Source organism: Cupressus sempervirens, chromosome 11 (genome assembly GCF_028749045.1).
Source record: "Cupressus sempervirens isolate cs-2001-9-10 chromosome 11, ASM2874904v1, whole genome shotgun sequence".
Lineage (NCBI taxonomy): Eukaryota > Viridiplantae > Streptophyta > Pinopsida > Cupressales > Cupressaceae > Cupressus > Cupressus sempervirens.
In genome coordinates, this window is record NC_143128.1 from 485,522,310 (window position 1) to 486,675,742 (window position 1,153,433).

The window sequence follows — 1,153,433 nt, forward strand, 5'->3', positions numbered from 1 at the left end:
AGAGAAGGAAAACACATAAACACAAAGATATGCTTGTGGGGAAAATCCTTTCAATAAAACAACTCCATCCCTCAAAAAATTGCACAATGTATTATCTTCAACACAAAAGGTTACAACGCACTTGCAATATAAGTTCTTTTAGAAGAACAATGACGTAGAAGACTAATCTAGTAGTAACATACCATACCAACAATAAACTATTTCTCTCTCTCTCTCTCTCACACACACACACACACACACATCTGCAACCCTAAAAAAACTTATATCATGTTCTTTCCCTTTTAGGGAAACTTCCAAAGAACAACCATATTAGGGTTTTACCATTCTCTAAAAAAGTAGGAACCCAAAATGTTTTTTGGGGTGCTGCCCCAAACCCTATGCATGAGTTCGAGACTGGAGTGTATAGTACTCAATAATTAATTGTCACATGTCTTCATGTCTTCACCCATCACCAAATCTTCTAGAGATAGCTCTTGCACATCATAGGAATCTATTATAACCATTTCAACCATTATCTCCTCACACACAATTCAAGATGCTGACACATATAAGTGGAGTGACACATCAACATGCCAACTAGACATGTCTACTCACACTTTATTACATTATTTGCAAAAAATACATTTACAAAACAAATAATAAGAAAAGTAATTATCCAAGGTTGAGACACCTTATTCCTAATAATCCAAGGCTTGAGCATTTGAATGTAGTAAAATGGATTCTTGGATATTTGAGAGGAACATCTAGTGAGTTTTTACATTTTGGGGCTCTACTACTAATTTACAAGGCTATGTTGACTCAAAGTTAGTAGGAGATATTGATACTAGGTGGAGTACTATAGGTTATATATTTACTATTGGTGGGGCAACTATGAGTTGGGTTTCAAGGTTATAGAAGGTTAATACTTTATCTACTACATAGGTAGAGTATGTTGCTACTACAGAGGTAGCCAAGGAGATGATATGGCTTTAGTTCTTCTTGGAAGAATTGGGACACCCTTAGAAGGCTAATTATTTGTTTATAAATAGTCAGTGTCATTCATCTTGCAAAGAATTCTGCTCTACATTCAAAGACAAAACACATTTAGTTGCGATACCATTTCATTCGATCAATTTTGGATGATAGACTGTTAAATTTGGACAAGATACATATAGATAGCAATCCAATGGATATGTTTTAAAAGATAGCGATAAGGGAGAAGTTGAACTCCTCTTCAACTTTAGTTGGTCTTCTATACTAAATAAGAATGAAAGAACATCAAAGTCCAAGGTGGTTTGAGCTAGTGGAAGCCCCATGTGGTAGCAGTATTGCTACAAGATTAGTCTCCAAGTGGGAGATTGTTATCTAGTGTGGAGTCTGATTAGTCCCCAAGTTGGATGTTATTAATTTTTGGTGACTGATCAGGGAAGTACTATACATACTTCATAAAATTCAAAATTCTTGGCTGATATTCTCCAATTGGCTATTATTTATTTTCCAATTAATGGATGAAATGTTGTAACTAATTTTAACCCTAAAGGGCTTAGGATTAGGGATTTTTATAAGGTGTGATGAAAAATTGCTTCTTGCAATAGTATTAAGCCATAAGAGATTACAAATTGTAATTACGTTGTAATCATTGGATCCTAATAATATTGGACTTGCTATTTGGTAGACATAGCCCAAGGTTTGGGTGAACCACATTAAATCTTGGTGTCTTATGTCCTCTTCTATGTGATTTATTATTTTTAGATATTGTTTATATTTGCATGTAATTGTTATTTTTTTCCATGGTTTAATTCTAACATTAGTCCCTTAGAATAAAATGGTTTAGATCAAGACTTTTGTCCCTCCTATAACTACTCCTATGCCTATTGTATGTGTCAAAATTCTGAATCCTATTTAGCCTTGACCACTCAAGAATCTATGTTAGGATAGTTATTTAATGTAAGTCAACCCAAGGATGTATCAAATTTGCAATGATAGGGTGATTTCTCCTTCATGAATCACCAAGTGGAAGAGCATTGTAATGCAAGCTAGGATTTCATTGCTCACAATACTAGGAGCAAAAGAAGAGTTGTTGAAGATGCTGCCCTCCCTTCTCCTAATTAGGATTCAACATCAAATGCAATACCTCATGCACAAGTAGTGAATTATTAAACCAATTCTCCTAAAAAACAAAGACAAAATAGTAATAGAAGAGATGTGAATGGCCCTCAAGTTATTCCATTTCAACTTTCTATACATGCAACTCCCAAAGTCTCTACCAAAGCTCCTAATGCCTCATTCGGTGTGGTATAAAAAATGAAGAAAAAAATGTGAAAATTTCTATGTGGGATGTTTTTGCCACTATACCTATGCAAAAGAGGTTGTTGCAACAAGAGTTGGAGAGCATTGAACCAAAGGATCAACCATCTAGCATGGAAAGTGCCACAAGCCTAGTGCATCCACCAAAGGAGGTAGAAAAAAGTAAAAGGGTTAGAACTAATCCATTTTATGTTTCTCTAATTATAGGAGATAAGCTAGTCCACAATTGCATGATAGATTTGGGGGCTAGTAGTTCAATGATGCCTAAGTGTGTAATTGATGTTTTAGAAATGAAATATGAGCCCATTTTTGTGGATGTATTGTAGTTGGATGGCAATACTATCAAGACTATAGGAATCCTTAGGAATGTCGAAATAGCCCTACATGCATGCCTTGGTTGTACTATAATTCGAGATATATCAATTGCTAAGGTCAAGTCACACTTTACTATTTATCTCTCAAGAGATTTCACCACCCAAATAGGTGGTTACATATCCTCTGATTGGTTATATATGTTTTTTAGAACAAGATATGGGACTAAAGCTTCAATTAGAACAGAGCCCTTATCCCTCCTTCATATTGAGCCTTACAATCATAATCTCATCAATATGAATTTCATTACCCTAGAGATAAATGAAAATGATATTGTGCAAGAACCTACCACTTCTTTGATAGGGATACTTGACTCTCTCTTGGATGAGTAGGCTAATGCATACCTATTTGATCCTATATCAGAAACCCTAGAGACAAGCCTTGGTACTTATTGCTTATTAGAAAATGATACTGTTGTCCCTAACCTCATGAAGATCAAAGAAGATACAAGTGGAATATGGAGTATGCAATTTGATGGGTAAAGGAATAAAAATGAATCAGGGGCTAGTGTGATGTTGGTTTCTCCTACACTAGAAAGATACTACTTCTCATTTAGGCTTCAATTTAGTTGTATTAGTAACATAATAGAGTATGAGGCATTGATTCAAGGTCTCCTACTTTCTCAAAAAAGAGGAATTCAATCCTTGAAGGTCTATGGAGATAGTAAGCTAGTTGTTGATTAGGTGAGAAATCAAAATATCACCAAGAATGGTTTTCTCAAGTCTTATAAACATAGGGTATGGGATTTTCTTGGAAGTTTTAATACATTTAGTATTCAAAGAATCCCTAGGAAAGAGAATAAACATGATGATAGAATTGAAACACTTGGTGCCTCTTATGATGTGCCAAAGAGCCTTGAGGATGAGAAGAAGTATAAAATTAGAGGTGGTTAGGCTTGTAATCCTAGACAATAATGTCAATTGGCAAGTCTTTGAATCTGATGCACAAATTGTAAGTTTCTTGCAGAATGAAGTATAAATCTCAGAGAGAAATTAGTCAAGGTTGTATGACTAGTGTGGGGATCACATCATTAATCACAATTGTAACAAATTTCCTAAGGGTCTCATTACCTTAGAGAGTATCTTCAATCTTGATGACCAAGCAAGAGATAGAGGCATGAACCTTGCCACAAACAAGGATGATCATATACCAGTTGCAATTGTTGATGAAAGGAATCTAAAAATGTGAAATGTATGTACTAAAATTGAACAAGAATATTTAATTCATCTATGTTGAAAATTTTTGCATGGACACATGATGATCTAAAGGGTTTTGACTCAAGCCTATTTCAACATGCCATAGACCTGAGGGAAGATGCCAAATTAGTAAGAAAAAAGTAAAGGCTAGTGAATCCTAAAGTTGAACCCTTGATGAGAAAGGAGTTATCCAAGCTAATAGAGGCCAACATAATTTTTTGTAATAAACATTCCTCTTGGGTAGAAAACCTTGTCCCTGTTAGGAAGAAGAGTGGAGAAATCAGATTATGTGTAGACTTTATGGACCTTAACCAAGCTTCCCTTAAAGATCATCACCCCCTTCCTTCCATGGAGAAAATATTGTGCAAGGTTAGTGGTTTAGAGAGGTTTCATTCCTAGATGTATTTTCAAGCTACAATCAAGTGTTGGTTAAAGAAGCTAATAGATATAAGACTACATTTACCACAAAGTGGAGTAGTGATTCTTATAGTAAGATACCTTTTAGGCTAACAAATGTAGGTGCCACTTTTCAAAAGGAAATGGAGATGGCCTTCAAGAATATGAAAGAAAAATTTGTATTGGTCTACCTTGACAATATCATAGTATATTCAAAGAATGTAGCAGATCATTTTGGCCATCTCAGACAAGTATTCAAAAGATGTAGAGAGTATAGAGTATCCCTAAACCCAAGCAAGTGTATCTTTTCCACTAACCAAGGGATGTTGTTAGGAAACATTATATGTAAGGATGGTTTGACTATTGATCTAGAAAGAACTAAATCAATAATTGCTCTCTCTCTCCCTAACAACAAGAAAGGGCTACAAAGTTTCCTTGGTAGGATTAATTTTGTGAGGAGATTCATTTGTAATTTAGCTACTAAAGTGAAACATCTTACATCTATGCTTAAGAAGAATATGGTCTTTTCATAGATCAAGGAAGGGAAAGAAAGTTTCGAAGAGATTAAAGTAGCCATAGCCTCAACCACTACTCTCATCAATCAAAATTTTGAGAAAGACTTCATTCTTTACACCTTAGGTAGTGAGTCAAGAATCTTTTCTATTTTGAATCAATCAAATGACAAGAATGAAGAAGAACCCATATCCTTTTCAATGAATTACTTAAAGGATATGAGGATAACTATAGTTATGTGGAGAAGCAAGCCCTTATAGTCATAAGATCTTTGAAGAAATTCAGGCATCTTCTATCCCAAAATAAGATCCATTAGCTAGTGCCCTATGCAAGTGTCAAGGAGTTCCTTTTGAGTAAAAAATCAATGAGAAAAGAGAAGGTTGGAATACTAGAGTGATGGAATATGATCTGGACATTCAAATCACTAAGTTGGTAAGAGGGAAGAGATTGTGCAAGAAAATATTCTTATCTCAAAGATCAGATGAAGAAGTTTCCTTGGTATTGATAGATCAACAAGAAGTAGGAAATGAGGATACAAGGAGTTGGATAGATGACATGATGACCTTCTTGTAAGGAAATGGATATCCTCAAGGATTAGATAGAACTAAAAGAAGAAAATTTGGATTGCAATCAATTCCTTATGCTAGATTTGATGGTATTCTTTTTAGGAGGGACTTCAATGGAACATTGCTAAGATGTATTGGCAGATCAAACTCAAAGGATGATTAAGAAGCTTCATGGTGGTCTTGATGGTGGCCACTTTTTGGCAAGAAAAAATGCTATAAAGATAATGAGGGTAGGATATTATTGGCCATCCTTGTTCAATGATTACCATAAGTATGTCAAAAAATGTGAAAAATGTGCTTTCTTTTTAGGTGAGCAAAGGCTTGCAACCCTTCCACTTCATCCTATTCAGGTTGATCAACCCTTTGCTTAATGGGGATTATATTTCATAGGTCCCATTAATCCTCCTTCTAGCTTTGGTCATAAATGGATTTTAGCTACTACAAATTACTTTACCAGGTGGACAAAGGCAATTGCATTAAAATATGCTACAAAGAATTCAATTATTGAATTCTTAAATGGAATTGTTATAAGGTTTGGTGTCCCTTCCACCATAATTTTAGATAATGAAAAACCATTTGTAGGAGCTCAAATTTGTGCATGGGAAATTGATCATGGCATATACTTGAGTAGTTCTTCCAATTATTACCCCTAAGGCAAAGACTTGGCTAAGTCCTCCACTAAGAATTTGATCAGAATCATTAAGAGGACTATGGAAGATAATCAAAGGTGTTGGCACTAGAAATTGAGAATCACCTTTTGGGCCGATAGAATAACACCTAAAAGGGCTATTAGAGACTCACTTTTCATGTTGGTGTATGGTAAGGAAGAAAGGCTACCTATCTCATTGGATTTTGCATCCCTAGAATTAGCCCATCAATTAGAATTAATTGGAAATGATGCTATGTTTGTAAGATTTGCAAAACTGATGTAGTTGGAAGAGAAGAAAAATTTGGCCATGTAGACCTTGGAGGCACAGCAACAAAAAAATAAGAAGAGTTTTGATAAGAAGGCTAAGTTCAAAATTTTCAAAGAGGGTGATCTTGTATTAAAATGGGATGTAGATAGGGAAAAACTAGAGAGGCACTCAAAATTTGATGCATTATGGAGTGGTTAATATGTGATTATCAGTTGCAAGTAGGCTAATGCTTTCCAGCTAAGTAGGCCCAATGGTGAAATCTTACATATTTTAGTCAATGAAATATATCTTAAGCCTTATTTCTAATGGAGCTTAGGGTTTCTATGTATATAGTTAGTTTAGTTTACTTTCGATTATTTCCTATTTTCTAAGAAGTGTACGAGCACATTATTTGTTGCAGTAGGTTTTGGTTCCTATTTTATAGTTGCAAAAGAGTAGTTTTGAGGTTTTAATGGGCATGTTTTTCTATCATCTTAGGATTTTTGTAGGAATATCTTCATGATTCCCATGACTCTATTTCCCAATAGATGCATAGGCTACTAGTCCATGCATAGCAGGCTTACATCCCCCTTGAGTCACCAAAATTGTCGGCTATTTTTGTCCTCTTGCCAAAATGGAGATATTTGAATTTAAATAGTATAATATTCATGCATATTTGAATATTCAAATTAGGGCATGCAAAATAAATCTTTTAAGCCTTGGGTTATTCCTTATTTTCTAAGCAATGCACAATGTAATATCTTTTTTGGCCCATGTTTTATCCACTACTGGATGCAAAGGATCGAGGGTTGTCACTTCATTATTGTCAAAATTTGAAAAAAACTTTTGTTATAGTGACAAAGTGATGAATTTCCATGTATTTTCTTGGGCCCCTTTCCTTGGTTAGTACAGGCATTAATTGGTTCATTATCTCCATGATTTGATCTTTCATGATATATGATAATCACATTGTCACTTTCCAAAAATGCATGGGCTTTAACTCATGCGATAAAGTGACAACATGACACCTATCCATGGTGGGCCTTTCTTCTTGGCACGAGTGAGGTGGATTAAGTGTTAGATGAGTTGGGTTGGGGCCATATTTCTATTGGTTGATGCAATGACATGTTTGTTGTATTTTTGGAGCTATCAGATGTGATAAGATCTAGGGTCATCACTTTGTCACTTTTCAAAGATACAAGGTAGTTATTTCATGTGAAAAAAAGAGAGGAAAACATGTTTATAGATGAGCCACAGTTCACGAGGAGTTAAGAAAGGAACTATCATTAAGTTGTGATCAAGTGATTTGCTTTATTTTGCTTGGTCACAAGTTTAAGAGGTGGACCTTAGGCTAAGGTAGAGATGGTTTGATGGCAGTTAAGGCCTTAGTTTTCACAAAGTCATGGTACTTAGTAGGAAATGTCAAGGGTAGGCTGTGAAGTGGTGACAACAGCTTGTTTGCATAATCATGGGCATTTGATGTTAGTTAAAAGGAAAGGTGGCAAAGTCACAACTATATAAGATGGTCAAAGAAGGAAGAGTTCACAGGATGGTGAAAGAAGATGAAACTATTGATCCATGTGGCTCATTTTGGTTGAAAAAATTAGTTGACTACTAATTTATAATGATTTAGCAAGCTTGGAGTAATAAAGAATGATTTTATTACACAATCTGATCTCCATGATTAATCCCAACCACTCTTGAGTTATGATCATGATAGAATGACATGAAAGAAATGCCACCCACCTCCTAGTTATCCATCTATAGGGTCTTTTGCATTAATGGCACTATTTCATGTTAGGATTAGGGTTTCCATGACTAGGGTTTGATGATTTTCATTCCTCCAGGAGTATTCTAGATCAGATCTATCATCTAGATCATATATAATTGCCTCTAATAGTCATAAATGAATGAAAAAAGTTGTGAAGCAATCTATGAGTTATGCTTGCACTATAAAAGCACATTTTGTAGTATTTTTTAGGGTCAAATTTTGTCTATTTTCTTTGATATTGCTCTATAATTTCATTATAAATTCCTTTTGCCTTTGGACCTAATGACATTCTTCCTTATCTCTTTTAGCCATTGATGCACTATACAAAATTTGTTTTCTTGTCTTCAATATTTTTGTGAATATTTGCAACCTACATGATTACATCTCTTTCGACCTATGAATGATATATAAAGGAACTCTCCTCTTCCTTATGTTATTCATTTTGGTTGTCTAATTTGCATATGATTTTTGGATTTAAACAAGTATGGACCTATATATCTTTGATGTCATAATAGTTCAAGTGTGCATGTATCGGTTGAGATTGGTTTGAACACTCTATTTTGATGCATCACCTCCATAGGATAGATTAGGTTAGTGTCTTATGCGTGCCTTCTACCCTTTTCCCCTCCAAGAGTATTTAAGTGCATACTAATAATAAAGAAAGCCAACCTTATCTAGAGACTCAACATCACAGTTTAGATCGCACAACTTGGAGGTTATTTCCATAGTTCACAAGGTTGTCCTTAGGTAAAAATTTTGGACAAGGTTGCAAGCTTTTGTAACATCACATACTTCATTGTATGTTTTGTAAATCCTTTAACAAGGTGGACCTAGAAGTCCTTATTGCTCCTAATAGGGAAGATTATTAGAAGTGATCAATTGTAAGCCTTAATAGGGAAACTTTATACTGTAGTACTAAAGCTTGTGGGTGTCATCCCCACCCCAGTTTTACTTTCTATTTGGAAGGTTTTTGGCTCACCATATCTTGTGCCAAATTTTTTTAGATTATAGTAAAAGTAGGTTTTGAAGGGGCCCTGAAACCCTAATACATCAACAAAAAAGATAGAGCGATAAAGTCCACTAGGTTTTACAAGGACCTGAAACCTACTAAAGAAATAGATATCAAAATCAGGTTTTATAGGAACTTGAAACCACTAAATAAGTCCAAATACCAAGTTTTTATAAGGACCTAGAACCTAGTAAAACATAAAAACTAAAAAATAGTACCAAAAACAAAAACCAGTTACCACAACCAGTGACTAAGACCTAAATCGAGACAAAACCAAAAAATAGAACCTGTTAAAGACTGCCATTGCAGCTCTTTAATAATTTTGGTGACCTCCTATCCAATCTCTGCAGTGTCCTATATGGAATCAGTAGCCAAAGTGACAATAGTATCTAGAGCCTTCTTCCTTGTACTTTGCCTAGTCCTCTTGCTTGGGCCTCCTAGAGATATAATTTCCTCATTTGCCCATTTGCCAAGACTAGCAGCCACTGCAAAAATACTTCAAGTCACTTGTTCCATTTTAGTCCCACTTTCCTTAATGAGCATCCATAAGTTTTTTTCAAACTCTTTTAGATTTTTTTGGATATCACCCACTTGCACCTCCATTTGGCTAATTGTGACACGATTAGCTTCCTGGTTATGTTGCATAATATCTATTTTCTTTTTAAGACCCATAATTTCATTATATATCCATGAATCAACCTGAAGCATGGAATCAAATTTTAGCTTGGTTGAATGCAAAAAGGATAGCTTAGTTTCTCTCTGCAGAGAATCACTAATATCCTATTCTGCAACCTCATAAGGAGGTGAAACCACCTTATCTATTTGATTTGAAACCCAAGTGGTGGACGGGTCCTCATTCTTGTCCTATTCCCCAATCTCTTTGGCTGGTGAAGGAGTGTTTACAATCTATTCCTTCATAACGGGGTCTTCAATAGCCTTTTCCATCTCTTCTTTATCAACACCAAATTTAATCTTATTACCCTCATCACCGAATTTTCCTTGATCAGAATTATCTTCACTATTTTCTTTTAAGTCCTCTATCCCACTTTTTTCTTTACTTTATGTATAACTATCTAAATTGGAACTAAAGTCCCTAACATTTGTACCTTCCTCTTCCTCAGGGGTTTCATTTTCTTTACTATCAGTATTTATAGACTTAGAGTCCTCTTCCACCATTTGTTTTTGAGAATGAAAAGTATTATGTCTTATCATCCTCTATTTGTCTTCAAACTTCTCATCCTTCTTAATTTTTTTGGAATGGGAGCCAGAGACAGAACCCTTCTTTTTTTCCAAAGAAGGAGTAGAGGCAATGGACTTGTTTTTACAATAACCCTCAATGAGGAGAATCAGGCATTCATGCAATATAGGATGAGACTCCTTCTTTCTATGGGCATGTAGACTTTGAAGCAGAGAGGAACGAAAATAGAAGGGAAAAGAAAGTCTATCCTTATGCCTAAAATGATTTAGGAAGACAAAATGAAACTTATGAACTCTTTTATTTCTACCATAAAGGATGAAATACTCATGGGTATAGGAGAGCACATCCTACCAAATTTCCTTTGTCTAGCCGAAGTTGTAGAAGTCTCCATTCTTTTCCAGATTTTTCTCCTTAGCATCTGCCTTTGGAAATTTTTTGAATGCCGCATGTGAGATGCTTGTCTGCTTAGTGAATTTGATGCCTTCTGTGGGTAAACCCATGATTTCAGCTATGAAATCCTCCATTAATTTCATAGTGACACCATGTAAGGATACCCTGTCATCAGTCCAATTTTTGAAAAAGGCCATGGTGACATGCGGTTTAAACCAATGCAGTCATTCTAAGTAGTTGGCCACCTTTCCTTTTTGTAAAATCTTCCATACATCCTTTCGAGCCTTCCAAACATTGCATTTAGTGGGTTCTTTTTTCCTTGGTTCACCTCCCATTTTTAGAGTATTATAGAGAAACCCAAAAACTAGACAAAGCCAAAAGCAAAGAGCGAACAGGTAAAGCTAAAACCAGATTTTCACATCAAATAAAACCCTCTTCAAAAATGATACATGTAAAGCCCACATTGTAATAACATAGTGTACTTCCTCGGGGAAGGAACTTTGATAGCCATAGCCCCCTATCAAAACTCATTAAATTTCTAATCTTGGCATATCTTTCCCACCTTCGAATGAATGTCATCATAATTAATAAGTGCTTTTAGATCAATGTGCTTATTTAGTTCACCAACCCACATCATCTTATATCCCATTTGGATTGAATGGTTGGCCACCTAGTCAACAACCCCATTGGCCTCTCAATACATATGGGAAATAATAAATTTTTCAAATTTATTAATAAGATATTTAATCTCCATGACCATTGCCTCAATTGACCATGTAATTGAATTTTTGTTATTAAGAATATTTATAATATTCAATGAGTCACCTTCCAACCATAGCTTTGGGTAGCCCATATTAGTTGCTAACTTCATGGTATATAGAGCACTAGTAGCCTCAACAATATGGCTATTTGAATGACCTATAAGAATAGTAATGGCATCTATTACATTTCCCACATGGTCTCTAAAAACTCCTCCACATCTAGCTCTTCCCGGATTGCCCTTAGCAGCCTCATCAAAGTTTCCTTTTATCCATCCATTAGGAGGAGTATTCCATCTTATGCTCAATCTTGGGTTATCAAATTTCAAATGAGGACCTTTTGATCACAATGGATTATCAATTTGAAAAGTTTTATCAGTTTTCCTCTGAGATTTAAAGTTCTCTTTGATTGCTCTAACAATATTTTGTCCCAGCACCCATCCTAGAAAATCCTTATTTCTAAAGATTCTATTATTTATTTCTTTCTAGATACCCCACCAGAGATGAGGAAGAGTTATTTTCCAAAGAGATTGAACCCCAAGATCCTTAGAAGGACATTTCCAACTTTTGAAACAAAGTTCAATATTATTTTGATGACCCCAAGTCATACTCCAATAATTTAGAATCTCATTCCAAACTTGATGACTATAAGAGCAATTCAAGAACATTCTATCTTCAAATCCATTTTTGCATTAGGTGCATCTATTAACCACATTAATTACTCTTTTTTGTAGATTGTCCTAGGTCAGGATTTTGTTTTGGAGCATAATCCAGTAGAAGATGTTTATTTTTGGTATGAGGCCCTTAATCCAAGCTTGGGACCAAAAGGGTTGATTGCCCTTCTCCCTTGAAACAAAGAGAGTAGAAACTTTAAATTGGCCACTTGGATCAGTATTCCATATCATCTTATCCTCATAAGTGGGATAAAGAGAGAAGGCATTAAAACTCAACTATATGTTATTGAATCCTTGATCAATATCTATCAATTTCACCTAGGAATTATTATGCCAATACTGACAGACAAAAGTTCCATACTGCTGCTTGCATATATCTACTTGATCATTATATGGAAAATCAAGAATCAAGGGGTGATCTAATAACCAGATGTCTTCCCAAAATATTGTGCCAAAATATTATGAATGTTTTAGTGCTTTCATTATTTCATGCATGTAATTAAATTAGAATATTATATGAAGGATTAATTGGTTAAATAAGATTAAGTTTTATTGGTTCCTAATTCACCCCTCCCCTCTCAGTAACTTTGGCTATCTAACATTTCCAACAATTGGTATAATAGTATTATGGTTCTCAAAGAAGAAGTTTAACAACTTGAGTAAAGATTAGAGGCAATAGAGGTATATAGGCTAGATAGGGCTATTGACAATGAAAAGATAGATCTTGAATTGGTTGTTGGGCAACTGAAGAAAGAATAGAAGTAACTCTCTCAATAATTGAAAAGAAGGAAAGATCTTGTGTACAAATGAATGATAATATCTACAAAAAAGAAAGAATTGAAGACATTTGTCTAGTAAGAAATTCAAATGAAGTTGATGAAGTAATCAAAGACCGATTAGAAAAGAATTCCAATCTTTAAGAAGAAGTTAAAAAACTAAAAAGGGAACAAGAAATCCAATTAGTAAGATTATGTGAAGTCATGGAAGAAAAAGAAAAGCTAAAGAAGATATAGAAGAAAAGAATAATGAAATTCAACATCTATTCCTTCAACAAATAGACTTCATTGATCAGCTCACTAATGCAAATGAAGAACTCATGAATCTAAGGCTAGAGAATGAAAGATTGTAGAATGATCTAAACACTAAAAGGAAAACCAATGAAGGAATGTTCAAATCTCAAGAAAGCATGAACCAGTTGAATGAGAAAAGGTAGTATAGAGACAAAGGAAAAGTATGAATAAGATACATAAAAGAAGGTGAATCATCAAAGTAAGGATCTCAAAAGAATCAAAGGCCTACTTGCAACCATTGTGGTAAGTTAGGTCATACATTAAAAAAATATTAGAGTATTGGTAAAGAAAAATTCAATGAAAAGTGTTACAACTACAATAAGCATGGTCATAGAGAAAGTGAATGTAAGGAGAAACATAAATTTGAAGGTAAATGTCACAATTGCAAGAAATAAGGACACAAATCTTCTGAATGCAAAACCAAGATATTGAATTCAACAAAACAAATTGTAAAAGCTATATTTGGATGGGACTACAACACATGGTGTAGATGCCACTACTGTTGAGAATTTTGGCACATTGGAGGAAATTGTGTGAAACATCACATGAAGAAAGGATACACCACTAGAAGATGTTTCATTTGTACAGAACTTGGACACCTTGCCAAGAACTATATGAACACTAGAAGGATTGAAGATGAAAAGAAAGCCAAAGATGACAATATAAAAAAGTAGATGAAATAAGAATGGATACCAAAATCTCCCAAGAATGCAAGTTGGAGTCATGAAGCACATGTCACTTAAAAGTTGGGTGACTCAAGCATCTCAACTTGAACTCCCACAAGGATAACTGAGATTGTGAAACAAACATCTCTCATCAGTTCTAGCTAGCTAGAAGAATAGATCCATATTGACATTCAAGATGCACAAGGATCACCAAGTGGTTGTGAAAAATCATAGACCTTACCAAGCTAGGTCGGGTCACAAGACCCTACTAAGAAAGGTTGAATTACACTGAAATATTATGTGTGAACTCTGAGTTGTTGAAGAATCTATCGAGTAATGTTGAGACTACCAAGCTATGAGTGTCTGCCAAGTATTGAAAGATAGAATCAAGTGGAAGATAGTCTATCACCAAGCAAATGGTCATACCAAAGAATTCATGGCAATTGAAAAGTGAATTTTTTTTAAAAGGAAGAAAATTGAATTCATTTTTCATTGTGAATTTTAAAGAGCTATTTGTGAAGAGAGATTTCTATGCTTCTAAGAGATTTGTGTGTTTTTTGTTGGAATAATTCTCAAAGTTTTTTAAAACCTTACAAGACCCTACCAAGCATGACATCTTCTAGAAAAAAAAGAAAAGAAAGGATCAGAAATGGTGATTTCAAGAGTAGAATGCAAGTTTGTAGCATTCAAAATTAGTCCAACAATTACCAAATCATTCAACCCATTAGGTGCACAATCTCAAATTCCTTCCTAGGTATTACTCATACATGACATATGCTCATATTAAAAAGTTTCTATTCAAGAGCTAGGCACACATGAAATGCATGAGGCATTGAATGAATTAAGTGTGAATGGCATTCTAAAACTCGAGCATTGATATTTGGAAGAAAATGGCTTGACACATATTTTGCATATGCCAAGGGATTTTTAGGCAAAATGGATAAGATTCATACTAAGTTGAGTTCACAATGGGAAGTTATGGTTGGATCATCCCATTTTGATCACAAGGAAGATGATTCATTGAGTCACTGGCCTTCAAATGTTAAACAAAGCCAAGATGACCAAAACCCTAGGTTGGGCTGTACTGGCAAAGAAAACTCTTACCAAGTGAGATGGAAAAGAATGAAGATAAGTGGAATCATAGAAATGGAATTAAAATTTGAAATTCATGTAATTTCCCACAAAATCTACATCTGCATTTGTCTCAATAGTGTGTCATGTGAGGTAGTAGATTTGGCCCTCAAGGTGGTGAAGAACAATATGCCATTTGACCCTGCTGAGTTGTTATTGAATTAGTTCAATAAGAACATGGAAAGCATTAGAGATTCCAAGAAAAATTCATGTAAGTTTAGTTCACTCATAACTTGTTTATTTTTATTTGTAGAAAAATTATTTCCTTCTAAAGGCACATTTGTATGGAGGAAAGATGTATCTATTCTATTTTAGATAAATGAATACATAGCAAAGATGGGAGAAAATTTTGGTAGTATAATGGATAACTACTTTGATTCCTTGAAAGACAAGATGAATAATAGATATAGGATACCAAAAAAAATGTAGAGGAGTACAAAGATTATATCTATTTCATGGTAGACTGTGATAGAGTGTACATTCAAGCAGTCAGATTGAGGATGGCAAGTGTTAAGCCTCTTGAATATGAGGTTAACATTGATGATATGAAAGATATCATTAAGGCTCTACTGAATGAGCCTGTGGATCCTAAGGCACCATATTTTGGAACTTATGAAGAAGCTAGGGTGAGGATAGAACTTCAAATTAAGCTTCCTTAAGTAGTTAACAAAGGAAGAAAGAGGCTAGCAAAAATGAAACAAGTAGGTTCTACTCTCTAGCTGACAGAGGGAAAAGGAGATGCTATAGAAAGAGATGAAGCAGTGGATGAATCAAAAGAAACCAAATATGAGGAAGAAGAGCCTATAAGGAAGAAAGGTAAGGTTATCATAACTAGAGCTAGTAAGACATCCATTGTCGTATTCACAAGAAGGGCACCGAAATCTAGGAAGACATTGAAGTTAGGTGAGGAGGATGCTGAGTAAATTATTTTCAAAAATCCTCCACCTACACTTCAAGAAAAGTTAAAGGAATTTGAAAGATGAGTTGGAATGGAAAATTTTAACTCTCTCAAATATGAAACCAAGACAACAAATGAGGAAAAGTAGATTGAGGACATGATGATTTCAAAATTGGGAAAATGGAAGTATTCTCCTGATCAACTTGTACAACAAATTCATAACGAGCTTATGCAATCAATCAAGCATAGATGGGAACATGCTAAGAAGACTACAAAAGATATATTTGAATAGACTTTGAGGAAACTCATGCCAATTCTTAGTGAAAAAGAGGTGAAAGAATCTTTGAAGAAAAATGAAAAAAAACTCACTCTTAAATTCAATACATGTATGATATTGATGAAAGGCATTGAATATGTTGTGAAGAAAAGTACAACCTCATGGAAGAATATTTACAGGCTTCATCAACTGAGTTATTTTTTTGTTTATGTTAGTTACAAAGATGATGAAGATGACAAGGAAGATGATGACAATGATGATGAAGAAGATATGAAAATAGAAGATGTGAATGTGGATGATGAGAATGAAGAACATGAAGCTATAGAGGAAAGTCTCCTGAAGGTTTAGAGTATTGAGGAAAATAACCTAGAAAATATTGTAGTAGTAGTGATGGCCTCATTTCTTCACTCTTTGCAAAAATATTTAATTCCATAAAGCTCTAAGAAATCTTCTCCCAAGTTGGTTGTAGCAACTACTACAACACCAAGCACCCAACCAATCTCTGCACCTATTGAACTGAGTACTATATTGGCTAAAGTGATCAACACTTCATCTTTCGAGCATCTAGTGCCTCCATAATCGAATTTGACAATGCAACAACAAGGTATTTCAACTATCAATACCATATCTACTTTTTTTCTAGCCCTCAATTTATACAATTTTTAAAATTCTGAATGTGCATATAGCAAGTACAATGATAGTTGAGAACCACTCTAAAACAAGTATTGAAGTATTAGAAAAGGGTAAGATGATTGTTTCTACTACTCTAAAAGCAAAGGATGAAGAAGAGGAAATAGATTTAAATGAGGATATTGTTATCCCAAACTGGGATATCACTGCCCTCACTACTAATAAGATGAACATCATAGGGAAATTACTATAGAAAAGAGCTAAGTAACAAATTCTTAGAGAACAAAAGACAAAGGAAATCTAAGTGATAGAAGATATAAAGGACATATTTGTGAATGCACTAAGTATAGAGGTTGATAGTATACAACCTATTTTCAATAAATTAGTAGAAGATGTCTAGAAATTCAATGAAGATCTGAATGGACAAGACAAGTTACTACAAAGAGTAGGAAAAAAAACTTGAAAACAAAGTATTGGAACAAGTGGCACAAAAAATTACAATAGACCAAGTAGAATTGTCTACTATTATTAGTTCATTGGAGACATCTGCAAATAATATAACTTCATTATTTAGTAAGTTATGTTATACATCTAACTTCACCCAAGGAATTAAAGAAAAATTATCTAAGATAGATGAAGACTTGAAGGCAAGTGCACACAAGTTGTCACTTGACCCAAGCTATAGTTCTAATCACTATTCAAAGATCAAACATCTAACACATTTACAAGTAGGATTATTAAGGAAAGAAGCTAGGATCAGTGCTACACTTAGAGACATCAAAGGCATGATTTTTCCAAACATGGATGCATGCCAAGACACTCATCCATGACAATAAATTCTCCATAGCTGATCACATGATGGAGTTACCAGTAGAAGTGTAGATTGCATCACATGCAAGCAAGATATTACTAGAAAATTGGGCCAAGACAATGACATTGATTTTGAAGGTACATTTTGACTTCTTGTCACATTTTGGCATTAACATGTAGTGTACACCTTTGGCATTTATGTCAAAAAATGGGAGAAGTATAATATAAGATGAATGTATATATGTAGAGTATTGGAGAGAAGTACAATATGAGATATATGTGTATAGAGGAGACATATGTATGGGGGAGCAACACAATATTATACAAATACTTGTACAGATAATCATAAAACATATTTTACAAAATAAATTTGAAAAATCTCAAAAATAAACTATGTTACCAAGTTGTAGACATAGAAAGGAGATAAACAAATGTTTTGGACTTGAAATTCTAAGCATTTAGTTTTGGATTGATAAGTGTTTTTGTCACTAATACCAAATGGGGAGATTTTTGATACTAAGGTCAAATTTTTTTTATTAGTGACCCACACTTAGTCAATTGGTTAAGCTACTATTGAGCTTATCTTTTAGTTTGCAGTGTTAATTGAGTGCTCTAGTTGCTACTCAGTAATATAGTTACTACCAATTTCTACAGTTACTACTAAGTTCTAGAATCTTTATACATTTCATGATGAGAAGTAGATCTACTAAGCTATTCAATGATAGAACTAACTGAGCTTGTAGTATTAGTGATAATAATCTAGTGTTGATTGAGCCAAGGAGTGTCAACCAAGTGATTTAGTTTATCCCGAGCTTGTAGTGTTAGCGTTGACCGAGCCATGGAGCATCAACCAAGTGATTCAATTTATATATCAAGTTTCATAATGGTTATCAAGTCACAAAAGTGCCAACCAAGTTTTAGGTACTTGGAAGATATTAGCATAAAATGAGCTTTTATGTCTACTGAGTGCATGACAATGCTGAGTGTTCACAATGGTCCCTGAGTATCAAAATATCACTGAGTTTTTCTTCAAAGTTTGAGTGTCAATAGTTGGGCTAACTTTGTGATCGTGATGGAAATCTATATTGTAGCTGACTTTAACAAATTGTAATTTGGATTAGTATATATGGAATGAATTGTATCATACCCAAATAAGTATGTATGAAGAAAATATAAAGAGTAGAAGTGTGAATTAAGAATGATATAAATAGTATAAGGGACAACAATGATTTATCTATCACAACAAGGTGATCTTTACAATTCAAAGGAATCTCAACTCAAAGATTAGAGTTATAGGTTAGAGATTAGCCACTTGTCCATCCTAATAGGTTTATCAGTTAAATCCTTTATTAGGGTAGACTTAATAGTCTTTGAAAAATATATTTACCAAGTGCATACTTCATTGTATGTTTTGTAAATCCTTTAACAAGGTGGATCTAGCCATCCTTATTTCTCCTAATAGGGTAGATCATTAGAAGTGATCAATTGGAAGCCTTAACATGCCAACTGTATACTACAGTACTAAAGCATGTGGGTATCATCCCCACCCCAATGTTACTTTCTATTTGGAAGGTTTCTGGGTCACCATATCTTGTGTCAAAATGTTATGAATGTTTTACTACTTTCATTCTTTCATGCATACAATTAAATCAGATTGTTATATGAAGGATTAATTGGTTAAATAAGATTAAGTTTTATTTATTCTTGATTCACCCCTCCCCTCTCAGTAACCTTGCCTATTTAATATTTCCAACAACAACAAAATAAGAAGAAAGAAAATGATTATGTAGTGCTAGATGATACTCAAAAGGATGATGTTCTAATAGCTCCTCATGCTCCACAAAAACCACACACCCCAATGAATGTTAGATGATCAACAAGGCTAAGTAGACCTCCAAAAATATTTTCTCCCTCTTTGTATTCTCTCTTATTAAAAGATGCTGGTGAACTTGAATGTTGTGATGAAGTTGTGCAAGTGGATACACATAATCAATGTGAGTTTTCACATGATAGGAGAAATGGACTCCTTGCTAAAAAACCAATTTGGGATTTATGTACATTACCTGTAGGTAAAAGGGATTTATAGAATAAATAGGTTTACTAGTTAAAAGAAAAGGATGGAGGTCAAAAAAATTTAAAGCCAGGTTAGTTGTAAATGTATTTGCATAGAAAAAGGACATTGATTTTGATGAGATATTTTTTTCCTATTGTTAGAATGACTTCTATTCACACCTTTTTAAGTATTGTGGCTATTTAAGATTTTCATTTGGAGAACCTTGATGTTCAAACACATTTTTTTCATAGTGATTTGGATGAAGAAATATATTTTGAACAACCACAAATATTTTTTTTCAAAGGTAAGGACAATTTATTATACAGATTGAAGAAAAGTTTATATGGCTTGGAGCAAGCACCTCAACAATGGTATCTTAAATTTGAAAATTTTATGCATGAGCATGGATACACTAGGTGTCATTCATATCATTTTTTTTATTTTGAGAGATTGAATGATGACAAATACATCATTTTATGTTTATATGTTGATGACATGCTTGTAGCTGGATCTAATTTGGATCACATTAAGGGGTTAAAATAATAGTTAGCATATTCATTTGCTATGAAGGATTTGGGGGCAGCAAAAAATAATCCTTGGTATTAAAAATTTTAGAGACAATAAGGAAAAAAAATATATTATCTTAAGGTGATTATATTGAGAAGGTGTTGCAATGTTTCTCTTTGAAGACCAAAGTTGCTAGCACACCTTTGCTTGGTAATTTAAAATTGACTAAGGAGATGTGTCCAAATAGACAAGAAGAGGAGAGTAAGATGTACAAAGTACCTTATTCTTCAGCTATAAGGAGCTTAATGTATGCTATGTTATGTGCTAGACCATATATTGTACATGTAGTGGGAGTTGTTAGTAGGTATATGAGTCATCTTGGGATGGAGCATTGTGTTGTAGTCAAATCGATTCTAGATATTTGAGAGGAACATCTAGTAAGTATTTTCATTTTGGGGGCTCTACTATTAATTTACAAGGCCACATTGACTTAGATTTGGAAAGGGATCTTGATACTAGATAAAGTACTATAAGTTATGTATTTACTATTAGTGGGATAATTGTGAGTTGGATTTCTCAGTTATAGAAGGTGAATTCTTTGTGTACTATAGAGGCATAGTATGTTGATACTACAAAGGCAACCAAGGTGATTATATAGATTCAATTCTTCATAGAAGAGTTGGGAAACCCTTAGATGGACAATTAAATTTGTTTACATATAGCCAAAGTGCAATTCATTTTGTAAAGAATTTTACTCTACATTTAAAGACAAAACACATATAATTACAGTACCATTTCATTCAAAAAGTCTTAGATGATGGATAATTCAAGCTAGAAAATATACATATAGATGATAATCCAACATATATGTTTACAAAGGTAGTGACAAGGGAGAAGTTGGATTCCTCTTCAACTTTGGTTGGTTTTCTAGATTGAACATAATAAAAGAACATTAGAGTCTGGGTGGTTTTATATTCTAGTGGGAGCTACAAGTTTAGTGGTGCTATGATCAGTCTCCAAGTGGGAGATTGTTGTTATGTCAAGCCTAATCAAACTCAAAGGTTAATTTTTTCTCCAATTTATTTGATATAGCTTCCCCCTAGATTATTTCTATGGTGATTTATGGGAAACACCCCCAAGACATCGTCAAGGGGTAGCTTCAGTTGCTATTTTTCTATTGGATGACTTATTCTAGCCCTAATTTTGTAAGTGACAAAAAGATTATATAAAATGGCTTAGGGTTAGGGATTTCATAATGTATGATGATATTATAGCTTCTTGTATTAGTATTGAGTTATATGGATTACATATTGTAATCACTAGAATAATAATAATATAAGACTTGCTATTTGGTGGACATAGCCCAAGGATCGGGTGAACCACATTAAAGATTTGTGTCTTGGGTTCTCTTTTTTATAAAGTAAAGTTCACCTAGATAACTGAGAGGTGGGGAGGGTGAATTGGTTATATAGTCAAAATAGCTTTTGTTATGCTTATTGAATTTGAAACATGTAATCAACAAGTGCAACAACCATAAGAAGATAACCATACATAATAACACTAGATTTTTTAACTAGGGAAACCCTTGATCAGAGGGAAAAACCTAGTGGGGATGGTACCCACAAAATGATGTACCAACATATAAATTCCTTGCAAGAGGTTAGACCCTTTTAGGAGTCAATGAAATACATTCAATACATGTTAGTCCTTGTTAGGATTCTTTGAATCTCTATGAGGAGATTCCAACCTTGTTAGGAGTTGTGGAAGGCAAAAGGAGCCACTATCCAAATAAATTCAAGGGAAAGACCACTAAAATCACTATCTAACATGCCTTGGTATTATTTCTACTAGAAAAATATCAAATGATCAATTATCCACTAGAACTCTTTGCCAAATATAATCACTTCACTCATTCACTGTGCCTCTACTATACCAAAAACTTCTATCTCAATACCAGATCTGTAAACTAGCATCACACAAATCCCTTATATCACTTACTTGCATGCAATTCACACTTACAATTCACTCACATTTACTTACTTAATTACAAGGAAACTAAATTTCCTTTATACCAAGTCCTCAAATTAATTTATTGAGTTGACCTTAAGGATTTCTCAATTTATAATTACAATAAGACCTCATGAAGATACATTAAATTACAACTTTTCATAATTATGCAATACTATCAATTCATGATCTTCATAAATATTTACACACACAACCTCAGACTTTGTAGGATCACTCATGCCATCATTGTGATGTCTTCGACCTCTATCTAACTATGCATTACTAGATTATATCTCTATTAGGAGATATTATCCAATTACTAGAAACTACTTTTCAAGAACTCTATTTGCATATTGTCTTCTATAAATCTTTAATAACTATCACTAGTCTTTGACTTACTACATACACTCTTAACAATAGTATCCAAACACTCTGTAGAACATGTCATCAATTGTGCTTGACCTTGTCTTTAGTCCTTTAATCTTATGATCTCAAACTCTATTTACAACTCTATCAATCTTTATAGACTAACCAACATGTTGACATCAATGAAAAACACTGCCATGAATGCAACAAATACTAGGGTACTCTTCCATAGGAATATCATTAAAATTCATGCTAAGAATCTCTCCCTTTGGAATTGAGAGCAAAATAGATGAAAAATATATAAATTCCAAGAATACCAAACACACCACTCTATTGTTGCACTCTTTCTTTTCAAATCCTCTTCATTAATCAAATCTGAATCTCAAGAATTCTCCATCACTGTGCTACTCCCCCATAGATATACTTCCCCATTGACACCGATACTCTATTCATATTCTCCCTTATTTCAATGTACCACAAGATGTTTTTCATGTGCATCTTCTCCCCCATTGACATCAATGGAAAAGTAATCATTATGTCAATTCTATTGCAAAAATATCTTCAACAAGCTCAAATGTCCAAGGACATTGTTAAGTACAATCTACCAAGAGTCCTTCATGACTTAGCTCAAACATAGATACTCCCCCATAGAGGAAGCATCCAACATTCAGTCTAGAAAAATAATAGTACTATGTATCACTAGACTAATGCAATATTTATATCATCTACTTAGAAGTATGCAAGGGCATAACCCCAAAAATACCTCTCAAATATTGAAATGTATCCTTCAATAAAGGCTTTGTAAATATGTCTATTATCTATTCCTTCATGTTTTGATTAGATAAAAATAGGTTTTTAAAGGACCTCAAAAATTTTACATAGAGAAAAACATAGTTTCACTTAAAGTCCAAGAGGAATTGTGCAACAACACCAAATAAAGTTAAACAAGCCAATGCATAAAGCCCTAAAACAATAGGTAGAAAATAATGACAACAAAATGATAGTAAAAATATAGCAACATGATAGATATATAGTCTTCAGTAGGTCAGCAACCTGATCAGCCCAAATGTTCAACGTTCACAATAGAGGCCCTTAGCTCATCTATCTCTTTATCATCCATAACCTTGGTCTTCTTCAAATTAGCCCTTGTGCATTTTTTGGGGCCATGATCATACTTCATCTCCTTTGAACCTTGGTTCTTTCTCCCCTGTTCTAGCTTATCTAGTAAAATCTTAATATTATCAACAATAGATTTCAAAATGGAAGAGCTCTAATCAACAACATTTTTCAAAAAATTCTCTGTGCCCTAAACTCTTCTATCCAAAATATATTTCTTCTTCTGCATATCCTTCATCATTTGATCAATAGCTCTAGTTTTAAATTCCAAAGGTGGGACTCTCTTCATCATATTAGTGACTTCTTCATCATTGCTAATCACATCTAAAAGCCTATCCAGATGTTGACCTAAGGTCTTCTCACCCTTATTAGTTTTTCTTAGGTGCTCAAACTCCCTTCTGATATCCTACATTTTCTCCTTTATATTGTCCATGTCCCTCCTCATCACATGTGAGTTGCTAAAGACACCCTTCATATATCCATGATCTTTTGGGATAGAGGTCCAATTCAGATTATCCTTATCCATATACATATTGTCTTTCTCAACATCAACATCATAATTATCTTTTTCCTAAACCTCCCCTTGAGGCATATTATTCTTACCTCTCAAATGCTTCTTATTGAGAGGATCATCATTTGAGGGGATGTTCATACATCTCTCAATTTTCTTCATTTTATTTCTATTTTTCATTTTGCTACAAATTGTTCCCATGATAATATTTTTCCCTTATTCCTCTTCCCTTTTTTCTCCACAGTTTCCTCCTTAGTGCCAATCTCCATCTCATAGTCAACCTCATTGATTTTACTTCTCTTAGATGATGATCTCCCAGGGTTTAGATTCTTTCTCTTTTTCATCACCGACTTAGATTCTTCGTCCTCATTTTCCTCTTCATAGGCCTTTTCTGAATCACTCCCCTCAATATCACATTCTAATTTCTTTTTAATTATACGAGGTCTATCCACTTTCTTTAATTTTAACAAGCTCATGATTAAAACCATTAGTCCTTCATGATGGGCATGATCCTCATCTGTGTCATTCTAAAGGGCTAAAATAGTACTATCCAAATATTTTTGAAGATAGAAGGGGATATTTATCCTAACCCCATGCTTAAAGTGATTAACCAACATGAAATGGTGGCCGTAAATCTTTGTAAAATGACCATCTAGAGTAATATACTAAATCAAAACAAACATAATGAACCTCCAAGGTCTAGAAATAGATTTAGGGTAGAAGTAAGAGTTAATAACTTTGACCAACCTATATCTCTCCTTGACCATCTCCACAAATTCATCCACAACTCTATCAGATATCTTCCTATCCTTTTAAGAAGTTAATCCCTTCCATGTCTAGGCTAGTGGATTTGACAATGATATCCTTTGTGACCTCCATTCCTTGATTTCCAACTAGGATGCTTCCATTCTTCCAAGTTTTAAGAAACTACCTAGCAATAAACGGGTTACTTCCTTTAAGTTTCTCTAAATATCCCATAAACTAACCTTGATCCAACATATCCCATATCTTTAGTTTTTGCTTCCATTCCTGATAATTCTTGGGCTCACATCTCTTTCTCCTTCCTCACATGTTCCTGATTTTGTCAAAGTTTCTAATTTTTCCAAAGGGCTTGAGCAAGTTCAAGTTCTTGCTTCAAATTCATAGTTACCCTTTCTTTATTGTGAAAGTACCCACAATCCATGTGGAAATAAGTGAGTGATCACATCATGCATAATCATAATTTTCCAATCCCCTATCTAATAAATCTCATAGTTACTCCTCATTGTCATTACCTTCATCATTAAAATAAGTTTGTTTTCTTCTAATCTTATCGTACTCCATTAAAGATAGCCTATCAATTGGGATGTTATTATCATTTTATTCCAAATCATGCTCATGTGACTTTTATAAGACACGCTTGTTGCCCAGTCATCGACTTTATTTAGTTCTCTATAATTATGTGTAACAACACATTCAACAAAGGTATTGATCAAATCTACTCCTTCATGTTGATACACTCTAGTATGATTTCTTTTTTTACAACTTTTTCTCTCAAAACATGACACTTAATAGATATGTGCTTTGTCTTAGAATGGAACATATGATTCTTATACATACTCATTGTACTTGTGTTATCACAATGTATGATAATAGGTTCTATAAACTCAAATCTAATATCCTTGTACATCTACTTCATCCACATGATCTAATTGCAATTATTCATTGCTGCTACATACTCTACTTATATTATGCTTTGTGAAATGAAATATTATTTCTTTCCTAGCCAAGAAAAAAATCTACCTCCTATTAAAAATGCTTCATCACTTGTAATTTTTCCATCATCCATACTTCCTTCTCAGTCTAAAATAATATATGCACATAAGGTAAAGTTATTTGATATGTCATACCACAACCCAAAATCAAGTATATCCTTCAAATATCTAAGAATCCTCTTTATTGCTACATAATGTGATTGTTCAGGGTCAGTCTAAAATTTCATAAGAATACTACATTAGCTATATCTGGTCATTTATGTGTCAAATATTGCAAACCTCCAATCGTGATCTATACTTCTTTTTCACAATAGTAGATGTCTTATCTTTGCTAGATAGCTTATGACTAGTTACCATAGGTGTACCAAAAGGCTTACAACATTCTAAACCAAATATTTTCAACATGTCTTTTGGATACTTAGTATATGATAAGAAAACACCTTCACTATTCTACACAATCTATATACCCAAGAAATACTTCATCTCAATGATCATGCTCATCTCAAACTCCTTCATTTCATAAAAAATGCTTCACTTTCTTCATCATCTCCTCCAAAGATTATATCATCCACAAACACTTCAATAATCAATAAACCATTCTCAATTTCTTTTAAATATAGGTTACTATCTACAATAGCTTTAGAAAATCCCAATTTTAACAAATAAAATTGTCCAACCTCACATACCAGGCTCTAGGTGCTTGTTTCAATCCATATAATGCTTTCTTCAAATTTCATACCATATCTCCTTATTTTTTCAAAGGAAGTCCTTCAGGTCACTCAATGTAAATTTCTTCTTCAAGTTCTGCATTCAAAAATGTCGACTTCACATCCATTTGATACACTTTTAATTTCTTGTCAGTCATATAAGCTAAAAACATTCTAATTGGTTCTATTCTAAGAATAGGTGCAAATGTTTCCTCATAATAAATACCTTCTTTCTATGAACAACCTTTACAGATAGTCTTGATTTATTTCTCACAACCTTACCTTGTTTATTCATCTTATTTCTAAAAACCCATTTAGTTCCTAAAATATTCTTGTCCTTAGGTCTAGGAACCAATTCCAATAAATCATTCTTCTCAATCTAATCTAATTCTTCTCTCATAGCTTAAATCCAAGAGTAATCTTTGTTAGAATATATAATTCACCAATAAATATAAGAGGGGGAGTGTAAATCAATTATCCAATTAATATCATAATTATCAACCTTATTAAACTTTAACCATTTAATTACAAAACACAACAAGATACTCATGAACAAAAACACCAGATATGTTAACTAGGGAAACCCTTGATCATAGGGAAAACCTTGGTGGGGATGGTACCCAAGAGATGATGTACTAATACAAATATTCCTTGTTAAAGGGTGTACCCTATTAGGAGTCAATAACAATATTTGGTACATATCAATCCCTATTAGGAGACTTCAAATCCATATTAGGAGATTCCAACCCTTTTAGGAGTTATGGAAGACAACTGGACCCATTGCCCAAACATCTTCAAGGGAAAGATCAATTAACCCACTATCCAAATGATCTCTATATTATTCCTTATAGCATAATAGAAATGAATTTCACTTCCTTCCTCTATCCTATCAATTAGACCTCTACTCCTTTTGATCTTTTAACCATATCACAAAACTCACATGAAATAATCCCTTATATCACTTACTCACATTTAGTAAACACTCTGATCCTTTTTGCACTTCATACTCAATAAAATACTTGATACACTTTTACAAATAAGGAAAATATCCTTTCCTTTATACCATATCTTCAAAGTAATTGCTTGAGTCAGCCTTAAACCTTTCCCAATTAGTTATAATAAGATAATTAATTAATTGCAATTACAATAACACTATCAGCTCACAATATATACAAAACTTCACATGTGTGACTTTAGGACCTATGTACTTGCTGACATCATCATCAAAATATCCTTTGTCGCTAGCTAACTACACATCACCAAATTATATCACTGTTAAAGGATATAATGAAAACATCAAAAATGGCTTTTCAGGGACTCTATCTCTATAGTGCTCTCTATAAATTAGGTACAACTTCTGTACATCTTTGACTTACATGCTACACATTGAACCTTCACATTAGGACACTATACTAAACATGTCCATGAAGGCACACCACCAAAAAATCAAAACCTTGTTCGTACAACAAACATATCTATCTACTATTCTACTAGTCTTCACAAACTTACTACTATGTTGAAATCAACGACAAATGCTATCATGAATGCAACATGTCAATACTATCCAATTCTTAGGATACTCCCCCAAAGGAATATTATCATTGATGGAAACATAGATGAAAAACATCTAAGTTCCAAGAATATCAAATAGTACTCTTCTGATGTTTCTTCTGTTCTCATCTTCTCAAATCCTCTTCATCAATCAAATCTAAAATTCTATGGAACACTACTATGTTCTTCTTTTTCTTTAGGATCGACAATAGTTATTCATAGTAAACAACTCAATGCACATCATAATTTCTTACGCTACATATCTCCCCTATAGAGATATTCCTCCTTCTTCTTTACATGAATATTTCTAAATCTCCCTCATAAAGTAGAGACTTACATACACTCTACTTGTACATCCATAGGAGATATTTTTCATGCATATTCTCTCTCATTGACATCAATGACAAAATCCTCATTATGTCAGTTAACCTATAGTGCCTCTCATGTTTACAGTTTGTACCTTGTCTATTTTGATTTGAGAGATATTTGATACTTTCATTTTATGTACATTGAGATGACCTAAGGGTCAAATGTTATATTTTGATTTAGTACCATAGATGCTTTACTACTATGTTGTTCAATTTATCATATTTGTATGTTGATGCCATTTTGAGATGCTAGTAGATCTATGATGATATTTGATTATTTGGTATTTGGACATACTTTCTAATTATGTTATGTGATGGATTTTATGCTATGGTTATTTACTTCATTATTGTATCATTACACTTTCTACAAATGTGAGTGATGCAAATGGATTGATTAGGTATTTAATGCATTTTTCTTCGGCTATGATATTATATGCAATTTCACTTGATCATGTGTTTTAGTGTGCAAAAATTATATCCCTGGCAGTGGCACATGGAGTTATTTAGCTATTCATATTTTACCAATGTCATTCCTGTATGGTTGATGTATCCTTATTTTAATTATTTAAAATAAAAAACTTTCAGTGATTATTAAATCCAAGCTCATATGTGATTAGACTAGTAAGCATGTCTATGCATTTTGAGGTTCATATTATTGTGGAAGTTGTTAAGTGATTTTTTGTGATTTTGGGTTTTTTGGGCTTTAAATCTTTTTGAATTTAATTTCTGGTAGCTTTTCCTTAGGCAAATTCTCATAATGAGCAATAACCTATTTTCATTTGGGTTGATTCAAAGTCTAGCTAGTCTAACTAGCTATTTTCCCTAATCAACTATTCACCCTAATCAACTATTCACTCAAAAAGTGAATATTTTGAAAATAAAAATTTGGAGAGGTTTTGAAGAACCCTCTTATGAAGGATTTGATTTTTATTCATTCTGGGAGCTATGAGCATGGGATCTTCACAAGGTTGATCTCGTTGGATTCAGCTTGAGTAGACCTTTCTTTGCCATGATTTTTGGCAGATTCAACAAGCATTTTATTTTATTGTGTGGATTTCAGTTTCTACCCCTTTTTCTATCAGGTAGGGCTTTCCTATTTTAGCATTTCTACTATGTTTCAACTTCTATTTTTGGGAGCCATTTGTTAGAAGGCTAAGAACTAGAGTTCCCCTCTATTTCTATTTATTGGTTCTATCTAATTGGTCGGGTATAAGCATTTTTCCTAGATTTTGTGATGGGGGTTTGGGGTTTTGCACTATTATGCTGGCTGTTTTTACATATGGTGTCTGAACTCAATTATTTTTGGATTTTTGTACCCAAAGGTCAAATGGGTTTTAATTTTAAAGTTTTCATAACTTTGGGGTTTTTACCTTGTTTTATGTGCCACACTATTTTCCTAGATTTTCTTGATACATTATTGGTTGTGGACTTGGATCATCCATTGGATGTCATTCAAACCATTATTTTACTTTTATGTTGTATTGGGATGTGTGTCACCTCTATCCTTCTGATTCTATTTTTGGTTGAGTGACTTTCTTCTTTGTATTCTCATCTACTCCTTGCGTTATGATCTTCATGATGGTGGTGCACCACACACAAGTATGTGTGCATATATTTGTTGGTTGACTTGCAAGTTTTGATCTTTTGTAGTACTTCTGGAAGTTATGATTATTGGGGTTGGGTTGGGAATTTGCATGCCTATGAGCACTCATCATTGGATGAGTATGAGTAGGGTAGTGTAGCATATGAAGGGGGCTTCTTTCTCACAACCTGGTGATCATGATGCCATAGGTTGGAAAAGGGATTTTAATTAAGTGATAACTTAAGAAAATACTGGGTGGTAATAAAATTTAAATAATAAAATGTGTGAGCACTCGATTAAGTTTGAGGACATAATGCGTGAGCACCCGTTTAAGTTTGAGGACACACAATCCAAGCTTGGGCTTTTTGATGCAAAGTGACTCTCCATGATGTTAGCCCCTACTTAGTAGCCCATTGAGTGTCTAACTAGGACCTGTACTTTATGTATTGCCCATCTCATGGTTTTGGTCATCATACTGTGTGCATGTGTGGCATGGATGTTTTCTTTGCATGTGTTTGTGGTTGGATCATTATCTCCATCAGCATGGTGGGTGTGGACCTATGGGTACCATGTGGTTGGGAGGTATAACTACCTATACCATTTCTATGGATTGGTATACAAAGACAATCTTTGTCCTAGTGTGACCATTGCTAGATGTTTTCATTTGGTGCTTCGAGTTCCAAAGTATCATTTCTTATGATTTATGCTTTCATTGAGATGCCTATATATCATGTTTAGATGATGTTATTTATTGATGCATTTCCTTACTATGATGAGTAGCATATGATAGATGATGTTATTTGGTTTATAGGATTATCTTCTACTTTACTTCTAACATGTTAGATTTCCTTATGCTTATGATTGTAGCATGTTTTAGTAGTGACGTCCTTTTATGATAGTACCGATGATTTGGTTGGTAGCTTGGGATGTTATGTGTGGGGGATGGCTAGGAACCATGATGGCCTTATGATGCCATTATGGTTGGGAGGAACCACATACTTAGTTTAGTTGTACTATTCATTGCAATGTTATTTTTGTTCACTACCATGTTTCCTTTTGTACTTTCCCTTTATACTAGGTAGATGGCTAGATTGTGTTTACATCTTGCTATAGTGTGTTTGAGTGTTCACACCTCAAATTGTGGATCTAGTACTCCCCAGTGTGGAGGTTTTGAACCTTGTTTAACTCTTTTAGTTTGTCCTTAGTCATTTTCTTGCTTTCTTGGGTGACCATGTGTCAGCATGATCTGATACAATAAAGTGTCACATGCCCATTAGGGTTCTATCATGTGATATTGGAAACTATCACACTGCTTAGGAAGAAATGTCATGTGATACTAGAAAGTATCACACCCTCTTTGGTGAAGTGTTGTATGATACAGGTAAAGTATCACATGCCCTTAAGAGTAGTGTCACTCTATCCTTGAAAGAATCTCCTTGCTTCTTTAGAAATGTTGCACGATACTGGAAAGTATCATCCAATGTTGATTTAAAGTATTGCCTAGAAATTGCAAAAACCTACACAGGCAAACAAAAGGCACTTTTTGGTAAGACCCAAACTTTTTGGGAAGTGTTTAGGGTACCCTTTTAAGTATTCTTCAATCCTTTGGTGTTGCATTCTAGATTTGATATGCTTGGATTCAAATTTAGTGGTTCATTGTTAGTTGTCTATCATTTTGGTTAGTAGTGGCATTTGGAGATCTATTGGTGTTAGGATGTTTGGATAGTCTTCCATTTCGATCTTTGTAATCCTCGAATGTTGTTGCTAAGAGAATTAATACTTGCATTTAAATTTTTTTTATCTTGGCTTATTTATCCTTGTTTCCAAGGATCTCTGGGCAGGGCATCACATAACTGCTCCAAGTCTTCAATTAGCTCAAGTGTCCAAAGACACTATTCAAGACTAATTACCAAGAGTCCTCAATGACAGCTCATCACAGATACTCCCCCATATAGGAAGTATTAACATTCACTCGAGACTAACAATAGTGCTTGATACCATTGGACTGATGCAATCTCTACATCATCTACTCAAAAGTAGGTATAGGCATAACCCTAAGCATACTTCTTAAGCACTCAAATGTATCTTTAGGTTAGGGCTTCATAAAGATATTTGTAAAATGATCTTTAATACTCACATATTCCAATCTAATCTCTTTTTCTACTAGCTTCTCTCTCAAGACATGATACTTAATAGATATATGCTTAATCTTAGAATGCAATACAAGATTCTTAGATATACTTATTATACTTGTGTTATCATAGTATATGATAATAGGTTCTGCAAAATCAATCCTAATATCCTTCAATATCTATTTCATCCACATCACTTGATTATAATTGTTTGTTGCTGCAACATACCCTACCTCAACCATACTTTGTGAAATACAATCTTGTTTCTTGCTCAGCCAAGAAACCAATCTTCCTCCAGGATAAAATACTCCACCACTAGTGCTCTTTCTGTCATCCACAATACCTACTTAGTCTGCGTTAGTATATGCACATAGAGTGAAATTACTCAATCTATCATACCAAATTCTATAGTTAGATTTTCCTTTCAAATATTTGAGTATCCTCTTTACTACTGCATAATGATACTCCTTAGGATTAGCTTGAAATCTAGCTATAATACCAACTACATTTTCTATATTTGGTCTAGTATGAGTGAGATACTATAAACCTCCAATCATGGATTTGTATTTCTTCTACTCAAACATAACTTTCTTATCTTTTCTAGATAATTTGTGACTAGTTATCCTATGTGTACCGACAAGTTTAGAACTTTCCAATGAAAATATCTTCATCAAATCTTTCAAGTACTTAGATTGTGAAATACAAATACCATCATTATTCTACATAATTTACAATCCTATGAAAAAAATCAGTTCTTTTATCGTGTTCATCTTAAATTCATTCTTCATCTCTTTAGCAAACTTATCACTTGCTTCATGATTACCTCCAAATATGATGTCATCAAATAATATTACTATTATTAGCAAATCATTCTCAATTTATTTCAAATACAAGTTACTATTAGTATATGTACATAGAGTGAAATCACTTGATCTATTATATGAAATTCCATAGTTAGACATTCCTTTTAAATATCTAAATATCCTCTTCACTAATTACCCAATCCACATCAGTATATGCAAATAGAGTGAAATCACTTGATCTATCATACTAAATTCCATAGTTAGACATTCCTTTCAAATATCTAAATATCCTCTTCACTTTTGCATAATGATACTCCTTGGATCAACTTGAAATCTAGCTATAATCTCAACTACATTTGCTATATCTGGTATGGTGAGATAGATACTGCAAACCTCCAATCATAGATCTATATTTCTTCTTCTCAACTATAGGTGTCTCATCTTTGTTAGATAACTTGTGACTGGTTATCATAGATTTACCAATAGGTTTACAAATTTCCAATCCAAATCTCTTTAATAAGTCTTTCAAGTACTTAGCTTGTGAAATAAAAATACCATCACTATTCAACACAATTTGCAATCCTAGGAAAAAACATATTTCTCCTATCAATCTCATCTCAAATTCATTCTTCATCTTTTCAACAAACTTATCACTTGCTTCATCATTACCTCCAAATATGATGTCATAAAAAAACATTACTATTATCAACAAACCATTCTTAATTTCTTTTAAATATAAGTTATTATTTACCATATCTTTAGCAAATCCAAGTTTTGGCAAACAGATATCCAACTTTGTATACCAGGTTCTAGGTGCTTGCTGCAGACCTTATAGAGATTTCTTCAGTATGCATACCATATCTTTGTCTTCTATTAGTGGAGAACCTTTAGGCTGCTCAATATATACCTCTTCTTCAAATTCTCCATTTAGGAAAGTTGATTTAACATCCATCTGATATACTTTAAACTTCTTTTTCACTGCATAGGCCAAGAACATTCTCACTACTTCAATTCTGGCTACATGGGCATATGTCTTTTCATAGTCTATGCCTTCTTACTATGAGTAGCCTTTGCATACAAGTTTGGCATTGGTTCTTATAGCTTCATCTTGTTCATTCATCTTGTTTTTGAATTTACTTCTTCTATGAGTTGTCAACTTAACTCTTCCTTCTACGCTAGGCTCATATCTCTAATCTTCAATTTGATTCCCATTCTACAAATCATTGTTAATCTCAATGAAAACTTACACATTTTTATGGTTAGCCTTTGGATCAGCAATAGTTAACAAATATATCTCTTTTACTACTTCCTCTTTCATAACTAATTCAAGCTCATTATCTTTATCATCATAGTCATTCAAGAATGTTTTCATACTTGCATTAAATTCTTCATCTTCATCAGAAAGTGAACTCTTTCTAGATTTTATTACTTCTTAAGACATCTAGACAAAAAATTACCAAAATCTTTACATGTCCAACAAATTTTTTTCCATACCTTTCTGGCTCTCTTTTCATAAGCAGATCAATACCTTCCTTGAGCATCTTGTCTTCTTTTGATCTAAATTTGTCTTTACTTGTGTTTGTAGTTTTTTGTATGCAACAAAAGGATTCTAGATCTAGAAACTCACTACTCACTTCTTTACACATTTTTGATGTCTCACCAAGAAGCTCCATCTTCTGGGTTTCAAAATTTCCTCCATCAAACTTAGAACTATCATTTTTTTAAATGACTTGCCACTAATCTCCCAAATAACACTATATATATTAATTAGGAAAACCCTTGATTAGAGGGAAAACCCTCGTGGGGATGGTACCCACAAGATGATGTACTAATATAAATATTCCTTGTTAGAGGATGGACCCCTTTAGGAGTCAATAATAACATTCAATACATATCAGTTTGTGTTAGGAGACTTTGAATCACTATTAGGAGGTTTCAACCCTATTAGGAGTTGTGACAACCCTATTAAGAGTTGTGCCAACCCTGTTAGGGGTTGTGGAAGATTATTGGACCCACTACCCAAACAACTTCAAGGGTAAGATCAATGAACCCACTATCCAAATGATTTCTATATTATTCATTACAAAATAATAGAAATGAATTGCACTTCCTTCCTCTATCCTATCAAATAGATCTCTACTCCTTTTGATGTTGTAGCTAGATCACAAAACTTGCTCCAATAATCCCTTGGATTGCTTACTCACATTTAGTAAACACTCTACTTCTTTTTTCACTTTATACTCAATACAATACTTGATATACTTTTATAAACAAGGAAATTTTTTTCCTTTATATCATATCTTCAAAGTAGTTCCTTGAGTTAGCCGTAAGGATTTTCTAATTAATTATAATAAGATAATTAATTGATTACAATTACAATACTATTTTTGGATCATAGTATATACAAAAATTCACACATGTAACTTTAGGACCTACATGTAATTTGGCTCATAGTATATACAAAAATTCACACGTGCAACTTTAGGACCCATGCATTTGCTGATGTCACCATCAGATTATCCTCTATCACTAGCTGACCATGCATCACTAGATTCTATCACCGTCAAAGGATATAATGTAAAAAAAAAAAACTTCTTAGGTACTTTGTCTTTGTACTGCTCTTTGTAAATTAGGCATAACTTCCATACATCTTTGACTTACATGCTGTACATTGAACCTTCACATTAGGACACTGTACTAAACATGACCATGAACATACATCACCAAACAATCAAAACCTTGTTTGTATAACTAAGATCTCTATCTACTACTTTCCTACTCTTTATTTTCTTACAATTATGTCAACAAAAATAAAAAACACAATCATGAATGCAACATGTCAATACTCCATAGTGCTTAGGATACTCTGCCAAAGGAATATCATCAACATTCATGTTAACAATCTTTACTAGCCACATCTACAGTTTTAGGATCTACTTGAGAAATAAAACATAGTTCTTCTCTTTGTACCTTGTTCCTTATCATCATACCTCTGTCCTTGCTACCAATAATCTCATTAGCAAGATGATTCTTTATTAGGTTCTTATTCGGTGTCACCATCTCAAATCTTACTTCAGCTCTAGATTCATGCCTTGGTTTTTCTCTCTATTCCATAGTTGTATATCATTCCACAAATCTATGTTAGTCTCATTTAACAACTCAAAATTCTCTTTGTTATCTTTCAGATTAGTCTCTTCATCATAATGATATTCAAGTATTCTTACTTGAATTTCAAACTTCTCATAAACTCTAACATTCGCATTCTCAAAAATAGTCTCAATTCTTTAATTAAAACATCTATTTGCTTTACTCTTAAATGAATAACCAAGAAACATACCTCCATCACTTCTTGCATAAAACTTACCAATGTCATATTCTCTCTTAATATAACACTTCTAATTTTTTTGAAATACTTAACTGATGGTGCATGTCCAAACCAAAACTCATATTGGGTCTTATCAATATCTTGTTTGATCTATACTCTTTTCATTGTATATACTATTGTGTTAAATGCTTCTCTAAAAATGTATTTGAGACATTGTTCTAAAATATCATAGCTCTTGCTACTTCTATTACTGATCTATTTCTCCTCTTTACTACACCATTTTTCTTAGGTGTCTTAGGGGTTTAAAGATGTCTTTTAATACCATTTACTTCACAAAAGTTGTTAAACTCATTTTAAGTAAATTCTCAACCTCTATTTAATCTTAAACACCTAATCTTTAATCTAGATTCATTTCCAACTCTATTCTTAAACACCTTAAACTTCTCAAATTATTCAAATTTTTCTCTAAGAAATGCTACCCATATCATTCTAGTAAAATCATAAACAAGAATCACAAAGTATCTTTCACCATAGAATGCTCTTATTTTTGTAGGACCACTCAAGTGTGGCTATACTATCTCCAACTTCACTAATGTAGTGAACTTATTTCTTGGAAAAGACATTTTCTTCTGCTTTTCCATAACACATGACTTGTATACCATGTTAGTAGGCTTCATTATTTTAGGAAAATCTCTAACAACCAGTGCACTACTCACTTTCACAATGTTTTCAAAATTTATATGACAAAACCTTTGTGCCATAATCAACTATTATTAGTTTTAGCAACCAAGTATATCATCTATGTAGGATTCAAGTGAAAAACATTACCTTTGGATATTGTTCCAATACCAATCATGTTACCAATTTTATCCTTGATAATACATGTCTTCTCTATGAACTATAATTGATATCCCTTGTCAACCAATTGTCCAACACTCATAAGATTATGTTTCAGACTATCAATAAAAATAAACATTATTACTATTAGTTTTTCCATCATGAGTAATACATTCTATTCCTTTTATGTGTCAAGTTACATTATTTCCAACTCTGAAAATTCCTCCATCAAAACTATTGAACTCAACAAATTTATTCATATCACTAGTCAATATTGGAAATCTTTTACAATAACTAAGAGGGGAGCTAAATTTTTTATTCAAGGTCTAGATGTACAAATAAAACTTTTGTTAACTTAGATAACCCATAAAAAATTCATATTTATACATGCATCCAAATGAATATGCAAATACTTGAAACTTGTAGGTTATTGTCTAATCAAATTTCAGAAATATAAAGCATGAAACACAATACATTCATCAACACATTTGACACAATGATTTAACATGGAAACCCAATTTGGGAAAAACCACCAGTAACATGCTGCTTTTCACTCTTTTGAAGTGATGCCTTATAAAAGGCCAACCCTATTAAAGGTTACAATGCACAATGTTAAATATGACCTAGTTAAGGGATTTCAATCACCCTGTTAAAATTGAGCCTTATTAGAGGACTTTAGGCCATTCAATTGGAATGCAACCCTATTAAAGCATTTTCTAATGACTGTTAGGTCAAACTTAATCCAAATGATTTACCCTAGGCTAATACAATTGTTAGAGAGTAACAATAGAGCTTTGCTTTGATATAACTTACAAATTTACTTGCATATTACATATCTCTGTCCAGCCCTCAATTCTTCTTGGCTTTCATATTTTGTAGCTCTGATAGCTTGTTCACTCTTCAAGCATTCATCTCCTTAAGCTTTCATGCTTGGTATGCCATTGTAGACACTTCTCTTAGGTCACTTGATGAAGCAAAACTCTTAATTCCTTCTCCTCCTTAGGTTTTCACACATGACATCAACCTCTCCAACTCTTTTGCTTCATGGCTAGACATTCCTATATAAAGGAAATTATAATATTTTCCTACTCATTATCCGTCATCTAAATTAGGGTTTTTGATGGATTAGGTACGATACAATGTATCTACCCCATATCTTTTCTTCTCTAGAATCTTATCTTAGAATCCATTTGAATTCACCTTAAAATGATTTACATCAAATTTTGTGCCACCATTTCATCAATCTTATCTTCCTCTTAGTTCACAAGTTCCAAGAAATAAATTTGTTGGCTTTTATTTGGCAAATCTTTGATCTTGTCGTAATGCAGTAGCTTGACATTATCAATCTTCTAATGCTTGGCACATATTGTGTCACATAGCATCATTTGGATTTTATTAGTGCTTGACATCAATTGAAAGTCACTCAACATCTACTGTCTTGCTCGGCATCCACTAGAATTTTCTTTTACTTGGCTCTAATTGACTTTCTGCTTGGCTTGCACTAACTTTTCTCAGCACCTACTATCCACTAGGTCAAGCTTGGCAAAAAAACTTTATTCAACTTATTCTTTTAAACTTTCTAAGTTTAGCTAGCCATTTTGTAACCTTAAATAGATCATCAATACATCATATCATCACTATCTTAATTGATCTTTGTACTTCATTTCATAATCATAACTCAACCTTTCCTCTAGGTGTTTTTATTACATCTTGTTGATCAAATCCTCCTCATTAATCGGCTAAGTGATAGTACTTGAATCATATAAGCAATTGTCTTATTAGTAAATAAAAAGTTTGAAATCAATGACAAAACAATGATTGAAACACATAGTCTTCTTCAAAAATCTCCTTCTTAACATTACTCTTTTCAAATGATCTTTTCAATTAGATATCAATAGTCATATGATGTAAACAATTACTGTCTATGATCCAATTATATTTTTTCTTTTCAACTTGTGACACTAATGCCTTTCTTCTCTAGCTTTTTCCTTTTTAGGACTTTCTTCTTTAGTTGCAACAAATCCTAGTTCATCACTTTCATTATCACCACTCAAGAATCTCTCCATACTAGCTTCAAGATCGTCATCATTTGCATCAAGATGTTGTCTAGGACTCGTAGTCTTAAAATTCCTCTTAGACTTCTTTACTCTCTTAGGACACTTATAAGCATAATGACCAAATTCATTACAAGTCCAACATTTAAATATCTTCTTGCATTCATTTTCTCATCTCACAAGTAGGGAAATTCCTTCTTCAATATTTTTTTCATCTCCAATTCTTCCTCTACTAGTGCTAGCATAATCTCCACTAGTACTTGAGCTCCTTGTCAATGTAAGTCATACACTTAGTACGCTGAATGTTGTCTCAATTATATGAAAATCTCCCCTCTCTCTTAAGCTTATTTCTACTAGTTCCAATCTTCCAAGAAGAGTCTCTCTTGTAAAATTTTATGAGCATAGTATAATTTGGTCAATCATCTGCACTATCTACATATATGTAGGTGTTAAGGTTTTCAATATCTTCCATAAAATTTCATCTTCATCCTTTTTCTATCACAAGCTTTAATTCCTGTAATAATTTTTGATATTCTACCAAAATAGCTTCTTACAAATTCATCTTCCATTATTTTATCTTCTTAAAAAAAACATATCCAATTATGTAATGTAACCTTCTTAGAATTCTTATCACCTTCATAAGTAGATTCCAAAGCTTTCCAAATTTCATATGATAATCTTAAAATTTTTACCTGACTATATTCATTTTTGGGAAGGGCTGTTAAAATTTCTTCTCTGGCAAGAATGTTACACATGATCAACTCTTTGTATCTTTCAGTACAATCTTCAAGATTTTCTTCTTCAATGACTTCTTTTTCATTCTTAGTAATCAACCAATATTTGGGATCCATGCATAGAAAATATTTCTTCATCTTCTCTTTCCAATTGTCATAGTTGGTTCTATCAAACTTAAGACCATCCTTTCTTAAATGACCTACCATAGATCTCCTTAATTTGTTAAGATTTTCCTTCAAGGACCTGCTGCTATGATACCAATTATTAGAAAGTAAAGTCCACCAACATAACAGAGAGAGGGGGTGGGGGATGAATTTTTTATGCAATGAATTTTTTTTTTGTTATCTATATTAAATATAAAAATGTAATTAACAAGTACAACAACCACAAGAAGATAACCATACACAATAACACTAAATTTGTTAACTAGGGAAACCCTTGATTAGAGGAAAAACCCTAGTGACGATGGTACCCACAAAATGATATAAAAACATATAAAGTCCTTGCAAGAGGGTGGACCCTATTAGGATTCAATAAAATACATTAGTACATGTCAATCCCTATTAGGAGACTTTTAATCCCCCTAAAGAGATTCCAACCTTGTTAGGAGTTTTGGAAGGTAGAAGGACTTACTATCCAAAAATCTTCATGGGAAAGACCATTGATCTCACTATCCAATTAGCCTTATCATTATTCCTTCTAGAATAATACTAAATGATCAAATATACTTTAGCACTCTCTTCCAAATACAATCACTTCACTATGTTTTTTGTACCTCTATTGCACCACACACTTCATAGATCTCAATACTAGATCCACAATCTCACATCACACAAATCCCTTAGATCACTTACTCACATGTAATTCACACTTATAAGTTTCTCAAATTTACTTAATTTAATTGAATACTTAATCATAAGGAGAACAACTCTCCTTTATACCATGTCCTCAAATTAATTTATTGAGTTGACCTTGAGGTTTTCTCAATTTAGAACTAAAATTGGACCTCAATAAGATACATTACATTACATCTTTTTATAATCACATAATAACATAAGTTCATAGCCTTTAAAAATATTCATACAGGTAACCTAGGACTTTGTACACTAACTCACATCATGATGATGATGTCTTTGACCTCTGTCTAACTATATGTAACTAGATTCTATCCTTGTTAGGAGATATAATCTAATTACCAGAAACTACTTTTCAGGAATTGTGTCTATATATTGTTTTCTATAAATCTTGAATAATTGTCACTAGTCATGGACTTATTACATTTTCTATTAACCATGATATCTAAACACTTTGTAGAACATGTCCTCAATTGCGCTTGACCTCATCTTCAATCCTTTAATCACACAATCTCAATCTATATCTACTACTTTGTCAATTTTTATAGAGTAATCTAGTATGTTGACATAAATAATAAAAATTTTCATGAATGTAATTTATGATCATATTTACAATCTCTCAAATGCTTTAGCAATTCTAGGATACTCCCCCATAGGAATATCATCAGCAATCATGCTAACACTCTTCTATGTGATTTATTATTTTTTGATATTGGTTATTTTTGCATGTAATTGTTATTTCTATCTCATTAATCCTAATAGATACATCCCAAGATGATTGATTGGAACTTCATTGATGAATCCATTGAAATCCCTATATTCCCAAATTATTATTTTATTACCTATTACCTTAACACTATCAAAATTATATTTTTTTACCACTAATGAACCAAGAATGGACATGATAGAGACAAATATCAAATATTGTAGTCTCAAAATAAAGAAGAAAAAAGTAAAACTGTTATGATGGAAAAAAAACACATTGTGGCAGTATTAGAACCAAAAAAATAAAAATAAAAGGTGTTTACTTAATTAGGATTGCACCTATATCATGATGAAATTTCAAGCTATCCTATTAGAACATGGAAACACTCTCAAGTTGTGGGTGGAACTAAGATCAAAGATGATATTTATGTGAAGGAGCATTTCCCATGGATGAATCACCCAAAACTATATATTAATGGTTGGAAAAGGATAGAATGACACACTTGTAAACTAAAACTTAAACTATGGTAATGCATTAATGAATCTGACAAACTTGTAACCACAACTTCTCAACACTATTCATAAAAGAGCATTGCAAATTCACAAATCAATAGAACAACCCTACAAAAGTAACTCTATGAAAACATTCAATATCCTGATATCATAAGAGGAAAACACTTACACTTTCATAGATTTAGAATCAAAACATAAAATGCAATCACAAATCTATGCTATGAGATGTCAAATTCAAATGCAAAATTCATAAGGAAATTGATAGAATAAAGTTTTAAAACACAATAATTAATCAAAATTTTACAAATAAATATTAAATATAGAAGATAAATGGAGAAGGAATTAATATATAAATATATATAATCAAAAATTTGCTACCATTTTTATTCCCAAATAGCCAAGTGTGGTCTACGAGCTGCAAAATCATGACCAAAATTGAAAACCCTCAATAATGAGGTGGAAATATAATAAATAGGCCTAAAAAACCCTAAATTAGATAAATTAAAAAATACATGAAAATAAGGCACCACATTGCATGAAACTAGAAATCAATTCGATTAAAAGTCTCTGTCAAGTTGTGTGTAATTGAAAGTCCACTCAAATTTCATAAAAGTTCTCAAAATAGCCTCAAAACCATGAAAAAGTCAAGAACCCATATGTAGTAAGAAACCCTACTAAAGCAAGTACTCAACTGCCACTAACTCACAACTGCCTCTAATAGTAATTAAAGTGATATGGAACCCAAAGATAGACCTCACCTAGCCTAAAACTACATAAAAACTAAAAATATTCCCTCTAAATAGCTACTAGAAGTGAAAGAAAATAAAGATCCCCCCAAAGCACATGTGCATGCATGAAAAAATGCCTTCCGATTCTGTAAAATCCACTCTAAGTGAAATCAGAGAGAAAAAATCACCTCCAAAGCCTGTATAAACAAATAAGACAACATATGTTGGATTAACATCAGACAGAAACAACAACTACATGCAAATATAACCAATACCAAAAAATTAATAGATTGCATAGAAGAGGACACAAGACACCAAGATTTAACATGGTTCACCCAATCCCTGGGCTACATCTACCAACAACAAGTCCAATATTATTATTATCTAGTGATTACAATCCCCAGTCCCGTACAACTCAATACTACCACAAGAAGCTACACTATCAACATTACATTATGAAATCCCTAAACCTAAGCCTTTTTATACAAGCTTTTGCCCCTTACAAAATTAGGGTTAGAATAAGTCATCAAATAGGAATAATAGCAGTCGATGCCTTTTACAATATAAGGGCATTCTTCGCTTTGGGGGTGTTACCCCCCAAAACATCTGTAGGAATCAAATAGAAATAACACTTACATGCAAATATAACCAATATCAAAAAATAATAGATCACACAAAAGAGAACACAAGACTCCAAGATTTAACATGGTTCACCCAATCCCTGGGCTACATCTACCAGCAACAAGTCCAATATTATTATCATCAAATGATTACAAGCCATAATCCCTTATAGCTCAATACCACCACAAGAAGCTACAATATTACCATTACATTATGAATTCCCTAACCCTAAGCCATTTTATGCAAGCTTTTGTTGCTTACAAGATTAGGCTAGAATAAGTCTTCCAATAGGAAAAATAGTAGCTAATGCCTTTTACAATATAAGGGGATTTTTGGCTTCAGGTCCCCATCCTATACTATGATAGGGAGCACACTTAGGGCATTGGCCTAGGACCCTGTAGGGGCATTGCCCTTGACCTTGTCTTGGTGGCACTACCCCCAAACCCGCGCATAAATAAAATGGGGAGAAATATGTACCAAATAAACTTCTAAGTCTAATTAGGCTCCACATCACAACAATCTCCCACTTGGAGATTGATCAGACTTCATAACAATAACCTCCCACTTGGAGACTGATCATAGCACTATTAAACTATAGCTCTCACTAGAATATCAAACCACCATAGACTCTATTGTTCTTTTATTTTGTTCAGTCTGGAAGACCAATTGAAACTGAAGAAGAGTTCAACTTCTCCCTTGTTACTACCTTGATAAACATATTTGCTAGATTATCATCCATATGTATCTTCTCCAACTTTAATTGTCCATCATCCAAAACTAACTGAATGAAATGGTATTGTAATTATATGTGTTTTGTCTTTGAATGCAGAGATGAATTCTTTGCAAGATGAATGACACTCTAACTATCTGTAAACAAATAATTATCCTTCTGAGGGTGTCTCAATTCTTCCAAGAAGAACTAAAGCCATATCATCTCCTTACCTACCTCTATAGCAAAAAAATACTCTAGCTCTATAGTGGATAAAGCATTAACCTTTTGTGATTGAGAAACCCAACTTACTACTGCCCCACCAATAGTAAATACATAACCTATAGTACTCCACCTATTATGAATATCCCCTACAAAATTTGAGTCAACATAGCCCTATAAATTAGTATTAGAGCCCCCAAAATATAGATATTTACTAGATGTTCCTCTCAAATATCTAAGAATCCATTTAACTACATTCCAATGCTCAATTACTGGATGACTCATATACCTGCTAACAACTCCCACTGCATGTGTAATATCTAGCCTTGTACATACCATAGCATACATCAAGTTTCCTATGGCTAAAGCATTGAGTACCTTGGACATCTTATCCTTGTCTTCTCGTGTCTTGGAACACATCTCCTTAGTCTACTTCAAATGACCAAGTAAAGGTGTGTTAACAACTTTAGCATTCTCCATAGTGAAATGTTGCAACACCTTTGCAATATAGTTAGCCTAAGATAATATCAATTTTCTATTCTTCCTATCTCTACAAATCTTCATACCGAGGATTTGTTTTTTTTCCACCAAATCCTTCATATAAAATGAACGTGTTAACTATTCTTTTAAACCCTTAATGTGATCCATATTAGACCTAGCTACAAGCATGTCATCAACATATAAACATAAAATAATGTAGCTGTCATCATCCAACCTCTTAAAATAAACAAAATGATCTAAATGACATCTATTGTATCCATGCTTATGCAAAAAATTGCCAAATTTCAGATACCATTACTGAGATGCTTGCTTCAAACCATATAAACTTTTCTTCAATCTGCACACTAAGCTCTCCTTACCTTTGACCTCAACTTCCTATGGTTATGTCATATATATATATATATATATATATATATCTTCATCCAACTCGCCGTGAAGAAAGGTTGTTTTAACACCAAGCTGCTCCAAATGCAAATATTCAATAGCCACAATACTTAAAATAGCGCAAATAGAAGTCACTTTAACAACAAGAGAAAATATCTCATCAAAATCAATGCCCTTTTTCTATGAAAATCCTTTGACTACTAACCTAGCTTTAAATATTTTCTTAACTCCATCCTCTTCTTTCAACCTATAAACCCATTTATTCTGTAAAGCCCCTTTTCTTGTAGACAACTTGCATAAATCCTATGCTTTATTTTTCAAAAAAGAGTCCATTTCTTCTTTCATTGTAGACTCCCACTAAATCTTTATATCTACCTGCATAGCTTCATCATAACATTCAGGTTCACCAACATTAGTAATTAAAATAGAATACAAAGAGGGATAAAATAATTCTGGAGGTGTACTTAGCCTTGTTGACCATCTAACATTCATTGGTGTGTGTGGTATTTATTATTATGGTCATTGTAGATCATGAGGAATTTTTGGAACGTCATCTTTTGGAGTATCACACTACATAATCATCTTCTTTCTTCTCATGTTGCTACAATAGTTCTTCGTACAACACTTTCTCACTAAATATGACATCTCCACTTCTTAAAATTTTATGATTTTCAAAATCCCAAAGCCTTTAACCAAATTTATCAATGTCATATCCAAAAAATACACATTTCCTTGACCTAGCTTCCATCTTGGTTCTATTTTTAGAATTTATACGAGAAATTACTTCTGATGCAACAGTGAACAATAGAAGCATTAAATAGTAAGAAATGATGAAAGTTTCCAAATCCCTCAACACCCAAGGTGAAGCATCCTAGTGCCAAATACCTATCATAGGTATGGAAAAGGTCTTAAAGGAAGGTTATCACAACCCCACAAGACAATGTAACCTAATCACTAGGTTTACCAAATTTCTAAGCACCAAAAATACCAAAAGCACTAATGAATTCCCTTGACAAAAAGAGGGATCAAACCCCAAAAAGTGGGTACAAAGACTAGGGGTGGCCCACAATCACTATTCTAGCCTATTTAGGTCTTACTCACAATGAATCAATGATTCTTTCCATCAAAGACAACTTATGACATCAAGTTGCTTTGCAAAGCAAGGATTTGGCTTATAGCCCTTCCTAGAATGAAAATGGAATATAAGTTTGAATGTTTTCAAACAAGGTGGTAACTTGGCTAGAGATTCTGATACCCTTTTTGGTTTTATGAAACATGCTAGAGTACCCAAGGATGGAAATGAATAGAGGTTTTTGCTATTGCAGCATCAAACCAGATTTATAAGCTTAATTAGGGCTTCATTTACACTACAAGTACTCTTTCCAAAAAGGAAAAACTCAATCCAAGTATGGAGACATGTGTGAGAATGAAAAATAACCAAGAATCCAAGGTTTCAATCTCTAGTGAATCCCTGATCAAAAACTAGGAATGACTGTCCTTAATGCTGTATGGTGTACACATTGAGATGTACACCTAGGGTATGGTTGCAAATCTAGCCCTTTGCATTTGGCAGAAAAAATAAATTCAAAATCTTAAAGTACATAGGTATACCTTTTATTCCACCAAAAGGCATCAATTTTCCATGGTGGAATGTGCCAATCAAACAAGCCTTAGGCAAATACTGATTTTTAGGTTGAATTCTAGTTAGCAAGAGTAAAAATTCAATAACTTTCTATTGGAAATATTTTGAAAAGCTAACTTACTGAGAGGGGAGGGGTGAATTAGTAACTTCTAAAACTTTTATCCCAATTAGAAATGAATCTTTTAAATGAATTTTGTTTTAATTTCATGTATGAGAAACTTAGAAAACATGAAAGCATACATAACACTTTGACACACAGATTTGGTGACCCAGAAACCTTCCAAATAGAAATTAAAATTGGGGTGGGGATGATACCAAATAGCTTTAGTACTACAGTATAAAGTTGGCTAGTTAAGGCTTATATTGATCACTTTTGATGATGTACCCTATTAGGAGCAATAAGGACTGCTAGGCCCACCTTATGAAAGGGTTTACAAACATAAAATAAAGTATGCACTTGGTAAGGAGATTTACATAAGACTGTTAGGTCTACCTTGTTAAAGGATTTGACTGATCCACTTTTTAGGGTGAAGTAGTAGCTAATCTCTGATTTGCAACCTAGTTTGCTGAATAAGATTCCTTTGAGTGTACACATCACCTTGTTGTGATAAATGAATCTTTGCTACTCCTTAATACTGATGTAGCCTTTGTAATTCATACTTCTACTCTTTTATACTGATTACATTACTTCCTCTTCAATTCCATACATACATAGGATTTGATACAATACATTACATATATATCAATCCATTTACATAATTACAAAGTCGACCACAATTCAAGTTTACAAAAAATATTACAAAGTTGGACAAAGTGTAGAAACTTGGACTTTGAAGACCGACTCAGTGAGCTTCTAATGCTCGATATCCATAATCACTACTCAACATCATCATGCACTTAATAGACGTAGAAGCTCAATCCACACTAATCACTTCAAATTAGTCTTGAACTCGGTCAGCACTGGTGACTCGACGAATACTATGAAACTCATCATATAAATTGAATCACTTGTTTACCACTACATGTATATGAGCAATGTTAGTATGCTAATAGGACCAAATTTAAATAAAGCTTTTACAAACTAAACAAAATTCATAAACTTCAAGATAGACTAAGATGAGCTCTCAATTGAGAATATGAGCCATTAATGGGCTCTCTCAATGAGAAGCTCTCTTGTTGAGTGGCTTTGTCTAAATAGATATGATGTATGCTCAATCTTATGCTTCAAAAAGGGCTTCAAATGGAGTTGGAATTTGGGTGTGAGTGTATGGTTTTGATGTAAAATGGATTCTTAAAATGGCATTATGGCTTTACTTTATGGATTGTGTTCTTTTGCAAAGGGGAAGGATCCAATTTATAGGCAAGAGGCTTGAGGGATTGAGGGCTAAAATGCAAGGATGGGGAAAAGCTCATGGAGGGCTCAGATTGCATGAGAGGAGAGCACATGGATTGTGCTTCCTTACAACCAATCAAGGAGTGACACATGTCACAGGGTGAGAGGATGGAGGAAAGGGGAAGGATGAGTCGACAAAGGAGGCTCACAAGATAAAATCTTCATAAAGACCCTCATAATGGCTTGTAAGAGCAATGAAAGGGCTTAGAAGAGTCATTTATGGCCTAGTGGGCTTCATAAAGTTTTATGGTTGGGATATTTTGAGGGAGATGAGACTAATTTCGGCTTGAGCTTGATTGGGAAGGTTTTAAGCTTGCTTAGGATTGTGCAAATGATTAGAGGATGGATTAGGATGGTTTAGGATTAGCTTAGAGATAGGCAAGTGGATGGCATTTAATGAGGGTGGGTGAAGGAGGAGATATTTGTTAACTTTGGCTTGGGTTAGTAAGTCTTAACCCATGTTTAGGGAATGTGACAAGGTTAGGAGGGGATTAGGATTAGGTTTAAAGACATCTTCTAGAAGAGTCTAGACTTCGGATGAGGATAAAGACTTTCTAGAATAGTCTAGAACTTCCTAGGATGAGGATGAAGACTTTCTAGAAGAGTTTAGAACTTCTTAGGATGAGGATAAATTAGATTTTAAGAAATAAATAAAGTTTTATTTATTTCAAGGGTTTGGGTTGAGGAGATATTTATTAGAACTTTTAAAATAAACATGAGGATTAATATTTAATCTTAATTAAATATTTTGAGTTGGGATTAGGGGTAGGAAATGATGGGATTAGCCTTTAATCAAATTAAAGAAGGATTAGAAGATTTTGGAAGAGGTTTGTGGTCTTAAGGAAATTGGCCAAGTTTTGGGTAAAAAATAATTTTTTTAATTTATTTTGAGTTTTTTGGTCAATTTATTAATTAAATAATTAATAAATAAGAAAATAATGTTTAAGTAAGATTTAAACATTTTTGGGAGGGATTCCTTAATTAAATATTTTAAATTAAGATAAAGGGATTTAATGGCATAAAAATAAATAAATAAAATAAATAATTAATTAATTAATAAATGATGATGTCATCAGGAATTTTTTCAGAAAATAAAAATACTTTATTTTCTAAAGGATTTAGGTGTCTACATTTTGCCCCTCTTTGATGTGATGCCGCAAGTGGCATGGCATCAAAGATAAGAAAATAAGATGCCCAAGGCTAGAGTAGAAGAGGAGAGAATGGACTACGAGATGCCCCCTCAAGAAGGCGACGAGGAGAGAAAGCGAGGCTTGATGGCTTCTTGAAAAGTACAAGAATCTGAGATGAGCAAGGAGACATAGATGGGCTTAAGAGAAGAGGTTTAGTTAGCTCAAACTCTCACTATGGGAGAATGATAAAGGGAGAATCAGAGGCACAAGAGGAAGCAAGCTTAAGATCTCAGGGAAGGTGGAGGATGAAGGAGTAGAGTACTATAAAAAGGAATCCAAGATAGGGAGATGGATGAGGGGATTATAAAGCTGATGCAACAGGATTTCAAAGAGTCATATTGGTAGAAGATGGGTTTTGGAGATCCCTAGGACTAGGATTGTGGATCTCGAAAGATGAGGCTTGGTGGATTGATTGGATTGGTGGATCCCTAAGACTAGGATTGTGGATCCCTAAAGCTAAAAGTGAAGATTGATTCAAAGAGATATTGATGCATAAGCTAGGGCAGGAGAGATAGATGCTGGATATGGATGGGGGATAATGGAGATGAAGGGATTTTATTGAAGCTTTTTTGAGTAGGGGGATACTTCAAAGAGAAGTACCACCATGTAGTTGAGCACTAGATTTGCTATAGGATTGTTGGTTAATTTCCAAGGTTACCAAGAACATCAAGGCCTTTTCACCAACTGTCTAGAGGACTGACGAACTGACTCAAAACAAACACGCAAGGATTGCCCCAGCATCACACATGAATCTCGAAAGAATCAGAGTGGAATCGACACTGGGTAACCCACAAGCAAAAAAGAAAAATAAACAAAAGACCTGATCAAGACCTTACACTCATATTGCCCCATTCGTAGTATACCATGATATGGAAGATCATGGCAACCTTGAGGAGGGAACAAAAGATTATTTGGAAAAGATACTTCAAGACCCAAAAGGGAAGATTCCAAATTAAAAGAAAGCAAAAATCTAAAAGAGAACCATTTGCCAACGAGATGGGTGGGACAAGGTACTAATAGACCAAGATCAGCCATGAGGAAAGCTATATCCTACAAGGATCTATCAAAGAGCACCTAAGCTAATGGATCCAGATGAATGAGGCATCTGGCAAGCTGAACTAAGAAGGATAACACTTTGGTGATAGGAGATCTAGCTAAAGGATGCATTGGAATAGCTAACCAAGGGTTGTGTGATGTGTGCAAGATGCTAATTAAGGAGGAATTGAAACCAAAGCTGGATAGATACAATGGTACTAAGCTAAAGAGGATGCACAAGCTGACAGACCAAGATATGTTACAAATGTACAAGGTTGTTCATGTTTTGGTTTTTGTGAGATGGAAATGTTTGTGAAGGGTGGGATGTCTGTAATAGTTGATAGGAAAATAGGTAGATGGTTTGCGAAAAGCTTAAAGAAAATGGTATTCTTTGTGTGCATGTGATAGGATACAAGCTAGGATACAAGATTTGGTATATAATACAAGCTGGAATATGGTACAAGCTTTGGACAAGATTTGGATATACAAGTTATGATACAAGAGATGATACAAGATTTACAAGCTGGGGTACATAATTTACAAGCCAAGGTACAAGATTTACAAGCTGAGATACAAGATTTACAAGCTGTACAGGAGGTATTTACAAGCTTCATCAGATTTTGATATTTGGTTGGAACACCAAAGGAACAAGCAGGTGTGGTATGGGATGGTGGGTGAATGGATGAGGGATAGGATATTGATAGATAATGGATTAGTCTTAGTACACAGGGATCCTGAATTACCAGGTTTTTGCCAAGGTACCTATCCAAGGTGCTTGAATTGCCATGTTTTCACCATTGGATGCTTATTTTTCTTTACTATTTTTTTTTTGTATTTTTCAAAAGCTGGGTATACCAAGGATCTTTAAGCATAAAACTTCTTGAGATGAATGATGTTAGTAGGATCATTCAAGATTTCTCCTTTTGATGTAGATAGCTAATAGGCTCTGGAGCCAAAGGAGGCAGTGACAACATAAGGACCTAGCCAAGTAGGTTCAAACTTGCTTTTCTTTTTTCGATTAGCTTGGACTTTCATATTTTCTTTGAGGACCATGTCACCCAGCTGAAAGTGTCATGGAAGCACCTTCTTGTTGAAATTCCTTTTGAGATGAGTTTGATAGAATATGAGATGATCATAGGCTTGTTGTCGCTTCTCGTCTAAGAGATCTAGCTGGGTGAGTCGAGCTACTCTGTATTCTTCATCTAATATTTGCCCTTGCAAAGATATGCACAAGGAGGGAAGTTCAACCTCTATGGGTAGTACTGCTTTGACACCATAGACTAGGGAGTATGGAGTTGTTCCTGTGGATGTAAAAAAGGAGGTTCGATAGGCCCATAAGGCCAGATTTATTTGTAGGTGCCAATCACGGCCGAAATCATTAACAACTTTCTTTAGGATTTTGAGAAGGGTTTTGTTAGTTGCCTCTGCCTAGCCATTACCTTGTGGGAAATATGGGCTAGAAAAGCGGTGATGGATGCAGAGGGAAGTGCATAATTCTTCCATATTGAGATTTTCAAAGTTACCTCTGTGGTCGGTGAAGATGGTGGATGGGATACCAAAGTAGCAAACAATGTAGTACAAGATGAACTTGGAGACCTGAACTCCTATAGCTGAGACTAGGGGGATTGCTTCCACCCACTTAGTGAAATAGTCTGTAGCTATTATTATCCATTTATGTCCATCAGATGAGAGGGGTGTGATAGTTCCAACTAGATCAAGGCCCCAACAAGCGAAAGGCTAAGGTGGTGCAATAGGCTTTAGATCCTGTGTTGGAGTGTGCACAAGATTTGCATGCTACTGACATGGGAGACACTTTCTGACAAAGTCAAGGAGTCTTCTTCAATGGTAGGCCAATAGTAGCCTGCTCTAAGGATTTGTCATGCTAGGACAATACCACTCGTGTGGGCACCACAAAGTCCAGAGTGTACTTCATTTAATGCCATCACAACCTCATTTTCATCTAAACATCGAGAGAGAGTATCGTGATAACCCTGACGATATAGGGTATTGGCTATGATAACATAGCGGGATGATTTTCGAATGAGGTTCTGGCATTGGGTACGTGTAAGGTGAGGGGAGATGATACCATCATTAAGGTAAGCATGAATCTCATGGTACCAAGGGGATTGGGGACCAACCAAGATACAAAAATGGTTTGAATCATCATTCGCATAGGCAGGTGTGAGGAGCTGCTCAACTAAAAACTCATACTGCATAGCCACTTGGGGAATTTCCAAGAGCAAGCTAATAGTAGCCATAGCATCTGCTGCTTTGTTCTGCATTCAAGGCACTTGTGTAAACTAAAGCTTTATAAAATGCTGGGTTAGCTGATCAACTAGCTCTTTGTTGGGTAATAGCTTTTCATCTTTGGTTTGATATTCATTTAGGGCTTGCTTGATGATGAGCTGAGAATCACCAAAGATTTGTAACTTAGTGATGTTCCATTCTACAACTATCTTTAATCCTACTACGAGAGCCTCATATTCAGCTATATTGTTGGTGCTAGGGAATTATAGCTTGAAGGCTTTTGGAATGTAATCTCCTTGAGGTGTGACCAACAATATTCCTGCCCCTGATCCATGAGATGTGTATGAGCCATCAAAATAAAGTCTCCATGGGGGCTGTTCTTCAATTAGAAAAATATGCTCATCTGGAAATTTTGTGATCAAAGGATATGCATCTATTAGAGGTGCATCAGCTAGGTGATTTTCCATAGCTTTCCCTTTGATTGCCTTTCTATCCACATACTAGATGTCAAATTCGCTAAGGAGCATAACCCATTTGGCCAAATGGCCTGTAAGTGCTGTTTTGGAGAGCATATACTCTAGAGGGTCAATCTTGGAGACTAGTTGGATGGTATGACTTAGCATCTAGTGGCAAAGCTTTTGAGTTGAGAAAACAACTACCAAACAAGCTTTTTCCATAGGAGTATAATTGAGTTCATAACCAACTAGGGTTCTACTGATGTAGTAGATGGCTCTTTCTCTGTCGTAGTCATCGAGCTATGCTAGAAATGCCCCTAGAGCAGTAGGCATTGCTGATATGTACAAGATCAAGGGATGACCAGGAACTGGTGGAACCAAGATAGGAGGATTGATGAGAAACTACTTGAGATGATCGAAGTTATAGTGACATAAAGGATCCCACTTGAAGTTTTCATCCTTCTTCAATAAGTGTGCAAATGGCATACACTTATCTGCAAGCTGGGAGATGAAGCACCAAATGGATTGAAGCTTCCATGAAGAGTGCAAAGCTGTCATAGTGTCTGGGGAGGAGGCATGTCTAAGATAGCCTTAACCTTCTTGGGGTTGATCTCTATACCTCATTTAGAAACTATAAGCTTGCCGGATGTGACCCGAAAGACACACTTCTTGGGATTTAGCATGAGATGATATTTGGCTAACCTATCAAAGACCTTCTCCAGGTCAGCAAGATGATCCATGAAAGTGTGAGATTTAACCAAGATATCATCCACATAATCCTCCAAAATGCTATGGATAAGATCATGGAAAATGGCTATCATAGCTCTTTGATAGGTAGCCCCAACATTCTTCAAGCCAAAAGGCATCATGTTGTAGCAAAAGGTTCCCCAAGGGGTAGTGAATGCTATCTTATGCTGATCCTCTTCTGCAATCTTGATTTGGTTATACCAAAAAAATCCATCCATGAGGGACAAAATTTCATGTCTAGCTATAAGATCTACAATCATATCTATGTTGGGCAAGGGAAAATCATCTTTTGGACAAGCTTTGTTAAGATCTCTGAAATTAGTGTAGATTCTGATGTCACTGGAAGGCTTAGTGATAGGGACCATGTTGGAGATCCACTCTGAGTAGTCGATAGGTTGGATAACCTTAGCAGCTAACATTCTTTCTAATTCAACTTTGACCAATAATGCCACCTTGGGGTGCATTTTTCTAAGCTTTTGTCTGATGGGCTTGATCTTTGGATCGACTACAAGATAATGAACTAAAAGCTTTGGATCAAGTCCTAGCATGTCCTGATATGACCATGCAAATTGGCCAATGTTCTCTCTTAAGACCTCAAAGAGGAGGTCAGCTTGGTCTTGTGATAGGGATGTAGCAATGTGGACAAGTCTAGGGATCTCCGAAGAACCAATGTTGACTTCTCTAGTATCCTCAATTAGAATAAAAGACACCTCTAGTCGATTATCCTGAGGAGGCAATGCTAAATCCTCATGTTCTACTTATGGCTCTCGATTTTCTTGGTGAGGGGTTCTCTTCGCTGCCTTAGCTAGTCCTGGTTCACCTTAGTTCCAGTTTTGGGTGTATCAGAACTAGGTTGGGGATTTTCTCCAAAATACCCCTTGGGATCTAGCTTATAGATATAGGCAGAATCTTGCTTTGTTTTCCCATGAATCTCATAAGCACCTCCTCTGATGTGAACTCATCAATGTGTATGAAGCTTGGTTGGTCCCAATCTATGAGTTGTGGATGGGCGAGTGGTAGGTCAATGAAATGGATGGATAGTTCTTGGAGAATAGAGTCTCCAAGGAAGATTTGGTCTGGGATATCATCGTAGGCTCTCTTTTCAACTTCCTTAGGAATGTCTTCAATTTCAACAAGGTTGTAGTGAATGTTTGAAAAAGCCTGACCATTCTCATTAGTGCCCCCAATTATGGGTATGCAAAAGCCAAGACCTGACTTTCTTTTCCACTTGTGTGCTTCGATGGGGCATTGCATGCCTCTTTCTTCTAGTCCTAGACCACCACCTTGATAGTTCCATTTTTCAGTGATGAGCTTATGTTCTTGGGGATACTTTTGGCCGAAGTGATCAAGGCATGCTTGATTTCTTGGAGGTGCATCCTTATGTAACCAATTGTTGATATCTGGAGTGAGCTCCTCATGAAGAGTGATTTTAGAGGATACAAAAGTTGTTGGGCCAAATTGTTTGTATTGAGGAGGTGGAATCTCCTTAGCTTTGTGATATGTTGGTCATCCATGGGCATGTGGATCAAGTGGGAGTGCCTTGATAGCAAATGCATCCGACAGACTATACTCTCCATAGCCTTTATTATTGATCTCATGGTAGATAGGGTGGAGGCAAGGATGGTTTCTGGGTCATTACAAGTGTGGGATGAGCTAGCAATGGTTGTGCCGATATCAATTCCAGGGCAATGGTTTATATATGAAGCTTCAACTGCATTGCAGTAAGCAAAGGGTTCTGGATCAACATGGATGGTTACCTCAGTGCCCTGATGCAAAAATTTGACGTACTGATGGTAAGTGGATGGAACGAATTTCATGGCATGAATCCATGGGAGACCAAGGAGGATGTTAAATGATAGGTTTAGATCAATAACATGGAAGAGTGTTTCTTGGATGACTGTCCCAACCTTGATTGGCAGCAAAATAGTTCCTTCTTTGGTTCTTTCCAAGTTGTCATAAGCTTTGATGGTGATAACCTCACTGATGATATCTAACTTAGTATACCCATCTTGTTTTATGAATTTTAGGGTGCAAATATTCAAGGCTGATCCATTATCTATCATTACTCTTTTTACAATAAAATTGGATACCATAATGGCTATGCATAGTGGAAGGGTGTGATCTGGCTCAACCACAGGTGTGTCAGTGGGTTTGAAAGATAGGGCACACGAGGATGAAAGGTGTCCAATAAGATTACAAAAATTAGTAGTGTTGATATCTAAAGAGACACAAGATTCTATGAGAGCATTGTCAAGGATGCTTTTGTACATAGGACTAGTGCGGAGAAGGTCTAAAATGGAGATTTGGGCTGGCATGTTCCCAAGGTGTTCCAAGATATTGTACTAGCTTTTTGATGGAGCTGATGGTGTTGGTGAAACTGGTGGCCCTGTGATGTTAAATTGTACTCTTCAAGTAGTGATTGCACACTCATTTTTTGGGCCTTGGATATTGATAACATTGATGGAAGGCTCTTTCTTAGATATACAACCTATGAGGCTACCATAGTCTATATAGGATGAAGTGTGGTCATTGTTCTTTCCATGCTGTTGGTTTGGCTGGCGGTTGTTGGTGTTGTTGTTGTTGGTTTGGATAGGTGCTTTTCCAAGATTTTGGTTGTTGTGAGGAGGAAAAGAATTTTGATAGATCTGTAAGCCTGCATTAGGAGAGGTTTGGGCACCAACGTTGATTTCTTTCTGATCAATGAGGTCCTGCACATAATCTTTCAGTTTCATGCATCTAAGGGTGGTGTGACCTTTTACCCTATGAAATTTGCAGTACTCATTGTCTTTGTACCATGTAGCTTTGGATTGGCTTGGGTCAATTTGCTGGGTAGGAGGAAATTTGATGAGGTTTTCCTTAGTCAATTTCTCAAAAATGACATCCAATGGCTCACCAAGGGGTGTATAATTTCTAGGTGTTGGTTGGAATCTGGGCTTTTGCCCTACAACTACATTGATGGCATTAGCTTGATTGCTAGATCCTTGGAAGTTGGGTCTTGGATTGTGGTTTTGATAGCTTTGGTTATTTTGCTGTTGGTAGTTGATAGCTTGTTGATTGTTTGGTTGATATGGTGGGTTGGACTGGTTTTGGGAAGGACCAACAATATTCACATGTCTGGTGTTAGTGACACCATCTATTGCAACGTGCTTGTTTTTGTTCCAATATCTAGACTTGTCATTGGAATGTGATTGATTTTGGTTGGCTTCCTTGTAAATCTTGACCACACCATCTTTAATGAGTCCTTGCTCAAGGATCATTCCTTTCTCTTTGATATCTTTGTAGGTTTGCAAATAGTTCATGGTCATGTGGTGAGCCAAGCTAGGATGGGCATTATCAATAAACATTTTCACCAAATGGCGCTCTGGCAAGGTGCAAGATATGTGGGTGGTAAGGGTTTGCCATCTTTGTAGATATTCGAGAAGGCTTTCTCCACCTTTTTGCTTGGTGTGGACAAAATCAACTACTGATAGCTCTGTTTCAACAAGATGGGCATATTGGGCTACAAATGCCTCAGATAGTTCAGCAAAATTTTTAATTGTTCCATAGGGGATTCTATAAAACCATTCAAGAGCTGGTCCGACCAAGCTTTTGGGAAAGAGACGCAAGAGGAAGACATCATCGTATACCACTTCTTGGCAGTGCATGTAAAATTCTTTGATATGTGTGATAGGGTCTCCTTTTCCTTTGAATTTGTCAAACTTGGGTGTCTCAAAATGTTTGGAAAATGGTGTCATGGTAATGGCTCTGTCAAATGGGTAAGGACACACATTCTCAAACTTGAAGGTTTTTGGATCATTTCCCTCTTGGATATTTTTCAAAGCTGTCTTCATGGCTTCCCATTTTGAATTAATGGGTGATGGCTGGGGTGCCCCCAATGTAGGAGTGCCCTGAGGTAGGTATGTGCTAGATGGGGCAATGGAATATGGATGGCTTTGAGGTATGGGCTAGTAGGGATTGTACATGGCTTGGGCAACTAAATGGTGGATGATGGGTTGCTGAGGTGGAGGTGGCACATGTTGCTGCATGTGTTGCAAGGCTTGCTGTTGATATTGGATTTGAGGTTGGGATTGAGGAACATAAGCTAGCTATGGGATAAATGGATTGCTTTGTGGAGGTAAGGTATAAGATGGTTGTGAAGCTTGGGGAAAGGATCAGGGAGCTTGTGGAACTTGACCTTGGATTTGAGGAGTTTGACCAATATATGTGGGTTGTGCCCCCATCTGGGAAGGTTTCTACATGCAAAAGAGGCCAAGTAATTGGTGGTTGGTGGTGGTGGATTTCCTCTCAGAAGTGGCATAGAAAAATAGTTGATAATAGGAGATAATGGATTAGTTGGTGGTGGAGGTGGTGGGAATTGAAAGCTTGGGAATGGAACTAATGGGGTTTGATAGCTTGGTGGTTGGATTTGAAAGCTTGGTAGAGGGGTGGTAGGAGCTTGGGTCACTTGAGAGCTTGGCAAAACATTGGTAGTAGCTTGTGGGGTTTGATAGCTTTGTGGAGTGAGGGTAGTAGCTTGTGGATTTGTGGTTGATGGCACTGAGCTCCAAGGACCTAGTGGAAATGATGGAATTGTGTTTTGAGCTGAGGTAAACAAGCTGAGGGTGATGAAAGGTTGATTACTTGACCCCATTGGTGGCATCTCGATTGTATATTACTGAGGTTGGCCAAAGATATTAGCATTGATTTGGGAGATGGGTGGATTTGGAAGGCTGGGTTGGAAAGTAGCAGTAGCAATAGTAAAGGGAGTGAATGATGAGGTTTTTTGGGTGAAGGGGGTTTGGGATGGAGTGGTATGGACCAATGGTGGAGTGGTGGTGGCTAGATTGGCTTGTGGAAGGGAGATTTCAACTTGAGTGGAGGTTGGTATGTTTGGGCCTGTTGGATCATATGGGGTGGGTTGAGGCTCTTCTTTTGGCACATATTGAGGATAATTTGAATCATAAGAGCCTATCAGGAGTGGTAGCTTCCCAAATAATGGGTGAGATGGTTCTGATAAGGGAGGAGGTCTTCCAAAGTTGAAGACTTCGATGTTGTCCCTTCAAAAGTTAGCCATGATTGTTTCTTTGTTCTTGTCTATAATGGCATTCACTAATACTGCATTTCTTGGTTGGTTCATGAAAGCTTCAATGTTAGTAGGTGATGATATAGTGTTCTTTGGGCTGAAGGATGGTTGACTGCTCAAGGGGAGTGAAGCTATTTGATCCAAATGATAGGGCTCCATTGTTTCCTTCTTCTTCTTGCCTAAGCGAGTGATGGGTGGCATGAAAATGCAGAATGTTTCCTAGGGATGAGATGCAACAATGCTGATGGATGCAAAAGGGGAAGGCTTTTCTATGAAAATGATTTCCTAGGTTGAGGCAAAGCTATATGACAAAACCTAAGGAGTATTGGGTTGGGGATTGTAACTTCAAAGATATGTTGCCAAAGAATGAAAGGTCTGCTTTCCTATGTGCAAGCTTGGTGGTGATTGTGTCAACTTAAGGATAGACTGATGATCCTTTAGGAAGAACATGAGATTGACCACTTGTGGATCCCAACCTTTAGCTCAAGGTGATGAGGGATAACAAGTGAAAAAGCTAGATTACCCTAGACAAAGCTCTGTCAAAGGGATAACCTTGGTGAGATTGGTGGATTTGGAAGATGGTAGGAATAGCAGAACTTTTGGCAAGGTGACAACAATTTTGAAGGCTTGGATGTGAAGTTTTTGGATTGCTGGCTAGATGGTTTGGTTCTAAATGAGATGGACGAGCTAAAATGCTTAAGGGGAGGACTAAAGATGGCTGGCTTTCCTACAAGGATGACTCTAAAGTGAAGCTTATGCAAGAAGATGTGGAGAAACAAGGGGGTCTAATCATAGAAATCATGCCTAGTTGGTAATGCATAAGAAGGGTTAACTCCTAGATGTTGGTTAAGTTGGATGGTGCAATCTAACCAGGTGTCTTGAAGGGCTTTGTCAGTAGCTTTTTCCTCTGCTTTGTGGAGTTTGGCAATTCGAGGGCTTGGTGTTATTTCCTTTCTCTTGGCTGAAAGTTCTTGGTATGCCTGAGATGGCTTGAATTTGGCTTTGTGAAACTTTTGTTTGGGTTTGGGTTGTTCTGACATTAATTCATGAATCTACTTGGCTTTGAGAGATCTCAATTGTTTTGCTTCAACTTTGTTCAACTTTTTAAAACAGGCAGTAACTACGCTAAGTATGCCCTAAGCTAGGATTGACCAAGTTTGGCAAACATTCATTCAACAAGTAAAAAATCAAGCAATAGATAGGAACAACCAGATAGAAGTTTTTGATTCTCAGAATGTGATACTTGTGCCGAGGAGTGTGTATGTTTTACAAATGTTTTGATCAATCACTTCAAACACATTAACACCCTAGATGGTTGTTTGCAAGGCTGACAGTTGGTTTAGCTAGGGAGTCCTTGATATACCCAAGGTACGTGAGGCCCAAATCCGTAGATGAAACCAAAAAGATGTCACACAGTCGAGAGGAGCGGTAACCCACTTCTCCTCTTTCACTTCTCAAGGGTATAAGGGTATAAAGTTCCTTGAGGCTTAGCCTGAGTGAAAAAATCTTGATTTCAAGAGAGGTGTCTTTGGATTCACCTCCCGATTTTTATACTCTGCCAAAACACTGGAGTTGAGGTCATCCAACGGGTGATGAAATCCCCAAGTAGGCCTCCTAAAACTTAAACAAGATTTTGGATCCTAATCTTATGCACCCAAGATGGCCTCAAAAGACAACAAGGAGAGAGAAGACTTGGATGATCTTGGGCTAAAAAACACGTTTGTTCTTTTATCAACTGACTCTTATGTGTGCTAATCTAGACTTTGCAAGCACTCATGTTTAAGATGCAAATGTTCAATTCCAACTTTGAAATGCACCAACAAAGCAAAATTGATTGAAGAATGCAAACAAGAAGAAGAGTTAGGGTCAATAAAAAGTAAACTCGTGCACCCGGAGGCCCTCCACATCAAGTATTGATTAATTTCTTTTACGGCATTCAAGATTCAGTGTTTTTTTTGTTTTAAACCCAAAACAAAGATGTGTGAAACTCAATTGTCAAGCGCGTGCTCGGAGGTCCTCCACGTTAAGATTTGTTCAATTTTTATGCCCAAATGAAGTGTTAGTGAGACTAATGTGCATTCAAAAAATTTTCTATCTTAGAAAAACCAATAAAAACTCAAGTGAGTGGAATTTGATTTTTATAGAGCACTTAACACCTTCTTAGGTAGACCCATCCCCATATATGGCACAGATATTGCAACCAATGGTTAGAATGATGGGTGATTAAAGAGGGTGAGTCCAACAACAAATTCACTCAAAGTGTATTTGTTTGTTTTTATAACTTGGAAAGTTTCTAAAATGTAGATTCTTTTTATGCTCCAAAAGATGAAGTGTGAGATATTGTAATGATTAATTGACCTTTTGCATTCAAGATTGGATTTGTTGTTTTAATCATGCATTCATAAAAAAAAAAAAAATGATTTTAATCCATGGCACTCAAGAGTGATTTTAGCAACATGCATTCAAAGACTTGTGGTTAAACATTCAAGTTTTTTCCTTTGAGCATTCAAGATTGAGATTTTGTGTATTGTTTTAAGAACTTTGAAGTGCTTTGTTTTAACCTTAGATCATTCAAGATTGTTTTGGACTCAAAAATGAAAATGACTCTTTGGACTTTGGTTTTCATTCAAGATTTTGTGTTTTAGTTTGCATGTTTTAAGCCCAAAAATGATATTCCTAGATTGTTTTGATGCATGAAAAACCTAAGAAACATTCAAGATTTTGCAACAAGACATTTGTTTGGAACAAATAAAAAAGCTTTTAGGATAATTTTGGCAACCATTTAGGACTCTTAGTTTTCATGAGATTTTAAAAAGAACTTTAAAATATTTGCAAATGAGGTTCATTTTATCCTTGATTGATGCTTTGATTTTGATTTAGATTTTAGTGTGCACTTAGTGTTGATTTTGAACCTTTTGAAATGGAAACTTGAAGTTCTTTTTAAATTTCCAAAAATGAAGTGTTCCTAACTTTGCATGAATGCATCTAAAACCTTGATGTTGCAAGGATGCAAATCATTGGATTGGTTTAGTTTCACTTAAAAGATTTTTTTTTTTTTTTTTTTTTTTTTGCAAATTTTTAGTTTTTAATGGATTTAAGTATGATTTGGGGGTTCATTTTAAGCACTAAAAAGAAGTGTGTATGATTTTTCTTCCTTAAAAAAAAAAGGCCAAGATCTCCCACAAGAAGAAGAAGAAGAAGTAGATGGAATAAGAAGAATATAGACAATAAGATGAAGAAGAATTCCAAGTGCTTTGTCCACCTAAAAGCTTGAAAAATCTGCAAACACTATGAGATAGACTATGAGTTCTTTTGTCTTCTTCATGCTCATGTGGACCTACAGAACCAATTTATACAATCCTACCAATCACAAAAACAAACAAAATTAGCCAAAATTAGCAAATGACATACAAAACTTGACTAAAAAAGCTAATGAAGATGACCCATGCGGGGTCCCACCGAGCATGCCAAAATGTATACGAGAAATGTTAGTATGCTAATAGAAACCAAATTTAAATAAAGCTTCTACAAACTAAACAAAATTCATAAACTTCAAGATAGACTAAGATGAGCTCTCAATTTTGAATATGAGCCATTAATGGGCTCTCTCAATGAGAAGCTCTCTTGTTGAGTGGCTTTGTCTAAATAGATAGGATGTATGCTCAAGCTTATGCTTCAAAAAGGGCTTCAAATGGAGTTGGAATTTGGGTGTGATTGTATGGTTTTGATGTGAAATGGCTTCTTAAAATGGAATTATGACTTTACTTGATGGACTGTGTTCTTTTGCAAAGGGGAAGGATCCAATTTATAGGCAAGAGGCTTGAGGGATTGAGGGCTAAGATGCAAGGATGGGGAAAAGCTCATGGAGGGCTCAAATTGCATGAGAGGAGAGCACATGGATTGTGCTTCCTTACAGCCAATCAGGGAGTGACACATGTCACAGGGTGAGAGGATGGAAGAAAGGGGAAGGATGAGTCAACAAAGGAGGCTCAAGGGATAAAATCTTCATAAAGACCCTCATAATGGCTTGTAAGAGCAATGAAAGGGCTTGGAAGAGTCATTTATAGCCTAGTGGGCTTCATAAAGTTTTATGGTTGGGATATTTTGAGGGAGATGAGAGGAATTTTGACTTGGGCTTGATTAGGAAGGTTTTAAGCTTGCTTAGGATTGTGCAAATGATTAGAGGATGCATTAAGATGGTTTAGGATTAGCTTAGGAATAGGCAAGTGGATGGCATTTAATGAGGGTGGGTGAAGGAGGAGATATTTGTTAACTTTGGCTTGGGTTAGTAAGTCTTAACCCGTGTTTAGGAAATGTGACAAGGTTAGGAGGGGATTAGAATTAGGTTTAAAGACATCTTCTAAAAGAGTCTAGACTTTGGATGAGGATAAAGACTTTCTAGAATAGTCTAGAACTTCCTAGGATGAGGATGAAGACTTTCTAGAAGAGTCTAGAACTTCTTAGGATGAGGATAAATTAGATTTTAGGAAATAAATAAAGTTTTATTTATTTCAAGGGTTTGGGTTGAGGAGATATTTATTAATTTTTTTTTAATAAACACGAGGATTAATATTTAATCTTAATTAAATATTTTGAGTTGGGATTAGGGGTAGGAAATGATGGGATTAGCCTTTAATCAAAATTAAAGAAGGATTAGAAGATTTTGGAAGAGGTTAGTGGTCTTAATGAAATTGGCCAAGTTTTGGGCAAAAAATAATTTTTTTATTTGTTTTGGATTTTTTGGTCAATTTATTAATTAAATAATTAATAAATAAGGAAATAATGTTTAAATAAGATTTAAGCATTTTTGGGAGGGATTCCTTAATTAAATATTTTTAATTAAGATAAAGGGATTTAATGGCATAAAAATAAATAAATAAATAAAATAATTAATTAATTAATAAATGATGATGTCATCAAGAATTTTTTTCAAAAAATAAAAATACTTTATTTTCTAAAGGATTTAGGTGTCTACACTACATAGCTTGATAAAAACTATCACCTTGAGCTCAATATAAACTGAGTCACTTGGTTAACAATGAGTAGCTTGGGCAACACTAGACTTGCATCACATCAACTATGAACTTGGTAGCCACTGCACAACTTGGTTTGCACTGGTAAACTTGGAATAAAATGAGATGCTCAGTTTACACTACTGATCTTTACAATAGTTGTAACTGCTCAACATACACTAGAATTTGTCCAAAGGACTCAGTAGCAACTATAAAATTTGGTAACAACTGAAATGCTTGGTTAACATTGTTAACTATGTAATAAACTTGGTATGAACTCATAATATGAATAAGTGTATGTCACTAATAACAAACATGACTGGAATGTCAACACTCTCAAAATATGAAAGATCAATACATGAGACTTGTTTTAAAATGAAGTAGATTCAATGCTTCAACTCTTGGGATCACTAACACATGCCCTCATGTCCATACAAGTTTATACAATGGCCTATAACATGATTTTTATAGAGAAAACACTATTTCTTTATTGATTAAATTTCCAAATTACAATATTCTTCCTACCATCAACCTATGAGGATTTTTAGGGCATTCCCAATGGTTACATGGCTAGTTCAAACTGTCTAGCCATTGGGATAACAGATTAGAAGTATTTAACAACTTTTTAGGAAAGTTGCTCAAAAGTTGCTTACAACTTTTTGAGCAACTTTTGCAAAATTTGCAAAAATACAAAACTAGTGACCAAACTTGGTCCAAATCTTATGCAAGTGATTGAGCATGGATCTAAATATTAAAACATAGAAAAACCTAAAATCCTATGAATTTTAGGCTTTATTGACCATTTTTGACCTTAGTTACCTATGGGCTCATAATTATGCCTAATCTTGGAACTAGGCTTTACAATTGGATCAATGTGCGAAACTATCCTAAGTAGACTATTTAAGAATCTTAGGTGCCTTATTTGATGAGTCTAGAGTAGGTGCTCTTGCACCATACTCCCCCTGAGTTTAAAAATAAAAATAAAAAAAATAGCATGAACACATTTGACACTAAGATTTAACGTGGAAACCCAATTTGGAAAAACCACCAATTGCAACTAGTTACTATTTTTCACTCTTCTAAAGTGAGCCCTGTTAGGAGCCAACCCTATTAAAGGTTACAAAAAACACTATTAGGTGTGACCCTATTAAAGGATTTAATCACCCTATTAAGAGTGGCCCTATTAGAGGTCTTGAGAACAATTCAATGGAATTGCCACCTTGTTAGAGGATTTACAAATAGCTGTTAAGCAAACTATGTTAGGAGATTTAGATCACTACTACAATGGTTAGAGAGTAAAAATGAGATGACCTAATTTTAATGCAACTAAATTTTTGATTACAGATCTTTGTTCTGGCTTATACTTGATCCTTCCTGATCAATAATGGCTTTGCTGCTCCACAAGGATATTCCTGGTAATCCTTCAAATTCACTTCCTCTTCTCATCATCAAATCTTCAATAACATCTTCATAACTTGGACACTTTGAAATCACAACTTGACCTTATACTTATACCTTCCACTTTGTCAAGTTTACTCAAATACAACTTAGAATAATCAATATTCATCACCTTAGTTGGCTAGAATCAATAGATAAATAAATTAAGCTTAATATGCCACAATAAGAAAATCCTTCATTTGCTGACCTAGCTCAGTAGAAACTAACTTAGAAATAATTTTCTTTGTTAAATAATAGAAGATCAGTTAACACTAAAAACTTAGAAAAATACTTTGGCAACTGAATGAGCTCGGTTAGCACTAGTTCCATCCAACTTTCCCTTGTTACCCAAGTGAATTCGATTAACACTCACTTTCTGCAAATTTTCATTTGATGGCTGAGTAAACTTGGTAGACACTACCTTCTAAACTAGGCAAATATAGGAATACTTGGTAGACACTAAGAACTATCTTCATTACCCAAGTTAGCTCAGATTATATAGACTGATAACGATATGACATTTGTGTAACATCAAAGACAACACACAATTAACCAATTATATCAAAAAATCTCCCTCTTTGGCATTGATGGTAACACAACATCTCATAGCACAATGAAATTTTGGATTTTAGACTTGAGAACTTCCTTTGTTAATATGAGCTCTTCCTTTCATAGGATTCTATCTACAACAGCTGCTACCAAGTACATTCAAAACTTTCTCCCTCTTTCAAAAAAAATATTTTTTAGAAGACTTCTCCCTCTCTAGTTCCTTACTTTATTTTGGTTCCAAAAATTTCTTAGAGATATGATATTAAAATTCTCCCTCTTTGACAACACATGCCAAAGATAATAATTCTATATATACCGATGCACTTAAGTACTAATTCATTTGCATTATGCCTTTGCCAATTTTGTACCAACTTATTGATCTTCAACAAGTTCTAGTTGACGCATTCACTAAGCTTCATTTAGTGAATTTCAGATAGGGGAATGACCCCTAGCTTACCTCTTAGATTCATAAATGCATCCTTAGGTAATCACTTGGTGAATATGTCTGCAACCTATTCCTTTGTATTCACATATTCTAATTTGACTTCTTTATCTTTCACTAACTATCTTAAGAAGTGATATTTTATAGCAATATAATTTGTTTTGGAGTGCATTACTGGATTTTTTGATATATTGATTGCACTGGTGTTATCACAATATATGACAACTGGATCTTTGATCTCTACCTTTATTCCTTCTAATAGTTATTTGAACCAAACAATGTTAGAACAATTGACTGCTGCTACTACATATTCTGCCTCTGCTATGGATTAAGATGCACAATTTTTCTTCTTGCTTGTTCAAGATACTAGTCTTTTACCAAGAAATAATTCTCCACATCTAGTGGTTTTTCTATCATCAAGACTTCCTACCCAATCAGCACCAATAAATAATTTCTGTTCCAAATTGCCTCCATGTTTGTACAATAAACCATAGTCTTTAGTACGTTTCAGATATCTCATGATTCTTTTGATTTCCATCATGTGATTTTCTTTAGGATTAACTAAGAATCTTGCCACTATTCCAACTACTAGAGCAATATTAAGCCTTGTGTGTACTACATATTGCAATTTTCCAATTATTGATATGTAAGTGTTCTTATCTACTTCTTTGGAATCATCATTTTTGGAAAGCTTATATGTAGTAGACATAGGTGTTCCAACTAGTTTTGAATCTTCCATTCCAAATTTCATCAATATCGATATACTTAGATTGATTGATGTAGATACCATTCTTGTTCTGCTGTATTTACAATACAACAAAGAATTTTATTTCACCAAACATAGACATCTCAAATTCTTTACTCATTTCTTTTCAAAATGCTTTGCATAAGTCATCATTTCCTATAAATAGAGTATCATCAACAAATATTTTTTCCAACACAATCTTCTTATCAGGTCCTTCCTTGATATATACAATACTATTGTCATTAGTCCTTTGAAAACCAATCTATACCAAGTAATTATGTAGTCTTTCATATCAAGCTCTGGGGGCTTGTTTGAGACCATATAATACTTTGTGTAGTTTTCAAACCATGTCTCTTTTGCTAGGATCTAAAAAACCTTTTGGTTGTTTAATTTGGACTTCCTCATCAAGAATTCCATTCAAGAATGTAGATTTGACATCCATTTGATATACTTTAAATCCTCTATGTGTTGCATATGCTAGTAAGGTTTTAACACCTTCTAGTCTTGCTACAGGAGAAAAAGTCTCACCATAGTCAACACCTTCTTCTTGAGAATAATCTTTGCAAACTAATCTTGCTTTGTTTCTTAATACTTTTCCATCTTCATTCAACTTATTTCTAAATACCCACTTTGTAACAATTACATTTTTATCCTTTGGTCTAGGAACAAGAGTCCAAGTTTTATTCTTTTCTATATATTCTATCTCTTCATTCATTGCTTCAATCCAACTTTCATTTTCTAGAGCATCTTTAACACTTCTAGGTTCAAATTTAGCAAGTGAACAAGTACCTTTTAATTTTCTTTTTCTCATTTATCTACAATGATCTAATTAGGTGGATAATGCCTTTTGACATATCTTGATAACATAGGCTCTTTGGTCTTTGAATGAGTTCCACCATCTTCTTCTTGAATTTTAATTTCAAGCTCAAGTCCTTCTAGTTGTGACTCAAGTCCATCAGGCTCAGTTTGAACTAGCTCAGTAGCCTCTGATTGTGACTCAAGTCCTTGCAGCTTGGGTTGCGCTGCTTGCAACTTAGTAACTATTGGAGTTTCTGGGGACTCAAGAGATGAAGCTTCTTTTCTCTGAGATAGATTTGGTAGGGTATTAGGTTCATAGTAAATGAATCTTCTATAGTGTTTAGGTTCCTTTTTTCTTTCTTCTTCACCCTTTTTTGCAAATTCATCAATTTTGACATGTGCACTTTCTACAATTTTGTCAGTAGACAAATTCAAACATCTGTATGTTTTACTTCTATAGGAGTATCCTAGAAATATGCCTTCATCACCTTTTACATCAAATTTTTCTTTTCTAGATTCTTTCAATATATAACATTTGCTGCCAAATACTTTCAAGTAACTTACATTAGGTTTATAGCCATACCATAGCTAATAAGGTGTTTTGTTTGATTCATTTTTCAATTGAACTCTATTCAAGGTATGAATTATAGTGCTAATAGATTCCTTCCAATAGTTTAGAGAAACATTCTTTTCAATCATTAGTGTTCTTGCACAGTCCATGATAGATCTATTTCTTCTTTCTACTATACCATTCTGCTATGGTGTACTAGGGTTTGATACTTATCTTTTGATTCCTCTTTCAATGCAAAAATTATTGAATTCATGGGAGATGAATCACCACCTCTGTCTAATCTTAATCATTTCATCATCTTTCCAATTTCTTTTTCTACTCTTGTCAGATACCACTTGAATTTTTGAAAGGCTTTTGATTTTTCTTTTAGGTACATTATTGTCAGCATTCTAGAATAGTCATCAACAAAAAGAATGAAAAAGTTTTCTCCACTATAACTCTCTATTTCAATAGGTCCACATAAGTTTGTATGATCAATTTCCAAGACTTCTTCTGAATGATAGTCTTTTCTATTGAAGCTTGTCTTTCCTATCTTACCAATTTGGCAATTCTTGCATAGACCCATATCAGGTTTCTTCAAACGAGGAATACCTTACTCTTTTGTGTTTGCTTATTTTGAAAAGATTATCAAAATTCACATGACATATCCTTTTGTGCCATAACCAAATTTCCTTTACTTGAGAAATAAAACATGAACATAATGCAAATAGATAATTGAATACTGCTAAAACTCGATAAATACACAGAATGTTGTAACTCAGTAATAATTGGATTAGCTTGGTAAATGATTAACAAATAAAATTTTTAGATTTTATCTATGATTACTACTCCTTTATCTTAGTTGCAAACACATAAAAAAATAGCATGAACACATTTGACACCAAGATTTAATGTGGAAACCCAATTTGGGAAAAACCACCAATTGCAAATAGTTACTATTTTTCACTCTTTTGAAGTAAGCCTTGTTAGCAGTCAACCTTGTTAAAGGTTATGAAACACACTATTAGGTGTGACCTTATTAAAGGATTTAATCACCCTATTATGAGTGGCCTCATTAGAGGTCTTGAGAACAATTTAATGGAATTGCCACCTTGTTAGAGGATTTGTAAATAGCTGTTAAGCCAACTTTATTAGGAGATTTATATCATTGATACAATGGTTAGAGAGAAACAATGAGATGACCTGATTTGAATGTAATTGAATTTTTGATTATAAATCTCTATTCTAGATTATACTTGATTATTTTTTTATTAAATATGGCTTTGATACTCCAAAAGGATATTTTTCTTATCCTTCAAATTTGCCTCCTTGCACACTTTGAAATCACAACTTGACCTTATACATATACCTTCCACTTTGTCAAGTTGACTCAAATACAACTTAGAATAATCAATATTCATCACCTTAGTTGGCTGGAATCTATAGATAAATCAATTAAGCTTAATATGCCATAATAAGAAAATCCTTCATTAGCTGACCCAACTCGATAGAAACTAACTCAAAAATGATTTCCTTTGTTAACTGACAGAAGCTTGGTTGACACTGTAAACTTAAAAAAATCCTTTGGCAATCAAGTTAGCTTAGTTAGCACTAGTTCCACCCAAATTTTCTTCATTACTTGAATGAGCTCAGTTAACACTTGCTTTCTGCAAGTTTTCCTTTAATGCTCAAGTGAACTCGATAGATACTACCTTCTGAACTAGGCAAACATAGGTATCCTCGATAGACACTGAGAACTATCTTCACTACCTGAGTGAGCTCGGCATATACTAATTGATAATGATATGAAATTTGTGTAACATCAAAGACAACACAAATTTAACCAATTATATCCAACACTTCTTAGTTTTGGTTTTCATTAGTATCTTTGTATCCAAGATTTCTTCTAACTCCACTAGTTTTCTTAGTGGAAGATTTGTAACATAGTCTTCTTCCTTGTTGTCTTCATCTTACTAATTTGATGATCCTTCTACAACCTTTTATGGTGTGAGATCTACCACATTAAATATGGGGGAAATTCGCAAAGTTGGAGGAAGGGAGATTTCATAGGCATTATCACCTATCTTGTTAAGTATGTAGCAAGGGCCTACTTTCTTCATCTACAATTTGGAATACTTCCCTTAGGTATTCTTTCCTTCCTTAGAAAAGACCAAACTCTATCTCCCACTTTGAAGTGGACCTCTCTCCTTCTCTTGTCATCATTTTCTTTATACTTTATATAAGGCTTTTGCAAAGTCTCCTTTACTTGTTGTTGTACCTTTGTGATAAGTTCTACTAGTTCTTATCCTTGAGCACTAATTTTAAAATTAGAGGGAAGTTCCATTAGATCCAATGATCCCTTGGGGTGTAGACCATATATTGCTTAAAATGGAGATTTACTTGCTGAGCTATTGATAAAGCCATTGAAGGAAAACTCTGCTTGGGGTAGAATTGTATCCCAACTTTATGATTATTGCTTGGTTAGACATCTTAGGAGATTTCCTAAGGACTTGTTCACTACCTTAGTCATCCCATCTATCTATGGGTGATAGGCAGAACTATAGGTGAGATTTGTACCCATCTTCTTGAAGAGTGTCCTCCAAAAGTACCCTTGAAATTTTACAACTCTTTCTAATACAATTGTCTGAGGCAAGCCAGGAATTCTAACTACTTTGAAGAAGATATTGGCTATGTGAGATGCATCATTTTTTCTCTTGCATGGCACAAATTGGGCCATCTTGTTGAATCTATCCATTATGAAAAATACACTATCACATCCTTATTTGGTTTTGGGTAGTCCCATGAAAAAATCCATTGATATGGATTCCCAAGGTCTTGAAGGGATTGTTAAGGGTTGGTAGAGCCCTTGATTTTTTTTCATCCCTTTAGCTTGTTGGAAAATGGTACAACATTCAATGAATTTATTAGTTTCAACATTCATCTTGGTCCAAAAAACTTCTCTTCACCATGTCTACTATTTTATCAATGCCAAAGTGACCTCCTAGGCCACTGCAATGTTTTTCTCTTATTATATTTGCTCTCATTGAGCACTTTGGTATGCATAGTTGTGCTCCCTTGAATAGACACCCATTCTAAATCAAATATTTAGAATAATCAGTGTGATATCTACCCTCCATCTTTGTGCAAATCTAATATATCTCTACAAAACAAAGGTCATATGGGTACAAGTGCTTGAGAGACTCAATTCGAACACTTTGTAGTTGACCTTATTCAACAAGACCAATCCTCCTACTTAGAGCATCAACAAACTTGTTTGCTACACCCTTTTTATGCTTAATATTGAAGGTATAGGCCTACCATTGTTCTAGCCATTTAACATGCTTGACTAAAAGTTTTTCTTGTGAATTTAGAAAGCTTAATGCATGATTGTCCATGTAGACAACAAATTCTTTCAAAATTAGATAGGGCCTCCATTTCTTGAGGGCTTGGACCATGGAATAGAGCTCTAGGGCATATGTATATGCACCCTAAAATGGTTTCCTAGACTATGGGCCCCCATTATTCAATTGATAAATTTACCAAATTCCTAAATCAATGGTTTGCAATATTTTATTAAATCAATTTAAATAAATTTCCGTGATCAAATTCAATTATTTCATTTCTAAGGTTGATCATTTTATCCTAAGTCTTGTTTAATCAAAAGAAAATATCCCTTTTAATTAAATAAAATAAGTCCCTATTTAATTAAAAGAAAACCTCTCTTTTAATTAAATAATTCATTCACATTTAATTAATTAAGATAAAAACCCATCTTTTAATTTAATTAAATATTTCCTATTTAATTAAAAGAACTTGCTCCCTTTTAATTAAATAAATTCTTTTTTTCCTTCCCTCATTTAATTTTCCTCCTCTTTTCTCATTGGTGGAATTTTGTCTCACATGATCAAACTCTATTATCCCATATTGGTTGTGAGAAGCTTCCCATCACCACATTTTTCTTTATAAGGGAGAGTCCTCTCCTCATTTTTGACATCCATTATTATGCTATTGTTATGCTGCAGATTTGGAGAGTGATTTTTGAAGGAGTTTGAATACTAAAACTTTTTGTTGAAAATTTCTATCTTCTTGTCTTCTTCTCTCATGCATCTGTGGCTTCCATCATGAGGTTTCATCCTTGTATTTTCATATTAGCTTAGATCCATATTTGTTTTCATAGATTAATATTACATTGTTATTTCCTTTTATAGATTAGGTTTCTTTTTTTACATTGCTTTTCATTGTTATCATATAAATTAGTTTTCATCTCCATTTGCATGCATTTTGGATCCTTGAATATCTTGTTTCATGATGTACTTGCATGGGCACAAACTAGGTCAAACTGAGGGCCTCCATTACAAACCCTTGCACTCCATGAATAGAGAGCTATGAGCCACCATTTGAGACCTAATTTTTGAGAAATCTTAGATATAATGACTCATAGAAGTGTGCTCACATTTTAGACATACATCTTTGGCATCCACCATGGGGCAACCCACCTTTACTTGTTGGTTTTGGACTTTTTAGATATAACTTGCTTGTATGGATTTGTTTGGAGATTAAAAAACCCTAGATCTAAAAGATTTGATCATATCTCCCAAAAATCTAGGTATTTTAATTTGAATTTTTTTTGAAGTGGAAACATATCAAAAAAGCTTTAGTCCAATTTTTAGATTTTTTTGACGTATTTTCAATTTTTTATAATTTTTTTCTTTATTTTTAATGAATAATCATTATATGGAGAAAATTAAATTTTTTTTGAAAAAATATACATTTTTGGAAAGCTCTCTTAATTCTAAACAAAGTTGGTTCTTTGTGTTTTGATTTTAGAGATCATATTAGGGCTCAATAATTCAATTTGCAAAAACTAGTCTGTTTTGACAAAATGGCTCCCTAGGGCACAAATGAAAAGATATTTACAAAATTCTAACATTTTTAGAGAGCTCTCTAATTTTTGATAGGGGTCAATTTTTTGTATTTAGGGTTTTAGATCTGAATTCATATCATATAGGTCTAATCTTGATGACTAGGTCAAAAATTAATTAAAAAAAGGGCATTTAATGAATAGCTTGCATTTAAATTTTACAATGGATCAATGCATGATGTGAGTTTTTATTTGGGTTATTTGCTGATTATTATCACTCTTAAAAATTAAATTTTTAGATCTAACCTTAGTTTTGCATAAATTGGATATACATTGCATATCTTGTGTTTGCTTGTTGTTTTATTCATTGCGAGCGAGCGTTCAAGCGTAAACAAAAGGTACAATAGAGAAAAGAGGCATTGCAAGGATTACCAAGTATTTTGTTGGATCTCTATGATATTTGGATTTGGAAGTAAAATAAACCCTCTCATGTGTTTGGTTTGAGTGCTTTTACATGCTTTTATAGATTCACACTTTATTTGGTGATCTAAAATTGGATCTAGATTTGCTTACATATGTGTTTCACATAGTAATTAGGTCCTATGAACACTATTTGGGAGATCTTGAGAGACTGAACTTCATTCTCTTGCTTTACATGCGAAGCTCCTCTTGACGATGGATCTCCTTGTAAGTAAGGAAGGATATTTGTTATTATCTCACTATTCCGCTTAGATTTGTGCTCAACATCCATTAATACTTTCTCTTTTGAGATTGGTGGTGTTTGTTGTTGGATTTTCCAAAAAGTTGGTGAGGTGATTTCAAATTAGCATGTCAAAGAATCTTGTTTGCTATGTTTGGGTAAGGTGAAGATGCTAGAGAAGTATGCTCTATTCCCTTTTGGGCACATTAAAACTTGGAGCTCTTGAATCCAAACTAAGTCCCCATGTGGTACAACTTTGTGAGTCTTCCTTGATTAGAGAGGGTTAAACCATAGTGGACATTGCCTTTATTGGGTCAACCAAATGGATGATACCTCAAGCGGTAATAACCATTTTTGACATGGTAGTAGTAACTGCTATATAAATGTCCTTGTGGGGGAAATCCTCATGGGTGTAGTCTTTTTTTGGGCTATCAGATCTCCTTAGTATCTCTGATCGATTCAATTCTTGGAATATGTCAAAACCTTGGTGCACTGGGATTGGATTTTGCCCACTCTAGATTGCAAAAGCTGTAGAGTTGAACATTACTAAGAACCATAGTGCTACCAAATTTTCTGTTCTAGGAATATGTGTGTGATTAGAAAACATTTTGAGAACATACAGAGTAGTGGTTCTAGGGAATAGATTGCTACTACAACACTATTCTTGTTCATGTGCAAGGTTTCTTTGTCCCTTTCTCATTGTTTGAAGATATTTGCTTGAAATCTCTGATTTCTGTCTTGTGTGCCTAGTTCATGATTAAAAATCTATTGATACACTTAGTTGGACATTTAAAACAAATAAAATTAGAGTTCCTTAGTCAAGAATTTACCATCAAACTATTTTTTCGTCATATTATTTCCAATCTACCTAGGTTGATCTAGTTTAGATTAGGCTACTTACCCCATTGTTAGAAACTTTTTTGCACCTTGAGTTATTGTACTTTGACCTCTTGAATTAGTAATCATTTATTTCACAAGAGATAGTGTTTGGAGTTGGTGAATGAGAGATCATCTTTGTTGAGAAAGATATACCTTGGATTCTTTGATATTATGCTTGGAGAGTCTTAGTAATATTTTGTCCATCTACTTTCATCAAAATTCAATTTTAATTAATAAAAATTTGGGTAAATCATCCTCCTAGTCCATATGTGCTAGGGTATTCACCTAAAGTTGTGGGGACTTTTGTGGCAATGTTGGTTTATGCCTATTGCAATATTTTATCTTATCATTTCTCTTTTGGACAAGTGAGTACTTTTACTATCTTAGTTTGGTACCGACGTTTCTTAGGGTTGTCCTATCAACTAGTATCTTTTCTTTCATGTTGGTTACAAGTGCTATTACATGTTTCTCAACATTCAAATGAACTCAAATGGTATCAAATTTCACAAAATGACTCTTGGTCTTCTTTCTTCTTCATCTTCGATGTCTTTCTAGTCTCCCATTTTCATTCTTCCTCTTCTTCATTTTTTCTTGATTCTTTTCCTCCTATTATCCTATAGTCTACCTTCTTCTATTCACTCTTTCTTTTCTTCCATGCTTGATTCTTCTTCTTCTAGAACCATGGATCTTGAATATCTTGTTAGGGATCCTCATTTGAGCTTAGATGAACTCGACCTCCTTCTTGAATTTGAAAAGTGTTGCTACTACAATAGATATATGGATGCTAACTTTGCGACAAAAATGATGGAAAAAGGGAATAAATTAGACATTCTTGCTAGGATCATATGCTATATCATATCACAATATCCCTCTTCCAAATATTCCTTAGCTTCCAAGTCTCACCATGATTCTTCTAGATATCATTCACATTTCTCATCTTCTAACACTAGTAAATTTAGCCCTAAATTTTGACAAGAAAAGGTCAAAATTTTGACCAAAGTTGGTTGAATAGACAACTAAACCTATCATTGATCTTTTTTAGTTGTTTTTTTGTCACAGTCATTATGTGTCAAAATTTTGACTTTAAAAAGGTCAACTTACCGATGGGAGGTTTGTTGATTTCCTTAGTCTAGCCTGAACTATTATTTCCTCATTTGTGTCCATCGCTAGTCAAAATTTTGACAAACACCCCTTGACATTTTTGATGGTGAAGAAAAACCTTCGATGGCAAAAATGACCAACCATCATCGAAATTACAACCAAGATCCCTTTAATCTTCTATGGTGGTGCCATACCATGGATGACAGAATGTACCAACCAGCGTCAAAATTGTGACCAAGACCCCTTAATTTTCTACGATGGTACCATACATTTGACAGAAAAGGGAAGAAATGGTCATCAAAATTGAGACCAATGCTTGGTAGAAATTTAGATGGGCTGTGCCAATTATTGCAAAAGCTTTGCTCTCATAGGAGCCTTCTAAACTGCACAAAATTTGATTCTAAAGTATAATTGCTCAGTGCATGACGCTCAGGGTATCATGCACATTTCTACCTCCACACCATTTTTTTGTTCATCACATGATTTATTTCATACAAAACAATGGGAAGGAGGAAGAAATGTGCATGATATCCTAAGTCTCCACTGAGCAATTATGCTTTAGAATCAAATTTTGTGTAGTTTAGAATGCTCCTATGAGAGAAAAGCCTTTGCAATAATTGGTACAACCTATCTAAATTTTGGTTCTTGAGACACCATTGCTTATGAAGATTGTAGGGAAAAATAAAATTAGGCAAGAATTATTTATCAAGAATGAAAGCCAATAACACTAACTAATCTCTATTTTTCAAATAGATAAATGTGACAAAAAAAACTTACAGTCCCAATCACATCATCATAAGAGTGCATAAATAACTATAACCCCTTATTTGGCTACTTGTTGATCAATTCCTTGGCAAGAGCATCCAAGAAATAATATTAAAATGTAATCAATAATTGATCCTATTAGCTCTTTCCTACCACCAAGTTTGGAACGTAGTAACTTTGTGGATAGAATCAAAGAAAAAAATGCCATACATATGGATAACAGAGATTGCTAAGGAGCTAGAAGCTTAAGTGGCATTTTTAAAGGATTAGCTCAAGGTAGATTCATGGAAGATCTTGGCTAGCCTAGTCTCAATTTTTTCAACCTTGGCCTCATTCATGAATAAAAATGTTTCAGGGCATTAGAGACTTCTATACAAGAAGTCTTATGCATAGTCCATAATATCATAGTCCAAACTCAAATGTGATAAGATGTTTTTCTTGGAATCATAATTTCTTGTGTCTTGTCTCCAACAAACTTACCAAAAACTAATAGTGTTTTGATTTGTCACTTTCATAACAAAAAAAAACAAAATAGTATGATAGTTCTTCAAATTGTAGAGGGAAGCTACTTAGAATCTAACTATGTCTAAAACCAACATAATTTACAAATATCCACAATCCAAATATTATCCCTTGATGTTTTCTTTAATGCAAAGTTATCGCCCTAGATGTAATACCAAACTATCATTAGGCTAAAGACCACAACAAGATTTACAAATACAAGGAGAACTACCCAACCAAAGTAGAAAATGACATGAAAAGTTAATAATCTATCAATTGACACCTCTAGATGAAATATTTCTAGCAATTGAACTATACTATAGAAACAAAAATTGCCTTAAAATTGAAACCTCACTAGTTGTAGTTCATTTGCATCCATAATGGCTTCACAAAAGTTAATGTTGGATTTGATCAAATGGTACCATTATTTTGAGGAGGTCCCACACCCCACTTTCCTTTTGATTCTGAAGGCTCAATGACATAAACTCCTCCGTCAGTCATTCCAAGAGCGAAGTGATTTGAGTTAGATGGATGTGATGCAATTACTAGAGGATGGACACTACATGAATAATCAAAGGATACATTTTGAGTTAAATCATAAAATACTTGGGGATCCATTTATTCATACATAACATAATTTTTGCCTCCCTTGGCCAACTTACCTATTCATGCCTAAAGCTAAATATGCAAAAGGTGCAATATGATAGCGTGGCCTCAAGCTCTCTGCATCAAATACTCCAATGACACCATCATAATAGCATGTAGCTACAAGAAGGCTGTCACATGAATATACCACACTTGAAATGGGAGCAGATAGAGAATCATGAGGTGTCCACTATAGTACAAAAAAATGTGATATCAGTTTACACTCATATAGAGAAGGTAGCTTATATCATTATCACTTACTAAATTTGAATTCTCAATTGCTGAGAAATACTTACATAATGCAAATGGTCAAACTTAATAAGCATCATAAATAGCAAGCTAGCTCTCGTGAACAACCAATAAGTGAAATTGATCATTATGGAACTGTACTCTTGTATCCCCTACTGGTGGTGATGATCTTCTTGTCTGTAGTTGTAAAAATTTTGACTTTTGCTTCTCCCATCTATCAATGCTCCAGAAATAGAGCTGCCAGAACATTGGCCAAACATTTACTAATTTGAATCTATAAACATGTGAATGTACAAAATGAGATGGCAATGGATATAAAAAAAGAAGACAAACCTAGGCATTGGCCCTAGAAGATACCAATACATTCAAAGTGTGTGAAAATGCCAAGCCTATAATTTTCTTTTGGTGGCATTTAAGCTTCATTTTTAGCTAGTTAGTTTAAACAAGTTTTGAAAAGACACAAGTTAGAAGTCATCATTTTTAATGATGCATTAAAAGAGTGAGCAAGAAAGAGACTAATTGATCGCACCTCATCTACTCAAAAATTGTATATTCAGATTGTTGAATCTTCCATCCCAATTGCAATGATGTTATTATCCTAAGGGTGAAAAACTAGAAAAGTAGCTGTAGGAGGAGTTGCCATGAAGGTAGTCATAACCTGCTATAAACACTCATTAGCAAGCATGCCACAAAATATTTTCTCAAAACTTTGGTTGAAAAAAGGAAACCAAAAACTTGATAAGGAACCAAAGTAAGAATATAACTTCTAAATTGACCAGCTCAATAGTCATGTTGAAGAGGAACACATTTTCAAAAGATGCACCTTGAATGTCATCATATTGAACAAGGAGACCTTTCCACTAGAGGCAGACATTACATAGGAATCATTCTCAAACAAAGCTATGCAAGCATCAAATTCTTCTAGATTCATAGCACTGATATCATTAGTCATCACAATCCCACTAGCTAGCTACCATTTGTAGTTGAAGATTGGTAGCAGATTGTAGAGAAGATCACTGTCTTAGTCACTTAAAAGACAATTTTCTAAGAAGCACAAATAAATTCTTTCCAAATTAAGAGCATCACCTTTCTGGATGGATTCCCATCATTTTGTGGCCATTTCCACAGTTTGTGGAGTGCATTCGATGCTAATGCTAAAAGAGCAAAACTAGAATTGGTATATATCAATCTTGTAACCTGTACAAAACAATAGGTGCTTCCTAATGGGAATCTATTGTTGGATTGTTGAAGATATAGTATAATGGCATATAACCTAATGTATAAGACCATACTTTGGTTGTAAGACATTTTTGGATCTGTATATACATTGACAAATGAGGAATATAGTTTTGATTTCTATTGCATTCATTTTGGGTGCATTCCCTAAGGGGGAATCGACAGGGATAAGGGAAGTTGATGTAAATATTGAAGTCATGAATTGCAAAGAAGGATATGTGGGTCTAAAGAAGGATATGTGGGTCTAGTTATAGATATGAATTTTCATATTAAAGGGAGTAATGTATGGTAACACAAAGTCCATACAGTGTTTTAGAGGACACCCTTTGTCCTTGATGTCAAGGGGGAGAAATATATGACGTTTTGAAGAGTCCACAAGTGTTTTCATAAATGAAAAAGGGGGGTATTGATGCAAATATGTATGCTGGGTTTCCATTAATTTCAAACTTGTCATTGATGTCAACTATGGTCCAAAAAGTGTGTCAATAGTATTTCTACCTATTTCAGAGTGGTACAATGATAGCACTACCTGCACCAAGGAGTTTTGGTTCTTATGATATCATAGCCAAATATCTACTTCAGATTGGCATCAATTTAGAGTATAGCTCATCTAAATCCTTCTTCAAATTTTGCATGTCTACTCACACAAGGTCCACATAGAGGAAGTAAGTTCTAGAAGTTCATGAAACTTGATCTTAGTTATCTCCATACTCTCAATAGAAGATGGCAGACAAATTGATAGCAAAGATGTAGCAACAAAGGGATGATTTGGATAAACATTATGAATGGATATAGGCTATAAGCATGAATCTAGATTAGAATGTCACATAATATCATATAAACAACAAAAACACCATAAACTTGTAATCATAGCATCATGATCATACCATCGTATCATCATATGCTTCAAGTTCAACATCAAAATAATAAATTTTCAAATGATAAATCATAACATCAAGTTCAAGTAAAGGAAATAGAGCCTGTATAACCATATTTTTTTTTCATACCCTTTTTGCAAGGAACTCAAAAATTATTCAAATTAAACAAGTATGAATTGTAAGAGACTAAGAAAGAAGGAAAAGGTGTTACCTCACCAGGATGATAGTAATAATGAGACAAAGAACCATGAAGGCTAAATCCAAGGAGACCAGATCTGAACATCTAGGTTTATTCAAATTCAAAAATTGGTTTGCCTTCATAACACTGTTAAGTCAATAACATGAGCATTATTTTGTGTCTAGAGTGTCATCAATGTTTTTAAATGTAGAATGAAATGGTTGTAAGTATGCATTTCTACCACATGCAAATGATTTTGAGATACAAACCTATGCAATCCAATCTCCCAAGGAATAGACAACACCACTTACTACCATCTTTGCCTAAACAAGATTTTTCATAAAGTGATGTTAGAATAGTTACTAAAGTGGTCATTAATTATGTTCTTATAGTAAAATAATACTTTGACTTAAGAAAAAAACTACACAATATTAAAACATGAAATTGTGCTTTAAAAACTAAAAAGGTACCTATAATGAAGAACTTCATTTGGACTTGCTAATTGGTTGTCACTATTAAGTATAAGCTTATCTTTAAATTTTGAGCTTCACTTGGTTTTGAGAATAGTTTAATATTCTCTACTAAACAATGCCAACCACATGAAGGTGGAAGCTCATTTGTCCCCCCCCCACTCTAAATTCCCCATTAATATTTAATAACATTCATTCATTCATCCATTTTTGAAATATAACATTCAATCATTATAATCACATGATAACATTCATTAACACATAAAATTCATTAAAACACAACATTCATGAATAATTTATTAACACAAAATTCATTAACATGCAACATTCATGAGTAAGTCATTCATGAATAATTCATTAACACAAAATTCATTAACACATAAAATTCATTAACACACAACAATCATTTCTTTTTGGCTTTCTTGTTGTTTTTTATTTTCATGAAATTTCTAAGAGGAATATCAATTTCCTCGTCATCCCCCTCCTCTACTAGTTCTAATTGCAATGCATGTCTCCTCCTCATCTCTTTAGGAACATGAGGCTGCTGCACCAAAGGGGGGTCTACTACAATAACAAGTACTTGATGAGTTAAATTCACACCATTTTATATTGGTGAATTACAAGTTTTTATTTAATTAAAAGAACTATAAATAAAAAAATTAATTTAAAAGAACAATAAATAGATTTTCTTTACCTAAATGTGTGACATGATCTACCTGCTGATCAATTTGAACATCCTCTAGCACTCGTTCAGCATGACATGATTCTATATCCTCTAAAATATACACAAAAAGGTTACACCAAGTTCAATTAAAGATGTTAAATTGTACTGATAATTAAATAATTAGTTTTAAATAGAAAATGAGCACCTCCATAGACAATATGATGTACATTAGGGGCTTCATGATGCGACGTATGATTTGTGTCACGATTAATAGGCTGCATTGCAATGCCATGCACATTATTATGAAATAGATTGTTGCTCAAGTATTCAATTTCTAATATATTTTTTGGCATATTTACCTATCACATGATGTGAGAGACTATTTGGTTGGGGCAATGGAAGCTTGCCATATACATTCAGCCAAAGTTGCATGGCCTTGCTTGAAGGCAATTCTTTTGTGTTCTTCTGTGGCCTCCAAATTAAAATCAGTGCCCTACATTTTTTAATTAATTAACAAAATTATTTTCATTTTATAAATAATTTTTCTCTTCAATTCATTTATTGCTACTTACAACTCGTGCTTTGATTTTAGAATATCCCCCAGAGCCAAGTCTGTGCTGCCCAATCTTTTCCATCCTAGCCTTTGTTGCCTTTGATGTGTCCTACAACCTATGAAAATTTTGAAATATGTTAGATGATATATATATAAAGATCAATACTAATTAGTGCATTATGACATTAATTTACTAGTAGTTAATACTATTGCATACCTTCTTGCATTTGCTAGTGTAATTTCTCGTCGACCATCCCCTTTCTCCTTTGCATCCAAAATGAACTCATTCCATTCCCTCACTATAATAAAGGGAGGATGCTCGTACTTTGGGTTTAGGATGAGACTCTTTCTATATGATCCCCTCACAACCTTAAGATGTTTGCAAGATTTTTGTAGAATTTTCTTATGATCAAAAATATTAATACCAAACTCATGCTCTAAATCTTTGATGACCTGATCTTTTAATTTTTTATCTTGAAAGTTTCACCTTTTAAGGAAAAACACAAAATTGTTAGATATAGCTAGTATGAGAAAATACTCGAATGAAAGGAAAAATGTTGCACCAATTAATGATATGAAAAAAAAATAGTGGTATAAAATTATTTCACTTATGATGTTCCACCTTGTACATATGGTGGGTCCAAATTTTTGTAGTGTGAGGTCATAAAGCTTCTTATAAAATGTATCGTTTCTTGTAAAAAATGTCATGGGATAATCAATCCAAAGCTTCTTATGAATAGGTAAATGCATATTACAATATAAAAATTAATTATTTAAAGTACCTAAAATCTTAGGACATTTTAAAGGCATCAAATTCATCATTATCAATCAACAATGACATTTGCATATCTCCCATGCTAGAAATACAAGTAGCTCTAGGAAATGATGGTGAATTATCACCAATACATGCACTATGATCTATATCTAGCATAGTAGATGGTGCATCTCCTCCCACAAAAAAAAAATCCACTATGTGATGCATCCAAGATTAAAGTATAAAAATAACTCATAATTAACACAAAACCAAATATAGAAAAACAAGGATTTATCATCTGGACATCCCCTTGTTGCTAACATTGTAGTCGGCAATCTTGTATGGACATTTGTCAACCTCCTAGGAGTCTCTTGCACTTGATGACCTAAACAATACATTGTTAGCAAATACATTCTGAAATAATAAAAGTAAGAGTTAACTTAAGAAATTTTTGAATGTTGGAAATAAAAAATTCCTTGTAACTTGTCAACTAAAAGATTATTTTACCAGTGGCAGTCAGAGCTCTGCTAGTACCAGCCTCACCACGTTGTCCTTGACCAGGTTCTAGATCAATTGCCAAACAATATTGTAACAAGAACAAATACTACATATTTTACTTCACAACATAAAATATTATAAAATATAAATCTTTATTGAACTTTTGTTATAATTAAAGATTCATTATTTCTTACTTCATAATGATGAGCTTGCACTCTCAAATCAGATAGCCTCTTCATCATCTCCTCAGATGGAATATTTGCTTCTTCCAAAATTCTCATTATTTCTAAATTAATTTTAAAATTTTTTCCTTCAACATAATTGTTACATTAGGTGTTTCTACAATATCATCATCATAAGAGGTAGCTATTGGCTCTGTACTTACTGCAGGTGCTTTTCCCCTATCCTGAACATCAAATTGTGAGAAGAATATCAGTAAAACTATCATAAAAACTCAAAAACTATAAATAAAATAATATAATAATATAAAAATTTTCAACTATCTAATTTGTACAATTTCAATAAGGTTTAGCCTTGCTAAAGAATGGGTGGGAGTAGCATCCTCATGGCCTCTATCATGTGTGGGATCCATATCATCCTATCATAAAGATTAAACATAAAAACTTTAGCTAATTGAAAGCAATAGACAGCCAAAAAAAACTTATTAACAAAATGGTATATAGTACTTACAACCCTCATGATAATAAATTTGTTTGTATCTATGCAATTTAAATGGTAATCTATTAGCAGTTCTTCCTCTGCACTTATTGATTTTATTGCACAAACAAAAACTTCATTCCCCTCATGCGCCTCAAATATGCAATTGGGTTGCTTACGAGTTAAGGAAGGTTCTGTACTATTTATAAAACTTGCAATATTACCTATTTCTTTTGGTCTCCCATCAATGTACATATCAAATCTTTTACTTTGATCATTTTCTTTCCATTGTATATAATTAGCTGATAGTGCATACCTATGCATACTTTTTATATATTGAACAATCCATATCCAATCATTGTAATTGTAACATGGACCGACATACTTGAATAATTTGAAAACTTTTTTGTAACATACCTTTATCCCATCCATGTAAAATAGGCCCAAATCATGTAATGAGGATGGAGCAATGCGATATATCCTCTCATTAACACAAAAATCAGTGTTTATTAGAGGTAGCTCATTGGGTACCCATTCTTTCTCAATGTGTGTGTACCAAAAGGGCATCTTGATGTAAAGTTTGGTCTCATCATCATAATGACATGATCCCCCATTAGCAAGGAAAAATTGTATGCAGTTATCAAATTTTTTTCTAATCTTTTGACCTCTAGTTGATCTCCCTATTTTAGCCGTACTACATGTAGAGTTTTCATCTACCATTTCCTCATTTCCCTCATTCAAAGTAGATAGATCTGAAAAGTACCTTTTTGGTGGGTCCTACAATCTATCAAATGGAAATTTGATAATATTTAAATAGTATATATAGAATAATCAAGTCATGACTCATTTGTGTAGGTCTTCTTTGTCTATATGTGAGAGATATAAAATGTAGTAAGTTGAAAGTGATTATACAATTATATTTCTGTATAGACCTTCTTTGTCTATATATACATTATATGATTATATAATATGTCTATTTATAACATACATTCTCAATGCTGAACAAGAAGAATATAAGAAAATTATGTCTATTTATTGACTTATACTCACTGATCCATGTCACTATACATGATCCACGCCTAAGGGTTCAAATTTACTGCATATGTTAATCTTTTATCTTAAGTTGACTAAAAATTACATGATATGTATATGCTACAAATAACTTAGAAGACAACATGAACAATATGCAACATTGTAAACATGAACAAATTTACCTTATATATGGAATGCAAGATCATCAACAGAAGGGGTGACGATGTCTATAGTTAATTTCTTGTTTGCAAAAAGGGTGATAATAAGACACAATATAAACATTGGTAATTATAAATAACATATGTTGAAATCATGAGAATTGAACACAATAAATATGTAATCAAATTTCTTGCATATGTTAATCATTTATGTTAAGTTAGCTAAAAATTACATGATACATGTATGCTACAAATAACTTAGAAGACAACATGGACAATGTGCAACATCGTAAACATGAACAAATTTACTTTATATATGGAATGCAATATTTTCAAATAGGGGAGTACAAAGAAAAGATATAGTGAGATGATGGTTGGAGAGAAGGAGTTTTTGAAGACCCTTAAGGTGAAAAACACCCCATGCATTGCCATAGTAGTAAAGCCAAAACTTGGAGAAAAAGGAAAAGAAGACAAATCCAATGAAAGGATTGTGGGACCCAAAGAAGTAAGATAACTATTGGAGAAGTACAAAGAAGTAATTTTAGATTGTACCAAGGGGAAATACACCAAACTCATGATGAGGAAGATGGGATCCTTCAAAATTTTGCAAAAATATGGCACAAATACATATAAACTTGAACTCCCTGCTAACATTGGTTTATCTAACATTTTTAATGTTTGTGATTTGTATGCCTATAAGGGAACTGCTGACTATGATAAAGGTCAAATGGATGGAGTGGAGGTGACTGTGATAAGGCATTTCAATTAACCATTTGTTTACTATTGAACATTAAAATTACATAAGCTTGTGATTCCACTGAAACATGATTTTATTCTACAGATAATTATCCACAACAAAATGACTAACCTCCTCCTAAGAAGAATCCTCACTGCCAAAATCTTTTTCTGGTAGCTTCTTTGCAATGGCAAGATTTTTGCTTATAGGATGCTTCACCTTTATCTATAGAGCATTAACACAAAAATGAGTACCATAAAGTCAAAACATATGTTATATTATCAATATGATCCCAAAAAGAAAGAAAATAACTAGCATTCTTTAGATCTAGTATTTTTTTCAACATAAATGTTCTAGTTTTCTCAAAGACAAAGATAAAGACCCTAGGAGAGTGGGTTCCACTTGGGAAGGTAGATAGTCACATGTGGTAGGGCTTGGTAATACCTATGTACTAATGCATAATCTATGTTGTGCTGTCAACCATCTCAATAAAGAAAAATAGAGAAAATTTGTACTTGAAATTAGATGGAGAAAGATGTAGTACATGACTTTTGAAACCAAGGCTCAGGATCTATAGTATAAAAAGTTGGATTTTCAAGTGTAAAGAACTAAGTTTAAATGCATTTTTTTTTCAATCTATAATGTATGTCAAATGCCATGCTATGCAATCAAGGGTTAAAATTGAAAAGAACTCAAAATACATAAATAAGCATTCTTGCATTATCACACACAAAATGAAAAAACAAGTTTGATTCTAGAGAAACCCTTAAATAGGAAGAAAAATCTTGTAGAGTAATTATTATTCTTAATTCCACTATATTATGGTCTAAAAAGAGTAGAGGTGGAGTCTCTTATACCATAGAGACATGGCATTATTGCCTAAGAAGTTGCTGGTGCAAAAGTGGAGTCTCTTATACCACATAGGCCTAGCATAAATGCCTAAGAAGCTTTTGGTACAATTGATGTCATCATGGTAGCCATAAAATATATTTATACTTCTTGGTAAGCTCATGACAATGAAAAGGATTATCACCATGAAGACCAATCTAGGGCTAGAAAAGTCGAACATGTATTTTTCACAATCAATGATGTCTATTGTTAAAATTTTGAACATTGTAAAATTTTATTCATCATAAATGTTTCAGATCATATATCATGATCTAAAATTTAAGTTCTTTGATATTGATAACAATCATGATCTAAAATTTAAGTGTGATGAGAAATTGACTAAAAAAGATCAATGAGAAGTTGTCAAGGTTGGCAAGTTATTGCAATAGTTTCTTAGGTTTGTCACAATAGGTCAAATTTTGTGTTTGACTAAAAAATGAGGAGGGGTCTCAAAATATTTAGATATGTTATTGAAACCAAAATCAACCCTTTAGGAGTGATCATGACTTTTCAAGTCATCAAAGTGAAAAAAATTACAAAAATTGTCAATGACAACTTTGATAGCAATATTAGAAAGTCACCAAGAAATGGTTGGGGATTGATGAAGAAAGTTGGTAATTGGAAAATAGAGTTATATAAGCTTATTTGAAATCATTTTGAGGGGTTGGAGTTCCCAGTGTATGAAATATTGACAAATAAATAAAATTGTTACATTAAAAAACTATCACAATGATCTTGCAAATCAGAACTCTATATTCTAATGGATTTAAATGAGTGGTTTGATTATATGGTTTGATGAATCATTCCAAGTAATTTCTTAGTGCATTAATTAAGTTCCCATTTTATGTTTTGGTAGTTGTAAATAATTTTTTTCTTCTTGGCTAGTTCACTAGCCTAGGTAGAGTAGTTGGTGCAGGAGCCCCACACACAACCAAGCCAATGGTGCAGCTTATGAAGACTACAAAGATAGCTAGAGGAAATTAGGAAATTAATTAGAAAGTTATAAGAATTATACTAATATGATAATTCAAATATTTGTAATGTCCTTAATAGGACTAAATGAAATTCTAATGGACTATCATTGTCCAAGCACAAATTACATTGGAGTGTTTAGAGTCTAGGAATGTTAGTGATCATAAAAGATCAAAATTTGGTTAATGGTATTTTTGTTTAAAGGGATTCCATAGAATATATGTTGACATTAGTTTGAGTTTGTTCTATTTTAAAAGCAAACCATTCAACTAATCATTGATAGTTGTATTGGTTTTGAGTTAGTTTTAGGCATTTCTATATATATATTTTGAGTCTCTATTATAAGAGAGACAACCAAGTGTACAAATAGAGGAGAAAGACAACAATAAGAAAACTCTATTCTTTACAATTGATTTCGATTACTTTGGATCTCAAATTGATTGGTTTGTATTTGAAAGACTTTGAAAAGGTTTTATGCATGAACTACTATGTTTTATTGATATGTTTCATGACATTGTAGGCTTGCTATTGTACTAGTCTTGACTTAAAACAATTACTCTTGATTTCAATTTACTATTGCAGTAAAAACTTAGGTAGAATGAGGATCATCCCATGAATGTAGAGGCCTAACCTTCATGGGATGAAATCATTAACATGTATTATAATTTGCTAACAATGCATATGCAATTTTGTGGGGTGCAAAAGTGATCATAGGTTGAAGATCTATTGGAATTGAAAGATGTATACATCAGGGAATATTTTTCCCGAATGTGGAGTGAATCCTATGTTGGAAAAACATATAACATATTGAATTTGTGTGTGGAGGTAAGAGTTTGAGGGAACTCTAGTCAAATCAAGTTTGAGTCAAGATTTAGGGACTGTGATGTTGTAGGGCCTAAGAGGTCAATCATTTATGAAATTTTATCATTTGTAGTCATCTCATGACTCTAGTGTGAGTTTGGAGAGATAAGGATAGCAAGTGTAATGTCCCTTATTAAATTGATGAATTATCATGCTTAGATGTGGGGTACAATTATGTATAATCCTATTGGTCTATGGTAACCATATACAATCCTTTATTATGTTATAATACTTTTAGGAAGTGTCTTTATATTGTCAAACATTTTGAGGAAAACCAAAGTTGTCCCCATTCCAAGCATGCAATAGGACTGGCAGGTAGGGTATTGTGCATTTGAGCCAAATTTATAGAAGTATGGTATTGTCTTAGAGTCTTAAAGATCCCTGTGCCTGTTAATTGGGTGTTTAAGAAACCAAGTCAGCATCTAGGACTATTGTAATATACTTAAACAAGTTAATTCCTTGAAGAATTTGAAGTTGTTGATAGGCACACGTATCTAAGTCTCTTAAGTTTTCAACTTTTATTATGTATTTAATACCAACCACCCTTCCTCTGCATCAGTAGTTATCATAGACATTGCTCTAATTTGATTTCTAATTTTTGGAACACAAAAACCTTTAGGAATCTATTAGGGAACTATAAATAACTTGGGGTCAATATGAAATGGTCTTCTATTTTTGGAATCAATCCCTAGGTGCATTTAGGCATACCTGACAAGGTGACTTGATGGTTATAGGGTTCAGATAGAGGAGTAGTTTGATTGGCTTGTGCTAATCAAGGATTGGAGTATGTATAGAAATATCTAAAGGTATATTTTCCAAGAACTAAGAAGGATTTGAATATTTTTGTGTTCCTTTTGAATCTTTGTAAGGCCCGTCAACAAGTAAAGTCTTAAAACCCTTGTAAGTAGGATATTTTATAGGAATGAGTTGTATGGAGGGATTGAAGAACTAAAACCTTGAAATATTCAAGCTCTCTAAAACCATAACTTAATTAGTATCTTCTTGAGTTTTTTTTTAAATATTTTCAAAATGGAAAATTTGGAGGCCTAATTAGTGGTGTAGGGGCACCAAGATCATCCTATGAAGACACCAAAACATACCTTGCAGACCAAAGGAGTGAGTAGGACAAGGAGATATCCAAGCAATACAAATGGACTTGAATTAAAAGCTATAATGGTTTTCATAACCAAACAATGTAATCAGATAAGTTTATTTTGTAATGTCCTAAAAGGACTAAAAGTCATACTTGTAATGTCCTTAAAGGACCAAGAATTTTTTTATATTGGACTAATGGTGTCCAAACCTAAGTTATGTTTACAAGAAGTTTATAATGGGCAGGGGATAGGTCCAGGTATTAGAATAAGAGTTGAATATAAATTTAAAACCATTTTTGTTATTTAAAATTCAAATATTTTAAAAAAAATGGCTATAAAGGTATTTGGAGGGAATTAGAATTTGGGGTGTCTTTAGGATTAACCTAAGCCTCCAACCGGTAAGAGTTAGTTGTGATACTTTGGGAGGGTTATTAAAGCATAAATGCATCTATTGTATGACAAAGATTTGGCTGTATAGACTGATAAAAATAGTGAGCAATAAATTCCTCATTTTTTTGTTTCATTGATTTGTTGAACTCTTCATTGTTTGGATTGACATATCTATGAATTAGCAAGGTTTAATGGTTCCATTTTAATCATTGTTGAATGAACTTCACTTCATTTTGAGAAGTCTGTATGCCTAGTGCAAGTAAACAAGTGTTGATTCTGTTATTTATATTGTAACTAGTCCTAAGACCTATTAATTTATGGCCATCCCATGAATTATAAGGGCCCAAAATTCATGAGATGTGCATTTATAACATGTATAATTGTCTTCTAACCTTTTAATTGTAGAGGAGAATGTAGCGTTGGTTGATTGTTATGAAATAGTGCAAGTTTCCTAAAAGGAATTCGTGGGTATAGAGCAGCAGTAGAGTTTTGGTCTGAAGGAGGAACCTATTTTATGGTTTGAAACATGTTATTATGATCATATAAAGGAGAAAAAACTATCAATTGTTCTTGGAATTGAGTGGATATAGTGGATTTGAGAAACCCTTGGATTAAGGGTTTAGAAGTCATAAATTGGGGTTTTGGGGGTCTCCAGTGAATTAAGTCTTAACCCTTTGGGATTTAGTCATATTTAGACATTATAATAATTTTTTGACAGTTTGGAGTGATAAGGATGAGAGAAGAGTGAGGATGCTCTGTTAATTGATGGGATTTTATGCTACTTAAGGGTCACATTGTGCAGACAGTTAGACTTGGTTGAAAGAAGTCTATAGTAAGGTTTGGGTATGTTAAGATAATTGGAAAAGGGTATTTGAAAATTCTTCTACTTTACCAAGTGTTTTGGGAAAAGGTAAAGTTATTTGAGTTTCAAACTTCCTGTAGACCTACTAGATTGTTAATTCCCCCAATCAAAGATGAAAAGAATAATGTAAACAGTCAAATTATTTTTCAAATATTGTTGCTTAGAAAACTACCCATTCCCATCCTTGCAAAATAGAAAAAGTTTTTCTATTTTTCAACTCACCTATTCACCTATTCACTGGTTGTGACGTGAAGCTAGGTGAGTTCGTGTATGTTGGAATTATGGCCAACAATTCAAGTTTAGGGCTGTAGTATTGGCCAAAATAGAAAACTTTGCACAAATAATTTGAAGAAATTTATTTTATTTTTCTCCAAGGATGTGGGTCATAAGTTGATAAGAAAACTGAAAATATGAATAAAGAATATCAAGATTGAAGTACTTCGTAGAATGTATCTTCATTCAAAACAAAATCCTTTCTTTTCTATTTTGAATGCTTACCTAATTTGCTTGATTTTTGTGGCAGGATTCCTAGAAATGGTGCCTAAAGGAATTCTAGGGTTACATTGCTCACAAGGTTTCCAAATGCTCCAATGTTAAATTCTCGAAGGATGCAGAATGCTGAAAATCCTCAAATTATCTGCGAATGATGCTCAAAATTCTTATCTCAAGCGAAATGATCAACTAATTTGCCACATTTTTTTAATATCTTTATGTTTCGGTATTGGTTCCAATTGAGACCAATACAAAATATAAAGCATTATTTGTAATTGTGACCAACATGGGCATGCATTAAAAAAAAAACAAGAGTTTCCTTTATAATGCAACCAACCAAGAAATTTATATTTGATGGTCAAAATTTAAGATATAAATTTGGGGTTAAATGTACTAGTGTAAGTCTTATCATGATTGTTCTATATATCATTCACATTCTTTGTCTTCTAAGTCTTATCATGATTCTTCTAAATATCATTCACATTCTTCATCTTCCAATTCTTATCATGATTCTTCTAAATATGATTCACATTCTTCATCTTCTATGTCTTATCATGATTCTTCTAAATATCATTCACATTCTTCATATTCCAAGTCTTACCATGATTTTTTAAATATCATTCATCTAGGTCTTCACCTACCTCTTCTTCATGATATCATTCTTCTTCTACTTTTGCCAAGAGTTTTATTCCTCTTATTGAGACATACCATAATGAACAACATGAAAAGTATTGTGATATGCCTATTTATAATGCCTATAGTGACAATGATTATGATGATGATGACTATTATATTCCTACGAGTCCTAAAAGTCCTCCTATTCCTATGCTTGTGCTTAAAGGGGATGAGTCACAAATAGATATTGATGGTAATCCACATGAATCAAATCTTGAAAACAACATTGATAAATTTTGTGAACAATACCTAAATGATAAATCTTCATTTTTTGATGAACATAAAGCATTTTTTTTGCTGAAATAAAACATCAATGGCATAAGAGTTCCTCTTCTAAGAACCCTCATACTGAAAATAAAGAGTACACTCTTCATCAAGATCATGTTAATATTGAACCTTTGTCTTCTGATGCTCACCTTCCATCTCCTACTTTTTCCACTATCCATATATCCCATAAAGACTATGAGTCTCTCAAATCTTTTGCCAATCCTTCATCCAAAAAATATCTTAATGCGTCTCATGTAGTTCCCTATAGTTTCCCTCAAAGGCTACCTCTTAAAGAAACTCAAGCTAACCTTCACTTGGCTAAAAATACTTTTGATAATGCTAAACCTAAAGAGCCTAAACCTTCATGCACTATAATGCCTACTTCAACTAGTCCTTCATCATCTATTCCAAAGTCTTTCATACAATTCCAACATGCTTCCTTCTCATTATGAGTGGCTTCATGTCAAGAGGACTCTAAAAATGATAAAGAAAATAATATAAAGAAAGATCAAGATCAAGAACCCTCAATGTCATCCAATTATTTTCACAATGTCTCTGATCCATTTCATGGTTCTTTTGATCCTCTTTGCCCTTCCTCATTCATTCCACCATGTCTTAAGTCTTCTCCTAAGCAAGATCAAGCTACTACTTACACCACTGAGCTTATTGACAACCAAAATAACCTTAATACACTTGTGCCTTCCAAAGATGATACTTCCGTTAAGGTTATTAAAAATAGTGTTGTTACTTCCAATGTTGACCCTATTAAAAATCAAGAGAAAAACTCTACACTTATACTATCCAAAGATCCTTGTCAAGATCAAAGTCTTCCATCTTCTTATTCTACCACTCCATGTTCCCTTCCACTTTCTACTCTTCCTAAGTCTTCTCAAGCTTCAAGTACTCCTATCAAAGAAGTTGCTCCTATTCAAGATGTTCATGACCCTATTGAAAATCCTAATGCTCACTCTAAAGATGCTGATGTCCTCAATTGTCATATAGATGTTGATGAAATTATTGATTACCCTTTTGCATCTTCCACATCCATCCTTGGACCTCCCTCACCAATACTAACTATTTCATGTCTCCTTCCATCTTGGGTCCTTATGTCCCTTCACTTTCCCCTCCCAACTCTCCTAATTGATTATCCATCTTAGGTCCTTACATCCCTCCCCCTCCTATCTTTCATCAAGATCAATGTAGATGTATATCCTTGAATTCTTTTCATCCACCCACTTACCTAAACCAGTCATAACATCCTTCTTCTTCCACAAGTCCCAAGTCTTTTGGAAGTATCCTGAATTTTCAATACAAGAAAAAGAAGCAATTCAAGAATCCATATAAAAAAGAAGACCACCATGTCTCCTCTAATTGACATGGGGCATAAAATCAAAAGAGATATGTAAAAAAAAATTTCTAAGACAAGTATGGGTTCCAAAATCCCTCATTGAAGATATTGTCTTTAAATCATTAAAAAAAATGAAAAGAGGTCTACAGCTATATGGATTCCAAAGTCTCTCTTGAGAGAGTTTAATGTTGAACAATAATTGAAGTTGACATTCAAGCTCTCACATAATTCCACTTCATCTTCTTCCAAAAGCATTCTTCCATTCCATGTGCCTAAACTGCAACCTCTTCTATCAACTCACCATATTCCTTCACCTATTCCTTCATTCTCATTTTCTCCATCCTCTTGCCACCCTTAAAGGTTTGTGTTGACATTGATCTTGCCTTCATTTCCATCTTCCAATCTTACTCACTTTGCATAAAGTCATATCCTCCATTTTTGTCTTCCATCTTCCTTTCCCTGTCAACATCTTTGAGCATTTAATTTCAACTCCTTTGCATGTCATGGTTTAAAATTTCAAGGAGAATTACCTAAAAAGCTTGACTTCTTCCAAAAAATGAAAAAAAAAAGAAAAAAATTCAAAAAAAAAGAAAGAAAAAAATTAAAAATTTGAAAATGTGGCTTAGTGAAAACTTGGTAATCAGGCACCTAGGTTGCAAAAGTAAAAAGAAATAAATTTTTCCTATGGTGAAAACCACTCCCTTGTGGCACCTTGGATAAGTACCATGATGAAAACCTGACAACAGGCATCATGCATAGTTCTTCTACATCTCTCATCCATTCTCTTTTGATCTTGACAATGTTGACCTATAGACAAATATTTGGCTATTTTGTGAGCTATCTTATGATGATCTTGTTTTCATTCCTTTCATGTTTAGCCTTCATACCTATTTTTCTCCATTCATTCTAGTCTTTTTCTATCCTTTTCCCATTTACCCCTTTAGTCTTGATCTAAGAAAAAAGAGTAAAATATAATGCTATGAAGCCTCTTGACATGTATACTCCTTTGGATTGCATCTTTCCTAGTTTTACATTATGCTTTCATGAATTATCCTATGCTGGCCTTTCATTTCTTGTCCAAATGTGCTTTACATGAAAATTTTTCCCTAGCTTGGGTACTATTGAGGAGTTTTTCCTTGAGGATTTCTTCTCTTTATTCTCCTTCATTCTCTTGTCTTTCATTTCTTCCACTAGCTTGCTAATTACTCTTTTCCTCCACCTTGCTAGACATTGGGACTGTACGATGTTCTCTTGCTTGAGAGTTTGGTCCTTATTTTTGTTTGGGGGCGTTGTATATTATTTGTACATATTTATTGATCTTAAAAAAATATATTTCAAAAATGAAAAAAAATAATATATTGTGAAAATTCTAAAAATTGGAAAATGTCCTTAAAAAATGATCATCTTAGTAATAAGTGCTTTGATGTATCTCCAAAAAAATTATATATTCCAAAAATACAAAAAAATCAAAAAATCAAAAAAATAGAAAAAGTGCCTTGGTGAAAACCTAGAAATAGGTGCCTTGGAAGCAAAAATACAAATCTTTTTTATAAAAAGTCCTAAAAAAAAAAAAATAAATAAAAAAATCTAAGTGGTGAAAACCTAGAAATGGGTGCTACTCGATGCCTTTTCATCCCTATTTCTTAGCATTTGTCCTTGACACTTGGCCTTTCTCCATCATGCCTTGTCCGTGTTGCCTTGGTTTGGAATTGGCCTCTATCTGGGGGGCCTAACTATGTTAGCTTTAGTATCTTGGATGCGTTAGTCTTTAGGAAACCTCACAAATGGTGTTTTTGAACACCACCCCAATTGCATTTTTCAATACAAACCCGAACATTGAGTGTTTTTCAACACTTATCGATTTGGTTTTATCTAGTTTCATCATGTGATCTTACTTGTTTTCAAGCATTTGATCCTTATCCTTAGAACTTAGTATCAGTTAACACACTTAATATTTTTTAACACAAACACTTAATGCTTGACTTATGTCATGACATTTTCTTTGTGTGCTGATTGTTATTGATTTTTGTTGAGTGTCCTTGTCTAATAAGTCTCTTTGGGATGCATAGCTAGAGGACTTGGGACATGGGGCATGTTTTTATTTGTTTTTTGCTTATAGGTGTGGTCTTGAAACTCTAGAGTGTCTCCTGTTGTCCCCTTGAAACACTTAGGAGATTTGAGGCATCATCCCTGACTACTTTTGCACAATTGTTCTTATGGTCATCTTGGCATCTATGCCTTGATGTGAGCATGGTTTTGCTACATTAAATTAGGTAAGCTAACATCGAAGTCATCTTGAATTTTATGACTTTGATGCTTATGTTAGAATCTTTCCACATTCCAATCTGATATAAATCACATTCATATCTTCATAGTTGCGCTTATGACTAGTGATGATTGTGTGATTTTTTTATGTTTGTTAATAATGGACCAATGATGAGAATAAGTTTCTTTACATTCTCTAATGAATGATGAACACAAAATACTATGTTACAGTTTCTCTTTTGCAAGTACACCATTGTATTTTCATGTAGCTTGCATTATTAGACTTCATGTTAGTTTGCATTTTTAGGCTACATTATGAGTTTGGGAGATTTTTCCCTTTATCTTTCTTGGGGACTTTTAATCAACTATGGTCATGTTTTGATCTTCATTTCCTTATCTTCTTTCATGATCTCAATCAAAATTTCTATCTTAAATAGTTGATTGATTTTGGAGCATTCTATTTCTTATGAAAAATTTCTTTTCTTCTTTTTGTTTCTTTTTTATCTCTTCCAAACTTCTATCTTCCATTTTCTTTTACCCCACTTCTTTTCTTCTAATTCAACTTTGGGGCATCATATTTCATGCTTGATGATCTACCTTAGTTCCGTGGTTCTTATATCTTTCATCTTACATCAAGAACTTTATCTTTTGTTTAATTTGATCAAATTTATCAATTTTTTGTTTTTCCTCTATCTCATTTTGATTTCAATCATGAGGAGGCATTACCTATCAACCTCAATCCTTGATTCAATTTTATCAATTTTATCCTCAATTATTTTAAGTCAAAATTTATTTGTATTGTTTGTCCTGATGTGTTCCCAAATTGACCACACATCTGGGTTGTTTTGTGATCCCAAATCAATCTCACACTTCAATTTCTTTCTTTGACTACATGTATTCCCAAATCAATCACACATTAGTCCAAGAGAGGCAAATGTATGCACCCTAAAATGGCCACCTAGACTATGGGCCCCCATTATTCAATTTATCAATTTATTAATTTTTTGAATCAATAGTTTGCAATATTTTATTAAAGTAATTCAAATCAATTTCCTTGATCAAATTTGATTATTTATTTTTCCAAGGTTGATCATTTTATCCTAAGTCTTGTTTAATTAAAAGAAAATCTCCCTTTTAATTAAATAAAATAAGTCCCCATTTAATTAAAAGAAAACCTCTATTTCAATTAAATAGTTCATCCACATTTAATTAATTAAGAGAAATTTTAATTTAATTAAATAATTCATATTTAATTAAAAGAACTTTCTCCCTTTTAATTAAATAAAATCCAATGTGAAAAAGGAAATGAAATAAATAAAAATTAAATAAATTCTTTTTTCCTTCCTTCATTTAATTCTTCTCCTCTTTTCTCAATGGTGGAATTTTGTCTCACATGGATCAAACTCTATTATCCCATATTGGTTGTGAGAAGCTTCCCACTTCCACACTTTTATTTATAAGGGAGAGCCCTCTCCTCATTTTTGACATACATTATTATGCTATTGTTATGTTGTAGGTTTGGAGAGCGATTTTTGAAGAAGGAGTTTGAATACTAATGCCTTTTATGGAGAACTTCTATCTTCTTGTCTTCTTCTCTCACACATCCATGGCTTCCATCATGAGGTTTAATCCTTGCATTTTCATATTAGCTTAGATCCATATTTGTTTTTATAGATTAATATTGCATTGTTATTTCCTTTCATATATTAGTTTTCTTTTCTTGCATTGCTTTGCATTGTCATTATTTAGATTAGTTTGAATTTTCATTTTCATGCATATTTTGATCCTTGAATCTCTTGTTTCATGGTGTACTTGCATAGGCAAAAACTGGGTCAAACTGAGGGCCTTTATTACAAACCTTTGCACTCCATGAATAGAGAGCTATGAACCGCCATTCAAGACCTCATTTTTGAGCAATATTCAATATAATGACTCATAGAAGTGTGCCCACATTTTAGGCATACATTTTAATCTTAGAAATTTGAGGCATCATCCTTGACTATTTTTGCACAACTGTTCTTTGGGTCATCCTAGCATTTATGCCTTGATACGAGCATGGTTTTGCTACATTAATTGGGTAAGCTAACATCACAGTCATCTTGATCTTTATGTCTTTGATACTTATGTTAAAATCTTTCCATATTCTAATATGATATAAATCACATTCATATTTTCATAGTTGTACTTGTGATGAGTGATGATTGTGTGATTTTCTGGTGTCCGTTAATAATGGCCCAATGATGAAAATAAGTTCTTTTATATTTTCTAATGAGTGATGAACACAAAATCCTATGTTACAGTTGCTCTATTGCAAGTACACCATTTCATTTTTATGTAGCTTGCATTATTAGACTTCATGTTAGTTTTCAATTTTAGGTTGCATTATGAGTTTGAGAGGGTTCTTCCTTCATCTTTATTGTGGACTTTTACTCAACTATGGTCTTGTTTTGATCTTCATTTCCTTATCTTCTTTCATGATCTCAATCAAAATTTCTATCTTAAATAGTTGATTGATTTTGAAGCATTCTCTTTCTTAGACAAATTTTCTTTTCTTCTTTCTATTTCTTTCCATATCTTCCAAACTTCTATCTTCCATTTTCTTTTACCCCACTTCTTTTGTCCTAAATCACCTTTGGTGCATAATATTTTATGCTTGATGATCTACCTTGGTTCTTTGATTCTTATATCTTTCATCTTACATTAAGAACCTTATCTTTTGTTTGATTTGATCAAATTTATCAATTTGTTGTTTCTCCTCTATCTCATTTCGATTTCGATCATGAGGGGGAAGTACCTATCAACTTCAATCCTTGATTCAATTTTATCCTTGACTTTTTTAAGTCAAAATTTATTTGTATTCTTTGCCTTGATGTGTTCCTAAATTGACCACACATTTGGGTTGTTTTGTGATCCCAAATCGACCTCACACTTCAATTTCTTTCTTTGAGTACATGTGTTTCCAAATCAATCACACATTAGTTAAAGATGGGAAAATACATGCACCCTAAAATGGTCACCTAGACTATGGGCCCCCATTATTCAATTGATCAATTTATCAAATTCCTGAATCAATGGTTTGCAATATTTTATTAAATCAATTTAAATCAATTTCCTTGATCAAATTTGATTATTTCATTTCTAAGGTTGATCATTTTATCCTAAGTCTTCTTTAAATAAAAGAAAATGTCCCTTTTGATTAATTAAAATAAGTCCCTATTTAATTAAAAGAATCCTCTCTTTTAATTAAATAATTTATCCACATTTAATTAATTAAGAGAAAACCCCTCTTTTAATTTAATTAAATATTTCCTATTTAATTAAAAGAACTTGCTCCCTTTTAGTTAAATAAATTCTTTTTTTCCTTCTCTCATTTAATTTTCCTCCTATTTTCTCATTGGTGGAATTTTGTCTCACATGGTCAAACTCTATTATCTCATATTTGTTGTGAGAAGCTTCCCACCACCATATTTTTCTTTATAAGGGAGAGCCCTCTCCTCATTTTTGACATCGATTATTATGCTATTGTTATGCTACAGGTTTGGAGAGCAATTTTTGAAGGAGTTTGAATACTAAAGCTTTTTGTGAGAAAATTCTATCTTCTTGTCTTCTTCTCTCATGAATCCATAGCTTCCATCATGAGGTTTAATCCTTGCATTTTCATATTAGCTTAGATCCATATTTTGTTTTAGAGATTAATATTGCATTGTTATTTCTTTTCATAGATTAGGTTTCCTTTCTTGCATTACTTTATATTATTATCATATAGATTAGTTTTCATCTCCATTTGCATGCATTTTGGATCCTTGAATCTCTTGTTTCATGGTGTACTTGCATGGGCACAAACTAGGTCAAACTGAGGGCTTCCATTACAAACCCTTGCACTCCATGAATAGAGAGCTATGAGCCGCCATTCAAGATCTCATTTTTGAGAAATCTTGGATATAATGACTCATAGAAGTGTGCCCACATTTTAGGCATGCAATATGTAGAGTAATTTCTCTTAGCCTCATTTAATGTCTTTGAAAAGAAGGCAACTGGTTTGCCTTCTTGGCTTAGGACAATACCTATAGCCAAATTGCTTGCATTTGTCTCCATAGTGAAGAATTATTAAAATTAGGGAGGGCCAAGATAGGATATTGAGAGACTCTATTCTTCAAGTATTGGAATGCATAATTTGCTTATTTTGTCCATGCAAACTTGGTTTTCTTCCCATCTTTTATTGTTTCCAACATTGTTGCACACACATGAATGAATTTTTTGATAAACTTCCTATAGAAAGTTGAAAGCCCATGAAAGATTCTTACATCACCTTGATTCTTTGGTGGAGGCCAATTAATGAATGCATCTACCTTCTTAGGATCCATCTTGAGGGTACCTTATGAAATTACAAAACCTAGGAATACAAGTTCCTTGTTCATAAACATGCATTTTTCCAAGTTGATTACCAACTTGTGTTGATGGAGTCTTCTTAGTACCTAGTCCACATGATCAAGATGGTCTTCCTTGCTATAACTAAATATTTTTATGTCATCAAGGTAAATTACAACAAATTTTCCCATAAAATCTATGAATATCTCATTCATAAGTCTCATAAAAGGGCTAGGGGAATTTCTTAAACCAAAAGGCTTTAATAATCATTCAAAAAAACCTTTAGTTGTCTTGAATGTTGTTTTCCATTCATCTCCTAGGTTGATTCTAATTTGATGGTAACTAGACTTTAAGTCTATCTTGGTGAAGTAGCAAGCACCTCCTAGTTGATTCAATAGGTCCTCAATCCTTGGCATGGGGAACTTGCACCTTATTGTGATTTTGTTTAAATCCCTACTATTAGTACATAACCTCCATTTTCTATCCTTTTAGGTGCCAAAACTAAACGTACACCACAAGGATTGAGACTCTTTGGATGAGCCCTCTTTCCAACAATTCAGTGACCTCTTTTGTAATCTCTATATGTTGCAGTGGTGTCATTTTATATGGTGCCTTAAGAGGCAAGGATGAGCCTAGTATAAGGTCTATTTTATGGCTAATGCCCCTAATGGGAGGGAGGCTAGTGGGTAGGTCAATAGCAGTGACATCCTTATATTTTTGCAGCAGTTTAACAACTTCATTTTGTATGGGCTCTTTTTGACCAAATCTTATATTATCTTTGGACTTTGATTTTATGATAAATGACTCCATATCAGATTCTTTCAAGGTTTTTAACATCTCTTTTTCTCCTATGATAATCACAGTAGGTTCCTTTTTAGATTTGTTATCAGGTAGGGCTTCATAGTGAAGGTATTTCCATCTTTGGTAATGGAGTAGGTGTTCTTCCTACAATGGTGTATGACATCAACATAAAATTGCCAAGGCCTACCTAGAAGGATGTGCGAGACATCCATTTCAATCACATCACAAAGGACTTTTTCCTTAACATCAGAGATATAAGACTCTAGCCAAGCTTATTCTATGACTAGAGTTTTTTGGCCTTTGGTTAACTATGAAATATTATAGGGGTAAGAGTGTGGCTTCTTAGGAAGATTTAACTTCTGAACCATTTCACAAGACACAAGATTTTTAGTTGAACCAGAATCTATAAGAACATTGCATACCTTTCCATGGCATTTTATCTTTGTCCTAAAGGGATTCTTCCTTTGTGGAGGTTCCTAGGTTTGTGGTACTTGAAGGAAGAGCTACCTAATCATCAAGCATGCTCCTTCCTCTAGTTCCAACTCTCTAGCATCAACATTGTCTTCTTGCTTATCTTCTTGGGTAAATGTTACTCTCCTCTCACCTTGATTATTGTTGTTCCTCTTCTCAGGGCATCTTCCCACATGGTGTCCTTATTGGTTGCAATAGAAGCATTTCAATGGCCCATTACCTCTTTTTGCATATGTCCTTCCTCTATAGTTTCCTCTTGAATTAGAGTTGCTATTTTCTTTGTCTCCTTGATCAGAGGTCTTGTTATTTCTACCACTAATTTATCCTTTATTGCAAGAGTTGCCCTTGCCTCTAAAATTCTTCCCACTATCATTATTCTTCCCTTTACCAAATTTTTTCTTTCTCTTCCATTTTTCTTCTACCTTGAGTGCCATTTGATAGCACTTATTGACCGTGGTAAGGCAATCTAGGGTTAGTTCCTCTTGAATGGGCACCTTCAAGCCATTCATGTATCTTGCCAATTTCCATTCCTCATCTTCTACCATATTGGTCTACATACATAGCATTAGGAACTCCTTAGTGTATGAGCCTACATCCTTCCGCTTTTGTTTCAGACTTTGTTTCCTCCTATGGAGTTGTACTCCATAATCCTTAGGTACATATGTTTCTTTGGTCAAAGCTATCATCCTATTCGATGAATTGATCATGCTCTCTCCATTCTTCACTCTCTCTATCTGGATGAAGTTACACAAAGTTAGTGCTACCCCCTTCAACTTGGATCTTTCCATTTTTGCCCTATGTTTTTTAGGGATGTCCTTACATTCAAAGAATATGGTTAAAGCCTCTATCTAATCCAAGGCTAAATCTGCATTCATTTTTCCATTGAAAATTGGCAAATCTATCTTCTCCTCCATGGTTCTCCTTCCTATGGATTTCAAGGCATCTATGAGAGGCCTTTGGTCTATAGGGATGCATTCTTCAGATCCATCCTCCTCTTCATCACTCCCTTCTTCATCTTCAAATCCATTTTGCTTGTCTTTTTAATCAAGCTTCTTCTAAAGTTCTTGAAGCCTTTGAGTTAAGGCCTTATTTGTAGCCTTTTGTTCTCTCACCATCTTTGCTAATTCACTATTTGTAACCCTTGCAGGGATATCCTCACTTTAGGGATCAAATTATTGGAAACATAGGAGTAACTGAGAGGGGGGTGAATTAGTTACCACTAAAATAAATTCCAGATCCCTTAGATGTCAACAATAAAATTTAGATTGAGAAAACTGAATGCTACTAATGCTCAGTAAAGAAACAAAATTATCGTAACTTGGTAAATAAAAAGTGAATTATAGTTCTTAAAAAATTATTAGTAATTAACTTGCAAGCATAAGAGAAATCACATTAACACATGAGACACTAGGAATTAATGTGGAAGCCTAATTTGGGAAAAACCACCAATGTAACTAGTTACTTTTTTTCACTCTTCTAAAGTGAGCCTTGTTAGGAACCAAACCTATTAAAGGTTACAAAATAAACTATTAGGTGTGACTTTGTTAGAGGATTTAATCACCTTGCTAGGAGTGGCCTTGTAAGAGGTCTTAAAACAATTCAACAGAATTACCACCTTGTTATAGAATTTACAACTGGTTGTTAAACCAACTCTGTTAGGAGATTTTAGATCACTGCTACAATGGTTAGAGAGTAACAATGAAATGACCTAATTGTGATGCAACCAAATTGCTGAATCTAGATCTCTTTTCTACTAAAACTTGATCCTTCCTAATCAAATATTAATTTCTTGCTCCACAAGGATACCTGCTTATCCTTCAAGTTTACTTCCTCTCTTTTCTTTTCAATTCAATCAACACACTTGCACACACACTAGAAATCTCAATTGACCTTTTATTTATACCTTTCAAATTGTCAAGTTAGCCCAAATTCAAATTAAAATAACTAATATTCATCATCATAGTTAGCTAGAATCAATAGATAAAGTAATTAAGCTTCATATGCCAAAATAAGAAAAATCCTTCGTAAGTTGACGCTGCTTGGTAGAAACTAACTTTAGAACAATTTTCTGTGTTAATCAATAGAAGCTCAGTTAACACTATAAACTTGAATAAATCCTTTAGCAACCGAGTGAACTCAAAAAATACTAACTCTGTCCAACTTTCCCTTTGTTAACTGAGTGAGCTTGGTTAACACTATCTTCTGCCTAAATTCCTTCAATGCCCGAGTGAGCTCAGTAGACACTGCCATCTATTCAGAGTAAACCAGTGAACACTTGACAAAAAAGGAAAACTATCTTTATTGACCAAGTGAGCTTAGTAAGCACTATCTTACCATTGATGGTAATGCAACATGTCATAGCATAATGAAATTTTAGAATGAATCCTTTTGTCAAAAAGTTTCTCCCTCTTTAATTTTACACAAGAACTTCTTCTTTATGTTGAATTCTCCCTTTGTGAAGGAACTGCATAACTTATTTTCAAAATTCTTCTACAAAGTGTTAGAAAGATAAAGACATGACAGTAAACTTATCCCTCTTTGACAACACATGCCAAATTTGTATCAATGTACCTTGAGTACTAATTCATATGCAATATTATCTTGATTATGCTGCATCAACTGATTGATTTTTAACTTGGTTCTTGTTGATGCATCTCTAAACTTTATTTAGTGAGCTTCAGATAGGGGAATGACAGCTAGCTTACTTCTTAGATACAAGAATGCATCCTTAGGTAATGGCTTGCTAAATATGCCTACAATTTGTTCTTTTGTATGGACATATTCCAATCTGATTTCTTTGTCCTACACCAGTTCTCTGACGAAGTGATATTTTATAGCAATGTGATTTGTTTTGGAATACATCATTGGGTTCTTTGATATGTTAATTGTACTAGTGTTATCACAATACATGACTACTAGCTCTTTGATTTCAACCTTCATTCCTTCCAACAATTGTTTGAACCAAACAATGTTAGAAAAATCTACAGCTATTGCCACATACTCTATTTCTACTATGGACTGTGATGTGCAATTTTGCTTCTTGCTTGTGCAAGATACCAGCCTTTTACCAAGAAAGAAAGCTCCACCACATTTCCTACCCAATCAGAATTAATAAATACCTTTAGGTCTAGGTTTCCTCCAAGTTTGTACCATAAACCATAGTCTTTAGTACATTTTAGATATCTCAAGATTATTTTTATTTCCATCATGTGATTTTCTCTGGGTTTAGTTTAGAATCTTGCCACTATCCCAACTGCTAAGACAATATTAGGCCTTGTGTGAACTACATACTTTAATTTTTCAATCATTGATCTATACAAAGTCTGATCTACTTCTTTGGAGTCATCACCTTTGGTAAGCTTAAGTCCAATACACATGGGGGTGCCAACCAGTTTTGAATCTTCCATTCCAAACTTCTTGAGTATCTCTTTTATATATTTGGATTGATTGATATAGATACCATTTTTGTTCTGTTGTATCTACAATCCACCAAAGAATTTTATTTCACCAAACATGCACATCTCAAACTCATTGTTCATTTTTTCTAAAAATGCTTTGCATAGGTCATCATTTCCTATAAATAGAGTATCATCCACAAATATCTTTGCCAGTTGATGTATAGACTATTTTTATCATTTGTTCTCTGAAAACCAATTTGTACCAAGTAGTGATGTAGTCTTTCATACCAAGCTCTAGGAGCTTATTTAAGACCATATAGTGCTTTGTGTAATTTATAGACCATGTCCCTTTTGTTAGGATCAACAAAACCTTTTGGCTATTCAATGTAGACTTTTTCATCAAGAATTCCATTCAGGAATGCAAATTGAACATCCATTTGATATACTTTGAATCCTTTGTGAGCTGCATATGCAAGTAGGGTCCTAACATCTTCTAATCTTTCAATAGGGGAAAAATTCTCAACATAATCAATTCCTTCTTGAGAATAGCCTTTACACACTAATCTAGCTTTGTTTCTTGACACCTGTCCATCTTTATTTAGCTTTTTTTTGAATACCCATTTTGTTCCAATCATATTTTTGTCTTTAGGCCTAGGAACAAGAGTTCAAGTTTTGTTCTTTTCTATCTGTTCCATTTTTTTGTTCATTGCCTCAATCTAACTTTCATTTTCTAGATAATTCTTAATACTTCTACATTTAAAATTAGTAAGTAAACATGTACCTTTTAATTTGCTTCTAATCATAGTACCTTCTGATTTATCTCCAATAATCTGATTAGGTGCATGATGCCTTCTGACATACTTGACCAATATAGGTTCTTTGCCTTTTGAATGAATTGTACAATCTTTATTTTGGATTTCAACTTTAGGCTTGGTTCATTCAGACTTGGTAGGCATTGACTTAGTAGCTTCAAAATTTGACTCAAGTCCCTGTGACTCAGTTTGTACTTCTTGCTACTCGATAACTATGGAGGACTCGAGAGATGAAGTCTCATTATTGATAGATATGCTTGGAAATGTATCAGGTTTGAAGTAAACAAATCTTTTGTAATCTTCTAGTTCCTTTTTGCTTTCTTCTTTAGTCTTTTTTGCAAACTCATCAATTCTCACATGTGCACTTTCTATGATTTTATGATTAGACAAATTCAAACATTTATATGCCTTACTTTTGCATGAATATCCTAAGAATATACCTTTATCATTTTTCACTTCAAATTTTCCTTTTCTAGATTGTTTCAAGATATAAAATTTACTACCAAATACTTTTAGGTAACTTACATTGGGTTTGTAGCCATACCATAATTCATAGGGAGTTTTATCTGAGTTCTTTTTCAACTGTACTCAGTTCAAAGTATGAACTACAGCGCTAATGGCTTCCTTCTAGTATTTGATAGCAACATTATTTTCAATCATTAGAGTCCTTGTACAATCCATGATGGATTTTTTCCTTCTTTCAACTATTCCATTCTACTCAGGGGTGCTAGGAGCTAATACTTGGCTTTTGATTCCTTTTTCAATGCAAAAATTATTGAATTCATTAGAAATGAATTCACCACCTCTGTCTAATCTTAAGCATTTCAATATTTTTTTTTTTTTTTTTCTACTCTTGCTAGATACTATTTGAATTTCTCAAATAATTCCAACTTTTCTCTAAGATACATATCAGTCATCATTCTAGAGTAGTCATCAACAAAAAGAATAAATAATTTTTCTCCACTATAACTTTCTACTCCAATAGGTCCACATAAGTTAGTATACACAATTTCCAAGACATTTTTAGATTGATAGGTTTTGCTCATTAAATTAGTCTTTCCCATTTTTCCAATCCAACAATTTTTGCATAAACCTACATCTAGTCTCTTTAAACTAGGGATACCTCTTAATTTTCTGAATTTTCTAATCTTGACCATATTATCAAAGTTTACATGACATAGTCTTCTATGCCATAACCAACTTTCTTCCATTTGAGCAATAAAACATGACCAATCACCAAGATCAAGATAAAATAGGTTGCCTCTTCTTTGTTTGCCTATTCCAATTAGATTCCCTTTGTCATCTAACAATCTTTCTTTGCCATGCATGAATTCTACCTCGAATCCAATGTTGATTAGCTATGACACACTTAGTAGGTTATGTTTCAGTCCTTCAACCCAATAGGTATTGTCACATACAAGTTCATTGGTTAATGAGATGCGACCTTTCCCTTCTATGCAACAACGTTCATTATTTCAAAAACTTACACTACCTCCATCATAGTGTTCAAAGTGTTTAAATTTTGTTTTGTCTCTAGTCATATGATGTGAAGATCCACTATCTATGATCCATGTATCATTTTTACTAACATGAGAGATAAGTGCCATCTTATCTTCTTCTTCATTAGATTCATCTTTTATAGCAATGTACACTATTTCATCTTCATTAGATTCATCTTTTATAGAAATGTACACTATTTCATCTTCATTGTTATCAAAATCTTTAGCTATAAAACAAGTCTTCTTACCTTTGTCTTTGAAGGATTTGTGACTTTTGGATTCTTTCTTGCCTTTGTACTTGTGGCTCTTCTTCTCATCCTTTCTTTCTCTATTTGGACACCTGGCAGTAATATGATCAATTTCTTCACATGAAAAATAGATTAAAGGAAATTTACCTTTGTACTTTCCTCTACCTCTAGAATATTTCTTTGCAAGCAAAGCTTCAACAACTTCAAGATCACTATTAGAACTTTCCTCTATTTCCTCTTCACTTTTTGATTGATTGTCTTTTGTTTTCTTGCCTTTTTCTTTGAGTGAAAGTTCAAATGTAGAGTCAATATTTTTGGAAGCTGGAACATAATTGTCAAAGTTGTCTAGCTCAAAAGCTATCAATCTTCCTACTAGGCCATCCAAACTTAACTTGTGATTTGGATTACACCTCTTTTCTTGAATAGTAGATACTATAATTGCATAGATAGGAAGCAAAGTTCTAAGAACTTTACCTACAATAGTTTCTTCCATGATTTCTCCTCTAGAAGCTCTAATTGTACTGACACTAGCTTTGATTCTTTCCACATATTTGGCAACATTTTCATCTTCTCTCATTCTCATCTAATCAAACTATCCTCAAAGGCTTTTTGCTTTGGTTCTCCTTACATTGTCATCGCCACTATAGATATTCTTTAGCTTGTTCCACTATCTTTAATCTAATCAAATTCATCATAGCTGAGAGTAGAAGCAATATCAATCATCATGATGTTATGGTTCTTTTTCTTAGCAAGATCTCTAATAGATAATGTACCAGTAGGAGTTTTGTATTCTTCATCAAGTTATTTGTAGCTTGAATCACTAATGGTGGTTAGATGAAGTCTCATGAGTCCTTGCCATGCTAAAAAGTTGTCTCTACTTAGCTTTGGAATCTCTCTTGTAAGACATTTTGATACAAGCACCAAAGGCTATGATACAAATTGTTGGAAATATAGAACTAACTAATAGGGTGGGTGAATCAATTACCACTAAAATAAATCCTAGATCCCTTAGATGTCAATAATAAAATTTAGACTGAGAAAATTGATTGTTGCCAATGCTTGGTAAACAAATAGAAATTGTTGTAACCCCATAAATGTAGAGTTAATTATGGGTATTATTAGTAATTGAATTGCAAGCATAAGAGAAATAACATGAACACATGAGACACTAGGATTTAATGTGGAAACTCAATTTGGAAAAAAACCACCAATGTAACTAGTTACTATTTTCACTCTTTTGAAGTGAGCCCTATTAGGAGCCAACTTTGCTAAAGGTTACAAAACACACTGTTAGGTGTGACCCTATTAGAGGATTTAATCACCCTACTAGGAGTGGCCTTTCAAGAGGTCTTTAAAAAATTCAATGGAATTGCCACCTTGTTAGAGGATTTACAACTGGCTATTAAACTAACTCTTTTAAGAGATTTTAAATCATTGCTACAATGGTTAGAGAGTAACAATGAAATGACCTGATTGTGATGCAACTAAATTACTAAATCCGGATCTCTTTTTTGCTTAAACTTGATCCTTCCTAATCAAATATTACTTTCTTGCTCCACAAGGATACCTACTTATCCTTCAAGTTTGCTCCCTCTCTTTTCTTTTCAATTGAATCAACACACTTGCACACACACTAGAAATCTCAACATGACCTTTTATTTATACCTTTCAGATTGTTAAGTCGACCCAAATTCAAATTACAATAACCAATATATTCATCATCATAGTTGGCTAGAATCAATATATAAAGTAATTAAGCTTCATATGAAAAAATAAGAAAAATCCTTCATAAGCCAACCATACTTGGTAGAAACTAACTTTGGAACAATTTCCTGTATTAACCAACAGAAGCTCGGTTAACACTGTGAACTTGTAGAAATCCTTTGGCAATTGAGTGAACTCGGTAAATAGTAACTCTATCCAAATTTCCCTTTATTAATTAAGTGAACTTGGTTAACACTATCTTCTACCTAAATTCCTTCAATTCTCGAGTGAGCTTGGTAGACACTACCATCTATTTAGAGTAAACTAATGAACACTTGGTAGATAAGGAAAACTATCTTTACTGATCAAGTGAGCTCGGTAAGCACTATTTATCAATTCATATGAAATTTTTGTAACAACAAAGACAACACACAATTAATCAATTATATCCAACACAAACATGGCTCTGATACCACTTGATGTAGTAGTGGACAACATAAGCCTTAAACAATAAGAAATGATGAAAGTTTCCAAATCCCTCAACACCCAAGGTGAAGGGTCCTAGTGCCAAATACCTATCATAGGTATGAAAAAAGGGTTTAAAGGAAGGTTATTGAAACCCCAAAAGACAAGGTGACCTAATCACTAGGTTTACCTAAGTTCTAGGCACAAAAAATACCAAAAGCACTATTGGATTCCCTTGAAAAAAAGAGGGATCAAACCCCAACAAGTGGATACAAAGACTAGGGGTGGCCCACAATCATTTTTCTATCCTATTTAGGTCTTACTTACAATCTATCAATGATTCTTTTCATCAAAGAAAACTTATGACATCAAGTTGCTTTGCAAAGCAAGGATTTGGCTTGTAGCCCTTCCTAGAATGAAAATGGAAAATAAGTTTGAATGTTTTCAAATAAGGTGGTAATTTTACCAGTGATTTTGATACCCTTTTGGGTTTTATGAAACATGCTAGACCATCCAATGATGAAAATGAACAAAGGTTGTTGTTGTTGCAACATTAGACCAGATTTATAAGCCTAATTAAGGGCTTCATTTACACTACAAGTACTCTTTCTACAAAGTAAAAACTAAATCAAAGTATGGATACATGTGTGGGCATTCAAAATAACCAAGAATCCAAGGTTTCAACCTCTAGTGAATCCCCAATCAAAAACTAGGAAGGATTGTCCTTAATATTGTATAGTGCACACATTGAGATGCACACCTAGGGTATGGTGGAAAATCCAACCCTCTACATTTGGTAGCAAAAAAATTGAAAAAATTTGAATTACATTGATATTCCTTGTATTCCACCAAGGGGCATCAATTTTCCATGGTGGAATGTGCCAAAACAACCAAGCCCTAGGAAAATGCTGATTTCTAGGCTGAATTTTAGGTAGCGAGAGTAAAAAATCAATAGCTCTCAAATTGTGAAAGATAAATACATGAGACTTTTTTAAAAATGATGTTTAATGCTTCAAATCCTGGGATCATTACCACATGCCCTTACATTTTTACAAGTCTATACAATGGCCTAGAACACAATTTTTATAGAGAAAACACTATTTCTTTATTGATTGAATTGCCAAATTACAATATTCTTCCTACCATTGGCTTATGAGTCTTTGTAGGGTATTCCCAATATTTAAATGTATAGTTCAAACTATCTAACTATTGGGAGAATAGTTTAGAAGTATTTGATAACTTTTTAGGAAAGTTGCTCAAAAGTTGCTGACAAATTTTTGAGCAACTTTTGCAAAATTTGAAAAAATGCAAAACTAGAGACCAAACTTGGTCCAAACCTTGTACAAGTGATCCAAAATGGATCTAAATATTATAAAATTAGAAAAACCTAGAATCCTATGATTTTTAGGCTTTATTGAGCATTTTTGACCTTAGTTACCCAAGGGCTCATAATTATGCCTAATCCTAGAACTAGGCCTCACAACTAGATCAATGTGCCAAACTATCCTAAGTAGACTATTTATAACTCTTAGGTGCCTTATTTGATGAGTCTAGAGTAGGTGCTCCTGTACTAGCTTCATAACCAAATGTTTTGAGAAAAAGAATAACTCACGTTCTTGCTAGTTTATGCTTCTTCTAGAATACCACAACCCAAAGGAGTAGAGGGACCTCTATTAATCAAATATAAAATAGTATTGAAAACCTCCACCCACATTTTTAAGGGCAACCCAAACATAACCTCATTGTTCTTGCACACTCCATTATAGTCCTATTCATGCGTTCAACCACTCCATTTTCTTGTGGAGTCCTTGGAATAGTTTTCTATCTATGAATACCATTAGTGGAGCAATAATCATCAAATTCATAACTATAATACTTACCAACATTATTAGATCTGAGACATTTTAATTTATTACCAATCTCATTTTCAACCAAGCATTTCTATTTCTTAAAAGTTTGAAATATATTAGATTTCTCTCTAAGAAAATAAACCCATACTTTTCTAGTTGCATCATCAATAAATGTAATGTAATAATGTGAGCCACCAAGGGAAGATACTTGAGCTAGTCCCCATACATTTGCATGCACAAGCTCTAATCTCTCACTTTTCTTTTCCTTCTTAGTCTTCACAAAACTCACTCTCTTTTGTTTTCCACACACACAACTTTCATAGAAGTCCATTTTAACACATTTCAAACTTGACAAAACTTGTTTTTAATGAATTAATTTCATACCTTTCTCACTCATGTGCCCAATTATTTTGTGCCATAGCACTGTATCAAAATCTACAACAACTATTTGTTCTCCTTTCTCAATTATAGAAAATATTCCTAAACATTCATTTTTCTCTAAAAAAATCAAAGTAGAAGGAACAATATGACCTATACAAAGATATGAGTTGTCTACTTTCACATGTTTTGATACTACAAGGGAACCTTTTGAAACCTTCCAACTTTTATCATTAAAATTAACTACACAACCCTCATCACCGAGTTGTCTTGCTAAAATTAAACTCCTACTTACCCTTTGAACATGTCTTACCTTATGTAGTAGCCAATGATTCCCATTTTGCAACATAATCCTAAATTTTTCCTTTTCAACAATCTAATAAGGTTTATTATCCCCCAAATAAACAAGCCCAAAATCCCCTTAGACATAATCAATAAAATAACCTCTATGAGGTGTAGCATGAAATGAAGCACTAGAATCTAAAACCCACGAATCATCAACACTTTCTAAATATAGAAGCAAATCATCCTTTTTAGATTTGATACTTACCATATTTGCCTCCTTGTTCCCTTCTAGTTTATCTCCTTCATTATTCTTTCAAGTCCAACAATCTTTCTTCGTATGCCGTAGTTTACTATAGTACTAGCAATCTCTTAGTCCTCTAGATTGTGACCTCTTCTCCTTTTACTTTCCTCTTGATTTCATACAATTTCAATAATTATTTCCTCTCTTAGTTGTTCTACTTCTACTTTGTGCATTCATAGCACTTCCTAATGTAGATCCACCTAAGGTTTTCTAATGAGTTTCCTCACTTAGAATAACACCAATCACATCATAATATTTTAGGGTATTAGATCTAGAAACATAATTACTCACAACCATTACCAAGCCATTCTAGCTTTTAGGAAAAGAACACAAAATCAAGAGATCCCTAATCTCTCCATCAAAATTAATACCCATAGAAGATAACTAACTAGTAACAATATTAGACTCATTCAAATGACTTGCAATAGATCCATCTTCTGTCAATTTCATATTAAATAAATGTTTCATGAGATATAGCTTGATTAAAGTGGAGGGCTTTTCATACAGTTTTTCTAGGGTTTACATGAACTCTTCCATTGAATTTTCTTTTGTATTGCTAAATGTCACTAATGATTCCAAGCATAGTTGAATTCTTCCAAGTGCCTTCCTATCTAAACTCTCCTAGTCCTGATCAGCCATAGTTCGTTGTTTCTTGGATTTTCCTTCCAATGGCTTTCATAAAGATAGTCCTCCATTTGCATCTTTCATAATTGAAAGATCTATCCATTGAAATTCTCCACCTTTAGCTTACCTTCCTCTGCCATCATTCACACTTAACCATGAGACTCCCACTCAACCATGAGACCTTCCTACAGATGATCGCAAAAAGAAAATGGCAACGATTTGGCTCAAAAAAATAAAAATGATGACCATGTGGCTCTAATATTACTTGTTAAGATTAACCTTAGATAGAAATAATAGTTACATGCAAATATAACCAATATCAAAAAATAATAGATCACATAGAAGAGAACACCAGATACCAAGATTTAATGTGGTTCACCCAATCTTGGACTATGTCCACCAATAGCAAGTCCAATAGTATTATTATCTAGTGATTACAATCTATAATCCCTTATAGCTCAATACCACCACAAGAAGCTGTAATATCACCATTATGTTATGAAATCCCTAACCCTAAGCCTTTTTGTACAAGCTTCTACTACTTACAAAATTAGGGATAGAATAAGTCATCCAATAGGAAAAATATGTTAGAAATAGATAATATTGATTCACACATCCCCTCTTAGTATTATCTATTTCTAACAATTGGTATCAGAGCCTACTTATTCAAAAAAGGCTTAACAGATTGAATCAGATCCCTATGGATATGGAATATTAAAAGAAGAATCTTAAAGAAGCTCTTGAAAAAATTAATCTCCTTACTGATGAAAGAGATGGCCTAAAAGATAGATATAAAGATGCAAAAGCTTACATTGGTGAACTAAAGGACATGACAGATGACTTGAAGCAAAAAGGACCTAGTGAGAAAACTAGTGATGATGAAATTGAAGATCTAAAGAAAGAAAATGAGATCTTAAAACATGAGTTAAAAATAGTTGAACTTAAGGTAAGTCTTAAGAAAAATGAAGGAAAGAATGACTTTGAAATAAAAGCTGAAAATGCAGATCTAAGATCCCAATTAAGCAAAGTAACGTCTGAATTGGCATCTATCAAGTTGGAACATGCAAAGTTAGAGAAATATAACACTATTGTGAAAGATGAATTGGTACAAACCAAATAGTAACTTGAGAAATTATATACTAGTAGTGAAAAGATTGAAGAATAAATATTTGTACAAAGACCTAGTTATGAAAAAACTAGACATGGATTCTTCCTTGGACAATTGACCAAGAAATCTATTGAGAGAAAAGAACCTAATACTATTGAAGTCAAAAAGGATCTAAGCATAAGAAAAACAAATGATACATCTAAAGACAAGGAGAATGTTACTCATGTTGAGTGAATTTGATTAAGATGAGGATAATAGAAGAAAGGAATCTCATGCCAGGTGTAATGAACTTGAACATAATGGAGACAATTGTAAATGTAAGTCTTTTAAACCTATTCCAAATTTTTATTATCATTATTGTCATGGATATGGAAATTATACAATAGATTGTAGGAAACCTAAATTTGATAATGATAATGAAAATAGTAGAATGTTTAGGAACACTAATTGTGTAGGCAACAAAAGAAGATATCATAGCAATGAAAGTGGAGAAAGAAGACAAATTGTTTATTATAGATGCAACAATATTGGACACATAGCAAGGAATTGCAGAGCACCTGACAATTAGAATAATGACCAAAGAAGGAATGTAACTATAGAGAAATTATGTGATAAATTTGGACACACAACAAAGTTTTGTAGAATGGACAGAAGAAACCTTAATAGGAATCAAAACTACAAAAGGAACAATAGAAGAAATGATGATAGTCTAAAGGAAGAAATGAAGGAACTAACATAAAAATTTAAGGAAATATTTGTAAAGGAAAAGGAAACTCAAAGTTCTCATCGAGTTTAGGAAGAAGCACATCCTAATGTACTTAATAAGACAGTAAAGTCATTTATTTTCTATGACCCATCTTACTTGCATTAAGAATTCTTTGTAAAACAATGTGTCAATTAATAATAATTGATGTTAGAGAGAATATTAGAAGTTGTGTAGTTAATAGTATATACTAGACATTGAGAGGAGTCTACAGTAAAGTGTGCATTGCTCAATATGATCAATATAAGGATATGTAAGAAGAATAACCTCTGTGTTATAAAAAGACAATATATTAAACTAGTGGCAGATACACATTTAATGTGAAGTACAGATTGTGAAAGATTTAAAGGATGAAAATTTATTTATGAACATCATTTTCTTGTGAAAAATCTTAAGTGCAAGATTGAAGAAAAATTTGAAGTGTTAGTTTGGAGATACATGAGATCGTTGAAAACCCTAAAACATGAAATTAAGGTATTTTAAAAATTTGTTGAGCATATTTTCAGAAATGACAAGACAAGAAGTGTTAAATGTTAGTAATAGACCTAGATATAACTTCAAGAAAGACCCATTTGTTTCTCTACTTGATGAACCCATTGGAGCATTTTTGCAAGTACTTAAAAATGTTCTTAATGTTGAGGAAATAAGAGGTTATACTCACTATAAAATAAAAAGCATAGGAGATATTGAGATTTATGAGGAATTGGAGAAAATATGCAGCAATGATTTGTCATTGAAACCAAAATATGCATACCTAGAACAACTTAACCTAGTTAAGCATATGTTCTACATGGACTTTGATTACCATGAATGGACAAGAATAATTTTGAGTAGAGTTCATGATGACCTTCTATGGTTGGGAGATTCTATTATATGGATTGATAATGACCTAATTCACAGGGTCACATGTTTGAGTAATGAAGGATGCAATTGTGTCAACATAAAGAATGTGCACAGATGAGTTGAAACAAATCTCAACACAAGTTTTGATGGTAGAAACATGAAGATCAAGATGAAGATCAACACCATTCAAGATGATTGAGTGAGACTTATCAGTAAAATTTTGGGATATAAGTTCAACCATGGATCTAGGATAGATTCAGTCCCCGTCGAATTTCTTCATGCAGCTTATGTGATGGCAATAAAGGGTGAAAAGGTTAATCTATGTGATATCATCCAAACTTAGTTATTGGATAACATATCAAAAATCAAGAAATCTAGGAGCACAATCTTTATGTTTGAATCCCTATTGACTCATATATTCTTCTATGTAACAAAGAAGTTTCCTGGTATTTTAAATTGGGATGGAAGTGAGCGCACAATGTAGATTAGCACTTGTGTATACATAACTAAAATAGAAATAGTCAGAGATAATGATATTGATAGAATGATGAAATCATTCTAAGCTTAAATGAAGCAAAGGTATAGGATACCTTCTACACTAGTAGAAAAATATAAGGATGAATTATGTTTTATGGTAGAAACATAGTTCACATGCATGGAGGTAGTAGCTCCTTGAGTAAAGTTCATTGAACCTATGAGTTATGAAATGAGTGATGAACTGATTGAAGGATATGCGTAGATAATTCTATGCTTTGAAGTTGATTCTAAATGCCCTAGATGAGGGACATATACCAAGAAGATGAGAGAAGTCAAAACAAATCAAATAGTCATGGACTACAAGAAGAAGATATAAAAAATAATTGATTCTATCTTAAAGGAATCTGAGATGTCAAGAAAGGAATTTGAAGAGGTGAAAGGGATAGCCTTGGAAATGAAGGCCAACGGTCAATTTAAACCCCTACACCTATTGCAATGGCCAGACCTACTGAAGAGGTCATAGTTGCACAGATAAGTGCACAAGAAACTGTAGTTCCATATGCAACATTTGTGCAGTAGCAACCTCTGAGGAATCCAAAGAAAATAGAGGAAGCATCAGCACCAAGGATGTCCACAAGGCTTGAGAAAACCAAACTCCCTCCTTAGAAGAGAGTCAAGGAAACTACAAGCGGACCAAGTAAGAGGAGAAGAACCTTGCAAATCAATTCCTCTGAATCTAAAGAAGAAACTAGTGATAGATTAGTAGAACCAACAAATTAGGAAGCAAAGAATTTAGTAGGAAGAAAAGCATGGAAACCAAAGGTAGAAAATCTTAATATGCAAATTATTAATGACAATAATTTTGTGAAATTGAATAAGTATTATGACTTGTATAATAATATGGATAGAAGACAACTAGAGAATGTTGTAGTTAGAAATATGATCCTAAAAGATAAAAGGTTTGATAGCATAAGAGGTCAAATACCTAAAGATTTGTACAATAGACTAAGAAACATAAAAAGTAGAGTAGTTGAGGAAGTAAAACAATAAGGATAAATATGGTGAAAAAGTTATGTATAGTAAATAATGAGGAAGAGATAACATAAATTCTAAAAGGAATAGCACCATTGTTGAGGAATACGAAGAGATCCATTCTTCTTATGGGAGGAAATTACAAAGAAGTGAATATGGAAACTCAAAAGGCTATAGTTACATACATGTCTACTATGCCTAAGGAGACTGAGAAGAGTGTAGATGGAGGAGACAAGCCCTATTGTGGTAATAGTCAATCCACCTCACAGTTTTGAGCAACCAACTAAAACTTCAATTCCAAGTGATTCATCACACATTACCATTGGCAGTGAATCCATGCAAGTAGATAACACCAATGTGATAGTGGATAGAACTAAAGACCCATTTAAAGATTTTGGCTCCAGCATTGTTGGCAATATTGTTGATTACAACAACACATCTGATGAAGAAAAATAACTAGAGAAAAAGGAAGAAGATGCACCTTCTACAAAGAAATTTGAATCTAGCACTGAAGCAACTATAGCCATAGAAGTAGTAAAACCATCTACAGCACCTACTCAAGTAGTAGTGGTCACTACAACAATAGTATAATCAGATGTCAAAGATGAGGCACAAAATCTTATATCTTCTTTAAGTAAACTGCTTGAAAAGAAGAAATCAAACAATTCTATTAAGAAGACTTTAACCTTAGTTTTGGATAGATTGGAGAAGATAGTAAGTTATATTGATACACCTGCATACATTCAACAGAGAGTAGTAATTTTGTTCAAAACCTCTAATAATGAGTTTACGACACTTACCAATGTGGCTACAATTCAAACATAGACTGAGCATGATGGTAAACTTCTTTACAATATGTGTACAAATATAAGAAATGATATAGAAACATTAAATGTATGCATTAAGGCATTAAGGTAGAGTATGGAGGAAGGGAAGTAGATATATGCTAAGTGCAACTTGACATACCTTCACCTTCATAGTTTTGATGAACAAATCAAAGAAAAGATAACTAAGCTTCATATACTCACTAATAACTTTCTGAAACAAAATTAGAGGTTAGAAACATTTGAGCATACAATGCAAGCAATTCATGATAGCATCTGGGATATACAAGTAGAAAAGGAGAAAGATCTAAAAAGATTTACTCTTTTGAGGGACCATTTATCCCGACATATTACATTGTTACAAAATTAGTTGGAGGAATGCTTGGTAGCCAAGACCTCAAATGACATGTTTGTGGCTACAGATTTGAATGCAACAAAGTTAACCACATATGTTATATGTACACTAATCAATATTTCTAATGCACTAAAAGATAGTTGGAAGAAACACCTTGCACAGTTGAAGACTAACTTCAGTGATTATTTCTCCAAGTTTTGATGTAGCTTTTAGATTTTGATAGGATTTTCTTTTTGTTGACACCTTTTTCATTGATGTCAAAGGGGGAGAAATAAGGAAAATTTTAATTGTAATTTTAAGTTATATAGTTGTATTTTAAAGTATAGTAGTAAGCTTTTTTCTAAGAAAACCTTGTAATCAGAGCTATAATGGATATAACTTTTTTTCAAAATATGAATACAATGTTTTTACTATGTTATGGTCATTTACTTTGATTGGTATGACAACATTTTTTGGGACTTAGCCAATTTTCCAAAAATATTTCCATCAATGCCAAAGGGGGAGATTGTTGGCAATATGATCAATCAATCAAATAAGGTGAGATATGTGGTTGTCATTGATGGCAACATATGTTTTGCAGTTTAGTTATGATTATTTGTGAACGAAAATTATCTAATTATTTGACAATGTTACAACAACATGACAAGATTTATTGATAGTAGAATATTCACTTGGAATATTCTCTTGTACAATTAACCATGAATGCATGACATCATTCTAATGGTGCATACTAGTGTGTGTGTTTGTAAAAGCAACCTAGTTTAAGTTGTGGAGGAAATACTTATGTAGTTACTTTAAAATGCAAAACAAAGCATGCCAACAAATTGACTTGTACAAATTATAAAATTATTTTGCTTACTAAATCTTGATGAGCTGACTATAAGGAAGATATGTGAGCCAACTAAGGAAAAATTTATTGATATGATTGATATAAATAAAGAACTTCAATTGTGAAGTGAGATGTGTTTGCGATATTATGATATGTGATGTGAAGCAATGCTATGCAAGATATGATTCAAATTGATATATGCATAGTCACTCTTTGTATGAAGAACTGATAATTAGAAGAATTGCAAAGTACAAAAAGTGATCCAATATTGTATTTATATCTATTCTCTTGAAGAACTTATTGTATAGTTGCATGTTAGGGCAGTGGGCTCTTCTTGCACATATTTGTATGTGATCTACAAACTCTTAACAGGGTTTAAGCAACTCCTAATAGGGTTGAGGCTTCTAACAAGGCCTTGTCTCCTAACAAGGACTCAAAACACTATACATTCTTCATAGACTCCTAACAGGGTCAATATCCTTAAACATATTCTTATCTATAGTGAATCATCTTGTGGGTTTCATTCCCACCGGGGTTTTCCCTCGGCCAGGGTTTTTTAAGTTAACAAAATATGGTGTTATGAGCTCACTTTGTGTATGGTTGTTTATACTATTTAGCATTATTGGTTTACTTCCTTATGAATGTATTAAAGTAGTTAATAATATCTAGTTGTGGGCAAAAAGATTGAAAATACTGATTCACCTCCCCCTCAGTATTATCTATTTCTAACAAAATAATAACCGATGCCTTTTTCAATATAAGGGCATTTTTGGCTTTGGGGATGCTGCCTCCAAAAACCCCCATGGGGGTATTTCCCCTTGAACCCACATTGTATTATGATAGGGAGTGCACCTAAGGCACTACCCCAAGACATCGGAGGGGCATTGCCCCTTGACCTTGTCTTGGGGGAACTCCCCCCAAAGTTCATAGAAATAAAATGGGGAAAAATCCACACCAAATAAACCTTCAAATTTTATTAGGCTCCACATCACAACAACATGAAGAACGAACTATATGAAAGTAAGTGCATTTGATTGTAATCATTGGCCCAAGAAAAGGGTGTTGCATTTGGTGAACTAAAGTTCAATACTCACCACAAGTTTGAACTAAAGTTCAACACTCACCACAAGATTATCTCTTACGCCTCAACATGCAAATATTGTTGATTATTTTTACATTATAAATTTATTATATTATAATACCAGTATTTAATTTAAAATATTCATTTTTGTAAATAATTAAATCTACCAAATAATGAATATACATTGAATAAAAATTGATATCAATTATTTAGGAGGAAAGGGGGACACTTTAATAGGGTTGTAGGTCTCTTCTTATCAAGGAAACTAAGCCATTCAAATATGTGTATGAGGGAAAGAGGGGAATTTTACAATATGATTCCACTTATAAACCAAATTAGATTAGCTCAAACCCAAAGGAAGAAGGGTGCTAATACCAAATTCAAATCATAAATGGGAATACAATAGAAGGAAATGTACTCTTTGGCCCTTATAGGATAATGTGTACATAAAATTGAATCAATTTCTTAAATAATATAAATCTAGATGCTATGCATATATAATTAGCCAATTAAGATATAGATATAGGGTAAAACATGAAAGGAAATAAAATATAAAAGAATCACCTTGAAATACATAGAGAAAAATGTATTTTAGCTCTAAAAGTTGCATATCTAAACCTTTTTTTAAATATCCAATTGTAGATCTTGGAATGAAACATTGAAAGGAACAAAACCTAGAAATTGTTTGACAAAAAAGAAAAAAATGACTATGTCAACTCGTAGGAAGGACATCTTATGAAATAGCTGACATAGTTTGACAAAATTGTAACAAAATTCTCCAAAAAGCTCCTACAAAAAGATTTTTAGATTTGCATGCAAAATTCTGCTATCCTACTTCTACACAAAAACAAAAAGGGTTTTTGTGGTTGGGTTGGATGAGGGATTTCCTTGGTCAAGCCCTAGGTTAAAGAATTAACTATAAATGAGAAATGTAAATCTAAATGATTAAAAAAAAAAAATGTTAGGATTCACTTTTCTTAAAACCAATTTCAATAAGGATTTTGTATGTAATGTGTTATAGATCTTGAATTAGGTACAGGAATGAAGGGAATCTCCATAATTTGCAACAAATCTACAATAATCCCATCTTGGTGCCATGGATGAAAGTGTGCATCAATGTAGAAGATAATGAATGCTTCAATGTAGATCTTCTCCCTTGATGGAAAAAATTAATCTACATCTTGAATAGGAAATTCCCACAAAGGATCCTTCAATGCTAGATAGAAATCTTCTTGCTTGAATTCTTGAAAATGCTTCATTGTCTTGAAATGCTTAAACTTCTTGAATGCAAAAGGAAGAAATCTTGACTTGAGAGAAAGAGCTTGATATTTGATCACTTGGTAATGTTATGAAAATGAAGCCTACAAGTATCCTTATATAGGAGCTTTTGGGCATGAAAATAATACAAGTCAACCAAAGAGTGTAATGAAACTAATTAAATCCCCAAGGCCTTTTGACCCCCAAGCCCCAAAATCATTGGGGACTAGATTAACCAGGATAACCTAGTCCTAGACTAGGCCAAGTTGAGGGTTACCTAGTCTAGAACAAGTTGACCTAAGTTGACCTAGTCCTAGAGATTAGGCCTAGGGTACCACAAAAAGAAGAGGCAAATACCAAAATAAATAGGGTGGAAAGTGGAAGAAGATAGGAGAAAATGGCATTAAGCATGGGTACATCCATTATCCTATAGAAGGAATTATGGAAAGGGTGATAACATGTATTAAAAGACAAGTGTATCCATTTTAAGATGGTACATTTATCGCCCACTTTAGTGGGAGTATGAGTTTCCTCAAACTCATGATAAAGTAGATCAAGAGAAAAGAGATAATCTTATCACTATCTAGGAGGCAAAGAAATTATTAGTCCCCCAAGAGACTTGAGTCTTTGTCACATCCAAAATTATGATAAAAGAGATAAGAACTAAAAAGAGGTGTAGTTACTTTCTTGATAAAGTTTGTGTGCCTTATTATGAACCACACAAGAAAAAGGAAGAGACAAAAATGTCTGTGAAAAAAGGGGATGGCCTTGAATGATCTAGAAAGTGTGTGTGGCATGCTACTTGACTCATCAAAGATGAACCAAATAGTATAGTAGGTGTGTGTGGAATACTAGTCAATCCATCAAAGGATTTAAATTCAAGGGAAATCCATGTCCTAAAAAAGAAGAATCAAAAGTGACCTAGGAATAAAGATATTGTGTCCTTAAGGGATCAAAACAAGAGCAAGCTTTCCAGACTATTAGAATTCAAAAGAAGGGTCCAAAACAAGGATTGAACCTCCCAAGTTATCAATAGTTTAGAGAGAAATCTAAAAGAGACCAAGCCCCCAAGAACTATTAATAGTTCTAGGAAACAAGAAGGAAAGAGAGAGAAGCAAACATGAAATAATAATGCATAGATTTGGGAATAACTTAGAAACCATACCAAGAATTAAAGGTTGAAGTACTCCAAGCTATTCAAACAATCTATATTTTTACTTCATGGTTAAAGGATGAGAAAAGTGTATGATCCTACATTAAAGTGATTGCAAAGACCTTAATAAGAGCAATGGATTTAATAGAAGCATACATGCATCCACTAAAGAATGTTTGCACTATGAGATGCCCCAAATAAGAGAAAAATATCAAGGAAAATGAGTACATAACAAAAAGAGAGAACACAAAGGGATCTACTAACTTTAGGGTCAATAAGATCATATGATAATATGCAATATTATATAAATTATGAAATATCATCATTCCCTAAAGGAAGTAGAACTACAAAAAAATGGATGAAAAGACACACAAGACTTATAAAGGAGAGTCTTTTAGGGCCAATAACATGAACACAAAAAAAATTTGTGCTACCATATCATAAGAAACCAAGAAGAGTATACAAGATAACTAGTATGAATAGTAACACAAGTATAACATAATATATAAGAACATATAGAAGAGAGAGATATAAATAGAAGAATGTGTATGTCAGGGTGACCACTTTATCCTCTTGTGCTCAACAAAGAAACAAGATGGATCACCTAAAGAAATCAAATAAAAACATATAACAATAAAAAATACAAGAGAAATACAACACTAGAACATAAAGATGACCATGATAAATGAAGTCCTCATAAAGTTTTCTTCATGCCCCCCTCCATCTTAGTCTAAAATTCTAGGGGAAGGTTGATGACTTGCAAGAGGAATTAGATCCATTACAATAGAAACCACAACAAGTTCTAAGAAAGGACTTTGTGAGTCACTATGCCCATCACTAGAAGTGATTGTAAACTATGTCAAAAGAATATTAGGAAAATCATTATTAATATCAATTAATTATTCATCACTAATAACATATTCATCATCTAATTTATCTTCTATATCAATATTAATAGAATCTAAAATATGAATTTTTTTATCATGTTTATCTATATAAATTGTTTCCTTGTTAAGAGTCCTCTAAAGACTCAACATGGTTTGATCAAAGGAAGGTAAAGGTTGAGATAAAGATATATGTTGAGAAGCAAAAGAATGAGATTTATCCTTAGATTTATCTTGATGGTTCTTGTGACAGTGACAAACATGTCAATTACAAATAGTCTTACAAGATAAAGTAGGAAGATTAGGATCAACTACCATAGTTTTTGAAGAAGGAACACCAATGGGTTCAATAGCTAAAGGAATAGATGTAGAAGGTAAAACAAGTTTAGAAGTAGAAGGAGTAGATAGAGTAGACAAGAAAAGCACAGGTGAATAATCCTTAGGAAGACTATGTTCCATGATCTTGGCTACTTTATGTTTTTGATAGTTTCTATAGAGATGATTAGGATAAGTAGGTGTTTTTTCAAGATGAAATTGCTGGTAGAAATAAATCTCAACACAATCTCTAGGATGTGATGGCTTATAGAGGGAATGATTGATAGTGATAATGTCTCCATCATGGGGAAACTTAAGGCACTTATGAATATGAGAAGCTACAACTTGCATGGAAGAGAGTAATGAGATACCAAGCTTAACATGAAATTGATTGTACGTGGGAATAGAAATAAAGGTAGTATGAACAACTTTCCCTAAAAGAGAAATAAGCAAAGTGATAGAACATTGAGGGTGATAAAGAAAACCATTACAAGTTTGAATTGATATAAAAGTTGTATCACATGTATCTCTATGCAACCCTTTGTTAAAAGGGTGTTCTTTAATGATAAAATTCATAGTGGAAGAAGGATAAACCAAAGTATCTCATGAATGAATATGAAAAACTCTAGTGGTGATGTAAAGACAACCATTAAGTGCTTTAAACATATCAGATTGACTAAAGATAATAAGAGGTGTCTATTTAGGTTCATGTGGAGAAGGAGGCTAAGGTTCCAATCAACATGATTAACCACATGATTCACTTCTTGTATATTCTCATCATAATTAGTACGATGGTCAAAAGAAGAAGGTTTATTAATAACATTCACTAAGTGTGAAGGTAAAGGATTAGCATAAATTGACAAATTCTAATTAGGTGGCACAACATATTTATTCATAATATTAACTTTAAGATCAATAGATATATCCTTAGAGTCAATAAGGTCCTGAATAAAATTATTCAAAGCATAACACCTTTGAGTATCATGACCTTGTTGATGATGGTATTGACAAAATAACATTTGAATCAAAAGAATTAGGAAATGAGTTACTAATATCAATATGATGAATATGAGGAAGATTAAGAATTCCAACATGAATCAATTTAGTCGTCACCTTAGACAAAGGTTCTGATAATTAAGTGTACTTAGAATTAGGATGATATATAAAGGAAAAAGTAGTTGTAACTTTAGATGTAGTAGCCACTTGATCAAAAATTGTATTTGTTGACTTAATTTTGATGAAATTATTAGGCTTAAAGAGCTTTTTTTTAATTTTTTGGCCACATCACTATTATCAGTAGAAAAAGGAGCCACTAGAGTAGAGATCTCAAGTTGACTCACTTGTAACTAGTAATGGTGAAGCACTACACATAAATGTGAAAAGAAGGTATATTCAGTAAGGATAATCTTATCTCTAATGTATTTCTAGAAATTATAAATAAAGATGCATTGAATATCACGATCAGGCCCAGGATAATAAATTTGAGCATACAAATGTTTAAATCTACCAATAAAATTAGTAACTTTGTGTTTAACATTTTTCTTACAATACATTAAATTAATTAAAGAAATTTTTGGACCAATATTATTTTGAAATTTTTGAATGAGAGCATTAACAAGAGTTTTAAAGGAATAAATAGAATAAGGAGATAGAGAGAAATACCATTGCAAACCTCCATCCCTAAAAGTATGCAAAAATAAGTTATCCATAAGCCTATAGTCATGAGAAAAATCACTATATATAATTTGGAAAGTTTTAGCATGTATTACAGGAGATCCCTTATCATTATAAGTCTCAAGATGAGGTACCTCAACATGTTTTGGGATAATAACATGAATAATATCTAAGGAAAGGGGATTAGTAATGTCACATGTAGGAATGTTGTACTTAGGTTGAGTTAAATAAGCTAGTTGTTATTGTAATGCAGTGATGGTTTGAACCAAGGTTCTAATGGTAGGATTGGAAGATGTGTTAGTCAACATATATATGGTAGATGGATTAGAAAAGTTATAAGAAGTAGAGGGAATATGTAAGTATGTCAATAGAGGATTATAAGGAACAAGTAATGTGTTTAAATAAATAAAAGGAACCATATTATATGAAGGTAGTGAAGAAGGAATGGAAGTGGAAGGGACACTCATGGGAAGTGAAAGGATAGGAAGACACATACTTAAATGAGTGGAAAATTGTGTAGAGGTAGTCATAAGAGGTGGATCATATGTATGTATGCTAGAAAGAGTGGTGGAAATCAAAATAGAAGGCTTAATGGTTGTGGAAGGAGGAGGATATCCTAACTCTTAAGAACACTCCATAAAAGAATTAGCATGAGTATTAATAAGGTTATATATACAACACAAGATATAAATGTTATTATCATCATTGTTAAAAAGATTCTTAAGAGCTTCAATAGAAACAACACCATCAAGATTCTAATTTTCTTGCACAAGCCAAGTTTCTAATTTATCAAATTCATGAGAAATCTTATCAACTTACAAAGGAGGAACTCTTAAAGCTTCATCTTCATCATGGGATGAGTGAGAAGAGTTATTCTTTGTTATAGGATTAAGGTCATAAGAAACTATGTGAGTATCTTCATGAGTCCTAGGAAGGAAAGAGGAATCATGATCAAAGGAGTCCATGAGTCTATGACTTTTCCTAAAGAGAATGCTATAGGTTGGAATTTGTGTAACTAATATCATAAAATAGGAGATAACAAAAGGAAAATCTAATGAGATCTAAAAATTTAAATGAAATAAAGAGCATAAAAGAGAGATCTAACTAAACACAAGTTAACCTAACACTATGATCAAAGAGAGAAAGGGGTTCACCAGAAATACCTAAAACTAACTCCAAGAAAGATGATAAGAAGGTTGGATTTACCCAAAATGAGATGTAAACACCTAAAACAAAAAATCTAACTACAAAAATAAAGATGCACAAGTAGGGTTCACCAAAATGTTTAGGGGGAAAGGGGGTCAATTTAATAGGGTTTTAGGTCTTTTCTTATATGAGCCACTAAGCCATTCAAATATGTGTGTAGGGGAAAGAAGAGAATTTCAAAATGTGATTCCACTTATAATCTAGATTAGATTATCTAGAACCTAAGGGGTAAACGGAGCCAATACCAAATTCAAATTATTAAGAGGAATGCACTAGAAGGAAATACACTATTTTTCCCTTATAGGATAATGTGTATGCCAAATTGAACCATTTTCTTAAATAATGTAAATCTAGATGCTATGTGTATAAAATAAACCCAATTAAGATTTCAATCTAGGGTAAGGATATAAAAGGAAATAAAAGACTCAATTTAAAATGCATAAAGGAAGATGTATTTTAGCTTTTAAAGTCACATATCTAAACCTTTTTCTGAATATTTGACTACAAACATTGAAATTAAATGAAAAAGGAACAAAACCTAGAAGTAATTCGATAAAAAGGAAAAAAGGACTAGGTTGACCTATAGGAAGGACATATTACCAAACAATTGATGTAGTCTAACAATTTTATAACAAACTTCTCTAGAAAGCTCCCATAAAATTATTTTTGGATCTACGTGCAAAATCCTAATATCCTACTTCTACACAAATAAAAGAAGGGTTTTTGTGGTTGTATAATGCCCCCAAGAGGGAACCTATTGAAATTAAGGTAAACATCCTATGTGCTAGTATTTACTTTTTACAATAGTTTCCCTTTTATAGCAACTTAATCTCAAAGAAACTTAAACTTAAAAGAAGTATATTTAACACAATATTGATAAATTTTAAGAGCAAAAGATATGATAGAAATAAGAGAAGATTAAACAAAAAATAACATTAATTTTACATCTATGAGAATTGTAGTGATACATATACTACAATTATTTTTATAGAGATAGGTAACAACTTGATCCTTTTGAGGAAATCTCAATGTACAAAGTGTCATCTCTATTTACTCAACCCCTACACATAATTCTTTTCCTTCTTTACATTATACACTAGTTTACATCAATTTTACGTCTAGAACAAGTATCAAATACACCAATAATTTTCTTCAGCATTTTCCAAACATCCCTTCTTGTAAGAGTTCCAATGCTAAGCCATAATTGAGCCTCATATTTTTCCAACCAACCATGTGATCCCTAAGGGACTACCCCCTGAGCTAGGAGACAAATCCATGATCTACTAGGTCTAGGCATCTAGGTTTTAGTATTCCCAAAACAAAGACTCAAGTAAAAATAAGAGATCACAAGAAAGAATACCCATGGAAATACTTGAGTATAGGGGTTGTAACCACATCTAGGTGAGTGTTATCATACCTCACCAAGTGTTGGGATCAATTTACCAAGCTTAAGGTCATCCTTCCACACATAATGCCTTTTCCTTGAGTACTCAAATGGGGATAACACAACCTAGTAATGGTAGGATCAACCTCCTAGGTTAGAGACTTAAGGTTTGCACAACATCACTTCCTTGAGTTCTCTAGGAATACCACTTTACTTATCTTGATTAATGTGTGTGAAATACCAACCCATCCCATAAATTTTATTAGGTTATCACTTGCTAACCACTCACACTAGAGCCATCCTGTGCATGGCATGGCTTCAGAACATAGGATTCCTTGGCTACCACTTTTGGGACCCAAAACCTATGGTAAGCCACTCACCTAGGGTTTACTACCCTACTCAAAGACATAAAATTATACATCCAAATAAAGGCATGAAATAAAATAGAGAAGAAAATGAAGCCCTAAAACTCAACCACAAACAAAAATAAAACATCAGGTGATAATACAGACTTTTATTAAACAATTGAGAAACCAAACCAAAACATTTGTTACCTATATCTGTGCATTTATCTCATTCTACCAAGCTTACCTTACATCTGGACATATATTCACCAAAGACATGCATCTATGTAAAATAACTATGCAACCATTTAACTTTCACCAATTCTACACATTTATGCAACAATATGACACTTATGTAACACATAACTACACTTTTAGTTTATTTGTGCATACATTCATTAGTTTTGTGCATGCATTAAGTAGGATTATGTATTTGATTAAGAAAATTGATAGAGAGGTTGACACGTAATAGGATGCAATGTTTCACATATGAATAATATAGTTGCATATACATGCAATATAGCTACAGATCCATCGAAGAAGATTCAAAAAAATATAATGAAGACTATGAATTAAATTCTAAGACTAGTTAAGATGGAGGAGGGTTTTCTAGTACCATCTAGGATGAGATTCTAGGCTTAAAATCCCACAACCATCCCTAATCATGAGATTCAACTCCTAGCATTCTTGTCTAGACATGACTTGCACATCCAAGACTCCATCATAGACAACCATGGGATACAATCATACAAAATTCAACCACAACATACAAAGATATATATTTGCATTATCTACAATAGTATATTGATTTGATCTTTCTCATCCTAAGTTATAGCATAATGAAAATAAAATAGGGTAACAATACCTACTTGTTTTCCTATGCCGGTATAGAATTGGGCTTGAGTTTGTGAAATATAAAAGCTTCCAGCCTCTAACTAGATCCTAGTTTTTGTATCCTTCCCAACCTTAGAATGAGTATTTTCTAATTTTTTATAGGTGATGATCTTCAAAATATAAATTTGACTATAGTTTTTTCCTATGTTTTCTTCTATTGAGAAGTCCCTTATTTATTATTTATTTTTGAGAAATTTATTAAATGGACTTCCTAAATTTTCCATTTTTCAAGGTATCTTAGAAAGCTAATTCACAAAAGTGTGTGTGGTGAGTTGCTTTAAGAGGAGTATCTTTTCTCCCTAGGCCAAGGGTTCCAATCTCAAGGCTTCTTTTATTGCATAATTTTTTTGTTCTAAGGATCTAGTTGTAATTTATAATTTACAAGAGTTAACAATCCTCATTAATAACACATGCATCAATGGAAATTAATACCATTACTCGAGCATATATGTGTGCACCCATTTATACTTAAGAAATTGTGCATATTGGTTTACTTATAATTAGATGAAAACCAAAGTAAAGGATGAAACATTAACATCTCAAATATATAATTTCTCCAAAATCCCAAATAAAGTTATCAAATCTTGTTAGGAACTTTAGGATTTGAGTGCCTATGGACCATGGTTTTTATCAATAGATTCCATGTAGTCATCCTCAATCTCAATATTCCATCGTAATCAAATCAAAAAATAATGACTTTTACTCATCTCATTTTTTAATTCTTCCATCATTTGTTCTATCCTTATAGACTTCATCCTTCCAATGCTTCAGTGCAATTGCCTAAACTTCAATTATCTAATTACTAGGTGCCAATTACCTCTCACATGAAAATCTATCAAATACACTTGAAATATACCTCTTACTTGGAAATATATTCACATCTAGAATGTCCTAGCTCAAAATAGTTCAGCAACTAGTCAATAATCCTTCTCCAATCTGATTGTACAAGCCCTTTGCAATCATGAGTCAAATCTACAATCTATCACCTCACAACACATACATCTAGAGCTTAATAAGCTCAAGAACTTTGATCCACTAAAACACAATCATGAATATTGCTATGATAACACTTGAAGTAGTCATGGCAGGAGTTTATGCAAAGGAGATGGTCCAAACAAAGATGCATACATCAACACAATAAAAATAACAATCTCTAGCACAAAAAAATATAACGGACATGCTAAATTGATCTTCTCATTATCTCAAAATCAAGGATTTACATCGAACTAACCTACAACATGTAGTTTACATTATCCTAATGCACATGTTTAGTTACATCAAAAAATATAAATCCAAAATCTTAACTACTTCAAGCTCTAAACTCTCTCCTTGCTCTCCTACCTATAAAGAAACAACTACCACAAGTATATACGTGACCACAAGCCACAAGTCAACCATATACATATATATAACATTGTAATATCATATACAAGAATGAAACACTAGGTGAGCTAGCAAGGTTAGAGATCATAATAATCATATCCATGAAAGTATATAAAACATGTCATAAGAAAATCATCTTAATCATCTTATGAAAGATAAAATCATATCTACTATCTCAAGCATGGAATGTAAATCCAATACATAATAAATCATGTTGCTAGGGTGGTCATGCAGTGTAAGGTAGGAGAATCCCCAAAGGAGGTGCCCAAACCACTAGCAAATAACCACACAAAAAAAACACAACAACAAGCAACAATAATGAAAGATCTGATACCAAATCACAACTCTTTATTTCATAAAATAAAAGATTACATGCAATATACCTAGCTCTAAGGCCTTCTGGGTTAGGGAAAAATACAAACAACAATTATAATATTAGTTCTACAAGATCCCACAAGATCCAAGTTACAATCCCAATCCAAACTAGTCCAAAACCATAACTGGATAAGAACACCTAGAAGAATCTACACTTGTACCCTTAAGTCCACAAAGAAATTCTCTAGTTCTCAAGCCACAACTACTAGCTTTTCAAAGTTCACATCCACCCTTCATCCTCTTCTCCAAGCTAGATGATCTCAATGCCTAAAAACTCCACAAAACCCCCTACTTATCCCTAACCAAGCCACAATTTAGCCTAGTTCGAAACAAATTAAATTAAATTGCTCATATTAAATATATGTTCAGCTACAAGTTGGCTACAATAAAAACTTAAATATCAAAAGTCAGCTGATCAAAACATAGTTTAGGAAGATGTAGAGGATGTTGGCACAAGAAAAATGGAAAAATATTGAAATCTATTTTTTTGATATTTTCTATGTTCTAGTATTTTACATTTTTGGAGGCCTCTAGGGCATTTCTAGGATTTGACAGGGCCAAAAGTTTGTAGTGCTATACTTAAGACTTTGGACAATAAATGTAGAACTCTAGAAGATCTTTTCAAAAATTTTGATGGTTCATGATTGCTATGAGTAGAAAGTTATAACTTCTACAAGTAGACATAAATTTTAATATAGAGTTTTATAGTTTTTATAATTGTTAAAGTTGATTTTGTAGTTAATTAGATTGTGTAATTTTCATTTTCATATCCAAGGGATAATGGTGACCCTTGGGATCCATAAAATTGTATAAACTCTTTTTTTCAAAATGAATAGATCATGTTTTTGGCTTGTAGAACATCTACTGTTGCATTTAATTATTTTCAATTTAGTCACAATGTCATAGGTTCCACACCAGGTATTGTAACCTAAATTCATAATTTAGACCCTTGGCTCATAGAAAACTCAGCTCTAATAGGAGCCAAGACCAAGTCAAGCATTAGAAAGACTAAGCCAAGCATCAACACATTCCCAAGAATTACCGAGCTCCTAGAGCATGTCGAGCACCATAGTGTATGTCAAGCTCCCAGTGCATGCCAAGCACCATAGTGTACTCTGAGCTCCTAGTATTTTTTGAGTACTCCAAGATTTTTTGAATGTCTTCATTAATTGAGTCACTTAGTTAATGCAATAACTAAACCAATTCAATATCAACTGAGTCACACTTCTTTCTTCGATTGAGTTCCCAAACTCTAAAGCCAAACCACACCACTCTACAAGATTTCAAGCCTACCAGGGATGCTCGTACATCAGACACCCTATTTTTAAAAATATGTTCTTAATAGTTGGAAGAACATCATCTGGGATTCAACACATAAATCCTACATTGGTTTTCACATACATATCCTCTAAGTCTTTAATTTCTACACTCTTTCCTTTGTCCTTCTTCCACTTCTTCATATCCATCCTTAGTGTGCTACATGTCTAATTTCCATACTAATCTCCAACATTTTCCAAATTTTACAACTCAACATGATTGCTAATAATCATGTTCCTTATACCAAGCTCTTCATTCTACAAAGGAATCAATGAATACTTCTTGCCACCTTTCTCAATAGTTAACACATTCTTGACACAATCATAAACAATTGCTCATGTCAAGGTCTATTGAGAAACACATGACAACTATTCATGTCCATAATATCACACAACACTTGATTCTTATACTACCCAATCTAGAAATCAATAAGGCATTGCTCCCTCACTTCCAAATCATGCTCACCTTACAACCAACCAATCCTATATGGGTAAGAATGTCTCACTCTTTCCAAACCAAGTTTTTGAAACATCTCTTTAGTGACAAGGTTATCAATACTACCAACATCCATAATGACCTTGTAGGCTTTACCACTAGATTCACAACAAGTCCTAAAAAAACTAGTCCTTTGACAAGAATCTAGTTTTCTCTCACCAGCTAGTCCCCGTTGAGCTAGAAAATTCTCTCCTTTCTCAAGTTGACTATCTTAGACTATAACCTCATTCACAACAACAAATTTCATACAATGAGGACCTTTAAAAGATCCATTCCCCTCTTCACCACATCTAAAACAATTACCATTGAATCCACGTCCACCTATCCTTCTCTTATGATAAATAGGTTTTGGTTCACCTTCAACACTTAGTTTAGCCTTTGCTGAGTTATCCTGATTCTCCTTCCCTCTAGCATTACCTCAAATTTTCCCTTTCAACTTATCTTCTACCTTCAAATATTCAACATACCAACTGCATCCTAAATATTGAATCTTAAACCATAAATGCACTAAGCTACCTTCTCCTTTGATAATTCTTTGTGCCCAAACCAAATAGTCAACTTGTAGAACTCCTTGATATAATATTTTATAGTCATATCTTTCTGCTTAATATTCTAAAACCTCTTAAAAAACTCAAGTTCATAAAAAATAGGAATGAACTTAGCCATTAATTTAGTCACCATCAATCTCCACCTAGTGATCTTCATTTCACCTTCTTCTTCTCTGTCTCTTTGCAATTATTTCCACCAAAGAGTAGCATGTCCTTTCAACTTAGTTTATGTCAATCTCATTGTAAGAATATCCTCAATATCCTCAACCTCAAAGTAGTTTTCCAACTCACAAATCCAATCAATCAGGTCTTTAGGAGTCAAAGTACTTGAGAAATTAGAAACCTCCATCTTATGCTTTAGCTTCGACTAAGATCTAGGTCTAGAAAACTACTAGCCCTAGTTCTAATAGGTCTCTCCACATGATTAGTTCTATCCTTAGCACTAGATATAGTATCTTCAAAGTCTTTAGCTACTTCCTCATAGCCATCTTTAGTACCCATATGCCTAGGTATAACACCTAAAGCACTTACAATTTCAACAATCATGTCATTCTTTATCAATGCAATCTCAGACCTAAATTCTAATCTAATCTTCTCTGAGATCCCTTCTTCTACAAAATCACTTAGATCATCAATTTCCCTAGGGTCCAATCTTCTTGCAGGCATCTTCCAAAATTTTTGCAAACCCAAAGTAATAGATTCACAAATCTAGAAGGTTAATCAACTCCCTTAGATCAACCTTCTTTGCATATCTTGATACAAACTACCTTAGCTTCGGCGATCTATCTATGCACTCAAGAAAACCTCTTTGATACCACCTAATGTAGTGTAAGGTAGGAGAGTCCCCAAAGGAGATGTCCAAATCTCCAATAATTAACCATAGAACAAAAACACAACAATAAGCAACAATAATGCAAGATCTGATACCAAATCAAAACTCTTTATTTCATAAAATAACTAATTACATGCAATATGCCAGTTGTAAGGCCTTCCAAGGTAGGGCCAAAAAAAATAAAAATTACAATATTACTTCTACAAGATCCCACAAGAGCCAACTTACAATCCCAATCCCAACTAGTCTAGAACCACAATTGGTTAAGAAGACCAAGAAGAATCCACACTTGTACCCTCAGGTCCACCGTTCTCAAACCACAAATACTAGCTCATCAAAATTCACATCTATTGTTCATCATCTTCTCTAAGATGGATGATTATAATGCCTAAAGAATCCACAAAACCCCCTACTTATACTTGCAATACCCTAAAATTGGCTCATTGCTATGATACCAATTCTGGTCTATCTAAATCAATTCTAAAGTCCTATTTCACTAGGAAAATCCTCATTTTGACATTCGCTACTTGAGTTAATTGTCAAATGTCAAAAATCCTAATTTGCATTACTCACACTCTTTATTTAATTCCTAAGTATTGACTCAAATTAGCTACATTAAACCTATTGATTAAGTTAAATTAATTATAAGTGTTTATACTTTAATTAAATTAAATTACTTCTTTAGCTAATGTACAAAGGAATTAAATATATTTGATTTAATTAAATATTCTCATTCTAATTGTTGAATTTAATTATTCAATTTAGAATACTTAATTATGAGGTCATATTTAATTTCCTTAAATCAAATATCTTCTTCAATATTCTCTCTTCAGTTCAAAAATGGAAACTCTCAGTTGACTAAAATCATAAAAGGAATTAAAATAGTTAACTTCTTATTCCACTCAAAAGAAATCAGTTAACTTCCTTTTCATAAGGAAACTTTCCATTCTAACTGAATCTCATTTCTAATCTCGACCATCCATCGAAATTGATCTTGACCATTGATCAATTCTTGGATTCTATTTAAGAAGCTCTCAATTCCTCATTTCAGAAAGAAGAGAGGTTGAATTTTATTGCTATCAAATTGCGGCTATATTTTGTACTCACATAACTCATGCCATTTTTCATACATTTCTTAGCTTAATTTCATATAGTTTTAGAAATGCATACATTTAGCGTAATTTGCTTTACATGTTCTTAGATTAAAATGCATATCTCATTCTAGAATACTATGCACATTCATTTAGATTAATTGCATTCAAAATCCTTCATTCTTAGATGGTTTGGTTGCTTACACCTTGAATCTTAGGATATCTAATAAGCAAAATCCCCTTAGATAGAAGGCAACAAGTCGACTTGCCAAACTATTCTTGGGTGAACAATCTCATGTTCATTCAGGGATGGATCCACATATAAAGACCATGTTGAAGTGTGTGTGTTAATAGAGGCCACATATTCATGCATACATTTTTGGCACCCACCATGGGGCCAAAAAATCAATTTTCTAGCCTCATTCTTTTTATTTTGCATTTTTTGTTTATATCTTGTTTTGCAGGTTTGACTTGTTGTAGGTTTGGAGACACTTCGAGAAGACATCCAACAATCATGAGTATTTGAAAAACATCTTCCTCTTCTCCATATTAATCTTCTTCTATTTCTCTTCTTCTTCTTCTTCCTTCTCATGTTCTAAAGTTTTTTTTTAATCCTTTTTTATGATTTTTCATAAAAATTATCAAAAGTATATCAAATTGAAAAATTTTGGTTTGAATTTTTTTACTAAAGGTTCTAGACAATAGAGTGAAATCACATGAATTTTTTTAGATTTTTATGATAAAAGCTCTATTTTATATATATTTTAAATTATTTTATCATATGAAAATTATTTGAGCATGTAAAACAATGAATTTTGATCTAATTTTTTTAATAAAGATTTTGAAAAATAGTTGGTGTGCACAGTAAAAATTACTGAATTTTCGGAAATAAATTGAATTTTTAGTAATTCATTAATTGTTTTTTATTAAAAACTCAATTTACCCTCCAAATAATAAAATTAAAATATAATTTTTTTACTGAAAGTTTAAGACTATGTCAGGATATCCCAGTAAAAATTTCAGATTTTCCAAATCTAAAATATATTTTTAATAATTTTTTATTTGTTTCCATAAAAAAATTAATTTATAAGATAAATCTCAACATTTTGATCTAAAAATTTTATTACATATTTGGGACACTTTCAAGAGGTTACAGTAAAAATTTGAGATTTTTTTGATTATAAATTCATTTTAAATGTTTTTTTTAAAGCTTTTTCATCAAAACATTAATTCATGATGCAAATCCTTGAGTCTTAATCAAACTTTTTTTATTGTAGATATGTGGAAAGCGATAATGAAGGACATGGGAGGATTTTTAATTAGAAAGGAATGAACTTGAATGATTAATCATTTTTCTTTGAATGAATGTTGCAATTAAATTTAAAATCCAAACAAACTCTTGAATGCCTTTAAATCTAAAACAATCAAATTCAATCTTGAATGTCTTAATAAATTGACACATCTTTCATTTGAATGAATGTGCTAAAAACTCAATGTTAAATGTCATGGATTAAAATCTACATATTTTTCATTGGAATGAATGCTATAACACACTCTTGAGTGCCTTAAAGAGAACACATTTTTGTTGGAATGTATGTTAATCAACACAATCTTGAGTGCGTAAGGATCAAAGAACCATTGCGATGAAATATTTGGATTTTGGTGCTTAAAATGAATACATTCAATCTTGAATGCATAAAGGACTTGAATTTTTTCTCTATCTATTTCTTATTTTGACGATGCTCAATTTACTTTTGTTGACAAACTCTCAATTTATTATGTTGATGATGTTGTAAGTTGGAAAGAACCTTGCATGCTAAACATGAGTGTCTTCAAGAGTAGAATACAAAAACTAAAGATTCATTGGGAAAGAATGAGTGTCTTTTAAACCCCAAGTCCACTTACATATTCACTCCTCTTGTGCCTTTGGGTGATCTTGAGTGCATAAGAAATAAGTGGACTTGTTTTATTTTTTTAGGAGGCCTGCTTGGGGATTTCATCACCCCTTGGGATGACCTCAACTCTTGTGTTCTGGTGGAGTATAAATATTGAGAGGTGAATCAAAGACACCTCTCTTGGAAGTATAATCTTTTCACTCTTGGCTAAGCTCCAAAGAACTTTATACCTTTGGGAAGTGAAGGTGGAGATTTGGGTTACCATCTCCTCTCAGCTGTGTGGCATTATTTTCTTTCATCTACAGATTTGGGCCTCCTGTACCTTGTGTATATCAAGGACACCTTATAGTTGATCTTTTTATATCCTAGTTGAAAGCCTTGATAGGATTTTTGATGTTTTTGGTGTGCTTGAGTACTCAAAGTCCAAAATCTACACAAAGATGACATTTTAGGTATGGTCTTAGTCTAAACCTATCAAACCTTTTATGTGTGGTTGTTCACTTAAACCTAGGACATCACAATGGCTAACAACAAATGCTTTAAATCCAATATGGCTAGTGAAGAAGAAGAGATACTTATTGCAAACATGAAGCAACAAAACCAATCGATGAGCACTCAACTTCAAAGAATGAAGAAGGAAGATGACACATCATTGAACAAATTCTCCTTATGAGATTATTTACCTTCCTATAATGTTGAGTCCAAGCCATCTCAAAACAATCTGCAAACAGCCATGAAATCTAGAAATATTTTTGAAGAAAAACCTTGGGAACCTAAACCAAAGTGTGATTTCACCCCTTTGGTAAGATCTTATGAATCAACATTGGAAGAACTTCTTCAAAATAAGCTCATTGTATTACCTAAGGTCACTTTGGCAGGAGTTTCCTTTATGAGTAACTATTGTGCCTATCATAGACATAATTTACATAAAACTTCACATTTTAAGGAGCTAAAAAATAAGATCCAAGATCTCTTTGATAATGGTAGAATTCAAAAATATAAGCTCTCATCTACTATAGATTCTACTCTCAAGAAGGATCAACATCATGAAACCATGTCTAGCAATGGTTCAAATGCAACTTCTACTTTTGCCAACATACCATCACCTTCTAAAGCATCTAAGCTTTCCAACATACCTCCACCAAATAAGGAACCTAATTCTTTTGCTATTGACTATGTGTACCCTCAAGGGTGTCCTCTAAAAGAAACCCAAGCTAATCTTGACTTAGCTACAAACCTCTTCCCTAAAACTAAAGATCCAAAACCTTCATGTGCTACTACTCCTATTATTCCCACTCCAACTATCCCTTCACTATCTCTTCAAGAGCCTACCATGAAAACTCCACATTCTACCTTGTCCTTAGAAGTGGATCCATTTAAAGAGGATTTAAAAAAATCTAAAGATCAAGATCAAGAACCCTCACATATCCCTCAAGATGTCATCCCTCCATCTCAAGATCCACATAGTCCTCCATATCCCATATCATGCCTCTCTACTATGCAAGATCATGATATTCCTTCCACCATCTCTAAGGAGACTATTAAAGACCAAGAGAAGGATACTTTTCCTCTACTACCTAATATTCCTTTTGAAGAAAGTGTTCCCTCACTCTCTTGTTCTACCTCACTACATTCACTTAAAAACTATTCTCAAGCTTTAAATACTCATGTCAAAGGTATTGCTCCTATAATAGTTACTCATAAATCTATTGATGGCTTTGGTCATATTGCTCACTCTAAAGATGTTGATATCCATACTCATGGTCCGTTCACATCTTCTAAATCTATCCTTGGTCCCTACCCATCTAAGATAAAACATTCAAGTCTTCCATCCATATTGGGACCTTATGTTCCTCTATCTCCTACTTCCACTCTTATCTCATTACACGTTCCTCCTACCCTACCCCAAGATCAATAAAGATGCACATACTTGAACTCTTCACATCCACCTTTCCATATAAACTAGTCATATTGGTCTCATTCATCCATAAATCCCAAGTCCTTTGGAAGAAATTTGGATGATCAACTCAAACACAAGTGCATGAATCCATCCTCAAAAGTTCACTATGTCTCCTCTAATCGATATGTGAATGTCAAGAAGGAAAATACACAAAAGAGACCGCAAAGGTCCACTATTCAAAGAGCTCAACCGAGGAAAGTGTGGGTTCTTAAATCTATTATTGAAGAAATGTGTTCCAAAGAATTTAATGAAAAATCAAAAGCTATATGGATTCCAAAGTCTCTTTTGAAGGACTTGAATATTGAAAACAAATCAAAGTTGACATTCAAGCTTCCAAAGGTTTCCATTCCATCTCCTTCCCAACATCTTCCTAAAAAGGTTTCAAAACCTTCTACTCCACCCCTCTCCAAAATGGCTTTGCTACTTCATATATCTAAGCCTCAATCTATTTCATCCATATTTCCTCCATCATTCCACTACCCTTCAAGGTGTGTGTCAATTTTGATCTTGCATAATATCTCATCCACCCTCATGAGATCCTCTAAATCTTATGCCTGCTTGCCATCCTTGCTTGTTTTAGTCTTCCAAAACCAACAACCTTATCCTCCATCTACCTCTCATTTTCCTATCATTTCCCTTCCATTACCTTATCAACATCTTTGAGTGTACCTTGCTATGGCCTTGGCTTATCATAACTTATCTTTCTTATAGGCATGCTATATAACTTGAGAAAGGCTTGAATTCTTTCCAAAAACTCTAAAAATCCAAAAAAAAAGAAAAAAGGAAAAAAGAAAAAAGAAAAAAGAAAAAATGTGCCTTGGTGAAAACTTAGAAATAGGCACCTTGGTAGCAAAAGTAAAGATAAATAAATCCATCCTATGGTGAAAACCACTTCTTGTGGCACCGATAAGTACCATGATGAAAACCTGGTAAATAGGTGTCATGTGTAATTCTTCCATCCATGACATCCTATCATGATCTTACTTATTATTTAGATGTCCTCATTCCTGAAGTCATTCACTCATAACCTCCATAACAAAATTTTCTATCCTATTCAGTTAACCCTTTGGTCTTGATCAATGAAAGAAAAAGGAAAACTCAATTCTTAGCAATCTCTTGACATGGTCATTTTCATGGATTACTTACACGATACCCTTCATTACACCATGAGCTTATATTGTTATATCATTTTCCCTAGCTTGGGTAATCGTGTGAAGGCTTTCCTTGAGGGTAACATTCACTACTTCATACTCCTTCCCTATCCATCTCCACTTATCCACTAGCTTGCTACTACATATTGTCCTACAACTTGCTAGACACTAGAACAAAATCAAGGTAATCCTTCTTGAGAGCTAGTAATCTCTGACAAAGTTCTAAAAATCTAAAAAACCTAAAAATTGACAAAGTCCTGAAAAAAATTGTTACCCTAGTGAAACCTAGCAATAGGCATCTTGGTAACACCAAAAAAATTGAAAAAATAAAAAATACAAAAAAATTCAAAAAAATTGAAATAACAAAAAAAATTGCCATTGGTGAAAACCTAGAAATAGGTATCATAGTAGCAAAAAAATTAAAATCCTACCAAGAAGGTGAAAACCTGGTAAACAAGCACCTCTTGTTCTCAATGCTCCATCTAGTATCACATCTTCTGGCTCTTTATACAATTACTTCACTACTTTTCCTACTTTCCACTCATGTATCCATGGATTGAGTCTTGTCACAGCTTAGGGGCATTCCCCTTTAGTGTCACTCTTTTCAAGATTCTCCTCATAGAATATCTTTCGCAATAGTCACTAGTCATTTTGGCTATGTCTGCCTACTGTCGCTAGTGTCACTCTTTTCAAGATTCTCCTCATAGAATCTCTTTTGCAATAGTGACTAGTTGTTTCAACTATGTCTACCTACTATTTCTTGGGTAATGTTTCTAGATTCCTTTATGGAAGATCTCTCTTGCGCCTGTCACCAGTCGTCCTGGCTGTGTCTGTCTACTGTTGCTCAGTCCTCCTAGGTTCTTCACCTTGAAGTTTCCTCTTTGAACTTAGTCACTAGTCATTTTGACTATGTCTGCCTACTATTATCACCCTATTGAAGAGATTTCTTTTAAACATACTCTGGACACTAATACTTGACATCAATCTTGTAACATAGAAATGAACTCAAAATGACATACTTGTTAGGATATGCTGAGCTCTTTTCTTTGTTTGCTTTATTTTTTCTTTATCATGTCTCCTTGAGCAACTCAATGATGTCATTTTTTACTAGAGAAGTAATGACTGGGGGCATGATCTTTTCTTTGTTTTCTATTTGCAGTTTAGTTCCAAAACATTTGAAACATTCATGAAAGAGGGGTGTCCACTATAAGAGCCTCCATCTCGTGTTGGATGCCCATGTGTACCTAGACTCCTCTTAATTAGACAATCAATAAGATTGGTACTTTTCCTTATCTATTGAAGTGAATTCTTCATGCTTTAGTAATATCTAATACTCATCTTGCTAAGTGAACGTACTGGTCACTGTGAGTACAAATTACAAATGTTGTCCTAGGATACGGATGCAAAGGCCATTGAAGACATACTATTTATCAATTTCTTAGCATAAGAAGGATCTTTCATGTGTTTGGCATGTCTGCATACAGTCAACATTTTGGTCATCCTAGTGTTTATGCTCTGATGCTTATGTTAACTTGTTATATTAAAAGAGACAAATGTTTATGTCATTCTGGCTACTTGTGCCTCAAATGCTTACATTTAACTCCGACAAACCTATGACATATGTCCTATTAATATTTCCATGATTGCAAAGTTAGCGGTAATTGTGGGACATATAAGCTTTCTTTAAGTCCAGTGATGATAAATTGTCAAGGCTCAGTAACCAGACCTAGGGTTGCATTTAACATAGTCTTGCATTGCATACTTCACTTGCATAAGCATACAATTAAATTGAAAATCTACTTTCACCTTCTATGATGAGGGATTGTTGATATCTTCAAAGTATCATGTTTCTTAATGTCTACACAAATAATCGATCAATCACCCTCTTGGCTATTTTGGCTACTTTGAATCCATTTTTGGGATTGAATTTAGAATCTGACACACCTAAGTGCCTCAAAAATGTGTTTTAAATTTTTTGGGCCCGATGCAATTGAACGCTTGTGCAGTCTAAATTTTTTTGATACTTTGGGATTCTTGGAATTCTTTCAACTCAAACTTCATCATATTTTCAAAATCCATTTTTGAAATATACAACTCAGGTCAATCATGGCCAATTCTAGTTTTGGTCAAACTTGGTTTTCTAGACCTCAAAACCATGTCGAATTAACTCTGAATCTTCTTTAGATTTCTTCTACATTCTGTTGAATCTCAAATTTCTTCTATTACTTTATGTCACATTTCTGGTGTGTCATCTTTCGATTTCACTCCCGAGGGGGCAGGATGATTACATCATTGAATACTTATTGCTTGTGGCGTCTCATTCCCATCTTATGTCCTCATCATTTAGGAAATATCACCACTAGGGGCATCTTGTTTCCCTCTTTCTGGCATCTTTTTTGTCTTTTTATCATTTGATTATAGGTATTAGGACAATCTAAACCTCAACTCCTGAGGATCAAGCCTCATTCTGGGGATGATTCTATGACTCATAATTTGATCTTGCTATCTTTTATCAATTTCAGGTATCTAGGTGTTCTATCTAGATCCTTAAAGATTAAGCTCCATTTTGGAGATAATCTTTTAAATGCTTATCAATTTTAGGTATCTAGGTGTTCTATCTAGATCCTTAAAGATTAAGTTCCATTCTAGGATAATCTTTAAAATGCTTATCAAATTCTTATCAATTTTAGGAATCTAGGTGTTCTATCTAGATCCTTAAAGATTAAGCTCCATTCTAGAGATAATCTTTTAAATGCTTATCAATTTTAGGTATCTAGGTGTTCTATCTAGATCCTTAAAGATTAAGCTCCATTCTGGAGACAATATTTTAAATGCTATATATCTCAGGTATCTAGACATTCTATTTGGATCCTTAAAGATTAAGCTCCATTTTGGAGACAATCTTTTAAATGCTATTGATCTTAGGTATCTAGACGTTCTGTTTGGATCCTTAAAGGTTAAGCTCCATTCAGGAGATAATCTTTTAAATGCTTATCACTCTCAAGTATCTAGGTGTTCTATTTGGATCCTTAAAGGTTAAGCTCCATTTTGGAGATGATCTTTTATATGCTATCAATCTCGGGTATCTAGATGTTCTATTTGGATCCTTAAAGGTTAAACTTTTTTCTGAATGAAACCTTTAAAATGCTTATCAATTTTGGGTATCTAGGTATTCTACTTGGATTCCTTGGGATTAAGCTCTATTCTAGAGATGGTCCTTAAAATATTATCAATCGATCTCTATATCATCAACTTCAAAACCAATCTCATTTCTTGATCCTCGCATCATGCTTTCTGATTTTATTTGAATTGAATGTGCGGCTCACACATTCATTCAAAGAGGGGCAAAATATAATACGCCAAAATTGGTTCATTGCCATGATACCAATTTTGGTCTATCTAAATCAATTCTAAAGTCCTATTTCACTAGGAAATTCCTTGTTCTGACATTCGCTACTTCACTTAATTGTCAAATGCAGAAAATCCTAATCTGCATTACTCACACTCTTTATTTAATTCCTAAGTATTGACTCAAATTAGCTACATTAAACCTATTGATTAAATTAAATTTAATTATAAGTGTTTATACTTTAATTAAATTAAATTACTTCTTTAGCTAATGTAAAAAGGAATTAAATATATTTGATTTAATTAAATATTCTCATTCTAATTCTTGGATTCTATTTAAGAAGCTCTCAATTCCTCATTTTAGAAAGAAGAGAGGTTGAATTTTATTGCTATCAAATTGCTACTGTATTTTGCACTCACATATCTCATGCCATTTTTCATACATTTCTTAGCTTAATTCCATATAGTTTTAGAAATGCATACATTTTGCGTAATTTTCTTTACATGTTCTTAGATTAAAATGCATATCTCATTCTAGAATACTTTGCACATTCACTTAGATTAATTGTATTCAAAATCCTTTGTTCTTAGAGGGTCTAGCTGCTCACACCTCAAATCTGAGGATATTAAATGAGAAAAATCCCCTTAGATAGAAGGCAATAGGTCAACTTGCCAAACTATTCTTGGGTGAACAATGTCATGTTCATTCCAGGATGGATCCACAAATAAAGACCATGTTGAACTGCGTGTGTTAACAAAGGCCACATATTGACGCATACAATACCCAACTAAGCCACAAATTAGCCTAGTTTATTAAAAATTAAATTAAATCCCTCACATTGAATATATATTAAGCCATAAGTTGGCTACAACACAAATTAAATACCAAAAGTTGGCTCATAGACAACTTGGCACCAATAGGAACCAAGACCAAGTTGAGCATCAAAAAGATCAAGCCAAGAATCAGTACATTCCCAAGCATTGCCAAGCTCCCAGAGCACATTGAGAACTAGTGAATGCCAAGCTCCCAATGCATGTGAAGTACCATATTGTATGTCAAACCCCTAGTATCTATTGAATGCTCCAAGATTTTCCAAACATCTTCAGTAATTGAGTCACTCAGTTAACACAACAACCAAACCAACTTAATATCAATCAAGTCACACTTCCTTCTTTAATAGAGTTCCCAAACTCCAAAGCCAAACCACACTATCTTATAGAATTGCAAGTCAACCAAGGGTGCTCCTATATCAGGTGAGAACTACATCCTCCTCCCCTAGGACAAGATTTCTCATGAAAGATAGCAAATAAATATGGATAGGATATCCTATATCTATTAGCATTCTCCCAAGTGGTAGATGCCTCATCATTGGGGCCCCATTGGACCATGACCTACTGCATAGTATGACCTTTAAGGGTCAAGGTTCTCTATTGAATTATGTACACTAGTTCCAAAGCCAACTTCCCATCTGCAACTTGTAATGAATACCAATCCAAAACATGAGCAATATCAAGAATGTACTCTCTAAGCATAGATATATACAAAAAATCATATATGTGAGCAACACTAGGTGTATAGGCAAGCCAATAGGAAACATGTCCAATCCTCTCTAAGATCTCAAATGGTCAAACAAATCATAGTGCTAATTTAGATCCCTTTCCTTATATGATTAGACTTTTCTAAGACCTTACCCTAAAAAAGACCTTGCTCCCCACTAAGAAATGCATATTAATTTTGTGAACATTGATGTACTTTTTCTATCAGCCTTGTGCTATAACTAGATGTTCCCTAATCCTTTTTACTCATCTTTCCATATCCTAAACCATTTCTGGCCCCAAATTCACTCTGTACTTCAGATGATCCCAACTCAAGGGAGTACAACAAGGTTGACCATATGATGCCTAGAAGGAGCCATACCTATAGAGTTGTGATACCCATTATTGTAAGAAAATTATACAAGATATACATCATCCTTCCAATGGATGTGTTGATCCGTAACATAAATCCATAAAATATCTTAAAAAACTTGGTTTACCCTTTCCTTTTGCCTGTCTATCTCTAGGTGATAGAATGAACTAAAATTTAGTTTTGTTCCTAAATCTTTATGGAGGGATGTCCTTAATTTTGAGGTGAAGACAAGATCCCTATCTAAAATAATCATTTTAGTACCCCCATGAAGCTTGACCACCTCCTTTAAGAATATATTTGGCTATATAAGAAGACTAGATGTGAATAAAGTGTACTATCTTTGTAAGTCTATACATAATTACAATGATATAATCATGTCTTTCGGTTGTCAAAGGAAATCCAACTATGAAGTCCATAGAAATTATATCCCATTTCTATCTAGGGATAAAGTGTGGTTGTAAGAGTCCTGCTAGATGCTGGTGTTTTGCCTTCACCCTTTGGCATTCTAAGTGTTGGGACTAAAAATTACCTTCCCAATTTGAGTACCATTCCAAGATTTTGAGTCCCTTTAAGTGCATTTAATGCATGTGTGTACCTGACTATCCTTTTGAGGACTAAGATCTATATAATGTTTCTAACAACTTGCATTCAGTATATCCACTTATCCCATAAAGATAAATTGTCATTCCAAGTCATTCTCTAAAGTTCTATTTTGAGCAATGTTCAAATTTTCACTTTTTGCCTAAGTGTTAAGCAATGACAGTAGGCCTTCTATAAAGTTCTATTTTGAGCAATGTTTAAATCTACACTTTTTGCCTAAGTGTTAAGCAATAACAGTAGGCCTTGTTTGCAATTAAATATCTTGTACCTAGTTATGTTTCTGATTTTTTACTTTGGGAATGTTTAATATGCATATCAAAGAGCCTATGTTTTAGATTTAAAGTCATTTCAACATGTTTTGACTAGGTTTTGATTCCCTCAAAGTTGGTTGTTTATTGTTGTTGTGCTGATATAAATTGTTCATATTTTTGGGAGTCCCTTTTGACTTGTTATAAGTTTGACCTAGTTGACCAAAATGAGAAAATTAATTTTGAATTGCATTCTAGAGGTCAAAGACTTGTTATGTTTTTATTTTGAGCTTATGACAAACTTGTTTGATCAGTTTTCAAACAAGATTCCATTTGCAAATTGTGAAATTTTACTAGTGTTATGAAGTGCAAATTAATTGGTACCCTTGTTTAGGATGTCATAACTTTGAATCTATGATAGGTGAGATTAAATGGATTGTAACATTGTATTCTACTCTAAAGATTCTTTAAGTGTGTTAGTTTGCAAATCTTGACAAATCCATTTGCACACTTTCCTAGGCCCATTGCATTTGTGAAAATCACTTTTCTACCATTGTTCCTAGTTCTGCAATTCCAAGTAGCCCACTTTGACCACTTTCCAAATGCATCCAATTATTTTTCATGAGTCATAATCAAAAATTAATACTCTCCTCATGACAATGAACTAATACCCTCAAGTGTCAGTTTGACCTATTTTCGAAGCAAAAACCAAATGTATTTTATGATTTTTTGACATGTTTTCTTGTAGGCAGTTCTAAGAAGGAAAATTTAAAAGTCAATATCTTTTGACCCCAAAGTATTCATGAGAAGAGATTCAATAGGGTAATAATATGTTGAACAAAGAATCAGAGTGTCTAATTTCAAAGCTCAGTTAGTTGTTTTTGTCAAATATTAAGGTGAGTTAGAGAAACCCCTTGGCACAAAATTGGTAGTTTGTAGATAAATGGTAAAATGAGTCTAGTTGATATTTTAGTGATGTAGTAAGGGTTAAATTTGATTATAATTAATGTCAAATGCTCATTGAATCATTTTGAGGGTTTAGTTGTTTGAAAATAATTTTTTTTAGCTAGACCCACTTTGGGGCCTGACTGATGTTATCAGATCGATAAGGTATTGTGAGAAGTGAAGATGTTAAAAGAAGGGTGTAATGGCTTTCATAATTATATAATTCTATGAATGTACATATGTCATTTTAGGGTTAAATAGGAGAATGGAAATAGTGTAGATACACAAGGAATAGTTAAAAAGAGGAAATCAACTTTATCACACACTCTCATTCATGAAACCATTTCCAAGACAAGATAGAGGACCTTAATGAATCCTTGACCTTGTTTTATCACAAAGTTATGAATCTAGATGGAATATGAATGAACTTTTTGGTTAGGTCAAAGATTTGCCACAGAAGTCCAAAGTCAACAATTATTAAAGTACAACCCAACAATGATTTTAAAATGACTGTACAAAGGCTTTTCTCATAAGACATGTTTAGTTAATGTTTCAACAAATGGAATGAGGCCTAAATCCATGGAAAATATGCAAAATAAAAGAAAAATTTCAAGGTCAATTCCTATGATCCATCTCTAAGATTTTTCAATGTGAAGCTTTTCTTTGGATTTTATACCCATGAATTTGTATGTGGAGTTATGCCTGGGTAAGGAGGTAGAGAAATAGTGGGGAAGTGAAATTATGAATGATCTATGGGACTCCATGGTGGATGAAGGATGGATGTTATAATAGTGTAGAGAGCATATATAACATTGATGAATTTTCAATATCAAATGTTGAAGCAAAATATGTCAAAGAACTCCTTACGTTGACCTTTTTTCATTTAGAGGCACTCCATCAATGGTTGTTGTCAAGCACTTCCCACGTCACATGTATGTAGAAATTTTTTAAATAGATGTTGTTTTGGGTAGATTTCCAAAGGATGTGGAAAAGAATGAAAGAAATTGGATTGTTGGGAATATAATAGGTGATATTATGTCAACAAATTTATTTGAGCTACCATCATTTGTTTCAAGAATCTGGATTAGAATGACAAATTTTTTGAACAAAGAGGATCATGGAATGTAAAATACATGATGATAAATCTCATCAAATGTGTATTGTGTCACATGTGAGTAGAATCAACAATCATAATAGTGCAAAAAGATGTCTCTCTTCTGACTCCTCTAGCTCTATGTCAACTTTCACTCACTTATGAATAGAACTGGAATAAAGAACCATAATAGATACATACAAAGAAATGGGTGAATTTGATACAATTCCAATCACATGGAGGTGTCTTAGGCATAATCACTCCTTCAATCTTGTTAAAGAAGCACAAGAAAGAAGAGGCCTTCCCTATGGTGTATGTGTTGGAGAGGATGCACCATCAATAGGATTGGTTAAACTATTTTATCCCAAATGCAAAAGGCCATGAAATTTTAAATATTTTAAATATACCAATCCTCTATTGCATAATGTCTTAAGAGACACAACTTTTAAAGCCTCAAGTAGCCCAGTGGAGGGCCTAGCCTGGTGACCATGAGTTAATTTTGAACAAACTTGCTGATATGGTAGTTGATGTAGATTTCCCAATGAACCAGAAGGCAACAAGTGGTAGCTTGATGTTGAACTAGAGAAGGACACATCACAAAGGCTTCTAAGCTTGGAATGATTCTTTAGGTGCTAATGTGGTGGATAGTGACACATGGCACAAGGTTGCTATGTCTCTAATGATATGGCAGTGTTGAGATGGCATAGTGACATAGCAAAAGGCCACCACATGGTAGGGCCAATAATGTGGTAGTGGTGATGAGGTAGATGATTGGGAGATGACATGGAAAGAGGTGTCACATATAAAAACATTTCTATGTCATGATAATGTGCCAACCATGCTGACTAGAATAGCAACATGGCTGACACTGGGAGGTTGGGAGTAACTAAGGCCAATTGGCACACTCAGCTACCCAAACCACCATGTGAAAGTTAACACAATAGAACAAAACACAAAATAGAACAACACCATAGAGAGAGAACAATATTATTTATTTATTCATGAAAATATCATCATACATTCCTAGCTATAAGCCCTTTTGGGTTACGGCCATATACAAAATACATTCAAATCCAAGATCCAACTTCAAGTTTAGATTTTCATCCTCCTTCTATCATCCTCTATCAAAATTATCTAAAATTCTCCTTAAGACTCTACCTAAGACCGTTATACTAATTTAAGCCACAAGTAAGCCCAAAATACTAAAAACTAAAATTAAATACTTGAAAAGCCACAAGTCGATCTCCAATAGAAATTAAATATCCAAAAATTGATGCCCAAGAAAAATCATTATATCTCCTAGCCTCCATTGAATTAGAACATATGCTTCAAACTAAAAGTAATACTTTAGGTCCTCTACAACCCATTAAAGGAAAAAAGGCTGATTCACCAAGGATAAGTGTCCATCTATCCTAAAAGTCACACACATAAAATTGTCATGCAATACTATCAGAAATTAATACTCCAAGAGAATTTACATATCTACTAACTTATAAGGAATTAGGAATTTTTCCTTTGATAAAAGAGAGTACTCTAGGTCCTCTTCAATTCCTAAATTTTTTATCCTCTAAGTCATTGCTCACAATTAGTTACATGGCCTACATTGGGTATCTAGAAATCAGAAAATACAGTTCCAACAGCAAGGTAAAAATGACTCAAACTTTAACATGATAACTCCAATATATTTGGACTCATAGGAAAAGCTTCCCCAATGTGTCTCCAATTCTCAAAAACTACTAAGATATCACAATGCAAGACATTACAACTCAACAAATCTAGGAAAGAACTAAAAACATGTAGGATAGCAGTGCAACCCAGGATGCTTCTACATCAGACAACTAGGGTTGGAAGAAATGATTCTCCTAAATCATTGAGATGTCAAAACTTGAGCTAAATCCAATTTAGATTGAGAAATCCATAAAGCATCTTCCATAGGTCTATTTTTCCACTTCACCAAATATTCATAATAATCTTTTCCGCTTGTGCTCTTACCAATTCTCTGATCCAATATCTATTCAAATTTTTCAATCTACTTCTTAGGATAGTTCTTTAATACAATAACTTCATCATATGACTCATGATACTTGTATAAGTCAGAAAAATTGAATATAGGAGATATATCCATGTCATGAAGTAACTCAATTTCATAGGCATTTCCACTATCAAACTTCATCAAGATCTTACAAGGTCCAAACTTCTTCATCTTCAACTTACTATATTTTCCAACAGGAAATCTTCCTTTCTTTAGATGAACTATCACCTCGTCACAAACTTGAAAATTATGATGTCTCCTAGACTGATCAACATTCTCCTTATACTTTTGATTAATTTTTTCTATCCTCAACTTCACTTCCTTATGTAACGACTTCATAAAATCAACAAATTCTTCTCCTACATCATTTCTCTTTTCTTCATCAATGATATATCTTAAATTTGATAAACCTCTAGGCTGCTTTCCAATAACAATCTCAAAAGGTTTCTTCCCTATACTCCTATTCATAGAATTATTATATGCAAATTTAGCTTGTGCCAATACCATCTCCCAATTACTTGGATTATTTCCAACTAAACATCTCACCAAATTACCCAAGCTTCTATTCACAAGCTCTGTCTATCCATCTATCTATGGATGGAATGTAGAACTAAACTTCAACTCAGTACCCATCTTCCACAAAGTCTTCCAAAAATAACCAACAAACTTACTATCTATGTCAGAAATAATACTTCCTAGTAATCCATGCAATCTCATAATCTCTTTAAAGAAAACTTGAGCAACATGCTCAACATATGATGTCTTCTTACATGGTATGAAATGAGTCATCTTAGAAAATCTATCCACTATAACAAATATGGAATCATACCCCTTCACTGTTTTAGGTAATCCAAGAACAAAATTCATATTAATGTCACTCCAAGGTTTCTCAGGAATAGTAATAGGTGTATACAAACACGCATTTTGACTTACTTCTTTTGCAACTTGATAGACTCCACAACTCTTTAGAAATTTTTGAACATCCTTATAGATTTTTGGCCAATAATACTTCTCTTTCAGCAAACTCAATGTCTTATCCATTCCAAAATGTCTATCCAATCCACCACTATGCTTTTCCTTAATCAAATTTAACCTCGTAGAACTTATAGGAATACACAATTGAATATCTTTAAAAAACATACCTTCTTGAATGAAATACTCATCATACTTATGTGATCTATTAGATTTAATGCTTTTAACTCTTTCCATGCCTTAGAAAAATTAGGATTAGTATTATACAACTATTTCATTTCATCAAAACCAAGAACTTCAACCTTCATTTAAGTCAACAAAGAATGTTTTCTACTCAATGCATCAACAACTCTATTAGTAACTCCACTCTTATACTTAAAAATGTGAAACTTTGTAAGTAATCAACCCACTTCATAAGTCTTTGATTCAATTTATGTTGACTTCCCAAGTACTATATAGCTTTATGATCAATATATAATATAAACTCCTTAGGAATCAAATAATGTCTCCACTTCTTCAAAAATTGAACAATAGCATAAAACTCTTGATTATACATAGAATAATTCCTTTTAGTATCATTCAACTTCTCACTAAAGAAAGTAATAGGTTTACCTTCATGACTTAATAGAAATCCTATTGTACTACCACTTGCATCACATTCAACTTGAAATACTTTGTTGAAATTAGGCAAAGCCAATACAAGTAATTCAACAACCTTTTGTTTCAAAGTCTCAAAAACTATTATCAGCTCCATGTGTCCACTTGAATTCCTTTTTATCTCCCCTCATTGTCTAATCCATAATATTACATAAAACTTTGAAATTCTTTATAGACTTTCTGTAAAAACTAGCCAAACCATGAAATGAAGTTACCTCACCCACATTTTTAGGTTTAGGCCACTCCAAAATTTCTTTAACCTTCTCAGGATCCATCTTCAATCTATTAGCTAAAATCACAAATCCCAAATACACAATCTCCTCTTGCACAAAACAACACTTTTTTACATTAATCAACAACTTTTCCTCTTTCAACCTGTATAATACTTGTCTAATATGATTAAGATGTTCTTCCTTAGTCTTACTAAATATCAAAATTTCATCCAAATAAATAATCACAAACTTACCCAAGAATATTTTTAGAACCTCATTCATCAACCACATGAAGGTACTAGGTACATTAGTCAAACCAAAAGGCATACCTAACCATTCATACAAACCATCTTTTGTCTTAAAAGTTGTCTTCCATTCATCACCTTCTTTGATTCCGATATGATGATAGCCACTCTTCAAATCAATCTTGGAAAAATATTGTTCTTCACTCAAGCAATCCATTATGTCATCCATCTTTGGCATAGGAAACCTATATTTCACTATGATTTTGTTTTTTGATTAGTTAAACAGGTTTTACAGGGAACCTGAAACCCAAAAGTTAGTACAAAAGAAGGCTAATAATAAGTGTGACAGCCCAACCAAAAAAGTATAAGTTCAAAGGTTGATAAAAAGCATTAAGGCTAGCCAAAGGAAAGAGTTCTTAGAAAAGACCAGGAAAAGGAAACAAGCAAAGCCACGGCCTAAAGCCAAAAGACAGTGATAAACAAAAGAACATGTGAGAGTTATTCCTCATTCTTTCACTCCAGATCATGCATCACCTAAGCAGCCTCAAAGGCCAGTTGAATCTCCTCTATTTCCATATATTGTGCCCTTTGATTCCCCTGGTCTTGAGTAGGAATGGAGTTGTCCTTTGCAGGGTCATCCTCCATTCTGGTCTCATCCCTATCTTTTCCATCCTCATCTTCATGCATTTCTTTGTCTTTGATCCAACCCATGAGAGAGATGATGTTGTTTTTGATGGTGCTTAACAAGGAAAACATCTAATTCACAAGTTTGTAATCGTATTTTTCCAGGTTGTGTATACTCTGTTTCGCCAGATTGAGCCTGTCAGCCGAATCTATCCTCCTGTTGGTATCCATTCCTTTCCTTGTTGCCTCAATATGTTTCACCTAATATTTAACCTCCTTAAGCTCATGGAAAAGCCATTTGATTGATCTAAAATTATCAATCATGCTTTTGCGAGCATTATTTAAAAGGTTCATCCCTATCTCCCTGGCTTTGTCTGAAATAGCCACAATCGCTGGATCAATTAATTCTTCTAGCCACTGCTCTTCTTGATTATCCATGAGGATTTGGGGATTCATGGCCTCCCTAAAGATTCCCATCTTGGCAGTCTTGACATTGAAGTTGATCCATGCTTTCCTCTTGTAATTGGTCTGCACTTCCCCTTCCGCATACTTAGCTTTCTCCTCTTTCTGCTCCTTAGGGTGGAGATGGACAGGAGAAAGGGGTAGCACAGACGCCTCCTCAAATTGAGAGCGGACATCCTCCAAAATCTCCCTCTTGTGCTTCTTCCTTCCACTTTCCTCCTTTGTTTCCTCCTGCATCTCCTTAACAACCTCCTCAGATTCTGATTCCTCCTCTTCATCGCTACCTCCCTCCTCAGCCTTCTCAGCCTGCTTTTTCCTGAGATCCCTAGGGATTTTTCTACTTGGGGTTATGGGGGAGGGGGATTTTTTAGCATGGTAAGTTGCAACTTTCCCTGCAAAAGAGATCTTGCCTTTCTTAGAACTGAGGCTCTGAATTTCGTCTGAGTCAGAGGAGTAACTATAACTTCTAGACTCCACATTCTTAGTCTGAGGGGGGGCATTGCTTATAGTTTGAGCTTTGAAGTGCTCATGGATAAGTAGTAGTATCCCCTCATGTAGAGCTAGGTTAGTAATGGGCTTCTTTTTGAAGCTATCCATCGCCTTACTCAAAGAGGTTAATAGATAAAAAGGGAAAGAAATTCTGGCTTTCTTTCAAAAATGATTCAAAATAACAAAGTGGTGGGTTCGGGCTCTATCAAACCTTGGGTCCAAAGTAATGTACTCAATAACATCTTTTAGAACATACCTCCATCGCTTCTTCATGGACTTAGGGATATAGTAGGTGTCAATATTTTTCAAAACCTTCAGTTCCTTCTCACTCTCGACAAAGTCCCTAACTGCATTGGTAGAGAGCTTCTTATCCCTAAAGAATTTGAAACCCTCGATAGGGATCTTGGTGACAGTTGCAATCACCTCCTCCGTTATCTGGAAGTTGATGCCATTCACCTTAACCCTGCCATCCTTCCAGGACCCCACCATATTGTTGATCACCTCTTGATCAAAACCATGTAGCTTCATGATATACTTGGTAACCCTACCCTCTTCAAGCTTTTCCCACACTTTCGACCTACTTCTCCATTTCTCAAAGTCCCCCACCAACTCCTTTCTACATCTCTCACCCACCATCTCCACACACTGCACACCCACTTTACTCATGTGCTCTTCACTCTATAACTGGAATGGACCACCGAGAGTAAGCAAAGAGTAGAGAAAAATGACTCTGTTGTGCCCCTGAATCGATTGCAATAAACAACCCATAAAGCATGGCAATTAATCAATAAAGTATATCTGCATTTATGAATTTCCAAGCTTCTATTATGAAAAGTACCCTTATATCTTAACCCTTTCATATTCATAATTAAAACTTGATTTCCTTCGTACTTCCTTGGATTTTATCCAAGTCAATCAGACACTTGACGTCTGTCGGTAAACAATTTTTGAGAAGCCAAGTGATTTTTTGGTCTGTGCCGACCCCTATATTTGCCAACCTGTCGGCAACTAGGTTTGCTTCTCAAAAAGTATGGGTGACGTGGAATTTATTGAATTTGGCAAGTGTCTCTCTAGTCTCATTAATGAGATTTGCAATCATCCAAGATGGATATGAATTGCCATTGATGCACTTAATAATGTTATTTGAGTCCCCTGAAAGCCATAAATTGGTGACCCCAATTTCAAAAGCTAGTTTAACAACATTGCACACTACGTTGGCTTCTGCAAAATGATTTGTTTTTAAACCCAATGGGAGAGCGAGAGCCGCTATACTATCTCCATTTTCATTTCTAACCACACCTCCACTACCAGAGGATCCAGGGTTGCCCTTAGAGGCTCCGTCGAAGTTGGCTTTGTGCTAGCCTTCAGGGGGAAGGAGCCACTTGGCTTCCTGTCTTTTCCTCACTTTGTCTTTTACCTTCTCCTTTCTCCTACCTCCTGTCTCAAAAGCTCCCCCCTTCCTCATGAAATTTTTTTCCTTTATGTTACTGAAGATCTTCCTTCCAACAACCAAAGCTGGCTCCTCCCTATCTCTGAAAATCTGATTATTTCTCTCCTTCCATATGTTCCAACAAAAATGGGGCAGGAGCCAGGAGCTGATTTCCTGCAAGGCAGACCCATTGAACATGCCTTGCCATTGGCAAAAAATGTCCAAAAGGTTGGAAGGAATGCACTAGCTGTGGCCAAGGTCTTGGGTGAGGAAGCTCCAGACTATCCTAGAGTAAGAGCAAAGAACGAACAAATGATTACTTGTCTTTGACTCTTCTTTGCATAAAACACATCTGCTTGGCATGATATGACCTCTTTTAATGAGATTTTCTTGGGTGAGATTTTTGTCCTGAAGTACCAAACAAAAAAACATGTTGAATTTTGGCATTAGGCCTGGGAGCCAAGCCCTTGACCAAGGGGGGGACAGTTTAGTGCTCCATAAAGCAGAGTACCCAGAGGTGACCGAATAGAGCCCATTGGCATTATCCCTCCAAACTAGTTCATCCTTGTTGTTGCTGAGGGATAAGGAATTAAGCATGATAATAATTGGTTTGAGGTCCTCTAAGATAATGGAAAGGTCCTTCCATCCTTGTTCAATCCTGTAATTGTTGACTTTGTGTCCAAAAAGGTTGATGCAATCATTAGCCCAAACTCCATAGCTGGGGTTATTAATGAGGGGGCCCTGAGAAAGCCAACAGTTAGACCAAAATAGAATGTTCTTCCCATTTCCCAGCTTTTAGGAGACTTTAGAATTAGCCAAATCCTTGGCTTTTAAGAAATCATTCCAAACAATTGAGCCTCTAGGGATATCCTTGCTGAATAGAGTGAACTAAAAAGAGGGCCTTTTTATATACTTGTTTACCACAGTGTCTCTCCATTCCCCTGTGCTACTAAAGCTACACCAAATTTTCTTTTCCAAGAGGGCTTCACTATGATTTTGTTAATAGCTCTAGAATCTATACATATCTCCATTCCCCATTCTTCTTAGGTGCTAATATATCTGGACACAAACTTTTTCTGATCAAACATTTCTGCAATAACTCATGCACTTATTTATTAAGTTCTTCATTCTCTATAGGTGTCAATCTATATGGTGCTTTGTTTGGAAAACTAGCTCTAGGAATCAGATCCATACAATGGCTTATATTTCTTACTAGTAGTAAACCATCAAGAATATCCTTAGAAACAATATCTTTATACTCATTCAACAATTCAACAATTTCTTCTAGTACTTGGCTACCACTACCAAATTTTTCTTCTCGGTCATTACTACCAACACTTGGTCCTTTAGGAACTATAGCAAAACAAACTTGATTCTTCTTTACTTCCTTTTCAAATTACTTTCTATAAACCATGCAAACTTTTATTGCAATACAATTGACCTTATCTGGACTTTCAATCAAAGGTAGAAATATTTGTTTCCTCCCATTTAACCAAAGAGTATATTGATTCAATCTTCCATCATACACAACATATCTATCATATTTCCAAGGCCTACCCAAAAAAATATGACAACAATCCATAGGAATAATATCACACAAAACTTCATCAAAGTAATGTCCAATTTTGAACTTCACAATACATTGCTCACTTACCAATATTTTATGCTCATCTTTGATCCATGAAACATGATAAGGTTTGGGATGTTTCAACCTCTGCAACTACAACTTTGTAACCAACTCTTCTAATGTCAAATTCATTGAACTTCCACTATCAATGATCACCTTGCACCATTTTCTAGCCATCTTACATCTAGTCTTGAAAAGACTTCTTCTAAGGATAGGTTCCTCATCACTTCCCTTATTACATAAGGTTCTCCTCACCATCAGATTTTCTCTAGCCTCAAGTCCACTTGGTGAACATTCAATGTCTCCTTGAATCAGAACATTTCAATTATTCTACCCACTTTTAGAAGATCTCAATTCAAAAAATCTATGCCCTTCTTTTCCACATCTGAAACAATTACCATGAAAGCTACCTCTAGAATAAGAATTACCTCTACCTTGGTAAGATCCAAGACCTCCTAAGTATGAACTACCACCTTTCCAATTGGTCTTTTCTTTGTCATCATTCTTCCAATCATATTTTCCTTTATCATGCATAGAACTATCAGATCTGCCACCTTCCTCACAAGATCTACCTTTGACTCTCTAGAATCTATCACCTTTACCTCTTTGTCTTTGTTCATGCTTCTTTGTCAAGATGTCCTCAATTATCAACTTCACAAAATTTACTTAATCTTGAGTTACAGATCTCAATCCATTTATGTACCTTGCAATTTTCTCAACATCATCATCCACATGTCTAGGCTTGATGTCCAATCTATATAATTCCTTAGTATACTCTTTCATAGTCATGTCCTTTTGTCTCAAATTTTGCATCTTTCTCAACAAGCTAACTTGGTAATCAATAGGAAAGAATTTTTTCTTTACCTTTTTCACCATCTTTGGCCAAGTTCTAATCTTCTCCTTTCTTCTTCTTTGTCTATTAGTTTGCAAATTCTCCCACCATAGTGAAGCATGACCTTTCAACCTAGTAACTATGATATTCACCTTTCTATTATCAAGAGTTTTTTCATACTCAAAGAACTTCTCCATATCTGAGATCTAACCTAACATAGCATTGGTATCCAATTTTCCATTATAAGGAACAACTTCTACAATAGGCTTTGAATGTTCCTTAGATAATACTTTAAAAAATCTTTCCTCATCTTGATCTTCTTCAAGTTTTGGATTATGGATTGGTGCTACTATTTCATCATCACTTACATCATCAAGATGTGCTCCTCTCCTCTAGGCTATCTCCACATCATATAATCTAGCTACAATTTTTCTCAATTGATGTAATATAACATTATCAACATTTCCTCTACCATGAACCATCTTTACAAATTGGGTTCTTGCAAGATCATAACCCTCTGTAAGTTATAGGTAAAATCCATAGATCTACAACCCTACAACCAAATCTGAAATAGGGTTCTAAATGATCTAGTCACCACAAGGATGAACTTCAAACTCTAATACCACCTAACACATGGAGGTTGGGAGTAACTAAGGCCAATTGGAACACTCAACTACCCAAACCACCATGTGCAAGTTAATGCAATGGAAGAAAACACAAAAGAGAACAACACCATAGAGAGAGAGAACACTATTATTTATTGATTCATGAAAATATCATCATACATGCCTAGTTGTAAGGCCTTCTAGGTTATGACTAGATACAAAATACATTCAAATCCAAGATCTAGCTTCAAGTTTAGATTTCCAACCTCCTTCTATCATCCTCTATCAAAATTATCTACAATTCTCCTTAAGACTCTACCTAAGACCCTTACTTAAACTAATCTAAGCTTCAAGTCATCCTAGAATGCGAAAAACTAAAATTAAATACTTGAAGAGAAATAAGTAGGCCTCCAATAGAAATTAAATATCCAAACATTAATGTCTAAGAAAAATCACAGTATCTCCTAGCCCTGAATGAATTAGAACCTGTGCTTCAAAGTACAAGTAGTACTTTAGGTCCTCTACAACCCCTTAAAGGAACAAAGGTTGATTCACCAATGATAAGTGCACATCCATCCTAAAAGTCATGCACATAAACTTATCATGCAATATTATCATAAATTGATACTCTAGGAGAATCTCCATATCTCCAAACATATGAGGAATTAGGACTTGTACCTACAATAGGCACCCATAAACTAGAGAACAAAGTTCCAGTAGCAAGGTAAATATGACTCAAACCTTAACATGATAACTCCAATCTCTTTGCACACATAGGAAAAGGTTCCCAAGTGTCTCTTCAATTCTCAACAACTATTGAAAGCTTTCAATGCAAGAAATTGCAACTTGGCAAAAATAGGAAAGAACTAAAAACATGCATGCTAGCAGTGCATCCCAAGATGCTCTTGCATCAATGGCAACCCAATCAGAGCCTGCCATGTGGCTTGGTGGAGGAGGTATATGACATGACAAGAATCCAATGAATTAAAGCATGACACATGTCAACCTTGGTCAAACCTACTTTTACCTTGAGGAAATTCTGGAGGGAAAAATTAAATTCATAAAATAATATTTTTTATTATTTTCTTGTTTCTAAACATGCATATCTTTAAATAAATTTTGATTTAATCTAAAGTTTTGACTTTAGGATTAATCAAATTTTGCATAAGATTTAAAATGAGATGTAGACCTAAGACCCTTGCTAAGAGCTTATTTTTCATTTTGAGATTCTGGGCATTTCTAGTAAGAAAATATAGAACTATTATATATTGCCAGAACTGAGAGAGAATGAACTCTCCATTTTTGGATTTTTTTCATAGGAAGCCACTAGTTCAAGTTATTCAAGGTTTTTTCATAGGGATCCATTTTTAGTTTCATTCTATTAGGGTAGTTTATATTTGATTTTTGAAGAAATGGTGAACTAGATGAATATCAGAGGTAGTATGAATGCAGTTAAGGGTAGATTGTGTCATCTCCAAGTCATTTCAATGGATCAATTATCAGAATTTTAGATATTTTGGAAAAATAAGGGATTTCATATTTTAGAAGAAATATTTCCAAGTTTTTTATAGAACAATGATGAAAATCATATCAAATTTTAGTTATAGAAAGAGGAGAGATGCTTTAAAATAGTAGGGAATGAAGATTCAAGTGGACACATGTCACTTCTAGATTAGATCTAGGATTTCATTATTTTCCTATATCTCTCTTCCTGATTCATTGTAGGGGTTCCAATCTTGAGATTTTTCTCACCATTGCGAGACTAGGGTTCTAGTTCTGGTGAAAGTTTCTCATGGTTGTGATACCACATTCTTCAATAGATTTTCTCTTGTATAAACAAAAATAGTTAAGCTAATGTAGATAGTTTTGATCTATTTAGTGGTTTCATGAGTTGTATACATGTATTTTGAATGTATAGTTTCAAAGAAATGAATACAAATGAGCAAGAATCTTCTTACTTTCATTCTAATTCTAATCTCCTATCTCTATAATTTGCAATGTTTTGAGGTTTAGGAACAAATAACTTAGACCCTTTTGCATCCCCTTAAGGTTGTATGTTTGTTATGTTTTGTTGTTGGAATAAAGAGCCAAGTAAATGCTTGATGTATTAGATAGGGTTGTTGGTTATTTGAGAAGGATACTTCATGAGGATGAGGTCTTATTAACATCGATGTCTGCCACCACATTTTCTCTTCCATAAATATAGTTTACATCAAAGTCATATTTTCATAGGAATCACATCCATCTACATTTCCTTGCCTTAAGATTTGGTTGAGTGAATATATTGAAGGATTTTGTGATTTTTATACAACTTGAATTTATGAGCAAGAAGAAAATGTCTCCATCTGACTAGAGCATGTACTATTGCTACCAATTCTAAGTTATGGGTGAGGTAGTTGACTTCGTGATCCTTTAATTTTGTAGATTCATAAGAAAAAAAATTTTCTTCCTACATAGGAACTACTCCTAATGCATTAGTACACACTACGATACTCCCAATTCGGTTAGGTATTGCAAGAATTAGGGCACTAGTCAATTTTTGTTTAAGGCATTAAAATATTGATTTACATTTTTTTGATCAAATAAACTACTTCCCTTTTATTGCAAGGGATGTGATTGGGTGAGAAATTTTAGAAAACCCCACTACACACCTTTGATAATACTTGACTAATCCCATAAAACTTCTTACCTCTAGGACATTAGTAGGTGTTAGCTAATATACTATTGCTTATATTTTTGAGGGATCTACAAAGATTCCTTTCCCTGAAATCACATGCCCAAAATATACAACTTCTATTTGAAAAAAAATCCTTCTCTAGATTGACATACAATCGGTTTGGTTTGAGACATTGAAGAACTTATCTCAAATGCTGCTCATGTTCTTCAAAATTTTTGGAATTTACAACTATAGCATCAAGAATTAGTATAACAAATTTGTCTAGGTATTCTCTGAAGACTCCATTCATTAAGATCATGAATACTAAGGGTGAATTGGTTAATCTAATGCGTACAACCATGAATTCATAATAACTATATTGGGTGTAAAAAGTTATTTGGTGGATATCTGCTTCATAAATTTTGAGTTGATGATACTTGAATTTCAAGTATATATTCAACAATATTTTCCCCCCTTTCATCTGATCAAACAAATCATGAATCCTAAATAGAGGATATTGATTCTTAATGGTGGCCTTATTAAGTTTCCTATAATCAATGAATAACCTTAAGGATCCATGCTTCTTCTTGACATTTATTACAAGTGCTCCCTAGGGTGATACACTAGGTCTAATAAAACCCTTGTCCAAAAGTTTCTCTAACTAAAGTCTTAGTTCACTCAATTCTTGAGCGGTCATTCTGTAGGGTTCTTTTGAGATTGGTTTTGCTCCTAGTATTGAATTGATATGGAAATAAATGTCCCATTTTGGAGGCATCCTTGGGATTTCTATTAGAATGAAATTTGCAATTCTTCCAGTAAGAGATGGTTGAGTTTTGTTTTCCTTATCTCCTCTTCAAGTTCATTAACTATTACTATAAAAACTTGACATCCTTTCCTTATGCTTCATTTTAACTACATGGTTGATATCATATGTAAAGGTATGGATATTTGTATTCCAATGATTTTTTTTTTCCTTTCATGAATCATCTTTAAAAAAGATTTCCTTCTTTTGACAATCTATGTTGTATTCATGAGCTTCTAATAAATCCATTACCAAAAAAATTGCCTATCTAGGGATAACCCAAAGGTCTAACATTGTTGCAAATGATCCTAGATTTATTTCACAATTTTCTATCACCAAATTTGTGGATATTCTAGCACCTAAAGCCAACTATACTTATTTCTTGTCACCTTTTCCCTTAGCCTCTAACTCACATAAGTATACTAAAGTAGGGAAAGTGAAAGAATCAATAGCTCCTTAGTCAAACAAGATGGAAATTGATTTTTTTTTTTAACACATTTGAAGTTTCTACTATTTTTTTGTGAAAACCTACCTAAAATTTGTCCATAGTTTCAAATATATAGTGGGAGTGACCTACATTTCCCATTATGGTTGCTACAACTTCCTATTTATATGAGTAGGTTTGGTTTGGATTATGTGGAAAACTTGCTACATAGTGACCTTGTTGAACATGTTGTAATGTGGAGCCTAATTAGACTCATAGGTTTATTCGGCATGGTTTCCCCATAGATTATTTCTATGGGGGTTTGACAACACTTCCCTCAAGATGAGGTCAAGTGTCATGCCCAAAATTTAACAAGGCAAAACAAAAAAATATTTTTTTGTTTTAAAAGGTGAACTAAGGTAATATGAAATAGATCTTTACTTGTTATTAAAGTTCTATAAAACTGAGAGGTGTTTAGATAAAAAATTCATGTTTCCTCAAGGATGTTGGAAAGTTTATTAATTCAATCATTGAGTTTAGAGATTATAAAGTTGGTGTAAAGGAATTTATTTTATTCAAAAATTTGGTCTTCAAGTTTTTCCATGAGAAGCCACCTAGTTGTCTAACATTGATTGCAATTCCAAGTTATAACAACAAAGTTAAATGATGTTATAATTATTTTGAATTTCCACCTTCCATACCCTAATTAAGACATTTCATATATGCAAGTGAAGTACAAATTTTGTATCAATGTAGTTGCAATGGTTCAATGGGTTGTGAATGTGGAGATGTTTTATAGTTACCCTAAATGTTCTGAAATACAAGTCACCCTGACCATTTGTCTTCCATTCCCATTTATTAGTACCTATATATACATTCCCTTTAATGAACTTCTTACATTTTATCCCTTGCAACTTTGATCATTTTAGTAAAATTACTAATTAGGTACTACTAATAAGGTCATTAGATTAATTATTAATTATTAATTTGTTTTGTTTTGTTTTATTTATTTATTCATTTATTAACATTATTATTGTTATTCTTTATTTTCTCTAAGATCTTGTTATTGGTTGTCACAAACTAGTGTCGGTTTACACCCACATCAAATGTTACGAAGTTTGGTACATTAGGCTTGTATCTTGACTATAGTCCATACCATTGTCAATTAATGGGTTAAATGACTAAGGAAAGTATAAGTGCTCCAATTAAACAATTGATACAAGATTTATCTCTATTTTACTCCTTAAATACAACCTTACCACTTACATATTAATTAAGTGTTGGTTAAATAAAGATGAATAAAGAACCTAAAAAATAATTTAAATCCTATACTTAATTAAATCCCTATTTAACACTTACCACTAACTTCCTAACCCTTTTATACATGATTAATTATAATGTATTGTTCTATCCTAAAATACATCTAAAATCTTGACTCCCTACACACCACAAAAAAAAACCCAAGCATTCACCAAATAATTCTATTAAATAACCTACATTCCTTTTTCTATAAATATAAACAATAAAGAATAACAAAATAATTTAACACCATCATCATGCTAACTTACCACATCTACTTCCCTTATACCACCTAAGACTTTACGTTCTTTTTTTCTAAAAGCATTAATAGTGTCCCCATAACATGTCATGAACTCCCCTTATCCTAACCACTAAAACATGAATCAATAACAATCTAACCCTAAACATTTTAATGAAAGAAAACCCATTTAATGAAATCACATTCTTTTCCCTACACATAACATGAAATAAAAAAATAAAATAAAATAAACTTACCTAACATAACAACTACTTACCCATTACTACTTTCCTCTTTATCCCCCTAGAACTCTATGTAACATTACCATGTCTAAACTTCACATTCCCATGCAAATTTCCTAGCAACTTAGGGTCATGTGCCCCTTTTAACTCCTTGCAAGGTTTAGTCAACATGGATCCCAAGGTAACCTAACTTGAACATTTCCCACATTAATATTTTTCCTTCCACTTCCCCAAATGTTAAACTACTCCCCATAGGCATGGAAGGTGGGGAGATCTCCAAAAAATTGCATCTTTTTATATACTCTCCAATAGATGCCTAGAAAAAGAGGTCTAACTCAAGTTAGACAAGAAAAAGGTTACATCATGTCTATTCCATGAGCCCAACATATAACAAGAGGGAGGGCCACCTTGTGGTGACCACAACCTAATTTATTCCATGTTAAACCTTTTTAAAGTGACATCTAGGTAAGAGTGATTCACCAATAATGAAGTTTGGTACGTATATATTATTATCTTTTTATTTTATTTTTCTTTGGTTCAAGCTTAAGATTATTTAATTGTTATTATTCATTTTTTTTTCTTTGTAAAGTGTTATGAGTGGATTTTGTGCATCCCTCTTATGAACATGTGGATCTTCTTGGGGAAGGGTTTAGGAGTCACACTATGATAACCCCTCAACTTAGGTTCCTACTAGGAGTACCAAGTATATTCCTTATTATTTTATTGTCTTGTAATCTTGGGGAAGGAATTATTTTATTCCCCAATACATTTTTGAGAGGGCATAATATGCACCTATAGAACTATTTCCTTATGCATTTGGACCATGTATTCTTTTCAAGCCAAATTCTCTTTTAACCCTACCATGGAATTTTAGTGAATATATTTGATGATGTGATGGTGTTATCTAACTTAGGAGTTTATTAGGACTTGGAATCCAAATGAACTATTTTTTTTCACTCATGAAATGAACTATAAAATATGATAATTTTCTTCCATTATATTGAATGCATAACATATAGACTTACAATGCAATCATCAATATTTTGATTTAAATCAACTATATCAAAAGAAACATAACCATTATAAAATATTTCCACCAATTGATTTATAAGAAGAAGTGCCTCATTTACATGATTCTTCATATTACATCAAATCACATAATGTAAAAACTTACAGTAAATATCTCCTGACAAGTAACTATATACAAAATCTCAATCCATCCTTACACCAATTCAACAATATAAAATAATATGAATATTTTTATTTTACATCACACTAAATGGAGACTTAACATCACAACACATCTTATGATAACATGGGAAGATTGGTCTCTCTACAAAATTGATGTTTTCAACATTATGAAGGGTGAAATCCTAATATTTTCAAGGAATCCATCTTCACAAAACCTATAACACAACACAAAACTTGGAACCATGAAGGCTCAACTCCCATCCTAGGCTTCTATGAAGCCACCCATTGAGCAGGGGAAACAAGGTCCAAACTAGATACACACATCTCACTTGCCAATGCATGAAACACATCACATAAGACAAAAAAAATCCCTCCCATGGCATGCACATTGATTCACCATTGGAATCATAAAACATTTGGTGAAGGTGAGCTCTTCAAAGAGGAGATTTGCCATCCCAATACTTATTGGATTTCACCAAGCCTCTACAAGGCTTGCATCATACATGCTTCTCTTCACAATTTCTACCTATCAACCCAAAATTCATATTTTCACTCATCACCCCCAAATTAGAGTATCAAGGCAATGGCTTCAATGAAGCCCATACTCCATGAAATTCCCCCTCCCTACTTCTCTCCAAGAGAAGTGTCTCTCTAGTTTCAGCCAAGGATTCTCTTCCCTCCCAAGGGTGAGTGAAGCCTTCACACCCATGATCACATTTAACATTAAAAAAAAATAATAATAAATAAAGAAAGAAAGCGAAGAAATTTACATGAACATAATACACATTCACATTGTCACAAAACAATACCAAAATCTACAATACAATGCATGATTCCATGACACATACTCCATGATTGTAGATTAATTATGCAAAACTAAGAGAAAGAAAATGAACATGGTTTGAAACACCAACCTTGGTCAAATCTAAAGGAAATGATAGTTTTTGTAGATCTCCCTTAATCACCCTCCAAACCCTAACTATCTCTAAAGTTAGAGAGTGGGTGAACAACCTGCTAATTTGACCAAGACTCTCTAATAAGGCCTTCCCACTAACTATTTTAGCAAAGACACCAAGCCGCTTCCTCTTTCAAACTTGTCCCCCTCTAAATTTTCTATATTTGACTTAGTGGAGACATGGGGGAAAACACATGTGACAACTCCAATTTCGAATTGATGGAAGAATGCATGGGTAAAGGGCCCCCTAGGTTATCTAGGCACTCACATGGTCAAAATTAGGTCCCTAACATGATATACTATCATATGGGTAGCTTATCTTTATATAAAAGACACTTTGGGACTACCTAATGACCCCTCAAAACCCTAACAAAGTCCAAATTCGAATTTCCCTTGATTGTGACCTGTCCTACCCCTTATGAAGTGGGTTTACTTACTTGTTAACAAGGTAATTAGTTTTAGGGTAAAATGCCACCATGAACCAAAACCCTAGATGACATGCCATTGTACACAAAATCCACAAGTGTCAAGTGACACATCAAAGCACATTCCACATCACTATAATGTCTCCTTAATGCATCTTTATGATTAAACATTTCTATATACAAGAAAACTTACATTTACTAAATAAAATACATCACAATGAGGCTTTTTGAATCCTCCAATGATTTTCCTTGGTTAAATTGTGTTCACATAGGTTTGGAATTTGTTTCCCCCAAGAATTTGTATGGTTCCACTTCCTACACATTAAACTCAAACATCAGTAGTCCAAGGAGGTCATATAAAATATATATCATAAATTAATATACTTTCAAATTTTATGAAAATCCCTATTAACATAATTCAAATTAAGTTTCCTTTCTTAATTATTTCATTTAAATCATTCAGATGTTAAAATATCAAATCTACATTTCATAAACCATCATAATTAATTTAACATCCATCTGCATATCATAAATCATCATTATCAATTTAACATTTATCCGCATATTATAAATCATCATAATCAAATTAACATTTCATATCACATTAAAATCTAATACTATCATGTCAAAAAGCTGCATGCATATGTGTTCGATCATTTCATACACAATATAAGGTTCTTAGTGCATAACATAGATACAAAACACTACTTTAATGTCAAAATTATTAGATAAAACATGCCACTATCCATCTAAGTCTTGAATAACTATCAAAATACCAAAGTCCTAAATATCAAAATACTAGTAAAATGTCTATGCTATGACAGGTCAGGTTGAGGCCTCACATCCTCCCCCTAGGCATGAACCTCCTCCTGGAATTCATCAAAAAGGGGTGTAGGTATTGATATTTCATTTTTGTGGCATCCTACCATAAAGCCATGACCTCAACTTAGTAATCCCTCTAGATTCTAGCCTAATTTAACTCTTTGCCTAGAAGTTTGAGGGTCTATCAAAAGAAAATGTGATTGAGTTCCCATGTTAGCTATCTCCCTGTCTCCAACTATAGTCCCAATATCTATAGCTCAATGCTCTATCTAATGACCATCACTCACTACAAAGACCTTGTGGGCCTTGCCTAGGTCTCCTACTATGTGTTCTAAAGTGGCCCCATATTGGCTACCTCTTGTTGGAACTTGTGGCCATTCTCTCACTAGGTGACCCATATTACCACAAGTGTAATATGTACCTTGAGTATGAATCTAAACTTCCTATGATCCTACCTACTGCTAACCCCTCATCCTAATGGGTCCATTGTAACTAATTTTGGATGGTAATTGAGTCCAAGCTAGTTTTTCATAAGGAATTGGTGTCCACTCTTTTGATGTAGGGCTAGTGTCTCATTGGAACCCCTATTGTGTCTGCAGGACCTTAGAGGACCCTACTGTGTGGTTGTGGTTTCTCTTCTAAGGGGGCCTTTGATGTCCTATCTATTGAGGAGGATCTTAATTACGAGATAGACCCCAAAAATCTTGTTTATTATGGACATCTTCAACAACCAAAGCTACCTCAACTGCCTCTCTAAAGGTGTTAGGAAAGGCCAAGTGTACTGAGTTCTGAAGGGACAAGTTAAGACCCTTGGTGAATTAATAGATCTATAATTTCTTATACTTCATGTACTTGACATAAGGAAGGAGCTCTAGAAATTTTCTCTCATACTGAGCTATAGTAAGGTCCCTCTATTGGAGGTCATGGAACTCCTCAATCTAACTCTGCCTGAAATGCTTTGAAAGATACCTATCTCAAAACCTAGCCATAAATGCCTCCCAGGTAAGTGTATCTATTCTTACTATGCTTATGGTCTTCTCCTATTTCCACCAATTAGAAGCATGGTCTCATAATAAGTGGATAGAAAGTCATGCCTTCAGATTGCTCCCATATGGTCATAAACTAAAGCACCTCTCTAAGCTCTATAACCATGCCTCTACCTATGTACCATCTTTGGTTCTAATAAAAAGAGGTGGTTTGAGTCAAATAAAATCTATAATCTCATTCCCTATGTCTGTAGGTGCTCTCACTACTGGTGGTGATGTTTCAATCTGATCTTAGCCTCTTCATGGTTACTCTATCCTTCTACATCTCTAGGTGGGGGACTCCTACTTCTTTACCTGTTATCAACTCTATGCTCCCCCATTACTTGTTGTTTAGGCTATGGAACTATGAGTGGCATCCTTTCCTACACTATCCTAATAAGGTTTTGAATGGTTGTGAACAATTGATTGAAGTTTTTAGGTTGTTTAGGTGGGGGTCCACCAAGTCCCTTTTCTACCCCTCTAGATGCCACTTGGACACCCCTAAGAACTCTAGCCCTCTAAAAACCATTATAGGTAATAGGAGGCATCCTACACATAAATTGCAGCCTTAGTGAGTTAAATGTAATAGATTAGGCTCTAGTTTTGAAACCAAATGCTCTGATACCAGAATGTCATACCCATAATTCAACAAGGAAAAACACAACCAATTTTGTTTTTTTGAAAGTGAACTATGGTAATATGAAATAGATCTTTACTTATTATGAAAATTTTGTCAAACTAAGAGGTGTCCAAATAAACAATTCATGTTTCCTCAAGGATGTTGGAAAGTTTACTAATTCAATCATTGAGTTTAGAGATGTTAAAGTTAGTTGGTGTAAAGGAATTTATTTCATTTGAAAATGTAGTCTTCAAGTCTTTCCATAAGAGGCCACCTCTTTGTCTAACATTGATTGTAATTCCAAGTTATGATGGCAGAGTTGAATGATGTTATAATTATTTTGAATTTCCATCTTCCATACCCTAATTAAGACATTTCATATATGCAAGTGAAGTACAAATTTTGTATCAAAGTAGTTGTAATGATTCAATCATTTGTGAATGAGGAGATGTTTTATAGTTTTCCTAAATGTTCTAAAATACAAGTCACCCTGCCCATTTATCTTCCATTCCAATTTATTGGTACCTATATATACACCCCTTTTAATGAACTTACATTTTATCCCTTGCAACTTCAATCATTTTAGTAAAATTACTAATTAGGTACTACGAACAGGGTCATTAGATTAATTATTATTTATTTATTTGATTTAATTTGATTTGATTTATTTATTTATTATTATTATTATTCTTAATTTTCTCTAAGATCCTATTATTGGTTATAATGGACTAGTGTTAGTTTACACCCACATCAAATGTTACGAAGTTTGGTACATTAGGCTTATATCCTGGCTATAGTTCATACCATTATCAATTAATGGGCTAAATGACTAAGGAAAGTATAAGATCTCCAATTAAACTATTGATTACAAGATTGATCTCTATCATACTCCTTACATATGACCTTACCACTTATATATTAATTAAGTGTTGGTTAAACAAAGATGAGTAAAGAAGCTACAAAATAATTTAAATCATATATTTAATTAAATCCCTATTTACCACTTACTACTGACCTCCTAACCCTTTTATACATGATTAATTATCTTAATATATTGTTCTATCCCAAAATAAAATTAAAATCCTAACTCCCTACACACCACAAAAAAAACCCAATCATTCACCAAATAATTCTATTAAATAACATACATTCATTTTTCTATAAATATAAACTAGAAAGATAAAAAAATAATTTAACACCATCATCATGCTAACTTACCACCTCTACTTCCCTTATACCACCTAAGACTTTTCTTTTCTTTTTCAAAACATTAATAGTGTCCCCATAACATGTCATAAACTCCCCTTATCATAACCATTAACACATGACTCAATAACAATCTAACCCTAAACATTTTAATAGAAGAAAACACATTTAATGAAATCACATTCTTTTCCCTACACATAACATGAAATAAAAATAAAACAAATAAAATAAACTAAACTTAACATAAAAACTACCTACCCATTACTACTTTCGCCTTTATCCCCCTAGAACTCTACGTAACATTCCCATGAAAATTTCCTAGCAACTTAAGGTCATGTACCCCCTTTAACTCCTTGCAAGGTCTAGTTGACATGGATCCCAAGGTAACCTAACTTGAACATTTCCCACATTAATCTTTTCCTCCCACTTCTGCAAATGTTAGACTACTCCTCCCTAGGCATGGAAGGTGGGGGGATGTCCAAACAAATAAACCTTTTTACATACTCTCCAATAGATGCCTAGAAAAAGGGGTTTGACTCATGTTAGACTAAAAAAAGGTCATATCATGCCTATTCCATGGGCCCAACATATAACAAGAGGGAGAGCCACCTTGTGGGGACCATAGCCCACTTTCTTAGATGTTAACCCTTTCTAAAGTGATGCCTAGGTAAGAGGGATTCACCAATAATGAAGTTTGGTATGTATATATTATAATGTTTTTATTTTATTTTTCTTTGGTTCAAGATTAAGATTATTGAATTGTTATTATTCTTTTTTTCTCCTTTGTAAAGTGTTATGAGTGGATTTTGTGGATTTAGGAGTCACACTATGATAATCCCTCAACTTAGGTTCCTATTAGAAGTATCAAGTATATTCCTTATTATTTTATTGGTCTTTAATCTTTGGGGAGGAATTATTTTCTTCCCCCATACATTTTCTAGATGGCATAATATGCACCTGTAGAATTGTTTCCTTATGCATTTGGACTATGTATTAATTTCAAGCCAAATTCTCTTTTAACCCTACCATGGAATTTTAGTGAATATATATGATGATGTGATGGTGTTATCTAACTTAGGAGTTTATTAGTGTCTATGATACTTTAGAATGTTAGAAACACTAAATTAAAACAATCAAAAAGCATTTGCATACTAATTTAACATAACTTCATGAGAGACAAAGTGAAGGCCTCAAATGAGAATATGAGCCATGGATAGGCTCTCTCAATGAGGATGATCACTTGATGTAGAGGTGTGTCTAATAGCTAAGACGGCTTGATTATGTATGTATGCACAAATTCTGAAATGGGCTTCAATGGAGGATTTTTGATAGATTTTGGTGAATTGATTTGATGTAAAAAATGGCTTCTCAAAATAGCATTATGGCTTTACTTTCTAGATTGTGTTCTTTTTGCAAAGGGGAAGGATCCAATTTATAGGGAAGAGACTTAAGGGATGGAGGGCTAAGATGGAAGGAAAAGAGAAATCTTATGGAGGGCTCAGATTGAATGAGAGGAGAGCACATGGATTGTGCTTCCATAGAGCCAATCAGGGAGTGACACATGTCACAAGGTGAGAGGATGGAGGAAAGGGCAAGGATGAGTCAACAAAGGAGGCTCAAGGGATAATATCTTCATAAAGACCCTTCATAAGTTCTTTGTAAGAGCATTGAAAGAGAGTGTAAGAGATATTTGAGGGTCATTTATGTTGGAGGGTGAGGAATTTTGACTTGGGTTGGATTAGGAAGGTTTTAAGCTTGCTTAGGATTGTGAAAATGATTAGAGGATGGATTAGGATGGTTTAAGATTAGCTTAGGGATAGGCAAGTGGATGGAAATAAATGAGGGTGGGTCAAGGAGGAGATATTTGTTAACTTTGGCTTGTGTTAGCAAGTCTTAACCCATGTTTAGGGAATGTGACAAGGTTAGGAGGGGATTACGATTAGGATTAAAGATAAGGATTGACATCTTCTAGAAGAGTCTAAGATTTGGATGAGGATGAAGACTTTCTAGAAGAGTCTAGAACTTCCTAGGATGAGGATAATAAAGGTTTTTTAGAAAATAAATAAACTTTTATTTATTTCAAGGGTTTGGGTTGAGGAGATATTTATTAAAACATTTTTAATAAACATGAGGATTAATATTTAATCTTAATTAAATATTTTGAGTTGGGATTAGGGATAGGAAATGATGAGATTAGCCTTTAATCAAAATTAAAGAAGGATTAGAAGATTTTGGAAGAGGTTAGTGGTCTTAAGGAAATTGGTCAAGTTTTGGTCAAAAAATAAATTATTTATTTATTTTGGGATTTTTGGTCAATTTATTAATTAAATAATTAATAAATAAGGATATAATGTTTAAATAAGATTTAAACATTTTTGGGAGGGATTTCTTAATTAAATATTTTTAATTAAGATAAAGGGATTTAATGGCATAATTAATTAATTAATTAATGATGATGTCATCAGGGACTTTTTTCAGAAAATAAAAATATTTTATTTTCTAAAGAATTTTTAGGTGTCTACATTTTGCCCCTCTTTGATGTGATGCCGCAAGTGGCATGGCATCAAAGATAACAAAATAAGATTCCCAAGGATAGAGTAGAAGAGGAGAGAATGGACCGTGAGATGCCCTATCAAGAAGGCGACAGGGAGAGAAAGCAAGGCTCGACAGATTCTTGAAAAGTACAAGAATCTTGGCAGGTGGGAGGACGAAGAGTGGCTTAAGAGAAGAGGTTTAGTTAGCTCAAACTCTCACTATGGGAGAATGATAAAGGAGAAAATCAGCGGCACAAGAGTAAATAAGCTTAAAGCTTTTAGGATTGGGGGGAGGATGAAGGAACAGAGTGCTATAAAAAGGAATCCATGATAGGGAGATGGATGATGGGATGATAAAGCTGATGCAACAAGATTTCAAAGAGCTAGATTGGCGAGAGATGGGTTTCAGAGATCCCTAGGACTAGGATTGTGGATCTCGTAAGATGAGGCTTGGTGGATTGATTTGATTGGTGGATCCTAAGACTAGGATTGTGGATGCCTAAAGCTAAGAGTGATGATTGATTCAAAGAGATACTAATGCATAAGCTGGGGTAGGAGAGACAGATGCTGGATATGGATGGGGAATAATGGAGATGAATGGATTCCATTGAAGCTTTTTGAGCAGGGGGATACTTCAAAGAGAAGTATCACCATGTAGTTGAGCACTAGATTTGCTATAGGACTGTTGGTTAATTTCCAAGGTTACCAAGAACATCAAGGCCTTTTCACCAACTATCCAGAGGACTGACAGACTTGACTCAAAATAAACATGCAAGGATTGCCCTAGTAGCACACATGAATCCTAGAGGAAGAAATGTGGAACTAACACTGGGTAACCCACAAGCAAAAAAGTATAACAAACAAAAGACCTGATCAAAAATTTATGCTCAAATTGCCCCATTCGCAGTATACCATGATATGGAAGATCATGGCAACCTTGAGGAGGGAACAAAAAGATTGCTTGGAAAAGATACTTCAAGACCCAAAGGGAAGATTTTGAATCAAAAGAAAGCAAAAATCCAAAAGAGAATTGTTTGCCAATGAGATGGGTAGGATGAGGTACTAACAGACCAAGACCAGACATGAGAAAAGCTATATCCTATAAGGATCTATCGGAGAGCACCTAAGTTGATGGATTTGGATGAGTGATGCATCTAGTAAGCTGAACTAAGAAGGATAACACTTTGGTGATAGGAGATCTAGCTAAAGGATGCATTTGAATAGCTAACCAAGGGTTGTGCGATGTGTGGAAGATGTTGATCAAGGATGAACTAACACAAAAGCTAGATAGATACAATGGTACTAAGCTAAAGAGGATGTACAAGCTGACCAACCAAGATATGTTACAAATGTACAAGGTTGTTCATGTTTGGGTTTTGTGAGATGGAAATTTTTTAGAGTGTGTTGGATGAACAGTTGGATAATTTGATGGTTTTTTGAAAAGCTTAAGGAAAATGGGATTCTTTTTGTGCATGTGATAGGATAAAAACTAGGATACAAGATTATTTACAAGCTAGAATATGGTACAAGTTTTGGACAAGATTTGGATATACAAGCTATGATACGAGGGATGATACAAGATTTACAAGGTATGATACAAGCTTTGGTACAAGATTTACAAGCTGTACAAGAGGTATTTACAAGCTTCATTAGATGTTGGATATTTGGTTGGAACACCAAGGGAACAAGTAGGTGTTTTATGGGATGGTGAGTGGATGAATGAGGGATAGGATAGTGATAGATAATGGATTAGTCTTAGAACACAAGGCACCTAAATTACCAAGTTTTAACCAAGGTACCTATCCAAGGTGCTTGAATTGCCAAGTTTTCACCATTGGATGCTTATTTCTCTTTACTATTGTTTTTTGTATTTTTCAAAAGCTGGGTATACCAAGGATCTTCTAGCATAGAAGTTCTTGAGATGAATGATGTTAGTAGGATCATTCAAGAGTTCTCCTTCTGGTGTAGATAGCTGATAGGCTCTGGAGCCAAAGGAGGTAGTGACAACATAAGGACCAAGCCATGTAGGTTCAAACTTGCCTTTCTTTTCTCAATCGGCTTGGACTTTCATATTTTCTTTGAGGACCATGTCACCTGGCTAAAAGTGTTGAGGAAGCACCTTCTTATTGAAGTTCCTTTTGAGACAAGATTGATAGACTACGAGGTGATCATAGGCATGTGGTTGCTTCTCGTCTAAGAGATCTAGCTGGGTGAGCTGAGATACTCTGTATTCTTCATCTAATATTTTCCCTCACAAAGATATGTGTAAGGAGGGAAGTTCAACCTCTATGGGTAGTACCACTTTGGCACCATAGACTAGGGATTGTGGAGTTGTTCCTATGGATGTATGGAAGGAGGTTTGATAGGCCCATAGGGCTGGATTTATTTGTAGGTGCCAATTGCGGCCGAAATTATTGACAACTTTCTTTAGGATTTTGAGGAGGGTTTTCTTAGTTGCCTCTACACATCTGTTACCTTGTGGGAAATATGGGCTAGAAAAGTGGTGATGGATATGGAGGGAAGTGCATAATTCTTCCATGTTGAGATATTTAAAGTTACCTCTGTGGTCGGTGAAGATGGTGGATGGGATGCCAAAGCAAAAAACAATGTGGTACAAGATGAACTTGGAGACCTGAACTCCTATAGCTAAGACTAGGGGGACTGCGTCCACCCATTTAGTGAAATAGTCTATAGCTATTATTATCCGTTTATGTCCATTAGATGAGAGAGATATGATAGTTCCAACTAGATCAAGGCCCCAACATGCAAAGGGCCAAGGTGGTGCAATATGCTATAGATCTTGTGTTGGAGCGTGCACAAGATTGGCATGCTACTGACATGGGAGACATTTTCTAACAAAGTCATAGGAGTCTTCTTCGATGGTAGGCCAATAGTAGCCTGCTCTAAGGATTTTTCATGCTAGGAAAATACCACTCATGTGGGCACTGCAAAGTTTGAAGTGTACTTCTTTTAACGTCATCGCGGCCTTATTTTGGTCTAAACACCTAGAGAGAGTATCGTGATAACCTGACGATATAGGGTATTGGCTATGATGACATAGCGGGATGATTTTTAGATGAGATTTTGGCATTGGGTTTGTGTGAGGTGAGGGGATATGATACCATCTTTAAGGTAAGTGTGGATTTCATGGTACCAAGGGGATTGAGGACCAACCAAGATGCAAACATGATTTGAATCCTCATTCGCATAGGTGGATGTGAGGAGCTTCTTGACTAAAAACTCATGCTGCGTAGCCGCTTGGGGAATTTCCAAGATTGAGCTGATAGTAGCCATAGCATCCACTACTTTGTTCTACATTTGAGGCACTTGTATAAATTGAAGCTTTTTAAAATGCTAGGTTAGCTGATCAACTAGCTCTTTGTAGGGTAATAGCTTTTCATCTTTGGTTTGATATACATTTAGGACTTGCTTGATGATGAGCTGAGAATCACCAAAGATTTGTAACTTAGTGATGTTCCATTCTATAGCTATCTTTAATCCTACTATGAGAGCCTCATATTCCACTATATTCTTGGTGCTGGGGAATTGTAGCTTAGAATCTTTTGGGATGTAATCTCCTTGAGGTGTGACCAACAATATTCTTGCCCCTGATCCATGAGATGTGTATGAGCCATCAAAATAAAGTTTCCATGGGGGCTATTCTTCAATTAGATAGATATGTTCATCTAGAAATTTTGTGATGAAAGGATATGTATCTAATAGAGGTGCATTAGCTAGGTGATCTGGTATTGCTTGCCCTTTGATTGCCTTTTTGTCCACATATTGGATGTCAAATTTGCTAAGGAGCATAATCCATTTGGCCAAACATCCTATAAGTGCTGTTCTAGAGAGCATATACTTGAGAGGATCAATTTTGGATACTAGCTAGATGGTATGACTTAGCATGTAGTGGTGAAGCTTTTGAGTTGAGAAAACAACTGCCAAACAAGATTTTTCCATAGGAGTGTAATTGAGTTCATAACCAACTAGGGTTCTACTGATATAGTAGATGGCTCTTTCTCTATCATAGTCATCGTGCTATCCTAGAAGTGCCCCTAGAGCAATAGGCATTGTTGATATGTACAAGATGAAGGGATGACCAGGAACTGGTGGAACAAAGATAGGGGGATTGGCAAGATATTGCTTGAGCTGATCGAAGTTGCATTGACATAAAGAATCCCACTTGAAGTTCTCATCTTTCTTTAGTAGATGTGAAAATGGCATACACTTATTTACAAGCTGGGAGATGAAGTGCCAGATGGATTGAAGCTTTCCTTGAAGAGTACGAAGCTGTCATAGTGTCTGGGGAGTAGGCATGTCTAAGATAGCCTTGACCTTCTTGGGGTCAATCTCTATACCTCATTTGGAAACTATAAAGCCTAGAAGCTTTCCAGATGTGACCCCAAAGACACATTTCTTGGGATTTAGCATGAGATGATATATGGCTAACCTATTAAAGACTTTCTCCAGGTCAGCAAGATGATCTATGAAGGTGTGAGATTTAACCAAGATATCATCCACATAATCCTCCAAAATGCTATGGATAAGATCATGGAAAATGGTTTTCATAGCTCTTTGAAAGGTAGCCCCAACATTCTTGAGGCCAAAAGGCATCATGTTGTAGTAAAAGGTTCCCCAAGGGGTAGTGAATGCTATCTTATGCTAATCCTCTTCTACAATCTTGATTTGATTATACCCACAAAATCCATCCATGAGGGACATAATTTCATGTCCAGCTGTAAAGTCTACAATCATATCAATGTTGGGTAAGAGAAAATCATCTTTTGAACAAGCTTTGTTAAGATCTCTGAAATTAGTGCAGATTCTAATGTCACCAGAAGGCTTAGTGATAGGGACCATTTTGGAGATCCACTCTGAGTAGTCAATAGGTCGGATAACCTTAGCAACTAAAATTCTTTCTAATTTAGCTTTGACTAGTAATGCCACCTTGGGGTGCATTTTTCTAAGCTTTTGTCTGAAGGGCCTGATCTTTGGATCGACTGCAAGATGATGAACTACAAGCTTTGGATCAAGTCCTGGCATGTCCTGATATGAGCATGCAAATTGGCCAATGTTCTCTCTTAAGACCTCAAAGAGGAGATCAACTTGGTCTTCCGATAGGGATGTAGTAATGTGAACAAGTCTGGGGATCTCTAAAGAACCAATGTTGACTTCTCTAGTATCCTCAATTAGAATAGAAGACACCTCTGGTCAATTATCTTGAGAAGGCAATGCTAAATCCTCATGTTCTTCTTGTGACTCTAGATTTTCTTGCTGAAGGGCTCTCTTCGCTACCCAAGCTAGTCTTGGATTCGCCTTAGTTCCAATTTTGGGTGTATCGGAACTAGGTTGGGGATTTTCTCCAAAATACCCCTTGAGATCTAGCTTATAGATATAGGTAGAATTTGGCTTTGTTTTCTTGTGAGGAGTTTCAGCTCCCATGAATATTAGAAGTGCTTCCTCTGATGTGAACTCATCAATGTGTATGACGCTTGGTTGGTCCCAATCTACGAGTTTAGGGAGAGCGAGTGGTAGGTCGGTGAAATGGATGGATAGTTCTTGGAGAACAATCTCCCAAGGAGATTTGGTCTAGGATATCATCATATGCTCTCTTTTCAACTTCCTCTGGAATGTCTTCGATTTCTACAAGGTCACGGTGGATGTTCAAAAAAGCATGACCATCCATATTGGTTCCCCCAGTTGTGGGTATGCCAAAGCCTAGACCTAACTTCTTTTCTTGTTTGTGTGCTTCGATGGGACACTGCATGCCTCTTTCCTCTAGTCCTAGAACACCACCTTGATAGTTCCATTTTTTAGTGATGAGCTTATGTGCTTGGGGATACTTCTAGCTGAGGTGATCAAGGCATGCTTGATTTCCTGGAGGTGCATCCTTATGTAACCAATTGTTGATATCCAAAGTGAGCTCCTCATGAAGAGGGATTCTTGAGGATACAAAGGTTGTTGGGCCAAGCTATGTGTATCGAGGAGGTGGAGTCTCTTTGGCTCTATGATATGTGGGCCATCCATGGGTGTGTGGATCAAGTGGCAATGCACCAACTGCAAATGCATCAGAAAGGCTATACTCTCCACAACCTTTGTTGTTGATCTTTAGGGTAGATAGGATGGAGGCAAGGATGGTTTCTGGGTCATTACAGGTGTTAGATGAACTAGTGATGGATTGGCCAATTTTGATGCCAAGGAAATGGTTTTTATATGAGGCTTCAACTACATTGCAATAAGCAAAGGGTTTTGGATCGGCATGGATGGTCACTTTAGTGCCCTGATGCAAAAATTTGAGGCACTGATGATATGTGGATGGAATAGCCTTCATGGCATGGATCCATGGGCATCCAAGGAGGATGTTAAATGGTAGGTTTAGATCAACAACATGGAAAATTATTTCCTAGATGACCAGCCCAACCTTGATGGGTAGAAAAACTATTCCCTCAATGGTTCTCTCTAGATTATCATAAGCTTTAATGGTGATAACCTCATTGATGATATCTGCCTCAGTATACCCAGCTTGTTTTATGAATTTTAGGGTGCAAATATTCAAAGCTGATCCACTATCTATCATTACTCTTTTTATAGAAAAATTGGATACTATAATGGCTATGTGAAGTGGAAGGGTGTGATCTGGCTTGACCAAGGGTATGTCAGTGGGCTTGAATGATAAGGCACATGAGGATGAAATGTGTCCAACAAGATTACAAAAATCAATCACATTGATATCCGAAGGGACACAGGATTCTATGAGAGCACTATCAAGGATGTCTTTGTACATAGGACTAGTGCGGAGAAGGTCTAAAATGGAGATTTGGGCTGGCATGTTCCCAAGGTGTTCCAAGATATTGTACTGGATTTTTGATGGAGTTGATCATGTTGTTGGGGTTGATAGTGCTGATGGGATTGATGGGGTTGTGATGTTCAATCGCGCTCTTCGAGTGGTGACTGCACACTCATTGTTTGGGCCTTGGATATTGATAACATTGATAGAAGGCTCTTTTTCAAATATACAACCTATGAGGCTACCATAGTCTATGTAGGATGAAGTATGGTCATTGTTCTTCCCATGTTGTTGGTTTGGCTAGCAGTTGTTGGTGTTATTGTTGTTGGTTTGGATGGGTACTTTTCTAGGATTTTGGTTGTTGTGAGGAGGAAAAGAATTTTGATAGATCTACAAGCCTGCATTGGGAGAGGCTTGTGCTCCAACTGTGATTTCTTTTCAATCAATGAGGTCTTGCACATAATCTTTCAACTTCATGCATCTGAGGGTGGTGTGCTCTTTCACCCTATGAAACTTGCAATACTCATTGTCTTTATACCATGCAGCTTTGGATTGGCCTAGTTCAATTTGCAAGGTAGAAGGAAATTTGATGAGGTTTTCCTTGACTAATTTCTTAGAAATGACATCCAATGGCTCACCAAGGGGTGTATAGTTTTGCAGTGTAGGTTGGAACTTGGGCTTTAGTCCTGCAGCTACATTGATGGCATTAGCTTGATTGTTAGAACCTTGAAAGTTGGGCTTTGGATTGTTGCTTTCAAAGCTTTGCTGATTCTATTGTTGGTTGTTGATAGCTTGTTGATATTTTGGTTGATAAGGTGGGTTGGACTGATTTTGGGAAGGATCAACAATATTCACATGTCTGGTGTCAGTGACCCCATCTATTGCAACATGCTTGTTTTTGTTCCAATACCTAGACTTGTCATTTGAATGTGTTTGATTTTGGTTGGCTTCCTTGTAAATCTTGACCACACCATTTTTAATGAGTCCTTTCTCACAGATCATGCATTTTTCTTTGATATCTTTGTAGGTCTGCAAACAGTTCATGGTCATGTGGTGAGCTAAGCTGGGATGGACATTATCAATAAACATTTTCACCAAATGGCACTCTGGTAGGGTGCAAGATATGTGGGTGGTAAGGGTTTGCCATCTTTGCAGATATTCACCAAGACTTTCTCCACCTTTTTGCTTGGTGTGGACAAGATCAACCACTGATAATTCTGTCTCAACAAGATGGGCATATTGGGCTACAAATGCCTCAGACAATTCAGCAAATTTTTTGATTGTGCCATATGGGATTATATAAAACCATTCAAGAGCTAGTCTGACCAAACTTTTGGGGAAGAGGTGCAAAAGGAAGACATCACTATATGCCACTTCTTAGCAGTGCATGTAAAATTCTTTGATATGTGTGACAGGGTCCCCTTTTCCTCTAAATTTATCAAACTTGGGTATCTCAAAGTGTTTGGGAAATGGTATCATGGCAATGGCTCTATTAAATGGGTAAGGACACACATTATCAAACTTGAAGGTTTTTGGGTCATTTCCCTTCTGGATGTTCTTCAAAGCTTTCTTTATGGCTTCCCATTCTAAATTAATGGGTGATAGCTATGGTGCCTCCACTATAGGAGCACTCTGAGGGAGATATGCACTGAATGGTGCAATTGAATATGGATGGCTTTGAGGTATGGGCTGGTAGGGATTGTACATGGCTTGGGCAACTAAATGGTGGATAATGGGTTGCTGAGGTGGAGGTGGCACATATTGTTGCATGTGTTGCAAGGCTTGTTGTTGATATTGGATTTGAGGTTGGGATTGAGGAACATAAGCTGGCTATGGGATAAATGGATTTCTTTGTGGAGGTAAGGTATAAGATGGTTGTGAAGCTTGGGGAAAGGATCAGGGAGCTTGTGGAACTTGACTTTGGATTTGAGGAATTTGACTAATATATGTGGGTTATGCCCCCACTTGGGAGGGTATCTGCATGGCAAAAGAGGCCAAGTAATTGGTGGTTGGTGGTGGTGGATTTCCTCCTAGAAGTGGCATAGAAAAATAGTTAGTAATAGGAAGTAATGGATTAGTTGGTGGTGGAGGTGGTGGGAATTGAAAGCTTGGAAATAGAACTGATGGAGTTGGATAGCTTGGTGGTTGGATTTGAAAGCTTGGTAGAGTGGTGGCAGGAGCTTGGGTCACTTGAGAGCTTGGTAGAACATTGGTAGTAGCTTTTTGGGTTTGATAGCTTTCTGGAGTGAGGGCAGTAGCTTGTGGATTTGTGGCTAATGGCACTGAGCTCCAAGGACCTAGTGGAAATGATGGAATTGTGCTCTGAGCTGAGGTAAATAAGCTAGGGGTGATGATAGGTTGATTACTTGGCCCCATGGGTGCCATCCTGGTTGTATATTGCTAAGGTTGCCCAAAGATGCTAGCACTGATTTGGGAGATGGGTGGATTTGGAAGGCTAGCTTGGAGAGCAGTAGCAAAAATAGTGAAGGGAGTGAATGATGAGGTGTTTTGGGTGAAGGGGGTTTGGGATGGAGTGGTATGGATCAATGGTGGAGTGGTGGTAGCTAGATTGGCTTGTAGAATGGAGATTTTAACTTGAGTGGAGGCTGGTATGTTTGGGTCTATTGAATCATATGAGGTGGGGTGAGGCTCTTCTTTTGGTATATACAAAGGATGATTTGGATCATAAGAGCCTATGGGTGGTGGTAGCTACCCAAACAAAGGGTGAGAAGGATCTAATAAGGGAGGAGGTCTTCCAAAATCGAAGGCTCCTACATTGTCCCTCTGAAAGTTTGCCATGATTGTTTCTTTGTTTTTGTCTATAATGGTGTTCACCAATACTGCACTTCCTGGTTGGTTCATGAAAGCTTCAATGTCAGTAGGTGATGGTATAGCATTCTCTGGGCTGAAGGATGGTTGAGTGCTCAAGGGGAGAGATGTTGTCTGATCCAAATGATAGGGCTCCATTGTTTCCTTCTTCTTCTTGGCTAAGCGAGTGACAGGTGGCATGAAAATTTTCCTAGGGATGAGGTGCAACAATGTTGATGGATGCAAAGGGGGGAGGCTTTTCTATGCAAATGATTTCCTAGGCTGAGGCAAAGCTATATGAAAAACCTAAGGAAGACTGGGTTGGGGATTCTAACTTCAAAGATATGTTGCCAAAGCACGAAAGGTCTACTTTCCTATGTGTAAGCTTGGTGGCGATTGTGTCAACTTAAGGATAGACTGATGATCCCTTAGGAAAAACATGAGATTGACCACTTGTGGATCCCAACCTTTAGCTCAAGGTGATGAGGGATGACAAGTGACAAGGCTAGATTACCCTAGACAGATCTCTGTCAGAGAGATAACCTTGGTGAGACAACAATTTTGAAGGCTCGAATGTGAACTTTTTGATTGTTGGCTAGATGGTTTGGTTCTAAGGCAAGGAACTAGATGAGATGGATGAGCTAAAATGCTTAAAGGGATAGCCTAGAATGGCTAGCTTTCCTACAAAGATGACTCTAAAGTGAAACTTATGCAAGAAGATGTGGATAAAAAAGGGGGCCTAATCATAGAAATCATGCCTAGTTGGTAAGACATAAGTAGGGTTAACTCTCAGATGTTTGCTAAATCTGATAGTGCAATCTAACCAGGCATCTTGAAGGGCTTTATCAGTAGCTTTGTCTTATACTTTGTGGAGTTTGGTAATTTGAGGGCTTGGTGTTACTTCCTTTCTCTTGGCTGAAATTTCTTGGTATACCTGAGATGGCTTGAGTTTGGATTTGTGAAACTTCTATTTGGGTTTGGGTTGTTCTGACATAAATTCCTAAATCTATTTGGCTTTGAGAGATCATGGTTATTTTGCTTCAACTTTGTTCAACTTCTGAAATAGGCAGTGACTATGCTAAGTGTGCCCTAAGCTAGGATTGATCGAGTTTGGAAAACATTCATTCAACAAGTAAAAGATCAAGCAATAGATAGGAACAACCAGATAGAAGTTTTGATTCTCAGAAGATAGTAACTATGTCGTGGAGTGTGTATATTCTACAAATGTTTTGATCAGTCACTTCAAACACATTAACATCCTAGATGGTTTTCTACAAGGCTGACAATTGGTTTAGCTAGGGAGTCCTCAATATAGACAAGGTACATGAGGCCCAAATCCATAGATGAAACCAAAACAGTGTCACACAGCTGAGAGGAGCGGTAACCCACTTCTCCTCTTTCACTTCTCAAGGGTATAAAGTTCCTTGAGGCTTAGCCTGAGTGATAGAATTTTGATCCCAAGAGAGAGGTCTTTGGATTCACCTCCTGATCTTTATCCTTTGCTAGAATGTTGGAGTTGAGGTCATCCCAAGGGGTGATGAAATCCCCAAGTAGGCCTCCTAAAAGCTAGGACAAGATTTTGGATCCTAATCTTATGCACCCAAGATGGCCTCGAAAGATGACAAGGGGAGAGAAGACTTGGATGATCTTGGGCTAAAAGACAGAGTTCTTTTCCAACTGACGCTTTAAGTTTTCTGATCTAGACCTTTTGAAAACACACGTGATTTAAGATGGAAAGGTTCAATTCCAATTTGAAATGCACCAAAAAGAGAGAAGTGATCGAAGAATGAATACACCAAGAAGATTTAGGGTCAACAAAAAGTAAACTCACACACGCGGAGGCCCTCCACATCAAGTATCAATTGATTTTCTTTAAGGCATTCAAGATTGAGTGTGAGTTTGTTTTAAGCCCAAAACAAAGATGTGTGTAAAGCTTGATTTCAAGCACGCACCCAAAGGCCCTCCACATCAAGATTTGTTCAATTTTTATGCCCAAATGAAGTGTTAGCGAGACTAATGTGCATTCAAGAAATTTTTTATCTTAGAAAAACCAATAAAAACTCAAGTGAGTGGAATTTGATTTTTGTGGAGCACTTAACACCTTCTTAGGTAGACCCATCCCCATATATGGTGTTAATATTGCAACCAATGGTTAGAATGATGGGCAATTAAAGAGGGTGAGTCCAAAAAAAAATTCACTCAAAGTGTCTTTATTTGTTTTTATAACTTAGAAAGTTTCTAAAATGTAGATTCTTTTTATGCCCCAAAAGATGATTATTTGATCTATGGCATTCAAGATTGGATTTGTTGTTTTAATCATTCATTCATAAAAATAAAATAAAAAACTTGATTTTAATCCATGGCACTCAAGAGTGATTTTAGCAACATGCATTCAAAGACAAGTGATTAAACATTCAAGTTTTTTCCTTTGAGCATTCAAGATTGAGATTTTGCGTGTTGTTTTAAGAACTTTGAAGTGCTTTGTTTTAACCTTAGATCATTCAAGATTGTTTTGGACTCAAAAGTGAAAATGACTCTTTGGACTTTGGTTTTCATTCAAGATTTTGTGTTCTAGTTTGCATGTTTTAAGCCTAAAAAATGATATTCCTAGATTTTTTTGATGCATGAAAAACCAAGGAAACATTCAAGATTTTGCAACAAGACATTTGTTTGGAAAAAATAACAAAGATTTTAGGACAATTTTGGAAACCATTTAGGACTCTTAGTTTTCATGAGATTTTTAAAAGAACTTTAAAATATTTGCAAATGAGGTTCATTTTATCCTTGATTGATGCTTTGAGTTTCATTTAGATTTTAGTGTGCACTTAGTGTTGATTTTGAACCTTTTGAAATGGAAACTTGAAGTTCTTTTTAAATTTTCAAAAATGAAGTGTTCCTAACTTTTCATGAATTCATCTAAAACCTTGATCTTGCAAGGATGTAAATGATTGGATTGGTTTAGTTTCACTTCTTAAAAGATTTATTTTTTTTTTTGCAAATTTTTAGTTTTTAATGGATTTAAGTATGACTTGGGGGTTCATTTTAAGCACTTAAAAAAAAGTGTGTATGATTTTGCTTCCTTAAAAAAGAAAAGGCCAAGATCCCTCAAGAAGAAGAAGAAGAAGTAGATGGAATAGAAGAAGAATATAGACAAGAAGAGGAAGAAGAATTCCAAGTGCTTCGTCCACCTATAAGCTTGAAAAATCTGCAAATACTATGAGATAGCCGATGAGTTCCTTTGTCTTCTTCATGCTCATGTGGACCTACAAAACCAATTTATACAATCCTACCAATCACAAAAATAAGCAAAATTAGCCAAAATTAGCAAATGACATACAAAACATGACTAAAAAAACTAATGAAGATGACCCATGCAAGGTCCCACTGGGCATGCCAAAATGTATATGCTACTTTAGTATGTTAGAAACACTAAATTAAAACAATAAAAAAGAATTTGCATATTAATTTAACATAACTTCATGAGAGACAAAGTGAAGTCCTCAAATGAGAATATGAGCCATAGATAGGCTCTCTCAATGAGGATGATCACTTGATGTAGAGGTGTGTCTAATAACTAAGATGGCTTGATTATGTATGTATGCTCAAATGCTGAAATGGGCTTCAATGGAGGATTTTTGATAGATTTTGGTGAATGGATTTGATGTAAAAAATGGCTTCTCAAAATGGCATTATGGCTTTACTTTCTAGATTGTGTTCTTTTTGCAAAGGGGAAGGATCCAATTTATAGGCAAGAGGCTTGAGGGATGGAGGGCTAAGATGGAAGGAAAGGAGAAAGCTTATAGAGGGCTCAGATTGAATGAGTGGAGAGCACATGAATTGTGCTTCTTTACAACCAATTAGGGAGTGACGCATGTCACAGGGTGAGAGGATGGAGAAAAGGGCAAGGATGAGTCAACAAAGCAGGCTCAAGAGATAATATCTTCATAAAGAACCTTCATAAGTGCTTTGTAAGAGCATTGAAGGAGAGTGTAAGAGATATTTGAGGGTCATTTATGTTGGAGGGTGAGGAATTTCAACTTGGGTTGGATTAGGAAGGTTTTAAGCTTGCTTAGGATTGTGCAAATGATTAGAGGATGGATTAGGATGGTTTACAATTAGCTTAGGGATAGGCAAGTGGATAGCAATAAATGAGGGTGGGTGAAGGAGGAGATATTTGTTAACTTTGGCTTGGGTTAGCAAGTCTTAACCCATGTTTAGGGAATGTGACAAGGTTAGGAGGGGATTACGATTAGGATTAAAGATAAGGATTGACATCTTCTAGAAGAGTCTAGGCTTTGGATGAGGATGAAGACTTTCTAGAAGAGTCTAGAACTTCCTAAGATGAGGATAAAAAAGGTTTTTTAGAAAATAAATAAAGTTTTATTTATTTCAAGGGTTTGGGTTGAGGAGATATTTATTAAAACATTTTTAATAAACATGAGGATTAATATTTAATATTTAATATTAATTAAATATTTTGAGTTGGGATTAGGGATAGGAAATGATGGGATTAGCCTTTAATCAAAATTAAAGACAAATTAGAAGATTTTGGAAGAGGTTAGTGGTCTTAAGGAAATTGGCCAAGTTTTGGGCAAAAAATAAATTATTTATTTATTTTGGGATTTTTGGTCAATTTATTAATTAAATAATTAATAAATAAGGAAATAATGTTTAAATAAGATTTAAACATTTTTGAGAGGGATTCTTTAATTAAATATTTTTAATTAAGATAAAGGGATTTAATGGCATACAAAATTAATTAATTAATTAATAAATGATGATGTCATCAGGAACTTTTTTCAGAAAATAAAAATATTTTATTTTCTAAAGGATTTTTAGGTGTCTACAATTAGGACTTGGAATCCAAATGAACTAATTTTTTTTACTCATGAAATGAACTATCAAATATGATAATTTTCTTCCATTATATTGAATGCATAACATATAGACTTACAATGCAATCATCAATATTTTGATTTAGTTCAACTATATCAAAAGAAACATAACCATTATAAAATATTTCCACCAATTGATTTATATGAAGAAGTGTCTCATTTACATGATTCTTCATATTACATCAAATCACATAATGTAAAAACTTACAATGAATATCTCCTAACAAGTAACTATATAACAATTCTCAATCCATCCTTACACCAATTCAACAATATACAATAATATGAATTTTTTTATTTTACATCACATTGAAAATAGAATGGAGACTTAACATCACAACATATTCTCTAATAACATGGGAAGATTGGTCTCTCTACACACTTGATTTTTTCATCATTGTCAAGGGTGAAACCCTATTATCTTCAAGGAATCCATCTTCACAAAACTTGCAACACAACACAAAACCTAAAACCACAAAGGCTCACCTGCCATCCTAGGCTTCTATGATGCCACCCACCAAGCAAGCGAAACAAGGTCCAAAAAAGATATACACATAAATCACTTTTCAATGCATGAAACACATCACATAATACAGAACAAATCCATCTCATGGCTTGCACATTGATTCACCATTGGAATCATAAAACATTGGGTGAAGGTGCACTCTTCGAAGAGAAGATTTACCATGCCAATGCACATTGGATTTCACCATGCCTCTACAAGGCTTGCATCATACATGCTTCTCTTCACAATTTGTACTTATCACCCCAAAAATTCATATTTCCACTTATCACCCCCAAATTAGAGTATCAAGGCAGTGGCTTCAATGGAACCCATACTCCATGAAATTATCACCGCCACCCCCCCCTCTCTGCAAGAGGAGTGGCTCTCTACTACATTTTTGAGCCCAACTAACCCCTTCACCCAAGGCTTCTCTTACCTCTAAAAGGTGAGTGAAGCCTTCACACCCATGATCAAATTCAACATTCAAAACAAAACAAGAAAATCAAGAAAGAAAGGCAAGAAAGTTACATGAACAAAATACACATTCACATTGTCACAACACAATACCAAAATCTACAATACAAAGATTCACATTACAATGCATGATTCCATCACACACAATCCATGATTGCATATTTATTATGGAAAACTAAGAGAAATAAAATGAACATGGTTTGAAACACCAACCTTGGCCGAAGCTAAAGGCAATGATAGTTGTTGTAGAGCTCCCTTAATCTCCCTCCAAACCCTAACTATCTCTAAAGTTAGAGAGTCGGTGAACAACCCACTAATTTGACCAAGACTCTCTAATAAGGCCTTCCCACTAACTATTTTAGCAAAGACACCAAGTCACTTCCTCTTACAAACTTGTCCCCCTTTAAATTTTCTATATTTGACTTAGTAGAGACATGGGGTAAAACACATGTGACAACTCCAATTTCGAATTGATGGAAGAGTGCATGGCTAAATGGGCCCCCTAGGCTATCTAGGCACTTACATGGTCAAAATTATGTCCCTAACATGATATACTATCATATGGGTAACTTATTTTTATAAAAAAGACACTTTGGGACCACCTAATGAGTCCTCAAAACCCTAGCCAAGTCTAGATTCGAATTTCCCTTGATTGTGACCCATCCTACCCATTGTCAACTTGGTTTACTTACTCATTAACAAGGTAATTAGTTTTAGGGTAAAATACCACCATGACCCAAAACCCTAGATGACATGTCATTGCACACAAAATCCACAAGTGTTAAGTGACACATCAAAGCACATTCCACATCACCATGACATGTCCTTAATGCATCTTTATGATTAAAAATTTCCACATACAAGAACACTTATGTTTGCTAAATAAAATATATCACAATGAGGCTTTTTGAATCTTCCAAAGATTTTCCTTGGTTAAATTGTGTTCACATAGGTTTGGAACTTGTTTCCCCCAAGAATTTCCATGGTTTCACTTCCTGCACATTAAATTCAAGCATCAACAATCCAAGGAGGTCGTATAGAATAGATATCATAAATGCATATACTTTCAAATTTTTTAAAATCCTTATTAACATGATTTAAATTAAGTTTTCTTTCCTAATCATTTTAATTAAATTATTCAAGATGTTAAAATATCAAATTTGCATTTCATAAACCATCATAATCAATTCAACATCCATTTGCATATCATAAATCATCATAATCAATTAATTAATTTTTTTTTTACATATTATAAATCATCATAATCAAATTAACATTTCATATCACATTATAATCTAATACTATGATATCATTAGACTACATCCATATGTGTTCAATCATTTTGTACATAATATCAGGTTTTTAGTGCATAACATAGATACAAAACACTACTGTAATGTCAAAATTGTTAGATAAAACATGCTACTATCCATCTAAGCTTGAATAACTGATGGAGACACAACCAAAGACCAAAATGAACACACAGGAAAAGGGAAATATTATTATCAATGAAAAATACCCTATGGGCTTACAATAGTATGATTATGTAGAAAGAAATCTTCCACACAGTACCTTCTCTCTAACTCCACTAAGAACCGCCTTTACACTGCCATAAATATTCTTAAATAGACCCCAATTCATTTAGATTTAGGAATACATTCTAGAATACACTATTTTTCATCCACTGCCAAAATAGAAGGTTCTAGAAGTCATGTTAGAAGTTGGTGTAAAATTAGAAGAATCCAGAAATGGTAGGCCAACTTTCGGGAGGCATAACTTTTGAACCGGGACTCCGATTGACGAACTGTTTACATTTATGAAAAGCTCTCAAAGTAAACTACAACCCTATGGACTATCTTCATTCATTCCCCATTTTTTTGCCCTATACAAGGCCATTTAGTGCCCCAAATCTGACTTTGAAGTGTTCTTAGGAGGTCTCTAGGGAACTTAAAATTGCAATAACTTTCTAACCATAAAGTCTTTTGACTTGATTCTTTTTCTAGAGCACTTTAAATTAAAATAATAATCATCCCTCCAATTAAACCCTCTAACTCATCATCATTTTGGCTCTATTACGAAAAACCCATTTTTTGCATTTACACGTATCCCAAGGTGCTTAAAAACTCTAAACCCAAAAAACTAATAGTGGAACTATGAGAGTTGGAACCTTTATTTGACCCAAATGGGTATCCAAAAATAGAAACATAAAAAATAGAAACTATCTCTTAGTATATTTTTGGGTGATATAGGATTTCCCTTACACTACTGGATGATCCTGCATCAGACACCCAGGGTAAATTAAAAAGTGACCCTATCACTTTATGGTAGAGGAAAACCCAAATGGGAAACCTTTGCTGCTGATATCATGGTTGGGTCCTCTATTGGTCATCCTTTCCACTTCACTAGGTACTCTTCATATTGCCTATTTCTAGTACTCCTACCCACACGACTATTCAGAATCTCTTCCATCTCCTTCTCCTTAGAAGTAGGAATTGAACATGGCTCCAACATCAACCCCTCATTTGCACCATCATCATGATATTCTCTTAAGTCTATAATGTTGAAGATAGGAGAAATGTGAATCCCATCTGGCAACTTTACCTCATATGCATTTCTTGAGTCATGCTTCTTCAAAATTTTATAGGGGCCAAATTTCTTCATCTTCAGCTTGTTGTAAGTACCTACTGGAAACCATTCCTTTCGTAAGTGTACCATAACTAGATCCCCTACTTGAAACTCCTTATGTCTCCTCCTTTGATCTGCCTTGGCTTTATATTGTTGATTCATCTTGGTGATGTGTGCATGGACCTCCTCATGTAGGCTCTTGATATGTTCAGAAAATTCTTCTACCTCAACACTTGTCATCTCTCCTTGCTCCATTTTCCTTAATTTTGGTGTAGTCCTTGGGCTACTTCCATACACAATTTTGAATGGTGATCTACTAGTACTCCTATTTATAGAATTATTGTAAGAAAATTTTTCTTGTGGTAATCAAATCCCACCCCTTGGGGTTATCTCCCAATAAACACCTTAGCAAATTGCCCAGACTTCTATTTACCACTTCAGCCTATCCATCAGACTACAGATGATGTGTAGAACTAAATCTTGATTTTGTGCTCAACTTCTTCCATAAAGCCCTCCAGAAATACCCCACCAATTTAGTATCTCTATTGGAAATGATACTCTTTGGGAGACCATGTAGTCTCACCACCTCTCTAAAAAATAAATCTGAAATATGTACATCATGATGAGTCTTGTGGCATGGGATGAAACATGCCATCTTGGAGAACCTATCAACCACCACAAATACTAAGTCATTACCCCTTTGTGTACTTGGCAATCCAAGAACAAAATCCATACTTATGTCCTCCCAAGGCTTTGATGGAATAGGCAATGGCTGATAAAGTCCAGTATTGTGACTAAATCCTTTGGCTGCTTGACATACTTGACAACTCTACACAAATTTCTTCACATCTTGTGACATTTGAGGCAAAAAATAATGTTCTCTAAGAATGGCAATGGTCTTATCTTGGCCAAAGTGTCCTATCATTCCCCCACTATGTTTCTCTTTGATCAAGTTTTCCCTCATGGAACTCCTTGGAATGCATAATTGACTACCCTTGCACAAAATACCATCTTGAATGAAATAATCTAGCCACCTGGTTCTATCTATAGTAACAGGTTCTTTACAAGCCTTCCATGCTTCAACAAAATCAAGATCCTTTGGGTACAGATTCTTGAGTTCATCAAACCCAACCACTTCAATGTGCATTATTATAAGTAACAATTGTCTCCTACTCAATGCATTTGCAACCCTATTAGACCTTCCACTTCTATGTTTCAACACAAATGTATAGCTTTGCATGAACTCTACCCACTTCATATGTCTTTGGTTCAATTTACCTTGGCTATTTAGGTATTGCAATGCTTAGTGATTAGTATACAAGAAAAATTCTTTTGGAAATAAATAATGCCTCCATTTCTTTAAGGCCTAAATGATTGCATAGGACTCCTAATCATAAACAAAATACTTCTTCTTTGCATCATTCAATTTTTCACTAAAATATGTAATAGGCTTACCTTCTTCACTCAATATAGCCCCAATAGCACTACCACTAGCATCAAAATCTACCTGGAACACTTTACTAAAATTAGGAAGTGCCAACATAGGTTGTTTTATCACCTTCTTCTTCAACAATTCAAAACTCCTTGCAACTGTTGTAGTTCACTTGAACTCTTTCCTATCCCCCCTTATTGTTTCAACTAGGGGTGCACATATTCCACTAAAATTCTTAATGAACTTCCTGTAAAAAGTAACCAGACCATGAAATGATCTCACCTCAGTAGCAGACCTTGGAGCAGGTCATTCCAAGATGGCCTTTACCTTCTTTGGATCCATTTTGAGACCTTCAAATGATACAACAAACCACAAGTAGGCTAACTCTTTTTTTACAAAGCTACATTTCTTCAAATTAGTCAACATTTTCTCTTCCCTCAACCTTTCAAGCACACTAAAAATTTGCAATAAATGTTGATCAAAAGTCTTACTAAAAATTAAAATATCATCCAAATAGACAATAACAAATTTTCTCAAGAATTTCTTTAGTACCTCATTCATAAGCCGCATGAAGGTGCTTGGCATGTTGGTCAATCCGAAGGGCATGACTAACCACTCATATAGACCCTCCTTGGTCTTGAATGTAGTCTTTCACTCATCTCCCTCTCATATCCATATTTAGTGATAGCCACTCTTGAGATCTATCTTTGTGAAGTACTAAGCTCCACTCAAATAGTCCATCAGATCATCCATTCTTTGCAAAGAAAACTGATACTTGATGGTTATTCTATTTATAGCTTGAGATTCTATGCACATTCTTCACTCTCCATCCTTCTTTGGTGCTAGTACTACAGGTACTACACATGAACTCAGGCTCTCTCAAATCAAACCCTTCCTCAATAGCTCTTGAACTTATCTATTTAGCTCTTCAGTTTCTGTAGGAGTCATCCTATGAGTAGCCTTGTTAGGAAAACTAGCTCTAGGGATTAAATCTATCTGATGACTGATCTACCTTATTGGTGGCAACCCTTCTAGAATATTATCAGAGATGACATCTCCATACTCACTTAATAGGCCTAAAACTTTAGGTGGAATTTCACTACTACCTTCCTTATCTTTTCTAGGAATTAAAGCATAACACATATGTTGATGCTTCACCATCCAAAAATCTTCTTCCATCAACAAGACATATCCTAACACTACTGCATACCTTTCCACCTTCCTTTATCAAGGGATTTAGTGTGTTGTGAACTCCATCCTTTGTTAGAGAATATGTATTTGCATGACCATCATGTACAACATGTGTATCAAATTGCCATGGTCTTCCCAACAATAAATGGTAGACATCCATTGAAATAATGTCATAGAGAACTTCATCATGGCAACTCCCAATCTTGAACTTCACCAAACACTATTCACTAACCAAGACCTTATGATCATCCTTCACTCAAGCAATCTAATAGGGTTTGGGGTGTTTCTCCCTCTTAAGCTTTAGTTTAGAGACCATCTCCTCAAACACCAAGTTGTTAGTGCTAGCACCATCACCAATCACATCACAACACTTATCCTTGCACTTGCGCCTAGTACAAAACAAACTCCTTCTTTATCTAGGTTTGGTCTCACTACTTAGTAAGACCCTTTCATTTACAAGAATCTCTCCTCTTTCTACATCCTCAGAATGTGATGACTACGCACCCTCATCCACATGAGCAACCTTTTCTTGACAATCAACTCTCCTATCTATCCTTCCTTGTCATTAAGGGCATTCAAATACATGATGATCTTCTTCATTGCAATGAAAATAGGTACCATGGAAGCCTCTTCTTCCTAAACCTTGTCCATGTCCTCTACCTCTTTCTCTCTAATCTCCAAATTTTTGATCATGCGAGTGGTTGAAACCCTCATTCCTCTGGTTCCTACTAGTACCCACATCTTCATTTTTCTTTTGGGTCTCATTTTGACCTCCAAATGGCCTACCACCACCCCTTCCTCCTTGACTATGCCCTCTTTTCCTTTTGTCAAACCTTTTTTTTATCTTCTCTTCAACTCATAGGGAAAATTGGTGTGCCTCTTCAATGCTATTCATTCTAACCAGAATTAACTCCTCCTGAATGCTAGGTCGTAACCCACTGAGGTAATAGGCAACCTTCTCCTTATTAGCTTCTGCATGCCCTGCTCTAATAAGAAGTTAATAAAATTCCTACATATTCTTGGACAAACTTTCCTACTTGCCTTAACCCTTCATTTTTTTGAACAAATCAAGCTAATAATAAAAAAGAATGAACTACTTCTTTAGTTTGTCCACCATGCGATCCCACCTTGTGATTTTCTCCTTTCCCCTTCTATTCCTTTCTAGGTAAATCTCTTGCCACCAGATTTTGGCATGACCTTTCATTTTTTCCTTCACAAACTTAACCCTTTCTAGGTCCCTGATATTCTCATACTCAAAATACTCCTCTAGTTCATTGATTCAATCAATCAACTCATCTAAGTTTAGAGTTCCCAAAAACATACCCACATCAATTTTAGGTCTTTTTCCAAGCTTAGAAATGACCCTAAAAAGCCTGTCCTCTACTTGATTTAGGACTTCCTCTTCACCTTCCCCTTCTTGTCCAATATTTTTTTCTACTTCATTTTATTCCTCACTTTCATTGCTTATGGAAACATTCAGTCCTCTATAGATATCCTCATGTAATGCTTGAACTTGTCTTTGGAGGTCTCTAACCCCAGGAGTAACAACTCTAGCCCTTCGACCATGTTCCCTTCTTGGAGGCAACTTCTTGTCTCAAACCCACAACCACACAGTCTTGGTGCAAATTGCCTCATAGTCGGTGCTTTGTCCACACACTCAGGAAAACCTGCTCTGATACCACTTGATGGAGACACAATCAAAGACTAGAATGAACACATAGGAAAAGGGAAATATTATTATAAATGAAAAATTCCCTATGGGTTTACAATAGTATGATTTTGGAGAAAGAAATCTTCCACATAGTACCTTCTCTCTAACTCCACTAAGAACCACCTTTACAATGCCATAAATGTTCTTAAATAGATCCCAATTCATTTAGTGTTAGGAATGCATTCTAGGATATGCCAGTTGACATCCACCACCAAAACAAAAGGTTCCAGAAGTCATGTTAGAAGTTGGTGTAAAATTTGAAGAATCCAAAAATGGTAGTCTAACTTTCGGGAGGCATAACTTTTGAACTGGGACTTTGATTGACAAACTATTTACATTTTGGAAAGCTCTCAAAGTACTCTATATCCCTATCAATAGGCGTTTCTTGTCTCCCATTTTTTGGCCTCGTACAAGGCCATTTAGTGCCCCAAATCTGACTTTGAAGTGCTCTTAGGAGGTCTCCAGGAAACTTAAAACTATAATAACTTTTTAATTATAAAGTCTTTTGACCTGATTCTTTTTCTGAAACACTTTAAATTACAAGTATAATCATACCTCTAAATTACACCCTCTAACTCATCATAATTTTGGCTCTATTACAAAATAAACTATTTTCTACATTTATACGTATCCCAAGGTGCTTAAAAACTCTAACCCAAAAAACTAATAGTGGAACTATGAGAGTTGGAACCTTTATTTGACCCAAATGAGTATCCAAAAATAAAATAAAATTAAATAGAAACCATCTCTAAGCATATTTTTGGGTGATATAGGATTGCCCTTACAGTACTAGATGCTCCTACATCAATAACTATCAAAATACCAAAGTCTCAAATATCAAAATTCTAGTAAAATATCTATGCTATGACGAGTTAGGGTGAGGCCTCACATTAAGGCAACATCCTTATAGGATCCTTGGGCAACACCGTAGTGTGCTCCCCATCACAGTATAGGGTGGGGTCAATGGGGCAATGCCCCTACCAGGATTTTCAGGGGTAGTACCCTTGAAGCCAAAAAATAACCTTATTGTAAGAGTTATCAGCTATAATTTTTCTATTGGAAAACTCATACTAGCCCTAATTTTTTAAGTGATAACATATTGTATAAAATGGCCTAGGGTTAGGGATTTCATCATGTATGGTTATATTGTAGCTTCTTGTAGCAGTGTTAACCTATAAGGGATTGCAGATTGTAATAACTAGATATTAATACTACTAGACTTGTTATTGGTGGATGTAACCCAGGGATTGGGTGAACCACATTAAATCTTAGTACCTTGTGTTCTCTTTTGTGTGATCTACTATTTATTTTGATATTGGTTATATTTTTATGTAACTATTGTTTTTGTCTATGGTTAATCCTAACAAGTGGTATCAAAGCCAAATGGCTGTCATTTGTTTTAGCCAGACGGTCATCATTTTTTTAGCTATCCTCTATAGAAATGTCTCATGATTGAGTCAGAGTGATAAAAGACAAGGGTAAGTTGAAGGTTGAGAATTTTAATGGGTAGAACTTTTAGTTATGGAAGATGCAAATGGAGGACTATCTTTATCAAAAGGAGTTATGGAAGCCATTGGAAGGAAAAAAAAGTTACATAGAACTATAATAGATGAGGACTAGGAGATTTTAGACAAAAAGGTACTTGGAAGTATATGATTATGCTTGGCACCATCAGTGACATTTAACATTACAAAAGCAAAGATGATGAGAGAGTTGATGCAAACCCTAGCAAAACTTAATGAAAAGATGTCCACTTCAAATAAGGCATTTCTCATGAAGTGTTTATTTAATATGAAGATGAAAGAAGGTGGATCTATTCTAGACCATTTAAATAACTTTAGCACTATTACTAGTCACTTATCTTCTATGAATGTCAATTTTGATGAAGAAATTAGGGCTCCCTTGATTTTATTCTTTGTCAAAAAGATAGAATAGCTTTGTAATGGTTATGAGTAATTCTACTTCTGGATCTAATACCTTAAAATTTGATGATGTGATTGGTGTTATTTTGAGTGAGAAAATTTATTCAAAAACCTCAGGTGGATCTACATAAGAAAATTCTTTGAATGCACAAAGTAGAGGTAGAATGACTAAGAGAGGAAGTAATTCTAGAAATTATGAGAAATCAAGAGGAAAGTCAAAGGGAAAGACATCTTAATCCAAAGGACATATTGATTTTTGGTATTGTGGAAAGCTAGGGCATAAGAAGCAAGATTACTAGACTCAAAAGAACAATGAAGGAGATAAAATAGAAGGGAACAAGGAGCTAAATATGGTAAGTAATAAATCTAAAGATGATACTTTACTTCTTTCTTTAGAAAGTGTTGGTGATTCATGGGCTTTATATTCTAGGGCTTAGTTTCATGCACCTCATAGAGGTTATTTTATTGATTATGTCCAAGGGGATTTTGGGCTTGTTTATTTGGGTGATAATGAACCCCTTTAGATTGTTAGAAAGGGAAAAGTTAAGATTGAGTTGCATAATGGGAATCATTGGCCTCTACATGAGGTAAGACATGTTCCAAGGCTAAGTAGGAATTTATTTTCACCAAGAAAACTTGGTGATGAGGGTTGTGTAGTTACTTTTAATGATAAAAATTGGAAGGTTTCAAAAGGACCCCTTGTATTAGAAAAAGGTGTGAAAGCAAGCACCTTATATCTTTGTACATATCATATATTCCTTCTACTTTCATTGTTTTACAGAGAAATGAATGTTTAGGAACAATTTTTGTAGTTGAGTAGGGAGAACAAACAACTTCTATAGATTCTGATATAGTGCTATGATAGTACAAACTTGGGCACATGAGTGAGAAAGATATAAAATTACTTCATTCAAAGAAAGTTTTACTAGGTCTAAAATGTGTCAATATAGATTTCTATGAAAGTCGTGTATGGAAAAGAAAAGTGAGTGAGCTTTGTGACTAGTGGGAAGGAAAATAAAAATGAGGAATTAGAGCTTGTGCACATAAATGTATGGGGACCAACTCAAGCATCTTCCCTTAGTGGCTTTCATAATTAGGTTACATTTATTAATGATGCAACTAGAAAAGTATGGGTTTATTTCCTTAGACATAAATCTAATGTATTTCAAACTTTTAAAAAATGGAAATACTTGGTTCAAAATGAGATTGGTAAGAAGTTAAAATGTCTCAGATCTAACAATGGTGGTGAGTATTGTAGTCATGAGTTTGAAGATTATTTCTCCGCTAATGGTATTCACAAATAGAAAAATGTTCAAAGGATTCCACAAGAAATTGGAGTGCTTGAACACATGAACAAGATAATAATGGAGTGTGCAAGCAACATGAGGTTGCATGCTGGGGTGCACTTAAACATGTGGGTAGAGGTTATCAATACTACTATATATTTGATCAATAGAGGTCCCTCTACTCCTTTGGGTTGTGGTATTTCAAAGGAAGCATGAACTGGTAAGAAGGTGAATTATTCTTTTCTCAAAACCTTTAGTTGTGAAGCATCTGCACATATAGATTCTGAAAATAGAACCAAGCTAGAAGCTAAGTCAAAGAAATCTATATTTCTTGGATATGGTATTGATGAATTTGATTATAGGCTTTGGGATTTTGAAAATCATAAAATTATAAGAAGTGGGGATGTCATAATCCATTGAGAAAGTGTTGTACAAAGATCTATTGCAAAAAAATGAGAAGAAAGAAAATGATTATGTAGTGCTAGATGATACTCCAAAATATGATGTTCCAATAGTTCCTCATAAATTGCAACAACTACAAAAAAAAATACCACACACCCCAGTAAATGTTAGATGGTCAACAAGGCTAAGTAGACCTCCAGAAAGACTCTCTCCTTCTTTCTATTCTATATTACTTATTGTATTTTATAAACTTAAATGTTATGATGAAACTGTGTAGGTGGATACAAAGATTTAGTGGGAGTCTACAATAAAAGAAGAAATGGGCTCTTTGTTAAAAATTCAAACATGGGATTTATACAAGTTGCCTACAACTAAAAGGGCTTTAGAAAATAAATTGGTTTATAGGTTGAAAGAAAAGGATGGAGGTAAGAAAAGACTTAAAGCTAGATTAGTTGTAAAAGGATTTGCATAGAAAATGGCCATTTATTTTGATGAGATATTCTCTCTTGTTGTTAAAATGACTTCTATTTGTACTATTTTAAGTATTGTGGTTACTAAAAATTTGCATTTGGAGTAGCTTGATGTTAAAATAGCCTTTCTTCATTGTGATTTGGATGAAGAGATATATATGGCACAACCACAAGGATTTGAGATCAAAGGTAAGGAGAACTTAGCATGCAGATTGTAGAAAATTTTATATGGCTTGAACCAGCACCTCGACAATTGTGTCTTAAATTTGATAGTTTCATGCATGAGCATGGATAAATTAGGTGTTATTCATATCATGGTTTTAATTTTAAGAGGTTAGATGATGACAGCTACATTATTTTGTGTTTATATGTTGATGGTATGCTTGCAGCTAGGTCTAACATGGATCACATTAAGGGGTTAAAAGAACAGTTAGTATATTCATTTTCTATGAAGGATTTGGAGGCAACAAAACAAACCCTTGGTATGAAAATTTGTAGAGATAGGAAGAACACAAAATTGAATTTATCTCAGGCTAATTATATTGAGAAGGTGTTGCAATTTTTTTCTATGAAGATTGCTAAAGCTGTCAGCATACCTTTACCTAGTCATTTGATGTTGACTAAGGAGATGTGTCCAAAGAAACAAGAAGAGGAGGATAAGATGTCCATGGTACCTTATGCTTCAATTTTAGGAAACTTGATGTATGCTATGGTATGTACAAGGATAGATATTTCACATTTAGTGGGAGTTGTTAGCAAGCATATGATGTTAGCATGAATGCTAATGGTACTACATTAGGGGAGTATCTTATACATTGGAAAGTATTGATATGTTGCATTCATGACTCTATTTGTCATTGATGTCAATATAACAATAATTCTGTAAAGACTAGAAGAATATTAGTAATTAATCTTATGATGCATGGAAGTTGAGGAAGTTTTAGATGATGCATAGTGGAGGACATGTTCCTGAGGTTTTCATGATGATGTGGTTAAGAGGAATAAGTTTGAGTCAATAGTGTATGGAAGTTACACTTGATTTATTGGAAGCAATGCAAAATTGAAGAATTAGAAAATAGAGTTTTGATTATCTATCACAATCTTCTATCTAAGATGTAATGAAGAGGTGCACATTTACATAGAGATCAAGGATATTCATATGATGACACCAACGTGTGTGCAAGACATGGTTTCACACGTGTGAAGTTTGGTATAGACTGTGAGCTAACAATACTATTGAAATTAACTAATTATCTTATTTTAATTAATTGGGAATGCCTCAAAGCTGACTCAAGGAATTATTGTGAAGATAGGGTATAAAGGAAAGTTATTTTACTTATTTTTAAAGTATCTTGAAGAAGAAGATCAATTTGGATGCAAAGTATTAGTGCACAATACGAGAAGAAGTAGAATGCTTATTGAATGTGTGTAAGTGATCCAAGCAATTATTGGATGCTTTGTATAGGGATTTGGTTACAAGATCTAAAGCAGCATAAGTTTGATTAACATGATATAGATAGAGGAAGGAAGTACATTTAAATCTATAATTCTATAAGGAATAATACAAAGATTATTTGGACAATGGGTTCATTGTTCTTATCATTAAAGCTATTTGGGTAGTAGGTCCAATTGTCTTCCACAAACTCCTAATAGGGTTGGAATCTCATAATAAGGATTAGTCTCCTAATAGGGATTCATATGTACTAAATATTGTAAAAGACTACTAATAGGTTATATCTTCTATTACATCATCTTGTGGGTACCATTCCCACTAGGTTTTTCCTCTGATCAAGGATTTCCCTAGTTAACATATCTGGTGTTAATTGTGTATGAGTATCTTGTTGTGGTTTAAGTTTATATTGCTCACATGGTTAAGTTTTTTTAAGGTTAATGATTATGAAGAAAGTTGGATAAATGATTCACCCCACCATCTTAGTTATATCGATGGACTATATATTCTAACAATTAGTATTAGAGCATCAGGTCCTTGAAGATAAGGCTTAACAACTTTGGGAGATTGATGGAAAATATATTCAAGAATGATTGTCCAAGATTAGATGGGTCCAACTATGATAGTTGAAGGAAAAGATAAAAGACTCATCTGCTATGTATGGGTCTAGGATATTGGATTTTGATAAAAGCTAAGAAGGAAATTGTTAAAGAATCAAAGTTAGAGGAATGGAGTGAGGGAGAAAGAGATTTGTTCATGTGTAACATGAGAGCCAAAGAAACCCCACTATCAGACCTTCTAGAGAATGAATACAATTCGGTAAAGACATTTTGAACATCTTATGAAATTTGAAAACCATTAGAAGTTACTTTTGAACGTGATGATCATGCAAAAATAATGAGATTACAAAATTTGATTTGTACATTTTAAGATGCTAAGATGATGGAAGATGAATCCATAAGAAGTTATGTTGGTAGAATACTAGAAATTGTTGTAGGTATTTAGTCTCTTGGTAGAACTAAACAAGATGATGAGGTTATATGAAAAATATTGAAAATTTTAACATTGCCATTCAAGAAGACAACTCAAATGATTTAGCAAGAAATGCCCTACACCCAAGATTTCATAAAGGAAACATTTCTTGGAAGGTTAGAGTCTACAGAAGTACAATTGAGATAATATGGAGAATTGGCCAAAGTTGAGACAACTTTTAGTGCTCTAAACATTTGACCTAATCTATCAATAAGTGCAAGCGCAAAATGAGACTTCACCACTAGTAGTATATTTGAAGAAGATAAAAAGATTAAAGAAGGAATTAACCTTCTGGTAAGAAGAGAGAAAGATGGTAAGAAAATATTTAAATGTTGGACTTGTGATGAATATGGTCATTATGAATCTAAATTTCCTAAGAGAGTGAAAAAGATCAAAGGAAAATTTAATCCTAGAAGAGATAAGGATATAAATTATTTATATGCTAATGAGAACAAAGATTCTAATGAAAGATATCAGAGTGAAAGTGATGATGAATTATGATTTGTGGCTATCAAGGAAGATGATCTTGATAGAGAAATTAGAGAGGAGAGAGCTCTAGTTACCCAAGTTGAGAAGAACTCAGATTGGATAATTGATAGTGGATGTTCGAATCACATGACTGGTAATATGAACAAATTTGTCAAGTTCAGAAATCATGATGGCGGTATTCTTAGAGTTGGTAATAATGCAACCTATCATATTATAGGGATTGGATCTAATACTCTTGATGGTAAAACTAACACTAATGATGTTTACTTTTTTTATGGTTTGAAACATAATTTGTTAAGTGTTGGACATGATGTGACTCAAAATTTCCCTCTTGATTTGAGTACCATTCCAAGCTTTTGAGCCCTTAAAGTGATTTTAATGCATGTGTACCCAATTATCCATTTGAGGCCTAAGAGGTATATAATATTTCTAATGACTTGAATTCAGTATATTTACATTTCTTTTGAAGTCAAATTACCATTCCAAGTCATTCCATGAAGTTTCATTTTGAGCAATGTTCAAATCTACATTTTGCCTAAGTGTCAAACAATGATAGGAAGCCTAATTTGCATGTGAATATGATGCACCCATTAGTGTTTCATGAATCACTACTTTTGGAGTTTTTAGTATCCATATCAAAGAACCTATGTTTAGATTTAAAGTCATTTCAACATATTTCAACTAGGTTTTGAATCCCTCAAAGTTGGTTGTTTATTGTTGTCGTGTTGATGTAAACTATTTAGAATTTTGGAAGGCCTTGTTTGATTGGCTATAACTTTGAGCCAATTGATTGAAATGTGAAAATTCCTTTTGCATTTCATTATAGAGGTTAGAGACTTGAAATATTTTTTATTTGAGCTTATGATGAATCTATTTGATTAGTTTTTGAATGGGATTCCAAATACAATTTATAAGGTTTTACTAGTGTTAAGAAATGCAGATTGATTAGTACCTCTATTAGGGATGTCATAATTCTAAGTGCATGATAGGGGAGATCAAATGGATTGTACCATTGTGTTCTACTTTAAAAATTCTTTAAGTATGCCAATTTACAAGTCTTGACAAATCTATCTGCACACTTTCCCAGGTTCATTCCATTTGTGACAATCACTTTTTAGCCATTGTTTCTAGTCTTGCAAATTCAAGTAGCCCACTTTGACCACTCACCAAAGGTGCTCTATTATTTTTCATGAGCTTGAATCATAGATATATATTCTCCTTATGACAATAAACCAATTCCCTAGTTTTCATTCCCTCAAGTGTTTATTTTCCTTGTTTTCAAAGCAAAATTGAATGTGATTTATTGTTTTCTAACATGTTTTCTTGTAGGTAGTTCTAAGAAGGTAGCTTCAATGATCAATATCTTTTGACCCCAAAATTGTCATCGCACAAGACTTGGTAGGGTAAGAGTATGCGGAACAAAGAATCAATAGGTGTGATTTTAGAGCCTAATATTGTGTTTTGGTCAATTTTTAAGGCTAGTCAATGAACCCTTTCGCACGAAGTTGAAAATTTATAGAAAGAGGTGAAAATGAGTTTTGAAAGTTGAATCAATGATGCAAATTGATTTAAGTTAGTGTTAGGTAAATTAATGGATCATTTTGAGATATCAGTTGTTTGAAAATGAATTTTTTTTAGCCTGATCCACTTTGGGGCCCAACTGATTCCATCGAGCTAGTAAAACATTGAGTTTCAAGATGTTTTAAATGGAAATTATGATGGTTGCAACCATTATAAATTTTCAGTGAGCACATGTAGTTTTTCTAAGTCAATTGGGTATTTTGATACACACACACACACACTTAAAGTATGGAGCTAATGCTAGCCAACTAAATTTCATTTATAATTTGGAGGCCTTTTGAACATAAGGAGCCTATTTTGAGGGAAAACATCTAATTTTTTTCAAATATGGATAAACTTAAATGCATTTTTCAAAGCTAGATAAGATGTTGTGATTATTGCCTTATGGAGCTAAAAAGAGGGCACTGATCGCAACTGAATCCCTATTAACCTTTGAATAACATTTTTGTAGTGGCAAGTACAAATGTTCTAATTAGATAAAAATAGGTTTTGAAAGGCCTTGAAACCTTGTACATCAAATCTAAAGATATAACAATATAAGGCCCAAATACAATAGTGTGAGTCACCAAACAAAGATAGGGAGCAACCAAAAAAAGCTCACCACAGTGGACATCCACAACAAGGGAGCTTAAGATTCAGGTTTAGATTTAGGGCCTCCCTTATATGACTACAAATTATTATCTAGAGGAGGGATGGGGAACTTAGATTTCTTTCCTTTTACCACTATCCATCCATCCTCTAGCTTAGCTGCATTATTCTAACAATTCCTAGAAGAAACGAAGGAAACCACATGGTAGATTGGAGAAGAAGTATCATCCAACAAAATACTCTCCCTAGGAAAGGCCAAAATGGGTGAACCCAGATCCAAAAAATTTTGCACTATAGGTCTAGAGATAACATAAGTTCCAAGGATAGTAGATAGAAAAGGGTCAGCAATCAAGACATTAGGCCCAACAGTCTAGGAAGCAAGAGCCTCCACAAAAATAGGTTGATCCAAAGCATCAAGAATAGTGTCTCGTAAACCATCAGAAGCAAGAGACCCTGCATCAGCTTGCTCCTGACTAGAAGAAGATATTTTAACCATTTAATGCTTATTAGAAGCACCCACCCACTAGGGAGGCATTCATTTTGATCTTGCCTTGTTAGAAGAATAATGAGCTACCACATTGCTAGTCATGTAAAATTTCTTGCATCGAAAGGGAAGACCATCATAATCCAAAATCTAAGTCTAGGTACCCCACAGAGAACCCATACAAATCTACTCAAGGAGACCCTAAGAGAAATCCACCTCAATAAGGATACATGCAAACATCAAATGAAGAACATTAGAGGTCACCGTATCCATAATCTTAAAGTCCCCAAGAGCCACCCCAATAGATTCCAAAATAGAGTCCAACTAGAGATGCATGGGGAGATTTAGAAGCCTAACCCAAATAGGGATCTTAATGAAAGATTTTGTAAGTGGGTCAAAATCCTTATGCCAAGGTTTGGCCATCAGGGGAAAATGATCCTCCCAAGAGAAGTTGTAATCACACAATATAGCCCTCCTATGTTTTGCATTATGAAACTTGACAATAAAAAATCCTTTAGCAATAGGGAAAATTTGAATATCAGTAGATAAGATCAACCTTTAGAACTCGACAATCCAATCATGAAGGGTAGGAAGAGAGGGCCAAAAACCCCTAAATCTAAAAATAGTAGCATGAGAGGAGAAAACCTCAGCATTTTTGAAAATCTCCTTAACCATATCAAAATGTAACAAAACCCGCAAGGGTTTAACCACATTCTCAAGAGTAGCCTCATGATGCTTTGAGGAACCTAAAAAGTGACCAACAGAAGGAATAGACTGATGAAGATAAACCTCAAAAAAAAAACATCCACATAAGAGGTAGGACCAGCATACCCCAACCCCTTGGCCCTAGACACAATAGAATCCCCTAAGGAAAACCCAACACTAGCCTTCACAATAGGAGAAGCAAGAACAAACCCATCAAAAATAGCTAAAGTAGAACCCCCAACCACAACCTCCACAACTGGCATAGTAGCCAGAAGAGAGGAGACCATAGCCAAAATGAACCCAATTTGAAAATGCCCATGGGTAGGAGCAGAAATTTGGGTGGGAGTAGGAACATAGGTGGGAGCCATCCAAACTATTCTCTTTTCATAACTTATGGTGAGTACAAATGTTTGAGACATGTATCTCTACACAATATCCCAAAACATGAGTAAATTGGAAGCAAAATACCTATCAGAGCATTTGTGCCACTTGTTTTCTTCATTGGTACCATAGGTAAGCTATGGTTGCATTTGGATCCTCTACATAAGTGATTATATGCCCCATGAATCTTAGGAGACATAGTATTGAGAATGTAAATGGTGTGATTATGGATTCTTTTTCTACATGCCCTATAGATACACTTTCCTCCATTAGGCTCTACAAATTCCATATACACCTCTTTCTTGTATCTATTTTAAAATTAGCAAAAGCTACGATGGTTAGAAGTAATATTACTTTGCAATCTTGATTTATAGACTTTCCTCTAGGCTAGACATATGCGCTGATTATAGTTAGGTAGATGGTGAAGCATAGTCTTAGATGTGGCAGATTAAATAAATGACAAGCTTTATATTTACTACTATCTCATTGTTTGGAGGACCAAATGTCCACTTACAAATTCCATCACTACTAATTTACTCGACTAGCATCTTCTATCGAGGTGTGATGATCACATCTTCCAAGTTGTGAAATAGTTCTCATGAAATTTGAAGCTTCACATTGAGAGAGAATTCATGTTGGAGAATACTGAGAGAGGGGCATTCAATACAAGAGGAAGAATGAGGCCATGTAATAGGGGAGGCTAATGTTGATGCAGACTCTAGTGTTAGAGGAGGATGCATACATGATGAAGGATGACTCCTGTTATAAATAAAAGGCTATAGAAGTTGTAGGTTAAGAAGACTAGATTGTGGGCTAGAGTGCAACTAAGATGGTGAGAAGAAGGATGCCCATCACTAAACTTTTCATGTCAGTGCTTCCACCAAAAATCAATGTGGATAGGGTTGATTTAGAGACTTGTGGAAAATCTTGACCCATGGTTAGTAGCCCTTCCTTATGCTTATCAATATTCATATGATCTTTGTGGTCATTATGAAATCCTCAGTGATCATGCTCTAGTTTATGCTATTTAGGATCAAGACCCATAGCTTATAGTTGATTCAGTAGTTCTAGCTCTAGTGGTCCTTTGCATATAAATTAATAGAGGCAATGATTTCTTGCTCAATGCACTTCAAAGGCTTGATTGGGTGTTGAATCTTCTAAAGTCTTGAATGAAAGACAACATGTTGGAAGACACTTCTTTGTTCCCAAGGATGTATAGAGGATATTAGCTTTTTAAGAAAGGATTCTTTTATAGATATAGTGCCTTCAAAGACTTTCACCCAAGTGATTAAGATAATGGGATCATATATGAATCCCTGTTTCAAAAGTAATAAAACAAAAAACATTGAAAAGAGGGGAGCTCTAAGTGAGAGGTTTGATGAAAAGATTGAATGGTTGAAGTTCTCAAAGTGATATAATCCCATGTTTTTTGGGAAGAGGAATATCTAAGTCTTTATATACCCAACCACACACTTTAGTAAGTGTCTACAAGAAAAATCACTTTTGAAGTGCAAGGCTGCGTGAGGGGTCCACCCATACTTGGACAATAGTTGGAGGTAAAACCATTAAATTTTGAAGGAAATTGCTCAGTTGAACGAGGTCTGAGGATGACATCATCAAGAAGACACATGGCATGTAGGTGTGCCTTCGCATAGATAACTATGTGGTTAACAAAAAGGCCTTAACTATGAAAAAATCATCACTTTGTAGGTGTTAATCGTGGTTAAGGCTTGGAGGTTCTAATAGTGTGCAATTGCTTGTTTTTCCTAGTCACCAAGGTTAAGGCAAAATATTGTCATGCCCAAATTACGAGGGCAAAAACACACCAATTTTTTTAAATTAATAATTATAAGGTTCACTAGGGGTTAAGAGTTGATTCGCAAGAAAAGTAAAGGTTCACAACAATTCATCCTAGGTTTATAACCATGAGTAGGAAAAAAATCAATAAATTTATACTCTCGTTATAAAATTGATATTGGGATTTGTTTTGTTTTGTTATTACATTATTTTTTTACAATATATATTTAAAATTATTGGAATAATAATTTAAATGAATTCGGGTTTAATTAATTTGAAATATCCAATCAAGAACTAATTAAAAGAAATGTCACATTTAATCATGCACACAAATATTCTTTATTTAGCTTTGATCAATTATTAACCTCTAGACGAACATCAATTGACAATCTAACCAATTTATTGAAAAGTCCCATTAAAAATAGAAAATTAAGACATTTACACTACTAACTTAATATTAAAAAAATCTAATACTAATGAATTAAACTAAATCTAAATGTCATTAATTACTACTCCTAATTAAAACTTAAACTAATATAATAAAACAAATTGCAATTAATAAAATTACCAAATAATACTATTTAATGATACTAAGATTACTTAACTCTAAAACTAACTTAAATCAAAACTAAAAGAAAATAAACTAAACTAAATTTCATTAGTACAACTTTACTAACTTAAACTAAAACTACTAAATATATTTTAAAATTTAAAACCCTTAAAACAAATAACAACTAAACTAACATTAAATTAAACTAAACTATCCTAAATCTACCCACGTGATTCCCATCCCATATCCCTAACACCCCCTACCCTCATACTCTCCATGTGGCACCCAACTAACACATTAAATACCCTATCCAACCCCCATGCACTTATCCCTTAAGTCCATGCGCTTCCCAAGCGCTTTCCAAGGATGAGGCGCTCTGCCCCAAACATACTATGCGTTGACCCAGACCTGCAGTAATGTGGCAACCAAGATTAATAAGGGTGGGAGGAGGCTTAATTAAAATAACCTCCTTTCACAATACATTCGCAATATATGTCAAATCCTAGGATTTGATAAAGTTGTGAGTACCTATAGAGGGGTACTAGAGTGATGTCACCCAATGAAGGTGACTTGATTTTATTTTAAAACTTTTTTTTTTTTATACCCTTCCCAAGAGCTAGCACCAAGGGAACAAGGAGTTAATGCTTAAAGTTATTTTGGTAGGAAAATATATTAGATAGTTTAATATGTTAAATATTTTGTTTTGATTTATTTTATATTTATTCATCCATTTGATAATTTATTTATATTATTCAACAAGAATATATAGGGGAATCTTTAAACATTCTATGTTACCAAAGGGGGAATTAATTTGTTTCCCATTAAAAAAACCAGAGATTATTTTTACTCTAAGAATATATTTTTTTTAAAGTGTTAGAATTGCTAATTGACTAAATTGCCAAGGGGATTATGATTTTTTTTTTAAAGTTAGATTAATCAAAGAGTGTAATTGTTTGCTATCACAATAAAGCAAGAGAAAATTTTTCTCCTAATAAGCACGAAGCCAAATCAAGTTCCCAATATAACAAAAAATTTGTCTTAACATTTTTGAAAAGTGAATTTTTGCATAATTGAAAATCATCATTTATCTCATTTTGATATTCATTCCTATAACTGAAAAGAAAAATATGAAGATCTCATGAGAAGAAATATTACTGAATCATTATTTTATTGACAACCTGATTCAAAGGCTCCACCAGGAAAGAACCAAGAAGAAAACCTAGCGTCGTTGCCATTACAACAAAGTTTTTTAATACAATTTACACAGGATTTCAATCCTAAAATTACAACAATCCAATTAAATTTCCTTCATGACCCTTATTAAGGGATCCATATCATTTTCTGTAATACATTGCTAAGATCGTGGAGGGAACAAAATCTGACTAGGTGACAAAAAATCATAACAAGGAGACAAAATCAAACCATTCATATCCATACTAGGTTTTCACAACAGGATTCCACATTGAATCAAAACTAGGGAAAGGTGGATTTTTCCAATAGGAGATGTTAGACACAACACCAAAATAGGTGCCTAATCCAGGCTATAACTCAAGAACTTCTGTTCTTCCATTCTTACATACCAAAACTCATATGTGATTTGTGTTGACAAGTAGGGGCCCATAACACCCTACCCTCTCTCCCTCTTCTCATCCCGAGAAGAGACTCTACACTGTTGGAGTCCAACTGAATACCTTTCCCCAAATTGGCCACTTCTACCCTATCCAAGGATGATTAATGCCAAAACACCTATACAAGAAAACTTCAAAATTCAATCAAAACATGAAAGAAAATCATTCAAGAAAACATGGTTTCAATCCTTCCCAAGCATACCCAACATACATACAAGCATACCAATAAACAACACAATAACATAAGCATGAACCAAGCATGAAACAATATGAACAACATGAACTAATGAGATGAAGAACTCCTACCTTCACAAAGAGGTTATGGTAAAATGAATAATTTGAGAAGAGCTTTTCCTTCCTTGCCTTCAATCTTCCAAGACTTATCTCTAAAAGTAGAGATTGGGTAACAACCAAAACCACTCTGAAAAGGGCCTCTAAATAACATCCAAACTCAACCACCAAAAAGGGAAATAACTTCCCCTACTCATCTAAAAATCTAGAAGTTTCTAACTCAACCAAACCTAAGGTTAACCTCAAAGTGGAGTTGAGGTTATTCAACTCATGGTAACAACTTTCAATTTTCGCACTAAGGCAAAAATAGACTTTTTGAGTGACCTCAAAAATCAACAAAAGGGGCTAGGGGGGTGGAAAATGCCCCCAACTCATACTCATACCCATTGGGTATAAAGATTTCATGTTTTAAGGCCTTAGGAATTGATTTAGGGACCAAACAAATGCTAGGAATATTTAGGACCATCTAACAACTCCAAAATGTAAATTAAGCACTAATTCGAATTGGGGGTGACTAAAACTCGATTAAGAAATAAATAAGCAAAAAGGTCACTAATTTAGTCTGACTTAGGTCCAAAGGTTACTCAGTTAACCCTAACTAGCATGTTGGAATGCATATGCAAATTTACGAGTGTCAAGTGACACTATAAGAACATAGTTATGAAACATTAACATTTACTGATCACAAAAAGATACATTCATACATCTCACAATACAATTAAGTTACAAACAACAAGGTTTCCACAAATGGCACATAGGGGTCAGTTTCGTTCCTTCATTAGGTTTCTCAGCTAAAATACCTTGCAAACTCATTGCACACATCAGTAGCCCCATAAAATCACATGCACATATGTATATACGTATTAGGAAAATACATAAATTAAAACATACATCTTTCAAATCAATCAGGGTTTCTCTCGTCCTACTCATATTCTTAATCATTACAATTTCATAATCAAAGTGTTAATCCTACATTTACTTATTTCATCAATATACATGTTCATAAATCATTAAATGACGAACTCAAATATCTGAAAGTAAACATCACACAACATGAAATAATATAATATGTTCAAGTATTCGATAATGTCTTGACATCTTGAGTCATGAGTGTCAAAATAATAATAATGTATCACTATGCTATGATGGGTTGGGGTGAGGCCTCACAAACATAAGGTTAAGCCCATGATGGAGCAAGAAGATGACATGTGGTAAGGTGATAGGAGCTAGCAAATGAGGAGTTGCCATGTGATGGTCAACTAGGAGGGTTGCCCTAAATGGAAAAAGGGAAAAAAAATGGAAAATTAATATTTTATCAGTTTTATTTCCAAAATTTGAATGGGAAAGCTATAAATTGAAAAATCTAAGTGTTTTAAATATTTTTTATAGTTTAAACTATTTAAATTTTTGAAATTTTCATTTAAATGCTTTAAATTTGCAATGGGGGCCTGATTTTCAAATGCATGCTAGAGGGGTGATTTTTGTCAAAAATATGCAATGCAGTATACTATTGGAACTAGGAGAAGATGAGCTATCTAGATTTATAGTCAAAAATTTCATAGGTATTCAATAGTGTGGTATATAAGAAGATTTGTTTTTTTTGGGGCATTCTTAGTAGAATGGGCAAAATTCATCATTAAGTTGCAAAATTAGTTGGAAAGAAGATATGAAAGTTTGTTGAAGCCAAATTTGGAGAAAAATGATTCTAAAAAGTTTTATTTTGCCTCTAGAAGTCATTTAATAGGTGTTTTCACCCTTGCTTGGTCTTATATCTGGCATTAAAATTAGTCACACTTTTTAGTCATTTTGAAGATATTGTCAAGGTTTTCAATAGTAGGAAAGAAAAGATCTAATTTTTAGCTGTAGAGAGAGAGTAGAGAGATGTTTTGCATCTATAGATGGAGGTTTTCCAAGTGGACAAATGCTAGCATATGATATGATCTAGGATTTCTTCCTTTCTTTTTAGTTTTTTCTTTTTTCTTTCTCAAGGGTTGATGGGTTGGTTCTAGTTTGTCTATAAGACCACATTGTTGGATCCAGAGCTGTGATTCCACCACATTCTTCATCATTTTTCTTGTAGTGAACAAAAAGTAATAGAAATACAAATAGTTATGATCTACTAGGTAGTTATATGATTCAATATCATACATCTTATTGTATTTATTTCAAAGAAATAAATAAAGTGCAGTAACAAGTTAATCTTCTATCTGAATTTCATCTCTTGTTCATGCTATTTGTGATCTTCTATAATATATGTACAATATGCATATTGTTTAGTTGCAATCTATTTTATATTGTATATGTTGATATGTTTTTCTTATGATTCAAGGAGTCATGTAAATGTTTGGTTTATCATAATAGGGTTGCAAATCTCATGAATGGATAGGTCGAGTATGAGATTCAAAAAGATACAAATCTCAAATTCACAAGGTGAATGGATAGATCAGAAAGTCCTAATGTATGGGATATGTTAATGAATTCTAGGGATGTGTATTAGGGGTTTGTGGGATTTCCCAATAGATAAGGCACTTATCAGCTAGAGGATTAGAGTGTTATGTTGTTCATATCATGATTATGCTGAAATCAACATCATTAATCAAATATCTTTTCCCTTTAATGTTGAAAAAGCTGAAAGGATACTTTTAATTAGCTTATCAATTTCTTAGGTCATGTTATTATCTATTTTGTGTCTTGGATCTTTACATAAGTGTTAGAAGATTAAGAGTTTTATTTGATTTGTTAGATTCAAGTATATGTTTTAGAATTGGTATCATATAATGAATCTGAGGTACACCCACCTAGGTCTTGTAGATCCTAAAGTAGAAGAAGGGTATAGCCTTATAGTTAGCCTAGTGTCTGAAAGGGTATGTTATAGATGGGAAGTAGCTACCTCTAGATGTATCTTGTTCTTATTGGGATAGTTTGAAACTATAATGTTTCAAAACACCAATAGGACAGTTGGTAGACAAGGGATATCTATTATAGTTCATAGAGAAGACTTGTATTATCAAAGAAAAAGATGAAAAACTAATTGGTACTAGAACTAGATCCAAAAGTAATGTATTTTAGTTGAATCCTACTGAAATAACATGTTTAGTTGTAAAGGTTCACAACAATTAGTTATGGAATAGAAGGTTCTATCATATAAACTTTGATAATACTATGAAAGTTAGTAGTACATTTACAGTGAGTGGTTGGCCTAAGATTATTTATCCCACTAATGTTATTTGCAAGGAATGTGTTTTGGCTAAGTAGAGGAGAGTGTCTTTTCCTAGCAAGAAGTTATCTACCTTAGAGAAAAAAGAGATTGTTCACACAGATTTGAGTGGTCCTACAAGAACTAGACGATTCTATGGTGAAAGGTACTTTATGATTTTGGTTGGCAATTTCACCAGGATGATGTGGGTAGAATTTCTTAAAGAGAAGTTTGAAGCTTTTGAGAAATTTAATACATTCAAGAATAGAGTTGAAAATGAATATGGTGTCAAGATTAATTGTTTCAGATTAGATAGAGGAGGAGAGTTCACCTCTAGAGAGCTCAACATGTTTCGTGAAGAGAATGGAATCAAAAGATAGTTATCTTCAACTAAAACACTTGAACAAAATGAGATTGCTAAAAGAAGGAACAAGTCAGTAGTAGAAGCAACATGAGAAATGTTATTTGAGAATGATGTCTCAAATATATTTCAAAGAGAAGTAGTTAACACTACCATATATACATTGAATAAAGTACAAACTAGAAAAAGTATGAACAAGATACCCTATGATTTATGGTTTGGTCATTGACCACCAGTCAAGTATTTTAGAATATTTGGAAATAAGTGTTACATAAAGAGAGATGATGATATTGGTAAGTTTGATCCTAGAAGTAATAAAGGTATGTTTCTTGGTTACACATTGAAAATTAAAGCATATAGATGTTTCAACTATAGAACTAAGACAATAGTTGATCGTGAAAGTGTAAGGATTGGTGAAAATTTTGGTACTAAAGAGAAGATGGTAGATTATAATTATGATGAAGAAGAGGATAATTCTATAATTGTTGGACAAAATGTTAAAGTTATTTTTGAGACTAAAAATGACTTGCAAAATGATGTATCTATTGAGTACAAAGAAGAATATAGATTTGAATGTAGAGAAGAGATAAGACTTGAGATGTCACCTCCTGCGTCTAGTAGAAACATGACAAAGAATCATCCTCCAAAGTAGATAATTGGAGCAAGGATAAGGGTATAATGACAAGGAACAAAGTGTATGAGGAATTATGTCTAATTTATTAAGTAGAACCTAAAAGCATAGATGAGACATGTAAAGATGATCACTAGATGCAAGCAATGAAGGAAGAATTAGATAAGATAATAAAGAATGATACATGGGAATTGGTTCCTAAACCAAAATATAGTAATGTGATAAGAACTAAATGGGTTTTCAAGAATAAGATGAACAAGCAAGGAAAAGTTGTGAGAAACAAGGCTAGACTTGTTTGTAAATGTTATTCACAATAAGAAGGCATATATTATGAAGAGACATATGCACCTATGGAAAGAATGGAAGTAGTAAGGATGTTCTTGGCTTATGTAGTAAGCAAGAATTTCAAGGTTTATTAGATGGATGTCAAGTAAGCTTTTCTAAATGGAGAACTTGAAGAGGAAGTCTACATTGAGAAACCTCATGGATTCCCTCTGATAGAAGAAAAAGAATTTGTATGTAGACTAAAGAGAGCAATGTATGGTCTAAATCAAGCACCTAGAACCTAGTATGCAAGGTTGGACATATATTTATCTAAGCTTGTATTTATCAAAGGTACAATAGATAGTAATTTGTATTTGAGAAAAAATGATGATGGTTTATTTTATCATTGTAATATTTGTGGTTGACATAATATTTGGAGGAAATGGTAAAGAAAGTGATAAGTTTCCTAAAGAGATGAAAAATGAATTTGTAATGAGCATGATAGGAGAAATGAAGTTTTTCCTAGGATTGCAGATTTCACAAAGCAAAGATGGGATATTTATGTCACAAACTAAGTATCTAAAAGACTTGTTGAAAATATTTGGTTTAGAAAGTTGAAAACCTATCGGTACACCCATGATAATTGGTCACAAGCTATCTAGTAAATATGAAACACCTACAGTTGACTAGAAGAAGTATAGATCTATGATTAGAGGATTGCAATATTTGACTCACACTAGACTAGATATAGCAAATGTAGTTGGGATTGTAGCAAGATTTCAAGCTGATCCTAAAGAGTATAATTATGCAATATTAAAGAGCATATTCAAATATTTGAAGGGTACATCTGATTATAGAATTTGGTATGATATATTAAGTGACTTCTCTTTGTGTGCATATATTGATGTAGATTTGGTATGTAGTATATGTACACTATTAATGTGCCACACTCTTAACCATTCTATCCAAGTGATTCCATGAGTTCAGAATGCTTGGATACAAACTTAGATCTCCCTATCCATGGAGTGCAAGAGAGTATGATTCAAATATGAAGGCTCTTAGCTAAGCCTTAGAGATACTCTTCTTGCTAGTAAACCATGCAATGGGAGGTTCCAAAGACAAGATGCAAGAATGAAAATATCCATAAGGATTTCCTCAAGGATGTAATACAAATGTGAAGTAAGCTAAGAAGAAATGCTAAGTATAGCTAAGTTAAACAAGATGAGAGTGTTACAAGATCCAAGCCAATTACTTAGTGATTTAGGCTATTGCAAAGAAACTAGACTAACATGCAACATGATTCTAAGCTAGTATGAGATAGATGAGAGAATGAGATGAGAAATAGAAGTTCTCCACAAAGCTTCTTCAAAGATTCAAACAAGAAACCTACAACATAAAAATTCTCAAGAGTGTGGATAGATGCTTTGACAAAGGGAGATATCTTTCTTTTAAAGTCATATGAATGGTAGAGATCAAGGCCAAAATGATGGATGACCAAGGGTGGATTTTGAAAATATGAGTGATCTATGTGCACACACAAGTCAACTAATAAAATAGAAGTTGACTTCCCATATAGGACAGAAGTCACAAAGCCTTTTCTTTTAATTTATAAAATAGGAAAAATGACTTTATATGTGCACTTTAAGTGGGTTATAAGAATGAGATCTTTTATTTAATCAAAATGGGGCATGTTCTTTTAATCAAATAATGAACTTAGGATAGTATAGTCAAATTATAGGTTATAATCAAGTTAATTGATTATTAGCAATTTGGTCTAGGTAAATGATTAATTAAATTAGTCAAAATTCTAAGAAGGGGCTAATAGTCTAGATGACCATTTGTAGGAGCTTAGACCTTAGGAGGTCAACTGACTACATAAAAGAAGATAGAATTTTAAAGATTCAATTTTGACTATCAAGATGAACTTAGATTTTGATTTTGATCTAGAAGAAGGTCTAATCTCCAAATCATATGCTTCGGTAATATTATGTTGTATAGAATTTGAGGAAGGCTTAGATGATTCATAGTGGAGGACATGTTCTTGAGGTTTTTATGATGATGTGGTTAAGAGAAATAAGTTTGAGTCAATAGTGTATGAAAGTTACACTTGATTTACTGGAAGTAGAGTAGGAACATAGTATTTGAAAACATAATTCTGATGATCTATCCATGTCTTTCATCTGAGATGCAATGAAGAGATGTGTAGTTACATAGTGATCAAGGAAAATCATGTGATGATGCCAACATATGTGTAAGACATGGTTTCACATGTGTGAAGTTTGGTATAGGTAGTGAGATGACAGTGCTATTGCAATTAACTAATTATCTTATTTTAATTAATTGGGAAAACCTCAAGGCTAACTCCAAGAATTATTACGAAGATAGGGTATAAAAGAAAGTTGTTTTCCTTATTTGTAAAGTATCTTGAAGAATAAGATCAAGTGGAAAGTGAAGTATTAGTGCATAGTGTAGGAAGAAGTAGAATGCTTGCTAAATGTGTGTAAGCAATCCTAGGGATTATTGGATGCGCAGTATGAGATTTACAAAATATGAAGGAGTAGAAGTTTGGTTAATAAGATAGAGATACAAAAAGGAAGTACAGTTTATCTCTATCATTATACAAGGAACAATACATATATCATTTGGATAGTGGGTTCATTGGTCTTGGCCTTGAATCTATTTGGGTAGTGGGTCCAACTATCTTTCACAACTCCTAATAGGGTTGGCACAACTCCTAACAAGGTTAGAATCTCCTAATAGGGATTCAAAGTCTCCTAATAGGGACTCATATGTATTGAATGTTGTAATAGACTCCTTATAGGGTCTATCCTCTAACAAGAAATATTTATATTAGTACATCATCTTCTAGGTACCATTCCCACTAGGGTTTTCCCTCTAATCAAGGTTTTCTCTAGTTAACATATCTAGTGTTAATCGTATATGTATATCTTGTTGTGGTTTTAGTTTATATTACTCACATGGTTAAAAATGTTTAAGGTTAATGATTGTGAAAATAATTGGATAACTGATTCACCCCCCTTTTAGTTATATCAGTGGACTATATATTCTAACATATGAGTCATCGAAGAATTGAGCATTGGAATACATTAAAATGGATTCTCATATATTTGAGAGGAACATCCAGTAAATGTTTACACTTTTGGGGCTTTACTACTAACTCATAGGGCTATGTTGACTCAAATTTAGTAGGGAATATTAATTCTAGATAGAGTATCACAACTTATGTATTTACTATTAGTGGGGTAGTAGTGAGCTAGGTTTATCACGTGTAGAAGGTTAATTCTTTATCCACTATAGAGGAAGAGTATTTTTTTGTTATAAAAGAAGCCAAGGAGATGACATGGCTTTAGTTCTTCATGGAAGAATTGGAACACCCACAGAGGGATATTTATCCTTTTATAAATAACCAAAGTCCCATTCATCTTGTGAAGAATTATGCTCTACATCCAAAGACAAAACACATATAGTTGTGGTAGCATTTCATTTAGTTAGTTTTGGATGAAGGACAATTAAAGCTAGAGAAAATACATAAGATGATAATCAAGTAGATATGTTTACCAAGATTGTAACAAGGGAGAAACTTAAATCCTCTTCAACTTCAGTTTGTTTTCTAGACCAAACATAATAAAATAGTAGTAGACACTAGGGTGGATTGATATTCCAGTGGGAGCTATAGGTTTAGCAGTGATATGATCATTCTCCAAGTGGGAGGTTATTATTGTGGAGTCTAATCAATCTCTAAATGGGATATTGTTGTGATGTGGAGCCTAATCAGACTCAAAGGTTTATTTGGCATAGTTTCCCTGTAGACTATTTCTATGGGGGTTTAGTGCCAACACCCCAAGTGTGTTCCCTATTGTAGTACAGGGTGGGGTCGAGGGGAAATGCCCCCGTGGGGGTTTTCAGGGGCAAAACCCTCAAATCCAAAAATTACCTTATATTGTAAAAGATAATGACTACAATTTTTCTATTGGACAACTTATTCTAGTCCTAATTTTGTAAGTGGAAAAAGATTGTATAAAATAAATTAGGTTTAGGGATTTCATAATGTGTGGTGATATTGTAGCTTCTTACAGAAATATTGAGCTATAAGGGATTATGAATTATAATCATTGGATAGTAATAATATTGGACTTGTTGTTAGTGGATGTAGTCTACGGATTGGGTGAACCACATTAAATCTTGGTTTCTAGTATTCTCTTCTATGGGATCTTTTTTTTTTGATGTTGGTTATATTTGCATGTAACTGTTATTTCTATCTGTGGTTAATCCTAATAGAAAACATAAAAAATACCTAATATCCCTACCATAATTTTGGGAAAGAAGACAGTTGGTTTGTTGAATACTTCTCTTATTATTATCCTAATAGTTCTATCATGAATTCTATTTTCTTATTTTTCCTTTCATTCAAATGTTTTCCTTTATGATTTTGGATGTTCTTCTTCTTTGAGAATGCTTTCCCCCTTTAAAGGATGAGTTTTCTTGAGATCCCATGGCTGCTTGACTATTTTTGTCATAGTTTTAAGTTTTTTGACTCCCCACATACCTACCCCCCACCATACTTGTTATTAGATTCCTTTCAACTAAGGAGGCTTTAGCCACTACTACCCTTAAAGATTTTGTTTCAAAAATATTACCCCTCCAAATATCTAGTCACTGTGGCCTTTGATGATGTTCTATACCAACATAGGCCCATCTTCCCTATAGCGAGAGAAGGGTGTGAGTTCATAAAATTTCCTTTCATGTTCTTTTATAGGAAAATTCTTCTATTTAAGTTGATCAAACTTTCCTTCTCTACCCCAACTCTATTGGGCAGAGAGATATCTACCTCTAAAAGTTTCTAAAAATAGTTCCCAAGATATGTTGTCTAAATTCACTTGTAATCTTTCTCAAATGCATGGTGAGACACCTAGCCTTTATGTTAGTATTGAATGGGTGCATAGTAAAACATATTTCTCGGTCAAAAAGCTAAATTTCTACTATTGACCCTCCTTTATTTCCATAAAACTTAGGTATTTGTAACTTGAGAAGATCTTTCTTTGGAGTAGTGATAGGTGTTTGATGATATTCTAGGTTTCTTCTCCTAAGACTTCTTTGTCATTCCCTATGGCCACCTATATAGGAATGATTAGCTTCTTCCCTATTAATCCTATTTTCTATTTGGTCTAATCTTTTTATCATTTTACACATCAATCTCCTAAGTTGTACTGCCTCATTTTCCTCCCCCATGGCTCCCACTTCCTATGTTCCTATCTGATTGCCCTTGCTCTCCTTGATAGTTCATATGTTTGGATCTTGGGGGTGAGTTTTTTACTATACCCCTTCCATCCCTTTGTGTTTTGGGAGGCATCCTTAAGTTGAAAAGTTCATAAGTTAGGTGATATATGTTTTAGCTAAGGTAAGTTCATCTTACATAGTAAGCCCTAGAGTTCCCAGTATTGTAACTAGGTTCTAATATCAAATCTAATGCCTGTAAGAGGGAACCTAATGAAATTAAGGTAAACTTCCAATGTGTTAGTATTTTTTTTTATAATAGGTTTCCTTCTATTGCAAATTAATATGAAAGAAAAATTAAACTTAAAAGAAGTATATTTAACATAGTAGTGATAAATTTTAAGAGAAAAAGATCATAAAAATAATAGAACATTAAAAAAACCTAACATTAATTTCTTATCCACAAGAATTTCAAGGATACGTATACCACAATTGTTTTTACAAAGATAGGTTATTTTATATTATGTCAAGCATGTAAAGACATGAAGGTCGATATTGTAGAGTTTTATGATTATGCAAGGTATAAGTAAAGATCTTATATTGTGCAAATAACGGGGAAGTTGCATGATTAGATGTGACATGCGAACTATTGTGAGAACTATTTGCAAGCCTTATGTGATGCAAATACTAATGTAAGATAAGAGCAAGTGTGCATTACAACAACAAAGAAAGTATTATATGTTTACCTATCTTGTGGAGGAATTAAATTTTATAATTGCATGTTAGGGTAGTGGGTTCTTCGTCCATACATTCTAATTGTTCTACCAACTCCTAACAAGGTTGTAGCAACTCCTAATAGGGTTGAGGCTTCTAACAAGGCCTGGTTCTCTAACAAGGACTTGAGACACTATATGTACTTCATAAGCTCCTAACAAGGTCAATATCCTCAACAGGTTCCTATTGTTTAGTGAATCATCTAGTGGGTATCATCCCCAATATGGTTTTCCCTTGTCTAGGGTTTACCTAGTTAAAAAATAATGATGTTATGAGTTCTCTATGTGCATGGTTATATTTACTATTCAACATTGTTGGTTTACTTTCATATGCAAGTTATAAAGTAATTAACAATATTTAGCTGTGGAAAAAAGTTTTTAATATTCTAATTCACCCCACCCCCCCCCTGTATTGTTTATTTCTAACAATTGGTATCCGAGTATAGTTACTTTGAAGAGGGGTAACAACTTATGTAAGATCCAAGTGAATATGGAACAATTGAAGAATAATATTGAAGAAGCCCTTGAAAAAATTGATCTTCTTATTGAAGAGAGAGATAACTTGAAAGATAGATGATGAGAGCAAATAATGTCCCATTTTCTATCACATTTCATCATATTCTTGCATTCCAATTCCATTCTATTTTCATATCATTTCACCATTTTATGTTACAAATGATTTAATATATAAGTTATATTTAATTTGGTTTTGAGATTAGATTATGGAAAGTAATTTTTTATTATCTTTTCTAATAAGCCTTATTCTTTTTGCATTGAAATATATATTTGCAACATGCATTCTATCACCTTCTATGCAGGACTCTTATTGGTACTTATTTGGAGTATTTTCTATTCCAACAATATTGACTAAGGAATATGTTGAAGAAAATATAATGATATTATTATATTTATTAGAATTTTGCAAGAAATCACAATTTAAACATTTTCTATAGTAAATGTTGTGTGGCAGTTTCTGACAAAATGAAGAAGAATCTAAAAAATCTGAGATATGGGTATAGTCTAGAATAGAGCCAATTTGATTCTTTCACAAAAAAAATTCAAAAAGTGAATGATAAAAGAGTTATGAGTGGTTTTCTAAAGGCCAAAATTTCAGATTTACCATTTCGCCCAGATTTTCATATTGTTTATTTGTTACATTATTAGAAAATTAGTTTGCAAATAATTAGTATATTGTTAAGAAATTAGTTTATTGTGTTATAGAAAGAGTGGTCATATATTTCACACTTTTTATTAAAAATAAAACAATAGGTTTCAACCATAAAGACTGAACTTCCATGATAAAAATGGAATTGTTTGTTTTATATGTAAAAGGCTATATAAGCCATCACATATTCAAGAGAGGAGGAGAAGAATGTATGAATCATAATATCATAAATATATTATTGTGCTGAGCTAATTTAAGAGTTCTTTGAGCATTTTCTTCCATTGGTTTGTTGGGAGGAAGGGTGCCCACTCTCGACTGTTGAATGTATATAAATATATTTTAGATATTTTTGTAAGTTGTATGTCTTAATTGTTTATATTTTATATAATTTCATAGCAGTATTTTAGTGTCTTAATTATTTATGTTGTCTCATTTAAAATTAGTATTTCATATAGTATTTGTATCTATAATTAATCCCTATGTTTCATGCTTAATCATTGAGAATTATATTAGTTGTATTAAGGTTTTCACTATATACTTTATTGTTTGAGAATTTATGAATCTTTAATTTATTTTAAATTAGATTCCATGTTTTAGATTTGGCTTTATGATTTGTGTTAAAGTTGTTATTTCAGAGTTTGCTGCAATTTCTTTATAGTTTCTGTCGCTTGAACATAAAAGAGAAGATCTTGTCGCCAAGAAGTGATAGTTCCTGTCGCCAATTTGATTTTTCTTTGTTGTAAGTTTTCTTCCATGTGTTCTAGCTGCATTCATAATCACTTAGCTCACAACTTGCATCCCTTGATATCATATTGCTCAGATGCCTTTCGCAAGCTTACACTCTTAGATTGACATGCATAGACTAGTTGAACATCATCATAAATCATTAATTCTTTTATTATTATTTGCCCCAGTGTTGGGCTATCAATAGATACAAAGATGAAAAATTTTACATTGGCAAACTGAAAGATGAAATTGATGATCTCAAATTTGGCAAAGAACATTTTATGCAAATTAGTATTAATAATGATATAAAAAATCTCAAGAAATAGAATGAGATCTTGAAACATGAGTTGAAAATTATTGAACTAAAGTTGAGTCTTAAAATTAATGGTAGTAAGAGTGAACCTAATTTAAAATCTAAGAATGTAGACCTTAGATCCCAGTTGAGTCAAATAACATTTGAAAATAGATTGTATTAAGATAGCGCATGTAGACTTCGAAAAATACAACATCATTGTGAAAGGAGAGTTAGCACAAGAAAAACAATAGTTAGAGAAACTTTACACAAGCTCTAAGAAAATTGATGAACATATATTTCATCAAAAATCTTATTATTAAAAAACAAGCCTTGGATATCTTCTTGGAGAGAAGTTAGCAATGAAAGATGAGATTAGGATAGAACCAACTTCTTTAATAGAAATTCCTAAAGAAAAATTCAAGTGGTTTGATGAAGTTGATAGAATTAAATTGACAGAGAAGTTTGATGAACCTAGAACAATAGAGCAAGTTGAAGAACCTAACCAAGAGGATTTATCTAAAGAGGTAAGACATGAATTCAAAGGTAAATGCTACATATGTAATGAAGTTGGACATATGAAGAAATATTACACAAGTAAATCTTTCAAACCTACTACTAATTTCTATTGTTATAATTATGATGGTTATGGATATAAGGTAGTAGAATGTAAGAACCCTAAGTTTATTGATGATAATAAGAATAGTAGAATGTTTAGGAATACTAACCCTACAGGTAATGGAAGAAGTAGATCTTAGAGGAGATCTAGTGATGGAGAGAAACCTAATGGTGAGAAAAAGTAATTTATTTGTTACAAATGTAACAATCCTGGATACATTGCAAGAAATTATAGAGCACCTAAAAATTAGAATGGAAATAATCAGAGGAGAAATGCACCTGCATATCAATTATGCAATAACTTTGAATGTGCATAGTAAGATTCTATAGAATGGATAGAGGGAACTTTAACAAGAACCCTAATCACAAAAGGAACACCAATATGAATGATAGAAGGAATGAAAATGGAAGTAACAATAGTTAAAAAGAAGTAGCTAAATAACATATTGAGTTCAAAGTAGCATTTGTGAAGGCTTTTAATCCAGAAGTTCACATACAATATTGGAAGATCAATTCTTTGGTGCATCTAATGGAAAGTTGAAGTCACAGATTGTTTGAGGCTCAACTTATCAAATTAAGTTATTAATAGATAAGTAGAGCATTAATGGTTAGAACTAATGTTAGAGAGTGAGTTAGAGATTTTTTAGTTAACAGAGGATAGAAGACATAGGGAGAAAGCTATAGTTTAGTGTGCAAGTCTTGATATGATCACAATAAGAAGGAATTATAATAACAAGGTCACTAGTAGATAGAGATAGTATTTTGAGTTTATAGTAGATACATATTTAATGCACACTATAATTTGAAATGATTTAAGGGCCACAAGAGAGGTTTAGTGTACCATTTGTTTATGCAGAGAATCTTGAGTGAATTGAAAAGTGATTTGACAACAATTGAAGTGTGTAGTAAAGTCTATGAAGCCAAAAGTTGTAGAAGCCCTAAAATTGTGAATTTGAGGTATTTTACAAAGTATTGAATCTACTTTATTGTAGTATTTATAGTTATTTAGCAATGACTAGTCAAAGAGTACATGATGTTTGTGATAGACCAATGTATGAGTTCAAGAAACACCCATTTTTTTCTTTATTAGATAATCATGTAGATGCATTTTTGCAAGTTCTAAAAAATGTGCTACACATAGAGGATATAAGGAGTTATATACATTGCAAAATTGAGAGCATAGGAGATGAGGAGATTCACAAAGATTTAGGAAAGATGTGCAACAATGACTTATCCTTGAAGTTTGAGTATGTGCACATTGAAGATTTGAAATTGGTGAAGTATATGTTCTACACAAAATTCAACAATCATTAGTAGACCCAAATTATTTTGAGAAGAATACATGATGATATGTTCTAGTTGTGTGATACACAAATTTTCATTGACAATGACCTAACCCACAAAGTAATAAGATTAAGAAATGAAGGTTGTAATCTTGTCAATGAGAGAAATGTTAGGAAAATAGTGGAGACTAACCTAAAAACAAATGTTGGCGAAAGGAATCTGAAGGTTGATCCTATTAAAGATAAAGGAGTCAAATTGTTGACTAAGATCTTAGGGTAAAAGTTAAACCATGGATCAAGGGTTAACTTTGTACTAGCTGGATTTCTTCATGCAACATATGTGATTGTTGTTGAAAGGAGGAAAGTGAATTTGTGTGACATTATTCGATTGCAACTATCTATAATATTGCAAAGATAAAGAAAACAAAGGGCATAGTGTTTAGATTTGAGTCCCTATTGACTCATTTATTCTTTAATGTTATGAAGAAGTTTCCTAGAATAATCAATTGGGATAGTGGTGAGTTCACAATGAAGATTATAACTCAATGCTATAGATCCAACCCTAAGAATGTCAAAGAAATTGATATTGATAGAATGATGAAGAACTTTTAGTCTGAGATGAAACTAAGGTATAGGATACCTCCCTCTATGGTGAGAAATATAAGGATGATTTGTGCTTCAAAATGGAGACTAACAACACCTACATGTAAGTAGTGATACCTAGAGTAAAGTTCATTGAGCCTACGGGCTATGAGATGATCACAAAATTGATAGAAGGATATACATAGATCATAATCAAATCTGAGTAGGACATAGAGTTTCATAGATGGGGAACATATGATGAAAGGTTAAGGATAGTAGAATTTGAGCTCCATAGAAAAGAGAGAAAGGAGAAAGTAGAGAAAGATATAGATTCCATCCTTAAGGAATCTGGCATGTCAAGGTAGGAATTCAATGAGCTAAAGGGAATTACACTAGAAATAAAGATCAGTGGGTAGTCTGAATTGTTAACAACAAAACCTATTGTAGTGGTAGGACCCTTAGAAGAAGTAATTGTGGCACAACCATGTGTGTAAGCTCCTATTTCACCATATCCAATAGTTGCACAAATGCAACCAATTAGAGCCAGCTATGAATAATCAATGAGATAGCTAGAGGTAGAAGGACCTACTGTACAGATGAAGTCAAAAAGATTGTTAAAGGTTAAATAAGAGCCTTTAAAGAAAAGGGTCAAACATACCACCAATAGACTAGGAAAGAGAAGAAAAACCATGCAAGTGAGCAGTTCTAAAAGCTCAAAAGACGATACTGAAGATAGACCTATTGAACAAGATCAACAAGAAGCTAAGGCAACTATAGGAAAAAAGTCATGGAAACCAAAGGTAGAGAATATGAACATGAAAATTATAAATGATGAAAATTTTGTATATTTAAATAAATTTTATGGCATGCATAGTAGTATGGATAAGAAGCAATTAGAGAATTCCATAATAAGAAACATGATTCTAAGGAATAAGAGATTTGATAGCATTCAAAATAAAATTCCTAAAGACTTATACAATAGGTTAATTAATAGGAAGAGAAGAATAGTAGAAGAAGATTTGAACATGAGGATCAAATCCATAAACAAGTTATGTGATGCTAGATCAAAGAAGAATTTGAAAAAAATTTGAAGGGTATTGAGCCTTTGCTAAGGAACAAAAGAAGAGAAATTCTTCTAATGGGAGCTAATTATGAAGAACTTAGGTAGGAAACAAAAGAGGCAATAGTAAAGTACATGTCCTTAGTGCCTAAGGAGAGTGTGCAAACTAAAGATGATAGTCCAAAGTGTGTGGAAGTCCATACACATTCTAGGGAAGAGGACAAAGTGGAGGAAACACAACAAGCTTTATCAACACCTCATATTGTTATGGGTACTGAATCCATGGAAGTGGATGGTATGCACAAAATTTTGGACACTAAGGAAAACACATTTGCAGGGTATGGACCAAATATTGTTCATAATATCAGCAATATCATTTCTTATTCCAATTTTGATGATGAGAAAGAAGAGAAAAAGAAGAAGGAAGAACAAGAAAAGAAGGAACATGAAGCATAAGAAAAGAAAAGAAAAGAAGAAGAGAGAAGATGAGGTAAAGAAGAGAAAAGAAGAGGAGGAAAAGAGGAAGAAAGTAGAAGAAGAAATTAAGAAGAAAGAAGAAGATGCTGAAGAAAGACGCTAAGGAAAAGAAGAGAGAAGAGGAATAGAAGGTAAAGGCTACTATACTTTTGATAGTGTCTATAGCTGGAACATCAACAACAACATCTATTCCATTTGATAATGAAGATCAAAAAGAATTAATGGGCACCCTAAGAAAGTTATCTAAGAAGAACATAACTATTAAGTCTTTGGAGAAGACTATTTCTAAAGTCTTGGAGCACATGCAGAAGATAGTTTCCTCAATTGTATAAAATCTAGACTTGCAAGCCAAGGAAAAAGAGTTGGTGAAGATCTTTGATGGGGAACTCACAACTTTTACTGAAGTAGAAACAACACAAGCATAGACAAATCATAAAGTAGCGTTATTTATCATAGTGTGCACCAGTGACACAATAATTCAAAGATACTTGATGGAAACATTGAGGAATTGAGAAAATGTATTGTTTTGTTGAAGGTAAGAAGTTGTATGGATAGTGTGCAATGTCTTACAATTAGCTATCATATTTTGATGCAAATATCAAAGGCCATATGAGTGAGATTTAGAAACACTACAAGATTGTAGCAACCTGAGATTAGAATTGAAGATTCTGAGAATGACATTAAGAAGATCCAAAATTCTATTAGAAGCATTGAATATGAAAAGGAGAAGGTAATAATAATATTCTCTTCTCTTAGAGAATATCTGGCACCTAAAGTTGTAATTTTATAGAGGCAAATGGAGGAATGTCTTTCAGCAAAGAATTCTTATGACAAATTTTCCTATACTGACCTGAGCATAGTTGAAGTGGCATATTATGCACTTTGTGCACTTATTAGTATATTATATATAGTCAAAGGAAACTAGAAGAAAGACTTTGAAAGATTGAAGATTGGTTTTGTAGATTGCATATCCAGAATGACGAGCTAATCAATAGTAGGCAATGAGTTTCATGAAACAATTTTGACACCTTTTCCATTGATGTCAAAGGGGGAATATAATTTAGAGGAAAATATGTATAGATGATGTATATTTAAGGGGGAGCCTATGTATTTATCAATGTAAAAGAGTGATAAGGAATGTAATGATCCATCAAAACATGAATAAAATTGTTATGTTTTGAAGGCAATTTTTGTATAGTTGCTTTTTTTTTTGTTATGTATGGCATCATTTTGAGATTCAGCCAATTTTTCCAAATGTTACCATCAATGCCAAAGGGGGAGATTGTTGGCAATATGGTCAGTTATATGTCTTGATGATTTTCATTTATGGAAACATACATTCAACATTTCATTTATGCATTTAGAGATAGAAAATTGTCTAAGTATTAGATAGTTTGAAGCAATGTAGAGTATAGATCTTAAGAGTGCAAAGGATGCACAAAGAGTTAAATTATCCACAATTGAGAAAAGGTTCATGACATTTTCATGATGATGTGTAGTAGTTTGCATGTGTATATGGATAGTATGACAGAAGTTATACTAAGATTAACTATGTGAGCATTTAATAGTGTAGAATATAACATGGTAGTAAACAGAGTTGTACAAATTTAGGATATTATTTTATGAGTTATTTTATATTATGTCAAGCATGTGAAGACATGAAGGCTGATTGTGTAAAGTATAAGATCTTATCTTGCACAGATAATGCGAAAGTTGTGTGATTACATGTGACATGCAAACTATTGTGAGAACTATCTGCGAGCCTTATCTAATGTGAAAATTGATGTAATATTAGAGAAAGTGTGAGTTATAGTAGCAAAGAAAGTATTTTATGCATACCTATCTTGTAAAGGAATTGAATTTTATAATTGCATGTTAAAATAGTGGGCTCTTCTTGTATGCATTGTAATTTCTCTACCAACTCCTAATAGGGTTGTAGCAAATCCTAATAGGTTTGATGCTTCTAACAAGGCCTCATCCATTAACAAGGACTTGAGACACTATATATATTTGATAGACTCCTAATAGGTTAATATATTTAATAGGATCCTATTGTTTAGTTAATCATCTAGTAGGTATCATCCCCACCAAGGTTTTTTCTTGGCTACGGTTTCCCTAGTTAACAAATAATGGTTTTATGAATTCTCAATATGCATGGTTATATTTACTTTTCAAAATTGTTGGTTTACTTTCATATACAAGCTATAAAGTAACTAAAAATAGCTAGTTGTGGGAAAAAATTTGTAATATACTGATTCACCCCCCTCTCAATATTATATATTTCTAATATCTAGGTCAAGCCCCAATATTTGACTAGGGAAGTCTAGAGAATTAGAATCTAGAGAAAAGTGAGTTTTTGTTGTTAAAAGCACTTTAAGTGCACACTAGCGCACTTGTGCACATGCATAAGTGTGCATATTGCATCTCGTTTAGAAGGTGCACACATGCACAACTCTGGAGGGTACACACCTACAAAGGTGCACATCTATAGAGATGTACACTAGGCCTAGGGTCTATATAAGACCTTAGACCCCCTTCTCCCTCTCACTTTCTCTTCACTTTGCATGTTGATCGCACCTCCACACCCTTTGACTATGCACTCCTTCACTCTTGATTTCCAACAAGACCCCCTATTCACATCAAACACAAAGGTTAGTAACCTAGATAAAGGTGCACATGTGCACACCTCTATGAAGGTGTACATGTGCACACCTTCCAACCTCCACAAAACCTATCCTAAGCACTATGAAGGTGTGCACATTTGTAGCTCTAGAAGGTGTGTACATGTTGAGCTCTAGAAGGTGCACACATGTGTAGCTCTAGAAGGTGTGCATGTACACACCTTCCAATAGTTATAAAGACTTAACAAAAGGAACAAATGCAAAACCACTCAGGCATTAGAGGTGTGCACATGAAAACCTCCACAAGGTATGCATGTGCACACCTTTATACCCATAAAAAAGAAAAACCTAAGCCCTCCCCCCATTGCACCATACATGGGCACACCTTGCCTAGGTGTGCATGTGCACAACTACGCATAAATGACTATTCAATGACTAAAATAGCACACCTATGCACCTATAAGGGTGCACTAGGTGCACTAAACTACATTTCAGGGGTTTTGGGGGATTTTTCTAGTTTTGATCTTGTTTTGCCTAATTTTGACCTATTGTGGAGTCTATTAGGGTTTGATTTAGGTCAAATTTTAGCTTTCTAAGTAATGTTTAGCTTTTGTGTGTAGATACAATGGCATGATCATCCTCTTTAATGGAAAAAATGATATCTGTAAAACTAGTAGAATTAAAGTACCAAGGGGCACCAAGGAAATCCAAGTTTCAAAATGGACATGCTAAGATTAGAGACACATAACTTGGGAATATAGGCTAGAATAGGTTCCTCATGATTTGTAACAAACTAAAAGAAATATCTACAATGGTGCCAGCCCTCATCTAGTTAGGCCTTGTCAACATGGCATCAAATCCAACATTAGTCTGATCCCTAGAACTCATTATGACACTTGTGAAACATTATGTGATTGAAGAGAAGGTCGTTAAGAGCATTATAGGAGAGATAGTCCTAGACCTCTAACCAAGGAACATTGAGAAGGTATTCCACCTTCCAAGAGTGGATCAATATTTGAAGATAACATATGATAGAGAAAAGAGGTGGTATTAGGAAAATGCAAAAGAAGCCAAAGAAATAGTTCAATACTCTTTCTTGATTAAGTAAAAACCAATGGGTTGTATAGTCAGTAAAGTTGATATGACAAGGGGGTTTATGAAGTACAAAATTGGATATAAAACTATGCTTTTGAGAAGAGTTATGGGACTTCTTGTAGCAGGACAACTTCAAATATGCATGGTCCATTTCCTTAAAACCATCAAAACAAAAAAAATACCAATTGATTGGGCTACCATCTTGAGTGACAACTTGGATGAGAAACTTGTAGCCATCAAAGTTGATCCATGATTCTGTATGACATCATATCAAGTGTACTTATTGGTAGCTAGAACCACAGACTACCCATGCCTTTAAAAGAAGGGGAGCATGTAGGATACTAATGCTTGGACCTGTGTGGTATATCAACAATTGGTTAAGAAAAAGCTCCCATTGAAAAGTGTAGAATACAAGGTGGTGAATGATCATCTTTGCAATCATCAAGTTTATAGAGGGTGATTATGCCAAAATAATGTTAGGGTAGCTAGTACTCTATTGTGCCCAAAGAATCTCCCAAGATGCCCATCTGATAGGCTAATCTTGCTGGAGGTTTTACTTTAACTCACTTTTACATATGATAGAGTGAGAAGAGATCATAAGAAGACATGGGTCTAGCCCATCACAATTGGTGATTCTAATGTGAAACAAAATAAAGATATTATCACTTCAATTTTTAGTGGGATCAATATCCCTTGGAAGAGTACAATTCTCCTCACCCCTACTTTGACAACATTGGGATGGTACAACACCTAGTAGGAAAAGAGTTCATACATGAGGATGCATTAGAAGATCATTGGATGAAGGTAATAGATGCCTATGATGTCTATATAAGGGACTATTGTAGGATGACTCTATATTTAGCAGAACATGTACTGAAGATTAAGATCCCTCTAAGGCTATGGTAAATGATACAAAAGATATCATGGATCCTTTATACAATAGGGACAAGATCTGTGACTAGTCAATAATGAAAGCATAAATAGGAAGATAAGAATGCATATATAAATCATCAAGCTAGGCATATAGTCTAATTTACAAAGGAATGGATCAAGAAACCTTTTAGAATAGATCCAAATACTTAGGCTATTCTCTTACAAGCCATAAAAAGGGCAATAAAAGGAAAAGGAACATTAGTCATAGTGCCAACCTTCCCTGCTCAATCCCTAGTAAGCTTAGAAATGGTACACCAACATGAGAGGGAGGTTGAGTATTTTAGGTTTGATTAGGGAACCAACAAGAGGAAAAGAGTTGAATCAAATTTGGAAGGAACATAAAGGAGGAGGTAAAGAAGAAAAACACTCCATCTCCACAAGTGCCCAAGACAATCCTAGAAGTAGAGGTGGAAGAAGAAGTGGAGAAAATTGAATTTGTCCCCTTAAGCCAAAGGACATACTTGGCTAGGGCCATAGAGAAAGAGAGGAGAAGAAGCTCCATAGTGACATCTCCATCTACTCTGAGGAAGCCTATCTAGGTATTGACATCAAAAGATGAAAAATAATAATGGATAGATGATATGGAAGGACAAGAAACTAATGTCTTTGACCTCTCTAACTTTGATTTCATGCCAATGGGCATTGAGATGGTGGGAGAGAAAATAAGAGATACTCCTACGAGTGAACCCCTAGGAGAGGACTAGAACCATTTTTCACAATTGCCATCATCTTAGGATTTGGAATGTTTGGATAAAGGTTTAGTGACTCCACCTCTCAAGCCTACACAAGAAGAAGAACAAGTGACTAAGGAAGGGGAGGCCCAACAGCTGCAAGTCAATGAAGTATCTAAGGAAGGGAAAATACTTGAAGAGCCTCAAAAAATTCCATAGGATATAGTGGCTAGGACCTTAGCCTAACTAGATACAAAGACTCAAACTAAAGATCTTTTTCAATGGGAGAAGCCTCTAGAGAGGATTGATAAGGGAAAGGAGCCTATAGTAGAACCAACCTCTTTAGAAAAGTACATGTCTTCCATGGGCACCACACAAATATGGCTGAAGAGGGAGGTTATGTTTTTCCAAAAGAGGTAGCTACACCTAATAGACAAGGAGGGAATGATCACATTATTAAAAGAAATCAAGAAGCCTAAGCTACCTATGGGTAATGCTTAAACACTAGCCCTCATAATGAAGAACCAAGATCAAGACTTTCTCGAACATATAGCCATTCCTCCTCTGCACACTAACACCAAAAAAGTAACTCCTAAAGACTACCAAATAAAGAATGTCAGATTGGGAAGAACTAAAGTAAACACGTATATGAGAGAGGTGTTCAAGAATACGGACCAAGATGAGTCTAAGTTGATAACACTGTGGAAGAAAATTAAGATATTAAGAGGCCATTTGCATGAAGCTATGGGACTAATTGACTTTGAAAACCTAGAAATCACTCTTGCAACAATATTAGAGAGAAGAGAAATAGGGGCAGCACAATTAGATCTATTTTTGGAAGTATGTCAACAATGGAATGATGATTTTGAAGAGAAAGGTGTACATATAATAAAGGGAAATTTGAATCTATTGCACTACATCTAGTTAGGAGCCAACAAGCTGATTCCATAGTGAACCAATATTTTGGGCTAATGGATGAAGTTCATACCTGGTCAAATGACCTATAGGCTCTTAAATCAATCAAAAGTCAAAGGTATTGAATGCTAATGGAAATATATACTACTAAGGAGTTAGACAAGCTCAATGAATGGATTGAGAAGATATTAGCTAGCAATAAAATAATGAAATGATTACAAACAGAGATCTAGAGGCTTAAGGATCAGACTCAAGAGCAATTTTTGGAAGTGGAAAGGTACTAAAATAGTGCTTGCCTTGATATTTTTGAAGATGATGTTAAGACCAAGCTTATTGTGACACAATCAGTGGTCCAACAACTTTGAGGAACATTCAAGGATTCTTTGCCAGATGAAGACATAAGGCAAGCATTCAAGACTGAAGATGTATTGTTGGAGATGGATACCAAGCTTGAGGATTTTGCAGCAACACAAATAGAAGTCAATAACTATCAATAGCTAGTAAAGGATAAATATTGGGATTTGGATTTTCCAAAGGCTACCCAAGTGGTAGAAATAATAGAGAAGTTTAAGATAAAACATCTAGACATAATTTTGGTATAAAGGTGAAGAAAACCTAGATGTTGGAAATTAAGTTTTGGCACTTAGAAGAATTTTGGAACTTTTGGAACCTATCACCAAGGTGCATAGTTACACTTTCACAAAGGTGCATTAGCAGTTTTGAGTAAGGAGTAGTGCACCAATGGTTAACTACTAGTTCCTAATTTAGACCATTACACACATGAGAAACATATTTTGATGATAGTTCAACTCCCAGAAATGCCTAGATAAGGCCAAGGTTCCATTTTTAGATCTTCTATAAATCCTAGATCATCTTGTAGTTGCATTCTTCTTATCTTCTCATTCTTTTTTCTTTCATGTCATGTAAAGGCTCATGTACCCATTAATGAATATAAACAAGGGTAGAGACCTACTAAGAACCATTTAGAGAGTCAAATTGTATATAATTAGATTTGTTTTATTAATTTTTAACATGCGTTTGAATTTTAAGAAGTATCACTCCTAAGAAAAAGTGAGGAGATGATTTCTTATAAATACACATATGTAATATGTACTCCAAGCTATTATTTTGATGCAATAATATATGCTATTGGTGCTTTCATTCTAAGTGTAGTTATTCTTGTTGGAGTGTTTTATTTTTGTAAATGCATGTTCATGGATAATAATGGAGCCAATGGTTTTATTATGTTGTTATGATTGTGCAATCTTTTAGCTTTTATGTTTGCCTCATGTCAAAAAAATCCACACACATAACAAATTGGAGAAATGATCACCTATTTTTCTTGCATAGCATCTTGTCTTTCATGAGCACACTTTTTGTAGCCTTGCGATTTGATGAAACATGAAACATATTTTGGTTTATATTGAGTTCCCATCAATGATTGAATCGATGGAGTTTAGAACGTGCCTCTCCTAATTTCATTGGTTTCCTACCCAATCTTTTTAACAATTTAATTTGTAGATGTTTTGTTACTATGGTTTATATTTGTTAGGAATTTACCTTTGAAGTTATTTGCTTTAATCTCTCATTAACTTATCATTGTTATTTTCTTTTCTAATAGATTAAAATAGAAATTCATTTAGTTGCATCAATAAATTGGATTCATCGTAAAACATAAAATACCAAAAATATATCTCTTTTGTGGTTACTTTTTTCAAATAGAAATAGATCAGAAAACTTATTGGAAATTGTTTAGAGCTAGAAAAGGCCTCCTCATGAACATTTAACTTTAATTGGGTAGATTTTAGTGGGTTGCAAGATTGCCCAAAACCTTGGAGTTGATCCTCAATTAGCTTTTCAAGAAAGGAGTTTGAAAGGATTCCTTCCATTCAACATCATGCAAAATGATAGCTCAACAAGCCCCAACACTTATGTTGTGCCACTCACCTAGGGTTTTCTACCCTAATCAAAACCATACAATTATACATCCAAATAAAACATGGAAGAAAATAAAGAATAACATTAGGCCCTGGACCTATTTTTCTTAATAAGAAACATTAGGCCCTAAACCTAAACCACAAACATAAAATTATTGAAAAAATTGGTTAATTGTGTATTGTCTTTTATGTTACACAAAATTTCATATCTTTACCAGTCAGTGTATGCCAAGCTCACTAAGGCATCAAAGATAGTTTCCTATGTTAGCTAAACATTCCAGAGGTTACCAAGTTCAGAAGTCAGTAAGTACTGAGTTCACTTGGGTGTCAAAGGGATGTTCAAAGATGATGAGTGTTAACTGAGCTCACTTGGTCAATGAGGGAAAAGTTGGATGGAACCAGCATTAATTGAGCTCATTTGGTTACCAAAGAAAGCTTTTGAAGATGCAGTGTTAACCACATTTCTATTTTAAAATGTCATGTTTCAAATATCCCAATGAGAACATAATGCATTTAGGGGCAACTACTTACCATGTGCAACATATCCTTTCAAACACTATGCCAACTATAAGGCTAGACCCTTCTTCTACTTTAGGATTTGCAAAACTTAGGTAAGTATACCTATATATTCTTCATATGGTACCTGTTGTTCAAAAGAATACACTTGAATCTAAACAAAGTAGATAAAACCCTCATTTATACTATACTCATGAAATAAAAAAGATATGTAGTAGAAAATTGCAAATTCTATGAAATCCACGAGTTGAGTGAGGGAATTTTTTCAGCTCTTAAATGGAAAGGGAAATGGATGATTATAAATTTGATTTCAGCAAATCCCTAAATACACAATAGTAAGAAAAAATTGGTCATGTAGTTGATTAGTGCCTTATCTATTGGGAAGTTCCATAAATCACATACACACATCTATAATACCAATGGCATATTCCATACATCAAGATATTAGATATATCCTATCACTTTGTGAATTAGACATTAGTATTCATAAAGACCTTATTCTCATGCAATATCCTTCTCAAATAACCAACAACCTCATCAAATATATCAAGAATTTACTTGGCTCTTTGTTCCAACAAAAAATTACATAAGACATACAACCTTAAGGGGATGCAAACGAGTCTAAGTTCTTTTTCCCTAAACCATGAAATATTGCAAATTACAAAAATAGGAGATGAGAATTAGAATGGAACTAAGAAGTTTGTTGTTCATTGTATTCATTTATTTGAAACGATACATTCAAGATACATGTAAATGACTCCTAAAACCACTAAATAGATCATAACTATCTATATTAATTTCATTATTGCTATTCATACAAGAGAGAAAGCTAAAGAATGGGGATTATAGTCATGAAAAAAAATTCAACATAATTGGAACCATCCTTATGGTATCATAGTAGTGAAAAACATCCAAGAAACTAGATCCCTTACAATGAGAGAGAAAGAGAAAGATATAGGAAAAGAATGAAATTCAAATCTAATCTAGAAATGACATTTTTCCACTTGAATCATCATTTCCTACTAATACAAATCATCTCTCATCTTTTTGCAACTGGAAACTGAAAAGAATCTCATCATTGAGTGTAACAAACTTGAAATATCTCTTCCTTAATGATGAAAAACCCGTGTTCTAATAAAATATTAGGTATGCATTTGTAATGCTGATGAATCATTTACTAAAAAAATTTGGAGGTGATAAAATCCATCTTTAACTAAAATCTTATTGCTTTTGGTATTCATCTAGTTCACCATTTTGCCACAAACTAGATCTAAACTACCTAAACTGAAAGAGGTTGAAAAATAGGCACCTAGTACAAAACCATGAATAACTCAAACCAATGGCTCCCTATGCGAAAAAAAAACTTCAAATATGGAAATTTTGTTCTCTCTTGGTTCCAATAGTATATGATAGTGCTATGTCAGCATATCGAAGATGCCTAGAATGTCCAGTTGAAGTTTAGGCTCATGGACTAGCTTTCAGGCTGTCCATTCCTAGCTGAAATCTTATTGCCTCTGGTGTTCACCCAGTTCACCATTTTTCCACAAATCAAATTTGAACTGCCTTAACTAAAAGAGGTTGAAAAACAAGCATCTAGTACAAAACCCTGAATAACTCAAACCAATGGCTTCTTGTGCAAAAAAAAACTTCAAATATAGAAAGTTTGTCCTCTCTTCATTCCAATGGTATATGATAGTGCTATGTCAACATATTGAATATGCCTAGAATGTCCAATTGAAGTTCAAGCTCCTAGACTAACTTTCAGGTTTTGGAAGATAAAAATTAAAAAATAATTTTTAGGCCTTTTTATTTTCCCTCCATATTTCCATCTGGGTCAAATTGGGTTTGATTAAACTGTGACATGTGTCACACTCTGATTGGCCTAATTATACACCATCATTTGCCACCTAGGTGCCATGTGGCACCCTCTAATTAGACCCTCAAATTTCTACCTATCACCTAACACATTGCCATGTGTCACCATGTCATTGGGTCTCCTTCTGTATTGTCAATGTCACATCATCATCTACTGGGAATCTCACCATGTCACTAACACATGGCACCACCTGATTGGTCAAACCTGTCACACCTATGAAGTGGGCTCACCACCATGTGTCAGTACATTGCAATGTCACCATGCTTAACCTCCTTGCAACTTCCCATGGTGACATAGTGATAACCATCGATTTCATGCCATATGGAAAAATCATGTGCATCTGATTAAAACTGCCACCTTTCTACCCCTACCACGTGGTGGCTTGTCACTATGGCACTATGAAATCTCAATACCACCATGTCTCTAGCAACATAGTGACATCATGACACTTGTCCAACCTTTCCATGTCACTACCTTGGTTTCTATCTAGGCCTAGAGGAATCCACCATATGTCAATATGTAATTCGTCCATCTAGGGACACTTGCCATCATTTTTTTGGTCAAGTTGCCAGACCATCATACAACATCTACAAGTTAGCCCAAAAATATGCTATGTGTATTCTAGCCAGCTAGGTGGGCCCCTCACATGAGTTTTCTTGTGGCTTCCAAAGCTAGATGTCTTAAGGACATTTAGATATTGTATGCTTCTTCATTTAAACATGAAAAGAACTCACCCCACAACTAATGTGGGACAAAATATTTTCATGGATTTCAAATTAGACATAGCTTTCTCCTGCATCTCCAGCTCACACCTAACTATGAAATCTACATTTTGACTTCATGCCTCTTCTGTCAACAAAAGGTACTCCATGACATTCTTTATGGCCTTAATACTCCTTGTGAATCTACCTTGATACAATGGGCCAATGTAAATATATAGTAAATATGTCATTTTTTTATTATGCTTGCACATCATTTATTCAAAGCAATCCAGGGAATTATTTCCTTTCATCATTTGGCATAATTAGTATTGCTTAGTTTAGTAAGTTTGTTGGAGAATGAGGAAAAGTGACAATGAAAGGATGAAGTTGTGGATGTAGGATTGCCTAATCTGGCTCTCACCTCCTATTTAGTGCTCAACCTTTTCATCCATTCTATAATGAGAAGCTTTTGCACTATTGCACTCATCGTCCTTCAACACCTCTTCAAACTCACCCTCCACATCATTGAATTGCATACCTTTTTATTCTCACCTAAAAAATGTTGACTTCTTGATCATGCCTTGTCATGATTTTCTTTGCATTTTCCCTCTCATGGAACTCTCCTTCATATCGCTCTACCTATAATGTTAAGACTTCATCACTACTTATCAATGGAATACCACTTGATCTTTACTTTGAGGTACAAGCCATTGCTTAACCAAATGGCTGGGAAGAAGACAAAATTCCTTCCATCTCTACCTATGTACTGATATTTTGCATAATGTGTTCAAAAATTTTGTCCATTCTTCACCACCATGTCTACCCATTTTTTATTATAGGTTTCTTTAAAATTTCATGGCTTCACATTACAAGCATCTTTGGCAGTGGGTGTAAGAACATAGAAATGCACTCAGTCTAAAACATAGAAAAACTTGTCTTGCTCTATTGTGGATTTCTCTATTGTAAATCACTTTTGAAGGAAAGGCAATGGGACTCATATCAATCATGGCTTTAAAAAAGACTATTCTTTGTTTAAAAAAATCTCCCCATACTCCCTCACGTGGAAAATTCAATATTTTTTTTCACTATAAAAATAACAATATCGAAAAGGTTCTTGACAAGTGTGAGCACTGAGACCCTTATGACCAGCTTGCTTCCATCTTTTATTTGCATATGTGTCTAAGAATCACAAGTTGTTCACATCTAAAGACCAAGGTATACATATTAGGATATATAATCAATCATGATCATGTTGACTTCTTAAAACACATTTAATCCCTTCTACAATTTATCAATCTAATGAGATTAGTGAAGCCCCAAAGTGGGTTCAGTTAATTTTTTTCATTTTGAAATTAATGGCATATCAAATCAATCTATTGAGCTCACCTCACATATTGAAATCATTTTGACAAATCACTTTAAGATTCCATGAAAACTCACTCTCAAAACTCACTTTAAAATTACATGCAAATTAGCAAATTTAGGCTAAGAGGTCCTCTGACTAGCCTTTAAAAACTGAAAAAAAACACCAGGTTGAGCCTTGATATCTAACATATAAATTCTTTGCTCCATATTCTATTACCCTATTCGATTTCATCTCATGATGACATTCGGGTCAAAAGATACTATTTGTTGAAGTTGCTCAATTAAAACTTCATGCAAGTAAACATGTTAGAAAACCATAAAACACATCCAGTTTTAGCTTTGAAAAAAAATCAAACTGACATTTGGGGGAACAAAAATTGGGGCATTGGTTCACTATCATGAGTAGAGTCTAAATTTGTGATTTTGGCTTATGATTAATAATTAGGTGCATTTGGTGAATGGCCAAAGTGGGCTACTTGGATTTGCAGGTTGCGGGACTAGGAATAGTGGTAGAATAATGATTTTTTCAAATGGAATGGACTTGGGAAAGTGTAAAGATTGATTCATCAAGACTTGCAAATTGGCACACTTAAAGAATTTTTAGAGTAAAACACAATGGTAAAATCCATTTAATCTCACCTATCATGGATCTAGAGTTATGACATCCCAAATATGGGTACCGATCAATCTACATTTCTTGACACCAATAAAATAGAGCAAATAGATTCCTCATAGGCTCAAAATTGAAACATAACAAGCTTTTGACCCCTAGAATGCAACACAAAAATAATCTTCACATTTTTTTCAACTTAGTAAAAGTTATAACTAGTCAAATAGGGCCTCCTAGAATTTTGAACAATTAGTATCAACATGACAATAGTGAACAACAAACTTTGAGGGAATCAAAACCTAGTCAAAACATGTAAAAATGACTTGAAATTTGAAATGTAGGTTCTTTGATATGGATACTAAAGACTCCTAAAGCAATGAGTCATGAAACATTACTGGGTGTGAGTTATTCAAATGACAATTAGGCTACCTGTCATTGTTTGCCACTTAGGCAAAAATGTAGATTTTAACATTGCTCAAAAAGAGACTTCATGGAATGACTTATAATGGAAATTCATGGATATAGTGAATTAAAAGTTTTAGAACCATTAAAGACATCATAGGCCTTAAAAGCATAGCCAGATACATATGAATTAAAATATGCTTAAAACATCTCAAAAGCTTAGAATGATACTCAAAATTAGGGCTTCAATTTTGAGTCCCAACAAGCTGAGTTCACTTGGTTAAAACAGGAAAATAATTTCAGAGTTAGTGTCTACTGAGTAGGGTTAGCTAATGAAGGATCTCCTTATTTTGACATATTGAGTTCAATAGATTTGTTTTTTGGTTCTAGCCGATTGTGGTAATGAATATTAATTATTCTAAGATGTATAAGGTCAAGTTGAGGATTGAATGTGTGAAAAAGTGTATGGAAGAATAGAAGATGCTTAGAGGAAGCTAATTAGAAGGATAAATAAAAATCCTTGTGGAGTTGCAAAGATACATTCGACAAGAAGGATCAAGTATAAATGCCAGAATTGAGATCTGTAATCAACAATTTAGATGCATCAAAAATCCAGTCATCTCATTGTTACTCTCTAACCATTGTAGCAGTGATCTAAATCTCTTAGCTGAGTTCACTTGGTTAAAACAGGAAAATAATTTCAGAGTTAGTGTCTACTGAGTAGGGTTAGCTAATGAAGGATCTCCTTATTTTGACATATTGAGTTCAATAGATTTGTTTTTTGGTTCTAGCCGATTGTGGTAATGAATATTAATTATTCTAAGATGTATAAGGTCAAGTTGAGGATTGAATGTGTGAAAAAGTGTATGGAAGAATAGAAGATGCTTAGAGGAAGCTAATTAGAAGGATAAATAAAAATCCTTGTGGAGTTGCAAAGATACATTCGACAAGAAGGATCAAGTATAAATGCCAGAATTGAGATCTGTAATCAACAATTTAGATGCATCAAAAATCCAGTCATCTCATTGTTACTCTCTAACCATTGTAGCAGTGATCTAAATCTCTTAACAGAGTTGGCTTAACAACTATTTGTAAATCCTCTAACAAGGTGACATTTCTAGGTTGAAGTGTCTAAAGACCTCTAACAAGGCCACTCCTAGTAGGGTGATTAAATCCTCTAATAGGTTCATACCTAGCAATGTGTTTTGTAACCTTTAACAGGGTTGGCTCCTAATAGGGCTTACTTTAGAAGAGTGAAAAATAGTAACTAGTTGTATTTGGTGTTTTTCTGAAATTGAGTTTCCATGTTAAATATTGGTGTCACATGTGTTCATATCATTTCTTTTATGTGTGTACAACTAAGTTAAGTAAGGTTAATCATGGATTATATCTTAAGGTTTGCATGTTAAGCATTTGCTGAGTTACAATAGATTTTTAGTATTAATTGATTGTCTATGTGTTTATTAAGCATCAATATTTCTAGTGAAGTTTATGTTGTGTACTAACATCTAAGGGATATGGGATTTATTTTAGTGGTAAATGATTCACCCCTCCCATCTTAATTACTCCTCTTATATTCCTACAATTGGTATCAAAGCATCTTGGTTCTTGTAGAGAAAGTTTCAAGGACCTTGTTGGTGTTTGAAAATGCTGGAGGGTTTTCAATTACCCTGATGAGAAAAAAACACATCTGGGGGCAGCTAACTCCCATTATCAACATGCCCATTTAGACACCAGGCCAACTATAAGGCTAGACCCTTCTTCTTCTTCTTTAGGCTTTGCAAAATCTAGGAAAGTAAACCTATAGATTCTTTATATGGTACCAGTTGTCAAAGCTACACTGAATCTAATATGAAGCAGATAAAACCCTTATTTCTCCTGATAACTCATGAAATAACATCACTCTATAGTAGCCAAATGTAGATCTAGGAATCTCATAAGCTAAGTGAGGGCATTCTATTATAGCTCTTCAACATGAAAAGGAAAAGCGTTTGATTAATAATGTTGATATTAGCAAGACCCAAATACAAGCAACAAAACCTAGTGATCCTATCTCTCATCAGTGCCTTATCTATTGGGCAATTAAATGAACTATAACCATACATCTTCTGGAAATCTCAGACATATTACTACATCTAGATCCCTGATCTATCCTTCACCTTGTGAATAGACATCTGCTTCAGATTTGAATCTCATACTCAAATTATCCCATCATGAAATCTGCAAACCCTATGATAAACACCAAGCAATTGCATGGCTCTTTCTTCCATCTGCAAGACATTTTAACCACATACATTCCAAAATAAAATGAAACCTAATTCATGCTCTTGGTTCACAAATTAGAAGAAATTACACATCCATGAATAGGAGACAAGATTCAGACTGAATTTGAAACCCTTTGCTACACTTTATTTATTTTCTTTGAAATCAAATACATGAAAGACAAATAGAAAATAACTCATAGATCACCAAACAGAATAGAACTATCTGCATAAAACATACATGTTTCTCAATACAACAGAGAAAATGCTGAAGAATGATGGTCACAGTCATGGGAATGCATCAAGAACTGGATCCAAAACATTGGTATCATAGTAATGTGCCAATTTTCTCCAAAGAACTGGAACCCCTAGAAAGAATGAAAAATAGAAAGATATAGCAAAGGAAAGAATCTCGGATTTGATCTTCAAGTGACAAGTGTCCATTTGAAATGCAATCCTCTATAACTGAATAACTTCTTCCTTCCATCTCATCTGATCTGATTTTTTGTTTCATCATTATCTGCAACTGATTGGAAAATATCTCTGTCTAAATGATGAAAGCCTTTTGATTCACTAAAATATTTGATTTTCCTCATGACATGCCAGTAAAATTTGAGATTTTACTAAGTGAGTACTATCAAAATTTGACCCAAACTACATTTCAATTGCCCTTTAACCATATTCAGGTCATCACCATGTTTAAAAATTAGTTCTAAAGCTCCTGGTCTAAATACAATTGCAATTCAGGTGCTTGAAAAAAAAACCTCCTGAATCAAGAACCAATGGCGTTCTATGCAAAATTTGGCTATAGAATCGAAAAGTTCTCTCTCTCTCTCTCTCTCTCTCTCTCTCTCTCTCTCTCTCTCTCTCTCTCTCTCTCTCTCTCTCTCTCTCTCTCTCTCTCTCGATTCCGACAATATATAACATCGCCTATTTTTCCTCTCAGAGACCCCCAAAATATTAGTTTAAAAACGTCTCCCTCTACTATAAAACCCAGGTTTGCATCCTTGACATTTAAATTTTTTGAAAAATTTAAATGAGTCTAAAGTTTAAAACTTTAAAATATGACCCTTTTGAATTTCAATGACGTACAAATCATTTTTTTGAAATAATAATTTAAAATTATTATTTATGTATTTTAGAATTTTCCTCTATGCTTCTCTGGGCCCACTGGGTGCCACCCAGGCTGCCACGTGGTGGCCCCTGATTGGCTGGCTAATTCACCACCTCATTACCTCTAGCCCTGCCATGTCACCTACTTGCTTACTCCATCACCACGTGTCAACTGCCCACATTTTTGCATTATTTAACCATCGAGCATCTACATTTTATGGAAATGCAAAATGCGTCAGATCTGCCACGTGGCAGCATCTTGTGCCTCTTTCTGCAATTGGTTATCTGTGCCATGTCACTACATGTGTGGGACCTAATTTCCACATGTCATTAGCTTGCTTTCCCATATTTTTAAAACTGGGCGCAACTTCATATTCTGGGGAAGTGGGCACTGCCTGATCTGGACACATGGCTACTCCTGGTGCGATCTTCACTTTGTGTTCCATGTCATCTTTATTGCATTTTAATTTAAAATTTTACCTTTTCACACGCTAACGTCACCCTGGCCCAACCTTGCACATAACCCCTTGCCTCTTAAAAGGCTCTCACTTGAATTCACATTGAGCTATGTGTTGCATAGTATTTAAAAACTATATTTTTCCCTTCCACAGTAAATGTGGGATTAAAGTTTATCATTGTTTTTCTCTTTGTTCTCTGCATGGAGTTCTTTGACTTTAGCTGCATCAGGTATGAGGAGTTTGGGAAACTTTCTATCTTCATACCGTGGGTTGTTCAACATGGATTAGTCTTCAACCTAATTTAATGGTGGTCATTGACACCAAGAAAGCCTCTTCACTGTTGCTGCCACTGTTCCTCTAAAAAAAATGTTGGGATTCTTCATATTTGGCACTGCTCCATTCAATAATGTTAACTGATTGATAGACATGAAGCTCATGATCTGTGGGTTTTATGCAATGTGTTGAATAGGCTGCTTGGGCATGAGTTCCTTTAGACATGGTGTGAACTTCCTTGTATACCAGATTGCTAGCAGTTGTTATTATTCTGATTCCCTTTTCTTTTTCTAAAACATTTGCCTTGTTAACTGTGTGTTCTCTTCTTATTTAGCTTGGTGCTGACCTTTCTTTTCCAGGCATGGATTTATCCTCTCATGGCAACTACATCTCAAAATGTCAGCCTTCTTTTTGAATGCGTAGACTTCTTTACTTCTTGGGTGTGGTTTTGGTCTCCAACATGGGCTCTCAAGTTTAATTGGTGGCTTCTTTGTTCCATGCGTACATGGGTTTCCTTGTGTGGGTTTGTTCCTTCAGTCTGTACGTGAGGTCTTAGAAATTCCTGAGCCTTCATGAGATGTGGATTGATCATATCCCTTGAAACTTCATAACTGCTGATTACCTTGGCTTTAAAGACCTCTACATGTGGTGCAACTATAACAATAGCTTGTTGCCATTGCTCCTTCACAATTGGACTCCATTTGTGTACATAATTTTGTTTCATCTCAAGATGTGGCTTCATCGAGTCATGAGCAACAATAGCCTTTTCTGGTACCTTATCTAGCACAATCTCCATTCCAAGCTTCACATGGCTTGCCCAATATGATGTAAGGAATGCCTAAAATTTACAAAAATGAACTACAAGCACTTCTACCATATCCTTTACATTGTGATTAGAAACTTAGGCCATCTATTGGTTAACACAAGCATATGACTAGATTGCATTTACGCACTACACTCTATTGTCCATTTTTTTGCTAACCTTCTTCTATTTGGGTTATCCTTCTATTGGTGGAATGAACAACATCTAAAGTGAACAAAAAAAAATCTATTAATGGCTTGATTTATGCCCCTTCCAACATTAAATCCAAAGTAATTTTCCTCATATTTGAATAGTGAAATGTAGAAGTCAATATATGTACCTGAAGACAAGGTAGTATACATGATTTTTTTCAAAGCTAACCCTTACCACCAAAATATATGTGAATATCTTCTCACTATGTTGTCATGGTGGCTTGAATGTCACACAAGTGTGAGATATCAAGTGATTGAAAAGACTTGTGAACTTTGTTTTTTGAATTCCCAAAGTGGAGGAAAAACAAGGATAAATTCAAGAGACTCAAGATTTAACTAATTCTCTCAGAAAAATAAGAAATAACAACTACAAAACAAAGTGCATACTTGGCTTATGAGAAAACTAATATGCAATACTTTAATGTGCTAGTTTTTCTCCAAGCACTATTATTGTAATGTATTTATTTTCTACTAAATATGGTCTACTCAAGAATCTCTTTCTAAGAAAATGGTTTAAGTATTTATGTTTCTTCATTTCCATCAATAAACACAAATGCTAATGCAATAAATGACATTCTTCTCCAAGGAAGATATAATATATTGTGAAGAGTTTGTGGGATTGGAAACATTTTATTCTATTTTCATATTCATCTTTGTTTCTTGTAACCAGTAGTTTTCAACAATTTGGTGTGATATCATTATTGTTCAATTGCATGAAATCCATCTCAAAACTAGCTTCTCTTTTCCTATTCTTGAATATGGTGTCATGCCCAAAATAAATGGGCAAAAACACACAACAATTTTTTTTTTAAAGTTAACAATTAAACTACTCTAAGTTTGATAAGTTTGTGTTCATAGTTAAGGTATAGGTTCTCTACATGACATCTTAAGTTTAAAATCTTGAGGAGGAATAAATCGTTAAATTTATACTATCGTTATAAAATTGATATTGACATTGTTTTGTAATTACATAATTTTTACAATATATATATACATTTGAAATTATAAGATAATAATTTTAATGAGTATGAGTCTAATTAAATAGAATCTTTCTTAATCGAGAACCAACTTTAAGGAATATCACAACTAGACATACACCTAATTATACTTAATTCAAATTCATTTAATTAAAATCTAAATTTAACAATTACTAACAAGCTTCTCCAATAAAGCTAACTAACAAGAACAAGGACATAGCTAGCACTAAGTACACTAAAACTCTTAAATATATTAATTAAATTTTATTTATTTTTTAATTTAGTTTAGAACTAATGTCCAACTTTACCTTGCAATCTAAACACCTATAATGAAAACTATTGGTTAATTTAAGTATCTTAAATTTAAAAAAAAACTTTACACAACTAAAACATACTAACACTAATATATTAACCAAAATCTAAATTAACTACGCACCTAATACGAATAAATCATAACTAAACTAAAACTAACTATACTTACTAAAACTAAATACTTTTAAAATTTAAGATTTATTTTAAAACAACAATAACATCAATAATATATCTAAGATTGAATAAATTGAATCAAAACTAAATTTCATTAGTAATACTTTCCTAACTTAAACTAACACTACTAATTATATTTTAAAATTTGAAAACCTTTAAAACAATTATCAATTAACTAACATTAAATTTCTACTAACTCAAAATTAAACAAAGCTAATACTAATTTAAATTATAACTAAATCTAAACTATCTTAAAATTTAAAATTCAATAATACTAAGCTAAACTAACAATCTTTAACCAATACTAAACTCACTAACTTAAAACATAATATACTAACATTATTAATAACTAACTTTTAAACAAAACTTTAAAAATAACAAAACATACTAACCTAAAAATGTAACTAACATTCTAACTTAAATCTAAAACTAACTAAATTTAATATAACCTAACTACATAAAATATAAACTAACTATACAAACCTAGACTACACAACATAACATACTAACCTAAGCCCCTCCTTCAACTCAACCTAGACCCAAGCTAGTCCCAGACATGGGCCATACCCCCAAGGATAGTGCACTACCCAAAGTTTGTGCGTTGCAGACTTGTTCCCCCCTTCAAACTTGCATGACATACACTCCAAGGCAGCGCTTGGGGAGGGAAAGGGATTAAAAAGAGTCCCATTTTTTTTTGCTTTAAAATTTTTAATAGTTATTTAAACTTCTTTGCTTCCCCCCCTACCTATGGAAATGAAAGCAGTACTTCATCTGCCCATGCCTAGCCCTCAATGGGAAAGTGGAGAAAATGGTAAGAGATGGGGGAGGTATAAATTTAGTGGGTAAGTTTGAATATGTTTGATTAATAAAATAAATAGGTATGATGACCTAGGCAAGTACCTTGCCTTCTCAAAAAGAATGGATTTAATGCTAAAGTTTTCTTGTTAAGTGATGTCAATAGGATATTCATTTAAATGTTTTTAATTTCAAATGTATTTAACTTATATTCTTTTTAAAATATTTAATAACGATTTTGTTTGAAATTCAAAGGAATAACTCAGAGAATATTCTCTATAAACTTGGGGGAATTAAAATTTTCCCCATACATTTTCCAGAGAGGTTTTTACTCTTGGGAATGCACATTTTTTTCTTTGAAGCCAATTTTGTCTAAGTGATGATATATCTTGTTTTTTGCCATATATTTATTTTTTCTTAAGAGTGAATTCTAACCCAATGACGTCATATATTTTCCTATGAACAATATACTAATACAAGGATTTGAATAGGGTTATTTCTTTCTTTTCTCCTACCATTCATGTTTTATCAATCATCCTACAACAAGGTGTACATTCCTTTTATTCAGAGTTCGAAGTGATGCATAATTCCTAATCAAATTTGATTGTGTCAATTATGAAATTTAACAAGGAGAGAGTTAACTTTGTGACTACAATGTCGGATTTTTATTTCCTCTTGATACATAAACCTTGAATTGGAAACTTCATCATAGCAATTTACTTTTCATTACATAATTGAAAACTTGAGGATTCATAATTTGAAGACATAATCTATTAACCTCCTTTCTCACATACATATGCAAAACTTGAAATCACATAAAAGCAATGTAAGGAGATTTTCATAATCTTTTTCTTTCTCTATTATTCATCCTGGTTCAAAGCTCCATCGGGAAAGAACTAGTAAGAAAACTCGATGTCTTTGCCAATACATCAAAATTCAAATACATTTTACATAATATTACAATTCAAATAAAATCTCTTCTAAATCCTTCACAAGTGCTTTCTTCCAATATCTTCAATTTTTCAAAGAAAAATAAGGAGAAGACAAGAGCTGACTTGGGGTAAAACATCACAACATCAAGAGCAATTCAAGCATACACCCCAACTCGATTTTTTCACAATAGGTCCAAACATAGAACTTGACTAGGGGGGAGGTGGATTTTCCCAATGGGAGATGTCAATCACCATACCATAACATAGCCCTTTCAAGGCTAAAACTTCAAGAACTTATGTTCTTCTACAAGGCCCTTTCGAGGCTATTACCACAAGGATTTTCATTCCTTTCCATATCAAGAATTTTCAATACCAAATAAGGTATGTGATGACAAGTAGGGGCCCATACACCCTACCCTATTTCCCTCCTCTCACCATGAGAGGAGATTCTACACCATTGAGGTCCAACTAAGGCCCTTCCCCCATACATGGCCACTTCTTCCCTATCCAAGGGTGAGTAATGCCAAAACAATCCCCATGAAATCCCCTCAAAACAAAACATTAAGACAAGCATAAGAACAACATCAAGAACAAATTAAAATCCCTCCAAATCAAACCCAACATACAAGCAAGCACAAAAAAGAACAACACAATTCCTTATGCATTATTCAAGCATGAACAACATGAAAGAAAACAAATTCAAAGAGTGGAGAACTCCTACCTTCACAAAAATTTATGGTAAGATGGTAAGTTGAGAAGAGCTTTTCCTTTTTCTTCCTTCAATCTTCAAACTTTCTCCAAAACTAGAGATTGGGTAACAACCCCAAAACTACTCCAAAATACCTCTAAGTATGATCCCTAACTCAACTAGACTTCAAGTAACTCAAGATGGAGTTTGAGTCACCAACTCATGTAGGATACAATCAATTTTCGCAATCAACCAAAAGTAGGGTTTTTGAGTGACCCTAAAAGTCAAACAAAGAGGCTAAGGGGGTGGAAAGTACTCTCCACCCATACCCTTACCCCTAGGGCACTTAAATCTAATGTTTTTAAGCCTTAAAGACTTGATATGAACCGAACAAAAGCTAGGAAAATTTTAAGACCAATTAAGAACCTTCAAAGAAGACAATGTAAAGATAGCACAAATTAACAAGGGGTTTTAGTTTTGTCTTTCCATTAGGTTTTCCAGCTACATATCCTGCACACACATTGCACACATCAGTAGGTTCAAGAAATCACATGCATTATGTAATTCACGTATCAAAAAAATCATATAAATTAAAATATCCATTTTTCTAATAATCAATTATTTATCTAATTCTACTCATATTTTCAACTGTTAAAATTGCATAATCAAAATGTTAGTTTTGCATTCATTTACTTCATCATCGCACATGTTCATAAAATATTAAATGACAAAATCAAATATCTGAAAGTAAAGAATCACACATCATAAATAGCATAATAATGTTCAGTGCATCAAATAATGTTCTGGCATATCGAGTCATGAGTATCAAAATAATAATGTATCATCGATGCTAGGATGGGTTGGGGTGAGGCCTCACATATGGATCCAACAACAAGAACATATATGTCAAACACTAATTATCATATGTAGTCACTTCTAGAAGCATTTAATACAATATATCCTTGTTGCACATCCTCTCCTTATCAAATATGGTTTTTCATGTTCTATTCATATTTTTCTTCAAGAAAATGAGATCTTATATTGGATCTGAACTTTTATTAAGAATATAATATAAAAGTAAATATATGATTAAATTATTGTGAAAATTATTAATTTCCCCTCATGTTAATCACAATGTTATCTTTCTCAAAATTTCATATGAGTATGAAATGCATACTGTTGCAACACTTTAAACCATGGTCTATTGATCCATCTATTTCATTGTCCTTCATGAATAAATTTGGTCCACATATATACTCCTTGATGACTAGTTTAATATTATTACATGATCAAAATTACATGTACTTTATGTTCATGGTAGCAGTTGAATTATTCTTATTGATTCCATTCTTTGAAATTGCTTGACCTTTATCACAAGTACCTATTAGTATAGATGTCTCACATATATTCTGTATAATGTATGAAATAAAACAAATTCTTCTTTAAAAAATATTTTACCATTGTATATTATGTTTGTTTAAGAAAAATACCTTAAACTTTTTTTTTTGTTTTTGGAATGCTAATTGATATTTTAGAAGAATGGCCTCTCTTGATCAACAAAAAGATCATAAAGGGTTTTATATTGTGTTATAATAGTGGCCTATCTTACTATGCTTTGTTCATTCATGTTGTTTTTTTTTATTTTACCCTATTGGAGTATGAATATTGATTTAATGATGGTTCTGAATAATTTTCTAAACTCTTTTCTTTCATTTCCTTTCTTTACTTTTGCACACACTTTTTTACATGTATGGCAGCTAATGATGGCAGTTGTTGTAGGTTCTTCATTTCTCAGTCATCATTGATTGACCTTATTCTCCTTTATGTTTTTATTATTTGTGGTTACATTTGAGGATGCAAGACCTGAGGTTCTACCAATTGCTTAAAGATGTTGTAGTTCTTAAGTATCAGGCAATGTAGGATCTAACCCTTACTCTTCTTATTTGTTTTTCTATACATTAAAAAATGTATCTCTTTCATATTATGTCACCTTTCATTAGTGTAGAAAAAAGATAATGTAGAAAGTAACACATTTTATGGATATTCTATAAAGGGTGCTAGCTCAATGGAAGAGCATCTGCTTTAAAAGCAAGAGGATGGTGGTTTGATTCCATCATGTCCTATAATAACCAAATAGACTACTAAATATATGACTAAATATGCTAATAAAATTTACTACTAAACAAGTGACTAATTATACTACTAAATATGCTATTAAATATACTACTAAATATGTGACTGTAGTACTAAATATGTGAATAAATATAATACTAAAGATGTGACTAAATCAACTATCAAATATACGACCAAATATGTGTTTAAATATACTACTCAATATATGACCAAATTAATAATTGGATATTAACTACTATTAGTCACATAACTAAGTTTATTCACTTATATCCAAATTTTAGTGATTTTTTAAGTCACGTATTATTTCTTTTTACTAGTAGTGTGACCTCCTACATCGATGTGTAACATATTTTGATCATAAAATTTGATGCAATGTTGTATCTTTTCTCATCTTTCTTTAGATAGGGGAATGACCCCTAACTTACCTCTTAGATACTCAAATGCATCCTTGTGTAATTCCTTTGTGAATCTATTAGCTATCTACTCCTTTGTATTCACATATTCTAATCTCATTTCTTTGTCTTGAACTAACTCTCTCAAGTAATAATACTTGATTGCAATGTACTTGGTCTTTGTATGAATCACATGATTCTAAGATATTTTTATAGTACTTGTGTTATCACAATATATCACAATAGGTTCAGTAAATATCCTCCTTCATACCTTTCAATAATTGCATGATCCACATAATATGTGAACAATTAAGTGTTGCAGCAACATACTCAACCTCAACTGTGGAGTGAGAAATTAAAAAATTATTCTTTCTTGTCCATGAAACCTATATCTTTCCTAGAAAGAAAGCTCCTTCACTTGTACTCTTTCCATAATCAAATTTTCTAGCATAATCAACATCTATGTAAACTTTCAACTCAAACTTGTCATTCTTCATGTACCATAATCCATAGTCTTCTACTCCTTTCAAATATCTCAATATTCTTTTCATAGATATCAGGTGATTTTCCTTAGGATTAGTACAAAGTCTTACAACAGTACCAACTGCTAATACAATGTCAGGTCTTCCATGAACAACATATTACAATTTTCCAATCCTTGGCCTATACAATGTCTCATTTACTTTATCAAAATCCTCATTCTTTGAAAGTTCATGACTAGTTACCATAGGTGTTCCAATTGGTCTTGAATCTTCCATTCCAAAATTCTTCAACATCTCCTTGATATACTTTGATTATGTAATGTAAATACATCTCTTCATCTGATAAACCTGCAAACCAACAAAAAATTTAATCTCTCCACACATTGACATCTCAAATTATTTCTTCATCTCATTAGCAAATCATGTCCTCCAAATATGATATCAAAAAAAATTTCAACTCACAATATCTTGTTCTCAAATTCACTTTTTAGTTACAGATTGCTATTTTCATTAGTTCTTGCAAAACCAATTTTTATCAAATAAGTGTGTAACCATTCATATCATGCTTTAGGGGATCATTTTAAACTATATAATGCTTTGTTTAGTTTTCATACCATTTTCCTCTCATCAGGGTCAACAAATCCTTCAACTTAATCAATGTAGACTTCTTCTTCCAAGATTCAATTCAAAAATGCATATTTTACATCCATTTGACTTGCTTGGAATCCTTTGTAAGAAACATATTCAAGAAAAGTTCTTACTCCTTCCAACATTGCAACCAGGTAAAATTTATCTCTATGGTCAACTCATTTCTCTTGTGTACATCCCTTACAAACCATTCTTTCTTTGCTCCGTATGATTTCACCTTTCTCATTCAACTTGTTTCTAAGTATGCACTTTGTTCCAACCATATTCTTGTCCTTTCTCCTTCGTACCAATGTCCATGTTTTTTTCTTCTCTATTTGATCAATCTCTTGATTCATTTCTTTAATCTAGTCTTCATTTTCAAAAGCATCTTTAATTGATCTAGGTTGAATCTCACATAGTAAACATGTATCTTTCTTCAACTTGTTTCTTGTCATGACTCTTGAATCTTTATTTCCAATGAATTGGTTTGGTGTATGGTGTGTTCTTACATATTTTTCTAAGGAAGGTTCACATCCACTCTATTCTTGTGGTAACTACCTTAGTTCTTCTTGCTCATCTTCTTTAGGCATCTCTAGATGCAACTTGACATTCTATGTCTGGTGTTTAGTTTCCTCTCACTGTCATTTGGCTTCTTCTATGTGTAACTCAAATCTTATAACCTGATGCTTGGGAACATGTTGATTCTTGAAAATCTCTTTCTATGGTTCAAGTAATGTATTAGGAACTCCTTCATATATGTAGACAAAATTTCTATAATATTTAGGTTCTTATTTGCATTCCTCTTCATTATTTTCTGCAGATTCATCAATTCTAACATTTGCAGTTTCCACAATTTTTTTAGTGTTAGAATTAAAACATTTGTATGCCTTAATTTTAGTTGAATATCCTACTAATATCCCTTCCCCACCTTTTACATCAAGTTTTTATTTCCTTGCATCTTTCAGTATGTAACACTTTCTTCCAAAAAAATGAAATTGTTAAAATTATGTGTATAGCCATAAGAAAGTTCAAAAAAAGTTTTATTTGTACCTTTGTTAACTTGACCTTGGTTCAGAGTATAGACTATAGTACTTACATCTTCTCTCCATTACTTTTATGACATATTCTTCTCCATCATTAGTGTCTGTTCATAGTTCATGATTGATCTATTTCTCTTTTAGCTATCCCATTATGTGGTGGAGTCCCTAGTACACTCATTTGTCTCTTGATTCTTTTTTCATTGCAAAATATATTTAACTCATCTAATATGAATTCACCTTCTTTATCTAATCTCAAAAACTTTAGACTCGTATCTATTTCCTTTTCAACTCTAGCCAAATACCACTTAAACGTTTGAAATGCATTAGATTTTTCTTTAGGAAACATTATATTCATCATTTTAGAAAAATCATCAACAAATAGAATAAAGTGTTTTTCACCATAATAAATTTTCTCTCCAGTAGGACCACATAAATCAGTATGAACCAACTCCAAAATATCATAAATAGAATAGGTCTCTCTTTTGAAACTATACTTTGTCATTTTTCCCATTTGATATTGTTTTCACATCACTTTATCTTGTTAAAGACTAACTAATCAAGTGTCGAATTATCAAATTTCACATGACATAGCCTCTTATGCCATAACCAAACATCTTCAAATTGTGTAAATAGACAAGGATCTTTAGATAGGTATAGATAGAACAAGTTACATCTTTTTTTCTCTCCACTTCCAATAAGATCACCAATAGCATCGTAAATCTTTGCCTTCCTATTTTGAAATTGAACTTGGTAGCCTAAACTATTCAGATGTGTCACTCTCATGAAGTTATATTTCAAACTATTAACCCAATATGTATTTTCACATCTAATCTTTTCATTAAAAATTATTGATCCTTTACCTTTAACATAACATGGTGCATCATTTCCAAACTTAACACTACTCCCATTATAATGTTTTATCTTTTCAAACTTAGTTGTATCACCAATCATATGATGTAAACAACTACTATAGATTATCCATCTATCATTCTTATTCACATGTGAAATTAAAGTAGTTTTTTTTATCTACATTAGATTCATTTTTCATTGCAACATAAAAAAAATTCCTCATCATTTTCACCAGTATAACTATTAGAATCATCTTCTTCAGTAATGTAACAAGATTTCTTACATTTTCCTTTGTAGTCTTTGTTACCTTGGTTTTTTGTGTTATCTTTCCTTCCTCAGTATTTTTTTGTTTTTCTTCCTTCTCATCTTTGATAAGACATCTTCCAAAAATATGACTAACTTTGTTACATGTAGAAATGATAATAGGAAGTTTACTTTTGTATTTACTTTTTCCTCTTGGTAGCCTTCTTAGCAATAATACTTCAAGATCATCAAGATCATCATCCGATTCACTATCACTATCCACATGCTTACTCTTTTTATTTCTTTTATATCCATTAGAGATTAGTTGAGACTTGAAATAAGTTTCAATAGTAAGTCTACCAATTAAACTATCTAAGGTCAAATCATTACCAAGTGTACATCTTGGTTCTTGAATTACATTCACTCTAATTGCATAGATAGCAAGTAAAGTCCTCAATACCTTTCTTATCACACTCTCATTATAAATTTATCCTCTAATAGAATTCACAACCTCCTTGATTAGGCAATAATACTATGTAATTATTTCTCGTTCTTTTATTCTCATGTCACCAAACTTTCCCCTTAAACTTTCTGCTTTAGCCATTAGAACATTTTGTTTTCTCCTCCATGGAATTTGGCCAACTTGTCCCACATTTTCTAGTAGTGCACTCCCTTACATAATAAAATTCAACATAACTCAAGGAAGATTCCAAATCTATCATCATTTGATTGTGCTCCTACTTCTCCTTCATTTTTTCAATAACCATGGGTCTAGGTACTTCAATATATTCATTTTCTAGGTAATAGAATGCAAAATCTCCAACTCTAGATAGATGAAATATCTTTAGTCATTTCATGTTGGGAAGTTCTCTTTGTTCATCTTTGGTACCTCTCTCTTCTACATCTTTATCTTTATCTTTAAGTCCCTTCAAACTTTTCTCACAAGCACCAAAGATCTGATACCAATTGTTAGAATATTCAAAATAACTAAGAGGTGGGTGGAGGGAATGAGTCAATTATGCTCAAATCAAGATATACCAATTCAACTTTTAACAACTTTACACAACTTAATTAACCTGATACAATCACTTGGCCAATATAGTTACTTATCAACAACTTAAACTTATGTATTCATCACTAGCTCTTTGTTTAATATATCTCAACTAACAATGAATAAAAAAATAAATAACATGTATTACACATATAAAATTCATACATATATGACAATAATATTTAACTTGGAAAATAAATTTGGGGGAAAACACCGAGTAACATGGTACCACTTTTCACTCTTTTGAAAGTGAGATCGGTTAAGAGCCAACCCTATTAAAGGTTACAAAATACATTGTTAGGTATGACTTGGTTGGATTATTTAATCACCCTAGTAGGACTAGCTTGGTTAGAGGACTTTGGACCATTCCATTAGAATTTCACCTTGATTAAAGGATTTACAAAATGACTATTAGGTCAACCTTGATTAAAGAATTTTACAGCCATAGTAGTTAGAAAGTAAAAACTAGGTATGATCTGTCAAAATACAACTCACATTGCAAATTGATATCTCCATTCAGCTCATTTTCTAGTTCATTGACTGAACTTCATTAAAATTCTCATCTATAATTTTCTTGTCAACCCTTCAAGAAATCAAACTTTGCCAATCTTCTTAGTTCTTATCTACTACTATGTTCTTCATAGGTTCTCCATAGAAATTTCCAATCAACAACAAACCAACTTTAACTAACATACCTTATACCTCCTTAAATAGGTTTTTATGATATTTTTCCACTTAAACATCACTACAAATCCTAGGTTTTGACTAGATTCATTGAATTTGATCATCATTTTGTCCATCTCCTTTCTTGAAACTTTTAGAAACTTCTCTTTAAATTCTTTCCTTTGATCACTTAACATAATCAATTCATGCATTAAATATGCTAGCTCATCAATCCTTATCATCCATGTGTTTGGACTAATCCAAAAATTCAACTATGTCAACCTTAAAGCTCAATTCTTCACAAATTGTAAAAATGTTGACACTCAGTCATCACTATGTTCTTCTACTCAGCTTACACTGGCTCACTTGGTCTTCACTACACTTGGTCTCTACTAAATTTTTCTTCTTCACCTTGCTTGACCATAACCAAAACTCGACTAATAATGTTTTCTTGGCTAACTCTTAAGTTCCTTAATATTCTTCTTCATTGGCCTAGTCAAACTGTCACTCAACTAAGATTAGTATTTTACTCAACTGCTTGTTTTCTCTTCTACACATTAACTCAATTATCTTCTTCACTTCATATAATGATTAAAAATATATATTATATTATCAAATAATAACTGATTAAGTGCCCATTATAATTCCAACATAATTTCTCCTCTTTACTCAACTAATTCACTACTTCATCTTGTTATCCCTCTTTTCAGATATTTTCATCAATAAACTCTACACTATTAGTAAGTATCTCACTAGCAAGATTCGACATCAATGACAACATAGTAATTGTTCCAATTGTAGTTTCAAAAAAAAAGTTATGAAGATTGTGAGATGACATATTACTTTTAATTGTGAAAAGATGTAATATTGTAATGTAATATCTTAAGTTGGACCTATATTATTATTATAAATTGGGAAAGCCTCAAGTCTAATTCAATAAAAAAAATTAGCACTTGGTATAAAGGAAAGGTTATTTCCTTGAGGTAGGTAGCATAGATTAGTGAGATCATATTGTGATATGCTATCATATCTATGTGATGTATTATGAAAGCTTGAATGCAAATATATTTTAAATCATAGCAAAATTTGGTGCAGTTGATCAGGAATGATGAGATTATAAAGAAATGTATTTGGAAAGATAAGTTGTTGATGTACACTTTTATTATTCAACAAGGATAGTACTGAAGCTATTTGGATAGTGGGTCCACTTGTCTTCCTTTCAACTCCTAACAGTGTTGGAATATCCTAACAAGGATTCAAAGTCTCCTAATAGGAGCTCATATGTATTGATTGTATTTAATTACCTCCTACTAGGGTCCATCCTTTCACAAGGAACATTTATATTAGTACATCATCTTGTACACATAATTCCCACCATGGTTTTCCCTCATATCAAGGGTTTCTCTAGTTAATGATTCTAGCATTATTGTTTATGGTTATCTTTCTATGGTTGTTGCATTTAGTGTTTACATGTTTCAAAATTAAAGAAGATATTAAGAGTCATTTTTATTTCATAAATGATTCACCCAACTCCCCTCTTAGTTATCATGGTGGAATTTAATTTCTAAAAATACATTGGGGAGAAAATTGAATGCCAAGAATAAAAATCTACATCCATCAAAGAATCAACATGTCTAATCTAATAAACATATTTATCAAAAGAAAGAAGAAACCAAAAGGCCACATAGGCCCAACAAACAAGAATAAATATCAAAGACAATGTGATCTTCTAAATCCATTGTTGAAGCAATGTGTTCTAAAGAATCACAAAGAAAAGAAAAATCAAGAACTATGTGGATTCCCAAGCCTCCTGTAAAAGAATTTCATACTAAAGAGAAATCAATATTGGTATTCAATCTTCCTAAGGCTTAAATATACCATCCACATATAAATCCATTTTGGGTACTTATCTCCCAAATTCAAAATCCATATTTATTTTACCATCAAATCCAAAGTGCATAGCCATTGCTCCATCAAATCCAAAATCTCCTTCTATATTACTCTCCCATGCCTTAAGATATGTGTCAACTTTGACCTTGTCACTCTTTCTATCTAATCCTATGCATGTCTTTGAATACCCCATCTATTATTCAACTCCTATGTTCAAGCCTTCTATCTATCATATCTAATCTTTTTCATAAACCCTTATCTTGGTTCATCTATTCATCTATTTCATTTCCATTTTTCTTATCCAACCAACATCTTTGAGCATACTACCCAAACCTATGGTTTATCATTACATATATCTCAAGAGCACTATCCAAAGAAAAAAATGCTTGAGTCCTTCCTCTATGTCCTAATATGATTCCATCCTCTTGCAAAAAAGAAGTTAAAAATAAAATAAAATAAAATAAAAGATAAAGAGAAAAAATGTTGTGCCCAAAATACAAGGGCAAAAACACACGTAATTTTTTTTTAAATTAAACTTATAAGTTCGTTAAGGGGTTTTGATGAAGTTTGCTTTGTTTGATTTACAAGCTAGAGTATAGGTACAGTGGGTGATAGATACAAGATCTCCTATCGATACTTTAAGATTACAACTTAGCTTAAAAGCACCATGTAAGAATAGGTTGTTAAACTTAAATGTTCATTGTTAAATCAATTAATTAAATTAAATTAACTAAATTCAATTAATTAAAAGACTTAACACTTTATTATTTTAATTACCCTTAAAATATTACATCCTTAGAACAATAGTACTAAGCTTACTAGTTAACTCATTTTACAATTAATTTAAATGCTATTAACATTAATCAATAAAATATCCATTAAGCAAAATATCAATTACCAATATAAAGTAATTGATTTGAATGACCATTTAAATAATATAAATCTAATTATTTGAAAAGTTAAATAAAAGAACTTACTAACTAAAATAATGTCTAACATACAATTAAATAAACTTTATTCTATAAAAAAATTTGTTTAAAACTATAATCTATTTTAAATAAAACATTCCTAATAATGACATTATAACTAAAATTAAATACAGCTAAATAATAAAATAAATAAAACATAACAACTTTATCAACTAATCTAATCATACACTACAACTAACGATTTCTAGCTTTCAAACCTTTATTAATCTAAACATACTTAAAATAAAATAATACTAACTACAATTTTAAGACAAAACAAATATAACTGTTAAAATTTTAAAAAATATATACTAATTAGCTAACATTAAATAAAACATATACATTAAACATAAAACTTAACTAACTACATTTTAACATTATCAGATTTCCACAATCCATTTGTAAATAATTTGTCTTCTAGATTTGATTGTGTGTACTTTTTTACCATCAACATTTTGGATCATACTACATGATCCATCATCAGGATGAGAAAGTGCAGGAATAGAGATGTATTCCTGCACTTTCTCATCCTAACGATGGATCATGTAGTATGATCCAAAACGTTGATGGTAAAAAAGCCCACACAATCAAATCCAAAAGACAAATTATTAACTACACTTTATTAAAACTAAATTCTAAATAAACCATTACTAATATTAAAAAAAATTAAACTTTATAATTTATTGCTAACACTAAACTACAATAATAAAATAAAACACAAAACAAATAACAAAGATAAAAATCTAAATTTAAAACTATCACAACTATCTTACCTTTTTACTAACTAAAACCCCAAACTTTATTAACAATGAAAAATACTTCCAACTCACTAAACCTCCCTCATGCCTAAAAATACTCCATGCTGACCTATGTCATAAAAAGAAATGCAGCCCAAGGGGTAAAGAAAAAGGTAAGTACAAGAAAGAGTTTGAATTTTTTTTTTTTAAACAAAAAAATCAGACCTACACCCCATTACTCTCCCACTCATATCCAATTTGTAATGTTATGTGGGTCCATTGTATGGGGTAAAAGGGAATGAAAGTTCTATTCAATCAAATGTTTTTTTTTTTTTAACCAAACTTTTCCCCCCTTTCTTACATAATAGCAATAAAAGCTTGCCAAGTCTAAATTCACTTAGGAATATGTAGGTGCAATAAATGTCTAAACTTTAGTTGGTGATTTTATTTTTATTTTTATTTGATAGTATAGGAATGTATCTTTAGAAATAGATATTTACATTTGTAGTTATATTTTTATTTATTATTCTACTTTTAATGAATTATATAATATAACAAAAAAATCACAAGAGAATATTTAGAGGAATCTTTAGATTCTCTGTTGCAAAAAAAGTAATTATTCTTTCTCCCATACAAAATCTAGTGAGCATTTTTGCTCTTGGAAGTGTATTTATTTTTTCAAGTCTAAGTATGGATTTTTCAAGCAATTTAATTTTATAACAAGGGGTTTATATTTTTTTTTCCTTTCTAATTGAATTTGCTAAATACCTAGTTAAACCAAGGGATTGAATAATTCATTTTAACAACAATGTAAGATTAGTTTGTCCCCCAATTACGAAAATGAATTGAAGTTTCCAAAATCACATAATTTTTTTCATAACATATTTGAACTTGAAAATTGCATAATTGAACATCACCATTTTATCTACTTTTCAATACACATGTGCATATAAATGAAAATACAAGAATCTCATAAGCAATGGTATTACTTAATCAAATTTATTTTATGGATCACCTGATTCAAAGGCTCTGCTAGGAAAGAACCAGTAAGAAAACCCGATATCATTGCCACTTCAACAATAAGTTTAAATACATTTTACATAAAATTTCAATCCTAAGGAGAAATCTCCCAACATAACTGAAATCTATTAACCATTTTAAATTTCCTTCTTGGACCTTAACAAGGGATCCATTACAAATTTTGTAATACATCATGATGATCATGGAGAGAACAAAAACTAATTGAGAGACAACCAATCATAACATGAAGACAAAATCAAACATTCACTCCCATCCCAAGTTTATACAACAGGTTCGACATAGAACCAGACTAGGGAGAAGGTGGATTTTTCCAACAAGAGACATCAAACACAATACCAAAACAAGTACCCTTTCAGGGCTATAAACTCAAGAACTTTCATTCTTCCATTCTTACATTCTAAAACTCATACGTGGTTTGTGCTAACGAGTAGGGGCCCATAACACCCTAACCTCTCTCCCTCTTCTCATCTTGAGAAGAGACTCTACACTTTTAGAGTCCAACTAAAGACCTTCCCTCATACATGGCCACTTCTACCCTATCCAAGGGTGAGTAATGCCAATACACCCATAAAATCCCTTCAAAATTTCAAGCAAAAAACAAAGGAAATACATTTAAGAAAACTAGTTTCAATCCCTCACAACATACTCAACACACACACAAACATACATAAGCAATAAAACTGAAACATGAAGCACAACATGAACAAAATGGGGTGAAGTATTCTTACCTTCAAAATCAGGTTATGAAAATTGAAAAATTTTGAGATGAGCATTCCCTTCCTTCTCCTTCTCCTTCAATTTTGATCTCCACTCTAAAACTAGAGGTTGGGTGAACACCCAAATCCTCTCAAATTTGCCTATAAATAAGATCCTAAACTCAACCACCTCTAAAATGGAATAACTCCCCCACTTGCCCAAAAGTTCTAGAGTCTTCTCGCTCAACTAGACATAAGGCTAACCTCAAGGTGGAGTTAAAGTTATCCAACTCATGATGAAACACTCAATTTTCGCAATAAAGCAAAAATGGGATTTTTGAGTGACCATAAAAGTCAACAAAAGGGGCTAGGGGGGTGGAAAATTCCCCTAACCCATACCCATACCCCTTGGGTACTTAGATTTCATGATTTTAGGCCTTTAGGATTAATTAGGGTCCTATCAAAAGCCAAGAATTTTAAAGACTTTCTAACAACCTTAAAAATGCAGATTAAACACTAATCTAGATTAGGGTAATTAATCTTGATTATAAACTGATTAGAAAAAGGGTCACTAACTTAGTTTGACTTAGATCTTTAGGTTACTTGGTTAACCCTAACTATTATACTAGAATGTATATACAATTCATGAGTGTTAAGTGACACTATAAAAACACTGTTACAAAACATTAACATTTATTGATTACAAAATGATACATTCATTCAAACCACAATACAAATAAAATACGAACAACGAGGTTTGCATCTTTCATTAGATTCAACTCTGGTTTTCACAAATGGTACATCGGGTTTAGTTCTGATTCTCTATTAGATTCTCTGGCTAATAAATCCTGCACACTCATTTCACACATTAGTAGCTCGAGAAAAATTACATACATATATTCAAAACTTATTTGTATAGTCACATCAATCAAAACACAAATCCTTCATATAATTAACTATTTAGTTCATTTCTACTTGCATTTAATCATCGAAAATTACAAAATCAATATAACATAACTTATATGCTAATTTAGATTAAAATACTAAAATAATCATCATTAGGCATGCATATACCTAACATCATAAACATCAACAATTAAGGGATATTGAACTGTCTGAATGCGTATAATCTAATCATCGAGGTACCAAAATCAACACTCTTATCATCATGTGAAAATGCCTCGTATCAATGTTAGTGAAATTTTATTGTTTAAATAGTCAAGATAATATAGTAGTTCTCAAATCATTGAGTATTAAAACATGGATGTATCAACTACTCTCACTTCCATTAGGAAATTCACAACATAGCATTACTTCATATCCATTCTAATCTTGTACAAAAAATTTAAAAAAGAAATTCATATTTAATAAGTACATGCAAGGAGGGACCTTACATAAAAATTCCTCCAATAGTGAAAGCCTGGAAAACATGCACTTTGGATAAGTACTGTGATAAAAATTTAGCGAATAGGTGGCATGCGTAAGTTATGAAATGTTTGCATTCCATACTCGGGGACACATTTCATCCATATTTTCCTATCATATCATATCCCTATCATTTTATCCATAATCCTTTGTCCCTCATATCCCTTATCTTATCAACATCTGTACCCCCCTTTTTTCCAACTTTTATCTTGACAAGGCTATTGATATCCTTAGAAGTATCACATGTCATATTTTTTAGAATATATAGTCTATTGGGACTCAAAATTGCCTTTCTAATTTGAGTACCATTCCAAGTTTTTGAGCCTTTAAAAGCACATTTAAAGATGTGTGCTTGGCTATTCTTTTGAGACCTAAGAGGTGTTTAATGTTTCTAACACCTTGCATCTATCATATCCACTTATCCCATAAAGATAAATTATCATTCCAAGTAATTCTGTGAAGTTCCATTTGAGCAATGTCCAAATCTACATTTTTACTCAAGTGTCAAACAACAACAAGAGGCCTAGTTTGCATTTGAATATCTAGCACCCAGTAATTTTTGTGACTTGCCACTTTGGGAATGTTTAGTATGCCCATAAAAGAAACTATTTTTCAGATTTCAAGTTATTTTGACATGTTTTGACTAATTTTTGAATCCCTCAAAGTCGGTTGTTTATTGTTGTCATGCTGATGTAAATTGTTCAAAATTCTAGGAGGCCCTAGTTGACTTGTTATAATTTTAACCTAGTTGACTAAAATGAGAGATTTCCTTTTGTATTGCATTGTAGAGGTCAGAGACTTGTTATGTTTCATATTTGATCTTATGACAAATCTGTTTGATCAGTTTTTTAATGTGATTCCATATGCAATTTATAACTATTTACTGGTCTCATAAAGTGTAGATTGATTAGTACCCATGTTCGAGATGTCATAACTCTGAATCTATAATAGGTGAGATCAAATGGATTATATCATTGCATTCTAGTCTAAAAATATTTTAATTGTTCCAGTTTACAAGTCTTGACGAATTCATTTGGACACTTTCCCAGGTTCATTCTATTTGCAAAAATCACTTTTTTGACATTGTTCCTAGTTTTGCAAATTCAAGTAGCCCACTTTGATCACTTACCAAATTCACCTAGTTATTCATCATGAGCCCTAATCAAAAAAAATTACTCTCCTCATGACAATGAACTAGTGCCCCAGTTTTTGTACCCCCAAGTGTTTGTTTGCCCTATTTTTTAAGCCAAAACCAAATGTGATTTATGGTTTTCTAAAATGATTGCTTGCAGGTAGTTTCACAAAGAAAAATTTGATGGTTGATACCTTTTGAGCTCAAAATGATCATGTCATGAGATTTGGTAGAGTAGGAGTATGTGGAATAGAGAATCAATGTGTCTATTTTTAGAGATTAGTTGGGTGTTTTGGTCAATTTTTAAGGCCAATCAGAGGACCCTTTGGCACAAAATTGGTAGTCTTGAATGAAGTGTTAAAGTGAGTTTTAAATGGTAAAGCAATGATTAATTTGGGATCCAATCGATATGACAAGCTTAGTAACTCAATCTGACAGTTTAGATGTTTCAAAAGAAAAAAAACAAACTAGTTGGACCCATTTTTGGGGCCTGACTAATCTCAATAGATTGAGAAGATGTCTAGATAATAAAAGATGCTTTGAAAAGACTATAGTGATTAAGATCAAAAGGGTTCATGGAGTTATGTATACAAAATAGATAATAAACATGGGAGTTGAGCTTATTAATGAGATTTGGTGTTTTGAAATCATCTTTTAGGATCAATTCACAAGTAGCCCTCTTTGATATTGTGGTTAGAAAGTTGTTCCTCATAAAATAATATGGCACAAGCTTGATCATACTATAAATTTGTATGAAAGGACTAAATCATAAATAGGATTTAATGACATCCTAATGGGGTTGGTTAGCAACATGAGTGAAGTAGTGACATTAGATTGTTTATAGAGGATTGGTACACTTTTGAAAGGAAGATAATAAATGATTGAATAGTTATTAGTCTAATGAGATATTAACCATTATCAATTTCCTTAGAACCCACCGTTTGTGTTTGATGGTAGTGTGCCCAATACTTTTGAATGCTTGTTCCTAGCATAAAGTTGAAGGTTCTAAGTGAAATGGTGTGGTCAAGCATCAATTTTTCCATGATTTTCATCAAAGTCTGTACATACACCAAAGTTAATAAAAGAGGTGGAGCCGATACAATTGCATTTCACAATGCTGCCAGATAAAGATAAATGATTACATTTTAGTCAACTTGTCATGTCAATCTATTCAATGAGTTGCTTCCATGCTTTGGAAGGGGGGTAGTCTTTCTTTTCTAGATTGATAAAGTCCTTAAAAGGCCTAGCTCATGATAAAGACCCAAAAACCATTGAAGGAAAGAAGAAGAAGTTTTTAGGGTGTAGACAGCCCCAACTATTATTGGTTCGATTTTCTATCCTCCTCACTAAAAAGTGACATCTAAATGGCAACATACTTGGTAACTATAACTGCCCATTAGCTTATGGATATCATTAAAGGAGGTGTCGCCATGTGTGGAAGGGGGATATGGTCAAATGGGTTTCCACTGAAAAAGAAACTCATGCGGCTAATTGTTAGAGTACCTATTTGGAAATACTATTCTTCATTTCATGCTTCCAAACATGCAAGGTGAGCAAAAAGGTAGTGAGTATACTAGTAGTTTAGTGCCTAAGACCACCTCTTTTGTGTTGTTTGGGATGCCTATTCATATGGTACATTCACCAAAATATGAAAAGTAGGAGCAAGATATAATTAAATCTCTAGATGAGCTAGGCTTTCTAAGCTTCAAAGACAATGGTTCACCTGGGCTTACAAGAAACAACTCTAGTGATGGGAATCAAGAACTAGGTGACTAGTCAATGAAAGGATAGATGACTAGAAAATATTTAACAAATTATACTATAAGACCTCAATGTAGTGAAAGCTTCAATGGTGTTGGTGCTAGCCTTATTACAACTTTATAGAGTTTTAAAGATCAAATCACCATGAGGAGGAAAGGAACCACTGATTTTGAATGTGGAGTGTGATCAAGAAATGGAGGAGTGTGATCAAGGAGAGAGGACAAGTGGATAATTCATGAATCTTTTAATTATGCCTCTACTAGAGAAAGAGAATAACTATTACATATCATGTTTTGAGTGTGAGGAGAAGCTAGCCATGTTTTTGATGAGAGGCATCAAATTAGTTTAAATAAGATTCACATTAAAACTCATTTGATGAAGATACTAGGCGAAATTCGGATAGGCATCAAAAAATACAATTCACATTATTTCCAAGGCTTACATTGCAATGTGATCAATTTAAGAAAAACGCTCACTTTTTGTTGTGTTTCACATAGAAATAGATAGGAAAATGTCTTGCGATGAATGTCCTTTGTCATTTTGTGAAAGACTTAAGAGCTAAGACATGATGTTGTGGGACTTTGAACTTACATTGACCAGCTAAGAAGGGTTTTGGAGGGCTTTCTAGTCACTATGGGAAAGGATTTTTCATTTTATATTTGAGGATATTTATCCTGCATTCTTGTTGTGGTGGGGATTTTAGTTTTTTAAATACAAGAGCACTTAATTCATAAGTGTCTTAAGGACATGAGGCTTTTGGAAGCTAAAGATTGTGTGTGGGGCCCATCGCCAGTTAGATCACACCATAACCAAATCTTGAATGGACACACCAAATGAAATGATGACATCAATGATGATGTGGCAATAACATGGACTTAGTAACCAACCAAAATGTGACATGTGTCAAAGGGCTCCTGATGTGACATGAAAATCAAGGTGCCTACATGGCATAGTATACGACATGTTGCAAGGGCACATTCCCACATGCAACATGGTAGTTGTTGATTGTGCATGCAAGAAAGTGCCTAGCTGACATGTGGTAGTGGGCCTCAAGTCAGTAGTGACATGGCATGTGCAGTGATCTAGCCAATGACAAAGTGCCATGTGGCAGTGATGTGGAAAGTGCTAGATAGATGATGACATGGTGATGACTAGGTAGCTGGAGAGTTAATGAGATATTGACATGTGGAAGTGTGTCAAGGACAAGTTAAAGGGTGCTATGTAGCACCTAGGTGGCAGATGACATGGTAGATGTTGACCAATGGCATGTTGACACATGGTACAGATAATCAAACCTATTTGACCCAAAATTGCATAGATGGAGGAAAAATTCAAAAGTGGTAAAAAAATATTTGTTTAATATTTTCTTCAAATTCATGTGCAGGATGTTTTTAAAATCAAAAAGAGTTTTATACTAAAGTTTTAACTTTAGAATATGTTCAAATTTTGCATAAAATTTTAAAAGCAAGTGCAGACTAGAAAGCCATCCCAGGGACTTGTACTTCAAAATGGGATTATAGGCATCTTCGATATGTAGATATAGGACTATTATATATTGCAGAATCAAGAGAGAAAATTTTCCATTTTGGGATTTTTTTTTTACACAATAAGCCACTAGTTCAAGTTATTCAAGGTTTTGTCTCAGCTATCCATTTTCTAGTTTCATTTAGTTAGGACAGTTCAGATTTAATTTCCAGTGAAATGATGAACTAGGTGAATGTTAGAGGCAATATGAATGCAATTAGGGGAGGATTTTTTCATCTCTAGGTCAGCTAAATGAAGATTTTATTAGAATTTCAAATGCATTTCAGATATTTTGGCAAAACAAGGGTTTTCATCATTGACGAAGAGATATTCCAAGTTTTTTACATAACAATGATGAGAATTATATCTAATTTTAGGAGTAGAAAGATGAGAGATGCTTTACAATGGTAAGGAATGAAGATTCAAGTGGACACATGTCACTTCTAGATCAGATCCAAGATTTCATTTCTTTCCTATATCTTTCTCTTTTTGATTCATTGTATGAGTTCCACTTCTAGAGAAAATCTCTCATTGCTATGATACCATGTGGGTTCCAATCTGGAGTTTTCTCAGTATTGTGAGACCAGGGTCTTGGCTTGTGATATGTTTTCATGACTATGATACCATTATTTATCATATTTCTCTTTTATGAACAATAGTAGTTAAGCTAATATACAAAGTTCTAATCTATTTAGTGGTTTTATGAATTGTTTACATGCATCTTGAATGTATAGTTTCAAAGAAATGAATACAAATGAGAAAGAATCTTCTTAGCTCCATTCTGACATGGGGATATATTTTTTTGTTGGAACAAAGGGCCAAGTAAATTCTTGATGTATTTGACAAGGTTTTTGGTTATTTATTAAGGATATTTCATGAGAATGAGATCTTTATGAAAACTGATGTCTAATTCACAAAGTGATAAGATAGATCTAATATCTTGATGTATGGAATATGTCAAGGGTATCATAGATGTATGTGTGTGATTCTTGGAATTTCTCAATAGATAAGGCACTGATCAGCTTTAAGATCAACTTGTTCTTACTGCTAAATATTTGGGGATTTGTTGAAATCCAATTTAATCAATCATCCAGTTCCCTTTCTATTTAAGAGCTAAAATGTGATGCCCTCACTTAGCTTATCAATTTCTTAGGTCATGTCATTAGCTATTTCATGTCTGGGATCTTTGCATAAGTGTTAGAAGATTAAGGGTTTTATCTACTTTGTTAGATTCAAGTGTATGTTTTAGCACTAGTACCGAATAAGTGAATCTGAGGTCCATCCACCACTAGTACATTTGAGATCATTTTTCGACCAAAATTTTTGACCATCTATTAAATTTTTTAGATTGGTTAGAATATGGAAGGAAAAATATCTCTTTTTTTAAATCCATGCCCGTGTTGGTTGAAATTTTGACCAACATGGGGTTGAACATGTTAAAATGAAAAAGGGTTTCGACCACCCGTTTCTTTGTTTTGTTAAATTAAGAGGCGGTAGATTAGCGCTTGTTGGTGCATGTAGAGGGTGGGAGATATATGGCTCATAAGGCATGTGCATCTTAATTTGGATCTAAATATGCTTGGGCAATGAGGTCAACAGAATCTATATCTAGTCTTGAAACTGTATCCACCTTCACTGCCTCTACTACTGCCTTTGCCTTTGTTCACTAAGCCTTTGCTCCTATCTTTCTTGTCTCCCTTGGTTTCAAAGATTCTACAGAGTGCGTGCAGGGGAGCTACACAAGCAATGTAGGAGAAGAGGAGGAAATCAAGGAAGAGGCAAGGAATCAAGGTATTTATCACATTTTTCTACCATTTTTTGCTCAATCTTCGCCATGGCACCCATTAGGTCATTTTGAACAAAGTTTTTCTCTGCAATCTCTTTAGCAATTTTTGCCACATGTATATCATGCTTCATTACCAATTGATGCTTTCCTATGTATGAGCACCCAATTCACTTAATCAACCTACTGCATAAACTTTGCTAACTCTTCCAGACTCTATAACATCACCTATCACACTAAACCACCCCCACACAGTATTTACAAAAGGCCATCATGCGTAACTCAACTCTAGGGTTTCAACACAAACAAAAAATCATATTTTCTAGAGTAGACACTACAATTTCATAAGCATTAAAATAGTATCAAGATACTACATTAGTCTTTCAAAAGGTTTATTGTACTCCAAACTGCTAATATGTTGAGGCTCATGTATGGTTGAGAAGAACAAAAATATCTCCTATATCATTTTGGACATTTATGGAGTCTTGGAGTCGTGTGATCAATGAGTTGATATTGTTGTACATCAAGGGTCTAATACACCAAGATGATGGAAATGAACTTAAACTTATTCATATGTCAATTGGAATTGCTCCATTTTTCTGATCTATGTGTTGTAAATCCTATGCATTCAAGGTATGATACATTGAGATGTTAGAAGGGAACTCAAGCTTGATGGACTGTGAAGTCTGATTTGCAGTCATTGTGAACTAGTATCATCCAAAAAAATACCCCCTTTCATTCATCTATCCATGAGCTATTTCTCATGATTGTGATTGTGATTGAGCTTGTAACTCAATGACCTACTTTGGTTGCTAGTGTAGTTTTAGTCTTTTGCTTACTTAGATTCACTCTTCTATCACAATGTAATGTGCCCAAATCTTATTTGATTTACCAATAGATTTAGATCTAACAGAGTAAATATTATTCTACATAGAATAGGAAAAGGTGGATTATAATTAATGAGGACTCTCATCAAAATTTATTTTCCAAATATAATTTTCAAGCCTCTTGGAGCATGCAGGGGAAGAAGCTGACATAGCTTATGAAATTATGCTATACTCTTATTATACGAAACCAATTTTTCTTGAGGTTGGACACCAAACATATTACCTCACAACCATGTTCATGGTTGATAAGGCACTGTTAGAAAAGATTTCTTAACATATTCATTTTGTTAGAAAAGAGTCAATGCACACAAAAATTCATCAATGCACATAAAAATTCAAAAATCATTCCTAATGGATATAGAAAATTAATTAAATAAGGGGCATATGTTCATATTGTGTGACTTATGAAGATAGATATTGGAACCCTTAATATGAACTAATATACTACTATAACCTTGTTAACATGTTTTTTTTTTATAGCAGATGATCTTTGATGTAGCCACATTGTTCTTCAGTGTTGAGATCTTGGTCATGTTTGGAGGCTTCATAGAACAAAATTTACAATTATTTTTTACTAATCTTTGAAGGATTCATAGATTAATTTACAATATTTTTACTAATCTTCAAGGGCTTCAAAAAAAAATTCACTTTGTGTGATCTTTGAAGGCATCAAAGATAAAGTCACGATATTTTTAGTTATCTTTGAAGACTTCATAGATAGATATGTCAAATTTTCCTAAGTTCAAAGATTTCAAAATTTATGTATTTCATAGAGGATAAATCCCACAGCATAATTATATTGTTAGTATCTATTTTCTCATAAACTAACTAGAGAGGAGTATATCATTGAATATATAGATTTTAGTGGCTTAAAATGAAATTCCATGTGGATGCATGGCCAAGATTGATATAATGCCTGGATATCCAAAACATCTCGAGGACAGGGGTATTGCAAAATGTAATGACACACAAGATGATTACCTAGAGATTCAATATCAATAAAGGAGTGAAAGTCTCAATTAACAAGAGTAACAAACCATGTCTAACAAGGATAAGATTGAAAACTAAGAAAAGATGACAACTAAAAGAATAAAATAATTTTCCAATCAACTAGAATGTTAAAAACTTTCAGCAAATCCAATCTAATTGGATAAAATGACTCACCTCTAGATTTTTGAAGCAATGTTGGAATAGAGAAATGCTGCCACCACCCATGACACCCATTCAAAATGCAATTTGAACCTGCCAAAACTGTAAACCTTACGAAAAATCCAATGCAAATGGATATTGGGTCCACCCTTGAACCTCATCTAAAGCTCAATTTTACGAGGAAAAAAAGAAATTATACATACCCAATTCTCTCCCATTATACCTACATAATCAAAATACAAATTAAAACAAAAAATTAAGATCAAGATTCAAGGATATGGAAGTCAAATCACAAAAAAAAACATTTATAATAAAACCTGACACTATAATCTTCTCCAATTCGGATATGTATCTACCAAAGGATTTAGTCCACAACATAGCTTTTTTGTTTTATAAACTATTATCCAAACCAAAACTACTCTCATAAGGAAGATAGGGCTCAACCTTTTAGACCAATAATTTCATAGAAACTTATGTGAAATGTCTGATCCTATAGCCCACTTCAATTTCCTGATCATTTTTTTTGTTCTCTCTCATAAGACTTGGCAGACATTTGTTGGTTTTGTGTCTAGATGAACTAATTTTAGAAGTTTACATTGCAATATTTGTGAAATTATTCTTCCAAATTTGAGAAGGAATTCCATTTATATGATATATTCTTGGGTGAATCTATCCACTTCTTTACAGTAGCTATCTTTATCTAAAGGAATCTGGCAATAAAGAAAACTTGACAAAATATCACCCTTGTACAAATGGCTTTATGTCTTTAATAAGTTGATTTGATTGTACAAAAAGCTAAGTTATCAGTTTGGCACTCATAGTCCCTGGATCTGGGTCTGATATAAAGGTTATTTGAGATCCAATTCGGTGTAGTAATGCCTATGGGTTAAACCCAACAAACTCAAAATGAATTGAGTTGGCCCCTCTCTAGAAGAATGCCTTTATATATCATCTTAAAATGAAAGGATGTTGTTTTGTTTGCCTAGAAAATCTTCTTTAACTCTCTGCTCATGCTTTTGTATAGACTGTTTATAAGGCATTCTTCCTTGGCTAGGCAGGAGCTAATAAAGCCCTACTATATTCAGTTGTCTACTGTCAGAGAGTCTTCCCCAAATCAGCCCTTTTTCTGCTGTGTGTCATCCAATTATTTTCATTGTCATTGTTTTTGTTTTTATATTTTGATATGTGCAAATGGAATATATATAGACATGATGCAACATACAATACTACAAGCAAGATCTTGGTGGGCATTAGTATAGTAGAGTGTCAAATAGTGCCTGACAGGTTGTGATGTGTGCTAGAGAGTTAGAAAGTGCTTAAAACACTTTATGCCCTCTTGAACTTCTGAATCAAACCAAGAGTAGATTTTTCAAAATTGGACCATTGAAAATAGGTAAATATAAAGGAAGTTTGTATGAATCAATTTTAATTATATTTAGGATTATGAAATAGACAACAAATGGTTGTGGGCATCATTTCTTAACCTTGTTATTAGAGTAGCAATAGTAGATTTTTGTATCTTCCACTCATCATCAGGCTTTTAACTATCCAAGGGAAAAAAGGCAAGAGAAGCCATTGATAAGGCATTGAAAGAGATAATTCAAAAGCCTTGTAGCATGGAATGAGTAGATTGTGAAGACTTCTAGCAATTCTATTAGCTTACCAAATGACATACGTTGTTACTATCAAACATACTTTTCTTTAGTGGATGAGAAGTAGAAATCCTTAGGAAATATCCTAAAGTTGGATCTCATCCGCTAGATCCAATATGGATGAGACAAAAGAGTCGGCTTCCCTTAGTAATGGCAATCCTCTCATCACTTTCCCATATGCCCCTTGAGTTTTGTTTTCAAAGTGTTGCTTCTTAATAATTAGTAGGTAATTTTTCATGTTTTGATGGGAATTGTGCCATTTAACTAACAGTTCCCACATGGAGTGCCTACCAAACTACATGCAAGCTTTTTATTTTCATCTTTTGAAGTTTTACCTATATGGGTGGATGTGTAGTTTTTAATATGCATGAGAGTCCCTCATACAAGACCTCAACAGGATCATTTTTAAGTTTTTTGAGTTAGTAACTCTGAAATTTTGATCCTCTTTCTTCTCCTTATTATGTGACCATCTTATTCCATCAGCTTGTGTGTTGGTCTAGGTCACAAAAGCCTCGAGCTTATCATCAAAGTAGTATTCTAAATCTCAGATGAGGATTTTTTGTAATGATCTCTATTTTCCAATAAAGTCTTAATTATAGAAAAAGATTGCGCACCTCTTAAAGATTGTGTTATTGACACTATATTCAAATAATAGGAAATGTTCTCATAATAGTCTTTGATGCCAATATTGTAATGTCATAAACTTGGAACATAAATTGATAACCAATTTGATAAGTTGTAATCCAAAGCCTACTTTCTTGGCTTCATCCAGCCCAATCCAAAGCTGCATTCTTTGAATCATCAAATATGATAATTAATGTGTGAAGCTTACAATATGGAAACAATCACAACATTGGCTTTAAAAGGCCTATAATGTTACATTTTGTGCTTCTGATTTGCAATCGATGAATGATGATGATTTGCTTGATGATATTTAATCTTAATTGATGATGGCTGATTATTAATGTTGACATTATTGTTTTTGAACCAAAACATTGATATGGTGGTGTATTTTGCTATGTTGCTTTAATATTAGAATAGTGTTTTATGAACTTATTTGTTGCTATATATATATATATATATATATTCTTGTATGTACGAACCCAAAATGAATTCGAACCAAATCCCCAAAAAATTGAACGAATTTGGAACCTGAACCAAAACCAAAATCCAAACTGGGAACTAGGATTAACTTTTGGAAGAGGTGGTATGATTAACTGTGAAGGGAGGTGTGTCACTTCCAATGTGTCCTATCATCTTCAACATAAGATATAGGATGCCAAACTCATCTTTCATTTCATCATAACCAAGTACATATTACTTCTTTTTCTTATCATCTTAGATATGCTCTTTTTAGAGCCAATAGCCTAATCAACTTACTGGTGCAATTGTGAATCGCATATATTAAAGATGACATCTAAGGGATAACACAGTCAGGTTGTATATAGAGAAAGAATCCCTTGAATTGCAAACATTCATCGATACCAGACAACACTAATTGCTTCTAAGTTCTAATCAATTACTTTCCACTACATAATGTTATAGATATATCAGATATTGTAGAGCTCTATAAGCAATAAATATTGATTTTTTATTTCCATTACAAATCATGGATAGCATAATTGATATATCAGTGTAGGTGATAGAACTCATCTTTCATTGTATACTTTGATTGCATATTAGATGTTACAATTTCCATATAAAAAATATTGTATGCATCATAATTAGATGTCAGACATTATTACTACCATATTTATATTCCTTCAATGATATCTAACACATAAAGTACAAAATGTATTAGCTTTAACAAAATGAGTTGTTTGATAGTTCATGTTAAATTAGTTCCTCTACTTGTTATTGGCACGTGTTGTAGCACTTAGGCACATGATTTATTCCCAAGCAACCTATTCATTGATTTTCTCTGTAAATGTTCATACACATTAATTCTCTCCTCAAATGGTGCATATTATAATTTCTTAAAATCTCCATATAGATTATCTTCAATAGTAAATGACATAGCTCAAATAGACTTCTTTGAGAAGAACCTGATTCAGCAAGTGAAAGGAATGCATAGTAGCAGTTTACTTGTACAGTGACATTTCTAACAAAATGAACTCCCAATATGTTGTAAGTTCCATTTAGGCAAAGAATCATGTCCACTAATATAAAATATTAACATAAATGACTAGAATTTGAAATTGTCAATGTAGAAATATGTTGCAGGTCTGATAAATGTGAGTGCCTACAATGGTGCCACCTAAGAGACAACAATGCATTTCCATAGTAAAATAAAATTGCAAATGACTTTCATTTTTTTATTTGTAAAACACTGGTACATTTTAGTGTACCCATTGCACCTCACGGTGTGATCTATCTTGTATCTTAAATTATTCTCATTTCCCTCAAATATGTGTCACAATGGATATAGTGTTTACGTGTATCATAATGTTCAAATGATTCTCTGAGGTAGGGCAAAGTTGTTTACTATGCACAAATAGCTCACTTCTAATGGGATGGAACTTAAAAACATTGGGATACTGAAATTAGTGATCCTTTTATTCTCATCACATGAAATTTTTGGTTTTTGCAATGTATGTTACTGTTGTTTAGTGTGGAGCCTGATCAGTCCCCAAGTAGGAGATTGTTAGATTATGGTGACTGATCAAGAAAGTACACTACATACTTCATAAATAGTGGGGTTCAGGGCATCGCCCCGAAAAAAAATTTTGGGTCATGGCTGACATGGTAGCTGACATATTATGGCTGACATGTTGTAACCCTAAAATGAATAAAATCCTTGTATAAAAGGGTTTAGGGTTAGGTATTTTTTATTATGTTGTGATGTGAAATTGGTTCTTGCGATGGTATTGAGCTGTAAGGGATTGCGGATTGTAATCAGGTTGTAATCGTTGGATTTTAATAAGATCGAACTTGTTATTTTGTGGATGTAGCCCAGGGATTGGGTGAATCGCGTTAAATCATGGTGCCTTGTGTTCATTTCTATGTGATCTATTATTTTTTTTTATTGATTATATTTGCATATAGTTTTATTTATGTCTGTGGTTTATCCTAACAAGTGGTATCAAAGCGAGGTTGTCTTTCAATTATCCTCTATAGGAAAGTCTCACGATTAAGTGGGAGTCTTACGGTTGAGTGGGAGCAATGGAAGATGAGGGTAAGCTGAGGGTTGACAGGTTTAATGGGCAGAACTTCTAGTTATGGAAGATGCAAATGGAAGACTATCTATATCAGAAGGATTTATGGAAGCCGTTGGAAGGCAAAGCCAAGAAGCAGCGAACTATGTTAGAGGCTAAATGGGATCTTTTGGACAGAAAGGCACTCAAAAGCATTCAGTTATGCTTGGCACCATCAATGGCATTTAATAATACAAAAGCAAAGACAACAGAAGATTTGATGAAAACCCTAGTGACACTGTATGAAAAGCCCTCCACTTCAAACAAGGTATTTCTCATGAAGTGTTTATTTAATATGAAAATGGCAGAAGGTGGATCTGTTTCAGATCATTTAAATGAGTTTAATACTATTACTAGTCAATTATCTTATATGGGTATCAATTTTGATGAAGAAATTAGGGCTCTCTTGATTTTGTGTTCTTTGCCTGAAAGCTGGAATGGCTTGGTAATGGCTGTGAGTAATTTTGTTCCTAGATCTAGTACCCTAAAATATGATGATGTGATTGGTGTTATTTTAAGTGAGGAAACTCATAGAAAATATTCAAGTGGATCTACATCAAGAAGTGCTTTGAATGCATAAAGTAGGGGCAGAACAACTGAGAGAGGAAATAACTCTGAAAATCGTGGGAAATCAAGAGGAAAGTCAAAGGGGAAGATGTCTCAATCGAGAGGACCAAACGACTGTTGGTACTATGGCAAACTAGGTCATAAAAAGAAAGATTGTTGGAATTGCAAGAAAAATGAAGGAGATAAATTAGATGGAGACAAGGAGGCAAATGTGGTAAGTAACAAAACCGATGAGGATGCTTTGCTTCTATCTTTAGAAAGTGTTGATGATTCATGGGTTTTAGATTCTGGTGCTTCATTTCATGCTACACCTCATAGAGGTTATTTCACTGATTATGTCCAAGGGGATTTTGGGCTTGTTTATTTGGGGGATAATGAACCCTATCAAATTGTTGGAAAGGGAAAAATTAAGATTAAGTTGCAGAATGGGAATCATTGGCTACTACATGAGGTAAGACATGTTCCAAAACTAAGTAGGAATTTAATTTCAGCAGGGCAACTCGGTGATGAGGGTTGTGTAGTTACTTTTAATGATAAAAATTGCAAGGTTTCAAAAGGTTCCCTTGTAGTAGCAAAAGGTGTGAAAGTAGGCACCGTATATCTTTGTATAGGTCATATTGTTCCTTCTACTTTGATTGTTTTAGAGAAAAATGAATGTTCAAGAACAATTGCTGCAGTTGAGTAGGGAGAACAAATAGTTGTTGTAGATTCTGATACAGCATTGTGGCACAATAGACTTGGGCACATGAGTGAGAAAGGTATGAAAGTACTTCATTCAAAGAAAGTTTTACCAAGTCTGAAATGTGTGAATATGGATTTTTGTGAAAGTTGTGTGTATGGAAAACAAAAGAGAGTGAGTTTTGTAAAGACTGGGAAGGAAAACAAAAAGGAGAAATTAGAGCTTGTGCATACAGATGTATGGGGACCAACTCAGGTATCTTCCCTTGGTGTCTCTCATTATTATGTTACATTTATTGATGATGCAACTAGAAAAGTATGGGTGTATTTTCTTAGACAAAAATCTGATGTATTTCAAACTTTTAAGAAATGGAAATGCTTGGTTGAAAATGAGACCTGTAAGAAATTAAAATGTCTCAGATCTGATAATGGTGGTGAGTATTGCAGTCATGAATTTGAAGATTATTGCTCCAATAATGGAATTCATAGACAAAAAATATTCCAAGGACGCCACAGGAAAGTGGAGTGGCTGAACGCATGAACAGGACTATAATGGAGCGCACAAGGAGCATGAGGTTGCATGATGGGTTGCCCTTACACATGTGGGTGGAGGTTGTCAATACTGCAATATATTTGATTAATAGAGGTCCCTCTTCTACTTTGAGCTATGGTATTCCAGACGAGGCATGGACTGGGAAGAAGGTGAGTTATTCTTTTCTCAAGACCTTCAGTTGTGAAGCTTTTGCTCATATAGACTCTGAAAATAGAACCAAGCTAGAAGCTAAATCAAAGAAATATGTCTTTGTTGGATATGGCATTAATGAATTTGGTTATAGGCTTTGGGATTTCAAAAATCATAAAATTATAAGAAGCCAAGATGTCATATTCAATGAAAAGTGTTGTACAAAGATTTTTTGCAGCAACATGAGAAGAAAGAAGATGATTATGTAGTGCTAGATGATACTCCAAAAGTTGATGTTCCAGCCATTCCTCATGATGTGCAACAACCGCAACAACAAATATCACACACACCAATGAATGTTAGACGGTCAACGAGGCAAATTAGATCTCCATAAAGGTTTTCTCCCTCTTTGTATTCTATTTTACTTATTGATGCTGGTGAACCTGAAAGTTATGATGAAGCTATGCAGGTGGATACTAAGATTCAGTGGGAGTCTGCAATGAAAGATGAAATGGACTTTTTGCTGAAAAATAAGACATGGGATTTGTGCAAGTTGCCTGCAGGTAAAAAGGCTTTACAGAATAAGTGGGTTTATAGGTTGAAAGAAGAGGAAGGAGGTAATAACAGATTTAAGGCTAGGTTATTGTAAAAGGATTTGCACAAAAAAAGGGAATTGATTTTGATGAGATATTTTCTCATGTTGTTAAAATGACTTCTATTCGTACTGTTTTAAGTCTTATGGCTACTGAAGATTTGCATTTAGAGCAGCTAGATGTTAAAACAGCCTTACTTCATGGTGATTTGGATGAAGAAAAATATATGGCTTAGCCACAGGATTTTGAGGTCAAAGGTAAGGAGAACTTAGTGTGCAAATTGAAGAAAAGTTTATATGGCTTGAAGCAAGCACCTCGGCAATGGTATCTGAAATTTGGCAATTTTATGCATGAGCATGGATATAACAGGTGTCATTCAGATTACTGTGTTTATTTTAAGAGGTTGGATGATGATAGCTACATTATTTTGTGTTTATATGTTGATGATATGCTTGTAGTTGGGTCTAACATGGATCATATTAAGGGGCTAAAATGCTAGTTAGCACATGCATTTTCTATGAAGGATTTGGGGGCAGAAAAACAAATCCTTGGTATGAAGATTTACAGAGATAGTAAGAACAAAATCTTGATGCTATCTCAAGCTGATTATGTTGAGAAGGTGTTGCAACATTTCTCTATGGAGAATGCTAAAGTTGTCAGCACACCTTTACTTGGTCATTTGAAATTGACTAAGGAGATGTGTCCCAAGACACAGGAAGAGGAGGATAAGATGTCCAAGGTACCCTATGCTTCAGTTGTAGGAGGTTTGATGTATGTTATGGTATGCACTAGGCCAGATATTGCACATGCAGTGGGAGTCGTTAGCAGGTATATGAGTCATCCAAGATTTGAGCATTGGAATGTTGTCAAATGGATTCTCAGATATTTGAGAGGGACATCCAATAAGTGTTTGCACTTTGGGGGCTCTACTACTAATTTACAAGGCTATGTTGACTCAGATTTGGCATGAGATATTGATATCAGGCGGAGTACTACATGTTATGTCTTTACTGTTGGTGGAGCAGCCATAAGCTGGGTTTCTAGGTTATAGAAGATTAATGCTTTATCCACTATAGAGGCAAAGTATGTTGCTGCTACCGAGGAAGCCAAGGAGATGATATGGCTTTAGTTATTCTTGGAAGAATTGGGACATCCTCAGAAGGATAATTATTTTTTCACAGATAGTCAGAGTGCCATTCATCTTGAAAAGAATTCAGCTCTGTATTCTAAGACCAAACACATACAGTTGCAGTACCATTTCATTTGATCAGTTTTGGAGGATGGACAGTTAAAGCTAGAGAAGATACATAAAAATGATAATCTAGAAAATATGTTGACAAAGGTTGTAACAAGGGAGAAGTTGAACTCCTCTTCAGCTTTGGTTGGTCTTTTAGACTGACCATGAATAAAAGAATAATAGTCACGAGTGGTTTGATCCAATGGGAGCCCTATGTGGTAGTGGTATTGGTACAAGATCAGTCTCGAAGTGGGAGATTGTTGTTTAGTGTGGAGCCTGATTAGTCCCCAAGTGGGAGATTGTTAGATTATGGTGACTGATCAAGAAAGTATTGTACATACTTCATAAATAGTGGGGTTTTGTACATACATGGTAGCTGACATATTATGGCCAACATATGGCCGACATGTTGTAACCCTAAAATGAATAAAATCCTTGTATAAAAGGGTTTAGGGTTAGGTATTTTTTATTATGTTGTGATACAAAATTGGTTCTTGTAGCGGTATTGAGTTGTAAGGGATTACGGATTGTAATTAGGTTGTAATCACTGGATTGTAATAGGATCAGACTTGCTGTTTGGTGGACGTAGCCGAGGGATTGGGTGAACCACGTTAAATCTTGGTGCCTTGTGTTCATTTCTGTGTGATCTATTATTTTTTTTTATTGATTATATTTGCATATAGTTTTATTTCTGTCCGTGGTTTATCCTAACAGTTACTAGTTTTGGATTTCTATTTGCTAAACATGATTACATCTTTATCTAACAAGACATAAAGAATTACCAAAATGCTTGTCACCCATCCTTGTACAATGCTAATGATTCTTAGTTGGAGTAGTTCCAAGATAAGTCACCTCTTGGGAAGTCTTGATGCTTACCCCTTAGAGCATTGCTTGAATTGAAAAGTGACAAGTGGACCATTCATGCCCACGAGATGGTTTTCCATGACCTGCATTTGATGAATTATGGGTCAACAACTTTGATTCAAAAAACTATGCAACTAAATCTTGCTATGGCATAATATAAAAATTACCTTATTTGTCAACCTAATTTGTGTATACAATTGATAATACATTAATTAATAGAAAATTAAGAGCTAAAATTCAAGCCATAGTATGCTGATTTCACACACAAAAACTTGGCCTTATCTGTCCCAGCCGAAACCTTTTTAAAAAATCCCACATTGGCATGTTGTGATGGTTAAATAGTGGTGTTGTTCTTTTCATTAAGATTCAAATCCTTCAGAGATGAATGGGTTTATACCTATGTGAATTTGTAAAAAGTGGTATTTTCTTTTTTTAGTAGATTCTCCTTTATCCGTAAGAAAATGATATACCTGGATAAGTAGACATATTGATGTAGCTAGGAATTGGCATTATGTCATGGGACTCAGCCAACAATATATTTGTACCAAGTATAGTGCACTGTAATGGTATTGTTCATACAATATTGATATTTACTCAAGAGGACTATTTTTATTTAGTTTTGTTTGCCAAGTTTCCTTTTTAGTTTGATTTTGTGCTAGTGATGCTTCAGACTCAAATGCCTACAAATGCTTCATGCAATGTCCAGTCTCAAGCCTTAATCACTAGCCAAGATCCTAGCTCTTATTACAATTTTCTTACTGCAATGTCATATCTAGTTTGCATGTGATTCTACTGACCTAAAGGATCCTTAACCACAAACAACAGTAGTCTCCTCTGTCCAAGATAATACAACTTTGTTTGGATTTAAAAAAGAAAATTGCAACAACATTATTAGTGAGGATTTGTGTTTGCTCAGAAACTTCTTATCTAAGAAAGCCTTCATGAGGGTTCTAAGCTTGTCTATTTCTCCTTTACATCAAAGGTTCAATGCAAGCATGTTGCTAAGAGCCTGCCCAAGGTTACAAATGCAAAGTGAACTAGTTTTTTATTACCTATTTTATTAGAGTAGATTTACTTGTGGGGTGTAGAGAACATGGAGAGCTTGCCTTAGACAACATTTCATGGAGATAGTCAATAAAACAGTTCAAATGCCTTACCTATGATTCCACATTTTGCATGCATGTCTACCAGGGTAGTTGCAACTTTAACAAATATATTCTCTCAATATATCTATTTTGTGCATAGCCAACAACCATGGCTTTTGATGACCACATTACGTTTAGGCATCATGTCAAACAGTTCACATGACTTATCTATGCTTCCATTTTGCAAGCATGTCTCCTAAGGAAAATGCTACTACTTCATCTACATCATCTGAGAAAATCCTTTATGCTTTGATGGATGCCTATATCTTATCCCAAAGCTCTCATTCAACAGTTATGAGATGATCAATCAAAAGGAAATAGTTGACTAGAGCTTAGAGTGACACAAATTTTAGATGATCATATGAAATGAAATGGGTGTGTGAGTAGAAAGAAACTACAAAGACATTGTGTATAGATGAAGGCATGAAATGGATCATTTTTGAGCACTCAGCACAGACACTTAACATTCAGTACATATCATCATTTGAGATCAAATGGGTGTGTGGGATTATACACATAGTGAATAATAAAGGAAGGATTGAAACCTCCCTGAGGCTCACACTTGTTGAGGTCCACTTCAGCAATGGCCCTTCATGTGAAATTTTTGTGTAAAACCTTCTAATGAGATAATGTGTTATGAGCTCTTCATCAGTAGGATGGAATGTGAATCCAGGAGGCAGTTGTGCATCACCCATATCATGACTGTAACTAAAATTAAGAAAATTCAATAATAGAGGCTCTTAACTTTAGTTACAGTCATGACATGGGTGATGCACAAATGCCTCCTAGATTCACGTTCCATCCCACTGATGAAGAGCTCATAACACATTATCTCATTAGAAATGTTTTACAAAAAAATTTCACAGGAAGGGCCATTGCTGAAGTGGACCTCAACAAGTGTGAGCCTCAAAAAAATTTTGACCAATGCCTCACAGTTTTCTACCAAGCATTGCTCAAAATTTCAACCAATGCATGGTAGTTTTTGCCCAATCATTTGTCAAAATTTTTACCAATGCTTGGCAGTTTTCAACCAAGCATTGGTCAAAATTTTGACCAATGCTTGGCAAAACTTTTGCCAACATTTTTGAAAGGTTTCAACCAACATATTGGTCAAAATTTTGACCAACCAGTAGGTTGGTAAAAATTTTGAACAAAAAATTTTTGACTAATGGGTTGGTCAAACTTGGTCAAGATTTGGTCAAAAATTAGGTTGAAATTTCAACCAATAATGGTCGAAAAATGACCTCAAATGTACTAGTGCACCTAGGTTTTGCAGAGCCTGAAGTAAAAGAAGGATCCAACCTTATAGTTGCCTTTGTGTCTAAAAGGATATATTGAGGATGGGAAGTAGCTACCCCTAGATGTTTTTTTTTCTCATCGAGGTAATTTGAAACTATGACATTTCAAAACACCGACATAGTCCACCAATATAACTAAGAGAGGGGAGTGGGGGGTAGTGAATCAATTATCCAACTAATATCACAATTATCAACCTTATAAAAATTTAACCATATGAGAAATATAATAAAAAACCACAACAATATACTTATGCACAATAATACCAAATATGTTAACTAGGGAAACCCTTGATCAAAGGGAAAACCCTAGTGGGGATGATACCCACAAGATGATGTACTAATATAAATATTCCATGTTAGAGGATGGACCCTATTAGGAGTCTATAACAACATTTAGTACATATCAGTCCCTGTTAGGAGACTTTGAATCTCTGTTAGGAGTTGTAGAAGATAGATGGACTTTAGGGGCAAGATCAATGAACCAACTGTCCAAATGATCTATGTATTATTCCTTGTAGAATAATAGAAATGAATAATTTTTCTCCTTCCTCTCACTATGTCTCATCAAATAGACTTCTTCTCCTTTTGATCTTGTAACTAGATCACAAATCTTGCATCCAATAATCCCTTGGATTGCTTACTCACATTCACCAAATACTCTGCTCATTTTTGTGCTTTACCTTCAATATAATGATCACACACATACAAACAAGGAAAATATCTTTCTTTTACATCATATCTTCAAAATAATTCCTTGAGTCAGCCTTCAAGCTTTTACAATTAATTATTATAAGATAATTAATTAATTCATAGTAATGTTGCCTCACAGTTTTTGCAAATTGTCACACATGTGAAACTAGGGCTTACATATTCACCAACATCATCATTAGACTGTCTTATGTCACTAGCTAAACATGCATTTCCATATTATATCTCTATTAGAAGATATAATACACACATCATAAACTACTTCTTAGGTACTCTATCTCTACATTGTTCTATGTAAATTAGGAATATGTTTTGTACATCTTTGACTTAGATACTATGTATTGAAGCTTAACATCAAGACACCATATAGAATATTTCAATGACTTGCATCACCAAAAAATCAAAATATTGTCCATATAGCTATGGTCTTCATTTTTTGCTTTGTCAGTCTTCACAAACTTACTACTATGTTGACAACAATGATAAACACAGTGATGAATGCAACATGTCAATCATTCTAACAATCTCCCCAAGTCTTCTAGCAATGCTTAGGATACTCCCCCAAAGGAATGCTATCAAATTCATTTTAATAATCTCCCCCTTTGGCATTATTAGCAACATAGATGAAAATCATCTAAGTTCCAAGAATACCAAATACTACTCTATTGTTTTTGTTTTTGTTCCCATCTTTTCAAATCCTCTTCACCAATAAAATCTTAAAACCTCTATAACATTGCTCTATTATACATCTTCATGAATCTTTCTAAATCTCCCTAATAGAGATATTAAATTGTCTCTCCCCCATTCAACTAGAGGATTCTTTTTATGTACTCTCTCCCCCATTGACATCAATGAAAAAAGCTTCATTATGTTAATTTATTGCTTCAATTTATAACTAGCTTGAGCATCCAATGACACTACTCAATACCAAATACCAAGAGTCATTAATGTCTCAGCCCATCATAGATACTCCCCCATATGAGAAGCATCAACATTTAGTCTAGTCTAACAATAGTGCTCTATGCCACTGGACTGGTGTAGTCTTTGCATCATCTGCTAAGAAGTAGGCAGGGGCATAACCCCAAGCATACCTCTTAAGTAATCAAATCTATCTTTGGGTAAGGGCTTCATAAAGATATCTACAATCTGATTATTAGTACTCACATATTCCAATCTGATCTCTATTTCTTCTATCTTTTATCTTGAGACATGATACTTAATAGATATATGCCTAGTCTTAGAATCCATCATAATCTTCTTAGAAATACTTATTGTACTTGTGTTATCATAGTATATGATAGCAATTTATGTAAGCTCAATCCAAATATCCTTTAGCATCTATTTCATTCACATGACTTGATTACAATTATTTGTTTCTACTACATACTCTTCCTTAGCTATACTTTGTGAAATACAATATTGTTTCTTTCTCATCAAAGAAACCAATTTTCCTCCAAGAAAAAATACTCCACCACTGCTGCTCTTTTTTTCATCCATATTACCTTCCCAATCTACATTAGTATATGCACATAGAGTGAAATCACTCAATTTTTCATACCATATTCCATAATGATACATTCCTTTCAAATATTTGAATATCCTCTTTATTGTTGTGTAGTGATACTCACAATTAACTTGAAATCTAGCTACAATCCCAATTGTTTTTACTATATCTTGTTTGGTGTGAGTTAGATACTACAAAGCTCCAATCATGGATTTGTACTTCTTCTAGTCAATTGTAGGTGTCTCATCCTTGCTAGATAACTTTTGGCTAGTTCGCATAGGTGTACTAATAGGCTTACAACTTTTCAATCCAAATCTCTTTAGCAAATCTTTCAAATACTTAGCTTTTCAAATGAAAATACCATCTCTGTTTTGCAAAATTTGCAACCCTAGGAAAAACTTCATTTCTCCTATCATGTTCATCTCAAACTCATTCTTCATTTATGCAGTAAACTTATCACTTTCTTTATCATTGCCTCCAAATATTATGTCATCAACAAATATTATTATTATTAACAAACCATTCTCAATTTCTCTCAAATACAAGTTACTATTTTTTGTGCCTTTAAAAAATCCAATTTTCATTAAATACTTATCTAACCTTGTGTACTAGGTTCTAGGTGCTTGCCTCAGTCCATATAGAGTTTTATTTAGTCTTCATATCATATCTTTATCTTTTTTCAAAAGGAAACCATCAGGCTTCTTAATGTATACCACTTCTTCAAATTCTTCATTCAAGAAAGTTGATTTATCATCCATATGATATACTTTGAACTTCTTATTTCTTGCATAATCCAAGAGAAATCTTACTACTTCCATTCTGGCTATAGGGGTATATGTCTCCTCTTGTTGTGAATATCCTTTGCAAACAAGTCTAGCCTTGTTTCTTACAACTTCACCTTACTCATTCATCTTGTTACAGAATACCCATTTGGTTCCTATAACATTCTTATCTTTAGGTCTGGGAACTATTTCCCATGTTTCATTATTCACAATCTAATCTAGTTCTTCCTTCAATGCTTGAATCCAATGATCATCTTTACATGCTTTATCTGCACTCTTAGGTTCTACTTGAGAAATTAGACATAATTCCTCATTAACTCTATTTCTTGCCATCATGCATTTGTCTTTGCTTCCAATTATTTTCTCTATAGAAAAATTATTTGTCATGTTTCTACTAGAGGTAGGAGTTGCTAACTCAACTCTTATCTCTTCTCTTGGTTTGGATCTTTGTTCTCCTCTTTGCTCAATAGTTTGTACATCATTATGAATATCATTGCTAATCTCAGAAAAAAAATCTACATTTTTTCTATTAGTCTCTAGACTATAATCACCAAGAATAGTTACTAGAGATAACTCTTCTTTTACTTCCTCTTCCTTAACTAATTTAGGCTTATTAACTTCATTAGAAATGAACTCTTTCTATATTTTCTTGCTTGCATACAACATCTTGATGGAAAGTGACCAAGCTCTTTACATGTCCAACAGATGAAAATTTTCATACCTTTTGGCTCTCTTTTTATAAGTAGATCAATTCCTTCCTTGACCTTCATGTCTTCTTTGGAGGGTTTTCTTTGATCTTCATGAATTCTTCTGTGTGTAACAAAAATATTATGGATCAAGAAACTCAATGTTCACATCATTACACATATCTAATAGCTCACCAAGAATATCCAACTTTTGTGTGTCAAAATTTTCTCTCTCTGACTTTGGACTATCTCTTCTTGCTATGATCTCCCAAAGCTATTAAGCTTTTCCTTCAAGGACCTGAGCCTTTGATACCAATTGTTAGAATATATAGTCCACCAATATAATTGAGAGGTGGGTTGGGGGGGTGGTTGAATCAATTATCCAACTAATATCATAATTATCAATTTTATTAAACTTTAACCATATGAGCAATATAACTAGAAACTACAACAAGATGATCATGCACAATAACACCAGATATGTTAACTAGGGAAACCCTTGATCAGAGGGAAAACCCTAGTGGAGATGATACCCACAAGATGATGTACTAATACAAATATTATTTGTTAGAGGATGGACATTTTTAGGAGTCTATAACAAAATTCAATACATATTAGTCCTTGTTAGGAGACTTTGAATCCCTATTAAGAGATTCCAACCCTATTAGGAGTTGTAGAAGATAGATGTTCTCATTGTCCAAAAAAAATCAAGGGCAACATCAATGAACCCACTGTCTAAATAATCTATGTATTATTCCTTGCATAATAATAGAAATGAATAGTACTGCTTCTTCCTCTCTCATTGTCCTATCAACTAGACTTCTACTCCTTCTAATCTTGTAACCAGTTCACAAATCCCACATCCAATAATCCCTAGGATTGCTTACTCGCATTCACCAAATACTTTGCTCCTTTTTGCACTTCACATTCAATACTAATGCAAGAGCATCTTGGGTGTAAGGGAAATCTTACATCACCCAAAAAAAATTCAATCTTTTCTATTTTAATAAGGACTAGTAGGTAGGGTGCTTACTATTTATGGGAGCTTTCTATCTTTAAAAAAATTTTCAAGCTCAATGTTGGATACCTTTGAGTGCCTAGATGAGGTCTAAAAGCTCAATAGAAAGGCACTTGTGTGGTTCTAAGCCTATAGATTAGAAGCTATCATTTTTTTAAAGTGGTTATAATAGCCAATTGAAGCAACATTTCAAGAGTTATGGCCTTCCAAAGTTGGGCTATCCAAAATTTATAAAATAATTGTCAAAGATGTATTTGGTTGACTCTATATGTATTGTTAGTGTTTTTCAACCCTAGGTATTCAGTTTTAATGTCTAGAACCTTCTTGGGTGGCATAAAATTTCCTATTTAAGAAAGGCCCAAACATTGTCTCGAATAGCTCTATGTGATAGTTCATAGCTTGTCTTAGAGATTATTGTAATAAAGGAACCCATGTGGGTGAGCATATTGTACTTGTGAATTCTGTAATTCTATGTTTTTGGTGCAAAAAAGAAGTCCATATTTTGTTCTTGTATTTTTTGTTGTTTCTTTATTTTTTGTTATGGTTTGGGGTATTAAGAGGAGCAACTTTCATCAAGTGGTATCAAAGCTAGAGTTCTTGAGTGTGTAGATAGATCACCAACTATAAGGTAGTTTGCACTAGGACTTTGGTTTGGGCTAAGCATGTAGACAAATCGCTAATTATGAGGTAGTTTGTAGGGTTTTAGTAAAAGTTTGAAAATACCTCCACAAAGAGAGCATGGTGGAAGAGTCAAAGGTGTTACAGCTAAGAATTTTAGAACCCTCCAGAGGCAAATGCAAGTGATGAGAGAATAGATTCACAGAGGAATGAATCTTCCCATAGGAGATGATGAAAGTGAGAATGAAAGAGAAGAAGAAGGAAATATAGACCTAGATGCAGTAGAGGAAGTTCTTAACCCAGAGGAGGCAAAGATTTTTAGGGTCATTTCTAGTATTAGAAAAAGACCTAAGTTTGATGTCCTTGCATTTTTGATGGGGACACAACCCAACAACCAGAATAGACACAATAGAAAAAGGAAATTATATTAACTAAGAAAATAAGCTGGTACAAACAGTGCAGAGAAAATAAACTCAAAACATGCCCTGCGGGCTTACAATAGCATAAATCTAGAGAATATTTCTCCTTTTAGCACCTCCTCTCAAGCTCCAATCCGAACTGCCTTTTACAATGCCAGAAATCTCCTTAAATAGACCCCGGAGGGTTAAGGACTAGGAGTATATTCTAGAAAGTTCTAGTAGGCATCCACCGACAAAATAGAAGGTTCCGGAAGCTGCGTTAGAAGTTGGTGCAATTCTAGAAGAATCCAGAAATGGTAGCTGAACTTTCGGGAGGCATAACTTTTGAACCGTAACTCCGATTGACGAACCGTTTACATTTTCGGAAAGCTCTCGAAGCACTCTATAGCCCTATGGACAAGCTTTGCTCGTCCCCCATTTTTTGACCCTTTTCGAGGTCATTTAATGCCCCAAACCTGACTCTGAAGCATTCTTAGGGGCTCTCCAAAACCCGAAAAACTGCAATAACTTTCAAACCGTGGGGCCTTTTGACCTGATTCCTTTTCTGGAATGCTCTAAATCTCGATTACATTCATCTGGCCAAGTCACACCTTCTAGGTCACGAAAATGATGGTCAAATTGCATGCTCCTATTTTTTCGGGATTTTTAAATGAACTGATAGTTGAACTATGAGAGTTGGAACCTTTATTTGAGCCAAATGGGTATCCAAAAATGTAAAGATATAAAATAGAAACTAAGTCTAAGTACATTTTTTTTGGGTGACACAGGATTGCCCTTATACCTCTGGATGCTCCTGCATCAGACACCCAGGGTAGATTGAAAAGTGACCCTGTCACTTTATGGATGGTAGAGGAAATCCCAAATGGGAAACCTCAGCTGCTGAAATCCAAGTCGAGTCCTCAATTGGCCATCCTTTCCATTTGACCAAATACTCTTCATACTGCCTGTTTCTGGTACTCCTACCCACACGATGATCTAGAATGTCTTCTATCTCCTCCTTCTTAGAAGCAGGAATTGGACACGGCTCTAAAACCAGCTCCTCATCTGCACCATCATCATGATACTCTGTCAAATCTGCAATGTTGAAAATGGGAGAAATGTGAATACCATCTGGCAGCTCCACCTCATATGCATTTCCTGAGTTATGTTTCTTCAAAATTTTGCAGGGGCCAAATTTCTTCATTTTCAGCTTGTTGTAGGTACCAACTGGAAATCTTTCTTTTCATAAGTGCACCATGACAAGATCCCCTACTTGGAATTCCTTATGTCTTCTCCTTGCATCAGCCCTAGATTTATACTCTTGATTCATCTTGATAATGTGTGCCTGAACCTCCTCATGTAGACGCTTGATGTGTTCAGCAAATTCCTCAGCTTCAGCACTTGTTCTCTCCCCTTGTTCTATCCTCCTCAATTCTGGTGCAGTCCTTGGGCTATTCCCATATACAATTTGAAATGGTGATTTTCCAGTACTCCTATTTACAGAGTTATTATAAGCAAACTCTGCCTGTGGTAGAATCAAATCCCATCCCTTGGGCTTATCTCCAACTAAACATCTCAGCAAATTGCCCAGACTTATATTTACCACTTCTGTTTGGCCATCAGTCTGTGGGTGATGCGTGGAACTGAATTTCAAGTCTGTTCTCAACTTCTTCCACAATGTCCTCCAGAAATACCCCACAAATTTAGTATCTCGGTCAGAAACTATACTCCTTGGAAGACCATGTAGTCTTACCACCTCTTTGAAAAACAAGTCTGCAATATGGACAGCATCATGAGTTTTATGGCATGGAATGAAATGTGCCATTTTGGAGAACCTATCAACCACCACGAATACTGAGTCATTACCCCTTTGTGTCCTTGGCAATCCAAGAACAAAATCCATACTTATGTCCTCCCATGGCCTTGATGGAACAGGCAATGGCTGATATAGGCCAGTATTTTGACTAAACCCCTTGGCAACTTGACAAACCTGGCAACTCTGTACAAACTTCTTCACATCCTGTGTAATTTGAGGCCAAAAATAATGTTCTCTAAGAATGGCAATGGTCTTATCCCGACCAAAATGTCCTGCCATCCCTCCACTGTGTTTCTCCTTAATCAGATTTTCCCTCATGGAACTCCTTGGAATGCACAATTGACTACCTTTGAACAACATGCCATCCTGAATCAAATAGTCTAACCACTTGGTTCTATCTACAGCAACAGGTTCTTTACAAGCTTTCCATGCTTCAGCAAAATCAGGATCCTCAGGGTACAAATTCTTGAGTTCATCAAACCCAACTACTTCAACCTGCATTGTTGTAAGCAACAACTGTCTCCTACTTAATGCATCTGCAACCCTGTTAGATTTTCCACTTCTATGCTTTAACACAAATGAATAACTCTGCAAGAATTCTACCCACTTCATATGCCTCTGATTCAATTTACCTTGGCTATTTAGGTACTGTAATGCCTGATGATCAGTATACAAAACAAATTCTTTTGGCAACAAATAATGCCTCCATTTCTTTAAGGCCTGAACTATCGCATAGAACTCTTGATCATAAACAGAATACTTCTTCTTTGCATCATTCAATTTTTCGCTAAAATATGCAATAGGCTTACCTTCTTGGCTTAATACAGCCCCAATAGCGCTACCACTAGCATCACAGTCCACCTGGAATACTTTTCTGAAATCTGGAAGTGCCAACACAGGATGTTCAGTCACCTTCTTCTTCAGAAATTCAAAACTTCTCGCAGCTGCTGCAGTCCATTTGAACTCTTTTCTATCCCCTCTTATTGTATCAGTTAGGGGTGCACATATGCCACTGAAATTCTTAATAAACTTCCTGTAAAAACTAACCAGACCATGAAATGATCTTACCTCAGTAGCAGACCTTGGAGTAGGCCATTCCAAGATGGCTTTTACCTTCTCTGGATCCATTTTGAGACCTTCAGGTGATATAACAAATCCCAAATAGACTAACTCCCTTTTTGCAAAGACACACTTCTTTAGATTAATTAACAGTTTCTCTTCCCTTAGCCTTTCAAAGACACTACGAATATGCAGTAAATGTTCTTCCAAAGTCTTGCTGAAAATTAAAATATCATCCAAATAGACAATAACAAATTTTCCCAAGAACTTCTTAAGTACCTCATTCATGAGCCGCATGAAGGTGCTTGGGGCGTTTGTCAATCCAAAGGGCATGACTAACCACTCATAAAGACCCTCCTTGGTCTTGAAGGCTGTTTTCCACTCATCTCCTTCACGAATCCGTATTTGATGATAGCCACTCTTCAGATCTATCTTTGTGAAGTACTGAGCTCCACTCAAGCAGTCCATAAGATCATCCATCCTTGGTAAAGGAAACCGGTACTTGATGGTTATCCTATTTATAGCTCGAGAATCTGTACACATCCGCCACTCTCCATCCTTCTTTGGTGCAAGTACTGCAGGTACTGCACATGGACTCAGGCTCTCTCGAATCAAGCCCTTCCTCAACAGCTCCTGAACCTGTCTATTTAGCTCCTCTGTTTCAGTAGGAGTCATCCTGTGAGCAGCCTTGTTAGGCAAACTAGCTCCTGGAATCAGATCTATCTGATGACTGATTTGCCTTACTGGTGGCAATCCATCTGGAACATTATCAGAGATAATATCTCCAAATTCCCCTAGTAAATCTGAAACTTCAAATGGTATTTCACTACTACCTTCTTTATCTTTCCTAGGAATCAAAGCATAGCACATGCGCTGATGTTTCATGCCATCTAAAAACTTCCTTCCATCAACAAGACAAATCCTAGCACTGCTACATACCTTTTCACCTTCCTTTTTCATGGGCTTCAATTTGTGTCGAACTCCATCCTTTGTCAGAGAGTATGTGTTTGCATGTCCATCATGTATTGCATGTCTATCAAACTGCCATGGTCTACCCAACAATAGATGGCAAACATCCATCGAAATAACATCACAGAGAACTTCATCATGGTAACTTCCAATTTTGAATTTTACTAAACATTGTTCACTTACCAGGACCTTATGATCATCTTTTACCCAAGAAATCCGATAGGGCTGGGGATGTTTCTCCCTCTTGAGCTTCAGCTTAGAGACCATCTCTTCTGATACCAGGTTATCAGTGCTACCACCATCAATGATCACATCACAACATTTATCTTCACACTTGCATCTGGTACGAAACAAGCTCCTCCGTTGTCCTGGTTCATTTTCACCACTTAGTAGGACTCTTTCATTTACCAAGGTCTCTCCTCTTTCTGCATCCTCTGAATGTGATGATTGTGCATCCTCATCCACATGAGCAACCCTAGCTTGGCCCTCAGCTCTCCTATCTATCCTTCCTTGTTGTTGAGGGCATTCAAAGGCACGATGACCTTCTTCATTGCAATGGAAACAGGTACCACGGAAGCCTCCTCTTCCTTGCCCACGTCCTCTACCTCTTCCTCTTTGATTTCCAAAATCTTGATCACGGGAGCGGTTGAAACCCTCATTCCTCTGGTTCCTGCTAGTACCCTCATCTTCATTTTTCTTTTGAGTTTCATTGCGGCCTCCAGATGATCTACCGCTTCCCCTTCCTCCTTGACTGCGCCCTCTTTGTCTTCCTTCGAACCTTTTACTCAGCTTCTCTTCAACTCGTAGGGAAAACTGGTATGCTTCTTCAACGCTGGTCATTCTTACCAGACTTAGTTCTTCCTGGATGCTAGGTCGTAACCCACTGATATAACGAGCAACCTTCTCCTTATTTTCTTCTGCATGCCCTGCTCTAATCAGGAGTCGGTAAAACTCCTCTGTATATTCTTGGACTGATCTTCCCGCTTGCTTTAACCCATGCATCTTCTTAAATAGATCAAGCTCGTAGTCCACAGGAATGAACTGCTTCTTCAATTTGTCCACCATGCGATCCCATCTTGTGATCTTCTCCTTTCCTCTTCTAAGTCTTTCCAGTTGAACCTCTTGCCACCAGATTTTGGCATGGCCTTTTAGTTTGGCCTTTGCAAACTTAACCCTATCTGGGTCCCTTACATCCTCATATTCAAAGTATTCGTCCAGTTCATTGATCCAATCGATCAACTCATCTGGTTTCAAATTTCCCGAAAATATACCCACTTCAATTGTAGGTCTTTTCCCAAACCTAGAAATGGCCCTAAAAAGCCTTTCCTCTACAGGATTCAGAACTTCCCCGTCAACTTCCATTACTTCCTCTTCATTGTCATCCTCACTATTATCATCTGCGGCAATATTTGCTCCTCTACGAAGCTCCTCTTGCAATGCTTGTACCTGTCTCTGGAGGGCTCTAACCTCCTCAGGATCAATAGCTCTGGCCCTTCCACCATGCTCTCTTCGTGGAGGCATCTTCTAACTCGAACCCACAACCACACAGTCCTGGTGCAAACTGCCTCATAGTCGGCGCTCTGTCTACACACTCAGGAAAACCCGCTCTGATACCACTTGATGGGGACACAACCCAACAACCAGAATAGACACAATAGAAAAAGGAAATTATATTAACTAAGAAAATAAGCTGGTACAAATAGTGCAGAGAAAATAAACTCAAAACATGCCCTGCGGGCTTACAATAGCATAAATCTGGAGAATATTTCTCCTTTTAGCACCTCCTCTCAAGCTCCAATCCGAACTGCCTTTTACAATGCCAGAAATCTCCTTAAATAGACCCCGGAGGGTTAAGGACTAGGAGTACATTCTAGAAAGTTCTAGTAGGCATCCACCAACAAAATAGAAGGTTCCGGAAGCTGCGTTAGAAGTCGGTGCAATTCTAGAAGAATCCAGAAACGGTAGCCGAACTTTCGGGAGGCATAACTTTTGAACCGTAACTCCGATTGACGAACCGTTTACATTTTCGGAAAGCTCTCGAAGCGCTCTATAGCCCTATGGACAAGCTTCACTCGTCCCCCATTTTTCGACCCTTTTCAAGGTCATTTAATGCCCCAAACCTGACTCTGAAGCATTCTTAGGGGCTCTCCAAAACCCGAAAAACTGCAATAACTTTCAAACCGTGGGGCCTTTTGACCTGATTCTTTTTCTGGAATGCTCTAAATCTCGATTACATTCATCTGGCCAAGTCACACCTTCTAGGTCACGAAAATGATGGTCAAATTGCATGCTCCTATTTTTTCAGGATTTTTAAATGAACTGATAGTTGAACTATGAGAGTTGGAACCTTTATTTGAGCCAAATGGGTATCCAAAAATGTAAAGACATAAAATAGAAACTAAGTCTAAGTACATTTTTTTTGGGTGACACAGGATTGCCCTTATACCTCTGGATGCTCCTGCATCAATTTTTGAGAAATATCATCCTAGGGGAATTGATCAACTAGATCAATGAATTAGAAGAGTACTTTGAATATGAAGATATTGAAGATCTAGATATGATCAAGTTTGCAAAGGCGGGTCATGCAAAGATCTAGTGGTAGGAGATTAAGTTGGATCAAAATAAAAGAAGAAGCTGAAATGAAGCAATGGTTCATTCTTGTAGATTATGAGCTTGATCTATTGAAGAAAATGGAAGGGTTGAAGCAAGCAGAAAAATTTGTTCAAGAGTATACTAAAGAGTTCAACTAAGTTCTCATTAAAACTGGCCATGCAAAAGTTGACAAGGAGAAAGGTGCTCATTATCTTAATGGGTTATGGCCAAGAATTCAAGACAAGATGAGTCTTGTTCAAGTGACCAGGATTGAGGAGGCATACTAGTTTTCCCTAAGAGTTGAGAAGAAACTAAGAAAAAAATTTGATAAAAGAATAGTGGAAGAGGTCACAATGGAAGGTCTTCCAAATGATCTTATGGGGGTTTTAATGTTGATCAAAAGAACAAGGATGAGGCTAGAATTAGTAGTCAAAACTAGAGGGGAAACAATTTCAACTATTTCCATGATTAGAACAATAGAGATCAGAGAGGAAGAGGTAGAGCACATGGATCTGGAAGATGAGGCTTCCATGGGAAATGTGTTAACTATAGAGAAGAAGGGCATAGAGAATTTGAATGTACCCAACACCAAGGAAGGATGGATCGAAGAATAGAAGGTTAGAGTAGAGTTGCACATATTGATGAAGGTGTCAAATCATTACATTATGAAGATTTTGAAAGAGGAGAGGCCCTAGTTAATAGAAGAGTAATGTTGAGTGGTGAGAATGAACTTGATCAGAGAAGGAGCTTATTTCACACAAGGTGCAAATGTGAAGATAAGTGTTGTGATGTGATCATTGATGGTGGAAGCACTAACAATATAGTGTTAGAAATGATGCTCACAAAGTCCAAGTTGAAAAGACAAAAACATCTGCATCCATAACATATTGCTTGGGTGCAAGATGACCACAAAGTCATGGTCAATGAGTAGTGCTCAGTGAAGTTCAAGATTGGAAGCTACTAGGATAAGACACTATGTGATATCATACCTATGGACATATGTCATATGTTAATGGGTAGGTCATGGCAATTTGACACGCATGTTGTACACAATGGGAAAGCAAATACCTACACTCTAACCAAGGATAGAGTGAAGTATAAATGAAGCTATTGAAGGATAACGAAGAATAGATATGTAGTGCTACCAAAATATGTTTTGCTAATGGAAAAAAGTTTCTCAAAGGTATGAAGCATGATCATATGTGTTTTGCTATAATTCCAAAAGATAGTAAAGTAGAGGAGGTATCTGTAGAAGTTGTAGATATGTTGGGACAGTTTTTTGATATTGTATCAAACAATGTACTTGATGGATTGCCTCTAATGAGGAAGATTAGTCACTAGATGGATTTGGTTCTTGAAGCCAGTTTTCCAAACAAGATAGTGCATAGAATGACACCAATAGAAAGTGAAGAGTTGAACAGACAAGTTTATGAGTTATTGCAGAAGGGGTTGATTCGAGAGAGTCTAAGTCCATGTGCAGTACTAGTTGTATTAGCACCAAAGAAGAATGCAAAATGGAGGATGTGCATAGATTCTCACACTATCAACAAGATCACAATCAAGTACAAATTTTGATTGCCAAGGATGGATGATATTATGGACTATTTGAGTAGAGTTGGGTATTTCACAAAGATAGATTTGAAGAGTGGGTACCATTAGATTTGTATCAAAGAAAGTGATGAGTGGAAGACTGCTTTCAAGACAAGGAAAGGACTGTATGAGTGGTTAGTCATGCCTTTTGTGCTAACCAATGCACTAAGCACTTTCATGCAACTCATGAATGAGGTACTGAAGGAGTTTCTAGGTAGATTTTTCATTGTTTACCTAGATGATATCTTAACCTTTAGTGAGACATTGGATGAGCATTTGATCCATATTTGCAAGGTGTTTGATAAGTTGAGGGAAGAAAATTTTTTGATAAACCTAAAGAAGTGCAGTTTTGTAAAGAAGGAGTTGGTGTACCTGGGATTTGTAGTCTTAGTGGAAGGTCTAAAAATGGACCCAAAGAAAGTGAAGGCTATTGTTGAATGGCCTACTCCAAGTAGTGTGATAGAGGTAAGATCTTTTCATGGAATGGCTAATTTTTATAGATAGTTCATAAGAGGTTTTAGTAGTATTTGCGGACCCTTGACTGAAACAATGAGAGGGGATAGGAAAGAATTTAAGTGGACTGTAGGAGCATATAAGAGTTTTAATCTATTGAAATAGAAATTTATTGAGTAGCCTATTTTAGCAATTCCTAATTTTATCAAGGTGTTTTTAAACTATGATGCTATTCGTACTACAATACGAGCTATTACAAGCCAAGAAGGTAGACCTGTTGCTTATTTTAGTGAGAAGTTGAATGATGAAAAAAACAAAAATTGTTTATCATGAGAAATTTTATGCTATAGTTCAAGCATTGAAGAAGTGGAGACACTCTTCTTCCTAAGGAGTTTGTTTTGTATACTAATCATCAAGCTTTGCAATATTTGAATAGTCAAGGAAAATTAAACCAAAGACATTTGAAGTGGGTTGAGTTTTTGTAGAGTTATACATTTGTTTTGAAACACAAGAGTAGGAAGTCTAACAAAGTTGTAGATGCTCTTAGTATAAGACAACTTTTACTGATAGAAATGTAGATAGAGGTGGTTGGATTCAAGGAACTTTATACGTTGTATTCAAATGATCCTAATTTTGGTGAGTTTTTGAAGGCTTGTATAGAACTTGTTACCCTTGATAGGACAAAGTGGTTCGATTTCATAATCTAGGTGTATGCTAGAAAATGTGACCTGTTGGAAGCATGAATCAACAAACAAACATTAGTTAAAAACCTCCAATATGCATCAAAGATTCAACAAAATGAAAGACCATTAACTAACTAATGCTTGCTTGAGTTTTGCAACTCTAAGCAGCCAACAAACCAAATCCTCTAGCCACCTCTACAGCTCAAGAAAGGAACCCATAAGAGGCCTTGTTGGTGTGTTAAGATGGGGGGTATGTTTGGTGTGCTCTCCCAAACACAAAAATGGAGTGAATCTCTTAGTGGATGTGCAAATATGAGTAATAATGAAATATGAACCTAAGCTGCAATAAAATGAAGAACATCTAAAGAAATGGCTATGGAGAAAGCCATACTTGAAGGCATTCAATGGTGAAAATATGAAATGCAACAAAGAAAGTAACTAGATATGCAAGCTAAATTAACAAGTAAATGCAAATGTAAACTAGCTAAGCCATGCAAATGCAAAGGTAAACTAGCTACCAAATGGTTAGTATGTACCTACAAAATCACCATGAAAACTCTACTAATGCAAGCTCAAACTACCATGAAAGCTCAAACTATGGATGCAAACTCAAATCTCAAACCAACATGGTAACAATGCAATAATGAGAGATGCCAAATGCTTGAGACAAGGCCTCTATTTATAGGCTCAAGAGAGGGCTTGGTGAGGTGGCATCCATGTAGATGCCACATAAGGTGACATGCAAGCCATGCAAATGGTCAAAATTTCAAAGTCACACATGTGTGAGCAAACTTGAGAAGAAGAGTGGGAGACAAGAGTGCAAAGGGGAGTGTGTAGGCATGCCATCTCACACATGTGTGAGCACACTCTTAGACTAATGAGGGGATTAGGAAGAAGATTAGAAATGATTAACTAAGATTAGAGAAGAAGTAGGCTTAAGAGGATGAAAATGATGGTTATAGGCTAGGCTCTAGGTTAGTCTTAAGATTAAATTAAATGAGATTTAATTCAATCATGGGTTTAGAGGAATTCATGAGATGTGAGGGTTTAAATAAATAAAATTCATTTAAAAATGGGGAAACATGGAGGATCATTTGTTAAATTAATTTAACATATTAAGGCTAGAAGTATTTAAATTAGATTTAAATACTTAAGAGAATGAACTCATTTAATTAATTAATTAAATTAAATAAGTAGAAGAATGTGAGAAATATAATTAATTAATTAATAATTAATTGTGATGTCATGGGAAATATTAAAATTCATTAATATAGTATTTAGGGATGATTTTAAGCATCTACACTAGGATAGTATGTGTTAGAGTAAATTATTTATTACTCTAGGTGCTTTAGCTCTCTTAGGTGCATATAATTAATATCTTATATTAATTATATTGTGCAAACCTAGCTTTCTTTCCTTTAGGGTTTTGTTCACCTTAAAAGGTTGAACTTTTGTATTTTGTTTAAAAATAACTTAGAATACATTTTTTTTGCTCTCACTTTTCTGAGAATTTCTAAGCTCTGCTTTTTCTATTTCTGGCTTCTCTTCATTGCAGGATATTTGTATGTAGGTGTTTTTGTGGATCTGTGAAGTTGGATTTGTCAACTTCTACATGGTATCAAAGCAGGCCTGTTGCTTCCTCTTTTGAAGATTTTTGAAGCCACGATTCGCAGTCAGAAACCCCAGCTTTTTCAGATTTGTCTTCTTTAGAAGGGTGAAGGAAAAAATTTTGGGGCACTTTGGGCTCAAACGAATGCCACCATTAGATCTGTGAAGTTGGATTTCTCAACTTCTATAGTATGTTGTTTAAAGGAAGCTAGTTGTACATTCCTGAAAGTTTAATGAGAGAGAATCTCATCAAGAAGAAGCATAGTGGAGGATTGGCTAGACATTTCAGCAAATATTAGACCATATCTTTGGTTGTTGAGAATTATTACTGGCTATAGTTGCAACAAGATGTGAAGAAGTTTGAAGTTTGTACAAAGTTGTAGAGTATGTCAGATGGTGAAAGGAGTGAAGTAGACTATGAGGTTGTATTAGCCATTACTTGTACCAAAGAAATTATGGAAGGATGTTAGCATGAATTTTGTTCTTGGATTACTGAGGACACAGTAAGGGGATGATTCTATTTTGTGGTGGTTGACAGGTTTTCAAAGATGGCACATTTTATTCCTTGCAAGAAGACTAGTGATATTGTTCATGTGGTAGAATTACTTTTTAGGGAAGTGGTGAGACTACATGGTCTGCCCAAGAGTATAGTTTCATATCAAGATACAGAATTTGTTGGGCTTTTCTAGCATACATTATGGAAGAAATTGAAGATAGAGTTAAAGTTTAGTTCATCACATCATCCATAGACTAATGGATAGATAGAAATTATGAATCATAATTTGGAAAACTTGTTGAGATGTTTGGTTAGAGATAAGCCAAAAGAATGGGATTTGATTTTACTAGGAGCTATCAATAAGAACTGGTAAATCACCATTCCATATTGTATATGGGAGTAGTCCCATAAATTCTTTTGAATTATGACAGTTGGATAAATGAGAGATAACTAGTGCTAAAGCAGAAGAATTTGCTGAACATTTGAAGAACATCCATGAGGAGGTGAGGAAGCACATCATAAAGATGAATACACTGTACAAGGCTAAGGAAAATGTGAAAAGGAAGTATAAAGAATTTTAAATTAGATATGAAGTCATGGTTCATTTGAGAAAGGAGCATTTTCCAATGGGTACATATAATAAGATGAAGATGAAGAATTTTGGACCATGCAAGATAGTGAAAAGGCATGATTTTGGAAATGCTTATGAAGTAGAGTTGCTTGTTGAATTGAATATTTCATCATTTTTTAATATTTTAGATTTGGTAAAGTATTATGAAGGAGGTGATGGAGATGAAGTTGTAGAAGCACATTGGAGTATTCCAATAGCTAGTTCAGCTACAAAGGAGATTAAGGAGATACTGGATAGTCATATTGGAAAAAGTACAAGGAACAGAACTTATGAGGAATACCTAGTCAAATGGAAAGGGAGGCCAGTAGAGGATTCATCATGGCTAGCAAGGGAGGAGGTTAATCATCTTAATTTTCCTCTAAACACCTTAGACATAATAGATTCACTTCTCAAATTACCCTGGGTGTCTAGTGCAGGAGCATCCTAGGTGTAAGGGCAATCTTGCATCACCCAAAAGAAAAAAATATTTTCAATCTTTTCTATTTTAATAAGGACTAGTAGACAAGGTGCTTACTATTTATAGAAGCTTGCTATTTTAGAAAAATCTTCAAGATCATTGTTGGAGGCCTTAGAGTGTTTGGATGAGGTCCGAAAACTTGATGCAAGGGTGTTGGCATGATTTCAAGCTTTTAGACCATGAGCTGACATTTCTGAAAAGTAGTTATAATAGCTAATCAGAGTAATGGTTCAAGAGTTATGGCCTTCCAAAGTTGAGCTACCTAAAATTTCTAAAATAATTTTCAAAGATGTATTTGGCCAACTCTATATGTATTGTTAGGGTTTTTTAGCCCTAGGTATTAAGTTTCAATGTCTAGAACTTTCTTAGGCGGCATAAAATTGCCTATTTAAAAAAGGCACAAACATTGTCTAGAACAACTTTGGGTGATAGTTCGTAGCTTGTCTTGCAAATTATTGTAATGAAGGTTCCCATGTGGGTTAGCATACTGTACTTCTAGATTTTGCAATAATGCATTTGTGATGCAAATAAGAAGTCCATATTTTGTTCTCACATTTTCTGTTTTTTTTTTTTCTGTTATGGTTTATGGTATTAAGTGGAGCTCCCTTCATCAAGTGAAATGATCACACACTTATAATAAGGAAAAAATCTTTCCTTTATACCATATCTTCAAAATATTTCCTTGAGTTGGCCTTGAGGCTTTTCCAATTAATTATAGTAAGATAATTAATTAATTCAACATTACAATAGCACTGTCAGCTCACAATTTATGCAACTTCTCACACGTGTGATGTTAGGGCTTGCACATTTGTTGATGTCATCATCAGACTATCTTATGTCACTGGTTGATTGCACATCTCCAAATTATATCTCTATTACAAGATATAATACACATATCAAAAATTGCTTCTTAGGTACTATGTCTCTATACTGCTCTCTGTAAATCAAGCATATATTTTGTACATCTTCGACTTAGATACTATGCATTGAACCCTAAAATCAGGACATTGTATAGAATATATATATGAACATGCATCACCAGACAATCAAATTATTGTCCATACAACTAAGATCTTTTTTTGTTGCTCTATCAGTCTTCATAGACTTACTACGATGTTGACATTAATGAAAAACATAGTCATGAATGCAACATGTCAATCATGCTAAAAATCAACCCAAGTGTTCTAGAAATGCTTAAAATACTCCCCCAAAGGAATACCATATCAGAAATCATGCTAACAATATTTTCTTCATGTTGTCCACATCCCTTTGTTCCATATCCCCTATCCTATCCACATCCCTTTGTTCCATGTTGCTTATCCTATCCATAGCTAGTTGGTCTATATTACAAATCTTATCAAAAATTTCTATCCAAATCCCTTACCATTGATCTTACTTTTTGTATTCATGTTCTATCACTATCCCATCTAGATCCCTTTGTAATACCCCTCCTTTACTATCATTGTAGACTCCATTTTTAAAGTTTCTATAAATTTGTTCAGTGCTCCTCTTAGGATTTGTGAAAAGAGCTTAACCATCTCCTGTGTACTTATACTCATGATTTATTTATTATACTTACCCCATATTTGCATGTGTATGATTTGTGTACCTATTTTATATTTATGTCTGATGTGACTGATGTAGTTGAGGGAGGGAGTTGTAGTCACCTATGAGTAGGGATCTACAAGATGTAACACTCCCACCATTGCTTGCTTTGCTTAGATATATAGGCACATGTACATGTTCATCTTTTATGCAGGTTGCAGGTACTGACATAGACTTCCCTAAATTTTTAGGATGTGCATACCCTATCACAATAACTTAGTGGTAAGAATGGGGAGTCCATAGCCAAAGCCTAAGTACTTTTACTAAGGAGGACATGTATCTGATTGCCTACCCCTTTTGAAACCCACGAGTTTTACCTTGCATATGTCATTTGATTTTGATTTTGGTTGATTTTGCTTATGCTGCTTTTATGTGACTTTGACTATATGATTTACTTGATAAATTATTTAATTATGATGCTTGGATTAATCTTGTAATGTTCAAATTATTAAATCATTTGATTTAGAAGGATGTTTTTTCAAAATATGATGATATTTAATAAATTAGAAATTAAGTAAATGTGTGTTTTAACTTAAAAGATTTAATTCTAAATTCTAAATTGGAAAGTTGAGTAAAAAGAGAATTCAAATATTAAAGAATAAATATTGATTTAATATAACTATTTAAGTAATAATAATTAAAATTAGAGTTTCATTTTAAATAAAGGGCTTTAATTATTATAATTATTTAAAAAAATAAATTATGCTTTTAAAAGTGTTTTGTGTCAATAATTAAATGGAAAAAAGAAAATAAAAAGAATAGTTAATTTAAAAGGGCTTTAAGTGTGCATGAAATAATCAAATAATTAAAATATTTATATTTTAATAAAGAAAATGACTTTTACAAAATTATGGAATAGAAGCCCTAATTAGAGCTATGACTCTTTGTTAGAGGGTTTGTAGTTCATTTTTTGATGCAGATTTTGGAAGAGAAATTTGAGAATCGAAGTTAAATAATTGTTGAAAGCTTAAGAGTATTTGGATTGTATGTTTTCACCAAATCGTCCAAAACCTCAGCTATCAAATTGAGGTATGGTTTGAGAACTTGTTAATGGAAATTATTTTAGAATATATGTCTACCTCATGTTTGCCACGTTGTTGAAGTTTATTTATTAGAATTTATGGAATTAATGTGTAGAAAAAAAAAATGATTTTCAATTAGTAAGTAGAATTGTTTTATCTGTTTTTTGAAAATCATTGTCAAATGTAAACTATAAATTATGCTACTAAAAAAAATGATTTAGAAAATCCGGATCTAAGCAACTAGTGAAAATTTAATATTAAATTTTAGGAACCTGATTATTATCAGTTTGGGTTTGAAAGAAATTTATTTGAAACTTCAACATAAAACCTCGTAAAGATTAATCAAACAAAACATATATTTGCCTCAAATTTAAAGAGAATTATTGTTTGAAACTCTTTCTCAAAAATATATACGTTCAAGATAGAAAAGTATATTATGCTTGCATGTTTCAAAAGATCATAGACATGTGAAAATAATAATTGTATGCTTATTATTATTTTAAGACTATATAAATTAATTTCTGAATTTATTAAAATATAAAACAAAGTAATTGTCTTGTTATTTATTAATTTCAAAATTATATAAACATTTCTCATTTATTTGTAAAGTGGTTGTTAGTATTAATGATTTCTTAAGTCTAGTTAAACTATTAGCTGCATATAAGTGATTATATATTTTTTAGTGCAAGTGGCAAGTTTATATATATATATTTGAGATTATGTTTTATTCTAAGAGAAGTTATGGTTAAATTAACTATGCAATCTTCTAGTTATGAATATTTAGTATTATGAGAAAATTATAAATAATTTAATTAAAATTAAAATTTTAAGTTCAGTTATTTGTAGTTGCATTATGAAGGAAAAGTAAATGTTAATATTGGACTTAAATAGAAGTCAAACTTATATTTAAAAAATAAAATTGACCTTAATCTTTAATCTAACAATATAAGTCATTTATGATTTAAAATTATTTAAATTAATAACATGGTATTATTGCATGGTATTTTATATTCACAAAGAGATTTGGTATTGATATACTTATAGAATAAAATAAGTATATTAGTTTAACAATTTGTATATTCTTACTTTATTGCTAAATGTATCCTTATGGCTCAATTTAAATATATGAAATTATGGAATTAAATCATAAGGCTGAAAACTTTGTATTTTTTATGTTTTGATTTAAGTCTCATGATATTTATTTTATGATGGTTTTATGTGACTTTTATAGTTTGCCAAACTAGGATGTGCACTAGAGGCTTTTGAGATTTATTTTTTATGATTATTTGACTAAAGGTCATGATGTATTTTACGATTCAAATGGAGATTTATGTTTATGTGATTTATTTGATGAGCATATATGATGACTTCAATTTTGAGAATCAATGCATTTGGACTTGCCTATGATGGAACCAAATTTTATTATAAGTTCTTTTATGGTATAGAACACAAATGTGGTTTGTGAGTTTTGGGAAGGTAGTCTAGGTGCACCCTATGGGAGTGGCTTGTAAAAGGGTCAAGGCCCAAAGTGGATGTCAGGGTAACTCATTGTAAGTAATGTAATAAGTTATAACATAGTAATTTAAAATAAATAAACACACATTAAAAAGATAAATTAGAGATTTTGACTCATCTATGCCTTGAGTGCTTGTATAGGCTAAGAATGTTGGAATTTACAAGTGGGAAGATTTATTTCTAAGAGGGGTGGGTGAATCAGAAGTAACTCACTTTAACCTTTTCAAAACCTTTTAACTAAAAACATTTCCATGCATCTAATCCATCTAGTAAACATGAAAGTAAAGACATGCATAAAAATAGATAACACAAGATTTGGTAACCCAGAAACCCTCCAAAATGAGAAGGTAAAATTGGGGTGGGGATGACACCCACAAAGTATCACTGCAGCACTATGTAACTGTTCAAGGTTACAAAGTTTGACCACTTCCAATGGTCTGCCCTATGAAAGGCATGTCCTATTAAAGACTTCTACACCCTATTAAAAGTGACCTAGTTAAAGGATTTACAAACATTCACTTGGAATGTTACCCTGTTAAAGGATTTAGCACCTTGTCTAAAGGCTTACAACATGGCTATTAAACCAACCAATCATCATAGGATTTTTATTCCTAATACAATTGCTAGAGAGTATTGGAAATTCTTGACCTAATGACTTGCAATCCTTAATTACTAATTCTAGATCCTCATTCAGCTCTGACTATTTTGATACTTGCTTGATCTAATATGTCTCTTCTCCTTGAAATTCTGATACTTTGTTCTTGATCAACTAGATTCTGCAATGTTGCTTTATTATTTTGTAAGTCTTTACACCACTCTACACTTCACTATAATTCACCCATACACTTCTCACATGCACACATACAATGAGGTTTCATCCTCCTTTTAAAGGCTTTGAAGACTTAGGGTTAGGTATGAATCTATGATCAATATTTACTCTTCATTTCCTACTCAATTCTTTCACTTTTCCTATTGGTTACATTCCTTCTCCATTTTTCTTAGTGGCTGCATGTTGATTGCATAGGTAATGCAAAAGATTCAATCTTATCTTCGAGATCATTTGAGATTCATCCTAAGTCAGCTCAAAAATAGTTTACATTTGAGTTTGTGAAGGCACAAACTCATATATTGATTCTATGTTACTCGACACTTACTATCTGTTGATGCTCGACACATATAAGCATTCTATCTCACTTAGCTCCTATATAAATTTTGTCTTGCTCAGCATCTATACTCTACTCGACACCTATAGTGACTCGGCATCACTTATCACTCGGCACTTGAACTTCACTTGGCACCTGAAGTTCACTTGGCACCTATTGAATTCTCTAGCTTGGCACACTATAGCTCAGTTTTTGTATTATACTTAGCATCATCTTGAGAATTTGGTTAAGTGTATTGACACTCAATTGTCAAAACCAATCTAAGACCAACAATCTCCCCCTTTGACGTGAGTAGAAAAAATACTTAACTAAATATTATGAATCTAATCTCTATGAGTATACTATACATTCTATTTGGCATATGTACAAGACTTTCAAAAACTTGTTATAAATTTTGTAACTCCCTATGAGCTGATGTGCCATTTCTGTAACCAAAATTCTTGTGCTGAATTTGTCTTATGTTGATGTATCTGATACTCTTTTCCTTGCTTTCCTAATCATTATTTTGCCTCTATTTTTGTGTACCCTATTTCTATTTTTTTTGTACTTTGTATCTACTTCCCTTTCACATCTTCTTGTAGTTTTTGCATCCTTTTGGCTATATTCTTTTTATTACTTCCACAAAATTTGAATTTGAATATCTCCCCCTTTGGATATTCTTTATTTCCTTCATCAAAGAATGTATTGTCTCCCCATTCTTATTATATGATCTCCCCCATACAATAATGAATATCTCCCCCTTTTTGACACTTATGTCAAAGGGTTCTAAGAATTAATAGAATATTTTGCCAAAAATGTTTTGTTTACCTCCATGATCATCTTCAGAGAAGCATCCCAATTTTCTAAGGTGATCTCCAATGATTTGTGTTGGATGGTTTTCTTTTCTGCAAGATGTACTAGTTCTTCTAAATTATAAAGATTAGGGTCTTTCTTTAGAAAATTTTCTACATAGCCCATTTCTTTTTGGAGTACTTCTAGATGTGGGGTAATGGTAGATTGAATCTGTATCAATTTTTCCTTGACATTGGCCTCTTCTGCTATTACTATAGCTAACTCCTTCTGAGTGTGAAGTGTAGTTGCAAAATGCTTCTCATTTTGAGCTGGATCTTTGGGTAGCTATGTGCTAGAAATCTTGATATTTTATTCCAAGCTCACAATCCTTTGGCTAGTTTCTTGTGTGAAGTATGATGAGTCACACAATTTGGAGTACAATGAGAATATATTCTCAATTACTATTTTCAATTTTTCAACCTTCTTAGCCAATTCAACTTGTGAAAGTGTTATTTCACTAGATATTTTCTAATTAACTTTCATTTGAAACTTCTTTTTTGAGCACTGTAATAACTTAAAAGTAGTATTAAGGTCTTCATTTTTTACCTGGTCCACTATGTTGGACAATTGCTCCATGATGGGCTTGGTTTCATCAGGTACTAGCAAGTTGAATGCATCAAGGAATATGTCTTTGATTTCAATCAATGCTTGCTTCTTTCTATACTCATTTCTGAGTATCTCCTGCTTCTTCCTTCTCTCTAATGCCTCTTGCACTTCATTTATCTGTGCTAGATTCATTGTTCTAGAGTCATAACTAGGTATGACTATTTCCTCATCAAGTGTAGGGTCTCCATAGTGAAGTTCCCTTGCAAGCTTGGAGGATCTCAAGCCTGGTGTTGAAATTTGTAGGGGTACTACATCAATGCTTGGCTTTTTGGTAGGAGTCCTTGAGGTAGGCAAGTTCACCAATGTCTATATTGCCTCCTACTCCTTTTCTTTAGGGATTTTCTTCTCTTCCTTCTCTTCTTCTCTACTACCTTGATCAATAATAATAATTTGAGGAGGTGCACCTTGGTTTTGTGATGTAGGAACATCTTGTCCTATTTGTTCCTTTGTTGGCTCCTTGGCAGTTGTTGTTGCTATGACGGCATGATCAAGCTTAGTAGTTGTATCATGTGCTTCTTTCTCTTTTCGTTGATCTATTGTAGTTGTGGGAGGTTGTGAAGGTGGTTCTTGTGTGTTCACCTTCTTCCTAGTCATTTTTTCTACAGCCTTTTGCAACTCTTACACACTCACCAAAATAGGATTTGTACACAATTGTGATTGTAATGTGGTTTGGTGAAGGATCTTTTTGATATCCTCTATAGTCAATAGATTGATGTTATGACCTAAGGTGTCAAGAACTTCCTTGACAATTACTATTTCTATAGGTTTTGTATGTGGAGGACTTGGTGGTGGCAATTGGGTGTCTTGGACACTCTGTTCTGGTTGTTACTCTTCACTTGTTGCCTCTTCACCTTGTGTCTTCTCCACTATTGCCTCTTCTTTCTCTTTGTCTCCTTCCTCATCTTTTTCATTCTCCTCTTATTCTTCATCATTTCTTCCTTCAAAGGGGTCTTCCTACCTTTCCTTTACTATAGTCAATCCATAAATTAATTTCCACATCTGTGTGGACTTTTGCACAACATCTTCAATTTGATTTTGCAAAATTCTAAAGGCTCTATATTTAGATGGAAATTTTCTTCCATGTTTCTTGTTAGCCTTTCTTATTTGACCTTTTTTAAGGCCCGATATTACATGAGCCAATGTAGACTTCCTTATTTCTTTCTCCATTTTAAGGCAGTAATGCCATTTATTCTCTACAATGGAGCTTAGCTCCTTAGGCATTGAATTGTCTAGTTCAAGTGGGGTGGTCTTGAACTTAGCCATCATAGTGTAGATGGAATCTTCCACTATATTTTTTTGTTCCCTTGACAACTTATTAAAATCAATGTTCTTTAAACTAGTTAGATCTACATTATCTCTAATGTTATTACAAACACTTTCCAATTTAGATTTGGTAGAATGCCTTACCAATCTGAATTGTTCATTATCAGACGCTATCCTTTCTTCATCTAATTCTAGAGGTGCAACATATTTTCTTCTTTTCTTTGGTTATATAGGCCCTCCTTTTTTTATTGCTCTTTTTTTCCCCTATTCTTTTGGCACTTGTGTTGTAGCCCTGGTATCTGCCCTGTAGTTGGCTTGGCTAGGCTTGGCTTTGTTGCCTTCTTCTTCCACTTTGGTTGTGCAACTGGTTTTTTTCATGCTTTTCTTTTCTTTGGCTCTGGCTTTGGTGCTTTTTTCTCGGCACCTTCCTCTTCTTCCACATCCTCTCCCATTCCTTGGGTCAAAGCAAGTGTTTCCTACACTTTTTCTTCTTCATCATCTTCCACTTCTCCACCTTCTTCTTCTTCTTCTTCTTCTGCAGTGCCCTCACCAAATTTGGCCTTTAACTTCTTTACAAGTTTATCTTTCTTTTTCAATGTGGAGGCAGTCTTTAACTCCATATCCACTTTTGACCTAACCACATCACAAGTTCCAAAATGTGGTGCACTTTTGTCTACTTCCTCAGCTAATAATGTTGTTATAGTTGTTGATGCCTTGTCTATATTTATTTCATAGCCAAGAGGTCTTACCATCTAACTGTTGGTATGGTAGCTTGTATATAAGTGTAGTCAATATCTATAAGAAAGCATACATCATTTACATGTTTCTCTACTAAGGAAAATAGAATTCTTAGCCTTTCCTTCATGGTTTTCTTGAAGTCTTCAAAATAGTTAGTCATAAGGGTTTCAAAATTAGCTCCCATTTGTTCAATGTATTCATTAACTTGAGCTATGATTGACCTATTTTCTTTCTACACTACTTTACCAAAAGAAGGAAATTCATTCTGCACATAAAAGAATATACAAGTCAAAATAGCACCAAACTTGCATTAGGCTCCCTTGGTTCTCCTTATAGCTACTAAATCTTCATTAATTTGTTGTAGTTGCAGTTCTACAAGATCATAGGTATGATCCTTTTTCACTAATTTTTAGCTTACATCCACTACAATGCAAGGCACACTATTAAGTCTTCTGAATTGGTAGAATTTGTGTGCAATTACCCTAACATAAAAGTCAACAAGAGGCTCTTGAATGGTATCAATTGTCATTCCTCTCTTGTTCCATTTAGCACCAGTGTTCTTCTTTATTGCTTCCTTAGAATTACTCCTAAGGGTCTTTGGCCAATCTAGGGTTGGGTATCCTATCACTCTATGTGATGTCCCCACTCTCATATATTAATTAAATAATAATCTAATATAATAAATAATTATATTATAATGATTAAAATATGATTTAATATAGAAATGCTATTAATATAAAATATTATAATATAATAATATAATTTATACAGTTGATGTATTAATAAAATGATATATGTTACAATATTATTATTATTATTAAAAATTATATTAAAATTAAAATTACTAATATATTAATAATAATTTATGTTACAATATATTATTATTATTAATATAATATAATTAATATTATAAAAAGACACGACTCTTAAAATGAAAACTATATATACATAGAGGAATATAATATGGAGTGATATATGATAAGAAGGAGAAATATAAAGGGAAATAAAAGGGAACCAGTTGTAATCTAGGAGAAAAAGAAAAAGGAGAAAATTATACACAGTAAGGTTATGAATTCTAATGTTTCAAAAATGGTTCATTACAAATGGTATCAGAGCCTAAGATCTTGTCATCCTGAAAGAATGGAGAAACATAATCAAACTCAATATATGTAACTTTGGAACAAATAGAAATAATCTAATCATTTTTCTCTTGCTGGTGGATTCAAATAACCCATGTCAACCAAATTGCATTACTATTTTAAATAAAGAACTTCCAAATCTCTTTGTCCTTGTGTACGATTTTCAGCGGTTTTGAAATTGATCAAACTCTGCTCAATTATAAAAAATGAAATGGCTTGTCAATAATAGTAGATATATGCAAAAATTTGGCAATGTATACAGATAACTTAGAAAATAAGAGTTGAAGATTAAATAGACACATCAATGATGCAAGACATGTTAATTAACTAAAATATGAGTGACTAGAAACTAAAAATTAAGTAAATAACAAAAGTAATCTAAACTCAACTTTCCAGTTGCTAATAAATTAGGCTGATTGGAACATAGGTTGGACTTCAGTGGCACAATGTCTCATACGCTGCAAAGGAAAAGTTAATGAAACAGTAAAATTTTTCCGACTTCTGAAAAAAATGGAATAAATAATACTAAAAAGAGATTGGACATCCCTACTATTAGTAACATCACTCACATCATTCATTCATTGGGGATCAAGAATAGTCTACATATTCTCTCAGCATAATTTGGTTCTGAAATTGTAAACTTAATTGAAGGAGATCTACCAAGTTGTGAGCAACGAAATCCACGTGAAGGAGGACATACACTTAGTTCCATTGGAGAAAAAGGACAGATCAAATTCCTATTCACAGTAAATAGAAAAAATACATGGATTATTCCAACTAGCCATGATAGCAATGTGGGTGAAATAAGATGGCATATGGATTGAATCCAATATATGATTAGAACTTGGAAAAAGATATAGGAGATAGCACAGACTATTCATGCAAACATAATTAGATTTATAAGATTGTGTCTCAAGAGAGCACGATACAGAAACTCCATTTGTCATTCACTTTACAAATCCATCTCAGCAAAGGAGAAGCACATCAGCATCCAACACCAATATTTGGAACCAAATTCGACTACATATTAAGCAGAGGAAAATAAACATGGCAGCATCTTGTGATTGTCCAAGCATATTGACATATCAGATACATCACCAAATTGTCTATGACTTGTAAACATTTATATCAAACACAGCCTTGTAAGAAGGTGCATTGCATAGTTCTCTTGTCGTATTAGAAATAAGAGTGATTTTGCTATTCAAAACATTCATAAGATGTATTAGTCACATTTTTAATCATTGGAGGAAGTATGAAAAAAAAGATACAAATAAGGGAAAAGTCGTAAAACTAATGACCCCCAAAATGGGTTCATTACAAAACAACTCATTATACTGGATTTGAATCCCATTATAAAGGGATCTCTTAGTGAGTTAAGAGAATACTGAAGTGGGTGAGACAAACATTGAAGATCCTTTTTCACTATTGTCTTTAGAAGAAGATGAGATATGATCAAGGGAACATCAATAAAATTCAGTCAATGAATAGAGAGGGAAGCCAATGGAGCTTCAAAGAAGTTCAACCATAGTTGAAATATGAAATTGTAAGTTTTCTTAATCATAAAGGTGTAAAATTGATTATTTGAGAAATGATTTAGGGATTTCAAGTAGCTTTCCTATGGACTCTACAATCAAGGAGGGTCTATAAGATGCCTTATTGTAGTACTAGTTAAGGGAAAGACTATATAGAAACCCTACTATATATAAATTTCCTACAGAGTCTTCAATTAAGGGAGGTCAGTTAAGACACCTTATTGTAGTACTAGTTAAGGGAAAGGCCATATTTAACTTTCCTATAGAGTCTACAATTAAGGGAGGTCTATTAAGACACCTTATTGTAGTACTAGTTAAGGGAAAGACTATAAGGGCATCTATCCTTCCTATGGAGCCTACAATCGAGAAAGAGTTGCTATGATACCCTATTGTAGTACTAGTTAAGGGGAAGATAGTAAGGGAACCCTACCACTTTCCTATGGAGTCTGCAATCAAGGGAGAACACCCTATTGTAGTACTAGTTAAGGGGAAGATAGTAAGGGCACCCTACCAACTTTCCTATGGATTTTGCAATCAAGGGAGAGCGGTTAGGACACCCTATTGTAGTGTTAGTAAGGGAAAGATAGTAATGGCTACTTTTCACAAGAACCTTTCTAGCCAGACAAGCAATCCACTAAGTAGACCACCTCATGTGGATGCCTAACACCTACCACTAGGGCCAAGGGAGCCAAAGTTCCACTCTTGGACTTAGTATGAAACTGGCTTGGATTAACTTATTATTATTTGAATTTCTTTGAAGTTTATATATATTTATATGCATGTATTGATGCTTATTTTGTGGTTGCAGGGTTCATAAGCCTAATGAAGAAGTATAGTCCTTGTGCATTGTTAATTTTAGGATCTAATCAAGGTTATGTATGATGTTTCTTCATCGTGTTTGCTTCGTGCCTTCATCTATCTGCATCATGTCTACTTTGTGTTTTTCATAAATCTCTCTTGTCCTTGAATGCAAATGTGTTTTGTATCTATGACAAAGTTTGTGTATAAAAGATTTTGCTTGAGGGCAAGCAAATTCGAGAGGGGAGGACTAAGATGTCCCCACTCTAATATATTAATTAAAAAATAATCTAATATAATAAATAATTATATTATAATGATTAAAATATGATTTATTATAGAAATAGTATTAATATAAAATATGATAATATTATAATATAATTTATACAGTTGATATATTAATAAAATGATATATGTTACAATATAATTATTATTATTAATAATTATATTAATATTAAAATTACTAATATATTAATAATAATTAATGTTACAATATATTATTATTATTAGTAATATAATATAATTAATATTATAAAAAGACGCGACTCTTAGAAATGAAAACTACATATACATAGAGGAATATAATATGGAGTGATATATGATAAGAAGGAGAAATATAAAGGGAAATAAAAGGGAACTAGTCATAATCTGGGAGAAAAAGGAGAAAATTATACATAGTAAGGTTACAAATTCTAATGTTCCAAAAATGGTTCATTACACTCTATGCACAACCCTTTTAGTAATTTTCACTGGGCCATCCTCCAACCATAAGCTTCCATCATGTATTCTACTAAGCACTAGCCTGATCCATTCAGTCTTAAAAATTGTAGTGAATTATAGGACTCATGTCAAACCCTTCTTCTCAACAATCTGATATTCTTCTTTCAACACTCTATTTCCACACAATTTCTTATAAGTTTTCCTCATTTCCATGTCTCTTATGGCTCCAATCTTGCAATTGTAACATCTCCTAACATCTTGAACCATAACTACCTCAAGGGGTATGATAGATAGGGCTTTGGCTGAGTCATTTTTATACGCTACCTCTAGAATTGGCCAGAAATCAAGTTGTTTCACTTCATTAGACACTAGCTAGACCTTAAATGGTTCCTTCTCTTGTGTTTTCCTAGAGCTAGAAGCCATTTATGCAATCTAGGGTTTGTACATAATGAAAATATGAAACTGCATAGCTTGGCACAAAGGTAAATACCTTGAAATTAAAGAAAGCATGTTGAAATGTTGTTGAAATCTGCTTAATCACTAGATTATCTACTTTGGAGTCATTCTGCACTCTTCTTCATCTTTGTTCTTCATTCACGATGAAGATAAAATGATTGAAAATGTGATAATATACCCTATTTTCATTGCATTTAATGCTTAGTGTGTTCACAGCTATCCACTCGACTTCAATTACCAACTCAGTTACAACTAATCATTCGGCTTCAACTCAACATGTACTAGGATTTTACTCGGCATCTAAGGGCAACTCAGCAACACTTATAAAATCTTGAAATTTTAACTTTGCATCTCTAGTCATGTTGATCTCTTCTTTCCAGTACATTCTTATTTAGGAATTGATGTATGATAAAACTTTGTAAATTAGTCCCTCATGCTTTCTTGTACTTAGTTTGATGAAGTGTGACCACTTGACCTTTTAGGTGAAGTGATCCCTTCATTTGATGTGCTACTCCCATCTTTCTTCTTCCATGTCTTATTCATTTCTCCTTTGATGTATTCAACATCTACCTTCTCTTTACCTTTGTTGTTCTTTGAATTGGGTGCCTTTGACCTTGTTGGGAAATTCCTGCTGATATGACCAATCTTCAAGCAACTGAAACATGTGTTTTGGCTCAACCATCTACTATAGTTTCCACTGAAATGTGTTCTTATGCAATTTTCAAGAATGTGTCCATATTCCTAACAGTAATGAGAATTATACCTAGTGTTGTAGTCCCAATTTTAGTGATGTCCATGATTATTTTCCTGTGTTGGCTGATTAGGTTTCCACATAGGCTTTGATCTACACTCAAAAGCTCTATGTCCATACTTCTTGCAATTGTAGCAGTAACCTTCAAATCTTGGTGTTTTGATAGTCCTAGTCCTGTAGTCATGTGCTTGATGTCCTTTCTTCTTGTACCTATAAAAATGACTTACATTCTTAGGTTTTTCATGTTGATGGGCATTCTCACTCCTACATACATTAGAGGTATGTCCTTTTTAACCACAAAAAATGACAAGTAGGTTTAGTGTTCTTACCTTTGTTACTCCTTGCTTCTGTAGTCTTGGATGACTCTCCTTGTTTAGTGGTAGTATATCCTAGTCCTGAAGTATCATTGCTAGCCCTTGGTGATTTTAGTAGCTGCTCAAAGTACTTGATGGCCTCATTAGGTTTTTTGAAGCTCTCTACAATTTCCTTCTTTCTTTTTAGTTCATTTTGCAGTTTTTCATTCTACATCTTCAGTGTAGAAATCTCAATGTCCTTGACATTCAGTTCATGATGTGCATTCATCATCTGACTTAGGGTGTCTAGCTGCATGTTTGAAATTCTTGCAAATTCAATTGACTTTTCTTCCAATCAATTGGAAATATTTCTTTTGTATTCTTCTAGCATGGCCTTACCTTCAATGGCCCTTTTCTTCTGTTCAGTTACTTCACAAAGCATCATGGCTTGTGATTCTTGTTCAAGCTTGAGTGTTTTGATTTCCTCTACTTGAGTTCTATTCTTCACCATTAGGTCTACTATTTTTGCATCAAACTCTTTGGAATCTCCATTTACAAACAATTTTGAGGTGTCAATCTCCTTGTATTGTGTATCATTTTTAGCTCTAGTAATCTCTCTTCTTCTTTTTAAGGATTTTCTCAGTTCCTCTCTAGCTTCTTCCAAAGCATGTAAAGCAAGTTGTATGTCAATTGCATGATTCTCTATGATCTTACCAAGTTTGTAGACTTCCATTTCTAGATCTTTTCTCCAAGCTGTAAGGCTCCTTCTTGTGAGAACTTGGCTATGATACCAATTGTTGGAATTTACAAGTGGGAAGATTTACTTCTAAGAGGGGAGGTGAATCAAAAGTAACTAACTTTAACCTTTTCAAAACCTTTTAACTAAAAACATTTACATGCATCTAATCCATCTAGTAAACATGAAAGTAAATACATGCATGAAAATAGATAACACAAGATTTGGTAACCCAGAAACCCTCCAAAATGAGAAGGTAAATCTAGGTTGGGGATGACACCTACAAGTATCATTGTAGAAATATTTAATTGTTTAGGGTTACAAAGTTTGACCACTTCCAATGGTCTGCCCTATGAAGGGTCTGTCCTGTTAAAGATGTTACACCATGTTAAAAGTGACCTGGTTAAAGAATTTACAAACATTCACTTGGAATGTTACCTTGTTAAAGGATTTGGCACCTTGTCTAAAGACTTACAATGTGGCTATTAAACCAACCTATCATCATAGGATTTTCATTCCTAGTACAATTGATAGAGAGTATTGGAAATTCTTGACCTGATGATTTTCAATCCTTAATTGTTGATTCTAGATCCTTGTTTAGCTCTAACTACTCTGATTCTTGCTTGATCTAATATGTCTCTTCTCCTTGAAATTTTGATACTCTGCTCTTGATCAACTGGATTCTGCAATGTTTCTCTATTCTTTTGTAAGTCTTTACACCCCTCTACACTTTTCTATAATTCACCCATACACTTCTCACATGTGCACATACAATGAGGTTTTTTCCTTCTTTTAAAGGCTTTGAAAACTTAGGGTTAGGTATGAATCTACAATCAATATTTACTCTTCATTTGCCACTCAATTCTTTCACTTTTCCTATTGGTTGCATGCCTTCTCCATTTTTCTTATTGGTTGCATGTTGATTGCATAGGTAATGCAAAATATTTGATCTTATCTTCAAGATCCTTCAAGATTCATCCTAATTCAACTCAAAAATGGTTTACATTTGAGTTTGTGAAGGCACAAACTCATATGTTGATTTTGTGTTACTCGGCACTAAATAGTTGCTAATGCTCAACACATATAGGAATTTTGTCTCACTCAGCTCATATAGCAATTTTGTCTCACTTAGCATCTATACTTTTTTTATCACCTATAGTGACTTGGCATCACTTATCACTCAACACTTGAACTTCACTCGGCACCTATTGAATTCTCTAGCTTGGCACACACTGTAGCTTGACTTCTATATTACACCCAATTGTCAAAACAAATCTAAGATTAATAAAGGATGTGTTAGTGTTTTTCAACTATTAAGTAACAAACTACCTAATACCAAGATAATAAAAGCACAAATAATCTAAGGATCAGCTACTTCCTATAAACAATTGAATGTGTTTATTACCTGAACACAACTTCAACAAAATCAAGATAGATTTCCTACTATTTAGGCTCTACAAAACCAAGCTAGGTATACTTGAGGGATGGAAGATATTTTATACAACATCATATACATAGTTTTCTCATTCCATGATACTGTAAGATAATACACATCCCATATAAGAAAATTTGCTCACAATTCTTCTTAGATTTACAAGTAATTCTAGCAATAGTAGCTAACTAAGGCTTAGAGATCAAATGAAATCAAGTGTTGACCAAAATTGATATCTTACAAATAGTAAAATGAAAATTGATTTTGAATTTGAGCTTGATGCTTTCCTATGATTTCTTCATATACAAACTAAATTTGAAAGATGAGTGCCTCATCCATTGGGATTCAGAGTGTACTCAATACCTAGATCTGATTGATTACTTTACAATCAATATTATCAATAGTTTTACTGAAAAACATACCTATAGACATCATTCCTATTACCATCAAGACTCTATCAATATCACTAAAGCATTTATTTAATTCATTTGAATTGATACCAATAGTGAATCAACATACAATTTGATTTCATTGAATTCAATTAGACAAGCTTTTCTTATACAACTTCAAAATAACTAGGTAACAGAACAGAGACAATCAATTTTCTATTAATATCTTCTAAAAATTGGGTACAACTGATGTGAAACTCAAGATGAATTGAGATGAAACCACAATATCCTATAAGACAGAATGTATTCTCAAAAAATTGTAGAGGAATACATCATAATGTTCACATCAAGGTATTAGACCAAATAGACTTAAAGATAGCCTTAATAGAAGCTAAAAGTACTACAACTATTTAGATCCTTTTTCTAGCCCTGCAATCTCACTTATAAAGGGTGAGATGCAACAAGATTCAAGCTTAAATAAAATGATAGTTGTCCTTTAAGACAAAAAGATATTTACATTCTGCTATCACAAAAACACAAAAATTTGTGTAACAAAAACCTTACACATCAGAGTATTCTTTTGGTGGGTCCCTCTTCTGTTACATCTCCAAATTCTACAAATTCCATGATTGTCTCTTGTGCTATTTTGATTCCTCAGAATATGCAGCCATCAAACTTGCCAATGATTTGTTCTATTCTGATATTTGCAAGTTAACCTCAACTCAGGGATCTCCACTGGCTTCATTATGAACTAATAAAACCACATTTATTCTTGTTTCTTCTTTAGTCATGTCATCATTTTGGGCCTTTCAACTTGCAACTACAATTGGTTTCTTGTCTTTGTACTCCTCTTTCCTCTGTTGCCTTGTAGGTTATCAATGACCTGTATTTCATCCTAATCCATCTCATCATTATCACTTTCAACTTCCTCCCACTACTCATTAGAAGCAATATCTACCATCCACTTGTCAAAAAGTGTGTCATCTGGCAAGTTAAACTATAGAATATCATTTTTCTTCTTGATCACATACTCAGCCACTTTGTCAATGCTAACAAAATCTTGTTTTTAAGAGTCAAAGAATAATTTGACCTTCACAATTTCCTCTATTGTGGTTTCCCACCATGCATGTCCTTTTTCATTAATGACTCTAATTATTCTCAAACAAAATAAGTCATCTAATTTTTTGGCCCATTAATCCTTACTTTTCAATCTATTCTTCTTATCCAAAGCAAAGGGGAATAAATAAAAAATTTCACTTCTATACTTATCCAAGTAGCTAACAATTCTTCTCTGCAACTCAACTCTTTTATCATCAAATTCTAGAAGATCACTAGCAACGTCAAAGTTTTTTCTATGTGGTCATGTGAAAAATTTATGACAAAATAACATTAAAAATTGACCTCTTTCCTTCTGGCACTCCATTTATTGACAATGGGTTTCAAAATTTCATCACTTGCTTTTATTTCCTCCCATATGTTTGCTACCCTTGATAATTTATCATAAAACAATGGACATTCAATTTTATTAACCAAATACATGAGAGCCTTTCTCAGTTTATCCTCATACTAAAAATTTAACCCTACATGCAATGCCCATAGTTTACTCTTTTTCTCTTCAAAATCCTTAGTTGTATAATACTATAGCCTCTGTAGTGTGTCAAGAATCTCAATGAGTGGAGTGGATTTAAAATGTTCCACTGGTGGGTGAGGGTATGTGATCCTTGGCCTAGAAGATTGTCCCTTCATTTTAGTTTCAAGTTCAATTCTTTTTTGAACTTCTTAATTATAGGCCGCCAAAACTTTCTCATACTTATCCTCCAATGCTAACCTTTCTTGCTCATCTCTCTCTGCATTGGTCAAAGCTAGGTTAGATGTACCAACATTCGAATGTGCAGCCTCCACATTAGTTGTATCTTCTACCCACTTCACAATTATATTGCCCCTTAATCCAATATCATCTGACTGTAAGGAAATAGTCTTGGATCCTTGTCTTATTGACCAAATGACTAAGTTAGCATGGTCTCTAGTGAATGTGGCACCTTTTATTTCTTTCTTATTCTAATCCTATATATTAATTTTATTAGAAATGGAATTAAAAACTAGAGCATCTGCTATATTCTAATTGGATAGCAACAAAACATTAGATGCTCTTACCATTTGTCTCCCCTCTTTAGGGGTCAACTTCTTAAATTATTATGTCATCTCCTCCTTTATTTGGTTTTGTGCATCTGCTTCCTCCATCTCTCGATGTTCTACTCTTAATTTATTGCACCTTTCTTCAAAAACCACTATATTTTCTCTCCAAGCAAACTGATACAAGGCTCTTGACTTAACAAAATCATCATCTAACAAAAATTTGTGGCTAGCCTATTCTAATATAGGGTCCAATTCCCTTCCTTTGTAATCTACCACTCTCAAATCAAGGCTTGGCATTGGAGGCTCTTGAGGATTTCCCTCTTCTATCTCTACTTGAGTAATAAACACTCCCCCTTGGGACCCCAGTTGTTCCACTTTCTCTCCAGTGAGTTGCTCCTCTCCAATCTGCAAAGGAGATTGGGTAGGTGAATATTCCTTAATGTGGGTGCCTTGTTCTTTTATTATTTTTTGCCTCTTGGGAAAGGGCTCATCATGTCTTTCTTCCAAAACAACACTATTTGATCCTATTATTTGCTTTCCTTTTTCCACATTGGCCTTCTTATTTTGGATCATATTGTAGCCTAGTCATTTTTGGACAATTAACTACCCTACTCCAATATTAGAAGTGAATGTCAATCTTCTCATGACCTCTTTAGTTTTATTTGGATAGGCATTAATGAAGAATTTTTTCTTCTCATTCATTATTTCCATTATCTCAAGAAAACTAAGCATAAGCTTATTTATTTTATCTGCCTTTGTTTTTCATTATCAAGAGGCTCGTTATCTTTGTCAAAAAAATGAATAAATTCTAAAACTCTTGAAAAAACCCTCCACTTCTCCATTTTGGTCTCTTGCTGCTGCAAAGAGAACTCATTCCTTATTATATCCTTAGGGTAATAAGGCTAATGTTTTATGGAACCAAGCTTAGCTCTAAATCTAAATACTAAATCATAAAATCACTCAGTATCACAAAAATAGGGATGAGATATGACCATCTTATACTAGTTTAGAAACTTGTTCAAAGACAACCAACCACCTTTTGTAATTAAAAAATGGTGGGCTATAGTACAAGTTGGGAAAAATGAGCCTCTTTTTCTTCTTACCAAATAGGTTTCCTCCAATCCTCCCATATGCCACAATATCTCAGCTATTCCTACTTTTAGAGGCACCTAGTAGGGCAATACGTGAGGGGTCCCTTGAAAACCATAAATTCTAAAAATAGTTGAAATAGAGTATGGTATAATATCTCCCCAATTCTTTGATACTTCTAGACCAGAAGGGTTATCCATGGGCCTAATGAAATTTATTAATGCCCTAGGGATTCTGGGATTGTCCCTTAATAAGAGGCACCTTAACCTTGAGGTAAAGTACCTATCAGACCTAAGGAAACTACCCTTTTCTACATCCCACGTCATATATGCACTCCACAACTAAATTGGCAGAGCTTCTCCCTCCTATTCTCTATTCAAAACCATTTCTTTCCCAAAATATGTTACACCTTTAAACATGAACATATGTATCAGTAGTGAGTAGTGACCAAAAGTTTTTCTATCTTGTCCTTGGCAATTCCAACCAGGCCTATATGGATTTCTTTTGCTAAATAGGAGGCGAATCAAAAATAATATCAACACCGAAAGAAGAAATTTGAACCATCATATACATAAAATTTATAGGCATGACATTCTGCTCATCCTCACTAAAAACCTTACACAGAGTCATATATATCTCCACGGCCCAAGAATTAAAATATCCCTTTTTAAAAGGTTCCCTAGTAGATGTTGTGATTACTAGCAAGTTCTCAATTGTGACTATGTGTGCCCTCAGTGCAACTTGCTTGACCTTATCCCTTTTAGATAGATATTCCTTTTCCAAATCTTGTAGGTCAATAGGTATATGATTATTTGAAAGTGGCTCTAGATCAAAAACTTCTTAAATTTCCTCAGAGCTTACTGTGATGAGACATTCACCATCCAACCTTATCACTACTCTAATTGTTGGGTCATAATTGTTGGCAATAGCCATCAACAGGTCATAATCCATGAAAACACTAGGGACCACTAGTTTTCCCAAGTCAAAGTTCCAGATGTTCTTATGAGGGGCAAATAATTTCCTTTCTTAGAACCATTTTTTGAAAAGCTAGAGCCCTATTCTAGAAGTAGTAGTGTCTCTAACCCAATTTCCCTTATCATACAATCCGTCAAAAATTTTGAGTCTAGGGTTTAGAGAAGTTAATTTTTTTACTTGAGCGAACTCATTTGTGGACTTAGGCACTAATTCAAGGAGGTCGTCATGAATATTTCTAGATAAATGGTCCTCTTGACCCGAGTAAACTTTCTTTGGAGGCATGGTGAATAAAAATGAGAGAAAACAATAATACTTTGATATAGATGGTGAATTCAAGAACTTACCTTACTCTCTACTACCTTTTCTCTACAATTATTTAATATACTATGGACAAATGGAAATTCTTTTACATTCTAATCACACCAAGCACTATTTCTTAATAGCTCTAAACTCTTTGAAAGCCTAAAAGTTTGTTCGTGTATGGAGGAAACAACAAGATTTTTGCAATATACTTTGTTCTTAGTTCACACGAGGAGCTTTCAATCTTCATAAATGAACTATAAAGAGAACAAAGTGGCTCCACCTTCTATTTTTTTAAATACGTCATCGATCCCAAAAAATCCAACAATCTAGGAATAGAATAAAAGATGACTAATTTTTTACTTGCCAAGCTGGAAGTCAACCCAATAAGATTTCTCTACATAAGCCTTTCTTTTACTATTGACAACTTGGATTGGACCCACTGGCACTTGTGGACATGTGTCACCTTCTCACTATGTCGCCATGCATAAATAGTGAGCAACTTCCTTATGCAACATAACGACCATCGTTGATTCATTATAACCTAACAATGTGCATTTGATTAGTGCTTCAACATGACTATGGTGGATCCCTCCATTTCTCCCTTTGGTCACTACATCACTACCATTAAGAAGAAAGAAATTTTTCCTAATGACTTAGCACCTATTTTTGATGCAAATAGGATCATACAGTGAGGATTTTACAATTATCTTACTTCAGTTGTGGTGGGCCCTTATGTTATTTCCTTTGGTCACCATGTCACATATGATAAACATCAAGCAACTCTTCATGGTGACTTGGTGATAGTCGTTGATACAAATTAGATTTGATGTCCCAACTCTTCATCTGCCTTTTTCTTGAGTGTGTTTCCATGTCATATGTGATTTGACAATACTTTGACATGTTGGCAAATTTTGTATAATATTTTCATCCTTTTTACAACACAATAAAATCAAGCCCCACCATGCCTATTCTTTTCTGGTAAGGTGCTATGTCACTACTGACATAAAACATGGGTTTTTTGGTCATAAAATAGTGACCACCGCATTCTTTAAAAAATCTAGCACATGAAACACACATGTTCTTAATTGTTGCCAATGTGTCACAATGATTATGTAGCTTATTAATAACTAAGGAAGTTTTGGGACTTGCTTTTCACTATACTATTGTTGCATTCCTCTTTTCCTGGCAAGGCACTATGTTGCTATCAACAAGATTCCTCCATTTCCTAGTCATGATATAGCGACCTCCTTAAGGCTTTAAGAAATTCCTATGTTAAGAAAATCACATGATAATGTCATTATCACTATATTCAATGCTTCTGACAATCTGACAATACATCATAATCACACAACCACATTAAAAATAGAGAAAATTTATGGCACCTATCCAGTTTCTTAATCTCACCTTTTTCATTTTCACAACAAGGCACTATGTCGCTATCAGCATGATTCTTTTATTTTCTAGTTGTGAAATAGCAACCTCCTAGATATTACCAAAATTGGTGATAGAAAATGTAATATATTCCAACTAGTCCCCTTTCCAATACTAAAATTTATGACATCGGTCATACTACTAAAAATTTCAAAAAAATTTAAAAACTTGATGCCCACTTTCTACTTCACATCACCATTTTTCTATTTCGTGATGGTCACCATGTTGCATATGATAAAATCCTTGTAGTTTGTGATAGCGACATGATGACCACCATATATCTGAAGGAGATATGACGGTAGGAATAATTTTAGGAAAAAGAAACTAAAAAGAAAGAATTTAAATGGCTCTCAAAAGAATATTCCACTTTCAAAATTGAATTTCCTGCAACATGTTTTTTAAAAGGAAGCACATGACCTAACAAGTTTTCTTGTGGCCTAAAAAAATTTTAATAGTGTTCCACCTAGCTTTTTAAATGAAACTTTGCACAAACCAAACCCTAACTTATAGGATACAAAGTTATATGATTTTTTACTTCTAAAAAATCAGACCACCAGTGCCTTTATCTGGGGATGATAGACTACCTGTGTCTATGTAAGAATCTAGAATCTTTGGAAGAATAGACCACATACTTGATAAAGAATGAAAACTTTTGAGAGAGCAACCACACCAAAAAAGCACTATACACAACAACTATACAAAAGACAAAGAGGATATACAAATGTACAAAAACCCTAAAACTACTATTCATGGATAAAATAAGTATTTTAGCAAAAATACCTCTTCAAGAATGGTCCATGAACTGGCAGCTCAAGAATGTTACTTGATAGATCCTTCAACAAATAAGAATCCTCTCCCCATGAAGCTTCGATTAGATAAGGGCCCAACCATATAGAATCAAATTTTCCATGTTTTCCCTTATCCTCAATCTTGGCATTCCACATGAGGACTAGATCTTCAAATTCAAATTTCTCACTCACTATTATTCTATCATAAAGTATCTTAACTTGTAGTTGCAACTTCTAATTTCTAAGAGATGTCTCATTCCTAGTCTTAGTCAATCCTACTAGCTCATCTAGTCTTTCCTGCATGTCATCAATAATGTCCTCATCATATTTTTGGATGTAATTATAGAGTCCCACTAGATTTTTCTAAGGCATCCTTGCCTAGATTCCATACACAATATAAAAGGGTGCTACTCCTATAGCCTTTTTTATAGTCACCCTATTAGACCATATTGCTAATTACAATTTAGAATCCTAGGCTTTCTTATTATCATCCAATGTTCTTTGTATCACTTTCAACAAGCTTTTATTAGTGGATTTAGCTTCTCCATTTCCTTGTGGATGATATGGAGAAGATGTTGATCTTGTAATCCCATACTTATCACAAAATTTTGTGGATTCCTCAGATCTAAAGCACAATGCATTATCTTTCGCAATCCTTTGAGGACAACCAAATTTGGAAATGATGTTATTTAGCAAAAAATTATTGGCAACCTTGCTAGTTGCATTTCTTATAGGAATTGCCTCTACCCATTTTGTGAAGTAATTAGTAGCAACCAATATTTGTGAATAACCAAAACTAGACTTAGGAGAGATTTCTCCTATAAAATCCATTCCCCATTATTGGAATGGTGCTTGAACTTCCACTGATTTTAATGGAATGTTTCCTAAAAAATTTAACTTACCTTCAAATCTCTAATAGGCATCACATTCTCTAAACATCATCTGAGCATCTTTGAAGAGGGAAGGCCACTAGAATCCAGCTCTCATCACTTTATGTGTAGTAGTCTTGGCCATATAATGTCCTCCACAGACTCTAGAATGCATTTCCTTCAATATTTCTTTTGATTTTCCTTGATCAACACATTTTAGTAGCACTCCTTCAAAATTTCTCCACCATAAATCTTTTTGGACAATAATATATCTGATGGCTTGTAACTTGGTGCTTCTTTTTTCATTCTCGGTCAAATGGCAAGGAACTTCCATATCTTTTATATAATAAATGACATTAGTATACCATTCACAATGATTCATATCACATAAACCTAATCTTAAGTCATTTGCTACTATATTAATCTGATTAGCATTCAAGTTGGATTGAGCCATAAGCTTGGCTAGTCCTTGACCTCTTACCAATTTTGTGATCTAAATTTCAATGTTAAATTCTTGGATCTTGTTGATCCATTTGCATCTCCTACCTGATACCTCCTACTGAGAAAATATGTCCCTGATAGCTACACTGGGTACAATTGCAATAACAATAGAACCTACCAAATAACACCTAAAAGCCTTAACAACCTTCACCAAGGCATATGCTTGCTTCTCATTTATCTCATATTTCAGTTCAACAGATTGTAATGATTTACTAAAGAAAGTAATAGGTTGTTCATATCCTTCCTCATTTTTCTATAACAAGACTGTAACTATAGTATGGAAAGATGCAAAAGAGAATATGTGCATTGATTTTGTGTAATATAGAGTCCTAAGGATGGGAGCATTCTTTATGGTAGTTTTAATATCTTGAAATGCTTGTGAAGGTTCACAATCCTAATTGATAATAGCTCCTTTCTTGAGCATTTTTGAAATGGGCCTACTATTGGAAATGATTGAAAAATGATCATGAATAAAAAGAAATGGAATTGGTAAAGAAAGTTTCAATCATTTTTTTGTCATTGATGTCAAACTTGCTACTAGTAGGAATGACAATTGCTTAAGTGATTGAAATACTATCAATTGGTTGATTGACAAGGAGGTGGCAATCAATAAGATGTAACTAGAGTACCTAGAGAAAGGTTGAAGTTATGATGTTGTAATGAAGTATAAGGATCAGCTAAGTCCTTGATGAAAAAGTGTATTGATGAAATACTCTAAGACACAGAGGATAGACACACTAAGACATATTAAACATGTAAGGATTAACTAAGTTCTAGTTAGTACCGAGCAGTCTTCAGGTGTCGAGTGATCTTCAAGTGCCAAGTAGTCTTCAGGTGTCGAGTGAAGATCAGGTGCCCAGTAACACAAAATCCTTCAAGTGCCGAGTAGCAAAAAAAGATAATAGATGCTGAGTAAGTCTTCAAGTGCTGAGAAAAGCTAAAATGCTTCAACTGTCAAGCACCAGTAAATAATATTAAGAAGTTGAGTAACACAGAATGTATTGAGCATCAATAAACCAATGATGCTAAGTTGCTACATTATTTTGAAAAGTCAAAGATTCACTAGATCTAAGTCAACATGATAGTTATCTAGAATTTTGTGAACCATATAGAAGATAAGAATGATGAGCTAGTATCACAGAACACTATGTAAAACATTTTTGGCAAATGCTAATGGATTTATCATGAAGTTTCTAGATAGAAACAAGATATGGGACAGATACATTGTATCTTACCTAATCCATTGAAACCCTAAAGTTGGAGAGGGAGATTTGAGTGAGAAATCAAGAACAGGACTTATATATAAGGAGTTATAGGTCAAAGATCAAGTGTGCATGCATGAGAGGGAGTTGGTCATAAGTGTAGTCATGCAAAGAAGCCAAGATGAGTAAGAACAAAGCATCAAGACTCTGAATTGATCGAGTGACCAGAGAGAGCATTGGCATAATGAGTGGAAGAACTCAAGGAGACAGATCTTGAAGGGTGAACAAGTTGTCAGCATTGCAAGGGAGGAAAGCCAAGCAAAGAAAAGGACTGAATAGTGATCTAAAATCTGCAAGGTTGAAGTTGCAATCTATATCAGGTCAAAACCCTTCTAATACTTTCTTACCATTGTATTAGATATTGAAAGCTACATTGCTAGGTTAGCTTAACAACTAGGTGGATAAGCCTTGGGAAAAGGATAAAGAGATCCCTAGGAGAAGGATAAAGAGATCCTTAGGAGGAGGATAGGAGACCCTTAGAGAGGGATGAAAGATTCTTTTGAGAAGGTGACTGAAAATCCCATGGACTTGGGTGAGCCTAACAGCTCTATGTAAATCCTTTAACAAGGTGACGTTCCAAGTTGAATGTTCTTAAATCCTTTAACAAGGTCACATTTAACAATGTGAGGTTTGGTTTGTCCAAGAGAGAAGTTCCCTCTTGGGCAGACCATCAAAAGTGGTTGAAATCAATTGCACAATTATTTTGTGGGTATCATCCCCACTCTAGTTTTACCTTCTTATTCCTGGAGGTTTTATGGGTTATCAGATCCTTAGTGTTATGGTGTGATGCATGTTTACTTTTCATGGTTGTTTAATGTTCAATTGCATGCATGATAATTTTAGTTATGTGCTATTGAGGATTTATAGAAAAAGTTGTTTGGACATCATTAGTCCTTGGATAACTAATTCACCCCCCCCTCTTAGTTATTCTAAAGAATTATAATAATTGGTATCAGAGCGATCTACTAATTTGTTTCAAGGTACTAGTAGTAGGAAGATCAAGATGTCCAAGAGAGAAGTTCCCAAGCTAAACAAAGACAACTTTGTTGCTTGGAAAAGTTTGATGAAGCTACATCTTGGATCAATAGGTGACTATGCATATACCTCAATCATAGTTGACCATGTAGAGCCTGCAGGACCCCTCACTGTAGATGACATGAGCAAGAAGAAGGATCACAATCGAGAAATGTTAGATATTTCTTCAGCACTAAGCTATGCCGAGTATGATGAAATCAAAGGATGTGATACTTCACATCAGATGTGGAATACATTATCAAGAATCTATGGAGGAGATGACAATGTTAAGAGAGCCAAAAGAGAAAGCCTAAGAGGAAAATTTGATGATATGAAAATGGAAGAAGAGAATGATGCTCAATATGGTGCAAGAATGAAGGAAGTAGTCAGTGCCATAAGAAGGCTAGGAGGACAGTTAGCAGAAGAAATAGTATGCAACAAATACTTGAGAACTTTGCTTTCCATCTATTCTATAAGAGTATCAACCATCCAAGAGCTAAGGTGTGTACCAAGCAACACAGTGACATTTGAAGGAATAATTGGAAGACTCACTACCTTTGAGCTATCCAACTTTGACAACTACAAGACAAAAAAATTTGAATCTATATTCAGAGCTAAAATGACAATGAAAGATAATGAGGAGGTTCAAACAAAGAAAAAGAATGGAAAAGGAAAGTATGTATCCAGTGATAGCAACACTGATGAAGATAATGTGGACCAATTGGAGGCATTACTAGCAAGAAGATTTCATAGAGGAAGAGGGAAATTCAAAGGTAAGCTACCAATCATTTGTTTCAATTGTAATGAAGTTGGTCACATTGCAGCTAGATGCACACAAAAGAAAAATTACAAGGATGGAGGCAACTTCAAGAACAAAAAAGAGGACAACAAGGACTATAGAGGTAAAGGAAAAAGATGCTACATTATTGAAGAAGACTCTAACGAGCATGATGATGAAGTAGTCTATGTGGCTATGAAAGATGAATCAAATGAAGATGAAACAACTGCTCTAGTAACCTGCATGAACAAGAATGATAGATGGATCATAGACAGTGGATGCTCTCATCACATGACTGGAGACAAAAGTAAGTTCATTACCTTTATTCAATATGAAGGAAAAAGTGTTAGATTTGGTAACAATGCACCATGTCAAATCAAAGGGAAAGGTAATATCAAGCTTAATGAAAAGATATCATGTGATAATGCATACTATGTTGAAGGCCTAAATTATAACTTGTTGAGTGTCTTACAGTTAGGCAACATAGGATGTAAGGTTGAATTTGAAGAAAGAGTTGCTAAGATTTATGATTCTCAAGGAAGTCTAATATGAAAAGGTGATTAGACAAACAGTAATTTGTTTTACCTTAACATGGAAGATGCTTCTTGTCTTATTGTTCAAAATAATGATGTATGGTTATGGCACAAGAGGCTATGTCATGTAAATTTTGACAATCTAATAAGCATCAGCAAAATGAAGAAAGTCAGAGGTCTACCAAAGTTGAAGAAGCCTGATAACATCTTGTGAAAACAATGCCAATTAGGGAAGATGACCAAGTCAACTTTCAAAAGCAAGACTTATACTTCAAATGAAGTATTAGAGCTAGTTCATACTGACTTGTGTGGTCCTATTGAAGTACAAAGCTACAAAGGTGACAGATACATAATGCTATTTGTAGATGACTATTCAAGAATGATGACAGTCATGTTCCTGAAAAAAAATTAGATGCATTCCAAATGTTCAAATGGTACTTGGCCAGAGTTGAGAAAGAAGCTGGAAAGAGCCTAAAATGTCTTAGATCTGGTAGAGGAGATGAATTCACATCAAGAGAATTTGAAGAGTTCAGGAATGAAAGAGGAATTAAAAGGCAAACATCAGCACCCAGAACTCCACCTCAGAATGGTATAGCAAAGAGAAGGAATAGATCATTTATTGATTGTGCTAGGACCTTAATGATGGAGAAAAATGTTGCACTCAATTATTGGAGAGAAGTTGTAAGTACTGCAGTCTACACACTCAATAGAGTTCAAGTCAAGAAAGGTACAAATGCAACACCTTTTGAATTATGGTATGGGCATTCTCCTAATGTAAAGCATTTCAAAATATTTGGATGCAAATGCTATATATATAAAGAATCTAGTAATGGAAATTTTGATGTGAAGAGCGAGGAAGGCACATTTCTTGGTTATTCTACTAGAAGCAAAGCTTATAAGTGCTTGAATGTTAACACTAAAAAAGTAGTATAAAGCACAAATGTGAAATTTGATGAGCTTGCAGAAGTTCAAAGTGTTGAAAACACCAAGAAAGTAGAAGAATAAAAAACCTTTGTATATTATTATGAAGGTATACCTAATAATGGTGAAGTTGCAATTCAGAATGACAATCGGCAACAAAATCTAGTATCTGCCAAGTCAGAGACACTGAATGGTGAACATTAGACACATTCAGAAGCCAAGCTGTAGAATACAAAAAATGTTCATTCTGACTCTAAGAACAGTCAACAAGAAGAAAATGAACAAATTCCTGATGAAAATATACATGAGGATACAGATTCTGAAAGAGACAACATGGAAATAAGGAAAGAACCTGTATTGGCAAAGTATGTGAAAAGACATCATCCTGTAGATCAAATTATTGGAAACAAAGAGGCAGGACCAATGACAAGGAATAAACTCAAAAATGAAACATGTCTTCTCAACAAAATGGAACCAAAAATAGTAAGTGAAGCCATAACAGATGATGACTAGTATAATGCTATGAAAGAAGAAATAGAACAAAATGAGAAGAACAAGACATGGACCTTAGTCTCAAGACCGATTGATAAGAATGTGATTGGAACCAAGTGGGTGTTCAGAAACAAGTCAGATGAGAATGGTGAAATCACAAGAAACAAGGCAAGATTAGTCTGCAAAGGATATGCATAAGAAGAAGGACTAGATTATGGAGAAACTTTTTCTCCAGTTGCCAGAATGGAAGGAGTAAGAATCTTACTAGCATATGCAGCCTTCAAAGGATTTAAGGTCTATCAAATGGATGTTAAGTCCTCATTTCCGAATGGTATACTTGAAGAGGAAGTCTACATAGAACAACCAGAAGGTTTTGTTGATGAAAGGAACAAAAATAACGTATGCAAATTACATAAGGCTCTATATGGATTGAAGCAAGCCCCTAGAGCTTGGTATGAGAGACTTCACAAGTATTTGGTGTAAATAGGATTTGAAAGAACTGATGATAATAGCAACATGTACATCAAATCAGAAAAAGGTAAGGATATTCTTGTATCTAAAATATTTGTAGATGATATAGTTTTTGGAGGAGAGGAAGCACTTTGCAAAAATTTTGCTAACAAAATGAAACATGAGTTTGAAATGTCTATGTTTGGAGAAATCAAACTCTTTGTAGGATTGCAGGTGCATCAACTAAAACATGGTATATTTGTGACACAATCAAAATACATCAAGGAGATACTCAAGAAGTTTAGATTAGAAGATTCCAAATCTATCAGCACACTAATGGCAACAAGACATAAGCTATCTAAAAATGATGAATCAGCTGAAGTCAATCAAACAATGTATAGATCCATGATTGGAAAACTACAATATGTTGTACATAGCAGACCAGACATAGCACTAGTAGTTGGAATAGTGGCTAGATTCTCTGCCAATCCTAGAGAAAATCATCTCATGGTAGTAAAAAGGATAATGAGGTATCTCAAAGGAACTGATGATTTTGGCCTATATTACAAAAAGAATGAGAAGTTTGAGCTCAATGCATACACTGATGCAAATTGGGGAGGAAACATTGATGATAGAAAAAAAACAAGTGGAGGAGCATTATTCTTAGGTAAAAGGCTAGTTACTTGGACTAGTAAGAAACAAACATGTACATCTCAGTCCACTGCAAAAGCAGAATATGTGGTAGCAGCAGTCAATTGCACAAACATTATGTGGCTCAAACATCTATTGAAAGGAATGAAAGAAGAGGTAACTAAACCTATGATACTATATTGTGACAATACAAGTGCTATAAACATATCCAAGAATCCAGTAATGCATGCAAAAACCAAGCATATTGCAATCAAGTATCACTATGTCAGAGAATTGGTGGAAGACAAACAAGAGAAGATGGAGTACATTCACACAAAGGAACAAATTGCAGATATCTTCACCAAACCATTGCCCAAGGATGCTTATGAATATCTTAGAGGCAAGTTGGGGGTAATGCCCCTAACTCAAGTAGTCTAAAGCAACATAGAAGCTGCCATGCATCAATAGTAGTAGATCATTGAAATATCAAAAGAATGATGTAGAGAATGACAACAGGAGCAAAAACTCCAGATCAGTCACAAGCATGGTGATAGAAGGAGAAAATATGAGATGCAAAGAGCTTATATTTAGCATGTTAAAGATGCTACATTTTTGGCATTTATGTCAAAGAGGGAGATATATGAGAAACTGATCAATACAAAGTAAGAGGGAGATATATATGAAAGATCAAGAATATAGAGTAAGGATGCAGTAGTCCAGAGGGAGAAGCAGAACAAAGGATTCAGTTTGTATCAGCAAAAGAGAATGTATGTAATTTTGGTGGTAACTAAGTTGATTAGCTTAATCATTTGATTAGTTTGGTTTTCCATCAATGCCAAAGAGGGAGATTGTTGGAAATGATTGAAAAAGATCATGAATAAAAAGAAATGGAATTGGTAAAGAACATTTCAATCATTGTTTTGTCATTGATGTCAAACTTGCTACTGGCATGAATGACAATTTCTTAAGTGATCCAAATACTATCAATTGGTTGATTGACAAGAAGGTGGCAATCAATAAGATGTAACTAGAGTACCTAGAGAAAGGTTGAAGTTATGATGTTGTAATGAAGTATAAGGATCAGCTAAGCCCTTGATGAAAAAGTGTATTGATGACATACTCTAAGACACAGAGGATGGACACACTAAGACATATCAAAGATGTATGGATTAACTAAGTTCTAGTTAGTGCCAAGCAATCTTCAAGTGCCGAGTGATCTTCAGGTGCTGAGTAGTCTTTAGGTGCTGAGTGAAGATCAGGTGCTAAGTAACATAGAATCCTTTAGGTGCCAAGTAGCAAAAAAAGATAATAGATGTCGAGTAAGTCTTCAAGTGCCGAGAAAAGTCAAAATGCTTCAGGTGTCGAGCACCAGTAAATAACATTAAGAAGCCGAGTAACACAAAAGGTGTTGAGCATCAATAAACCAATGATGCCGAGTTACTGCATTATTTTGAAAAGTCAAAGATTTTCCAAATCTGAGTCGATATGATAGTTATCTAGAATTTTGTGAACCAGATAAGAATGATGAGCTGGTGTCACAGAACACTATTTAAAACATTTTTGGAAAATGCTAATGGATTTATCATGAAGTTTCTAGATAGAAACAAGATATGGGATAGATACATTGTATCCTACCTAATCCATTGAAACCCTAAAGTTGGAGAGGGATATTTGAGTGAGAAATCAAGAACAAAACTTATATATAAGGAGTTACAGGTTAGAGATCAAGTGCGCATGCATGAGATGGAGTTGGCCATAAGTGTAATCATGCGAAGAAGCCAAGAGGAGTAAGAAAAAAACATCAAGACTCTGAATTGATCGAGTGACCAGAGAGAGAGCATTGGCATAATGAGTGGAAGAACTCAAGGAGACAGATCTTGAAGGGTGAACAAGCTATCAGCACTACAAGGGAGGAAAGCCAAGCAAAGAAAAGGACTGAATAGCGATCAAAAATCTACAAGGTTGAAGTTGCAATCTATATCAAGTCAAAACCCTTCTAATACTTTCTTACTATTGTATTAGATATTGAAACCCTACATTGCTAGGTTAGCTTAAAAACTAGGTGGATAAGCCTTAGGAAAAGGATAAAGAGATCCCCAGGAGAAGGATAAAGAGATCCTTAGGAGGAGGATAGGAGATCCTTAGAGAGGGATGAAAGATTCTTTTGAGAAGGTGATTGAAAATCCCATAGACTTGGGTGAGCCTAACAGCTCTATGTAAATCCTTTAACAGGGTGACATTCCAAGTTGAATGTTCTTAAATCCTTTAGCAAGGTCACATTTAACAATGTGCTATAGCCTTTAATAGGGTAGGCCTTTAACAGGGTAGACCATCAGAAGTGGTTGAAATCAATTGCACAGTTATTTTGTGGGTATCATCCCCACTCCAGTTTTACCTTCTTATTCTTGGAGGGTTTTTGGGTTATCAAATCCTTAGTGTTATGGTGATATGCATGTTTACTTTTCATGGTTGTTTAATGTTCAATTGCATGCATGATAATTTCAGTTATGTGCTATTGAAGATTTTTTTGGACATCATTGGACCTTGGATAATTGATTCACCCCCCCTCTCAGTTATTCTAAAGAATTATAACACCTACTAATCTCAACAAAATGTGTAACAAATCTCCTCAAGAAGTTTACTTGCCCAAAGAAATATTGTATTCCTTTTACATTTTTTGGCTTAGGCACCTTGTCAATGGCTGCCACTCTTTTAGGATCTATATTTACTCCATTCTTTGATACTATGTGTCCTAATAATTTTCTTTTAGTTACCCCAAATGTACATTTTTTTGGATTTAAAGATACCCCATATTCCAAGGCTTTGATAAAGATCTTTTCTAGATGACTGCAATGATCACCAGCTTTCTTGGAATATGTTGTAAGGTCATCTTCGTATACTACCATAAATTTATCAATATACTCATGGAATGATACATCCATAGCTCTTTGAAAAGTGGCACCTGCATTGATCAAACCAAATGGCATCCTCACATATACATAGGTTCCCCATGGATTTGTAAAAGCTATCTTAAATTGTTCACTCTCCTTTACAAGGACTTGATTGTATCCTAAAAAATCATCCATCATCTATATTAGCTCAGAATTAGTTACCTGTTGTAGCATAACTTCCATATTTGGTAACCCATAATTGTCCTTCAAGGATGCAATATTTAAATTTCTAAAGTCTACACATAATCTTATGTCTCCATTCTTCTTTCGAACAGGTACCAAATTTGAAACCAGATGAAATGTCTAATTGGCTTAATTATCCCTCCATCCCTTACCTTCATCAACTCCTCTTGCATTTTGGGGGCTAGAGTGGGATTTACTGGTCTTTGTTTCTATTTGAAAGGTTTTAAATTATCTTTTAGTGGTATGACATGTTGGAACAAATCTTCCCTATAAGCCTTAAGGTCATCATATGATAATGCAAAAACATGTTTGTACTTCCTCAAAAAATCAATCAGTGGTTTTCTAATTTCAGCGTACAAGTTTTGGCCAATATAAACTTTCTTGGGAGCCTCATCAGTACCAAGATTTACTTCTTCTAATTCTTGAGGCTTAGGGTCCCTAGTTCTATGTTTTACTCTATCTTGATTATCAAAAATATTCTCCAAAACCACTAACCCCTTAGGTACCTTGTTGGTTTTCAACTACATAATCGCCTGGCCAAAAATAGTTTCCTTACCATTAACAGTTCTAATTATATCACTACAATCCATCTCTTGAGCATGGTACTTGTCCTCACTTAACATGAAATTTAGAATATCTTTATCATGTTCAAAGACTTGCCAATTTTCAACATTGTCAGGTTTGAAGGCCTATTTTGAACCTCTATCTATGAAATTCCTACAAATGACATTTCCTTAGGCTTGATTGCTACATTTTCAAGTAGGTCTACCATTTTATTCTAGCTTCTATCCCTCCATGAGATACCAAATGCATCAAAAAACTCTATCTAATCCTAGACTACATTTCTATATTGTTTCAACCTTTTGTTTTTTGAAGCATAAGTTTCCTTTATTTGTGAGATAACCAATTTGGAATCACCTATGACATGAAAACTTTTAATTCCATGATGTGTGGAAACTTTCAATATTAATAGAAGAGCTTCATATTCTTTTATATTGTTAGTACAAGAAAATTTTAGAGTAAATGAATATCTGAAGTTATTCTTCTCAGGAGAAACAAAAACTACCCCTGCCCCTGAACCTTCTTTGGAACTAGCCCCATCAAAGTACATAGTCCACAAAAATGGTGAATCCATACAGCATTCTACTTCATGTCCAATCACAGTAGGCAATTTCTCAACTTCTTAAATAATTAGTTCTTCCCTAAAAGAATTCACTCCAGTATCTAAGAAACAGGTTGAATCTTTATCAATGCCTTCCCCCAGAATTGTATTGGCCCTTGGCTCTCTATCTACCCTAACTGCCTTATCACCTATATGGAAAGTTGCATAAGACAAGTCACATTGTAGACTACCTCCCATATCATCACTCCGCTTTTTAGAGAGCAACATCCCATAATGTGGGGGGGATATCAACCACAAGGACTGACATGGTTAATTCTACTTCAGGGTATGCAGCTAACTTGAATAGTAGTGCACTGATAGTACCTATAATGGGGACTTCTCTAGCATCCATACCTCTACATCTACCTTGTTTAGTATCTTGAATCTATCATGCGGTTCTTTAGGGTTTTTCCTTTTATGATCAAACTAAGAAAAAATAGGTCAATATCTTCTATGTAGGCTACTGATGAATCATCCAAAAACATTTGTGGGATTTTGGATATAATACCATTATCTTCTAGCACTATTAGGGTTTTTTGAATGGCACTTGGTTCAACCATATTACTATTATTTCCTATCCCATCCAACCATGATAAGGCCTTACTCTTGTGCTCCTCAATTCTAAATAATTTAGACAAAGATACTTTGACAATAATTTGTCACAACATAGATATCATATCAATAGGCTCAAACACAGTGGGCTTCACAAGCATACCTAGAGTGGAAGTCCTTTGAATAGCAAGCACTACGATCTACTTGGCCAAATTCGATTTTGAATTCTTTTCTTGCACCACTATTCTAGGGGTATCACTTGTTTGAAATTGCGCTTTCTTTTTAGGCTCCCACTTCTTGACTTTACTATCTTTGGCCTTTGTTGTTTCAGTATGATTTTTCTTACTCTCATCCTTCATCTTGTGTGTAATATCCTTCATGAATATACTAGAAGATTTGCTAGCATCATTTCCAGTTGTCTTATTCCTTAAGTTATAGTTATTGTGCACTTGAAAAATCATTTTTGCAGTGATTTTGTCAATCTCCTCCTTTGAAGGCATTCTCAAGTTTATATTATCAACATTTGACGATACATTACATACCTTGTCCTTATCATAATTTTCATCATCTGGGAATACTTGTTGATAATGTAGCTAGTAAGAAATATTCTAACTAGTAACATCATCCTCATGTTCCTCTAAATCAGAATCTACACAATTATCAAACATGCCTACCATATTATAGCTCACATCATCATGGCTCTTTTCTTCTTCTTCTTCTTAATGTTGTGTACTTTGATCTAAAGAAAATGACTAAGCAACTACACAATAATCTACAAAGTGAGGTGATTGACATATGATGCACCATGGTACATCATCATTCATATTAATAGAGCCTCTTTGCAGAGGATTTGGTGTACCCTTATCTTTTACATTCTGGGTTTGGTTGAGAATTGGTTTACCATCCTTCCATTGAGTGGTATAGGGGTAATTCTACATTCTTGGTTGTCTATTGAAATAGTTATTATTTGATGAGGCCTTCTCACCAACATTGGGTTTGTTTGAATTGAAAGTTGATGGATTAATCTTCTTTAATAAGTTGAGAACTTAACCTATTGTGGGTTCTTCGGGTGTCTTTCCTACTGGGACTTTATCATTTTCTTTCTTATTATTCTTGCAATTGAGAAACTTTGGGTCATCCCTTCTCCATGTCTTACCAGATGCTTTTTTATTATTTTTAATATTTACTGCAATTCTAAAAGCATCCCTTAAAGTTTTAGGCTCTTTGTCCCTCAACTGGTAAGCTATCTTGCTATCAAAAGCATTGAAGTATGTTGTAAGGAAGACATCTTCATTTAATCTCATAACCTAGACCAACTTATACATTTCCTTTTGAGACCTTGCATTGAAATCAAAGGTTGATTCATTAGGGTTTTTCTTGATGTTATTGAAATTAGTCAACATAATCCAGCATTAGTATTATCTCCATATTTTTCTTTAAACATTTTTTCCATAACACTCTAGGAACTGATATAGTCATCTAGTAATCTTCTAAACCAATCCCTACCATCCTCAATCAATGAATGTACAAAAAATTTCATCACCACATCTTCATGCTCAGCTTCAAAGTCATTTAACATATCTATAAAGACTCTTAGGTGTTCCTCACCAGTGCCAACATTATTTCCAAAGAACTTGACGACTTTATCCCTTAGATCAAAAGATATGGGATGAGGGAAACTAGGAATCCCTACAAATGATATTTGCCTAAATTTTTCCATATATATAGGCTTTTTCTGAAAACCAGCAGCATTAGATGTGCTTGCTATATTAGCTTGATTATGGGAAATATTTTTTTTTATTGTATTTGGATAATAGGGATCTAAATACTAGTGGTGGATGAAGAGATAGGGGCAGATTAAGACATAGCCTAAGTAGATATAACTAGTCCACAAGTAGCCATGGAAGTTAAAATTTGAGTAAACAAGTTGGGCCAGGAAGCTAAAGCAGAGTTAGACTTAATGAATTGAATCTTTCTCCTGGTTTCTACTACTTGAGATTGATTCTCAACCTTCTCAAGTTCTTTTTCCAAATCCTCTTTCTCCTTTTAGCTTTTTCTAGATCAAGGTCTAGTTTAGACATAGGAGGATTTATAGATTTGTTTAATGCAACTTGGGGTTCATTTATTTGGATTCCTATAGCTTTTCCCTTTCCCTTATCTATGGATTTCATGGGAGGTTCTATAGGATTTATTTGAATAGGCTTGTAGGCTTGGACTTGAGAAATGACAGGTTCTTGTCTTTTTCTCATGAGCTTTTCTTATTCCAAAACCTTAGATCTTAAATTATCTACATCTCCAAACACATCAATGTGAAGGACTAAGGTCCTTTCTTATAACTTCTTGCTTTATTCTTTCAAAGTAGCCATCCTTTTAAGTAGGTTATCTCTTTCAATAATGGTGTTTAAGGTGGCTTGTTCTCTTTCTTTCTACAAATAGACACACTTGGCCTCCTCTTTTGCAACCCATTTCTTCAGGACTTCTATCTTTGAACAAACTTCTTTAGGTTCTATAGAAGTTTCTTCTGAATCAACAAGATCATCAAGATCTATAAGATTAGTCTCCATAAATGGAACTGTTCTCAGATCCTTCATTATATTCCCATATCTTAACTTATGATTCATATCTGATCTATGAAGTGTATCTCCTACTGAGGAAATATTCTTATCATGATAAACTTGGTCTTCTTTCAATGGGCTACTAAATATCCCCCCCCAAAAAACCTCGTAGTTTTTGATTCAGAACTCAGTGAGGAGGATTCCCTTCCTACTAGTGGTTGGTATTGAGGATAAACTAATGTATTGCCCCTTGGTTTCCATGTGGGATTTGGATCTGCTTTCTTTTTGCCTTTATTCTTCCTACCACCTTGGGGTAGATTAGTGTATAATGGTACATAAGGATTGGCCCTTGTGTATGCTCTTGTATTTTCCCTTTTATCAGCCATTAAGAGGGATTTCTTATTAAATAAGCACTAGCTCCAAAACCTTGATTGAGTTGCCACCCTATTCTAGGGACAATATGACTATAAAAAACCTTTTGACTTCAACATAAAGACACAAGAAAATGGGCAATTACTTTGTAACATAGATAAACCAATCACAGAATACATGACTACTTCTATTACTTAATAAATAAGACACTTCAAAAAGGCTATGTACCTCAATGTACACCTATGGCACTATGGTTTCCTCTCTTTTCTTTTAAATTATCAGGGCTTGTCACTCAAACAGGCCCACTATAACCACAAGTAGTATTGCAAAATGATCTGACACACATGTACTCAACATGACCAAAGAAACTATAATACATTTTACACGCACACATTTGTTAAGTGGCTCCCCAATAGAGTCACCATTTTGTTTGTGTTTTTCAACTATTAAGTAACAAAATACCCAATACCAAGATAATAAAAGCATGAATAATCTAAGGATCAGCTATTTCCTATAAAAAATTGAATGTGTTTCTTATCTAGACCCAACTTCAATGAAATCCAGATAGTTTTCCTACTCTTTAGGCTTTCCAAAACCAACGTGGGTATACCTGATGGATGGAAGATATTTTATACAACATCATATACATAGTTTGCTCATTCCATGATAGTTTAAGATAATACACATCCCTTATAAGAAAATTTGGTCACAATTCTTCTTAGATTTACAAGTATTTCTAGCAATAGTATCTAACTAAGGCTTAGAGATCAAATTTAAATAAGTGTTGACCAACATTGATATCTTTCAAATAGTAAAGCAAAAATTGATTTTGAATTTGAGCTTGATGCTTGTATATGATTTCTTAATATACAAACTAAATTTGATAGATTAGTGCCTCATCCATTGGGATTTAGAGTTTAGTCAATTTCTAGATCTAATTGATTGCTTTACAATCAATATTATCAATAGTTTTTACTAAAAATCATACTTACAGACATCCTTCCTATTACCATGAAGACCCTATTAATATCACTAAAGCATTTATTTAATTCATTTGAATTGATAACAATAGTGAATCGACATACAATTTGATGTAATTGCATTCAATTGGATAAGCTTTTCTTATACAACTTTAAAATAGCTAGGTAACAGAATGGAGACAAGATTCAACAAAAACATTAGTGGAGACAATCCATTTTGTATTAATATCTTCTAAAAATTGGGGACAATTGACATGAAACTCAAGATGAATTGAGATGAAACCAAAATATCCTACAACAAACAATTGCAGAGAAATATATCATAATGTTCGCATCAAGGTATTGGTCTGAATAGACTTGAAGACAGACTTAGTAGGAGCTAGAAGTGATACAACTATTTAGACCCTTTCTCTAGCCCTAGAATCTCACTTATAAAGGGCAAGATGCAACAAGCTTTAGGCTTAGAGAAAATGAAAGCTATCCTTTAAGAAAAAAAGATATTTAAATTCTACTATCACAAAAAGAAAAAATATTGTGTAACTAAAAACTTATACATCAGAGTATTCTTTTGGTGGGCCCCTCTTCTATTACATCTCCAATTGCTATGGATTCCATGATTGGCTCTTGTGCTATTCTGATTCCTTAGAATATGTAGCCATCAAACTTGCCAATCCTATGTCCTGTTCTGATATTTGCGAGTTAACCTCAACTTGGGGATCTCCACTGGCTTCATTATAAACTAATAAAACCACATTTATTCTTGTTTCTTATTCTACCATGTCATCATTTTGGGCCTCTAAACCTATAACCACAATAGGTTGCTTTTCTTTGTCCTCCTCTTTCTTCTGTTGTCCTATAGGTGTATCAATGATTTCTATTTCATCCTAATCCATCTCATCATTATCAGCTTCAACTTCCTCCCACTACTCATTAGAAGCAATATCTGCCATCCACTTGTCAAAAAGTGTGTCATCTGGCCAGTTAAACTATAGAATATCATTTTTCTTCTTGATCACATACTCAGCCACTTTGTCAATGCTAACAAAATATTGTTTTAAAAAATCAAAGAATAATTTGACCTTCACAATTTCCTCTATTTTGGTTGCCCACCATGCATGTCCTTTTTCATCAATGACTCTATTTATTCTCAAACAAAAAAAATCATCTAATTCTTTGGCCCATTCATCCTTAATTTTCAATCTATTCTTCTAATCGAAAGCATAGGGGAATAAATAAAAAATTTCACTTCTATACTTATCCAAATAGCTAACAATTCTTCTTTGCAACTCAACTCTTTTATCATCAAATTATGGAAGATCATTAGTAACATCATAATTTTTTTCTATGTGGTCATGTGAAAATTTTATGATAGAATAACATAAAAAAGTGACATCTTTCCTTCTTGTGCTCCATTTATTGACAATGGGTTTCAAAGTTTTATCACTTGCTTTTATTTCCTCCCATATGTTTGCTACCCTTGCTAATTGATTATAAAACAATGTCCATTCAATTTTATTAACCAAATATATGAGAGCATTTCTTAGTTTGTCCTCATACTAAAAATTTAACCCTACATGCAATGCCCACAGTTTACTCTTCTCTACAAAATCCTCAGCTATATAATATTGTGGCCTCTGTGGTGTGTCAGGAATCTCAATGAGGGGAGTCGATTTAAAAGGTTCCACTGGTGGGCAAGGGTATGTGATCCTTGGCCTACAAGACCGTCCCTTCATTTTATTTCAAGTTCCATTCTTTTTTGAACTTCTTTATTATAGGCCTCCAAAACTTTCTCATAATTATCCTGCAATGCTAACCTCTCCTGCTTATCTCTCTTTGCAGTGGCCAAAGCTAGGTTAGATGTACCAACATTCAAATGTCTAGCCTCTAAATTGGTTATATCTTCTACCCTCTTCACAATTATATTGCCCCTTAATCCAATATCATCTAACTATGAGGAAATAATCTTGGATCCTTTTCTTATTCACCAAATGACTAGGGTAGCATGCTCTGCAGTAAATGTGGCACCTTTTATTTCTTTCTTATTCTAATCCTATATGTTTATTTTATTAGAAACGAAATTAAAAACTAGAGCATCTTCTATATCCCAATTGGATAGCAGCAAAACATCATATGCTCTTACCATATGTCTTCCCTCTTGTGGGGTCAAGTTCTTAAATTCTTGTGTCATCTCCTCCTTTATTTGGTTTTGTGCATCTGCTTCCTCCATATCTAGATGTTTTGCTCTCAATTTATTGCACCTTTCCTCGAAAACCCCTATAGTTTCTCTCTAAGAAAATTGATAGAAGGCTCTTGACTTAACAAAATCATCATCTGACAAAAATTTGTGACTAGCCTATTCTAATACAGGGTCCAATTCCCTTCCTTTGTAATCTACCACTATCAAATCAAGGCTTGGCATTGGAGGTTCTTGAGGATTTCCCTCTTCTATCTCTTCATGGGTAATAAATACTCCCCCTTGGGACCCCAACTATTCCATTTTCTCTCCAGTGAGCTACTCCTCTCCAATCTGCAAAGGGAATTGGGTAGCTGAATATTCCTCAATGTGGGGACCTTGTTCTTTTATTATTTTTTGCCTCTTAAGCGAGGGCTCATTAGGTCTCTCTTCCAAAACAACACTAGTTGATCCTATTATTTTCTTCCCTTTATCCACATTGGCCTTCTTATTTTGGATCACATTGTAGCCTGGTCTTTTTTGGACAATTAACTGCCCTATTCCAATATTAGAAGTGAATGGCAATCTTCTAATCACCTCTTTGGCTTTATCTGGATAGGCATTAATGAAGAATTATTTCTTCTCATTCATTGTTTCCATTATCTTAGGAAAACTAATCATTAGCTTATTTATTTTATCTGCCTCTATTTTTGCATTATCAAGAGGCTCATAATCTTTGTCAAAAAAATGAATAAATTCCAAAACTCTTGAAAAAACCCTCCACTTCTCCATTTTGGTCTCTTGCTCCTGCAAAGAGAACTCATTTCTTATTATATCCTTAGGGTAATAAGGCTAATGTTTTATGGAACCAAGCTTAGCTCTAAATTATAAAATCCCTCACTATCACAAAAATAGGGATGAGATAGACATCTTATACTAGTCTAAAAACTTGTGCAAAGACAACCAACCACATTTTGTAATTACAAAATGGTGGGCTATAGTACAAGTTGGGAAAAATGAGCCTCTTTGTCTTCTTACCAAATAGGTTTCATCCAATCCTCCCAGTTGCCACAATATCTTAGCTATTCCTACTTTTAGAGGCACCTGTTAGGGCAATATGTGAGGGGTCCCTTGGAAACCATAAATTTTTAAAATAGCTGAAAAAAAGTATGGTATAATATCTCCCCATGTGCATGATACTTTAAAACTAGAGGGGTTATCCATGGGCCTAATGAAATTTATTAATGCCCTACAGATTCTGGGATTGTCCCTTAATAAGAGGCACCTTAACCTTGAGGCAAAGCACCTATCAAACCTAACAAAACTAGCCTTTTTTGTATCCCAGTTTATATTAGCACTCCACAACTGAACTGGCAGAGCTTCTCCCTCTTGTTCTCTATTCAAAACCATTTCTTTCCCAAAATATGTTACACCTTTAAACAAGAACATATGCACTAGTAGTGAGTAGTGACCAAAGGTTTTTCTATCTTGCCCTTGGCAATTCCAACAAGGCCTATATGGATTTATTCTACTAAATAGGAGTTGAAATCAAAAATAATATTAACATCAAAGGAAGAAATTTAAACCATCATATACAGAAAATTTATATGCATGACATTCTACTCATCCTCACAGAAAACCCTACATAGATTCATATATATCTCCACATCCTGAGAATTGAAATATTCCTTTTTAAAAGGTTCCATAGTACATGTTTTGATTACTAGAAAGTTCTCATTTGTGCCTATGTGTGCCCTCAGTGCACCTTGCTTGACCTTATCCCTTTTAGATAGATATTCCTTTTCCAAATCTTGTAGGTCAATAGGTATATGATAATCTGAAAATGGCTCTAGACCAAAAACTTCTTGAGTTTCCTTAGGGATTATTATGATGAGACATGCACCATCCAACCTTCTCACTACTCTAATTTTTGGGTCATAATTTTTGGCAATAGCCATCAATAGGTTAGAATCCATGAAAACACTAGGGACCACTAGTTTTCCCAATTTAAAGTTCTAGATGTTCCCATGAGGGGCAAATAATTTCCTTTTCGAGAACCATTTTTTGAAAAGGTAGAGCCATGTTCTATAAGTAGTAGTGTCTCCAACCCAATTTCCCTTATCATACAATCAGTCAACAATTTTGAGTCTAGGGTTTAGAGAAGTTAATTTTTTCACTTGAGCAGACTCGTTTGTGGACTTAGGCAATAATTCAAGGAGGTCATCATGAATATTTCTAGATAAATAGTCTTCTTGACCCAAGAAAACTTTCTTTGGAGGCATGGTGAATAAAAACTAGACAAAATTATAATAATTTGATATATATGGTGAATTCAGGAACTTACTTGACACTTTGCTAACCTTTTCTCTACAATTTTGCAATATACTATCGACAAATGGAAATTCTTTTCTGTTTTGATCACACCACGCATGATTTCTTAATAGCTCTGAACTCCTTGAAAGCCTAAAAAATTGTTCATGTATGGATGAAGTAGCAAGAATTCTACAATATGCTATGTTCTTAGTTCATAAAAGGAGCTTTCAATCTTCATAAATGAACTATAAGGAGAATAGAGTGGCACCACCTTCTATTTTTGAAAATACACTGTCGATCCCAAAAAATCTAATGATCCAGGAATAGAATAAAAGATGACTCATTTTCTACTTGCCAAGCTAGAAGTCAACCCAATAAGCTTTCTCTACGTAAGCCTTTCTTTTACTATTGTCAACTTGGACTGGACCCACTGGCACTTGTGGACACATATTGCCTTCTCACTATGTTTCCATGCATAAATAGTGATTAAATTCCTTATGTGACATAATGACCATCATTGATTCATTATAATCTAATTATGTGCATTTGATTAGTGCTTCAATGTGACTATGTTGGGTCCCTCTATTTCTCCATTTGGTCACTACATCGCTACCATTAAAAATTAAGCAATTTCTCATAACAACTTACCACCTACCATTGATGCAAATTGGATCATATGGTAAGGATTTTACAATTATCTTACTTTAGTTGTGGTGGGCCCATGTGTTCTTTCCTTTGGTTGCCATGTGCATGGGATAAACATCGATCAACTCTTCATGGCGACTTAGCAACAACCGTTGATACAAATTAGATCTAACGGTCCCAACTCTTTATCTGTCTTTTTCCTGAGTATGTTTCCATGTCATATGCGACATGCTGGAAAATTATATATAATATTTTAATCCTTTTTTACAACACAATAAAATCAAGTCGTATCGTGTCTTGTCTTTTACGATAAGGTGCTATGTTGCTACCGACATATAACATGGGTTTTTTGGTTGTGACATAGCAACCACCACATTCTTTAAAAAATTTGGCACATAAAACACACTTGTTCATAATTGCTGCCAACATGTCACAATGATTATGTAGCTTATTGTTGACTACTGAACTTTTGGGACCTGCCTTTCACTATTAACTCTTGTCGCATTCCACTTTTCTTGGCAAGGTGCTATGTCACTACCGGCAAGATTCCTCCATTTCATGGTCATGACATAGCAACCTCCTTAAGGCTTTAAGAAAAAATTTTGTTAAGAAAATCACACGTTTTTGCCATTATCACTATATTCAATGCTTCTAATAATACATCATAATCACACAACCACATTAAAAATAGAGAAACTTTATGGTGCCTGTCTAGTTTTTTAATCTCACCTTTTTCATTTTCAGGGCAAGGCACTTTGTCGCTATGTTGGTAATATGTCTAAACAATCACACAAGGTAAGTTATGGTTGTCATTTATAGCTACATATTTGTTTTGTAGATTAGCCTTATTCAGTTGCAAAAGAAAATTGTCTAAGTATCAGACAATGTTACAGTAGCAGGATAATTTTAAAAATAATAGAATATTCCCTTGGAATATTCTCTTATGTAGTTGACCAAAGATGCATGACATCATAATGATGATGTATACTATGTGCATGTATGTACAGTCAACCAAGTTCAAGTTATGAAGTAATTTGTGATACAGTAATGACACAGCATAGAATAGAGCATATCAACAGAATGTATTTAATAATTTGATTTATTGTTTTGACTTATAATTTCTTATTGAGCCAATTCTAATGATGTCATATGAGCCAACTATGGAAGAATTTATGAAAAAAATTTGTATGAATAAAGAACTTTATTTGCAAAGTAAGAGTGTGAGGAAACATGTGTAAAAGTGAATGATGATTCAGTGATCAGTAAATGTGAAGTCAATATGATCTTGTGAAATGCGAGTAACAAGTGAATGTGATACTTTTCTATATGATGCAAAGATGTGATATAGTCTGATATGTGCATAGTCACTCTTGTGTAAAGAATCATCAATCAAAAAATTTGCAAAGTACAACAAATTACTCAGTACTATATGTATACCTATTTCTTGAACAACTTATTGTATAGTTGCATGTTAGGGCAGTTGGCTCTGCTTGCACACATTTGTATTTAATCCACCAACTCCTAATAGGGTTGAAGAAACTCCTAACAAGGTTGATGCTTCTAACAAGGCCCAGTCCCCTAACAGGGACTCAAGACACTATACATGCTCTATAGACTCCTAATAGGGTCAACATCCTTAACTGGATTCTTTATATGGTGGATCATCTAGTGGGTTCCATCCGCATTGGGGTTTTCCATTGGCAAGGGTTTCCCTAGTTAAAAAAATATGGTGTCATGATCTCTCTTTTTGTATGGTTATTTACATTGTTTTGCACTATTGGTTTATTTTCTTATGCACATGATAAAGTAATTAATAATATTCAGTTGTGGGTAAAGAGATTGAAAATATTGATTCACCCCCTCCCCCCTCTCAGTATTATCTATTTCTAACAATTGGTATTAGAGCTTAGTTATTTAGAAGAGGCTTAACAACTTGAATAAGATCCCTATGGATATGGAACAACTGATGAAAAATCTTGAAGAAGCACTTGAACAGATTGATCTTCTTACTGATGAAAGAGATGGCCTCAAAGATAGATACTGTATATGAGCAATGTTAGTATGCTAATAGAAACCAAATTTAAATAAAGCTTCTACAAACTAAACAAAATTCATAAACTTCAAGATAGACTAATATGAACTCTCAATTCAGAATATGAGCCATTAATGGACTCTCTCAATGAGAAGCTCTCTTGTTGAGTGGCTTTGTCTAAATAGATAGGATGTATGCTCAAGCTTATGCTTCAAAAAGGGCTTCAAATGAAGTTGGAATTTGGGTGTGAGTGTATGGTTTTGATGTAAAATGGCATTATGACTTTACTTCATGGATTGTGTTAAAATGGCTTGGGAGATGATTCCTTAAATAGGCAAAGGACTTGAGGGATCAAGGGCTAGGATGCAAGGATGGAAAAAAGCTTATGGAAGGCTCAAATTGCATGAGAGGAGAGTGCATGGATTGTGCTTCCTTACAGCCAATCAAGGAGTGACACATGTCACAGGGTGAGAGGATGGAGGAAAGGGGAAGGATGAGTCAACAAAGGAGGCTCAAGGGATAAAATATTCATACAGACCCTCATAATGGCTTGTAAGAGCAATGAAGGGGCTTTGGAAGAGTCATTTATGGCCTAGTGGGCTTTATAAAGTTTTATGGTTGAGATATTTTGAGGGAGATGAGAGGAATTTCGACTTGGGCTTGATTAGGAAGGTTTTAAGCTTGCTTAGGCTTCTGCAAATGATTAGAGGATGGATTAGGATGGTTTAGGATTAGCTTAGGGATAGGAAAGTGGATGGCATTTAATGAGGGTGGGTGAAGGAGGAGATATTTGTTAACTTTGGCTTGGGTTAGTAAGTCTTAACCCATGTTTAGGGAATGTGACAAGGTTAGGAGGGGATTAGGATTAGGTTTAAAGACATCTTCTAGAAGAGTCTAGATTTTGGATGAGTATAAAGACTTTCTAGAATAGTCTAGAATTTCCTAGGATGAGGATGAAGACTTTCTAGAAGAGTCTAGAACTTCTTAGTATGAGGATAAATTAGATTTTTAGGAAATAAATAAAGTTTTATTTATTTCAAGGGTTTGGGTTGAGGAGATATTTATTAAAACTTTTTTAATAAACATGAGGATTAATATTTAATCTTAATTAAATATTTTGAGTTGGGATTAGAGGTAGGAAATGATGGGATTAGCCTTTAATCAAAATTAAAGAAGGATTAGAAGATTTTGGAAGAGGTTAGTGGTCTTAAGGAAATTGGCCAAGTTTTGGGCAAAAAATAAATTTTTTATTTATTTTGGGTTTTTTGGTCAATTTATTAATTAAATAATTAATAAATAAGGAAATAATGTTCAAATAAGATTTAAACATTTTTGGGAGGGATTCCTTAATTAAATATTTTTAATTAAGATAAAGGGATTTAATGGCATAAAAATCAATTAATTAATTAAATAATTAATTAATTAATAAATGATGATGTCATCAGGAATTTTTCAAAAAATAAAAATACTTTATTTTCTAAAGGTTTTTAGGTGTCTACATTTTGCCCCTCTTTGATGTGATGCTGCAAGTGGCATGGCATCAAAGATAAGAAAATAAGATGCCCAAGGCTAGAGCAGAAGAGGAGAGAATGGACTGCAAGATGCCCCCTCAAGAAGGCGGCGGGGAGAGAAAGCGAGGCTCGGCAACTTCTTGAAAAGTACAAGAATCTGAGATGAGAAAGGAAACTTAGATTGGCAAAGAGAAGGGGTTGAATTAGCTCAAACTCTCAATACGGGAGAATGATAAAGGGAGAATCAGAGGCACAAGAGGAAGCAAGCTTAAGATCTCAGGGATTGCAGAGGATGAAGGAGCAGAGTGCTATAAAAGGAATCCAGAATGGGGAGATGGATGAGGGGATTAAAAAGTTGATGCAATAGGATTTCAAAGAGTCAGATTGGCGAAAGATGGGTTTCGAAGATCCCTAGGACTAGGATTGTGGATCTCGAAAGATGAGGCTTGGTGGATTGATTTGGATTGGTGGATCCCTAAGACTAGGATTGTGGATCCCTAAAGCTAAAGGTGAGGAGTGATCAAAGAGATACTGATGCATAAGCTGGGGTAGGAGAGACAAATGTTGGATATGGATGGGGGATAATGGAGATGAAGGAAAACCATTGATGCTTTTTGAGCGGGGGGGATACTTCAAAGAGAAGTACCACCATGTAGTTGAGCACTAGATTTGCTATAGGACTGTTGGTTAATTGCCAAGGTTACCAAGAACATCAAGGCCTTTTCACCAACTGTCCAGTGGACTGACAGACTGACTCAAAAAAAACACGTAAGGATTGCCCCAGCATCACACATGAATCTCGAAAGAATCAAAGTGGAACCGACACTGGGTAACCCACAAGTAGAAAAGAAAAATAAACAAAATACTTGATCAAGACCGTATGCTTAGAGTGCCCCATTCGTAGCATACCATGATATGGAAGATCGTGGAAACCTTGAGGAGGGAACAAAAAGATTGCTTGGAAAAGATACTTCAAGACCCAAAAGGGAAGATTCTAAATCAAAAGAAAGTGAAAATCCAAAAGAGAATCGTTTGCCAACAAGATGGGTAGGACGAGGTAGTAACAGACCAAGATCAGACATGAGGAAAGCTATATCTTACAAGGATCTATTGGAGAGCACCTAAGCTGATGGATCTGGGTGAGTGATGTGTCTGGCAAGCTGAACTAAGAAGGATAACACTTTGGTGACAGGAGATCTAGCTAAAGGATGCATTGGAATAGCTAACCAAGATGTACGATGTGTGCAAGATGCTAATCAAGGAGAAATTGACACAAAAGTTGGATAGATACAATGGTACTAAGCTAAAGAGGATGTACAAGATGACAAACCAAGATATTTACAAGCTGAAGCTGACCAAGATAGTTACAAGCAGGCAAAAGCTCAGGATGATAGGATAGCAGGATGGTTCGATGTTGTGCAAGATGCAAAAGCTAAGGGTGGGGTGATAGCGAAAGATATGGATTTGGAAGGATGCATCCAATGATGATGAGAGATTTTGTGACCAAGGATAGCTAGAGGAGCAGGATGAGATAGCTGGATAGGATGGTAGATAGCTAGGATTATGATGGATATAAAGAGATGATATTGGGTTTGCATGAGGATAGCCTAGAGCTAGATACCAATGACAAGGGAGGATGGACAAGAAAAGATCTCCAAGGAATATAGTGCCCCCAATCAGAACATAACATGCAAAAGGAGGTCTTATGATGGATGTGATAGGATTGAAGCTAGGATGGAAAAAGCTGAAGGGGCTAGGGAGATGGATGATAGCTGGGATGGTTGGCTGAAGCTGCAGAAGATAAGTGGATGGTGTGAGATGGAAGATGGAGGGTGGAGGATAGGTGGATAGATTGGAAGATGGAGTTGGATGTCAAGAGATGATGAAAAGCATGAGGGTGATAAGCTAAGCTGGGGATGGCAGGATTACGCATGACGCTTGTTTGCCAAGTTTTCATCATGGTACTTGTCCAAGGCACTTGAATTGCCAAGTTTTCACCAGTGGACGCTTTATTTTTCTTTATTATTTTTTGACTTTTTGACTTTGGACTTAGCTGGAATGATTTTAGCTTTCTTCAGCTATTTTTGGCTCATAGATGTTGGTAGGATGGATGAAAAAGGATTGGATTGAACAAGTGGAATGGTGGGTGGGAGTTTGACAAATAATGGATTCGAAGACATAAGGCTTATGGGTAAATGGATGAGGAAAATGGAAAGATCATCATTGGCACACACCTTGAGAGGTGATAAAGTAGTGGGAAAGATGGTTTTGAGCGAGGTTGAGAAGAAAATGGAGGAAGAGAACGATAAGGACTAAAAGTAGAGTTGGAAGATGGAGGATGGGAAATTTAGGATAAGAAGCATATGGACTAAAAGTGGATTGGGGGGATGAAGGATGCTTATATGGGGATTTGGATGAAGGATGGATGGATGAGGCTTTTTGAGTAGCATGAATGGATGCCAATTGAGATTTTTCTTTGAGATGCATTTCTTTTATGAGCATCTTCGGTATCCACATGATTTTTGACTTTTTTAGCTTGGGCTTTTGTGGCCTCTTGACTTTTTCTTTGATTGGGATTAAATGTTTCTTGTTTTGAACATGTATTTTAGAAGGGACATGTTGAGACTTGGATTTTTGTGGATTTTTGGATTTATGCTTTTGTATTTTGGCATCCAATATGCTTCTATTAGCCATGGGATGGGAACAAGATCATGGAGGAGATGGAGGGATAATTGATGGAGAGATAGGGTTTAAAGGTTGGAAGGGATTCAAGGGTGAGTTCCTTTGATGATCTAGCTAGTGGATTTGAGGGGATGGAAGGATAGATTGGAACATAGGATATGGATGGATATAATTGCCCAAAATGGATGGAGGGGAGGAAGGATATGGGCCCAAAATAGATGGAAATGGGGAAGGTGTAGGTCCCAAAATAGATGGAGGGGATAAAGGATTCATATTAGGTATGTAAGGACCCAAAATGGATGGAAAGGGTGTGGGATTTAGATAAGGGATATATGGACCCAAAATGGAGGGTTGGAGATAAGGAGTAGGATGAAGGACCAAAATAGATGCAAAATAAGATGGATGGGAACTTTGGGGTGGAGATGGAAGGACTTGGGACCATGCAGGAATAGCGGGGATACCAACATCTAGAAATACATTTTCATTTCTTTTTTCAATATGATGTTCATTATTTGGAACACAAGATGTGATTCCATTACTAGTTGAAGGAGCAGATATGATAATTAGTTCTTTTTCGATGGATCTATCATCATGGATTATGGGAGATGTATGATCATGAAGCAGAGGAGATGGGAGGATAGGATCTTGAGTTGGGTGGGCTGAGGGAAAGGGATCTTGAGATGGAGTAAGTAAGATGGTAGGATTTAGATATGGAGGGGATGGTAAAAATGGATCATGTAGGAGAATAAGTGGGATGGTGAGATCTGTTGTTCTATCGGAGGATATTTCAACATGCTTTTGGACAAGATCTTGACAGGAATGGATGGGAGTTGATGCATGAGGTTCATTATATGGGATTTGGATAATGCTTGGAGGAGGAGATGTGGATGGGATTTGGAGCGATTCGATGGGTGGTGGGAATTTGATGCTTGCGAAAAGTGGAAGGATTTTAAGCAATTTGATGGATGGTATGGGGATGATAGCTATGGGAGATGGGGGTGATATTATAGATGGGGAAGCTTCATCACTGACTACTTCACATGGTTGGATTAGATGACATGGCTTATCGACTGTTGGAGGCAGCTTTTCTTGTATTTCCTCTAGGAGATTCCTTGGAGACTTGTGTGTCAGAGGTAGAGGTGGTGGACTGATAGGAATAGCTGGTGTAATGAGGGTGGAATATTGGAAGCTTGGTTGATTGGGTGATGGAGGAGAAGCTGGGATATCAGATGGCATGACTAGATAGTTTGGAATAACTCTTGGATTTTGGGGGATGGTTGGTGGAAGGCCTCTAAGGCTTTCAATATACCCTTCATAGTCAACAAGATTTTCATCATCATTGGAATAGGAGGTGGCGAGAGCAAGGACAATACGATCGAACACATCATGATAGGTTTGGGATTTCATGTTTTGATGATGAGTCAGATGGGGATGGGGTCTTGCATATGGATGAACACAGAAGCTCATGGTTGGATTTTGATTAAGCACAGATTTTGGATTGGCTGACAAAGGATTTCCTAGGGAGAGTCAAAGCTATATGACAGACCTAAGGAGGATTGGCTGGAGATTTTTGGCTTTCCTGTGGATGGAAGACTTCAAGGGCATGCTGTCAAAAAGTGAGAGTTTTGCTTTCCTATGCGCTGGATTGGTGGAGATTGTGTCAACTTAAAGATAGACTAATGATCCTATGGGCATGACAAAAGATTGACCACTTGTGGATCCCAACCTTTAGCTCAAGGTGATGAGGGATAACAAGTGACAAAGCTAGATTACCCTAGACAAAGCTCTGTCAAAGGGATAACCTTGGTGAGGCTGTTGGATTGGTCGGATTGATTGGATAGCAAATTCTAGCAGAATGACAACAACTCTCTAAAGGCTTGGGTGTGATTTTGGATTGGGTTGCTAGCTGGTTGGGGGGATGATTTGGATGGACTTTGGATTTGGGATTTTTCTAAAGCAAGGAACTAGATAGATTCGATTGCAGTGGGGGAGCTTGGATGATTTTCTGATGAGGCAGTGACTACGCTAAGTATGCCTTGAGTTGGGAGATTTTTTCTTTTTTGGGATTTTGACCAAAGTTGGCAAACATTCATTCAAAAGCTATGAACAAACAAGCAGACAAAATTTTGGAGCAAGCATGTCAAACACACCAATATCCTAGGAAGCTTTCTACAAGGATGAAATTTGTTATAGCTAGGGAGTCCTCAATATACGCAAGGTACGTGAGGCCCAAATCCATAGATGAAACCAAAAAGATGTCACACAGCCGAGAGGAGCGGTAACCCACTTCTCCTCTTTCACTTCTCAAGGGTATAAAGTTCCTTGAGGCTTATCCCGAGTGACAAAATCTTGATTCCAAGAGAGGTGTCTTTGGATTCACCTCCCAATTTGTATACTTCATCGGAATGTTGGAGTTGAGGTCGTCCCAAGGGGTGATGAAATCCCCAAGCAGGCCTCCTAAAAAGTGTAAAACAAGACCACATACATGATCTTGGGCTTTAAAAGACACGTGTTTATTCCAATTGATGATTTAGATTTTGTAAGCTATGATTGAAGACACTTGTGATTATGGCGTACAATGCTCATTCCAATTTGACAGCATCGTCAGCATAATGAAAGTCGAGAGATCATCAACATAAGAAATGCGAGCGCCATTGAAAATGCATCCAAACCATGCAATGTTCATTGATTGTTAGGCATTCAAGATTGAGTGTGAGTTTTTTTTAAGCCCAAAACAAAGATGTGTGAAACTTGATTGCCAAGCGCACGCCCGGAGGCCCTCCACGTCAATAGTTGTTCAATTTTAGTGCCCAAACTTGAAGTGTGATCGATTTAGTCCCACCGGGCGTGCCAAAATGTATATGAGCAATGTTAGTATGCTAATAGAAACCAAATTTAAATAAAGCTTCTACAAACTTAAAAAAATTCATAAACTTCAAGATAGACTAAGATGAACTCTCAATTGAGAATATGAGCCATTAATGGACTCTCTCAATGAGAAGCTCTCTTGTTGAGTGGCTTTGTCTAATTAGATAGGATGTATGCTCAAGCTTATGCTTCAAAAAGGGCTTCAAATGGAGTTGGAATTTGGGTGTGAGTGTATGATTTTGATGTAAAATGGCATTATGACTTTACTTCACAGATTGTGTTAAAATGGCTTGGGAGAGGATTCCTTAAATAGGCAAAGGGCTTGAGGGATCAAGGGCTAGGATGCAAGGATGGAAAAAAGCTTATGGAAGGCTCAGATTGCATGAGAGGAGAGCACATGGATTGTGCTTACTTACAGCCAATCAAACAGTGACACATGTCACAGGGTGAGAGGATGGAGGAAAGGGGAAGGATGAGTCAACAAAGGAGGCTCAAGGGATAAAATATTCATAAAGACCCTCATAATGGCTTGTAAGAGCAATGAAGGGGCTTTGGAAGAGTCATTTATGGCCTAGTGGGCTTCATAAAGTTTTATGGTTGGGATATTTTGAGAGAGATGAGAGAAATTTCGACTTGGGCTTGATTAAGAAGGTTTTAAGCTTGCTTAGGCTTGCGCAAATGATTAGAGGATGGATTAGGATGGTTTAGGATTAGCTTAGGGATAGGCAAGTGGATGGCATTTAATGAGGGTGGGTGAAGGAGGAGATATTTGTTAACTTTGGCTTGGGTTAGTAAGTCTTAACCCATGTTTAGGGAATGTGACAAGGTTAGGAGGGGATTAGGATTAGGTTTAAAGACATCTTCTAGAAGAGTCTAGACTTTGGATGAGGATAAAGACTTTCTAGAATAGTCTAGAATTTCCTAGGATGAGGATGAAGACTTTCTAGAAGAGTCTAGAACTTCTTAGGATGAGGATAAATTAGATTCTTAGGAAATAAATAAAGTTTTATTTATTTCAAGGGTTTGGGTTGAGGAGATATTTATTAAAAAAAATTTAATAAACATGAGGATTAATATTTAATCTTAATTAAATATTTTGAGTTGGGATTAGGGGTAGGAAATGATGGGATTAGCCTTTAATCAAAATTAAAGAAGGATTAGAAGATTTTGGAAGAGGTTAGTGGTCTTAAGGAAATTGGCCAAGTTTTGGGCAAAAAATAAATTTTTTATTTATTTTGGGTTTTTTGGTCAATTTATTAATTAAATAATTAATAGATAAGGAAATAATGTTCAAATAAGATTTAAACATTTTTTGGAGGGATTCCTTAATTAAATATTTTTAATTAAGATAAAGGGATTTAATAGCATAAAAATAAATTAATTAATTAAATAATTAATTAATTAATTAATGATGATGTCATCAAGAATTTTTCAGAAAATAAAAATACTTTATTTTCTAAAAAATTTTAGGTGTCTATAGATACAAGGATGCTAAAGCCTACATTGGTGAATTAAAGGACAAGATAAATGACTTAAAGAAAAAAGGATCTTCTAATCAAACCAATGATGATGATATTGAAGATTTGAAGAAAGAAAATGAGATCCTAAAACATGAGTTAAAGATAGTTTAACTTAAGCTGAGTCTTAAGAAAAATGGAGGAAAGATTGACTCTAAAATAAAAGCTGAAAATGCAAATCCGAGATCCTAGTTAAACAAGGTAACATCAAAACTAGAATTTATTATGTTGGAACATGCAGAATTAGAGAAATACAACACATTGTGAAAGGAGAGTTGGTACAAGCAAAGTAGAAACTTGAGAAATTATATACCAGCAATGATAAAATTGAAGAACAAATATGTGCGCAAAGACCCAATTACAACAAAACTAGACTTGGATTCTTTCTTGGTCAATCCTCCAAGAAATTTGTTGAAACAAAAAAACATAATACTCCTGAAGTCAATAAGGACCTAAGTAAGACAAATGATACATCTAAAGAAAAAGTGAATGTTGATCACTCTAAGAAAGATAGAATCTAATCAAGATATGAATACCAAAGGAAAGGAATCTTGTGCCTGGTGTGATGAACCTAAAGACACTGAAGTCAATTGCGAAGGTAAGTCTTTCAAACCTATTTCAAAATTTTATTGTCACAATTTTCATGGATATGGTCATTATGCAGTAGATTGTAAGAAACCTAAATTTGATAATGATAATGCAAATAGTAGGATGCATAGGAATACTAACCATGTAGGTAACAGAAGAAGATCTCACAATAATGAAAGTGGAGAAAGAAGACAGATTATTTTCTACGGATGCAATAATCATGGACACATTGCAAGGAATTGTAGAACACTTGATGACAAACTGAATGAATAGAAAAGAGATGTACCTATATGTTAGTTGTGTAACAACTTTGGACACACAACAAGGTTTTGCAGAATGGACAGAAGAGATCTAAATAGGAATCAGAATTACAGAAGGAACAATAGAAGAAATGAAGTAAAAGAACAACCAAATGAATTGAAGGATTTATTTGTGAAGGCAAAGGAACCAGAAAGCTCTCATACAGCTATAGAAAATGCACCTAACAAGACAATGAAGTGACTTATTATCTGTGACTCCTCTCACCAAAAGTAAGCATTCTTAGTGGAATAGAGTATTAGTTGTTGATAACTAATGCTAGAGGATATATGAAAGAATCAAACTCTTTGTTGCATAGAGATAGTATATTGAACTAGTGGTAGATATGCATTTATTACACAGTACAGATTGCAAAATATTTAAAGGACATGAACTGACTTGCATCCATCATTTTCTTGTGTAAATTTTGTGTGTAAGATTGAAGTGAAATTTGGAGAATTAAAAGAGCCCTACAAGCATGTGAAGTCATTGAAAACCCTAGAATGAAAATTTGAGGTATATTTCTAAAATTATTGAGCATAATCCTTCAAATGGAAAGACAAGAAGTTTATAATGTAAGCAACAGGCCTAGGTATAATTTCAAGAAACACCCATTTGTTTCTTTGGTTGATGACCCCATTGGAGCATTTTTGTGAGTTCTAGAAAGTGTTCTTCATGTGGAAGATATCAAAGGTTATATTCATTGCAAGATTGAAAGTATAGGTGATTCAGAGATTCACAAGGAATTGGAGAAGATGTGTAACAATGATTTATCATTGAAATCTGAACATAGATATCTGGGACATCTTAACCTAGTTAAGCATATGTTCTACATGGATTTTGATAATAACGATTGGACAAGAATAATCCTTAGCAGAGTAAATGATGATCTTCTATGGCTGGGAGATTCTATAATTAGCATTGATAATGACCTAATTCACAAGGTCACAGGATTGAGCAATCAAGGTAGCAATCCAATAAACATCAAGAATGTGCGCAAACTTGTTGAGGCAAATCTCAACACATATTTTGATCAAAGGAACATGAAAGTCAACTCAATCCAAGATGATGGAGTGAGACTTATTTGCAATATTTTGGGTTACAAGTATAATCATGGATCAAGAATAGATTCAATCCCTACAGGATTTCTACATGTAGCTTACCTAGCAGTAAGAGGTGAAGAAGTGAACATGTGTAATATTGCTAGAACACAACTATTGGATAATATCTAAAGAATCAAGAAATCAAGAAGTGTTGTATTCATATTTGAATCCCTTCTGACACACATATGCTTCTATGCTATCAAGAAGTTTTCTGGTATCATAGTTTGGAATGAAAATGAGTGTGCTATGCAGCAGATCACTCAAACTTATAGGTCAAGACCTAAAGCAATTAGAGATAGGGATTTGGATAGGATCATGAAATCTTTCCAAATAGAAATGAAGAAAAGGTATAGAATATCTCCAGCACTAGTAGAAAAATATAAGGATGAGTTATGTTTCATGGTTGAGACAGATTTTACATGCATGGAGGCAGTAGTTCCTTAGGTGAAATTTATTGAACCTATGGGATATGAGATGAGTGAGGATCTAATTGAGGGGTATGCTCAAATAATCCTTCATTTTGAAGTTGATTCTAACTATCCCAAATGGGGAACATATTCAGAGAAAATGAGAGAAGTGAAAATTAGTCAAATTATGAAGGACTCCAAGAAAAAGGTAGAGAAATCTATTGATTCAATCTTGAAAGAATCAAGAATGACAAGGAAAGAGTTTGATGAGGTAAAGGAAATTGCTATGGAAATGAAGGCTAGTGGTAAAACTGAGCTCTTATCCCCTACACCCATTGCAATGGCAAGACCTACTAAAAAGGTCACAGTTGCCCAAACAAGTGCACAAACTTCTTCTATGCCTTATGCAATAGTTGTGTAGTAGCAACCACCAAGAAAACCAGTAAAGACAGAGGAAACATCAGCATCAACAAAATTCATGAGGATAACAACCCCTCCTAAGAGGAGAGTAAAGCAGACCATCAGTGCCCCAAGCAAAAGAAGGAAAACTCTACAGATTAGCCCATCTAAGTTTGAGGAAGAGACTAATGACAGACCAGTTGAAGCAACTAATCAGGAAGCCAAGACATTAGTAGGACGCAGAGCACGAAAACCAAAGGTAGAAAAGCTTAACATGGAAATTATTAATGACAATAATTTTGTACAGTTAAATAAATGCAATGACTTGTATAATAACATGGATCGGAGACAACTAGAAAATGTTGTAGTTAGGAACATGATTTTGAAAGATAAGAGGTTTGATACTATAAAAGGGAAAATACCCAAAGATTTATACAATAGATTGCTAAATAGGAAGAGCGGAGTTATAGAAGAGGATAACCAGATAAGAAAAAACATGGTGAGAAAGTTATGCATTGTAAATAGTGAAGAAGACATAAAAGAAATTTTGAAAGGTATAACACCATTACTAAGGCATAAGAAAAGATCCATTCTTATTATGGGAGTAAATTATGAGGAAGTCAATAAAGAAACTCAAGAGACTGTAGTTTCTTTCATGTCCACTATGCCTAAGGATAGTGCACAGATGCTTGAAGTAAGTGCGCAAATGCCTACAGATAGTGTGCAAATAGAAGAGGCAAGCAAGAAGCCTAAAGTAAGTGCGCAATCAGTAGAAGCTAGCCAAACACCCAAGGAGAGTGTGCAAACAAAGGAGGATAGTCCTACAGCTTACAACCCTCCTCACAATACTAAACTAGCAGCTACACCAAGTTCTCCTCCTCACATCACTATTGGCAGTGACTCTATGCAAGTAGACAACACCAAAGTAACTGTTGACAAATTAGAAGATCCATTCAAGGATTTTGGTGCTAGCATTATTGGCAATATTGTGGATTATAGTAGTTTTGATGAAGAAGAGGATCAGGAGACTACTAAAGAAGTCACACAGAAGATGGAAACAAACATTGAAGAAGGTATCTCAAGTGTGCCTTTGACAGGAACAGTAGTAGTAGGAACTTCCACTCCTCCTACCCAAACAACAAAAGCAACAGATCCAACTCAATTTGATGAAGAAGATGAGGTGAAGAACCTTATATCTTCTCTAAGAAAACTTCTTGAAAAGAAGAAATTAGTCAAGTCACTTGAGAAGACTTTGACCATAGTTTTGGACAGATGGAAAAGGTAATAAACTCTGTTGACACCCCAGCTGATATTCAATAGCATGCAACAATTTTGTACAAGGCTTTTGATAATGAGTTCACTACACTCATGAATGTGGCCATCATTCAAGCACAGACTAAGCACGATGATAAACTTCTAAATGCCATGTGTACTAACATGAGAAATGATATAGAAACTCTAAACATATGTATTAAAGCATTAAGGCAGTGCATAGAGGAAGGAAAACAAGCATATGCTAAGTGTAATTTAGCATACATTTATCTGAAAGAATATGATGATTCAATCAAGGATAAAGTGACTGAGCTTTAGATAGTCACTGAAAAAATTTTGGAGCAGAATCAAAAAATGGACACCATTGAGCATACAATTCAGCTATTTCATGATAATATAAGGGAAATACAAGCAGAGAAGGAGAAAATTCTAAAGAGGTTCACTCTTTTGAGAGCACTCTTTTGAGAGTACATTTATTCCCTCAAATAACATTGTTGGAAAACCAATTGGAAGAATGCTTGTCTACAAAGTCTTCATATGAAAAATTTGTGGCTACAGATTTGAATGTAGTAGAACTAGCAGCATATGCTTTATGTGTGCTTATTAGTGTATCTGATGCACTGAAGGACAATTTGAAGAAACAATTTGAACAGTTGAAGACCAATTTCAGCGATTGTTTTTCCAAGTTTTGATATGCAGCTACCAGATTTTGATAGTTTTTGATACCTTTGTCATTGATGTCAATGGGGGAGATGTATGGAAAATTGTATTGTAAGAAACTATAATATGTACAATATGTAAGGGGGAGCAGTAAGTTGTAATAGGAAGAAATGAGGAATGTAGTCATTCATAACATGAATACAAATATTTTTTATGTTCTTATGTTATGGTTATTTGTTTTGATTGGCATGACAGCATGTTTGGGACTTAGCCAATTTTCCCAAAATGTTGCTATCAATGCCAAAGGGAGAGATTGTTGGCAATATGTCCAAACAATCAGATAAGGTGAGTTATGGTTTTCATTTATGGAAACATATTTGTTTTGTAGATTAGCCTTATTTAGTTGCAGAAGAAAATAGTCTAAGTATCAGACAGTGTTACAACAGTCAGATAATTTTGATACTAACAAAATATTCCCTTGGAATATTCTCTTGTGCAGTTGACTAGAGATGCATGGCATCATAATGATGACATATACCAGTGTGCATGTCCGCACAGTCAACCAAGTTCAAGTTATGAAGGAATTTGTGATACAGTAATGACACAGTGCAGAATAGAGCATATCAACAGAATGTATTTAATAATTTGATTTATTGTTTTGAGTTATAATTTCTTATTGAGCCAATTTTAATGATGTCATATGAGCCGACTAAGGAAGAATTTACTAAAAAGTTTTGTATAGATAAAGAACTTTATTTGCAAAGTAAGAGTGTGAGGAAACATGTGCTAAAGTGAATGATGATTCAATGATCAATAAATGTGAAGTCAATATGATCTTGTTAAATGCGAGTAACAAGTGAATGTGATATTTTGCTATATGATGCGAAGATATGATGCAGTCTAATATGTGCGCAGTTGCTCTTGTGTGAAGAATCATCAATTAGAAGATTTACAAAGTACAACAAATTACTTAGTACTGTATGTATACCTATTTCTTGAAGAACTTATTGTATAGTTGGGTAAAAGCACAAACCTGTGTCACCTTTTATAAAGAAATGCGATATCAGAATGTGACAGTTCAACATTAGTGACAAAAAAAATGGTATTTGTGCTTAAAATATGAAGATGATGTAAACTGATGAAATGTGTAGAATTGGATGAATTTTATGCCTATAATTTTTATAATTTTTTTGAGTAAGAATTTATTCATTTTAATTTATTTTGAAGTCCCTTTTTTAACTGTAAAAAATATAGGGTGTAGTTCCCGTCAAACAAGTAATATGAAAATCATCTTTTTCTGTTCTGATTTGAAAATATCTTATAGATGACATGTATAGCTAGTGCACAAAAAAAGAAATAATTATTGTTGATGTATATTTTCTTTGTTATAAGTACTCAAGTTTGACCTTATCAGAATCCAATAGTTTTTTCCTCCCGTCAAAACTTTCCTATCAAATCTATACCTTCTTGAAAAAAAATTACATATTCATGAAGAGGATTCTCTGCTCTAGAGATAAATATAATTTTTAAATTTTTTTGATATGATTTACTATTTTTTTTCCTTTTTTGAGGGAGCATCTTCTGAAATGTTGAAATATCGACTTATAATGCTTTGAGATTATAACATATTATAACTAATCAAAACACTCAAAAATCTATATAATAATGATATTGAATCTGAGATCTATAAAAGGGTATTTTTAGTTTTTGAAAAAAATTGAGTTTTGATAGAGAAATGAGATTTGACTAAAATAGGTTTTGGTATCACAAACGGTGACACAGATCTGTGCTTTTACCCAGTTGCATGTTAGGGTAGTGAGCTCTGCTTGCACACATTTGTATGTAATCCACCAACTCCTAACAGGCTTGAGGCAACTGCTATTAGGGTTGAGGCTTCTAACAAGGCCTAGTCTCCTAACAGGGACTTGAGACACTATACATGCTCTATAGACTCCTAATAGGGTCAATATCCTTAACCGGATTCTCTATATAGTGGATCATCTAGTGGGTTCCATCCCCACCGGGGTTTTCCCTAGTTAACAAAATATGGTGTCATGATCTCTCTTTGTGTATGGTTATTTAAATTGTTCTACACTATTGGTTTATTTTCTTATGCACATGATAAAGTAATTAATAATATTTAGTTGTGGGTAAAAAGATTGAAAATATTGATTCACCCCCCCCCCCCCCCCCCACCTCTCAGTATTATCTATTTCTAACATGCTACTGGTAGGATTCTTGTATTTTACGTTCACAACATAGCAACCTCCCAGATATTACCAAAACTAATGACAGAAAATGTAACATATTCCAACTAGTCCCCTTTCTAGTACTGACTTTATTGACATCAATCATACTGCTGAAAATTTCAAAAATAATTAAAAACTCAGTGCCCACTTTCTACTTCACATCACCATCTTTCTGTTTCATGATGGTCTCCATGTTGCATATGCTAAATTTTTTGCAGTTTGTGATAGCGACATGATGACCACTGTAGATCTGAAGGAGATCTAATGGTAGGAATAATTTCAAGAAAAAGAAACTGAAAAGAAATAATTTAAACGGTTCCCGAAAGAATATTCCACTTTCAAAATTGAATTTTCCCATAAAAATTTTATTAAAAGGAAGCACATGACCTAACAAGTCTGCTTGGGGCCTAAAAAATTTTAATAGGGTTTCACCTAGTTTTATAAATGCAACTTTGCACAAACCAAACCCTAACCTACAGGATACAAACAAATCTGATTTTTTACTTGTGAAAAATCGAACCACCAGGATGGAAATGGGATGGTACCTAGTGAGAAGTATAACTAGTTTTTTTTGTCTTTATGAGAGGGTATTTTGGTTCCTCATGTGTCACAATGAGGGTTCGGGGTCCAAAGTGGCTAGTCTAAGGTAACTCAACACTTAAGAGTTTGGGGTCTAGTGAGAAACTAGTCCAGTGTGACTCAAGTAGTTTGACTATGTGATGACACTCCCTAGTATGTAGCCTGAGTCTCCTTCATGGTTTTTTTAATTTTTGCCTTTGATGGTGTACTTATCGAATGTATTTATTGTGATTCGAAACTCATTCTTGGATCTTAATTATAATGGATGGTGGGCATTTATTGATGATAATTATTTATTTGTTGGTTATTATTCTTTTGACATTTGGTATTTGATTTGGAAGTGGTTTCCTTTCAATGTTGCATTTATTTGATTTCAATACTTGATTTAAACTTGGTATCTTTTGTTGACTTTAGTATGTAGTGTTGGAATTGGTTGAGTATCTTTTTGACTTTGGTTATCTTTCTTTATAAATAATTTGTGTACCCTTGAGGTAGATTTGGCTGTTAGAATTTCTTGCCTAGAATTGATTTTATGATTTGATATATGTATAAGAATTGTGAATTATCTCCCCTACAGGGTGGGAGTGAGAGCCTGATTAGGTGACCACATGGTTGGGAGGTAGTAACTTATTACCATTTATGTCCCCCACAAATTGGTACTGATCTTGGGCATTCGTTGATGCAGGTGTATCTTTATTATGCTCATTCTTATATTAGAGACCTATATTTAGTTGATGTATATATGTATATTGTATCTTATATTTTGAGATCCTATTGGATGTTTTATTATATTTTGATGTACTTGTATTAATTATTGCATACGTTGTGACATGTGCAGTGGATGTTGTTGGATGTTGTTATCTAGATGTTCTTTATCGTATCGATTGTATTTATGTGTTTTCTTATGAGATTATGTATTTGTTATTCATTTATGATTGTGGACACTGTGCTTAAGATTAAAACTAGGCAATTAAACCTTCTTAAACTTGACTCAACGTAAAGGAACCTTGAATGGGATTCATATTTGTAATTGCTTATGTGTACTTGATGTGTATGTGTATATTGCTTCTGCATTGTTATTTTATGTTGTACAATTTTATTTTATTTAAATACAAAATATGTTTTCAACATCCTGACATGTTCACTCTTGTAAATCGCATGCCAATCAATACACCATATCAATATTAACCAATCTTTTCATATCCAATCCCTGAGCTTGGTAAAAATATATTATCCCATCCCTTGGATAGTCCTTGACACTCAAACTACTCTTATTCAATACTAAGTAACTTTTTTCCTTTATCCATCTACTGGTTCCATCTCGTTTGACTGCTGGTGCCCTAACGATTGAGGCCCTTGACTGTTGATGCCCCACCATGAAGTTATCCATGAAGAAATCATCCCCATGCAATGAACGTGCAAGTAAAGTATGGAGAAGTCGTAATTAGTCCGTACCTACACCACAAGACAGATTAGGACCCACAAGACAGTCTGTACATGATTTGTTTGATAGAATGTATGGTACCATTTTTGCTTTGTTTTATTCAAATACGACTTAGTATTGTTTATTCATATATTGTTTAGTATTGTTTTGAGTCATGGACCCCCCACCCAATCCAACAACATTACAACAGATAGTTGACCGCTTGGCATTATTAGAGAAGGATAATGCAGCTTTGAAAGTCACAACTCTTTCTCTCTCAGCAGTTTTCCAAGGTCTCTTAGTGCAGCTCCAGAAGTTTGAATCAATGAATCAAACTCTCCAGGATACTATTCACTCCCTATCTCAATCATTAAATGACTTGAACCAGCAAGTTGTAGCTAATTCTTCACACCTCCAAGACCTTTCTGAAACTTTTACAACACAAACAGAAGGCATTACAAAAGATATCAGCTCCATTATTGAAGACTTCGGAGACATTGGAAACCTCAAGGATAAGCAGACCGAGCTTGTTAAAAAACAATCATCTCTTTTGACTGAAACAAAGCAGCAAATTAAAACTTGGGCCTCTAATTGCAAAAACTCTAGCACTACACCTCTGCCAGTGGTTGAAAAACTTGTCCAAGAGAAGTTGGCAGAGGACTGAGTTAGGCACTTCAGGGAACTCAACCTTCGGGTTAGAGGTCTTCCTTCGTCCTCCATTGATCCTCTCCCCACAGGCTACTCATTTCTCAACGAGCAACTGGGTATTTCAGATATTACATTAGACAAAGCATGGTTTGGACATGATGGCACCCTTTTTCTTAGGTTTCTCTCACTGGCTGATCGAATACAAGCTCTCAAGGAAAAGAAGAAGCTCTTCCTTCTTCCCACAAAGATATTTCTTGATGAGGACCTCACAAAATCATAGGTAGTTGAACTAAAGCACTCTAGGAGTCTTGTGGTAGAAGCAAGGAGTAACGGGAAATGGGCAGTAATAAGGAATCTAAAGGCAGTTATTCATGACTCACCTCCCAAGGGTTGGGATGAGAGACATACCCAAGCCAAATGACACTCTGAGCACCAACATTTTGGCAAGTCTAAGCCCTCCATTAGCTCTTTGCTTGTCAACTATTGGAATGGCAATGGTTCCTTGTGGTCTTTGCCATGCTTACTTCATGATGCAGTTGGGGATGCTAATTTGTTAGTTGTTACCGAGACTCATGAGAGTCCTACTCAGCCCCTTCCAGGTTACACAGGGTATCAGTGGCTTTCAGTTTGCAGAGAGGAGGTCTGAGCTTCGGGTGGTGTGTGTGGTTCTGGTGGAGTTGTTTGTTTGATTAGAGATTATTTTTTCAGTACTACCACATTGGTTCTTTCTGACACTTATGCCAGATTTATGTGGATCCGAGTTGGAGGTACCAGTCACCCTCAGAAAGATATCTTCATTGTTGTTTGTTACTTCCCATCGACTACCTCACCTTACGCCATTCATAGTGTTGAGGATGGGAACCCTTTTTCAAACCTATTTGAGAGCATCTCCAAGTTTGGGGCTATGGGCGACATCATCATCTTAGGAGATTTTAATGCACGGATTAAAGATCTCTAGACTCCCCAATATGACCATGGGTCTGATTTGATTTGTACTACTGAGAGGGATCTTACTAGTATGGGGCTTCAACGTTTATCCGAGGATCACAGTGGACCTCTAACTTGTTATGGTCGCCACCTTCTCTAGCTCTGTGAGTCCTCCAACTTGGTGATTCTAAATGGCCTCCTTTGTTTCCCAGGTTCTGAGCTTTTTACGTGTTGGCCTCATGGTGGGGGTGCGAGCGTGGTGGATTACATCCTCGTTGTTGCTTCCTTCCTCCCCTCCATCAAAAATTTTACTATCTCTTGTCTTCCCTTGGCTGATCATGCCCTTCTTAGCCTTTCGGTCCATGTTTCTTCCCACCCTTTACCACCCATCTCTACTCACCCTGCTCGGTTCTGCCCCCACACTTGTTTCTATTTCAAGGATAGTGATCAAGACCTCTTCATTTTCTATTTGAGAAGATTCCTCTACCCAGCTAGCTTCATGGATCACAGTCAGGTGTCCACCATGTTTCACTCACTTGCTACCGCGATTTGGGAGTCGGCTCTCCTCTCTATCCCTCACCGCTCCATTTCTAGCACTCACAGATCGGCTCGACGAAATACTTGTCCCATGAATCAGTGGTTTGATGATGACTGTAAAACTTTCCACCACTCCTTACGCTTGGCTTTTGATACTCATTCCCCTGCTTTCACCAATTTACGGCTCTCTTACAAACGCTTTCTTCGCCATAAGAAGCGATTATTTATTGCTTCATAGGGTAGATCCCTCCGAGACATGTTTATTCAGTATCCCAAGTTGTTTTGGCGCATCATGTTCCCCAGGCGTAGCCAACCCCAGTCCACCCCTGACCTTCATCTCCTTGCTTCCCATATCTCCACGTTGTATGACATCCTAGGTCAGCTCACCCCCCTTCCCAGCCCGCTCCCCTATTGTCACTTATTCTCCACCTCCAACATTTACAAGGCCATCAGACTTATGAGATGCAGCAGGGCGGTTGATGAGGAGGGTTTTCAAGCGGAGCTCTTCAAACTCGGTACCACGATCTTGGGCCCTTATCTCTCTATGCTCTTTAATAGAGTGGTTTGTTTTGGTTTTTTGGACTCTTGGTTGCGACACATTATTCACCTAATCCATAAGTTTGGGCTGACCTCTGATCTCGAAAACTACAGGACCATCATGATTGGACATACATTTGCCAAACTTTATGCTATAGCTTTGAATACTATTTTATCCAGTAAGCTTGATAGGAGGAATTGCAGGGCTAAGAGTCACGCAGGATTTAGGATAGACTACCAGCCCATAGATCATATATTTACACTACGAGCTATTATAGAGGAGGCTCGACATCACTCGAAGAAAGTCTACTGTTGTTTTGTGGATTTTCGTAAGGCTTTTTATTCCATCCCCAGAGCAGCCCTTTTTCAAAGACTGAGAGATATTGGTATTTCTGAGATCTTATTGATGGCTATTATGAGGTTATATGAGACTGTGATTGGTAGACTTAGGACCACAGAGGGCCTCTCTGATCCTATCCAGAGCACCATTGTGGTGAAGCAAGGTTGCCCTCTCTCGCCCAACTTGTTCGAGATCTACATTGATGAACTCGAGGCTTTTCTTAGTGACTCCTCGCTTCCAAGTGATGGTTGTCATCTACACCAGGTATTGATCTCCATCCTTCTCTTTGCTGATGATGTGGTTCTTCTTGCTTCCTCTCTTGAGGGTCTTCAGAGGCTTTTAGATAGACTTTCATCTTTTTGTGATATGAGATAGCTGGTTGTGAATCTTGAGAAGACTCGAGTTATGCTCTTCAACAGTCTGAAGACTTCACATCTCCATTTTCACTTCCAGGGTCAGGAAGTTGAGATTACATCATCTTACACATACTTTGGAGTTAATTTTTCTGGATCTCGTTTCAGCTTGAGATCAGCTATTCAGCCTCCGATCAGTAAAGGGTTGGGTTCCCTTGCCATGCTCGAGAGATAGTGCTTCAGACACCACTTTCAGGATACATCGTCTAAGCTATCCCTCCTAGATTCCTTAGTCAGACCCACAGTGCTCTATGGTTTGGTGATTTGGGGTCCTTCTCTTTTAGACTCGGATTGGGCCAAGATCGAGAGTACCCAGATTATGCTCCTCTGTCGGATTATCAGATGTCACGGTTCTACCCCCCACGATATTATTTTGGCTGAGTTCGGTGTTCACCCATTCAGACTTGCAACCATTTTTTACTTGATCTGGTTTCTCCACCATCTTCGTGGCTTTGCTAACTCGGAGGAAGGCCAACACAGATACCCTCATTTAGCATACTACTCTTCAGTTGCTATTGCTAACTTTGATCCTGCCACTAGAGCCCACGGTTGGTATGCTCAGGCTACTATCCTACTGAGTTCAGTGGGGATCGACATTGATCATCTTCCTCCCTACCAGTTCTCATTGGATGCCCCTGCTCATCTACTCCCTTCTCGGCAAGAGTTGAACGGGCATGTCAGACTTGACATTTACAAGAAGTATATCACACGGACCTAGGTGGATCCTCCAGGGGGACTATGTCCAAGGATGGCTTTCTACGCTGAGCACTTCTTAGTTATCCGAGATGGTATTATTGTATGCCCTGAGTACTTACATAGATACTGGACTCACGCCCTGCATATCTCCCTTGGCTCCTTTAGGGTGGGCTCGCACAAACTCTGGATTCAAGTCGATCACCATATTGCTAGAGAGGATCGGGTGTGTACACTTTGTACCTTAGCAGAGGCAGAATCTGAGATTCATTTTCTTTTCAGATGCTCCATATACTATGAGATTAGAGGGAGATTTTACTGTCTGTTTAGAGATTGCAGATCCCTCTCGAATTTTTTCAAGTACACCGATCAGCGTTGCATTGCACTCTATCTCTGCGAGTCCTTACAGCTTCGTGACCATACTTTACAGCTTTCATTTCCTAGGAGTCAGACCCAGGCACAGCTTATTACAACCTTCTTCTCAACCTTAACTCCAGCTCCAAGTGTGAAGCGACCGTACAGTTTCCCTAGCACAGGCAGTTCCAGATCGGTGAGACCCCGCAGGGGACCTTTTTGCCAGCGACACTCCTCTCGTAGCACTCAGCTTCATCACAGGGCTTCTGGTAGCCGCACAAATCAGTCACTGTTGGACTTTTTCCCTATGAAGACGGATACCTAATATTTTTCGTGATGTTTCCTGCTTTCTTCTTCTTTTGTTGTGCTTGTTCTTTTTTGGACACCGTTTGGTGTTCTGTTTGTCTGTTTTTTCCTTGTTGTAAGTTTCCAGTCCCATAGACCCACATTGTGGTCTTTTGTTTGACATTAATAAATTTATCTTATCTTATCTTATCTTATCTTATCTACTAGTCCATCCATCAATCCATATTTTCCTTTCCTTGCTATGTATTGGGGCAATCTTAAAGTTGTGAAAAAAGTTCAAAACCATCATAAAATATCCTTAAAATTTTCAAATACTCATCTTGAAAAAATTATTCAAAATTCATAAAATGACTTGAAAAACTCTTCAAAAACATTCAAACTCATCATAAAAAATATGCAAAAAAAATCCAAAAAATGTCCTAAAAAAATTCTTGAAATTTTCAAAATGTCTTCAAAATATGATTTAGAACATCATATGTGATCTTGGAATAATAAAAAAATTAAAATTAAAAAATATCAAAAAATCATTTAAGGAAATGATGTTTCGGGTGTTTGTCATAGGAACTGTCATTTTTATGACAATCGCACATACCTCAACTTCAAACATATGAGTCCTAATATGCATCCAATCAATTAATGTTGTTGACAAAGTTAGTCATGTTTGTCCATTATTAATTTATCTTTTTTCATGATTATGTTCTTATGCTCCTCGAGGATACCACTAAGTGGTGAGAGAGGCTATGATGGTTCATAAGCTCATTTTATTTGTTTTCTATTTGTGGAGTATTCTAGGGAAAGGATGACATAGGGTGAATGTGATAACAACTGTCACACATCTGGAAGCCACACACACCCATGATTTCATACAACCTAAAATTGTATTGAACTATTCCCTATTTATTTTATGCTTGTTAATCAGAGATAGCAGTGGTATCTAGATGGTCAATATCCTAGAAAATGTCCTAAAAAAATTTTTAAAAAATCAAAATGTCTTGAAAATATGATTTAAAACATCATATATGATCTTGAAATAATTTTAAAATATCAAAAAATTATCAAAGGAAATGATATTTGGGGTGTCTATCATAGGAATTGTCATTTTAATGACAATCACACATACCTTGACTTCAAACATAGAGGTTTAAGATGCATCCAATCAATCAAATAAAACATCAAATTAACATCTATATTTTATCAAATCATACATCAAATCAATCCAATCAATTATCAGTAAGGTTATTGTCATGTTAGTCTATTATTGATTTATCTTTTTCGTGATTATGCTTATATGCTCCTCGAGGATACCATTGAGTGGTGAGAGAGGCTAGGATGACACGGGGTGAATGTGATAAGAACTGACATACATCTGAAAGACACATACACACACCCATGATCTAAGACAACCTAGAATGATATTGAACTATTCCCTGTTTGTTTTCCACTTGTTAATCAAAGATAGTAGCAATATCTAGGTGGCCAAATAGCTAGATGCCATCTTTCTTTTCAATAGTGTACAATGATAAAAGTTTGTGAAAGCATTCAACAACTCAACATATCATCTTAAGTTAATATCACGAGTTCAATATTTCTAAACCATATCTTCTAATTCATTCTTCTCATAAACTTTCTTCCATCAATCAAATCAATCAATCCATCAATTTGTTAAAATTTATCAAATCATTTTATCAACTAGTCAATCAATCAATGATCATGTCTTATACATGATGTATCTTTCCTAAAACTAAGCATTGTTGTTTGTCTTATACAAGTTATATCTTCCCTAAAACCAAATGCTATCACTAGTCTTATACATCTTGGGTCCTTGAAAATAGATATGGTTCTTGTTAACGATCTTTGTCAATTAAATAATCATCATCTACTAAATCTTCACTTATTTTTTTAGCGAGAGATCATTTGTCTTTCTTGCACAAACAACCTCTCAAGGGACCTAATGTAAAATTCTTTGATACAATGTCCATAATTACATTATATCAAAAATGGACAAATGTAACCACCCCAAAATGGACATGCTTGTGACTTGACATTGAACTACTAATTATTTCCTCTAATAATAAATAATTCATTTTTATTGTTAACTAATCATCTTTTTCCCCCTATAATCCCATCTTCAAATCATTTAATCATTCTCAAAAAGTAATTTAATTTCATATCAAGTTCAATTTTCTATCAAATCTATTTAATGTCATTATATTTCAACTTTCTAATTTAATTGACTTTTTAATCCAATTATACATTAGTCAAAGGCAATAATTATCTTTTAAAAAATTAAAATTATCAAAAATTAGAAAACCATTTTTTCTAAAACTCATATAATCTTAAACATCAGAAATAAAAATAAAATATTTCCAAGTTTTTAATTTTTTAAAACTTTATCTTTCCAAAAATTGAAAATATATATAGCTTTTATCATTTGTTTTTCAATCTAAAATTGAAAACTTTCCAATTCTTCAAGCTCGTCTCTTATTGTCCATTGATCTTGATTTTCTTTGATTAATCTTGATCGACCATTTTAGGCATGGATTCTATATAAGCAACCCTCACTACTTCATATTCTCTCTTTTGAATTTTTCATCACAACATTAGCATTCATACTTTCTCAAAGCTCAAAGTTTGTTTTAATTTAATTTATTCATTGTTAATTATCATACCTATATTTCGTTATTTTATAGGGTTGTTTTATTAATAGTTGATTTAAATTAAACATTTTGCTACTAATCTTTCTTTCTAGCCTTGTAGACAACTAGCTCATCCAAGGTAAATGTAAAGCATTTGAGACATGACAAAAGATTTAATACCTTAGTTTGCATAGAGTGTTATAAGAGATGAAGTCAAAAAAATGACACAAAGAGAAATGTACAATAACAAAATATTTTAAAGCAAGAATAAGAAAAAATTATTATTAAAGTACAATGTATGAAATATTGGTAATACTACACATGCATAAATTTGTAAATAAATAAAATTTTGAACCAACACGATTTAAAAATAAATTTAACCTAAAAACCAAGAATATCATAAGATGCCAAAGATTTAGAAATCAACATTTTATCTAACATCCACCTAAGAGAAAATATTATCATAATGCATACCAAGGCATCCACGCTCGCGGACAAGCAACCAATACATTAACATGCCTACAATATAGCCCTAAAGAAAACTTTAAAAGAAAAATAGGATAATATAAGGGTCGCAACAAATTGATGGAAGAGAGGGGTTAAGATCATAACATTGGCATACCAAAACATGCTAGCGAAATAGGAATTACAAGATAGAGATTACCCAATAATTTTCTTGAATACGATATCCAGGAATTAAGTTGATTGGAGGAGATAAAGCAAAAATCTACCCCACACAAACAATTTGAATATTTGCAAACCCATCTTTATGTCATTTAGCACATTGAACAAACAGTTATTAACATAGGAAAAATGGGTTTAACAGAATTTTAAAGAACCCGTTAAACTCAAAACTCTACTTACTAAATTAAATGAAATACTAATCTACAATTTTAGCTGTACATTCTAAAATGTATTTTTAAATTCATATTGAAAATAACAATAGATTACAGTTATTATAGTGGAGTAATCATCAATCTAAAAGCAGTGGGCATAGAAGTTTAAGCTATACCAGTCTTTATTGCAGGTTTGCATCCATGCTCTAGCAACCACGTGGACAAGCATCCAATATTTTTAACTCCCAAAACATTAACATACCCACATTATAGTTCTAAAGAAAACTAAATAAAGAGATGGGATAATGTAAGAGTTGCAACAAATTGATGGAAGAGAGGGGTTAAGATAATAAGATTGGCATACCAAAATATGCTTAAGCGATGAACACCAAACAAGTGAAAGCGAAATATGAATTACAAGATAGAGATTACCACAACTATAATAGTTTAAACAATCTAATAATTTTCTCGAATATGATATCCAGAAATTAAGTTGATTGGAGGAGATAATGCCAAAAATCTACCCCACACAAACAATTTAATATTTGCAAACCCATCTTTATGTTATTTAGCACATTGAACAAACAGTTATTACCATAGGAAAAATGGGTATAACAGAATTTTAAAGAACCAGTTAAACTCAAAACTCTACATATTAAATTAAATGAAATACTATTCTACAAGTTTAGCTGTACATTCTAAAGTGTATTTTGAAATTCAAATTGAAAATAACAATAGGTTACAGTTATTATAGTTGAGTAATCATCAATCTAAAAGCAATGAGCATAGAAGTTTAAGCTATGCCAGTCTCTATTGCAGAATAACCTTCAGGTTCTTCTTCGGCTGGTAAAATGGCAGAAAGAATAACAAAAACTGAAAATATAAGTACAGAAAGGGCAGTGAAATTTACTAGCATGGCTTCAGAACCATATTTATACAATCCTGAACTCTCAAGGAAGGTAAGCTTCTCCAAAAACCCAAGCTCCGCTGATGCTATTGCAAACAGGTATATCAAAATCCCAAACAACACATGCCAAGGGAGTATACCACCTCTCACAGAATCTGGTGCACCGGGAAAGAAGAAAGAGAAGAATCCTACCAACCACTGAAAAAGAAAGACAAACAAAGTTCATAAGAAAATCAGTATTATGTTGGACTGATCATTCAAAAATGTCATTCATTTTTTAAATGCAGGAATATGTTTTTATTTTTCTTTTACGAAAGTGGCAAATTACTAATATCATATTATATAAAATTGGTTCGAAGACACTGAAAGGAATATGTTAGATGTGTATTAGACTTGGTATTATGGACACTTGAAAGAAAATGGAAGGTACCTGTACAGCGAATAAGCAAATAGTCCCAAGGCCGAGCCATGAATGCCAGCTGTATAGATTCACAATTCCACTCTCATTGTGGTATTTGAAAGCAGCATATATGCCAACAGCTCCTAATACCAGAGCAATCAGATGTAGGGATAGATGTACCACTTTTTGGTAGTATTTTGGTATTGGAATGACCTTGTAAACAAGAATAGCTGCTCTTAGAAACAACATATGCAGCAGCTCATTAGTTCCAAGTTGAGATTCTAGTTATCGGAAAGAAAAAAGACTGTAAAAGACAGGGTAGAAACATAAAATGTATGATATTGAGAGCAAAAACACTCAATGAGGGCATTATTCTTACATTCGCTTGCAACGAAAATGAAGCCTATGAACATGAGAACAGGATGGATCTGCAAAAAAATCATATCACCCAGTCCAAGATCATTAACAATTTATCCATACTCGCAGCCATTTTAGTACTGATCCACACAAGCCAAATTTTCAAAAACTCTGTTATAAACTAAGAAGAACCATTCTATCATGCAATAGACAAATCATTTCTTTGTGTTGAATTTGAGCCTCTCACCATATCATTCCAGTTTAGCCTGTAAAGCATTTAGTTGTGTTGGGTATATTTTTTCAGTTTGACTATACAAATTTTTTGTTTATTAAAATTTTGAATCATACTTCACGATCATCATTAAACAAGATACTAAGAATGGAGAAAAAAGTCAAAGATAATAGACAAAAATAAGTAAATATACCACAACTAAACTGAAAATTTCATGTTTTTAATTTTACAACTTCTGTCGCTAGTTTATTACCACTCGGCACTTAAGTTATTCTATTCTGGGTTCAAAATGACCGAGAATATTTGTTTTCCTATCATGAAACCCCCAATTGTTGTCTTAGACAATCAACTTCAGAGCATAAATGAAGAAGCAATGAATGATATGCTTTGAAAGCAAAAATAAATAAATACATGAGATCTACTCGATCTTAAAATTAAAATTCAGGGTAACTTGCAGTAAGCAATATCAAAGATGTAAAAACAGAAATCTTGTGAAGGATAGACCTCTTAATCACACTAGAGTGAAAAAAATTCATTACTACAGCGCACAAGTATTACGTAGCAGAAGTTTATTTTAACATAAAAGGGCATTCTACAAGAAGAAAACAATAGTATATACTAAACAGTCAAACCAAAAAGCTCCTTTCTCAGGCCCCTGCCTAACCAAAAAGCGAAAGCCAAATTAGCCTACGAAGCAAGAGGGACTTTGTCACTACATCTAGTGTATCATTCTAGTATGTCGATTTTTAGGTTCCCATATCTTGATCTAACCATGGAGTAAGCCAAGTAGCCGATTCAGGCAAACTAGTAGCACAGTATAAAACTTTATCAACCCTAAAGAATGCAATAAAGTTCAGATTTTTTGGCATTTCAAATTCCACGACTTGTTGAGTGTAAGATTCGAACATTGAAAAGGGATAAGTCAGGATCATGCCTATTTAGCAAAATAGATATCCCTTAGTCCTTGGCTCTTAGCCCAAGCAATTTAGCCCTTGTCTCCTACACTATAATCAGATGGCGATGTCTAAACACTAAACTAAAATTCATTTACAAGAAAACACTTTGTTTTTTCTCAGACTTCCTTCTTTATGTGTTACATTTTAGTTTAAGTTTTGGTCAAATACCTCATCAGATAGCTATCTTAAAACTATATATATTTTAGAAAAAAAAAAAAGATTTGGTGTACGTCACTGACAAATTCTTATTGGTTTCCAACTTTCCGCTACTATCTCAGAAAACGCTTTCACAACCACCTAGTCTATGTAGTACTAACCAATTGCATAACCTAAATTGCCCAAGCCATAATAACAGAGTACCTCAAACTATCAAACCACTACCAGCAGATAAAACCCCTTGCCAGCATAAGAAAGACGGTCCAATCACAGATCTTCTTCCAAATTATATTGGACTGAAACTCAGTTTTGTACCAAATCATTTCTACAATAGACTGATGAAATTATTCCAATTCCAAAAAAAATCAGTAGTACCCACACAACAAATCCGTAAATATTTCGCATTTCTCAAAAGGAACGAAAACCCCCAAAATTTCAAATCAACCCCAACTCAAACACCACATATCCAAATAGCTTCTGAGAAGTATCACTATAGCTCTCATCCTCCACGGTATTATGAAACCCCATAAGGCTAAATCCTATCAGGAAGTTAAAATTGGGAAAAACCAAGAAAGAGAAAATGAAAGAAGAAACCACTCACATTGAAAATAAGGCTCTTGTTGGTAGCTTCAAATGCGAGGCCGCCCCTGAAATAAATGCACCAGACGAGCACGAGCAGACTGACTGCCAAGCCCAATAGATGAACAACCCATGTCATAGGCTTTGCAGAAACCCCCAAATGTGCCGAATCCATGGCCGCCTCACCAATGAGATGCAAAGAAGCTTCAACCCTTGTTCTTCACCAATCTGAAACTTCCCTTTTCCGAGACAAACCGCTACTTGTCAGTCGTGGTTCTTTAATTTCTAATTCGAATTATCCCTCTTTTAAGTGGGCCTCCACTGAACTGCTGCCACGCCGGGTTCTTCGACCCGCAATTTCTCTCGAAGAATTTACAAAACCCAACTGTCTCGGAAACTAATTATTTCGTATTTCTTGTTATTTGGAATTCAAACGCTCCTGGCTCGGGAAGTCTAATTTATGGTCTAGATTAGTTTAATTTAATATTATAAGCCGAGAAATGCAGCTGCAACGTGATATGAATTCAATGAAAATAGGTAGCTATCTAACTATATTAAGTAGGGATCTTAAAACGCACGTGGTCTGACAGAGAAACACTTTAGAACCTCAGAATTGCTACGACACTATAGGAGGGATATATTAAAGTAATCACCCCCACAGACTAGTCCTGGCTATTCAGCAATTTAAACTGCATAATATACAGGGTAAGAGACTTAGTACCTGACATGCGTTCAATAATTGTTATTGTCTTTAATAACTATTCATTTCTTTAATTGAATTTCATATATGTATATGTAAGAAGTAGTTAATCTTTTTTTCATCTTTTTTATTAGTATTTGTGTATTATTAGTGGAGATTTGTGGACCACTACTAGGATATGTGTTTATCACTATTAGAACATCTATCCCCAAGTAATGGTAATTTTTGGTAAACTAGGAATCTATTTTAGAGGCACTTTGAAATGACCATTTTTTGACCATTTAGTGTTTGACAGACTCTAGAGAGAGATTTGAATAACTAGAAGTTGAGACCTTAGTTCTTAGCTATTAACCCACATACAGAAACAATAACAAGTGTCAAAATCTGATAAGGTGCACAAAGTTCAGGTGTGCAAGTATTGGGTCTCTTCATCTTAAGGGAATTGGAAAAAAAAGTGTCTCTTGATAGTACTATTTAGATGTTTCCACCACTAGTAAGTCTATAAATTTAATAAATAATTTTAATAAGTAAATTTAAAAAATCAAAGTATATTTCAATTATTAAATCAAATGTTAATTGTTAAAATAGAAAAGTGGCATATCGATAAGTATTTTGATGTAGGGGAACCTAGTAAGTAACCAATAGGGGGTCCAATAATTGTGATAATTTTTTCATAGATATCCTCCAATTACTGCTCTTAAAAGAACCCCAAAAAATTAAAATGCATGTACTACTAGTTGATCACGCATGTACTAATATTCAATCAATTTTTAGCTTTTTTTGGTTAGTGATTGACCAATTTGTGCACCAATATTGAGACATTTCAATAATAGTATTGGGACATTTAACCACAAGTACTAATGTTTTTTCAGTGAGTGACTATTGGTGCATGAACATAGTGGGGATTGGGCAAGCATTTTGAAATGGTACTATTTGATTAGTTTGTGCTCTATAATCCCTATAGAGTGATATGTGAATACCCAAAAGGTGAAGCCTTAGCTTTAAGCTCTTCACCCACCTACAAATGTACACCAAAAAATTGGCAAAATCTTATTTACAATTTAGAAGTTCTAGGTGTGTGAAGTTAGCTTGGGTGGCTACTTGGTCTTTTCCCCTATTCATAGAATTAATGGCAAGAAAAACAAATGTAGGGGCAAGGTTGTCATCATCTCATCATTGTCCTATTGTGAGATGGATATCTTTTCAACAAAAGTATGTAATTATACATTTATAAATGATATTTCTTTTTATGGTGTGTTTGTGTAGTGCCTCTCTCATTTGATTTATGTAAGTCATCCTAATGAATGTCACCTTGATGATCTCACTTTGTGAGTGATCATGATTGAGACTCGTGAGTGGTCTACACCCTTGGGGTGATTTGATTTATATTGTTGCATTAGCTATTTGATTATGTTTATACCTTATTCATGTGTTTATGATGTATTAGATGGTTTCACTAAGGTTTGTGTGAGTGGTTTCCTAGATTGATATTGTATCATGTTGTTATTATGTGATTACCCCGAGATGTGTGCAATGATTGCACTATATATTATTATTCTTATGCACTTGACTAGGTTCCTACAACAGTGTTTACTCATGTGTTTGACCATATTAAATTATATGTTTATGGTGACTTTTATGTTATTAATTGTTATTATTTTCACTATTAAATGCTTTAATAATTATAAAGTGAGTGATCCATATTAGATTCATTATTTGTGTGCTACAAATAAATACCTTGTCTCTTTTAGTAAATTTATGCAAATGGACTAAAATATATAAATGGGAGTAGTTAGATGCTTTATTACGTGATCTTGTGTAATTGTTGCTTCAACTATCATATATTGTGCATCTACACTTGATTGTGTTCGCTACGATGTAGGACTTATATCCTTGATAGTGGCACATGGAGTTAGTGATCATACCTTTCATGTGGAGCAAATATTGTCTCTGTATGGGTGATGTATCTTTTATTGTTATTTTAAACCCCCCGATAATTGGTAAATTCGGATTCATAATGCATTATGTGGTTAGACCCATGAATGTGTCTATGCATTTAGGATTTCACAGTTGTCATGAAAAAAGGTTAAACTAAATGCTACTTTATGGCTTAGTGGGATTTTGATTATTTGATTAAATCTTTACTTTATTGCAAGATGATTTGTCGTAGTTGAATTTTGATTCAAATGGAATTACCTAATTTGATTTGGGAAAAAGGCCAACTAGTTATTAAGTTATTTTAATAACCTAATTCATAAGTCACTTTGGAAAAGTGCTTATATTTGCAAATGAGAACTTTATTTATCACTTATCAGTTTTGATTTCATGTCTAAAGAGCATATTGTTCAAACCCTCTTTGGGTTGAAATGATGATTTGCTAATTGGGAGAGATTGGTATGACATATCATTGCAATTTCGGTCTTGTTCAATTCCAAGGGAGGAAATGTTGTTATACTGAGCATTTTAGTGAGGGTGGGGGGTCCATTATTTTATGGTGTCATCTCCTATTTTAGCCTTTTTGGATATGAGGTAAGGTCTTCTAATTCTTATGGTTTTATTCAATTTTAACTTATGATTCTTGTTGTTGAATGACAGGGAGTGGAGAACTAGTGATCCCCTCTATTTTTATGTATTTCTTGTTAGCATGAATGTTGATGGTATTCCTATGGGGGAGTATCCTAGTACTATTGGAGACATGACTTAGTGGTTGTGTGTTGCATTCATGATTGAGTTTGTCATTGATGTCAGCATCCTAGTTATTCCAAAAAGACTAACAAGACAACAAATAGAGATTGGCTTCGCATGGTTCAAGGATTGAAGATCAACTTATGCACACTCAAGATTATGTTCCAGAGTATGTCTAGATGCTACAACTAATAGCGCGTATAGAAATATGAAGACTGGACAAAGTTATGAAGAATTTGGTGAAGGCAACTTTTAGACAACATTTATGGAAATTGAGTACTCTTGTTTGGGTTTTATCTCCTAACAGAGTTGGAATATGGTTGAGTAAGCTAAGACAAAGGTTGAAGATATGTTGAAGATGATTTGTCCAAATACACATAATCAAATGGTCAGCAAATATGAAATTATCAAGACTATGAGCCTACAGATTGCTTGTAATTGTGAAATTGTGTAATACTAATGTAACGTATAGTGTAATATCTTAAGTTGGTCCTATATTATTATTGTAAATTAGGAGAGCCTTAAGGCTAACTCATTGATTTGTTTTAGGACTTGATATAAAGGAAAAGTCATTTCCTTGGATGAAAAGTGTGATATGTAATCATATCTATTTGATGTATTGTGTGAGCTTACATGTGAATATCTTTTTGGATCAAAGAAGATATTGGTGTACTTGAGAGACATTGAGCTTACAAGGAACTGTATTGGAAAGATAAGTTGTTTTTGGGATAGTTTTTGATGTACGCTTGTATTATTCAGTGATGATAGTACTAAAGTTGTTTGGACAGTGAGTCCATCTTCTTCCATTTAACTCTTAACAAGGTTGACACAACTCCTATTAGAGCTAGAATCTCCTAATAGGGATTAAAAGTCTCCTAACAAGGACTCACATGTATTGATTGTATTTTATTTACTCCTAACAAGGTCCATCCTTTCACAAGGAACATTTATATTAGTACATCATCTTATAGGCATCATTCCCATTTGGGTTTTCCCTCTGATCAAGAGTTTCCCTAGTTAACAAATCTAGTGTTATTGTATATGGTTATCTTTCTATAGTTATTGCATCTATTGTTTGTATATTTCAGAATTAAATAAGATATTGAGAGTTGTTTTAATTGTATAACTAATTCACTCCCCCCCTCTCAATTATCTTGGTGGACTTTACTTTCTAGCATTTCTACCATCCGGTTAGATGGGGGTGAGCATTTTTTATTTCATAGGAAATAAAAATGTAAGTTTTGACATAGTTATGTTGTTAGTTTTTACGTGGTTTCTTGGAAGTCAAATTTTATTTGATTTTCCTTATTTTGAGCCTATTTTCTCAATGGGTTTTCAAATTCATTGAATTCCAAGATATTTTAATTTTGGGTGTTTTTGGCATTGTCTCATTTTGTGTGCCATCTAGTGTTCACTCATTTCTCTATTTGGCTTAATTAGAGATTAAATCTTGTAGCAATTTCAATAACAATTAAGATCATGGAATTGAAATGGTTGTAGGACATTTCAAGGCATGTTATTTCCCAATCCAAACTCATGTTTCCATATTGAATTTTGTGGACTTGTGAGTTTTGACAAATTTTCCAATTTGTGAATTTGAGCCTATTTAGTGAATTTTATTGAAACCTTGGTCTTGTGACCCTATTCTAGAGTTGGGGTTTTAGTTTTGTTTCTTTCTAAGAAGTTTGAATTTTGGGCTTTTATTCTTGCCTTGTTTTGCGTGTCACCCATATTTGGTTAGGTTTTTGGTAGTGCCTTCTTGGATTATGAAAATGGATTATATTTCATGTTTACTTTCTTTTTTTGCATATACTTTATGGACATTTGGATTCATGTAGAATCCATACTCCTAGAATTAGTCTGGTTGAGTGAGTTCATGATACTTGGTGATTTATTGTTTTATTGGGATTCATGTTGAATATGTACTCTTGGATATAGGAAGGTTGACTGAGATTATTATACTTTTTTAATTTGTTTCATTTCTCAGGATATCCAACTCTTACATTGGTATTATGTGATTATATTCGTGAAGTCAGTTGTGCCCACACACAAGCACGTGCACATGTATGACAGGATCTTGCAAGACCCAAACTATTAGATATAGACTGGTTGAGGGATTTTTCATTTGGAGGTTTGGTTGGGAACTTACATTTCCTATAGGCACTCATTGTGTGATGAGCATGGGCATGTAGGGTAGATGTGTGGAGTGGCTTCTCTCATGAACCTTGGTTTAGAAGTGACTGACAAGGTAACATGAAGAGGTTATAACAAGTGATAATCAAAATTAATAAATGAGAAATAAAACTTAATGATGAGATAAGTGAACACATGTATTTTCTCTGAGTGTCCCAAGGGATCTAGTGTGAGGGTGTAATGTTGGGCCTCCTGCAGGAGTGTGTTACCAGACTAGGTGTTGGGCCTCCTACAAGAGTGTGTTACTACACCTGGTCTTACCATGTCACTTATAGATTGGAATTTTTGATACTAGACATCTATAATCCACTAGAGTCCCTACATAGTTATCTTATAGTGAGTCTGACCAATGACCTGATGTATTGCATTTTTCTTCATGAGCATGTAGATGTTGGTATCATACTTGATTGGCATGTGTGTTATCCATGGATTATCTTATGTGATTGTGGTCCAATCATTATCTCCATCAGCATGACAAGTATGGGCCTATGGGAACCACGTGGTTAGGACATGTAGCTACCTATACCACTACTGAGTATAGTGTACATAGACGATCTACTTCTTATTTGAGACCAATGTTGGATGTTCACTTGGTACTTTGATGTATATGGAGTATGTTTCCTTGTGATTTACAATTTACTTTGGATGTATGGATATCATATTTTAGATGATGCTTAGTATGTTTACTTGTTGCATTCCCTTATCATGATGTTAGATTTTATTGCTTAGATGATGTTCTTATCACTATTATGGATTAGAAATTTCATTTTTAGACTAGCATGTTAGATGTACTTGTTTATGTGATGTTATTGATGGTTATTGTAAGATCCCTCCTCTTATGCATTAAATAAAGCCATAATTGTTCAAATGCAAATGATAGTTTTGGTAACAATGATCTTGCATATACCTTTATGAGAATTGTCACTGAGGAAAAACCATAATGTGACAACTTAATGACAAGTATGAAGATAAATTATTATAAATTTAGTAAGGCTACTTATGGTAAAATATGAGAGTGTTATACTATGGTAAGTATTGATTAACTATGTGGGAATGCTAACTAAAAGTAAATGTTAGTTGAGGCTACTTTCCTATAAAACTAGAGTTAACTAGAATAAACAGACATGATAATAATGGGATGTTGTAGTAATTGAATTATAGAGAGTTCATTTGTAAATGGAACAAGACATTTTATAGACATTGAGATGTTGATCATTTAGACTAAGAGATGTATCCATGTGATGTTTTTATTAGGTAAAAGAGGGTTTGAAGGGGACCCAAAACCCTAGACAAAAAGAAACAAAGTCAAGAATTGGTTTTACAAGGACCAATAACCTAGAGTTTCAAAGAAAAATTTGAAGGCTGGTTTTAGAAGGACCATCAACCAAGTCAAGTTTGTTTTACATGGACCAACAACCAACATGAATCAACAAAAATAGAAGGGATCAAAAGATTTAAAAAAATAGAGACAAAAAATTAAACTAGGCCTTTAATAGCTCTAATGATAGAAGAGCCTAGGATAGCAAACTCTTTGAGAGAGTCCTAAATGCTCTTCATAGGAATATGAAGGTCATCTTTCTTAGTACCTTTTCTGGTGTGCCTACTCAGACCACCAGTTGAAGTCCCTTCATCTGGAGAGGCTATCCCTATTGACGCAACAGTAGCCAGGATGGACAAAGTAACACCTTGCATTCCCATTTTGCTATTCTTTATCAAATTTTTGGAGGAAGCTTCATAGTCCTAAAGTTTAGTTGGGATGTTCCCAATCAGAGCTTCTAGCTCAGTCCACTTCTTGCTTTCCTCATCAAACTTCTCTTATAAAGTTAGGGACTTTTCCTTTAAGGAAGAAAAAAAAATGTGGAGTTATTTGATTTCATTGTACATCTGATTGTCTAGCTCCATCCCAATATTGGCTCTAATTTTAGCTTTGTTCAAAAATTCCAGTACATTTTCATAATCTTTTGAATTCTAGGCATCCTTAGAAACCACATTTTGTTGAAGCATTTCCTTGAATTCCTGGGTGGGGGCAATTGGTATACTAGGATTGGTATCAACATGACCGCTATTGGCTAGAGGGGTGTCAACAAACACATGATCAAGGGTAAGGGTAGCAATAAAATGGGTCACAATTAACTTTTTTTCCAGAGTTTGGGAGGTCTTGTTGATGGCCTCAACTATACCTTTAGTACTACTTTCCTTTGAATCATTCATACCCTCCATTTTCACTAGAATTTCACAATCCTCATTGATGGTAGCATGTTTAGTCTTCAAACTAGATAACACCCTTTTAATTATTTTATGCTTTGAGGAGGGGACAAAATACTTACCCTTATAAGAAGAGTTCTTACCACACTTGCTAACAGTACTTGGGGAAGAAAGTGGAGAATCATGAGCCGAGGTATCATCCAGACTTAAAACAACATCCTTGTTCTCAGGAGAACACCCATCACTCACGGTTTGGTCCATGTCTTCATCCAGGGGAGCTTTGACATCCTCCAAATCTTTTGAGTGGTGCTTAGAGTTTGTTTCCATTACCATGGCACATTGACAACTACTTTTGTTTTCCAACAAAGAGTCACCAATAATTTCCTTTCTGCTTGGTAAACCATCCTCTTCCCTCTTCCTTTTGCTACTAGAAATAGAAATAGAGTGAGTAGGGGTACTGTCACGAAAAAAATTAGTGATAAGTAGGATGAGACCCTCATGGATAATAGGTCTATAAGTCTTCTACTTGTGGGCTTTAAGCCTAGAGAGGAGAGAATTTTCCCAAGTAGAAAGGGAAGGAAATTCTTTTCTTGTAGCAAAAATGATTCATAAAAACAAAGTGATAGAGATGTGTTGACAATTGGCTAATGGAGATATGTAATTATTTTCATTTATGAGAACACATGATGTATATGCTCATAGGAAACCTCAAAAATAAAGATACTTAGCTTTTGGTACTCAAAAAATTGTCTAAGTATGGAATTTGGTATAGAACAGTGTATTGTTTTGTTTCTAACTTGTTGTTGACGTCATATTATGACTAGCGAAGTTAGATGGAGATTTTATACATGTTGATGATGATGTGTATAATCTTGAAAGTTAGTACAGACTATATAAAACAAGGATACTCATGTTTTAATGAAACATGACAGCAAAATTGAAGGAAAGGATTATTTTGTTTACAAAATAATTACTTGTCCAATTAGGGCCGACATCCTAGATGTTTAGTTAAGTTGGAAAAGTGTATTGTGGTCTTAGCTGACCTAGCAGTAATTTGTAAAGGCATGGTATTTATGCAAAGGACATCTTACAATGAGAAGAGTGATTCAAGTATGCTATCATGTAATTGTGATGTTGAGCAATTGTATGCAAACTTTTGTGAAAGTGATATATGCAAAGTTTTGTATAAGCTACTTTTTAATCCGAGATTGAGTTGAAGATCAGAGATCAATCAAAAAAGAAATTACAATACTTATCTTCCAAAAGTTTGATTACTTGTTTGGGTAGTGAGCTCTTCTTTTAATTGGAAGTGCATGTTTGGGCAATGGGATCATCTTGCATCTATTGTACTACAACTCCTAATAGGGTTGGTACAACTCCTAACAAGGTTGGAATCTCCTAGCAGGGATTCAAAGTCTCCTAATGGGTACTCTCTATATTGTATTTTCTTATTGACTCCTAACAGGGTCCATCCTCTAACAAGGAACTTATATATCAGTATATTATCTAGTGGGTATCATTTCCACCGAGGTTTTGCCTTGGCTAGGGTTTCCCTAGTTAATAGAATATGGTGTTATGAGTTATCTTTGTGCATGGTTACTATTACTATTAAACATTACTTTATTACTTTGTTATGTATGGTTTAAAGTAAGAAATAATATCCAGTTGGTGACTAAAGTTTGTAGATTACTAATTCACCCCCCTCTTAGTAATCCCTATTTCTAGCAATTGGTATCAGAGCCTAGTTATTCTGAAGAGGCTTAACAACTTGAGTAAGATCCCTATGGATATGGAATAGTTGATGAAGAACCTTGAAGAAGCACTTGAATAAATTGATCTCCTTATTAAAGAAAGAGATAAGTTGAATGATAGATGTGAAGACTCCAAAGTATACACTGGACAATTGAAGGAAAAGATTGAACATCTCAAATCCAAGCCTAAATCTACTAAATCTAAAACTAGTAATGATGACTATTCAAAGCTAAAGATAGAGTACAAGATCTTGAAGCATGAATTGAAAATTATGAATTTGAAGTTGACTTTGAGAAATAATCCTAGCAAAGTTGAATCTGATTTGAAAAATGAGAATGTAGATCTAAGAACAAGTATGGCAAAGAATACATCTAAATTTGAAACATTGAAAGAAGATCATGAAGAACTTCATAAATACAATACTATTGTGAAAGGTGAATTAACTCAGTGCAATTAGCTACTTGAGAAGCTTTATTCTAGCAAAGAAAAGCTTGATGATTCAATGGCGATATAGAGACCTACTTATGATAAAACTAGTCTTGGTTATCCATTTAAAATGTTTGCAAAGAAACCTAAGATTAGATCATAACCAAAAGAAAAAGGTAAATCTGATGATAAGATTGAATCTAGTCAATCTTCTAACAAACCTAAAGAAGGTGGACAAGATAAGGAAGTTGAAATTTTGGATGAACTAAAGTGAGTGGAATCTCCTAAGGACATAAGGTGTGAATTTAGAGGTAAGTGTTTTCATGTAATGAAATAAGTCATATAAAAAAAGATTGTACAAATAAGTCATTTAATCATGTTAAGGAATTTTATTGTCATAATTGTCATGGTATGGGTCATAAAGAAATTGATTGTAGGAAACCTAAATATGATAATGATAGAAGGAATAGTAGAATTTCTAGAAATACTAACCCTGTAGATAGAAGAATATCTAATGAAAGGACATCGAGAGAAGGAAGACCTTATGAAGACTGAAGATTGATCATGTGTTATAAGTGTAACAACTTTGGACGCATAGCTTGGAATTGTCATGCACCTGATGATCAATAGAATCCTAGAAGGAGAACTCTAGTATTTCAGTTATGCAACAACTTCAAACATATAGCAAAGTATTGAAAAATGGATAGAAACTTCAAAGATAGAAGGAACAATGGAAGAAACTTCAGAAACAAAAGGAATGATGGAAGAAACTTTGGAAATAAAAGGAATGATGGAAGAAACATCGAAAATGACAGAAGGAACCATGAAAGGAACTCTGGAACTAATAAGGACAATGAGGAACAAAGGAATGTATTAAGTAAACTTCAAGAAGAGCTCAATGAGGCATTTGTAAAAGGATTAGATATCTCAAAAGATAAGTTTAATGATTGTGACTCAAGAAGATCGAAGTCAATTATCAAGTTTGATTCAATTAAGTTGAATTAAGCTTGTTCACAACTCTAGAATTTGAAGACTTCATTCAAAAATTGAATTAGAGGTTGCAAAGTTGGGAAAAGGTGTATCGAGATAAGTTTAGATGGTACCTAAGCTCACTTCTAATTCAAATCTTATCTAAACAAGTTACAAAGGAATTAAGAGTTACTGGTATTACAAAGAAAGTTAATTATGTAGAAGAAGATGAAAACTATGTTTTTGCATAGAATTTCATGAAGCAAAGTCTTGTGGAGCTTTGTCATGATAAAAGGAGGCTATGGCAAACCTTAGATGGCATCTGAAGATCAGATTAATGATCTTGAGTAGTTGCTTGATTACAGAATGTAATTGAGATCTTTTTTGTGTTTGCAAAGTACATAATTAATGCAAGTTCAAGTTGATAGAATAAATGGAGTATAGATTTGATTTCTACTTCATTGCAAATACATCTAAAGCAGAAAGCACTCAGAAGTGACTGGTCAAGGAGATTTCAAAGAAAACCCTATTTCTAAAAAGAGGTATTTTATTTTTTTTCTGCAAATTTAATTGGTAAAAGCTCATATTTGATAGAATCATGGATATGTTAGTGGTGCACAATGTTGAGAACAAGGAAACACCTAAGTTAAAATTTGTTTTTGTGAAACCTGTGGAAGGAAACCCTAACTTAGCATTATCCATTACTTTGAACAATGTAGTATATTTGGAAGATATAGGAAGTTATCTTAACAATAAACTTGAATCTATTGGGAGTAAATACATGAAAAAGGATATGGAATTAGTTTTCAATCACGATATGACTATGAAATCCAGATTTGAAAACTTTAAGGAATTAGACCTGTTCAAATATCATTTCTATAGAGATTTGGACACAGATGAGTGGACACAAATCATATCAAGTAGAATACATGACAAGAAACTATGGATGCAAGATAGTATAGTTGATATTTCTGTCAACCTTATTCATGAGGTAACTAGTCTTAGTAAACAAGGTAGTCTACCTATAGGTGAGAAAATGGTTAAAAAGAAAGTTGAAAGTTATACCAAAGTAGTGTACAATGGAAAGGCCATGGTAATCAACACCATTAAGCAAAATGATGTAAGATTCCTAAGTAGAATTATTTCCTACTCTGTATGTGCAAGCTCAAAGATTAATGAATTGTCAACTATATTCATCTATGTAGCCTATAATATATGTATTGAGAAGGAACAAGTAAACCTCAGTGAGATTTTGAGAATACAACTACTTGAGAACTTAGAAAAGATCAAAAGGACTAAGAATGGTGTGTTTAGATTTCAATCACTAATCAATCAAGATTTCCATACTAATCAATCATAGAGATAATGAGAAATGATAGGTGTACAATGGAGAAGATCACAAAAGTATGCAGAAGACATCCTGCAGATAAGATATTGGATAGTGGAAACCTAATAATGAGGATATCTCAGAATGAAATGAGAGAGAGATTTAGAATTGCACCTACTATTGTAGATAGATTTAAAGATGGCATTTGTGTTATGGTTGATACATATTTTACTTATATACAAGTAGTAGAACCTTGGGAAATATTTATTAATCCATTAAGTTATGAATTGAGTGATGATATTGCAGTTATATATATTGATTTGTTGTTGAAATCAAAGAAGGACAAAGCATAGTATAGATTTGGAACCTATGATGAGATTACCTAGTTATCTCATCAGGCATCCTTAAAGAAGGCATCACACAAGAAGATATAGTATATTATGAAGAAAGCTTTATTAGAGGTTGATATGATTGAGATAAGTTTGAGGCAATTAGGAAAACCATGAAACAAGGCATACTGAATATACAACCTTTGTCAGTATCTATTGCAGAGACATCTTTGGAATAGAGCATTCTATATGCAGTAGTGTCAGATGTGCAACCAAGTGAACCAAAGAGAAAATTTGAGAGATTAGTGGAAGCAATGAACACAAAGACTAAATGGGTCAAGAAACAAGCCATTGCACCTAGAAAAAGACAAAAGACATTGTTGACAATTGTCGAGTCTAGTGATGAAGAAGAAGAACAAGAAGTCAAACAAGAAGAGAAGATGACAACATCTAAGCAATCAACAGGAAAAACTTGGTAACCTTGGAATCCAAAGATAAAAAAGATAAACTCAACTATTACTATTGAGGGTAACTTTGTTTAGATGAACAAATTTTATGATTTGCATAACAATTTTGAGAAAGATCAGATTGATATCTCTACTATGAGATACATTATAGCAAATAATATAAAATTAAAGGATATTGAGGGCATAGTAAACTAGAAAGTCTATGATAGGCTTATTGAGAAGAAGGCACCAACAAGAGAAGATGATTTAGAACTTCAGAAGTCTATGCTAAGAACTTTTTGCAAGACTGATGATGACGAAGAGATTAAGATATTATTGAATAATCTTGCACCATACTTAAGAAATAAAGTGAGACCATTTTTGTCTATGGTGGGTGAGAAAGACAAGTTAAAAAATGAGACTATGGCAACAATAAGCTAGATGTTGATAGAATCTAAGGCAACATCTCCACCAGCACCCAGAACCTCAAAAGTTTCAATGAGTGGTGACACTATGTAGATAGATTAGACCAATGCTACCATTAACATTAATGATACTAATCCATTTGAAGGTTCCAAAATTAATGAACCTAATACCTAGGATATTGAAGACAAACTAACACAAATTGAAGAGGAGAAGGGATTAATTGAAGAAAAAAAGAAAGGAAGAGGAGGAAAAGAAAAGAATAGTAGAAGAAGAAATAAGAAAGAAAATAGAAGAAGACAAGAAGAAGAAATTGGAAGAGGAAGAGAAGAGAGAAAATGAAAGGAAGGAAAGAGAAAATAAATAAGAAGAAGAGAGAAGGGTTTAAGAGGCAGCCAATAAGAAAAGAGAGGATGACATTAAACCTTCTAGTTCATCTACTCCACTTTCACTTGCCAGCCTAGCAACTGATGATGATTATCAAACTGATTTGATCCCATCCATGTCAAAACTTATTAAGAAGAATAGAATAGTGAAGAGCATATAGAAAACCTTGATGGAGGTTATTGATAGACTACATAGTACTCTAGAAATGTAGCATAGAGAAGCAAATCAAGATCAAAGGGCATAGGCAGGGCTAAAGTCATTTGATGAAGAATTTACTAGTTTGTTAAGTGTTGCAGAAGCAAAGGCAAAAATTTCACATGATGCAAACTTGTTTAGCACCATTTGTCAAAATATTAAGAATGATTTGATAAATTTTGATACCTGTATCAAGTAAATTTGGAAGTGTCAATAGGATGGTAAGATACTATACATTAAGTGTAACCTATCTTATAAACTAACTAAGGACATTGATAGTTAGATTGAAGGAAAGATGAGTGAGCCAGATGCTCTATTTAAGGCAGATTCAACATCCATCTTGTAAGATTGATAATTTTGATGGACAAGTGGCCAATATTCACAATGATATCAAGAAAATGAAACTTCAAAAGAATAGATTTTGAAGAGAATATCAGATTTCAAAGAGTCTATTGCTTTGAAAGTATCTTTTGTTGAGAAACAATTGGAGGAATGTGTCAAGGCAAAGGGCACTTATTCTAACTTTTTGTATTAAGACCTTAATACAATTAAGATTGCATCATATTCCTTATGTGAAATTCTCACCTCTTCTGAATCCACCAAGGAGACATGGACTAAAGCTATCGATAGTTTGAAAGAAAATTTTGATGATTGCATGAAGATCCTATCAGATTAAGACAAGAGGACAATATTTTTGATAGTAGATGGACAATTTTTGAACAATTTTTGACATTTTGACCTTTGCCATTATTGTCAAAGGGGGAGAGATACAATGTGAAAATTGTAAGTCAAGTAAAGAGAAGATACATATTGTAAAGTATATTGTAAGGGGGAGCATATGTAAAAACTTAACATAAATAATAGATGTAGTTTTTGTTACTTGGCCAATTTTCCCTATTTTGTTGCCATCAATGCCAAAGGGGGAGATTGTTGACAATTGGCTAATGGAGATATGTAAATACTCATAGGAAACCTCAGAAATAAAGATACTTAGCTTTTGGTATACAACAGTGTATTGTTTTATTTATAACTTGTTGTTGAAGTCATATTATGATTAGTAAAGTTAGATGGAGATTGTATACATGTTGATGATGACGTGTATGACCTTGGAAGTCAGTACAAAATGTACAAAATAAGGATACTCATGTTTTAATGAAACAAGATAGTGGAATTGAAGGAAAGGATTATTTTGTTTAAAAAATAATTACTTGTCCAATCAGGGCCGACATCCTAGCTGTTTACTCTAAGTTGGAAAAGTGTATTGTGGTCTTAGCTAACCTAGCAGCAATTTGTAAAGGCATGGTTTTTATGCAAAGGACATCTTGCGATGAGAAGAGTAATTCAAGTGTGCTATCATGTAATTGTGATGTTGAGAAATTATATGTGAACTTTTGTGAAAGCAATTTATGCAAAGTTTTATATAAGCTATTTTGTGATATGAGATTGAGCTAAAGATTAGAGATCAATCAACAAAGAAGTTACAGTACTTATATTCCAGAAGTTTGATTACTTGTTTAGGTAGTGAGCTCTTCTTGTAATTGGAAGTGCATGTTTGGGTAGTGGGATCATCTTGCATCTTGTGTACTACAACTCCTAACAGGGATTGAAAGTCTCCTAATAGGAACTCTCTATATTGAATTTTCTCATTGACTCCTAATAGGGCCCATCCTCTAACAAGGATCTTATATATCATTATATTATCTAGTGAGTATCATCCCCATCAAGGGTTTCCCTTGGCCAGGGTTTCCCTAGTTAATAAAATATGGTGTTATGAGTTATCTTTGTGCATGGTTACTATTACTATTCATCATTACTTTATTATTTTTCTTTTTATTAGATAAACAAGTTTTATAGGGACCCTGAAACCCAATAGTTAAAACACAAACAAGGCTAATAATAAGCGTTAAAGCCCAACCAAAAAAGAATAAGTCTAAAGGTTGATAATAAGCACTAGGCCTAGCCGAACAACAAAGGTCATAGGAAAGGCCAAACTGCTAAGCAAAAACTAATGAAACAGGTAAAAGCTAGGACAAAACACTAGACAAAAAGGAATAGCTAGAAACAAGGAAAAGAACTAATCCTCATTCTTTCTTTCTAGCTCCTACATGACCTAGGCAGCTTCGTAGGCCATCTGGTTCTCCTCAGCCTCCTGCTGATGAGTCCTGTGTGCATCCTGGTCTAGAGTAGTGTGAATGATACCCATGGTAGTTTCATCATCAGATCTGGCTTTACCCCTATCTTTTCCATCCTCATCTCCTTGCATACCTCTGTCTTTAAGCCAATCAGTTAATGATAGTGTTAGATTGTGGTGACTAATCAAGAAAGTATAGTACATACTTCATAAAGTATTGTACATATTTCATAATTTTTTTGGGTCATGGCTGACATGTGGCTGACATTGTAGCCAACATATGGCCGACATGTTGTAACCTTAAAATGGCATGAAATACTTGTATAAAAGGGCTTAGGGTTAGGTATTTTTTCATTATGTTATGTTGTGATGCAAAATTGGTTCTTACGGTGGTATTGAGTTATAAATGATTACAAATTGTAATTAGGTTGTAATCACTAGATCGTAATAATATCGGACTTGTTGTTTGGTGGACGTAGCCTAGGGATTGGGTGAACCACATTAAATCTTGGTGCCTTGTGTTCTTTTCTGTGTGATCTATTATTTTCTATTATTGGTTATATTTGCATGTAATTGTTATTTCTGTCTGTGGTTTAATCCTAACAAGTGGTATTAGAGTGAGGTTGTCTTTCAATTATCATTTGCAAGGAAGTCTCACAGTTGAGTGGGAGCAATGGCAAATGAGGGTAAGCTGAGGGTTGATAGGTTTAATGGGTAGAAATTCTAGTTATGGAAGATGCAAATGGAAGACTATCTTTATTAGAAGGATTTATGGAAGCCGTTGGAAGGCAAAGCCAAGAATTAGGGATCTATGTCAAATGACGAATAGGATTTGTTGGATAGAAAGACACTTTGAAGCATTCGATTATGCCTGGCACCATCAGTGGCATTTAATATTACAAAAGCAAAGATGATAGAAGAATTGATGAAAACCCTAGCGACACTGTATGAAAAGCCCTTTGCTTTAAACAAGGTATTTCTCATGAATTGTTTATTTAATATGAAGATCATAGAATGTGGATCTATTGTAGATCATTTAAATGAGTTTAATACTATTACTAGTCAGTTATCTTTTGTGGGTATCAATTTTGACGAAGAAATTAGGGCTCTCTTGATTTTGTGTTCTTTGTCTGAAAGTTGGAATGGCTTGGTAATGGCTGTGAGTAATTATGTTCTTAGATCTAGTACCCTAAAATATGATGATGGGATCGGTGTTGTTTTTAGTGAGGAAACTCATAGGAAATTCTCAGGTGGATCTACATTAGGAAGTGCTTTGAATGCACAAAGTAGGGGCAGAACAACTAAGAGAGGAAGTAACTCTGGAAATCGTGGGAAATTAAGAGGAAAGTCAAAGGGGAAGAGGTCTCAATCAAGAGGATTGAACGAATGCTGGTACTGTGGCAAACCAAGTCATAAAAAGAAAGATTGCTAGAATTGAAAGAAAAATGAAGGAGATAAACCAGATGGAGAAAAGGAGGCAAATGTGGTAAGTAAAAAATCCAAAGAGGATGCTTTGATTTTGTCTTTAGAAAGTGTTGATGATTCATGGGTTTTAGATTTTGGTGGTTCATTTCATGCTACACCTCATAGAGGTTATTTCATTGATTATGTCCAAGGGGATTTTGGACTTGTTTATTTGGGGGATAATGAACCCTGTTAGATTGTTGGAAAGGGAAAAATTAAGATTAAGTTGCAGAATGGGAATCATTGGCTACTACATGAGGTAAGACATGTTCCAAGGTTGAGTAGGAATTTAATTCCAGTAGGGCAACTCGATGATGAGGGTTGTGTAGTTACTTTTAATGATAAAAATTGGAAGGTTTCAAAAGGTTCCCTTGTAGTAGCAAAAGGTGTGAAAGTAGGCACCTTGTATCTTTGTACAGGTCATATTGTTCCTTCTAATTTAATTGTTTCAGAGAAAAATGAATGTTCAGAAAAAATTGCTGCAGTTGAGTAGGGAGAACAAATAGCTGCTATAGATTCTGATATAGCGTTGTGGCACAATAGACTTGGGCACATGACTGAGAAAAGTATGAAAGTACTTCATTCAAAGAAAATTTTTCCAAGTCTAAAATGTGTTAATATGGATTTTTGTGAAAGTTGTGTGTATGGAAAACAAAAGAGAATGAGTTTTGTAAAGACTGGGAAGGAAAAAAAAAAGGAGAAATTAGAGCTTGTGCATACCGATGTATGGGGACTGGCTCAAGTATCTTCCCTTGGTGGCTCTCATTATTATGTTACATTTATTGATGATGCAACTAGAAAGGTATGGGTTTATTTCCTTAGATATAAATGTGATGTATTTCAAACTTTTAAGAAATGGAAATGCTTGGTTGAAAATAAGATTGGTAAGAAATTAAAATGTCTCAGATCTGATAATGGTGGTGAGTATTGCAATCTTGAATTTGAAGATTATTTCTCCACTAATGGTATTCATAGAAAAAAAACTATTCCAAGGGCTCCATAGGAAAATGGAGTGGTTGAACGTATGAATAGGACTATAATGGAGCATGAGGTTGCATGTTGGGTTGCCTTTACACATGTGGGCAGAGGCTGTCAATACTATTGTATATTTAATTAATAGAGGTCCCTCTACTCCTGTGGGCTGTGGTATTCTAGAGGAAGCATGGACTGGTAAGAAGGTGAGTTATTCTTTTCTCAAAACCTTCGATTGTGAAGCATTTGCTCACATAGATTCTAAAAATAGAATCAAGCTAGAAGCTAAGTCAAAGAAATGTGTATTTTTTGGATATGGCATTAATGAATTTGGTTATAGGCTTTGGGATTTTGAAAATTAGAAAATTGTAAGAAGCAGGGATGTCATATTCAATGAGAAAGTGTTGTACAAAGATCTGTTGCAGCAACATGAAAAGAAAGAAGATGATTATGTAGTGCTAGATGATACTCCAAAAGCTAATGTTCCATCCATTCCTCATGATGTGCAACAATAGAAACAATAAATACCCCATACACCGGTGAATGTTAGACAATCAACAAGGCAAACTAGACCTCCACAAAGATTTTCTCCCTCTTTATATTGTATTTTACTTACTCATGTTGGTGAACCTAAAAGTTATGATGAAGTTGTGCAGGTGGATACTAAGATTCAGTGGGAGTCTGAAATGAAAGATGAAATGGGCTCTTTGCTAAGGAATAAGACATGAGATTCGTGCAAGTTGCCTACAAGTAAAAAGGGTTTATAGAATAAGTGAGTTTATAGGCTGAAAGAAGAGGAAGGAGGTAAGAAAAGATTTAAAGCTAGGTTAGTTGTCAAAGGATTTTCATAGAAAAAGGGAATTGATTTTGATGAGATATTTTCTCCTATTGTTAAGATGACTTATATCCGTACTGTTTTAAGTCTTGTGGCTACTGAAGATTTGCATTTAGAGTAGCTTGATGTTAAAAAAACTTTCCTTCATGATGATTTGGGTGAAGAAATATATATGGCTCAACCATGAGGATTTGAGGTCAAAGGTAAGGAGAACTTAGTGTACAAATTGAAGAAAAGTTTATATGGCTTGAAGCAAGCCCCTCGACAATGGTATTTGAAATTTGATAGGTTTATGCATGAGCATGGCTATAACAAGTGTCATTTAGATTATTGTATTTATTTTAAGAGGTTGGATGATGACAACTACATTATTTTATGTTTATATGTTGATGATATGCTTGTAGCTAGGTCTAACATGGATCATATTAAGGGGCTAAAATGTCAGTTAGCACATGCATTTGCTATGAAGGATTTGGGGAAAGCAAAAAAAATCCTTGGTATGAAGATTTGTAGAGATAGGAAGAATAGAACATTGACACTATCTCAAGTTGATTATGTTGAGAAGGTGTTGCAATGTTTCTCTATGGAGAATGCTAAAGTTCTTAGCACACCTTTACCTGGTCATTTGAAGTTGACTAAGGAGATGTGTCCCAAGACATAGGAAGACAAGGATAAGATGTCCAAGGTACCCTATGCTTTAGCTGTATGAAGCTTGATGTATGCTATGGTATGTACTAGGTCAGATATTGCAAATGTAGTGGGAGTCGTTAGTGTATCACCTAATTTAGTGTTGTAATATGAATACTAACTATTAAATGAAAGCATTAACAATACTAAGCAAGATAACACTTAAGATAGGACCGAGGGTTATCACCACAAAAAGAAGCAAACCAAGAATGGTAGGTTCCTAATGGCATAACACATGATACAAAGGATTTGTCCCTAATTAAGATATGTATGCTCACATGTACGCTCAAGTTTTAGATGGATGAGGCAAGGTTTCAACAATGGATTCATGGAGGTATTTTAGCATTATAATAGTATTTTGGAAGTTTTTAGGCTCTCAAAATAGCATTATAAGTTTGCTTCAAAAGTGGATTATGTTTGTGAAGGGAGAGGCTTCTATTTATAGGCCAAGGGGTAGAGGGATGTATGGTCAAGATGCAAGGATGGCAAGATGGTGAGAGAGGGCTAGGATGCACTCAAAGGAGAGCACATGGATTGTGCTTGTTTGAAGCCAATTAGGAGGTGACACATGTCACAAGGTGATTGGATTTGAGAGGGTAGGATATGGGTTGGTCAAAGGAGTAATGAGGGAGGTTGAGTCATAAATGGGGATGGTTGGGTCATAAATAGAGATGGTTGGGGGGAGAATGAGATTGTTGACTTTGGCTTGGGTCATAAATGTTGGAGGGTGAGGGGAGAATGAGATTGTTGACTTTGGCTTAGGTTAGCAAGTCTTAACCCATGTTTATAATTGTGCACATGATTAGAAGAGGATTAGGCTTGGATTAGAGGGGGATCAGGGGGTAAGTGGCTTAGATTTGATGGGATGGGTTAGTTAGGTGGCTAAGTGAGGTTAGTATGTGTGAATGGGTTGGATTAGGGGTTAGGATAGGGTTTAGGGAGGCTCTTAGGATTTTAGATATTTTATTAAATGATTTATTTAATAAAATAGGGATATAGAATTAAATTGAATAGATTTGAGGATTTATTCAATTTAATAGAGGAATAGGGATTTAATTGATAAATTGATTTTGGGTGATCTTTTAATTTTATCAATTGGACTATAGTTAATTAAATTAACTAATTAACTAAGGGATGACAATAGATTAATTAAATATTAAATACTTAATTAATGATGCCTTAGGAGATGACTAAATGGGATTACTTAAGTGATGTAATCAGATTTAGGTGTTTGCATTTTGCCCCTCTTTGAGATAATGTTGGAACAATACTATTTCAAAGAAGTTTGAAGATAGACGACATGAAGAAAACTTTGAAAGCAACATGATTTCCTCAGTCTTGAATAGAAGAGGAGAGGGTGGACTGTGTGATGCCCCCTCAAGAAGATGGTGGGGAGATAAGGTGAGGCCCGATAGCTTCTTGAAAGATATAAGAATCTAGGGCGAGCAGGAGGACTGAGAGTGGCAAAGAGAGGTGGTGCAAGGAAGCACATACTCTCACTATGGGAGAATGATATAGAGGAAAATTGTGGGTGTAGGGATAACCAATGGGGAAGACCAATAGCTACAAGGAGAGGGGGAAGGGTGAGTGGTTTTCTAAATTGAACTTAGGGAAGTGATCTGGAAGATGGGAGATTTGGGGAGATTTATGATTCGAGGATTTATGATTGGTGATGACTAAGATTTTGATTGATGCAGGAGCTATGATTATGATTGATGCAGGAGCTATGATTATGATTGATGAAGGAGCTAAGATTATGATTGATGAAGGAGCTATGATTATGATATAAATAAACTGTTAGATCATGATTGTAAGACTTATTGGATGGGATGCTTGGATAGGATGGGATGTTTTGATAAAAGGGGAGTGTGAAGTAATCCAGTGAAGCTTGAGTGTGTGGGTGTTCCAAAGGGGAGCACCACCATGTAGTTGAGCACTTATTTTGATATAGGAATATTGGGAATATGCCAAGATTACTAAGAACATCAAGGCCTTTTTACCAATATTACATAGGACTGACACGAAACAAACATGTAAGAATTGCCCCAGCATCACACATGAATCCCGAAAGAATCAAAGTGGAAATGATACCGAGTAACCCACAAGCAAACAAAATTTCCCAAGTGCACCATGTAACCACAAGTGATCACATGTTTGGACTATGCAAGGGTCATATCCGACTAACTCACAAGCAGAAAAGAAAAAGAAAAAGACTCGATCAAAACCTTGCTCTTGAATTGCCTCATTCATAGCACACCATGATATAAAAGATCATGGTGACCATGAGGAGGGAACAAACCAAGTCACTTGAAAGAGATACTTTAAGAACCAAACGTGAAATCTTGAAAAGAAAATAAATCGAAAGAAAATGTAAATCCATGAAAAAGTAACCTTTTGCCAAAGAGATCGGTAAGAGTGGATACTAAGGGACCAATATCAGATGAGAGGAAGGATGCATCCTACAAGGATCTATCGATAATATCAAGGACTAGGATCAAATGGGAAATTAGAACTATTGAGGACAACATTTTGATGACAAGGGATCTTGTACGAGGATTCGCTAAAGCACCTAACCAAGAGAACTACAAATTATGATCAAGCATGAACTAACACGAAGAGAGGAGACATATACAAGGATACCAAGTGAAGGACTAACATGCAAGGATGGTACATTGGACAAACCAAAGTATTTACAAGGGATGACCATACAAAAGTTCAACATGATAGGATAGTGGCAGGAAAGATGAAGATGAGAAGATTAGTAGAAGAAAATCTAGGGATGAGGAGATAGTGCGAGGAAAAGCATGAGTTGAGAAGCTAGTGGAAAGAAATAGGATATAGCATACTGTTACTATAGGGGAGGTGAGGTGTGTAAAGGACAGAAGTAGTTGCAAACTTGACTATTTATGATGGCAGGTACTGAAGCTTATTGCTGAAGATATGGATAGCGTGTAATGGAAGCGATGGAAAATGTTGTTGGTTCTATAAAAGGTGAGTGAATTTGATGAAAGCCCAACAACAAGAAGTGTTAGCTAAAGCATAAGAAAAGTGTGAGAAAAAAATTAAGCTGTGAGTGAAATACCAATGGCCGATTCGCAAGAGCAGAGGTAGAAAATGCTAGAGGCAATAGAAGGAGAAATGGGGGGATGGAGTGAAGAGGAAAATGAAAGCCAAGGAGAAAGGAAATGGTTGCAGGGGCAGAAGCAAGGTGTAAAGAGGAGCCAACAAGAAGGAAGAGAAACCTTGCCACATTGAAGTGTGTGACATTGTGATCAGGGAGTGGTGGAGGCTAGCAAAATTAATTTAGCTCAAAATCAGCCAAAAGAGGAAGAAGAAGATCTGACCTTGATGCAGCAATTAGTAGAAGGTGCGATGCAACAAACAAAGTCAAGGGAAAAAGAGAAGGAGACAAACTTACCAAGTGTGGGAGTGTTGTTAGAGGGAGCAAGTGCAGAAGATCAACCATCTATAGAAGAGACTCTTCCAAAAGAGGAACAAAGATCCATGATGCAACCAACAATAGTTGTATGGAAGAAGGGAAAAAGCAATTTAGGGGATATGATGTAGAGCTCTGGGAAACAAAAGGGTGACCCAGTGTTGTCTGCATTTTGGCCATTTCAAGCATTGCAATTTGATGCTATAGTACAAGTGGCTCACGATGTAGTGGTGGTGATGGAGAAAGCGTTGGCAGTACAAAAAGAACGAGCTAACTAGGTGGAGAAAGATGCAAATTTCTTTCAAGGCCTGATTGAAAGAGCATGAGAGGATGGTGCACGGACGGAAGCTGAGTGTCTAGGGATGATGTTAATGATGGAGCAAACAAGAGTGGAGACTATGGGGGCAACTTTGGCAGCTGAGAGAGCGGCAATGGAGAGATGTGAAAATGAATTAGTGCTCCTGCGATCGCAAGTAGAAGCATTTAGGGAATCAATAGTGCAAACCAATAGTTTAGCGCAGAGGTCACAAGAGTAGCTGAATGCAAGTAATGCATGCATTACATGGTACTAGAATTAGTTGAATATAGTGAAATATGAGAGGGAGTCAATGAAAATGCTAGAAAATAGATATGAAAGAGAATGATATATTGCGCAGAGGACAACAACTATTCCAAGAGCAAAAAGACTACAGGCAGAAATGAAAGATGTCATGGAACAATTAGTGAGGGTTGCATGAGAGGTAGCATACTATATGGGATTATATCACCATGCGTTCCCTTTGGAGCAAAGGAGAGGAGTTGTATACTCTAAAAAACATTTTATGGAGCAGATAAACACATTCTTGAGGTGTGGTAACATCCCGATCCCCATGGATACACTTTGGGCAGGTGTGAGGATGACTCTAGGGGCATCATCATCAGGGATTGGGTCTGAAGGAATGCCATTGATTGGACACCCTATCTTGCCACCTCCCCCAAGGAGGCTAGAATAAAAAAAATCTGCCAAACATTAGTAGTTAAATCAAATGTTGTTGTTGTTGTTGTAGGAGAATAGAAAGTTTGTGCTTGTTGTTGTGGCAATCAAAGGGACAACAAATGTTGTTCATAATGCAATGTCATGTATTGTTTTTGGGATTTTTATGGAAGATATATGGATGTTTTTGTGGTTTTTGTCAAATATTTAAAGGTTTTTGGGATGTTTGATATATATTTAAATGGTTTTTGTGTTTTTGTGATAAATAATGAAATAGTTTGACTCTTGTAAAAGTGGGAACAATAAAATCTGTAGAGTAAGGGTAACCATGACTCGTAGGCGAGAATGTGTGTGTAGATTTAGCAAGTATGATAGACAATAATAAGACAAAATGTGAGGATGTTTCTCTAGGTGTGTGATGAGACAGATGTTTATGAGGCGTGTAAAAGGCATTAGGACCTATGCAAGGCTTGTGATGTCCAAAAGAGTTCAAACAGGGTCTTGAAAAGGCCAAAAGAGGGCCTTGAAAAAGGTGTGTGGGCCAAAAAAGATGTCTCAAGGGCTTGAAAAAGGTGCTTGAGCCTAAAAAGGTGTCTCAGGGGCCTAAAAAGGTCAAAATAGGGCCTTGAAAAAGGCACTTGGACCTTAAAAGGCAGTTTAGAGGCTTGAAAAAAAAGCACTTGGGCCTATAAAGGCATTTATGGGGCTTGAAAAGATCAAAATAGGGCTTTGAAAAAGGTGTTTTGGGCCTATAAAGGCATTTTAGGGGCCTAAAAAAGGTGCTTGGGCCTATAAAAGCATTTCTGGGGCTTGAAAAGGTTAAAATAGGGCCTTGAAAAAGGCACTTTGAGCCTCAAAAAGCATTTTGGGGGCCAAAAAGGACATTTGAACCTTGAAAAAGCTATTTAAGGCCTAAAAAGGCACTAGAGTGGTCCAAAAAGGACACTTGGACTTTGAAAAATCATTTAAGGCCTAAAAAAGCACTAGAGTGGTCCAAAAAGGACACTTGGGCCTTGGAAAAAGGCTTTTAAGGCCTAAAAAGGCACTAGAGTGGTCCAAAAAGGACACTTGGGCTTTGAAAAATCATTGAAGGCCTAAAAAAGGCGCTAGAGTGGTCCAAAAAGGACACTTGGGCTTTGAAAAAGTTATTTAAGACCTAAAAATGCACTAGAGTGGTCCAAAAAGGACACTTGGGCTATGAAAAATCATTTAAGGCCTACAAAAGGTGCTAGAGGGGTCCAAAAAGGACACATGGGCCTTGAAAAAAAGCTTTTACACCTAAAAAGGCGCTAGAGGGGGCCAAAAAGGACACGTGGGCTTACAAGACAGTATTGATATATTTTTTGAAACTGGGTAGACTAATTGTGGCCACTGCAACTTAAATAAGACTAAAAATCCTTCTTGATTCACATTAATAATGGTTGCATGGAAGGAAGGCGACAATTAGCTTTGCGACATCTCTTTCACTATCCGAGTTGTGCTAGATTTTCCTAAGCCTAGAATTATGTTTCAGGACATTACCACGCTTCTTCTTAATATCAGAATTTTGAGAGGAATTTTGGGGTGGTGTTTTAATGTTTCAAGCTTTTATGGCCATATTTGGCATTTATGACCCCCTTTTGAATGCTTTAGAATTTTATTTTATTTTATTTTATTTTTGTTTGGGCAATTTTTGAATTTTTAAGGTATTTTTGGGTGTTTTTTGAAATTTTTTTTGGTATGTTTGGATGAGTTATGAATTTTTTTTTGGTATGTTTGGATGATTTTTTGAAGTTTTTTGATATTTTTGGATTAGTTTTGAATTTTTTTGGTATGTTTGGATGATTTTTGAATTTTTTTTGGTATGTTTGGATGATTTTTGAATTTTTTTGGTATGTTTGGATGATTTGTTGAATTTTTTTGATATTTTTGGATGATTTTTGAATTTTTTTGGTATTTTTGAGTAGTTTGGCTAGTTGCATCAGCTATCAGCATTGTCTTTCCCTCCATCCTTGTGGGTATAATTTTGGGGTGGTTTGTGCATAATCCTCTAGCAATCTGATGGAGGACATTGAAGAGCGAGTTTGGCTTCATTTTCTAGATGTATCGATGGTTGGTAGAGGAGTGATGGGGTTGGTTCTCCTTGTGTGGTGTGAGGCAACTAGCATGGGCCTTGCAAACGGTTATAACTCCAAAAGATTCTCTTTGAGAGGTCTATGTGAAAGGGTTGTAACTCTATTGGTTTCTCATTGTGTAGGGTCTGTGAAAGGTATTTTGTCTCATGGCAAGGCCTTTATTGTGGAAAGTAAGGTGTGTGTGAAAGGGTTGTGAGAGAAGGAAGCTCTCCTCTCTCTCTCTTTTTTGGCAATTTTTGAGTTGGAACTAGAATGTGAGTGAGATAGTGATGCGGAATTTTGCTACAAGGCTTCAAAAATATACAAGCATGAATAGGAAATGGGTGGATGACTCAAGAATGTAGGATAGAATATAGTAGCAGATGTGCATAAAAAAGCTTAGGACGAGGAAATAACATTGATACAATATGGTTATTGTTACATGGGTATGATACACAAAATTATTGGTTACATGACAAGGATGTGGTACATAGAATATTGTGGCTTGGTATAGGTATATGATATAAAGGCATGGTTTTAAGGATGAAATACACCTGATATGATACACGTGGTAAGGTACAAGGATGGAATAAATATGCTAACCATGGTAGAATATGAGATCTAGGTAGGCTTTCCAAATGGGTGTCATGAGTTGTTAGAGTGCGAGGAGGGAATTCTTGGAATATCTTGGAAAATGGGGAGATGGGTGATGAGATGTAAAGGGGTGATACTGGATATGGAGATCATTGATAGATAATGGAAAGGCTATAGTACACCTGGTACCTATTTGCTAGCTTTTCACCGGGACCTATCCAAAGTGCTTGAATTGCCAAATTTTCACTATTGGACGCTCTATTTTTCTTTGTCTATTTTTGATTTGCAAATTCTATCCCCAGGTGTAGAATTTCTTGAGGTGAATAATGTTGGTAGGATCATTCAGAACTTCACCTTCAAGGGTAGATAGTTGATAGGCTCCTGAGCTAAAAGATGTTGTGACCACATAAGGACCAAGCCATGTGGGCTCAAACTTGCCTTTCTTTTCTCTGTCAGCTTCAACCTTCATATTCTCTTTGAGGACCATGTCACCTTCCTGAAAACTACGTTGATGGACTTTTCTACTGAAATTGTGCTTGAGGCGATTTTGGTAGACCATGAGGTGGTCATAGGCCTATTGCCTTTTTTCATCAAGTAGATCAAGTTGAGTAAGTCGAGCCACTCTATATTCTTCATTAGATATCTCTCCTCATAGAGAAATGTAGAGAAATGGGAGTTCAACCTCAATAGGTAGGACTGCTTTAACACCATAGACCAAGGAATATGGAGTTGTGCCAGTAGTTGTGCAGAATGAAGTGTGGTATGCCCATAGGGAGGGATTAATTTGCAAATGCCAATCACGGTCGGAGTCATTGACAACTTTCTTGAGGATTCTAAGTAGGGTTTTATTAGTTGCCTCTGCTTGACCATTACCTTGTGGGAAATATAGGCTAGAAAAATGGCGATGGACATGAAGGGAAGTGCAAAATTCCTCCATATTTAGGTTTTCAAAATTACCTCCATGCTCAATGAAAATGGTAGCTGGGATGCCGAAATGACATATGATATGATATAGGATAAACTTGGACACTTGAACTCTCGTAGCAGTGACAAGGGGAACTACTTCGACCCACTTAGTGAAGTAATCAGTGGTGGTGATTATCCACTTGTGCCCTTTTGAAGAAAGTGGTGCAATAAGACCAATGAGATCAAACCCCCAACAGGCAAAAGGCCATGGTGGTTCAATGGGTTGCAAGTCCTATGCTGGAGCCTAGATTAAATTAGCATGTTGTTGACAAGGTAAACATCGTTTCACAAACTCACATGCATCATGTTCTAGAGTAGGCCAATAATATCCAGCCTAAAGGATCTGCTTTGCTAGCACCATTCCACTCGTGTGAGCACCAAAAAATCTAGTGTGTACCTCTTTGAGAGCCATCGCAACCTCATTTTGATCTAAACATTGAGAGAGAGTATCATGATAACCACGATGATATAGGGTTTGGGCGATGATAGTGTAACGGGAAGCTCTGCGAATAAGGTTTTGGTGTTGGGTTTGTGTGAGTTGAGGAGATATGATACCATTTAGTAGGTAAGCGTGAATTTCATGGTACCATGGGGATTGTTGACCAACCGAGATACAAACTCGTGTTGATTCATCATTCTCATATGCGGGTTTGTGCAACTACTCGACCAAGAAATCATATTGCGTAGCTTTGCGTGACATTTCAAAGAGAGAACCAATAGTAGCCATAGCATTAGCTATTTTATTCTAGAGTCTAGGTACCTGTATGAACTAGATCTAAGTAAAATGCTCCTTTAATTGACCAACCATATCTTTGTAAGGTAGTAGCTTGTCATCCTTGGTCTAATATTCATTCAATGCTTGTTTGATGATAAGATGAGAATTACCATAAACCTGAAGCTCTGTGATATTCCATTCAATGGCAATTTTGAGTCCCATAGCAAGGACCTCATATTCTACAATGTTATTGGTACACTGAAATTATAGCTTGAAAGATTTAGGAATATAATCACCTTGAGGTGTAACCAAGAGTATGCCCATGTCGGAGCCATGAGATGTATAGGAGCCACCAAAATATAGCTTCCAAAGTGATTGTTCTTCTATCAAATAGAGGTATTCGTTTGGAAATTCCATGATGAGTGGGTGATTTGCAACTGAGAGTGCGTTAGCCAAGTGATCTACAATAGCCTGGCCTTTGAGGGCCTTTCTATCAACATATTGAATGTCAAACTCACTGAGAAGCATAACCCATTTTGCCAGGCATCCGATGAGTACTGTGCGAGAGAGCATATATTTCAGTGGATCAATCTTTGTTATCAGGTGCATAGTATGACTCAACATGTAATGACGTTGCTTTTGGGTGGAAAACACCACTACTAAGCATGTCTTCTCTATTGGCATGTAGTTGAGCTCATAACCCACTAATGTTTGGCTGATGTAATAAATAGCTCGTTCCTTTCCTGCATCATCAAGTTGTGCTAGAAGAGCACCTAATATTGTGGGAGTAGCTGTGATGTACAATATGAGTGGGCACCTTGCAACTGGAGGAACCAAAATAGGTGGATTAGCTAAGTATTGGTTGATGAGCTCAAAATTGTGTTGGCAAGCTAAGTCCCATTTGAAATTCTGATCTTTCTTAAGCTGGTGAGTGAAAGGTTGACACTTATCAGCAAGTTGAGAAATGAACCGCCGGACTGATTGGAGTTTTCCTTACAAAGAATGAAGGTGCCTGAGTGTCTTAGGAGGAGCCATATCCATGATGGCTTTGACCTTCTTAGGGTCAATCTCAATACCATGTTGTGACACAATGAAGCCTAGGAGCTTGCCTGAGGTGACACCAAAGACACATTTCTTTGGATTCAGCATGAGATGATATTTTGCCAATCGATTAAACACTTCTTCGAGGTGAGATAAGTGATCAAGAGCATAGAGAGACTTTACTAAAATATCATCCATGTAATCCTCAAGAATCTTATGGATTAGGTCATGAAAGATGATCTTCATGGTGCACTGATAGGTTGCTCTGGCATTCTTTAGCCCAAATGGCATGATATTGCAGTAGAATGTGCCCCAAGGTGTAGTAAATGTTGTCTTATGTTGATCTTCCTTTGCTATATGAATCTGATTATATCCAAAGAAACCATCCATTAGTGACAAGAGTTCATGACCTGCGGTGAGATCCACAATCATGTTGATATTTGGTAATGGAAATTCATCCTTCGGACAAGCTTTATTAAGATCCCTAAAATCAGTGTAGATTTTGATATCACCAGAAGACTTGGTAACAGGTACCATGTTAGAAATCCATTCTGAATAATCTATTGGGTGAATGATTTTGGCCTCCAAAAATTTTTCTAACTCCACTTTAACCAATAAAGCAACTTTGGGGTGCATCTTATGGAGTTTCTACTTAACGGTCTTGGCCCCTGGATCTACTACCAGATGGTGTACGACTAGTTTGGGGTCCAACCTCGGCATGTCTTTATATGACCATGCAAAGTGGCCCACATTTTCATGGAGGACCTCAATAAGAAGATTTGCTTGTTCAAGTGGTAGAGAGGCTGCGAGACATGTGGGATCTCTATCAAACTAATATTTACTGGGTGAATTTCCTCTGTCAAAACTGAAGAGATAGGATGCCAATGCTCTTACGGGGGAAGGATGAAATCACTATCTTCAGGCACTTCAGAGAGGTTTTCACCATCAGATACATCCTTTATTTTTATTTCACTTTTTGAGTTATCCAATGATTGCAATTGGAGATTTCCTCCTCCCCAAAGTAACCTATGAGATCCAACTTGTAGACATATGCCAATGGTGGTGGCAGCCATTTATGTGTTGTTTCTACCCCCATGAATTTAAGGAGCACATGCTCAGTAGAGAATTTGTCAACATGAACGATGCTTGGTTGGTCCCAATCTATGAGTTCAGGGTGAGCGAGGGGGAGGTCTATGAGATTCAAGGATAATTGGCAGAGCACAAAGGCTCCAAGGATTATTTCATCAAGGAAAATATTTTCATAAGCTTTCTTTTCAACTTCCTTAGGGATGTCTTCAACCTCAACAAGAGTGTTTTGGATGTTCATAAAGGCATGGCCTTCTGTTGTAGTGCCCCCAGTTGCAAGGAGTCCATAACCCAAGCCTTTGGTTTTTTATCCTTGGTGTGCTTCTATAGGTTGTCTCATACCTAATTCCTAGTAGCCTAAACCATCTCCTTGATAATCCCATTACTCTATGGCCAAGCAAGGTGACCAGGGATATTTCTGTTTAAAGTGATCAAGAAGTGCTTCACTTTTAGGAGGGGGCTCTTTGTATAGCCATGTGTTAATGTCTGGTGCATTCTCCTCTCCATCAAGAGTACCCTTGGTAATAAATGTGGTAGGGCCCATTTATTGGAGTTGAGAGGTGGTTTCTGGTATAGGCCCTTGATGTGTCAGGCATCCTTGAGTATGTGGATCAAGTGGTAGAGTGCCAATAGCAAAAGCATCTGTAAGATTATACTCACCACAACCTTTGTAGTTGATCTTAATCGTGGAGAGGGTGGAGGCTAAAATGGTGTTTGGATCATGGCAGGTGCTAGAGGAACTAACTATGGTGTGGCCAACTTTGATCCTAGGACAATGATTGGTATACGAAGCTTCAACTACATTGCAATAAGAAAAGGGTTCAAGGTCTGCATGGATGGTTATCTCAGTGCCATTATGAAAAAATTTGATACACTGATGATATTTGGATGGAACAACCTTCATGGCATGAATCCATGGGTGACCGAGGAGGATGTTGTATGGAATGTTAAGATCAACTACATGGCAAAGTGTTTCTTAAGTGGCTGGGCCAACTCTTATAGGGAGCAAGATGGTTCCTTCAGTGGTGCACTCCAAATTGTCATAGGCCTTGATGGTGATTACTTCATTAATGATATCTGCCTTAGTGTATCCTGCCTGTTTGATGAACTTTAAATTACATAGATTTAAAGCTGATCCATTATCTATCATGACCCTTTTAACAGCAAAGTCGAAAACCATGATGGCTATGCGGAGTGGAAGGATATGATCTAGTTCAACTTTTGGGATATTAGTGGTTTTGAAGGATAAGGCACATGAGGCCAAAAGATGGCCAACCAAGTTGTGAAACTCAGTGGTATTTATGTCAAAGGGGACGTGTGAATCATGTAGAGTACTGTTGAGGATCTCTTGATAAAGTGAGCTTTTTCGTAAGAGATCTAGAATAGAGATCTAGGTCGGTGTGTTTCTAAGGTGTTCCAAGATGTTATATTGTGGCCCTAATGAGGATGATTCTGATGGAGATGCTCTAGATGGAGGTGGTCTTGATGGTGTAGAAATAGGTGGGCCAACTATATTGAGTCAAGTTTGGCGAGTAGCAACTGTACATTGGGTATCTGGGCCCTTAATGTTAATAATGTTGATGGATGGCTCAACCTCTGATATACAATCAATAAGGCTTCCATAGTCTAAATATGTTAAGGTATAGTTTTGAGACTTGTCTCAGTTATCTCCTTGTTTGCCTTGAGTATTGTTTAGTTTGTTAATAGGAGGATTTGTGGGTGCTTTTCCTAGGTTTTTGTTATGAGGAGGGAAAGCATTTTGATACATCATTAATCCTACATTAGGTGAAGTTTGTGCCCCCACTGCGATTTCCTTTTGATCAATTAGGTCTTGGACATAGTCCTTGAGTTGCATGCATTTGAGGGTGGTATGTCCTTTGACACGATGGAATTTACAAAACTCATTATCTTTTTACTAGGATGCCCTAGATTGGTTTGGTTCCAACAATTGTGTTGGTGGATGTCGAATAAGATTATCCTTAGCTAGTTTTTCAAAGATTGCATCAAGAGGTTCCCCCAACATGGTGTATACACGAGGTTTTCTGTGAACACAGGGTTTAGTACCTGCCGAAAGTGTGATAGCATTGGTTTGATTATGATGAGTAGGTATTTGTTGATTGTTCTATATGGGTGATGGGCACAGGGGGTTGCTGCTGATAGGGTTGTTATTGACAAAATGTGGTAGGAACATTGGTAGCTACCCCAACAATATGAACTTGTCGGGTGTCGATGGCACCATCTGTCACCGTGTTTTTGTTTTTGTTCTAGTATCAGGTTTTGTCATTGTTTGGTCCTCTGTCCTAGGTGTTTTCCTTGTAAAGTCTAATAACACCATCCTTAATGAGGCCTTGTTCAAGTCCCATCCCCTTTTCTTTAATGTCTTTGTATGTTTGTAAATAGTTCATAACCATATGATGGGCGAGACTAGGGTGTGCATTGTTTATGAACATTTTGACAAGATGACACTTAGGGATTGTACAAGAAATCTTGGTTGTGAGTATTTGCCAATGTTGCAAGTATTCTGCAAGGATTTCTCCCCCTTTTTGCTTAGTATGAACTAGGTCTATGATAGATAATTCAGTTTCAACAAGATGGGTGTATTGAGCCACAAAGGCTTCAAAAAGATCAGCAAAAGTTTTAATAGTGCATTGAGGGATATGATAGAACCATTCTAAGGCTGGGCCTCCTAAAATTTTGGGAAAGAGCCACATGAGGAACACATCATTATAGGCTACCTCTTGAAAATGCATATAGAATTCCTTAACATGTGTGACTGGATCACTTTCCCCCCTAAATTTGTCTAACTTGGGGATCTCAAAATGTTTAGGAAATGGTGTCATCGTGATGGTTTTGTCAAACGGGTATGGGCAGTCATTCTCAAACTTGAAAGTTTTGGAGTTTGTGCCATCTTTGAGGGCTTTGAGAGCATTTTTCATCTCTTCCCATTCAAAGTTTATAGGTGGGGGAGCAAGTGCCCCCAATGTAGGATACATGCCAAGATCTAATGGTTGATATGGAAAACCCTAGTTGCCATATGGTGTCTGTGGAAAAATAAGTTGCACAGCTGGTGGGATGGATGTCATGGGTTGTTGGAATGTGTTTTGGGTATATTGCTGCATCTGTTGAGAAGTTTGTTGGTGGGGAAAATAAGTATGAGGCTACTGCCCTATGAGATATCTTTGTGTGGGTGCTTGAGAAATTGCTAGTGTGAAGACTATGGTTGAAAGAGTGGTAAGGTGGGTAATGCCTGTGCCATGCTTTGGGAATACATACCATGTCCAATATATGTGGGTTGTGCTCCTGCTTGAGAGTATGACTAATTATGAACAAGCATAAGGTAATTAATCTACGATAGAGTATTCATCATAGGGAACTACAATGGTGGGGTGGTTTGGCTATTTCCCAAAGGTGGCATGGAGAAATAGTTGGTAAGGGGTGGTAGTGAATAACAATGTGAAGTGGTAGATGAAAGTGTTTGAGGGGTGGACATGGCTATAGTGCTAGGGGGAAGACTAGTGGTAGGTCCTTGTGCTATAGCAACATTCCAAGGTCCCAAAGGAAATGAGGCTGAAGAGCTTTGGCTAGCTACAAAGGGGTTGATAGTGATGTTGGGTGGGATGGAAGATGAGGTATTTGACCCTAGTGGTGGCATTTGAGTAGTAAATAGACTAGGTGTGCTGTGAGGTGGAAGTGAAAAGGTAGTGTTGATGGATGTAAACAAAGGATTTGGTGGAGTAGGGAAATGAGTGGTTGAAGTAGAGGTAGATGATACATATAAGGTTGGTTGGTATGTAGTATGTACTAAGGGTTGAGTGAGGATGGGATGGGTGTTTTGTGGAATGGGAGTAGGCACCTGGGTTGAGGGTATATTCGAGTTTGCAGGTTCTATTTGATGTCATTGATATCCAAAGAAAGGATCGGTAAGGATATATGACTCTGCAATTGGTGGTTGCCACCCAAATAGAGGGTGTGTAGGATCTGAAATGTCAATAGGTGGTGGACACCCAAATTCAAAGGAACCAACACTATCCCTTAAGAAATTTTCCATGATGGTTTCCTTGTTTTGGTCTATGATGGCATTAACAATGGTGGCATGACCAGGTTTGTTCATGAAAGCATCAATGTCTATGGAGGAACTTGTCTCTTCGGGGATTTGTGGTGGTGGATCTGGTGGCATCATGGAAACGACAAGGTATGGTTGAGCTCAAGATGTGTTATTACTATGACTAGGATCCATGTCCTTTTTCCTTGTGTTCCTACCAAAATGAGTGGTGGGTGGCATGAAAGGATGACTTTCCTAATAATGAAAATGCGAAGCAGGATGATACTAAGTGTATATGATACTTTAAGGAATCTAGATGATATGGTGCTACATGGAGGAGATGTGTTTCCCTTAAGTGTGAACTTGAATATGTGGTAGTGCTATCAAACCCTAAGGTATCCTTGTGACCATTGGGAAGACAAATGGGATCAAGTGTGTAGCCCAACCTTTTGCTTAACATGATGTGGGACACAAATGACAGTTTATCCTAAACAATGCTTAGTTTAAGGACAACTATGATGGTGAGATGGATGGAGATTTCTTTAGGGAGACAAAGCTTAATGAGGTGATGCAAAAAATGTTTCTAAGTGTGGAGCAACTAATGGAGGATTCTAGGGTTTAGTGACACTTGATTTGGAGGATTTCTAAAAACCTAAGGTTTGATGACAAAAGGTGAAGGAGATGATTATACCAAATGTTTAGATGGGATGAAGAATTAATAGAGAGACTAAACCTACAAGGAGACAAGTGCATAAGTGTGTGTGGAAAAAGATGGACCTAATCAAAGTAGTTAACACGAGAGTTATTGATAAGGCTATGGTTGACACCTCATCGGAGAGTTAGTTTCTGAATCTTGTAATCCCATTCGATTTGTAATGCAACGTCTGCTGCATCTTTCTTAATTTGGTCTAGCTTGGCAATCGTTGGTTGGGGGTATGTTTTTTATGTTCGACTTCTATCTCCGTGTAAATTGGTATTTGTGGAAGTTTAGGCTTTTTGAACTTAGCCTTAGGTTGGCCTAACATGAGATATTTCCAAGGCATTTTGATCACAACTATGGGGTTTTGGAGGTAGTGACTATGCTAAGTATACCTTCTAAACCTTGGGTTGGAACATGAATCAATTAAGAAATAGCAAATTTTGGATTCTTTCAGGATTAATTTGGCTAACTATCTTCTAGTCAAGGAAAACAATGTGTCATTTTCAGTCAACTAGATTGGTAGCAAAAAGGTATTTTGATAAGAGAAACTTTTGGATCTTTTTAGAGCAAAAAGGGGTTTGTTGGTAACTAGACTTTTGTGGGGTATTTTCTAGGTAATAAGTGTAGGCAAAATGTAAACTAAAAGTACAGTGTTGTGAGTGGGCTTGCTAACAATCGTTTCTTATATATTGAAGGTGAGGTCTCTCAAAGATAAGATTTATGATATTTTTGGTCAAGTAGGGTAAATGGAAAAGTATTTGGAAAAAGAACAATACTTTGGGCCAACAAAGGATTTATAAATTTAGGTTCTGCTTAGTGATTCTTGTGTTTTTGAGGGAATAAATTGATCATTTTGAGGCAAATGGAAAAATTGGACCAGCGAGACAAGTAGTTGTTGTGAATGGACTTGCTAACAACCATTGTTTTGAGATGACAAAGGTGAAACTTTCTTTCTTCTGATATGGGGATAAATTAGCAAACAATTTCTCAAATGACAAAGGAACTTTGAGAAATACAAATAGTTGATCTCTTTAGCAAAAGGATTTTTTTTTGATAGTAACCACTAAATTGTGTATGTTCAAAAAATGTTTTCATAGGTCTTGAGCACAATTTAAGACAGTTCGAACACACACTTTATCCCTACAAGTCAGAATTTGATTGTCATATGTTATTCAAGGGCCCACAACTTGATGTCTCCTGGTTCTAGTGCAATATTTCCCTCTAATCGAAGAGGTGAGTTGTTACAAGAGTCGATCGACAAAGGATACACATCAGAGAACCTTCAAGGCATGACAAATAGAAGTTCCCCTTCTGCGAGAACAATGACCCTTGGAGATGAAGCCCAAGTGGCCTTATGCCTCTACCAGGGGAGCACAATGGTGAGTAATCTTGAGGGATGTTTCCCTTGCACCGTGAATAACATACCATGAAAGAAAATGAGATACTTTAGACTAAGAGGGTTGTAAATGGGTCTGTGGAGTCTTCGCAACGGTTGTTACTAGCTGTGATCCACTTAAGGATCTATTCCAAACATGCTAAAATCATGACAAAGTTTTCGCACCTCAGGCTACCCCCAGAAACATGTCACCCAAACTAAAGAGATGGAGCGAGAAGGTTTAGCCTTCCCCTCATTTATATACCAACCAGACTATTTACCAGTTTGAGCTTCTCACCAATGGGGATGCGCTTCCCAGAGGTGGATGAACTCGCTAGAAGCACTCCTAGGTTGTTGCAGATGATCTTGCTAACAACTTTCGGTACATGCATCATGTATTTTAATGGTCTTACTTTGCATGAAAAGAGAGAAGTCTAAGATGTGCTAAAATGCACAATCTCAAAACACACAAGACATGGGGGTCATTCCTATTTGGACACTTTTAGATTCTCTATCGTACAACTTTGAAGACACATGTGATTAGCATTCAGATATTCATTCCAACTTGACAACGTCACCAACAAAAGTAAAATCGAGTCAACAAAGGGAAATCAAGTGCCAAAGTTTTAAAGAGGAGGGAATAAGAACAAATTTGTCTTTATGGCATTCGAGATTTGATGAATTTATTTTAAGCCCCAAAATTGAAGTGTTTGCACATAATGTTCATTTGCACCTTAAATAAAGTGTTCAACGCATTCATTCTTTTTAACCTTTAGCATCCAAGATTGTGTTGATCATGCATTCCAATGAAAATGTTATGTTTTAATCCATGGCATTCAAGATTTGATTTGAGCAACATGCATTCAAAGACAAGTGTTTAAACATTCAAGTTCATTTTAGCAACATGCATTCAAAGAGAAGTGTTTAAACATTCAAGGTCATTTTGCAAGAGCAGTAAACCATGTAAGAAGAACCTACAAGAAACATGGTTAGTGGTTTCATAGATGCTCCAATCTGCAAAGCTACAAAAGCCAATTTGATTAGTCACCCAAAAATCTCAAAAATTGAAGCTTAACTATGGAAAAAATAAAATCAACTTTTTTTGTTCTTTTTCATAGGCCTAAAAATGCTTAGAAACACCTCTACTCTATAGAACCACCAAAAGTTAAAATTTGATTTGTACTCTTTTTTTTTTTAAATAAAAAAAAATGCAGACAATAGTTAATAGGTATAGAAGCCACAACTCATAATTATAAAGAAAATGCAGGGATTACCAAATTGCAGCAGAGACAAAAAAACTACAGAGACGCCAAACTGCAGAGATGCCAAAACTATGGTGTGAAGATGCCAAAATAGAGGTGCGAAGATGCCAAACTACGAAGACACCAAAACTATGGTGTAGAGATGCCAAAATGACTGTGTAGAGACACCAAATTACAGAGATGCCAAACTGCAGAGATGCCAAAACTGCGGTGCGGAGATGCCAAAACAGTCGGAGATGACATTGCACACAAATAGAATGGAGGAGCACAATTTTTTTTAGAATTTTTTTTTTTTTTTTTGGTATTTCAGGATATGTTTTCTTCCTAAATGCATCCTTCAACCTGCACAAATAAGCAAAACACCTTGCAACACCCTCAAACAACAACAAACATTAGATCATTAGTTTGTAAAAAAATAAAAATGGATTGAATATGGATTGAAATGGATGAATGAATGACCCATAGTGGGGTCCCACCGGACATGCCAAAATGTATCACCTAATTTAGTGTTGTAATATGAAAACTAACTATTAAATGAAAGCATTAACAATACTAAGCAAGCTAACACTTGAGATAGGACCGAGGGTTATCACCACAAAAGGAAGCAAACCAAGAATGGTAGGATCCTAATGGCATAACACATGATACAAAAGATTTGTCCCTGATTAATATATGTATGCTCACATGTACACTCAAGTTTTAGATGGATGAATGGAGTGGATGAGGCAAGGTTTCAACAATGGATTTATGGAGGTATTTCAACATTATAATAGTATTTTGGAAGTTTTTAGGCTCTCAAAATAGCATTATAAGTTTTCTTCAAAAGTGGATTATGTTTGTGAAGGGAGAGGCTTCTATTTATAGGCCAAGGGGTAGAGGGATGTATGGTCAAGATGCAAGGATGGCAAGATGGTGAGAGAGGGCTAGGATGCACTCAAAGGAGAGCACATGGATTGTGCTTGTTTGAAGCCAATTAGGAGGTGACACATGTCATAGGGTGATTGGATTTGAGAGGGTAGGATATGGGTTGGTCAAAGGAGTAATGAGGGGGGTTGAGCCATAAATGGGGATGGTTGGTTCATAAATAGAGATGGTTGGGGGGAGAGTGAGATTGTTGCCTTTGGCTTGGGTCATAAATGTTGGAGGGTGAGGGGAGAATGAGATTATTGACTTTGGCTTGGGTTAGCAAGTCTTAACCCATGTTTATAATTGTGCACATGATTAGAAGAGGATTAGGCTTGGATTAGAGGGGGATTAGGGGGTATGTGGTTTAGATTTGATGGGATGGGTTAGTAAGGTGGCTAAGTGAGGTTAGTATGTGTGAATGGGTTGGATTAGGGGTTAGGATAGGGTTTAGGGAGGCTCTTAGGATTTTAGATATTTTATTAAATGATTTATTTAATAAAATAGGGATATAGAATTAAATTGAATAGAATTGAGGATTTATTCAATTTAATAGAGGAACAGGGATTTAATTGATAAATTGATTTTGGGTGATCTTTTAATTTTATCAATTGGACTATAGTTAATTAAATTAACTAATTAACTAGGGGATGAAAATAGATTAATTAAATATTAAATACTTAATTAATGATGCCTTAGGAGATGACTAAATAGGATTACTTAAGTGATGTAATCAGATTTAGGTGTCTACAGTTAGCAGGTATATGAGTCATCCAAGAATTGAGCATTGGAATGCAATTAAATGGATTCTCAGATATCTGAGAGGAACATCCAATAAGTGTCTACACTTCGGGGGCTCTACCTTTAATTTATAGGGCTATGTTGACTCGCATTTGGTAGGGGATATTGATACTAGGCAGAGTACTATAGATTATGTCTTTACTATTGGTGGGGCAGCTGTGAGATGGGTTTCTAGGTTACAGAAAATTAATGCTTTATCCACTACAAAGGAAGAGTATATTGCTTCTATAGAGGCAGCTAAGGAGATGATATGGCTTCAATTCTTCTTGGAAGAATTGGGACATCTTCAGAAGGATAATTATTTGTTCATAGATAGTCAGAGTGTCATTCATCTTGCAAAGAATTCAGCTCTGCATTCAAAGACCAAACACATACAGTTGTGGTACCATTTCATTCGATCAATTTTGGAGGATGGACAGTTAAAGCTGGAGAAGATACATACAAATGATAATCTAACAGATATGTTGACAAAGGTAGTAACAAGGGAGAAGCTGACCTCCTCTTCAGCTTCGGTTTGTCTTCTAGACTGAACATGAATAAAAGAACCACAGAGTCCAGGGTGGTTTGATCCAGTGGGAGCCCCATGTGGTAGCGGTATTGCTATAGGATTAGTCTCCAAGTGGGAGATTGTTGTTTAGTGTAGACCCTGATCAGTCCCCAAGTGGGAGGTTGTTAGATTGTGGTGACTGATTAGGAAAGTATTGTACATACTTCATAAATTCTTTGGGGTTCGGGGCAGTGGCCGATGTGTGGCCGACATTGTAGTCGACATATGCTTGACATGTTGTAACCCTAAAATGACATAAAAAACTTCTATAAAAGGGCTTAGGGTTAGGTATTTTTTTCACTATGTTATGTTGTCATGCGAAATTGGTTATTGCAGTGATATTGAGTTGTAAGGGATTACGGATTGTAATCAGGTTGTAATCACTAGATCATAATAATATCAAACTTGTTGTTTGGTGGATGTAGCCCAAGGATTGGGTGAACCACATTAAATCTTGGTGCCTTGTGTTATTTTTTGTGTGATCTATTATTTTTTGTTATTGGTTATATTTGCATGTAATTATTATTTCTATCCATGGTTTAATCCTAATAGGCAGAATGTTGTCATTAATCGAGTTGAGCAGTAAGATCATCTAGCTCGACAGATTGTGATTGTAATTTTCTAGATTATGGATCCTCCTTTTTGCTAGGCTAATTCTATCAACTAATTTGTCCCTTTCTCAAGACCTGTTAGATTCCTGGCTCCTTCCATTTGACCCACCTTCTCCTTGACCTCCTCCATCTCATGAAAAAGCCACTTGATTGACCTAAAATTGTCAATCATGTTGTTGCAGGCATTGTTCAAAAGGTTCATCCCAGTTTCCTTGACATTATTAGAGATTGCCATAATCATAGGGTTAATCAGCTCTTCAAGTCATGGCTCCTCCTGGTTGTCCACCAGAAGCTGTGGATTCATCGCTTCTCTAAAAATACCCATTTTCGTTGTCCTCACATTAAAATTCCTCTAGGATTTCCTCCTATCTTTGGCCAGCACTTCACCACCCCCACCCCCCACCACCCACCCCCCCCCCCCCCCCCCCCCCCCCCCCCAATCTCCAATACTATCCTTTATCTACTCCTCTAGATGGGCTAAGAAATATCCAGTTCTTGTTGCGACCTCTCATCCTCCATTCCCACCTGCTTGCATTTCTTCCCACCCTGGTCTTCCTTTTTCTCCTCCTACTTCTCCTTTTCCTCATCTTTAGTCTCCATGTCCTCATTCTTTCTCCTCATTCCCAAGCATCTTCTAACCATGACCCCTAGGGCTTTTTCTACTAGGGATAATGGGAAAGGGAAACTTCTTTTCATGAGGTGTAACTTTTTTACCAGAGAAAGTTAACCCCCCTTCCTTAGAGCTAATGCTCTAAGTATCATCCGAGTCAGAGGAGTAGCTTGAGCTTTCAATTTCCTCTTTCCTAGCTTGTGAGGGGATGTTACTTATTGTTTGAGCCTGAAAGTGCTCATAGATAAGCAATAAAAACCCCTCATGCAAAGTGGGGTTAGCAGTGGGCTTCTTTTTGAAGCTAGACACTACCTTGCTCATGGAAGTCAAAAAATAGAAAGGAAAAGAAACTTTTCTATCATGCTGAAAATGATTCAAAAGAATAAAATGGTGGGTGTGAACATGATCAAACTTAGGGTCAAGAATGATGTATTCAATGATGGCACATAGAACATACCTCCATAACTTCATAATGGAATCTAGATCATAGAAGGTATCACTCTTTTTCAGGGCATTCAACTCTTTAGTGTTGTCAATGAAGTCCTTCACTGTATTGGCTGAGAGCTTTTTATCCCTAAAAAAATTAAAGCCCTCGATCAAAATCTCAGTTATAGCCGAAATCACCTCCTCCATAATTAGAAAAGAAACCATATTCACCTTGACTTTACCATCCTTCCACGAGCTGACCATGCTGTCTGTCACATTTTGATCAAAACCATGTAGCTTCATGATATATCTTGCAATCCTACCCTATTTCAACTTCTCCCACACTTTGTCCCTACTTCTCCATTTTTCCATCTTTCCCACCAGTTCTTTTTTGCACCTTTTGCCAACCATTTTAGTACTTTTCACTCCCACAATTCTCATAAGCACAACCCTCTGTAACTTCACCACTTGATGGGGATCTCTATGTTTAAGAAAAAGCCAAAGAAATTAACCTTACCATTGCATAGGATGCATATGCAAAAAATGATCCATAAAGCATGCCGAATAAACTGTAATAAATTCCACTTCTTGCACTTTCCAATACAGCCTTTATGAATCATACCCTTTCCCCAAAAGCCTTTCATAGTCATAATTGCAAATTGATCTCCTCCAAACTCCCTTGATTCTTATCTAGCTCGATCAAGCTCTTAACATCCACTAGAAAACTCTTTCTCGATTGCCATGTCATCTTTTGGTTAGATTCAACTCCTTTATTTGTGAACCAATCTACCACCGAGTTTGCTTCCTAGAAAATGTGAGTGACATGAACTCTATCAAATTTAGCAAGAGTCTCACGTGTCTCTTCAATTAGATTTGCAATCGTCCAAAAATAATGAGAATTGCCATTTATACATTTAATAATGTTATTCGAGTCCCCTTCTAGCCAAAGATTAGTAACTCCAACTTCAAAAGCCAGTTTCAACACATCACAAGCCAGACTTGCTTCCGCAAAGTGGTTAGTTTGGAATCCCAACGGGAGAGAGAAGGCCACTACTCCCTCCCAAATTCATTCCTTATTATGCCTCCACATCTTGAGAAGCCAGGATTTCCCTTGGAGGCCCTATCAAAATTGGCTTTATGCCATCCTTCTAGGGGGAGAAGCCACTTGGCTTCCTATCTTTTTAACATTATTTCTTTTTCCTTCTTAATTTTTCTACCACCTACTTTGATAGCTCCCCCCATCCTTACTAGGTATTTTTCCTTTGTATTTTTATAAATCTTCTTCCCAAGCACAATAGTTGGTTCCTCTCTGTCTCTAAAGATTTTGTTGTTCCTCTCCTTCCATATGCTCCAACAGTAGTGAGGTAAGATCCAGGTACTTAATTCCTACAAAACAAATAGATTAAACAAATTTTTCCATTGGCTGAAAAAGTCCAGGAGATTATCTGGCATGCACTAGCTAATCCCTAAGTCTTGGTTAAGGAAATCCCAAACCTCCCTTGAGTAGGAACAATGGATGAACAAGTGGTTGCCTGTTTCCAGCTAGTTCTTGCATAAAATACATCTGCTTGTCAAAATCTACCCTCTTTTTATAAGGTTATCTTGAGTGAGGATTTTATTATGTAAGGCTAGCCAATAAAATACATTGATTTTTTGTATGAGGCTAGGAAGCCAAGCTTTCGACCATGGAGGTTTCTCTTTTAAACTCCAAAGAGCCATATAACCTGAAGTAATATAGTAGTTTCCATTGGAGTTGTCTCCCCAAATCATTTCATCCCTCTTGTTGCTGAGAGCCATAGAATTTAACATTAACATGATTGGTTTTAGATCATCAAATATTATAGACAGATCTATCCAACGCTAGTCATTACTACAGTTACTTTATTACTTTTTTATGTATGGTTTAAATTAAGAAATAATATCCAGTTTCCAACCAATTTTTGTAGATTATTGATTCCCATCCCCCCAAGTAATCCCTATTTCTAACAAGATGAACTCTAACCCTACCATCCATAATGAAATACATCCACACACAAGTGAGAACCTCCTACTAGATATCCTTAATTTGAGAAAGGTCATAAAAATTACCAACTTTAACCAATTTTGCATCCTCCTAATTAGTTTTTGGAAAGTGCTTGACTGCCTCATTGGAAGCTTTTCACCATCTTAGTGACTTCGGCAATGAAATGAACATTAATGGTGAATTATTTACCATAGAGATTAACCTTATCACCATCCTAAGATTTGTAGAAGTTATCTATCAGATGAGGTTTTTAACCATGAAGCTTCTCAATGAAACTAGTCATCTTTCCTTTCTTGAGCTGATGCCGAACTTCTTTCTTCTTTTTCATGTAGTGACACTTCTCAAGTTCCAATTTTTTTGATTCCTCACCCATTTTCATAGAGATAATTTCTTGTAGAATGTTGTGTTTGAAAAAAAAAGTAGAGAAGAGCACCAAGAAATGATTTGTGTATTACCTCTTGAAAGCCCCAAAAACCCATAATCTACATGAGGTTCTGACATACATGTAAACATGAAAACTATTCCATTTATACGAGGAGGCCATGGGTGTATCATATATTTATTTTCCCTTCTCAAGATATATTTATCTCATAATTAACTTTTTCTCTTAATACATCATCTATGCTTAGCTGGTCAATCCATATGACAATATCGTTACTTTGAATTGCTAGGTTGGCCATCCAATCCACCACTATGTTCATCTCATGGTAGTTAGGTGAAATGAACACATTATGGAAAATTTTGAGGTCTTCTTTACTTTCATTGAGGAGGTTAGAAATATTGCAAACAAGGTCCTATTTATTATTTAGGATATTGACAATATTCCTAGAGTCACCTTCTAGCAAAAGGTTCTTGCAACCAATATCCTTAGCTAGCTTGATCATGTAATGGACCCCTACCACCTTAGCTTTATGACTTGAAGATATACAAAGGGGAATTTTCTAAGCCCTTATGATATTACAATTACAATCCCTTATGACACCCCATAGCCAACCTTGTCAGGGTTCTCTTTGGAGGCCCCAACCAAATTAGCCTTTATCCAACCATTGGGAGGAGATAACCAGATGGCATTCTCCCTCAAATTGTCCTTTTTAACTATAGAATTTTGACCAGGATGCTCCATGTTGAGATTAGTTGAGGGACCAAAATGAGAAATAAAATTCTCCTTTAATTTTTTGATAATTTTTTAAACTATGACCCAGGAGGGGGTGCTTGTATCTCTAAATATTTTGTCATTCCTTTCTTTCCACAAGCCCCAACAAATGTGGGGGAAAGAGTACCACCAGAGGGTGCTAACAAGTTCTCTAAAGGGACAATTCTAGCTAAGAAAATTTTCTGCAAAATTCTCCTAAAAGGTCCATTGAATTTCCTAGAAATTCAAAATTTTCTTCCAAATATCCCTAGCACAATAACAATAAAGAAAAATATGGTTGAAAAATTCCATATCCTTCCTATAAAGACAACATCAATTAGTAATGATCATCCCTCTTTTTCTAAGATTTTCTATCATGAGAATTTTGTTTTGTAGAGCAATCTAGAAGAAAATCTCAATCTTAGGAGTTAAACCTTTGGTCCAAGGTTTAACCCAAAGGATATCCATTCTTTTCTCAAAAAAGGGAAGAAAATTTGTAGTTACCACTTGGATGAAGAGCCCAAATGATCTTGTCTTGGGAGTTGGGATTGATATAGGTAGAGAAAAAAGATATTTGGATTGTGTGAAGATTGATATCCAGAGTAGTAAGATCCACCCATCTGTTGTTTTCCCAGTAGTCACTAACTTCATCTCTGAAGTTGGCTTTGTAGAACTCAATGATATGAGCATTATTGCAAAACAAGTTCAAGGGAGAATCCAATAACCAACTATCCTCCTAGAAACCAATTTTTTTACCATCACCCAACTTCCATTTACAACCTTTGGTCACGATATTCTTTGAAACTTCGACAACTTTCCAAATGGAAGAAACATTATCTAAGTGATCAGCTTATAAAAAACTATTTAGAGTCGGAGAGTTCTGAAGTTATTTACTCTTCAAAATTTTACTCCTATCCATGTCTTTATTATAAAATCTCCACCCTTGTTTAGCCAAGAGAGATTTGTTCATTTCTTTGATAGGTCTAATGCCCAGTCCTCCAAGATTCTTGGGTTTGCAAATAGAGTCCCAAGCAATGAGAGGAAGCATTTTTTTGTTCTTAGTCCCAGACCATAAGAAATTTGTTTGAATTCTCTCTATAGCTTCAACATACTTAATCAATATTTTGAACAAACTAAGAGCATAGATGGAGAGACTTTTGAGGCAAGATTTAAGAAAAATTTTGCCAACTTGACTCAACAAAGTGCCCTTCTAGCCTGCAAGTTTTTTGTTATGTTTGTCAATGAGCATCTCCCAGAAAGAGTCAGGCAGTTTGGAACAAAGGGGAAGGCCTAGGTATAAACAAGGGAGTGCAGCAATGCCACAACATGATGTTATTTAGGACAAGTTTATCCATTTTGGCTTATGGTCATATTTCATGATGATACTAATTTGATGCATTCATAGCAATGCTCTTCTTATCATACTATTGTTTTCGTGCACTATTGATTACTCATATTTTAATACATTTATGCATGGGAGTTATGATTCACATGTTGTGCTTATTAATGGGAAGGAAATAGAATTCTACATCTACATTTGATTCTCCTATATTATTGTATATGGATTAATGTTATAATTGAAATACAAATAATGTTTTACAAGATATATTGGAGAAATTCCATGAATGCAAGTGAAAAGTGTTAAGTTACGTTATTGTAAATGAATATTACATATTGTTATCTTATCATGTAGGTTTACATTTTTTTTATATCACCATGGACATTAGAATTTATGGATTCAATTTTTATGTTACCATGTATGTGATTTTATATATGCTTATACCTTATATTGGGTTAATGGCTTTTATGTGAGTGTGCAAGTAGTAAGCCCATGGACACATGGAGAATCTTGCTAGATGAATTGTTGTACTAACCCTTGTGAATCTAGGGTTAACCCAAAGGAGGCCATAACCTAATTAGGATTGTATTTTATTTGTAACATGTTTTGGAATTTATTGTGTAAATTGTAAATGTAATTTTGTATATCCATGTTGGCATGCCAAATGTTGTAATGTGATATGTTTAAAAAGTAGTTTCAATTGAAACATGTGTTGTGAGGTGACATGCCAAGTGTGTTGAGTAGGTGTTTGAGGGACCCAAGGGAAATATTGTAGGAATCATAGGGTGAGGTTATTGCTTCATAGAATTAGGGAGGGACTATCTCCCACTCAAATTCGAATGTGGACTTTAATAGGGTTTTTGAGGAGTCATAATTACCCCTTGAACTAGGCTAGGACTTCCTTTTAAGGCCCACATGGTATATATTGAAAAATGTGACCATTTTTAATTTAGTACCCATCCCTAGGCACCTCAAAGACCACCCAAAGAGGGGTTTTCCAAGTTGGTCAAAAATGACAAAAGTAGGCATGGGGAACATCTTAGAGAAAGAGAAAAAGGTGAGCCTTAGTGGGATTGAGATGGGTGAAGCAAGATATTTAAGAGGGAGGGTTGGTAGTTTTGAAATGGTGATTCTGAAGAGTTTTGGCTAAGGGAAAGAGAGCTAGAAGGAAGGAAGAGAAGGCTTGGGAAGGAAAGAGAGGAAGCTTGGATACAAGAGATCTCTAAACCATGTCTTGTAAGCTTGGAGGTGAGGTTAGTATCCCTATCATGTAAATACCATGTGTATGTAAAATCTTGAAATAAGGGTGCTCATATTGTGTTGCATTTTGCTACAAATCCATGTCTAGTAGATTTGTTTGTGATGTTCTTCAATGTGTAGGGTTCATGTGAGCTTTCTTATCATTTTTCTTATCTTTTTCATTTGGTTTTGGTAAGTGTTTTGTGGGTGTTACAAGGTGAGCCTCACCCTTGGGAGGGAAGAGAACGTTGTTGAGTGAAGGGTGTAAAGGAATGCATTTGGGTGGAGTGTTATGGGCCCCATATGTGACACTTACTTGGGGGATATAAAGGTTGTGAATAGAAGCCTGGTGAAGTCATGTGGATCCATGTGTATAGCCTTGTGAAGGCATGTGAAAAGTATGTGAAGCCTTGGGAAGGCATTTGTTATAATTTTGCAATGTGGGTTCTCCCCATTTGTTCAGTTTTCACCTTTATCCTTTGAAATGGATCATTAGCAATCCTAAGTGAAAGCCTTGGTTGGGAGTATTGTGTTGTGATCTATCATTGTGAACGTGGTGTACATATGTTATGTAAGTGTGTATGTGTGAATGGATGAAGTGTACATGTTCCCCCATCTAGGCAAGGTTCTCCTATCTTAGAGGTGGTCTTGAAAATGCGTATGGATGGGAGGAGAGCATTCCATGGGTTGTTTTGTGTGTTTTTATTGTAGGTTATTTATGAAATTTTGAATCTTGGAGGAAGATTATTATTGTGACATCTATTTGTGAAAAGAGACCTGCTATTTGTATCTTGTATTGTGTATGGAAGTCACCCATTGAGTTTACCCCACTTGTGTAAAGGGATGAGAAATTTATGTGGTAGTATGTGTTAAGAAAATTATGTGACAAATTTTGTAATGAGAAATGTATTAAGTGGAATGACTATACATTGAAGTTAAGTTGTGTTGTTTTGTGAAGTATAGCATGTTGGTTGTAGTGTTCAAGAAAGAGAATGAGTGAATAAACTAGATTGTTGAAGAAAAGTTGTTATTCATTGTTATTTTGAAGCAAATGAAAAGGAAGATATTGTATGAACTATTTCTATTGTGTTTTAAAAACAAAAAGTGGAAGGAAAATAAATGCTACTTATAATTTGACTATAAAGCCCTTTGTTACATATTAAAGCAATTTTATGTTACTAAACATTATATTTTAAAATATTGCTAGATCTGTCATATTAATTTAATGTTGACTAATTAAATAGTTTCATAATATTAATGTCTTTCTTGAAAGAACTTTCTAGTGTTCTCTAGAGCTTCTATTTAATATTCTTCTTAAAGGTGTTGATTTCCTTTAGGTTTCAAATCCATAAATCTAGCGAAAACTAAAATAAACACTTAAGGGTAAATAGATAGAATAGTTGAAGAATTTAAGAACTAATAGAAATTTAAAAAAGAGTTAGTGTTTGAGTTGTAAATATTTGGGGCATGACACTTGGTATCAGAGCCAGGTTGCTAATACTAGAACCTAGGCTCATTATGTTTCTAGTTTTATTCAAAAGAGAAACAAAATGAAAGTTGTGAATTTGTAAATTTTTTGTTTAGATTGCATTACTAGATGTTAGAAATCCAATTTTCTATTTTATTCTAGGAGGTTGTATATGGAAAAAAAATAATAAATATGTTATTAGTTGTTTGATTTTATTGTGAAAGAGAAATAAAGTTTTTAGATTTCTAAACCTATTGTTCCAAAATACATAGCCAACCATTAAAAATAGATTGCTATTTTGACATTTTCAGGCATAAAGATTTTACATATGTGAATACTATATAGGTGGAGAATATATAAACTCCACTAAACATTGTTGTTTAAAAATTAGTAAATTAGACCTAGCCTACCCTTTTTAAGGAAAATCTACAAGAAAATTCTAATATTGTATACAGTTAAAAATTATATTAGATATATTAAAATATATTATGATATATATATATATATATATATATAATACTGTATATATTCATATATACTATTACAAATAACATAATAGCTATGTTAAAAAAATGAAAAAATAGATAGCAACTACATAGTTACTTTGCAAAAACTTTAACATCATTTGATTAGGAGACTTCAAAATGCACATCAAATGCTCGAATAAGCATAGAAACAGTAATCTCTTTGTTGAAGTTTCTTTACATTAAACCTTACCAGTTTCAACAAATTCATTTTGATAGTATACTCTTGTTAAAGTTCAAATAATGTAAATAAGAGTCAACCAATAGAATTCACAACTACAAATGGAATAGCTAAAAGAACATAAATTTTTTAAACAAATAAAAAATAAAAACATAATAATAATAATAGAAGAGGAGCTACACTATAGGTGTAAACCAAACTTGAATCATAGAGCAATACATCTTAGGGCTTTAAATGTTAGAGCAAAATAAATTGATGATTATTTTTCTATGGATATAATAATCATGCAAATCTACTACTGACTAGAATTGTTATACAACTACTTCTTCTCAGAGACTTTTACAAAACACATTAATAAAAATAATAATAATAAAAACAATAAAAATCAAATTTAATGTGGGTCATGTTGACCCTTTGACCCAAACTTCAAATGGGACCCTCTTTATTGAAGAGTCTTCTGTTTGAGAGCTTGAAGTTAAAGAGGGAAATTTGGTTAGAGGGAGTGAGTGGAAATGTTAGAAGGTAAGAGGTGAAGTGTTCAAATCTCACCCTCAACAATTAATTAAATGTGATCATCCTTTAATTGATAATGGTTCTAATATGGAACCATTATTGTCTGACTAAGTCTTATAATGGTGGGTTAACCAACAAAAAATAAATTGAAAAAATGGTTTAACTTGATGTGGGTTATTATTAATAGGTTTGACAATTTGCGACATAATATATCATATATATTTAATTGATTAATTAATATATATAAGTAAAATTGTAACTCATTGGCAAACTCGATATGGGATGTTGGCTAGGAAAACTGTGGTGGTGGGATAACCACCCTAGGTTGACCCTTGACCATAATTCTCGATAGGAAGAGCTATTCTCCCCACTGCAACTCATTTACATTAGTGAAAGTTGGTTCAATTGGCTAAACCCCATCTTATTATGACTCTCAATTAATAATAATATGGATAATTATGGCTTAGGCTCATATTTAAATTTAAATTATAATTCTTGTATAAGCTCTAAGTTTTTTTTTTGTATCTCAACGGGGTTAATATTATTTAAAAAACAAGGATAGTGAGAGAGACATTAACTAAATTATGTATTAAATTATATCCCACCTATTAATTATTTGAATCATTTAACTTTAGTAATGTGATTTCATTGGCTCATCTAATTAATTTGCCTCATTTGGGCATTACAATTGTTCATATTTTAATCATTCTAAGCCATGCTAATAAAATCACTTATTTTAATATGTGCTCTTTTACTTTTTTCTATAATGTCGTGCCTTGTGACCCAAAAGAAGTTAACCTAAAGTTTTACTAAGTTTGACAAACTTTTTTTTAAAGAATAAAATATAATAACAGTTATAAAATAGTGGAAGCAATTAACATACACTCATACATGAACAATACATAAACAAGTTACAACTCTTAAGGGTCCCATGATGATGAATCACATTTAATTTTGATTAACACTAAATCCAATATATAATAAATCTACACTAAAGAATAACTCTAAGCACAAATCCATTTAAATAATATACAGTCATCTCGAATGCCACTTGGCAATAATCATAATGCACCATCATCCATTATATAGGTCACAAGGTATGAAGGGCTGAAAGAATATACAACATCCAAATTGATTACAACAACATCTCATAAGATTTACAAAGTCAAATACAATACAAAAGGTATAACCATCCATCATAGGAATACATTAATAGATAGAAAGAAACATATGCACAAACACATCCAACAACGACATCCGATGGTAATATCTCAATGGTATACAAAAAGCACTAACACTCAACCTCATGGAACCCAAAAAGGCCCACTCCCACTGCACTAAGGAGATAGTCTCAAGTCCCAAACAAGATAAGAAACTCAAAAGTTAAAACCAACATCTAGGTTCAAGGAATCACCTGAAAGAAAACTATCTCAAAGGGTACCAAGACACAAGTATCAACTAATCCCAAAGGCAACACAAACACGTAGGAAATCTATTATGCATGTGGGCAAGTGTCATAGCACAAACCAACTCTAAGATTACTTGGCTAGTCTTTTAATTCTCTGGCCCCCTAGTGACTCTATGCATCACTAGTATCCTTTCATATTGATAAGGCATACTAATGAAGCATAGTTGCAACCAAGCATCCTCTCTACTCCCAACCTAGCCTATACTAGCACTTGAGGCATGGGCGAGTAAACAAATGGTTGCATCCTCTCTACTCCCAACCTAGCCTATACTAGCACTTGAGGCATGGGAGAGTAAACAAATGATCTTATTAATTAATTTTAAACCCATATAATGAAATGTTATCACTTATTAAATAACCTATAATGGGTTACTTGTCAGCCTCTTTAGGGCCTTAGCCTCCATTACAAGCCACTTTCCAAAATGACATACAAATAACCTACTGTAAGCTTAGTAAAATAAAAAATATCTCAAAAGACCACATACCATACATCAATTCTTAAACAAGCAACTAACAAACATTGACATATTAGTGGTCACAATACAAGCATCACTAAAATAATCATCCTAACAGGATTGATTCAAGAAAGTACACATAAACCAATCTACGTCATAACATGACATCACCAAGAACAAATCATACCAACACCTTAGTCCTATACAAGTGACTGGAAAGCAATCCAAATACAAATAATCAAAGACTCAAAGGTTATATCAAATAGGTCACACCATTCACCTTAGTTTCACACAATAACATTCAATAGATCAAAACACCACATAGAGTATACAAGACACATTACCATGGTTGAGTATAAAAGATCATGATCAAAACATCATCATGACATTACAAAATAGAACTCCCGAGCCTCTCGTAAACATCTTGATTTGGTCAAATTGCTAAGTCAACCTAACACCCAACAGTAAAATCACACATCATAAAATGAGTACATACAAAAGTAACTTTCACAAAATATTAGGTTTAGAAAACACACCAACTCCATTTTCACTTATAGGTTTTCAAATTTTTAGTCTAGTTATCAAGTATATTAGTTCATAATATTTTTCAATCTCAATCCAGATTTCAATTTCATTTCTCTAATTATTAGATTCACTAAGGTTTCCTAAGTTCACTAGAATCCTAGACAATTCAACAAATCATATAAAGTTACTTAAACATAGTTTCATAGTTCAATTTGTTACCAAAACAAACACAAGATTCAATGTTCAAAACTAGGGTTTTAGTTTTCATTTTCTCAAAGTATTGTAATTACTAAGGTTTTTGAATAATAAAATTTCTCTAGTATTACAAATTATTTCATATATCTGAACCATATAAACACATCCAAGTTTATAAAAGAAAACATTAATTCTCCCAATGAATTTCTTTGATTTTTAATTTACTTTAGAATTATATTTAAATAATAAAGTAATAAATCAAAATTTCAAATAATTAAATTTTAAATTTTAACAATACTTATTAAAATTAATAATAATTATTATTATCAATTATTACCATAATAATTTTAAATTTATTAAACTTTGGAAAAACTTTCTCGAAAATGAAACCTGCTAAAAATGGAAACTTTAAAAAATGGGAACCAACTAAAAATAGAAACTTTTCAAAAATAGAAACCTACTGAAAATAGAAATTTTCCAAAAAATAGAAACTTGCTAAAATTAGAAACTTTTCAAAAATGGAAACCTACTCGATTTTTTTTCAAAAATAGAAACTTTCCAAAAATGGAAACTTACTAAAAATGGAAACTTACTAAAAACATAAGTTTATTAAAATGGAAATGTATTAAAAATGAAAAATTTTCAAAAAATGGAAACTTACTAAAAATGGAAACTTTCCAAAAATAGAAGCTTACTAAAAATAGAAATTTTCCAAAAATGAAAACTTTTCAAACTAGATTTGATAGAGCAACAAAATTTAAACAATTAAATTTAGTAATTTAAAACTAGTTTTCTTTTTAGAACCCTTATCTCAAATTTAATCAAATCCATTATGAATCACCTAATTTAAATCAAACAAGGATTTCCAATCTCAATTTAACAAACAAGGGTTTCAATTTAATTAATTCGTTCATAGAAAAAGTCAAGTATAGGGAATAGTAAATTTCAACACAAGGGTTTCAACCAAATCTAGAATTCTGAAAATAGATTTATCTAGACATGAAGAAGACATGAATTTGAAGAATGGAAATCCACTATACAATTAAACCATGAGATCTTTCTTGGATCTAATGCTAAAATGATAGATGCACAGAACATGTAACAATTCCATTTTTCTAGAAACCATCCTCTCTGAAATTGCTCCTCCAAAACTTGTGCAATTGCAAAATGAGCTCTAGATCTTTGATAAAGAGTCCTCCCTTAATTTGGGGCTCCGATTGTGCAATCACACGATCTCTAATAAAGAGTTCTCCCTTAATTTTGGGCTCTGATTGTGCAATCACATGAGGGAGCTCACTGATCAATTTATTTCAATATTTTTATTATCCTTTTTCATTTTCATGAACACTTTTAGCAATTTAAAATATCTTTATTAAATTAATTTGCTTTCTCACTTTATTTAATTTTTGAAGCATTTTTAATAATATATTTATAAATTTAATTAATAACATTATTTAGAGTTTATCATCAAAATAAAACTCTTAAATGATTATCATTAAATTAAATAAAATATAACTATGCCACAATTAGAATTATAACTTTATCTTTAAATTTCATTCTTTTATTTGATTAATTCATGAGATGTTTTTTTTGGCAAAAGTGGACGAGCTACTGTATATATATATATATATATATATATATATATATATATATATATATATATATATATATATAACAAACTGGTTCAAGAGCTCAATTGGGAAAAAATTAGAAAGAAACCCAACATCGTCGCAATATGTGCAAGTGACAAGCATCGATATTTAAACATATTGTATCGATGATAAAATCTAAATTACAAAATGTAGGATTATTCCCATCAAAAATCAAAATTTGTCAAATTTTTACATTTTTAGAACCAAATCAAATAATAGGCATGGATGACTCAAAGTTCAACAAAAAATACCAATGTTTTAAAACATGCTTGATGTTGGAAAAATTTAACACAAAAAAGAAGGTAGCCTTTATACTATCATTCTTCTATATCCTTGCAAGAGGCGCCCTCAGCAGAAGTGGAAGACTTACTAGGTTGCAGAGAATAACCCCAACCAAAATTTGAGCATGGTAAAGGAGCAACCTCCTAGCCCGAACTTGAACCTTCAGTGATGACAATAGAATTACTAGTGGAAGAAGGTGCACTCCAAATTGTGGCATTGGTGTAGTCTGACTAAGAATGCCAATTTGTTTCTTGTGTGGCAGGGTGTTCTAAGCCAAGAGCACTAGAATTCGGGGCAGACCAAACACTTGGTTCATAGACAAACTAGTTTGGGAAGGCTAAAGGATTCATCATAAGTGCATGTGCATCAGATATTGGTAAGCTCAAAATATTGAGTAATGTGAATCCTATTTTCTTCACACCCTCAACCATCTAGTGACCCAACACTCGTGCCGTGACTTGCAAAGTCTTTGTCAAGAACCATGGGTTATGCTTTTTGAAGGACTTTTGTAACACCTCAAATGTCACCATAGCTTCATGTTTCTGCATGAGTAGGGATCTTGGAAATAATCTGCCCACTAGAGGATTCCTAGCCCACAAATCATAGATTTACATCACCCATTTCAACTTATTATTAGCCCAAAATTTTGGCCAAACCACCTTAATTGCAATAATTTCTAGCCACGATGTTGATTGGAGGAGGTCCATAGCATTGGACAAGAATATCGAGACCAAGTTTGAAGGAAACAACAAATGTCTTGAGGTTGCAGTGAAGAAATCCTCCCTAATAATGGTGTGATCGCATGGCGAGTAGAGTAAGAATGCACAATGAACATGATATCCAATGCCGCATCATCCAAGGAAGGAGAAAGTGCATCTTCTTCCAATATTGGTTGAAGCTTAATTCTAAATTTTTTGGGGAGGATGTTTTAGTGATACTGGTAGTAGGAATCACATTTCACACAAGCATCATATGGGAATGACATCCTAAGAACAAGCAAGATGGCAGGCACACAAAGTAGGAAAGACAAAATTAAGAAAAAGGATCCATTTTTCACATATAGATAAATCTCCCATCACATGCTCAAAGTATATGAAGTACGTATTCCCATGTGAGTTATAAATAGAATACCACTAAAATTAGAACCCAATTGCAACTTTGATGGACAAAGTACAAAATTGATGCCCCCAAAATGGAGAGTTTTCGTATTGATCTTGCCATGTGCAAAATCACATGGTTAGGTGATGTTCGCAAAGATGACGCTGGAAGGAATTTGTAGGACTTACCATAACATCGCACACGCTAGAATGAATTCAATAATTAATGATTGGTACTTAATTGTGGCCCCTACTTAAGTTTCCAGGTTAATTATAACTCAGTGACAACAAGTCAGTTGGCCAACACTGCCCCCTCGGTAGCTATAGCTCATTATCATCACACTTCGACTTGAAGTCCAACAAGAACTCAGTCAATCATACCACCACTTGGTGCCCAACAAAACACTCAATCATTATTGACCCAAGTGATTGGGAAAGTCACTTATGATCAAACAACTTGGACACCAATAAGCCTGAGATCACTTGATAAGCACTATGCCTGAGTAACACGGCAAGGGCATCGCCCTACCTTGCTCAGCAAGCATCTGATAGAAACTCAGTCAACACATTACCACTTGATGCCCGATATACACTTGGTTGCCACTAATCTGAGTTACTCGATAAGATAGTATGATCCAACAACTCAGTTACCACTAAGCCTAAGCTCACTTGGTAAACAATATGCCTAAATAGCTCGACAAATACATCACCCTACCCAGCTCTACAAATATTGAAACTTGACAAGTATTGGATCATAGCAGGTGATGAAGCTCAACAATACTACTGGGACTCAACAAAGACTAAGCATTCACCACCAATACAAATAGGAGAAGTAACCAATTATTGTTGATAGTCCACAATCTCATTAGAAATCAATTTTTACAAATCTTTGTAATGCTCAATGAATGCAGAAGGTTGTACTATAAAAGTTGTGATCCCATTACAACCTAAATTGGAGAGATAATCAACAACTTTGTTTCCCTTTCTATATGTGTGTGATAAGGTAACCTCATGAAACTAATCAATTATATTCCAAATTTGCTGAAGCACATACTTAAGTTGCCAAGAAGACGATTGTCTCTTGATAGAAGTTGAGATTATAACTTGAGAATCACCTTCTATCTACCCATGATGGAAATTCCCTTTTTTGGCAAGAATTAATCCTGAAAGCAATGACTGAGCCTCAACCATATTATTAGTTCTTGTTTTAATATAATATGTATTAATTTAACTAATAATGTTATTTAGAGTTTATTATAAAAAGGAAAATCCTAAATAATTATCGTTAAATTAAATAAATATAGATACGTAAAAAATGGAACTTTAATATAATCTTTTAGATTTAATTCTTTTATTTAATTAATTTTTCAATTAATTAAATATAATTAAATATTGAATTTTGTTTATTAAATTTCTATTAAATTAAATCATTAAATTATATTTTAATTTGATTTAATTATAATTGAAAATCATCACATGCCCACAAGACTAAATACAAAAACCCATCATACAGAACATACAACTAAATCAAACACCAGGGTCAAAATCAAGAATTCACATCACTTGACTAAATCATTTTCTACGACAATTGGATTAGGTTAGGATTTAGACTCAAGAGTTATCTCCCTACTTATACCATTGAAATATTGCGATAGGGTACGATCATCCTAGCAGTTCAGGGAAGTTAATACCTAGTACTTGTAATTTGCATAAAATCCATGCATGTACAAACACATATATTCTAAACTAAACAAGCAATGGTGGGAAGTGGTGCATCATGTAGTTCTCAACTAGTAGATGACTATGAATCCCTTCCTCAACCACATCAGGAACATCAATCATAAAGAAAACCTACATGCACACCATACACATGCAAGTATGGTGTAATTATCCTTAGAAACCACATAAAAATCATTCATCTAACTAACATCATCAAATAACTAAAAGTCACTAACTAAATAACTAAATAATCATCATCATTGAAATAATCATAAACATATGAAATAACTAAATAACTCAAGTAGCTCATCACATAAATTAATTGAATATGAAATGCCATATAATCAAATCTAGTAACTAAGTATTGATAATCATAAAACACGATAAAAAAATTGACCTAAAAGAATCCAACAATACGATCATAAAAGTCAAGTAGGGGTAGGCATTACATTTTTGAGTAGTGAAGGTGTATAATAAGATTGATTAGGGTATTAACTCCTACTTTGAGTGATGACTAAAATTTAGGCTTACAAGAAAAATTTGTCCTACGTGATATAGGAGGAGATCTACAAGCCATGAAAAATATTGAGAAAATAATAAACACCTAAGAGTAGTAAAACCCTACCATTATAAGTTTAATTAGAATTTAGGGAGCATCAAAACAAAAAAAATCAATTCATAGAAACTTTTCTTATGAAATTGTAACTCTATCAGAATGATGACATTTAACTACTAATATGTATAAGTAATTGTATGATTATAAAGAAAATATGTAAATATTTAGTAAGATGAAACATTAGAAATCTGAGAGTTATAATTTATAAAAAACAAAAATTGGTCATTGTTATGTTAAGAGAGTGAATGAGGCATTGAATATTTAAATTATGGTGGGAAATAATAAAAGATGTTGTGTTGCGACTTATATTATGATTATTTTGATTGTAAATTCATAATCATTTCTTTAAGAAACACATACTATGTTGGGAAGTAGGAGGCCTCCACTGACTATAAGGTTTTACAGGATCCTATTCCTATAGATATCCCCACTTAGAGATATAGTGATAGAATTTGGGGTCCAAACCTAATCTTCGGAGCAATTTCCCATAGGCTTTGGTTGGTGCATAGTAGGAAGGTTCTAATAGGATAGCATGGATCTTATGATTGTAGACACCTAAAGGTTAAGTTTATTTTTTGAGGTTTTTAAAAGTAAATGTTTTTATTTTTTTATTTTTTTTGGAAAATAGTGTAATTTATTGTAGATGGCCATAACCAAGGTGGATTCTGGACAAACTAAAGGAAAATGAACCTTGGTCATGGGAATGTATCATTTAAGATTTGAAGGTTAATAGAGGGGACCTCCATCCCATATATTGGAAATAACCAATTTTGCAGGATCATCTTACCAATTTTCATATTAATGCTTAAACTTGGTAATTTCAAAGATAAGGATTATATCAAAATAAGGACTCTACACAAGGATAGATATACCTTAAGACTGAACCAAGAAAATTATCATACAATGTGGCTTGGAGAATTTAGGTTTATCAACATTTTAAGTAAGGTCCATATTTCTAAGACATTAAATTTGAACCTAAGGAGGTCTCATGCATCATATAAGATCACTAATACCTTTATCACAAACTTATGGATTTTGAAGGGTTATCAACATGTACGATTATTTCAATTATATAAAGAGATAATCACCATAAATTTTATTAGATTTAACTTGTTTCGTCGTATTTTACTTAACCTATGGACTTTTGAAATACCTAAGTAAGGAACCTATGACTTTTTTGACTATGGAATTACATAGGATTGATAATGTGGAATTCTAAGAATTATCCATTAAACATAAATAAGAACCTAAGAAAATGCATACTCTTTGGAACCCTAACCAACTTCTGGGAGGAAGTTGAACCATAAAGGGGGGAGGATGCAATATCCCTCCTCCTGTGCATTAAATAAAACCATAATTATTCCAATCCAAATGGTAGTTTTGGTAATAATGATCTTACATATACCTTTATGAGAATTGTCAGAGAGGAAAAAAACATAATGTGACAACTTAATGACAAGTGTCAAGGTAAATAATTATAAAATTAGCAAGGCTACTTATGGTAAAATATGAGAGTGCTAAACTATGGTAGGTATTGATTAACTATGTGGAAATGCTAATTAAAAGAAAATGTTAGTTGAGGCTACTTTCTTATATGCTTGATAAAATTGGATGATAAAATTATGATAGAAAAAAAACAAGAGTTAACTAGTAAAAATAGATAGGATAATACTGGGATATAGAAATTAAATTATAGAGGGTTAATTTGTAAAAGGAACAAGACATTCTATAGACATTAAAATTATGATCATTTAGACTAAGAGATATATCCATGTGATGTTATTTAGGATAGGTTTATCCATTTTGACTTATGGTCATATGGCTCAATGATAATAATTTGATGCATTCATAGTGATGCTTTTCTTATCATACCATTATTTCCATGCACTATTGATTACTAATGTTTTCCAAGTTGGTCAAATATGATAGGTGTAGACATGGGGAACATCTTAGAAAAAGAGAAAAAGGTGAGCCTTGGTGGGATTGAGATGGGTGAGCCAAGAGATTTAAGAGGGAGGGTTGGTAGTTTTGAAAGGGTGATTCTAGAGAGTTTTGGCTAAGGGAAAGAGAGATAGAAGGAAGGAAGAGAAGGCTTGGGAAGGAAAGAGAGGAAGCTTGGATAGGCAAGATCTATAAACCATCTCTTGTAAGCTTGGAGGTGAGGTTAGTATCTCTACCACATGTATGTAAAATGTTGAAATAATAGTTCTCATATTGTGTTGCATTTTGTTGTAAACCCGTGTATAGTAGATTTGTTTGTGATGTTCCTCAATGTGTAGGGTTCATGTGAGTTTTCTTATCATTTTTCTTATCTTTTTCCTTTGTTTTTGATAAGTTTTGTGTGAGTGTTACAAGGTGATCCTCCCCCTTGGGAGGGAAGAGAACCTCTTTGGGTGAAGGTTGTATAGGGAAAGCATTGGGTTGAAGAGTCTCTCCTTTTAGGGGAGATGGATGCCATATGGGTGTTATGGGCCCCATATGCCACATTTACTTGGGGGATATAAGGGTTGTGAATGGAAGCCTTGTGAAGTCATGTGGATCCATGTGTATAGCCTTATGAAGGCATGTTAAAAGTATGTAAAGCCTTGGGAAGGCATTTGTTAGAATTTTGCAATGTGGGTTCTCCCCATTTGTTCAATTTCCACCTTCACTCTTTGAAATGGATCATTACCAATCCTAAGTGAAAGCCTTGGTTGGAAGTATTGTATTGTGATGTGTTGCTGTGAATGTGGTGTAAATATATTATGTAAGTGTGTATGTATTCCCCCATCTAGAAAAGGTTTTCCTAGCATGGGGATGGTCTTGAAAAGGCCTACGATTGGGAGGAGAGAATTCCATGGATTTTTTGCGTATTTTTATTGAAGGTTAGTTATGAAGTTTTAAAGCTTGGAGGAAAATTATTATTGTGAAATATTTTTGTGAAAAGAGACCTCCTATTTGTATCTTTTGTTGTGTATGGGAGTCACCCATTGAGTGTACCCCTCTTGTGTTAAGGGATGAGAAAGTTATGTGGAAGTATGTGTTAAAGCAATTATGTGACAACTTTTGTAATGAGAAATGTATTGAGTGGACTGAATATACATTGTAGTTAAATTGTGTTATTTTGTGAAGTATAGCATGCTGGTTTTAGTGTTCAAGAAAGAGAATGAGTAAATAAACTAGATTGTTGAAGACAAGTTGTTATTCATTATTATTTTGAAGCAAATGAAAAAGAATATATTGTATTCTATTTCTATTATGTTTTGAAAACAAAAAGTGGAAGAAAAATAAATGCTACTTATAATTTGACTATAAATCCCTTTTGTTACAAATTAAAGCAATGCTATGTTACTAAACATTTTGACAGGGTTGAGGGAGAGATTGGCTCTACCAAAGGCCTATTAGGAAATCCTAAGCCCATTCTAAAGGATATTGGCATTCTAAAACACCAAATGCAGTTAATTGGGAAGGAGGTTGAGCCACTAAGCAAACTAGCCAGAGGGGAGCGCACTTTGGGTGAACATATTGACCAACTTTCTGAGGTAATTGGTAATGTTGAAGAGGTTAAAAACCTTATGAGCACTATTCCATAGATTGAAGCTAATAACAGGGTGCTAGATAAGGTGAATAGTGATAATGAAAAGAAGGTGATTAGACTCGAAACCAAGCTGAAAAATATTGAAAATATGATTAAGAAAATGGTAGATAATAATAGTAATTCCTTAAAAACTATGGCAAATAATATGAGTAGTCTCCTAAAAAAGCTTGAGCAAGAAAAAGGATAGGATTCCCCTTCTGTAGTTGACAACCAGGGTCCTAGAAAATGAACTCAGGCTCATTCCAAGAAGAATGAGGACATGAACAAGATGGAAGAGGTGAAGGCCACTGCAGAGAATATGCAGACCAAGCTGCTGACTTGATAAAGACTATATAGCTATTTGGGTGCTGGTCTTTTGCTATCTTTTTGCTATTCTTTTTAGCTTTGTTTCTAGTTGGCCTCCTGTTTATATATTTCTTTGTATTTTGTTAAGAGGTTTGTTTTATTTTGATCTTTGCTTTAAAATCTATTGCTAGCTTTAGGCTTTTCTTTCATGACTATCATTATTTTGTAAAAGGTTTCAAGTCCTTTAAAACTTCTTTTTACTTAATCAAAACATTATGTTTAATATGGTGATAGATTAAATAGTTTCATAAGATTAATATCTTTCTTGAAAGAACTTTCTAGTGTTCTACAGAGCTTCTATTTCAAATTATTGTTAAAGGTGTTGATTTTCTTTAGGCTTCAAATCCATACATCTAGCAATAACTAAAATAAAGACTTCAGGGTAAATAGATAGAATAGTTGATGCAACTAAAATTCCTCAAATAATTAACTAAAACATAAGAGAGAAAGAACAAATAAAGAAATATTAGAACTCCAAATTACTCTTTATTTATCTTCCAAATTCTCTTCCCCTATAATGAGAGGAAATACAAATTTAAATACAAATATGAAATTACCATTTTTGGTAGTTTTTTTCCCCCTCCATTTTTGGTAATTTTTAAGAACAACTCAAAAAAAGCTAATTTTTTTGTAAAGCTTTCTAAAATTGAGATAAGATTTAATGCCAATTAACATTTTAAATTGAAAGTGATATTTCAAGGTTATTAATAAAATTAACTTTCTAAAAACTAAGAGAAGTATTAAAAGCATTAAAAAAAACTACCAAAAGATCATGCATTAGAAAGCCACTAAAAGGTCCTACATCATTCTCCCCTAGTTGAAAGAACACAACTCTTGCAAGCTATTTTTTAATGTGTATAGTTTCTTTTTTGGAACATTTCCTTCCATTGTATCAAACATTGATTTAATTGACTTAGAGGAATGCAAGTTTATTCCTTCTTCTCGATCTTCCAATTTTTTGGCATTTTATCATTCATCTTTGCATTTGTTATATGCAAATAACCTACTATTCAACTGAGAAAACAATTTCTAATATTGCATAGAGTTAAATATTATATTAGATATATCAAAATATATTATGATATATAATATTGTATGTATTCATATATACTATTATAAATATCATAATAGCTATGTTAAAAAAAAAAAATCAACAACAACTACATAGTTACTGCGTAACAACTTTAACATCATTTGATTAGGAGACTTTAGAATGCACATCAAATGCTTGAATAAGGATAGAAATAGTGAGCTATTTGTTGAAGTTTCTTTACATAAACCTTACCAGTTTCAACAAGCTCATTTTGATAGTATACTCTTGTTCAAGTGCAATTAATGTAAATAAGAGTCAACCAATAAAAATCACTGCAAATGGAACAACTAAAAGAACAGAAAAATTTAAAAAAATAAAAAAATAAAAAATAGAAGAGGAGCTACACTATAGGCCTAAGAAAAACCCAAATCGTAGATCAATACATCTTAGGGCTTTAAATGTTAGAGAAAAATTTGAGTGACAATTATTTTTTTTATGGATATAATAATCATGCAAATCTACTACTAACTGAAATTGTCATACAACTACTTCTTCTTGGAGACTTTTACAAAACAAATTAATAGAAAATAATAATAATAATAAAAGAAAATAGATTTAATTCATTTAAAAGTGTTGCACCTTCAAATAATCACCAAAATCAACCCATTATTCCACTTTCTATTCTAAAAAAACAAGTAAAACAAAAAATTAATATATAGAACAGATATTTCGTTGTTAGATCTTCCCTTGTTACATGGCCGCAGGTTACAAAAATGAAAAATAAATAAAATATATACAACAAAATAAGGAAGAAACCCACAATATGGGCATAAACAATGCCATAAAAAAATATCAAGAGAGTGCATGCATGGATAAACATGTCTCTCTGTTTGTATTTTTAAGTCCAAATAGATGTAGACATTTTATGTATATACACACATTCAATGTGTGTATATATGCATGAAAAACATATACACCATTAATCCTCCATTAAAGCTCCACCTTCAACCTACAACTAAACAAGAAAAACATGGAAAAACAAGAAAAAAAAACAAAAATAAGAAACAAGAGACCCCCATGAACAAAAAATGAAAAAAAACCCTCATAGTAGGGGAAAAAAATCACTTTAAAAAATAAAACATTGCTCCAAACCCTAAATTCAAATTAGGGTTAGGTCAACTTTTCCTCTCATGTCATGGTTTAGATGGATAGATGATAGTGTTCTAATTCCTAGTATGTTAGGGTTGTTTGATATTCTTTTATGCAATTGAGTGACCACTCCTTGACTTTGGTGGTTTTACTACTCCCTAGTGTGGATATTCTAACCCTACTTTTCCTTCTAAGTAAATTGATTGGATTTGTGAGTATCTTGGGCAACTATTTTCTAGTACTTTTTTATGGTGTCCTAGTAGCATCCTACTTCTTTGTAGATTATTGTATGATACTGGACAAGTATTGTACTAGTACTTTGAATATTATCGTATGATACTAGACAAGGATTGTACTAGTAATTTGTAAATGATCATACAATAGTGGATGAGTCTCATATCAGTATTACAAAGTCTATCATATTGTAGTAGTGTGAAGTATCATACTAGGTTTGTTGAAAGGCCTGTTCGACCAAACATAGGTACTTTTTGCCTTGTCTGATGTGTTGTGCATGGCAATTTGGACACCTTTTTGGGAGTTCTTACTCCCCATACCTTAATCATTCAATTTGACATGTATACATAATTTAAGTATAAATATGTTTTATATATACAATGACTCATTTGATGTAGGTTCCAACTCTCTAGGAGTTAAAGATTCCAAATTTCTAAAGTTGACAGGATTTTAGACTTAGCCAAATTTTAGGATTCAACATTTATCTCTAAGCATGATGTCCAGTAGAGGAGTGGTTGTAACCTTCATCCCTCATCTTGTGCAGGACCATTTGAGGGTCTCTTCTTACTATTTTTTATTATGTTATGGTTAGTTGGAAACATATATGTTTAACCATGCTAGGAACTTTTACTTTGGGCTAAAAAAACATCTTTTTTGCAATTAATAGTTCCATCTTCCTCTCTTGGGATCTATGGATGTTATCTAGATCTTCCTTGGGTATTCTCCTAATTCATGTGATCTTCGATTCTAAGTTATCATTTGGTGCTTGGGGGTCCCTAGAAGTGTTTGTAAGACTGCCTCTTGTGGAAGTGAACATGTGAGTTTATCCATGTTTGCTATTTTATTATCTTGATTAGATGTTTCATTCTTACACTTGGTTACTTTATGTTGTTGTTAGGTAACTTATCTTAAGAAAACAATTATTTAGTTCTTGTTTTATCCTTGTGTTCCAATGATCTTTGGGCTGGGATTTACGTAGGAGTGAAAGTGTCTCCTTGTGAGCTCATGTTATCTTGTTTCTGGGGTATCTACTTGCAATTAACTTCCTAATACATTATATGTGACTCAAGAAATATTAGGAGCAGGAAGTAAATCCTTTGCTTTTGTGTACCTTTTAGGGATGGATGATACCCCTAGGTGAGAACCTCATCTGAGCATATTAAACTATGTTGTGGGTTGCTACTCATGGATCTAGTGGTTAGTAACCCTCCTGTGGTTCATGCATTTAGAATTGATGTGCCTTAGTATGGTTGGTTTCTTGTGTGACCCTTTTAATAGAGTCCTTTATTGGTGTCATTGGTTGGCCTTTAGTGCCTATTGTATTGCTCCTTGCGAAGTATGGTGCATTGTGCTTTTTGTGTTCTCCTATTCAAATTAAATAAATAAATCTTATTTGTAATTTATTATTATTTCATTATAGTAATGAAATGTTTCCTTTGATTAAGAAATGAGTGTATATCTTGAAATCATTGTAAAATGAGTAATTTGTTGCTGTTGATAATTTGGGTCAATGATTTACATCCACAAATGGTTTGTTTCTTAATCTTAGGAAAAAATTGTAATTGATAAATCATACTCTTGCATTCATAAGAATATTGTAGTATGCATATGCATGAGGTCATCAATGGTATATTACCTAATGTGTGATAGTGTGTTCTCTAACATTTCTAGGGTCATGTATTCCATAACATCATGTGGTGATTTATCCCTCTTGTGTGATTGTTCTCAGTCATCACATGTAATGTGACTTGATTGATGCCTTATTTTATTTGGTTGGTGGAACTTTCCACATGATGTTTGAGCTAGCATCAATTTTTAGTATTTACCTTGCTTTAACTAGTCATCAAATTCCTCTATCGCTCTCCTTGTGATAGTTGTCACACATGACTTAGTATTGAATTATGCATATTTTTTAGATTTATTGTTGGAATTGACAATCCCCTCACTTGGGCCTTTCCTTTTGTTTCATGGTGGCTATTCCATATGTCTTTTATTTCTAACCAGTTGTGTGTTGTGACTCTATCATGCTCATTTTGAACCATTAATAGTATGTACAAGGGATTACATCATGGAGAAAATACTAGTTTTCTTGTAAATACATTTCAAGGGTTAGTGAAATGTATTATATTTGATAAAGTATTACATTATCCTTGAAAGAAAAAGAAAGTTGATAAAAAGTGTGTACTAATTAAATTATAATTTATCCTTAATTCATTTCTCTAGCTTGAGTTCAAATATTTATAACTTCTTATTATATGCTTGAGTTGATGATGGATATGTAAATGAGGTTATTTGGTTTAAGTGTGAGTTATTATTTTCTTTTTTGGTTCCACATTTGTGCCAGTATTCCTTCTCTTTTGTAAGTGGTCCATGCATTGCCCTTAGATGTCCTTAGGTTCTTCTTGTCATAGAACTTGCATAGACCCCTTTTACCCTCTTTTGAGAAGAATCAAGTGGATCTTGGATTTTAATGTTATTACCCTTGGTGGATTCTGATGGCTCTTGGTGGTTCTTGGAGTGAAGGTCATAATTTCTTAGTCCATTATTGCATGACCTAATTCTTATAATACTTTGATCTATGATCATGGGTGTTATGAACACGTGCTTCTCTAGAGATGTCATATGTTATTGGATGCTACACTTTGGTAGTTGGTGTGGCTTACTTCACCTTTGATTTTGACCCTAGTTGTGAGCCTTAATGTTGGTGTTTTTCCTTGTGCTTTCCTTTCTAGAGTGAGTATATTGGCATCTTTATGCCACTAGAATAGTTATTAATGGATGAGAATTTTAATGGTTGGTGAAATTTTGAGTTCTCTTCAACACATCTTGGGTTGATTTAGTGTAGAGGTTAAGACAGACTCCCTCCTAGTCCTAGAGACTCCCTTCTAGTCCCAATGCTCTATAGTGTTATCTTCCCAAGTTTGTATCTTTAGGATACTATCTCGGTCATGTTTCTCTTTCATGGTTGGCTTGAGGTTGGAGATTGAGTTTAGAGGCAGGTCGGGTGCAACATTCCTAGCATGTGGCTAGAGAGAAATGGTATCCTTGGATACATAGTATCATCTTGAAAGTTGGTATGAAGCTAAACATATGATTTTTTCCATTAAAGAATTTCTTTGCAACCTTGTTGAATGGTGATTTCTTGTATAGCTTGTTAAGTAACCCTAGTTTCTAGTGATAGTCTATACCATAGAGACTAATTTTATCTTATTCTTGGTTGTTAGTTGTTGAGAATATCTTTTCAAATAGTGCAATGAATCATCATCCTTTGGGTTATGAAAGTGATTTTTCTTTGATTAAAGAATGCTCATTTGTTTCATGTAGTGCTCTTGGACATTTTGGGATAGTTATCCCTCTTGGTTCAAATTCAATTTGGAAGTGCCAAGTGTTTTGACCTTGGTTAGTGGTCACTTGGTAGGTTCATGTTATAGTTGGGAACCTATGACAAGGTAGAGTGGTAGGTTCCTTGCCTCGTAGTGTTGAGTTTGTGGCTAGATGGGTTTTCCTAATGCATAGGAAGTTCCTTGTTAAATGAATTTGTGTAGGTATAACATCATTTCTCTCATTATTGACCTATTTGGAGGTTGATGAGATGCCTTGTGAGTGTTAGAGTATTTTGGTTTGAATAGTAGAGAAGTTAGTGAGTCATTATTGTTTGGATGGTTTTGATTTTTCTCTTCTTGTGCTTGGTTTCTATTCTTGGATCCCAGGCTTCCTAGAGTAAGCCCAGTCTTTTGGGGGGGGGGGGGGGGGGGGGGGGGTGGATGATGCAGTACCTCTCCCATTTAATTTCTATAATTCATCATGATGGATTTGACCTTGATGATCTTTCTTTGTGAGTGATCAGGATTGGGACATGTGAGTGGTCTACACCTTTGGGGTGATTTGATTTTTATTGTTGCATTAGCTAGTTGACTATGCTTATAACTGATTTATGTGTTTATAATTGTATTATATTGCTTAATTGAGGTTTGTTCCAATGGTTTCTTGGATTGATATGGTATCATGATTTTGTTCTATGATTACCCAGAGATGTGTGTAGTGATTGCACCATGTATTGTTGTTCAACTGCACTTGACTAGGATCCTGCAACAATGTTTACTCATGTGTTTGACCATATTGACTTATATGTTTATGGTTCCTAGTATAGTTTTAAGCAATTTTTATTAATTTAATTATTAAATAATTTTAAATAATAACACAGTGAGTCATTCATATTGGATTCATTGATTTATGTGCTATAAATAAATACCTTGTCTCTTTTAGTAAATTTATGCAAATGGATTAATTAGTGATTATTTAAATGAGATTACTTAGATGATTTGTTATGTGATAGGCCAGTTGAGTGAGATTTTTATACTTATTTCATTTGTTACATTTCTCATATTTTACCCTTGCATTGGAATTATGTGATTATATTTGTGAAGTTGGTTATGTCCACACACAAGAATGTTCATGTGTGTATGATGGGATATTATGAGACTCAAACTCTTGGATATAGGATAGTTGAGGGATTGTTCATTTGGGGGTTGGGTTTGGAACTTGCATGGCCTACGGGCACTCATTACATGATGAGAATGGATATGTAGGGTAGACATGTGGAGTGGCTTCTCTTGTGTACCCTATCCTAGAAGTAGCCAACAAGGTAACACAAAGGGTTTCTAACAAGTGATAATCAAAATTAATAAATGGAAAATAAAACTTAGAAATAAGATAAGTTAGTACATTTTTTTAGCATCTTGAGGGAGCTAGTGTAAGGGTGTAGTGTTGTGCCTCTTACAAGAGTGTATTATCACACTAGGTGTTGGGCCTCCTATGGGAGCATGTTACCACAATAGGCATTAGGCCTCCTAGGGGAAGTGTGTTACCATGCCACCTATACCTTGGGATTTTCAATACTAGATACTTATACTCCACTAGAGTCCTTACATAGTTATCCTATAGTGGGCCTAACTAGTGACCTAATATACCACATTGTCTTCACGAGCATGTAGATATTGGTATCATACACATTGGTGTGTGTGTTATCTATGGGTGATTTTCTTATGTGATTATGATTAGGTAATTATCTCCATCAACACAATGGGTGTGGGCCTATCGATACTATGTGGTTGGGAGGCATAACTACCTATACCTCTATTGGGGACTAATGTACATGGACAATCTACTTCTTGTTTGATATTGATGTTGGATATTTACTTGGTACTTTGGTGTATTTGGAGCATGTTTCCTTGTGATTTACATTTCACTTTGGATGTATAGACATCATGTTTTAGATGATTCTTAATATGTTTACTCTTTGTATTCCCTTATCATGATGTTACATCTTATTTCTTAAATGATGTTCTTGTCACTTTTATAGATTACCAATACCATTGGTAGACTAGCATGTTAGATGTACTTGTTCATGTTATGTTATTGATGGTTATTGATAAGATAGATCTCTAAAGGTAACTCTGACAATCTTGTTGAGAAATTGAGATTCATGCTTGGGGGTATGACTAGGATCCTTGAGGTCTCATGATGCCATTATGGTAGGGAGGAAATAAGAATGGTTTTTTAGTTCATTTGATTGTTCTTCTTGTGCATTTTCTTAATTGTGATGTTTCTTATGTTCATTTTTTGGTTGTGATGTTGTTGTTTAGGTGATAAGTGATATTATTATGGTTTCTTGTATGTTAGGGTTATTTGATCTTCTTTTATGCATTTGACTGATTACTCCTTGACTTTGGCAGTTTTGGTACTCCTTGGTGTGGAGTTTCTAACCTTACTTTTCCTTTTGAGTTGGCTGATTGGCCTTGTGAGTATCTTGGATGACTATTTACTAGTATTGTTTAGTGCTTTCCTAGTATCATACTGCTTTTTGTAGACAAGTATCATATTGGTACTTTGAATATTATCATATGATACTGGACAAGTATAACATTGGTACTTTATAAATTAGTGTATGATACTAGATGAGTGTCATATTAATATTATGAAGTCTATTGTATTACAGGTGTATGAAGTATCATATTGGGTCTGTTGGAGAATCTATTTGGCTAAACTGTATGTGCTTCCTAACTTGTCTAATGTGTTCTAGAAGGTGATTTGGATACTCTTTTAGGAGTTCTTTCTTCCCATACCTTGATCATTCAATTCCAGATGTATAAAGTATATCATTTTAATATAAATATATCTTATATATGTGATGATTCATTTGAGATATGTTCTAGCCCTCTAGGAGTTAAGATACAAATTCTTGATTTCTAAAGTTGATAAGATCTCAAACTTAGCTAGATTTTAGGATTCAACATTTGTCTCTCAACATAGTTTCTAGTACATGAGTGGTTGTACTTCAAGCCTTCATCTTGTGCAATATTGTTTGAGGGTCTATGCTTAGTATTCTTGATTATTTTATGGTTTGTTGGAAATGGACTTGCATGCTTAACCATGATAGGAACTTTTAATTTGGGCTAAAAAAACATCTTGTTTGGGATTGATAGTTTAGTTTTCCTCTCTTGGGATCTATGGATCTTATCTAGATGGGTATTCTCTTGATTCATGTGATCTTTGATTCTAAGTTATCATTTGGTGCTTGGAGATCTTTGGAAGTGTTTGTAAGACTCTTACTTGTGTAAGTGAACATGTTAGTTTAGCCATGCTCCCTATTTTATTATCTTGATTAGATGCTTCATTCTTTCACTTGGTTATTTTATGTTATTATTAGGTAAATTATCTTAAGAAAAAATATTTAGTGCATGTTTTATCCTTGTGTTCCAAGGATCTCTAGGTGGGGCATTACAGTTTGGTTTATATTTTTATTTTTAATTCATTTCATTTCATTTTTATTTATATCTATTCTCTCATTCTCATTAATATTAAATTCAATACTTTAATCATTTTATTCATTTATAGAGACATTTTTTAATCCATTTATTTCATATTTCAAAATAATCATTTGGTCGATTTGGTTTATTTTTGTGGGGATTGGGATTGAATTGGTCCACACCAAAGGAACATCAAATAGAACTATAATTCAATTATTCTAAAAGAAAAATAATAGTGTGCTAAATTTGTATTAAATTATAGAGAGTACACTACTCACAAAAAAATCTAGAAGGAAAAGGTAATGCCTAATGATCAAAATACACATAGGGAGATCTCAAAATTGCAAAATTTTAGAGAGCTAACAAAGAAGATATAATTACTTTAGTGGCAAGAGAATATCAAGAGGTGGTATTAGAGGATATCTTAATTTTTTGGGTTACACCATATGTCAGTGTATCACAATAGTAGGGAGACACCGCCCCTCTTCAACATGAGTCTCCTCTTTATCTTTCTCTTCCCTAAGAAAGATTCTCAATGCCAAATTATAAAGCCATTTGGAAGATTTAGGCCACCAACCATATCCACTAGAAATTGATCAACCAATGCCACTACTAGTAATCAACAATGTACACCTCAAACATAATTTGAAGGCAAAGACCCTACATGACAGAGAGATTTGAAGGTGAAGACCCTACATGATAGAGAGATGAAGTTCTACCTAGAAAATTGACTCCTACCACATTGGTAATGAGGTTCTTGGGACCATAGTGTCTAAGAGAATTTTGTAGAGAAGTCTCAATTGCACTAATGACCAAAAGGAAGACACTAACAACAAGAAGCTAGTATGCTTCCAAGCATAAACATGATGAGAAAGGTGCTTCAATGATTTGTAGAGATAATGATCATTAGGAGAGAATTGGGAATGTCTCTGAAGGTCCATAGCATGACCACTACTATTGAAGTAAGGAAAGGTATAGTTGAGTGAATTTATGATGCAATTAATATAATAATTAGTGACCATCAATTTGTGATTTGATAGGTTTGTCAAATATATAATGAATCAAGAATATTGATGATAAGATAATTGTTGGAATTCTCTAGAATAATTGAGAGGGGGTGAATCAGTTATCCAAGGTCTAGATGTACAAATAAAATTTTTTAATTCTTAGTAGACCCATATCCATAAAACCTTATCATGTATGCATCCATTAGATCATACAATACATAAACTTCATAGGTTATTTTCCTAGGTCAAAACAACTTTGCAAAAATGTAAACATGAAACAACATAAGAACATTCACATACTTGGACATAAAGATTTTATGTGGAAACCCAATTTGAAAAAAACCACCAATAACATTCTACTAATTCTCACTCTTCTAAAGTGATTTCCTATGAAAAGCCAACCTTGTTAAAGGTTATAAGACACATTGTTAAATGTGACATGGTTAAAGGATTTCAATTACCCTATTAGGTGTGAGCCTTGTTAGAGGACTTTAGACCATTCCATTAGAATGTCACCTAGTTAAAGGATTTACAAATGACTATTAGGTCAACCTTAATCCAAAGGATTTACCCTAGACTAATACAATGATTAGAAAGTAACAGTAAGGCTTGATCTAATAAAAAATTACAACTCACCTGCATATTATAGATCCTCTATTTCAGTCCTCCATTCTGCTTGGCATTCACACACTTTAGCTCTGATAGCTTGTTCACCCTTCAAGCATTCATATTCTTAAGCCTTCTTGCTTTGCATTCCAATTGTAGTTACTTCTATTCAACTACTGAATGAAGCAATACCGTAGACTCTTTTTCTTCCTTAGGTTCTCACACATGAAAATATTTTCTTTTAACCAACTATCTCTATAAATAAAGAATTAAGATATTTTTCCATTTAACCAAAATTGTCTATTCTAGGGTTAGGTAGGATACAATGAATCTACCCACTTTTCCATTTGGTTCCTCTAGAAACTTCCTGTACAATCTTCCTTGAATTTGCCTCAAAATAGTTTACCTTCAATTCTGTGCCAACAACTCATCATAGTTATCTTCCAAAAACTTCACACAATTCAAGAAAACAAAATAATTGGCTCAAATTTGTCCAATGTTCAATTTAATACTATTTGCTATGACTCACCAACTATACTATTTAGTTACTCGACCAGCACTAGTTTGCTTGACAAGCACTAAAGTTTACTGATGCTTGACACTAACTAAACTTTACTCAGCATATACTAACAATCACTTGGCTTGCACTATTTTTCATCTTTGCTCCGCACCTCTTGTTTTTGACTTGGCTTCCACTGATTTCTACATGGCAAGGCTTGGTAGACACTTTTTGTACTTGATCTTTTTCTAGTCTTAAATTGAGTGATGTTTCATTTCAGACTATAAGTAGATAAACAATACACTATACTATCAATTTCTTACTTGGTCTTAGTGCTTCTTTTACATACCAAATAACTCAAGCTTTCTTTAGGTGCTATTGTTATCTCCTATTTTCAAATCCTCTTCACAAATCAACTAAATCATAGCTTTTCTTACCAAAAAGCAATTGTCTCACTAGTAGGTAGTAGGTTTGATAGCATTAAAAAAATAATGATTGCTCCATTACAATTTCTTCTCTTCAAAACAATCTTATATCAACAATCTCCCTAATGCAAGAGCATCCTGAGTTGCCTTGTTATTATACTCATTTTTATTCATTCTATATGTGGATGCTAAGTTACTATAGCTCTAATGGATGCCAAGTTACTGTAGCTCTAGTGGATTCCAAGTTATTATAGAAATCTAGTGTTGACCAAGTGTTCCTTCATGTGCCAAGTTACCAAGTGTATGCTGAGTGACTCTTCATGTGTTGAGTTACCTAGTGTATGCCAAGTGACCTTTAATGTGCTGAGTTTTCCTATTTATACCGAGTGTTAACATTTGGATGTGATTTCTAGAAACTGACTTCAAGAATTTATTTTAATCATGACATTTATGTTAAGATCTTTTCTTGGGATGTGTCTAGACCATTTTTGGGTCAGCCTTCCTCTTATGTAATATTTTAGAATGATTTGTAAGCCATTTTGGCAAGTATATATAGAGTGTTTAGGCTTAGAGTTAGAGTAGTTTTTGAGGGATTCTAGATTAGAAGAATTTTTTTGGAAAGTCTATTGCATATGTATCTAGAGCTACAAATTTGGTGTTGGATCTTTGATCTTGAATATATTTTGTATCTGGTCATAACCTAGAAGGCCTTATAGCTAGGCATGTATGTTGATTATTTGATGAATCAATAAGTATTCTCTCTTCTTCCTCCTTTGGTTGTTGTTTTGTGTGTTGTGTTTCTACTATATTAAATTTTGCAAGGTGGTTCAGATAGCTAGTTGTGCCTTTGGCCTTAGTTATTCATCCCTCCTTGCATTAAGTGGTATCAGAGCATGAGGTTTTTCCTTGTGGTGATTGGATCATATAGAACTTTGAGTGAATTGGGTTGTAGGGTTGCAAATCTATGAATTTGACCTATAACTTGTAGAGGGTTATGATCTTATAGGAACCTAATTTGTAAAGATGGTTTGAGGTAGAAGAAATGCTGGTAATGTAATATTGGATACATTGAAAAAAATTGTAGCCAAATTAGATGTTGTAGAGATGACCCATAAAAAAGGACATTTAGAAAATGAAAGTTATGATGAAGTTGTAGCACCAAACCCTAATCTAGAACTTGAAGAAGACCAAGATGAAGCAAGGTTGTTGAGAGTGTTGTCTAGAGAAAATTCAAAGCCTACTATAGAAGTTGTTCCTTATGATGGAAAGTTGGATACCAATGCTATGTTGGATTGGATCTTAGATATGGAGAAGTTCTTTGAGTATGAAAACACTCCTGATAATAGGAAGGTGAAGATTGTAATTACTAGGCTGAAAGGTCATGCTTCACTATGGTAGGAGAATTTAAAAACTAATAGACAAAGGAGAGGAAAAGAGAAGATCAAGACTTGGCCAAAAATGGTGAACAAGGTAAAGAAAAAATTCCTTCCTACTGATTACCAAGTTAGTTTGTTGAGAAAAATGCAAAATTTGAGGCAAAGAGAGATGAGTGTGAAGGAGTATATTGAGGAATTCTATAGGTTGGATATTATATCTAGACATTTGGATGATGATGTTGAGAAAATTGAAAGATACATAAATGGATTGAGATCTAGAATACAAGATGAAATAAGTTTTGTGAAGTTGGAAAGTGTGGAAGAAGCATACCAATATGCCTTGAAGGTTGAGGAAATCTTGACAAAGAAGCATGAACAAAGACAAAGAGGTAGAGGTGGTAGATTTTAGAGAGGCAAAGGTATATTTTATGATGAAGGTGGCAGATCTGACAATTTTGTGTAGGATAAAGGGAAATCTAAGTGGAAGAATGATGACAAAGACAAGACCGCATGGAAAAGTGGTAATTCTTACCGAGGAGGTACTAATTCTTACCAAGGAAGAGGTAATCCTAATTCTAGAGGTGGTTTTCATGGTAATTGTTTCAAATGTGGTAAAGAGGGACACAAATCTTTTGAATGTAGATCCTTTGAAAGTGGACAAGGTAACAAAAATTCTATGATTCAAGGAGATGATCAAGTGGACCTAAGGCTGGAGAAAATTTGATGGTGAGAAGAACCTTATGTAATAAGGGAAGTGATGAGGAACCTATTTTATGGAGAAGTATTTTCAAGACAGGATGTAAGATGGTTGGAGAATGCTGCAAGTTGATCATTGACAGTGGAAGTTCTACAAATTTGGCATCAGAAGAGTTGGTTACAAAGTTGCAATTGCAAAGGTTGAAACATCCTAAACCCTATCATGTTTCATGGATCAAAGATGAGCATAAGATACTGGTAAGTGAGCAATGTATTGTGAAGTTCAAGATTGGACATTACTTTGATGAAGTTTTGTGTGATATTATGCCTATGGATTATTGTCATATTTTGTTGGGTAGACCTTGGCAATATGATAAATATTCTATGCATGATGGAAGATTGAATAAATATACTCTTTGGGTGAATGGGGAGAAACAAATATTGCTACCTTTAATTGAAAGTCCAGATGAGGTTAATTGTATTGCTGTAAAAATATGCATGGTTAATGTGAAACAACTTGAAAAGGAAATGAATAAGAATCAAGTTTTTTTTACTATAATTCCAAAGAAACTGATTTGTGTCAATAGTAGCCAAGTGTTAGAAAATAGTGTTAACCAAGTGCCAGTCGCTGGTGATTGAGTGATAGCTAGTAGTATTGACCAAGCACCAGAAGAAATTGTAGAATTGCTGAATGAGTATAAAGAGATTGTTGTAGAGGATATACCTAATGGTTTACCTCCATTGAGGAGTATAATTCATTGTATGAATTTGATTCCTGGAGCTAGTTTTCTAAACAAAGCACCATATAGATTGACACCTACAAAAAATTAAAAACTTAATAGACAAGTGCATGAGTTGTTGTAGAAAGGTTTGATCAGAGAAAGTTTGAGTCCATGTGTTATACTTGCTATATTAGCACCTGCAAAGAATGGATAATGGAGAATGTGTATTAATTCCAGAGCTATTACCAAAATCACAGTGAAATATAAAATTCCTATGCCAAGGATGGATGACATAATAGATTGCTTGAGTAGAGAAACATAATTTACCAAGATTGATTTGAAGATTGGCTATCATTAGATCAAAATAAAAGAAGGTGATGAATGGCAGATTGATTTCAAGACAAAAGATGGTTTATATGAATGGTTGGTTATGACTTTTGGTTTGACTAATGCACCTAGGACTTTCATGAGGTTGATGAATGAAGTTTTGAAAAGATTTTTGGGTATGTTTGTGATTGTTTATTTGGATGATATTATGATATTCTGTAAGACTAAGGAATAACATCTTGAGCATATTAGACAAGTATGATAGAGGTTGAAAGAGGAAAATTTGTTGATTGATCTAAAAAAGTGTTCTTTTATGCAAGAGGAGATTGTGTATTTGGGATTTGTGATTTTAGTTGATGGTTTGAGAATGGATCCAGAGAAGGTTAAAGCAATTTTAAAATGGCCTATACTTGAGAATGTGGGTGAGGTAAGATCATTTCATGGTTTGGCTAGTTTTTACAAGAAGTTTATAAAGAATTTTAGTTCTATTTGTAATGCTATGACTGAGATAACAAGAGGAGATAGAAAGGAATTTAAGTGAACACATGGAGCTGATAAGAGTTTTGAGAATTTGAAACAAAAGGTTATTGAGTTACTTGTACTGGCTTTTCTTGATTTCAATAAGGTATTTCAAGTTGAATGTGATGTAAGTGGTAGTGCAATAGGAGCTATATTAAGTCAAGAAGGTAAACCTATTGCTTTCTTTAGTGAGAAGTTGAATGACATTAAAAAGAAATATTCTATATATGGTCAAGAGTTTTATGCTATTGTTCAAGCTTTGAAGAAGTGGAGACATTATTTTATTCCTAAGGAGTTTGTGTTGTATACTAATCATAAAACTTTACAATATTTGGGAAGTCAACATAAATTGAATCAAAGACATATGAAGTGGGTTGAGTACTTGTAGAGTTTCACATTTTTCATTAAGCATAAGAGTGGAGTTACTAATAGAGTTAGAGAGAGTTAGTGGGTTTGGTGGGGTTAGTTTAGTTTTGTATTTAAGTTGTTAAATTTTAGGACTTGTAATTAGAATTTAAGCTAGTTAAAGAAAAATAGATTAGGATATGTTAGTATGCTTTATATATATTTTTAAAATGTTTTAATTGTTAAATAGGATATGCATTAAAGTTCAAAGGTTAGGAGTGGTATGTTGGAGGTTACATTAATTTAGTTAGTTATTTTGTTTTAATTGTTAGTATTATATTAGCTAGTTCTATACTTTTGTGTTAATATTTATTTTGTTTAGTATTCTTTGAATAAGATTACATTAATGTTATCAATAACTTGTTCTATGACTTTACAATGTAATGTTGTCTTGTTTTTATTTAACTTTACGGAATGTTAAGTATGGTTGTTCTAAAATTAGATTGTGTTAGATTGATGGATAATCATTTTTACTTTTTGAAAAGAATAATTAGTATTTATTTTTATTTTTTTGTCTAGAATATCAAAGTTTGTTCTAAGGGTTAGAGTCATTATGATGATGCTAGTTATTGTTAGATCATGCCCTTAGTAGTTAAGTGGAAGATGGAATGGAAAAAATGGGATAGTTGGAAATCTGATATTAGTAACCTTGGTAGGACTTTTATTTTTTTTGTGACAGATTTAGAGATGGGGTATTGAACTTTTTAAATTCCAAACAAAAAGGTAGATTGGGGATCAGGGAGTGTTATAACTCTAGTAGGCTAAATAACTTGTTTGGGGAAAATAGGTCATGTTCTAATACAATGTGAATGTTGTAATAATTTAAATGATGAATTGACATGTTTTTAATGGCTATATCATGATTTTAATGTGTTGTGGATTTATAGTTGTCTAGATAGTTGATAGGATGGTTTAGGTTTTGATTAGAGGATGATACGAGGTTGCGATTAGTCTAATGATTAAAATTTAGGGTTTTCCAATAGTTCTAAATGAGTTATGTTAATATCCAGAATTAAGTATTAGTGTAGCATGTATCAGCTTAGTAGATTAAATTTTTTTTTAAATAATAATATAAATTGTTGGTGTGTTTTGCCTTGTATTTTGGACATGACACTTGATGGTGCTGAAAATATCTTAAATATTGGACACGACTAAAGCCTCCCACCCACACTTTGTCATGTGATATATTGAAATGAAGTTTCACTTCTTCTTTTTTTATATAATGATAACGTCAAAATTTTGATGTCAATCTTAACTATTGCTGAAATTTTAACATTATTGTGATCAAATTTTCAAAAAATAATTTTGACAAGCCAAATTGACCTACCATCAAAAATTAATGTCAAAAATTACCCTCAAATATACTAAGGGTTGATCCAATTAACAAAAAAAACATGGTGTGTAGATTATACAAAGCTTTATATGGTTTGAAGCAAGCTCCCAGAGCATGGCATGAAAGGTTTCACAACTATCCTATGAAGACTAATTTTTTAAGGCTTATGAAAAAAGAAATCTATACTTGAAGATAGATGGAGGTAAAGGACTTTTAGTAGCTTAAATATTTGTTGATGTATCATATTTGGAGGACAAAATGCATTATTTAAGACATTTTCAAATGAAATGAAGGAAGAATTTGAGATGTCTATGTTCGAAGAAATAAAGTTGTTTGTTGGACTACAAATACATCAAATAAAATATGGTATATACATCACTCAATAAAAGTATGTGAAGGAAATATTGAAAACTTTTGGTATGGAGGATTCAAAACCTATTAGTACTCCTATGGTGACAAGACACAAACTATCCAAAACTTATGATTCTACTGAAGTAAATCAAACATTATGCAAGTCTATGATTGGTAAATTACAATATGTAGTTCATAGAAAACCTAACATTGCATTAGTCATTGGGATTGTTGCAAGGTTTTCTGCAAATACTAAAGAGAATAATTTAATGGTTGTTAAAAGGATAATGAGATACTTGAAAGGAATAGAAGACTATGGTCTATACTACAAGAAAAATGACAAGTTTGAATTGAGAACCTATACAGATGCTAATTGGGTTGGAAACATTGATGATAGGAAGAGTACAAGTGGTGGAACATTTTTCTTAGGAAAAAGATTGGTCACATGGACTAGTGAGAAACAAAATTTTATCTCACAATCTTCTATTGAAGCTAAATATGTTGTTACTATAGTGAATTTCACAAATGTGGTATGGATCAAACAATTACTCAAATGAATGGAGGAAATTCCTAAACTTGTGGTACTCTACTATGACAATTCAAGTGCTATAATTATATCTAAGGACCCTATGATGCATAAAAAGACAAAGCACATTGTAATAAAGCATCATTATATGAGAATCAGTTCAAGACAAAGAAGTGAGAATGTAATATGTCAATAAAAAAGAATAGATAACTAATATATTCACAAAGGCTTTACCTAAGGATGCATATGAATATCTTAGAGGTAAACTGGGGGTGGCACCCCTATCCAAAGCTACTTACGATGCAAGATTAGTGACCTACATCAACTAAGTTGGATGACATATTTTACAAATTGATGCAATGGATCTTACTTTAGGATGTACCTAAAGTAAGGAATGAGCTAAAACAAAAGATTTACAGTCACATGCAAGGTGATAGAGGGAGAATTTGAATTGATTATAGCTGCATGTATAGATGACAAGTCCTTAGCATTGTTGTCAAAGAGGGAGGTAAAAGATAAAGAGGGATAAATAAGAGAAAGGGAGATACAAGAGAAACAGGGAGAGCTTACTAAGAATATATTGAAGGACCTATCAAAGAGACAATATCATATGAGGGATAAATCAGAGGAAGAGATCAAAAATTAGTGGAAGGAAGACATTTGATAGAGGGGGACATTTCAATAAAAGGTAAAATCTTTCTTTTTGATATTGTTGTTGGCATTGGTTTTCCATGAATGCCAAAGAGGGAGATTGTTGAAATAAGATTGTTGAAGTGAAAAAGATTGATGAAACCTATCATGGAACAATAATTATATTTTCATTGATGTCAAACCTACTAGTTGTTGGTAAGACAATTTCTTAATTTGGTCTAGATGCTATTATTTTTTGATTGATGAAGAGGATTTGAAAAAAAAAGGATAACAAGAGAACCTAGAGAAAGGTTGAGTTATTTGGTGTACAAAAGGAGCACTATGACCAAGCAAGACATTGATGATATAGTGTATTTTTTATCTACTTAAGGCAATAATAAAATGATACTTGAGGAAAAACTACAAGAAGGATAAGTAAAGAAATGTTTCTACCAAGTCTAACTGAGCAAATAGTGCAAGCTGAGCAAAGTTAGTGCAGGTCAAGCAAAAAAAATGTAGAGTTGAGTAGTAAGTTTAGTATGTGCTAAGTGAAGATAGCTAGTATGATTCAAGCAAGAGAAATAAAGTTGATGTTGAGTGAAGATAGATAGTATGTGTCAAGCACTAGTAAAGACCCACTGGATGCCAAGCCACCTAGTGTTAGTTGAGCATCAGAATACAATTTTTCACTGAACAAAAAAAGTATTATTATTTAGTGCCAATAAAATATGTTAGATCAAAGATTTAACAAATCTAAGCTAACAAAGTTGATTTCTTGAATTGTGTGAAGTATTCAAAAGATTACAACAATGATTTTATGGCACAAAACTCAAGATAGATATTTTGAGGAGAATTCAAAGAGGATTGTAGTAGAAGTTTCTAGAAGGGAATAAAAAGGAAAAGTGGGTAGATTCATTGAATCTTACCTAACCCTAGAATGGATGATTATGGTTAGGCAGGAAAAGACTTAAATTTTCTATTTGTAGAGATAGCATGTTAGAAGCTATAGTTTTCATGTGCAAGAACCTAAGGAAGATAAGGAGTCTAGGGTGTTGCTTCATATGGTGGCTGAATAGAAGAATCTGCAATTGGCATACAAAGCAAGAAGGCTTAAGATCATGAATGTTTAACGAGTGAACAAGTTGTCAGAGATGAAGAAGATGAATGTCAAGTAGAATGGAGGGTTGAATGTGAGATCTATAATCTACAAGTGAGTTGTTCTTGTTATCAAATCAAGTCCTATTGTTACTCTCTAACAATTTTATCTGTTAGGATAAATCCTTTGGATTAAGGTTGATCTAAAAGTCACTAGTAAATCCTTTAACAAGGTGACATTATAATGGAGTGTTCTAAGTCCTCTAACAAGGCTCACTCTTAATAGGGTGATTGAAATCCTTTAACTAGGTCATATTTAATAGTGTACATTGTAACCTTTAATAGAGTTGGCTCCTTATAGAGCTCACTTCAGAAGAGTGAAAATTGGTAGTATGTTACTAGTGGTTTTTTCTCAAACTGGGTTTCCATGTAAAATCCTTTTGTCAAAATGTGTGATTTATTTTGTGGTGTTGCATGTTTACATTTCTAAAAAGTTATTTTGACATAAGACATTAATATGCATATGTTTAAGATATTGAATGGTCAATGCATGCATAAGGATAAGTTGCAGTACTAAAAAGTTTTATTTGTACATTTGAACCTTGGATAACTTATTCACCCTCCCTCTCAATTATTCTAAAGTATTCCAACACAAACAAGCCACCACCCATTCAACCAAGGTTGGGGTTGTGCATTTGCATGTAATAGTGGAAACATTCTCATACTTTTCATCTTTCAAAGCCAAAAACCACCACCTAGACATCTATGGGGGCATGCATACAACTGCTTTGGCCAAGAAAAGGAGTCTTGTATAGTGAGATCTTACCTCACACTAAAAAAAGTACTAAAAAAGAATACCTAGGTACTAGAGACCATCATTTGGTAGAGCAATGCTTAGAAAAACTAGTAGAAATGGAGCTCACACCACCAAACCAAAGAACACACAAAGTACCACCTATGTTTTCTATTAATGGAATGATTTTTGCTCTACAAGTTCCAAGAACCCTTTATAGGAACACAAAGTCTAGAATTCCTATTTCAACATGATAAAGGAACATAAAAACTAGCTCAACAATACACAAAGGGTGGAGCCAAAGAAAATCTACCCAATTATGATCAACAATTAAAAAAATGATGAAACATGACACATGACCTCAACCAAAGGAGGAATTACATAACCAAAAAAACCACACAAAAACATTAAGAAAAACACAAAACAAAGATAAGGGAACACATGAAAGAAAGAACACACTCTACAAAGAAGGACCCAGAAGACACGACCTATAGACAAAAAGAAATGCAACAAAAGCTAAGACAAAATAACCAACCTAAAGCATTGGGGTGGGGGAGTTTAACAATGCCAAAAATCATACCTATCCACATTCAAACTAGAACTAGCTTGGCCCTAAGAAGACACCCTCACGAACTTTCAAGAATAAAGACTTCCAAGTAGGGTGACGACTTGAGAAAAAACTTTGCTTGTATAGCACAATTTTGATTATCAAACAAGGTGATAATTAATCCATTTAGGTATCTTAAATATTATGTTTATCATGATAGATAAAAGGGTGTTAGAATTGCTTTATAATAACTAAGAGGGAGGGTGAATCAGTTATTCAAGCTCCAAATGTCCTATTCAAACTTTTCATTAGGTATAGTGGATCCATTCAACCATTCATTCACCTAAGCTTTAATTTATCTAATCAGCAAGTTTCTATAAATCAACATGCAAGTATAACACACATGAAATCAACACATGACATAGTGATTTATGTGGAAACCCAATTTGGGAAAAACCACCAATAACATGCTACTCAATTCTCACCCTTTTGAAGTGATGCCCTGTGAAAGGCCTACCTTGTTAGAGGCTTACAACACACTATTCAATGTGACCTTGTTAGAGGATTTAACCACCCTATTAGAAGTGGGCCTAGTTAAAGGACTTTAGAACATTCACTTGGAATGCCACCCTGTTAAAGGATTTACAAATGGTTGTTAGTCCAACCTAAGTCCATAGGATTTTTAGATCTAATACAATTGCAAGAGAGTATTAGAAAATCTTGACCTGACTACAACATACAACTTATCTTGCAGATCTTAGCTCATACCCTTGTCTGGCCTTCAATATTTGCAACTCTTGATAACTTGCCCTCCTTTCAAGCTTTGTCCCCTTGAGTCTCCATACTCAATATACTAGTGCAATCATCTCTTCATGACCACTCATAGAAGAAAAGCCTCTGAGCTCTTCCTTCTCCTAGATGTCTTTCTCCTTGACACCCTTCTAACCACTTCACAGATTTGGCTCTTGAGCAACAATAGTATCAGTAGCTCTTTGATTCTTGGTCTATGCTTGGAGTACCTTTTCCTACTCAATTCTTCCATTTTTTCAATTTCAATTTGCATGGATTAGGTAGGATTCATTGCGTCTAACCCATATTCTATTTCATTTAGAAACTTCTTGAATAATCCTTTAGAATTTGCCCAAAAATGGTTTACATAGGATTTTGTACCAACAACTCATCATCCTTATCTTCCAACTCGTTCACAAAATTTAATGCAACCACTATGTTGGCTTAGATCTAGAAAATCTTCATCATTTGAAATAATGTAGTAGCTTGGCACTATTGAAATACTGGTGCTCAACACATGCTTTGTTACTCGACATCAACTGTGTTTTTCCTAATGCTCGACACCTAAAGATCACTCGACACTAACTAAAAATTTTCTGATGCTTGACACCTGATCTTCACTTGGCACATGAAGATCACTCAGAACACACTAGAAATGTCTGTTACTTGGCTTCTACTAAAAATTTGCTCAGCTTCAACTAATTTTCCTAGCACCCACTAATGATCTTAGTTTAAGCTTTGCTGTCAACCTTGTTACAACTTCTTCCTTCAATGTTTCTAAGTGTAACCAACCTCTATATCCTTGTGTATGTCATCAATACATTACTTAACAATTGTCTTAATTGATCCTTACACTTCATTACAACATCATAACTCAACCTTTCCCTTAGGTGCTCTTATACATCTTGTTGATCAAATCCTCTTCATCAATCAACTAAGTGATAGTACTTGGATCTTATAAGAAAATATCATCCCTACAAATAGTAGGTTTGACATCAATGACAAAAAAATTATTGAAAATATTCTTTTACAAAAATCTTCCTTCTTTGATCTTCAACAAAAATAATGAGCTTTTTAATCAGATTTCCAAAAATCTCCCTCTTTGGCATTGATGGCAAACCAAATAGATCAACCATCAAACTAAACTATTCAACCAAAAGCTTACTAGGTTAGAATAGTAAGTCAAATGCCAAAAAGTAAATTGTAACATCACATCTCCTTTGACTATTCTAATTGCTTCATTTCATCTTCTCCCTCTTTGTTGTTATATCCTTGTTCTTTGTCTTTCTCCCTTATTATTGCTCATCTTCTACTATTATGATCAACATCTAAAATCTCCCTCTATCTTTATTTGATTAGTTTTCTATTTCTCTCCTTCTTTTCTTATCCTTTATCTTTAATAGTTGTTGATTAGTTATTTACTTCTCCCTCTTTGACAATAATGCCAAAGACATATCAACATCTTAATATGTAGATGTAGCTCTTATAGGTTCATTTAATTTCAGCCTTTGTCACCTTACTTGTGACTGATTTGCAATTTTAGTACTTTTGCTACTTTAGGCATGGATCCCAAAGTAAACATCTTTTGCATCAATGTACGAAATCTTCAACATTTAGCTTATTTGATGTAGGACATACTTGCCTTTTGGTTGAAGTAGCCTTAGCTAGGGGTATCACCCCTAACATACCTCTAAGATACTCAAAACATCTTTAGGTAGTGTTTTTGTGAAGATATTAGCAATATGTTCCTTTGAGGTAACATATTCTATCTTCACTTGTTTGTCTTCCACCAACTCTCTTACATAGCGATACTTGATTACAATATGCTTAGTTTTAGCATGCATTATTGGATTCTTTGATATATTGATGGAGCTTGTATTATCACAATAAAATGTCATAGGTTAAATTACCTCTTCCTTCATACCTTGCAGCAAATTTTTGATCCATCCAATATTTGTGTAGTTTATAGCAGCTACCACATATTCAACTTCAGCAGTGGACTATGAGGTGTAGCTTTTCTTTTTGCTTGTCCATGTAATTAACATCTTTCCTAAGAAAAGTGCTCCTCCACTGGTTTTTTTTCTATCATCAATGTTACCTGTCCAATCTGCATCAATGTAGGCTTTCAATTCAAACTTCTCATTCCTCTTGTAGTATAAACCAAAGTAATCAGTTCCTTTAGATATCTCAATATTCTCTTCACTATCATTAAGTGATTTTCTCTAGGATTTGCAAAAAATCTTGCTACTATTCCAATAGCTAATGCAATGTTTGATCTACTATGTACAACATATTGTAGCTTTCCAATCATTGACCTTTACAATGTCTAATTTACTTTAGCAGATTCATCATTCTTCAATAGCTCATGGCATGTTGTCATTGGTGTGCTGATTGGTTTTTGAGTCTTCTAACCCAAATGTTTTGAGTACTTCCTTGATGTATTTGGATTGGGTCAAAAATATGTCATGCTTCAATTGATGTACTTGTAATCCAACAAAGAATTTGATTTCTCTAAACATTGACATCTCAAACTCATGCTTCATTTGATCAGCAAAATATTTGCATAAGACATCTTTTCCTCCAAATATTATATCATTAACAAATATTTCTGATATCAAAATGTCTTTACCATCTTTAGCTTTGATGTACAAGTTGTTGTTGTCATTTGTTCTTTCAAATCCTATCTTCACAAGATATTTGTGCAACCTCTCATACCATGCTCTAGGTGCTTGCTTCAATCCATAAAGTGCTTTGTGTAGCTTGCAAACCATGTCCTTGTTCTTCTCATCAACAAATCCCTTTGGTTGTTCTATGTAGACTTCCTCTTCCAGTATACCATTCAAAAAAGTAGAATTTACATTCATTTGGTAGACTTTGAAACCTTTATATACAGCATATGCGAGTAGTGTTCTTACTCCTTCTATTCTTGCAACAAGAGAAGATGTCTATCCATAATCTAGTTCTTCTTCTTGTGCATAGCCTTTGCAAACTAATCTAGCTTTGTTCCTTGTTATCTCACAATTCTCATCAAGTTTATTTCTAAACACCCATTTTGTACCAATCACATTCTTATTAGTTGGTCTAGGAAATAGAGACCATGTTTTGTTCTTCTCAATCTGATCTATCTCTTCTTTCATGGCTTTATATCAATCATCATCTTGTAGTGCATTTTTTACTATTTTGGGTTCAACCTTTCTTAGCAAAAATGATTCACTTCTGAGCCTACTCCTTGTCAATTGTGTGGCATCCTTGTCACCAATGATTTTATCTATAGGGTGATGTCTTCTCACATACTTAGCCAATCTAGGTTCAGTCCTTCTTTCCATGTTTAATCCTTCAACATAAAAGTCATTTCATTCTTCTTCATCTGGCATTTCATCATTCCTTTCTTGCATACTATTTTTAGAATCAGAATGTGTGTTTTTTGTATTCTGCAGCTCGGCTTCTAAATGCAGCTCGACATTCATAGGCTGAGACTTGATAGATACTGAAGTTTGTTATTGATTCCCAACTTGATTTGTAGTATTGTTTTCAATTATCATTCCTTCATAGAAGTATACAAAGGATCTATAATGCTCTGTTTGCTTTGACTCATCAACTTGTGCTTCTACATGCTTATCAAAATTTACATTTGCACTCTCTGCAACTTTGTAAGTGTTAACATTTGAACACTTATATGCTTTGCTTATAAGGAATATGCCTTCATCACTGTTTGCATCAAACTTTCCATTTTTAGTATCTTTTAGAATATAGCATTTACAACCAAATACTTTCAAATGTTTAACATTAGGTGAATAACCATACCATAATTCAAAAGGTGTTGTATTTGTACCTTTCTTGACTTGCGCTCTATTCAATGTGTAGACTGCAGTGCTTACAACTTCTCTCCAATATTTTAGTGCAACATTTTTCTCCATCACCAGGGTTCTAGCATAGTCAATCACTAACCTATTCCTTCTTTTAGCAATACCATTCTATGGTGGAGTTCTTGGTGCTGATGTTTTCCTTTTGATACCTGTGTCATTGCAGAACATTTCAAAATCTCTTGATATGAACTCACCTCCTCTATCTAACCTTAGGCATTTTAGGTTCTTTCTTGTTTCCTTCTCAACTCTACCTAAATACCACTTGAACATTTGGAATGCATCATATTTTTTCTTTAGGAACATAGTAGTCATCATCTTGGAATAATCATCTACAAATAGCATTATGTATCTGTCTCCTAAGCAGCTTTGCACTTCTATTGGGCTACATAAGTCTATATGGACTAACTCTAGTACTTCTTTAAAAATGTATGTTTTTCTTTTGAAACTAGACTTAGTCATCTTCCCTAGTTGACATTGTTTACACATTGTGTTTTTAGGTTTCTTCAACTTGGGCAATTCTCTGACTTTTTTTTTCTTGCTGATGCTAATCAGATTATCAAAGTTAACATGACACAACCTTTTATGCCATAACCACACATCATGAAGTCTAATAAAAAGACATGTTGCATCTTCCATATCTAGGTAAAAAAAATTACTCCTAGTTTTTTCACCTTTTCCTATTAGATTTCCATCAGTATCATAGATCTTGGCAATTTTATTTCCAAATTCAGCTTTGCAACCTATGTTGCCTAATTGTGATACACTCAACAAGTTGTAGTTCAATCCTTTAACATAGTATGCATTATCACATGAGATTTTCTTTGTAAGTTTGATAGAGCTTTTTCCTTTGATTTGACATGGGGCATCATTACCAAATCTAACGCTATTTCCATCATATTGAGTAAAGGTAATGAACTTACTTTTATCTCCTGTCATGTGATATGAGCATCCACTATCTATGATCCACTTGTCATTCTTGTTCACATTGGTGACCAATGTTGTTGTTTCATCTTCATCTTTTTTTGATTCATCCTTCATGGCTACATAGACTACTTCATCATCATTCTCATCAAAGTCTTCTTCAACAATGTAGCATCTCTTGCCTTTCTCCTTGTAATCTTTGTTGTCATCTTCTCTTTTGTTCTTGAACTTGTTTCCTTCTTTATAGTTCTTCTTTTGTGAACATCTTGCAGCTATATGACCTACTTCGTTGCAATTTAAACATATGATAGGGAGCTTACCTTTTAATTTTCCTTTAACTCTACGGAATCTCCTAGCCAGTAGTGCTTCTAACTATTCCACATCTTCCTCATCTGTGTTGCTATCACTAGATGCATGTTTTCCTTTTTTAATTTTATTGCTTGACATGTCCTCCTCAGTATCTTTTATTTTCATCTTGGCCTTGAAAGTAGAATCAAGTTTTTTAGGTTTGTAGTTGTCAAAATTGGATAGCTCAAATGCAGTAAGTCTTCCAACTATTCCTTCAAAGGTAAGTGTGTTCCCTTGTACACACCTTAGCTCTTGGATGGCTAAAACTTTTATAGCATAGATAGGGAGTAGAGTTCTTAAGTATTTGCTGATTTTTGTTTCTTCTTCCAATTTTCCACCTAGACCTCTTATTGCACTCACCACTTCTTTCATTCTTGCAGCGTACTGAGCAACATTTTCACCTTCTTCCATCTTCATGTCATCAAACTTTCCTCTTAGGCTTTCTCTCTTTGCTCTTTGGACATTTTGATCTCATTAATAGATTTCTAATAAGGTTTTCTACATATTGAATGTAGTGTCATAGTCTTTGATGTCATTATATTTTTCAAAGTTGAGTGCAAAGGCAATCTCCAACATTGCTTGGTTATGCTCCTTCTTTTTGTTCAAGTCATCTATAGTGAGAGGTCCCACAAGAGTTACATATTCTATTCTAATGGAGGTTTGTGCATAGTCATCTATTGATCAAAGGTGCAATATTATCAAACTCTGCCATGTAGTAAAGTTATCTTTGTTGAGCTTAGGAACTTCTCTCTTGGACATCTTGATATTTTTGCTTCTAGTAGCTTGAAACTAAATCAGCAGATGGCTCTGATACCAATTGTTAGAATTTCTTTAGAATAATTGAGAGGGGGGGTGAATCAGTTATTCAAGCTCCAAATGTCCTATTCAAACATTTCACTAAGTATAGTAGATCTATTCAACCATTCATTCACCCAAACTTTAATTTATCTAATCAGCAAGTTACTGTAAATCAACATGCAAGTATAATACACATGAAATCAACACATGACACAGTGATTTACGTGGAAACTCAATTTGGAAAAAATCACCAATAACATGTTACTTAATTCTCACCCTTTTGAAGTGATGCCCTATGAAATGCCTACCCTATTAAGGCTTACAACACACTATTAAATGTGACCTTGTTAGAGGATTTAACCACCCTGTTAGGAGTGGGCCTAGTTAAAGGACTTTAGAACATTCACTTGGAATGCCACCGTATTAAAGGATTTACAAATGGTTGTTAGGCCAACCTAAGTCCACAGGATTTTTAGATCTAATAAATTTGCTAGAGAGTATTAGAAAATCTTGACCTAACTACAACATACAACTTATCTTGTAGATCTCAGATCACTTCTCAGCTCATACCCTTTCTTGGCTTTAAATCTCTACAACTCTTGATAGATTGCCCTCCTTTCAAGCTTTGTCTCCTTAAGTCTCCATACTCAATATACTAGTGCAATCATCTCTTCATGACCACTCATAGAAGTAGAGCCTCTAAGCTCTTCCTTCTCCTAGATGTCTTTCTCCTTGACACCCTTCTAACCACTTAGCAAATTTGGCTCTTTAGCAACAATAGTATCAACAATTCTTTGCTTCTTGGTCTATGACTTCTTAAATAGAAGTCTTGGAGTACCTTTTCCTACTTGATTCTTCCATTTTTTCAATTTCAATTCACATGGATTAGGTAGGATTCATTGCATCTAGCCCATATTTTGTTTCCTCTAGAAACTTCTTGAATAATCCTTTAGAATTCACCCAAAAATGGTTTACATAGGATTTTGTGCCAACAAATCATCATCCTTATCTTCCAAATTGTTCACAAAATTAAATACAACCACTATGTTGGCTTATATTTGGTGAATCTTCATCATTTGAAATAATGCAACAGCTCAACACTATTGAAATACTGGTGCTCGGCACATACTTTGTTACTCAACATCAACTATGTTTTTCCTAATGCTCAACACCTAAAGATCACTCAGCACTAACTGAAATTTTTCTAATGCTCAGTACCTAATCTTCATTCAACAGATGAAGATCACTTTGCATACACTAGAAATGTCTGTTACTCTACTTCTACTAAAAATTTTCTTGGCTTCAACTAACTTGCTCGGTACCCACTAATGATCTTAGTTTAAGTTTTGTAGTCAAACTTGTTACAACTTCGTCCTTCAATATTTCTAAGTGTCACCAACCTTTGTATCCTTGAGTATGTCATCAATACATTACTTCACCATTATCTTAACTAATCATTGCACTTCATTAAAACATCATAACCCAACCTTTCCCTTAGGTGCTCTTGTTACATCATATTGATCAAATCCTCTTCATCAATCAACTAAGTGATAGTACTTGGATCTTATAAGAAAATATCATCCCTAAAAATAGTAGGTTTTACATCAATGACAAAACAATGATTGAAAACATTCTTTTACAACAATCTTCCTTCTTTGATCTTCAACAACAACAATGAGCTTTTCAATCAGATTTCCAACAAAGGGTACATTAATTGTCCTTGTATTTTATTATTGAAAATCATCATGCATCTACCCTTAGGACCATATAGATCCTCCCATATCATCAATCACATACAAGAGTAAATTCCCACCTAATCAAAGAGTTACTTTTAAGGAGACCAATGACTTTCTTCTCTGAGGCCAGGAATCCTCACTTCCTTCTTCCACATGAAAGGGTCCTATATCTTGGACAAGGATACAAAAATCTAAAGACCAAAATCCAAAAGCAAAAAAAGGAACCTACCTAAAATGAGGTAAGTCAAAAGAGAAAACAGGGAACCCAACTTTTTTCTTACAAAAAGTAGGGACATATATGTAGGGCTTAACAAATTGTTAATGATTTTCGTAGTTGGTAACAAAAGTGTAGAACACTGATTCACCCCTCCCCTCCCTACTGCCCCCCCCACAAGTATTTTGTATTTTTGATAATTGGTATAAGAGAATGGTTACTTAGAGGAGGCCTAACGACTTGAATGAGATCTTTATGGATATGGATTAGTTGCAATAGAATCTTGAGAAAGTTCTTGAAGAACTTGATATAGTTATAGAGGAAAGAAATAAAATGAAGAACAAACTTAGAGATGCACAAGACTTCATTCAAAAATTGAAAGAATAGATTGAGTCAACTAAATTCAAGAAGAAAAAGTCACATAATCAAATCAAGGACTCTGAAATAGTTTCTAAACTAAAGAAGGTGAATAAAAATAAAGCATGAACTTGAGATTACAAACTTAAAGATGAGTAAGATGGAAGATGAAAAGAAAATTAATTCAGGTTTGAGATCAGAGAATGTATATCTGACATCCAAACTTACCAAGGTGACATCTAAAATTGAGATTGCAAAGTTATATGATAAAAAACTTGAGAAGTACAACACTATTGTGAAAGGACAACTTGCACAAATTAAGAAACATTTGGAGAAGTTGTATTCAAGAACTAAAAATCTTGATGAGCATATTATGGCACACAAACCTATTAGAGAAAAAATAGGGATTGAATATTGGTGTAGGAGCACCCTGACCACCTCCCATGGAATCTTGAGTCTTGATAGATTAGGGAATTAGTTGTTTCAAATCATGTTATTAGGTGTTCAAATGAAGGTCACCTTGACCAGTTTCTTGTTTTAAGAAATATGGGTCAAAGTGAGTAAAAAATGTGGAAAATGTCATACAAGGGCATAAATGGAATATAATGTAGTGTTAAGATATCATGATGTAGTGTTAAGGCCTATTTAGGGTACCTAGAAAAGTATATTAGAGCATAAAATGCAAAATATGCAAAAAGTGTACAATTGACAAAAACTTGTTATCATAACTTTTTGCATAATGACAAGTTTTGTGGAAAGTGAATAGTAATCCATTTTGGTTGAGCCATTAGGGAAGGTAAAAGTTCATGTCATTATATAAACATGACATTCTCATGTAAATAGATAGAGAGGAGATGTGGAGTAGAAACATACAAATTATGGAATATAACTTTGTATAATACAAGTTTTTTTATTTTATGAAAATTTGCATATTCTAGTATTTGATCATAGTCTTATGTTCTTTTTTGATATCTAGTGGTTATGGTGACTATTAAAATTCCTTATGAATGGTAATGAAGGAATGGATCAATATCAATACAAAAGATATATCTAACATCACAAGTTATGTATATAGTTTCTTGTATTCATTATTTGAGCAGTGAATGTGTATTTTTAGGTTAAGTGGTTATAGTAGCTGCATGTTGCTATTATATCAAGTGGAGGAAGACTTGAAATTTCATTGGTTGTTTTATATTTCCCTCTTACTAAATTGACATTGTATCTTTGATCTTTGTAATGGAGATGCATGTGAATCAACAAGTTACTTGCTATTGCATGCATTAACAATGAATCAATAATTTTAAAATAAATGAAATGTGACAGAAGTTGGCGCATAGTCTGCATGCATGTTTATAAGATTGTATTCATTCATAGGAGGTTGGAGAAATATTTGGAATTGAATAGAAGGTGAGATATTGGAGTTTAGAAACCAGTCATGGTATTTAGTGGTGAAACCCTCATCAATACAAGGGTTTGAAATTTTAACCATCTACTCAAACACAAGGAGCCTAAGAATTAGTAGTTTGAAGATTTTTAATAAGGTAATGATAACTTCAAGTTCATTTGGTGGTGTTATTTGAGAGTTTTAAGAGTCTGTAACATGAGTATGAGTTTTAGGTTGATTAACTAGAATAGGGCCTATGAGTTATATACCTCATTGAATAGTTGGGAATCTATGATTTTGGAATCTAATAGAATTTAGTAAAGGGTGTTAGAATCTTCCTTTAGTTTTGAAGAGATGTTTAGGAGAGTTTGATTCCTTACCTATTTCCCTAGGAAGGGCTATAAGGAAGAGCCTCATTAGGTATGTTTATGGAAATTGGTGTTTGAATCCCACCAAGATGTGTAGAACCTTGTGAATGTTTTGAAATATCTTAGTTGGGGATTTGAGTTAAGTATTTTGGAAGCTTATAGGGATATGGTGTTGATAAAGATCCTGGAGGGTGTAAGGTGGTGGAGGTTTTGGGTATTGTGGGAGGTAGTTATTTGAGTTTGAGAAGGGTTTGGTAGAGACATTTGGAATGGGTTAGGTGGCATAAGGAATAGGCCAATCACCTAGTACCTAAACTTGGAGAATCCTAAGGGGTTGCATTTGATATGCTTGGTAGGCTTGGAAGAAGCCTAGTAATTAGAATTAGTAAGTGAAAACATAGTTACCACCTCCATCCTTGCATCAAATATATTGAAGCAGAGTCATCTAAAGGATTTGAAGTTACTAAGGAACAAGATCTAGTGAACAAACAACTTGATCAACAAGAAGATTCGAACAAAAAAGTACCTAATAAACTTGATCAACCTAAATAAGTAAAGAAAGAATTTAATAGAAGATGCTTTGCATGTAATCAACTTGGACATATGAAGGACTATATAGATAAGTATGCTAAACCATTTTCTTGTTATTGTTATAATTCTATTGCTTACATAAATAAATCTAATAATTTTAGGAAACCTTGATATAATAATAATAATGGAAGGTATGAAAGTACTAACCATGTGGCTAATAGACCATTGGGAGAAAAAAAATTCATAAGAAATGGAGTTATGTGTTACAACTACAATAATTTTTGGTCATATTGCTAGGGATTGCATATTGTAGACTAATCTAGTTGGACCTAGATATGGAAACAATGTTATAGCATGTCAGATATGCACCAATTTGAGACATACAACAAGATTTTATAGGATGAACAATATGAACATTATATCACATAGAATATACTTTAGAAGGAATACAAACAATTATATTAGAAGGAATGACAATAAGAAAGGAAGGAAAATTTAAAAACTAGACAAAACATGTCTTAAAGTAAAAACACCTACAAGCACTCAAGTATGGGTAGAGAAGGAAAATTATACATCAGAGAAAAAGTTGAAATTAGTTGTGGTAGCAAAAATCCCCTTGTCAACTTAAATATTCAATTTATTAAAGAAATTGGGGATAATACACTTGGAAATTCAATAGACCCTAAAATGGTGACATTAAGTTTTGTGCACTTGGGGGAAGCATGGAAATAATATGTAGAAGCTATAGTTAAGAGTACATAAAGATCTGAGGTCATATGTGAGCTTGAGTAATAAATTTACCCTACTAGTTATAGAATCAACATTTTGAGTTGTTCATATATGGACAATTAATACAAATTAGATTTGTGGTAGATATAAGGATATGAAACATATAAATTAACCATCATTAGAGCGTTTGGAGCCTAGGAAAATTTGTGGATGATGTTGAAGAGTGAATTAAAGGTGAATTGAAGCATTTGAGAAGTGAATTCAACCAAGTTTGTGCCAAACCCTAATTATATGATGTTGAGGTATTTATTCACATATTAAGGTTAAACTTTTAAGTAATTTGAAATTTAAGGAAATTGATCCCTCTTTCCAACATGATATAACATAAAAATCAAGACGTAAGTTTAAGAGAATTTCATTTGTTCATTTGGAAGATGAATTCGCTAGGGCATTTTTCATAAATTCCAGATGAAGTGTTAGTAGTGGAGGATGTAAGGTCTTACATACTATAAAATTTTTAAACCTTACAATATTTGGACATTTCAAGTGATTTTTATACATTATATAGACAAGACATGAGGTTTAATGATGAATTTGAACACCTAGGAAAAGTAAAGATTGTGTTTTTATATTCCACCACGAATTCGACAATGAAGAATGGGGAAGAATTATCTTAAGAGTTCATGGTAACAAATTTTGGATTGAAGATAACTAGTGACCCAATTCATTAAATAACAAGCCTAAGAAATAATGGAAAAATACCTATCAATGAGAAAAATGTAAAGAAACTAGTACTGGAAAACCCAAAGACTAAATAGAATAAAAGAGGTATGATGTTGAGTTTGATTAAACAATATGATGTGAGATTCATTAGAAATATCTTAGCATATAAGATGAGTTCTGACTCTAGGGAAGGTGAAGTCACTACATGCTTCATTAATGTAGCATAGAAGATGTGTGCTAAGAAAGTGGAAGTTAACCTTTATGAAATTTTAGACAATAACGTTTTGATAATCTTGTGAGCATAAAGAATAAGTATGCTACATTTAGATTTGGATCTTTGATAACTTACCTATTCTTTCATGTCATGAATAAATTTCCTATTATATGAATATCAGATTGTAATTCAAACAAGTGCATCACGAATCAAATAAATATTATTACAAAAAGTCATTCGAAGACCACATCAACTACAACATAAAAAAATATTATTAAAACATTCCAAACTAAGATGAGTGAGATAATGAGAATTCCTACAACATTTTTAAAAAGGTATAAAGAAGAGATATGTTTTATGATAGAAAATTAAAAAAAAATTATAGAAGAAGTTTTTTTAGCAATCGTGTTTTTTGACCCTTCGGGGTATGAGGTTACAAAAGTAGAAATTGATGAGTATGTTAAAGATATTTTGAAAGAAAATATTGATGAGGATAGTGACAGATGGGGGACTACTGAAGAAAGATTGAGTAAAACTCAAGAATTACAAATTTCCAAAGAAGAAAAGAAGAAAGTTGAAAGTTTTGTAAATAAAATGCTTCAAGACACTAGCATGACAAAGGAAGAATTTGTTGAGGCTAAGAAAACATTAGTTGAGATGAAATCAAGTAGCCAAAGTAATATCTTGCTAGTCTAACCATTATCATTAGATCTTAGTTCACCACCACCACCAACACCTACCTCTATAGCACCAAGTCCTATTAGTACAATTCCATCAACAATAGAAGCACATCCAATAGAAAAAGAAGGTGTGACAATTATTAGTGAACCCCTTTAGTTTCTAGAAGATCTACAAGGACCTCTCCATTAGTAGTTTTAGCTCTTATTGAAAAAGAAAATAAGGAGGAGAAAAGAAGTAACACCACAAATATCTAAAAGAATAAAGAAGATGGCTACTAGTCTAGGATCAAAAAAGAAACCAAAAGTGTTCATGACATATGTTGGGAAGAAGACTGTAGAAGACAAAGAAAGAGAAAGAGAAAGAAAAAACACCAAAGAAGATGAGAGGATAAATCAGCCCACCATTAGTTGAACCATTACCCAAACCTAGAGATAGCCACAAAGAAAAAGTTAGAAAATGGAGATTGGAAGAATGAACCAAATGATCATTAAGGATGGAAAATTAATATAGTTGAACAACTATTATGACTTGTATGACCCCTTCTAGAAAAGGGCAATTAGAAAATATAGTTATCAGGTATATGATTGATTTAAAGCAAATTTTCATGCACATTCATGGAAACATCTTAGAAGAACTATATAATAGATTGATAGATAAAAGGGTCAAAACAAAAGAAGATAATAAAATTAGAGAACAAGCTATTAAGAAGCGATATGATATACAAAATGATAATTAAATGTAAGTAATCTTAAAGAAGATTGAGTCACTATTGAGGAACAAGAAAAGATCAACATTTATAATGGGTGTACAGTATGAACTTGTGATTAAAGAGACTAAATTAATAGTTGTAAATGTTATGATGGAGACACCAACAACAACAAAAGAAGAACTACAAGATAACATAGCAACAACTACTAAAATTCAGTAATGCACTTGTGGACACGCAAGATGACAACATGATCATAGGGGGAATAAGGATAATAATTTATACGAGTGAAGATCTTTTTTCTAGTATTTCAAAAGATCCCTTTTTAGGACAACAAGTTTGTTTTCCTTTTGTAAGGTTAATTCACCTTTCTTTACTATGAACTCCTATATTCAAACACCTTTTTTAATCATTTTGTCAAAAGCAGTAGGTCCTTGGAGTTGTAGTGCATACCCAAAATTAGGAACCATGTTATCCATGAACATTTCAAGTCTTCCATATTCAAGCATCTCTTAGGAGTGTTTAGAAAATAGCTGCCTCCATCTCTGGAGGAAGTTTAGGAATGATTCTATCATTCTATGTTTAGGGTTGCAAAGATCTTTCATGGTAACCATGTGTTGAAAGTTGTAGAAGTACTGTTGTAAGAACATTTTTTCAATTTCATTAGAGATTTTGATTCTAGTGGGTAACCTTGAAAACCACTCTATAGCTTGCCCACTTAGACTATGTACAAAAAAGTGCATGAGGTATGTTTGATCGTACATAAACTTCATAGATAAGTTACCAAACTCTCAAATGTTTTTGGGGATGACAAGTGCCCAAGTATTTTTCATATTTTGGTATCTAGACTCTTTTAGGAAAATGAGGCATGTACACATTTTTATCAAATGGAAATGGGTAGATGGAATCTAGAGAGAATTTCTTATCAAGTTTATCTTTTTCTTTCATCATTTTCAGCAATTATTCCTACATAGTTTGCATCTTTTTAATGAGTTTGGATGTGTTAGTTTCCCCTTCTTTGACCAAAATAGTTTCTACATCATAGTGTGGAGGTAGCTTGGCTCCCTCTTTAGCTAGTTCAAGTAATTCTTTTTCTTTTTCTTATTTCATTAGGATTTCCATCATTCTTCGAAAGTTTTTGTCATTTTGACATTTTTGTATGTCCTCCAATGGTATTTTTTTTTCATTACCTTTTGGAATATATTAGTACTGATTTTATTCTATTTCCTCTCTCTTATTTTCTTCTCACTTTTCTTCTCTAATATTTTCCCCTCTATGGTTTTCCCCTCTTTTTTGATTTTGATTAGTCATGTTTTTGTGTAAGTTTTTGGTATGTAGGGATTTTGTGTGTAAAGGTTTTGCATTTAGAGTAGTATATGTTGGTGTCATATTAGTGGTGATAAAATTGTGTTGAGGAGAGGGCCTGTCGAAGATATAGTCTATGGGTTCTTCTTGAAATAGAGGGTTTCAAATTTTACTATATTATTTTGAGAAAGTATGTTTTACATAAGGTCAATCTATAGGTGATGTAGATTATGATGATTTTGTACTACATGTTGGGGATTGTGTGACAAGTGAAGGAGACTGTGAGGATCCTTTACTAAACTAAGAGTATATTAAGAATCTAGTACAACCTCTACCTATAATTCTACCTCTACCTCTTCCTCTCCTAGGTCTATGTGAGGAAAAATCTCTTCCACTCCTAGTTGCAATAACCATCAATATTTGAGACAATAATAGTGTGGAAAGCTTAGACCAATACCACATTTAAACTTTGTCTCAAGTTAAGTGAAGATTAAAGTGAAAGTGATGTGATCTACTATTGGGATAAAGATAGGGTAGCTAAGGGGGGGGGGGGGGGGGGGGGCGTCGGGGGGTGAATCAGTTACTTACAAAAATTAATTCGCAGATCCCTTATATGTCTTAAAGATCTAGTTACTATTGATACTCAATAAACAAATGTTGTAACTGGGTAAATTAAACTATTACTTTTTTTTTCAGGCATTCATGCACATAACTAAAAAAAAAATGAACACAAGAGACACCAAATTTAATGTGGAAACCCAATATGGGAAAAACCACCAAGTAGGTAGTCACCAATTTTTCACTTTCTGAAGTGAGCCCTATTAGGAGCCAACCCTATTAAAGGTTACAATACACACTATTAGGTGTGACCCTGTTAGAGGATTTAATCACCCTGTTGGGAGTGGCCTTGCTAGAGGTCTTTAGAACAATTCAACTGAACTGTCACCTTGTTAGAGGATTTACAAAATGGCTGTTAAACCAACTCTATTAAGAGATTTGAAATCACTTCTACAATGGTTAGAAAGCAACAATGAATTAACTTGAACAAGATGCAATAGAATTTTCTGGTTACAGGTCTGTGTTTAGCATCATTAGATCCTCCTTGATCAAAGGCTCTGCTACTCCTCAATGATCTCTGATCATCCTTCAAATTTGCTTCCACAATAATCAATCTTCATATTACATTAATTCCATTTCCCACACACTTAGAATTCATGACTTGACCTCTTACTTATACCATTCAGATTGTCAAGTCAACCCATTTACATGTTACATTTACCAATAAACCATACATCAGCCAGCTACAGATATTACTCTAAACAAATAAATGTTATTTCATAAAATAGTGAAATCCTTTATTGGCCAACCCTGCTCGATAAATACTACTTCCAGAAATTTCTTGAGTTAACCTTCTTGACTCGGTTAGCATTGCAATATCTATAAAATCCTTTGGCTATCGAGTTTACTCAGTAAGAACTAAATTCCTTCATGAGAGCTTAGTAAGAACTGCTTTTGTCACATTTCTTTTGATGACTGAGTGAGCTTGGTAAGAACTGCTTACGTCAAATCTCCTTTGATGACCGAGTGAGCTCGGTAAGAACTGCTTTAGTCACATTTTCTTTGATGATCGGGTGAGCTCAGTAGATTCTTTCCTTTTGCCTCACTGACCATCTAAGCTCAGTAGACATTGTCCTTTGCCTTGCTGACCTTCTAAGCTCAGTAGATATTGTCCTTTTCCTTGCTGACCTTCTAAGCTCGGTAGACACTGTCCTTTGCCTTGCTGACCTTCTGAGCTCGGTAGACACTATCTGATGATTGATATGACATTTGTGTGACATCAAAGACAACACACAATTTGAACAATTGTATCCAACAATCTCCCTCTTTAGCATTGATGGCAACACAACATGTCATAGCAGAATGAAATTTGAAAACAAGTCTTTTACTAATAGAATACTTTACTTTCTTTTTCAAATATAGCAAACTCCCTCTTTCATAATAATGTCTCCCCTTTTATACAAACTCTTATATTTTGCAAATTACAGAAAGATATGATAGTATACTTGATGGGGACACAACCCAAGCACAAAATGGACACAATTGAAAAGGGAAATTTTATTAACTTTGTAAATAAGCTAATAAATTTAGTATAGAGAAAATAGACTTCAAAACATGCCCTATGGGCTTACAATAACATAAATTTGGAGATAATTTTTCCTTTCAGTACCTCCTCTCAAACTCCACTCTGAACTACCTTTTACAATGCCAGAAATATCCTTAAATAGACCCCGGAGGGTTAAGGATTAGGAATACATTCTAGAAAGTGCTAGTAGGCATCCACCAACCAAATAAAAGGCTCAAAAAGCTACATTAGAAGCCAACGCAAAATTAGAAGAATCTAGAAATGGTAACCAAACTTTCGGGAGGCATAACTTTTGAACCGTACTTCCGATTGACAAACTATTTACATTTTCGAAAAGCTCTCGAAGCGCTCTATAGCCCTATGGACTAGATGCACTTGTCCCCCATTTTTTGGCCCTGTTTGAGGTTATTTAATGCCCTTAACATGAATTTGAAGCATTCTTAGGAGGTTTCCAAAAATTGAAAAACTGCAATAACTTCCAAACTGGGGGGCTTTTGACCTGACTCTTTTTCTGGAATGCTCTAAATTACAATTACATTCATCCGACCAATTTACACCTTAAAGTTCACCAAAATGATGGCTCAATTACATACTCCTATTTTTCTAGCATTTACATGCATCCCAAGGTGTTCAAATACTCTATCCTAGAACATTGATAGTGGAACTGTGAGAGTTGGAACCTTTATTTGACCCAAATGGGTATCCAGAAATGAAAACACATGAAATAGAAACTAAGTCTAAGTACATTTTTTTTGGTTAACACAGGATTTCCCTTACACCTTCAGATGCTCCTACATCAATACTCTCCCTCTTTGACAACACATGCCAAAGACAACTCAAAATAGCTGAATAACATTGTACCTAATGTACTGATTCATATGCAATGTCTTCATTAGTTTACTGCATCAACTAAGCTTGGTAGACACTAGCTGATGACTAATATGACATTTGTGTGACATCAAAGACAACACACAATTTGAACAATTGTATCCAACAACACCATAGTATGAGTCATCAAAGTAATGACTATAATATTCAAGATATGTAACCCTACAATAGAATGGTGTGATTTTTAAATTAACATGGATCATCTTTTGCAAATGTAATAAAATGGCCATTGTAATTGATGTCTTCCAAATGTAGATTTGAAGACTCATAAATATGAGAGGAGAGATATCTCTACAATTGACCATCATTAGTTAATATATTAATTATATAAATAACCATACATACATACATACATATACATATATATATATAATATTATTATATTATTATATATAATATAATATAATATAATATGTACATAAGAATATTTATCCAATGATGATTTACCATCCATAGCATATCTCATAATTGAATCAATCTAACATAACTACAAACTTAATACTCCTTCTTAGTTTGGGAGGATTGATATAGAATACATTATGTTCTTAAGTATATGAAGAGATATCATCTTGGTATGATATTCTTGGAATGACATATTTAAGGATATCAATCATATGATATCCATCATACATATATAATTTGGGTATATGCATTGGCATCAAATCCTTGATGCCTACCAAAAGAATATGTTATATCCTAGAAGGATATGAGTTATCTAATTTTTGGCACTTCAAGACAATAATTTAATGTAGTATATCAAATAACAAGAAACCATAATATCATGATCTCCAACACTTTGGGACAAGAACTTAATGAAGTTTATCATTATAACAGGTCTACCATTTATAAGATCACCACCTTACAATGGTTACCTTCTATCTAATGATGATACATTCATTATGACAACTTCTAGCACTCTGGGACAACAAATTAATGAAGTATGTCATGATAAAAGGTCTACCATTTATACAATCATCACCTTACAATGGTTACCTTCTATTTATATATGGCAATGAATTATTGTCTCATTTCATTACATATCATTAATGAAATGGTAACCACCATGAACCAAGTCAGAGGGTGGTACAAAGGCTTTCACCTCAATTCTCTCTCACAAAGAAGAATGCATTACAAGGAATTTCACTTAAAACTCGTCCTCATAGAGAAGATATCATTCACAAAGAATTGCACTTTAGAATTCTCCCTTAGAACAATGATCCTGGGAAGTTACTCCCTTAGAGGCTCACTTCCCCCAAGGATTCTTGTCACACTCACTTTGAATTTGATATCAATCTTCTAATTTTCTAGTGATAAGTAAATACTTCCTCGTGATGCATTCAAGAGTAGGCCCATAAAAATTATGTAGTCACATACATGTATTTCTAGACTCCCTCTTAGGGTTCACTTTAGTAGGAAATATTCACCATTTGGAAAATTTTGCCCATTGACCAAGGTTAGTTTGGAAAAAAAACTATGCATATGTGGGTTGGTGCATCACCCCAAGTTTACAAAATATAAGTCAAGACCCCAAGCCCATTTCCAGAGTATTTATGTCATTGGATCTCCTTTCCAAATGAAATAACCAATCATAAATATTTTTCCACACAACAAATCAAACACATTTTTCCTATGACTTTTGAAGTGGAACTTTTTAGATAGCCTCAATTTGCCCTTGGTTTTAAAAAATGTTTTAGGAGAGGAACAAAATTCTCTGCCCAAAGATGTGGACACATGTCACACACTAGTTCAACATTGCCAACTATATTATGGATGGTCATATAGTGGATGAACCATATTCAACTTGGAAATTTCAAAATACATATTTTTCTTATGCAGGCTTTGCCAAAAAAATTGTGTGCTATAATATTCCCATGGAATTTTTCAAAAAAGAGTGGTATAAATACATTCATAGATCAATAGGTTATTTCAATTCTAATTAATAGTGAAATCTCAATTTCTCATACTATCTAGATCATTATTAGGCAAGTCATGAGTGCAACGACTGCATTTTAGCTAAAGGTGAATAACTTAGACCCCTATTTGTCTATTGTATGTAATTTTAATTTGTTCTAATTTAGTAGATACAAGTTACACTAATAGTAGCAGCTATCAATTGGGACCAATGACTAGTACCACTGAGTCATGTAATAACCAAGGAGACCTAGGAAATCTATATTTCATAGTATAGGTCATACAACCAATGAATATTATTTAGATAAATATATGTAATAGACTATGGTCAATTTTCACTTTTTGAATAGCTTGAATTTTGTGGTAGCCTATATTTCTTGGGAGATGTCAAACATGAACAAGGGTAAGAGTCCTACATGTGGTGGAAGTATAGAAAGGCCAGCCAAGCACACAAATTGAACCTTGTAATCATATTTTGGTGGCCAAAATTAGGAAGCTACATCATCACAAATAGATTTACAAGATTCTCATACATTGCCACCACTAGTTCCATTGGCACATATTGAAGAAGTTGCTGAACTTGATATCTCTAATCATGATGAAGTTGAAGAAGCCATTCAGGTAAATACCTAGATAGCTAAGATCTTCAAGTCAATACCTAGAGTAGCTAGAATAATATAATAGACTTGGATGATAATTCCAAATTTGGTGATGGTGCATGACCAGGAAAGGAAAAAAGGAAATACAATGGAAAAAGTTATACGACATCCAAAAAAGATTGGCATTAGGATCTATCAATCAGGAATTTTCAAATAGAATGGGTCTGAAAGCATCCATTCATTGAACCTATATGTCATCCAAAAGAAGGTGAGCCTCTAGTAGAATGCACATGTATGATATGTACATGGATAAATAAAAAGAAAAAGAGGTTGCAACTAAATATTGACACCATAGAAAAGCATATGGGTAAATTTTATAAGAAGGAAATAATAGATGGAGTGGAGAAATAAGTGACAAGATGGAAAATGAAGGACAAATGTCAACATGTTAAGAATGTAGAAATATTAGAATTTTAGGAGAAAATACAAAGAAAGTTTACTGAAGTAAAGGGATCCATTGAATCTCTTCTTGGAAAAGCAATCGAACTTCAAGAAATGTGTAAATTTATTTAGTTAAGTGTTGTCTTCTATATTTTGATCATTGAGAGGTTTATTACACTTTGTGAAAGTTTTTTATTATCGGAGAAGTCATTGATTAGTAAAAAGAGGATGGGAATGGGCAAGTTGTCTTACTAAGGTTGAAAAGGAAACTATCAAAGCAAAAACTAAAGAGTAAAATTTGATTGCATTATCTTTAGATGAGGTGATAGCAATAGACAATACTTCCTGGGAATGCATGCATGTCTATACTGTACATAATTTTTTCTGCCAACCCAATCTACTAACTATTGTTAAAATAAAGGATAATTCAATGGTTGAAAAGATATTTGAACTAGTAAAGAGTTCTCTAATTGAATATGGAGGTATAGATGAAAGGGAAATTTCTCAAAAGTTGGTGTGTGTTGGAGGAGATGGAGCTTCAGTAATGCAAAGCCACAAGAATGATCTTGTCACAAAGTTTAAAGAATTTCTTTCACCTTATGACGTTGGTATTCACTACATGGTCCATAGAATGAATCTAGATTTTGGAATTATTAGCAACTCTCCAAAAATATACAAAGTTGAAGTTTTAATCAAAGATATCCATAGGAACTTTTGTCAAAGTTCTAAATGATTTAGGGAATTCAACAATTTTTCGAGGGACTAAAATGGGAGAAATTTGCATAAGGATAATTATAACAGATGGATCTCTTTGTATAGATCAATTCATCATTTTTTTTTGAATATCCATCACTTCTTGGTATAATGGATTCAACTCATGATGATCAAGGCAGTCAATAGAAATATTGTGAGCCACTTGAAAGGTTAAGTAATGTAGAGACACTCTTAACATTATAGCCATTCTCTCTATGCTAGAGGAAATGAGAAATATAATAAAGAAGGTCCAACAAATATTTATGTATATTGCAAAATATAATACATTATGTAAAAAGATAGGTGTGGCCCTCAATCTCTATATAAATTTAGATTCATTTTTTGTGGATCAAAAAATTTTAGGGTGGATGAGAATCATAGATTTGGATAATCCTGATAACTTTTAAAACATTTATGCAAAGGGGAAATTATGTACCAACATACAACGTGTTGAGATGCTAATGCACTACTGTGGAAGGCATGTGTCCATGAGAAAAGGAAAGAAACCCATGTAGCCAAAATTAATTTTTATAAAGGAAGTGTTTGTACAAATTGTTGAGTTTGTAATAAATCATGTGAAGGATATTTCTTATAATCTTTCCTCAGAAATTAGGTAAAGATTGTCTCGACATGAATTACTTGAATCAATGTGTATTGTGTTTCCCCATTATTGGAGTTTAAGAAGTCCTAAATATTTTAGAGATAAGTTATTGGTTTTGATAGATCAATTTTGAAAAGGAAAACAAATCAATGGGGCATCTATAAATGGAGTTTTAGATGAATCCCATTTGAGAGTGTAGTCCCATCATTTTTCTAGTACAATGAAGGAACAATATGATCTTATGTGCAACCCTAGAGAAGAAGGATTGGTGAACAAACTTTTGAGAAATCTAGCTCAAAGCGAAATGTCGTGGGATTCAATACCAAAAAAATTCAAGCTTGTTGAATTATGTTTGACCATGATATTGGGGTCTATGAAGGATGAGAGATTTTTCAATGCTTTGGGGTTCCTAAAGTCAAAAGTAAGAAATAAAATAGACAAGAATTTAGAAAAAAATTTAAGGCTATATACATCCAAATATGAAATCAATACTTTTATTTACTATAGGGCACTAAAATTATGGATGAAAAAATGTCAAAGAAAAGGTTTGGGAAATGTTTCAAACAATGAGATCACTAACCCAAGTAGTGGTGTTGGTATTGGTAGCATTGTTGTTCAAGCTCAGGATCACTATCAGACAAGAAAAGGTATGTAAACTGGAGAAAAGATGGAGCATGATGGATTGTTTGAACTTAATGGTGAGGAATTCGAAGATTTGGATGATGAGATGATGTGGCAAGTTTAAGAGTTGCAATATGATGTGTCAATTCTAAATTTATTACTTATTACTAATTACTACAATCTACATTTTGGATTCTGGACAATATTCTTTGAATCTAATCATGATTCATCTATCATGCATAATAAGTCGTATCATTTTTTAAATGTTTAATTTCAAACAAACATGTACATTTCATGTTAGATGATGCCATGAATCAAGATTCATTCAAATTTTACCATTAATGTTATTTTTTATTTTCATTACTATGCTCATATAATATGTTGTTATGGTACAATCCTTGATGATTTGTATGAAAATGTAGCAATTCAAATGATAAAATTCATATTCATTCTCATTACTTTAATTGCACATGATAATTGATAAAATTCAATGAATTCAATTTGCAAAAGTTAAATTTGAATACTCAATTTCATAATCATGAGTTAAAAGTACAAAATTTACAACTATTATGTTTAGCAAATGACCCTGAATTCCCTTCTATATAAATGTAGAATCAAGAGAGCAACAAAAGCTTCCAGTCATTTTGCCTCATGGGAAGAGTCTTAAAGTAGCATCAAATTTAGTATCACAAACATTTTTGGTTTTTGCATTCGATTGACCTATTAGGAAAAATAACATTTGGATTCTATTATGTTTGTCTTGTTCAAGAAATAAAGTTCAAACTTTAAAATCATATCAAACAATTGCAAATAGAAATAAAGTAAACACTACAAAAATTACTAAAATCACTTTCTAAGTTTCACATACTCTGATGCCTGATGGATGTCTTATGATATGATTTAAGATTTGGTCATCTTTTTTAGGATGTTGAATTTCACTTTCTTTGGAATTTGAACATTTTTTATGTTATAGTAGATGACCTTTAACTTTGTTAGACTTCCATATTTGGAAGATTCACTTGGAAGAAATGCTACATCCAATAGTGCATTTAGATTCACCAATGGTTTGATGCAATTCAAAATGCCTTTAGTAGTTGAATCCAAAGAAAACTTGACTACTTCAAACATCATTTTGGCCTCCAACTCCTTTTGGTAAGCTTCCCTTCAATCCTTTTGGTAAGTTATCCAATGAATGTTGTTGATGAATTACTAGAGAAAGGATTAGGCAAACCAAGACTTATCATTAATTTTTCTCTGTCATCCATCTTGGTGAGCTTCCTCCCAATTGAGTTCAAATATTCCTCTCCTTCCCTTATGCTCTGGTATTTTTGAATGATAGCTGATGATTGTATTGATGCACTAATGTGGTTATGAACTCCTTCACTGGCCAAATACCTGTCACTATGTGTATTGATTATGTGTATAGTCTATCTTGCAATCTTCTCAAGCTTAAAAAGGTCTTTGTTCTTCTTAATTTTCTCTTTGATACTCCCACAAATAGCTCAAAAAAATTGATGCAATTCAAACTAATCACACAACCTATTGTATTTTTCATAATTCCCCCCCCCCCCCCCCCCACATATTTTCTTTAATTATCTTGACTGAACTTTTTATTTTTTTCATTTCACTCAAACAAGTTGTTCTCATGGGTTGTGATTGTTTTACTTGCCTTCTGTACGTCTTGCACCATTTTTGACAACTAATTTTTACTTTGTTTCTTTATTTCCTTGGCTTTCTCTTCCCAATGTTTTTCTTTTTCCCTCTCATTGTCCAATTCCTTATTTATGTTATTGATTGTATGTCCACAAAACTCCAACTTTTTGGAAATATCTATTGCAGATGCTCTTTCATCCACAAGTTGTTTATTTGATTCTTGCAATTTCTCCCTAAGTTCTTTGAATTTTACATCTGCATCCATATTAACATGATTCAGAGTATGACTAAGTTTTCTATTTCTTTGTTTCAATTATTCCTTCAACATCTTGAGATCTTCTCTCTCTACATTTACATCACATATATTTGTATTTCTTTCTTCCAATTTTTCCTTCAAAATTTTCATTTCTACCTCCATATTTTCTGGTTGAATTTGTGCACTTGCTTCTTGAGAGGAAGAAATTATAATCATTTTCTCTATTTCCATACACCTTCTATTTGTTTCTTTCTCCTTTGCCTTTGCATTTTCTAGGTCTTCTTTTAACTTTTCAGTTACCTTCTCCAAACCTCTCTCTCTCTCTCTCTCTCTCTCTCTCTCTCTCTCTCTCTCTCTCCATCTTGAACAATGAATTGTAGACCACAAAGTTGGTCTTTTTTGCCACACTAACTTTGTCCAAATTTTTTACTTTGGAGTTGGATTTCTCTCACTCTCTTATGGATTATTATCTTGCTATTGGAGAGAAACAATCATAAACTCCATCATTTCTTTATTTGTGTTATATGTTGGAAATATCCTACTTGATACAGGTTCTTGAGAATGAGCCACCTCAAGTACATCCTTCTTGAATCCCTTATGATATTTTCTATTCATTTTTATGGTTTCTTGAAAATTTGTTACAAAATTATTGAATTCAAAATTTGGGTCTGTTGATACAATATGATGTTTGAAAGGATAAAGAGCACTTGCAACATTACACTTGTCTCCACCAATGCTTGGGGTTGTAATAATTGCATTTTGAGGATTACCAATGGCATCACCCCTTCCTAATCCTAGCCCACTACTACTAACAAGTGGAGTTTTTGAACTATTCTGAAGATTTTTTCCTGAGGGAGTTGTGACTGGCATTGTATTAGTTTGAGTATCTAAAACCTTTTTCTTCTTTGTATAATGACCTTAAGGTTAAACTATAGTATTCTCCTCAATTTTTAGTCGCATCAAATTTTTTGAAGATGAAACAACATGGGAGGTTACATTTCCACCTTGTATGAATAATAGCATGGGTTCGCCTTTTTTTGAAGAACCTAATGGGTAATTTGACTCATCTCAAATGATTGGTTTATGACCATGCTTTGGTAGCTCTAGTATTGGGAGTGGATATTGATTTCCTTGACATATTATGCTTAGCCCATCATCACCTAGATAACCCATTTTTTCTATCATCTTTGCCCCTATGCCATAAATTATCCTTGTCTACTGATTAAGTACAATATATTATCTAATTGAATCAAATGTACTACAACTAGTAGTAGTTGGAGCAATGGATTCAGTGGAACCAGTAGAAATGCTTGTAGCAGTGGATGAAAAATCTTTTCACATATGCATTATGTTGTGTTGTTGTTGCATCTAGATGTTCATTAACACATAATTTTCTAAATGTTTCATCCTCAAGAAAGTCTTCAAAATCTATAGAGGTCTCAGGTTCACCGAGATTCTTCCTCATTTCTCAAAACACATTAATTTTTTATCGACACTAATGTAAAATTACACAATCTTTATTTATGGCATTTGGAATATGTTTTTTACTTGAATGATTCACTATCTGTAGAAATCATAGGATGTCACCGGCTGCACTTTTTCTTTCTAACTATGCAATTCTATAATTTGTCCTAACAATTCCTATATTAAAATATTGTTTTCATTGGATCATTTCTCCATCTCCATTTTGACCTCTTCCCATGATTCCATATTTTTAATCTTTCAATCAATGGCATACTCTCATGTTGACATTTATTTGTAGAGTCTCCATTCTTTACAAGCTTTGTACCAATTATGTTTAGTAGATCATACTACTAGTGCCTTGCAAAATCAATTTTAAAAATTGCAAGAAATTCTTGTACCACATTGAATGCTCTTCTCTTAAATTTGAACCCTCTACATCTAGTAGGAAAAGAAGGAATAATGGTTTTCTTTTGCTGACCATGAAAGGGTGCATTTGTGCTTTCCACCTATCATACATATTCCAATGCAAAAACCCTCTTTGTCACATGTATTGGAAGTTTCTAGGGTTCTATAGCTTAACCTTGAAATCTTAATGCAATGTACTCTTTCATAAAGTACTAGTCAGCTAAGTGAATTTGACTTCCCAATTGAATTAATTGTTTACAAGATACAAGCAATCTAGGCATTGAAGTTCTTGTAATTTTATGATAAAGTGGTGCCAAAAAGAAGTCTACAAGTGGCTGTAGCTCCCTTGGGGATCACCCATCATGATCACAGATGTCCATTCAAATATTGGTTTATCAAGCTTGTTTGTTTCAAAAATTTGATGATGCTTTGATAATAGAAGATAGCCACAAGTAGGTCATGTATATAAATGTGTTCTATGGTAGTAGGTTTGACCCTCTTTTAATCATTCACGATTGTTCATCCATGTGATGTACAATGCACCCAATATAATTATATCTTACAAGTTGTTTTAGACAATGAATATTAAAAATCATTACCAAAACATTAGGACCTACTTTCTCATTACTTTCCAAACCTAAACACATTGATAGCAGAGATACAATATCCTAAACCCACTGCAAAAAAATATACAATTCATAAGGATATATATGATCACAAGGTAGATTGAATCCATCTACTAACCCTCTGATATAATTTTTTTTTTTAGCTGGTCCTAAGTTGTGATATGTTTCTACCCATTTTTCTAGGTCAATGTGGGTTGGGTTTTGTTCTTCAAACCCTAAGTCCAATAGTTTACCAAATTCACTCTGTGTGTGACAAAATTACCTCCTACGTTTTTTGATTCACAATTGCCTTTCTATTCTCATCATAGCTCTTAGCACAAACCATTACAAACTCTAGACAAGGGAATACTTGAGGGAACCCCAAGTGGGAAATTCCCTTGCTTCATGTTGAAAATTTATTTATAATGTGTCCTATCATGTTGTTTAATTTCATATATTTTGACTTCTTTTGTGGATCATTCCACTTATCATCAATTTTATATTTGATTGCCTTAATACTCCTTCCATAGATAACAACATCCAAAATATCATATAGTTCATTAGTAAAACCTAGTGTTAAATAACAAGTTTGTGCATGTCAAAATATAGTTTCCCGATCCCCTATATTTTCTTTTGGGTTGCAATTTCACTAGTAGTGCTAGTGCTAGTCCTCTTGTATGTTTTTGTCATCATTGAAAAATTTATAGAACTATACATAGACACAAATTACAATTTACAAACATGATTAAAATTTATACCCTAAATTATATTTCTAATATTCAACTTTGTAAGTTACCTAGCCACTAAAAGTAAATAATTTTGGCTTACAATGCATGATAAATTGAAGATTAAACCCTGAATTCTATAACCACTACTAGTTACTAATCTGTCAGTAAAATTGTGTTCAATATCTTACCAAAAAAGTTGAAACTCTAATTGATAACTATTTTTTGTGATGTTGTGAGTTGTCTGGGAGGATTGGGTTTGTGTTGCAACTTGAAAATTATGATTCATAACCCCTTTTTGATGCTCCAATACTTTTACTTGATCTTGGATTGGTAGCTTGTGCAAAGATCCAAGATTGAATAATGAAAACTAAACCTTATGATCTACACAAAATAAAATTTTACAATTTATAAAATTGACAAAGTCGAGCATGTGTTTGATATTAATTCTTACGTACATTGTATAGTGGACAGCTAGTATTTTAATAAATTGTGAAACCATAAATGTACAACACTATAGTATAATTCAAGATTGACTCTAGTAATTATTGCTAATTTCTAAAGAGTTGGTGACTTCACTTCTTTCTCAAGGCTTCTTTTACTAGGAAAATTTGAGAAAAAAATGAGGGTAGCCAAAATTGGCTTGAAATAAATCTCAAGCCATCACTTTGATGCTCCAATGGTGGTAGTTATTGATCTTTACATGTCTCATTACTATACCATAGTCTATGTCAGTGCCATGTGTCTTCTTTCTCACCAGATACATGTATGGCACATGTCTTCTTTATGTGGCAATTGAGAAAGCAAGACTACTATTGCCGAAATCAGCGCAAAATAGGACTAGGGTCATTCGATCTTTGTTGATTGAACAATGTGTAAAGGATGTTGATGCCTCAATAGATGTTATGTCAAGTATGACATGTATCCTCTTTCTAGGGAATATGGGAATACAACTTGATCATTGCCAAAATCGGCTTGAAATTCATTTGGAGTCATTGATCTAAGTTGATTGAATAGTGGTCAACTTGTTTTTTTTTTGTACAATGTAAATGATGTTGTATCACGCATATAACTATGATATTAACCATGGGTCTACTATCCATTTTGAAATGAATAGTGAATAGTCACCGATATTACATGTATCCTCACTGATATTACATGTATCCTGAGTACTACCCAAATTGGCCTGAAACACATCTTGACTCATTGATCCTTGCTCATCCAATGATATTCGAGGCATCCCATTTATTATATTAACACTTATATCATTATATTAAATTATAATTATAACATTAATTATTATTATATTATAATAATTACAACATTATATTAACACTTATTAAAGATAAAAATTATTAATTAAAATTAAATTGAATAAATATGTTTTATGTTTTATTTTAAGAAACAATTGAACTTATTTGTGTTATTTTTTTAAAATTATTTTATGATTGAATAAGAAGATATTCATGATAACAAATTAAATAGAAATAGGAATCTATGTATTTGTGCATTGAATTTTAAATTGAACCATTTACATTAACAAAGTAATTATCTTATTTTATACTTTTGATGATCATTGAAAAATAATTAAGGACCTAATATAGTATAGTAAGATTATTCTAATTTATATAGCATACTTAAAGTTTTAATTAAAATTTAAAAGTCATTATAATATGGATAATTGAGCTTCTCTATCTAGTGGCGTGCTTGTCTTACAGTATTTCTTGTTTTGGGTGTTTGTAATTTTTAGATAACTATGTTTTTGGATGTTTTGTGTGAGGCTCCCTATGTTGATCTCCCTTAGATCACTCCTTATACTATGCATACTTGTATCACTATTCCATTTTTGTCCTTGGTATGATTTCATTCCTCATATCAAGAATATGTTGTATGGGTTATCTTGGTTCATCAGGCCAATACTTTTGTAAATTTGGTTGCTTAATAGATAATAAAAACAATTTAAGATTTAATTTGCAATTTTTCTTGGATATTAGCACTCTTGGAAATTTAAGGGGTACAACACTCCCTAAAAGCTTTTAAATTAATGAAGTTACTTAGTAATATTGTATCATTGTTTGTATTTCAAAAGAAACTAGTTATAATGGATAGAGTAGGTAACAACTTTTAGAATTTCAGTTGGGTAGGTTATTTGGATTAATATGCCCTCAGTACTACCTCATCATAATCTTTAGATTTCATGAGGCATCTTCAAGTTTAGTTCTTTCCATTCTTTTTAGCAGTCTCATTTCACTCCTGCATTCACAAATCAATGCTTAGGACCCTGATTTTATATCTATAATAACTAGTAATTTAGTTAATAATTTAAAGTATTTAACAAAAGTAAGCCAAATTTTATGTTAGACAACCTGATCGAGTTCTAAACATCTCACTCTACTTCTAGACGATTGATCTTTGTATGTTACATCTGACTATGATTGGTCTTTTTACCTCTTAGTTTGGCAACCTCAATAGATAAGTTTAGCTTAGTGCATTTCTTAATTTTATCTCAGACTTTATATAGCTTGTTAGCAGGAGAATTTAGGAATATTTCAGTATTCTTTGAATACTCTAGTCAAACAATAATTGTAGTTAGTATTAGCTCAAGGGTTCATTGTTTTGCTAGAGTAGCTTTTCTTTATATTGATTGTTTCCATCTGTTAATAATCAGTATGATCTTTACTGACTCACCTATCTAGTGCTTGTTTTATTCTTATTATTTAGCATGTTTCTAGTATGGATTATAATTAGTTAGCTATAGTGATATAGCAAGCCTTATCAATATTAAATTTGATGATTATGCTAATAAATCTGTGGGTTTTAGTTATGTTTCATAATTGATCAGTTGTACAACAAGGTATATGAATTTTCAAAGCAAAGACACCTACTTAGTACCCAAATCTTTGGCTGATTTTTATCATTTCGACAAATTGGTCTTATCTAGAGAAAGTTTCATCAGTCATCTCTAACTTTGCTAGACACTAGTCTACTCTAGTAGCATTAACTCAAATTTGTATTATGTGAACAGGGATATGCCCCTTTAATTATGTAATAATATAGGACCTTGGTCCGAAGCAAGACTAGAGGTTTTCTTTTGTGTTCTTTCCTACCAGTACCCATTTGAGGGAGGTACTCTTTTGCATTTTAATTTTCTTTCTATTAATCAATATAATCAAGGCTTCAACTATTTACTGATAAAAAATAAATAAATGAATAATTGAGCATTCATAGCATAAAATTTTTATATAGCATATTTATTAGTTATTAGAGGCTAGAGATGGCATGCATCTTTTTTCTAATTGCATTTATAAAAATAGTTGAGCATTCCACAGATTTTCTCAAAAATCATCTTTGGTTGTTGATCTAGGTTGATCAAAGGTTCTACTATGAGCATAGTGATTTCACGCTTGATCATGTTTTCCATGTGTCTTCTTTCTAGGGTATTTGGAAAAGCTAATCGGCTGTTGTGAAATTCGGCCCAAAAAACATCTGGAGTCATCGATTTTTTTTCATCCAACACTGGCCACATCACTTTTATAATATTACTAACATAGTTCTTAAATATATTAGAATATTTCTAAAAAAATAAAATAGTTTTTCAAAGATACTTTAAATTTGATTGTAAAAATAAGCCCATCCAATGGAGAATTAAATCTGATTGTCAAAGTAACTCTCAATTATGTTCCACATATTCTATTATTTTGTATCACTAATGTTGAAACCAAACATTGCAAGTAAGTGATTTATTAATTAAATTAATTGTTAAACGTTAAACCTTAATATGTTAATTTTAATTCAATCTTAAATGTGATATTTTGTTTCTTAATAATTTAATAGAAAATTTCAAAAAATGCCAAAACATTGCATAAGTAAGCATAACAATAAAATACAATTTTATATGGAACTCTAGAAATTTCACTAATATTCCTTGAAAATTAGAATATGAGGAAAACACATGTATAATTATTGTAATTTGATTAAACAAAATAGAAAGTGAAACCAGACTATAGGGGAAAACCCTAGTACTATTGTACTAGTTAATGTAGAAAGCACAAGACCTGACTAAGGTTGTAAATTCTTGTAGCCATAGGTTGTCATGTGTGACTTCATCCAAATTATACCATTTTTTGAGAAAATCCAAGCCAATTTGTGCTCATTTCTTATGGTGCTTCAATTGCCCAACAATTGGGCCTAGTAGAAATGGTTGCAAGGTCACATTCTGGTCAGGTTCCAAAAGCTTATGGATTTCACCTACCCAAGGGATCCCCACCCCTAATTCTGAATGAGCAACAATGTCAATTTCATCACCCAGGTATTCTACTTTAAAAGTCTTCCTCATAAGCAAAATAATGTCAACCCTTTCTTCTTCAAGGTTAAGAAAATATGCTAGAAAATGGGATGTAATGTCCATGTTGACATGGTACCTATTATCATTCTCCAAAAAAATTGTGTCCTAGAACTATTTTCACAGCATGAATAATAAAATTCACAATGGGAACAACCTCATTGCAAATCAACAAGAGCTTTTCATCAGGGACATCACCTAAAAAGGCCTTTTGTTCCTCTTCCAATTGACATGTCAATAAAATTGGAGTGTCCATCTTGACTATAGAGCAATGACTACTAGAGTCTACCACACCAAGTAAACCAGACTAGAATTGAACGAACACTAAAATTATACCTATTACAAGACTATTGACTACCAAAAACAAGATGAGCAATGACGAAAGAAGAAGCTAAATTACCTACAAATAAGCTTAGTGGCTTAGAAATGGTCCCTACACATTTGTCTGTCTAGCTTCCAGTTCAATTATTTTATATGATTAAATATTTGCAAATCTTCAACATAAATGAAAGTTTGTGCCAAAAAAAGTTGTAATGCGTGTGAAGCTAATGGAAGAGGGAATACTACTAATAGTGTGAAGACATCTATTTTCTATCCATTGAGAGTGGTATAGGGTGGAAGGAAATGTATCACCATTTTAGAGACTTAAACAAAGTTGAGGCTTCATTTAAGATGTTCAACCCAAAATAAACCTTCAACCATTGATATATTATCATCAAACGATAGTTTGTAGATAGATGTTACTGGTTACACACGTATGTTGGAGATATGAAATGTTATTAGAAACATTTTCTAGAAAGTCATTATTTCATACATCAATTCCTTCTCGCATGTAGTAAGTGTAGTATGTACTATGTACTACTGATAGCTAGTAAGTACTTACTAGAAAATGAAATTACAATTCACACAATTTCGGAAAGTAATAACTAAATACATCATCCAATTACTGTAAAATAACTAGAGGCCAAAAGAAAACACGATGCCACCTAAAATATCAAATGTCAACAAAAAGGGGTTTACTTTGCATTATATTCTTTGTATCTTTATATTTTATCTTCATATATATATATATAGTATACCAAAAAGGGTTTTGGTTTCCCTCAAAAAGGGAACTGAAAAGGCTTCAAACTATTACATTTCAAATTCATATACTTTTGATAATATGTTTTACAAAATAAACCCTAGCTAAACTGACAATTCTTTGTGTAACACTTCTTTTATCCTTCATAACATTCCAAAAGCATTGAAGTTCTAGTTTTGTTGTTCCACTACATTTGCAATTTGTTCTTCAAAATTAGCATGGTTGAGACCCATTTCAATGAACATTGCTTGGAGGTCTTCCTTTTCCTACTCCTTTTTGAGCTCTTTGATGGCATCCCCGAGATTAGTAGAGAGAACCTACAAAACTGTAATAAGCCCAGTAGTAAGATCACTTTGTTCCTCATCCTCCTTAACAGTCAAATCTGGGTTGACAACTAGGCTTGGATTTTCATCTGATGATCCCTCTTTTGCAAATAGTCTCATTTTTTTCAACCATGTTTTTGATAATGGCAACCACTAACCAAGATGTTTGCAATTTAAAGAATGTTTTTTCAACCAAATTCCACTATGTCATAAATACAATAGAACATTCCGCAGTTGTGTCATTCTATAGAAATCTCACTTTCTTATCACTCTTTGATGTAGTACCAAGCATAATCTTTTGACAATCTGACAATTGATTTAAGAAACAAATGATTAATTTCTAGTTATTGATTCATTGAGTAATCATGTCATTTTCTAGCACATTCGCCAGTGCATTATATATGATTTTTCAATACATGGAAAAAATTGTCTAATCAAATATAGATTTTTCCAATAAATGAGAAAATTTACCTAATCAAATATAATTTTCTTCCAATAAATGGGAAAAATCGCGTAATGCAATATATATATATATATATATATATATATATATATATATATATATATATATATATATATATATATATATATATATATATCCAATAAATGTCATATACAATATATATTTTTCTCTAAAAAGGATAAAATTGCCTTGATTTTATAAAAATTTGTAATGGTCCGAGAAAAATTGCAATTAACATTAAACACTTCCTAACATCAAAAAAAAATTGCCAATAGAAATTAATTCCCTCCCCCCCGAAACCTAATATTGGATTCGCAATGAATTTATATATTTTTTGAGGAGGGGGTTTCTTAAAGTTATCTTGCTCCCTCTGAGTATTGATCTTCTAAGTTCCTACATTACCTTTGAAGAAGTGTCATACTCCCTCTTAACATAGAAGGATCTCATAATCTCAATCATCAAGTATATTTTCTTCAAAAGCATCACTTTATCCATCTTGATCATCAGCCTCTTTGGAGCTAATATCATAAAATTAAGTTTGCACAATATTTGGTTGCATGTGTAAAGTACCAATCTTCTTTTCCTACAAGAACATCCTATAATATACAAATAACTCTAATAGAAAAATAACACTTATAGTATGTATAGGATTATAAATAAATGAATAGATAAATGTAAAATATATGAGTACTTATCTACCCATGAGAGTCATGGAACATCTCCTATCTAAAGATGGTTCAAGTGGGAATGAAATATTGGTTTGTAAGGAAGCTAAGATGCATGGAATTTCTTCCTACACTAATCTTTGAGAATACACTTATGCAAATTCAACTAACTATTGGAGACATCTCAAGAAATGCATAATAACATAATCAAAATAACAATGAACTCATAACACAATGATTACCATGGGGAAACCCTTCTAGGAGAAAAACCCCACCCTCCAAAACCTACACAATTTATTTTCAAATCTAGAAGATTACAACACACTTGCAATGCAAGTTCTTACAGGAGCACATCACCACAACTCGAACTCAGACTCAGACTCAGAGAGATACTCCTTCTAGCACTAGTTTTGCAAACTAAACTCGATGATTCAAACATCTCCCCAAGCCCTCCTTTTATAGTAATTTTCCAATTGGAAACCCTTTTTGGTTTTACAAAACCATGGGCCAAAATCATGTGCAAAACAACCATGCCACATGTTACCCATTTGTAATTTGTAACTCCAAGAATACCATTTTCGTCCATAATTTTGTTCTCTAGTTTAGACCCCCATAAAAGTCATATAATGAGTTGTTTACACTTTAAAATAGACCTTCTATATTGTTCTAGAGACTAGACATGTTACTAACAATTCATACACATTTTTCCAACTCATAAACATGTGAAAACTACCACAAACAAATTCTAGAATTTTCCAAAAAAATTCTAGAGTTTTCCAAAAAAGAGCTTGCAAGGTTGAGAGACAATTCTCAACATGGTTATTATTCCCCCCCACAATGTAAAATTCCCAATCTTATATCTTTGAACACTTGCATCACATCAAATATGACAACTTATTTCTAAGTTCCAACTTGCTCTTTTCATCCACTAAGGTCCAAACATTCATTAAGCTTAACAGTAGAAGTGAACATGTCCTTCCATTTTCCCTAACTCGTCCACAGTCTACCAATATATTGATTGAGTATGATTGTGCCACATGAATGAATCTACAACTCATATGTCAAGTTTCATTCATCAAAAAGAGACTTGTAGATGGTTCAAATGAATTCTCAAAAGCTTCATTAACATCTCACAACAACTCAAATTTCCCTTGTACATGCAAAGGCATTTGTTTTATCTTTTGATTAAACCTATATTACACACATCTTGTAATCTGTGTATTCCAAATTTATATCATTGGTGAATCCATCACAATGTGGTAACTCCCTCTAAATTAATATGATCAAGCTCACTAAAGGTCGATTGAATCATATCCTCTATATGCTCTATCTCTTTTAAGGTTTCATCAAATGTCAACCTCCCTCTGAAATTCATCTTTCTCTTTTTCCTGCAAGAACATTATTGGAGGAAAAGATCAAGGTATATAGCTCTTGGTAGGATGTATAAAAATACAAATAAGAATGTTAATTTGGCTATTAGAAATTTAATGTTGTCTATTACTAACAATAACATAAATGATTGTAGTATTTATATTATATTTTCAATAGTATAATTAAGAACTTAATCTTTCATACTTCTGTATTAGATCACACAATCTTTAATCAACTTATTAAATATCATTAAATGTAATTATATATATATATATATATGTATGTATGTATGTATGTATGTATGTATGTATGTATGTATGTATGTATATTCAAACTTTCAATAATATTTATATGTTAATATACATGTACATAATAAATTATTACCATTTTGCAAACACAATTGAGTTACCTCAATACTTACCTTTTAATGAGATCAATGGAATTGATGCATTTATTACCTTAAGATTGCCTTGGGTTTCACATCAGCCAAGAGGTAGATAGTTTAACTTTGTTAAGTGTGAGCCTTTGTTTAATCCTACCAGTCACTTGATTTTCATATCTGTTGAGGATAAAATCCTTGTTTTCATAAGTAATGTAGTGCTACAAGTTTTGATGGCATGATGACCCACTTCTAAGTTAGCAATCGAGTCCCACTATGAGCTAGTCATACATGATAGGTAGGGAAATCACTTATTTACTATGACTAAGGTATCAAAGGTGTTTCCACATCGTCCTCCTATTTTTGGCACTCCTTTCATCCTTTTGACTTTTGGTGATATAATTGAGTTATCTTCTTCAAAGGGTTGCACCAGTAATGAATCACTTTCCCTTGTGTATGCTTAGATGTTTCTTACGTGGAAACTTTCTTGCCATGTGGCATTATTTATGGCCATAGTAGTCAGGTTGATTTAGAGTTATTGCCCATTTAATATGATGATGTTCTTATCACTTTCTTATAGCCATTTGTAGTTTCCAATATAATATTGGAGTACTGTCTAGAGTCTTATTTCCTTATATATGTTTTCTTGTAATATATATAGTTCCCTATATTCCTTCAAAAAAATTTATCTTAGTCTTGCTTTGTTAATTATTGCTCAGTGCACACTCCTTATAATAAGAATAACATTCTATCCATTGCTAAAAGAATATGCAATAGCATTTAATTCTATAATTACCGTTTCTTCACCATCTCATGGTGAATTGTTATTGAGGCATTGATAGATTCTTGAGTAAGTCATATCTGTCCATTATATTGTGTAATCTATTTTCTTCCATCTAAATGAGATAGATTGCTTCTTTCTCATGTTCCAATCCATTCACTGAGTAGGATGTTGATTATGGTTTTCATCAAGATTTTTAATTTGTAGGTTGAGAAATCTAATATTACCAAGCTAGATATCGAGACAAGATGTTCTACATAGATAGGAATCCAACTTGCATATTTATCCTAATGTCATTATAATAATACACAAGAGGTCTAAATTTTTTTGAGTTTCTACATGGCTCGGTGGATCATTATTTTAATGGCATTCATACTTTATCAATGAATCCAACAATTTAAACATTGCTCCTACATTTCCTCAAATCTCAAGTATTCTGTCATTGGAACTCACTCAGCCTATGTCCAATAGGACATATAGTCTTAATATGAGCATAGAAAATGTCTATGCATCCCATTGTGTGACATTCTTCAACAGTCCTTCATTTCATCTTTGTGATGAACAAGAACAGAAAACCCATAAACCCATAAGTTTAGATATTTAAGTAGCCTTCTCATACTTGTCATGTCTTATTGATAATCTCTATTATATTATGTGGATGCCACATACTCATTAGTGGTTCAAATTCTTGAGAGTGTCCTTATTTTTTATATGATCTACTCTTTCCCTTTGCACAATGAATATAAACTTTTATATACATGTCACTCTAATGTATATTATTGTCTCTGATTGTAATATCAATATGTTCCACAAGTCTATTTTTGTGAATATTGAACTTGGACAATTATGTCATTGAATGAAGATTGACAAGAATATATACGTTGTTGAATATAATTATTGAATGTCCTTCAATCTATAGAGTATATACCCAAAGAAAATTTATCCTTGAATTCAATGTGAGTATATAGATATGATTGTTGAGATTATAATCGATATGAGTCACTTTGTTTATGTAAACATCAATTTTCTTTTTCTCTGCTATGAATATGTTGTGATAAATCTTCCTTTTTAATTCTTTTCACAATAATGATATATTTTGGTAAGAAGGCCACAACCAGCTATATGGAAAACTTAGAACTTAACATATTCACAAGGATCAAACACCAACTCATTTTAATTTTGTTAAATAGTTTGGCAATCATATCTTCAATGTGTTCCACCACAGAGTCTTGCTCCACCCACCATAACTTGACTGCAAACACCTTGTCTTGACTAAAAATCTTACATCTTGGATGGTTAAATTGATATGCATTCTGCACAGAGATTGGGAATGTTTGTCTTTTGGGGTTCACATATTTTGACATAACCATAAATATAGACCTCTTACACATAAGATCATTATAAGATTGGTTTGTATACACACATACTCTAACATACTTTTAAAATGATTCTGAATTTGATTGGATCTCTAGAATTATATTTGCCTTCAATATTTGACTCAAAATTAATACTTATTCAAGTCATCCAACACTAGTTCCACCAAACATTTGCAACCTACTCTGATACCATGTTGAAGTAACATGGGTCATTTTCTGCAAATGTAATAACATGACCATTGTAATTGATGTCTTCCAATGAAGACTCATAAATATAAGAGGAGGAGACATGTCTCATAAAGAGACATGTCTCATAAAGAGACATGTCTCATAATTTTGGATTAAAGGAAAAAATAGGTTTTGAAGGGACCTGAAACCCTTAATAATAGCAGCCTCTTAAAGACAATTAAATGATAAAGTTTCATTCATAAAATAGTTACCACTAGAAAAGGTAATAACAACCAACAACAAAAAATGAAACAATTAAACAAACAACAAAAGAGACATCCTAGCACACAGACAAGGAAAGATCATAATAGAGAAGACCAAGTCTAGGAGCAAGCAATTTGTTTCATCTCATAAAGTTTTTTGTGATTCAACCTAGAAGCTTTAAGTTGTTCATGACTATAGAGTAGGATGGTAACCAACATGGTTTAATTCTTCTAAATTCTGTCTATTAGTTTCTTCAATTTCCCCTCCATTTCCTCAATCTGACTGCTCATATTACTAGTGTTATAACCATTCCATTCACCACCCAAATCCTTCCTAAGAACCTGCATATCATTCTTTATAACCTAAATTTCATTGACAATCTAGTTGTCAAATTAGAGGGAGTTGGAAAACCTAGCTTTAGTGATATCCAAAATGTTTAGACTAGCCTTATCAATTTCAGTATTTCTCATCTAGGGAAAATCTTGCATAGAGGTTCCCTAGACATATATGTCATCTTTATCCTCCATGTCCCCTTTTCTTTCCAAGGAAAATCTTACCATCAGAGCCAATTTTCCCTTCTCCCTATAATCACTAATATCATTTAGGGCTTTCACCATAATTTCTTCCAAGTTAAGATCTTGGCTTACCCTCTCCTTATCCTCAAAGCCAAAAGACATCACATTAAGTTCCTCATAATATTCCTCCTCTTTCTCTTCTCTCACATAGTTATTGACCTTGAAATCCTCCTCTTTTTCATCCTATGTCCCTTTTACGATATCATTTTAGATGCAATCTAGGGAACCTTCATCTTTTTCCTCTAGGTTTTTTTCAACAGGAGCCTCCTCAGGAGCCCTTTTTCCATCATCTTCAAGGTCTTCACTATAGACCCACTATCCTCTTCCATTTTTTCTTCCTCCTCCCTCTTAGAGTCAACCTATTTTTCCTCATCCTAAGCACTTTCCTCCTCCCCTTTAGCATTTTCACCTTTCTTTGAATCCTAGTCCGTATCAAACTCTGAGTGGGTAGAGCTCTCCTCTAAGCTTCCTATTGAAGTTGATGAAGCACTCCCTTCCAAGTCAAACACCTTAAATTTTTTCTTTTTCCTTTTGTCCTTATCTGACTCTAAGGGGTCATCAAAGGAATCTTCAGAATTTGACTTTGATCAATTTTCTTTTCTTGTTTTCTTTAGCCTATTTTCCCTCCCTCTTCATTTTCTTATGAATCTTCCCCTTTAATTTTTCCTAGTCTTTGACCACTAGCGGTTCCCCAACTTTGTGCTTTCCACAATACTTAGCAATCATGTTCATTAAATCCTCGTGGAGAATAAGGTTAATAAGATTCTTGCAATGCTTTTCAAGACCCTTAACTAGAGAATTATAAAGATAGAACAAAAAGGAGACTTTTTCCCCATGCCTGAAGTGATTAAGGAAAACAAAGTGATAGTTTTAGACTCTTGTGAACCTACTGTATATGAGCAATGTTAGTATGCTAATAGAAACCAAATTTAAATAAAGCTTCTACAAAGTAAACAAAATTCATAAACTTCAAGATAGACTAAGATGAACTCTCAATTGAGAATATGAGCCATTAATGGACTCTCTCAATGAGAAGCTCTCTTGTTGAGTGGCTTTGTCTAAATAGATAGGATGTATGCTCAAGCTTATGCTTCAAAAAGGGCTTCAAATGGAGTTGGAATTTGGGTGTGAGTGTATGGTTTTGATGTAAAATGGCTTCTTAAAATGACATTATGACTTTACTTCATGGATTGTGTTAAAATGGCTTGGGAGAGGATTCCTTAAATAGGCAAAGGGCTAGGATGCAAGGATGGGAAAAAGCTCATGGAGGGCTCAGATTGCATGAGAGGAGAGCACACAGATTGTGCTTCCTTACAACCAATCAAAGAGTGACACATGTCATAGGGTGAGAGGATGGATGAAAGGGGAAGGATGAGTCAACAAAGGAGGCTCAAGGGGTAAAATCTTCATAAAGACCCTCATAATGGCTTGTAAGAGCAATAAAAGGGCTTGGAAGAGTCATTTATGGCCTAGTGGGCTTCATAAAGTTTTATGGTTGGGATATTTTGAAGGAGATGAGAGGAATTTTGACTTGGGCTTGATTAGGAGGGTTTTAAGCTTGCTTAGGATTGTGCAAATGATTAGAGGATGGATTAGGATGGTCTACGATTAGCTTAGGGATAGGCAAGTGGATGGCATTTAATGAGGGTGGGTGAAGGAGGAGATATTTGTTAACTTTGGCTTGGGTTAGTAAGTCTTAACCCATGTTTAGAGAATGTGACAAGGTTAGGAGGGGATTAGGATTAGGTTTAAAGACATCTTCTAGAAGAGTCTAGACTTTGGATGAGGATAAAGACTTTCTAGAATAGTCTAGAACTTCCTAGGATGAGGATGAAGACTTTCTAGAAGAGTCTAGAACTTCTTAGGATGAGGATAAATTAGATTTTTAGGAAATAAATAAAGTTTTATTTATTTCAAGGGTTTGGGTTGAGGAGATATTTATTAAAAATTTTTTAATAAACATGAGGATTAATATTTAATCTTAATTAAATATTTTGAGTTGGGATTAGGGGTGGGAAATTATGGGATTAGCCTTTAATCAAAATTAAAGAAGGATTAGGAGATTTTGGAAGAGGTTAGTGGTCTTAAGGAAATTGGCCAAGTTTTGGGCAAAAAATAATTTTTTTATTTATTTTGGGTTTTTTGGTCAATTTATTAATTAAATAATTAATAAATAAGGAAATAATGTTTAAATAAGATTTAAACATTTTTGGGAGGGATTCCTTAATTAAATATTTTTATTTAAGATAAAGGGATTTAATGGCATAAAAATAAATAAATAAATTAAATAATTAATTAATTAATAATTGATGATGTCATCAAGAATTTTTCAGAAAATAAAAATACTTTATTTTCTAAAGGTTTTTAGGTGTCTACACCTACCATCTAATGTTACATACTCCATGATAGCCCTTAACACATTACTACATTTCTTCTTAATTCAATGAATTTCAAAGAAACTAACACACTTCTTAACCAACTTAACTTTCTCTTGTTTCTTCTTAGGGAATCTACTAACAGCTTCCTTAGCAATTTTAATGCCTTTGGAAAACTTTTTACTAGAATTGGGCATCCTACTAACTTTAGAAATTGAATCAATATTAATAGTAACCCTACAACTATGTAGATGACCTTACTTTCATCCCAAGTTTCTATGAATTGCTGAGTAAAGTCCTTGTTAGCACCAGTAAACTACTCCAAGAAATTTTCTAAGCCCCCTTTCTTCAAAACTCTCCACATCTTCTTTTGCTCTTTCCATTGACAAGTGTCAGGCTCAACAAAGTTCAAATCCATTCCCATTGTTCTCTCATCTCTACAAATACAATGCCCTTACAACACCAGGCTTTGCAAACACAAGACTCTACTCTCACAAAGAACTTGCTTCGGTAAATATATTTTAACATCAACACTACCCCAACTCAAATTGGTGTTAATGACTATGTAAATTAAAGCTAGTATTTTCCTCATGTTGGTAGTACAGATCTTAAGATCATGATAATCTCTTTCCTTCATTTTGGTTATTGATGACTCGTGCTCAAGAGTTTATTTTACCATAGTTTATGATGTTGATGACCTCATCCTTCATATTTTCTGTGCCTTTCCAATTTATGATATCATTACTCCTCATTATAAATTTCTTTAAAAGTTTGGATTTCAGTCTTGATTTTTTCCATTATATGATTTATAGAAATGCTAGTCTCCTGCTAACCATTCATACAATTTATAATGTTTTTAGAATTTCCTACTAACTAGACACGATGACATCCAACTTCCTTAGCCAAGCTGATAGACAAAAGAGTCACCATAGCTTTCGCACTATGATTAGTTTAAAAGCCCAAGGGGATAGCTATCACACTTATGCATTTCTCATTTTCATTTATCAATAATCCACCATAGCCTGATGTTCATGCATTCCCTTTGGCTTCTCCATCAAAGTTGGCTTTGACCCAACCTTGAGGAGGCAAAGTAAAGACTGCATCCTCACTATTTCATTTTGTATCTTTTTACATTTGAAAATCTCCCACCTCTCAAGGTTTTCCTTTTTAATCATATCTGAATTTATATTTTTGTCATCCAAAATATGGATATTTTCATTAACAAGAAAGATAATTATTTCCACACTTTCTTTAGCATTTCTATACTGATCTCAAAATATTCTATTATTTATCTCTTTCCAAACATACTAGATGGTGCGGGGAACTATGAAATTCTAGAGCTTTTGAACTCTTCAGTTATTAACAAGATTTCATCATTGCTCAAATAAATATTGAATAGTATTCGCAAAAGATCCAAGACACGTCCATCCTTGCAAGTATAGTTTTCCAAATTTCCTCCATATAATGAGATTCAACAAAATATGATTGGCACTTTCCACCTCCTGGTGACACAAGTAACATCTATAAGGGATTATCATTCCCTTTTTTGCCAGATTATCAGTAATCAAAATAGGAATAGCCAATAGAAAGAATTGATCATAGGAGTTAAGTTTTTGATCCAAGTCTTCACCTAGAAAGGTTTACTATAATCTTTAAACATTTCTGTGCAAGTTGAAACCACAGAGTACTTCCCATTAGGGTTAAGTTTCCAATTAATCTATCTTCAATATCCCCTCTTGGGAACCACTGATTAAGGTTGTTAGAGATTGGAATCAAATCCTAGCTAATGATTTTCAAATTGACCCAAGAATCATTTCTCTAGTAGTGCATTAATACATCTATTTTGAAAAATAACTAAATTAGAGTAGTGCTTCATAGGTTTATCAAACAACCATTGGTCTTCCCAAAAGTCTATCTTTGATCCATTTCCCAATATCCATCCACTACCCATTTTAGCTATATTTATGGATCTTTGAATGCTATTCCAGATGATCAAGCCTTTAATGCATTCTTTAGACTCAAGAAAAGAATGCATGTCATTGAAATTTGAAATATATTATCTTTCAAAATAATACTCCATTCTTTGTCAGTATCAAACACTCTCCAAGTTTGCTTAGCTAGGAGAGCTTTGTTAGTAATCTTGATTGATCTTAAACAAAGCCCTTCATTTTTCTTAGGTTTACAAACATCTTCCAACTTAACCGAATGGAACTTTTTTTTCTTCTCTACCCCCATCTAGAGGAAGCTTTTCTGAATTTTTTCAATGGCCTCAACAATTTTTGTCAAGATAGAGAAGAGACTAAGAGCATAGATAGGAAGATTTTACAAAGAAGCTTTAAGAAGTTGAATCTTACCTGCTTGACTTAGGAGAGCAGTTTGTTCCAAAAGGAGTCCTCCGCATGTCTATAGTTAATCATCATTAGTTAATATATTAATTATATAAATAACCATATGTATACTATATATATACATATATTATTATATATAAAATATACTATATGTTATATCTATATCTATATCTATATATATATATATATATATATATATATATATATATATATATATATATATGTATATGTATATAAGAATATTTATCTAATGATGAATTACCATCAATAATGTATCTCATGATCGAATCAATCTGACTACAACTACAAACTTAACAGTGACAACATAGTAAATCAAGTAGATTGGTGAAATGTGGGAAACTAGTTTTGATGTGAATTAAAGTTTTTAACCAAGTATTCAAATTTCATATTCAGATTGTTTTAGGCATGGGAGTAAGCAAATAGTTCCCAGACAATAACTAGGATAGACAGAAGACTTGACGGGTGAAAAATAACTCACTATTTTGACAGTTTCTAGATGGGCTTGCATGAGGGAATGCTTTCCCATGTGAGATTTCACAAGACTCATACAATAAATGGTAGGCCTAGGCAAGTAAATATTCTTCCAAGCAAGAATTTGAAATGGTTTGACAAGTTTGTCCAAAAAATTGGCAGAGTTTGGGCAATTGTTCACACAACAGAAAGGGAGTTCTCAAGCGACAATTAGGAAGTCATCGGGTGAGTAAAGAAATGCATCAAGCCCATAATTTATGACTTGTACAAGATTTTCCCATAGACCAAGCAAGAAGGAACTGAAAGTATCTTAGCTTTGATAGTTTTCAAGGCATATTTGGATAATTTCTTAGATTTGTAGGATTGTTCCAAACTTTATTTGAGACAACAGACAATTGGGACACAAGAAGTGGTCACAAAAAATTCAACCAAGGACAACGAAAATTGAAAGGATGGGGGAGTTTTCACAAGATTTTGAACAAGTTTGGACAATACTAACTCAAATAGACAAGCTTATCCCCAGAAAGAAAATGGCTGAGAAGACATATCATTTGCCTACATCTTATATGTATATATGCACCCCACATAGTCATGTCACCCCCTAGAGGGTGGTTTTTTTTTGGTGTTTCCAAGGACTCAATAATATATGTTCAAAGGTTACCCTTGTAGTAGGGGCTAGTATGATAGACCACCTTCAAGCATCTAGGTGTATACCTATGACGAGTATCTTCAGAAGAGACTTTCCCCCCTCCTTGCACAAAGAAAATGCCCCATTTTGGAGGTGAACGAAATAGCTTCTAACTAAGAGGTGTTTACTTAGATTTCATTCATGCTAACCCCTAATGTGCTCACAAGTGAGATTGAAGCCTCTCAGCCACACCAACACCCACAAGTGTACAACTTTGGAAAGAAAGGCTAGAGCGGTGCCACTCAATACAAAAGGTAGGACATTCTTAAGATATATGGATCATGATCAAGAGAACTAAGTTATTATGAATTTGAAATCTTTCGATTTTACAGAATTGATTTTATTATAGTGGGATGGAATCATCAGCGAAACCTGTGTACCCACTTGGGTTGTTCCTAAAGGTTTGAGAACTCCAATAGGCCTACTAAAGGTGACTCTTGATAATGATAGGCTTCAATCAAAGGGTCTGATTTTTTGAATCTCATGAAAGGAGAAGAGCATACTTATATATCCATGTCATGTCACATAATGACATAAAACATGTTCATCACGGAGCTAGCTTGTCCTCTAATAAATTCTAGAAGCTTCAAGATTATTTATTTTCCCACTAGGAGAAAATAGCATACTCCCCTAACTAAAATACTTACCAAAGAAATCACTACCTTTCCTTACATCTCATAGAGTCAATCTCTTAGCAACATCTAGATTTTTGATTCGTTCATGGGCATCACTTCCATGTAACAAAGACCATAGTCCCCTATTCTACTATCAAGACCCTAGTAGAAGTTTTAACAAGACCCTAGTTATATATTGTGTGAAAAAAAAAGAAACAAACATGTCTTCTAAGTGGGTTTGAATATAAGTCTTTGACAAACGAATCTTTGGCAAGTATATTGCAATCAAATTGTCAATAAGTTGTGAACGTTTCAAGGCATCTTCAACATACATCCTATAGAAAATGTTATACTGCTTCAAAAATTAGATCACAACAACAAACAATCCCAAATTAGTATTAAAAATAAGATCGTAAAATAATAACATCTTGAAATTTCTCACTGAATGTGAAATGACAGGGCATTGATATTTAAAATCGCACAAGATTTTGTTGCTACCAAGAAAGCAAGTATTATCTCGTGTGAGACAAGATATGTTGTCAGGCGAGGTAATACAAATCTCATACGAATCAGCATTATTTTGTGTGAGCTAGAATCAATTGTAGTGCAAGAAAATAGAAGATTCACACAAGGAAAGAACTTCCCATATGAGTATTTTGTACAATCTCTCAAAATGTAAATGCAAAATGACGTAATAGCATGAAAATATGGCCAAAAAAATATTTTTCCCACTCCACAGTGGGCACCAAAAATGTATGTGCTAATTATGGTGAGACACATTTCAACATGGTCATTCTATGCTAGATTCATCCATGAATGAATGTTAAATTATTCATCATGAAGGATGCTGACATGTTGACCTGTAGCCTTCTATCTAACCTAGGTTTGAAGGATTGCTCTTAGGACCAAGAGCTCAATGACCATACACCTAATTAGAATGAAGGATTTCAAGAAATGAATGCATGATTAAGGTTTTTTGTTTTTGTAATTTTTAATGTAAGTATAATGAAACCAATCTAGATGTGAAAGTATTGATCTAAGGAAGTAAATAAAAATCTAATTTAACATGGATGCAATTAAAATCTAGAATGAGGATAAGTAAATAACAATATCAAATAGAAATGATTCACAAATGGCTCTAGTGCAAATTCAATAGAGATTCAACACTCGTAAACTTGCACCTTTGAAATGAGAGATGAAAGTTCTCAATTTATAAAAAACCTAGATAGATAAACAATGAAAATTGAATCAAACAGATAATGGAGATTGATTGAGAGCTGAGTTCAAATGGGAAGTTTCCATTGAGACGAAGTTAACTAATCAATTGAGAAATAGTTAACTAGTTTGTTTCCCTCAGTGGTCAACTGATAGTTTCTATTGTCGAACTTAAGAAGTGATTTTGAAGAATATTATTTGAATATTGTCTCATATTTGAATATTAAATTTAAATAATGAATAATCTGAGATGATAAATTCAAATAATTTAACAATTTCCTTTTCATGTGTTTTAGGAAAAGGGGGAATTAACTTAATCAAAGTGCTAGGTCTTTTGAATTTAATTAATTAATTAAATGGGTTTGTTGATGTTTGGTAGCTTATGTTGGATAACCCTATATATATAGAATAATTATATATGAGATATAATTTATATGTGTGTTCATTATATTTGAGATATAAGTTTGTTGTTATATGAGAGAAATTAGTATATATATATATATATATATATATATATATATATATATATATATATATATATAATTTATTATTATATTAATTATCTAATTAACAAATAGACATGTCTCGCGATGGACATGTCGCTTCATGGCTTATTCTCAATATAAACAAGAGATCATTGTCATTTGGAAAACATAGACCAATCCAACAGTGCATAGTACATTTGCAATGATCCATGAAAATCAACATGCTATTAGAGCAGGTTCCCTATCTTCCCATGAGATTTCAAAAATAATAGATGTACAGAAGTACTTGATGACATTGCTCAAATTCTTCAAAAAGAACATTCACATAATTTAATTTGTCATCAGGGACAAATTAAAGTTTTGAAGAGAATGAAACTCGACCTTACTAAGTTACTTGCACCGAATTGTAAATTAAAAAGTGGCAACTGCTACGTGAATATTGTTGTATTGATCCAAATCCCCAACAATCCAACAAACGACATGACAGTGCTACAAATGTTGAACATTGAAGAGGTTCCCAAGTATATCATCTGTGAGATGCACTAATAAAGGGCATTCCCAAAATTCAATTGCTATCTTAATCCTATAATTACAGGGTGTGTAATCAACATGGTAAATCTCCTTCCTCCATAGTAGCATCCTCGTGAAACATGGAAACAAAAAATGTAAATCTATGAACCGTGAAAGACTACAGAGAGTAGTTGGAAAATTATCATTGAGTTGTGCTAGAATGCAGGGAACACCAGCTATTTACCGTCGAGCATGAAATTGAGAGATTAAACTAGAATCAAATCCCTATTATCTGATGAGTTGGATGTCATATGGATACCTGCAACAACTAGACAAACAAGAAACAAAGAAATTCAATTCCCCATTTAGCGTGGATAACTGAGGAAGTCAATATCAATTGAATGTCTAAGATCATCTTTACCACAAATAATGCTTCATCAGTGTGGTGTCTGCAAGGGCTCACACGCATGTGGAATTCTAAATCGCACATCAAGTCGCTAATTTTTTATGTCCACCCACACTAGGTTTGACAAGATGATTGGGTGAAGAAAATGCAGAGGGGAGTGAGACAAAGCTCTACAGTGAGGCATTAAAAGAGTAGTGCCATAAACGTCGATATCCGCCATGAATTATCGACCAGTGGGGAGTCATTGAAGAAAGTTTCAAAAATGAATGGGTGGACTCGTGAAATCACATATGGATATGAAGGAAGGCTAGTAAAATGGGTCGTCTCTGACATCATTGGATAAATGGATGAATTCCCCTATCAAAACCTACCGAAGCATCATGTACAACTCAAGGGGATAGAAGCAGTGATGCATTTCTTTAAAATTAACAAAAAAGAGGATGTGCTCAAGATAGGCATATGTGGCCTTTATGGATTTGGAAAGACATATGACCGGTATAAAGTATGATTAAGGAGGTAAAGCATGTTTAATGTTCTTTTATATGTTTTGTTCCAATATTATAAAGTGAAGATATTTGAGTTAGAAATAAAGGAAAGATTGCCAATGGGTACGGTCGTGAGCAAAGGTAAAATAGATCAGACTGCAGGTATGATACATTTTATGTATTAATTCAATATTATGAATTAATTGTTTTTTATACAATATATAAGACATGTTTAAATATATTATTATGAAACATATATGTAGAAAGCTACAAATGGATAATATGTGAATTTATTTAATAAGAATGACATTATGTTCTTTGAACATTTAGAGTTATAAGTAAAGAACTATAATTTCTTTTAATGAAATAATTAATGTAATAAATAATTGTTTTCAATAACAATGTTAACATCTAATGAAATAAAAGGTTAAATAAAAGGATATTGATGTGCAAATAAGTATTTATTGTTCTTGAGTATTTTACTTATCTAATCATTGTAAACTCTCTCTTATTTATATTTTTATATGTACTATAAGAATTATTTTCCTTGATCTTTCCCAAAGATGTTCTTGCAAGAAAAGGAAGATTGATATCATATTCAAAGGGAGTGTGAAACTTCTTCAAACGTAAACAACCTCAAAAGATTGATGTTTAGAGAGAGTCTTACACAACCATCTAAAGGAATGGATAGAGGATATGTTTTAGTTGATCTTTGAAGATCTTGGTCATATCAAAAACACAGGGAGTTTTGAATTTAGGTAAACTTTTGGTATTATGCATGTGATTGCATGAATTAATGGGGCATATGCACCAACTTGTGGTGCCAAAAAGGTGACAAGTAATTTTTTTTTTCCTATTTTAAATAGCGCGTGCGCACTATAGGGCGCACGTGCTATGGCTTGGCCCAAGCCATAGCGTGTGCGCGCTATAGCCCGTACGCACTATTACCAAAACAAAAAAAGTGTATATGATGGGTTGCAGACGTGTAGCCCATCATTTTCATCAGTATTTTCTTTTACTCCTACAATAAGCAGCGCATACGCGAGTTGAAAACTTAGCATTTTCACCACCATTTTCCAAAATGCCTCCTCGTCATCGAAATCCAAGACCACAAGTGCACCCACGACGATGCCGTAAGTGATACAAACCTAACTTTTCATTGTTTGATATGTTTTTCATATTGTTTTGTGGGTTTTTTACATTGTTTTGTAGGGTTTTTACAAATTTCATTTAGATTTGTTTATTTATTTGGATTTTAATTGATTTTTTATTAGGAAATGTCCATAATCAATCGAAAAATTCACAAGAACGTCAAAACCCTCAAGAACCTCAAAACCAAAACCCTCCTCAAGAAGAACAACAAATTCCACAACCCGAACCAATTGCAAGACCTCCGCTAGGCACAGAAGAAAATATAATAAGTGAAATAGTGAGAGGCAAAATTGAATTAGAAAGACTCATTGCTCGGTTGAAAGAATCCGGACAAATCAATCCAATGAGAGCTCAATTGGCATCATCCCTCGAATCCATTAACACCCAGATAGCCTCAGTTAGTGGTCAGTTAGATATTTGGTGGGTTAAGAGGGATGAACAAAAAAGATTTTATGCAAATAAATTGTCATATGAAGATGTTAAAAAAAAAAATACCAAAAGGTAGTATATGTGCATTATTTAGAAAACCTGGTGAACAAAATACTGTTAGAGAGGGTACTAAACGATTCCCCATCCATTGGTGCATACACGATGCTATTAGAAATAATTTTTGGGATAGATGGTGGATGGTTTTTGATGCCCCTCCTTGGAACAATCATGAGGTCCCCATGTATTTTTTGAAGAAATTATATTGTGAGTTTGTCTTTGGGGAGATCCCCAATTATTTTGATATATTAGACTCCCAAGATAGAGGTGGGGGGTCATCATTTGAGAGGCCGGGAGCACATCGTGACCCTAATGTAGTTAGGGCACCTGTGGTCAAGCCACAACACAAGCATGTGACTATTCCTTCAATTGTGAAGGAAAATGTAGAGGACAACACTCTAGGGACCATTAATGCTTTGACACAGACCCTCATCCATTCCACGAGTCCATTAGTTAAGGGGGAGCCTTCTGTGCGTCATGGTCACATGTGCACTTCATGTGGATCCCTAAGCACATTTGGCACTCATGCTGGAGATGGTGTAGATGATGGGCTTGTCACCGATTAGTTCCTAAATGACACATTTGTCATTGACACACAGGTAAATTATAATTATAATTTACTAATTTGATCACATTTCATATGTATAGTGAATGATTAATTAATTAGCATCTATTGACATTGTTCAAAATTCAGGGTCAGAGTGTTGTTGGGCCTAGCAGCGATCCTCCAGGCCCATTTTTTGTCCCTTCCACGAGTCCTGAGGTATGTATCAATTTAATCATTTTAATTAATACATATATTTATTACGTAATCATATTAAGGATTGACAAAAAAAATTATGCATGTGCATCAGTTCTCCATAGGACCCTCAACCTTTACCACAGACTCGAAGCATAGACATCATACGAGCTTCACACAGGTACAGTTGTTTCATGTTAATTTAGTTCATTTGATTATATTTATTTTATGTTTCATGTCTGATGTAACGTGTATTGTATGACATGAAGCTCGTGATGTTAGACACACCTCCTCATCTACGACAGTTTGTTGATAGTGGAGTGGCCGCAGTTGTGGCTAGCTCAAAGCCACTGATGGAGGTATGAAACAATTTTCTTTATTTTAGTTGCTGTTTATAATAGTTAATCTCAAAATTTCTAATGTTAACCTTTGTTTATATATTACTATAGCTTTTATGATTTTTACATAAGAAGTATGTATGTTAGGCCTACTGATACTCTTTTAATTATGGATCAAAACCTTGTTTTTGTTTTACTAAGTGGTAAGGGGTAATTTTTTTTAATGGTTATCTGTTGATAGTAGGTCAGTTTGTTGTTAAAGGGTCATCCCCCTAGTTTTGGCTACTTTTAATTCAAAAACTAGGAGTGAAGGTAGAAGTGGTAGTGAAAGAATTAGATAAAGAAGAACTAGGAGCACATATTGAAGTTAGAAGTAGAGAAGAAGTAGGAAAATCAAATAAAGGTATGAGGACTAAGAGTGGGAGATAATGAAATTAAAAGTAAAGATAGGAATAGAAGATTAGTTGTATTCCAAGTTGATTGCAATTACGAGTAGGACCTACAAGATGGAAGTTATATGTTTTCTATAAATAGAAGTCAAGTTTAAAGATATAATTGGTGATTAGATATACTCACCTTGGTCTAGTAGAGTCATAAGTGCAGGAGAATTTGTGTTTTAAACTAATATTATTCATAGGCCAAAGTCAAATGTTGAACTTGATAATAGAACTAGGCATATCCGTAGGATTCAAAGAAATTATAGTTTTTGGAATCAACACCATCAACTCTCCTTCACTATTTCTTTGGAATGAATGGAACTAGCATAAAAAAATTCTACATTCTTTCATTCTCGTCCTCCTCCTCCTCTCATACAAAATAAACTTGGATAAGATAACTTACTAGAATTTTGGATTCATGGCCCTTCTCTCTTCTTTTCATACTCTTATAGCTATGCTAGTGGGATAAATCATTGAGTATTTTCTTATCTTTTATTTTTGCTCTTTCTTTTCTCAAGTGACCACTTGAGCTTTTGCTATAGCTTTTTTAACACGATGCTTGAGATTGAGACATTTTCTTGAGTGAGGTCTCTTCAACTAGTTGACTTGGAATCTTAGTAAGCTTTAGGATTTTGTTGTTCTTTTCTGTATCCTTACAAATGAATGTAATAGTTAATATTCTTGGTTTGGGAGCTTTTGTCCTTCAGCTTGGTGATATTTAATCTCCTTGTAGTTTTCCCAAAATCTTTACCTCTTTCTCTTTTTTTCTTCTACTTTATTGTGTGCATGAGGTGGACACATGCTTCCAATAAAGTGGGGACTACATGTATCATTTGAAAAAGTAAGAACACTTATTTGGTATTAATTTTAGCCACATTTTAATATACATTATGGGTTCCTACATTGATTTCACACTCTCCTAACACTCATTGGACCTTCAAATTATTATTTAAGTCCTATATTGATTCATTTTCTTTAAAAACTCAAGGTTACCCTTATCTATAAGTGTGCTTCTCTATTTCAACTTCAATCAAATAATTCCTTTTATTTATTGGACCTTATCTTACCATTTATGACATGTATTTTCTCTCTAAACCCAAAGATAAGTTGTTAGATCAAATTTCACACGCTCTAATATCTTGGACCCAAAATCAAAACTTGGGTTGGAATTGGTGGGTATAAGATGACTTTGGTGATATTTACTTGGGTACAATATTTTTGTTGGTGATATGTGTATTTATAAGTGATTATATTTATTGAATTGTTGTAGGGTCTTGTCACGTCTGATCATCCACGAGCATTTGAGGTGAACTTATAGAGTGACTATTTGTTGGCAGTAAGAAAATAATTGATTTTGTGTGTACATATATTTGATTTCAACGTATAATAAATATTGATTCATATCTACTTTCTTTGTATCAGTTGGAGCTGGAGAAGAGCCTCAACAAGAGATCGAGTGAGCATGTCAAGAGGACCCGGTCACCTCCACCGTCTCCCTCCACATGACGGAAAAGGACGTCAAGAGACTTGTTTCCTTCCACTCGTGGGAAGGAAAAGATGTAGTTGATCTAGACATGTATATATATAGGCATCAGTGGACATTTTCGATACACATTTGATGTAAATGACATTCTATATTTGATGTATGACATTATTGGTTAATATATGATATGTTTGTTCATATATGACATATGATATGATATGTTTGTTCATGTTTGTTCATGTATGACATTAAATTAGATATGTTCGTGTATGACACTAAATTAGATATGTGCATGTATGAAATTAAATTCAATACCTATTCTATTCAAAACTTTGATAGAATATTGATTAACAATAAACTTTATCATTGTTTAAGCATAAGTTAATCATTTGCAATATGTCATCGTCATATGATTTATGATCTTGTTCATGTTTAAAGTTTTCCTTCTCTATCATTTGTTTATCAATTTTAATTCAATACCTAATTAGTTTGAATTTTTGATACAATATTGATTAGCAATAGACTTTATCAGGCAATATTCGTGGACCTCCTAGCAATTGGTCACCTAAATGAGAACCTTGAGATTTATTAGGAACTCCATTAAAGAAATCAGTAGTTTGAAATTACTCTATCCAACAAAATAGTGGTCTACAAATATTAGAGAGATAGACTTAATATTTACCAAGTGGCCATCCAATGCCAAGTGTTGTGGATGTATCTCCATTCAAAGTTCAATCACATGTTAAATAATAGACATTTTAGGAGTAAGAATAAGTTATCTAACCTTATTAACATTCTTTTTTATAAGTTCCAATTAAGGTATCGAGAGTGCTTGAAATTCAAGACTTTTTCTTCTCATCTTGTCCATGTCTTTACTTAAATCAACCTGGATTAACTAAGGTAACTCAGTTAACTTAGAAACACTATTCTTTAAATCCTCATCAATATTTTTCAACTTTCTTTAAAATATATTATGTCAAATGGAGTACATCACATAACTATTGGAGTAGGTAAATTATCTCCTTAAGAATATTTTCTAGCTCGGTTGTAATACCACCAAGTTCAACTTGTTGAGCAGTAATGGACTCATTTAGTTTCTCCATAATCTTCTTCTCTATTCTTTTCTCTTCTAATTGTATCAAATTTTTATTAACATCAACATCGGGTGCATTTACCTATTTTACAAGTAAACTTAATTGATCAATCATTGGAGGTTTGTCATTGGCTGGTGCATCTAGAAAAATTTGTAATAAGATGTCCTTTACATCTTATAATACTTGTTTGTACTTCACTTCCTATCTTTCTCTTTTGCATATTTCCCCTTCACAATTCTCCATAATTTATCATAGCATCAGAATCCAATTTTGTATGATCATAGATTGAAAGTATGATAGCTTCATCTAATATTACCTGATCTTTTCTACTCTTTTTCATCTTTTTCTTGTCTTGTAATGTGATTGATCTTGTACTTGGTGATATAATTGGTTGCACTAAAGCCATCTCCTCCTTAGATTTCTTATTTTTCTCATCAATTAAAAGTTTGTCTTACTTTACCCACTTTTTGTTGTGCAAATATTAGGCTATTTAGCTAGTGTCCCTATAACAACATTTGAAACAACAATTTTGTTTAGTTTTGGCTATGCGTATACAACAGTGTTCATTATTATTTAAGGGAATAGTGTTAGTTACTAATCCATGTAACCCCAATAATATTTCCTTTCATTCATTACAGTCCTATAATAGTTGATAATTTATATAAGGATTTAACTAATTCTGACTTGGTTGTGCATAAGGTGCCTATTAGTAAGTCATATTTTGCGAATAAGGACTCTAAGAAGAATTTTGATCCTTTGCAAAGCTATTCTCTACATCAAACTCCCATGCCTGATTCAATTCAAGTGTCTACTTGTAAGAGACAACAAAGCAAACCTAATGCTTAAAAGATTAAGGAGAAAATTGACCTTGGTATTCAAGCTACTCTGGATAAAAATTTGATAGATAGCAAAAGGAAAAGGAGTGCAAAAGACACTCCTTAGAAGAATGAGGGACCTTTCGTGAAATGTCAAACAAAAGATCTGCTCTCTAATCTAACTTGATGCGAGTGGTGCTGATGTAATTTTGCTTCAAAAAAAAATTTGTCTCAATAATCATATTCTTCTATTATTGCAAAGTTGACTAAGTGGAACTCATTTCATGTTCATGTTGCATGTGCTTCGGGTGGTTCATGTATTCTTTGGAACCATAAATCTTGAACTGCTATATATTTAGTCTTTTCCTAACTAGTGGCAAGTAGTTGTTATTAATTTTGGTATGTCATTCATAGTGCTCAATATATATGGCCCTACTTCTACATGTGATGATAAGACAAAACTTTTGGATTCCTATTCTTAGGCTATTTCTAGCATTGAAGATGATAAATTTATTGTGCTTGGGGATTTCAATGGCATTCTATTTCGGGATGAGAAAAATGAAGGTATATTCCCCCTTTGATTGTTTCTAAATAGAAGGGGGTTTATTTTTGGAAGAGAAACTATGGATGGTGCATTAGTTTTTCATGAAGTATTGCATTCCATTAAAAAAAACTCCCTTCCCTCATGTGTCATTAACCTAACTATGATGAAAGCTTATGATAGGCTTCAAAGGGATTTCTTGCACAAAGTTATGATAATATTTGGTTTCGTTGAGAAATGATGTAAATGGAATATGTCTTTTTTAGAGGCTGCAAGATTTTTTGTAATTATCAATGGTTCAATTGGTGATCATTTTCATGCAACAAAAGACATTCGACAAGTCATTAGAGAGATAGACTTAAAAGTGGTCTACAAATATTTGTTTAATAGATTGAGGATAGGGTTTACTCGGCCACCCAGAGCTAACAAAGCAGACAGTTTGATCCCATGACGAAAGGTGAGAAAGATTTGGCAGTTGGCAACTTTGTACTAGCCAACACTGCAAGTTTCAGCATCACCCGAGATGTCATTGTAAAATGAAAATGGAATGTGATCTCCAAAAAGTGAGAGAGGTTATTGTAGGTCTCTGCAACATAGTTTTGTAGGAACTAGAATCACATCCATACCTCACACGAGCTCTGAGATATGCGTTGTCAAATATCGAAGCCCTATGGGATTTAGTGACCCTTAGGGACATTCCGGTTCGGCATGCCCGAGAATGTTCGAGTGCTGAAGGGGACATGAAGAGGTTGAGGATAGGGTTTACCCGATCACCTAGAGCTAATGGAGTAGACAGTTCGATCCCATGACGAAAGGTGAGAGAGATTTGGCAGTTGGCAACTTTGTACTAGCCAACACTGCAAGTTTCAGCATCACCCGAGATGGCATTGTAAAATAAAAATTAAATGTGATCTCCAAAAAGAGAGAGAGGTTATTGTAGGTCTCTACAATATGGTCCTATAGGAACTAGAATTGCATCCATACCTCACACGAGCTCTGAGATATGCCCCGTCAAAGATCGCAACCCTGTGGGATTTAGTGACCCTTGGGGACATTCTGGTTCGGCGTGCCTGAGAATGTTCGAGTGCTAAAGGGGACATGAAAAGGTTGCAGATAGGGTTTACCCATCCACTCAGAGCTAATGGAGTAGATAGTTTGATCCCATGACAAAAGGTGAGAGAGATTTGGCAGTTGGCAACTTTGTACTAGCCAACACTGCAAGTTTCGGCATCACCCAAGATGGCATTGTAAAATGAAAACAAAATGTGATCTCCAAAAAGTGAGAGAGGTTATTGTAGGTCTCTACAACACGGCTCTATAGGAGTTGGAATCACATCCATACCTCACACGAACTTTGAGATATGCCCCATCAAAGATCGCAGCCCTATGGGATTTAGTGTCCCTTGGGGACATTCCAGTTCAGTGTGCTCAAGAATGTTCAAGCGTTGAAGGGGACATGATGAGGTTGAGGATAGGGTTTACCCAACTACCCAAAGCTAACGGAGTAGACAGTTTGATCCCATGATGAAAGGTGAGAGAGATTTGGCAGTTGGCAACTTTATACTAGCCAACACTGCAAGTTTCAGCATCACCCGAGATGGCATTGTAAAATGAAAATGAAATGTGATCTCCAAAAAGAGAGAGAGAGGTTATTGTAGGTCTCTACAATACAGTCCTGTAGGAACTAGATTCGCATCCATACCTCACACGAGCTCCGAGATATGCCCCGTCAAAGATCGTAGCCTTGTGGGATTTAGTGACCCTTGGGGACATTCTAGTTCGACGTGCTCAAGAATATTCGAGTGCTGAAGGGGACATGACGAGGTTGAGGATAGGGTTTACCCAGCCAACTGGAGCTAACGGAGCAGACAGTTTGATCCCATGATGAAAGGTGAGAGAGATTTGGCAGTTGGCAAATTTGCACTAGCCAACACTGCAAGTTTCAACACCACCCAAGATGGCGTTGTAAAATGAAAATGGAATGTGATCTCCAAAAAGTGAGAGAGTTTATTGTAGATCTCTGCAACACGGTCCTATAGGAGCTAGAATCGCATCCATACCTTACACAAGCTCTGAGATATGCCCCATCAAAGATTGCAACCCTGTGGGATTTAGTGACCCTTGGGGACATTCCGGTTCGGCGTGCCCGAGAATGTTCGAGCACTAAAGGGGACATGAAGAGATTGAAAATAGGGTTTACCTAGCCACCCAAAGCTAACAAAATAGAAATTTTGATCCCACGATGAAAGGTGAGAGAGATTTGGTAGTTGGCAACTTTGTACTAGCCAACACTGCAAGTTTCAGCATCACCCGAGATGGCATTGTAAAATGAAAATGGAATGTGATCTAAAAAAAGCGAGAGAGTTTATTGTAGGTCTCTGCAACACGGTCTTGTAGAAACTAGAATCCCTCACACGAGCTCTGAGATATACCCTGTCAAAGATCGCAGCCCTGTGGGATTTAGTGACCCTTGGGGACATTCTGGTTCGGCGTGCCCGAGAATGTTCAAGCACTGAAGGGGACATGAAGAGGTTGAGGATAGGGTTTACCTAGCCACCCAAAGTGAATGGAGCAGACAGTTTGATCCCATGACCTTTTTCCCACTAAGTTACAAATTTGAGCAACTTTTACAACTTTCAACAATGCAACTTTGCACAAAAAGTGCAATTTTTACATTTTTCAATTGATTCCAATTCTATGAATTAGAAAAGGTTCAGAAATAGTAAAACCTCAAAGGAATATAGGAATATAGACAGTTTTATGGTTATTTCCTAAAAGTTGCTAAATTGTTGCAAAAGTTGCTAATGCAAACTTTGCAATTTTTGCATTGACAACATTTGGGTGAATTATGCATTTTGGCTTGGAGGGTATGGAAACTGAAAGGTGTTGATGGGAACATGCTAGATAGGGTAGAACAAACCTATTAAAGCCTAAAAACATCTTAGAGTTGACTGTTTGTAGGATTTTCCCATCAGGACCTAGAAGGGTCACTTGGCACATTGTTACAAATTTGCTCATTTTGGGTTGTTACTTGGGTCCATCACCCTATCCTCTACATCAGGATTGATCCTAGGTTAGAGGTGGATAGAAAAGACCTATAAAGGTATTAAATAATGTAATAAGGCTATCGAAGCCTCTAAAAGATGTAAAAGGCACTAAAAGTGCAATATTTTGTAAAATTGCCAACATTGGCAATATAAGCCAAAATGGGCTTAATCAAGTCATGTAAAGGGTCCAAAGGGAGGTTTCATTTGGTTTTGAGAGTCTAAATGAGTTTAAATTCTCTTTCCCATGTGTGGGAGACAAGTTTGGGTAGTCAAAATTGATTGCTCCAAAGGTGGATTTAGTGTTTTCTCTAAACAAGAGTTTCATTTTGCATTGGAAGTCATCTAATATAACCAAAGTGAAGGTGTTTGAACCATTTTGGGATTCTAGAGACGTTGCAAAGTAAGATTTCTAGAAAGCCCTAGGGTAAAGGGGCTAGAAAGGAGGGTTTTGTAAAAACCATTATAAAGTTGATCATGAGACCAAAAAAATAAAAGAATCCTTGCATTTGAGTCATCTCTTAAGACTTTTTTGGGTCATCGGAGTTCCAAAAGTCAAGGGATTGTGAGTTGCCTTGTAAATGGCCTTAAACTAAGCCTAGTTGGCAGACTGAAATAGCCAATTTTGAGTCTTTATAATAGTTGGTATGTACTAGGTGCATGGTGCATGGTAATCTAGCCTTCTGGTGTTGTCAGTTTCAATTGTTCTAGAAAATCAGTTTTAGTTTGGTATTGGAAATAGTTTGGAGTTGGAGGACAAATGATCTTGAACAAGGTTCTAGCCTCAACTACTAGAACTCACTCCAAGCTTTCTCCTAGCCTCTTAGGGTATTTCTGCTATACCCTATTCCAAGGGAATCTTCTCTCTATTCCCTTATTACACTAATCCTCACCAATCAACTCAAAACTCTATTTCAACATTGGGTCTCCCTAGTGCTCTCATTGCACCGTTCTTCACAACTGGCTTCCAAGAGTGCATTCTTGGCTATATTCTATGCTCCTTTCAAACACATATTTGCTGATTTCATTGCCTAGCTGGGTATGCAAACTCGCCTAGGGCCTCTTGGAAAAAAAAAAAAAAAACCTCTACAAAACAAGACCAAAATATATATTTACATTGTTTATACAGTCTATTACTTGATTCCAAAAGGCCATCATGGTTCCACCATTGGAATTCAAGTTATAGAGGTTTCTTTGTTGATTGCTTTGTACAAACCAGCGAACTGGCAACTTTAAAAAGATTTTTCAAACTAGTAAAGAAACTGATCAAAAAAACTCCTAATCTTTACCAAAGCATATACATTACATACACTATCAAACCACATTAAAATAGGAACCCTATCAATCCATTAACGGTATGGATGAAGGGTGAAATCAGAAAATTGTCATCAAAATGCTTAGTTTGCTCTTCATTCCAATGCCAAAATTCATACAAAAGCATGTGCCAACCCTCAAACTAACTTGGATTGGTCTTAAATACCTCTTACCCATGTGAATCAAAAAATCTCATAGGTTTTAAATTGATTCTTGAAGCCCTTATAAAGATTTAGCACTTTTTGTTAATGTTGTCAAGCAACTTTGCAAACTTGCAAAGTTACCAAGTGCAACTCTTGCACTATTGTGCATTTAATGTCTCCATGACCTCAAACATGGTTAAATGAACCTATTTCTATGTAATTAAAACTTTTAACATTTTTTCCATCTTTCCCATCCTCCTGGGGTCTTGGTCAATGTTTGACCATTCTAGGCTCTAACACGCAATTTAAGCAATTTTGCCAACATAGAAGCAACTTGGGAACTCAAACACAACAAAAGCCTATTTACAAAAAAAACTCACACACTTGGGGCTTTATCAAATAGCCCTTATTCATGTGGTCTGACCAAGACCACTACAAGCCAAAAATGATTTAGGAAACTTGGTATATTTCCTAGGTGCTCATGCACCAACAAAGCTCAAAGCCAATGGGTAGAAGTCAATAGTAGAAAGAAGAAGTTCTCAACTACTAGCCCCTTTTTAACATGGTTACTAAGAGAAAGTAAAAACCTAATCTGGAAGGTAAGAATTATTGTTTGGGTAGGAAGAATAATAAAGAAATAAGAGAATTGGCAAGTAAAGTTGACATAGTAAATGGGAGACAATTCACCATCCAAGAGAGTTGTAACAAAAGTTATAAAGGAATATCATATCATAGAATATTATAGAATTGAATGCTCCTCATAAGAAGGATATTTTGTGGAATGTGATTTGGTGGCATAAATAGGATGTGATTTTCGTGCAAGAAACTAAGATGACTAGAGATAAAGGGGAAATGCTTTCTTTCTTCAAAATGGAAATTGTTGGTTTGTAGGTGATATTTTCCTTTATAATATGTCATGTAAGGTGAAGTAACCTTTGTTTGAATTTGGAAGTGGTTCGAGAAGGCACTTTGAGAAAGCCCTAGTTTTGAGGGCATAAGACTGAGGGTTTGGTAGTTAGCATATCGAATGCCCATGGCTAGGTAGATATGTTGTTTTAGATCATGATAGAATATTACCACAGCCCGTATAGGGCCTTGGGTTAGAAATATTAAGAGTTTCTTTTTAAGTGAAGGGTAATTAGGCCTATTTTGTTGAATCCATAGTGTAACTACAAATGAGATTGCTATATGTTGTCATACTCCAATAGTAGTATTTGTAACTATAATTTACTTGTATGGGGTTTGGGAGAAATTGGTGAAAATAAGGAATTACCTTATTCATAGCGATACTAAGATCAAGCCTAGATAATGTCCAAGTAAGGGGTTTTGAATAAACCTATTAAAGATATGCATTATTAAAGATATGCATTTAGATTATTGGAACAACCTAATTGAGATATGTGAAGACCTTAGAAAGAGTTGGGACAAGCCAATAAATTTGGTAACCCAATTTGAACATTTGGAGGGACCCTTGTGGAGAAGGGTAGCTATTTAGTTTAATGGTTTGAATCTATTCTTGAAACAAGTCATTTGCTGAATGTTTATTACTTCTTGGGGATCTAGTTTGACTCCTCAAATCATTGGTATCAAATCTAGTAGATCTATTGAGGGGTGAAAAATTAGTTACTTGTGTTGTAGATTGTTATATTGAGAAGATGCCTCCAAAAAAAATATATAGAAGGAGATACAAGAGCTGATATAAGCTACTAAAATAATGGATAGAGAGTTGAGGAAACAAAGAGACTAAGATGCAATAAGGTAAAGAGAACTGAGACAAGTAAGCAAGTAAAATGCAACCATCTTGGAAATCTTGGAAGCTTTGGAAAGGATTCCTACAAGGGATGTGCATGAAGAACAAGAAAGTGATGCTTAAGCACTTGAGAATCGTCATGGAGAGGATGGAGGGGACTTTAAAGATCTTGAAGAAATATGGATGATAAGGTTGTTGAAGATATTTCAATGTGGTAGAAGAAAGACAATAATTGATTTCCATATCTATCATGGCAAGATAGATAGTGAAGAGGTTTTGGGGTTGATAGATTCCCAAGAGAACTATTATAATTATGGAGATATAAGTGAAGTAAAATAAGGTAAATCTATACAAAATATAGCTAAGAGGGACAACATTGACATTGTGGAGTAGTGTAATGGAAAAGAGGTTTTGTAAGGGTGGAACAAACATGACCAAATGGTGAAGGGTGTGCCTCTTCCATCAAATAATACAATCCAAAAATAGAGGATAAGGAATGACTTGAAAGAAAAGGAGATGGGTTTGATGACCTACATAGAGGAATTTCACAAGTTGAGCATAAGAGGTGGATTAGAGCATAAAGATGAAAATGTTGCAAGGTATCTTAATGGGCTCATATAAAACTTGCAAAATGGGATTACCTTGATTTTTCCTAAGATGCTTAGAGATAGTTTCCAATTGGCTATAAGTGCACAAGATATGGTCAATAGGAAGAAAGAGAGACAAGAAGGTGGTAGAGGAAATGCAAATAGAGTAAGGGGAAGAAAAACCAATAATATAGGAATAGGACAAGGAAGAAATGACAAGGGTTATGAACCTTTTTTTCTTATCAAAGAGAGAGCTATAGAGTTGGAGGAATATTTTGTTTAGGTAGAGGAACATGGATTTTTACAGGAAGGGTAGGGAACACATCAATTAAGTGTCAATTAAATGATCAAGGTGAAAGGAAGGTTAAGAAGAGGGTCAAGAAGTTAGAGCACATAGAGGTTCAGATCCTAATGTTTAACTAATTTTAGAGACTAAAGGATAAATGTTGATTTTTATAAGGGGAAAACAAAAAAAAGTGAAACCAAAGAAATTAATTTTTAGAGCACAATATAAGAGTCAAGATAAGTTGTGAATGATAAGAATTCATCGAGGTTCCAATGATAGTTTAGTTTCATATGAAATGGTGAAAAATTTATATTTGGAATGGTCACCATACAATAGGCCGTATAGAGCATCACATGTAAGTAGTGATGATTTTATTAAAAGATAGATGACTATGAGGTGACTATCCTGAATTGAATGACATCTGTAGGAATTGATTGGAATCCAGTTCTATATAATTGTGCTCTACTTTAAACAAATGGAAGTTCTGAGCATTGCAAATCTATTTCAAGTCATTAGAATGTGACTTCCTAGAAGTATGTACTTATAACTATTTTAAACTATGTCAAACTCTTCATGAAATCTATGACACAAATGCACCACCATTGTGTTGAATCTTCTAATATAAATCTCCATTAAAATATGTTTGCTGGTGTAAACCTGTGAGGAATTGTTGGTCCCAATTCAGTTGTGTGTCAATATTAGGAATGTGACCAATTAATGCTACAAACATTAGTATTGACATAATTTAACCATATTGTGGGTTGAATTCAATTAGGTTTGGAAATAAGTTATTATTAACATTGGTATGAACTACCAGAGCAATTCTAAATATAGTAGATAATAGCCTTCCATGTTTGATATTGAGGGATAATGTATGCACATGCTATAACAAAACTAGAGGATCATATTATATGCAGATTGAAATTTCTATTTGTTATTCAAAGAATAGCAAAAAATGTATTCTAGGAAGTCTATGCTAAAAACTATAGTGTACAAACAACCATTACTTCATAAATCACTTCAAATCAATCATTACATTGTACAAACAACCTCATTGAATATGTCACTTGAACAACCTATTTTCCTTCTTACTTTTTGATGATTGTGATCCTCTGCAATTCCAAGCATAAGATGATTAGCATACAATGGTACTTGAACAAAGCACACTAATAAATATTGAGGATGTGAATTGATAATACCATTTCGCAGATGATTTTGGCATCTCACCCTTTATCACTTGTGCGTCAACTTTATTAGCCCTCTTCTTTGGTGACCTGCAAATGAAGAATTAGCACAATAAAAAATCTAAGATAAGATTAATCCACTAAGATTAACACACATGGGATGAATATTCATAATCAACTATTAACCCTTTCCAACATTCCAACTTAATGATAATAATGAATCAAAGTCCAACAAATTGGAATCCTTAGAGAGAACTATATCTATCACTGCCCCATTATCATCAAATCAAGACCTATTTTCCTTCTTACTTTTTGATGATTGTGATCCTCTGCAATTCCAGGCATAAGATGATTAGCATACAATGGTACTTGAACAAAGAACACTAATAAATATTGAGGATGTGAATTGATAATACTATTTCATAGATGATTTTGGCATCTCACCCTTTATCACTTGTGTGTCAACTTTATTAGCCCTCTTCTTTGGTGACCTACAAATGAAGAATTAGCACAGTAAAAAATCTAAGATAAGATTAAAAAAATGGGTCCTATTAAAGAATCTAATATAAATTCAAATAATGTATCTAGATTCTAAACAAATAAAAACTAAATCTCATCACTTACACATCATAACAATATGGTCCACCTTAGTCATGTGATAGTCTTGGGGAAGAGGTTGTAACATTGTATTTGGATCCAATTGATCACTTTTTATCTCTCTCCCTCTCTCCCTATTCAGTCTAATGAGCCAACTGGATCTGCTCGACATTTTAATGTCTCAAGTATTGCCTCATGGTCTGACTCGCGAACTTTCCAAAGAATCTTATTATGTGGTTTTCCACCATATTTTATCAAGTGTACATTTGATGTGACAACAAGGTTTGAATAATGAAGAACCTTTCTCTCTGTTTGCCAATCCTCGAATAACCACAAGTTAGGATTCTTCATAGGATATCGTCTAAGCCATGTGCCTGTTACAACCACTGCATCGACATGGTACTCTAAACCTTCACCATCTATAACCAAGTGATCCAATTTTTGTTTGGCTTCAACACAATGACACAAATAATAATATATCCCTTCTTCATTGTCTTCAGGTGCAATAATAGCAAAAACATGGCCTGCAGTGACAAATGTACAAAATGCAGTCATTAATTCAAAAAATACTTGGGTAAAAGTTATAAAGTTACATATTGAAATTACAAATATATATATATATATATATATATATATATATATATATATATATATATATATATATATATATATATATATATATATATATATATATATATATATATATATATATATATATATATATATATATATATATATATATATATATATATATTAGCAGGTTGCACTAGATATGACAAGTGGTCAAAGTCAATAGACGAATCCATCTCTACCATTTCCAATGCTTGTGGGGGATGATAGGTGTTAATTGGCTCCAACACCTATATATCCCATTTGTCCACCCATTCAGTTGACTCACAGTAATCCCAATTTTCCTCTGCACATGTTGGACAATAGCATGCCATTTTTCGTGTGTGGATACTCCATGAACCTGCATCAGAGCTTCTAAAAGAGTGTAACTCACTAGATCCTATTAGTGTGCAACAATCCTGATATAGTGCAATCTTAATATTATCTATCAATCAAAAAAATCTATGAACTGTAGACTCACCTTCCTTACCTGGACCCATTGTAGCGTTACACCATTGGACGATGGATTTTGCATCAATCAATTTTTCTCCATCTTTTTACTTTAGTTCTTCACGAGCCAAGGCTCTTTTAATGCATGTGCCTGCACCATCATGCTCTCCCTTACCATGACTAGCCTCTGTGAAATTCCACATATATTGAATTCTACACAACTTGTGCATCCTGCTCAACCAATAGAACATCCATGCATTCTTGAATTGAGATGCACAATTATCTAACCAAATAATGTGTTGACGATATGATATACCCTTGTTAGCCAAATCTCCATAAAATAGTTGAAAACAACTATGTACGAACTCCGTAGAATGTGATAGATCATCGCTGATGTAAAAATGGTACTTCCTCAAAATCTTCCTATCATCCTCTATACTTGTAGGTGAATGCATGAATGTTATGTGAACAAATATGAAAACCTATTGAGATATATAATACTTTGCTTGCACCTCATTTTGTGGTTGTAGTGTGTAGCTCTCTGCAAAATCTACAACCGAAATAATGGTATCCAATGGAAACGTATCCTTGCACAACTTGAATTGCAAATCCAACCATCAAGCACTATGGGCATGCCTTGCATACTTGTAAATAATATTTTCACAAAAAATCTTCATGAACTCATACACTCAAATCTTTTCAATGACTAGATCACATATTTTACCATGTTTCCCATCTTTTAGAGCATATGTCATTGTCTTCAATTTTCCATAATCTATTATTTCATTTCCAATTGCATACGTACTATCCATATGTTGAAAAGTTGATAAAAGTTGCAAAGAATCACAAAATAAGCACGTGCCATCCAAGCATGATGTCTTGTAAAATTTTCGGTTGTCCCCTATTTCACATAAAATGTTGAATATGAATTCCCTTGAAGATCTTGGTGGCTCTTTTATGTCACACTCCTGCAAAACAAACTGAGAATGCAAAACTACGCATATATGCCTAAAAACATCAAAATGGTTAGAAAATTCAATACGTATCCTACAACAACAAGTTGTATGTGTGTGATTTATCTTCACATAAAAAGGTTTACCCATCTCAAAAAATCTTTGACTTATTCGAATTTGAGGATACATACCAATAAATTTTGAAAAAAGTTGTGTCTGAGTTGAGTCCAAAAAATGTTTTGCATGTGGCTCGCGATTTCGGCTACCAATCCTCCTTCTTACAACATCTCTTTGATTAGGAGAAACACGTCTATTATTTTTCCAAAAATCTTCAATCAATGATTTCAAGGCTTCACTAATTTCTTTATCCTTTCACGATAGTCTACCACTAAATGTCCATAACTCATTTTTTGTTAGATCTTCTAATCTCTCACGCCTTAGCATGGCTCTCCTTAGGGTACCTCTACCAATTTTTAATGTTTTTCTTGTCTTTCCCATGAGTCAAATTTTTTTCATTTGGCTACTTACTATTGTCGATGTGAGTACTCGTCTTGTGATATTAATATCTTTGGTACATGATTTAGAACCCACTTTGTCATAAGCACTCATTAAATTCTTTACAATATTTCTTTCATTTGAATCGTCCATCATTCTTAGCCCAAGAATCTTCATGATAGGCCTAAATTTCAAATTTCTCATCATTTCAACAAATAATTGGCATTGACTTGTAATATTTGATTCTTCAAAAAATAATCTCCACATACTATTAACTTTTCTTTGACAAGTATGCTTGCTAATCTTGTCAGGCATTGATTTCAAAATGTTAGTATCAATATCAATCAAATATTTTGGTCTTCTAAAATGAATTCTAGGTGGTGTTCTAATCTCTTCAATTATCTCAATATTTTGAACATCAATATAAGGTTGAGTGTATTGCGTACCTTGAATCGAAGATGATGTGCCTTGGCAATAAGATGTAAAATATGGAATATCACCTACTTGATGTGTTGATGTTGTGCTTTCAACATGACATGATGGAGTGTGTGTATCGTCGGATCTACAAATCAGTGTCTCTTCTACATGAGAGGATGATATGCCTTCAACATTGGAAGATGGTAGTGGACGATATGACTCCAACATTGGAGGATGGTGTAGCTTCACAATTCAATTGTCTTCTTGAGCGTAACAATCTCATTTGTTCTCTTTGTCTTTCTAATTCTTCCTCTTTGTTTCTTTGTACTGGTGGTTCTTGATCCTCTTCAAAAGTCAATTCTTAATTATTGCTTTGTAATTTTCTTTGTTCACATAGTAATTTCATTTTATCTCTTTTAATTGCCAAATCTCTCTCCCTATCTTCATTTTTTTTAATCTTTGGTTTCTTCCTTGGCATGATGATGATTTCTACATGTCAAATTATTCAAACATCCGAATTACTTAAAATGTGTAAATTACAAATTATTCAATTGCATATAAAAATTATAATTATTTGAATGAATACACAATATATATCAAACGACTTGTCAAATTTCTAACCATTCCGAAATAACATTTCATTCAAACATACAATTTTCAATGAATTCATTATATATTAAATAACATGTCAAATTATAATCAAATTTGTATCTATATATTGACAAACAATATTTAAAATGGATTGCACTAACCTTTTCTATACAAGAAATATTCAAAAAGTCTTCAAATCACGTATCCAATGATTGAATTTGGTGTTTGCTAACTTCCAAAAGTGTTGAAATGGTGTTTGCTATGTTGAAACCTGTGATTTCTGTTAGAATAACAGAGTGCATAACAGACCAAAAACAAGAAATGGATGAAATGGGCCCCAAGGTTGGTTTTTTACCATTTTTAGGTGATTTGAGATAGTGCGTACGCGCTATATAAAGCGCGTATGCACTATGTGAAATCACATCACTCCCCATCCTCCCTACTCTCTCTCCCCTCTCCCATCCTTTACTCTCTCTCAATCTCCCTCTCCCACCACCTACTCTCTCACCCTCTCTCCTCTCCCATCCCTGACTCTTTAGATCTCTCACACACACTCTTATTCCCCCTATCTCTCTCCCTCTCTCTCTCCTACCGCCTACTTTCTCTCTCCTCTCCCATCCCCTACTTTGTCTCTCTTACACACATTCCCATTCCCCCTATCTCTCTCCCTCTCCCTCTCCCTCTCCTACTACCTACTATCGCTCTCTACTCTCTCTCTCTCTCCCATCTTGTACGAGCTCTCTCTACCACCACCTACTCACTCTCACACTCTCTCCCATTCCCTAATCTGCCTCTCTTACACACACACTCCCATTCCCCCTCTCTCTCTCCCTCTCCCACTGCCTACTTTCTCTCCCCCATCCCTTGCTCTCTCTCTTCTCTCCCATCCCCTACTCTCTCACACTCACACTCTCTTCCATCCCTTACTCTGTCTCTCTCACACACACACTCCCATCCCCCCTCTCTCTCTCCCTCTCCCACCGCCTACTTTCTCTCCCCCATCCCCTGCTCTCTCTCCTCTCCCATCCCCTACTCTCTCACACTCACACTCTCTCCCATCCCCTACTCTATCTCTCTCTCACACACAGAGACTCCCATCCCCCCTCTCTCTTTCCCTCTCCCACCACCTACTTTCTCTTCCCCATCATTGTACTCTCTCTCTGCCACCCCCTACTCTCACACTCTCTCTCATCCCATACTCTCTCTCTTTCAGAGATACACACACTCTTATTGATGGGGACACAACCCAACAACCAGAATAGACACACTAGAAAGGGGAAATTATATTAACTGAGAAAATAAGTTGGTACAAACAGTGCAGAGAAAATAAACTCAAAACATGCCCTGCGGGCTTACAATAGCATAAATCTGGAGAATATTTCTCCTTTAGCACCTCCTCTCAAGCTCCAATCCGAACTGCCTTTTACAATGCCAGAAATCTCCTTAAATAGACCCCGGAGGGTTAAGGACTAGGAGTACATTCTAGAAAGTGCTAGTAGGCATCCACCGACAAAATAGAAGGTTCCGGAAGCTGCGTTAGAAGTCGGTGCAATTCTAGAAGAGTCCAGAAACGGTAGCCGAACTTCCGGGAGGCATAACTTTTGAACCGTAACTCCGATTGACGAACCGTTTACATTTTCGGAAAGCTCTCGAAGCGCTCTATAGCCCTATGGACAAGCTTCGCTCGTTCCCCATTTTTCGACCCTTTTCGAGGTCATTTAATGCCCCAAATCTGACTCTGAAGCATTCTTAGGGGGTCTCCAAAACCCGAAAAACTGCAATAACTTTCAAACCGTGGGGCCTTTTGACCTGATTCTTTTTCTGGAATGCTCTAAATCTCGATTACATTCATCTGGCCAAGTCACACCTTCTAGGTCACCAAAATGATGGTCAAATTGCATGCTCCTATTTTTTCGGGAATTTTAAATGCACTGATAGTTGAACTATGAGAGTTGGAACCTTTATTTGAGCCAAATGGGTATCCAAAAATGCAAAGACATAAAATAGAAACTAAGTCTAAGTACATTTTTTTGGGTGACACAGGATTGCCCTTATACCTCTGGATGCTCCTGCATCAGACACCCAGGGTAGATTGAAAAGTGACCCTGTCACTTTATGGATGGTAGAGGAAATCCCAAATGGGAAACCTCAGCTGCTGAAATCCAAGTCGAGTCCTCAATTGGCCGTCCTTTCCATTTGACCAAATACTCTTCATACTGCCTGTTTCTGGTACTCCTACCCACACGTTGATCTAGAATGTCTTCTATCTCCTCCTTCTTAGAAGCAGGAATTGGACATGGCTCTAAAATTAGCTCCTCATTTGCACCATCATCATGATACTCTGTCAAATCTGCAATGTTGAAAATGGGAGAAATGTGAATACCATCTGGCAGCTCCACCTCATATGCATTTCCTGAGTTATGTTTCTTCAAAATTTTGCAGGGGCCAAATTTCTTCATTTTCAGCTTGTTGTAAGTACCAACTGGAAATCTTTCTTTTCGTAAGTGCACCATGACAAGATCCCCTACTTGGAATTCCTTATGTCTTCTCCTTGCATCAGCCCTAGCTTTATACTCTTGATTCATCTTGATAATATGTGCTTGAACCTCCTCATGTAGACGCTTGATGTGTTCAGCAAATTCCTCAGCTTCAGCACTTGTTCTCTCCCCTTGTTCTATCTTCCTCAATTCTGGTGCAGTCCTTGGGCTATTTCCATATACAATTTGAAATGGTGATTTTCCAGTACTCCTATTTACAGAGTTATTATAAGCAAACTCTGCCTGTGGTAGAATCAAATCCCATCCCTTAGGCTTATCTCCAACTAAACATCTCAGCAAATTGCCCAGACTTCTATTTACCACTTCTGTTTGGCCATCAGTCTGTGGGTGATGCGTGGAACTGAATTTCAAGTCTGTTCTCAACTTCTTCCACAATGTCCTCCAGAAATACCCCACAAATTTAGTATCTCGGTCAGAAACTATACTTCTTGGAAGACCATGTAGTCTTACCACCTCTTTGAAAAACAAGTCTGCAATATGGACAGCATCATGAGTTTTATGGCATGGAACGAAATGTGCCATTTTGGAGAACCTATCAACCACCACAAATATTGAGTCATTACCCCTTTGTGTCCTTGGCAATCCAAGAACAAAATCCATACTTATGTCCTCCCATGGCCTTGATGGAACAGGCAATGGCTGATATAGGCCGGTATTTTGACTAAACCCCTTGGCAACTTGACAAACCTGGCAACTCTGTACAAACTTCTTCACATCCTGTGTAATTTGTGGCCAAAAATAATGTTCTCTAAGAATGGCAATGGTCTTATCCCGACCAAAATGTCCTGCCATCCCTCCACTGTGTTTCTCCTTAATCAGATTTTCCCTCATGGAACTCCTTGGAATGCACAATTGACTTCCTTTGAACAACATGCCATCCTGAATCAAATAGTCTAACCACTTGGTTCTATCTACAGCAACAGGTTCTTTACAAGCTTTCCATGCTTCAGCAAAATCAGGATCCTCAGGGTACAAATTCTTGAGTTCATCAAACCCAACTACTTCAACCTGCATTGTTGTAAGCAACAACTGTCTCCTACTTAATGCATCTGCAACCCTGTTAGATTTTCCACTTCTATGTTTTAACACAAATGTATAACTCTGCAAGAATTCTACCCACTTCATATGCCTCTGATTCAATTTACCTTGGCTATTTAGGTACTGTAATGCCTGATGATCAGTATACAAAACAAATTCCTTTGGCAACAAATAATGCCTCCATTTCTTTAAGGCCTGAACTATTGCATAGAACTCTTGATCATAAACAGAATACTTCTTCTTTGCATCATTCAATTTTTCACTAAAATATGCAATAGGCTTACCTTCTTGGCTTAATACAGCCCCAATAGCGCTACCACTAGCATCACAGTCCACCTGGAATACTTTTCTGAAATCTGGAAGTGCCAACACAGGCTGTTCAGTCACCTTCTTCTTCAGTAATTCAAAACTTCTCGCAGCTGCTGCAGTCCATTTGAACTCTTTTCTATCCCCTCTTATTGTATCAGTTAGGGGTGCACATATGCCACTGAAATTCTTAATAAACTTTCTGTAAAAACTAACCAGACCATGAAATGATCTTACCTCAGTAGCAGACCTTGGAGTAGGCCATTCCAAGATGGCTTTTACCTTCTCTGGATCCATTTTGAGACCTTCAGGTGATATAACAAATCCCAAATACACTAACTCCCTCTTTGCAAAGACACACTTTTTTAGATTAATTAACAGTTTCTCTTCCCTTAGCCTTTCAAAGACACTACGAATATGCAGTAAATGTTCTTCCAAAGTCTTGCTGAAAATTAAAATATCATCCAAATAGACAATAACAAATTTTCCCAAGAACTTCTTAAGTACCTCATTCATGAGCCGCATGAAGGTGCTTGGGGCGTTCGTCAATCCAAAGGGCATGACTAACCACTCATAAAGATCCTCCTCGGTCTTGAAGGCTGTTTTCCACTCATCTCCTTCTCGAATCCGTATCTGATGATAGCCACTCTTCAGATCTATCTTTGTGAAGTACTGAGCTCCACTCAAGCAGTCCATAAGATCATCCATCCTTGGTAAAGGAAACCGGTACTTGATGGTTATCCTATTTATAGCTCGAGAATCTGTACACATCCTCCACTCTCCATCCTTCTTTGGTGCAAGTACTGCAGGTACTGCACATGGACTCAGGCTCTCTCGAATCAAGCCCTTCCTCAACAGCTCCTGAACCTGTCTATTTAGCTCCTCTGTTTCAGTAGGAGTCATCCTGTGAGCAGCCTTGTTAGGCAAACTAGCTCCTGGAATCAGATCTATTTGATGACTGATTTGTCTTACTGGTGGCAATCCATCTGGAACATTATCAGAGATAATATCTCCAAATTCTCCTAGTAAATCTGAAACTTCAAATGGTATTTCACTACTACCTTCTTTATCTTTCCTAGGAATCAAAGCATAGCACATGCGCTGATGTTTCATGCCATCTAAAAACTTCCTTCCATCAACAAGACAAATCCTAGCACTGCTACATACCTTTTCACCTTCCTTTTTCATGGGCTTCAATTTGTGGCGAACTCCATCCTTTGTCAGAGAGTATGTGTTTGCATGTCCATCATGTATTGCATGTCTATCAAACTGCCATGGTCTACCCAACAATAGATGGCAAACATCCATCGAAATAACATCACAAAGAACTTCATCATGGTAACTCCCAATTTTGAATTTTACTAAACATTGTTCACTTACCAGGACCTTATGATCATCTTTTACCCAAGAAATCCGATAGGGCTGGGGATGTTTCTCCCTCTTGAGCTTCAGCTTAGAGACCATCTCTTCGGATACCAAGTTATCAGTGCTACCACCATCAATGATCACATCACAACATTTATCCTCACACTTGCATCTGGTACGGAACAAGCTCCTCCGTTGTCCTGGTTCATTTTCACCACTTAGTAGGACTCTTTCATTTGCCAAGGTCTCTCCTCTTTCTGCATCCTCTGAATGTGATGATTGTGCATCCTCATCCACATGAGCAACCCTAGCTTGGCCCTCAGTTCTCCTATCTGTCCTTCCTTGTCGCTGCGGACATTCAAAGGCACGATGACCTTCTTCATTGCAATGGAAACAGGTACCACGAAAGCCTCCTCTTCCTTGCCCACGTCCTCTACCTCTTCCTCTTTGATTTCCAAAGTCTTGATCACGGGAGCGGTTGAAACCCTCATTCCTCTGGTTCCTACTAGTACCCTCATCTTCATTTTTCTTTTGAGTTTCATTGCGGCCTCCAGATGATCTACTGCTTCCCCTTCCTCCTTGACCGCGCCCTCTTTGTCTTCCTTCAAACCTTTTACTCAGCTTCTCTTCAACTCGTAGGGCAAACTGGTATGCTTCTTCAACGCTGGTCATTCTTACCAGACTTAATTCCTCCTGGATGCTAGGTCGTAACCCACTAATATAACGAGCAACCTTCTCCTTATTTGCTTCTGCATGCCCCGCTCTAATCAGGAGTCGGTAAAACTCCTCTGTATATTCTTGGACTGATCTTCCTGCTTGCTTTAACCCATGCATCTTCTTAAACAGATCAAGCTCATAGTCCACAAGAATGAACTGCTTCTTCAATTTGTCCACCATGCGATCCCATCTTGTGATCTTCTCCTTTCCTCTTCTAAGTCTTTCCAGTTGAACCTCTTGCCACCAAATTTTGGCATGGCCTTTTAGTTTGGCCTTTGCAAACTTAACCCTATCTGGGTCCCTTATATCCTCATACTCAAAGTATTCATCCAGTTCATTGATCCAGTCGATCAACTCATCTGGTTTCAAATTTCCCGAAAATATACCCACTTCAATTGTAGGTATTTTCCCAAACCTAGAAATGGCCCTAAAAAGCCTTTCCTCTACAGGATTCAGAACTTCCCCGTCAACTTCCATTACTTCCTCTTCATTGTCATCCTCACTATTATCATCTGCGGCAATATTTGCTCCTCTACGAAGCTCCTCTTGCAATGCTTGTACCTGTCTCTGGAGGGCTCTAACCTCCTCAGGATCAACAGCTCTGGCCCTTCCACCACGCTCTCTTCGTGGAGGCATCTTCTAACTCGAACCCACAACCAAACAGTCCTGGTGCAAACTGCCTCACAGTCGGCGCTCTGTCTACACACTCAGGAAAACCTGCTCTGATACCACTTGATGGGGACACAACCCAACAACCAGAATAGACACACTAGAAAGGGGAAATTATATTAACTGAGAAAATAAGTTGGTACAAACAGTGCAGAGAAAATAAACTCAAAACATGCCCTGCGGGCTTACAATAGCATAAATCTGGAGAATATTTCTCCTTTAGCACCTCCTCTCAAGCTCCAATCCGAACTGCCTTTTACAATGCCAGAAATCTCCTTAAATAGACCCCGGAGGGTTAAGGACTAGGAGTACATTCTAGAAAGTGCTAGTAGGCATCCACCGACAAAATAGAAGGTTCCGGAAGCTGCGTTAGAAGTCGGTGCAATTCTAGAAGAGTCCAAAAACAGTAGCCGAACTTCCGGGAGGCATAACTTTTGAACCGTAACTCCGATTGACGAACCATTTACATTTTCGGAAAGCTCTCGAAGCGCTCTATAGCCCTATGGACAAGCTTCGCTCGTTCCCCATTTTTCGACCCTTTTCGAGGTCATTTAATGCCCCAAATCTGACTCTGAAGCATTCTTAGGGGGTCTCCAAAACCCGAAAAACTGCAATAACTTTCAAACCGTGGGGCCTTTTGACCTGATTCTTTTTTTGGAATGCTCTAAATCTCGATTACATTCATCTGGCCAAGTCACACCTTCTAGGTCACCAAAATGATGGTCAAATTGCATGCTCCTATTTTTTCGGGAATTTTAAATGCACTGATAGTTGAACTATGAGAGTTGGAACCTTTATTTGAGCCAAATGGGTATCCAAAAATGCAAAGACATAAAATAGAAACTAAGTCTAAGTACATTTTTTTGGGTGACACAGGATTGCCCTTATACCTCTGGATGCTCCTGCATCACTTATCCCCCCACTCTTCTTCTCTCCCATCCCCTACTCTACATTTGTCACACACACTCTCATCCCCCTTATCTCTCTCCCTCTGCCTCTCCCACTCCCTCTCCTACCACCTACTATCTCTCTCTCTCAAGTTCTCTTTCTTCCTCTCTACTCTCTCTCTCTCTCTCCCATCCCTTACTATCACTCTCTCTCTCCCATCCCCTACTCTCTCTCATGCTCTCCCATCCTGTAATCTCACTCTCTCTCTCTCTCCCATCCTGTATGAGCTCTCTTTGCCACCACCTACTCTCTCTCACACTCTCACACTCTCTTCCATCCCCTACTCTATCTCTCTTACATGCACACTCCCATCCTCCCTTCCTCTCTCCTCTCCCATTCCCTACACTCTAGATTTGTCACACAGTCCCATCCCCCCTCTCTCTCCCTCTCCCACTCCCTCTTGCACCGCCTACTATCTCTTTCTCTCTCAAGTACTCTCTCTCCCTCTCTACTTTATCTCTCCAATCCCCTACTCACTCTCTCTCTTCCATCCCCTACCCTCTCTCACACTCTCTCTCATCCTCTACTCTCTCTCTCTCTCTCTCTCTCTCTCTCTCTCTCTCTCTCGCCCCCATCCCATATGAGCTCTCTTTGCCACCTCCTCCTTTCTCTCAAACTCTCACACTCTCTCCCAGCCCTTACTCTATCTCTCTTATAAATAAATACACATTCCCATTCCCCCCCCTCTCTCTCTCACAGTCCCTATCCCACTACCTACTCTCTCCCGTCCCCTACTCTATCTCTCTTACATGCTTCCATTCCACCTCTCTCTCCCTCCCACTCCCTCTCCCACTGCCTACTCTCTCTCTCTCTCTCTCTCTCACAAACACAAACACTCATCCCCCTCTCTCCTCTTCCATCCCCTAATTTTTCTCTCACTCGCTCTCCATCTCCCACTCCCTCTCCCACTGCCTACTCTCTCTCTCTCTCTCTCTCTCTCTCTCTCTCTCTCTCCCCCCCCCCCCCTCTCTACTCTCTCTTACATTTTCACACACTCTCTCTCTTTCTCTCTTAGACACATTTCTATCCCCCCTTTCTCTCCCTCTCCCACTCCCTCTCCCATCGCCTACTCTCTCTTCCATCCCCTACTCTCTCTCGAGCTACTTTGTCTTCCCCCTCTCCCATTCCATACTCTCTCTCTTTCACACACATGCACTCCCATCCTCCTCTCTCTCACTCTTCCTCTCCCACTTCGTCTCCCATTGCCTAATCTCTCTCTCCCCCATCCCCTACTCTTAATCTCTCTCTCCAAATGTGTACTCTCTCTCACACTTCCTCTCTCTCCCATCCCCTACTTTACATCTCTTTCCCCCATCCCACACTCTCTCTTTTCCACCCCTACTCTCTCTCACACTTCCTCTCTCTCTGCCACCCCTACTCTCTCTCCCATCCTATACTCTCTTTGCCACCCCTACTCTTTCTCACTTTCTCTCTCCCCTCTCCCATCCCCTACTTTCTCTCTATCTCTCTCACACACACACATGGAAATTCCCTTATCCCCCCCCACCTAGTTCTCTTATGCAATTCAGGTCTTAATAGTGTGTGCACACTATAGCGCGCATGCGCTACTAAGAAATTATGTTTTAGATAGCGCGTGCGCACTATAGCATGTGCACGCTATAGGGTGCACATGCTATTCAAAGCGTATTTAAACCCAAGCCTAAGGCTTGGTTTTTCCTTGGAGATCCAACCCAAAGGTTTGGAGTTTATGAACAGGTCTAAGATGTGTTTTCTAGCAAACATACCAAAAATGATTGTTTTTTCTTGTGTGCTCCCCTTCAAGATTCCTCGTGGTTGGGTATCGATAAGATCAGGTTACATAGCATTATAGGTCTCTGTGTTAGCTATCTAACCATATAATTACGTTGAGAGGTGTTCTATACAATCACAACACAAATACCTAGCACGAGAATATGCCAAAAAAGATTCTCCATCAATAAAAAAGATTTGGGAGCAGTTACACAGTGATTTAATTAAAAATGATTTTGTAAATGCATTTTATTTTGCTATGGCCATGTGGCACCTTATAAAATAATAAAACAATAGGACCCAAAATAATAGGGTGACATGGCCATCCCAAAATAATAGTGTCACACATAGTCATCCCAAAATAATAGGCCCCAAAATAAAAAATAAAAAATATTTTCTAAATCATAAGATAAAATAAATAAATTTAGCCTATATTCATTTACTCTTTTATAAATAAACAAATTTAAACTACATTATTACTTCACTTTAACATTTATATATTAATTAATTTTTAAAAATATAAAATATAAAAAATATATAAATTAAAAAATAAAATTAAACAAAATTAAAAAAATAAATAACAAAAAATGATATAAACAAAATTCAATATCAAAAATTTTAAAAATATGACAAAACCAACTGGCGGGGGTTTACCCTCCACGTGGCAGTCGGTGGCATACTGTCGCTGCTGACAGCGACAGTAACTGTCGCCACTGACATATGTCAGTGGCACAGCGATAGGAACTACTGCCACTGACATATGTCAGTGGCGACAGTTACTGTCACTGTCAGCAGCAACAATCACGCCGACGTGACAATGCGCCCATGGGTGGCATTTTTTTACCAAATTTCAAATGCATGTTTTTTCCCATCACCATGCAAACCTGCGTGCATTTTTTTATGTTTTTTTGTGTTTTCAAACGCATTTTTTTGTTATTCACCACCAAACATGCAATTTTTTAAACACATTTTTTGTTTTCATTGAACAATTCGAATATAAATCATGTAACAGCATGAAGACGTAAGGAAAATTCAAAATCCTTATATATGTTGCCCTTCTCCTATTTTGTTCTACTAATATCCATCTCTGCTCTATTCTGCAAAACTCTTTTGCCTTGCTCAGTTACGATGCCTTTAGCATCTGCATTTTTGCAATACCTTTGTCAACTGTTCCTAAGGAGATCTGAAGGAGGCATTTCAGCCAAGATAAATTGATTATCGACTATAGAAGCCATGAGTCAAGTAAGATTGCAATTTAAATTTCTTCATCCATATTTCATTTGCAAATACTCGTCTTTTAGAGTTGGTTTTTACTAAATCTTTTCCATTTATGTTACAGCAAGTGATATACACCAGTTAGTATATTAAAATCTCTTTCTTTTTCCTTTTTTATATGTTTAGATTTCCTAGACAAATCATAAATAATAAACATGATAAGAATAATGTTTTGGGCTATTTTCTCATACCATCGCAACAGAAAAGGAGAAATTTGGAATTAATAAAAAAATTGTTTTCATTATAGTATGAATTGATCTTAGATTTAGTTAGTATATGTATAAATGAAAGATATATTTTTACTTCTTTATTACTTCGTACATTTACCACATTATTTTATTCAAAAATTATATTTCATAAGCTATTTGAAATTTCATTACTGATACTAATATATTGTTGTTTATTGTTTGATTTTATGTATAGATCTGAAATTTATTTATTCATTGTATAAATTTTAAGAATAGATGATGTACATAATAAATCTCAGATATAGTTAGTATATGTATAAATGATAAATAATTCTTTACTTCTATATTCATTAATACATTTACAACATTAACCTTTAACCTTTATTTTATTAAAAAATTAAATCACAAATTTCAATACTGAATAACTATCCCAATTGAAAACTTTTTATAGACCCAGATAACAACACATTTGTTTATACTGCTTTAAATATGATCGGCCTTTTACGGAAAAGATGTCTTTAAAATAACATAGTGGCTTAATACTTGCTGTAATTACATATTACATATAATTATAATTTTATATGTAAATTCAATTGTAATTTTATTATAAGTATTAAATACATTATTTTCTAATAGTTATTCTTATTTTATAATAATATATATCTTATTGTTGTTTATAATACAAAATTATAATAAAAAATCAAATGAGTGCGTTAGTTATAATAAAAATTGTATTAATTTATAATAGTCTTTTAGTTTGGAGTGCTATTTAGATTTTCAATAATATTTAGATTTACATGAATACTATTTTGATTTAGATTACTATTTACATATTAATTCTATTTAACTCTTAGGCAATTATGTTTCAAAAGTGGAAGGCAATGCCACCATTTTTCTTATATTATATTGCTAACTCTTTTATTGTAATATATTTTATGCATAAATTAGTTTAATGTTTGAAATGTGGAAGGCAATGCCGCCATTTTCAAACATTACAATGTAATTTATTTTTTTAATATCAGAATGTAATTTTTTGGTAGAATATTAGAATGTAATTTTAATCCATAAATAATGTTTCAAAAGTGGAAGGCAATGCTGCCATTTTTCCCTATTAAATTGCTAAATCTTTTATTCAAATATATTTTATGCATAAATTAGTTTAATGTTTCAAATGTGGAAGGCAATGCCGCCATTTTGAAACATTACAATGTAATTTTTTTGTAGAATATTAGAATGTAATTTTTTCCTAGAATATTAAAATGTAATTTTTATCCATATAAATAGATTTGATGCTTCAAATGTGGAAGGCAATGTTGTCATTTTCCAAAATTACAATGTAATTTTTATGCATAGATAAATTTTATAATGTATTTTTTTCTAACACATATTTCAATACTAACTATTCCTTTATACTCTTATTTTGAACTAAATACATGTAATTGAAAAGATTTTATTTACTCTTTTTCTATTAAAGGTGCACATCATGAATTTTAACTATGGAATGAAAGTCGAAGTGTCTTTTGACGATGATGGCTTCAAGGGAGCATTGTTCCCTGGCACTGTAATTGGTCGAGTGCAAAATGCTCAAATGCCAACCTTTGTTATTGAATATGATCACTTGATTATAGATGAACTAACTCGAGAACCTCTTATCGAGGAGATTGTTGCTAATCATATTAGACCTACACCATCGATTATTCCACTACCAGGATACATTCCTTTAGATTTTCCTATAGATGTCTTTGAGAATGATTGTTGGTGGTCTGGCGTGGTTGTCGACAAGTTTCAGTCCCCGCTAAGTCAACAACAGTTTTTTGAAATCTACTTTCCACATACCCAAACTCTTGAACCCTATTCTTGAGCTCGCTTGTGTCGATCTCAGGATTGGGTTAACAGAAGGTGGATATTAAGGCGGTGGTGGTGAATATGTTCTTGGTTCTTTATTGTGTGGAGACCCACATATGTTTTGGCAATTATTCTACTCTATTAGAAAGCAAACGTTCACTATCTTCTATAGTGGACTTCCTATTATTTTTTGTATTGGTATTTTGTATTGTAAAATAAAACATCATGTGCTTATCTATTTTGTAATAAAATGATGTAATAAATAAGGTTATTGATTTCCATGATGTAATAATCTTTTCTGACTATTTATCTTGATGTTGTATATTTCATAATAAAAGTAAACACTTCCACAAATCTTTTAATTTAATTTTGAAAAAAAAATTCTTCATGCTTTTTTTTTCATTTATTAATATATTTTTTATATTTATGGATACTATATGCATACATTTTGATGCTTATATCATCTCATCGATCTACTTGCACAATAACTTTCTGCAATTTCTTTCTACATTGTAATAGGAAGGTTCATTGGTTGTGTATTTCTCATTTATATACAAACATATGTTACTTTTCTAAAGTTATTTATCTTAATTCAGGCATACATTATTTTCAAAATTTAATTCACATTTAATATATAAATAAATGTTACTTCATTAATGTTTTTTTTCCTACTAGCTATGGTGAGACCTAGGTTGAGTTTTGAGACCGAGGAGGAAAGGAGAGAATACCAAAGACAATATCAAAGAGAGTATCGTAGAGAATATCATAGACATCAACAACAACAATAAATAGAACTCTAAAGAGAACAAAAAAGAGTAATAGAAAATCAAGGGCGCAGGTGAAGATATGCCAGAAGAAGTGCAGAAATAACGGTTGAACAACTAGAAACTGAAAATCGAGATCTACAAAATGCACCGACAAACCATTGTCGATGTACTTCTGAGAGGGTGCTTCCTAAAAATTCACAAAGCTTCCAAGTTCAACATACTCAAGCCGAACCAAGCCACATATATGACCATCCTCCAAATATAAATAATCAACTTAATATTGAGAATGTACGCTCACCATCCATAGAATGTGTACCAGAAACACCACAACATGGAAGTGACATACATGTTGATTTAGGATTGCAAAATGATAAGAAAACATGCCCGACCCAAATGATATGCTTCAAAATGATACATAATACATGTCCAACCCAAATGGTATACTTCAATCCAAATTTAGAAGATTCCAAATGCAATTTAGATATCAAATAGATAGTTTGAAAACACCAAATATGTGTTATGTTTGTCAGGAGTCATATGCAGGAATGAAAGTATATCGCACCACTAAGGGTCCAATATGCAATAGGTATCGTCAAGAGACAGGAATTCATAGGTTTTCATCTGCAAATTATATGGATTCGGGATGTCAACCACCAGAGCTTGTAAATTTAACTCAGGTTGAAGAGATGTTGATTGCATGTGTAAACCCTATATTACAAGTTACACATGCAACTGGCAGTTAGTATAAGTATAAAGGACATACCATTAGTTTTCCCCAGCATGTTGAACAACTATCAAAAGTCTTGCCACACACAATTGATCATTTACCAATCATTATTGTTCAAAGAAGGGATCAACGTGGTGCACGATATAACTTTACTGTGAATAGGGATAGTGTTTATAGAGAATTGAAATACAAAGATGAAAATGATAAATTCTATGCAGATGTCAGGATAGACGAAAGTGCTCTTAATGACCTGCCTACAAATATGGATGACAATATTTTTCATAGATTAAAGATGGTGCACATGGAGTTTGATTCTGATGCAAACGAAGTTGTATTCCTAGGTCCTCTCATGGAGACAGATGAAGGTAATATAATTGACCATACAAGCTCTATGGCTTCAAGGCCACGTAATGCTCAAAGAGAAATGGAATTAATTCATGCTTGGGTTAATAATCCTGATGCAGTTCCATCTGCTTTAATTGAGTGGCCATCTATAGGTGCATCACCTATCAATGAGTATGTCACATCTGGGTTGTTGGATATGGCTTTCCCAACATTATTTCCAAATGGAAGTTGTGATTGGTTAGAGCCTAGAATGAAATGAGTATACTTGCATGAATTTGTAAAGCATTTGATCAAATACAGGGATCACCGCTTTGGAAAACATCCACGATGTAGGTATTTTGTGCAAAACATGGTAATGAGACATCTTGCACAAAGTTTAGCATATATTTTTGTAAAAAGGAGCTTTAATGAAATGCCAATTACTATTAATGAATTGCATGAACATATGGAGAATGTGCCACGTAATAATCTTGCAGATAGGCTAATGCGATTTGGAACAAGTGTAAGAGGAACATGATCATATTGAGCAAAAAATAAAGAAGAATTAACTGACTTGCTTGACCAACTTGGCACACCTACAATTTTCTTCACATTAAGTGCAACTAATATGCAATGGCCTGATTTACATGCACTAATACCTGGTACACCACCTTCTAATCCATGAGAGGCTCAAAAATGGAGAAGGCAGAATATCATCGACTATCCACATATAGTCACTTATTACATGCACTTAAGGAATACAATGTTCAGGAAAGAAATACTTGAGAAAGGTATGAAAGTAAAGGATTTTTGGTGTAGATATGAGTGGAAACATCGTGGTTCACCTCATGTTCACGGCTTCTTATGGCTTGAAGGGGCACCAAATATGGATACTATTAATTGGTCAAATGAGGATGAACGAAAAAGTGTAGAGAGATATTTTGACTCCATTATTCATGCATGGAATCCTAGACATGATCCACAACAAAGAAATATACATGTAAGTTTCATATTATAAATGAGTTAAATATTAATATATGTTTCTCACCTCAATCCAATAGAATAATATATAAATTATCATTTTTAGGTCTTCCACAATTTTGGTCAGCATCCATGCCTCAAGAATACAACACAACTCACTGACATGGATATAGATCAAGATTATGAACAGATACTCAATTGTGTTGAAAGACACACGGTCTGTAAGGAGGGAGCATGCCTTCGTAAAAAAGAGGACGCATGGTTTGCAGGTTGGTAAAATTCAATAAAACTTATATCTAAATTATCTATTTCACCTTTTTCAACAAGTTTGATTGACAAGATATGTATTCACCAATGTTTCAGGTATAATGCTCCTTGGAAATTAAATTTGGATGGGTCAAAGTTATACACAGATGCAGATTCGGGTGAGAGAAAGTTTGAACCAGCAAGAAATGATGATAGAGTTAATACACAGAATCGGTACATACTACAATTTTGGAGGGCCAATGTTGATTGGCAACCTGTCCTTTCAAGACATGTAGTTATCAAATATATTGCAAAGTATGTAGCAAAAGCAGAAAAAATCTCTAAAACATATCAAAAAATGTTGATGCACCTTTCAAATCTTGAAAATCCTGATGATTTAGCATCGTGGGCATATAGAAAGCTTTTAACTAAGACAGTTATAGAAAGAGATATTGGAGCTCAAGAAACATGTCATATGTAATTACAACTTCCGTTGGTTGAGTGTAGCAAAAAGTTTGTTAATCTAAACGTCTCACATGAAGTTTTCAAACCCGTGGTAATCAATGATGATGGAAATGAGGAAGAACTCACAAAATCTTTTGTTGATGGTTATAAAATAAGACCGCTTTGTATGGAAGGTATCATTTTGATTGATGCAGCAAGGTCCTAGATATATAATCCCAAAAGAAGAGGAGATAATAAATGGAGCCCAAGAAACAAAGCAGTTATTGTTAGAGTTTTTCCTAGGTATTTTACTATTCCTCCACGAGATTCTGATAAATGGGTGGACTTTTGTTTGTCTAAGTTGATACTATACAAACCTTTTCGAAATGTTGAGAGAGACATTGGTCGTGATGATGATACTATAGTAGAAAATTGGGACTCGTTTAACTACAATCCTTGGCATGTCCAAAGGCAGCAACATGCACAAAATGATGAACCTTCAAGTGATTCAGAGATGGAAGATAATAGAGCTATTCAGGAAAATACTACAAAACATGAGTGGGAAATAATATCTGGGTTACACCGCGGTCAACATATGCCAGTTTCTGAAATTGCCATGTTGGGAAGGAGAGATATTGATAGAAATACAAATTGGTGCAGTAAATATCAAACTAAAGAGGAGACAATCCGAGCAATAAAATTCATACCTAAAATTAAAAAGCATGGATGTCTTATGTATGATGATATTCCACAGTGCGTCAACTTTACAACTCTCAGTCACAAGAAACAAAAGGTAGTTGACATTATTCTGACACACTACCATAGCAATCAAGTGGAGAATCCTTTATTTATGATAATTCAAGGAATAGCGAGAATGGGAAAGTCTTATCTAATTGGTGCCATCAATCAATCTCTTCAGATGGCATTAGGTGTATCTATTATTTTAGTTGGTGATTTGGGGCAATTACCTCCTGTTAATGATAGACCAGCATATGATAGCAATAGGTGGGCAAAGTTATTATGAAAAGAATTCAAGACAGTGGTTACACTAGATAAAGTATTTAGGCAAGATGGACAAAATCTCCAACAACAAAGATTTTGTCAGCTTCTCACAAATGTCAGAGATGCCAATCCACAAATAGATGACTGGAACTTGCTCATGACAAGAATACCTATTAGATTAGATGTTGCAACCAGTGATGATTTTGATAAGACAGTGCATTTACTCTCTACAAATGACAATGTTCATAACCATAACATGAGGATGTTGTATTCTTTAAGACATCCAGTTGCACGTAGCCTTGCAACCAAGTCAACGAATGGTAATGGAAATGAAGATTTATCAAGCAAGGAACTTGAGACAAAGTTATTGATTAGTAACAATGCAAGAGTAATGTTGACTACAAATCTATGGATAGAAGCTGGTCTTGTGAATGGATCATTGGGATATATCAAAAATATTGTTTACAAACCAAGAACTGCTCCACCTGAGCCACCAGCATATGTTACAATTGAATTTGATAATTATTCTAGAGTACCATTTGATGATCATCATCCAAACATAATACCAATAGCTCCATTGCAGAGGGGTAGGACCTTCCAACTACCATTGAGGTTGGCATGGGCATTGACTATTCACAAATCTCAAGGGCTAACTCTTTCAAAAGCCACAATTGACATAGGTCCAAGAGAAAGAGCGGGATTGACATTTGTGGCCATATCTCATGTTAAGTCACTGGAAGCTTTGAGGATAATGCCACCATTTACATATGACCGCTATGAGAAAATGAAAAGTGGGAAACAACTTTATAAGAGAAAAGTAGAAGAATGTAGATTGAGACGTCTTGAAAATCATTGATGTTTTCAAACATAATATTTAATAATAAAGTTTTATTTGTTCTACTACATTATGTTATCATCATCATGAACTATTATCTTCTTATTCTTATTATTACATTGATAGTTTATTTTCCACAGTTAATGACAACTATAATTGGATATGCTCAATGCAACATTATAAGCTTATTATTTTCACTTTTTAATGGTTGCAAGTATGATTAGGCTGAAATTTAATTTTACTAATTCTCGAATTTGTAATTTTAACTATTATCATCAATTGGGTTCTCAAATTGAGGTAGGTATAACATTAATTCAAATTATAAAGACCTTCTTCGATTGAAATAAATCAAAATGATTATGCTTCATGACTTTCAACCAATACATTGCTACTCAATGTTTGAAAATTATGTTTGTATATTCTTTACTATCCTTCAAAGCTCATAATATTACCATGTTTGCATACCCAAAATTTCATTACCAATTCTAATACAATTAGGTTTTAATATTCATTTTCTCCACACTTGATTATACTAATTGACCTATTATGTTTTTTCAAAACTATTATTGATTTAAATTTTATGTCCCTCTCATTAACTATGCATTTATTCTTTTTTTTTAATTGGTGCTAATACTTTCTAAATTCTTTTCCATGATTTGTTTCAGGCATGGAAGCCTCTGATAAACAATCAACCATTGTTGACATGAGCCCAACTTCTTCTATAGGATCAAATCATTTTTTTGAGACAGAGTTTCAGAAGTGTGCACAAATAATTAAACAATGTTGTGCAACTATGGTAAAAGCACTTGAAAATGCAGCTTTATCAATTGATCATGTACAAGAGATAGAGATAATGGAGATGGAAGATGTTGTGAAATACGTATGCAACACTTTTTCAAAAGTAGACGCATTTCCACCCATGATGAAAGAGGTCTACGATGATCATATTACGAACACAGGTTATAATACAATTTTAATCTCTAAAGAATATGTGATGTACTTACATCATTATGGGGAACTACACACATGGTCCATATGATGATTTCTCATCTTTCATTTTTTCACTTATTACTTCATCTAAATAATTGTATTAGGAGATATAGTTCTCCTTTCATCTATCTATCTATAATAAATAAACAATTTAACTTTTTATCTCAAATTCTTCTCGACTATACTTGCAAATATTTTTTTTTGTAGCTACACTATTCATGCAAAGCATAATTAACATTAACCAATGGTCTATTTATAAATGTAACTAATAAAATTTAAAAACTAATTAAGGAATATTGTAATCCTTATATTGCTCTTTAATTCTAAGAGGCGTGTCTAACGACAACAACCTACACTCCTAGATATAACTGTAAATGCAACATTAATCATAACTCTAACCACGATCCTACTTTATCTCTTAACCCTAACCCTAACCATAATTCTAATGCTTTGTCTACCCCTAACTCAAACTATAAACCTAATTGTAACTTAAATTCTAACCTAACTTATATTGTAACACTAAACCTAACCCTGACCCTTACCCTAATCCTAACCCTAACCCTAATCCTAACCCTTTAATTACCGCTATCTCAAACCCTAACCTTAAGCCTAACCCTAACTCTAATCCTAACCTAACTATAAATCTAAAGAAAAATATTCATTTTATACTCATTTTAACTGTAATCATTACTTCAATAACATTTATTAGCCCTTCGTTGTACATTATTCATGCTAAGCATAATTAACAGTAACCAATGGTCTATTTATAAACCTATTTGATAAAATTATAAAACTACTTAAGGAACATTGTAATCCTTATATTGCTCCATTATGCTAAGAGGCATGTCTAATGAGAACAAGCTTCCCTCCTAAATGTAACTCTACATGCAACACTAATCGTAACTCTAACCATTGACCTACTTTATCTCTTAACCCTAACCCTAACCATAATTCTAATGCTTTGCCTACTCCTAACTCAAACTATAACCCTAATTGTAACTTAGACTCTAACCCTATCTTATATTCCAATATTAAACCTAACCTTGATGTTGACCCTAACCCTAACCCTAACCCTTTCTCTACCCCTATCTCTAACCCTAACTGTGATCCTAATCTTAGCCCTAACCCTAACCCTAACCCTAACCTTAACCCTACCCTTACCCCTAACCCTATCCCTTAATCTAACTCTACCATAATTAGACTCTAACCCTAGCCCTAACTGTCATCCTAACCTTAACCCTAACCCTAACCCTGATCCTAACCATTTCTTTACCCCTATCTCTAACCTTAACCCTAACCCTAACTCTAATCCTAACCTATCCCTAACTCTAATCGTAACACTAACCCTAATCATTACATCAATAACATTTACTAGCCCTTTGTTGTAAACTATTCATGCTAACCATAATTAACAGTAACCAATGGTCTATTTATAAACCTATCTGATAAAATTATAAAACTACTTAAGGAACATTGTAATCCTTAAATTGCTCCATTATGCTAAGAGGCATGTCTAACGAGAACAAGCTTCCCTCCTAAATGTAACTCTACACACAATACTAACCATAACTCTAACCACGGTCCTACTTTATCCCCTAACCCTAACCCTAACCATAATTCTAATGCTTTGTCTACTCTTAACTCAAACTAGAAACCTAATTCTAACTTAGACTCTAACTCTAACTTATATTCCAATACTAAACCTAATCCTAACCTTGACCCTAACCCTAACCCTAACCCTTTCTCTACCCCTATCTCTAACCCTAACTGTGATCCTAATCTTAACCCTAACCCTAACCCTAACCTTAACCCTACCCCTACCCCTAACCCTAACCCTAAATCTAACTATACCATAATTAGACTCTAACCCTAGCCCTAATTGTCATCCTAACCTTAACCATAACCCTAACCTTAACCCTGATCCTAACCATTTCTTTACCCCTAAATTGAATTCCTAACCCTAACCCTAACTCTAATCCTAACCCAACCCTAACTCTAATCCTAACACTAACTGTAACCTTAACCCCACCCTTACCCCTAACTCTAACCCTAAATCTAACTCTAACTTTAAATCTAACTCTACCATAATTAGACTCTAACCCTAAATTTAATGTTCACTAAAACTCTAACCCTAGCCTTAACTCTAACCTTAACCCTGAGTTAAACTCATACCCTAACCTTAACCCTTATGTAGCTCTATATATAACCCTACCCCTACCTCTAATAGTTAATCTAACTCTACCATAATTGGACTTTAATAGTATACCCAACTCTATATATAAACATAACCCTAACAATTACCTTAACCCTAACCCTTTCTCTAACTCCAACACTAAACCTAACTATAAGTGTAACCCTACCCCTACCTCTAATTGTACCCCTAAATCTTACTCTATTGTAATTGGACTTCAACCCTAATTGTAATGGTAACCCTACCTCTAACGTTAACCCTGACTCAAAACTCTAACCCTAATCCTAACTAAAACCATGACTCAAACTCAATCCCTAAATCTAACCCTAATCCTAACCATAATTCCTATGTTCTGTGTACCCCTAACTCAAACTATAACCCTAACTAGGCTAACTCATATTTTAAGTCTAAACCTAACCCTAACCCTTTCTCTATGGCTATCTATAACCCTAACCCTAACTCCAATTGTAACCTTAACCATAACTCTAACCCTAACACTAACCCTAATCCTATCCCTATTCCTAACCATAATCCTACCCCTAACTCTAACCCTAAATATAACTCTAACTATAAATCTAACTCTACCATAATTACACTCAAATCCTAACCCTAATCCTTAGTTTAACCTTCACTAAAATCGTAACCTAACCCTAACTCTAACCTTAACCCTCACTCAAAACTCTAACCCTAACCTTAACCCTTACTTTAATCTAGATGAAAACCATAGCCCTAACCCTAACCCTAACCTTAACCCTGACTCAAACCCTTACCCTAACCTTAACCGTAATGTACATCTATATACAACCCTAACTCTAAATATAAACCTAACCTTAACCATCACCCTAAAACTAACCCTTTCTCTACCCCTTTCTCTAACTCTAACCATAAATCTATTTTTAACTATAACCCTAATCCTAATTTTAACCCTAACTATAACCCTAATTTCAAGTCTAACTCTAGCCCTTATTCCAGTTCCAATTCTAAATTTACCTCTAACTCTAATTCTAATCCTAACCCTACCTATATTTGTAACCTAAACCCTTATTCTTACCCTTGCCCTTACCTTAACCCTAACCCTAACTCTAATTGTACCCCTAACTATATTTCTAACCCAAATTCTAACCCTTATCCTAACATTAACTCTAACTCTACTTCTAAACCTAACCCTAACTATTACCCTTACATATTTCATACTCCTAAAAATAACCCTAGCCCTAATCCTAATGCTAACCCTGACTCTAAGTCTAACTCTATTCCTGACCATAACTCTAAACCTATCCATAACTCAAACCCTAAAAATAACCCTAACCCTAACACTAACCCTAATTTAAATCTTAATGCCAACCCTAACTCTATTTCGAACCCTAACCCTAACAATAACTCTACTCTTTAATATAACATTTTATGTAACAATATGCTTTAAAAAAAATTGAACTAAATTGATGCAAATAAACACCATATATAGAATTAAAAAGTTAAATGTTGAAGAATAATTTTATAGTAAGTTTACACTATTACAATTTTATATTAAGTTTATACAACTGTATTTTAAATAAAAGATTATAATAATTCAGCACTAACCTTAAAAAAATTAGAAAAAAATTAAAAAATACTTTTCCTTTGCGCCGCGATTGCCACTAGCTTATATATATATATATATATATATATATATATATATATATATATATATATATATATATATATATATATATATTACGCCGAGAGTAATCGTTCTCGAGGCGATTATTTTCATTTTCATAAATCCCAACTGTGATTAAAATAACCTTGAGATTAAATGAAAATAGGTGCCTCGAGAACGATTACTCTCGGCATAATATATATATAGTTATATATAAGCTAGTTTATTTTTAATTTGAACTATTTCAAACCTTTCATCTATAATTTCTTTTGAATGCATGTTCATTTTTTGTCAAAAACCACCATGTACTAATTGGGCTATAGATTTTAGCTCGTTCATCAAATTTTGTAACAACTTAATTTTTTAGAAACTAGACTCCATTCTACACACTTTGAAAAAAAAATTTGATTTTATATTAGTTTTCAATTATTTCTAGGGGGAGCACACAGATATTTCACGTTTTTGAGATGTGTCTAGTTAAAAAATTTATTTAAAAAAAAATACACATTATAAAATTACCCAGAAAATCTGGGATAAACTACATAGTGTTAAGTAACTTTTGACCAAAGCGATTAAATAATTTCAAAAAAAAAGTTAAAATTTTAGAGGGGCCACACTTTGTACTATGTTATGTTTTTTTGGAATAAAACAATACCACTTTTTGTGGCCCCCTTTTTTGAGGACCTAAAACTAAACCATTTTGAAAAAAAATTAGTAGTTTAGAAACTAGATTCAAAGGACTACGACTTTTTTTTTTTAATATCTTAAAATTTTGAGCGTAACTATCTTCAAATTCTTGTTGAAGTTCAAAATTTGTAGATTTCAAGAAAAAGGTGTCCACTTATACCCCCCTTTTGGCACCACAACTTTGTGCACTTACCCAATGGGCCTACCCCTATCTACATCATGAGGAAGTAATGACTCCCAAATGATCATCACTTGTATTTGAAGAATTTATTAGAAGGTGATGATCTTACAATAACTTAAGTCATGAAATACATTTTATGTAAATGTTGAAATAGAACATGGTAGATTATATCTTATAAATCAACAACTAAGGGTTAGATGCCATTCACTTGATGGTCTATGAGTTATTTATATAATAGAAATTTGGTGAATATCAAGTGTTGATATTTTGCAGGCCATTACCTTATTGAGTACTTGGTGAATATCTTGTGTTGATATTCTAGCTACCAATACTCATGATATCAAATGTGATATCAAACCTTATTGAGTATTTGATGATCATATGTTGATATTTGGAGGTCAATACTCATGATATTAAATGTGATATCAAGTGTGATCAAGATGTTACTTAGAGTATTTGGTGAATATCATATGTTGATATTTTGGATCCCAATACTCATGATATCAAATGTGATATCAAAATGGTAGATACCTTTTGATCAAAGACATTCTTAAAATTTGTCATTCCTGATATTACAATGGTGTAATATATGACTTGTGTTAATCCTGCCCAACTAAGAGGGGGTCTTGATGTCTACCACATCAATAATATATCCCAATCTACACTAGCTTCATCATCTACCACTAGTACCTAGATCCCTATTGTTCAAACACAACAGTCTCAAAGCATTATCCATAACCAGACCAATGTAGCAAGTACATCAAATATTGTGTATTTTTAGAAGAAACCTATATACATGGAAAAATATAGACAAATGTCATCCTTAGGTATTCTAGGTTTCCCACATCCAATATCATTTGACCTTAGAGACAAGGTTGTGAAGTTTTTAGGAAATAATGTTGTTACTAGTGAGGAACATTTGAGAATTTTCATAGCTGCACTTCCCTAGCATACTCTGATGTAGAATTGACAATATCAATCCTTGTAGTTGATATTCCTCCACATTATGGAATGTTGCTATCCAAAAAATGGAGCATTGCTATGGGAGGTAGCCTATAATGTTACTTGTTCTATGCTACTTTTTCATATAGGTGACAAGGCTATTAGGGTAGATAGGGAACCAAGTGTTTACCATGTTCTTGGGGATGATGTTGATAAGGATTCCACTTGTTTTCTAGACACTGGTGTAAATGCATTTAGAGTAGAGTTGATTATCCAAGAAGTTCAGAAACTCCTAGTTGTGATTGCACATGAGGTGGAATGTTGTGTGGATTCATAGGTTTTGTGGACTATGTATTTTGATGGGGGAAGTTCTAAAGAAGGTTTAGGAGTAGGAGTAGTTTTTGTGTCTCTAGAAAAGAACACATTTAGATATTCATTTACCTTGAACTTTTCTTGTACTAATAACATAGCGAATTATGAAGCACTCTTACTTAGATTAAGGGTTGTAACTCATCATGGAATAAAAAAATTACATGTTATTGGTGACTCTAAATTAGTAGTTTCCCAAGTGAGAGAAACTTATGCACCCAAAATTAAGAGATTGAAACAATACAAAAATGTTGTATGGGACCAAATTGAATTGTTTGATGCCTTTGGTATATCTTGTTGGCAAATGTGGCTATTAAGCCTAAAGATGTATCATTCCTTGGGATTTCAAAAATTGAAGTACAAAACCAGCCCTCAATCCCTGATAATATAGAACATTGGCAAGTTTTTTGAGGATGATAGGGATATTCTAAACTTCTTGTCAAGTGAAGAAAAATATCATGGCCAAGAACTTGATTGTAGTTCTCTAATTGAAACAACAGAGGAGAGGGAGACAATTTTTGGCCAAGAAATTTTGCAACTAAAAACTAACAAAGTACCCAAAGGATTGGTAGTTTTAGGAAGCATGTTTGATATCCAAGATAGAGTGAAGTTAGGGGTTCGAGATCGCAAACCACAACTTAAAGAAATTAATCTTGGTACCTTTGAAGCCCCAAAAAAGGTTTATATTGGTTAGAATCTATCTGCTAAAATTAGAAAGCCTCTAACTGATTTTCTAAGAAAGTATAGACATATTTTTGCATGGTCATATGATTACCTTAAATCTTATAGAGAAGACTTTTTTCAACATTTCATACCACTCAAGGAGAATGTCAAACCTTTCAGACAAAAAAAAAGACCAATAAACCCTACCTTAGTTCCTAAAATGCAAGAAGAATTAATAAAGCTAAGGGATAGAGGAATAATTAAACTAATTAGACACTCTACTTGGGTATCAAACTTAGTGCCTATAAGGAAGAAAAATGGAGATATAAGGCTTTGTGTGGATTTTAGGAACCTAAATATTGTTTCTTTGAAAGACAACTATGGTTTGCCTAATATGGAAGCCATGTTGCAATGAGTGACTAGTTCAGAATTGATGTCTATGATGGATGGATTCTCAGGTTACAACCAGGTTCTTGTAAATGAAAAAGAATAGTTTAAGACATCTTTTACTACTCCATGGGGCACACATGTCTATGTAAGAATTTCATTTTGGTTAAGTAATGCAAGAGCAACTTTTTAGAGGGCCATGGATGTATCTTCTCATGAATATATTGATAAGTTTATGGTAGTGTATCAAGATGATCTTACAACATATTCCAAAAGATTGAAGACCACTGTAGACATTTAGAGAAAATATTCATTAAAGCCTTAGAATATGGAGTATCTTTGAACCCAAAGAAATGTACATTTGGAGTAACAGAAGGAAGGTTGTTAGGTCACATAGTGTCAAAGGATGGGATAAAGATTGATTGTGAAAGAGTAACTGCCATTGATAAAGTTCTGAACAATCATTTTTTGAGAAAGTAAACATTTTAAAAAGATTTGCTACTAATTTTGTAGAGATTAGTAGAACAATATCTAAAATGCTAAAAAAAGGGAGTTGTTATTAGTTGGGATGATGAACCTTCAGAAGCTTTTCAAGACATCAAGACTACTATAAAAAATGCCCTAGTCCTTAGGACTCTTGATTATACAAAGCCAATGAATATATTTTCCTTTGCATCTTTTCATACTGTGGTAGCAGTTCTGTTGCAAAAAAATGAGGAAGGGTATGAGTAGCCTATTGCATTTTTTAGCAAATCTCTTCAACCTACAGAATTGAAATATGAGATAAATGAAAAATAGGCTTATGCCTTAGTAAAAGTTGTCAAAGCTTTCAGGTGTTGTCTTGTAGGTGTCATTGTTATTGCATTTGTACCAAGTGCAGTTGTTAACGATATTTTCTCTCAAAAAGAAGTATCTAGTAGGAGGTGCAGATGGATTAATAGAATTCGGGAGTTTAATATTGACATCCAAATTACAAAGCTAGTAAGAGGTCAAGAATTGGAAAAACTCATGGCTCAATCAAACTTGGATGCCAATCAAATCAACATGGTAGAAGATGATTTAAGGTAAGGATTATGTGATATGGATCATTTTGAATGGTACACCAATGTCATATACTATTTACAACAATGGAAGCTCCACCCCATCTTACACATAATAAAAAGAGAAGCACAAAATTGCATGCAATCAAATGCATTATTGTTAGGAATAATTTGTGGTGGAGGAACCTTAACGGAGTATTACTGAAATGCATTAATCAAGAAAAATCTAAGAAAATATTAAATGAAATGCATTTAGGAATATGCAAAGGACACTATATGCCTAAAACTATTGCTCACAAGGTAATGAGAGCTAGATTTTGGTGGCCTACTCTTTTCAAAGATGCATAGTTACTTTTAGAAAATGTGATGTTTGTTAGAGATTGGCAAGTAAACTAAAGTTTTCTAGAAATACTCCTCTAAAACTAGTTGAAGTTCAAGCATCTTTCCAGCAATGGGGCATGGACTTTATAGGAAAATTTTCTCCAATGTCAAGTATTGGTTACTCATTGATCTTGGCAGCCACAAATTATTTTACAAAGTGGGTGAAAGCCATTCCTACAAGAAATGCTACTAGCAAAGTGGTGAATAACTTTCTCTTGAATAATATCCTTAGAAGGTTTGGATGCCCTCAGAAGATTGTAAGTAGCAATGCAAGATTATAAAATTCTATGATAAATATTGCATAACTAGGTCAACATCCTCACCTTATCATCCACAAGGAAATGGATAATTTGATTCTATCAATAAGAGCTTGTTAAAAGTAATAAAAAGAACTCTTGATGATAACAAAAAGGTATGGGATTTCAAATTATAGTTGGCAATATGGGTTGACAAGGTAATAGTAAAGAAAGCAATAGGTGTGGCACCTTTTGATCTTGTATATGGAATCCAGGCAAGAATGCCCCAAAACAATTTAGTAGGTCTATACAATTACATTTTGATGTATACTGAAGATATCATTGATGATATGCAGGAAAGAATAGATGAATTGGTAGGATTAATTGAGACCAGCAAAGAGGCTTCTCTCTTAAATGCAAAATTACATTTACAAGTCAAATTGTTGTATGACAGAAAGATCGTAAATAAAAATTTTGGACTTTAAGACCTAGTTCTAATGTGGAATGCTAGGATTGGAGATAAAGGAAAACATGGCAAGTTTGATCCTATATGGCTAGACCTTTATTTAATTGATGCTACATGGGGAGAAGATTCTTATATTTTTAAAGACTTATCAGGCAATATTCTTGAACTGCCAATTCATGGACAATTCTTGAAGAGGTATTTTTGCTAGAAATACTTGTTTTCCATGAACAATAGTTTAGGGTTTTCTATATGTTCTATAAATCCTTGTAAATTCTTGTATAGTCTTGTATAGTTTTTTTTCTTGTGTCGTTGCTCACTTAGAGTTGTCATAAAAAATTGGTCAAGTTTGTGGTCTATTTCTCCCAGGGATTCTGAACCCTCACATGAATTTGCATATTCATCATCCGCAAGCAGAGCCACTATTGGCTTGATTTTTCACATAAATTTTTTTGATACATCCTTAGTGAAAATTTTAGTTCCTTTTAATTAAAGTTTTGTAATGTGTTGTTGACCTCAGAAAAATCCATAATTTTGTTATGTTGTTTTTCCAGTGATTTGATATTGCCCTAGAGGACCTTTGAATTAGGTTTGTATGGTGTTTCATTTTTTTAAAGGGGGATGTGAGGGAAAACTCTTTTTAATGCGTTTTCTTCTTTTTCTTAGGTACTTTTCAAACCATGGTTATATTATCCAATATTTGCCTAAGTTCCTGTAAAAGGTCTTAACCCAAGATTTTATTTTAATATTCTATGAGTTCATGTATTTTGTTGGAAAATTTGATTAAGTAGAAATAACCCTTGATCTTCCTTAAGATCAAGGGTTGTCGCTTTGTCACCAAAAGAAATTACAAGGTATTTACTCTTGGCGACATAGCGACAAGGTAATACTTATCCACATGACCCAGTCAGAAGAAGCAAGGTTTCAAGAATAAGATTTGCAATCCTTGATCTTCTCACGATCAATGGTGGTCACTTTATCGCCGAATGAAGTTGTGCAATTTTTATCCTTGGTGACATAGTGATAGCATGCCACATGGATATGTGGCGAGACCAATCATTGTGTAAAGTGTCATAGATTTCCATGTCATCAAAAGGTGGTTTGGATGTCAAATTTCTAGTTGCCACGAGGGATTTACTTTGAAGGAAATGAGACATTGGTCTGCACCATCAGATCTTCTCATGATCGGCGGTGGTCATTTTGTTGCCAAAGGAAGTTGCAAGATCTTCACCCTTCGTGACATAGCAACATGAAGGAAGTGTCGCAGGCCCACATTGTATATAATAAAATTATCATGTGTTCTACCATCCAATACAAGGTTAATCAATGACAGTCGCTTTGTTGCCAATAGAAGTTGCAAGATCTTTACTCTTGGTGACATAGCGAGAACCTGACATGTGTTCGGAGGCATAAATAGGTTCTATGTAAGTTGCCAACAAGGAAAAAGAAGGTTCATGTGGTAAGATTCAATTGGATTGACCGCTAACTAGGAAGATTGAAGCCAAGTCATCAAATGTTTTATTTCTTGATCGTCAGATTTTTCAAAGATCGATGACCTATTTTCAAATTTGAAGGGGAATGCCACTTTGTTTTCTCTATGATCCATTTATGGGAATTAAAGCTCCTCATGTGAACTAATATAAGGAATGTAGTGTGAGAAGTCAAGATTTTTTTCATCCTACAAACATATTTTGTGATTTCCTAAAGCTTGAACCTATTGAAGAATTTGGTTTTAGCCTGGTTAAGTTGTGAAATTTTCTATCAGCAATTCATTATAGCATTAAGAGAAAAACAAGAAAATCCAAGTATCTCAATCCACATATAATTACAGGAATTTTGGTTTCTCTCTTCATTATTGTTCCAATATGCCTCCAAAAAAGGGTTTTTTGGGAAGGTAGAATTTGCTAGTAGAAATATCCATAATGATTTTTTGGAACAATTGAGTGAATCTATTAACAAATCCATCCAAATAAAGAAAATAGTTCCTATAAACCCTAGATTCCAAATTGCAAATGGTCTATTTGACAAGGGAAATTGGACTAGGGATGCCCTAACTTCTAAAACAAGGCTACAATTATTTAAAAACTAGCTTTCAGAGAGGAAATTGTTTGCTCCCCATGGGAATATCTAGAATTTTGACTTAGGTAAGTTAGTAGTTCCTAGTGTTTTTATGGATTCAGACCTCCTCATAGTTGTGGCTCGAAACTATGACCCAATAGCTAGGATGGTGAGGAGAATAGATAGGGAATGTTTAATGAAAATCATTGTAGAAGGAATTCAAGAATTTTTTGGAATGGACCCAACCATAGATTATCATGAGGTCATTGATTTTTAGGGATTGGAGAAGGAATATTTTTCTCATAAAAATCAAATTAGGCAAGGAGCATTGAGAGGATACTTGGCCACAATTGGTAATTTGACTTTTGTTACAACATCAACTAAAGAACCTTTTAAGAAATAGTTTTTCAATTCTAGGGCTATAGACATCTACATGATTTTGTGCAAGGTCTTTGGGGAAGATGAATAATAATTTGTACCAATAAAGTTTATGTATATGATGATACAAATCTCTTCCTTTGGTGTGGATATTATTTTTGACTTTGCATCCTCTTTGGCAAAAGAAATTCAAATAGGTCTAATTGGAATTGCAAAGGGCGAAATTGAGAAAATCTTTAGTTTTTATTCTTTATTGATGCATATGTTCTTATATAAAGGGGTTACTTTCTTTAGAAAGGAAATGGTGTTGACAAAAGAATATGAGGGAGGATCTCTACTAGTTCAATTGTGGAGTGTAGATATGACCTGGGATGCAGAGGAGGTTAGTTTTGTGATATTTGATAGATACTTATCATCTAGATTAAGGAGCCTGTTATTAAAGGATAACCCCAAGATGCCTAAGGCATTGTTATATTTCATCAGGCCTATGATCGCCCTACTAGTTTGAAAGTTTCTCATAATTGGGCAGATATCATACTATACCCTATGTCAATAGTATTCAGAGTATATGGATTCCAAGGAGCTCCACATGTGCTTCCCTACCAAGTACCTCTTAAGGTGGGAATAGCTAAGATGTTATGGCAAATAGGTGGTTTGGAGGAAGCACAACTAACTGATCGGTCTAGGGGCTCTATTTTTCCATCTTGTATAGTTTCTCATCAGTTCATAATTTAAAAAGGTGGTTGATTATTTCTATATAAATTCTTAGACCCATACAAAATGGTTTTCTATCATGATCATTTCAATGATAGTGAAGGATTTTTTGAAATTTTCAGATAGAGGACTAAGACTAGTGCTAAAAAATATCGACCCTACTTCCCTGAAGATATAATAAGAAATAAATTCTCTCTCCAGGAAGAAGAGATCAAAAAGGAGAAATGGAGAGTTTATTCCAAGGTTTTAGAGTTTATTAATTATTTTGAAAAAGATTATAAGCCTTTAAAAGATGCAAAGACAGAATCAGATAAGTTGAATAAGTTAATGATAACTTTTTCAAAGATTATGGAGGCCATGAATGAAAAGAAAACCTTTTTTATTAATTCTTATCCTAACAAGACCAAAGAAGCAATATAAAGGTTATCTTTTACCCTTGCAGTAGGATTAGGAGAACTGATTATTCAGAGGAGGTCTAGCTACAATATCATTAACAAAAAGAGCATGTAATTGACAAGACCAAACCAATAATTGGATCAACTACTACTGTTTTTGAAGAAAGACCTAAAGAGCCAAAGCCTAAGAGGCAAAAGATAGAAGAAAAATAAATATTTCAAATACAAGAATACACACCCACTCAATCCCCATTGCATATAGATGATGAGCAACTTACTAAGGAGAAAATGGAGCAATTAGGATCCCAAGGGGTAGTTTTTATTAATGTTACAGAATTAGAGGAAGGGAATCCTTAGGAGCATTCCATGCCTAGCCTTGAGCTAACTATTATTGATTATAGAGGAAAGGAATTAGACCCCATGGTAGAGCAAGCTAGTCTTGAATTTCTTTCAGATGATAGCTTTGTCAAATCAAGAGCTTTCTACCAATTTGCATGGAGGACTAACATTGAACAATTTGAGGAGAGGTGCAATAAGAGGAAGGTAGAGCATACAAAAATGGAAGAGGAAGCTCTGCAAGATAAAATAAAAGAGGAAATGATGCAATAATTTAGAAATTTGACTCCTAAGGAGGAAAGAAAATGATAAGATCATGCGGGGTTTTTCTCTTCCCAAATTGGGACATTGCAGATGCAATGCTTTTTAACACTACTGCCAAGAAGTTAAGTGCAGATGAAAAGGTGAAAAAGGAGCTAAGAGGTGTTAAATTTAGTGAAGGTCATGTTGCCTTGGTAATTTGGTCTATGAGAAGAGGATCTAGAGCTAGTTCCTCTTAGCCTGATGATATTGGCTTGATTGGAAACTTGATTGTTAAGAGGGTGGAAGATACCCCAAATAAAGAAGCTATAGAACTAAATGTTGGAATAGCTAACCTCACCATAGCTACAACCATAAAGGATAAATTAAAAATATTGGAATTACAAGAAAAATATGAGCAAGTTCTGGAAGTTTACAATAAAGAGTACAAAAGAGAATGGAGCTTGAAAATAAGATGATAGGGTACCAAGGACAGTCTAACAGACCTAAAATTACTTATCATCATTCTCCAATTGAGCGTTTTAAATCAACTGCCCTTATAGAGTTGTCACATACCCCATAGAGACCTCGATATTATATAGCAGAGGATTTTGAAGAGGAAAAGAGAAAACTTTGGGCATTACAAGTGGAGCTAGATATCTAGTATGAAGACAAATTGAGAAAAAAATATTATGTATTTGGTAGATAAAATTGATTGGCCTACTTTTTATGAACAATTGGCAAAAGTAATGAGCATATGGAATGAGTTGAAAATAAATGAGTATGCTCTAAAGCCAATTGTAAATAAATGGAATAATAGAGAGAAGGATGTCACTCTTCTATGTTTCTTAGTCATTAGTCTATCTTGTGAACAAATTGAAAAGACTTTTGACTTGACTAATGATCTCTTTGATTTTGATAATAAAAGAGCTTCACTGTAGAGGATAATCATAAATTATCTTTCAAAATATGAGTAGAAACTTTGAACTTTTCCCTCATGCACTGAATAAAATGGACAAGTTGAAAGATAAAGAGGAATGGGCCAAGGAATTAGATGATCTATTATGCCTTAGACTAAATAGGGTCATAAATGAAAAGGGACATGCATGGTTGGCAAATACAATAGAATAAATTGATAAAGTCCAAATATTTTATGATTCTTTAAAGGAGTTTATTGAAATAAATAAACTGGGAGAATATGTTTTGAAGAAACAACATGATATTTTGAGTTTTAATTGGCTAGATGACACACTTTTTGACAAGTGGATGACTAATTTTGTGCATGCAAAGCAGTTAGAACTTGGTGAAATCGATGAAGATGAAATGGAACAAGATGAGTTGCAAATAACTAATACATTGGTTAAAGTAGAAGAAGAGAAAGCTAAACAATCAATTGCAGTAGCAAGTATAGAGATTCAAATTGATGACTTGGCAATAGAAGATTCAAGTATAACTATTAGTTTGTTGGTACAAGATGACCTGGATGGAGAACCACAAGTGAAACTTAGCTTTCAAATATTAGGACCAGGTTCATCACAAGCAAATCCATTGGTTACATACTCCAAGGAATGACAACTATATCAATGCCAATCACAAACTCCTCGGCAATAAAGAAGTGCAACAAAAGTGGTCCCCACAAAAGGAATGGTCATGGTACAAATCATTCTGTTGCACAAATTTTTGTCTTTAGTGACGATAAATTTTGTAAATATCTTTCTGTCATAAAGATAGTTGTTAGTACTCTCTAGGCCTGAAGCTTGTTGCATCTCATAGTATAAGTGAGATTCCAAGGCTAGAGAGGGGGTCTGAACTATTGTGCAATTTTTTAGTTTTTGCTAGTTTTTCTGGTCTCGTTTTCTTGATGACAATTATGTGATGTATTTTCTCTGTTAATTGGAAGACACATTAATTTTGAAGGATTAGATTGTCTTGTCTTGAGTTGTGTAGAGTTTTATTCCAAAATATTATATGATTTTCAATGAAAATTAATTCAAAGATGAATCACCATCATATCTATTTTCTCTAAGTCTTGTCTCCTTTCTTTTTAACTAGTTATATTGAGGTTGTATGAGCAAATCTTGTTCAACTTAATGCAACTAGAATATGTTGTATATTAATTCACTTTTTCTTTTAATTCAATGAGTTAAGTAAATGCTTCAGTGGTATGATAGGATTTCCAAGCAATAAGAAGGATATGCATAAAAATGAGTTTTAGGGAATATTGTTGATATATTGATTGTAATGCAATCAATTAGATCAAAATGGTTGGATAGACTCTGAATAATAATGGATGAAGCATTTTATTTCAGTTTGCATATGAAGAAGTCATGGATAAGCATCAAGCAAAATCTTAAAATCAAAATTGATTTTACTTTAAATGCATGAAGAGTATCATAGCTAGTCAATACTTGATTGCATCTAATCTTTGTGTTTTAGTTAGTTGTTGTTACCCAGAATTACATGTAAATCTGAGAAGAATTATGACCAAAGATCTACTCTAGAGGATGAGTATTGTAATAGAATGCCATTTAATGAATAAAGTGTGAAAATGGTATCATTTTTTTTGAATCATTTTATCCCTAAGTGCACTCGCCTTGGTTTTGCAGAGCCTAAAGAGTAGAAAATCTTTATAATTTTTTTGAAGTTGGGTCCAGATCTGAAGACTTCATAGCTGGGTATAGGAAATAGCTAATCCTTAGACTAATTTTCTCTTCACCACCTTAGTATTAGGTATTTTATTACTTGGTAGTTTTAAAACACCAACAGGCTTGAAGGCTTAAAAGGAGAATGAAATTTGAAAACATGAGTTTGGAATCACAAACTTGAAGACGAGTATGATGGAAGATGGGAAGAAAAGTCGATCAAATTTGAGATCTAAGAATGCAACTAAAAAGTGGATTTATTTCTCTAAACAGAAATTTTATGTATTTAAAACTTTTTTTTTAGATATAAAAATTTGGCCGAGGATGAGACTAGTAAAAAGTGAAGTCTTAGATATGATAATAGTGGTGAGTATTGTAGCAAATAATTTGATCAGGCATAAATCTTTTCCACAAACTCCTCAAGAAAATGGAGTGATTGAATGCATGAATAAGACAATAATGGAGTGTGCAAGGAGCAGGAGGTCGCATGTTGGGTTGCCCTTAAACATGTAGCCAAAGGCTATCAATACTATTGTATATTTGACCAATAGAGGTCCCTTTGATATTTTGGGTTGTGATATTCCAAAGAAATCATGGATAGGTAAGAGGATGGGTTATTGTTTTTTCAAAAACTTAGCTTGTGAAGCATTTACACATAGATTCTGAAAAATAGAACCAAGCTTAAAGCTAAATTTAAGAAATATGTATTTCTTGGATATTATATTGATGAATTTGGCTATAGACTTTGGAATTTTGAAAAATTAATATTGTAAAAAGTAAGGATGTCATATTCAATGAGAAAGTGTTGGATAAGAAGAAATAAAATGATTATATAGTATTGGATGATACTCCAAAATAATTTGTCCTAGTAGTTTCTTATGCTCCACAACAATGGCAACAACAAATACCACAAACCCTAGTGAACGTTAAATGGCTAACAAGGCTCAGTAGACCTCAAGAAATATTTTATCCCCCTTTGTATTCTATTTTATTAATGAATGCATTTGAACCAAAATGTTATGATGAAGTTGTGTAGGTGGATACAAAGCTTCAGTGGGAGTTTGCAATGACAGAATAAAAGGACTCATTGCCAAAAAAATTAGACCTGGGATTTATGTAAGTTGTCTACAAGTAAAAGGGCTTTATAGAGAAAATGGCTTTATAGGCTAAAAGAAGAGGATAGAGGTAAGAAAATATTTGAACTCAAGTTAGTTGTAAAAGGACTTGCACAGAAAAAGGGCATTGATTTTGATAAGATATTTTCTCTAATTGCTAAAATGACTTCTTTCGCATAGTTCTAAGTATTGTAGCTACTAAAGATTTCCATTTGGAGTAACTCGATATAAAAACAATTTTTCTTCATGTTGGTTTCGATGAAGAAATTTATATAGAACAACTATAGGGATTTGAAGTCAAGGGTAAGGAGAAATTAGTGTGTGGAGAGCATATGGAAGCACCTTGGCAATGGTATATTGAATTTGACAGTTTTATGAATGATAATGGATACACTTAATATCATTCAAACCATTGTATTTATTTTAAGAGGTTGGATGATGATAGCTACATTATTTTATGTTTATATGTTGATGATATGATTGTAGTTGGGTCTAAATAGATCACATCAAGGGATTGAAATAATAGTTAGTACATTCATTTTCTATGAAGGATTTGGGGAAAGAAAAACAAATCCTTGGTATGAAAATTTGCAAGAGACAAGAAACACAAAACATTGGTATTCTCTCAAGTTGATTATATTGAGAAGGTGTTGTAACATTTCTCTATTGAGAATGTCAAAATTGTTAGCATAGTTTTGCCTAGTCCTTTGAAATTGACTAAGAGGATGTGTCCAAAGACATATGAAGAGGAGGATAAAATGTCCAGGGAACCTTATGCTTTAGTTGTAGAAAGTCTAATGTATGTTGTGGTATGTACTAGACCAGATAGTGCATATATAGTGTGAGTCATTAGCAAGTATATGAGTCATCTTGGGATTGAGCATTGGAATGTAGTCAAATATATTCTCAAATATTTAAAAGGAACATCCAATAAATGTAGATTCTATAAATATAAGATTTCTAGAAAATTTGAGAATGGCTCCCATCTCTACTCCTCTGCCCACTGTGTTTGGGCACGCTCTAGGCAAATTTCAAAATCCTTCCATTATTGTTGTTTTGCAAGCCCCTGAGCATGTTGTGGAATCATTAGTTGCAGCATCAATTTTTGGGGGGGTAGGGTTTGTCCACCCACATTTCTTGTCGGCACTCATTCTCCTCCTTCTGCCCCTCTTCCTTTGGTTGCTCTTACAGGTGTTGTAGGGTCTCCTAGGCTGACCTCTCCTGTGTCTTCTAGGAGTAGGACTTTTGCTAACATGGTTTCCTTTGAAGCTGGTCTGCATGGTGTTGTCCCTCATACCGGCCTTTTTTTTTAGCCTTCTCATCCCTATGAAGTTTCCCCTCTAAGTATCTCAAAGTCTATAAGGATATTTTAGACCAAGAAACAGTTGATGATATTTTCAATATAGCAGAAGAGTTCTCTTCTCTCACTACTATTTTTTTCATTTTGGGGGTTTTTGGCCCTCTCTTGTTGATCTCCATGCTTGGATCTCTAAGCACTGGGAACCAATTTTAGACCATGGTGTCAACATCTTTCTAAATGCTAAAGTATTCTTCATATAAATTTTGAAAGTGCTAAAGATAGGAAGACTATTATGTGTGATAACAATTTTTCATGGCAGGACAAATATCCACTTATGGCCAAACCATGACATATGGATTTTTATCTGCTTATAGAATCCTTTAACAAGGTCACTATCTAGGTCCTGCCTCTAAATCTCCTGATGCATCTCTGGCTAGATTCTATTTTGGAAACTATTAGGGATGTTATCGGTGATCTTTTATATGTGGACTCAGACACTTCTGATGTTCTCCATTCGATGCGTGCACAAATTCTTGTAGAGATGGATGTCTTAAAGGGCCTTCCAGAGAAGATTTGTTTGGACTCCTTGTGGGGCTCCTAGATCCAAATTTTGGATTATGAAGGTATCTCTTTTCACTGTAGAAAATGTCATATGACAGGTCACATTGCTGCTCATTGTGCAACTATGAAGAGCAAATCAAGGAAACCACCTTCCTAGTGGTTAGGGGCCTCTTCTGAGCACTATACGGTGCTTAAGTCCATGGATGTTCCCTTGGAACCTATGGATGACTCTCCCCCTACGAACAAATATTAAGTGCCAGTGGTTACGAAGGAAGTGCGAACTTCTAGTCTGGACCCTGTTCCCTCTCCTACCCCTGCCCCTATATCAGATGCTCTTCCTAGTCCTATTAGGGGCTAGTCATCTTCAGGCTCTTCTAGGGAGAATGTTGTTGCTTCTACTTCCCCTTGTTTCCACTATTCAGGTTCTTCTGGGGATTGGATTGTTGAGGCAACAAAAGTGGAGGATGGTTGGACTGCGATAAAAATAAAAAAATCTAAGCCCTCTGCTCCTCCTTTAGAAATGAATCTCTAGTCATGCAAGGGAGGCTCTAAATCAAAGGGCAAATCATGAGCTCCCTTGTAGTGACTGGTTTTTTGGAGGTTGATCTTTCAGTTTGGATTTTTGCCTCCTAAATGGATGTTTGGTTTTTGCTAGTGATAGGCTTTTCTGTCATAGTGGTTACCCTTTGTTTGGGGGGTGACTAGTCCCTCTTTTTTCTATTACACTTTTGCATCTGTGCTTATTGAAAATCTTAAGATTTGTATAGAGTTTCAGGCACCCTTCAAAACCTATTTTTCTTAATCAAAAACATCCAATAAATGTTTATATTTTGGGAGCTCTACTACTAATTTACAAAGATATGTTGACTCGGATTTGGTAGAGGATCTAGATACCATATGGAGTATTGTAGGATATGTATTTATTGTTGGTGGGACAGTAGTGGGTTGGATTTCTTGGTTAGAGAAAGTGAATGATTTATCCACTATAGAGGTAGAGTTTGTTGCTACTACAAAGATAGTCAAAGAGATGATACGGCTTCAATTCTTCATAGAAGAATTGAGGTACCCATAGAGGGACAATTATATGTATACAAATACCTAGAGTGTCATTCATCTTACCAAGAATTTTTCTTTACACTCGAAGATAAAACACATATAGATGTGGTACCATTTTATTTGGTCAATTTTGCATGACGGATAGTTAAAGTTGAAAAGATACATACATATGATAATCCATCAAATATATTTACGAAGGCAGTGATAAGGGATAAGTTGAACTCCTCCTAGGTTTTAGTTGGTCTTCTACACTCAATAGCATGTTTGAATAGTAAAGTCAAAGGTGGTTTGATCCAGTGGGAGTCTCACGGGGTAGCAATATTATTAGAGGATGAGTCTCCAAGTGGGAGATTGTTGTTTAGTGTGGAGCCTAATGAGTCCCCAAGTTAGAGATTGTTAGCCTCTAGTGACTAATCATGTAAATACTATACATTTTTCATTTATCCCCATTGGATTTTGAGGTCAGTTCAAGGCCTAAGTGGGGGTTAGAAGGCATAGCCCTTGAGGAAAAAAATCAGTTATTGGCCCACACGTTGTAATGGACACAAGCTTGTATAAAATGGCTTGGCATTAGAGATTTTAGGCATGATGATGATCTAGTAGTTTCTTGTGGCAGTATTAAGTTGTATGGGACTACAAATTGTAATCAAGTTGTAATCACTAGATAATAATAGTATTAGACTCATTGTTTGGTTTACATAACACGGGGATTGGGTGAACCACATTAAATCTTTGTCTTGTGTCTTCTTCAATGTGCTTTATTCCTTTTAGATATTGGTTATATTTGCATGTAATAGTTAATTATGTCTTGTTAATCCTAGCATTAATGGCCTAGTCAGAATTTCATTCTACAAAGGTGTTTATCATGCCAAAAATTTTGTTGAAGTTGTGTTATCTAGAAGTGCTCTGGTTCTACCCATTTAGTTAGATACGATGTTGCCACCATAATGTACCAGCAACGTCTAGCCATACTCATTCTTAAGGGCCCCACAAAATCTATCACCCATCTTTTGAACAATTCATGGGGTTGTGAAGGAAACAAGGGCATAAAGTCTTGTTTGAGAAATTTTCACATCCTTTGGGAAGTGTCACAACTCAATAATTGTTCCCTTGTAGATGTATGTAATGTAGGCCATCATAATCTAGCTAGTAACACTTACTGGGCTCTAGCATCTAGATCCATGTGTCATCCAGAAAGGATTTCATGTGACTCTCATAGTAAGTTTGGAATTTACTCTTGCATGATGCATCTATGTAGTATGTGGTTTGGTCCCATTATGTAGAGTAACCCTAAATGACTTGAAATGTCTTAATTTTTAAAGCCAACTGCATTCGCTCATTTGGTGGCATTTCAAGTGTAAATGAGGTTGTAGAAAGGTATCTCCTAATGTGCTCATACCATGAGGGAAGAGGTGTGCGTTTGGGAAGTCTTCATTCACTCCAACTAGTTTGCCTGATTTTATCCTCAATAGGTAATCTATCAGGATGTGACTCTTGCTAGGTTGTACAATAATGTTAGGCATGAATTCTTGGAGTAGGAGTAACCATCTGCTAACCCTAGCTTGTTCATGAGGTACATCAAGGCTTGATGATCTACATTAAAAGTAAAGGGTGTGGCTAGAATATAATGTTGAAACTTTTGAACTGGGAACACTATGCCTAACACTTCACTTTTCATTGTACTATAATTTCTTTTTTCTTTTGATAGTATTTGGTTGGAAAAATATATTAGATGGTCTAGTCCTCATGTATCTACTCAAGACAAAGTAGCCCTAATGGTGTAATTAGATGTATCTATGTGTATGTAGAATTACTTGCTCCAATCTGGGTAGAAAAGAGTTAGTGCTCCTACCAACCTTGGCCTTAGTTCCTTAAATGTAGTGGCTTGTTCCATCTCCCATATGAATGGTTCCCCCTTGCTTCTGAGTTTCTCCACGGATAAGGAGATTTTTGTGAACCCTTTAATAAAATGTTGATTGGATCCCACATGACCCAAAAAAAGACTTGACCCTTGTTACATCCTTTGGGTCCTCCATCTCAATAATTACTTTGATTTTATCTAGGTCAATCTTCAATCCCTCCTTGTAAACAATGTGGTCAAGCAGCTTATCCTAAGGTACCAAAATTTGACATTTCTTTGGGTTTAGTGCAAGTTATGCCCTCCGACTTCACTCCATGCACTCCTATAAGGTTATGAGCTAAGTTTTCTCCTCACTATATACTAACCAATCATTCAAAAATGTCTCAAGATCTCTAGGAGACATTATGTTGAAAATGTGGAGTATAATTCTTTGGAAGATGGTTGGAGTGTTGCATTAGTCAAATGGAATCCAATTTTATATGTATACTCAATATTCTACCAAAAATGTTTGTTTTAACTTGTCTTTCTCTACAATATTGACTTGGTTGTAGCCAAAAAAGTTGTCCATGAATGAGTTTATTTAATGTCATGTTACCTCCTCCAATGTGTTATCTATGAAAGGAGTTGGGACTAGTTAATTGATCATCACTATATTTAGGCATTAGGAGTCTATAAATATTATGATTTGATTGTCTTCCTTCTTAGTGAGATGATAATTGGTGACACCCACTCATTTATCTATACTTTGAAAATAAGTCCATCCTACAACATCTTAGCAATTTCCTCTTGTACATTTGTCGCATAGTTTTCATTTATGTGGTATGGAAATTTTTGTACCGACTTCACTCCTTGTACTAGGGATATTTTGTGTACACATAATTCTCATGGCACACCTTTTAAATCTTTCTTTGTCCAAGTGAATATATTCTTGTATTCAAGGAATATTTTGAATGTAGATTGTTTTAGTATGGGATCATTGTCATCCCCTACTAGGTCATCTTTGAGTATTCTTCTTCACCCATGTTTATTTTTGTTGTATTTGGTTCCTTATACATGACCTCCTCATCCTTCTAGAATCAATGGGTAAGGGTGACATCCACCCTTGCTACTCCTTCCTTATATTCATTATATTATGTCGAGTATGTCTCTCCATCCTTTTCTATCTCTATTGTTTTCAACATGTGGCAACTTGGTTAAAATAACTCATAATCCTCCATTTGTTAGTATAATAACTCGTTAAGGGGACTTCTTTCATCCTCAAAGAAGCTACCAAACCTTGGTACACCTTCTTCCTTGGGTTTCATCCTTCCATCTTATACTCTCCCTTCTTAGACTCTAAGTCTAATGCTAACTCATGGCTTACTGTTTTCCTTCATAGGTCAATGGCATATCTTTTCCCTTCTCTTTCAATGGGCAATGTGTTCTTTTTCTAGTTATGGTTGGCCTTTATTTTCATCAACCATTCTCTGTTAAATACAACATGGTATCCCTTCATTTTTAAGGTGATGACTATGAAATCTAAGAAGAACTGTAGTGTTCCAACTATTACTTTATGGGCCATGAGTGTGCCAAGTGGGTTTAGACCATGTTGGTCTACTCCTACTAGATTTAGGTGGCCATAGTGTGGGTTTATACAAAGCCTTCCATGTCTCTTCACAGAGTACATTTACTCCTAAGCCTAGTTTACAATAATATTAGTGAGTTTATAGCCCATGATCTCCATTTTCACTATGACATGAGTCCTTCATATCCCATCCTTGTACAACATCAATTATGGAGGTGGTCATTCCCTTCATGGAGTAATTATTCTTTTGGCTTCTTCTTCCATGCCATTGTCTCTTTTTGTAATGTTATTGTTTTCCTCCATGCTAAATATTTTACCCTTAATTGGGGTAATGTTTCCAGTAGGTTTTCTACCCTTACTGGTACAAAGCTCTACAACATCTATTTTATGATGGTCTCTAATGCTGACTATATAGGGATGTTTGTTTCTTCTTGAGAATGTTTGTGCTCTTCTTCCATTTCCAATTGTGCTTCCTTCAACCTTTCCTTTTCATACTAGGAATCTAGGTACATGGCTTTCTTTGCTTAAAGTTTGATGATTGGCATTACTCCTTCCTCTAGTTATGTTACTTCTAGCATGTTCACAACCTTTCCTTTCAAGCAGTCAACATCTTCATGGTTCCTCAGCCACACCATCTACACAACATACTTATGTCACTTTATTAGTTTTGAAATTCTTGCCAAAGTGTCCTCACTCCATGTATCTTTTGCATTGTATTATAAAGAAGCCTTTTACATCATACTAGGATGCGGCTCCATGGTGTGTTGGTATTTGTTATTATTATTTCTTCCATGACTATTATTATGATAACCTCCTAGGAAGGCATTGGCAACCATGGTTCTTGGCGATATGTGGTTAGGAGTACTTGCCTACTCCTTACCTCTAAATTGTACAGGCACTCTTTTAGGGAGTGTCCCATGACTTGATTGATATCACAACATGATTTTTTGGACAACTGGCTCTTGTGTCCTTTATTTCTGCATTTTGTGCACCATAATTCTTTGTCTTCTTTGGCTTTTGTTTCCCTTTATTTCTTTCATCATCTGCATCATATCCTTGCAAAGTTCCTAGATTGTTCAACCCTCACCATTGATGTCCTTGTCAATGTTGTCATCACTCATTTTCTTTTTGTTTCTTGACATTTTGTTCTCACTTTCAATATCCATTATCCAGATCGGATACCTCCTTTTATGTGGAGGGGGCACCACCTTTATTTTCTTTCAAGTGGAGAGTTGAACCTTTTGTGAACTACCTCTTTTCTAATTCATCTGTTGGTTTATTCTCCAACTTACCTATAAGCTCCTTTAGCCTACAATAGTATGCTTGAATAGTCTTTCTCTTGCATTGGCATGTATTGTTTAAATTTGGTATTACCTCATCATCATCCCGCAACAACCTGGATTCTTGCTTCAAAGGCTTTCATCGTATTTCTCTAGGTTATCTTCTAGGTGGTTGGAAGGTTAGTGTACCAACCAATGGGTATACCTCATAAGGTGGCAGGAAAAGCCTTTACCCAATAATCTTCATTTTCCTGCTCGGTCACCTCCTAAATGGTCGTGCATGTTTTACAATATTGTGTTGGCACCATTAAACTTGGGAAGTTTAGTTTTTTTTTTTCTAGAGAGTTTGACATTTTTCTTCCCTGATTGGTACCCCTTATGTTCTAGGAATCAGGTGGGTCAATTGTTCCACCATGCCCCCTTAGTACTTCTCTTGTACCATCAATTTGTGAGACTTCCCTTCTCCCAATCTCCTCGTATCTACCTTTGTGGAATCAATATTCCCTCCTTCCTAAGGTCTCTGGCTTTGTTTGCCATGTTCTTACTTCGTTGGATATGGTTAACCCCCTTATCTAGTGTGTTGTATTTTTTAATAAGTTTGCTACCTCTCCTTTCAAACTTCTTTCTTCATGGCTAGTTTTCGAATGCATAGATGGCTTTGTTCCACCCAACTTGCTTCCAGAACTATTTGTGTCTACCTCATTTGGTGTAGTACCAAGCATTAATTATGCCTCTACAACACTACCAAGTGGTGACCCCTCCTTATGGTTCTCATTGGGTTTGTGAGGACTATAGGACCCTTCTGCAAGATGTTGCAACCATTGTCATCTTTCTATCAATTGTTGGAGTCACAAGGATCATCTTACTCCAGCCTCATTTTCTATTGGTTGTGTCTCCTTATGATATCGCCTATCCTTATTCGGTAGGAGGAGCATTAATTTTTGGAGTTACCAGATGAGCAGCATATATTTGTGTCTTGAGATTCTTCCTCTTGTCAGTTCTTTTTGTGGAATCGTTGATGTAGTTGTCTTCACTATTCTCTTTGGGTAGCCTCTCTTTCTTCTACTTTTACCAATCTAAATGTTAGTAACCTCAGAAGGCTCCCTAGGGGATCATACGTTGCTTCATTCACCATGAGTTTGGCCTAACCATACCAATGGAAAGAGCCCTCCGATCATATGTACTAGTTTATTGCTATTTCCCATGCTTGAACAAGGTCCAATGTTAATTGATCCTCATGGGTTGCTTTCTCCTCCTTGATGTTACTATTTGTTATCCCTACTTGTTGATAGAAAGTACGACCCATATACTTTCATCTTATCAAATGTAACCTCAAGACTTTTGGGCTCATACTAGGCAATGGAATTGAAAATGTTATGCGCAAAGTATGGAAGTGTTCACCTGCTATATATGGGATTGTTTACATGCTAGTTATGGAAGTGGTCTTAGTACAGAAACTACATACCAATGCAACCAATTTGAGATTAACAGAAGAACAAAACAAATAATTATATTATGGAAAACACAAGAGAATGGTAGAGTATTACTTTTATTGTTTGTACCAAAGTATTACATTGCCCACCATACCAATATATCCTCATTGTTTTTGACAGCCCCTACATATAGCAGTCAAGTTGGTTAAGGATACCAACCATCGTGACTCTTTGGTACATCTTCTTTCATAACAAGTCTACTAATTATTCACTAATTACTTATTACAAGCCTAAAAAAATCAGGGCAAAAATTGAGCAACCTATCAAAAAATCTAGCCATATGTAAGAACAATATACATATTAATTCAGAAAATGAATGCTTGTGAATGTGAGACCTACAAGATGCTATATGCATGACATCATCATGTTCACCATACATTTGGGAATGTTGGATAACCAACTATACCATGTTGTGCAAATAAATGCTCCATGTCCTCAATTTATTGATAGGCCTTTTCTTGAGTAGTGCATAGCAAGAAATTATTAGGATGGAAAATGTTCAAACTAGCTTTGAGGACATTTTATCCACCGAACAAAATATCACTCCTAACAAAAGGTATTTTTTAAATCTTGCAACTTCAGTTTCTTTGAATTTGAAAAAGATATCCTCCATTATTCAACAGCTAACAACAATAGTCATAAAATATAATGATACAACTTTATGGAGGATGCATGCAAGCAACACCTATGAAAAAGGAGCAAGTGAATCCACATAGGTGTATCATTGAAACAAATGCATCTATTTGAAGTTGTACTTGACAAATTCCACAGTCTAATCTTCAGATTAAATATGGGTTTTGGTTTCTAGTTAGGTAAAAATTTAAAAGTTTGCATACTGTAAAGAAGCTTGAAGATTGACACAAAAACAAGCTTCTAAGAGGCAGTATGAGTGAGCCTACTTCCTTTTATACGAAATGTTGAGTCACTTTTTGGAATCTGTAACACCCCACCAAGGGATCCAAGAGAATTAACCCTACTTTTTACTAAGTTTGCCAACCCTTTTATGTTTAACAAGAAAGAATAACATACACATCAAACACATAGTAGCAAAAGCACTAACATACAATCAACTAAAAGCATACATAACAGGTTACATTTCTTAAGGATCTCAAGATGTTGAATCATATATAAATTTAATATAATACTAAGTCCATCAAATACCTCATCCATATGAAAGAATAATTATAAAGTCCAATGTCCATTTAATATACTTTTGTTCTAAATGCCTATTGGCAAATGAAATTCGAAATGCTCAATCATCCACTGTACATGTCACAGGGTATGAAAGGCTAAAAAGAATATGCATATGTAGAAATAGAAATACATCATCCTCCTCAGATCCATGATACAAAGTACAATAAAATAAATGAAACCATCCACCATACATGATACATCCATCCATCATAAAATACAACTATCCATCATAAAACACAACTAAGTACGCAATTCCTCCCAACCGTCAATAGCATCATAAGACCATCATGGGCCCTAGCCATCCCCCACGTGTAACATCCCAAGTCACCGATCAAATCGTCGGTACTATCGTAATAGGGACGTCACTACTAAAACATGCTACAACATAAGCATAAGGAAATCTAACATGCTAGAATAAAGCATAAGATGATCCTACAAAGTAGATAACATCACCTATCACATGCTAATCGTCAAGAAGAGGAAATTCTCATTATAAACAAGCATCCCAAGAAATTCTAGCCATGGTGACTATAGATGGATCTCAATGGTAAGAGTAAAAAGCACTACCACCTGACCGTGTGGAACCTAAATGGCCCACTCCCACCACGTTGAGGAGATAGTCTCAAGTCCCATATAGGATATCATACCACATATCAAAAGTACTCTCTAAGTCCAAGAAATCCTAAAAGCATCTAACTCAAAGGTTCCAACATAGATTGACATCTAGATCCAGAGGTACACAAGACACATAGGAAACCTACTATGTAAGCAGTCAAGTGTCATCGCACGAATCACATTGGAGTTACCTTGGTAGTCTCTTAAGACTCCAAGGTCCCTAGTGATCCCTATGCGGCCACTAGTATCCTCTCGTATTGACAAGGTATACTACGAAATGCAAGGTCACAACTAAGCATTCTCTCTACTCTCATCCTAGTTTGTACTAGCACTCGAGGCATGGGTGAGAACATACAAAGAATCTTATTAGGTTCATTTTAATCCATATTCAATGTAATGTTTTCACTTATTAAACAACTTACAATGAGATACCCTGACAGTCACTCAGGGCCTCGACCCCCATTGCAAGCCACTTTCCAACACTACAAGTAGATAACCTACCCTAGGCTCATGAAAGCAAAAATCAATAATCATATAAAAATCACCTCAGCCCTATACAAGCGACTAGAAAGCATCAAAAGATAATCCACAATAATCACATCGGTTCTCTATGAGCAATCAGAAAGTATCCCAAAATAATACTAATAAAAAATGCAAAATGGTTAAATCAAACATATCACAACATGACATCATCAAGAAGATAGCAATCACTTCAATCCCATCAAGGCGACTGGAAAGTAACCCAAGTATAACTAATCAAGGACTCATAAATGGTTAAGTTAGATATCTCATAGCATAAATCTTGCCATCCCATAAGGCACTAAAAATAGTAATCAATAATATAAACACACTCAACTTAGAGCATACCATCAAATATCATGGTTAAGTAAAAGTAATCAAGATCAAGTCAGCATGCTACCACACTCACAAAACTCTAAGCCTTTGGTAACAACCTAAAACTGGTCAAAACTATAGTCAACCCCAAACCCCAAACATAGACAACATATAGATACAACGTGTAAGTTTCATGTTTTGGTTTATTATAAAACACATAGTTGGGTTTAAATGTAAAGTTCCATTTTCTAGTTGAACGTATGTTTTAGACAGATAAAATCCATAATTTACCGTTACAAATTAGCTTGTTCTTCAATTTAAATCATGGTACAATTACCCTATTTCGCTTTTTAAGTCCATTGATCCAAATGATCTAAGGGTGATTTTCTATCTAAATTAATCCCCATTGATTTTAAATAAATTAATTAACATTTACATTAAAATCAATTTTTTTAGTAATAATTAAATAAATCTATTACTCCCAAACATCTTATTAATTATTAAATATTTATATTTAATAACATCACTAACAATTTCATTTACAAATTTAATTTAAAATTAAAATTTATTAACAAAATTATTAAATAATAATAAAATTTATAATTAAAAAAAAAAAATTAAAACACCATATGCATATATATAAAGTCACTGGCTTTGCTTGTCATGCGGCCATAGACCTTGGTTGCTACCGCGTGCAGCACAAGGTCTGCATACGCAGGCGGCCCGGCCACAAATAAAAGGGGGCAAGCATGGGGATTTCCCAACCCCATCCGTTATATATATATATATATATATATAATTAATTAATTAATTTATTTATTTATTTTAAATTTTATTTTATTTTTATTTTTATTTTTTTAAATTATTAATATTTTTCTAGTTTTTTTTTTTAATAAATATTTGCAATCCTAGCCTGATAGGAGAATTCGATTAACCATTAAAATTTTCTCTTTTAAAAAAAAAACTCAAACCCTCCCTAATTTTAATATCTAATTAGCAAAATTAGTGGACGAGGTTTCAAATTGATTTATTTTTCTTCCAATCCTAATATACAGATGAGATACAACACAATATCATAGAGTTCATAAGAAAGTGATAGATTCATACAACGATACCCAAAAATTTGATTTTAACAATCATGACGAAGATAGGATTATCTAAATAACATAACTGACTGTGCAATTCAAAACATAAGAATCTACCTAGATTCTAATGCTAAAATCGCAACACCTAGAAGATTGTGAGAGATTTTGCTTTTATCCAAGAACTCTCTTTAAAAAATTCCAAAATTTGCCTTCCAAAATTTGCTTCCAAATTTGCTCCCAAAATTTGCATCCCTCAAAAATGAACCTCCAAGTTATGATATGGAGTTCTCTCCTTAAACCAGGGCACCAATTGTACGTTCACCCAGAAGAACTCTGAGCTCACCAAACTTCAATCTCCAATTAACTTTTATTTATCTTTATTTTATTTTTCTCATGCACATTTAATTGAATTATTAAATAACTCAATTTAATTTTCACTTGACTCCTCCATTAATTAATTAATTTTAATCTCATGCACGCATTATGCAACTCTTATAAAATTCACTTGTTTTATCTTTTTAATTAATTTATTATATTTTCATCTCATGCATACATCATGTAAATTTAAAACTTTTAATAAATTACATTCTTTTCACTTTTTAATTTATTTTTGAACATTAAATTTGATAACTATTTATTAATTTAAATAATAATAATATTTAGCATCTATTTAAAAATTAACTCTAAATATATCATTATTAAATTAAATAAATATGATCACGTTCTAAATTTATATTCTTATAACTTTTATCTTCAAATTTAATTCTTATTATTTAATTAATTTCTCAATTAATTAAATATAATTAATTATTAAATATCATAATAATTTTTCATTAAATTAAATCATAAATATAATCTTTTAATTAGACTTAATTAATAGAAAATTTACCAAAGACTTATAAAACAACATATGAAAACCCATCAAAGAAAAATATATTCAAAATCAAACTAAAGGGTTATAATAACGAATTAACATCATTCAACGCATTCAAAGGGTACTCAACTTAGATACTTGTCCCAATTATCTAAGACAAATGGTTTAAAGGTTTGGGATTTGAACTTAAAAATTTATCTCCCCTCTCTTACCATTGAGATAATGTGATAAGGTACGCTCATCCTAACGATTCAGGGAAGTCGATACTCGGTACCTGCAACCTGCATAAAATCCACACATGTACAAACACAATATTCTAAACTAAACAGACAATGGTAGGGAGTGGTGCATCATGTAGATCCCAACTAGCAGGTGACTATGACTCTTTTTCTTAACCACATCATAAATGTCATACATAAAGAAAACAAACACGCACACCATACACATGTAGTATGGGATAAGTATCCATAATAAAACACATAGGATAATAAACCATCTAACTAATCATCATAAATAATCAAGCATTCTCTCTACTCCCATCCTAATCAGTACTAGCACTCGAGGCATGGGCGAGAACATACAAGATTCTTATTAGGTTCATTTTACTCTCATTTAGTGTAATGTTTTCACTTATTAAACAACTTACAATGAGTTACCCTGACAGCCACTTAAGGTCTCAGCCCCCATTACAAGCCACTTCCCGACACTACATATAGATTACTTACTCTAGGCTCATAAAATCACAAATTAATAATCCTATAAAAATCACCGCAGTCCTATACAAGTGACTGAAAAGCATTAAAAGATAATCCACAATAATCACATTAGTTCTCTACGAGTAACTAGAAAGCATCAAAGATAATTCATAATATGCATCAGTTCTCAATGAGCAACCAGAAAGTATCCCAATAATACTGATCAACAACTCAAAATGGTTAAGTCAAACATGTCACAACATGACATCACCAAGATCAAAGCAAACACTTAGTCCTATGAAGGCGACTAGAGAGCAACCCAAGTATAACTGATCGAGGACTAAAAATGGTTAAGTATCTCATATACCTAAACCTCAGTGTCTCACAAAAACACTAGAGAGCAATAATGAATAGTAAATACAAACATATCATAAAGCATATCATCACATTACTATGGTTGGGTTAAAAGATTGAGATCAAAACATCAACATGACATCATAAACTCATAACCCCCAAGCTTCTGGTAACATCCTATGACTGGTCAATACTAGGACAACTTGAAACCCTAAAGTATAGACAGTACATAGAAAACATAATAGTCTCACAGTTCGATTTGAATTGAAAATAAATTGTTAATTTAAATGTAAGGGTTTCAATTTTCATTTCAGTGTATATTTTAAGTTAAAAAAAAATTCAACGTTTACTCCAATAATCAACCCATCCTGATATTCCAATAACAAGCACCATTACCCCTATTCGACCTTTAAGTAAATTTCCTCCAAAATAACCTAAGGGTAGTCATTCATTAAATTACTACAATAATAATCATTGATGTTTCAATAATACCACTTTATTAAAAATCAATTTTATTAATAATAAAAATAAGATAACTCTATGTCTTCTTTAAGCAATATTAATCATCAATTAAATTCAATTAAACTAATTTTTAATTAAATTAATTAATAATTATACAAGACTACTATATTACCATTCATTAATAATCTATTAAAATTAATAATTATTAATAAATAAAAATTCATTATTAAAGTTAATAATTACAATTAAACAATCTTATATTAATGCTAATTAAATAATTAAATATTAATAAATTATTATATCATTAATAAACTTATTAATAAATAATAATTTAATTAAATATCTATTATTTATAAAATTAATTTATATTAAAAAAATTATTATAACTTAAAAAAAAAACAAAGCATATTTTATGGCCTGTCGGCCCTCACATTTAAAATGGCTATGGTTGTTATCCTGTTGTAGCAGGCTGCTGCCGCAGCAACAATATAATGTACTGCGGTTGCTACGGCAGTGACAATAAAAGTCGTCGATTAAGGTAAGGAGGTAGGGGGTGGGTAAACTTGCCCATCCCCAATTAATTATATATATATATATATTATTTTTAAATTATATTTTGTAAAATATTTTTTTAATAAATTTATTTATTTTATAAAATTTATAAATATATAAAATTTATTTAAAAAACTCTCTTTTTTAATATATATATATATATATATAAAATTGTTTTCAACATTACTCTGATAGAGAAAATACTATCAACCATCCAAATTTTCAATCTAGAATTTTTATTTTTAAATTCAAAACCTTCCCAAATTAAATTCTAATTTCTTTAATCTAAAAAATGAGGATTTTCTTATTACTTTTCTAATCTCCACATATGCAGAAAATATTGGCAAGTATTTAATAATTTACAATATTGAAATGTTTAAGTGTCCATCATAGAGAATTCAGATTTACAATCCACACGCACGAAAAAGACAGGAAAGGAAAATTGTGTAATTAATCAATGATCAAAACACAAGACCCTACTTGAACCTGATGTTAATATGCAACCACCCAAAGATTGTGAGAGAATTCGCTTCTATCCAAAAATCTCTCTCTGAAACTTTCCTAAAAATTCCCTTCCAAAATTCGCTTCCAATTTTGCTTCCAAAAATTTGCATTTTTCAAAAATGAACCTTCAAATGTGATAAAGAGTTCTCTCCTTAAATCAGGGCACTAATTGTGCATTCACCCTAGAGAACTCTGTGCTCACCAGACTTCAACTCTATATTAACTTTTATTTTTCTTTCTAATATCTTTTCTATGCACATTCATTAAATTATAAAATAACTTTATTTACTTTTTACTTGACTTCTTTATTATTTAATTTACTAGTGATCCCTATGGGGCCACTAGTATCCTCTTGTATTGACAAGACATACTACAAAATGTAAAGTTGCAACCAAGCGTTCTCTCTACTCCCATCCTACTCTGTACTAGCACTCGAAGCATGGGTGAGAACATACAATACTCTTATTAGATTCATTTTACTCTCATTTAGTGTAATGTTTTCACTTATTAAACAACTTATAATGAGTTACCCTAGCAGCCACTTAGAGCCCCGACTCCCATTGCAAGCCACTTCTCGACACTACATATAGATTACCTATCCTAGGCTCATAAAATCACAAATCAATAATCATTTAAAAATCACCTCAGTCCTGTACAAGTGACTGGAAAGCATCAAAAGATAATTCACAATAATCACATCAGTTCTCTACGAGCAACTGGAAAGCATCAAAGATAAATCACAATATCCATCGATTCTCAACAAGCAACCGAGAAGTATCCCAATAATACTGATCAACAACTCAAAATGGTTAAGTCAAACATAACATCACCAAGATCAAAACAAACACTTTAGTCTCATCAAGGTGACTGGAAGTAACTCAAGTATAACTGATCGAGGACTCAAAAATGGTTAAGTCAAGTAGGTCACATATATTCACCTCAGTGTCACACAAGATCACTGGAAAGCAATAAAGAATAGTAAATACAAACATATCATAGAGCATACCATCAAATTACCATGGTTGGGTTAAAAGAATCGAGATCAAAACATTATAACATCACAATCACATAACCCTCGAGCCTCTGGTAACAACCTAAGACTAGTCAAAGTTAGGACAAACCCCCAAAACCCCAAAACATAGATAGTACACAGATAACAAAGTGTAGGTATCAAAGTTTTGGTTTTTAGAAACATATCGTTAAGTTGAATGTAAGGTTTAACTATCTGTTTCAATATAAATTTTCAAATACCTACGAATTACAATTTAACCTTTTACTGTTTACCTCATTCATATATTCAAATAAAATACAGAATTACACTTATTCGATTTTAAGTCAATCAAATTAATCCTAGAGTAATTATTCATTTAAATTGTTAAATTAATACTTATTGATTTTAAATAAAATAACTTATAATTTATTAAAAATCAAAGTTATTAATAATTAGATAAATTTTACAATTATATTACATAACCTCCATTATTAAATAAACTTAATTTAATTTAATTTAATTAATTTAATTAATTTAATTAATAACCTTTTTTTTTTGAATAATTTTATTAACATCCATTAATTATTTACTAAATTGCATCTATTTGAAGTTGTACTTGACAGTTTCCACAGTCCAATCTTTAGATTAAATATGGGTTTTGGTTTCTAGTTAGGGAAAAATTTAAAAGTTTGCATACTGTAAAGAAGCTTGAAGATTGACACAAAAACAAGCTTCTAAGAGGCAGTATGAATGAGCCTACTTCCTTTCGGTATAGGAAATGCTGAGTCACCTTTTGGAATCTACCTGTGATAATCATATACTAAGCATCTAGTCCTCCTTCGGAGTCCTACAGCATTCCATGTCACCCCCAAGGAATCAAGCGATGAGCAGTGGACCAGAGAAGTTTATAAAGCAAGAACAAAATCTCTATAGAAGTGAACAATTTAATATTTAAAAGGAATACTATGCTTTACAGACAATTATAGATGACAGAGATGGATCAGACGCTCCACTGACCTTGGCACCTGCATGAATAATTTCTTTAAGGTACATTAAAGCTTTATCAGAGATGATCTCACCTGGAACAAGAATAGGAATACCTGGTGGATAAGGACAAATAAGCTCTCCACATGTCTGTCCAAGGGCATAATCAATCTCTACCCTTTCTGTTCTTGCAAAGAATGCCTCCCTTGGGCTTAGCTTGGTTTTAATGGTAGCAAATGGTCCATCGTTATGTAATTTAGACAGAAAAGTATGTTTCGATATAATTTTTCTCACAGGTATTATAGAAAGAGTTTTCAGAGCACCAACAAGTCTCTGAACATTTTCTGAATCTGTTCCTAGATTGAATGCAAACATCAAAGTGCGCAAAGAGGGTAGTTCTGCTATCACACCATGCTCAATCCGCAAAATGTCATCTGCCTCATAACCTGATAATCCTATGTCCCAGAGACTTACTGTGATCCGCAAGGGATCAAGTACCATCGTACCTTGAGGGTTGACTGAGAATAGCACAGAAAGGCCATGGATCTGCTGAATGGCATGTCGTGCTTCATTTGCCAGGTCTATGGCTCTACTAAAATGTGAGTTTGAGCTGGAAGGAAAACCAGTACATTTCCAAATATATGCTCGTGCAGCATCCAAAGAAGCAAGAAGCAAATAGCTAGGGCTAGAACTTTGGAGGGTTTGGAGGCATTTACATAATCTTTCCCTGTTTATCATTTCTCCCTGAATGTGTATCATTGCTGATTGTGTCAGGGAACAGAGAACTTTGTGTGTAGATTGAACCACTATATCTGCCCCTTGCTCCAGAGCAGTTTTTGGAAAATCAGAATGAAATTTGAAATGAGCTCCATGAGCTTCGTCAACAATAAGAGGCACGCCATAATTATGGCAGACATCTGCAATCCCTCTCAAGTCACTACAAACCCCAAAGTACGTTGGTGATGTGATTAAAACTGCTGCTGCTCTCTTACCTTCATCTCCCAATTCATCAAGCACACCCTTAACTTGGAATGCCTGGATACCATATGTGAGATCCCAGGCAGGATCATACTCTGGTAGAAGATATTTTGGTAAAGCCCCAGACAAAACCATGGCAGAGATTACAGATATGTGACTGTTTCTAGGAAGAATAAGGATCTCCCCTGGGGAGCATGTAGCCATTACTGCTGCCTGAATGCCACAGGTGGATCCTCCTACAAGAAACCATGTTGCATCTGCTCCAAATAATTGTGCAGCTTTTTCTTGAGCATCTGCAATCACTCCCTCAGGAGCAAATAAGTTATCAAGTTCTGGAAGCTCAGGTAAGTCATGCTTAAAAGGATCCATTCCAATGAGCTCAGCCAAAAACTCAGGAGCTGCTCTACCTCTGTTATGACCTGGAAAATGAAATGCGGCAACATTTTGTTCTGCAGAGGCTTTAAGTGCATCAACCAAAGGTGCTTCTACTTTTCTAACAGCCTGTGGCCCATCATTTAACTGAGCTTTGTTCTTGTGCCATAAATCTGGCTTGGACAAGAGATCAAACTTTTTCCCAAATGGGTTTCCCTGGTTGCATACTTTATTTCAGATGCATATGTTGAGATATGAAATTTTTTGCTAACTAATGTAAAAGTCTTTCCTTGGTGCTTTTAACACAACTTTGAAGAAAATGCAGAAAAAAAGCTTGTAATGCAACATAACTTCATCTCATGTGTTCCATTGCTAATATTAAGCTATCAGTAAGTATAGTTGAAACTTGATACAAAGTGCATAGAATCAGACCTCACATAGATGTGGCAGAACTTAATTTGAGAAGGCACTAACATGACCTAGTAAAAACAGCAAGTGCATAAAATGGAAATCAGTTGTAACTTTAACCACATACACTTGAATAGCTATGGATAGCTAATTGCCATGTGCCAGTTTCTAATCAGACTGTCAAGGTTAGTTTACACAATCAAATAATTACACGTTTGATGGTACCAAATAGAAAGTTCATATATAAAATTAATCCTATACTGCACATGTCGTGGAAAACAGTGATCATTTATCTCCAAAATTATCATTTGACAAGTAAACATGAAATCAGTCCAGACTGCTAGGCTTAATCAAGCACCCATGTACAATGATGATGCCTCTCAAAAGATGAAAACACTCAATAACTGTCCACAAAGTGGCTAAATCAGACTTCCCTTACAAAGAGCCATACATGCTAGTAGCCCTCAATATGGAGATTTTGGCCCATAACTCCTGACACACTGAACTCTGATAGACAAACTCAACATTTTTAGGTACCCATTTGGGAGACATTCAACATACATTAAACTTGATATGTGGTGTTTTGGACCAACTTGATCAAAACTTGCTGATTCCAGTTTCCTAACGGCCAACTAGGCCTATTTTCCAAAGCATCCCCTCTAAATATTCACAGAACTCATCAACCAACCACCCCAACAGTTGTATCGCATCACAAAATGAACAAATACATCATTTTTGGTCACCTGCATCAATTGGTTTTTCAGGCTTGTAAATTCCTCAAACCAGTCTCAGTTTCAAGGCCAAACTACATTACAGAGTGGAACAGGGCATCAACAAAAGCATGACAAGCTTGATACCCTGCCTCTGTAACACTGGAATCATCAAGAGGATGTCTAAATCCAACACTCCACCAGGTAATGGAATTTCCCATGGTTGGATTAAAAGATATTCATATTTTGGACCTGCTAGATACCCTAAATCAGAGTTTCAACCACCAGTCACAAACACAGCAATAATTTCCACAATAAAGCATGACATTAGATGAGACTTGAATCAAAATAAACTAGACTCAACGCTCTTCATAATCATCCAGATTTAGTACCATAAAACTACTGTACGGAAAAGTAAAGACCTCTGCAATGTGAAAAAGACTCTGAATTCACAAGAAAACAGTCAGTTTCTTATTCAAAATGCTTCAAAAACTTCTTCAACCAAACAACAACCCCTGTCTCAAGCATCTAGAGGCTATTTAACATCATTACAATGATTTCTAACTGTCTATAACAGTTCTTTGAATATGTGATTGTTAATCCCAAACAAATGCAACTAAAAGTTGCGAAGTTGCTAATGCAACTTTTACAACATTAGACTATTGCTAACAACTTTCACTCTATTGACCTTACTTGATACCAACACAAGAAAAATGGTCCACAAGTACCTTACTACATTACAAGACCTCCATGGAAGGCACACTGATCCTTTTTGTCACTATGTGACAACATTGGCCTATTCTTGAGTCTTGACAACTTGCACTAGGTCCTCAAAAATGACTTCCTATTACATAGATTGGTTTCAAAATCCTTCAAAATGATCCTTAAGTCCTTATTAAACATAAAATAAAACACAATTTAGAACTTTTTCTTATGGAGGCCGCAATGGCAATGGATGCCCCTGCACCACTTATCCAAGTTTGTCTAATATCTTCCATCAACACTCACCTTGGAATATTCCCTGTCAAGGAGAGTGGTGTGCAACTTATGTTTGCATGGAAAAAATGAAGGACCAATAACTGTCACATCTTTGAGTATCTGTTTGAATATGGTGGACATGGTACATAAAATGGTATGGCATTAGCAGAAAAAAAATTGGCAAAAGAGGACTCGGCCACATCTTGTAATTGTCTGTCAAACATGGCAGTACCATTTGTAGTTTTTCCTTTCCTCTAGAAAAGGTAGAAGTAGAGTAGAAACCTCTCCCCCATTAAATTCAACATCTATGAGTCCTGCAGGCACTCATACACTAGGCTGCAAAGTCTCCAATGAAGTTCCTTTCTTTTTTGCCTCCCCCTCCCAATGCAATCTAGGTGACTCAATCTCCTCAGTTGGAGTTATAGCTTCACAATCTTTCACCCCTTTACCACCATCCACAAAAGATGACACTCTACTCTTGTATATCTGCCCCTATTTGTGGCACAAATGACAAAGCCATCTCTACCGCCCGAGAATATTTATCCTTATCAACTTGTACTGCAAAGTGCAATAGAGTGCAAATTGCAATAGAGGATTTTTGGGGATCGCATGGTTTCTAAAGAGTTCAAAAGGACATTCAAATGGGTTTGAACTTGTTGGCCTTGGTATACTCCCACTTCTTGAAGAACCACAGCTGCCATACTTCTATGAGTTCCACTTCTGGATCCAGTTCTACTTCTTTCTTCCATTTGAATATCAACCCTTCTCCCTATCACTACTCTCATAGTTGCTCATGAATTTTCTTACTTAAGAATTCCAAACAAAGCTGCAAGTTCAAATAAAAAGAAAAATAAACTTACAATGACCTTCCTATCTAATAAATTTAAAAGAAACGTGAAAAAGATTATAAAAACAAAAGATGAAGAACATATCTCAAACACAATGGATTTAATGTACTAATCTTCTCTTTCAACAGCTATTCAATCCTCCAATCTACTACACTTTCATTGTTGCTGCTCACCAAAGTTTGCAAATGTCAATGGGATTTGTTTTTTCTTTTTGGTTGTTTTGATTAGTGTAATAGGTTTAAGTTTTGTTTGAAGGGGTGGGGGATCCTTGTTGGCTCACCCATTTTAGTTAAAAATGTGTTTTTCTTTCTAAAAAATGATGCTTAAAATGTGTTGGGCCATAGGATACGTCTAGTCATCTTTTAGCTTACATGGTGCATTTCCGCAGTATCTCCAATTTTGGGACCTAATAAGGGATGGGGAAATTTGAAATCTCACACCACTCTAGATTGTAAAGAAAGAACTAGTAATGACCACCATATTGTCAAAAAGCTTTCTGATCTGAATTTCACCACGAATGTTATCACACAAATGCAAAACTAATATTTGAGTTCAATCATTTGAGCAACAATAACAACTCCACAAAATGGCTTCATTGTACTATTTGTACATTCTTAGGCTTGTTGAAAACTTGAAAGCCGTTCTTGAATTAACATGTTCAAGCTCTAAACAGAACTCCAAAAACATCTTTTTGGGCACTTGAGATACTCTTGCATCAAATTATATCTTTTCACATTGACAGCAGACAATCCCTACCTGTATGAACATGAATCTCTGCAAAGCTTTTATTGTTAGAAATTCACACCCTAGCGATTGGGCGCACAATTATACTGCAAACAAAACATTGAACAGGAAGCAATGAAATGTACAAGAAAATTCCTTTCAGGCTTTGAATAATTTGGAATGATGATCTTACGATAGTTCACTCAATCCTTAAGTTATATTATTGAGCTTTTTGATGAAAAGAAAACAAAGTAAGTGACAACAGCAGGACAAAGACAGAGCAGCCAAAAACAAAGTTAAATACAGCAGATATGAACACTGAGAAATCTATAACTTTATTAACAGAACACTGCAACTTTTTTGTTGCATACATATGTGAGGGAAGGATGATGTATTTATAGATCTATGCAGCCTTCTGGAGAATTCTGAAGAGGCTATGCTAGGGAAAGCTTTTGGAATCTTCTTTGTAACTTCTTTGTAACTGGATGTTTTCAGATATTATAATAAATGCTCAGCTACTGCACTATTAAATAAATATTATTCCAACACCCTCCCTTAATTTCTACCACTCATGGATCTACATGTGGGAGGTACCCATTTACAACATAAAATTTTGGTTCCCCTTATCACTATCACTTTGTTTCTCTTGTTATTATACTTTGGGTTTTTAGTCGGTTTACCCATAATCATTTGGGAATTTCCAACTAATACAATTTCTTCTTGCTTTAGGTTTTTCACCCAACAAATTGATTTTTGATTACCACAAACCCTTCAGAGACTTAACACAAATATCATCTCAATATTGGGGAAATGATCTTTGGGCTCTTCTCCTTTATGAAATCTCACTTTTCATGGATGTTACTGGACAATATTTCTGATTTGGTCAAACCATTTGTAACCCTTCTTGATAATTCACACTTTGATGGATTTTTATTATTGCTCACACTTGAATATAAATACACTCACCTCCCCTTTTTATAGTTATATATTCAAGAATATAAATACACTCACCTCCCCTTTTTATTATTGCTTGAATATAAATACACTTGAATATAAATACACTCACCATGGCTGAATTTTTTATAGCTTCACTTTGTAAACAAAACTGCTCAATTCCCTTATGCAGATGTCTCCACAGCCAGTGAGCAACACTTTAAACTCTTCTTCATACCATGATAAAAACACAGAAGAACAGAAAGAGGAACAGCTTTAAATCAACTGAGAAATCAGAGTTTCTCACACACAAAAAAAACATATCACAGCCCAAGAATCTGTTTTTGCTCTGATACCATATTGAGCTTTTTAATGAAAAGAAAACAAAGTAAGTGACAACAGCAGGACAAAGACAGAGCAGCCAAAAACAAAGTTAAATACGGCAGATATGAACACTGAGAAATCTATAACTTTATTAACAGAACACTGCAACTTTTTTGTTGCATACATATGTGAGGGAAGGATGATGTATTTATAGATCTATGCAGCCTTCTGGAGAATTCTGAAGAGGCTATGGTAGGGAAAACTTTTGGAATCTTCTTTGTAACTTCTTTGTAACTGGATGTTTTCAGATATAATAATAAATGCTCAGCTACTGCACTATTAAATAAATATTATTCTAACATATATCCTCATTTGACCTAGACTATTACATGGTACGAAGATTATTGTTCCTGTAATACAAAAAAGATGCTAAAGCGCTCGTATTCTTCTCCAGCTTGTATTAAACGAAATTATCATTTAAATGTATACAGTAACATCAGATTAAACCATTACATGACGGCAAAGCATTAATTCTACCAAAGATGTTCAAAGGAATCAAATCATCTGTATGTATTCAAGTTAGACAAGCTAATGTAGTTGAGAAACAAGTATAAGAATGTTTAGCGGAATTAAGAAAACAGAAGTGTTGATCTTTTAGTGGGCAAGTAACATCGGTTTTGCTTTCGGGTTGAGAAGTGTGAGCTCAGACTGGGTAGAAGTATATCTACATAAAATAAGACCAAATGGAGCAAATATTAACATAAATTATGATTAACAATTTAAAAATTCAGAGGAATGTATATAATCTTCTATTCTTTCTTGTTGGTAGGTATAAAACCATTGAAATAACTTTGAAATGTTAAATGTTACAAAACATGACTTCTCCAAGCTATGAGAGAATAGGGCTGTGGCATTTCACAATAAATGTGCTTAAACTTCTTCTGATGATAAAGAAACCAAGAACTAACTAGAGAATAGGGCTGTGACATTTCACAATAAATGTGCTTAAACTTCTTCTGATGATAAAGAAACCAAGAACTAACTAGAGGATAGGGCTGTGACATTTCACAATAAAGGTGCTTAAACTTCTTCTGATGATAAAGAAACCAAGAACTAACTAAAGTGCGACCAAGCGTTTTTAGACCATTGAATTTGTTTCTCTTAATAAACATTTAGTAAATTGCGAAGAATATAAATACACTCACCTCCCCTTTTACGGAACATTGAACTTTGTACAAGGAAGTGGGACGTTTCATAACCAATCCTTCATAGAGCTTCCCCCCTCGTTCCGAAGAATTTCTCTGAACACCCCACAATGAGTTTCCACAACAGACCTGCAATCATATCACAATTCTCAGAGCCCTTTAAAAGGTGTTGTATGGAACGAGCGTGATTGTGGAACACCATGACGGTATAGACAATACATTCTGCAAAATAGGCATCATCGTGGCCATTCCCTCTTCAGTTGAGGCTGAAAATATCCGCGCTTGCAAAATACAGAAAATGCAGCTAGGCAGTTTAATAGATTCAACAAATGAGGCTTGGGTCGCATGAAGGGAGACTGCCTAAACCCTTCAGTGGATGGTGTTTAATAAATTGAATTATGTTAAGTAGAACTAGACCGAAAAAAAACATAAAATAAATTCCCATGTTGTGGGAAGGATTCTTGGAGCTAAAATCTAGGGACACATTTTTTCTAATATGCTTTCAAAATTATTTTATATTAATTGTTACATTTTAACATGTCACTTCTTAATTATAAAATCTATTTTTTATATATGTGAAAGTGCTTTGCTCAAGTCTAGTAATTTATTTTTTTAGACTATAATTTTCACTTCTTAATTATAAAATCTATTTTTTATATATGTGAAAGTGCTTTGCTCAAGTCTAGTAATTTATTTTTTTAGACTATAATTTTCCATATCTTTATTTTAATTCAAAAGCATAGTATCGAAAGGAAGCCCTTTTTGGTGTGGGGTTACATGGTAATTTTATTGCTAGTGGTGTCAAGCTGAGGTCAAGAAGAATTTAAAGATCAATTTTCAAATCTAACAATTTAAGACACTAGGTTATACTTCTACTCAATAAAAGAAAAGTTATTATAGCGGGTTGTCTACGATCTTCTTTCCAATAACCATAATTGTATTGATTTTGTTTTGTGACTTTCAACTATTGTCTTCTATTTATCAGTTGTATATGTATTGTCAGTTGTTGGTTTGTATTTACCAAATGTATATGTATTGTCAGTTGTTATTTTGTATTTATCAATTGTGTGTGTATTATCAGTTGTTGTTCAGCTATATATGTTTTATTAGTTGTTGTATACATATTATTGAATATTTGATGTGGGTGTTAGTTTGTAGGTTAGGGATTTCTTCCCTCTTCTATTATCAAAACCTTTCTTTAGTAGATAATGTTGATGCCTCATGGACAAGCTTGTGGAACAATCATGGCAAATTACAAAATAGTATTTGGTTTAATGATAAGAGAAGTGGCACAAAATAACTATTAGACATATTGATCTAGATCGCCTCTACATAAGGGAGATAGTAGAGAACTTTATCTTATTTGGGAATTTTATGATATCAAATGGATTCATTATTAGACAATTAAGAGTTCTTACATGGATACAACCTTACAAACACTTCTAGAAAGTTTTCGGATTAACCTGCATCACAAAACCTTAGCCCTTTTTTATGTTATTTTCTCTTAAGAAGTGAAGGTCAATTAAAGCATGTCTTTTAGTTCATTGCCTTGCATGAGGATGCACACATTAGCATGTGCATTTATTTTTCTTTCTTAATTTCTTTCATCATTACCTTAAGGGAAGATTCAAACTATCATGTTTCAAAGGTTATGCTTCACATTGATGATCATTAGCATTATCAATGGTTGTGTGCCTAATGATGGCTCGAAAATAGTAACATTATGGAGATGGCTAGAAAATAAGATACCCTTTCTAATTGGCTCATCTATTATAGTTCTAGTATGGTAGAGTCAGCTAAGAATGAAGAGGGAATTATGTTCATGGAATTGTGAGTTGCTAGCCATGGAGCTTGGTTTAATTTGGAAAACCATTAGGTTGTTAAGGACATTATTTTGATAGTGGCTTCACATGGGTATTTTTTTGGTTATGGATTCTAAATTTTATGTCATTGCATAACCAACTCGCAAATTATTGAAATTGCACTTAAATATCTTTTCATTTGAAATCATCAAATCATTTTTTGACTTGTAAAATAATGGACATAAAACATCCCTACCATGTAGTTTTAATTTAACATAACCCTTCTTTAGGGTACCCTAGAACACAATGTGTGAGCTTGGAATTGTGCACCATGTTTACCACTCTTTATCACATAGACTAGGTTGCTAAATATTGTTGTTTCTTACACCACTATAATATCTTGATCAAAATATTTATGCAATTCTATCCTTATTCCATTTGAAAACACTTATGATTTGGATAATAATCATATTATACGGTGACATTCAAATCAAATCAATAATTCAAATTAGATTCATTATTTACGTATAAGCATTAGAATCACCATATAGATATTAAATGGCATATATAATTATCCATTTCCTTATTAAAAATAAATAGGAAATACCAAATATGATTCTTGAACTTCTTGTTTCAACAATGATTGTATTACATTTAAATAATTTTGTGGCATTAACTATGCAATAATAATGAACTTTTATATTTATATCAACACAAAACAACAATAAAACCAACATATTGTGGTTGGATCCATGATAAATTAAGCCAAATATGACCTCCAAAATGATATTTCACTTTAAAATTGACATGGTTTTCATCATTTGATATCTACACTTGAACACAAGTTCTTAAAATATGTTCTTGAAGTGGATTTGTCTAAAGTATGGACTCTTTTGGAATATATCATATTATGATTAACAATTTGTGATTATATTAGGTTTTTGGTACTTTGTGGTACATTGGATTTATTGGCATTTGATTATATATAGGGTCACTTGACATTTGGTTGTGTACATTCTCAAATAAATAGATTGATTCTCTTGTTCTGTTTTGATGACATTGCGATGCAGTAAATGGCAAGAGAATTCCCAAAGGAGATATCCTAGCCCCAAGTAATTAACTACACATAAGAAATTACACAATAACACAGAGATTTAGATCCAAAATAACACTGATTCACATAATAGATTAATAAGATTTACTCATAACATGCTTGACTATAAGGCCTTCTAAGTTACGACCAAATACATCAACAATTACAATAATAGTTCTGCAAGACCTCGCAAGATCCAACAACTAGCTAGCCCAGATCTACAATCTCTACAATTTGGTAGAAAAATCCAACAAGAATCTAAACTTGTGCTTGCAAGTCACCAAGAAACCTTCTTGTTTCCCAAGTCCACACTCAACTACTAGCTCTACTCAACTTTACTCCTCTTAGCTAATCCATCTTCTCCATGCTAAATGAATAATGACTCTAGACTCCACAAGACCCTCTACTTATACTAAACCAAGCCACAAGTTGGCCTAGAAAGTTACAATATTTAAATACACCCTCAAGCTACAAGTTAGCTTGACAACATACATGAAATAACTAAATACTTAGGGTGGGATCCAAGTAAATAATGCATAACTAGCTCATATGAAAACATAAGAGCATGCACACACTTAGACATAGGTCCACATGCCAACCAACTATCAAAATCCAAGAGTGCACACACCAACTCCCTCAGATTGAAGCTCATGGAAATAATCGCCAAATTTTGTTGGTAAATTAGGAACACATGACTAGTAGTCACCAAAATGGCTCTAACTCCAAGAAATTTACTCCTATCATTATGCACACTTAGAACAAAGTTGCCCAATATATCTTACACACATCCCCAAATGCACAAACCATAACTCCACAAATCTAAGCTTGAAGCCCATGCATACAAGATTACTAACTTCCCTAGGATGCACCTACATCAGACACCCTAGGTGTGAACAAAATATGTTCTTAACAAATGGAAGAACATCTTTCAGGGTTCAGTACATAAATCGTGAACTAGTTCTTCACATACATGTCCTCCAAGTCGTCCACTTGTACACTCTTTCCTTTGTTCCAATTCTACAAATTATTTGTTCCAATTCTACAAATTATTTGTTACAATTGTCATCGTTACATCTATGCAACGAATCTTCATTCCATGTTGATTTCGAGCCCCTTCAGAATCATTCAACTCAACTCAGCTATCAAAACTTAGGTTCCTCCTTCCAAGTTCTATATTCTACAAAGGAATTAGGAAATGCTTCTTGTCACCCTTCTCAATAGTAAAAACACTCTTGACACAATCATGCACATCTCTATAATCATATTGACAAGGTCTTCCAAGTAATTTTGTGACAAGTACCCATGTCCAAAATATTACACAACACTTAATCAAGATATTGTCCAATCTAAAAATTAATAAGATAATGCTCACTCATTTCCAAAGCATCTTCATCTTGTAACCAACCAATCCTATAAGGAAAAGGAAATCTTACTTTTCAAACCAAGTTTCTAAACCATCTTTGTAGCAACAAGGTTATTAGTACTACCGTCATCCACAATCACATTCTAACATTTACCTCCAGACTTACAATGAGTCCTAAACAAAGTCCTCCTTTGACAAGGTTCCAACAACTTCTTAGCAAGAAACACTTTTTTAACTAGCAAGTTCTCCCCATCTTGGTTGGGTTCATTCACTAAAGGGTCAACCTTATTCACCACAATAGTTATTCTATCACCAAATTTCCTATCAATATTGGGACAATCAAAATATTTGTGTTCTTCTTCACCACATTTGTAGCAAGTACCCTTAAAGGCACCTTTGTCTACTCTCTTTTTCTGTCCAAAATGTTTTGGTTCATACTCAACAATCTGTTTATCCTTCAAGGAGTACTCATTCTTTTCCTTCACTCAGGGATTACCTTGATGTCTTATCTTCAACTTTTCTTCTACCCTCAAATTATATTGATAAACATCCTCAATTGAAGAAATACTCAGCATATCAATCTCATCCTAGGGTAAAAGCACAAACCTGTGTCACCCTTTGTGATATCCTTAGGTGTTTCAGCCAGAAGGCTTTCAGCTGGAATAGTTTTCGCTAGAATGGCTCTGGTCGAACATACATGGCAGTTACGTGCGCCTACGTGGCCCCAAGCCACAATAAAACTGTCATAAACCTCTTGCGGTTATCATTGTCACTGTTGCAGTTCCTCGATTTCTGGAGAGCGGGTCAAGTGTTTCGACCGTAACTGGTTAGTGGTTTTTTTCTCCCCATTTTTTTAATAGTTTTTAAACATATTTCTTGATTAATAGATGTTAATTGTACTTAAAGTAGTTTTTTTTGACCTATTTTGTGAGTGAAATACTTAAAATTGTTTATTTTTTAATATGTTTAAATTATTTTAATTATTTTAGATTGTCTTAGAATGGTATTTAAATTAATTTGTTAGCTAAAATGTAGTTAAACATGAGATAAAAATGTAAAAAAACATTAGTTAAAAGTGTAGAAAAATATTAAGTTAAAATATAGAAAAACATTAGGAAAAACATTATGTTAAAATATAGAAAAACATTAGTTAAAAGTGTAGAAAAACATTAGGTTAAAATATAGAAAAACATTAGGTTAAAATATAGAAAAACATTAGGAAAAACATTAGGTTAAAATATAGAAAAGTATTAGGTTAAAATGTCAAAAATATTAGTTAAAAAATATAGAAAAACATGAGGTAAACATGTAGAAAAACATTAGTAAAAAATGTAGCAAACCTTTAGGGTATTCAGTTTCTAACATAACTTGATGGATCTAGAGGTGAAACAATAATATCTTATGGTGAAATTAATTTTGACATTAAATACACCTTCTAACATAACCCTATATTAACTACAATCATAACCCATACCACATTCTAACCATAACATAGGCCCTCTACTAACCGAATGAACCACACTTAGATATTGATGATGTTCATTTTAACAACTAGTTATTGTTAGGTAATAATGAGTCTTACATTACCAAACAACACATTAAGATCAGTTAAATGATATGGTTTTAGGTACATTATCCATGCATCTATGTCTTAAGGGGACAAAGGAGTCGTAATAGGTCATACTATTTTTTATAGGTTCTAGTAAGTCTTAATATGTATTATTAGGATATAATAGGTCTTATTAGGATGTATTATTAGGTTATATATAGGGACCTAGGGACTCCTACTAGGTCATTACGTCTGTTATAGGTTGTAATAGATATTCATATGTTTACTAGCACATAATAGGTATTGTCAAGTAATAATGAGTCTTACATTACCAAACAACACATTAAGATTACTTATGTTGCATTTTTCAGTATGTTATCCATACATGTGTGTCTTAAGGGGACATAGGAGTCGTAATAGGTCATACTATTTTTTATAGGTTCTAATAAGTCTTAATATGTATTATTAGGATATAATAGGTCTTATTAGGTAATGATGATTCTTACATTACCAAATGACACATAACGACCTCTTATGATACATTTCTAGGTATTTTTATCCATATATATGTTAAGGGGACCTAGGGACTCCTACTAGGTCATTATGTTTGTTATAGGTTGTAATAGGTATCCATATGTTTACTAGCACATAATAGACTGACCTTACTATCAACCTTAATAAAACTATAGCCCATTTACTTTATTAACATTCTTAACTCTAATTCAAACTACTAAATTAAGTCATGAGTTCTAAATTATAAACTAACATTTGCTAACTAAACTCATTTACTTATCTAGTAACAAATTTTTCTATCCCTATGTTGTAACTCTCATCTACACTCCCCATAATCATCAAAGCATTTACATCAAAATCTAGATTTTCGTCAAGAATTATATTTTTTTATTGCATATATGCATGTGTACACTTAGTTATCATTTAATCAAGAAATTTTATTTTATTTTTATTGCATATACATGTACATGTACAAATATTTATTTTTCACATTTGCATGAGCACGTTACAATGTACATTAGATATGGTCTCTAAGATAATTTGTTTTAAAATACATATGTATGTTACATGATTGAATTTAGCACCATACATTTAATGTTTTGTATTTATATGTACATGTGTTTCAAATTAAATTTAACTTTTAATTATTTTAATTTAAATACACTTGTATGTTTATATTTGTATATATATGCATGTACAGATCTGTAGATATTTATCACTCTTGTAGCTTCACATTCATATCCTCATATTCATTTTCATATATATATTATGGCATCCGGTTCTAGGGATCATGCTCCTGCATCCTCAGGGGATGCCAGTGTTCGTGGTGGGGGTCAGAGTGCTGAGTCTGGTACAACACGTAGATCAACCTCCTCCACTCATGATAGACAACAGTTATTTAGAGATATAGTTGCGAGATTATTTCGTGCTATGCAAGTTTTGGATACCTCACTTTCCTCTTCTACCACCCTCCCTAATAGGGAGAAGGTCACAATGATGCAAGAGGAGTTATTTCGTATGATTCAGACAATTGAATCATACAACCCTATTGATGATATGAGCATTGAGACATTTTATTCTTCTTTATCTCACAGTGTCACTGGCACTATGAAGTACACATAGATTGACACTGAGGTTTCCACTAGCATGGTGAAATCCATGTTTCCATCTTATACAGATTGTCGCAGAGTTAGAGGCTACTCTGTGATGAAGTGTACTGATCCACTCATCGCACCATTGATGTATCCTCGTTGGTTAGCTACTCATCATAGATGGCCACAGAAGGATGAGTTTCCCCTATATTTCTGCAAACAATTGTTTGTAGAATTTTATTTACACTATGATGTTGACTATACAGATTATCCAGGGCATGTTGGGCAGGGTTAGGGGAGACTTTCTAACAGATTTAGACCTGTGGACACTCCTGTGCCCGTTAACAAATAGGCAATGGTGGGTCCAAACCTTTTGGTTATGTCGAGAGGTCCATAGATGGCTACTGCAGGTGAGAGTGTTCCTGATGACACAATTAGGACATAGATTTTTTCAAGCATCGCCACCGTCGCCACACAGTTACACGAGATTTCTTCTTATCGATGTGGTAGATATATGCTATGGTCTCAAGGTACCGCTCCCACAGCTACATCATCTAGCACACCTGTTGATGATGATTATGGAGTTGCAGACATACCTTCTCCTGTAGACATTTCTGCAGTCTTAGAGGTGGATGCATTGCATTGTTTGGCATCATATTTAGCATCTAATCTTTTAGATGCATATCGAGCATTATCTACACTCTCAAGGATTCCACTTCGTGACATGAGCTCTCAGATTAGACATATTTTGTCATATACAACAGTCCCAAAGGATTCACGGAGGTAGGAGGACATTCCTGCACCTTCTACTGCTCCTACTGCTACACAAGCCCAGGCTACAACACCTGCCCCAACTACTCAGGACCCTACAACACCCCCCCCTACTTAGGATCTTAGTGCCATGTAGCCTGGTCTATTTACTTCCATGCTTTTAGATCAAGGCCGCACTATTGACTTGGATGCTGATACTGTTTTTTCATTACATGATTTAGATATCAGTCAGATCGGTAGAGCATTACATAATGCTATGGTAAATATCTCTATATGTTTAGATTTATTTTTATTATAGTAAATAATATGTCTATATGTTTAAATTAATGTATATGTGTGTGTTTGTGTATGTGTTATAGGGTTTGAGTGATAGTATGTTACGTTTTGCTGATATGCAGACACCGACAAATCCTACACGTCGTGAGTCCTAGTTATGTTACAATTTAAATATATATATTTGATTTATATACATGTAGATCTTGATATAATTTGTCTGTACACATAATTAAATGGTTCAAGTTATCATTTGACACAGGGTTCAGATGTAGCTGATAGACCCTTTTGGGGACAATGCCCAAGATCAAGAGGGGGGATGTAGCTGATTAGATCATATGTGGCCTTTTATTTTATTACACACATGTTATGTCTAGATACATATTTATATGGACAGTTTGATGTTTTATATGTTATTTCCATATGCATACATTTTATATCCAAACACTTTGATGTCTTATATGTTATTTTTAGATACATGGTTTATATGGACACTTTGATGTTTTATATGTTATTTCTAGATACATGTTTATATCATGGACACTAAATGATGTTTTATATGTTATTTCCAGATACATGTTTATATGGAGATTTTGATGTTTTATATATGTTATTTCTAGACATTTGATACATGATCTATTTTTATACATTTGATATGGGTACATTATATTCTCTAGATATATGCACATGTGTGTTATTGATCTTTTAATGTACACGTCTATTTTATTGATCTTTTGATGTCTTCATCTTTTATGTAACTTATGTATGTGTTATGCACATGTTTCTATATGTTATTCATGTTTTCAATATTCAAGTTTACATGTATATGTATAGTTATTCATCTTAATGCCTTAATCTAAGTGTAATTAACTATATAATTTTAATGTCGATGTACATAAGAATATAACATATACATGTACATAAGAATATATAAAGACTATGATCACCTAGAAAGAATGCATGAACTATAACATTTAATTAATAAAAGTTAATATACATTGAAATGTCCCTTTACTGATTTTGTATGATATTTCCAACCTCTAATCAGATCTTTAAGATCAAACAACCAATATTTCAAAGATCCACCAATTTCTCAATAAACCCCAAATCAGGTATGCCAGAAATAGTGCCAAAAGCTTCACAGCTTCACCTATTATTAATAAATATGAAAGTGGACCTTTTTAAAGAAATTTGAGCAGCATAGCATCCTATAAAATGAAATTTCTAGATCTGTATAACATGCACACAATAGCTCTCAAACGGAGGACAAAAACAATGCTCATCGGGCTCCCGAAAATAGCACAAAATAGCCCGGAATCACAACAGAAACTTAATAATCTATCACAGAAGTATAATCATATCCAAATACATATTTTTAGCTCTATTTTAACATTTAAAAGTCTGATATACAGCAGCAACCCAAACTGATATGAAATACTCAACCGGAAACACCAAACTCTTACAAAAAATACACCTGAAAACTGACAAATCTGCACTGTTCAGCACAAAGGCAAACTCTGTATGAGCATGCAGATGGAATGGCTTCAAACTCCCATCCTTAGCCTTCCTAGAAACCTACAAACTCCTATTCTTGGGTCTCCCTAGAAACCTGCAAACTCTCGTTCTTGGGTCTCCTTCTCCACAGGTTTGGTAGCCTCTAAAGAATAACAAAGAAATGAGCAAAAATCAAGTTCTGGAATGAGCCCAAAATGCCTCCAAACCCCTTAAAAGAGGGCATAAACCTAACTCACATCCAATAGGGGTTAATAAAGCATATTTTAATAATAATTTTCATTTATTAGTCCATTAGCTTCCAAAGATTGTCCCCTTTTTTCGAAACTTCACCTTTTTGGGCCTGCCTGCCTTAGTAAAGATTATTATTTTTAATTATTTGAAAAAGGGACATGACAAGTCCTCCCCTTTCAAATATTGCTTGTCCTCAAGCAATGGCTGAACAATAAACTAATCAATCCACCTGGATCCCAAATGTAGTCATGAACTATACTATTGTCAATTAACATAGGCTCCTGCAATATCCTCTGCAATATAACCAAGAGGAATCTGTAATCAAACTGACAATTACTGCTCAACCAAACTCCAAATTCACAACTTCGACAGTTAGAAACCCATGAGACACAAACTCTTAGAACATCAAAACCCAAGTAAAGTGGAGAAATTAAACCACCAACACAGTAAATACCATCAACGCATCCCACTGGCCTATACGGAATGTACAATCCAACTCTACAACAATGGTGAATGCTCTCGAATGAAACTGTACCAAGTATGGAGAATCCACACACTATACAACTCCTACAGTCAACACAACTCTGCAAATCACCGGCCATTGTCTCATAATCATAACTCCCATGCACCCCTGATGGTAAAAATCCATCACAAGATAAACAGCAAGAAATGGAACCCAAACCAAATTTGCCTACCATCAAATCCTCAACACAAGGATCAAATGCTAACTGATGTACATACCCTGCAATATAATGTTGATAAAAAAAGCCAACCTTAGTCAACAACTCACCATGAAAAAGTGATACAACCCACTGTGATTGATCACCAGCTAAGTCAGGAGATGTCATAGCCAAAGGAGTAGAATCAATAACAACACCCACTGAAGCATCACTCCAAAACTCTTGCTCTAAGTCATGTATTATCAAGCTATCAACTACAAAACCTATCGCCATGTTGTGCCCATCACAACTCTCATCTCGAGGCATCAAACTATCCCATAACTGATGATAAGCACTAGGAACCAAAGTACATCTCTATATCATCATCTCATCAACATGGTCATCAAAGGTAAATTGATGAGCATACCTCACAATGTAATGCTGATATAATGCGCCAATCTCAGTCAGTGGCTCAGACTGCAATCTAGATGTAACTAACTACAATCGATCACTAACCAAGTTGGAATTGACTACTATCTCTAAAGACATCACCAAGGGAGTAGTATTACTAGCAGGAACCATGCCAACTATCGACTCACCAACATCACACATGGTCTTTGATACAACATCTCTAGTCTTCGTGCCATTAGTGCTAGAGGTCACCACCATGTTAGGCATACCACAAAAATCTGCTACAACACCCAACTCAACTGAACCTGACTCTAGTTGGAATGAACCTGATATGCCAATGTTAGTATCAAGGATGGATGCATCCCCATCTCCACTGTCTCTGACAATCTCGGCCATGGACATCCTCGGATCACCAAACACCACAGCTTGTGACTGTATAGAATTAGGTAAAGACTGTAGTCGCTCTAACTCCATGGTCACCTTAGCCAAATGAAACTGTGACTCCTTGAAAGCCAACTGTGTACTCTCAAGAATCTCAGAAGTTACCTCAAGCTGCTCAGTAAGCTCACTCACCTCATCTTCCTTGGCCAAAAATGCATCATATGCTATACTGCCCCACTCCATAAAATAATCTCTATCGGCTACCAACTACATATAATTCTGTCTCAAAATTCGAATAGCCTCCCATAAAGAGTGGATCTCTGTCAAGGAAAGATAACTGCCTTCCTGCTCATCACTAGTAGGAGAACCCCATCCATAAACTGCTAACAACTGACGAGCAACATCGAAATGCTAGCAAGTGATAGCAATGTCTCAGTCACTAACTCTCAACTGATTAGACACATGATGGCACTGGATTGACTGTCTCCTACAAACCTCCTCTGATGCACTGTCTAAAGGAGTATCCTCAAAGTTACTAGTCTCTAGAGTATTACCATCCATATCCTGTGAATCAAATCTAAAGCTCATATCAACATACGAACTATCAAAAACATTAGCACTGCTATCCAACTCCTCTATACCCTAGGAAACTAAGTCTTCAAAACTGCCCACTGCATCCTCCTAGATGTCATCAATCCCAATATGATCCTGGGACTCATCTATACACACTGCCAAATATGAAATATCATCAACACATTCCAGCAAGTATGGTCGATTGGATATATGAACAAAGCCCAACATCGGTGTATAAAAACTAATACCAACATCGAACAAGATACTGGCACAAGAAAAGACAACACCGTGCAATCTGCTAATCAAATCCATGATAGCACCCAAACAAACACTCCTACCAAAAAGTGTTAAAGATCTCTAGTCAACTGAATCCCAAATGCCAATATAACAATCTCGAGTCCATATCCATAAACTAGAATCAACTGGTAACTCAAGAAAACTCCTCAGCTAAGTAATATGACCAATACCAACTAACTCCACATACCTGTCATGATGAGATAATGAAGTCACAATACTATCTTTATTCACCTTCAGTTGGCTGGAAAAATCATGTGAAGTACTACCAGCCTCAGCCTCATGTGATGAAGCATCTAATTGTGCCTGGTACTCTTTCTTAATAAAGTCATGAATGCTCAATGTCTGCTCATCTCTACCAGGTATCTCACCATCCTGCACAACAACATCCTCATAATCATCATCTGAACCCACTACACTGTAGTCAATGCCTGTTGTAACTATACCATCTTGAATACCTATGGCATCACCCTTTGACGACCTATAAACAATTATCTCAATTTGAGTATCAAGTTGACCGTTACTATCAATCTATGTAATATCCTTTCCCACCACCTCCTATGGCAGAGTAGAATCTGAGACCTCTGCCTGGCTATAAGCTAGTTTCTCAAACTCCTCATGCAAGTTCTTGGTAATTGTGTCATCTGCCCTGTGAGAAAATCTGCCAAATAGAAATCCAATCAACTTATCCACCTTAGCCGGGTTGGACAACATGTCATTCATCATATGGTGGTGCTCAACCAACTGTTCAAAGATGTCATGGCTTATTTTCATAAGTTTATCTTGAATTTCTAAATAACCATCCTTTCTACTGTTTTGACTCTGGATATCAATTGTCCAAGATCGTGTCCTTTGAGACTCTGTACTATACCTGTCCATTCTGGATAAAGTAGAGTGTAACCCCAATAGGATATAACTTCTTCAAACATCAAGAACTAACATGCAAATGATTAGAAGTAGCATGCAACCATAGATTTTGACATGCAACTGATTAGAAGCAACATGTAACCACCAAATTCACCAAGAACTAACATGAAAATGATTAGAAGTAGCATGCAACCATAAATTTTGACATGTAGCTGATTAGGAGCAACATGCAATCAAAAATTATGACATGTAAGATTTGGGTAGTTGTCAAACCTGACATGCAAGATTTGGGTAGTTGTCAAAACTAACATGCAAGATCTAGGTAGTTGTCAAAACTGACATGCAAGATCTGGGTAGTTGTCAAAACTGACATGCAAACTTCTACAACCACAAAATTCACCAAGAACTAACATGAAAATTATTAGAAGTAGCATGCAACCATAAATTTTGACATGCAACTGATTAGCAACATCCAACCATAAATTATGACATGCAAGATTTGGGTAGTTCTCAAAACTGACATGCAAACTTCTACAAACCCTCAGGCTGGCAAGATCATAGCTATGATACCACTGAAATGTCCCTTTACTAATTTTGTATGATATTTCCAACCTCTAATCAGATCTTTAAGATCAAATAACCAATATTTCAAAGATCCACCAATTTCTCAATAAACTCCAAATCGGGTATGCCAAAAATAGTGCCAAAAGCTTCACAGCTTCACCTATTATTAATAAATCTGAAAGTGGAAATTTTTACAGAAATTTGAGCAGCATAAAATCCTATAAAATGACATTTCTAGATCTATATAACATGCACACAATAGCTCTCAAACGGAGGACAAAAACAATGCTCATCGGGCTCCCGAAAATAGCACAAAATAGCCCGGAATCACCACATAAACTTAATAATCTATCACAGAAGTATAATCATATCCAAATAAATATTTTCAACTCTATTTTAACATTTAAAAGTTTGATATACAGCAGCAACCCAAACTGATATGAAATACTCAACCGGAAACACCAAACTCTTACAAAAAATACACCCGAAAACTCACAAATCTGCACTGTTCAGCACAAAGGCAAACTCTGCATGAGCATGCACATGGAATGGATTCAAACTCCCATCCTTAGCCTTCCTAGAAACCTGCAAACTCCCATTCTTGGGTCTCCCTGGAAACCTGCAAACTCTTGTTCTTGGGTCTCCTTCTCCACAGGTTTGGCAACATCTGAAGAATAACAAAGAAATGAGCAAAAATCAAATTCTAGAATGAGCCCAAAATGCCTCCAAACCTTTTAAAAGAGGGAATAACCCTAACTCACATCCAAGTGGGGTTAATAAAACATATTTTAATAATAATTTTCATTTATTAGTCCATTAGCTTCCAAAGATTGTCCCCTTTTTCCGAAACTTCACCTTTTTGGGCCTGCCTGCCTTAGTAAAGATTATTATTTTTAATTATTTGAAAAAGGGACATGACATACATATGTATATGTTTTCAATATTCATGTTTATACATACATGTTACTGTTTTTAATGCCTTAATTTAAGTTTAATTAACTATACTTAATGACATGTCTTAATATAAGTATAATTAAGCTCTATATATTTAATCTAAGTACAATTAACTATATTTAATGACATGTCTTAATTAACTGTATAATTAACTATATTTAGTCTAATTATATTTAATGTAGATCATGTATTAACTATATTTAATGACATGCCTTAATTAATTATAATTAACTATATTTAATCTAATTATATTTAATGTCTTAATAATTAACTCTATTTAATGACTTAATTAACTCTATTTAATGACATGCCTTAATTAACTATAATTATCTATATTTAACCTAATTAACTATAACTAACTATATTTAATCTAATTAACTATAATTAACTATATTTAATCTAATTATATTTAATGTCTTAATAATTAACTCTATTTAATGACTTAATTAACTCTATTTAATGACATACATTCTTAATTAACTATAATTAACAACATTTAATTAATAAAATATAATGTATGTAATATTTAACATAGTTCATATAACATATACATGTAAGAACATATAAAGAGTATGACCTAAAGAATGCATGTTACAACATTTAATTAGTAAAAGTTAATACATGCAAGAACATAACGATTATATACAAACATAAAGAATGTATCATATAAGAACATATAAAGATTATATGTACATAAATACATAACAACATTAACAATCATATGTAAGAAAACATAAACAATGTACATATAAATACATACAAATACTAAAGGGGTTGTCTTAAGGGGAGGTCCTAAGATACCTGGTCTTAAATGAGATATCCATGTCAAATTTAAATAAAAATAACAATACATGTCTAATTTTGCATATCCAAGATAAATGATCCAATGTACAAAAAATTATCAAACAAATATCCTGTCAATATTAAATATGAAAGTATAAGAGCTATACAGGCATAACTCAACTAGAGCTCCACAATAAGTACATAGGTAAACTAGAGCTCCACAAACAATGTATTGTTAGGATCCTCTCTACTTTTTATTATCTCTAGAAGTTTTTCATGTTCTTCAATAGGCAATTTCCACTTTTGATTTCCACGACGTCCTTTTCTTTGTATTGCTTCAAATTGTAATTTGGTTGCTATAACATGGTTATTATAGTGTAAAACCTTTTCTCCAGGCTTGTATTCAATAAATTCAATACCACTATCAATTACCCTTGTTTGTTGATAATATGTTCCTTCAATAACAACTGATCCAATTGGATATGACTGTTCATCAACATCTATAGTTCCTTCTAGCAACTTGTGTTTTGCTTTTGTGCATCTTAAAAGATAATAGTCCACATTTTCCGCATTATCTGGTAAGGCTTGAACTGCAAAAATATCTCCTGCATGTATATAAAAAGATAAATATAAATTAATTTTAAAACAAATATACATGTATATTAATTTATATATATGTATATATGCACACAAACCTGCCATAACTAAATCAGAAATGCACTCATAATCAGCTAAATATACAGGATCATGAATGTCAATGTCAATGTCAACATCTTCAAAAGGAGGCTTTCTAACTATCTCCTTCAAATCCCAATGTGAAACATATCCATTCCCAATATTTTCAAATGCACTCACTAGATTGTCCTTAATGCAGTCATCACAAAAACATGTTTTCTCTCTTACTTTAATTACTGGAGGTTTATGGTTTCCTATAGTCATCACTTGATGTAAACTTCTAATTCCAAGAATTATTTGACAATTGTAAGGATTAGATCGATTTATATCTGTTACAAATACAAAAAATAATTGTCATATTTCAAAATAAATATTTAATTAAAAACTCAACTTGATTTGAAAATTACATTAAAAATAAATATAACTTAGTTCACCTTTCACCTCCCAAAAGTAACGCTTATTGTATTTAGTATCTCGAGTAGCAAAATGAACTTTGCACCATTCAAAAATTTGATTTGTGCTCTCTATCCTATTCCCTGTATGTACATACAATATGCATGTATATATAAAATTTAAAATATATGCTACTAGAGTATTAAACATGCACATTTTAAAAATGCATATATTTACCTGCAAGTTCATGTTGTCGAAGTGCACGTTTTATACATGCTCCTGCTCCATCATGCTCCCCTTTTTCATGTCCACTTTCAAAGAAATTCCATAAAAACCTAACATTGGTTCTAGCATGTTGCATTGCTAACCAATTAAATGCTTTTGCAGATTTGAATTGTCCTGTGAACACGAAACATGATAAGTATCTACAATTATCCGTGTACATATATCAAATAGAAATAGACATGTCCAAATAAATATAAGTTAAAATAAAGTTAAATAAATGTGTAACTATTTCGTGTATACTAACCTGCACATCCATCAGACCAAATCCAGTGCTCTAAAACATTTATTCCATGATTTCTGAGATCTTCAGAGAACATTGCAAAACAATGAGCCACATAACTCCTGTCATGAACTCTATCATCACTAATATAGAAATGAACCTCTTTGATGATGATGTGTTCATTTTCATCCAATATTTCTATCTGATCCACCTCAAATTGTGCATGTCTATAGGTCACTTGCACAAATATTGCAACTTGTTCAAAATGATAATATTGGCTTTGGAGGTCTATATGAGGTGCAAATGTATAATTCTAAAAAAAATCTACAACTGAAAGTATACAACTAGGCAAAAAATAATTTTTGGAATCACGAAACTATTTAACTTTCCATCATGCACCATGACAATGTTGGATATGTGGATATATCAATGGACGAAACTTGGCCATGAACTCATCATAATGCAATTCACTCTCCTTCAATACAATTTTTCTGGATTCATCTCCTCTATTATTTTGGTATGTCTCATATTCATATCTCATCCATGAAACTGGTGTGGATTCATTAATATTCTCAACTTGCATAATTTCAAAAAGTTTGTGTAAATCTGCACAATCTTCACACTGATTTTTGATGCATTGCACTTTGAATTCATCTGAATCTTCTAATTTATCACATAATATGGACCTCACAAATTGTGTTGTACTGCTAGGGATGACCAAATTAGGATCAAGTACTGCCATAAATTTTTTAAATGATTGCAAGTGTAGACCAAATTCAACATGATTTCTACAACAACAAGTTTCACGCATCTTATTTATGCGTACAAAGGAAGGACATAAACTCTCAAACATTCTTTGACATATTTTGACATTTGAAAATTCTTGTTTGAATGCTTCAAAAAGTTCACTTTGAGTTATATCTATGAAATGTTTTGGATGTTCAATTTTGGCCCCTGTTTCTTGATCTTTAATTTGTATAGTATCATGCCTATTGGAAGAAACACGAGAATGTGTGGTCCAAAATTCAATAACTTGTCTTTTTACTTCTTCAAAAATCTTGTCTTTTCGAGGAACTCTACAAATATTCACCCAGTTATTCTCAATGTTATCATCTAGCATATTTCTCCTCTTGATGTATCTCTGGACAATTCTTCTAGATATATGTAGTACATCAGAAATTACACGTACCTATTTTCTATGTGTCAATTTTTTACTAGATATAGTAGTCATCAATGCTCTGTGTGCATTACTCAAATCACCTCCTTGAGTTGTGTTGTCAATTTTGTTATAAGCATTTTGCAAGTTTTCAACTATTGTTTTATTAATATTATGGGCATGGCTTTTCCTGTTATCAACACCCAACAACTCTAAAACAGGTCTCATATCTTTTCTCCTAAATAACTTGACAAATAATTGTGCCTATCCAAATATACTTTTATCCTTGAAATATTCATCCCACATGTTCTGACAATGCTTTCTGATAGTGTTATCATTTATCATATCTTTAGATGGAATTTGGTTAAAAAGTAGTTCTTCATCCAAATCCATCAAATTTTTTATGCTTTCTAATTTGTCTCTATCAATAGAACTGCCAATTTCTTCCTCTTCATTACTTTCATTTTCTTCATGAATCTCATCATATTCAGGAATTTTAGTAGGTTGGTTTTGATCATGTTTTGTATGGTCTTTCATTTTGTCATCTCTTTTTCTATCATATTTCCTTGATCTTTTCCTTTTACTACCCATTGAATATTTCAATCTATATAAAAATAAATAAATAAATTTAGATTTCACTAAATATCAGCTAATGGTTCAATATATAATACATAAAAATAAAAATAATTAGACGAGAAAAAAAGCATCTTCAAAATATTTGATCCTTTGCAATATTGATTAAATCTACAGAACAGTTGTTGAAAATTGCTTCAAAATTAATTGTCTTTTGAAAATCCTTTTCCAATTTTCGCTGTCCCTATATATTTAATTTTTAAAAAAAGAAAAAAACAATTTTTTTAATATCAAATAGTCACATTAACTATTGGCGGTTTATTTTGTCGATAGGCATTTCAACCAGAACCGTTCCAGCCGAAACAGTTCCGGCCGAAATAGCCTATGTGGCAGCCAAACAAGCAAAAATTAGAACTTCTGTAAACATCTCACTTTGAAGGCCAATTTGACCTACTAAATTGAAGTTTTTTTAAAACTAAAAATATACTTTTGTAGTTCTCAGAGTCATGATTATGATCATATAATTTTTTTTAAATTTTGATTATGAATAATATGTTATAATTTGAAAATATTACAAGTAGGTATCTTAAGATTTATGAAGATGTCTATTCAAAAATAAGAAAAAAATAGTAAATCATGTTAAAAAATTAAATTTTTTTTATGTTGCACTAGAGGAGAGAGTCTTCTTCAAAAATATGTAATTTTTTATAAAAAATATGTAGATTTGATGGAAAAAGTTTGACGGGAGAAAAAAACTATCAATTTCTAATAACTTTGACTTTGACCAGTTATAACTTCAAAAATATTAGCCAAATTTCAATTTTTCTTTTTCGGTGCACTAGGTATACATGTTAACTCTAACATATTCCAAAATCAAACCAAAATATGAACATTTGCATATATTTGTTTGATGGGAAAAAAATTCTATATTTTTAGTATTTAAAAAAAATTAAAAAATACACTTTAAAAATTAAAAAATAAATACAATTTTCACTCAATTTTAAAAAAAAAATTATAGACATAAACTTCATCCAATTTTACACATTTCATTAGTTTACATCATCTTCAAATTCTAAGCACAAATGCCACTTTTATTTCGTTAAAGTTGAAGACTTTAAATTTTGATATCACTTCTCCTTTATAAAAGGTGACACAAGTTGGTGCTTTTACCCCCTAGATATTGAATCTCAAACCATTAATATATCTAGCCACCTTTTCCTTAAAAATTTCTCTATATCTAGACTGAATAATCAACTTGTAGGACTCCTCACTATAATCCTTCACAGACATATCCTTCCACTTCAAATTATGTAATTTCTTAAACAATTCAAGTTCATAATCAACAAGAATAAACTTAGCCTTTAATTTTGTTACTATCAATTGTTATCTAGTGATCTTCATTTCACCTTCCTCTTCTCTACCTATTTGCAATTCTTTCCACCATAAAGTAGCATGCCCTTTCAACTTAGTCTATGCCAACCTCACTCTGAGCGGATCTCTAATATCCTCTAACTCAAAGTAGTCTTCTATCTCACCAATCCAATCAATCAAGTGTTCATGATTCAAAGTACCTTAGAAATTAGAAACATTCATCTTATGCTTCAATTTCAACTAAGATCTAGATTTATCCAATTGACCAGATTTGTCTTCCACAAGTCTCTCCACCTGATCAATTTTGTCTTCTCTACTAGATCTAGCAACTTCAAAGTCTTCAATAGTTTCCTTATAACCATCTTTAGTACCCACATTCCTAGGTACACCAGCAATAGTTCTCATGATCTCATTCTTTATTAGCTTGATCTCATATCTAAAATTTGATCTAATCTTTTTTCAAATCCTAGTCTCCACAACATTGCATAGATCATCAATTTCCCTAGGGTCCAATATTCTTAGAGGCATCTTCCAAGATATTTGCAAACCCAAAGCAACAAATCCACAAGATCAACCATATCCAACCTTCACTTTGATACCACTTAACACAGTACAAGGTAGGAGAATCCCCAAAGGAGATATCCCAGCCCCCAACCATTAACCACACAATGGAAAATATACAATAATATAGAGATTTAGATCCAAAATAACACCAATTTACATAATAGAATCATAAGATTTACATCCAAGATACCTGACTTTAAGGCCTTCCAAGTTATGACCAAATACATTAGTAATTGCAATAAAAATTATGCAAGACCTCACAAGATCCAACCACTTAGCTAACCTAGATCCATACTCTAGTGGAAAACTCCAAGAAGAATGTAAACTTGTACTCTCAAGTCACCAAGCAACCTTCTTGCTTCCTAATCCCACACTTAGCTACTAGCTCTGCTCCACTTCACTCTACTCATCTACTCCATCCTTTCCACGTTGAATGAATAATGACTCTAGACTCCACAAGACCCTCTACTTATACTAAACCAAGCCACAAGCTGGCCTAGAAAGTTACATTAATTAAATATACCCTCAAGTCACAAGTCGGCCTAGCAACATACTTAAATACATGAAATAATTATATATGTAGGACATGACCCAAGTTTACAATGCATAACTAACTCATATGACAAAATAAGAGAACATGCACTTAGACATAGGTCCATGTGCCAACCAACTGTCCAAATCCAAGAGTGGACACACCAACTCCCTAGATAAAAGCTCACACAAATGATTACCAAAGTGTGGCAATAAATCAGGAAAACACAACCAATAGTCACCAAAATGGCTCTAACTCCAAGTTGAATACTCCAGTCATTATGCACACTTAGGACAAAGTTTCCCAATATGTCTTGCAAACATCCCCAACCACGTGAACCATGGCTCCACAAATATGATCTCAAAGCCCTTGCATATAGGATTGTTTACTTCCCTAGGATGCTCTTGCATCACATTTTTATTCATGGTTGATGGAATTGTTTCCTCATGTAGGTTGACAACTTTTTCATTTGAAAAAATGGCTATATCCACTTACATTATTGCATTCAATCATCTCTATTTGATTGAAAATAATTTACAGTGCTATATTTGGTTATTTTTCATTTTTCATTTAGATTTGCAACACATAGATACATCTCTTATGATATACTTCAATCGTAGAATGGTTACAAGTACATAGATTGGAATATTGGTTTTGCATGTCTTTCCTATCATGCTTATTGATATAATTGTTATATTATACCCCAATTGTGCCTTGCAAAAGAGAGGTTGAGAGAAAATAGATTTTGTGGGTAGTGTCATTTCATGAGAGTGTGGATTTTTAGGATGGAAGTTACAAGTTGATTTTGTTGGTTTTGATTCTTCAAATGATACCTAGTTTTTGGGGTGACATATTTTCTTTATCCTAATTTACCATTATGTTGTTTGGTTATTACTAGGTGGATGTAGTTTTGGAAAATAGTTTATTGTGTAGATTTTGTTAAAAAAATTGATTTATCAAATTGAGATTTGATGGAATTTTTTAAACCTATAATGTTAGTTGTAGTTTCAATTTTACCTTCTATATTATACATTTCTAGAATAGTTATAGTACTAGAAACAATTATATTTTTGTTCAAAGGGGATTTTCATTTTATATGTATCATTGAAGGAACACTTATCTAGTTGATGAGAAGGAAGGATTATCTATAATAGTGAATTATACTCCATTAAGAGTAATCTTTTAGATGTTGTTATAAAAGACATATTTGCACAGTTTCATTTCATGAAATGTATATCAAATTTACATGGAAGCGTGATTAAAAATATATTGAAAGCACTTAGATTTTATTGTATAATTAATTACCTATAGTGTTATTTATACGTATCATATACACAACATTATATAGTCTTGTTAGTTATATTCTTGAATATCAAGTGATATAGTATCAATAAATGTTTTGAAAGTGAAACAAAGATAATATGCTATGTATTTGTATTAAAAAAATGATTATGTGAGGCATATTATTTTGATAGCCAATGAGGAACATTGCTTTTTCAATGACACACATTGTGTCTATGAAGTATTTTCAAACTAAGATAGTGAGGTATTTGACAAATTATTTTTCTTCCTTTAATAGTTTTGCACTCATGAAAATAATACATTTGTCTTTGTAGATAAACAAATTATTTTTCTTCCTTTAGTAGTTTTGCACTCAATAGTTGTGTGTAAAATGAACAAGATGCTTAGTCATTCCAAAAAGTGTTTCCTTTGAATTAAATGAAAAATGTCTAGAGAAACTAATTCATCCCCCCTACTCTCAATGTCTTTCTCACTCCAACAAGTGGTATTAAAGCGACACTCTTTGTAAAATTCAAACTAGGAGATTCTTGACATTGGAGTATTAGTTATAGAAAAAAGTCAAAAATATATATAGGAATGCTATATGTCAAACAAAAAATGTTAAACCAAGTCCTAGTCAAGTCAACTAAGAGGTGTTCCTTGAGTCACCCTTGAATATTAACACAAAGTATGATAAAGAAGGTGATTGTGTTATTGAGATTGATGATAAAGAAGGTGATTGTGTTATTGAGATTGATGATAAAGAAGAAGACTTATTTGTAGGTGAAGATGAATATGAACATGAGTGTTAGGTTGACATATAAGGTACACTCTTATGTGCTTTGAATGCAATCAATAAAATTATAAAATAAAATCAAAGACTAGAAGGATATATTCAACAAGAAAAAGACTCCAAGGACAAGGTACTTTTAGGTTATACAAAATTTTATTTATATTTTGATGAGTGCAACAAAATTATTATTAGTCTAAAGATATAAATATGAGAAGCCAAAAAGGTAGTTGATTTGATTTTATAAAATTTGTTCTTGAAGTCAAAACTAGAAACTAACAAAAAATTGAAGGAGAAATAGTCTCTCTAATCAAATATCCTAAATTTTTCATGAAGCACTTAGAAAACAATCAAAAGTTTGATGAGAGAACAAACAAGTTGAATGAGATCCTAAGAAAACACACTATTATTTTTCTAATTTTATACTATATGATGATTGAAATATCTATCTCCATGACCATATTTATGGAAAAGATTAAAATTTCCATGAAATTATGAATAATTATTCCTTATTGAGTGGTATTAAATGGTATATGTAGATTCTATGAACCAATCATTTGTTCTTACATTTCTTTTGATGCCTTTGGTCTATCTTCTAACTAAAATGTTATCTTCTAGCTTCTTGTCTTTAGTCTTAAAAAAACCAATGTAACTAAAATCTATCTTCTTTCTCAATGTATTTCTAACCAAAAAAATTATTTCTTTTTCATTTGTCTTTGTAGATAAACAAATTACCTCAATGTGTAACCCTTCTTCAATAGTGGAGCTTTGTGTTATCTCATATCTTGAGGCAATAGGTTATTTATATTGTTTTATGTTACTTGTATTAAGATTAGACATATAGAAAAATACTGTGGATGTTTGAAAAATATAAACACTTTGGATTGTCAAGAAATTTCTATGTCCCTCATATCAACCGTCACATCATATGTATTAGACATAAAGTGTATGACTACAAAAAAGGTAATATGAATCACATGATTACATTGAAAGAAATTGATGAGTAATAAAGAAGACAAATTAAGAAATTTTAGAGAAGTAAAGCTAATCAAAACATTGAAAAGTATAAAAAGGATAAGTTCATTTTCAACTAGCAATCACTTGAAATTAGAAAAATATAGAAATCCACTTCTAAAGGTATGTCAATGCTTATAAATTTTGAGATGTTTCTCAAACTGATGATGGTTGATTAACATAGAGGCCTAGGGTTAGTAACCATCATAGACCATGATGCACAAGCATTCTTGCATCAACCAAAAGTATTTCGTTTTTTCTATATTAGTTTGTTATTCTCAAAGTAGTTGTTGCTTCTTCTTTTTTCTAGTTATGCGCATTTATCATCATGTTGAGGACCTATCCTAGATCCTTTTCTTAAGTGCACAAATTCTTATGTTCTATATTTGTTGAGTTGTGTGTCATTCTTTGTGGTCATATTTTCCTATTGTTTCAATCTTGCATATCATATTATTCTGATTGGCATAATTTCAACTAATTGCATGACATCTTACATAGTTAGGAGCCAACTCCTAACACACATGTGGACCTACCTTTAAGTGTGCATTGTCTCATTTTTTGGTGCAGATTTTGTTTTACTCTTCCAAGTATGGACCTATATTATAATTAATGCTTGACTAGCTAACTTGTGGCTTAGTTGGCTAGAAAAAAATCTTGGTTAGATGTAAGAAAGCACGATGGACAAAGATGAGAAGATAGAAGATGCAAGTTAAGGCTCTAAGATTGCATAATTCTTGTTTGTATAAGGGCGCAACTCCGAAGGCCTTACATCTGGGCATGTTGTGATTTATTTATACGTGAAGTGAAATAATTACACCTACAAATTTGTTACATCTAGCCTTGTATTCAATGTGGTTTCATTAATATATGTGTAACTTCTGTGTGTAACTCTGACTAGGAGTGTTGAATGCTTTAAGTTGAGTTCATTCTACATGTTATATTTAAAACCCTATATCTCCCTATGTCAGGTGACATTAGAGTGAATTATTTCTTGAGGCTTGGATTATGGAGAACCTTGTTGAATTCAGTTATAGGGTTGTAGATCTAGCTCTAACCTATAACTTGCAAAAGGTTACAATCTTATAGGAGCTTTTGTCAAAATGGTTTGTGGTAGAGGAAATGTTGATAATGTTATTACGAACATGTTGAGATAGATTGTAATAAGACTTAAAGTCATGCAAATAATGTAGAGAAGAGGTGTACAACTTAAAGATATTAGTGATGGCAAAGAGGTAGCCCCGAATCCTAACCTTGAACTTGAGGTTGAAAAAGACGAGGAAAGACTTCTGAGAGTTTTATCTAGGGTGAATGCTAGACCCATTGTTGAAGTTTCTTTCTATGATGGAAGACTTGTGACAAATTCTATATTGGATTGGATCATTAAGATGGATGAATACTTTGAGTATTGTTGTGGTATCACAATACACACCCCATTTTCAACTTTGGGAATGTGGACCTACAACACAACCCACCCCCCCCCTCCCCCCCTTTCTCACAAAATATCATTCCTTAGAATATGATATCTTCTAAGGTGCCTTGAGGAGTGGGACTTTGTGGTTCAGGCTTAGGAATCTAGTTAGTTAGCATTAATTTTAACCCTTAGCACTAGTATATTGATGTTTATCTTTTTTCTAGGTCATCATGACATCCTCATAATCTATATCACAAAATATTACCATGATATTTCATGTGCATATTCAATATAGGTGCCTAGGGATTTCAAATAGGGCATCCTCATAATTCATAGCAAAAAATATTACCATGGTATTTCATGTGCATATTTAATATAGGTGCCTAGGGATTTCAAATAGAAGAAGTAGGAGTTCAAGTATATGACAATCTTGGACTATAAAGAGGGCATAAATCATCAAAATTATCAAGAACAAGTACATAAGAGTGCTCATAGAACCCAATTGAGAAAAACCTAGAAACTAATTTTAAAGCTGAGAACTTTGATTTTTGGGTGAATTGAGCACCTTGTGCACTTCATTGAATGTGTAAATGTGCACAATTTGAAGATTTGGTGAATGAATTACTCTAGAGGTAAAAATGTGTGAATATCTAAAACATTTGGAGGCCCCTAAGGTCCTAAACATTACCATGGCTTCTTTGTCTTCTGCAGTAGCTAAGATCACACTCAAACCCATGACTTTCAAGTTCCAAGGAATGCCCAAGAAGTCACACTTCATGATTTCCATAGGGAAGTGAGGGAAAAGTATGGAGCTTTAGACTTGTTATATCCTCAAGAAATCACCTCCACCATCCAAATTTTTACAGGCGCACATTCACACATCATTTTGGTTGAAGGTCGACAAGACCCAGATGATGGAATTAGAAAATTGTGGAGTTAGAAAAATTCTCACTCTTGAAAAATTGTGGAGTTAAAAAAATTCTCACTCTTGGAAAATTGTGGAGTTAGAAAAATTCTCACTCTTGGAATATTGTGGAGTTAGAAAAAATTTCACCCTTGGAAAATTATGGAGATAGAAAAATTTTCACTCTCAGAAATTTGTGGAGTTAGAAAAATTCTATCAATGTTGGGCTTTTCATAGAGGTGAGCTTTTTAGAAGGTGCACTTTTTTGAGGGTACAATTTTCATAGAGGTGCACTTTTCATAAGGTGGTGCACTTTTCACAAGGTGCGCTAAACCAAGAGGTGTGCCAACAATTTTGAAGATGAAGTAGTGCAAGCGACAATTAACTACCATTTGCTATTTTTGAGTATTTTATACATCAGAAATGCATTTTGACAATAGTTCAACTCCAAGAAACACCTTTAGAAGACCAAGGTTGCATTTTTATAAGTCCTAATGACTCTTAGATCATCTCATGACCTCTCTCTTCTTATCTTCTTCTTCTTTTATTGTTTTAATTCATGTAAAGGCTCATGCACCCATTGATTGATATAAACAAGGGTTGAGACATACTTAACACCATTTAGAGAGTCAATTTGGATGCTTTATTTTAATAGTAATTTTTTCATTAGAAGATCTCTCACTCCTACACAAAAGGAGGAGAGCATTTTTTTTAAATACATGGATGGAAAATGTACACTAGTCCAATATTTTGATGCGATAATAAATATTATTGCTGCTCTCATTACAAGTGTAGTAAATCTTGCTAGAGTCTATTTTTTTTGTGAATTCAAGTCCATGAATGATAATGGAGCTTATGGTTTTATTATGTTGTTATAATTGTGTGATCTTTTAATTTTGGTGTTTTCCTTATGTTAAAAAATTTTGATGTTGTGAAAAATTAGAGAAAGGATCACTATTGTTCTTGCATAGCATTTTGTCTCATGTCAAAAAACTTTTTGTGGCCTCACAATTTAATGAAACATGAAACATCTTTTAATTTTTTGAAGTTCCCATTGATGATTGTATTAGTGAATTTGAGGAAGAACTACTCCTAATTTCATTGGTTTTCTACTAGATCCTTTCAATAATTTAATTCACAGACATGTTGTTGCTTTGGCTTATGTCTGTTAGAAATTTCCCTTTCAATAATTTTCTCTAATTTCTAATTACTCTATCATTGTCATTTTCTTTTCAAAACACTTGGTTGAAATAGGAATTCATATAGTTGTATTGGTTAGCAATTACATTCATCATAAACAAAAAATACAAAAATATATTGGTTTTGTGGTTACACTTGAGCAAAGTTGTGAAAATTGGTAGATTCCAACAAAGGCCTCCTTGTGAACATTCATATTTATCTTCAATTGAGTTACCAACCAGGTTGAAAAACAACCATCCAGAACCTTGGAGTTGGTCATTGATTAGCTTTTCAAGAGAGAAATTTGAAAGGATTTCTATCATAAGCATCTTGTAAAGTGATTGCTTAATAAGTATGAAGGCACCCCTGATAATAAGAAGGTTAAGATAGTAGTCACAAAGTTGAAGGGTCATGCTTCACTTTGGTGGGACCATTTGCAAACTAAGAGATAGAAAAGGGGAAAAGAAAAGATTAAGACATAGATGAAGATGATTGGAAAGATGAAGAAATTTCTCCCTATTGATTACCAAGTTAATCTGGTAAAAAAGATGCAAAATTTGAGACAAAAGGACATGAGTGTGAAGGAATATAGTGAGAAATTATACATATTGGATATAAGATCTAGACATGTAGATGATGAAATTGAGAAAGTGTCTAAATACCTAAATATTTTGAGGACATCAATTCAAGATGAGATAATCTATGTTATGATGGATGTTGTAGAAGAAGCATATTAGTACACTTTGAAGGCTAAAGAAAGATTGGCAAAGAAACATAATCAGAGATAGAGAAGAGAAGGTGGCATATTTTAGAGAAGAAAGGGTAAAACATATGAAAAAGGTAGTAGATCTAACATTCCAATACAAGATAGAGGAAAATTAGAATGGAAGGATGAACATGCTGGTGGAAGAGGTAATTACACTAGAGCTGTGTGTGCTAAATGTGGGCCTCTAAAATTAACCACACTTCAACATGATCATTACATGTGAGAATCATCCCAAAATGAACATGGGATTGATCTATTGCCTCCTAACGAATTAGATTTTTTTGTCCACCCTCAGAGTTGAGAGATCAACAACCAGACTATCTAGTGTGAAGCATTTAAATCTAAATGAAATGCACGATTAATCTAAATGTATGCAAGTTAATCTAAGAATAAAATGAGAAATTTAATCTAAATGTGTGCATTTTTAAGCTTTATGAAATTGCAAATTTGAAAACAAATGTAGTTGTAAATGCAAATAATTAAGTCAACAATTTGGCATTAATTCAATACTATTCATATGAATATATGAAATGAGAGGTTGATGGTTTCTTAAATAAAGTCCCAGAGTTTGGTCAACTATCAAGATCAAATAGAATGAATGATTGAGATTGAAGATGAGATTCAGTTAGAGTAGAACATTCCCTTGTGAGAAGAGAGTTAACCGATCACTTCTAAGTGTGATGAGGAGTTAACTAATCTCATTCCTTTTTTTATTATAGTTCACTTAGTGTTTCTATTTCTAAACTAAAGAGAAAGAAATAATATAATATATTTGATTTAAAAGGTTAAATATGACCTCATAATTGAATAATCTATTTAATTAAATATTTAAATTCAATAATTATAACGAGGATATTTAATTGAATCAAATACATTTAATTCCCATGTATATTAGCTAAAAAGGTGACTTTAATTTAATTAAGGCACTAAGACTTATAATTAAATTAAATTTGATTAATAGATTTAATGTAACTAATCTGAGTCAATACTTAGGAATTAAATAAAATATATGATTAATGCAGATTAGGGATTTTTTGGATTTGATGCTTAGGTCAAGTAGAAATTATTAGAATTAGGATTGCCTAGTACAATAGGATTTTAGGTAAGATCAATAGACCAAAATTGGTTTAACATACCAATGTTCCAATTTAGGGGTATTGCAAGAGGTAGCTATATTGGTTACACTAGGAACAATAATAGTGGAAAAGGAGAATAAATATATTGGTTCAAAGGTACTTTTTATAAATGTGGAGAAGAAGGACATAGAGATTTTGAATGTACTAAATCTAGAAAGAAGATTGGAGGTAAGAGCATAAGCACTTTGGCTTGTGGGAAGTTGGTAAAATGCCTAATGAACCTAAGAATGGTGAGAACCTGATGTTAAAGGAAGGATCTTATGGAATGAGGAAGTTGATGGAGAACCTATTTTGAGAAGAAGTTTTTTCTAAACTAGATTTAAGATAGTTGGAAAATCTTGCAAGGTAATGATTGATAGTGGAAGTTCTAATAATTTGGCATTTGAGGAGTTGGTTAGTAGATTGCATTTGTAAAGGTTGAGACATCCTAAGTCTTATCATGTTGCTTGGATCCAAAAGGAGCATTAATTTCTTGTAAGTAAGCAATGCCTTATTAAATTTAAAGTGGGAATTATCATGATGATTATTAAATTTAAAATTGGGAATTATCATGATGAAGACTTTTGTGATATTATGCCTATGGATTGTTGTCATATTCTTTGGGTAGACCTTGGCAATATAATAGACAAGCTTGCATGATGGTAGAGTGAATCAAGATACTATTTGGGTAGATGGAAAGAAACAAATATTGTTGCCCTTGGTAGAGAAACCTAAAGAGAATGATTTTACCATAGTTAGAGTAAGTTTGGTTGAAGGTAATCAATTTGGTAGAGATATCAAGGAATTTTTTTTTGGTTTTCTTTGATTCCTATGAAGTTTGAGAAACAAGATGAGTTAGAGCAATACCTAAGATCGAATCCTTGTTAGTGAAGTTTCAAGACATTATTTTTGATAATGTACTTGATGATTTACCACATGTAAGAAGCATAATTCACTATATACATTTGATACATGGAGCTAGTTTGCCTAATAAAGCACTGCATAGGTTGACACCTGACAAAAAGTCTAAATTAAATAGGCAAGTGCATGAATTTCTTGACAAGGTTTTAATTATAGAAATTTTGAGTCCTTGTGTAGTACCTATTGTGTTAGCACATAAAAAGAATGGGGAATGGAGAATGTGCACTAATTCTAGAGCTATAACCAAGATAACAATGAAATATAAATTTCATTTTCCTAAAATGGATGACATCATGGATAGTTTGAGTGGAGTGTATTATCTTACCAAAATTGATTTGAAAAGTGGCTATCATCATATTAGAATTAGAGAAGGAGATGAATGGAAAACTACTTTTGAGACAAATGAAGGTTTGTATGAGTGATTGGTTGTGCCTTTTGGTCTAACTAATGCACCAAGTACTTTTATGAGGTTGATGAATTAAGTTTTGAAAATATTCTTGTGTAAATTTATAATTTTATATTTGGATGATATTTTGATATTCAGTAAGACTAAGGAAGAGCATCTTGAGCATGTTAGACAAGTATTGTAGAGATTAAAAGAGGATAAATTGTTGATTAACCTGAAGAAATATTCATTTATGAAGGAAGAAATTGTGTATCTTGGCTTTGTTATTTTAGTTGATAGTTTGAAGGTGGATCTTGAGAAGGTGATAGTTATTCTTGATTGGCCTACACTTGAGAATGTTGGTGAGGTAAGATCATTTCATGGATTGACAAGTTTTTATAGGAAGTTCATTACAAATTTTAGTTCCATTCATAATGCTATAACTAAGACTATGAGAGGAGCTAAAAAGGATTTCAAATGGACACATGGAGTACAAAAGAGTTTTAAAGCATTGAAGAAAAGGATTACATAATTGCCTACACTTTCTTTGCTTGATTTCAGTAAAGTATTTCAAGTTGAATGTGATGCTAGTGGAAGTGTTATTGTAGTTGTTTTGATTCAAGAAGGAACACTTGTAGATTTCTGTAGTGAGAAATTGAAAGATGCTAAGAGAAAATATTCAGTTTATGATCAAGAATTCTATGCTATTGTTCAATATTTGAAGAAACAAAGATATTATTTGATGCCTAAGAATTTTTTCATATACTGACCATAAATCTTTGTAGTATTTGGGAAGTTAGAATAAGTTGAGTTAGAGACATATAAAGTGGGTTAAGTTTAAGCAAAACTTTTCCTTTTCTTTGAAACATAAAAGTGGACATTCAAATAAGGTTGTTGATTCCTTGAGTAGAAGAAGAGATTTGCTGACAAAAATGAGAGTTGAGGTACTTGGTTTTGATGATTTGAGTTATTTGTATGAAACTTATCCTAATTTTGTAGAACCTTGAAAGCATGTAAGGAATAGATGGTGAGAGAAAAGTGGACTAATTATTTAATTCAGGAAGATATGTTTTTAAAGAAATTTAGTTGTGTATACCTAGGGGATCTATAAGAGAGAGCATCATTAAGGAGAAGCATAGTGGTGGACTTGTTGAACATTTTGAAATTGATAAGAAAGTGAGGTTAATTTTAGCTAGGTACTTGTGGTAGATTTATAAGGATGTGTAGAGGATGGTGAGAATATGTAGAATTTGTCAAACAAGAAAAAGAGCTAGTCAAAATTTGGGATCATATTCATTGTTTCCTATACCTAATAAGCCATGGGAAGATATTAGTATGGACTTTGTTCTTGGTTTTCCTAGACTCAGAGAGGTAATGATTCTATTGTGGTGGTAGTTGATTTTTTTTCAAAGATGACTCATTTCATACCTTGTAACAAGATATATAATGTTATACATGTGACTGAATTATTATTTAAGGAAGTGGTAAGATTGCATGGATTTCCTAAAAATATTGTTTCAGATAGAGATACTAAGTTTACTAGTTATTTTTGGAGGATATTTTGGAATAAGTTGAATATAGAGTTAAAACTAGTTTTTCATTTCATTCACAAACAAATAGAAAAATTGAATTTGTGAACAAAAGTTTGGGTTTCATTGGAGATAAGCCTACTAATTAGGACTTGATTTTGGCACAAGTAGAGTTTGGAGACAATAATTCTATAAATATGAGCACCAAGAAGACACATTTTGAGATTGTCATTGGAATGAATCCTAGGGGAACTATTGAATTGAGAGATATGAACCTTGCAACAAAGAGAAGTATTGAGGTTGAGGAATTTGCAAATTTCATGAAGGCCTTACATGAGGAAGTTAGAATGAACTTAGAAGACAATAATTTGGAATACAAATAGAGAGTTGATAAGAGGAGGAGACATACATCTTTTGAAGTTGGTGATGAGGTGATAATTCACTTGAAGAAAAATAGATTTCCAGTTAGTGTAGACATGTAAATCTAATCACATAAATTCATAGTCAAATTTAGTCATCTTCTAAAGCATATTTTAATTAAATATTAGCTATAATTATTTTAGCACTATCCTCTAATTAATTAATTAAATTAATTACTTATAGCCAAATTAATGATTTAACATATTGTATGCGTGAATATGTGGCCTCTGTTAACACACACACTTCAACACGGTCATTTTATGCCAATTCATCCTGGAATGAACATGATATTGTTCACCCAAGATTTGCCTTGCAAAGCAACCTGTTGCCTTCTATCTAAAGGGATTTTTCTTGTTAATATCCTCAGAATCAAGATGCAAGCAACTAGACCCTCTAAGAACGAAGGATTTAAAGAAATGAAAATAATCTAGTTGAATGTGCAAAGTATTCTAAATGAGATATGCAATGTAATCTAAGAACAAAATAAAGCAAACTAGATTAATATATGCATAGTTAAGCTAAATGAAATTAAACTAAGGATGCAAGTGTATGCAAAATGTGAGCAAATGTGAGAAAATGTGAGTAAATGTGAGTATGAATTTCAACAACACTTCGATAGCAATTCAATTCATGCTCCTAAAATGAAGAAATGAGGGTCTCTTAAATAGATTTTCCTGGAATCCATCAACAGTTGAGATCAATTTCAATCAATGATCAGGATTGAAGAGGAGGTTCAGTTAAGGTGGAAGATTCCCAAATTAAAGGGAGTTAACTAACTCAGATCTGAGTGTAAGAGTCAATTAGCTCAGATAGACTTTAGTGTAAAAGCAAGTGATCTGGGTCACTTCTAATTTGATCAGCAGTGAACTAGGAATTTCCATTTTTGAACTGAAGAGAAGAATTAGAAAGAATATTTAATTTAATAAAATGAGATCTGCTCTCATAAATATCTTTTCTATTTAATTAAATAATTTTATTTAATTAATTAGAGACACTTTTCTTATTTAATTAAATAACTTCATTTAATTAATTAGGAATGGCTTCCTATTTAATTAAATAACTTTGCTTAATTAATTAGAAATAGCTTTTCTACTTAATTAAATAATTTTGTTTAATTAATTAAAATAGGCATATTTATTAAATTAAATAAATTTAATTCCATAGTACATTAGCCTTAGGTCACATTTTAATTTAATTAAAGTATAAATACTTAATAATTAAATTAAATCTTAATTAATAGGTTTAATGTGACTAATATGAGTCAATACTATAGGAATTAAATAAAGAGTCTGATTAATGCATATTAGGGTTTTAAGCATTTGACAATTAAGTTAAGTAGTGAAAATCAGAATAAGAATTTGCCTAGTGAAATAGGACTTTAGAATTGATTTAGATAGACCAGAATTGGTATCATGGAAATGAGCCCATTTTGGGGTATTACATTTTCCCCCTCTTTGAATGAATGTGTGAGTAGCACGTTTGATTCAAAGAAAATCAGAAAGCATGATGTGAAGATGAGATTGGCTCCGAAGTTGATGATATGGAGACCACTTGATAAGCTTTTAAGGACCATCTCTAGAACAAAGCTTAATCCCAAGGAATCCAAGCAGAATACCTAGATACCCAAAATTGATAAGAATTTTAAAGGTTTCCTTCAAAATGAAGTTTGACCTTTAAGGATCTAGATAGAGCACCTAGATACCTGAAATTGATAAGCATTTTAAAGATTATCTCTAGAATGGAGCTTAACCTTTAAGGATCCAGATAGAACACCTAGATACCTGCGATTGAAAGCATTTAAAAGATTATCTCTAGAACGAAGCTTAACCTTTAAGGATCCAGATAGAACACCTAGATACCTAAGATCGAAAGCATTTAAAAGATTATCTCTAGAACGGAGCTTAACCTTTAAGGATCCAGATAGAACACCTAGATACCTGAGATTGATAGCATTTAAAAGATCATCTCCAGAATGGAGCTTAACCTTTAAGGATCCAAATAGAATATCTAGATACTTGAGATTGATAGCATTTAAAAGATTATCTCCAGAATGGAGCTTAACCTTTAAGGATCCATATAGAACACCTAGATACCTGAGATTGATAGCATTTAAAAGATTATCTCCAGAATGGAGCTTAACCTTTAAGGATCCAAATAGAACACCTATATACCCGAGATTGATAGCATTTCAAAGATTATCTCTAGAATGGAGCTTAACCTTTAAGGATCCAGATAGAACACCTAGATACCTGAGATTGATAGCATTTAAAAGATTGTCTCCAGAATGGAGCTTAACCTTTAATGATCTAGATAGAACACCTAGATACCTGAGATTGAAAGCATTTAAAAGATCATCCCCAGAAATGTATGTGTGAATATGTGGCCTCTATTAACACACACACTTCAACACGGTCATTGTATGCAGATTCATCCTGGAATGAACATGAGATTTTTCACCCAAGATTTTCCCTACAAAGCAACTTATTGCCTTCTATCTAAAGGGATTTTGCCTATTAATATCCTCAGAATCTAGGTGCAAGCAACTAGACCCTCTAAGAATGAAGGATTTAAAGAAATGTAGCTAATCTAGATGAATGTGCAAAGTATTCTAAATGAGATATGCAATGTAATCTAAGAACAAAATAAAGCAAACTAGATTAACATATACATAGTTAAGCTAAATGAAATTAAACTAAGGATGCAAGTGTATGCAAAATGTGAGAAAATGTGAGTATGAATTTCAACAACACTTCGATAGCAATTCAATTCATGCTCCTAAAATGAAGAAATGACGGTCTCTTAAATAGATTTTCTTGGAATCCATCAACGGTTGAGATCAACTTCAATCAACGGTCAGGATTGAAGAGGAGGTTCAGTTAAGGTGGAAGATTCCAAAATTAAAGGGAGTTAACTAACTCAGATCTGAGTGTAAGAGTCAGCCAGCTTAGATAGACTTTAGTGTAAAAGCAAATGATCTAGGTCACTTCTAATTTGATCAGCAGTGAACTGAGAATTTCCATTTTTGAATTGAAGAGAAGAATTAGAAAGAATATTTAATTTAATAAAATGAGATATGCTCTCATAAATACCTTTTCTATTTAATTAAATAATTTTATTTAATTAATTAGAGATACTTTTCTTATTTAATTAAATAACTTCATTTAATTAATTAGGAATGGCTTCCTATTTAATTAAATAACTTTTCTTAATTAATTAAAAATAGCTTTTCTATTTAATTAAATAATTTCATTTAATTAATTAAAATAGGCATATTTATTAAATTAAATAAATTTAATTCCATAGTACATTAGCCTTAGGTGACATTTTAATTTAATTAAAGTATAAATACTTAATAATTAAATTAAATCTTAATCAATAGGTTTAATGTGACTAATATGAGTCAATACTATAGGAATTAAAAAAGGAGTCTGATTAATGCAGATTAGGGTTTTAAGCATTTGACAATTAAGTCAAGTAGCAAAAATTAGAATAAGAATTTGCCTAGTGAAATAGGACTTTAGAATTGATTTAGATAGACCAGAATTGGTATCATGGCAATGAGCCCATTTTGGGGTATTACACATACAACCAATAGTCTAATTTATTAAAACCCCCCTTCCTCTATTAAGTTAAATAAATGCAAAACCCATTTAATTTAATCTCCAAGAATCCCTCTCTATACAATTAATTTAATTAATTAAATCTCTCCACCTGCGAACTAACCCTTCAACCCAATAGTTACCCAAACTCAACTCATGCACCAAATATTCCTCTTTTAAAATCTTATACACCAAGAACTCTCCTTTTTAATTAAATAATCCACTTATTTAATTATGCTTACTGACCAACCTTTTCTATAACATATCCATCCACCTCCACCATCATCCAGTGAACTGAGCCACCTCACCCACCTTAACTAAAACACATCACCTCCTCTTGCATAAATTAAGACATAATTTATTCCCTCTAACTCAAACCCAAGTCCACTCTCATGCTACATCTTCTCCACCTATCTTAGTTAACTAAAGCCTATCTCACACCTCACTTAGTTAACTATCCATCAATGATTCTTATCTCCTTCTCACCCAATTGCCTATACATTGAACCCCTCTCCTCTCTCAAATCATTCACCTTCATATGCAAAGTTATAATACTATTTTGAGAGCCTAAAAACTATCAAAATATCATTATAATGTTAAAATCCATTCATTCTTCCATTGTTGAATCCTTCATTCATCTCTCATATAATATTGAAGCTTGAGGCTACAATTGAACATACATCTCCATCCTTTGGATGCATCTACTCATTGGCATAATCTTGGAGTGCTCTTCTTTGGTTTGCATCCCTCTTATTTTCTTTTATTGTCTAATCTTTAGGTTGGTATGTGATTAGGTTGTGAATGGTTTTTTATTTTCTTAATGTTCTTTACACTCTAGTTTTTATAGCACACATTTTTGCATGCCTAGTGGGACCCCATAAATAGGTCACTTATTCATCCATTTCAATCCATTTTACTTAGATGCTAACAATCTAATGTTTTTTGTCGTTTGAGTGTGTTGCAAGGTATTTTGGTTGATTGTGCAAGTTAGGAAACACATTTGGGAGGGAAATCCATGCAATGAAGACCTTAAAAAATTCTAAAAACCCTCTTATCTTCTTGGGTGGACTTTTTCTAGGCCCTTTTGACTCTTTTAGCTTCCATTTTAGTGCATATGTCATTTTCTATAACACATACGTTAACTCTTTCAATGCATTGAGTCACATTTTTATGCATTTAAACATTGTTCTAGTGTATTTGAATGTTTTTGTAGCACATTTGAATGTTTTTGTAGCACATTTCAATGTTCTTATAGCACATTTGAATGTTCTTGTAGCACATTTGATTATTCCTATAACACATTTGAATGTTCTTGTAGTGCATTTGAATGTTCCTGTAGCCCATTTGAATGTTCTTGTAACATATTTGAATGTTTTTGTAGCCCATTTGAATATTCCTATAGCATATTTGAATGTTCTTGTAGCACATTTGAATGTTCCTCTAGCACATTTGAATATTCTTGAAGTGCATTTGAATTTAAATGTAGCACATTTGAATGTTCCTATAGTGCATTTGAATTTTCTTACAGTGCATTTGAATTTTATTGTAGCACATTTGAATGTTCCTATAGTGCATTTGAATGTTCTTGCAACGTAGTTTAGACTATAACTCTCCATTTTATTTCTACACTAAAGGACCTAAGCATTATTTTAGTGTATTTGAAAGTTCTTTTAGCACTATTACATTGTCATTTAGCATATTTTCATGTTCCTATAGCACTTTTGAGTAAAATATTCTTGCAATGCCTAGTGAAGTGTTCTACAAAAATTTTGTAGCTTATTTTTGTGCATTTACATAGTTTTGCAGTGCATATGATATTTTTTTGTAGTGAATTTACAAAACTGCAAAATCCTAAAGATCTAACTATGTGTTTCATCTTTGTGCAGGTGGAGGAGCTTGGGAAATTGACATTTTACTAACATTGTGCTTGCAGGTTTTTGGTTAAGTTTCTAGAGTTGTGTTAAAGAATTTACTTGTAGGCTTAACCATGGTGTAAAGTTGTCCATCTCAATATGGGCTTAAAACTTGATCAAATCCAATCTTTAGTGCTTTTAAGGAAATTGATAAACACATTTTCAATGGAATGAATGATTAAGCAACAAATACAATCTCAAATGCCAAGGATGAAAGAACAATTCTATGAATCACATTTTAAATTTGGGACTAAAATGAACAATCTTTTGATCGAACAATTATCAAATTCTTAAAGGGACAAAGAAACCACACATTTCATTTTGGGCTTAAAAAGAATATTCCAAACATTTTAATTTGGGGCTTAAAAAGAACTCACATAATCTTGAATGCTTTAAGGATAAAACACTCTTATTCCCATCTCTTTCCAAGCTTTCACACATGATTTACTTTGTTGACTCAATTTATTTTGTTGACCATCACTATCAAGTTGGAATGAACATTTTATGCTAATTGCAAGTGTTTTCAAACTAGATAGAAAATATAAAATATTCAAAAGTTGGTATGAAAAAAGTGTCTTGTGTGTCTTAGGATGTGTTTTTCAACACATCTTTGAGCTACCTTTAATTTTTGCAAAGTAGAACCCTTAAATTATATGACACATATACCAAAAAAAATTAGCAAGATCATTCACAATAACCTAGGAGTGCTTCTAGCAAGTTCATCATCCTATGGGAAGCTGTTGAGCCTCTAAAAGGCCATTATTCCGAGAACTTTTTATCTTGTTTTTAACAGCTATCTTACAAGAAATAGTTTATGACTCTATGGTTTAAGCAAAATAACTTATGTTTTATGAGTATGCTATCTCTATGTTAAGACATGAAGATTGAAGTATAGATTGATCAATTATGTTGTGTTTTCTTAAATCTATGGTTTTTTATGGTTTAATGAAGGATATTACATGCTAATAAATATTTCCTCATTTATGCTATGTTTGGGTAGGTCCCTTTCCTATAGCCGTAGGATTTGCAAGAGTGATAATTTGAACATTATACCTTTTATAACATTGATGATGAAATGAATGCATGTATGTAGAAGTTGTTGTGTTTAATGATTTGTAGGTGTTTTCGTGCATATTAAAGACAACATTTTAGTACTGAAGTCAAAGCCAACCAGATGATTGATGAATCACCATATAAGCAAGTCATGGTGTGAATTATGTTATGGCAGTGCATGAAGAGAGCTTTCTCAACCTACTATATTTCTAGGGGAGTTAAAATGTAGTTATAAGTGTTTCTATTGTAGACTTTATGATTTGTAATTGATCCTCATTGATGGAGTGATCATAGGAGTAGGAACTTGTTGAGATTTCCTTTAAATAATTTCTACTATAACCTTGAAAAGAGATTTTTAGATTTTGATCTTTTCCTAGTTTGACCAGAAGGAAATAAAGTAGATTGTTTTAGTAGAGTAGAATCTTGTTTTCAAATGTAATTTCTTATTGTAAATGAACATAATACAAAGTTCAAGTTTCCAACTTTAGACTTAATTGGTTTTTGTTCACTCATCCAATGGGGCCCACTTAGTGTGTGAACTGCTTTGTTAGAATAGATGTCCTTTCTTAGTTTATTTCCTTGCAAAGTAGACTTCTGTTGTTCTTGTAGTCATTGATAATAGAATCATTGAACTATTCTTGTAGCACAGGTGTTTAAGTAGATTTACTATTTGCAACATTACTCTATGCTTTAAGGAAAATGTCATTTCAGTTCCTAGCTTAGTTTCCTTCAACACTTCTTTTGTATTGTAGTTGTAATGACTTAAAGAGGAATCAAAGAATATACTTTGCAACCACCCTCTCAAGATTATGCTCTCAAGTTGATGAATAAAATGAAGTTAGTATGTTATTCTTAGGAAAATACATGATTCTATCTAGTCATGGAGTCAATGTAGAAGGATGTACAATCCTTTGTTACTAAGGTATTTAGCTGACTAGCCATTTTTGGCATCACTGTCGGGGAAGGTGTCAATCTAATTCAACCTTGAAGTCATTATGTTAGATTAGATTTTTCATGCATAGAAGAAGAGACCCCTTTGGTAGATTTCTTCCCCACAATATTTAGGAAGATATTTTTAATCTTGAACCTAAAAAATCACACAGTGAGGATGAAGAAGAACCATTTGAAAATCTATTCATTGCTACTCAAGGACAAATACCCTCATCCTCTAATGAGTCCTTGCATCTAAATGATCTCTTTGTTGAGGTTGAATACCAAGATAATCTACTTGCTCTTGTTATATATCAAGCACCATTCATAGTACCTCCTCTAGGAATGGCTCAGCCTCAACCAACATTTCCCTTTCCTATCTCTCCTTAGCAAGGTAACAAAAATTTGAAAAATATATCTACTGCTGCACTTCCCAAGTTTTATGGCTTGATCACTAAAGACCCTGAAACCTTTCTCTTTGAGTTTGACATACTATGTAGAAGCTATGACTATATAGATGATGCTCAAAAATTGAAGTTATTTCCTTCTACCCTCAAAGAAGCTGCTCTAAGATGGTTCATGTGGTTGGGTGTTAATGTTGTAGTAGATTGGCCTGCAATGCTCTAAGATGGTTCATGGGGTTGGGTGCCAATGCCATAGTAGATTGGCCTACAAATAGAAATAGATTTCTCACAAAGTATAAGGAATACTATAGGGGTTAGGATTTAAAGGGATATGACATTTTCAAAATCTCGCAAAAAGATGATGAAATATTACAAGACTATGTTTTCTAGTTTATGTTTAACCTGTAGTGTAACGAACAAAATCAATTGAATGAGGAGTCAAAGAAAAATCTTTTTCTGAGAGGTGTAAATGAAGGAAGCATTGAAGCTCTAGACCTTATGGTAGGAGGAGAAATTACTCAAAAGACTTGGATTGAGATACAGAATATATGCCTAAACTATTCTAGAACCATTGTGGAGAAGGATAGGGGACTTAGAGACCTACCACATAAGCCCAATGGCAGATCAGGGGTATCCAAGATGGAGTTATCTAATATTCTATCATACTTCAAGCAAGACAACATTAACAATGTGGCCACTTAGTTGGACACCATGCAAGCTCGAAGGAAGAAAGATGAAGCTGATGCCATGTTGACTGAATACTATCCACATTGTAGAGAAAAGAAAAAGCACTATAGATGGAAGTCTGTTGCAAGTATGGAGACACAACCAATGCCAACTAAGTTCAAAGCCATTGATGAAAATGGAGAGGTACTCTATGTTGGTCAAAGAAGGCCTTGGGCTCAAAGACAAGGTATGCCACAAGATCCTCTTCAAAGTTATCATAATAATAATTAATGGAAAAATTTTCAAAATACTAGTTTTAGTAGAAATCATAGTTGGCAACAACCCCAATAGGGTTGGCAACAATCCTAGTAGGGTTGGTAGCAACCTCGGCAAGGTTGGCAATAATCCTAGTAGGGTCAGCACCAACCTTAGCAGGGTTGCCAACAACCTCAAAATTGGAGTCCCCAATCTAGTCAACCAATCATATTGCCAGTAACTTAGTAGTAAGCTCTAATGCCTCCTCTTGTAGCCACTAATACTCCTTCCAAGCAGACCCAACTACTAGTTCAACCTAACCCAAATCTGAACAATACTAAATAATAGACTCAATAGCAAAGCTATGCCATCTCATTGAATGATATTCACTTAAGATCAAACACCACTCTTCCTGCACCCCAAGAACCTATAAAAATTGAAGTTGAGGATCCTTTGATTAAGCATATAGATGAATCAAATCAGCATACCTCTCCTATATCCAAAGAAACTCCATTTCCCCATAGGTTGATAGAACAAGTCCTGTCCAAGGAGAACCATGAAGTCACTAATTTGCATACTTAGCTAAAATAGATGACAATAAAAATACCACTTTTGGATGCCATTGAAGGAAGTCCCTGGTTATACTAAAGCCATTAAGGAAGCATGCAGTGAGTAGTTAGGAAGGAAGAGGAAAGATCCAAAAACCATTCATGTCCTAGGAAAGTTGTCTGACTTAATGCTGCAGAAATTAGATGTACCCAAATACTCTAACCTTGGGAGCCCTTTAGTTATATTTATTATTTATGGTATCCAAGTTCAAAATGCTTTGGTTGACCTAGGATCATCTATTAGTGTCATGAAAAAGGAGGTATTGTCTTAGTTGCATATTGTTGGCCTCAAAGAAACACCCACCATCCTTCAAATTGCTAATAGTTCCACCATTAAATCAGATGGGATGATAGAAGATGTTATGGTCACCCTAAATTCCTAGGAGTATCTAGTTGATTTTGTTGTTCTCTCCCCAAAAACTAATATGGGAGGATATTCTTTAATCCTAGGAAGGGCATGGTTAGCCACTGCAGATGCTTATATAGCTTGTCGATCTAGGAAGATGATAATATCCAATGGAGTTCATATCAAGAACCTGACTTTATACTCCCCTACTCAACCATTGTTACTAGATGATCAAGTAGTTTGGCCAAACTTGGGTGATGATGATCCAAAAGCCAATTCCATCCATCAGTTGATGATGATAGAAAGAGAATTATTCATAGCTTATCGAGAAGAAGATGAAATAATTTCATCCATTATCTTGAATGAATATGGAACACAATCTCCAATGTGTCCTCAAGCTGGATGCATTTTAGAAACCATTGTACCACCTTTAAATTTATTCAATCATTTAGAAGCTTCATAGTTCCCCCATTCATTATTACCTCATGAGATGGATTCTTCCCCCATTGCTCAATTATTTATGGTAGATAAGGTTACTAAGATGGAAATTGGTCTAGGTAAGGAATTGAATGTAAACAATGCCTTATCACACTCCCAACAAGAAGCTATGTTGTAGTTACTACAAGAAAATTAGAATGTGTTTGCTTGGGATTACATGGACATGAAAGAATTAGGTCCTATTCTCTACACTCACAAGTTATATATTAGTCCTAACTTCAAACCTGTTAGATAGCCTCAAAGGAGAATTAATCTTGTCTTAAAAGATATTGTTAAGAATGAATTGCAAAAGCTCTTAAGTGCTGGTTTTATATACCCCATCTCTGATAGTCAGTGGGTCTCACCCTTGGTCATAGTACCTAAGAAGGGAGGAAAATGGTGAGTTTGTGTAGACTATAGGAAGCTTAATTCAACCACTAAGAAGGACCATTTTCCATTACCATTTATAGACCAAGTCCTTGACAACCTAGCTAGCAAAAAGAATTTTTCTTTTCTAGATAGTTTTAGTGGTTATAATAAAATTAAAATAGCCCCAGAAGATCAAGAGAAAACAACTTTTACTTGCCCATGGGGAACAATTTCCTATTTAGTATTACCTTATAGCTTGCGCAATGCCCCAACCACATTTCAATGAGCTATCATCAATATTTTTTTAGATATTTCTGCTAATTGTATGGAGATCTATATGGATTATTTCACTATTTATGGTGTTACTTTTGAAGAAGAAAAAGAAAATTTATAAATAGTACTTAAAAGATAGCAGGACTATAACCTATCTTTAAATAGTGAGAAATATTTTATGATGATGGAGGAAGGGGTAGTCCTAGGCCATTTCATTTCATCAAAAGGCATCCAAGTAGATCCAACAAAGATTGGAGTTATTAGTACCTTGCTGACACTAGAGAAGTAGAAGGATGTACAAAGTTTTTTGGGACATGTTGGATATTACAGAAGATTTTTTAAAAACTTTAGTCAACTTACAACACCTTTGTATAACCTGCTCAAAAAGAATTCTAAATTTGTTTGGGATTCTAACTATGCAACATCATTCTTGTAGCTTAAGGAAGTTCTTACCACAATGCCTATTTTGAGAGAACCCAATTGGGGCTTACCTTTTCACATTCATATGGATTCCTTAGACTATGTTATCAATGTTATGCTAGGATAGAAAGTAGAATCTATTGAAGATGTTATTTATTTCATTAGTAAAAATTTGCAAGGTGCAAAATTTAATTACACAATCACTGAAAATAAATTACTTGCGATCATTTGTGCTCTTAATAAATTCAAGCATTAAATCACTAGATATGAGATATTTGTTCACACTGACCATTCTGCTATAAAATATTTGGTGAACAAACCTACAATTTCAGGAAGATTGGCTTGATGGTTATTGCTTATGCAAGAATTTGACATTACCATAGTTGATAAACTTGGTAGGGCCAATGTGGTAGCTAACTTTCTCTCTTGGTCACATCTCCCTGATGATCCTACAACCATTGATGATAGTTTTCTAGATGATCACCTTTTTTTGTTAGCTACACAAACCCTTGGTATGTAGATATTGCTAATTACCTCACCATAGGAAAAATGCCAATATATTTCTCTACCCAAGCTAGAAAACTACTAGTAGAGAAGAGTTTTAATTATTCATGGATTGTTGGGTTTATGTTCTATATCGGTCTTGATCAAGTCATGCATAGGTGTTTAAGAGAATATGACACATATGATGTCTTGAAGGCCTATCATGATGAGCCCCATGAAGGTCACTTTGCAACCAAAAGAACAACCTTCAAAATCTTAACAACTAGGTATTATTGGCCAAACCTACACAAGGATGCAACCAGATATACAAAGAAATGTGACAAGTGTCAATGAATGCGAAAACCCACTAAGTGAGATAAAATGTCCTTGTAGCCTCAAGTAGTTGTCACACCTTGTTACAAATGGGGGATTAACTTTGTAGGACCCATTGAGCCTACTTCACAAGGAAAATCCTACATTTTGGTGTGTAGTGATTATGTTAGCAAATGGGCAAAAGCTAAACCAATGAAACACCCAAGAGATATTAACATGGATTTTTTTATTATATAAATACATTTTTACATGGTTTGGTGTTCCTAGGCAATTGACATTTGATTAAGGGGCTTAGTTTACATCAAATTTGATAACTTGTCTTATGAAGGAGTATACCATTAGGCATGGTGAATCATCACCTTATCATCCTAAGGCTAATGGTCAAGTTGAAGTTACGAATAGGGAATTGGAATCTATTCTCACCAAGATTCTAGCACTAAATAGGAAGGATTGGGCAACACGTCTTCTTGAAGCTCTCTAAGCTTATAGAACCACCTAGAAGTCCACACATAGTTTTAATCCATTTGAACTTGTTTATCGTAAGTAGACCATAATGACTATTGATTTTGAATATTAAACATTGAAAATTTCCTTAGAGCTCTGCATAGAACTCAATATTGTCCAACAAGACCAAATCTTGAGTTTACACAATCTTGATGAATGGCATAAATTTGCATTAAATATTATTGAGCTCATTCAACACCAAAGGAAATAGTGGCATGATAATTTTATCAAACATAAAATGTTTGATGTAGGTGATCAGGTACTCCTTTATGACTCAAGATACCAACATCATCTAGGAAAGTTCTAAACACACTTGTTAGGACCATATGAGATTGTTGCCATATTTCCAAATGGTGCAGTTTAGTTATCTACCATTGATCTTGTTTTCTTCAAACTACTTGTTAATGGGCATCACCTCAAGCTTTACCATAAACCTACTAGCCATGAAGAGTTCTTGTAGCAATTCCAGCACAATGAGGATATTGTCATTCCTGTAGCCACTGGGTTTGGGTTTTCTACCTTGACTCCTGCTAGTTCTTGACTCTGGTCAAGACATTCACAATAAACACTTCTTCACATCCATTCCAATTCCACTTTTTTCTCTTCCATCTTACCATTCCATCCCACCACTCTGCTAATTTTGATGATCATTTTAGAAAATCTTTCTTATAGCAGTTGCTAGGTACCTTCTGCATAACTCTACATGCATTTTATTTTATTCATGCTTTGTTACAATTTGGTATTGTTTATGTTTATTCACTCTTCTTATCTTGGCCTTGTGGGACCCATGCCTTCATTTAGTTGGAGGGAGGGGAATATTTAAATGGATGTTTAATTATTTTTTAAAGTATTTAATTATGTATACCTTCAAAGTGCATTGAGATGACTAGAAATAAGTACATATTTAATATCACATGCTGGTGATTTGTCCTTCTATGATTGCATCATTATGTAGTTAAGAACATTAAAAGTGGTTATTTAACTTTTAATGATGTTTTGCAACATGTTTGGGTGACAAACCTATACACACACAAAAATCATGAAATTTGATGCAAAAGGATATTATGAGATATGGTGCATTTAACTTCTCAAGTACATGCCATTTTTCTGAAAAACTAGAGCCAACATTGTAAGTATTGATTTGCTAAGTTTTGAACATCAATTTTTTTCTAGAATTCAGCTATTATCAACCATAGGTAGGGGTATACTAAGGAATGATCCTGTTGATTGTGGAGTTCTCTTAGGAGATGCAACCAACTATAAAATGTTTAGGATAAGGGGATGGTTGGATTATTGCCTTAGTTTGAGTGGATTTAATGAAGTAGCTCTTCAATTTATGACCACCTTAGGAGATAAAGTTGCAATGGTCAAAGGTCTAAGAATTGAGTTGTCAGAGGAAGTAATAGTAGAAGTCATTGGGTTTCCCTAGGAGGACAAAAATTGGGAGAAAGAGTTTGACTTGAAGATGGCTGGGGCACAATTTAGCATACACTAAGACTAACCATTGGATATTGATAAGAAATAAGAAACTTTGAGGCTATCCTTGCCAATGGAGTTTATTCAACCTACTACATTTATCATTCAATATTTCACATGTGAGGGATGATACAAATATTTGTGTTCTCTACATTTCAAGTTGTTGGCTCACCTACGACATGACTATAGATAGGTAAACCTTCCCAACTTCTTATTCAATATTATTAAGAAACAAACCTCTCTAGTATAGTTAGGTAGTAATCAGTTAGTCTATCATCATGGTCTAATAAAGCTAATTTTAGAAAGAGAGTTAAATAAACAAGTGATTGGGTCATGGGAGGAATTCTTATAGATGAAAGAGGTAGAACCTAGGTTGGTCGACCCTAGATGCCAGGGTGTAGGATGAAGGGAAAGAACGTCCATAGGATTTTGTAAAGTTGTCCCTAGAGCTAAAAATACTCCTGAAGCCTCTCCTTCTAGTCCTAAGCCAACTATGAAATGGATTTATAAGGCTGAACCCTCCATTGTCAGTAAGAAGGAAAAAAAAGGTGGAAACTGTTAGTGCTCCTAAAGCCCGATCATATGTTAAGAATAGGTCCTCCTTTGAGAAGGACAAAGGAAATTTTTTGGAACCTAAAGTAGAAAATCTAGGGAAATCAAATGAGGAGAGTAACCCTAATGAACCCTTTCACTCTCAAGAGGACTAAGACCTACAAAAACCTCCTAAAGTACTTGTGGTAGAAAAACCTATAAGTAGGTGGAAACAAAAGAGTTCACCATGCTTGTCAACACCACCCACGAGGCAAAGTGCAAGACTATCTAAGAGTAGGGTTTTGGAGGCCTTTATTCCCATAATTACTCCTTAATTGTCTGAAAGTGAAAAGGAGCCCTCTTTGATGGAAAAACTACCACAAATTGAAGCTAGTAAAAATAGGGCAAAACTCAGAATCTGCCACTTGAAGTAGAGTGTAGTATTAATTATGTCCTTATTGATAGCAATAAGGAATCTAAGGAGATTGAATTGTCTAAGGAATTTGAAGAAAACCCTACTATGCAAGACATTAGTGAAAATTCTATAAAACTCCCTTCATAAAATTATGTAGAATTTAGACTTGAAATTGTTCAAGAAGTATTGGAAAAACTAGATCAAGAAGGATAGGATACATTAGTTGTAGCAGCCATAGAATCTAGTAAGGAGGAAAAAGAGGAAACAATTTTTTCCACAAGAAAAGTTGGGTGCTCCACACCAAAAAATGTCAACAAACATCAATTGAAGCCTAAATGGATAGACCTCTTTCATCATGAGCCATTGCCACCACCAGATTTACCCACACCTTTCTCTATAGGAGTTAATTTGTTTCAACAACTATTATGGGAAAGAGCACAATGGAATTTGGAGAAAAAGCAATTAAAGCATATTAGTGATGAGCAAAGCCACCAGTTGAAACAAAGTGTAGATCAAAAAAAAGTTCTAAAGAGAAGAATTGAGTAGATTATAGGATTGATTCTTGAGTTAATGGAATGTAGGTTGCCATCACTAGTATATGCCCTATTTCTTAAAGAAAGATTTGCAAATTATAAGTTAAATAGAATTGTAGAAGGTCTTAACCCCTCTGTCTCTATTCCACATGAATTTTATGATGCATTTCAATCTATTTCTATGGCCTTGAAAAATTTACTGTGTGAATTGCATCTTCACAATTTGGCGATGCCCAATGACATTGAATGGAACCTAGTTCTATATGTAGGGGATGTGCAGTTAAGGGTAGAAATGTCATGGATGCAAAATGAAATAACTACAGAACATCAAGCTGCACTCTACAGGGAAAGTGAGATGACAACACTTTTGTTCATGAGGCCAAAAGTCCAATATTCTAGACAAACATATCTAGATATGGTTTCTATTTTGGAAAACCCTGTAGGACTTGGTAAGGTGAGTATAGTTAGAAAGTAGGCTTTTATAGACTATGAACAACATTTATCTCAAGATGTAGAAATAGAAATCATTACCTTAAGGTAGTGATGGGTTAGAATGCCACATGATTTAAAAATCAGAGAGTCCCACTCTCCACAAAATCTGACTCTTGCTACAATAAAGATTCCTTGGTATATTGAATTGGGGAGAAATCAGTGCAAACATTGGTTTCTACTAAGGTATCTGCCTCCAATCCTCATGTCATCATTATTAGTAGTAAATGAAAATGCAAAAGATCATGATACAACTACTATAGTTTAGTGCTAGAAGAGGCTAAAGTTAAATTATGGTTACTTTGACTACATGAGGAATGAGCCAGGTGAAAGGACACCTAGTGACTAGAGAGTGTGGGCTAGGATTTTAAACTTTATGATTGCTAGAGACAAGCAATAGTTTACTTGGGGGGACTGATAAGCCTCTAAAAGGCCATCAATTTGAGAACTTTTTATCTTTTCTTTTAACAATTATCTTGCAAGAAATAGTTTATGACTCTATGGTTTAAACAAAAGAACTTATGTTTTATGAATATGCTATCTATAAGTTAAGACATTAAGATTGAAGTATAGATTGATCAGTTATGCTATGTTTTCTTAAATCTATGCTTTTTTTTATGGTTTAATAAAGGATATTACATGCTAATAAATATTTTGTCACCTATGTTATGTTTGGATAGGTCCCTTTCCTGTAGTTGTAGGATTTGCAAGAGTGATAATTTGAACATTATACCTTTTCTAACATTGATGATGAAATGAATTCATGTATGTAGAAGTTATTGCATTTAATGCTTTGTAGGTGTTGCCACACATATTAAAGACAAAATTTCAGCATTGAAGTCAAAGATGACTAGATGATTGATGAATCACTGTATAAGTAGGTCATGGCACAAATTATGTTATGGTAGTGTAGGAAGATAGCTTCCTCAACCTGCTATATTTTTGTGGGAGTTAAAATGCAGTTATAAGTATTTTTGTTGTAGACTTTATGATCTATAATTGATCCTCATTGATGGAGTGATCATAGGAGTAAGAAGTTGTTGAGCTTTCCTTTAAATAATTTTTTTTGTAACCTTGAAAAGATATTTTTAGATTTTGATCTTTTCTTGGTTTGACCAGAAGGAAATAGAGTAGATTGTTTTAATAGAGTAGAATCTTGTTTTCAAATGTAATTTCTTATTATGAATGAATATAGAATATAGAGTTCAAGTTTCTACCTCTAGACTTGATTTTTTTCTGTTCACTCATCTAAGGGGGCCCACTTGGTGAGTGAATTACTTTATTAGAATAGATTTCCTTTCTTAGTTTATTTCCTTGCAAAGTAGACTTCTGCTATTCCTATAGCCATTGATTATAGAATCATTGAACTATTCCTACAACGTAGATGTTTAAGCAGATTTACTATTCACAACATTACTCTAAGCTTTAAGAAAATTTTCATTTTAGTTCCTAGCTTAGTTTCCTTCAACACTTCTTTTCTATTGTAGTTTTAATGACTTAAAGAGGAATTAGAGCATATACTTTGTATCCACCCTCTCAAGCTTACGCTCCCAGGTTAACAAATAAAATGAAGTCAATATGTTATTCTTAGGAAAATACATCATTCTATCTAGCCATGGAGCCAATGAAGAAGGATGTCCAATCCTTTGTTATTAATGTATTTAGCTGATCAGCTAGAAGCATCTTCCCTTTGGATAGAAGCTCAAAGTGGTAAACCCCTTTGGCTGGTATTTAAATGAGAAGAAAGGTAAAAAATTTTCTCCATCTAGATAAGTTTGAGTGATGTGTTTCTAATGGTAGCCTTAGGTGGGAAAAATTTCCCATGATTTTAACATGGTTGGAATAGATTCTAAAGTGAGTCATGTGTGTAACAACCATTTGACTTGACTCCATAGATCTAATTAGAAACCAATTAAGTACCCACCCTTTTATCCTTGGTATGTTATTTGTGGTGTAAGGGAAACATCATCCCCTAAGATTACTCACCATCATGATCTTTTGGTAGAGGCATAAGGCTACTTGGACTTCATCCCCAATAGTTTTTGTCCCTACTGAAGGGGGACTTCTATTTACCATGCCTTGAAGATCCTTTGATGTGTATCATTTATTGATCAACTGTTGTATTGACTCATCTCTTCGATTAGTGGGACATATTGCACTAGAATAGGGAGACATCATGTTGTGTGCTATGGAATAATATATTGAAGCCAAATTGATCATAGGGATAAAGTGTGCTTGAATTGTCTTATTTGTGAAATGACCTCGTGAATTTTTTTTGTCAAAACATACACATTTGGTTCTATAAAATCCTTTTGCTAAAGAGAGCACATGTTGTTTCTCTCAAAGTTTCCTTGTCTTTTAAGACATCTTTTTATGACAATACATCTACTACCAAAAGAATCTTATCCTTATTTTTCCAAAAAATGGTTGTTAGCAAGTCTATTTGCAACAACCCTAAGTATAGTTTGGTCCACTTTTCATCCATTCATTAAAACATTTCTTTCCCACTTAGACTCATTTTCTATCCAAATATTCATGTTTTCCAACCTAAGTAAAAGGCATACTTAGCATAGTCACCTACTCAAACCAAAGTTGAGGTAAACCTAAAGTCAATTAGTGGAAACCTCATTTTAGATCGGTCAAATCCCAAGTTTAAAAAGGTCAAACTTAAGCAACCAATAGTGTATAGAGAGATCAAAGCTAAATGAAAAGAAGCACACACCCAATCCAAAACTTGCTAAACTAAACATAATTGAGAAAGAAGGTATTGAGGTTTCTTGATCTAAAATCTAAGTGGGATTGAAAAATTCAAAACATGACCTTTAAACATGGAGTCAAATATAGCCTCATCAATTATACTAGCTACACCCAATTTGATTAGGTTCTTCTTCTTCCACACACACTTTGCACTTATCAAATTATAGATTTTTCCCTTTGGATTATCATATAGGTTATTCTCCCCCTTAGGTATTTTTAGATCCCTCATCCTTAGATCATTCTTTACAAACCTATCCCCATCCAAACCCTATCATAGATCAAAATTCTACATCACCATCATCATCCTTAAGCATTTGGTGTCACTTTGTTAGAGTTATCTATCCTACATCCTACATCCATAATACTATCATGACTATCCCTTTGACTAAGCATTGTCTAGGGTAGTCTATCTTTGTCACTTGTGTCCTTCATCACCTTGAACTTAAAGGTTGAGCTCCACATTTGATCATCACTTGTCTTCTAAAAGGTCATAAGTCCATCTTAGAGTTAACATTATCATCATATCTTGAGCTTACACATAAGGAAAAATCTCTTTTACTTTGACATTACATAACTAATCCTTTAGGTCCCCTAGATATCATCTCATTAGAAGTAAGATTCTACATTGTCCTCCTTTGCATCTATCATATATCTCTACATCCTAGAAAATTCTTGTATCATAGTTGTCACATCCTTAGAAAGCTTCGAAAATACCCCCTTGTATATTTGCACCCATTTTCATACCATCTTGCATCGTACCCTTATGAGCATTATCATTTCATGCCACCTACCATACATTAATGAAAGAACAAAATGAAGAAGAGGACATGGACCCTAGTCTTAGTGGTGATTCAGCTAGCATGCAAGCAGACCCAATGGTATCCATGAGCACACATGACCCACCACCACAACATATAGATGATTTAGGTCCCTCACTATTAGACATAGATTCCTTTATGAATCAGCTTGGGCATGCAACCCTTGTCAATTCCATCATAGAAAAAATTAGGAAAACCATAATTGCAATTTTTTTGAGAGATAATGGTGGTGCCTTTGGCTTTGGGAGGGTAACACCTTTTGACACGTCAAATCTTGCACATCCATTGTTTAGCAAGCTCCCACCACCCATTGGTCCCTCTGATCCAATGACCCTTTTTTCATACAAGGAAGAGGAAATCAAGAAATGATACTAGAAATCATGGACCCAAATACACTCTCAACCCAACTCGGTGCTCCCATCCCACAAAGTGACCAACCCACCATTACACAGTCATTGGTCCACACAAGTCCCTAGCAACCTACCATCACAAGACCTATATCTAAAATTAATTCTATTACTATTTCTTCTACTACCACTTCACACCTCCCATCCATTTCATTCAACATTATAGGATTGTCTACCTCTCAAACTACTGCTTCTAGCTCATACATACCCACTAGTAGTACACCCACACATTCTAGTAGAACACCCAATCAATAATATAATTCATTATAGGGATGCCACCAATAGGGTCTAATAATAAACCTCTCATCACCCCTAGTCCATTTGCATCTATGCTAAATACCACCACTTTATTTCCACTTGGTCTTTGGAGTTTTGGACAATCAAGGGGTAGGCCACAAGCCTCCCAACTAGTAATTCATTCGTCCCAACATTCCAAGCACATCAACCACTACCATCACCAACCAATCCATTACCACCCATCACTAATTACTTTTCTATGTAGAGAGTAGGAAATTGATACCACAACAACAACAACAACCAGAAATATAGATAGTTCCCCACATTGACTATTTGGTACCTGTAAACACCCAATTTCCCACATAAGTAGGAGTGAAACCAACATACATTGGGAAGAATGTGCAATATCAAAGCATAACATGAGCATATCCATCACCACCCCTCTAGCAAAAACCACCACAACAACAATATCTAGAAATGCCCATGCAAAATCCTCCATCTACCTATCCACCCCAACAACAATCGTAGTATCAACAATTCATCCAAAAATTACAACATTATGTCTAATCACCACCCTTACAAGCAATAAATCCCATCCAAGAAATAGTTCAATCCAAATTTCAAACACAACAATACACCCATCAAAACCATCTAGACTGACTTGCTCCATTCGGTACATACCTTGCACTAGGGGCATCAAGAATGGGGGCACTAGAAATAACACCTATCAACCTCAAGTGGGAAGAAATTAAGAATGTTATGAAGGCACTCAAAGATGGAACTAAATCCAAAACTTTAAAATTTATAGAGGTTTTTCCATACCCATTTGTTAGAGCTATCGCAATAATACCCTTTCCCAAGCACTTTGAGATCCCTAAATTTGATAAATTTAGGGGAAAAGGAGATCCAATCATGCATGCCAAATACTTTTACATACATTTCCAAGAAGTGGCCTACAATGATGTATTACTCATGAATTTTTTTCTCAAAATTATTGGAGGTCCCACTCTTGAATGGTTCCATCCAATACCCTAAGGTATAATTAAAAACTTTGCTAGCCTTTTAGAAGCCTTTGTGGCACAATACACCCATCTTGTTGAAACTGAGTCATTCGTGGTTGATTTAGTCCACACCAAACAAAAATAGGGTGAAAGCCTTGTTGATTACTTGCAAAGATAGAAAACTTTAACAACACAAATATCTTGCAACATACTAGAGTGCTACCTTATCAAAATATTCATTGACAATAGACATCCTAGACTCTCTCACCACATGGTCATGAACTACCTACAAATATAAAAAGAGATCAAAGAGAAAGGCATGGGCCTCAAGTGAGGGCTTATTAATGATGAAATCATAAGCTCCATAAAGGAAATAACCAAATGAGAGGACACCTTAATGATAAACCATGGTATTGGAATAAGAACAAGAACATAGTAATAAATGGTGTCACTGATACCGATATGTCCATGTAGTTGGTGTTGTACCCAACACATCAAACACCCCTCATCAACATACATTACAAAAAAAATCATCATATCAACCAAACACATGCTATCAACAACCTCCACAACATCAATATCAACACAACACACCAACACCCACTTATTGAGGACTAGCAAATCAGCTCAATGTTATCACCATCACAACTGGACAAAAACCAAGGATCCAAAAATGACCTCATGGGTACACTCCCTTAGGGGAACCACTCAATGTAATTTTCAACAAACTAGCCCATGAAAATATCATCCACTACCCACAAACAAAATTTCTAGACCCAAATACACCTAAAGCACTATGGTATAGAGAGAATGAGTTCTACAAATTTTATCATGTAAAAGAGTATCCCACCCTCAGATGCATGTAGCTCAAACATTATGTGCAAGATCTAATTAATTGTAAGGAAATCATAGTGGGAGAATAAGCCTATCCAAATATAGAACTACTGATCTATCAGAATGTATTCCCACCACACAACAACAAAAATGTCAGCAAGGCACTTGTACTGAACAACAATAGAGAAAACAATACTCAAACCAAGTAGGGTGAAAATCATGACAAATCACTAGACTACACTTCAACATACCTTGACTATGGTAATTTTATTGGATGTATATCCCAAAATTAACCTTCTATTGCTATGGTAAATATTAGGGCCTAGAAAATAAATGTGCAATCACAACATGACAAACCCAACTCAATATTATAGGGCCACCTACATCTGCACTCACTCCTTCAACAACAAAATACAATATTTTGGAATATCTTGGAACAATGTTAGTTCAAATCTCCATCCTGGATTCACTCCACACCAACCCACTTTATAGAGAAATCCTTATTAATGCCCTCCATGAATCTCATCTCCCCACTTATATCAATGCTACAAAGTTTAGAAACCTAGTGGGACACCTCTCCACCTCATTTGTACTATCCTTCAATCCCTTCAATATCCTAGTTATTGAGCTAGATCATGTCCTTCTACTCTACATAGTTGTCATGGTCTCTAACTTCACCATGAAAAGGGTCATGATAGATAATGGGTCTACCTTGAACCTATGTACTTTGAAGTTCATTAAACAAGAAAGATATATTGAGGTACACTTAATCAATGAGGTCATCACTATCAAGGCCCATGGAAACTTGGAAATTAGAACTATAGAGTTGGGCCTACTACTCAAGAAATAGTGTTCCACATAGTTTATGTTAACCTACCTTTCAACATCCTCCTCAACCAACCATAGATTCATGCAATGAAAGGCTTTTCATCCATTTATCATTAGTGCATCAAATTTCTACATCATGACACTAAGATAATCATCTATGCTGATCCAAAAACATCATTACACTAAGATAACATGGTAGAAGCATCCTATGATAATCATTACCCAAGAATTAAGATTGAAACCACCATCACCATCTCTTGTGGTACCTACAATGACCCTGACACTATCATAGCTTCCACACTCTCCATCATTAAGATCAACTACCAAGGTTGTGGTGAATATAGTCTCTCAAATGCATTTTCTATTGATGCCTTACCTCTTGAGCCACACACTTAGGAGTGCCCAACCTATTAAGGACCAAAGAAAGACACAACTTCTCAACTCAAATGAGTTGTGTTGGGACTCAAAATCATCTTCCTGATTTGAGTACCATTCCAAGCTTTTGAGCCCCTTAAAGCACATCTAATGCATTTTTACCTGACTTCCTGTTTGAGGCCTAATATGTGTTTAATGCTTCTAACACTTTTCATTTAGTATGCCTATTCATTCCATGAACATAAATTGCCATTCCAAGTCAATCCATGAAGTTAAATTTTGAGCAATGTTCAAATCTGCATTTTTACCTAAGTGTCAAATAGTGACAGGAGGCCTAGTTTACATTTGAATATCTCACACCTAGTAATGCTACATAACTCACCATTTTGGGAGTGTTTAATATCCATATCAAAGAACCTATGTTTTAGATTTCTACTAGTCATTTCAATATTTTTTGACTAGGTTTTGAATCCCTCAAAGTCAGTTGTTTAGTATTGTCATGCTGATGTAAATTGTTCAAAATTTTGGGAGGCCCTATTTCACTTGTTATAACTTTGACCTAGTTGACCAAAATGAGATAATTCATCTTGCATTGCATTCTAGAGGTCAGAGACTTGTTATTTTTATGATTTAAGCTTATGAAAAATCCATTTGATTAGTTTTTGAACACAATTCCATTTGTAATTTGTAAAGTTTTACTTGTGTCATAAAGTATAGATTGGTTGGTACTCCTATTCGGGATGTCATATCCCTGAATCCATGATAGGTGAGATCAAATGGATTGTACCAATATGGCTTTTAATGTTTCTAACACCTTTCATTTAGTGCTTCTATGAATTCAATGAAGATAAACTGCCATTTCAAGTCATTCTATGAAGTTCCATTTCGAGCAATGTCCAACCTGCATTTTTACCCAAGTCAAATAGTGACATGAGACCTAGTTTGCATTTGAATATCTCACACTCAGTAATGTTTCATGACTCACCACTTTGAGAGTGTTTAATATCCATATCAAAGAACCTATGTTTCAAATTTTGAGTCAATTTGATATGTTTTGACTAGGGGTTGAATCCCTCAAAGTCAATTGTTTAGTACTGTCATGTTGATGTAAATTGTTCAAAAGTTTGGGAGGCCCTGTTTGACTTGTTATAACTTTGACCCAGTTGACCAAAATGAGATAAATAATTTTTCATTGCATTCTAAAGGTTAGAGACTTGTTATGTTTCTGATTTAAGCTTATGAATAATCCATTTGATCAGTTTTCAAATGTGATTCCATTTGCAATTTGTAAAGTTTAATTGGTGTCATAAAGTGCAGATTGGTTGGTACCCCTATTTAGGATGTCATATTCTTAATCCGTGATAGATGAGATCGAATGGATTGTACCAATGTGGTGTTTAATGTTTCTAACACCTTTCATTTACTATGTCTATGCATTCCATGAAGATAAACTACCATTCCAAGTCTTTCTGTGAAGTTCCATTTTGAGCAATGTTTAAATTTGCATTTTTACCCAAGTGTCAAATATTGACAGGAGGTGTAGTTTGCATTTGAATATCTCACATCCAATAATGTTTCATGACTCACTTCTTTGAGAGTGTTTAATATCCATATTAAAGAACGTATGATTTAGATTTTGAGTCATTTCAATATGTTTTGACTAGGTTTTGAATCCCTCAAAGTCAGTTGTTTAGTATTGTCATGATGATGTAAATTGTTCAAAATTCTAGGAGGCCCTGTTTGACTTGTTATAACATTGACCCAGTTGACCAAAATGAGATAATTCACTTTGCATTGTATTCTAGAGGTCAGGGACTTGTTATGTTTTTTGATTTAAGCTTATGATGAATCCATTTGATCAGTTTTTGAATGTGATTCCATTTACAATTTGTAAAGTTTAACTGGTATCATAAAGTGTAGATTGGTTGGTACCCCTGTTCAGGATGTCATATTCCTAAATTCATGATAGGTGAGATCAAATGGATTTTACCACTATGTTCTACACTAAAATTTCTTTAAGTGTGCTAGTTTTCAAATCTTGACAAATCTGTATGCACACTTTCCCAGGTCCATTCCATTTTCAAAAATCATTTTTCTACCACTATTTCTAGTTCTCCAAATCTAAGTAGCCCACTTTGATAGCTCACAAAATGCACCCAGTTATTCATCATGAGATGAAATCATAGATTCATACTCTCCTCATGACAATTTTATGTTTCTACAAGTATCGATTTGACCTATTTTCAAAGCCAAATCCAAACACGTTTTACTATTTTCTGACGTGTTTTTTTGCAAGAAGTTCTAAGAAGGCAACTTTGATAATTAATATCTTTTGACTAAGAATTTTTTATGAGATGAGATTTGATAGGGTAAGGGTATGCAGAACAAAGAATCTATAGGTTTGATTTTAGAGCCTGGTCAGGTGTTTTGGTTAGTTTTTAAAACCAGTCAAAGGACCCCTTGGCATGGAATTGATAGTTTGCAAGAGAAGTTAGAAAATGAGTTTTAATGGATGGTTCAGTGGTCGAATGATTTTTTAGTAGTATTAGATGATTAATGGATTAGTTTGATATGTTAGTTGTTCAAAAATGAATTTTTTTTAGCCAAACCCACTTTGGGGCCTAACTAATATCCTCATATTGATCAGATGTTAAGAAATTGAAATCACCTTCTTCTTCTTATCAATAATTAGTGTTAATAAGCATGATGATGCAAGTGATGCCATTTTTATCCTGATTCAAAACATGGGGACATTAAAAAAACTATATGATGAATCCTCTTGAATTTCTCATTCACGAGCTTTCAAATTCCAATGCATTAGAAAGGTTCTACAATAAATTTTAACAAAATAAGGTGAAAGAAATAAAAATGAATTTGAACTATGAGGAAGAAGGTTGTTAATTCAAAGAAGTTTAAAGTTCCACAAAAGAAGAGGCACTGTTTGAGCAATATTAACCCCAAGGATATTGACAAAGTGTATTGAGCTTTGTTGGTTGGCAGCTAGGTGTGTGTTTCCACTTTAAGATGCAATGATCTATGTTGAAGTCATGAGTGCATGAGAATGAAAGGATGGGTTGAATTGGAGTGAGAAGGGAGATGATTCATATATGCATGTTTTCAAACAATGGAGGAAATCTATTGAATTAGTTTGAAAGTGGGGAAGTAATGGCTAATGCTATTGGAAGTACATTCAAGGGTTTCTTAAATTGAAAATGATAGAGACATGGTGCCAAATTATGGTGAGTCTCCTCCTCTGCCAACTTAGTCTATAACTAAAAGCCAAAATAATGCTACAAGATATATGCCCTACTAATTGTGGAGGCTTTGCTGTTTACTGAGGCATTGATGTAAGGAGGGAGAGAGTGACAAAATGGGGAAATTGCGGGTTGTTTCCTTCTATACATGTAAGATGGTTTTAGCTTCATTGATGAAATCTATCCCCATACACCTGCCACTAAAAGTTTATTGTTACATGTCATGTGGAGAAGAAGTGAAATATAATGAACAAAGACAATTCTGTTGCTAGTTTGGAGTGATGCCCCTTAGTTCATTGCATGTGTGATCACCAAGGAAAGAGTTTTCTTTGTATTATTGAAATTGGTTATAGTTTCCATTTGTGAATGAAATGAGGAGGCATTGAAATGAAGGTTTAAGTAAATTGTAAAGAATGGCTTAATGGAGGGGAGACATCATATTTTTTTCAAATAGACTAATTCATTCAATGTTTATAGATGCAGTATGAAAGCAATACATCATAAATTCATTAGTATTTGATGCCACTCCCATTCACCTTAGCCATGAATTGTGAAAGGGATCACATTGTGCTTTAGGCATGGCTAATAGGAGAGAGCACACACATTGATGTAGATGAATGTCTCCAATATGGTACAAAGTAGAGAGGAAAAAAGGAAGCCGAGTTTGTTCTCCATTATCATATCCCATCTAGATATCTATAGTCATAACTGAATTAGGATCAAGCTAAATTCTGAAAGATGAGACAAAGAATAGAGGATTTGAGTAATATTATGAATTGAGAAAACACACATGCTATAGGAGGAGGTTATGATGCTTGGTGAAAGATGTTAGCATTTGTTACTTCCTTTGACTTAATTTTAGAAAAAATAAAATCAAAAGGAGATTGTATTTCTATCTACACCATAAATATTTGCAGAAGCCATCCAAAGGAGTACCATTAAAGAGAAGAAACTTGCAAGAAATGGGAAAGTAGTACAATTTTTAGTCCCATATTAACTAGACGCTAATTTTTTCATGTGTATAAAAGCTAAGCCACACAAAGCTAACTTGTCTCAAGGACAAAGGCTTTTAAAAGGCTACAAAGAAATGCATAGGGCCTAGGCTGGTGGAAGAAAACTAATAAATTTTGAACAATGTGCCCAACCAAGATGATGATGTGGACCCTCTGGACAATGTAGAATGTGACAAGTGGTGCTAGATAGATGAATTATGGATTGACACATGGTAGAGAACCCTAGATGTGGCATAGAAACTAAGATGCTAATGTGGCAGATATTACCATGTATTGTGATGCTTCTATGTTAGGATGACATGGAACCATGCTGAGGTGTCATGTGATATAGTGACCAGTAATGTGGTGATGCTAACAGGGTGGTGACATGGTGATGCTGACTGGATGTTGACATGGTTCAAGGTGCCACGTATCACAATGTCACTATGTCACAATGATGTGGCAACATGCTGACTAGGATAGTGATATAGTGATAAGTAGGAGATGATTCCCCAGTGCTTCACCCCTATGAGCATCACCTAGATCCAATGAGTGCTAAGTGTTCTATTTATTATCATGAGAGATGGATTCATGTTGAATCACTACTCATGAAACATGGGTCAATGAGTTTGATTCAAAAATCACACAGTTAAATCTTGATAGCAATATCACAATAGTGACATAGTGACTGATGACATGGCCACCACATGGCAGGACAAGTGACCAATGAGATAATGACACAACCTGGGTGGTAGGTGTCAAATGACTGTACAAAAATTAACCCAATCCAGTGGTGACATAGTTAGGGCCAATCAAACCGATTTGACCTAGATTGAAGAAGTAGGAGGGAAAAGACACAGGCATGAAAACTTAATTTTTAAAATATTTTCCCTAAAAATTTATGTGCAATAGGAGTTTTAAATAAATTTTTATTTAATCCTATAGTTTTGAATTTAGGAAAAGTTAAATATTTGCTGAGATGTAGTTTCAAAGCCATGATAGAAGCCTAAAATTCAAAATAGGATTATGGGCATTTCTGATTATATAGTACCATTATATTTCGTTGAAATTAGGAGAGAATGAACTTTCCATTTTTGGAGTTTATTTTTGCACAAGAAGCCACTAGTTCAAGTTATGTGAGGATTTTTCTTAGGTACCCAATTTTCAATTTCATTTAGTTAAATAAATTTAGATTTGATTTCCAATAAAATGGTGAACTAAATGAACATAAAAGGCAGTGAAAATATAGTTAGGGGTGAAATTTGTTACATCCAAGTTAGTTAAATGGAAGTTTTATCAGTAATTAAAATATTTTTGTAACACAAGGGTTTTCATCATTGAAGAATAGATATTTCAAGTTTGTTACAAAATAATGATAAGAATCAAATCAGATTTCATGGGTAGAAAGATGAGAAATGCTTGACAACAATAGGGAATGAGGATTCAAGTGGAAAAATGTCACTTTCAGATTAGATCTAGGATTCCATTCTTCTCCTATATATTTCTCTTTCTCATCTATTATAAGGGTTCTAGTTCTAGAGAAAATTTTTCATTGCTATGATACCATGTTGGTTCTAGTTCTGGAGAAAATTTGTCAATGCTATGATACCATGTTGGTTCTAGTTTTGGAGAGAATTTTTCATTGTTATGATACCATGTTGGTTCCAGTTCTAGAGAAAATTTGTCATTGTTGTGATACCACATTGGTTCCAATTTTGGAGAAAATTTGTCATTGTTATGATACCACGTTCGTTCCAATTTTGGAGAAAAAATTTCATTGCTGTGATACAAGTTTGGTTCTAGTTTTTGAGAAAATTTGTCATTGTTGTGATACCATGTTGGTTCTAGTTCTAGAGAAAATTTGTCATTGCTATGATACCATGTTGGTTCTAGTTCTGGAGAAAATTTGTCATTTTGTGATACCATCTTGGTTCTAGTTCTGGAGAAAATTTGTCATTGCTGTGATACCATGTTGGTTCTAGTTCTAGAGAAAAATTTTCATTCTTGTGATACCATGTTGGTTCCAGTTTGTCTATGAGACCACTTTGTTGGATCTAGAGCTATGATTCCACCATATTCTTTAGCATATCTCTCTGGTATGAACAATAGTAGTTAAGATAATATAGCTAGTTCTGATCTACTTAGTGATTTTTTGAATTGTTTCACATGCATCTGAATGCATAATTTCAAAGAAATGAATACAAATGTGTAGGAATCTCTTAGTTTCATTCTAATTCTCATCTCCTATCTCAGTAATCTACAATGTTATGTGGTTTAGGGACAAAGAATTGAGACCCATTTATATCATTTTAAGGTTGTATATCTAATATATTTTGTTGTTGGAGAAAAGGGCCAAGTAAATGCTTAATGTATTTGACAAGATTTCTAGTTATTTGAGGAGGATATTTCATGAGAATGATGTCTTTGTGAACACCGATGTTTGATTCAAAAAGTGAAAAGATAGATCTAATATCTTGATGTATGGAATATGTCACTAGCATCATAGGTGTACGTGTTTGATTTGTGGAACTTCCCAATAGATAAGGCACTGATCAACTACAAGATCAACTTGTTCTCACTATTGCATATTTGGGGATTTGCTGAAATCAACATTATAATCATCCACTTCCCTTTCTATTTAAGAGCTAAAAGGATGCCCTCACTTAGCTTAGCAATTTCTTAGGTCATGTCATTCACTATTTCATGTCAAAGATCTTTGAATAAGTGTTAGAAGATTAAGGGTTTTATCCGCTTTGTTAGATTCAAGTGTATGTTTTAGCACTGGTACCATACAAAAGAATCTGAGGTCCACCTGTCTAGGTTTTGTAGAGCTTGAAGTAGAATAAGGATCTAGCCTTATAGTTGGCCTGGTGTCTAAAAGGATATGTTGCAAATGGGAAGTAGCTGCCCCTAGATGTATCTTGTTCTCATCGTGGTAATTTGAAATTGTGATGTTTCAAAACACCAACAACTTAGACCCACCATATTTATGGAAAATAGGATCCTTAATGGGGAAGAAATGACCCCTAAAATTAGTAAATGACTATACAAGGATCCACCACCAAAAGACAATAATCTCCTCAACTACTTCTAACATAAATATCCCCACTCATATCAAATTTCTACTAAACAATGAGATTATCAAGGAGGTGGCCTAGGAAACTTGTAGGAACATACAAGAAAGAGAAGAAGAAAGGCCTAGGGTTTAAATGCCAAAAAAATAGGGGCACTAGTAAAGATGGTCATGCCTTTTTAAACATCCAAGGTGAACTCATAAAGTTCAAAGACACCCTTAAGGAAGTTGAAAAGAGAGCCTATGATGATATCCATGATACTGACATCTCCCTAAGAGACTCTATGCTTTGTGAACTATCCATAAACCTCATAGATCTCCCACTCACCCATCTCAAACTTATTGATTGGTGTATGCGTGAATATGCGACCTCTGCTAATAGACACACACACACACACACACTTCAACACTATCTTTGTATGCGGATTCATCCGAGAATGGACATGAGATTGTTCATCCAAAATTTGCCCTGCAAAGTAACCTGTTGCCATCTATCTAAAGGGAATTGCTTATCAAATATCCTCAGATTTGAGGTGTTTAAGCAACCAGACCCTGTAAGAATGAAGGATTTGAAATGAAATTAATCTATATGATTATGTAGATTAATCTAGAATGGAGTATGCATTTTTAATCTAAGAATATGTAAAAGAAATTATACTAAATGTATGCATATTAAATCTATATGAGAATTAAACTAGAAAATGAATATAAAAGTAGGGAGCTCAAATGATTGCACAATCCAGCAGCAATTTGATGCAAATTCTCATTCAACCTCTTCCAAAATGAAGAGATGAGGGTCTCTTAAATAGACTTTCCTAGAATCCATCAACGATTGAGATCGATTTCAATCAACGGTCAGGATTAAAGGTGAAGTTCAGCCATAAAGGGAGATTTCCAAAGTAAAGGGAGTTAACAGATTTAATTGAGTAAAATAAGGAGTTAACTAATTTAATTTGAGTAGAAAAAGGAGTTAACTGATTTAACTCATTTTTGATCAATAGTGAACTATAAATTTCCCTTTTTGAACTGAAGAGAGATTTTGTTGAGATATTTAATTTAATAAAATGAGATATGCTCTCATAATTACTTTTTCTATTTAATTAAATAATCCTTTAATTAATTAGAGACACTTTTCTTATTTAATTAAATAACTTCATTTAATTAATTAGGAATGGCTTCCCATTTAATTAAATAACTTTGTTTAATTAATTAGAAGTAAGTACTCCATTTAATTAAATAATTTTGTTTAATTAATTAGAAATACCTTTCCCATTTAATTAAATAATTACATTTAATTAATCAAGATAGGCGTATTTATTAAATTAAATAAATTTAATTCCATAGTACATTAGCCTTAGGATGTAATTTAATTTAATTAAAGTATAAATACTTAATAATTAAATTATAATTAACTCAAGTAGGTTTAATGCGACTAATATGAGTATGTACTATAGGAATTAAATAAGAAATACGATGAATGCAGATTAGGGTTTTTTGCATCTGACAATTAAGTCAAGTAGTGAATAGCAGAATGAGAATTGCCTATTAGAATAGAACTTAGAAATGATCAGAAATAGACCAGAATTGGTATAATGGCAATGAGCCAATTTTGTGGTATTACATTTTGCCCCTCTTTGAATGAATGTGCGAGTAGCACGTTCAATTCAAAGATAATTAGAAAGCATGATGCAAACATGAGATTGGTTCTGAAGTTGATAACACGGAGACCAATTGATAAGATTTTAAGGACTATCTCTAGAATAGAGCTTAATCCCAAGGAATCCAAGTAGAACACTTAGATACCTAAGATCGATAGCATTTAAAAGACTACCTCCATAATGAAGTGTAATCTTTAAGGATCTAGACAAAACATCTAGATACCTAAAATTGATAGCATTTAGAAGATTATCTCCAAAATGGAGTTTAATCTTCAAGGATCCAGATAGCACACCTAGATGCCTAAGATTGATAAGCATTTAGAAGATTATCTCCAGAACAAAGTTTAATCTTCAAAGATCCAGATAGAACACCTAGATACCTAAGATTGATAAAAGATAACAAGGTCCAATCATGAGTTGTAGAATCATCCCTAGAATGAGGCTTGATCCTTAGGAGTTGGGGTTTAGACTGTCCCGATACCTATCCATCAGACTCAGATCATAAATGTTATAAGATGTGATCAAATAATGAAAAGATGAAGTAGATGACAAGGATGCCAGAAAGAAGAGGACAAGATGCCCTAAGTAATGAGATACCCCAACTAATGAGAACATAAGATGGGAACTAGATACCTTGAGCAATAAGTATTTAATGATGTAATCATCCTGCCCCGTCGGGAGCGAAATCGAAAGATGACACACTAGAAATATGATTGAAGCAGTATATCATGAGATATAGAAGAAATCTAAGATTCAACAAAATTTAGAAGAGATCAGAATGATCTAAAGAAGATTTAGGGTTGATTTGAAATGATTGCAAAGTCGCAAAGACCAAGTTTGACCAAAAGTTGACTAGATTTAGCCACAGATGACTTGAGTTGACTATTTTCAAAAAGAAATTTCTAGAATAGTCCAATTAGCTAGGGGTGTGATTTTCATGCAAATCTGAGCACTTTTAAAAATTTGGTCAACACCTATATAAGGGCTCGAAGGATCATTTTCAATTCATTTGTGCTTTTGTCTTGTAGTGATTTTTAGCTCTGATAGAGACATGACAGTGAACATGAGATATCGTCATTTTGAGCACTCCAGATGGCACAGCCAGCCAGTAGACTATGGACCACTGGTGAGTTGTCGATTTCCCATCTTCGTATTTTTGTTTTCATCCATTTCGAGGTCATTTATTACACATTTTTAGGATGTTTTAGGATTGTTTATTCTTTCTTTGTGTGAGACTGATCTCTTCTCATGCAAAAATCTTCTTTCTTCGTGCAAAGATTCAGGGTTGTCTATTTCTTCGCGCATAGTGTGAGGATCTTCACGCGGGAGTCATTTGGTTTCACATGAAGATAGAGATTCTTCGGGTGAGGTGATTCAATTTTCACACGAAATCCTCTTTTCTCACATGGATATCAATTTCTTCATGCAAGAAAATCTATTTTTGTGCAAATGCATGATTCTTCGCATGAAGAAAGAATATCTTCCAGTGAAACTGTATAATTTCACATGAGATTTCATGAATTTCACACGAAATTTCATGACAATTTTGATTTTTGCATTTAAAAATTGCATTTTATTTCATTTTGATGCTTCGGTTCGACTTGATACTGATCGTTTGTTTGTCATTTTCTTTGTGGTGTGTGCAAGAGGTCTTCGGAGATGTTTCATTTAGATCTCATTTCCCACCATATGGGGAGTTATTATGAAGTTTTGATGATGCAGATCAGGCACAGATTGCCTGATTGGGTTTGTCCTCTCTATGCCAAATTCTAGCCGTAATGGTGAATCACGACTTACTCATAGCTTTGGTGGAGCATTTCCATTCAGAGACGAACACCTTCCATTTGTCGATGGGTGAGATGACCATCACTCCAGAGGACATCTGGAGGATTTTGAGGATTCCTTTCCACGACACCCAGGTGGTTTACGATACAGTGCCCCGATTAGGGATAGAGGCACTATCCATTGTATTCAGGAGAGAGCTACCGAGAGGTAGGGCCATCAGCTGGGATGAGATGATGCATACTTATGGACCCACACATAGGTTGGCATCCATGCTAGGTATATTCTTGAGCTACTTCCTATGTCTTGACAGGGGACAGCATGGGTTGGAGTGTGGATGGGGTGTCATGCTTCACAGGATGCTGGAGGCACCAGAGATCTTCGGGTGGGGTCAGTGCATGTTGGCTCACCTTTTTCATGAGATACACAAGGTCGTCTTCTATGAGAAGAAGACCATGGCAGCAGGAGTTTATGTTCTACAGATCTCGGCCTAGGAGCATCTTCCCATATGTCAGCCAATTTTTGAGGATGCCAGAGAGCTTATGGAGCCCTACATATGCAGATATCGAGGGCATATTAGCCAGGCCCACTTGGGTAAGACTGAGTAGTGGAGGATATGTCTTGATGACCTGGTGTCTGTGGTATGGCGACCCTGGTGAGAGACAGAGGACTGGGATGATGCTCTTAGAGAGTTATCGTGGATGTTCAGTTTTTGACCACTGGTGGGTAGAACGACATCTATTATGCAGAGATTTGTGATCTCTCGAGTGTGGCAGCAGTATGGCCAACCACAAGATATTTCACCTAAGTTTTGCGCCTATGCCAGGTTGCAGAAGGACATCGAGCAGGGGTGGCCAGCACGGATGGATCTAGGATGATCCATGATAGACATCTGCAGCCTAGCTACAGTTCAGTGGGATTACTTGCCAGTGATAGAAGATGCTGGGATGATGCCTGCATATCAGGCATTTTTGATTAGCCATCCATTCCCACATTTTACAGATCCAGTGGGGATGGCAGGGTAGGTAGAGAGATAGGCACCCCAGCAGCAATAGGCACAACAATAGCCTCCAGTTCAGCCACAACAACAGTCATGAGTCCAACATCGGGTTCAGTAGATGTAGATTCCCCCATGTCAGATGGGATCAGACCCAGGTGCTGGGGGTAGTGGGACTGGACAGAGCCGACACCATAGGTAGAGGACAGAGGAGGAGGCCCCTTAGTAGGAGGCTCCTCAGCAGCAGGTGCCACCATAGCAGTAGGCACCTGAGATGCTTGATGAGGATATGCTGGATCAGCTAGTAGGTGGGGTACAAGATATGGTATGATGATACTGAGAGTAGGTTTATGCGACTTCCTAACAGTTTGGGAGAGTTGTAGATTGCAGTAGCAATTTGCGATGCGCAGCTAGTGGAGAGACAACGGGAGATAGATTATCAGAGGGAGCACATGAAGACTGTAGAGTGGAGGCTGGAGCTAGTGTAGGATGAGATCCACTTCCAGTCTGCTCAAGCTACCTATTATTATGTTGCATACACCAGCGCTGTGCCAGATGAGACATTGCAAGTTTAGTGATTCTCTCAGTACTCATGAGAGTCTGGAGGCACATGACCTCCTATCAGGCCAGATATGCCACTACTGCCTCCGCCACCTGCTGCCCCTACTCCTCCTACTCCTCTTGGAGGCGAGGGTTCTAGACAGAGTTAGATGCTCTGTGTCTAATTTTTGATTTTTTGATCTCTGGCTATGTATCGATTGGTGTGCCAGCACCACATGTATCTTTTTTTGACCGATTGCACTTGAGTAACGCCCATTTTTGTACTGACCCATTCTTTTGATATATATATATATATATATATATGAGATTTTGAGCCGAGTATTCCTATGTACATGTCATTGTCTGTTATGTTTTACTTTGATGTATATGAGATGTATGTTGTACTTAGATAGAAAGTATATGCATGAGTTGACATCTGACGGAGTGTTGCGTGTTTTTATTTGACAGTCACATGTATTCCATTGAAGAGCATGAATCAACAAACCAAACACTTGTGCAGCCATGGAGGAATCTGATGCATATGGAGTATGAACAAAATTACCATCAAATTGCATACTTGTGCAAATGAAGTATGTAATGAAAGACTATATTAAATGCAACCCTAGGTCTGCTTACCAAGCCTTGATATTTAATCATCACTGGATATAAAATAAAGCTCGTATGTTATACAATTCCCACTGACATTGCAATCATGAAAATATGAATATAACATACGTTATTGGGTTATCGAGATTAAATGTAAGCATTTGAGGCACAAGAAGCCAAAATGACTAGAATATTTGTCCCTTTTAATGTAGCAAGTTAACATAAGCATCAGAGCATAAATGCTAGGATGACCTGAATGTTTCTTTCATAATAGGCACACCAAAAACATGGGAGATCCCTCTTATGCTAAGTACTTAGTATTCATTCTATTTACAATGACCCTTGCATTCATAACCTAAGACATAAGTGTGCTAGATATACTCGCAGTGACCCCTACATTCACTTAATAGGACGAGTATCAGTATGTACTATAGCATGAAGATTTCACTCCAACAAACAAGGAGAAGAACCAATGTCATTAGCATATTCATATAAAAGGAGTTGAGGTACACATGACCATCCAATACGAGAAGGAGGCTCTTATAGTGGACACCCCTCTTATAGGAATAGATGAACTTATTGGAACTAAATTGCAAACAAAAAGAAAAGAAAAAGATCATGCCCCCAATCATTACTCCTCTAGTCTAAGATGACATCATCGAGTTGCTTGAAGGGATATGATAAAAAACAAAGCAAACAAAGAAAATTCTCAACATATCCAAACAAGTATATCAATTTTGAGTTCAATGTTTGGGATTGATGTCAAGTGTCAATGTCTAGAATACATTCGAAAGAAATCTCTTCAGTAGGGTGACAAGAGTAGGCAGACACAGTTAGAACGACTGGTGACTAAGGTCAAAGAGGAATCTTCACGATGAAGAACCTAAGAAGGACTAAGCAACAGTAGACAGACATAGCTAGGACAACTGGTAACTGACACAAGAGAGATCTTCCATAAAGGAATCTGGAGACATGAACTTAGCAATAGTAGGTAGACACAGCTGAAACAACTGGTGATTGTTGCAAAAGAGATTCTATGAGGAGATCTTGAAGAGAGTGACACTAGCGATAGTAGGCAGATACAGTGAGGACCACTGGTGACTATCGCGAAGGAGATTCTATGAGGAGAATCTTGAAAAAGTGACACTTGTGATAGAAGGTAGACATAGTGATGACCACTGGTGATTGTCACGAAGGAGATTCTATGAGGAGAATCTCACAAATAGTGACACTAAGGGGGTAATGCCCCCGAGCTATGACAAGACTCAATCCATGGATACATGAGCAGAAAGTAGGAAAGCGAAAGTGTGAAAGTGACTATACAGAATAGCTAGAAGATGCACTACAAGATGGAGCATTGGGAATAAGAGGTGCCTGTTTACCAGGTTTTCACCTTCCTAACAAGATTCTCTCTCTTTTTTTTCTTTTTTTTTTGAATTTTTGAGATTTTATCTGATTTTTAGATTTTTTTTAGGACATTTAGATATGTACAGAGAGCTTGCTAAGATTATATCAACTGTAAAACTACTTCAGGTGGAGAGTGTTGATAGGCTCTTTAAGCACTTCTCCTTCAGTTGTGGAAAGCTGATAGGCACCAGATCCATATACTGTAGTAATGATGTAAGGACTTAGCCAGTTTGGTTCAAACTTTTCCTTTTGCATTCGTTGTTGTTGATTCTTAGGGTTCTCTCTCAGAATAAGGTCACCCAGCTGGAAGTCACATGGCCTGATCTTTTGATTGTAGCTTCGTGCCATTCTTTGTTGAATGCTTGTAAATGATCACATGCCACTTGTCGTCGTTCATCTAGTAACACAAGCTCTTAAAGCTGAGCTATCCTATAGTCATCATCAGTGATAAGGCCTTTCATAGAGATTCTCAAGGTAGGAATCTTGACCTCTATTGGAAGCACAACATCTGCCCCATACACCAACGTAAAAGGAGTTGTGCCTGTTGGAGTTGTAATGCTTGTCCTATATGCCCATAGGGCTGGGTTGATCTGGAGATGCCAATCTCTCCTTGACTTACTAACTGTGCGATGAAGAATTTTGAGGATTGCCTTATTGGATGCCTCAGCTTGGCCATTACCCTGGAAGACCAATGTTGTGTGATCTTGAATTTCTTGCATAGTTCCTTAAGGTCTTTATTTTTGAACTATCCTCCATTGTCAGTAATGATTGAAGATGGTACACCATATCTACAGATGATGTAGTTTGTGATAAAAAACACTACAATTTTGCCATCAGCAATTGTGAGAGGGACTGCCTCTACCCATTTCATGAAATAACCTGTAGCGATGATAATGAACTTATGTCCATTGGAAGAGGTTGGGTGAATCTACCCCACCAAGTCAAAGGGCCATTGTTGAAATGGCCATGTTGTAGTAGAGGGAATCAACTCTCTGGCTGGAGCATGAATGAGATTCCTATGTAGCTGACATTGCTTGCAAGACCTAACATACTTAACAGCTTCTTGCTCCATTTTAGGCCAATAGTAACCAGCATGAAGGAGTTTGTGAGCTAGTTTCAGGCCATTGGAATGAGATCTGTAAATGCCTTCATGAACATCAATTAGTGTGCATTTGGACTCATTAGGTTCTAAACACCTAAGGAGTGTTCCATCGAGACCTCTCCTATATAGATCATCAGCAATAATGACATAATGTGAAGCATTACAGATTAGGTAACATTTCTCATTCTGGGTCAAACCATATGGAATGGTTTGATTATGAAGGTAGGAATAGATGTGATGGTAGTGGGATGATTCTTGTCCTATAATAGAACATATCATCTTGGAATCAGGTGTGTCATAGGCTGGGTAGTGTAACACTTCCACCAAGAACTCATTTCAGAGATCATTCTCTGGCATTTGTAGCAGGGAGGCCAGAGTGGCCATGGCATCAATCGCTTCATTATCTACACATGGAACTTGTTGGAAGGTGATTTGTGCAAAATACTTTGTCAACTCATCAACCATGCATTTATAAGGAATTAGTTTCTCATCCTTTGTTTGATACACATCATTTACTTGGTTGATAACAAGCTGAGAGTCACCGAAGATGTCTAACTGATCTACTCTCCATTCAGCTAAAATTTTCATACCATTGATCAAAGCTTCATATTCAACAATGTTATTTGTACAAGGAAAAAAAATCTTGTATGCTTTGGGCAATGAGTATCTCTATGGTGTAATGAAGAGTAATCCAGCACCTGATCCTTGTTGTGTAAAGGACCCATCGAAGAACATAACCCATGTATGGTGAGTGAGTGTTAGAATTGACTCATCTAGGAAATCAATGTTTATTGGTAGAAGACTCTGTATGGGTGCCTCGGCCAGTTGGTTTGCAATTGCCTATCCCTTTATAGCTTTGCGTTCAACATATTGGATGTCAAACTCACTTAGTATCATGACCCATTTAGCCAATCTTCCCGTGAGAGCTGCCTTACTGAGCAAGTACTTTAATGGGTCTATTTTAGCCACAAGCCATGTAGTGTGGGCAAGCATGTAGTGTCTCAACTTCTGGGAAGAAAAGACAACTGCCAAGCAAGATTTCTCAATAATGCTGTAGTTTTTCTCATAAGAGACCAATGTTCGGCTCAAGTAATAAATAGCTCTTTCTTTGTTGTCATTGTCTTCTTGAGCCAACAGGATTCCCAAAGATGTTTCAGTGGCTAAAATGTATAAAAGAAAAGGCTTCCCATGCATAGGAGGCATCAGGATTGGTGGATTGACAAGATATTGTTTGATTTGTGTTAAGATTTGCTCAATATCTTGGCTCCAATTGAATTTCACACCCTTATGTAAGGTCTTTGTGAAGGGTTGTGCTTTATCTGCCAATTGTGAAATAAACCTATGAATAGGTTGAAGCCTTCCATGTAGTCCTCTCATCTAACTACTGTTCTGAGGTGGTGGCATGTCCATTATTGCTTGTAATTTTTTTGGATCTACTTCAATTCCCTTTGTAGAAACAATATATCCTAACAATTTCCCTAATGTGACACCAAATGCACATTTCTTAAGATTGAGCCGGAGACTGAATTTTGTCCATACGATCTAGGATGGGACCTAAATCTTGTAGATGAGTATTGCATTGAGCACTTTTGACCAAGGTATCATCAACATAGTCCTCCATGGTTCTATGCATCATGTCATGAAAAATTGTAGTAACAGCCCGTTGATATGTAGCACCAGCATTCTTTAAACCAAATGGCATCACATTCCAACAAAAGGTTCCCCATGCACATGTGAAAGCCATTTTCTCTTGGTCTTCTAGCACAATTTTTATCTGATTGTATCCAAAAAAACCATCCATAAGTGAATACATCTCATAGCCAGCCGTCATGTCTACGATCATATCAATATTAGGGAGTAGAAAGTTGTCTTTAGGACATGCCAAGTTAAGATCACAGAAGTCTGTACAAACCTTGATAGATTTATCATGCTTGGAAATAGGAACAATATTGGATATCCATTCAACATAATCAATTGCATGGATGAAACCAACCTTTAGAAGTTTCTCCAATTCTTCTTTGACAAGCAATGCAACATAAGGGTGCATTTTTTGAAGCTTCTGTTTAACTAGTTTGATGCCTGGTGCTATGGACAAGTCATGCATGATAAGATCAGGATCCAATCCTGGCATGTCAGAATATGTCCAAGCAAAATTTATTTTCTTTTCCTTGAAAAAGGCAATAAATTGTTCCTTCTCTTCAGGTGACAGTGACTGCGCCAGATGTATCACATGAGGATGTTCTTCTATGCCTAGGTTAATTGGCTGCATTGGCTCTATTAACACTGATGATCTCTCCTGAAAGTGACTGGGAAGGACATCAAATATCTCATCTGCAGGTGCCTCAGAGAGGTTTTCACCCTTGGATATGTCATTTTAAAAATTTTTTTTGGGATCCGACACTGCCACAATGTGGTTTTCACCATCAGACCTCTTGCATTTTTTCTTTTTAATTATGTGACTGAGATATTTGATGTCAGCCTCAATCATGTTGACGCTCTGCTCATTGGTGGAAGACATTACAGGTTCGATAGTGTTTAGGTAAAAAGAAGAGCATAGTCATTCTGGAACATGGGGACTTCGTTAGATGCATTAGGGTTCCAGTCTATAAGCTTGGGATGTGTGAGTGAGAGAGTAGTGGCTGGTTCAATGGCATTCATAGTATAGTCATTAAGTGCATGGACCAGCAATTTGAGACCTACGACGACCTCATCCACTACTGTATTCAAATGCCTCAAAGTACAAACGTTAGTAATTGATGACTCTAGGACACTAATTGGATCAGACCCTCGTGACCCGACCCTAGACGTTTCACCCATTTTGATTCAATTTTCATAGACATGCACTTGGTCAGTGTCTTTATCAGTAGTAGCTTCTGAAAGATTATCAAACTCATATTCATGAGAATCAGTACTATATGGTGAGAGACTATAGAACTCCCCAACAGTGATAGGGACATACTCTCCTTTGACCTTTGGATTCTTACACAAATACTCAATATGGCATGATTGACTAGATTCTCCCTTTTCTGAATGATATTTGATTTGCTCAGTATTGTCCTTAGAAGACTCACTAGTATCATCCACAGTGTTAACACGTGGCACAAAATCATCTGGCTCAGCAAAGAATTTAGCAAGATCTTAAGGAATAGGATGAGGGTAGGAATCCTCATCATCAGATTCTTCCTCTCGAGTACCTGACTCAGATTGTGACTCATTTTCAGATGAACTCTTAGGTACGGGTATGAATTTATTGGATCCCAAATGAAAAGGGACCTTCTTAAACCCTAGGCCAATTGTGTCACTATTTCTTTGAGCTGATGCTTTGATAGGATCTATTAGACCATTGTTATTGCACCCAATAGGGCCAGTTCCTTTGTAACCAAAATGCTTCATAAGCTTAAGACCAAGTCCATATTTCTTAGGAGTGATTTCTTGAGCTTGTTCTGTTAGGTCTACTAGAGCCTCTTCTTTGTAAAGCCATGCAGAAATGGCTCTATTTTCACTTTCATCTTCTAAGGGAACTATAGCTTTCACAAAAGAGCCATTAAACTTGGTCTGAGGTGTCAGCATGAATGGCTTCTTTGCTTCTGAGGGTCTCCCAAAATGTCGAGGGGACTTTGGAAGAGATGTTAATGACAGCACTGGTTCCATGTGGTACTCTCCCATACCAGTTTCTTTTAGTTTAAATGATTGCTCAATTTATTTTAGCTTATTGGCATGACAATTAGTAGATTCACGATTAGCAGGGATGAAAGAATCAACAACTTTGAGCATATTGCAGGTGTAGCTAGTAGTGGCAGGAATAGTAACTTTAGAGCCATGAAATGGAAATTTAATGCATTGGTGGTATGTGGATGGCACAACACACATCTCATGTAACCATGGCCATCCCAACAGAATGTTGTAGGCTAAGGGAATATCAAGCACCTGACAGATGACATCCCTTTCGACAGGACCGATGCAAATTGGTAAAGTCACAAGACCTAGTGACTTTCATTCTACTTCATCGTATGCTTTAATAGTGATCTTTTGTTGAGGATCAATAGAGTCATCAGAATAATCCAATTGTCTAAGTAGATCAGCAAAGACAATATTTAGGCTAGCACCATTGTCAATGAGTACCCGACGAACATGTGTCTGGTGGATCATAACCTCAATGTGTAGAGGCTGATTGTGTGGGTGATTTAGTGAGTTGTCATCCTCCTCAGAGAAGTTCATAAGATGAGGTGAGGTTAGGTGACCTACCATGGATTGAAATTGCTCAAGATCAAGATCTTGAGGAACGTTTGCCTCAATGAGGGCTTTGTCCAGAATTTTCTTGTGAGAAGGCAAAATTTTAAGCAGCTCAAAGATGGAAATCTAAGCATTAGTTTGTTTTAACTGATCGAGAACAATATAACTAGTTGCAGTCAAGTTCATCATGTGTTTTTCACCTTTACCGGATGGACCAGCAAGGGCTTTGTCCTTGTGTTGTTCAAGATTTGAAATAGGAGGTGCAGGGCCTTTAAGTACCAACTTCGCATGAGAGTGAGTAACAACATTAGAATAGTGTTGCGAAGATGCATTATCCATGTTATTGGAAGCAGGGCCTCTCAAGACAAATGGTGTCTTGGTTTTTTCATTATCTTGGTTGCCCTTTATGATAATAACATCACAGTATTCAAAATCTACAGGTTCAACCATGTGAATGACATTGTCATCATTGGAATATGTGTAGTTGACCTTATTGTAGGGTTTTGGTTTCAAAGTTTTTTCTTTTTCATAAGCTGGGAAAGGCTCTTTGAACGCCTTGTGGTTCAAGTTTTTGTTATGTCCATCTACCACAAGTTCACCAGTATCAATCATGTCCTGGACTTTATGATGCAAGTTTATACAGTTGCTGGTTTTGTGTCCCTTGTTTTGGTGATACTCACAAAATGAGGTCTCATTCCACCATGGTGGACGTGGTTGTGGATCATAGGGATGAGGATTATCCATTGGTGAGATAAGCTTGTGTTGTAGCAATGTTTTGTAAACCACATCCAAAGGTTCTCTCAAAGGCATATACTCTCACTTGGGTCATGTTTCCCATGAGTTTCTCAGTTTATTTCTAGATGTCTTATTGTCAGGAGGAGGCTTCTCAGCATTTTTGTCCTCTTTGAGGCAATCTGTGAGATTAAATGTTGCTTTAGTAGGTTTGGGTGTGACATTATCAACAACCCCATCATTTATAATTTCTCAGTTCTTGTTGACATGTTTGGTTTTATCCCTGTTGGAAGTGGAACCTTATTTTGTGTCTCTCTAAAGAGTGAGCTCACCTTTCTTGACCATAAATTCTTCAATATAGATAGCCTATGTAATCATGTCTTCAAAGGTATGTGGACCTTGTAGTTGGACTCTATACCCAAAATCAGGTAAAAGGTTATCAGTGAAAATGTCAAGCTTTTCCATTTTTGGGATTTTATGGGAATACTTAGTGCATAGTTGTCTCCACCATTGGAGGAAAGTGAGAAAAGGCTCACCAACCTTCTGTTTAAGGTTGCATAGATCCCAAATATTTATAGGATGTTGAATGTTATGAGAATATTGTTGAAAAAATGAATTGGAAATTTCATCAAATGTCTTGATGCTAGGAGGTAAATGTGAGAACCACTCCAAAGCCTGACCACCTAGGCTTCTAGGGAATAAATGCATGAGGTACATTTGATTGTGTATAAACTCCATAGAATAAGCACCAAATTCTTGCAAGTGATCTTGGGGATCAATAGTACCAAAGTACTTGTCATATCTGGGTAGTTCTATGCCTCATGGGAAAGGCAGGATGTTTATACTTTTGTCAAATGGGAATGAACAAAGAGCATCCAATGTATATGTCCTTGTGGGTTTCTCTTTCTCATGCATCACCTGAGCCAATTGGTCTTGCATAATTTTTAGTTTTTTTTTGAGTTTAGCGGTCTCAGTTTCTTCTTCACATGTGATAATGGTTTCCACATCAAAATGTGTGGGTAGTTTAGCCCCCTCTTGGGTAAGTTTGAGAAAGTACTTTTCTTTCTCTTCATTGAGTAGAATTCCCATGACCTTCTGAAAGTTTTTGTCTCTTCAACATTTTGCTATGTGTTCAGGAAGGATTTCCACCTCTTCCTATTCCTCATCAGTGTCATTTTCTTTCTCTTTCTCTTTGTCATCCCTAGGTGGTTCTTGATATCGACTATGACTACCATGTTCAGGTTCATGATTAGTCATTATAGGAATGTGTTCAGTTTTTGTACATTGTGTTTCAAAAGGGTTTGTGGAGAAAGGATCATACATTGTATTTGGGAATGCAAGACCTTTACCTGTCTCAATATCCTCTTGGTAAAAAGGATTCCTAATTTGTTGCAAATTGGAAAATGTTTGTTGAATTTGAGATGATCTGGCAAGTGAGGAAGATTGTGAAGATGTCTCACTAGCCAAACTAGATACAGATTGCGCAACGAAAGGGAAGTGACCTCTACTACGATTATGACCCCTAGCATGACCATGTCTAAGGTTATCAGGATAAAATACGTTGCTGCTTCTAGTTGTGATAGTCATAGGAGAGGATAAGAAGCTAGAACCTGGACAAGGACTACACTAAGACTGAGTCTCAAAAAGGACAAGATAATAGCAAGAATGTTCACTAAGGCACAAATGGTCTGATTTAAAGGCTAGAAAAACCAGAGATTATGACCACTGCGACACAAAGTATGACAAGCATTAAGACGAGGACCAAAATTACTTATGAGATGAGACTAGTCAAGGTATAAGACACAAGTCTTCAACTAAGCAAAGTGTCACTATTTCAGGACTATTTAGAAATAGAGAAAGATAAACGAACGTAGAAAAGGATAGCGTGCAGGTTGTAGATAGCTGAAACAAACCCAAATTGGTAATGCTGATACAAAGTCTCACATGAAAAACCTTTACGAGTCGAGTGAAGAAGTTTTACAAGTCACGCGAAGAAGTTTCTATCTCGCACAAAGGTCAGTAATAGTGGTTTAATTTCACATGAAAAGGTTCACAGGATCGCGTGAAGATTTACAATAGCAATTTAATTTTGCACAAGGGAAAAATGGTTTTGCGTGAGTGTCAGATGATTTCGTGCGAGACCCAAATGATTTTGCGCAAAAGGGCAGAACAGTTTCACAACATCGATTGATTTTGACAAAATTTTTGATTGTTCCAATTAACCAGATAGATAAATAGGCACGTAGAATAGCAAGCAAGTGATTTCAAGAGCATCTGAAAATAATGAGCAAGGGAAAAAGCAACCTTGTGCATGAACAATCAAGTGACTTAGTTTGTGCTAATCCCTAAGAGAGCTATTTGTGTATGTTTTCAAAGAGTTTTGCAATCATTGCACACATTCCTAAAAAATGAAAAACTTTTGCTTCTCTAAGGTTTTTAGTAATGGTTTGACTCTGCAACTTTTATGACTCACAGGGGTGACCTCCAATCCCAGTGCACCGAGGTTTTGACATAGTCCAAGAACTTAATCTTCAAGAGCTACTAGGGAGATCTGACAACCCACAATGAACCACACCCATGGAGATTTCTTCCACAAGGAAATTTATATAGCAGTTGTCACTACCATGGTGAAAATGGCTATTACTGCTTGAGGTTTCATCATCACAATTTCCCCTGTAGAGGGATTGTCTGCTACAGTTAATCCTCTCTAAAGGTGATCGACTCACAATAGTGTACCACAAGGGGACTTAGCTTCCAAATTCAAAGTTTTGACACCTTTTCACCTTTAGCCCAATCAAAATAGACAGATTAATCTGACATGCTAAACTAAGATTATCTCTTAGGGCCCATTTGGTTGTTGGAATACAACCAGAATAGGAACAAGAAATTAGAATATGATTTGTATTCTTTGTTTGGTGTGTGGAATAGGAATAGGGAATAGGAATACGTATTCTCATTTTAGCCCCAAAATGAGCTTTTATCCATTCCAAAAAATACCTGTAATTAGAATTTCTATTCTTGCATTCATTTTAACTTTCTCAAATTTGATTAGATTTTCAAATCCTCTTTGACCTGGGGTGAGCACTAAAACTCTGTTTTCAATATTTTCAAATGATTTGTTGATCGATCTGCTTGCAGAAGAAGCAGAGCATAGAAAAAACTCATTGCTGCTGCTACAATTTTTGTGGGTTTGATTGATGAAAAAATAATAAAAGATGACAGAGAATGAGGCGCTGTTGTTTCTCCATTTGTGCAGAGAGCCGTTTGAGTATGGGCTGCTGCCACTTCCACACCTCATGTTCACTGATGTCACTATCACGTTAAAAACCCTCAGAGAAAAACTTGTGCAAAAATTGTTTACTTATGCTATAAATAATACTAAGGAGGGGTTTGGAGACAATTTCAGATCCTTGGAGAGGCATGTCAATGCAGGCGCCATAGCGGAGAGAGCCTACAGCTCTCGGAGGACCGATGGCACCAATTGCAAGTTAACCAATGGCACCGATTGTGAGTTAACCCTATTTGAATTTAAATTTGCATAACCAAATGAGAGATAAACAAGATTGGATTGCAATTTTCCATTTCTATTCTTCATTCTCCACATTCATTCAAATTTTCTATTCTGATTCTCAATTCCTATTCTTGCAACCAAACAGGCTCTTAAAGATCTATGATATCAACTCCTAATGATCTATCAACCTCTCCGGAGAAAAGATGCCTTAATCAACAAGTTGAAGATTCATCTATCTGCGAGATGCTCAAAGTATCCTCCCCACCTACAAGGAATCTATCTTAGAGAGGATTTTCACTAGGACCCCACTCCCTCAAGATCGACAAATAGTGTTCATGGGGGCTTAATTACTATGTGTGTACAGATGTGAATTCCTGAAAGAAAATATATCCAAAAGCAATCAAAGAGCACAAGGTGGTACACTTAATGCTTTAACTAATGTGAGGTGAGTCCAAAGATGTGGAACATTTAACCCCTCACACAAGCTAACACGAGTTCACAACTTAGAAACTAGTGAGTTCTAGAAAGCACAAAAGGGTTGCCTTGTGGAGCCTTTAACGCTTCTGTCCTGTAGACCCCTCCCCTTTAACATGGTGCTAATCTTGCAACCACATGGTGGAATGAGGGGAAAAGATTAGCGAGTCCAATAACCCAAGATAGCTAATTAGATTGATCACTAAGAACTAAGCCTGCTAGATGAAACTAATAGAGATCACAACCTAGTGTCAAATTATGCATGTGTTGTAAAATGAGAACATGGAAGGAAATACACACAAGCTTGACACAAGAGATGTTTTTTTTAGCTCCAAATGAAGGGTTATTAGTCAAAGAGAATGTAGTGCCTCTCCCATTTGACTTTTGTAAGTCATCTTGATGGATGCAACCTTGATGATATTTTGTTGTGATGAATCATGATTGTGACCCTGAGTGGTCTACACCGTCGAGGTGTTTTGATTTATGTTTTTGTATCAGTTGCTTTGATTATGCTTTTGACTAATCTTTGAGATTATGATGTGATTTATGGTCCACTGAGGTTTGTACCAGTGGTTACCAGGATCGATGTGGTATCATGAGGTTGTTCTGTGATTACCTTGAGATGTATGCAGAGATTGCACTGTGTACTTTTTACCATACTACACTGGACTAGGTTCATGTAGCAGTGGTTAGTCATGTTTATGACTGTGTTTGCTTATGTGTTTTAAGTGCCCTTTTAATGCAGAGTAATCAATCATTATTAAATGCTTAAGTGATTAGAATGGATTGTTCTTGTTGGATTATTTGGTTATGTGCTGCGGACATTTACCTTGTTATATTTCTGATTAGAGAGATATTTGTTACTCATGTTATGTTTACATTTGAGAGGACTCGAGGGTCAGATGTTACTCTTTGATTCCAATATCATAGATAGTAGACTACTATGTTGTTCAGTTAATCATATTGCATGACGATGCCTTTTTGAGATGATAATGTGTTTCATGATGATATCTGGTTATCTCGTATTTGGACATATCTTTGATTATGTTATGTGATGGATTTAATGCTATGGTTATTTACTTCATTCCTGTGTTGTTATGCTTTATGCGAATGTGAGTGATGTAAATAGATTATTTTAATCTAATTAAATAAATGGTTAAATTAGGCGATTTAACACATTATTGCTTCAGCTATGTTATTATATGCAATTGCAATTGATCGTGTTGTTTAGTGTGCAGGATTTATATCCCTGGTAGTGCAACATGGAGTTAGTGATTCAGCCATTCATATTTTACCAATGTCGTCCTTGTATGGTCGATGCATCCTTTATTAAATATTTAATTTAAACCTTTTAGTGATTAGTAAATCCGAACTCATTTGCATTATGTGATTAGACCAGTGAGTGTGTCTGTGCATTTAGAAGTTCGCATTTGTCGCAAAAGTGTTAAGTGTTTTTTTATGTTTTTGGGGTTTTTAGGTTTTAGTCTTTTTAGATTTAATTTCTGGCAGCTTTGCCTTAGGTGAATTTCCATTATGGATAATAACCTATTTTCGTTTGGGTCGATTCGGAGTTTAACAACTCCAGCTAGCTATTTTCCAGAATCAATAATCACCCAAAAAGTGAATAAGAATTGGAAAAGTGATTTCATAAATCACTTATCACAATTTAGAAATTGAAATGGGGAGAACAATTTGGAAATCCTCTTTTGTAGGATTCTTGTTTTGTTCATTCTGGGAGTTGTGAGCGTGGGATCTTTGCGAGGTTGGTCTCGTTGGATTCAGCTCGAGGAGTTCTTGCTTTGATGTTAGTTTTAGTAGTTTTGGTGGATCGATTATTTTATCGTGCGAGTTTCGATTTTTGCCCCATTTTCCATCGGGTAGGGCCTTCTCATTTTATTGGTTTTACTCTGTTTCTGCTTCCATTTCTTGTAGCTCTATGTTAGGAGGATGAGAACTAGTGTTCCCCTCCATTTTTGTTTGTTGGTTCTGCCCGGTTGGTCGGGTATGAACGTTTTCCCTATTTTTGAAATGGGGGTTTGGGTTTTTATGCCGTTATGCCAGTCATTTTTGCATACAATGTTTGATTCCATTTATTTTTGGATTTTTGGGGTTTTTGAACCCAAAGGCCAAATGGGTTTTAATTTTGAAATTTTCTAAATTTTTGGAGTTTTTACCTCGTTTTGTGTGCCACCCTATTTTTTTGCATTTTCTTGGCACAATGTGGGTCGTGGACTTGGATGATCCATTTGGATATTAGTTAGACCACTTTTGCACTTTTATGTTGCATTGGGATGCATGTTGCATCTGTACTCCAGATGTTGTGTTCGGTTGAGTGATATTATACCTATGGTTTTTGTGTCTTTTAGACCTTTGCTTTTGTTTTTTGAACGCTAGGATTCGTGTAGAATCCATACTCTCAGATTGAGGCCAGTTGAGTAGGTTCATGATGTTTGGTCTTGTTGCATCATTGGGATTCGTGTAGAATCCATACTCTCAGATTGAGGCCGGTTGAATGATTTTATGATGTATGGTTTTATTGGCTTTGGGATTCATGTAGAATCCATCCTCTTGAGTTGCATTCGGTTGGGTGTTTTCTTTGCATTGTGTTCTCATTCCTGTCCTTGTGTTATGATCTTCATGATGGAGGTGCACCACACACGAGTATGTGCGCATACATTTGTTGGGTGACTTACGAGGCTCGATCTTCCATGGATTTGTCGAAAGTTATGATCATTGGGGTTGGGATGGGAGTATGCATGCACACGGGCACTTGTTGTGGGATGAGCATGGGTAGGGTAGGATAGCATCTGGAGGGGGCTTCTATCTCGTAGCTCGGCGTTCATGGCGGCGGAGGTTGATGGAGGATAAGAAGTTTTAAGTAATTGATAACTAAATAAAATGTGTGATTGTTAATAAAACTTAAGATAAGTAAATTGTGTGAGCACCCGATTAAGTTCGAGGACACAATGTGTGAGCACCCATTTAAGTTTGAGGACACATGATCCAAGCTTGGGCTTTTTGATGCCAAGCGACTCTCCAGGATGTCAGCCCCTACTTAGCAGCCTTTTGAGTGTCTGACCAGGACCTGTACTCCTTGCATTGTCTTAGGTTCTTGGTTGCAACCATCATACTGTCTAGCGTGAGTGTTAGCCATGGATGTTGTGTTTTATGTGTGTTTTTGGTTGGATCATTATCTCCATTAGCACGGTGGGTGTGGACCTATGGGTGCCACGTGGTTGGGAGGCATAGCTACCTTCACCATTGCTAGGGATCGATGTACAGAGATGATCTTTTGTCCTAGTGCGACCATTGCTGGATGTCTTCACTTGGTACTTCGAGTTTTAGAGTATGATTTCTTGTGATTTATGCTTTCATTGGGATGCTTGTATATCATGTTTAGATGATGTTAGTTTACTTGGCGCATTCCCTTATCATGATGGTTAGCATATGATTAGATGCTGTGAATTGTTGTATTAGCATATCTATTGCTTATTGCTATTTAGCATGTGATAGGTGATGTTATCTACTGTAGGATTATCTTATGCTAGCATGTTAGATTTCCTTATGCTTATTTTGTTGCATGTTTTTAGTAGTGATGTCCTATTTACGATAGTACCGACGATCTGGTTGGTGGCTTGGGATGTTACGCGCGGGGTATGGCTAGGACCCACGATGGTCTTATGATGCTATTGATGGTTGGGAGGAACCACGTACTTAGTTAGTTATTTTGCTCATTGCAATGTTAACTATGTTATTGCGATGTTTCTTTCAGTTGAATGTGATGTTTCCTTTCTGTACTTTTTCCCTTCTCTGCTTGGTAGATGGTTAGATCCTTGTGTTCTATCTTTTAGTTACTCTATTATTGTTCGAGTGCTCTCGCCTTGAAATGTGTATCCGATACTCTCCGGTGTGGAGCTTTTTCTATTTGTTTGGCCTTTTTCAAGTTTCTTGAAGTGTTTTTGTTTTCTATGAGTGACATTTGTTCAGCATTGTGCGACATTGATAAAGTATCGCACGCCCATAGAAAGAATGTCGTACGATACTATAAAGTATCACATGCATTACTGGAGAAGTATCGTACGACACTGGAAGAGTGTCACATGGCTTCATGAGAAATGTCGCATGATACTTTTCCAGTATCGCACGCCTTCTTGAGAAGTGTTGCCCTCAGTAAAAAGTGTCGCACACCTTTTGGTTAAAACCTGCGTGTGCCAACAACGGGCACTTTTTGTAGCATTCTGATTAATTTGATAGTTGATCTGGATACCCTTTTGGGCGTTCTTCAAGCCTATGTTGTTGCATTTTGTATTCAGGAGTTTTCTTTTGAAATTCAAATTTTTTGGGTTTCTATTGTACTCCTTCGAGGTTTAAAATGAAGAGATGAGGGTCTCTTAAATAGACTTTCCTGGAATTCATCAATGGTTGAGATCGATTTCAATCAATGATCAGGATTAAAGGTGAAGTTCAGTCATAAAGGGAGATTTCCAAATTAAAGGGAGTTAATAGATTTAATTGAGTAAAATAAGGAGTTAACTGATTTAATTTGAGTAGAAAAAGGAGTTAACAGATTTAACTCATTTTTGATCAATAGTGAACTGGAAATTTCCCTTTTTGAACTGAAGAGAGATTTTGTTGAGATATTTAATTTAATAAAATGAGATATGCTCTCATAATTACTTTTTCTATTTAATTAAATAATCCTTTAATTAATTAGAGACACTTTTCTTATTTAATTAAATAACTTCATTTAATTAATTAGGAATGGCTTCCCATTTAATTAAATAACTTTGTTTAATTAATTAGAAGTAAGTACTCCATTTAATTAAATAATTTTGTTTAATTAATTAGAAATACCTTTCCCATTTAATTAAATAATTACATTTAATTAATCAAGATAGGCATATTTATTAAATTAAATAAATTTAATTCCATAGTACATTAGCCTTAGGATGTAATTTAATTTAATTAAAGTATAAATACTTAATAATTAAATTATAATTAAATCAAGTAGGTTTAATGTGACTAATATGAGTATGTACTATAGGAATTAAATAAGAAATATGATGAATGCAAATTAGGGTTTTTTGCATCTAACAATTAAGTCAAGTAGCGAATAGCAGAATGAGAATTGCCTATTAGAATAGGACTTAGAAATTATCAAAAATAGACCAGAATTGGTATAATGGCAATGAGCCAATTTTGGGGTAGTATTGGGACCAACCAAGTGTACTCCATGTCGATGAGTTTCCTATCGAAGAAGCACTCCTAAGATTTAGGGGGGTCAAGACACCACACAAGAAACCTAAGCCACTATCAACTTATGTCTACAAATTAGACCCAAAAGGATACTTCAAGGAGGAAGAAATATCTAGTCATAAACATGATGAGAAAAAGGAGATAAGAATAAAAAAGGAATAACAAAAATATCCCTTGGTGAAAACTCATTTGGAGTGCCACTAGATCAATCAAAACATAAAAGAGAATAAAGGACACATCTAATGGCGAAAACCTTTTTGAGGCACCTGAAGATGGAGATTTCTTCCTTCCTCCACAAGATCATAGGTTGAAAGTATGAGAATTGCCTATTAGAATAGGACTTAGAAATTATCAGAAATAGATCAGAATTGGTATAATGGCAATGAGCCAATTTTGGAGTAGTACAATTGGGACCAACCAAGTGTACTCCATGTCGATGAGTTTCCTACCGAAGAAGCACTCCTAAGATTTAGGGGGGTCAAGACACCACACAAGAAACCTAAGCCACTATCAACTTATGTCTACAAATTAGACCCAAAAGGATACTTCAAGGAGGAAGAAATCTCTAGTCATAAACATGATGAGAAAAAGGAGATAAGAATAAAAAAGGAATAACAAAAATATCCCTTGGTGAAAACTCATTTGGAGTGCCACTAGATCAATTAAAACATAAAAGAGAATAAAGGACACATCTAATGGTGAAAACCTTTTTGAGGCACTTGAAGATGGAGATTTCTTCCTTCCTCCACAAGATCATAGGTTGAAAGTATCATCTATCCTTATTGAAGAGAAAAGACCAGTCAACATCATTTAGACAAAGACACCTAGGCTCATGTATATTGCTGTTGGAAATCTAATTGAAAAGATCATTGTCGAAGAAGGAAGATTTTTTACAAAGAGGGAGATTGTTGATAAAGAATGTTTTTAATCATTGTTTTTTCATTGATGTCAAACTTGCTATTTGCTAGAATGAAAATTTCTTATAAGATCCAAGTACTATCACTTAGTTGATTGATGAAGAGGATTTAATCAACAAGATGTAACAAAAGTACCTAAGGGAAAGGTTGAGTTATGGTTTTGTAATGAAGTGCTAGGATCAATTAAGACAATGGTAAAATGATGTATTGATAATACACTTAAAGATATAGAGGTTGGCCACACTTAGAAACCTTGGAAGAATAAGTTGTAATAAGCTATCTGCAAAGCTTGACTAAGTTCATTAGTGAGTGCCGAGAAAGCTAGTTCATGCCGAGAAGATTTTTAGTTAGTGCCAAGAAAAAGAAAAATCTAGTGTGTACCGAGTGATATAGAAGGAGTTGAGCAAGTAATAGGTATCGAGCATCAAAAAAACTTAGTGGATGTTGAGTGAATCTATAGTAGGTGCCGAGCATTAGTAAAATGTAGTTGGTGCCAAGTAACACAATATGTGCCGAGCACTAGAATTTTAATAGCGTTGAACTACTGCATTATTTGAAAAGTCAAAGATTCACCAAATCTGAGTTGACAAGTTTATTACCTTAAATTTTGTGAACCAGATGGAGGATAAGGATGATGAGCTGGAGGCAAAATTTTTTAGGGAAACCATTTTTGGGGGAATTCAGGAGGATTCTTCATGATGTTTCTAGAAGGAAAAAGATATGGGGTAGATTCATTGAATCCTACCTAATCCATACAATCTAAAATTAAAAGTAGGAAGATTCAAGCAGGAAAATTATTCCAAACTTCTATCTAAGGAGTCATGGGCCAAGAAGCTAGAGTTGCTGGTCAAAGTTGTTGAAGGGTGTCAAGGAGATGGCATCAAGAAGAAGGAAGAATAGAGTATAGAGACTCTACTTTGATAAGTGGCCATACAAGAGATTGCACTAGTACATAGAGTATGAAGACTCAAGGAGACAAAGCTTGAAGGGAGGACAAGCTATCAGAGCTGCAAAGACTAAAAGCTGGGCAATGTTGTGAGTTGAACAAAGATTTGAAATCTACAAGTTAAGTTGTGAGTTGTATTAGGTCAAAAGCCCTTGTTGTTACTCTCTAAAAATTGTGTCAGCTAGGGTTAAATCCTATGGACTTCGGTTGGTTTAACAATCATTTTTAAATCCTTTAATAGGGTGGAATTCCAAGTGAATGTTCTAAAGTCCTCTAACTAGGCCCACTTCTAATAGGGTAGTTAAATCCTTTAACTAGGTTAAATTTAATAGTGTGTTGTAGCTTTTAACAAGGCAGGCCTTTCATAGGGCATCACTTCAGAAGAGTGAGAATTGAGTAGCATGTTACTGGTGGTTTTTCCCAAATTGGGTTTCCATGTAAATCACTATGTTATGTGTTGATCTTTCATGTCTTATTCTTGCATGTTGATTTTATAGTAACTTGCTAAGTAGGAAAGTTTAAGCTTGGATGCATGAAAAGTTTAATGGGCTTTGTGAAAAAGTTTTATTAGGACATTTGGACCTTGAATAACCAATTCATCTCCCTCTTAGTTATTCTAAATAATTTCTAACACATTGCAACATCTTTGCCACCAATGTAAGAAAAAGTTCTCATTGAGATACTCCAATAAAACATTGGTCAATTTGCATGGTCATACTAGCATATTCCGAGACTAGATCCTAATTTGGTTGTACATTATTTGGTAGTAGATCCAAAAGTCAAGCTAGTCAAGAAGAAACTCTAAAATATACATCCCAAACTCACCTTGCTAGTAAAAGTGGAATTGGAAAAGATGCTAGAAGAAAAGGTCATCTATCCAATTGACTACTTAGAGTGGATTTCTAACATGGCACCAATCAAAAATCCCTTTGGTGATATCAAGATTTGTATAGATTGTAGGGACCTCAATAAGGCTTGTCCCAAAGATGATTTTTTATTTGTCAAATATCGACAAGCTTGTGGATCTCACAAATGGCCACAAACTATTATCCCTTATGGATAGATTCTCTAGGTATAATCAAATACTAATAGTAGAAGAGGATCAACATAAGACAACATTCGCCACCCCTTGGGGAACTTTTTTCTACAACATGATGCCTTTTGGGTTAAAGAATACAGGAGCAACCTATTAACAAGCTATGTTGGTCATCTTCCATGACCTCATCTACAAAACCCTTTAAGATTATGTAGATGACATCTTGGTCAAATTTGTTGATGCCATGGATCACCTATCTCACCTTGAAGAAGTGTTTGATTGGTTAGAAAAGTATCTCCTCATGCTTAACCCCAAGAAATGCATTTTGGGCATTACATCTAGGAAGCTCCTAGGATTTATTGTATCACAACATGGCATTGAAATTGACCCCCAAAAGGTCAAATATATCATGGACATGCCTCCTCCAAAGATATTGTGACAACTTTGTTCCCTCCAGGGTAAATTTCAATTAGTAAGATGATTCATTTCAGAGCTAGCAGATAAATTTTAATCATTCACACATCTTCTCAAGAAAGACCAAAATTTCAAATGAGAGCTTATATGTCAACATAGCTTCAAAAAGATAAATAAATGCCTAGCCAATCCACCAATCTTAGTTTCACCAGTTGTCATGCAACCATTAATACTATACATAATAGCTACTCCAATAATGTTAGACACCCTTCTTGTATAACTTGATGACAAAGGAAAGAAAGAGCCATCTACTACATCAATCATACTCTAGTTGGCTACAAACTTAATTACACTCCTATGGAAAAATCTTGTTTAGCTATGGTTTTTGTCACTTAGAAGCTCTCCCATTACATGATGAGTCATACTATGCAACTCATCCCAAGATTGACCCTTTAAAATACATGTTATCATGCACAAAACTCACATGACATCTAGCAAAATGGGTAATGATCCTTAATGAATTTGACATATAATATGTCATTGAAAGGTAATCAAGGGACATGCTATATCACATCACTTTGCTAATGCATCATTAGTTGATACTTATCCTTTAGTTATGGAGTTTCTAGATGAACATCTCTACATGATAGAAGAACAACCATCATGGAAGCTATACCTTGATGAATCCTATACCTCCAATGGGTCAGGAGTAGGAATGTTATTGGTCACCCCTCAATATGACTATGTTCCTAAAGCATTCAAACTACAATTCCAATGTAACAATAACATCTTAGAGTATGAAGCTCTAATTTTTGGATTTAAGATATTAGTTGAATAGAACATAACAGAGCTATAGATCTTTGGAGATTGACAATTAATTATCAAGCAATTACTTGATGAATACCAAAAAATAGATGACAAGCTACTACCCTACAAAGAATTAGTCGATCAATTAAAGTAACATTTCACCAAGATCAATTCATGTAGCTACCAAGTTACAAAAAAAGGCTATAGATGTAATGGCGACCATCGGTTCACTCTTGGAAATTCCTCAAGAAGCTACATGGTATGAGTTCTTAGTGGAGAAGCTACACGAGCCCACATACTAGATTGATGAATCAACATGATTATGCATCTTGGTTGGTCCCCAATACTTGTGGTACCACAAGATTCATGCTTATCTTAAAAATGGTATCATATCCCCTCACCTCACACAAAACCAATGCCAAAAACTCATTCACAAAGCATCTTGCTATGCTATCATAGTTAACACCATAGATCATTGAGGCTATCATGATACTCTCTTTAGGTGTTTAGACCAAAGTGAGGCTGCCATGGCATTAAAAGAGGTACATTCCAAACTTTGTGGTGCTCACACAAGCAGTATAGTCCCAACACAACAAATCCTAAGAGTCACATACTATTGGCCCACTATTGAACATTATGCTTGTGAATTTGTGAAAATGTGTCTACCCTATCAGCAACATGCAAATTTGATATGAGTTCCAATAAAATATCTCTAACCTATCACACTACCATGACCATTTTCATGTTGGGGGTTTGAACTTGTCAGTATCATTACACCCCTATCTTTAGAAGGCCACAAATGGATAATCTGCTATAGATTATTTCACCAAGTGGGTTGAGGTGTAATTCCCTACCAAATAATCCAAAAGAAATAACCTAAAATTTTACTATGTTTGCTAAACATTAAAAAAAAAAAACAAGAAAGATAAATCATTCACATCAAACACATAGTAGCAGCAGCAATAACATACAATCAACTAAAAACATACATAATAGGTTAAATTTCTTAAGGATCCTAAGACATTGAGTCACATTTAAATTTAACTAACACTAAGTCTAACAACTACCACATCCATACAAAAGAATAATTAAAAGTCCAAATTCCATTTAAATAATATACATTTTTTTCGAATGCCTCTTGGAAAATGAAATTTGAAATGCTCAATCATCCATTGTACATGTCACAAAGTATGAAAGGTTTAAAAGAATATACATATATAGAACTAGAAATACACCATCCTCCTTAGATCCATGATAAAAGTACAATAAAATAAATGAAACCATCCACCATACATGATATATCCATCCATCATAAAAGATATAACCATCCATCATAAAATATAACCATTCATCATAATGATACAAAGATAGAATGACAAGAAATTTAGACAAAGAAGCTCTAACCATGATGACTACAAACGAATCTCAATGGTAAGAGTGAAAAAGCACTACCACCTGACCGTGTGGAACATAAATGGCCACTCCCACCTCACTGAGGAGATAGTCTCAAGTCCCAAACAAGATATCAAACCACACAACAAAAGTACTCTCTAAGTCTAGGAAATCCTAAAAGCAATCTAACTCAAAGGTTCTAAGATAGATCGACATCTAATTCCTAGAGGCACACAAAGAAACATAGGTAACCTACTATATAAGCAAGCAAGTGTCATTGCATGAATCACATTAGAGTTACCCTAGTAGTCTCTTAGGACCCCAAGGTCCCTAGTGATCCCTATGTGGCCACTAGTATCCTCTTGTACTGACAAGGCATACTACGAAATGAAAGGTTGCAACCAAGCATTCTCTCTACTCCCATCCTAGTTTGTACTAACACTTAAGACATGGGTGAGAACATACAAGACTCTTATTAGGTTCATTTCACTCTCATTTAGTGTAATTTTTTCACTTATTAAACAACTTACAATGAGTTACCTTGGAAGGCAGCCACTTAGGGCCTTGACCCTATTGCAAGCCATTTCCTAACACTACATATCGATTTCCTACCCTAGGCTCATGAAATCACAAATCATAAAATCATAGTAAAATTCACCTTAGTCCTAGACAAGTGACTGGAAAGCATCATAGATAAATCACAATATCCATCGGTTGTCAACAAGCAACTAAAAAGTATCCCAAGAGTACTGATCAATGACTCAAAATGGTGAAGTTAAACATGTCATGACATGACATCATCAAGAACATAGCAAACACTTTAGTTCTATCAAAGTGACTGGAAAGTAACCCAAATATAACTGATCAAGGACTCAAAAATGGTTAAGTCAGATATCTCATAACATAAATCTTGCCATCCCACAAGGCACTGAAATCAATAATCAACAATATAAACATACTCAACATAGAGCATACCATCACATACTATGGTTAAGTAAAAGTAATCATGATTGAGTCAGCATGATACCACACTCACAAAACCCCCAAGCCTTTGATAGACGTCCTATAACTGGTCAATAATCTAGTCAACCCTAAACCCAAAATATAGACAACATATAGAAGCAAGATGCAAGTACATGTTTTGGTTTGTTTTAAATCACATGGTTGGGTTAAACTCTAGGTTTCCATTTTGGTTCAAGTTAAGTTTCAAGTTAAGAAGATTTCATGTTTACCCTATAGTTTAACTCATTCATTTAATCAATATAGAATTACCCCATTATATTTTAAGTCAACTACCCACAATATTCTAAGGATAATCTTGTATTTGTTTAAACTTGCTAAATATAATTCTCATTAATTCTTGGTAAGATAATTGTAATTTGCTAAAATCAGAATTTAAATAAATCTTTAAGAAGTTTTAAATGAATTCCCAACCTTCTTATATAATTTTCATTATTACATAATTTTAATTTAATTTAATAAATAACATTTACTTAATAATAAAATAATTTTAATCAAATAATATTTAACTAATTATTAAAAAATAACTATTAATAAATTTTTGTTAATAAAAATTAATATTAAATAGTATTTAAAACTTTGAATAAATTTAAATTTATATAAAAATAATATTAAAATTTAAAAACATTCATAACACACGTTTATAGCCCATCGGCTAAAAATAAGGCCTGTGGCCTCTGCGCCACAGTACCCTACTATCGTAGGGACTGCGGCAATAGGTACAAAGTACCTTGTCATTGCAGTACCTGTAATGACAAGTGTACTAGTCATAGAGCAGCAACAGGGGGGTACGGGGCAATTCTCTCCCCCTCCATTTTATTTTATAAAAATATCATCCCCCATAAAATGTCTTTTTTTAAATAATTTTTTTTTAAAAACAATTTCACAATAAATAGAATTAGACCAAATAATTGTATTTAATATTTTTTTTAAAAATCAAATCTTAGCATTAATCTAACTAGGAATTTACAATGAACCTTCCAATTAGTTATTATTATTATTTTTTTAAAGAAATATCCCATTTTAATTCAACCCTTCCTTGATTGATTTTTCCATTTTTAATCTATTGAAAGAAAGACTATATCAATCAATTAAAAATGTTCCATGTACAGAATAAATAACAAATGTCTAGAACTCACAACATGAAACATTCTTCACCAGAATTATCCAGACAATCATCCTACAGACACGATGAAGATAGGAAAGAAAAGGACATATTAAGATATGCGAAAATCACAAGGCTCTGCTTAGACACTGATGCTAGTTGCTACGCCCTAGAAAACTATAGAGAAAATTCATCCTCCAAGAACCTTCTCCTTTTCAAAAATTTCTTGCTTCTCCAAAATTCATGGTGATCCAAAAATGAAACCCCAAGTTGTGATATGGAGTTCTCTCCCAAAAATTGGGGCGCTAATTGTGCGTTCACCCTTGAGAACTCCTTGCTCACAACCCTTAACTCATTATTAAATTTTATTTATCTTTCTTTTATCTTTCCCATGCACATTAATTAATTAATTAATTAATTTACTTTATTTAATTTTTCACTTAACTTCTTTTTAGATTAATTTATTAAATTTAATCTCATGCACGTATCATGCGATCATGAAATTTTTAATAAATTAATTTCTTTTCCCACTTCTAAATTTATTTTCGAATATTAAATTTGATAACTACTTATTAACTTAAATAATAATATTATTTAGTGTTTATTTAAAAATGAACTCTAAATATATTATTATTAAATTAAATAAATATTATCACATTCCAAAATTATACTTCTAACTTTTATCTTCAAATTTAATTCTTTTTATTTAATTAATCTCCTAATTAACTAAATATAATTAAATATTAAAATATCATAATAATTTTCTATTAAATTAAATCATTAATTTAATCTTTTAGTTAGACTTAATTAATAGAAATTCACCAAAGACTCACAAGATAAAATGAAAAAACCCATCATAGAAAAACTTATACAAAATCAAACTAACGTGTTATAATCATGAATTATGTCATCTGAAACATTCAAAAGGTAGACAACTCAGATACTTGTCCTAATTTTCTAGGACAAATGGCTCAAAGGTTTAGGATTTTGACTTAAGAATTTATCTCCCCTCTCTTACCATTGAGATAATTTCACAGGGTACACTCATCCTGGCAATTCAGGAAAGTCAATACTTGGTACCTACAACCTACATAAAATCCACACATGTACATACACAATATATACTAAGCTAAACAAATAATGGCAAGAAGTGGTGCATTGTGTAGATCTCAACTAGTAGGTGACTATGACTTGCTTCCTTAACCACATTAGAAATGCCATATATAAAGAAAACAAACACACACACCATACACATGCAGTATGGGGTAAGTATCCACAAGGAAACACATATAATGATCCATCTAACTGAACATCATCAATAACTGAAAAACACTATAATAATCATCATGCACACATGAAGTATAGAGTACAAAGTAATCTCATCATATATCAACTGAAGCTAAAACAATATTTGATAATCTCAAGATAATGCTACTAATCATCAAACATAAAACTGGCCTAAAATAGTTTGGTAATGATAGCAAAAATGTAAACTAGGAAAATATAAACTAGGGGCAGGCACTAGATGAGGTAGTTCAACTTCTCACCACCATAGGAGTTTAGGTATCTAAATTCATCCTCTATCATATTATATGTTGCTTCAATATCCCTGCTTTAATTTTTATAGACCATAGAGGTAACTTTGGAAACCTCAATATGGAGGAGTTGTGCACCTCCCTTTACATTCATCACCATTTCTCTACCCCATACTTCCCACAAGGTAATGGTCAATCTGAGGAAACTAACAAAACCCTACTCAAAATTCTTGAGAAAGTTGTGAATGATTCTAGCCATGATTGGTATCTACAAATTAACCCAACCTTATGGGTTTATAGAACATCATTTCACACATCCACAAGCACAACTCCATATTCCCTGGTCTATGGTGTCAAAGCAATCCTATGTATTGAGGTTGAACTCCCATCTTTGCACATATCTTTATGAGGGAAAATATCATATGAGGAATATAAAGTTACTAGACTCACACAACTAGATCTACTAGATTAAAGAAGGCAATAGGCCTACAACCACCTCACAGTTTATCAAAATTGACTCAAGCACAACTTCAACAAAAAGGTTTACCTAATTTTTTTTTAATTAAGTAACATAGTGCTTAAAGAAAACATGAAAGTCTAGGTAGATCAAGAGAAGAATGGCAAGTTTGAGCCTACATGGCTTGGTCCAAATGTTGTCACAACATATTTTAGCTTAGGAGTATATCAACTATCAACACTAGAAGGTGAAACTCTGAATGATTCCACCAACATCATTCACCTCAAGAAGTTCTATGCCTAAATCTCCCAGTGTATCCTACTAATCATGAAAAAATAAAAAAATCTTCATCATGGTAAAAATTTTGCAATTCAAGCACCTGAGATAGGTACCTTGGTGAAAACCTAGAAAATAGGCATCATGTGTACTTGGTCTTCCAATTATCTATTAGTGATCCACACCCTTCCACCCTCTCACTAATCCAATAATTCATCTATCCATATCCCCAAGGTGTTCCAAAATCACACAATTAAGGTACTTGTCCCAAACACTATATTTGTAGAAAATCCAAAAAACATTGTACTCTATCATGATCCATATGTAATATAGATCCACCGTATATGATACCATCCTAGATCTTAACATTTACTATAAACACATCCAAATATAACATATCTCATATACTCTATCAATAAATCTTTCACACTATCCTTTTACCTCAAAATGTCCACTATACAAATCCATCCCCTATACATAGCACCACCATATCCTCACCATCCCCTATAAACAACTCCTATACAATATCATCCATGTAAATATCTTAGTTAGTTTCATTGTATATTCCATCCTCCATAGTAGTCATCAACCATCACCATCCTCCCATATCAGTCACTAATCATCAATTCATCCATTCTCAGTCCTTAGTCATCATTCCATCAGTCTCTAGTTAGTCCCATTATACATAGCCCAATCTCATTTCATCTCACATTAGATTAGGTCCTCTAGTTCTCATTTCTTCATGCTTTAGAAGAGTCCTTATGCATAATCCTCTATCACTAAAGTGTTGTCCTTAGAATTTATGGTTTCTTTTTAAGTTTAGGTTCTCAGTGCTACCAATAAGTCCTTGTAGGATACATCTTTCCTCTTGTGATACTTGGGTGCATTAGTATCAATTCCTATCAATCTATTTGGAACACAATTTTTTTATTTATTGATTTACTCTTTCTTTCAATGTTGGATTTCAATTTTGGTTCTTGATTATCTTTTGTACACATTTTGGTTATCCCCTCCTCACAATCACCATGATCATTCATATCATGGTGTGCTGTGAATGGGGTGCTGTGAATGGGGCAATCAATGAGAAAGGTCTTGATCTGTCTTTTGTTTTTTCTTTTCTTCCTGAGAGTCAATCAAGTATAACCCTTGCGTATCCAAACATATGATCATTTATGATTACATGGTGCACTTGGGAAATATTTTTTGTTTATGGGTTACCTAGTGTTGTTTTCACTCTGATTCCTATTAGGTTTCATGTGTGATGCTGGGGAAATCCTTGTGTATTTTTTTTGAGTTAGTCCTATACAAAAATAATGACTAGGCCTTGTTGTTCTTGGTAACCTTGGCTAGTCACCAATATTTCTATTTTAAAATAAGTGCTCAACTACATGGGGGTTCTCTTTATGGAGAATCCCAAGCTCAAGCTTCAAGTTAATTCCATCTCATCCCCTCATTCATGAAAAGGAAAACCCAAAAGGACTTCATTTTTATCTTATTTGCATCAATCCTAAAATCATCCTATCAACATCTATCCTAAATCTTTATCCAATCTTGATACCTATCCAAAAATCCCAAAAAAATCCTTAAAAGTTTCCAAAATCCCACCCATCCATCCACCATATCCTAAGGGTTCAATTTAAAAGAATATTCTCTCATGTCCTCCATCCTACCTCAAATATGTGTCTAAATTTGTATAACTGATCTCTCATTATATTTTACTCCCATGCGAGAGTATGAGCCACTTTTCAACCTCTTTCATCATTTGTGCATCATCCATCACACCCTAATTTTAATACTTTTTGAGATTTTGTCTAGTCTCATTTCACTCCCAACTACCATTTCAAGGGGGAATCACATAGTACAGTCTTTTATCAAGATTGAGGCAACCTAGTAGCTTTAAAACCTTCTTCATGTTGTCTATTATTTTTAAAAAATCTTTGAAATAGTGTTGTACCAACAATAAATTGAAGAGGGGCAAAATGTAGACACCTAAATTTGATAACATAAATTTGTAATCAAATATAGTCATCTTCTAAATCATATTTTAATTAAATATTAAACATTTTAGTGCTATCCCCTAATCAATTAATTTAATTAATTAATTATAGCCAAATTAATAAATTAACAAACAATCAACAGTCTAATTTATTTATAAAACCCCCTTCCTCCATTAAATTAAATAAATAGAAAACCCATTTAATTTAATCTCTGAGAACCCTTCTCTAATTAATTAAATCCCTCCACCCATAAACTAAACCTTCAACCCAACAATTACTCAAACTTAACTCATGCACCAAATATTCCTCTTTCAATTAAACAATTCATCTATTTAATTAAATCTTATGCACCAATAATTCTCTTTTTACATTAAATAATCTATTTATTTAATTAAGCTCACCCACTAACCTTTTCTCTAGCAAATCCATACACCTACCACATCATCTAGTCAACTGAGCCACCTCACCCATGTTAACTGAAACACATGACCTCCTCTTGCATAAATTAAGACATAATTTATTCTCTCTAACTCAAGCCCAAGTCCACTCTCATTCCACATCTCCTCCACCTATCTTAGTTAACTAAAGCCTATCTCACACCTCACTCAGTTATCTATCCATCAACAATTCTTATATCTTTCTCACCCAATTGCCTATTGAACCCCTCTCCTCTCACAAATCATCCACCTTTATATGCAAAGTTATAATACTATTTTGAGAGCCTGAGAACTATCAAAATACCATTATAATGACAAAATGTATTCATTCCTCCATTGTTGAGTCCTTCATCCATCTCTCATCCATTGAGTCTTGATGCCACACTTGAGCATGCATCTCCATCCTTTGGACACATCTACTCATTTTTATAAGCTTGGAGTGGTCTCCTTTGGTCTACATCCCTCTTATTTTCTTTTATTGTCTAGTCGATATGTTTTTGATTTGGAAAATAGGTTTTACAGGGATCCTGAAACCCAAAGTTTTACAGCATAAAACAACTTAAAGCATAAAAGTAAGAAAAAATAAAAACAACCTCAAAAGGCCAGAAACAAAAAGGCCCAAAGCCAGGGAAACAAAGGCCAGGAACAAAGCCTGGCGAGCAGACTAGTGTCCCTTCTTCTCCATTGCCTGCAGGATTTCTGTAGCGTCACTTTCCTTCTGGATGGTCTCTTCCTCCTGGGTCACTGGGGGGAAAAGCATCTAGTCCCCCTGGCTTTCCTGGATTCCAATATCTTTCTGAGGATCGTCCCGACTAGTTTTGTGCTCTGTACTCTGCTCCACGTTCCCCACAAGACCGACATTGGTCAGATAGTCCCCTAGATTAACAATGTTTTCATTCAAGGTATGGAGGGTGTCCACAATCTTTTTAGTCACAACCTGGTGGATGGAATCCAGCCATTAGACCTTCTGCTCGAGCCAGGTGATTCTGTCCTCCTGATTGTCACTGGGGTCCTTGCTTCTGTCTTTTTCCTGGCTACCCACCTGGTCTTTACTGCCTCTGGCCTCATGATCCTTGACTTCCCCCTTGTTGTTGGTCTGGTTGGAACTATCCTTCAGAGTCTCAATTTCTTGAAAAAGCCACTTAATGGAGTGGAAATTGTCAATCAGGCTATTCTTTGCATTGTTGAGGAAGTTGAAACTTGTTTCATGGGCATTGTCAGAGAGAACCAGGAGAGTCAGGTCAAGGAGCTCATCATAGTGGGTGCTACTGTCGAGATCTCCCAACACCTGGATTTTAGCAGGTTCTCTAATAATGCCCATACTAACACTATCCATATTGAAATTTCACCAGGCTCTTCTCTTATTTTTCCTGATGGCCTCCCCACCCTTTTCAACCATAATTTCTATCATCTCTTTTGGGGGTGAAATGGGGATCTCTAGGGGGGAGGTGGGCACAGTAGGGCTGGGGGGAAAATTAGTGTTATCGCTAAGATGATCATGGGTTGGGGTTTGGTCCAATTTTTTTTCTTGGGATTATCCTGGGTTACCAAGGGGGTCGCCTCCTTCTTACCATTATCTTTTTCCTTGTCGTCTTCCAACTCACTTTCCTTGTCTAGTCGATATGTTGGCATGTGATTAGGTTGTGAATATTTTTCAATTTAACTTATGTTATTTGAACTCTAGTTTTCATAGCACATAGTTGGTACCTACAGTAAGCTCAATATAAAGAAGTTTAGTCTTTGTAAGATTTTGAGAAAGTTTGATAGTTGAAAAGATTTTATAGTTGAATTACTAGAAGATATGATATTTAACCTTGTAGGACTAGAAAATAGGTTGGATAGCATACTATGAGCAATGACAAACTCAAATAAAATATGCTAACTATTATAATCTACCATGAAAACCATTGAAAACAAAGAGATTAAAACAATCAAAACCCCTTTGCAAATGTAGTTTCCATATTCTTCTTTCTTCTCCATTGTTGATGTTGATGTAGCTCCAATTTCCTATAGTATACCTATAATTGAAAGAAAAAGACAATGAAAAATTCTATGATGAATAATGAAGAGAATACTAGAAGCATGGTTAAGAGTGGTTAAGAGGTAAGGGAACAAATGAGTGCAAAACGGTTCAATTTATAGCCAAAATGCAAGAGGTTAGACATGAATGAGAAGATGAGCATTTGTCACTTCAAGCATGCAATTTGGCACAATATTCCTTAGAATATCTATGAAAAATATGATGTAATATGCCATTTGTAGGATTCTATGACACATATGAGTGAACACAACTAAAATTAGAAAATGATATATGAAAAATTTATTACACATCATAGCCAAGTGTATACAAGAATCTATGTAAATTGTGGCTTATTATAGTCAGGTGTAAGAGATAATATATGCCAAATATGACATGCCTTAGCCATGTGTAGAGAGACAATATATGATGCATTATGGCCATGTGTTAGAATTGCATGGAATTTTGAATTAGTAAATTTGAAATTAAAAATGGGAAAATAGGAATTAGGAAATTAAGAATTCCCATAGTTCACAAAGATGGATTAATTAATTAATACATATTAATTAATTGAGAAAATTGGTCAATAATAATAATTAGTAAAATGGGATGAAAAAAATGATTGAAATGATATAGGAATAGATTATGAGTTATCCAATCCTATAAGATAAATTAGTAAATGATTGGCCAATTTGATGAAATAAATGTAGGATTACCCTTTCGATGAATTATGATGATTATTTAGATTGACTAGGATGATGGTGGGTAGATTAGAGTCATGATCAAATTGATTGGATAATTAGAATTTGTGACATGTCAACGATATATGACATGGATTAAGTGTTGGAAGATTTGAGTGATTTTTAGAATATTGGTTGCAAGCATGAATGTTGATGATATTCATATGGGGGATTACTACTATGATGATATGTTACATTCATGACTCAGTTTTTCATTGACGTCAACATAGCAATTTTCTATGGTATATGATAGAAGAACAACAGAAAGATCAAGTTGGTACGTATGGCTAGTTGACTATTGTAATTATTTGAGGTTATGGGAGATACTTTTAAGTATCTAGTATATGTAGTTAAATTCAAAATAAGAAAGGATAAGTTTAGAAGAGTTTATGTAACTTCTAATGATGTCTGTTCTGAGATAAAGTTTACAAAGGCATGCTTTGGTAAACTTGTTATATCTCTTAGCAGAGTTGATATCTTGAGGATTAAGGTTGAGGAAATTAAGAAGAGATGTTGAGAATGATGTGGGTAAGCTTTCTCACCATAATATTGTGTGTATATAGAGTTATTCAAGTTTTAATGTAGAAGATTAATGTTATCACTAAGTGTAACATGTTCTTAATGTTGTCCTATAATAATTAATTAAGAAGGACTAACAACCAAGTCAAGGAATTGATTTGAAGACTTGGTATAAATGAAGGACATTTTCCTTTATCATGTATGAGTGATGATATGATTTGATAATTAATGATAAGAAGTAGAGAGTGTAGAATGTGAAGTTGAGTAGAGCAATTTGGAAGTGAAGGAAACTTCATTGCTGAGTGATTTGAGGTTTGGTATTTGGATTTAAGGGTTTTGACCTAGTCTAAAAGGTCTTATAGTGATTGGTCCAGTTGATAGGATAGAGTAAAGAAGAAGATAATAGTAAATTACTTGTTTGAGTAGTGAGCTCTTCTTCTAGTTGAAATTTCATGTTTGGGTAGTGGGCTCTTCTTGCATACATTGTACTACAACTCCTAATAGGGTTGGCACAACTCCTAATAGGGTTGGAATCTCTTGATAGGGATTCAAAGTCTCCTAACATGGAATAATTATACTAAATATTGTAATAAACTCCTAACAGGGTCCATACTCTAACAAAGAATATTTATATTAGTACATCATCTTGTGGGCATCATTCCCACTAGGTTTTTCCCTCTGATCAAGGGTTCCCCTAGTCAATATATTTGGTGTAATTGTCTATGAAAATTTTATTATAGTTGATGTTTACTTTGGTTGAATGGTTAAGTTTATTTAAAGAAGAAAAATGTATTAATTGTTGGATAATTGATTCACCCTCCAACCCCCCCTAGTTATATGTGATGGACAAAGTCATCTAGGACTCTTGTTGGATGTTGTTTTGAATAGTATCTTTTGACACTTGAGCTAGTAAGAATTAGTTGTTGTAGAGTTTGATGCAGAAATTTTGTTTGCTAAAACCTTTGACATTAATATCGATGGGGGAGAGTATTTCATGAAAAACATCATGGGGAGAAGTATTGCAAAAAGCACATTGAGGTATATCAGTGGGGGAGAATGATTGATGAAGAGGATTTGAGAAGAAGACTAATAGTATTTTGTTGGTATTCTTGGAACTAGATTTTTTTCATCTATGTTGCCATCAATACCAAAGGGGGAGATTGTTGGAAGATTTGGGAAATTGTTAGAATATTGGTTGCAAGTATGAATTTTGATGATATTCCTATGGGGTGATACTACTATTATGATATGTGACATTCATGACTGAGTTTATCATTGATGTCAATATAACCATTTTCTGTGGTATCTAGCAGAAGAACATTAGAAAGATCAAGTTGGTACAAATGGCTAGTTGAGTATTATAACTATCTAAGGCTATGGAAGATACTTCTAAGTATCTAGTATAGGCAGTTAACATCAGAAGAAGAAAGGATAAGTCTAGAAGAAGTTATGTAAGTTTTGGTGATGTCTATTTTGAGATGGAGTTTATAGAGGCATGTTCTGGTAAACTTGTTATATCTCTTAGTAGAGTTTATATCTTGAGGATTGAGTTTGAGGAAATGAAGAAGACATGTTGAAGATAATGTGGCTAAGCTTGCTTGTCATAATATTGTGTGTATAGAAAGTTATTCAAGTTTCAAGGTGGTAGATTAATGTTATCGGTAAGTGTAAAATGTTCTTAATATGGTCCTACAATAATTAATTGAGAAGGACTAATAACTGACTCAAGGAATTGATTTGAGGAATTGGTATAATGGAAGGAGATTTTCCTTTATCATGTATGAGTTATGGTATGATCTGATAATTAATCATTGGCAGTAGATGTGGAATGAAAAGTTGAGCAGGGCAGTGTGGAAGTGAAGGAAACTTCATTGTCGAGGTTTTTTTGAGTGATCTGAGGTTTGACATTTAGATCTAAGGTTCATGACCTAGTCTATAAGGCCCAATAGTGATTGGTACAGCTAATAAAATAGAGGAAAGGAGAAGATAATAGTAAATTGCTTGTTTAAGTAGTGACCTCTTCTTGTAGTTGAAATTGCATGTTTGGGTAGTGGGCTCTTCTTGTATACATTGTACTACAACTCCTAATAGGGTTGGCACATCTCCTAATAGGGATTCAATAATGGTGGACATGTGATATTTAATAGACATTTTAAATTCCATAGGGTCAAAGTCGGTTGATAAGATTTATCATAATAATATCAACATACATCATCAATATTATTAAATTGATTGGATAAGGCCATGATCTGATATAGAGGGACTCAAAAATATCAATGATCAAATGATAAAAATGAGAGGTTGACCTAGCATTGAGGGACATGACAGTGCTAAGGTTAGATTTGATAGATTAAAAAGGCACAAAGGGATAAAAAAAAGCCTAGGACTAGATAAATGATGATTTATTAGGAATGATTGACATTGTTTAGGTTGATTCAAGATGGTTTAGGGTTGATTCAAGATAGTTTAAGGTTAGTTAGAAGGGATTCTAAAAAAATTGAAGTGCTTTAGAGTTGATTGGATGAGATTTTGATGATGCTAAAATGATTAAGATTCAATTTTATAAATTTTAAATAAAAATGAAACTGATTTTGAAATTATTTGTAGGTTATTTGAAAATAGGGTGTGAATGATGAAGAACATGTCAAAATATGTTCAAATGATGATCAAGTTGGCCAAAATATTAGAAATAATGAAATGAGAAAATGGGATGTGTTAGTATGAAAATGTGATGAAATCATAGATGTGAACCATTTTTGAGAGTGTATATTTTTTCCCTCTTTGATACAATGCGATTTAGGGCATTGTGTCAAAGAATAATTGATGAAAAGGCCAAAAAAAATTCCCCTAGTAAGATATGTGTTTGATATAGAGCATTGTGTCAAAGAATAATTGATGAAAAAGCCACAAAAAAATGCCCTAGTAGGGGTGGTATTTTAGTGCGCCCTCAAGAAATTTACCAAAAAAGAAATTGACAAGTCATTTTGTCAACAACAAAGAGGTGAATCCATAGCAACTGATAGATTGATAATAATATGTATTGTTTTGGGATTTTTTGGACTTTTGACATATGCAAGAATGCAAGATGAGTATGTTTTTGGTGTATCAAAGTACTAGACCATAGTGGTGGTGCACAAAAGGGACATTAGAAGACAAAGGAGATGAGATGAGGACTAGTTAGTATGAGGTGAGGATATTTTTGCTTTCATAAGTACACTATATGTCAAAGGAGCTTTATTTTGATATGGAAAATGGAATGTAACACATCATGGCATAAAGGGCCAAAGCACAAATGAAAGCATTTTGCATAAAAAAGCATGATCCAAATAGAGAATGACCTTATCCCTCCTAGAGCATATATACATGCCCCAAACTCTCAGAGGGAAATTCACTATATAGAAAAGAAAAAGACAACCATGAACCATTACAATCACTCTCATAGACTACTTTATATATATTAGAAATATGAGAAGAGTAACTAAGAGGGGAGGGGTGAATTAGTTACCACTAATATAATTCCAAATCCCTTAGATGTTAATACAAACTTCTTATTGAGTCAAATCCTTGCACAACTTAGTTAGAATTAAATATTCACTATAACTTAGTGGACAAAGAAATCTTGAGATATTAATGTGTATTAACCTTTAGTAACTTAGTTTTAGAAAGATAAAGTAGTAAGAAAATAACATGAACACATGAGACACTAAGATTTAATATGAAAATCCAATTTGGGAAAACCACCAATGCATATAGTTACAACTTTTCACTCTTCTGAAGTGAGCCCTATTAGGAGCCAACACTATTAAAGTTTACAAAACACACTATTAGCTGTGACCAAATTAAAGGATATGAATCACCCTATTAGGAGTGGCCTTGTTAGAGGTCTTAAGAAACTTCAATCTAGAAATTCCATCTTGTTAGAGGATTTACAAAATGACTGTTAAGTCAACTCTATTAAGAGATTTCTTCAATGTTACAATTGTTAGAGAGTAACAAAGATTGACTTGATTGGTGAAGAATCTAATTTATAGATTCAGATGACTATTCTAGTTAATCCTTTAGATCCTCCTTGATCAGAATAATCTTTTCATCTCCTTGGATATTCTTCCCTTAATCAAACACCCTTCTTTATTCACATCTTATTCTCTTTTACAAATTCCATATTTTAATCCATGACTTGACCTTTCATATATATGAAACCCAATGTCAAGTCAACTTGAATACCTCTACATATTAAAAATTAACATCCACTAAGTTAGCTTGCATAAACCAAATAATAAACAAAACTATTTTGTTGTAGGTTAGCTGACACTAAAGCTAGGTCACTTGGTTACCATTGAGTTCCTTGGTTACCAACCTAACTTGGTTTACAGTAAACCCCTTCAATAACTGACCTAACTTAGTTTACATAGGAATCCTTCAATGATCGACCTAGCTTGGTTTGTACTTGATCACTAAACTTAGCTTCTTCTAAGCTTCTACTCAACTGATGCCAGAGTCTTATGTGCTCAATTACTACTCATAGTGCTTGGTTAGAGTGTGACATTTGTGCAACATCAATGAAAATATATAAATGGTAGAGTTATTGTGAAGGCTTTTTTTTGCTTTGCTAAGGTTTCATGTGATCTTTGAGTTTCCCTGTGTATAGCTCTCTATCTAAGCTTTCCTTCTATGTACTCCAATTGTCAAACCACATTTATTGTAGGAGTCTTTAGGCTAGTTTTTAATGGCCTTGGATAGTGGTGACCCAGTTGTTAATACTAGTATTCATGCCGCTACTTCAGAAAGTCATGGCACCTCCATTGAATAAACATCCTCGCAAGTTTGTCCTGAAGGTTTCTCATGAGGTAATCCTAATATTATCCTTCCTTTGCAAGAATTTGATGCTTCTTGTGATTGGTTAGAACAACATACTTTAATAGGGTATTTTGTGGGTAGGAATCCTCCTAAAGCTATGCTTTGAGAATGGGTTAACAAGTGCTAGACTCCTCATGGAGTTCACCTTGATGCTATGCAAGACCTTACCAAAGGTTGTTTTTAAAAAATTTTCTTTACCAACCCACCATAGGTAGACAAATTTTTTAGCAATGGTCCTTGGTCTGTCCATTCTTCTACGCTTTTTTTTCAAAGATGATCAAGAGATTTCACTATCTATGATGAAAAAAAGCTTAGGGTTCCTATTTGGGTAGAGTTCCCATGTTTACCCTTGCCATGTTGGCCTTTTATTGAGTCCATTGCTAATACTCTTGGCAAAGTTATTACAAAGGAACATGAAATTTTTTTTAATGCTCGTCCTTAGAAACATCTTTGTGTTGAGGCTGATCTTTCCAAGGATCTTAAGTATTATGTGGAAATACAGATTGGTTCCCAAAAATTCTCTCAGAAGGTGCTTTATTTGAACCCATGTAACAAGTGTTATAGGTGCCAATTAGTGGAACACAAGATTAGGGATTTCCCTTTGGCTATGCCTAGGGTTAAACCCCTACCTAAAGAGGTTCCTGCCAAACTAGCAAAAGGGAAAAAAGAAGAATGGACTACTATTGGGCAAAAGGGAAATGGTCCCTTGGCTCCTAAATAGTTATATGCAACTATAATTTTGGTTCCTCCTATCTCAACAAGAGCACAAACCCTAGCTAGTGTAGGGATGCAAGCAATTTTTTTAGAACCAAACCCTAGTGTTTCATAGGTTTCAAACCTTGGTTCACAGGAGATTAAGGTAGCCACTAGGGCTAACACTTTGATTGTGATTTACACCCCTCTTTCTAATTCTTCCATAGTGACTTAGAATGTGTTGCTTTTTCATAGTCCTCTTAGATGTACTGAGAAACCAAAGGAGAAACATCACTTCATTAGTCTAGAGAATTTTCCTTCTTGCTTTAACCTGATTTCAACTTTCTTATAGAATAGCTATTCCTCTCTTGAGGATGAGGAATATATGGAAGAATTTTATTGAATTTTTTATCATTGAATATGTGAGGTCTTACAAACCTCTTTAGAAAGTACTATGCCAGGGATACCCATCATAGACTTGGAAATTTAGACTTTCTCTATATGTAAGATGTTAAGATCTCTAGTTTCATGCTTTCATCTACATGTCATGTCATTTGACTAGATGACATTATGTTTTCCTCTCAACATGATTCTAATAGGGGTGGTGTAGTTACTCTCTTGTCACCTCATCTTTATTCTGCTATTATTTCGCAAGGTTCTGACCCCATGCACAGAATCATTTGGCTTTTTCTTTGCATTAGCAATCATTTTTTTGGAGTCATTAATGTTTATGCTCCCAATGATGCTATGGAAAGATCTCAATTGTGGGGCTGGTTGGCTAACAATTTATCTCTAGTTACTTGGGTTATGTGTGGTGACTTCAATATAGTTGAGTTGGCCTCTAACAAAGACAACATTTTACCTTTTTACTAGATAGTTGGGGAAAGGGAAGCTTGGTACTATATGCATAATAAATTGGGCCTTTTTGATCCCAATACTAACTGCCACCAACATAGTGGGGTTTGGAACACTTGGTCCAAATTTTGACCTGGGTCTAATTGCATTTTAAAACATCTTGATCGAGCCATGATTACTGCATAATCCATTTTCTCCTTTTCTAAGGATCAGTATTTACCTATCATCCCCTTGCCAAATGTGATGTTATTTGACCACTATCCCATTTTTTTTTTTTATTTCATGGCACACAACTATCTAGAGAGTTATCAGATCTCAAGTTTATAGTGCTGATCCATGCTTCCATTATTGCTTATATCCTACGTGTTTGGAATCTTGGGCTACATCTACATTCCTAGGCAGGGTGGATTCAGTGGTGGAATGATGCCATTACTAGAACCATTCACTTTTTGTGCATCTATGAGTGGCAGTTGGTGGTTTATAGAAGGTGGTCTTATGAATCCACTACCACGACTCTCAAAAAAGCCTCTGAGTGTCTCACCCTTAACCCTTTTGATGTTGAGTTGAAAATTCAACTTGCCAAAATTTTCCATGACAAATAGGTTGCAAATAAATATGCTTCTCGAGGGGCCCAAATCAAAGCTCACCTCTATTGGTTGGAGGTTGGAAATAAAGCTTCAAAGGAGTTCTTTCAAGCTCTTCAAGCCATCATACCAAATTTGGGATTAAAAAAATCAAACAAGAAACTTATATTCTCTCTAGTCTCCTTGACATCCTGCAAACTTTTGTTTATCACTATGAAAACATGTTTTCTCCATAGGGAAATTTTGTTACTCAGGAGGAAACTCTCAGAAACTGTATTTCTGTTACTCCAAACTACCTAGTAGTTGAGCAATGTGCTTTCTATGAGCAACTTCTTACCCTCCAAGACCTTAAAAAGGAAATTTTCTATATGGAAGATGATAAATCTCCTAGGTGTGATGGGTTTCCTTGTGAATTTTACAAACACCTCTAGGAGCATATTGGTCCCAATCTGCACAAAGTTTATCTTGAAGCCTATCATTCTAAAACAAAGGAAATATTAAATTTATACCTAAAGCTAGAGTTCCTGAGGATATTTTAATTGGCAGCCCATTACCCTTCTTAATGTGTCATATAAGATTATTGCTAAGGAAATTTCTCTCAAAATTCACCATTTCCTTCCTTTAATTGTGCAACCTGAGAAAACTAGCTTTATCAAATCTAGATATATTCTTGATAACATCATTCTTGTTTGGGAAGGTATCAAGTGGGCTGGCAAGTCCAAGTAGCCAGTTATTTTTTTGAAAATAGATTTTTCTAAAGCTTATGACTAGATTGAATGGTCTTTCATTTCGGCTATGCTCCAAGCTCTTGGTTTTGGTCCCAATTTCCTATAGTCTATAGAGATTCTCTTTGGAGATGCTAAAGCTTACATTACCATCAATAACTCCCAATCTGATGCCTTTTGACTTTTCCCTTCCATCAAGAAAGGTTGCCCTCTGGCTCCAATGCTTTATTTTCTTGATACTAATGGGTTTCTTTACTTGCTAGCCCACTCTATGTCATTAGGTTTGGTCCATGGTATCTATTTACCAGAATCCTCTTCCTAGTTGGTCAATGGTCATTTTGCTGATGATTCCTTTCTCATTGTTTTTGAGGATGAAAAAAAAATCAATAATGCCTTGAATTGCCTTGACACTTTTTGTCAAGCCTCTAGCTTTTCTATTCAATGGTATAAAATTCTCTATTATCACCAGTCTTTTTTTCCAGCTCTACCTTGGCTTAACCAATTTGAATGGAAATGGGTCACTCATGTGGATATTTCCCACTTTTTAGGCATTTCTTTTTCCTTTCAAGCATCTTCAGTGGATCTATAGAACGCTATGCTTTCCAAGATTACTAAGAATTTAGATTATTGGCTTATGAAACCACTTTCTCTTGTACAAAAATTCTATGTTTTCTCTAAAGTTCTTGTAGCTATGCATGTCTATTAGTTTTCTTCTTGGGATCCTTCAAAAGCCTTCTATTAGAAATTAGAGCGATTTCTCCATGATTTTCTTTGGGCTTCTAGTTCCAACCATCATGGCTTTCACAGAGTTACTTAGGAATTTTGCTGTCTCCCTAAAGAGTCTAGAGGCCTTGGCCTTCTCTCCACATAGAAATAAGGCCTTGCTCTATGTAGGAAATGGATTATTTGTGCCATCACTCGAGGTGAAGCTTGGAATATCATGGTTTGGCATTGCATTTCTTCTGGGTTTCTTGTTAATAGACCTACATGGAAGGGGATTGGCTTTCAAATCCTTCTCATCATGTGAGAACCTATGCTCATACAGGGCTATTTTGTTATCAAGAGAATATGGAAATCTTTAGAAGCTATTAAGCCTTGACTTCATTAGTCTGGTGATGAGTTCTATGATGGGCTCTCTTTGAACTAGCACAACATTTGGTGGTCTCCCCTATTTTCCATCTAGGGTATTCCCTTAGCCAAGATTCAAGGCACTAGTACTCTAAGTTTTTTCAAACAAGGCATCAAGTCTCCTAAAGATATTTTCTCTAGGTTCTCCATAAGTCTCAAATCTTGGGAACATATGCAAGTCCAGTATTATCTTTCCCATCTAGATCGACAGACTTTTGACTTATTTCTTTCTACAATTCTAGGTCACTTAATTCATAAAGTGGGTATCTAGTCTATTAGACCTTGGTGGACTGATTAGAAGTGGTATCCTACCACTCCTTTCACCAGCTATAAACCAAGTCTTTGTTATAGATGACTTTCTCCCCATCTATTGATGGTGGATATGCTCAATCAACAATGGAATTTGCAATCTTCTCTTTCTCAATGGAGAAAGCACCTTGGCACTATTTGGAATGCCATTACAAAACTCAAGATTGCTCATTTTTCTTAGTTTCTAGATTTTCAAGGTCTCTCCCTTGGAACTTGACTCAAGCATGTTGGGGTTCTGGATCCTAGGTGTCCATTTTGTGGCTAACCAAAGTCTTTCCTCCATATTTTCTAGTTTTGTAGATCTACTCAAAATTATTAGCACTAGATTCATGATTTGTTTAAGCCATTTTGGTTTGAACCCTTTTCTTTGCACATGATTATTTTGGGGGATTTTCCTAGTATTCTTAGAAAATTTACCCAAATTTGGCATACCTTTAGGATGGAGATTTTGTTCACTTTGTGGAAAGATAGAAATGTTGTTCCTTTTACTTACAATTTTATAAATATTTCTATGTACACTAAGGCATGCATTTGTAGTAATATAATGATGGAGATACAAGTACAAGAAAACAAGGTGGCCTTAGAGGTGGCATACCTTCAAGAACTTCTTAATCACTTGAGCAATGCCCCTTGTACTATTGCTAGAGTACCTCTAGATGCCTCAGTTGATACCATGATGCTTAGAAGCCACCACTCACACATGCTACATTCATAGGCTCTCGCCATTGCTCTCCCACCTATGGTGATGATGGGTTGAGGCACTACTTAGTTCCCCCACCCCATGGTGGCACTTTCTGGTCCCCAACTCCTTCTCCTAGTCTTCAATGAGTAGTTTTTGGAAAGTGGCCTTTTTGCCTAGAATTGGCCATCTCTCCCACAGCTTGATATGAAGGATGCTGACCAAGCCCTTGATGATGCTACTGATGGCTGGATTACTCCTAGCCTACCTACTAATCCCAGGGATGATTAGGGATTTCATGATTAGGATGAACCACCCCCCTCAACTGGCATTGCTTTAGTTGCCTGAGGGGTTGCTTCTTTTATTTATTTTTGATGAATAGTTGTTGATTATGGCTTTGACTGTATGAACTCTTGTATTCCTTGACCCCTTTTTAGTGAATTGTAATCTTAGTATATTATTTATTAATATAAAATGACCATTCATATATATATATATATATATATATATATATATATATATATATAATTGAATAATTATTCTCAACAATCTCCCACTTTGGCATTGATGGAAACAAAACATGTCATATGAAAAGAAAACTTTGGAGAAAATATCCTTAGTTTGATTTTGATTCTTCAACCATGAGAACTCCATCTAAGATTTTCCATCTACCATCTTATCTTCAGAATCCATTAGATCAAGTTCTCCCTATTGTTGATATACAAATTTCTTCCTTTGATTCACCAATCTGTCCTTCAATTCTTTTGATATGACATATTCAATCAATCCCTCTTTGACATCAAATGCCAAAGAGTTGATATAATGAGTTTATAATATACTTGATGTACTAATTCATATGCAATGAGCTTTGACTTGTTTGCATACACTTGATAGATCTTTAATGCAGTTTGGTTGATGCATCACTAATATGTACTCTAGTAAGCATTAGATAGGGGAATAACCCCTAGCTTTCCTCCAAGATACAAGAATGTATCCTTAGATAATGGTTTGATAAATATGTCAATAACCTACTCCTTTTTGTTCACATATTCTAGTTTAACCTCTTTATCTTGGACTAATTCTCTTAGAAAATGATACTTGATTGCAATTTGTTTTATTTTGGTATACATTTCTAGAGTTTTGGATATATTGATTGCACTTGAGTTATCACAATAGATAACCATTGGATCCTTTTGTTGGATACAATTGGTTAATTGAGTGTTGTCTTTGATGTTACACAAATGTCATATCAGTCATCAGACAGAGTCTACCGAGCTCAGAAGGTAAGCATAGTTGTTTACAGAGTCTAGCGAGCATTGCTATATATTACACTGTAAAGATAGCTTCTACCAAGCTAACTTGGTTAACGAAGGAAGTTCAGTACTTACCGAGCCCACTCGGTGATTGAAGGAAACTGTGACAAAGTGTTTACCGAGCTGGGAAGATAAGCAAAGAAAAGTTAGTGTTTACCGAGTTGGGAAGGTAACCAAAGAAAAGTTAGTGTTTACCGAGATAGGAAGGTAAACAAAAGAAAGTCAGTGCTTACTGAGTTCACTCGGTGTCCAAAGGGAATTTGGCAAAAATAGTTTCTACCGAGCTCACTCGGTCATCTATACTTACTGAGTTCTCTCGGCGATTGAAGGGATGTCATGGAGTTCGCTGTATTAACCGAGCTCAGTCGGTTAACACAGGAATTATTTTCTGAACAGTATTAACCAAGCAGTGTCGGCCAGTAAAGGGATTTGTTGGTTTGTAATTTTTAGCTGACTATTGTATTTGTTTGATTATTGATCAGTGATTAGAGCCAACTAAGATAATCTATAAGGTATATATGAAAGATCAAGTTGTGAATTCGTAAGTAGAGAGAGTTTTGGATGCATAAGAGTGCGAATGTATTGATATGGAATAAGCGTATATTGAAGAAGTGTGATGAAGGATCAAACATGTTGAAGGAGCTGCAAAGTTATATGTGATTAGTAAGGATCCAGTCAAGCATAACAGAGATCTGCAATCAGAAAAGATAAGTTGCACATTATATCAGGTCACTTCATTGTTGCTTTCTAACCATTGTAACAGTGAACTCAAAATCTCTTGATAGAGTGGGTTTAATAGCCCTATTGTAAATCCTCTAACAAGGTGACAGTTTAGTTGAATTTTTCTAAAGACCTCTAGCAAGGCCACTCCTAACAGGGTGATTAAATCCTCTAACCAGGTCACACCTAACAGTGTGTTTTGTAACCTTTAACAGGGTTGGCTCCTAATAGGGCTCACTTCAGAAGAGTGAAAAACAGTAACTAGTTACATTGGTGGTTTTTTCCATATTGGGTTTCCACGTTAAATCTGGTGTCTTTAGTGTTCATGATTGCTGAATTATTTTGGTTACCAGTTCTTAATAATTATTAGTATTTGCTGCATTATCAAGTTTCAGTAATCTGTAACCAAGATCAAGATTTTAGACATCTAAGGGACTGTGAAATGTTTTTGTGGTAACTAATTCACCCCCTCCCCCTCTCAGTTACTCCATTCTCATTTCCAACAATTGGTATCAGAGCTTTTGGTACTTGTAGGAGAAGATTTCAAGGATCTAAGAAAAAGATCAGGATGTCTTACAAAAGAGAAATTCCAAAACTTAATAGAGATATCTTCTCAGCATGGCAAGGACTGATGAAACTTCATCTGGCTACTGTTGGTGATACTGGACTGAAATACCTTGAAGAAGAATATGAAGAACCTTCTGGCACACTGTCAGTCAATGATATTGCTGAAAAGAAAACTCACAACAACATGATGATAGACATAGCATCTGCTCTCAGCTATGAATAATTTGATGACATTAAGGACTGCAAAACCGCCTTTGACATGTGGAACAAGCTAAAAGAATTCTATGGAGGGGATGACAATGTGAGAAGAGCAAAAGCAGAAAGTCTAAGAGGACAATTTGATCAAATGAAGATGAGAGAGGATGAAAACATTGCAAAGTATGTTGAAAGAGTTAAAGCATGTATAAGTGCAATCAAGGTAGCTGGTGGTGACATCAAAGGAGAAATAGTTGTAAGCAAAGTTCTCAGAACCTTGCTTCCTATTTATGCAATCAGAGTGTCTGCAATTCAGGAAATAAGATGTGAAGAAAATCATCAGATAAATCTTGAGGCCATAGTTGGGAGATTAACTGCATTTGAACTAGATAACTTTGACAACTATGTTCCAACTTCCATGAACATGGAATCAAGATTTGAGGCCAAACTTTCACTCAAGGAGAAAAACAAAAAGAAACTTCAGCTAGAAAGTGAAGATGAATCAGATCTAAGCTTAGACAGTGATCTTGAAGTAATTGAAGCTCTTCTAGCAAGAAAATACTCCAAAGGTAGAAGAAAATATAAAGGTAAAGTTCCTCTAATATGTTTTTCATGTGAAGAAATTGGTCATATTGCAGCTAGGTGCCCGAACAAGCAGAACAATGATGAAAAGAAGGATCATAAATGGAATAGCGAGAAAGATTTCAAATCATTCAAGAACAAAGGTAAGAAATCATGTTTCATGGCTGAAAATTCTGAAGATTCTAATAATAGTGAGGATGAAATTGTTTATATTGCTGTTAAAGATGATTCTGACAATGATGAGGAAGATAAAATTGCTCTTATCTCTCATATAAGTAAGAATGATACATGAATTATAGACAATGGTTTCTCACATCATATGACTGGTGATACAACTAAGTTTGATCAGTTTGAAGATTATGATGGTGGCAGTGTAAGGTTTGGTAATAATGAACCTTGTTTCATAAAAGAAAGAGGAAGAATCTGTCTAACCAAAGAACTTGTTTGTAATAATGCCTATTGGGTTGAAGGTCTCAAACATAATTTGCTAAGTGTGGCACAGTTACTCAATACTGGATTCAAGGTGGAATTCATGCATGGAAAGGCAAGACTGTTGAATGAGCAAGGAAAACTGATAGGATCTGGCACCCAAACTAAAGGTAACTTATTCTATCTAGAACTTGGTGAATGCTCATGTTTTATTGCTCAAATTGAAGAGAGTTGGTTATGGCATAAAAGGTTGTGTCATGTCAATTTTGATAATTTGATAAAAATAAGAAAATTCAAGAAAGTAAGAGGCATTCCTAACATTAAGAAACCCGAGGTTGGTCTATGCAAGAACTGTCAGATTGGTAAAATGGGAAGGACTAGTTTTAAAAGTAAAAACTATCAATATGAAGATATATTAGAAATTGTGCATACTGATTTATGTGGACCTATTGGAATAGAAAGCTATACTGGAGAGAAATTTTTCATTCTCTTTGTTGATGATTACTCAAGAATGATGACTATCATGTATCTAAGAAATAAATCAGAAGCATTTGAAAAATTTAAATGGTATTTGGCAAGAGTAGAAAAAGAAACAGGGAAAAGACTAAAATGTTTAAGGTCAGACAGAGGTGGTGAATTCATTTCACATGAATTCAATAACTTTTGCATTGAAAGAGGTATTAAAAGACAAGTTTCAGCACCAGGAACTCCAGAACAAAATGGAATAGCTGAAAGAAGAAACATATCCATTATGGATTGTGCAAGAACCCTGATGATAGAAAAGAACATTGCTATCAAATACTGGAAGGAAGCCATCAGCACTGCAGTTCATACATTAAACTGAGTACAGCTTAAAAAGGACTCATTCAAGACTCCCTATGAATTATGGTATGGCCACAAACCCAATGTAAGTTATCTAAAAGTATTTGAAAGGAAATGTTATACTTTGAAAGAATCTAGAAAAGGAAAATTTGATGTAAAAGGTGATGAAGGAATATTTTTGGGATATTCTTGCAAAAGCAAAGCATATAGATGTTTAAATCTATCCACTCAAAATGTCATAGAAAGTGCACATGTGAAAATTGATGAGTTTGCAGACAAATCAGAAGAAGAAAGCAAAAAGGTACCTGAAGACTACAAGAGATTTGTTTACACTGAACTAGATACTATACCAAGTATACCGTTCACTCAAGAATCCTCAACTCCTGAGTCTTCAGTAACCGAGTTGCAAATAGTTCAAACTAAGCCTCAGTAGCTTTTAGACACTACCGAGCAAGTGTCTACCAAGTCTGAATCAACCGAGCCAATATCTACCAAGCCAGAACAACAAGAATCTGAAGAACAGAAGGATAATAATGAAATTCATTCAAGAGGCAAGGAACCTGTATTAGCAAAATATGTCAAAAGACATCATGCACCAGATCAGATCATTGGAGACAAATCTGAAGGAACCTTGACCAGAAGTAAGTTGAAAAATACTTGTTTACTTGCTGATTTTGAACCTAGAAGTATTAAGGATGCACTGGCAAATGATAGTTGGATTGAGGCAATGAATGAGGAAATAGAACAGATAGAGAAAAACAAGACATGGACTCTTGTACCCAGGCCTAAAGACAAGAATATAATTGGAACCAAGTGGGTATTCAGAAACAAGTTGACTGAAGATAGTAAGGTATCCAGAAACAAAGCTAGATTGGTATGCAAAGGATACTCACAAGAAGAAGGTATAGATTATGGAGAAACTTTTGCTCCTGTTGCAAGATTGGAAGGAGTCAGAACCTTACTTGCATATGCTGCTCACAAAGGATTCAAATTTTATCAGATGGATGTCAAGTCAGCATTCCTCAATGGAATACTAGATGAAGAAGTTTACATTGAACAACCTGAAGGTTTTCTTGATCCAGATAAAAGGAACATGGTTTGCAAATTACACAAGGCACTGTATGGTTTGAAACAAGCTGCTAGAGCATGGTATGAAAGATTGCATAATTATCTTATTCAGATTGGTTTTCAAAGAGCTAATGATAATAGTAGCTTATATATAAAGGAAGGTCCAGATAATAAGATTGTCTTGGCAGAAATATTTGTAGATGATACTGTTTTCATAGGGCATGATGATCTTTGCAAAGAATTTTTAGAACAAATGAACAAGGAGTTTGAAATGTCTATGTTTGGTGAGATAAAATTCTTTGTTGGTCTTCAAATCCAATAGAATAAAAATGGCATCTTCATCACTCAGTCAAAATACATCAAGGAGCTATTGAAAAAGTTTGGTATGGAGGACTGTAAACCTGTTGGTACTCCCATGTGTACTGGATTGAAACTTACAAAAGATGATGAATCCAAAGAGGTAGATCAAACATTGTATAGATCTATGATTGGAAAATTGCAGTATGTAGTTCATACCAGGCCAGATATTGCTCTCACAGTTGGTATTTTTGCAAGATTTTTAGCAAAACCAAGAGAAACTCACCTGATGGCGATCAAAAGAATAATGAGATATTTGAAAGGAACTGAAGATTATGGGCTATGGTAAAAATTTGGAGGTAATTTGGATTTGAAAGTTTTTACTGATGCTGATTGGGTAGGGAACCTTGATGATAGAAAAAGCACAAGTGGAGGAGCATTCTTTCTTGGAAAGAGATTGGTTTCTTGGACAAGCAAAAAGCAAAATTGTACATCCCAATCTATAGCAAAGGCAGAGTATGTTGCTACAGTAGTAAATTGTTCTAATATTGTTTGGTTTAAACAACTATTGCAAGGAATGAAGATGGAAATCAAAGAACCAGTTGCTATGTTCTGTGACAATACTAGTGCAATCAACATATCCAAGAATCCAGTAATGCATTCCAAGACCAAGCACATAGCAATAAAATATCATTTTGTCAGAGAATTGGTGCAGGACAAGGAGACCAGACTAGAATATGTGCATACAAAGGAACAAATTGCTGACATATTCACAAAGTCATTACCTAAGGATACATTCTTGTATCTCAGAGGTAAGTTAGGGATCACTCCCCTATCTAAAGTTCACTAAAATAAAGTTTGAAGTGATGCATCAACCTATGACAAGTTGAAAATCAATCAAGTGGATGCAGTAGAGTATTGAAGTCATTGCATATGAATCTGTACATGAGGTACACTATAATCCAGTTGAGAAGTACTTTTTGCATACGAAAAGAGCTTTTACTGTGTTATATTGTCTTTGGCATGTGTTGTGAAAGAGGGAGAGTAAAACTGTAATACCTATTCTAAAATTTGTAAGCATTTGTAAAGGAAGAATAAAATTGTCATATCTTTCTATTATAACAAACCCTTCACAGAGGGAGATTACTAAAAGAGGGAGAAGTTTCTATCTAAGAGGGACAAGTATTATGTTGTCATATAGTGCTGCACTAAGAGAAGGACTTGTTTTCAAATTTCATTCTGCTATGAGATGTTGTGTTGCCATCAATGCCAAAGAGGGAGATTGTTGGATACAATTGGTTAATTGAGTGTTGTCTTTGATGTTACACAAATGTCATATCAGTCATCAGACAGAGTCTACCAAGCTCAGAAGGTAAGCATAGTCATTTACAGAGTCTACCGAGCATTGCTATATATTACACTGTAAAGATAGCTTCTACTAAGCTAACTTGGTTAACGAAGGAAGTTCAGTACTTACTGAGCCCACTCGGTGATTGAAGGAAACTGTGACAAAGTATTTACCGAGCTGGGAAGATAAGCAAAGAAAAGTTAGTGTTTATCGAGCTGGGAAGGTAACCAAAGAAAAGTTAGTGTTTACCGAGATAGGAAGGTAAGCAAAGGAAAGTTAGTGCTTACCAAGTTCACTCGGTGTCCAAAGGGAATTTGGCAAAAATAGTTTCTACCGAGCTCACTCAGTCATCTATACTTACCGAGTTCTCCCGGCGATTGAAGGGATGTCACAAAGTTCGCTGTATTAACTGAGCTCAGTCGGTTAACACAGGAATTATTTTTTGAACAGTATTAACCAAGCAGTGTCGGCCAGTAAAGGGATTTGTTGGTTTGTAATTTTTAGCCGACTATTGTATTTGTTTGATTATTGATTAGTGATTAGAGCCGACTAAGATAATCTATAAGGTATATATGAAAGATCAAGTTGTGAATTCGTAAGCAGAGAGAGTTTTGAATGCATAAGAGTGTGAATGTATTGATATGGAATAAGTGTATATTGAAGAAGTGTGATGAAGGATCAAACGTGTTGAAGGAGCTGCAAAGTTATATGTGATCAGTAAGGATCCAATCAAGCATAACAGAGATCTACAATCAACAAAGATAAGTTGCACATTATATCAGGTCACTTCATTGTTGCTTTCTAACCATTGTAACAATGAACTCAAAATCTCTTGACAGAGTGGGTTTAACAGCCCTATTGTAAATCCTCTAACAAGGTGACAGTTCAGTTGAATTGTTCTAAAGACCTCTAGCAAGGCCACTCCTAACAGGGTGATTAAATCCTCAACCGGGCCACACCTAACAGTGTGTTTTGTAACCTTTAACAGGGTTGGCTCCTAACAGGGCTCACTTCAGAAGAGTGAAAAATAGTAACTAGTTACATTGGTGGTTTTTCCCATATTGGGTTTCCACGTTAAATCTGGTGTCTTTAGTGTTCATGATTTCTAAATTGTTTTGGTTACCAGTTCTTAATAATTATTAGTATTTGCTGCATTATCAAGTTTCAGTAATCTGTAACCAAGATCAAGATTTTAGACATCTAAGGGACTGTGAAATGTTTTTGTGGTAACTGATTCACCCCCTCCCCCTCTCAGTTACTCCATTCTCATTTCCAACACCTTTATTTCTTCCTTCATTCCTAATAATAGTTGCTTGATCTAGATTATTTTGGAATAATTAACTGCTATAGCAACATATTTTGCTTCACCTGTAGATTGAGAGATGCAATTCTTCTTTTTGCTTGTCCATGATACTAACCTCATTCTAAGAAAGAATGCTCCTCAACTAGTGCTTTTACTATCATCAATGATTCCTTCCCAATTTGCATTAGTGAAGGCTCTTAATTCAAGATTTCTTCCTTTCTTGTACCATAAACCATAGTCTTCAATTCCTTTTAGATATCTCTAGGTTCTTTTAACTGCCATGATGTGATTTTCTCTATGATTTGTAGAAAATTTTGCAACTATACCAACTACTAATGCAATATCAAGTCTTATGTGAACACCATACTAAAATTTCCAAATCATTGATCTATAGCTATTCTGATTTACCTCTTTTAAATCATTATTCTTTGCTTCTATCCAACTTTCATCTTCCAAAGAATCTTTAATAGTTCTATGTTTAAATTCAATAAGAAAACATGTACCTTTTAGTTTGTTCCTTGTCATTTTGTCTCCTACCTAATCTCCATATATTTTTCTAGGTGCATGATGCCATTTGACATATCTAGCAAGTATAGGTTCCTTTCTTCTAGATTCTAGACTTGTTTCACTTGGTTCAACATGCTCAAAAGTTTTATGAAATTTTGAACTCTGCTCAGGTCCCACTATCTAAGCCTTGGTTTCCTCTAACTATGACTTAGGTTCCTCTTTTAGGGACTTAGTTCTAACTATGTCCAACTTAGGTTGCATTGGATGCAACTTGGGTTGCACTACAGACTTAGGTGACTCAGGTGGCACAATCTACTAAGGTGGAGCAATTTGTTGTTGACCAATCACATTTTCTTATCTCTTGCATAAAGTATCAGGCTCAAAGTAAACAAAATTTATGTAGTTTTTAGGTTCATTGTTACTTTATACTTCACTCTTTTATGCAAACTTGTCAATTTTTACATGTACACTTTCTATAACCTTGCGAGTAGCAAGATTCAAACATTTATATGCTTTGCTATTGTTGGAATAGCTTAGAAATATGCTTTCATCACTTTTTGCATCAAATTTTCCTTTCCTTGTCTCTTTCAAGATATAACATTTTCTTCCAAATATTTTGAAATAATAGGCATTATGTTTGTAGCCATACCATAATTCATAAGGTGATTGATCTGTACCATTCTTTAGTTGAACTCAAGGTTGAAGGTATGAGCTGCTATGCTAATTACTTCTTTCTAGTAATTGGTTGCAACATATTTCTCAATCATCAATGTTCTTGTGCAATCTATGATGGATATACTCCTTCTTTCTGTTATGCCATTTTGCTGAGGTGTACTTGGTGCATATAGTTGTCTTTTGATTCCTCTACTATATTTTTGCAATTTTCTCATCTTGTTTCATCTTCATCTGATCAAACTAGCCTCTTAGACTTTCTAATTTGGCTCTTTTCATAGATTCATCTCCTCCATAGATTTTTTCTAGCTTGTTCCACATTTCATAGGTATTAGGAAAATATTTGATTTCATCAAATTTAAAATAGTTGAGAGAGGAAACAATATCTATCATCATTGTGTTGTAATTATTTTTATCTACCATCTAATCCACAATAAAAGATCAAGAGGTGTCACATACTAGTTCTCCAATAAGTGTAGGTCTATATCTCTAATGGTTCCCAAATGTAGCTTCATGAGTTTGTGCAATACTTTGAATTTTTCTCTGTTCAACTTAGGAGTCCCTCTTCTATAAGACATCTTGATCTTTGGCATAGGTCCTTGAAAATTTTCTTGTAAGCATCAACAACTTTGATAACCAATTTTTGGAAATATAAGAGGAGTAAATAAGAGGGGAGGGGTGAATTAGTTACCACTAAAACAATTCCAAATCCCTTATATTCCAATAGAAACTTCTTATTGACTCAAATCCTTGCAGAACATGGTTAGAACTTGATATTCACTATAACTTGGTTAACCAAGAAATCTTGAGATATTAATGTGTATTAACCTTTAGTAACTTAGTTGCAAAAAGATAAAGTAGTAAGCAAATAGCATGAACACATGAGACACCAATATTTAATGTGGAAACCCAATTTGGGAAAACCACCAATGCAAGTAGTTACAACTTTTCACTCTTTTGAAGTGAGCCTTGTTAGGATCCAACCTTTTAAAGTTTACATTGAACACTGTTAGGTGTGACCCTATTAAAAGATTTGAATCACCCTATTAGAAGTGGCATTGTTAGAGGTCTTAAGATACTTCAATATAGAAATGCCACCTTGTTAGAGGATTTACAAAAATGACTGTTAAGTCAACTGTGTTAAGAGATTCCTTCACTGCTACAATTGTTAGAGAGAAATAATGATTAACCTAATTGGTGAAGCAATTGATTTGTAGATTTAGATCACTTCTTTGGTTTATTCTCTAGATCCTCCCTAATCAAAATAATCTTTGCAACTCCTTGGATATTCTACCCTTAATCAGATATCCTTCTTTATTCACATCTTATTCTCTTTTACAACTTCCATATTTCAATCCACAACTTGACCTCTCATATACATGAAATTGAATGTCAAGTTGAGTTGAACATCTTTACAAATAAATAATTAATATCTACTAAGTCGACTTGAATAAACCAAATAATAATTAAAATGATTCTGTTGTAGGTTGAATGATACTGAAATTGAGTCACTCAGCTACCATTGAGTTCCTTGGTAATCAACCTAACTTGGTTTACACTAAACTCCTTTGGTAACCAAATTGACTTAGTTTACATAGGAATCCTTCAATGACCAACCTAGCGTAGTTTACACTTGATCACTAAATTTGGCTTCTTCTAAAATTCTACTCAGTTGGTACAAGAGTCTTCTGAGCTTAGTTACTACTGGTAGTGCCTAGTTACAATATAACATTGTGTAACATCAATGAAAATGTACACTTAAATAATTTTTATCAACAATATCATCCAGTGGCATAGGAATATGATTGAAGAAAAAAATAAAAATAAATAAAACACTCACTAAACAACATGAACCAAAAACTATTCTCATCCATGATTACTTGCTTTTAGTCTCTTTTTTGTTTTTAGAGAGTGTTCGTCAGATCGATTATTGGTTTAGTTGATAGGATCATAGTAACAAGTTGAATTGATAGTTGGTTTGTATTGCTGAAAGGGTGTTTCAAGGTGTAAATTTCATTGAAGCACGATGCTTTATGTTTCAGTCTACAAATGTGCAAGTGTTTATGCAAAAAGGTGGTTATCCACAATAATTATTTACAAGGTTTATTGTCACTTTTTGGTGGGTTTTCTTGAGGGTTTTTGAGTATATTTGATGTTTTTGCATTGCTTATTTTTTTTGGGTATTTTATGATTTAAAGGATTTATTTCAAGACTCTTTAAGATTTTTAGGGATTTTTTTAGGACATTATATATTTTTATTGACTTTTTAAGGACATTATATGTTTTTTATTAATTTTTTTAGGGCATTATATGATTTTTATCCATTTTTTAGGACATTATATGATTTTTAGGTATTTTCTTAGGATCATATTTAAAATTTTAGGGGTTTTTCAGGATCATGAAGGATTCACAATTGTTAACTCCAATTTTATGTGTGATAAATTCAATGTATATCATATTCTTAAGGACATGCCCTTGTTTCAATTTTAACCTTGCACATTGTGTAGGTAATATGACCCTAGAAAGAGACACAAACTATGTAGACATGCCATAGAGAAAGTATGTATAAACTTGTGACATTTGGTTAAGATAATAAGAGGTATTAACTAGTTTGTAGGCCATGATCAAGGATTAAGGATGTCTTGCAGTGTGATGGATGATTAGGGAATGATAAGGGGGGGGGGGACTAGATGGAATCCTAATAGATAGAGGAGCAACACTTAATTACACATGGTGCTTGTTTGCCAGATTTTAACCACGATTCTTGCCCAAAGCTCCTATTTGCCATGTTTTCAATTTTGGACTAAATTTTTCTCTTGACTCAAATTTTCATGCCAAGATGTCTATTTTTTAGGTGTTCATCAAGGCATTCATTTTTCATTACTTTTTTCATTTTAAATTTTTTTTAGGACTACTTTTTGATACATTTTCAGGACTTTTTGGAATTTTTTGATATTGTTCTAGGACTTTTATATACAATTAAGTATAATACTTGAAAAGATGCATATTGTTGATGGATATAGGAAATGCTTCACCCTCTTGAGTTGTAAGCTAATATACTCCAGACCCAAATTCTGTAGTGACTACATAGGGTCCTTCCTAGTTAGGTTCAAATTTGCCTAGTTTCTCTCTATGTTGCTAGGACTTATAGTTCATCTTTAGGACTTGATATTTGACCTCAAAGTGATGAACTCATAATTTATTGTTACAAATCCTCATGAGTTAGTTTTGGTAAGCTTGTAAATATGTTAAGGCAGCTTACCTATGCTCATCTAGCATTTCAAGTTCATGTAGTCTAGATATTATGTAGTTCTCATCATCAACAATGTCTACCATAGATACTCTCCATGATGGAATTTCAATCTCAATAGGAAGGATGATCTCAATGACATATAATAGAGAGTATGGTGTCACACTGATGGGAGCAAAGTCACTTTTTCTATAGGCCCAAAGAGCTAGATTTAATTGCAAGTTCCAGTCTTGACCGGAGTCATTAACAATCTTTTGGATGATCTTGAAAATGGTCTTATTAGATGCTTCTACTTGGCCATTACCTTATGGATGGTAAATATTAGAGTATCCATGGTAGGTATTGTACTTTTTACAAAGGTTATCAACATCCTTATTTTGCAATGAACTACCATGATCAGTAATAATGGCAAGAGGGACTCCATGACGAAAAATGATATGATTTAGGATAAAACTTGAAATCTACTTTCTAGTAGTGAAAGTCAGAGTGAAAAATTCAACCTACTTGGTAAACTATTTAGTCTCTGTGATAATAAACTTATGGTCATCAAAGAAAGGGGGAATAATAGCTCTATTGAAATCAAATATCCTGTATGAAAAGACCATGGAGATATAACTAGCTAAAGTTCTTTTGCTGGTGCATGAATCAAATTACTATGTATTTGGCACTTATGACATATTTTGGAATAATTGTCAGCATGTTCCATGGTGGGAAAATAATATCTATCTCTTACCATCTTCTTAGCTAGACTCAAACCATTGAAATGATCTCAACATATACCTTTGTATACCTCATGTAAGGTAGTTTTAGGTTCTTGTGAATCAAGGCTTTTGAGAAGAGTTTGGTCAAAGGATCTCTTGTAAAGCATATTTTTGATGATGATATACTCAAAGGCTTGTTGGATAGAGGTTTGATTTTGGGTGTTGGATAAGTCAAGTTGTATGATTTGGGAATAAATAGATGAATACAAGGAAGAACTAGGAGAATTGAGACCAATAACTTCCCACATGAAGGTTGGTTAAGAGAGCTCAAGTGTAGGGATTAAAAAATGTTCAAGTAAGAACTCATAAAATTCATTACTTTGTGGCATGTTGGAAACTGGAACACTTATATTCAAGGAATCAACTTGTTCATTTTGTATACTTATAAACTAATGAAAATAAATTATAATAGATTTATTGTGTTCTTATTTGGTCGATAAAGCTCTAGGATCTATGATCTTGTCCTTTATGCCTTCTATCATTAGCACAATGGACTTATTCTTGAGTGTTGGTATGTCCAATATTCCATTCTTGGGTGCCTTATAGAGGTTTTCACCCTTGGATACATCCTTTATTTTTACCTTTTCATGGTCAAATGGTGCCTTTCAATTTTCACCAAGAGACCTTTTATTTTCATTATTTATTTTATTCTCATTTTTTGACTACAAGATGGAATTGACTCCATAAAATATGTTGATGTATTCAATTCATGAGAAATTTCTTTTTTCTGCTCATCAAATGGAACTCCTTCATAGAGTTAAAATACTTTGACAAGAGCATCATCATTGATGAATCGATCAAAGATTGGTGGTCCATGCTGGTCCCAATCCAATAGTTTACGATAGATTGAGGGGATGTCATCATTAATGTTGAATGAGATTTGGTCAAAGGTATATATGGGTATTAGAGTAAGTATTATCATTGGGGTCATATTCAAAAGATGGAGGACTTGGATCCCAAAATGTTTTGATCCAACATCCAGACTTGGTTTGAGTGACATGTGGAGTTATAGTAATAATTTTATTCTCCATAGGTAGGCTAGTAGGGTTAACAAAGATATTTTTGAGTGCATAAGGACTAACAAGATCATTAGTTTAGGTTGGGTATCCTCAAATTCATTTTCATCATTAAAACTATTCACAATCTCATACAATGGTAGCTTAGTACAAGGAGGACCTATTCATAATGACCTAAATCTGAGCATCAATATGAGGTCATCATTTTGCAGTGATAGGTTCAATTATTCCTTGTTTCTAAGATCCAAGACCACTACATCCATCATAGCCTTTTTTTTGGATGATAGTAAACCTAGGTCTATAATTGTTAGGAGGACCTATTTGTAATAGGAGGCCATCCTTTTATACTGATAGGTTCAATTATTCCTTGTTTCTAAGATCTAAGATCACTACATCTATCATAGCCTTTTTTCTGCATGATAGTATACCTAGGTCCATGCTTATTAGGAGATGTCAAAGTGGGTTCTTGTTCATCTTTAGCTTTGTCAATACAGATGGATGTATTCTCATAGATATGTTCTTCATGTTGATAAAAAATATTCAATTGTATATTATCATTTATGTTACACAAATGTTACACTCTAACCAAGTACTACTAGTAGTAAATGAGCTCACAAGACTCTAGTGTTAGCTAAGTAGAAGTTCAAAAGAAGCCAATTTCAGTGATCAAGTGGATACCAAGCTAGGTTGGTCATTGAAGGATTCCTATGTAAATTGAGTTAGGTTAGATAGCAAAGGGGTTTGGTGTAAACCAAGTTAGGTTGGTTACCAAGGAACTCCATGGTAATTGAGTGACCTAGATTCAATGCCAATCGACCTATAATAGAACAATTTTGTTTTTTATTTGGTTTATGAAAGATGAATTAGTGGATGTTAATTGTTTATTTGTAAAGGTATTCAAGTGAAATTGAAATTGGGATTCATATTTATGAAAGGTCAAGTCGTAGATTGAAATATGGAAGTTTTAAAAGGGAATAAGATGCAAATAAAGAAGAATAACTGATGAAGGGAGGAATATCCAAGGAGTTGCAAAGATTATTTTGATAAGGAAAGAACCAAAGGATAAACTAGAGCAATGATCTAAATTTGAAAATCTATTGCTTCACCAATTAGGTCAATTATTGTTACTCTCTATCAATTGTAGTAGTGAAGAAATATCTTAATAGAGTTGACTTAACTATCATTTTGTAAATACTCTAACAAGGTGACATTTCTAGATTGAAGTGTCTTAAGACCTCTAACAATGGAACTCCTAATAGGGTGTTTAAAATCAAACCTAATAGTGTGTTTTGTAACCTTTAATAGGGTTGGATCCTAATAGGGCTCACTTCAAAAGAGGAAAAACTTATAACTAGTTGCATTAGTTGTTTTCTCACATTAGGTTTCTAAGTTAAATCTTAGTGTCTCTTGTGTTCATGCTATTTTCTTACTTCTTTATCATTTTCCAACTAAGTTACTAAAGATTAATAAACATTAATATCTCAAGATTGGTTTGTTAATAGAGTTATAGTGAATATCTAGTTCTAACCGAGTTGTGAAAGGATTTGAGTTAATAAGAAATTTGTATTAGCATCTAAGAGATATGGAATTTTTTAGTGGTAACTAATTCACCCTTCCCATCTTAGTTACTACTCTTATATTTCCAACACTTCATGTAGGACATCCCTACTAGTGAAATTGGTAGAAATGGAATTTTATGTACTAATCTTGGGTTAATGTACTTGCACTAGTTGTGGTTTACCATGAAATTTGGGAGAAAGTGGTAATTTCCCAATGTGAAAGGCTTGTGACATAGAATACTCACCAAAACCATGTTCTTCAATCTTGAGCTTTCCTTTAAATGTAGTTGTGAGCTTAGTAGGATCAAAGTATGTAAAGGAATCAAATGGTTTCACTTCATTGTTTACTAGGACTTGGTATGCAATGGTTCTTCTTAGGCTAGCTCAAAATTGGAAAGGATTTGGATCACTTGGGATGGTAACCTCTACATTTTTATAGGAAATTTTTAGACACTAGTCATATGTAAAAGGTACTACTTTAATGGAATAAATCCAAGGATGTCCTAGTATCATATTGCATTTCATTTCAATATCTATGACTTGAAATAGTGTGTTTTTAGTTAGATGGCTAACTTTGATAGGTAATACAATGACACCCTTGGAGAAATATTCACCATCACAATAGGCTTTTATTGTGATTCTATAAGAAGGATCCACACCCTCTTCAACGTAACCAAGAACTTTGACAATTTTAAGGGTACAAATGTTTAGTCCTACTCCACCATCTATTAAGGAACCTATGACCTTAGCTTTATGGATGAAGACCTCAAGAGAGAGAGGATGATTAGGATTAGGTCTATCCCTAGGGATGTCTTGAGGTGAAGAGGTGAGAAGTTGTGATGCAGATAATTCCCAACCATGGCCTAGAACTGGGAAACATCAATGCTATAAGGTACTATTGACTCTTTTTGGGCTTGGTCAAGGATCTTATGATGTTGGGGAGATAAGTGTAAAAAATCTAGGATGGATATTTGTGTAGGATTCCTAACAAGCTAGTCAATAATGTTTTAATTAGAAGAAGTTAAAGGTTTTGTTGGAGCAATAGGTCTACTAGGAGTTGTAGGTCTAGAAAGGGCTCTAGGTAAGATAATCTTGGTGTAACATGTAGTGACTATTGGCAATATGACCAATCAATCAGATATAGTGAGTTATGTGGTTGTCATTTATGGCAACATTTGTTTTACAGTTTAGTTATGTTTACTTGTGAAAGAAAATTGTCTAAGTATTAGACAGTGTTACAGTAGCATGAAAAAATTAGATGATAGCAGAATATTCCCTTGGAATATTCTCTCACATAGTTAGCCAAAGATGAATAACATCATCTGATGATGCATACTAGTGTTCATGTCCATACAATTAACTAAGTTCAAGTTATGAAGGAATTAGGGATGCAATGATGTTACAATGCAGAACAGAGCATGTTAGCATAATGAGTTAAACGACTTGAATAATTTTTTAAATTATTAATTCTTGATGATCTGACTCTAAGGATGATATGTGAGCTGACTAAGGAATAAACATTGATATGCTTGGTATAAATATAGAACTTCATTTGTGAAGTTAATATCCAACCAGTAATTGCAAAGTAATGTGAATGTTGTGAAATGAGAGTAACAAGTGAATGTGATGTTATAATTTGTTGTATGCAAGATATAATGTGTACACTTGAAAGTGTCACACTCTAAACCCTTCTATCCAAATGATTCCATGAGTTCAAAATGTTTGAATGCTGGCTTAGAGCTCCCTATCCACGAAGTGCAAGAGAGTGTATTTCAAGTTCAAGGGCTCTCAGCTAAGCCTTAGGCATACTCTTCTTGCTAGTAAACCATACAATGGGAGGTTCCAAAGAAAAGATGCAAGAATGCAAATGTCTCAAGGAGTTCCTCAAGAATGCAATGCAAGTATGGAAACTAAGCTAAGATGATAATGCAAAATGCAGCTATGCTAAAACATGTATGAGAGTGTTATAATCCAAATATTAGACTATATGATTTAAGCTAAATGTAAAAATGAAAGCTAAGCTAAGCTAGAATGCCATGGATGAGAGAATGTAGACAAGAAAGAGAAGTTCTCCACAAAGCTCCAAAGAAACCTATTAGAAAACCTATAGCATAACAATATTCAAATGAGGGTCGATTGAGGGGGAAAGCTCTCTCCCTTTTAAAGTCATACAGATGGTGGAGATCAAGATGAAGATGGTGGATGATCAATGGTGGAATTCAAAAAGATGAGTGATCCATGTGCACACACAAATTAACCAATAGAATATAAGTTGACTTGTCATATAAGACAAAAGTCACAAAGCCTTTTCTTTTAATTGCAAAATAGAAAAAGGACTTTATGTGTGCACTTTAAGTGGGTTAGATGAATGGGGTCTTTTATTTAATTAAAAGGGGACATGTTCTTTTAATCCAATAATGAACTTAGGATAACATAGTCAACTATAGGTTATAATCAAATTGATAGATTATTAGCAATTTGGTCTAGGTAAATGATTAAATTAATTTACCCAAAATGTTGAAAAGGGGGCTTAATAGTCTAGATGACCATTTTTAGGTGATTACATTTGCCCCTCTTTGAATAATGCATGATTGATCTGGGAATACATTATGTCAAAGAAAATAGAAAGCCAAGTAGGCAGTGATAGATATAGATATCTAATTTTGAAGAACAAAATGTAGAAAAAGATAGCAATTCCTAAATGTACAACTTGATAGTGGTAGTATTGAACACTAGGAAGAGAACAATGTTAGAATTCAAGAAGAATGTTAACACCTAGAAAAGCAGATAGAGTGAGAGCAAGTGAGAAGATCAAACAAATGCTCCTAAGTAGTGATAGAGTATTTTTGCCCCCTCAGGATTGAAATCAAAATGAGGTAAGGGGACATAGAAACAAGCTAGATACGAGAAAATTAGAATATCGAAATGTCCAAGATGATAGATAGATGATTAGAACCCAAGAATGAATATTAAAGAGACAAGTAAAATGCCCCAGTTTGACTAGAATTGACCATGAAGGATATAGTGTAAAATTAGGTCAAAATGAGTAGAAAGGTGATTTTAGACATGAAACAGTGAATTGAAGTAGATATGAAGTATGAAAATTAGGGTATAATTTAGTGGCTAATATTCATAAATTGGCTAATTTTAGAATTTTTTGGCTAATAATTTAAGATTTTATACAACCTGAATCGCCATAGTTTTATAAAATTCAATTGTAGAATATTTAAAATCGCTCAATAATTTCTTTTATTGAAAAATTTAAACTCAAATATTCACCACAATATTTGTTACATGAATAGATTTGAGTAACCTAAATATAATATGTTATTGGAGAAATTAAATTGAGCTAGCCAATAATTATCATAATTATTAGTTAATTTAGGGATATATCAACAATATTTATTATTCACTATTGATTTAAAGTATATGTAACGATTCTCATAACATTCCACAAGGTAAAAAAAATGTTCAATTTTGATTTGTAATATTCCATGGTGATTAATGAACTTCCTATTATTATTGAGATTTGTCAATATTTTATACAAAAAAATTATGATTCAAAAATAATCACCAAAATTAATCATATTTAGAATAAAAAATTGAGAGCTTCACCAATATAAATAAATTTTTTTTTTCAAAATAATGAAATATTTGCCAATATTTTATATCTTTTTTTGAAGGTGGCTTTCTTAAAGTTTACCCTGATGAAAATGATGAAGACATGAAGAAATGAAGATGCCCTAGTGATGATTCATAGATTAGACCTCAAAAGGTCAGCTAATTGCTCAGAAAAAAGGTAGAATTTTAAAAGACAATTTTGACCAACAAGATGAACTCGAATTTAGATTTTGATCTCGAAAATGAATCTGGGACGTCGAAATTATTTAAGAGGTCAAAACTTTATATAATGTGATGATAAGATAGAAAAGAGATGAAGTGAAAGATTAAGAAGGTGAAAAGACATGAACAAGAAGAAAGTAAAGAAATATATGAAAGGAGTTAGCCAATATGTTTGCGAAAAGATGAAGAGAGAGCTCTCCCCATATGAAAGAATTCAAGACTAAGCTAGAAAATGAACCCAAAATGCAAGCTAATATGAAAAGTGGTTTACCAAAAAGAAGTGCATAACATTTGGACTCTTAATTTCATCATTGAGCATTTATTAGGGACATCATGAGATCATATAATTATCACTAGCATAATTATGAGAATATGAATATGATCAATATTAGATAGGTATGTGGAAATCCAATCTAAGCATCAAAGACATGTAAGTCAAGATAACTATGTGATTAGATTCCTTAAGTTTAGTTTAGCAAGATTACACTTGTATCAAGGCATAAGTGCTAGGATAACCCTCAATTGTGGTCTTGTGAAATAGTCAAGGATGATACATTTATAAGTCAAAGTGTCAAATAGGATAAGCATGAATGCTTAAAACACTATAGACAAATGAAGTATAGCCAAAATTAGAAATCATGAAAGAATGTCCCATGCCCCTAGTTTTCTAGTCGATGACTTCCTTGAAAGACTATTAGGGAGGGAACACATAGTAAAGAAATTGTCATAGACAACACACAAAGTAGATAAAGATCAACATAGCTTAGTCGTTTAAGTGTTAAAGTGTGTGTGTGTAAGTCACTTGGCCATTTCTTCAAGACTTGATTTTGATAGTGAGAAATATCATGACATTGAGGACTGTAGGTAAACTTATCTAAAAAGTGTTGAAAAACACTTGATGTCAAGGTGGGGGAAGTGTTGAGAAACACTGTTTTGTGAGTTGTCAAATAAACCCTAATGCACAAGAATACCTCAATAGGCTAAGTAGCTATGCCCCTGAGATGAGGACAAGAAACAATTCCAAGCTAGGAAATGTGTAGCAAAGTGGATGATTGAGACTGATAGACATAGCTGCAAGGGTTTCAAGTAGTGCCTGTTTCCAGGTTTTCACCACTTGACAAATTTTTTTCAAGACCTTTTTCAGTTTTTTTGTATTTTTTTGTATTTTTTATTTTTTTGGTGATACATCAAAGCACCTATTGCTAGGTGTTCCCCAAGATGATCATTTTTTTCAAGACATTTTTTGACTTTTATGATTTTTTCAGCATCATATATGATTTTTTCAATTTTTTACAAGGTTTTTAGAGATTACTAGTTCTCGAGCAAGATCACATCATTTTCTCCCAATGTCTAGCAAGGTGTAGGACATGATGGAGCAAAAAGTTGGTGGATAGATAAAGATGGATAAGAAAGGACTATGAAGCAAGTGAAAGTGATCCTTAAGGACTGACTCCTCAAGAGTAACCAAGCTAGGGAAAGAGGTGAAATAGTCAAATGAAGCATGTTTTTGATAAGCAATGGAAGTAATGAGCAAGATAGTGTGTAGGATAAGTAGTGAAGCCAACAAGTGTGATAGCATAAAAGATAAGAAATGGAAACCAATGAGTAAGATAGCATGAAAGCATGCAATCTAAGAGAGTAGACATGTCAAGCAGCCTATGAGAACCATGTTTTATTTATTGTGATCAAGACTCATGGGGTTAGCTAGATAGGATAGCAATGGGATAGAGAAATAAGAATAAAGCTCAAGATAGAGGCTATGAGTGAATGAGAGAGCACAATAGAAAATCTCATGGATAAGATAGCCAATATTCAAAGATAGCTCAACATTGTCAAGATCAAAGAGAGAAGAGAGGATAGATGGATGATGGAAGAATTACACATGATGCCTGTTTGCCAGGTTTTCATCATGGTACTTATCCAATGTGCCACAAGAAGTAATTTTCACCATAGGATGCATTTATTTCTCTTTACTTTTGCTACCAAGGTGCCACAAGAAGAGGTTTTCACCAAGGCACATTTTTTTTATTTGTTTTTATAGAAAGAGCTCAAGCTTTTTGAATGTAGATAGTGCTCCTATAGGAAAGATAAGTCATGATAAGACAAGACCATAGAAAGATATGCTCAAAGATGTTGATAGGGTGATGAAAGAGAAATGGTAGTAGGAGTAATATATTGAGGATAAGAGTTCATGTATAGAAAGTAAGTGTAAGATTTAGAGGATTTCATGAGGGTAGTTGAAATATTGGACAAGATCAATGTTGACACACACCTTGACGGGTATTGGAATGATGGAGGAATCATGGATGAAATAGCTTGAGGTTTAAATGCATGAGGTGGTAGAAGAGATTTGGAAAAAAGTGGAGTGGAAGGCTTTGGAATATTTATAGAAATATTTTTAGAAGAAGATGGAATGGAAGCCTTTGGAAGCTTGAATGTCAACTTTGAAGTATTTTCAATATTCAAGTCTTTTAAAAGAGACTTGGGAATCCACATAGCTTTAGATTTTCCTTTGGATACTTCAAAATACATTTATTCAATAATGGGTTTAGGAACCCATATTTGCTTTGATTTAGCTCTCTTAATAGTGGACCTTTGCAGTCTCTTTTGTGCATTTTCCTTCTTAGCATTCACATGTCGATTAGATGGGACATAGTGATCTTTCTTTTTCAATGGATTCTTATGTTTATTCTCACTTCCAAAGGACTTGGGATTTGTGGATGAATAAGGCTGATATGACTGGTTTAGATGGATAGATGGGTGATAATTCATCAAGGATGAGTGTCTTTGTTGATCTTGAGGTATGATGAGACATCTAGGAGTGGAAATTGTAGGAGATGAAGGAACATAAGGTCCCAATATAGATGGAAGGTTTGAAGGCTTTAGCTTTGATGGATAAGGACCAAGGATAGACTTAGGAGATGCAAATGGATAGTGAAAAGGGATATCAACATCTTTAGAGTGAGTAACATGGTCAAAGCCATCAATAGACTCATGAGTAGCTTTGATAGGAGCAACATTTTTAATAGGAGCACTTGAAGCTTGAGCAAAATTTTGAAGTGGATATGGAGAAGTAGAACATGAGGGGATGCTTTGATCTTGACAAGTAGCTTTGGATAGCATATGAAGAGAGCTTTTCTCATAATTTTCAGTAAGCTCAAGGGAGATAATGGAAGTGGTATCTTCATCATACTTAGGAGGTGGACAAGATATAGGATATGGAGGGGAAAAATCTTGAAAGAGATGAAAGGGTTCTTGATCTTGATCTTTCTTGACATTTATAGCTTTTTCTTTTTGAGAGTCCTCTTGACATGGAGCCACTTCTAAGGACAAGGAAGAATGAAGAGTGAATGGAGTAGCATGTGGAGTAGGCATAGTAGTGCATGAAAATTGAGGATTTTTAGTTGTAGTAGCATGGAAGAGGTTTGCAACCAAGTGAAGGTTAGCTTGAGTTTCCTTTAGAGGTAGCCCTTGAGGGTACACATAGTAAATGTGGAAAGCATTAGATTCCTTTTTTGATAGAGGCATGTTGGAAAGCTTTGAAGTGTTGGGAGATGCATGAGAGTTGGAAGAAGTGGAAGATGTAATAGAGCCACTACTAGACATAGGTTCATTAATGTAATCTTGCTCAAGAAAAGTATCCTCATCGCATGAATCATTAGAGGTATCAATAATTCCATTATCAATAAGATCTTGGATTTTATGTTTTAGATCAATGGAATCTAAAGTAATATGCTCATTATGTTGATGATAAGCACAATAGATATCCAAGAATGGGTTTCCATATGAGCTAGACTTTGGTAACATGATCTTATTGCTAAGAAGTTTTTGCAAAGTGTCATCATAAGAATCTTCCAAGGGAGCAAAAGTTCTATTAGAAGTATGTCTAGAGTCCTTTTATTGTTTCTCAAGTGAATGGTATGCATCCATGTCTTCATCACTATCTTGGTCAAAGATAGGTCCATCATGAAATTTTAGAATAGGCTCAAAGGAGGTATCACTTGCTTGTTCTCTAAAGAGGTCTTTAGATCTAGAAGATGAAGACATTTGATGTATTGAAGTAGAGCATGTAGACCTAAAAGAAGAGGATGACCACAAAGAAGGTGACTCACATGCATGTAAAGTCCTTAAGGAAGATTCATCTAATGATGCCATCTTCTCCTCTAACCTTTTCTCAAGTTTAGACTTCATTTTGGTCATGCGCTTAGAGAGATGAAGGTAAGAAAGATCATTTGTCTCTTTTAGTTCTTTGTATTGTGCATATAGATCTTGAAACTCTTTAGTGACATGGAGGATATCATGATCATCTAGATTTAGTTGAAGTTTGGTAGCACAAGGTTTAGATCCCATAGTTTTAGATGCAAAGCCAAGCATAAAAGAGCCTAGAAGATAACTTGATGTTGAAACTATAGGAGGTAGAGTGTTCACCTTCCAAGATAGTAGAGAGAGATTAAAGCAACTTGCCAAACAATGTGTCCAAGAAACTTATGACATGAATTGACTCAAGTCAATAGCTAGGCAAGATGCCGAAATAGCCAAATAGATAGAGCAAGTAGGGTGACAAGTGAACAACTCTCCAACCCAAGAGTGTAGTCAAGAAATCAAGGAAACCATTTCAGCAAAAGGTTAACTAGCAAGTAGACATAGACCATGAAGACAAAAAGACCAAGAGCACTAAGACCAAAGAGCCACTTTAAGCATGTTTAAGCACTAGAGACATAAAAAATCACAACCAAATGATAAAATCCCCCTTAGTAAGTAACAAAAGAAAATGTTTTCACTTGAAATTTTGACTTGGTTGACTAAGTTTGGCAATAATTGATAGCATAGAAAATTTGATGTTCAAAAATTATTTCTTTCCAAGCAAGATAGTGACACATGAAGTAGTCTTCAAAAAATCAAGGAAGGGACAAAGAAACCTTGCATGATACAAACATATGTGAGGTCTTAAAATAAATCCATAGAACTATCATCATGTACATGTTCAAAAGATTTTCACAGGTCTAGCACATTCAAGAACACATCAAGCAATATGTACCTAGAAGTCATGGTTCATTACTCAACAACTTGGCCCACACTTGATGCTCCTTTACCTCACACCAAGTGGTTTCCCACAAGAGATATTGGATTTGTCATGGAAGTGCCATAAGCACAACCAAGGGAACACATATGGTGAGTGTAAAATCTTGGGGTGATCTGGGTAGTCCACTAGGATTGATCCTTGCACCAAGAAGTTGAGCAGCTAAAAAGGGTAGTTACTAACTTAGAGTTTTTAGATCGGGCTTCCATTCATAATGTTCCTCTTGCACCCAATTATGGGACACCCTAGTTTGTAGTGGGTAACAGATCTTGCAATCACAAGAGCACCTTAAGAATTCTTGCCTAGTGATCTCCCTATGGTCGAAATCCCATAAGCAATCACACTAGGTGAAGATAAATACTACGTCTACCAAGGTTTTGTGTCCTTGATAGCTTTGAGTTTATAGTGGGTTGGAAGAGCCGGGTAATCTACTTGTCCCCACTTGGGTCATTCCTCTTAGGTTGTCCGAGAATAGGCCCTCTAAAGGATTCTAACTACACAAAGAGTGGATCAACTTTTAGAAGTCAAGATTTTTGATTCACCACAAGGGTGAAGAGAATACTCTCCTATTCTAATCATTTTCTCGTAAACATGCCAAGAAGATTCAGTTACCCCTTACTTTTGAAACCAAATGGAAAGTCAAGAATTCTGATTCACCACAAGGGTGAAGAGCATACTCTCCTATTACCAAAAGACTCCAATCACAAGTTTTATGTGCCTATGAAAAATGAAAAATTAGTCAATGTCGCACATGAAAATAAAAAATAAGCAAGTTTGAGTTTTTATGCTTTGGGTAGCCATGCAAACAATGTTAGTAGCCCTTGCACATTTGAAGCTTTAACATGCATTATTTTGTATCCAAGGTTTCAATTTTTCTTCACAAAGAGGGCAACCTACAATCACAACTTGTTAGCCCACAAGTTAGCATGAAATAATCACAAAATTGCAAACTAGACCTCTGTAAAATAGCCTAGAAATATGCTAAAAAACAACAGTCAGCTAGCTAAGAAGAAATTTGATCAAATCCCTCAAGAAATGAGAAAAACTTGTTAGACAATACTTGTCACTAAACAAATGTTGTGTGATACTTTATAGTAAATCAAGGTGATAGTTTCTATGCAGACGATACTTTTTCTTCAGCCATGCAACAAAGTTTTTCACAGAGGGTGACATAACGTAGGCTTCAATTGTGACACTATTTCCAAAAAGTGTCGCATGACAGTACTGTGAACTATCACATGAAACTAGAAGAATGTTGCCCAACACCGTGATTGTAAAAAAGAAGAAGAATGCAAAATAGTAAAGGAAATGCAAGTGAAAAATAGGGAAATGTAGGGCAAAACATACAGTCTGGCCCCATGGTGGGCACCAAAAATGTACACTCGAAAGTGTCACACTCTAAACCCTTCTATCCAAATGATTCCATGAGTTCAGAATGTTCGAATATTGGCTTAGAGCTCCCTATCCATGAAGTGCAAGAGAGTGTATTTCAAGTTGAAAGGCTCTTAGCTAAGCCTTAGGCATACTCTTCTTGCTATTAAACCATGCAATGGGAGGTTCCAAAGACAAGATGCAAGAATGCAAATATCTTAAGGAGTTTCTCAAGAATGCAATGCAAGTATGGAAACTAAGCTAAGGTGATAATGCAAAATGCAACTATGCTAAAACATGTATGAGAGTGTTATAATCCAACTATTAGACTGTATGATTTAAGCTAAATGTAAAAATGAAAGCTAAGCTAAGCTAGAATTCCATGGATGAGAGAATGTGGACAAGAAAGAGAAGTTCTCCACAAAGCTCCAAAGAAACATGTTAGAAAACCTGCAGCATAACAATATTCAAATGAGGGTTGATTGAGGGGGAAAGCTCTCTCCCTTTTAAAGTCATACAGATGGTGGAGATCAAGATGAAGATGGTGGATGATCAACGTTGGAATTCAAAAAGAGTGGTGATCCATGTGCACACACAAATTAACTAATAGAATATAAGTTGACTTGTCATATAAGACAAAAGTCACAAAGCCTTTTCTTTTAATTGCAAAATAGAAAAAGGACTTTATCTGTGCACTTTAACTGGGTTAGAAGAATGGGGTCTTTTATTTAATTAAAAGGGGACATGTTCTTTTAATCAAATAATGAACTTAGGATAGCATAGTTAAAATATAGGTTATAATCAAATTGATTGATTATTAGCAATTTGGTCTACGTAAATGATTAAATTAATTTAGCCAAAATGTTGAAAAGGGGGCTTAATAGTCTAGATGACAATTTTAGGTGATTACATAATGCATATTGATATGTGCAAAATCACTCTTTTTTATGAATAATTGACAATTAGAAGAATTGTGAAGTAAAACAAGTGATCTAGTTTTGTATGTATACCTGTTCTCTTGAAGAAATCAATTGTATAGTTGCATGTTAGGGCAATGGGCTCTTCTTGCACACATTTTTATATGATCTACCAACTCATAATAGGGTTGACACAACTCCTAATAGGGTTGAGGCTTCTAACAAGGCCTAATCTCTTAACAGGGACTCAAGAAACTATACATTCTTCATAGACTCCTACAAGGTCAATATCCTTAACTTGATCCTTTATATAGTGAATCATCTTGTCGATTCCATCCCCATTGGGGTTTTCCCTTGGCTAGGTTTTCCCTAGTTAACAAAATATGGTGTATTAGTTCTCTTCTTGTATGGTTGTTTATATTGTTTAGCACTATTGGTTTTCTTTCTTATGCATGTGGAAAAGTAATTAATAATATTCAATTATGGGTAAAAAAATTGAAAATACTGATTGACCCCCCACTCTCAACATTATCTATTTCTAACAATTGGTATTAAAGCCTACTTATTTAGAAGAGGTTTAACAGCTTGAATAAGATCCCTATGGACATGGAACAATTGGAGAAGAATCTTGAAGAAGCACTTGAATAGATTGATCTCCTTACCGATGAAAGGGATGGCCATAAAGACAAATACAAAGATGTAAAAGCTTACATTGGTGAATTAAAGGACAATATAGATGACTTGAAGCAAAAAAAACCTAGTGAGAAAACTAGTAATGATGATATTGAAGATCTAAAGAAAGAAAATGAGATCCTAAAACATTAGTTAAAGATAGTTGAGATCAAGCTAAGTCTTAAGAAAAATGGAGGAAAGAATGACTCTAAAATAAAAGCTAAAAATGTAGATCTAATATCCCAGCTAAGTAAGGTAACATCTGAATTGGAATCTATCAAGTTAGAGCATGTAGAATTAGAAAAATACAACACTATTGTGAAAGGTGAGTTGGTACAAATGAAAAAACAACTTGAGAAATTATATACTAGTAGTGAAAATATTGAAGAACATATATCTATACAAAGACCCAATTATGACAAGATTGGACTTGGATTTTTCCTTGGAAAATCTACTAAGAAATCTATTGAGAGAAAAGAACCTGATACTCCTCAAGTCAAGAAGTATCTAAGAAAAATAGATAATACTTCTAAAGATAAAGAAAATGTCACTTACTCTGAGAAATCTATAGAATTTGATCAAGATAAGGATAATAGAATAAAGGAATCTCATGCTTAGTGTGATGAACTTGAACACACTGAAGATGATTACAGAGGTAAGTCTTTCAAATTTATTTCAAAATTTTACTATCATAATTGTCATGGATATGGACATTATGCAATAGATTTTAAGAAACCTAAATTTGATAGTAATAATGCAAATAGTAGAATGTTTAGAAACACTAACCTTGTAGGAAATAGAAGAGGATCTCATAGCAATGAAAGTGGAGAAAGAAGACAAATTGTTTGTTATATATGCAACAATCTTGGACATATTGCAAGGAATTACAGAGCCCCTAACATCCAAAATAATGAAAAAGGAAGGAATGTACCTATATGCCAATTATGTAATAATTTTGGATACACAACAAGGTTCTATAGAATGGATAGAAGAGACCTAAAAAAGAATCATAATTATAGAAGGAACAATAGAAAAAATTATGATAGTTTGAAGAAAGAAATCAAGGAGTAGATAGAAGAAATAAAGGAATTATTTGTAAATGGAAAAAAACTTGAAAGCTCTCATACAGTGCTAGAAGATGTACCTAACAAGATAGTAAAGTCACTTATTGTCTGTGACTCATCCTACTAGGATTAAGCATTCTTAGTGAAACAAAGTGTCAATTACTAATAACTTATGTTATAGAGAATATTATAGGTTACATAGTTAACAATATGTACTAGACATTGAGAGAAGTCTATAGTGAAGTGTGCATTGCTTAATATGATCTAGATAAGGCTATATAAGAAGAATAACTTCTCTATTACATAGAGACAATATACTGAACTAATGGCATATATGCATTTAATGTAAAGTATAGATTGTAAAATATTTAAAGGATGCAAATTGATTTTCAAGCATCATTTGTTTGTGCAAAATCTTGAATGTGAGATCAAAGCAAGATTTAAAGTGTTAAAGAGGTCTACAAACATGTGAATTCATCAAAAACCCTATTACATGAGGTTAAGGTATTTTCTCAATTTGTTGAGCATATTTTTAACAAATTGCAAGACAAGAAGTTTTTAATGTCAATAATAGACCTAGATACAATTTCAAGAAACACCCATTTGTCTCTTTTCTTGATGACCCTATTGGAGCATTTTCACAAGTTCTAGAAAATGTTCTTCATGTTGAAGATACAAGAGGTTATACTCATTGCAAAATTGAAATCATAGGAGATACAAAGATTCATAAGGAATTGGAGAAAATGTGCAAAAATTATTTGTCACTAAAACCAGAACATGGATACCTAGAACAACTTAACCTAGTTAAGCATATGTTCTACATGGACTTTGAGAATCATGAATGGACAAGAATAATTTTAAGTAGAGTACATGATGATCTTCTATGGTTAGGAGATTCTATCATATGTATTGATAATGACCTAATTCACAAGGTCACATGTTTAAAAAATAAATGATGCAATCTTGTGAACATAAAGAATTTGTGTAATATAGTTGAAACAAATCTCAACACATATTTTGATCGAAAAAATATGAAAGTTAACAACATTCAGGATGATGGAGTCAGATTGATTTGCAAAATTTTGGGATACAAGTTCAACCATGGATCTAGGATAGATTTAGTCCTTGTAGGATTTCTTCATGTAGCTTACCTAGTAGTAAAAGGAAAAGATGTTAATCTATGTGACATTATCCAGACATAATTGTTTGACAATATATGAAGAATCAAGAAGTCAAGGAGGATAGTCTTTAGGTTTGAATCCCTACTAACTCATATATTCTTCTATGCAACTAAGAATTTTCCTAGTATCATAAATTGGGATGGAAGTGAGTGTGCAATGTAGACAATCACTTGTGCATATAGAGCCAGACCTAACACATTCAGAGACAGTGATATTGACAAAATAATGAAATATTTCCAAGCTGAAATGAAGTAAAGGTATAGGATACCTCCTGTGCTAGTGGAAAAATATAAGAATGAATTGTGCTTCATGGTAGAAATAGATTTCACATGTATGGAGGTAGTAGTTCCTCAAGTTAAGTTCATTGACCCTATGGGTTATGAAATGAGTGAGGAACTAATTGAAGGATATGTGCAGATAATCCTTCACTCAAAATTTGATTCCAAATGTCCTAGATGGGGGACATATATTGAGAAGATGAGAGAAGTTAAGACAAGTAAAATAATCAAGGACTCTAAGAAGAAGGTGGAAAAGGTGATTGATTCTATTTTGAAAGAAACATGAATGTATAGAAATGAATTTGATGAGGTAAAAGGGATAGCCATGGAAATGAAGGCTAGTGGTTAATCTAAAATATTGACCCCTACACCTATTGTAGTGGCTAGACCTACTAAAGAGGTCACAATTGACCAGACAAGTGTGCAAGCACCTACTATGCCATATGTAGTAGTTGTACAACATCAACCTCTAAAGAATCTAATGAAAAATGAGGAAGTGCCAACACCTAGGAAGTATACAAGGTTTAAAAAGACCAAAACCCCTCTTAAGAAGAGAGTCAAGTAGACTATAGGTGCTCCAAGCAAGAAAATAAGAACCTTGTAGATTAGTTCTTCTAAATCTAAAGAAGAAATTGGTGATAGACCAATAGAGCTAGCTTATTAGGAAGGAAAAACCTCAGCATGAAGAAAGGCATGGAAACCCAAGGTAGAGAATCTTAACATGGAAATCATTAATGACAATAATTTTTTACAATTAAATAAATACTATGATTTGTATAATAATTTGGATAGGATGCAGCTAGAGAATGTTGTAGTTAGAAATATGATCTTAAAAGATAAAAGGTTTGATATCATAAGACGTTGGATACTTGAAGATTTGTATAATAGACTGAGAAATAGAAAAAGTAGAGTGATAGAGGAAGACAAACAAATAAGAATTAATCTGGTGAAAAAGTTATGTACTATAAATAATGAGGAAGAGTTAATAGAAATTCTGAAAGGAATAGCACCACTATTAAGAAATAAAAAGAGACCCATTCTCCTCATGGGAGGAAATTATGAAGAAGTAAATGTAGTAACTCAAAAGGTTATAGTCACATACATGTCTACTATGTCAGAAAAGAGTGTGCAGCTAGAGAAGGCAAGCCCCATGCCTAAGGAGTTTGAGGAGTGTGTGCTGACAAAGGAAACAAGTCCTACTCTAGTTAGTCCACCTCACAGTTTTAAGCAACCATCTAAAACACCTATTCTAGGTGATTCACCACATATTACCATTGGAAGTGAATTTGTACAAGTAGATAACACCAATGTGATAGCTAATAGAATCGAGGACCCATTTAAAGATTTTGGTGCCAACATTGTTGGCAATATTATGGATTACAGTAGCTCATCTGATGAAGAAAAAGATCAGGAGCCAAAGGAAGAAGATGCACCTTCTACAAAAAAAAATTGAATCTAGCATCAAAGAAACTACTTCAAGTGTGCCCTTAGCAACAATAATAGCAACACCCTCTACACCACCTACTCAAGTAGCAGTATAGTTAGATGAAGAAGATGAAGCTCAAAACCTCATATTTCTTTGAGTAAATTTCTTGAAAAGAAGAAATCAGTCAAACCCATTGGAAAGACTTTAACTTCAGTTTTGGATAGATTGGAAATGATAGTAAGCCCTATTGACACACCTGTAGATTTCCAATAGAGAGCAAAAATTTTGTGTAAAGCTTTTGATAATGAGTTTACAACACTCACCAATAAGGTTACAATTCAAGCACAAGTGGAGCATGATGGTAAAATCCTTAATACCATGTGTACAAATATGAGGAATGATATAGAAACTTTGAATGTATACATTAAGAAATTGAGATAGAGTATAAAAGAAGGGAAACCAACTTATGCTATGTGCAATTTGGCATACATCCATCTTCAAAGTTTTGATGAACAGATCAAAGAAAAGGTAACTAAGCTTTAGATGCTCACTGACAACTTTTTGAAACATAATTAGAAGTTAGATACCATTGAGCACACAATGTAGACACTTCATGATAGAATTAGGGATACTCAAGTTGAAAAAGAGAAAGTTCTAAAAAGATTCACTCTTTTGAGAGATCACTTATCCCCATAGGTTACATTGCTAGAAAATTAGTTAGAGGAATGCTTGGTAGCAAAATCCTCATATGAAAAGTTTGTGGCTACAGATTTGAACACATCAGAGTTAGTCACATATGCTTTATGTGTGCTAATTAGTGTATCTGATGCATTGAAAGATAGTTGGAAGAAACACTTTGCATAGTTAAAGACCAACTTTAGTTATTGTCTTTCCAAGTTTTGATGTAGCTACTAGATTTTCACAAATTTTTCCTTTATTTGGCACCCTTGACATTGATGTCAAAGGGGGATAAATATGGAAAATTGTAATTGTAAGGGGGAGAAATAAGGAAAAGTGTAATTAATAGTTATATTTTGAAGTATAGTAGTAATTTTTGCTTCAAGAAAACTTTGTAATGAGAGTTATAAGGGATGTAATCCTTTTAGAACATAAATAAAATGTTTTTACTATGCTATGGTTATTTACTTTGATTGGTATGACATCATGTTTGGGACTTAGACAATTTTCCCAAAATTTTCCCATCACTGCCAAAGGAGGAGATTGTTGGCAATATGACCAATCAATTAGATAAGGTGAGTTATGTGATTATCATTTATGGCAACATTTTTTTAATAGTCTAGTTATGTTTACTTGTGAAAGAAAATTGTCTAAGTATTAGATAGTGTTACAGTAACATGACAAGATTTGATGATAGTGGAATATTCCCTTGGAATATTCTCTTGCATAGCTAACCAGAGATGCATAATGTCATCATAATGACTCATACCAGTGTGCATGATTGTATGATTAATCAAGTTCAATTTATGAAGGAATTAGTGATGTAATGATGTTAAAATGCAGAACAAAGCATGTTAGTAGAATGAGGTAAACAGCTTGAATAATTATTTTAATTATTAATTCTTGATGAGCTAACTCTAAGGATGATATTTCAGCCAACTAAGGAAGAATTATTGATATGGTTGGTATAAATAAGGAACTTCATTTGTGAAGATAATATGCAACCAGTAATTGTGAAGTAATGTGAATGTTGTGAAATGCAAGTGACAAGTGAATGTGATGTTATGGTTGTGATATGTGAGATATGATGTAGATTGATATATGTGTAGTCACCCTTTATACGAAGAATTGATAATTAGGAGAATTAAAAAGTAGATCAAGTGATCTAATTTTGTATGCATATCTATTCTCTTGAAGAACTCAATTGTATAGTTGCATGTTAGGATAGTGGGCTCTTCTTGCACACATTTGTATATGATCTACCAACTCCTAATAGGGTTGAGGCTTCTAACAAGGCCTAGTCTCCTAAAAAGGACTCGAGACATTATACATTCTTCATAGACTCCTAACAGTTTCAATATCCTTAATCGGATCCTTTATATAGTGAATCATCGTGTGGGTTCCATCCCCACTAAGGTTTTCCCTTGGCCAGGGTTTAGCAAAATATAGTGTTATGAGTTCTCTTCTTGTATGGTTGTTTATATTGTTTAGCACTATTGGTTTTCTTTCTTATGTATGTGAAAAAGTAATTAAAGATTTAGTTGTGGTAAAAAGATTGAAAATATTGATTCACTCCCCCCTCCTAGTATTATCTATTTCTGACAATTGGTATTAGAGCCTACTTATTTAGAAGAGGCTTAATAGCTTGAATAAGATCACTATGGACATGGAACAATTGAAGAAGAATCTTGAAGAAGAACTTGAATAGATTGATCTCCTTATTCATGAAAGAGATATCCTTAAAGATAGATACAAACATGCAAAAGCTTACATTGGTGAATTAAAGGACAAGATAGATAACCAGAAGCAAAAAAGACCTAGTGAGAAAACTAGTGATGATGATATTGAAGATCTAAAGAAAGAAAATGAGATCCTAAAATATGAGTTAAAGACACTTTAACTCAAGCTAAGTCTTAAGAAAAATGGAGGAAAGAATGACTTTGAAATAAAAGCTAAAAATGCAGATCTAAGATCCCAGCTAAGCAAGGTAACATCTGAATTGGAATCTATCAAGCTAGAGCATGTAGAATTAGAAAAATATAACACTATTGTGAAAGGTGAGTTGGTACAAACTAAACACTAAATTGAGAAATTATACACTAGTAGTGAAAAAGATTGAAGAATAGATATTTGTACAAAGAACTAGTTATGACAAGATTGGACTTGGATTTCCTTGGAAAATCTACCAAGAAATCTATTAAGAGAAAAGAACTTGATACTCCTCAAGTCAATAAGGATTTTAAAAAAAATAGATGATACATCTAAAGACAAAGAGAATGTTACTCACTTAGAGAAATCTATAGAATCTAATGAAGTTAAGGATAATACAAGAAATGAATCTCATGCTTGGTGTGATGAACTTGAACACACTGAAGACAATTACAAAGGTAAGTCTTTCAAACATATTCCAAATTTTTATTGTCATAATTGTCATGGATATGGACATTATACAATAGATTGTAAGAAACCTAAAATTGATAGTAATAATGTAGATAGTAGAATGTTTAGAAACACTAACCATGTAGAAAATAGAAGAGGATCTCACAATAAGGAAAGTGGAGAAAGAAGAAAAATTGTTTGTTATAGATGCAGCAATCTTGGACACATTGCATGGAATTGCAGAGCACCTAACAACTAAAATAATTAAAAAAGAAGGAATGCACTTGTATGCTAATTATGTAATAACTTTGGACACACAACAAAGCTTTGCAGAATGGATAGAAGAAACCTAAACATGAATTAGAATTACAGAAGGAAGAATAGAAAAATGATGATAGTCTAAAGAAAGAAATGAAGGAGAAGACAAAAGAAATAAAGGAATTACTTGCAAAGAAAAAGGAAATTGAAAGTTCTCATACAGTGCTAGAAGATGTACCTAACAAGATAGTAAAGTTACTTTTTGTTTGTGACTCATCCTACTAGAATTAAGCATTCTTAGTGAAATAGAGTGTTAATTACTAATAACTGATGTTAGAGAGAATATTATAGGTTGTGCAGTTAACAATATGTACTAGACATTAAGAGAAGTCTACATTGAAGTGAAGATTGCTTAATATGATTTTGATAAGGTTATTTAAGAAGAATAACCTCTCTATTATAGAGAGACAATATATTGAACTAGTGGTAGATATGCATTTAATGCAAAGTATAGATTGCGTAAGATTTAATGGATGCAAATTGGTTTGCAAGCATCATTTTTTTGTGCAAAATCTTGAATACAAGATTGAAGCAAGATTTGAAGTGTTAAAGAGGTTTGGAAACATTCAAATTCATCAGAAACCCTATTATGAAAAGTTAAGTTATTTTAAAAATTTCTTGAGCATATTTTTCAAAAATGGCAACACAAGAAGTTTTTAATGTCAGCAATAGACCTAGATACAATTTCAAGAAGCACCCATTTGTCCCTTTGCTTGATGACCTTATTGGAGTATTTTCACAAGTTCCAAAAAATATTCTTAATTTCAAAGATATAAAAGGTTATATTCATTGCAAAATTGAAAGCATGTGAGATATAAAGATTCATAAGGAATTGGAGAAAATGTGCAAAAATGATTTGTCACTAAAACTAGAACGTGGATACCTAGAACAACTTAACCTAGTTAAGCATATGTTCTACATGAACTTCGAAAATTATGAATGGACAAGGACAATTTTGAGAAGAGTACATAATGATCTTTTATGGTTAGGAGATTCTATCATATGTATTGATAATGACCTAGTTCACAAGGTCATAGGTTAAAACAATAAATGTTGCAATCTAGTGAACATAAAGAATGTGTGCAAGATAGTTGAAACAAATCTCAAAACATCTTTTGATGGTAGAAATATGAAAGTTAACAACATTTAGAATGATGGAATGAGACTAATTTGCAAAATTTTGGGATACAAGTTGAACCATGGATCTAGGATAGATTTAATCCTTGCAGGATTTCTTCATGCAACTTACCTAGCAGTATAAGGTGATGTTAATTTGTGCGACATTATACAGATATAATTGTTGGATAATATATCAAGAATCAAGAAGTCTAGGAGCATAGTCTTTAGGTTTGATTCCCTACTAACTGATACATTCTTCTATGCAATTAAGAAGTTTCCTGGTATCACAAATTGGGATGGAAGTGAGTGCGCAATGCAGATAGTCACTCGTGCATATAGAGAAAGACCTAAAATAGTTAGAGATAGTGATATTGACAAAATAATAAAATCTTTCCTATCTCAAATGAAGAAAAGGTATATGATGCCTCTTCTGCTAGTGAAAAAATATAAAGATGAAGTATGTTTCATGGTAGAAATGGATTTCACATGTTTGGAGGCAGTAGTTCCTTGAGTTAAGTTCATTGAACCTATGGGTTATGAAATGAGTGAGGAATTAACTGAAGGATATGTGTAGATAATCCTTCACTTAGAAATTGATTTAGAATGTCCTATATGGGAGACATATATTGAGAAGATGAGAGAAGTTAAGACAAGTTAGATAATCAAGGACTCCATGAAGGTGGAAAAGGTGATTGATTCTATTTTGAAGGAATCAAGAATGTCTAGAAAGGAATTTGATGAGGTACAAGGGATACCCATGGAAATGAAGTCCAATTGTCAATTTGAACTATTGATGCCTACACCTATTGTAGTGGTTTGACCTACTAAAGAGGTCACAATTGCCTAGACAAGTGAACAAGCACCTATATGCCATTTGCAATAGTTGCACAACAATAACCTCCAAAGAATCCAATGAAGACTAAGGAAGTACCAGCACCTAGGAAGTCTACAAGGCTTGAAAATACTTCAAGTGTGCTAGTTTTTGACTCTTGATCAATCCATCTGCATACTTTCCTAGGGCCATTTCATTTGTAGAAACCACCATTCTGTTGATGTTTCCAGTTCTACAATTTTGAGTACATAACTTTGAACACTTGCCAAATTTACCTTGTTATCCATCATAAGCCCAAATAACAAAAATATATTATCCTCATGGGAATAAGATAATTCCATAATTTTTATTCCCTCAAGTATCCATTTGCCCTATTTTTGAAGCCAAAACTAAATGCACTTTCCAATTTTTTAACATGTTTATTTGCAGGCAATTTCGAATGGGTTATTTTGATGGTCAATATCTTTTGACCCAAATGTTTTCATGACATGATATTTGACAAGGTGTAAGGATTTGGAATAGTGAATCAAATTATTAGCTTTCAAAGCCTTGTTATATGTTTGGGTCAGTTTTTAAATCCAACCTATAGGTCTTGTTATCAAAAAATCATAGTTTGTTAAAAATAGGGCAAACAAGCTTTAATTGATGTTTTAGGGCTCGAATTTGATTCTAGTTATTGCCAAAATCTTATTTGATTAGTTTGAGAAATCAGGTGTTTTAGTTTAATTTTTTTTAGCCAGAATTTTTTTGGGGGCCCAACTAACTACATTATATAGGATAAGTAAAAGAAAAGGGGACTAGTCAAATTGCACAATAATGACAAGTCTTAGAAGGTGTTCAAGTGCATCTAACAAATGGATTTGTGTCCAAGAATGGATGTACATTTCCAAATAGATGAGTAAGGAACTACTTTGATCCAAGAAGGATTATAATGTGGTGTCTCCATAGAGAGGTTTATAAAGATAACTTCAAGTAGATATGTGGATGCTTACTATATAATCATGATAGCCTACTAGATAAATCATATGCCCATGTATTTTTTTGTGAAGATTGACATGAGAGATAAATATGAAGAGAAACTCAAATTAAAGGAAAAATCTTAGATGTTTTCTCTTGTCCTAGCTTATGTTGTGATGAGAAGAAAATTAATCTCTTGCCCTGCTTGTCAAAATATTTTTTTTTGGACCATTATGGGTGAGGAAGTCTTCTCTCCCATTTCTCCCCAAGCATGTTTGTGTGATAGATTTAATTTTTCTTTGCATCCAATGTCTATGATTTAGCACTAAACTCAACTCATACATTGGTTATATGGGTTAAATTCATTCCTCCTGGTATCATATCTGTCAAGGAACTATGTTTAGGTTGTGTCTAAATATAACTTGTGCCATGAGATGGGGTTAATGGGTGGTATCTTTGCCCACCATTTATTACTCAAAGACTTCATGTTCTCTAATTCTTTTGAGAACATTGAAATGTCCTTTAAATTTTGGTATCTTCAACATGTTGCCAAGTTTTGATTAGAAATAGGGGTGGCTATGATAGAAGGACATGCCCACAGTTAATTTGTAGAGAAGGATGGCTATGGTGGCACTTGAAGCTTGGGTTAGATTAGAAAAATTCCCATACATTGGAACCCAAGCACTCTACAATTGGGTGACATTTTGAATCATATGTTAGACATGTTTGAATTTTTCCCAAGCATGAAATGTGAGAAATAGAATTAACACATCGAAGGAGGCCCATGCCTTGTAGGTAGGAGAATGATGGAGAAAGAGATTGTTAGAGGCACACCTCCACCCTACCTAAAGACCAATTACATTATAAATGCATGAGAATATGTAGGCTATGATTAGTCTCCTCCTAAAAATGAAATGAAAAATAGTAGTTTGGTGGAGACCTTAAAATTATTTGACAATGTTTTGGATTCCATAGGAGCTCCAAAGCATTCATGGACCAAGATCCCACATCTCATGGCAGTAGGGGAAGAACATGACAAAAGAAAGAGATTTTCTCCATGAAGACTAGAATCAAGACATGAATGAAGGAAACATCCAAATGTAGTCCATGACCAAGAAGCATAACACCCATTACATCAAGGAACAAAAAATATACATTGAGGAGATGTAGAGTCATCTATGACAAGCAAAGAAGAAGAGTGACACCAATGGTAGAGTTTTCTTCTTTTCCTATGCTGAATTAGAGCAATCATTATTTGAGCCATCACCTCTATGTTTCATACAATGTGGAGCCATAATATTTGCATTGTCTCATATTCATTAGGTGAGAAAATATCTTTCTATTCAAATACATAAAGGCACAATATTGATTTTTCATTAAGGAATCCATGTGAAGACAAGCAAGGCTCATGTGTGGACCTGCCTATGGCTAGCCTAGTATATATGACACACAATTTCAACCATTAAAAAACCAAACAAGTGTAGATGCCACATGGTGCATTATGGAAGGCCCATTGGGAGATTAGGAGAGCTAACACAAGGATCTCTGATGCTATGATTTGGAGTCTTTCATAAGGTTGGGATATGATGATGAAAACCTTATGATGCTATGCCAGAACATTGTCATGAGTTCAGGGGATAAGAATTAAATGCCTAAGATGCTATGACAAGGTTTACATTTTGTGAGATGATGAGGAAGTAGAATAAGGCTTAAGATATTATGAAATTGATGAGCTATCATATGATTAGGGAGGACAAAAATGAATAGAAATGATATCATGGAAAATTGTAGGATCTAGAAGCAAAAATTAAAATCTTTCAAAAGCATACCTAAGAAAATGTGGGACCCACCTAGATGGTGATGGCCAATTAGAATTTGACACATGGAGCATGTATATTAGAGAGATAATAGTGAAATATTAAAATTAAAATGTTCTCAAATGTGTGTTCATTTTGAAGTTGAAAGATTTAAATTAATTTGATGATTTTATATAGTTTCAAGTATATGGTATATTTAAATATTTCAATTGTCATGTTCATGGCATGAGCCTAGATTTTCAAATGCACCTTAGATGCCCTATTTTTACCTAAAATATACAATATAATATATTGCTAAAAATAGGAGAAGATGTACTCTTCATTTCTAAGGTCAAATTTTGTATAGGTATTCATCAGGAGCTATAGGAGGTTTTATGATTTCGGGGGCTCCTCAGTAATAATGCAATTTCGATGTTTTCTGACTGAATAATATTATATTTGGGTGATCTTTGGATAATATTTGATTTAGAGACCCCTTTAAAGGGAGAATTGAATGTTAAATGAATAGTTGGAAGAGATGAGGTTTTGCCAACAAATACAGTTGAAATTTCACAACTAAGAGAAGATGAGGACAAAACAAGATTAGATTGGGGGCTTTGCACTTCCAAATATGTCAATATGATATTCCTTTAGGAAGGGGTTTCCTTATTAACTCTTGAAGGAAGATATTTTTAGACATTCCACAACAGCAATTAATGAGATTTGATTTGCTGATAGATGAAGGAAGATCAGTTTCAACAACATTAGGATGAAGACAATTTTCAGCATGACACATGTCAGAATTAGATTTCTAATTTGAGATCTTTCTCCTCTATGAATCATTCTTCTCTTCTCATTGTAAAAGGCCCAATCTTGAGATTTTTCTCACTATTTTGAGACTAATAGGGTTCTAATTCTAGAGATTTTTCTCAGTTATTGTGATAACATTTCTCCTCAGTATTCCTCTATTATGAGCAACAACAATGTATTTCTTTTGAAGCAATTTAACTTATATAGTCATCCCTTGTGTTATTATCTAAGTTTTTGGTATATACATGATGCACTGGTTTCAAGAAATGAATACAAAGCCCTATTTGAAATTTCATTTTGAAGTTTATCTCCTTTATGTGGGTTTGCAATCTTCTATTGACTATGTACAAAGTGCATATCATCCAGTTGTAGCTTATTATTGAAGTTGTATGTCATTGTGTGTCTTGTTGTTGGGTCAAGAACTTGAGTAAACTTTCTTGATATTGCCTTAATAGAACTGTAGGGATCATAGGAGGATTTAATAAGCATGATCTTCATTTGAAGATTGATGCCTATTTGTAGGGTAGATAGACAGATCAAATATCTAAGTATACAAGTATATTTTGGGTATCCATGTGTGTGTTTTAATTTAGTTTATGCCCAATGGATAAGGACTTATCAACTTTGAGATTACATGTTTTTTTTGTTGCATACTTGGGTTATGTTGATGATTCAATCATTAGTCCAATATCTTTTCCCTTTCAGTTTAAGAGTTAAGAAGAGTTACCCTCACTTAGTTTATCAGGTTCATGTGTCTTGTTATCAACTATTTCATGTCCATCAATGCTTGCATAAACATAGAAGATTCAGGGGTCATTAACTATTATCTAGATTTAGTTATATGCCTTTATATTGGTACCATATAAATAATCTAAGGTCCACCTACTTAGGTCTTGCAGATCCTAAAGAAGGAGAAGGAGAGTTAAATAGCCTTATAGTTGGCCCTAGTTTCTGAATGGGTGAATTGAGGATGGGAGTTAGCTACCCATAGGTGTAAATGTTCTTATCATGAGGTTATTAAAAATTTGTTAATTTAGAAGCCAACTAAGCATTAGTTCTTTCTTCAAGACTTTTGTGTCTTTGAGTAGATCTTTTACTATGGTGAGAAGTATGTCTACTCAGTTCAAACATATCTATATCCTAAGAATCTAGAGATATATCACTAGGAGGTGGAGTTATGTTGGCACCTTGAAGATGGAAAGGTCCTTGTTGTAATTATTGTGCCATTGGTTGTAATTTTTCTTGAGGTACCTCTATTTTTTGAACATATGGCAATGTCTAAGATTATTGTTGTAGAGGAATTTATTGAGCTTGGTGTGGCACACATTGTTGTTGCAGTAGTTGTTGTTGGTATGCAATATGTTGTTCCAATTATTATTCAATTTTTTTTGCTAAATTGTATGTATGTCAAGTGGGTTTTGATTATGTTGTGTGTTAGGAACATTGGGTCTTTATACCACTTAACGTTGTTGTTATTGCTTCAGATTTTGGTCATTTCCCTTAGATGTGAGCATTGATTTAGGATCCTTCATTTGAGGGTTTTATTATTTACCTTGGGACATCATGTTTAATTGACAATGGGATACATTCCTTGAAAATATTGGTGAGATGTCAATGGGGCTCTTTCTTTGTGGTTCAATAGATGCACTTGCAATAATACTTAATTTTTTACATGATTCATTCATAGGGGGGCCCATATTAGTTGATGTTGTTGTAGTTGGTAGAGTTAAGAAAAAATGTTGATTCTTCCAAAAGAGATAATTTTTTCATCCCTATGTTTCAAGTATCCTTAGGTATTTCTTGTTGCTGTATCACTGGGTTAAGATGAATCCTTAATGTCCTTTTAGGGTACTTGAAAAGAGTCTTATTTCTAATAAGTGATGGAGGTTCATCAAATAGGGGATTGATGTTGATATGTTGAAAGGTGCCTTGGAGAATCTCAATAGTTGACTCTTGGTGAGATCTCTTAGGTGTTACTTTTGTAGTTGAGAATTCCAAAGGTTGTTTCCCCTTATCTAAGTCTAGGTTGATCATAGGTTGCATGTTTTTGAATGTAGAGTTGTCTTGAATCTTAGACTCAAGTCCTTCCAGGTTGGTGTTAAACTTCACTATTTCTTGGGCCACCAAGAGTTTGAAGTTCTTTCAAAAGCTTTTATCTTGGCATGCTTTAACCATTTCTTCATCAAGAATACTATAGTCTATGTCAGAATTGTCACTTAAGTGAAAGGTACCTTGTTGTTTGTTTGAAGGATTGAAGGTACTTGTGTTAGGTTTGATAAAATTAAATGAATGGCTATATTTTTCTTCAAGTGTTGTAGATACACTTCCAAATTTGGGTGGTATATGTATGAATATGGGTTCAAAATTGGGACTCCATTGAACCATTCCATCTGTAGGTGATGTGCTAAGAGAAAATTTCATGTTGAACATGGAATTGAGGGTTTCTTATCTTGTGTTTTGAGGGTCACTACTTCAAGGATACATGCTTAGTAGGTCCACTTGTAATGGTTGTGAAAATTTAGTTTGACTTCGATCAAAAGTTTATTGAGGTCACTTCATTTTCTTTTGTTTTGGATGAGTTTATGATTGTGTTTTCTTTCGAGAAAACAATTGATGATATAGGTCATTTGGTCTTTTGATTGACTGTGTATTTTTGAGAGCTTACATGATACCTAAGTATGTCGATCCAATTGGGGATTTTTGAAATGGACTTTCTGTCTACCAAGTGTACACCTAAAATACTAGCTACACCTAGACAGTACCAAGTGCACCCCTAGGGTGTGCAACTTGGAATGCAAAAGGGTGTGGTTGGTAAATAAGATTTTTGGGTAACAAAAATGCAAAAGTATGTATGCACAATGTGTTTTTATGGATTTTTAGTGTTTAGAAATGCAATGAAACTTGTGGAGATGCATTTTGGGACTCGATAACCTAAAATGGATTTCCTAGTCAGCAAGTGCAAGTAGAGAATACCAAGTATGCCCCTAGGGTGTGCAACTTGGTAAAATAGGTGGAAACTTAGTAAAATTGGTTGAAACTAGGTGTGAATGCAAGATGTGACTTTTTTTTTGGATTTTTTGGGTTTTAGGTATGTTATGCAAGCTATGGAAGTTAAAAAGGATCTAGGGTTATGGTATGCAAGATGCAAATGACCTAAGGGATGATGGACAAGTACAAATGCAAGTAACATTTTAGACTTTCGACTAAGGGATATGAAGATGATCCTAATGTATGAAAAATGAAGATTGTTTTGGACCTTGGACTTTGGATTGTGAAAATGAAACTAAGGGTTAATGTAGATAACTAAGATTAGACTATGCAAAGGAGTATCCTAGGGTTGATAATTATGTCTAGGATATGCAAGATATGGATATTGGATTAGATAAAGTGTTTGATTTGATAAATGATTAAGGAATTGGGAAAGTTGATTGTTGGAAAAATTTCTTAGACTTAGGAGGATTTTGATATATGGAGGGAAATACTTTGGACTGCGTAAGGTGAAATGACTATGCAACTAGGGTTTTGGATTGAAAACTAGGGTTTTGAAGTGCAAACTATTTTTGGGATACTATGAAAATTAGGGGATATGTAAGCTACAGTTTAAGAAAAATGATGTTTAGGGAGACTAAGGATGTGCTAAGGTTATGAAAAGTGTATGCAATGTTTGGACTTAGGACAAAATATTTGGAAAATACCAATCTAAGAGTTTAACCTTATGAGGATGGATTTTGGTTCTTGACCAAAAAGGACAAAAATAAAAAAGATCAAGTGGATAGAAAGGACTAGGTCAAATCCACCAAGACATAGATCGAATTTGAGACAAGAAAAATGACAAAAAAGACAACAAAAAGACCAAGGTCTAGATTCTTTGTCCATCAACATGTAATAAGGAGATACCATTAAAACTCATACATTGTTTTGATTTTCAACTAAGTTGAAAGGGTTCTAGGTTCAAAATAAGGTCTATAAGGGGATCAAAATGAGGGCTATGCAAGGTGAGTGTGAAAAATGAAAGGATCAACTTGAGGTTTAGGACATGATTAGAATGAGGGCTTACGCAAGCATGTAAGGGCAAGTCTAGGGTCTAAAATTGTACTCTAGAGATTAAAATATAGTGTCCTATCAACCAAGTGTGCCTAGACAACACCAAGTACACCTAGATATTACCAACTACACCTATGGTGTAGTTTGGGCCTAGATGGGTGCAACTAGGCCCAGATGGGTGCAGTTGGTAAAAAAGATAGTAACATGGGGATCTAGGGTCTAATGAATTTTAGACTGCTATGCTAGAAAGTGGGTTGACCAAGGATGATTCTATGATCATAATGAGGACTATGTAGGTCATGCAAAGATAAAATGATAAGGGCTAGGACATGAAAAATGAGGACTAGGTTATGCAAAATGAGGACTAGGATATGCAAAAATGAAAGTTAGGGGATGCAATATGAAGACTAAGGGCTACAAGATGAAGACTATGAGATGCAATGTGAGAACTAAGGGATACAACATGAATCCTAAAGAATGTTCTTTAAGGACTAAGGAATGAAAAGTGATAGCTAGAAGATGTAAGTGTGAGTGTGAGAAGATGAAAAATACTAGAGTATACTATGTAAAGATGAACTCTAAATCATGCCAAGGACTCCTAATGCAACAAGTTCTCATGTTTTCAATATTCTCAAGGTTTTGACAAGGGGATTTTAATATTTTGAAAATTCCTATGTTTGAAAATATCAAAGGTTCAAATGTGCTTGGTGAGAGTTTGTAAATTTGGAAATTATCTTGATTAATGTTATGCACACACACAAGACACAATAGACAAGAATAGTTGTTGTTAACTTAAAAGAAACATTATAACCTGGTCTTTTAATAGCACATCCACTTAAATCTCACTTGAATTAAAGTTCATCCATGCTTATATAGAGAAAACAACCTAGAATATTGGAACTATAGGCTTCCCCTTACATTGCACTCACTTCTTGGGGTTACCAAGATTCACTTCCAAGAGATTGTTGCCTCTATTAAGGACTACGAGATTGTGGAATATCTTAATGGGAATGGGTGACCCCCTAAGCTAGTGGATAGAAAGGTTTTTGGCTACCAAGATATGGTGTTTAGTTTGGGAACTCTACTCGGCAAGTAGATGATAAAATTCCTCAGAAGGTATCCCAACCTCAGTAACTAGGGTTTGATGTACCACATGGAAATTAGGGGAGAGGTATCACCCAAAAATATTTCCAATAGGGGATTAACATTATCAATTCTATTATAACATTGGGAGTACAGACCTATTGTTTTCCCATTACCACTTCAAGCTCAACCCTTGAGACACTCCAAGTGGGGTGTCTTAGTTCCAAGGCAGACCCCTCTAAAAGAAATTGCACAAATTTCTGTTACACATAAGATCCATGAATGGTGAGGGGAGAGGATACATCCATGAAACTCTTTGGGATCTAAAAAATAAAGAGATGTCAATCAGAATAGAAAGTTCATTTTAAAGCACCAAAACCATGTGTTAGCTAACCTAAGGAAAACCACACACATAGTTTTGACAAACACATAGGGTCTTCATCAAACATCCTATACCAAACACATTAGTAGTTCTTAAAGGATTAGTCTTCTCCTAATGAATACCACATTTTGAAAATAAATCATTAGTAACACTAAAAACCTCTATTCTAAGTTTTGAAATCAAAATAAAACCCTAAATGAAGATTCATACTCAAACTTGACCTTTTTGGTAACCAACTATGTAGTGGTACCAACTGCACATGGGACAACCAAAGACCTATCAAAAGGCTCCCAAGTACCAATTATACCCATAGTGAAATTGGAGACTAGATGGGCACAATTGGTTAGCTAAGTGGTAGAAAATTAAAAGTTGGACAACTAGATTGGGCTATGAACAAGTATAAAGGAACATTGACATGCAAGGAAGGGAGGTCACTTACCAAGTGCACCCATAGTGCACTTTGGGTCTACATGGGTGAATATGGAAGCTATATGGGTGTAGTTTGGGTCCTTAGACCTAAAAAGTTTCACAAAGAGTCAAAATGGCATTAATAATAGGCATACTCAAACTATACCTACCAAGTGTGCCTCGATAGTACCAACTGCACCCATGGTGCAGTTGGGGCCTAGAAGTGCGCGCTTAGTCCTCCAATAGCATAGTTGTTCATAGTAGAGTAGGAAACAAAAAAAGTTATGGGTCCTAAGAACCTACAATAGCTTCCTAATGTACCCAAGTGTGTACTAATAATACCAGGTGCACACCTAGGATAAAAAGCTACAAAAATGTATAAAAAATGAATAAAATCTTATTATTTGACCCCCTAATTAGACTAGGTGTGATCAAAATGAACCAAAAAGTGTTAGAATCCTTCAAATGTGCTCCCTCCTTGCAACTACAAGCACAAAAAAAGAAAAAACAAGTTAGTAATCATGTTCACATTGGGTCCACCAATTGTAGAACTAGAAAATAGGTGGGATAACACACTATAAGAAACCAAAAATTAAAATAATGTATGATAACTATCCTAATATAGCATGAAACCATTGAAAATAGAGAGATTACAATAATCAAAACCCCCTTGAAAATTTAGTTTCCATATTCTTCTTTCTTCTCCATTGTTGATGCTGATGTAGCTCCAATTGCCTATAGTATATCTACAATTGAAAGAAAAAGAGTATGAAAAATGCTATGATGAATGATGGAGATAATAATATTAGTGTGGTTAAGAGATAAGGGAACAAATGAGTGAAAAATGACTCAATTTATAGCCAAAATACAAGAGGTTAGACATGAATGAGGAGATGGACATTTTTCACTTCAAGTGTGCAATTTGGCACAATATTCCTTAGAATATCTATGGAAATTTTGATGTAATATGCTATATGTAGGATTCTATGACACATATGAGTCAATGTGACTAAAATTAGAAGAGAATCTATGACAAGTGTGGCTTATTATACTCATGTGTAAGAGAGATTATATGCCAAATATGACACACCTTAGCCATGTGTAGAGAGAGAATCTATGACCCATTATGTGTCAAGACTAGGTAGAATTTTGAATTATTAAATTAGAAATAAAAAATGGGAAAATAGGAATTAGGAAATTAAGAATTCCCATAGTTCACAAAGAAAAATCAATTAATTAATAAATATTAATTAATTAAGAACATTGGTCTATAAGAATAATTAGTAAAGTGGAATGAATAATGATTGAAATGATATAGGAATATATTATGGATTATATGATCCTACAGGAAAAGTTATAACATGATTGGCCAATTTGATCAAATAAATGTAGGATTAACCTCTCCATGAATTGCAATGATTATGCAAATCAACTAGGATGATGGTGGGTAGATCAAAGCCTTGTTGATTATGATTGATGACATGTTAAGGACATATGACATGGATTAAGGACATGTGACATTTAATATATATTTTAAATGCCATAGGATCATAATTAGTTGATAAGATTCATCATAATAACATCAATAGACATCATCAATGTTATTAAATTGATTGGATAAGGCTATGATATGGCACTAAAGAACTCGATAATGTTGATGACTAAATTATAAAAATGATAGGTTGACCTAGTTCTGAGGGACATGACATTGCTAAGGTTGAATTTGATAGATTTGATGGATTGAAAAGCTAATGAGGGATAGGAAAAGCTAATGAGGGATAGGAAAATGCCTAGGATTGGATAAATGATGATTGATTAGAGATGTTTGACATGTTTTGGGTTGATTAGGGTTGACAAAGAATGGTTTAGGTTTGATTTAGGATGCTTTAGGATTGATTCAAGATGGTTTAGGGTTCTAGAGAAAAAAGTTGTAGGTACAAGTAGCCTGTGAATGACCAACCATCTAACTGTAAAATTTGGATAGATTCTATCTATAGTCATTAATACCCCCTAAAAGATTGAGATCTATTAAATTAATCAAGTTTCTCTAATGAATTGTAACAACTAATTACTAATGGTTTGAACCTCTTGTCAACTTTTTGTGAAATACTCATTTGGCCAAGGACTCCTGAATATATCATGAGTTAAAACCATACTATGGTTAGAAGTGATTCTAATGACATTGAAATAGTTTAGAGTTTATTGGAGGAGATTATGATGATGTTGATGTGAGGCCTCATGTTGGCCCATCATAGCATCACATAGCAGTTTATTTGCACTGCAGAAACTTTATATTTTGAGACATTGTTATTTGTTGGACTATGTTGGAATGCTATTCAAAATATTTGATAATACGAGACACTTTATTTTTATCATGATTATGTATGATGTTAGAAATTATTAATTATTCTTTATGATTATTGTTGAGCTATCTGTATGCACAATACTAAATAGTAGGAATTCTCACAAATTCCTCTCTTGAAAAGCTGATTTTGTGAATCAACTCTAAGGTTCTGAGTTGTCTTGTGACATAAAAAAATCCACTCAGTTGAAGATAAATGTGATTGTTGACAAGGAGGCCTTTTTTGGTTCATTTTGATTTTGGAAAGAGATGAAGAATCTACATGCTACTTAAAAATAACACTAAAAGAACTATGTTTTTGTATTTTTTATGTTTTTTTATGAATGCAAGCTAACAATGCAACTAGTATGAATTTATACTCTAAAAAAGGGGTTAGAAAAGAAAATAACAAAACTTGAAGGAAAATAACATGAAATTGAAAATCCTAATGGACCTAAATTATGGAGAACGACACACCTGTGAGTTAAGCTTTCAAAGAGATTAGTAAATAACTAATGAAAGAAGGAGAAGGGCTTCCTTGATTCAACTAATGCAATATTTGGTGAGAAACTAATGAGCATAAGTTGTTTCACCCTTCATCAACTCACAAGGCCATAGAAAGTGCGCTCATGCAAGATGAAAAGTTATGTAAGCACAATTCTATGATTTCTTCTCAAGCTAGTTATGCAACAAAATTTGTCAATACCATAACAAACATGAGAACTAATGAAATGCACAACCAAAAAAAAAGCAATAAACCTTTGGCTCAATCACAATTTCATGAAAATAAATCCAAAAAACAATGACACATTAAGGAAATAATTACTACACTCTAAATGTGAGCACCGAAAGCATAATTTTATTGCAAAATAATAGCAGCCCTCATTACATATTACAATGGGGTATTTATAAGAAATCATCTCCTCAATTTGGTTTGAGAGTGAGAGATATCTTCATGAAATAAAATGCTTTTAATAAAAAAAATAAACTAATTATATACAAACTACAATCTAATTGGTGATAAGTGATTGGATGCATGAGCCTTTTACATGTTTAAAAACAAAGAAATATGAGAGAGAAAGCTCCGAATAAAAGTGGAAGTGTCTGGGAGTGCCAAAAATGGAAGCTGATCCTTTATAGGGCATTTTTAGGAGTTAAACTAATGTTAGAATGCATTTACAATGCATGGGAAGTTCTATTTTTGGAACTGGCAGTTGACTGTTGGCAGAAACTTTAAAAAATACTCACTTGCAAAGCTACAAACTTGTAGAGTTGCATACCTATGTACCTATGGAGCTGTGCACCTCAAAATGGTTCAAAATCTCAAAATTTTACTGAGTGTCAAAATTGAAATTCTAGCATCTAGGTTTTTCTCTTCTTCATCCCAAACCTATGTTTGGATTTTTGCCCTTAAATTTCTTTATAATCTCAACAATTTTAGCCACATCTGGTAAATCAAAAGCCTCATTTTTGTACTTGACCTTTTTTTTATAATTGTCTACCACAATTTGGGTATTAGCAAAATCCCCAAGTTTGATATCCAATTCTAACAATGCTTCTTTAGTTCTGAAGGCTTGTCAGATGTCTTCATCATTAGTAGCTTCTACAAAAATATTCCTAAAATTTTCTACCACTATCTCTATAGGTAACAATTTTTCTCATTCTTCATCTTGAAAAATATCCAAGCATGCATCGCTATATTGTTTCTTAGCTTCCAAAATTCACTCTTGGGCTTGGTCCTTGAGCCGATGAATCTCCTCATGTAATGTTTCCATTACTTTATTGCCATCTGCTATTTTTTCTATCCAATCATCAATAATATCCAACTCTTCTCCTATATATACATTAATCAAAATTTGATACCTTTGTCCCTTTATAGCTTGCAGAGTCTATAAATCCTTACTCCAGGCCCTCACTTCATCCATGATGCTGAAGTCTTGCTTCAAAATTGCTACAATTTTATTCAAGTTCTCCTACATTTCAGAAATTGCCCATTTATAGGCAAGGGAAGAAATCCCCCCTATAAGGAACTGAGCCCAAAAGTGTTTTCTCCAAGGATATTTGCAATCTGATAAGAACCTGTCCACAAGCGTTGAAACTTAGTATGGTTTCCCAGGTTTTCTTTCACCTTATCCCATAATAGAACAAGGTCAAAAATCCTAAATGACTTTATCATGGCCCTTTTGTCTAACCATCTCTTCATGACAGCTTGATGTTTAGCCATGTGCTCTAGTGCAGTGGTGCATTTTTCATCCATCTCTAAAAGATTCATCAATCTAATTTGTACTTTATTAGCATCTTCAGGGTATCCACTCATGAACTTCAACATAGGAATTCTAAGGTTAAGTGGAAATACTAGCTTCTATCCATAGACAAGTAAATACGAGGAAGTCCCCAAAGCATTCTTGACCCTTACTCGATCCATCCATAAGGCATATTTCAATTGTGTATGCCAGTCTATAGGGTTCTCCTTCAATAATCACTTTATTACTATTATCAGGTTCTTGTTTATAGATTTCTCTACTCCATTTCCTTGTGGGTAGTAATTTGAAGAGAATTTCATGATAAATTTATTCTCAAACACCCATTAAGTTAGAAATATGGATGTGAAAGTAGATCTATTTTCACACACAAGAGAAAATGACTTCCAAATTTGGTGACAATGTGCTCCTCCAAGAAATCTATCACCACTCTGGTAGTGCAATTCCTGTAGGTTTCTACTTCTATCCATCTTGTGCAATAATCGGTGGCTGTAAGAATGTAGGTGTGTCCAGTCAATGATGGTGGGTTAATCAGACCATTGAAATCCAACACCCACTTTGTGAAAGGACGTATCTCATACATAGGTTGTAATGACATCGTTGGATTTCTTTCTTTGTTTGCACTTGTTTGATAGACATGACAAGAGTAGACATGCTCAAAAGTATCCTTCAAAAATGTGGGCCAAAAATATCCTAACCTCAAAATCATATGAGCCGTCACTTCTACCGAACCATGCCCTATACCATATTTGTCATGAAATTGTTATAGGACTTCCTTGGCTTCTTCATGTCCTAGGAATTTTAAGTATATCCCTTAATAGTTCCTTTTGTAAAAAATATTGTGTTGCAACATATAGGACTCACATTTAATTTAAAGTCCTCTACTCTATGAACTATTCATTCAACCTAGACTTTGATTCTATAGGAGGTAATACATGATATCCTAGTACTATACATCTATCACCACCCCTTGGAAAATATCAACTTGATAAACTATCATTTTCTTCTAGTCATCCTCATTTGTTTCACTATCAAACTTGAACTCCTTTTCATTTTTTTCTTGGTTATTAGCTATCATCCTCGACAATCCTTGACCTCTAACTAATTTCATAGGTTGGATCTCAAGGTTGAACTCTTGAAGTATTGCCATCCACGTACCCTATCTTTCACCAAGTTTGTTTTGCATCAACAATGTCTTTACTATTGGGTTAGGTATAATAGCATACACCTTACTTCTCAATATGTAATGACAAAATTTCTTCACTGCTTTGACCAAAGAAAAAGACTATTTGTCAAGGTTATAATAATTCAACTCAACATTCTTCAGCAGGCAACTCATAAAAGCAATAGGTCTTTCATCTTCCTTCTCCTTCTTTTGAGTCAAAACTTCTATGCACGAATGTTCTAAAGAAAAGGAATATATCTTGAAGGGAAGGTTATAATTAGGACTAACCAATACTAGAGCTATGGGAATGGCTAAATTAATATCCTCAAATGATCTCTTAGCTTCAGAGGCCGATTTTGTTTTAGCTCCTTTTTAAAGAAAATTATTAAGTGAATGCATAATCTCTACAAATCCACTTATGAATTTTTGAATAAAATTTATCTTCTTGAAAAAAAATTGAGTTCCTTTTGACTATTTGAGGGTGACAACTTTAAAATAGCCTCAACTCTATTAGGATCAATGGAGATGATAGGATTAACCCATGAACATAAAATAAAAATTACATGCAAATATGACCAATAATAGTAAAGTAATAGATCACATAGAAATGAACACAAGGCACCAAGATTTAATGTGGTTTACCTAATTGGTGGGCTATGTCCACCAAACAACAAGTTCGATATTATTACAATCTAGTAATTACAACCTGATTACAATTTGTAATCCCTTACAACTCAATACTACCACAAGAACTAATTTCACATCAAAACTATGAAACAATCCCTAACCCTAAGCTCTTTTATACAATTATTTTTACCACTTTAGGGTTATAATTAATAACTACATGTTTGCCCAAAATCCTGATAAAATAGGGCCAATTTTTTTTTTTTGGGGTGATGCCCTAAGCCTCAAAGAATTTATGAAGTACGTACAATAATTTCTTGATTAGTCACCACAATCTAATAATCTCCCACTTGGGAACTGATTAGGCTCCACACTAGACAACAATCTCCCAGTTGGAGACTGATCTGTAGCTATGTTGCTATTCCATGAGGCTCCCAATAGATCAAACCACTCTGAACTCTACTGTTCGTTTATTCATGTTTAGTCTAGAAGACCAACCAAAGCTGAAGAGGAGTTCAACTTCTCCCTTGTTACTACCTTCATCAACATATCTATTGGATTGTAAGTTATATGTATCTTCTCCAGCTTTAATTGTCCATCCTCCAAAACTAACCAAATGAAATGGTACCACAATTGTATGTTTTTGGTCTTTGAATGTAGAGCTGAATTCTTTGCAAGATGAATAGAACTTTGACTATCTATAAACAAATAATTATCCCTCTAAGGATGTCCTAATTTTTCTAAGAAGAACTGAAACCATATCATCTCCTTGGCTACCTCTATAGTGGATAGAACATTAATCTTTTGTAACCTAGAAAGCCAACTCATGGCTTCCCCACCAATAGCAAAGACATAACCTATAGTCCTCCACCTGGTATCAATATCCCCTACCAAATTTGAGTCAAAATAGCCCTATAAATCAATAATAGAACCCCCAAAGTGTAGACACTTATTGGATGTTCCTCTCAAACATCTGAGAATCCATTTGATTGCATTCCAATGCTCAATTCTTGGATGACTCATATACCTACTAAAAACTTGCACTACATGTGCAATATTTGGCCTAGTGCATACCATGGCATACATCAAGCTTCCTATAGTTGAAGCATAGGGTACCTTTGACATCTTTTCCTCCTCTTCTTGTGTCTTAGGACACATCTCCTTGGTCAACTTCAAAAGACCAGGTATAAGGTGTGTTGACAGCTATAGCATTCTCCATAAAGAAACATTGCAACACCTTCTCAATATAATTAGCCTAAGATATCATCGATGTTCTATTCTTCCTATCTCTACAAATCTTCATACCAAGGATTTTTTTTGCTGCCCCCAAATCCTTCATAGCAAATGCATGTGCTAACTGGTGTTTCAACCCCTTAATATGATCCATGTTAGACCCAACTACAAGCATATCATCAACATATAAACATAAACTAATGTACCTATCATCATCCAACCTCTTAAAATAAACACAATAATCCGAATGACACCTATTATAGCCATGCTCATGCATAAACCTATCAAATTTTAGATACCATTGCCGAGGTGCTCGCTTCAAGCTATATAAACTTTTCTTCAATTTGCATACTAAGTTCTCCTTACCTTTGACCTCAAATCCTTGTAGTTGAGCCATATATATTTCTTCATCCAAATCAACATGAAGCAAGGCTATTTTAACATCAAGCTACTCTAAATGCAAATATTAAATAGCCACAATACTTAAAATAGTACAGATAGAAGTCATTTTAACAACAGGAGAAAATATCTCATCAAAATCAATGCCCTTTTTTGTGCAAATCCTTTCACAACTAACCTAGTTTTAAATCTTATCTTATGTCTTTCCTCTTCTTTCAACCTATAAACCCACTTATTCTATAAAGCTCTTTTACTTATAGGCAACTTGCATAAATCCCATGTCTTATTCTTTAGCAAAGAGTCCATTTTATCTTTCATTGCAGACTCCCATTGAATCTTAGTATCCACCTGCAGAACTTCATCATAACTTCAAGTTCACTAGCATCAGTAAGTAAAATTGAATACAAAGAGGGAGAAAATATTTCTAGAGGACTAATTTGCCTTGTTAACCATCTAATAGTCACTAATGTGTGTGGTATTTTTTGTTGCAATTATTGCACATCATGAGGAATGGTTGGAAGATTAGTTCTTGGAGTATCATCCAACACTCCATAATCATCTTCTTTCTTCTCATGTTGCTGCAATAGATCTTTGTACAATACTTTCTCATTGAATATGACATCCTTGCTTCTTAAAATTTCATGATTTTCAAAATCCCAAAGCCTATAACCAAATTCATTAATTCCATATCCAACAAATACACATTTCTTTGACTTAGCTTCCAGCTTGGTTCTACTTTCAAAATCTATATGAGCAAAAGCTTCACAACCAAAAGTCCTGAGAAAAGAATAACTCACCTTCTTACCAGTCTATGCTTCATCTAGAATACCACAACCCAAAGGAGTAGAGGGACCTCTATTAATAAAATATACAACAATATTGATAGTCTCTACCCATATGTGTAAGGGTAACCTAGCATGCAACCTCATGCTCCTTGTGTGCTCCATTATAGTCCTGTTCATGCATTCAACCACTTCATTTTCCTATGGAGTCCTTGGAACAATTTTTTGTCTATGAATACCATTAGTGGAGCAATAATCTTCAAATTGATGATTGTAATATTCACCACCATTTTCAGATCCAAAACATTTTAATTTCTTACCAATCTCATTTTCAACCAAGCATTTCCATTTCTTAAAAGTTTGAAATACATTAGATTTCTATCTAAGGAAATAAACCCATACTTTTCTAGTTGCATCATTAATAAATGTAACATACTAATGAGAGCCACCGAGGGAAGATACCTGAGCTAGTCCCCATAGATCGGTATACACAAGCTCTAACTTCTCCTTTTTGTTTTCCTTCCCAGTCTTTACCAAACTCACTCTCTTTTGTTTTCCATACATGCAACTTTCACAAATATCCATATTAATATATTTCAAACCTAATAAAAATTTCTTTGAATAAAGTACTTTCATACCTTTCTCACTCATGTGCCCAAGTTTGTTTTGCCACAATGCTATATCAAAATTTACAACAACTATTTGTTCTCCCTGTTCAACTAAAACAATTGCTCCTGAACATTCATTTTTCTCTAAAACAATTAAAGTAGAAGGAACAATATGACTTGTATAAAGATATAAGGTGCCTACTTTAACACCTTTTGCTACTACAAGGGAACCTTTTGAAACCTTCCAATTTTTATCATTAAAAGTAACTACACAACCCTCATCACCGAGGTGCCCTATAGAAATTAAATTCCTACTCAACCTTGGAACATGTCTTACCTCATGTAGTAGCCAATAATTCCCATTCTACAACTTAATCTTAATTTTTCCCTTTCCAACAATCTAATAAGGTTCATTATCCCCCAAATAAACAAGTCCAAAATCCCCTTAGACATAATCAATGAAATAAACTCTATGAGGTGTAACATGAAATGAAGCACCAAAGTCTAAAACCCATGAAACATCAACACTTTGTAAAGATAGAAGCAAAGCATCCTCTTCAGATTTGTTACTTACCACATTTTCCTCCTTGTCTCCATCTGGTTTATCTCCTTCATTTTTCTTTTGATTCCAACAATCTTTCTTTTTATGCCCTGGAATTTCCATAGTACTAGCAATCATTCGATCCTCTTGATTGAGACCTCCTCCCCTTTGACTTTCCTCTTGATTTCCCACAATTTCTAGAGTTACTTCCTCTCTTAGTCATTCTACCCCTACTTTGTGCACTCAAAGCACTTCCTAATGTAGATCCACTTAAGGTTTTCCTATGAGTTTTTGCACTCAAAACAACACTAATCACATCTTACAATTATACTCATAGCCATTACCAAGCCATTCCAACTTTCAGGCAAAGAACACAAAATCAAGAGAGCCCTAATTTCTTCATCAAAATTGATACCCACAAAAGATTAATGACCAGTAATAGTATTAAAATCATTTAAATGATCTACAATAGATCCACCTTCTACCATTTTCATATTAAATAAATGATTCATGAGAAATACCTTGTTTGAAGTGGAGGGATTTTCATACTTTATCACTAGGATTTTCATCAACTCTTTTGTTGTCTTTGCTTTTGTAATATTAATGCCACTAATGGTGCCAAGAATAATCAAATGCTTCTAAGTGTGTTTCTATCCAGCAGATCCCATTCATCATTTGACATAGATCCCTAATTCTTAGCTTTGCCTTCCAACGGCTTCCATAAATCCTTTTGATAAAGATAGTCTTCCATTTGCATCTTCCATAACTAGAAGTTCTGCCCATTAAACCTATCAAACCTTAGATTACCCTCATCTTCCATCACTCCCACTCAATTATGAGACTCCCACTCAACTATGAGACTTTCCTATAGAGGATAATTGAAAAACAACCTCACTCTAATACCACTTGTTAGGATTAAACCACTGATAGAAAATAACAATTACATGCAAATATAACCAATAATAGAAAAATAATAGATCAAACAAAAAGAACGCAAGGCACCAAAATTTAATGTGGTTCAACCAATCCCTAGGCTACATCCACTAAACAACAAGTTCAATATGATTATGATCCAATAATTACAACCTGATTACAATTTGTAATCCCTTACAACTCAATACTATCGCAAGAACCAATTTTAGCTCAATTGTGAGACTCCCACTCAACTATGAGACTTTCCTATAGAGGATAATTGAAAAACAACCTCACTCTGATACAACTTGTTAGGATCAAACCATTGACAGAAAATAACAATTACATGCAAATATAACCAATAACAGAGAAATAATAGATCAAACAAAAAAAAACACAAGGCACCAAGATTTAACATGGTTCACCCAATCCCTGGGCTACATCCACTAAAAAACAAGTTCAATATGATTATGATCCAATAATTACAACTTGATTACAATTTGTAATCCCTTATAGCTCAATACTATTGCAAGAACCAATTTCACATCACAACTATGAAACAATCCCTAACCCTAAGGTCTTTTATACAAGTATTTTTACCACTTTAGGGTTATAATTAATAATTACATGTCGACCCAAAATCCTGATAAAATAGGGTTCAAAATTTTTTTTTTGAGGCGATGCCCCAAGCCCCAAAGAATTTATGAAGTATGTATAGTGATTTCCTAATCAATTACCACAATCTAATAGGAGATTCTAGATTCCAAAATGATATAACCTAGGAGTTTTCCTTTAGTGACCCCAAATGAACACTTTTTGGGATTGAGAGATATGTCATATTTATGACACCTATTGAACACTTGTCTCAAATCAACAATGTGTATAGTTTGGTCTTTTGAAAAGATAGTAAAATTATCCATGTAAATGACTATACATCTATTGATCAATCCCTTAAATGCTTCATCCATGAAACACTAAAATGTAGCTCCTACATTAATCAATCCAAATGACATTCTTTTGTAGGCAAAGGTTCCCCATTTGGTTGTAAAGGTTGTCTTCAGTCTATCCTCATCTTCAACCATTACCTAATTGTAACTAGAATATCCATCCAAGAAAGACATCATTTTTGAACCATTCACAATTTTTAAGACCTCATCTAATGAGGGCAATGGGTAATTGTCCTTCTAAAAGGCAAGGTTTAGATTGTGAAAATCCACACAAAGTCAAATCTCTTCAGTCTTTTTTTGTATAGGAACTAGATTAGCCACCCATGTGGAGTGACATATAGGGAAGATAATTTTTGCATCCAATAATTTCTTGACTTCCTTTAGTATTAGAGGTTCGAGGATGGGATTAACTATTCTCTATCTTTGTGGAAAGGTTTGGCATCTGGTTTGAGGGAAATATCATGCATAATGATCCAAGGATCATACATCTTCAGATCTTCATAGCTCCAAGTGATGACATCCTTATATTCACTAAGTAATTTGAGCATGTCTTCCCTTTTCTACAAACTATATGCCTTCCCAATGTTTACCATCTTGGGATCATCTTCTGTTCCTAAATTGTATGAAACGCATTCGTCAATCCCTTTTTCTTCTAGAATTCTTTTGTTGAGTGTTGATTCATCATGATCAAAGACACATTCTAGTTCAACCATCCCCTTTGGAATAGTATTGGTCTTCAGGTTCAAGATTCTATCTTCATCTTGAATTTTAGGATCCTCTGATTCATCATTAGGGGTGTCATCTATTTCTTGTCCCTTAAAGTGACCACTACACGTGATAAACTCTAGTATGTGTTGATCTAAAAAACTTGAAAGTTTGTGATATTGTCTGGAATAAATGGAGCAACAACCAATTCAACTAAAAACCATTTCAACTTCATTCCTTCAATGGGTTGCAATGTGCACACTGAGATAGCAATGTTCTTTCTTCATGGTATAGACTTTATGTTCAAAGCTTTGAAGTCATCTAACAAGTCCCATATCCTTTTTCTATAAGAAATTAATCTTTTATCATTGCAAGAGTACAATGATTTTACCTATCAAATGACCAATTGATAATCTCCTTCAATGATGAGAGCTATAAATCCTTTCTCAAGTGCAAAGAGAAGTCCTTGATCAGGGCTTCATATTCCACAACATTGTTGGTGCATTTGAATTGCAATTGGTATGCTGCATCGAAAGATTTACCCTTTGAGGGAACTAGCTCTATACCTGCACCAGCTCCTAATTTACACTTAGAACCATCAAAGCAAAGAGTCCAAATTGAGTTTTCTTTGAGTTTTCTAATCTTGTGCTTATTCATTCTCAATTTCTCTTTTATTTGAGCTTTAAAAGATTGTTTCTTAGGAACCCATTGTAATTTTCTAGGAGCCAGAATTGACAATTCTTCATTGTGAATACCTGATAAAGGAGGTGTGTGTTTTTCTTGTTTTTCCTAAATTTTCCTTATTAGTTCTTGGATTTCTTCAACTTTTGAAAGAGGATATATGACCACTAAAGTACATCCTTGGCCTTTTATGTACCTTCTTCTTCTTTGTACTTTGATCATTCTGGGTAGAAGAGATGAAAAACCTCTGCCATCTAAAGAGGTATCACTATATGATGCATTCAAATCTTTATTTTCCCCTTCAATTTCTTCAATAGTATTAGGCTCATTTGTAGGAGTATAATTCTCAATAGATTCCTTTTGGGGATCATCACCTTTCTTCACTTTGACCATTTGGGTCAACAGTCTAGCAACTACTTCTTGACATGATGAACATTAGAACTTAGAATGACTAACTTTATGTAATCAAAAAAATTCTAGAAGGAGGAGAATATTGGGATTAGCCTCTTCTCCCAAACATTCTAGGTTAGCCATCATCTAGTCTATGAATTGTGTTACAATCTCATCTTTCAAGGATGAAATTGTTGGGTCCATATCTTGGTCGTTTAGTTTCTCGATTGACATAGTGTGAAAAACCATAACCTTATAGGAGCCTAGATCTATTTGCAAGAAGGCTACCTCATTAGGGTCATTACAATTGGTGATCATCTTTTTCAACTTTGGCTCCACATCTATCTTGATTTGATTGTTCAAACCTTTCCATGGTAACCAAAGCTGGGTGAAATATGTGGAAAACCACCCCCCTAGACACTTTGTCCATTTTGTACTGAGGAGAAATCCATATATTTCTAGAATATCAACCACATGTATATCAACAATGTCTTGAATTTGAGAATTGACTATCAACTATATATATACATCTTTCAATACACCTATGACTTTGACCTCTATTTTTTCCAACTATATCACTACCTAGTTAGTAGGTTGATGGGTAACCCCTAACTTTTGTGCTATGGACAATGACATGACATTACATGAAGCTCTTGAATCAATAAGGAAATTATGAAGATTTTTCTAGTATATTCTTATACTGAGTAGAAATGGGGGCATCTCTACCTTGTCTTTAAACATGGTGGGAAATGCCTTTGTAGTGTTAACTTGTTGCGATGCCACCTTTTGAGGGGTGGTATTCGCATTGTGGGAAGTCTTTGTATGGTCCAGAGTCTTCATGAGTGCCTCTCATTGTTGTGGATAGTTTTGCAACATTTCAAACATAGACATATTTTCTTTTGTTCATTTCAAGTCTTCCACTACACTATACCTCTCAGTAGACCAATATTGTTGGCACATTGGCTTGGTTCTAATTTTGTTGCCCCCTAGTTGGTGGTTTGATTGGTGCTAGGTTGTTACTTGCCCTTTGATTGAGAGGATTTAGTTATTGTGCTGGAGGAATCCCATCTGTTAAAGGTTCCTTTCTGCTTCTAAAGTTTTATGTATTCCAATTATCACTGTGAAAGGTAAACATTTCTTCATGTTGACAGTCAGATTCTTGGCTAAATGGAAAAGAGTTTTCTTCACTGATTGATTGTTCTACCTGTGGATTTTGCATGGGATCATAGGATTCCAACAACATGGCATTAAATTGCATGGGAGTAGAATTATCACTTTCTTGAGAGCTTTGAGCTATTTCTAGATTCCCATTATAGTGCAAAATGTCATTTCTAGGTGTACTGTGTATGTCGTCATACTGATTAATATCTACATAATGAATGTTGTTGTTGTTATCAATAGGAATACTTCCATTATTTGGACATTTTTCCTAGTGTTTGTTCTATCTCTGAAAGCCATTGTTGCGATCGAGAGGATGGAAGTTGTTTCCCCCATTATTGTTTCCTACACTATTGTTGTTTCCATTGAAATTTCTATTGTAACTTTGGCCATAATTATTGTTGTAAGGACTGACATTATTTCTTTCAAGGTTGTTATTCTGTCCTTATGACAACCTAAGATGAGTCAATTCATTGTTCATTTGTGACATAGTCTTTTTCATTTGATCAAATTCTAAAATGAAGTTATTGTCTATTTCTATAGGAACTATCACCTTCTTCTCGAAGAAAGTGGTCTTGGAGGCTCATACCTTGGATAAGTCAATGTAAGGTTTTGTGGAGTGGGTGCCCATTGTAGTGGAACCTAATTCACTAGTATGAATTGACTAGACATAGTAGGTACTCTGATTGGGTATGTTGGCATTGTCATGATGGCTTGAGGTGGGAGCATCAATCCTCCTCCATTAGGATTGGCTTACTTAGTGAAAGTTATTACTTCTATGAAAACCTTCTCTAATGTATCAATATTTGTTGCAAGAAGGCTTCTTAGAAAGAGAGCTGTAATAGGATCCATGGCATTTAGATAAATATAAATAGCTGCTTCAACTGGGATAGTGTATGGCACCTCCAACTTGCGATATGCCATATGGAAGTGATGGTTGAAATCAGAAACCATCTTGGTTGGGTCCCTTTTGATTGATATGAATTGTTAATGTATCATAGCTAGGTTGATTAATGTTTTGAATTGCTCCACGAACCACTAGTAAATTTAGGGCTAAATTTCTACGCGAAAAGGTCACAATTTTGACAAGAGTAGGTCAATAAAGCCACGAAACTTGCTGTCGGTCTTTTTTGGTTGGTTTTCTACCACATTCATTTTGAGTCACAATTTTGACTTCATAAAGGTGGACTTACAAACACAAATTTTGTAAATTTCTCTAGTCAACCTGAACTATTATTTTCTCATTTGCGGGTGTAGGTGGTTGCTATTGCGACATAAACCTACATCAATTTGGCATCTGAATTTTGACCAAAACCCCTTACTTTTCTATGTCGATGCCATAATTGTGATGTCAAAGGCGAATAGTTTGGTGTCACAATTGAGACCAAGATATATAGAAATTTTGATGCGCTATCCCAATTATTTTGAAAGCTTTTCTCTCACAAGAGCCTTCAAAACAACACAAAACTTGATTCTAAAGCATAATTGCTTGATGCATGAGAGTCAGGGTATCATGCATGTTTCTACCTCCACACCATTGTTTTGTTCATCAAATGATTTATTTTATACAGAATAATGGGAAGGAGGAAGAAATATGCATGATATCCTATTTCCACCGAGCAATTATGCTTTACAACTCAGATTTTGTGGAGTTTAGAAGGCTCCTATGAGAGCAAAGCCTTTGCAATAATTGGCACAACATGTATAAATTTTGGTTCCTACAGGGAAGAATAAAATTAGGAAAGAATTATTTATCAAGAATGAAAGCCAATAATTCCATCTATTTTTCAAACAAATAAACGTGACAAAAAAACTTACAGTCCCAATCACATCATCATAAGAGCACATATATAACTATAACTATAACTATGTCTAAAACCAACATAATTTACAAATATCCACAATTAAAATACTATCCCTTGATGTTTTCTTTAATGCAAAATTTTAAGTCAATTATGTTATCACCCTGGATGTAATACCAAACTGTCATTAGGCTAAACACTGCAACACGATTTACAATTTACAAATGCAAGGAGAACTACCCAACCAAAGTAGAAAATGACATGAAAAGTTAACAATCTATCAATTAAGAATATAGATGAAATATTTCTAGTAATTGAACTATACATTATAGAAACAAAAAATTGCCTTAAAATTGACACCTCACTAGTTGTTCATTTGTATCCATAATGGCTTCACAAAAGTTGAAAGTTTACGATTTGTCAAGAACACAAAAGGCACTCGTAGTTCAGCTACATCAATAAAACTAAAGTAGTTCAGTTGCACAGTGAGGGAAAGAGACTGTTAATATCGATTGTGGAGTTGTAGATAGGTAAGTGATAAACATAAAAAGGTAGTACAAGATTTAAATAGTAATTGTGACCTTCACAATTTTTCTCAGTAATTTTGGGTCATTAAATTGGATAGAAAATTGATAGTAAAATGTGAAAGAGAACACACATAATGTCACATCAAAATAAGTTTGCATCCTACATATGACTATGCATCAAAACTAAATTTTTACCTCCTCAATCTATCTATATCAATAAAGAAATAAGATGTTTTTGTAATACAAAATTCTTGAACCCTATTTCACTGCAATCTTTCAAACCTACAAAATAAAAAAAAAGCCATAAGAACTAAAATAAAAGGATTTATTTCTAACAAACTATCACAAATGCTTTGTATATACCTTAGGACATGATACAAGCTATTTCACAAGAAACACCTAACATTCCATTTTTTTTCTCATTTACTAGAGTGATGATAAACTATATGCAAAGTAGAAATAGTGCAGCATAATAGATGATTAGTATCTACAATTTTTAATACTAAAAATTATAAAGAATGTAATACTCACAAGTGTCACTGCCTAAGAGAATGCAACCCAAGTTTATCATGATCTCTACAACATTCATTGCATTGGGAATATCCTACTTATTTGCAAACACTAGTAACACTACATCTTGTAGTTCATCTTGCAAGAACAAGAAACTTAAATGATAAAAAAAATTCTATGGATAACATGAAAATAATTGTTAAAAGAATGAGGTCAATTTTACACATAATAACCAAAGTTTCCATGAGAAAGACATGAAATCTTCTTGATCCATTTTCCAATTGTGTTTATACAATCCTAAAAATTCACTTTGATAGTTCTGACTAATTATTGTTGGAAGGATTTAATTTTCTTCATCAAACCAGTGTATATTATAGTCTTGGCTTCTTGTATTTTTCAAGATAGTATCGTTACTCGTCTAGTATTGTTCAATCTGAAAGGATGATATTGATATGTTGTTTGTCTATAATAGCCAAAACAAGGGGCTGTTAACCTTTACACAAACAAGGGATGAAAGAATAAACATAGGGAATCAACAACACAACAAAAAAAACCTCTTCCTATGCACTTGGACAAAAGTCTAAGCAACACTATTGTTAGGATTGCAACAAAGGAAACCCCACTACAACCTGTCAAAAAGGCCCAACAGTGATTTATTTAAGAGTCAACATTATCAGTAGAATTTTTTTCAAAATAGAAGTGAAAGCAGTAACTTCAACAACATAGGGCCACAAGGCTAGTAGGCATCACACCTGAAATATGGTCTAACATCCAAAATTGTGAGAAGAATGGAAGTGATAGAAGTCTAGCTCAGACCAACTGCATGAGAAACATCAATATAATCAAAAAAAGTTTCTTCTTCACTAGAAAACAAGTCCTCAAAAGGAAAATCTAAAATAGAATCAGAAGCTCTAATTGTCAAATGATATTTTCACGGCCCTCCATCAAGTAACAACACCTATCCAACACAAAATAGCAATCATTAGGCATGTATCCTATAGAGATGCAATCTCTACAACAAAATGGAAAACCCTCATATTCAATGCTTCACCCATGGCCTCTCATCAACCATGATTGAAGTGGAGAGATCTCTATTTCAACTAGAATAAAAACATAGAATAGCCCAAAATTGTACTAAATCCATCCAATTTTAGGAACTAGCAAAGGGAATTTCCAATGGCCTCAAGAAAAACAACTCACAAAAGTGAAATGAAGATGAGGAAGGAAAACCCAAACATAACTCACATAGGTATAGCTCAATGTCACCAAACATTAGGGACTTCAAACATAACTCACATAGGTATAGCTCAATGTCAACAAACTTTGCATAAGACTTGACAGCCCAAGCATAGCTCCTTCAACCAAAATCTGATAGACAATTATCTAGAGCATTCAGCGGGTCTAGAACCACCAACAAGAGCAAATATCCTAGCACCTAGAAGCCTAGCTTAGTGCTACACCAGGAGAGTCAAACCCTTACAAAAACCATCCAATGGATCTCTTTTGATGGGGTGTGTTATGAGTATATTAAGTTCCCCTCTTTCTCCAAAGTGGAAAACATCATGAATTTTGAGTTCAAATCTACATTATGTAATACCTTTACTCATGTTTAGAGATCCTTACAGTATATTCAAAGATACTTATTATATCTACTCTATAATGAATGGTAGTGTAATAGCATACTAGCATCAAAGTTCATAACCCAAATCAAAAGTGGTTAGTTACACAAGAAGAAGTATCCAACATGGGACATGAGAAACAAATTCAAATTGATTTCTCTTCTATTATTAAAGGATCATAGTAAGGCACAACACAAATTCTCAAATATAAATAATAGTCAACTGTCATTTTACTTAGATCCCTATGAAAATGAAGCACTGAAATATAATATACATTGGAGTTAGGAATTTGGTTGACAACCAAAATCAATTGAATTGAAATAAGAAACTTCACCAAAGAATCAACTAAATATGTAATTTTAAGCATATTTTTCTACTCAAAATGTTACGACTTCTTTCTTCTTGACCTTAAACTCGTGACATTTTCTAGTTTTGCGTGGGGAAACACGATCTCTGCAACTGTTAGTTCTAAATGGCTTCCACCTTAGGTGCATAGAGTCTTTGAACTAGATAGATAAAATACACAACCATGATGAAGACCATGGAAATAGAGGATAACATGGAAAATACCAAACAACAAGTTGGATGATGATGAAGACTACAGTGAAGGTAGAAGATCCCATACATCATCAATTAATACCAAACTACCAAATGGAGTATAGAAACTTGAAAAGATAAGACACACCTTACAACTAAATGAAACTCTAGAAGCTACCATCAAATGGCATGACATTGAATCATTAACAATAAATGAATACAACATAGAGAAGCTACTAGATATGGTATTTCTATTCATTTTTTAAATGAAAGAGTGTAGTAGGTATGCAACCATGACTAAGGAAAGTGAAATTTCACACCATTTTCCATGTTGATGTTGAGATACAGACCTATGCAATCCAATCTCCCAAGGAATAGACAACACCGTGTATCGCCATCTTTGCCAAAATAGGATTTTTCATAAAGCAATGTTAGAATAGTAACTAAAATGATCATAAATTATTTTGTTATAGTAAAAGAATACTTTAACTTAAGAAAAAAAATTGTACAATATTAAAACATGATATCGTGCTTTAAAAACTAAAAGGGTACCTATAACGAAGAACTTCATTTTGACTTGCTAATTGGTTGTCACTATTAACTATAAGCTTATCTTTAAAGTTTGAGCTTCACTTGGTTTCAAGAATAGTTAAATATTCTCTACTTAATAGGGCCAACCACATGAAGGTGGAAGCTCATTTGGCCCCTCGCCCCCCCCTAACATCACTCTAAATTCCTCATTAACATTTAATAACATTCAATTCATCCATTTTTGAAATATAAAATTCAATCATTATAATCACATGATAACATTCATTAACACATAAAATTCATAAACACACAACATTCATGAATAATTCAAGAGTAAGTCATTCATGAATAATTCATTAACACAATATTCATTAACAATATTCAAGAGTAAGTCATTCATGAATAATCATATCTTTTTTTCTTTCTTGCGATTTCTTTTTTTCATAAAATTTCTAAGAGGAATATCAATGTCCTCATCATCCCCCTCCTCTACTAGTTCTAACACATGTCTCCTCCTCATCCATTCAGGAAAATCATGAGGCCATTGCACCAAAGGGTGGTTTGCTGCAATAGCAAGTACTTCATGAGTTAAATTTGCACCATTTTATATTAGTGAATTACGAGTTTTTATTTAAATAAAAGAACTATAAATCAAAAAATTAATTTAAAAGAACAAAACATAGATTTTCTTTACCTAAATGTGTGACATGATCTACCTGTCGATCAGTCTAAACATCCTCCGGTACTCATTCAGCATGACATAATTCTATATCCTCAACACAAAAAGGTTACACCAATTTCAATTAAATATGTTAAATTATATTAATAATTATATAATTAGTTTTAAATAAAAAATGAGCACCTCCATCGATAGTACAATGCACATCAGGGGTTTCATGATGTTGCATATGATCTGTGTCACGATTAACAGGCTGCATTGCAATGTCATGCACATTATTATCAAACAAATTGTTGCTCAAGTATTCAATTTATAATATATGTTTTGGCATATTTACCTATGCACATGATGCAAGAGACTATTTAGTTGGGGCAATATAAGTTTTCCGTAGGCATTCAGCCACCACTGCATAGCCTTTCTTAAAGGCAATTTTTTTGTGTTCTTCTATGGCCTCCAAATTAAAATCAGTGCCCTACATTTTTTATTAATTAACAAAATTATTTGCATATTATAAATAATTTTTCTTTGCAATTCATTTATTGCTACTTACAACGCATGCTTTGATTTTCGAATATCCCCTAGAGCCAAGTCTGTGCTGCCCAACCTTTTCTAGCCTCACCTTTGTTGCCTTTGATGTGTCCTACAACCTATGAAAAGTTTGAAATATGTTAGATGATATAGATATAAAGATTAGTACTAAATAGTGGATTATTATATATTGGTATGAATGTTTTAGCATAAAGTAGCATGTTCCACCAAAAATATGAAAAAAGGGAAGAAATTATAGCATCATAACTTTAATCGACATGTGTAATCATGCTACTTATCCATATTCTGACATGCCTCTCCATAAAATTACACATCAATTTCGATAGTCTATATTATCCATTGTCACACAAAGTAAATGATAAGCTAAAAGTTCAAACAGCTAGTAGATTTTATAGATTGAATTTTTTTTCCATCAAAGATAAGTCAATTTAGTTGAATGGGATGTGAACATATTTTGTAAATTGTGTGGTGGTGGTGGTGGGGGGGGGGGGGGGGGGGGGTGGCTTCATGGAGGAACCACTAGTTCAAATTGCAGTTTAGAGTTTATACGCTTAGTGGAAAGGCATGAGTCTGGTATCATTACCTGCTGGTTCTTGATGTCCTATAAAGTATCCATAGGTTCCACACTCAAAGTGTTTTTATCCCCAAGGCTACAACAGGTATAAACTTGAGGGTGAATGTCAGATTTCAGATTGTTTTAGTAGCATTCCTTTTTACCCATAGCTGAAAAGTAAGTATTTTTTTGTTTTCAATTTAAAAGACATCACCTTTGTGCATCAAGTGCTTCTCTAGCCTCCACACTACATGGAACTGATTTTATAAATGGTGGTTGTAACTGAAACAAAATCCCCACTGATTTTCTAAGATAACTAGAAACTAATAGGAACTACCTAGCATTGTTCTCGCAAAAGACTCACAACATAAGACTTGTCTTAATCTATGTTTATTTTTGTTGCTTCCAGTAGTGGAGCACCATTTAGAATGTTTGAGAAGATCAAAAACATTACATCATAGTTTGGAGGATGTTTCGTATAGTCTACATCCACAATAAACAATTTCAAAGCTGATAGTTGGATAGAAAACTGATTAGATAAGCTTCAACTATTCTTAAAAGTCACATAGTGAAAGAAGAATTAAGGCTAGAAAAAAATAAAAAGTCAACTTTAACACTTTTACTGTAGAAATTGAGAAGATTAGTATGTGATCATGTTTAAACCATTCACTTTAATAATGCCACATAATTTTGATCCTATAAATAAGGTATAAGAGTTTAAGAAATAGTAAATTTCATAGAGTGGAAAGAAATGGCAGAAATTATCAACATTATTTATAAGAATTAAATTTGGGTTAGAGTTTTCCAAAAAAAAAAATCATAACTTTAAATGCTTGCAAACAAATGCTTTCATGCAGATTAAAATAACATAAATCCTTACACTTGTAGGGGACATGGCCAATAATGGAGAATGCATGTACAACTCCTCCAAATAAGGAAAGCATTGTAGAACTTTGACATTAGCAAAATCTTCATCATCAGAATAGGTGATTTTCCTGATCGATTTCACTTTTGCAAAATGTTCCAGAAGTTGAGTGTCAGTTTCCAAATAGAGACATTTAGGTAAATAGAAGCTCACCATTATCTTACTAGGCAAACTATAATCAATAATTCTAATGCTTTCTAAGAGTGGACAATTCACATCCAGTGTCATATATATATATATATATATATATATATATATATATATATATATATATATATATATATATATATATATATATATATATATATATATATATATATATATATATATATATATATATATATATATCATTGACATGTCAGAGGGGTGATACAATCAAAAGATCAAAACTAAGTGCTAATCAGAGCACTATCAATATCTCAAGTCTCAAAATGATATATCAAATATACAATGAATCTCATGATCAATATAAAGATACAAAAAGAAACAAAAGATAGCATGGACCTAACTACAACCTTCCCTCTCATCGCTAGGAGGAGGAGGAGGAGTAACATCTGGATGTGCAGGAAGCACTACACCATTAGAAGCTCAAGCATAATCAAAGAACCTTAAGACATGTTGAGCTAGAGGTATTGCATTTTCATATACTACATAATAATGAGCAGCCCAAGAGATATGATGATGGGTCTCATCTTGCTCTAACTCTATGATCTTAGACTATAGATCTACTATCTCATAGTTCTCCTCTTCTAGCTAGTCATGCATCTCCTCCTCACATGTCATAGAGAATCTTGAGTCTGTGCTAATACATCTCCTATGGGTGAAACCTGTGAAGGCTAATCTGGCATGTCATCATCCCCTCCTCCACCCACATCCTATTGTGATGGCTCCTCTACCCTATGTCTCCTGGCATCACATCCTACTACACCCATGGTGCTCATCTCTCTATTAGTTCTCACATGAGTAGGCCTATGTGCCTATTCATTGTTGCTCAATCTAAGATCCAATCTAATAGTATGAGAAGGAATTGTAATAAGAACTACTAGTGGCCGTTATAATGGTCTCTCCTCCCTCAAAGGATGTTCTTGTGGTTACTAAACATCATGGTGTGGTGCCTAACTAATTACCCCTATAGGATCAGTTATATGAGGAAATGAATGTGTTGCCAAATGCTCTATGTACTAGGTAGTGACACCATCATTCACTACATCTAGAAAGTAGTCCCACCTATAAATGGTAAGGCCACTAAAATCTTCCATAAACCTAATTGGGTCCAATCTACGAGAATAACTTTTCTTTACCTCCTTCATGAAGTAGGTGTAACTACAGTACTCCTGTGATATACTGTATTGATAGTCAAACTATCTCTAGACATGGGTTAGCAAAAATCTCTCTATCTTCAATGAAGAATGGCCATTCAGTGGCTAAGATACCAACATGAATCCTAGCTAGGAGAAGACATCATCTTATGGATCTATGCCTAGCCATGGTCTATAGGTAACATACATCATGTCATTAAAATAAAGTCTCAAATAGTTTGTCTTACCTAGTGTAGGCTGGATCATCTCTCCACAATACCAATAAATATAAATCTACAAGGGTTGTTGTCAGTCGTCAAAGATAAGAACATGATTTTTGTCATTAACTTGTGTTTTTGGCATTGAACATGATGCTTATTACTTTTAGGAGACTGACCATTAGTAAAATTCTTGCAAAGTTTTTCAAAAAATTGTACTTGTCATTACAATTACTGAATATCATTTATCACCTATATTGCTAACACATACAACTATGGTACATGTAGTTGAGCATTACCATATTTTCAAGACATAATATAGCTATATGTGAAGTTATAAGCACACTATTTATATCTTATGTAGGATTTATGACCAGATTGAGATATATATTGTTGTGTCAGCATTGAGATTGAGATTTATAAGAAATTGTATCAGCATATGAATTTAGGATTTATAAGCAGTTGTGTTAGTTATATCTTATGTAGGATTTATGCCTAGATTGAGATTGAGATTTATAAGAAATTGTGTTAGCATATGAATTACATACCTTTCATCAATAGATAGATTAAATTGAGCTAGTTGAAATTGTTGATATTGAAGTTGAACCCTAAATTTGCTCATTAATGTACTAGTAGTTAATACTATTGCATACCTTTTTGGATTTGCTGGTGTACTTTCTTTTGGACATTCCCCTTTCTCCTTTGCATTCAAAATGAACTCATTCCAGTCCCTCACTGAAACAAAGGGAGGATGCTCGTACTTTGGGTTTAGGACGAGGCTCTTTCTATATGTTTCTCTCACATCCTTAAGATGTCTTGAAGCTTTTTGTAACAATTTCTTATGATAAAAAATATTACTACCAAACTCATGCTCTATATCTTTGATGAGCTCATCTTTTAATTTTTGATCTTGGTAGTTCCACCTTTTAAGAAAAAACACAAAATTATTAGATATAGCTAGTATAAGAAAAGACCCAAATGAAAGGAAAAATGTTGCACCAATTAATGATATGAAAAAAAAGTGGGATAAAATTAGTTCAGTTATGATGTTTCACCTTTCATGTATGGTGGGCCCGAATCTTCACAGCATGAGGTCATAAAGCCTCCTATAAAATGTATCATTTCCTGCAAAAAATGTCATGGGATAATTAATAGTAAGAACCATTAAAATGAATCATGTGAAGAATACTTTTCATAGTGAATAAAAAATACATAAAATGAGATACATTTCATCTTTTTAGTGATCTATTTCAGGGTTGGAGGATCAACTTGACCAAAATTGACCAAAAAAGAAGTTTGGAATTTTTTTAAAAATGTCTAAAAGTAGTCAAACTCTACCAGGGTTCTATTGCTGATGTTCTAAAACTAAAAAATGTAATATGACTATATTAAAAGTATACCTTGAAAATAAATATAGTACATAATACATATAACTTGACATGACCTTCATTTTTGTCATTGTTAATTGATGTTGTCACTGATCATACCTGGGATATTATGGAAAACAAATATTGCTAAAATAGACAATGAAGCTGAAAGTGAGCACTCTAAAACTCTAACAGGCAATAGCAATGATGTGGGAAATCATTGAAAACTGAACATTGACTATGAAAGAAGACTCCCACTTTTGGTTCTCTATAGAAAAATTGGTTAGTATCTTCTACTGAAAGAATGAAATTGCAATGTACCAAATTACTAAACTAGAGAATTGCTGGTATAGACAAAAGGTCATTGATAATTCAGATCATCCTACCAAACCCCTAATAAAAAGGAATTCCAGAATAATTAAACAACTTTCATAATACAACATACTAAAGAAGGTCATGAGGCATCACTCCACATAAAAAGCCCTTGCATTCACCAATTCTATCATGTTTATGTCTTGCAAGAAAATCCTTATTACAATATAAAAAATAATTATTTAAAGTACCTAGAATCTTAGGACATTTCAAAGGAATTGATTCATTATTATCAATCAACAATGATGTCTGCATAGCTCCCGTGCTAGAAATATAGGTAGCTCTAGGAAATGACAGTGAATTATCACCAATACATGCACCATGATCTGCATTTGGTAGCATACCAGATGGTGCATCTCCTACCACAAAAAAAATAGTACAGTATGTGATGCACCCAAAGATTAAAGTACATATTATCAACTCCTAATTAACACAAAATGAAATATAGCAAAACAAGAATTTAGTAGCTAGACGTCCTCTTGTTGCCGATACTACAGTCGACAATCTCGTACAGGCATCTGTCAACCTCGTAGTAGTCTCCTGCACTGGATGACTTGAATAATACATTGTTAGCAAGGACATTCTAAAATAATAAAAGTAAGAGTTAAGAAGTTTTGAATGTTTGAAATAAAAAATTCCTTCTAACTTTTCAACTAAAAGATTATTTTACTAGTGGCAGTCAGAGCTCTACTACTACCAACCTCACCACGTTGTCCTTGACCAAGTTGTGGATTAGTTGCCAAAAATTCCTGTATAACAAGAATTTAGTAGTTAAAGTTTCTTACAACTCTTTAAAAAAATTGCATCAATAAAGTATTTTTGCACATATTACATATTTTACTTCACAACATAAAAGATTATAAAATATAAATCTTTATTGAACTTTTGTTATAACTAAATATTCGTTGGAGCTTACTTCATAACAATGAGCTTGCGCTCTCAAATCTAATAGCCTCTTCATCATCTCCTCAAATTCCATATTTGCCTAATCCAAAACTTTCATTGCTTCTAAATTAATTTTTAAAAAAAATTTCTTCAACATTTTTATGAAATTGGGAGTTTTAGCAATATCCTCATCAGAAGGCATAGCTAGTGGCTCAGTACTTACTGATGCTACTTTACTCTTATCTTGAACATCAAATTGTGAGAGGAATATTAGTAAAACTATCATAAAAACTAAAAAACCGTAAATAAAATAATGTAATAATATAATATTTTTCAACTATCTAATTTGTACAATTTCAAAAAGGTTTACCCTCGCTAAAGAAGGGGTGGGAGTAGCATCCTGGTGACCTCTATCATCCGTCGAATCCATATTGTCCTGTCACAAAGATTAAACATAAAAAATTCAGCTAACTAAAAGCAATAGATAGCAAAAAAAAACTTATTAACAAAATGGTAAATAGTACTTACAAGCCTCATGATAGTAACTTTGTTTGTATCTATGTGATTTAAATGGTAATTGATTAGTAGTTCTTCCCTTGCACTTATTGATTTTATTGCACAAACAAAAACTTGATTCCCTTCACGCACCTCAAATATGCAATTGGGTTGCTTACTAGTTGAAGAAGGCCGCGTACTATTTATAAAACCTGCAATATTACCTATTTCTTTTGGTCTCCCATCAATGTACATGGAAAATCTTTTACTTTGATCATTTTCTTTTCATTGTATATAATTAGCTGATACCCCATACCTACGCATACTTTTTTTATATCGAACAATCTGCATCCAATCATTGTAATTGTAACATGGACCAACATACTTGAACAATTTGACAACTTTTTTGTAACATACCTTTATCCCATCCATGGAAAATAGGCACAAACCATGTAATGAGGATGGAGCAATGCGATATATCCTCTCATTTACACAAAAATCTATGTTAATTGGAGGTAGCTCATTGGGTACCCATTCTTTCTCAATGTGTGAGTATTGAAAGGGCACCTTGATGTCACCTTTGGTCTCATGATCATAAGAACATGACCCCCCATTAGAAGGGAAAAATTGCATGCATTTATCAATTTTTTTTCTATTCTTTTGACCTCTAGTTGATCTCCCTAGTTTAGCCATACTAGACGTAGAGCTTTCATCTACCAGTTCCTCATTTCCCTCATTCGATGTAGATAGATCTGACAAGTACCTATTTGGTGGGTCCTGCAATCTATCAAATGGAAAGTGAAAGTGACAAATATAAAATGTAGTAAGTTGAAAGTGATTATACAATTATATTTCTATATGGACCTTCTTTGTCTATATATACATTATATGATAATATAATATGTATATTTATAACATACATGCTCAATGATAAACAAGAAGAATATAAGAAAATTATGTCTATTTATTGACTTATACCTGCTGATCCATGTCACTATGCACAATCCATGCCAAACGGGTCAAATTTCCTGTAGTCAATTGACTATTTTCAAAAAGGGTGACAATCAGACATAATATAAACATTGGTAATTATAAATAACATATGTTGTAATCATTAGAAATGAACACAATAAATATGTAATCAAATTTCCTGAATATGTTAATCATTTACCCTAAGTTAGCTAAAAATTACATGATACATGTTTGCTACAAATAACTTAGAAGACAACATGAACAATAGGCAACATCGCAAACATGAACAAATTTCCCTTATATATGGAATGTACGATCATCAATAGAAGGGGTGACAATGTACCTATAGTCAATTGACTATTTGCAAAAAGGGTCATAATCAAACACAACATAATCATTGGTAACTATAAATAACATATGTTGTAATCATTAGAAATGAACACAATAAATATGTAATCAAATTTCTTGCATATGTTAATCATTTATCTTAAGCTAGCTAAAAATTACATGATACGTGTATGATACAAATAACTTAGAAGACGACATGAACAATATGAAACATCATAAACATGAATAGATTTACCTTATATATGGAATGCAAGATCATCATCAAAAGGGGTGACAATATTTGTACTCATTGATTAGCTTCTTCTTCATCATCATCGTCATCATCATCATCACCATCATCACCATCACATCATCACCATCATCATTGCTATCATTGCCATCATCATCACCATCATCACCATCATCATCGCCATCATCACCATTGCCATCATCATCATCATCACCATCATCATCATCATCATCACCATCAAAATCATCATCATCACCATCATCTGCTTCTTCATCATCTTCAATATCTTTTTCTTCCATAACATTATAATTTATTGGCCTTCCTCTTGGATCATGTCTAACAACAAGTGACCAACCCTGTTTATGTTGAACCTTTGAGTAAAATACTTGTTCACATTGGCTTGGAAGAACATAGGGCTCATCTCCAACTAGCTCAAATGACCTTGTATTGATCATTGCAAATCCATTATCATGTTGAATAGCCATTCTATCTGGATCATTTTGATTTATTCGTAACCTGTACCATTTAACAACAAATAGAACTACTTTGAAGGTGTTAAATTCGCACTCAATTATATCATCCAAGATTCCATAGTATTGATTTTGAGATTGTTGAGGATGTATGTCATTTCTAGATGATATATTGGTGACCTCAAAAACTATAGTTATCCCAAAATCACATGTTTTCTTTGTGTCATCCAACCTTTTTATACAAAATTTGTGGCCATGATAGTACATAGCTTTGTGGTGCTTGACCTGCAATTTCTGAACTATGTGTAAATTATTTACATCGTGAGTTGATATGAAACATACGTCAAGTTATGATCATTAATAAATTTCTACATACCTCTACACCTCTTAAACCCTTTACTAGATCAACTACCATCGGCATAACATTGGAATCTCCATTACGATGAGCTTTTATAACCAATGAAGCAACACCTTCCCATGTTAATGAGAAACCATTTTGTTGACATCATTCAATCCATTCTATCATCTAATCAATATTGTTCGTAATATACAAATGTATTGCATCCCACTCTCAACCACCTGTTTCAAAAAAATACACCAATTATAAATAACTTATATTGAAGATTTATAAGAATTAATTAACTACAATAACATCTTAGATTTACCTCTCACTTTCCTCGATCTACCTTTGCCCATCAAGTACTCCCCTTTGAATTTTTTAATTGAGTTGGGATCCCAAATACGATCTACATGGATCTTTGCTACAAACTTAGGAAGACATTCACTAATGTACACCATGGTTTGGTATACCATATATCCCTCCACCATAGAACCCTCAGGATGTGCTTTCTGTTGAACCAAGCCTTTCAAAAATTTCAAGTGCCTCTCAACCATCCACATTGACCTAGTTGGTAGAAGTCCACACAATTCAATCTCCTCAACTTGATGTATGAGGTAGTGTTCTTGTGCATTGAAAAAACTTGGAGGTAGACACTTTTTCATTTCACAAATCAGAAGAGGAATTTTTCTCTTCCAATATTTTATATCTTCTTTATTGATTTCTTTAGGTGACAACCACCTCATGTATTTTCCAAGATCAGATATAACCTGTTTGACATTGTTGGCAAAGTGGCATGGGAGAGATAGAGGTAGAATGTACTGCAATATTTGCAAAATTATCTTGTCAATATTTTATAAAAGAATGCATTTGAAACTACATGAAATATATAAATATATAGTGAATACAAAATAACATGAATCACCTTAATAAATGTATGCCAATCGTGTGTTTTCAACCCTGGCCCAAATTCACTTTTATTTGATATGACATTGTTTATGTTCGCAGCAAATCCTGTGGGAAATCGTATTTTTTATGACTTCTTTTATAGCATTGCTCTGCTGCTCTGACAATAACCAACTAAGGACACTTGTATCAATCTGGTCTCCATTATTATTTGATTAAATGTCATTTTTCATTGCATGGTTGGATTCTTCAATGTCACTACAAGTTTTGACAATTTGATCTTTGTCATGCCTTCCATCAAGGATTTTCCATAATGTCTCTGCTACATTCTTTCCAATATGCATAGGATCAAACAAATGCACAATTGGGAATTTCTCATAGTAAGAAAATGTAGTAAATTGCGTAGGATAAATTTTTAGTCCTTTTGGAAGTTGGTCATTGATGTCTTGACGACCTTCACGAGCATCAATCACATCATCAGTAAAAAAAACACAATATCGAAATATAAATTTGAAACAAAAACCATCAAATGGAATGACATTACCTTGATGATTTATTTTATTGTATGCCAACTTCCATAGGTGAGGTGTCATTCTCTATGGCTTTGATGTAGTCTCTTCTAGACCATTGAAAAGATGTTTTTTGGTAATTTGGTACTTATGATTTTTGTGTAGAAAGTGTCTATTCTCATCATACACCTACTTTCTTAATCTTTTTGACTGATGAGATTTTGTCTTTGGACCACAAACTGGACATGATAATTTACTCTTTTTTTGAAGACCTGCAAGATCATGTATAATTGGATTAAATGTGTTAACTTTGACATACCAAAAAAGAGGTTTCAAGAAGAGAATATACCACAAAAATGTGTTAGCCCAGGGGCATCGTGTATTGTCCATACAAGCATTGCATAAAATTGAAATTGTCTTTGTCCTATTCGTCTACAAATATCACACATAGTAACCCCATTCCATAACACCACCAACTTGTCGATAAGGGGTTCAATATATACGTTGATATCTTTAACTTGGTACTTACCTAGTTGAATGAGCAAAAACATTACATAATTATTTTGACCATTTGATGGATTAGTAATAATAAATTAATTTAGATGACCACTAAATCAAAAAATACCTAGAACAATCAGTGTCAACATTATGTGCTCTCTCTTTATGGACAACCAAGGAGGCATGTTATTGTTGATAACAAAAATAGGCCACACCAAGTAAGTAGATCTCATCTCTCCATAAGGATTGACACCATCTGCTGCCAATGAAAGCTTAAGATTACGAGGTTCTTTTTTAAAGTGTGGCCATTTTTCCTCTATTTCCTTAAATGCTAAACCATCTATAGGAATTTTCATAATGTCATCTTGAATTCTATTGTGTGCATGGTAATCCATAAATTGTGCCAAGCTATTGCACTTGAATAATCGTTGCAAACGTGGAATAATGGGAATATGCTGAAGAACCTTGCGAGGCACCTTTTTTGTTAATTGATCTGATTGATATCTATCGATATGACAAGTAGGGCATTGTGTTGCAAATTCATGCTATTTATGATATATAATATGATCATTCAAACATGCATGTATTATTTGATACTCCATTCCAATATCTTTCATGATGGCAGATAGTTCTCGGTATGAGCAAGGTAGAATATTTGATGGTGGTAACAAACATGCACCTATCAACCTATGACCAAAAATATAATTTCTTAATTTAAAGAATATTAATTGCTATACAAACCCAATGTTAATTGTAAGGGAACTAAAAGTAAAATAATGAAATAAGATGGCATACCTTAACATATGTGTCATTGCTACGTTGGATAAACCATTCATAACCTTCAAGTTCACCAATAGGAATATAGCGGCAAGAAGAGTTGTTTTGGAGCCTTCATATAGGGACTAGTGTGCCTTCTCAAGTAAAGGTACATCAAGCTCCGTGTCATCATCATCATCATCATCATCATCATCATCATCATCTTGATCATCATGATCATTTTGATCATTGTGATCTTCATCATCTTGGTCTTCTTCCATGGTATCATTACCTTCTACTTCAATATTCATACCTCCATGTTCCCTCATTTGGAAATTTGCATTCTCTGAATTGTCATGGTCCATAACATGAAAGACCTTATATTAACCATGACCATGATGTCATCGTAAAATCATGTCTTATGTAATTTATAAACTATTAAAATACATACCAATCGGTGATACTCATTTCCCCCTTCAATGTGACCATGTTGCCTAAAATGTTGCTTAGCAGTTGTGATTAGATATCTTCGAGTCTTTAAGCCCTTACACATTTTGCAAGGACAATAACATTTTCGATCACATTTTCTTTTTAAGTTAGACCACAGTCTAGCAATTGTCTCCCTATTTTTTTGTGCATTGATATCGTCAGACATGGTATTTCTTGAATGAAATGACTCGTTGGTGGAAGAAGGATGATTTGTTTACAACCTGCAAATGGAGTAGTAAGAGGAAGACACATATAAAAAGGAGTTAGGACATGCTAGAGTGGGGTTAGCCCAAGATATTTTGGAATCTTAAAGAACCTGGTAAAGGGTATTTAGAAAGGTGAAAATAAACAAGTATTTTTACAGCTACAAAGGAGGAATTGAGAGCGTTATAAATAATGAAGAAGAAACTTAAATCCATACAACTTCACCTCTATTTACAATTTGACCTTTCTGCAAGTGAAATATGACAATATACAAAATTTCCAATCACATTTTCACTTTAAAAAGAACACCAAATATACCTTTGCTACAATATCTTCTTCAAATTCTTCGTTATTAGATTCTTCAGAACTGCAAGCTCCTATGCAAAAAAAAGATGAGATGTACTAAGTAATTTTTGATGGGCAATATTTAAACAAATAGATTATCAAATTTTTTTTTTTTATGAAATTTAGTTGCTTTATTATGTACTGAAGACTTGGAAAGATGTTCCCAAGTCTATCTATAGAATGCCTATCGCCATGGTTGTTTGCAAATAGTCTAGTATGGTGCCACTTTTGAACAACAACAAATGTCACTAGGTCTGGTAATTCGGCTCAAGAGATGCACAAGCCTGTTGACACCATAGAACTTTTAGTTCATATAGCATTCAACTATCTTCTTTAATGAAATCCAAAGAGAATACAAACAAACTAATGAGCCGTGTCTATCTCAATTGAATAGCAAGTACTATAGTGAGTATTAGGAAATTGACCTTGCGAATAGAATCTAGTTCATAAAGTATTAGGAAAGTGACCTTGCTGATTAGTTTAACATAGATTGGTGAACATACAATTCATAATAAAAATCTAAATTTTTTCCACACTTGTTCAAACCATATAATGAAATGACAAAAAATGAGATTGCATTATATGTTTTGAACAAGATGTGGACAAAAATCAAATGACATAGATATAAGCATTCTCACACCATGAGTGAAGCAACAATTGCATAAAGCTTTATTGCAAAAAAATTGTCAATATTATTTACATTGTACATACTTTTTTATATAATGCTTCAATTCCTAAACTAAGAAACTATAGCTAGTGTTCTAACCATGCATAAAAATAAAATTATAGTGTAGATGTATGAAATTATATGCATAACTACTCCTATACTAGTTTATAACTACTATGGAAGCACAACACTACAATCACAATACCAAATCCAACTCCATAACTTAATCCCAATCCCACTGCCCACCATAAACTCTCCATTATATATTTATTGCTACCAACTATAGTCTTATTCCATTATGCTTGATGCTCTCTGCAACTTGAACCACAACCCAATGTTGTATTTTCAAGGGGAAACCCATGAAGGTTGGGGTTTCCTAAAAAGGAGGAAGCCTCAAATGTTGCAAATTGTTTTCTCTATGGTATTAATCCATACAACATGTTTTTTGAAAGATTTAATACTTCGAGGAAGGTTAGATTTGAAAATTTGAAAGGAATTTTCCTGACAACTTGTTTTCTGAATGATCTAGAGACTCTAAATGAGCCATGTTTGCCAAGGATTCAAGAATTGAACCACATAGTTGATTATTTGAGAAGTTGAGAGAAATTAAACCTTGGAGGACTCCCAATGCTGGAGGAATATTGCCTGAGAGGTTGTTATGTGAGAGATCCATGAACTTGTCTACATAGATTATCTTCTCATATGTTTGAACCCCTCCTTTTATCCAAATTGTTACTTCATCCTCAAAATTTGATTCATAAGGAGAGCCTAGATTTAAATCAGTGAAATAAGAGAAGGCAAGTCATTCATCAATAATTTGAGATTGATTGACCATAGCATATAGATTACTTAGATCTTGAGGGATACTTTCCGATAAACAATTACTCGATAAATCTAGAATTTGGAGATTCTGCAACCTCATAAGTTGGGATGGAATTTTACCTTCAAAATTATTAGAGGTTAAGCTCAAAATTTTCAAATATTTCAGTTTTTTAATCCAAATAGGAATTTTACGTTCAAATTTATTATTTCCCAAATCAAATATTTTGAGACCTATGTAATTTGAAAGGGACGAAGGAATATTACCTTGAAACCTATTGCCATTGAGATTTAGTGCATGAAGAGCTGTGAGATTTCCCAACTCCTTGGGAATCTCCCCTTCCAAATCATTGTGAGCCAATTTTAAAACCACTAATTGAGAACACAACCTGATAGTTGCAGGGATCTTGCCCATCAGCTTGTTATTTGACAAGTCCAAAATGCCCACTCTATCTGACTTTGTACAAGTAGAACTTGGAATTTGTCTAGAGAGGTTATTTACTAACAATGACAAAAAGATTGATGCCCAAATATCTAATGGAGGTCTAATGTTTGGAATCGATCAGTTAAACATATTATTTGATAGATCTAATAGGAATGAAACAAAATCTAGAGTAGGAAGTGTTCTATACAATAAGATCTAGTTCCTTCAATTGATATTGTTGGGAAAAAAATGTAGGGAAAGAACCTTCTATATTGCAAGACCTCAATGCCAAGTACTCCAAATGGTCAAATTGTGGAATCCAACTTGCAAGTATAGTAATAGATAACTAATTTTTAGAAAGGTCCAATCCTCATAAGTGAGATAGATTCTTGAGCATCTGAAATGCAATGTTGCCTCTTAATCTTTTGGAAGCAAGTGCCAACACCTTTAAACTGGCCATCTTCAAAAGAGAATCTGGAACTATTCCTGACAGCTAGTTATTGCCCAGATGTAGCTCACTTAATGTTGAAAGCTCACATAGAGAGGGTGGAATCTAGCCACTCAGATGATTATGGCTGAGTAACAATACTCTTAAACTTTCCAACTTTGAATTGGAGTCTGGGATTCTTCCTGATAGTTGGTTGTTAATGAGGTCTAGATGTGCAAGGGATAAAAAGCTATAAAAAGAGGACGACATAGTTCCCTCCAAATTATTACAGGATAGATCCATAGTATCAAGTTTTGAATAGTTTGCAACAGAGTAGCGAAACTCTCCACTTAAATTGCAGCTAGAAAGAGATAGAGCAACAAGTGAGTTGGAATGGCCTAAAATGAAAGAAAGGTTTCCCTTTAAGTCATTATTACCTCTAATGTCAAGATTTCTCAATTTTGAATGGGGCATGAAATTGGAAGGGATGGAGCCATTTAGATTACTGTAGCTGAGATCAAGTGAAACCAACAAAGATGCATTCTCAATCCAAGAGGGTAGTTTGGATGAGAATGAATTCCATGATAAATGCAGATGGGACAAAGAGGTTAAATTTGATAGATCTAGAATATTACCTAACAACCCACAACTAGATAGTTGAATCTGGGTGAGATTGTGAAGACTACTGAGGGCCTCACCCCAGTGCTCTGAGCCCATTTTCAGGTTCACTTCATTCATTCCCAAGAATTCAAGGCTTCTCAAACCTCTGGCCCATACATCAAACTTACCACCCTTAAATTCCCAATTATATGAAAGATCCAGATGACACAAGCTTGACATATTTCCCAACACTAGAGGAACCTCACCACCAAATCCAGCATTTGACAAGCTAAGAAATGAAAGCCTTTGCAATTTTGAGAATTATGGAGGAATAGAAATACCTTGAAAGTAATTCCAGCTGAAATCCAAGTGCTACAGGTGCTGTAGATCAAACAATAATGGATGAATTTCAGCACTCAACTAATTGCTTAGATCAAGGGTAATCACATGCAATGTATGATAATTGCAGCCAATGCCCTCCCACTCACAACAATTCAATCCATGCCAAGAGGATAACTGACCTGAGGAAAGATAAAGGCCACCCTTGAAATCTAACAGAGAACTTCTCTCATCTTTGATACATGCTATTGAAATTGACATATTAAGTTATGGAGTTGGATTTGGTATTGTGATTGCAGTGTTGTGCTTCCACATTTCTGAAAATTACAGTGCAGATGTATGAAATTATATGCATAACTACTCCTATACTAGTTTATAACTCCTATATTGTGATTTTTTAACTCCATCACCCAAGAGGATGCCAAACAAGATTAAGTTTTACTAGAGATGTCAAAAAATTACATTCAGAAAAATCTAATTTATAGAAATAACTGTAGTAGGTAAAGCACATTTAAAAGATAAAAATAGACAACTTATGTATATAAATCCAAGAATCATTATGATTCAAAATATTACTTGACTTATAATTAATAATTATGGAAGGTTCTATTTTCACTATAGTCAAAATCCGTTAACAGAATGGGTGAAGGTAAGGTAGGGATATACCAAACTCACACTGTAACGTGGTTCCACATTTATAAGACACAACAAAAATTGGTTCCACATTTATATGTCACTTTTGAAATATTAAAAATATATAAGTAGTTTACCATAGTTTTTAACTCTCAAAATATTAAAGAAATGATATTCTATGATGCCAGTGTTTTCCCTAAATGCTAGACAAACTACATTAGAGATGTAGAGTATTTCATATACTACTACTCAAGAGTTCTAATCATTTCAAATTGTAATAGAATAATTACTATATATTAAATGTACATTTATCTCACATGGCCTTTACCTTATTGTTCACTTGTTTTAATGCTTATTTATGGATCATGTACAAATGTGTTATGAGTTTTGGAAGATATTACCTTATCTCATAGACATCCTTGGTATCAAGACTAGCTTAGTTGTATATATGCAAAGCATATTTTCAACATTTCCATTTAAAAGGATACTTCTACATTTTTCATTATCTCCTCACTAAAACACAAAACACTAATTTTGAGCCATAAGTTTCCATCAATAAAATACAGATGTATTGATAAGACACAGATCAGTGCAAAACCAAAGAAGAAAAGCTTGGTGAAATAAGGCCACATAATAGAAGGAAAGAAGTATAGGAGAAAATTGTTAAATAGGAACACTAAATTGCTCATGGAGAACATTAAAATAAAGTCAATGAATTGAAATTATATGATGCCCCCAATCCAACCAGTCAATGCACTACTACAAGTGATAAATGTGACATTTTTAATTACCCTTACAAATACCCATAACTAGTTGAAAAAGATAAGATCTGTGCATCTCAAATGCAACTAGAAATTTTTTGCTAACACTATTTTGTAACCCTTCAAATAACATGCAATTAGAAAAAGCACCAAATTTCCATTAAGTTTCAAGCAGATTCCATTTAATGTAGAAGAAAAGAAATCTCAAACTAGTCAACATATTAGTTTCTTGATTTCACTAGTTCTAGAGGGCCTATAAGCAAATGAGAGGGAAATTCCCTTAGTGATGTAACATAAACAATTATTGTTCTTGGCTCTTAGTTGAAGAGGTTTTAGTACAAGGCTCACACTCCCATACCAAGTAACAAAGATGATTGGTGTTCTTCACTACCAATTAGGAATATCCCAATCTAAGGTTTGTGCTCTCATATCAAGTAACAAAAACAATTATGGTTCTTTATTCTTATCAAAGAGGTTTTTCAAGCTAGGTTGTAGGCTTCCATACCAAGTAGCAAAAATAATTATTGTCCTTGGCACTCAACTAAAAAGGTTTCAGTTTAAGGCTCTTGCTCCCATACAGACTAGAACAAAAACAATTATTGCTCTTAGCTTACAATTGAAGAAGCTCTAATCTAAGACTCATGCTCTCATATCAAAAAATAAAAAAAAATTATTATTCTTGATTATTTGTCCAAGAAATATTAATCTAGAACTCATACTCTTATATCCAATAATAAAAATATATCATTCTCAACTGTCAATCCAAAAAGTTTCACTCTAAGAATTCTACTTCCATATCAAATAACAAATATAATTACTATGTTGCTCCCAATATAAAAAGTTCCAATCTAAAGCTCATGATCCTATATAAAATATTATTAAACAAGCTAAGATTTCTTCAATCCATAATAACTTCTCCAAATATAGAATATTATTCATCAGTTTTACCAATAACCAAAGTAATTGGTAGACAAAAGGTCACAGGCTGCAAATTCAAACCATTGGAGTGTCTAAAAGAAATTGCATTTTATAGATGACACAAAATGTGAGCCAAATTGTTGCATGAAGCTTAAAATAGTGAAATAGTTGAAGTCAATGAAGTCAATCATAATGTAGGTTCAGAAAATCTAAATGTTTTTGGTAGAACTTGCTCAACACACTGAATTAAGATTTGAATTGTCAGTTTTTCAGCTCCCCAAAAGTAGGATGCCATAGAAAAAAAATTGCCTTGTCAGGATAGCGTAAATGAATATCTCACTAAGCCACTTTCCACATGAAATCAAAGATTATCTTGGTTAATTTCTTTGTTCAATTAAATGGGCTCAATATAACTTCAATCTCTTTTCATAAGTACTATTGTTTTTAGCTGTTATATGGTACATAGTATTACAGTTGTTTGAAAGTTTTTGTAATGCACATTCAAAGCCCTTCTAATGGATAGTTTGATGGACTAGAAGTTCCAAAAGATGAATACAACATGTGGTTGCAGAAGACCAGGATGCATTAGGTAATTAGTACTAAAAAAGTAGCACAAGATTAATGCATGGAGTGCTCAAACCACTGATTTTGGAGAAAATGCCGCCAACATGGAGTCCCCAAGCACATTCTTATGAAACCCCTTATAGTGTGGTTGAATTGACACCACATGGCAAAGAAGGGAACACTTTCTACTATTGAATATAGGAGGATAATAAATCATGTACCAACTAAAAATACATAAACAAGGGCTTGAATGTAGAAAAAAGCATGATCCAAGGCTTGATCGTGCATGAGGAGTTGAGTGCTTGGAAGAGGGGATGAAGCCATTCATGGTGAATCTACATGGAGTCTAGACAAGATAGAGGGTGAAAAAACTAGACTGTGGGAGTTACCACCAAAAAAATACACCAACAAAAAATGATGCAGGTCACAAAGCGCCTATAGCTCATGTCGATCTTCCTTGCCATCTAGACACACAGATGCAGCCAAAAGATTGATTGCAGCAAGAGTATCATAACTAAAAGTCCCATAGAAGGTCAAAACACTCCCTTCCTCAATTGAATTTAAGTCATACAATTCAAGAGTTTCACATTCTTCACTACTGAGTGGTGATCATTTGGAAAAATTACTCCCATCCTCATCTGGAGAATCCTTCTCTGATCTCTTTGAACACATGTATCTAACAATCAGTACTCCAAATGTGGACACATTTATGAGAAAAAAATAGTTAAAAATGAGAGTCCTATTAAGGGTTTGAAAGCCTACAAGGCTTTTAATAATAAGTTTCTATGTTTGGCCTCGGGTATATATCGGAAGTAATCAGTGGTTAACCCTACACCTCAGACACCAGGTTTTCATACATAATTAGCTAGACAAAAACCTTATCAACTAAAATTTTATATATTACAACCCTACACAATGCCATGGTAAAGAAAACCATATAGCGCTAAATTCTTACTTGTTACAATGGTCCCTACACAATGTCGAGTCCTCTCTTCCAAAACCTGCCCTTGAAAATCTTTGCCCTCCTGCGAGTGAAATGCTGGAAGTGAAGGAGTTGAAGTGGTGGATCAGTGGAGGTCAACCATCGGCACATCAAGAAGCATTCTAGCAATTTCCATACAATTCTATGCCTAAAATTATATGGCAATCGTGAACCATCGAGAGCCCGCCCTTATGTTCTATTCTTTGGACTCGCAGCAACCCTCGCACCAAATGAAATGTGTTATATTTTTGCCCTTTTTTTTTTTTATGCTGTGGTGTGTGTCAAAATTGTGAAAAAAATAATTTGTTGTAATTGCGACCAACATGAGCATGTTATAAAAAAATTTCTTTTTAACTTGACCAACCAACCCATTTAAAATACTTGGTCGCAATTTAGGATAAAATGCACTAGTGAACAATTTTTTGAAAATATTCCGATCTCTGATACAACCCAATGGAAAATTGACATACCAATTATAAGAAACTTCCCCCAAAGAGTAGGGGAATAAATGAAGGACCACATCCTCATTGGCAATCTACTTTCAGTTGCAAATCTCTTTGAAAACTTTAATGTGGTCTTCAACAGTTCAAGTTTCTCCATAGATGAACATTGGATAAAAATTCTTGGGATTCTTAGGGAGGTTATCAATTGCAGCTCTCAATTTTATTAGTGAGTCTACTGTGTTTGTGAAGAAGACCATCAGAGGATTTGGTAGGCTTAAAGGTGGCTATTGTAGGGGTGGAACCATGGGAGTATGGGGTGGTCCACCAGGTGGTTGGATGGAGGTGGAGCTAAAGAAGATGAGGAATGTTTGAATGGAAGTGGTTGGATTTAGGGTACTCCCTTATCACTGCGTGGTTTACAAAAGTGGGTAAGTTTAAAAAATTTGTGTGCCCTTGGTGAAGACCTCAATGCTCACTAAAAAGGGGATTCTAGATTAGAACCATCTTGTTTGCATCAATTTTGGAAAAAGTGCACCTTTCCAAAAGCACGCTTTCTCACCTCATAGAATTTTGCACACCTTAGAGTTTTGCACATCAACACTCCTACATAGTTGTAGATCTATGTACCTACAGACCTGCGAAGCTATGCACCTTAATTTCTCAAAACACTAAATTTTTTTTGAACTTGTGTGAAGTGTAGAATTTTGCAAAAATGTGTAGAATTGAAAAACTTTGGCAAATTTTCCTTCCTTTTTTGAGAATTAAGAGTGCACCCTCCTTCTAGTGACACTTTTGTTGAGCTTTCATTATGCACAATGCTAAATGGTAGGAATTCTCACGAATTCCTCTCTTGAAAAGTTGTTTTTGTGAATCAACTCCAAGGTTCTAGGTTGTCTTATGATATACCAAAATCTGCTTAGTTGAAGATAAATGTGATTATTCACAAGGAGGCCTTTGCTGGTTCGTTTTGATTTTAAAATTAGATGAAGAATCTGCACACTACTTAAAAATAACACTAAAAGAACTATTTTTTGTATTTTTATGTTTTTTTTATGAATGCAAGCTAACAATGCAACTAGTATGAATTCCTACTCTAACAAGAGGTTAGCAAAGAAAATAACAAAACTTGAAAGCAACTAACATGAAATTGAAATTCCTAACGGACATAAATTATGGAGAATGTCACACCTGCAAGTTAAGTTTTCAAAGAGATTTGTAAATAACCAATGAAAGAAGGAGTAGTGCTTCCTTGATTCCACTAATGCAATCATTGGTGAGAAACTTAATGAGCATAAGATGTTTCACCCTTCATCAAATCACAAGGCCACAAAAAATGCACTCATGCGAGACAAAAAGTTATGTAAGCACAATTCTATGATTTCTTCTCAAGCTAGTTACATAGTGGAATTCATCAATACCATAACAAATGCTAGAACTAATGAAATGCACAACCAGAAATAAAGCAATAAACCTTTGGCTCAATCACAATTTTATGAAAATAAATCCACAAAACAATGACACATTTAGGCAAGAATTGCTACACTCTAAATGTGAGCACCAAAAGCATAATTTTATTGCAAAATAATGGTGGCCCTCATTACATATTATAATGGAGTATTTATAAGAAATTGTCTCCTCAATTTGTGTTGAGAGTGAGAGATATCTTCATGAAATAAAATGCTTTTAGTAAAAAAAAAAACTAATTATATATATACTACAATCTAATTGGTGCTAAGTAAGATTCCATCCATATTTTAATTCATTAATTGGATGCATAAGCCTTTTACATGTTTAAAAAAGAGAAATATGAGAGAGAAAGATCTAAGTCAAAGTGGAAGTGTCTAGGAGCACCAAAAATGGAAGCTAATCCTTCACAGGGTGTTTGTAGGAGTTAAACTACCGTTAGAATGTGTTTCCAATGCATGGGAAGTTCTATTTTTGGAATTGGTAGTTAACTGTCAGCAAAACCTTTCAAAAATGCATAGTTGTAGAGTAGTGGACCTACGGAGCTGCTTACCTACATACCTACAAATCTACACACCTCAAAATAGTCCAAAATCTCAAAATTTTACCAAGTATCAAAATCAAAATTTTGGTAGCTAGGTTTTTCTCTTCTTCATCCCAAAGCTATGTTTGGATGTTTTCCCTTTAATTTCTCTATAATCTCAACAAATTCTGGTATCTAGATTTTGCTCGTCTTCATCCCAAAGCTATGTTTGGATGTTTGCCCTTGAATTTCTCTATAATCTCAACAATTTTACCCACATTCAATATATCCAAAGCCTTACATTTTTTATTGAACTTTTGTTTGTAATTGTCTACCTTAATTCAGGTATCAGCAAAATCCCAAACTTTGGTATCCAATTCTAGCAATGCTTCTTTAGTTCTGAAGGCTTGTTGGATGTCTTCATCATTAGCAGCTTCCACAAAAATCTTCCTGAATTTTTCTACAACTATCTCTATAGGTAACAATTTTTCTCATTCCTCATCTTAAAAAATATCCAAGTATGCATCGCGATAGTGTTTCTTTCCTTCCAAAGATTTCTCTTGGGCTTGGTCCTTTAGTTTATGAATCTCCTCATGTAATGTTTCTATTACTTTATTTCCATCCATTATTTTTTCTATCCAATGATCGATCATACCCAACTCTTCTCCTATATAAACATTAATCAAAATCTAGTACCTTTTCCCCTTTATAGCTTGTAGAGTTTGTAAATCCTTACTCCAGGCCCTCACTTCATCCATGATTCTAAAGTCCTACTTCAAAATCGCTACAATTTTATTCATGTTTTCCTGCATAGCATGCAACAACTTCAAATTTCTCATGATAATCAAGATACCTTTCTCCTCAAAACTTTCCTACCACTGCTGATAGGTTTTCAAAAATGGATCCATATGCACCACTTCCCCTTCTCTAAGAATAATGTTCAATGTGTTCTCAGGGTGGTTCTGATCAAGAGGACCAACCATTTTGGCCAAATATCCCTTTAGGATCTCAATCTACCTTCAAAGTATTTGGAGTTCAACCTCATCCTACCCCATGCTCTTTAATACTTCTTTTATTCCCATGGTCAATATTAATTGATCCATATCCTATGTAGGTCTCCCAAGCATGGTCTTCTTGAGTTGATAATCCTTGGGACCAAGGCTTTCTACATCTGCATCTTTAGGAAGAACAACCACTTGTACAAATAATTCATAGTTTTATGTATTGGTGACAAACACCAATGGTATTGCCTCATGTGTTAGGGATTCAAGTTTATTCAAAATCTCCATAATCTAAAAAATGTCTTCCTCTAAATCACGAAATTTAGGCCTAGTACTCCTCATTACTTCCTTTTGGAGCCACCTTGGGATGCACTAATCCGAAGACCATCTTCTTGAAGATGAAGGGGTGTGTTCTACTACCTCCTTCCCCTTATTGCTCCTCAAAGTTGTTTCTTGTTGTGAGGGCCCCTCTTCTGCAACCTCTATTTTAGTGGACCCAGTAATTTGCACCTCATTGTCTTGAGAAGCTGGTTGAGAATATTCAAACATTTTTTCCTCCCTCGACACTTCATCAATGGCCCTTTGTTTTGATTCCTCTTCCTGTGATGGTTCATTTTTAATTTGCTCCTCTTCCAAGCTTTGGGGTGGAGAAGTAACTGAAACCTTATCTACCACTGTGACTTGTGGTGGAGATGGAGGAGTAAGATTAGGACCTTGTGAATCTTGCAACATTTGTGTCCAATCTTCTTGTTGAGGTTCACATGTAGGGGTATCCCTAATCTTATCCCCAACATACGTATATACATTCACTTATTTTTATTTTTAATTCTTTTCTTGTCATTTTATTTATTAATTCTTCTTCTTTCTTAATTCTTTTTTTATTTTTATTTTTATTTTTTAATTTTTTTAATTTTTTAAAAAAATTTATTGTTTTTATATATATCATTAAAAGTTTTTTTTCTTTTAGGTAACCTACTTATCATTTTTATTATTATCAATTTTTTTGGCTTCAACTTGTTTTTTCTTCAATTATTATCTTTTGTTATAATGTATTTTATTATTATAATGTCTTTTTTCTTTTATTTTTTCATTCATTTTCATGTTTTTCTTTATCTGAGCTCTCCCCTCTATCTTTCCTCCCCTTCTTCCTTAATTATTTGCCTCCTTGACCTACATGCTACCCTCCTTGCCACCCCACCCACCTTCTCTCTCTCTCTCTCTCTCTCTCTCTCTCTCTCTCTCTCTCTCTCTTTATTTTGCTTAAGTCTGCAACCTATCATTATGTTCTCTTACCTCTCTCATCCTGATGATGGATCATTGAGTATGATCCGAAATGTTGATGCTGTTAAAATAACACACAATTGCACCCAGAAGCATACATAGAATAACTCTATACCAATGAGCATAAAATCAAAATTTGACGTTTTGAAAATATCATTGCCCTCTTCATCTTGCTCATCCACCCACTATTGTACTTCATGTTCTGAAGAAGAGACTTTCAAGGGTCCTACTAGGGTGGATGGCAATATGCCTGTGGTAATTTTCCTCTTTTCTTGTTCCATGGATCTACCCAACTGGGTTCTTTTTTGTAGGGGTAGCTACTCTTCTTTGTTTGTCTCCTCTTCTTCCTCTTCTTCCCCTTTTGGAATGGTTTCAAGAATAGATGAACAAGACACCATTCTCCTAGTCACCCTTTTCTTTTTCTTCATTTGGATCTTGATCCTCTTTTGTTTTATGGAGGTAAAAGGGGATGTTGGCTCTTCTTGTGAAGGAGGAATGGGAACTTGCTGACTCTCTCCCTCTTCTAATTGGGGAGGCACAAAGGGAGATAATTGAGGGTCATCCTAGATTTGAGTAGCTCCAGTACCTTTTGACCCTTGTACATCTTCTTGTTACTGGGAAGGTACCTATGTTTCACCCTATTCTACTTGAATTATTTAAGGGGAGGTCCTCTTCCTCTTATTCTTTCATTTCCTCTCTGGAGGATGGTAGTATCCAACTAGGTAGTCAAGTTGGTATACTATTTCTAGCTTGATGGGAGACTAGGCTACAAAGGTAGGAATTATTACTTTCCTCCCTCTACCTTTCTTACGGTGGCCTTGAGCATGGAAGATAAAATTGTTAGGTATTGGATCAAGTTGAAAAGGCTTCTTGATCCAATCCTTGGTCATTCTAACTATGTGACTTGCCCGATAATTAATATCATAGCCCTCTTCCCTATCAACCTCAATGTTCATGATGGACCTCTCTCCTATTTTATCTGAGTTGAATAGTGGGTTTAGTAGCTCCCATGAATCTTGTTGCTTTATTTCCTCTGGGATGTTGAGCTTGAGAGCCTTTTCTACTAGATACAAAGTCATCCTACAATAGTCCCTTATGTAGACATCATAGTCATTTGTGGCATTTATTTAATGATATTCTATGAAATCTTCATGGTGGAACTCCTTGCCCACCAAACTCTTAACTCTCTTGATGTTATCAAAATAGAGCCTAGGGGAGTTATACTCCTCAAATGGATAATTCTCCAATTCCCACTTGAAAGATAGAATATCTTGCTTTCATTTTACCTGATATGGTCTAATGACTAGGTGCCATGTTAAATAGGGTCTCCTTTGTCTCTTCACCCTCTCATATGTAGACTCAATCTTACAGGAAATATCCAACAACACCAGCTTATCACTTGGATATCTAGGGAGCTTCTTGGGGTTGATAGTAGCACTGGCTACCCACAAATATGTGAATGTCTTGAACTGGATGAAATAGGCCCCAAGAGCTATTATTTGTGCTTTTCTTCTCATCAAATAAATTTTTGGTGTAATCACCCTCTATGAATTAGATGACCACAAAGATGAACGCATCATTCATGATTCTATGCTACTTTCTTTGAGCAAAGAGCTTCTTCCTAACTAGCTGAGGGTAAACAATGTAGGGCTAGGCATTAAGATCCTGCATACTGCCTCTCTTGTACAAACGAGGGTAATTTGTCACCCTTGCTATAAGAGAGTGCACCATGTAAGAAGTCATATAGAACTTATTCTTCTCCTTAACTACTCCCAATTGCTCACACAAGTTCTCACTTAGTGTGGTTGCTCAGTCCAGTGACATCCTTTCCATCTTAATTATCTCAATGAAATTGACCATGAAGGCACTGAGGTGGCTAGTTGTGAGTAAACCCATGACTCTGCTCAAAAGGATAATGGAATAGCCAATTTTTTCTTTCATGTATCCCCTAGTCATGTCTACCTTTCCTGTAATCCTACCCCAAGGAGGCATCTCAATGAGGTAAGATGATTGGATAATTTTAGTCACCTCTTTCTGATGCTCCCTATACCAGCTCTCAGCTACTTCATAGGAAATTCTAATTAATTGATCTACTCTTGGGATATGGAAGACCCTTTCAATGTTATTGGGTTGTAGGTCCAGGACCACTTCTTTAGTTGCACTCTTAACCACTCTCTCTTGAGAAACAAAGTGTTGTGCAATTTTCATAATCAATTCTGCTGACTACACTGATACGAGATGTGATGCTGCACTAACCAAACTAGAATGGATCAAGGTAGATATGAGTGTAAATCTCTTAGTAGGTTTATTGCATATTCGAAGGAAGTCAGCGAGGTCTATATGTCCTAGGTCAGTGTCTCTAATTTTTTCACAATCATCGTGGAACCTTGATTTTGATGGTACCCCTTGGAACTTGAATATGATGGGCTTGGGTGCCATTTTGGATGTGGATGCCATTTAATCTCTATATGTCACAAGAAAAGGAATGCTTATTAACTCAAAAGACAAGAAAACTTGGAAATAAAAAAGAAAATGCCTTAAATTTCATTAATAAAAATATAAATATAAAAACAAAAAAATGAAACACCTATTTTGGGCACTTTTATTTATTTTTAAATCCATTTTTAACTTTATTACTATATATTTTAAATATTTTATTTTGTTTTTTATATTTTTAATATTTTTATTTTCTTATTTTTAAAAATTTTAAATTCTTTTTTTTGAATTTATATTATTTTTTATTGTGCGACATGTGTAGTGACTTGTGGTTCTGTGCAATCCATGCATAGTGTGCGGTGCCATGTTTCAAGAGATGCATGGTGCCATGTTGGCAAAGATGTGTGACACATGACATAGTAGGTGCATGACACCATGTTACCAAGGGCATGCATGATGTCGAGTTTTTGGGTAGGTATCACCAAGTTTTGAGCATGCGGCACATAGTTCTATGTGGCACCAAGTTTTAGGCATGTGGTGCCAATTTTCAAAGGGCATGTGCATGGTGGAGGCACTATGCATGGCAAATGTCAGTGTCATGGGCTAGGACATGCAAATGAAGTTTAACTTAGTGTGTTGTAGGAGAAAAATCAAAATGGGAATGGAAGTTTTCAAATGGTTTAATTAAATAGGTGAGGAGTTTTACAACCCCCACCCACCTATAGGTGCATGGCACAACATGGCGCAGGTGTGCAGGTGTGTGCCATGGAGCTGCAAGTCGCACGCGTGCACTAATGTGAAGCAATTTTTCAAACTTATTATTATTTTTTTGATTGTTTAATTTTTTGATCTTTTATGATTTTTGACTCTAACATTTTCTTGAATCTTGAATTGTGAATTTAGGAGTCCAAAAAATTAGGGGGTCCTCATTCCAAGGGAATGGGGTGTGTATTGTGGAACCACAACAATTATTTACATTCATGTAATTGGTTGGTTATTTTATTGAGTATGAAATCATGTTTGAATGCAAAGGCTAGATGGATTATATATATTTGAAAATCATGAAATATTTCAAATGTTCATATCATGTTTAGTTGATTTTGCTAGTATTATATATGCACAGTGGTTTAGAGATGGGAAAAATGTTATCTAAAATTCAATTGAGATATATTTTGTGCTTTGACTTAATTATGAATACAAAATTGATGTAGGATTTATATATGCATATGATTTGTATATCTTGGACTACTGATATGTGGTTTGAGTGTGTAGGAAATAACCATGGTAAGATAGAGAACCAAGACTATACCTTTGTATCTATTGAGAATGCCAAGACTACATCTAATGAAGAGATCTTGGCCTTGTTATTTAGTATTTTACTTTGTGAACATAATGTGAGTGAGTCTGTTAGATTAGATTTGCCACTTCTAATGTTAAGTGTATATTTTATAGTGTCACTTTGCAATTGTATTGTTATGTGTATAAGTAGAAAGTAAGTTTTAGATATTGGCAATAGACATCCAACCTTATTTCTAACTAATTAGAAATGTTTAAGTTATATTACCTTGCATAAAAATTTCTTATGAAGGCTTTAATTAAATTAAAATTTGGATTTCAAGTTTAGGGTGACTTTAGAGGGTTTTATTGGAGTCCTAGGGTTATTTTTTTAGTGAAATAATGTTACCTATATGTTAGGGATTTAATTTTGATTTTTCCTTAGTTAAAATCACTTTTTATAACCCTTTTAAAATCTTATTTTTAAGTATTGCAAAAATGGAAGAAATCTTACCCAAATTATCACCTTATCTTCAGTGAGTTAGAATTACAAGGAAGTAGGGAAACTTAGGTGGAGTTAAGGAACCTTTTCTATTTCATAATGGAAAAAAATAAAGAGTTGAGTTTTTTTTTTTTTATATAAAAGGGGATTTTGAAAATAGGAGATGGATTCATGCACTCTCTAGTTTTACATATTTTTTTAATTTTTGGAGATTGATAAAGGAAGGATATAGGGCTCTTCTCAAATCGATTCATTTGCCATAACTTGGAGAAAGGTTGGAGATTTTGCCATGTTTTAGGAATTATGTATTGTATTATTTTTCTAAATAAAAGTTATGTAAAATTGGCTACAGATGCATATGTGTCTTTATCATCATCCATATTGTATTGTTGGGTGTGAATGAATTTCTATTATTTATTTTCTTTCTCTTGATTTTGAGAGTGTGATTTATGGGTGTGGAAGGAAATCACTCACCCTTGGGAAGGAAGAAGTGGCCTTCAGGTGAAGGGGTTAATTGAGCCTTTCCCTTGAGTGTAAAGTCTCTTCCCTAGAAGAAAGAGGGATCTACACATGTAGTATAGGCTACATGTGCTAGTCCATTGTTATGCACTTTGGGGTTGATAAAGGGAGAAGTTTTGTGAGAGTTGGTAATTATTTTGTATACCTTGTGAAGGTAGATTTGGTTTTGTGTATTTGGCTTCTCCTCAATATTTTAGGCACACCTTCACCCATTATATGGGTTGCTGTGGTAACCTATTGTGTAAGCTCAAAAAGGGTATTAAATGTTGTGTCATGTAATTATTATTTTATGTTTTTGTGCTTGATTGTTACCTGGTTGGTCTTGGTTCTCCAAGCTTGATGGGTGGTCTCATAGAAACCTAGGTTGGGAGTTGAGCTCTCCATAGTTTTTAGTGTTGTTTTCTACAAGTTTCATAAGGATCTGTGTTGAAGAAAAACTTGGAAGATTTTATTTTCTATTGGAGATTTCAAGATGATTTATTATGAATATTTTTAAAAGTTCTATATTGTAGATCTTCATTTATGTAAATATTTTTTTTTTGTAAGATCTAGATGTGATTGTAATATTGGAAGAGACATGTCAAAGTTATGAATACTTTTCACTTTTAATATTTCCTAGGATATGATTAGATGTATTTAAAAATTTGTAGCAATAATTTGTAAATGATTTGATATGGTTTCTTAAAGTGTTTCAAATTTTAATTTTATTCTTATTATTGAGTAGTATGTGTATGTGTATGTCTTGTTCAAAATTTGGGCATGGTATTTTGGTATTAGAGTTAGGTTTAGAAAACATTGGGGCAAAGATAGGTTCATGTTAAGTGTAGAAATGTAGTTTTCTTCTTATTTTAGTATGTTATTTTTTTCAAAGTTGAAAGTTAGATTTTATATTATTGCCAAAATTAAATTATTAAATGTATTAGTAAAGTTGGAATTATTTTATATAGTGTGTTTGAATATTTCATTACTTAGCTTCAAAACCCACATCTTAGAAATTAACCAATTAGTAAAATGTGTTTAAATCTCTTATGAAAAAGAAGGACAAAATAAAGAAAATACTTGTAAAAATGGTCAAAACCCACCTAAAGGACTCTATAAAATGTATGGAGTGGAAATATAATTCACTTTGTAAAAAAATAGATTCTAATTAATATCTTCCTATAAAAACTTCTTTTTTCACCCTACTAAAAATTCCTAGTCAACCTAACTATAAACAATCAAATAGTTGAAAGTGAGAGTTATAAGTTAATGGGAAAGGCTTCAGATAAAGAATTCGTGCATAAAATTTTAAAAATAATAATCAATAAATACATTTTTTCTAGAATTTATAATTGCCAAATCCATGGCATTTATATAGTTAGTTTCACAAAAGACAAAAAGCAAATAAAAAACTATTAGAAAAACACCAAAAAACTTACACATAAAATTGGGGTGGTAGCCAAATGGGTCCCACCACCCATTGTCTTCTTCTCCTAAGCCCTCAGATGCATATTAGGTATCAGAGTGTGTGTACAATATATATAGTTTACAAAGTTTCATTTTAATCATTGTACCCACACCAACTAATAATCATTACACCCATTGATATGAGTGTGAGGTAACCCCTATTCTAGGAGCATAGGTTTTTGTGTAGTCACTGAGAGAATTGTCAAAATGGTTACTTATAACCAATGCAAAAAAATGAGACATAAATATTTAAAACAAAAATATCATAAGAAGCAATCTTTCTATCTTGATAGGATGTCATGCACCCCATCGACCCCTACTTCCTCTTTATCTACACTTCCATAATTTTTTACCAAGAAGGCTCCAAGAATCAAACCTTGTAATTGAAAAGTAATATTAAAAAAAAGAACCTTAATTATTTGTTCAATATTAGCATATGAAGCATAAAGTTCCATTTTTGGCATTAGTTTCAAATCCCCAAATGAAGCCCTAGCATGGATAAACAATATAAAATAAGTTATGTCATCTATCATTTATATATTATTTAATATATTATAATTTAATGAAAATATAGGTTTATTAGATGTTATTTAATAATTATCTAATACAATATTCAATTTTTAAAAAATGTATTACATATTATTATTATAAATTCATAAATTATGTAACAACAACAATACATATTTTGTTAACAAATAATTAATTTATTAGATGTACATAAGCATTGTAGAAATAAATTTATAGAAATATATAATTAGATTTTTATTCCTAAATATAGTAAACATACTATTTCAATAATACAATAATGAAATTTATATTGTAAAATAAATATGATTTCAAAATTTGGATGAAATTCATGGAGGAAATTTTTTTTATGTCAAAATTAAAAAGAAATTATAAAAAAAGAAAAAGAAAAAGAAAAAGAATCATCTGATTAAGTCATCATCACCTTGAAAATTTTACAACTCAAATATCTACATAGTATGTTTTCTCTCTATTTAACAAAATGTGACTGCTCCTAGTATTATGAATGATCAAATTACCCCATTTACATTCAACTTATGAAAAAAATTAACCCTTGTGTAGGATGCTAATGGTCATATGAGATGGTTGAGCTAGTCAAGTTGGTCATTGAGGTAGGGCTTCTAGAGCCTCTCATTTGCCAAATATTGAGATAGAGCAAGAGGTTGAGGTTTTTGGAGGGGATTAGGACATTCTAGATGCACTTCATAACTTGATTAGAGTTGTTTAGTATTGGTTAGCACCTTTACTACCATAGTCAAAGCAGAGGGATTCAAGCAGTCATAGGACAATTATCAAGGAGAGGACTAGGAGTCCTTCACCTAGTTGTGTGAAGGATAATGATGATGAAAGGGCTGAGTCAGTTTAGTAGGGATTACCACATCCTAACCCAGTGGCACAGATAGTAGAGAGAGCTCCTAGAGATATTGAAGATGAGATTAGGGAGTTGATTAGACTCCAATCTCCCCTATTCTTGGGAAATATTGATGGTGTTGGTGTAGAGGCATGGTTACAGAGTTTACAGTGATGCTCTGGATTGCATCCTTATGGTACCAATTTGAAGGCATGACTTGTGGTACATATCCATTTGAGTTAGATTCTAAATGGTGGTAGAAAGAGGAAGCCTTAGGTGAGGTGCATGTTGGCACTCTCACATGGGAACCTTTTCAAAGTAGGTTTAAGGACATATATCTTTTGAGAATTTTAGATAGAAATAGCCAGAGGCTTTTCATGAATTGTAGTAGAGAGGACTTACCATGGTAAAGTATGAGCATAGGTTTCTCAAGCTCCTTCCCTATGTTGAGTATATGAGGGAAGAGAAGCTAAGTACTCATTATTTTATTAAGGGACTTAACATACCCCTTTAGGACTCTCAGTTATCTTTTCTGTCTACCTTTAGAGAGGTAGTTGAGATAAACCTATTAGTGGAGTTTATCCATAAAAGGGGACATAATCATTTTTAGAACCAAAATAACTCAAGATAGGTTTTAGGTCAATGGAGGCCCCCTAGGAAGGGGAATAGGAATTAGTCAGGAGGATCCTTTAAGGTTCCTTAGTAGCAGTAGGATTATAGATAGGGATCATCATAAGGATATAGGGGCTCTAAGCCTAAGAAACAATGGTAGTATTAGGGCTCTAAACATGATTAGAAGATACAAATGACTTAAACGCAACTAAGTAGGACTCAACATTCCAATAGGGGTGGTTTCAGTAGACCAAGTTAGACTGGAGGTTCACAATAGACTAGGTCATAGGGTGTTAAAATTCATGCTAGAGGACCATGTTACACTTGTGGTGGAATGGGTCACATTGCTAGAGATTGTTCATAGGGTGTAGCATTAGGCTATTAGAGTGCAGCTACTTTAGAGCCTATAGTAGGTGACATGGGAAGATCTCATAGAGTTTTCATAGAGGTTGATATTCGTTAGGTAGATCATCAGGCTATAGTCATTGAAGCAACAAGTATGATACAAGGTAGTAGAGTTTCTATTCTATTTGACTCTAGAGGTACTAATTCTTTTATATCTCCATTTGTGCTTGAGCATTATGGGCTAGTGGTAGTTAGAAATGATTTTAGTTGGGAGGTAGAGTCAGTTGATTCCTTGGTTTGTGATTGTGAGACTTAGATTGGAGACATGACTACCATGGTCGATCTTTGAATTACCACTTTGGGTACCTATGATGTAGTTCTTGGCATGGACTGGCTACACTCCCACAATGCCAAGATGGAGTGTTGACAGAAGAGGGTAGAATGTGTAGATAGTCATGGAAATTCTACCATGATTTATGGAGTACAGAGGCTCGTATCTCTTTGTATGATATCCACTATACAACTAAAGTGATGCATGCATAAAGTATGTTAGTTATTTTCCATCACTATTAGTGATAGGGATGAGTATTCTAAGGAGAATTCCCTTGATCATTTTCCTATCTTGTAGGAGTTTGCAGATGTGTTCCCCTTAGAGCTTCTCAATATGCCTCCATGTAGAGTAGTTGATTTCCACATTGATTTGGTACCAGTATCTGAGCCTATTTCTAGAGCACCATACATGATGACCACATAGGATCTCAATGAGCTCAAGATCCAATTAGAAGAGCTCTTGGAGAAAGGGCATATGTGTCCTAGTGTGTTACCTTGGGGAGCACCAGTCATCTTTGTGAAGAAAAGGATGGATCACTTAGGTTGTGTATCAACTATTGATAGCTAAACCAGGTAACCATTACGAACCAATATCTAATACCTATGATTGATGACCTTTTTGATTAGCTAAAGGTTGATCATGTCTTCTCTAAAATATATGTTAAGTCAAGTTATCATTAGTTGAGGATAGTGGAGAGTGATATCCACAAGACTACTTTCCATATGAACTATGGCCATTATGAATTTGTTGTAGTGCCATTTGGCCTCATGAATGCACCAACTATATTTATGAGTTTTATGAATGGGGTATGTTGGTCTGATTTTTCACACTTGCAAATTTTTTTTTGAAAATTATGGTGAGAAATCATTTGAGTTCTTAGGTTGCCCTAGTCTCGCCCTGTTTCATGTGTTATCTGAGTCTATTGATTTCTCTAGGTTGATCTCCTAAAACAACCATGAAGTTGTCCTAGGTCTGAAATTGATGGCATCCCTTTTTAATTTCTTAGGAGTTGTAAAATGTTTTAAGTTGGTCCTTTATGTTCTTACGGTGTGAGATTTCACGTAACAATGGAATGCCTTTCACTTTTGGTTTCTGTGGCCACGCTTTCTGATACAACAAAGAGGCGTAAAGGATTTATCACACTTTGAAAAGCTCTTGTTACGGGCTTACGAGCAAACACCTTGAGCAAAGGAGCAGGGACACCTGTAGTGTGATCTATGCTTATACGTTTCAATGCATAGCGTAAAGCATGATCTGATGGGCACACGAGGGTATTACGGTGTCACAAGTAAAGGTTTTTTCATAAGGGCAGAGGCAAGGTTCCATGGTGTTTACGTGTCTACAATTCTTGGGTTTGCAGATGATCATAAAGCTTTGTTTTAGTGGTAAAGGAATCATGTGGGACTTGTTGTAGTGTTAGAAGGGCCCAGTTGTAGCAAATCAAATGGAGGCATGACATTTATGTGAGATGGGCCCATCCCTCATGGCACAAGACTTAAGTTTTTGATTTTATGCCCTTAAGCTTGTAAGTTAAGCATATGAATGAAGAGTTATTTTTTCCTTTTTCCATGGATACGGGTCTGCTCTTAGCGTGTAAGCGTAAAGAGGTGAAAAGGAAGATCAGTAAAAGGGGTTTACGCTCATACGATAAAAGGAAAATGTGAGACCGTAATAGTAGTTGAGAGGGCTCTTCGATGATACGAATAAAGCTAAGTCATAAGAGTCGAAGATAAGTTTTTAAACCTTACGCCGTCCCAGGAAATGAAGTAAGTGGAACAACATAGAGGGATTTTCCAAAGTCTCTGTAGATACATGCACGTAGGAGCGTAAAGGATAGAAGGACGGCTTGAGTGAGGGTTTTACGCTCACACGAGGAATGTTGAATCGTAAGAACAAAGATGTTAGTAGAAAGGTTTTCAATGTTCTGGTGTAAAGGGTTATGTGTAAGTGTAAAAGGTAATAAGGCAGAGTTAAGGATCTTTACGCTTATACGGAAGAAGCTTAAATCGTAAAAGCGGAAACATATAGTAAAAGGGCTTGAGATCCTATGGGGTAAAAGGTTCTATAGGAACGTAAAAGGGATTTGCAAAATAGTGTAAAAGCATCATTACGTTCCTAAGATTAGGGCATTTTGAAGCTTCTCCGAGTGAGCATAGAGATCCATCAAGAGCATTTTTGGCATCACAAAGATTGAAGGTTTGACTCAGCATAAGAATGGAAGGTAGTCATATAAGAAAGAACCTTTGATGTGTCACGACAGAGAAGCATAAAAAGACAAAATTACTGTAGCCAAGCAAAATAAGGTTTTGAAAAGTACAATTAGAATCCAATTTTGCGGCTGATATACCCTGATGGCGACCTGCAATCATAATTTTTAAAGCTCATGCATGCTAAAATTATTAAAAAGGTTGGTAGATATATAATTAAAATATCAAGGATTTAATTGAATTGCCAGCCTCAAGAAGCTTGTTTCTATGTTGTTCTGAAGTTTTGAAAGCTACAGAACTTTGTGTATCCTATGAAATTGTAGAAGAATTCAAAGTATTGTAAAAAAAACATGGACAACCAAGAAGTTGAAGAGGTACACGCAGAAGAATTCAAAGTTGAAGATGAGGGTGATGATGTGGTAGAAGTCACACCAGAAGGAAAAAGGAAGAAATCTTCTATCAAAACAGAAAAGAAGACAAGGGTTAGAAAATCGAACAAGCATGTAGAAGACTGGCTAAAACTCCTTCCAGGGTCATCAAATGCAATTTTTGCAAATGATCATATATTCAGAGACCCTTATGCTTTTGTTCGAGATGCTGAATGCCCTAGAATTACTAGCTATGATCTTTTCATGTACTTTTATCAGAATAGAATAGAGAATGTGCTAGTATGTAACCCATGGAATAGAAATATGGAAAAGTTAATTTTTCTGGAAGTGTTTGTTGATGTTGACCTATTGAAGGCCCTAATAAATTCATACAATCCAGTAACCAGGACTTTCCACAGACATAATGGGAGTGTATTATGTACATTAGATAGAACTTCTTTTATTGAGGCTTTTGGATTGATGGGACAAATGGATGTACCTATTGACATTGCAGACTTACAAGGAAAATTCGCTAGGAATAAAACCTATTTTGTAAACAATGTCATGCTGTCACACATTCCTTATAGAGTTAAGAAGGCAGGGTTAATTCCAAAAAAGGTTGGAGATTTTTACCTTTGAGTAGGTTCAAAAATTATTTCAAAAACACAGTGTATGGGTTGCACAAAGTATTAGGAAGTGATGGTGCAGAGGATTGTGTATATGGTTCTCTTTTTCTGATGGCATGTGACATACAAGATCCTTTTCATCATAAGGAGTATGATTATGTGGCCTTTATCATTGATAGTATGCACATGCAGATTTGTGACGCTAAGAAAGGAGAACTAAAAGACTTCAAGTTCCACCATTATTCATTATTGATGCACCTTATCCTGTATAGCAACATTGGGTACATCAGTGGAGACTTCATTGATCAAACTTCTGATGAATTTGGTGAGTTACCTATGAAACTCTAGACTCGTATTTGGCATAAAGATTTCTTCTATTCAAATGCCCTAGTTTTTTTCAATTTGTTCAGTTCTATTATTATGAGGCAGCTAGATCATACTTTCTTTAGGGCACCCAATGTTTTGAAGACTCTTCTTAGGCCCTCTTTCTTAGATGAAAAAACAAAATTAGATCATAACTGGGGAAGCATATTTTTGTTTAAAGAAAATACTTTAATCAGAGTTTTTGCATGCCCATAGCCTCCTAATCTATTGCCTAAATATCTACCAAGTAGATTGGCCATTATTGAATTCTTTTGGCAATTCTTATTGATGAATAAAGAAATGATCCCTCCCTCTCTGCATAAGCCTACTTTTGTATGTGGAACCTTTAAGGTAGGAGACTTTGAAATAGGCAAGAATGCTTTTGATGAATTGAGTGACTATTTAGGTCAGTATAAATTTGCTACTGGGCCCTATAGGATGTATGATCCCAACAGTTATATTGCAAATGAGGTTAAGGCTATTAGGGGTTTTGTTCTGCCTCCAAGTAAGCCTATCCCTATAGAGGACCTAATTGCCAACATAGTAGCAATAGGGGAGGCAGATGAGTTATTGAGGAAATATGAAGAAATAAGGAAAGTGGAGAATGCTTTGAAGAGGACCAACCCTGATTTTAAGGGTTTCTATACAGAAGTTCCATATCCTAATAATCTGAGGAAAATGATTGAGAATTTTGATCATATTATGTTACAAATGCCTCATGAGCTAGAGGGAGAAGAAACCATTATAAATAGAGAATCCCCTGAACCAGATACACAATTAGAAATTGATTCAAAAGAAGAGTAGCCATCAACTTCAGCTTGGGTGCCACAAGGAAATAAAAGACAAAAGACAATGCACATCCTTGAAAAGGTGGTAAGCAGAGCTATACAAGTCATGTCTGGAAGTAGTGAGTATTTTGCTGATATTAGGCAAAATTATTTTCACCAAAGGGCTACTCAAGCAGGAAAAGCTTCTACTGACATGCAAATTGCAGCATCAAGGTTGGATGATAGGCTCATTCAATCTGAGAAATTGATGGAAGATGATGATTTTATTAAATCATTAGAATTAAAAAGTTTTCTTTATAAAATCAAACAAAATGAACTCACATTCAGTCTCATTCCAGGAGAAGATCCAGAGAAAAATAAAGAGTTAGTTGAAAAACTATTGGGTTATGACCCTGAAAGTGAAATAATGACTACTGCAGAAGCTAGGGAATTAGTACATAGGAGTGGCATGATTCTAATACCACATTGGGATATTGAGAAAGCCTTTGTGTTGGACCAAATGATAAGACAAGATAAGGCCATCATATATGAAGCCACTAGCAGTGAAGGCTTTAAAAGAGGGTCAAGTTTTAATGTGGACACTAAAACCCTAGCAGTATGGAGTGTGGCCCTTGACACCAAGAAGCCTAAGATGATGGATATAGGAGAAATTGCTCAGGGCAATATGATTGTGTGGACATTGGAGAGCACTACTGGAAAGGAAATCTCCAGTTTGGTAAAACATTTTACTCTTATGAATGAGGAAAAGGTTGATGAAATTGAGGATAAGTTAGCTGCAATGTTCAATGAATGCCTCTATATTAGAAGAACATATGAAGAAGAGCTCAAAATGAGCCATGTACAGAAACAAAGAATAGAGGAGTTGGAGGGAAAAATTAAGATTCTGAAAATAGAAATAAAATCCCTCAAAGAACAGCTCAAGATAGTAGCAGAGGTAGAGCATGCACCAAGGCAAGAGGAAGAAATAAGGCATGTAGTCGAAGCAGAGGCCCAAACAGAAGAAATGCTTATGGGAACAACAGTGTCAGTGCCTATGATTAGTGTGGAAATAGAAGTTTCCCAGGTTGACAATAATACCAAGAAAAATGTTTTGATGAATGTATTAAATCATAGAATTAGCATTCTAAAAAGAATATCTCAGGATACTTATAATACAGTCATCAGTCTACAATTTGCAAAATAGGTATGCATGGGTACGGTTAGATGGCTTGAGCCTATTTTTCAACAGTGGGGACCCTATATGCAATTTTTTGATAGGTTGATACCCTTGTTAGCCAAGAAGCTAGATCTCCCAGATAAAGTTATTACTATGAAGGAAGGTATGGACAAAGTGAAAGAATTATTGCAAATCTTCACAGGGAAGCTGGCAGTAATTCAAAGCAAATTGAAATTGCTAACAAATGGTTTCTATTGTTTGATTCCTTCTACTATCGATTCCAATGATAAGTTAAAAGATTTTGATGAGTGGTATAATTCTTTTGATCACATTATAGACTTGCCACAAGTGGTATCCATTCTCCAAGGTGGTATTGATGAATGTCTTTTCAATGAACTAATTGGTACCCTTTTCAAGATTGAAACTGAAGTGAATAGGTTTATCATAGAAGGAAGGGTGATTACTGATGCCAAGTGGCAGAAAATAGTGGATGAATTAACAACAGTTAAGGAATGCGATTGGCCCACTAAAAGAGAAATATTTGTCTGGGAAGCAATCACAGAAATCAAAGCACTACCAACTAGGAGTAGTTAGAGAAAAGGACAAAATTGAAGATTTTATGCTCCAGCTATCATCTGCCTTCTGTTTTGTTTGTTTGGTTTTCATTTGAAAAGGGGTAATTTACCCAATTTTTGTAAAAGGACACCTGTCACCTTCTTTAGCCTGAAGCTTGTTGCATCTCACACTATTTAAGTGAGATCCCAAGGCTAAAGAATCATCCAAATTCTATTTCTTCTAAGTATTGTGTTTAGTCTAGTTTTTGGTCCAAATTTGGAAAGCAAGTTTGTAATGTATTTTTCTGTTAAATTCTCTGAGAATACATGAATATAGAATGAGCTGTGTTTCTTTCTGAAGGCCATTATGAGTCTATTGTAAAGGATATACCATTTTCAAAGGAAATGAATACAAATTATGAACTGTCCCCATATCAGTTCTTTCTAAATTTTGTCTCCTTTTAAATACTTAGCTAGCTTGATGTTGTATGAGTAAAAGCTTGTGCAATTGAATTCAATCTAGTTAGGTTGTATATCCTTTTATCATTGTTGTTAATTCAATGGATTAAATAAAGGCTTTGATGAATGTGATGAGATTTATTAAGTATTGAAAAGGATTTTGAATGATAAATTTTGATAGGAATTGCTGATAGAATTTGTTGTAAAGCAATGAATTAGATCTAAGAATTTGCTATAGACTCTGAACCCCAATGGACTAGGCACTAATCAAGTTGTTTTAGCTGAAGGAAAAATATATTATAAATGGTTATTCAAATGCATCATCAAATCAGAATTTACTTTTATTTCCTGTAGATCTTCAAAGTTGGCCAGCACTTGTCTGCATGGAATGTTTTAGCTTCAATTAGCCATTGTTGTTAAAAACATCTGCAGATCTATAGAAGAATTCTTGGCCATATCTATTTATGGGATGCGTTTAACAAGTTAGTAAGAATTATGTATATGTTTGAGGATCTTGAAATGAGAATTAGAATGAAACTAAGAATAATCCTCATACAGTTGTTCCAGTTTTGAACCATCCCTAGGTACACCCACCCTAGTTTTGCAGAGCCAAAAGAGTAGAAAACCATCTGTGGTTTTGTTGAAGTTGGGTCCAAATACCTTACATATGCAATTGTTAATAAGAATAGGCTATTCTTTAGATTGTGTATGTACTATTATTTTGGTATTAAGCATTTTGTTGCTTAGTAGTTTTAGTACTTTTTAAAACTCCAACAAAATGGCGACTCTACTGGGGACTTGTCCAACACATCTGTGAAAAGTACTATAGTTTCTTTGGTCCTGCTATGTACGTGTGTGTCATGTGATCTAAGTTTTTCCCTTGGTTATAAGGGAATATTTTAGTGTCAAACTTTGAGAATTTAAAGAAGGTAGAGCCCAAGTACCATTGCTACACACTGATTTATCCAGCCTATCCAAGTGTCTTATCTAACAAGCAAGAGTTGCAGTCTTATGACATTAGTGATTGGTCTATCTGTGCCATATATTTTTGTTCCTACTTGTGTATTATTTTCCTTTAGTTAGCAAAAGTGTTATTATATATTTTCCCGAAATAGGGTGGTGACTCAATCAAGGTTTTGAAGCTAGTGCTTATTGTAACAAAAAGGTGAATATGGCTGACAAGAGAAAAAACACAAGAGCTTACATGAGAGCCAATCCCGATGTATCAATGTATATTGATCTACCCCAAGGTGGTAGGAAGAACCAAAATAAGAAAAAGATAGATCCAAATCCTACTTGGAAACCCAGAGGTAATGCATCCATCAATTCCCATTATCAACAAGTAATAGGAAGAGAGTCTTCTTCGCTTAGCTCTGAATCCAAAACTACAAGACTCTTAGGAGGCATTTTCAGTACCCCATTACCAAATGAGAGAGTTTTTCAAGACAAGGACGTATCTACTATGGGGATTTATTTATTAAGACCAGATCCTGTAGCAGATATGAATTATAGGCTAGGATTTAGGAGTTCATCTAATAATCCTTTCAATCCTAGAGTAGCCCCATATGTAGAACCAAACCTTATAGATTTGGATGACCCTGTTGATTCCGAGGCAACTTCTATAGATCCTAAAGAAGTGCACTCTGAAATAGAATTTTTGAAGAAATGGATTGCTAAGGAAGAAGCTAAATGCATTTGTCTTGAAAAAGAGAAGGAGAAAACCACCTTAGATGCCATAATAGAAAGAGATGCTCTGCTAAGAAGGATGGCTGCTTTGAAAGAGCAAAATAAAAAATTTGAAGAGAATACCACAACTCTCCATAAGGATGTTTTTGGAGATGTTGATAATCTAAGAGCTAAAGTTCAAGAATAGGAGAAATGCCTAAATCAAAGATAAGAACTAGTTATTGCTCAAGTTCAAGCCTATAAACCTATTCAAGTTGATCCTATAGAGCCCACTGCAAAAGCTCTAGATAAAGGGAAAGGCAAGGCTATAGGAATCCAAATAAATGAGCCTCAAGCTATACCAAGAAAACCTATACAACCCTCCATGTCAAAATTAGATCTAGATCTTGAGAAGGCTCAAAAAGAGAGGGAAGATCTTGGTAAAGAACTCGAGAAGGTTGAGAATGAAGCTCAAGCTATAGAAACTAGAAGGAAAATCCAATTCATAAAGTCTAATTCTGCATTGGCTTCATGGCCCAATTTGTCTATCCCACCTACAAATCCTACACCAGTTAGTGGTCCCATAATTTCAACTCAGGGAGTACCCCAATCTACTACCTCATCTTCCACTATTGGCACCCAAGTCCCATTTGTCCCTCCACAATAGTCCCAAGCTACTCCCCTGAGTCAAGCTAATATAGCTAGCACTTCAAATGTTCCTGGTTTCCAGAAGAAACCTATATACCTGGAAAAGTATAGACAAATATCATTTGCTGGTATTCCTGGTGCCCTACATCCCATATCATTTGATTTGAGAGATAAAGTGGTTAAGTTTTTTTTTGAATAATGTTGTTACTGGTGAAGAGCATTTGAGGCTTTTCATTGATATGTTGAACGACTATGAAGTTGAACATGAAGACATGGTAATGAAACTATTTGTGCATTCACTAATAGAGGATTCAAGGGATTGGTTTAGGAGGTTGCTTGATGATAGTATTACCTCATGGAGTGATTTGGAGAAATTGTTCAAGGAGCAATATAGGGACAATACTAATGCAGGATTCATGTTGAATGAGTTCAAAAATATCAAGAAGAATCCAAATGAGTCCACATTTGATTTCAATGTGAGATTCCAAAAAGGTATGTACAAACTTTTTCAATTTATGAGGTTAAATGAAGATGTCTATCTCACAACCTATTTCAATGCTTTTGATATCAAAATGGCTTATCAATTGAGGGATAAAGATCCTAAAACTTTAAGAGATGCCTATAAAGTTGCAGTAAATATAGAGAATAATAGAAAGGCATCTGGCAAACTAGGTAGGAGGGATGATCCTAAGATTTTTAATCCTAAAAACAATAATAAAAGGGAGGGTGACAAAATTCCTATAGGAAAGAAGCCCGAGGAACCTACTATAGTCCAAGTTTTAGAAATGCTCAAGAAGATGAATCCCACTAGTTTCAATAAGCCAAATGTTGTTGAAAGACTCCCTATGAATAACAACAATTTCAATAGGCAATCTAGAATGCAAAATTACCCTTACACCACTCAGTGGAAAGATGGTAAACCAGTTCCCATCCAAACCCAAAATGTGAAGGATAAGGGTACTCCAGACCCCCTGCAAAGGAACACTGTAAATATGAATGATGATGTACCATGGTGCATTATATGCCAATCACCTCATTCTACTGATTATTGTGTTGTTTCTCAGTCATTTGCCCAAGCCCAAGTAGTGCAAGCTGAAGAAGAAACTGAAGAGAAAAGCCATGATGATATAAGCTGCAATATGGTGAGTATGTGTGATGATTTGATAGATTCTAATTTAGAAGAGCCTAAAAATGATATTACTAGCCAAAGAATTTCTTACCAGCTACATCATCAGCAAGTGTTTTCAGATGATGAAGGGTATGATACATATAAGGTATGCAGTACATTTTCTGATGTAGGTCTTACAAGTTTAAGAATGCCCTCCAAGGAGAAAATTGATAGAATTACAGACGAAATGATTTCAGAAGTCCATAGTAATTATAATTTGAGAAATAGAGCAATAAATAATGATGTAGGGAGGCCATATAGTGTATTCATCAAAGACATCACTCATAAGATGAATGATTAGAACAAGAAAGTCAATGTAGATGTGCCTAAAATCAAGGAGAACAAGGGTAAGAAATGGGAACCAAAGAAGAAGGTTCAATTTTAAATAAGTGAAGCAACAAAACTAGTTGTGCAACCAAAGAAGTCAAAACCGGATGTTGTCAAGCAAAATGTGGTGCCTACCACTCAAAACACTCTGATTCTAGGTACTATTGTAAAATCTACTGTGGTTGAACCTATTGATATGATATCCATGTTATCTCAAATTACTATAAAAGTGCCCTTGTCTGAAATTTTTAGAATTGAAGAGCATAAGAATAAGGCTTTGTCATGGTTGGGTGGAATAGCAAACAATAATATTATTGTAGATCAAACTATGTCCCAAAAGACCCCATTAGTAATAGAGGACAGTGATATCATATCCCAGATTCCTCAAATGTTTCTAGATGATTCCTTAGTGGCATTCATAGAAGATATTGATCCTTTTTTCCTCAGTCTAATAATAAAGGGGAAGACCTTAAAAAATTGCATGATAGAATCAGGAGCTTCCAACACTATAATGCCTTTCAAAGTAATGGAAGCCTTAGGATTGAAGGTGGATACCAAGTAGGGCAGATGCAGAGGGATGGATGCTAGGGAAGTCCCAGTCATAGGTACTATAAATGCCTTACCATTCAAACTGGCTGCATATCCTAAAGTAGAATTAACCATGTTTGTCCTTGTGGTAGATATACCTCCACACTATGGAATGTTACTCTCCAAAAAATGGAGTGTTGCCATGGGGGGAAGCCTACAATGTGATCTTACTTATGCCACTTTTCATATAGGGGACAAAGCTATTAGGGTAAATAGGGAACCAAGGGTTAACCACATCTTAGGTGAAGAAATTGACAAAGCTACCACTTGTTTCCTAGATACTAGGATTAATGCTTTCAGGGCTGAATTAATTATTTAGGAAGTTAAAAACTTACTTGCCATCATCGAAAATGAAGTTGAATGTTGCATTAATTGACCAAAATTATGGACAATGTTCTTTGATGGGGCTAGTTCTAAAGAGGGTGCAGGGGCAGGTGTAGTCTTTGTGTCCCCTGAGAAAAATACTTTTAGGTATTCATTCACCTTGAAATTTTCCCGCACTAATAATATTGCAAAATATGAAGCATCATTGTTAGGACTCAAAGTTGCCATACATCATAAAATTAAGAAATTATGTGTCATAGGGGATTCTAAACTAATTATCTCTTAGATCAAAGGAACCTACTCATCCAAGAATAGGAGATTGAAACAATATAGAAATGCAGTCTGGGATCAGATAGAATTCTTTGATGCATTTGGGATCTCATGAAGAGATAGGACCCAAAATAAGATGGCTGATCTATTGGAAAATGTAGCAATCAAGCCAAAAGAGATATCATTTGCAAGAATCTCCTAGATTGAGGTGCAAAATAGACCTTCCATACTTGACAACATTGAAAATTGGCAAGTTTTTGAAGATGACAAAGATATTACAAATTATTTGTTAAATGAAGACAAGTACCATGGTCAAGAGATGGATTGCAGTGAACTGATTGAAACCATAAATGGGAAGGAAACCATTTTTGGTCAAGAGATAATGCAATTGAAAACAAATAAGATGTCGAAGGGGTTAATAGTCTTGGAAAATATTTTGATAACCAAGACAGAGTAAAATCAAGAGTAAATGACCCCAAACCTCAGGAGTTAGAAGAAATAAACTTGGGTACTAATGAAGTTCCTAAAAGGGTTTATATTGGCCATAATCTGCCTGTTGAAATTAGGAAAACATTGATTGACCTACTTAGAAAATACAGACATGTTTTTGCTTGGTCATACGATGACCTTAAGGCTTACAGGGAGGATCTGTTCTAGCATGTCATACCATTGAAGGAAAATGTAAAAAAAAGAGACCAATCATTCCTACCCTTGCCCCAAAAATGTAAGAAGAACTGACAAAACTAACAGATGGTGGGATAATCAAACCAATCAGGCATTCCACCTAGGTTTCAAACTTGGTTCCTGTCAGGAAGAAGAGTGGAGATATTAGGCTTTGTATTGATTTTAGAAATTTAAACATTACATCTCTGAAAGAAAATTATGGCTTACCTAATATGGAAGCCATGTTATAGCAAGTGACTGGCTCTAAATTGATGTCAATGATGGATGGTTTCTCTGGATATAATCAAGTTCTAGTAAAAGAAAGTGAACAGTTCAAGATAGCCTTCACAACCCCATGGGGAACATATGTGTATGTGAGGATGCCTTTTGGCTTGATTAATGTAGGAGCTACCTTCCAAAGAGCCATGGATGTAGTGTTTCATGAGTATATTGATAAATTTATGGTTGTGTACTAGGATGATCTTACAGCATATTCTATTAAGGCTGAAGATCACTGCAAACATTTGGAAAAAATCTTTATTAAAGCCCTGGAATATGGAGTATCTTTAAACCCAAAGAAATGCACATTTGGGGTCACAGAAGGAAAATTATTAGGACACATAGTGTCTAAGGATGGGGTAAAAATAGATCCTGAAAGGGTAGTAGCTATTGACAAAGTCCCCAAACCAAAAATGTGAAAGGAATTCAGTCCTTTTTTGGCCAAGTCAATTTTTTGAGGAGATTTGTTACCAATTTTGTTGAAATCAGTAGACCCATCTCAAAGATGCTCAAGAAGGGAGCCATTATATATTAGAATGGTGAACCTTCACAAGCATTCCAGGATATAAAAATTGCAATAAAGAATGCTCCAATGCTGAGGACCCCAGATTATGCAAAACCCATGCATATTTTCTCTTTTGCATCATTCCATACTATAGCAACAACCTTATTGCAGAAAAATCAAGCAGGATATTAGCAGTCGATTGCCTTTTTTAGCAAGTCACTGCAGCCTGCTAAACTAAAGTATGAAATAAATGAAAAGCAAGCATATGCTTTGGTAAAGGTTGTAAAAGCTTTCAGAAGTTACTTGGTAGGTGCTACTATTATCACTTTTGTACCTAGTGCTATAGTCAAGGATATATTCTCTCAACAGGAAGTATTAGGCAGGAGGTATAGATGGATCAATAGAATCCATGAATTTAACATTGATATACAAATAAAAAAGTTAGTAAGAGGTCAAGGTTTGGCCAAACTCATGGCCGAAACTAATCTATAGGCTAATCAGATAAATCCGGTAAATGATGATCTCAAAGCTGACTTATGTGACATGGACCAATGTGACTGGTACACCAATGTCATATATTACTTGCAACATATAGAAGCTCCTCCCCATCTGCCTGACAATGAAAAGAGGAATACTAAATTGCAAGCCATCAGGTATGTAATTGTCCAAAGTAGTCTATGGTGGAGAAATTTTGAGGGAGTATTATTGAAATGTGTTGATAAGGAAAAGGCAAAAGAGGTTTTGAAAGAAATGCATGCTGGAGTGTGTGGGGTGCACTATATGGCCAAAACTACTGCACATAAGATAATGAGGGTCAGATTTTGGTGGCCTTCTCTTTTCAAAGATGCTCAAGTTATGGTTAGGAAATGTGATCCTTATGAGAGGTTTGTTGGAAAGCTGAAGTTCTTAGGAAATACTCCATTAAAGCCTGTAGAGATTCAAGCACCTTTTCAACAATGGGGTCTGAACTTCATAGGAGAGATTTTCCCCAAGTCTAGCACTAGCTATTCTTGGATTCTGGTTGCCATTGACTACTTTACAAAATGGGTAGAGGCTATCCCCACAAGAAATGCAACAAGTAAAGTGGTAAATAATTTCCTGTTGAATAATATTATTTCTAGATTTGGATGTCCACAGAGAATTGTAACAGATAATGTTATGTGCTTCAGATCTGAGGAGTTCATCAAGTTTTGTGATAAATATGGAATGACAAGGTTATCATCTGATCCATATAATCCATAAGGGAATGGACAAGCTGAGTCCACAAATAAGAGCCTATTGAAAATCATTAAGAGAACCTTGGATGATAATAAAAAGGCATGGGATTTCAAGTTACAGTTGGCAATTTGGGCTGACAGAGTAACTATAAAGAAAGCAATTGGTGTAGCTCCATTTGATTTAGTGTATGGGATTCAAGCCAGAATGCTTCAAAACAACTTGATGGGACTATACAATTACATCTAGTTATATGATGAAGATACTACAGATGAAATGCAAGAAAGAATGGTTGAATTGGTAGGACTGACCGAAATCAGAAGAGAAGCATCTTTAAGGAACCAAAAGTTGCAATTGCAAGTCAAGACACTCTATGATAAAAGAACTGTTAGCAAGAAATTTGAAAATGGAGATTTAGTCTTAATGTGGAATGCCAAAATTGAAGATAAAGGAAAACATGGCAAATTTGATCCTATTTGGTTAGGCCCATATCTCATTGAAAATACTTGGGGTGAAGATTCTTATATACTCAAAGATATATTTGACAATATTCTTGAATTGCCAGTTCATGGACATTTCTTGAAGAGGTATTTTTCTTGAAGAATACTTATTTTCTTCCATGAACAATAGTTTTAGGGTTTCCTATTGTTTTGTACATCTTGTACTTTTTGTAAATCCTTGTAAATATCCTTCTGCAGTCTGGTTCCTTGTTTTTGTGTGTTGCTTTGAGCTCTCTGAAGAAGTTGTCATCTCACTAAATATGTGGTCTACTCTCCCAAAGATTTTGATTTCTTGCATAGACTCAAGTAGTCTATCATCCCCAGACAGAGCCACTGTTGGTCTGATTTTTCACACTTGCAAATTTTTTTTTGAAAATTATGGTGAGAAATCATTTGAGTTCTTAGGTTGCCCTAGTCTTGCCCTGTTTCATGTGTTATTAGAGTCTATTGATTTCTCCAGGTTGATCTCCTAAAACAACCATGAAATTATCCTAGGTCTAAAATTGATGGTATCCTTTTTGAATTTCTCAGAAGGCATTGTAAAATGTTTTAAGTTGGTCCTTTACATTCTTATGGTGTGAGGTTTCATGTAACAACGAAATGCCTTTTTCTTTTGGTTTTCGTGGCCACGCTTTTTGATACAGCAAAGAGGCATAAACGATTTATCACGCTTTGAAAAGCTCTTGTTACGGGCTTACGAGTAAACACCTTGAGCAAAGGAGTGGGGAAGCTTGCAGTGTGATCTATGCTTATAAATTTCAATGGGTAGCATAAAGGCATAAAGCGTGATCTGAAGGGTGCGCGAGGGTATTACGGTGATACGAGTAAAAGTTTCTTCATAAGATGGAGGCAAGGTTCTATGGTGTTTACGTGTCTATGATTCCTGGGTTTGCGAATGACCATAAAGCTTTGTTTTAGCGGTAAAGGAATCATGTGGGACTTGTTGTAGTGTCAGAAGGGCCTTGTTGTAGCAAATCAAATGGAGGCACGACATTTATGTTAGATGGGCCCATCCCTCGTGGCACAGGACTTAAGTTTTTGATTTTATGCCCTTATGCTTGTAAGTTAAGCGTATGAACGAAGAGTTGTTTTTTCCTTTTTCCATGGATACAAGTCCACTCTCAGCGTGTAAGCGTAAAGAGGTGAAAAGGAAGATCAGTAAAAGGGGTTTACGCTCATACGATAAAAGGAAAATGTGAGACTGCAATAGCAGTTGAGAGGGCTCTCTGGTGATACGAATAAAGCTAAGTCGTAGAAGCAGAAGATAAGTTTTGAAGCCTTATGTCGTCCTGGGAAATGAAGTAAGTAAAATAACATAGAGGGATTTTCCAAAGTCTCCGCAAATACGTGGACATAGGAGTGTAAAGGATAGAAGGATGGCTTGAGTGAGGGTTTTAGGCTCACACAAGGAATGTTGAATCATAAGAACGGAGATGTTAGTAGAAAGGTTTTCGATGTTCCAATGTAAAGGGTTACGTGTAAGCATAAAAGGTAATAAGACAGAGTTAAGGATCTTTACGCTTATACGGAAGAAGCTTAAATCCTAAAAGTAAAAACATATAGTAAAAGGGCTTGAGATCCTACGGGGTAAAAGGTTCTGTAGGAACATAAAAGGGGTTTGCAAAATAGTGTAAAAGCATCATTACGTTCCTACAATTAGGGCATTTTGAAGCTTCTCTAAGTGAGCGTAGAGATCCATCAAGAGCTTTTTTGGCATCATGAAGATTGAAGGTTTGACTTAGTGTAAGAATAGAAGGTAGTCATATAAGAAAGAACCTTTGATGTGTCACGACAGATAAGCATAAAAGGACAAAATTACTATAGCCAAGAAAAATAAGGTTTTGAAAAGTACAATCAAAATCCAATTTTGTGGCTGATATACCCTGATGGTGACCTTCGATCATAAGTTTTAAAGCTCATGCATGCTAAATTTATTAAAAAGGTTGGCAGATATATAATTAAAACATCAAAGATTTAATTGAATTGCCAGCCTCAAGAAGCTTGTTTCTGTGTTGTTCTGAAGTCTTGAAAGCTACAGAGCTCTGTGTATCTTGTAAAATTGTAGAAGAATTCAAAGTATTATTAAAAAAATGGCCGACCAAGAAGTTGAAGAGGTACACATAGAAGAATTTGAAGTTGAAGATGAGGGTGATGATGTGGTAGAAGTCACACCAAAAGGAAAAAGGAAGAAATCTGCTGTCAAAACAGAAAAGAAGACAAGGGTCAAAAAACCAAACAAGCATGTAGAAGACTGGCTAAAACTCCTTCCAGGGTTGTCAAATGCAAGTTTTGCAAATGATCATATATTCAAAGACCCTTATGCTTTTGTTCGAGATGCTGAATGCCCTAGAATTACTGGCTATGATCTTTTCATGTACTTTTATCAGAATAGAATAGATAATGTGCCAATATGTAACCCATGGAATAGAAATATGGCAAAGTTAATTTTTTTGGAAGTGTTTGTTGATGTTGACTTGTTGAAGGCCCTAATAAGTTCATACAATCCAATAACCAGGACTTTCCACTGACACAATGGGAGTGTATTATGTACATTAGATAGAACTTCTTTTATTGAGGCTTTTGGATTGATGGGACAAATGGATGTACCTATTGACATGCGGACTTACAAGGAAAATTCGCTAGGAATAAAACCTATTTTGTAAAAAATGTCATGCTGCTGCACATTCCTTATAGAGTTAAGAAGGCAGGGTTAATTCCAAAAAAGGTTGGAGACTTTTTACCTTTGAGTAGGTTCAAAAATTATTTCAAAAACACAGTGTATGGGTTGCACAAAGTATTAGGAAGTGATGGTGCAGAGGATTTTGTATATGGTTCTCTTTTTTTGATGGCACGCGACATATAGGATCCTTTTCATCATAAGGAGTATGATTATGTGGCCTTTATCATTGATAGTATGCACATGCAAATTTGTGACGCTAAGAAAGGAGAACTAAACAACTTCAAGTTCCACAATTATTCATTATTGATGCACCTTATCCTGTATAGCAACATTGGGTACATCAGTGGAGACTTCATTGATCAAACTTCTGATGAATTTAGTGAGTTACCTGTGCAACTCTGGACTTGTATTTGGCATAAAGATTTCTTCTATTCAAATGCCCTAGTTTTTTTCAATTTGTTCAGTTCTGTTATTATGAGGCAGCTAGATCATACTTTCTTTAGGGCACCCAATGTTTTGAAGACTCTGCTTAGGCCCTCTTTCTTAGATGAGAAAACAAAATTAGATCATAACTGGGGAAGCATATTTTTGTTTAAAGAATGAGCTTTAATCAGAGTTTTTGCATGCCCACAACCTCCTCATCTATTGCCTAAATATCTATCCCCTAGATTGGCCATTATTGAATTCTTTTGGCAATTCTTATTGATGAATAAAGAAATGATCCCTCCCTCTTTGCATAAGCCTACTTTTGTATGTAGAACCTTTAAGGTAGGAGACTTTGAAATAGGCAAGAATCCTCTTGAGGAATTGAGTGACTATTTAGGTCAGTATCAATTTGCTACTGGGCCCTATAGGATGTATGATCCTGACAGTTATATTGCAAATGAGGTTAAGGCTATTAGGGGTTTTGTTCTACCTCCAAGTAGGCCTATCCCTGTAGAGGACCTAATTGCCAACATAGTAGCAACAGGGGAGGCAGATGAGTTATTGAGGAAATATGAAGAAATAAGGAAAGTGGAGAATGCTCTAAAGAGGACCAACCCTGATTTTAAGGGTTTTTATACAGAAGTTCCATATCCTAATAATCTGAGGAAAATAATTGAGAATTTTGATCATATTATGTTACAAATGCCTCATGAGCCAGAGGGAGAAGAAGCCATTGTAAATAGAGAATCCCCTGAACCAGATACACAATTAGAAATTGATTTAGAACAAGAGCAGCCATCAACATCAGCCTGGTGCCACAAGGAAATAAAAGACAAAAGACAATGCACATCCCTGAAAAGGTGGTAAGCAGAGCTATACAAATCATGTCTGGAAGTAGTGAGTATTTTGCTGATATTAGGTGAAATTATTTTCACCAAAGGGCTACTGAAGCAGGAAAAGCTTCTACTAACATGCAAATTTTAGCATCAAGGTTGGATGACAGGCTCATTCAATCTAAGAAATTCATGGAAGATGATGATTTTATTAAATCATCAGAATTTAAAAGTTTTCTTTATAAAATCAAACAAAATGATCTCACATTGAGTCTCATGCCAGGAGAAGATCCAGAGAAAAATAAAGAGTTAGTTGAAAAACTATTGGCTTATGACCTTGAAAGTGAAACAATGACTGCTGCAGAAGCTAGGGAATTAGTACATAGGAGTGGCATGATTCTAATACCACATTGGGATATTGAGAAAGCCTTTGAGTTGGACCAAATGAGAAGACAAGATAAAGCCATCAGTTATGAAGCCACTAGTAGTGAAGGCTTTAAAAGAGGGTCATGTTTTAATGTGGACACTAAAACCCTAGCAGTATGGAGTGTGGCCCTTGACACCAAGAAGCCTAAGATGATGGATATAGAAGAAACTGCTCAGGGCAATATGATTGTGTGGACATTGGAGAGCACTACTGGAAAGGAAATATCCAATTTGGTAAAACATTTTGCTCTTATGAATGAGGAAAAGGTTGATGAAATTGAGGATAAGTTAGCTGCAATGTTCAATGAATGCCTTCATATTAGAAGAACATATGAAGAAGAGCTCAAAATGAGCCATGTACTAAAACAAAGAATAGAGGAGTTGGAGGAAAAAATTAAGATTCTAGAAATAGAAATAAAATACCTCAAAGAACAACTCAAGATAGTAGCAGAGGCAGAGCATGCACTAAGGCAAGAGGAAGAAAGAAGGCATGTAGTAGAAGCAAAGGCCCAAATAGAAGAAATGCTTATGGGAACAACAATGTCAGTGCTTGTGATTAGTGTGGAAACAGAAGTTTCCTAGGTTGACAATAATACCAAGAAAATTTTTTTGATGAATGTATTAAATCATAGAATTAGCATTCTGAAAAGCATATCTCAGGATACTTATAATACATTCATCAGTCTACAATCTGCAGAATAGGTATGCATGGGTGCAGTTAGATGGCTTGAGGCTATTTTTCAATAGTGGGGACCCTATATGCAATTTTTTGATAGGTTGAAACCCTTGTTAGCCAAGAAGCCAGATCTCCTAGATAAAGTTATTACTATGAAGGAAGGTATGGACAAAGTGAAAGAATTATTGCAAATCTTCACAGGGAAGCTGGCAGTAATTCAAAGAAAATTGAAAATGCTAACAAATGGTTTCTATTCTTTGATTCCTTCTGCTGTCAATTCCAATGATAAGTTAAAAGATTTTGATGAGTGGTCTAATTCTTTTGATCACATTATAGACCTGCCAAAAGTGGTATCCATTCTCCAAGATGGTATTGAAGAATGTCTTTTCAATGAACTAATTTATACCTTTTTCAAGATTGAAACTGAAGTGAATAGGTTTATCATAGAAGGAAGGGTGATTATTGATGCCAGGTGGCAGAAAATAGTGGATGAATTAACAATAGTTAAGGAATGTGATTGGCCCACTAAAAGAGAAATATTTGGCTGGGAGGCAATCAAAGAAATCAAAGCACTACCAACTGGAAGCAGTTAGAGAAAAGGAAAAAATTGAAGATTTTATGCTCCAGCTGTCATCTGCCTTCTGTTTTATTTTTTTTGTTTTATTTGTTCGGTTTTCTTTTGAAAAGGCGTAATTTACCCAATTTTTGTAAAAGGACACCTGTCAACTTCTTTAGCCTGAAGCTTGTTGCATCTCACACTATTTAAGTGAGATCCCAAGGCTAAAGAATCGTCCAAATTCTATTTCTTCTAAGTATTGTGCTTAGTCTAGTTTTTGGTCCAAATTTGGAAAGCAAGTTTGTAATTTATTTTTCTGTCAAATCCTCTGAGAATACATGAATATAGAATGAGCTGTGTTTCTTTCTGAAGGCCATTCTGAGTCTATTGTAAAGGATATACCATTTCCAAAGGAAATGAATACAAATTATGAACTGTCCCCATATCAGTTCTTTCTAAATTTTGTCTCCTTTTAAATACTTAGCTAGCTTGATGTTGTATGAGTAAAAGCTTGTGCAATTGAATGCAATCTAGTTAGGTTGTATATCCATTTATCATTTATGTTAATTCAATGGATTAAATAAAGGCTTTGATGAATGTGATGAGATTTCTTAAGTATTGAAAAGGATTTTGAATGATAAATTCTGATAAGAATTGCTGATAGAATTTGTTGTAAAGCAACGAATTAGATCTAAGAATTTGCTATAGACTCTGAACCCCAATGGATTAGGCACTGATCAAGTTTTTTTAGCTAAAGGAAAAATATATTGTAAATGGTTATTCAAATGCATCATCAAATCAAATTTTACTTTTATTTCCTGTAGATCTTCAAAGTTGGCCAGCGCTTGTCTGCATGGAATGTTTTAGCTTCAGTTAGCCATTGTTGTTATAAACATATGCAGATCTATAGAAGAATTCTTGGCCATATCTATTTATGGGATGTGTTTACCAAGTTAGTAAGAATTAGGTATATGTTTGAGGATCTTGAAATGAGAATCAAAATGAAACTAAGAATAATCCTCATACAATTGTTCCAGTTTTGAACCATCCCTGGGTACACCCACCCTGGTTTTGCAGAGCCAAAAAAGTAGAAAACCATATGTAGTTTTGTTGAAGTTGGGTCAAAATACCTTACATATGCAATTGTTAATAAGAATAGGCTACTCTTTAGATTTTGTATGTACTATCATTCTATTATTAAGCATTTTGTCGCTTAGTAGTTTTAGTACTTTAAAAAACTCCAACAGGGTATTTCAGGAATTTATACATAATTTTTTGGTGGTGTTCCTTGATGAAATTTTGATTTATTCTTGAGATGAGAAAGAGTATGAGGAAAATTTACAATAGGTACTACAACATTTGAGGGAGAATACGGTGTATGGCAATTTTAAGAAGTGTGCTTTCTTCAAATTTGAGATGCATTATCTAGGCCATATTATTATAGGTAATGAGATATTAGTAGACCCATAAAAGATTAGAGCCATTATGAATTAGCCTAGACCTACTAGTTTCATTGAGGTGAGGAGTTTTATTGGATTAGCAAGTTACTATAGACACTTTGTAGTAGGATTTTCTAGGTTGGCCCATCCCATTACATCTCTTTAGAAGAAGGGAAGAAAGTTTGAATGGAAAAAAAAATGTGACAGAGCTTTTTAGGAGATCAAGAGAACACTTAGTAGTGCACCTATTCTTACAATACCTAATCCATCAAATGATTTTTTTTATGTGCACAGATGCTTCTTTAGATGGCATAGGAGCAATCCTCATACAAGATGGTCAAGTTATTGCATATCAATCTAGGAAGCTAAAAACTCATCAGCTTAACTATCCTACTCATGGCTTAGAGCTCACTATAGTAGTTCATGCTTTGGAAAGATGGTGATATTTCCTCTTAGGTCACCATTTTGAGCTTCATTTAGACCATCAGATCTTACAATATATCTTTTCTCAATTGAACCTTAATGCCATACAGAGGCAATGATGAAGTTCTTATGCAAGTGTGACTTTGATGTTCATTACATCAAGGGGAAAGAGAATGTGGTTGCAGATGCTTTGAGTAGGAGATGACATATGATATCATCTAGTACTACTACCACAAATTTGAGAGAGTTTATCTTACATCACTTTACTAAAGATAAGTTGTATATAGAGGTTAGTTAGATTGGTCATTCTTAGAGACCCCTAGTAGGGAAGTATGCAGATTATTCCTTGGAGTTTGATAAAATTTTGCAATATAAAGTATGAATTTATGTACCATCTATTGATGTTCTATGTGAGTTCATTCTATTAGAGGCTCATTGAGCACCATATGCAACACATCTTGGTGCTAAGATGTTACATGTAGATTTGAGGTAGTTGTATCATTGGCCAGGCATGAGTTTGTAGATTGCTAGTATAGTAGCTAGATGTCTTGAGTGCTAGAGAGTGAAAGCAAAACATAGTCATCTAGGATGACTTCTACAACTGCATAATATACTTGAGTGGAAGTGGGATGTAATTTATATGGAATTCATTGTTGGTATCCCTATCTCTTCTCATTGCCATGATTCTATTTTGGTGACAATTGATACGCTGACCAAGGTTGCCAAATTTTCACTTATTCATACTACCTTTACAACACCACTAGTAGCATAGGTGTTTTTTTGAGATGTTATACTTCATGGAATTTCTTGTAAGATCATTTCTAATTGAGACTCATTGTTAACATCTTCTTTTTAAGTGAGCTTTAGACAATTTTAGGTACTAGTCTTAATTTTAGTATAGCATATCACCCTCAAACAGATGGACAGATTGAGAGAGTTAATCAAATTTTGGAGGATATGTTATGAATGTATGTCATGGATCATCATGTCAAATGTGAAGGGTACCTTCATCTTTTGGAGTTTACCTATAACAATGGACAACACTCATCTATTGGTATGCCACCTTATTAGGCATTATAATGCAAACCTTGCAGGACTCTTTTGAGTTGGGATAGGATTGAGGAAAAAATCTGTAGTGGACCATAGTTAGTCAAAGACATGGAGCAACAGGTTGATTTGATTAGAAAATGTCTTAGGAAGGCTTAGGATAGACAAAAGAAATATGCTAACGTGAAAAGGGTAGATAGAGAGTACATAGTTGGTGACAATTTTTTTCTAAGAGTGTGTCCACACAAGAGTCCAATCCATTTTGGAAAGGGCTCTAAGTTGGCACTTCATTTTTTTGAACCAATTGAGAATATGGAGAGGATAAGACTAGTTGCATAGCATTTAGCCTTGCCACCTAGCTTGTCACACATCCAAGATGTGTTATATGTTTTAGTATTAAGAAAGTATATTAATGATGAGTCTCACATTATAGATTGTGATGCCTTGCATGTAGATTCAAAAAGGTAGTTAGCACTAGAGCCCTTTCATATTTTGTGCTAAGAAACCCTAGTACTTCGAGGTAGAGAGCTAGACCAAGTTAGAGTCCACGAGGACTGTTATGATAAGGTCACAACTTCATAGGAAGACAAAACACAGATGAGATCATAGTACCCATACCTCTTTGATGAAATCTAGGAGGATGTTCATGCCTAGGGAGGGAGGATGTGAAGCCTCACCCTAGCCCATCATAGCATAGCATAGCAGTTTATTTGCATTGCTGATACTTTATATTTTGATACCTTGTTATATGTTGGACTATTATTCAAACTATTTGATACAATGGGACACTTTTTTATTATTATCATGATTATGTATGATGTTAGAACTTATTAATGATGCTTGATGATTATTTACATTCATGTACTTGGTTGGTTATGTTATAGAATATGAAATTCTATTTGAATGCAAAAGTTAGATGTATTATATATCTATGAAAATCATGGAATGTTTCAAATGGTCATATCATTCTTAGTTGATTTTTCTAGTACTATATATGCATAGTGTTTTAGAGATGGGAAAAATGCTATCTAAAATTCAATTGAGATATATTTTATTCTTTTATTTAATTATGAATACAAAATTGATGTAGGATTTATATATACATATGATTTATATGTCTTGGACTACTTATATGTGGTTTGAGTGTGTAGGAAATAACCATGGTAAAATGGAGAACCAAGACTATACCTTTGTATCTATTGAGGATGCCAAGGCTACATCTAATGAAGAGATCTTAGCCTCATTATTTAGCATTTTACTTTGTGAATGTACTATGAATAAGTCATGTTAGATTAGATTTACCTATCATAATGTTAAGCATATATTTTATAGTGTCACTTGGCACTTGAATTGTTATGTGTATAAGTGACAAGTAAGTTTTAGATATTGGAAAAAGATATCCAACCTTAATTCTAAACAATTAGAAATGTTTAAGTTTTATTACCTTCAATAAAAATGTCTTAGGAAAGATTTAGTTAAATTAAAATTCGGATTTCAAGTTTAGGGTGACTTTAGAGGGCTTTATTTTAGTTCTAGGGTGTTCTTTTAGTGAAATAAAGTTATCTATATGTTAGTATTATGTGTTAGGGATTTAATTTTGATTTTTCTTTAGTTAAAATCACTTTTCTAACCCTTTTAAAATCTCATTTTTCAAGTATTGCAAAAATAGAAGAAATCTTACCAAACTGATCACCTTATCTTCAGTGAGTTGGGATTGCAAGCAAGTAGGGAAACATAGGTGGAGTTAAGGGAATTTTTCTATTTCATAATGGAGAAAAATAAGGAGTTGATTGTTTTTTTTTTTTGATATAAAAGGGAATTTTGAAAATAGAAGATGGATTCACCCATTCTCTAGTTTTAGAGATTTTCTACTTTCAGAGTTTGATAAAGGAAGGATATAGGGCTCTTCTCAAATCGGTTCATTTTTCATAGCTTGAAGAAAGGTTGGAGCTTTTACCATGTTTTAGAAATTATGTATTGTAATTTTTTTTCTAAATAAAAGTTATGTAAAATTGGCTATAGATGCATATGTGTATTTATCATTGTCCATGTTGTATTATTGGGTGTGAATGAATTTCTATTGTTTATTTTCTTTCTCTTAATTTTAAGAGTGTGATGTTATTGGCGTGGAATGTAAGGAAACTTGGCAATAAAGAATATAACCATTTCCACATAACCCATAATAGATCTGAAATAAACACGAAATTAAAATCCACATGCAAGAGAAAAGACAACATACCCACAAAATGTGACACAAGATATACCCTGGGAAACCCTCATTGAGGGAAAAAACCCAGCCTCCAAAAGCATCCATCACCATGTATTATTCAACAAAAAATACCATTGCCATACAACCATGGAAGCCTTCATGGCCATAGCCACAACCGAGCAAACTATGTGAACAAGCATGAATCCACACATTCCATGCCATGCTTTCAACTTTCACAAATGCTCCCTTGGCTAACCTGTCAAGCCTTGTCCCGCTCGACTCTTGCCTTTTGTCTTCTCCTTGTCACTCTCTATCTCTCTACAACAACTACCCTTGTGGCTGCTTATATAGTAGCAAGTCCCACAAAACCACTAAGTGGTATTACATAAACCATGTGCTACCTAACCCATTGACCCCACATTTAATATTGGGCATTTAATTCTTTTCCCCCAATATTAAATAATTACATAAAATATTTTTACAATGTTACAATACAACTCATCAAGAATATTAGATGGGAATCTTTACATGTTGCACGTCCATCTAGGCACAACATTACATAATAAAATAAAATAATAAAATATAACAATATTATGCAATGTGTGCAACACCCATTATCTCAACAATCTCCCACTTGTTGTATACATTGCATAGGGTCAATCCGTAGCCACATAAATGAACAAGGGAACAATCCCTCCCAGCACATCCACCATCATGGATCAAAATACACCAAGTGCTCCATCCTGGTACCCGCAAAAAAATTAAAGTATCCAGCATCTCGAACATGAATGATCTCACCTCCTATTATGCCACTCCCACTGGACATACATAGAATCCATCCAAAGAGAAAGCCACCCAACCTGTTGCATTAGAAGATCATAAAATCCTGTACCAACTAAAATTCCAAGCACAAAAAACTTGATCCAAAGGTAATCACATGTATCCGTAGTTGTCAAAATATCCATAGCTGAAATAGCACCCACAACAAGTGCCAAACCCATCCAACTATCCATACCTCAAAGGTATAACAAGTGAATCTCATATCACCGACATATCCAATCTGAAACCTGCAATCACAAGCCTCAAGAGCAATACCTACCACATATATACCAAGAAGCTCCCACTGCAAAAGATAATGTCAAATCTATAACCAATCCACTCAACACATCTCAAAGAAGTGAATCCATGTAGTATCAAGAACATCCACAATACATAAACTAATATCTTGCAAGAACAACTCTCATAACAAGTCTCCAATGCTCTCCCAAGTTCTCCACAACCAACAGAGGAAAGAGATAAAGGAATAACCATGTTCACATGACATACATGAGCACAAACTAGTAATCACAATCTCCAACCAATCTCAAATCCAATGTAGGAAAAACTGAACATCCAAGAAGATACCAAGACTAGAGAAACCATGCAAATAATAACCTGTATCATGTCCTTCTACACACACCTCTAGATGTAAACTGTGCAAGTATGATCTCCTCCATAAAACCCCAAAAAGAAGCCTCAACAACACCCAAACCATACCATATAACTAATCATGGATGTAAGCCTCTCACAAGAAGATCAAACTCAATAAAACCATTCCTAATCCAAGGAATATGCCCAATATAAAACCATCTCCCAAACTCAACTAGCACAACAACATATGCAAATGGAGATAACCAATGCTTAACCATCTCTCAAATGAACCCTTCAGAACTAACTCATGTACCATAGCTCAAGATCCATATCCATGAAAGACAAGCATAAATATAATGCAACTAAGAGAAACAATGGGCTATACCTCTCAAGTAGCAAACTGCCGAGTAGACCAAGAGTGGGGAATGAGAATGCTCATCAAGATACCCAAGTCTCCAACCAAGACTCATCTAAGAACAATCTCCTCTCAAGTCCATATCAGGTGACTGCCCCTCAGACTTCCTGCTGAAACCATCAACCGTCCCAACAAATACTTCTCTAATCCAAGAGAAATCAGCATCACCACCGTCTCTAAGTATCCATGAGCACCTGTAACCAATCAATCCATGTCAATTCCAAATGCAACATAGCAATATCATGAAGTATCCAGCTTATGATCAGTGTACTCAATACCAAGAAACTAAACCAAGATCAATGTCCAAGTTCCAACCATGGCCTCAGGAACATAAACATAATAACATGATCTTACCATCTCAACCAAAGAGATAACATGCTCCATATGAACACACCATAACATGTCACAACTCTAAACACGTATCAAGAGTATACCATGACATAATAATGAAACCATCCTCATACCAAGGACAACATGCCAAATAAAAATATAAACCACACCTTTGCTAAGAACCCTGTGAGTCCTCAAGATGCAACCATCTCCACACACCATGAAGAAAACCATCTCCACATACCAGAAAGAACCATCTTCACATATGAAGATCCAAATCAAACTAGGAACTAATCCTGCACTGTCACTCCATCACTATCACAAGCTCCCACTAAATTGTGTATCCAAGCTATCCATGACATCATGATGAAAAACCATCCTCTAACCATGAGAATCAACCAAGGAATCAAACCATCAAAGAACTCAAAGTGCACATCATGAGCTCCTCAAAAGAAACCAAATAACCATGATCCTCAACCAAGAAGATATACCACCATAACCAAATCATAAAATCCAAGCTAATGAACATCAAGGATGTACCTGTATAACCAATCATGTCATGCCAAAATCTATGACACCATGATCACATCCATGAACTGAGCATCTGGCTCTCAATATGTCCAACCTATCAGCATAGTCAACCACAATCCTTTGCTATGACTGTACCTGGTAACAACATCTCATCCCTTCTACATGAAGAATAAAATCAGCAAATCATGTGACTCAGGGCATAGACAACCCAAATCCAAGCCACCAATCTGAATATGCATCAATAATGAAAGATCAATGGGCAAAGACAACCCATAACCAAGCTATAAATGCAACCTGTAAGTATAGACCGCTTACAACACTGCACAACTTGTAGATCCAACAAGTCATCATACATATCCAAACCAAACATTGATAACCATATCATCATGAGACCAAACCGAAATATGAACTGAGTATACAATGACATCAAATCTTAAATCTCCAATGCCATAAACTCACAATGTTACCATAGTCAAAATATATTTATAAACTGTTCAGATCAATATATCAACAAATAAATCATGCAAACCTGTACCAAATCTAAACCAATGTGTAAAGCTCTCCAAGAGCTTTTCGTTGACTACTCGAAGTCCAAAATCCGACTCCGTATGCCCAAGTTATGCCCCAATTCGTGCTTAAAATAAACAATATCTGAGTTTAGGGCTCTTAAAACCTGAAAAAATTTTGAAACCATAGAACCAAACCTACACCATCTTGTAGTGCTCTGAATTAGCTTTCCAACGCCTATAAGAACTCTGAAATTTGATACTCTGAGAGAAAGTTATGGCCATTTTACTAAGACAGTCTTTTTACCATTTTCAGTACGATTTTTTATTTTTAATTTTTTTTAGTGACGAAAATTTCGACGGGATTAAATTTGACGGCCATCATGGGCTGAAACCAAAAAACTCTTTCATTTCCTCTGAACATGGCCAAACTAGGGCATATTATATATCAAAATTTATGGAAATGTCAACCCGGATCCAATGGTGAGGTCTGTTTTTACCCAAGAGGTCATTTCTGCATGCTACCCCCCAAAACCCTCATTTAAATGAAACATCTGAAAAACTCTTTTGTCCAACAATTTCACATGCCCAAATCTTTTAACATCCCATCATAATAGAAAATCCAAAACCCTCAGATCTACAATAAATCATTCATATATCTTGCCCTTTCTTTTATCCTCTCATGCATTCCCATGGATTCAATCTAGGGTTACAATAATAAAACCATAGCTCTGATACCAATTGTAAGGAAACTTGGCAATAAAGAATATAACCATTTCCACATAACCCATAATAGATCTGAAATAAACACGGAATTAAAATCCACATGCAAGAGAAAAGATAACATACCCACAAAATGTGACACAAGATATACCCTGGGAAACCCTCATTGAGGGAAAAAACCCAGCCTCCAAAAGCATCCATCACCATGTATTATTCAGAAAAAAATACCATTGCCATACAACCATGGAAGCCTTCATGGCCATAGCCACAATCGAGCAAACTATGTGAACAAGCATGAATCCACACATTCCATGCCATGCTTTCAACTTTCACAAATGCTCCCTTGGCTAACCTGTCAAGCCTTGTCCCGCTCGACTCTTGCCTTTTGTCTTCTCCTTGTCACTCTCTATCTCTCTACAACAACTACCCTTGTGGCTGCTTATATAGTAGCAAGTCTCACAAAACCACTAAGTGGCATTACATAAACCATGTCCTACCTAACCCATTGACCCCACATTTAATATTGGGCATTTAATTCTTTTCCCCCAATATTAAATAATTACATAAAATATTTTTACAATGTTAAAATACAACTCATCAAGAATATTAGATGGGAATCTTTACATGTTGCATGTCCATCTAGGCACAACATTACATAATAAAATAAAATAATAAAATATAACAATATTATGCAATGTGTGCAACACCCATTATCTCAACATGGAAGGACATCACTCACCCTTGGGAGGGAAGAAGAAGCCTTTAGGTGAAGGAGTTAGTTGGGCCTTTCCCTTGAGTATAGAGTCTCTTCCCTGGAAGGAAGAGGGATACACATGTAGTATAGGTTGCATGTGCTAGTACATTGTTATGCAATTTTGGGGTGATAAGGGGAGAAATTTTGTGAGAGTTGGTAACTATTTTGTATGTCTTATGAATGCAAATTTGGTTTTATGTATTTGGCTTCTCCTTATGGTTTTAGGCACACCTTCACCCATTATACTAGTTTCTATGGTAACCTGTTGTATAATCTAAAAAATGATTTTAAATATTGTGTCATGTGATTATTGTTTTATGTGTTTGTGCTTGATTGTTACCCAATTGGTCTTGGTTCTCCAAGCTTAGTGGGTAGTCTCATAGAGACCTAGGTTGGGAGATGAGCTCTCCATAGTTTTTAGTGTTATGTTCTAAAAGTTTTGTAAGGATTTGTGATGAAGAAAGACTTGGAAGATTTCATTTTCTATTGGAGATTTCAAGATGATTTATTATGAATATTTGTAAAGGTTCTATATTGTACAAGATCACATGTAGATCTCCATTTATGTAAACCTTGTTTTGTTGTAAGATCTATATGTGATTGTAATATTGGAAAAGACATGTCAAAGTTGTAAATTCTTTTCACTTTTAATATTTCTTAGAGAATGATTAGATTTATTTGAACTTTTTTAGAAATAATCTATAAATGATTTGATATGGTTTCTTAAACTGTTTCAAATGTTGCTATGGTTTGTTAAATGTTGTGTTATGTCATTATTGTTTTATGTGTTTGTGCTTGATTGTTATGCAATTGGTCTTGGTTCTCCAACCTCAGTGGGTGGTCTTATAGAGACCTAGGTTGGGAGGTGAGCTCTCCATGGTTTTCAATGTTGTTTTCTATAGGTTTCATACGGATTTGTGTTGAAGAAATGCTTGGAACATTTCATTTTCTATTGGAAATTTCAAGATAATAATGAATATTTGTAAAAGTTCTATATTGTAAAAGATCACATGTAGATCTTCATGTATGTAAATCTTGTTTTGTTGTAAGATTCAAATGTCATTGTAATATTGTGAAAGACATGTCAAAGTTGTGAATACTTTTCACTTTTAATATTTCCTAGAATATGATTAGATGTATTTGAATTTTTTTAGAAATAATCTGTGAATGATTTGATATGGTTTCTTAAAGTGTTTCAAATTTTAATTTTATTATTATTATTGAGTAGTATGTGTGTGTATCTTATTCAAAATTTGGGCATGATAGTTGAAATAATTTAGAGGTTGTTCTAAAAAGTTTAGATAAAATAGGAATCTATTCTGAAATGATTTGTAGTTGATTTGAAAAGGGGGTGTGAATGATCAAGAACATGTCAAAATATGTTTGAATGATGATCAAGTCAGCCAAAAGATTGGAATTAGTGAAAATGTAGATGCAAACCATTTTTTAACATCTACACATTTGTAGCTTTTTTGGAACATTCTTGGGGAGTCTATCTTTGTTCAAATGTACTAGCACCCAATCTTCAACTTCAAATTGCACATCTCTCCTTCTTTCATCCAATTTACCATCAACTTTTGGGTAGCTTCACTTAATGTCTTCTTGACCTTCTCATGCACTTCCCACATGGATTGTATGAAACCATCTACATGTCCACTCGCCTCTTCATGCTACTTCAATTATCTTAATTCAAAAATTCCCCTTGGATGATATCCATACACTATTTGGAATGGGCTTTTCCCTATAGTCTTGTTCACACTGTCATTGTAAGAAAAATTTTCTTGTGAAATAACTTGATCCCAAGTCTGACCATATTCCTTTATTAGGAAGCTTAGTAGGTTTCCAAGGACCCTATTAATCACTTTAGTTTGACCATTTTTTTGTGGATGGTAAGCTGAACTATGAGATAGATTAGTACCCAATATTTTCCACAATGTTTTCCAAAAATGCCCAATGAACTTGACATCCCTATTCGAGACAATGTTGATAGGTAATCCATGTATCCTTGCAATTTACTTGAAGAAGAGATAAGCTACATGACTTGAATCATGTGTGTTCTAACAAGGAATGAAATGGCTCATTTTGCTAAACCTGTCAACAACAAAAATAATTCTATACCCCTGATTTTGTTCTTGGAAAACCAACAATCAAGTCCATGTTGATGCATTCCCAAGGTCTATTAATTATGGGAAAAGGCTGATATAAACCTACATTTATAGATGTTCCTTTGGCTTTTTGACATACTACACACTATTCCACATACTTCTTCACATCTTTTTGCATTCTTGGCCAAAAATAGAATCTTTCTACTACCAAAATGTCCGCTAAGACTACCATTATGCTTCTCTTGAATCAAATTCTCCCACATAGACCCTCTAGGAACACATAATTTATTCCCCTTGAATAAAAATTCATTTTGCAAAGTAAACCTAGAATATTTTCTATGGAAATTATTATTAAATTCTGAACATAACTTATAAATTTCTAAAAAATCTTCATCTCCAACATATAGGTCCTCAAAACTATCAATTCCTTTGCTTTCGAGTTGTATCTCTTAAATGGTTAGCAACCTCCTACTTAAGGCATCAAATTTTTTTTTGACTTGATCCTTCTTGTGCTTGATGGTGAAGGTATAAGATTGAAAAATCTACACCCATTTAATGTGACTTAAATTCAACTTCTCTTGTGAGTTAATATAACTCAATTCTTGGTTATCTATATACAAAAATTTTTTTTTTGGAAAAAGGTATGCCTCTATTTCCTAAGTTCTTGGAAAAGTGCATACAATTCCAAGTCATATGAAGAATAACTTGAATTGGCTTCATTTAACCTTCCACCAAAAAAGGCAACCAATCTTCCCTCTTAACTCAAAACTGCCCCAACAACAACATTGCCTACATCACACTAAAAAATGAATAGTTTTTAAAAATTAGGAAATACTAGGAGAGTTTTGGTAGCTACCTCTTTTTTCAGCCTTTGAAACCCTTCATTTTCCTCTTTAGTCCACACAAACTTAGTTTTCAAACTAACTTTGATAGTATCCAAAATAGGAGCACATATCTCACTAAATTATGAATTTCCCATAAAATTGTGCCAAATCATGAAAATTCCTTATAGTTGTACCTATTTTTGGTGTGGTCCAACTTAGAATCTCTTTGAATTTTTCTTCATCCATCTTTAAGTTACCTTGTGAAACAAAAAATCCAAGGTAAACCGATTCTAGTTTTAACAACTCACACTTCTCTAGGTTAATGATTAATTTCTCTTCTTGCAACCTCATCAAAAAAATCTCTAAATATTTCAAGTGTTCCTCTCTATCCATATTGTAAATCAATATATAATCAAGGTATACTACCACAAAATTTCCTATATAGTTCTTCAACACTTCACTCATAAGCCTCATAAATGTACTAGGCGTATTGGTGAGGCCAAATGGTATAACTAACCATTCATAAAACCCATTAGTGGTCTTAAATGTTGTATTCAATTCATCTCCTTCCTTCATTCTTATTTGGTGGTAACCATTCTTAAGATCATTTTTAGAAAAGTACTTAGCTCCTCCTAGACAATCCATCAAATCCTCTATTTAGGAATATGAAACCTATACCTTGTGGTTATCCTATTGATAGCTATAGAATCAGTAAATAACCTCCATTTACCTCCCTTTTTGGGTGCCAACACTACTAGAATAATGCATGGGATGATGCTCTTCTTAATCAAGCATTGATCTAGTAGCTCTTGAACTTGTCTTTCTATTTCCTTGTCCTCTTTTGGGGTCATTTTGTAAGCAACTTTGTTTGGTAATGAAGCCCTTGGCACAAAGTATATTTGGTCACTAACTCCCCATAATGGAGGAAGATTAAAAGGTGTACCATCACTAATAATATCCTTGAACTGATCCATTACAACTTGAATTTCCTTTGGTAGAATAGTTTTCTTCTTCACCTCTTCTTCCTTGGGTTTCAACAAGATTGCAAAACCAACTTCTTGCTCCTCTTTGAAATAATTTAGAAATTCTTTCCCTCTCATAACTAGGAGGTTTTGATATGAGGCAATGTCCATACCTTCTTCCATTAAGTGATTCAATTTTATATGTTAACCCATCTTTACTAAAAGTATACAAAACTTTTATTTCCATGATAGATTACATCTCTATCATATTTATATGGTCTACTTAGAAGTAGATGGAATGAATCCATGGGAAACACATCACAAATTAATTTTTCTTGATGACCTCCTATGGAGAAATCTACCATAATTTTCCTACCAAAATGTTGTGGCCTTTATTCAACTACGCAACCTTGTAAGGACAAATGTGTGGAATTCTTACCAATTGAAGTTTTTGAACATCCTCATCTAATATGATATTATCAATTAACCCTAAATCCACTATGACCTTAAAAACCATACCTTGCATCTTGTAGTTGACCCTAAAAAGTGCTCTTCTTTTTTTTGGGCTCCTCCTTGCTTGGTTCCTATAGCAAAAATCTCCTCAAAATAAGATTTTCCCCTTTTTCTGAATCAAGGTTCACCTCTTGATTGATGTTTCTTCCTTGGTCTTATTGAACATGATTAATTTTCATTTCACCTTGTGAATATGAAGCTTTCTCAAGGAATCTATAAGATGGGTGGCCTAGATTTCCACAATTATAGCATTTCATGGCGAAGAAGGGTGAACTTCTTCCTCCACTACAATATCTTTCTCTTCCTCCATTGTTAAAACCCTACCTTTGCTATAACTACCCCTGTTGCTTCTATCACCACTTGTCTCATTTTATTTAGAGTTTCCTTGGGTCTTTGAATCACTATTTTGGCCCCTATATTTTCCTCTATGAATTCCTCTTCCATCTCTACCTCTATCACAACCTGTAGCATGTGATTCCTACTTCTTTTTGTTCCTCTCTTCTACCTTGAGAGATAACTTAAAGCAACTTTGAATTGTAGTAGGTGTCCATAAATTGATTTCCTCTTAGATAGCCCACCTCAAACCTCCAAGGTACCTAGCAACCTTTACTACTTATTTCTCTTGGATCTTGGACCATAGACATAGCGTTTGAAATTCTTCAATGTAAGAGGCTACATCCATGTCTTTTTTCTTTAGAATTTATCTCTTCTTGTGTAGTTTGATTTCATAATCTTCTAGTAAGTATTTTTCTTTGAATTTTCACACCACTTCCTTCATATTTGTTATGGGATTCTTACTTTCTTTCTCTCTTTCTTCTTGGAGAAGCTTCCACCAAGTTAAAGCTAGTCCCTTTAACCTAGATTTAGCAAATTTTACCTTGTTTCCTTTAGTAATCTCTTCACAATCAAAATGATTCTACATGCCCTTAATCCATTCCATTACAAAATTAGGATCCATCTTACCCATGAACAAAGGCACTCCTTGAAGAGATTTTCCACTCAAGGCTTTGATAGCTTTTAGAAAAGATTGTTCTTGGATTGGAGGATTAGGTTCAAGTTCTACATCTTCTTCTAAAACTTCCTTTCCCATATCTTCATCAATATCCAAATTTTCTTTCATCTTGCTAGTTGTCTCTACTGCTTCATCCAGCTTATTCTTCATAACCTTTTAAGGATTCTTCTAGAAGTCTATTCTTATCCCTCTATTCTATCACTTCCTTTTCCAATTAAACATTGGTCACCATGATGGTTTCTCCTACTAACTCACCCTCAAAATTAGATATAAACAATGCCTAATCCCAAACCTTTAATTGGCTTTGTTACCAATTTGATGTAATTAGATACGATCTTGCTAGTTTGGGCCACTTTAACCAAAATGTCCAATGGATTATCCTAAGCCTATAGGGTTAATCCTTGATCCAATTCCCAAGAGGATATGTCCTAACTATCCCCTTCCTCAGATCTATTTCACACAATTTACTATATTCACTTCTATCACACCAATCTTGAATTGAAGACAATTCTTCACTATTAGGAAAGTATAGATACAAATCCAAATGAAGAATATAGGGTTTGTTTTCAATCCTAAGCATGATTTTTTCAAATTCCCCTAAGCATCCCAAGTCTCCATTCAGAAACCCACTTTATGAAACTCTATTTCTTGCTTAGATGACCTAGTAGGTCTAGAGCCCCAATTAGGCTTGTTGTTGTAGTTTTTATGATTTACTACTCAAAATTCTAGAATAAATTGTAAAAAACAACATATTCTAATACCTTTTTATCCATTCTACCAAATTCATGAAGCTGCATGACCCCAATCTATCTCTACAACACTTTACTAGAATTAAGGCTAAAAGTGAGGGTTTTAAGAATGTGCATCAACATTAGTGAAGGGTTTGATTTTTCACCACCCTAAACTCCTTCTCAAAAATTATCTCCATACAAAAAGCTTCACCATACATTTCTCCTTCTAGTAGGGTGGTAAGCTAGACCCCCTCAATGCAACATGACCCCAAATCATGTGTTTCTTCAGTCTGCTAAACCCTAGCCAATTACACTTTACTTGCCTAAAGCCTCAAAGAAACCACCTCAAAACTAAACTTAAAAATTGGAACAAAAAATATTTACAAATATTTGATAGTCTGCTAACCATTTCTATAGTTTATTTATAGGGTCCACCATGTGGAACAAAAACTATGTACAAGTTTCTACATCTAGTTCTATCCAAAACAACAAACCAACCAAAACCAAAAAGATTTACAAAATAGAGAAAAAATTCACTCAAAAAACTCAAATTAAAATAATTTGATTCAAAATAATATTTATAAATAGTTAAAAGATGCATTCTTCTCTATCAATCCATGATCAAGGAAAGAGAGCTATATTTCTTCAAATATGCTATCAAATTCAAGAAAAACTTCTCCAAAACATATGCTAGACCATACAACTTACTCCTCTGAACCTACCCTTAGTACTAACAAAGTAGTTTTTCCCTTTTCATATGTGTTTATGTCATTTCCAATTTCTTCCTAACACCTAGGTCATGAATTTTTCTATTAGACACAAAGTTGTAATGAGAAACTTTTGCAATTTTGTCCTATGTTGGGTTTAAGACCTAAAAAATGCTTAATATGATAGGGTAAGGTAGATTATTGTTAAATAAGACTATTTCACTCACTTCAATGACTTTTTTCAACCTTTTACTACCCATGGACTATGTTGGTTGTGGGAGAAACTTTTACCAATAAATGCACCAAACATACCAAAATGACCTTGTAACCTCTACAGACCTATGAAATAAATAAAACCTATTGACCCAATACTAATGGGAATCTATTCTAGTCCTTCAACCATGGTGATTGGCTAAAACCACCTACAAGCCAAAATTAAGTGTGCTCACTAGGTGCTCCTACACTAACTAGCCAACTTATGGCTTAGCTGGCTATAAAAGAAGCTTAGCTAGATATAGGAAAGCATTATGGAAAGAGAGATGAGAAGATAGTAGATGTGAGGAAAGGCTCCAAGATTTCATAATTCTTGTTTGCATAAGGCCAAAACTTGAAAGACCTTATAGCTAGATATGTTGTGATTTCTTTATATGAAAAGTGAAATAATTACACCTACAAATATGTTGCATCTAGCCTTATGTTCAATGTGGTTTTAGTAATTTATGTTTAGCTTTTGTGTGTAGCTCTAAATAGGAGTTTTAAATTCTTTAAGTTGAGTTTATTCCACATGTTGCATTGGAATTCCTATATCTCCCTATGTAAGACCCCTAAAAAAATCTAATAACCAACCACGAGAATAGGCTCCCCCTCTACAAGGATGAAAGGAGAAAGGATAGAAAGTGGTTAAAAATATAAAATCTAAAAGGGTGGAAAGAAAAATGGTAGATGAAGAAAAGTTGACGATGGGCAATCAAAGGGTAGGGATTCTAAACTCTAGGCAATTTTAATCACCCCTAGAACCCTAAATTTTGTGTCTAGAGTTAGCCATGTCACATGTGATTAGACATATCCTCTTTAACCTCCCTCTAGAAGTTTGGCTCATTTGCATCCCTTTGGAAACAACAAATTTTTTCCTTTTATAGAAATTTGTGAAGGGTTTTCTAAAACTAGCTCCCATTAGTAAGGATCATGCTGATACCACCTTTCATAACCCTGGACCTCTAATTAGATCATAGAATATTCACCATATGTCACCTACCAATAATTTATGGTATAAAAAAGGGTTCCAGTAAAATTACATCAAAATATGGACTAACCTTTGAGATGTCACAATCATAAGTCAATTCAATATGATACAAATACTACCCCTCCACCAAAATTATAGCAAACATAATCCATACCCATGGAAAGAAAGGAAAATATATCACTTTAATTGATCAATGAATATATAAATCGACTAAGAAATCATTACAAAATGTATGAATTATTTTCTTGTTGGAGTGGATATCATTTTCCTATTAATGATATTGTAAACTGGTTTTAGGACACCTATAGAGGGTAGGTAGGTATCACTATCCTTTTTTTTAAATTTCTCTTTATTCACTTTAAATTAGAGAATATAAAAGAGGAATTTTTATTTTGTAAAAATATACATTATAAAGGACATGATTTCAAATTTATTAATGGATAAATTTTGACCCTAGAAATCTTAAGTCGTATAATTTCACCAAATGGATAAGTCTTCCTAACCTTCTAGTTGAGTTAAACCAAAGTGAGATTTTGAAGGAAATAGGTAGTAAAATGGGGGATTTTGTAGGGTTGGAGGAACATTTTTTTGTTATATTCTTACAGGTTATGTGCAGGATCATGGTGTGTCAAAAAGTGGTGATCTAAAAAATCTATAGTTTTGAAATATCTCAAACAATTTCAAAATCTATTCCAACATTTTCCCCACCCAACCTTATACTAAATGAAAACAATTAATATCTTTATAATGTCTACTATATCTTTTGATACTAAACCTATATGGTCAACTTTAAAAACATCCTAAAATTTTGCTTTTGGCCTACTTTTATATGATTTTACTGCAAACATGTAGCTAATGACTTTTTTTTCACCAAAATTTGATGAAATGAAAAGGATTTCTTAAGAATGTTCTTATCTTTCCATAAATGTAAGGTTTGTCAAATTATGAGTTTAGTAAGTAATTATTACTTATTTTCTAATGGATTTATGTATACAGTGTTGACTGGAACACTACTTGAAAAACAACTATAACTTTCAAATGGTACAACATTTTTTAAATCCAAAAGATGCAACACGTTCTATGTTTCTTCTACTATAAGGAAAACAAATGAAAAATTGAATTCTACAGAGTTTTGAATTAGTTAAGGTGGTCATACACAAGAGTTTTTAATTCCAAAAATACTAAAGTAAAAAATGAATTATTAATTATTTATTTAGAATAAAAATACCCAAAAATATGTGTCACATCCAGGCATGAGTCTACTACTTATATCTAGAATATTATTAAAAAATATTATCATTTGATTTTGATTAAAGTAGTCAGACATATGTCTACTTCTTATTTTTGTTCTAAAATTTTTGTAATATTGCATTAAAATTCAAAACTTTAACCAATCAATTTTTTTTTGAGATAAGTCCTAGTAGCCTAGAAACTAGATTCAATTGCTAGAGATTCTTTTCTCTCAACTTTTTATTATATAAAGTTAATAACAAGTAGAAAATTGCATGTCAAGTTGACATAACCTTGATTTTCTAAATTTTTATTGCCATTTAAGAGCATAGTTTGGTTGACCATGATCTTGCACATACCCTACATTAGAATCTTAGTAAATATGGATATTAATAATAAATCACAAAAACCTATTGAAGTAAGAATAAAATACTCAACATACACTATTAGGTCAAAATTCTACAATAGATGTGTCCACAATAAGATATTTAAAAAGGTACCTTATTATAACATAGAAATAAGGGATAACAAGAGGGAGGGAAAAATGATGGGAAGCGATAGCGACGGGAGCGGGTGTTTTCAAAATTTGAATTCATGCAAAAGCGAGAGTTCCTTGGATGGTCTATTTCGGGTCTCCGGACTGGAGCACAAACAGCAAGATGGAGGCTGTCTGGCTACTCCTAGCACTGGAGATAGGTTGAAAAGCACAGTTGGGTGTCCAACTATCCTAATCAAGGAAGCAGCCAAGTCTCCTTTGGTTTCCAAAACAAACGTGCAAGGAACTACAAAATGGTCCTCACTTTTCAAGGTAAAACCTTCTGGTAAGTCCTCTTTCCTGCCTGTTAAAACTATTTAGGATTCGGTGAAAGGTTCTTATGTGATAGCCATCTCGGATGAGATTGTGGACCACAATATTCAGACTATGGCTTCTACTTTGGTTGGGAAATTTTTGGGGCCTAGACTGAGCATTGACAAAGTTAGGCAGCTCATAAAACAAAAATGGGCTCTCAAGGGCCAAGTCTCGATCATGGCTATGGAAAAAGGCTTTATGTCTTTTGATTTCGCTTGCTCAGAAGACCTTGCTAGCATTCTAAGTGAAGGGCAATGGGCCATGGGTTGGTCTTCCCTTATGCTCAAGAAGTGGTCATCTGGCATGAGCTTGAATGATTCTTTTTTCACCCAAGCTCTTGTATGGGTAAGACTGCCAGAATTGCCACTTGAATACTAGAATGAGGACACCTTTGGGGGAATAGCTAGGACCTGTGGGGAACTCCTCTCAATGGATCTGATTACTACTTCCAATCGTCGCCTCAATTTTGCACGCATCTGTGTTGGGGTGAGAGAAGGAACAAACATGCTTGAGTTCATTGAACTTCATTCCAAACTTGGAGTGCACAACCAAAAAATCATCTATGAAACAATCCCATTTGCGTGCTTCCTCTACCTGAAGGCTAGTCATAAGGCCCACCTGTGCCCTAATGAGGCAAAGAAGAAGATCACGAAACTAGTCATCCCTGATGATACCATGAAGCTTGCTACACACTCTTCTGGAAAGGGAAAGATGAAGCTACTCTGGAGGTGCAAACTTTTTGTGGCACAGGGGAGAAAGGCTATTAGCCTAAAATACATAGCAGCAAAGGACACTATCAAGAAGGATCCCCCCAAGGAGAAGGCTAGTTCCTCCCCCCTTAAACAAGGCTCTATTTTGAAAAGACAATCTCAGACCCATTGGAGGACCCAAAGGTGCAAGTAAGCTTCCCCTCCATAGCCACAGGTCCCATTGTGGAGCAGGATCTCCCTTTGGAAACTATAGTGCAGTCTTCTCCCGTAGTGGAGGAAGTCCCTCATTTGGGAGCTACAGTGTTGAATCGCCTGGAACAAGAATCCTTGGCCCAGGAAAAGGATAGCCAAGCTAAGTGTCTTCCCCTTGAGGACACTCTGGCTTCTCCGGGGGTCATCACTGGCAAGGGGGGAGATTTTTATGCCCCTATAGGAATTGAGGCCAAGCTTCATCTCCTCATTAAGAACACTAATCCAACACAGCTCGCCCTATGGGAAGATAGGTTAGATAACAGTGCGAAAAATAGCCTTGATGATTGGTGCATGGTCAAGAAGAAAAAGAAGAACCAGAAGAAAACTTTCCCCCCCTATCTCCTACTTCAACTAGAAATAGGGTTAAAGCTAATATTGGGTCACCCCCCAAGGGAGCAGGAAGAAAGAACTTAAATTAGATTCTGCAAGAAGAAACAAGAAGGAACCTGGCAGATGGAAGCCAGAGGTCCATCAAGGATTTCTCAGGAAGTAAGAAATGAAAGTTATCTCATGGAACATAAGGGGCCTTAATGGGGCTCACAAATAGGAACTCATTAGAAATATGATTAGAGACCAAAGACCTGACTTTTTGATGTTACAGGAAACTAAGATGAAAAGGGACCTAGTAAGAAGGATATCTTTCAATAAAACTTTTTGCTGCGAAGCTTCTAATTCAGATGGAGCTTCAGGTGGTGTCCTAACCTTGTATAACACCAGAGATTTCAAGTTAACTACTCCTTTCAGCTCTACTAATGCTCTTCTTTGTACGTTTTTTCACTTCCAAAGCAATGAATCTTGGTTAATCCTTAACCTATATGCCCCCAATACCAAGAAAGAAAGGAACTGCTTCTGGACCAAGCTCCTTGGCATCTTATCTAATTGTAACTTGAATAAAGGGATTATAATGGGGGACTTCAACTCACTGAAATTTCCCTTCACTGGTTTTTTATGATATTTCATGCCTCTAATTATATTTTCAATATCAAACAACTAATATCACAAAGATCCACCAAATTTCTCAAGAAACCCCAAATCGGGTATGCTGAAAATAGTGCCAAAAGCTTCACAACTTCACAAATTATTAATAAATTTGAAAATGGAAATTTTTACAGAAATTTCAGCAGCATAAAAGCCTACAAAATGACATTTATAGATTCATATAGCCTTTACACCACAGTTCACAAATGTAGGACAAAAACTATGCTCATCGGGCTCCCGAAATTAACACAAAAATGCCCGAAAACACAACAAAAACACTAATAATCTATCTTATAAGTTTAATCATGTCCCAATACATATATTCAGCTCTATTTTAACACCTCAAAGTATGAAATACAACAAAAACCCAAACTGATATGAAATACTCAACTGAAAACACCAAACTCATACAAAAAACACACCCGAAAACCCACAAATCTGCACTGTTCAGCACAAAGGAAAACCCTGTATGAGCATGCACATGGAATGGCTTCAAACTCCCATCCTTAGCCTTCCTAGAAACCTGAAAACTCCCATTCTTAGGTCTCCCTGGAAACCTGCAAACTCCCATTCTTGGGTCTCCTTCTCCACAGGTTTGGCAGCCTCTGAAGAATAACAAAGAATGAGCAAAAATTAAGTTATGGAATGAGCCCAGAATGCTTCCAAACCCCTTAAAAGAGGGCATAACCCTAACTCACGTCCAAGAGGGGTTAATAAAACATATTTTAATAATAATATTCATTTATTAGTCCATTAGCTTCCAAAGATTATCCCCTTTTTCCAAAACTTCACCTTTTTGGGCCTGCCTACCTTAGAAAAGATTATTATTTTTAATTATTTGAAAAGGGGACATGACAAGTCCTCCCCTCCCAAAAATTGCTTGTCCTCAAGAAATGGCTGAACAACAAACCAATCAATCCACCTGGATCCCAAATGTAGTCATGAACTATACTACTACCAATTAACATAGGCTCCTGCAATATCCTCTGCAATATGACCAAGAGGAATCCATAATCAAACTGACAATTATAGCTCAACCAAACTCCAAAATCACCACTACCACAATCAAAAACCCATGAGACACAAACTTTTAGAACATTAGAACCTAAGTAAAGGGCACAAATCAAATTGCCAACACAGTAAATACCATCAACATATCCCACTGGCCTATACAAAATGTACAATCCAACTCTGCAACAATGGTGAGTGCTCTCAAATGAAATTGTACCAAGTATGGAGAATCCACACACTATAAAACTCTTGCAGTCAACACAACTCTACAAATCACTAGCCACTATCTCATAACCATAAATCCCATGCACTACTGATGGTAAAAAGACATCACAAGATAAAGAGCAAGAAATGGAACCCAAACCAAGTTTGTCTGCCATCAACTCCTCAGCACAAGGATCAAATGCTAACTGATGTACATACCCTGCAATATAATTTTGATAAAAAAAACCAACCTTAGTCAACAGCTCACCATAAACAAGTGATACAACCCACTGTGACTGTTCACCAGCTAAGTCAGGAGATGTCATAGCCAAAGGAGTAGAATCAATAACAACACCCGTTGAAGCATCACTCCAAAACTCCTGCTCTAAGTCATGTATTATCAAGCTATCAACTGTAGGACCTATTGCCATGTCATGCCCATCACAACTCTCATCCTAAGGCATCAAACTATCCCATAACTGATGATAATTACTAGGAACCAAAGTACATCTCTGTATCATCATCTCATCAACATGGTCATGAGCATATCTCACAATGTAATGTCAATAGAATGAACCAATCTCAATCAGTGGCTCAGACTGCAATCTGGATAAAACTAACTGCAATTGATCACTAACCGAGTTGGAATTGACTACTAACTCTGAAGACATCACCAAGGGAGTAGTATTACTAGCCAAAACCATGCCAACTGTCGACTCACCAACATCACACATGGTCTTTGATACATCATCTCTAGTCTTCGTGCCATTAGTACTAGAGGTCACCACCATGTCAGGCATACCACAATAATCTGTTGCATCACCCAACTCAACTGAACTTGACTCTAGTGGGGACAAACTCGATATGCCAATGTTAGTATCAAGGATGGATGCATCCCCATCTCCACTATCTTTGAAAATCTCAACCATGGACATCCTCGAATCACCAGACACCATAGCTTGTGACTGTATAGAATCTAATAAAGACTGTAGTTGCTCTAACTCCATGGTCACCTTACCCAAATGAATCTGTGACTCCTTGAAAGTCAACTGTGTACTCTCAAGAATCTCAAAAGTCACCTCAAGCTGCTGAGTAAGCTCACTCACCTCATCTTCCTTGGCCAACAATACATCGTATGCTGTACTACCCCACTCCATAAGATAATCTCTATCGGCTACCAATTGCATATAATCCTGTCTTAGAATTTGGATAGCCTCCCATAAAGAGTGGAACTCTATCAAGGAAAGATAACTGCCTCCCTGCTCATCACTAGTAGGAGAACCCCATCCATAAATGGCTAACAATTGACGAGCAACATCAAAATTTTGTCAAGCGATAGCAATGTCTCGCTCACTAACTCTCTACTGATTAGACACATGATGGCACTAGCTAGACTGTCTCCTACAAACCTCCTCTGATGTACTATCTAAAGGAGTATCCTCAAAGTTACTAGTCTCTAGAGTATTACCATCCATATCCTATGAATCAACTCCAAAGCTCATATCAACATAGCACTGCTATCCAACTCCTCTATACCAAAAGAAACTGCCAAGGAAACTAAGTCTTCGGAATTGCCCACTACATCCTCCTGGATGTCATCAATGCCCATATGATCCTAGGACTCATCTGTACACACTGCCAAACATGAAAGATCATCAACACACTCCAGCAAGTATGGTCGATTGGATATATGAAAAAAGCCCAACACCGGTGTATAAAAACTAATACCAACATCGGACAAGCTACTAGCACAAGAAAAGACAACACCGTGTAATCTGCTAATCAAATCCATGATAGCACCCAAACAAACACTGCTACCAAAAAGTGTTAAAGATCTCTAGTCAACTGAATCCCAAATGCCAATATAACAATCTCGAGTCCATATCCGTAAACTAGAATCAACTGGTAACTCAAGAAAACTCCTCAGCTGAGTAATATGACCAATACCAACTAACTCCACATACCTGTCATGATGAGATAATGAAGTCACAATACTATCTTTATTCACCTTTAGTTGGCTGGAAAAATCATGTGAAGTACTACCAGCCTCAGCCTCATGTGATGAAGCATCTAATTGTTCCTGGTACTCTTTCTTAGCAAAGTCATGAATGCTCAATGTCTGCTCATCTCTACCAGGTATCTCACCATCTTGCACAACAACATCCTCATAATCATCATCTGAACCCACTACACTGTAGTCACTGCCTGTTGCAACTATACCATCCTGAATACCTGTGGCATTACCCTTTGATGACCTATAAACAATTGTCTCAATTTGAGTATCAAGTTGACCATTACTATCAATCTATGTAATATCCTTTCCCACCACCTCCTGTGGCAGAGTAAAATATGAGACCTCTACCTGGCTATAAGCTAGTTTCTCAAACTCCTCATGCAAGTTCTTGGTAATTGTGTCATCTGCCCTATGAGAAAATCTACCAAATAGAAATCTATTCAACTTATCCACCTTAGCTGGGTCGGACAACATGTCATTCATCATATGGTGGTGCTCAACCAACTATTCAAACATGTCATGGCTTATTTTCATAAGTTTATCTTGAATGTTTAAATAACCATCCTTTCTACTATTTTGACTTTGGATATCAATTGTCCAAGATCATGTCCTCTGAGACTCTATACTATACCTATCCATTCTGGATAAAGTAGAGTGTAACCCCAATAGGATATAACTTCTTCAAACACCAAGAACTAACATGCAAATGATTAGAAGTAGCATGCAGCCATAGATTTTGACATGCAACTGATTAGAAGCAACATGCAACCACCAAATTCACCAAGAACTAACATGAAAATGATTAGAAGTAGCATGCAACCATAAATTTTGACATGCAGCTGATTAGAAGCAACATGCAACCATAAATTATAGCATGCAAGATTTGGGTAGTTGTCAAAACTGACATGCAAGATCTGGGTAGTTGTCAAAACTGACATGCAAACTTCTACAACCACCAAATTCACCAAGAACTAACATGAAAATGATTATAAGTAGCATGCAACCATAAATTTTGACATGCAGCTGATTAGAAGCAACATGCAACCATAAATTATGACATGCAAGATTTGGGTAGTTCTCAAAACTGACATGCAAACTTCTACAAACCCTCAGGCTGGCAAGATCATAGCTCTAATACCACTGAAATATCCCTTTACTGGTTTTTTATGATATTTCATGCCTCTAATCAGATTTTCAAGATCAAACAACTAATATCACAAAGATCCACCAAATTTCTCAAGAAACCCAAAATCGGGTATGCTGAAAATAGTGCCAAAAGCTTCACAACTTCACAAATTATTAATAAATCTGAAAATGGACATTTTTACAGAAATTTCAGCAGCATAACAGCCTACAAAATGACATTTCTAGATACATATAGCCTTTACACCATAGTTCACAAATGCAGGACAAAAACTATGCTCATCGGGCTCCCAAAATTAACACAAAAATGCTCGGAAACACCACAAAAACACTAATAATCTATCTCATAAGTTTAATCACGTCCCAATACATATATTCAGCTCTATTTTAACACCTTAAAGTCTGAAATACAGCATCAACCTAAACTGATATGAAATACTCAACTGAAAACACCAAACTCATACAAAAAACACACCTGAAAACCCACAGATCTGCATTGTTCAACACAAAGGCAAACTCTGTATGAGCATGCATATGGAATGGCTTCAAACTCCCATATTTAGCCTTCATGGAAACCTTCAAACTCCCATTCTTGGGTCTCCTTCTCCACAGGTTTGGCAACCTCTGAAGAATAATAAAGAATGAACAAAAATCAAGTTCTGGAATGAGCCCAGAATGCCTCCAAACCCCTTAAAAGAGGGCATAACCCTAACTCACGTCCAAGAGGGGTTAATAAAACATATTTTCATAATAATATTCATTTATTAGTCCATTAGCTTCCAAAGATTATCCCCTTTTTCCAAAACTTCACCTTTTTGGGCCTGCCTGCCTTAGAAAAGATTATTATTTTTAATTATTTGAAAAGGGGACATGACACTCGCCTCTATCTAATGCAAACAAAAGGGTGGGTCATGCACCAAATCAAGATAGTAAATGTGACCTTGCTTCGTTCATTCAGCATCTCACCTTCCTGGATTTGGACCTTCAAGGTGGAAGCTTCACTTGGTCTAATAGAAGAATCGGGGGTGATAGTATTTAGGTTCGCCTTGATAGAGCCCTCATCTCCCCTAAATGGCTCCTCTCCCACTCTTGTAGATTATCCCTCCTCCCTAGGGTAGGCTTTGATCATTCCCTAATTTCTCTTTCTACCTCCCCCCTTTCTAGAAACAAGGCTTTCCCTTTCCACTTTGAGAAAATGTGGCTCTCACACCCTGCGCTAGAAGGTAATATTTCCCATTGGTGGAGCATTGAGGTTGAAGGCACTGCAATGTACAGAGTTTCCCAAAAGCTAAAAAACATGAAAAGAAACATCAAATCATGGAATAGAACTGAATTTGGCCACATCTTCTAGGAGAAAGATAAGATATCTGATCAGCTCTCTTTTATTCAGGATGAAATCCAGCATTCAGGATACAATGCTCATAATAGCCAGCAAGAAAAGGCCATACTTTTAGATCTACACAACATCATATCTAAGGAAGAGCTTTTCTGAAAATAGAGATCAAGAGTCAATTGGTTGAAGGAAGGAGACTGCAACACTAGATTTTTTCACTTGACCACCCTTAAGCACCAGGCTAATAATAGAATAACCAACATTGTTAAGGGTTAGGTTCAGGTTACCAAAGAGGATGAAATTGAGAAGGAAGTTGTCTGCTACTTCTCATCTCTCCTCTCAGTTGATCCTTCCCTCTCTGGGTCTGAACAAGAGGAAATCCTGGTGACCATTCCCCCCATTCTTCAAGTTCACCACAACTCCATGCTGAAGGCAATCCCCTCCTTGGAGGAAATCCATCAGGCCCTCTTCTCTCTCCTGAGGGATAAAGCTCCTAGCCCGAATGGTTTCCCAACTTTTTCTTTCAAATCTTTTGGAATGTAGTGAAAAAGGATGTGGTTAAAGAGGTTCAGGAGTTCTTTGGAGCCAGGAATTTTCTTAAAGAACTTAATGCTACCTCTCTAGTCCTCATCCCTAAAATCTTGGGTGCTGATTCTCTGGATAAATTTAGGCCCATTAGCCTCTGCAATTCCTTCTATAAGATCATTGCCAAGGTTCTCACTTCTAGGATCCTCAGAGTTCTCCCTCTGATTATCACTCCTCAGCAAACTGGCTTTGTCCTAGGTAGGCAGATCCTTGATTCAATTGTTTTGGTTCATGAGGTTATCCACTCTCTTGAGGCGGCCAAAAAGGAAGGCTTCCTTCTTAAGCTGGACCTGTCAAAAGCTTACGATGGGGTTGACTGGAAGTTCCTCTTTTCTATTCTTCATGCCTTTGGCCTTGATGATCAAGTTTGCAAGCTCATCTCCTAGCTTGTGTCTTCACCCTCTTTGTCAGTTTTGGTCAACAGCCACCTCTCTCCTTTCTTCTCCCCCTCTAGGGGTCTAAGGAAAGGAGAACCCATCTCTTTGGTCCTATTTGTTATCATGGTGAAATGCCTTGGTAGACTCATCCAAAAGAAGATCAGGGATAGGTGTTTAGTGGGTTTGAGGCCTTCTTCGGGTCCATCCACTTTCACTCATCAACAATTTGTGGATGACACAATTTTGGGGGGTGAAGCTTTAGTTTAGGAGGCCAGGACCTTCAAAAGCATTCTTAATTCCTACACCAGGGGTACTGGACAAGCTATTAACTTAGACAAGAGCTCTATCTTCTTCCTCAATACTCCTTTGGAGAGGCAGAGGAAAATTGCACAAATTTTGGGCTATGGCATTAGGTCCTTGCTGGCGACTTATCTTGGGCTTCCTCTAGGCTCCAAACCCCTAGACTCCTTTTGGACAAGCATTATTGACAACTTCATCAAGAAACTTGCTGGTTGGAAAGGGGCCACCCTCAATCAGGTAGGTAAATGCACCCTAGTTAACTTGATTCTCTAGAACCTCCCCACCTATGCCCTCAGTCTCTTTGGGATTTTGGTTAAGTTTTCGGATAGAATGGAGAGGATTTAGAGGGACTTTCTCTGGACTGGAACTAATGACCACAAGAGATACCACCTAGTAGCCTGGGACTAGGTTTGCTTGCCCAAAAGCCAAGGAGGTCTTGGAATCAAGAAAATTTCTCACCTCAATCAATCCCTCTTAGCTAAACTCCCTTGGTGCATCTTTCAAGGCACAGGGGTTTGGAGGGACATCTTGGCTAAGAAGTACCTAGGAGGCTTGTCTCTCTCCTCCATTTTCTAGGGGGCCGAGCTACCGTTGGGTTCTAACATTTGGAATGGTATCTTGAAGGCCCTTCCCCTTGCTAAATCTAGGGCCAAATGGAAAGCTAGAATGGGAGACAAAATCCTTTTTTGGTAGGACAGATAGCTTTTTCAGGAACCTCTCAATAAACATCCTTTATTCGGTAGGTGGGCTGATCAGGAAATAGGTAGATATGGTATGTTGGTTAGGAACTACAGAAATGGGAATGAATGGCACAATCTGGTGGAGCTTTAGCAGGATCTTGAGCCTTTGATGGCCTCTTTGAATGCTATCAACATCAACCAGATAGGCGATGCCTTAGTCTAGGGAGACTCTTTTGGAGGCAATTATAATGTACCCTTAGGCTATCTTTCCCTTGTGGGCACAGGGGAGAAACCTATTTGGGCCAAGGCCTGGACCCCTGGATTAACGCCCAAAATCAACATTTTCTTTTGGCTCCTCTTGCAAGACAAAATCCTTACCCTGAATAATTTAGCCAAGAGAGGCCAAATTATTCCTAGCAGATGTTGCCTCTGTAAGCATGACCTGGAAATGGTTAATCATATTTTCATTCACTGCCCCTTTTCCTCTAGAGTGTGGAGTCTTCTGACTTCCAATATGAACTTCTACTGGTGCCCGCCAACCAATATCCAATAATTCTTCATACAGTGGAGTAGCAACCACAAAGGCCTGAACTCCCAAATTTTGAGTTCCTGGATTATCCCACGCTTTTGGTGGGGAATTTGGAAGGAGTGCAACAACAAGATATTCAGAGATAGAGAAGCTCCTGAGGGTATTATAGCAGAGAAAATTGATGGCCTCATGAAAGAGAACTATTCCACAACTAGAGATGGAAACATAAAGGACGGAGGGAAAATTAAGACCAAGAAAGAAGACAGGATCAAAAGAAGACAGCAAGCTACTTGGTCCTTCCCCCTCGAAAACTAGCATAAAGCCAATTTCAATGGGGTGGCTAAGGGGAACCCTAGTCCCGTTGGATGCGGTGGAATCATAAGAAACAGCTTGGGAGGGGGCATTGATGCTATCTCCTCCCCTATTGGTCACCAAACCAACCATTTGGCTGAAGCCAGTGCGGCCAAACTCACTGTTAAGCTGGCCGTGGACTCAGGGATCGAAAAACTGTGGCTTGAAGGAGACTCCCTAAATATAATACATTGTATTTTAGGAGTAACCAAACCATCATGGACCATTGAAAGCATAATTAAGGACCTAAAATGGACATGAGCAAATTTAAAAATTACCATGTCAGCCATGTCTACCATGAAACTAACGTTGTTGCTGATTGGTTCACAAATGTAGTGGTCACATTCAATTTGGTGATGACATGGGGAAACAATAATCATTCTTGACAGTGGCTATGGAGCTCATCCGAAAGGAGAAAATTCAAGGTACCAACTCAAAATATTTTTTATGATGATGAGACATGCTAAATCATGTTTTAAAAAGGGAATCATTTGCAGTTATGCGAAACCCCCACCATTTCATAATAACGTGTTCAGATTACACGAGTAGAAGAAAGCTAGAGTTAAACCCAATAATATGCGCATTAAAGCTCTCGTCTGTAGTGATTTTTTCATCTTTGAGCTCTGCAATTCTATTAAGGGTTTAGGGTTAGAGAGGTATAGTATTGTAATGGTGGGTGAAAGGATTAGAAGAGAGCCATGGGAAGAAACGGAGAGTTGGAAAGAAAAAGGGAAGGTTTGGAAAAAACTCTAGAAGAGTGGCATAACCAGCTTCATGGAGAGGCTCCATGGTTTTGATGCGGGGGTTACCAAGATTATGGTTGAAACCTGGCACAATGAAAAGGTCAAAATTGATGGTGTCTCCCACCAAATCGCAAAGGGTCTCATTGCAGAGGTGATAGGCTTCTCCCAAGAATGCATGAGCTTCTTCAGGGATAAGAAGATGTCCGCCAATGCTGTGAACACTTTCGTCAAGAACGACAAGGAGAAAAGAAAACTGGTAAAGATTGAAACCTACTATGACATTGAGTCCATCAAGAAGATCTGGGGGCATGTTCTGAGGATCATCATAGAGTATGTCACTTTGGAGCCCAGGTTTGATAGAGTTAGGACCCATCATTGTGTTCTGATTAATCATTTTAGACATAAAGTGAAAATCTCCTTTCCTTTCTATATTTATACTTCTATGACTAAGAATATAGAGAGTTACAAGAAATGTCTTGTTAAGAACCCTGCCCTTCATGAAGGTCTTCTATTCCTCATTTTTGAGTTTCTAAAAACCCAGACAAGAGTCAAGTCCATTGGGGTTTCGGGTGGCTCCTCGAAGGACATCGCCAGCTCAGACTCAGGGGAAGTGCGCGTTGTGAATTCTATCAAGTTTGAAACCCCAAAAGCCAATCCCTCTCCTTGCTTTCCTAGTAGGAAGAGCCCCAGGTGCTCTCCCCCTAGCCCCCCTTCCCCTCATCCTAAGGAGTCTAGTGATGAGTCAGATACAGAGTCGAAGGAGGCAGATTCAGTGGCAGAGAAGGAAAGTAAGGTGGAAGACGACAAGGAGAAAGATAATGACAAGAAGGAGGTGACCCCCTTGGTAACCTAAGATAACCCCAAGAAAAGAAAATTGGACCAGACCCCAACCCATGATCATCTTAGTTACCATGCCAATTTGCCCCCCTAGCCCTACTGTGCCAATTTCTATCATGGTTGAAAAGGGGGGGGAGGCCATCAAGAAAAATAAGAGAAGAGCTTGGAGCAATTTCAATGTGGATAGGGTTAGTATGGGCATTGTTAGAGAACTTGCTAAAATCCAGGTGTTGAGGGATCTCGGCAGTAGCACCCATTATGACGAGCTCCTTGACTTGACTCTTTTGGTTCTCTCTGACAATGTTCATGAAACGGGTTTCAACTTTCTCAATAATGCAAAGAATAGCCTGATTGACAATTTTTTCTCCATTAAGTGGCTTTTTCAGGAAATTGAGACTTTGAAGGATAGGTCCAACTAGACCAACAACAGGGGGGATGTCAAGGATCATGAGGCCAGAGGTAGTAAAGACCAGGTGGGCAACCAAGAAAAAGACAGAAGCCAGGACCCCAAAGACAATCAGGAGGACAGAATCACCCAGCTCGAGCAGAAGGTCCAAAGGCTGGATTCCATCCACCAGATTGTGACTAAATAGATTGTGGATACCCTCCATACCTTGAATGAAAAAATTGTTAATCTGGCAGACTATCTGACCAATGCTAGTCTTGTGGAGAATGTGGAGCAGAGTACAGAGCACAAAACTAGCCGGGAAGATCCTCAGAAAGAGACTGGAATCTAGGAAAGTCAGGGGGACCAGATGCATTTCCTCCCCATGATCTAGGAGGAAGAGGCCAACCAGAAGGAAAGTGACGCTGCAAAAACCCTGCAGGCAATGGAAAAGAAGGGACACTAGTCTGCCTGCCAGGCTCTGTTCCTGGCCTTTGTTTCTCAGGCTTCAGGCCTTTTTGTTTTTGGCCTTTTGAGGCAACTTTTTTTCTGTCTTTTCTACTTTAAGTTTTTTTCTACTATAAAACTTTGGGTTTCAGGATCCCTGCAAAACCTATTTTCCTAATCAAAAACATAGAAATAAGGGATTAATTAAAATGTAGCATAAAGGGGCATTAAAATTTATAAATATGTATGTGAAAGGAATTAATATGTGTATGTTGATTATCCCTTATTTTACTCATTACATTATGGAAAGTGAAAGAGAGATATTCAAGATAACTATTCAAAGGGCCCAAATTAGATTGAGACCACTCAAATGTATGAAATGACAATAATGAATCCATATCCTTTTCCAAGATGTATATTCAAGGTAATTCTTTGTATAGGGTTTTCTATCCCTATATTGATGTCTTATTGATTAATTTTCTTATGTATTTATCTAGTACATGTAATTTAATCAATTGAAATGCAAGTAATGAAAAATAGATATGACATTAAAAAACTTGAATAGATTAGATCCTAGACATCAAATTAAACCCTATGAAATGATAAATTGGAAATCAAATTAAATTAAGGGACAATAAATATGAACACTTCAAATCTAATAATGAATTAGAAGATAGTGATAGAAACTTAAATAGATCAAGATTTGGGACCCAAAAATTGATATCTATAGATTTTGTTACTCTAAAAACCTATAAATCTACACTTTTACCACAAGAAAAATGGTATTTTGTTAAGGGGTGGGGGGATTTCCTTGGTCAATCCTCAATGCAAAATTAACCTTGAAATTATCCACACATATGTATAGATGCTTGTTTATGGATGCAAAACGTACGATGCATATATCTCCACAAATGTAATAGATCTAAAAGTGTCAAATAATAGATCCATAAATGTAGATATGCTCTTGAATTCATGAATGGTTTCACACTTGAAAGAACCTTAAAAGATTTCTTGAATGGATGTCAACTTGAATAGATCTTGCTCCTAAAATCGATAACGTGAATTTGCATAGTATCTTCCATATATAATATATATTAATGGATAATGATTATTCTTGTAGATTATATTAGATTCTAAAGTAAAGTGAGTAATCCTCCTTTTATAGTGATTTTAAAATTAAAATCAAAAGGGTCAATTGTAATAGATAAAAAATAAATTGAAAAACCCAAAATTGGCCCAAGATCTGAGGAAAAATAGCTCAGATAAGGAATGAACTCATCCTTTACCAGAGGTTTGGGGATTATCTTGTCTATTATCTAGAGGTAAGAAATGACCTCAATCCTGATCCTAGTATTTTTAAGACTTTTAATGCATACTAAGATCTTAAGAATGGAAAATGAATGACTAGAAATAGGTAGGAACTTGAGGAAAGGAAACATTTCAAGAATAAGTGTATTCATATACGTAGGAGATCATTAAGGGGAGCATTAAAAAGTGTACACTTTTTAAAATAGCATAATCAGAATAATTTTTTTAACAAGGTACCTCAAGTAGAACCAAACACCCTTCAACTACCATAGGTTAACATCATATTTTTGGAGAATAAGGGAGGGTTTATTATTGAGGATCAAGAAAAAATAATTATTTCCTCAAAGTGAAAAGATAATACTACTGAGGGAAGGAAAAATTCTATATATTTGGTTGTGGATGAGGTAGTATTAGACTTAGAAGACTTGGTGAGATAATAGAAGAAGATAACCAGGATTAAACATCCATGGGGAATCAATGGGAAGTGATTCCTAAAGGAATATTGTTGGGGGCCTCATTTAGCACGAGGCCAATGATAGGAATCCATTGCGTTATATCCTCTATTGAAAAGCTAATCTTTTTGAGATCAATTCCAAGGTTCCATATTTGTCTTGTGATGCACCAAAATCTGCTCAATTGAAGATAAAGGTGATTGTTCACAAGGAGGCCTTTGCTAGTTCTAATTACTCTTTTGTCTAAAAAATGAAGTAAATCTACTTACTATCTCAAAATCACACACCAAAAGAACAATATTTTTCTATTTTTTCAAATGAATGCAAACTACCAATGTAGCTAAAATGCATTCCTATTCTAATAAGAGGGATAGTAGAGAAAATAATGAAACTAAAAGAAAATAACTTGAAATTGAAATGACTTGAAATTGAAAAATCCTAATAGGACATAAGCTATCGAACACAACACGTTGCGAGTTAAGATTTCAAATAAATCAGTGGGAAACCAATGAAAACAAGAATAATGCTTCCTAGAATCCATTGATGCAATCATTGGTGAAAAAATGTAATTATCAAATGATGTTTCACCTTCCATCAAATCACAAGGCCACAGAAAGTGCACTCATGTGAGATAGAAAGCTATGCAGACACAAATTGGTGACCTCTTCTCAAGCTCGTTACGTCGGTCAAATTTGTATACCTATAGAAAACACCAAAACTACAAAGTTGCACAACCAGAAACAACATAATAATCTTTTGGCTTAATCAAAATTCCATGAATAAAATTCACAAAATAATGACACATTCAGGCAAGAATCACTACACTCCAAATGTGAGCACCAAAAGAATACTTTATTGCATAATAATGGTGGCCCTTGTTACATCTTATAATGGGGTATTTATAAGAAATCATCTCCTCAATTTGTGTTGAGAGTGAGAGATATCTTTATACAATAAAATGCTCTTAAAACATTAAAACAGACTAAATATATATAGACTAACAATTAATCTGAGCTTAGAGGGAATCCATCCATATTTTATTCATTAATTGGATGCATGAACCCTTTAAATGTCAAAAACAATGAAAGTAAGAGAGAGAAAGTAGGAGGAAGCCATTAGTCAAAGTGGAAGTATGTAGAGGATCCCAAAAAATAGAAGCTAGCCCTTCATTGGATGTGTGTCAAAGTTAACTTGTCATCAAAATGTGCTCTCGATGCATGGAAAGTATTATTTTTAGAACTAGTAGTTAATTGTCAGCGAACCTCTAAATTGTGGAGCTACAGACTTGCGTACCTATGGACCTATATGAAAATGAAAAGCTACAAACCTATGGATCTACATGAAAATGTGGACCTACAAACCTATGGAGTTGTGAAGCTATGGACCTTGATAGGGTCAAAAACTAAACATTTTACTAAGTGTCAAAATTGAAATTTTGGCATCTAGGTTTTGTTCTTCTTCATCCCAAAGCTATGTTTGGATGTTTGCCCTTGAATTTCTCTATCATCTCAATGATTTTAGCTACATCTAGAAGATCTAAAGCCTCATATTTATCCTTTACCTTCTATTTGTAGTTGTCCACTTCAATTCGAGTCTTTGCAAAATCTTTGAGTTTGGTGTCCAACTCTAATAATGCTTCTTCTATTTTGAAGGCTTGTCTAATGTATTCATCACTAGATGCTTCCTCTAAAGTCTTCTTGAAATTCTCAACTGCTACCTCAATTGGAAAAAGCTTCTCTTATTCTTCATCTTCAAAAATATCCAAGCATGCATCACTATACAACTTTTCTACTTCCAAAATATCTCAAACTTGGTCCTTGAGCTGATGGATCTCATCATGCAATGCTTCCATCACTTTATTTCCATCTATTATCTTCTCTATCCAATAATCAATCAAGTCTAGCTCTTCTCTGGTATATACATCGATCAAAGTGTGGTACCTTTACAATTTTATGGCTTGTAGAGTCTACAAATCCTTGCTCCATGCCCGTACCTCATCCATGATACTAAAATCCTACCTAAAAATTGGTATGATCTTATTCATGTTCTCCTATGTAGCATGCAGTAACTTCAAATTCCCTGTGACTGTGGTAACATCTCTATCTTCAAGGATTTCTCACCATCCCTGAGAAGCTCTCAAAAATGGATTGAGTTGTACACCTTCTCCTTTTCTAAGAATGGTATTTAGAATCTCCTCAGGGTGCTCAAGATCAAGAGGACCAACAACTTTGGCTAGATATCCCTTTAGGATTTCAACTTGCCTTTGAAGAGTTTGGAGTTCAATTTCATCTTGCTCCATGTGCTTGAGAACCTCTTTGACTCCCACAGTAATTATTTATCAGGCTGAATCCCATGTAGGCCTTCCCAACATAACATTCTCTACTTCATAATCCTCCAAAATAATAGCTTCTACCTTAGTACCTTCAAGAGGGATGGACACTTGTCTAAATAAATCCTAGTTTTGTATGGTAGGGACAAAAGAAAATGGTGTTAAATCATGTAATGGAGACTCAGGTTTATTCAAGATCTCTAAAATATCACAAATATCATCCTCTAAAGCACAAAATTAATGCTTAGCACTCGTCATTATCTCCTTTTGGAACCATCTCAGGATATGTTTTCCTATGGATCTAGGTCTTGATGATGAAGGGGTGTGTTCAACTACCTCCTTCACTTTATTGCTCTTTCTTGGAGTCATCTCCTATTGTGAAGACTCTCCTTCTATAGCCTCAGTCTTTGTAGATCCTGTAGCTTTCTCCTTAGCATCTTGGGAAGGCTTTTGTGCATATTTCACCATATGTCCCTCTTTTGATGCCTTATCAGTAGCCCTCGGCTCTAGTTGCTCTTGTGGTGATGGTTCCTTTAGAACTTGTTCCTCTTCTAAACTCAAAGGTGGGGGAGTTACTGAACCCTTATCTACCACTTTAATCTGTGGTGGAGATGGAGTGAGATTAGGAACTTGTGTATCTGGAGACATCTGCATCCAGTCTTCATGTTGGAGTTCAACTATAGGGGTGTCTCTAATCTTATCCCCAACCAAATTTTTACCCATGGGCATGAAAACAAAATCATTCATAGAGAAAACATCCTCACCTTGCTCCTTTTGCTCATTCACCCACTGCTACACTTCATCTTCTAAATAAGAGAGCTTTAATGGTTCTACTTGGGTGCATGGAGGGGTATTGGTGGTAATCTTTTTTCTTTCCAACTCTACAACTTTTTCTAACCAAGTTCTTCTTTTTAGGGGTACCTATTCCTCCTCCTCTTCTAATTCTATTTCTTCCTCACCTTCTTCTTCCTTTAGAGTAGTTTCAGGAATAGATGGATTAGGTACTAATCTTCTGTTGATCCTTTGTCTTTTCTTCATCTTAATCTTGATCCTCTTATGTTTATTAGATATGGAAGGACAAGGGGGCTCTTCTTGTATAGGAGGACTGGAGGCTATCGAAATCTCTCCCTCTTCTGGTTACCTTGGCACAACATGAGGCAATTGAAGTTCATCTTGGAATTGAGAGGCTCCAATACCTTGGGACTCTTGTGAGCTCTATTCATGCTACTGGGAAGACACATGTTCTACAACTTATTCTATTTGAATCCTCTAAGGAGAGGTTCTCTTCCTCTTTCCCTTCCTTTCAGGAGGGTGATAATATCCCATTAAGTGATCAAGCTAGTAGATTATCTCTAGCCTAATAGGAGACTAGAGTGAAAAGATAGGAACTATGACCTTCCTTCCCTTACCCCTTTCTAGGTGAGCATGTGCATAGAAGATTACAATATCAGGAATTGGATCAAGTGGAAAAGGTTTCTTGATCTAATCCTTTGTCATTCTAATGACATGTCTTACTCGATGATTGATGTCATCTCTTTCCTCTCTGTCAACCTCTACATTTAGAATGGGTCTTTCACTAACTTATCTATATTGAACAAGGGATCTAATAATTCCTTATAGTCTTGTAGCCTTATCTCATCAAGGATGGTCAAATGGAGAGCCTTTTCTACTAAATACAGAGTTATCCTACAATAGTCCCTGATGCAGACATCATCATCATTTGTGTCATTCATCCAATGATCTTCAATGGCATACTCATGATGGAAGTCCTTTCTTGAAAGGCTTTCCACTTTACTAACATTTTCAAAGTATGACCAAGGAGAGTTGTATTTATCAAGAGGATAGTTCTCTCACTCCCACTCAAATGTTAGAATGTCCTATTTTTCTTCACCTGATATGGCCCAATGACCAATGGCCAATCCCAACAAGGTCTCTATTTTCTTTTAATCCTCTCATAGGTTGACTCAATTTGCCAAGAAATTTCCATCATGACCAAATTGTCACTTGGGTATCTTGAGAGCTTGTTAGGATTGATGGATGCACTACCTACCTTAAGATACACAAATGTCTTGAACTGAATGAAGTAGGCTCCAAGAGCTATAATCTATATTTTGGCTTCATCAGATAACCTCTTGCCATAGTCTCCCTCAATGAATCAAATGATTTCAAACATGAATTCATCATTCAAAATCTTGTACTCCTTGCTCTGTGCCAAGAGCTTCTTCTTTACCAATTGAGGATAGACTATGTATGGCCAAGCATTAGGGTCCTGCATACTACCTTTCTTGTACAAACTAGGATAGTTCATTGCCTTTGCTACAAGTAAGTACACCATATAAGAATTCATATTAAACTTCTTCTTATCCTTTACCATCCTTAGCTACTCACACAAGTTTTTACTTAGTGCGGTGGCCCAATCTAGTGATATCTTTATGTGCCTAATGGTCTCAATGAAGTTGACCATGAATGGAGTGAGATGACCTACTATAGGTAAGCCCATGACTTTGCTTAGGAGAATGATAGAGTATTCAATTTCATCCTTCATGTATCCTCTAATTAGATCCACTTTTTTGGTTATCCTTCCTCGAGGAGGCTTCTCAATTAGGTATGATGATTGTATAATGTCAATGGCCTCTTGTTAATGCTCCCTGTACCATCTCTTAGCTACTTCATAGGAAATTTGGATGAACTGATCAGATCTAGGAAGATGGAATATCAGGTCACAAATCCAACACAACTTCCCCTGTGATGCTCTTGACTACCGTCTCATCAGGAAAAAAGAGTTGTGATAGGGCCATGATTAGTTTAGCTGATTGCACTAACACAAGATGTGATGTTGCACTCACTAATCTAGATTGGATCAATGTAGACACCAAGGCTGACCTCTTTGTTGACTTGTTCCAAATTCTTAGGAAACCTCCTAGATCTATGTGTTCGAGTTCGATATCTTTGATCTCAGCATAGTCATCATGGAACCTTGACTTTGGGGGTATTCTTTGGAACTTGAAAGCAACAGTTTTGGGAGCTTCTCCAGACATGGACACCATCTAATCATATTGCCTATACATCATGAGAAAAGAAAACATTATTAGTCCCTAGATAGTGTAAAAGAAAATTGTAAGTAAAAAAAGGTACCCCTTTGGGGATTTATTAGTTTCTCAAAATAAATTTATTCCCTTTTTATTTTATTATATATATATATATTTTTTTTTATTTTTTAAAGTTATATATATATATATATATATTTTAAACTTATATATATATATATATTTAGAAAACCCTTTTGCAAAAAAAAGAAAAAAGAGGTTGCCATGGAATGCATTGTAAAGGGTGGCACACAAGAACACCATAGAGGACACCATGCGGGCACAGTACACACAGGTGCACCATGAAGGGTGTCACCATGTCAACATGTTGCAGGCATGTTGGATGCACTATTTGGTGTAGCGTACACATGCACCTAGAAAAGGCACCGCACGCCATGCCACCATGTAGATGTTGCTATGGGTGCATTGGATGTGTTGAGCAGTGTAGTGCATGCGTGCCCAGTGAGGGTGCTGCTACACAAACACTATTGTAGGTGCATTGCATGTGTTGCATAGAGTAGCGTGCATGCCCAGTAAGAGCACTATGCACAGTGCTACATAAGTATTGCATGCACTTAAAAGGGCACTATGAAATGTGTCATGCGTCGACAAGAGGAAGAGGGGGGGAGGTCACCTTGCTCCCTTTCTTGTGTGCTTTGAAAACAAAATGAGGATAAGAGGGGGGCAAGGGTTTTATAACCCCTCCCCCTTCATGCGCTCCAAACAAGATGTGCACTGTACCTCAGCGTGTGCACAGGGGTGAGTAGAGGAATTTTTAAAAAAAAATTTGAAATTTGCATTTCAACTTTTTCCCATTTTTTAATGTTTTTGTGTTTTTTGGATTTTCTTTTTTTTTTGTGTTTTTTCAAATCTTTGACTCTAGGACTCCAACTTTTTAACTAAATTTTCTTCTTCCGACTCTCGAACTATGAGTCTGGGAGTTGAAAAAATAGGGGGTCCCCATTCCTAGTGAGGAATGGGGCGTGTGTTGTGGAAACCACAAAAAATAGCCTCAAAAAAAGGAAAAAATGACCAAGGCACTTCTTTATCGGCAAACATTTTTTCAACGTCTGTTAAACACCAACCAAGCTTTGAACATCTCAAGTGTCTTTCAGATGATTCTTCAATCAAAATCTTAGAACTCAAAACCCTAAAGCTTAATGTGTGCATTGTGTATTCATTCCCTTTGACGTGTCAGAATGTAGTCAATCAAAGTTTTCTAACAACTCAAAACAATCTTTCACCCCTCCTAGCTCATTCATTTAGAAACTCCATGAAGGCTTTTGTCAATCAATTGCTTGACCAGATGAAAGAATCAATTTGAGGGCTCTTAGGGAGATGCCACATTCTTTAGCTTTTTGGAAAATTTGAATAATCACTCGATGTTGTTCACAATGTTACTTTTGATGAAGCAATACAAAATATCTTTTGCCATTTTATATCTTCAAAATCCTTCAGGTTTAACATCATCTTTTCTCTCTCTTTTTTTCCTATATTCTGACTATGCTTAGATTGTGTAGCAAGAACATTGATGTCATTTCTTGGATTCAATCTCTTATGAACATCTCTTGCATTCATCTTTTAGAACTTTTTGAAAACTCTCACGCCAAGAAATGATCTTATCAACCTTTCAAAGAGACTCCTCTTGTTTGAACTAGTCAGAGTTTGGATCACTTCTCATCATCTTTGACTTTAGATTGGACAACACCTAAAATAATCAAATCTTTAAATTACAAAGTGTTGAGAACTTGGTGGTCTAGGGCTCTAATTTCTAGACTAAAAATCCCCTATTTCTACAAGAAATATTTGTTACTTGGTTGGTATAAAACACACAATCATCCAAATGTTTTGACAAATAAATACCTCTTCCTAAAATTAGAACCAAAGAGTGGTTAGTGAAATTTTAAGAGAAAAATATCAAATACACCTTACCCCCCAGGACTGACACAACTTTTAAAGGAAACACAATACTGAAAACAAACATACTTGTAGGAATGAACATCTAAACTAAATGCAAAAATAAAATCTAACTATATATATATTTGTCTTTTGTCTTTTAGGCTTCAAAATAATGCTTTAGAAACTATCCATTTATGAGAAAAGGAAGAAATACCCCCTGTAAGGAACTGAGCCTAAAAGTGTTTTCTCCCAGAATCTCCATAATTTGATAAGGGCCTATCCACAAGTGTTGAAACTTGGTATGATTTCCTAGCTTCCCTTTTGCCTTATCCCAAAGTAGAACAAGGTCAAAAATCCTGAATGATTTGATTGTGGCTCTCTTGTTGAACCATCTTGTTAAAATGGCTTGATGTTTGGTCATATGCTCCAATTTAGTTGTTCATTTCTCATCCATCTCTAGAAGATTCATTAATCAAATTTTTACTTTATCAGCATCCTCACCATACCCACTCATAAATTTCAAAATAAGAATCCTGAGATTAAGTGGGAACACTAGTTATTGTCCATAAACAATTAAGTATGGAGAAGTCCCCAAGGCATTTTTAACTTTGACCCAATCCATCCATAAGGTGTACTTCAGCTATGTATGCCAATCCTTAGGATTCTCCTTCAACAATCATTTTATTACTGTGATCAAGTTCTTGTTCGTTGATTCTACTACCCCATTTCCTTATGGGTAGTAATTAAATGAGTACTTGATAATGACTTTTTTTTCAAAGGCCCATTGGGTCAAGAATGTAGATTCAAAAGTAGGCTCATTATTGCACATAAGAGTGAATGACATCCTGAACCTAGTGACAATGTGTTCTTCTAGAAAATCAATCACCACTTTGGCTGAGCAATTTCTGAATGTCTCAACTTCTATCCATCATGTGCAATAATATGTAGTTGTGAGAATGAATGTATGTCTAGTTGATGATGGTGGGTTAATAGGACCAATAAAATCAAGTCCCCACTTTGCAAAGGGACACGCCTCATACACTATTTGTAATGGCATTGCTAGGTGCCTCTCTCTATTAGCATTAGTTTGACACACACGAGAAGAATGCACATGCTCAAAAGTATCCTTAAATATCAAGGGACAAAAATAGCCTAATCTCAAAATCATGTGAATCCTTGCTTCAACTGAGCCATGTCTCATACCATACTTGTCATGGAAATGCTCCAAGACTTCCTTGGCTTCATCATGTCCTAAGCATTTTAGATAAATCCCTTCATAGTTCCATTTGTATAACTTGTTGTCAAGTAGCTTGTAAGACTAGCATTTCATCCTAAGTCCTCTACGTTGTGAACTATTCATCCAATTGGGACAATAGTTCTATAAGAGGTAATAAATGATGTCTTGATACCAAACATCTATTATCATCCCCTGATTAATGTCAACTTGGGATGCAACCATCCTTTTTTGATCATCTTCATTTGTCTCAGTGTCAAGCATGAAGTCCTTCTCATCTCCATCCTAATTTTCAGCTATCTTCTTTGACAGGCCTTGGCCTCCAACCAATTTCATAGGTTGAATCTCAAGGTTGAATTCTTGGAGTATAGCCATCCACTTCCCTCATCTTTCACCTAGCTCATTTTGCATCAAGAGTGTCTTTACCATTGGATCGGGTACAATGGCATACACCTTGCTTCTAAGGATGTAATGATGAAATTTCTTCGTAGCTTTAATCAATGAAAAGGACTGTTTATCTAGGTTAGAATATTTCAACTTAGCATTCTTTAAAGGGAAGCTCATAAATGAGATTGACCTTTCATCTTCATCTTCCTTTTTCTAAGTTAGAATTGCAGCACAAGAATGTTCTGAAGTGAAAAAGTATATCTTGAAGGGTAGTTGATAATCAGGGCTTACCAACACTGAGGCAATGGAAATAGAAACCTTTATATCTTCAAATGATTTCTTAATTTTTGGGGACCATTCTGTCTTAGCTCCTTTCTTGAGAAAATCATTGAGGGGATGAACAATTTCTGCAAATCAACCTATGAATTTTCATACAAAGTTTATCTTCTCAAAGAAAGATTTCAATTATTTTTGATTATGTGGAGGTGCTAACTTTAGAATAGGTTCAACTCTATCCAAATCAATGGAGATTCCTACTTTACAGATAACATGCCCTAGCAACTTTCTTTTGGTAAAACCAAATGAGCACTTCTTAGGATTGAGAGATATGCCCTATTTATGAAATGTATTGAATACCTATCTTAGATCAGTAATGTGAGTGCTTTGATATTTAGAAAAGATAGTTAGGTCATCCATGTAAATGACTATACATTTGTTTATCAATCCTTTAAAAGCTTCACTCATTGCTTGCTGAAACATAACTCTAGCATTAATCAATCCAAAAGGCATTCTTTTGTAGGAAAAATTTCCCCATTTCATTATGAAAGCTATTTTTACTCGATCTTCTTTGTCTACCATTAATTGATTGTACCCAAAGTATACATCAAGAAATGATATCATCTTTGTCTCATTCACAATCTACAACAATTCACAGATAGTTGTCCTTTTGAGATGCTAAGTTTAGGTTATGGAAATCAACACAAAGATGAATCTCTCTAGTCTTCTTACATATAGGAACCAAATTGGCCACCCAAGTAGAATGACGAATAGGGTAAATAATCTTCACATCAAGTAACTTCTTAACTTCCTCCATTATCAATGGTTCAATGATCAAATTTACAAGCATTTCTCTTTGTCAAAATGGTTTGACCCCTAGTTTTAGCAGGATGTTATGCATAATAATCTTAGGGTCATAAGTCTTTAACTCTTCATAGCTCTAAGAAATAAAATCTTTATACTCCATGAGAAATTTGAGCATGTCTTCCCTTTCTTGTGGACTGCATGCTTTTCCTATCTATAACATTGTTGGTTCTTCTTTCATACCCAAGTTGTATGAGTCACATTCATCCATTCCCTTTTCTTGGGTCACTCTCCTTTTCAATGTTGATTCATCATGATCAAATATGCATTCTAGCTCAACCATCCTTTTCAGAATAGTATTATTTTTCAAATTAATAATACCATCTTTGTCTTTGAGTTCATCATTTTTAGATTTTTTATTTGGTATATCATCAATTTCTTGTCCCTCAAAAGGATGACTGCACATGATAAACTCAAGTATATGTTGATCATCTTAGAACATTTGAAATTTTTTAATATTATTAGGAATAGATGGAATGAAAACCAATTCTACTAAGAATCTTTTCAACTTGGTTCTTTTAACAAGTTGTAACACACTTTTTGAAATGGTGAGAGCATCAGGTACCATGTTTTTTCTTCTTGGAATGGATTTGATGTTCAAAGCTTAAAAGTCATCCATTATATCCCATACCCTTTTTCTATAAGCCATTAACCTCTTATCATTGTATGATTATATAGATTTTACTTATTGTATGATGAGCTAAGAGTCTCCTTCTATTATGATAGCCTTGACTCCTTTCTCAAGTGTGAATAAGAGTCCTCAAATCAATGCTTCATATTTTGCACCATTGTTAGTACATCTAAACTATAATCAATTCAATACCTACACTAGCTCCTAGTTTGCACTTAGAACCATCAAAGTAAAGCATCCAAATTTGATCCCCTTTTGGTTTTCTAACTTTGTGTTTGTTGGTTCTCAACTTTTCTTTAATTTGAGCCTTGAATGATTTTCTTATAGGAATCCATTGTAACTTTCTAAGTGGAGGACTTGATGATTCTCCACTTTGAATTTCCAACAAGGGGAGCATGTGTTTTTCTTGTTTGCTTTGAATTTCCCCTATCAGTTCTTTAATTTCTTCAACTTTGGGAAGAGGATGTATGACCACTAAAGTCCATCCTTGACCTTTGATGTATCATCTCCATCTTTGAATTTTGATTACTTCAAGTGGAGGAGAAGAGAAGCCCCCACCATTAGAGGAAGTATCGCTATATGATGCATTTCAATCCTCTATTTCTTCATCAATCTCTTGAAGAGTGTTGGATGTATCCATGGGACTTTGGCTTTCTATAGATTCATGTTGTGGGTCATTAGCCTTTTTTATTCCCATCATCTGCATTAATAATCTAGTGATCACCTCTTGGCATGTTGGACATTCAAACTCAAAATAACTCATTTTATGTAATTGGAAAAATGTAGGAAGGAGGAGAATGTTAGGGTTAGCTTCTTCCCCTAGACATTGCAAGTTAGCCATCATATGTTCTATGAATCAAGTCATAATTTCTTCTTTCAGAGTTGAAATCATTGGGTCCATGTTGTGATCATCTAGTTTTGCAGTTGAGGTTGTGTCAAGGGTCATTACCTTGTAAGAGCCTCGTTCTATTTGTAGAAAAGCCACTTCATTTGGAGCATTGTACTCAGTAATCCTTTTCTTCAGCTTTGGCTCTACATCAATTTTTATTTGATTGTTAAGACCCTTCCATGGCAACCAAAGCTAAGTGAAGTACATTGAAAACCATCCTTTAAGAAACTTAGTCCATTCCCTACTAAGAAGTAATCCATACATTTTAGGGATATCAACTACATGGATGTCAATAATATCTTAAATCTAAGGATTAGCTATTAGCTATATCTACACATCTTTCAATATGCCTATGACTTTCACTTCAATTTTATCCAATTGTATTACCACTTGATTTGAGGGTTGAGGGGTGACTCCTAACTTTTGTGCTATGGAAAATGGCATAACATTACATGAAACCCTTGAATTGATAAGGCAATTGTGAATATTCTTCCTGTATATCCTGATGCTAAGTAAGAACAAGGGTACCTTTTTTTTTATCTTTGAATATAGTGGGCATTGCCTCTACAACATTAACTTGTTGTGGGGCTACCTTTTGTGAGGTAGTATTAGCATGATGAGAGGTCTTTGTATGGTCCAACATCTTCATGAGTGCTTCTCTTTGCTATGGGAAATTTTGCAATATTGGCCTTAGTTCATTTCAAATCTTCTATTGCACTGTATCTTTCCATAGACTAGGTAGGATTCTTCAATATTGTTGGTACATTCACTTGGTTTTGATTTTGTTGTCCACTAGGTGGTGGTCTAACTAGTGGTGAATTGTTGTTCACTCTAAGATTGGGTGGAGTTGGTTCTAAAGCTAGAGGAATTCCATCCACCAAGGGATCCTTTCTACTTCTAAGATTGTAGGTATTTTGATTTTCATTGCAAAAAGTGAACATCTCCTCATGTTGAATATCAAGTTCTTGATTGAATGGGAATGAGAATTCCTAACTTGCTAGTTGTTCCACTTGCATGTTTTGTGCAGAGTTGTATGATTCCAAAAGCATGGCATTGAATTGCACAGGGTGAGGATTGTCATTTTCTTGTGAACTTTGATTCATCTCTTGATTGACATTGTAGTATGAACCATCATTGTTAGGCATATTTTGGCTATCATCATACTGATTGATATCAACATACTAGATGTTGTTGTTTTTGTTATCAACAGGAATGCTTCCATTATTTAGATGGTTGTTCCATTGTTGGTTTTTCCTTTGGAAGCCATTATTGTGATCAGGAGGATTGAAATTGTTTCCTCTGCTATTATTTCTTGCATTATTGTTGTTATTGTTTCCACTGAAGTTCTTGTTGTAATTCTAACCAAAATTGTTGTTGTAGGGAGGAACACTATTCCTTTGAAAATTTTTGTTCTATCATTGTGACAACCTAAGCCATGTCAGTTCATTGTTCATTTATGACATCATCCTCTTCATTTGGTCAAGTTTTGAAATGAAGCTATTATCAAGCTCTGCAGGAACTATTGCCTTCTTTTCAAAGAAAGCAGTCTTTGGTGGGTCATACCCTAGATATGTCAGTGTAGGGTTTTGTGGACTGGGTGCCTACTATAATGGAACTAGCTAGGTATTGGAGGTAATCCAATGGGGTATGTTTGTATTGTAGCAATTGCTTGAGTTGGATGCATCATCCCTCCTATGTTAGGATCAACTTGTTTTGTGAATGTAATTACCTTTGTGAAAACCTTTTCCAATTTATTTATATTTTCCATAGGAAGCCTTTTGAGAAAGATGGTAGTAAGAGGGTCCATGGCATTCAAATAAATCTAAATGGCTACTTCCACTGGTATCGTATACAATGATTCTAGTCTGCGGTATGCCATATGGAAGCGATGATTAAAATGAAAAATAGTCTCAGTTGGATCCCTTTTGATTGATATGAATTGTTGATGTATCACAGCTAGGTTGACAAAAGTCTTGAATTATTCCAAAAATAATTTCTGAAAAGTTTCTTGATCTCCAATACATCTAGGTGGCAAATTAACATACCAATTGTAGGAAACTTCTCCCAAAGAGTAAGGAAATAAACAAAGAACCACATCTTCATTAGCAATTTGTTTGCGGTTGCAAATTTCTTTGAATACTTTGACATGATCTTCCATAGTTTGTGTTTCTCAATAAATAAACCTTGTTCAAAACTTTTCAAGATTCTTAGGGAGGTCATGGAGTGCACCTCTCAAGTTTATGGGTGAGTCAACTACATTTGCAAAAAAGGCCATTGGAGGGTTTTGTGGACCTAAAGGTGGTTGTGCTGGTGGTGATACTATTAGAGTATGTGGAGGTCCACTTAGTGGTTCAATTGGTGGTAGAGTAGAAGAAGATGATGAAATGTCAAATGGAAGTGGTTGGATTTGGGGTATTCCTTTATCACTGCATGGCTTACAAAAGTGGGTAAGCTCAAGAAACTCATGTTCTCTTGGTGAAGACCTTAATGCTCATTGGAATGGGGATCTTGGATCAATATCATCTAGCATGCATCAATTCTAGAAAAAAGTGCACCTCTGCAGAAGTACACTTTCTCACCTTTTCTAAATTTTGTGCACCATAGAGTTTTGTAGATCTGTGGACCTATGGACTTGTGTAGCTATAGATCTATGGAGCTAAGCACCTAAATTTTTGACAAATTCAAAAAAGATTTTCTAAACTTTGTATAAAGCATAGATTATTGCAAAAGTGTAGAATTCTAAAACTTTGATAACTTTCCTTCTTTTCCTAGGAATGTAAAATGGTGGCCCTCCTTCTAGTGCCACTTCTATTGGGGGGCTAATTTAGCATGAGTCTAATGGCAAGAATCCATTATATAATATCATCTCTTGAAAAGCTAATCATTTTGAGATCAACTCCAAGGTTCTATATTTGTCTGGCGATGCACCTGAATCCTCTTAATTGAAGATAAATGTGATTTTTCACAAGGAGGCCTTTGCTAGTTCTAATTACTCTTTTGTCTTGAAAATGAAGTAAATCTGCTTGCTATCTCAAAATCACACACCAAAAGAAAAATATTTTTCTATTTTTTTAAATGCACGCAAACTACCAATGTGGCTAAAATGCATTCCTATTCTAACAAGAGGGTTAGTAAAGAAAATAACTTGAAATTGAAATTACTTGAAATTGAAAAATCCTAATTGGACATAAGCTACCAAACACAACACACTGGGAGTTAAAATTTCAAATAAATTAGTGGGAAACCAATGAAAATAGGAGTAGCACTTCCTAGAATCCACTAATGTAATCATCAATGAGAAACTTTAATGATTGAATGATGTTTCACTTTCCATCAAATCACAAGGCTATGAAAAGTGTGCTCATGTGAGATGGAAAGCTATGCAGACACAAATTGGTGACCTCTTCTCAAGCTCGTTACATCAGTGTAATTCGTATACCTATAGCAAACACTAGAAATATAGAGTTGCACACCCAAAAACAACAAAATAATCTTTTGGCTAAATCACAATTCCATGAATAAAATTAATAAAATAATGACACGTTCAGGAAAGAATCACTACACTCCAAATGCAAGCACAAAAAGCATAATTTTATTGAATAATAATGGTAGTCCTTGTTACATCTTACAATGGGGTATTTATAAGAAATAATCTCCTCAATTTGTGTTGAGAGTGAGAGATATATTCATGCAACAAAATGCTTTTAAAAAATTAAAACACACTAAATATATACAGATTAACAATTAATCTGGTGCTTAGAGGGACTCCATCCATATTTTATTCATTAATTGGATGCATGAGCCCTTTTCATGTCAAAAACAATAAAGGAAAGAGAGAGAAAATAGGAGGAATAAATTAGTCAAAGTGAAAGTGCATGGAGGCACCCAAAAATAGAAGCTATCCCTTTACTGGATGTGTGTCAGAGTTAACTTGCCATCAAAATGCACTCCCAATGCATGGAAAGTGCTATTTCTGGAACTGGTAGTTAACTGTTAGCACACCTCTAAATTGCAGAGCTGTGGACCTTGAAAATTGTAGACCTATGGATTTGCATGAAAATGTGGAGCTACAGACTTGTAGAGCTATGGAGTTGTGGACCTTGATAGGGTCAAAAACTCAAAATTTTACTAAGTGTCAAAATTGAAATTCTGGCATCTGGGTTTTGTTCTTCTTCATTCCAAAACTGTGTTTGGATGTTTTCCCTTGAATTTCTCTATCATCTCAATAATTTTAGATACATATAGAAGATCTCAAGCCTCATATTTATCCTTTACCTTCTGTCTATAGTTGTCCACCTCAATTCAAGTCTCTACAAAATCTTTGAGTTTGGTGTCCAACTCTAACAATGCTTCCTCTATTATGAAGGCTTGTCTAATGTCTTCATTACTAGATGCTTCCTCTAAAGTCTTCTTGAAATTCTCCACTACTACCTCAATTGGTAAAAGCTTCTCTCAATTTTCATCTTCAAAAAAATCCAAGAATGCATTATTGTACAACTTTTCTGCTTCCAAAATTTTCTCTTGGGCTTGGTCCTTGAGTAGATGGATCTCATCATGAAATGTTTCCATCACTTTATTTCCATCCACTATCTTCTCTATCCAATCATCAATCAAGTCAAGCTCTTCTTTGATATATACATCAATCAAAGTATGGTACCTTTTCCCTTCTATGGCTTGTAGAGTCTACAAATCCTTGCTCCATGCTCATACCTCATCCATAATACTAAAATCCTAACTCAAAATTGCTATGACCTTATTCAAATTCTCCTACATAGAATGAAATAAATTCAAATTCCTTGTAATTGTGGTAACACCTCTATATTCAAGGCTATCTCACCATTCTTGAAAATCTCTCAAAAATGGATTGAACCATACACCTTCCCCTTCTCTAAGAATGGTATTTAGAGTCTCCTTGGGGCACTCAAGATCAATAGGACCAAAAAATTCAACTAGATATCTCTTTAGGATCTCAAATTTCCTTCAAAGAGTTCATAGTTCAATTTCATCTTGCTCTATGTGCCTAAGAACCTCTTTGACTCCCATAGTCATCATCTATTGGGTTGAATCCCATGTAGGCCTTCCCAACATAACATCCTTCAGTTCATAATCATCCAGACTAATAGCTTTTGCATCTGTACCTTTAGGAGGGAGGGCCACTTGTGTAAATAAATGTTGGTTCTGTACGGTAGTGACAAATGCAAATGGTATCGGATCATGTAATGGAGACTCAAGTTTGTTCAAGATCTCCATAATATCACAAATATCACCCCTGAAGCATAGAACTAAGGCTTAGCACTCCTCACTATCTCTTTTCAAAACCATCTCAAGATATGTTTACCTACAGATCTAGCTCTTGATGACAAAGGGGTGTGTTGAACTACCTCCTTCCCTTTATCGCTCTTGCTTGGAGTCATATCCTATTGTGAAGACTCTCCTTCTATAGCCTCAGTCTCTATAGATCCTATAGCTTGTTCCTCAACATCTTGGGAAGGCTATTGTCCATAGTCTACCATCTATCCCTCTTTTGATACTTCATCAGTAGCCCTCGGCTCTAGTTGCTCTTGTGGTGATGGTTCCTTTTGAACTTGTTCCTCTTCTAAACTTGGAGGTGGGGGAGTTACTGAACCCTTATCTACCACCATAATCTGTGGTGGAGATGGAGGAGTGTGATTAGGAACTTGGGTATCTGGTGGCATCTGTGTCTAATCTTCCTATTGGAGTTCACCTGTAGGGGTGTCTCTAATCTTATACCCAACCAACTTTGTACCCATGGGCATGAAAACAAAAATTTTCATAGAGAAAACATCCTCACCTTGCTCCCTTTTCTCATTCACCCACTTCTGCACTTCATCTTCTAAAGAAAAGAATTCTAATTTTTCTACTTGGGTGGATGGAGGGGTACTAGTGGTACTCTTTCTTCTTTCCAACTCTGCAACTTTTACTAACTGAGTTCTTCTTTGTAGGGGTACCTATTCCTCCTCCTCTTTTGATTCTATTTCTTCCTCATCTTCTTCTTCCTGCAAAATAGTTTCAAGAATAGATGGATTAGGTACTAATCTTCTATTGATTCTTTACCTTTTCTTTATCTTAATCTTGAATCTCTTATGTTTCTTGGAGATGGAAGGAGAAGGCAGCTCTTCTTGTATAGGAGGAATGTAGGCTACCAAAATCTCTCCCTCTTCTGGTTGGCTTGGCACAAGAGGAGGCAACTAAGGTTCATCCTAGATTTGAGAGGCTCCAAAACCTTTGGAATCTTGTGAGCTCTGTTCATGCTACTGGGAAGACACATGTTCTGCAACCTATTCTATTTGAATCCTCTAAGGAGAGGTACACTTCATCTTTCCCTTCCTTTTAGGAGGGTGATAATATCCCACTAGGTGATCAAGCTAGTAGACTATCTCTAGCCTAATAGGAGACTGGAGTGCAAAGATAGGAACTATGAGTTTCCCTACCTTACCCCTTTTTGGGTGAGCATGTGCATGGAAGATTACAGTATCAGGAATTGGATCAAGTGGAAAAGGTTTCTTGATTCAATCCTTTGTCATTCTAATGACATGTCTTGCTTGATGATTGATGTCATCTCCTTCCTCTTTGTCAACTTCTACATTTAGAATGGGTCTTTCACCAACTTTATCTATATTGAACAAGGAATCCAATAATTCCTTAGAGTCTTGTAGCCTTATCTCATTAGGGATGGCCAAATGGAGAGCCTTTTCTATTAAATATAGAGTCGTCCAAAAATAGTCCCTAATACAGAAATCATAGTCATTTTTGGCATTCATCCAATGATCTTCAATGGCATCCTCATGATGGAAGTCATTTCCTACTAGGCTTTCCACTTTACCATCATTGTCAAAGTATGGTCGAGGAGAGTTGTATTCTTCATGAGGATAGTTCTCCCACTCTCACTCAAATGTCATAATATCCTATTTTCGCTTCACCTGATATGGCCTAATGACCAATGGACGATCCCAAAAAGGTCTTTTTTGTATTTTAATCCTCTCATAGGTTGACTCAATTTGCTAGGAAATTTCCATTAGGACCAACTTGTCACTTGGGTATCTCAGGAGCTTCTTAGGATTGATGGATGCACCACCTACCCGAAGATACTTGAATGTCTTGAACTAAATGAAGTAGGCTCTAAGAGCCATAATCTATTCGTTGGCTTCATCAACTAACCTCTTGCCATAGTCTCCCTCTTTGAATTGAATGATCAAAAAGATGAATGCATCATTCAAAATCCTATACTCCTTGGTCTGGGCTGAGAGCTTCTTCTTCACCAACTAATGGTAGACTATGTATGGCCAGGCATTGGGGTCCTGCATACTACCTTTCTTGTACAAACTAGGATAGTTCATTGCCTTCATTGCAAGTAAGTACACCATATAAGAATTTATATAAAACTTCTTCTTATCCTTAACTATCCTTAGCTACTCACACAAGTTTTCACTTAGTGTGGTTTCCCAATCTAGTGATATCTTTGCATGCCTAATGGTCTCAATGAATTTGACCATGAATGGAGTGACCTGACCCATTGCAGGTAAACCCATGACTGTACTTAGGAGAATGATAGAGTATCCAATGTCATCCTTCATGTATCCTCAAGTCATATCCACTTTTCTAGTTATACTTCCCCAAGTAGGCTTCTCAATTAGGTATGAGGATTGTATAATGTCAATGGCCTCTTGCTACTGCTCTTTGTACCATCTCTTAGCTACGTCATAGGAAAGTTAGATGAACTAGTTAGCTCTAGGAAGATGTAAGACCCTCTCAATGTTATTAGGTCAAAAATCCAATGCAACTTCCCCTATGACACTCTTGACTACCCTCTCATTAGGAACAAAGTGTTGTGACAAGGCCATGATTAGTTGAGCTAATTGCACCAACACAAGATGTGACACTACACTCACTAATTTGGATCGAATCAATGTGGAGACCAAGGCTAACCTCTCCATTGGCTTGTTGAAAATTCTTAGGAAATCTCCTAGATTTGTGTGTTCGAGGTTGGTATCTTTGATCTAAGCATAGTCATCATGGAACCTTGACTTTGGAGGTATGCCTTGGAACTTGAAAGCAATGGGTTTAGGTGTTGCTCTGGACATGGATGCCATCTGATCATGTTGCCTATACATCACGAGAAAAGAAAATATTATTAGTCCCAAGATAGTGTAAAAGAAAAATGTAAATAAAAATAAGGTTCCCCTTTGGGGATTTATTAATTTCTTTAAAAAAATTATTCCCTTTTTATTTTATTATATATATTTTTTAAGTTTTCAAAGTTTTATATATATATTTATATATTTAAACTTATATATATTTTAAACTCTTTTGCAAAAATAATATAAAAAAAAGAGGGTACCGTGGAATGTTCTGCGTGAGTGCACCATAAATGATGTCGTGTGGGTGTAGTGCACATAAGTGCACCATGATCGGTGCCACTTTGCAAATGTACTAGACACACCATACAACACAACACACATGCACCTAGAAAGGGCACTGCATGTGACGCTACAATGCGGAAGCCTCTATGGGCACACTAGATGTGCCACATGGCATAGTGTGTGCACACCCAGCGAGGGCGTTGCATATAGTGCCACCACATGGATGCCACTATGGGTGTGCTAGATGCACAACATGGAGTAGCACACATGCATTCCTAGTGAGGATGTTGTGTGCAGTGCCTCTATGTAGATGCACTGCGTGAGCAACGCGTGTGCCCAAAATGGCATTGTGAAATGTACCACACATCAAAAAGAGGAAGAGGTTTGGGAGCTCACCTTGCTCCCTTCCTTGCAAGCTTGGAAAAAGAAAAAGAAAAAAAAGAAATGAGGATAAGATGGGGGGGCAAGGGTTTTATAACCCGTCTCCCTTCATGCGCTCCAAGCAAGATGCGCATTGTGCCTCGACACAAGCGTAGGGGTGAGCAGAGGAAAATTTATTTATTTACTTATTTTTTTGAAATTTGCATTTCAACTTTTTCCCATTTTCTAATGTTTTTGTGTTTTTTGACTTTTCTTTTCTTTTTTGTATTTTTTTAGTTTTTTTATTTTTTTTGTGTTTTTTTTAAATCTTTGACTCTAGGACTCTAACTTTTTAATTGAATTTTCTTCTCCCAATTCTCAAACTATGAGTCCAAGATTTGAATAAAAAAGGGGGTCCCCATTCCTAGTGAGGAATGGGGCATGTGTTGTGGACACCACAACATATATGAACCCTACTTCCCATTAATATGAAGGATAGGTGTGGAGACGATGAAATAATTATGGTCAATGACATAATTATCACCCCCAATGAGAAAGATCAAATAGGTAATCTAGCTATAGTCAATAGGGGAGAGACACATGAGATATAAATGTGAGTCAAGACCTAGCTATTCCAGAAGTAGTAAACAATAATATAGACTTAGTAGTAAATTTCTTATGCAATGAAGTTTTGAATGAACTTATGGATGGATTTATAAAAGAATTAACCACTTAAGAAGGAGAGGATGAAAAACATAACTATTAATTAATAAATGGGATTTTAGTTACAAATGAGGAGGACAAAAATAATATATAAGTTGTAATGATGGATATTGAGTTAAATAATGTAAAGACTTATAGGAATATGCCTTCCTTGTAATATAAAATTAAATAAGGAAAGGATACCCTATATTGTGCTAAGATTATTAAAAATAGGGGTATAAAATCCTTGTCTAAATTAACTGTAAGAGATTGATTTTTAGGGGATCAAACCAAACTTACTGGAATGTTCAATATTGGGAAGGGGAAGGTCCTTCCCAAGGATCCATGAAGATAAATATGTGGAATCTTAGGGTCATGAATTCTCATAAAAAGTTGTATATCATCAAATGTTGTATTACAAAAAAAAGGTGGATATCATAATGATTTAAGAGAAAGAGGAAAAAATGAAAGATTTAAACATTATATGAAAGATATTTTGAATAATGGAATTTGAAGGATCACTAGAAAATGGTGCTTCTTGGGGTGTAGCAATAATAAGAGCCCCTAGATTTATGGTTTTCACTAAAGAAGAGAATCATGTAAACTAGATGAGCAGATGGGTCAAGAGATTTAAGAGTAATTTGTAATTAGTATTTATGGATTTCTATAGACCAATACAAAATTAGGAAAAAGAAAGAATATGGAATGACTTAGAAAAAAAAATATAGGGAATGCTAAATTGGATTTGTATTATAGATGGATTATTTAATGCGATAATTTTCTCTAACAAAAAATAGGGGGATTATGAAAGAATATCATATAATTGTTGACTTCAAAGAGTGGGTCAACAAAAAAAATGCTTGATTCCAATTAAAATTATATAGGGGGAAATGTGAATCAAGGAAATGAAACCCTAAGTTCATAAATCCATTACACAACTCAAAGATGGAGTTAAGGATATTGATCCTTGCAATCCCAACTCTAAGGTAACTAGATCTAGGAAAATTAGTGTCAACCAATTGATAAAGGAGAACTAATGCAAAGAAAGATCTAATTGTTATAGAGTTGGAGAAATGATAGAAAAGTCCTTGAAACCCTAATGTAGAAAGAGCTATGAAGAGAAACTGAGAAGATGCACAGTTTAGAACTAAGATAAAGGAAGTAATGATAAAGTGTATTAAAATGAAAGAGGGAAAATAATATACCCTATGAAAATCCTAAAAAATGGACTGTCAAACTATTGGAAATATAAGAGGAGTAACTAAGAGGGAAGGGGTGAATCAGTTATGACTAAAAAACTTCCAAGGTCAAGATGTAAAAATAAAACTTTTCATAGCTCAGTGAACCCATATCCATAAGACATATTCATCATGCATGCACCCATTAGATCATACAATCACTTAAACTTGTAGGTCACTATCAAATCAACTTTGCAAAAATTTAAGCATAAAACATAATAGATTGAATAACACATTTGACACAATGATTTTATGTGGAAACCCAATTTGGGAAAAACCACTAGTAACATGCTACTTATTCTCACTCTTATGAAGTGATGCCCTATGAAAGGCCAACCCTATTAAAGGTCATAATGCACACAATTAAATGTGACCTAGTTAGAGGATTTCAATCACCTTGTTAGGAATGAGCCTTGTTAGAGGACTTTACATCATTCACTTGGAATGTCACTCAGTTAAAGGATTCACAAATGACTTTTAGGTCAACCTTAAGTCAAAATATTTACCCTAAATTGGTACAATAATTAGAAATTAATAATAAGACTTGGTCTAATAACAACTTACAACACAATTGTAGATTTTAGATCTCTATTTTAGTCCTCCATTCTCCTTGGCTTTTACACACTTTAGTTCTGATAGCTTGTTCACCCTTCAAGCATCCATACCCTTAAGCCTTCTTTATTTGCTTGCCAATAATAGTCTCTTCTATTTGGTCACTAAATGAAGCAATACCTTAGACCCCTTGTCTTCCTTAGGTTTTTTCATATGAAAACCTTTGTTTTTGACCAATCATATCTATAAATAGAAAATTAAGATATTTTTTCATTCAAACTCTATCATCCATTTTAGGGTTAGGTAGGATTAGGTAGGATTCAATGAATCTACCCATTTTTTCATTTTATTCCCTTCTGGAAACTTCTCCTTCAATCCTCTTTTAATTTTCCTCAAAATGATTCATCTTGAGTTCTATGCTACCAACTCATCAAGCTTAACTTCCACATGGTTCCCACAATCCAAGAAATCAAACTTGTTAGCTCAGATCCATCAAATACACTATTTTTATCATAATGTGGTCACTCGTCATTAACTTACTTTTGATGCTCAACACAAATGAAGTTTCTCAACATCCACTATTAAATCACTCAACACAAACTAAAGTTTACTGGTGCTCAACATCAACTAAAATTTACTTGGGTTACACTGTATCACTCGACATACACTAAAATTTGACTTTTCTCAACTCCAACTGATTTTCTTCTCAACTTACACTAACTTTTCTTGGCACCTACTATGCATATTGTTAAGCTTGGTAGACTCAATTTGTTTTACTTGTTCTTCTAAACTTAATCAGTGTATCAATCCTTTGCAACCTTAAGTAGATAATCAATGCACTATAATATCATTGTCTTAACTGATTTTTGTACTCCTTTCCATATCATAACACAAACTTTCCTCTGAGTGCTATTGTTACCTTATTTGATCAAATCCTCTTCATTAATAAAAAAAATGATAATACTCAAATCATCTAAGCAGTTGTCTTACCAACAAGTAGTAGGTTTGATATCAGTGACAAAAAAATGATTGAAACACATTCTAATATAATATCAATCTATTTTCAACTATCTCCCTCTTTGGAGTTGATGGAAAACTGGCGTAACCAGTATAACCAACAATAATACCAAAAAGAAAATAGTTCCTTGTATTAAAATCTCTCCATCTATTAGCAACTTTCATTTTCTTCATAGGTTACAAATTATGTTATGATCAACAAACAATAAACTCATCCTTATGACTCTCTCTTGATCACTCCTTATATCTCCCTTAGCACTATCTCCATTTAAGTATATTTTTTCATGCTTCTTCTATTTGTATTTTCTATAATCTCCCTCTTTGGATTGTTGGATTTCTCCCTTTATTTCAACCTTTCTTTGTCATTCTCCATCTTTAACAAAAATTCCAAAGACTTTTCATCTTAATATGTAGATATGAACATTTTTAGTTTCTCCCTCTATCACCTATCTTGTGACTAATTTTTAGCTCCAAATCTTTGATTACTTTACATAACTCCTAAAGTAAGATCCACTGCATCAATGTGTAACATATGTTAATCATGTCATTTGATGCAGGACACTTATAATGCTTCTTAAATAGCCTTGGATAAGGGTATTACCCTTAGTTTACCTCATAGATACTCATGAGCATCCTTGGGTAATGCTTTTGTGAAGATATTAGCTATTTTCTCTTTTGTGTTAACATATTCCATCTTCACCTCTTTATCTTGAACTAACTCTCTCAAGTAATGATACTTTATTGCAATGTGTTTAGTCTTTTTATGAATCATAGGATTATTTGATATATTTATAGCACTTGTATTATCACAATAAAGTATCACAGGTTCAATGATTTCCTCATTCATACCTTTGAGTAGCTATTTGATCCATACAATGTTTGTATAATTTACTACAACAACAACATATTTAACTTCAATAGTAGATTGAGATATGCAATTTTATTTCTTGCTAGTCCATATAACCAACCTTTTTCCTAAGAAAAATGCTTCTCCACTAGTGCTCTTTCTATCATCAATATTTCCAGCCCAATCAGTATAAGTGTAGGCTCTCAATTCAAATTTCTCATTTTTCTTGTAGTATAGACCATAGTCTTTTGTTCCCTTTAGATATCTCATTATTCTCTTAATAGCAATCAAATGATTCTCCCTAGGATTAGTAGAGAATATTGCATCTATCCCAACTAAAAATGCAATATCAAGTTTGCTATGTACTACATATAGCAATTTGCCAATCATAGACATGTGCAATGTTTGATTCACCTCAACTGAATCATCATTCTTTGACAATTATTAGCTTGGAATCTTCCAATCCAAAAGTTTTTAGCATCTCTTTTACATATTTTGACTTAGTGATGTATATACCATATTTTATTTGATGTACTTGCAAACCCACAAAGAACTTGATCTCTCCAAACATAGACATCTCAAATTCTTTCTTCATTTCATTTGAAAAAGCTTTACATTTAAGTATCTTGACCTTCAAGTATGATATCATTAACAAAAATTTTAGATGGTAAAATACCTTTTCCTTTCTCTTTCTTCAAGTACAAATTATTATTTTCATCGGTCCTCTCAAATCCAATCTTCCTAAGATAACTATGAAGCCTTTCCTGCCATGCTCTTGATGCTTGTTTCAAACCATATAAAGATTTGTGTAGTCTACATACCATGTTTTTCTTATTAGCATAAAAAAATTATTTTGTCTATTTTATATAAACCTCTTCTTCTAATATGCAATTCAAAAATGTAGATTTAACATCCATTTGATAAACTTTGAAACCTTTATATGTAGAGTAAGCAAGCAGAGTTCTTACTTCTTACAATTTTTCAATATAAGTGAATGATTCTCCATAGTCTATTCCTTCTTCTTGTGCATATCCTTTAAAAACTAATCTTTCCTTGTTCCTTGTGACATCACCATTTTCATCTAACTTGTTTCTATACACCCACTTGGCACCAATCACATTTTTGTCTTCTGGTCTAGGAACTAGAGTCCATGTCTTATTTTTCTCAATTTTTTTAGTCTCTTCTTTCATGAATTTACTCTAGTCTACATATTCTAAGGCATCTTTCACTATTTTAGGTTCATGCATACTAAGAAAATATGTATCATTTATCAACTTGTTCCTTGTCAATGGTCTTATATCTTTATCTCCAATGATTTGTCTTGCAAGGTGATGTCTCTTGACATACTTTAACAATCTTGGTTCTTCTCAATTTTCCTTATTTGGTCTCTCAACTTTTGAATCACTATGTACATCTCTATCAGGTAGTTCAACATCTCTTTCATGTACACTAATCTCAGAATAAGAATGTATCTCAACTTCATTCTATAACTTGACACCTAAATATAGCTCAATTCCTGAATGCAACTCAACATTCATAATATGTGAATTGATAGTCACTAAAGCCTGCTATTGATTTGTAACTTGATTTACAACATCTTCATCAATAGGCATACCTTCATAAAAGAATACAAACAATTTGTATTCTTTTGGTTCCTCCATAGGTTCAACCTCATGTACTTTTGTAAATTCATCAAATTTCACATTTGCACTTTTCACAACCTTATTAGTGATAGTATTTAAACACTTATAAGCTTTACTTCTTGTGGAATAGCCAAGGAATATACATTCTTCACTTTTTGCATCTAATTTACCATTTTTTGAAATTCTTGAGAATATAACACTTACTTCCAAATACCTTAAAATATTTTATGCTAGGTTTGTATCCATACCATAGTTCAAAAGGTTTTGAATGAGTACTTTGCATACGGTTCAAGGTATATACAACTATACTTAAATATTCTCTCTAGTATTTCAAAGCAACATTATTGTGCATCATGAATGTCCTAGCATAGTTCATTAACAATTCTATTTTGTGAAGGGGTCCTAGGGGCAAATGTATGCCTTTTGATTCCTCTATCATTACAAAAAAAAATTCAAACTCATTTGATGTAAATTCTTCTCCTCTATTAGATCTCAAACATTTCAGACTTTTACCTATTTCCTTCTCAACTCTTGGTAAGTACCACTTAAACATTTGGAAAGCATTGGATTTCTATTTTAGAAACAAAACTATCATCATCCTATAATAAAGAAAAAAAAAAAAAAAACATAATGTACTTATCTCATTTTTAGCTTTGCACATCAATTGGTCCACATAAGTTAGTATGAACAATCTCCAATATCCCTTTATAGGTATGAGTCTTACTCTTAAAACTTGACTTTGTCATTTTACCTAACTGACATTGTTTGCAAATTATATTATCAGTTTTCTTCAACTTAGGAAAACCTCTTACTCTTCTTATGTTATTGTTACTAACAAATTTATCAAAATTAAAATTAATTAACCTCTTTTTGTCATAGCCACACATCATCAAATCCTCCAACTAAATAGGTAGCATCATCCATATCAAGGTAGAATAAATTAACTATAGTTTGATCACCTTTTCCCATTAGTTTTCCATCAATTTCATATATCTAGTAATTTTTTTCTCAAACTCAACCTTACAACCTAAACTATTAAATTGTGACACACTCAACAAATTATAGTTAAGTCCTTCAACATAATAGGCATTGTCACATAAAATCTTTTCTATGAGTTTGATTGAACATTTTCCTTTTATTAGATAGGGTGCATCATTACCAAACCTTACACTATTTCCATCATAATAATTCAAGGTAATGAAGCTTTTTTTATCTTCATTCATGTGATGTGAACAATCAATGTAAATGATCCATCTATCATTCTTGTTCACATAGGACACTAGTGTAGGAGTCTCATCCTCATTAGAATCATCCTTTATTGCAACACATACCACTTCATGATCATGATCATTAGATCCATCTTTAGTTTCCTCTTCAGTAATGTAGCAAGACTTCTTTCTTTTATCTTTGTAATCTTTTTTGTCTTCGTCTCTTCTACTTTTTTACTTGTTTGCACCTCTATAGTTCTTCTTCTCTAGACATCTAGCAATAACATGACCAACTTCATTGCAATTAAAATACATGATAGATAACTTACCTTTAAATTTTCCTTTACTTCTATGAAATATCCTTGCTAGTAGTGCTTCAAGTTGTTCTACATCCTCCTCATCTATATCATTGTCATTGGAAACATATTTTACCTTTCTCTTCTTCTTCTCATTAGGTTTCTTGAATGACAACTTAGCTTTAAAAGTAGGTTCAACTCAAAAGCAGTGAGCCTACCTACCAGACCTTCAAGAGTCAAATTAGAACATGTTATATATCTCAATTCTTGTATTGTAGAAATTCTAATAGCATAAATGGGCAGCAATGTTCTTGAAAATTTTCTTAGTAATGCCTCATCATCTATCTTACTAGTAGCTCTTCTTATTGCATTAACAAAATATTTTATTCTAGAGCAATATTGAACAATATTCTCACCTCCTTGCATTCTCATATCATTGAGCTTACCTCTAAGACTTTCAAATTTGGCTTCTAGAACATTTGTGTCTCCTCCATAAATGGTGTGAAGAGCATCCCACATTTTTTTTGGCACTATCACAACCCTTGATATCACCAAACTCATCATAAATTAGGGTAGAGGAAGTCTTCAACATTGCCTAGTTGTGTTCTTTCTTCTTTTTCAAATCTTTAGCAGTTAGGGCTCCTGTAGGATTAACATGCTCTATGATGATGGTAGATTGTGTATAACCTCCAAGACCTCCTAGGTGTGGCTTCATTAGAATTTTTCATTTAAGAAATTTATCTTTATTAAGCTTGGGTACTTCTCTTTTTCTTCTAGAACCTTCAAACTAGTCCTCTTAAGCAGATGGCTCTAATATTAATTGTTAGAATTCTTTAAAATAACTAAGAGGGTGGTGAATTAGTTATCCAAGGCCTAGATGTAAAAATTAAACATTTCAAAACTTAGTGAACCCATATCAATCAAACATATTCATAATGCATGCGTCCATTAGATCATATAATCACTTAAACTTATAGGTTATTATCAAATCAACTTTGTAAAAATGTAATCATAAAACATAGCAGATTTAATAACACATTTGACACAATGATTTTACATGGAAACCCAATTTGGGAAAACCCACCAGTGATGCCTTTTGAAAGGCCAACCCTGTTAAAGGTTACAATGCACATTGTTAAATGTGTCATAGTTAGAGGGTTCCAATCATCCTGTTAGGAGTGAGCCTTGTTAGAGGACTTTGGATTAGTCACTTAGAATTTCACCCAATTAAAGGATTTACAAATGATTTTTAGGTCAACCTTAATCCAAAGGATTTACCCAAGACTAGTACAATTATTAGAAAGTAATTGTAAGGCTTGATCTGATAAAAACTTACAACAAACTTGCAAATTACAGATATTTGTTTCAGTCCTCCATTTTACTTAGATTTTACACACTTCAACTCTGATAGCTTGTTCACCCTTCAAATATCCATACCCTTAAGCATTCTTTCTTTTCTTGCCAATAGCAGTCCCTTCTCTTTGGTCACTGAATGAAGCAATACCTTAGACACCTTGTCTTCCTTAGGTTCTTGCATATGAAAACCTTTTCTTCTAACCAACCATCTCTATAAATACAAAATTAATATTTTTTTCTTTTAACCTCTATCATCCATTTTAGGGTTAGGTAGGATTAGGTAGGATTCAATGAATCTACCCATCTTTTCATTTTATTCCATTCTAGAAACTTCTCCTTCAATCCTCTTTGAATTCACCTCAAAATGGTTCATCTAGAATTTTGTGCCAATAGCTTATCAAACTTAACTTGCACATGGTTCACACAATCCAAGAAATGAAACTTGTCATCTTAAATTCATCAAATTCATGTTTTTTCTCATAATGCTATCACTTGACATTAACTTGCTTCTGTTGGTTAGTACAAACTACATTTCTCAAAATCCACTATTAAATCACTTGGCATGAACTAAATTTTACTTGCTCTTAGCATCAACTAAACTTTACTTAGGTTACATTGTCTCACTAGACATTTACTAAAAATTGACTTTTATTAGCTACAATTGATTTTCTACATAGCTTACACTAATTTTGCTCAACACCTACTATGTAGATTGTTAAGCTTGGAAAACTCAATTCATTTTACTTGTTCTTCTAAACTTAATCAATGTATCCGTATTTTACAACCTTAAGTAGATAATCAATGAACTATAATATCATTGTCTTAACTGATCTTTGTACTTCTTTTCCACATCATAACTCAACCTTTACTCTAGGTGCTATTGTTACCTCATTTGATCAAATCCTCTTCATCAATCAAACAAATGATAGTACTCAAATCATCTAAGGAGTTGTCTTACCAACAAGTAGAAGGTTTGACATTGGTGAAAATCAATGATTGAAATACATTCTCATGCTTTTATCAATATATTTTCAATAGTATATACATCATACTATATAAGGCTTACGTTACCATAAAATCATGATAAGGTAATCATTGAACAATCCATTAGATGTCATGTCCATTATTTATATTTATAATTAACAACTAAACATAATGTAATGAAATCTACATATCATATAATATGAATTGATTAAATACTCATTAACAAATATTTGTTATTTAATATTGATATTAAAATTTCAATGCACTCCACATGTTATAGGGATTATTAAGATTATAGAAGAATAAGTTATACAAAGTTTTACATAGTAAATATATACATATTATTTAATGTATGCAACATATCAATAACCAAATATATTTATTTAAGATTACATTGATACTAATTTTCTTATTTATTTTCTAACTATCCTGATGAATCACTAACTTACCTACTAAATTTTAATTTAACCCAACTAGTAACCTCTCAAGTCTCTCATTACTAATTATCGGGACTAGATAATCTCCTAACAAAATGCACTAAAGAAAAAACAAAGTCAAACTTTTTTTTTTCTACATTCAAAAAAATGTAGTGATTTTTTTCCAATTTTTTGTTGTTTTCAACTACAAACTATGAAGATCATGAAGATCAAATGCTAATTTTTTTTGAGAAAACCATGAAGTTTTTTATTGTTTGAAAATTGGTCAACTGTAAAGTTTGTAGGGAGGATATCCACATCCCTAATTATCCTCACCACAACCTAAACTCCTACCACTAGTACATTTGCACTTGTTTTTCTACCAAAATTTTTGACCAAAGCTATGATTCCTTCTTCTTTTCTATTTTCATTCCCACATTAGTCAAAAATAAAAATTCTATGCCCAATTTGGTTGAAATTTCAACCAACCAATGTTTTCCAAAGTTGGTTTAAATTTCAACCAACTCAATGTTATAACAAAAAAATAAAAAGTTCTATAATGTTACGTTGCACTATATTACTGAAGTTATGACCATGGGTAGTAACAAAATTGGGGTTTCATTTGCATGTCAGGTAATATTAGGACAAATTTTCCTATGTATTGGGGCTTTTCTCATTTTGGCTTTGTGTAGATCAACTGGCATACGCTGAGTCTTGGGCATGGAGCTAAGCCAAAATTCCATTGTTTTAGGTTCTTCTTCTCTTCCAAGGCTCAATGCATACATTTTTACTTTTAGATCTTCAACTTTGGAGTTTCTGAATTCATTTTTGTTTCAGTACCATGTAGGTTTGATTGGGAAAGAGCAAAGGAAAAAAATGAGGGATCACCATGATGACATCTCCTCTTAATCCAAGCATGGCAATATGATCCCATTTCCCTCTCATCTTGGTATTTCCAAACTTCACCTGCTATTTTCAATAACTTTTCCTAGTTTGCTAGAATTTTTCTTTTAGGTTTTATTCCTGAGGCATAGCCTATTCTGAAGGTTGTGAAATATTAAACCTTAGTAGACCTGAATTTTTTCTATTATGGAGAAGAGTAGCTTGAACAATGTATATGTGACAATCTTGACCCTAAATGTAGAGGACACTACTAACAATTTGTCTCATGCCATGTTATTGTCCTAGTTTGTCTTTAGTAGCTCAGTATGTTGTTAAATTTTTGTCTTTGTTGTGAGATCATTCATATGATTGGAAAATTATAGACTTGAGGCAACAATAAGATCATGGGTGATCTTTATATGATCTTGCATTACCTCAAGATGAGGTAGTAGTAATGCTTGAATTTCATTAATCTCATCACTTAATCAATTTTCCTCTTGTAAGAGATTATGTTGATATCTATCACTTGGGAGTATTGTAATGATGAAGTATAGATATCAGCCTTTATTGTCTTTATACTTTCTTTTAGGTCTTCACTCACTTTCTACATATTGTCTTTAATTTTATTGGTAAGAAATGGAATATGACAAAACTTATTGAACGACGTTAAAACATTTTGCACAATTCCTTCTAACTTGGTAACTTGGGTAGACAATCCAACTTGTTCTATAGCAATCTTTCCTGCAATTATTTCTAACACTTTATGTTTAAATTTCTTCTTATCTCTTTCCATCACCATAGACTTGGTATCCACATCAAGTTCATTGATCTTTTCAATAGTTGCACCAATTTCTCCAAGATTCGAGTCTTCTCATTCAATGTACTATTTGGCACAATTTTCATCAATATGTCTTCTACATCATCAAACATTCTTTCATAGCTTTTCTAGCACAAAATTCACTTCATGCAATCATGGCATCTGTATTGAAAGTGTTTGGATTGTAATTAGGTATAATTATCACTTTATCATGAAATAATTGATCTTGGAATGTTTGATAAATGTTTTGAATGAAAGAGAGAACAAGATTTGTACAAGTAACTAAAAATGGAGAAGTCGTAGATGAAATGGAGGAACACCTGGTTGGAGAGTGCATAATAAACCACACTAGCCCCACCATGATGAGGCCTACAAGTGAAGTAGTGGAAACCTAGCTAGGGAGTGATGACATTGTAAAGATTATTTTCCTTACCAATTCTCACTATCTATACATTCCATAAAAGCATGTCTCTTATTAGTCATTTCTGTGAAACTTCTTGATCAATAAATGTTTGACAACTCCTTATCTTCAATTTCTCTCATTTAGAAATGCATAGGATTCAACATTCCTTCTAAATATCTTCTAAAATTGGTCAAACATCATCATGCCTCTATATTACTACTCCAATAGTAAAATCATGTTGTTCATATATTCATAGCAATGTCATTCCATTTTTTTTTTATCATTTAGAAATGCAAAGGATTCAACATTCCTTCTGAATATCTTTTAGAACTGGTCAAGCATCTTTATCCCTCTTTGTTATTGCTCCAATAGTAAAATCACATTGCTGATATATTAATAGAAGATATTCAATATTTTTTTATCATTTAGAAATGCAAAGGGTTCAACATTCCTTCTAAATATCTTCTAGAATTGGTCAAGCATCTTTATCCCTCTTTGTTACTACTCCAATAGTAAAATCACGTTGCTGATATATTCATAGCAATGCCATTCCATATTTTTTAAATCTTGATTACTTCCTCATAGCATTCCAAAACAATTATTTTCATTGCTCTTTCTCTACTTGAGTGTGTCTTATTCCTCTTATTCATCTGATTCAATCTTGAGGAAACCATCCAATCTTTAATTAAAAGAAAATGTCTTCTCAAGTCTACTTCACCTTCCTTCATTAATGTTTGTAGAGATTCTCTTTGTCCCTTAGCATTCTCTCTCCTTTTCATGTTGGTCACTTTATTTCTTCATCTTTTTCCAACTCCATTTCTTTTCAATAATGCTTTTTATGCACTATTGAACTCTTTTTCTAATTTTGACAATTGGCATGTTCCTACCCCTTTTATTTCTTGTTCAACACATTGTGCCAATATTAATTTTGGCACTCAATTTAATGAGTCTAATTTATTTTAAATTAGATTTACTATTCACATTACTCAACTTAACCAAGCCAAAGGCATATTCACATAATATCTCATAGCTTGATTTCGATGTATTCATTGAAGAGCATACATATTATCTACTTGACTATATGCAATACTGATACAAGTAATGGTGGAGATGATACTTTTTTGTTAATACAAAAAATCTCAAACTAGGCTAGGCTTCTTTGAAGCCCACCTAATCATAACATATGCTATCCCCTTCAATTCTCTAAGGTTAGAGACAAGGTGAATGGCATATTCCTTGTGCCACTTTCACTTATTCCAGTTGTCTCTACCTATACCTTCAAAAAAAAAATCACACAACAACCTCGCACACCTCACCACCAACACCTCCATCACCTTGCACCTCCTAGATCTTTATCAACACCATATCTGTATAAGCTTCCAAAGGAATTAACTCATTTCCAATACAATACCTTCACTATTCACAAGGTTCTAGACACCTTAGAGGCTTCACAACACGAATGTGAATTGCTCTACCTTAAAGCCTCCCTTGGAAGGTAGATTAAGAACTCAAATTATCCAAAACATGTCTCAAACTAAAGGCAAATTGAGATATCTCTTACTGATATTGAGATAATTTGAAGACTTTGGATTCCCACTATTCAGTCAAATAAATAATCTACCTGGGCTGAGTCTTTAAGATGACAAGATACATATGAGAATGAAATTGGTGTAGCAGCACCTCAAACATTCAAGCCAAAGTTAAAGATTAGGGAGACCTCAAAGAACCTCAACACAAATTAGAAGGATGGAATGTATAAATAGGGTCTTTAGATCAATTGGAAGATTTTAGAACATATAATGATACTAAAATAATGCAATTCCTCAATCTTTTTGTAAGGTCCTCAAAAGGACTAATAGTTGGTTGTAATGGACTGATAATGCCCAAATTTCAATAAGGTTTTCAATAAGATTTCTGGGAGTCTAAAATAGGTTGGGGATGAGCCTAGGAAATAATTAGGAAAGAGTTATACATTCTAATAAAACCTTGTTGTTATTTAAATATTAAAATATTTAAACAACAAATGGCTAGTTTAGGAAATTGATGGAAACTTTTAGTTTGCTATTGTTTAAGTCCTAACCTTCCAACTCAACGATGAAAATTGGTTGGAACAGTTATTTTGAAGAAGTTATATATTTTGATGAAGTCTCTATTATGTGGGATAGTAGTTAACTGGTGTATAACTTGGCAAAACATTTGAATAATAAAGTTTTCCATGTTTTTTGCAATTGTATTCATTTCTAAAATTTAAATTTGAATTGGTTAATATATTTATGCACTGACAGAGCTTTTTTAACCAAAAATTTTTCTATTTGATGACTTTCTATTGGGATTGAACTTACTGTTGCACTAAGTGCAGACCAATGGCTTTCTATTAACTATTTTGTTGCCATGGTAGGGTTTTTAGGATAATGAGGAACATTCTATGAATATGAAGACCTAGTATTCATGGAATGAATTAATTTAACTTGTATTATATATTTCTACTATGCATATGTAGATCCAAGTGGGATTTAGGTGATCATAGTTCAAGAACAGTGAGGAAAGCATTGAAATTGGATGCTCAAGTATAGCAGTGAGCATTCTACCTAAACAAGGGACCTATTTTGTAATTGGGAACATTGTAAAATTTTCATTTGATGGTGAATCCATCATCAATTTCAATCAAAAGTGTGGAGAATCGAAAGATTGAGGAAGCCCTAGATTACAAGGTTTTGAGGGCACAATTTGGGGTTTTCTAAGTTATAGAGCATTGAAGGTTGATACATAAGAAGACACTATCCTAGAGTTGGGATTGATAGGAGGTCATTGGTTGATACGTCCTTTAAAAATTTGGTCATTTTTATGCATTGAGAATAGAGGGTCAGTCATGGTTAGGTGTATTAATCCAAAACAAGCATATGAAAGTTTTTGATATGTCATAGAACTATGAAAAGGGTGTCTAGAAATGATATCATCTTGTAAAGTGTTTTGTGGGAAGATGAAGTTATTACCATCCTAAGTCTACTATAGGGTTATTGGACAACCTATTAGGATTTTGGAATAATTGAAAAGAACTTTGTGTATTAGAAGCATGGGAATCAAAATATAGTCTTAGAATCCCTTAAGTCCAAGTGGTTTGAGGCCTAGGAAAACAAATCCATCATTATGTGTCAAGTTCTTTAAACATTAGAGGTTGTTGATAGGCTAGAGTGTCTAAACCTCTAAAATTGAAAACTCTCATTATGTTTTGAAGACCACCACCCTTCCTTCTACATTAGAAATGAAGAGATAAGATTAAAATTCAAAAGTAGGATTTAAAAACCATTTGGTGCTAATCATTTGTTTAAAAGGAATGACTATATGGAGAAAAGAGAATTAGGTTCAAAATTAAATTTGGTGAATAGAAATTTGTTTTGGAATAATGGTATTGGCTCTTCATGGAGAAAATGAAATGGACTAATATTATTACCAGTTAATGTACAGTTTATGGCAATGTGTTTTCATATGTGGTATCTATTTTTTTCCCTATAGTTATGAATGAGTTTGAGGTGTGAATATACAGATTTAGATAAGGAAATTATTCTAATTTTTTTTTATTGCTTGGTATAGGGAAAACAATATTGAAGAAGATAGAGGGTCTTATTAGATATTTTGAAATAATGTAGATTTGATTAAAGAGCTCATTCTATAATTATAGTTGTGATATGTGAGAGCCTTAAAGCAAACCTAGTTGAGTGAACCATCCTCCTAGGTTTTCTAAGGTTGTGTCTCTATATCAAAATAGGGAAGAAAATAATAAGGTGGATTTCTATGTGTTCTTGATTGAGTCTGTGCATTTTTGTTATGGCTTGTGTTAATGTGTGTGATTTGGAACCTTTATACTTTGAATCACCATCCTTTATTTTTTTCACTTTTTATTTTATTTCATTTATATATACCAAACTTGGAATTTACAAATGCCACAGTCTAGAATATCAAGTTTATAGCATTCAACATACAAAAAGTTTATCTTTATGGCTAATTACTTACATGTATAACCAAAAGTGCATATGGTGAAATATGACATGTTCATGAACTCTAGATATTTCTATATTTTCACCTATACTTAAAAAGTACTTATAAAGTGAGAAAACTACAATTTATCATAAGAACAATACAAATATGCTCAAGTACTTTTTTCATTTAGATCCATGCTCAAGTCATGCCTCAAAATTTGTCAATTATTTAGTGAAGAAAGGGCTTGGCTGAAAGGTCAAAAGAGGAGAGTAAGAAAAATTATGCATTACTAACAAAATAATTCAATTGATTTAATCAATTAAAAATGGGAAAGGGGAAGAATAACTTGTAGGCATGAATAACTTTAATTATATAGCTCTTGAATGGAAAGCTTTGGTAATTCTAGTGAAATATGACATCATTTCTTATAGATACAAGGAGACAGACTTGTTTCCTTGTGCCACTTTCACCTATTCTAGCTATCTCTACCTATACCTTCAAAAAAAAATGAAAACTTATAGACCTAGGTAAAATTCATTTACTTGGGTATCCATTTTTCATTTCATATAGCTAATACTATCCATGTTAATTAATAATGCCTAAAGTTGTAAAAAGTACAATCTAGCATTAATTTCCATCTAGCTAGTTAAGTGTGATTGTGGTGAAATTCTTCAATCAAGGGACTATTGTTCCTTGGCCTTTTCACTCCTAGATGGGTCATACAAATTCTGGAGAAGTTGCTATAAGCTTTCTTTGATGTAAGGAAAAAGAAATGACATATTCCTAAGGTATATTAAAGTACAACTTACATTCTTGTAAAATATTGAGGGGATAAAAGAAATACTAAAATAAGAGTGTATGGGGTAGTTCTTGTAAGAAATTGAATGTTAAGAGTAGTGAATGGAGTTTATTAGAGAATTTTCACATATATTTAAAATCTTAAAAACTTCAAATATGTTTAGTAAGTTGGGGGGGGGGGGGGGGGGGAGGGGGGTGTGGGGAGGTGGGGGGGATTGGGGGCACATACTTTTGCAATTGCAATCTACATAGTAATGTAAGGTATTCCTTTAGCTAAATAACAAACAATAACTCCTTGGCAAGGGGTAAAAAGCCATCCTTATTGCCTCTATAAGAGAGTGTGATGCTTGGGATTTGAGATTATGGCTTATATAGATGTTTCAATCCTCATATAGACTTAAACTCTTGTAAATTTTCATAGTCTAGCTACAATACCATCCTAGAAGCCATCACATCAATGGCGGATGCCCTACAACTAAGCTACTAGCCTTTTGCATATATTGTCTCTAAATATTCTAGATTCTCGCTATTAAATCACTCATTAAGAGTTTATTTATAGGCATTGTGTGTAGAATCTAGATACAAACACTTAAATATACATATTTGGTTACTAGGTTTTGAATTAGTCAAGTGATCTACATATGGCCAATCTAAAAACTTAACCATGTTAGGCCAAACTATGATATCTGATGAAGAAGTTTTTAGAACATAATTTCAAAAGATTATTTATAAATCATCCATTTTGCAACAAATAGTATGGTTTTGGATACATGAATGGTCATTGTCTTTTGAGTTAATCAAGTGAATATAAATATGGCCAATCCAAAAAAAAATTATGTTATGAAAAACTATGATATTAGATAAATAAGTTTTTAGTGCATAATTTTATAGCCTAAGTTATAAATCATTCCATATTTAACAAATTGTCCATGGAGATTGAACATGACTATATGCATGTTTTCTTATTTTCTTTTGTGCATTTATATGTATGCATGCACAAGTTTTCAAATAATTATTTTCTACTCTAGTTTTCTATAATTTTAAATCTTCATGTATCTATAATGTTATGCATTTCAAAAATGGAGAGGTTTTTAAAAAACTTTGATAGCTAGAGTAAAGCAACTATAAACATTCAATAACAATTTTATTGTAATATCATAGTAATATACAATATAACAGACCCTTACTTTTGAATCATATTTTCCAACCTATCCTATGGATTTTGTTTTAAGTGTTGCATTATTTTGAAGGGCTCTTACTTAATGATTCCTTTTTGTTCTTGAAGCTAATAAATAGTTGATCATCAGGAGGGATCGATCAGTGAACTAACGTATGGCAAGGAATGATTGCATCAAGCATGGGTGCCATTTTAGGTAAGAAGCAACCATTTTTCATTAAGTTTCCTTTTCATGTCTTTTCTACTTATTTTATTTCAAGTTCTCTTAGGTGCCTTTGTTGTTTATGTTTGCATTTCTCATATGGTTTGTAGGTTGATCAAGTTGCCATTGTAGATGTTTGATAGGTTTTGAGTTGACATTTTAGATTATTGAAAGGTTTCAAGTTTCCATTACGAAGTGGTAGAAATCTACAACTTTTCTTATCACATAATGTATTTTCCAAGGGTTTCATCAAATCAATAAGTAAATTTTTTCAAAGCATGTATTTGGTAATGGTTTCATCAAAATGATATTATGCCATTTATAATTAGTTGTCTTGTTAATAATTGTAAAATAACTACAAAAATTCCAACTAATTTTGACGTATGAATCCTCCCTCATATCACTAACCACTCACTTCAAAGATTTTCAAGTTATGCATTATTGAATGTACACATTATTGTATGTTCTTTCATTGGTAGTAATATAGTCATGACTTTAGACACTGACTCCTCTCCTCTCCCCATACACCTTAAAATCTCATTCTCTAACCTTCTACAAGGTTTATTGGCCAACTAATAGGTCTAGCCCTTCTCAACATTCCAAATTAAAGGGTAAAAGCACAAATCTGTGTCACCGTTTGTGATACCAAAACCTATTTTGGTCAAATCTGATTTCTCTATCAAAACTCAATTTTTTTCAAAAAGTAAAAATACCCTTTTATAGATCTCAGATTCAATATCATCATTATATAAAATTTTGAGTGTTTTGATTAATTATAATATGTTATAATCTCAAAGTATTATAAGTCAATATTTCAACATTCCAGAATGCTCCCTCAAAAAAGGAAAAAAAATAGTAAATCATATCAAAAAAATTTAAAAAATTATATTTATCTCTAGAGGAGAGAATCCTCTTCATGAATATGTAATTTTTTTTCAAGAAGGTATAGATTTTATAGGAAAGTTTTGACAGGAGGAAAAAATTGTTGGATTCTAATAAGGTCGAACTTGAGTACTTATAACAAAGAAAATATACATCAAAAATAATTATTTCTTTTTTTGTGCACTAGCTATACATGTCATCTATAAGATATTTTCAAATCAGAACAAAAAAAGATGATTTACATATACTTGTTTGATGGGAACTACAACCTATATTTTTTATAGTTAAAAAAAGGACTTCAAAATAAAATAAAATGAATAAATTCATAGTTTTAAAAAAAAAAAATTATAGGCATAAAATTCATCCAATTCTACACATTTCATTAGTTTACATCATCTTCATTTTTTAAACAAAAATACCTTTTTTTTGTCACTAATGTTGAACTGTCACATTCTGATATCACATTTCTTTATAACAGGTGACATAGGTTTGTGCTTTTACCCTAAAAAGTTGCACTAGGAGGCCTAAAAGGGGCTCATTCATACTAGCCCCTTTACTTTAAACTTCACAAACTTCCACAAAACCACCAAAAATATATATAGAATCTTTTAGTAGGTGTAAAATCATATCTAAATCTCTAATATTGGTTTAAAATCATAAGTTTTTAGCTCTTTTCTATTAAGCCCTAGTTCCTAGGCCTTTTGGGCTTAAAAATATTGTTTGGCCTTATAGGCTCATTCCAATGAAACCCATGAAGAAAATTCTTCCACAAACATCATTGGCATGGTATTTTCATTCTTTCCATTAAATTTTTCTCCTTCACCAGTCCTACAACACCTTATGTGTTGTGATTCTTAGCAATCAACACACTAAACTTGCAATAACAGTCATGAATTTTAGTGTTGCATCTCCATCTAATGAAAACTCCCAATATCCTCACCCAACATACTATCTCCACCTTCCAATACAAATATCCACTGGGTACCAAGAATTTTGGGTTATGAGAATGAAAGAAAACAAAAATTTACCTCTAAACCCTCAATCTAGACTTAGGGTAAACAAGTATAACATAGAGGATGTTGACAGTGATATTTATGGATGGATAAAAGCTCTTAGTCCAAGAATAAAGTTTACTTGAAAAGATCTATGTTACAAGCTAAATCATGTAAACGGAAAGGGTTGAATTTGAATGTGAGCACTAATCCATCAAAACATATGAATAAACTAGGACTTTAATAAGATCAATTCAACTCTTGATGACACCAAACTCTTCTTTCAAAACTATGTGTAGATAGAAACATTAAGTACAACATGTCCAATTTTTTTTGCAGATATACATATTAGTTACACCAAATTTTTCTTTCAAAAACCATATGTGCATATATAAACATTAAGTACAACATGTCCAATTTATTTGCAGATATGCACATTAGTTACACTAAATTTGTCTTTCAAAACCATATGTGTAGATATAAACATTAAGTAAAACATGTCCAATTTATCTGCATATATATTTTCCTATGAAGAAAGACCATGCCTGATAGTATGAACTTGGAACAAAATAATGAGACAATGGCTACATTATGGTCTTAGTTCCAAAGAAAAGCTAATAAATGTAATTTTCCTTGCAAAAAGTCTAATAAATTAAAGAATCAAATAATTCTAATCACAATAGCCCTAAGTCATTGTAGGAAACATGGTCACATTGAAGGGGGCCATAATTTTTGTCCATTGTTGAATGTGGATTTTCTACTAGAGGAACATGGAGGTCTAAATATCCAAGTTGAGGATAACACTCTCATGGAAGAAGATGATAATGTGCCTGAGGACATGATTTAAGAAGATGGTATTGGAGTACATGATGAAGAGGCTCAAAATGATGGTACTAGTACATCTAATAATGATTATGAAGATGGTCTTGATATACCTTTACTTTAGAAGGCACACAAGCCCCTATACAAAGGCTCCCAAATAGCTCTTCTCTTAGCTATAGTGTTGTTGGAGAACTTAAAGGTTATGAATGGTTTATCCAATGTAGCAATGTCACATATGTTAAGGTATGCCATTTTTATCATATTCAATATTAGCATACAATTACTATTCAATATATTAATAATGCATAATTATTGTTGTAGGTTGATAGGTGAGTTTTTGTTACCACCATCAAACATTCTACCTTGTTTGTAATGAGAATTATCTACCATATTGGATCAAATTGGAATAAAGTATCAGACAATACATGCATGTCCCAATGATCACATTCTATATCATAAAGAATATGAATTTGCAATAGAATGCCCTGATTTTCATATTAGTAGATATCGGTCAGATCAAATAACAAAAAAGGTGCCTCACAAGGTTCTTTTCTACATTCTCATTATTCCACATCTTCAATGATTATTTAGGTGCACTAGCTTGACAAAATTTATGGATTTCCATCCACACAATAGAAGTCAAGATGACATTATGTGAATGTCTATAAATGGTTCTACATTTAAAGAGATAGAAGAAACATGGTCACATTTTAAAAAAGAACCTCATAATCTAGAGCTTTCATTGGTAGCAAACAGTGTCAATCCATTTGGAGATATGAGATTTGTTTACTCAGTGTGGCCTATTTTTATTATTGACAATAACATTCCTCCTTTGATGTCCATAAAGAGGGAGCACATAATGTTGTCAATGATTCTTTCAGGTATTTTTTATTTAACAATTATTTAAATTAATCTATAAATAGTGCATAAAAATGGTCATAATAATTATGTAATGTTTATGTTTATTCAATTACTAGGTAAGTACCAAGTTAAAGATTTGAACATGTATATTGAGCCCCTAATTGATGAGTTGTTGAAGTTATGCAATGGGGTCACTATGTATGACATCTCTAAACCAATAAGACATCAACAATTTCAATTCCATGCAATGATTGTATGTCCAATACATGATGCCCCTGAGCTAACTCATTTTTGTGGTATGTTATATTGTTAAGATCACATATTTTTGGTCTCTTATATTGCTTAGATATTACTATTGTATGCTTAAGTTGCACATGATAATTATACATGATTCAATTGTACATGATCTTTTAGGTTTTTAGACAAAGGGGAAATTTGCATGTCCAATTTGTGGTCCAAGGATGAAATCTCATTATTCAAGAAGTTTAGGAAAGTAGGTGTTCAATGAGTTTAGGCACTTTCTCCACAATAATCATAAGTATCAAATTACTGAAAAATATATTTATAATGGGAAAGAAGAGACATCGTCAAGGTCATGAAGGATGACACCTCACCTATGGAAGTTGGAATAGGATTAACTAAATCATTGAGGTAATGTCCAATTTGTTGTCTGAAGTTTAAAACTTATATTTTGATATTGTCTTATATTTAGTACTGATGTAATTGATGCTCATGAAGGTTGTCAAGGCATCAATGACCAACTTCCTGGAGGATTAAAGTTATCCTACTTATTTTAGTAGGTTACCATACTACAAGGATCTTCCAATCATGCATTTGTTTGATGCTATGCATATTGGAAAGAATGTAATAGAGACACTATAAAAATATTGGATGGAAGGCATGATAGAGAAAAACTTGCCAAAATTTATATGAATATTCATGAATCTAATTATGCACTAAAAGATTTAATTGCATCAAATAGTAATGAAGACCACATAAATACAAGTGCCCTTCCTTGGTTATTAACATAGCAACAAAGTGATGCATTAAAAGAAGTCATAAAAAAAAAAAAATTCGTACAAGATTTTCTATAAGTATAAGCACTCTTCTATCAAAGAAAGGTGATTTTGGGCTAGGGTTGAAAACACATGATTGGCATACCTTCATCAAGATAAGTCATGTTATCTATTTACAGTATATTTATAAAGTTGATTGTACTACCTATTGCATTATTTAATAATACATTAAAATATTCATTTTTTAATGATTTTAGTATGTCCTACCTCTATCCCTCTTAAAAGATACATGAGGTTAAAAGATTTTTTTTCTTAGATTTGTATAATTTTATATGGAATCTCTTTTAGGTGGTTATCATCTAAAGAAATTGTTAATAAAGATATAAAATAGTGGAAGTGAAAAATTTCATAGCTTATGTGTGAAATGCAAAAGTGTCTACCTTCAACCTTTTTCAACTCAAGAACACTACTTCATACATCAAGTTAAGGAGATTAAATTGTGTGGACCTATACAAACTAGGTCAATATGGATGGTTGAGAGGAACTTGAAATTTATGAAGGGCTTGGTTGGACAAAGAGCACATCCTAAGGGTTCTATGGTAGAGGGATATATGGTATACCAGACCATGGTGTACATTAGTAAATATATTCCAAAGTTTGCACCAAATATCTATGTAGATCACAGATTGAGCAGAGTGAGAGGTAATTATAAGTTGTTGTTTTATAGTTTATTAATTCTTATCCATCATCAATATAAGTTATTTCTAACTAGTCTAATTATTTTATTTATAGTTGGTCATGAATGGGAGCACTACATTTGTATATTGAAAATAATCTTGATTAGATGACAGTATGGATTAAACAGTCTCAAAAAAATAGTTGCTCATTAACATGGGATAGTCTTGCATCATTGGTTAAAAAAGCTCATCGTAATGGAGATCCCAATGTTATGCCAATGGTATTTGATCTAGTATATGGCTTAAGACATACAAAGATACATAGAAGATCGCTAATCATGAGCCATAAGTTTAATATCAACTCACAGATCAATGCAAATAATCTTGACATGTTTGAATAATTCAAGGTCAAACACCAAAAAGTTATGTACTACCATGGCCATAAATTTTGCATAAAAAAGTTAGACGAGACAAAGAAAATGTATGATTCTAGGATAAGTGCAGTCTTTGCAGTCACCAATATTTCATCTAGAACTAACATACATCCTCAATAATCTAAAAACTAATACTATGGAATTTTGAATGGTATACTTGAGTGTCACTTTAATTCATTCAAAATAGTTCTATTTTTCATCAAATGGTACAGGCTATGACTAAATTGAAATGATCCTAATAGGGTTGTTATTGAACATGATAGTAGATTTGCAATGATTAATACAAGGTCATTTGAGCCAATCAAAGATGAGCCCTATGTTCTTCCCAGACAATTCAAGAAAGTGTTTTACTTTTGTATTCCACACAAACTAGGTTGATCATTTTTTTATAGACATGATGCAAGAGGAAGGCCAATAAAATATAGTGTGATGGAAGAAGAAGATACTGAAGAAGTACAAGATAAAGTAAATGATGATAATGAATGACTGTTACCTAATGATGAAGAAGAAGAAAATGGTGACAATTCTATTCATGCTAATGATAATGGTAATGACAATGATTATGATCATATTGATGAATATGGTGATGATCATAGCGATGATGGTCATGACAATGGTGATGAAGATGATGATGATGGCAATGAAGATGGTGGTGGTGGTGGTGATGATCAAAGTGACAAGTACTATGATGGTGATGATGATAATGACATGGATGAAGATGACAATCAATGAAATGTCTATCCAGGTATGATCAATGTCAAGTATGATGGGGTCATGTATGACCAACATTTTCTTTCAAAACCAAATGTGTAGATATAAACATTAAGTAGATCATGTTAAATATTTTTTTAGATATACACATTAGTTACACCAAATTTTTGGCTAATTTAAGATAAATGATTTACATATGTAGGCTATTCAATGCCTTTGACTAAGATCTTGCATGGTCACATGGATTGATAGGTAAATGTCAATCGACACTATAGATACAACTTTTTATTTGCATATCTTCTCTTTAGCATCAACATCAATTTTTGTCTAAGAATTACTAATCTTTTTCATAGGGCAACATGGGTAGACCACCACTCACAGACATAGATGCACCATCTTACACACCTTCAGCGGAGGTAAACATTAATTATTGTAATTTTTATTGTTATAGAGAAACAAATTTCATATTATTATTTTCTTTTCATTATGGCCTTAAAGTTATTTTGATGGAATTTTAGTGATAATGAATTTTGCAGATACACACATTAGTTACACCAAATACCTTTTTTAAAACTATATGTGCAAATATAAACATTAATTACAACATGTCAAATACTTTCATTTCATTTCTTATTTCTAAGAATTACTAATCTTTTTGACAAGGCAACATGGGTAGACCACCATGCACAGGCAGGGAAGCACCATCTCACACACCTCCAGTGGAGGTAAACATTAATTGTTATATTTTGTTGTTATATAGAAACAAATGTCATATTATTATGTTATTTTCATTGTGGCTTTGGAGTTATTTTTTTGGAATTTTACTGATATTCAATTTTGTAGATATACACATTAGTTATGTTAGAAATAGGGATTTTGGGGTGGGGTGTGTGGTGAGTTAGTAATCTAAAAACATTAGTTGTCAACTAGATATTATTACTTACTTTAAACCATGAATAATAAAGAAATAAATTAATGCTGAATAATAACAATGAAAATGCACAAATATAACTCATAACACCATATTTTGTTAACTAGGGAAACCCTGGCCAAGGGTAAACCCCAATGGGGATGATACCCACTAGATAATATACTATAATATAAGTTCCTTTTTAGAGGATGGACCCTATTAGGAGTCAATCAAAAAATTTAGTATAAGTAGTCCCTATTAGGAGACTTTGAATCCCTATTAGGAGATTTTAACCCTATTAGGAGTTGTGGTATAATGTATGCAAGAAGAGCGCACTACCCAACCATGCAATTTCAACTACAAGAAGAGCTCACTACTCAAACAAGTTATTTACTATTATTTGTCTTCCTTGTCTGATCTCTAATCTTTAGCTCAATCTAAAATCACTAGATAGCTCATACAAAACTTCACATATACCACTTTCACAAAATTTCTCTCACTTTGCATAACTTCACAAGCACATACAAGCACTTTGCTTCCTCATAATATCAAGATAGCACACTTCTTATCGCAAGAAGTCTTTTGAATAAGTACCATACCTTTACATAAATTATTTTTGGGTAAAATAAGACCACAATTCATTTTTCCAAGTTAAAGTAAACATTTAGGATGTTGTCTCTATTTGGACAAGTAATTATTTTGTAAACAAAACAATTCTTTCCTTCAATTCCACCGTCCTACATCATCAAAACATGATTATATCTATTTTGTGTAGTCCATACAATCTTATGAGTTTATACACATCATCACCAACATGTATACTATCTCCATGTAACTTTTCTTGTCATAATATGACATCTACAACATATTATAAACAAAACAATACACTGTTGTAAACAAATTCTATACTTAGGCAATTTTTTGATTACCAAACACTAAACATATTTATTTTTTAGGTTTCCTACCAACATGCACATCATATGTTTCCATTAATGACAATAATTACACATCACAATTAGATAATTTTCAACAATCTTCCCCTTTGGCATTGATGGCAACAAAATAGGAAAAACTGGCTAAGTGACAAAACTTAACTATCAAAATAAACATTACATCTATTATAACTTGTTCAAATTTACATATATGGTCCCCCTTACAATATAATTTATATATTTACAATATTCACATATATTTCAACAATCTCTCATTTTGTCATGTATGTAATTTTCACATCTCTCCCCCTTTGACATCAATGACAAGTCAAAATATCAAGATTCTATCCAAAAACTATCAAAACTATTGTCCTTCCTTATGATAATATTATCTTCATACAATTATCAAAAATGATCTTTAGATTGTCCATACATTTGTTCCATGTTTCTTTGGTAGACTCAGATGATGTGAGAATTGAACATAAAGCATATGATGTAATCTCAACTACATTGATATCTAAACACAAAAAGTTTATAAATGTGTCCTTGGCCTTAACACATTCCTCTAGCTACTTCTCAACAAAAGATAACTTTAGAGCAATATATTCTCTAAAATTAGATGTTCTCTTCGAAATTTTCTCTTTATGAAGTTCCAATTTCCTAATTTTTCTATGAACATTGGCAACTTGACTCTCAAAATCATCAACTTTGCTAGATGGATGTTGGATCTGGTTGCATAAAGCCTCTAGCTCACTCATCTTAGTCTCTAATTGACTATCCAAATCTTTAGTCAGTTTGTATGATAAGGTACACTTAAGATACAAGGCTTTCCCTTCCATCTAACATTTTTGAAGTTCTTTTATGCATGTATCAAGATTAACTAATTTGTTCTCAATATTTTGGTAGATGGTGCTAAAAAAGTTATCATCATGGGAAATTTGAGCCTTCACCTCTACAACATTCAAAAAATTAGTAAAATCTTTGTCAAAGGATTTTAGCACTACCTTTGCTCTTGGTTCAGGGTCTAACTCAATATGTTGTATTGTCAAAGTATTGTGCAGTCTATCAGTTACTTCCATTAATGATCTCTGTAAACTTTTCACCATTTTATTCTTCTATAAAAGTTTAGATAAGGATGAAACTAGATCAATTTGATCATCATCAGTAGCTAAATTAGAAAAAGAGTATAGAATAGATGAACTAGATGGTTTAGTCTCATCCTCCCTCTATTTCTTTGTTGCTTCTTGTGCACTTTTCTCTTCCTCTTCTTTATTTTCCTTTTCTTCTTTTTCTCTCTTCTCTTCTTCTACAATCTTTCTCTTTTCTTCATCTTCCTTTATTTTCCTTTCTTCCTCAAGCAATTGTTTCTTGGCTTCCTCTATATTTTTCTTTTCTTCTTCTAGTAACCTCTTCTCTTCCTCTATTTGTTTCAACTTTTCCTCAATATTTTCAATATTAGGTAAATTTGGTTTGGAACTACCAAATGGATTGGTATCATCAATGTTAAGAGTAACATTAGTTTGATCAATCTTCATGGTGTCACCACTTACTAACACTTGTGAGGTTCTAGGAGCTGGAGGAGATGTTGCCTGTGACTCTAACAACATCTTATTGATAGCTATTGTAGTCTACTATCTCAACTTATCCTTTTTACCAACCATAAATAAGAATGGCCTCCACTTATTCCTCAAATATGGTGCAAGCTTACTCAACAATCTCTTAATTTCATCTTCAGCATTAGTCTTGCAGATAGTCCTTAGCATAGACTTTCAAAGTTTAAGGTCTTCTTCCCTTATAGGAGTCTTCTTATCTATAAGTCTGTCATAAACTTTTTGGTTCACTACTCCTTTGATATCTTTCATACTAAGATCATTTGTTGTAATATATCTCACAATAGATATGTCAATCTAATCCTTCTCAAAATTATTGTGTAAGTCACAAAACTTGTTCATCTAAACAAAGTTTCCCTCATTGGTAATTTTTGTGCTAATCTTCTCAATCTTCAAATTCCACGGTTATTGAGCTTTTCCTACTGCTTTCTTAGATGAAGTCTCCTTTTCAGCTTGTTTGATTTCCTATTCCTCCTATTCCTCATCACTTCAATTAATTGTCAACAATGTTATCTACCTCTTACTAGGTCCTATGGCCATCTATTTGACTCTCTTTACTTTTGAAGATACTACTTCAACTAATCTTTCTAATTTTATTTTCTACTCACTAGGTTGAACATTGGATACTACAACATATGGTATGATTTTCTCTAAAGATTTCTTAGCAACTAAAATTGAAAAGGGTCGTATGTTTAATACACCTTGCTTCAATGTCTACCTCATGGCCTTAGATTCATTCTCTGGCATTTTGGCCTCAGATAGTTCCTTCTTCATTATAGATTCAACCTTCTTGTGTGATGCCTTCTCAAAGGTTTCTTGATGAGCATGCTGAGTAATCTCATCATAGGTGCCAAATCTATATTTTGATTTATCTTTCTCTAAATTCAACAACAAATCAATGTAGCTAACTACAAAATCATCACTCAATTCATAGCTCAAAAAATCTTAAAATGTCTCCCGAGGTTCCACTGCTTGAATATAAGTATGATCTATATCAACCAATATACATATATCCTCCTTGAATCTATCCACAATTGGTGGTGACATCCTAAATCTCTATTTCATCTCATTCTAAAAGGTCCTCATAATTAAGTTTTTGTTGTCCAATATCTTGTTTACAAGGTGCCTTTTGCATACCTCTATGATCTTCTCCATAGTGCATCTGTGTCTACTCATTATATCTATTACTGATAAGTAGGGAAATTGCTTTAGTACATGGAAGAATATGTGATTTATCAATGAATAGAATCTAAACACACCATTCTTTGTTCTCTTTATCTTTTCCAAGATTTCCAAGAGTAGCATCCTTAGTATTTCACTTAGATTTACTAGCTCTTTCTCTACACATATCTTGTAAGATGCATATATAAATCTAGCTGAGAGTTCATCTATCTTAGAACTTGCACAAACTAAATAAGCAATAATTCTACTAATAAATCTCACATCATCCTACTTGATGGAGCTAATTACCATAGCCTTTCCATTGTATACTACCTTAGTACAGCTTTCTACTTTTTTCTTTACCAATTTATCAGCATGGGTACACTGCCTTCTTTGTTAAGACTAAATACCTCATGTAAAAGGTTGACTAAAATGTCTACTAAATTATCTTACATCCACATTTTTCCATCATACATCATACTCAATATTATTTGAGTCCATTCATCTATATCTAGCTCACAGTTGAAATGATATTTGAACAAGTCTAATTTTTTTAACTGTTCAAATCTAGGCTTCATAGTCATGTCAAGGTTAAAGACTAGGTCCATATCCTTATTTATATATTCACTACCAATTGATTCAAACTTGAAATTCAAATAACTTTCTACATCTTCTAGATAAAATATATTGTTCAAGATGATAGATAGTGTTGAGTTAGTTTTTCCTTCATTAGGTTCTACGAAAACTATTTTAGACTTAGGTCTATCTTCATTCTCAACAATGTGTACTACTAACATATCCATGATCTTTATCAAACAATATCTTTCCCAAAAAAAATTTGCAAAAAAAAGAAGAAACGCACCTTTTTCAAAAAATAAGGTTTTCTTCAAAATCTCTTTGAAAACTCACTTCAGAATGCTCTTCACTTCAAATGTTTTCACAATGAAGTAAAATAAATTCTATGCTCCATTTGTTCCTCAACCTGAACTTGCATAAATTACATACTTTCAAATATGAAAAAGCTATTACTTTCATTCTGCAATTAGTTAACTACTCAAGATCATCTATTTGATCTTCAGATGTCACCTGAAGTTTAATATAGCATCCTTCCATTATGATAGATATCCTCAAAACTTTGCATCACAAAATTCTCTTCAAAAACTTACTTTTCATCTTTTTTTATAAAAATAATTCTTATTGTAGTTGTAGTAACTCCAAATTCCATCATAACTTCTTTAGATGATCTCCAAATCACAAGTGAGCTTAGATACCTTCTAAAAATAACTAAATACACCTTTTCCCAACTTCACTACCTCTAATTCAGTCTTTGAATGAAGTTCTCAAATAGTGATGTTGTGAACAAGCTTAATTCAACTTAATTGAATCAAACTCAATGACTAACTTCAATCTTCCTATCTCATCATCATCTAACTTTTCTTTTGAGATGTATGTTCCTTTCAAAAAGGCTTCACTAAGTTCTTCTCAAAGTTCACTTACAATGTTTCTTTGTTCTTCATTGTCTTTGCTAGTTTTGGAGTTCCTTTCATGGTTCCTTCTATCATTTCTTCTATTCCCAAAATTTCTTCCATTGTTTCTTCTATATCCAAAGTTTCTATCCATTCTGTAGTACTTTGTTGTGTGTCTAAAGTTGTTGCATAATTGACATATAGGTTCTCTGCTTCTAGGATTTTTTTGATTATTAAGTACATGAAAATTCTAAGAAATGTGTCCTAAGTTGTTACTCTCATAGCACAAGATCTATCTTCTATCTTCATAAGATCTTCCTTCTATTGATGTCCTTTCATTAGATCTTCTTCTATCTGTGAGGTTAGCATATCTAGACATTCTACTATTTCTCCTATCATTATCGTAATTAGGTTTCCTACAATCAATTGCATTATGACCCATACCATGACAATTATGACAATAAAAGTCCTTAACATGATTAAATGACTTATTAGTACAATCTCTTTTTATATGACCTTTTTCATTACATAAAAAACACTTACCTCTAAATTCATACTTGGTTTCCTTAGGAGTTCCTACATGCTTAGGTTCATCCAAGATTCAACTTCCTTATTTTTTCTCAGATTCTTTAGGTTTCTCAGAAGATTGACTAGATTCAATCTTGCCATCAGATTTTTCTTTTCCTTTCAAATCTGATCTAATCTTAGGTTTCTTCACAAACATGTTAATTAGATAGCCAAGACCAATCTTTTCATAATAAAGTCTCTATATAGACATTGAATCATCAAGCTTTTCTCTACTAGAATAAAGTTTCTCAAGCTATTGTTTACACTGTGTCAATTCATCTTCTACAATAGTATTGTACTTAAGGAGTTCTTCATGATCTTCTTTCAATGTTTCAACTTTGGATGTTTTCTTTGCCAAACTTGCTCCTAGATCTACATTTTTAGTCTTCAAATTAGATTCAATTTTGCTAGGATCATTTCTTTGAGTTGACTTTAGATTTTTTATTTTTAACTCATGCTTCAAGATCTTGTATTCTATCTTCAACTTTGAATAGTCATCATCAATAGTTCTAGGTTTGGATTTCAAATGTTCAATCTGTTCCTTCATTTGATCAATGTATACTTTGGAATCTATATATATATCCTTCAACTTATCTCTTTCTTTAGTAATGAGATCAATTTGTTCAAGAGCTTCTTCAAGGTTCTTCTTCAATTGTTCCATATCCACAGGGATCTTACATAGGCTATTAAGCCTCTTCAAAGTAATTGTGCTCTTATACCAATTATTAGAAATAGGGATTACTAAGTGGGGGGGGGGGGGGGGGGGGGGGGGGGGGGGGGTTGAATCAATAATCTACAAACTTTAGTCACCAAATATATATTATTACTTACTTTAAACCATGCATAATAAAGCAATAAAGTAATGCTAAATAGTAGCAATAACAATGCACAAAGATAACTCATAACACCCTATTTTGTTAACTAGGGAACCCATGGCCAAGGGAAAACCCTAGTGGGGATAATATGCACTAGATAATATACTGATATATAAGTTCCTTGTTAGGATTTAATGAAAAAATTTAGTATAAGAAGTGCATGTTAGGAGACTTTGAATCCTTGTTAGGAGATTCCAACCCTATTAGGAGTTGTTGTATAATGTATGCAAAAAGAGCCCACTACCCCACCATGCAATTTCAACTACAAGAGGAGCTCACTACTCAAAAAAGTAATTTACTATCATTTGTCTTCCTTGTCTGATCTCTAATCTTCAATTCAATCTTGGATCACTAGATAGCTCATACAAAACTTCACATGTACCGCTTTCACAAAAGTTCACTCACTTCGCATAACTTCACAAGCACATACAAGCACTTCACTTCCTCATAATATCAAGATAGCACACTTCTTATAACAAGAAGTCTTTTTCATAAATACCATGGCTTTACATAATTATCATTGGGTTGACTATACCAAAATTCACTTTTCCATGTTAGAGTAAACATCTAGAATGTCAGCCCTAATTGGACAATTAATTGTTTTGTAAACAAAATAATTCTTTCCTTCAATTCCACTATCTTGGATCATCAAAACATGATTATATATGTTCCACATAGTCTTTACAATCTTTTGATGTTATATACATCACCACCAACATGTATACTATCTCCATGTAGCTTCACTTGTCATAATATGACATTTGTAACATGTTATAAGAAAAAAAATACATTGTTGTAAATAGATTCTATACTTAGACAATTTTTTGATTACCAAACACTAAGTATCTTTGTTTCTAAGGTTTCTTGTCAACATGTACATCATATGTTACCATTAATGACAATAAATACATATCACAATTAGCCAATTGTTAACAAGTTATACCAAATTTTTCTTTCAAAACCATATGTGCAGATACAAACATTAAGCACAACATGTCAAATACTTTCATTTCACTATTGATTTGTAATAATTACTAATATTTTTCATAGAGAAACAATGGTAGACTAGCACACATAGGCAAGGATGCACCATCTTGCACATCTTTAGTGGAGGTAAACATTAATTATTGTAATTTTTATTGTTATATAGAAACAAATGCAATATTATTATGTTATTTTCTTTATGTTTTTGGAGTTATTTTCATGAAATTTTATTGATATTGATGTCACAAATGATAGGAAAAATCTAGAGTGCTAGTAGGTCAAATGTAATCTAAAATATGGGCATCATTTCTTCATGACATTGCCCTTTGTACTGACCCTATGTTCATGGCCTGACAACTCAAACAAAGATACATTGATGAAATTGTTAACATTTTCATCAAGTATGACATAAGCAAGGGGAAAGAGGCACCGAAAAAAAGAATTGGACCATAGGGTCCAATCTTTGAAGGTAAGTAGTAATTAATCTAAAGCAATAATTGAAGTTCAATAGATGTTAATATTTTATGGTATCTTATGGATCCTGATCTAAAATATTATATGTTCTTATACAAAAATATTTGATAATTGTGACATCACATGGTGAATATGGTGAGGGTTGTAGCACACAACCTTCGTGTAAGTAACACTTTCTTTGTTTGTTTTCATCAACATTATAACACTTAACTTTTTTTTTTGGATGCTTCTAGCTAGTAACCCATTTGATCTTTATCCATTGCAAATGTCTTTGCTAACAATATTGTATTCTTAAACTCATGATGAAGTGTGGATGCCTCCTTTGGTCGACAATCCAATATTGCCTTGTGTGTTGTCAGCAACAAGGAGCATGCAAACATCCTTGTCCATGCCCACTACAACTCGTAAAACCTTGTTTTTCTATATATTTTTATGTGCTAATCATGCATTATTTTATTTTATTTTTGGGTGAATTTTGTACTCATGTACCTATTTTGTGCACTAATAGATAGACCTTTAGTTGACAGAGCAACAGAGACTAGTACTACTAAAGCTGATCCATTTTCTAAAGTAGTCTATGTGATAGTCTATGTGACTAGTACTGGTTCATTTACGAGGATATTATTACTGAACAAGAAAACTATGTTTCTATTTACAAAAGCTTCTAGGTGCTTTAAAATTAAAGATATCAATTTTCCATAATCCATCCTTCAACTCTTTGTCCTAGTGATGGATCACATAGTGTGATCCGAAACATTGACACAAAAAATTGCAACATAATCTCTTCCAAAAACTATTTATTGCTATGCTTTAAAATTTTTATTATTTAAAGTATAATTTTAGTTTACTTATACGTAACTCATTTTGGATTGATAATCCCTTTATGTTTGTGTACGTAATAATGTTTTCTTTGAACATCTTTTTGATATGACATTGAGGCTATTTAGACCCACCATACCTAAAAGGTACGTAGTTTCATATCATTGCTACATAGTATTTCTTTTCTTCCATTTATTGTACTATATTAAAGTTATTGATCTAACATTTTTTTTTTAAAGGTGGAATGTACAGGCTTCTGAATTAAAAAATTAGCTGATTACATCTTTTGAGGACCTATTTGGAAATAACATTTTTGACACCACCCTACTTTTGAAAAGAGCACCAAGTCATATAAAGACTATGAGGGATCAATATATAAGGGGTCTTAAGGAGAACCCAAAGTATGATCATTTTTGATGGATTTTGTACTCATGTACCTATTTTGTGCACTAATAGATAGACCTTTAGTTGACAAAGCAACAAAGACTAGTACTACTAAAGCTAATCCATTTTCTAAAGTAGTCTATGTGACTAGTACTGGTTCATTTACAAGGACATTATTACTGAACAAGAAAACTATGTTTCTATTAAAATTATGAAAGCTTCTAGGTGCTTTAAAATTAAAGATATCAATTTTCCATAATCCATCTTTCAACTCTTTGTCCTGATGATGGATCACATAGTGTGATTCGAAATGTTGACACAAAAAATTGCAACATAATCTCTTCTAGAAACTATTTACTGCTATGCTTTAAAATTGTTATTATTTAAAGTATAATTTTAGTTTACTTATACATAACTCATTTTGGATTGATAATCCCTTTATGTTTGTGTAGGTAATAATGTTTTCTTTGAACATCATTTTGATATGACATTGAGGCTATTTAGACCCACCATACATAAAAGGTATGTAGTTTCATATCATTGCTACATAATATTTCTTTTCTTCCATTTATTGTACTATATTAAAGTTATTGATCTAACATTTTTTTTTAAAGGTGGAATGTATAGGCTTCTAAATTAAAAAATTAGCTGATTACATCTTTTGAGGACCTATTTGGAAATAACATTTTTGACACCACCCTACTTTTGAAAAGAGCACCATGTCATATAAAGACTATGAGGGATCAATATAGAAGGGGTCTTAAGGAGAACCCAAAGTATGATCATCCTCCTATGATTCCACTAATGGAGTGAAATAAAATAATAGAAGATGTAAAGGAGAAAAGGATACATGAAAATAGAGTAAATGAACCAACACAGGGAAAAAGAAGGTATGTCATGATAGTATTAAGTACAATTTAATCATGAACTAATTAGTGATCTTTATAAATATATAATCTAACATGTTTGAAACTATTCATAGACTACAAGACATATCCATGGCTACAAAAACAAGGCTAGAAAAGGTTGGCCAACACAAACTTGGTTCTAGTGGCTATATCAATCTTCAATCTCAACTTGTAAGTAGCAATAATGAAATTTCATGTATTATTTTATATAATATTACAAACAATTTTGTTTAATGAAACCACACATGGAAAACTGATGATATTAATCAAAAAATATAGGGCACAAAATTCAATGTGGAGCTCATAGATGAAGATAGAAAAATTTCCTTGAAGGAAGGCTATAAAGTCGTGGTTGCATGCCTACACCAAGAATTTGAAAGCCTTGCCCAAGAATCTAGTATACCAAATGAGACACAGGTAAATTGGTCAGATGAAAAGTAAATGAAATTGAATAGTTGAGAAAATTCATTTTTTGTGTTAGTTTTGAACATAAATTGACTACATAACAATGTGCATAACATTTAACTGCAACCTTCATATCCTATCATAGAACCTGCTTGTGATGAAGGCCATGATGTGCATTATAGTGGTGAAGGTATTAATTTTCAATTGAAAAGTAATTATGAAATTATGAATAAAATTTAACATCTTCAATTACAATTTGACGTGTATCCTTTTTTGAATATTTTAGAGCATGTTGAACATCATGGTGAAGGAGTGGACCATTTTCCAAGTGTTCAGCATGTTGACATGGTAGCAGATCAAAATGTTAATGTACATGATATGGAATTTTTAGGTAAGAAAAATTAATGTTATGTTGTACTAGTACTTAAGTATATACTTGTAATAGTTAAAAAAAGAAAAAGAGTATGCCAGTCTAACCCATTTACTTGTTCTTGCAAAAGAGTCCCCTATAGTGCAACAACCTCTTGCTCCTCCAAATAGGAGGAGCCATCATAATTTGACATTACATGTACCACAAGAGGAGGAAAATGAGGAAGATATTGATGCTCCTATCAACCTTTTTCTTAACAGATCTAAGAAAAACAAAAAGAAGAAATGATGTTTAAAAAATCTATTTGATAAACCTTGTTGGATAATGAAAGAACTTTATTTTATGTAATTATCTATGAATGTTGTCTATTAATATATTAATGAATATTGTTATGTGTTAATGAAGTCTTGATTAGTATTGTGTATTAAAAAATCTTATATCATATTAATGAATGTTATGTGATTGTATTGATTGAATGTTATAGTTCATAAATGGATGGATGAATGAATGAAGTATTTAATTAGATGATAATTGGTAATTTAGATTGATGTTAGGGGGAGCGGGGTGAGGCTAGATGATATTCCACCTTCACATGGTTGGCCTTGTTAAGAAGAGAATATTTTAGTATTCTTGAAACCAAGTGAAGATCAAACTAACATAACAAGGAATTGCAAAACCCAAATCCGGCTACCTCTCATCTTCTCATCCCAATAAGTCATATTTTCTGCCACTTTTTGCATATTCAATATTCTATTATTCATAATCTTGATAATGGAAGCATCCATCTTTTTGTTAATTTGTTCCTATCCTATCCTTTTATTTTAAAACATGTTTCTATTTCTCTCCTATAATAACTCCCATATGACAATAGATGGTGTTGCAGCCCACAAGCCTGAATTTTGAATAGATGTTTTTCATTGGTCTTAGCTATTTTTTAATTAGGTAATCAGAGCCCTCCTTAATATTATAGTTTCTAGTAGTCATTTGATAGTTTCTCTGAACAACCTTGACCCCTAAGAAATCCACAAACCATAGTTGATGAGGATTGCTGGAGCAACCTTTGTTACTGTATCCAAACCAAGGTAACCCATTTACTTTATTTTTGTATACCATGGAAAGACTTGTAAATTTATCTCCATATTCAAAGATGGTAGTAGAGAAAGAAGCATGTGAGTATGTGATGATTAAAGGTAGATTTCATTTGATAAAATTTTAAGTTTCTTTTAATTTGAGCAATGAGCATATTAAACCATAATTGGGTGACAAAATGTTTACTAATGTTTTTCTTAAAACTAGATTCAAAAGAGTTTAATAGCATTTGGTAAAAATAATCATATATTTCTATTCTCTGCAAAATCTTCTATTCTCTAAAAATTATATCAATTCATCATAAGATGATATGATTTTACATCTTGTTCTTTTACAAAAATGGCATTTGATAGAAAATATGAATACTCATTTGCTATAATCATTGGAATGACCATGGTCATGGCAGCTGGAACTAGCATTTCCAGTAGTGGAGATCACATAGATGGTATGTGGTCCTCTTATATTTGTTTTTACTTTTACTGTTATTATATTTTAGTGATATATAATTAAATGTAAATATTAAATGAAATATGAGAATTTCAATAGTAGTTAAACACCAATTAAATGTACATAGCACCATAATTATGGAAAATCATCAAGCCCTAGATGCAATGTTGAGATCATAGACAATGTTTGAATCATCATATAATTTATATCCAGATTTGATAATGAAATGAGCCAAATGTGAAAAGGTCAACATAGGTCCTGGGTGATATGGAGACTAGGGGATGAACCAATCACTAGTTCATGCTTCTTGTCTAGCTCTAAGACTTAAGGTGTCCTACTAGATCATGAAATGGACTTATAGGACCTTTTTTTCAAGCAAAGATCCCCCAATACTAAACCCTACTTCACTATCTTGATCAATCTTCACTTCTTGTTGTTTGCCAAGCTCCCATTTTGGATGAAGAGCATTCAAGGTCTTCAACAAAAATAGGTCTTTTTGACCATACTTTACAACCACCTTGTAGGATCATGGAAGGAGTCTCAAAACCTTGAAATTTACTCCTTTGACATGCTAAAAAAACTTTTTATGATTAGGCTTCTTACCGATTTGACCCTTTTTCCTAAAAGCAAGGCTATAAGGAAGAGCCCCAATTAGCCCTATTTCATCTAAAAAATAGGGATTTTCTCCTTTTTCTTAACTAAATAGTCCAAATTTCCTTCATGTAACTCTATTCATATTGTAAGGGCTTTAAATTTTTATAGGTTTTAGATCCTAGAATGGTCATATAGTACTTGTGCTGATTTGGAGGGTTTTAGAGGGTTTGTAAGAACAATATGTTGTTTGGTCTTGTAAGGTGCCTTAGTTGATTGGAAACACCTTCTCCCTCCACCCAAGGGGTCTCCTCTCACTCTCTTACAACCTCCATGTTCACTTTTTGAAAGATCTCCAAAATCCCTACTAGAAACATGCTATGTTTTCTATTTCTTCCCTAGCCAAGCATGCTCTCGCTCACCTAGGGCAAGAGGGTAAAAATGATTGCCATGATTTTGAGGCCCTTTATTTTTCCATGATATATTAAATTTATTATACTCACTATCCCTAAGAGGCCGTATGATTCCTATGGTGGGATAGTGAGTTATCTCATTGCTAATGCAAACTATTAATCATTGGACAAAAGACTAGCTAAAAGTAAAATATTTTTAAAACTAAGAAAATATACACAACCAAAATAAAATTTCTAAAAGAAAGGGTTCTAAACTATCCTATCTAAAATAAAAATAGATAAAATACACAAAATAAGATACAAAAACCTTCAAAAACCTAGTGTCAAACTTTTTGCACTCAAAAATCATGCTACAACATGTTGTTCGTACAAATGATGTTCACTTTTGCCAACTTTAGGATTTAGAATGTATTTAAATATCCTCCTAGATCCTTCCCCTTCATTTTAGGGCTTGCATTAGCATACTTCATGTTTTAAAAGAAGAAATAACATTTTCTTGCAAAATCACCATTTTTTGCAAAATTTGCAAAATTGCAATGTAGCAACTTTTTGCAATTTTTCTTGCTTGCTATTATTAACACTTCTAACTTGCTATTTAGGGTATCCCTTAGAATTTCCATGCTAGGTACCCTTCCCTAAGCTAGTGACTTATTCCTTAGGTTACTCATTGCCCTATGGTAAGGAATACTTTGACCAAAGCAAAATTTTGACCAATGCAAATCCGTGAACCTAAAAAAATGGCATGAATGCCATGTGATGTTTAGAAGCTTTGGAAATTACCTAGATAAACCTTTCTAAATTGAACTCATGGACATCATTGACTCACAACAAAGGATCATGGTGCATTAAAATAATTGGAATGTAAATTTGAGTACCTACAGGAATTGAGACTTTTCCCAGGTTCATTGGCTTTGATGGTGGTTAATTCAATGCCAGTATAGGTGGGTATAGTCTCAACAACTTGTTGAAAATCATTCCCATCTACAATGAAAAGGGTGAAAAATATTTTTATCTACAAAACCAAGTATTGTATTAAGCTTTCAATGAATAGTTCAATATTGGGAAGGCTCACCATTAGATCAACTTCAAAGATGATCTAATATGCACATGTTTTCATATTTTCTATTTATGTTTACTGATCATAAAATAATACTTAAGTCTAGATCTGTATTCCTTGGTATGAGTATCATTTGATATATACATTGTATAATTATTTTTGTTTATGAATTCTCTCTATTGAATTATTTATACATTTTAGAAACATGATATTCTTATGTGATTACTTTTATATATTTATACATGAAGTTATATACATCTGCATATCTTTGAAGTAATAGGCATATTATAAATATCTAATTTAGAATTTGTATGTTGCATGTTAAATGTCTTGATATAGAAGTCTGTATATTTTAATATCTATAGTTTCTAACTATTATGATTAACCACATTAAGGAAAATGAGGTAATTATAGTTTGGAAATGGTGATAAGGTCAGCTTCTAAGTTTCTAAGTATACCAACTCAGGTTTGTCATCAAAGAGTTCCCATGGGGCCAAAGTTTCCACAAAGTGGACTACTTGTGAGCTTAGGAAGGATAGAATGTAGGGTATCTTGTTGTGAATGCTTCTTACAATCTCTACCATGGTAATTGGGTGTTCAATCATTTGTAGCCAAGTTATTATTAGTGACATGAAAGAGAACAATGATTGGATTACACACTAGGTATATCTGCTTTTGGGCCTAGGATATGAGTTTTCTAGGGCAACCTTATCAAGACACCCTACCTCATCACTTCTATGGTTTTGAATCACATTAAAGTTAATTTGAGAAATATATTGGTTAGATCTACATTCCTCATATATGTTTTATTCTATAATAATAAATTTAATCATGACATAATTATGAAGAAACCCTAACTGTGTTGCCAGTCTTCAATCAAATTGAAAGGTATACAGTATCTCTAAACCTTATTTTGAAGGAATATGTAGCACTAAATCAAATGCATGCTATACCATATTTTAAAATAAGAAAAATGGTTCATTCATCAACTAAAACATGTTAGGTGATCTTCTTCTTCTAGTTATAATTCTTAATGTCAATGATAATCTTATTACTACTTCAATTTGAGAAGGGAGAAGGTAGGAATGCAACCAAGTGAAATAGAGACCAAACACAAAAGCTCCCTCAAAGTTTATAGATCCATGACCTCACCCTCTCCAAGGACCATACCTTGAAGCTTTAAGGCTGTTGATTCCTAATCTATCTTGAAAATTATCCTATTGGCTAGATTTGGAGTGTTGTTCTTTGGAAACATTTCAGTCTCTTCATCTTTAGGTACTAAGTGTGAGGGATTTGAACATGGACATAAATATTAAATCATTCATAGATATATAAAATGTAGCTATATACATTATGTATAGATAAATTTGATTTGATTTTTATTAATATTATATATATACATATATATACATATATATACATATATATACATATATATATGTATATATATGTATATATATGTATATATATGTATATATATACATAGAGTCCATATATATATATATACACACACACACACACACACACACACATATATATATATATACACACACACACATATATATATGTGTATATATATATATATATATACATGTATATATATATATACACATATATATATTTGTGTGTGTGTATATATATATATATGGACTCTATTAAGGTGAGAGACATATATCACATATGACCTTTCCCATTCATTTCCCCTTAGCCCTTAAGATATAAAGATATATATATATATATATAATGGACTCTATTAAGGTGAGAGATATATATCACATATGACCTTGCCCATTCATTAGCCTTTAGCCCTTAATATATATCCAGTCATATCCAATATGTTTTGGTTGTTAGACTTGTTGCCAGATGGTGAATAAATATTTATTGGTCTATCTATGTACTTGTACTTTACTTGTACAATGTCTTATTTCATGATATAATCTCATCTCTATCCTTAGTCTCTTAAAATGCCTGATAATATATGAATCCCATTCTTTCATAGGATACTAGATTAATATAAAATTCCTTTTCTGCCCCTTTGGAGGATATATTTTCTATCTATTATTAATATGTGTTTAACTTTTTTTATCAATGTTAATCATGAGTCTTAATTCTTGTATCAATGACTCACCAATATTCTATTCTTAGTCTATTTCAACTATTTATTATGACGAATACTTTCTTAATGATTGTCAAGTCATCAATAGGATTGCTTCTTGACACATTATAATATTATTATAGAATCCCAAACATCTTTATCAAAGCATAATATCTGTATTCTGTTGGGTTTATGTTAACATCATCTTATTCCTATGAAATACTATTAGACAAGGTCTCGCCATTACATCAACTTCAAAATTGTTAAACAAATGCACTATAGAATGACAATCACTACCAAGCCTCTTCCAAAATTGCACTTGTCCAAGAAGATGATCTAAGAGAGAGTCCACAAGTAGGAAGATATTGATGATCATAAAAGAAGTTATACTTTGTACACTATAATGATTCTCTTACAACAATGGCTTTGAGGGATAAACTCCAAAAACCAAAATTAAACCATAGAAGACAAAACCATAAAACTAGGAATATTTTTATTTATTAAGAAGTCTACACAATTACCATATAGAATAAATAAATTACAAAGTGGCTTCATAATATGAAGTTAATCCATAAATGATAAAAAAAAATATATTAACTTGCAAATGGACTTCTTACTCATGAAAAGGATTGAGACAAGGAGTTACAGTTAATTGCTTAATGAAATTTGATTTTCTATGCTTATAAAAGGGGTTAAATATCTAGAAATAATAAACTATCTCAAGGTAACATGGTCATATATATTTATAGAACAAGAAAATGAATAAGGCTACAAGTTTTCCAACAATTTAATCCAAAAAAGATTAGAACAACAAGCAATTAGGTCAAGGTTGACAAAAAAGTGATCCTACTACAAAAAATCATCTTTAAACAACAATAAAATATATAGACAATATGGCATTATAGACTTGTATGACTATATACTATTCAAGGACTATCCATCCTTCCACAAGGATCTTGCTCCTATAGTCAGTTTCATATGATAATGAGCATCCCATTTATATAACTACGAAGCTCTCATCTAGCTTCATGCACCAAATATTAGACAATAGTGACTCAATTGTATTACCTATAAGAAGCAAAGATTTTAGTATTCATAATCTTGATTACACAAGTTAAAACTGCCTCCTTACCTAAACATATGAAAAACCAAAGTATGAATATACTATTTGTATTCAAATGACAATTGATTGAGACATTCAATATTAAAAAAAAAAGATGAATACTCCTCATATAATAAATTACTAAAGATCTTTACATAATATAAATGATTGAGGACTTCATCGATTATAGTATTAGAACTAGAATTGTTTTCTTCTTGGCTATCACTATTGTAGGATTTGATTACACATGTGTCCTATGATTGAAGAATATCTAAGAACTCTATTCTCATGATTTTGTTCAATATTTGTAGATGAGACTAATGATTATTCATAGATATTGATATGGATATTAAATGAGTCCTTGTTGATGTCAACAACATACAAGGCTTTGTGGAAGAGTAATGCACAATGAATCTTGATGGAAAAAGGATTGTTAAGTGTATTTGTATTATAGGATAAGGGTAGGGTATGGATAATGTGAATATATTTGTGTTGTGTGTAGGACAATGTGAAAATACAAAGGATGATGATAAAAGCTTGATTCTTGCTAATAATATGTGTGTATATGGGTAGATCATATTTATTGAATGGATTTTGGTTGAAGATCTAATGAATGGACACTGAATGGTAAGGTTGGAGGAATATTGTTAGAGGTGTGAGATTTCCTTGATAGATGTTGATTAATTGTTGTTTGATTATTGAATCCTAGGAAAAGATGATTAGGAAGTGGATTTATTGTTGATGGAAGATTCTTCTAATGTATTGTCAATGTGATAAAATGAAATTTGGATCAAATAGATCCTAAAAGATTGAATAGTTTTGGTAGACACTCTACATCACATGCAGTATATGGTATTGATGGCATTTCACATTCTAGTAAGAAAAATATATAGTTTCAAAAATACAAAACTTAGTTCTTGAACAGTAAGGCATATATAGGATTTCCTTAACTCTATAGCCTTTAGAAGCTAGAAAATGATACCCAAAAGTATCTTGAAAATTTCATCTTCAACACATTCTATCAAAATTTAACAAAATAGTCTCTAATATTTTGTACATATCCACTCACCTGCCAATCTCTCTCAAGGGTTGTTGATCCAAACAATAGGTACTATGATCCAAATAGTAGGTACATAACTCTTAAATGATACCCAAAAGTATCTTTAAAATTCCATCTTCAACATATTCTATCAAAATTTAACAAAATGGTCTCTAATATTTTGTGCATATCCACTCACCCATTAATCTCTCTCAAGGGTTGTTGATCCAAATAGAAAGTACTATGATCCAAACAATAGGTATGTAACTCTTTTAGGTATGTAATGAAAAGTACGTAAATCTTTGGTAAGTATGATCCATAATGATACCCAAAAGTATCTTTAAAATTTTATCTTCAACACATTCTATGAAAATCTAACAAAATGGTCTCTAATATATTGTGCATATCCACTCACCTGTCAATCTCTCTCAAGGGTTATTGATCCAAATAGTAGGTATGTAACTATTTAAGGTGTTAATTTTGTATGTAATATTGGGCACCATGAACTTTTTGTACAATGACCCAAACAATAGGTACATAACTCTTTCATGGCTTTATTTTATGATTAAATCATTGCTTGGCTACTATTTAGTCACATTTAATAATCCATATTTTGATAAATACTAAGCTAACATTTTGATTGGTAAAATTATAGTTCATTCCAGAAGTTGGAGCTGAAGGCACCGAATGAAGGTTCAGCTGGTTACAATTTTTCTTCATACGAGTTTCAATAAAAGATGTGTAACTTATTCAATATTTTTAATATATACAATAAAAATTTTGTTTTTAGTATGTTGGTGACATCTCAGTATCTTTGTAGCAAATGGTGATTCCATAGCCCATGAAGATGGAAGCCACTTCAAGATTGGTATCAATAAAGAAAAACACCTAATATGTATATATCTTATATTTCACATTTAATCACACCTTTCCTTCATTAACTATTATTAAAGATTTCCAATGTATGCTAATTGTTGCCTTATATGCAATTGTTTCTTTCTTTAAGTTAATCATGGATTTTCCTTGAATAACTTAATATAGATTAGCTAACCACAACCAATCCTTGGGTGATAATTCTCCTTCAACATAAAAGGTAATTGACATATTTTGTTGACTATTTCTTTTTTCTAATATATAAAGTAGGCTCCCATCATAAGATATGAAGAAAATATTCCTCCACCCCTTACACCCTCTTTGTTCACAAGAGCTATTATTCAGATGATTAAATGCTGATTATAACAAGCCTGAATTAGATTAGTGAGAACCTGATCCAAATTATGCGTCTACTGCTTATGGTTCATTTTTTCCCAATTGCTCTTCTTATCTTTGATGCCCTACGATAATTGATAGTCTATCAATATAAGTCCAGAGACTTTTCTTAAGAGAAGTATCCCTTTAGATATTTAAGTTTTCAAGTAATTGCCCATTGAGAACAAGTTTAATGACAATTATCTAAATGGCTGATTACAATTCTTACTAAACAACAACTACCATCCAAACTACTCTATCTTTAATATATCTCCATAACCATTATATCCCATATGTCACAACAATGATTCCATTTATTTTGAAACCTTGCTATCATGGAAGATCCTCATGTGCATCCTCATGTGGTTGATTCTTTGAAGGGCCTCCTTGAGAATATCAAACTTGACTCCCCTAATGGTTCATGGATTCATATTCTACTCTTAATGATTCATCTATGGTTGGGGATGTTGCCAATAGCTCTAATCTATCTGACAAGCTTACATAATAGAAGCTCCCCTACTCACTTGCACAAACATCCCAAGTTCTAGATGTAAGCTCTGTCCTTAGCATCTCTTTCCAAATCATAGAAACAACACACTAGAACAATAATCACTCTCAAACCACACTCTTGAATTTGTGCCTATAGAGTGAGAAAGAAAAGCATCTTTAGGGAGCCACGTATAGCAAATGGGCTACTACTTCATTATGCTCTTATAGATCCAATGTCATTGATTTTATTTAGAATCAAGTATTGCATTCATCCTTTCCTCATTCTTGGAAATGGCTCCCTCGTCACTCATGATAAGCAACCCAACTCCTACATGACAACTCGCCTTCAATTTTCTTTCCAAGAAACCAAAATGACAACTATTTTCAAATCATTCCATAAATTTTGCTAATAAAGTTTCATATAGATGACTTTAGGGATCCCTTGCATAGAAATAGAGATGCTTCACAACCCTTCAATAGAAAGGATGTTGATGCCAATATTCAAAATCTAGAAAATGTGTCTTTCTTGAACACTAGCATGTATTCTATTGGCGAGTCATTGGGAGCTTTCATTTTAGTATCTTCCATTAGCCATGATAGGTTCATAACAAATTGTTAGAGCACCAAGTAGCCACCTAATGCTAGACAAGGTCTCACCATTAGGTCAATTACAAAATTGTTGAACAAATGTGCTATAGAATGGAAATTGTTGCCAAGCCTCTTCTAAAATTGTGCTAGTCCAAGAAGATGATCTAAGAGAGAGTCTATGGGTAGGCATTCATTAGGGGATTCATGTACTCTATTTTTTTTTAAAGAACTTAGTTTGGTTGAAATTTTAACCATCTCCTCATAGTTTTCCACCAACGAATGGTCAAATTATTGACCAATCCTTTGGTCGTGATCATGGCATCCTGGTCAATGGATGAGCTAGAATTGGTCAACAATTCAACCAATTCTTGATAGTTTTCTACAAATAATTGGTGAAAATTTCAATCAATTCTAGATAGTTTTTTACCAAAAATTGGTGGAAATTTCAACCAATGCTTGGAAGTTTTCTACCAATAATTGGTGTAAATTTTGACCAATTATTTGTTATTTTCTACCAACAATTGGTGGACATTTTGACCAATTATTGATTGTTTTCTACCAACAATTGGTAGAAATTTTGACTAATGCTTGGAAGTTTTCCACCAAGAATTGGTTGAAATTTAGACCAATTATTGATTAATTTCTACCAACAATTGGTGGAAATTTTGACTAAAACTTGAAAAATTTTGACCAATAGTTGGTCAAAATTTTTACTGACAATGACAAATCAAGATCAATAGAGATAAAACCTTTTCAACAAACTGTTGGTCAAAAGTTTTACCAACCTAAAAGCTGGTCAAACTTTTGAAATGAAAAATAATGATGAACTAATTGGTAGAAATTCAACCAACCTAGGTCAAAATTTTGACCAAAATTCATCAAAAATTGAGTCCAAATTTATTAGTGTACTAACTATATTTTTTCTAACTACTCAACCCAAATCTAACAACTTCATTAATTATTGTAAGTATTAAATGTTATTCTAATACCTATTCCCTTCCCCAAATCTTGAACTAACATAAGACTAACTCTTTTCCCAACCTAAGTGTTTTTTTTGTTTTGTTCCTTCACTCACATGCCCCTTACTTCTACACCCTCCACCTTTCATGCCTTTCATTCTCTAGACAAGGTGGCAAATTTTTCCTTAGAGACATGGGCATGAGAAATATGTGGAGATGTGGTGGGGTTGTGGTCCCTTAACCATACTCCCTATGTGCCCTTTCCTTTACAACCTAGTTCCCATCTAGAAAGCTTGACATGCTTGTGTGGAGGCATGGATAAGTGGGTTAGGTGAGTGTATTTTTGAAATGTTTATGATATCATGCATTATTTCCATAGGGATACGCTAGTCTCTAGATGAAATGCACTAAAGATAAAACAAAGTCAAACTTTTTTTTTTTCTAGATTCACTTAAACGTAGTGATTTTTTTCCAAACTTTTTGTTGTTTTTTACTACAAACTATGTAGATCATGAAGATAAAATGCTAAACATTTCAAAAAAATCCATGATGTTTTCAATTTTTTTGAAAATTTGTCAACTATATAGTTTGTAAGAAGGATATCCACATCCCTTTCCATATGGTACCTTGGTACATGGGGATGTGGAACAAGTGGTATATCATGGCCAATAAGGGGTAAGGGAGTGATATATGGCAGGAAGCCCCTTGGTACTTTTTCCCTTCTTCCCCAAGTCAATGCCATGTCCTCGAATGTGTGGAATGAGGTGATGAAGGGGCAAGGTAGGGGATTAAATATAGTTTCTAGTTTGTTGTTTTATACATACATACATACATACATACATACATAGATATATACATAGATATATATATATATATATACATATGCATATATATATATATATATATGTATATGTATATGCATATGTATATGTATATGTATATGTATATGTATATGTATATGTATACATATACATATACATATATATAGATATATGTATATATCTATATATAGACATATACATATGCATATATCTATATATATGTATATGTATATATATACATATATATACATATAGATATATATATATCTATATATATACATATACATATATATGTATATGTATATGTATACATATACATATACATATATATGTATATGTATATATATACATATATACATATACATATACATATACATACACACACACACACACACACACACACACACACACACACACACACACACACATATATATATATGTATGTATGTATATGTATATATATATGTATATATATATAGGACATTTTATGTTGATCCCAAGGGTCACGTGATTTCTTGGGTTTCTCCAAGTGATTCCTTTTTAGCTAGGTAATAATATTATATTATTGTTCCTTATTTGGTGTTTCTTAAGTATATTCCTTAGGGATTATTTTATTGCACTATACTATTTTTTCCTGACAATGAGGTTATGTTTCACATTTGCATACAAAATCCAAAAAACAAAATAAACACTTCTAGACTTACTATTCATATAAGTTTCTCTCTTCATTTTATTATGCACATATATTGTAATCATGGGATGCAAGCCTTAAAGCTATAACATATTTGGTATGATTGACAAAAGTGCATCTATTGAATACTTATAGAAACTACTGCAATCACTAGAACTATTACATACTTTTCTTAGGAAGAAAAATGATCCTATGTTGAAACATAGTCCTCAATCAAATAAATTGTTCATTCATTCATCATTGAAATGAAACTTATATTCCATTTCCTATTGAACTATGTACATTATGTAATTAATTTACATAATCAAGAAAATTTGAATGCAACCTTCTCATATCTTCTCATGAATTCAAATGGGCATAATCCCAACATGTACTTTTTAATGAATATTGAGCACACTATGTTATCTATGTGGATGATTTCTTACAAAATTTCAGCTACACCTACAATCATATTTCAACCTTATATACCATTACATATGAATGAAAATCCATGAAAAAGAAATAAGGCAATTAAATATTATTCTTCCATAATTCCCTCATTTCTATCATGGAATAAAGCAATTACAGAAATGTAGATAAGATGGGGATTTCTCCTCTACAATTGCATTGTACAATGACAAGTTTCCTTCATGTTACATCATCACAATGAGTAACTCCAATTTTCTCCCATGAAATCATTGAGTAAAAAATCTATAAATTCATCAAATAAAAAAAAAGAACCATGGAGGATCTCCTCCTTGTAATCAACTAAAAATGGTCATCTAGACTATGAGCCCCATTTCTAGCATTTTTCCATAATTTATCTAATAGTTATTTTCGGTCAAATCCTCAAAAATCTATTTATTCGATTATAACCTACGGTCTGACCACTATCCCAAGTTCATATTCAATTAAAAGAATATGTCCCCCTTTTAATTAAATAAATTCCCCACTCCTCTCTTATCTTAAGTGTGCACACATAAAGCATTATTCCTATTTTAGAAATAAAAGAAAAGGCATTTTTGTCTACGCACGAATGCACATTTTTCTATTTGAGAGGAATCTTCTATTTTTAAAATAACTTTAATTCTCCTCCACACATTTCAAACCCTCTCATAAGTCAATCATTAACTATGATTGGTTGAGATGCTTGTGCACATGGATCACTCCCACTTTCAAACTCCACCCTTGTTTACATTCATCTTGCCTCTTAATCTCTACTGTCTATTTTTCTTTATAAGGTAGGGATCTCTCCTCATTCAAAAAATCTTAGTCTCTTGTGCTATTATTATGCTGCAAGTTTTTTTGGTGATTTTGGAGACTTGGAGCATTCTTGCATTTTTGTATTTTAGCTTAGCTCTCATTTTACTTACATTATGACATAGTTTTTAGCTTAGTTTCATTTATGCTTTAGCTTAGTTCTTTTTGCTAGCTTTCATTTCATTTAGAATAACTTGCATTTGCATTGCATTTTATTCTAGATTCTTGGAAATTGGCACTCTTGCCTCTACTCTTTTAATCTCTCATTTAATGGTGCACCTTGCAAGGGTTGCATAGTTTGGTTCATTTGAGAGCTGCCATCTCATAGCCTTTTCACATCATATATAGAGAGCTATAATATGACTATTGAGACTCCCTCTTCCATGGGTTCTCTCAAGAATAATGGTTTATAGAAGTGTGACGCTTTTATGCACACATTTTTAGCGCCCACCATGGGGCTTGAATCAAGTTTCTAGCTCCATTTGCTTTCATTTCTCATTTCTAGTTTTTTTTATAGTAGCATATTGGATCTAATCAAGTGCTTTTGTAGAGTTCTCACTTTGGTTTTAAGGCTAACCCATATACAGATTGGTTTGAAGGCCAAAACCCTAGATTTTTAAAGATTTGATAATATCTCCTAAACCACTTAGGGTTTGGTTCTCAAGTTTTTTTTTTAGGTTGACTGTGTGTCCAAGATTTCTCAGTCCAATTTTTAGATCATTTTGACTTGATTTGCATTAGTTATGAATTTTTCTTTTCTTTTCATAAAAAGTCATTTATGATCACAAATTAGAAAATTCTTTAGAAAAATTTAGATTTTCAAAAAAAAAAATTGAATTATATAATGGGTACTTTTTTTATGTTTTGAATTTTGAGGTCATATTAAGGATCAAAAACTCAATTTAATAAATCCAATCTATTTTGACAAAATGGGTTCCTAGGGCACAAATGAAGAGATTTTTTGAATTTCTTGCATTTTTGGAAATCTCTCTAATTTTATTAAGGGTCTCTTCTTTTTATTTCCATTTTTGAATCTGAAATCATAGCAAACAAGTCCAATCTTGTTGACTAGGTCAAAATCAAAGAGTAAAAATGAAAGCATTTGTGATTAACTTGCACTTTCTTTGCATACACTTGGTTGGAAGATGACTTAGATTTTTGAGGAAAATAAACACTTTTTTTGTAGGTCTTACTTGGTTGTTATGCCCTAACCTTGGTTTCTTTGTAGGAGTTTCTCTTTTTCATTGCTAAAAAAGAATGCATGTCAAAGCTTCAAATGCACAAGGGCTACTAACAATTGTTTGCAGGGCTTCCCGAAGCATAAAAACCAATCTTTCTAGTATTTATTTTATTCCATTTGTGACATTCTACTAGTTGCCTTCATTTATTTGGCATAGTAAACTTGCAATTAGTATTCCTTGGTGATAGGAGAGTATGCTCTTCACCCTTGCAATGACTTAGAAATCTTGACCCACCTTTTGATTTTGAAAGGAAATGTTTAATTGAAGCTTCTTGGAATGTTTGGGGGAAGAAATAAAGGTAGGAATGTATTCTCTTCACCCTTGAGAGTGGATCCATTTTGTGGTAGTTAGAATCCTTTAGAGGGCCTGTTCCTAGACAAACTAAGAGGAACAACCCAAGTGGGGACAAGAAAATTACCTAGCTCTTCCAACCCACTATAAACTCGAGGCTATCAAGGACACAAAACCATGGTAGATTTAGTGTTTATCTTCTCTTAGTGTGATCACTTATGGGACTACTTAAGGTTCTCTTGTGACTGCGAGGTTTATTACCCACCACAAGGTGGGGTGTCCCTTAATTGGGTGCAAGAAGAACATTACAAACAAAATACTTTTATAAACACTCTAGGTTAGCATCTACCCTATTTTTCTGCTCAACTTCTTGGTGCAAGGATTGATCCTAGTGGACTACCTAGATCACCCCAAGATTTTACACCCACCATCTATGATTCCTTGGTTGTGCTTATGGAACTTCCATGGTAAAGCCAATATCTCTTGTGGGAAACCACTTGGTGTGAGGTGAAGGAGCATCAAGCGTGGGCCAAGTTGTTGAGTAATAAACTATGACTTTGGGTAGATATTGCGTGATGTGTTCTTGAATGTGTTAGACCTACGAAAATCTTTTGAGCATACACATAATGATAGTTTTAGGGCTTTCTTTTAAGACCTCGCATATGCTTGTATCATGCAAGGTTTCTTTGTCCCTTGCTTGACTGTTTGAAGACTACTCCATGTGTCATTATCTTGGTTGAAAAAAAATTGCCTTTGAACATCAAACTTGAAATGCTATCAACTATTGTCAAACTTTGTCAACCAAGTCAGAGCATCAAGTCTTAAAAAAATTCTTCTATTGCTTTCTAAGGGGAGTCTCATCATTTGATTTTTATTTTCTATGTCTCTAGTGCTTGAACATGCTTAAAGTGGCTCTTTGGTCTTAGTGCTTTTGGTCTTTCTATCTTTATGGTCTATCTCAGCTTGCTAGTTATCTTTTTACTGAAATGGTTACCTTGATTTCTTGACTAAACTCTTAAGTTGGGAAAGTTGTTCACTTTTCACCCCACTTGCTCTATCTACTTGGATATTTGGCTTCTTGCCTAGATCTTGACTTGAGTCTCTAGTGTTGTAAGTCTCTTGGACACTTTCTTGATAATTTTTTTATTAGATAAATAGGTTTTATAGGGATCTTGAAAGCCAAGAGATAATACAAATCAGGCTGAAAATAAGTGTTAGAAGTCCAGCCACAAAATAAACAAGTCTAAAGGCTGAAGTAGCACAAGGCCCAACCAAATAAAAAAAGGCCAAACCAAAAAGAAAAAACAAAACAGCCAAAAGCCAGAATGAAAAGCCAACCAAAAAGGAAAATAATAGGAACTACTCCTCGATCTTTCTTTCCAGCTCCTGCATGACCTGTGCAGCCTCCTGTGCCATCTTGTTCTCCTCGGCCTCCTACTGGTGAGTCCTAAGATCTTTTTGGTCTAGAGTAGAAAAGTTGATACTAGTGGTATTGTCTTCATCAGATTTGGCTTTACCCCTATATTTTCCTTCCACATCCCCCTACATGCCTCTATCTTTAAGTCACTCAATTAAAGATAAAATATTGTTAATGATCAAGTTGAGTAGTGAGATTGTTTGGCTCGATAGATTATGATTATAATTTTCTAGATTGTGGGTCCTCCTTTCCACTAGGCTATGCCTATCATCATAATTTATCCCTTTCTCCAAGCCCTTAAGATTCCTAGCTCCTTCCATTTGAACCACCTTCTCCTTAACCTCCTCTAGCTCATGAAAAAAGCCACTTGATTGACCTAAAATTATCAACCATGCTGTTGTGGGAATTGTTCAAGAGGTTCATCCTAGATTCCCTAGCATTGTCAAAGATAGCCACTATCATAGGGTTAATGAGCTCTTCAGGTCATGGTTCCTCTGGATTGTCCACAGGATCTAGGGTTTCATCACTTCCCTAAAAATACTCATTTTCAAGGTCCTCACATTAAAATTTCTCCATGCTTTCCTCCTATCTTTGGCTAGCACCTCCCCACACTCAGCACCAAAACTATCATGAGTCTACTCCTCTGGATGGGCCTAGGGATGGACAATTGAGAGAGGGATCAGGGAAGAGTCTAGGTCCTGCTATAACCTCTCATCCTCCATGCCCACCCTCTTACATTTCTTCCCACCCTGAGAATCCAGTTTTTCCTCTTTCCTTTCATTTTCCTCATCTTTAGACTCCATCACCTCTTCTTCATCATAGGTGTCTTGTTCCTCCTTCTCAGTATTCTTCTAACCATGATCTCTAGGGCTAATTATTCTAGGGATGATGGGGGAGGGAGACTTCTTAACATTTGGTAAAGCTATTTTACCCTCAAAGGTAGGCCCTCCTTCCTTGGAACTAATACTCTAAATATCATCTGAGTCAGAGGAATAGCTAGAGCTATCAATTTCCTCATTCTTAGCCTATGACAGGATGTTACTAATTGTTTGAGCCTTGAAGTGCTCATAGATGAGTAGTAATAGCCCCTCATGTAGAGAAAGGTTAGTAGAGGATTTCTTTTTGAAGCTTGACACTGCCTTGCTCATAGAATTCAACAAATAAAAAGGGAAAGAAACTTTGCTATCATGATGAAAATGATTCAAAAGAACAACATGGTGGGTGCAAACATGATCAAACCTAGGGTCAAGAGTAATGGACTCAATGACAATGCACAAAACATACCTCCAAATCTTCATTATAGACTCTAGATCATTAAATGTATCATTTTTTTTTTAGGGCATTCAACTCCTTAGGATTGTTGGCAAAGTCCTTCACAACACTGGCCAAAAGCTTTTTATCCCTAAAGAACTTAAAGCCCACCATTGGAATCTCAGTCACAGCGAAGATCACCTTGACTATACCATCCTTCCACAAATTGACCTTGTTGTTAGTCACATTTTGGTTGCAGCCATGCAGCTTCGTAATATACCTTGAAATCTTGCCTTGAACCATTTACTCCCAAACTTTCTCCCTACTTCTCCATTTCTCCATTTTTCCTACTAGTTCTTTTTTGCACCTTTTTCCCACCATTTCAGTACTTTTCTATCCCACAATTCTCATAAGCACACCTCTCTAAAACCTCACCACCTGATAGGGTTCTCCATGTTTTTGAGGGCAGTTGAAGAAATAGTTCTTGTCTTTGCTTAGATTATGAATGCAACAAAACACCCATGAAGCGTGTCGAATAAAATGTAATAATTCCCACTTCTTGCATTTACCAATGTAGCCTTTATGAGTTGTACCCTTTTCCGATAAGCCTTTCCTATTCATAATAGTATTTTGATCTCCTCCATACTCCCTTGGATCTTATCTAGCTCGATCAGACTCTTAACATTCACCAAAATACTCTTTCTTGGTTGCTAGGTCATTTTTTGGTTGGATTGGACACCATTATTTGCAAACCAATCTACCATCGAGTTTGCTTCCCAAAAAACATTAGTGACATGGACTCTTTCAAATTTAGCAAGAGTCTCATGTGTCTCATTAATAAGATTTGCAATTGACCAAGAATAATGAGATTTTCCATTAAAAATTTTAATAATATTATTTGAGTCCCCTTCAAGCCATAAATTGGTAACTCCAACTTCAATAGCTAGTTTCACCACATGACAGTCTGCACTTGCTTCTACAAAGTGATTAGTTTGGAATCCAAGTAGGAGAGAGAAGGCCAAAAATCCATCCCTGAATTCATTCCTAATAATGCCTCCATATCCTAAGGAGCTAGGATTTCCCTTCGAGGCCCCATCAAAATTGGCTTTATGCCATCCTTCTGGGGGGAAAAGCCACTCGGCTTCCTATCTTTTTATCAATCTTTTTTTTCCCTTCTCCATTTTCCTACCGCCCATTTTGATATCTCCCCCCTTCCTTACTAGGTATTTTTCCTTTATATTTTTGTTAATCTTTTTCATGAGGACAATGGTAGGTTCCTCTCTATCTCTGATGATTCTATTGTTTCTCTCCTTCGATATGCTCCAGTAGAAGTGGGGTAAGATCCAATTACCTAAATCCTACAAAATAGGGGAATAGAACAAGGATTTCCATTGGTAGAAAAAATCTACAAGATTATCTAGCATGCACCAGCTAATCCCTAAGTCTTGGGTTAGGAAGTCCCAGACCTCCCTATAAAAGGTACAGTGAATGAACAAGTGATTGCCAGTTTCTAGCTGGTTCTTACATAAACTACATTTGCTTGGTAGAATCTGATCTCTTTTTAATAGGTTGTCCTAAGTGAGAATTTTGTTCTGTAAGGCTAGCCAATAAAATATATTGATTTTTGGAGTGAGGCCTAGGATCCAAGCTTTTGACCAAGGAGGTCTCTCTTTAAAGCTCCAAAAAGCCATATACCCAAAAGAAATAGAGTAATTACCATTGGAGTTGTCCCCCTAGATCATTTCATCCCTCTTATTGCTAAGAACCATTGAATTTAATATTAACATGATTGGACTTAGATCTTCAAAGATTATAGATAGATCTATCCAACCCTAGCCATTCCTATAATTACTGACTTTCAACCCAAAATGTTGGATACAATGGTTCGTCCAAACATCATAGACTAGATTGTTCATTAGGGGGCCCTAAGAAAGCCAATTATCATACCAAAACTAGATATCCTCCCCTTTTCCCAATTTCCAAGAAACTTTGGCCTTTGCTAGGATCCTAGCTTTAATTAAACCATTCCAGATAGTAGAACCTTTAGGAATGTCCTCACTAAAGAGGGAGAACTGGATAGAAGGCCTCTTAATGTACTTTTTGACCAATGTGTCTCTCCATTCCCTAGTACTATTGAAGATATGCCATAATTTCTTTTCCAAAAGAGCCTTATTAAGATGAGAAAGCTTTCATATGCCAAGACCTCTGTAGTGCTTAGGAAGGCAGACTTTCTTGATAAGTTACTTTACTTTATATTTACTATTTGGCAAGTAAACACACTATCTCTCTAGTTTGGACATCAAGTTATCTTTTTTCACCTTCTTAGCTTCCTCTAGTCTCCTTTAGGCTTGATTATCTATCCACCACTATGGAATTCAAACCTTGTGCTACCAAACCTCAACCAAAGCTAGATGATCATGATATCCTCCATGCCACTAAAGAGTTTTAAGATCTATACACTCAATACAAAGAACTAGAAGAGACAAATGATCTTTCTTACCTTCATTTCTCTAAGGGTATCATAGAAATGAAGTCTAAACTTGAGAAAATATTAGAGGAGAAGATTTCATTCTTAAATGAATCTTCCTTAAGACCTTTACATACACATGGTTCATCTTCTTCAAGGTTTTCATATTCTACTCCAAGACATCAAATTTCTTCATCTTCTAGATTTAAAGACCTCCTTAGAGAGAAAGAAAGTGGTACCTCCTTTGAGCCTATTCCAAGCTATCATGATGGACATATCTTTGGCCAAGACAATGATGAAGACATGGATGCATATCATTCACTTGAGAAACAAAAAAAGGACTCTAGATATACTTTTTATAGAACTTTTTCTCCCTTGGAAAATTCTTATGATGACACTTTGCAAACACTTATTGGCACCAAGCTCATCACATTACCTAAGTCTAGCTCATATGGAAACCCATTCTTGGTTATCTATTGTGCTTATCATCAACATAATGAGCACAATACTTTATATTGCATTGAGATGAAACATAAAATCCAAGATCTTATTGATAATGGAATTATTGATACCTCTAATGATTCATGTGATGAGGATACTTTTCTTGCAAAAGATCATATTAATGAACCTATGTCTAGTGATGGTTTCCTTGATACCTACACTTCTTCCAACTCTCATACACCTCCCTATACTTCAAATTTTTCCATCATGCCTCTATTAAATAAAGAATCTAATGCTTTTCATGTACACTATGCCTATCCTCAAGGGCTACCTCTAAAAGAAACTCAAGCTAACCTTCACTTGGCTACAAACCTTTACCATGCTACTAAGCCTAAAGATCCAAGCACTACTCCATTCACTCTTCATTCTCCCTTGTCCTTAGAAGTGGCTCCATGTCAAGAGGAGTCTCAAAAAGAAAAAGTGATAAATGTCAAGAAAGATAAAGATCAAGCACTCTTTCATCTCCTTCAAAATTTCACCCCTCAGTATCCTATGTCTTTTCCATACCACAAGTATGATGAAGATACCACTTCCATTATCTCCCTTGAGCTTACTGAAAATTATGACAAAAGTTATCTTCCTATGTTACCTAAAGCTACTTGTTAAGATCAAAGTGTCCCCTCATGTTCTACTTCTCCATACCCACTTCAAAATTGTGCTCAAGCTTCAAGTGCTCCTATTAAAAATGTTGTTCCTATAGAAGCTACTCATGAGTCTATTGATGGTTTTTACTATGTTTCTCACTCTAAAGATGTTGATATCCCTTTTCAATATCCATTTTCATCTCCTAAGTCTATCCTTGGTCCTCATCCATCAAAGTGAAAGCCTTCAAACCTTCCATATATATTGGGACCTTATGTTCCTTCATCTCATCCATTTTCCACTCCTAGCTCTCCCATCATACCTCAAGATCAACAAATACACTCATCCTTCATGACTTTTCACCCATCTATCCATCTATACTAGTCATATCAGCCTTATTCATCCACAAATTCCAAGTCCTTTGAAAGTGAGAATAAACATAAGAATCCATTGAGAAATGAAGATCACTATGTCCCATCTAAACAACATGAGAATGCTAAGAAGGAAAATGCACAAAAGATACCACAAAGGTCCACTATTAAGAGAGCTAAATCAAAGAAAATATGGGTTCCTAAGCCCATTATTAAAGAAATATGTTCTAAAGTATCCAAAGGAAAATATAAAGCTATATGGATTCCCAAGTCTCTTTTGAAAGACTTAAATATTGAAAATACTTCAAAGTTGACATTCAAGCTTCCAAAGGCTTCCAGTCCATCTTCTTCCAAAAATATTCCTAAAAATATTCCAAAGCCTTTGACTCCACTTTTTTCCAAATATCTTTTAACACCTCATATATTTAAACCTCAAGATATTTCATCCATGATTCTTCCATCATTCCAACACCCTTCAAGGTGTATGTCAATGTTGATCTTGCCTAATATTTTAGCAACCCTCATGAAATCCTCTAAATCTTACACTTACTTTCTATACATGAAGTCTTGTCCTCAATATATTCTTCCTACAGGCATCATGCATAATTCTTCCATCATCTATCTATCCCCTCTTCTCTCTTTGATCTTGACAATGTTGAGCTATCTTTTCATATTGGCTATCTTATCCATGATATTTTCTATAGTGCTCTCTCATTCACTCATAGCCTCCATCTTGAGATTTATTCTTATTTCTCTATCCCATTACTATCCTATCTAGTTGACCCCTTAGTCTTGATCACAACAAATAAAACATGGTTCTTATAGGTGTCTTGACATGACTACTCTTTTAGACTTCATCTTCATGCTATCTCACTTGTTGGCTTCACTACTTATCCTACATGCTATCTTGCTCATTACTTCCATTTCTTATCCAAAACATACTTCATCTAACTATTTCACCTCTTTCCCTAGCTTGGGTACTCTTGAGGAGTCAGTCCTTCATGATCACTTTCACTTGCTTCATACACCTTTCTTATATATCTTTTCTTATCTACCATCTCATTGCTCCATCATGTCCTATACCTTTCTAGACATTGGGAGAAAATGATGTGATCTTGCTTGAAATATCTAAAACATTTTTTTAAAAATCCTAAAAATTAAAAAATGTACTGAAAAATGATCATCTTAGTAAAAACCTAGCAATAGGGACTTTGATGTAACACCAAAATAAATAAATAAAAAATAAAAATAAAAAAAAGTCTTGACAAAATTTTCCAAGTGGTGAAAACCTAGAAATAGGTGCTACTTAAGACCCTTGAACTTATGTCTATTAGTCTCAATCACACACTCCACAACACAATTCTTAGCTTGGAATTATTTCTTGTCCTCATCTTGGGGACACAATTGCTTAGCCTATTTGAGGTCTTTTTGTGCATTTGAGTTTGTGTGGAAACTCAAAAAACTTGACATCAAGTGTTTCTCAACACTTTTCACATAGTTTACCTACAACCTTTGATGTTGTGATTTTTCTCACTATCATATTCAAGTCTTAAAGAAATGGCCAAGTGACTTACACATAGACACTTAAACACTTAAACTACTGAGCTATGATGAACTTTATCTTCTTTGTGTGTTGTCTATGGTGATTTCTTTGCTATGTGTTCCCTCCCTAATAAGTCTTTCAAGGATGTCATGGACTAGAAGACTGGGGGTATGGAGCATGTTTTACTTGCTTTCTACTTGTGGGTATACGTTGTTAGTCTAAGGTGTTTAGAGAATTCATACTTGTCCAACGTGACACTCTAGACGTACAACATATCATCTTTGTTTATTTTTGCAAGACCACACTCAAGGGCTATCCTAGCACTTATGCCTTGATACAGGTGTAATCTTGCTATAATAAACTTAGGAAATCGAATTGTATTATCCATCTTGACTTGCATGTCTTTGATGCTTAGTTTGGATTCCCATATTTCTATCTGGCATAGATTATATTCATATCCTCATAGTTTTACTAGTGATGATTGTATGATCTTGTGGTGTCCCTAATAAGGCTCGATGATAAAAACTAGGACCTACTTATGTATCCCAATTGCACCTTTTCATATTAGCTTGCATTCTAGGGTTCATTCTAGCTTAGCTTTGTATTTTGCATGTTGAGAGAGCTCTCTTCTTTATCTTTCATGGACTTGTTAGCTAACTACATTTATCCTTCTCTTGTATCTTCTTGATCTTATCTTATCTCTTCTTTCCTATTTCTAACTTATTTTCTATCTTACCATCTCATCTATGCTTTTGACCTATCTTTTCTAATCTTGACACCCTAGATCCATTTTTGGGATAAAAATCCAAATTCGGCTTCATCTCACTAGTCAAAAATTTCTTCTTTCTTCTATGTAGTTGGCTGACCTACTGAGGTTTAATCTTTGAATCTTGTAGGGGAATCATCATTTCTTCATTTCTTCATCATTTTTACTCTCTTCCACTTGACCTAATTCTTATGCTTTATCTTTCTTGGTCAAAGTTAGTCAAACTAGGGCATATCTTTATTACTTGGTGGTCAGTCTTTGGTTCTAATCCTCTATTTGTCATCTTGGACATTGCTATATCTTAATTTTCCCATATCTTTCTCATTTTTGTATTCCCTTATCTCATTTTGATTTTGATCTTGAGGGGGAAAAAATATTCTATCATCACCTACTATAGCTATCTATTTCTTAAGAGCATTTGTTTGATCTATTCATTTGCTCTTGGTCTATTTTCTTTGCTAAGTGTTAGCATTCTTCTTGAATTATGACATCATCTTTTTCTTAATGTTCAGTACTACCACTATTAGGTTGTACATTTAGGATGTGTTATCTCTCTCTGTATGTCATTCTTTGGAATCAAATATCTATATCTATCACTGCCATCTTGGCTTCTTCATTCTTTAACATCATGTGTTCCTAGATCAATCACACATTAGTCAAAGAAGGGAAAATTTAATCAAATAAAAATGGTCATCTAGACTATGAGCCCCCTTTCTAGCATTTTTCCATAATTTATCTAATAGTTATTTTTTATCAAATCCTCAAAAAACTATTTATTCGATTATAACCTATGGTATGACCACTTTATACCAAGTTCATATTTAATTAAAAGAACATGTCCCCCTTTTAATTAAATAAAATTCCCCACTTGTCTCTTATCATAAGTGTGCACACATTAAGCATTATTCCTATTTTATAAATAAAAGAAAAGGCATATTTGTCTACACATGAATGCACATTTTTCTATGTGAGAGGAATCTTCCATTTTAAAAATAACTTTAATTCTCCTCCACACATTTCAAACCTTCTCAAAAGTCAATCATTAATTGTGATTGGTTGAGATGCTTGTGCACATGGATCACTCCCACTTTCAAACTCCACCCTTGATTACATTCATCTTGCCTCTTAATCTCTACCATCAATTTTTCTTTAAAAGAGAGGGCTCTCTCCTCATTCAAAAAATCTTAGTCTCTCATGCTATTGTTATGTTGTAGGTTTTCTTGGTGATTTTGGAGACTTGGAGCATTCTTGCATTTTTTGTATTTTAGCATTGCTCTCATTCTACTTGCATTATGACATACTTTTTAGATTAGTTTCATTTATGCTTTAGATTAGTTCTTTTTATTAGTTTGCATTTAATTTAGAATAACTTGCATTTGCATTGCAGTTTATTCTAGATTCTTGGATATTGGTACTGTTGCCTCTACTCTTTGAATCTCTCATTCTATGGTGCACCTTCCAAGGGTTAAATATTTTTTTTCATTTGAGAGCCACCATATCATAGCATTTACACATCATAGATAGAGAGCTATAAGCTAACTATTGAGACTCCCTCTTCCATGGGTTCTCTCAAGAATAATGGTTTATAGAAGTGGGACATTTTTAACACACACTCCTACCCATAGCCCTCCAAAGTGGCCATCCCCAAGCTAGTGAAGGCTCAAATTGAGTATCACACCCACTCTTGAAAATGCATATGTACATCACATTGTAACACTTAAACAATTCCCTTTCCAACACATTTTCACAATGGTTCACAAATGGAACCATGAACATAGGGTGAAGGTGTGCTTTTCAGATAGGAGACTTGCCATATCAAATAATATTTGATTAAGTGATTTCCATGCCCTTTCAAGGATTCCACAATAAAAAATTTAAATTCTCTTCTAGAGCTTTCACAATCATCCTCCTCTTCATAATAAATTTCCAAACACATTACCATCAACCATAGATTTCTTGGAGCCCATACTCCATAAAATTCCTCTCTCCATAATACTTCCCTTATCACCCCCAAAGCAAGATATCAATTATAATGGCATATAGTGGAGCCCATACACCAAATAAATGTCAAGACCAACTAATCCCTTCACCCTAGACTTCTCTTCCCTTCACAAAGGGTTAGTGAAGTCCTCACTCTCATGTCAAAAATAGAGAAAACAAGGGGTAATCAAGAAAAATAATTCAACAAATAACACATCACAATATTTACAACACAACACACAATGCATAATTACATTTCTACATGAACATAGATTCAACATCATTATGAAACATAAATGAAACAATGGTATGGGCACCAATGCTGAATCCAAGAAAAAGGGGAAATGATAGTTGTTGAAGAGCTCCCTTCTTTAGCCTTGTCCCTTCAAAAACTTAATTATCTCTAAACTTAGAGAGTGGTTGAACATCCAACTAGTTTGTCACAAGCCCTCTAAAAAGGCTCCTCCACTTTCCCATCCACTATCACACTTTTGGCAAAATCATCAAGCTCACTATATCTTCCACTCTTTTCCCTACCAAAATGGAAACTTTTTGACTAAGTGAAAGTGTGGGTGTAAGATTATGAGGTGATTCTTGTAGATGCTCAAAAATGGTTCACATCTATGGTTTGATCAAAATGAAGCTCCATTTGACATATAGTGCACTCTTTGAAAGTAACAGTCTTCACCTCATTCCAATTGGTCCTCATCTCATCTCTTCAGTCTTCTTTCATTCATTTCTTTATTCATCACCATTATCATGTGTTCCAATATGCCAAATCATCTTCATCTTGCATTCCTACATTCCTACTTCATCCTACACTATCTGTCAACCTTCTAGGGCTTTCCACCTAGTTTAGCGTCAGTATGACCTTTTTTTGACCACGTTTCAGCAAATGTGACCATTTTTGACTTATTTAACTCATTTTTTGACCTCTTTCCACCATTTTGGCCTCTCACACAAAGTTTTAGGTCATTTTGAGTCTAGTTAGGCTAAATCTGGCCCTTGAAGCCTTCTAGGGCATAGTCTGCACTTTTTGGGCACACTTGGTACTCTCATAGGACAATTAAGCTTACCAAGTGCACACTAGGCACACTTGAGTGCATTTTGGGTGCACTTGGGGTAGTAGGATGCCTAAAATTGCCCCTGAAGCCCCTATGTTGCACTCTGGAGGCCATAACTTTTGTGTTTCAACTCTGATTTTGAAACCGTCAATTGCATTGGATTCATATCTTTTTTGTGAAAAATTGAGATATCATTTTCATTATTTTGTCACTATCTTGAGTGGTAAACCTTGAAAATACTCTTGGGTCCCTAGATCAATGTCACTTCTTCATAATAATTCATCCCATTTCCTCATTCCACTAACTCTGATCTTTTAGCCAACCTAATTGTATGTCAATAGTGTCTATCATCATTCATATCCTCTTTCACATCAATTTGACATCATTTTGGAACCATTTCATCATCATCAAAAATCATATCAAATCAACTCAGAATCACCCCAAATCTACCTAAAATCACCCAAAATCAACCATAGACAACTCAAAACATGTCAGACATACCAAATCTATCATCATTTATCCAATCTTATCAATCTAACCTTAGTACTATCATGGCTCTCAGTGCTAGGTCAACCTATCATTCATATCATCAAATCTTTGACATTGTTGAGTCTCTTAGTGTTAGATAATTACATCATCAAACCATTTTAATAATATTCACTCCATCTTTCAATATTTTTATGGTCAATCCTATCAATCAATCTTGATCCTATAGAATTTACAATGTTAGTTAAATGTTATGTATCTTTGATTCATGTCATGTGTCCTTGGCATGTTATCAATTTTGATCAATCAATCAATTTGACCATGGATTTGGTCTATCCATCATCATTCTAGTCAATCTCCATTATCATCACGCTTCATCAAAGGATTCTATTGCATTTATTTAATTAAACTGGCCAATCATCTACTAATTTTCTCTATAGGATTAAACAACCCATAATTTAATCCTATGTCATTTCACTAATTATTCTTCTTAATTAACATCCTTAATCAATTAATTTTATAAATTAATTGATTTATCATTCACAAACCATAGAAATTCACAATTTTCCAAGTCACATTTTCCACCATTAATTCTATTTTATTAATTTCTATTTGTGTGGAATAATGGACTTTTAATTCAAATATTCCACATAATATTAACATCATCATGACACATGGGTGTGACATCTTATGGATTCTCCTTTGACACTTGGCTAAGATATGTCATAATCCAATATTCTTATTCCCTTATGCATATCCATCTTTGGCTTCCATTGTAATAGATTCTTGGCTTTAAGTGGGTTTGAGGTGTCATATGATGCATCATAGATTCTCTTCAATCTTTAGCCAAGTTTGACCTCCAAGTGTCATTCAATCCTACACATGACATCTTCTATCATATGCATCATGGATTCACCAAGGAATCTCTTGCCATGTCACATATCCAAGGTGACAATTCCAATAGTCTCATCTTCCATGTTGATTATAAAATGAGCATTCTTTCTCTCATTTCTAGCCCCTAATTCTTAAATCTTTTTTGGTTCTTAGCTCTTTAGTATTTTCACTCCATCTCTCACACTAAAATAAAAAATTAAAGTATTATCATAGCACCATCATTATAATAGACTTTTTCTTCAACATTGTGTATACTATACGCAATTTGGAGCTACATCATATGGAGAAGAAAGAAGGACATGGGAGCTACAAGTGAAAGAGGGAGTTTAAAAGTTTTTTTGCTTTCTTTATTCATTTGGCTTTCATGGTAGACTAGAGGGTGTTAATATATGTTTATTGGGTTTGTGATTTTCTCATAGTATGTTAGACATTAGCCCATTTTCTAGGTCCTACATCTGGTTAACCCAATGTGAACATGCTTATCTAATTTGGGTTTTCATGTTTTGTGCTTGTAGGTGCAAGGAAGGACCTCACTTGGAAGGGTATAACTACTATTTGCACTTATCTAATTTGGGTTTTCTTGTTTTGTGCTTGTAGGTGCAAGGAAGGACCTCACTTAGTATTATTAGGGGACATAGAAACATACTTGTATGCTCTTGTTTCATGCATTTTGTTAGCTTGTTGTCCTAGGGTGCACTCTTCTCTTTTAGGGCGCACTTGGGACCTCTAGGAGGCAATTTTAGGGACCTAGGAGACACCATAACCCTTGTTTTCTATTCCTAACTAACCAAGTACACCAAAAACTACCAACTATGCCCTTCTGAGCCCCAATTGCACCATGGGCATAGTCTAAACTATCTAGGCACACTTGGTAGTATAATTGTCAAAAAATTTAGTTTCTAGGTCTTGCTTAGGCACCATTTTCCCATAACTTGTCAATGACCTCGTAACTACACCCCAAGTGTACCATGGGCATAGTTAGCATTTTTTGAGTGCACTTAAGGTCATTCTAGGTCATTTTGGCCTTCTGGGCTGCAGTTTTCTCTGTTAGATCACACTTGGTTCATAGAAAGCACCTATTTCAATCAAAATCTACATCTAAGATTTCCATTTGCTTCTAAGACATAGTTTAGATGATTTTGTCTTACTGATGGTCTATTTCCATCATGTGGCAATCGTTGGATGAAGACATGATCATCACAAACTACTAATGATTATTTGCAAGAAATTGTTGAAGACCCTATGTGTTTGTCAAAACCATGTGTGTGGATTTCTTAGAGTAAATAACACTTCTTTTGGTGATTAAAATGAATTTTTTCTTTTTTTCCTAGCATATCTATAGTGCTTAAATCCCTAGGAGTTACATGGATGTATCTTTTCCCCTTGCCATTCATGGATCTTGGGTGTAAGAGAAATTCATGTAACTTCTATAGTGAAGCCTACCTTGGACCAAGATATCTGATATTGGGTATGCCAGGGGATAACTTTAGATTGGTAATGGGCCAAATTTAAGTCAATTTTCCAGCTACTATATAAAATTTGATTATGGTAAAAGCCATTTTGGCAGTATTGCTATGTGATAGCTCTCCTCCAGTACCCTTGTGGTGTGTCAAACCTCGATTATCGGGGTTGGGAGACCTTTTGCTGAACTTTATCATTCACTTGAAAAATAGAATTCCCTTACTAAAAAACCTTTTTTACTGGTCAAAATCCTTTATCTATTGGCTCAAGGGGTCACCCATGCTTGTAAATACATCCTACATTCTTGTAGTCCTTAGTAGAGACATCAGTCCCTTAAGAAGTCATGCCCCTTAGGAAGTAGATCTTGATATCCTCGAGAAGTGAGTTGATTGTAAGAGGGATCCTATGGTGCCAAGATCCTAGGTTGTCCACTATGGATAATCATGGCTAAAATTTGGTTCAAGTAGGAATTCAGTGGATATAGTCCTAAAGCCTAGGTTGTGGTATGTCTGTTCACTTTTAAAAACTATTCTTGTCTGAATGTGTCTTGTGTATGTGTAAAAAATTAATCAAGATAAAGCCAACATTCAAATTTACACCTTGGATAACATCAAACACTATCAAAACATTTCAACTATTTTCAAGACTTTGTGAACTTTGTCCAATACATTAAAGGCTTAGAAAACATGGCAATTTGTGATCCTGAATGTGCTTGGCATAACATAGGTTTCATCCTTGCATAGAACCACTTGCATTCACCCTAGCTTAGGCCTCACATTTACATCAAATAGGCTTCAACTTGCATCTTCTATTCCTCATTGTGCATCCCTCATTCTTTACATTGCATTCATTAGGGTTTAGTTTGCATCCTTCATTCTTTGCTTTTCAACCCCAAAACTTGCATTTTGCATTGTACATCTTGCATCCTTGCATACCAAACCCTCATATAGAACTTTTTAACTATCATTACATGTGTCATAAACATCATTCTAAGCCTCCATTATAGTGTTAACATTGTCCTCTACTAGTTACCTCACTAAGGCATCAATTTAGAAACCCCAACACCTAAAATTGCATTAGTTTTAGCCCAGCTTCCCAATGACACTCTAAAACTACCAACTACACTCAAGCTAGACCCAAATAAACCATAGGTATAGTTGGTACTATTTTGGCACACTTGGTAGTCTAAGAACCCAATTTGGGCTTCTAGACAACATTTTGAGGCTTCAATAGTGTCCTTAGGTACCTAGATAGGCCCCCTATCTCAGCATGCCCTGATTTGCATTCTACATCTCCTAACCTTCATTTTCTTCACTTAAAACATCATTACTTTGGTCATAACTCCCATTATTCATCTCCTAACTCATCCTAACATCAACCCTTGCATCCTAGCTTCTTGGCATAGCAACTTGGCAACTAGCCCACTTAGACTCAATAGACATTCAACCTAGCTTCCCAACTGCACCATGAAATTATCAACTATGCCCAAAATAGCCCCAACTACACCATAGGTTTAGTTAGTACTATTGGAGTACACTTGGTGCTATCAAGGCATAGTTAGGAAACTATATGACCATTTTAGGCCTTGAAACTGTATTTTAGGACCCCAAAAATGCATTTAGGAGCCTTTGAAGGTCCTCATTTTGCACATGACCCAAAACAACATCTTGCACCAAAAATATCATTTTTCATCTTATGACCTTTCCATATTTCATATTTTCTCAACATCATCATGATTTTGAAACCCATAAACACCATTTTGAACCCCCAAAACTTTTCCACTTAGTCAAAAATTTGAACAAAGTACAAGTCCTAGAGTATCTCCTAGTGTTGATGGATGACGGATCTTGACTAGTCCTTTTATCTTTTATTATCATTTTATTTGAACAAAATCTATCTATCTTGATAGATTTGACCTATTCATTTTTATCATTTTGATCTTTTTGTCTTTTATCACTTTTTGGTCAAGATCCAAAGTCCATTATCACCAGGTTAAACTCCTAGACAAAATGTTCTCTAAAAATTTCACCTAAGTTCAAAACCTTTCATATACCTTTATCATTAGCCTAATCATATCCCTAGTATCCCTAAACATCATTTCAACTTACCCTAGTGGTATATTCCCCTCATATTGCATTTTTCAAAACCTTAGCATCATTTCCACTATCAAACACTATCAACTTGTCTATCAACCAAATTGTCTCATTGATCACTTATCCTCATTTTTCATATCCCAAACTTCATTATCAACCCTAACATAGCATCTCTTGCATAGCCCACCTTGCATACATAAACCCCTATCATCATTACCAAGTCCAAAATCCAACCCTAACCTTCATTTTTCATACTATACGCTCATTTTCATCTCCTCTAGTCAACCTCCAAAATGTCACTTTACATTGGCATTTGCATAGTTTTTCTAGGAAATTTTCACCTTGCATATTAAACCCCATATCATTTGGCATTTTCCTAGGCTGCATAACATCCCTAAACACTTAAAAATCAAAAAACACTCATATCTTGTGTACCCACATCCTCATTATCAAGTTTTGACCTATTTTACCAACTGCACCCCTATTTTACCAACTACACACTTTAGGTGTGGAGTTGGTAGTTTTAGAACACACATGGAAATTAAGGGTTTCATTCTAGATTCAAGAACCCTAATCTACACTTCTATAGGCTTCATTGTATCCCAAAACCTTGCAAAACACTCCAAAACACTCAAATCATTCACATTTTGCATTTTAGGCATGCTAACACCTCTATTTACCCATTGCATACCTCCTACTTACCAACTGCTTACCTTTAGGGCCCCAAATGCACCAAGGGCACACTTGGTACTATTTGAGCATAGTTGGTAGTTTAGGTGCACACTTGGGAGGTATGGAATCCATTTAGGTTTTCCTCCACTTCATTTGCATCCTTAGGTATCATGCCAGCACTCACAAGGACACAACCAGCTCAGAGACCTGAAGAACTTTATCAAGCTTTGTTTTCTAGAGGCACCAACACAACCAAAACCTTGTCCAAGACAAAAGAAGAGCAAGAAAACCAAAGAAACCTTTGATGAAGACAAAATTGGCGCATCACAACCATTACTTGTGGACCACTTAAACTTGTATCCACAAGATCACCAAAATCAAGAGACAATCCAACACACCCTAAGCAATGCACCTACCATGAGGTTTCCTTCAAAAACTTCCCCTACACATGGGATGGTTCAATGTAGTCCTAACTTTGAACCTATATTCAAGCTGATACCACCTGGAGGTGGAAGTGTTCCAACTACACCCAAGGATGAACAAATGCACTCCTTCAAATTCAACAAACCCAACACAAGTACCTTCAACTATAATACATCAAACACACAACAAGGTATTTTACACATAAGTGATGAATCTAACACTAACTATGGCATCATTGATGAAGAAATGGCTAGGGCATGCTAAGACAAAAATTTCCACAAGAACTTCAAACTTTTGGTAGCCTAAGAAATTTTCAAGTTTAATCCACACTTGGGGGGACATAAGTCCAAACAACAAACCAACACAACCATTGAAAACATACAACCCATGATCAATTTGGACTTGGATAAGGGAAAACAACCTTTGGTGTTTTCAAACACAATAATGGCACCTATAAGGTCCCATCAATAATCAACCATCAAAATCCTCCAAAGTACATTTGAACACATCAACAATAATCCCTTGTCTGATGGACCACAACCAATGAAGGGAAATAAGACTCTTCCTAAGTACCCCAAGAGGACGTTAAGACTTGATCTCAATCACATGGTCCAACAAAAAGATGTGCCTAAAGGGACTTGTTCTCTAGGGATGCTAAACATACCTCCTTTGGAGGAAAATAAACAAAGCACACCTTTGCTTCTAACTCTTCCAAGTGTTATGACATCAAATGTTATGGAGCCTCCCACAAGTACACCATGTGAAACATCAAGTGCAAAAATTCCTATTGACACACAAAGGAAAAGTCTTATTGATATTACACCTATTCCCAAAAGGAACATGCCTCATTGTCAAGTCAATATGATGTCCCAAGTAGAAACCTCTAACCCACAAAGGTTCCAAAACAACAATGCAAACATGGTGGTCAATCCTCAAGGACATAATCAACTCCCCCAACAACATTAACCTACAATAGTCCTAGGACTTAATGTTTCCAACACAAATTCAACATGCACAATCCTAGGAATTGAAGGGAAAGCTATCATGCACAATCCTAATGAAGAGCTATTATAACAATTCAAATAACTTTCCAAACAAGTCGAGGCATTGGGAGTCCAAAAGAAATAGGCTCTATATACAAAAAGGGACCTATGTCCTAATCCATTTGAAAAAAGTCTTTATATGCCTCCTTTCCCAAAACACTTTGAGGTTCCAAGGTTTGAAAAATACTGAGGAAAATAAAACCCCATTGATCACATTCGAGAATTCTATGCCTCTTGTATGGAACTCAGTGTTGATCCCACTTACCTCATGAGATTGGTCCATCATTCTCTAGGTAGGCCCACACTTGAATGGTACTCAAAACTTCCTAGCACTATCAAATCTTGGTCAGAGCTAGCAGAAAATTTCATCTCCCACTTTTCCTTTAACATTATTAATGAGGTGATGTTTTCTAATTTATTCTCAACTAAACAAAAGATAGGAGAACCATTTATCACATTCTTACTATGCCAGAGAAGATTAGTTAGTTAATGCTCACTAGACATTCCTAAAGAATAACAAGTTAACCTGTGCATTGAAAACCCAGTCCCAAACTTAATGTATGAACTCAAAATCAAGAGTCCAAGCACCATTTCTAAACTAATGAAAAAAGGGGCTAGTATTGGAGATGCTCTTATCCATAATGGAATCCTCAAGATGAACAAGGAGAATACAAACACCAATTCATCTAATGACAAGGAAATTTTTTTCTCCAAAAACAAGAATGTGACCAATGATGGCATTGTGGATACTTGTATGATTAGCACAACACAAACTCAATTGATTTTAAAAGGTATAAACCCTACAAATTCAAAAACCCCCAATCAAACAACAGCCCCACAACAGATGACTGAGACTTCCATGCAGGACAAACCTTGAAGATACCCTAGAACCAAGGGTAGGAAATTTACACCATTGGGGATACCTCTTGAGACTACACTACAATAGTTACTCAATAATAACTTCCTACAATTACCCTTGATCAAAGAAAAACCATTAACTAAATCTTCTTAGTGGGATGAAAAAAAATTCTATAATTACCATCACACTAAAGGACATAAGACTTCATCATGCTTCCAACTAAAGCATGCAATTCAGGACCTTATTGATGATGGTGTAATCATTGTTGATCTATCCCTACTAGCATCCAACTTTGATTACACTATTTTCAAAGATCCTTTGGGAAATCACAACAAAGAGAACCCTCCAATTCAAATTCAAACTCACAAGGTAATTTGAATTACACATGCACTAGATATGACTACACTATCAACTACTTCAATGAGTTAGATTCTCACATATCCACATTCATCTTAAAGGCTAAAGACCCTTGTTGTGTTATCACTACATGTTGTACCGAGATCACTCTACCTAGAGCCCCATCTAGACCTACTGCTTCTACTAGACCTGCACCCCCTAGTAGACCTACTACTCCTACTTCATTTGATTATAGCCTTGTTGAATAGTTTGGAAAGACCCATGTGCAAATATCCATCTTGGTCCTACTACATGTGTCTCCCCAACATCAGAAGATCTTGGATCAAGCCCTTAAATAGTCAATAGTCCTAGATAACATTGATGTTGCCCAGTTCCAAGCCATGGTGGAGAACCTATTTGCATCACAACATATCACCTTTTCCCCTCAGGATATTCCTAAAGACAAACCCAATCACAATGATCCTCTTCACCTTGAAGTCTTTGTCCATAATGTTAAAGTCAAATGTATCTTGATAGATGGAGGAATAGAATTGAATATCTATACACTTAAAGTTGTCAAAGGTTTGGGTTATTTTGAGGAAGATGTGGACCCCTCTTGAAGAATCATAATAAAAGCCTATGATGATGGTGAATGCTTCTCCAAGGGCATTATCATATTACCCATAAGAATTGGTCCAACTACTGAAGACACATTATTCCATGTCCTTGATATTAAAATGAATTGCAACATGATACTGGGATGCCCTTGGCTTCATGCTATGAAATACATATCATTAATGTTTGAAGTTTTCCTACAACAATGTGGAGGTTACCATCCCTAGTGATCCAGACCCTTTCCATTTTGTGCTAATCTAAGAGATGCTACTACATACCAAGTCCCAACAAACAATGAAGCACAAGCCATAGATTCCTCTAAATATTAGATGCATATATGCTCCTCATTAAGACCAAGGAAAAGATGAAGATTGAAGACAATGAGTGTGGAGAGTACTTTATGTCTCAAGTATCCCTCATTAGGGTGTCACCACTTTCTCCCCAATATTATAGTAAATCACAACTATTGCAAGCACAACATTATGAGATAAGTACATAAAATACCTATTCTATCAATGAGAATACATCTGTGTGTATTGAGAAAGCAAAAGCAAAACAAAAACCCAATTTGGTATCTCCTAACAAGTATGGACCTGGGTTTATTATCTTGCAAAAATAAGGCTATGATTCCTAAAGTGGTCTTGGATGTTAGAAACAAGGAATAATTGAGCCTATCACTACAAAAGGATGACCTCCTAGTTTGGGGCTTGGATTCAAACAATTATGAATAGGTTCTCCTAGTACTAAGTCACATAAGTGTGAGACTATGAATGTTTCAAATAATAAAAAGGCATCTAAGGATACCCTACCTAAAACCATCAATCCTCTGGCTTTTCAGCATAACCACAATGATACAACTAAATCAAATACCCATATATCTACCTTCAACCAAAGTGTATTCAACATTGATGATGACATCCCCTCAATTTATCTTGAACTATTGGATTGGGACCAATGTGGACCACTGATTTTTGATCAATTTGAAAATGATGACATTCTCACAATAGAAAAAAAGAGAAAAAAATGACAAGAATATGTCTCTTAGTGAAAATCAAAAGGCACCATTAGACCATGAAAAATCAAAAGCTAAGTAGCTCCCAAAGATATATTGTGAACAAGTTGATGCCATGAATATCAGTGTTCTAGTGTTCAACATGCCACAAAGTATTTTTGATCACTCCCAATCAGCCTTCATGTGGGAAGTCATTGGTCTCAATCCTCCTATTTCTTCCTTATATCTAGTAGTTTATCCCCCAATCCTATTAACTAATCTATCCAACACTCAAAATCAAGCCTCTATCCAACAACCCCTTGTATATGTCATCATCAATGACATCCCATACATAGAATTATTTGCCTTGTTTATCTTCAGATGCCTTGATTTGAGAGAGGCAACACTATCTTACATATGGTACATGATAGTATATCTCAAGGCCTTTCTAGTGGTTTCATCTTAGCTACAGACTTGGATTGACTCTTGTGTTGTTATGGTTAGTTGTGGGTCCAAAGATTATCAACTAGCAACACCAATAACAAATTTCTTCTCAACATTCATTAGTAACATTTGTGATTCTATCTAAAAGTCTTGAAAAAAATATAAAAAATGGTAAAAAGTCTTGAAAAGTTATTAAAAAATAGAAAAAAGTCATGAAAAAAGAAAAGAAAAAAAAGTGAAAAAAGTCATGAAAAAATGGATGCCTTGATGAAAACTTGGCAAATAGGCATCTTGGCATGAAATTTTGAGTCAAGAGAAACATTTCATCCAAAAGTGAGAACTTGGCAAACAAGCACTTTGGGCAAGTACCATGGTGAAAACCTGGCAAACAAGTGCCATGTGTAATTAGTTGTTGCTCCTTCATCTATCGGGATTCTATATGGTTTTCTCCCCTTTTTTCATTCCCTGATCATATCCTTTGTATTACAAGACATCCATACTCCTTAATCATGGCTCATGAACTAGTTAATATCTATTTGTTATCTTAACTTAGCCAATCTATACATTCTCTATCATTGGCCTTTGTACATAGTTTGCATCTTGTATGGGGGCATATTACCTACATGGTGCACAAGTTTGAGCTTGAATTGGGGGCATATCCCTAAGAATTTTTTATGCATTGGACTTATCACATAATGAATTGGAGCTAACACTTTTATATGCTTTTACAATCCTAAAAAAATCCTAAAAATTTAAATACAATCCTAAAAAAATCCTAAACATTCACATATGATTTTGAAAAAATTCTAAAAATCATATACCCTGCACAAGTTCACTAAAAAACATAAAATGTCTTGAAAAAAGAACTATAAATCATAATATGTCCTGAAAAAATCCTAAAAATCATAAAATGTCCTAAAAAAACTAGTAACAGAAAAACATCAGATATCCCAAAAACCCTAAAAATCACAAAAACCCATCAATTTTTTTTAATAAACCTTGTAAATATTCACTATGCATAATCAACCCTTTTGTGTAAACATTTTCACTTTGTAGACTAAAACTCAAAGCACTACACTTCCATGACAATCACACTATCTAAGCAATGTGAACCAACAATCAGTCCAACATGTCACCATGAAACTATCAACTGAATCAACAATCACAACCATCACATGAGCAACCTATCAAATGCTATTTAAAGAGCTCAGACACTAAAAGGAAAGTAATAATGGAAAAGAATAGCTATTGGTTCACGCTGTTTAGTGAGTGGTTTATTTTTTTCTTTATTTTTCTTCGATCATGATCCTATGTTACTCGATGATATAAACTAATCTATGAGAGTGGCTGAGATGGTTCATGGTTATCTTTTGTTTTCTATCTGTTAAAATGTACCTTTGAGAGCCTAGGGCATGTATATATGCCTTAGGAAGGACAAGGTCATTTCCTATCTACATTGTGCTTGTTTATGCAAAAGGTTTGCATTTTGTGCTCTAGCCCTTTATGCCATGATGCATTGCATTCCATTTGCCACATCAAAATAAAGATCCATTTGAAATATAGTGCACTCTACAAAAGAAAAATTCTTCCCATCATATAACTATTCCTCATCTCATCTCCTCCATCTTCTATGTCTTCTTCATGTACTACCTTGCATCTCATTATTGACAAATTGACCAACCATATGCATATCCTTATGAATTTCTCAAGGGGGCACCCATATATATCATTCCTACTAGGGCATGTTGTTATGGCCTTCACATTAGTATTCTTTGACACAATGTTCTAAATCACATTGTATCAAAGAGGGACAAAATGTAGACACTCAAAAATGGTTCACGTCTATGGTTTGATTAAAATAAAGCTCCATTTGACATATAGTGCACTCTTTGAAAGAAATAGTCTTCACCTCATTCCAATTGGTCCTCATTTCATCTCTTCAGTCTTCTTTCATTCATTTCTTCATTCATCACCATTATCATGTTTTCTGATACACCATATCATCTTCATCTTGCATTCCTACATTCCTACATCATCCTACATTGATTGTCAACCTTCTAGGGCTTTCCACCTAGTCTAGCCTTAGTATGAACCTTTTTTTATCAAGTTTGACCAAATGTGACCATTTTTGACTTATTTCACTCATTTTCTAACCTCTTTCCACCATTTTGGGCTATTACACAAAGTTTTGGATCATTCTAAGTCTAGTTGGGTTGATTCTGGCCCTTGGAGCCTTCTAGGGTGTAGTCTACACTTTCTGAGCACACTTGGGCTTCCCAAGTGCACCATGGGCACACTTGGGCTTACCAAGTGTGCATTGGGCACACTTGGGTGCATTTTGGGTGCACCTAGGGCAGCAAGATGCACAAAACTACTCTTAGAGCCCCTATGTTGAACTCTAGAGGCCATAACTTTTGTGTTTCAACTCCAATTTTTGAACCATCAATTGCGTTGGATTCATATCTTTGTTGTGAAAAAATTGAGATATAATTTTTGTTATTTTGTCACTATCTTGATGGTAACCCTTGAAAATACTCTCTCAAGCCCCTAGATCAACATCACTTCTTCATACTAATTCATCCCATTTTCTCATTCCACTAACTCTAATCTTTTGGCCAACCTAATTATATCTCAACAGTGTCTATCATCATTCATACCCTGTTTCACATAAATTTGACATCACTTTGGAACCATTTCATCATCATCAAAAATCATATCAAATCAACTCGCAACCACTTCAAATTAACTTGGAATCATATCAAATCAACTTAGAATCACCCCAAATCTACCCAAAATCACCTAGAATAAACCATAACCAACTTGAAATGTGTAAAACATACCAAATCTATAATCATTTATCCAATCCTAGGCATTGTTGTGGCTTTTGGTGCCTTGAAAACCTATCAATCTATCAAATCTTATCAATCTAACCTTAGTATTGTCATGGCTCTCAGTGCTAGGTCAAACTATTATTCATATCATCTAATCTTTGAAATTTTTGAGTCTCTTAGTGTTAGATCATGACATCATCAAACCATTTTAATAATATTGACTACATCTATCGATATTATTGTGGTCAATCCTATCAATCAATCTCATTCCTGTAGCATTTACAATGTTAGTTAAATGTTATGCATCTTTGATTCATGTCATGTGTCCTTGGCATGTTATCAATTTTGATCAATCAATCAATCTAACCATGGCTTTGATCTATTTTTCATCATTCTATTCAATCTCCATTATCATCACACTTCATCAAAGGATTCTGTTGCATTTATTTAATCAAATTGGCAATCATCTACTAATTTTCTCTATAGGATTAAACAACCTATAATTTAATCCTATGTCAGTTCACTAATTCTTCTTCTTAATTAACATCCTAAATTAATTAATTTTATTAATTATGCATCATGGATTCTCCAAGGAATCTCTTTCCATGTTGCATATCCAAGGTGGCAATTCCAATGCTCTCATCTTCCATGTTGATTATAAAATGAGCATTCCTTCTCTAATTTCTAGCCCCTAATTCTTAAGTCTTTTTAGGTCCTTGGCTCTTTAGTATTTTCACTCCATCTCTCACACTAAAATTAAAACTTCAAGTATTCTCATAGCACCATCGTTATCATAGACTTTTTCTTCAACATTGTGTATACTATAGGCAATTTGGAGCTACATCATATGGAGAAGAAAGAAGGACATGGGAGCTATAGGTGAAAGAGGGAGTTTTTAACATTTTTTTTCTTTCTTTATTCATTTGGCTTTCATAGTAGACTAGAGGGTGTTAACATATGTTTATTGGGTTTGTAATTTGCTCATAGTATGTTAGACATTAGCCCATTTTCTAGGTCCTACAATTCTAAAATCGAATTGGCTTAAGAATGCATTGTTTAAAGGGTCTCCTAAGTTAGCTAGGCACAAAAATGGTTAAATATAGGCCCCTAACATGTTATGCTATCATATGGTTAGCTTAATTTCACAAAAATGACACTTTGGGACCATATTTTGACCCCTAAAATCCTTGTCAAGTTTGAATTCGAAATTCACATGATGGTGACCCATCCTACCCTTCTCCCAAATGGGTTTACTTAGTCTTTTAGATGGAAATTAGTTTAAAGTTGAGTGGCCCCATGACCAAAACCCTAGGTGACATGTCATCAAAACATAATAAAAAAATATAAGTGTCAAGTGAAACATTAAAATAAATCACACATCATAATGACATGTCCCTAATGTATCTAGGAATTTAAATTTACTACACCCATGCAAACTCACATCTACAAAATAAACACATCACAACGAGGCTTTGAATCTTCCAAAGATTCACCTTGGCTATGTCATGTTCACATGGGTTTGAGCCTTGATTCCTCAATTAAATTCCATGGTTAATTCCCTGCACACTCAACTTGAGCATTAGTAGTCCAAGAAAATTATATAAGAAATATATAAATATGTGTAATTAAATCATTATCACATGCAACATTAGGTTTTCATTTTCCATCATTTCCAATTAACTTTTCCTACTAAAATAGGACATGAAATATTGTAATATTGAAATATCATAATCTATCCTTTAATGCTAATTCTCACTTGAACATTATAGTTATTATTTCAAGCATTTCTACAATTCAATTTCTGTCAAAATAATGAAATATTAAGAACATGAAATTGAATCATTAAAATATATCAAATAGGTCTGAAAGCACAACATAAGTATAGATTATCAAAATATAGATAATAAAATACATAACCATATAGTCTCAAAAGTGTATCAAACCTTGAGTCAGAAGTATCATAATGTAAATATATAATTTATGCTATGATGATTGGGTGATGCCTCAAAAAATAATTTCACTGTTATGTTTAGTGAGCCCTATTAGGAGTCATACCCATTAAAGGTTACAAAACACACTATTAGGTGTGACCCTATTAAAGGACTTGAATCACCTTGTCAGGAGTGACCTTGCTAGAAGTCTTAAGACACTTCAATCTAGAAATCCCACCTTGTTAGAGGATTTAAAAAATTACTTTTAAGTCAACTCTACTAAGAGATTTCTTCACTACTACAATTGTTAGAGAGTAACAATGATTGACTTGATTAATGAAGAAACTAATTTGTAGATTCAAATCACTATTTTAGCTTAACCTCTAGATCCTCCTTGATTGGAATATTCTTTGCAACTCCTTGGATGTTCTACCCTTATTCAAATATCCTTCTTTTTTTGCATCTTATCTTCTTCCACAACTTCATATTTCAATTCACAACTTGATCTTTCATATATATGAAACCCAATGTCAACTCATATTGAATACCTTTACAAAAAAAAAAATTAACATCCACTAACTAAACTTGCATAAACAAAATAATAAACAAAACCATTCTTCTATAGGTTGGTTGATACTGAAACTGAGTCACTCGGTTAACACTAAGTTCCTTTGGTAACTAAATTGACTTAGTTAACATTGAACTCCTTTGGTAAGTGACTTGACTTAGTTTACATGAGAATCTTTCATTGACTAACCTAACTCAATTTCTATTGGATTACTAAACTTAGTTTCATCTGAACTTCTTCTTAGCTAATACTAGAGTCTTCTGAGTTTGGTTACTACTAGAAGTTCTTTATTAGAATGCAAAATTTGTGTAACATCAATGATAACATAGAATTGAGTAATTATTTTCACTAATCTCCCTCTTTGGAATTGACAAAAATATAACATGTAATAGGAAAAGAAAAAATTAGAATAATTAGAATTATTTATAAGATTTTCTAATATCCTTAGTTCATTTTGATTCTTCATCCATGAGAATTCCCTCTAATATTCTCCCTTAGACATATTATCTTCAAACTCCATTTGATCAAGATCTCCCTCTTACTGATATACAAATTTCATCCTCTGATTCATGAAATTAATAAAAATCTCCCTAAATTAATTTTATATGATCATGAAGTATTCAATCTCTCCCTATTTGACATCAAATGCCAAAGATTTTATACAATGAATTTATAATGTACCTAATGCACTAATTCATATGCAATGAGCTCTAACTTCTTTGTAGCAAATTGATAGATCTTCAATGTAGTTAGGTTGATGCATCAAAAATCTATACTCAAATGAGCATTAGATAGAGGAATGGCCCCTAGCTTTTCTTTGAGATAAAAAAAAAATGCATCCTTAGGTAATGATTTGGTAAATATGTTAGCAACATTCTCCTTTGTGTTCACATATTCCAATCTTACCTCTCTATGTTGAACTAATTCTATCATAAAATGATACTTGATTGCAATGTGTTTTGTCTTAATTTTCATCACTAGGTTATTCGATATATTGATTGCACTTGTGTTATCATAGTAGATGACCACTAGGTCCTTGATTTCTTCCTTCATTCCTAACAATAGTTGCTTGATCCAAACTATCTTGGAACAACTAACTGCTACAAAAACATATTCTACCTTTGTTGTAGATTAAGAGATGCAATTCTTCTTCTTACTTGTCCATGATATGAACCTCTTTTCAAGAAAGAATGCTCCTCTGCTGGTGTTCTTCCTATCATCAATAGTTCCATCCCAATCTACACTAGTAAAGGATTTCAACTCAATGTTTCCTCCTTTCTTGTTCCATAGACCATAGCCTTTAGTGCCTTTTACATATCTCATAATTCTTTTGACTACCATTATATTATTTTATTTTATATTTATAGAAAACCTTGAAACTATACCAATTGCTAATGCAATATCAGGCCTTGTGTGAACAACAAATTGAAGTTTTCCAATCATAGATCTGTAGGTAGTCTGATTTACCTCTTTTGAATCATCATTCTATTGGAACAATTGATTAATTCAATATTGTCTTTGTTGTTACATAAAATGTTATATCATTATCAATTAGTGTAGGCCAAGCTCACTTGGGCATTGAAGATAGTTTTTTGTGGCTACTGAGCATTTTAGAGTTTGTTATGTTTAGAAGATAATTTCTACTGAGTTCACTCAAGTGCCAAAGGAAAATCTATGGAAGATGAGTGTTAACCAAGCTCACTCAGTTAATGAAGGAATTTTGGATGTAACTAGTGCTAACTAAGCTCACTCAATTAGTAAAGGAACTTTGCATATATATAGTGTTGATCGAGATTCACTTGGTTAACATAGGAAAATTATTTCTCAGTAAATTTCTACCAAGTAGGGTCGGCCAATGAAGGATTTTCTTGTTTTAGCATATTGAGTTTAATTGATTTATCTATTGATTCTAGCCAAATGAGAAGATGAATATTAATTATTCTAAGTTGTATTTGAGCCAACTTGATAATATGAAAGATATAAATAAAAGGTCAAGTTGAGGACTATAAGTGCGTGTGAAGAATGCATGGAAGATAGTTGAAGATTTGATGATGCTAAGAGGAACCAAATTAGAAGGAAAATAATTATATAATTGAGAAGTTGAAAACATATATTTGATCAGGAAGGATCAAGTACAAGACAAAATTGAGATCTATAATCAACAATTTAGTTGCATTCAAGTCAGGTCATGTCAATGTTACTCTCTAACCATTGTAGCAGTTATCTAAATCTCTTAATAGAGTTGGCTTAACAACTATTTCTAAATCCTCTAACAAGGTGGTAGTTCTATTGAATTTTCTAAAGACCTCTAATAAGGCCTCTCCTAATATGGTGATTAAATCCTCTAATAGGGTCACACTTAATAGTGTGTTTTGTAACCATTAAGAGGGTTGGATCCTAACAGGGCTCACTTCAAATGAGTGAAAATTAATAGCTAGTTGCAATTGGTAGTTTTTTCTAAAATTGGTTTCCCTGTTAAATCTTGGTGTCAAATGTGTTCATGCTATTTTCTTTTATGTAATCATAGATAACATCTTAATATTTTCATGATAAGTGTTTATCGATCATTTTTAGTATTTACCAAGTTACAACATTTTTCCTATCTTTACCGAGCTTTAGCAAAATTCAGTTTTTAGAGTTTTTTTTTGTACTAAGGATCTAGGATTTATTTTTGTGGTAACTGATTCACCCCTCCCCTCTTAGTTACTCCTCTTATATTTTCAACAATTGGTATTAGATATTTTGATTCTTGTAGAGAAGGTTTCAAGGACCTAAGCTAAAGATCAATATGTCTTACAATAGAGAGATTCTCAAGTTGAATATAAATAATTTTGTAACATGGCAAGGACTTATGAGATTACATTTGGAAACTATTAGTGATTTAAGTTGTAAATATCTTGATGCTAAATACAAGACTCCCACTAGAACATTATCAGTTGAAGACATTATTGAAAATAAGTATCACAACATCATGGCGATTAATATTGCATCTGCTCTTAATTATGTTAAATTTGATGAAGTAAAAGACTACAAAATAGCTCATGCAATGTGGACCAAACTAGAAGACATCTATGGAGGAGATGATAATGTAAGAAGAGCCAAAGAAAAAAGTCTCAGAGGTTAATTTGATTAGATGAAAATGAGAGAAGATGAAAACATTGCAAAATATGTGAAAATAATCAAGGCATGTGTGAGTGCAATCAAAGCAACTAGAAGAGACATTGATGATAAAATAGTTGTAAGAAAGGTACCCAAAACTCGTCTTCCTATTTATGCAATTAGAGTGTTTTTTATTCAAGATATAAGATGTGATCCAAATAGAAATATAAATTTGGATGATCTAGTTGGAAGATTGACAACTTTTGAGTTGGATAGCTATGATAACTATGTTCCTAGTTCCAAAGGTATTGAGTCTACATTTGAAGTCAGACTCTCATCAAGAAAAAAAGGAAATCAAAGGCCAATCAATTAGAAAGTGAAGAAGAAATAGAAGAAAGTTCTGATAGTGAGTTTGAAGTTGTTGAAGCCCTACTCGTAAAGAGATATTCCAAAGAAAGAGGTAAGTAAAAAGGCAAGAAGGAAATCAAGAACTACAAGGAAAAAGGTAAGAAATCTTGTTTTATGGCTAAAGATTTTGATAACAATGAAGATGAATCTGATGAGATAAATGGCACTTATCTCTCATGTTATCAAAAATGATACTTGGATTATTGACATTGGCTGCTCACATCATATGACTAGAGACAAAACAAAATTTGATTGCATGGAATATTATGATGGTGGTAGTATAAGATTTAGAAACAATGAACCTTGTTATATAAAAGGAAGATGATGTATCTCTTTGACCAATGATCTTATATGTGATAATGCTTATAGGGTTGAATGACTAAAGAATAATCTACTAAGTGTGGCATACATTAGATTCAAGGTAGAATTTATGGATGGAAAGGCCAAACTACTGGATAGAAAAAGAAATTTGGTTGGATCTAGCAAGCAAAAAAAAGGTGATCTATTTTATCTTGATCTGAGTGAAAGTTCATGTTTTATTACTCACGTAGAAGAAAGCTAGTTATGGCACAAAATATTATGTCATATGAACTTTGATAATCTAGTTAAGATAAGAAAACATAAAAGAGTAAGAGGTATTCCTAGTTTGAAGAAACCTGATATGGGTCTATGCAAAAATGGTAAGATGGGAATGACTAGTATCAAAAGAAAGAATTATCATTTTGAAAAAGTATTAGAGCTTGTGCACACAACTTTATGTGGACCTATTGAAATAGAGAGTTATGGTGGAGATAATTTTTAATTCTTTTTTTTGATGACTATTCTAGAATGATGACTGTAAAGTATCTAAAAGAAAAATCACAAGCTTTTCAAAAATTCAAGTGGCACTTGGTAAGAGTAGAAAAAGAAACTAGAAAGAAGTTAAAATATTTGAGATCAGATAGAGGTGGCAAATTCATCTCCAATGAATTTAATGAATTCTGCATAGAAAAGGAAATTAAAAGGCAAGTATAATCTCTTGGTATGCTTTAGTATAATTGTATAGCTAAAAGAAGGAATAGATCCATCATGGATTGTGCAAAAACATTGATGATAGAAAAAAATGTTACGATCAAATACTGGAAGGAAGCAATCAGTACTAAAATTCATACCTTGAATAGAATATAGCTAAAGAAAGACTCAAATCAAACTCCTTATGAACTATAGTATGGCTACAAACCTAATGTAAGATACTTTAAATTATTTGGTAGCAAATATTATATCTTGACAAACCTGTGTTAGCAAATTATGTTAGAAGGCATCATGCACTTGATCAAATCATTGGAGACAAATTAGATGGAATAATGACAAGAAGAAAATTGAAAGGTTCCTATCTACTTGCTAAATTTGAACATAGAATTTTTAAAGATGTTGTGGAAAATGAAAGTTGAATTGAAGCAATGAATGAAGAAATAGAACAGATAGAGAAGAATAAAACTTAGACTCTTGTTCTTAGACCCAAGGATAAAAATTTAATTGGCACAAAGTTGGTGCTTAGAAACAAGCTAAACGAAGATGGAAAAGTTTCTATAAATAAAGCAAGGTTGGTATGTAAAGGCTATTCTCAAGAAGAAGGTATTGATTATAGTGAAACTTTTGCTCCTATTGCAAGATTAGAAGTTGTTAGAACTTTACAAGAATATGTAGCTCATAGAGGATTTATAGTTTATCAAATGGATGTAAAATCTACATTCTTGAATGTAATTCTTAATGAGGAAGTCTATATTGAACAACTTGAAGGTTTCATAGATCCTAGTAAAAAGGACATGGTTTGCAAATTACATAAGGCATTATATGGACTCAAGCAAGCTCCCAAAGCTTGGTATGAAATACTTCATAACTACTTGATGCAGATTAGTTTTCAAAGAAAAAATGATAACAGTAGTCTATACATCAAGAAAGACAAGATAATAAGATTTTATTGGTGGAAATATTTGTTGATGATACTTTATTCATAGGAAATGATGACTTGTGCAAGACATTTTTAGAAGAAATGAGCAAGGAATTTGAAATGTCTATGTTTGGAGAGATAAAATTCTTTGTTGGATTGCAGATTCAATAGAAGAAAGATGGTATCTACATTACTCAATATCAATATATCAAGGAAATACTAAAGAAATTTAGAATGGAGGATTCAAGATGATTTGGAACCCCTATGTCTACTGGACATAAGCTTTTTAAGACTAATGATTCTAAAGAAGTAGATTAGACCACTTAAAAATTAATGATTGGAAAATTGTAGTATGTAGTACACAGAAGGCCTAATATTGCATTAGCAATTGGTATGGTGGCAAGATTCTCAACAAATTCCAAATAAAATCACATGATGGTAGTCAAAAGAATCATGAGATATCTGAAAGGTACTAAAGAATATGGTTTATGGTACAAAATAGGAGGTAATTTGGACTTAAAAGTATTTATAGATGTTGATTGGATAGGAAGTATTGATGATAGAAAAAGTACTAGTGGTGGAGCATTCTTTCTTAGTAAAATACTAGTGTCTTGGATAAGCAAGAAACAAAATTGTATCTATCATTCCAGAGTAGAGGTAGAATATGTGGTAGTACTAGTTAATTGTTCTAACATTGTTTAGTTCAAATAATTGATAAAAAATATGAAGATAGAGATCAAGGATCCAATAGTCATATACTATGATAACACTAGTGCAATCAATATATTAAATAATCCAATGATGCATACCAAAACAAAGCACATTTCTATAAAATATAATTTCTTAAGAGAGTTGGTGCAAGATAAAGAAGTCAAATTAGAATATGTAAATACAAAAGAACAAATTGCAAACATATTCACCAAGCCATTACCTAAGGATGAATTTATGTATTTAAGAGGTAAGCTAGGGGTTGTTCCCCTATCTAAAGCTCACCAAATGAAGTTTGGTGATGCATCAACTAGAGCATTACTAAAAATCAATTAGTTGGTGCAATATTGACAAGGGCATACTAAAAATGAATTAGTACTTGAGGTACATTAATATTCAAAAATTATTGACTTTGGCATGAGATTTCAAAGACGGAGAAGTTTACTATCATATCTCAAAGAAAGTTTTGTTGAAAAAAGAGAGAAGTTTGCTGCCAATAAGGGAGAATGAACTTGGCAGAAGTTCTAGTAGATAGAAGCTTTTTAACAAAGGGAGAAACTAGAAAAAGAGTTCACATTGATAGAGGGAGTTCTCATGGATGAGAATTAGAATGAAACTAAGGATATGCTCCTTACTTTATTCTTGCTCCAAAATTTCATTATATTATGACATGTTGTGTTGCCACCAATACCAAAGAGGGAGATTATTGGAACAATTGATTAATTATGTATTGTCTTTGATGTTACACAAAATGTCATATCATTATCAATTAGTGTATGTCAAGCTCACTTGAGCATTGAAGATAGTTTCCTATGGCTACCAAGTGTTCTAGAGTTTCTTATGTTTAGAAGACAATTTCTACTGAGTTCACTCAGGTACCAAAGGAAAGTCTATGTAAAATGAGTGTTAACAAAGATCACTTGGTTAATGAAGGAATGTTGAGGATTAGAAGTGTATGCAAAGAATGCATGGAAAATAATTGAAGATTCAATTATGGTAAGAGGAAGAAAATTTGAAGAATAAGAAAAATATCCTTGAGAAGATGAAAAGATATATTTGATCAAGAAGGATCAAGTACAAACCAAAATTGAGATCTATAATAAAAAATTCAGTTGCATCCAAATTAGGTCATGTCATTATTACTCTCTAACCATTGTAGTAGTGATCTGAATCTCTTAACCAAGTTGGCTTAACAATAATTTGTAAATCCTCTGACAAGGTGGTAGTTCTATTGAATTGTCTAAAGACCTCTAACAAGGCCACTTCTAACAATGTGATTAAATCTTCTAACAAGGTCAAACCTAACAGTGCATTTTGTAACCTTTTACAGGGTTGGCTCCTAATAGGGCTCACTTTAAAAGAGTGAAAATTAGTAACTAGTTGCAATTGGTGGTTTTTCCCAAGTTGGGTTGCCATGTTAAATCTTGGTGTTAAATATGTTCATGCTATTTTCTTTTATGTGTTTGTAACTAAGATAAAGCAATAAGTAATCATAGATAATATCTTAAAATTTTCATGCTAAGTGTTTGCTAAGCATTTCTATTATTTACTGAGTTGCAACATTTTCAGTGTGTTTACCAAGCTTCGACAGAATTTAGTTTTCAGAGTTTATTTTGTACTGACATCTAAGGGATCTAGGATTTATTTTTGTTGTAACTAATTCACCCCTCCCCTCTCAATTACTCCTTTTATATTTCCAACACATTGTTGGATAATGTTTGTCTAGTAGATATAGGTGTTCCAATTGGTTTGGAGTCTTCCATTCCAAAGGTCTTCAATATCTGGTTGATCTATTTTGACTAAGGTAGATTCCATTCTTAATTTAATGAACTTGTAAACAAACAAAGAATTTTATCTCTCCAAACATTGAATTTTCAAATTTTTTCCTCATTTCTTCAGAGAATGATTTACATAAGTCATCATGACCTATGAATAATATATCATCCACAAATATTCTTGTTAACAATATCTAATTTACTGGTCCTTTAATATACAAACTATTATTGGCTCTTTGAAAACTAATCTTTATCAGGTATCCATGTAGTCTCTCATACCATGCTCTAGAAGCTTGTTTCAAACCATACAAAGCTTTATGTAACTTATAGATCATGTCTCTTTTATTTGGATTAATGAAACCTTTAGGCTAATCAATGTAAACTTCTTCCTCTAGAATTATACTCAAGAAAGTTGATTTTTTTGGAAATAATCAAGAATAGCTAGGTTACTAAGAGGGGAGGGGTGAATCAATAACATCAAAAACTTTAAATCAATTTAGTACTTAATCCATTCATCATTCATTCATCTAATCTATTGTATGCATGAGAAAGATAAACATTTATAACACATGAACACAGAATTTTGGTGACCCAGAAACCTTCCAAATAGGAAGTAAAACTTGGGTGAGGATGAGACCCAAAAAACTTTAGTACTATAGTATAAAGTTGGCTTATTAGGGCTTACATTGATCACTTCTAATGATCTACCCTGTTAAGAGGAATTTGGACTACTAGATCCACCTTGTTAGAGGATTTACAAATATATAATGAAGTATGCACTCTGTTAGAAGATTTATACAGAGATTGTTAAGTCTACCCTATTAAAGGATTTACAAAAATGATTCACCTATTAGGATGAATCAGTGGATCTACTTACAACTTGATCGCTGATTAGATCCTTGAAGTATAGATCACCTCTTGTGACTAATGAATCTTTACTGTTCCTTGTAGACCTTGCTGAATACTCTGCTCTACTGCTAATTCACTTTTTCTCTTCTTCAAAGCATTACATGTTCATTCCTTGATATACACAAACATTGCAAATGATATAATACATTACATATATACCATTTCAATAATTAAAATTGTAAGGTCAGCCAAAACACAAGCGAACAAAATATTACTGAGTTGGCCAAACAATAGAAAACTCGGGTTCTTCAAGCTAACTTGGTGACCTTCTGATACTCGACATCCACTGCATTCTTCAGCATCATCATGCACTTAGTAGAAGTAGAAACTCAATCCATACTAATCACATAACATAGCTTGGAACTTGGTAACCATTGGAGATTCGGTAGATATAGTGTCACTCAGTAAAAATTGAATCCTTCATTTACCTTGCTTTCACTCGGTAAACACTACACATCCATCACTTGGTAAAGACTAGCTTCCATCACACAAATTGATGACTCGATAGTCACTATGAAGCTTGGTGAACACTTTAGGCTTACTAGACACTATTGGACTGCACACTCACTTGGTAGCTTCAGGAATGTTCGGTGTGAATTGCTTAAGTGATGAACCTACAAGGTAACCATTGAATGCTTGGTATACACTGTAGACTAAGTGATGAGCTCAATAATCATTTAGAATCAAACAAGTGTTATCACTAATGATAAATACAATATAATGCCAATATATTTTACATTTCTTTGACACACTTTGAATCCTTTACACACTAGTGTTGCCTTATTCCTTGATACTTGTCCATTTTGATTCAATTTGTTTCTAAATACCCACTTTGTACCAATTATATTTTTATCCTTAGGTCTAGGAATAAGATTCCAAGTATTGTTCCTTTCAATTTGCTCAATCTTTGCATTCATTGTCTCTATCCAACTTTCATTATTCAAAGCAACTTTAACAATTCTAGGTTCAAATTTAGTAATCAAACAAGTACCTTTTAGTTTTTTCCTAGTCATTATGCCTTCTATTTAATTACTTGTTTGGGTGCATGATGCCTTTTGATGTATCTAGCAAGTACAAGTTCCTTTCTTCTAGATTATGAGCTTGTTTAACTTGGTTCACCATGCTCAAAGGTTTCATGAAATTCTACACTCTTCTTTGTTCTCACTATCTAAGACTTGGGTTCCTCTTTTTGTGACTTAGTTAGAACTATCTCCAAGTCGAGTTGCTTAGGTTGCACTAGCTACAACTCATAGTGTATTGACTACAACATAGGTTGAATAATCTGATGAGGTGGTGCATTATGTTATTCCTTAATCACATTTTCTTGTACCTTTGGTAAAGTATCAGACTCAAAGTAAATAAAATTTCTTTAGTCTTTAGGTTCCTTTCTACAAACTCATCAATTTTTACATGTTCACTTTCTATAACTTTGTGAGTATCAAGATTCAAACATTTCTTTGTTTTTCTCTAATTGGACCTTCATCACTTCTTACATCAAACATTCCTTTTCTTGTGTCTTTTAAGATATAACATTTACTTCCAAATACATTGAAATAATATACATTAGGCTTACAACCATACCATAATTCGTATGTAGGAGCATCCAGAGGTATAAGGGCAATCCTGTGTCACCCAAAAAAATGTACCTAAACATAGTTTCTATTTCATGTGTTTTCAGTTTTGGATACCCATTTGGGTCAAATAAAGGTTCAAACTCTCATAGTTCCACTATCAATGTTCTAGGTTAGAGTATTTAAGCACCTTGGGATACGTGTAAATGCCAAAAAAATAGGACTGTGTAATTGAGCCATAATTATGGTGAATCAAAAGGTTTAAATTGGAGGGAGGATTAAAGTTGTAATTTGGAACATTCCAAAAAAATTATCAGGTCAAAAGGCTACACAGTTTGAAAGTTATTTCAATTTTTCAATTTTTGGAGACCTCCTAAGAATGGTTCAAAGTTAGGTTCAAGGCATTAAATGACCTCATATAGGGAAAAAAATGGGGGATAAGAAAATCTTTTCAATAGAGCTATAGAGCACTCTGAGAGCTTTCCAGAAATGTAAACGGTTTGTCGATTGGAGCTACGGTTCAAAAGTTATGCCTCCTGAAATTTCAGCTACCATTTCTAGATTCTTTTAATTTTGTACCGAATTCTAAAGTGACTTTTGGAGCCTTCCATTTTGGCAGTGGATGCCAACAAGAACTTTTTAGAATTTATTCCTAATCCTTAACCCTTTGGGGTCTATTTAAGGACATTTTTGACATTGTAAAAGGCAGTTCAGCGTGCAGTTTGAGAGAAGGTACTAGGAGAAGAAATTATCTCCAAATTTATGCTATTGTAAGCCCATAGGGCATGTTTTGGAGTCTATTTTCTCTACACTAAGTGTACTAGAATATTTTCATAGTTAATAAAGTTTTCCCTTTCTTGTTGTGTTCATTCTGTGCTTGGGTTGTGTCTCCATCAAGTGGTATCAGAGCGGGTTTTCCTGAGTGTGTAGACAGAGTGCTAACTATGAGGCAGTTTGCACCAAGATTGTGTGGTTGTGGGTTTGAGTTACCAAGATTCCTCCACAAAGAGAGCATGGTGGAAGGATCAAAGCTATTAATCCTAAGGAGGTTAGAGCCCTCCAAAGGTAAGTTCAAGCATTGTAGGAGGAGCTCTGTAGAGGAACAAATGTTGCTGTAGGTGACAAAAGTGAGGATGACAATGAAGAAGAAGAAATTGGACCAGTAGGGGAAGTTGAAGGGGAAGTTTTGAATTAGGTAGAAGAAAGGATTTTTAGGGCCATTACTAAGTTTGGGAAAAGACCTACAATTGATGTGGGTGTATTTTCAAGAAATTTGAAACCAGATGAGTTGATCGACTAGATCAATGAACTAGAAGAGTACTTTGGTAATGAGGATATTAGAGATCCAGATAGGGTTAATTTTGCAAAGGCCAAACTAAAAGGCCATGCCACAATCTAGTGGCAAGAGGTTCAATTAGAGAGAAATAGGAGAGGAAAGGAGAAGATCACAAGGTGGGATCGCATGGTGGAAAAACTAAAGAAGCAGTTCATTCCTATTGACTACGAGCTTGATTTGTTTAAGAAGATGCATGGGTTAAAGCAAGCAAGAAAAATTAGTCCAGGAATATATAGAGGAGTTTTATTGACTTCTAGTTAGAGTAGGGCATGCAGAAGAAAATAAGGAGAAGATTGCTCATTATATCAGTGGGTTACAACCTAGCATCCAGGAGGAATTAAGTCTGGTAAGAATGACTAGCATTGAAGAGGCATACTAGTTTTCCCTATGAGTTGAAGAGAAGCTAAATAAAAAGTTTGAAGGGAGACAAAGAGGGCATGATTAAGGAGGAAGGGGCAATGGTAGGTCATCGAGAGGTCAAAATGAGACTCAAAGAAAAAATAAAGATGTAGGTACTAGCAAGAACTAGAGGAACGAGGATTTCAACCACTCTTATGATCAAAACTTTGGAGATTAGAGAGGAAGAGGTAGAGGATGTGGACAAGGTTTAGAAAGAGGAGGTTTCTATGGTACCTATTTCCATTTCAATGAACAAGGTCATTGTGCCTTTGAATGCCCTCAATGACAAGGAAGGACAGATAGGAGAGTTGAGGGCCAAGCTAGGGTTGCTCATGTGGATGAGGATGCACAGTCATCACATTTAGAGGATGCAGAAAGAGGAGAGACTTTAGTAAATGAAAGGGTCCTACTAAGTGGTGAGATTGAACTGGGACAAAGGAGGAGTCTATTTTGTACCAGGAGAAAATGTGAGAATAAATGTTGTGATGTGATCATTGATGGTGGTAGCAATGACAACTTGGTGTTAGAAGAGATGGTCTCTAAGCTGAAGCTCAAGAGGGAGAAACACCCCTAGCCCTATCAGATCACTTGGGTGAAGGATGATCATAAGGTCCTATTAAGTCAACAATGTTTAGTGAAGTTCAAAATTGGGAGTTACCATGATGAAGTTCTCTGTGATATTATTCCAATGGATGTCTACCATCTATTATTGGGAAGACCATGGCAGTTTGATAGACATGTAGTACATGATGGTCATGCAAACACATACTCTCTGAAAAAGGATGGATTTTTCCACAAACTAAAGCACATGCTAAAGGAAGGTGAAAAGGTATGCAATAGTGCTACAATCTATCTTGTTGATGGAAGCAATTTTTTAGATGGCATGAAACATCAGCATATGTGATATGCTTTGATTCCTAGAAAGGATAAGGAAGGTAGTATTGAAATACCACTTGAAGTTTTAGATTTATTAGGTGAGTTTGGAGATATCATTTTTTATAATGTTCTAGAAGGATTGCCACCAGTAAGGAAAATCAATCATCAGATAGATTCAATCCCTGGAGCTAGTTTTCCTAACAAGGCTGCTCATAGGAAACTGTTAATTAATATGAAGAAGTGTAGCTTTACTAAAAAAGAGTTCATCTACTTAGGGTTTTTTGTATCACCTGAAGGTCTCAAAATGGATCCAGAGAAGGTAAAAGCCATCTTGGAATGGCCTAATCCAAGAGCTTTCTGGAAATGTAAACAATTCATCGATCGGAGCTACAGTTCAAAAGTTATGCCTCTCAAAAGTTCGGCTACTATTTTTGGATTCTTCTAATTTTGTACTAACTTCTAAAGTGACTTTTGGAGCCTTCCATTTTGGTGGTGGATGCCAACTAGCACTTTCTAGAATGTATTCCTAATCCTTTACCCTTTGGGGTCTATTTAAGAAAATTTCTAGCATTGTAAAAGGCAGTTTGGAGTGGAGTTTGAGAGAAGGTATTGGGAGAAGAAATTATCTCCAGATTTATGCTATTGTAAGCCCATAGGGAATCTTTTGGAGTTTGTTTTCTCTACACTAAGTGTACTAGCATATTTTCATAGTTAATAAATTTTTCCCTTTCCTGTTGTATCCATTTTGTGCTTGGGTTGTGTCTCCATAAAATTCATAAGGATTTTGATATGTACCTTTTTAGTTGGTTCAAGGTATGAATTGATGTGCTCATTGTTTCTTTTTAGTATTTGGATGCAACATTTTTCTCTATCATCAGTGTTCTTACACAATCCATGATGGATCTATTCCTTCTTTCTTCTATGCCATTCTGCCAAGGTGTACTAGGTGTAGATACCTATATTTTGATTCCTCTTTCATTGCATAATTCATTGAATTCATTAGAAATGAATTCTCCTCCTATGTCTAAACTTAGGCATTTTAAATTCTTTCTTGTATCTTTGTTAGCTCTAGCCAAATATCACTCAAACTTTTACAAAGCTTTAGATTTTTCTATCAAGTACATTAGTGTCATCATCCTAGAATAATCATTAGCAAAAAATGAAATATTTATCTCCACTATTGCTTTCTATTCCTATTGGTCCTCAAAGATCTATATGAACTGGTTCCAAGACTTCTTTAGTATTTTAATTCTTACTTTTAAAGCTAGTTTTACCCATATTTTAAATCTAACATTATTTACATTTGGCCATTTTAGGTTTCTTTAGATTTGGAATACCTCTTACTCTTCTATTCTTAATTATAGTAACTAGATTATCAAAGTTTACGTGACATTTTTTTATGCCATAGCCAACTTCCCTCTACTTGTGCCAAAAAGCATGAACTTTTAGTGAGATTTAGATAGAATAGATTACCTTTTTTCTAATTTCTCTTTCCAACTAGGTTTCCTTTACCATTCAATAGTTTGGCCTTTCCATTCATGAATTCTACGTTGTATCCAATATTGTTCAGCTATGTCACACTTAGAAGATTGTGTCTCAGTCCTTCAAACCAATAAGAATTGCCACATTTGTGTTTATCAAGTAATGAAATGCATCCTTTTCCCTTCACATAACATGGTTCACTATTTCCAAATTTAACACTTCCACCATTATAGTGCTCCAAGTGTTGAAACTTAGGTTTATCACTAGTCATGTAATGAGAACAACTAGTATTTATTATCCATGTGTCATTTTTGCTTACATGAGAAATAAGTGCCATCTTTTCATTATACTCATCATGTAACTCATCTATAATAGAAATTTATACCATTTCATCTTCATCATCACTATCAAAATCTTTAGAAATATAACAAGATTCCTCACCTTTATCTTTGTAACTTAGTAGCTGTTGAAATATTTATTTCCTTTAAACTTGTTGAATTTTCTATCTTCTTTTTTTTCTTTGTTTTACACCTTGCAACAATGTGACCAACTTTTTCACAAGAGAAAAAAATTAATGGAATTTTGCTTTTATATTTACCTTTTCCTTTTGGTAACCTTCTTTCAAGAAGGGCTTCGATAGCTTCAAGGTCATCATCTAATTCTTCTTCTTCTTTACTATTAGACTATTTTCCTTTTGAGTTTCCTCCCTTTTTACCAAGAGTTAGTTTTTCTTTGAATTTTGATTCTATGTTGTAAGATCCAGGAAGATAGTTATCAAATTTATCCAACTCAAAAGCTATCAACCATCCCACTAGTGCACCTAAAGTTATATCTTTTGTGGGATCACATCTCATCTCTTGAATAGTTGAAACTCTAATTGCATAAATAGGAAGAAGAGTTCTTAATACCTTTCTAACTACTGTTACATCATAATTGTTCCTCTTGCAACTCTTATTGTACTCATACTTGTTTTAATCCTCTCATTGTATTTTGTAATGTTTTCATCTTCTCTCACTCTCATCTGATCACACTAGACACTTAGACTTTCTTCTTTGGCTCTTTTCACATTGTCATCTCCTCCATATATCTTTTCTAGTTTGTTCCACATACCAAAAGTAGTAGATCAGTCCTTGACTTCATAAAATTTAGAATAGTTGAGAAAGGTAGCAATGCCAATCATCATTGTGTTGTGATTCTTTTTATCTACCTTCTGATCCACAGTCAAAGGATTAGGAGGTGTCAAATACTAGTTCTAAAACAAGTGTAGGATGATATCTCCAATGGTTCCTAGATGTAGCTTCACAAGTTCCTACCATGCTAAAAGGTTATCTCTATTAAGCTTGGGGATCTCTCTTTTGAAAGAAATCTTGCTCTTTAGCTTAGGTCCTTGAAACCTTTTCTTTAAGCACAAACATCTTTGATACCAATTTTTGGAAATATAAGAGGAGAAACTAAGAGGGGAGTGGTGAATTAGTTACCACTAAAATAATTCCAAATCCCTTAGATGTCAATACAAAATTCTTTATAAGTATATATTCATTATAAATTATTTAACAAAGAAATCTTGAGATATTAATGTGGGTTGACCTTTAGTAACTTAGTTATAGAAAGATAAATTAGTAAGAAAATAACATGAACACATGAGACACCAATATTTAATGTGGAAACCCAATTTGGAAAAACCACCAATACAACTATTTACAACTTTTCACTCTTCTGAAATGAGCCCAGTTAGGAGCCAACCTTGTTAAAGGTTACAAAAAACACTATTATGTGTGGCCCTATTAAAAAATTTGAAGCACCCTATTAGAAGTGCCCTTTTTATAGGTCTTAATATGCTTTAATCTAGAAATCCCACCTTGTTAGAGGATTTACAAAATGATTACTGAGTCAAATTTGTTAAGAGATTTCCTCACTGCTACAATTGTTAGAGAGTAACAATGATTGCCCTAATTTATGAGGAAACTTGATTTCATTTTCAAATCACTATTCTAGCTTATCCTCTATATCCTCCTTTATTATAATATTCTTTGTAGCTCCTTGGATGTTTTTCCCTTAATCATATGTCTTTTTTTCGCATCTTATCTTCTTCTAAAACTTCATAGTTCAATCCAAAAACTAATCTTTCATATATATGAAACCCAATGTTAATTCGGCTTGAATACCCTTACAAAAAAACAATTAATATCCACTAAGTCATCTTGCATAAACAAACTAATAAACAAAACTATTCTATTGTAGATCAAACGATTCTAAAACTAAGCACCCAGTCAACACTGAGTTTCTTTGGTAACCAACCTGACTTGGTTAACATTGAACTCCTTTGATAATTGACCTAACTTAGTTTATATAGGAATCCTTCATTGACTGACCTAACTTAGTTTACACTAGTTCATTGAACTTAGTTTCCTTTGAACTTTTTCATAGCTGATACTGGAGTCTTCTGATCTTGGTTACTACTAGTAGTGCTCTGCTAGAATGTAATATTTATGTAACATCAATAAAAATATACAATTGAATAATTTTTTTCAACACAAACAACCTCCAAAAGAGTTGATTCCTACTCTCTTTCCTAAAAGATGTATTATGGAAAAATCCTAAAAATCATTCAGCAAGGCATCTGGGGCAACCTCTCTAATTAGGGTCAAAATGGAATGATCAAAATGGATCAATCAAGGTCAATCTAGAGTAATTAGGGTTGATCTAAATCCAACCAAGAGGGAATCTTTGTCATCAAGGGTGAACTACACCAATCATGGTCAATGTAATGCCTTGCCCAGAGATCCTTGGAACAAGGATTCAATACAAGCCAAGATATTTTTTTTCACAAGTATGAGTGCACATGAAAACATCATATAGGGATCATAAAGATCATAATGAAAGACTTCACCACAATCTTGACAACCAACGAATCTTTAAACACCACTAATAAATTGACATACACAAACAGAGGCCAACAACAACCACACACATGATGAGGGCTTGAAGAAATGACCACTCATCATCAAAAGACCAAGCTGGGGTATAAATGCAAAATCCTAAAATTTGGCTAAGTCTAAATTTTTGAAGCTTTGAAATTTCCAAGAACCTTTATCTTAGCCCGAAGAGGTCTGGAACCCATCTCAAATGAATCATCACATATATTAAAATATATCTTATTAAATATACCTCAACTTATACTTAAATGATATATTTTAAACCCCAAAGGGTTGACTATAGAAAACACACAACCAAAATCAAATTGCAATAGCAAAGGATTGAAGAACACTGAAGAGGGTATCCAAAACAACTCCCAAAAAGTTCAGGTCTTATCAAAAGGTGCATGTTTCCTGCACACATAGGTTTTTGCAAAAATCTTGGAAATACTTTAAATCAGCACTAGACAACACTTTCTAATATCACGTGATACTTCTAAAGAAGGAGTGTGACATTTTTAGGGACTGGGTGATACTTTTCTCTAGGGTGTATGATGCATTTTAGGTATCATATGATATTTCTTCAAAGGGGGTGTGATATATTCCAGTATCACACAACATGATCCTAATGGACATGCGATACTTTATTGTACTGCACCATGCTGACACATGGTCACCTAGGTAAAACCTCCACAATAGGGAGTACTAGATCCATGAAAATCAAGGAATGAACACTCAAGTACATAAACAACAAGAAAGAGGAAGATCAAAGAACATACTGAAAAAAACACACAAAAATAACATTGCAATGAACAAAACAACTAACTAAGTAAGTGGTTCCTCCCAACCATCAATAGCATCATAAGACCATCGTGGGCCCTAGCTGTCCCTTGCACATAACATCCCAAGCCACCAATCAGATTTTAGGTACTATTGTAATAGGGACATCACTACTAAAACATGCTACAATATAAGCATAAATAAATCTAACATGCTAGTAGTAAAGTATAAGATAATCCTTCAAGTAGATAACATCACCTATCACATGTTGATCATCATAATAAGGAAATCTAACATGCTAAACCAATAAGCAATAGATAATCCAATACAGTAATTCACATCATCTAGTCATATGCTAAACATCATAATATGAGAATGCATCAAATAAACTAATATCATCTAAAAATGACATCCAAGCATTCTAATGAAAGCATAAATCACAAGAAAGCATACTCTGAAACGAAAAGTACAAAGTGAAAACATCCAATAATGTTTGCACTAGGACAAAATACTGTCTCTATACATTGGTCCATAGTAGTGTTGTAGGTAGCTATGCCTTCCACCCATGTGGCACCCATAGGTCCATACCTATCGTGTTGATGGAGATAATGATCCAACCACAAACACAAAAAAAAACATCCATGGATAACATTCATGCCAAATAGTATGATGGTTATAACCAAGAACCTAAGACAATGCAAGGAGTATAGGTCCTAGTTAGACACTCAATAGGCTACTAAGTAGGGGCTAACATCCTAGAGAGTTTCTTGGCATCAACACAAGCTTAGATCACATGTGGCAACAATCTCAAGGGACTCCCTTGGAACCATCACATGAATGTGGAACTTTTCATTATCTTAGGTTTTATTAACCTCACACATTTTAATTTAATTATCACTTACTTAAAACTTCTTATTCTCTATTAGCCTTTGGTACCATGGTCACTAAGCTACAAGATAGAAGCCCCCTCTAGATTCTACCCTACCCTACCCATGCTCATCCTATGACAAGTGCCCATGGGCATGCATACTCCCATCCCAACCATAATGATCATAACTTCTAGAAGTACCACAAAAAATTAGCCCTTGCAAGTCACCTGATAAGTGTATGTGCATGTACTCATGTGTGGTGCACCACCATTATGAAGATCATAAAACAAAGACTAGATGAGAACACAATGGAAAAGATAACACCCAACTAAAACTAACATGGGAGGATAGATTATACACGAATCCCAAAGCCAATAAAACCATACATCATGAAATCACTCAAGTGGCCTCTATCTAAGAGTATGGATTCTACACAAACCCCAATGATGGAACAAGACCCAACATCATGAACTCACTCAACTGACCTAAATCTGGGAGCATGGATTCTCCATGAATCCTAGTGTCCACAAAACAATAACGAGGGTCCAAAAGAAACCATAACACCAGGTGTAAAATCACTCAACCAACCATAAAGTGGAGAGTACAGGTGTGACATGCATCCTAATGCAACATAAAAGTGCAATAGTGGTTTGACTAATATCCAAATAGATCATCTAGGTCCACAACCCACATTGTGCCAAGAAAACCTAAGAAAATAGGGTGGCATGCAAAATGAGCTAAAACTCCCAAAATTTTGAAAAACTTCAAAATTAAAACCCATTTGGCCTTTGGGTACAAAAACTCCAAAAATTCAAAAATAATTAAGTTTGGACACCATATGCAAAAATGGCTAGAATAACAGTGTAAAACCCCAAATCCTCAACCTAAAAAATAAGTTAATGCTCATACCCACCCAACTAAGTAGAGCTAGCATATAGAAATAAAAGGAAACACTAGTTATTAGCCTCCAAACAAATGACTACCAAAAATAGAAGCAAAAATGGAGCTAAAACCATAAAATGGGAAAGCCCTATGTCACAACCAAAAGGGAAAAATGGGAATTTGAACCATAAAATAAATAACCTACAAAAGTAGCTAAAAATCCCAGCAATCCAAGGTTTTTCTAAATTGGATCCAACGAGCCCAATCTCATGATGATCCCATGCCTATAGCTCTCACAATGAACAAAATAGTAAATCCTCATGAAGAGGATTTTGGGTTTTACCCTCCAACTTTCTAATTCAAAAGTGAGAAGTCAAGAATTAAATTCCTTTTTGAATACTTATTCACTTTTTGAGTGAATAATCGATTAGGGAAAATAACCAACCAACCTAGTTAAACCCCAAATTGAATAAATGATATTAGGCTATTCCTATAAATAGGAATTCATCTATGGAAAAGCTGATAGAAATTAAAATAAATCAATTAAAAAGCCCTAAAACCCAAAAACACATAATTTTTCTTAACAACTTTTGCGACAATGTGAAACTCTAAATGCACAAACATGCTCATTAGTCTAATCACATAATACAAATGAGTTTGGATTTAATAATCACCAAAAAGTTTAATTTTAAACATTTAATTAAGGATACATTGACCATACAAGGATGACATTAGTAAAATATGAATGGTTAAATCACTAACTACATGTGCCACTGCTAGGGATATAAATCCTACACACTAAACAACATGATTAAGTGCAACTACATATAATAACATAGCCGAAGCAATAAATGTATTGAATCACCTAATTTAACCATTTATTTAATTATATCAAAATAATCTATTTACATCACTCACATTTGCACAAAGCATAACAATGCATGAATGAAGTAAATAACCATGGCATTAAATCCATCACATAACCTAATTAGAGATATGTCCAAATACCAGATAATCAGATATCATCATAAAACAAACTATCATCTCAAAATGGTATCATCATGCAATATGATCAACTGAACAACATAGTAATCTAACATCTATGATACTAAAATCAAGGTATAACATCCAACCCTCAGGCCATCTCAAATGTAAACATAACATGAGTAACAAATATCTCTCAAATCAAAATATAACAAGGTAAATATCCCTAGCACATAACCAATGAATCTAATAAGGACAATCCATTCCTAACTAATGATTGTTTAAACAACAATGAGGAACTTAAAACACAAAAGAAAACACCATCATAAACATGACTAACCATTGCTATAGGAACCTAGTCCAAGGTAGCAAGTAAAAAGTACACAGTACAATCTCTGCACACATGTTAGGGTAATCACAAAACAACCTCATGATACCACATCGATCCTAGTAACCATTGGCACATACCTTAGTGAACCATAAATCACATCATAATATCATAAATCAGCCATAAGCATAATCAAAGTAACTGATATAGAAACATGCATCAAAATACCTCTACAATGTAGACCACTCATGGTCACAATCATGATCCATCAAAATAAAAGATCAACAAGGTTGCATCCATTTGGATGACTTACAAAAGTCAAATGGGAGAGGCACTACAGTCAAACTGGGAGCATTAGTAATGGATTGCACCCCTAATTGATTATGTGTAATGGTGATTGTGATTTCATAGTTTCAACAAAATCCAAAAAGGGTACTTATATTTGAAACCTATTTGTCAATTTGAGCTCTACAACCTACAATTCAAATGGTTTTTATTTGTTTATGAGAGGTTTTCCTTGGCTTAGTTGAGGAACTGACCTTAAATTGAAATAATTGAATTGCAAAAATGTAAAGAAAATGCACAAATTCACCTTACAATAGTGGATATCTCAAATTGAGTGTAGTGTTCTTACTTAACCCATTGGTTTGGATTAAAAAGATGAAGATCAATATATGTGGAAGATGCAATAAAGGATCTTGAAGATAATCTTGCTCGATAAAATCCTTCAATGACTTGATGCTTGGATCCTTGATCTTTAATGGAGGACTTGGTTGAAGAAATGCTTGAAGAATTGAGTGCTTGAGTGTAAGTTCTTGATCTTTTGAATGGATGAAGTGAATGAAATGAGGAGGCTTCCTTTTATAAAGATCTCAAAGGGGCCAATTCCTATAACTTTAAAATGAGGTGAAATCCATCTTAAATTGTTGGAAATGATTGAAAAGATCATGAATGAAGAGAAATGGAATTGGTAAAGAATGTTTCAATCATTGTTTTGTCATTGATGTCAAACATGCTACTTGCATGAACAAAAATTGCTTTGGTGATCCAAATACTATCAATTGGTTGATTGAAAAGGAGGTGGCAATAAATGAGATGTAACTAGAGTACCTAGAGAAAGGTTGAAGTTATGATGTAATCAAGTACAAGGATCAGCTAAGCCATTAATGAAATAGTGTATTGATGACATACTCTAAGACATAGATGATGGACACACTAAGACATATCAAAGGTGTAAGGATTAACTAAGTTCTAGTTAGGTGCCAAATAGATTCTCAGTTGAAGCCGAGCAAGTTCAACTTTAGTGTGTGCCAAGTGATCTTCAGGTGTCGAGAGAAGAACAAGTGTCAAGCAGCCTTCAGGTGTTGAGTGAAGATCAAGTGCCGAGCAGTTTTCAAGTGCCAAGCAAGATATAGGTTCCAAGCACTAGTAAATAATATTAAGATGCTGAGTAACACAGAAGGTGCCGAGCATTAGTAAACCAATAATGCCAAGTTGCTGCATTATTTTGAAAAATCAAAGATTTGCCAGATCTAAGCTGACATGGTAGTCATCTAGAATTTTGTGAACCATATAGAAGATGAGAATGATGAGTTGGTGGCACTGAACACTATGTAAAATGTTTTTGGCGAATGCTAATGAATTTATCATGAAGTTTCTAGATAGAAACAAGATATGGGATAGATACATTGTATCCTACCTAATCTATTGAGACCCTAAAATTGGAGAGGAGGATTTGAGCATGAAACAAGAATAGAACTTCTGTATAAGGAGTTATAGGTTAGAGATCCAGTGCGAATGCATGAGAAGGAGTTGGTCACAAGTGTAATCATGAGAAGAAGCCAAGAGGAGTAAGAACAGAGCATTAAGACTCTAAATTGGTCGATTGACCAGAGAGAGCATTGGCATAACGAGTGGAAGAACTCAAGGAGATAGATCTTGAAGGGTGAACAAGCTGTCAGCACTACAAGGAAGGAAAGCCAAGAAAAGAGAAGGATTGGAGAGTGATCTAAAAGCTTCAAGGTTGAAGTTGCAATCTGTATCAGGTCAAAACCATTCTAATACTTTCTTACCATTGTATTAGATATTGAAACCCTACATTGCTAGGTTAGCTTAATAGCTAGGTGGATAAGCCTCAGGAAATGGATAAAGAGATCCCCCAGAGAAGGACAAAGAGATCCTTAGGAGAAGGATAAAGAGACCCTTAAGAGAAGGATAAAGAGATCCTTAGGAGGAGGATAGGAGATCCTTAGAGAGGGACAAAAGATTCTTTTGAGAAGGTGACTAAAAATCCCATGGATTTGGGTGAGCCTAACAGCTCTATGTAAATCCTTTAACAGGGTGACATTCCAAGTTGAATGTTCTTAAATCCTTTAACAATGTATTGTAGCCTTTAATAGGGTAGGCCTTTAACAAGGCAGACCATCAGAAGTGGTTGCAATCAATTGCACAGTTATTTTGTGGGTATCATCACCACTCCAGTTTTACCTTCTTATTCTTGGAGGGTTTTTGGGTTATCAAATCCTTAGTGTTATAGTGTGATGCATGTTTACATTTCATGATTGTTTAATGTTCAATTGCATACATAATAATTTCAGTTTTGTGCCATTAAGGATTTGTAGAAAAAGTTGTATTGGACATCATTGGAGCTTGAATAATTGATTCACCCCCCTCTCAGTTATTCTAAAGAATTCTAACATAAACTAGAGCAATAAATAAGATTTCTTAGGGGAGTAAATTAAGGATTTTTAATTTGGATTAATAAAGTTCTACCCCAATTTATAAAATAAGAGGAGAAATGTAATATTGAATTATAGGGGAGATAAAATATTATCTAAGATAAGACCAGTTTTAAATATTAATTTAAATTAATTAATAACTGAGGACACAATATTTAAGAAAAATAAAGGTCAAACTCATTTATATTAATTCTAAATTAATAAAAGGTCCAATGAGATGGAATGAATTATTTAAATTAAAAAAAAGAGGATAAAGGAAAATAAATGATAGAATTGCATTAAATGTGACCTAAATCTTTAGTAAATTGGAGTGCTTCTAATTTAATACAGTACAAAAATAGTAAATGGATCATTCACCTGGAATAATAGGAAAACATGCTTTAGCCTTATTACATTAAAAAAATAGATCATTCTTCTTTAAACGAAGTCTTATAAATTTCCCTTATAACCTATCTATACAAAATATCCCTCAATTTGGATGAGATTATTACCTAGTTCACCTAAATAATATAGAGTAATATAGATGAAATTTTTTCCCATTTAAGTTTGAACAATTGTAGATTAGGGGTGAGCTATGATTAAGCTAATTGAATAATGGTGGTAAGAAGAAAATTAATTTAATCAAAATATATGTTGCTTAGATAAAAAAATTATAAATAATAAAAATAAGTTGTTGTAATTGAGAAAACATAATTTTGGTAATATTTTTTGGTCAAAAGAAAGAACTAAGAAAGAAATAGAAGAGGTCAATTATCTAGCAATTGACAAATGAATGAACACATAACTCTGTCATAAAGAAAAAAAATCTATTAGCTGATTATCAGGATGTCATAGAAAAGGAGGATATTTTTTTTATTTAAAAAACCTAGAGAAACTTGGTTGACTATAGGGGATAGGAACATTGAATTCCTTAACAATAGTACCAAACAAAGTGAGAGTATTAATAGATAACTAAGATCAAGGAAAGTAATGGAAAGAGTATAGAAGACCCCAATAAAATTTTAGTGGAGGCACTCAGGTATTATGAAGATGTTTTAAATAACTAAACATTATCTAGTTTGGGTATGTAGAATGATGTTCTAGTGAATAGATGAACAAAATAAATGTTTGACACCAAAATTTTCTATAGCATAAATTAAGGTTATAGTATAGAAAATGCACCCAAACAAGGCACTAAGGTTTCTTAAGGATAATTTTCCATAAGTGTTGGTATCTCATATGGGATGAGGTGGTTAATGCTTTGGAAGGAGTTAGAAACTTAGGAAATATGCTCAAGGAAATCAACAATACTTTCCAAGCCCTTATTCCAAAGAAAGATAAAACATAAAGTTTTGATGTCTACCATTAAAAGAGTTTAGTTTTTTCTTGAGGAAGGATATGTTTTCATACCTAAGATAATAACAATAGGATCTTCCTCAATTTAGGTGGAGTTTCATTTTTGACATGCCTTGTGTATCTATGAAACACCCTCTACAAAGATTGATTAGTGTAATACATAAAAAACAAGAGGAATAAAGTCAAAATACAAAAAAGATAAAGAAGAAGTAGATGTTGAGTTACAAAAAATTATTATAGAATTTTTTTTATCTTTAAAAATAATGACAAGGAGAACCAAATTTTCACCTCGGGAAAAATGAAAACTATTGCATGAAATCTCAAAGGCCTTAATGCCTCTAAAAAAAATTATACAATTAAGAAGCAACTGAATTCTTCATTGTTTCATATCATTATGATTAAGGAAACTAAAATATCTAATAACACATTCCAATATATTATTGGGAAATGAACTAGATTGAATTTTGATCACACTTCTGATCTATGAGCATCTAATGGCCCGATTCCTTTGGAATCCACTCACAATCAAAGGGAAGTTGGATTCACATTGGAATAACTAACATTTTTTTACACATGGATTATTTTGAGTTGAATTTTAGTATTCTTAATGTCCATGAGCTCTAATCCACCTTATATAAGCTAAGGCTATGGATTGGCTTATTGAGCATCATTCAAGATATTATTGATCAATAGACTATTGTTGGTGATGATTTTACTATCATCACCTCACCATTAGGAAAATTAGGAGGAAGCATCCCCCTTGCTACCCCAAGAAAAGATAATTGATGTTTTTTTATCTTTCATCATTGGTAAAAATGTACTTGACATCAAGCCTAACAATGTACACTTAACTTTGGATTTCTACAAATCATAGAGAAGTTAGACAAGTTTCTTATTTCACACTGATGGAAGTTAATAAAATACAACTATCATTCATAATTATGCACCTTTATTGGGTTAAACCACTTTCTTGTCCTCTTGAACATTAACAAGTGTGATCCAGCTTCTATTGGGAAACATAGGCCACCCTTAAAATTTGAAAGAATGTAATTCAAACATCCTCATTTTTTGTCCCTTCTCATATAGTGGTTGTTCATCTCTCCTTACCAAAAGGATTCCAAAATATTTTAGTTTCATAAGAAAATGCAATATACAAAATCTCAATAAAGGTTTGGAATCATCAAGTTTTTAACAAAATTTTCTCTCAAAAAGAGAAGGTACAAGAACAATTACAAGAATAAAATCTGATTGGAATGGGAAGAACTTGTTGCAATAACTATCTAAAGTATAATTAGAGCTAATTGGTGGATTTATTAGTTTACTTAGTTATTACTAAGTTGTCATTGATATCAAGGTGAATATGGTAAATAATTATAGGTATGAAGCCAGAACCAATGAGATATTTGAGCACATATGTGTGACTCTAGTTAACAAGTGTAACCAGAGGAATGAGAATGACAAGAAAAGTAGAAGCAATGATAAAGGATAACCACTTAGAAGGAGTCATGCTAAGTGTGTAAGAGTACAAAGAATCTTATCAAATATATAGGCAATGTGGTAGAATTGGTAGTCATACAGAAAGGTTAAGTAATGAATAGTAAAGGGAAGAAAGGGAAAGATACTCATGATTGACACATCATAAGGAATGTAGAATGTGCTTGGCATTTTATTTAATTGTGATGGTGTTTTCACATCATGGACATAAAAAATAATTAAAATTTGGATTCTTTCTAGTAGAGAAAGCCATTATAGTCACAAAATATTTATGACTTTTGTTTGTTTGTGGTACATCTTACAAGAATGGTGCATGATGGTAATAGGAAAGAAAACTAGGTATAGGTTTGAGAATTCAAAGTTTGAATTTGCAAAAGGTTTTGAAGCAAAGGAAAAAAAGATTATACAAGAGAATGTTGCTTCAAGAAAACATGTTGGATTGAAAAGTAAATAGGAAAAAATCCACAAAGTTGAGCTAAGTATAATCTCAAGGTGAGAAGTGTGATGTTGAGAAGTCATGAAAAAAGTTGAAAGATAATTTTTTAAGGAGAAACCAATGTGCCTGGTCAACATAAGTAACAAAGAGTGTATTACCCAATAAATCCAAGCATGTAAGTGGTTTTTTCTAAGTTGTGGATTGAAAGGAAAGAAGAGGAAAGTGGTAGATAGGTCCAAGGAGTGTTCAATATATCTATATACAATCTTAGTGAGGTAGCTACTCTATTAGATCATTTTCTCTAATTTTTTCTAAGTACTACAATAGTAGACTCTATTGAGAGTGGACTCTAATAAGTTCTTCATATTAAATCCCCTAACAAGGTGGCACATTAGTTTGTACTTAGAAGTCCTTTAACTAGGCTTCTTTTAAATGGGAAATACTTTCATAGGTATTATTTAAATCCCTTAATTGGGTAGCACCTAATAATGTCTTTTTAATGTTCTAACAGAGATAAGCCTTTGGTTGGGAACACTTCAAGAGAGTGTAAACTTTGTGAGAATTATCTCACACCATGGTTTTCACCCTAGCTAGGTTTCCATGAGATAAATACTTATGTGATTTTATAGTTGTCTTCACTTATTTTTTTTAATCCTAACTAGTTAAGTACAACTAGAATTAACTAGTAGACTAGTGTGAAGATAGACACATGTAAAAATTTGAAGTTATCTAGGATATATTGATTCCCCCCCCCCACCCCACACCCTCAATATATTCACATATATGTAGGCCAACAATTGGTATTAGATCCTAGGTCCTTTAAAGAAAGGATTCTAACCACTCAAGGAGAAAGATGAAGATGTTGAAAAGAAAAGTGCCAAAGTTTTCAAAGGAAAACTACCACTCATGGTGTAGAAAAATGGGTTTGCATCTAAGAACTCTTTGAGATGCATATTAGATTCATTTGGAGACAAAATATTTGGAACATGCAACTCCACTCAGTGTAGACCAGAGAAAGGACAAATAGGCTCACATAACCACATTGGATGCACTAGTCAATGTTGTGTATTATGTTGAATACAAGGATGTAGAGGAGCTCGAGAAAGCATATGAGATGTAATAAAATCTTAAGGTAATTAATGGAGGTGATAATAATGTTCAAAATGCTTAAGTTGATATCCTAATACAAAATTATGTCAAAATGAGAATGTAGGAAGGAGAAGACATTGAAACCAATGGAAAAAGGGTGAAGGGTGCAATACTAGCCATCAAAGTTTTTGGAGGAATATTACATGAAGATGATGTGGTGAGTAAGATACTGAGAAAATTGCTACCCAAATATGTCACAAGGGTCTTAGCCATTTAGGAGCTAAGAATGATTTAGAAAATGGAGGTATCTCTTGATGCCTTGATAAGAAAGTTCACAATGTTTGAGTTGAGAAACTTTGAAGATAGTTAACCTAAGGTTGAAGCTACATTCAAAGGCTTAATTGCACCTACTTCAACTTAGAGAGAAATAGGGGAAGAAATAGTTTCTATATATAGAAGAGATCTAGAGTTTTTCTATGCTAAAGAATCCAAACAAGAAGAGTCGGAGGCTCCATTCACAAAAATAATGATAAGAGGAAATGAGAAGTAAATTGGTAAGCTTCCATGAAAATGGTTTAACTATGACAAAGGAGGACACTATGCTTCTATGTCTAGAGCCAATTAAGAAGGAGAATAGTAAAAGATGGCCAAGATTCAAAGAAAAGAAGAAGAAGCAATGGTATATTGTTGATAAAGGTGTGACTAATTAAGATTCAACTAGTGCAAACAACAAAGACAATGATGAGATAGCCGTTATCACTTTAACAAAAGAAAGTATGGAGAGATCCCTAATAAAAAGAACCAGTAGCAACAAGAACTAGATAATTGATAGTGGCTTCTATCACCACATGCCTAAACTATTAGCTATATGAGGACAAATCAAAGGTAATTTTTCTACCTTAATATTTTTTAGAATAACTACTTAGTAGCTAAGAATGATAGTATTTGGCATTGACATAAAAAGGTTGTATAATGTAAATTTTGGAACAATTGTTAAGGTAGGAAAGAAGAAATGTGTAAGAGGATTTCCTCCTATTACAAAACCTGATAATATTATGTGTAAAGACTATCAACTAGGAAATTTGGCAAGTTCTAGTTTTTCTAGAAAATCATTTACTTCTAAATAGACTTTAGATTTATTACATATTGACATGTTTGTTCCCATTAGGACTAAGAGTATATTTATGATGTTCATTGATGATTTCCCAAAAATGATGTGGATTGTCTAGTTGAAGGAAAAGTCAAAGTCTTTTCATACATTTAAAGTCTACAGAGAAAAGGTGGAAAGTGATGCAGAGGTGTTAGAATCTGATAAGATTAATAACCCATAAAACTAGTGCAAAGAATAAATATCTAAACTATGAATGCAAATGATACAAAATCAAAATAGCATCATAGAGTTAGTCTCCAAGAGAGTAATGCAAATTCTGGAAGAAAAATAGCATTAAGAGGATGCAAAAATAAGAGATGCAAAGACAAGCTAGGTAGCATGCTTATATAGGCTAGGAAGAGGGAGGAGGTGGCAACACCAACCAATGAGGAGCAACCATCTATCGGACTAAAGATAGAAAAGTATCTTCCCAAGATAGCTAATGGATGCTTACATGTAGGAAGGTGACACCTCAAAACCATTCACCTAATAAGACATGCTTTATTAACCTAAGCGAGATTACTAAAAGTGTAGAGAAAACCTAGCAAAATAGGAAAAATAAAAAACTACACTAACACCCCCCCATAAGCGAAGCTTAAGTGGATGTAGAAATGGGTCTCGGCAAGTCAAGCCTGATGAGGTACCCATGTACATAAAATTCCCCCAAAAGAGAGAGAAAAGAGACTCCCCAAAGAAAATTAGGACTCCAAGTGAGAGGAAGAGGCCCCCACAAAAGATGAAGCATCTCGCACCTCCAGCAAAGCTTGCAAATTTTGTCTGGTAGATCCACTTACATCGAACAAGTTTTTTTCCCTTAGGAAAAGGGACAAGATCCCAAGTGTGGTTCCTCATCAAGGAACTATACTCTTCCTGCATAGCTATATCCCACTCAGAAATACCAGAAGCCTCATGAAAGGACTGTGGATTTGAGGCAGTAGCAATGAAGATATGTAGAGCATCCTGGAATTGTGAACGAGTCTGCTTGGTGTCTAATGGATCCCCAACCCAATCACTTGCAAACTGCAAGGTCTATCTAGCACAAAGTGCACCAAAAGATGGAGAATCTAGAGGAGAATCATCAACCTATAAATGATAACTAGAGAGGAAGGAGGTGAGTCCTCTGAATCACTCTCTGCATCAGAAGTGGAGGTAGAAGACTGCTCAAGTGAATCTGACCCATTAGAAGATCTATCATGTATTCCAAGTGACTCCAATGTCAAAGTAGAAGGAAACCCTATGACCATGCTCTGTTGGTTAAGTTGATGCAAGTAGTGGAAGTTAAGATGGCCAAACCACTCATGCCATAATCTGCTCACATCATTAGAGTGAGTGAATAAAATAGTCAAAGGATGATCAGGAACAAAGTGAGAAAACATAGAGAGTCATGACTGATGATCTGCTCTCCCAACTGCAACTGTAGAATCATTGTGCAACTCACGTATCTCCACTAAATCAGGAGTGAACTCAACCCATTTGCCTAAACTTGTGTGAGTGATCTGGTATACCGATAGGAGATTAGTTGACAATGAGGGTACATAAGGAACATCATGGAATGTGCCATCCCCCACATCAACAGACCCTTTCCCACACACATCAACAGGAGTGTTATCACCCATCAACATAGAAGGCATAGTACATGGCTCCGAAGATGCAATTTCTTCCTTAGATGAAGCCATGTGGTGTGAAGTACTTGAATCAAGAACCCAAGTAGATGGTGAGGAAACAACTGCAAAAAGAGCCTTGCCCCTTCCTTTCCCCTTGCTATTTTCTTTTTCTTTGTTAGACCCTTCATTAGAACTTTGTTTGATAGACTCAAGAACACTAATATTATTCTTCTCAAGAATATATGTCAAGTGATCAAGTTGTTTCTGCAAACATTTATGTTCATCATGACCAGGTCTTTTACAATAGGCACATTTGACCTTTTCTTTCTTAGGCTTATCGCCCTTGGAAGATGGTGTATCAATAGTTGCTTTTGAAAAAATCAATATCTGATCCTTCTTCTCCTCGCTATTCTTTTGTTTCTTGTCCTTACTATTATTGTTACTACTTTTCCTTGTTATTCTTTTGTGCCTTGGTTGGTAGCCAAGGCATGTGACTTAAAGGACTTAAGAGTGCCCATCTGGATAAGTTTGTCCTGTTCTCGAGTGAGATTGATAGAAAAATCATCTAAAGATGGCATGGTGAGTTGAGTACCAAGTGCACCTTTAGTAGCATAGAAGGTAGAGACAAACATAGAATATTCTGAACTTAGCTTAGAGAGAATATACTAAGAATCAGTTGTTCATCTTTCTTTTCAATTCCACATTGTTTTAACTGCAGCCTTAGTGATTTCAATTTGGTGAAAAAATCTTGAATTGTGTTGAAATTGCCTGGACTCAAACTAATTAATTCATTTTCCAACATATGACCCCTCATTGAATCTTGTGTGCCAAATAATGTTTCTAGCTTTGTCCATACTTCATTTGGTGTATCCAAAGACTCAATGTGAAATAGAAAGTTAGGAGAAATAGACAAACACAATGTTCCATATGCCTCATCACATTTGTTAAACCATTTAGGCTTATCTTCATCTTTAGTAGGTTTAGTTTCAAGTCCCATAGTTATCCTATTTAATCTAGCTTTCTTTAAGTGAATTGTCATGTGTGATTTCCACTCAAAGTAATTGTATGGAGTTAGGATGGGTATATTTGTTTGATCCATGATGAAGAAATGCTAAAAAGAAGAGAACCCAGCCATGACAATGCCCCCCCCCCCCCCACCCTTTTTAATCAATCAAAGAACCCCCCCCCCAAAGAAATATGATTTGGCACTTTATTTTAGTGCGTTTACAACTACCACTAGAAAGAAATACTTAGTGGTCTTGATTTCAATGCATTACAAACCCTCATGAAGAGCATATGTTAAAAGTGAAACTTGGGCACAATAATCAAGGAAAAAAATAGCACCACTGTGATCTACTCAAAAAATCATGCACTTTCAAAAAAAGAATCACCTCAATATGAGGTCGTATGAGAAAGTTATGATCCTCCGAAGTTTCCAAAACAAGAACTGTGCACAGTCACGACTGAGAATCTACAATTTCTAAAGAATTCATGCATGAAAATCAAAAAACAACTCCACTAGTGGATAGAGCACAAAAAAATAGCCAAGTTCATAACAAGAATCATCAAAATTGGAGTCCGTATGAGAAAGAACGAGACATTTGAAAACTACATTCAAATCTGCGACTGCCAACGGAGAGGGGTATTGCTGTAGCTTTCTGTGCTAGATCTTGCAAAATATATAGATTGCATGCAAAATCTAATAGATACCCAGATGGTTTTTCGGCACTATGAACAAAACCCAGAAAGCATTTTCCTTATTGATGTACAAAAGATGTTGTTGTAGTGTAAATCAAATGCCTTTAACAAAAAAAAAATGGCTCCAAAAATCAAGAAATGACCCCAGCAACCAAAATATGACATGAAAATGTTGGATCAGCTTCCTAAGTCCATAAATGGCATGCTGAAACCTGCAATACTGATTGAAACTTCCAAATATGCAAGTTGGTTGTCAAATTTGAGATTGAAACCCCAGAGAAAAACCATTTTTGTCAAAACTTTTCTGATTCTCAGGATCATCTAAAGATGCAAGAGAAGAGCATACTTCGATTTTCAAAAAACTACAATAAAGTTTATTAGCTCCCCCCGAATCTCTCAAATAAGGAAAATAAAATATGTTCTTGCACATAGAAAAGCTCTGATACCATGTTAGAATCTGATAAGATTAATAACCCAGAAAACTAATGCAAAGAATAAATATCTAAACTATGAATGCAAATGATACAAAATCAAAATAGCATCATAGGGTTAGTCTCCAAGAGAGTAATGAAAATGCTGGAAGCAAAATAGCATTAAGAGGATGCAAAAATAAGAGATGCAAATACAAGCCAGGTAGCATGCTTATATAGGCTAGGAAGAGGGAGGAGGTGGCAACACCAACCAATGAGGAGCAACCAACTATCGGACTAAAGATAGAAAAGTATCTTCCCAAGATACTTAATGGATGCTCACATGTAAGAAGGTGACACCTCACAACCATTCATCTAATAAGACATGCTTTATTAACCTAAGTGAGATTACTAAAAGTGTAGGGAAAACCTAGCAAAATAGGAAAAATAAAAAAAAAGAGGCACTTGCAGAGTTAACTAAGTTCTAAATTCTTCTAAAAACTCTAACAAATAACTCTCAAAGGGTGAAAAACTTCCAAGATCTTCCCAAGGCCAATCTAAACTTGATTATACCTTCCTCAGGTGTCATAACTCAACTTTCTTTGCCAATTAAATTGGCATTATAATTGTCACATAGATAAGGGATTTTGATTCTTGCAACCATTTTTTAATTAATGAAATATAACTTACCTTATCTCACCTTAATGGTTTTTCTATGAATTGGGGAAATTGTGCTCAGTTAGGGAGTCATTTGAATTAAAAAATTCATTAGTAGTTTGTTATTGGTAACACCCTCCACTAAAAACTTGTGACAAACCAATTCTTGATTTGACACCCATTCAGGTCATCTTAGGGTTATAATATAGTAGTTTTAGTTCAAACTTCATCAAAGAATGAACATGAAGCTTCACAATCACGGTGGTAACCCATGTAGATTTAGCTATCCAGAAAAATTGCACACATCTAGGTAGCAAATTACCCACCTGCATCTTTCTTCTTTAGGCATTGTTGGGTCTCCTCCCTTTTCTATTCAACTTTTTTGCAGAGATCACTAGAACAAAGATAATATGGGTAGATATAGAGGAAAGGGGAAGGAAGTGTATGTATAGTAGCAATGGGTGGTCTCCTCTAGTTTCTGAGCTGAGTTCAATTATTTCTCTAGCTTAGACAAAATCTAACTCCAATCACTATAAATTGCTCCAATGGCTTACTCTTGGCTCCGTCTTGCTTTCTTAGACTAGCAGCTAGAGATTGGGTAGTAGTGGAGAGGCTAGGAGGATGAAGGGAGCACGTCAAGGCAAATAAGCCAACATCAATTCATAGGTTCCCTTTCTCATTAATAAAAATCATTAAATACTTATTTAACCTTTTAATTCATAAGTGTAAATATGCAAGTGGTGTCGTTGCTTGTTGTTTTTGTTACTATTCTTGTATGTGAAATGTTTTGCCATAGCCTTTGTATGAAATATTTTCCATAGCCATTGTATGTGAAATGATTACCATGGTCTCAATTGTAAAATGATATACAAGAGGGGATTAGGTTATGATCTATGTTAGGAGTGCCTTTGTTGTATACAACACTTCCTTTGAAGTTATGTCATTAATTTTCTAAATATTAATTAGACTAGTTAGGAATGATGCCCTTCTCTCTTTAGGGGTCTTGGCACCATGTTTTTATTGGGTTCCTTTTTAATTTCTTGCATTGACTATATGTGTTGAGTAACGCCATCTAAGACCAATATGGGAGTAGCATGTCAAAATGCCTTGAAGTTGATGGATAGATGAGATACTATGTAGTCATATGGGTTTATTTATAACAGATTAATTTGAACCTTTTATAATAGTTTTCAGATGTGTGGAACAATTATGAATTAGATAGTAAATTTTATCTAACACTCTATTGGCTAAGAATCATCCCAATCAAGGAAGAAATTTGTACTTAGATCACCACAATACAAAATTTGAAATAGAGTACCAGAGTCCTCTACATAGGTTCATAGGAAACTGATAGACAAGCTCCAATTCATTTTTTAAAAAAATAAACACTTGGATTATGCTAGAAGAACACATAGTTTTAAACATTTATTTTTCAACAAAGTGGTATATAATTGAACAACCTATTTTGAACTATTCTAAACATATTAAGTTGTTAAAGTTAGGAAAAACATGGGAATGCTTACATTAAGTAAAATTAACTACATCATGTGGAATTGAGGTTGAGTATGGACACCCACACACACCTTAAATTGTTGTTTTGATGTTTTCTCAAAAATATTGTCACTATTTTTATAAGAGAATCACTGTTAGATATATGCTTGTGCTCAGTTGTAAAGGAAATGCTATTAGAAGATATTGTAATACATTTCATGATTGCTATGTTAAGTTGTTTTGATATAGATTTTGAATGGAAAGTTAATAGATAATTTGTTTAGTAATGAAAATCCTCTTGATAATTAAGCATTACCAACTTGATTGTTATCTCTAACTATGAAAGATTTATAAAATAAAACTATTTAGGACATTACAAGAAGAGTTTATTTAATATTTATTTATTGTATTTGAGAGTTATGGAATCAATCAAAATTATGTGCAAGCAAACCCTTTTTATAGACTACTAATCCATTAAGTCAAATAGTTATGAGAATTCCATTATTCTTCTATTTATGACAGAGATGTTTGTATAATTGACAATAGGAAGTGATGTCTTTAAATGTTTACTTGGAGTTGAAGTATCTATTTCATCTTGATCGTTGAATGCATGTATTTGAATCATGTACATTAGATGATGTATGCCGTGTAGGTCTAAGTCAGTGGAAAAATGTCATGGTCTCACATTAATTTATAAATTATCTACTATTAACCTTTGATTATGGTGTTCAATTCCATGATAGTTGATTTGTCAACTAGGGTTTCCATGTGTATTGCTCTACAATCCATGCTCTAATAGTGAGGTGGAAATGCCTAATAGGATAAAGACGTGGAGTGTTTTCGTGATGGTCTAAGTGGCATGTTGAGGATGCCACATTATGAATTGTTTATGATGCTTATCTTACATGTTTCACATGCACATATAATGGTTATAATGTGAATTGGAATTAAGGATAAATTCTTTAATAAGTTAGATGGATATTGGCCTAACATGTGATTTTGTGAGTGACTATGTAATATAATAGTTAGAATATGATTCATTTTACTATTTAATTCCATTACCTTTCTCTTAGTTTTGCATGTTTAGTCTTCCTCGATGTTGAGCTGGGTATCTTTCACGTTAGGAAAGATTCCAAGGAAGCTTAACAACTTTGTGGTATGGTGGTAAAGCACTCCTGCAATATTCTTGCCCTTGTGTTTTTAGATAGGTTTTGGAGCTTCTATTGAAAATGTTGACATAATTAGTACATCATGGTATTCTAGTAATGAAATTATAGTTTCTTATAGATTTGAGAATATATGTATTTCTATCATTTATGTTAAAGTTAATGATAGTTCATCAACTACTATTGACTAATCAATATTCTTGAAACTTTGACTCACGTTGATTTTTTTACATTTTATGGAGATTGTTGACATGGCATTTATTTTGCAAGGGCATTCTTTACACTAGGTTTTCCCCAACTCGAGCTTTCACTTTCCCACCTATTCATTGTCTTAGGCTAGACAATTCAACTACACAATTAAAAACCTCACAAGTTCTCCACCAACTAGGATATCATGACTATTTAAGGTTTTACATCATTCCTTGAGTTCCTTTTACAATCTTTAAGAAATGAAATAATGGGTTTCAATTAGTTTGGCAAGATTCAATTATATGCACCAAGTAGAACTAGTTGAATTAGGTCTCCAATTTGAGTTTTCTCACCTAATATTGAGATAAATTGAAAATGGTTAGGATCTCTTGATCATTCCTGGAACCCATTTGGTATATTCAAATATTTTCGCAAAATGGGATGTGGGTTTATCCAATAAGTCCCTTTACCTAAATTTAGCTGGTTTAAGCTTAATTAGGCCTTCTCATGGTCACTTTCTTCTTTGAGTTTTAAATGCATATCAAGGTTACAAAATTCTCAAAAAAATTCTCATAAAAGGTCTATGAGAGACAAAATAACATGATTCTAACTCTTGGTCATACTCCACAATCCATTAGGCCATGAATCATGTTTCCTTTTCTATCTCCCTTGGCTCAACACCAAATAGAGATTAACCGAGGGCTTTAGTACAAAAAATATCAAATCAATCAAGGAAGACTTGTAGATCATAATATAATATTAGATTAATTCATTTGGATCTCTAACTATGAAATGTTAGGTTTCTAGTCATTTCTTTGTCAAAATCCTAATTTTAGAGGGTTTGTGACTAGTTTGGCTTCAATATCATCAAAAATTCAAAAACCTCAAAAAAATATAAAAGGAATATAACTCTCTATTCTACAACCTCCAATCAAATTCTCTGTCAAAAGGTATAATGTAGTATGGAAATTGTACCAAAAAATACACAGAAAAACAAAGTAAATTTGCTAAACAAATGTCTTGATTGATCAACTAGCTCCCAAAATCAAATTTTGAAGGATTTTGTACACTCTTGAATTTTTTAGGACATTTCCCAACTGATTTTTGGGTTAAAAGTGATATTTTTCAATTTTTAGCAAAAAGATGAAAAAGTTATCAAGTTGCAAAATTGTAACTTTAGCACAACTTTAACATTTTGTTACGACTCTTTATGAAACTTAATCCAAGGGCTCCTATACCTTCTAGGAATAATAAAAATATCATTTAGGACCTCCAATGTGAGTAACTACAACTTGGCTCACTTTTGACCACAATTGGTGGATGTACACCTTAATTTTCTTTAAAGTAACTTATAGGACTTCCAAGCCATAATTGCATTCCATTGGCTCACTTTTACTATATTTGTTGCCAAATGGATCTTATTACACACCAAAACTTGAAAAATCCCTTAGATGCTTTTGCACTAGAAAGAGGAATTGGTAAGGCATTGAAGTGCCTAAGATCAAACCATGGAGGTGAGTTCACCTCATGAGAATTTGAGAGCTACTACCATGAACACAAGATCAAGGGGTAGATGTTAGCTCTGAGGATACCACAATAGAATCATGTTGTAGAAAGAAGAAAATAAATAATCATATATTGGACTAGGAGACTGATCATTCAAAAAAATATTGCACAAACTCACTAGAGAGAAGCTATGAGCACAAGATTTTACACCTTAAATATGGTACAAGTAAAGAAGGGTACTAAGAAAACTCCCTATGAACTATGGTTCAAGAACTCACACTTGGGGATTTATTTCAAAGTGCTTAGAAGAAAATGAGACAAATATCAAGGGACACTTGAACCAAAGAGTGGTGGGGTATATTTTTGGGATATTATACCAAGTGCAAAGTGTACCATGTTAACCTAAGTGTCTTGAAGGCTGACAAATATCCAAACAAATAAACTTAGTTATTAGAGGTATTATTGATGATGTTGCTTCTGGATTCAATTGTGTAAGTTTTTTTATCATCAACGTTTCGGATCACACTCTGTGATCCATCATCAGGATGAGAGAAGGAAGTAAAAAAGTATGCAGACTAGCCAAGCCAAGCAGAATAAAAAGAAAGAAGAGAGGGGGAGGAGGAGCACACAACACGAGGCAGAGGAAGAAAGAAATGAAAAGAAAGAAAAAAATTTTAAAAAGGGGGGGGGGGACAAGAGAAGAAAAAACAAGATAGAAGAAACAAAAGAAAGAGGGAAGAGTAAAGAAATAACTCTTTAATTTATGAATATATAGTAATAATTTTTAAGAGAGAATTAAAAAATTAAAAATAATTAAAAATAAACATAAATAATTGAAAAATAAATTAAATCAATCTAAAAATAAAAATAAAAGAACCAAATGTATATATATATATATATATATATATAAAGGAGAGATCGTAAAAGAACACGAGACCAACTCGAAACACGAGACAAAATAAATGAAAGCAAAAAATAAGAACATAAAAACAATAAAAATACAAAATATTAAAAATAATTAATGAATAAATTAATAAAATTAAAAAACTTAGAAAAAATAATAAAATTAGAAGACCAAAAACATAAAGAAAAGCAAGCCGCACGCGAAAAGAAACAACCAAGAGACAGAAAAGAAGAGGACAGAAAGGAAGAAGAAAAAACAAAGTAAAAATAAGAGAAAGAAGAGCCAACGAACAAGGACACCAAACCATAGATAGGGGAGGGGGCTATCCATGCCGTTGCCGGCAATCGAGCGAGCGAAGCAAAGGTTGCCACGAGGGGTTCAAGGACCACCCATCATCTCGATTAAGGTTGAGGGGGTGGTGGCTAATTTCAATGGCTTCTTTGAGCTTTCTCTTGAAATAATTTCTCTCTTTGCAAAGGATTTGTGCTTGCTCCAAACAAATGTGATGTTTGGTGGTGACAGAGTGCTCTGCTAAGGCCAATTTTTGGACCCTATCATGCATGATGTCTGCCCCCTGCTCACGTATCCTGGTATGAAAAGAACGACCAGTTTCTCCAATGTAGGGGATACGTGAGCAGGGGGCAGACATCATGCATGATAGGGTCCAAAAATCGGCCTTAGCAGAGCACTCTGTCACCACCAAACATCACATTTGTTTGGAGCAAGCGCAAATCCTTTGCAAAGAGAGCAATTATTTCAAGAGAAAGCTCAAAGAAGCCATTGAAATTAGCCACCACCCCCTCAACCTTAATCAAGATGATGGGTGGTCCTTGAACCCCTCGTGGCAACCTTTGCTTCGCTCGCTCGATTGCCGGCAACAGCATGGATAGCCCCCTCCCCTGTCTGTGGTTTGGTGTCCTTGTTCGTTGGCTCTTCTTTGTCTTGTTTTTTCTTTGTTTTTTCTTCTTCCTTTCTGTCCTCTTCTTTTCTGTCTCTTGGTTGTTTCTTTTCGCGTGCGGCTTGCTTTTCTTTATGTTTTTGGTCTTCTAATTTTATTATTTTTTCTAAGTTTTTTAATTTTATTAATTTATTCATTAATTATTTTTAATATTTTGTATTTTTATTGTTTTTATGTTCTTATTTTTTGCTTTCATTTATTTTGTCTCGTGTTTCGAGTTGGTCTCGTGTTCTTTTGCGATCTCTCCTTTATATATATATATATATATATATATATATATATAGATTTGGTTCTTTTATTTTTATTTTTAGATTGATTTAATTTATTTTTTAATTCTCTCTTAAAAATTATTTATATATATTCATAAATTAAAGAGTTATTTCTTTACTCTTCCCTCTTTCTTTTGTTTCTTCTATCTTGTTTTTTCTTCTCTTGTCCCCCCCCCTTTTTAAAATTTTTTTCTTTCTTTTCATTTCTTTCTTCCTCTGCCTCATGTTGTGTGCTCCTCCTCCCCCTCTCTTCTTTCTTTTTATTCTGCTTGGCTTGGCTAGTCTGCATACTTTTTTACTTCCTTCTCTCATCCTGATGATGGATCACAGAGTGTGATCCGAAACGTTGATGATAAAAAAACTTACACAATCGAATCCAGAAGCAACATCATCATTAACAATGGATTGTGGAAACTTGATATTATTAAAAGGTATTATTACTGATGTCAACACATACAAAGGAAGCAAGATTGGTAAAGAGGACAAAATGACAAAGAACACTAATGTCTGACTCTAGTTCACAAGAGTGATCAAAGAAGAGATGTGTGAGCCCAAAAAATGAAATAACATAAGTGATTCACTTAGATGAAGTATGCTCAATAAATTTTTTGTAAGGACACAAAGAGGAATGTAAAGAAGATATACTAGTGAGTTGGATTAGCCATGTCAACAAAGTAGTCTTGGAGCAAGAAACCCATGAATTCCTAGTTATGTGGAGGGTAAAAATATAGTCAATGTCACATTTCATGGTGATGGAAATGGATTAAGGAATGGTTGAAAGAATTCAAATTTGAATTTTTTCCAATAATATAAAGTCATTGAAGACACATGAAAGTCATGACTTTCCTACAAACAAGCTACATTTAACAAGAGCATCACACTACTGCAATTGGATATCAAGCTAGTAGTAGGGATGAGAATTCAAATTTTGAAATCATAGATTAGGGATTCTAAGAAAAGAAGATAGAAAGCATAAAAGAAGGAAGACTTGAATGAGGAAATTTTATATTTCTATGTGATTATCAAAAGAGCTAGAAGAGCCAACCTACATGGAATCTCAAGGGATGAAAAAGAGTGATAAGAGAAAAGTATCCTTTAGAGATTTATTGTGATGAGTAGAACATAGAAAGACCTAAAAACACAAGTTTATTGTGTATAAGAGAAAGGAGAGACGATCAAAAAATTGATGAAGGTATAAAGTTGTAGAGCCAATAAAAGATAGAGCATAGTTCCAAATGGATCAATAGAGCAAGAAGGATCTATTTTAAGATAAGTTTAGTATCTATTTATAGATAATTCCCTATTGTTTAATTACCTTTACATAGTAAATCCAATTTAGGGTGGACACTAATAGGCTCTCTATATAAATTCCATAACAAGGTGACACATTAAATTGTGCTTTAAATTCCTTTAACTAACTACTCCTAATATAGAAATACTTTAACATCTTATCAAAAACCTTTAACCAAGAGGCACTTAATAGTGTCTTTATAATCTTCTAATAGGGATAAGCTCTTGACTGGGTGCACTTCAAAAAAGTGAAAGATTTGTGAGGATTGGCTCTCACACCATAGTTTTTACCTTAGTTGGGCTTCCATGGGATAAATATTATGTCATTGGTTTCTATTTTCATGTTCTTTATTTTTTCTTAATCTTGATTGGCTAGGTTATAGCTAGTACTAACTCATAGAAAATTTTGAAGTGTGATCTAGAGTAAAAAAGTTGAAACTAGTGAGTATACTAATTCACCTCCCCTTGAAGTATACTAACTTATGGTAGGACCAATGATTGATATTAGAGACTAGGTTCTCAAAACACAAGAGTTTAACAACTAGAGCAAAAGATCAAGATGTTTAAAAGATATGCACTGAAGCTTTCTAGGGAAAACTACAACTCATGATGTATGAAGATGTGCTTACATATTAAGATTCTTGGAGATGATTGTTGGACCCATGTAGAGGTAAAATATTTTGAATTGACTATTCAACTCAATGTAGACCAACTGAAGGAGAAATATATATACATGGCCATAATGGATTCACTACTATGCACCTTGTCTTACTCTGAATACAAATATGTGGAAGAATTGGAACAACCATACAATATGTAGGAGAAGTTGAAAGCCATCTATGGTGGTGAAAATCATGTATTTAGGTCTAAAGTTGAGATCATGAGAGGAAAGTTAAATGATATGAGGATGTAAGAAGGTGAAGAGATTCAAGTCTATGCAAAGTGAGTGAAGAATGTCATGCCAACCATTAGAGCATGCAAAGGAGTAATACAAGAGTAAGAGTGTGTTAGAAAGGTACTAAGAACCCTACTACCCAAATATGTCATAAGAGTGTCAACTATTCAAGAGCTAAGAATAATAGAGAAGATGGAGGTATCATTTGATACCTTAATAGGTAAGCTCACTACATTTGAGCTTATCAACTTTGACAACAATTAACCACCCAAGGTTGAGACTCCATTTAAATCCTCTATTGTATCAACTCCAACACTAAGAGAAAGATGAAAAGAATGCACATCTAGATATAGGAGAAAACTAGAGAGCCTACATGCTAAAGAGGATGAACAAGAAGAGTTGGATTCTCTATTTGTAAAAATAACAGTCAAAGGAAAAGGGGAGTAAAAAGTTACATTTCCTTTCAAGTGCTTCAACTAAAAGAAGTTTGGACATTATGCTAGTAGATGTCCAACACTTGTGAAGAAGGAGAAAAAATATTGGAAGGGATCCAATAGAAAGTTGTCAAACTCCAAAGAAAAATAGAAGAGCCAATGCTACATTGTTTAAGAATGTGTGAATGATGAAGAGTCAGCTAGTGATGATGATGAGGATGAGGATGAAGTATCCTTTTTTGCTATCACATAAGAAACTATAGAGAGAGCCTTGATACTAACATGGATGTCCACACAAAATAGATAATAGATAAAGGTTTCTCTCACCACATGTCATGTGAATAGAGAAATTTTCATGAGGTCAAGGAATATAATGGAGGAATGGTAAATTTTTAAAATAAATCACCATGCACAGTGATAGGTAAGGGTAATGTATCCCTAAATGACACCACTACTTGTGAAGATGTGTATCTAGTGGAATCATACAATTATAAAGTATTGAGTGTGGCTCAATTGATGGAAAAAGGTTATAATTTTGAGTTTAAAAAAGGGTCTTACATAATATTTGACCAGACAAGCAAGTTCGTAGCTAAAGGAGAGAAAAACATAGATAATCTATTTTACCTCAATATTTCTGGAATACTTGTATCCTAGTTATAAATGATAATAGTTGGTTGTGGAATATGAGGCTATGTCATGTAAATTTTTAGACCATTGTCAAAGTAGGAAGGAAGAACCATGTAATTGGTTTAACCCCTATTACTAAACCTAACAATGTCATGTGTAAAGATTGTCAACTAGGAAAGTTGGAAAGTTCAAGTTTCTCTAGCAAGTCACTTACTTTAAAACATGTATTACATCTATTTCATACCCACTTGTGTGGTCCCATGAAGAAAAGGAATGTATATAGTGATAGGTGCTTTATGTTGTTTATTGATGATTTTTTGAGAATGATGTGGACTATTTATTTGAAATAAAAGTTAGAAGCCTTCCACATGTTAAAAGTGCACAAAAAAAAATGGAAAGGGAGACCAATAGAGAATTAAAGTGTTTAAGATCAGACTAGGGAGGTGATTTCACCTCACAATAATTTGAAAGCTACTATGAGGAGCATCAAATCAAAAGTTAAATGTTAGCTCCTAGGATACCTCAATATAACAATGTTGTTGAGAGAAGAATCAAAACCATCATAGATTGTGCAAGAACATTAATGATCCAAAATAATATTGTATAGATCTATTGGAGAGAGGTTCTAAGAACAACATAGTACACCTTGAATAGGGTAAAATTGTATAAGAGGACAAAGAATACTCCCTATGAACTATGGTTTAATCACACACCATCTATTAGTTACTTCAAGGTATTCAGAAGCAAATGATATATCAAGAGTAATTAATAATGAGGAAAGTCCGAGCCTAAAAGTAATGAGGGTATCTTTCTAGGATACTCTACCAAGAGTATAAAATATCAGTGTCTTAATCTCTGGACATACAAGATAGTTGAATTTGCTAATGTAAAGGTAGACAAATTCTTAGAAAAGAATGATGAAGATAGAAAGAAAGAATTGAAATATTGCAAGTTATTTGAATACATCCCACTAGCAATATAGTGGAGAGAGTATTGGTGGAAATAGATCATGTATAAGATGTTGCACTAGATCAAGTAGAAGAAGCTCAACCTAAAGAGTAAAGAGAAGAGGCACCTAAAGGAGAACAACTAATATAAAAGTATGTGAGGAGGAACCACTTAGTAGACCAAATCATCAACAACAAGGATGTAGGAGTGATAACTAGAAGAAAGGCAACAGAGATAGTGTGCCTACTCTCACATGTGGAGCTATAGGCTATTAGAGAGGCTCTGAAAGATCAATATTAGAGAAAGGTCATGGAGGAATAAATTGATCAAATAGTAAAGAATGATACATGGACCTTATTCACCTAGCTAGATAAGAAGAATGCCATTGGTACAAAATGGGTGTTCCAAAATAAGATGAAAAAAGATGGAGAGGTGGTTAGAAACAAGACTTGACTTGTTTGCAAAGGCTATGCATAAGATGAAGGAATATACTATGGAGAGATCTTTGTACTAGCAGCTAAATTGGAAGGATTCAAGATAATCCTAGCATTTACAACATACAAGATCTTCAAAGTGTCTAAGATGGATATAAAGTCTGCATTCTTGAATGGAGTTCTAGAAGAGGAAGTATACATTGAGAAACCTAGGTGGTTTGAGAGTGAACAAGGTAAGAACCAAGTATTTAGACTGAGAAAAACCCTATATATACTAAAAAAGTGCTAAAAGGATGGTATGAGATATTGCACTTATACTTGATAAAGATTGCATTCATAAGAACCCGTGACAACTACAATCTGTATATAAGGAAGGAAATAGAAATAAGTTTTTTGATTTGAGAAATCTTTGTGGATGATATCATCTTTAGAAGAGATGATAAGTTAAAGTTCATATTTATCTGAAGCAAAGAAAAATTCATTCTAGATGTCTATGATCAAAGAAATCAAGTGTCCTAGTTGAAAGGAGAGATCTTCATAGGGAAGAAAAAATATGTGAAGGAAATACTAAAGGCATTTAGTACAAATTCTATTTCCACTTGTACTATATGAAAGATATAAAAGGAATATGAAAGCCTTAATTTCAATGAGATGCTTTACCAATCCATGATTGGTAAACTATAGTATGTGGTCCACAACATACTAGATTTAGCACAAGTAGTTGGACTAGTAGCTAGATCTTTTGCAAACCCAAAAGAATCACATATGATAGATATGAAGATGATCTTCAAGTATCTAAAGGGTATTGAAGAGTATCACCTATGGTATCCTTGAAAAGGAAAATTTGATCTTAGTTTCTTCATTGATGCTGATTGGGAAAGTAACATAGATGATAGAAAGAGACTAACTAATGGTGCATTATTTCTTGGAGGAAGATTGGTTTCTTGGCCAACAAGAAGTAGAACTGCAAATCACAGCCAATAGCTAAAGAAGAATATGTTGCTACAATAGTGAATTGTATGCAATTTTTCTAGATCAAATAACTTCTTGAAGGAATTCAAGAAAAAATAGAAGAATTGGTAGTATCAACTATGACAACACTAGTGCAATCAATATATTTAATAACCTAGTTATGCACTCAAAGATAGATCATGTATCCATCAAGTCCTATTTTTTGAGGTAAAAAGTGCAAGAAACATAGGCCAAGCTAGAATATTTACCATCCCATGAGAAATTGGTTGATATCTTTGCAATGTCTCTTTAGAAGGATACTTTCAAGTATCTCAGAGAAAGATTAGGAGTCTTACTCCTATCTAGCCTAAACTAAGCACATACATGTATGAATTAATCCATGGTCAAGAAATTAAGTCTAAAGGTAGATTGATGAGAGAAATGGACTACTCAATAGTGGGACTATTTGAGAGACCAAAAAAAGAATAAGAACAAGTAAATATGGTCACCATTGGCATTGGAGTTAAAGGGGGAGAAGTTGAAAGAAGTAGGAAGAAAAAGAAAAAGAAAAAAGGTTGTGCATAGGAAAAAAATAATCTAGATAGAAGTGTGCAAAGAGCACAAGACAAAAAAGATGAGGAGAAAAAGATAGGTAAAATCATGCCAATGCACTATTGTAGGGAGAGATGTTAAAAGAAGGAAAGAAATGAACCAAAACAAGAAATTTATAAAATAAGTAAGTGTTTCTATCAATGCCAAAGATGACGATGTTTTTCGTAAGTGTATTGAAGACCAATTAGTAGCCAAATTGGTAGACTTAGTTATCCAAGGTCTTTTAATTGATGTCAACACATACAAGTGAACCAAGATTACTAGAGAGGAATGACCAAAAAAGAACATTGATGTGTGACTCTAGTTCACAAGGATAATTAGAGAAGAGAAGATGTGCGAGCCTAGTAGACGTCATGATATAAGTGATCCACTTAGATTAAGTATACTAAGTGAAGTCCATGTAAGAAGAATGACACAGAGAGAAAGAGAAAATAGATAGACCAGTGAGTTGAACTAGCTAGGTCAAGAAGGTAATCCTATGATAAGAAACCCATGACTGGCTAGTCATGTAGAGGGTAATAGTGCACTCAATATTGTATTTAATAGTGGAGCAATAAATACATGAATAGTTGAAAGTTCCAAAAATAGCAATTCATTGAGGATACATGAAACCCATGGCTCATGTATGAACATGCTACATCTAACAAGAGCAGTACACAACTATAATGGGAGGCTAAGCTAGAAGTAGGGATGAGAACTCAAATTTTGAATTTTTAGATTAGGGATTCCAAAAAAATCTAGTGAGAATATAAAAGGAGGTAGAGTTGAACAAGGAAGGGTTATATTTCCAAGTGATTAGCCAAAGAGCTAGAAGAATTGAGCTAAGTGGAATATCAAGGTGTAAAGAATAGTGACAAGAGAAAAGTCACATTTGAGGAGTTATCATATTGAGGTAAATTTAGAATATTGAATAACTCAAGGTTATTATGTGCAAGAGAAAGGAGATCCAAGCACATGAGTGATCAAGGTCTAAAGTTACAGAGACAAGAGAAGGAAAAGCATAGTTCTAGACAAATTAATAGAGATGAAGAAGGACCTAATAAATGCTAAGTGTAGTAGCTATCCATTAGATCATTATGTATTTTTTACCTTCCTTTATAATATTAAATCCCATCAAGGGTGGAACCTAATAGGTTCTTTGTATAAATCCCCTAATAGGTTGACAAATTAACTTGTGTTCTAGAGTCCTTTAACCAAGCTATTCCTAATAGGAAAAGATTTTAATAGGTCATCTCAAAATCCCTTAACTAAGTGGCACTAAATAGTGTCTTGTTAATCTTCTAACATGGATAATCTCTTGATTGGAAATACTTCACAACATTGCAATCTTTGTGAGGAACAAATTATACACCGTGATTTTTATCCTACCCAAGTTTCCATGAAATAAATATTGTGTTATGTGTTATATGTTATTATTGGTGTTTGAACCTTTGGACAAATAAAATATTAGAATATGTCTTTGTATAGGTAGACAAGTTCTCTAAGAATAATGAAGAGGAAAGAAAGGTAGAACTTCAAGACTAAAAAAAAATTGAATACATTCCAATAAATGACTCAGTGGAAGTAGTACAAGTGGAAATAGAATTTGTACAAGAAATTATATTAGTATAGGTAAAAGAAGTTCAACCTAAAGAACCAAGGGCAATGAAACCTAAAGGAGAACTCGTGCTAGCCAAGAATGTGAGAAGAAACCACTTAGTTGATTAAATCATTGGAGATAAAGATGCTAGTGTGCTGACAAGGAGAAAGGTGGGAGAGAAAATATTTATTCTTTCACACATAAATCCCAAAACCACAAGGGAAGCACTCAAGCATGAATATTGGAGAAAGTTCATGGAGGGAGAAATTGACCAAATAATAAAGAATGACACATGGACTTAGGTAACCCAACCAAAGGTTATATCATTGTCATAAAATGGGTATTTAGAAACAAAATGAATGAGGATAGAGAAGTGGTTAGAAATAAGGCCATACTTGTCTGCAAGGGATATGAACAAGAAGACACCAAAGACTTTAGAGAGACCTTTGCACCAATGGATAAACTTGAAGGAGTTAGAATATTCCTAGGAGTTAGAATATTCCTAGCCTTCACATTTCTCAAGAACTTCAAGGCATACCCAATGGATGTGAAATCCACATTTTTTAACATAGTTTTGGAGCTGTGTAGAAGGAAAATGGAATCAAACATCCTAACAACTAATAAAGGGAGAAAACCAAGATCCACCTCATAATGATAGGACCAATCAACACAATAGGAAGTGTCAATTTGTGATATAATGTGAAAGACTAAATAAATTGGATCTATACCCCTCTCCCCTCCATCTTAAGAGGGTTTTAGGTAAATAAATATGCAATATAAATATGGAATATAAAAAGGAATTAAAAGATGATAAAGTGTATTGAAATGGAAAAGGGAAAATGATGTACATCACAAGATATAAACCTAAAAAGAGGTTGTCAAATGACCTCTAAAAGTGTTGAATCTCACTACCTACATTGAAAATGACAATGTCTACAAAACCTAGAAATTATTTTCTTGTCAAGAAGAGTCAAATTTCCTTAGTAGGGATGAATTTTCTTGAAGAAATGAAGACATATGACCTTGATTAGTAGTGTGTAAAATTGATTTTGATTTCCTACTTCCAAAGTTCCATAAAAAGTGTATCTGAAGCCATAATCGATTCACCTTTTCAAGATCTATAAACTACAATTTAAAGGATTTTTAGTATTATTGGAGGGAAAAGGGGTTGCCCCAATCAAATCCTACTTTATTAATTAAACTTAAATTGAGATAAGAATAAATAAATAGATAATGCTAGCAAATAGTAGAAGTACTAGATATAATATGAAGTAGTATAAATATATGAAAATGCTCTTGAATTTGGAATGCAATAAATTATGTGGATTCAATAGGCTTTTCTCAACTTCAAAAATCCTAGTAAAGGAAATAAAAGTGAAACAATAACCTCCATGAATGAATGTTCTTGAAATTTTCCTTGGGAATGGATGTAGATCTTGAAGAGATGTATGTAGAAGATGCAAAAAAGGGATCTTGAATCACTTGAATTCTTTAATCCTTGATCTTGAATGGATAACTTGTGTGATTTTCTTGACTAATTGAATAATGCTTGAGTGTGCAAGAGCTTGAGAGATCAGGCATGGGTGATAAGATGTATGATGTTCAAAATGGAGGAAATAGATGTGTTTATAAAGGAGTTGGAATTAACTTTCTTCCACAAGATGACTTGCCTAGAAGTTAACACCCTAGATTAATCTAGATATGAGACCCATAAAAAAAACCCAAAATAGGGCCCAAGTAAGGATACATTATGTACTTGATTATCCCACCAGGGATGCACTATGTCCCTTCCAACCATGGCCTAGAACCTTAAGAACTCCCTTAAGGTCTTGAAATAGGTCACAAATCATAAATATCAGGTAGATAAATTGAGATATGATTGATACACTAAAGGAAATACATTATGAGTGACTAGATGAAGGAAAGGGGGGACCTAGGTGGTTAGATCCTACCTCAAGCTTTATACCATGAAAATAAGTACATTAAAGATGATCCATTAGGTCCTACCCTAATTATTCTTAAGAGAAATGATAAAAAAGGGGGAGGAATGCAAATGAATGATGACCTCACATTAAGTGGATGCTAAATCATCATTACATTAAGCTAATTCTAATTTAAGACAATACATGTATCCCTCACTCTGCGAGTGTGGATCAATCCATACTCATAGTAAAGTATAGGGAAAGAAAAGAGAATAATATAGAAAATCAAAATGAAATAGAACAAAACCTAGTCAAATGAATGAACTCCCAAGGCCAAGGGTTCTAATGCTACATCCATGTAGAAAGGTGCAAAAGAAAAGAAAAAAGAAACAAATCTAAAAAGACAAAGACATAATAAGGTTTTAGTAATAAAACAAATCCAAATCAACCAATGAAAGATACCTCAACTAAAGAAATATCTCACCCACTAATATCATATTTTTAAATCTATTACAAGAGTGTACATGATGATATATGAAATGAAAGAGAATCATCATTGATAACTATTGTGGTTTCATAATGTATGCCCCATTTCTCCTAGAAATGGAGACCCCCCTAGTAATTTTTTTGTTTCCTACACCCCTAGTCTGGGCCCTAGGTCATTCTAGGAACTCCACCTAAAGTCTAGGTCAAGCCTTGGTCCTCTAACTAAGAAACCTAGAGGTTAGAATTGGAGAATATGAGTGTTAAAGGGTGATTTTTAGTGCTAAAGGGTACACTAGTGCACTTAGCACACATGTGCACCCATCAAAGGTGTATAGGTGTGCTATATGTGCAAGGTGCATACTTTACTCCTTTGGAGATGTACACCCACACACATGTTTAGGTGCATACCTCCAAAGGGTGCACACCTTTGCCCCCCCTCTCTCACTTGCACAAAGTGCATAGATGCACATATGTGAAATTGTGCACATGTGCACCATGCACACCTTGTCAAGATGTGCATGTGTGCTAGTGCATAACTACACACTTTGCCAAATTTTCAAGGAAAATTAGTGTAGTAGTGCACCTTCCAAGGTGTGCTAGGTGTGCTAGTGCATGAAAAACTAACTTATTAGGGGGAAATTATCTAGTGTTGACCCAATTTTATCAATTTGAGAACTAGGGAGTCCTCATTTGAGTCTTCTAACATGAGATAACTAATGATTGCTTCTTTGTGTAGGTAAAAAAGCATGCTTAACTTGTCAAGGTCATAAATTTTGACCTAGAGCTTGGAATTCAAATCTATTTACTCCATCGGAAAGAAAAACTAAAAATCTAATTTTAGTCCCTAAAATAGTGAGTCTTTGGCTACCCAGTTTTAGAGAATGGTGGAAGTTTTAGATTGAAATTTTGAGAAAAAGACATCTAAATAGGCCAGTTAAAAGGACCTAGAAAATCTTGTTAAAAATATATGAAAATGTTTCAAACATTTAATCATTCTGGATAATCTAGATCACCTAGTCTCTGATTGAGAAGGATCAAGTAGACAGAGAGAAGGAAAAAATTGATAAATTTGCACTAAAGATCAAAGATACAAAGCTTTGACACATGAACTAGAATAGGCTCCTCATCTTATGCAACTATTAATGACAAGATTCAACATGGGTGCCTTGGGATTTTAGATCAAAGAAGTAGGAGTTCAAATCTATGAAAATGTTTAGCTATAAAGAAGGTATAAAATTATCAAAAAAAGGGAAACATAAGTATACTAGAGTTCTCCCAGACCTCATCTAAGAGAAACTTAGAAACTATTTTCAAAACTAATAACTTTGATTTTTTTGGTGAATCAAGCACCTTGCAAGCTCCTAAGGTGTGCAAGCTTTTCAGGTGCACTAGGTGTGCTAGGTACACTCCTTCTGAAGTGAGATTCTTCTGAGGTGCACCAAATTTTTTTGAAGAAGTCAAAGGTGCACTAATAGTTAACTTCCAATACATAATTTAGAGCTTTCCATGCATTGAAAAGGCATTCTGATGACAATTTAACTCCTACAAACATCTAGTGAAGGTTGAGCTTCTATTTTTGGCACCTCCAAAGACTCCTATATCATCTAATGGATTTCTTCTTATTTTCTCATGATTTATTTGTTTTAAGACATGAAAGGCTAATGCACCCATTAAATGATATAAACACGGCTGGAGTTTTACTTAGCACTAGTTAGAGAATCAATTTGTACATAAATAGATTTGTTTTGTTAGTTTAGAAGCATATGTTTGCATAAAGAGATCTCTCACTCTCAACACAAATTGAGGAGATGATTTATTATAAATTCAAGAATGTAATATGTACTCTAGGCCATTATTTTGATGCAATAATATATGTTATTGGTGCTCTCATTCAGAGTGTAGTTATTCTTACCTAAGTGTGTTATATTTTGTGAATGTATTTTCATTTAATGTAATGGAGCCAACAGTTTTATTGTGTTATTTTGATTGAGTGATCTTTTAGTTTTGGTATTTGTTACATGTTTACAAATTTTGCTAATGAACTCAGTTGGATAAGAAATCACCCTATTGTTCTTGGTTAGCTTTTTATCTCACATGAGTGAACCTTTTGTGGCCATGTGATTTAATGAAAAGTGAAACATCTTATGGTTACTAAATTCCCATCAATGATTGCATTAGTGGAATTGAGAAAGAATTGTTCCTATTTTCATTGGTTACCTATCAATCTTTTCAAAGGCTTAACTAGAAGACATGTTGTTTTTGGGGTTTATGTCCATTAGGAATTTCACTTTCATGTTATTTTCTTTCATTTCTCATTACCTTATCTTTGTTATTTTCTTTAATAACCCTTGGTTAAATTAGGAATTCATATAGTTGCATTGTTAGATTACATTCATTTAAAAATAGAAAATACCAAAAATATATCTCTTTTTGTGTGGTTAATTTTGAAACAAGTAGATTCAAAATCTTATCCAAAATTAGTCAGAACTAGCAAAGGCCTCCTTGTGAAAACTTGCATTTATCTTCTACTAAGTAGATTCCATTAGGTCACAAGATCACCCAAAACCTTGGAGCTAATCCCAGATCAAATTTTCAATCAAAGAGTTCAAAAGGATTCCTGCTATTAAGCATAATGAAAAATGATATCTCAAAAATAACATAGCTTGAAGATCATAACATTGCATCTATGGTGTCCTCTCTAGTTGCGAAGTTCATTGGCCTAGGCTAAATATATACATTGTGAGGACCTATGTGAGAAACAAATGGGACCTAAAAGGGCATGCAGAGATTGTGACTATGGAAAAGGGCTTCCTCTCCTTTAAGTTCTCTTGTATGGAGGATCTCACAAGGGTTCTATGTGCTAGATCCTAGTCCTTTAGACATTTAAGGCTAGCCTTGCAAAAATGGACTTCAAGGCTAGATCTCAATGATTCTTTTATTGTTCAAGTGCTTGTATGGGTCTGTCTTCCCAAACTTCCAATGGAGTGCTCTTATCCATAGACCCTATCATGGTGTCAAGGAGCTAGAATATGAATTGGAGTCAATAAGGGAAGAGATATGTCAAATGTGGTGTACCTCCACTCTAAGTTGGGTACCTATATTCAAAAGCTAGATTTTGAAAGTGTCCACTTTTCTCGTTTTCATTGCAAGAAGGTGGGCCATGTGGCTAAAATTTTCCATGGGGTATTGGACGAGAAAGCTAGGAAATAAAATTAGAATAAAAGTAAGGCCAAGGGAATAAAAAGGACAAAATAAATAGCTCCAAAGAGGGAGATAAATTTTGGAAACTAAAGGAAATAACTAACAAGGAATCAAATCTAGAGTAGAAACATGAGAAAATGGAGGTTGCTCCTACTTGAATAGTTGAGGGAGTCCCAGGGGAAGAACTTGTTGGAACTAAAACATAATGTGAGGAATCACAAAAGCCTATGGTTGAGGAGTATAGGATAGTGTCTGAGTTAGATGCTCTACAAAACTCAAAGAAATCACACTCTATAGGGGAATTGATACAAGAAGATCTTCTTGGAAAGTGAGTCCTGACCCAGAAATAGGTAGGGATATATATTATGTCCCCATGACCCACATCTAGGGTGAGAGCAAGGAGACAACTCTCTTAGGTGTTTTAGTCCTCATGGGAGGTGATAATCTTAGTTTGGGGATTGCATCTCCCAACAAAAACTCAAGAGTGGTGGATATGGTAAGATCCTCTTCATTAAGGAAACTTACTCAAATGGAATCTTTATTTGAAACTTGTATTGATGAATGCTAGGGGAATGGACATCTATAACAAAGAAAAAGAAGATTTGGGAACCTTCCCTAGTTTCCCCAGTTGTAACAAGAAGTAGAGAGAAGGATGATGTTGGAGCAAAACCTAAGACTCCTAGAAGAAATAGTCATAGTCAAAATAGGAAAGAGGAGACTAGAAGGAATCTAGTCAATGAGAACCAAAGGACCCTCCAAGAGGCTTGTCTATGAAAGAAGAAATTAAGGTCATATCCTAGAACATTCATGGGCTAAATGTAGTCCACAAACAAGAGGTAATAATAAATATGATTAGGGATCAAATGTTAGATTTCATCATTATTCAAGAAACTAAAACAAGATGCGATGGAAATAATCTCTTTCAATAGAAGCTTGGAGGGCTTTGCTATGAATTTGGATGGGGCTTTGGGAGGTTTTCTTACTCTTTGTAGCTCAAATATTTTCAAGTCTCAAGTTCTATTTGGTGAAGGTAATATTATCCTCATTTAAGTTGATAATATTAAAAATAAAGAATCCCAATTTCTTTTGAATTTGTATGCTCCCAAAACTAATAATGGTAGGAGGAACTACTAGATAAAAATTAAGAACATTTTATCTAGATTCCAAGTGGGAATGTGGATTATCATGGGGGACATTAGCACCCCTTTAAGGGATGATGAAAAATAAGGAGGTTTGCCTCCTGATCTAGATAGTAGGATGGATCTTTTTGACTTTATCAATGATTTGGATTTTTGGATGTAGACATTTAGGGAGGTCTCTTCACTTGATCTAATAGAAGAGTAGGTAGAGACTATATTTAGGTTCGTTTGGATAAGGCTCTCATCTCTTTAGACTAGATTTTTTTATACAATTGTAATCTTTCTTTAATAGACAAGACTGTATCAGATCACTCACCCATTTCTCTCACTTTAGACCCCATCAATATCAAATCTAACTTCCCCTTTAGATTTTAGAAAATGTGGACCTTCCACTTGGATATTTTTGTTCATATCTTAGATTGGTGGAATATTCACATAGACAGTTCTGATATGTTCAAGGTGGCTAAGAAGCTAAGAAATGTTAAGTTGAATATCAGAAAGTGGAACAAGTCTAATTTTGGTAATAAATTTCACTCCAAAGCTTAGATATCAAAGGACTTTGGCATCATTCAAGATCTTATTTAGAAGAAGGGGTATATTGAAGAGAGGCTAGAGGTGGAAAAATCTATCCTTTTTGAGCTTCATAATATTATTAATCAAGGGGGGGCCTATTGGGAACAGAGATCAAGGGTTGTTTGGTTGAAAGAGGGGAACCAAAATATTAGGTTCTTCCACACCTATACTCTCAAACATAGAATTCATAACAAAACTAGCAAGATTAAAAAGGAGAAATTTGTTCTAGAAGAAGAAAATGAAATAGTTTCTAAGGCTATTTCTTTCTTCACTAATATTCTTTCAAAAGAATCCAAATCTAGTGGATCAAGATCAGTTAAAAATCTTATCGAATATTCTAGCTCTAATCAAACTTGAGAATAATGTGATGATTAGGGATATTCCTTCCCCTTAGGAAGTTGAGTAGGCTATCTTTTCTCTTAAAATTGACAAGTCCCTAGGTCTAGATAGTTTCCCATCATTTTTCTTTCAAATGTTCTACAATCTTGTTCAATAGGATGTCACCAAAGTGGTGCAAAAGTTCTTTGGGGCTAGAAGCCTACCCAAGGAGGTTAATGCCACTTTCCTAGTGCTTATCCTGAAAGTGGTTGGGCCATATTCTATGCACAAATTTAGACTTATTAGCCTATGTAACTCTTTTTACAAGATTATCTCTAAAGTGTTGGCTTCAAGGATCATCAAGGTTCTCCCTTCCATTATAGCACCTTAGCAATTTGGATTTTTCTTGGGGTGAAAAATCTTGGATTCTATTTTCACTATTCATGAAGTTATCCACTCTTTGGAAGAAGGTAAGAGAGAAGGTTTCCTCCTCAAGCTTCACATTTCAAAGGCTTATGATAGTGTGAATTGGGATTTTTTTTATCAAAGTTATTAGGGCCTTTGTGTTTAATTCTAGGGTCATCAATCTTATTAGTCAATTGGTGAATAATACCTCACTGGTTGTGTTAGTTAATGACTCCCCCTTGGATTTTTTTAAACCTTCCAAAGATCTAAGGCAAGGAGACCCAATCTCTCCCATTCTTTTCATTATTTTGGTTGAATGTCTTCGAAGGATGGTTTTTTCTAATAGAATTTTGGGTGCTCTATCTAGAATCAAACCTTCTTTTGGTCCCCTAGTTCTCAACCACTAAGAATTTGTTGATGATACTATAATGGGTGGGAAAGCCATTGTTGCTAAGGCCAAGGTGGTGAAAAAGATCTTGAGCTCTTAATGTAGGAGTTTCGGGTAGCTTATCAACTAGAACAAGAGCTTTTTTTTCTTCATGAATACTCCAATTGAGTATGAGAGGAAGATTGCTACTATTTTGGGCTATGAACTAGGAAGCCTACCTTCTATATATTTGGGTCTACCCATGGACCTAAGACCCCTTAACTCTTTCTAGATTTACCTAATAGATAGGTTTAATAAAAAATTGGTTGGCTAGAAAGGAGTTACTCTTAGCAAAGTTGGCAAGATTTAGTTTGTCAAATCAACCCTTTAGAATCTTCCACCTTATGCACTGAGTCTCTTTGGGATTCTAAGAAAATATGTAGATCTCTTGGAGAAGATCCAAAAAAACTTTCTCTAGTTGAGATTGGAAGACAAAAAGTGGCTTCCATTAGTGGCATGGAATAATGTATGCCTCCCAAAATAAAATTTAGGATTGGGGATAAGGAAACTACAACCTTTCAATAAAGTCCTCCAAGCTAAATAGATTTGGAGAATATTTACCGATAAGGGGGACTAGAGGGACATCTTGGAAGAAAAATACCTTTGAAGACCTTCAATTAGAAACTTTTTGTTTTAGGAGTCCATTCCCAAAGGATCTAATATATGGAACAATATTCTTAATGCTATAGAGGTAGCTAACAGAAGGGACAAATGGAGTGTTGGGAATGAAGATGACACCCTTTTCTGGCAAGACAATTGGCTAATTCAAGGGCCTCTTATCTTCATTCCTAATTTTGAAAGATGGGCCTACATTTGTATCTAGAGGTTTTGAAGATTTGTTGGTGATTATTGAAAAGGCTAAGGTTGGAGGGATCTTGCTTCAATATCTGAGGACCTAAAAACTCTAATGATAATTCTTCACTTAGTGGCTTTGAATGAGGATCAGGACTAGTTTTTTTGCGAGAATACTTTGGATGGTACCTATTTAGTTGCCTTAGACTACCAAGCTATTACGAGGCAAGATTCAAGACTAGACTAAGCAAAGGCCTGGTTCCCTAGTTTTATCCCTAAAATCAACATTTTCTTCTAGATTTTACTCCAAAATAGGATCTTGACAATAGAAAACCTTAGTAAAAGGGGTCTTCCTTTTCCTAATAGATGTGTTCTTTGCAAAAAAATAGGCTAAGACTATGGATCACCTATTTATACATTGCTCCTTTACTAGAGAGGTTTTTTTCTTTTTTTAGTCAAGCTTCTGTGTTGAGTTGGTGTGCTCCCAGCTCAACTATTGAAATCTTTGGGTAATGCGATAACTCTTGGTAGGGTTCTGCACTTCAAACTATAAGTAGATGGGCCTTGCCTCATTTTGGATGGGGTATTTGGAAGGAGCACAATAATTGTATCTCTAGGGATGCTAACCTTCCTACTAAAATGTTTTCTAGTAAAATTCAATATGCCCTCATGGAAAACTATATTTTGATTAAAGAATCTAACCCTTTTACAATTAAAATTGGAAGTAGTATTGATACTTAGAGAAGTAGAAATGAGTGTCACTAGTCTTTACCCCTAGAAGGTTGGTACAAAATCAAGTTTGATGGGGTGGCCAAAGGCAACCCAAAAGTGGTGGGATGTGGAGGGGTGATCAAAAATAGTCATGGGTATGGAATTGTGGCAATTACTTTCCTCCTAGGACACCAAATAAATCATTATACAGAGGCTTGTGCAACCCTTCAAACAACTAAATTGGCTAAAGAGGTAGGGGTCAAATGCCTATGGTTGGAGGGGGATTCAAATAATATTATTAAATGCCTAAGGGGAGATCACCCTCTGTCATGGAGTATTACAAATATGATAGAGGAAGCAAAAAATATCTTACTTTCCTTTGAAAGGGTCTTTGTGCCACATGTTTACCATGAGGGAAACATGGCTACTGATTGGATGGCTAATGAGGTAGTAAGGAGGGACATGTCACACAAATGGCCTAATAGAGAGGGATTTCTGGTGGCCACTAAAAGTTTGATTGAGTTGGAGAGAATCCAAGGGAGGATGAGCAACATAAAGTGTAATTATGGTAGTTAATATTGTCAATCAAACTTATAAAGTGATGAAAGCTTTAGCACAGGATAATTGTGAGGCATAATAATTGGGGTCTTAGTGGCATGTTTTATGGGAAATTTTATGGGAAATTGGTAATTACTATTACTATTACTTTACCAAGGTTGGAGGCAAGTACATGCTTTGTTAGAAAAACTAGTGTTCAACTCATGGTGTTTGGACAATATAGAGTTTTTTCTTTCATTTTCTGCAATATAATGGTTGGGGAGAGGCATTGTAGAGAGCCAAAGGGAGAAGTAGAGAATTGGAAGAGATGGGAGAATTTGAGGGAAGGAAACATCTCATCCTTCATTGAAAAAATTTATGGCTAGGATTCGATGATAACTAACCTTATGGTGAAGTCATGGAGAGATGGGAAGGTTAAATTTGATAGGATCAACTTCTAGGTCAATGAATGAATCATTTCAAAGTTCATTAACTCTCCTAATTAGGGCATAAAATTCTATAGGGATAAAAAAAATCCCTAAATGTAGTGAAAGACTTTGCAAAGGACAAAAAGGAGATGAAGGATCTAGTGAAGACTAGTGCCTACTATGAGCCTGCATCTATTAAGAAACTATGGAGTTTTGTCTTAAGGGTGATTATATCCTACATTACTCTTCACAAAAGGTTTGATAGGATTTAAACCCACTATTTTTTTATCCTAAACCATTTTAGGTATGGAACAAAAAAATTCATCCCCTTCTACCTATTTGTCTCTACAAATAAGAGTATTATGGATCTTAAGATGAAAGTGCATGATAATCTTGCCTTCCATGGGGGTTATTTATTACTCATATATGAGTATTATAAAGATCAAACTCATGGAAGGGATATTACCTAAAAGGTGGATTCTTTAGAGGAGTTAGAAGCTCTTACTTCCCTTCATATATGGAAGATAGTGTTGGTCTACACTTGGATGATGAAGATGAGGTGGCTTAAATCATGAAAGATATGGGTAGGAAGAAGAAAAAGAAGCTAGGGAAAGGAAGGACAAGAAGGATAAAGTAGGAGGAAAACTTAGAGAAGGAGTATAATGATGAGGAAAAGGGGATGGACATGGATAAGGAGGGAAATTTGAGAGAGGAGGGAACCAGTAAGGTTTGGGTAAGTAGGAAGGATGATAGCTTGATCAAAAGAAAAAGGGGTGGAGAGAAGGATGCTGAGAAGGTACTTGTTAAGGTTAAGGAGAGAACTATCAAAGCTCTAGAAGAGAGAAAAGAGGAAGAGGACTTGGCTAAAACCATTATTACTTTTGATGATAAGGGAAGGAAAACTACATGGAGGAACTTTCATGTTAGCATAGCAAAAATGGGTTTGGTTAGAGAACATATCCCCCAAAGGTTTTGGAGGGAAGGGATGGAAAAATTTAGTTAGAAGAGCTCATTAACTTGACTTTGGTGATTCTTAATGACAATGCATGGAAATGGAGATGAACCTCTTTAACAATGACCAAAATAGTTTGGTGGACAATTTTTGGTCCATTAAATGCATTTTCCATGAATTGAAGAGATTAAATTTAGGATGTGGGGGTAGGAAAGGTTAGAAGGGAAGGATAGGAATGTCAGTATTAGCAAGCTAGATGCAAGGGTTTATGAGATTGAAAAATTAGTAGAAAAGGATAGAGAGATCTCTCCCTATCTCAGCTAACTAGAGCCTCAATATAATAAAAGGTCTTAATGATAACATCATTTAGCTACACATGATGATGGAGGAAAGCAAAAAGGGGAAGGAGGAAAAGGAAAAAGAGGAAACTAGGGTGACTGATGAGGATGATTGTATTATCCCCACTTTTGGTCTAGGGTCAAGTGCTATACCCTACAATAAATGGTTAGTACAATATCAAAATTTGTGTGTAAAACATATCAAAAACATTCAATTATTAAATATTACTTTAGAGCTATACCCAAACTACCCCACCTAATCCCTTAGAAGAGATCTTTCTCAAACCATCTAACCCTCTGATGGGAACTATATCTGAAATAGATGATTATCATTAAAAGAGGATCTTCCTTAGGCCTCTTTGGGATCTTTGGAAACACTACTCTAGAGATCCCACCTCTACTGAGTCTCTTATCTCTGATATATGCATATGTTTGACCACTACAATATATATTTTTTCATTAAGAGATTCTATATAAATCACTCTCTAGGACTACAATTTGAAATCTTGATATTCGATTATGAATGCCCTCTAATATATGAGTTCTCTAAACAAGAACTCAACATTCAATAGTTGGTTTCCCTCTACCAAGATTAACTTGGTCTCTATAAGAACTACAGAGCTCTCTTATATATAATTAGTATCATTCTCTACACTAGTTATGTTAAGTTTTTATATATTAAATATTACATTCATCTTCAAGTCTGCAACCATGTATTCCCCTTCAATGTATCTAGTCCTCTATCTTTAGATATTAATTATCAACTTTGTGGCTTATAGAAACAAATCTTCTATGTGTATCCACTAAATAAGAATTTGGTCTCTAGAGTCTTCTTCTCACTATATCTTTTCTAACTTAACTAGATTCTATGTTTGGCTTATTGTTTAGGTCTTATTGTTACTACTTAGGGGGCTTGTTAGGTTGGCATTTCCTCAATCCTTATTGAGTTCCATCTTTCTTGAATCATTGCTTGTTCCTCAAGTCAACATGTGTAGTTTTGAAGTAATATTGATGTACTAATGTCAATATGCTAATGAGCTCTCTTTTTAATGCTTTTATTAAGAATTTACTATCATTATTCCTATATTTAGATAGGGTTGATTAACAAGTTTAATGGTATATTGGGAATGTTGCCTCCTATTTTTTTGTTAGCTATGATAGTTGTGTGACTTATGGTTCTTCCTTGCAATTGGTATCACTCAGTGCCTTGCCCAATTATTACCATTCAATTAGTGCCATTAGCAATAGTCTTCTTCCACCAAGAATCATCTTCCTTGTATTATATTTGTTGAGGCCATTGGAGTTTGTTGGCCTCTTATTTCCTTTTATGAATGCTAATACTAGAATATTTATTTCAATCTTGTCTTTTTGATGACCACCTTCCTTACTTTCTTATGGCTTAGTCCTAATGTTGATGCTTTTTATTCTTGCCATTTTTATCTACATATGTGATTTAAGGTCTAACGATAATTTTAGAATCTTAATATCCACTTAATAGGACTAAATGTGTGTTTCACTATTTGCATTGGGGTGTGAGGATATATCTCCTCTTTGTCATTGGTAATTACCCAATGAGTTTCCTTCCACTTTTTGTAATTGTCGTTGCATATCATGTGATGCCTTTCTTCGATTTGGTGTGTGTTCTTCTATTTAAGTTGTTGATGTAAAATCTTGCTGGCTATATGTTATAGTGGTATTTCTTGTTTCTATTGATGCCCCCTTCTATCTTCCTAACCCTCCATAGTTATATGGACTCTTGCTCACAGGTCGCATTACCTCATAACCAATGACTATTATTAATATTAGTATAGCTAAGTGAAATTATATGCTTGATAATTCCCTCCTTAGAATCACTCAATATTATATTATTATATTAATATCAAAATTTTTTTATATCTCTTTTGTTATTTTTTATATATTATCAATTAATTTAATGCTAATGTTTAGTCATATTAGAAATACAACTTTTGTGTTATTGTATTCATTGGATTATTATATTATATTTTTAATTTCTTATTTCTTTTCATCTTTTTAATGATATAGTTTAAAACTATTTTACTATTTATTTTTATTTATTTTTATTATATCAAATATCAAAAAGAGTGTATTGCAGTCCTACCATCCCCAAAATTTCTTGTCCTCAAGAAATTACTATTTTCTTTCTCTTTCTTGGATCTTAGCAAATATCACTTTGTTTCATCTCTAAGTTTGAATTAAATGATGCAATCAAGAGTTGATGATAAATTGAAGGAAAGTTATGAGTGGTTCAACTTGATTTATATGATAATCAAGATGGTAAATATGTGATGGATTTATTTTATGACTTATTTAAAGCTTAGATGGATTCATCAATTCATTTTTACCCTATAGGATGGCAAGATCATTGCTCTAATACCACTATATTTTCCCCACTTCTAGTCTAGGCTCAAATGTTATACCCTACAATAAATGGTTAGTAGAATATCAAAAAATTTATTTAAAACATATTAGAAAAATTGAATTATTTAATATTAATTTAGAGTTCTACCTAAACTACCCTACTTAATCTCTTGGATCAAATCTTTCTCAAACCATCTAACCCTATGATGAGAACTATATCTAGATTAGATGATTATCATTAAAAGAGGATCTTCCTTAGGCCTCTTTGGGATCTCTAGAAACACTACTCAATAGAGATCCCACCTCTACTAAGTCTCTTATCTCTGACATATGCATATGTTTGACCACTATAGTATATATTGTCTTTAAGAGATTCTCTATAAATCTCTCTCTAGGATTCCAATTTGAAATCCTAACATTCAATTATGAATTCCCTCTAATATTTGAGTTCTCTTTATAAGAACTTGACATTCCATAGTTGGATTCCATCTACCAAGATTAGCTTGGTCTCTATAAGAACTATAAAGTTCTCTTATATATATAATTGGTAATCATTCTCTATACTAGATATGTTAAGTTTATATATATATTAATTATTACATTCCCCTTCAAGTCCACAACCATATATGGCCCTTCAATGTATATAGTCCTCTATCTTTAGATATTAATTATCAACTTTGTGGCTTACAACAACACATCTTTTAGGTGTATCTACTAAATATGAATTTGTTCTCTAGATTCTTCTCTCACTATATATTTTATCACTTAACTGAAGTCTATGTTTGGCTTATCATTTGGGTCTTATTGTTTCTACTTAGAGGGCTTGTTAGGTTGGAATTTCCTTAGTCCTTATCAAGTTCCCTCTTTCTTGAATCATTGCTTGTTCCTCAAGTCCCCATGTATAGTTTTGGAGTAATATTGATGTATTGATGTGAATATGCTAATGATCTCTCTGTTTAATGTTTTAATTAAGAATTTAATATCATTATTCTTGTATTTGGATAGGGTTGATTGATAGGTTTAATGGAATATTGGGAATGTTGCCTCCTATTTTTTGTTGGCCATGATAGTTTTGTGACTTATGATTCTTCCTTGTGACTAGTACCATTTAATGCCTTGCCTGATTATTACCATTCCATTATTGCTGTCAATGATAGGTCTTCTTCCACCAAGAATTGTCTTCCTTGTATTATATCAAGTGAGGCCACTAGATTTTGTTGACTTCTTCTTTCCTTTTATGAATGCTAATACTAGAATATTTATTTCAATCTTGTCTTTCTCAATGACTAGCTTCCTTAATTTCCTGTGGTTTAGTCCCAATGTTGATGCTTGTTATTCTTGCCATTTTTCTCTACTTGTGTGATTGAAGGTCTAATGGTAATTTTAGAATCCTAATATCTACTTGATAGGAATGAAGGTTTATTTCACTATTTATGTTGGTGTACGAGGATATATCTCCTTTTTTTGACTGGTAATTATCCAATGAATTTCCTTCCACTTTCCATGATTGTCTCTACATATCATGTGATGCCTTTCTTCGATTTGGTGTGTGTCCGTTTGTTTAAGTTGCCAATGTCAAATCCAAATGGATATATGTTATAGTGGTCTTTCTTATTTCTATTGATGATCCCTTCTATCTCCCTAAGCCTCCATAGTTATATGGACTCCTATTCATAGGTCGTGTTGCCTCATAACCAATGACTATTATTTATATTGATATAGTTAAGTCAAATTATACGCTTGACAATTTCCTCCTTAGAATCAATCAATATTATATTATTATATTACTATCAAAATTATCTTATATCTCTTTTGTTTTTTTTGGATTAGTAAGAGGCCGAAGCCAAGATTCATTATTATTATGTGTGATTGATTATTATTTATTTAGTTTGTGTAGAGTCAAACCCAAGACCTCTTGGATAAGAGGCTCACAATTTACCATTGTGTTGTAGGTTCTTGCCTCTCTTTTATTATTATTTATATATTATTGATTAATTTAATACTAATATTTAGTCATATTACCATTACAAATTTTATGTTACTGTATTCATTAGATTATTGTATTACATTAATAATTTATTATTTCCTTTCATCTTTTTAATGATATAGTTGAAAACTATTTTACAATTTATTGTTATTACATCAAATCTCAAAGAGGGTGTATTACAATGATTCTTTGCAGGGTGAGAGCTTGAGAAAAAAAGGAGAGTGGAAAAGAGAAAGAGGGAAGAGGAGGTCTCTCCAGATGATATCTAATTTAAGACCAACAAGGCTAAGGCCATGGAAGAGTTGTAACTCAAGAAAGTGGAGCTAGCTAAAGAATTGTTGCCTTGATCATTGCTCTTGGTTTCTTATTTGTACCTTGGCTTTTGGCCATATGTTTTTTGTTTATGTCTTTTTGTTGGGTATGGCCTATTATTTTTTTATTTCTTAGTTGCTAGACCCAAACTTTTAGTATTATTTGTAGCTAACTAGTGGGTTTTAGGAACACCTATAAAAAAACCTATTTTACTTAATCAAAAACATAGCTTTAGGATTTATTTCTACTATGATCACCTCAACCAATGTAATCAAAGAATAAGAGATAAGGTAGAAAATTAATTACCTCACCCAGTAGGGTGGCCACCTTATTGTGAATCACAAGAAGAGAGCATTACTACATTTTGTGCTGATTTTTTATGAAAAATCATCACTCTAGATGACAAAATTTCATCAAACACTAGATGAAACAAGATGTCATGAAATGGGCATCAAAATTTTTGATGGGCCTAAATGTCATCAGACACACAACACATTTTTCCATTAATAAACTATGGGAAAGTCAAAGCCATGAGATTAACTTGAATCATGTACAACCAACACCACTATTGTTGAGGGTATAGTATCCTCATTTGATTCATTATTGGCATGCATCAATATTCTAATGGATTGTAGTTGAATTTATAATGACAATTCCCTTGAATGTATATCATTATCATTGGAATACACATCAAAAATTATTACATTGATTTCATAATTCCAAAAAACTACTATAACCATGTTAGAAAAATGATTGAAAATTAACAATCTTAATGTCGGTAGTTGATGTAGGAGCATCCTCGGTTTTCTTGTAATCATGCACTTTTGTTCATTCTAGATGTTTAACTAAGTTCATATGTACTTGACGAGTTGTAGTTTTGATTGAGTTTTTCAAACCTTTCCAAGTTATAGTGTTTACCAAGTGGTTCACTATGAACTAGGCTCTTCCAATATCAATTGAGTTCCTTCAATCTAAACTAAGCTCTCCTTATGTTGATCAAGTGTTTCTTCATTCACCAAGTGAACCTTTGTTGCTGATGCTCAAGTACTTCTTTGATTGAGTTATCTATATTTTGGTTCTTAGTTGGAGATGACTCTTGTGTTTAATTTAGATCATGAATTTAATGAGAGGATCTTGTTTAGGGATGAGTTTTCACCATTTTAAGGTCAACCTTTCTTTTTGAAATGTTCTAGATGTTGGATATAATTGTTCAATTGTGTGTTGTCTTTTATGTCACACAAATGTCATATCAAATATCAAACAGTATCTACTGAGCTCAGAAGGTCAGCAACACAAAGGACAGTTTCTACTGAGCTCAAAAAGTCAGCCAAGCAAAGATATAGTTCTTACTGACTTAACTCGATAATCAAAAGTAATATGGAAGAAGTAGTTCTTATCGAGTTGACTTGGTCATCAAAGGAAAATTAGAAATTTAGTTCTTACCGAGCTCACTCAGTCATCAAAGGGAATTTTGCAAAAATAGTTCTTACCGAGTAAAACTCAGTAGACAAAGGATTTTAAGGATATTAAAATGTTAACCGAGTCAAGATGGTTAACTCGAGAAATTCCTAAAAGTCGTATTTACCAAGTAAGGTTAGCTAGTAAAGTATTCCATTGTTTTATGAAATAATGTTTAAGATTAATATCTGTAGCTGACTGATGAATGGTTTGTTGGTAAATGTAACATGTAAATGAGCTAACTTAACCATCTGAATGGTATAAGTAAGAGGTCAAGTTGCAAATTCAAAAAAAAGAATGTGGAGGTATGAAAAGTTAATGTGATATGCAGACTGATTGTTGTGGAAGTGAATTTGAAGGATGATAAGAGATCGTTAAGGAGTAGAAGAGCCATATTTGATCAAGGAGGACCTAATAATGCTAAATAGAGACCTGTATCCAGCAAATTTAGTTGCATCTTGCTCAAGTCAATTCATTGTTTCTTTCTAACCATTGTAGTAGTGATTTCAAACCTCTTAATAAAGTTGGTTTAACAACCATTTTATAAATCCTCTAACAAGGTGGCAATTTAGTTGAATTTTTCTAAAGACCTCTAGTAAGGCCACTCCCAATAGGGTGATTAAATATTCTAACAAGGTCACACCTAACAATGTGTATTATAACCTTTAACAGGGTTAGCTCCTAACAGGGCTCACTTCAAAAGAGTGAAAAATTGGTGACTAGTTACTTGGTGGTTTTTCCCATATTGGGTTTCCATGTTAAATTTTGTGTCTCTTGTCTTCATTTATTTTAACCTTTGCATGCATAATAATAACTTTGAATGCTAACTAGTTAATTTAATGAGTTATAGTATTACTGCATTGGTTACTGAGTTTCAACAATAAATAAACATTATAGACATCTAAGGATTTGTGATTTTTTTTTGGAATAACTAATTCACCTCCCCCCTCCCTTCAGTTACTCCATCGATAATTGCAACAATTGGTACCAGAGCTCTTGGTGCTTGTAGGAAAAGATTTCAAGGATCTAAGCCAAAGGCCAGGATGTCTTATAAGAGGGAAATTCCAAGACTTAATAGGGACAACTTCTCAACATGGCAAGGATTGATGAGATTTCATCTAGCTTCCATTGGAGATACAAGACTGAAGTACCTTGATGAAAAATATGCAAAACCTGTTGGTACATTATCTATCAATGATATTGCTGAAAAGAAAACTTACAACAAGATGATGATAGATATAGCATCTGCTCTAAGTTATGAAGAATTTGATGACATCAAAGATTGCAAAACTTCCTTTAAAATGTCAAAAAAGCTAAAAGAAATATATGGAGGAGATAATAACATAAGAAGAGCCAAAGCAGAAAGTTTGAGAGGATAATTTGATCAAATGAGGATGAGAGAGGATGAAAACATTGCAAAATATGTTGAAAAATTCAAAACATGTGTTAGTGCAATCAAAGCATCTGGAGGAGATATCAAGGAGGAGACAATTATAAGTAAAGTTCCTAGAACTCTACTTCCCATTTATGCAATTAGAGCCTCTACAATTCAAGAAAGAAGATGTGAAGCAAATCATAAGATAAATTTAGAAGCCATAGTTGGAAGATTGACTGCATTTGAGCTAGACAACTTTGACAATTATGTGTCGGTTGCCAAAAATGTTGAATCAGCATTTGAAGTCAAGCTTTCACTCAAAGAAAAAGGGAAAAAGTTGAAGGATCTACAATCAAATAGTGATGAAGAATTAGAACAAAGTTCAGATAGTGATCTTGAAGTGGTTGAAGCTCTACTAGCAAGGAAATATTCTAGAGGCAAAGGAAAATACAAAGGTAAGGTTCCTCTAATCTATTTTTCTTGTGAAGAAATTGGACATATTGTTGCTAGATGCCCCAATAAGAAAAACAAGGATGAGAAGAAAGGTCACAAGTACAATGGCAAAAGAGACTTAAAACCATTCAAGGATTAAAACTTAAAACCAAAAGGGACTCCCATGTGTACCAGATTAAAACTTACCAAGGATGATGAATCAAAGGAAGTAGATCAAACATTGTATAGATCTATGATTGGAAAGTTGCAATATGTAGTGCACACAAGACCAAACATTTCCCTTGTAGTAGGAATTGTAGCAAGATTCTCAGCAAAACCAAAAGAAAATCACATGATGGCAATCAAAAAGATCATGAGATACTTAAAAGGAACTGAAGATTATGGATTATGGTATAAACTTGGAGGAAAACTAGATTTAAAGGTGATCACTGATGTAGATTGGGCAAGAAATATTGATGACAGAAAGAGCACAAGTGGAGGAGCTTTCTTTCTTGGAAAAAGGTTAGTTTCTTGGACAAGTAAAAAGTAGAATTATACATCTCAATCCATAGCAGAGGCTAACTATGTTGCAGCAGTAGTAAATTGGTCAAACATTGTATGGTTTAAACAATTATTGGAAGGTATGAAGCAAGAAATCAAAGAACTTATTGTTATGTTTTGTGATAACACAAGTGTAATTAACATCTCTAGGAATCTATTGATGCATTCAAAAAAAAAGCATATTGCCATAAAGTATCACTTTGTTAGAGAATTGGTGCAAGAAAAGGAAATAAGATTGGAATATGTGCATACAAAGGAACAAATTGCTGATATATTCATAAAACCTTTACCTAAGGATGCATTCTTGTATCTAAGAGGTAAGTTAGGGGTCATTCCTCTATCAAAAGCTCACTAAAATATAGTTTTAGTAATGCATCAACAGGAACAAAATTGGAAATCTATCAGTTGATGCGGCAAATCAATGAAGACATTGCATATGAATCAGTACATTAGGTACAATACTATTTAGTTGTTTTGAGTTATCTTTGGCATGTGTTGTCAAAGAGGGAGAATATATTGTCATATCTTTCTGAAATTTGCAAAAAGATTATTATGAAAGAGGGAGCTTTGTATTCTATCATTAGAAAAACTTGTTTTCAAAATTCATCCTGCTATGACATGTTGTGTTTCCATCAATGCCAAAGAGGGAGATTGTTGGATACAATTGTTCAATTGTGTGTTGTCTTTGATGTCACACAAATTTCATATCCATTATCAGATAGTATCTATAGAGCTTAGAAGGTCAGCAAGGAAAAGGATAGTGTCTACTAAACTCAAAAGTTCAGCCATACAAAGTTACAGTTCTTACCGAGTTAACTCAATAATCAAAGGTAATATGAAAGAAGCAGTTCTTATCAAGTTCACTCGGTCATCAAAAAAAAAATAGAAATTTAGTTCTTACTGAGCTTTCAAGGTAATCAAAGAAATTTAGTTCTTACTAAGCTCACTCAATCATCAAAGGGAATTTTGCAGAAGTAGTTCTTACCAAGTAAAACTCGGTAGACAAAGGATTTTAAGGATATTGCCATGTTAACCAAGTCAAGATGTTTAACTCAAGAAATTCCTAAAAGCAGTATTTACCGAGTAGGGTCGACCAATAAAGTATTCCATTGTTTTATGAATTAATGTTTAAGAGTAATATCTATAGCCAATTGATGAATGGTTTGTTGGTAAATGTAACATGTAAATGAGTTGACTTAACCATCTGAATGGTATAAGTAAGAGGTCAAGTTGCAAATTCAAAAAGAAGAATGTGGAGGTATGAAAAGTTAATGTGATATGAAGACTGATTGTTGTGGAAGTGAATTTAAAGGATGATTAGAGATCATTAAGGAGCAGTAGAGCCATATTTGATCAAGGAGGATCTAATAATGCTAAACAGAGACCTATATCCAGCAAATTCAATTGCATCTTGTTCAAGTCAATTCATTATTGCTTTCTAACCATTGTAGTAGTGATTTTAAATGTCTTAACAAAGTTGGTTTAACAACCATTTTTTAAATCCTCTAACAAGGTGACAGTTCAGTTGAATTTTTCTAAAGACCTCTAGCAAGGCCACTCCCAATAGGGTGATTAAATCTTCTGAAAAGGTCACACCTAATAGTGTGTATTGTAACCTTTAATAGGGTTGGATCCTAATAGGGCTCACTTCAGAAGAGTGAAAATTTGGTGACTAGTTACTTGGTGGTTTTTCCCATATTGGGTTTCCACATTAAATCTGGTGTCTCTTGTGTTCATTTATTTTAACCTTTGCATGCATATTAATAACTTTGAATTCTAACTAGTTAATCTATCAAGTTATAGTATTATTGTATTGGTTACTACCAAGTTTCAGCAGTAAATAAACATTATAGACATCTAAGGGAATTGTGAATTGTTTTTGGAATAACTGATTCATCCCCCCTCTCAGTTACTCCTATAATTCCAACACTAGAATCTTATGTAAGCCATTTTTGAAAGTATAAGTAGAGTTATTTGGTTTGATCAAGGGTAGAGATAGAAGAGGGAGTTTAGGAGGAAGAGGAACTTAGAGAGTCTAGAGAATATGTTGTGAATTTGAAGTCATATTCTGTATCTAGCTATATCCCAAAAGGCCTTGTAGCTAGGCATGTATGCTTGTAACTTGATGAATCAATAAAGTGTCATTTTCTCTCTCTCCTTGGTGTTATTCTTTTTGTTTTTTGTCTTTTTTTTTTTTAATCTTTACCCAATGATTCGGTTGGATAGTTGGGTGTTCCCTGGCCCTAGCTATTTATCTCTCCTTGCACCAAGTGATATTAGAGCTTGAGGTTCATCCTTATGGAGATTGGATTGTGTAGAACCCTAAGTAAATTTGGTTATAGGGTGATAGATCTGAGGATTTGACCTATAGCTTTTAGAGGGTTACAATATTATAGGAACCTAATTATAAAATGATTCAAGGAAAAGGAAATGTTGACAATGCCCTATTGGATACACTGAGATAGATTGTAACCAGATTAGATGCTATGGAGACAACCCCAAGGAGAAAAGCACATCTTGATGATTTTAGTAATGATGAAGCCTTAGCACCAAACCTTAATCCAAAACCTAAAGAAGATCAAGATGAGGAAATATTGTTGAGAGTATTGTCTAGGACACATTTAGAGCCTTCTATAGAGTTTGTTCCTTATGATGGAAAATTGGATACCAATGCTATGTTGGATTGGATATTTGATATGTAGAAGTTCTTTGAGTTTAAAAATATTCCTGATAATAGGAAGGTAAAAGCTAAAATTACTAGGATGAAAGGCCATGCCTCATTGTGATGGGAGCATTTGAAAACTAATAGACTAAGGAGAGGAAATAAGAAGATTAGGACTTGGCTCAAAATGGTGAACAAGGTGAAGAATTTATTCCTTCCTACTAAGTACCAAGTTAGCTTGTTGTGGAAAATTCAAAACTTGAGACAAAGGGACATGACTATGAAGGAGTATACTAAGGACATTTATAGATTGGACATTGGATCTAGACATGTGGATGATGATGTAGATAAAGTTACAAGGTATCTAAATGGATTGAGATTTGGCACAAGTATATTTCCCTTTTTTTTTCAACCAAAGGCCATATTGGCCTATGATTTTTATTTTTTATTTTGTTTTTATGCCCATTTTGATCAAAACTTTGACCAAATTATGCTTTTTATGCTCGATTTGGTCAAAATTTTGACCAAATTGAATTCATAATGGAAAAAAAGGAAATCATATTCATTGTTTTGTTATTTGGCAAGTTTGTTTGGTAGGTTTCTTTGGTGGTAGGAGTTTGTTATTCAGTCTATGCTTGGACTATATAGAAACACCTCTCAACATAACAAGACCCTAAGGTAAATTTCTATTGCTCAAAACTTATAAATGTTTATAGGTTGAAATGATATATATGTAGTATTTTCATTTTGTAGAACTACATAAATTTTGCATAGAAAAGATCTACGCAAAAATATTTAGGGTTAAAGCAATTATTTTTTCACATGGTGAATATGAGATATAAATTAGAGATTTTTGTGCATTGTGATAGTTGGTACAACTACTATAACCATAGGAGGCTCCATATTGACTAAGTTGTGTCCATGTAACCAATCATGTATTTGGATTTGCTAACCTTTTTTGTAGGCTTATACACTATAATGTGTGCTCTTTAGGTGTGTAGGGCTCATTTGTTATTGTATTGAGTATATGCTTTTAGTAGATTCATAATTCCTATAATATATGGTATTATCATTTTTGAGTTTACTATGTATCTACTTGTAACTATGATATCTAACATATATTTTAGAATTATTTAATAGAATAAGAAAAATGTCCTCTTCATTTTTTGGAACATGGTAAACTTAGGCATTGCATGATTAAATCTTTTCAATGAAACTTACCATAGACCTAGGCTTATGCATCATAACTTGTGCTCTTTAGGTGTGCATGGCTCTTTGTGATTATATCACTATATTGTGTATATGCTTTTGGTAAATTTTGAATGCCTACAATGTATAATATTATCATGTTTTATAGTTTAGAAGGTATCTACCTACTACTGTGATATTTAACATAAATTTTAGAATTGTTGAAGAGAATAAGAAAATTGTCAGCCTCTTCTATCTTTGGAGCATGATGAAATTAGGTATGATGTGATAAAATCCTCTTACTAAAATTTAGTGTAGATCATTTTCCATGCTAAATATTGGCAACCTGAGCATCATGAAGGTTTGGTCTCTGGAGTCTAGAAATTATGTTGATTTGAAGTATGGTGTTACTATTGAATATATAGATTTTATTGAGAGAATGATGAGGAATGAATAGTTTCACATAAACAAATTCTAAATTCTACGATCTACTACCACTCAATGAATGACTACACTCACTAATTGGCATGAGAGAAGTTGAATGAATATAATAGTTTAGATACACTAAGATCTTCTTACTCTTGTATAACTAAGAGATGTATTCAAGAAATATAGATAAATGTAATATTGCTAAGGATTATCTTTTAGTTTTGTTCATTTAGCATCGTTAGTAACCTCTAATACCTAGGTCACATCTCTAAGAAAAATTTCTCTCAGCACATAATATGGGTGAATTTGAGTGAGGTGAACAATTTTTTCTTTCCAAACTATATGTGCATATAAAAACATTAAGTACAACATGTCCAATAACTTTGCAGATATATTTTCCTATGAAGAAAGACCACACCTAGCAATATAAACCTAGAAAAAATAATGAGATAATTTTTAGACTGTGGTCTCAATTCCAAAGAAAAGTTGATAAATGTAATTGTCCTTGCAAAAAATATAAGGGGCTTAAAGAATTGAAGAATTCTAATCACAATAGTCTAGATTCATTATAGGCAACATGGTCATGTTGAAGGGAGGGAGAAATTTTTGTCAATTTGTGAACATGGATTTCCAACTACAGGAATATGGAGGTATGAATATCCAAGCTAAGGATAACACTCCCATGGAAGAAGATGATAATGTGCCAGAGTACATGATTGAAGAATATGGTATTAGTGTAGATGATGAAGATGCTCACGATGATGGTACTAGCACATTTGATAATGAGGATAAAGATGGTCTTGATATACCTATACTTGAGAAGGCACACGAGCTCCTATACTGAGGCTCCCAAATAACTCTTCTCTATAGTATAGTTTTTTTGGTGAACTTGAAGATTATGAATGGGTTATCCAATGTAGCAATGTCACGTAAGCTAAGGTATGCTATTTTCCATCTTCAATGTTAGCATACCATTACTATTCATTATATTAACAATTCATATTTGTTGTTGTAGATTGATAGGTTAGTTTTTGTTACTACCATCAAACATTCTATCTCATTTGTATCAAGAATTATCTACCATTATGAATCAAATTGAAATGAAATATAAAAAAATACATGCATGTCCCAATGATCACATTCTATATCATAAGAAACATAAATTTGTAATAGGATGCCTTGATTTTCATATTAGTGGATATTGGTCAAATCAAATAACAAAACAAATACCTCACAAGTTTTTTTGGTACAATCCTATTATTCCATGTCTTGAATTTGATTATTCAAGAGCACTATCTTGGCACAATTTATGGATTACCATGCACACAATAGAAGTCAAGATGACATTATGTGAATTCTTGTGGATTGTTCTACATTTAAAGAGATAGAAGAAACATGGCCACACTTTAGAGAAGAACCTCATAATCTCAAGCTTGTATTGGCAGTGGATGGTGTCAATCCATTTGGAGATATGAAATCTATTTACTTAGTGTGGCCTATTTTTGTTATTAACAATAACATTCCTCCTTGGATGTCCATAAAGAAGGAGCACATAATGTTGTCAATGATTGTACTAGGTATTTTTTCATTTAATGGTTATCTAAATTAATTTATAAATAGTGAATCAAAATGGTCATAATAATTATATAATGTTTATGTGCATTCAATTATTAGGTAAGTACCAAGATAAATATATGAACGCATATATTGAGCCCCTTGTTGATGAGTTGTTGAAGTTATGGAATGGGGTCACTATGTATAACATATCTAGACCAATAGGACAAAGACAATTTCAGTTCCATGCAATACTTGTATAGACAATAGATGATACCCCTAGGCTAACTCATTTTTGTGTTATGTTATATTGTTAATGTCCCATATTTTTGGTCTATTATAGTGCTTAGAAATCATTTTTTTATTCTTAGGTTGTGCATAATAATTGTACATGTGTTGGAAATAATCAAGACTAGCTAGGTTACTGAGAGGGGAGGGGTGAATCAATAACCTCAAAATTTTTGACAAATTCAACACTTAATAACATAATCCATTCACCATTAATAGATCTAATCTACTTCTTGCATGAGAAACTCAAAGCACACAACACTTGAACACAATATTTGGTGACCTAGAAACCTTCTAAATAGAAAGTAAAACTGGAGTGGGGATGATACCCACAAAACTTCAATACTACAGTAAAAAGTTAGCCTGTTAAGGCTTACAATGATCAATTCTAATGATCTACCCTATTAAGAGTAATTAGAACTACTAGGTCCACCTCGTTAGAGATTTTACAAACATACAATAACGTATGCACTTGGTAAAGAGATTTAAGAAAAGATTGTTAAGTCTACCCTATTAAAAGATTTGAAACTGATTCACCTATTAGGATGAAATAGTAGATTTGGCTTACAACTAAATTGTTGATTTAGGTCCTTGAAATGCTGATCATCTCTTTGTGATATATAAAACTTGAATACTCTTGATTTGACCTTGCTATACACTTTACTCTAATGTTGATTCACATTCACATGCTAATAATCACATTCACTTTCACTCTTCTTAAAACATTATTACATCATGCTTGGGTATGATACAATACATTACATGTATAGCAATCCAATTCTCATAATTACAAGTTTGTCCAAGACACAAGTTAACACCAATATTACTGAGTCAGCCCAAATGTAGAAACTTAGGTTCTAAAAGCTAACTTGGTGAATTTTTGATACTTGGTATCCATTGCATTACTTGGCATCATGATGCATTTAGTAGAAGTTGAGGCTCAGTCCATACTAATCACTCAAGTTAGCTTTGAACTCAATGAGCATTGGAGACTCAATAGATATAGTGTCACTCGGTGGAAATTGAATATCATGTTTACCATGCCTGCACTTAGTAAACACTACTCTTCCCATCACTCGATTAACACTAGCTTCACATCACAAGAACTAATGACTTGGTAGAGACTATGAAGCTTGGTAACCACTAAAATACTTGATAAGATCTAAACTACTTGGTCTAAACTACTAGACTTTGCACTACTTGAATTCACTTGGTAACCATTGGAATACTCGGCAAACATTAGAGACTGAATGAAGATCTATATAACCATACAAAATCTAAATAAGTTTTGTCACTAATAACAAACACAACTTAATCCCAAAAATCTCCCCCTTTGGAATTAGTGACAAAAACACTTATTAGCCAAAACTTATGTACAATGACATGCTGATTTTGATTTTTTTGATTTTTCAAAATTTGTCTTTGTAACTCTATTGTATATACATTTGCACATATCTCCCCCATACAATGTACATATCATATCAGGCATAATATCATAATGTAGACACCTAAATTTGATTACATTGCTTTGGTAATCCTATTTAGTTATCTCTAAAGGCATCATTAATTAAATTCCTATTTAATTAATCCTTTGCCATCCCCTAACTGATTAATTTAATTAATCATCTATGGTCCTAATTGATAAATCAAATAACCTATTATTTATCAATTAAATCCTATTCTTCTATCTAATTCCAAAATCCCCATTTATTAAATAAACCTATTTGATAAATAAAACCCTCAAATCTAATAACCCTTAACCTATCCTAAATCCCCTTTTTAGCCTAATCCACCCCATCCACCCATACTAACTAAGCTTAGTCACTAACTCACCCACCCTCATGAATGACATCCACTTGCAAATCTCTAACAAGCCTAATCTAATCCTAAACCCAAGCCTAATCCACCCCGTAATGTTGTCACATTCCCTAAGCAAGCTTAAGACTTTCTTAAGCCAAGGAAAGTCAACAATCTCAACTCCCTCCAAAATATCCCAACCACCCAACAATGAATGCTCTTACAAAAGCCATAAAGACTCTTACAAGCTCTTACAAGCCATAATGAAGGGTCTTTATGAAGATATTATCCTTTGATCCTCCTTTGTTGACTCATCCTTCCCCTTTCCTCCATCCACTCACCTTGTGACATGTGTCACTCCCTGATTGGTGCTAACCAAGCACAATCCATGTGCTCCCTTTTGAGTGCATCCTAGCCCTCCTTAAGCTTTCATCTTTCCTTCCATCTTAGCCCTCCATCCCTCAATCCCTTAGCCTATAAATTGAATCCCCTCCCAATCCATTTCAATCACAATCCATCAAGTAAATTTATAATGCCATTTTGAAGCCAAATCCATACTCTTGCATGCATCCACACCAAAAATCCCAAAAATCTCCATTGAAGCTTGTTTGAAGCTTGAGCATACATCCCATAATCCTACCACACTAATCCATTAGACTCATCTCTAAATCAAGTGACTATTCTCATTGGGAGAGCCATTCCATGGCTCACATTCTCATTTGAGGGCTTCACTTTGTCTCTCATATATGTTATGGTTTATATGCTAGTTAATGCTTTTGTTATTTTGATAGATTAGTATTACTTGCTAACATATTTCTCATAATACACATAATATATATACAAATATCTCTTCTTATATATACTTGTCTCTCTCCACAAATATCTCTTCTCCTTATATATGTCTCTCTCCCCCTTTTTGACAATAATGCCAAACATTTATACACAATCTACTTATATAGAGACACCAAAATGTGAGAGAAACTTAGAATGTACCTTAAGAATAAGAGCTAATTTCCTATCCTAGTTTTCTTGCAAATTTTTTTAGGTTTGAAGTGCAAGATGGACTTCTACTAAGAGTTCAATCATGTGATCTACAATTGAGAAATTGTTGTCATGGATCAATGTTTTAGAGTAAGCAATGTGCTTCTGCATTGTATCCATGATAGGAAGGATCATGTTCTAGATATCTATAAGTGTAGACCAGATCTTTGCTTCCTCTATCAATAACTTTGCCTGCATATCTAATAGGAATCTAACTCTCATTTGATGTGCAGAGCTTGAACTAGGGCAAGCTACAACTTTTGGGCATTGACCTTCAAATCCTCATCAACCTTTCTCAATTTTCACTTAATTTCCTTTGTATACTTGGTAACATCACATAGCTTGGCAAAAAGAGATGTTACATTTGTTAAAGAATTTTCAAAATTTTCCAAAATTGAAGAAAGATCTACCTAATGTATGGCTATCTACTAAACAATCTACTCAAGCACTTTATTATCAAACTTTTTCTCTACTTTTTCTATTAACTTATCCTCGCCACCAGAGTCCTCATTGAATTTATTTATTGCCTCTTCTAACTATAACAAAATATGTCAAGATGAATCAACATCCACACCTATAGCCTCTATCAAGACATTCTTGGCACTTTATATAATTCAGAATTCTTTATCTCTTTCTTCTCTTAGCTGCTTCTACTTGGCCTTCTTCTTAAGAAGCTAATTGACCAATCTCATTTTCTCTATAGTAGCATTATCAAAATCCAACTTTGGAATCTCAATCTCTTTGTCCAAATCTATGTCTTCATTGATTTCCTTTCCACTAATCAAAAATTTTATTTGTGTCTTTGGTTCAACTTTTGATACAAATGCCTTAGACTTTGAAACATAAACAATGGTAGAAATAGTAGGGCTTGCGTAAAAACTTGTATAGTGCCTACTGATGGAATACTAACTAGAGCACTAAAAGAATCCAAAACTGATGTACTACTCAAAATTGATGTAATTATAGGTGGAATGTTGATAGAAGTATTTACAATAGGAGCACTTACTAGAGCAAGAAAAACTAAAGTAGACAAAACTGAAGAGTCCAAAACTATAGAATAAGAAGCTACACTTATTGCTAATGATCCTGACTTGGGCACTAAAGAAGAGGGAGGCTATATCTTGGTAGATGAAATGGTAGACACTTCCATTAGAGATACCTAGAGCTAAGAGGGAGCAAAGAGTGATTGGGCAGATGATGTATCTATTGTGTTCATAATCACACTTGCTAAAGCTATCTCCATGCCTGATGATGTTGTTGTTTTTACTAGAGAGTGAGGAAGGGAGGCTATGACTTTTTTAGCTATCCTAACTAGATCACTTTCTTCTTCTTCTTCTTCTTGCCTATCTTCCTCCTTAGCTTAATCCTCTTTCTCTTCTTCACCATCCTTCATCAAATCTTGATATTATTTAACATCAATAGTGACATAAGGAGTATTGTCTTCTTCATTATCTTCATCCTTGTCACTATCATCATCATCATTGATTTCAATAGGATCCTCACTTGGTTTTTGTAGATTTTAAGCATTTTTCCACATAGATGTAGCATTCTTGACTACATGCTCTATATCTTAAACCAAAATTCAACAAGTATGAAATCTGATGGTCATCTTGTCTTCATTTTTCTTCATAGCTTCCTTTACCTCAACATTGGTAAAGGTCAATAATAACTATCTTAAAGATTTTTCATATATTTCCTTGGCTATTTGCATGGTTGATTCCCACCCTAGCTTTAACCTTACTAATAGTGCATTAGAAATTTGAGGGGCAATTTGATCAAGGGAATATTTCCATTTTCCCATCTTTGTTAGTACCAAATCCTCAATCTTCATCTTTTCTACATCTATCCTAGTTCCATATTTTAATGCTTTGAAATTTGTAATACCAACACCTTCTTCCAATTGCTTCAATCTTGCTCTAAATGTGAGTGGGGGCTTACTGAACATAACTTCACTATCTCCTTTCTTCTTGGATCTTTTGGTGAATACAGCTATGGAGGCCTTGGGTGGCTTGGTTATAATTACCTTGCCTTTCTTTCTTATAGGTTCTTCCAACTTTTCTAATTCTTCTTCTTCATTCTAATATTCTTCTTCATCTTCACCTTTTCCCTTGATAAGCATAAGAAGGACACTAGCTATTTTCGATTTGGATATCCTCCTCTTACCTTTATTCACTACCTATGGAAGCTTAATCTCAAGTTTTATTCTACCTTTGGCTTCATCATAAGTTCCAAAGATAGGTGCCTTTGGATCTACAGGCTCATTTACTAGGGCTTCAATTATTTCTTTTGTCTCATCAATATTAAACTCATAGGGAAGAGGTTTCACCCACACTATTCTTGGCCTAACTACTAGATGTATACTTTTTCATAATCAACCATAAAATAGATATCATCCTTGTAGTCTTAAACCAATTTTTGGGGAATCTAAAACCTGTTATTCATCTTTTCCTTGAATGCTTCAAAATTATTATCCATTATACTATCAAAATTCTCACCCATCTCTATGATAAACTCATTTATCCAATACAAAACTAGTGTGTCCTTTTTCCATACCACTGTTTGTTTGGAGGGGAAAAACTTTTGAACATAAAAGAACAAACAAGTCAATAGAGAACCAAATTTATATGGGTTATTCTTTGAGGTTCTAATCTTTCCATATTTTTATTTAGTTTCTTCAACATTAAATCTGCTAAGTCATATTCCAAATTCTTCTTAACAACCTTATATGTTAGGTCAATAGCTTCACACAATACACTATTTAGATGACTAGAGCTATAAATCTTATGAGCAATAATATGAATCCCAAATTTGAGTTCCACATTAGCTATATTGCTAAATTTTAATCCTCATTCATCTCACTTGGCTAGGGTTTTCTTTTGAATTTCATCTTGACCTAGGGTTTTCATGACTTTGACCTTGGTAAGCATAGGGAGTCCAGTTATGCGATGAATCATCTTCTTCATAACTAGAACTAGCTACTCTAACCACAATTGACCATTACGAACTCAACTCCAGATATACCTCATGCATTTTATCAAAAAAAATTGTGGTAGGTGCAGAATATGGGTTAAGCCTTTCTCCTCTAGGTGTTTATGCTTAGGCTTCAGAGTTCCATCTACACAGAGTTCACCTAGGGAACTATCCATTTCTAGGGTTCCTATCTCTTTTACAAAACATTTGAAATGAGTTCAAATATCATTGATAAGGATTACCTTTGATGGAATTTGTGACTGAGCTCCATTGGGATCGAAGGTTTTTGCAATTTCTAGCACCAATTTGAAATTCAAAGCCTTCCACTTAGCACCTTGCACCAACATCTCTGATCCTTTCCTCACCTTGTTGCTACTACTGGTGGATGCCATGAATACTCAATAAGCTAAGAGAATTCTTCAAAAAACTTAGGTACAAATTATGCTCAAGATCGTTGGAATGCTCTACAAATTGCTCTACTGTAGATATGTTGAAATCAAGATAGAAATGAAGTCAAATTCCTGCCTTTTGATGAAAATTTCCCACTAATGCTCGATATAATGAGATCCATAATGACATAGTGTGCGACAAGCTATCATCCACTATCTATGCAAATTACTCTATAGAGGCTTGTAACTCAATGATAAAAAAAAACTTTGTTACTCCCGACATTGCTCAATATGATCGAACCTTGCTCAGTGAATGTTGAACTTTTGTGATCCCTTTATATCTGGAATACTAATTTGGATCTTTCCTTCCTTTCAATTGGAATTGCTTAAGATGTGACTCTAGGAATACAGTTCTAGTCCTTCCTTAAGAACTTAATTGGAAATGGTGGAGTCACCCACTTCTTGAATGACATGATTATCATCACTTAAACTATCTTTCTCGGTAGATTTAGGAATCCACTATTGTCTTATCTACTTCCTGATGTTATTAGCTTTTTCTTTCTTTTCATCTTCAACTCTACCTATATTCATGCAATTCTTAGCTATATGACCAAGTTTAGTACATGTGTAACATGTTATGGTAGTATCCTTTCTTCTCAAGTGATGCCTTCCACAATCTATGCCAATGTGTCCATATTCTCAACAATAATGACATCTACAACAAGTATTGTAGTCCCAAACAAATATTGCCTTTACAAATTGTTCAGCTAGATTGTGTTGTTTAGATCTATACTTAGATGCCTTGTGACCTTGTTTCTTGCATTTGTGACATTTGCCTTCAAACTTTGGTTTCTCCTTGCATTCATTAGCTTTATGAGCATGCTAACTGTAATTGTAGCATTTTCCATTGAATTTTGTCTTTCTATTACTTTAGCATTTATTTGAAGTATGACCTAACTTACCACAATAATTGCAAGTAGGTCTTTGATTCCTTTGAGCACCTTGTTTGGAGGATTCACCTTCTTCTTTGTATCCAAGTCCTAATTTTCCATTTTGCTGATTCAATTGATCCATGTTTTCTAGGGATTTCATTATTCTTTCATTGAGTTTCTTATTAGAATTTAGACCAAATTTCAACCTTTCATTGATTTTCCTTTTAATGTTTAAATCATTCCTTAACCTTTGATTTTCAGATCTCAGACTTATGATTTCCTCATTTGCATTGGAGAGTTGATTGATAAGAATTTCTTGCTAAAGGGATTGATTTTGAGTTTCATTGTTCCTTGCCTCTAAGTCTTCATTTGCCTTATTTCTCTATTCCAAACTTTCACATAGTCTTATTGTTTGAATTTCCTATTCACTTTTCAATTTTCTTACCTCTTCTTGTAGGGAGCCATTCTTTTCTAGGAGTTCTTTGATTGCATCATTTGCTTCATCTGAACTACTTGAGGGGAAGAAGTATTCAATCTTCTCTTCAACATACTGGTGGTCATTGATCTATTTTGCAAGTTCCTTCCTTCTTTTTAGGGATTGTGAAAGATGTTCTTTTGCTTCCTTGAGTTGAGCTATGGCCATCTCTAGATCTGGCTTCTCATTGTAAATAGCATTGTCAAGTCTAAATACCTCTATTATCCTTGATCTTTTCTCAAGCTATCAAACTTTATCCTAAGAACCACAATGCTTTGATACCAATTGTTGGAAATAATCAAGACTAGTTAGGTTACTAAGAGGGGAGGGGTAAATCAGTAACCTCAAAACTTTTGACAAATTCAGCACTTAATAGCATAATTCATTTACCATTAATAGATCTAATCTACTATGCGTATGAGAAACTAAAAGTAGAAAACACTTGAACACAATATTTGGTGACTGAAAAACCTTCCAAATAGAAAGTAAAACTAGGGTGGCGATGATACCCACAAAGCTTCAATATTGTAGTATAAATTTGGCTTGTTAAGGCTTATAATGATCACTTCTAATGATCTACCCTAATAGGAGCAATTAGGACTACTAGGTCCACCTTGTTAGAGGTTTTACAAACATACAATGAAGTATGCACTTGGTAAAGAGATTTAAAAAAAGATTGTTAAGTCTACCCTATTAAAGGATTTGAAGTTGATTCACCTATTCAGATGAAACAATAGATTTGACTTACAACTAAATTACTAATTTAGATCCTTGAAATGTTGATCACCTCTTTGTGATAGATAAAACTTGGCTGCTCCTGATTTGACCTTGCTATACACTTTACTATACTATTGATTCAAATTCACATGTTAATCATCACATTTGCTTTCACTCTTCTGAAAACATTACTACATCATGCTTGGTTATGATACAATACATTGCATATATACCAACCCAATTCTCATAATTACAAGGATAGCAAAAGAAAAAATTAACACCAACATTATTGAGTCAATCCAAATGTAGAAACTCAAGTTTTGAAAGCTGACTTGGTGAACTTTTGATACTTGACATCCACTACATTACTTGGAATCATCATGCATTCAATAGAAGTAGAGGCTCAGTTTATACTAATCACTCAATGTAGCTTCACACTTGGTGAACATTGGAGACTCAATAGATATAGTGTCACTCGATGGAAACTAAATACCATGTTTACCATGCCTCCACTTGGTAAACACTACTCTTCCCATCACTCAATTAATGCTAGCTTCATATCACAAGAACTACTGACTCGGTAGACACTGTAAAGCTCAGTAACCACTAAACTACTTGATAAGAATTGAACTACTTGATCTGAACTACTAGACTTCACACTACTTGAATTCACTTGGTAACCACTAGAATGCTCAGCATACATTGGAGACTGAATGAAGAGCTCGGTAACCATAAAAAATCTAAATAAGTTTTGTCACTAATAACAAACACAACTTGATGCCAAAAACATAATCATATTGTACATGATCTTTTAAGTCTTTAGACAAAGGAAAAATTTGCATGTCCATATTAAGGTCTGAAGATGAAATCTTGTCATTCAAGAAGTTTATGAAAGTAGATGTTTAATGAGTTTAAGCAATTTCTCCACAATAATCATAAGTATTGAATTACTATAAAAAAAAAATTAAAGAAAGAGAAGAGACAACATCAAGGCCACAAAGAATGACACCTCATCTATGGAAGTTTGAATACAATCGACAAAATCACTAAGGTAATGTCTAGTTTGTGGTCCAAAGTTTGAAATTTATATTTTGATATTGTCTTTTATTTAGTAATGATATAATTGATGCTTGAGAAGGTCATCAAGGCATCAATGACCAACTTTATAGATGAATAAAAAGTTATCATACTCAATTTATTAGGTTACCATACTACAAGGATCTCTTAATTATGCATTTATTTGATACTATGCATATTAAAAAGAATGTAAGAGAGACACTATGAAAAATATTGGATGGAAGGCATGACAGAAAAAAATTACCAAAATTTGTAATGACATTCATGAATCCAATCATGCAATAAAATATTTTATTGAATCAAATAGAAATCGAGACCATATAAATACGAGTGCCCTTCTTTGGTTATTAATAGAGCAACAAAGTGATGCATTAAAAGAATTCATTAAAAAAAAAAAAAAAATTCCATAGGATTTTTTGCAAATATAAGTAGTCTTGTATCAAAGAAAGGTGATTTTGGGTCAAGCTTGATAACACATGATTGACAGACCTTCATCAAGGTAAGTCATGTTCTCTATTTAAATATATATTTCTAAAATTGCATGTACTACCTATTTTATTATTTCATAATATATTAAGAAGATTATTTTTTAATGATTGTAGTATGTCCTACCTCTATCCCTCTCACATTAGTTTGACAATAGTATTAAAAAAGTTATATATGATCTTGAAAAATACATGAGGTTAGAAGTGTTATTTCTTAAATTTATTGTACATATATTATATTTATGACTTTCTTTACTTTTTATGTAATCTATTGTATATTTTTATTTGAAATCTTTTTTATATGTTCTTGCATGTTGAATCTCTTTTAGGTGGTTATTATCTAAAGAAATTGATAAAAAAATATATAAAATATTGGAAGAGAAAAATTTTACAACTTATGTGTGACATGTAAAAGTGTCTACCTTCAACTTTTTTCAAAACTCAAGAACACTACCTTATACATCAAGTTGAGGAGATTGAATTGTGTGGACCTACAAAAACTAAGTCAATGTGGATGGTTTAAAGGCACTTGAAATTAATGAAGGGCTTTTTTTGACAAAGAGTATGTCATAAGGGTTTTATGGTAGAGGGATATATGGTATACTAGACCATGGTATACATTAGTGAATATCTTGCAAAATTTGTAGCAAATATCCATGTAGATCACATTTTGGATCCCAACTCTACTAACAAATTTGAAGGGGTGTACTTGAAAAGGAAAGGTATATTAAGGATGGTGATAGGTAATTATAAGATTTTATTGTAGTTATTTAATTCTTATCCATCATCAATATAAGTTGTTTCTAACTGGTCTAGTTATTTTCTTTATAGTTGGTCATGAGTGGGATGCACTACATTTGTATATTGCAAAAAATCTTGATTGGATGATGATATAGATTTAAAAGTCTTAAAAAAATGATTATTCATTAACATAAGATGGTGTTGCATCATTGGTTAAAGAAGCTCATCATAATGGAGATCCCAATATTATGCCAATAGTGCTTGATCTAGCATATGCTTAAGAGATAGAAAGGTATGTAGAAGATTACTAATCATGACCTATAAGTTTAATATTGATTCATAGATCGATGAAAATAATCTTTACATGTTTGAATAATTGTAAATCAAACACCACAAAGCTATGTACTACCATGGCTATAAATTTTGTATAAAAAAGTTAGACAGAATAAAAGAAACTTGTGATTCTAGGATAAGTGTAGTATATTTTGTCTATAAATGACATACATCCTCAATAATATAAAAAATAATACTATGGAATTTTGGATGATATACTTGAGTGAGACTTTAATTCATTCAAATTAGTTATATTTATCATAAAATGGTATAGGATATGGGTGAATCAAAATAATCCTAATAGGACAATTATTGAATATGATAGTGGATTTATAGTTATTAATATAAGGTCATTTGAGCTAGTTGGAGATGAGCCCTATGTTCTTCCAAGCCAACATGAGAAAGAGTTTTACTTTGGCATTCCACAAAAACTAAGTTGGTAATTTGTTGTTAGACATGATCCAAGAGGAATGTGGGTAAAGTATAATGTGATGGAAGAAGAAGATACTGAAGAATCAAAAGATGAAGTAAATGATGATCATGAATGATTATTACATAATGATGAAGAAGAAGAAGAAGATGATGATTCTGGTGATGCTGACAATGATGATGATGATAATGATGATCATGCTGATGAAGATAGTGATAATCAAGATGATGATGGTCATGATAATGTTGATGAAGATGATGATGATGGTAATGAAGATGGTAGTTGTGATGATGATGACCAAAGTGACAAGTATGATGATGGTGAAGATGATGATGATGACATGGATGAAGATAATGATCAATGCCCTTGAGAAATCTAATAAGGATAAATAGATGATAAGGAATACATGATGATGTATTTGAGAATGAGATTGATTCTTATGATGGATTTCATTGTTATTGGATACTTGCACCCATAGGTTGGGATAACAGCTTTCTTTTTTAGAAATGGGCATTTAATGATTAATCATTTTCTTTACATAGTTATGAATAATCACTACTGGTTAGTTTGTTCACTTCACTTGTCATTATTTGATTAATCTTTCATAGGTGGCAATAAAGACAATATCATGTTGATTGTTGATAATGAGACTATCTATTTGTTGATAGAAAACTACATACATATGTACACACACACGTAACTATGGTTGCATTTATGTTGTTTGATGTGAACACTTGAATGGTGTGACAAAATTTTTTCTTTGATGTTCAATCTTCCTAATCAATACCTCTTGTAATGGTTATAATTGATGGGTGATTATGATGATCATTTGGGAAATACATAAGGTGATAATCTTGACATGCTTGCTAACTAATATTTCATGTAGATACAAAAAAATTCTTATCATGGGACTAGTAACTATAACATTTAAACCAATTGCCACCAATTAATATTGACTCAAATATACAATCTATTGTTTTATTAATAATTTTTTTGTTAAGTCTATTACTTTCATTTCACTATTTATTGCTAAGAATTACTAATCTTTTTCATAGGGTGACATGGATACACCATAAGGCACAAGTAGGGATGTACCAGCTCACACACCTTCTTTAGCAAAGGTAAACCTTAATTATTGTAATTCTACAAATTATACAGAAATAAATGTCATATTATTATGTTCTTTTCTTTATGGATTTGTAGTTATTTTGATTGAATTTTATTGATATTGATGTCACAACTTGATACTTATTGATAGGACACTACTACATTTGGGCCCAAATTATGACAATGGTCCATCGTAATTACAATAATAAATTGCCGCTCAACTGACATCATTCAAAATTGGCTACCATCAGATAGTGTCAGAATTTTGTTGTCATAAGTTGTGATGGAAAGGGTTATCATCACAATTATGATGCCTATAGGTGTTTTAAATTGGGCTATCATTCTAGCAAACTATTTATTTTCACCATAAGCATTGTGATAGAAATCTATAACAGACACCATCGCAATTGCGATGTCCGTGCAATAGTTTTACTATGGGTCTAATGGAAAGTTGTCATAAACCTCCATTGCAATGGGGATGGGCATGTGGCATGAATTTTGTGGGAATAATGGCTAGCTATTGCAATTGTGATGTCATGTTGTATTAATAATATAAAAAATTGGTAGTAAAGTTGAATAGCTATGATGCAATTAGAGGTTAATATTGAGCTTCACTTAGTTTCAAGAATAGTTTAATATTTTTTGCTAATCAAGGCCAACCACATGAAGGTGGAAGCTCATTTGGCCCTACCCACCCACCCCCCCTACCCCCCCATCTAAATTCCCAATTAACATCTAAAATCTTTAAGAAATGATCAATGTTTAAAGTACAAAAAAGGGTTCCAATCCTACAAAAGTGACATCACTTTCCCATCTTTTGATGCATTTCATTTTTTTGTCACATTCAAAATAAGATTCCACCACTTTGAATCAAGAATGCATGTGCAACTATGTTCTTTATGCATGGACAATAGGCAAATTTAAAAAAATGTAGCATGATTACATTTATTTAATAGGTCTATTAAGTTTTTACAATTATAGACCATCATCATGAACAATGTTCATGATGGTCTATAACTAAAAATACCTAATGAAAGAACTCTAATGAAAATTCAAACCTAATACATTTTTTAGCTCCACTCGATGTCCTATGCATATGAATTGGCATTATGTATTGAATTGTGGCATCCTTCTACATTTCCTAAAACCAAGAGATTCACATAATTAGTTCTCATACAATCATAGGTTATTGTTGAGATTTACTTGGTTTCAAGAATAGTTTAATATTATCTATTAATCAAGGCCAACCATGTGAAGGTGGAAGCTCATACCCCCCTCACTATAATCTAAATTCCCTATTAACATCTAAAATCATTAAGAAATGATCAATCTTTAAAGTACCTATGATGTCCTCATCACCTCCTACTACTCTCAAATTCATCTTCATTGCTCATGGGCAATTCATCACACAGGTACATCCAAGAATGTCCTCATCACCTCATGCATAAAATGAATCCAATATTAGAGAATTCCCCCTAAGAAATCATTGTTCAAATGAAATAAATACATGAAAAATGAGAGAGTGAAAGAGGAATCTACTTACCAATAAGTGTTAACATCGCATCTATGGCCATGTTACTTGTTGAGTGAATTTTACTATTTGTTTATTATGCCAAGATCTCTCTATTTATATACATACATACATACATACATATACACACACACACATACATACATACATACATACATACATACATACATACATACATACATATACATACATACATACATACATACATACATACATACATATGCATATATGCATATACATACATATATAAAGATCACAAGGGCACGACAACGAGATGTAGAGATTACAAGAGCAGGAAAACATGTTGAGTGAGTTTTATTATTTTTATGTTGTACCAAGATCTCTCTATTTAGAAACATAAAAATGGGGAATGATTATTGTCATGTTTTTTTTTCTTTTTTGTTTATAATCCATAATCAAAAATTCACAAGATCTCTATAATGATTCCCAAATTAACTTCAATACCCATCTAATCAACAAGTAGACCAATTTAACTAGGTTATGGATCAAGCATGTGCTATTCCCATTTATCATATGGTTGCAATGTTGGAGGAAACCTTTTTTTAAAGTGGTAGTAGTTTTTGTATTGTTTACCTAATTTTAATGAACTAGAAAAGTCATTTTTAGGGTGGAAAGGACTATTTCTCCCCAAGCTTCTTGCTAATGAGAGGATAAGAAGTCAGCTAAATGTAGCCCTTGAAATGATAAATCAAGTTGTAGAGGGTACAACTATGGAACAACATGGGGCTAGAGAGAATGTAAGCTATCTTAGGGTGATGAAGCAACACCAATTTGAGGCACATCCATAGCAACAAGAAGTAGTAGCATATGATCAACAACAAGCCTTAGCTTCCATGGGCAGTGGGATTCACCTGAATAATTCCATGGGTACACCCCAATTGAGTTTGAAGAAAGTGATTGTAACCCATACACAAGAACATGACATCCAATTTTTCCCTACAATGGGATGCACACATGATGGTCTTTATGTTGATGGATTTAGAACTCTTAGTATCTATCTAGTTTTTGTAAATCAACAAGTTCTTTCATAATCTAGAGATAGATGGGTGATTGCATCATTGGAGTAGCTAGGTGAGATGCACTGTAATTGAACTAGAGGAAATCATTGATAAACCAAACATATAATGAAGAGAAAAATTGAAAACCTGAATGGAGAAATGCTAAAATGAAATTTATTGAGGATCAAACACCTATACTAGAGTTACAACACAATTTAAAGTTAATTTTAGATATAAAAAAGGAGAAAGAAAATGTGATATAAATCATTCCCAATTTTATGTTCACAAATCAAATGCTCTCCAATGGCTTGAGCTAAAATCCTTATTACTACATCCAAAATTAAGGAATTAAATATGATTATATCCCCAACAAAGAAATTAAATGCAATATTTCAAATTCCACTTAGCATTGCATTGATAAATTAAAGAAATTATACTATAGTGTAAATTATCTTACATTGATTCCAAATCTTAAGCCCTAACAATAGTGAAAAGGTAAATTGTTGTCAAAGAATGTGCTAAAAATAAGAAAGAGTAGATATTTAGAATGAACATAGATATTGGAAACAATGAAGAAACATATAATCCTCTTGTACATAATCAAAATTATGTCAGAGATGAACTCAAGAAATTGAGCAATATAAGAGGTACTCAGCTATATATTCTAGCCATCTTGGGTGATTTGGTGAGAGGCTTCTACAAGGGAATTAGCCTTGTGAGTTAACATATAATTTCTTAAAATAGTTAAGTCCTACCTAACTATGTCTAAGGCATTTGCACACTAGAGGCATGCTCTACCTACCAAGCTGCCTACATACTTGTATCCATGGGATCAAGACCCCTGAACTACTCACTCTAATGAATATGTAGTTTTAGTTTATAATTTTTTTGATGTATTTATATTCCTATAACCACTGATTAACTTTAATCACCTAATATAGCTCTTTTCCATCATACACCCACTCAAGTCAATCAAGCAGTTTTCTATAATTACAATACTGTAATACCTTGGTATAGCCTTTGTGTTATAGTTTACAGTTAATGTAAGGTTAACCTATATACATCCTAACTCACTCCTTATATAGTTAAAGTGAAATAAACACATAAAAAATGAGAGATAAAAAGAGGAATCTACTTACTAGTAGGTGTTGTCATTGCATTTATGGTCATGCTACCTGTTGAGTGAGTTTTATTTTTTTTCTATTGTTCCAAGATCTCTTTGTTTATACACACACACACACAAACACACATGTATGTATGTGTTTAAATACATAAATACATATATAAAGATCACAAGGGAATTAGCCATTAGCTATGTGGCTCCACATTGTGGCTATTCCACTATCTAGTAGTGGAAACTCTTCATGTTAAATATGAAGATCTTGAGATTAAAAAAGATAACTATCAAAGATCTATATTTGTGTTTTAGTGATAACAAATATATAGTCTAATTTTAAGAAAAATAATAGTCTTAAATGTATATGATTAAGTAAAATAAAAAAGAGTACTAGTTGTAGCTATATAATTCTAGTATTACTGATTATGTTAAACAAAATGTTCAATAAAACAAGTATGAAGGAACATAAATGAGTCATTTGCTCGATCCTATTATGACTCAATGTGAATGTATCTATTCATTACCTAGATCATATTATGCACAAAATCTTTACTCAATCACCAAGAGATAATACAATTTGTAAGTACATATTTTTGCATACTTAGTATGGTATGAATAAATTTGATTGAATGCAAGAATAATTTCATGTGTGAATCGAAGACATGAATGATTAATTTAATTTAGCACAAGTAAAATGAAATTTTGTATGTATGCATGTAAATTTGTTCACATAGTGAACTAATTTACATACATACATGTACATATGCATAAAATCATCATAATCAGTTATCCTTGAATCTGACCAAAGCTATTATATATGAACAAGAGATACATGTTTAGAAAGAATAGAAAAGAACATTTACATAGGTACCTTTTATCCCCTTGAATAAAATCATAGAGCAAGGGCACAAAGATCATAACAAAATGACAAAAAAATCTTAGATCTTCACTGATCTCCACCAACATTCAAAGCTCTCCACCCTCATTTGGAGCTTTCCACCCTCTTTTGAGCACTTCTCTCCATAATCAATCAAAACAAATGGGAAATGATTAATATCATATTTTCTTTTCATTTTTGTTTAAAATCCATAATCCACAATCCACAATATCTCTCTATATATATACATACAAATATATATATGCATACATACATATATACATACATGAAAACAACAATGCACTTTCTAAGAGCTTACAATTGTTCAACAAAATTGATGGTTTACAATAAAATGCATCTAAAGAACTATTAACTCGAAAGCAAGAACATGGTGTTGAAACAATAAAAGAAAGTGTTTGACATGAGAGGTCTATAAGTGAGGGTGTTGACCAATCTTGAAAACTTGAATGTTGAAATAAAAGGTCTCGATCATCAAACACCTATGCTAGATTTACAACACATTATGAAGTTGATTTTAGATAAAGTAGAGGTAGATATTTAGAAGTAGAGGCTTTAGAAGGAGAATGAGAAGGAGTGACTTTAAAAAGAGACTGCATGGTAGAAACAACAATTGGACAACATAGAGGATATTATAGGAGCCATTGGATAGAATCTAGGAAAGTGTTGTAATAGGTACTATGACACTGGAATCACTTGCAAGTGTCTTTGATAATTTATAGTCCAAATATCAAATGCTTCTATGAGTGTTTCAAGTATTGACACAATCTCCCTATGATGATTCCAAGTATCAAATGCTTATAAGAGTGTTTCAAAGTTGGGAACCACTTCAGCATCCTTTACAAGATTTAGAGGTAGTGCTATTGTGGTAGAGGCTTCTGTAAGGGAATGAGCCTTATGATTATGACTAGTTTCTTTCTAAAAATATCTACTATGCTATGTTTTTTGTAAAATTTCTTGTGAACTCTACCCATTTTTCCTAGTCTACATTATTTTTGTGGAGGATCTTGAGCTAAGTCACTTAGCACAAGTTCAATGAGTTTTTTTAATTATTATTTAGATTCTAGAATATGTATGTAGGTGGATCATTTTTTCTATTTTGTAGCTAATATGTAATAAGCACCTTAAAAAGATATCTAGATATACATGTTCGAAAGGAGATATAAAGAGATACTTGTTTAGAAAGAAAAGAAACCAACATTTACATACCCTTAAAGAAAATCACAGAGCTAGGGCATGGAAAAATATTGTAGAGCAAGGGCACAACATGATAATGAAATCATAGAGTAAGAGCATGACATGGCAACAAAATCATAGAGCAAGGGAATGGCACCAAAATTATAGAGCAAGGGCATGCCAATGAAACATAGAGATCATAAGGGCATGGCAACCAAATTATAGAGCAAGCGCACAACAATGAAATGCAAAGATATATCATAGGGAAGAAATACACCAAACATATATGCATAATCATGAGGTTCATTCCCTTGTAGATGCCATAACCCAATAAAATATACTTATATATCAACTTAGCTAATCAACAACTAGACCCATTTAATTCATTATGGCTTGTTTCTTTCTAAAAATATATGCTATGATATGTTTTTGTAAAATTTCTTGTGAACTCAACCCATTTTTTTTGGTTTACATTATTTTTGTGAAGGATCTTGAGGTAAGTCACTTAGCATGGGTTGAGTGAGTTTTATTGTTTTATTTTTTGGATTTTAAAATATGAATGCATCTAGATCATATATGTAATAGTAACCTTGAAAAAAATCACTCTGAATATATAAAGAGATACATGTTTAGAGGGAAATATAAAGACATACATGTTTACAAGGAAAATAAAAGAACATTTACATATGTACCCCTTCTCACCCTTGAATAAAATTGAAGAGCTAGGGAACATAGATCACAAGGGCATGGAACGATAATGAAATCAAAGAGAAAGGGCACAACATGACAATGAAATCACAAATGAAGGGCATGACATGACAATGAAATTGTAGATCAAGAGCATGACAAAAAAATGAAGAGATCATGAGGGAACAACAATCAAATGCACTAATCACAAGGGTGCCACAAAAATGTTCATACCACTCCACCTCTTTCATGTGCAACTCTCTCCAAAAGAAAAAGAAATGGAAAATGATTATTATGTTTCTTTTTCATGTTTTATCCTCATGAGGGCATCAAAATTATGACACTAATGTTAGTATTGCAAGATCATTAGGGAAAATTATAAAAATAAACATGAAAATGACCAAAAATTATACTATTGTCACAAATTACCATCGTAGTTTGACCCCAAATGTTGTAGTGGGGAAAAGAAAAAATGATAGTAGATCAAATATGAATGAAATAAAACTATCATTTCTAGATTAAATCACCTATAGTGTTGACCCCATATTCATTTCCCACCAACTCATACAAAGATACATTGGTGAAATTATTAACATTATCCTCAAGAGAAACCTAACCAAGGAGATAGAGGCACTAAAAGAAGATTTGATACTTAGAGTCAATTCTTTGAAGGTATGCAATAATTAATCCTAAGAAATAATAGAATTTTAATAGATTTTTATATTTTATAGTATCTTATGGATTGTGATCTAAAATATTATGTGTTCTTCATTATTTTGTGACACCTATGAGACCATGTGGTCAGCATGGTGAGGGTTGTAGCATATAACCATCATGTAAGTAACACTTCCTCTTTACAACATTACTAAAAATTATAGTATTATTAAACCGTTGAGTTTATTTAAGGAAGATTCAATTATGATTGAGTGTTATTCCATACTTGGGCCTCTATTTGAACTAGTCAGATATATGCCAACTCAAGTTATATATTTAATCCATATATTCAAGATTATTGAAAATTATAGTATTATTACACTTTCTCTTTAATTAATACTTTCTCATATTCTTATGGGAAGAAAGAATGTAGAATTTCTACTCATTGTGAAACAATATGAGAAATAATAGAAGATTGTGGCCCTACTAGTGCAACATTGTTTGTTTTCATCAATATTATAACACTTAACTTTTATTTTTGGATGCTTCTAGCTAGTATCCCATTTGATCTTTATCCATTGAAAATATCTTTATAAACAATGTATTCTTTAGCTCAAGATGAAGTGTGGATGCCTCCTTTAGTCATTGCTTCTATAAATTGTTGAGTGCATTGTTAGCAATAAGGAGCTTGCAAATATTTTCAACTATGCCAAGTACAACTAGTAAAACCTTGTTTTTCTATATTTTGTAATGTGCTAATCATGCATTGTTCTTTTTGTTGGGTGGATTTTATACTCATGGACCTATTTTGAGCACTTTTAGATTGACCTACAATTGATATAACAATAGATAATAGTACTACTAAAGTTGAACCATTTCCTAGAGTAGCCCATGTGATTAGTACTACTTCATTTGCAGGGACATTGTTGCTGAACAAGAAAACTATGTTTTTGTTAAAATTATGAAAGCTTCCAAGTGCTTTAAAATTGTTATTATTTACAATGTAATTGTATTTTATTTATACATAATTCATTTTGGACTGATAATCCAATGATATTTTTGTAGGAAATGATATTTTCTATGATCATCTTTTTCAAAAGACATTGAAGCTACTTAGACCCACCATAAATAAAAGGTACCTAGTTTCACATCATTACTACAATATTTTTCTTTCCTTCTATTTACTGTACTATATTAAAGTTATTGATCTAACATTTTCTTTTAAAGGTGGAATGAATAAGGTCCTGAATTAAAAAATCAGCTCATTACATCTTTTGAGACCTTTTTGGAAAAAACATTTTTGACATTGCCTTACTTCTCAAAAGAGCATCTAGACATATAAAGACCATGAGGGACTAATATAGAAGGGGTCTAAAAGATAGCCCAAAGGATGACCATCCTCCTATGATTCTACTAATAGAGTGGAATGAAATGATAGAAGATGCAAAAGAGAAAAGGTTATCTTGTAAAGAAAATGAACTAGAAAAGGGAAAAAGATGGTATGTCATGATAGTATTAAGTAGAGTGTAATCATGCACTAATTATTGATCTTTGTAAATATATAATCTTACATATTTCAAATTGTACTAGGATACGTCAATGGCTACCAAAGTGAGATTCGAAAAGGTTGTCCAACAAAAACTTGGCTCTAGTGGTTATATGAATCTTCAATATCAACTTCTAAGTAGCAGCAATGGAATTTCATATAAATTTTTTAATATAATGTTGCCAATAATTTTGTGTAGTCAAATCATACATGCAAAATTGATGATATTAAGTAAAAAATATAGGGCACAGAATTCAATGTAGAGCCCACTGAAGATAAAAAAATTTCCTTGAGGAAAGGCTATAAAGTTGTGGTTGCACACCTATGCCAAGAATATGAAAGCCATACCTAAGAACCTAGTGCACCAAATGAGACACGAGTAAATTGATCAAATGAAAAGTAAATAAAATTAAATAATTGAGAAATTCCTTTTGTTGGTGTTAGTTCCCAACATAAATTGATTGCATAACAATGCACATAACATTTCACTATAACCTTCATATCCTATCATAGAACTTGTGCATGATGAAGGCTATGATGTGCATCATAGTGGTGGAGGTATTAATTTTCTATTATAAATTAACTTTTCAATTATGAATACAATTTAATAGCTTCAATTCTAATTTGATGTGTAACCTTTTTTTGAATATTTTAAAGCATGTTGAACATCATGGTGAAGGAGTGGAGCATGTTCCAAGTGTTCAACATGTTGAGGTTGTAGTGGGTCAAATTGTTATTGTACATGATGTGACATTGTTAGGTAAGAAAAATACATGTTATGTTCTACTTGTTAATTAAAACCTTTTAATAGTTTAAAAAAGAAAAAGAGTACATTTACTTGTTATTGCAACAGAGCCCCCTTTAGTTCAATATCCTCCTCAAAACAAAAGGATACATAATAATTTTACATTACATATGCCACAAGAGGAGGAGAATGAGGAAGATATTGATGCTCCTATCAACCTTTACCTTAAGAGAGCTAAGAAAAAAAAAAGAAAAAAAAAGAAATGATTTTTAAAAAAATGCTCTTTGATTGAATGCTATGTGATTGTATTGATTGAATTTTATTGTTCATAAATGGATGAATGAATGAAAGAAGTATGTAATTAGATGATAATGGGGAGTGTAGACTGATTTTAGGGGAAGGGGGCTGAGGCTAGATGAGCTTCAATCTTGAAGTGGTTGGCCTTGTTAAGTACAAAATATTGAAGTATTCTTGAAACCAAGTGAAGCTCAAACTAACATACCTTCATTAATTAATCAATTTCATTCAACAACTTTACCACTTGCATCATTTTGGGTCTTGTAGTTGGATCTAGGGGTGACACTAAAACAATAATTTTACATATAGGATGTGGTTGTTGGTAGTAATAAAATGACAATAACGATAAGTAGATTAGTATGAATTTTACTTTATTTAATTGTTTTGAATAGGATTTCATTTTATTTATAGTTAGTGCAAATATAAGATCCACATAAAAATGTACAAATATAGTATTGTTCAACCACTACATTAAATTTTTATGAGTAGATCAATATGAATTTTACTTTGTCCAATTGTTTCATTTTTATTTAAAATTGGTGCAAATACACGATCCACATAAAATGAGTATAAATATAGTAATTTTCTTCTTTCTTTGTAATAGTTTTGATTATTTTATCTAAAGAAGATTTCTCAATACTTTTTATATCTCTTAGGTAAGCATACATATCTCCTTATTAAAAAAAAATATTAGAAGAAAAATAACCATTGAGAAAAGTAGGGTTATATTGAAAAATTTGTTCCATGATTTCCAATACTTAGAATGCAGGACTATAAATAGTAATAGCATAAATGAAGTACATCTAGACTCAAATTTAATTTTGAAGTCCCCCAATAAGGGTCTATAACATAATCATTCAATTTTCATTTTATTCTTAGATTTACAAAGTTGAATACAACTTATGATTGACAAAATTTGGACTGATTGTGAATAGATAAAGCACTAAATTATACAGACATTGGCCCCTCACTCCATATCCAAAAAATCCTTATATAGAGGATTGCAAAAAACTTCAGATGAGAGGAAAGATGTCAAAAACTTTTCTTACATGAAAAAAATTCTTTGTACTTCATCAAAAATATGGATGTAGTTACAAAACTGGTAGGTGGCACTTTCAACAAGTATCCTTGCAAATTTTATTAGCCTTCATGCTGTTGTCACTTTACTTTCCTTTCTCTTGTTTCATCTACCTCTAACTATATTCATACATTTCCTAGTCACTATCAATAGATGGTATAATTTATATTAGCAATGACTTTCCAAATGGCAATATCAATGTCCACATCTAGCCATGTGGCATCTCTAACTGCATCCAACTCTTCAAGGTATTTATTCTATTTAGTATTAGTTATTGCTTTCAATTCTCCAATAACCTTTCTCATGTTTCACTCAATTCTAAAAATAAAGTCAATCATGTCATAGACAACTGTTACATTTGTCTCATTATTTCAATAGGCCACAAACTGTGGATGTCTTGAAATATCCTCAAAAGAGGAAGACAACTCCTATCATTCCTTTATAACACTATTAACATTAATAGTAGGAATAAAATTTTGAATCCCCATGGAAATTTTCTTCATCTTACCTTGTATTAATTTTATTTTTTTCTTTGAAAAACCATGCAATTCTTTCACCCTGTTAATCATCTTTCTTGCATTAACAATTACTACATTGGATAATTCCTTCCTTTGGGGTAATAGGTTAACCAAGCTATGAAATAATTGTGTATATATTCCCCATGTTGTGAATAAAGGGGATAGAAGGGATCATGCTTCTAAGAATTGGAATTCAGCTCCTTGCAAAGAAAAGTAGTTGCTATGCACATTTTGTGATGCAATTTGTAGGGTACCTATCTTGTGCATCATCAAGCTCTTAATTTTCTTGACCTCTACCTCCTTGGCACCATCACATCCATATATATCAATTTTCTAACCCTCTTCTATGTTGTATCAGCTTCCATTTGGGATTCCTAGTCTCTCACCTCTATAATGAGCCTTGTAATAGTTCTAAGGCTTCTTATAGCTTCTTCTAAAGTAGCCACCCTCTGTTCTAGGACATAAGTCCTCTTTATTTCTTCCTCATACTTCTTGCTAAAATCAATGGATATGTTGTATTTTTGATAAAAATATTCTTCTACCATATCTATTTTTCTCTTCCCCATTAATGATGGTGTGTTCTATAGATCATGGATTTGATCACTAGATATAATATTCACATTCCAAAATATTACACTGCCTTGGGGGGGGATCCTTTATCTCTATGAGGGTTGGCTTATTTCCCTTAGGATCCATGCTCCATACTTCCATTTTCTTACTATCAATATTGAATCTAGACCCTTGTAGCTCCCTAGCAATATTGGTCTCTTTGAAAGAGATTGAGTTATCCTATCTTCTAATCTAGTCTATCATGAAAGATGAACTCAACTCCCATCCTAGAAAGAGAAGCATCCCACTTCTTTTTACACACTCTCTAGCTTCTTCTACTATGAGTACCTCACTACTAGGATCATATTCCTACAACCTTTGTACCATCTTTACACTTGTCTTAGGGGAATCTCTTGGTTGTAGATGTAAGGTAAGCTCACTTTTCTTTACCTTGTATAAGAATGTCTTGAATTCATCATCCTTCATGAAATCTTGAGCTTGAATGATTCACTCATCTAGCATCTAAATCTATAATTCAATTTTATTGGGGATCTTCTCATTCTCCCCTACTTGCTTCAACAAGAAATTGTGTCTTATGGTGTCAAAAAAATTGGATCCCTTAGGAAAAATTTGAAGTGTTTTTCCTTTGACCTTGCCAAGGATATCAATAATTTAATGTTTCTTTCTCCCTTATTCCCATGAGGAAATCTCTAGCTGATCATTATCAACCTCAATGGTTATGACATCCTCCTATTGAAGGGATTGAGGCTCTTCCCTATCTCTGATTTCAGCAGGAACTTGTGCCATTATTTGATCAAAATTGTCAAGGCACCTATTATATATATCTAGGTATACTACCTCATGGTAGAAACCCTAAATTTATGGACTAGTTACCTTTATGGATTCTTCAATTTTAATTATCTTACTTCATCTTTGGGTTTGATCCCTACAAACCTCTATTTCTAAATAGTCCATTACGCACTCTTCTTCCCAATTGAGTTTGCTGCTAGAGAGGGTGTACTTTCTCATCTATTGAAGAACATGCCTCACAAAATCATTTCTATCATAGGTCCTAGCATGGGTTGAGGGAAGGTTGAACTCTCCCATGCACTGATCTATCTATTATATAACATCTTTTACTATTAGAAAATCACCTACCTTTGGATTCCTTGCTACAAAAGAGCCTTTCTTATCTATGAGACCTAAATATTCTTTATTCATCATCATAAATTGCCAAAAGAAATGTACTTGGCTTAACCTTTTAGGGATATATTTTGGTAATACATGAGGGGTTTGTAGACACAAAAAAACCCTTATAACTAAAATTTTTTCAAAGAGAAACAAACTATCCAAATCGTGACTTAGTACCCTATCCCCATTTGGAAAAGTAGGTGGTCTTATTAGTATCCTTAACCCTTTAGGTACTTTTTGAGTAATATCTACTAACATGTTTGTAATAGGAAAAAAAATCATTTTAAAAAACCAATATCACTAGCATATGGATAAAACCTTTGCAAAAAGTGAGTTTACGTTTGCATGAGAAATTTCTCTCCATTCTCTTTAGTGGCTTCAATGAATTCTAGAATGATATTCCCTATGTTCTTATATAGAATGATGTGCATCAGTAATGAATAATGGAAGAATCTAGAGTTCCCAAGTTCTCCATTCTGAGCTAAAACAATTTCAGCATGCATCATATTGATGATATACTCCACAAAATCATACCCAACATTATAATTTGGATCTGAATATCCAAAGCAATGATATGTATGTAGCTTGGGGCATTATTTGTGAAGTCAATTCCAATCACCTTGTTTATTCTTAAAATGGTGTACCTAAAATATTTGTAGAAAAACTCAAGTGGCATCAAGTCTCCTACCTTCTTTGGCATCTCACCCTTCTCTAGCTTTGAGTTGGGAATATATCTCTTCATGACTCTTCCAATAAAGAAAATCTTAGAAATTTTGAAAATTTCATCTAGCTTCTCCTTTTCAATTACCTTTGTCATAGGTCCTCTTAGATCAAAGACCTCAATAAAAGTCTCCCTATCTAGTCTGCATAGGATACTCATATCCTTCCTATGGAAAGCTTTAGTTGTTGGATTGTAGAATTTGACAATGTGATCATGTGTATTTTCTTCTAAGTTTATTTTCACTAAGTTGTTGATTTAATCACTATTATCTTCTTGGAAAGTGTAACTAAGAAAACAAATGTTTCAAACACTTTGTAGTACTAATCTCTAGGTTGCAACTTATCATCTTTACTACATAACACTAATCAAGGCACTCTCACCTTAAATTTTTTAGACAATTGGCAAAGTGAAAATGAGGGCTATCACACCTTAGGGATTGAAATGACTAGTTATTTGATATTATACTTTAGAATTCCTTCACTTACACTCTTTTCTTTAGATCTATCCCCTATAGCAAAATTTAGAGACATAATTTAGAGACACGTATATTGCAAAATTTCCTCCTTGTATTAGTATTCTTTGAAACTAATACATTACTGATATAAACTCAAGAATAACTCAAGATATGATAGAATTTTCATTCAATATCCATTTGTATTCTCATAATTGCACAATGGTAGGGTAAAAGCATAGATCTGTGTCACCGTTTGTGATACAAAAACCTATTTTGGTCAAATCTCATTTCTCTATCAAAACTCAATTTTTAAAAAAAAACTAAAAATACCCTTTTATAGATTTCAGATTCAATATCATCATTATATAAATTTTTGAGTGTTTTGATTAGTTATAATATGCTATAATCTAAAAATATTATAAGTCGATATTTCAACATTTCAAAAGATGCTCTCTCAAAAAATGAAAAAAAATAGTAAATCATATCAAAAAAATAAAAATAAAATATTTATCACTAGAGGAGAGAATCCTCTTCATGAATATGTAATTTTTTTTCAAGAAGGTATAGATTTGATAGGGAAGTTTTGACGGGAGGAAAAAACTGCTGGATTCTAACAAGGTCGAACTTGAGTACTTATAACAAAGAAAATATACATCAAAAATAATTATTTCTTTTTTTGTGCACTAGCTATACATGTCATCTATAAAATATTTTCAAATCATAACAAAAAAAGATGATTTGCACATACTTGTTTGACGAGAACTACATCCTATATTTTTTACAGTTAAAAAAGGGACTTCAAAATAAAATAAAATGAATAAATTCTTAGTCAAAAAAATAATAAAAATTATAGGCATAAAATTCATAGAATTCTACACATTTCATCAGTTCACATTATCTTCATATTTTAAATGCAAATACCTTTTTTTTGTCATTAATGTTGAACTGTCACATTCTGATATCACTTTTCTTTATAAAAAGGTGACACAGGTTTGTGCTTTTACCCGGTATTAATATTCTTTTGTGAGGCCTCACCCCAACCCATCATATTATAGTTGATACATTATTATTTTGATAATTCATGACTCGATATGTCAAGACATTGTCAGATACACTGAACATTATTATGTTATTTTATGTCATGTGATGTTTTACTTTGAGATGTTTAATTATGTATGTAATTTTTTATGAACATGTATACTAATGATGTAGTATAATTTGTGAATGTAAAATTAGGAATATGATTAGCACCTTAATTATGCAATTTATTTTAAATTGTTAAATATATGAGCATAAATGAGATAAATAGTTATTTATATGAAAGATTGATGTTTTAATTTATATGACTATCTAGATGAGTTTTGTATATATGCATGCGATTTTTCTTGAGCTACTAATGTGTGAAATGAGTGCACATGATTTATTAGCTGAGAAATATAATGGAGAATTGGAACTACACCCTATATATAGTTTGTTAAAACTAGGGTTGAGTCTAATGAAAGATACAAACCCCATTGTTTCAGATTTCTTTTGTATCATAAATTGAATGTGTGTATCATTTTGTAATCATTAAGTCTTAATATTTTGTAATAGTGATTTTATAGTCTTGCTTGACACTTGTGATTTGTATATGCATTTTAGCATGATAGTTAGGGTTAACCAAGAAACCTAAAGATCTAAGTTGGACTAGATTAGTGACCTATTACTAATCAGTTAGTAATCAAGATTTTTTACCCTAATCACATATTAGTGTTAAATTTGCATTCTTAGGGTTTTTAGGAAGTCTAAATATTTTAGGCATTTTGATAGGTCCCTAAATAGTCCTAAAGGCCAAAAATTATGAAAACTAAGTACCTAAGGGTATATTTATGGGTTGGGGGCATTTTCCACCCCTCTAACCCCTTTTGTTGACTTTTGTGATCACCCAAATATCTCATTTTTGCTTTATTAAGAAAATTGAAGTTTCATGATGAGTTTGATAAGTTAAACTCCACCATGAGGTTTTCCTTAATGATAGGATTGAGTTAGAAGACTCTAGAAGCCTTTAGTCAAGTGAGGGAGTTATTGCATTTTGTAGGTGGTTGAGTTGGGATCCTATTTAATGGCAGATTTGGGAGTGGAAGAGTGTTCACCCAACCTCTAGTTTTAAAGAGCAATTCAAAATTAAAGGAGAAGGAAGGATATCTCTTATCAATTTTTAATTTCCATAGCCATATTGTGAAGGTAGGAATCCTTCAAGCTCATGTCTTTGTGTTGTGTTTCATTTCTTATATAAGTTTTTGCATATGTATGTTTGTGTGTTTGATGAACATGTTTAGGATTGGATTCTAATGGGTTTTCTTTAAATGTTTCCCTTAATATTTTACTTTTGACTTTTGAGGGAATTGTAAAGGTTGTGTTGGCATTACTCACCCTCAGATAGGGTAGAAGTGGCCATGTACGGGAGAAGGGCTTTAGTTGGACTTTGACAGTGTAGAGTCTCTCCTCATGATGAGGGGAGGGAGAGAGTAGGGTGTTATAGGCCCCTACTCATCAGTACAAACCATGTTTTGTGTTTTGAAAATTAAGAAATGAAAAAATGAAAGTTCTTATGATTATAGCTTCGAAAGCACATGTGTTATGGTGTTGTGACAGACGTCTCCTATTTGGAAAAATCTACCTTCTCCCTAGTCTAGTTCAATAACAAACCTATTGTGCAAACCTAGATGGGAGTAAATAATTGATTATGTCTTTGTGTTAAAATTGTTTGTATCTCGACCAGTTTCATTTCTCCATGATTACCTTGATGAAATTGTAGAATTTGTAGTGGCTACCTTGTTATGGAGCCAAGCAGGATCTCAGAGTTGTTGTTTTATTTCAATGTGTTGGAAGATTTTTCCTTGTGATTATGGTCTTGTTGTAAAATTGTGATTGTTAAACTTATTTTTGAATAAATTATGATATTGAGTTTTCTTTCTTGGTTCTTTCTTGAGGGAGTCCTTGAATCAAATGTTTGAATAAAAGAAAAAAATCAAGTATTATACTTGCATATGACCCAAAAAAAAATCCCCCTTGGCTAAATAAATAAATTAAATAATTCAATACTTGGAAAAATAAGGCACAAAAAAAATTCCATTGCCATGAAAATAAACTTACATTCAAATTTCAACACTTAGAAAAAAAAAAAGACTTTGAAAAAAAAAAATCTTGTATTTGGAGAAAAAGCTCTCTAGAATTTGTATTGGGAAAGAAATTAATTCTCCCCTTTGAACAAAGTATAATCTAATCATTCCTTTTAAATATCCTTATTTTGATTTCGTTAATATTATAAATTTGAACAAATAAATAAAAGAAAATGCATAAAATACCTAAGTACTCTACCTTATCCTAAAAACCCAATCACTAAACTTTATACTTATTAAACTTACATATCTTATTCATCACCCCACATGACATGACAAATAGGAAATAAAGTTTGTTGGTATTTGAAATGCATTAAATGTGGTTTGAAATTCTTTTTACTTTTTTAAAACCCAAGTATAGGGTAGGTGGCCAAGTTATTGCTGCCCTTTTGACCTTTTTGCAAAGTCAAGGTTGTCCTTGGAATTACGCACAATGATTTAGGAAGCCACCCAAGGCATTGGGTAAGAAGTTAAGATAAGTAAGGGTTAGATTAAATGTGTAGTTTGCTTAGTATTTACTTAGTGTAATTTATTAATTAATTTTTTTGTTTGTATAAAGTTTTTTATTTTATTTTAATTAGTATGTTTTAGTGGTAGTCAAGGCTAGTGTAGTTAGTTTATCACTTTTGTTTTTATATTGTAGTTAAGGTTTTAAGTTAAATGTTAAAATTAGTTTATTTAATTTATTAGATTATGCTAAAGTTTTAAGATAGGTTTGTATATTAGATGTTAATATTAGTGTAGCTAGTTATTTTGTTTAATTTTAATATTTTGATTAGTTACGTTTACATTCATTTAATTTTTTACAAAAATATTATTATGTTGTTAAATAGTATTTTGCTTGATTAATATTATATTAGTTAAGTTAATATTATTTTTAATTGGTTTTTGTTGTAATTTATGTTTACTAGTAGGTTTAGTGTATTAATGATTTACATATGGGATATTGAAAAGTAAGTGAAAAATAATATATTGTTTTAAAATTAATGTAATTAAAATAGATATATTATTTATCATGTAATATTTAATTAGTATTAGTAATGTTTTAAAGGCAATTGAGTACATTAATTTTATTGATATTAATTAGTGAAATTTAACATTGACTTTAAAGGATGAGTTAGTATGTTAATTAGTATTTGACTTCAAAAAGTATTAATGTTTAGATCTTTTAATTAATTGTATTGGGTTGTTTATGTTAAATAATCAATTTAATAACAAAAGTTTAACTATAATGATTTATTCCTACACATTGGTTATAAACTGGAATAAAGTTTTAAGGTATCATTAGGAGAAACTACCTATCTCTCAACATACATTTAGTTTAACTTGTGAAACAAATTTAACGATCATATCAAAACCCTATGTGACACGTAAGTGGTAGTCAACTAGCATTAACATAGTAATTATATTTTAAAAAAATTAAAAAAATTACATGTGCTTTTGCCATGTATTTTTGGCATGACATCTTTGAACTAATATATTATTAATATAAACTCAAGAATAACTCAAGATATGACAAAATTGTCATTTAAGATCCATTTGTATTCTCAATGGTATCATTAATGGGAAGAATATGAATGCACTTGCCATACTTAACATCAAGGCATTGGTGAATAGAAATGACATCTCCCAAACAAACCCTTAGATTCAACCACATGACCTTGTTCATTCTAATCTTAAGCTCTTCGCAAGTCTCATCCACTAGGGCAATACAAATTGTATCCTTCCTTTTCTTTCCTTGCAATACAGTGTCAATGAGAGATTGAAGGAAAAAGTATAAAAAAATTCAAAATCCCAAGCACCTAATCCCAAACACAACTACCCTAACCTCACAAAGGGAAAAGAGCCAATCAAAATACCTTAATAAGAATTGTATCACCATGGAACAATTGCAAATTTTCCATGGTTTTGGGCGCAGGAAAAACTTATCATTATTAATGTCTTTGCCCACAATAGGTCAATTCACCACCATTTTCCACTCTAAAATTGTTGTGCTAAAAACCCATTTAGTTCCTTTCCTGTTACCAACAAAACCAATCCATTTTTCTAGCAATCCATAGAAATACCTAACCAAGTGAAGGCAAAAAATGAAACGAAATAGAGAATTGATCTTACATTTTTGAGGATTCTCCCTTGTGAGCCATTCCAATGTAGTAAATTTTGATTATTTCAAGTAGATACAAATAGAGAAATAAATTGAAGAGCATGAACCCCACTCATTGTATCTATAGGGGAAACTGATTTTCCTAGAAGCTAAATTTACTTGTGGGGCCATCAAATAAGGGGTGTTTTGGCTATTTAAAATTTTGAAGAATAATTTGTTAATCTAAATGAATAGAAACTACCTTGGCCAACAAGCAAGAGAAAGAACAAGAATAAACTAATCTTAGATAGGGAGAAAGAATAAACTGACTTTGGTTCATATGCTTGTTACTTTGGGATTTAGTGAGCAAAGTTCATGCAATTTAATACATCTTAGATAGGTTGGATGTCAATTTATTGTTGCTTTTAATTCAAGGAATTAAGTAATTTTTTCTTTAAAGTGATAGAGTTCCAAAGCATTTGAGAGAGATCTCATAAGAATGGGGTTTAGGGTTAACAACTAATAATTTTAATTACAAGGCAATTATAAAGGTCAAGTATTTATTACTGTGACTCTGTACACTAACAAGAAGTCCAAGGTATAGGACTGAGAGATAGTGGTGGTGATAAGATAGGAGAAAATGACAAACAAGTCCTAGAGAATCATTTTAGTTAGAGACAAAATCTAAACATTCTCTCATATTGTAGAATTAGAGACACAAATATTGTAGAATTTCCTCCATGTATTAATATTCTATCAAACTAATACATTACTAATATAAACTCAAGAATAAATCAAGATATGACAAAATTGTCATTCAAGATCCATTTGTATTCTCAAAATTGCTAGTTCTATTGTAGCAACTTCTTTTTGATCTACTACATTTGATTATTGGCCTTGAATGGATTTTGACCTAAACCTCAAAGAAGAGTAAAAATGTGATATTTTGATCTACATTTCAAATTATCTCAATGGTAGTCATTCTCTCTATGTGATTTCCCATCATCCGATGTAAAATTTAGCTTCTTACATTCCTATAAGAGATGGTTTAATACTTGCACTGTGTTTGCACATAATAGGCCATTTTTGGATGGGAAAAGAAATGGTAGGCATCTAAAATATTATGCCTATTTAATAATAATAAGAAAAAAAATATAACCAAATTAAGATCAGATTTAAATGTCTTATGTTTAGGCTAAATAAAATATTATGCCTATTTAATAATAACAATAAAACAAATATAACTAAATTAAGATTGGATTTAACTATCTTATGTTTAGGTTGAATTCATGACAATGAGTCAAAGAAAAAGAAAAAGTTTTACAATATATTTAGTGGAAGTAAGCTTTCCTATTTCTAAAATGAATATATATTGTACCTCTCGTATAGAGCACTTGAATTGTTTTACTTGATAGGTTGGTTGTATATATAGATAGATGTGATTATTAAATTATATTTTGATTTTAATTTTTTAGTTAAATTTATTAATTCATAGCTTATTATTTACATAAATATATTTCTATTGTGATTTATTTGTCTAATATATATTGCATTCAATTTATATTTATAAAGGTGAAATATTTTCTTATAATGGCTTGCACATGATGTGTCATGCTCTGATATTGAGATATTGATTACAACTAGTTGCTCCTCTTATAGATAATCAATTTGAGTAACCACATCTACTATTGTAATTGGTTTTTCTTGTGTCACATCACCAATTTGAGTAACCATGTCAACTATTATAGTTGGTTGATCTATTTTTCTTTCTTTTGTTCAAACTACTATATCAATTATTTGTACCTCATCCTAGTCCACATCCATTTCTTCAACTTCTTCTAGTAACAACTGACTTGGTGAGGAATATTCTACCATCCATCTATTGAAAAGTGTGTCATCTAGACTATCCTTTATGTCCTGTCATTTTATTTTCAAGGTTAATCCTCTTTTGGACTTCTTTATTGTAGGCATCTAGGACTTGTTCATATTTCTCTTGTAGCTCTTGTATAAACCTTTCTCTTTCCTGGTAGTGTCTAAGGTAAGGGTGGTTGTCTCAACATTTAATTATGGTTCCTATTCATTTGAAGTATCATCTACTCTTTTGACAATAAAGTTCCCCATAAATTTAGAATCATTAGTTTGAGGATAACTAGCTCATTATACTTTTGTGAAGGTTCCCCAATCACTATGAAGGTTTATTATACTTCTCTCATTCAAGCGACCACGTGATTGATACTTTATTGTTTGTTTTTATTAGTCATGGGATAAAAGGTAGTTGATCACTTAAGTGATGTGACTCAGTGACTAGGGAAACTTCACTACTTCACCAAGTTGCACTATAAAATACTATTGTCTTTTGATAAGCGTCAACTATGCAATCAACTTGATTTTCAGCTCATATACTTAAAAGCTTTATTAACTTAGATCAAAACTCCTAACCCTTGGAGAGTTTATTTCATTGATCGTCGATCATGTTATTATCAATGATGGGTGTATCCCTGCATTATGAAGTTGTGCAAGGTTTGAATGAAGTTGGGATGTGATGTTATAACACATAGACTTGGTGGGGTCAATTGTGTCATGAGTTGCCAAATGACACTAAGTTGGATAATATGCCAAAACTTTTGTTCTAATTTTCTAAAGATATAGCGTGTAAGAAAAGGTGGATGTTGAGTTAGATCAGTGGGCATGATGTCTTTTAAGTGAATGTAGTAATAGTTGGAATCACTCAAGATCATTGATATAATGATGATTGACGATTGTCACTTCCTCAGATTTTGAAGATGATCAAACTTTAACCAAAGTGGGGAAGTGATTCATTGAAACATGTCCAACTTCTAAAAAATAAATGTGACTTTTTAAAGCTTTAAAAGAAATTATCTAATTTGGCCAAAATTGATGGTTAGGTTTCACATTTTGTGGTGTGGCTTGAAATATGACTATTAGAGCATTAATTCTTATCAATACAAGTTCATGTGAAGCCAATTACCATAAAAATTATGATTCCCCTCATTATTGACTACTAAGCAGTAAAGAATTTTTTGAGTGCACAAATATTTATAATTTCAAATTGTGTGTCCTCAAAGCCACAATTTTTTTGCAAACTAAATTCTTAATGGAGAAAAAAAGTTTTTTCGAGTGAGTATTGAAAATATTTGGTTAGTCGAGAATATGTAGTTGTAATTGAGATAATATAGATAAAATGCCTCCATGAATGGATTCTTCAAGAAAGGTATATTACCAGTCGAGAGTTGTGCATGATGATTTTTTAGAATAATTACCACAATAAATTAATGAGTCTTCCAAAGGAAAAGAAGTATTTCTTAAAAACCATATATTACTAGTCAATGAGGTTTTCTATGACAAGGCCAATTGGTTAAGAGATGCCCAAACATCTGCTAGGGTTTTAGAGCTTCTCCACAAATGGTTTTCGAAGATAAAACTTGATACTCATCTAAAAATGTATGGAAGTTTGACATCGGTAAGCTAGTTGTCCCAAGTATATCTCTTTGATGATGATTTATTGGCCATGATAGCAAAGAGATATGACCTAGTGTCAAGGATGGTCAATAATCATAGTGGAGATAATCTCTTTAGAGTTTCACTAGAGCTAATTAGGGAAGTTTTTAGGTTAAACCCTAATCATGCAATACATGAGAAAATTGATGTGGAGGATTTACAAGCAAGATATGATGCAAAAAGGGTGTACCTAAGGAGAGGGCCACTATAAGATCACTATGTTAAAATAGGTCAATTACTGTTGGTGATTGCCAATACCCTAGAGCCATTGTTAAGGAAATATTTCATTCCTAGGGCTCAAGCATTATATTTTTCTCTTTGAAAAATATTTGTAATGGATGAATAGGATTACATCCAAGGATCCATTATCTTTACCATTTCTCAAACACTTCAATATGCCATAATCTCAAATTTTGATTTTGCTACATATTTAGCAAAAGAAATCTATGATGGATTAATAGGAATAAATAAGATTAAAGTTTTAAAACCATTTTTCTAGTACTCAATGTTGATGTACATATGTTTTTATAGGGGTGTTACCTTTTTCTCCAAAGAGATGAAGTTGGAGCTAGAGAAGGATGGAGAGAAATTACTAGTTCAACTATGGAGCACTAATTTGACCTAGGAGGTCACTAATGCCAATTTTGTTAGATTTGATAGGTATTTTGCTTCCAAGATAAGAATTCTATTAGCTAGAGATAACCCTAGAATACCTTAGTCCTTGTTGGAATTGACTAGACTAAAGAATCACACAAAAGGACTTAAGGTGAGGCATAATTAGAGAGACATTATGCCATATTTTGTTTCCATTGTGTTTAGAGTGTATGGTTTCCTAAGGAAACCATATGTGTTGCCATATCAAGTACCTTTGAAGGTGGGGATTGTAGAATTCTTATGACATGTAGGAGGGTTACAAAAGAAGGAACTCTTAGGCATATCTAAAGGTACTTTCTTCCCTCAAATTACTATTGTCGATATTTTTTTTTTGTCAAGAAGAGTTGGAGGCAATTAGAATTCTTTTAGACAAAAACTAGATGGCCTAGTCTCATTCTTGTTTTATAGATCCTAAAGGTTTCTAAGATTTTTTTAAGGAGAGAAAAAGATCTAAATCACAAATCACATGAGCATATTGTTTATTTTCCTAAAGATATAATTAGAAATCAATTTTAACTACTAGAGAAAGAGGCTAGGAAAGAAAAATGGAAAGTGTATAGTGAGGTTCTTGAATTTGTTATGCCTTTGATCCAAAGTATAATCTCCTTGCTAATAAAAAAATATTGGGGTGCCAAAATAGATATCCTTGTGTACAATTTTTTTGGGTTTATGCAAACCTTAAATGAAAAGAAATAAATTTTGACTCTAACTTATCCAAAAAAGGACATTGAGGTATAAAATAGGTTGTTTAGTAGAGAAGTCATAAACTCAGGCCAATACACATTGTAGAAGAGAGTTGGTTATGTTGTGGCAACAAATATTCAGCTTGTGCCTCATTATAAGAGACAATTATCAGAAAGTCCACCCACTGCACCTGTTGTAAAGAAGAAAAAGTAAGAAAAGGGTTCCTCTTATATGATTGAAGATTATTCTCCTTCATAGATCCCTATCCAAATAGATGATGAAGACTCCTTAAGGGGGCAACTAAAATGGATGGGAGATTAAAGGAATATTGTTATAACTACAATAGAGATAGCAGAAGGAGTGCCTAAAGAACCACCCATGCCATCATTAGCTCTTACTAGAGGAGATTTTCAAGGTAGAGAAATTGACCCTATGGTGGAATAGGCATCTAAGAAATTTTTGGGTAATGAAAGCTTTTTAAAGTCTAGAGTATTTACTCAATTTTTGTGGAATAGCAATATTAGCAATTTTGAGGCAAGGTGCAAGAAAATTAAAATAGAGCAACCTGATAAAAAGGAATCTAAAATTGAAGAAGAGTTCAAGGATGGCCTCATAGAAGAGTTTGAGAAAATAACCCATGAGGGGGGGAGATAACTACTAAAGGACTCAAGGATCATAATACTTATTGAATGATAAATTGCTAATACAATGATCTCTAATGTAGTTAGAAAGGCTAAACACACCTAGTTCAAAACTAAGGAGGAAATTTTGCAAGCCCATAAAGAGTTGAAATACAATTATGACCATCAAGCCTTGGTCATATGGTCTATTTAGAAGAGAAACAAGGCTAGAATTGAAGAGGTCTCAAATTTTGAGCACACATGTAGCCTCATGGTTTATAGGAAAGAAGAGGCAGATAGAGACAAAGTGATCCAAATGAATAAAGAAATGGTTGATTTTGGAGTTGTTTTTGCTGAAGAAAAGAATAAATTCTTGGATTTAAATTCAATAAATTTGAAAAGGTCTTGGATGCATATGAAGAAAGAGGAAAGAAGATCAACCAACTAGAAAACATGATTGCACAAATGGATACATAGTTTGGAAAAACAAAGGTAGGTACACAATTTGGTTAGCTCAGGATTGCTTATCCTCCTCATCTAGTACCACATTTTAATACCATCCCAATTGTAGAGATTCTTAGTACTCCTCAAGAGCCAGAAATATATACAATAGAGGATCTTTATGAGGAGAAGACAAAAATATGGTCATTGCATGTGAAATTGAGCATCAAGCATGAAGATAGAATCATAGATACAATTTTTTATCTAGTGGATAGAGCTGGTTGGCCTTCATTTTATTTAGAATTGTGAAAATCAGTGAAGATATGGAATGAGTTAATCAATAATGAGGCAACTTTAAGGCCAATTTTGGACAAATGGATTAGTAGGGATGATATCATAAAAACCCTTTGTTGTTAGGTGATTGATTTTCCTAATGAACAAGTTGAAAGAACTTATCATTAGGCTACTAATCTCTTAGATTTTGATTGTAAGAGAAATTTTTTGTAGAGAATAAATAAATGTTTCCTAAAATACCTTGGTAAAAATTTTGATCTCTTTCCACATGTACTTAAAGGTATAGGCTAGATAAGAGAAAAGGAAGAATGGGCTAAAGAATTGAATGAATTAATGAACACCATGCTTAATATAGTTGAAAATGATAAAATATATATTTGGTTTTCAATAAATATAGAGGAAGTGGTACAAGTACATTTTAAAAAAAAATTCTTTTAAACAAGTTTTTGAAGAAATAATGATAACTAGAGGAAATGTCTTGAGAAAGGAACAAAAAACATTGAGCTTCAATTGGCCTGATGATGCACTCTTTGACAAGTAAGTAATTGATTATGCTTCAGCATTAACACAATTATTGAAAGAGGTAGTTGAAGGAGACAACATGGACAAGTCTATTTCTATAGAAAAGGTATAGTTAATTGATGTATTAGTGCAAATGGAGAGATATGATGAAGAACAACCAATTGCAACTATGGACATGACAGTTTAAAGTGATGATATGGTAGGGGATCAACCAATTGTGATAAATATCTAGATCAATAAACCTAATACATCAAGTATAAGCCAAGTGGTTCCATATTTGGAAGAGCAATAGATGCAATAGAGCCAATCACTAGATGTGGTGGATCAACAAGCACTTTCTACAATAGAATTGATTCCACCACAAGAAGATCAATAATAATTGTATGATGTATTCAATTTTGAAAGTCTAAGAAAATTGAATAACAAGTCTATCATATCTAGAGTTTTTATTGAGTTTATACCAATAATATATAAGTTTCAAAGAATATTAATACAAGGAAGGATTTTTAAATATCCATGTCTCTAAATTCTATCTTCATTTTCATATGCTTGTTACTTTGGGATTGAGTGACCAAAGTTCATGTAATTTAATGAAGCTTAGATAGGTTGTATGTCAGTTTATTATTTCTTTTAATTCAAGGAATTAAGTAATTGCTTCCATAAATATGCTTTCAAAGTATTTGAGAGGGATATCATAAGAATGGGGTTTAGGGTTAACAATTGATAATTTTAATTGCAAGGCAATTATATAGGTCAAGTATTTACTAGTGTGACTCTATACAACAAATGGATAAGACACTAATCATAAGTTGTGACACAATTGTTTGGTTACACAAAGGACATATAAATCAAATCAATTTTGGTTTTCTATAATGAAGAATGAAACAATTGGTCTTCACTTATTTGTAGTAATATTTCTCTAAATTATTGCTAGCTACGATAACCAAGGAGTTATTACAAATGTAAGATGAATTATGACCATTATCTACTATAGGGAATATATCTAGAGAGAAGAGTGTGAATGAATAAACTGCAAAAAAGAATATTAGAAAACATCTATTCATTCTCTTCCCTAAGGTACACCCACCTTGGCCCTATAGAGCCTAAAGTGTAGAGATTTCCTATGATTATGTGGAAGCTAGTTCAAATCTAAAGAGAATTGAGTTGAATATAGGAAGTAGCTAACCCTTAGACTAAGTCTTGTCTTCTGCATCTAGCCTTCATTTATTGCCATGTAAATTTAATAGGGATACATAAAAACCTTATTCATTCCTTATATCCCTAAGTCATTTTCCTTTGCATTGAATGAATATTTTGATGTTGTGATGATGCAATTACCTCTTTTCACTCTATCACCCCAACTCATTACTTGACTATTAGAGAGGTCATGAACGTGTGACACAGTCATCTCAATAGTCATCACATGGTCATAGGTCAAGTTCTTCCCTAAGAATACCTTAGGGGGGCCATGATTTTCATAACTGGTAGATCTTGTTAGATCAATCACTGACGTATTTAAACTTTCTGATGATTGGCAAAGTTTAGACAATGTGGGACTATGACTTTTTGACACTTGCCTTGGTGGGGAGGTGTAAATGAGGTCCTCATTGCATCATCACAAGGGTTAACAAAAAGCTAGGAATTTAAAAAATTAAGCAAGAAAACCTTAAGAATTAAGCGGGAAAACTCTTGCACATTCTTAAAAATGCAAACAATGTAAATCCACTTTTAGGAATCTACGAAAAAAATTGTTATGGTAACAAAAATTTAGGAATGACCATTGAATGCACCTTGCATCCATATTTTCTTCCATTATGACCACTATACCTACTATGAAATCTCTCTATAATCAATAACCTTTGAAATCACCTTCAATTATATATATATACAGAAAATAGGATTTTTTGGATTCACAAATAGTGATCTTGCAAGCCTTGTAAAGAAATTTGCAATGCTTCATCCTATTGGTTATCTAGATCATGTTACTTCTCCCCATCAAGAACTGCTACAACAATCAACCTTGATCAGGTACTTTTTTGTATTTATTTGATAACTAAACTTCTATACTTTAATTCATATGTATACCAGCTTTTCTTTAATGCTCACCATTTTCACTAACATGTATACTTGGCTCTAGGCATCTACAAATATAATACATCAATGTAAGTTGTAGAATCATTTATTGAGTATCAATACAAATTTATGAATATCAATATTTCATTTTGCATTATCTCTTTTACATTGATTTAATTATTCTTTAAATCAAATTTTGGGTTTTACATTTATTTTATGGGAAGTAGTAGCTAGGGATTTGAGGCTATGGATATGCAAATTCTTATAGGAGTTCAAAAGATGTTGATCTCTAATTACTAGGAGCATATAATAAGTTTTGATATATATTTATTTTGTCTTTTAGACTACATATTTATAAGCTTATGATTGTAGTCAAGATCTTTTGGTCAAAACTTAATCTTATGTGCACTACTTCATAGGTTTGGAAGCTACTAGGTGGGAGCCAAAGGGAGGAGCGATTGTAATGGGTTGTCTTTTTTCATTCTTTGTAGGAAAAATCATTTGAAAAATACTTTTTTTCTGCATAACTTGTTTTTGATGTATGGTTGTATCACTATTGAAGAGCTATCTTAAGTTAAAAATCATTAATAGTATCTTAATTTGAGATAGCTATATTTACTTGGTTATTAGAAAAATAATCATATTCCATTTTTGAAGGAGTATCCCTTCGAAAGATGTAGACTAATTCATATTCAATTTTTGAAGGAGTATCCCTTTGATAGATGCATACTAGTTTTGATTGATATATTCCATGGAAATGAACTTTCGATTTTAAGTTGTGACAACATGAAAGATAACTAGAGCAGTCAATTCTACACCATCTCAAGTGATCAATGTTAACTGAGGGTCAAGATGGCAATGATGTGGAATGTATTGTTCACACTATCACAAAGAGTTAAGTGCAAACCCTGGTCAAGGTTGTGTAGCTACATAGTCATTATTCGCACCATCATAGGGTTATTTTCTAATTTAAGAACCTAAGTCATGATGGTGCAATAGTAGTCATTCTAGTGCTTATTTTCATTTCATAGTAGTCAATGAAAAGAAAAAACAAACAATCGTGATGGAGTGATCAATGGTTGAAAGTTGTCTTCACAACTTTGTAGGTCTACATGGTCAATGAAGAGATGAAGTCATGAAGCTCCAATGGCATAAAATAGTTGGGTATGAGATAGTTATCTTTTCATTTTCACTACTTCAAAATTGGCAAACATTTCATGTCTAGCAGCTATGAAGCAACAAATTTTTTTTCATAGATAAAACAAGTTGGTCAAAATTTTCACCAATGCATCGACCAATATTGGTGGAACTTTCAACCAATCTTGGTGGAAATTTCAGCCAAAGATTTTTCCAAAAATCAACCAATGCATCAACCAAGATTGGTAGAACTTTTGGCCAATTTTGGTGACAATTTTAACCAAAGATTTGTCAATAATTCAACCAATGCATCAACCAACACTGGTGGAACTTTCAACCAATCTTGGTGGCAATTTCAACCAATGTGCTCACCAGGATACAATGAAAAAATAGTTAAATTTTGACCAAATAAATCATCAACATTTTGACCAATACAATCTTTCATCAAAATTTTGATGATAAAAATATTGACAAACCAATTGGTTGAAAATTAGACCAACACAAGTCAAAATTTTGACAAATTTTAATTGAAAAATGAGTCAAATTTTACTAGTGTAAGACTCAAGCTAAAATAGGTTTTGTGAAATTTGAAAGTGTATAGGAAGCATATAAATATGACTTGAAAGCTAAGGATATCTTGACAAAGAAGTATAAACAAATACAAAGAGGTAGAGGTGGTAGATTCCAGAGAGGTAGAGATAGACCTTATGAAGAAGGTAGTAGATCTAACAATACTATGCAAGATAAGGGAAAATTTGAATGGAAAAATGATGGCAAAGGAAAGAATGAGTGGAAAGGTGGTAGTTCTTACCAAGGAGGTACAATATCTCACCGAGGAAGAGGTAATTTTTATTGTAGAGGTAGTTTTTGTAGTAATTGTTTCAGATGTGACAAATAAGGGCATAGATTTTTTGAGTGTAGATTCTCTAGTGGTAATGAACGAGGTAACATAAATGTTGTGATTGAAGGAGATCCTATGGGTTCACCATGTGGACCTAAGACTAGAGAAAATCTAATGGTGAGAAGAACTTTTTGTAATAAGTGCAGTGATGAGGAACCTATTCTAGGGATAAGTCTTTTTAAGACTAGATGTAAGATGGCTAGAAAATACTATGAGGTGATCATTGAAAGTAGAAGTTCAACAAATTTGGCATTAGAAGAGCTGGTTACAATGTTGCAGTTGTAGTTACAGAGGCTTAAGAATCCTAAAACCTATCATGTTTCATGGATCAAGGTTGAGCATAATATATTGGTAAGTAAATAATGTATTGTAAAGTTCAAGATTGAACATTATTTTTATGAAGTTCTATGTGATATTATTCCTATGGATTGTTATCATATTTTTTTGGGTAGACCCTAGTAATATGATATATATGTTCTGCATGGTGGAAGATTGAATCAACATACTCTTTGTGTGAATGTGAGAAAGAAAATATCGTTTCATTTGATTGAAATTCTATATGAGGTTAATTGTACTACTCTAAGAATTTGCATGGTTAATGGAAAGAAATTTGAAAAGGAAAAGAAGAGGAATCAAGTTTGTTTAGCCATAATTGCTAGGAGATCAAGTTGTACTAGTAGTAACTAAGTGATAGAAAATAGTGGTAATTGAGTTCCATTTTTTAATAACTAAGTACCAGTCAGTAGTGACTGAGTGACAGAAGTTAGTGGCAACTAAGTGACAATAGAAACTGGCAGTATTGACCAAGTGCTAGCAAAAATTGTAAGTTTTCTAAATGAGTATAAATATATTACTGTAGAAGATATGCCTAATGGTTTTCCACTAGTAAGAATTATAATTCATTGTAAGGACCTAATTCCTAGAGCTAGTATACCAAATACAACACCATATAGATTGACACCTACAAAGAATGAAGTACTTAATAGACAAGTGCATGAGTTCTTGTAGAAAGGTTTGATCAAAGAAAGTTTGAGTCCATCTATTGTACCTAATGTATTAGCATCTAAGAAGAATAGAGAATGGAGAATGTGTAAAGATTCCAAAGCTATTAACAAGATCATGATGAAATATAGGTTTCTTGTACCAATGATGGATGCCATAATAAATTGTTTGAGTGGAGAAAAGTATTTTACCAATATCGATTTAAAGAGTAGTTATAATCATATCAAAATCAGAGAAGGTGATGAGTGAAAGATTTATTTCAAGACAAAAGATGGTTTATATGAGTGGTTGGTAATGCCTTTGGTTTGACTAATGCACCTAGTACTTTCATGAGGTTGATGAATAAAGTTCTTAAGTTACTTTTGGGTAAGTTTGTGATTTTTTATTTGGATGATATTATTATACTCAATAAGACTAAGGAAGAACATCTTGATCATATTAGACAAGTATTGCAAAGATTGAAAGAGGAGAAGTTGATGACTAACTTGAGAAAGTGTTCTTTTTATACAAGAAGGTATTGTTTATTTGGGATTTGGGATTTTAGGTGATGGTTTAGAAATGGACCCTGAGTGATAAGAGCTTTGAGACTTTGAAACAAAAGGTTGTTGAGTTACATATATTGGCTTCACCTGATTCCAATAAGGCATTTCAAGTTGAATGTGATGCAAGTGGCAATGCAATAGGAGCTATGTTGGGTCAAGAAGGTAAACTTGTTACTTTTTTTAGTGAGAAGTTGAATGTTTCTATTTTTCAAGCCTTGAAGAAGTGGATAAATAATTTGATTCCTAAGGAGTTTGTGTTGTATACTGATCATAAAAAATTATAGTACTTGTGAATTCAACATAATTTAAAATAGAGACATTTGAAGTGGGTTGAGTACTTGTAGAGTTTCACATTTGTGATTAAGCATAAGAGTGGAGTTAGTAATTGAGTTTTTTATGCATTGAGAAGAAGATTAATTTAGGGGATAAAAATTAGTGAAAATTAAAATGTCCCCAATGCTCCAAGAATCAATATCATTACAAAGTATTCACAATTCTGACTCCAACACAACTTGAATGGGTGAAATTAGAGTTTGGATGCCAAATTTATGGTCGATTAAAGTTTGGTCAAACCAACAACAAAGGCCGTAAAAAGGTGAAAAATTAATCATCTCAAAAGTAGTTAACAATGGATCTCAAATTAAAGAGCATGTCAAAAGCTTTCCAATGATGTTCATTTCATCAAAAATGGAGTCTGTATGTTGAAGTTATGACAATTTGAATTTTAGGTTTTAAAAAGGTAATTCTAATGACATCAGCATGATGTCATCATGCTAATGTGGTGCATTGGAGATAAGGTGGAAAAATTGCCTAGAAGATATTCAAACTCCTAACCACCACCAAAATAACATCTCAACATAACTGCTAAAACACACATGCATTTTACTAAATTTTGGAGGTAAGTTGCTTTATAATTAAAGATAAGTGCCAAATGGAGAATGGAGGCCAGTACAGGTGGAATCTTTGACCACAAACCTCACAAAATATCATATAACTAGTGTGCTATTTAAAATAATTGTTAATTATGTGGATTATATTCTATTTAAACTATCACTAATTTTGCCTATCTTTAGTTAATAAGGATATGGGTTAAAACAAAACCCCAAAATTACATGGTGGAAAATGAGTTGTAATTTGTAAAAGGGATATGGATAGGATTAGCTATTTTAACTAGTGATTTTATAGTTTTGGGGTTTTTAGCCTAATTATGGCTAGTTTCATGTATAAAAAGATGCATTAGTCCTTTGAAAAATCATCCAAGTGATGAGAAGGAGACTACAATCTTGAAGGCTTGATGATTATTCTAACACATTGGAGAAGAATTTTTCCATTATGCTTGAAGGGAAGATCTTGAACACTTGTAATCGATTTTGGAATTAATTGGATTAGTCCCTCTATTGGAGCAGGACCTGGTAACATGGTCTAACCCACAGACAAACTTTGTTATCAATTGTGTTTTGTCTTCTATCTATCTTCTCTCTTTCTTTCAATCATTACCTTATTATGCTTTGTTCATTTAAGCATTTAATTTATGTTAATTCACTAAATAATGATTTCAATTAACTTTATGTAATTATGTAAACCATTCCTCTATAATAGTCCTAGATCCTAATCAGATCAAGTTTGGTATCAGAGCTCTTATGTGATTAGTATTGTAGATTTGAATGCTAACAAGATCTAGGATTGAGAAAGGTGAAGGAAAGATCGAGGAATATAATCCTAAGATTAGAAAATGAAGGACTAAACCATCATCACAAATGGAAGACAAAGGTTGTGGACAAGTTTTACAAGATAAGAGTATCTAGAGGACTCTTTAGAATTTACAAACAATGGTAGAAGTTTTGGTATAGGAAAGAGAAGAAAAGATGTGAAGATATGTAGCTCAGAAGGACAAAGGGTAAAAGAAAGGAGATGATTGTGATCCTCTAAACACACCTCCCTCTTCTCCTCCTATTCCATCTTCTCCTTCTTCTACCCATTCTGAGCCTTCTAACATTTTTAAGGGTGGACATAAGCCTCAAATCAAGTTGGCTCTAAAGTTTGACTTGCCAAAGTATTGTGGGGAGTTAAATGCCAAGAAATTAGATGACTAGATTTAGCAAGTAGAAGTATATTGTAGAGTTCAAAACCTTATAGATGATGTTGATAGAATTCAGCTAGCCACTATTTGGTTAGGTGGTATAGCTCTAACCTACTCGGAGTGTAGGACTCAGGATGAAACTCCACAACATGGTAAGTTCAAATTGTCTTGGTCAGAATTTGTTAGTGCTTTAAAGAAGAAATTCTACTTCCTAGGCCATATGCAATAGTTAATGATGAACTGGCAACATTTTAGGAAAGGAAACATCAAACTATCTAGGAGTACACCCATGGATTTTTAAAAAAGGCTATTTCATTAAATGTTACATTGTACACCCAGGATATTTTACTCAAGTACATAGGTGGTCTTCATTCTTACTTTAGACATTTTATTTTGGTTTTGAATCCATGTAACTTGGATAAAGTAAGTGTACAAGAAACACACTTAGAGTCAAGGGGTAAGGGTACTTTCATTGATAGGGTTAAAAAGAAGCTATCTAAGTTTGAAGGTAAATCTAATGAAAAAGGGAAGGGGAAAAAGATAGCTAGAGTAAAGAAAGAGGCTGAAAAACCCACATGCTCATATTGCAAGAAACAAGGGCATGATGATTCTAAATGTTGGAAGTTACATCTGGAAAAGAGGCCAAAGCAATATGGTGGAGACGAAGGCAAACAAAAGATTGGTATTGTAATTTAACAAGATCTTGGATCTAACTCTAGAGATGAGACAAAGATGTTGCTGCTAGGATCCAAGGTAAAGGAAAAGGTATATCTCTTTCTCCAGCTACAAGTTCTTCAAATATAAGTGCAAGTACAAGTAAAGAATCTTCTCCTAAGAATGATAAGAAAAGGAATGAATTGTTTCATACTCAAGTTATTATCAAACATACTAAGGTTGATACTTTGTTTGATATGGGTTCTCAAGTTAATTTGATATCTGAAGAAGATATTAAAAAGCTTAACTTGACTGCAACACCTCATTCAAAAGTTTGCAATGATGCATAGTTACAAGTCACTAAGTAATGTAAATTGAGATTTTCTATCACTAAAAACTTTGTAGGTGAGGTAGAAGCTTATGTAGTCCCTTTAGATATCTTTGGTCTTGTGCTTGGGACTCCATACCTATATGATCAGCAAGATATCTTTTATAGAGGGGAGAACAAATATCATTTTTTCAAAGATAAGGTTTAATACATTATATGATCACATAAGATAAAGAGTAATCTTGCACTAGTTAATGTTGGTCAGATGAAAAGGATAGTCAATTACAGTAATAACTTTGTATTAATGCTTGTAAAAGCTAAAGAATATGAAACATCTAAGACATTCAAGCGATGTGATCCTAAGCATAAGTCTAAAATGGTCAACATTGTTTCCACTTATGATGACTTGTTTCAAGAACCAAAAGGGTTACGTACTAAGAGAGAGATTCAATGTGAAATTTAGTTACAATAGGATGTGCCACTTCCTAATATCAATGTGTATCATTTATTAGTTTTGTAGAATGAAGAAATTAAAAAGTAGGTTCAAGAGCTGGTTGAGAAAGGAGTTATTCATCCAAGTACTCCTTGTGGTTCTCCTATTGTGTCAGTTCCAAAGAAAGATGGGACTTAGAGAATGTACATTGACTATAGGGCTCTAAACAAGATAATGGTAAAGAACACGTTTAAAGAGGACTTAGTCAATATTATTAAAATGATTTGATGATGTCATGATTTGACACTAATGGATTTGACAATGTGCATGATTGAATGAAAAGAATGACAGCTTTGACCTAGCATTGAGAGCCATCATAGTACTAAGGTCAGATCGATAGGATTTATATATTGATAGGTTTTTGAGGCAATGAAAGCCACAAAAATGTCTAGGATTGGATAAATGATGATTGATTTGGGATGTTTGACATGTTTTGGGTTGATTAGGACTGATTTTGTGTGATTTTGAGTTGATTTAAAATGGTTTTGAGTTGATATGAAATAATTTTGAGTTGATATGAAATGATTTTGAAATTATATGAAATTGATGTGAAAGAGGATGTGAATGATGATGGAAACTATTGACATATGATCAAGTTGGCCAAAAGATCAAAATTAGTGGAATGAAAAAATGGGATAAATTAGTATGAATAAGTGATGAAACTATAGATGCAAACCATTTTTGAGCATCTACATTTTGCCCCTCTTTGATACAATGTGATTTAGAGCATTGTGTCAAAGAATTCTAACAAAAAAGCCATAAAATCATGACCTAGTAATGTGGAATATATTTATGGCCCCTTGAGAAATTGGCCAACATAGACATATGATAGGTCAATTTCATTGACAACGAGAAAACAAAACCATAGCAACTAACGGATAAAAAATTAGAGCTAAAACATGAAAGTTACGAGCTCCAGAGTGCAAAAGGGCATTGTGACCAACATAGAAAAGGCCTATTGCACATCCATATAGGTAGAAACACACAATAATAGGGCTTGGAGTGGTTTTTTTAAGTCACTTTCACCTTTACTTTTGGAAGAAAAGAGCTTTTGAGTAAGGAGAATTGATCAGCTACCCAGGGAGCAACACCGCATTGAACAAGTGCATACCTTCCTATGACAAGAAAATGTTAGACCTTTGGTGAGTAAATCAAGGCCATATTTGTAATTTTTATAATTTTTCATTCTTTCCATGCTTTTCCATCCTTTTTCCATGCTTTTTCTTGCCTTTTAGGCACCTAGGAGTTTGTTGGGGTCAAATGGGGGCCTTGGGGCCAAATTAGGGCTTCCAAACACCCCAATTATTCTCAAAACACATAAAACTATGCCATGAGCACACTTTTCATGCCCAAGTGTGCTTTGGGCACACTTGGTATGACCAAGTGTGCCCTAGATGCAGTTGGGAGCCCCAACTATGCCCCAGGATGCTCCAGGAGTCTGAACGGGATCCAGATGGTCCCAGATCGACCTAAAACTTGGGATGGAGTAGAATAACCCTAGGGGGATGTTAAAAATATGTTAAAATTCAGTCAAAGGTGGTCTAAGTGGTCAAAATATGGTCAAACTTAGGGCAGATGTAGGTCAAACTCTAGTAAATGCTGACAAAGAACAGTGCAAGGGGCCTAAAAGGGTGCAAACAGACTTAGAATGAATCAAAACTTGGATCATGTGCTCAAAACCATAGGAAGAGTTGAAAACCTAGTTTAAGAAAGGGTATGATGATTAGAAAAAAGTCAAACTTGGTCAAACTTAGCTCAGATAGAGGAAAAAGGCTAATAGATGGATAGGGATAGGGTCAAAATGATGCAAATGAGTTCGAAATGACTCAAAACTTGGTAAGCATGTTCAAAACCTTCAAAAGAGTTCAAAAAATAAGTCAAATTAGTCAAAAATGCTTAGAAAAAGTCAAACTTAGTCAAACTAGAGTCAAAATAAGTCAAACTTGGGTCAAAAGTAGGATAAACTAGATGCAAAGCCATAGGAGGTTGACATAGGCTATATGCTTATGCAGGAAGAATTGCCCCTATTATAGACGAGGGGACATAGGCCAAAGAGTCTTGTATTATGTCATCAGATGATAGCTAGTGAGTGGAGGCTCTTGGCTGGTCTTGGTTTATATCATGTTACATTCATGCCAGAGGTGAGGGGGAACATGGCTCTGTTGACAGCTTTGGTAGAGAGATCACACTGGGAGACTAGTTCATTCCATCTTCTGATAGGGGAGGTGATTATGACTTTAGAGGATGTATGGTGCATCCTTAGGATCCCTATTCATGGAGAATTAGTGGTGTATGACCTAGCTATAGGATGAGCAACACTACACTACTTATTTGAATGTGGAGATGAGGAGCTAGGGATCTAAGATTATGAGATTGGATGGGACTTGTTAGTGGCATGCCATGAGCAATTGATAGCAGTGATCTATTGGGTGATCAATGGGCTATTGATATCTAATAGGTGGGGACATAGATTTCCCATCGGATGGGGCCAGGTGTTAGAGAAGATGGTGATGGAGGGGACTATGTTTGCCTGAGGCCCATGCATGTTGGTGATAGTGTATTACTATCTACATCAAGTGGCATATAGAGGTAGGCTATCATTTAGCACTAGCGATACATTGTTATAGACCTAGGCCTATGAGCACATTATAATATTTAGGCCTCTTGCAGAGCAAGAGTTGGAGGACATGCCATATACATAATGCTATAGGGGTGTACTAGCATGAGGACCACTAGGGTACACAAGGTACTTCTGACATCAGATAGACACTATGACATAATTTATCTAGAGATCTTAAAGATATTTTCCTAGATGGGATGATGATGATATTCACTTACCATACTATAGGTAGAAGCACTATCTCATAGGGTGCACAATGATTAGGCATTTAGTGATTGAGATGTACCTACCAGAGTCGATATGGAGACAATTTGATGAGATATAGGATGTACTAATTGGGATAGCATTATTTGCCTAGTCTAGAGTAGAGGTCCAAGAGTTGTAAGAACCCATTAGGAAATAGGTGGCATATGCATAGCTAGATGGGTTACAGCTAAGGATATGGGGAATAGGAGAAAATTTAGTGGATGTAGACACAATAGTAGTATATGACTGATGGTTTTCACATCATCATCCAAGGCCTTTGATAAATCTAACACTACTAGTACCATGCACAAGGTCTCAGGTAGAGTAGGATGAGGAGGAGGATGAGGGGGAGGAGGAGGGAGAAGAGGATATGGAGGGAGGAGAAGAGGTGGAGGATAGGGGTGATGATGAGGAGGAGGAAGATGAGGATGCTAAGGATGATGTAGGGGGTGACGATGAGGATGTTCAGGGGCAGGATGAGGGAGATGATGAGGAGGATGTTGAGGGAGAGGATGAGGGAGATAATGATGAGGAGGGTGGAGATAGTGGCGTGGGGACAATGTTGGAGGTGGTGATGAGGGAGAGGATGAGGATGACTATTGGGAGACAAGGGATGTAGCTATGATGGATGTGGAGGGGGATAAAGTGGACCATGCTGACAAGGCACTAGTATTGGTATGGGAAGGGCCTAGTTAGTTAGAGTTGATCAAGGTGATTAGAGGTCTATGGCGTCAGTAGGATTGGGTTGTTGCAGAGAGGGATGCATGAAGAGAGAGAGAGAGAGAGAGAGAGAGAGAGAGAGAGAGAGAGAGAGAGAGAGAGAGAGAGAGAGAGAGAGAGAGAGAGAGAGAGAGAGAGATGTAGCAAAGAGAGATCGGGCTATGGTTGAGAGAGACATCATGATGCACAAGGCAAAGATGGCAATGCGAGAGTCTCAAGAGTTTATTAACAGCATTAGAGATGCAAATTTTTGGGAGATTGTGATGATGATGAGTAGGGCATACATGGAAGCATGGTATTGGAGAGATCAATATGAGAGAGTGGTGCCACTAGGGTAGAAAGTAGAGAGCTTTTGTGCATCAAGATCTCACTCCCATTAGACACATAGGACACATAGTAGTGCAAGGGTGATGGGGCCTATGAGGGCACTAAAAAGAGTAGAGGGATCATCCTCAAGGCTAGATAGAGGCTATGAGGCTAGGGATAGCACGGGATGACACTGACAGACTCATGTATAGAGGGGCTTCTCAATTTTTCTTTTTGGTTTCTGTTATGCTCTTTCATGGTTCATGCCTACGGGCAGTTAGTATTGATGTAAACCATGGTCATGTACTCAAATACTTTTGTGAGACATTTATGAGATGTACTTGTGTTATGATGACTTTATGAGATGGATTATGCATATGCTTTAGATGTTTTATATGGATACATTTATGCTTTTTTATGTGGACTTTCATATGATGACATCATGCATTGATTTATCACATGTTATGCATAGGACATGCCATGTTTTTATTTTTGCCACATATTTTTCTCATGAATGAATGCCTAATGCAATGTAAAGGATATGGAATGAATGTAAATGAAATTTAAAATGATATGGAATCAATACTAATGAAATGTAAAATGATATGGAATGAATACAAATTAAATGCAAATGACATGTAAAATGAATGCAAATGAAATGCAATGATGTATTCTTGTGGATCATTTTGCACTTTTGACATATGTAGGAATGCAATATAACAATTATTTTGATGTATCAGAGTATGAGACCAAGGTAGAAGATGAAGAAGACACAAAATATAGAAGAGATGAGATGAGGAATTGTTAGTATGTTGACTTTTGCTTTTGTAAAGAACACTATATGTCAAATAGAGCTTTATTTTTATATGGTAAATGGAATGCAACACATCATGGCATAAAGGGCTAAACTGCTAATACAAACCTTTTGTGTAAACAAGCACGATGTAGACAAAAAATGACCTTGTCCTACCTAAGGCATATATACATGCCCCAAACTCTCAAAGGTACATTTTAATAGGCAAAAAGTAAAAGATGACCATGAACCATTCTGGCCACTCTTATAGATTAGTTTATATCACTGAGTTGCATAGGAACATGATTGAAGAAAAAAAAAGCAAAAAATAAATCAATCACTAAACAGCATGAGCGAACAGCTATTCTTATACATTATTACTTGCTTTTTAATGTAGGAGGTCTTCAGATAGTGTTTGATAGGTTGATCATATGATAGTTTTGATTGTTGATTAAGTTGATAGGTTCATGATGATGTGTTGGATTGATTATTGGTTCACATTGCTCAGATAGTGTAATTGTCATTGAAGTGTAGTGCTTTGAGTTTTGGTCTCTGAAAGTGCAAATCTTCACACAAAAGGGGTGATTATGTACAAGGTTTATTACAATTTTTTGATGGGTTTTGTGATTTTTAGGGTTTTTGAGGATTTTTTTTTTTGTGTGTGATTGGTTTCTTCAGGTCATTTTACAATTTTTAGGGTTTTTTCAAGACATTTTATGATTTTTAGTGCTTTTTTAGGACATTTTATGATATTTAGTGCTTTTTTTTAAGGACATTTTTGAATTTTTATGATTTTTTCAAGATCGTATTTGAATTTTTAGGATTTTGTTATGATCATATTTGAATTTTTTTATGATTTTTTAGGATTGTATTTGAATTTTTTAGGATTTTTTAAGGATCATATTTGAATTTTTAGGATTTTTTTTAGGATTGTAAAAGCATATACAAGTTTTAGCTTCAATTCTTTATGCAATAAGTCCAATGGATAAAAAAGTACTTAGGGATATGCCCCCAATTCAATTTCAAACTCATGCACCATGTAGGTAATATGCCTCAGACAAGACACCAACTATGTACAAAGGCCAAGGATAGATTGTGTACAGACTAGTGATGTGTTAGGTAAGATAACAATGGATATTAACTAGTTCATGAGCCATGGTCAAGGAGCCAAGGATGTTGTGCAAGATGAAGGATATGATAAAGAAACAGTAAAAGGGGAGAAAAGAAAATGGAATCTTGATAGATGGAGGAGAAACAACTAATTACACATGGTGCTTGTTTCCTAGGTTTTCACTATGGTACTTGCCCAAAGCGCATGTTTGTTAGGTTTTCACTTTTGGATGGAATTTTTTTCTTGACTTAAATTTGCATGCCAAGATGCCTATTTTCTAGGTTTTCATCAAGGCATCCATTTTTTCATGACTTTTTGCTATTATTTTGATATTTTCCAAGACTTTTTTCCATTTTTTTGATATTTTTTCAGGACTTTAAGATAAAATCAAGTGTAGTACTTGTGAAGATGCATGTTGTTGATAGACATGGGTAGTGGTTCACCCTCTAGAGTTGCAAGCTAATAAACTCCAGACTCAAATGATGCAGTAACTACATAAGGTCCTTCCTAGTTTGGTTCAAATTTGCCTTGTTTTTCTCTATGCTACTGGATCTTGTAGTTCATCTCCAGGACTAGATCATTGATCTCAAAATTACAACCTCAGAATTTCTTGTTATAGCTCTATTTGAGTTAGTTTTGTTAAGCTTGCAAATGTGTCAAGGTAGCATGTTTCCATTCATCAAGCATTTCTAGCTCATGGAGTCTAGATATTTAGTAGTTTTCATCATCAACGACATCTTGTAGGAACACTCTCAATGATTGAATTTCAACTTCAATGGGAAGTATGGACTCAGTGCGATAGAAAAGAGAGTATGGGTTTGCACTAGTAGGAGCACACACACTTGTTTGGTAGGCCCAAAGAGCTAAATTTAGTTGTAGCTGCCAGTCTTAACTAGAATCATTGAAAATCTTTTGGAGAATCTTAACAATGGTCTTATTAGATGCTTCTACTTGGCCATTGCCTTGTGGATGGTAATACTAGAACATCTATGGTATATGTTATACTTCTTGTAGAGCTTGTCTACATCTTTTTTTTGAAATGAACTACCATGGTCAGTAATAATAGCCAAGGGTACTCCACACTAACATATGTAGTTTAGAATAAACTTTGAAATTTTCTTTCTAGTAGTGAAGGTTAGAGGGACAGTTTCAACCCACTTGGTAAAAAATTGTGTTGCTATGATAATGAACTTATGACCATCAGAGGACAAAGGAGAAATAGCTTCAATAAGATCAAATGCCCATTGTGAAAAGGGCCATGGAGATATGATTGGATGCAATTCTTGTGTTGGTGCATGGATCAGATTGCTATTTATCTAACATTTATGACATGTTTTGGAAAAATCATACGCATCTTGTTCCATGGTTGGCCAATACTATCCAGCTCTAAGAAGTTTCTTGGCTAGACTCAGACCATTATAATGGCCTCCACATATACCTTTGTGAACCTCATGTAAGGAAGTTTTAGCATCTTGCAAGTCAAGGCATCTGAGAAGGGTTTGGTCAAAGGATCTCTTGTAAAGGGTATCACCGATGATGTCATATCTAGTGACTTGATAGATAAAGGCTCGATGGTCATTTTTGGATAAGTTTGGTGGTAGGATTTGGACATGTAGGTAATTGTAAATTTCTTGATACTAGGGAGAATTGGGGCCAACAAGTTCACACACAAACTTAGATTGAGGGAGCTCAAATTCCATGATCAAAAGTTGCTCCACAAGGAATTCATAGCATTCCACATTTTGAAGCATGTCAATCATAGAAGTGATGGTAGCCATAGAATTAGCTTCCACATTATGTATTCTTAGTAGCTGACAAAAAGAGATAGTGAAAAATTTAGACTTAAGGAAGTCTGCCATCTACTTGTAAGGCATTAACTTATCATCTTTGGTTTCATAGTCATCATTGACTTGGTGGATGACCAATAGGGAATCACCAAAGACTTGTAAATGTTGAATGTTCCATTGGATAGCTATCTTGAGACCTATGATTAGTGCCTCATATTTTGCTATGTTGTTTGTACAATGGAATGCTATCCTATATGACTTGGGGATTATGTCTCCTTAGGGAGTGATAAACATAATGCCAGCTCTTGAACCATTTCATGTATGTGATATATCAAAGTAAAGCTTCCATTCATTAGTTATATCCATGTTAAATATGGCTTCATCTAAAAGGTTTATCAACATAGGATGGTCATCTGTCATAGGCGCTTCTACTAATTGATCTACTATCACTTGCCCTTTGATTTCCTTTCTATCTACATATTTGATGTCAAATTCACTAAGGATCATGACCCATTTTCCTAAGTGTCTTGTGAGAGCAGACCTACTTAGGAGATACTTCAATGGGTCAATCTTGGAGATGAGCATTGTTTTCTGATGGAGCATGTAATGTCTTAGCTTTTGGGCTGCAAAGACAACAACAAGGCTAGCTCATTCAATGACTGAATAATTTAGTTTTTAGCCCACAAGTGTTTTGCTGATGTAATATATGACTCACTCTCATCCTTGTTCATCATTTTTTGCCAAGAGAGCTCCTAACACTATATTTGTAGTAGATATGTATAGAATGAATGATTTTCTTAGAATAGGAGCCATTAAAATTGGTGGATGTAGAAGATAATCCTTGAACTATTGAAAAGATTCTTGGCACTGCTTGTTCCATTGAAATGATACTCCTTTACGTAAGAGGTGTTGAAAGGAGTGACACTTGTCTACCAGTTGTGCAATATATCTATGAATAGACTGTAATCTTCCATATAGTCCTCTTAATGTTTTTAGATTTGTTGGAGGAGGCATCTCAAGTATTGCTTTTACTTTCTCCAGATCCACTTCAATGCCTCATTGAGAAACAATGTATCCTAGGAGCTTTCCAAAGACAACCCCAAATACACACTTTTTTGGATTTAGATGGAGCTTATAGCTTTCAATTCTATTGAATATCTTATCTAGGATGCCAAAATGGTCTTTTCTTTTATAGGATTTGCAAAGTAAGTCATCCACATAGTCTGCCATTTGGATGTGCATGAAATCATGGAAGATTGTAGTCATTGCTCTTTGATATGTTTCCCCAGCATTTTTAAGACCAAATGGCATGATGTTCTAGTAGTATGTTCCCCAAGGGCATGTAAAAAAAATTTTTGTATTAATCTTCAAGGGCTATTCTTATCTAATTGTAGCTGGAAAAACCATCCATTAGTGATAACATCTCATACCCAGCTATCATGTCTACAATGATATCTATATTTGGTAAAGGAAAGTCATCCTTGGAACATGTCTTGTTAAGATCATGGAAGTCAAAGCATATTTGGATGCCTCCAAAGTGTTTGCTTACTAGTACTAGATTAGATATCCACTCTACATAATTAATGGGTCGTATGAAGCCGACATCCAATAACTTCTTCAATTCAGCTTTAACAAGGAGGGCAACTTGAGGATGCATTTTTCTCAACTTTTGCTTCATTGATTTCACTCTTAGCTTTAGTGGTAAGTGATGAAGGAATAGTTTAGGATCTAATCCTGGCATGTTTGCATAAGATGATTCAAATTTGATCTAACTCTCTAGAAAGAATATGATAAATTCATCCTTTTTTTTGGTGATAATGAGGCTGCAAAGTGTATGACCTTGGGGTTGTTAGGAGTTCCCAAATTAATCTCTTCTATCATTTCCACAAGTAATGTTAATCTTTCCTTCAATGGGGAAGCATCCAATCTTCCATCCTCGAGTGCCTCGAAGAGGTTTTCACCCTCAGATACATCCTTAATTTTTACTTTTTTATGGTCTAATGGCACCTTTCAATTTTCACCAAGAGACCTACTTGTGTCCTTTTTTGTTATTTTCTCAATTTTATGACTGGAAGATAGAGTTGACTCCTTGAAATATTCCATGATGTTTAGATCAATGGAAAATCCAAACTTGTGATCACCTTGTGGAAAATCTTCATGGAGCTCAAAGAATTTTATGATGGCATCATCATTTTTAGACTGGTCAAACATTGGTGGTCCTTGTTGGTCCCAATCAATAAGTTTAGGGAAAACTAGGGAAATTCCATCATTAGTGTTGAATAAGCTTTGGTCAAAGGAATATATATGGATATCCACTTTAGTGATATCATCAAGATCATGTTCAGAAGTAGGAGGGCTTGGATCTTAGAATGTTGTGATCCAAGGTGAAGAATTGGTTTGATTGATAGGTGCATTTACATGTTTATCTTCCATAGGTAGGCTATTTAGGTTAGCAAACATATGATCAAGACCAAGGGAGGTATCAAGATCATCAATGTTGGATACAGATTGGGTGGGTTCAGGTTGGGTGTTCTCAAAAGCCTTGTTATCATTTGAAGCATTCACATCTTTAGATGAGGATGGCTCAGTATTAGGAAGACCTAAAAAAATGATTTGAATCCAAGTCCCAAGCTTCAAGGTCACTCTAATATAGTGATGGGTTGAACAATGCCTTTCTTTTGAGGTCCCAAGCCACTACATCTGTCATATCCCTTTTTCTACATGATGGTGACTTTAGGTCCATACTTGTCAAGGGATATAGGAGTAAGTTCTTATTCTACTTTAGCCTTTTCAATCTATGTGGAGGTATTTTCATAGACATGTTCTTCATGTTGTCTACCTCCACTAGTGAAAGCCACATACGATTTCTTTTGAAATGTGAACTTAGGCTTGTTCTATCTAAGCTAAGGTTTACCATATGACTTGGGATATAAAGGAAGTTTCCCAATGTGAAAGTCATGTGAAATGGAGTACTCACTACAACTTTGGTCTTGGATTTTGAGCTTTCCCTTGAATGTTGGTGTGAGTGTCAAAGGATCAACATACTTGGAGGACTCGAGTGGATTTATTGCGTGGTTTATCTAGACCTAGTATGAAGTGGTTCCTCTAAGATTGACACAAAATTGGAAGGGATATGGATCACTAGGAATGGTGACCTCTACATTATTATAGAAGAATTTTAAGCATTGGTGATATGTAGAAGGAACTACTTTCATAACATGGATTCATGGGTGGCCTAGTATCATGTTGTAGTTCATTTCTATATCTAGGACCTAGAATAAAGTGTTCTCAGTAGCTGGACCAACTCTAATAGGTAAGATGATAACCCCAATAGAGAAGTTTTCACCATCATCATAAGCTTTGATTGTGATCCTTCAAGAGGGATCCACATCATTTTTAGAATAATCCAAACCTTTGACTACTATAAGTGTATAGATATTTAGCCCTACCCCTCCATCTATCAAGACATGTCTAACTTTAACATTGTGGACAAAGGCCTCAAGGTGAAGGGGATCATTGTGGTTTGGTCTGTATTTAGGAATATCTTGAGGGGAAAATGTGATATGTTGTGATGTAGATAAGTTCCCAACCATGGCTTGGAATTGGGAAACATTGATGTTATCTATGAATGCTGACTCTCTAAGGGCTTGATCCAAGATCTTCTAATGCTGAGGAGACACACATAGTAGGTCCAAGATGGATATTTACATAGGGGTTTTTATGAGCTATTAAAAAAGGCTATAATTAGATGAAGTAGGAGCAACAGGTCTACTAGAGGGTGTAGGTCTAGTAGGAGTAGTAGATCTAGATGGGGCCCCAAGTAGGGTGATCTTGGTATGACATGTAGTGAGAGCACAATGAGGGTCTTTAGCCTTTAAGGTGAATGTGGATATCTGAGAATTTGACTCATTGAAAGAATTAATGGTGTAGTCATATCCAGTGTGCATGTAATTCACATTACCTTATGAGTTTGAGTTTGAACTGGAGGGTTTCTCTTTTTCATGATTACCCAAAGGATCCTTGAAGATAGTGTGATCAAAGTTGGATGCTAGCAATGATGGATCAATTGTGATTATACCATCATGAATGAGGTCTTGTATTGTGTTCTTTAGTTGGAAACGTGATGAGGTCTTATGTCCTTTGGTCTACTGATAATCACAAAATTTTTTTCATCTCACCAATCTGTGTTAGTTAATGGTTCATCTTTGATCGAGGGTAATTGTATGAAGTTTTTATTGAATAGCTATTGTAGTGTAGTCTTAAGAGGTATCCCCAATGGTGGGAATTTCATATTCTTGGTTCTAGGGTGTCTTTGAGGTTTGTCCTACATGGAAGTCTCAATCTTCTATTGTGGGGTTGACATTTTATTGGGAGTTTGTGAATTCGTAGTGTTTGTACCTTTCAAAGTCAGTTGAGGTTGTGTTGTGCTAATTGTGCAAGCATCCAGAATGCCATGATTAGTCACATTATTGTTTTTGGAGAAAATGTTTACCTTTTCATTAGATGAGTTGGTGTTTGTATTTTCCTTGCTTATCTTGAGTATTCCCTTATGGATAAGAGCATCTTCAATACTAGCCCCTTTTTTCATCAGTTTAGAAATGGCACTTGGACTCTTGATTTTGAGTTCATACATCAAGTCTAGGACTAAGTTTTCAATGCAGAGGTTAACTTTTTGTTCTTCAAGAATGTCTAGTGAGCATTAACTAACTAAGCTTATCTAGCAAATTAAGAATGTGATAAATGGTTCTCCCATCTTTAGTTTAGTTGAGCACAAATTAGAAAGTGTCACCTCACCAGTAATGTTAAAGGAAAAGTGGGAGATGAACTTTTCTACTAGCTTTGCCGAGATTTGATAGTACCAAGAATTTTGGAGTACCATTCAAGTGCGTGCCCACCTAGAGAATGGGGGAAAAATCTCATGTGGTAAGTGGCCTCATCACTAAGTTTGGTACAATAGGCATAGAATTCTTGGATGTGATCAGCAAGGTTTCCCTTTCCTCAGTATTTTTTAAACCTTGGAGCCTCAAATTTTTTTTGGAATGGAGGCATATATAGACTTTTGTCAAATGGATTAGGACATAGGTCCCTTTTTGTATATAGATCCTGTTTCTTTTGGACTCCCAATGCCTCAACTTGTTCGGAAAGTTGTTTGAATTATCATAATAGCTCTTCATTAGGGTTTTGCATGAAATTTTTTTGTTCAATTCTTTTGTGCCTATGAGTAGACCATTTGCTATAGTGGGAGCTATGTCTACTCAGTTCTAATATTTATGTATCTGATGAGTTTGGTGATGTGTCACTAGGTGGTGGAGGTATGTTAGTACCTTGAAGACAAAAGTATCCCTATTATGACACATGTTGGGGTACTTTTGTGGTATTTGATGTGGCACTTGTTGTGCTATCAATTGTGATTGATGTACCATGTGTTGTTTTTGTGTCATTTATTGTGATTGTTGTTGGGATACCTTTGTTGGTTGCATGTAAGACCATATATGGTTTTTTTGTTGTAGAGGTATATGTTGGGGTTGTTGTGGCACATGTTGTAAAAAATGTTACTGATACATGATTTGTTTCTCAAGATGTCTTTGGTATTCTAACTATTTTTTGAGTTTCTCTTGTTGTTTAGAAAACAAGGCTTGTTGTTGTTGGATTTTTTGTTGATACATTGCATAGAATTTAAGTGGGTTTGCATTGGATTTTGTGTTAGGGTTGTTGGATCCTTGAACCATTTGAGGTTGTTCTTGTTGTGGTTGATGTTGCAATTGATAGGTTGAATGTGTGTTGGAAACATTAGGTCCTTGGACTATTGCAGGTTGATGTTGTTGGGGTAGTTGGTTATGTCCTTGCGAATTGACCACCATGTTGATATTTTTTCTTTGGCACCTTTGTGTGCTAGAGGTTTCTCCTTGGTACATCATGTTGATTTGACAATGAGGTGCATTCCTTTTGGGAATAGGTGTAATGTCAATAAGACTTTTTATTTGTGTGTTAATAGGGATTGTTGATCTTGATGTTTCACATGGTGTACTCATGGGGGGCTCCATAACATTTGACGTTATAACACTTGGTAGAGTTCAGAGCAAAGCTCCACTTTGTAGATTTTCCTCGAAAGGAGGCATGTTTGGCATCCCTAGAGTAAAAGTCCCTTTAGGTGTGTCTTGTTGTTGCATCATGTGATTGAGATCAAGTCTTAACATCCTTTTTGGATACTTAGGTAGAGTTTTATTTCCCTTCATTGGTTGTGGCTCATCAAACAAGGGATTAATGTTGATGTGTTCAAATGTACTTTGTAGGATTTTGATGGTTGATTCTTGATGGGACCTTATAGGTGCCATTAGTGCATTTGAACAAGCCAAATTTTTTTTCCCTTATCTAAGTCCAAATTGATCATGAGTTTTATGTTTTCAATTGTTGTGTTGGCTTGATGATTGGACTTAGGTCCCTCCATGTTTGGGTTTAATTTGACAATTTCTTGGGCTACCAAAAGTTTGAAGTTCTTAAAAATTTTGTTATCTTAACATGCCCTAGCCATTTCTTCATTAGTGATGCCATAGTTAGTGTCAAAGTCATCACTTAGGTGTACACAACCTTTTTGTGTGTTTGACGTATTATAGTTGAAGGTACTTGTGATGGATTTTCTAAATTCAAAGGAGTGTGTTTGTTCATCCTCGAGTGTGGTTGGTACACTTCCACCTTCGAGTTGTATCAATAAGAATGTAGGTTGAAAGTCAAGACTCCATTGAACCATCCCATGTCTAGGGGAAGTGTTTGAAGGGAACCTCATGGTAGGTGCATTGTTTAGGGTTTGTTGCATTGTCTCTTGGTTATGGTGATCTTGCAGATACATGTTTAAAGCGTCTACAAGTAAAGGTTGTGATGCCTCAATTTGGTCTTTGTCAAAGGTTTATTGGGATTTATTTCACTTATTTTGTCTTGGATGAGGTTTTGGTTGTGTTTTTTCCTCAAAAAATAAAGGTTGATAGAGTTCTTCAGGTCTCTGAGATGGTTGTGTCCTAGTGAGTGCTGGCATGATACCTAAGGATGCAAATGCAGTGGAGGAAAACCTAAATGGACTTCTTTCCTCCCAAGTGCACACCTAAAGTACCAACTATGGTCAGATAGTATCGAGCTCACCCTTGGTGCACTTGGGGCCCTAAAGATAATTATTTGGTAAGTAGGAGGTATGCAATGGGTAAATAGAGGTGTCAGGATACCTAAAATGTAAAATGTGAATGATTTGAGTGTTTTTAGAGTGTTTTGCAAGGTTTAGGGATGCAATGCAAGATGTGGATGTGTAGATTAGTGTTTTTTAACTTAGAATGAAGTCCCTATTTACCAAGTGTTCTCTAAAACTACCAAATATGCTCTGAAACTACCAACTATGCACCTAAAGTGTGCAATTGGTAAAACAGGAGTAGAGTTGGTAAAATATGTCAAAACTTGATATTTAGGATGTGGGTATGCAAGATATGAGTGTTTTTTGGAATTTTAGGTGTTTAAGGGCATTATGTAACCTTGGAAAATGCCAAATGAAGTGGGGTTTTGACATGCAATTACAAATGTCCTAGGGAAACTATGTAAATGAAAATGCAAAGTGACATTTTGGAGATTGACTAAAGGAGATGGAAATGACCCTATAGTACAAAAAATGAAGGTTAGGGTTGGCTTTTATACTTGGTAAAGATGGTAGGGGTTGATTTATACAAGGTGAAATATTCAAGAGATGGTGTTCTAGGGTTGGTAATGATGCTTGGGATGTGTAAAATGAGGATAAGTGGCCAAGAAGACAATTTGGTTGCTAGACAAGTTGATAAGGTTTGATGTGAACAATGCAATATGAGGGGGATATACCACTAGGGTAAGTAAAAATGACATTTAGGGATAATATTATTATAATGGTGCTAATGATAAAGGTATATGCAAGGTTTTGTACTTAGGTTAAATCTTTAGAAAGTATTTTGTCTGAGAGTTTAACCTTGTGATAATGGACTTTGGATCTTGACCAAAAAGTGATAAAAGACAAAAGGATCAAATTGATAAAGAATACATGGTCAAATATATCAAGAAATAGACAAATATTGACCGAAGAAAATGATAAGAAAAGATAGAAAGACTAGTCAAGATCCATCACCCATCAACACTAGGAGATACTCTAGGACTGATACTTTGTTCAGATTTTTTAATAAGTTCAAAGGTTTTGGGGGTTCAAAATGACATTTAAGGGGCTCAAAATGATGATGATTCTAAGTCAATATGTAATATGGAAATTTCCTAAGATGAAAAATGAGATTTTGGGTGCAAGATGTAGTTTTGGGTCATGTGCAAAATGAGGACCTATAGAGGCTTTTAAATGCAATTTTGGGGTCCTACAATGCAATTTTGAGGCCTAAAATGGTCACACAAGTGCCCAACTACACCTTGATAGCACCAAGTGTGCTCCAAAAGTACCAACTATGCCTATTGTAGTTTCATGGCATAGTTGGGAAGCTAGGTTGAATGTCTATTGAATCTGAGCAAGGTGGTTGTCAAGTTGTTATGCCAGGAAGCTAGGATGCAAAGGGTAATGTTATGATGGATTAGGAGATGCAAAATGAATGTTACTGTATATGAGCAATGTTAGTATGCTAATAGAAACCAAATTTAAATAAAGCTTCTACAAACGAAACAAAATTCATAAACTTCAAGATAGACTAAGATGAGCTCTTAATTGAGAATATGAGCCATTAATGGACTCTCTCAATAAGAAGCTCTCTTGTTGAGTAGCTTTATCTAAATGGATAGGATGTATGCTCAATATGCTTCCAAAGGCTTCAATGGATGATTGTGGATTTTTGGTGTGGATAGATGGCTTTAGAATGGATTTGGCTCTCAAAATAGCATTATAACTTTACTTCATGGATTGTGTTATTTTGCAAAGGGGAAGGATCCAATTTATAGGCAAGAGGCTTGAGGGATTGAGGGCTAAGATGCAAGGATGGGAAAAAGCTTATGGAGGGCTCAGATTGCATGAGAGGAGAGCACATGGATTGTGCTTCCTTATAGCCAATCAAGGAGTGACACATGTCACATGGTGAGAGGATGGAGGAAAGGGCAAGGATGAGTCAACAAAGGAGGCTCAAGAGATAAAATCTTCATAAAGACCCTCATAATGACTTGTAAGAGCAATAAAAGGGCTTGTAAGAGTCATTTATGACCTAGTGGACTTCATAAAGTTTTATGGTTGAGATATTTTGAGGGTGATGAGAGAAAATTCGACTTGGACTTGATTAGGAAGGTTTTAAGCTTGCTTAGGCTTGTGCAAATGATTAGAGGATGGATTAGGATGGTTTAGGATTAGCTTAGGGATAGGCAAGTGGATGGCATTTAATGAGGGTGGGTGAAGGAGGAGATATTTGTTAACTTTGGCTTGGGTTAGTAAGTCTTAACCCATGTTTAGGGAATGTGACAAGGTTAGGAGGGGATTAGGATTAGGTTTAAAGACATCTTCTAGAAGAGTCTAGATTTTGGAGGAGGATAAAGACTTTCTAGAATAGTCTAGAATTTCCTAGGATGAGGATGAAGACTCTCTAGAAGAGTCTAGAACTTCTTAGGATGAGGATAAATTAGATTTTTAGGAAATAAATAAAGTTTTATTTATTTCAAGGGTTTGGGTTGAGGAGATATTTATTAAAACTTTTTTAATAAACATGAGGATTAATATTTAATTTTAATTAAATATTTTGAGTTGGGATTAGGGGTAGGAAATGATGGGATTAGCCTTTAATCAAAATTAAAGAAGGATTAGAAGATTTTGGAAGAGGTTATAGGTCATAAGGAAATTGGCCAACTTTTGGGAAAAAAATAAATTTTTTATTTATTTTAGGATTTTTGGTCAATTTATTAATTAAATAATTAATAAATAAGGAAATAATGTTTAAATAAGATTTAAACATTTTTGGGAGGGATTCCTTAATTAAATATTTTTAATTAAGATAAAAGGATTTAATGGCATAAAAATTAATTAATTAATTAATTAAATAATTAATTAATTAATAAATGATGATGTCATCGAGAATTTTTCAGAAAATAAAAATACTTTATTTTCTAAAGGTTTTTAGGTGTCTACAGTTACAATGTAGGGAATGGTTTCTTAAGTGAATAAAAAGAGGATTATGGGGTGTAGAATGCAAATCTGGGCATACTAATGCAAGCGGACCTATCCAGGTACCTATGAACACCTTAAAAGCCTCAAAATGTTGTCTGGAAGCCCAAACTAGGTTCTTAGACTACCAAGTGCACTTAGATAGTACCAACTATGCCTATGGTGTAGTTGGGGCTAGTTTGGGTGCAATTGGTAGTTTTAGAGTGCAGTTGGGAAGCTGGGCTAAATATTAGGCAATTTCAAGTGCTATGGTTTCCAAATTAATGTCATAGTGAGCTAGATAGCAGAGGACAATCCTAAGATTAGAATGAAGGTTCAAAATGATATGTATGACACCTAGAATGATGGTTGAAGTGTTAAAGATGAGGGTTGGGTATGCAAAGATGAAAAGTGGATAATGAAAAATGCAAGTTTTGGGGTTGAAATGCAAAGAATGTATGCTAAACCCTAATGAATGCAATATGAAAGATGAGGAATACTATGAAAGGACTAAAAGATGCAAGATAAAGCATATATGATGCAAGTATGAGGTTTAAACTATGCTTATTTCAAGTGAGTCTATGCAAGGATTAAAGCTATGCTATTCCAAGCACATCTAAGATCACAAATGGCCATGTTTACCAAGTCTTGAATGTATTGGACCAAAGTTTACAAAGTTTTGACAAAGGTTGTAATGTTTTGACAATGTGTAATGTTGTGACAAGGTTCAAGGTATAAATTTTAGAGTTGGTTTGTATCTTGATTAATGTTTTGCACACATGCAACACACATTAAGACAAGAATAACTATTGTTAAAAGTGAAAAAACACACCACAACCTAGGCTTTAGGACTGTAATCACTGAATTCCTACTTGAACCAAAGTTTAGCCACACTTATCTAGAGTGGAAAACCTAGGATCTTGAAACCATAGGCTCCCCCTTACAATGCACTCACTTCTTAGGGCTACCAAGATCTACTTCCCAAGGAGCATGACTTCCCAAGGGACTGTTGCCTCTACTAAGGACCATGTGAATGTAGGATGTCTTCATGGGCATGGGTGACCCCTTGAGCTAGTGGATAGAAAGGATTTTGGCCACTAAAACATGGTTTTCAGTAAGGGGATTCCATTCAAAAAGTGAATGATAAGCTTCCTCAAAAGGTCTCCCAACTCCAAGAACAGGCATTTGACACACCACAAGGGTACTGGAGGAGAGTTATCACTCAGCAATACCACTAACATAGCTTTCACCATAATTGAGTTTTATATAGAAACTAGAACATTGACTTGGATTTTGGCCTATTATCACTCTGAAGTCATCCCCTGGCATACCCAATATCGAGTATCTTGGTCCAAGGTAGACTTGTTATAGAATTTACACAAATTTCTCTTACACCCAAGATCCATGAATGGCATGGGGAGAAGATATATCCATGTAACCCCTAGGGTTTCAAACACTATAGACACACCGAGTAGAAAAGAAAAGTTTATTTTAAACACCAAACAAAGTGTTATTTACTCTAAGAAATCCACACACATGGTTTTGACAAACACACAATGTCTTCGACAATGTCCTGCAAACAATCATTAGTAGTTTGTTATGATCATAGCTTCATCCAAAAATTGCCACAAGCTTCAAATAGACCATCATTAATAGAAAATCATCTAACCTATGTCCTATAAGAAAATGGAAACGTTAGATGTAGATTTTGATTGAAACAGGTGCTTTATGTGAGCCAAGTGCACTCTAAAAAAGAAAACTACACCCCAGAAGGCTAGAATGACCCAGAATGCCCCCAAGTGTGCTTAGATAGTGCTAACTACACCCATGGTGCACTTGGGGCTCAAAAGGTCATAGTTGGTAGTTTTTGGGTGTAGTTGGAAGGCCAGTGGCAAGTTGTGGGGAAATGGTGCCTTAGCAAGACGCAAAAACTAAAATTTTTGAAACCTATACGCCCAAGTGTTCCTAGACAATATAGACTATGTGCATGGTGTAGTTAGGGCTTAAAAGGGTGTAGTTGGTAGTTTTTGGGTGCATTTGGTAAGTTAGGAACAACAAACAAGGGTTATGGTGTCTCTTAGGCCTCTAAAACTGCCTCCTAGGGGTCCCAAGTGTGCCCTGACAGAGCAGAGTGCACCTTAGGATAGAAAGCTTACAAAATGCATAGAATGAAAGCATATAACCATATTAATGGACCCCATAATTAATCTAGGTGTGATAAGGAAGTGCAAATAGTCATTATACCCTTTTAAGTGACCTCCTTCCTTGCACCTACAAGCACAAAACAAGAAAGCCCAAGTTAGATAAGCATGTTGACATCGGGTTCACCAAATGTAGGACCAGAAAATAGGCTAATGTCTAACATACTATGAGAAAATCAAAAACCCAATAAACATATGTTCAACACCCTCTAGTCTACCATGAAAGCCAAATGAATAAAGAAAAAAAACAATGTTAAAACTCCCTCTTTCACTTGTAGCTCCCATGTCCTTCTTTCTTCTCCATATGGTGTAGCTCCAAAATTTCCTATAATGCACACAATATTGAAGCAAAAGTCTATGATAATGATGGTGCTATGAGAATACTTGAAGTTGTGATTTAAATGTGAGAGCAAGAGTGAACAAAATGAGAAAACTAGGGACCAAAAATGAGAGAAAGAATGCTCATTTTATAATCAATAGACAAGGTGAGAGCATTGGATTTGTCACCCTTAGATATGTGACTTGGCACAAGATTCCTTTGAGAATCTATGACACATGTGACACAAGATTCCAAGTGTAGGATTTTATGATTCTTGGAAGTCAAACAAGGGTAAATATGGTTGAGAATCTATGACACATCATATGACACCTCAAACCCAATTAAAGCCAAGAATCTATGACAATGGAAGCCAAATATGAATGTGCATAAGGGAATAAGAATATTGGATTATGACATATCTTAGCCAAGTGTCAAAGGAGAATCCATGAGGTGTCACACCCATGTGTCATGCTGATGTCAATATTTTGTGGAATATTTGAATTAAAAATCCTTTATTCCACAAAATAGAAATTAGTGAAATGGAATTAATGGTGGAAATATGACTTAGGAAATTGAGAATTTCCAAGGTTTTTGAATGATGAACCAATTAATTAATAAAATATCAATTAATTGAGAAGGTTAGGAAGCATAATTAGTAATGACATAGGATTAAATTATGGGTTATTTAATCCTATAAAGAAAATTAGTAGGTGACTAGCCAATTTGATTAAATAAGTGCAATTGTATCCTTTGATGAAGTGTGATGATAATACAAATTGAATAGGATGATGATAGGTAGACCAAAGCCATGGTTGAATTGATTGATTGATTGAAATTGATAACATGCCAAGGACACATGACATGAATTAAAGATATGTAACATTTAACTGATATCGTAAATGTTATAGGATTGAGATTGAGTGATAGGATTGATCATAATAATATCAACAAACATAGTTGATATTACTAAAATGGTTCAATGATGTCATGATTTGACATTTAGGGATTCGACAATGTCCATGATCGAATGACAAGAATGAAATTTTTGACCTAGCATTGAGAGCCATGACAGTACTAAGGTCAGATTGATAGGATTGATAGGTTTATAAGGCAATGAAAACCACAACAATGCCTAGGATTGGATAAATGATGATTGATTTGGGATGTTTGACATGTTCTAGGTTGATTAGGACTGATTTTGGGTGATTCTGAGTTGATTTAAAATGGTTTTGAGTTGATATGAATGATTTTGAGTTCATATGAAATGATTTTGAAATTATATGAAATTGATGTGAAAGAGGATATGAATGATGATAGACACTATTGAGATATGATCAAGTTGGCCAAAAGATTGGAATTAGTGGAATGAGAAAATGGGATAAATTAGTATGAAGAAGTGATGAAATTGTAGATGCAAACAATTTTTGAGCGTCTATAGTATGTAGTAGTTTATCAATCTAGAAAAATGTGTATTTTAATGCCTTGTAAAAAGTAGGTCACTACCAAACTAATAGCCCATTTATACTTTCAATTTGTACGGGTTCATTTTGGGTTACCTATTTCTATTGTATCAAACCAAGATTCTCAATTTTTAGGGGGATTTTGGTAATTTTTGTGGGGACTCATGGGTACCAAGCTAAAGAAGAGTATAGCCTTCCATCTATAGACTGATGGATAGATAGAGGTAGTCAATAGGACAATTGTTTATCTACTTAGAGGTTACTATAGTAAGCATCCTAAGTTGTGGGATGAAAGTCTTCATTATGTTAAACATGCTTACAACCATGCAACACACTCTTCTACAAAGAGGTCAACGACCAATGGATTTTTCTTTTTCGAAGGATGATGTTGTAGATGGATGTCATGATGCAAAAAATGATTTAAATTTCATCCAAAAGGTCCAAGCAATCCACTAGGTAGTAGAAGCATAGTTGGAGTAGAGCCAAGCAAAATACAAGGCTCACCATGATAAGTATCACATCAATCACCATTTTCAAGTTGGTGACAAAGTTTGGTTACATATCAGTAAGGAAAGAATGCAAGGTGATGGAAGGAAGCTCAAGCCTATCTGGTATGGTCCTTTTGAGATCTTAGAAAAGATTAGTACCAATGCCTTCCACCTTAATCTTCCTCCATACATGTAAATTTACTCAGTTATCAATGTTTAAAATTTGAATTTATATGAGCCTCCAATGATCTTGGATGAAGACACAAACATTCAAGTTCCATTTGTTGATGATCTTTCACTAGAGTATATGTTAGAATTGCCAAAAGATGTTATCCTTGACAAGAATGTCAGAACTTCATGAAGAAGACTAGTTGAATACGTCTGAGTGGGATTGAAGGGGATGCATCCAAACAAGGCAAGATAGATGGAGATTGGTAAAGTGGGGGAACTATACCCTCACCTAATTTATGAGTAATTAAACTCTCAAAGGTCTAAAATCTCTTCAGTGGGGAGACTTGATTTGGGGGATAAAAATTAGTGAAAATTAAAATGTCCCCAATGCTCCAAGAATCAATATCATTACAAAGTGTTCACAATTCTAACTCTAACACAACTTGAATGGGAAAAATCAATGTTTGGATGCCAAAGTTATGGCTAGTCAAAGTTTGGTCAAACCAACAACAAAGGCCATAAAAAGGTGAAAAATGAATCATCTCAAAATTAGTTAACAATAGATCTTAAATTAAAGAGCATGTCAAAATATTTCCAACGATGTTCATTTCCTAAAAAATGGAGTCCATGTGTGGAAGTTATGACAATTTGAATTTCAGGTAAAAAAAGGTAATTTGGAAAATTGGAAATAAGGAAAAAAATTGCTTGGAAGAGATTCAAACTCCCAACCACCACCAAAATAACATCCCACCATATCCACTAAACCACACATGCATTTTATTAATTTTAGAGGGAAGCTACTTTTGAATCAAAGATAGGCACCAAAGGGATAATGGAGGCCAGTAGGGGTGAAACCTTTGACCATCAACCTCCCAAAATATCATATAAACATTTAGCTATTTAAAATATTTAATAATTATGTGCATTATATTTTATTTAAACTATCACCAATTCTGCCTATCTTTAGTTAATAATGATATGGGTTCAAACATAACCCCAAAATTGTATGGTGGAAAATGAATTGTAATTTGTAAAAGGGATATGGATTGGATTAGATGTTTTAAATAGTGATTTTATGGTTTTGGGGGTTTTAGCCTAATTATGGCTAATTTCATGTATAAAAAGAGTCATCAGTCGTTTGAAAAATCATCCAGGTGATGAGAAGGAGACTATGATCTTAAAGGCTTGATGATTATTCTTGCACATTGGAGAAGAATGTTGCCATTGTGCTTGAAGGGAAGATCTTGAAAAATTGTAATTTATTTTGGAGCTAATTAGATTGGTCCCTCTATTGGAGTAGGACCCAGAGACATGGTCCAACTTGCATATGAACTCTATTATCAATTGTGTTTTGTCATCTATCTATCTTCTCTCTTTCTTCTAGTCATTACCTCATTATGATTTGTTCATTTAATCATTTTATTTATGTTAATTCACTAAATAATTCTTTGAATTATCTTTATGTAATTATGTAAAGCATTCCTCTATAATAGTCTTAGATCATAATCAAATCAGAGACATTCTTTTTTGATCGAGATAAAGATTGAAGTTCTTGGTTTTGATGAAATGAAAGTGTTGTATGATACTTACACTATTTTTTGAGGAATGGAGAGAGTGAAAAGCACCAAATCTATCAAATCACATGAGTAAGTATGATGAGTATTTCATTCAAGAAGGTATGTTATACAAAGGAATTCAATTGTGTTTACCAAGAAGTGCTATGAGAGTTAATTTGATTAAGGAAAATCATTGTGGTGGATTGGTTGGACATTTTGGAATTGATAAGACATTGATTTTGTTGAAGGATCAATACTATTGGCCACAAATGTATAAGGATGTTCAAAAGTTTGTAATGAGTTGTGGATTTTTTCAAGTTGCAAAAGGAGTGAGTCAAAATACTAGTTTATATACACCTATTTCTGTTCTTGAGAAATCTTGGAGTGACATCAGTATGGATTTTGTTCATGGATTACCTAATATAGTTAAGGGTAGTGATTCCATTTATTTTTTGTTGTGGGTAGACTTTATAAAATGGGTCATTTCCTACCATGTAAGAAGAAATAAAATAATGAGCATGTTGCTAAGATTTTCCTCAAAGAGATTATTAGATTGCATGGATTGCCAAGAAGTATTATTTTTGACAGAGACAATAATTTTTTTGGTTATTTTTGGAGGACTTTTTGGAAGAAGATGGCTACTAAGTTGAGGTTTAGTTCTACATTTCATCCATAGAAATATGGATAGACAAAGGTTTTAAATAGAAACTTGGGTAATTTGTTGAGATGCTTCATTAGAGATAAACCAAGTAATTGGGAGCTAGTATTGGCACAAGCTAAGTTTGCATATAATAATTTTGTGAATAGGAGTACACGAAAAAAAACTTTTGAGATTGTTACTAGAATGTACCCTAGAAGAATATCAAATTTGAGGGATGTTTATAGTGAAGAGAAAATAAGTGTTGAAGGAGAAGAAGTTGTTGGTTTTATAAATTTTTTGCATGAAGAAGTGAAGTTGAGGTTAGAACAAAGTAATCAAAAGTATAAGGAGAATGTTGATAAGTCTAGAATCCATCATGTTTTTCAAGTTGGTGATTAGGTGATGGTTCATTTGAAGAAAGGTAGATTTCTAATTGGAACATATAGTAAGCTAAAGATGAGGAAGTTTTACCTTATAAGATCTTGAGGAAGTCTAAGAGTGAAAATTCTTATGAAGTTGAGTTATGTAATGACATGGATATATCTCCTATATTCAATATTGTTGATTTGCATAAGTATCATGAGTTAGGTGATGAAGTTTTTGTATCAAATGATTATCCTAAGAAATAAATTGAATATGTTGAACAAGTATTGGATTAGAGAGTTGGTAAGAGCACAAGAGGAAAAAGTTACTATGAGTATTCAATGAAGTAGAAGAATAGACTAGTTGAAGATACTATATGGATTTCTCACTTTGTATTGGATTTAGCTCAAGTTGTGACACTTGCATGATTCAGGAGAATCATTTCTTTTGACCCTAGTTGTCTGATGTATGAGCATCCTAGGTTATCTTGTAATCCTAGATTTTTGTTCATTCTGGCAATTTAATCGAGTTTGTATGTGTTTGCCAAGTTGTGGTTCTAACCAAGTTCTTTCTGACCTTGTCAAGTTATAATTCTAACAAAGTTCTTTAGACCTTGTTGAGTTGTAGCATTAACTAAATGGTTCATGGGAACTAATCTCATCTAGTATCAGCCAATTTCCTTTAGTTGAACCAAGCTCTCCCTATAGTGGCCAAGCATTTCTTCATTCATTGAGTGAACATGTGTTTTTGATGTTCAAGCTCTTCTTTGATTGGGTTTTCTATTTTTTGGTTCTTAGTTGGAGCTGACCTGTGTATTTAATTTAGATCATAAATTTACTAATAGGATCCTTTCTAGGGATGATTATTGAATATTTTAAGGTCAACCTTTCTTTATGTAATAATCTAGAATCTTCTATAAGCTGCTACAGAAAGTATAAGTAGAGGTATTTGGTTTAGTATAGGGTAGAGATAGAAGAGGTAATTTAGGAGGAAGAGGAACTTAGAGAGTCTAGAGTAGATGTTGCAAATTTGAAGTTATATTTTGTATCAAGTTGTAACCCAGAAGGCCTTATAGTTGGGTATGTATGCTAATAACTTAATGAATCAATAAAGTTCCATTTTCTCTCTCTTATTGGTGTTGTTCTAGATATGTTTTTCTTTTGTTGTATTTACTTAGTGAGGTTCCTAGATAGTTGGGTGTGACTTGGCCCTAGTTGTTCATCTCTCCTTTCACCAATAGTGGTATGGTATTCTCCCACCATAAACCAATTATTTAAGGTTTGACTTGAAAACCTCATAAATTTTCTAAAATAATGCACAATAATTAGATGAGGAGGGTTGATTGTACAAGTGGCATATATCCATCTTAAACTCATAGTATTGGAATGAGAACCAACTTAAAGACATTTACTCAAGAGATTGTGTCAATCTCTTGTGTAAATTTCTCTAAGTTGATTCTCATTCCAATAATGTGACTTTGAGTTGGATATTTTCCACTTATAAAAACAACATTCCTCATCTAATTATTTGCCTATTATTTTAGAACTTTTATTCAATTTTTAGGTCAAAACTTAAAAAATTAGTTTATGGTAGGAGAGAACTATTCCATGACTACCAACATGAATATTTTCAGTTCCAAAATCATTTGTATAACACAATTATACTTTGTACAAGTCATAGAACTTCCAACAAAGAGCACTAGTGGGATCTGCAAGTTCAAAGAATATAGAATAATAAATAATATATGAAAACACATTGTGGGTGATAAGGAAGGCCTCATTAAAATGTATCTTTCATCTAAATCAATATTAGGTAATGATAATGAGGAAAGTAGTCCAACACCTACACCTATTTCTCAAAAAAAATAGATCCTAATTAATCCTAAACAAATTAGCATCTTGAAGAGTTTTTATAGTGGACAAATGATGGATCCATAAAAGATTAATCCTTCTCTCCTTGAAAATTTGATAATTATTGAAGCAAGAGATGGAAGAAATAACCAATTATCTTTAGATTACCATTTGACTAGATCAACAACTAACAAAAATGATGGTGTCCCTTCTACTATAACTTCTTTCTAAGAAAATGAAGATCTGGATGATCCCAAGCAAGCTAAGTTTTTGAAAATCTTTTATGGTAGTAGGAGACTTGATCCTTAAAAATTACATCAATTTTTTCTCAAAAAAATTGTAGAAGACTGAAAAAGAAGATGGGAATGAGAATCCCTACAAAATATTCATTTCTTCTACAAGTTTTAAACTTTCTTATCTAGATTGGCAGGTGACATGAGAGAATTGTGAGATAAGTATGTACTTTCTTCTCTATCCTATAAATACAATGTAAAATGATATACCTATCATCATAGGTATCTCCATTAGCCTTGCATTTCAATTGCACATATTGGAAGCACCTTTCATTTTTATGTACAATGACGATGTACTCTATATTTCCCCCTCACATGAAACTTGTATTTTTCTCATTCCATACAAAAGGGTGTGCTATGCTATTTATTTTATATGTATGGTATATATTCAATTATATATTGATTTTTTTGAGTATTTTTCTAATTATCTTTGTCTCTCCCATATTTTTGGTGTTTGTTAGTGTTTCTCTAGTCAATCTCTGTTGATGACTCCTATTAATGTGACTCTATTTCCCTTTTTGGATAATGAAATGATCCTTGATCCCATGAAAGACATCTTACAACAACATATGTAATTTGATTTTATAAAAAAGACAATATTTCATAAGACTTATAGATTAATATATAAGATGAGTTTAAAAGTTACAATATCATTGGTTGAATATTTGAGTAACTAGACTATTCATTTCATAGCATAAGAGAAGCACATAAATAGAAGAAACTACTATGGAATCTACACACTTGTATTGTTTGTAAATTATATCTACAAGTGATAAAGTTACATACCTTTGATTTTGGGTGCACAAACAATGGATGAAAATAGTTGATTGACTAGGACAATGCAAATTTTGAAGCCATAAAAATAACTTTTGTGTGATAGTCATCCATATAAAAGATCAATTTCATTATATGATAAACCAAGAAAAGTTGAATTACATAATAAAAACATTTAAAATACCAATAATGAGGAGAGAAATATAGCTTCAACTGATAAGGTTACATGCCCACCCCCTCCCCTCTCTTAAATAGCTCTAAATTCCTCGTTAACATATATCATTCATTAATTATTTCATCCATTAATAAAATACAACAGTCATTCATTATCACATGAAGTAAAAAAAATATGATCATCCAAAAATCATAAATTGCAAGAAAAAATACACAAAAAAAGAACAAAAAGATGATGATTGTGCACAGTATCATACTAACTAATTATTTGTATGCTCTTTTTGTACGATTGTTCTTATAATTTTTTGGTTCAATATACAATTGGTTAGCATGTGTTTTGAAAAATTATTGGTGGGTTGTAAGCCATGCAAAATAAAAATATCAAAGTTAAAAATGATGTAAATGTAATTAATTTTTAAACTTCAATTTAATAAATTTTAAAAAAGAACCACATAAGTAGAGGAAATTATCATGGTTTGTACTATATTCAAATTATACTTATAAGTGAGAAAGTTACATGCATTTTGATTCTAGGTGCACAAACAATGGAAATGAAGTATTCAATAGAAGTTTGCATTTCAAATCATGATTTATCTATTTTGCGCTTGAGAACTAGTGCACCAACCTAGTTGATAGGTTATGTCCAAAACAACAAATGGAAAAGGAGAGGGTATACATGTCAGAATGGATAGACTTTTGAGGGGCTCCAAACATGCCTTCAAGGATGATCAAGATTGAACTTTCCAAAATAGTGGCACATCATGTAGAGGACTACAAGAAAGTGATGTAAAAGATGAGAAGAATGGACAAGGAATTGGAGAAAGTAAACAAGAATAAGAAGTAGGGGGTTGATCAAGATAATTAGAGTGAAGATGAAGAGGAGTAAGTGAAGTGAAGGAGAAAAGGAAAGATTACCTAGATAAGAGATGGATCAAAATGATATGAGGATGGAAAATTTGATAAAAGTCATTAAATTAGAGGATTACAAAGGGAAGTTTGAAGGTAAGTGATATGTGGAGATTAATAGATCATAAGTTGGAGTTTGACCATTGATAGGGATCTTGATTTGAAGGATTTTGGGTACAATCATAGTTGAGAAGGTGATTGGGTATCAAGATTCACTTTGTTTCAAGAATAGTTTACTATTCTCTACTTAACAAGAGCATCATTTGCTCTAGCTGAAATACCCTAATCAAGGTGATAAGGCTCATGATCATGCAAAAAAACAATGTAAAAAAAAGTCCATTTTTTAGTTAATGATTTAAAAGAGTATTTAAAAATAAACCATTATTGAAATTTTTAATATTATTAAAGATTTCATTACTACTTACCAAGTTAGTAGATTCTATGATAATAATATCATACTATATGTTGAAGTCTCTTTATATCCTAATGTAATCTAAATTAAGGATTTAAATTTATAGAAAAAGCAAAGAAGTGAAGAAGATACCTATGCAATAGAAGATCCACAAATATCATCAAGGTTCTATAGTTTGATTCTAAAACAATATAATCTCAATAACATTAGGCTAACTATTAGAACAGTTCATAACAATATTGTAATGTACAAAATGTAGTATGATTAGAATAGTTCATAATAAAGTTCAACCCACTTACATTAGGTCAATAAAATTTCATAACAAACTTTTGTTATGAACTATTAGTTCATAATTTAAATTTTTAAAGGCTGGCAATTGTACTTCAATTTATACATTGTAATTTAGTTATGAACTATTAGTTTATAATTGGAATAGTTAAAGGGTGACAATCATACTTAGAATAGTTTAATTATTATGGAATATTAGCCCAATTTTGTTATGAATTATTCTAATTATTAAATTTTAGCCTAATGTATAATTTAGATCATTATGAACTATTCTTTTGTTCAATCCATGAGCCAATGTATGATTCCAATCTTCCACCATTTGATAAGAAACAAATGCAATAAAACTTCTTGATGTCCACCCTTATGTTCAAACTTGTAAACAAATGGAATTGGTGATGGTTGTAGTCAAGAATGATAGGATTCTATTGGTTAGAGAGGAAGAATTATTCCATTAACCACTATGTCTTGCTTGATGTCCATACCCTATTTGTAAGATCCTATTTTAGCATAGGTAAGAAGCATGATAAAAAGTTGTGAAATTTTTCTTGACATCTACATTCACAAATTTTATCTATTAACAAGTTTAAAAAATAACCTATACCATTTATTTCATATCCCACAATCATGGATTTCCATGAGATGCCATTTATTTAAAGCATTCTATGAAAGAATAAATGAGCACCAATTTCAACCATTGAATGAGTCATTGATATCCAATATTGCAACATGTTTTTAGAGTGATCATTAAGAAGTTATATTACATTTATTTTTCCTGTGGAATGTTGGAAGTCTTCCTATCTAGCACAATTTGTGGCACCAATCTATTTAAAATGACTTTCTAACTGTTGATCAAATAAGTAAGATTGGCAATTGAGTGTCAACATACTTAACCATTTTCACTACACATGATGAGCAAGTCACAGTAGGTGCCAAGCAGATGAGACCAATATGTGCCGAGTAACTCAGGATCTAACAAGTGCTGAGCAATGAAGAAAACTAATAGGTGTTGAGTGACATAGTAATTCTACAGGAGCTGAGTAACGTAGAAACATAGTGGATGTCAACCAAAATAGATGATGTTGAGCATCAATATTACTTCATGTGCCGAGAAATCCTAGATTAGCATAAGATTTTGTGTGAATACAAACCATGATGTGAAATGGTTATGCATGAATCATGATAGGACAAAAGGATAAGATCAAATCCTCACAACCACCTATGCAATCCTCATGTAGCCAATCAAAAAATTGGAGATTGTATGCAGCTAATGGGTGAATTTTTAGGATTTGAGCAGGAACATTTTATCCAAGGATTCATAATGAACACTAATCTTTATAAGGGATTCTTGATGTCATTGAATAGAGATGTGAGAAGTGGGAAAAGAAGAAGGAAAAGTGGAGCCTATTATTAAGGTCATTGCAAAACATTTGGTGTCAAAGATTAAGTGGAAAGGACAACATTTACACATCTAGTTGATCAAAATAGAACAAGGAACACAATCAGTAGATCAAATCTAGCAGAGATCAGTTATAGAAGAGAAGATCAAGAGCCTAAGATTAGCATTAGAGAGTGCATTAGATCAGGTGTATTATATTTATACTCTCTCATAGTTGTATTAGGAATTTGGAAATTCCATTGAGTTAGGTGAGTTTAACAACTCTATGTAAATCCTTTAATAGGGTGGCATTCTAAGATTGAATATTCTTAAGTCCTCTAACAAGGAACACTCCTAACAGGGTGTTGAAATCCTTTAACAAGGTCACATTTAACAGTGTGTTGTAGCCTTTAACAAGGTAGGCCTTTAACAGGGCAAACCATCAGAAGTGGTTGAAACAAATTACTGCAATAATTGTGTGGGTATCATCCCCACCCCAGTTTTACCTTCTTATTCTTGGAGGGCTTCTGAGTCACCAAAATCTCAAGTGTTAATGTGGTGATGCATCTTTATTTCTCATGATTGTTTAATGTTTTATGCATGCATGTTAATTTTAGTTATGTGTTATTATGGGTTTAAAAGTAGTTAAAAAGGCTAGTACTTTTGATTCACACCCCCCCCCCCTCTCAGAAGCACTCTTCCCATTAAGATATTCCAACAATTGGTATCAGAGCCAAGTTCTCTCAAGAAGAAGCCTAACAGCTTGGAGGAAAATATTTGAAGATGGAAGTCTTCAAGCTTGGGAAGATCATTGAAAACCAGGTGATAGATGTGCATCTCACTCTACACAAGGTAGAGGAAGCTAGAGAGGAATTAAGAAAATCCTTAAAAAGAAGGAAGGAAATAACTATAGCCAAAAATGATATTCACTACAAGGAGATTGACACCACACAAGTATTTTCCAAAGGAGATTCCAAAGAATTTGATGCAGCACTAGTAGAATTGATGGAGAAAAATAGAGTTGAAGCAAAAGAGATAAGAACTCTTAAGATAGAGCATGAATCACAGGCCATGATGCTATGTGAAATCACTAAGAAAAAGAAAAGAGCAGTTGAGGATAGAGTCATGATGGAAGATGACAAAAGAAATCTTTCAAATAGACTTGAAGAAAAATGTACTGAATTAACAAGGATCTTAAACATGTAGATGGATACACTTGCCCAACTAATGAACCTTCATCATGAACTCAATATGAAAGATATTGAGATCTCTACTTTGAGGATGTAGAATGAACAATTGCAAAATGAATTAAAGAGAGAAAAAGAAATAGCTAAGAATCTCAACAAGTCAAGTGAAGCCATCAAGTACTTCAAATAGTTGTTGAAATCCCCAAGACTAGCCAATGATACATCAGGACTTGGATACATCAGCACTGAAGTTGGGGAATCATCAAAGAGTGATGAGCAATGAAGTTAGAAAGGTAAGGATTCTAAACCCACCTGTCATTACTATAATAAAAAAAGGGGCATACTACTAATTTTTGTAGGAGTAGAAGGATCAATCAGCCAAACACACCCAAAAACAAGGGTTACTATCACAAGTGCAACATGCAAGGACATATGACATAAGATTGCAGGTCTAAAGTCACAAGGACATGAAAATTTGATGGACACTGCCACAATTGCAAGAAGTATGGCTATAGAGCCTTTCAATGCAGATCAAAGCCTATGTGGACACTAAATCAACATGTAAGAAGGGACAACTATGTACATCATTACAATTGGGACTACAATACAAGGAAAAGCTATCACTATTGTCAAGAGTATGGACATATACCCCAGAACTACATAAGAACATATTTCAAGGGGGACTATAAAAGATGATTGAACCAAACTACTTGCTTCAGTTGCTTGAAAACTAGACATGTCAGCAAGAATTGTCCAACAAAGGCCAAAGCATCCAAGATTGAAGTAAATAAGGGCAAAGAAAAATTTGAGGAGGCACACACAAGAGAAAACGTAAAGAAGACATGGCAGAAAAAGGATGGATCAAGTACATCCAATCGAGGGGTCACTTCACCCAAGAGGTCAAGTGATCATACCTCATTCAACTAATCACAAGATGAGCCTATGGGGATGATACATATAAGGAAGTAACATACATCAGCCCTAAACCATGATGAAGCACTACAAACTACAAATTTGCATGCGATAAGATGCTAAGACAAAATTTGAATGATGATGCCGAGCTATCTTTGGTTGCTGAGGGAAACTACTTTGGATGCCAAGTTAAGAATTTTAGTGGAAGCTAAATAAAATTGCAGTGGTTGTCGAGTGAGAATAGCTACCAAGTGGATGCTGAGTTGAAAACCTTTTGAATTTGAGTGACCAGTGAAGGTACAAAATGCATTAAATGCAAGGTTTTTAAGTCGCTTAAAGGCAAAAATAAATTCATTTTGAGCCATTCAAATGAAGAGTGATTACTAGGAGCACAATTGAACAATTTTCAAGCATTCAACCAGCAATTTGCAGTGATTCAACATCTACCCAAGTGATCTAGCATTTAAACTGGTATTTTCCTTCAGGTGCTGAGTTGTACAATTTGAGAAATTTATTTTAAATTGTAAAACCCTAGTTCAGTTAAAAATGGCATCTAGTTCAAAATTGACCCAAAGGAAAGAGAGCCATGAAATTCAACTTGTCAGCAACAAGGTTAAGCAACCCAAATTCAGGCCAATCCTAGAAGTTGCATATAAAAACAATCCCATTGGTACCCTATCCGCCATCCCTAAAAAAGTTGTTATGGTTTAGGATGTGAAAAAGTGTTATAACTACAATATTGGAGCCATAGGAGACTTGGAAATCTTTAATGCCTTTGACAAACTCTCTAACAATGGTATATTGAAGGATGAGTTTTCAATCATAGAAAAGAAGGTTTTAACCAAAGCCCTAGTTTTTCCAATTGTATTCAAAACTGAGTGGATACACATAATACTTAGAAAAATTCATAATGGATCATTCTGGTTAGAGCAAGGACCAGTTAAAATTACCAAGAAAATGGTTCATAGGGTCACAAGTTTTCCAACCCTAGATCAGCCCAAGACTCTGAGAAGTAAAAAGAAGGAAACAATAGAGAAGAACACAGGTACAAAATGGAATAACAGGGGAATGAAAATTGACATAGTAAAAGACCCCCTATTAGATTTTTCTATGAGGATCATATCACACAAATTTTATCAATCCAATAGATTGAATAGCTTGCCTTGTATAGCCATTGATGTTGCATACAAACTGATGAAGAAGGATCACACATACAACCTTGTAGAGCTCATGTTGCAATAGATTAATGAAAATCTTGGAGCTATTAGAAATTCCAAGGGAGCACAATGTAAATTTGGGTCAGTACCAGTTTCTATATTCTTCTATGTGATGAAGGAATTCCCTTCATTTGGCAAATTCAATTGGAGTCAAAAAAAAAAATTTGTTGATCAAATAAATGATTTCATTGCACAAATGGGAGATATATTTGATGATCAAATGTCTATCTATTTTGATGATTTCAAGAATGCAATGAAGAAAAGAATGAGGATACCAGTTTCACTGGTAGAAAAGGATGTAAATGACATATGCTTTCTTGTTGATATTGACTATACTTATATCCAAGCAGTCCTTCCAAGAGTAGGATGGCTTAGACTAGTGGGATATGAGCTTGACATTGACCAAGCTTCAACAGCCATCACAAAACTACTTGTAGAGGAAATGGACAAAAATGTAAAGGCATTTGGAACCTATGATGTTGTTAAATCAAGGGTGGTAATAGATCTCAAGACTGCCATAGCAATGAAGAAGAAGGACAAGCTGGTGAAAAAGATAAGGAAGAAATTTGGTGTTGATGAAACAAGTGATGCAAGAGAAGCAAAGGAGATTAGTGATGATGAAGAGGAAGGGAATGATGAAAAAGATGAAGATGAGCCAGAACAAGGGCCACTTGAATTTTCACAAGGCCAAGGTGAAGACAAAGATGAGAGTGTTGAGGAAGAAGGAGCCAAGGAAGCATCCATCAAAGGCAAAGTCATCAAAAGGAAGGCAAAAAAACCTCCTGCTTCTTAGCCTACACCAAACAAGCCAACAACTAGAGCTACAACAAGGGCCACCACACAAAAAGCCAAAGAGGAAGCTACAAAGAAGAAGAAGACAGTCAAGAAGGCATGGGAAGAGCCAAGGAAAAGGAAAAGATATGTGGCTCAACCTGATACTGATGAGGAAGATCAGTCTGAAAAAGTAAGTCATCCTCCTAAGTCTTCAGTTGATATATTATGTGAAAAGATTAGCAATGGAGACTTAAGTGAAATGAAAAAGATTGATTTCAATAAGTTCAGTAAAGAGGAACATAACATAATAGAAGAATCAATCTATGCATTAATGGGACAGTTCACGTATACACCTTTTGAACTTGATGGACAATTGCCAAAGGAATTGTCTAAAATTGTAGAAGACAGATGGTATTTCTATTTGAAAATGGAGAAGGAGATGAGAGAATCAACCCTAGCAAGCATACTACCTGATTTGACAAGGGAATAGATAACTAAAGTAGTCAAAAGACATAACACTAGGTGTACACCTAAGTATAGGGCATTCTCCATTCTACAAAACAAAATTGAAGAAGTTGTACAAAAAACCACAAGATTGTGGAAGAATTTTTATAAGAAAATTGAAGATTTCCTTGAAGAGGAATATAATGAAGAAGCCACTACTAAGTCAAAAGAGAGAAGAAAGAGGAAAGAAGAGAAGATAGAAGTAGAGAAAAATATTGAAGAGGAGGCAAGCAAAGATACTAATGAGCAGAAAAGTGTGCAAGACACACAACTTCCACCTCCTAGCCCTCTTCACTCTACTATCACACTTGCAAAAATCATAAAGATTAAGGATTTTGTTGACACCTCAAGTCAAAACATTGATCCACTAACTGCAGAGGATCTCACTAAGATCCTTGACCAAACAACTCTTCAAGCATAGTTGTGTACAAGTCCCATATTGGTCAATGTAGATGAACTCCAAAAGTCAGTAGATAAACTCAAAGAAGCCAAGGTGTCACAACAAGAACTACCTCAGATCATTCAAACTACTAGACTTCCATTTCTACTATCTCCATCACCACTAACAATAGTCATGCAAGCTCAGTAGGAGCTAAGTGCAACAATAGGGGTAGATACAAGTATAATAGTATAGATAGCAAGTGCACCCCTAGCCATAGTGATACAAGAAGAGGATAAGGAGGAGTCTGCAATACAAAATTTGGTTGACTTGCAAAAAATAGGAACTCCTACCAAACCTATTCAGTAGCCAAGTACTGAAAAGATGATCTTACATGTCAGTGCACCAAGCTCAAGTTCTACTAGGGTAGCTAGGACCATTCATTATGGTATTCCTTAGCTTGATGAAGAAATTATAATACCCTATTATGATTCAAGCACTTTAACTAAAGAAAAGATGAATGGAATACATAGTGCATTGGATAAGAGAAGGAGGCAAGAGGCTTTGAGGAAAGACTACAAATACAAGTAGGCAATGAATGAGATCAAAGATATATTCATGGATGCATTTAGCCTTTAACCTCCAGATTCAACTAGGCCAATCCTTGAGCAACTATCTAATATAGTTGATCAAGTGAATAATGAAGACCATGATACAAATGTAAAACTCATGGAATCATCAAAAAAGAAGTTTGTAGGCAAGGTCAGCCAAAAGATAGCCAATAACATAGTTTTAGGACAGGTTGACCTAGCTAAGAAATTGGATAATGTAAAGATTGTGTTAGGGAAAATCTTTTCCCTTTATATAAAATTGTGTGATTTTTCTAGGTTCACACAAGAAATAAATCCAAAAATTTTGAACCTTGAGAGCAAACTAAAGCTCTCCAACATGCAACTACCCTCAAATTCTGCACATAGTGAGAAGCATTTTTCTCAAACACTTCACACTTAGAGGGAATTAGCTGCATTATCAGCAGAAGAGGCCACTATTAAAGAAAATTTGATGCAAATATAAGCCTCTATCACTCTCCATTTGGAGATATTAAATAAGGAGAAAATGTATGCAGAAATAGTCCTCAAGAAGGATCCAAATATTTCTACACATGAAGGACTTGTTGATCTAGCAGCAGAGCTTGCAATCCAACACAAGTCATTGGATATTGCATGAATAATTGGATGTAGCTCTCAAAATACTCCTTGAGGTAAATAAAACATTTTTGGCCAAGTATGGCTTTACCAGTTAGGACCCTTTGACATAAAGTGTCAAAAATGGGGAGAAAATATTCAAAGGGGGAAATAATGTAGGAGTCGATATTCAAAGGGGGAGATATATTAAAGGAGGAGAAATGCATATAGTAAAATAAGGAGATAATAGGATCAGAAGACAAGAACTGGTTAGAAACATGTCAAAGAATAAAGTACATCAGGAACAATGGCACAAGACATCATAATGGCATAATCAACTCAAGGGGGGGTCATAAGGTATATTTTTGTTCACAATATCTTTTTTTGAAATTTTGCAAGAAAAGAATGTACATATAATGGTTGGATCATGAGTGATCAGTCAAGTATTTTTTGACACTCATGTCAAAGGGGGAGATTGTTGATCAAATAAGTAAGATTAACAATTGAGTGTCAACACACTTAACCATTTTCACTGCACATGTCGAGTAAGCCATAGTAGGTTCCGAGTAGATGAGACCAATATGTTCCAAGTAACTCAAGATCCAACAAGTGCCGAGTAATGAAGAAAACTAATAGGTGCCAAGTGACACAATAATTCTATAGGAGCTGAGTAACACAGAAAAATAGTGGATGCTGAGCAATCCAGAATAGATGATGTCGAGCATTAATATTACTTCATGTTTTGAGAAATGCTAGATTAGCATAAGAGTTTTTGCCAATACAAACCATGATGTGAAATGGTTATGCATGAATCATGACAAGACAAAAGGATAAGATCAAATCCTCACAACCACCTATGCAATCCTCATGTAGCCAATCAAAAAATTGGAGATTGCATGCAACCAATGGATGAATTTTTAGGATTCGAGTGGGAACATTTTATCCAAGGATGCATGATGAACCACTAATATTTATAAGGGAGTCTTGATGCCATTAAACAGAGAAGTGAGAAGTGTGAAAAGAAGAAGGAAAAGTGGAGCCTATTATTAAGGTCATTGCAGAACATTTGGTGTCAAAGATTAAGTGGCAAGGATAGCATTTACACATCTAGTTGATCAAAATAGAACAAGGAACACAATCAGCAGATCAAATCTAGCAGAGATCAGTTATAGAAGAGTGGATCAAGAGCTTGAGATCTGCATTAGAGAGTGCATTAGATCAAGTGTATTATCTTAATACTCTCTCACAATTGTATTAGGAATTTGGAAATCCTATTGAGTTATGTGAGTTTAATAGCTCAATGTAAATCCTTTAATAGGGTGGCACTCTAAGTTGAATGTTCTTAAGTCCTCTAACAAGGTACACTCCTAATAGGGTGTTGAAATCCTTTAACAAGGTCACATTTAACAATGTGTTGTAGCCATTAATAGGGCAGGCCTTTAATAGGGCAAACCATCAGAAGTGGTTGAAATCATTTGCTACAATAATTTTGTGGGTATCATCCCCACCCTAGTTTTACCTTCTTATTCCTGGAGGATTTCTAGGTCACCAAAATCTCAAGTGTTAATGTGGTGATGCATATTTGTTTCTCATGATTGTTTAATGTTTTTATGCATGCATGTTAATTTTAGTTATGTGTTATTATGGGTTTAAAATTAGTTAAAAAGGCTAGTACTTCTGATTCACCCGCCCCCCCTCTCAGAAGCACTCTTCCCATTAAGACACTCCAACACTAACAACCTTAAATTGCAGAACAAATGCAACCCCTTGGCTCATATGTACATGGATATATTAGATAAAAGTTGTTTGAACTTGAAAACAAATGGAATTGTGCATAGTGGCTAATAGTGGAATTCTTCCTCTCTAACTAACAAAATCCTATAAAATCTAGAATCTAGAATTGTGCATCTAGAAATACACAATTCCAATTGTTTACAAGTTTGAACAACCTATATTTAATATATCCATCTAATCCATATCCCACAATCATGGATTTCCATGAGATGAAATCTCTTTAAATCATTTTTTGAAATAATAATGTGCCTTCTCTATTCTTCTATATTTTCCATACAAATATACTAGTGCTTAACCATTTAGAATTTATGAGACAACCAAATGAGCGAAAACAATTGAGATCTTAGAGGGTGTGAGTACAAAGAAACTAGAAATACATTATGTACTATAAAGGTATGAAATGGATGATTTTTTATTACTCATGATAGAAACTCAAAATTCAATATGTACATATCATTATTCAAGATCAAATGGGTGTGTGAGATTATAGGCATAGTGAACAATAATGGAGGGAGTTCCCAAGGCTCATAGTTGTATAAATTGTTGTCTAAAACCTTTCTCATGAGATAATGTGGTGTGATCTCTTCAACGATGGGATGAAACATGAATCCAAGAGCTAGTTGTTCATGACCCTTACCATGATTGTAACCAAAGTTAAAAGACTCCATTATTGAATTCTCTTCAAAATTTTCTCACAAAAACACAAAAAAACCAATGGATTGTTTCAAATGTCCTCCACTATATATGATAAGACAACCTTCCCTAATTTTCTAAATGCCCACTTAGCCTTTCTCAAATTTGATGTGTGGGTTGTCGGGAGATGTATTAACTTCTTATATGGGTATTAGGAGAGGTGAGAAAATGAAATTATTTGAAACTTGATTTGTATGATTTGAAAATGAAAATGCTTGAAACCACATAAACCCGAAGCAATACATATACATACACATACATATACACATACAAATACACATACACATACAAATACAAATACATGTACACATACAAAAATACAAACACATCAACATCAAATACATGTACACATACACAAACACAAACCAAAACACATAAGCATACACATACACATACACATCCATATGCATATGCATACACATAAACTTAAACATATGCATAAGCATAAACATCCACATGCACATACACATATAGATACACATAAACATGGACATACACATACACACACATTATTGAATTCTCTTCCCAATCACATTCATTAATATTCATCAACGATACAAAAAATTCATCAATTAAGACATCTAAAAGAAGGTCCCATTAGGAATGTACACAACATTTTTTTGTTCCATGTCTTTTGATTTGAATTGTCTTTATCCCTTACTAGGCATTAGGTCCCTTTAGGACAATTAGGTATCATAAGGGAACCACAATGGATCATAAGGGACCTTAATGGGTCTTATGAGGACTTAGAATCTATTCTGACCCTTATGAAATTTTATGATAGCTTATGCATCATAAATATGTCATACAATAAATATTGTGCTCTATTGTGTCACATGGTGTTCTAACCAAATCAAATACATCCTAACGACTCTTAATTTGTTGCAATGGATTTTAATGGGTCTTTTTTTTTTGTATTGGATTTTATTTTTTTTTGATGGCTCCCAGTGGATCTTAATGATTCCTAGGATCATTTAGGACCCATTATGACTCCTTAGCACCACTATTGTGCATTAGGTTCCACTCGAACCCATTAGTTAACATAAATTTCTTACTAGGTTGTAAGGGTTCCTAATGGGTAGTTGGACTAGTTAGGACCCATTATGACCCCATATGATACACTAGGACTACTTATACACCATAAAGGTACCATACAATAGGTGATGTGTTCTAATAGGTCCTAAGAGGTTCTAGTGAGACCTAGTGGGTCCTAGGCCTAACCTTTGAACCATGATAAAAACCCTAAGCCTAAACATGATTGTAACCATATTTTATAGTCCTCCCTTTAAAATATATCAAAAGGACACATACTCAAAAAAATATTAAATAAATATTAATATCACTAGTAACATTAATAAATTATTTCAAGAAAATTAAGAAGATGAGCTCTTGCACAACCAAAAACTATGATCAATGCAGGTTTTTAGAAAAAAATCATTACTAATTTAAAAAACTAAAAATGGTATGCATAGTGTGGAAGCTAATTCAATGATGTATCAAGACATACTAGGGAATTGATAGAAAGTACACTTTCAAAACCTATATAAGGAATCAAGGTATGTCTCTACATAATTGAATCAATTGCCACACTACACATACCATTTGTAGGTTTTTGAGATAGTAGTGCAAATTAAGAGAAAATCTTGCATTGATCATAGTTGTTGGTCACACAAGAGGTCATCTTCTTAATTGCTCAAAATAATTTATTATACTACTTGTGACATTGATATTTGTGTAATCATTTTTCCAATATGCATCATTTTGATAGATTTTATTTCAATGAATTTAATTCACATTTTAAATTTGATGTAAATAAATGTATATATTTAAAGGAAGGATTATCTTATATGGTATCTATAGAAGGAAGAAAGATACATCTCTACTTTTCCTTTGGAAAATTTGATATGTGGGTTGTGGGGAGATTTTGTGTTGATGAGGTAATCTTCATGCCTAGATTCTTCAAAGTATTTTTTACTACAAGGCCAATTAACATAAGGCATCTAAGTTTCATGATGAATATATTTAATGAAACCCATCACCTACAACACTCACTCCAGGGGATGATAAAATAAAATATTCATACTAGATCAAACAAGAATTAAAGTATGCTATATAGATAAAATATATATGATGATAGGATAAGAAATGAGTGTGTTGTATATCAAACATGGGTTATAATGGAGGAGGTAGTATATACACACAATTTATATGATACTATGGGAATAAATCAGTGTATGAGATTATGCAGGCATAATTTGTGTAAATGTGGGTGCATGTGATCAAAACACAGTCTAGGAAGATGCAGAAGATGTTGGCATGAGCAAAAATGAGAAAATATCGAAATCTATTTGTTGGGTATTTTCTATGTTCTAGTATTTTGCATTTTTGGAGTCCTCTAGGGAATTTATGGGCTTTGGCAAGGCCAATAATTTGTAATTCTATGCTTAAGACTTCAAATAAAAAATGGAGAACTTTAGAAGATCTTTCCAAAAAAAATTGATGATTTGTGTTTTCGAGCTACGAGTAGAGAGTTATGACTTCTACAAGTAGATGTATTTTTTAATATAGATTATTGTAATTTTTTAAAAGTTGTTTGGATTTATTTTGTAATTAATTATCTTGTGGACTCTTCAATTTCATTTTCAAGGGATAGTGATGACCTTTGGGATCCATCATACTTGTATAAACTCTATTTTTGAGTGGAATGGATCACTTTTGGATTGCAAATCATCTATTGTGGCATTTTAATCATTTTTCAATTAATTCACAATACTGCAGGTTCTACACAAGGTATTGCAATCTAAATTCTTAATTCAGATTAGTGATATTAGAGCTTGTTCACTCATGTATGTCCCATCCTATGGGGTCAACTTATTGATGGTTGGGATTGGGCACAAGAGATCTCTCAGATTATCTTCCTTTGAGACACACATGATTGTAGATGGAAAAACAACAAACTGAGGGGATGGATGAATCATTCAAAACACTAGTGGAAGAGGTATTAAATAAATAATGTGAAGAAATGATGATACACTTTTAAGAGATGATTAGAAAATGAGAGGCACAAGCTAGTCTAAGCAATCCATAATTTGGTGGGAAAACCCCATTCAAGGTACAGGTAAATTTTGATATTCCAACTTTTCAAGGAAAATTTTATGTAGATGTTGTTGATGATTGGTTGACCAAATTGGAGAGGTACTTTTGTGTTAATAATTTCTTAGATATTGAAAAGATAACCTTTGCCCTCCTCAAAGCTGAGAATCATGTGAAGTTGGCATGAGAGGTTCACTTAACAACTAAATAAAACCAAGAGGCTCAGGACATGAATTTTATACAATGTTTGATGGAAAACCCACATGGGAAGAATTTTTAGTGCATATAAAACAAGAATATTTCCCTGAGGATACCTATGAATAGAAATATATGCAATGGCATTTACTCCAACAAAAGAAAGACCAATCAATTCAGGAGTACACCAACATATTTCATGTTCTCTCTACAAAGCTTGCCATCAAAGACTTAGAAAAACATCAAGTTTTGAAGTATAAGAGTGGTCATTATAGACATATTTAGACTAAAATGGATTTCTTGAATATAGAAACTTTGTCTAGTGCTTTCAAATATGCATCAAGAATTAAGGAGAAGTTCAAATTAAAAGGGAGGAGGGAAAATCCAATGACCAAAAAATGGAAAAGTGAGGGTAATAAGCCAATGGGAAAACAAACAACCATGGAGTCATCTCCAAATGCACCAACAAAGAAGACATGGGGCATAAAGAAAATAGGGCAAGACTCAAGTATGTGGTGTGAAGTCCATAAAAGTCCCTCTCATAACACCAAATATTGTAGAACTATAAAGAATTTAATGATGGAAACCCATGAAGAAGCTATTGCACTTGAGGTAATAGATTTTGGAAAATAAAAGAAGGATGAACAAATCATTGAGGCTGACCCATATGCCATAGTGGTCACTACAAAGGTATTTGTTCATGATGATGAAGAAAGCTTGTTCCATTCACAAATGTGGGTAGGAGGAAAAGCTTTACATTTTATTGTTGATAGTGGTAGTCAAAAGAATTTGATATCTACTGAGACTGTAAAAAGGTTGAATCTAAAAATATCACACCCACAACCATATTCTATGGGATGGGTGAGCCAAGTGAGAGATATTCAAGTAAACAAGCAATGTCATCTATCATATTCCATTAAACCATTAAAAGATGAGGTGATCTTTGATGTAGCTCCTCTTGATGTGTGTGATATTTTGCTAGGACAGCCATACATGTATCAATGTCATGAGGTGTATGAGTCTAGACCACAAAGTGTGATGATCAAATTAGGTGGATAGAAGTACAAGATTCTAGAGATAATTTCTACACACTCTACATCTTTAATTAGTGCAAAACAATGTATAAGGTTAATAGCTTAAACTGGTACATTTGTGTTATTGATGATTCATCTTGAGGAACAAAAGAAAAGTGTGTATAATTCTCATTCCATAGTGTCCATCACAACAAAACAACAAAGATCAATGAATTAGATTTTAACAAAATTTCAGAATGTGTTTGAGTTACTAACAAGGGTACCCTAACATTTCCAAGTTAGACACTCTATTGATTTGATACCAGGAACTCCATTACCTAATGAGCTAGTATATAGGAGGTTGGTTATAGAAAATGATGGGATAAAAAGTTAGATACAAGAACTAATTTAGAAAGTACATATCCACCCAAGTGCATCTCCTTGTGGTAGCTCAATTGTTCTTGCAAAGAAAAAGGATGGTACATGGAGGCTTTGTATTGATTATAGATCATTGAATAAGATAACTATAAAAAATAGATATCCAATTCCTAAGATAGATGATCTCTTAGACCAGATTAAAGAGGCAAAATTGTTCACTAAAATTGACTTGAAATCTGGATACCATCAAGTACCAATTGATCCAACAAATGTATGGAAGACTCCTTTTAAATCCAAAGAGGGATTATTTGAATGGTTGGTAATGCCTTTTGGCCTCACAAATGCCCCAACCACATTTATGAGGATGATGCATGATGTGCTTAGGCCATTCACCAACTCTTTTATAGTTGTGTGTCTAGATGATATTCTAATTTTCAATAAAACATAGGAAGAACATCTACAACATGTGGAATAGATATTGTATACATTGCAAGACCATGGACTTTATGCAAAAAAGGAAAAATGTTATTTTGGTATGAAAAGTATTAAGTACTTGGGATATGTTATTAATAGTGAAGATGTTCATGTTGATCCTAAAAAGATCCAAGTAATTAAAGATTGGCTTGCTCCAAGGAATCTCATACAGTTGTGTAGCTTCTTGGGCTTAGCTAACTTTTATCATAGATTTGTGTTTGAATTTTCACATTTATCTTGGCCTTTGAATGAGTCATTATGAGGAGGTATAAAAGCAAAATTCTAGTGGAAAGGTGCTCAAAAACAAGCATTTGAGGAGTTGAAACAAAGGTTATGGTCTACACCTATTTTATCTCTTCTCGATTTACAATAATCTTTTGAAATTTAAAATATGCGTTGGGAGCAGTCCTCATGCAACATGGACATCTAGTTGCCTACCATGGTGAGAATTTTTCTGATATAGTGTGTAGATATCCCACTTATGATAAATAATTATATGCTATTGTTCAAGCTTGCAAGTAGTGGAAACATTATATATTGGGAAAGGAGACTATCATTCACAAAGATCACAAACCCCTTCAATTTTTGCAAACACAAGGAAAATTACAAAATGAAAAACACCAAATATGGTCAGCTTATCTTCAAAAATTTCATCTCAACATTCCTCATAAGAAAGGCAACACCAATAAGGTAGCATATTGTCTGATTAGGCTAACAATTGCAAGAATAAGTATGGTATTAGAATCATGTGGTCACCAAATAGAAAATTGGGCCCACTTGTATGAGCAGGCTAATGATTTTTCTAATGTTTATGCTCAACTTTTGGAAGATAAACATGTGAATGATTATTACTTATAAGATGGAATGCTTTGCCACTTTGGTCAAATTTGTGTTCTTGAGAAAGAATGTAAGAAGTTAATATGGGGAGCTCACTACAATAAGGTTGTTGGTCATTTTAGAATAGGTAAGACTACTGCTGTAATACAAAAATATTTTTACTAGCCAAGAATGAAAAATAATGTGATAGAATAAATTCAAGCATGTATAATGTGTGCTATTGCAAAGCCTACAAATTGTAAGTTGGGTTTATATTTACTACTTCCTATTCTAGATAAACCTTCAAATTCAATTTCAATGGATTTTATGTCTAGTCCTCCTACCACTAAACATGGGCATCATTGTGTATATGTTGTAGTAGATAGATTTTCAAAAATGGCTATCTTGGTGGCCTATAGAAAGGCAATCTCTCAAGAAGAAACTACAAAACTCTTTTTTGAGCATCTTTGGGTTCATTTTGGGCTACCAAAAATCATTATTTTAGATAGGGATACTGAGTTTCTTTGTAAATTTTGGTCTTCATTATGGGCAATGATGAACACAAAACTAATGAAGTCTACTGTGTTCCATCCTCAAACAGATTGTCAAATAGAGGTTGTTAATCAAATGATTATTTAAATTCTATGTATGTACCACTTAAAACATCCTTGCACATGGGATGAAAGCCTTCCATATGTGCAACATAGCTACAATAGGGCAATTCATAGCTTAATTGGCCACAACCCATTTGAAGTTTATCTTGGATATCAACCCTTAGAACCAATAAATGTTTCTATCCTAGTTATGCAACCTAACTTGGTGCCATGCTTGGATAAGGAGAAGGAAAAAGCTATGAAGTTCATTGATAAAATTCATCATTTGTAGTAGCAAGTTCATGAAATTTTGGAGCAAACTACTAAGAAGTATAAATAGAGGCATGATCAACATCAAACTCCTCATAATTTTTAGGTTGGGGATAAGGTATGGTTGAATTTACAGAAGGAATGTTTACAAGGCCCTCATAGAAAGATTCATCCATTTAATTATGGTCCCTATAAGATCATCAAGAAAGTTAGTGAAAATGCATTTGAACTCAACCTGCCTCCATTTTTGGGTGTCCATCTAGTTCTTAATGTAGAACTATTGAAGCAATATTTCCCTCCTTTACTAGGCATTGTAGATGTTGCTAAAGAAATCAGTCATATAGAGTTGAATCTAGAAGTTATGAATCCACTCCAAAGTGGGAAAATTGTGGAGGTTTTCATGAAGAATTTGAAGAACCAGACAATCTATTTATATCATGTGGTGAGAGAAGGACAATTTTTTCAATAGGGAAAGTGGCTTACATGTGAACAAATCTAGCTTCATTTTCCACATCTGATGTAAAGTCTAGATAAAATCGGGCCCATTTCCTCTCAAGGGGGAAGGAATGATCAAAACATAGTCTAGGAAGATGCAGAAGATGTTAGCACGAGAAAAAATGAGAAATTATTGAAATCTATTTTTTAGCTATTTTCTATGTTCTAGTATTTAACATTTTTGGAGGTCTCTAGGGAATTTTTGGGCTTCTACAGGGCCAAGGAGTCATAGCACTATGCTTAATACTTTGAATACAAAATGGAGAACTTTAGAAGATCTTTCCAAAAAAATTGATGGTTTGTGTTTTCGAGCTACAAGTAGAAAGTTATGACTTCTACAAGTAGACATTTTTTAATATAGATTTTTGTAGTTTTTTATAGTTGTTTGGATTTATTTTGTAATTAATTATCTTGTGGACTCTTCATTTTCATTTCCAAGGGATAGTGATGACCCTTGGGATCCATCATACTTGTATAAACTATGTTTTCTAATGGAATGGATCACTTTTGGCTTGCAAATCATCTATTGTGGCATTTTAATTGTTTTTTCAATTAATTCACAATATCACAGGTTCTACACTAGGTATTGTAATCTGAATTCTTGATTCAAATCAGCATGCATATACACTCAATGTTCAGTATGCACAAATTGTCATTTTAGATCAAATGGATATGTCAGACTATGCACATAGTGAACAAAAAATGAGAGAATCAAACATACCAGGGAGGTCCCAAGGTTCACACTTGTTAGGTCCACTTTAGCAATGGCCCTTCTTATGAAATTTTTGTCTAAAACCTTTCTCATGAGATAATATGTTCATATCTACATATGCATCTTGATGGTGAAATGTATCTTTTCAAAATAAGCATTCAAATGTATGTATATACAAAATTTTAAATAATTATAGTCCAATTGTCATCCAATTATGATCCAAACAATGGAATCAATCCTTATACAATTTCTAGCTATACACTTTTTTTCATATGGTCCTAATAAGTAATTGCAATTATAATGCAAAGAAGACATCATAAAAATGAAATTTAGCCTCCTGATCCTTGGAACACTTGCACTATGTTCCTTTGTCACACACTATAGTTGTTGATTGTGCACCATTGGCCCAAATAAAGTATCCATAGTGATTATTTCCCTACAATATCAAATATTTGTTAGTTCTTACTATAATAATTAGTTATTATGATAATTTTTAACAAAATTAACAATTGTATTAAACAAACCTTTTCCTATTTGGGCATGTAAGAATCTACCTTAGAGCAGAATTTACCCAAGACCAAGAAACTCAAAACACAAGCACAAATTAGACTAGAGTATGATCAGAATAACTGTATATTATTCAATTCTCTATACAAGTACACTAGGAGTGCCTCAATATAAAGGCCTCTAAGATGCATCTAGAATGCCTCAGAATCAACATCATGATAAGTCCAACAACTAGGCACATGTCCACCAGATATGGGTTATTCTCCATTGTGCACGAAAGTAAGTGCAATGATGTGAGGATAAGCCTACAAAGGTGAAACATGCACATCAGTGTTGTAGACAACATGTGCAAAATTAAGAGTACAAAAAACTATGTTGTCTACATGACAACTCAGTAAATGATGCAAAATCCTATGGTGCAGACACCATGTGCATAATTAGAGTTGCATACTTCTATGTTGTCTACATGACAACTATAGAAGATGCACAAAATCCTAAGTGTCTCATAAAGAGAAATAATAAAATAATGCAAAATAATAAAATAATGCACTAACCTAAGTAAACTTAAGTAAAGCGTAAATAGTAAATACCTATTTACACCAACACCCCCTCTTAAGTAAAACTTAGGAAAATGTACTTAAGCTCACTAATGCATAATGGGTCCTAGCTACGAGGCCATTTTAGGTACCCATGTACAAAAGCAATGCTAAAATGATGCATTGCAATCTAGCATAAAGTGGAGAAAGAGGGAAAACTTCATGGGAAAAACCCTCCTCCAAAAAGAGAGATAACTATAATAGAGAAAAAGAGAGAGGGAGAGAAGAAGGCCTCATAAGAGGAAAAAATCCCTCTCAAAAGAAGAAGAGAGAAGTCAAGGAACTCCCCTATCTACAACATCTCGCACCCCCAAGAGATCTTGTAAATGAGTATACTTGACCTCGGTGAAGGATTTGGTGAAAATATCAATGACCTACTCTACTATAGGATAGTACTGAAGTGCAATGATTTGCTCATGTATTAGCTCTTTAATATAGTACATGTGAACCTCAATGTGCTTTGTCCACTGATGCTAAACTGGATGCTTACAAATTTCAATGGCACTTTGATTGTCACAATGAATAACTATCATCTTAGGTAGATCAAATACAAACTCCTCTAGGATATACTATAACCAAAGAGCCTCTATAGCTACATTGACAACCCCTTGATACTTAGCCTCTATGGAAGAAAGAGCAACATTGTTTTGCTTCTTACTTTGCCAACAAACAGGGCTAGAACCAAGGTGAAATGTATACCTTGAAGTAGACTTCTGAGAATCTAAGTCTCTTGCATAGTCTGAATCTATGTATCCAATCAATTGAAGCCCTATACCTACTACATAATGAATCCCATGTATATGTGTACCCTTGATATAGTGCAAAATGCACTTGGTAGCTTTCCAATGAAGCTCATGAGGTTCTTGCATAAAGCATGAAACCATACCAATTGCAAAGGAAATATTAGGGCATGTGTGTGTCAAGTAGATAAGACTCCCAACTAATTGTCTATATAATGTCACATCAACAAGTGGAGTGGTGCACTTAGCCTCTAGCTTGACACCTATTAAGAAGGGAGTAGGAGCAGGTTTGCAATCACTCACGTGAAATCAAGAAAGCAAGTCAAGAGCATACTTGAGCTGTGAAAGTGAAATCCCTATTGAAGACTATATGATCTCAATGCCAAGGAAGTAGTGTAGCAAACCCAAGTCTGTCATGGAAAATCTATCCTGAAGAGAGGTCTTGACACTAGCTATGATGGATGCAGTGCTCCCTATAATGATCAAGTCATCGACATAAAGCACTAAGATTAAGTGAGAGTCATCTTGCTAAAGAATGTAAACATTCAAGTTAGAATGACATCTTATGAAACCTATTGAGAGGAGAAATGAATCCATTTTGGCATACCAAGCTCGAGGATCCTGCTTTAAACCATAAATAGACTTCTTTAATCTGCAAACCATAGTAGAATCCTGTACGAACCCCTATGGATGCTCCATATAAATTAATGGATCCAAAGACTCATGAAATCTTCTATGAGAGGAGTGTTCATTTTGAAGAGACATGTCCAAGTTTGGCTTCTTAAACTCCTCCTTCTTCCTCCTATGTGGATAGTGCTCAAAGTGATGAAAGTGACTCAAAAGATGAAATTCCTCTAACCTTGACTTGTAGGACACCACTTTAGTAGGGTCAAAAAATAGTTGAGGACATTCCTTCATCTTCTGCATGATCAGAATGATGATAGTCATTCAATAACTAGATTCAAGAGTACACTAGGAGTACCTGAATATAAAGGCCTCAAGAGAGCTTCTAGAATGCATAGAAGTCAACATCACAATATGTCATACAATGAGGCACATGTCCACCAGATATGGGTTATCCTCCATTAAGAATAAGATTTAGTACAATGATGTGAGGATAAGCCTACAATGGTGTAGCAGGCAAATCAGTGGTGTAGACAACATGTACTAAATGAGGACTATAGATAACTGTGTTGTCAACATGAAAACTCAGTGAATGATGCATACTCTTGTGTTGTAGACACCATGTGCATAATTAGAGTTGCATAACTCAATGAGAGTACACAAACTCCTAAGTGTCTCACCTAAAATAATAATAAAATAATGCAAAATAATTAAATAATGCATTAACCTAAGTAAAACTTAAGTAAGTGTAATAAGTAAATACTTATTTACACCAACAACCCCCGTTAAGTGAAACTTAGGGGAATGCCCTTAAGCTTACGAAATCTAGGATGGTATGCAGAATGGATCTTGGCTACTAGGCCATGTTAGGTACCCATGTACATAATGATATGCAATCTCCCATAAAGTGAGGAAAGAGGGAAAACCTTATGGGAAAAACCCTCCCCCAAAAAGAGAGATAAAGAAGGATGCATGGATGGATGGAGTAATCAAGACCCTCCCATTATAACATACACCTAGTATATACATAAGAGAATTATGGGAAGAGGAAAAGAGACAAGATGGGTTCCCCCCCCCCCCAAATAAAAATGTTGAATAGTGACTGCTCCGATGAAGAAGTTGATCCAAGACTGTAGAATGGTGTTCCTCCCCTTACGAAGAAACAATGCCAATGGTAAAAATGAGATGCTTCCATTGTGTGTGGAAAGAATTCCATGGATAAGTGATGTCTCTAAAACCTGCTCATCTGGCTGAAGAACCTATCTCAAAGAACTATCTGTCTCTGCAACTAATGAAGAACCCTGCTGCAATTGCTGATCATAAGTATCCACAATCACTTCAACCTATGACAATTGATCATGTAGATAATGAACAAGAGAGTCAGATGGAGCTCTTGTGACAACTGAAGAAGGTATTTTTGCATCAAGAAGAAGAGGCAAATCATCAATACTATCTCCCAAATCTATCACTGAACCTATATCTGGAAGACTGAATGTACCCTGCTATTCTGGACTTATCACTGTGGCAATGTATGCATGTGGACTAAACTGATGAAGTGACCTCTCACTTTATCTATTGAGAGAACCCCATGTGTCTAAATCTATTGAAGCACTATCGCTAGTGTCACTATCAGTATCCACACTGTATGATGTGTGAAGAGGAGTAGAGGAAAAGCTAGGTGAACTTTCCTCAAAGTATACATCCTACTCCACAAATATCTGATGAGTCTCTAGATCTAGAAGTCCGTATGCCTTCACACTATCTTCATAACCAATGAAATTACAATGATGAGATTTATGTGCCTTGCATCCCTTGGAAGATCTCTTTGCCCATGCAGGACAACCAAAGACTCTAAAGTGTGTCACAATAGGTTTTCTTCCACACCATGCCTCAAAAGGAGTTTTTCCATCTAAGGTTGGATGAGGAGAACAATTAAGAATGTGAGTGGCACTGGAGAATGCTTCGACTTCTAATGATGGATCAAGAGACTTGGCATGAATCATGCAACTTTCCATAGACTTAAGAGTGTGGATCCTCAAAGCTACAACATCTGTCTTATGTAGACTAAATGTTGGCAGAGTCTGAAGATCAATTCCCTCATGTTTGCAAAAGTGCTTAACTCTTTTGTTCACATCCATGTTTCCATTGTCCATGCAGAGTACTTTGATGGCTTTCCTAGATTTTTGTTCTACATGAGTCTTGAAGTCTATAAACTTGTCCAACACTTCATTCTTGTTATGCAGAAGGTAGACCCAAGTGAACCTTGAAAAGTCATCAACAAAGGTAAGTATATAGCGACCCTGGCTGAATGCAAAAGGACCTGCTAATACCATGTGAACCATTTGAAGAACACCTATTGCTCTTGAAGAATTCCCTCTCTATAACTTCCCCTCTAGATGCATATCCATTGAATCTGTTGAACATTCACCCTTAGAAAAGTTGATTTGAGGTAGACCTTTGACCATGTGGTATGTGAAAAGTTGTTGAAGATAGTGGAAGTCAAGATGACAATACCACTCATGCCATAATTGCATGTTTCAATTTGATTGTGATAATAAGGCCTTTAAAGGAGACTTGGGTACAAAATGTGAGAAAGAGTACAACCTCTTGTGATCATTCACTTTCCCCACTACAACCAAGGAATTATCTTTAAGATTTTGCACTTTTACTGAGTCTGGAAGGAACTCAACTCTATGTCCATCTCCAAAGTGAGTGACTTGGTAGATTGATAGGAGATTTGAAATTAGGTTTGGAACATAGAGAACCTCTTGAAACTCTCCATTTTCCATCTCCACATTTCCTTTTCCTTCAACATCCATTTTGCTATCATTTCCCATGAAGATGTGTGATACCTTGGACTGATTCAATGAAGAAAAATCCTCCTTTGAAGAACCCATGTGATATGAGGCACTTGAGTCAAATATCCATTCTTTTGAAGAGTTTGAATTAGCCATGAGTGCTTGCCCTTTTCCCTTTGAATATGAAGAAGATCCCTTCTCCTTGTAAGCATTAGGCAATGGAACATTATGTTGCTTCATAATGTTGGTTAATTCATCAATCTTTTTAAGATAACACTCATGCTCTTCATGACCTATTTTCTTGCAATAAGCACACTTCTTCTTCTCCTTATTGTTGTTGTCCCCTTTCTTGTTGGAATTTGAGGACTTGCCTTGTTGATTGGATTGTGGTGTTGACTTTTCTGCATCCTTAGATTTATCTTTCTTCCACTTCTTCTTACCCTTTCCTTTGTTTGAAGATTTTCCAACTAAATTTTGAGAACCCTCATTGGCCACCAATGCTTTAGACTGAGGTGATTTGAGAATCCCCATTGATTTTAACTTCTTTTCTTCATCATCCAACAGTTTTGCATATTCATCAAAAGTGACTTTCTTGTAGGAAAACCCTAAGGTAGTCTTTGAGGTGTTAAAAGAAGATACAAATGTGGAATATTCAGATGGCAGCTTGTTATGAATGAGATAGATCAGTCTATCATCTTTGATAGAATTCCCACAATCAGTAAGCTTTGTCTTTAATTCATTAAAATTGATGATGAAGTCCTGTATCGAGTCATACGACTTAGGGTCTAAGGAAACAAGCTCATCTTCAATCTTGAACACATCCTCTTTAGACACTTTACCATAAAGGATTTTGAGAGTATCCCAAGCTTCCTTGGATGTAGTACATTTCTTGATTTGATACATGATCTTATCATCTACCCCCAAACATATATCACCTAGGGCTTTCCTATCCATGGCTACCCAATTTGAAATTTCACTTGTTGATACATTAGCACCTACTAGTTTAGGAAGAGTACTATCTACATATTGTGAAACTCCATTATGCATTAAGTGATACAAAGTTTTGATTGACCATGAAGCATAGTTATGAGGAGTTAATTTAGGAAACTTAAAGTTGCCCATAATGCAAAAAATGACATCCAAAAGACTCAAGTTTAGCTCAATCATCCACTGCACATGTCACAAGGTATGAAAGGCTTGAAAGAATAAACATTCATGTAAATAAAATACATTATCATTCAATATTAATCCATGATGCAATGAAACCACATGTCATACATGATACATCATCAAAAAAGATATAAACATCCATCATAAAATATAACCATATATCACATAAATAACTAAGTGCACAGTTCCTCCCAATCGTAAATAGCATCATTAGACCATCATGCTTCTTGTTTGAGATTTTTCTTGTTGAATTACCTTCATTTGCTACCAATATTTGGTTTTGGAAGATTTGAGAATTCTCATACCCACTAGATTGTCATGTTCAAGGATCAACATTTTTGAGAATTTCTCGAACAAAGGCTTAACGTAGGCACTACCCATTGTTAATTTGTGTGTATTAAAGCTTGAAACAAAAGGAGCATATTCGGGTGGAAGATGAGTCATGTTGTGTTTGATCATCTTTCCATCTTTAATGGGTTCACCACAATTATTTAGTTGTGCCCTATACATTTCTAATTGGGTAAGATAGTCTTTAATTGTGTCAAAATTTCTAGGATCCAACTTGAGAAGTTTATCCTCTATTGTGTAAGCCATGTCTTCATCTACTATCCCATACAAAACTTCTAGTTTAGCCAAAACCTCTATTGGATTTGTAAGCTTCCTAACATGAAATTTGACAAGATCAGAGATATTTTTCAACAAGGTTCCTAAGGCCATCTCTTGTTTGGATTCCCAGTCTTCTTTATGAGCTTCATCAGCATCAGTAGGAGGTTTCTTGGCTGCACCAATGACATAACGCCATAAACCTTTTTCTACCAATGGCTCTTTAATGTTTTCTTTCCAAGTAGAATAATTATATGGAGTTAACTTTGAAAAAGAACCCATAATGCAAGAACACAAGATAAAGAGACATAGTACACAGTACACCCCCCCCTTTTTACTCAATCAAAGAATTTCCCCCCAAATAAATGATTTTGGCACTTTATATATAGTGTGTTTACAATGGGCCACTTGCCAAAATGAACAAAGTGGGATTTCTAATTTTTTTTATTACAATCTTTATATAGAGTACAAATCTGGACTATTACAATGTAGCTCAAAAATACATCAATTATGTAGCATTACAATGCAAAACAAGACCTATTTCTGAAAGTGATAATTTTGTCCAAATAAGACTACAATGTCTACAGATCTGACAACTAGACAAAAAAAATTCACTTTCAAAAAAAATGGAACCTAAAAAGGAGTCTAGATGAGCCCATACGATGTGTTTGAAGTTTCCAAAAGTAGGATTAGATAGGTATAGTCATGAAAAACTATGATTTCTGACCAATCAGAGCACCAAAACTAGAAACTAGCTACACCACTAAAAAATTTAGAAAATTTTACCCAAAATCAAAAAAAAATTGCACCTGATTTGGAGTCTGTATGACCAAGTTAAGGTAGTTTGAAGTTGAGCTGCCAAATCAAAAATGCATCTGAAGAGGGGTCTGCAGAGGAAAACATTGTGTTAAATTTGATGTCCAAAAAACTGTCACAACAATTCAAAAATGCCCTAGACTGACAGTCAGATGGCCATCAATTTTAGGCTTAAGTTTTGCTAATGTCAGCATCTATCAGGTCTTCGATGATGTCACCTTGTACGACTGATGATGTGGCATGGTAAGAATTGTACAAAAAAATCTAACGTGTCATGTCGAGTGTCAAAAAGATTAGCTAATGTTTCTATGATGTGGTTGTGACTGGCAATGCCATGTGTTGGGCGGGGTTTGGGCCATTTGGACTTCTACGTGGTCAATTCAAATGGCACTGCGTGGTGCTATTTCCTGAGCTACAGATGGGGCAACCAGATTCTGTCTTTCGACTATCAGGACTAGGGAAACTGGCACCAAATTTGCATTTTTTGTCAGCAGGGCTTGTGGGTTTAGTCCCACATTCCCTAAGTAATGGGAGTCTATGCTATTTAAAAGGCAAGGTAGTGCAGTGTTTCAAATGCCAAGAGGCATCCACTGGATGCTGGAGTATCTAGTCATCGGTGGTACTGTCGATTTGTGAAATGCAATGTTGCGGTCAGTAAATGAAAAAGACATTCACTGATATGAGAGATATACACCTGAATTTGAATTGGTGGTTTGTGGTAAAGTTGATGTCGAGAACTGTGAAAGGCACCCAAAAATCGTGCAAAAATAAATTAAAAATATTCTGCGATCTGCAAAATATTCTTCACGGGTTCAAAGCCGGGGTGTGATTGCCCGGTACCTAAACCTAAAAAAATTTCTCTGCATGCTCATGCAAATAATTTTGAAAAAAAAAAATTTTAAATTGCAGAAAAAATATAGAATCATAGATCCAAAAATAAATTAATCAGACTGATAAAAGACCATACCCAGATTTGCAGAGTGGGCCTTCAGGTTTTGGTTTGCAAAAAAATTTTGCCTCCTGGTTGACTATGGCCTAAAATAGGAAAATTTATACTCAATCTTCATCGAATATTTTCTCTAGACGAAATGGTGAGGTCCACTTTGGTTCTAGACACTCCCAATTGTAGCTAATGCTCTGAATCTGAATTGGGTCTCTTAAAGAGATGAAGCAATGAGGTCTCCAATGGCTATGTGATGAGTATCTCCCTTAGCTCTGATACCATGTAAGAATCTGCCTTAGAGCAGAATTTACCCAATACCAAGGAACTCAAAACCCAAGCACAAATTAGACCAGAGTATGATCAGAATAACTATATATTATTCAATTCTATGTACAAGTACACTAGGAGTGCCTCAATATAAAGGCCTCTAAGATGCATCTAGAATGCCTCAAAATCAGCATCATGATAAGTCCAACAACCAGGCACATGTCCACTAGATATGGGTTATTCTCCATTATGCACAAAAGTAAGTGCAATGATGTGAGGATAAGCCTACAAAGGTGAAACATGCACATTAGTGTTGTAGACAACATGTGCAAAATTAGGAGTGCAAAAAATTGTGTTGTCTACATGACAACTCAGTGAATGATGCAAACTCATGTGGTGTAGACACCATGTGCATAATTAGAGTTGCATACTTCTATGTTGTCTACATGACAACTGTAGAAGATGCACAAACTCCTAAGTGTCTCATAAAGAGAAATAATAAAATAATGCACTAACCTAAGTAAACTTAAGTAAAGCGTAAATAGTAAATACCTATTTACACCAACAAGGCAACATCAAAATTGATGCCCAGGATTAGTTTTTGTGTTCAAGGTCTTCACAAAACATGGGCAAATGCCCCATCAACATTTTGGCACATTCATGAAAGCTATCAATCCTAAAATATAAAAACTACATTTTTTACAAGCCATTGATCATAAGAAAAGAGGCTCACAAATTTTATGCTGGTCCAATATAGTTAGAATAACAAAAGGAAATGCATGGAAATTTTAGAATAGAAAAAGGAAATGTGTGGAAAAATCATTAATCATGTCCAACACATTTATGTTCTATATTTATTATCATATGTTTCCAATTGATTTCAAAAGGTTGAAAAGTAAAATATAGGTGAAAAAGAATTCAAGGGCCTGTGATTGTATTTTTGCATAGTTTCCTTGTAGTTTCAAGAAATTTCATTTTCAAACCATGTAAACTTTAAGCAATGCATGTCCTTATCTAGGTAGTCTCAATATTATGTTGGTTTCCAGCCTTCATCCACTCATACATAAACATACACATATGCATACTGACATTCACATGCACATGCATCGCATATGCTCATGCATACACACATGCATATGCATACACATAGGCATATGCATATACAAACACATGTATGCACATACACATACACATACACATATCCATATGCATATTCATATTACAAACAAACCCAAAAAAACTTGTGAAACTATTATCTAAAACCTTTCAAATGAGATAATGTGTTATGAGATCTTCTTTAGTATGATGGATCCCAAATCCAGGAGGCAGATGTGCATCACCCTTATTACAAATGTAACCAAAGTTGATAGCCTCCACTATTGAGTTTTCTTCCCAATCTTCTCATTGAAACATAAGAAAATAAATGGATTGTTTCAATTGTCCTCCATTGTATCATTTAAGGAAACCTTGCCCAATTTTCAAAATTCCCACTTAACCTTTTGTAAAATTTTCAATATTTGGGTTGTGGGGAGATATATTGATTTATTACATGGGTGTTAAGAGAGATATATTGATCTCTCATCAAATCCCACCTAGCTTTATAAATCAAAACCCCACAAAGTATTTTTTTTTTTTTTTTTAAAACCCATAATTAGGGTCAATGTGCATATATACTAAATGAATATATGAATAACATGGGGATGGGGGTGTTGTATAGCTGAGCCATGGGAATATTTTCTTTTCTCTCCTCCCTCTCTTTTTGTGTCTCCTCCCTCTCTTTCTCCTCTCTCCTCCCTTTCTCTCTCCTCTCTCTCTCTCTTTCTCTCTCCTTCCTATCTTTTGACTCTCTCCTCCCTCTCTTTTCCTCTCTCCTCTCTCTTTTCATCTCTCCTCCCTCTCTTTTTCTCTTTCCCCTCAATTTTTCCTCTCTCCTCCCTTTCTCTCTCCTCCCTCTTTTTTTCTCCCCCTCTCTTTTTCTCTCTCCTCCCTCTATTTTTCCTCTCTCCACCCTCTCTTTTCCTCTCTCCTTCCCTTCTCTCTCCCCCCTCTCTTTTTTTGTCTCCTCCCTCTCTTTTTCTTTCTGCATCTCTTTTTCTCTCTCCTCCCCCTCTTTTTTTGTCTCCTCCATTTCTCTTCCCTCCCTCTCTTTTTCCTTCTCCTCCCTATCTCTCTCCTCCCTCTCTCTTTCTCTCTCCTCTCTAGGACTTATATTAGCAATGAACTTCTCTTATATGGATATAGAAATGAATAAATTCACTTGTCATAACCATTCATTGAGATAAATGTATCTTACAATCTACTAGATTTTAAATTAAACAACATATTAATATTTCTTTTCTAACAATATATCAATAAGCATAAAATATTGGCATATAGTTGTAAGTCAACTAAGTGAAAATCATAAAATTCCATAAAGTGTGGAGTATAGAACAATATGATATGGTTCTTGATTTTGGTGATGATGCATAAGATTCTCAAGATGGTTCATATTAACATTCACTAAAACTCAATAAGGATTAGTTCATGTTGGTTTATAAGTTCACATGATTTTATGTATACATATACACCTTATATTAATATAGATAAATTTAAGCATGCCTAAAATTCTCAAGATGCACTTATTTTAGTGATAATAGGTGTAAAGAGATAACATTTTTCATATCCATATATAGTGACCCATGTAATAAATGGTTATGACTTAAATTTATTCATTTTTATCTATTTCGAAAAAAGATCTAGGTCTATATAACTTATAACAAGTACCTAATCTCTTTGTTTTGAATATAAAATAGTTTTCTATTTTTTAAATTAGTAGAAACCTAGATGAAAAATTAAATTTATATTCTCTAGATCCTTCCTTCCTCTTTCTCTCTCCTACCATCATCTTTCTCTATCATCCCTTCCTATTTCTATCTCTTCAACTTCTCTCTCCTAACATCATCTTTCTCTCTTTGTTGTGATGTGGAGACTAATTAGACTTAGAGGTTAATTTTCCCCACTTTATTTAGCATGGTTTCCCCCTTGATTATTCTATAGGGATTTGGGTTTAGTTCCCCCAAGATGGGGTCAAGGGGTGGTGCCCCTTGCGGGGTCTTAGGGAAGAGCCCTAGGTGCTCACAGTACTTGATAGCTAAACTAAATGTATTATAGCAAAAGGCATCGACTACTTTTTTCAATTGGATGACTTATTCTAACCCTAATTTTTTAAATGAAAAAATCTTTGTATAAAAAGGCTTAGGGTTAGGGATTTTATGATGTATGATGAGATTGTAGCTACTTGTAGTAGTATTTAGCTATAAGGAATTGTGAATTATAATTAGGTTGTAATCATTGGATAATAAGAATATTAGACTCATTATTTAGTAGATGTAGCCTAGGGATTAGGTGAACCACGTTAAATCTTTTTGTTTGTGTTCTCTTCTATGTCTTTTGCATTCATTTGATTACATTTAATTATAGTTTAATCTCTCTCCTCCCCTTTTTAATATATTCATAGTTAAAGACATATTAGATGTCTAGATGGTTTTAAATATTTAATTATTTTATGTTCTAGAATTAAAGATGAATTAAATATAGCTTTATCCTAGTTTAAACCCAAACCATAATCCAATCCTAACTATAGTCACATTACTAGTTTCAACCCTAACTAATACTTAATCCCAAACCATTACCCTATAATGCCCTGCTTAGGAACCCAAGAGAAATAAACCTACAATGTTACAATGTTTACTAAACTAATTTTTTAAATAATAAGTTTAAAAAACATCAAATTAATAATAATGAAAAATTAATGTATACATACACATCAAGTAAACATAATAAATTACAAATGCATAACATACACTACACTAATCAAATGAATAACATACACTACACTACACTAGTCATTTGGGGAGATAACTCGAATGGGCAATACTCGATCACCTCTGGGTATTTTTCATTGTGGGATAGAATCTAGAAATCAATCTAGGCTAAGGCCTAGACTCATGGCCTTACCCCAAAAATTAACATCTTCTTCTGGCTTTTTCTTCAAGAGAAAATCCTTAGTTTGGATAATTTAGCTAAGAGAGGTCAGATTATCCCCAATAGGTATAGCTTATGTAAGGATGACTTGGAGATGATCAATCACTTATTTATTCATTGCCCATATTCCTCCAAGGTTTTGAACCTTCTGACCAGGGACTTTGGGGTCAACTAGTGTCCCCTAACTAACATCCAAGAATTCTTTAGCCAATGGACGAGCTCAAACTTTGGTATGATAACCTAGTTAATTTTTTCCTGGTCCCTTCCACACTTTTGCTAGGGAATTTGGAAAGAATGGAATAAAAAAATTTTTAGAGACGAGGAATCCTTTGAGTTTGTTATTGTTGAGAAAATTGAAGGATTAATGAAGGAGAACTTTTCCATCACAAAGGAAGGAAACATTGAAGAAGGTGGGATAGAAAAGAAAGGAAAAAGGATAGGGACAAGAAAAGATAGGAGGCCATGTGGTTTTTCCCCCCTAAAAATTAATACAAAGCCAATTTTGACGTGGCTGCCAAAGGGAACCCTAGCCCTGCTAGCAATGGAGGCACAATCAAAAATAGCTATGGAGGAGGTGTTGCAGCTTTTTCCTACCCTCTTGGACATCAGATGAATCATTTTATAGAAGCTAGTGTGGCTAGTCACATTGTTTTTTTGGCCCAGGCTTCTGGGATTGAGAACCTCTAGCTAGAGGGGGATTCTTTAAATATCATAAATTGTCTAAATGGTCACTCTGTGCCTTCTTGGACCATAGCAAATGTTATCAAGGAGTTAAAGTTTGACTTGGGTAAATTCAACAAGACCCATATTAGCCACATTTATAGCGAGGCCAATTTAGCAGCCGATTGGTTTGCAAATGAAGCGGTCACCAAAAATTTGGCGATGACATGGCATGTCAATGACAACTTTTTGGCAGTAGTGAATGATTTATTTCTACTGGACTGCATCTAGGGAAGTACTAAAACAATCCAAATTTAATAATGGGAAGATATGCCAGACTACACATCAGACTAGGAGTTAATGAAAATGATGCCAAGCTCTTCTCAAACCATAATAGTGTGTATATACAATACACTTTATGGGTTGTCTTGTAAACAACCATTAAAATTGATAAATTCAAAAATATTTTTGAGTTTCACATTTGGAAGGAGGCCAAAGTTTGTAAGAGAACTGTGAGTAGGTGGGGGCTTATTGAACCTGACGAAACCATGGTAGGGGAGAGAAGTAGAAGAGAGTTGTTTGGGGGGGGGGGGTAGAGAACTAGAAGAAGAAACTGAAGGTTTGGCATAAGTTGGAAAAGGGCAGTATCACAAGATTCCTAGACAAGCTCCATGGATTTGATGTGGAGATCACCAAGATTATGGTGGATTCCTAGAAAAATGGGAGAGTTAAAATTTATGGGGTCACCCACCATGTCAATGTGGAATTGATAGCCCAAGTTACAGAGATCCCTCTAGAAGGGATTAACTTCTTCAAAGATAAGAAAATGTTGACAAACACTATCAAAGTTTTTGTGAAGAATAAAGATAAGAGGAAGAAACTCGTAAATGAAGAGATGTATTACAAGATGGAGTCAATTAAAAAGCTTTGGAGGTATGTCTTAAGGGTTATCATTGAATATATATCTCTGGATCCTAGATTTGATAGGATCACAATGCATCATTTCGTTCTGCTTAATCATTTTAGGCATGGAATCAAAATCTCTTTTCTTTTGTATCTTCTTACCTCCTTGGGCAAGGGTATTGAGGATTTTAAGATAAAACCTACTACTAACCCAACCCTTCACAAGGGATTACTCCTCTTGGTCTATGAGTATCTAAAGACTCAAACTATGGGAAAATCCCTCATTGATACTAGGTGTTCATCTAAGGAAATTGGGTGTTTGGATTTAGAGGAAAATACTTCCTCTAAAGGTAAAACCCCTAAGGAATAAAGGAAAGTCACTCCTTCTACTTGTATTCCCTACAAAAAGAACCCTAGAGGCTTACCCCCCAATCCCCCTAAGTCTGAGCTTTAGGAGGAGGAGGAGGATAATGATGAAGAAGAGGATACAAAATTGGAGGAAGAGAAGAAGTAGGGGGGTGAGAAGGAGGAGGAGAAGGACAAAAAAAGTGAAAAGGAGGAGGAGGATTTAGCTAAAATGTTAGGGAACCCCAAGAAAAGGAAAGTAGATAAGGCTTTGCTACTGGAAGAAACCAATGACTAGATTCTTGAGACTCCAAGCCTTGGCCCCTCTATTTCTCCATCTAAGGGGAAGATATAAATTTTGATGAAAGAGAGTGGGGAGGTGATAATGAAAAATAGGAGGAGGTCTTGGAGGAATTTTAACATGAAAGCTGTAAAATTGGGGATAGTCAGGGAGCTGATGAATCTCCAAGTGATGGAAGACAATGATGGCAAAGCCCACTTTGATGATCTCATTGACCCTACTCTGGTCATTATCTCTGATAATGCAAGGGAAACTGGGCTTAATATTTTGAACAATGCAAAGAATAGCATGATAGATAATTTTTGGTCTATCAAATGGTTGTTCCATGAAATCGAAGACCTTAAGAGGAAAAGAAGCCAAGAAGGAAGCTAGAGAATTAGTAGTGATGAGGGGCATAACAAAGAGAAGAGAAGATAAGATGGAAGCCAACAACACTGCAATGTCTAAGGACACAATGCTGACTTAGAGGACAGAATCATCTAGGTTGAACAAAGAATCCAAACGATGGAGTTCTCCCATCAGAACCTAGCTAAATAGGTGATTGCTACATTGAATGCCCTGAATGAGAATATTAATAGTCTAGATGAATCATTGATGAGTGCTAGATTTGGTAGGGAAAATATGGAGAAGGCTAGCTTGGACATTGGGTAGGCTAAGGATGATTTGAAAGAAACCAGGGACCCCAAGGATGCTCAGAACTAGGACCAAGAGGACATGGACAACTGGAAGACCAATGAGGTTGTAGAGACCCTACAAGTTCTTGATAAGGAGAACTAATAGTTAGTGCTTTCTTTTTTTCTCATCTTTTTCTATTGTAGCTTGTTTTTGGTATCTTGGTCATGGGCCTGTCATTTGGGTTTGGCTTTTGATAAGCATATGCATTGTAGTTGGACTTTATTTAATATTTCTATTTTAGATATGTTGTAAAAAATTTTGGGTTTCAAGATCCCTGTAAAACCTATTTTACTTAATAAAAAACATATACTACACATGTCATAGGGTATGTTAAAATAGATAGAAGTACATCAATATACAATACAATATCCCATAGGATCTCAAAACACATGATGCATAGATTCCTCAAATGAATAAAAGTCTCCAAGATAAGAATAAGAATGATAATGGTACAACTATATCAACAAGTATTCAATATATCAATCTAAGGGGGACCCAAATGGTAAGAAGACACTACCTCTTGACTGCATAGTCACCTATGTTAGATACAATTGATTAATTGTGTGTGGTCTGTGATGTTATGAAAATTTCATAATCATTATCAGTCAGTATATACCAAGCTCATTTGGGCTGTGAAGATAGTTCTCAATGTCTATCAAGCATTCTTGTGTTTGCCTAGTTTAGAAGGTAGTGTCTACCGAGTTCACTTAGGTGTTGAAGGAAAAATTGTAGAAAAGGAGTGTTAACCAAGCTCACTCGATTAATGAAGGAAATTTGGATGGAACTAGTGCTAATTGAATTCACATGGTTGCCAAAGGATTTTTGTAAGTTTGCAATTTTAACCAAGCTTCTATTGGTTAAGAAAGGAAATCATTGCAGAGTTAGTTTCCACCGAGTAGGGTTAGCAAAGAAAGGATTTTCTTATTTTGTTGTATTAAGCTTAATTGACTTATCTATTGATTCCAACTGACTAAGATGATGAATTTTTATTTTTGTAAGTTTTATTTGAGCCAACTTGAAAAAGTAGAAGGTATAAGTATAATGTCAAGTTTTGATTTCAAAGTGTGAAAAAATGCTAGAGAATGTGTTAATTGTGATGATGTGATTGAAGATATATTTATAAGTAGAGGAATAAAATTTGAAGGATAAGCAAAATATTCTTGTGGAGTAGCAAAGCCATATTTCATCAGGAAGGATCAAGTACAAGCTAAAATAGAGATCTTACATTAGAAAATTAGTTGTATTCAAATTAGGTCATTTCATTGTCACTCTCTAACCATTGTAGTTGTGATCTAAATATCCTAAGAGAGTTGTTTTAATAGTTATTTGCAAATCCTCTAACAAGGTGGTGATTCCATTGAATTTTTCTCAAGAACTCTAACCAGGCCACTCTTTATAATAAGATAATTAAATCCTTTAACAAGTTCACATCTAATAGTATTTTTTGTAACCTTTAATAGGGTTGGGTCCTAACAGGTCTCACTTTAGAAGAGTGAAAATCAATAACTAGTTGCTATTGGTGGTTTTTCTCAAATTGAGTTTCCATGTTAAATCTTGTATCAAATGTGTTCATGCTATTTTATTTATATGTTTGCAACTAAGTTAAAGTAATGGAAATCAAAAATAACATCTAAAGTTTTATATTTTAATCTTTTACTGAGCTAAACTAGTTATTATTGAGTTACAACATTCTATGTGTTTACCGAGCTTCAGTAGTATTCAATTATCTATTTGTATTTTGTACTGACATCTAAGGGATCTAGGATTTATTTTAGTAGTAACTGATTCACCCCTCCCCTCTTAGTTAGTCCTCTTATATTTCCAAAAATTGATATTAGAGCTTTTGGTTCTTGCAAAGAAGGTTTCAAAGACCTAAGCTAAATATCAGGATGTCTTACAAAAGAGAGATTCTCAAGCTGAACAAAGACAATTTTGTAGCATGGCAATGACTTATAAGATTACATCTAGCTACCATTAGTGATTCAGGTTGTAAGTATCTTGGTGCTAAATATAAGACTCCCACTAGAACATGATTAGTTAAAGACATTGCTACAAAGAAGAATCATAATATCATGATGATTGATATTACATTTGCTCTCAGTTATGTTGAATTTGATGAGGTGAAAGATCTTGCAAAACTACTTTTGCAATGTGGAACAAACTAAAAGATATCTACAAAGGAGATGAAAATGTAAGAAAATCCAATGCAAAAATCCTTAGAGGAAAATTTGATCAAATGAAAATGAGAGAAGATAAAAATATTGAAAAATATGTGGAAAGGATCAAAGCCAGTGTAAGAGCAATCAAAGCATCTAGAGGAGACATCAAGGAGGAAATTGTTGTAAGGTGTTCATAACTCTTTTTCCTATTTATGCTATTAGAGTATCTACTATTCAAGAAATGAGATGTGATCCAAATAATAAAATAAGGTTGGATGCTCTAGTATGAAGATTAGCAAATTTTGAGTTAGACAATTATGATAACTATGTTCTTACTTCAAACAATATTGAGTTTGCCTTTAAAGATAAGATTTCACTCAAAGAAAAGGGTAAAAAGTCAAAATATATTCAATTTGGAAGTGAAGAAGATGGATCATCAAAAGAAAGTTCAGACAGTGATCTTGAAGTTGTCGAAGCCCTGCTTGCAAGGAAGTATTCCAAAGGAAGAGGAAATTACAAAGGTAAAGTTCCTTTGATTTGCTTTTCTTGTGAAGGAATTAGTCACATTGCCACTAGGTGTCCAAACAAGGAAATTAAGGATGAGAAGAAAAGCAATATGCATAAAGGCAAGAAGGACTCCAAGAACTACAGGAGCTTCAAGGACAAAGGTAATAAATCTTGTTTCATAGCTAAAGATTTTGATAAAAATGAAGATGAAATGGTATATATTATTGTTGAAGATGAATCTAATAATGAAGGAGATAAGATGGCACTTATCTGTCATGTTAGAAAAAATGATGTATGAATTATTGACAGTGGCTACTCACATCATATGATTGGTGACAAAAAAAAAATGAGCATATGGAATATTATGATGGAGGTAGTGTAATTTTTGGAAACAAAAAACTTTGTAACATAAAAGGAAAAGGATGTATCTTGTTAACTAAAGAATTTATATGTGAAATTTATTATTGGATTGAAGGACTAAAGCATAGTCTACTAAGTGTGGTACAATTAAATAACATTGGATTCAAGGTTAAATTCATGAATGGATAGGCCAAACTACTAGATGGGAAAGGAACTTTTGTTGGTTCTGGTAAGCAAACAAAAGGTAATCTATTTTATCTTGATCCTAGTGATTGTTTATGTTTTATTGCTCAAGTAGAGGAAAGTGGTTATGGCACAAAAGGCTATGTCATGTGAATTTTGATAATCTAGTTAAGATAAGTAAACATAAAAGAGTTAGAGATATTCCTAATTTGAAGAAGCCTAACATGGGTCTATGGAAGAATTGCCAAATTGGTAAGATGGGAAAGACAAACTTCAAAAGCAAAGACTATAAGTTAGTAGAAGTCTTGGAAATTGTTCATACAGACTTATGTGGACCTATTGGAATAGAAAGTTGTAGTGGAGAAAAAATTTTCATTCTCTTTGTGGATGACTACTCTAGAATGATGGCAATAATGTAACTAAAAGAAAAATCAAAATCCTTTCAAAACTTCAAATAGTATGTAGCAAGAGTAGAAAAAGAAACTGGAAAGAAGTTGAAATTCCTAAGATTAGACAGAGGTGGTGAATTCATCTCCCATAAATTTAATAATTTTTGCATTAAAAGAGGAATCAAAACACAAGTATTTGCCCCTAGTACACCTCAGCAAAATGGTATAGCATAAAGAAGAAATAGATCTATCATGGATTGTGCAAGAACTCTGATGATTGAAAATAATGTTGCTCTCAAATATTGGAAGGAAGCTATGAGCACTATAGTTCATACCTTGAACAAATTTTAGTTGAAGAAAGATTCAAACAAGACACCTTCTCAACTATGGTATGGCTACAAACCTAATGTAGGTTACTTGAAAGTATTTCACAGCAAATGTTACATATTGAAAAAATCTAGAAAAGGAAAATTTGATGTAAAAGGTGATGAAGGTATATTTCTAGGATGCTCCTACAAAAATAAAGCATACAAATGTTTGAATTTGTCTAATCACAAAATTATAGAGAGTGCACATGTCAAAATTGATGAATATGCAGAAAAGAATGAAGAAGAAAGAAACAAGGAACTTTAAGACTATAGAAGATTTTTTTACTATGAACCTGATACTTTTCCAAATCTATCTAAAATTAAAGAAGCTTCATCTCATGAGTCCCTAGAAACTCTAATAGTTACCAGGTCACAAGCAGTACAACCTAAGTTGTAAGGACTCGAGGTTATCAAGCTAGTTCAAATTGAGCTTGATGGACCTGAGTCACAAATAGAAGACTTAATCCTGAAACTAAAATTCAAATAGAAGATGGTGGAACTTATTCAAAGACCAAAGAGCCTATGTTAGAAAGATATGTTAAAAGACATCATGCACCTGATTAGATCATTGGAGACAATTCTGATGGAATAATGACAAGAAAATTAAAAGGTACATGTTTACTTGCTAAATTTGAACCTAGAAGTGTTAAAGATACTCTAGAAAATGAAAGTTAGATTCAAGCAATGAATGAAGAG

At 34.1% G+C, this 1,153,433-nt stretch overlaps 2 protein-coding genes and 1 pseudogene across 2 annotated transcripts; all 3 read right to left on the reverse strand.

Annotated features, from left to right (window-relative positions):
• Positions 1-77,673: 77,673 nt before the first annotated feature.
• LOC149530489 (protein TOPLESS-RELATED PROTEIN 2-like) lies at positions 77,674-81,863 on the reverse strand (annotated as a pseudogene).
• Positions 81,864-376,256: 294,393 nt separating this feature from the next.
• LOC149530490 (putative ascorbate-specific transmembrane electron transporter 1) lies at positions 376,257-379,478 on the reverse strand. The gene is made up of 4 exons (XM_089809427.1): positions 379,232-379,478; positions 377,309-377,357; positions 376,960-377,159; positions 376,257-376,727 (listed from the first exon to the last, which is right to left on the reverse strand). The coding sequence occupies exons 1-4, from the start codon at positions 379,382-379,384 to the stop codon at positions 376,416-376,418; spliced, it is 714 nt and encodes a 237-aa protein (XP_089665553.1). The 5' UTR covers positions 379,385-379,478; the 3' UTR covers positions 376,257-376,415.
• A 207,350-nt stretch (positions 379,479-586,828) lies between these two features.
• Positions 586,829-594,747, reverse strand: LOC149530491 (uncharacterized). The gene is made up of 3 exons (XM_089810480.1): positions 594,583-594,747; positions 594,364-594,492; positions 586,829-588,450 (listed from the first exon to the last, which is right to left on the reverse strand). Exons 1-3 carry the CDS (start codon positions 594,610-594,612, stop codon positions 586,864-586,866), a joined length of 1,746 nt encoding a protein of 581 aa, XP_089666606.1. The 5' UTR covers positions 594,613-594,747; the 3' UTR covers positions 586,829-586,863.
• Between the last annotated feature and the right edge of the window lie 558,686 nt (positions 594,748-1,153,433).

Coding starts and splice junctions, on each gene's coding strand:
- LOC149530490 (XM_089809427.1), bottom strand. CDS start 379,384: ATGGATTCGGCACATTTGGGGGTTTCTGCAAAGCCTATGACATGGGTT. Junction 377,160..377,308: donor CATTTTCGTTGCAAGCGAAT/GTAAGAATAATG, acceptor TTCTAAGAGCAG/CTATTCTTGTTTACAAGGTC. Junction 376,728..376,959: donor TTTGCTTATTCGCTGTACAG/GTACCTTCCATT, acceptor TTTCTTTTTCAG/TGGTTGGTAGGATTCTTCTC.
- LOC149530491 (XM_089810480.1), bottom strand. CDS start 594,612: ATGGCCACGATGATGCCTATTTTGCAGAAT. Junction 594,493..594,582: donor TGATGCCTATTTTGCAGAAT/GTATTGTCTATA, acceptor ATATGATTGCAG/GTCTGTTGTGGAAACTCATT. Junction 588,451..594,363: donor AATGTTCCGTAAAAGGGGAG/GTGAGTGTATTT, acceptor GTATGCAACCAG/GGAAACCCATTTGGGAAAAA.